The 1,105,891-nt window shown below is 44.0% G+C and overlaps 43 protein-coding genes and 5 long non-coding RNA genes across 129 annotated transcripts in view; 22 read left to right on the top strand and 26 right to left on the bottom strand.

The window, feature by feature from the left end:
- LOC128753616 (ras-related C3 botulinum toxin substrate 2) overlaps window positions 1-745 on the bottom strand; it is a 9,410-nt gene extending 8,665 nt beyond the window's left edge. The window contains exon 1 of the mRNA XM_053855407.1: window positions 607-745. Within this exon, the coding sequence (XP_053711382.1) occupies window positions 607-641 (35 nt within the window). The 5' untranslated portion in view covers window positions 642-745. The remainder of the gene's footprint in view (window positions 1-606) is intronic.
- A 1,029-nt stretch (window positions 746-1,774) lies between these two features.
- Window positions 1,775-9,899, top strand: LOC128753615 (cytohesin-4-like). 2 transcript variants are annotated; one of them, XM_053855405.1, is made up of 13 exons: window positions 1,775-1,939; window positions 3,961-4,043; window positions 4,117-4,181; window positions 4,403-4,472; window positions 5,231-5,349; window positions 6,379-6,459; window positions 6,539-6,651; window positions 6,781-6,929; window positions 7,246-7,357; window positions 7,427-7,503; window positions 8,149-8,220; window positions 8,295-8,449; window positions 9,178-9,899. In XM_053855405.1, exons 1-13 carry the CDS (start codon window positions 1,921-1,923, stop codon window positions 9,257-9,259), a joined length of 1,197 nt encoding a protein of 398 aa, XP_053711380.1. In that variant the 5' UTR covers window positions 1,775-1,920; the 3' UTR covers window positions 9,260-9,899. The 2 variants fall into 2 exon arrangements, with proteins under 2 accessions (XP_053711380.1, XP_053711381.1); XM_053855406.1 differs by having other exon boundaries at window positions 1,776-1,939; window positions 4,406-4,472.
- A 122-nt stretch (window positions 9,900-10,021) lies between these two features.
- On the bottom strand, window positions 10,022-19,641 carry LOC128754137 (protein FAM83F-like). The gene is made up of 5 exons (XM_053856537.1): window positions 18,990-19,641; window positions 13,822-13,989; window positions 13,409-13,530; window positions 10,584-11,269; window positions 10,022-10,511 (listed from the first exon to the last, which is right to left on the bottom strand). The coding sequence occupies exons 1-5, from the start codon at window positions 19,446-19,448 to the stop codon at window positions 10,468-10,470; spliced, it is 1,479 nt and encodes a 492-aa protein (XP_053712512.1). The 5' UTR covers window positions 19,449-19,641; the 3' UTR covers window positions 10,022-10,467.
- Window positions 19,642-23,744: 4,103 nt separating this feature from the next.
- Window positions 23,745-191,628, top strand: LOC128753508 (voltage-dependent T-type calcium channel subunit alpha-1I-like). 4 transcript variants are annotated; one of them, XM_053855287.1, is made up of 38 exons: window positions 23,745-24,000; window positions 82,966-83,365; window positions 98,392-98,503; window positions 104,559-104,692; window positions 114,209-114,306; window positions 121,506-121,665; window positions 125,897-126,239; window positions 126,519-126,611; window positions 129,966-130,305; window positions 130,411-130,799; window positions 134,860-135,011; window positions 137,284-137,469; window positions 137,698-137,815; window positions 138,139-138,294; window positions 140,602-140,689; window positions 142,393-142,556; window positions 144,939-145,009; window positions 145,079-145,568; window positions 145,651-145,751; window positions 149,747-149,870; window positions 150,796-150,864; window positions 155,200-155,378; window positions 156,731-156,857; window positions 158,235-158,360; window positions 158,425-158,514; window positions 160,582-160,774; window positions 160,931-161,082; window positions 161,985-162,094; window positions 163,893-164,026; window positions 165,718-165,788; window positions 171,124-171,202; window positions 171,944-172,065; window positions 173,321-173,767; window positions 176,789-176,932; window positions 177,019-177,153; window positions 178,252-178,411; window positions 182,417-182,586; window positions 186,213-191,628. In XM_053855287.1, exons 2-38 carry the CDS (start codon window positions 82,980-82,982, stop codon window positions 186,756-186,758), a joined length of 6,759 nt encoding a protein of 2,252 aa, XP_053711262.1. In that variant the 5' UTR covers window positions 23,745-24,000; window positions 82,966-82,979; the 3' UTR covers window positions 186,759-191,628. The 4 variants fall into 4 exon arrangements, with proteins under 4 accessions (XP_053711262.1, XP_053711264.1, XP_053711261.1 ...); XM_053855289.1 differs by lacking the exon at window positions 23,745-24,000 and adding an exon at window positions 35,354-36,066 and having other exon boundaries at window positions 186,216-191,628; XM_053855286.1 differs by lacking the exon at window positions 23,745-24,000 and adding an exon at window positions 35,354-36,066.
- A 17,380-nt stretch (window positions 191,629-209,008) lies between these two features.
- On the top strand, window positions 209,009-225,123 carry zgc:92360 (uncharacterized protein LOC436988 homolog). The gene is made up of 11 exons (XM_053857918.1): window positions 209,009-209,380; window positions 210,605-210,735; window positions 212,366-212,457; window positions 212,988-213,070; window positions 213,158-213,270; window positions 216,507-216,653; window positions 217,056-217,139; window positions 217,399-217,461; window positions 220,383-220,454; window positions 223,824-224,055; window positions 224,125-225,123. The coding sequence occupies exons 1-11, from the start codon at window positions 209,311-209,313 to the stop codon at window positions 224,151-224,153; spliced, it is 1,116 nt and encodes a 371-aa protein (XP_053713893.1). The 5' UTR covers window positions 209,009-209,310; the 3' UTR covers window positions 224,154-225,123.
- Window positions 225,124-225,985: 862 nt separating this feature from the next.
- On the top strand, window positions 225,986-227,050 carry uts2r4 (urotensin-2 receptor 4). Its single transcript, XM_053857165.1, has one exon. It carries the CDS (start codon window positions 225,986-225,988, stop codon window positions 227,048-227,050), a length of 1,065 nt encoding a protein of 354 aa, XP_053713140.1.
- Window positions 227,051-228,580: 1,530 nt separating this feature from the next.
- On the bottom strand, window positions 228,581-229,283 carry LOC128753529 (galectin-1-like). The gene is made up of 4 exons (XM_053855312.1): window positions 229,173-229,283; window positions 229,058-229,131; window positions 228,825-228,996; window positions 228,581-228,727 (listed from the first exon to the last, which is right to left on the bottom strand). The coding sequence occupies exons 1-4, from the start codon at window positions 229,281-229,283 to the stop codon at window positions 228,581-228,583; spliced, it is 504 nt and encodes a 167-aa protein (XP_053711287.1).
- A 35,432-nt stretch (window positions 229,284-264,715) lies between these two features.
- Window positions 264,716-486,048, top strand: LOC128755048 (protein phosphatase 1 regulatory subunit 29-like). 4 transcript variants are annotated; one of them, XM_053858246.1, is made up of 10 exons: window positions 264,716-264,854; window positions 264,964-265,084; window positions 302,186-302,279; window positions 376,742-376,936; window positions 403,553-403,598; window positions 443,127-443,175; window positions 469,406-469,871; window positions 470,726-470,875; window positions 471,163-472,157; window positions 472,800-486,048. In XM_053858246.1, the coding sequence occupies exons 7-10, from the start codon at window positions 469,680-469,682 to the stop codon at window positions 474,343-474,345; spliced, it is 2,883 nt and encodes a 960-aa protein (XP_053714221.1). In that variant the 5' UTR covers window positions 264,716-264,854; window positions 264,964-265,084; window positions 302,186-302,279; window positions 376,742-376,936; window positions 403,553-403,598; window positions 443,127-443,175; window positions 469,406-469,679; the 3' UTR covers window positions 474,346-486,048. The 4 variants fall into 4 exon arrangements, with proteins under 4 accessions (XP_053714221.1, XP_053714220.1, XP_053714223.1 ...); XM_053858245.1 differs by lacking the exons at window positions 264,716-264,854; window positions 264,964-265,084; window positions 302,186-302,279 and adding an exon at window positions 316,682-316,980; XM_053858247.1 differs by lacking the exons at window positions 264,716-264,854; window positions 264,964-265,084; window positions 302,186-302,279 and adding an exon at window positions 340,652-343,995.
- Window positions 486,049-493,021: 6,973 nt separating this feature from the next.
- On the bottom strand, window positions 493,022-503,562 carry mfng (MFNG O-fucosylpeptide 3-beta-N-acetylglucosaminyltransferase). Of its 3 annotated transcripts, none has more exons than XM_053856513.1 (8): window positions 503,117-503,562; window positions 501,058-501,103; window positions 500,848-500,950; window positions 500,610-500,763; window positions 497,461-497,546; window positions 494,037-494,202; window positions 493,853-493,938; window positions 493,022-493,116 (listed from the first exon to the last, which is right to left on the bottom strand). In XM_053856513.1, exons 1-8 carry the CDS (start codon window positions 503,492-503,494, stop codon window positions 493,065-493,067), a joined length of 1,071 nt encoding a protein of 356 aa, XP_053712488.1. In that variant the 5' UTR covers window positions 503,495-503,562; the 3' UTR covers window positions 493,022-493,064. The 3 variants fall into 3 exon arrangements, with proteins under 3 accessions (XP_053712488.1, XP_053712489.1, XP_053712487.1); XM_053856514.1 differs by lacking the exon at window positions 493,022-493,116 and adding an exon at window positions 493,141-493,735; XM_053856512.1 differs by lacking the exon at window positions 493,022-493,116 and having other exon boundaries at window positions 493,141-493,938.
- Window positions 503,563-505,605: 2,043 nt separating this feature from the next.
- LOC128754126 (E3 ubiquitin/ISG15 ligase TRIM25-like) lies at window positions 505,606-513,763 on the top strand. Of its 2 annotated transcripts, XM_053856510.1 has the most exons (9): window positions 505,606-506,268; window positions 506,694-506,789; window positions 507,598-507,678; window positions 507,928-508,080; window positions 509,407-509,566; window positions 509,648-509,686; window positions 510,669-510,713; window positions 510,934-511,002; window positions 512,256-513,763. In XM_053856510.1, exons 1-9 carry the CDS (start codon window positions 505,666-505,668, stop codon window positions 512,807-512,809), a joined length of 1,800 nt encoding a protein of 599 aa, XP_053712485.1. In that variant the 5' UTR covers window positions 505,606-505,665; the 3' UTR covers window positions 512,810-513,763. The 2 variants fall into 2 exon arrangements, with proteins under 2 accessions (XP_053712485.1, XP_053712486.1); XM_053856511.1 differs by lacking the exon at window positions 510,669-510,713 and having other exon boundaries at window positions 505,607-506,268.
- A 320-nt stretch (window positions 513,764-514,083) lies between these two features.
- On the top strand, window positions 514,084-522,991 carry man2b1 (mannosidase, alpha, class 2B, member 1). Its single transcript, XM_053856339.1, has 22 exons — window positions 514,084-514,208; window positions 514,488-514,590; window positions 514,680-514,853; window positions 514,913-515,106; window positions 515,962-516,094; window positions 516,166-516,311; window positions 516,463-516,662; window positions 516,719-516,839; window positions 518,033-518,111; window positions 518,198-518,307; window positions 519,755-519,862; window positions 519,975-520,277; window positions 520,335-520,432; window positions 520,494-520,614; window positions 521,346-521,464; window positions 521,543-521,644; window positions 521,731-521,818; window positions 521,886-521,966; window positions 522,103-522,327; window positions 522,389-522,538; window positions 522,598-522,700; window positions 522,765-522,991. The coding sequence occupies exons 1-22, from the start codon at window positions 514,095-514,097 to the stop codon at window positions 522,872-522,874; spliced, it is 2,982 nt and encodes a 993-aa protein (XP_053712314.1). The 5' UTR covers window positions 514,084-514,094; the 3' UTR covers window positions 522,875-522,991.
- A 959-nt stretch (window positions 522,992-523,950) lies between these two features.
- On the bottom strand, window positions 523,951-540,636 carry trmt1 (tRNA methyltransferase 1). Of its 4 annotated transcripts, XM_053854920.1 has the most exons (18): window positions 539,753-540,636; window positions 538,374-538,491; window positions 534,804-534,991; window positions 532,106-532,421; window positions 531,754-531,943; window positions 531,473-531,660; window positions 530,887-531,002; window positions 529,780-529,892; window positions 529,054-529,202; window positions 528,072-528,155; window positions 527,938-528,007; window positions 527,718-527,852; window positions 526,222-526,307; window positions 526,056-526,164; window positions 525,918-525,994; window positions 524,571-524,690; window positions 524,382-524,496; window positions 523,962-524,322 (listed from the first exon to the last, which is right to left on the bottom strand). In XM_053854920.1, exons 4-18 carry the CDS (start codon window positions 532,411-532,413, stop codon window positions 524,245-524,247), a joined length of 1,938 nt encoding a protein of 645 aa, XP_053710895.1. In that variant the 5' UTR covers window positions 532,414-532,421; window positions 534,804-534,991; window positions 538,374-538,491; window positions 539,753-540,636; the 3' UTR covers window positions 523,962-524,244. The 4 variants fall into 4 exon arrangements, with proteins under 4 accessions (XP_053710896.1, XP_053710895.1, XP_053710893.1 ...); XM_053854918.1 differs by lacking the exons at window positions 534,804-534,991; window positions 538,374-538,491; window positions 539,753-540,636 and adding an exon at window positions 533,485-533,596; XM_053854919.1 differs by lacking the exons at window positions 534,804-534,991; window positions 538,374-538,491; window positions 539,753-540,636 and adding an exon at window positions 533,482-533,593.
- On the top strand, window positions 535,582-555,751 carry nacc1b (nucleus accumbens associated 1, BEN and BTB (POZ) domain containing b). Of its 10 annotated transcripts, XM_053854923.1 has the most exons (9): window positions 538,215-539,853; window positions 542,136-542,289; window positions 542,365-542,607; window positions 544,001-544,198; window positions 544,444-544,897; window positions 545,395-545,692; window positions 545,765-545,862; window positions 546,761-547,089; window positions 547,240-555,751. In XM_053854923.1, exons 1-8 carry the CDS (start codon window positions 539,801-539,803, stop codon window positions 547,087-547,089), a joined length of 1,827 nt encoding a protein of 608 aa, XP_053710898.1. In that variant the 5' UTR covers window positions 538,215-539,800; the 3' UTR covers window positions 547,240-555,751. The 10 variants fall into 10 exon arrangements, with proteins under 10 accessions (XP_053710904.1, XP_053710905.1, XP_053710901.1 ...); XM_053854929.1 differs by lacking the exon at window positions 538,215-539,853 and adding an exon at window positions 535,582-535,746 and having other exon boundaries at window positions 542,139-542,289; window positions 546,761-555,751; XM_053854930.1 differs by lacking the exon at window positions 538,215-539,853 and adding an exon at window positions 535,586-535,746 and having other exon boundaries at window positions 546,761-555,751.
- On the bottom strand, window positions 555,397-564,971 carry LOC128753332 (syntaxin-10). 2 transcript variants are annotated; one of them, XR_008413841.1, is made up of 10 exons: window positions 564,911-564,971; window positions 563,631-563,706; window positions 563,214-563,307; window positions 562,840-562,934; window positions 561,490-561,552; window positions 559,832-559,933; window positions 559,219-559,325; window positions 557,472-557,566; window positions 556,909-557,143; window positions 555,397-555,460 (listed from the first exon to the last, which is right to left on the bottom strand). XR_008413841.1 is itself a non-coding variant. In XM_053854933.1 (9 exons), the coding sequence occupies exons 1-9, from the start codon at window positions 564,943-564,945 to the stop codon at window positions 557,067-557,069; spliced, it is 744 nt and encodes a 247-aa protein (XP_053710908.1). In that variant the 5' UTR covers window positions 564,946-564,971; the 3' UTR covers window positions 555,605-557,066. The 2 variants fall into 2 exon arrangements, 1 of the variants encoding a protein (XP_053710908.1); XM_053854933.1 differs by lacking the exon at window positions 555,397-555,460 and having other exon boundaries at window positions 555,605-557,143.
- Window positions 564,972-569,547: 4,576 nt separating this feature from the next.
- On the top strand, window positions 569,548-570,689 carry ier2b (immediate early response 2b). Its single transcript, XM_053854934.1, has one exon. It carries the CDS (start codon window positions 569,633-569,635, stop codon window positions 570,116-570,118), a length of 486 nt encoding a protein of 161 aa, XP_053710909.1. The 5' UTR covers window positions 569,548-569,632; the 3' UTR covers window positions 570,119-570,689.
- Window positions 570,690-576,463: 5,774 nt separating this feature from the next.
- Window positions 576,464-689,753, bottom strand: cacna1ab (calcium channel, voltage-dependent, P/Q type, alpha 1A subunit, b). 17 transcript variants are annotated; one of them, XM_053855883.1, is made up of 51 exons: window positions 689,487-689,753; window positions 681,469-681,846; window positions 665,818-666,110; window positions 645,980-646,086; window positions 645,754-645,893; window positions 633,774-633,865; window positions 633,553-633,705; window positions 632,462-632,649; window positions 631,410-631,513; window positions 631,193-631,308; window positions 630,936-630,980; window positions 630,404-630,496; window positions 630,026-630,223; window positions 629,219-629,331; window positions 628,954-629,066; window positions 628,462-628,593; window positions 627,733-627,805; window positions 627,380-627,500; window positions 627,194-627,261; window positions 626,994-627,100; window positions 625,822-625,975; window positions 623,241-623,842; window positions 622,828-623,117; window positions 621,277-621,406; window positions 621,069-621,198; window positions 620,305-620,364; window positions 620,087-620,193; window positions 613,949-614,048; window positions 613,675-613,835; window positions 612,646-612,783; window positions 612,374-612,575; window positions 612,144-612,308; window positions 611,971-612,081; window positions 611,585-611,668; window positions 608,034-608,150; window positions 607,800-607,865; window positions 607,366-607,463; window positions 607,130-607,280; window positions 606,631-606,758; window positions 603,223-603,319; window positions 599,114-599,219; window positions 598,513-598,620; window positions 596,520-596,623; window positions 596,141-596,182; window positions 594,224-594,342; window positions 593,961-594,096; window positions 591,442-591,555; window positions 588,018-588,053; window positions 584,978-585,179; window positions 584,626-584,864; window positions 576,464-584,413 (listed from the first exon to the last, which is right to left on the bottom strand). In XM_053855883.1, exons 2-51 carry the CDS (start codon window positions 681,840-681,842, stop codon window positions 583,679-583,681), a joined length of 7,662 nt encoding a protein of 2,553 aa, XP_053711858.1. In that variant the 5' UTR covers window positions 681,843-681,846; window positions 689,487-689,753; the 3' UTR covers window positions 576,464-583,678. The 17 variants fall into 17 exon arrangements, 15 of the variants coding, with proteins under 15 accessions (XP_053711858.1, XP_053711857.1, XP_053711861.1 ...); XM_053855882.1 differs by lacking the exon at window positions 603,223-603,319 and adding an exon at window positions 606,180-606,276 and having other exon boundaries at window positions 689,487-689,752; XM_053855886.1 differs by lacking the exon at window positions 603,223-603,319 and adding an exon at window positions 606,180-606,276 and having other exon boundaries at window positions 594,224-594,318; window positions 689,487-689,752.
- Window positions 689,754-692,148: 2,395 nt separating this feature from the next.
- wdr83os (WD repeat domain 83 opposite strand) lies at window positions 692,149-694,175 on the bottom strand. The gene is made up of 4 exons (XM_053856435.1): window positions 694,012-694,175; window positions 693,333-693,438; window positions 692,870-692,967; window positions 692,149-692,375 (listed from the first exon to the last, which is right to left on the bottom strand). Exons 1-4 carry the CDS (start codon window positions 694,059-694,061, stop codon window positions 692,309-692,311), a joined length of 321 nt encoding a protein of 106 aa, XP_053712410.1. The 5' UTR covers window positions 694,062-694,175; the 3' UTR covers window positions 692,149-692,308.
- Window positions 694,176-694,471: 296 nt separating this feature from the next.
- wdr83 (WD repeat domain containing 83) lies at window positions 694,472-697,219 on the top strand. Of its 2 annotated transcripts, XM_053856434.1 has the most exons (11): window positions 694,472-694,521; window positions 694,586-694,619; window positions 694,752-694,862; window positions 694,946-695,066; window positions 695,158-695,263; window positions 695,331-695,379; window positions 695,677-695,803; window positions 696,168-696,235; window positions 696,518-696,626; window positions 696,745-696,859; window positions 696,934-697,219. In XM_053856434.1, exons 3-11 carry the CDS (start codon window positions 694,760-694,762, stop codon window positions 697,090-697,092), a joined length of 957 nt encoding a protein of 318 aa, XP_053712409.1. In that variant the 5' UTR covers window positions 694,472-694,521; window positions 694,586-694,619; window positions 694,752-694,759; the 3' UTR covers window positions 697,093-697,219. The 2 variants fall into 2 exon arrangements, with proteins under 2 accessions (XP_053712409.1, XP_053712407.1); XM_053856432.1 differs by having other exon boundaries at window positions 694,499-694,619.
- Window positions 697,220-702,168: 4,949 nt separating this feature from the next.
- Window positions 702,169-703,396, bottom strand: gtf3aa (general transcription factor IIIAa). The gene has a single exon (XM_053855115.1). The coding sequence runs from the start codon at window positions 703,295-703,297 to the stop codon at window positions 702,239-702,241; it is 1,059 nt and encodes a 352-aa protein (XP_053711090.1). The 5' UTR covers window positions 703,298-703,396; the 3' UTR covers window positions 702,169-702,238.
- yju2b (YJU2 splicing factor homolog B) lies at window positions 702,963-707,672 on the top strand. Its single transcript, XM_053855114.1, has 10 exons — window positions 702,963-703,716; window positions 703,998-704,037; window positions 704,124-704,177; window positions 704,250-704,332; window positions 704,404-704,459; window positions 704,531-704,591; window positions 704,674-704,816; window positions 706,028-706,200; window positions 706,288-706,426; window positions 706,735-707,672. The coding sequence occupies exons 2-10, from the start codon at window positions 704,035-704,037 to the stop codon at window positions 707,157-707,159; spliced, it is 1,137 nt and encodes a 378-aa protein (XP_053711089.1). The 5' UTR covers window positions 702,963-703,716; window positions 703,998-704,034; the 3' UTR covers window positions 707,160-707,672.
- A 59-nt stretch (window positions 707,673-707,731) lies between these two features.
- Window positions 707,732-723,232, top strand: LOC128753418 (complement C3-like). 2 transcript variants are annotated; one of them, XM_053855110.1, is made up of 42 exons: window positions 707,732-707,857; window positions 708,393-708,431; window positions 708,650-708,836; window positions 709,126-709,291; window positions 709,630-709,700; window positions 709,771-709,862; window positions 710,426-710,508; window positions 710,594-710,681; window positions 710,757-710,859; window positions 710,941-711,055; window positions 712,043-712,158; window positions 712,217-712,360; window positions 712,430-712,645; window positions 712,706-712,906; window positions 713,555-713,710; window positions 713,780-713,909; window positions 714,158-714,226; window positions 714,927-715,223; window positions 715,301-715,535; window positions 716,558-716,643; window positions 716,709-716,848; window positions 716,912-717,121; window positions 717,222-717,282; window positions 717,440-717,523; window positions 717,595-717,798; window positions 717,954-718,029; window positions 718,101-718,263; window positions 718,933-719,040; window positions 719,108-719,264; window positions 719,333-719,493; window positions 719,586-719,738; window positions 719,814-719,873; window positions 719,949-720,033; window positions 720,531-720,582; window positions 720,869-720,956; window positions 721,018-721,107; window positions 721,233-721,338; window positions 722,282-722,371; window positions 722,433-722,516; window positions 722,597-722,677; window positions 722,738-722,885; window positions 722,954-723,232. In XM_053855110.1, the coding sequence occupies exons 1-42, from the start codon at window positions 707,766-707,768 to the stop codon at window positions 723,096-723,098; spliced, it is 5,232 nt and encodes a 1,743-aa protein (XP_053711085.1). In that variant the 5' UTR covers window positions 707,732-707,765; the 3' UTR covers window positions 723,099-723,232. The 2 variants fall into 2 exon arrangements, with proteins under 2 accessions (XP_053711085.1, XP_053711084.1); XM_053855109.1 differs by having other exon boundaries at window positions 719,330-719,493.
- Window positions 722,166-728,490, bottom strand: zgc:136472 (uncharacterized protein LOC678514 homolog). 2 transcript variants are annotated; one of them, XM_053855113.1, is made up of 10 exons: window positions 727,978-728,490; window positions 727,703-727,903; window positions 725,836-725,960; window positions 725,636-725,773; window positions 725,400-725,507; window positions 725,167-725,292; window positions 724,695-724,892; window positions 724,509-724,629; window positions 723,735-724,006; window positions 722,166-723,665 (listed from the first exon to the last, which is right to left on the bottom strand). In XM_053855113.1, the coding sequence occupies exons 1-10, from the start codon at window positions 728,117-728,119 to the stop codon at window positions 723,582-723,584; spliced, it is 1,515 nt and encodes a 504-aa protein (XP_053711088.1). In that variant the 5' UTR covers window positions 728,120-728,490; the 3' UTR covers window positions 722,166-723,581. The 2 variants fall into 2 exon arrangements, with proteins under 2 accessions (XP_053711088.1, XP_053711087.1); XM_053855112.1 differs by having other exon boundaries at window positions 722,166-724,006.
- Window positions 728,491-728,633: 143 nt separating this feature from the next.
- On the bottom strand, window positions 728,634-731,934 carry LOC128753424 (lipopolysaccharide-induced tumor necrosis factor-alpha factor-like). Its single transcript, XM_053855117.1, has 5 exons — window positions 731,776-731,934; window positions 730,668-730,846; window positions 730,498-730,608; window positions 730,213-730,423; window positions 728,634-729,423 (listed from the first exon to the last, which is right to left on the bottom strand). Exons 2-5 carry the CDS (start codon window positions 730,804-730,806, stop codon window positions 729,309-729,311), a joined length of 576 nt encoding a protein of 191 aa, XP_053711092.1. The 5' UTR covers window positions 730,807-730,846; window positions 731,776-731,934; the 3' UTR covers window positions 728,634-729,308.
- Window positions 731,935-732,618: 684 nt separating this feature from the next.
- si:dkeyp-75b4.8 (lipopolysaccharide-induced tumor necrosis factor-alpha factor) lies at window positions 732,619-734,707 on the bottom strand. The gene is made up of 5 exons (XM_053855118.1): window positions 734,566-734,707; window positions 734,052-734,223; window positions 733,889-733,993; window positions 733,663-733,813; window positions 732,619-733,134 (listed from the first exon to the last, which is right to left on the bottom strand). The coding sequence occupies exons 2-5, from the start codon at window positions 734,188-734,190 to the stop codon at window positions 733,026-733,028; spliced, it is 504 nt and encodes a 167-aa protein (XP_053711093.1). The 5' UTR covers window positions 734,191-734,223; window positions 734,566-734,707; the 3' UTR covers window positions 732,619-733,025.
- Window positions 734,708-735,709: 1,002 nt separating this feature from the next.
- On the bottom strand, window positions 735,710-739,926 carry pdia2 (protein disulfide isomerase family A, member 2). Its single transcript, XM_053855111.1, has 11 exons — window positions 739,672-739,926; window positions 738,320-738,526; window positions 737,420-737,553; window positions 737,219-737,359; window positions 737,031-737,147; window positions 736,846-736,971; window positions 736,585-736,776; window positions 736,387-736,507; window positions 736,110-736,288; window positions 735,892-736,032; window positions 735,710-735,810 (listed from the first exon to the last, which is right to left on the bottom strand). The coding sequence occupies exons 1-11, from the start codon at window positions 739,901-739,903 to the stop codon at window positions 735,766-735,768; spliced, it is 1,635 nt and encodes a 544-aa protein (XP_053711086.1). The 5' UTR covers window positions 739,904-739,926; the 3' UTR covers window positions 735,710-735,765.
- Window positions 739,927-740,430: 504 nt separating this feature from the next.
- LOC128755019 (protein PERCC1) lies at window positions 740,431-741,162 on the bottom strand. Its single transcript, XM_053858149.1, has one exon. It carries the CDS (start codon window positions 741,160-741,162, stop codon window positions 740,431-740,433), a length of 732 nt encoding a protein of 243 aa, XP_053714124.1.
- A 3,537-nt stretch (window positions 741,163-744,699) lies between these two features.
- Window positions 744,700-782,639, bottom strand: LOC128753376 (meiotic nuclear division protein 1 homolog). 8 transcript variants are annotated; one of them, XM_053855019.1, is made up of 39 exons: window positions 782,527-782,639; window positions 782,167-782,232; window positions 782,027-782,084; window positions 779,479-779,627; window positions 779,142-779,216; window positions 778,964-779,078; window positions 776,916-776,960; window positions 770,340-770,413; window positions 766,512-766,555; window positions 760,427-760,498; window positions 759,005-759,128; window positions 758,764-758,880; window positions 758,001-758,105; window positions 757,344-757,421; window positions 756,077-756,230; window positions 755,399-755,457; window positions 753,730-753,835; window positions 753,567-753,669; window positions 753,341-753,485; window positions 752,363-752,533; window positions 752,224-752,293; window positions 752,020-752,143; window positions 751,105-751,174; window positions 750,916-751,025; window positions 750,784-750,853; window positions 750,583-750,716; window positions 750,348-750,490; window positions 750,098-750,284; window positions 749,846-750,031; window positions 749,525-749,674; window positions 747,569-748,100; window positions 747,390-747,502; window positions 747,173-747,327; window positions 746,901-747,107; window positions 746,756-746,831; window positions 746,580-746,686; window positions 746,394-746,517; window positions 746,081-746,327; window positions 744,700-745,241 (listed from the first exon to the last, which is right to left on the bottom strand). In XM_053855019.1, the coding sequence occupies exons 1-39, from the start codon at window positions 782,527-782,529 to the stop codon at window positions 744,933-744,935; spliced, it is 4,977 nt and encodes a 1,658-aa protein (XP_053710994.1). In that variant the 5' UTR covers window positions 782,530-782,639; the 3' UTR covers window positions 744,700-744,932. The 8 variants fall into 8 exon arrangements, 7 of the variants coding, with proteins under 7 accessions (XP_053710994.1, XP_053710988.1, XP_053710990.1 ...); XM_053855016.1 differs by lacking the exons at window positions 776,916-776,960; window positions 778,964-779,078; window positions 779,142-779,216; ... (2 more) ...; window positions 782,167-782,232; window positions 782,527-782,639 and adding an exon at window positions 770,982-771,175 and having other exon boundaries at window positions 744,704-745,241; window positions 746,081-746,217; window positions 746,290-746,327; XM_053855013.1 differs by lacking the exons at window positions 776,916-776,960; window positions 778,964-779,078; window positions 779,142-779,216; ... (2 more) ...; window positions 782,167-782,232; window positions 782,527-782,639 and adding an exon at window positions 770,982-771,175 and having other exon boundaries at window positions 744,703-745,241.
- Window positions 782,640-783,075: 436 nt separating this feature from the next.
- trim2a (tripartite motif containing 2a) lies at window positions 783,076-798,682 on the bottom strand. Of its 4 annotated transcripts, XM_053855023.1 has the most exons (13): window positions 796,151-796,202; window positions 795,836-795,893; window positions 789,461-789,624; window positions 788,035-788,272; window positions 787,816-787,967; window positions 787,494-787,674; window positions 785,876-786,590; window positions 785,517-785,620; window positions 785,276-785,443; window positions 784,987-785,155; window positions 784,182-784,252; window positions 783,980-784,120; window positions 783,076-783,912 (listed from the first exon to the last, which is right to left on the bottom strand). In XM_053855023.1, exons 3-13 carry the CDS (start codon window positions 789,580-789,582, stop codon window positions 783,760-783,762), a joined length of 2,214 nt encoding a protein of 737 aa, XP_053710998.1. In that variant the 5' UTR covers window positions 789,583-789,624; window positions 795,836-795,893; window positions 796,151-796,202; the 3' UTR covers window positions 783,076-783,759. The 4 variants fall into 4 exon arrangements, with proteins under 4 accessions (XP_053710998.1, XP_053710995.1, XP_053710999.1 ...); XM_053855020.1 differs by lacking the exons at window positions 795,836-795,893; window positions 796,151-796,202 and adding an exon at window positions 798,367-798,682; XM_053855024.1 differs by lacking the exon at window positions 795,836-795,893 and having other exon boundaries at window positions 796,151-796,265.
- On the top strand, window positions 789,193-792,503 carry LOC128753379 (uncharacterized). Its single transcript, XR_008413854.1, has 3 exons — window positions 789,193-789,774; window positions 792,182-792,303; window positions 792,447-792,503. It is a non-coding gene; the product is annotated as an uncharacterized LOC128753379 (long non-coding RNA).
- On the top strand, window positions 792,668-798,772 carry LOC128753378 (uncharacterized). The gene is made up of 3 exons (XR_008413853.1): window positions 792,668-793,251; window positions 793,341-794,352; window positions 798,329-798,772. It is a non-coding gene; the product is annotated as an uncharacterized LOC128753378 (long non-coding RNA).
- A 6,028-nt stretch (window positions 798,773-804,800) lies between these two features.
- Window positions 804,801-824,331, bottom strand: fhdc1 (FH2 domain containing 1). Of its 4 annotated transcripts, none has more exons than XM_053857947.1 (13): window positions 824,210-824,331; window positions 814,177-814,297; window positions 813,637-814,107; window positions 812,809-812,870; window positions 811,095-811,197; window positions 810,927-811,012; window positions 810,597-810,697; window positions 809,808-809,878; window positions 809,598-809,705; window positions 809,189-809,259; window positions 808,953-809,070; window positions 808,706-808,870; window positions 804,801-808,604 (listed from the first exon to the last, which is right to left on the bottom strand). In XM_053857947.1, exons 2-13 carry the CDS (start codon window positions 814,183-814,185, stop codon window positions 806,541-806,543), a joined length of 3,429 nt encoding a protein of 1,142 aa, XP_053713922.1. In that variant the 5' UTR covers window positions 814,186-814,297; window positions 824,210-824,331; the 3' UTR covers window positions 804,801-806,540. The 4 variants fall into 4 exon arrangements, with proteins under 4 accessions (XP_053713922.1, XP_053713923.1, XP_053713924.1 ...); XM_053857948.1 differs by lacking the exon at window positions 824,210-824,331 and adding an exon at window positions 819,757-819,822; XM_053857949.1 differs by having other exon boundaries at window positions 813,637-814,297.
- A 1,824-nt stretch (window positions 824,332-826,155) lies between these two features.
- arfip1 (ADP-ribosylation factor interacting protein 1 (arfaptin 1)) lies at window positions 826,156-836,498 on the bottom strand. Of its 4 annotated transcripts, none has more exons than XM_053857241.1 (10): window positions 836,245-836,498; window positions 834,796-835,136; window positions 831,741-831,845; window positions 830,748-830,856; window positions 830,255-830,350; window positions 829,715-829,827; window positions 829,265-829,486; window positions 829,042-829,199; window positions 828,800-828,974; window positions 826,156-828,667 (listed from the first exon to the last, which is right to left on the bottom strand). In XM_053857241.1, the coding sequence occupies exons 2-10, from the start codon at window positions 835,132-835,134 to the stop codon at window positions 828,512-828,514; spliced, it is 1,473 nt and encodes a 490-aa protein (XP_053713216.1). In that variant the 5' UTR covers window positions 835,135-835,136; window positions 836,245-836,498; the 3' UTR covers window positions 826,156-828,511. The 4 variants fall into 4 exon arrangements, with proteins under 4 accessions (XP_053713216.1, XP_053713217.1, XP_053713218.1 ...); XM_053857242.1 differs by having other exon boundaries at window positions 830,264-830,350; XM_053857243.1 differs by lacking the exon at window positions 830,255-830,350.
- Window positions 836,499-837,078: 580 nt separating this feature from the next.
- dchs2 (dachsous cadherin-related 2) lies at window positions 837,079-857,909 on the top strand. Of its 2 annotated transcripts, XM_053855072.1 has the most exons (20): window positions 837,080-838,947; window positions 839,481-839,672; window positions 839,824-840,055; window positions 840,331-840,567; window positions 842,048-843,055; window positions 843,125-843,312; window positions 843,414-843,513; window positions 843,579-843,745; window positions 844,433-845,264; window positions 845,730-845,969; window positions 847,663-847,797; window positions 849,620-849,829; window positions 849,906-850,763; window positions 850,831-850,944; window positions 851,043-851,254; window positions 851,318-851,469; window positions 851,552-851,682; window positions 851,761-852,047; window positions 852,211-852,352; window positions 853,098-857,909. In XM_053855072.1, exons 1-20 carry the CDS (start codon window positions 837,244-837,246, stop codon window positions 855,674-855,676), a joined length of 9,720 nt encoding a protein of 3,239 aa, XP_053711047.1. In that variant the 5' UTR covers window positions 837,080-837,243; the 3' UTR covers window positions 855,677-857,909. The 2 variants fall into 2 exon arrangements, with proteins under 2 accessions (XP_053711045.1, XP_053711047.1); XM_053855070.1 differs by having other exon boundaries at window positions 837,079-838,947; window positions 851,043-851,469.
- Window positions 840,663-880,136, bottom strand: LOC128753399 (uncharacterized). 3 transcript variants are annotated; one of them, XR_008413857.1, is made up of 6 exons: window positions 876,044-880,136; window positions 873,902-874,004; window positions 871,730-871,842; window positions 847,635-847,760; window positions 844,424-845,248; window positions 840,663-843,565 (listed from the first exon to the last, which is right to left on the bottom strand). It is a non-coding gene; the product is annotated as an uncharacterized LOC128753399 (long non-coding RNA). The 3 variants fall into 3 exon arrangements; XR_008413856.1 differs by having other exon boundaries at window positions 840,663-845,012; window positions 845,107-845,248; XR_008413855.1 differs by having other exon boundaries at window positions 840,663-845,248.
- Window positions 870,307-873,395, top strand: sfrp2 (secreted frizzled-related protein 2). Its single transcript, XM_053855075.1, has 3 exons — window positions 870,307-870,878; window positions 871,041-871,121; window positions 871,542-873,395. The coding sequence occupies exons 1-3, from the start codon at window positions 870,341-870,343 to the stop codon at window positions 871,844-871,846; spliced, it is 924 nt and encodes a 307-aa protein (XP_053711050.1). The 5' UTR covers window positions 870,307-870,340; the 3' UTR covers window positions 871,847-873,395.
- Window positions 875,662-881,039, top strand: tnip2 (TNFAIP3 interacting protein 2). Of its 2 annotated transcripts, none has more exons than XM_053855074.1 (6): window positions 875,662-876,194; window positions 878,068-878,361; window positions 878,432-878,521; window positions 878,736-878,999; window positions 879,902-880,018; window positions 880,084-881,039. In XM_053855074.1, exons 1-6 carry the CDS (start codon window positions 875,895-875,897, stop codon window positions 880,354-880,356), a joined length of 1,338 nt encoding a protein of 445 aa, XP_053711049.1. In that variant the 5' UTR covers window positions 875,662-875,894; the 3' UTR covers window positions 880,357-881,039. The 2 variants fall into 2 exon arrangements, with proteins under 2 accessions (XP_053711049.1, XP_053711048.1); XM_053855073.1 differs by having other exon boundaries at window positions 875,663-876,194; window positions 880,081-881,039.
- Window positions 881,040-883,556: 2,517 nt separating this feature from the next.
- Window positions 883,557-886,772, bottom strand: LOC128754536 (uncharacterized). The gene is made up of 3 exons (XR_008413930.1): window positions 886,654-886,772; window positions 886,355-886,407; window positions 883,557-886,262 (listed from the first exon to the last, which is right to left on the bottom strand). It is a non-coding gene; the product is annotated as an uncharacterized LOC128754536 (long non-coding RNA).
- A 135-nt stretch (window positions 886,773-886,907) lies between these two features.
- Window positions 886,908-901,971, bottom strand: fam193a (family with sequence similarity 193 member A). 2 transcript variants are annotated; one of them, XM_053857639.1, is made up of 23 exons: window positions 901,588-901,971; window positions 900,302-900,367; window positions 899,125-899,367; window positions 896,752-896,927; window positions 896,510-896,677; window positions 895,636-895,882; window positions 895,419-895,543; window positions 894,538-894,685; window positions 894,404-894,478; window positions 894,263-894,337; window positions 893,929-894,044; window positions 893,532-893,774; window positions 893,300-893,465; window positions 893,094-893,234; window positions 892,660-892,935; window positions 892,323-892,542; window positions 891,956-892,252; window positions 890,117-890,399; window positions 889,852-890,038; window positions 889,530-889,772; window positions 888,246-889,092; window positions 887,885-887,966; window positions 886,908-887,784 (listed from the first exon to the last, which is right to left on the bottom strand). In XM_053857639.1, exons 1-23 carry the CDS (start codon window positions 901,786-901,788, stop codon window positions 887,691-887,693), a joined length of 4,719 nt encoding a protein of 1,572 aa, XP_053713614.1. In that variant the 5' UTR covers window positions 901,789-901,971; the 3' UTR covers window positions 886,908-887,690. The 2 variants fall into 2 exon arrangements, with proteins under 2 accessions (XP_053713614.1, XP_053713615.1); XM_053857640.1 differs by having other exon boundaries at window positions 893,300-893,447; window positions 901,588-901,970.
- A 1,754-nt stretch (window positions 901,972-903,725) lies between these two features.
- On the bottom strand, window positions 903,726-908,909 carry plrg1 (pleiotropic regulator 1). The gene is made up of 15 exons (XM_053856054.1): window positions 908,749-908,909; window positions 908,471-908,577; window positions 907,661-907,797; window positions 907,494-907,544; window positions 907,113-907,206; window positions 906,624-906,714; window positions 906,447-906,545; window positions 906,281-906,373; window positions 906,058-906,207; window positions 905,886-905,987; window positions 905,679-905,781; window positions 905,494-905,602; window positions 904,653-904,792; window positions 904,389-904,582; window positions 903,726-904,317 (listed from the first exon to the last, which is right to left on the bottom strand). Exons 1-15 carry the CDS (start codon window positions 908,755-908,757, stop codon window positions 904,258-904,260), a joined length of 1,539 nt encoding a protein of 512 aa, XP_053712029.1. The 5' UTR covers window positions 908,758-908,909; the 3' UTR covers window positions 903,726-904,257.
- A 1,537-nt stretch (window positions 908,910-910,446) lies between these two features.
- On the bottom strand, window positions 910,447-913,777 carry fgg (fibrinogen gamma chain). Its single transcript, XM_053857020.1, has 9 exons — window positions 913,585-913,777; window positions 913,475-913,522; window positions 913,225-913,411; window positions 913,057-913,141; window positions 912,049-912,179; window positions 911,630-911,763; window positions 911,362-911,546; window positions 911,004-911,281; window positions 910,447-910,876 (listed from the first exon to the last, which is right to left on the bottom strand). The coding sequence occupies exons 1-9, from the start codon at window positions 913,645-913,647 to the stop codon at window positions 910,698-910,700; spliced, it is 1,290 nt and encodes a 429-aa protein (XP_053712995.1). The 5' UTR covers window positions 913,648-913,777; the 3' UTR covers window positions 910,447-910,697.
- Window positions 913,778-917,849: 4,072 nt separating this feature from the next.
- Window positions 917,850-920,712, top strand: lrata (lecithin retinol acyltransferase a). The gene is made up of 2 exons (XM_053857021.1): window positions 917,850-918,536; window positions 920,358-920,712. The coding sequence occupies exons 1-2, from the start codon at window positions 918,003-918,005 to the stop codon at window positions 920,508-920,510; spliced, it is 687 nt and encodes a 228-aa protein (XP_053712996.1). The 5' UTR covers window positions 917,850-918,002; the 3' UTR covers window positions 920,511-920,712.
- On the bottom strand, window positions 918,759-923,259 carry LOC128754418 (uncharacterized). The gene is made up of 3 exons (XR_008413923.1): window positions 922,676-923,259; window positions 922,376-922,559; window positions 918,759-918,996 (listed from the first exon to the last, which is right to left on the bottom strand). It is a non-coding gene; the product is annotated as an uncharacterized LOC128754418 (long non-coding RNA).
- si:dkey-30k22.5 (lecithin retinol acyltransferase family protein) lies at window positions 922,830-925,803 on the top strand. Its single transcript, XM_053857022.1, has 2 exons — window positions 922,830-923,321; window positions 925,182-925,803. The coding sequence occupies exons 1-2, from the start codon at window positions 922,836-922,838 to the stop codon at window positions 925,335-925,337; spliced, it is 642 nt and encodes a 213-aa protein (XP_053712997.1). The 5' UTR covers window positions 922,830-922,835; the 3' UTR covers window positions 925,338-925,803.
- A 7,539-nt stretch (window positions 925,804-933,342) lies between these two features.
- Window positions 933,343-934,446, top strand: npy2r (neuropeptide Y receptor Y2). The gene has a single exon (XM_053855311.1). It carries the CDS (start codon window positions 933,343-933,345, stop codon window positions 934,444-934,446), a length of 1,104 nt encoding a protein of 367 aa, XP_053711286.1.
- Window positions 934,447-937,704: 3,258 nt separating this feature from the next.
- LOC128755033 (PDZ and LIM domain protein 3-like) lies at window positions 937,705-948,623 on the bottom strand. The gene is made up of 7 exons (XM_053858202.1): window positions 948,340-948,623; window positions 944,881-945,032; window positions 942,953-943,037; window positions 942,688-942,875; window positions 942,415-942,545; window positions 941,112-941,223; window positions 937,705-939,548 (listed from the first exon to the last, which is right to left on the bottom strand). The coding sequence occupies exons 1-7, from the start codon at window positions 948,430-948,432 to the stop codon at window positions 939,359-939,361; spliced, it is 951 nt and encodes a 316-aa protein (XP_053714177.1). The 5' UTR covers window positions 948,433-948,623; the 3' UTR covers window positions 937,705-939,358.
- A 1,405-nt stretch (window positions 948,624-950,028) lies between these two features.
- sorbs2a (sorbin and SH3 domain containing 2a) lies at window positions 950,029-992,633 on the bottom strand. 17 transcript variants are annotated; one of them, XM_053858183.1, is made up of 27 exons: window positions 992,177-992,632; window positions 991,867-992,073; window positions 985,495-985,638; window positions 976,679-976,731; window positions 975,349-975,438; window positions 975,047-975,073; window positions 974,858-974,982; window positions 973,060-973,458; window positions 972,082-972,208; window positions 971,620-971,795; window positions 970,142-970,208; window positions 969,446-969,496; window positions 969,158-969,371; window positions 968,605-968,719; window positions 966,491-966,562; window positions 964,703-964,759; window positions 963,502-963,551; window positions 961,823-962,001; window positions 959,783-961,522; window positions 958,705-958,784; window positions 957,754-957,851; window positions 957,169-957,283; window positions 956,973-957,101; window positions 956,168-956,362; window positions 952,563-952,600; window positions 951,949-952,055; window positions 950,030-951,638 (listed from the first exon to the last, which is right to left on the bottom strand). In XM_053858183.1, the coding sequence occupies exons 4-27, from the start codon at window positions 976,686-976,688 to the stop codon at window positions 951,574-951,576; spliced, it is 4,326 nt and encodes a 1,441-aa protein (XP_053714158.1). In that variant the 5' UTR covers window positions 976,689-976,731; window positions 985,495-985,638; window positions 991,867-992,073; window positions 992,177-992,632; the 3' UTR covers window positions 950,030-951,573. The 17 variants fall into 17 exon arrangements, with proteins under 17 accessions (XP_053714165.1, XP_053714166.1, XP_053714158.1 ...); XM_053858182.1 differs by lacking the exon at window positions 991,867-992,073; XM_053858187.1 differs by lacking the exon at window positions 991,867-992,073 and having other exon boundaries at window positions 950,032-951,638; window positions 957,754-957,800; window positions 992,177-992,631.
- A 9,469-nt stretch (window positions 992,634-1,002,102) lies between these two features.
- On the top strand, window positions 1,002,103-1,008,402 carry tlr3 (toll-like receptor 3). 3 transcript variants are annotated; one of them, XM_053855747.1, is made up of 6 exons: window positions 1,002,333-1,002,384; window positions 1,003,483-1,003,497; window positions 1,003,567-1,003,951; window positions 1,004,782-1,004,976; window positions 1,005,063-1,006,918; window positions 1,007,625-1,008,402. In XM_053855747.1, exons 3-6 carry the CDS (start codon window positions 1,003,685-1,003,687, stop codon window positions 1,007,854-1,007,856), a joined length of 2,550 nt encoding a protein of 849 aa, XP_053711722.1. In that variant the 5' UTR covers window positions 1,002,333-1,002,384; window positions 1,003,483-1,003,497; window positions 1,003,567-1,003,684; the 3' UTR covers window positions 1,007,857-1,008,402. The 3 variants fall into 3 exon arrangements, with proteins under 3 accessions (XP_053711721.1, XP_053711720.1, XP_053711722.1); XM_053855746.1 differs by having other exon boundaries at window positions 1,002,103-1,002,384; window positions 1,003,483-1,003,780; XM_053855745.1 differs by having other exon boundaries at window positions 1,002,103-1,002,384; window positions 1,003,483-1,003,951.
- A 2,327-nt stretch (window positions 1,008,403-1,010,729) lies between these two features.
- On the top strand, window positions 1,010,730-1,019,535 carry LOC128754152 (cytochrome P450 4V2). Its single transcript, XM_053856565.1, has 11 exons — window positions 1,010,730-1,010,990; window positions 1,011,049-1,011,161; window positions 1,013,393-1,013,478; window positions 1,013,753-1,013,943; window positions 1,014,016-1,014,085; window positions 1,014,162-1,014,288; window positions 1,014,355-1,014,525; window positions 1,016,049-1,016,151; window positions 1,017,060-1,017,194; window positions 1,018,138-1,018,317; window positions 1,019,205-1,019,535. Exons 1-11 carry the CDS (start codon window positions 1,010,798-1,010,800, stop codon window positions 1,019,372-1,019,374), a joined length of 1,539 nt encoding a protein of 512 aa, XP_053712540.1. The 5' UTR covers window positions 1,010,730-1,010,797; the 3' UTR covers window positions 1,019,375-1,019,535.
- Window positions 1,019,536-1,105,891: the final 86,356 nt, after the last annotated feature.

Below are 1,105,891 nucleotides of genomic sequence, written 5' to 3'. Positions count from 1 at the left end.
ACCTGTTCTGGTGACGGCAGGTGAGAGCTGAAACACACCACTCAACCATGAGCTTTGCCTTCTGGCTCAGCTCTGTCCTCATGACAACAGACCTCACTCTGTGACCAGGAGAGGGCCTCCTCTCTTTACCACCTGCGATCTTTGGTTTGCAGCTGCTAAGTGACTTGAAGTTCTGAACCGCCTCAGCGACTACAAACAGCTGCGATACGGACCCAACACACGGCTCTTCAACTTAGCAGCATTATGAAAAGTAACATGTTTAAACTTGGGTTTTCTCATCTAGTGCACCCACTTCCTCTTTCAAGCTTCCTCATGATGACAGCTCGCCACACCTTCACAGTCCCTCAGATTTTCTGTCCTGAAGGGCCATTTTTCAACCCCAGACAGGCAGCGTCTCTCTCCTGCCTTCAGTCTACATTCCCTGGCTGCGTGTCGTGGCCTGCGCCCGCGCTCCAAGTCGCTGCTGTCAAAGAGGCGCGCTCGGAGCAGAAGCGCCCACGGGAGCTCACACCAGTCGGAATAAACGCAAAGATCAGATGCACGATAAGAGCAGTCAAAACAGCAGCGAGTTTTGCCATCTGGTCAAAGGTAGATAAAATGTCGTACCCATCTCCCACGACCACACATTTGATCGCCTGCATCCTGTTTCGTCTCGGGCGGCTGTTGACTGACGGAAACACTCTCTGAGAGGAAGGTTAAGAGACGCACATCAGCATGCAACTACAGGAAACTGTCAAACACCTCCCTCCTTCTCGCCGCCTTTTTTTTTTCAGTCTGAACCCTTCATACCTTTCCCCTTAAAGCACCAGCACCGTACTGTCACTGAGTGGATGTTGACTCATGGAGTCGGGGCTGCACTCATGCTGTTTTGGGGGGGACCAAATCATTGCATAGATTAGTGCCCCCTAGAGTGTCTAAGGCTCTTTTGGTTAAATTAGTTTATTTCTTCATATACTTTAGTATTGCGACCTGCTCAACTTGACGACAACTTGAACAGTTCCCTTGAGCACTGGTGTCTTTTTTGCTTTTTCCTGATTTCTGATTTAAAAAGAGAAAACATTAAATAAATTAAAAGTTTTTTTTTTTTTTCCTTTGCCTGAATTAAAATCTAGTCAGATTCAAATCCTACTTATTCAGGTATTTTCAAATAACTTGTTTATTTATTTATTACAACGAAAACATACTGATATATTTTTTATGCAGCAAACATTTTTTTTTAATCATTCGGATTGAAGCCATTTTATTAAGGGGAGACCTAATTTCCTCTCTTTTTTTTAAATTTATTCTTATATCTATTTTTTTTTTTTGTTGTAAAACCCTGATAATTCTTGTTTTGGAGTGTAAACAAATCTATTTATCTCCTCTACACTGAACCAGGCCGACATAAATGTTTGTGTCAACTCATTTGACAGAAGTTAGTGTCGAGCGTTCGTCGTAAACGCAGTTTTGCAAAATGTGTCGAGCGTGTTTGAAGAGATAAGAGCGGAAGTTCCTCCTTTCATTTCTGCTTTAGTTCCTCAGTGAACAGTGTTCGACACCTGCCGAGGTCAAGCCTTGATGTTGCAGTATCTCTTCATCACCACTAGATGGCGGCACAGCATCGAGTGATGGATGCTTTAACCACCAAAGAAGCGGAAGAATGAATGAGTCCAGTTGACTTGCTCTTCAGAGAGTCTTGAAAAGCACCTGTATGACCTTGAGCTGCCAGTGTTTCGCTCGATGCCTTCTACAACGTCATTCATCCTCTGAATTCTCAAGGACAGAGCAACAGGTTGAAGACTCATTTGGTGGTGAAAAAGTGAGCTCAGCCAGAAGAAGGAAGAGGTGGGGTCTGGTTGCAGCATCGGCCTCTTTCACTTCCCCTTCGATGTTGCTGGCTTCCCATCACCTTCCTTCACCATTACATGCTTCTCTGCTCCAATGACGGACGGCAACATGGGTATGGCTCATATTCTTCTCATCTAATTCCAGCAGAATTTAAGCTTGTTATGACGCTCTATATGAATGGGTTATTTGAAATCATTTCAATTCTGAATGGGAAAAAGATTAATACAAAATAACGCAAGAAAAATCATTATATTAAATCGTTCGTTCTGACCATTTTTTCATTATTATCATTATTAAACACATAAAATTTCCAGTCCACAGCATGTTCAAATATCAGATTGAAGTTTCCTCCATGCACAAATGTCATTTCTTTATTTCGATGTGAAGAGGCTAGAACTGCTGCGTGGAGAATTTCTCACACAAACTAAGCCAAACAAGGAAGCTGATACTAAGCTGATACCGCGATACTGAGAATAAATAGACAGAAGTGTATGTCGAGTCGTGAGCCGCAGCTTTTCTCACAGTCAGATGAGGTTGGAGGTTGTGAGGCGGCTTTATCCCCCAGTGCTGAGGAAAACCCTCTGTGTGCTGAGAGTCACCATAGCTGCCTTTCAACCAGATGTGACGTTTGATATTCCAACTTTTTGCTTTTGCTGACCTGCACAGAAGCGACAGATGATCCACTGCTTACAGTGAATCATCGACTATTTGACAGTGGAAAATGAAGGCGCTATCATCTGGGTGGTGAAGGGGGAGGGGCTACAGAAAGATGCAGATGTGAGATACAGAAATGTGTCAAATGTAATTGCTAGTATGCTGAAACTAAAATATATATGAAACACATTTATTTATTTTGTATTTATTATTATTATAACTCACAACTAAAGATTTAAATGTCAAAAATATTTTGATAAATTTAGCAGATATAATTTGGTAATATATTATTATTATTTCGCGACACACACACATTCGCATGCTGTACTGTTGTTGTTTGTTTGTTTATTTTACTTTTTTCTTTATTTTTTTTTTCTTTATTTATACTACTGTTATACTACTGCCACACTGCTGAAAATTTCTCTTCGGAGATTAACAAAGTATCTATCTACCTATCTATCTATCTATCTATCTATCTGTCTGTCTGTCTATCTGTCTCTCTGTCTGTCTGTCTCTCTGTCTGTCTGTCTATCTGTCTGTCTGTCTGTCTGTCTGTCTGTCTATCTATCTATCTATCTATCTATCTATCTATCTATCTATCTATCTGTCTATCTATCTATCTGTCTGTCTGTCTGTCTGTCTGTCTGTCTGTCTGTCTGTCTATCTGTCTGTCTGTCTGTCTGTCTGTCTGTCTGTCTGTCTGTCTGTCTATCTATCTATCTATCTATCTATCTATCTATCTATCTGTCTATCTGTCTGTCTGTCTGTCTGTCTGTCTGTCTATCTATCTATCTATCTATCTATCTATCTATCTATCTGTCTATGTAGAAATAAATAAGGAAAAACATAAAAAAAATATAACAGTAATTACACATTGTGAGACGGAAGAGGGATAAATAACAGAAATGTCAAAAAAATGTGGAGGAAGTTGATAGCTAAATGAATTTTTCATTTATATTTCCATTTATTTTTGCAGTATTTATTTCTTGTGAAAATGATTCTGATCATATTAATGTAGTCATTAAGTCAAATTGAGATTTTATGAGAAATATGCACCATGAGACTGAAAAAGAAAGAAAAGTTTTATTTTTATATGAATTTTTCATGCCAATTTATTTTGCAATATTTATTTCAGAATTATGACACACTTGTCTCTACACTGTATGGTTGCAGTGTCATAGCTTATAAGTAGGGTTCGGGTTACAACTACAGCTGTAAATGAAATGAATATGAAGAAATTTGCAGAAATTAAAATGTATTTTCAGATAAAAACATGAATATGTATAATCCCGTTCATTTTCACATATTATTCCTCAACTATTTGCGTATTTATGTCATGATTTAGCTCCACATTAGCATTTATTTCCGCGTGTTTTTCCTTATATATCTCCAAATTATTTCAAATAGACTAGTTCATTGACTCTTTCTCCACTAGCGACATGGAATTTGGAAGTAAGTGGTCTTTTCATTTCTGTCTAGTTTCCTCAGACTTCAACGCCAACGAGAAAATGGAGCTTGAGTGCATCAAGATGTACAAGAAAGACCTCCTGGACGACATACAGGTACGACGCGTTCATTTTTAAACTGGACCTGAGGAAACGTATCTTGACATTTCCCCCCTCTTTTTCTGTTCAGAAACTAAAATTGGAGATAGAAAATATTATGAGTGAAATACTCAGCTTTGAGACTGCAGAGGACAGGTGAGGCTCCAAGCGCACGTGTGACGAAGCTTCACGAAGCAGTGCCCAACTCATAAGACCCCACTAGATGGCACTGTCAGCTCTTCTAACTATTTTAATTAATCCTGAATTTTGAGATTCAAATTTCCATTTTTGAACAAAGGAGTCCTGTCAGTGACACTGCTTCGTGAAGCTTCACCAGGAACACATTTGTCCCAAATATTCAACAGTTGTCTCTCCAGCAGCAAGACTTTGGAGAAAAGTAAACAGTTCTCAAATGGAAAGAAAAAGTTCAACATGGATCCCAAAAAGGTGAGTAAACAGCACTTCCTTTCATGCTATAGAGAGAATTGGTGAGGCTTCGTGAAACAGTGTCCTTGTTTGCAGAGCCCATTAGATGGCACTCTGTTCTTTTGGATTAGGATTTGAGCTGTTTCAGTAAAGTCTCAAATCAATTTTAAGTGAGGACACTGTTTCATGAAGCTTCACCAGCCCATCACTAAGAAGAGAAGAGTGTGAAGGTGATGGAGCTTCATGAAGCCTCATTTACAGGGTTCAGATGGCATGTTTTTTTTCCAATGGAACAATATTATACAAGAAAAACTGATGCAGCAGAGTGTGTCCAGTAGATGGCACTTCATGAAGCTTCATCTGACTGTCACTACTGAAACACATTTTGCTTTAGTGTATTGGCTTTAAACAATGAACAAAATGCTAAATTGAGCACATGTAAGACACACATCAGCTTTTTCTGTACCGCTAACCAGCTTCCTGCCATTTTTTTCTCACGACCTTGATGGTTTTACATGATGCTTTCCATCTGTTCCACTCTTACTGGTGACGACTTCATTGTTCATCTTAGATGTACATCCGCTCTCAGTTTTTGACCACTTGAATTGTTGGAATGAGGAACAGAAATTGAGAAAAAAAAAAAAATCAAGAAAACAGAAGCTGGAGTTTCATTCAAAAGTGATGGGATTATTTAGACACTGAGCAGCAACTGACTTTTTATCTCAATGGAACTGTCTGATGATGAAAACTATGATGGTGAAAATAACTTTTCTTAACAGGGGATTCAGTTTCTTGTGGAGAGGAAGATGCTGGACGGAAGCGCCAAGTCCATCGCTGAGTTCCTGTACAAAGAAGACGGACTCAACAAGACAGCCATCGGAGAGTTCCTTGGAGAAAGGTGTGGGAATGTCGTCAGCACAGCGCCACCTAGACAAGCCAGCCCTCTGAAGAATCTTAACTTTAGTGTAATCCTGTAGCAAAGCCGCCGATGAGGGATTCGTGCACTTCGGAGAATGTAGGTTACGTTAGGTAACCTTTGCATCCCCTTTCAGTCCTCTTAGGAAGCTTTGCTATTGGATAACACAAAAGCAAAACTTCCTAAGAGGACTGAGCGAAAAGAGATCAAAGAGGTGTTGAATTATTAACTATAAATTTATAAATATAAATATATATATATTTTAATGAAATTACATTGGTCATGTAGGAAGACAGTTCTCAAGAAAAACAAGCATTTACACATCAAAAATATTTATTTATAATCAAGATAATAATGTTTTAAGAGAGGGATGAAATTTGGGAAAAAAAAAATTGTATTAGTAATATCAAACTAGATAGGCAACTTAAAGAACAAAAATAAATACTCAAAAAATATATTAAAAAAATAATAATAATAATATAAAAGAGAGCGGTGACTTATGTGGAAAAGTACAACTTGATTATTCAAAATAATTAGTACCAAGAAATATCATATGAAGAACCATATGCGAATGAAATGTACGTCGTGGAATAGTAACAATGACATGAAAGAAGAAAAAAATAAAAAATAAATACATTTAGATTAGAGCAGATTCAACTTCCTTTTTACTTTCCAAAATGGTGACATTTTGTTGTTATGGCAGCGTGCAAACACAGGAGTCCGAATAGAATGAATAATAAAAATCTAATATACAATGAAAGAACCAGAACTAAATGCCAATAGTGTAGTAATATTCAAGAGAGGTTATTTGAGTAAGTGCTATATATACAAAGCAGACAAAATTCAAAAGTGACAACACATGAAACTTAAAAAGCGAAGTTAGAGTAGAAAAAGGAACTTAAAATATCTGAGACTTTTTCGATGCAAGTGCGTGGAAACACACTGTAAATCTATGTGAACGATCAGGAAGCGTCATAGAAACATGAGTAAGCGCCTCACTCTTTCTTACAGACACGAAATCCACCTCCAGACTCTGAAGGCGTTTGTGGAGCTTCACGAGTTTTCTGACCTGAACTTGGTCCAGGCACTGAGGTAACCTCTCCTGCCCGTGCTAAACCGACAGCGAGTTGGTCGAACGTGACTCAACGCACCTGCTGCTGTGTGTGTGAAGACAGTTCCTGTGGAGCTTCCGTCTCCCTGGTGAAGCTCAGAAGATCGACCGCATGATGGAGGCCTTCGCTGCACGCTACTGTAGCTGCAACAGCGAGGTCTTCCAGTCGACGGGTAGGCCTTTGCACAACACCCCTGCCACCCCACTTCCCCTAAAGCTCTTTAAATACAGTTCTCAAAACGACTCTCAATTCTCCTTACTGCTGTAGTCCACTGACATCCTCTTCTCTTTGGCAACACCAGACACGTGCTACATCCTGTCCTTTGCTATCATCATGCTGAACACCAGCCTGCACAATCCCAACGTGAAAGACAAGACCACACTGGAGCGTTTCATCTCCATGAACAGAGGAATCAACAACGGGGGCAACCTGCCTGACGACTTGCTCTCGGTAATTCACTCACTCACGCAGGCTGTGTGGAGTTTTGACGCGTCAACCTTGCTCCACGTCCACAAGAGCGGAGTGGGCACAGTCCGGCCTGGGGGCCACGTGGTCAGGTTTTAAGGTCCTTGTTTCACATGACTAAAGTCATGTCTCTCCTTCTTTCTTTTGGCTTGACAGCCCCTCACAACAGTAACAACATGCCCCTCTCCACCTCTGCTCAACTGTGACCAGTTGAATTCTCCCCCAAAATTGGCAAATTTGTTGGACTGTCGTCATCCTGTTTCCATTTCCTTATCCAAGTTATGTTCTGTTTTCATTTCAGAAACTGTACGACAGCATCCGGAGCGAGCCGTTCAAAATCCCAGAGGACGACGGGAACGATCTCACGCACACCTTCTTCAACCCCGACAGAGAGGGCTGGCTGCTCAAGCTCGGTACCACAAAAGAAGCGGACAATCGTGTGTTTTGGTTTGAACCCAAAAATATTTTTCTGTCTCTGTAAGGTGGTCGAGTGAAGACGTGGAAGAGGCGATGGTTCATACTGACCGACAACTGCCTCTATTACTTTGAGTACACGACGGTGAGAGAAATTGTAGCTGCTGGACTGCTTGGGTTTTATTTGTTTAAAAACATCTCATAAACCGTTTCTCGTGAAAACAGAAGAGGATGCATTGAAGATGTGCAAAAAAGTTCCCCTTTTTGATCCTAATCTGGTTCCCCACAAACTCAGGCCCAAATACACCCCCTGTACGCCAGTCTCCTGAGCTTAAGGTCCACCCAAAATGGTTCCGTCAGTTGGCCTAGTTTTAACCACCAGCCTGCACCAGGTCTGACCATATGCACTGAAGACATCATCTAAACAGTGACTTGTATAGATAGAAACGAAATGAGAGGCGGGATCCCTGCCTGGCGGCTGGGGATAATTCTTGGCAGTTTAGCCTTCGGACAGTGAGATGTGGTTAGCATTGGACCAGAAAAGGTGGTTGAACAGGGAGGACATCGTGGGTCATGGCAACAGTAGGCCACCACTCTTCAAACTCAAACTAAGGTCCCTAAACCTGCAAGGCCTGACTTGGAAAAATAGAATTCCTTATCCTGACAATACTCCTGACATACTAAAGTATGTCAGGAGTATTGGTAGTACTCATTATGGAAGCCAGGGTTTAGGGTTTACACCCTTCCCTTATTCAAGTTCATTGATTTATTGGTCTTATTCTGTCAACAGGACAAAGAGCCCAGAGGCATCATCCCACTCGAGAACCTTTGCGTGAGAGAGGTCTCTTATCCCCGGAAATCTGTGAGTATCCATCTTTAGGCTGTTCCTCCGACACACTCAATATTCTTGAAAAACTGAATTTCACCCTTGTGCAGTTTTGTCTGGAGCTCTACAACCCCAACAGTCGAGGGCAGAAGATTAAAGCCTGTAAAACGGAAACTGACGGACGAGTCGTGGAGGGGAAGCATCAGTCGTACACGATATGCGCCACCAACGCCGAGGAGAGAGACGCCTGGATCGAAGCCATCAGGTCAGTCACTTGTATCTTCATACACACTGAGAAACCACTACGGATGAGCGAGTGAGGCTTCATGATACAGTGTCCTTATCTTGGGCGCCCACTCTACTTTAAAATCTTTGACCTGACATCAGTTTTAACCATCATCAGACGTTTTGGGAAAAAGCCAATAGGAAGTAGGGAAAAGGGGAAGTTGCTCAAAATGGAAGGCCTCTGTTTGGGATACACAGTAGTAGAGGTACGCTGGTGGAACTGTTCAGTAAAAATGCAGGACCACCAATGAGATTCATGGGTGATTTGAGAACATGAAGCGGATAAGTACTGTTGACATTGGGGACTTGTTGCTTCCCATGATGGAAGAAGTGCAGGACAACCAGGAGGATGGCAAGAATGGGGGTTGAAAAGGAGGCTTCTGAAAAGACACTGTATTTACTTATTGAAGGTTCACTTGCTCATCCGAACACCATCATGGTCCTCCACCCATATGGTGAGTCAGTATTCCTTTCAAGGCTACTCCTACATGATGGCTAGCTGTTCCCCACACTACAGAGTTTCCTATCCACCTGGGTATGAAAAAGTTACTCATGTACCCAGGATATCATTTTTTACTGACCTCCTCAGACTAGTGGTGAGGTTCAAAGCTACCCCATCATGCATTTGCCACAGTTGTGGTTGTAAATAAGAAACAAAATTGAAGTGTGAAAGAAGATGTGACCCCTCGTCCCCCTCTCTTGAAACAGAGCCAGCATCACCAAGGACCCCTTCTACGACTTGGTGTCGACGCGAAAGAAGAAGCTCATAAACCAGGCCACACAGGATTGAAATGTGAGCCTCACATGGACTTCCTGTTTAACTTCTCATTTTGACAGACTGAAATAATCGTTCAAAGAGTGACTCACTGTCAAAACCTCAACGTGCTCAGATGGAATGGTGCAACCGGAATATGGGGGATGTATGACGTACATCCTTCTGAGTAGTTGCTTCATGCAAGTTGCATTGAAGGAGTCAGCCATGCTGCGCACCTCACCTGCCTGGGGTGAAGAAAGTCGGCACAAAACTGGCATTTCGGCACACACTTCTGCAGATTTGTTGCCATCCAGTGTTGGCAGTCTGTTCTTTAAATCCGTGGTGCAAACTTTTTTTTTTTTGCCAGGGGATGTCAGACTCTGTAACCATGTCATTTAAAGTGAAATATAGCAGTGCAATATCTATCTTAAATGTGTAAATAATGTATATTTGCAATGTGGCTTCCTAATAAAAATGTGTGTAAGAACCCTGTTTACACAAAACTAGAGCAGGAGGGTTGAGCAGTTCCTCATTCTGGTGCCATGTGAAAGCGTGTCAGCATCTGTATGTGTGTGTGTGAGTGTGTGACATCCTGTAGCGGGACGGTTTCTAGGTGAAAACTTGGGTGGTTCCTATGCTTGAACTACTACTTTGTGTTTGTGTACAACAAAACTTGATTTCTATGATCTGACTGTGTGTTTTGTTTCAGAAAGTCAACATTTCAGGCATGTTTTAGCAAATAAAAACAAGCAATCTTGAGAAAAAAAAGAGATTTTATTAAGAATTTTCAGGGCAGGTGCCCTTATCTGGCTTCAGCACCTGTCCGTCAAAATGCCTGGTGGTTGTTCAACCAGGAATTGTAGCCCTTGCGAGTGCCCCCTGGTGGCCAAATCATTCATACTGTCCTCTACACAGCTGCGCACTAAAGACGCTTTTAAAAATGACGTCACAAGATCCTGTTTATGAAACAATGCACACTGATTTTGGAGGCAATTTTGATTATGAAACCGTGTTTTTTTTTGCCGGACAGCTGATTCACTTCTTGATTCTGAAGAATGAAAGAATAATAAATTAGAAAAAGCCACCTATGAAACAGGAAGTCATCGGTGTCATCTTTCACGCACAAAGAAAACAGGAAATACTTCTTCAAATTCATCAAAGTCACGTCAGACGTCCACATTCATTTAGTCTTAAAAGGCGTCTATGGCTCTTTTTGGAGGTAAAAAAAAAAAGGAGGATGTGTTTCAGGAAACAGTGCAGGTCTTTTTGTGATGTCCGCTCCTCACACCTGTGAAGGCAAGCAGATCACGGTGAGAGTTGTGATCACAAACACAAAAGTCTTCACACTTGTGCGACTCACTTTGGCTGTCTTGAGCCGTGTTCACAGTTTCAGTTGAACTCGTCTTTTTCTCCCGTCTGGACTTTCGTTTGGACTCGTTTTTGGGCACCACCACAAAGTCATCCTCCATTTGGTCCGGGATGATTTCCGCCGTCGACTGCGTGGTGCTCTCCGCCATGCTGTTCACCGACAGCTTGCTGGACGACTTCTTTCTGGAGAGTCTCTGCTTCCAAGTCTTCTTCTCCTTTTTCGTTCCTGTGTTCCTAAAGATTTCGCTCGGCCCGTCGGTGGGAAGTGGAGTCAGTCTGTCCAGTTTCTCGCTTTCCGACTCTTCCGGAATAGCCAGGACGGACTGTTTCTTCGGTGTGGGAAAAGCGCTCGGCTGTGCTGCATCTCCAAACACCAGTGAGTACTTGGGGTTGTAGTATTTGTGCGCAGGGACCTGAATTTCGGCGTTGCGGGAGTCTCCTAAGCTGACCTGGAAGCGGGAAGTGGTGGCGGGTAAAGGCGGCCGCTTGGGTCCGACTTTAGACCGCAGTGTTGAGGTCGTGCTTGCGGTAGCTGCGTTGATGTGGAATTCCTTGAAGAGATCCAGTTTTTCCGAGACGGCATAAAGCTCCCGGAAGTCCTGGTCGAAGAAGTCGACCACCTGCCCTGTCATGACGGTGATCATGTTCCGATCCATGCGAGCGGACGACCAGGAGAAACTGAAAGAGACACAAAAAACAGTGAAAATGGTCTTTGAGGTTACGTAGCGGAAGTAAGATTCCAGATGGAGCGACCTGTTTGGTGCCAAGTCACTCATAAAAAATTTGAAACATACGTGCCATAAAACCACGTCTAAAATGTAGAAAACAACTTTGAAACCTGACTCAGTTAGCTACCAAGCTACGTCCAGGTTTTCATCGCCAATGTGGTCGGTTTCAAAAAAGTGCCTGACGTTTCAGGCCGCCACACAAATTAACTGAAACATGTGAAACATGTGGCTGAAAACTATGTAATACGCACACTAGGCCTGTTAAAGACGTCAATGCTTGCACACTGTAAGTGCAACAGGATCTGCCGGAGGAAATAGACGCGACATTCTCCATCTCCACCAGCAAGGGAGTAATCTGGATTCCAAATAGACTGAAGCTCTTATTTTGATTCTGGTATGAAATTATGATTTCAGAATTCCAAAACTTCTGTGTTGGTGCTACTGAGCTCTACTCTGTAGTGACGTCTCTGTAAAAAGGGGAGGCAAGGATTGTAGGGAGGAGAGCGCCATCTAGTGGGCTCTGAGAATGACAAACACTTCATCTTTCATCTGTTGATCTGACGTCCGTTGCTTCATTCCATCATTTTCATTTGGTGGTTGCAGAACAGCACTATCTATTCGATCGATTGGTTTTAGAAAACTCTGTTCTCTATCTTTTTTTAGGGGCTTTTCCTTAGCTTCATCCTTTTTTTGCTCATATATCGATTTTTGAAAATAAGTTGGCAACGGATGTATAGCAGAGTTCAACTGTTTGTCAAGCTACAAAAGACTCCAAATGTTGAGAAAAACTCAACATTGACGGACAGAAAAACGATCCCACACTCGGGCCACATCACTTTACTGTAACTTAAGGTCTCCTGGCCTGAGAAAAAAAAACACGTACACAGCAGCAGATGTCATAGTGGCAGTGGGAGAAAATGCTGCATCGCCAAAAACATCAACAATGATTTTTCTCTTTCTCTTTGTTCCATGTCAGTGCTTTTATTTTGTCGTTCCCTGGATGCTTCCTGTTTCCTGTCTTGTGTTTGTCAGCCCACCCACCACAGTGTTTCAGGCTCACAGCTGGGACCAATTCTCCTATTCAACCTTCCCTTCTTCAACACCCTTGTTCCAGTCTTCTGTGCCAGATGGTTGCTTCGCTTCTTCCGGTAAAGTTGTCCCCCTTGTGTAATTGTTGTTGTGTTGGTTGATAGTATTTGGATGGTGAGCGTGTGTTTGTTTTCTGCCACCTTCGTAGTTTCTTCTTCACTTCAAGTTTTGTTCGCTGTTTTGCTGTTTTCCTCGGGTGAGTGTTTGTTTACTCACATTTAGCTTTCTCAGTTTTTTTTTCTCCCGTGTGTGTGTGTGTGTGTGTGCGCGTGTCCGTGTGTGTGAGTGTGTGTGTGTGTGTATTCCACCACTGAGCGCTTACTGTTCTTTGGGCCTTTGAGTTTTACCAAGTGTGTTTTTGTTCACCCTGTGTTTAGGCTTGACTTTGATTTGTTTTCAGATTTTTTTTTCCCGTCCCTGCGTGTTAGTCTCCTCGTACCGGGTTTTGGCTGCAACATCCTTGTTTCCTCATTTGTTTTTGTTTTGTTTTTTAATATATTTAAGTATTGTACTCTTTGCTCTGGCTGGTTCAAGTCTTCTGTTTGAACCTGACCCACCACGGCACCTTTATCTTTCAAGCTACAACCTTTTGAGCGAAATCAAAGTAGAATATTTCAGCGAAAAAACAGATGTCTGTAAAAGTGCAGAGTCAAGGCGTGACATATTTAGCACTAAAACCCTTTCTTTCCCGAACGAAGGTTCACAAACATGCCAGAATGGATTGTCCACTTTATAGTTTTGCATACTGTAGTTGAAGTGAATTCAGCAGGTCTTGCTCAGCGTTCTCCGTATGATAGCTAGTTATGCTAGTTGCTAGCTAGTTATGCTTGATCCATTCATATAAATGAATGCGTAGGAGACATGGGAACTTCATACCTCCACTTTCCAATGTACGGTGTCAACTGAAAGTGTCGACACCTTACAGTGAATCCTGCAGAACCCACTACAGAGAACATACTTTCAACATACTGCAGCTGAAAACATGACATGGATGTCCAACCTGTAGGATCCAAACATGACCTTGTCCCCGTCCACCAGCATGTACTTGTTACAGAGCGAGCCAGGCAGTCGACCGAAAGACAGGTGCAGGCCGATTCCCCGCAGAGTTCTGGCTCGAATATTCTGCGGACACAGATGCTCACAGTCGGAACGTGGAGCTCATCACGTCGACGGCGTCTCGACACCAGACAGGAATATTCATGACCGTCACTGCTTGATTTTAAACGGGAATTCACTAAAATGAATTGATCCTGGGAGAGTCTTGTGGAATAAGGAAATGGGGAAAAACATTAATGTGCTGAAGACAAATTTATCACCAAATCAGCCGCCAGCTACAGCTAAAACTAAAGCTCCTGCGACGCGTTTAATGCTCAGCATTTAAAGAGTGAATGAGTGAGGACGCGTCGCTCTCACCCGGAGGTGCTGCGCGCCCATCTTCAGCCGGGAGCACATGTCCAGGAAGTGCGGCACGGCCTGGGCATCGATCAAGATGTAGACAGGGACGGAGCGACGGTGGGCGGCGTCCATCAGGTCCTGCAGGATATGGACGTCTGTCAGCAAGTCCATCACCACAGCGATCACCTGGCCAACAGAAGAGTTTCAGTTCAAAGGTTGTCATTGGTTCTACATGCAGATGACAGTGTTGTATTTACAGCATTGTAGGGGGCAAGAAAGACAGGAAAAAAATAAAAGTGAATCGGAATAAAGAAATTTCAGAGGAAAACAAATACTTTATATAATTAAAGAAATTGAATTGAAATAAAAATAATCCAATTAAACTGCAAAAAAGAAGCAAAATGAATTGAATGTGTCACTTTGTAAGACAAGAAATAAACAATGATACATTTTCGGCAACAAAATAATAATAAAAAAAAAACGTAAATAACATAAAAATATATGTAAATATGTATGTAGACGAATTATAAACAACAAATAAATAAATAAGGAATTGAAAATAGAATATAAGAATAAAAGCAACAAACACTGATTTATATTTTAAATAGTATAACATAAGCAAAACAGTGTACTCTCTATTAAATACAAAATAATGAGACAGTGACCTAAAAAGGACCGTCACAGACAAGGTCATTCAGCCTGTCACAACTATGACAAGCAACTCAAATTGCGGTTCAGAGCAAAAATCAATCAGCGTCTATTTAACAGTGATTTTTTTGTTTGTCGCAAAACAGTAACGTTGTTAGTGCACATCTCAGGTTTATACGAATATCTGCCACTAGAGGGAGCCAAGAGATTACGACATGAACAGCTCATCTTTTCCGAAGAGAAATCCGCTTTATACGCCGCTAAATCCAGCACAAGACATTTGAAAGCTGCTGAGAGACTTGTGAGCATTAGCAATCTACGGAGTCTACCATGTCAACAGAGAATAAACACGCGTCAGGCTGAAGGCGCGCAGCATGTTTGTAAAGTTCCTCAGTTAATATTGGTGAGTTCCACGGTAAACACCGGAGGCACGTGCTCCGACTGCCAGCACACATCAGCTGTGTGGGAAGTCCAGATTTTAAAGTCGGTTCTGGAAGTTCAAAAACCATGTCGTAACAAACATGATAATTTCACTGTCACATTTCAATTACTTATTTTCGCAGTAATATATATATATATTGTGTATATATATATATAATGTTGTAGAATATTTTTTGTTACATATATATAAATATATTTTGTGTGTATATATATATATATATATATACACAAAATATATATATATTATATATTACAAAAATGTATGTTGTAATGTAATGTATAATATATATATATATTTTGTGTATATATACACACAAAATATATTTATATTATATATATTATATATTACAAAAATATTCTACAAAATTATATATATATATATATATATATATATATATATATATAAGTATCAACAAAATAAAAGTATTTTGTTGATACTTTTATTTTTTGTTCATAAAAGTATCAACAAAAAAATGTTTGATACTTTTATTAAAAAACAGCTAAACCACTGAAGTTATGCACAGCAATGTTGGCTTTTAGTAAACCCAAAACATTTAACATCATAAACACAGCAGACCCCCATTCAAACACTGGAAATAAAACAATAATGGCAGGGCAAAATAAATTCAACTTAAAAGTGCAGCACACGATCGAGTCGAAACGGACGTCATGCTGTGTTAGCATGGTGGCTAATGTTACAAACAGACTACGGGACCCTCAGTGAAACTTGTCAAAAACACCAATAAACAACCAGTGTAAGAGATTAGTTGAATAGACGTACTTTTTTTGTACCCGACATTCTACCAGACACTCTTTTGCAGTCATCAGACAGATTCAGAACACAGCGACATCTGGAGGAGAGGTGTCACCAAGTAGCCAGTGAGGCTGTGTTTAAACAGGAAACGGGGTGACGGCCGATAAGCTACCGATACGATACTGATCACAACTTGTTGGTTGCCCATCACCTGCTCCTTCATTGACACATGATGCACACTTGTTTCAGGCCGCAAATCTGGGACCATGCGGAGCAAATTCCTTGGTGGCTCTAACAGGGTTCTGAACACCAAGAACCTGTGGTCCACAACAGAACAAGTCATTTTCTCTGGAAGCAAACGGGCATCTGCCGCGTCAGGTACTCAAGGAAGAGCCTCGGGCACAGCTGCTGGTCAGTCATCTAACTGCCTGTGTCACTTCTCTGGAAAACAAAATAGGTTCACTGGAAACCACGCGGCATCACTGTGTTTTTCTTTCATCCCAAGATCCTCCTCTCCATGCCAAACTGTTAGGTCACTATCCAACCGACCAAAAACACTGAGGGTGAAAATGTATTTGACCACAAAAATATCATTGGAAAGTGCCCATATCGGCATGTGTCAACTGGTTGAAAAGGTTTGCGGCATCTTGTCTGGGTCATCATGGTCCTTTGGTCCATGGTTAACAGCTTATTTCTACAAGGAAGTCAAATACAAAATAGAATAGAAAAAAAATCCTCCCTGTCACTGTCTTCTGTCAATGAAACAGACATATTTTCATGCTAACATGAGCAAAATAGCGCCCGGGACCAAGGCCATGCTGTCGTTCTGGTATTTCTTGTCCAAGAAGGAAGCGCCTCAGTCTCACAGCGTAGAGAAAACATGACGGGACACGTCAGACGCTGAGCAGAGCATTGCTAAAAAACCAAGTCAGAGAAACCACATTAGTAACACAAGTGACTCTGTTGCGCTGAAAAAAAGGCTCTTTGTTGTGAAACTGTGTGACTGAGCGTCACACAGTGACCCAGAGAATCCAGACAATGGACCACACTTTTGAAGAGAGAAGCGAAACGTGAGTCAGTTTGAGATGGCTACATTTCACACGAGCGTATGATGCGTCGATGAAATGACGACTCATCACTTTTTTGTGCTTAAAAGAAGACAAAGTAGTGTCTGAAAATATTTGATAATGACTGGAAGGAAGATGATCCCTGCTAGACCAGTTTCATTCTGGATTCTTTCTGTTACTTCCTCTTTTACTTTGGTCCTCCATTCTTCTTTAAGTAATGACCTTCTTAGTTTGTTGTCAATCTCCAGCTCCAATTCGTTTTGGACAGCATTATCATAGAACAACATATTTATATTCAGATGTCTTTGGTATCAGGATACTGTATATCAGCTTTTTCCCTCCCTAGTTCTGTTTTGTTTCATCCCAACAGTTGTGTATTTTAGAATAAAATAATCATAATGATAATAATGATCATTATTATTATTATTGTTGTTACTACTACTACTACTGCTACTAATAATAATAATAATAACGTCATTGTTAAGAATAATAATTATGATAATAATAGTGTATTTATTTTGGGGGAAAATCTCACTATAGATAGGAAATGTGACAAACAAAAACAAAACAAAAAAATTAATGGCAGTCAAAATAAAATAGAATTATGAAGTAAATAATTCATTTAAAATACTACTACTAATAATAATAATAATAACAATAATAATGGAAACAACTTTGAAAAAATTCACAAAATAGCATGTGAAAAAATAATTCAGTTCAATTAATTTAATATATAAACCATGATTATTAATGATAAATGACAAACATTGTCAGGAGCAGAGAATAAAGGCTACAAAACAGGATTCATTTAAAACATAAATAAATAAATAAAACTGGGGAGAAATGAAAATATGAGATGAAAATATGAAAGACTAAAATTGCAACACAATTAGAAAAGAAAATAATTAAACTGAGGAAAAAAGAAAACACCGTGATAAAACCAATGTAACTTCTGGGGAAAAGATTCGCTCCTACACTATCACAGTCATGCAAACCATAAACACCTGGAGCGCTGATCTCTTCCCAGCTTTCCTGCACTAAAGCCAGTGCAGTCACATGAGAAACAGCGAGGTCATTTTTCCACACTTTTGTAAAAGTGAGCGCATGGAGGAGATGAGTCAGCAGAACGGAGACACACTGTGAGCAAACAACATGAAGGGCAGCACACGGAGACGCTTCCCAACTCTGCCGGCCCAGTTAAAGTCAAACAGGTTTTTATTAGACACGGAGAATAGCCGCAATCAGAGCGCCAACTGGTTTGGAACGCAAAACTGGATCAAGCCGTGGAATGTTCTGAGCCTTCATAGAATAGTGAGACACCAAAAACAGATAAAGACACAAGCTGTTTGTCTTGCACGTACAGTATGTTGTTTCACTTTCACTTTACGACGTTCACCCTTAGACTCTGTGGCTCAACTTGAGATAAGAAGGTCCATTATCAGGGAGACACTCAGGGTTGAGGGTGACGGGCTGGCTCACCTGGGAGGATGCCCCGGGACCAACCCAGAACGCATTGCAGAACTGGGAATACCACAGCTGTTGGCCCAGACTCCGCAGGGTGCCCAAAATGTCCGATCTTTGGTGCCTATAGAGTGCCCTAATCCTAGTGCCATCACACACATTTGTTTTCGTGTGGTTGCCCACATCACTATGATTGGTCGACACGGCGTGGAAGAGCGCTGTTATTGGTGGGATGCCTTCGGTGTTGGCCACGCTGCCCTCGCCAAACAAAAGTTACTGTCGTTCGTATACTTGTGTGCAGAATTCAGGTCGGTATTCTCGAATGTTTTAAAATTATATTCACATTTTGGGCTCATTTCATTTGCCACATCTGAGGTGCTCCGAGCTAAGACGAATAAAATCACTGCCACAACAACTCACAATTCTTGTTTGTATTTTTGTTTTGTTTTTTTAAGGGAATAAATATTTCTTCCAGTTTCTATTTAGAAAAACTTATTAAAAAAATTGTAAAATCAAATATGTCACTAAAATTGAAACCCCAAATTTGTGAACTTTTTCGAGGGCAAGAAAGTATAGTTGACTTTCATTGTCTGCCATTGAGATGAGATCTCACGAGGCCACCTGAGTGGGAGCCCTGGGTCGGGCCCAAGACACTGAGAGCATGGAGTTTGTTCTTCAAGGCAAGGTGAGAAAGAGCTGCTCAGAGAAGAGCCTCAACTCTGCGAACACACCAAGGACTCAGCGAAGTTGCTTTGGCTCCAGCTGGGTGGAGGTTCTGGGTCAGACCCGGGCCTCACAGCGGTTGTTTTGCTCACCTTGTTGGCTTCTTGGATGAGGCGCCGGACCACCTCCTTGATGTGAGGCCCGTTTTCTTTCGGGGGATGTGTGTGCACCGTCACCCGGGTAACGCCTTTGAAGAACCCCCCGCTGGGCCAGCCGAGATCCAGAGGCGGCACCTCGGTGTCCGACATCTGGGGCCAGTATGTGGAGTGAAGCCCCGAGTCCGCGTCAGCCCTGCTGTCGGCCGCGCCGCTCTCATGCTCCAGACACTCGTACTTCTTGAAGGTGTTCTGCAGCAGCCGGACCTCCCGGGCTGACAGAAAGTCGGTGACTTCATCCTCCCTCAGCCGAGTTTTGAAGGCGCCGTCTCCACTTCGCAGCAGCTCCTCGATCGCAGCGCGCTGCTCTTCGCTGTAGTAGAACTCCGGTTTGGTGTCCGGGATCTTGACCCCGATGTGGCCGTCTTCCATGCACCTCAGCTGGGACTCGGCCATGGCTGCGACCCCCTCTGACCACCGCTTCACTTCTCCCTCACATCCAGCGGTTTCCGGATTTTCCAAAGTGACTGAACACGATGACGTCAGCGGGAAAGTTTCTCCTACCTGGCTGTGGGTGCGGGGAGGGACGGACCGCGAGCGACGTGGTGTGTTCGGAGGAGTTGGGTCGATCTAAAACAGTCGCTTACATTTCCACTCTGATCCCTACTTCCGGGATTGTCCTCTTTCAACCAAAGCACTCATGTGACTTCGAATCAAAACGTTTCCTTTATTGTTTGCTCGTGCTTATAAACTTCTCATTGTGTTGTATCCAACACTTTTACCATCGTAAATATTTCATTGTTATTGTATACTTATCGCTGTCAGTCTTTCGTTGAAGTCCAATAAAAATCAAATAAATATTCAGGGGAAGTCGAAGAAGCCTTGCCGATCATCTGGTCTTATCTTAATGTATATCTATATTACATATTGATATTATTTATAGTTTTGAAAGTGTCCGGTTGTTTTGTTTTGTAGGCGCTTGTTATTCGTTCTTACATTTGAGAATTTATTTCAGTGTAATGAAGTGTGTTACCATGTATAATAAATGTATGGCAATATTAAACACTGTAAAACACACACACACACATATATGAAAACCATGTTATCGCAACACACTATTGTTATTATTGTTATTGGTAGTATTGTAGTAGTAGTAGTAGTAATAGCATTGTTGTTGTTGTTACTATGATTATTGTTGTTATTGTTGATTATTATTTGTTGCATTAAGGAGCAGTTGAAATTCATCTTTATGGTGTGTGTTATGGGGGCAGCAGCCAACAAAGAGGCCTAGATTTTCCCCAGAAACCTCCTCCTAGTCTCTGGCTTGGGTCTGCACCAAGGCCTCCACCCAATGCCATCACCAGGGAGGTGTCCCAGGGTTCAGTGAAAGCTCTGTCTATCATGTTATCATTTTATTAGTCATTTAGTGGCGGCACGCCTATCGGAGCTGAAGGCAAAGTCCTGCAGGTTACATAAAAAAAGTGTGTGCCAGAGTCGACAAGCTAATCCTCATTCTTTAGCTGCGATTAAATCAACATGACACGTTTGCCTACACACAGGTGTCTTTGACGGGTGTGGTCTGCCTGCAGCTACGGCCGGCAGGTCCTGGTAAAATGCCAGCGTGGCGGAAGGACAAGTCCTCTCCCCTGTTGCTGTGAACTTATACGTGAACTCAAGTAGTGATTTAAAATGTCCCACATTTGAGACTGTGTTTCTGGCATTTATTTCCAAAATGCATGAATTGCAAGAATTGACAAGGGGACAATGTGAAAGAATTCTAGTAGTAATCTGCGTCTTAGTACATATTAATTTATACACATTATATACATATTTTGTGTTTATTAATTTTCTTCAGTGTCTTGCTATGTTGGGGAATTAAAAAACATCTTAAAAATATTATAAATAACTTTCATGGAATGTGGTTCCAAAACATGTTGTCGCAGTTCATTACTGTTAAAGAAGGTTCCCTCCTCAGGAAGTCGAATGTTCCGACACCCCTTGAACGCAGCAATAATCTTGTTTGAGACCAACAAGAATGGCCTTTAGCTGGACCACAGTGACCTGAGCTGCTTGGCTGCGGTCTGCTCTCTCTGAGTGCTTTGGTTCTTTTATTGGAACGAAACATTCGAATACACGTTAGAGCCAATATTTTCTCTGCGCATGGATGTAAAGTGAACTAAAATGAAACCCTTCCAACTATTAAAATTCGTATAAATCCAACTCAGACCGCTGAAAATTACATTTCTGAGAGTGACATTTGTTTTATGAAGACGCTCCTTCATGTCTAAACGCTGGGTTCGGATCATTGTGAATCACTTTGTGAATTTATAACAAGTAAAAACACACCTTGCCCTCGAGACTTCTTCATCTTTCCCCTTCCTGGGAGGTGTGATGGATGAAAATGTCTTGACAGATATTCATCGATTTCTGTTTTGGGCTGCGAATCATTTCTCCTCATCACAGCGGTTGCCAAGGTGACCTGCCGCCGCTGCTCCGTCCATTGTTATGCAGTTCATTAATGCAGCATTCGGGAAAGGAGAAAGGTTACAGGTGTCGGCACTCGATGAGCGCGATTGTTTGTGTGTTGACGGTGTTTAACAGCGGAAACCAGCCTTGATTCACCGCCGTCTCCAGACTGAGCTCATAAAAAGCTGCAGATTATGACGGCTTGTTTTATGCTGAACTTTGCAATGAGGGCAAGCGACTGTCGAGAGAGGAAGGAACAATTGTGTTGTGTGTGAAAAGCCGACACACTACAGGAGAAATCTCACTTGCAGAAGGGGCCTGTGTCTAGTGACAGGCTGGTGAGGCTTCATGAAACAGTGTCCTTATTTTCAGAGTCCAAATCTTGAAGTTTGAACAAGCGTTTCAATGAAACCTCAAAATTTTGGCCAAGAGCGCCATCGTGTGGGCTCTGAAAATAAAGCCACGGTTTCATGAAGCCTCACCTGCCCTTCTGTCGTCCAGCACTCATTGCACCTGGGTCTGACCTCAGCCATGACACTTTTATGTTTGATGAAGAAAACTGCATTTTTCATGTCTATACGTTTTTGCTCTCATATACCAGTGTTACACACAAGCAAACCTGTTAAAACAGAGAGAAAACAGTTTGTGTCTTTCAAATGGGCAACGTGTGTCCCAGTGAGTCCCAGAGACAAATGTCAGAACAAGGATTGGCATCACTCATGGGTCTCTCTCAGTACAGCTAGAGCAGCGCCGTGTGAAGCTTCAACTTTCTTTATCTCCCGGCTGAAACCGCTCCTCGCCATGGCAACCGCCGCCATCCTGGCCCCGCTATATGACAAACTGTGATGATGTGACCCTCAGTTCCCGCCGTGCATATTCATCAGATCTGGTGGGCACTTGCACAGGGTCAGGGTGGACGCCATGACAGAAGAGCCGGACTGGTCGGTGTGGCTCGCAGGAAGATGGTGATTGTGGCTGGCACAGTCACATGACCCCTCCCACCCTTTGCCAGGCAAGAGAGATGAATTATTCAGCAGGACAGAGGTGTAACTCTGGGCGGCGGTGAGTGGGGTGTCAGTCTGACACACGCAATATTTCACTCCAGCCTCTGATGTACAGTGTTGCGAAGCAAGCTGCCAAGACAGTACAGTAGACACTCCAGCTCAATGAACATTATCAGAGGGTTAACATTCACAACCCACAATGCATTTGGCTTCATGTGGCGGGATGCAGTCGCATGAATCTTGTGAGACATTTACTCATTTTAAGTAAAATCCACCAGGATGAACTACAGCTGCTGCATCACGATGTCAATATACATAATGTTACAATCATAAAAAGGCCAGTTTCATTTTACTACAAATAGAACTGTAAAAACATATTGCTCAATATTAACCTATAGTTCAACTATGTTAATATTATTATATATTATTTCTTTAAATATAGTTTTTTTTCATTTGATTTTGAAAGAGAGACAACTGACTGCAAAAATAAATAAATGAATAAATAGACTGTCACAAAATAAACATTCATTCATGTTCATTGTAAACTTGCGTATAATTCAATTATTTGTTTGCCAGATTTATGTCCAGAATATTATTTATTTTAATCATATTGACATGAATACTTTTTATTTCATTTCATTTTATTATCAATTCACCCCTTCAATATTTAATGAAATATAAGGTGAGCCATGCGCCCTGATAATTCAAATTTCATACATCACTAATCGACAAAAATAATTTAAATAATGAATTGAATGAAGGGATATAATCCTTGTTATTTAATACTACAATTCCGGATGAATGGAAATGTCATTGTCATGTCAACAATCAGTTCTTTAGGATTACTGACTATAAATCATCGAATTTAATCTGAATACGGTAGCGGTCTACTACTGGAGCTGGCCAGTAGGGGGGAGTGTAGTTCTGCTTCCTCAGCGTTGAGGTTCAATCTGAATTTTCTTGGTTTAAAAAAAAGGCAAACATCATAAAACGTGAAGCTTAAATGTAAATGCATTTTATATTTATTATATACCATTTTACTTATTATTTATTTATTATATTATAATCCACTTGTAACCATATTTCTCTCACCCACATTCTCAAGTTAAGTTTCAGTCTGAAATTTGTGTTCAGTTTGCCCAGGCACGTGATAGATTTAGAGAGTGACGGGTGAATTGACCAATCACAGTGAGGGTCAACTGGGCATAAAAAAGAAGCCAATAAGCACGTCGCAGTGTGGGGGCGTGGCTAATCTCAATTGAACGCGGAATCGAGGCAAAAAAGTAGCAGGTGTAGCTAAATTAGCTAATTTAAATGACCTCACTTCATGGCTTTACTGTTGCACTGCCTTTTTTTTTCTCCCGAAAAGTGGAAATTGAGGAAGAAAAAGACAAGTCTGACTAAACCAAAAAAGTTCTGAAAGTCATTTGAGTTGCATCAGCTCCGTTTCGACGCCTATATTTTGGACCAGTTCACTGTTTTCATGGTGGTCCACTGGAGACAGCGGCTGCTCTGAGGACGTCGGCCCGGCACCAACGGTGAGTGGACAGCTTTCTGGGCGGGGACTCTGCTTTATCACCGCCTTCCATGGCAATGACTCGAACCGTGTTCGCTGCATCAAGAGAAACAACATTACAGTGAAATATTGCATGGTTTTGCAGGCGTGTGTTTGAGAGTATTGCTTGTTGCTGAGAGCGTTATTGCTTTTATTGCCGTTTTGATATCGAATTGTTGTTGTACGGGGCTTTACATAGCGTTGTGCGGCTGTTTTTTTTTACTATGATAATGCCATTTCATCTCTGACACACACACACGTTTGTCTTCCTATCTTAGTGAGGACTGCCATTGACATACATTGATATAACCCTTTCCCCAGCCTCTCCTCCTAAACCTAACCCTCTAAAACAAACGGCTGAACTTAACCGTTACTCTTCAGCAAACACCAATTATATAATAACCAAGATATTTTGTAGTTTTAACCCTCAGAATGGGACTTGACAAAGTGAGGACCAGCCAAAATGACCTCACTCTGTGGATTAAAAAGGCACAAAGGTTCTCACAAAGATAGAAGGACAAGAACGCACATGAACACCCAAAAAGAAGTGTGTACCTGTTTAGTTTTTTTCCGATAGAAAACATGACATCACCACTGAAGCACCATTTTGATCCAAAACACCATCACGACTTCAAGACTCATGGAAGTCTCCTCACGACTGCGTTTATTCAGGAATGAGGGACATTATTGGAACCGTAGAAGGAAACTGACCTGTGACTCATCTCTCCAAATGAACCGCTTACATAATAGTGTGGAGAAAAGTGTGGTTCTGCTTCGCCTGTGATGAATAACTTGAATAACATTGGTTGGTGCTGCAGCTTCACAGCAAGTTGATCGTAGCTTTGAGTCCATTGTGAAGCTGCTCGAGAGTCAACCTGGTGGTGAGGACGTATGAAGATAGAACTCTATCTTTTTCAAAGATCGGGGTTGCAGGTCAGGCTGATGGAAGGAGCGTAGAGCGTGAGCGCCATCTTTATCACATTATATTTAATAAACGATTCAGTCTTTGCTCTTTGTTGCTTCTAATCAAAGCTTTTTTTTTTGGGATGAGATGCAACAATGAAATGCATCTGCGACTCATCGAGCAGATGCAGTTTGTCAGTGGGTGGAATGAGTTTCAGATCATCTCATCGCGCAGTTGTGAGTCAGAGAATTGGAACTTTCATTCAATGCCATTATACGTTGATGATGTCAGGTCCTCCCACACCTTTGTACCAAGATGGTTGGTTTGAAAATTGACCAAGTAATTGAAGGAAGACGACCGGTTTGAATGGTGAAGGGATAGTTGAATAGAAGTGATTGATAAGTTATGGAGGTGTGGCCACCCATGTTGGGACAAAATTTGAGTACATGTAGACCTCACATGAATCTGAGTGCAGGAACGTCATGGTAGTCAAATCAAGTTTTTGAGCGTTGAAAATGTGACTAAAAGGAGCAGTACCACTGGAAACCGTAGGGGGCAGTGTTGCTGTTACTACCTAATACGTAGCTCAATGGCGGAAATTCTCTGTATATTTAATATCCTCACCTACAACAGCCTCCTACCACGCTGCCTCAGATTTCCTGTTTTGTGGAAGTTGTACTTCTTCAGTGTGGTTGTGTAGATCGGGATGACAATAGTTCCTTTCTTAAAGTACTGTCAAGTATGTCCATTGCTTGTGTGTTTTAGTCTAAATTCTATTTTTATTCTCCTTAATGCTACTTTTATGTCCATTTGTCTTATGTGCTTTTATATACATCAGTACAGCGAAGTAACGGTGGTTTGATGTGATCGACAAAACAAAGCACAGACATAGTCTTGTACTAAGTTGAGGAGCTGGTGTACTGAAGAATTATAGATGCTCCTCTGTTTTATTTTTATTTTGACCCCATTGACCACCAGCACAGATTGCTGCGAAGTTCATTGAAACCATTGCCATCCATCCCCGAGCAGCTGTCCAACTGACAGTTTTGCAGATTGACAGTCAAAGACTCGAGAGCGCTCTCTCGCAACACGCTACACTCGCCACGTTTAGTATGTATCAAGACCAAACTGTCCGGGTCATTGTGCTGCCCTTGCTGGCCTCCCGACAGCAGATGGTCCAGCTGCATGAGTTGGCCTGCTCCAAACCCCCCTCCCCAAATTACACAGCACCAATTCCCATCCGAAGTCCCGCTGTACTCCAACATGGCACAGTCAGATGCAGGCAAAAATATTGAATTTACATGCAGATTTACCTGCATGGATCATTTCAAAAATTATTTTTAACTCCATGAAGCCACTGGAAGAAGGAGGACTTGCTTTCAAAGCAGCTGGAATGAGAAGTGGTGGATTATTTCAACCCTTTTTCTTATCTTCTCTGTTCCAATATTGACCATCTTCTCTATAATTCATTTTGTTGTGTTATTGCTCTGAGTGCTTCAAAAGTCTCTCAACAGCAATCTTCCCACCGTGGCTCTTATTTGAGCCCTCGGTTTGTTCTGGATTTCAATTTTCACTGTATTATTTCCTCCGCTGCACAGTTGGCTGGGAAACAATCTGGTTACTAAATTAGACAAGAAAGAGCGTCAACTGAATTGGCTAAAAATATATGAAAACAAAGGGATGATGTTAAAAGGGGACCATGGGATGAACCCTCTTATTTTAGAGGGTTCTTTGGTCTAGGACACTTAATGATATCCTTTTGATGTAGTTAGCAAACAACAAAAGTTTGTGCCATAATGAGCACTGCCCTAATAAATTTAGCAAAGTCATCACTTTAAAGGACTGTAGTGTTAAAACAAACAAGGTATGAGCTCCAGGGCTACTTCAGGCCGCAGTTTTCAGAGCAGAATTTACTCTTCACATCTTTGTTGTCATTTAAAATAACTTTTAAAAATAAATGTTAATGTACAAGGTTTTGCTTTCAGCAGCTAAAAATCTGCATTTCCCGCGCTAGCGAGAAGGTCAAGTTCGCATTTGTTATAATAACAAGTCTTTGTGTGAATATCAACCTTTGTATTTAGATGTTCCAGGTAGCATAATGAATTTCTGAAGGGATGTTTATATGCTTATACAGTACAAGGCGCCGATCTAAAGCACGTTTCACGGCTGACATTTTTGTCTGTGTAGTTTCAAACACGGGAAACCGTTAGCAAGCACATCAATGTGTAAGTCTTTGCAATCTGCATTGTGTTACCACCACACTGGAGAAAGAGGGTGGTTCTGTGACCAAAGAGCAGCAGCTGGCGGGAACGGGAAGACGGTAAACTGTAGTCATAACCTAATGAGGGATATTCAGCCATAAGGCTCAGGTGGGCTAAAGGTCCATTTATGCTCAATGTTACTTACAGATCTGGACACAGATGGATATTTTTGTCCGTGCGCAGCGTTCATTTAGTCCGTATTTCTGCTTTTGACGTTGATACTTACAGCAATGTAAGACCCAACTTGGGATGACACGTTCTCACCACTGATACTTCTAGGCACTGTTTTTATACGGCACATCAAATGATGCTTACTTGGTGAATATTGTCTGTAAGGCCAAGTAGCATCTAAGTTGAAATAGCGTTTAGAGCTCACGATCAACACAATCCCCGGATTCATCCCAACCCTTCCCCCTCCTTTTGGATAGTCATGCGGAAGGAGTCGGAGACCTTCGACGCCAATGAAACACACCTATGCATCAACATTGGACGCACATGTAGAGTTGAAAATACCATATTTGCCAGACTGTTGGGCGCACCGGAATATTTGGCCCACCCACGAAATTTAAGAAGGAAAATAGATCTTTTTCGTACATAATTCGCCCCGGTCCATAAGCCGCAAGTGCGCTGGTGCTGCAGAAAATGCATGAGGATGGCTTCTAGACTCATGAAACAATCTCGGCAGTGTTCTGAACTTGAATCATGAACTCCTCACATCTTATTTACATTTAAAATGTTTGAGCATCCCTTGAAAAAAAATCCCTATATTAGTTGCGTTGTCATATAAGCCGCAGGGTTCAGACCACGAAAAAAGTAGCGGCTTGTAGTTCAGAAAATACATTAGTCACTATTTGACATCTTGGGAGTGAGAATGTGTTGCTTTGGCCTAGTACTACTGAGATACAGTAAGGAATCATTTTTAAGGAGATGAAGGAAGAGGTTTGACTGTCACAAGATGATTCTTGGGTTCTGATCCTTCGCTGTGTTTGATGGGTCAGAAAGTGATCTGAGCACCAGTTCAGTGCACGAGACAGAGGACTGAGTAAAATTATGATGATTATCCCTGCTCTTCAGCAGGAACAACCAATGGAAAGAAAATTACTTTAAAAGTAGAGGGTCTCCAAATACGTCGTGTGAAATGTCAAAGGTAGAAAATTAATAGGGAGGTATCCAGAGAGAAGAGTTGAGACGGACGAGGACATAGGATAAAAAAAAAATGGAATTCGTGTGTCTGTTCAAGTGGTTGACATTTTAGATGGATCTAGTTTGGTGCCTGGAGTTCAGCCCTCACGCTTTAGGCTCTTTGTCAGCTCATTTACCGCACTGAGTGAGCAGAGGGAAGGACAGCAAAAGGTTGGGGATAAGAAGTGCGGACCGCTCGAGGCTGACATGCGAAAAGTTTAGTGTTTTAAAGTTCGCTAAATCTTCAGAAACAACTTGACCCTAAGTTAAAAGGAACGCCAATATTTGATCGTCTGTGTTTGTTTTCTTAATGGGGCGCTGCAAGAGTTGGCTCTAGTTCTTCATGAGGAACGCTAGAGGTGACATGTGGTCCATAACATTTTTCACTTTACTGGCGTCGTCCAGCATAATCGTCTCTGGTTTACATCACCATGTCAACACAACCATCTGTATCTGTATTCTGCTGCTGTATAAACATCCAAACTCAAATACTTGACTATTTTCCCTGACTTGAATCCATTTTGCTGTTAGTCTCTATTCATACTTCATCCCTGGAAGATCAGGTGTCCTCCTTATGGCGACTGGTGTCAGTGGTGTGATGGTAAAATGTTTTTGATGAGGATGAAGGCTCCGCAGGCAATGATGGTGTGTGGGAGATTTTGAGGCTTTGGGAGGACCTGATGCAGCGCTGGTGATGTTGAGTGATGGATGAGTGACTCAGTGGTGAGCAGTGATGCAGAGGTCAACGTAATGAGATGAAACAGTCTCATCGTAGCAGAGAAGTGAGGCACCTGGGAATCTTTTTCGTACTCACCGCTACTATTTTTATTTAGTTTATTTACTTTTCTGTGAGTCTATGTGATAATAAATGAATTTGTTTAATAATTAAATATCAGTTTCTTACTTTAGCTCATTAATTTGACAGTATATGAATTAACAAATATGTCAAAACAGAATCCAACTATTTGTATTATTGTACTTCACAAATTTCGTCAACTTGAACCACAACTATGCAGCATTTTTCTGGTTACTTTCTGAAGACGTATGAAGTTGGAGGCGCCCAATACCTCCTGGAGCTGCTGCAAATAAGAAAATCATATTTCACTTGTGATCACTTGAAAAGGTGTTGTGCTATTATATTTAAAGTTTTATTTCCATATGAGCCCGAGTGTATGATCCGCCGCTTGCTTAAATGATTAGTGACACGTTCTGTTTACGTTCTAAATAATGGTTTCATTGTGCAGAGGACTTTCAAATGTAAGATGAATAAAGGGATCCATGATATGTGCTTGATGGCAGCTGTCAACTTGTCAGAGCAAATCAGCCCAAGGCGCCGCACAGCCATAATAATTGGCCATTAAAGTATCATCAGCGCCAAAAGATAAGTCTCCTTGCTCACATAGATGGACAGACTTACAATGGGATTTTGGGTTTCTTATGAGCTCTCGGTGGCCTGTGGCGTCCCTCAAGCTTCCAGATGATGAGGCAGGGCTGTGTGCCTCTGCGGCCTTGTCAGGGGCCACTAATCTGGGCTTTGCAGAGTCTTGGAATACATCCAGCATCCATAACTGGCATGAGGAAAAGCATGATATCTGAATACTAATGTGACTTCCCTCGCGCGTGTATGTTTTTTTTTTTTTTTTTTTTAACCATGATGGAAGATGCACCAATGCACAGATGTTTGCAGTGACTGTCACCAGTGTTCAGGCCTGTTTGATGGGAGCCATTGCCAAGCGCTTCTGGTGCAGGTGGAATATGAGCAGGGATGATCGGAGCACTTTCAGCTGAAGCACCATTTAACCAGTGAGAGTTCCTCCACATGGATTTTACAGGTTTCAATGAAGCTGGTCCGTGGGAGAGAATCAATCTTGTCAATACAGGAACCCATCCATCGCTCTTCATTCTCTGTGTTTGAAAGGTAGCAGATCACTCTCTTTAGGATGAGATGACTTATTACTCTTGTTTTATTTCATTTCATTTTTTTTCAGGGAAGCCACCTATGTGTTAATTTTGGTGAATAATAATTTATTGATGGCAATAACAACTGAATTATTGACTGTCTTTCAGGGCACATTTTTCAGTGCTTTACTTCCAGTTGAACATGATGTGCACATGATGATGTTACATGATGTAATGTCATAACCCAAAAAACTTTGAAGCAGCACTGATAGATGGAATATTTGAGAAAAAAGCTACAGTACAGAAAGAACCCTGATATCAAGATTATTTGCAAACAGTCAAGCTGACCCTTCTGGTATCGATTAAATTAATAATTGAAGGGATGTAAATAGATTAAAATTTTAATCTCAATGAATCACTCGAAAGCTGGTTACAATGTTATGGTTTTGGCATGTTTTTGAAGCTTTTCAATCTCTAACCTAACCTGAGGTCAGGTCTAAGCTTCAACATAAAATGACAAAAATGGCACTCACAGACCCAGTAGAAGCAGAGTTTGTGACAGTGAACAAACATGCAAAAGGTAATGTCACATATGAATTGACATATGAATTAAACACACCTTTTCAAATCATCACAGACTGTTTTGTTCTGATGTTCATAAATGAAATTTAGTTTTAGTTTTAAACACGTGGATTCCACATCACACGTCCATCAGGTGAATTTGACTCAACTAGATAAGCTGTTTCCTTCTTCCATCCTCCTCACGTGTTGGGAATACTTGGAGCGTAAATCATTTCAAAGCGTCTTCTGCCGTGACACATCAGCGGCTGTTGTTCGGTGTGATGGCTTCATTCCTCCCCTGTGATTTACTTGCTGAGAACACGGTAGGGAAGGAGGTGAGACGGAGCGTAAGCCGGGGTGACATGTGCGTGCTAGGAGGGCCAGGTGGGCGACCTGGGTGGGATTACATCCTGGGGTCTACTTGACCTTCTGTGTTATGTTTGCAGAAGGAGGCAAGGAGCTGGAATTCAGTAACATATTTATAAACCATGGTGTCAACAATGTGAGAGATGTGCAGCTTGCTGGTCTCACTGTGAACTCAAGGTCAGGGTCTTTTTGCCATCTGATCAGTAAATGGATTCCAAGTAATTTGACTTGAATGAAGGTGAGACAACTTCTTGTCAAAGCTTTGAAGCTTTTCTTTGTTTACGGTCTTGTTTTTTTTGAAGAAAATGTGAGGATGTGATGAAACATTGCAAACTGATCCTGTAGGTCTTTTTTAGGTCAGGACATCACATTCTTGTAGCCAACTTCTGGTCTTCTACCGTACTCATCCCCAGCTAGTTTTATTTCCCATTCGTGTAAACGCAGGAAGTCCTCCACCTGAAACTATCTGGATCATATAGTCTAGTTACACCTCTCTCCTCATGTGCTCTGTTCTCAAATCCCTGTACCTCATTAGCTGTCTTCCTCACCTTCCATGTGCAAACCTGCTGGCCACTCGGTAGGTTTCTCTCCAAACTGTCCTTGTGATACACCAATTTCGTGACCTCCAATACACTTCAGGATAATGCCATTTTCATCATAGTAGACCTTGTTCCTATTTGACAAGGAAATGCAGTCAAACATCTTGGCAAACGCATCGGACCCTGGATTCGATTTAGATCGGACAGAGATGACTGGCTTATTTACATTCTGGCTGCGTGTCGGCTGAAGAGTGGGAATAAAAACAACTGCCTCTAATGCTCCATCTTAATGGGACAAAATGATGAATTCGACTCAGTAGTTTTTCACCATCACAGAACATGTTTCTCAACCAGTTTTCAAACTGGTCCTTCTGACAAGAATGGCATTCCACTCATAAACTAGTTGGGGCTCCACTCCACTCTTGACATGTCATCCTCTGATCCCTCCCTTCGCTTTGGAAACGTCCAATCGTACGCCAGATCGTCACAACTACGGACTCGGATGTAAACAATGTAGTTCCACAGACGAAAAGCTAAAGGTGACGAGTGTTTTCTGTCAGCCTGGACAAGAACATGATTGATGGCAGGAAAGGGATAGAGGAAAGAGATGGTTGTCTTTCAAAGTAGAATGTAACTGGATATTTAAGGAAAAAATGAAAATTTTAAAGGACTTTTAAAGTGAAATTTCAACTTTGAGTGAGGGTGTCTGTTATTCTGATTTATTCTCAAATGGCCTTTTCATTGCCTCACTGCCTTAGTTCATGTTTAAATAATAGTAATATTGCAAATTTGGGAGGGATTAATTCATCATCATCATCTTTCTTGTGTCTTCTAACATTCTAAGTTGTTTATTCTCATTTTATTTCCAATGTCTTGTAATACTGCCCACCACGATGAATGCCATTCACAACATGAAAGTCACACCAGTGTTTTCACCACATTACCTCACCATAGCCTGGTTTGACAAACTCCATAAATGATACAGTACATTGACCATTTTAAAGAACCACCTTAGCTCATTCTTGTTCTTCACTGTGCTCTTCCACCAACCTGTTTCCACCAATAAACACTTCATTTTCTTCCAATTGATTTGATCACTGAGGACAGGAAATCCATGATGCGACATATTTCTGCAACAATCTTTTGATTTTTTCTTTCCGTATTGAGTTCTAAGTCATAATTATTGAATGCTTGAAAGACAATCTGTCAGTGCAGAAGCTGCAGGAGGTGAGTTGGTGACAAGTTTGGCAACTCTGTTAATTGCGGCAGCAAAATCGAATTGTCTTGAAAACCTCTTCATTATACCCCTGGTTGAATTAAGGTCTCAAACGTGACGCCCTCAGTGACCGTTGTTGTTGTTATTTGTTGAGATGTTTGTCATTCAGGTCAGAGCACAACTCTGGCCGTGCCCTTGGTGCCGACACCCACACAACACCAACACACTCAGCCTTCCTTCCGGCCATGTCTTTTGGGACTGCACACAGATGAACCTCCCTAAATGTCATGCTTGCTGGGCCCAACACAAGGATTCACCCTTTACACACAAGGACAGAGAAACGGCACACACTCTTTGTGAAGGTTCTCATGTTGATGTACGCCAGGGGTTTTCATACTGGTCCTCAAAGGGCCGGAGTGGTGCTGGTTTTCCTTTCACCCTGTCGAGCACACACAGTTCAACCAATGAGGTGTCTGAAGACTATTGATATTCAGTCTGGTGATGCTTGTCTTAGCTGACACCTGATTGGGTAAACTATATGCACCTGGAACAAAAAACCTGCACCACCCAGGCCCTTTCAGGACCAGTTTGAAGACATCTGATTTATGGGCTTTTCACACTGCGCACTCTGCTTCGAGACACAGTGCGCTCGTTTCAAAAGTCTGACGTGAACACCAGCAAATCGGGTTTTGCAGCGCAGCAGTCCGGGACAAGTTTTTTAACTTGTGTGTTTTAGCCTTTATTGGACTGATAAACATCTGATTTTATTGATGGACAGATTTACTGAAATGAATTATGTTGGGATCCAACTGTTGCTCTGCTGTTGCAACTGCCTTGGTCCTGCAGCTGCAGAGCTGTCTGCATCAGAACAGTGAGGAGGAATGATGCTGAGGTTACTGAAGTTACTGAGGGTCACCAGACTATTCATTGGTCACGACTTCACTGATAAAAATCTTCTTGATCGTAGTTCAATTTGTTGTGCGTGCAGCCTAGATAAATCAAGACGCTCCATTTTACGCAGCTTGTGTCCATTATTTTATTTTTCTTTCATGTTTAGATTTGGCTGAGAAACGCCACATTCTGTTACAGCTGTTGTGTAGGGCTATCATCAGTTATATCTGACATATCTATAATACCTGAGGTGACGATGACTCGTAGTGTTACGAAGTGACAGAGAAATAAGGTGGTTAAGCCGATGGTCGTAAATAGGTTCGGGCTCGTGTCGCCGGCTGATGACGACTTCCTTGAGGCGTGCTTTGTTGTGGGTCACAAACCACAAACCTCAGAAGAAATAAATAAAAGGACAGAGCCTGAGGTGCGAGGCTGCTTAGCATGGAGCGAATGGGACTGAAGCTACGTTCACACCAGCAGCTACTTTTTAGTCGCGGTTGCGCCAGTTGTCAGTAGCTGGTTGCTTGCTCAGGTTGTGATTAGTTGTCACCTGCCTGGTTCACCTGCCCCCCGGCGATTGACCTAGTTTGGCGATGTGGTCTCAAGTCAAGACGGTGAATTGAAGATGGCGGTGCTGAAATTATCGCTGCTTATTAAATGAAAACACGGAAAAAGGAAAAAGAGATGTTTCTTGTTTCGTAGCATTTGCCAGAGGCGCTCACACTGGTGAATTTAACCACCTCCTCCAGCAGCGTCGCCTGCATGCGGCCACTTCGAGCAGTACTTCAGTGTTCTAAGATAGAAAAACAAACGTGCGAGACAGAGCGGGACTGTGTGTGCTTTCTTCTGTACACACACACATACCTGCTCCTATCGTTGGGGGACATGTCATTGCCATTTCCCTTTTCCCAGCCTCTCAATGGAAACCATCAAAAACAAAGGGCTAATCCTGACCACAACTCTTAACCAAATTATGATGACCGTTATTTTTTCATGTTTTCACCCTCAAATTGAGGCTTGGATTTGTGTCGGCAAAAATGTCCTCACAAGTAGATGTGTTTCCAAGTCCTCACAAGCATAGCTCTACAAGTACCACACACACACTGAACAGTAGAAACGTGTTGCTTTCTTGAAATTACCCTCAAACGCACGCATTTCACTAGCAAAGATCACACACTCTTTCAACAAACCTCAATCCTCAGCCGCTAAAACTTCACATAACGACGCAAATCTGATTCTCCTCATAGTTGCACACACGGTTTAACACACACACACACACACACAGACACGAGTAGTGTAAGTCTTTACACACACACTATCCCAATAAGTGACACACACTCTCTCCCTTTTGCTTCATTGTTGAGGTCTCTGTATCCGCTTTTCCTCTCTTTTCACTTTCGGCGCACACACACATCAAACCATTGATTCTCCTGACACACACACACACGCACACACACACAGGTCCGTGCGCACACACTTATGAAATATTCATTTGCGACACCTCAAAGGGCCTTTTACCTCCCACCTGTATCTTCCATGTGGAGAGGCGGAGTCTGTCAGTTGGAATAAGCGCAAACGCGCATCACTATGAACCTGATAAAAACCCGCTCGGAGATCGGTGTGACGTTTTAAATATTAGGGTTTTGACTTCAGTCGCAGCCGGCTGGAGGTAACTCGCCTCATTAGCGCTGCGCCCTCCTGGAGCGCTTCCCGGGTGCACGTTTGCGCATCAGACGAACAGGCAGAGTTTGGAAAATAAGAGAAGTGGAAGGCAGCAGATCAGGACTGGATCGTTACGCGCCCGATGATGACGATTGATTCCGTGGCTATTCATCGTTAGGGAGAGTGGACAGTGACCTTCAATCCGCGGAACCACCGACGCTCTGGCTCTTTGGCCGTGCGTCACGGTGCGTTCACGGAATCCATCCTCTCAGCTCCTTGTCAAACATCTGAAGAGTTAAGGACCGAGGAGCAACACGGACGCACGTGGGTTCCGGCAAACTGCGAAGGCGATTTCTGGGTGCTGGCATTCATTCCGCTGCGCACATTTTGGGGGGCAAAATCCGTGAAGGTGCAGAATACAAACTGGACAGGAATATCATATTTTGGGTGGCCGGGATATTGACCCTCACTGGAGTTAAAGAGACTGCCATTTGGACAAAGTGGACCCCTAATTTATGAAGGATTAATAGGGTTTTAGAGTGCGCATTCTTCGTGGATGTCTGAAAAGGTAAAGATTCCGTCTCTTTCTCTTGGATTCCACACGTTGCATTGTAAATCGTGAGTTTTCCATGCGGCGGTTAATCAAGAGAATTTTGACTTTAGTTTGTTTTCCAACCATTTTCTTCCTGGAAGGCGATCAGTCTGAAGGAAAACTTGATCGTAAATAGAAGATCGTTTTTATGGGAGCGACACCCAAATGTTGAGTTGAGTCATATTTTATGTGATGGCTTCAGGACAACAGGTCCATGAACGCCTTCCTCCAGTCCCCTCACCTCTCACCTCTCATCCTCCTTTATCTCCACTAACATCTCGGTCTGATTTGAAAATGTTTGCATTCAATCTAAAAGGATTTCCAGTTGAGCTGCTGTGATGACATTGAGCGAGAGGGGGCGCCGTCTTCTCTAATTCCAGCTGCCCTCTGACAGCCCGCTTCAGGTTACATATCATTTTATTAAGGTTTAGTCGGTGACGGTCGACGCATTTTAGGTAACGAAGCCGCCACGAGTGCGAGTCTGCTTTTAAATTTAAATCACACGTCGAGAGTAAAAATAGTTTCACCACCTGATGGAGTTTTTTTTATTTTTTTATATCACCATGGCAACTCTAATTCATGTAAATACCGATGCATATAACATAAAAACAGTCGACTCAGTGGATATGAACAACAACAACAATCTTTCATAGTGTTCGTGAACATATTTTAGACTCGGCCTGTATTGATTTATTCGTGAATTCTGCTCCATAAAGATTGAGGTCTCTCCTCCAGGAGGTTCTTAGGTCCTTCCTGCAGACTCCCCCATTTGGATATTTTGCTAGAACATGATGAATGAATGAATAAGCTCACAATCAACTCACAAAAACAGTGTTATTGTGGCATTGTTTTCAAAGTGAAGTGAGGCTTTTGAGAATGAATGACGTGATTTTACACGTTTTAAACGTGTTCCAAAACTCCCCATGTGGACTGTCTCTTGCTGTAGCCTGGATACCAACGATAATGTGCCATTATTGTGGTTGTGTGCTAAAATAAAATAAAATAAATAAATACCATAAAAATATACATTTATATAAATATGTGTCATCATGGTTGAAAAAAAAAAATATATATATGTACTTCTTTTTCTCTTTGTTTATTTTAATGCATTTTTCCATTTCAATTTCCTCATTTTGGCCATTGTATGCCTCTGGTATAGGCAGTAGAAGTATCTATCTGAAATAGACCATGCAGATGTGGGAGTCTGAGAGGAAGTGAAAATCCAGCTCAGTCTGGGATGTGGGGGCAGCAGCTGAAGCTGAGGGGTCCAGACCTCCCTCTTCCCAGGAACCTCCCCCAGCTCTTCAGCCGAAGCGCTAAGTTGTGCCTGGGTTGAACAAGGGACATGGGCTCCCCGGTGTGTTTCCCGGTCTCTCCTCCCAGTTGAACCAAATGCTGAGGTGACATGTTGTCTGAGCCATCTCATCCGGCTTCTCTCTGTGGAGGTACAGCAGCTCTACTTGACCGCTGAGCTCTGTTATCTTTAAGGCAGACACCGTGCGGAGGAAACTCATTTCAGCAGCGCGTATCAGCGATCCTGTTCTTCCGGTTGTTATCACAAGCTTGTGACCACAGTGAGAGTGGGGGAGTAGATTGACTGGGAAACTGTGGGCTTTGCGTTTCAACTTTCGATCTTTACCACATCGTGGCAGTGGAATGGAATTTCACTCAACAGTCTCATCATGTGGGCAGTGAGCTGATGACAGAACTAAACAATGCTGGCTCATAAATAAAAAGGATCCATCAATCCAGACTGAAGGGAGACACCGATCTTCAATTGAAGCTATTCGAATCCAATTCTGTTTTATCTGTGTTCCTCCTCATTCGGTGATGGCTTTTGATGACGGTTCCTGGGCTGCTCCTTTTTTCCATACCACACAGCCAGAGCAAGGCTCTTTGGCCCGGGCCGGCTTGTAAAGAGTGCAACTTCACTTGTTCACCTTTGTCACTCACACCTTTGTTTATCGGTTCACAAAGCTCCATTTGGTTGAATTCATTGCTCTTCATCTGATATTATTCAACCATCGAAGAACAAAACTCAAGGACAAGCCTTTATTAGCTACCATTGCCCTTCCATGTGTAGCCAATGAGTGTTTATGCTTTTAAACATTAATTATTTGTGTTGTATTTTTGTCTTTCCTCGTGAAAGATCACCCACACTATACCTTGCTCTGTTGCCCTTTTGTGACTGTACATTGGGGCTGTGCTGGTTCAGAGGTGGTGGTGCTTGTCTGTAGAGATCCAGAGCAGGACACCCTCACACTTTGCATGGGCCTTAACGCCTGGTCAGTCTTGCCTGAAGGCTGTGCCTTCTCCGTTCTGTCACTTTTCCTGCTCCCTATTGACAGCACTCCATTTTATTCGAGTGGTTTTATGCTTCACTCACTCAGCCCAAGTTTGGGTCTAGAGTTCTTCCAAAGTGGAACCATCATCCAGTTTTTCTGTGGCTGAATCCAGGATAAAGCGCCTGGGTTGTTCTCAGTCCATTCAATGCCTGTTTCCATCGTACACATGGGTCAGGACGCTCCTGCTGTGCTTCGCTGGTACAGCAACTGGGTTCACCCTCGACTCAGGTGATGAAATTAGATTCTCTTTACAGTATTCTTCCCTTTCATGGTAGAAACAAAAGACACTATAAATAAATAAATGCTGGATTAACAACAACAACAACAACAACAATAATAATAACATCAGATCCTTATCTCATTCCTTGGAACTCCTCCAAACGGCACATAACCAGAAAGTTTTCCTGATGCAACATCCATTCATTGGGCCACTCACAGCAACAAGTTGTTGTTACAGTGTAATTATTTTTGCATGTTTTCCAACATGAAGAAAATTGATCCCTTCAGAGGACTTTCAGTCTCCTGACTACCGCTCAGGTTGAATGGTCCTTTTCCTGGAATGACTCATTCCTGGTTAAACAGGGCCGACATCATTGACAGCAGCGTGGCGTCTCTATCCAAAGGTTTTACCCAAATGCTGCACACTAATGACCGTGTTGCGCTTCCATGTGGTGTTGTAGCCTGCGGCTAAGAGGCTTGAGACCTCCAGTCTGTCAGCAACCAACCCCTGAGATTCATGTGATTGGTGGGGAGGCTGAGGCTTTTATCTCTCACTGCTGGAGTAAATAAAGCACCTAAACAGATCCAGACGTCCCCAAAGGGTCTGGTCATCAGTCTGTCTCACACATACGCTGTGTATTTATTATGCAGAGAAGACTTGAATTTTATTTGTGCCATGATAAAGCTGGTAGTTCATTTACTCATGTCAAATTGAAATGCCAGGATTTAGGTATGTGGTCGTAATACTACTGTTTTTTGTTTTTTTTTTTTGGGCGGGGGGTCCGTCATTCTTTTTTAAAACCTGGCAACACTCTACATTAAAAGCCCGTACTCATTTGATGGATTTCATAATGTGGGTTCAGAATTTTTTTATATACCGTAGAACGTATATATTTTTTGTAAATAAAAAAGTTTTGATGGTTCTGCATCTTATTCTCAGGTGTGAGAATTTATTAAATTATGTTATTTCACGTCACCTGACCAACCAAGTAGTAAACATTACGACCCATATCATAGAGTTATGGTGGTTTTAATGTATTTCAATGAGGAAAAAAACAACAAAAACAGAGAGAAACACTATTGCTGATCACAGAACCAAACCTTGCGTGCACAGCCCGGGGACCTGAAGGGACAGACCGGGCTGGAGCAGGTGCAGATGAGTGCTATTTATTTACTTGAGTAAAAGTTAGTATTTTTACTCTCATTTGTGTAGTAAATCTCACAGGTCTTGGCTGCGCCCCCTCCTGCCACCCCAAACCAACAATTTGACTTGTATTGTCCAGTGTGACTCACGTTTTTTCGGATTCCTCATGATGCATATTTGACTGGTGCGACTTGTACTCTGGAAATGTGGCCATCAGCATACAGACTACTATACAGACATACTGACAGGGCTTGACCTCAGCCTCTGCTCCACAGTCACTGATAAACCCACCCTCAGACAGAATCCAGTGAATGTTTTGCATTAACTTCTGTTGCTACGTGACCACTTCCTGTCTGTGATTGGCTGAGCTGCTGAATGACGTGAGGATATTTTGTGCATCCCAGAAGAACAACGTGATGAAACGAACACTGTAGCAACATTGATATTTTACACATAGTCACACCTACTAGAGAGTTGATTCGTAACTTTGAACTGTATAAAATAAAAGATGGCTGGCTGTTGCTGGAATGTAGCGCACAGTGTTGCTATAAACAGTGATTTAAGCTATCAAAAATACGATTTACTAATTAGTGTAACTATGATCACGAGCGCTAATCTTTCATGTATCAGGAAATGGTTTTCAGGTCTTGTATAGCACTGTGCATGAAACAAAGGCTGCTGGATGAGCAGTATTTTAATGAATATACTGTCTATCGATAAAGTATCTGCCTCCGGTCAGTGTTGGAGAGGAACATGTCAAGTTAGAATTTTGCATTTTTACAAAACTTGTCAAACTGTAGTATTTGTGCAATTGGTGTTTTATTATTGTATTCATGTAATTCTAGAATTCCACTTCGACACCTCAAGCTACTGTGGGCAGGCAATTGATTTGGGCCCATATCCGGCACATGGCACCTGTTACCTGGCATGTCAAAGTCATTGCAGGTAAAAGGTTAGCCAAAAAGATAATGAGATTGGAAGTGAGACAAAAATGTAACTCAGGTCGGGAAGATGAGCATCGCAATGCAGGAGGAAAGTGCTGCAAAGAGGTTCATGGTAGTTGTCAAGCATCAAGATAATTGATGGTGTAAATACTTTATTTTTATTGATATTTTAAGCCTTATTGTAAGTTGTGTTAGCAACATGCTAACAAGGGGAACGTGTGGGAATATGGTACTGTGAATTCTGGAAGTACAGTGAGTAACGGGGCTGATGACGCGCTGCTTTGTGGGCGTGTAAATTGAATTCTCATTTCGAGATGCTAGTTTCCAAGGAAGAAGTAACATGACTCGTGCAAACCGAGTCCTTGACCGACCCGTCCAGCGTATCATTTTTTGATTCAGGGATCCCAGCCAATTGAGTGAGGTGATGAGGAACACGTGAATATGACAGCATTCAGTAATCCTGTTTTGTCAGTTACTACTCTCTGAATGGTTTATTGAGTCAGTTACTCCATTCACTGGTCAAAGTTCTGAAACATTCCTCTCCGAAATACGTGAACTTTCCTGATGCTGTGGTGCTGAATGTTAATGCACGATCATGCTTGAAGAGCTTCAGCAAGAGAGGTAAAGAAGAGAGTGCAGGCAGGGTGGCACCGGGAGATTTCTATAGAATGTAAATCATGACATGACTTGACTCACTTTAGGGTTTCAATAGAATGTAAATAATGACATGACTTGACTCACTTTAGGGTTTCTCCTTTTGGATACACGGACAAGCATGTTGAATGTTGACTGAGTTTTTGACATGTCGACGGAGCAACAAAGCCTGCATCATCTCTGACATCTTTGAGGTTTGAAAAACACCGAAGGAAATAAGCTGTTAATTGTAATACACACGATACAGACAAAAGAGCACCACAACAACAATGACCTTGCCTGACCTTTCTATCTAATCTCCTTATTCCTGAGAGTCAACCCACTCGGATGTGATCTCTCCAGCCAAAGTGGTGGTATCCAGGGATTTCTGCTCTCAGACCAGTGGCCACTGGCAAACGCACGGCCGCTGATGTGTGATCTACAGTGTTGTGCTTGATAATACCTTTGTGAAAGGGTTTGCGGAGACGAGGATTTGGACCAGCACCTTCAGCTATTTAGCTCTCTGCTGGCTAACTCAGCAGTCAAAGCAGAAATACAGGTCAAGAGACACCGCACCTCATGAGCAACCCAGATGAGGAAAAATGTCCTGGATCTTTTCATCTTCGTACGGTTTCACCTGTACCTTTTTAATGTATGGAAGATGGTGCTCGCCACTTCCCCACCATTGATTACTATTCAGTCAGCAAATTGAGGTCATTTGATAGGAAGTGGTATCGCGCACATTTGACGCAATTTGTTGGCAGGAAATGGGTTATACTCATTTCACATGTCAGTCTTCATTTCACGTCAGTCTTTAAAGGATTCTCTTCAGGGTTTCTGCTACATGGAAACGGTGGTGGACTGCTACGGCTTAAATGCACATTAAACGTGTTTAAATGAATTGGTAGCATCATAATATCAGTGTCAGCGGATATCCAATTTCAAGTATCGGGATTGAATCGGATGGGTGCATCCCAAATCCACGACTGGCAGGTGCTCTCCCTCACTTCAGTTATTTTCAAGTAAGGCACATTTTTCCTTCTTCAGAAATGGCAGGAAACGTATGTTTCTGTGTGTGCACAAGGCATAAAGCTCATATGAGGTGCGTATATGCTTGGCAGGTGTGCGTGTCAAGCGCTATTCCTGGCCCCACTGCGACCTGGCTATAATGGTGTTTGTCTCCGAGTGTTTGTGCTTCATCCTCCATCACGTCTATATTTAGGCACCAGTCTCCCTCATTTAAAGTGGCTGCGAGTCTCGGACACACAAATCTTCATGACAAGTGTAAACACCGGAAGGTTCCCTCGACTCCACAAACCCCCATTCGCCATCGTCGATTATTGGGCTCCAGGAGCCGTTGGTGAAAGGGATGGAGTAGGAGGAGTTTTGGGTGGCTGGGGGATTCTCTCCATGTCTCTGGACACAGTTGTTCTACTTAAGTTGTCACAATCTGCTTATGGTTCCCCTGATCATCTTTTCCCTGTCGATTTGAATCTCCTAATGATTGTTCCTGTAAGGTCCAGCACCTTCTACTTCCGAGCAAGTTTTTCCCAGCGACTATTGCATTTGTAGAATCCTTTCTAAGCCTCCACATGTGCTTTCATCTATTAGTGATTCCCAGAGGAGCTCCCTTCTGGTGCCTTCCTGCAAGTCTGAATGCAGACTTGCAGGAAGGCAAGTTTGTTTTTCTTCTCCCGCTTGCTTGGTTTTAGTGAGAATGTGTGCACCCAGGGATCCTGTTCTTCCCAGTGAGGGACAAAATGGTGATAAGACATAGTGTCACTTGAGTGCTACTATCCGTCTCTGATGAAAGTGTGTATTGGAACCAGTGGCGAGGTGCTAGTTTGAAGGTGAGGCGGGTTAAATGTCTTACTCAGGGACTCGATGACACTAACACTTCAGGCGCGAAGATTGAACCGGCAACCTCTCAGTTACAGGCCGATCACTCCTACTGTCTGAGCGGCGTCGCTTACTGTGGAAGAGGGTGGAAAAATGAGGATATCTTGTGGGCATTAGTAGCCCTTATCCACACTAATCTAAATCCAAAATGCTCTCCCACTGTCCTTGCTATGTGAACTTGATAAAATGTAAATGTGCAAATCTCACTCCCACCTCAGAAATGCTCCCTGTATCTACAGTGCGTTTCAAAAATGTGCTTGCCAGTGGTTTCACATTCATATTGTTGTTATTGTGCTGCTGTAGTTGTGCTTGTGAGGAAGTTAAACCTGGTCAGCAGTCTGAGAGACTGACCTTACTTGTGAACGAGTATTTGCATCCTCCACTCAATTTGTCCATGAGAATGAATGTGATAACCTGTTGAGCGTCTTCAGTTGCTGGGACTCACTCAGATGTATGTGATGCATCAGCTCCATGAGCCAGACTCACTTTCCATCAAGTTGACGCTGGAGAGTCATTACATATAGCTGACCCCAAGATGGCTCAACTCCTCCGCCTGGAGAGGAGTCTCCAGCATGCTATGTTGCTGATCTTTGGTTTCCTATAGCAACTGAAAAGATATACAGTTTCTGCTGTGTAATGCCAATGATGACATCATTATCATCACCTAAGAAACATTTCTTTGATAAAGAGATTATTTTTCAGTTCATCCTGCCGCATCTTAAATCTCTACTAATGAACTCAAAACGATGTTTTTGCTTGCACAAACTAATACTCTTGTGAGCCACAATTAGTCATGACAAATTCTTGAGGTCCTGCTGAAGTGTTTCCAACAGAGAATCTGATTTTCTCCTGCTTTGTCGACAGTTGAGCTGGGAGGTCCTCCAGCCGTGGAAGAGCCATAAATCCCCTTCTTAAAATGATTAATATCATCCCAAAATAGAGCGTCTGACGCGGCCTGTGTCAATGTCAGATATATGGCAGCGGATAATAAAGCTGTGCTACTCAGAGACTATGCATTTTCAAATATTTATGGGAACTGTATTATTTGGACGTGTAAAATCTCAGGGCTCGGAAGAGCCACAGTTTTCACGTAACAGTTTTGCCCTGGTAAATGTTTTTTATTTTTGGCAGTGATGTGTGTTCACAAACAAGGGATTGTGTTTTATTCTCCTTAAATGTGTGGTTTAATAATCCCTTGAAAGGCCCTGGAGAGCATCCAACCTCCGCCGCGCCCCTCCCTTCCACCCATATTGTCATAGTTCAGACTACTGTTTTCCTTCATTTATTGGGTCGGTCAGGAGAGATAGAAGGAGAGTTCCAAGTGTGATGTTTTCGCTGGGTGATGTGTTCCTTCAGTCAGGTGGATGCACTGGTGGGTGAAGTTCATCTCTTCACCATCTGTTTTTCTTACAGCAAAATTAAATAAACGGATGAACGGAAACAAAACAGAAACGGATGAACAGATTTCAACAAAAATTTCAGGTCATGTTCTCGTGGGTCATTGATCATGGAGTCATTTGAACAATCGTCGCTCCATGGTTCAGTGCTGCAGCGCCAGCTACCATTGATTCACGGTGTGTGTTGTGATGTTTGTGTTATGGAACACTAATGCCACTTTCTGTTCTATTGTGCTCAATGCAATTTATGATAATGTAAACGTTCTCTATGTTGGTATTGCTTCGTGTCTCATTAGAACTACATATCAGCAACAGCAACACTGTTACGGCCCTCACGAATCCCGATGGTACTGCTCCGTTTGGTCCGTATCTGTAAGCTTTGTGGAAACGTGCTGAAATACGGATGAAATGAACGCTGAGCACGGACAGAAGGCGCCGTCTGGATCTATATGAAACGTGCTGAAATACGGACGAAATGAACGCAGAGCACGGACAGAAGGCACCGTCCGGATCTGTATGAAACGTTGAGCATAAATAGGCTGAGTGAAATACCGACAAGTAGTATCGATATTGACAGAGAGAGGCCTATGAATATGAAGCAATATGTTCATTCGGGTATATTTTTGAGTTGAATCACCACCGTTTCCCTCCGTGCTTTTAATGAAGCCGCATTTGCTGCTTACTTGCAGGTCATGTCTGACTGCCTGCTTGGCCCCTCGGCTCGTCACGTAAACTGAAAACAAACATGAAAGACTTGACAGGGAAGTCGGTCAACATTTAACTGAACAACAGTTCAGTTTTCTTTTGGTATTTTGGATTCAAAACCACAAATGAGGCACAGCAAGACCCTTTCTTTAAAAGTTGCCAGTGAACGGTTGTGTCAGTCGATGGAGGCACGACACACCTTTTCCACTATTTGCAGCAGCAACACAAACTTCTGCCATAGGAGACGGTATAACTGAGTGAGCTTTCAGTTGTCTGTCGTCAAACAATGTGAAAAAAATGACAGGGAGCACACACACAGTTGACGTGACTTGTTCATGTCAGTCTAGAGCGCCCCATTTTTTCTCTCTCAATGTGGAGAGCAGGTCATAGTCTCAGCAACCCCACGGCAATGAGTCCCTATAAGGTCACAGGGAGTTTGTTAAATTGAACTAACAATGATCCGGAGAATGGATGCATGTCGCTATGTTGTTCTCAGCGAGTTTTCACTCACGCTCATTGTGAGGTTTTTTTCCTTCCTGCTGTATCAACATGTCAGTGTTGCTGCTGGGACTTGGAGCAGTCGCGGCGCAGCAGCTGTAATGTCTTGCTCTGCGGGGAGAAGCACACACACTGATGCACCCATGCAGCGCAGTGTGTGGGTGTGAATATTCTATTTCATGTGTGGAGTCAGATTAAAGAAAAGGAAGCTGACATTTATTGCCACACACACACACACACAATTGATTACTTGTGGCTGGCATGATTCATAATCAGCTGCACGGATTAACCATCTTCTCACGGGATGCAATGTTTCTACACTTTAAAATACAACCTTCAGGCGACCTCATGTTCTCTGCGAGTCATTTTTGTATTATTTTTATCACAAAATATTCCTTCCCTTGAGAGCATGAAGCATTTTTCTAGCATGTTAAACTGCCAATTTAACCACAACATATGGCCCATGTGACGAACGACAATATTTGGGATTTGGAAGAGAGGGGGCGCAGTCCAGGCGACCGAGACTGAGCTGGCACACTGTTGTAGGGTCGCTGACTAAACAAGAGATCAGATGTGGGTAGTGCAATGTCATTTGTCAGTCGACTGGAAATGACTACCAATGCTAACCTTCAGATAGTGTGGGCGCTGCAAATGACCATTTCACAACCCAAACTAGGACATGATCATAACCCCAGAGACGTATCATTTTCTGTCTCGTCACTAAGATTCAAGTCACCAGTCTGTGGTCCCTTGCTGCTAAAATCAACTCACAGGCTCTGATCACCATTATTCTCCCTCTTATTTTGGTTTGTCCTCTTGTGCTGTGAAAGTAGAGCAGAGAGGCGAAGCATCTGTTCTGTCGACATCAGTATGCACAGCATAGGTGTCTGTGCCAGCAAAGAAAAAGTACATGACACCCACGAGTAGCATCCGGATACAAGTGTGGTGTTTGGCCAAAAAGAAAGGAAGTGGTTTTAACAAAGTGAGGTTGTCAATCATCCATTTATGAGTCATTACCCCACCCAGCCAATGACTGTACCGATTTTGCTCTTGATGATAGTTGCGGTTTGTCTTGTTACTGTGGAAAAAACCTAACAAAAAAGCTGCAATAATGTACATTACATTGTACAGTTGCAGAGGAGAACATTTTGAGGATAGGTTTAGGTGCGTTATCAAAGAAAATTCATGCTATAAGCTCTGATTTCTTTCAGATTCTACTTCTCTGTGCTTGTTTTTCAGTGTACTTTTGAGCTGCTTTTTTCAGACTGTTTATCCTGCTTTATGGCTGATACCTGCAGCACCAGTCAATATTGCGTCGGAAGTTTGACGTTTAAAAAACGAGGTTTGCATCTGCCTATTATTGGGGTTGAGCGTGTTCTCCCTGGAAGTAGGCTGTTTTTAATTCTTATTGTTTATGTAATTTATTTAATCGTGAATTATGTGTTGGTGACAATGGCTTGGTTGAAATCTCACAAAGTGGAGTCCCTCTGTCAAGAGTCTACTAAAACACGGCAGCTACGTATTGAAATTCTGAAACATTTTGCTACTTCCTCATTTTGTATATGCAACCATGCGTTTTCGTAAAACAACCGGAGGTTGCGGGGGCAGCAGTCTCTCTGTAGCCAACCACTTTATCTGTATTTCAGAGATGCAGATTTATATGTCGTAGAAGAAGAAGAGATTCCTGAGCCACATGAACTGGACCATATCAACACTGAGGAGCAGTGTTTTGACTGTTCCTGACTGAGATTGTCACCTCATCTTTAGCCGGGGGGAAAACACGTTACAGTGATCTTGACCTTGATCATAAGTGAGAGTAGCGAAACAGCACACCATTTGAGAGCTTTTGCTTTTAGTTCCGCTCCATCTTCCCCACGACTGAAGACTCTTCACTTATCATTGCTAAGTGCCTCCCCTCACACGTGAACAAGACCCTGACATACTTGAACTCTTCCTCTTGAGGAAGGAACTCGTATCCACTCAGTCCCAGGCATGTGTTTTTACAAAGCACCTATACTTCTGTAATAAAAAATCTTTCCTCTCAAGTGTCCTTCATCTTTAAGTGTGCAGCTAATTAAATATCAATCTCTTCGTATCTCACCACAGCTGCTTCTATAACAAGACTACACAGTGTGTGTAGTTGACAAGGTTTGCTTTTCTTATTTGCAAGTGTTTGGCATTGTTTGTGTTTGCCCATGCAGGCAGTCGCCTCGGTGCTATTAAAACCTGAATCTGTGAGTACGCGGATTTGCGCATCACGTCCCTGTCACTCTCCACACCTGCTTGTCAGCCGCGTTTACCCGGTGCCTCCGACAGCCAGTTGATAATTAAAGCGGAGAGAAAGAGGACTGCGAGTGGGAAAGAAACATGGGAGCTGTGAAACACTAAGAGAGAGAGAGAGAGAGAGGGAGAAACTCATATCCTGCCCTTTAATTATTGTCATATTCTTGTGTAATTGTAATACACCTTATACTTTCGCAGTTAAACCGATGCCGCCCACTGCCACTGGCAACAGGCGTCTAGTTATTTTTGGACTCCATCTGTAATGCCATTGCATCACTTGAATGCCAGATAGGTCTAAAATAGGTTTGGGATTCAAGAAAATAGTGTCATTTTCATAGCATTAATCATAACTGATTCAGAAATGCGTCAACACTTTATTTATGAGCCGCTTCTCCTGAGCTGTCATCGTCATTTCTTGTGTCCCTGGAATACATCGTGTTTTTGACCTCTGACGTGCTTTGATGCCCGAGTCACGAGTCGACTGTTGATCTCTCCATGATGGCACCTGAGGGGACTAAATGGAAGGGAGGCAGATACAGTCGTGATTTAAAGACAAGATCACCCCAGTGTCCTGTCCTCTCCCTTCTTTCCATTAGAGTCGCATTGAAAAGTGAAGACGTTTCAATCTTTTGCATTATTATAACACGGGTTCTGATCTGCCCAAAAGAGACATCCTTCCTTTCATTTCGACATCCAACCAGCCGTCCTGCTTGATCAATCTTCCATCTGCCAATCCAACTGTCACATCATCCTTTCTTCATCCATCAATCTGATCCATGCAGTTTCCATTCACAACACATCGATGAGCCCATTCACCAGTCCATCACTTAATTCTATTGCTCCTTATTATTCTTTCGATTTCAGTTCATCCTTTCCTTAGATTACCAGTAATTGTTATTTAGTTCTGTCTGTCCATCTGTCCATTGAGTCTCCTCTATTGTGACCTGTCTTGATCACATCAAACTGATGAAATCACAGGTATTTTATTGACCTTATAGCACTTAATGCGCTGTTTTTGCCTCCGTGTCCGCACCTCGGCCCACAGAGACAATCTTCGGGAGGACTTGAGACGAGAAGCAGCAGCTGAGACCAACTGTGGTGTCTAGTTTAGAAGTGATCCTCATGTATTTTTAAGCTGCCTGCACCACTGACCTTTGTACGTTGCAGACTGCACCACTGCATGGCGGCTTATAGAATGGTGGGGCTTATAGAGTGCTGCGGTTATGTATGAACAAGATCTGTTTTCTTTCCTAAATTTTTCAATTAGTGCAAATTTACGGTACGTCAAGAAGGCAGTGACATTGCGAGTCACTTTTGTTGACAAAAGCATCTGGTGTTTTCCCAGCCTTGGAGCCCCAGTGCTGCCAAAGCACCTTCTCTACCAATCCACTTTCTATGTCTATTATTATTCAGTCCGCAACCACCCCTCCAATCACTAATAAACAAAGGCAAGACCTGTAGCACTCTGGTTTCCTCCCTTCCACTCTTAATGATGACTCTATATCGCCTATTGCCTGTGGCACCAGTAGCTGGGCTATAGGCTCCAGCCGCACATGTCCCCATTAACAAAATAAGAAGCAAGTAATGAATGAATAATGAATGAGTTGGAGGTACACACTTCTACTATATATAGTGTCAGGCAATTATTCATTCATTCAGTGAAACCCTTTATTCATGAGACACTTTTCAACCTGTTGTAGGGTAAACTTCAAGTGTTCATCATAGTTTCACTGTGTAAGAAATATGCAAAAAATAGACCAATTATGTGTGAAACTTGAGCGAGTTAACTTTTTCATGGTGATGAGATGCAGGTGAAGCTTCCTAATTCACACCTGGATCTCCCCAAAAGAATCACTGGCTGCTCACCTGGAGAGAGAAATTCAAGAGTTTACACTGGCAGATGTGAATACTTGAGAAGTCGAAACAGACTCTCTGAAAAGTTTCGAGCAGCAAGCTAAATGCGTCTCGTTGGCTGATGGATTACAGTGTTTGAAGTCAGGAGATGAAATTTGGAAACAGCAGACCAACATCCAAAAAAATGCCACACGCCACAATGGCCCCCCGTCGGTCACCCGGCTAGCCGGCTGGGACTCCTGCCACATACATGGCTCTCAGAGACTGTGCCAGAACAGAATGGTGTTGAACTCTTAAATCAAAGCATTTTCGTTCTCATCCTCTTAATGCTGCATTTCTGACTTGTCGGTTTATCTCCAGCCACACATGTATATCCTCAAAATTCTAGTTGGCACAGAGAGGCCTGCTTCCTGCTATGTTCAAGACGGCAGCCAACTTGGCAACTTTTAGTCCTCCATTTGGGCCCCACAATGAATCATGTCTCAAAATTTCTTCAGGACTTGAAACCCCCCATGTATTAATAGCAACAACATCAAGTGAATTGGTCTACAACTGGCTTTAAAACTGTCTGAGGCACATTGCATCACAGTCTTTTCGGCATGTTTATTTGGCTGTAGCCATTAGCATTGCTGTTGTCTCTGAAGATTTACTGGCACAATGCTGTCTAAGGAGAAACTTAGCAGCGTTTGGTGGCCTCCCATTCACCGTGATGAACACACACTCAGGGACATGTGAGTCCCCAACTGAAAATCACCTCACGGCTCATTGCACTGGACTTGTGCTGTCAGTGGTTCACACAGGCACAAGCTGGTCCGATAATCGTACGGGGAAAACATTGATATTGTCCGGCAGGAATTCACAAATACGCCGGTGAAGAAGATTTTTGTCCTTTGAAGGTAACACTAAGGGGTTTTATATGATGTCCCCATTGTTGATTCACTCTCATCCGCAAGCCGTTCGACTCTGGTGAGCGTGAAAAGAAGTAATTAGCTTGCCGTTTCTTCCCTCCATTTCTTAAGTTTATTTATTTGTTTTCTTGTTACTGTGTCTGGGATTGCTCTCCTGACTCATTAAAGTGTTCTTTCAAGACTTTCAGTGGAAGGTGCCTGAGGGCAGTCGCGGTGTTTGAAAGAAGCAGCTGAGAATTTAGTTTTTGGAATCCGACAGAATTTTGGTTGCGAAACTTAAATTGATAATGTGAATAACAGGAAACAAGTAAAGAGAGACTTGTTTAGCTGCAAAAAAAAGTATGCCCACTGACTGGAGAGCTGTTTAAAGAAACAAGCTATAGGTCCCCAGAGAGAGAATCGTGTTACGTGGGAGGCCAGTTGTAGCTTTTTCTTTATCTTCAACATTTCTTCACAGGGTGGTGACCAAAGGACTGTGCTGAAGCAGTGACAGCGATTAAACACTAAACTCATTTGTGTATCAAAGTATAATCTGTTGAAAGGCAACTCTCTCACTGCTCTCACTAGTCATAGACAAGTTGAGGACAATTTCTCGATGTATGGGATTGGCATAAACAATTTCCTCTTGAAGACAAGACTATAATCTTTACAGTAATTCTTTGTCCCCGAAAAAGGTAATGTTTGAGTAGATCTTTGGTTCCCCATTCATATCCTCAAATTTTGCTTTATTTATTTTATTTTTTTTATATTTATCAATGTAAATCCAGAATAAGTATAGTATGACGCTGAAGTCGGAAATTCATAAAAGTCAAGTTTTACTGCAAGGTTCGATGGAGTAAACTGGAATTTCACCCTGACCAGAATTGTAGGATGAATATAAGGATTATTTTCGCTGTATAGCTGCTGGTCTAGTTCAAGGGTTGGTAACCGTGGCTCCGAAGCTCCATGCAGTTTTTCAGCCTCATTGTTGGGGCTTTTTTCATTGTTGACTAGTGACGGGTTGGTCATGACTAAAATGGCTTTACTGTCAAAGCTGTCTGAAATGAACACGATGCAGCTATTGGGCTTCTCCTCCTCTGAGATGTAATTTGCTTGCATGGCACTGGTACATGGAGTCCAGGGAGATCAGCTCAGTTTCCTTCCCTTGGTTCAGTGTAAAATGAAATTCATGAAACATTGAAATTATAATTTCTTTTAGTTTATTTTCTTGCACAAATCTTTTGGCGTTTGTGGGGATTCATACAACTGTATATTTAAAATATTAAATGAGCCGTGTTTTATTTTAGTTTTGCACAAATACAGGAATGACTCAACACTTCCCGTGTACTTCAGTATTTTATCTGTTTGGTGGGAAAGGGAACAAAACGGCTGTCTTGACTGTAAAGGACGAGCCCTGGTATATTTGAGGAGATGTAAGGAAGTTGGTCTGGGTGTCGTAGACGGACCCGAACAAGGACCTATGCTCCATCAATTTTCAGCAGAATAACAGCAAAAGGCAGAGACCAAATATTGGAATCATATTTACAATTTTCTTTGTCATTCAGAATTTCTCAGAATGTTAGCGTCCTCACAGTTTCGCATTGTATGACGGATGGAAGGAACATTCTTGAGACTGCAAAATATGGCTTGGTTTCTACTGCCGGAACGCTTCTGCCACCTGCTGTCCTGTTGACCATTAGTAATATTTCAAACGCTTACAAAGGTATCTAGTTTTTAGTTGTCATAAATGGAAATCAACCCTGAAGATTCAGTCGTCGCCTGGTCAGCGATGCCATTGCTCAGTTTATACTGTACGCCTTGCATACCGTACGGCCTTAGTCTGCTTTAGCGTCCGATTGGTTCTGTAATTGTCAAGGTAGTTGGCTGTTGATAAAGTTGATATTTGCAGTCTGTAATTTCAATGCTGGCTGGCTTTTTTTCAGTGCTGCTCCCACATCCACTGCCCTCCTTTCATGTTTTTGGAGGGAGGTTTGCTGTTGTTTTAGACAGGGATTGAAAACGCAGCGTGTTAACACACAGTGATGGCAAATAACTTCTCAGTGCCTGTTAGAAATCAAGCAGGTCCAGGTTCCTGTGGGTAATTCTCCTGACTGAAGTGCCTCCCTGGTATAATCAGATGCTTCAATCATGTGCCTCTAAAACATCATGCAACACACTCTCCAGAAGTCAAGCACCATGTTGATTTCCACCTTCAATATTAGGCAGCTGAGGCAAAGCAACAGCGACTGGTGGATTTGTGTGCAGAAACGCTGAATTAGAACTCCCACCATGTAATCAATGGCTCAGGCTTCGCTCCTCTCCCACACAGGTTGTTGCCTCAAACTCCAGCAGAGGCGGTTTTTTAATGTCAGATAGGATCCTGTGTCACTCTGCTGGAGAACCTGGCCGCCAGTGGCGCACCGCTGACATCGGGTCAGATCTGATCAGGCTCTTTCAACAGTAATGGGTGGAAGAAAACATCTAACGTTTCAACCATCCCTACGTCAGTCAGGTGACACGGCCAAGTTGGCCTTCCCCACCTTATCGTGGTCATCGCTGCAGGCAATGTACTATGGTAGGAGTTCACACCAAGTGATTTCAAAATGATGACCTCAGTGGCAGCAGTTCATTTGAAATGCTTAAACTCTATAACTTCATGTTGTGATATGTGACCTTTTCTTTAATCCAAAAACATTTGTGTATTCAGATAAGAGACAGGTACATGTAAATTATCTTCCTGTATACAACAACTTCCAACTGCCATTGAGGAGTGACGTAACGCTCCACAGGTCATTGTTGTGATATGTGACTGACGTTGGTGTGGACAAATGTTGAAGGTGGGTCTTTGACAAGGATTTGACCTGGCGTGTTCCAATTTTACATTTGCTGATAAGATACGGCGGCTGTGGGAAGCCCATTGGAAATTGAAGTATGAACCTCTTGGAAACAAATTCAACAAACATCCCACCAAAAAATAGCCCTCTTCCATGCTGCATCAGCCAGTCATATCCACATAATATGTGGATAACCACAAGAACATGCCTGAAAACAAATGTGGTACTCGCGATCTAGGGTCCACGAGGGCAGGAGAATCTGTGAATTTCAACACTGTTTTCCTGGAAACTAGAATGATGGCACTACACAGGCACTCAAGATCGGGGATTTATGGTGTCCAGCTGACAAAACAGGGCACCCAATACGTCCTGCTGCCTCTCCAGCTAAAATCCTGGGTGAAGGACAAAGAGACAGGTTACATTTGGGACAAAATGATTATAAGACCGGTAACTCAATTGTATTGATCTGAAACTAACCTTGAACCCATTCCAACCTTGAGGAGGATGAGTGTCTGGTATCACAACATTCAGAAACAAGGAAGTGACTCTTGTTTACACGTCTCTTCTCTTGATATTCTCAACTGTAATTGCGACTGTTGTTTCTGGAAATAATGATGTCAAAGGTGTCTTGCGCCTTCCGTCTGGTTTCTGAAGCAGGATGAATCATAGTCTATTCAAGTCTTAAGATTCCTAATCAGTGTAGAAAGTCTGATCCCGGTCCTTTTGAGCAGGCTGTGACTCAGAACCCAATGAGTGACTTTATATGGCCCTTTGGATGATTCAGTCTGTCAAACCTGCCCTCCATCACACACACCAGAGAGTTCAACGAGGAAACAAGACAAAGACGTCATTTGAAGCATTCGATAAAGTCGATTTCTGTGTTGTTGTGAGGCTTCTTTTATTTGACTGTTCATTATTTTAAAGTGAGAAACAGTCAAGAAAATAATCCTTTATTTTAAAGACCTTGGGGTCAGTGGGAATCGTCTTGGCAACATCTGAAGAACAGACTCAAGAATAACTTTCTATATGAAAAACTCATGAATGAAAAACAAGAGTATAGTGTAGGAGTGTTGTGATAGTTGTTAGTAGTTGTCGTAAACCAGGAGGGGGGTTAACTCTCTGAACATCAGGCGAGCTGAATCTGGATGCTGTGTTCCATATCATAAGCCAAACTGCCGGAATTCATATTTCCCCAAAAGCTGAAGCATTATCTACTCCATTTTAGATTCTGCTTGTTTTATCCGTGCTATTTTGAAGCTCATGGGGAGAAAATATTTACTGTTGATGTGACCTTTTCTTTAACCCAAAAACGTCTGTGTATTCAGATAAGAGACAGGTACACATGAAGTATCTGCCTATATCCAGTAACTTCCAACTGCCATTGAGGAGTGACGTAACCCTCCACAGGTCACAACCAGGGAAGGAATCAACTTTCTGACACTGACAGGTTTTGGTCCCGAACCTTTCTCTTCTACCTTCAACCTCTTTGGTCGTTCAGGAAAACTGCAGACATGGTTTCAGTGACTAACTTTGGTTTTCTGAAATATATCGTTTTCCATTGATCAGAAGGAAATATTGAATAGATCCAAAGGTTTGTTGCTTGAACAGCTTAAGCGTTTGAAGGTCCTTTTTTTGAGTGATGGCGTTGTATTTCATGTTGAAATATCAGCTAACAGCTAATTTATGTGCATTGCCAAGCTTCACTTGGCTGGGCTCCATCGTCCCTCCATATGCTCATTTGGAAGCAGTAATGTCATTATTTGGGGTGTCTAGATAAAGTGTTTGTTTTGATTAGTTTAGCAAAGAAACACTGAGTTGGAAACTCACTGTTCTGTTAAATGAAAAAAAAAAAAAAACTTAATTTGGTTGGACTTATAATAAGTTTAGAGTCGGCCTGGAACCTTTTAAATCACTGCATACATGTTTGAATCAAACCTTTGTTGATCCATTCTGTGTTGCACTTGAACAAAGCAAATTCTTTGATAAGTAATGTTCCATGACAGCCGGGGTTGGAGCCCTGTGGTTCTAGGCACATCAATGTCCCAAAATGGTGCAGGAGTGATTGACCATGGTAGCAATTCTCAGAGAAAGAGAAGAATGGTAATGGTCTTGCTGTAAAGTTCTAAAGAACAACTGCTTCCTTTATTGACTGATTTCCAATTTAACGTCTCCACCCTCCAGTTCACCGGCTGGGCATGTCAGTACTCTCTTCATATTGATCCTGACTTAATGATTGAGGCTATTTCTTGCTGCAGGAAGGACTTTTTTTTTCATTTATTCCCCTTGACATTTAATTTCAGGTGAATATTGCAGTGAGCAGATGATAAGGGTTCCAAGTGTGAGAATAAATGCATCCATCCGGTGTCTTCAAAAACTGTCATTTTATCTGGGAATGTAGCATGAATGCAGAATGAAACTGCTTCTATTGTTCATTCAACACTGCCACTCATCTAAACTACATTTTTGTGGCACTTGTTGAAGCTACTGGCGGGTATCAAGCTTTTTAGCCCTATTCTTGCACTCCATGACGTCAATTTATGCGCAAGTAGACCTCAATTATCTGATTTTTAAATGGCTGTTTAGCTCCGTGATATGTTGAAAATCCCACCCACACTGCCAATTTAGCTGAGTTGGACTTGCCAGTGAGAGGAGGAAGAAGTCTGAGCAGATGGAGATTTCATATACTGAGCGACAAATAATTAAAATGGAAATGACAAAGAAGCTGCTCAGGAAAAAAAGAGAAGTGCAAGCCTGATTCCTCGGTCACGGCAAATTGGTTCCTGCCTTCCGTATTACCTCACTCATCCATCAATTACTTTTTTCTCCAAGTTCGATCCTCCCAAGTCCAGGCAAGGCTTTGTTTTCTCACGTGTGTTTGTCTACGTTTGGAGCCAATTTGGGCTTCATTCCAACACTGGGTGAACATTCAGTCCAGTGATTTTAATGGCAGGGTAATGCAAGACACTTCTACAGTGTTCTGGGACTTTGTCTCCAAACTTTTCAGGATGTCCAATGACAATGACAACCTCAGTGTCTTCTTCTCTGACTCGTCCACCAGTTTCCTGTCTTTTTCATGGTCATGTCATGTGGCAAGTCTCCCTACTGTTCAAGTACTCTTCTGCCATTGCTCACCCAAGTCAGTCGTCATCGACCTGACGGTGCTCTGTTCCTCACCTGCCTTATGTTAGACAACTGACTTCCAACCCATCCGCACTCCCATGGTAATATAGTAACGTTGGGAAAGTGAACTTTTGTGTCCTATTCTGGCGATGACAGCAGTCTTCAGCGTCGCATGTTGACACGTCGGCTTTTCAATGGCCTAAAAGAACGTTTTCCTTCCCATGTAGCGTTCCAGGTGGCTGCTTGCGCTTCGAACATGTGGCTAGCGTAGCGAAAATAAACAAACACATTTACTTTCACATAGCCTTGCAGGCGGAGGTGTGGATCGCGTAGCATGAGGAGCAGGACAAGCGGGGTGCGGGAATGGATTGAGCATGAGGGGAAAGGAAAAAATACAAACACATCTACTTCCACATAGCATTCCAGGCGGGGTGTGGATTGTGTGTGGTGTTGCGGGATGATCTTGGAGTGGGAAGCGCAAGGGATGGCGAGACTTTCTCATGCCGATGCGGAAAGTCAACATGCGACGCTAAAGGCCGCCTTTGCCGTCAGTATAGGATGCAGTGAACTCTTTATACTGATGGCACTAGTCCTTATCCAGAGCCAGACAAGATGTTCGGGTAAATGTGAGGTGTTAAACACTGACATGTTCCGACTATATGGCCATATATTCCCTCCTTATTCTTGTTTTTCTTTTTCAATCATAACTTGATCTTGTAGGTATTAAAAGTATCCCTGGATTTGCAGCTGACAGTCCGTTCTGAAAACAAAGCTGAAACTTGACCAGAAAACTTGTGGGAACTGGAGCTGTCTCAGTTAGTTTTGCTGTGTTCCAGACTGGTTTCACTGTTCTGTATTCATCAGGAACAAATCTGAAAACACGTGGCTGATAGCTGTCACTGGCATCACCACATTATTCCACTGACAGATATTTTGTGGGATTGTGCCTGCGATGGCAGAGAGAAGCTTGTCTGGTGCAGTCACTGAAGGATTCCCATTTTTTTTTTCCTTGCTGGACTACTTTTTTTACTCGTCTTTTGGGAATGCAAGCCCAGGAGGGGCATCGTGATGGGCTGCATGAGACAGATTCTTTCCACTTCTGCAGGTAGAATCTAAATGAAATGATAAGTTTCCCTCTGGTTGTATGCAAGTGCTTTACGTCTTCGCAATGGATGGAACTTTTTGACTGTTGTACTAGTGTTGCAGAAACCCTGCTATTTGTGGCCTAGTCCTAGTTGGTTCTTATGGGCCGAAGAAAGCGCCTTTTCTGTAGATGCAGCGGTCAGGCACTCTGAAAATGAGAACACTGCCTCATGAAGCTTCATTGGCCTGTTGGTATTTAACTGCTGTCTTCCAGGTGCATCCCTGTCTTATCATAACCGGAGTGCATGACTAGCAAACATGTCTTTTGTTGCGTTTGACGGGTCATTGTTTCGCAGCTGGGGCTGGAGCGTTACGCACTGAACAATAATGCCAGATGAGAGATGACTGAACCTCGGTGATTTCACGTGGGAGCAGATGGGAGGATATTCAATACCCGGCTTGGTGGCAAATGGCTGATGCAATTGCCTCCGATTTTCTGCTCTGTCAAATTGAAACTTGAATTATGACTGCTGGTGCTGGACTGATCGCTCATTCATGACATCTTCAGTGTTACAATGTATGGAAATGGACAGGTTTTGAACCATTGACAAGATTGTAAACACTTGGAAATGCATGTAGAAATGGGTTCAGGAACTGAAGGGTGTCAACTGATCGCTGTCTGGAGACAAACAAAAGCAACCTCCACTTCAACTGCAGCAGCCAATGGTAGACCTTCTCTGGTGATGGAATTAAATATCATCATTCAAGTTATTATTAAAAAATAATGTGCCATTGAAGATTTTCTTTAAATATCTTGTAGTTTTACTCAAGTCAGTGAAATTTTTTTATTTCGTATTATGACAAATTCTTGCCATATTTTCATATAATAGATCATGAAATGGTTCTTAATGAGGAAGTGACATTCATCTGAGAAGTGTGAGGACAGTGAGACATTGGTGAGTCTAGTTGAAAGGACAGGGATAAAAGGACAGTGATAGGGCTGGACAAGTCAATTGGCTGGGCGATTTATCGGCACCGATATGGGCATTTGTGCCGGCATCATGATTGGCCGATCAAATGATCAATATTAGCCGATTTTCATTCTATTTTACTTTTAATAGGATTACAAATTATTAAATATTACATCATGATGTAAAGATGACAACACAACAGGCATTACTCCAGAAAATCAGGCTACTTGTTGTGATGCTACAGAGACGCCTACAGTACCAGCTTCAGCAGCAAACATCAGAGCCAACCATGACGCAGTCATTTAGCAATACGTCTCCATCAAGGAAAATGGCAACCGAATTGCAACATCACAATATGTGCGCTCAGGGAGTCAGTGTCTGCCATAAACAAGTGTTACCAAGATGCTAACAGAGTGAAAGCTAACAGGAGCGAACCTTCGACAAAACCGATGATAATGGAGGTTATTGTTTTGTACAAGTGGCTGTCTCAGTATCGGCCTGTTGTGCCTATCAAAAATCCGGTATTGGCCAGAAAAAAGCTCAGGCATGAGTTTGAAGAATTTTAATGAGGACATGAAGATGATGCCGTAGGTGTGACATGGGAAGATCACGAGGGCGACTTGCTGTGGCAACCCCTGAAAGATTGGAAAAAAGAAAAACGACCAGGCAACTGACCTGGAGTGAAATTAAAAATGCAGCCAAAATGTAATGTATTTATCAGAGCAGAAAGGTCAACTTGCTGCTTTCTTTTTATGTCTTGGGAATCGATTTTACAATCCTTCATCTTCATATCTGAACAGTTTTAGAAATTTAGTAGCGACGAGGTTGATTTATGGACATGTAAATATCACGCAAGGTGACTACGAAAGTCCTTGATGGATGAGCAGGATGTTTGGATTGCTGTTGCAATTCAGAGGCTTCTTTGTAATACACTTGGGTGATGCTTTCTTTACATTCTGCATCGATTTAGATTCAGGTTTGTGTTAACCAACAGCATATTTGCATCACCATCGACTCTTGGTTAAATATTAATATTTGCTGTTCCTTGTTTTGACACAGTAATTGCAGTTCTCCCTTTTTGTAAGCTATGAATTATTCACAAGCTCTTGAGGATATAGACTTTAATGGTTGAACACATAACTATAACTGAGCCATCTGGTGCAGTTTGATGATGCGCCATTCATTTCAATGTGATAATGGAGTAAAGCTGTTCCTACGACTGAGTTGACATGTTTGCTCTCATACGACAGATGAGCCCACTATACACAGTTATTGCCCAATTTATAAAATGCTTTTGTTCATGCCATAATATTTAACCACAATATAAAAAGACGAAAGTGGTGTGGTATTTTGAAAGATGATGAAGTGCAGTTTATTTAAAGATCTGCTGTATAAATTGCTGGTAAACAAAAATGAAGAGGAAAAAAAACCCTAAATTAAATCAAAAATAAATTGGATAAAAAATTGTAACGTGAAAACGTAACTGACTCACGATTTATTTGATGCACAAAATATTTCAGTAGTGTTAATAACTTTAACAGAATCAGGGTTTCTGCCATGATGTTTAGAGGCTGAGCCTCCCAGGCTAAACAGAACGCAGCCGATGAAGAAGCCACCCATTGTTGACGTTGAATTGTTGACAATAAAAACGCTGGAGTCTTATCTTTCTTTCATGATTTTGGATTGAAAACATGTCAAAAACCACCATTATTATGTCCCCTCCATGATGCCTCCTGTTTATTTCTGATCGCGTGATATTTCATCTGGAAAATATAAATCATTGTTGACGGCATGGCAGCTTTCAGGTAAACCGTGGTGGTTCACCACTATCATGAATACAGTATGTAGCGGAAACACTGACAATTGAACACAGTCTATCTTAATAGCTGTGGGGTATATTTTGATGTAAAAAGACACTCTAAATGGGAAAGGTAATTAGATCAAGAGGGAGCAGTGTATTAATAAAATATTCTGTGAATAGAAATTAATATGATTGTCTTAAAATGTAGTTTTTGATAAATAAAAACGTTGAAACTGCCCCAAATTGATCGAAGAGCAAGGATTGTTCGAAGGCAACAGCTCACAGCTGGAAAGCAAGAGGAGTGACTGGAACTGCATGTTCCTCCTTTTAGTTGAGAGTGTATTATCCAGTGTTTACATCGTCTTCTAGGCACAGATCACTCCTCACTCACTCTTCAATTGGAGACTGTGTGGGTGTCCTTCATGCACTCTGGTTTCCTCCCACGGTCCATAAAGATACAGACTTTGTATCTTTGAATATATCAAATTCTTGATTCATCCTTTCAGCTTGTGTGACTGGTTGTTCGGAGATGTTGTGCTGGCAACCTTTCCAGGGTGTCCCCTACCTCTCGCCTTAACATGGACTCCGACCACCTACAAACCAACTTTTGTTTATGTGATTCTTCTTTAATGCCCCTGTTAAAATACTCTATGGACTGAGTTTCCATCCGTCTCGCCGCCACACAGCTCTGCTCCACTCTTAAAACTGTCATCTTGCGACGTGTGGGTGCTCTGGACCCTTACGTAACACCCATGTTTGCATTCATGGTTCTGAGTGCTTGTTGCCTCCATGTGGGTTGTGGGGTTAAAAGTCTTGACGGAGCCCAATAATGTGGGACAGAGCTGATTATAGCATGTGTGGGTTTTTACTATGCGACCTCACAAATCCTCTGCTTCAATTCAGTGGGATTTATCTGTGCTCTGCTCGTCACGCCTGATCACCGTGATGCTGCTTTTAACGCGTGACTGCTAATCCTTGTATCAAACTGGGCACCTTCAAATAAGGCATGAGAGGAGCCCTTGTTGTGAGTGTGCAACAGTCAGGATTTTGAAAGTCTGTTTTGGGGTTCTGTCAGACAGCAGCGTGGTGGTCCATCTTTAGGTTATATGAGTGGTGCCTGGGCGACTCCAAGCTGGCTAATTGACCCCCTAGTCACCTATCTTACTTCCATTTATTACCTCTTTATTCTATCTTTGCCCTTTTCTTGCTCTCTACTCACCCAGCTTTTACTCGGTCAATAATGGATGGAGCTCTTTTTAGAAAAGAGGTAAATGGTTTTTATGGTGCCACTGTCGGTGCCAAGATAGGCTTCTGAACAAGGGCTTTAAGAATGGGCTGTAGTACACCATGTGAGGTCTGCCTATCGTTATTTTCTTTGCTGGTGAACTGGCATGTTTGTGTCACTTTACATACATTATGTATGAGGTATGAATGGCTCCGTGTTTGCTTCCTTCCAATGATTGTGTTTCTGTTTGTTCACAAAATAACTACTGCTACTGAAGTTATTGAAACTCCAGTGGAGTTATCCTCCGACAACAAAAAAAACAAGAAAAAAAAAAAAAGAAATCGATAGAGAAACATTGAAGCAGGTTTTTCTGAGTTGATGACAATAAAGACGCGAGCTTTAGTTTTACGAGGTTCATCTCTTCATTTGTCTGGCCAGGATACAGGACTTTAGTTCCGCATGCTTCAGCCTTCGATCATTATGATCTGTCAGGATTTTTCCATTGAAAACACACCAGAAATCACTATGATCATGTGTACTTCCATGATGCTTTACATGGTACCCCTTGTTTCAATGTTTACACTTTATTTTAATACGTATGATCACGTGAGAGTTCATCTTTAAAAATAGAATTTTTCTGATGCCATGCCTCTAATTTAAACTATGGTGCTGCGCCACGCTCGTTTGCATGTAGTGGAAACCTCTTGACGTCACTAGAGGGCAACATTACAGGACCATTCCCAAAATCACAAATACAAATATAGAAAAACAAAAAAGCCAAAGTTAATACAGGGTTTACATTTTATCAAGTAACGTCAAATAGCACAAGTATTCCGTACGTTGGTTTTAGGCACGCATTTTAAATATAAATGCTAAATTTTGTTGCCAGCGTCAATGCACAAGAAATAAACTGAATTTCCATCCCCAAAATTCATGCGGACAATAATGCAGTCATGTGGCTCTACCACTCTGGACTCTCAGCTTGTTTATCTTGCGCACTCTGGCGTCTCAGTTCACCATTTTATGTTGGCATCACGAATACCTCTTATTGTTCCTGCTTTTTATTAAAGCCACAGTCTTGCTGCACATGGGTCGCAATCAGTTTGTCCTAGCTTCAGGAGGAATGAAGAAGTGCTGCTCTGTCTATTCATTTTTAAAAACTCAATTTTCCGAACCATCGAATATGCCATGCCGCTCTACCATTCCGACAGATCTCTTCCGGTGAACCAACCGTTTGATTTACCCTTCATGACTTGTCATGTCCTACCAGGGCTACGTTTATGAACACCGCTACGCACACCTCCGCCACAGCGACCTACGATACCATTTGAAGATGCTCTTTTCATTTAAATCATGTTTAGCAGAGTTAGCATGGCCCAAGTTAGCTCCCTAAAAACAAGCAAGCATAGCCACTGAAGTGAAGCACCATCAGACCAAAAATGTAATGGAAGGAGTATGATCTCAAAACATGCTTGGTTCTGTATCCTAGGCGTGGAATGTTGTTTCTCCAGAGAGGGACTACTTTCTTACATTAGACAATTGTAGCCGCCACACTTCCTCTGACAAATCTTCGCAGGGATTTAACAAATGTCGATGTCGTCGTTCACGAAGAAATGATTGCTTTTTCATGACGAGAAAACGAGAGTTCCCCACACCTTTCCGACACGTCTGTAAATCTCTGTCAAAAATGGTACAATTTCCTGTGTTATCTTCCATACTTGAGAGTTTCCCTCCAAGGACTGTAGATGTCATCGTTCTTTTCCTCACGGCTGCCTCTGGCTGCATGCTTCCCTGCCCTGACATACATACACACTGTGTTGCATTGATACAGTGCACACGGAGACTTAACATTCATATATACAGTAAAGGATCCGCTGCTCCACAGAGCACGTTGACTCGCTGAGCCAAAAACCTCCTGTGTAATTCTAGCGATGAGTTATTTTGCCCGCAGCCTGTCGTTTCTTGCAAGGTATCTGTCACATCACACCCACACACCCATCCCCAACGCTCGCATCCATCATCTGGCATCTCCGCCTCTCTTTCCCCTTCACTCTCATTCCTCCCTTCGTGCAAATTTCAATTTCATTACATTTGTTCTGCTTGATGGATCCTACGACTCAACTTCAACCCCCTAACTGTCAATATTGAGTTTCAGATGATGCAAGAGTGTGGGTTTGAAAGAGCCAATGGTGAAGCCTGAGAATGTTAATATCGATCCGACGGCGGTGATTTCAAACCTGTCTTGTGATCATCCACAGTCAGTTGTCTGTTACGTCACTGCAGGGATGTTTTTACCATGATATTTTCAAGGATGTTCTGCTGCCTGAGGAGGCTCTTTTTTAATGAGAATGTGAGAAAATGTCAAATCAACACTCACAAATGTCAGGAGGTGTCAGTGGTTGGACGTCTCTCCATCGAGTCCCCTGCCACCTCCCTTGTATATCTGCGGCTCCCAGAGTCCTGCTGTCCTGTAAAGGAACCGAACCGCTGAACTTGAGTCGACCAGGACTCAGTCACATATAGTTCCTTTCGTCTGAAATATAACAAGCCCTCAATTGCTACTGTAATGATGATTTTTAATATGATGCTGAGAATTGAGCAAAATCTAAATTGACCTAAATTGATATTCTTAGTCACTCACTCATAAATTTGGATTTAATACAATAAGAAATTTCCTCTGGCTTCACTTTTGAAATTCAGTTGGACCTTGGTTCACAAACTTAAAAGAGAAAACACGAGAATACGTTGCTGCCCACAAACTTAGGCTGAGAAGTACAAAAGCTGCAATTTCTTTTTCAGTGTTCATTGTCACTCCGATGTAAAGGAGTCTTTTTTTTACATTGACATCATGTAACCCCTAACTGAGATATTGTTTCTGTGGAGGTTTCCCCTCCCACCATCAGCTGTTTGTCCCAACTCCCCCAAGGTATCAAGTGGCGTTTCGCATCCCGCGGTCGTCACCTTCCAGCGTCCCTCGTCCTGACCCCAACCATTCTCCTTGAACATCACCAAATGTTGCCCATGATTCAGTTGAAACACCTGTAAGTTCACATTCCTGCAATACCACATACCACTCTTGGGATAGTGGCATGTGTTGGCGTGTTCCATGGACCACTCAAAGAGCCCTAAGACTTCAGTGTCGTATGCTGACATCAAAGGCAGACACCAACGTTGCATGTTGACACACTGGGTTTTCATTTGAAGCACATTTTCTGCCTTCTGCAGCAGCATGACACGTAAAAATGGAGATTGGGGTTAAGTAAGGGGTGTGATGCCTCTCCATTCATTCTACGTGTTACAATGTGTCCATTTAAGCCTTACAAGTGTCTGTGCATATTAGTCATGTGACTTTCGCCTCATGAAATCACCTGAAATTATTTTTATTTGACTTTTTTATTCATTTCGTCCACATGCAACATAGAAGGCCGCCATTGGCGTCAGTAGAGGGCGCAACCGTGTACTTCATTTTTTGTTATTACGCCCTGGGAGTGAGGATGGGTTGTCCAGAACCGTGTCATGTGCAAGGCCTCGCAGTGGACCTGCTTACTACGCTCTCAGATCCCAACTGGGTAGGTCGTCTGTCGTGGGTGATATACAACTCCCAAGGAAGACCTGGATGCTTCACCAGTTGAATAAGTGCTCAGGCTGCCTCTCATCGCTCCGGGGCATGAGCAGCGTTCTGCAGACCGTGATCACGTTCCTATTCACCGCTGCCTTCCTCAGGCTCATTTGTTTTGTTTTTGTTTGGCACAACACCCCATCAGTGCGCCAAGTGTATGTCCTTATGTCGTGTTCTTTCCCCAACAGAATCTGAACTCATTTAAACACGCTAAAAATACAGATCTCGTCCAAAGACCTTGATTTATGCGCACAATCTGAGGTTCAGAAGGTCCCGCTTGCATAAGAGTGTAGGAAATGCAAATCGACATGCAATTCTTCCCGGCCGTTGACGGTGACGTATCACTCCAAGAATGTCGATGGTGAGTCTACGGCCAGCATGTACCTACAAATTCTTTAACCCAGTGTGTATGACATAGTGATTTATTCGCATCCCATTCCACATGTCGCAGCATTCCAGGCCCAATGTGTGCTTTGGAAAAAAAAAAAAAAAAATCACACTTAGGACCAGCGAACACTTCCACAGCTGCTTTGGTCTATTTTTAGCGGTCATAGATCGCAGCGTTCTGGTAATGTCACACTATCACGTTGTGGATAATAAGTTGCGCTTATACAAGCTGCGCACGTGATGAAGAACTGGATCAATCTGCGTTACCATGGATTTTAGAGAACAGGTTACCTGATGACACAAAACGGTGTTAGATGTTTAGCAATGTTAATGGAAGTTTGACACAATATAATATTGAAACTTCATTTTATTTATTTTTGAAGGCAGTTTTGCCTCCAGAATGTCTTGTGTTAAATTGTCAAGGTTTTTGTTTTTATTTCACTTTGTTTTTCAGTAAATCTAGTTGCGATTGCTAATCAATAAAAGATCCTATTAATAATGGCAAACAAAACATCATATTTTCACTTTCGTATGGCTGGTGTGGTTCAGCCAGGATCAGCAACAGGAGCACGGAAGCTGTTTGGAATTTGGAGTCAAATAACTCAACAGGCTCACGACACGCCATCGTGTTTGACCCAGATTTCTGGTCCCTGCTGTTTGGACCTTTATATTTCAGGTGGGAAGTGTTTTTCAAAACGACATGCTGTCTTCCCCGTCTCTGACACAGTTACTGACTTCTGTTCCTGTTCTGTGGTGTCATCGATTTCAGCATTTTTTCTTCTTTGGACTTGTGTTTTAATTTCCCGGAAAACTGGTTGGAGTCCTGCTTTTTGTTAAAGAAAGCGAGAGTTATTTTTGTGGCCAGGTTCATGGTCTTGCGTGTTTGAATGTCTGGTGGGCAGGAGGAAGTGAAGATGAGGAAGAGGCTGGGTGGAGACGATGGTGAATAGTGAGAGGGAAGCTTAAAAGCTTGTTGCCACCAAATTGGTCTCACTTGGGCGATATCTGACCATTGGTTTGCGGTGACCAAAAAGTTCCCTTTACAATGTCTAGAAAGGACAAGATCAGAAATGAACATATCAGAGGGACATGTGGAGAGGTTTGGAGACAAAGTGACGGTGTTCAACCAAGAAAGTTAGAGATGGAAGATGAGGAGGATGATGAATGAGATTTGGCACGAAGAACAAAGCCGTGAGGAGATGATGATCAAGATTAGTTAAGGGCTAGTAAAGTCAAAAACGTAAGAAGGAAAATAGATCTGGTTCATGCACCAAACCGCACCGGTCTACTTGGGTGCAGCTGTGCAGTCTGCACCGTAGAAAGGTCAGTGATTTCCATGTACAGGCGTGAAAACGCACGAGAGTCACCACTAAAATCAATGTATCAGCCCTGTTGTATGAGCCACAAGGTCTAGACGATGAGGGAAAAAGCGTTTTATAATCTGGAATTTACGGTAATAGTCACTGCCTGTTATTAGTACTTTCAACGCAGCAAAGAATTTGTCAGTAGTCAATGTTTTCAGTTGGATAATTCTGCTGCTGCATTTATGAGAAAGCGTTCTTTGTTGCATTTTCCATGTTCGTAAGGAGACCTGAAGAAAACACCGATTTAATGTGGTGGGAGATTATATAAGGTCCCTTTCTCGCTTTGCTCTTCTCCCCTTACGCAACATTGTCGGTGGGTTCACAGACATTAGAACTGTTCCTATCACCCGCATCAACACATCGAAAGATGTGATATATTATGCTAACACCACCTGGAGGAGGTGAAACAGGGATATGTGTAGTGGGACATTAAAGGACGACTTCTTGGAGAATACAGCCTCTGAGACGGTTTCCCGCATCTGTCAATAATTCGGAATAACTCCAGTTTATGAGAATATATAAAATTACTTTTCGTGTTTATGAATGTAAATCTTCTTTTTACACGCACGTGTCACGGGGTTTACAGATGCAAATGTGCAGTTACGCGTATGTGCCTCTGACGCATGGATACGAGTCTTGTGTTACGGGTATGTGCCACTTTTGCACCCATTTTACCTTCATAGGCTAAAGCCGTCATTTACAGCTCAACGGCTAAAGCTCACCGTTGCGTTACGCCACCAACGTGAAAGTCACATGACCAGTCAACGTCACGTTTTATCATATTGCGGTATAATCGCAAATGCAATTAATCGTTCAGCCCTACAAGAGACAATGGGATGTTACAGTTTTCAGCTTTTTGAATCAAACAGCAGAGTTTAACCTTATTTTGGGGAAAACCGCCTCAGGGTTCATTTTGCTGCCTAGTGCTCCAGCTCTTGTAGACACCCTAAGATAGTGTGGTGGGCTTCTTCATACATACACACACATAGTGCTGTGTTGAAAAAAACAATTTTCTGATTCTGAATCGATTCGTACATTAATTCCATAAAATCGATTCGTAGGTCCAAAGATCGGATTAATTATGTTTTTAGACATATTCTCCGGGTGAAGTCCAACCCCTTTGACGCAGGCGCGCACCTGTGACACCAAAGTCAAAACAACATGCCTCCTCACAGTGGCAACACTAGCAATGTGCCGGGTTTGAAAACGCCTGAAACGCTCAAAGCAACGGTCTGTCAAAATAAGTGAAGCGATTGCGGGCTTCATTTGCAAAGCTATGCGCCCGTCTTCCGTCGAGGGCTTCAGGCGAAAACGAGGGCTAATGAAAGTAACAGAGCCACACTACGTTATGGTGTCTCGCAAACGTCTGTTATCCCAAACATGCACCGGTCAGTATAAGAAAACGTGAAAAGTGAGCTTAAGTCAGCAGTCAGGGGGGCATTACAAGTGATACGTGGACATCTTCGCAATCTTACACGAGTCTGACAACTCACTATATTGATGAGGAGTGGAACCTCTTGTCGTACGTAATACAGACCACAGAGAACTGTTTACATACTGACCAATGACCGTCAGGTTGCTGTGAAGTCAGTCACCAGCACTCTGTTTACATTTTCAATGGCTGAGAATATCTTTTTTTCATTTTGGTAATAAAATAAAAACGCATTAGTATTAAACAGCAGCATCTTTTGGGTGAATTTTTAATGTCATATTTCTAATAATGCACCAGTCCCATGAGCAGTCACATCTGGCGTTCTGTGTCTGGATCTTTATTATCATTTACTATGAATCCTTCATTCATTTCCTGTTGAATGTCAACATGATACTAGTATTAATACGTTGTGTAACTTGTCATGTGATTATGGCAACAGCTCAGAAAATGGTTTAAATACTAACCTGAATCGAGATCGAATCGGATCAAATCGAATCGTGATAATCAATTCTAAGTCATGAGAATCGGAATCGAATCGATTCTTGTAATTAGAATCGATACCCAGCCCTACACACACAGGGCAGTGTGTTTAGACTGTGGGAGCAAAGTGGAGCGTTAAAGTAAAATGTAGATTCTTCGTATGGTCTACCACACTGGCAAGGATTTCCTCCTAAGTTGCCTCAATCTGGAACCTACGACTTCCCTGTTCTGCAGCACATGCCACTCTATTTAATGTGAGCAACAAGAGTAGTTAACTACAGCACTACACCATTGCAATTACATTTCCAAAGGGGCCACATTATATGCTGGGAAGGTGGTGAGGGGCCGTCAAGCCAACAGACTGAAGGACTGAGGATGATGACTCTTAAATGTTACTTTCAATTTTTGTGACTTAAGCTTTATAAATTAGGTAAACATGTCATTTGGGGGCAATTTAGTTTCCATTGAACACTGGAGAAAATGTGACGTTTATGAACCCAAGACTGTGGGTGGGGAAATTAATCACACGGTTGGCGAACAACCTCAACTGAATTAAGCACTTTTTCCCTTTCAGTCAATCCAGGGTGGACCTTATGTTCCCCTGAACTAATTTGTTTTCATAATTTGAAAACCATTTTCATCTCTGGCTTCTGCCATTTGCCTTTATTTTAGAGTCTACATCTGTTGCCAGGGCAACTTGGATCCAGTTTTTATTGGCTTCACTCTGCTGCTCTGTGTCTGGAGTGTTACCCCATGTTGCATCCTGAGGCTACCTTTCATTCATTTGTTTCCACGGCGGTTTAGCAGAGCAGTCTGGTGACAAAACCACAGACTTTAAACAAGACACTCGCTCATAGACACAAGGAAGGTTTCCTTTTTGCAGCATCGGCAAATTTCGTTGGAAGTGTAGACGTGGTCATCAAATATGTTTCATACCTTCCATGGTCTTAAACCAATCCAACCTTTGAGTTCAGTGGCAAACTTGATGGATGGGACTTCTTTGGAAAAGCTCAAGAGAAATGGTTTGAATCTGAATTTATTTATTTTGGTAAACATTTGTTGCATCAATGACCAGTTCACTGCTGCTGTTCTGCAGTCTTTAAGTCAGCCTTAATGGGACAGTTGAGTTTCCAAATGTGCTCACAAAACACCTCCATCTGTCCATCCATCTCCATCTGTCTTTTACTGCTTATCCAAGGTCATGTTGTCGGTGCAACAGCCTGAGCAAAGGTTTCTGGGTTTGTCCTCCTCCCACTTAGACACGGCTGCTCTACGCCACTACTCCCTCTTAAGGAGATGCACTGATGCCATTCAACTAGCTTTTTTCATGTGAGGGAGCAGCAGCTCTACTGAGCCCCTCCCGAATGACAGAGGTCCAGGAGTCCACCCGGCCTGGGCTTTCAGCGAGTACCCAAAGTTCTTGGTCATAGATGAGAGTAGGAATGACGATCGTTTGGTTTAGAACTTTGCCTTTTAGCTCAGCTCTTTCTCCGCCCCGGCATCCTCAAGAATATCTATATTCCATGAAGTCAATGTGGGGCTCCCCAGTTAGCATATTTCAGTTGCTAAGCCTGGGCATTGAGAGTAGCCTAATTATGTACAACTTTAGGTACAGATCCGGCTACGGACGCAGCCTTCTCGCCGTGCTCTGCGTTCATTTTGTCTTTTTGTCTGTATTTCTGCACGTTTCCACAAAGCTTACGAATGCGCACCAAACGGAGCAGTTGAACACAGTTCAACTGATCAGTGACGGTAACGTTTGCAAAGGACGGGTACAGTTTTGTACATAAACAGGCCTTTAGACCTTATTCTCTTGTGTGGAAAAATTCACTTTTTGTTTTGTTTTTTAACACTTTTTACTTGGGCAAATATTTGAGAGCCAATAACACGGAGCAAGAAGCTATCATTTGCGAATTTTGCTTTGCTGCTCTCTTGTGTGGAAGCCAGCAATATTTATTCATCTTTATCATTAAAGATGAACTTGATCATTATGTTATATTATTATGTTCATTTTTCATTGATAGCTGCGGCTGATTAAAGGAGATCCGGATTGTGACGAATGACATTGCGAACATCGTCTCATACATCCTCATTAGTAGTCCGCTGCTAATATCTGTAGCGCCACTGAACAACAATGAATCACCTGACCTGGATTGTGTGTGAACATTTTTCAGTACATGTCTACTTCAGTTGTGTACCACTACATTCTACTGTGTTCTTCAAAAAACTGTCACACAATGGAGCTAAATATTTTAAAACATAAATCTTCTCGACCAGGAAGTAACACCCACAGCTCATCGCAGGGATGTATTAAAGTGCCGAGTAGCAACACTCACAAAACTTGTGAACTTGAAATGCATTTGCTGTGTGTTGGGTAAAAGCTGGTATGAAATGAAATGATTGTGGTGTTGTGATACCGTCATGAAAGGCGCCGTCCTCAAGTGTTTTACTTTACACTAGTTAGCCTGTGAACTCCTCAGTGTGCATGGTACATTGGAGTAAGTACTCTCTGTATGTTGCTGCGCGCTGGGTGCGTGTACGTCCTGTTTGTGATGTAGTGGCCTTATTGTTGTTGCCCCGCCTCATAAAATGAGTTCATGCGTCGGCCTGACATTATGGTTGTGGTTAGATTCCCAGGCCGATGCTTAGCTCGAGCAGTTCCTTCTTGACTTTGATGTCAAGACTACTTCTGGTGAACTCTTCACAGCTTAGCCCTGACTTGAAAAAAGCCTACATGATGCTACTGAAAACACATTTTCATTACTGTGTTGGTTCTTCATTAAACAATTGGACAAATGTGCAACAGTATTCAACTGCACATCAGATCAATTGACCTTAGTCAAAAAATATTTCTCTATACTCTCTGTTCTTTCCATTAGATTTTACTGTAAAAAAAAAACAAAAAAAACAAACAAAAAAGGAGAACATGGAACCTTTGGGTTTCCTGCTGCCTGCCTTTTTGTTAGGCCCAAAAACTTTGGATTGAGATCCTGCCCAAGGGGATTCACGTTCAGAAGAAAGAGGATAGAGCGGGCGTTCAACAAACAGACGGATCTTCACAGCTTCTTCAGTCATGTGTTGAGCTGTTGCAGTGAAGACGGAGCTGAAACCCCTTTCTCTCTTTGCTTACTGGACGTCTTCAGAGCGAGTGCGAGAAGTTCTGTCCTCGTAGAGACTTCTGCGTCCTGCATTATACTTTGTCTTTGCACTGAGGGTGGGTGGTGAGCCAAGCAGTATTTCAACATCTTACCCTGAAAAGGGTCTCCCCAAGATCAGTGTCGGGAGTTGCCTCCGTCACTCCCGACTCCAACATTGTGAACACTGTTGACCCTCACCCCAAGGAGAAGACCCACTCCAGAGGACTTTTCCTGGATGCGTCCCCACATGAATGTGTCCCCAGCATGTCACATCACAAGCTCTCGCTGCTCACCAGGGCATGCCTCTGCATTCCTTCAGAAAAGCTGTATATTTAGTGAAAGTTTGAATGTGTAAATGGAGTTAAAAAGCGAATTCCAATAAAGCTGACTTCTTATTAATGCGCTCTAATCGCTTGCCTTTTCCTTCCTGTCCCTCCACCTCGGTAAAGTCTCAGTTAATAGCTTCCTCTCCAGCCTCCTCCCTGCGCTCAGGCGTGCAGCTTTCGGTGATAAATCCTGCAGCCATTAAAGGCTAATTCTGTTTGCTGTCATGTATGAAGTGCTGGCGCATTTTCTCAGCTCATGAAAACAGCACTTAAGGTGTCTGTCATTTCAAATGCTACCTGCACCCATTCAAGTGGCTGAATAAGAGGAGTGATGTAAAAGCGGCACATTCCCAGCAAACATTGGCTCCGCGTGATTGATTTCTCAGTCATGATCCATTTTGTCTTTTGTTTTTCTGTCAGGTTGCATGTGGGAGTGGAATCAATTTCGTTTATGCAAAGGCCAAGTTTACAGGAGTGCTGAGCCGAACGAGAGCCGCCGTGGAAACACAAAGTGATCTTTCATACTTCTGTAAATGTGAATGCATATGCCCACACCGATTAGTCATAACATTAAGACCACTGACGCGGAAGCATCAGCCGCCTTTTATCATTTTATCAAGTGGCCTGGATTTATGGAGTAGAAATAAACACCGTGTTGTGAGACGGGTTATAGCGGCGAGGCATTTATCTAGGCTTATTTATCCATTTCAAATGTGAAATGTGGTGACCAACCATCCTCTTTGCCATGTAAAGCAAATGCAACCGAACAAGTCTTTTAAAAGAGTTTTTAAACGCTTCATTTGAAGCGGAGCGGCAGCTCAGATGGTACAGTGGTCGCCCTGTCAGAGGAAGGCCACACTGGTTTGATCGCAGTGTCAGACACATTTGTGTCGGTTCGTCCGTGAACAAGGCTCGGAACCCCTGATTTCACCTAATGGTTCAGCTTCTGTGCCGCATCACAGCGTCCTGCCAATGCTGTGTGTGGTTATATAAGAGACTTCAACGACTGTTGAAGTGTGGTTTCAACTCAACTCAGTTGCTCAACTTATGGACCCATTCATTTTGATGGTTCACCATCGTAGTTTTAAACTTATTATTTTAGCCTCTAGATCCCTGTTTATTTTGCTAGATGGAGTGGTCCGCAGGTGTCCCTGGTGCACTGGCGCCTCGGTGAAACACCGTGGTGAAAATAGTTGGATATTGGATGGAGCTCCGCTCCGGTATTGGCGGCGGCGTCCTCTTCCTTGTCCCCATTAGGGTTCACTGATCGTGGACACACTCTCACAGGCAGAGCTAATGCTACGACCCGGCATCAGTTAGGGACCATCAACAAATTCTAAAGCCTCAAAGTATGAGTAGAATTTTCAATAAGGCCATGAAACACAGGCATTTTAGGAGAGGGAATTGTGAAAAGGTGTTTCATCACACAAGACAAAGGACTGACAGTTTGTATCATGATTTGGAGAATAGAATATGACTCAGTGATTCACATGATTTCTAATATTTCTTCAATAGCATCTAGGAAATGTGTCCAGACTGCTCCATAGTTCAAGTCAACTGTTCAGAGACATGAGATACAGCAGACAGACGGCTCCATTTAACCCCTAAATAAAGCTGGCAGAGCAGCCTGTCAGACACCAGCGGCTTCTACCAGAGATGTGAAAACAGTGAATTATTCATCTCTTTTAGTTAACTATTATAAATAAATATAAACAAATGATGATGTTGGAGACAAACTCCACTACAAGTTTCACCATAAAACAGTTTCAAGAAAAACTGTAGCGTGTTCAACCCATGGAATATGAAAATGTATTTATCGTGATAATGATCGTTATCGGCCGAAATTTTATCGCGATAATTTGTTTCACCCATCCCTAATCTGTACCAGGGACAGGCCCTGAATGATTTGGACAAGGTGTGTACCACGGTACTTTTAAGTCCTACAGAGTGGATTGTGGTCAAGTCTAGACATTCATGTTTCTCTAGCATTAACAGTTCATCATATAGTGGCATTTCTTCTTTACAAGCAAAGAATGACATCCTTGTTCTTGACCACTTCCTCCCTCCAGCTACAGCTAACTTGCTTTACTTGAGAAGTACTTGCAGCTTTGTTGCATTTAAAGGCGGCTCGGCGCAAAATGCTCCCATTTAATTGACTGGAACGTAATCCTCAACTTTGCTCTCGACTTCACCCGTTTATGGAGCAGTAATGTATTTGCTGTCATTCAGGCTTCACGGCGCGGAGGCACCCATTGTGTAGATCAGGGGTCTCCAACCTTTCAAGTTCTGTGAGCGACTTTCCCCACAATGAAGGAGCTGGAGCGATACTAATGATATATTGACAGAAGTGACTGGCAGTAGAGTGGAAATATATGCCTTTTAATTCCAATTTCATTGCGCTACGTTCATGTATGCTTGTTTAATGACACTGTCATCAGTGAGGGGCTTTTTGTGAGGGTGTGTGACACTCCATAGCAGGCTTTTCGTTGGCGAAGCAGGAGAAATTTCATAAGGTTTTCCGAACATTAGTGCCTGTATAGTGCCGGGTTGTTGTGCCGTCCGACTGGTTTTTCTTGGAAAGGGTGTTTCTTCCTGGTCGTTTTGCTGAATTAGATCAGAATTCACCGATTTTTATGCCTTCATTTACCTGCGGCTTTGCGCCTGTGGCCGCCATATTTGTTTTTGATGCGGTATGGAAGATTGCATTAGCATTAGCATTTCACTCTGAAATAATGGAAAATTCAAATTCAAATTTCAGAATCCGCTTATAGGGCTTGTGCCTTTGGGACTCGCCACTTAGCGCTAGCTAGGCCATATATAATCACCCAAAACAAAACTGGGACAGCGGGTGTTGAAATGCTAGCTAAAATCTTGCCCTGTACTGTAGGAAGCCCTTTGAAAATCTCAGAAGAGGTTTCCGTGAAACTTGGTCAAATGCAGCTGCGCATTGCATCTCATATCGATTATCACGCTCAGACCTTCTGACCTCGATTACTTGCTGACTGGGGATCGCTTCATTTTGGGGAGATGCCGGGACCTATCATGGATGGGACACTTTTCATTGCAGTGTAATTTCAGCATTTTTTTTATCACCATGTGATCAATCACATTATTTTTATTTTATTTTCTCCTAGCAAGAGGTTAGGAGCAACACATTATAGATGCATCTCACTATCACTGACCATTATGCTTTCTAACAATGGATCCAGTCACAAAGAGACATCTATATATGTGTATCTAGCAACATCGATTTAACTAGAAAAGAATGTACAGTCTTGTGTGAGCACTTTTGCTCTTCTTGTTTGCTGAACTGAGAAAAACAGACTCTCGAGTTAAAAGCGACAGGAAAAAAAAGCTCATTTTATGTGGAAAATGATTGTTGCAAGTGCAACCGCTGCCTTGCTGGAGTGGGGAAACACTCATGTCTCTGTTGTTTACATCTGTAAGAAGACAAATCTGCGCTGACTAAGGTTTATGGACCGCAGCCAGCTGGCTCATGTGGAATAAAGGAGAACAGTCGTTGGCTGACGATGGATTCATGTCCCTCAACAGATGGAGCAGCAGTGTTGCGTTAGCTAAGCTACACAAACATGAAGAGGGAAGCAGATGAAATCTAGGCGACACGTGTTTTCTTTATGCTGAATCTAGTTAATCATAATTCTGTGAACATTTCTGTTAGGGATGTCAGAAAATATTGATACACTCAAATATCGCGATTTTTGATCCCGTAATTTTGTATTGATAGTTGCTGAAATATCTCAGTTGTTGTTGTCAATTGTCAAAGTTGTCAATATCTAATGTATTTAATACATACAGTAGATACTTCATATTCTGAAAGATTTGTGACAGTTTTAATACTAGCGATTTCCTTTTTGCACACTGGAGTTACTGTATCACAGGTGCAATTCATTCCTCTGTTGGACTGTGAAATTTAACAAAGTCTAACTGGACTGACATCCTCGTTTTCATGCTCATAATACTGTACTTGGTACTACATTATATTATTTTTTCCCCTTAAAATCATGGTTCCTATCACAATATATTGCTGAACTCACAATATCGGAGTTTTATCGCGTTGCGATCGCCACTCCTGTATCGGAATACAGATCATATCGCAAGATACCTGCCGATATGCCGATATTTTCCATGACCTTTTCTGCGCCAGCATTTTGTTCCAAATTTAATTATTTTTTAGCAAATCTAATGCCCCAGAAGGCACATTCTTAAACATGCCTAACTATTCACTGAATATCCTTGAAGTGAAGTGAAACATGAATCATGTTTAATAGTCTTCATCCTCTTCTAGTTTTTCGTCAGTGATGACAATCCACTTTTTATTTTACACTGCTTCAATTGATTAGAAATTTATTGTTATTACTCCAACCGCAGATGGATTTAAACCACCAACCGTGTCGGGGCTGATTACTTCCTCTTTGCCTGGAGCTGAACATCTTCAATATCAATCAGTGAGCGAGCGTGTGTGTGAAGGGTTTGTCTCTCCCCAGGAAAGACAATGACTCACCCAACCATTGTTCAGAGTGAGCCGGGGTCATGAGTGTGTCGTCTCTATCTTGCTCATACATTGAGGCATGGTTTGTTTGCATCCGTATTGTCAATAATGGACGGAAGAATCTGCCATATGGTGCACAAAGAGAATTGAATCTGCTGCTAACTCAGCAACGACTAGTTGCCATTGTCTCACTGGTGACTGGTGGCCACATTCTCAAAACACACCTTTTACATGGCTCGAGTTGTGCTACTTTTTTGGCATGCGTGAACAAAATGAATACTGGAGAACATTTCCCTCTCACTTTCTCCAAACCCCTTGCCATGGTACAAAAAAAAAACAAAAAAAACACTGGGATCCAGAGCATCTGTTCCCTGTACTGATGTCAGCGCTTCCTGAAAACTGAATTGAAATCCATTCTTAAACTTTTTGGTTATTATAATCTAAAGTTCATTTTCAGTTTTGCTTTGTTTTGGGAGTTAACATTCAGAAAAGAAACACTCCCAAACTAAGATGAAAACTCTCGTCTCTATTTCCATTTTTTTTTTCCTAGTCAGTTGTCTAAATCCAGTGCTAGCTCTCAGCGAAGAAAACTTCTTTTGGGAGTGAGAACTGTTTGAGAAGAGGCAAATTTGTTTCAGGCCCTTACAATTCTCAATGATCCTAGAATTGCCAGCAACATTTACTGCTGTGACTAGCGGAGATTCACGTGATGCTAATGAGTCAAAATAATTCCGACTCACTTATATAATGAGGCCAAATGAGGCGCCAGTGCAGCAGTAGTTGTAAAGTGTCAGACTTTTAACCTCTTCTCTGAATTACCTCGCCACTCGTCTGCAGCTCACGTGCGTCTCTCTTAATGTAATGATCCTGTTCATGTGATTTCCCAGTTATTAGTCTCTCGCCTGCCAGATCTCCGCTGCTTCCAACGTGTGTAGTGCTTTTTTTGAAGAGGTTGTAATTCAAGGCTGGGGAAACTTCTAAGTGATGTAGCTGTCACTGCATTCAGCAGAGAAGAGCCTCAGGTTGGACGGCCGTGTGGCGGATGTTTCCGTAAAGAACACCAGTGCATGTTCTGCAGCTCACTAATGAGGATGATAACTGCTGGGAGGAGTGTCTAAAGGAGGAAACACGCTGCTGAAGCTTATTTCTTCATTTAATTATCTCTCCGCAGCAAATCTCTGACAGGGAGAGGAAAGGGTTTGTATTAAGCTCAACTGGCAGCAGGTGAAGCCCTGCGTTTTCCTTTTGAATTGTCACCGTAAAGCACCTCTCCGCAGGGTTCAAGTACACAGGTTGGCGCTGTCTGAGAGTCTTTTAGGGCTTGAAGTTGTAGCCTGTGAAGGCGGTACTCAAGGAGTGCAGCGCTCCGACAAGCAGCTCATTGTGATTCTCACCCAATATTGTTGCCTCATATTTATTCTACTGGTGACCCAGAGACGTGCAGGTCAGATCAGAGCCGACCCTTCTCACCCTGGACATGGACTGTTTGTTCCTCTTCCCTCTGGCAGGAGGCTACGGTCCATCCAGACCAGAACCTCCCGTCACAGGAGCAGCTTCTTCCCCTCGGCCGTCAGACTGTTGAATTCGTGAACAGCTTGTTGTTATTTTATTTGTTTATTTTACTTTATTTATTTTTTTTTTTTGTCAGCACTTTATTCCAAAACACTTTCCTAGTTGGTGGGCTCCCCACTGACCATGGCAATAAATTAAATTCTGATTCTGATTCTGAATTTGGAATCTCACTTGCGAAATCAATAACAATGTCCAATGTCCCTTTATTGTCATGAAAAATGGACGGACGAGGGAAGAAGGTGGCAACAGCAATTGACAGGAAGACAGCATGGATCATGGAGCCTGTCGTGCTGATGGATCACAGTGATGCATTGCAAGGGTCAAACGTCCCACTTTTTAAGGGCTTGGCTGTTTTGTTTGCATGTGGTACTTTCATTTGTGAAACCAAGAGTTTTGACGTCTATTGCTACCCCCATATTTGTCTTTAACACACACGGCCTCCCTGTGCTTTGTACGTCATGATCGACCTGAGCTGCAGCTCTTGCTACCTGTATCTAGGTAACCAAGGAAGCACTCCATTTGAATTTGTTGTTTGGACATGAAAAGGAAAATCAACGACCAACAATGCTCTGAATACAACTACTGCTCGACTGTGGCCTGGTCATGTCAACGTTCCCAAGACAAATGAGTCTAACTTTGATAAAGATGTTCCTCTTGTCAACCAGATAAGCGGCTGAAGCTGTCATTAGTTCAGTCAACCAGTTGCAAATACTTTGTCATGAATTAGCCTCATTTGTCAGTGGTAGCCCCAATAAACACAGAAGTAAAACATGTTTATTTCAGTTCTCATACTTTCATTACAGGTCAATGACAGCAAAAGCTTACTTCAAACAGGCGGCTCTTTCATGCCTGGAATCCTTGTCATTTATTCTTCCCCCGAGTCCTTCACTATTCTTAGAATGCACATTTCAGGGTCCATTATCCTGTAATTGCTGTCTGGTGCCCCATAAGTGACGGTGAACGTAGAATTTCCATGGAAACTTGAAGTTGCAAATAAGTAATTGTACTAGCGTTGAATGATGATGCTACCGTTTCACCAACTGTGACGCTGGATTGTAATCGCCTCATTTGAATAAGCGAGCAGGTTAGCTGAAAGGATTTCGAAAAATTTAAATTTCTGCTTCAGAACACTGTCAGAATATGAGCGCTTGTCGTCACTTTCATTCACACTCACAGTGATGTCATCAGCGTAACAAGGAAAGGTAAAAGTAAAAGCAATTTCTGAGTAGTCACTGCATAGTTGGCAAAAATGTCTGTCGACTGGGTCATGGGCTGTGGAATGTTAGCAGTGAGTTGGAAGTTAAGTTAAGCAAAACCGCTTTTATGCATCAGTATAATTACCACTGCCATGGTGGTTACAGTGGTGAGAAGTGGTGAGAGTTTCACCTCTTCCTGATTTAGTTTTCTATCCATCATATTTGAATGTTTCCGATCGTCTCAAAAAATAGGCATAAAATGCTGTTTTTGTTTTTAAGGGAATGCAAACTCCGCGGAGCTCTTTAGCTGTTTTGCAGTACTGTAACACAGACCTGTCAGTTGGGACATAGATTGATGTCACATGGTTTAGATCTCAGGGCAAATGCCGTGACAGTTGTTACTTAGATGACATGTGGTTCAGCTATCTTTTTAAACAAGGTTTCCGGAAGTGGGTCGTGGGCAGGGCACGCGTGCCATTTCTGTAGTCCTCTTTCAAAGTCAAGCAGAGCTTTTTGTGAACTTCAACTAAACTAGCCTGTTGGCTCAAAAAAGTTGAGTGGATTTCAGCGTATTGTTAGGAAACATAGATGGTATTTCTACAATTGTATTATATGGAGACAATAACTACAGGTTCTCAAATGTATTATTCGATCATTCATTTTGCACTACGACTTCTTTAACGGTTTCACATGGCAAAGATTTCGGGATGCCTGTTACACCCTGTCGGGATGTTTATAGAAACACATTAAATGAAGTGGCCTTCACTGTCCTGTATGAATGCTTCACTTCGTGCAATGCATCGAGAAACATAAAAAGTGCAACAAACGTTCAAACTAATGAATAGAAACAGTTGCTGTCCGTGGAGATGAAGACTCGCCTCACAGTCGTCGGTCCCACTTGTCATCCTGATAGGACGTGTGCTCATGTGACCCTGCTGTCCCAGGGCTCTGGCTCCCCGTGTGGAATATCATTCATCTCTGTGGTCCCACATGGACAAGTCAAATCATCCAGAGGGAAGTTCTACACAGCTGTGTCTGACACTTGGTTAAGGTAGATGTATGAGGCACACTCGGTTTTCAACCTCAAAGCATATCAAACCTACAAATATCAGCTGGGTTGGAAATCCATTCCAATGACTGGTCAGACCGTTTGTTGGCCCAGGCTTCTCTAACCACTTTGCTAAAAGTCATGTGTGGATGTATTGGAGGCCTGTCCAGGGTGTCCCCCACTTCAGCCCCCAAGTAGATTCAAACTCAAAAAGAATCTGTAGATGAAAATAATTTTGATTAAAATGCCTACCTGTTGTTCGTGTGCAACCTAAAGGGGTAGATGGCTCGTCTTTCCTCCGTCCTTGACTTCCATCGATGGATGACGTAGATCCACAATCAAGACATGACTCCATAGATATCATTGATATGGACCTGCCTCTCTTGGCAGCACAAAGAAACAGCAGCTAAAGCCTTTTTGGGCTTATGTGAACCACCACCAGCTTCGATCCTCCGATGAATAACCTTGTCGAGCTCCTTTGTTTTGGGAAGTGTTCACTCATAGGAAATCCATGTTCAGCAGCAACGCTGTCATACCAGGACTCCTGCTTGTTCTCTTTTCAGCGACGCCACATTGATTTCTTTCAGCGCTAAGCCTCTGACTAAACCACTCCACTCTCAGCTTCCCTTCGTTCTGTTCCATCTTCTTTACTGGTCAACGTGAACTTATTTGTTTGACATTGTGCATTTGTTAAAATAAAGATCCATGGATACATCAAAAATGTATTTTTCCCACTTGGAGACTGTGAATGTTTGTGAGATGAGAGGCGGCGATACATCATACTTGAGGCTAACTATTAAAAAAAATTTAAAAAATGCAAGCTAGTCCCCAGTTGGATAAGGAGAAGACGGGAAAGGGTTTCAACATGACTGTTGAAAAATGGTATCATTCTTGATTCGGCATGTAAAGCATCCCGCTTTGAAGTCCCTCAATGCATTCACTCCTCAGGCATGAAATTCCGCCTAATGTCAAGTTGGGATACACCAAATATTCCACCAATCCACCACTCACAAACGCTCCGTGCTAGAAATCTGGCAACAAACCGGTAGCTCTGCCACACATTTTTGTATTTGAGAAATACTTTCAATTATATTGTGTTGTTGATTTGAAGCGAAATGATCATTCAGGCTTGTCCAGCATGTGTGATAGGGTCATTGTGTGACCCGCCACTAGTCATCTGTGCGTTTGACTCACTACGCTACCAATGGTAAATGTTCCGATCCGGTGCTTGGCGGAATTGTTCGTGCATCCCTATTGTGAAGTTTGCGTTGGGAGAGTGAGAGTGGCACAGCAAGTTAAAGCGTGTGGCCACATTGTGGTTGGTGGTCGACCTTGCGATTCCAGTGAAATGCTGTGCGCACTGTGTACAACCTACGAGAGTAGGAAGACGTTGACAGCGATTTGCAGTCGGTCAGCAATCTGTGAAACATGGGGTTTCATTGTTATATTTCCACAGGGATGCGGTTTTTTTTTCTTCAGAAGTTTCATTTCAAGACTTCAAGACAATAAATCACAGCTGTTTTTCATTCATTCATGGATCACCTCTGACAAAAGAGAAGCCTTTTAATAACAATCTTTGATCGGAAGGCAGCGTTGGCGATGCATGAAGCCATCACATGGTTCTTTATCAGAACTTGCTTTGGTTGTTGAGCTCCAATGACGACAGGGGGCTTGTGAAGGTCAGGGCTGTTGTCTAAAAGCAATTTAAAGGAGACAAATCGAATCACAGTCCTCTGGTAGGCTGTGTACTTTGAGGCAGCCGGACCTTTTCTGAAGATTTCAATTGATTTTTTCATGATTATTCTCCTTGACAAGTTTGTGATCCGCACCTTCCGTCTGAGATCTATGTTTATGTTACATCTAAGCTTTTCAGCCCGTATAATTTTCACAGCTCTCCAAGAACAAGGTTGTTTTTTCATCCAACTGGATTTCATGTGACAAACTTGCTTCTCTCCTTCACAGACACTTGCGTTGCCATGACGAGCGAAGAGGAGGAGGGCCCTGGTGTAGCAGCGTCGTCATCGATCACGCAGTCCACCGTCGACAGAGTGACCGTCGTGAGAAGGGACAGCGATGACATCATCACCTGCTCCTCCCCCTGTCGGCTCCCCACGCACACGGAGGAAAAGAAGGAGAAAAGAGGCGTGGAAAGGATAAGTGAGGAGCACAGGCTGGAGAGTGGGGAGGAGGACGACATTGTGGAGTGCGAGGAAGATGATGATGATGATGATGATGATCATGACGGCAGCAGCAACACCAGTGTCTTCATTGTCCCGTACCCAGAGCTCATTCCTGTGGTCTTCTTCTGCCTGAAGCAGACCACCTTCCCCCGGAGCTGGTGCATCCGCATGGTCTCCAGTCCATATCCTTTTAACACAGTCTAGTCTGGGTTCCTCATAATACTTCAACCTTGGCTCACTTTGTGTCCTAGTGCTGATGAGAATGTCACATATATATTGACTTTTCTCTTTTCTTTGGTCCTTGTTTTGGTCAGAGCGCTGGAGCCGTCAGATGTACTCCGAACTTTTATCTCCAGAGATGGGTGTAATGGTCACCAGGAAGTTTATCGTCTGTGACTTCCAGAACGTGCGATGAGTAGGAAAAATGAACATCCGTAAAATATCCGTCGCTGCTATTCACAACTGATCTTGCGTAACTAACATAATTACCTCGGCAATTCTCAACAGTTTTTATTGGTTAGTTTAATTTAGTGTTTTTATTATTGTCATTGACTTTGTAATATATGTATGATATTGTACATATTCAAATAATCATGTACAAGCAAGTATATATAGTTGTAGAAAAAAAAGAAAAAATTACATCTGCTTTTACCTTTTTTTAATTTAATTTACTTCCCCTTATACTGTGTTTTATTTCACGTTTCCACTTAATGGCAAACCATAATTAATTGGATCTGAGCGGCTCACAAGCGCTTGTTAATTGGGTAATTATATGAGTCTGGAGGGACCTGCATTTGTCGAATCACTGACCATAATTGTGGCTGTGTAAATCTCTCTGTCACTTGTTGTGAGTGATGTTCCATTACGGACGGATCAACTTAAAACCCTCTGTTTATTTATTTTTATTTCTTGAATGCTTTCTAGCTTAGCAAACGTGAAAAAAACATCCAGCGTCATAACTGTATGTCCATCAGTGTCTGAAACATTCAGTAGAAACAACTCGGCTTCTTTTACGCCGAGAGATGTGGAGAAGAGACGGCTGTTTTAGTTTAGTTTTAGTCTCATCTGCCGTCGCACATCTGTGGGCCAACGAAGCCTCTTTCCAAAAGACGTCGGCTGTGGTTTTTTATTAGACTGGAGCCACTGATAATGCCGGGATGCCCTCGAGCGGTGTTACTAGTGCTTTAAAAAAATGTTGGCAAGATGCAGAGGACATGACCCTCAGTTTTGTGGAGCTGTTATTTAATTAGTCCTCTGTGTTTTCACTACAAGATAGTTCTAATAAATTATTAGAACTTGAGCGAGTACGAGCAACAAGGAACCTCAGTTTAAGTTTTCCGTCCACTACGTTTTGAAACTCGGATGGTGTTCATCTCTTACTCCTGGAGAGTTGTCCCTTAAAACACGCCCAACAGCAAAGGAAGAAGGTGCACAGTTGCGGGTCTCTAACCCGGAGCGGGATCTAATCTTGAGCCATTAATAATCCTGGTTGCGTACGGTGTTTAACCACCGCCTGCTGAGATGGAATCTCCATGTATTTCCGGTGCCTCCATGGACGACAGAGTTCATATCGCGCTCCGGAAGCGAGATCTTGTCAGACTGATGCTAAGTGCGTGTGTGAATTGGGAAGTGGGGGAGCTGATACCTGGTGATACATCACAAGACAGTGCAAATGGAAACGGAGAATAAAGGGGAATATATTTTACCTGACGCCGAGAGAGGGTATAGATTTATAGCCTCCATGTTGTGGAGCAGCTCGTGCTTTCTGGGCCATTGTGTAGAGACGGTCTCCGCGTGACGCCTGTAAACATCTATTCAGCTGGATTTCAGTGGCAAGTAAAACAGCCAGATAATTTCATGTTGATTTGGTCAACAGGCACGGAGGAGTTGAAACCCGTGGCCGCACAACATGGCAAGATTTAGCTTCTGTTTTTGAACCCTCATTTGATTTCATCACCTGACAGGCGTCACATACCTTCTCCTGTTTTCCGCCTGAGTCTGTTTCTAGTGGGGATATAACTGACAGCTCTATTGCTTCTTTTGGACACTTTGGTGTTGGAGCTAAACCTCGTCCCTGGATGGAGTTTGACGCAAAGAGGCACAACAGAAAACAAAGAGACAATAAATGCTAAGCTCTTTTGACAACTGCTGTGTTGAGGGGTTCGTCTTGATATCCAGGTCCAGGTTGTCGTCCCCTCTGACTTTGACTTGTGTAGTCCCTCATTCGAAGCAGGACTCATGCTAATCTTGCTATTAATCATTCCGTAAACGCGCGTCAAAAGTGTTGACTGTGCTAATGTCATTGTAGCGACATGAGACGTTGCCTGACATGAATAATGGAAAATGCTGCGACGTCATTTCAGTGACTTCTAAATGAAATGTCTTCCACCATGCAGAGCATGTCTGATGCTGCCTGTCTGTGTGGTCCAGGTAAATAAGACCTGGACTGAACGCTCACCAACTTCAACTGAAGCTGAAACATCTTCATACTTGACTGTATATGGTGTCTTAAACCAAGCAAGTCCAATGCCTCTAAACAAATGCGTCCAGAAGAAATTCCAGGTGAAAAGACTGCCCCCCGACCCCAGTCCTTCTCAGTCATTATTTTGTTTCCTCTTTAAAGGTTCCTTCAGTATAAAAAAGAAAATTGAATTCAGAATATTTATTTAGAATGTTTATAGATAATATATAATCATTTTCTTACCTAAAAAGAAAACTTTAAATATTTAATTTTTTTATTTAATATATTTAATCTTTTTTCACCACCCTTTTTGTCCCCATTTTCCATTTTTTAAATGTTGTTTTATTTTATTTCTCTTTCACTTTAATATGCTGTCTTTCAATCTATAAATGCTCACATGTGACGGATTAGCATCACAGCTATTGAAATGAAACTCGGCAAGTGAATGCTCAGCTTAGTCAAGGTTATTTTCCGTCAATAAGTTCTTCGCTAGCTTCCTTTGTTTCCCTTCAGTTCACGCTTGCTTACCAAACACCCCTGCCTCATCGTCTCGATGCAGATCTGAGGTCGGCATCCAACTCCTGAGGTGCTGCGCGCACACGAGTCTGCTTGTTTCCCCACACGCGCCTGGTTCTTGCTGGTGCATCCGCATATGTTAATTGATGTCTGCGTTTACACAGAAGTGAACTTGTGAGAGCGTGTGTGGAACTAAAGAAAGCCAGTGTCTATTTTTACATCTTTGTGGGTGTAACTCAAGAGAATGTCGGGGAAGGAAGCCACCGGAATCAGCAGCAACACTTGTTGTATTTACGTCTTCAGTTCGGAAAATTGAATGTGTCCTCGATGATTTCAACCAGGAAATGTTTGTGTATTCATAAACTGCTGTTTCTGCAGTTTTATGAAGTGTTCCTGCATCTTTTCATAGCTCCCTATTGTTTCACATTCTGTTTTACTGAGCTGACAATTTGTCCCTGGCAAGAAACGGGGACTCATTTCCACGGCCCGCTGTTTCCCAGTTAACCGCTCTGTTGCGTTTACAGTCGGAGTCTTTCACTCAGCGGCGGCGAGCGAACGCAGAGCAGTGTCACATGAGTAGAAAATAAAAATGTCCAGAGGCCATCCGGCTTTGTTACCGCTGCTTTATTTCTTAATTTGCCGACTCACTGTGTGCTCAGTGGAAAGTACAAGTTTGAAAGAAAGAGAGCGGTCATTTGAATTTTAAATCAGTCTGGTGACTCATTCCGTTCAATTATTTGATGTTCTGCTGAAGTTATTTTTCAGTTCCAGAGGGCTTTTGTTCATTCTGTACTGAAGCATTTCTGAAAGGAACCGACATTTTTACTGCTTTATACAGTTCCGTCCTTGGTTTCCAAATTCTAATAGCTGATAAATAGTTGCCAATAAACAGTGAGTTGAATGGAATAACCAAGTTACATGTGCTGCTCAGAGTCAGTTAAAACCTGCCGTCAATGTGAGGGACTCGGGTGAAACCAGGTCGAACCCAGGGTTGTCTCCTGCTGATCTCCTCTTACCGTCAGTCTCTTTCTATAAGCATCATAAGCGATAACTTTGAGATTCACTTTGATATTTGAGTCAGTAAGTCAGCGGTTTATTATGAGCGATTGATTCGTGAATATTGTGAAATATCTGATCAACCCCAAATGCTGCCGGTTCAAACCAATGTATCTGGCAGCGAGGTCCATGTTTGAAGAGTTGTCCACAGAGTTGGAGACTCGTGACATAAACTGAGATGCTGAGGAAATGTTCATAAGTTTACGTGAAATTGACTTTTTAAAAACAACAAATATGGCGTCCAAACTGAACGTTCAATGATTCTGTTTGCCTCCTGAACCCATTATGTCATTGGGTCACAAAACCTTCTCGAAACTTCAGAGAGCAACATCTAAAACGTGATGAAAAAGTATATTTTTGGCTATGTTTTCTGGCACTGACGTAGAACCGCATGCTGTTTCCTCGCCAATTGATTCAGCTTCAAAGACTCCATTGATTTAGTATGTTTTTCAAGACAGTACAACAGGAGTGTGACTCATGGGCACAGCTAGTAGTTTAGCATCCTAATCTGTGCAACATGATAAACATGTACAAGAATAAAAAAATCTAGGAAGAATTGTGTTCACATATTGAGAAAATATGTTTTATAGATAATTTGAATGAGAAAAAGGCAGCGAAGGTGCATCAGTTTTGTCACAAATTTCTACATATTTATCACGATGAATTTAGTAGTAGGAATAGGATCTAAACTGGAGATGACTCACTCTTACTGTGTGTGATCAAACACATCTGAGCAGTATACTTGAGTTACTCAGGTCTCTAATGGAGGCACTTCCTCTTGGGCTAATGTCATCAAATGTGTGTGATTCAACTGTGCTATCAATCCAACCTGCTTCGTGTTGACAAGTCAAGGAGCGAGACCGAACACTAAACTAACACTGACTGACTGATACTGCAGAAGTGAAAGACCCTTCACTTTAGTTCTGGGGAAAGTGGATCTGTGATGTAAATAAACAAGTCTGTGATGGAACCATGTGGCGCCGTGCGTGTTGCAAAGTGAATAATTGACCTCCTTATATTTAAGTGATCTATCGACTCCCTGTCATGAGATTAAATTGGATCAAACTTTTGATGTGCCTGGCAACTCACCGGGTGAGGAGGGTTCAAAGCCTGCTGAGCTCAACCCCCCACTGCGGGTCTGCTGTTTCAGCCCGCCCCACGTTGCTGACGTTACGTGTCGCTCGGCGTCTTCCAGCTGGCGGCTGCTAATACACATCAGCGTCAGGATGTGATGAACCGAGAGGTGCTGGTGGGCCACGTCGCCTCTCCTGTGGAGACAATTTCAGGCGTTATTCATCTCTGTAGTCATGCTTCACCAGCTCAGGGGTTAAGCAGGGCATGTGGCAGCCTTCAGTGAACCATGTCCGATAATTAGATCAAGTTACAGGATGCAGAGATAAAGAAGGTGGAGGATTTGAAGTACTGAGGCTCAACTGTCCAGGGCCATGGAGAGTGTGAGAGAGAGGTGAAGAAGCGGGTGCAGGCAGGATGGAATCATTGGAGAAAAGTGTCAGGTGTCGGCAAGGATGAAAGGGAAAGTGTCCAAAAGGGTGGTGAGGCCAGCAATGTTGCATGGTTTGGAAACAGTGGCACTGAGGAGAAGACAGGAGGCAGAGCTGGAGGTAGCAGAGATGAAGATGCTGAGCTTCTCTCTTGGAGTGAGAGCAGGATGATGATAGGATCAGAGGGACAGCACATGTGCTCAGGTGTTTAGGAGACCAAGTCAGAGAGGCTGGATGGAGATGGTTTGGACATGTACAGAGGAGAGAGAGAGAGACAGTACATTGGTAGATGAAGATGTTGAGGTTGGAACTGCCAGGTAGAAGGTGGTGAGGAAGGCCACAGAGGAGAGTGATGGAGGAGTTGACATGAGGTTCGTAGGTTTGAGAGAAGAGGAAGCAGAGGACAGACTCAGATGCAGGAAGATGATCCGCTGTGGCCACCACTGAAGGGAGAAGTTCCTTCACCCACTGTTCCATCAAGTATAAGAACTTTTATTCAGTCTATTCAATTCAATGTGGCTCCAGAATATCTCAAACTAGTGTTGGTCATCACTGTGTTTTGCCTCTGGGATACTCCCAAATGTACCAAAAGACTGGTAGTAGCATCATATTGAGCAGAGCTCTGCCCAAAGAGCCGCCGTGATTCCCACTGTTTCCAGATACATCGCTGTTCAGGTTATTTTCTCAGGCCATATTTATAGTTTATGACATGGAACGTCTGCGAGAGAAAAGTGGCGACACAGATGAAGCCGTCCTTCAGATTTTGCTAAATGACAGTCATTAGTCTGTCGTTAACGCTCGCTGCCAAAGAGTCCTCTCCACGTGGAGGAGAGGGGAGCTGCGACTGGCGGCTCTTGATGCGTCAGGCAAGTTTTTTTGTCTGAACCAGATTTAGGAAGTGGTACAATCATGCTGATTGTATTACTGCTCCCTGCTGCTCTAAACTTCTGCTCCTGTTGTTGATGCGCCACCTTGTTCGTCTTCAAATAATTATGACAGTTTACCCACTGAATTATGTCGGATGATGGAGGGAAGCTAAAGCAAGTTCCAGTTTTTCTTTTTGGATCTCATTTTTACTCAATTTCAGTCAGAATCAGCTTTATTGAAATGGTCAGTCAGCACTGAATAACAAGCAAGCATCAACCAAAACATAACAATAATAATAACAATAATAACAATAATAATAATAACATTTGAAAGTGAGGTGGCGAATGATCCTGGAAAAGAGCAGGAGAGCTTCTGTGAGCTACTTTTACACAGTGACGGAGCTGCTACCTAGTAGCAGCTTGCTTATGGGACAATGGGAGATACTTTATAATGTCGGTGAATTGGGGCTTTTTGTTGCAGGCCGGGATTTAAGCTGCTTTAAAGGATGGATTGTTTGGTGTGCAGGGACTTAATCATCAGTTGAGTGGAGACTGATTGTTGTTTTGAAGTGCAGTTTTTATCTCCTTTTGGTATCTGAACTCTGAAGTGCCTTTTCCTATCAGATCTGACACTCTTTTGTTCCTGTTGGTGAAACAAAACCCACCTCTCCAGAATAGCTTTGTGACTGGTGACATGGCTGATGCTATCTGGCCGCCTCCTCCAGCTCTTCACCAGGGCTGTGACTCCATGCAGCCGCAGCACGTTTGACAACCGAGCTGACAAGCCACTGTTTCATTTTGGGAAGCAGTGGGGCCCTTTGGTCAGGAAAAGAAAAAAAAAATCAGAGCTATTTAAATATGTGCTCAGTGGTAATGATTATTTGGGCTAAAACATTTACATGCCAATGTTTGGGCTGGACTTAACTTTGTTTAATTCCCAAAAATATGAATTATTTTAAACCAATATCACAGCTTAACCAGGCATAAACTTGGCTTCATAGGGAAGTGTTTTCACTTCGCTCCACCATGGTACAGAATGTGAACATCCATGATGAAGGGGACACGATATGGTTCTGGATGGAAAACTTGAGGACAGAACAAGTAACCCTCCACTGTCGCCTGAGATGTTTCATGTCCCAGCGTTCTGATGCTCACTATGTGTGAGGATGATGAAGTTGGGTTCATCAGTGTTGGCGAGCTGTTGGTTAGAGGTTTGGGAGCTCATGGGAGCCAGCGAAAACCCTTCCCTGGATGAGATGCAGGCATGGCATGGATGAGGCGGAATGAAGCGAAGTTTAAAACTAATATAATAAACCAATGAAGAAGCAATGTCTATCACCAAAAACGAGTCAACCACTAGTTGGCTTGGAGCGGAAGTGCTTCTCATTTGAACCAAGACTTGGGAGTCAACATGTTTCCTTGTTACCTCCAACTGCGGAGTCAGCCATGTCTCACTGGAATGAAACACAGAGCCTCTTGCCTCTGACCGGACCGTGTCACTTCTAAAAACCTTTACTCATCGACAAACTAATAGCAGAGAGTCTTAAAACATTCATAACTTATTGTCCTAGAAGTCGATGTTCCCACCATGCATAGTTAAAGAATGGCTGGGCAACAAACAACCGGAGTCAGAAGCTTTTGTTTTCATGTCTGGCTCGGTAATTTAGCCTCATTCTCAGTTGGGTTGCATAAAGTGTGGTCAGTTTTGGCTCTTGACTGAGCGTTACACAAGCTTTACAATGCTGGAGGAAGCAAAAGGGGGACGTGGGCTGGAGAGGAAGTCTTGCACTTAATGTCGGCATCACATCACAGAGAGCTTGGAAATGAGGCGCTCGGACTCGCAGCAGCCCGCCTTTCTGCTCAGAAATGAATCGTAGGAGGTTGCAAATTTGAGTGTTGTCTGTGTATAATTTGGAATAGAATGTCCTGATCTTGCTCTCTGTCCTTCCAGTCACCTGATACTGAGACAATGGGTCCATTTAATTGAAGTTTTTCAGTCGCACAGTATTTTGAACCAGTCAGGTTTGGAATTAAGGCAGGTATTTGGATATATGAAGGTCTACCTCACCCACTGTCGACTCAATGGCTCACTGAATGGGCTGATCACAGCCTGCGGAACCAAATCGGAGGCGCTGTAGGACTCAACTGGCTCATTTGAATCGGTGTAAAAAAGGCCATTCAGTTGCCTGGTCTTTATTTGAAATTGAATCTTGATGAGATTTACTCACTCTAAAAACGACTGAGGCAGTAATTCAGCTCCATAGGTTCTTGGTTCTGGACCGTGAATTTGCACCGCACCACCAGTAAGATATATATATATATATATATATATATATATATATATATATATATATATATATATATATATATATATATATATATATATATATATATATATATATATATATATATTTTTTTTTTTTTTTTTTTTTTTTCTGAGTGACCATCATTCTGGATCATGTTTAGCATGATGAGTTGAGATAAGTGAGTTTAGTGAATTGAAAATATCTGATCAAATATGAATATATAGTTTCATATTTTGAGATCTCAGGTCTCAAATCCGTGCATGAGAATAGAAAATAATTTTACACACTGCAAAACACTGCAGTTCCACACTAAAAAACAAAATGTATCTTTAATGAAAAGTTAATGTGAATAACAAACAATAACAAAAAATAGCTAAGAAAAAGAGACACAAAATAATGTATAAATATATAGATTTATACATTTTCTTTATTTCCAAATGTTCTTTATTTTCGCTTAATTGATCTATGAGAAAAATAACCAGGTGACATTCAATAATAAGTTTGTAATAACTGAGTTCAGATCCTCACATAACACTGGAACTGGCGGCCTCATCTGCTGGAACAATTCTTCAGCCTCTCTAGCACAAGTTTACACTGCCGTAACATAAGTCAGGCTTTTTACTAAGTGTTTTTTTACGACACCTGACGGACATGTTTGTTTAAGGCTCCTTACTGCAGCAGGTGAGACTTGAAGGTCTCGGACAGTCTTTTTCCGCCGTCACAGTGGGGTTCCCCAAATATTTCACCTCCTCATATGATCCACCTGGGAGGTCTCCAACCTCCAGCTGGTGTGAGCGTAGAATGAAGCCGTCAGCAGCAAACCTTTTACGAAGATCACACCGGAGATTTGAGAAGGCAAGCTTAAATCAGCTCAACACTGCTGAGCAGGTCTGCGTCACAGAGAAGATGAAGTTGAGTTTCAGATGTTTGATCATCTTGCGTTTCGTCGCTGGGGTCAGGTGTGGGTTCAGTGTTACACATTTGTATGAGAGAGCTGCTCCATGCTTTGACCTCAGAGAAGGAGTGTGCTTCTCTCCCAACTTGCTCACAGCTTCCCAATTAGAACAGACAATCACCGAACACCCACTCGCACACTCCTGCCTTTATCTAGTCGGCTCTCCCAGATCGAAGAACTCCTGATGGAGTTTCAGCTGCTAAAATGACCTGTCGGACCCGGGGAAGGCAGAGGAAGGAGAGAAGGATGAAAGGGCTTGATGCAGGGACTGGGAGGAGTGAGATAAATCGGGAAAACAAATAAGACCAACTAAAGCAGTAAATCCTGTTAGAATAAATTGCAGAGCGCCGCGTCAAACTTGCTGACAGCAGCACGGCGAGCGGCATCCGCTCGATACTTTCAGGCAACAAGCTTCAGCGCTTGCAAAGTAAACAGCTTTCAATAAAAAAAAAGTTTGGTGCCCAGGATGTTGTTTTGGAGTCGACTTGGACTGATGCAACTGAATGAGTTGGATTACATGTGCGACTAATGACTTTTGGAGATGCCTTGTCTGAGTATTAATGGTTGTGCGTGTGGCGAGGTGTTTGTGGTGATGACACATCACAGGCTGGGTCACCTGAAGTGCACATGGTTTCAAGCAAGAACAGAATCAGCCTGGGAAAGTTCAGGAGAGTCGTGAAAGCTCTGGCAAATGCCGTTTTCGCTTCTCAAAAGATGAGGCTTGTCACAAAAATTCAGAGTTTACATCATGTGTTTGCCTCAAGATAAACATCATGCTGCGATGCGTCTGATCTTGAAGCCTTAAATCTAGAGTTTAGACACAAGATTTATTGAAGAAGAAACATCGCAGCAACCTAAAAATGAAAATAAGCAGCAGGGATGATGGTGGTCTTGGGTGTTCACTAAACAGAAAGGATGATATCTTCTCCAGATACAGCAAGGCAATCGAGCGCTTGCCATCCTTGGTTGGGAAGGAGCAAAGTCACGACAAAAACTGCCAGTCTACATGTGTGTGTTCCGCTGAAGTGACTCAACTTCATAGTTTAAATGGAGCAGTGCTTTGTTTGGAATCAGAATAACGAATTTGCTATTAAAACAATATATCTAACACAATGTTGCTTTAAAAAATAATCTTATTAATATCCATTTTTTGGTTGTCGTGTCATGTGTAGCACATAAATTGATCATAAATCAAACCATCGGTTTGATTTTTAGATGTGAAATCCAGAACCAAACATTGCTTGAGTTCAGTGCATTTAAAAAGCGGCTTAAAGATGACTATGACGTTTCATATTTTAATATATAAAAATATAGAAAAATAAATTAATTAAAAAACACAAAATATCTTGTGTGCATGAGAATAGAAAATCATTTAAACACTGAAAAAAATACTACGCTTCCACACTAAAATAATGTATTTTTAATGAAATGTGTGAGTAAAATTGTAATTTAGCAACAACAAAAAATGGCCAAGGAGAAAGAGACACAACATAATAATTTGTTTTTTATTTGTGCTAGATTGACAAATGAGAAAAATAAAGACAAATCATAAATAAAACTTTCAGGACAAGTTTTCATGGTTTTATGTAGGTGAGTGTGAGGTAAGTGTGTTTGTGTTTGCTAACAATTGTGGCCGTGGCAACATTGTCTGAAGTACGCTAACGTGACTGCAAGACCACCATTCCGAAACATTTTGACTTCCAAAAAAGTCATTTGCTACGTCAAGATTTTGGTTTGACTGATTCCTGCCTCTATGTGGCAGCCAGACGACCAGGTGAAGCCTCTACAGTGATACGAGTTCCCCATGTATCAACACTGGCAATAACCCCCTGGCACATTTTGATAAATGTATATTACGACTGAGCAGACATTTATTTATGAATCACCTTCCCTTTTTCATTCATTAGCTTCAGTGCATTTAAGAAGTTATAGACAGCCATCGTCCAATTGCACTCGCTCAGCACAACATCTGTCAACGTCTGTGATCCTCAGTTAAACTGTTGAATGACCCTGAGAGCAACTTAAGTGCGATTGGAAAATAACGAAACTAATCTTATAGCCAGCTGGTTGCTATGGAAACCCTTAGCCGCGGCTCTGCGCTTTGCTGCTGAGACAATAAAGAAGCAAGGGGAGGGAGATAAGTTGAGTGTTAGACTGAAGCCGTGCAGTTTGGTGTTGGGCTTACATTTACCCCGCTGCCTCTCACTGATGCACCCAGCTGCCTTCACTCTATCGAAACATTAAACAATTTCCAGGGAGCTTTTATCCGAGTTTTATCCACCTGGTGCAATGAGGTCTTGATCAAGAGTGGAATCCAGCTTTTCTCACCCATCCAAATATTTGAAACGCAGTGTTCCACATGTGTAAACTCAAGCACTGAAATAGAAATATTTGTGATAAAATGGGCCACTCTCATTGGACGAGTGAATTACAGCTTGGGGTACTGTGGTAGTACCAAATTCCACTATCAACTCGCTGTAAGTCCAGAATGGTGGCGACATGTTCTCTGGAATACTGAGTGGTGCCTTCTGACAGATTAGGCGTATAGTAGATTAGTATATTAGTGGATTAGAGTATCAGTTTGTCAGTTGCCGAAGTATTATAGGGCTGTTTCTATGTTGCTGGCCCTGGCTCCTCAGCCCCAGTGAGAGGACGTCTGAATGCTTCTGCAAACAAAAGAGTTTCAATGATCTCTTACGCCCAACTGTGTACAAACAGATGAGCCAACGCCTTGTTGTCCGCATCAATGTCTATCCTCACAAATGAGCTTGTTGATAAGTAGCTAGAAATAGGTTTGCTCCTTAGAAAGTTGCACTTCGTATCGGCAGGTATCACGTGATATATGCGATATATGAACGATGATACGATACAACTTGATATATTGTGATGCTGTAAGTACAGCTACACATTGTAATATTCATATCTGGGGTAAAAAGAAAATCTACATTAGGTACTATTGTTGTGAACAATGTTTTTACATCTTACAGTCTGACAGAGGAAGGAAGAGCTCAAAAACAGAACTCCAGGAAACAGACGGACAAGGTTAGTCTTATTAACCACACATCACACATTTGGTAACATTCTGATATTTATGCAATATCGATATGTTGCACTTATATTACTGATACAATATTGCACAGTGAAGTATCGGCATATTTGAGTTTATTGATATTTTTTTACACCCCAACTAGAAACCGAGATCAAAGAGATCAGTCCCTCAAGCAAAATCCTCATTCCACCCTTCTCCAAATGAGAACCATGGTCAGAAAATTTGAGAAGCATTTGATTTCAAATCTTTCCAGCATCTCAATATTGGATTGAAGAGCTGTGAATATCCACTTGACTTTGTCCTTCAACATGTGTCTTTCAAGCGACTCGGGTTAACCTGTTGCCACGTCTTGGCTGGTGGGCGGCTTCTTTTGCAGTCATTTCTTGTCTTGTTTGACGGTTCGACTGACACGAGCCTCTCTGGAGAACTTCCTGACCAGCAATAGGTTTGACATTGAATACATTGTCTGGTGTCCCACTTTCTCAAACACAAAGACAGACATTTAAATGCAGACAGACAGCATCTTTCCTCTAACTCGGGCAGACGTATAAGATTTCAGGTGAGCGACAAGTTTTCTCCTGGAAGGAGAAAAGTGTCAGAAACTTGGGCAAATCCCTCTCCTCCTCTAATGAAGCCTTCAAATATGTTTAATTGAAAGCTATATGTTTATGCATACATGGGCCAATGTTCACATGTGGGAAGCGATTGAGCAATTGTGTTATCTTGGCTGGTGTTCACTCGCATTTTTCTTTCTTGTGCATGTTTCCATGAGTGGGCGTTGCATGTACTCCTGGTTTCCCATCGAAGTGTCTGTGTGTTTGCATGTGTTTTGCCCACTCACTCGCTATCTTTAGCCACGCTGATATCTGCCCGTCTCTTTGTTGGGAGCCATCAAGAACTGCCCGCCAGAAATGGACTTTCGACCGACACATGTAGGTTTGTTGCTCCCACCCTCCAGACGGGGAGTTTTATACCGCCGGGGGAATCACTTCAAAATCCCATCGCCTGAGAGAGAGGGAGGGCTTGGACCTCATCCTCCTTCTCCTTCTCATGCTTGTTAGCTCAGCTTGTGTATTTGCTCCCTAAATGGTCACTGTGGAAGCTCTCTGTTGCGCGCTGCTGTCTTGGATTACAGCTCACTTTTGAGACTTCATCCTGTGCTCCAAAACTGATGTCCTAATTGTCTACGGGGTAAATTCCCACAGAAATGTGAGGAGGTTTACGGCACATAACCCAATTGGTCTCGTAAAAGAGAAAAAGCTGGACGCGGTCCTGATGGAGTTGCTGCTATAAGGGCACGGGACGAGCGCTTCATGGCATAAAAGTGTTCAGTAGCCACGCAGGAGGAAGGAAGTCGAGACTACTATGGTCTGCAGCCCTGACCTCACATCCTGACTCTGCTTATCCTACCTCAGTGGTTGCAGCGCAACAGAGGTCAAGTGTGTTATTTCAACTGGACGGACCAGCTATGGGCATGATGTCCTACGTTCTGCCTTATAGTTCGAGACTCCTTCTTGTCTTCTACCAAGGAAGTGGATACTGTTATCTTATATCGCTAACGTGCTGCAGTATATACCGTACCTTGAAGCCTTTTATTATCCCTGACCATGTTAACATGGTTGAAATAAATATAACTAGGCTTACTGTGAAAATCATGTGATCACACTTGCGTTGTTTCTAGATTTTATTTAATGCTTATTTAACTTAACAAAGCTGCAGCACAATGTCTAATTTTACGTTCCTTCATTCACATCCTCTCATAAAACGCCGGAATCCAGTTTTTACATCAGTTTTTGGAGAAAAAGGTTTAACAAAAACTGATGAAATTTAAGCTCTTGTGTGATGTCGACATAGCATCATGAGGGTTTTCAAGATACTGTGTCAGATGCAAAAACTCCTGAACTGCTCTCGGAAATAAAGAATAAAGGTCATTGACGACAACAAACAAAAAGACTGACTCTCTACCAAATGGGGCCACAGAAAACAACTATTTTGATTGTCCGCCATTCACCAACATGACGTGTATGGCAACGTGCCTGATTGTAACGTTGTAAATAACAATTAAAAACACTTGCGTTTTGAAACATCACATTTGAATTTTAATTGCTCAGAATGTCTTGAAGTGGGCCCATACTTCAGCTATTTTTCTTCTTACTGCGTTTGTGCACGGTGTCATGACTTGTCATGAACTCGACTAGTCAACGCAGACTTGTAACAGACTGACTGGAACACAAAAGTCACTCACAATAACACAACACAACCTCACACAGACGCAGGTGGGAATGAGGCTCAGAATAAAACTGTTCTCCTCTGTGCTCAGTGTCATAATGTACGAAGAAATATTGACTGAACTGTATGCAACGTTACAATGATGAAGCCATGTGATCTAATAGTTATACAAACGTCACATGACTTGACATGTACATTGTTTACAGTGTATCGGAGGAGAGTGAAATGTCCATTTATTCATTCCTTTTCCTTGACCTGCTGTCTCCACGTGGTTTGAGCGCGTGAGCATGATGGTGATCTTGTTGAACTGCGTGACCCTGGGAATGTACCAGCCGTGTCAGAACATCGACTGCAGCTCAGACCGATGCCAAATTCTGCAGGTAAGCTTGTTATTATTACCTTGCTCCCCCCTCCCTCCCCCACTGACTCATTGTTACAGCCCACTTCAAGTTTATGTGTGAAATTTTTGGAAGCCCACGGAAAAAAACGAAAACATCTGCCTGCGTGGATCTGTTGTGGATTCATTGTCGACACAATAGCTCCCACCCTCCGGCTGATATTTACGTTTGTACAGAGCTCGTCTCAGATAATGGAAAATAAGAGGGAATCTGTGTTGACTGTTAATTGAATTAGATGAAGACCATTTGGCAGCAGCACATCTGATAATGTTTCATTAGGATCAAGCATGTTTTCATTCTTTCCTGCTCTATGCCTCTGCTTCCTAATCTATTGAGGCAGAACTTGTCTACGTATTATATGGAAGGCTCTAGCAGGCTGAAAAATAAATCTCCTCTACCTAGTTTACCAGTCCATAGTAAGCAGCAGGGTGTCAGAGAAAACTTCAGTCCCAATGTTGTGCTTGGTTTTTGTCATGAATCACAGCGATAGATTCACTCATCCCAGGAGTTTCTGTTTCACTCTGTGGCAGAAGCATCGTATCATTCAGTGAGGCTACAGTTGGAGGGAGACGTATTTGATTTAGTGACCCAGGCACATCGAAGAAAACAACACAGGTTGCATACACAGTTCATTGCCATGGTTCACGACACAGATTTGGCAATAGATGCGGCACAGCGAACCACACGGCCGATCCCTGCCGGTCCTTTCACTTTAGATTAGCCTCACTTGGAGTAATTTCTCAGGACCCTTTTACTAAGGGCAACAATCCTGGTCGTCTTTGAGGACGTTGCGGGGCAAAGACACAAAGATACTGACCTGATGCTCTCAGGCTGGACGAAAATGTTGGGTGATTTTGAAAGTAATCCAATCGGAATCTGGCTTTTTCCAATGATTTTTGAAAACGTTTCTTGGCAGACTAGTGGTTCCTCTGACAGGTTTGTCATTAGAATATTTAGATTCCCAAAGTTTGGGTTTTTCAAATACAGTAACTTATTGTTATCCATGGCAACATGAAACATATCATTTGTGTCTGCAAGCAAATGTATTGCCATGGCCAGTGGGGGATCCCACCAATTAGGAAAGTGCTTCAGAATAAAGTGCTGTCAATAAAATAAAATAAATAGATGGTGGCTGCCGGTTACCATTCAGGTTTTTGGAGCTTCAGCATGAAAGCAAAGGATCTTTTTTTCTTCTCCACTGTTAGAACATAGCCAGTCAGCGTGGCTATTGTACAGCAGTCGGGCCACAAGCCTGCTCTTCTTTCGGCCTCTTGGCGGCAGGACACACCACTCGCACGTCACTCGATAACTTTATTAGCACTAATGATATCTAGTTGTCAGACAAACCCAATGTCAAACTGAATAAATGCACAATTAAGGCAGTCTGCCGGTCATGGGGTCAAGCGCTCACTCAACTGCCTGACACTCCAGGGGCTGAAGCCTCAGTCCATCCTGAGGACCACAGCCAGGTCTCTGATGAATTATATTCTCAGTCGTGAAGGTCATGCACTCTGGATGTCTTTATGCTGTTGGCTTCAGGGACCGTAAGTGAACCCCGAGTGCTCATAGTGTACGATAGAGTTATCAACTCATCGTTTTTGGATACTGCGAGAAAATAGATGGGCTTTAATTTATGGGCTCCCTGCTCCATAAACAGACACGTGTGTGTGCAGCCTCTGTAAGGACATGGTGGGCTACCAAAACAGAACCAGAACAGAACCTTTTTTCTTTTAAATGAGTTTCCTCTTCCATGAAGTTTGTTTTTCTTCTTTGAGGCTTTTCACTAGCAACTGATTTTAATATCATTTTTAGGGCTGTCAATAGATGGAAAAAACTAATCTCAATGAATCACACTAAAGCCAAGTTAACTCGCGAATAAATCACACATTTTGCTCTAAATGCAACTTGAAGGAAGATGTTATCTACACCAGAGCAGCCAGCAATGTTGAGCTTTTAGCATGTTGCTGAGCCTCTGAAGTGACTCTGAAGAATGTTCTCGACTGTATCTGTAAACAAATGTTTGTATGAGCAAGGCATTGTTGGACACTCGTGTTGATAAACTCTTCATTTAAGCTACATGTGAACAACATCAGAAAATGTGTGATTTATTTTCAAATAATCTCAAGTCACCTCAGCTACAGTACGATTAAATGAGATAAAAGACCTATTGACAGTTTTCCCATGCATCCCTCCACGTGTCAGCTTGGCCTGATCCGTTCAAGGAGATTTGAAAAGCTAAAGAAAACGCCGAGAACCTTTCAAGCAGCTCTCCGCACTGGTCAAAGGAAAATGCATTTTTAATAGATGCGTGTTGTCTTAGAAAGACAAAAAAACAGCATGTATTGTTGAAAATATCTCACATGGGTGTGATATGAGGCTTAGATGCGTTTTCGTCTGGAGCTGGCCCAGACTTCATACCGTGCTGGTAAGGCTCCATTGAAATTGTGGTATTGACCAGCGGATTTTCTGAGAGCCGCCTATTGATCGCGGCACTGTAGCCCTCTAAATCCGTGCTGATATTTAAAAAGGTCTATAGCTACTTTGAGGGGAAATTCTATTAGGTCCGAACCTAACAGCCCTTTCACCCACAGTTAGCCGAATCAATCTCCAGTGTGTGTCGGCTGTCTGTGAGAAACCGCACCCTCTTGAGATTTGCCCAGCCACTCGATACTGACACGTATGTATGTGCACGGATGGCTCGCATGGGATGGTTCTGTTTCTTTCCAGTTGACAGCTCTTGAGGTGAGGAGCTGGAGGGAGCTGTGCTCGCTCCACCATAATGACCCCATGCTAGCTATCCGTCGCCACAGGGGGCTTCTGTTCTCAGGAATTTGTTGATTTACAGTGCTTTGGTGTAGAAATCTAAGTGTGTTTCTCCTTTTTTCACGGAAACCAGGGTTATGAGCTTGTTGACAAATGATGGGACTCTCTTGATATATATACATCGCTGCCTTTTAAGACGTCGCCTTTGCAGTTTTTTCACAGCTGTAAAATTGTGTTGAGATTGTGTCTGGCAAAATCCTCACTCGCAATCCGGCAAATATTGACAATGGGATTTTGCATCTCAGAGTGATACAGAGATCAGCTGTCGAATGTTGATGTTGATGTTGAGGTGTGTATCTACTGTGGCATTTCCTGATGCCGTTTTCCACATGTCAGATGAAAGAAAAATGGTATGGAATGCTGCTGGTTGCGCTCCAAAATTAAAGTTGGCATCACTTGGTGTGTGCCACTAATGGTCATGAGGCACTTGAGGAACTGCACAAAACAAGTACCTCACAAGAGGAGTAACAGTGTTGCCGCTGACTTCTCATGTGAAATGTCTCACAATACAGCAGGAGCGGAAACATTTGACTCGCTACATGGACCAGCGCGTTCATCAAAAAGTCCACTTGATGATTTTGATGTCTCACGCCTTCCATGCCTTCTGTTCCAATCCATGGCGCTCGCACCATTTCATCCATACAGTGAATTATTATATGGAAGTTTTAACTTGCAACTTGATCTCAAACAGGTTTCTTCACTCATGCAGGCCACGCTGCCTCCGACAAAAGATTTCATGCCACAAAACATTGCTCATTTTATTACTTTAACACATTTTGTGAATTATTTACAGCTAACTAGCCGGACTGGTGTTAGCCTTTTCTGTCAAGTAAAGTTCAATTTCGTTTTCCACCGGTGTGCTCCTCCCCCCCACCACACACTGGTGATCCTTCATACTGAAAGATTATTTTTGGAATTATGGAAGGGTTTTTACAAAATCTAAAAATCTTCCCCTCGTAAAATACATTTTGTTTTCATTATTTTCACCCGGTTGCTGATTTTGTTCCATATAACACTAACATATAACACTCTGGCGGCGCCTGAAGGCGTCTCTGATAGGATGGTTTATGATGTTGAACTTTACAGGCAGAGCAGGAGATGAAGTGAGCACTAGACTTGGCGGATTATTGTAAACAACAAGAATGAGAAAGTTGTGCGTTTGGAAGGTAAAACTTTCATTCAATGCTTCAGAAAAAGGTTGACATTTTAGGATGAATCTGGTCTCTAAAAAAGACTTGTGTCGGTGAGGAGTGGAGGAATAAAATACAACTGAAAGTAAGTGGGAAATAAATGAACGCAGAAAGAGAGGAGTACAAATGTCACAGGGTTTTACACCAGGTTGACTCTCTTCCCCCCGCAGGCCAGTGAACTTTACACACCATCCATCTCAACGCTTCGACAAAGGTCAAGGTTGCAGACTTAGTGAGTTGACACACATCAGACGGCTGATCTATCACCAGTCTTCCGCGATGCTGAGTCAGCGCTACCGTTCTAGCAAGCGAGCTGACGAAGGAACAATGGTCCGCATCAGTCCACAGAAGAGATCGCGTTGCCTTCAAAATCTAATGACAGGCAACACAAGCCGATCATTCCAAATCCCTGTGTGTAAACACTCAAAAGAGAACGCCAGCTAATCTGAGCGTTTTGCTTACAGCAGCAGCCACATGCTTTAGAAGCCTGAAATCTTCGATTTATCTGGACTCTTTTTTTTTTCTCTCGCTCTTCTGTGAATTAGACACTTGACTAAAGCTGTGAGGCCGTTGATGTGCACTTTATGTTTGACTCCTCACAGAGTCAACTTTTATTTTTGCATCAGTTACGCCTAGCTGCTTTTCTGGTGAAAGGGAAAGGGGGAGGAAACGGTGGGCGTGGGAGGGAATCGGACATAAAAAAAGTGATGGAGAGGTTAGTCTCAGGAAGGTGACTCCTGTGCCGGGTCACTCCTGGAGGGGGAGGAAATAGAAATATCACCACCCTCATGTCATGTTTGCAAGAGCAAAGGTCATGGCTACTTCCTCGCTCTTCTTAGACGACTGAACAACGTGGTGCATTAACTGTCCGACTCTTGCCGCCTACATCTTCCTCTCACCCTTCCACTACTGTTCTTTTTGTCCTCACTACATTCCTCTGTACATTTTATTTAAATGTAAATAGCTTAATATTCTTAAATATTTTATGTTGTGTTGCGGACAGTTATTTATTGTATCAATATATTTTGGGTTTCTTGCACAGTCAAAACAAATGGTGGAGCTATTTGGTTGAGCGAGCATTTCAAGGCTGGATGAAAGTAACTGTACGCGATTGCAGATAACTTTCAACAGGAGGCCGTACTTTTCATGTAGTCTTTTCTCTGCAAATGTGATGTCAACGGGACGTACTTTGTTAGTCTTTAGGTTGTGCCACTACCTACTTCATTCCTCAATTGCTTGTTGGACATGACAATTCCAAAACAACATGAGGCAAACATAATAAACATTCATTCAGGTTTTTAGGTTCTGTCCAGAAAGGGATGTTTCACTTGGTCAGGCACCTGGTTTAGTGCCCTTAGGAGTGCGAATATCCCTAGTCTTCATCGACTGTATCGTGTTTGTGTAGCTGCCCCTCATGCCTCACTGTCGGCCCTGGAAAACTGTACGTGGACTTTTGGTCACAATGATCCTCGTGCTGTAAAAGTCTAAAAGAGGAGTTGAAGAGGGAGCGACCCACTCGCATGTTCAGTCAACTCACAATTTCAGTCAATTGTGGTTAAGATCACACGCTAATTTGAATGCTAACCAGACACTTCATCATCCAAGACTGTTGTTGGTAATCAGATCACTTGAAAATGTCTTGTAAAAGTCTGAGAAAAGAGAAATCTAATCCTTATTAGGTCGGCAGCTTTGGGTGCTAGCAGTCACGTTCAGAAATATGGCTAATTCGAAGTCAACTAATTTGGATGAAACGACTTTAGCTTATCCTTTTTCAGGTGAGAAAGAATGTGCTTCGGTCCATTGGTATCAACAAGAAGTCATGCTGTGGAGATGTGAGCACAAGTGAGGGCTCTTGGGATCAAAATAATCTGTGAAGCAGAAAGAAAAGTTTGGAAAAAGAAATCCCCAGTAGGCCCCTGACCACCAGGGCAGACCGTGACACGACTCTCTCTGTCTGACATGGTTGTGAAAACACATTTAATGACGATGCCATCTTCTCACACTCTGTTCTGTTTTCCTGTCAGGCTTTTGATGCTTTCATTTACATCTTCTTCGCCTTGGAAATGGTCATCAAGATGGTGGCGCTGGGAATCTTCGGCCGCCGCTGTTACCTCGGGGACACGTGGAATCGCCTTGACTTCTTCATCGTCATGGCAGGGTGAGCACCTTCTCTTTCATTTCAACATTGCTCAATAATATGAAGCTATTTTAGCGCATTCGTCCTCCGAGTGATCTCACCCCAAAAACTGTCAACCAGATCTTTACAAAATAATAACAATTCCCTTGCACTGCTGGCTTATTAAATGTTTCTGGGGTCGACTCTGGCAGGTGTAGTGTGTCCTGGGGGCAAAGTGGATGCTCTCGGCTTGGCGCTACAAAACACAAAATTAGATATGTCATGGATGATTGGATGTCACCGGAGTCGTGGCTGGCGGTAACACACCGCCAATCCACTTCAATGCAGCTTTGACAATACAATTATAAGAATCACAGTTTCTGGAAGTGTTGTGCAGTTATTTCTGGGCCAACAAGACCTGCTTCTATGTGATTTTAGTGAATGAAACACTGAAAAAAACGTCTCAAAAGAAAAAGCATGTCTGACTGAGTGCGTGATAGGCGTAATAGCAAACCCTTTTATTCGCAGGTCAGCACTGTGACACACTTCTAGATGTTTGTTTTTTCCTCGTGGTCAGACATTAAATCAAACATTGCTCATATCAAAAGTGTTTCTTTTTCCTAAATGGAAAAAGAAACCCCACATCCCCCCGCCCCACTTTTTCCTTGTAATTTCCTGAAAGCCACTTCACAGTTGGGGTGAAGTTCTCCTGCTTGATAGCTCAACCCCCCCTTTTCCTCCACATATAACAACTGTCATTATGACCCAACAGTCCAATTTGGCTTTCATTAGACTGCGAGGCATGTCTCCAAAAATTGTGGTCTTTGTCCCTTTATGCATCTGCAAACTATTACCTTTTTTCTCGTGTTGTTTTGGAGTAATAGCTTCTTCCTGGCAGAGGATAATGACACTCTCCTTCCAGATTCTGTCTACGCAAGGTGGTTGATTTTTCTGATGGGTTGCTCATTTGGCACCGAAGCGCTCTCATTTTTGGGACATATCTTATTCCAGCTGGACATTCCCACGGTGTTAGGAACTTGACAGTGCACCACCATGATATATATCGCTGCTGGATCAGTGCAGCTTCGTCCTTCATGAGGACTTTGAATCAGACCGTGGATACATGCAGCTGAAATGGATGAGGGAGGCTTGACTCACTCTTTGGGTGAGGAGCTCAGTCATTCACTCATAGAAGAGGTGGCTCAGTCATCTTTTCAGGAAGCCTCCTGGATGCCTTCATGGTGGAGGGACTATCTCTCTTGGTTGGGCTGGAAATGCCCAGGTATTCCTCTAGAAGAACTAGCAGAGGTTTTGAGTAACCAGAAAGCCTGGGCCTCTTCTCTTGTGACCTGTGGATATGGATGGTATCAATGAAAGCCATCTGGACCTTTCAATTGATTTTGAATGAAAGACCAGAGGGGGGTGCAGGGAGGATGGACTGGTGGAGACAACTGACATCTGTGACAAAAAACTGAAAGGGACGTTTCATAGGACAGTAGTGGGACGTGACGTGACGTGTGGGTTGCAGACTTACTCAGCCTGAGCTCGGAGTTGAAGGTCTTAATTGGGAGTGACGTGGGAGGACAAGATCTGAAATGAGTACATCCGAGGGACAGCACATGGAGAAAAGTTGGGGAGGCCAGATTCAGTTGGTTTGCATACTTAGAAAAGAGAGGCAGGGAACATGCGCAATGTAGGCATTGGATGTTGTGGGCTAAAGAATGAGAGGAACAGTTGAGGTTCATGGATGTGATGGGAGGAGTAGAAGGACATGAAGAGGATGGCTGTGACCAGGGAGGGTGACCAAGGGAGGTTATGGGGGAGAAGGCTGACTGGTGGGGAGATGCCAGAAGAAGAGGACGACGATGATGATGATGAAGAAGAAATGGCTTGTGTTGCTAACGGAGAGGTCATCTGATTTAGCGCTTTAGACGCTAGCTGCATTTACTACATGGACGACTCCGACCGGAATAAATGCCAAGGGTTTTGTCTTTGAAGAACAGAAGTCGGCACCAACATAAAGCGAAGGTCAGCGCCACGCATGGGGTCATGCTCATAACCAGGTCATTTACCGTCCCTGCATTCATCCATTCTCTCACCCGGATCGTCTGCACTACCCTCTCATGTCATACGTTCCCACATCTGGAGCGCCGCAGCAACACAGGGGAGCGTGATGAAACGCTTCACCCTTGGCATCGCGCCTGTCGCAAACATGCAGCGCTGGAAGCCACAGGAACGGCATTGAAGAATCAAACAAGCTTCTGCTGAACCTTCACACCAACTGCCACCATTAGTCATCTGTGTGTGCGGCCGTGGAGCCGGCAGGTGTTTCCCTGCTGGAGTAGAGGTCAGATCTTAAGCGTCTTCCATGTCAACAGTCGCATGCAGAACCAGCTGGAATCGCTGCTCTGCACTTTCTCTCCAGATTCTTTTTAATTGGCTCGGACAGGGAATAGTCACCGTTCCGAGCCGTCATTCATGTCTTATATTAGTTTGGCACATATTGAGACAGTACAATTAAAAACTCCTACACGAGAGAGTGAGAGTACAGTAGTGCGCTGCCAACAGTGTTATGTAGTCAGAGGCATGCAGACGTTCACAAGTCCCAGAGTATAACATCGTGAGTGCTACATTAACTTTATTGAATCCACATCTGAGTTGCCTGTTGCTCGATGCAGACATTTAGGAAATGTCATTTTTCAATTTTATTCTGACGTCAAAGTCAGCGTCTATGACAGACTTTTCTTGTTTCAGAAGTCAATATTGGACTTTGTTGCACAATATTTTTACCCTGACCTTTCGGTGGTAAACCTGTGTACCAGGAGTATTACAGATATAGACACTGATTTACTGAGTTGAGCTTGTTATTAAGAGATTCCTGTGAAGGGCTGGACCACAGACTGCAGTTGAGTCATAAAGCAAACTGTATAGTGAATTCCACGTTCTTTTAATCCTTTGGAAGACGAGAACCACTGCGCGCCGTCATGATCCTGCTGTCTTCAAATTGGAAGTGTTTCAGCTCATGTAAACCGCTGCTTAAATCTTCACCGTGTAACAACTCTTTGTTTACCAACTCTCTTTCAGACCTTTATACACATGATACAGAGACCGTTTTTGGTATTTCTCTAGTCTATTTCCTGGTTGCAATGTTCTCCATCGACAACCCAGATTTTAAAATCATTCAGCAATAATTGTGCTGCGTTGTTTCAAGCTTCTGAAAGCATCAAACTGATTGGTGTTATGAAACTAAATACAGATCTAAAGCTGATGGTTAAATACCTTCCGCAGTTGGAGATATTTTTTTCTTTTTTTCCCCCTCTTCATCTGAATACATAGCTTCACCTTCACCTGGCGGCTCGTGCCCTGAAGACAAGTGTTGGGAAGTGTGATGGTTTTACGTCCCTTTTGACGTCAGAGTTATGGAGCATGTCACAGTGACGGCCCACTGGCTTTCTGGGTAATGAAATGACAAGTGCAGTTCACTGTCTACATGAGTTAGATTGATTTGGTGTAATCATTTGATAAAATATTTTCATTATCGAAGGAATAAACTGAAGGAAGACGTCACTTCGCCCTTCATATTGAGTTGTAATTGACGGTGGAGAAGCTGGTGTTGGCTCCAGCAGCTGTGGCCACACATCTGCATGTGTGTTAGATTAGCATACCTTCATTAGTTAAAGTAGCTGATGATGGAGGAGGTAATTTAATTAGCCATCCTAAGTACATTTTGCGATCAAACATACATTAAACGAAGACTGCCAATGAGTCTGCTGTCATGCAGCTCCGAGCGTCTCGACAGTTGTGATTCAAATTCACTGACACTCTTCTATTCTCCATTGTTTTCACTCAGGTCGAAGGAGCTGTTTGAAAAAAAACGGACTCTTTCTATACGACAGGCAACACAATATTCTAATAAATCGCATTCCTGTGCCCTCACGGAGGAGTAGTTCTCAAAGGTATTCTCCAGCTGACACGGGCTCCCTGGCGCCGAGCGGAACCCTGCTGGATAAATGGCTGATTAACTTCTCGCTCACCTGGAAGGCAGTCGTCCAGTGAGTTGTCACTTGTTGGATTTGAAGTTGGCAGCAGGTCACGCTAAAAGGCTCGCCTCTCTTGTTTCGCCACCTCTTGAAATAATGCCATGAGATGCAGTTAAATTTTTCGACCGCTCGTATTATGTAAAACAGACACGTGAAGATTGAATATATGTACTAGCGCTGTGTTGTTGTGTCTTGTTTGACAACCCCACTTTCAGAAGTTAAAAGGATGATTCTTGACATTTAATGTCGACAGGAACTGAGGACGGGGTTTGAGTTTTAATGTGGGTTTTGACAGGTTTGAAAGGCTGATGACATCACATGCGCAGTATATAAGCCAGGAGGGAGGGATGAAGGGGATTCTCACGTGTCATTTTAAACAGCCGTGGCTTCAGATGCTCTGAAGCATGCAGAAGCATCTTCAGAACAATAATGCCAACCCATGGCCTGTGTCAACTGCACCCCCAAAAGGGCCCATAAGAGAGCATTGGTCACACCGAAGACCAAAAGCAGTGTGTCACTCTTCATCTCATGTGGGCCAAAGGTTTCATTTGAAATAGAGAATATCCTACGAATGTGTCCAGAGTAAACCTTGTAGTGAGAAATGGGGTGAATTTCTATCGAACTTTCAGTACTCCCTCTGTCCAGCAGGGGGCGCAGTGCTGAGAATTGTGAAGCTGATGAAAACCTCATTGTATTTGGTGATGGAAGTTTTTATTTATTCATATCATTCGAAAGCTCAACTTCTCATTGCATCAGAAACCCTTTTTTTACTCCTTCAGTCACACAGAACTGCAGAATCCCTCTTCTACTTTGAACGCCCAGAGTTCTCCTCAGTGTAAGGGCATTTTTGCTGTTTTTTTCAATGCAGTACAATGTGATTCGCCATGACTGTGCTATCCCATCTTAACCCTCTGGACCACCTGAGCCCCAGTCCAGGTTTAGCCTGGTTTGTTTTTGTGTCACATCTTTTTCTGAGCCAAATGGACCTCCATCCTGATTCTAGACCAGCAGGATGTAACTGAAGTTACTACCTCCTTTTGTCGGGGTGGAGATTTATGGCCCCGAAACAGCCCCAATTTAAGGTTTGCTTGTCAACTCCCTGTGGTCTGTAGCCAGTTACTCGCCCTAAACTATTCAGGTGCTGTAGCTCAGTTTAAAAGCAAACAAAAAGCAACGTCTTGACAAAGAAAACTCAGTCACATGGAGAATGTACAGTTATTTTCTGATCGGTGCACGTCACGAGGCGTCACTGATATTTGCAGGCGGAACCTTTCATGAAATAACGTGAATATTTCACTACATGTAGTTCTTTTTAAGTACATTGAACAAAACATGAAAACAGAAAATAATGATTTGGAACTTTGCGGTAGAGCCACAATGTGTTTTGGTTCAAATGAGTGGAAGAAGTGCGTATCACCTTCCTTTTCCTGCGACTTCCACTCCAGGGCCTGAAAATCTGCTGCGTCAACTGGAGTCTCATTTGAATAATTAACGCTGCCCTCCTCTCCACCAGTGGAAGGTGGATGTTTATCGCCTGACTGGGATTACAATTTTATTTGTTGATATTAGCGACGCCAGAAACGGAATGAAGCCCATTTTATTTTCACTTCCACTTTACGAGTCAAGACGCATGGCTGACCTCGAATGGAAGACATTTACACTGCAGCTTAGCAGCAGTAAACAACAGCAACAGCTCAACATTAGCGCCTTTAGTGGGCAGTCACTTCTCTTCTCTGGCAATAAAAACAAAACATTATGATTCTGACTATTACCATAATGCAGACTCTGTTGTAATAATTACACTGTTACTCAGGTTGTTTGTCATCATTTGGGAAGTTTATCCTGAGCACAAACACAACAGTAGCAACATCAGTCTTCATCCTTCGCTGTCGGGTTGGTGAAGGACTGGAGTCGCGCACGTCTGCTCAGTCACATGAGTGGAGTCCAAGACACGGTCCAATCCATGCAACAGATAATAGAATTCTGAACAGAAAGTGATATCAATCTGTCTTATTCACCTTGAAGCACGAAGGACCCGTCATAATCATCTTCTCTTTTTCTGGAAGTTGGCAGTTTCTGTTGGATGGTAAAACTTAAACACTGGTCTTCGTGGTATTGGGGGTTGTTTTTGGCGCCCCTTTGGAGCTTGGAGTTTAATTTTGGGTCCACTTCTTGTGGTTTGTACCAGATGAACTGGTGGAGAGGCGGCAACCGGGGATGGAAGTGTCAGACCCCCAACCTCAGCTCTTGTGTGGGAGCACCCAAAACTTGCCATGAAAAATATCCCCAGGGAGGCTCATGATGAGCATCAACCCCAAATCCACATGGAAACACTATTTTCTCTTCTCTACGACCAGATGTGGCGGGAATGCCCATCGTGAGCTGGTCGAAATGCCGCAGAAAAGGCCTCTTCGTGGCTGTGGATCTGTCGGGAGGATCCATGGTGCGCAAGGTGATAAGATGATTCAGTACAGAGAGGGTTATGACACACCTGCACCTTGACTTCGAGGCATCATTGGACTGTCTGTTAGAACGTAATGCCAAACAGCATCCAGTCCAGTCACAGGTTTATGGATCCGAGTGAAATATACTGTAGCTAAAGTTTATAACCTTGGCAATCGGTCCATCAAAAGCTCCTGCTGTTTTGGATGGTGTAGCTAACTGCTTTGTTGGTTAGTTTGGTTTCATGTCCAGTTCTACGTTGCTGGTTGAGTTACAATATAATATAATACAAAGGACAACTCCGGAGTTGGAAGCACCTGAGTTGTGCGAGTGTGAACAGGGAATGAAGAGTGTGCTGGTGGATGTAAACTGACAGCTTCAAATTAAAACAGTCTTTGTATATAAATACCTCATGCATAATTCACATGTTGAGTCAATAATTCAGCATCATGATTTGTAGCTTTACACGACTGACAGGGGGTGAAGTCGGAGCTGTGCTGTTCCCAGCTGCTGACTTCTATTTAATTAGCCAGTCTTTTTTTTGTAAATAAGAAATCTGATGGCTTGACTGCACTGGGTCCATTCTAAAAAGGCAAAGTAAAACTTGTGAAAATACACGGTTCAACTTGAGGTGTGATGTAGCCAGGATGTTTCGGGTTAGACACCCTGAGGGACCTGCACTTGGGAACCCAGTCAGTGGTGATCAGGCCCAGACTGGTCCCCAGGAAATCCACTGGCCCCAGTTCCTCATTTTCAGAGCTCAGTAGGTGGCGCTCTGGGTTTTAAAAATGATGTCAAGTCACTTTTAAAGTAGTGTTGACCTAAGGCCAAAGATTATAGAGCAGAGTGCCATCTAGTGGGCTGGAAAAATGGAAGAAGTGCCACCATGAAGGTCAACCACCTCGGGGACGCATCATTTCCAAATGACCAAGTCATTCATGACATGAGAAAACAAAGCTGATCTTGCACCGAGAGTCTCTCTGACCTGCAATTCACTCTGAAACAACCTGCAGTCAAGGGAGCTGGGGAAACAAAGCAGTGCTGCGGTGGCAGGTGTGAGATGAACTGATAGATTAGGAGCTAAAGGAAAATAGAAAGTCACTGCCAGCTTAACAGGGAGACGCCAGCGGGAGCCTGGAGAGTTGTGAGAACAGAAGAGGCGTGAGAGAAGACAGATGCTCACTCTGCATGAAGGGTATGCAGAGTCGGAGATGTGAGGAGGAGAAAAGTTGCCTAGTCTCAATTACAGTTTCAATAGTTTGGCTATTTACATAATGCACTCGTTTCTGTGTGATCCCTCTCTGTGTGGGATGTCTGTCTGTCCAGGGTGTCCGCCACAGATCTCTTTCCATATGACGCATCAAGAATTAGCATAGTGCACTCGCGAGACGCTTCCTCCAGTTCTGTAGATGAGCTGACAGAACTACATCGGGTTATGTTTTGTTGCTGTTGACCCATGAGCTGATAGAAGTTCAGGATCTGTGGTGGGTGGTGCCGCTGTATCACAGCATGAAGGTTGTAGGTTCAACTCCGTCTCCTGGTTCTCATTGCGTTTTCTCCAGTTAAGTCACTAACAAAGCTGGATTGGTGACTCACAGTTGAGGGCATGAAGTTAGTGCCGTTAAATTCAAAGAACATTGTGACTGCTACAAATCGTCACTGTAAAACATTTATTCAGATCTACATTTGAAACTCCACATGTGTAACAAACGCTCCACTTTCCACAAACATCAATAATGGTCTGTGTAGTGAAGTGAATATTGAGATGCAGGAAGCTCAGGTGTTCACGTTTTGAACAGTTTTTTTCACTTCCCTGCTAAATAGAAAGAGTCAGGATGATCCGCATCAGAGATGGCATCTCTTAGGTCACCCCAAATGTAACTTGGAAGGCGACCTGCCGCTGCAAGCTCTTCCCCTACAGCTGCCGCTCAAACCCGACCGAGAAAGCAGCCGCCGTGAAAGGCGAGGTTGAAGTTCACTGAGAATTCCTGAATATCCTTTGGTCCACTCTGGTTATTTCCTGGTGTGGTGGTGATCTGATCTGACAGGCGGCGGTTTCTATGAACAGCAGAGAACAAATCTTCTGCCTCCACAATAGCAGGGAAGAATAAGCCAGGGAGTTTAGGTGCCAGAGGGAGCGTGCTGCTCATTACCGGAAGATGATTTCCAGAGAGAAAGTACTGGATGTGTACTGCAACATGGCTTTTTAATTAGGTTTCTGTTGCTAGGGTTCACGTTTCTGCAGAGGTACAGAGGCAAGTTGCTCTGCGTTTGTAGATACCAGTGATGGTTTAATTAAGTTAATGGTGTGTGTGTGTTCACATTCATTTGTTTGTTTGTTTGCGTGGCCATTTCACTCCTCTGCTCTGGGCTCTGTCCCATTTATTTATTTGGCTTTTGCTCTGCCCAGCAGGGGGCAGTATAGAAGATTTCTGTGCTCCACAAAGAAGAAGAAGGCATTTCTTTCCCACAAACATCGACTGAATGAAAATGAAACCTCTGCAATACGCCTCATTTTTGTCGAGTTGTTTTCTTGTTTTGTGGTCCACCACCTAAATTCCGATCTGCTCTTCTTCTTCTCTCTGGTGTTGGACAACTGGACGATGATGTTTGCTGATGACATAGTGATTTGCGGTGAGAGTTACGGGACACAAACGGAACTGGCCTTCTCTCAAGAGTGGACCATCAGATATACTTTCAGTTTCATTTACATTTTGCAACAAATGAGTTTGAGTGGGTGAAAAACAAACTACTTAACGCTTATTAATGACTCAGTCCAACAACGGGGGGGTAAAAAAAAAGCCTTTTTTAATGAAGAAATGTAAAGTAATTAAGAGCTGTTTGTTTCCCTGAAGTGCGAGGCATGTTTTAGTGAGGTCTTTCATGTGTTTCCCTGAATATTTAACTTCACAAATTCCTTCTCAGTATTCCACAGAGAGCGCAGACACAGTGGGAACCTGCCTATTCATTTTTGCATGTGTGATTTCTAATGAGAGCGAACGTGAAGGGAGGATCAGTGGGAAGCCAAAGGAAACAAAGTGCCCTCGGTGCTTGTTAACGTTGTGTGTTTTTGCAGAATGGTGGAATACTCACTGGACCTTCAGAACCTCAACTTCACAGCCATCAGGACGGTGAGGGTCCTGCGACCTCTAAAAGCAATCAACCGGGTCCCAAGTAAGTCACTTGTTTTGGACTTCCTCGCCCCATCCTCACCTTTTATGATACTTGCTTCTCAAATGCTGAGTTGCACATATTTGACCGGAGTCCCAGTGGCGTGATATTCTGGTCGTAAAGTGAGTCGCAGATATTGGCTTGCTAAAGCCCACAGACGCGAGGGAGTCCCAGGCGCCTGACGTGAAAATGTCTTAACTTATGAAATGACTGAATCGCACACACCTGAGTGAGTCCTCATGACTGGATTCCTGAGTGTTTGCTAGACTCCCAACAAAGATAGGACACAGTAACTGTTTACAGTGAATTTTATTTCAAAACATTGAAGTGTTTTAGAGCTTAGTGTTTTCAGTTTGCTATGGTGATGGACAGGAACAAGCCTCCAGGGACGATGATGTTGGCGGATGATACAGTGATTTGCAGTGAGAGTATGTTGGAGAAAATGAATGCGAGTCAGACCACAGTACAGTAGTCAGTCCTGCCATTATGCTTGCTTTAACATGTGGGGCAAACTGGACCTCCTTTCAAGACAATTGTGTTTGTCATGTAGAAGTACTAAAAGGTCAAATTGAAATCCGACATTGTCGAGTTCTTCCACCTCATCAAACGCTCCGGAGGAAGCAGGCCTTCGCTGAAGTGGTTCTACAGACTCACAGAGACTCTCAAGTATGTCGAATAACTCGCTGCCTCTCCGATGGCAACAATGTGGCCTCGCCTCTGCCTGCTTTTGTGCCTCGCACGTCTAGATTGCGGCTGGCAGCCAATCGCTTTAAAGAGTACTCTCTGAAGTCGTGTGGTGTTAATGCTGTTTCCCCTCTCTCTGTAAGTTTAATTGCCAGACCTCCCACTCCTCATAAATCCAAAGCAAACTCGGAGACAGGCACGAAAACAGGTGCATCCAATTACAGTGGTGTCGTAGATCTAGGAAATCGAGTGTATCGTTTTCTAAAGCACATGAATGTGTGATCCGAAATAACAGAATGGCAAGTAGCTCTGGTTTCCACCCTGTAATTGTAGTGCAACACGTCTCTCATTTCATCTGTGGAGACAGCCGAGAAAAATAATCCGGAAACCAAATTCAATTGATAAAAGGGGCTTCATGACCTGCAGCGTGAGTGAAATGCATCTGAGAACATGAGGAGGGAAGTCAACCGTTTGGTGGGGCAACTCTTCCTCACTCACATGGAGCCATATATTGGAAGAGGACTTTCGTGTCCCATGCTGACCTCCTGTGTTGCTTGTTGACATATTAGATTTTAATTCAAGCTCACGTTCCGCCTTCCATGGCAAATCCTGGTGCCGGCCGCAGCGAATCACGTAAAAGAAAGACGGAGGTTGGGGTTGGTTGAACAATGTGTCAATGTTTTAAAGCTTCTTCAGTCATAGTCACTTTGTGCAAGGAGGACGGCCACTTAACTGGTTACACATTCCAAGGGAAGGAAAACTTTTTTTTTATAGAACATGCAAAGCGGAAGGCTGCCTTTGGCGTCAGCATAGGACACAAAAGTCCACTTTCCTGATGTCAATATATGACGCCGTGGGAGTGAGGATGGGTTGTTGGAGTTGAAGTTAAACTAGTTGGTCCAAAGCAAACTTTACCTTGGAATAAACTCTTCAACATTGGACTTGGTCAGACTTGGATGGTCAAAGTTGAGCTTCTAAAGTTTGTAAACCTAAATAGACATGAAGTCCATAATCCGATATAGAACTCATTTTGAGTGTGTCGCTTGTTTGTTTGATAAGTTTGGTTTTGTTCGCCCCCTGAGGATGTGAAGACGGTGTGAGGAGGTGCAGGGGTCACGACCAAGGCGGTTTGGTTCAGGCTGCTTCTGGGCCTCATTATCCAGTTTTTTTTTTCTCCGTCCGACTCATCGGCTTGTTTTCCTCTTGTTTTTCAGTGAAGCATCCATTCCAGTCGTTGGTTGAACTAATTAGAACAGAGACCTTGTCCTCACAAAATACATTTCTTCCTCTCTGATCGTTCACCCTGCTGGCAGGCATCCAGCTCCCAACATCCTGTTGAATCATGTTTTTACCAAGGAAAAAAAAAAACAAGGTTTTCAAGTGCATGAACGTCGAGATGTAAAATGTTGTCGGCTCTATCTCACGGCTGGGTGGAAGACCTGTGATGGAATACGGCTTTCCCTCGAATCCAGATGTAATTTGTTGACATCACTCAGAGCTGTTGTAAATAAACTTTGATTTATGTGTTCATGAAGATTCATCACACTCCTCTTTTTTTTCTTTAACTCTGTCAAGTGACATCACTTCAATTTGGACAGAGCAAGAGAGCAGTAAATGGATGCGGGAGGATGGATGGATGGAGAAAAATGAGGACGGGAAAGAGGGGATTATCTCACTCCTGGAGCGGTAGTGAAGACAGACGAGAGGAAGAGAGGGATGATGGGAGTGGAGGTGAGGGGGCATACTCTGATGAGCAAGCTGTTATGATGATGGATGGAGCGGCGGAGGCCAGTGCAAGTCTCGGGATGAGCCGGGATGAAATGAAGAAGGGATCTAGGCGATAAAAGAGCAGCCAGAGGGAGGAGAAGTGAGATGAATAGAAGGAGTAAGATGTGCAACCTACTGTGTCGCTTGTTTCCACTGTTCATCCACCGGGTTGAAAAGTTGTTTTATTCCCTTGTCAGGAAACTGGTGGAAGGCGCTCCTGCCCTGAACATGTGGTCCAGCTCGCGCACGTGTTGCTCAGCGACATATTGGCCTGACGAATAAAAGCCATGAGACGACTCCCTCATCTTCTCCCAAATTGTAGCAGCAGCTGCCAGTAATTTCTCTGCTCTTTATTTGGTGAATGAATTTAGAAGCAATTTCACTCTTTATTAAAGACAATCTACCACGCGGCTCATTCTGGGGGTAATTCAATCTCCAGAGAAACAAATAAAGTGGGAGAAATCAGTTTGCTGTGGAACAAAGACGCCTCGACCGCTCTGTGTGCTTCTGTGTTTTGATTCAGCTTCAGTTGCAGGGGGCTTTGGTGCAGGTGAAAGGATGTTGCTTTCACTTTCAAGATCCTTGACTCTTGGTTTAAATTGAAATTACCTGCAGTGCACACCGGAATATTAGCCACACCCACTATATTTACGAAGGAAAACGGATCAGAGGTCAGTGCACCCGGCTTAAAAATACATGAGGATCGGATCTAAACTGGCTTGGAAAACAGGATTCAGTACGGAGACTGACTCATGAAACCAACATGGCAATGTTCTGAACTTGATTCATCAACTCCTCACATCTTTTATTGACATTAAAGTGTTCAAAGTGAGCTGTTTTCGCCAGCGTGTCCCAAGTTCCGACACCACAGCTGGTCTCAGCTGCAGCTTCTCGTCCCTCATCCATCAGGACATCAACTCTGTGGTTGCAGCTGCAGACACATGGGCGAAAACAGCGCGTTTTGAACTTTGTAAGAGCCATAAAACGCTTGTGATTTCATCAGTTTTATATGACAAAGCTGAATACTTTGGCAGCATGGATCCTTTGGCCTGTAAAAATCCATATATCGGCCGCATCATTGTATAAGCGGCAGGGTTCAGATCGAGAGGAAAAATTAGCGGCTTATAGTCCAGAATCACAGTACATAAAAATGGTGTCACCTTGTACCGTAACCTCAACTTTAGCTCGGCAATGTATCCAAATGTCACTCTCTCCAGCGTTCCTTTCTTGCCATCCTTCCGCAGTTTCATCCTTCCTCACTTCTTCACTTCCCCTACGATCTTCTCCTTTCATATCATGTTTCCTTTCCTCTCTTCTCACCACCTTACCTTTACTTTTTCCTCCCTAAGACTTTTCCGAATTATGCTTTCCTCTCCTCAGGTCCTCCCTTTCATTGCCTTATCTTCCTTCCTCTCACTTCCTCTCTTCAAGTCTCCTTTCCTCTCTTTTTCTTTTCATCTCATCTCTTTTTGTTCTCATCACTCTTGCTTTTCTCCTTCTCTATCCTGCCCACTTTCATCTTCTTTCCTTTCCTTACCTCCCTTCCTCTCCTCTCATTCCCAACCTTTTCCCAACTGTCCTTTCATCTCCCCTTTCCTCATCTAACACCCCTGCCCCCTCCTTTCATCCTGCCTTCTGTTCTGTCTCTTCCTCTCATCTTCATATATCTCACCCCTATTTCCCTCTCACTCTTTCTCATGTCATCCCCCTTTTTTCTTCTCTATTCTCCCATTTCCATTTTCACCTCTCCAATCCTCCTTGCGTTTCTTCTTCTCTTCCCTTGGCTTTTTTCCTGAAGCACTCATGATTTATTAGTCAGAATGGAGGGATGGAGTTAAATGGAGGGTGATGACTTGGCTTGGTATTTCCTTGGTGTCTGATGAAATGTAGATAACAAATGTCAGGTGCATGTTGCGTCAGGGTGTCGTGTGAGGGCCAGTATGGACCAGCCCATTACCAAACTCCCTCCCCGCTCAGCTGCTCTGACTTTATCTCCCTCCAAAAAGTCACATGACAGCACGAAGGTCACCATTCAGCGCCGACTGGATTTTCGATGAGATGCCCATAAAATTAAAATATTTTTGTACGTATCTCATATTGGATTCTACGAGGCCCGGCAGTGTGTTATCAATCGTAAATTCTCCCACATTGAATTGTCAGGCATGATATTACAGTGCCGTTAGCAACAGCTGACTTCAAACAGACTCAATTATTGGGAGGAAAGACGACATCTGCTCCTCAAAGGAGGTTGGCCTCTGTCATGTGTCATCCGTGCACACACTCTTCCCAGAAGCCCACTTTCATGTGGCCTCGGAGAACTTCATCGCTATCCAAACGGCAGGCTGCTTGTTACCTCTTTGTCTTGCAGCCAGTAAATATTTTAGATCAACTTTTCACAGAGACACCTAACAAATCAAGACAAGCAATTCATTTGACACAGAGTTTCATGTTTCTAATCCATTTGTGATCAGTTGTTGCTCCTGTAGAGAGGCAGATACTTTTCAGTAGTGTTCTATTGATTTCACTACTGCTATCATTTTAGCGATGCCCCTCTCAAATGCAAAACTGCTGCCACCTCAAGTGCTATCTAAAACTGCCAGTACCACCATTGAAACCATGGCCACGCCAGGCTCTTCGATTGGTACTTTCAGTACTTTGAGTGTATTGTGTCAGTATCAAGGACTTTTGATTCTGATCCTGTACCGACTGCAACTACCTTTAGTTCTGTTAGTCATGTGGTAATAATATATTGACTTATGCTTTTCCCCATTACAAACATACCTGTGTCTGCAAGTACTACTATAGGTTTGCCTGGCCATTACTATCAGTCACACTGAAGGACCTTAATAAAATAAGTAAATATTTCAATACGTTTAGGTGAATTTTCTTCCATTTATTCCCATTTGAGTTTGTGCTCCGAGCGACTGGGGTCACATACCGATGATGAACCATTCATGCACATCCATACCAATTTAGAGTCGTCTCCGGGACCGTGGGAGTGTGGCGGTGCCTGGAGGGATCCGGACGCAGGTTTACTCCGACAGGTGCCTCAAGACGGGAGCAAATTACGGTGGCAGAAAAGTTTCCGGACACCCTTCAAATTAGACAAATATTATCTTGGAAAATCCCGGGAAATCTTTTGGGAGAGAATGGGTTGAAAACCAAAAAATATATATATCATAGTGTACGATATGATCATGAAATGAATATTTCCTGGAATGAAGCAGTTTCTTCTTTCAGTCCGGCTGCACGCGAACCTCCCGTCCGCTTATCTCTCATTAGCCCAGCAAATGCTCTCAACCCACTCTGTGCTTAACAAATCACCCCACTGTGTACTTTTCTCATGGAGATCTCTATGAAAGTAATGGACCGTGGGATCACAATTAGTTTGGAGATTTGAGATTGATCAGCTCATTATGATAATTCGACAGCTTATATGGAAACACCAGAGTCGCGCCGACGCTCATGACTGAGCCGCAGGGTTTGTTTTGTTGTAGCTGATCGTGATTAATGTTCCGCTTTTTTTTTTCCTTTTTCTTTAGTGGGAGCTTAAGACTGTTAAGTCTGAAATCTTCCATTTTTCTTTGATCTTCACCCACTTTGGTTTCCTGTTTTATAGACCACAAACATGCACTGCAGAGGTTCACTGGTGTTGTCAATAGTTGTTGCTAAGGTCGCCTCCAGCCATTTCTCATTCATGGAAAAGCGATCTAAATGAAGTGCACAACACCCAAATGATGTTCATTTTACATTTTATTTATGGTACTTTTTACTTGTTCATTTCTAATCTTTAGATCCCAAGAAATCACATCAGCATCAATTGCATCCCAAAGTATTTTGGTGTAGACAGCCGGGGTGACTACTCTTCCGGAATAAATTCTTCAAATATGCTGAAGTGTTTTGCCTGGGATTTGTCAGCACCGGACTTCTTCTGGTTGATAAACCTCCAACAATTTAAGTGTTTAAGGCAGGGCTCTCAAACTCTATTGAGGATGTGAGGGATGTTGTGGTTTTTGCTGCACATCAAAAGTCTTTCTGTTCCACCTCGACCGTGTAAAGCTCTTTTGCTCACTAACAGCGAGATAGATAAAGTGTCGCCGTAAATGCAAACCATTTGAAGACAATAGGAGGCACATTTGAAGAAGACCTCTAGCACCAGATCCATGTGGCTTAACAAGTCATCTCCATAAATGTCATAAATCATATGTGTATCTGTCCCTTTAATTCTGTGTCTAAGTCCATGATTTCCATGAGAACTTACTTATTCTGTGCATTGTTTTCTTGCCATCTCACATTGGACAAGGAGGCAGTGTCCTATTGGGACCACACCCATGCCATAATGGGACACCTAGTGTCGGGCCACCGAACTGCATCGAGCTATGAGCTTGAAACCCCTAACATACGGGGAAATGTCAAGGTGAAATTGATTGTGAAAGTGCCGAAAGAAGAGACACAATTTGTTCCCAAGAACAAGGTTGTCATTTGATGGCTGCTGTTGGAACTTTTTGGAATCCAGAGGTGGTGTGGGCGGGTCTTTGAAGACCAAGGGTGTGTGTGATAGCTTAGCCTGGAGCGAGTTTCTGTCTTGCTGGCTTAGAGGTGTACGTGAAGTATGAAAGCCAGATATTTGAAAGGGTGGAAATGGCGTTTTCAAGGGTGGTACTGGGGTCTTAAGGCTGCCCAGCAAGAAACAGTTGCCCAATCTGGCTCCCACTTCCCAACCCAACCCTTATTCTAATGTCCTTCCATAGGTATGAGGATACTTGTAAACCTGCTGCTGGACACGCTGCCGATGCTGGGAAATGTCCTTCTCCTGTGTTTCTTCGTCTTCTTCATCTTTGGCATCATCGGCGTGCAGTTGTGGGCGGGCCTTCTACGAAACCGCTGCTACCCAGAGGAGAACTTCACGCTGTGAGTAAACGCCTGTCGCTGACGTGAGAACACCTTGTGTCGTGTGCACACGTTCATGTCCTGACATCGGCGACCAATAAGAACACGTCGTACACAAACAATTCACCCTCCTTAATTTTTCACCCTCCCTTAATGCCACTGAAGATTGGTCAGATATGTTCTCAATGAACTGAAATTTGCATATAGAGTGATGATGGCTGTGTTCTCCCTCCCTCCCTCCCTCCCTGTCTTCCAAGAGAACAGGCATATAATGAGCCTGATTACAAACCAAAAGTTGCACCGGGCAAATATCATTATCTCAGACTCCTTTCCGACGCTTAATTAAAAATAGATACTATTTCTCGCTTCATGCCTCAACCACTTCCCCACCCGCCCTCGCACTATCAATCGCATGCGTTCACTTAAGCGTACATCTCTTAGGCAAAGGACTTCCCTGGAAACCAGAGAGTGGAAGAGAGAGAAATCCATGTCACTGTACGTCCCTCTCCTCACTGTCCAACTGGTTCTTCGGCCGGAAATAAACATGAGCTTGAGAGAAAATTGACCTTTTAAAATATTGTCTGATGCGTATGTTATGAAATGAACATCTTAAATAGCCGACAAAGACGTTGATGGATGATTTATTTGTGAAGCGCTTATTGCCGTGGAGCACTGCTTTCCCTCTTCCTAACCTGAATAAGCACATTTGATAGGACACACTGGGGGTAAAAAGTGACTTTCCCTCTCCTCCCTGCTCCTCCCATTTGCTCTGTGGAAGTTGTCCTAGGTGGGACGCTTAGATCTAAACTGGGGCTTCTCACTGGGCTGAAGCAGTGACCCTACCGAGCCTCTCCAGTGGTAACTGAGCTCCTCGACCTCATACAGACTCTCTTGAGGCTACCTGCAGCTTGTGACCAAGAGAGCAGTCGTCTGCCCGTAAATTGAAAGCAAAGGTTTCATCTTCATTTGGGCAGATCCGATTAATAGCAATGGATAGTGATGGGCTTGTGAGTCTTCATGAAACTGGGAACTTATTTTCAGAGCCCACAAGATGTCACTCTCAGGTGAAAACTGAAATGAGCTTCCATGGAGAAGGATTCAGAAGATGTAAAATCTGAAGTCGAGAGCGCCATATAGTGAGCTCAAAAACTTCCAGCACCGTTTCATGAAGCGTCACTTAGCCATTGTGGGATGGGCTTATGAATCTTCAGGAAGTCTCATTTTCAGATCCCACTGGATGGGACTCATCTTGAAAAACTAATCTTGAAATTGTTTCCCACGTCACTTGAGAGTGCCACCTACTGAGGAGAAAGTCCAAAGAAAATGAACTCTGAAAATATCGTTGGCTTTCTTGGTGCAGTCTAGTGAGGCAAAATAAGAACATTGGAACCAAGGTAACAAGGCCAAATGGTAGGCACGAACTGAGAGAAGACAGATGCTGGAAAAAGACATCCCGTTGTGGCAACCTGTGATGGAAAATGCCCAAAGAATTACAATGTGTGGCGGGGAAAGTTGTACAGTTTGAGAGCAGAGATTTTGGATTTATTCATGGCGCTGCTCCCGGGAGTCGACAGAGAGTTTGTGGAGAGGAAAGACATGCAGGTGTGAGGGACTGAAAGATAAAGAGGGCTAATTACAGGGGTGAGAAGATGCCAAACTTGGAGCTGATGGGAACCTCGGCTGTGTAACTATCACATGTCTGCACCGGTGTTTCTAACTTGCCTTTCATGTTTTCTATTCCATGCCATTTCCTATTCACCTGTGTCCTTTTGAGTTGCTGTCATTCGCATGAATTAAAGACGAAACACAGAGGTGGATGCTGAGGTTGTAAATGAGGGTGACTAGATCAGGAATGAGTTTGTCAGAAGAGTGGCATGTGAAGAAGTTAGGAGGGAAGTTTGGAGGCCAGATGGTTTGGACACATGCAGAGGAGAGACCCAGAAGAGAGGTGGAGGTGGGAGACTTGCTGTGGCAACCACTGATGATAGATGGCGGCTCAGGAAGAAGAAAATGAAATGCATGAATTATTAATTGTCTTCATTAAAGTTGCTTATTGCCCAACATGAACGTGCTGAAATGTATTATCCGGAGGTTGCTCCTTAGAGCAGCGCGGTCTTTCAGTGGCAGCAGAAAACAATGGGTGAACAAGATACAGCTCAGACCAAAACTGTGTGTTCAGTTCAGTCCACTTGTGGCAAAACTAATGATCAGATCGGCAGCTTCCCTGGTGGGGCATCGCTCAAACAAAGAAGGAGGGAAACCAATGGAAAATAATTCTGAGAAGCTCAGGCCGACTTTCATTTCAACAAATGAAGACCCGTGTTAATACTACATGCAAATGTTATGCGCGGCTCCATGTGTTTGGTCAGGAATCTGCCGACTGCAGGGAACGACAGAGGAATGGCACCGGCTCCGCTGCCGTGTCCAATCTTCCCTCAGGTGTGAAATTACTGGTGTCTGTCCGACACAGTTTGCTGCCGAGCGTAATCAGTCCAGCATAGAGGCACACAGTTGATGTCCAGTCAGATAAAACGCTCGGTTGCTGAGGTCTTATCATTCTCGGAGTGACGCACACGGTTTTAGAGTGAATGGTGAGCATGGATGGGGGATATTTAGTTGAACTATCTCGGCACGATTGAAGCAATGTTCTCAGACACTTACAGCAGGATGGTGCGGTATGTTATCCGCGAGTCAGATTTTATTTTATTTTTTTACTCCGTTTTACTGAGGAAGTTATTCAGCTTTCCTGTGCCGATTCTTGTATTGCCTGTTTGGTGAATGTTGGTGAGTGTGCCCCACCATCATGCATGTTGGCACTGGCATGGAGCCAATGAAAATTCTGGTCCGCCAATGTACCACCAAGTCGCCACCTCTAGAAGTATGTTCAATAAGTGGACAATTCCAGCATCCCCCTCTCCAGCCACCGACGTCCTGGGTGACTATATGATGCACATTTTTCAGCTTCATCAGCTACATTTTACTCTCTGCTCCCTGAAAAGCACGGTTGCACCCGAACTTCCAGCTATGCGTCGCGAATCCCGTGGCTCCACATTGGGAACGAGGGCAGACCCGCACGCACACACACACACAGGCGCATCAGGGAGCTGAAAATAAACCAAAGTGACTGTGATATACCCGTGTGGAAAGACCCATTCATTTGTGTGCCTTCCACACACCAACACATTTTCACCGCTCACTGGCTGCGCTCATCCGGCAAATCAACATCGCTCCCAAATCACTGCTGTGTTTTTGTGTAAAAGCAGTTGTAGCTCTGATGTTCAGCACTGTTCTGTCCTGGACACATTGGTACATTGGTTTGTGGAGGACTGTAATGCCTCCCTTGCGTACATGAATAATGTAGTTTTCTGGGTTGAAACGGGTCCCGAATACTACGGTACTTTCCCACGTATCATGAATGCCAAGTCTAGCAGTGAGGCATGTCCTGAACCTTAGTCTGCCCCTTGCTCTGGGGAGGCCTCACCAGCGTGTGCTTCTCACTACTGAGATGCTTCATGAAGCACAGTCCAGATTCTCTTTAGATTTAAATGTTTTGACAGTCGGAACTTTCACCTTTTCCGTCCCTAAGGTTAGGATGTCAAGGTTCTGTTCAGTGAGTTGTGGAGCTTTGACTGTCTTCTGGAGCTTCTCAGGCAGGTGTCAAACTCGAGGTCCAGGGGCCAAATTCATGTGGTCCATAGGGCTTTACATGAATGCCATTCGTTCAAAACAGTATTCACCAACCAAAAGTCGACCAAAAATGAATTTAACTCCATTAGACTAGATTGATTTCATGACCTACATACATTGACAGTAGTTGGTTTCGTGCTTGAATGCAACGGAAAATCAAACATAGGAAAGACAGTGTTTATGCTTCAAGAGTGTTTCTCGTGTTGTAGTTTGGAGTTGGTGGCGAGGGAGGACAATTATCTACAGCCTTAACCTTAACAATGACTTTCTTAAAAGGGAGACTGAATGCTCTGATCTCCTCCAGTGGACTGTTTAATAGGCATGAATTTCAGGCTCACTAATAGCCAGGTTCAGCAGCGACGTGTCCAACAAGAAGACGAACGCCAACAGTGTGGTAGATCTTGTCTGATGTTTCACTGACTCAAATTTCTACTTATTTTGCACCCACTTTGTCGGTACTTTGATCGTCTAGACACATCTAGGCCCTTATTTTTATCGTTTTTTTCAGCGTGGAGGCGTCACAAACACCACATTCTGCTCACGTTGTCCTACATCTCCTCGGCAGAACATCAGGGATCAGCTTGCCCCGGCCCTACTACATGGCCGACGAGGATGACGAGAGGCCGTTCATCTGCTCCCTGCCCGTCGACAACGGCATCATGTCGTGCGCCGACGTCCCGGCGCGACGTGAAGGAGGACGGACGTGCTGCCTGGACAAAGACGACGCCCTGTACCGCCAGTCACTGGGTCTGAGTCCGGAGCCCCTGGCCAACGGTAGCTTCAGCGTGGCAGGACTGTGCGTGAACTGGAATCAGTATTATACCAGGTGTCACACGGGATACCGAAACCCTCATAAGGGGGCCATCAACTTCGACAACATTGCCTACGCATGGATTGTCATATTCCAGGTGAATTCTCTGCTTGTATCACATAGAATTCAGCTGATGCTTTAATCCAAACAATGGACCAGCAAGTAGCTTTTCAAAGGTCCAAACACTGGGATTTGAACCCAAGTGTTCCTTGTCTATAGCCGTTGTTGCTCACTACTAACCACAATTTTTTGTTGTTTTTTGCTTTGGTTACTAAAAGTATTCTGAAATGTGAAAACAATGCATTTTACAGTCTCATGTTCTACAAGGGAATGACTTGTTGCATCATGGATCTGTGTATAAATGTCTCTGTTTCAGGTCATCACACTGGAGGGTTGGGTGGAGATCATGTACTACGTGATGGACGCTCATTCTTTCTACAACTTCATCTACTTCATCCTGCTAATTATCGTAAGTTCACAACCACAGCACGCTTTATCTGTCGCTGGATTGGTGCCACTAAGGCTTACACTCCAGTCCCCAAAAGAGTGCCCCAATATTATTGTGTTCCAGTCCTAGTGTTCTATTGACTGACTTACATCGAGTACTCACTATCTGAGTGCTATCCAGTTCTGCCCGCCAAAAACTGTGGCCCCCTTTTGGTTGTTCCCAGCCTGCAGTGGCTGCTGAGGTTGGCCGACACCCAGACAAGTCCTGCTATCAGGTCACAAGCTGACCCTTGTGGCACCTTGGACATGTGATGCAACTTTATATATAATAATATAATATGTAACATTATTCCCAGTCTTTGAGAAACGTTTTGTGGATGACAACTCATTGGTTTAACATCGAGGCTCAGTCTCCCCCCCTCCACCCTTTGGTCCCTCCTATAGTGGCTCCCCAGGCTGTGGACCAAACATCACTCATGTAGCATTGGCTCGCCTGATTATTCCCAGTCATGGAGGAGCACACGCATGCATACGAACCCCAAGATTGTCGACACACACAAGGACAAGCTGGGCACAAAAAAGGACTTCTACGACCTGCTACATTACAATGATTATTACAGTTTATTGTTGTAAAGCAAAACCACTCCTCATGACTAAGAAGCTAAAAATGGTCGACCGCCCAGATGACCTTTTCAGAAAAAAAACAAGCTTCTGAATCAATTTTATGAATCCTCACAACTCTCACATCACATTCTTAGTATGTTCACCACAAGCAATCTGTGCAACGATAGTGACCAGTTTGCTACATTGCAAAGTCAATTGTGAGGCATGAATGCAGTACAGCTAATGTTGTGCCACCATATTGGAGCGGGGCATGTGCCACGTGTGGGGCAACAAGCTTCAGCGAGTTTCATGCGACGTGTAGTAGGTGAAGGCTGAAGTTAAAACATCTGATGGTCCCACGTGTGAACCAATCCTATCCCAGATTGTTGTGACATATGCAGAGGGAGAAAATGTGTCAAGAAGAAGTGGAACAGAAGAAAGTGGAATTCCCGATCCACATTGCCGGTAGCTCCTACCTGCACTAAACAGCAACAACAGTCAATACAAGGCTACAATTCTGGATCTTCGATCTGCTCCAAGTATCAAATGCATCCAGGGCAGCCACCTAAAGACAATGTTGCATCCTGCGGCTACAATTTGATCTATAAAAACTGCTCATGAGTGAATGTATCAACAAAAGAAGATCTTTGTTGTTGTCAGATCATTTTCGAAGGTTTCTGTCCATCCTACTTATTGGTCTGATAAACGTATTGTCTTTTGTAAATAAAAACAAATAGTGCCCTAAAATGATACTCATTTGAAATTGAATTTACTCGAGAGAAAAAAAAATAGATGTTGATATCCTTAAGGCAGCAGCCCAGAACACATTTGGTACCCACCATTTTGACATCGATGTGCCCACATCAGATTGACCTACCTTTTTAACTTGAAAGTCAGAGGGATTTCCCTTTGATCACACAAACTGGTGACTACTGGTGTGCTTGTCCATGCAGTCACGTTTGGTGTGAACATTCTTTTCCCTAGTCAGTTCACGACAACAATGGTGGAGAAGTTTGCTATATCAGAAAAACTAAGTTTTCTAATTGCTTATGAAGCTCAGTGTAAAATTGGAGAACATGTCTTTCATGTTTACATTTCATATTTCTTCTAATGACATTCATCCTTTAGAATAAAAAAAATCCCTCCCTGTTTTACAGACATTTTTGACAGGCTGACGTGCTTGAGCTCATTTCAAGTCTCATGAAATGGTGTCAGCGCTGGAACGTGCGCGAACCTGTCCATATCTGCGCTCGTGCGTGCCTCCCTGACAGGCGGATCAGAAGCGTTTTAATTACGTGACTCTGTGCAGCACAACACTGAGCGGAGAAACACGAGTCAGTCTGAGAGCGCCAGGCTTGTGAAGTTGAAGAGAGTCATGATTTATGCGGATAAAGTGTGTGAAATTGAATAGGGAGCCGAGTCTGTGATGTGAGGGAGGGCTGGTTTTGTTGTGTTCCTCAGAACACATTGCTTTGTTTGATTTGAAAAGTGTTGCACTCCGTGGCGGAACGGAAACACTCTTCAACTGTCGTGTCTTTATTTTTATTTTGATTATTATTTAAATTTTATGTGGTTGACGTCGCCGAAGATTTGCCCAAGAAAAAGTATGGAGAGCTTCTGAGGAGAATCCGGAGACGTGCAGGTGGGATCAGAGTTGACCCTTCTCACCCTGGTCATGGACTGTTTGTCCCTCTGGCAGGATGGAAATTCACACCAGAACCTCCCGTCACAGGAACAGCTTCTTCCCCTCGGCCGTCAGAATGATGAATTTTTGATCAGCCCTAGTTTGTGGGTTATGTATTTATTTGTTACTTCTCGTTATTTGGTTTTTGTTCATGGCAGCACGTTATTTCAAAGCAATTTCCTAGTTGGTGGGATCCCCGCTGACCATGGCAATAAAGCTGATTCGGATTGTGATTGTGAATCAAGTGTGGGCTGCTTTGCTTTGCCGACTGGCAACTCCAAGGCTCACACGAAACCAGGGCAACATTATAAAGGTCCATTAAGTAGTCGGCGCACAAGAACTTCCAGAACATAAGGGAGGCTGTACATTACGTTGGAAGGTTCACCTTCTGGTGTCTCCTCCTTCTACCTTCTGAACCAGGGAACACAGACTCGGGTGAGAAGAGGAAGTCGTGACGAAATAAGGCGTTCATCCGTAATGTTCAGGTTTTGACTGAACAGTCTGTTTTTCCATGAAGAATTGTCCATGGCAAAAAGCCTGTTGTGCTGTTGTACACACACGCTCTAGTCCGATTGTATTCCAGTGGAGTGTGAGCATAAATATTTGATGGCATCAGTGAGCGTGCTGAACGGCGGTGAATGCCCACCGAGTCAAGAGAGCGAGTTTGAACGCTGAAACCCCGACCACAAATCTCCCCTCCGGATCGATGAATCGCTTCTCTGCACACTAAACACACAGTGACTTACTTTGACACATGTGCTGGGGTTCACGTAGGGAGCAGAGGGGGGGGTCATCTGGCTGAACAATTGCTATCGATCACTGTCTAGTCAAGAGATTTCGACATGCAGTTGTCTCCGCTCTTATTCAATACTGCTAATTATCTCATTTTGCGCCTGGAATTTTTCAGCCTGTCACTGTGAATCAATTAATTTACGCTATTATTTGCTCTGTAATTACATTTCTGTTTGCAGCAGGAGTCAATTTACCGCACCAAATTGCCATCTGAAAAGTACAGCTTGACTCAGTTCTCCTGAAACCAAGAAAAAGTCCCGCTCTTATTATCGTGTTATTTATTTTGTGCTCCTGTAGGTGGGTTCCTTCTTCATGATTAATCTCTGCCTGGTCGTCATCGCCACTCAGTTTTCCGAGACCAAGCAGCGGGAGCATCAGCTGATGCAAGAACAGCGAGCGCAGCGCTCATCCTCCTCCACTCTGGCTAGCGAACCGGGAGACTGCTACGAAGAGCTGTTCCAGCTGGTGTGCCACTTTATCCGGAAGGCCAAGAGACAGACTGCTAATTTCTTTAACGCCCTCCGGGGGAAGCCACGTGGTTTCCGCGGCGTCGGGAGAGGCCGAAGAGGCGACAACAGAGAGAGACGGACCAATGGAAGAGGGGGAGCACCTGAGCGGAGGGCCGTACTGAAACACGGTTTGTCATGCTGAGCGATTTGTCCTTGACTACCATGGTAATACTCTTCGTATGTTTGGGATTCTCTCAAACTCCCTCTCTTGTTTTGCCACTTCACTATCTCAGGCCCACCATGTCCTCACCATAACAGACCCGACCATGCCGAGCCAATAACACTCACCGCCACCTCTGCCACTGAGGGCTGCCCCCAGTGCGCGGCCGCTGTGTCCCTCGCAGACGGGGCGCTACATGTCCGTGTTGCCACCGACAAAGCAGAGGAAGGTGCTCTGGAAGAAGGCGACAAAGAGCATGTCAAAGACGCCGGTAAAGAGAAGGAGAGGAGGGGGCAGGAGGACGCCGAGACCCAGGAACGACCCAAGCGCAACTGCAGGATGATGTGTTACCAAATGAGGCTAAAGCTGTGGGGTATTGTGGAGAGCAAGTACTTCAACCGAGGAATCATGATTGCCATCCTGATAAATACCATCAGCATGGGTATTGAGCATCATGAGCAGGTATGAATTATTGCCTTGAAATCTACCACAGAATTCACTGTGCCTCTTTTCTTACTGTGGAACTCGTGGAGTCAAATATTTTTTCTTCCAAAGTGCCATGTGTCGGCTTTGTCTTTCCATCAATATTTTTCGCTCACTAAGCCATCACCCACTCACTCATGCCGCAGTGGTGTGTCGTCTCTCATCATGAAGCGGCTAAAAATAGAGAGACAGACAGGGTGTGAGGCAGAGACAGACTTTTCCCCTTTAATGGGGAGGAAATCGTCTGATGGAATGCGTATTGTTACACAGGCTGGTGAGCAAACCAGCGCCTTGTCTGTCCAGGTTCCAACACAACAATCATTCAGTTCCTGTTTGACAGCTGCCCTCTTGGTCTGTGAGCAACAGATGATAGGTAGGAGACAGATTTCCCGCTGACATGAAGAGGGATGTCTCGTCATTTGGAGTTGGTGAGGAACGTTACGTAGTTCAGGAACTCCATTTTTGTCCACCTTTTTTCTTAAGATCAGCTGGTCAGTACTGCTCACAGCTAATTGCTGCCGATACAGAACTTGGCTCCACCAACCACTGGCACAACTGTAGCAACACAAAATGTCTGCAACGTGTGGCCAAAAGTGTCAGGTTACTGGAAGTATTAGCCGTCCCCAACAGACATGCTATTGCTGCTTGGAAAACTTGCTTGCCGAGAGCAGACCCAGCACCAGTCAGGTGAAAGACGATGCTACTTGGCACCACACGTGAGGAAAATAACGTGTGACCAAATACAGTGGTACCTCGGTTTTCTAGAGTCCCGGACTTCGAACAAATCGGAGTTCGAACAAAAATTTCGAGATTTTTTTGCTTCAGATTTCGAATGAAAATCCAGAACTCGAACGCCCCCGAAAAACGCCGGAAAAAACATAACGTGCGCGGACCGATCAGCTGACCCACGAGGCGCTTTGTTATTGTGTACAACGCTGTGTATATCGATTGTTTTTTCTTCATACTGAGGTGTAAAGCCTTTCCTGTCTCCGCACTGGACCGTGGTAGAGTGTCACAGGGGAGGTGCTGGAGCGCTCACTCCAGGGTTTGATGTCCTGTTGTGGGCTGGAGCTGGGACAGGGAGGAGGCCAGTCTGGGACAGAGCGTGACTTGGTTTATGACTTTGTCACAGCCAAACTGCACAGAAGCGCACATTCAGAGCTGGACACGCACCGGGCACCTCTTCACTTCTGGAGAGACCTCACTCACTCGGCAACCCCTCCCACATGCAGCGGCCACACACATAGAGGAACAGCCACCTGCAGCAGACACTCTACATTCACTCCTACAAAAGACTGTTTTAAGGCTTGGAACGCATTCTTTCTTTTTCCATTCATTGCAGATTTCGAACAAATCGCTTCTCGAACGGCCGTCTGGAACGGATTGTGGTCGAGAACCGAGGTACCACTGTACCTTGGCTTATTGTTCCCTTTAAATGCCCATAGATCACCAACACTTGTCCTTGTGTGAATCCTGGTGAATCCAGATGCGCAGAAACTCTATGCTCTGTAATGCACCTCCTGGATCTCAGTGTCACCGCAATACTTTCTTCAGAACCGAGGGGAGTCCTACAACCTCTGCCTTATTTTTGGTGAAGTGATGACTACATTTTGGTGGTTTTCCAGATCTGGATCTCGGCACAGTTTTGTCAGATTTGTCACACGTCTTTGTCGAGAGATGGGACATGCCTCCGGGACAAGCTCTTGGTTGTGACTCTAAATAGCAGACATAATTACAGCCCATATGAATGCTGCTGTACGTGTATCTACTATTGTTCCATTGTGTTTTCCCCTCTGGCTGTTTTTGCTCGGAGAGGAGCTCATCTGATGGTGAAGGTCCTTTCACTTTCAATTAAAACAAGCATTTAAAATAAGACCCACACTCGACATCTCCATAGCTGCCGTGCACTACTGACAAAGTCGACCCATAGAGTCAAAAAGAGCCTCCGTGCTGGTCTGTAAGCTCTCAAATTAAGAAGAAGGCAAAATACAAAAGAGACTCGCGGAGCTCGTGGTTCTCCTGTCACCTCATTAGCCTCTGCTCTGGGATGGTGTTTTCTGGAGACTGCACAGTTAGGGACAGGGTTCGGCTGACGCCGGCATTTTTTAAACTTATCCCAACAACCTTAAACTCCTCCATAGTAGAAACAGCAATAGAAACAGACCACTTTGGTTTGTGTAATTGTGTTGTTATTACAAGACATAAAACTATGACGGCCCACATGATTCATGAACGGGTGCGTCAGCATGTTTACGCCCCACCATCTGTATTCATGTATTCATGGCAAACAAATGTTTCATTATCAGATTGGAATTATGCGGCAGCACACTTGCAGACCATCGCACAATTTCAAATCAGCGCCGCTAATAAACGGTGAATTAGTGTTGGGGCTTGAGTGTTGAGGGGTTTGAGGGCCAGTTTGAGTTCCTTCTTAGCCCTTCGAATGCACTAAATATTCCGCAGCAGCGTTGCCTCCTCCCAACTCCATTTCCGTTGTCTGCTTCCTGAACGCACCCTTCACAAGAGCTGTTCCCAGGTCTGTGTTAATGAGATGTGGGGAATGGATCTCCAGGGGCCGCTGAGCTGTTTGGCTGGTCTGCAAACAGTGGTCATCCCTCACATCATTACCAAGGCTGCTGGCCATGCATCATTAGCTGGTGTTTTCACACTGCTAAACACTCATTAGCACAGCCACACACAGAAGCACGCAGACATCCGCCACGCTCTCTCTCTCTCTCTCTGTATGTTTGCCGATATGTAAATGTGCAGGAAGAACAGGGAAGAGCTTGTTTGTTTTTGGATGCGGAAATGTCAGATGCCTTTGTAGTCTAGAGGAAAGTGAAAAGTGCTGATTTGAAGGTCGTGTCCAAGTCTTTTCACTCTCCTTCTTTTTTCTCGAAGATATCGAGTCAGCCTGATTATGCCATTTGGAGGTACTTTGCTGGTTCTCGTGTCCTAATCTGTCGTCTTGTGAGGGAAAGCTAGCCCCAGGTTCAAGTACTGCTACTACCGAGGCCGCTACTGTGATGTTGGACGCACACTTGCTCATCCCTGCTGACATCATGGCATGGCATGGCCTTTTCTTGCACTTCCAGATACCTGGATGTCTATGGTGGACCAGGTCTCTCCAGAGATCTTTGATGGGGCTTTGGCTTGGTCTCTTCAGAACATTCTGTCAATATTAATTTGGCACTCTTTTCGGGATCAGTCTTTTATTGAAGGAGTCGGATGTTCTCATGATGCCATCTTAGCCAGGTTCAGGGAGTCGGCGGTTTTGCCGAAGGTTACACGGGTTAAGAAGAGACATTTTGGTTGTCGGTTGTTCAGCCAGGTGTGATGAAGATGGAGGGAATGGGGATTTAAAAGGACAGAGTGGTAAACTCCAGAAGACGCCTCGCAAATAAAGGGTGTGATATAAACAGAGGTATGTAGTAATATTGTCGAGCGATCAGGACCAAGTCTTTGTGGACCCGAGACTGAGTCAAGTCCAAGACCAAGAGAAAGAATCTGTGACTAATCTCAGTACAGAACAAACCACTAGTTTCTTCAAAGCACTACAGTTCCTGATTTATTAAGTAAAAAATGACTAGTGTTTGTTTTGCTGCAAGAAATAAACGTGTGTGTTTGTGCTTCTCTATGCTGTATTCGGTTTGGCCTCGGCTTAGCTATTGGTCTTGCACCCCGCGCTTGTCTCCACCTTGACCGTAGCATAGATCCACCTGAGCATGTTTTCTACTTTATTATTCATTCAAAAATGCAAAATTCTTTGTAGCCTTTTTTGTAATTGTAATGGACGTAGGCCTCTGTATTTTGTCTTGCAGTTGACCACAGAACTCTATTGGTCAGGTGAAGTAGTTCAACAGTAGCAAGGGTTAAACATTGCCTTTAGTCGACCTGGTCCCCACCCCCTCGCCCTGGTTTGCTCCATGTGCGGCAAGCTTAAATGTTAATGAGCTGTTTTCACATCTTCCCCCCTCCTTTTCTTTCATGGAAGTAATTTCTTTTCTTTCCATTTGACTTGTTTCATGTGCTGCGTCAGCCAGAGGAACTCACTAATGTTCTGGAGATCTGCAACATCGTCTTCACCAGCATGTTTTCCCTGGAGATGATTCTGAAAATCACTGCATTCGGCTCCTTTAACTACCTGAGGAACCCCTACAACGTCTTTGATGGAGTCATCGTCATTATAAGGTAAAAGCAGAACCGTCTTCCTCAGCGGCTCCATGGAGAATAAAGAGGATGAGCTCAATACTGTCGATCATAAAAACACTACATGTCACGATGGAATTCCCCATCAGGGGTTGGCAAAATGAGTCCTCCACCGAAGACCATCTTGACCACACCATTCCTCTGTGTGTCCTACATCTCTGCCATTCTTTGTCCAAGATTCTCTTTCCTTCTCACGAGCCCAAACCATCTGGCCAAACTTTGTTCCCAAGCCTCATTTCTGAACTTGTTCTTTCTAGTCACTCTTTAGCATCTTTGTCTCTGACTCCTCTGACTCTCTAAACTCTTACACAATGACCACCACTGTCTGATGAAACTTTCTCATTTGCACTACTCATCTCCCTGTCCGCACTCTCTTCTTAACCTCTCGTGATAAAAGATGAGTGGATCACATTAAAAATAAAGTCATGTTTGTGATGGTTATAGATGCAGAGGACTCAAAAGCAGACACAGGCACACATGTGTAATGAAACTGAAAGAAAAAATAATACACAACAATGCTGTCTTCATGTATGAATGGTGCTCCGTCCGAATAGAATTTAAAGTTGGCGGCACGTCTGGATTAGCAGGAGTCCTGTCTCTTCATGGGAGTCAGAGATAAGCATGAGAAGGATTACTGCATAACTGCAGCCACAAGTGGCAGGGAACAATGACAGCGCTAACTCACCTCTACAGCTGGAATGTTTTTAGTAGTGCTGAAGTCAAGACAGCATCTAGAGCAAACCTAATCTGATCTGATCTAATCTGGCAGAACAGGAAGTGGGTTTGCAAAGTTAGAGGATAGAAAAGAGAATCAAAAAACAACAAAAATTATTAATGGAATCGATTAACAACAGCAACAAACACAACCTTTCGAGGGTAATGTCATGGTATTAATATGAAATTTCCGGGTGGGAGGTGTGAAAGTCAGATCATGATCTGAAAAATGAATATTGTTAGTATATCCTGGCGATGCTAAATAAACAATGGGGGATGATGGAGAGAAGAGTGCAACTAAAGAAAACCCGCTGCACGTTTCTGGGGTTAAGAACCTTTAAAGCTCCGCAGCCAACTGGAGAAGTTGGGCGCGCAGCATCAGCAGCGCAGCCCTGGCCATGTCCGACCTCTGTAATGCTCCAGAAAGCAGGGCAGAAACAGGAAGTGGTGGCTGAAAATAAAAGGGGTTTGCGACTCCATTTACTGGAGCACCGACACCAGAAGGTTAGACAAAGTCATTATTTCCTTTTGCTACAAGCAACAAAGATGAGAGGAACTAGCTGAGCAAGGCGAGGAATTGTAGCTTGAAAGATGAGGCCAAGAAGATGAGCTGTAGAAACAAGGGAAGAATGGCTAGAAGCAATAAGGCAAAAAGAGGAGTCGTGATTCTATTAACCGCATGGTTAAATGAGTAGAAAAAAGGAGCAAGAAAGTGGCCTCACGATGTGAACGTTTACAATAAACATCTGCGGAATTAAAGCGTGAATCATAAAGATGAGTGCGTGCGAGCATCATGCTGAGAAAACATCCCCCTCTGCAAACATGCACTTCTCCGACCGGTCTGCATTTGGATGCCAGCGTGTTCGACAGCAGGCAGCTTTTGTTGTGACGGTGGCGTCGGCTGAGTGCAGCCCGCTTTGATCTCCACATTCATTTGCCCGAACACATTTGTCTCTGATCGCATTATAACCTGCAGATCAAATACACATCAAAGCCGCCAAAACTGAACATGATCAAATGTGAAAGGCCGAGAAGATGCACATCGATTGAAAACCTCCTGCCTCCCCCTTTCCACGTCCAACTGAATGTCCCCTTCTATTTATACGCCATAAAAGTATGGACCGATGCTGTTCTGATGTGCTGAGCGAAGCCTTCAATCGACCTCTTTGTGGCTTCCTCCTCCTCCTGCTGCTGCGGCTGCACATCTCAATAATGGTCACTCATCAAACTAATGAAATAAAGGACACTTCATTGATCAGCTTTTGTCGGCGAAGGCTCTGTGTCAAAAAACAGGGTTTCTACAGTGAAGACAGCCACGACGTCTCAAACTCTGCTGAGATAAAGGACTAAAAAGACATTATAAAAGACTTCCTACATTTGACGTACGTACATGTGAATTGGAACTTTTCAATTCTAACGCAGATTTTGAACTGGTTCTGCGTAAAAAACGTCATGTTGACAGTTTTATATCTACATCTTGAATTCGTCCTTCTGGTTTGTGGGGACCTTCTGGTGGTTAACCACCGAATTTGTCTTCCAGTGTGTGTGAGATCGTGGGCCAGTCTGATGGAGGGCTGTCGGTTCTGAGAACCTTCCGGCTGCTGAGGGTCCTGAAGCTCGTGAGGTTTATGCCGGCGCTTCGGCGACAGTTGGTGGTCCTCATGAAGACCATGGACAACGTGGCAACTTTCTGCATGCTGCTCATGCTCTTCATCTTCATCTTCAGGTAGAACAGATTCGACTGAGTTCACTGCTGATATTTCACTGACCTCACTGTTTCTGGACAAACCTTGAGATTAGGCAGCTACTTAGGGATTTTCAAACCCTTTTAAAAACGTGAATTCAGTGGATCATTCTATCCAGTCAAGAGGAGTAGTAAAATATTTTCACTAAAAGTTGGACAGAGTTTGACCAAAGTCCCTCTGACTGAAATCACCTGCTTCCTTCCCTCAAGCATCCTGGGAATGCACATCTTCGGGTGCAAGTTCAGTCTGAAGACAGACACGGGAGATACAGTGCCAGACAGGAAGAACTTTGACTCTCTCCTTTGGGCAATCGTCACGGTTTTCCAGGTAATTGCTCTCCTGTTTACTTTCGAAACAAAAACAAAACGTCTTGTTTTGTTGAAGTCCACTTTCATCTCCGGTGTCTTTGTACTGTCTTCATCTCACAATAACAAATAATTCCATCCTTGTTTTGGGGTCATAAATTGATATTAGGGTACAAAAACAAGATGAAAGAGGCTCCTTAATGAGATTGGGACTCGTCTCTTTGTAATGGTAATAGTAGGAGTGTGGCCTTGAGACCTTCACATCCTCTTAAAGTGATTCCAAAACTCATTTGAATTGTGATGGTGGTTGTTTTTTCTGACTTTTTTTTTGCCTCAATGTCTCAGATTCTGACCCAGGAGGACTGGAACGTGGTTCTGTACAACGGCATGGCGGCCACCTCCCCACTCGCTGCGCTGTACTTCGTGGCCCTCATGACCTTTGGAAACTACGTGCTCTTCAACCTGCTGGTGGCCATTTTGGTCGAAGGGTTTCAGGCTGAGGTAAGTGAGCTTGGAGCGAAACATGTCAACCGTGTGAGAGTTGGAGCCATACCTCAGTGCTCAGTATATCGAGAGAATACTCCTCCCTCAAACAGAGGTGAAATATTTGGCTTTTCATGTGCAAAATATTCCAAAAAGTCAAGGCTTTTGTCGACACTTGTCTCTTCATATTTTGGAATTGCCACAAATGGGTCATTTGGCTGAGAAAGAACATGGATTTATGGAAACTGCAGCTGTATTAAGTCCAGTTTCTCGTGCTCCAAATGTAATCTGCAGTTGTGAAACAGATTCTAACCTGTTGCTCTTAAACAGCCTGAGAGCAGAGCAGCAATTTGAACTCGCAGCCGGAAATCATATAACGCTTCGTTACAGCTCCAATTGACGGCAGCATTTTAATTTAGTTTTTAATGGCCGCACTGCTTATAGTCTTGTTGATTTCATTTCTCTAGATAAAGAACCATCTGTTGTGGATGTTGACTTGTTCCAGGCTGTTTACAGGTGTTGTGTCTGACCACAGTTGACGGCAACTAAGAGCAGGGAGCGTGACCCCACTGAAGTGTTATGGGGTTTAGAACACAGCACTTGAGCTGGTGGAGAGCTGCCGTCCATCACGCCCCAATAAAAAGATCTCAAGAATACCTTCTACATCAATCTACATTATAGTTATGGAGCAGTTTTAAATGGTGGTTATTTAAATGGTGGTTATACTCGTCTTCACCACTGTGTTTTAGCTCAGCTCTGCAGACCCTTTGTCCCGAATTAACCCAACTCTTTTGAGAACCAATGCCAATATTGAGGCACAAATACGCATGTAAAACAGCAGGTGTGATCTTTACTACGACATGAGCTTTACCTGTAAAGTTCATGTCGATGGTGTCATGCTACTATATTGGACCGGGGAGCCGCGACACATTTGAGGGAGCAGCTTCAACACGTTTGGAGCGACACGTCTCAGGCAACATTTGTCCCGTCTGTCGCTGAAAACTCTGGTGACAAGTCACGGCACGTTGACCCGTCAGAGCCCAGATGTTATGGTGACATATGTTAATGGAAAAATTCATCAGCAAGGAGGAGTGAAATGGAAGAGAAGCCGATCATTGCGGAATACTAGCCCTGCACCGACCAGTTCTTTAACACGACTTGAGCGGTGGTGGGACGTGGCTCCGCGCCTTGTCACCAATTCAGGTTTGGTTTGAATGTTGAAGATGAGTTTGTCAGAGGGACATGTGGAGCAGTTTGGAGTGATTGTGTGTGAACTTTTGGAGGGAAGAGACAGGGTGAGAAAATGTGCTGCTGTTTTACAATATAACTTGTTATAATAATAGAGAAAACAAACGTATTTGAATCACTTTTATGTAAATGTTTTGCTGACATTTAAACAATCAAACTACATATAAAGAGAAATGATTCTTTGCTGCGACAATTGTGTTGACAAGTCAGGTTTCAAGTGTCAAAGCCCCAGTAATAACAAGCTCTTCCAGCTTCTCCTGGTGGAGCTGACAGTCTGTCATCAGGTGTCAGAAGCGATGGAGCCTGACCTGAGATGCAAGAATCAAAGCAGCAGCGGATTATAGTCAGCAGTGACACGTACTGGTGCGTTTTATCTTCACAGAAACAGTCAGCATTGTGCCGGTCGCACTGTTGCAGACCTTAATGTCAAAGTACGATTTGGTGTGACAAGATTAGTGGCACACTGGCGCTGCCTCACAGTAAGGAGGTCACCGGTTCAAATCCAGAGCTGAATACAAGCTTGAAGATGCACATGTGCTCTCGGTGTACTCTGGTTTCCTCCCACAGACCTGGAACACCCCAGAGATCTGTCTCTGTGTGTCTGTATTAGGGGCTGGCGTCCTTTCCAGGGTGTCCACTGCCTCCCACCCTAGGCTGTCTTTACATGTTTTTAATTCATTATTATTATTATTATTATTATTATTAATGATAATAAAAAATAATAATTATTATTTATTTATTTTCCCCAAGACAAACATTTAGTAATTCAGGAATTTATATTTCGTTTCAAGTTCCACATGTGTTTTGACAATTGACTTAAAAGAAAATATGCACTTAAACCAAAAAAAATAAGACAGAAATGAAGAGATTGAAATGTTATTTTTCATTTCCACTTTCTTTTTACCTTTTCCTGCTTTTACATGGGAATAAAAAAAAATCTTTCACAATTTCAGACTACTAAAAGTGTAAGAGTGTGAACACAAATAAAGCGAACAATTACTCTGGTTCTTTCATAGTATCAAACCTGTGCATTTGTCATTGAAGTGTTCATTTCTTCTCCCCTTTCCTTCTCTCCAGGGCGATGCCAACCGATCCTATTCAGATGACGATCAGTCCTCCTCCAACTTCGACGAGAGCGAGAAACACGATTCCATCAAACTGTCTGGTGAGAACTCTGCTCTCTCTGCTGAGTGTGCTGAAACACTTTCTAGAGGCTTATACACCATCACCAGAAGTAAATAGGGCTGTGCTTCTCATGCTGTTACCACTAAAGCTATGAAGCAGCGTCTTCTTTTAACACAGCTGAGTGTCAGTACAGAGGTAAATAATGAAACACCTGCATAACGTTGTTGAGAAACCTCGCATGAATAAATTATTATGAAGGATTTATAACACTAACATTGACTGTTGGAATCAATAATGAATCACGAGTTTGCTCCGGTGCAATGTTCATTTCAAGATTCCCGATGCAGAAGAGGCTCAGCCTTGGAATTGAACCGTGAAGTGTGTGTCGAAGGGAAGTGTGAACGTATCAACCGCGGTGGGGGCCAACGCACAACAAATTAGTTCCAACCTTCCACAACAGAGCGAGAGGATTTAAAGTGACTGTGCAGCGCTCGGGAATCACGACGGCGCTGCCGTGTCAGCAAAAGCAGGAAGCCGGAACTCTGAGACTGAAAGGGATCTATTCGAAAGGGTTTTTATCTCACAGCCAGTTCGTTCATATTCTTTTACTGCATTGTTGCGACGACGTTTCTCTTCCTCACAGCCGGTTGTATAAATTTTAATCTAGCTATTCCGGGAAAAGCCTCGACTGCAGTAAACTCGGCTGCAGATTGAGAAGTGTGGCAACCTTTATGTATGTAATTGTCTTTGGAAAAAACATTTGGGTGTTTATACAAATGAAATTGAGCCGTCAAAAATTCCTGTTCAGCAACGTTGGTATTCACAAGTCATTCCTGCAGCCCAGATGACGGGCACAGAACTTTGGCCCGTTCTATTGAACTCTAGTTCTGAGGAGGAGAAAATGAAGCTTCAGGATTTGTTTTCAAAGTTTAGACTCAAGTGGGCGGAGCCAAGTCATGTGGCGTTTGAAAGCCTCCATCCTTGCTGGCAGAAGTTTAGCTTCTGTGCTCTTATTGGCTGCAGGATGATGAAACAAATGACCGTTTTCTGGATTGAACACTAATCCTGACTCCTATGTTGTTGACAGAACTCATTGGTTTAAAAGACTTTGTGTCCATGTTGTCTCTGTTTCCAGTCAACAGAAATGTCCTCCCACCTGTATCATGGATTATTTTACAGATTTCTGATGTCTGAAAAAGATTTTCTGGCGAAAATGAAGCAGCAGAATGAAATCTGAATCTAAAATACATATACAGATAAACGTTTACAGTACACTTTCAATCTTTTTTGGGCCGTACGGAACGGATTGGCGGGTCATATTGGACCCCGTGCCTCGAGTTGAATGTATAATTTATAATCATTCTCACCTGTACATAGATTACGGATATGAACGAACATTTTTATGCGGTTTTCATCAGATCAATTAGGAGTGTCAGGAGCAGCTGGCTCTTCATGCATTACTCAAGCTTGCCGCAGCTAAAATCAATCCCAGCAACTCTGTTCCAAACAAGCTCCCTGCAGAGGGGGGGCGCTACGAGTCGTGAATAGTAATGCCGAGAGGCTTCAGTGGGACAGAACGACGAGCTTGAACTCAACAGTTTTAAAGCATGTTTAGAGTGAAGATCTTTTTTGTTCAACAGTGTAAAAAAGTGTCATATGTGTTGGTTTGGACACCACTGACAAGACGGATACATTTCTGAAGTGCCTTTTCTGTTTGCTCCGTATTTCCTGTTTGAAATACAGACCCCCGGATTTGTACCCTGACTCCGAATGGTCACCTCGAACTGGGCCTCTCTGGATCCAGGGCGTCCTACTCTTCAGACAAGCGCAGCTTCACAGTGGAGTCACAGAAAAGCAGCATGATGAGCTTGGGCAAGAGCAGCCTGGAGAGACGCTCCCTGTCACTGGTACTTACTTCCCTCTCCTGCCAGCCACGCCGGCATTTTAAGGTCAAATACTGGCCACTTCTGTGTCGCCTGACTTCCATACGGAGAAAGCAAATGTCAACTTTATGTGCCAAAAGCAGAAAAACAGAATCCAGGAATGTGGTGCGAACAGTTTAAATCCATCTGCTGTTAGAAACGGAAGATCTGAATGGAGAAGCTGAGCTGAATGATGAGTCCTTTGTCCCTTCATGTTACGACTCATTCGTCCCTGCACGCTCAATTCACTTTCAGCAACAACAGCTTAGAATATATTAATAGTGTTAATACCGCTGTTCCATAGGTGTAATTACTGATTCCCCCGTGAGTCACTCGACTTTGCTATTACAGTCATCAAAGTCATATCTTTGGACATTTATATCAGGGTTCTCCCCAGAGCTTTAGCCGCGTGGCGGCTCCTGGACTGGGGTTTTGAACCCCGATACTGAAATCTTTACAATCGAGGGGGAGGTTTCTGCTGTTGTTGTTGATTTGTAGTCAAGTTTGCTGCTCAATGACTACCTCATCATCCGTTGAGGAGGACTCCTCCCCTTAAGGAAGACTGACTGTGTTGAGCCTGATGTATTTCGAATCATTTACACGTCTCACGTGTAAAAGGTGTTTATTCTGGCCGACCATTCTTGAATAGCTCATTAAATGGCTCACAACATGCCTGAATAAAAACATATGCACGAAATCAGCCGTCGAAAGGAACATAAAAACATGGTAGTTACATAGTAATAAGACAACAGAATGGCGTAAAACAAGAATCTAAAATATGAAGCATGTCACAGGAGAGTGTGAAAATATCAAGCTTTTTCTTAGGTTTTTCAGTAAAGCTGAATACAGGATATAACAGCAGAAAACAGTCATATAAATGCTTGCATCTATCTTGAGGAAAACAATGCTATTGTATGACTAAGACTCCACAGGAAAACAGGAAAGTTCCAAGGCAGAAACTTTTTTATTCAATCTTTCCGGTTCGTCGTCTTATCTACTGACCCGTCGACACACGGTGCTCAGAGACATGAAGAAAGACTGGTGGTAGGAAATAAAGATAAGTGGGGGAGGCACGGATAATTGTGGGGTGTTAGAACAGAGGTGGTGGAGTAAAGGATGAGAGCAGGAGACGTGATGAGTTTGCTTCAGAGGTTTGTGAGGGTCACCATCTTCACTGAGTCTCGTCCGTCTGAGCTTCACATATTCAAACATCTCAGGCAATAAAGGGGCTGTGATTTATTCATGGAAGGTCTTACACAGATCAGTCAGCTGATGATGATGATGATGATGATGAAGGTGCTATAAAAAATCAAAAGGTGTTGATGTGAGCTAATGTTCTACAAAGACATTCCAAGTTCATTTGTCCAGCATGTCTCTAGAGGCATCATCAAGGATGCAGTAAAATACAGACCTTCGGAGGCTTATATCACATGCATCCGTTTATTCCACTGAGGTTTGGTGTAGAGGTCATGACAGCAATGAGGACCAGGATTCAATCTCTCAGAAAACTCCTTGAGCTCTTGTGGAGGAAGTACCTCTCAGTATCACCAGTCACTCCAGTGTCTCCTGGATGCAGGGGTTGGTGCTTCCCACCCTGTCTTCAATGGAAATGCGCTCTATTTGCATTGTCAGATTTGCTCCTCAGTGGGAAAAAGTTGCCAAATTGAAGGACATTCCTGATGCTCCCAGGAGGCTTCCCGTATCTGCCAAAGCTCCCAATTTTCAGTCCATCTACAATCCTACTCCCCTGTAGCCTTGAGCTTTAGTTGGAAATTGAAATGAGTTTTCTGTGGCTGGACTGTCCCATGGAGATAGGGTGAGGAGCTCAGCCATACAGGAGACTCTGCTCCTTCACGTTGAGCGGCGCCAGTAGAAGTGGCTCGGACATCTCTACAGGACGCCTTCATGGTGACGTTCATTGGGCTCTTCCACCTGGGATGAATCCTACAGTATTTCCCCAGAAAACGGAGAGGTTTTTGGGGAAAAGAATCAATGTAGAACCTCAGACTCAAGACCCTGCTCGATGGATTTGCTTATCTGATCCAAAAATGAGAGAAAACCTCAAGTTTTTCATGAGAAACTCAGTCAGTATTCCTTGTTGGAGCGCAGCTGAATATCGGAGAACAGTCAGCACACATTGCAAAGTCTGATTCATAAAGCTACTAGAGATTTTTTTCAAAGCTCGGATCATGCAAAAGGCGATAGAGAAATCAAAGGACACCAACGCAAGTTTGGATTGTCAAGATGAATCCTACAGTTCTTACTGTCAATTCTTATGCCGTGTATCTTTCATTTAACATTTGAAAAGCAGCCTAAAAGAGTCTTGCAGCAGACAATTCACTTTACCTTCATCAATGTCTTTCCCAGCGCCGTTACCGCACTTCCAACTATCACAACTGGGGGCGTCCTTTTCATCCGCAGTCTGTGTGGAGTCGCAGGTAATGTGTCATATATGAATGTAATGTATTTGAATACCTGAAGTCAGTGACGTGTGCTGTACACTCAAGGTCCAGTTCCTACAGTTTGGGCCGGAGGAGCTACGGTTTTGGCGGCGCTCCGCTGGTGGGAGGCAGCCTCCGTGTTCACAGCACTGCCTCCCCGTACGCCTGCACCTATACTGCCGAGCAAGAGACCCTCCTTTCCCACAAGCCTCACCCCCTCCACCCTCTCCCCCCTCATCACCCACCGCCGGCCGCACGCTTCCTCTCCAGGCAATATGGCGCGCGGAGGGATCGAAGGGCTCTTTCACTGGATCTCCCTGAACTTTTTCAAGCTGGTGGGCAGCTGCAGCAAAACAGCCAAAACACGGAGCGGTGGACCGGATCGGGGGCCGGCGGATCGATCAACGGCGGTTCTATTCATGGCAGTGGCTTCGGGGTGGACCACAGAGATTGCAACGGCAAGGCTCCTGGTCCTCACATCCAGCTGATGAAAGAGGTCTACCCACAAGTCAATGCCCGCAAGGACAGAGCAGATCTGGACGAGGAGACCGATTATGTGAGTGTGTTTACCACAGCAACAAATCGATGCGTCTCCCGATGAACACGTGATCAGTCTCTTCTGCTTTTCGTCTCCGTAGAGCCTGTGCTTCCGTGTCCAGAAGATGTTTGAGGTGTACAAACCTGACTGGTGTGAGTCCAGGGAAGAGTGGTCTGTCTACTTGTTCTCACCTCAAAACAGGTCAGTGGAATTACTCAAGGAAAATGGGGTCCTTAATGGCGTCGTAATAACCTTATTGTAATGTAAATCGGGAACCAGCTCAGCTGCCAGTGGTGTCCCGCAAGGTTCTCTTACTGGCCCATTTTTCTTTATCGACTATCCAGTACTGAGGGCCTCATGAGACTTCATGAAACTGTCTTTTTTTCAGAGCCCTCAAGATGGCACTCGCTGCTGAAAAATCTTTAGTTTTTTAGCCTAAGAGTGCCGTCTAGTGGGCTCTGAAAATAAGGACACCAGCAGCACAACCCCGCTACACAGAAATGATATCCAAAGTACTGTAGGAATCCACAAGAAAACCCAACTGGCCAGAAAGTACCAGGCGTCTAACTGGCTCTAACAGGAGACACCACAGTTAGCTTGAGTGCTATGGCGACCTGTTCGCTGAAGAACTGGGTTTATGATCATAATGTGACTTTAGAGGCCCATCTTATGCCCAGGTCCCCAAATACAAGACAAAAATGCTAACCTTTAAAGACCATCCTGCAGTAGGCTAGGCCCCGTGGCCAACCATCTGTTGGATCCTTGCTGGTCCTGGTTAGGGTTCCCCTAAAATAACATTTTTCCCCTGCTGCCTCACCAACTTGACAGACTCTGGCTGTTCCACTTTCCTACATGCGTTTTTCAACTCACCTCTCCAGACAGTTTTGTGTCTGTGAAAAGTGCTTTTCCTATTCGAGGCACCCAAGATTGTTTATGGCGTCTACCTTGCTCTCAGACTAATGCATTTTGTCCAAAACATTTTTGTCAGAACTTATTTTTGTTTTTCAGTGGCAGCAACATCAGCACAAAAAAACCCTCAAAAAAAGACTCCTTGCTGATGAATTATTGATTTTATTGAATCTGGTACAGTTTTCCTTCTTCGTAATACAATGTTTTTTTTATAGTGGACATTTAGACTTTTTTGCAACATGTCTCTTATTTATTTAATTGATTTTCTCTCATTTTGAAACTTTAATTTTCAGCCTTTATTTTTCTTACTCTTGCCTCTCACTAATTTATTTTTTAAAAACTTAATGTGTGTAATTCATTATTCTGGGGTTTTAATGTGAGTATGCGCAAATGTCCTGTCAAGAAAATATTATCAATATGTTGTTCATGTAGCAGCTTGATCACGATTGTGGGAAGTTTCTTATATTTTAGCAGATGCAATGCATCAGTAAAATGAGGGGAGATGAAATGGCTCTGTCCTTGGATCGGCTAGGTTTTGATATGGTGATGGACAGACTGACAGACGTGGTTCGTGAGGCGTCTCCATGGGTCATAATGTTTGCCCATGATGTAGTGACTGGAAGGCAGACTAGATGTTTTGGGGAGGAACTGAGAAGAGACACCATGGATGATGGTGACAGGGACACCAGGAAACAGGTGTCTCCATCAGGAGAAGAGCAAGACATCCATCGTGAAGGTCATGAACTCACTAAGGAGGACATGAAGTGGCAAGTCGGAGACAATTTACGGTTATGGAGAAGGAAGTGGGCGTTTCTGTGCTCAGTGCTGGTGTCCACATTCTGTTCTATCAGACAGCAGTTCTAAATGTCTGTGACTCTACGGCGTCCTGCTGGGAAATAAACGCCCTGTGTTCCATCAGAAAATTGATACTTTAGTCAAACATTGATTAAATGTTCCAAAATCAATATTTGAAGCCGCCTCGACAATGTGGTGTTGAATATCCACTGGGGAGAACGTCTGTCTTATTCAAACAGTGTTTGAGTGGGTTTTAAAATAGTCTGTCTTTCCCGCAGTCAGCAATATTTAATGGAGTGCCTGTGGTTGTATGTGCTTTCAATTGTTTTTTTGGCAGTGTTTTCTGCCATTCATTGCTGGGAGGAAAGCACCCATAACAGCATGAAAGAAGAATCAGTCATCCTCCCGACTCCCTGCTCACCCGCAGCCACTTAAGGGAAAGCAAGGCCCAAGGGCTGTTTCTTTAGCATCCTGGCAGGTGCCATCTGTCAAACAAGGGGAAAAAAAAGAAGGTCCTGAGAGAGAGCTGGCAGTCAGTGCGGTAACATTTGGCTCCCTACGCGGCTGCACATTCATGGGTGATACATGTGGGAATATGGTCGGAGCATATGCTCTTGCTGTGTCCCAGTCTTCCGTGTGGAGCATATGAATTGCACTTGGATCAAAAGGTGAGAGCGAGACTTGTGGCAATGCGTTGCTGCTGGTGTTGAAGACAAGACAGAGACACGGCTCGGGCCGAGACGTTTTCTGTCGACCGGAGCTTGAACGACGGAAACAAAGTCAGAGCCGTGACGTGGTATGAACGCAGATCAGGCCCAAACTTAAAGAAGTCTTCCACCCTGAAGTTGAATAGATCAAGATGTTGCTGATGGTTCTTGACCCGAGGTGGGAAATCGAATATTCTTTTGGGGCCACATTATGTACTAACTTGAGGGGCCATCAATTCAAAAGACAGCATTGAGAAATGATCGACAGATTATTAATCTCAATTAACCGCACTAAGATGAGTTAACTCACGATAAATTAGTCACACAGTTTGTATCTATTCTGTACCTTAAAGGATGATTTGATGTTTTTACTTAAAGTATGTCACTAAACTTTGCATTATTTCATTTTATTTATTGAAATGTTAATTTTAAAAAAGGTCAATATACAATTTTAAATATTCATTTTAAGTGGTGAATATTTTGCTGACCAAACTTAAAAGTATCTCAATAGGATGCAGAGGCACTTTATTATGAGGTTTCATTGATTTATTCTGATGGATGAGAAGTACTGTTAAAATTATCATTGAAAAGAAAAGTAAGAAGAAACTGCAGATCTACAAATGGTAATGAGTGGAGAAACAGACGTATAATCCAGCAAAACTTGGCGCTGTTGCTGTGATCTCATGGGGGGCCTGCAAGTGGCCCCCGGGCCACACTTTGCTCACGTCTGATCTTGACCCACTCTCACAGAGAATTACGACAAACCCAGTAAAGTTTCCATTCTGGGCTCATTATACTGCGGAGCTGGATTTGAATCAGCAGATGAGGCAACAGAGGTAGCAGCAGCTTTGAAAGATAAAGGGAGAACTTTGATGTGTTCCCCCAAGAGAGCTGCTACAACAATCAGTTAAATCTGCTCTGATAAGATGCACGGTGTCCTTGCGTCGTGAGCCCACGTTTGGAAACACAACTGATACCTCCGCAGATACCTGATGTGCTCGAGGGTCTCTCGCTTCTCTCCTTTCACTTTTGTTTGGCTGAACTTTCAAATGCGTCAAAATGATGCAGCGCACTGACTCGAGTAGCTTCAGGGTCCCAAACTTTACAAGGGACTTTGCTGCTCTGTCTGGTAATGTTGAGGTTGATGCACCGGGCCGACAAAAACAACGCCTCAAAGCTAAAACTTCATTTTTCAGTCCAGGAAAGACTTCAAGGATTCTTCACAAGACAGTTGAAACAAGATGAGACGGAGGAAGGACCGAGGCTGTTTAAAATGGAGTTGGTCAAAAAGTTGTTTACCAAGAATCGTGAAGGCTTTGACAACGGGAAGGTGGTTGGAAAGTGAGGTTGTGATAGGGAGGTTTGGAGTTCTACTCAGGGAGGCTAGGTGGTTTGTTGTGCTGGAGAGAAGAGACAGTGTTGGACCGAGAGTGTTGGAGATGGAGACACCAGATCAACTTTGATACAGAGGACAAGGAGGATGATCCAGACCGGTTGAGGAAGAGGACTGGACCAAGAATAAACCAAAGCTTTCGGAAGCTGGTAAACCAGTTATAGATTTGAAAAAATGTTTGGGCTCAAAAGGAGGAAGAGGAGACCTGGTCCCTCACTACCGTTCCCTGATCGCCATCATATGTCAGCAAAACATTGCGCTCCTTAACTCGTGGTATCAACTCTGCCACTTCACTCACCTCCTTCCCTGAAGCTGCCAAAACGAAGTTTATCAAAGACTTTAATGAGTCTCCCTGCTCCCTCCCTCCCTCCCTCTGCTCCCCTGTGTTTCAGGTTCCGACTCCTCTGTCAGTCCATTATCGCTCACAAGCTTTTCGACTACGTCGTCCTGGCTTTCATCTTCCTCAACTGCATCACAGTGGCACTAGAGAGACCCAAAATCCTTCAAGGCAGCCTGGTAAGAGGAGTGTTTTCTGAAAGGAGGGTTGAAACCACTGACGTTTGACTGGAACACAAATCCCTGCCCCGCGACATCTACCCCATCAGGAGTGGCAGCCGACATTCATGCCTTGACTCTCGCAGCAGTGCTTGAGTCTGGGATTACAGCGCTGAATAAGATTTTGTTTGGATTTACAACTATGGAGAAGGACGCTTTAGTTCATGGCGAGGAATCTGTTTCCTTCCTCATCAGCAGCTCAAGTGAGGCTCTGAATTTTTAAAACTAGTACTTTGGCCCTTTGATTCGGATCTGATCTTAACTTTAGGATTTTATTCATATCATGTCACTTTTACGGTCCGGATACAGACAGAGCCATCTGTCAGTTCCCTGTGTTCATTTAAGCCGTATTTCGGCACGTTTCCACAAAGCTTACAGATTGGGACCAAACGGCGCAGTACCACCAGGAACCTTGGGGGGCAGTGTTACTGTTACCACCTGGTGCAAAGCTCTATTGAGGCATAAAGAAGACCTAACAATGGCGGGAATTCTCCGTCCTCCACCAACCACTGCCTCCTGCAACCCTCTTTTCGCAAGAGATGCAGTAGTTCAGTACTTCTTTCTGTCGCCATATTTGTTTTGGAGTTTGTCGTTGTCTTCAACTTTTCTCTCTGGGCTGCTCCCCCTGCTGGATATATTGGTGAACACCAATAGAAAACACATGGAAGTACGTGATCGGTGGCTTAGTTTGAAACAGACCAATACAGTTGACTTGCGTAAAGGGAGCATAAATGGGCCTTTAGTCTGAGCTCATTTGTGAGCACGACTCCCATCAACACTGCATGAGCATAGCTCTGATCGATTGGTTCCGTTTTAAATGCTTTGATAATGATCTGTTTCTTTGATGCTACTATCTCTGAATGAGGATTTTTCATCTCTATTGCAGGAGAGGCTGTTTCTCACCATTTCTAACTACATCTTCACAGCCATCTTTGTCGCAGAGATGACTGTCAAGGTAAATAAAAACACTACATATATCTGTCTGTCTGTCTGTCTATCCGTCTATCTATCTATCTATCTATCATCCAGCCGTCTACCAACCTATATACCAACCCATCCATCCATCTATCTATCCATCCACCATCTACCAACCCATCCATCCATCCATCCATCCATCCATCCATCATCCACCCGTCTACCCACCTATCTACCAACCCATGCATCTACCAACCTATTTATCTACCAACCCATCATCCATCCATCCATCATGCATCCATCCATCTACCAACTTATTTATCTACCAACCCATCTATCCATCCATCTATCAATCTATCCATCCACCCACCTATCTACCAACGTATCTACCAACCCATCCATCCATACATACATCTACCAACCTATTTTCTACCAATCCATCCATCCATCATCCATCCATCCATCCATCTATCTATCCATCTATCTATCCATCTACCAACCTATCTACCAACCCATCCATCCATCCATCCATCCATCCATCTACCAACTTATTTATCGACCAACCCATCCATCCATCCATCCATCCATCCATCCATCTATCTATCTAGCTATCTATCCATCCACCCACCCATCTCCCAACGTATCTACCAACCCATCCATCCATCCATCCATACACCAACCTATTTATCTACCATTCCATCCATCATCCATCCACCCATCTACCAACCCATCCATCCATCCATACATCTACCAACCTATTTTCTACCAATCCGTCCATCCATCATCATCCATCTATCCATCCATCATCCATCTATCCATCCACCCATCTGCCTACCTATCTACCAACCCATCCATCCATATATCTACCAACCTATGTATCTACCAACTCATCCATCCATCCATCCATCCATCCACCAACCTATGTATCTACCAACCCATCCATCCATCCTTGTGCTTCAATCCTCATTGTTCTGATCTTGGCAGTCCACTGCTCTCGTGACTGTCCTTCACTCATCTGTCTCTCCCTGCTACGTTGCTCTAACTAACTTGAAGTGTAACCAGCAGCACAGGTCCCATTAGCAACAGGCTTCTAGATAAAGCAGTTAATTAGAAGCCTCTCGCTCTTCAGATGGCCTTTAGCTTCTCCTGAATTTCCCATCGATAAAAGCACACGTTGGCAAGACGCTTGCTAATCCACTAATCTGCTGTCCGAAACACTGGCTGTTATCTATTATTGAGGCCCCAGTGACTGCCGGCCTTCTCTCCATTGCTGCTGCTCATTTATTTATGAGCCAAGATAATGAAGATATGGAGCAGCGAGATGCGTGTGATCGACTCCTCGCCGCCGCTGCAGAGTTCTCCTTCTCACAGATGCTGAGTGGAGTTCTGACCCCCAACTGACCCTCCCTTGTTTCTTCTCGTCCTCTCTTTAGGTTTGAATTTTCGCTCTCTGCAGTACATGCAGCCTCTGTGTCACAGTTTATCTAACTATAAAGTGCGCGTCATATCTAGAAGCTAACAATTGGAAATCGGCATCAAACAAAGGGTCCAGTGTGGTGGAAAGTCCCCAGGCAGGACCGATCGATACATGATCCATGTGACACCAGGGTTTGAATGCCAGCCCAGCGTGCAGGTCTGGTCGTCCTGTGTGTGTGTGTGCGCAGTTGCAGGTCAGTCGGTGTGATCGCCACCCGGAGAACGATAATTAAACCACCTCACGAATTAAACAGAGCTCCCTCTCTGGAAGACCATTCATCAAAGATGCTTCCGCTTCTCATTTCCCACCCGTCAAACTCACGTTCAAACACACACAAAAGATGCAACATGTAGCTGAGCTTGTGCTCATTCATTGTGATCGCAACCTCTTGCTGGTGCATCACATCCATTTTTTTCTCTCCCCTTCTTTGGTGCAAAAGGGTATTGCTTTCACATGAAAATGGATTATTTTTACATTTGCGTAGTTTATTTACATAGTAGCTGTTGACAGTAATAATATTTAGAGTCAGTATCCTGATAGTACAGCAAATATATGTGTCAGAAAGATATCGTGTGGAAAGGAATTCCAAGAAAAAAAAGTTGTGTACATATATTTTAGGGATTTTTTTTTAATTCAATTGAATTGTTGAAATTCCCCACTAATAAAGGCCATCCAATCTAATATGATCTACAAAATACCATGAAATCACCAAAGAATTCTCCCATAAAAACATCAATAATCTTCAGCAAAAAACTAACCAAAGAATAAATTATGTATTTGCATGTGTCTTTTTTTACTCATTTTACATTTTTCTGCATAGGAATTTAAATGCAATTTGAATGTGAATGAAATACCCATTTCACATGAGTGTCGACCCGCAGCTTTTAGATGAATCATGTGTCACTGCAGCTGCACTTCAGCAAAAGTAATGGATGTGAAAGTCCTGAAGGTTTTGGCTGATAGAAATATGCGTCAGTTCTTTGAATGTGTGACAGTATAATGTCAGGGTTTCTGTCTGATCATAAGTGGAGGATTTTTTGTCATCACCCAGGCAACACTCCATATAATGCATATAGTGAGGTGGTTATTATAAGGTCTTCCACAGTTTGGCCACACGCAGCGTCTGCTCCTTTCACCTTATTTCTCTGCACTGGTACTGACACGGCTTCCGACCCCGAGTGCAGGCACGTGCACAGATGGTCTCATCGTTGTCCCCTTTGTGAGAAAGTGTCCCTTCTTTTCTTCCTTCTTAAATTAAGTTCCAGTGAGTATGGTTTCCCGACCTGGACCACGGTGCTTTCTAGCCCCTGCTGTGGCTCCTCCCACTCCTCCTTATGCTGTGCTAATCGGCAGGAAAAACAGTGTCTGTGTCTACAGCCAGATTTTGGCACTTTTTAATAAGATATTTTCAGATTGAAGAAGAGTTTGCTCACTATTTTTTTTTGTGCCAGATCACAGCTATCGCCTCCCTAAAGTTCAGGCTTGAAACCATGTTTGAGGACGTCAACACCTGGAGGTAGCACAAGGAGCAAACTGGGACTTAAGAGGTCCACCTTTTTCTAGTCAAAAAAGTGCCCCGGCATGTAGCTCTCACAGCAAGACCGACCCTGGTTGTGAGTGCTGTGTGGAGTTTGAATGTGGCGGCGTTTCCTCGAGTCACTCAGGTTTCTTTCTGATATTTAGTGACTTACAAAAGTCAAGCAACGACTTGAGCGCGTTTTTGGGTGTAGGTGGCTGTGTCCGGTAAAGGACCTGTCCAGGGTCCCCCACCTCTGACCTCAAGCAGCCGGGGTCGACTCAAGCCCCCTGTTGGCTTGTACGTCTTCTCGACTTACCCAACATTTAGAATGTTCACCAAAACAAGACACTGCAGCCCCAACCAAAGAGCAAACTACTCCTGTCCTCCGCCTGACTTTGAGTTCTCACACTTCACTGCTCTTTTGTTTCCATGCTCTCCTCTTCTGTCCTGTGCTTCTGAGCCATCACTATGAATTGATGGACTGGAGTGACATCGTCCGTCTGTAGCTCTGAGGAGCCTGACAGATTCCAGATTGATGGAAATATGCCGGTCATCACTGGACTGGACTGGAGCCAAAGTCATTCTTGAGATTTTTCTGTCACAGTCTACGAAAGTTTTTCCGACTTTGATGGTACAGACCAAAGAAAAGGTCGTTCCTGGTGTGGAGGCTCTGAAGGCCCTGACCTTTTATCATCGCACATTAATTCCCCTGATATTTCACGTTATCTGTGGAAAATTAAAATTGTGCTATCGTTGTGACAACTCCTGTTGGGGCTGCCGCAAAGATATGTGAACCAACTGTCGGCATAAATCTCCAACACTGTCCCTCCTCTCCACGTGTCCAAACCATCTGGCCTCCCGAACTTCGTCTCCACCCTCCGCATCTTCACCTCCGAGTCTTCTCACCATGACTCCCAGCTCTGTAAACCTTAGCTCTCCTGTAAAACGCCCCTTCCCTTTGCAGACGGTCCACAAAAAAAATAGTATAAAATTGCATCATTCAGTTGTACGGAAGTAAACAGCCAAAAAAATATATATTTGAAGCCTGTTTTTTTTTTTTTTTTTACTTTGAGGATTCACTTAGCAATAAATCCCCTTCCCACCTTGCGCCTCTAATCCTTTCCTCCCTATTTTCAACACTCACTCTGTTCAAGTCAGATTACCAGCCATCGCCTGTCATTCTACACTAAAACATGTTTTTTTCACCTTCTGCTTTCCTGTAATCCTCATCTTTTAACCCCTCGATTTTTCGTCGCCTCTCTGATCCCGTTCTCAAACGTCCACCATTCTTCTCCTCTCTGTCATCTCATCTAAACGGGATCTGCCTTCTGTTGCTCTGGTAACTTGGGATTTACTCTGCGCCTCCTTCATCTCCCCAGGTGGTGTCCATGGGTTTGTATTTGGGAGAAACAGCCTATCTAAGGAGCAGCTGGAACATCCTGGATGGTTTCCTGGTTTTTGTGTCTCTCATTGACATTGTGGTGTCCATGGCGGGCGGAGCCAAGATCCTGGGGGTGCTGAGAGTTCTGAGATTGCTCCGGACGCTTCGACCGCTGAGGTCAGTTGATAACATCGTGGATTGGTTTGAGTTAGCAGAATGAAAATTAGACGTTTGAGACGGTCCAACTGTTAAAATTGTGATAAATCTCATGGGTGTTGTATTACAGGCGTATTGTGTGTTCAGAATCAGAAAGACTTTATTTATCCCGAGGAAAATTAGGTTCGTAACTTGTGCTCTGTGAACGACAACAACTATATATAATATAAGAATGTAAAACATAAAATGTAAAATAGTAGGAGAGTGTAGCAACTGGCTATGTACAGTGTGCAAAAATAAAGCAGGTTAAAAACCGAGTGAGATGAAGGAAAAGAACAGTCTTTCACTGTACATTTAGAGGGATGAATCCCAGTTTTTTTTTTATGAGCAAATACAAATGCTGTATGCCGGTTGCCTTGGAAGTTGGAAGGACGTCACTGCACGTCATATGAGTTTCATTTACAGCAAGAAAAAACGCAGGGTCATGCATTTGCGGAAATTCTTTGTTGCCATCGTATTTCATTTATTCTGAACTTCCACGTCTGTTGACGTCCTGGGAAGCCATCTTGGATTGCCAACAGGTGCGAATGCTCCCACCTTCAGACGGGGAAATCCAACTTCAGGTGATGTCATCGGAGTTTCCCAGTTTTGGGACATTTGGATGATCAATTGCTTGACTAGTCGGCCAATGGCACGTGGGTTGATGAAAACGCCAACACGATTGACATTAGTCTTGTAAATAGTAATGTATGAAACGTCGAGTTTCAGTTGCTCCAAATGTGGTTTTCAAACCAAATTTTGCATCTCACTCTTGTCCTCCATATTTGCTGCCACGCCTTTGACATTTTGGGTTGTGACTGCTGTTCTGAGTCCAATACATTGACTTGTTGTTGCAGCCCTCGCTCAAGTTCGTAGTAGCTTTCTGATGCACAGGTGCTGAGGAACTGCCCTTAAGTACACAAACAATGTATCTCTACCTGATGATTCCCAACTTTGCCGGATGCTAAATGGCCTGAGACGGATATTGCGCCCTGTGACGTATGATAATTCAAATATTTGGAATAGTAGTAACAACTTTTTGTTATTTGCAGCTTCAAAATGCCGTCTTTGAATTTGAATTGAAATGTTATTTGATGAGATTTTTACAGTTCTGTTTGCCTCTTCAGTCTGGTACTGTCACATCACGACACACTTCTTATGCAAAGTACATGTTGAGTTTCAGGGTTGGAAGAGAGCTGAAGATTTAAGTCACTTTGAAAGTGACTTTTCAAGGAGCGATTCGTCCAGCGATCATTCATATCGCCCCCATCGGAAGCTCCCTCCCTCGCTCTTCAGCGCTTCCCCCGCTCATCACTCTCACTCCGGTCTTGCAGGGTAATCAGCAGAGCTCCGGGGTTGAAGTTGGTCGTGGAGACGCTCATCACGTCTCTCAAGCCCATCGGTAACATCGTCCTCATCTGCTGCGCCTTCTTCATCATCTTCGGGATCCTTGGCGTCCAGGTAAACACCATCCAGTCACGGCTGAATATGTTGATGTGAACGTGTTCAAACTGAAGTGATGTCAGCGACCAGAAGGTTTCTGAAGTAGATCACCGTCACCAAAGCAATGAACAGCACATTTCCACTGTATCGCTGTATGGAGTTTTCTGATGGGATTAGCTCATATATGGATGGCGTCTGTCTTCATGACTACGCTGGGATCCGAGCGCGACCCCCACTGCTCCAGTGATTTCACCAAACAGACGCTGCTGCTTTTTCAATCAGCCTCTGGTTGCGACTGGCTCCAATATTTAGCGAACTCTACGGGCGACCCATCAACCCCCAGACTAAATTGAAGTCGCACGTGTTTGCGCAGAGCTTCTGCAACGTCTTCTCTGCAAGCAGAATTATCCACACGTGCCAGAGGTGGTTATTAGACCGGAGCGCTGCTGGTCTGGAGCCCGGCGCGGAAACGGGAGCGAAAACCTGATGAAATTGAATTATTCTACCTGTTTGGAGCTTGTTTTTTTTTAACTTCCTTCTTCTAGTATTGATTTATTATTTTTATTTTAATAGAATTTTCATTTAAAAATAACATGAAATACGAAAAAAAGAAACAAAATTTTGATGTGTTTATTAATGTCTTTGTGTGTGTTTAGTCGTGTTGCCTAATCTGCTCGAGTTGAATAATATACCTAATGTTTTAAACATACCGTAAATCCAAAACGGTTTGACTGGTTGATCTTCAGCTAGAAAAACGTACTAAGATGAAGCAAGAAATAATCTTCTTAAGCTACAGATGAATGAATACTGAAAATTCTCAATGTGGTTTTGGTTTTTAATGAGTCAAAATGTGGTCACATTTCTTCAGCCATTCACTCATTACAACAGGAATATATTATTAGTAGTAGTAGTAGTAGTAATTTCATATTTGTATTGTTGATATCTTGATACATATATATTTTTTTTATATTAGTCTAAGGTGACAATGTCAGATTTTCACTTCACAATGATCATCGGAAAAAATAAATAAATAAAAAAAAATAGTTAACATCCAGTTAAAAAATGACCACAGGCTGCAACATCTGCAATGGGAATATTAACCGGTAAAAAATCTCATTTTTGGCCAACAGGAGTGACAACTTTAGCTCAACCCTGTTCGCACAAACATTGGCTCTGCACATCAACAAAGTTGGTTTGGACGCCGTCATTCACTCTGCTGTTTGATGTGCTCGCGATAAAGTAAAGAGTTCTTTCCGAGGAAAACCACCGTGGTGAAACACTGCCGGATCCACAATTGAGTAGTAATTATGGAGCGACTTCAAAAACCTTCAAAGAGAAACACTTCACTTGCTTTCGCGGCCTTCTTCTCTCATTCTCTGCTCCTGGTGTTTCCAGCTGTTCAAAGGCAAGTTCTACTACTGTGTGGGCTTCGACGTGAAGAACATCACCAACAAGTCCGACTGTCTGGCGGCCCACTACCGATGGGTTCATCACAAGTACAACTTTGACAACCTGGGTCAGGTATCTGAGCGACGCAGAGGTGGCTTTGGTTTTGTGGCGTCTGAACCAGAGCTTTCGCTGGCAGGCGCTCATGTCGCTGTTCGTGCTGGCCTCCAAGGACGGCTGGGTGAACATCATGTACCACGGCCTGGACGCGGTGGGAATCGACCAGCAGGTAACTGTCCATAATCCCTCCTCACTCCCCGCAGGCGAGCGCTCCACATTTGCATGAGAACTGGATTCACCTGGCTGCAGAGTTGGTCTAATTGGAGTCCACGCAATAGTTTTGACAACTTTGAGCTTCTTGTTCACCCTGACCCGGGAAGAGCCTCGCTACAACCCAGCTCCCCGGATCAGCCTCCTTCAACTCCTGGAGAGGAAAAACCCTTGTGACCAGAGTTGGAGTCTCATGGGAAACTGCAGAGACCTGAAATACAGACACATTTCACATTTACATATCTATTTAGGGTCACACCTTACAGTAGGGAACATACTTTACTATAGAAAAATTGACGTATTTGTATTTCTGTTTTCCAAAAAGATTCAGATGTGTTTATTCATGTCTTTGTATGAGTTTAGTTATGTCGCATGATCTGTTCTAGTTGCACAATATACCTAATGTTAGTGTAAATCCAAAACAGTTTGACTGGTTGATCTTGATCTTCAGCTAGAAAAACATGATAAGATGAAGCAAGAAATCATTTTCTTAAGCTACAGAATAATGAATACTGAAAATTCTCAATGTGGTTTTGGTTTTTAATGAGTCAAAATGAGGTCACATTTCTTCAGCCATTCACACATTACAACAGGAATATATTATATTATTATTATTATATGTAGTAGTACTAATGTCATATTTGTGTTGTTGATATCTTGATATATATATATATTTTTTTTTATAATAGTCTAAGGTGACAATGTCAGATTTTCACTTCACAATGATCATAGGAAAATAAAATAAAAATAGTTATTTGTCATTAGATATATATACACAAATAGTTTTAGTATTATTTATTACTTTTATGCTATACAATACCTTTTTGTTTAGCATTTGAAATATGAAGAATCGATGAATGAGCTCGAGGGGACAGCAGATGGCCATCCTAGACTTGTTCTCATGACACACAGCAGGGTGCTGATGTTAGCGCTACAGCCCTCGACGCAGAAAGTGACAGATGTTTAGGCGACTCTAGGATCGAGAACGTGATTCGGAATCCCACCAAAATGTGATCACCAACACTCCCTGAACATTTCAGTGAAATCCACTTCTGAACTGAGAGAAATAGAAATAGAGAGAAATAGAAGCCGGTGATAGCAGAGCCTCCCCAATGGAGCCGGTTAGTCTTACTATGAAACTATTTCACTTACTATAACTGTGTCTACTTCTCCTTCATTTACATACTGCAGGTGGCTCTGACCTCTTTTCTTTTTTTCTTTGCTATAAAGGATATTGAGGGCCTGGAGTAAATACGACACTTCCTCTTTGTGCAGAAGGTTGTTGAATTTTATAAAAATATTAAATCATCTTTTCTTTCTAGCCTTATTTTTACTGTAAAAAATGAGTCGAGTTTTCATGCCTGATGCCAGTTTCTCGATTCAAACACCAGTTTGCCAGTTGGTAGATTTGGATGTAATGTTTCCAGCTCCTGCGTTTCGTTGATGGAGATATCACAACAAGACGGTTCAGGTTGTGTCCCTCAATGTGGTTCGTAGGCCAACTTTGTAAAAACAAGGTTTCATGGTCGTGAAAGACAGAAAAAGACGGGGGGGTCACAGTAGGTTAAAATAATTGCTGAGACGGTTTCCAGTTTGTCAGAAATATCAGGGTTTTTAAAAAAACGATTTCAGATTTATTGGCTGAACACTGGATTGTGGTTTCATGACAGGGCAGGAATCATTTCCATGTATTTATGACCGTCTCACAGTGCTGTCTCTGGGGATGTGGCATAAATCAAAGCTTGTTTCTTTCCTCTTCAGCTCATTACGCTGGCTCATAATAGGCTGAGGACTATCTGGACAGTTGGAAATTGAAATTGTGATTACGCTTCCCTTTTTTCCAGCCAACTCCACACTGGCTCTCTATTTTGTATAATTGATTTGTTGACCTCAAACGGTGGATTTTAAACATTTCAGAGCTGGATTATCAGTCCGAGCTTCTGTGACGGCGGCATGATCTTCTCGGTGTGTTGTCGCGGAGGCGCCTCGATTTCAGCCCTGTCTTGCTCCTCCTTCAACCTTCCAGCCGGTGACCAACAACAACCCCTGGATGCTGCTCTACTTCATCTCCTTCCTGCTGATCGTCAGCTTCTTCGTTCTCAACATGTTCGTGGGCGTGGTGGTGGAGAACTTCCACAAGTGTCGGCAGCACCAGGAGGTGGAGGAGGCCAGGCGGCGGGAGGAGAAGCGCCAGCGCCGCATGGAGAAGAAGAGGCGGAGTAAGTCGGCGTGGCCATTAAAACCACGTCGGTTCTCAATCCTCTCTCCCCTCGACATGAAATGTCCCAGGCCCTTCTCTTCTCGGCTCATTCACGTCCTCCTCAACGTCCCACTCATCTTTTCATTTCACTCGCTGTTGTGTTTATCCCCTCCAGAGGCTCAGAAAATGCCTTACTACGCGTCCTACGGCCCGGCGCGCCTGGCCATCCACGCTCTGTGCACCAGCCACTACCTGGACCTGGTCATCACCTTCATCATCTGCATCAACGTCATCACCATGTCTCTGGAGCACTACAGTCAGCCGCAGGTGAGAGGCAGAGCGGGGCCGGAGGGGGGCGGGGCGTCTTTTGTGACGGCTTCTATCAACACAAAACGAAGCTGGGACCCTGGGTAACCAGCAACTGTGTGTGGAGAGATGTAAAAGAAATGACACAGGTGTGTTGTCAGACAAATGGTGAGCATCCGTCGCGGCTCCAAACACAGTTGTATGAATGGCTGGCACTGCAGCTGAAAGCTACTTAATAAATGGATTGAGAAGGTGCAGGGTGGTAGATGATACCTGAACAAACTGCTGGCTTTGAGGTCTGGTCAGCTGTCGCCACACTGGGACTCCCATCTTCCCTGCTTTGTCAGTGATGGTTCTGGACTTCATTGAGGATTGGTGTATATTTTGTTGCTAAAATTTGTGTTGTGTTAAACCTGACTTTAGTTTTGAGCGCTAACTTACATTCACCAACTGGGGGTTGTATTTATGAAGAGAATTACATAGATTTTATAAATAAAAAGAGGAGTTTATGCGCAGTTAAAGGCCCAAGAACACCTTCTGTCAGGAAAATTTTGGAGCTAAATTGAGTCCGAGAGCTCTGTTCAGATGTGTCAGAAGGAAACGCAGCAGATACTAACCATTGGTTAACCATGTTAGCATCTGTTATGAGAATATGAGTCCTGTTCGTGTCTGTCTGTGATCAGCAGCTCCGTTGAGCACAGCAAGTGCTGAGCTCACCTGCTGTCTTCCCAGGACCTCGCTGCCACCCGTCGAATCCTGAGAAAGTCATGAATACTATTGACATTGAGGAGAAATGTTGATGTCTAATATCGTCTCAAAAACCATCGCCGTATCTTCGTGACTCATTTTCTTCCCCACCCAGGTGCCCATACTTGACTTTTCTCACCATGAAGCCACTGACTGATCTTCTGACTCCTTCACAGTCTCTGGAGACGGCTCTCAAGTACTGCAACTACTTCTTCACCTCCACCTTCGTGATCGAAGCCTCTTTGAAGCTGGTGGCTTTCGGCTTCCGGCGGTTCTTCAAGGACAGGTACTGAAAAGCTCTCGTACCTTCCTGCTCTTGACATCGAGGCTCCAGTCCACAAAGGTTTTGTCATCAATCCGGTTGCAATTTTAATGCACCAAGTGGAAAAAAATGTGTTGGTTCATAGACGTCTATTTCAAAAATATTGCAGTTTTCCTCTCACCAAACAACTTTTTATGCCACCTTATCCAAAAGCGAGCTCTGGAATCTGAGAACAAGCTTATTTTGGAATGGGTTTCTGCTCTCTCTGAGCGCCGGTCGGTGCCAGTTGGCCCGATATTATCTGAGACCAGACACATTAACTGTGGAGGACTACTCCGCAGGCACCAATTTTGCAGCAAATGGAGTCGAAAGAAAGGGACTTTGCAGGATTACCGAAATCCGAGCTGCACATTTAAGAAGTTTGTGTTCTTTGAACATCTCTTTCTCCTCCAGTGAGGTCAGGTCCGGGTGGTGGTGGACGATTATTCTCTTCAGCGAGGCAGGCAGCAACTCTAATGCAGCAACGTTGTGATCGTGGCTCCTGCTTTAAAGTCACAGATAGTTCTGCGCTAAAACACAAAGAGGAAATATTAAACCAGCCACTTACTGTATCTGACTGGTTCTGAGAATGGCATGTTCACTTTGAAGACAGTCTATGTGCTTTAACACACACCAAGCCAAGAGGGCATCAGACGTGAAAGCCTCTGTCCGCTCCTCTAGTTTCACGACACATTGTCCTGATTTTCAGCAGCCACCAGGTGGCACTGTCTGCTGTAAGATGTTTGTATTTAAACACCTAATTCGATTAAACCTCACAACATTTCTACTTTCTGCACACCGTTTCATCAACCCTGTCATACTGTTTCATGATACCTCATCTATCCCCCTCACTACTCTCCCCTGCACTCCTCTTTGTGCTGGTGAGGCTTCATGAAACAGTGTCCTTATTTTCAGAGCCCACTGGGTGTCACACTCTGCTCAAAAATCTTTGGATTTGACTGTTTCAATGAAACCACAAATGAATTTTAACCCTAGAGTGCCATCTAGTGAGCTCTAAAAATAAGGCCACTGCTTCATGATGCCTCATCATCTGAGATCTTTTCACAACAAGCACGGTCTCTACAGCAAAAGCATGTGGAGTCAACGTAGAGGCACCATTCTGTGCATCAGAATATTGCGCTATTGCGCTCGGAGATGCAATGCGTTTTGGGTGGCTAGTTTGAAGTTGATGCATGTTTCAAGTCATAGGATTTGCACTGAACACTGAAGTAGAAAAATCAGAACCCAGACAACCAGTCCAGATTTGTTGAGGGACTTATGTCGAGAAGGAGGAGGACCAGATCCTAGCTGATGCTGGAATTCAAGACTTAATGCCTCTGAAGGATCTGATGGACCCGGAGATGGTGGCGTCCAAGTCTTTTCGAACATAAAGGAGTAGACTTCTGCCTCTCTGATGCTCCACTAACCTGAGACAGCGTCCCCCAGCAGAGCCGACCTTTTGACCCAGCTTGAAAGGCAGGGGAAGCGTCTGGAGTGTGAGTGTTAATTGTGAGGCAGCACCTGAATTTGAAGTTTAATACAGTGGAGATAACAGTGGACCTCTGCATCAGATCACTGCCAGCCCTGTTGAACAGGGTCGGCCGTCCTCCATCCATCCTGTTCACGAACCCCTCCATGTAAACTACAGAGCACCGAAACCCTTTCGAGACCTGTTGCTGTTCACCAAATGAAGACCCTCACTTCACCTCTTTAAGATGAACTTTGCCTTTCAACCTTCCTGTTTCTCAGCTTGTTATCTCACCGCATGTGTTTGTGTGTGTAGGTGGAACCAGTTGGACCTGGCGATCGTGCTGCTGTCAGTGATGGGCATCACGCTGGAGGAGATCGAGATCAATGCCTCCCTCCCCATCAACCCCACCATCATCAGGATCATGAGAGTGCTCAGGATCGCCCGAGGTACGCCACGTGTTCTCACCTGATCTTCAGAGGAATATTTCCTTGGAGGAGCTTTTGGTTTTCACTCCAAACCAGAGTGTAGTGTGGAAGTGTTGAAGACCACTCTGCTGCCTGACACATGTCAGGACATGAGAAGCCTTGTGAATTTTCTGGCTTTGATATGGAACACCTGGGTGACAGACCCCCCTCAGATGGAGCGCTCGAATTCCAAACAAACTAGACGACTCACTGCCAAACATCTCACAGAGGACCATGGTTGCTGAGCAGGTTGAGAACAGTCTCCCATAAAAAAAAAAAAAAGCACCACCTCATGTAGTTTCGCCTAAATGTCTAAAGAGGTGGTAGCATTCCCTCCAGTTTTCTCCAGTTCTCATCGATTATTCAGAAGATATTTAGGGCTCCTCAGCTCCCTTTGAACTTCACTCTGCTCTGGCTCAAGTGTAATTACATCAGTTTCGGTTAATCCCTGCCCTTTCACCAGTAGCTCCTGCCCTTCGCATCTCTGCCCCGGGACCTCTGAGAGGACCCCTGCTAATTAAACCACAGCTTGTGGTTATTAACACGCAGGAGGTGCATTTGACTGTCGGTGTGAACACTGTACTACTCCACCTGAATGTCAAATGAAGTGGCCATCGGAGAGTTTTTTTTTTTTCTTGTGGCCCTTACGACTCTTTCTCCAGCCGTTCCAATGAATTTATTTGCACTCTCATTTGTCATGTGGACTCCGCTTTCCACATGTTCACTGAGGACAAGTGTTCAGTGAAATAGATTCTGCCTCTGTGACCCGAGGAAGTGTTTAGACACACTTCGATTGATGCACATATGATGGAGGACGCTGCTGATTCCCTTTCACAGGTGGTGAGATGATGATGCTTCGCGAAGCCTCATTAGCGCAGAAGGTGGCGCTCTTGGTTTAAGAATTGGGTTCATTTGGTATTGTCCTCTGAAACTGAAGATAGAGCAGAGGGTCCCATCTGATGGGCTCTGGAAATGAGGCTTCACGAAGCTTCACCAGCCCATCACTGCTTTACACACTGGAACAGCTTTCTAAGTTGGGGCTCCTCTTTCTCAGCTGTATCTTGGGTTCAAGTGAGAGTCTTCAGTGATGAGAATGAAAAAGAGCTGAGCCATAAGGCTCTCCTTGTACCAGCCTTTGCTACCTTTCTCCGACCTAAAGCTTTGTGTACTGAGGTCAAGGACACGATGGCACTTTTCCTTAGAGATGTAGGGATTTTGTTTGGGATGCTTTGGAATCTCTCTAGCGCCCCTTGAAAATCGGTACATGGATTATTTTCATCAAACCCAGAAGTCTCTCCTAATGTTCCCACTGCTGGAAAATCTATCAACTCATTTTATTTTTTAAGAGCTGTAGCACTTTTCTTTCAACATACAATCATTTTGGAATTTGTATATATAAGTGTTTGTTCTCTCATCTTAAATTGTCAGTGTTTATTTATCGATTTATTTCTTAACCGTGTTTTGGAGCCCATATTTATATGAATATATTCCATGTATTTATTTGATACAGTTGGATTTTTTTTAAAGGTAAATGATTCATGATTCTTGGTGGAATAAAACCTGTTTTTCACAAACATTGCAGAAATTACTTTTCACTACTATTTTAGAGTGACAGGTAATCTTGAGAAGAAATGTTTGCCTTGCTCGAACCAAGACCTGTGACTCTTTTCCAGTGCTGAAGTTGCTGAAAATGGCGACGGGAATGCGCGCGCTGCTGGACACGGTGGTTCAAGCTTTGCCTCAGGTGAGTCTGGACTTCCCTCTGTCTCACACGAAAACCTTTCTGAGATGATCACAGAGACAAGCCCAAGTTAATTAACATTTAGAGTTTGATAAACTGGCTGCGGTCGAACGAACCTGCGGGAGGATTATGGCAGAAGTTCCAGAGGAAACGGTGACCTCTGTGTTCAAGCACCTTGTTCATTTTCTGCTGTTAACTTCCTTTATCCACAGACCTTTTGCTGCATCTTTAATATCTCCACTTCCCTCAGCAGTTAATGAGACAAGTGCGGCTGAAATAGTTCTGCTCCCCTGGTCCACGAAAGCCCCTCTGCACATTGTTTTCTTTTCACATTCCAGCCTTCCCTGGCGATTTTAGAAAGGAAGGGGAAGAGTCCTCATGAATATTCATGCTTTACTTTAAAGGGCAGGTACAACAGACCGTGAACGCTCTTTCTAAACTTTGTCGTAGTGAATTCTATAGGTTACAAGTGTTCGGATTGTCGGCCTACGACCCTTTAAGAGGCTGTCCTCGGCTGAACGCATCAGCACGAGTGTTTTGAGTTTTGCAGCACTAGCTTCTATTTTGTGAGTCTTGTTGATCCCAGGAGGTCGGTTTTGGGGTCAGAATATTATGATGAGCTACTGTGAGTTTTGAGGATGTAGCACAGGAGTGGCCAACCAGTCAGAGGCTGAGAGCCACATGGTTTCACTGTGTCACTGAACAGAGCCACATGCTACAAACATGTCAGGCTGTGAGGCTTCACCGACACAGCTGGTCACGTGACTTAGCGGCAGTGTAGCGGTCAAAGCTCATCCCTGTGTGTCACAAGGTTGATGGTTCACGTCCAGTGTTCGTCTCCTGTGCATGTATTTTTCAAATTCATACATTTTACCGTGATCCTCCTGGAAATATCAAGCAGCCTAGATAGACATGTGTGCGTCATTTATCTGACTTCTATGTATTTGTTTATGTGGCTCATGCCACCAATAACGTGGCCCCAATCTGTGTGTGTGAGCCACTCTCAACTTCACTCCCCTGAATTCAACAGACTTCACCACCATCAACAATGAATCATAGGTGAAACACATGCCATACCTTTAGTTCAGGGAAGGACAAGGTGAAATGTGGAACTGAGTCATGTCGGTGGTGTTGATGGTGGATGTGATGATGCTCCAAGTCTGAGGACCGCCACTCACACCGCCATTGAACACGCACCGAGATTTATTGTTTACGTTTCAAAGTTAAACGCAAAGTCTTGAAACAATATTTTGGCATTTCCCCAGAATAGCTCTTACTTTTTCATCTCATTTCCTGTATAAACAATCATCTCAGCAGCAACTTGACCAACATCGCAGCCAGTTCGGCGGTGCATTTGGTGAAGAGCTGCATGCGACTCGGGAGTTATCACACACTAAAATGAGTTCAATCACAGTGAATTATAAAACGTCTGATAAGTTAGAGTCCCACCTCTGAATATGTACATTCTCCTAACCGCAGTGTGCAGAGCCGAACTCTAGTACACAAACAAACAAAACCAAGGATCTGATGCGAAGAATAAAGTAGATTCAAAGAAGAATCAGAAGATTGAAAGAATAAGGACAAAAACAGTTTGCAGAAATTGCAGAATACAAATATGAACAGAAAGTAGAGTCTCTGTCAGCGCTGGCTCACGGAAACAATCGAAACAAAACTATATGTATCACGCCGAGGGAGCTAGAGGGCAGAAGAGAAGCTGAGTGGAGGCCGGCTGGAGACACATCTGGACGCTTAGAGCAGGTGGCTTGATTGGAAGATGAGTTCCCGGTGCGTGCGCTAGTGAATCCCTCTCACAGAGAAGCAGGAATTATGTATCCACTGTAAAGCTACCGCGCTTCAACCGTGGCTTCATTTCCATAAGAGTAGTGCAGCGTTGAGTGACAGGTAATCCAGCACATGCCAGGATCACACCATCCTGACACGAGGAAGCTTGAGGATACTCTTTTATATATATGATATTATACATCAAGTTATGTTTATATTGTATACAGGCTCTTGAGAAGGGGATTTTTACCAACCTGCTCCACGAGGGAAGACTGGTTTCACTTCCAAACATGACTCAGTATCTCCCGCTTTGAACCGCAGAAGAATGGCAGCGGAACTTTCCTTTTGTGCCAATTGTTGCTGGAGAAAAACTCTGCTTTGGTTTCTCTGGAAACGTTTTTGTGTCTGGGCCAGAACGTCCTGTGTCACGGAGACTTGCCATTTACACAACAGTGCCCTTTTGTGCTTGCGATGATGAAGTCAGAAACCGGGAGCGTGCACGGCTGACGCCTTTAACGCCTCTCCGGAGCCCCAATCTGATCTGCTTTGTGTACGGCTAGATTTATGGGGGGAAGTAAAATAGCATTTTACTGTGAATGCTTCCGACGCGAAGCGCAATCCGCTCGGAACAGGGCTGCCGCTGGATCCCTGTGGGTTGCTTTCTTTGTTTGCAGGGAGGATCTACAGCAATCAGACGGGCTTAAGTTAGAGCCTGAAAACTGCCTCGGGCCTTGTCATGCCTCTTTTGTATCTCGGCAAGCGAACGCTCAACAGGAGAGAGAGACCGAAATCTTTTCTCTCTCGCCGTCGCCTCCTACATATCACAGCCACTTCAATTAGCACCGCATAGCTCCTTCGCTCCTAATGATGTCTGATCTGATGAGGAGGAAATGTGTCGGATGTGGCCGAGATAATAGTGTCCGCAGCTTTCTTCCATTGGCTTCCAGAAATGGGGTACGAGACATTCTCCCGTCAACAAAGCTAACGCTGTGAAAACAAAGTGGGCAGATGCCCGACTCGGTCCAGTACAACACACTGTGACTACACAGAGGCAGATGTCACATGAACTGACGCCGATAAATACTCGTGTCCATCGCAGGGGTGTTCGACAGTATATCCAATATATCCGGTCGCTGTATCGGACCGTCGTGGTGAAGAGGGAGCTGAATCACAAGACGAAGCTCTGGATTTACCGATGGATCTACGTTCCCACCCTCAACTATGGTCACCAGCTTTGGGTAATGACCGAAAGGTTGAGGTCGCGGATACAAGCGGCTGAGATGAGTTTCCTCCGCAGGGTGGCTGGACGCACCCTCAGATATAGGGTGAGGAGTTCGGTCATCCGGGAGGAGCTCAGGGTGGAGCCGCTGCTCCTCCACATCCAGAGGACCCAGTTGAGGTGGCTCGGGCATCTGATCCGGATGCCCCCTGGACGCCTCCCTGGGGAGGTGTTCCGGGCATGTCCTACCGGGAGGAGACCCCGGGGAAGACCCAGGACTCGCTGGAGAGATGATGTCTCCGGTCTGGCCTGGGAACGCCTCAGGATCCCCCGGGAAGAGCTGGAGGAGGTTTGTGTGGACCAGGAAGTTTGGGCTTCCCTGCTCCAAATGCTGCCTCTGCGACCCGACCCTGATAAGCGGCAGAAGAAGGTGAAGGTGAAGGGACGATCCAGTCTTTGTACGCAAAGTTAGTGGGTTGACCTACTTATCTCGGCAATATCAGCTTCACTTAAGTCACCGTCCATTTTAAAAGTCGGGAAATGCAGCTGGAGGGCAAACAACATTAGCAAACACCTTTGTTTTAGGGGACAAGCCGACAAGCGAATCCTGTGGTCTGAGGAAGTGTGACACGTGATCCCTGTTTAGGATCAAAAGTCTTGTTGGTGGAGTCGACCACTCAAGCTGCGACTTGACTGAGAGATTGGGAAATAATGGGGGACATTTTGATGCTTATTCAGGACCGGTGACAAAGAAACACATTCAGTTCTTTGAAAAATGAGAACCTTGTCATAGATTTGATTATAGCTCACGATCATTTGCCGCCATCTTTGTCTGGTCCGTCAGAAATTTAACTGGCATGTGGACAGTTGAAGGGACTGTCAGAGAGATTTCTGGCTTGGCGGTGGATCTTCTGCATTGGTGGTGGGACAGAATGTTGATGGGAGTTGTGTGCTGTGTTGAGATGATCAGGTCGCACGCAGGTCCATCCATGCTGGATTTTTTTTTTTTTTTTAATCTCCACGTGTAGGGTCTCTGACAGATCCCTGTTGAAGGAAACAAACGTAAGGATTTTTAGACTCTTAAAATCTGTCACAGACCCTACACATGCAAGTTCTGTCGCTGATCAAGATCTCGTGAGATTACACCTGATAAAACATGGTGTTACAAGCAAAAAAAAAAAACAGCGTCAGGTGATTTTTTATTTATTTTTTAGCAGAAGAATCCCAAAAGAAACATCATCCTGAAATGACTGGACCATTTCAGGATGACTGGTAGACAATGACTGGTTTGCCTCGCACGGAACTCGCCTCCTGCACATGTTAGGGGACGGACCGAGTGAAGCAGCTGCTTCTGGAGCGAGACACTTCAAATGATGAAAATCTAGTGATCAATTCAGTCAATACTATCAATCTCGAAACAACACCTTTGCTGCCCTGCTTCTTCCACGTACCACGTCACAGCGATCGGCTCTCGCCACACACATAAAGACTTTTGGTCATGAATATTGAATCTACAATTGTTGGCCCCATCTGTTGTCACAGTCCATTATCGGGGCTAACTCACTCTTTAAACACCAGACATAAGGATCTCTCATCCTATAAGAGTCGGGGGTTGACCATCCTCAGTCGGGAAGAGGAAAAATGGGAACAAAATGCCCTTTCATGAGTCAACATGCATCACAGAAGACAGACGTCTGTGTCAGTATTGGGCACAAAAGACTTGAAAACCCTCCATATGTGACGGCATAGGGGTGAAGTGTCAACGTGAGTGCGACACGCATGGTTGGAAAGCTTGTTTTCTGCTTTTGGAAACTGAATTTCTGAGCAGCCAGCGTGAATCCTGACGCCTGTCCAGGTGAATCTAAAGTGCTGGCGACCGCGGTAGCGACCACTGTATGAGAGCGAAGCTCTGGCTGACAGCTTTGAGGTCAGCCTTGCTACTGACTCTCCCACTGAGTTGCTGTAATATGCGAGTCACCAAAACAGGAAATGCTCTCAGTCACTGCTCATATCTGACTTGACCAAAATCTTAAAGCACAGCGGATATTTTTAGTCCCTTTGTTCCTAGAATACTCGCGCGCCAATTAAAATCCTGCATGGGAACCCGGACACCAGATGGATTTATTTAATTCATTCAGTGGAGTTGGCAGTCGCTGCCATGTATTTATATGAAAGACAGGTTTTCAGGTCTGCTTTTGATAAATATTCAGGAGATCAGGGACTGAAGTTATTATTTATATTTGCCTGTTTGTGATTCGCTGCCAGGTGTCTGTGTTGTACATGATTGAAATTCCCACGAGTGCAACTCGAATAAAGGCCTCTCTTTGTGTTGGTCAGGTGGGAAACCTGGGGCTGCTCTTCATGCTGCTCTTCTTCATCTACGCCGCTCTCGGGGTCGAACTTTTCGGAGAGCTGGGTGAGATTCAAATGATTTTACCTCATTTTGATCTTGCAGTCATGATCACTGAGTTGGTATTTTCATGAATTGGCTGAATCATCCGTCAGTTTTTCCTTGAATACTCCTCACTATTCTGCTCTTCTTTCATTTTTAAAGCAACTGGTGAAATGGTTTAGTTCCTCTCTCAATTCTCTTTACGTTGACTGAGTTAATCAGACATTTATGGGGTTCACTGAACTTCCATTTGAGTCATTGGATCAGAACTGCGGGAAGTATATGTTACAGTTTACTTTTACGTATATTATTGATTTGAAATTTCTGTCTTCTGTTTTTCTTTAAATTTTAGACTAAACTGTTTTTACTATTTTACGTTTTGCAATCCATGTCTATTTATTTTAACATTTTGAAATTGAAAATTGAAATTGAAATATTTTTGCCTTCAGTGAAAAAAATAGATCTTAGATTATTTATTATTATTATTTTTTGTATTTATATTATTTTTATGTTCTTTTATATTTTTTGTCCCTGTATTTTTTCCTAACTTTGTCATACTTTTTATGCTTCATTCTTCTCCCTGCTATTATTTTATTTTATTTTATTTTATTTTATTGATGGCCCCAGACGACACTCACGGTACATCATGTGACTCCACAAGAAATGTAATTTCCTGAAAGAGCTCATGACAACAGCGTTGTCAGACCAAACCTGGCCACATGTTGCCAAAAGCCTTTGCCCTGATACCAGTTTGTCCGTGTGCAGTCTGCAACGCCGACTTTCCCTGCGAGGGAATGAGCCGTCACGCTACGTTTGAAAACTTTGGAATGGCCTTCCTCACCCTTTTCCAGGTTTCCACTGGAGACAACTGGAATGGAATCATGAAGGTAGGTCTCTCTTCTTCTTGGAAATAATGTCTTTCTCTCCTTCCTACAGAGTGTAATTTTAACTTTTGCCATTACTCACCTTCTACGCTGAAGAAGAAAAAAAAAAAAGTCTGTCAAAATCCGGTCTATTTAAGCAGCTCGGAACCCTGTCGGGTATATTCCATTTCACCTTTCAATTACGCTCCGTGATGGTCTTTGGTTCGGCCTCCGTGGCCAGGCTAATTGAGCACCCAAGAATATCAACCAGAACATTATCTTGCATTCAGTTTTTCTTTCTCATGAAATGACATTATGAGCCAGAAAGTGATGCCCTTCCCACCCAGTTTTTTTAAATTTCTAATAGGAGCTCTGTGATACTTCACCTTGGATCAAAGGCACCGCTTGTCTGACATTTTGGAGTCAACTACTCTGACTAAATATAACTTGGTAAATACAAACTTTCATTTGTTTAATAAAATGTTGTAATGTTAGGAATGTAATAATTCATTTATGGAACCTACAAGTCTATCTGAATATTGTTTTTGTGGAACTTTGGCTGCAAGCGCTGAAATAACGCAGCAATAAATCTCTTCATCGGTTATTATTTTTGATTTGAAGACTGAAATGTTCTTTGTCTTTTTCGGGCATTTCTTCTCTGGGGTTACCAGAACAAGCCCTCCACCTTGATCATCTCACCTTCACGTCCTTACTGGTTGTAGCCGTCTTCTTCATCGCCAATGTTCTTGGTCCAACACCTTCTCTCCTCTGCTCTCCCCAACTTTGTCTCCACATGTTTCTGATCTTGCCCCTCCTGCTAAATCCTCATGAAAACCTCTGTATCTTCATCTCAGACTGTCCTCCTCTCAAGCTTCTTGTTTACCACCCTGCCTGCACTCCCTCCTTCATCTCTCTTGACCTCGCTCTTGAAAGGAAACCGTTACAACGCTGAGACCTTTTCGGAATCAGAACGACTCCATTGCCAATGTCAGTGCTTTGGTACACCATGCAATAATGAACAAAAAATACATTAATAAATATATAAAATAAAATAAATACAATAAGAAATAATAAAATTAAAATAAATGAAATAAAAAAATGAACAATAATAACTAACTAATAAGTTGAGTATATTAACAGAAATAACATTGGCCCCGACTTTCTCAACCCATAAACTGGCTGAATAAAATGATCAGATCAGATGGAGATGCTAAAGTTAAAGGTAGAAAAGTGTCAGCCAGTTGGACCGCAGTCACCAACCCTGACCTCTCCTCACCAGGACACCCTTCGAGAGTGTCCGCCGGGCCGACACGGCAGCGACTACGGCTGCCACGCTGGACTCCAGTTCATCTCCCCCATGTACTTTGTCTCCTTCGTGCTGACCGCCCAGTTTGTGCTCATCAACGTGGTGGTGGCGGTTCTCATGAAGCATCTGGACGATTCCAACAAGGAGGCGCAGGAGGACGCCGAGATGGACGCGGAGATCGAAATGGAGCTGGCTCAGGGAGGCCTCTGCTGCATGATGGGCGGCATCGGGAGCATCGCCGGAGCTACCGCCGGTGCTGCCAGCGGCGCCAGCATCGGCATCGGAGCTGCTGCGGCGGGGGCCATCGGGGGTTCAAGTGGTGGGGTGATGGCGCTGCAAAAAGAGGCCGGCGGCGGCGGTGGTGTGGCGGCGGCGGAGGAGCAAGCTCATCACAGATGTCGACTCTATTCTCCCGCTCAGGTACAGCGAGCTCATGTTTGTTTACTCAGAACAAGGCCTTCTTTCACCAGCGTGTTACTCCTATATCACTTGACTTAAACAGCTCACTGTTGGTTAAGGAGATCAAGTCGCCTTTGACCTGGTTTCAGAGCTTCTCTTTTGAACCGTGCGCACGTCCAACCCTCCCATCCACACAACAAAACAACGATTTGCTGCATGTCAATTACGTTACAGTACAGAGAGAACTGGAGTCGCCGGCGGCGCCTTGTGTTATGTCCAGTTATAGCTCTGTGAAATCACGATTAATGAGCTGACAGTCAAGAAAAACCCTGCTGCTCTCTTGGCATCTGGCATCAGAGCAGTTGCCAGGAACATGAGTCATCCGTCATCCAACAGCTCATTCGACAATCATATCATCACCCATCTCACGGCTGTCGGCTGCCTCTGACAAGTAACACTGTCGTGGCACTTTGCTGCAGGCTAACAGCACTGCGTCTCGCTAGCTCAGCCGCCAAGGTGCTAACGCTCCAAATGGTCCTGAAAGTGAGCAAAAAACTGCATTTATTTACAAGATAAAAGAGCTGAATTACTTGAAAACAGGACATTATTTAATGGGGAATTTGAAAGGCTGTGATTTGATCGGACAGCTGTGGTTTCGAGTGTTGGTGCTTCTCTCAACGACATTTCAAGTATTGAGTCTTGAGCAGGCTGTTAGCTCGGAGGGCGTCTACGCATCTGCAAAACATGAAAAAACGGACGCCCGATTCTGGACCGCAGCTTGGCCGCCAGATTACGCCGGTATATGAAGGCAAGCTGCGGTTGAGAATCGGGTGTCCATTTTTTCCATGTTTTGCAGACGCCCAGATGCCCTCCGAGCTAAGAGCCTGATCTTGATCTTGATTTTGTAGCTAACCATGTGGATGTACTGCTTGGTGTGGGAGTACGGCGGTCTCTTTATATATTTCTTTGTTTTACTTTGTTTGAAGTTTAGTCATTTGTTTTGCTATCGAACTTACTGTGATTGGAAAGGCCTTGTGTTTGTTTGTCAGAATCATATGTTCAGTCAAGTTTTACCATCCAACATAGACCCTATTGAGCTCCAAAACCGAATGGCTGACCTAAGAATTCTGTGTGTTTGTTGCTGCTTATTTTGGATTTCAATTCTTTTCAGCCGTGAATTCGTTTTTGGATGGACCAGAAGAGCGTTCACCTGTTTCTGGGAACTTTCGTCACTTTCTCTTGATCCCGCCAGAACAATAGCACAGAGCTTTACCTGGTATCTCTCTGTGAGGTGCCTTAGCTTCTACTGTTCAGTTTCATGTGCGTGAACTAGCGTGAACTGGATTAGACTTCTGTCTTTAGCTTAGCTCTAAAACAATAATTGAAAGGCAAAGGCACTGAGAATGGAGGTTCACTGTAGCGGGGTTGGAAGATGCAGGGAGGTTGTGAGTGGGTGGCAGCCACTGCCTCAGTCTCATTGAGCTTATTGGTTATTGTCTGTCAGCCTCCAAGTATTTTTAACTGGAGAGCGTAGATAAAAGTGAAGAGGAAAATAGGAGGATCTCCTTTTCAGTGATTTTTTTTTTTCCCGCTGTTGAATTGTTGAAAAGTCTATAGTGTTAGCAGGGCGAGGCTAATCGCAACTAGCATGAGCTACATGCGTCCAGAAACGAGACCTTGGTAAATATTTGCCTCAAGTACTTCTTTTATTCAAGGGTCGAAACAAAGGGCCTCAAATATTAAATGTGTCTTTTTGATCGGCTGCTCTGCCAAGGATCTTCTGGAGACGTAGCAAAGGCAGAGCAGTTAGAAACCCCTGCGGGAAACAGCAGTTTGAAGCTCGAAATGTCAGTTTCATTTTCTTTTTTTTCCCCATGAGTCGCCCAACCCAACCACTCATATCAATTCAACTTCAGTGCCAGGAGCCTGTTGCTATCGCCTTTTCTCCTGCACGTCATTCCTTATGTAATCCTTATTTTAGTATTTTGTAATTTAAAAAAATTCTGATGTTTTTCAACCAACCAACGCTAACACTATGTCTAACTCTAAGACTCGTGATATACATTCAACATTGTTGGTGTTTTCATGAGCAGACCTTCCGTCTGCACTGGGAGTCTGCGTGCTCGCTTCCGAGGTACAGTTGAAGCCGACAGTCTGCTGTTGTGTACTAAACTTGGACAACACGTGGTGGGCCTTGGATTATCATCTGGTGGGACACACATGCTCCACAGGCCGCAGGTTTGACACCATACTTTAGAGCGTCCCATTAATACATTCTAAGAATCAATCTGTGGGTTAAATATTGTGAGGTTTAACAGGATCGGTACTTTAGGATTAATAAAAGGCTTATGTATGTGTGAATACGTGGTTTATTTAGAGTGATATATGTTCCCTATTCTATGGTACAAGTGTCTCTCCTGAGAAGTGAGAGTCTTCCAGCAGAATGAACAGTCTCATATCAGGTGGCTGGCCGGATTTTTCCGCAACCGAGACCCCCTGACTTCAATAGTCAATGGCATTGAGCTGACACTGACTGTGCCTGGATCAGCACTTGAACCAGCGGGTGTTTGCCCTGCACTGCTTTCTCAGAGCGATCCATACTCGAGTTCACCTCCACTTCTGCCCGCCTCAAAATTGGCTTTTCCCGAAGGTGCTGTGAAAGAATTTCCATCCACTGCCAGAAAAGTGCTGTGCGTTTTTCAGAGTTTGCCAAGGAGGGAGCTGTACCTGCTTATAAAAATGCAAACCCGTCCAGGGAAGAATGTAAAACTGACGGAAGAGTGAACGTCCCATTACAGTAGCTGCTGGATTTCATTCAGCTCAGGTAACGTTTGAATTGAGCTTGAGAAGGAACAACATTCTGCAGAAATGTGAGATGACTTGAAGCTATTTAGGGAGTCAAAATGAGCAAGCATCAAAACTAACAGACAGAGATCAAGCGTGGTGAAGAAGGGAGTGCAGGCAGGGTGGAGACGACCGCGATGTCAGAGTATAAGCAGGAGTGAAAAGAAAAAGCCAAGAAAGTGAACGTTTCTGTTGCAGGAGAGCCAGTGGCTGGACAGTGTGTCGCTTCTGATAAAAGACTCCCTGGAGGGCGACATGATTGACAACCTCTCCGGTTCAGTTTTCCATCACTACTCTTCTCCTCCTGTCTGCAAGGACTGTAAGGGGCATCCTCAAGAAAAGGTGTTTTATTTGTCTGAATTTGTATGGTTTATTCTTCTTAATCTCTCATCTGACTTTGATGTGCAACTTCTCTGGATGTGGCTCAGATCCGACTCGCCGAGGTGGAGCAGGCATCACTGATGTCCGAGCAGCTGTCCGACAAGTCGTTGTCTCCGGAGCTTCCGGATGACCTCAGTCTGGATGATCGCAGCAGCTACCAACTGTTGGTGAGAGGCAGTCAGGTACGCAAATACAGTCAGCTATTCTTATTGGTACAGAGGCTCCGCTTACTCTGATGACCGTTTAAGATGCTTTAAGTTGGTTTGCCGGTCTCATCTGGGCGAGTCCAACTAGCCTGAGACCACATCAGAAAGAGACCAAGTCCACGACAGAGTCGAGACTAAGCCCAAACTGAATGGACAACAAACTACTGGTTTGTTCCGATGAACGCTTTAAAAAAAATGACTACCGTTTCTTTTGCTTCTGTATTCTGGATCCAATGTGGTCTCGGTCTTGATCTTGGACTTGGTATCGATGCGCTCTTGTCTCAGTCTCGACTACAACATAACTGTCATCAAAGGAAGTGATTATTATATGATCAAGGGAGGCGAAGAGGAGAGTGCAGACAGGGTGGGGTGGACTCCATGAAGAGTGGTATGTAGACTTTAAGCTTTGTTGGACAGTAGTAAGACCTGTTAGAGACTCGCGAAGCAGACTTGGAAGAGTCACAGTGGTTGTCATTGGGAGTGACTAGGAAGGACACCATCAGAAACTGGTCTCTCAGGTGGACACGAGGAGCCGGTTGGAGACAAAGTTAGTGCTAAGGTTGTGCTGTGGTCTGAATGTCGGGAGAAATCTTGTGACCCATTGTGACTCTGGTCCTCCAATATTCTCTCTCTTTAACAAACAGCCGTAGACAGTTTTAGCAAACACTTGTGTAATCCGTTTCTTTGTGACACAATGGGGGCCCAAGTCAGGTCAGCGGTCTTTCATCTTCTGTTCATGAGGCTTGAATGTGAGTGTCCCCTACTGGGCTCTTAAATTGCCTGCCTTGCTGTGTGTCCTCGCACTGAAATGTTTTCATCGCACGGCCATTCAGGGTTCAGCTCATTTGATCCAGCACCAGCCGCAATTGTTGCTTTCAACAGTGCTTTCCTTTCAACACTTTTAGACAGACATGTAAAGACAGATGAAACGAAACGGCATGGAAGAAAGACTTTTTTTGGAATACGTGTCCCGCTTTCAACCCCTTTCTGTGGATGAAAAGGTGTAATTCAGGGCCCATTTAACCCTCGGTCGCGGGCCTAACAAGTCTCTCTGGTCTTCTCTGTCTTCTGCAGACGGGCAGCAGTGACTCCCAGAGTTTGGAGGAGCTGCCCACCCAGAGGGCCATTCATCTCTCCGCTGATGAAGGTGAGGAGGATGCTCAGGAGCTGATGGAGGTGCAGCCTCAGAAGGAGTCTCCTTCGATGGAGCGGCAAAACCCAGCGCAATGCAAAGGTACCACTTGGTCGACAACACAGTCATAGACTTGTGATATGCAGTGTTATTCATAGAGCGGTAACAACGATAACTAACTTGCGCAGCCTAAGAAGCTTTGCTGAAAACACTTGCATCGCCCCCGTTGACATTTCGTGGCCTTACTGTAAGTCCATCACAGTCCTGTTGAATACTAAACTCAGTGTTATGGGGTCTTCTTTGCCACGAGTTTTCAGCCCAAAAACTTGGCGATGTAGGCCAATGAGAGCTATAACTGATCTTCTAAGAGTTGGAGACATATTGTTTCCCCAAAATATTTTAGAACTTGGATTTCACAGCAGAATTGGATCAATTTGCAGAATTATTTCAAGAAGGAGCTCCGTTGTGTCTTTGTGGACCTGGAGAAAGCGTACGACAGAGTGCCAAGAGAAGAGTTGTGGTATTGTATGAGAAGTATGTTGGAGTGATGCAGGACATGTGTGACATTCAAGGTGGAGGTGGGACGGCACCAAGGCTCAGCTCTGAGCCCCTTCTTGTTTGCCAGGGTGATGGACAGGTTGACAGATGTGGTTAGACAAGAAGCCACTTGGACCATGATGTTTGCATTGTGATCTGTGGTGAGAGCAGGGAGCCAGCGAGAGAGGTGGAGGTTTGCCTTAGAAAGGAGAGGAATGAAGGTTAGCTGCAGTAAGACGGAATACATGTGTGTGAATGAGAGGGAGCCAAGTGGACAGGTGAAGTTACAGGATGCAGAGATAACGAAGGTGGAGGATTTGAAGTACTGAGGCTCAACTGTCCAGGGCCATGGAGAGTGTGAGAGATAGGTGAAGAAGTGGGTGCAGGCAGGATGGAATCATTGGAGAAAAGCGTCAGGTGTGATGTGTGACAAAAGGGTGTCGGCAAGGATGAAAGGGAAAGTGTCCAAAAGGGTGGTGAGGCCAGCAATGTTGTATGGTTTGGAAACAGTGGCACTGAGGAGAAGACAGGAGGCAGAGCTGGAGGTAGCAGAGATGAAGATGCTGAGCTTCTCTCTGGGAGTGAGCAGGATGATGATAGGATCAGAGGGACAGCACATGTGCTCAGGTGTTTAGGAGACCAAGTCAGAGAGGCTGGATGGAGATGGTTTGGACATGTACAGAGGAGAGAGAGAGAGAGCCAGTACATTGGTAGATGAAGATGTTGAGGTTGGAACTGCCAGGCAGAAGGTGGAGAGGAAGGCCACAGAGGAGAGTGATGGAGGTGGTGAAGGAGGACATGAGGTTTGGAGGTTTGAGAGAAGAGGAAGCAGAGGACAAGGGGAGATGGAGGAGGATGATCCACTGTGGTCACCCCTGAAGGGAGAAGCTGAAAGAGAAAGAAGTAGAAGAATTCTCAGCAGCTCCGCCCACCTCTGCAGCTGTGTCAGTTTGGAGAACAGCAGGACGTTGCGTCCTTGGCTGACAATGACTGTCAAACTGCTTGTCAAACTTGCCTCTATATTGGGGGGTCAAAATCCCAGCTCACCCCATGCTGGTAAAGCAACTTGATGAGAACCAACAACTAAAGTTGAGGGTCCAACTATCGCTCGCCTTTTCTTCCGACTCATCTGCGGAATCCTTCACTGTGAAGTTGGACCTGGTTTAGATTGGATGACAGTCTCTGTCACATCGTATCCGACGACTCTCCAGAAGAGATTTCCCCGGTGGCTCTTAAGAGGAGCTGCATTTGAATGTCTTTAAATTCAGGTTATAAAATGTAGGCGATACAGAGGTGATGTAAATGAGAGATGAGAGGAGCACCAAGTGAAAATGTATCACAATGCGGAATTGAATAAATGAAAATGAAGCTTCCAATTATTGATATTTACTATTCAGATTATTTCAATCTGATCAATGTTCGCTGTGAGCATGGATCTTTGTCAGAGGAGTTTTTCCTGAACAGACATCCAAAAGTTTCCTTGGTATCTATAGTGAGAATGAATTTCCTGGGTGAGAGTCACACTTTTTTTACAGTTTGCATTGTGAAATATGAACCTCACCTCAAATGAAAGAGGTCCATTGCTGTGTGTTTGGACTTTTTTATGAACTCTTTCTCTTTAAATCTAGAATATATAGAAGAAGGTCAGGCTGAGAACCGCACTTCTTTCTCTCGCCTGTCTTCCATCATCTGGAAAATGATGAGGGTATTTTATTACACTGCCACCTCATCAGCTAATGTCCTCTTTCTTTATCTGTCTCTTTCAACTCTTCCTGGCTTTTCACATTATCCTCCCTGACTTTCAAAGACGTCACGACCATTCAAATGAAAAGCTGCTCCAAAGAGATCAGGCTTTAGTTTCAAGCCATATGGGGAGTCAGGGTGGTGGGGAGCGGTGACTCATTTAGATATGGAGCGGGCGTAGTTATGAAGTGGATGGACAGGTGCGCCCCGTAACACACGGCGACCTGTTGGCATTGACGTCCCCCCAAAACATTTTTTAATGTGTGTTCAATACCAGAGTTCGTTCATGATGGCAACGTTTTTTTGTTTGTTTATTTATTTTATGTTGATTTCTCATTTAGTTTACGTAGATATTTTGGAGTAAAATACACTAAATGAAATCTTCTGCTGTTTATTCATTTATTTTCATTTAAGTTCAGTTCAGTTTTCATTTTGACCAATGAACCCAGTTCGTCCATTTAATGGGACAAATGCACGTTTCACACAACAGCGTTGCACCAAGTGCTCCACTGTACAGTGTGGTACAAATGTGCCGAGGTTTACAACATATATTTGGATAAAAATGCTCAGGACACACGCGGTGGTGACCACACAAAAGATGGAGTCGCAGGATGAGTTATTAAAGGAGATTTAAAGGCAGGAAATGAGGAGACCTGATGAAAGTACATCACACTACCTTAGCATAAAGGCCATTTATGCTCCCCTCACGCACAAAACTGTGCCCGTCCTTTTCAAGCAATGTTAACGTCACAGATCACTTGCTTCCACGTGTTCAGTGCATTGGTGTTGCTGTTCACCAATATATCCACCAGGGGGAGCAGCCCACAGTCGAAGGTTTCTGACAGCAACAAACTGCAAAACAAACATGGCAACTGTAGAGTATTGATCATGTCGCTCTTGCACAAAAGAGGAAAACGGAGGCAGCGTCGTAGGAGGCGGTGGTCGGTGAGGATGTTAACGAAATCACGAGAATTTCCGCCATTATCTTTTTAGACAGCAACACTGCCTCCCATGGTTTCCGGTGGTACTGCGGTGTTTGGCCTGTGTCCGTAAGCTTTGTGGGAACACGCAGAGCTACGGAGGAAATGAAGGCGGAGCATGGACAGAAGGCTCCATATGTAACGTTTAGCATAAATGGGCATTAAGCCTGGTATGGGTGCGATTCAAGTACCACGAGGGAGGATGGCGCTGACCCAGGAGGTGAGGTGGGGCGAGAGTCTAACACCCCACAGACTCCTCTAAGCCACAACACACAGTATAATACACTCCTACCGGCCGCGGAACGGCGGCCATTTTTCCCAGTCTCTCTCTCACGTTGCCTTCCGTCAGCGTCCCTCATTCATAATCCCCAGCAGCTATTTCACGAGCCTGCTGTGGTATTTAACCACCAGGATTTCATTAAGTCATGACATTGGCATGTCATTGATATTATCATTGAAATGACTGGTACGTGTACATTCGCACACACACAGACTCAAGGGCGTCATCCATACGCCCCTATTTAAAGTCATGCTAAATGAGGTCTTGTTTGTGACCTACACAATGTTGTGATCATTGGAGCTGGGGAATTAAATTTTCAGCTGGAAATGGTACTTTCTTTGATTGATTCGCTTGTTTTTGTTTTGCGTTATGAAAATTAATTTCAATGATTAGCCTTCTACTTGCTGTTGTTAGTGCCGCAGCCCTGGTCTGTTATGCCTTGGAAACTCTTCCCCAACATCCTTCCTCCTCTCAGAATAAAACACTCGATGTGTACATTCATTGAGGCGACTGTTGGTTCAACTCCCAATTCCTGCCAGGCATTTCTCCTTAACTCTCCCTTGACAGACGGCGAGGCCTCAAGTTGCAGCGGCGTTGGACGGCTTCACCTTCACCCCACAGTCACTGCCCTCCAACAGACTGGTGCTGGGGCTGGAGTAAGAGAGCCCTCCAGACAGACCAGTCCAACGTCCTGGACTTCTCTCTGCTTATCTGAAGCCAACAGCAGACTCTGTCAGGTAGGTTTTGTAAAATCCATTTGGGTCTGTTTTCTCTCCTTTCTCTGGCTACCATGTAGTTTTGAGTTGTACATATTAGTCAGTGAATTGTTTCTCATCGTCATTTGATAGAAGACATTTGTGTCCTTCATGACTCCACTAGACGACAAAGGTTGTCACCCTATCCCTCTGGTGAAGTCCAGACACTGGATCTGGTCGCTGGTATGCATAGTCTAGGTCTCTTCCCCCAGCTGTCCTGGTGCCGGATGAATGAACCCAAGTGCAGTTAGTGTTGGTCGACCGAGGACACGGAACACGTGATTAAATTACAAGATTTAATCGATGGAATGTACAAAATAAATCGACAACTTATAACTAAAGGTGCCGGGAACCAAAACGCAGACCAGGATCAACACACAGGGACTTGGGAAGAATCTGGAAAACAAGAGAGGCGAATTAGAATCACAGCCTACTAACTGGGGGAACAGAAAACAGTCAAGGAGGTCGCGAATCAATAGAAAGCGCAGTGGTGGTGGTGGATACACACACGCACACAACACAAAATAAAGTTGACAGAGATATAACTAAAAAGTGAGATTACAGCTCACACGCGGACCGAATGGAAACTGGGAGAGAAACGAAAGTGGAGCGAGGAAGAACGAGGAGCGAAAGTTATGGCTGAATAGGAATTCGAGCGCGGAGGGAAATTTGGAAAAGGTCAGGGACAAGAGCGAGATCACGGAAGTTTTAACTGAGTGGAACTCGAAGCTACCATCTGGCAAACGTAGCTGGCGTCGGAGGGAAGATATCCATGGAAGGATGATGAGACGATGAGCAGAGACAGGAAACAGAAACAACTGGGAGTAAACAAAACAAAGGTACAGGAAAGGATCCGGAAGGAATACAGCAATAAAAACAGAAAGGAAAAAAACTGAGGAAATGACATTACCGAACAGCGCGATACCACTCTTTGGAGATTCATCCTTTCTTCCCGTTTCTCACTTTAAAGGGACTTTTATTCTTCAGTGGAATTGAAAGGATGAATTCAGGCTTCGTTTTGGTCCGGTAAAGACACCGTACTCCCTTTCGGATGACCTGCTCTATCCAGTGGCGGGTCGTGCATTTTACAACAGGGCCTTCTGGCGGTATGAGTATCCAATCACAGGACGCGTGCAAGTCACGTTCAACGTGAGGCCAGCCAGATGACCTTGCTGTGATTTGATTGGCTATCACAAGTATCCGTCAGCTATATGGGTCTGTTCACTCTGAGGCCACCTGCGCCTGCACTGTTGCTGCTGAAGGCCTTGGATTGATCTCATTCAACATAACTACACAAGCTATAAATACTATATATTATATATATATATATATATATATATTGGGGAAAATGCATTAAAAATAAAATTCACTTTTCTCATAAATATGCTGATGATTTCTGGTTATGTTGGGCCAGCAGAGGAGGCCTGACCCCCCGCCACTGACTCTATCCCGGTTGTATCACTACTGTATATACCCTGCTAGCCAGTGCTTCAAACTTCAAAAACTACACAATGCGATCATTTGCTGCCTCCCACTTGCCTCCAACACGCTTGTGACAATGGTGACTGACTTTGCAGTGACCCTCTACATGGGAACTGTGGTGCGTGAAAGGTAAAGGTAAAGTGTATTCATCTATTGTGAAGTGGGTGCGAGGTAACTTTCACACTTTCTGATGTCAGTCTTCTTCTTGTTCTTCTAATGAAAGATGACTGTTTTTAATGCGCTGACGTGATGTCATCCGCCACCGCAGGCGTTCCTCCACAGGAGCCAGACATCCACACCTTGGCTGCAGTTTCATTTTAATATCGGAGAGTCGACTCCCAGAGATGCGTCGCAAGGCACCAATTAGAGCTGTAATTGTTTTCAAAGTGAATCAAACAAGTCGCTTCCCTTCCTGCAGCTCCCGCGTCACACGGCCCTGATCTGAGTTCACTTGTAACCATGGAGACAGGTTTCCCCATCTTTCTCTCTACCTGTGCGATGAGTTGAGTTTGCGTCGGAGTGCTTCTGTGATCCGGAGCTGCTCTTTGCTGCTCGGCTAATGAGGCTGCCGAGCCCCCGGCTAGATGCCGACGGTGCCTTCTATCACTCCGTATCCGGCTGTGGCTGCGCTCCAATGTTCTCAGTCTATTGTTTAATCCTGCTGTTTTCTGTTTATGGAAAAAAAAAAACAATAACACACTTTCTGCTCTCTGAATACCAAACCACTGACAAGTGCTTGTGGCAGAATGTTAAATACTTTCCTTTGGTACCACTAAATGAAAAAGACATGGAGGTTAGGGGTATATAAATAAATATATATATATATATATATATATATATATATATATATATATATATATATATATATATATATATATATATATATATATATATATATGAACAGTTTGCCCTCCAGACAACAGGGAACCTTTGTCAGTGCAGGAGCTCCTGCTCCACTGATCCCACTGATGCACCAGACACGTGGCAGCTAGGATGAGAACAACAGCAACAACAAACATGGAGAAATACTTGGACTGATGGGGGGCAAGTTTCATTTTAAGACAAATATTTTCAAGACATTAAAAGATCTTGAAATAAAGTTTCATAAAAACTTGAATATAGCCACCATTGTGATTTATTGCGTTATTGTCAAACTGATGCAAAATAAACATAATTTTGTCGTTTCAATTAATATACCAAATTCATTCAAAATAAAAAATGTGGCTTCTTGTGGCAAATATTCTTATACCATTAAACTGTGATATATTGAGATGAATTAATCACAATTTTTTTAAATAAAATCCCACCCCTAATATATATATATATATATATATATATATATATATATATATATATATATATATATATATATATATATATATATATACACACACACACACACACACACACACACACACACGTGTTGTTGGACAGTATTCCACCAAATTTATCTGAAGACGGGGCTTCCATTGGTTGCGTGCCTCTGGATTTTTTTTTTTCAATGAATGTAATGTAAAAAAGGTCGAAATGGACGAGGAAATATGATGGTTCCAAGCAGCCATCTTATTTGCCTAGCCGTCAGGGGAACGACGATCTCAAATGATGCTTGTACGCCGTGGACCAAGAGAAGAAAATGAATGAAGAAAGTGGACACGGTCAGACGGGTGAAGAGGTGTTTTTGCTGGGTTACTGTTCCCATTTAATGCTCATGGAGCACCAATGCTTGCATGGTGGAGCAGTGAATCCTGATGGAACAGGGTCCAAAGTGGGAAGCTTGGTGACGCATGAGGCTGGAGCTGAGGGTGGAGAGGCTTGTAGTGAGTAGTGTACCACGCCTCGGCAACTGTGGGATCAGTCATTGGTGATTCGTGGGACCTGACGAAATGTCCTTACTCTGTTAAGTCATGTGTCATTCACAAGCCCCAAACCAAGATGGCGTCCCCCTGTAGATCTTTAGCGGATCCAATGGACGATCCTGACAGTGATCAAAATCCCCCCAAAAAAAGACATATATATATATATATATATATATATATATATATGTATATGTGTGTGTGTGTGTGTGTTTATGCATCAGATAAGCGGTTTGAATTCACATTCCTTCCTCCCTGTTGTCTTGTCTTCAGCAGCCCTCTGCGAGCGACTCGTCTTTGGCCTCCTCCGATGGAAGCGTGCGGACCACCATGGAAGAGGGCTTGAGCATCTCCCCTACTTGTGACCTCAACTCCCCGTTGCCTCCTCTGGTTAAGCAACGCAGCGCTACATTCGACCTCCGAGCCAGGAGAGGGCACCAGAGAAGCCACAGCAGCTGCGGTGCCAGTCCTGGCTGCCCTCGGCGGCACCCCGCCGATGCTTCTGCGGACAACGCCGTCACAGGAACCGTGGCCGACGGCTGTTGTCACGCCTTACACAGTGAACATTTCAACAGCCTCTCTCTGACGTCGCTGCTGTCGCCTGCCTCCCCTCCGCCGATCAAGAAGTGCAACAGCACAGGCTCTTTAGGCCACACAAAAGCATCAGCCAGGAATAATGAGCTTCGAGGAGTAGATGCTAAAGTTTGCTTGTCTAATCCTCGGCGAGTGGGTGGCGGAGAGAGGGACAATGGCGTTACAGGATTAAGCACAAAAAACGGCAGCCAGTCCAAAGACCCAAGCTACAAGAGAAACAGATGAAACGCTTTGCTGCTTTGACTCGCCGAAACTCCTCATTCGGGGCTAAATAGAAGACACTGTTTAAAAGGTCTCTCAGCCATTCACTGGGGATTGGCTGCTTGAGACGCATCTCGTGGGACGGCCGCCGTCTCACTTGTCCCGACGTCCATGGTCGATCTGATGAGGAGATGTTTCGTGGATACGAATGAAAGGTTGAGCCTTTTAGCATCGTGGGAACTCGGCTTCAGATGATGTAGCTTCCTCGGGTGGTGAATTCGAGCCATTTTGAAACACAGAAGAGCCATGACAGGGACGGGACGAAGATCAGACTTGAACCACGCTGAAGGAAATTTTCAAGAAATAGCCCCCGCTCCCCCCCCGCCATTAACTTCATGCAACTCTGTTCTGGGGAATGATCGGATTGGACTCTGTACAGCGCTTTTTTTTTTCGCAACTGAAAGTAGCATTAATCCTCTTGCACTTTCGTTTGAGTGGATTCTGATGTGAAACTGAAAAGAGTCCTATTTTGTGATGCAGTCTGAATGTAGAAGCCTTTGTCTGCTGTGAAAGTGTGAGGGCCTCAGAGCTGGACAAGTCTGGAAAAAAGGGCCTCCTTAAATAGAGTAATGGACTTGTGGCTGCGGCTGCTGAGAGAATATGTGTCGTGGAAACACTCCCTACTTTCTTCAGTGGCCTCCATTTTTGTTCCTTAAGATTTTGGTAAATATAGAAATGACAGCAGACCTGGGTCAAACAAGCCATTTACCTGAGACTTTTGACTCCTGTGTAGCTCGTCACCTGTCAGTTTAGCCTCCAGATTGGAGACCAGGTTTTCCTGCTGCTTTTTTTTGAGGGGATTGTTCTCTGTGAAGTCACCGTTCATGGCTCCTTGATGCCCTTCACATGCCCCTCCTGCAGATCTTTCTCGATCTTTCCTGGAGCGAAGAGGAATTTCTTCTCACCCGCGATTTCATCTATGACCTCACTCTCATCTTCCTGACCTCGGGCACGGTCGGATAGACACACCTGAGGTGCCTTTTCTTTTCCTTTCCAAGTGCTTCAAATCCTTGAGAAAATGAGACGTGTTTCCTCAGCTCGGTCTGTCATGCTCTGATGTCTCTTCCATGGAGCAGATTGAATGGCGATGACCCTCTAAAGCATCATGACTCTTTTGCAGCAGCTAAAGGAGACGTGTTGTTCCTAGTTTTCTTCAACGTCTCTAAACTTATTTATTCTGGCTGATAAAAAGCTTTAATTTGCCTCCCAGTTAGCAGCTGGTGCACTTATTCTGTGACCTTCTTGCCCTTTGAATTCCTCTGACGAAAGAAGGAAAACATCTCTCTGAGAAACTTTCTTGCCCTCGCGGTTAGTATTCCACATGAATACAAGCGGATCTCAGGAGCATGGAAGTGGCCCACCAGATCCAATACTGCCTCGATCGCCCTCCCTGGTCAGACCCTTCATTGTATTCAGGAACCACTTGCTGGTATCTCCAGCCACCAGGTGCCTCTGTCTCCAACATTCTTTCTTGCAGTTGAACGTAAACCATCTTGCCTCCCTAACATGGTCTCCAGTCCTCACCACGTGAGATGTACTGAGGAATTATCGAGGAGATGTTTCTTCTCACTCCCAATGAGGACCTGCATCTCTGACACTTCTCACTCAACGTCTTGTCTTCGTGTCAGAGCTACTGTCTCGACACCAAACATCATGGCGGCGTCTCACTTCTCTCCGAGACAGGGGACGTCACTGCTGGGTACACGGTACCAGAGGACACCTTTTCACCAGTCAGGTGTCTCAGGAGTGTGTCAGTCTGGTGCTGCTTGTTTCAGCTGACGGCTCATTGGTGGAGTTGTGAGTGCTTGATGGGTCGAAACAAAAACAAAAAAACGGCCCCACCCCGGCCCTCTGAGGACCGGTTTGCCCACCCCCAAAGGATGTTGACGTATCAGCCTCAATTGCATCAAATCTTTCCCTTCCAGTTGGTTTGGATGGATGTGGGCGGGGCCATCGTAGGCTGTCATGACTACTTGTGCTGGTACTTTGACTATGTATGACCTTCTGGTGCGAATGGTGAAGCTCATGATCTTATGAGGTCCTCTACCTTACCTTACAGTGGGCCGCCGCATGGCACCCAAAAGTCCACTGGTTACTAGTCGATATATGACGCCTAGACGTGTGAGAATGACCAGGAAACGCCCCCTAAACCTGAACCCTTGTACAAAGTAAATCCTCCCCTTGTGACCCAACTACATCACGTTTTAGTTTTAAAGTTTTAAAGGATTATTCCAGCGGCGTTTGCCCGACCCAAGAACCCCAGCGTTAGCAAGCTATTTGGCTCAGGTCTGCTGATTTGTAGCAAGATGTTTAGAAGACGATACAAAAGGAGGAGTTCCAAATATGTGTCTTGGTTGTGAGAAACTCTGCACCAACCCTTCATGTCTAAATCCCAGTCACGAGAAGCTGGAGCTCAGGTGGACTCTCTCACACACACACACACACACACACACCCATGACAAGACACTTGCTGAGTGTCCAACACTGTTGAGTGTTTCTGTAGCTGATAGGGAGAGGAAACTCATCCTTATCGTCTCCTCCGTTTTCCTCCCTCCTGACTGCTGCCACTCCCGTTCGAAATATGCAATATGCCATAGAAAATCTAGCGTGTGAGACTCGGTGGATCGGCAATATGGTGTGAGAAGATTATATTTATACACTCATGTATTAGAGTAAGAATTCTCAGAGATGGGAAGGTCACGGAGAGGAGGGCGATGTTACAACACATGCCAGAGTGTGTTTCCCCGTCTTCATTTCGTGGTTCATTTCTTTGCCCTTCTCTCGTCGCCCTGAATGGCATGTGAAGTTTTGTTTCCTTAAATGTCACTCTGGTGTCATATAAATAGGAGATTGCCTTTGAAACGCTGCTCGCTCCTGATGTTCTTTCTTCTGCTTATGTCTAATGTCTCATTCTTTTAAAGGTGGCTGTGGGCTGGTCCCAGCCTGGAAAGTCACGGTCACGTTCCAGACAGATGGACGACCTCCAAAGGTTGCTCCAGGGTGACGGCACGATGGCGGCTTCTTTCTGAAGGTTCCTACCTGAAACCAATGCACTTTCAAAGCGGAGGGTTTTCGGACATATACGTGACCGAGACTGAGGTTTGATCTGGGATTTGTCTTGATGTTTAGAAGTGAGGTGGAGCCACCAAGGCAGAATATGTGTGCGTAAGTGCGAGCGAGGCAGGAGGACCGGTGGAGATGGTAGAAGCAGATGGGGTCAGGGTTCAGGCACACATGGTGATGGACAGAGGTCAGAACAGAAGGAGACGACGGTCAGCGGGACAGAAGAGCAGCAGCAGCTGAAGTGAAAGGGAAGTGCTGGAAGAGCGCAGTGAGAGCTGCTGTGTGGGCAGAATGTGGGAGAAATTACTTCTGATGGGAATGTAATAAGATCCCCGGGAAATGTTGACAATGGGTGGAGGAACCGTTCGAGATTCCCATCTAGATGTTATTTCCACCTGAGGTCCCCATTGAGCTCAGTCGAATATATGATACCTATGATATTTCAATTGAAAATTTGCATTTGGTCCTGGTGGATCAAATATCACATGTAGATCAGCTGACAGTCCATTAGACATCCTGTTAATATGTCGCGTAGCAGTGGTCCTGCGCTTAGCCTTTTACTCCCAGGTGACTGAGCTTCCCGCCACTTTCCTCAGGTGGAGTCCAGACACCTGGAGTCATAGCGACTCTATGGATTCTGTTCATTCAGTCAGTAGCCACAGATCACTGGTGAGAATAGGAACTTAAACTTGAACCGGGAGCTTCATCTTCTTCTCCCAAGAGCCTGAAGACGCCACCCGTCAAGCTCGTACTCCATCACCCCGTCGAGACACGGCGACACCTGCACCAGATTCCACCTTCGAATGGCTTACCAAATGTATTTTGGAATCGGTGGTGGTTGAAAGAGCTTGATATGGAGGTTCCTCCCCTGCAGCGGTGATATTTCTAGCAGCCAAGAAGGCAGTTTTAAGGTGTGCATTCTACACACTCTCCTACTCAAAATATTTGACTATTAATTCAGTAAATAAGTAAAAATGAGCCACAATGAATGGAACAAATGTCCTGTCTGACTTCATACAGGAACGATACATAATGACACACCCAACTGAGTTCTGCCTCTGTTGTAATACATGTATTATATTCTAGAATTCAAACTCTTTTGAGGGAACAAACATGTGAAACGTATGCCCCTAAAGCGATTTACTGAACTTAACTTTTTTTTTTTAATACCTCCATGAAAGGAACGTGAGCTAGCATCACTTCATGAGACAAACGTGAACGTGCACATACTTTCCCACCGGCGCTCGCTGTTCTTCATTAGTCGGCCGTGTCAACTCTCGCTCACCCGCCGCTCGGCCGATGCCCAACTGTCACTAGATCCTAATTGCAAACAAGGAACTGTTCAGTCAGATTTTAGCGGCAATGAAGGTCGCAGACTTGGGGAACTAACTGCTCCCAGTCAAATGATAAATGTCACTTGATGTTCTACTCTGCTATGGTAAATATTCCTGGCACGGAACGGTAATGGAGCTGTAATAACTGCTGAGGCACTTCTCATTCGGTGGACGCTTTGTCCTCGGATCGAATATGATCCGTTGTTTTTGAGACAAAAACACTTTTATTTCCATTGAATTCAACAATTTTTCTGTCATCAGTTGGAGATTTATCAACTTCCGATACTATTACACACTGTGGTAATACTGATATAACATCAAGATTCCATTTAAAAAAAATTTTTTTTTTCTTATGCTACTTTTAGATCCACCATTTGTACTTTTGGTATCGAGGACCGTCTCGCTCATGACCACTGGGAGGTGCTGGTCTTTGGACCTGACATGTGGCTGGTGAAAGGCCTCAGTGCCGATCCTTACTGTATGTGTCTCTCATCATTTTGATCAAAACAGATTTGCAAGTCCTCTCAGCAAACTATTCTGTAGGAAGTTCAAATGCAGTTTAAGACAGTTCTCACTGCCTGAAATGAAAGTTAACATGTGTAAATATATATATATATATATATATATGTGTGTGTGTTCATTCGCTTCTCAACTATTTTTCCCACAATGCCAGTTGGATATTTCAGAGCTCCATATTCCATTACATACTGTGGCAATATTCTTTATAACGTCGAGATTGTGACAGCTCAGACAATGAGGAGAAGCCAAGCTCAGGAAGTATAGACAGGCTGACACCAATGTGTCCACAAACAGGGTTTATTACAAGAATGGCAGAGCCAACACTAATGGGACGCAGCCCAAATCCAAAACAAATAACTGAATGGGGCTCAACAGAAATCCAGAGAGCAACCAAAAGAGTCCAGAAACACACTTGCAAGAGGTCGGGCACCAGTGACGAGGAACTGAGAAACAAGAGAACATACCTTAGAATAAACTGAAGAAAATTCTCAGACACAAAGGCAAAAAACAGGGCAAACCAAGAAGTAAAAATACAGGGAAGTAAAAGTCCAAAAGCAGACCTCTTTCTTCTTCTTTTTCTTTGGGCTTCTCCCTTCAGAGGTGGCCACAGTGGATCATCTCCCTCCATCTCCCCCTGTCCTCTGCTCCCTCTTCTCTCAAACCTCATGTCCTCCTTCACCACCTCCATCAATCTCCTCTGTGGCCTTCCTCTCCACCTTCTGCCTGGCAGTTCCAACCTCAACATCTTCATCTACCAATGTACTGGCTCTCTCTCTCTCCTCTGTACATGTCCAAACCATCTCCATCCAGCCTCTCTGACTTGGTCTCCTAAACACCTGAGCACATGTGCTGTCCCTCTGATCCTATCATCATCCTGCTCACTCCCAGAGAGAAGCTCAGCATCTTCATCTCTGCTACCTCCAGCTCTGCCTCCTGTCTTCTCCTCAGTGCCACTGTTTCCAAACCATACAACATTGCTGGCCTCACCACCCTTTTGGACACTTTCCCTTTCATCCTTGCCGACACCCTTTTGTCACACATCACACCAGACACTTTTCTCCAATGATTCCATCCTGCCTGCACCTGCTTCTTCACCTCTTTCTCACACTCTCCATGGCCCTCAACAGTTGAGCCTAAAAAGGAAACTGGCGCTGCATCAACCTCCAGCTTCTCCTCAAGAGGTGGAGGTTCCTCAGTGAACAATTGACTGCAGCTGCCGATCGCGCCTGACTCTGTCAAGAGAGACAAAGACACACACAGGAGCAGGAAGTAGCTGGCAAAATAAAAGCATGCTGCGAGGGGCTATGACACAGATTCAATTAAAAATATATATGTACTTTTCTATACTGCTTCTAGATCCACCATTAATACTTTAGAATGGAGAGAGTGAAGCGTGGAACGACGCAGGGCCAGGAAAAGAAGTGGCAGGTCACGACATGTAATTACCGTCCTCCCTTTTTCCTGACTTATCGGAGATCACTGGGTGGAAGGCTCCAGTCTCACACATGACTTGGCTCGCTCTGTGGCGCCGGGAAGACAAAGGAGGACGTGATGCGCACTCACCCCCACACACACAGGAGCCTTTCAGCGAGTGTAGGTGAATAGACTCGGTGAGTATTGTCACCAGGACAAAGCAGCCATTAGCGTAAATGTCGTTGCAGTAACCAGCCGTCGCTTCTTTCGCTCCGCACCCATGGACCTCGCTGGTTGTCGGCTCTCCCAGTCACCTCCTGGTCCGCTGACCAGCAGGCAACGTGACGCGACACTGGGGAGCAGGTTCCTCCGCGTTTGAGGGGCTAATTGGCCGCATGGATCGCTGCCTGACAGCAGATGTTTCCTGCCGCTCTGACTCTCTTGAGGTCCAGCATACCAAGCTCTTTTTCTTTTTTCATCCACTGCCCTTCTCAACCTCTACATCTGCCACATCAACTTATTAATTATAAAGCAGCGGAGTGAGGTGTGTGAACCGCAGCGAGACACACACACACACACACACTCTCTCACACACGCTGGCCTCTCCTCTGCCTCCGTCCACCACAGCTGCTACTGTATATAGTGAGTCTGTCCATTGGGTCTATCCATCGCTCTGTCTATCGGTTTACCCATCTATGCATGCATCCACCCATCCATCCATACATCTGCTCATCCATCCATCCATCCACCTATCTAAGCATGCATCCATCCATCCATCCACCTATCTAAGCATGCATCCATCCATCCATCCATCCATCCACCTACCTACCTATCTAAGCATGCATCCATCCATCTATGCATCCATCCATCCATCTACCTATCTATGTATCCCCCCAACCATCCATTCGTTCATCTACCATCTATGTATCCATCCATTCCTCTACCTGTCTGTGATCCGTCCATTCGTCTACCTATCCATCCATCCATCCATCTATCAGGGATGGACAATGTCATCCATCTATCAGGGATGGACTGGGCGCCCCACCCCCCCACATATGGCTTAGGTGAGGCTTAGTGCTAAACACAAGATTGGATTACATGAAGGCTGATCTCTGATCGAAGGTTTCCCACCGTAGATGTACCAGGAGGTGCAATGACAGCCAGTACAACCGTCTAGTCAGTTTGTGTTGGGTCAGATGGACACTACAGAAACTCCCCAGAGTGAGTGCTCTTGCATTGTGATGGAAACACACGGTTCTCACATGAACGGTTCTCCTTGATGGTGACATGTGAATTCCGGCTTTTATGGAGGACCAGAAATGACCCTTCTAGAAAAAATGTTCGGAAAGCCCTGTTTTTAAAAGACTGAATATTCTAATCTGAATTTCATATTGTTCAAAATGAAATTTTAAATTGTTATTTGAAGTCAGTGCTGGTCCTTACTGTATGTATTTGTCAAAACATATTTGCAAGTCCTGTCAGCAGACTGTTCTCCAGGAAGTACAAATGCAGTTGAAGGCAGCTGTCACTTCAGCCAGACCTCTGAATGAAAGTTAACATGTCGGATCAGGTGGGGATGACATGCTTCTTAGCCAGGCAGCACAGACAGCAGGCAGCCTGCAGTGGTCCAGATGGTGCTCCGCAACAGTCTGCTCCCTCCAAGAAAGCCTGCAGCTCTGTTAATGAGAGTCTCTTGAGAGACACGGCGTCCTGCGTAAGTGGAACCCCAGCTCCCGCTGGACGGCGCTCACTGTTGGGTTTCACACATCCCTCCGTGTCCCTATGGCGATGCAGAAACACCATATTTCAACAGAATTTTCATCCAAAATTTGCACAAATCAACACAAGGCCAATACAAACTGAGACATTACACGAATAATAAACGTGAAAATTGCATTGTTCCCTTCCTTGATGAAAATCTGAACCTGAAAGGAACTGATTCCCGAAGGCGTCTGCTGATCAGAAGGTATTATGTTGAAGTGGAAAGCTGTGATTTTTCTTCAAACAGCCCCATGAGTCGTGACCCGGACCGCACCCTCTCCTCTGTCATCAGGTTACTGCGACTCTGCGTTTTGTCTCCATGAACACGGCCTCTGATCATGTATTGTTTGTTCATTGTTCACTTTCTTCCTGCTCTGTAGTGTGTCTGCTGGCGCACCACTGGTCCTCAGCAGCGAGTCTACAAAGACAGTTGGCACTAATAGGTTGTGAAGCGAGGAGCTAGCTTAGCTAGAAAAGTTTGCATCTCGGGGCCCTGTGCTGTGGGGGGCCACATAAATCCACGAGGGAAAAAAAAAAAATCTGTTTGTGCGCACATTTGTTTGTGGGTTTCTATCTGTGACATCCGGTCAGTCGGAGTGCGTAGTGGCTCCCCGCGGCTCCTGAGGTCAGCAGCGTGGAAGAAGGCAAACGCATCAGGTAAAAGTACAGTGCCCAATAAAACTGTTGTTTAAAATAGGAAGGAAAATTAGAACTTGGAGAATTTGTTGTCACAATGGTTTTGTCTCTCTTGGTCGTAGTTCTGGGTGGGTGTGTATGTGTGGTCACAAGAAGGGCCCCTCCAAAACAAAGTGCCCTGTGTTGTGGACGAAACTGCTGTCGCTGCTGCCACTCCTTGTATGTGGGGCCATTGAAGCTTCATGAAACCTTGTTTTCGTTCGAAGAGCTTTGAAAATGAGGCTTCATCATTTTGAAAACAAAGAGTTGCAACTTGTTAACTTTGCGTTAACACAAGATCACTGCAAACAATGTCGACCTGCTGCACTGGAGAGCATGTGCACTACACACAAAGCAGGTCAATGGCCACGCACTGCACTGCACTGTCGGAGAACGTGCGCCATTAGGGGGCGCCATTTTTGTTGCAGCATGTCGACGCTTGGGCGATGACGTCACATTTTTTAAAAGTCACTGCTTTGTTGGGAAAAACTAGGATGTCTATCGAAAAACTGTGCCGAAAAGTCATGTGTTTCTTTCAGTAAAGAAAACAGTCACATGTTGCAGACGTAGCGCATGTGAGCTGTCTTTTTCTCATCTCACTGGATGAACACAGAAGAAACTCTGCCATTGATTTCTATTTTGGTGGAAAACAGAACATTTAGATGAATGTCTTTTTCATGTCCCTTCACTTTGTTACAACACTCACTCAAAAACAAGATGATAATCCTGCAGGTGGCGCTGTGGGGGTGTTCCTCTGCTGACAGCCATCAAATCCAGTCAAACACAATGAGGGGAAAAAAGAGTTTCAGTCAGAAAAAGAGGTTTGAAAATGTGTCCTAGCAGCGTGCATGACTTCTGCTTTGGCTCCTTCAGCAGCAACTGTAGTTTTTCATTCAAAATTCTTCCGTTAAAAAAACACTCAAAAGAGTTTCTATCAATCTGTCGGAGAATGAGAGCCGTTAGGGGCCGCCATTTTTGGGGCGAAACAGGGAGGCGGGGCTCATCGTACACTTGGGCTCTGACATCACATTTTTTTAAAGTCACTGCTTTGTTGGGAAAAACTAAGATGTTTATCGTGAAAAGTCGTGTGTTTCTTTTGATCAAGAAAAGACAGTCACGTGTCGCAGACGTGGCGCATGTGAACTGTCTCTCATCTCACTAGATGGACACACACAGAAGAAACTCTGCCATTGACTTCAGTTCCGGCTGCATCTGTGGTTGGTCCGCGTGGGCGCAGAAAACTCCGCTGCTGCAGAAACAACATTATTTATTCTTCTCTCCCGACCTGGCACTGGTGATCTCATATTAGCGGCGCTGCATTATGTTAATGTGACGCAAGGAAGCGCACTTTTGACACAAACCGTGATGGTTTTTCTCCTGCTGATTAGTTCCCGATGTTATACGGTGCTTTTCTTCCTCCCTAATGGTGCGGCAGGGGACTGGAGCCTACCCCAGATTTTTGGGGTGACAGCTCCGTATTCCTCATAATCCAAGATTAAAAGATAAAAATAACAATAAAATAGAGTCAGGCTAGTCTTTATCATATTTTCAGACGCCGTCTGAATCACTGCGCGGATATAAAAAGCAACGGCGCGGGAATTCCCACGACGCTCGGCTCCCTCAGCGACCGCTCGAGCAGAAAACAGCGTGTTCATGTAGGTTGTGTTTGTTTATGATGTCACCTCTGTGAGGCGAGAAAAGGACAGGATTATCGTCTGGGAGCCACATCAGGGTCAGTCCCATCAGTGCGTGTTTGACAGCTGGAGCCGCCAGACTCGGAGATATGAGCTGTCAGGACCGACTCCGCGCTCTGACACGTGGGTGCTGTGATCTTTTTGACAGCGTTCATGTCGGCGGTCGCTCTCCTCTCCTGTGTGTTTGGACATCAGAGTCGGTTACGTCCAGTACGTCCCCCTCCAGCGGGACTCGCCGAGCAGAGTCCTTGTGACGCAGACGACGGTCCACAACACGTCGTCTGAGGAGCATTCAGTACATAAATCCAAGGCTGGGACGCTGCCATCTGAGGCACAGGCTTCCATGGCCCGCCCTCTTTTATGTTCTCCTGTTTGCCATGACTTTAGTCTGGAATAACAATCTGTGTATCCTGGTCATTGGACAAAGCGAGTGGTCGAAAACAAAACTTGTTTTCATGTCCCTTCACTCAAAAACCACCTGATAATCCTGCCGGTGGCGCTGTGGGGGTGTTCCTTTGCCATCAAATCCAGTCCAACAAAATGAGGAAAAAAGAGAGTTTGAGTCAGAAAAAAAGAGAGTTGAAGATGTGTCCTGGCAGCATGAGTGACTTCTGCCTTTGCTCTGTGAGCAGCAACTGTAGTTTTTCATTCAAAATTCTTCCATAAAAAAAAAAAAAGTAGTGTTCTGTGTTGTGTCTTGCCGTTGCAATGTTTCTTCTGCTGTGGCTGGGGTTCTAGGACTGACTTTAAGATTAGCCTTTTGGCTGAGCTCTTTCCTCACCAAGGTGACTACAGTCCTTGTTCCCTAAAAGAACATGACGCTCCCTGAATCTGAGACGAGTCAATGCCTGTCATGGTGCAGACACGTGATCGATCTGGCGCACAGCGCTCTTCTGTTTGCATGTAGCTGAGATGGAGGACTCGAGTCAAGGGACTTGACTTGAGTCGCTAGATCAGGGACTTGTCACTGGCTTGAGAAACCGTGGTAAATGACTCGACTTTTACTTGCTATTCATGACTTGAGACTTGGACTTGCATGTAATGACTTGACAAGTTACTGCCTTCTTTGTTATTCAGAGAAAAACAAAAAGTAGTGTCCTTGAAGTTAATTTTATCAAGTATAAGTATGGCCAGTGTACTACCAACCATATGCTTCTAGTTTACTAAAAGTATGCCAATTTAATACTTTGTACTTAATTGGAACCTTTTAAGTTTACAAAATTACACTGTCAAGTATACTCCAAACCACAGAAAGTACACTAGTCTTATACTTCTTCAGACTAAATTGAAAGATTTTACTTGACTAAAATATACTTTCAAGTATTCAGTAAGTGTCCAAGACGTGTAAAACAAGTGTACTAAGCAAATACTTCTCATCCTCTGATAACTGAAGAGTACAATACATGCCACCGATGGTTGACGCGTCACACTCACAATAACCAACAATTCACTGAAAGCACCACTCAACAATCCATAACAGAGCAAAAGTATCTCACAAAAACAACAAGTGTCTGTTTCTGGCCCCAGTCATCCACTCCCATGATCCTTTGCTTCTGGATCACCTCGATAAAATACTCAAAAGTCGTATACTTGAAGTTAAGTATACTTGGGGATAAGTATTAGTAGTTAGTTCAGTGTGTGCTACTTGTAAGTATATAAAATGTAGTATGTCAAAAGCAAACTTGAAGTATACTTTTTCAGTTTTAGTGTACTCTTAGTACACTTAAGTGTAAATAATAAACTTCTTTCCTTTCAGACAATGCACTGACCCTCCAGTCTCACGCTCTCGCCGTCCTTCAACCACAAGATACTTGAGCTCAAACCTTGTCTCAAACTTGTGTTTGACCCTTGTCTGACTGAGAACCATGGCCTCTGACTCAAAGGACGAGGCAGGCCTTCCCAATTGAAACTTTTGAACATGCAAACATATCCAACAGCATCTGCTCGACTCAACTTTCCCACCTCATTCCGCGCTCCCACCAACCCCCGACGGATGGGCAGCAACGTCCACGTTACGTAACTCCCATAAACCTCTTAAAATAATTTCTCAGTGAGAAACGTGCTAATCCCTGCGGATGCCTTGATGGGTGATGACACCGCGGGGCGACTCCTGTTGGTCGACACCAGCGTGGCAAGAGTCGTCTCTTCAAAGGGGAGGTGTTCACTTTAATATAGACGCGGAGGCTCAGCTAAACGACTGATAGCCGCGTGGGCGAGCGAAGGCTTATCAGGACCAGCAAGATGTTTCTGCATTGTCCTGGCATCCGGAGCCACTGGGACGACTGTTACAGTAGGTTTCATATGCTGCATGCTTTTGTCAAACTGCGACCCGGAGCAACTTCTCCAGTTGAATAGATCTGTTTCTCGTTTCTGAATCATTTAGTGCGGCGTACGAGAGGCTTGCATCACTGCGCTTCCCCGTCCTCCTCACTCCACTGTGTGAAAAACTTGCTTTGAAATCGCTCAAAATATTGTGTGGCTCTAAAATCCTGCTGAACAGGATGGTGGCTTTGCTTTGGTTTGACTACTGCGCTGGAGGTGAAGTGGCTTTTAACCTTGGAAAATCAAGGGGGAAAATGCGGCTTATACGTTCGTTTCAAAACAAAACTGGATTTTTTTATATATATTTCAAGATATTTCTCACAAAAAAACATGGCTATTTTTTGGTCATGCCGTGCAACTTTTATGTATGAAATTGTACCGTCCGTTTCAAAAGATTTTACCCTCACTGATCACATGTTTTCATGTGTTGGTACTGTAGCTCACTAATATATCCACCAGGGGGCGCAGCTCACAGTCAACAGTTAGTGACAGTGACAAACTCTAAGTGTGGAAGACGTATTGATAATGTAGTTCCTGCACTTAAAACGGAAGCAGCAACTGCTCGGTGGCTCGCAGGCAGTGGTCAATTGCCGCCATTGTTACTCTTCTTCATTGTTGTCTTCTTCGTGTCTCATTGAGTTACATACTGGGTGGAAAGAGCAATACTGCCCCCCATGGTTTCAGGTGGAACTGCTCCATTTGCTCCGTATCCGTCAGGTTTGTGGAAATGTGCCAGAAATACGGCCTAAAAGAACATAGAGCACGGACAGGAGGCTCCGTCCGTATCGGGATACGTGCGTAACATCGAGCATAATTAGGCACATTCTCTACCGTGGATGGAAACCGTCCCAATGTTTTCAAGGCTGGTGTCGACTCCCTCTCTTCCACAGTCACTCCAGTGCTCCGCCCACCTTCGGCATGATGGTTCTGTCAATGTGTAGCGATGCGCATTAGCTTTGCCAAGTCACTTGTATTCAAGGCTGGAGCTGCTTAGGTGCGCCGGTCTCTCAAAGAAGACCTCCTAAGTATTTATTACGGCAGTATTTGTTATGTAGAGTATTATTTTAGAATGTATTACCAGGATAAATGTCGCTTCTCCAGTGTACCTGTGTGTCACTGGAAACACAAGTGTTGTTCTGCGGCCATTCCTGGGAGAGCGAGGACAATAGCCCTGGTTCAGCATGGTTCTAGAATGTGGCCTGAAAAACATATTTAAAATAGGCCAAGACTGTTCCGTGGACAAGCTGAGGTGTGTACCGGCGGATGACATTATCGCCAGGTGGACGCGGCGACCTGTAAGTGAAGTCGGTCTACAATGACATTTTTAACCTTCAAAACTAAATTCACTTATTGTCGACTCAAAAGTTTCGGTTGGCAAGAGATCAGTTTCTACGTGTGTATTCCCCAACAGGTGTGTCAGACCTTGTGGTACGTCCACACCAAACGCAACTTGGCAACGAATTGACGTTAAGCTTTCACAAAGTAAGACAGTCAAAGTTAGTGGAAAGCAAACATGGCGGATAGCAGAGGGTGAATTGTCTCTCTTTATCCACTGTTGGAAGTAGTTTAAAAGCCAGTAAAAGATTTTTTTCTGCGACTTCAGTGTTTGATGCGACAAATGAAACCTGTAGTTTAAGGCGTGCGGCCGGTGCCACCTTGTTGCCCCAAATGTGTGCTCCCATACTGTAGTGTGAGGCACGTAACTGTGGCTCTGCTCTGACTCCAGAAACGTTCTTCTTTCCACTGTTGCGTTTGTCGTGTCGATCCCATTTGCCGTGAACGTATCTTGCATCATGGGCTAAGATTGAAAAATGATCTGCTGAAGGAATGAAATGCAGCTAGCGAGTTCACGACTGTCCTGAAAAACAAACAAACAAACGAAAACAAACGTTCCGCTGAAACCTAAAGAGTCTTCTCGTGTTGAGCCTGACTGTTTTATTTCTTTCTCTGGATGTTTCTCTCCATCAATATCTCATTAGCGCACTGCTGCAGAAAATCTATGCGTCGCAGAAACACACGCACGACGGACCCCACAATATAATCACTTCCTGTCTTTTTTTTTTTTTTTTCCCTCACGCGCGCATTAATCCTAACACCCTAAATGGGCTCTCATTCCTTCCCTAAATGTGATAAGATACAATGGTGGCGGCGTAAGCGCGCGGCGTTACAGTTAAAAAAATGCTGGATTCATTTTCCCGCCTGTTGCACTCAATCCTTTCTTGTCACCGCTGAAAAGCAATTACTGCTGTGTTCAGCGAAAGCGTGTCAGCTGAGCGAAGGGTTGGTGAACTCGCGGGTCTGTTGTTATAAATGCCATTCAGGGACAAAGTTATTCGTCGGCTAATACGGACTAATGCATGCGGTGCCTCCCGCTGTAATCTTGTTATCAGAATGATAGGAAAGAGGGAGATGGATGTCGAGACGGAGGCAGTCGGAAGCCCGTTTTTTCTCTTTGGATTCAGCATCATTTGCCCTTTGTAGGAGAGCAGTTGAACTTGTTACGACCTGCCGTTTATCAGGAGCTCATTTCGATACAGTCTTTTTGAGTGAGTTGATCTCATGTCAGAATCAAATGTATTGCCATGGTCAGTGGGGATCCCACCAACTAGGAAAGTGCTTCAGAATAAAGTGCTGTTAATAAAATAAAATAAAATAAGAGGCTGATCACGAATTCAACAGTCTGAGGGCCGAGGGGAAGAAGCTGTTCCTGTGACGGGAGGTTCTGGTCTGGATGGACCGTAGCCTCCTGCCAGAGGGAAGAGGAACAAACAGTCCATGTCCAGGGTGAGAAGGGTCGGCTCTGATCTGACCTGTACGTCTCTGGGTCCTGGAGACATACAGGTCCCGAAGAGGTGGCAGGATGCAACCCATCACCTTCTCAGCAGAACGTACGATGCGCTGCGGTCTGCTCTTGTCCCTGGAGGTGGCGCTGTTGTACCAGACAGTGATAGAGGAGGTGAGGATGGACTGGATGATGGCTGTGTAGAACTCTATGTAGCAACTTTTTTTGTCTTTACTGACTGTTTTTTCTTCATACTGAGGTGTAAAACCTTTCCTGTCTCCGCACTGGACCGTGGTAGAGTGTCACAGGGGAGGTGCTGGAGCGCTCACTCCAGGGTTTGATGTCCTGTTGTGGGCTGGAGCTGGGACAGGGATGAGGCGAGTCTGGGACAGAGCGTGACTTGGTTTATGACTTTGTCACAGCCAAACTGCACAGAAGCGCACATTCAGAGCTGGACACGCACCGGGCATCTCTTCACTTCTGGAGAGACGTCACTCACTCGGCAACCCCTCCCACATGCAGCGGCCACACACATAGAGGAACAGCCACCTGCAGCAGACGCTCCACATTCACTCCTACAAAAGACTCTTTTAAGGCTCGGAACGCATTCTTTCTTTTCCCATTCATTGTAACAGGAAAAATCTATTCAGATTTGGAACAAATCGCTTCTGGAACGGCCGTATGGAACGGATTTTGGTCGAGAACCGAGGTTCCACTGTACTTCAAAATCTTTCCTTCCATGAAAAGTGTTCCTCAGCAGGAGGAATGAACTCAACTGTTTTAATATTCCACCCTTCAATCAATCAATACACTGGGCCTGAAGGAGTCGTTGACTTGACTTAACCTTGACTGAGCACCACGCTAGCTCTTAGCATCCGTGACGCACGTCTGTCCAGCGGCGTTGATCCGGTTCATTAAGAATGGACGCGTAACACCACTGGTGCACGGCGCTGATGGCCGACTGCTGAAGCCGGATCAAAGGTCTTGATCCATCTGACTACAGACGTGAGCATGTTTGCTTTACGCCTCCGCAAACACAATCCGTATCTCGGAGAGAATCACTGCAAGAACATGTAATCCAGGCATCAGGGATGTAAACATGCTCTCACCAAGGTCGGCAATTAACTTTGTTTGCTGATGTTATCGGAGGCTGCCTGCAGGGAGGCCGTCTTCTTTACGATATACTGTATATATATATATATATACACACACAAGCCGAGACGGGACGTGAGTGGGGCTCTGCCTGGAAATCATGTGAAACGATTGCGCAGCTCTTCGCTGCAATGGCGGTCACCAGATGTTCATGATGCCACGTGAAAAAGGAAGTGGTTGTGCGGCGCTCATCCTCCACCACCACTATCTGATAAAGACTGTGATCATCTTTAGTTGTGTGTTCAGAAGTGTGTAGAGGCGCACACACACACACACACCTGCACTGCGATGTTTTGTTTCACTGACATAACCCTTTCCCCAGCCTCTCACCCTTAACTTAACCATCCAAAACACATGGCTCGCCTGAGCCAGGACCAAACGTTACTTTTGAAGTTTTATTCCTCACGTTGAGGCGTAAACGTGTTGCTGGTATCCACCAATGCACAATGTCCTCACAAGTAGGCGTGTTTCTAAAAATTGGTCCCCACAAGCTCAGCTATAAACGGTGGGAACACACACATACTCCACCTGCCTCCACTGTGTTTTAAAGTTCTGAACTAACTCTTGTCCACTACAGGGGTTCTGAACCTTTCTGATCTGAGGACCCACCTTTCCCAGAACAAATGGTGATAATGATGATACTTACACGTAAACACAACCTTGTGAAATGACATGAAACCATGTGATCATCGCAAAGATATTTGTCATTGAAAAGTCCAGCAGAACCAGATACAAGTCATGTTCATCAAATTTACTGAAGAAAATAAAATACACTGGATGCAAACTGTTGAGGAAATTGGAAAAACTGAATGAAATTCTGATTAAAATAAATATAATGAAACTATTTCTAAATATTGTAAAATGAAAATATATTTTTTTAAACTTCAAGGAAAATATGAGTAAAGTGGAAGTGAAAGTATCGCCATAAAATGTTTTTACTGTTCATCACTTTCTTTGTCATTTTTTCTCTTCAAGAACTTCTCCATAGCTGTTAACTATCACAGATTTGCAGCTGTCAAGTCAATTCAGTGACTCACTACTGCCACCATACATACGTGGCAAGTGTATTAAAGCTGAGCGTTTCACGGCCCTAAAGTGTGAAACAAGAAAACTTTTAGTGGCCTTCTAGGAGGCGCTGGGCCTGTGGGTCCCGGCACTAAGGTTAACAATCAAAGGTCTAGGCTAAAGTAAGTGAGCTTCGAGGCTAACTAGCATCTTTGATGAGAGTAGAAGGTCTTTGTCAGCAAAGCTTCTCTTCGGATAAAAACAATAGCCACCTCTCCCTGTGGAATTAATCATTTCCCTCAGACCTAGACAGCAATACGGAGCCCTGCAAGTGACATGCATGTGTTTATATTTTTTGGATGTGGCGTGCATGACTTTATTTATCTTTTGCCCGAGATAACAGTTATCTCGCTGTTATCTCGCTTTTAACACTCTGATCAAGTGGCTTCTACTCAAAATAATACCACATGTGGCTAAGCTATACGTATTACGCCTCCCTGGAAGCGGCATGCATGACTTAAAAAAAAAAAAATTATCTCGAGATAACTGTTGTCTCCGGAGAGAAAAAATGAAGTCATGCATGCCAATACCAGTACTATAGCTTAGCCACATATGGTATTATTTTGAGTAGACTGCACTTGATCCGAGTGTCAAAAGCGCACAGACTTTGACGTCTGCAATATTCTGACTTGCAGACAGTGAATGACAACGTTGACAAACAGTTACGAAGCCATGGGAGACACAGTGGTTACAGGAAGTCATCGTTTCTTGAGATAAAAATGATCTCGAGATAACTCATCACGGGCTAAAAAAAAAAAATAAAGTCATGCATGTCACATCCAGGGCTCCGTACCGCTAAGCATCTCTGAATGGTTGTGACCCATCAACCAATCAGAGGACGGCAAAACAACATCATCAAAACCGAGCTGGCAACTCTAGTCAGTGTTCCACACACCATGGCGGAACACACTGTCAAGGCGCCACCCCCCTAGAGGCTGAATCGGATTCCTAAAACATGCAGTGGAGGCAGCATGAAGCGAGGAACTGCTGTTCTGTTTTAATGGGTCAAATATCACAATAGAGTTCTGACAATGCACCGAGCCGTAGTCGAGGTATAAAGGGACTTGACTGCTCACCACTTCAGCATAGGAGCGCCTCTCTTTTGAGGAGGTTGCTGGAAGGACACACTGATCTTTAATATTGAATATTTCAGCATCAAAACTCACATTATTAACTCGAGAGAGAATGAGATTCCCACCGTCGGTTTATTTAGTTCAAGACCATGTTCCAGGTCCATGTTTGGCTCGGGTTTTTGAAGCGAGCCAGAAGCCCAATTGCAGCGTAAACACAGAGGCGGTCGACATCTGCTTCCTGCAGTCAAAGGTATCGCCAGCAGGGCGAGCCAAAAAACAAGTCAATGCAAATGAAGGCAGGCGTCGAAGAATCCTGGCTCTCGCCGACTAGTCAAGCAGCAGTCGGAGATGAGATGAGGCCTCGGGGAGAAGCAGGGCTGAGAGATAATGATCCTTCTGTATGCAGAGTCCATGGTTCAAAAGGCGCTGGGATTATAGGAACTGGCAAAACCCCATTAACTCCATGACAGAGCCTGCCAGGAATAATATGTCGTCTCCCCCCTTATTCCCCTGCTGCACTGTGGCTGCGCCTCCCGGACCTGAGTTTGTTGGCTTTGTCTTTCGCCCATAAAAGTGGCCGCCCTTCACCGGTTCTCCCTCCAGTCCCCGTCCACCTATTTATCTCCTTGTCACCACCTGTTTGGTTTTCCTCCCCGGCTGCGCGGCCCGCCGTCTAATGTGCCTTGATGTTGTCTTCCCGCTTCTCAACAATGTTTTTAAATGAGCCGGGCCTCCTCGACTCGGCGGACTCTTCACTGGCGGCAGGATTCATTAAGGGAAGGTCTCTGTGTGCCGTTCGCGGGTCGAGTCATCCAATTAACTGGATCAAATAAATCAATTGAATGCAGGGTGGAGATTTTCGGCAGCGACCTGTCAACGGGACTGTGGAAATACTGTCCGTCAATGTCTCATCGCAGGTGCTTTTTATGAAGGCGCTCGACCAGGTTGGAGGGTTGCTGCGTTGGTCAGTCAAAGCAGAGACAGCTGGTGAAAAAATGAAATTCATTCTTGTGCTGATTTTATGTGCCTGGTGTGGGTTTGGAGCCGAAATATCTCTGGCTATAAATGAGCATTAGGGTGCTTTCACACTGCGGGTTCTGTCTCGAGACAGAGCTCTTTTGGCTCAGACATCCGAGATGTGAACACAAGCGAGTCGGCTTGATCCTGGCTGGAGACCTGCACTTTGTCTCGGGATGTGGTGAGCTTCTCGCCTCAGGCGACTCGACGCTAGACTCCAGAAACTACATGTACAGCGCGACTCCACACAAACCTGATAGATGCTGTGCAGTAAAGGGTCTGATCACTGTCTGGGCCCACAATATCATTCAAAAACAACTTCTCAAACTCCCAGAACACTGAGGTGAGCAGCTGGGAGCAGCAGGAAAATTCCCGAGCGCAGCACAGGGCAGCAGTCGGGGACTCGCGATGTGTGCGGGTGTTTGATAACTCAGGTGTTTTCACCTTTATTAGGCTGATAAACACCTGATTTTATTGACAGACAGCTTTGCTTAAATGAGTAATGCCGCGCTCTACAGTAACTGTTTTCACTGCTGTGATGTGGCTGCAGCGCAGCTGTCTGCATGAGGAGGACAGTGAGGAGGAAAGACCAGCTTTTTCCCCAAGTCACTGAAGATCACCAGACTTTTCATCGATCATTTCCGACGTCGGGAACTGAACTTCTATGATCAAAACCTTCTCAGTCGTCAGTCATCTCTCTCACTGTGTTCAGCGTGTTGTGAGATCAAGACGCTCCGTATTACGCAGCTTGTTTCCACTATTTCCTTGTGAAATAAACATGACAAGACTCTTTCATGTTTAGTTTTGGCTGTGAAATGCCACATTCTGCTCCGTCATCAGTTCATATCTGAGGTGACGTCGATGCGTAGTACGAAGAATTGCCAGAAATAAGGCGGTCGACTCGATGGTGGTAAACAGGTTGTTGCGCGGATCATGACGTCTTCCTTTAGACGTGCTTCGTTGTGGGTCACAAACCAGCTATTTTGCGCAGAGCGGCACCTGCTGAGGAGGAAAAAAATGGTGCATCGATGCGAGGCTGCACAGCAGGGGGCGTATCAAACTCAGGCAGAACCCGCAGTGTGAAAAGCCCCTTAAATATAACAACCACCAAACATAGCAGTCAGAACAGTGTCAGCAATGAAGCAGAAGTGGGTCACTGACAAAATTTGTGGTGCTCAGAAAAGTGCCCTTCAGATGAGTTTCTGGTGTCATGTGACCGTGTCTGTGATTGGATAAGCTGTGTGGCTGAAGGGTGGTGATGAGGCTTCACGAAACATGGTCCTTATTGTTAGAGCCCACTAGATGGCACTCTGAAATCTTTGGATTTCAACAGCCGTTTCGATGACTCTTCACTTCAAGCTTAACTCAAGGGTGCCATCTAGTGGGCTCTGAAAATAAGGACACCGTTTCACCGTCACGACTGGGGGGGCACTTTTTTTCTGGCGCCCCACATGCGGTATGTAGTGGACAGGAAGTGGTTTCCTCCTATCTATAGTCATTTATATTTAATATTAAAAATGCTCCTTTAGGCTTTGTGTGGATACTTTGGGGTATGTAGCAGACCAACCTGCTACAATGCTCTGTCTGGTGAGGGACAATGGAAAGTGAGGCGAAGACTTGGCTGTAACTCACCTGTTCACCATGCAGCTCTTGAGCCAAGTCAGAGCCGACAGTCTCTCTGTCACTTCTGACCGACTCATCTGGGGGGCGACATTTGACACACTGTGCTGACCAACTCCTCACTGCGACCCCTGGCCCTCTGTGGACACCTCTGACCTCCGTTCATGGGGCCTCCCGCACTGAGATGGCACATTCCTTCACTGCAGTCCTGGCGCGGCTCCTGCCTCCCCTGTCTTGCCACAGTATTGAAGGAGCAAGAAAGTCCTTCAAGGAATCATCACGTTCTCCCTGGACCCTCAGACCCTTCGCATATCAAGCCTCAACACTCTTTTTTGATGGACAGAACCTGAGCAGAGGCGTCAGCTGTCTTCCTTACATGCTGTTAGGCTGTGAGCGACCCATGTTTTTAGTTCAAGAATACTTATTTTGAGTCCTCAGTTACTTATCAAAAGATAAAAACGAAATTATAGACACGAGTATCTAATAAAATTAGAGCTACTTTTATTATTTTATTTTTCCAGCCAACAAGATGAAAGCAAATGACCTGGGTGAAAAGATATTTTATTTGAACTAGAAAGGAAACTGACATATACATATGACAAATAATAATAATAATAGTAATAAAGATGCGCAGTCTGCATGCGCAGTCAATCGGGCGGAAAAATGTACTTCCTCGTTTCGGGTTTCACCCACCCACACACACGCGCTCGCTCGCTCGCTCGCTCGCGCACACACAGCACTGGGACCATTTCGCGGACTTTATTTTACTCTAAATAGTGTCTCGCGCTCCTGTGACTTTCCGAAGCGCACACGAAGCGAGGCGTTGACGTCACACTTCAGCGCTAGATCCGAGTTCTCTGGCGAAGAATGTGGAGCGGCGCGCCTCTCGCGCTCACGTAGGTCCGCGACTACCTGTGCGCACTTGCCCGATCCCCACAGGACGCGCGCTTCTCCGTCGGCCTCGGAGCGAACAGCCGCCTCTCCCTCGCTCTCCGCCCTCAACACGACCCAGTGCAAGACAGTAAAATGTCCCGAGCTCTGCGGGAGATGGTGCAGAGACCTGGCAACGACACCTGTGCAGACTGCGGAGCTGCCGGTAAGACCCACTTTCATTGCGCGTCTCCACCCGGATTTCAGTCTCTATTCAAAGCAGCGCCTTTGATGTTTATTTTAGGAATAAAAGTTCTCTTTCAAAAGTCGGTTTTTGGGGCTCAGGAGTCCGTTTGTGTGTGAGTGTGTGTGCGTGTGCGTGTGCGTGTGTGTGTGGAGCAGCTCATGTGCGTAAAATGCAGTGGTCTTGAGCAAGTCCCGGCTTGACTCACACACGCCTTCTGTCCGGGCTTCTGGAGCAAATGTTCCAAATTCCTGTGAGTGTTCTCCACAGGAAGAGTTGAAGCTTTCAAGAGAACTTGACTCAGTCGTTTCCTGGTCTTCTTTGCTCCATGAGTCGCACATTAACTTGATGATGAATCATGAACCATAAAGAGCAGTAGCCAGGAGCCATGGATAAAGGTGGGCGTGCGAGGTGAACTGGGGTCCTCTTCTGGGACGTCACCTACCTGTGTCGTGGAGCTCTGCTTGTTCAGTGTCTGCTCATCTGTATGACTGTTGCTGTATCATAACTGTTGATTCCAACCACCGATGAAGTCATGCAGGCAGAATGTTAGAGATAAGAAGGGCAGCAGACCAAGGGCCGAGGTTCAGCAGCGTCTGCACGGCCCTCGAACTCTCACTCTCACAGTCACATCTCTGTGTGTGAAGAAGGTTTTGACGCCTCCATAGATGTCACTCTAGTCCATAGGTCAATGCTGAATTGATTTTTTATTAATTTAATGTTAGAAACGTCACTTTAGTTTATGTTCCACATTATTATTATGTATAATGTAGGGGTGGGATTCGCTTATACAATGAATGAATGTGGTATATGACTGACTCAAATGATGGAGCCAAACATACATTTAAACAACAAAATATTGTTTATTTTGCATCAGTTTCACAACAGCACAATAAATCACCATGGTGTCTACATTCAAGTTTTGATATCACCTTATTTAAACTGAAGCTCTTTTAATGTGTTGAAAATATTTGTATAAGAAATTCAATGTTATAAGAATGTCAAGTCCATTCAGATTGGTGGAAACCCTGGACACTGTGTAGAGAAAAACCTCCCTGAACAAAAGCAAACAGAAGCTTTTGTTTGCTTTGGTTCAGGGATTCCTCCATGTTTGTTGTTGTTGTTCTCATCCTAGCTGCCACGTGTCTTGTGCATCAGTGGGATCACTCCTGCACGTTGAACCACTAATATAATTCTATGCTTCAGATCCCGGCTGGGGCTCCAGCTCTTTGGGCGTCTTCATCTGTCTGGAATGCTCCGGAATCCACCGCAACATTCCCAACGTCAGCAAGGTCAAGTCCTTGAGCCTGTCCCACTGGGAGGACCACGAAGTGCAGGTGCGCTGACGTCGCCACGGACACTGGCGGCTTAATGTCAAGACGCTTTGCTTCTCTTTCATCTTTACATCTTGTTTTGACTCAGACATCTCGCACCTTGAAAAGGTCAGCTGCGTTACTCATGATTCTCAGCACAAGAAAGGAGAGGAAAACGTTGCGTGTCAATCTGGACCGGACCTTTTGGTTCACTTCAGCAGGGGCCTCAAACATCTTGCAGTTAGCTCGCGGTCATTTCAGCTCATTGACTTCTAATCTGTTGAGTGATTTGGTGTCAGAACCTGAAATGATAGGTGTGAAACATCGACATTTGCCTGAAAAACTTGGATAAATGCAGGTCAGTCGGAGCCCTCGCACCAAACCATGCGCCGCTGTCTTCACGCTGCCGTGGCACTGACATAGTCCCATTTCTTTGTGGCTCATTGCCACCAATCCAGTGGAGTTTGAGTCGAGAGATTGGTTTGTCAAGCAAATCAGCTGATAAAGTCTTGAAGCGTCACGATGGTGGCGGCACTGGCACCGAGCCAGCAGATGAGAGGCTTCACACCACAGACACTCAGGAAAGTGATCAAGGCTAGTATGTGTAATTACCTACTGGTTAGTAATTACATCGACATATAGAGGTGAATATTAAAAAGAATAATAATAAGGCTTTGTTTATATAGCACTTCTTAGAATGCTGTTCTTTAAAGTGTTTCACAGCAGTCCTGACAACGTTTAACCACTGGCTCATGTACAAGAAATTAAATAAATAATAGAAACAATTGGCTCCTCAACAAGATCATCGCAGACTTTCTGGCCAAGGAGCCTTTTCCCAGGACATTGTTCTCATGACATGCGCCAACTACACTGATGCCGTGTGCTGCCTCATTACGCTTTGGACAGAAACCTCCTCTGGAGTGAGTCACTGCTCTGCACTCGCTCACTGGTCACCAACTCCCTACTTGGTTTACACATCCGTTATTCTTTCAGTCCCGCGGCACTATGGTCTGCCTACTCTGGACATCACCGAGTTGCCGCCATGACTCTCCTCCGAGGTCGCGCCCTCTGTCTCATGCCAGGACAGTACAAGGGTGTCCTCCTCCGACACTGTCTCGGCCCTCTCTCTATCACTGTCCGCAACATTCGGAACAGACGGAACAGTGTCAGACGTGCCTCAGAACTTTGGATATCTTCGACAGTTAAATGATTCCTACGTGATAGATCCTGATGTTTCAGGAGTCAAACCTTTCTGGATAAGTGGCTGTTTGACTCGCTGGTGTGGCATCACACGTTTCGACATCTGGTTCCTCTGCAGGAAATGCATCAGCTTCAAGCGGGAAACTGCTGGCGATCGTCACAGATATGATGCCAAACAGACAAGGAAATGAAGATGTGAATAACAAGACTCAAACCTGTTTGTTTTGAATCAAGGCAGGAGTCAAATATTGTTGCACTGGTGTGTGAGCACTGTCGACCAGGAGCCTGTAAGAATAGGAAACCAATGTAAACCTAGAAGCTGCCGATGTTGGGTGTGAGAGAGTCCAGCTTGAATCCAATCCCTTCATTTGAGCATAGTTTCTGTCAGGATTTTGGCCAGGATCCAGTCGAGTTCTTCTTCCTCCTGAACTCTTATTGAAATGTGTCTCCACAGTTCATGGCTGAGAACGGCAACGAGCTGATGAAGAGCAAGTACGAGGCGGCTGTGCCGGTGTACTACTACAAGCCGACGCACAAGGACTGCCAGTGAGTAACCTCCGCCCGGCTCCTCGCTCAAATGGTGCCAGTGAAATGCAGCCGAACAGGTACTTTGAAAGGATAATTCCGTACAGAGAGGACACGCGTTTGACTGTCGCTCTGCAGCTGGGATGGAAGCTGTGAAGCTGCATTCTGTGAACGTGGCTGCACTTCCATGACGGAAAACCACTCCACCCTACTTTTCTGCTGGTTGATGTGAAGTCAGTATTTTGGGTCGTCATTGACAAAGTCATTTCCCTTGAATTATTTTGCACAAATATTATCTACTGAAGCTGTTGTATTAGTGTTAAGGCCACATGAAAACAGCATTTTCAGTCACTGAAAACAGCTTTTGGAAACCAAGACTTCACGCAAGTTTAGGAAAGAGGGTGAAGAAGTGTGAACGCATCGGATTATAGTCGATAAGTCGCTTGAAGCCTTAACCCAGATAGACTTGGTGTTAGAAATCTTTTTTTTTTTTTTTGGAGGGAAAAAATAACATATGTAAATCGTGCAGTATCACATGACTCGTGTTGCAGGGCTCTGAGGGAGCAGTGGATACGAGCCAAGTATGAACGGAAGGAGTTTTCCCAGCCTGGCACAGATTTCACGTACGAGGAAGGTGAGTGGCGAATTCCCAAAGTTTTTTTTTTTCTATCAATTGCTGCGATATTCTCAGAAACGCTGTCTTTCTTCCCATGTCCGTCAGCTGTCAGAGACGGATTGTTGATGAAGAGGGGGCGGGACAACGGGCAGTTCCTCAGCAGACGGTTCGTCCTCTTGGAGCGGGAGGGGACTTTAAAGTATTTCACAAAATATGACGTAAGTGGTTAATTCTGCTTTGTCAATGGTCAACTCTTGTGCTATGATGAGTTTTTGTTTTGGTTTCTCATTCCTTCATGTGGGGGCCAGTCTTGCTGTTTTCCACGCGATACGTAGCTCAAAAGAGACGCGAAGAAGACATAACAATGGCGTAAAATTCTCTGTCCTCCAGTCGCAGTGTATTTACCGTCCTCACCAACCACCGCCTCCTACAGCGCTGCCTCTGTTTCCTCTTTAGTGCAAGAGCTACATGATCAGTACTCTTCCACAGTCGCCATGTTGGTTTTGTAGTTTGTTGATGTCATAATCTTTTGACTGTGGGCTGCTCCCCCTGGTGGATATATGGGTGAACAGCAATACCAATGTAAAGAACGCATGGAAGCATGTGATCAGTGACGGAAATATCATTTGTTGATGGGTACAATTTCGTGCATAAAGGAACCTTTAATGGGCCTTTAGACTGCAAAAACAGCTCTGCCCACTTTTTGGCACTTTTTTTGTGTCCAATCTTCCGTAAATGTTAATTATTTTGGTTGTCATATTCCTGATTTCAAAAGATCAACTAAGTAAAAAAATAGATAGCGTCCTCCTGTGTTTCCCTCTACTGTCTGTCTGGAAGGGTTTTCTGTGTTCCATGCTCGCAGATGTGCCACTCTCTTCCCTTTCCCCAGCCTCTCACCCTGGACATCCAAAACAAATGGCAACTTAACCAGGACTCTTAACCTGACTCTAACCCAATTTATTCCAAGTCCTCATCCTCAAATTGAAAAAAAAAATGTCCGCACAAATGAAATGCTTTTGTTTCTCCAAGCGTTGGTCCTCACAAGTATAGCTAAAGCAGGGACACACACACCCAAATTGGATCTCTACCAGGTGTTAGAAAACACTTTTCTAGATTTTACTAGACCAACCGTCACCCGAACCAGGGATGACTGACCTCCACACCGTCTTTCGCGCCTCATAACTTCAGCCAAATCTGAACATCCTCTCATCGCCGCTCATCCAACCCGATCCCACTCGGCTCCCACTCCACTGGAATCAAACACGTGTTCCGGTCGTCCCCTTCTCCTCCGCACATGCTCAGACAAGCTTAACCAGCAATCTGTCTCTTTGTCAGTGTGACTGATTCACAAAGCTCTGCAGCACTCAAACCAATTAGAGCGCCGGGACTGGCTGTCACACTTAACCAGCTCTGGGGCTACACCTTTAAGAACCCTGCGCTCCCACCAAACATGGTTATTTCAGCAGATGCTGTGGTTTTTGTTGTTATTGTGGCCCTCTCCAGGATTGTTTCGCCTCTGAAGCAACAGCCTTACAGTGGTCCCGCTGAGTCGGCTGGAGCCGACAATAAAATGAAAACACCCTCCCGCAGCCGCAGCGGCGATAAATAAGAAGTGTCACTGGCTGAGGCTCCGGGGCTTTATGTTTCTAAGGCCAGCGGATTTCACAGGAGACCTGAGGTCTGTGAAATATTCAGCGACGACTCACCCACAGCTCCAGAGACTTTTTTTTTAAAAACTTTCCTGCCTTTATGTTCGGCCTGGAAGTTGGACGCACCTTTCTAGTCTTTGTGTTCCAAAGAGCCTGGGAGTTGTGTTGTGGACTGTGACAGATCAGCTGGTGAGTTGCTGAACATCCCTGAGCCGGAGTGGAGAAGCTTTCCATCTGACGCCGAAACCTCCACCGTTGTTTGTTCGCCTCACAATTAGTGAGGTAAACAAGCGACTCTTACTGTATGGCGGACAATGAAGCCTTTGAGAGTAAGAAAACATGTCGCCTCTCCTGGGCCGTATAGGGCTTTTTATCATCCACAGGTCAGAATCCAACTCATTCTTAGTCAGTTGAATGTGTACTGCGTAACAAGTCAGGGATTATTTTGGTGGTGGATTTTTTAAAACGGTATTTATGACCCGAACGCTGAGGCCGTCATGTTGTTTTGGCCACCCACAAACATCTGTATTCCACCATCAAAGGCACAGTTTTTATCCATCTGTTTGGACCCTCATATACACTGGGTTTGGTTAGGGGGGTCGGGGTTGTTCAGGGTTGGTGGTGGGTGCTGAATGGACAGCAGTTCTGAGAGGAGGATATGAATATATGGCGGTACTGAGGTCAAAGAGGAAGGAGGTCTGAGGGGAGAAAGGAGATTTCAAGATCAAGAATGTTGGAAGAAGATGATAGTGGTGGGGTTGTTGGAGCGGAGGGGATTGTAAAGGCTTGAGGGTCCTCAGAGGAAGTGTGGGCTCTAAAAATACTCAGAAAGGAGGAGGGTTCCAAGAGGTGTGGAGGGCCCCAAAGTAAAGGTGCTACAGGCCCATGTATGATCCCGTACAAAATTGTATCTGGTGTTTCAAAGAATGTTGCCGCCGCTGATCACATGCTCCCTTGCGTTCTTTACGTTGGTATTGCTGTTCACCAATATATCCACCAGGGGGAGCAGCCCACAGTCAAAAGATTAAGGCAAGAACTAGCTTCAAAACCAACATGGCCACGGTGGAAGAAGCATTGATCATGTCCCTATTGCACAGAAAAGGAAACAGAGGCAGCGTTGTAGGAGGAAATATAATAGGAATAGGAAATATATCGCGAATGGAGGACGGAGAATTTCCGTCTTCTTCGCGTCTCTTTTGAGCTGCATATGGGGTGGTAACCATAACACTGGCCCCCATGGTTTCTGGTGGTACTTCTCCGTATGGTCCGTATTCGTAAGTTTTGTGGAAACGTACAGAGATGTGGAGGGAATGAACGATGAGCACAGACAGAAGGTGCCGTCCGTATCTGGACCCTTATGTGACGTTGGGCATAAATGGGCCTTAAGAGGAAGTGAGAGTTGAGAAGGAAGAAGTGCAGAGGTAGTTCAGAGAGGAGTGGATTCTTTGAGAGGGGACGGTGCTAACAGGAAGTTGAGTTCCGTAGAGTGGAAGGTTGGCGCTGTAAAAGGGAAGATGGCTTCAAAGAGGAGAGGAATTCTGAGGTGAGTTAAGAGGAGTTGGGGAGGTTGTCAACGGTGAAGAAGCATGTATTCTAAAGGGAGAGGTCTCTGGAGGGAACCCCTGAGAGTCGCCTCCTCCGCCTTCTCAGTCAAAGTGTCTCAACATGCTGTTTCCTTCTTGTCAGTCAAGACCGTGGGAGCCGTGCTCACTGCGGTCTTCAGGAATCCTCCGCAGCTCGCGTGCTTGTTTTCCAGCAGCAGAAGAATCACGCTCACCTAGCTGACGTCCCCTTCTCTCCTGCAGGCCAAGGAGCCCAAGGCAGTGATAAAGGTGGACACCATCAACGCCACCTTCCAACCAGAGAAGATGGGAAATCCCAACGGCTTGCAGATCACCTACCTCAAAGACTACAGCACCCGCAACATCTTCGTCTATCACGAAAACGCAAAGGTTGTGAAACTGTTGCTGTAGTTCGCATCGTTGGACTGCTGAGATCTTGTTGCCTGAGATGTTGCATTTGAATTCATGGCTAGATAATGTTCTCATCCTGGAGCACAGAGCTTTGCAGGAGGCCATGGATTCTCTGTAGCTTCTCTGTTTGCTCTGTTTGTCACCAAAACCTAGCTACAATAGCACGACCGAATGTGTGGACCTCATGGAATTACGAACTCAGTTGATGTCCTTTGAAAGTGGATCTCAAAACACTTCAAACCATCTGTGATAGTTCCATGAAGAAACCACCTGGATGATGACATTGATGCTCCAAAGCCATGTTGATTCTGAATTCCGCTTGCTGGGACGTGATGGAGGGAGTGCGCTCAAAGGTGACGTCATCTCCTCTGTCTTCTTCAGGAGATCGTCGACTGGTTCAACTCCATCCGTGCTGTACAGCTCCACTACATGAAGGTGGCGTTTCCTGGCGCCACTGATGCCGAGGTGAGGAACATCAGCAAGGCACAGACCATCGATGCGCCATAGATCCCGACCCATTCTCACTTTCAGAGAGTCGGGGAAGCTTTGTGAAGCCTCACTTTCAGAGACGCACTTTTGTTTGAAAGATGATACAAGGCTTCATGAAAGGAGTTTGAAACTGATTTAGTGGGTTTTTGAAAATGAAGCGTCATGAAGCTTCATCACTTTATCGTGACGGCTCACAGATTTGAATGTAAAGAAACGTTTTTTCCTTTACTTCCAGCTCGTACCAAAACTCACCCGAAACTTTCTGAAGGAAGGATACATGGAAAAGACAGGCCCAAGGGTGAGTAGAACCAACAGCTCTTTAGTCAAGGACCTGCCAAAAACAAATGCCTTTCGTGGATGAACAGTCCCACAGAAGGAGGAGGCCAGTGTCACTCAGGAAATATTGCAGAAAGTACAGTATATCACAGGTGTTTCGATAAAACCTTTGATATGAAATGCCCAGTGGTTTTTCTTTTCCTGTGTTGCCCCTCCCTCCCTCCCTCCCTCTCGACACACCTTTGTTAAACCGGAGTTTGAATAGGAAACGCCTCTTATCTCCCCTCGGCGGCATTAACCTGCTCATCAGCGCACGTCCCTCATTTCGATTTCCCACCGCCGGTTCGGGCGGCTGACAGGCGCTTTGAGACGGATTCAGCGGCGTCTGCTTGGAGATCAATTTAAGCCGTGTGTGTCACACTCCTAATCCACTCAAAAAGACACGTTTATGTTTGGATTAGGAACAAAAACTGGGCTGTCGAACATCAACAAAAGCAGCTCTTCTACACTGCTCTGTGGAATGCGGTTTATGATCAAAAGCAGCATTTTAAACGTGAGCTGATAGCTTTATCATGTCCTACAAATATGACTGATTGATTGACAGGAAGCTCGGCGCAATCCGTCCCAGGTCCATGTCATGAATTCACCCGAGCGACTGGAAAAAGTTCTGTTTTCATTCTTTCGTTTATCTGTTGTTGAAGTTTGCTCTGCCTAGGAGCCTCTATAATGCCTTTTCTATAATACAGACATTATATATTTTTTAGCATTCAGGTGAGCTACTTTTGGACAGCAGGGGGCAGTAGCATCCCAGCATTCCTTTGCATCAGACAAGGAAGAAAGTTAAATCTTTCTTTCTTTACCTTTCAGCTTCTCCCTTCAGAGGTGCGGCTCATCTCCCTCCATCTCACTCTGTCCTCTGCTTCCTCTTCTCTCAAACCTACAAACCTCATGTCCTCCTTCACCACCTCCATCCATCTCCTCTGTGGCCTTCCTCTCCACCTTCTGCCTGGCAGTTCCAACCTCAACATCTTCATCTACCAATGTCCTGGCTCTCTCTCTCTCTCTCCTCTGTACATGTCCAAACCATCTCCATCCAGCCTCTCTGACTTGGTCTCCTAAACACCTGAGCACATGTGCTGTCCCTCTGATCCTATCATCATCCTGCTCACTCCCAGAGAGAAGCTCAGCATCTTCATCTCTGCTACCTCCAGCTCTGCCTCCTGTCTTCTCCTCAGTGCCACTGTTTCCAAACCATACAACATTGCTGGCCTCACCACCCTTTTGGACACTTTCCCTTTCATCCTTGCCGACAGCCTTTTGTCACACATCACACCTGACACTTTTCTCCAATGATTCCATCCTGCCTGCACCTGCTTCTTCACCTCTGCATCCTGTAACTTCACCTGTCCACTTGGCTCCCTCTCATTCACACACATGTATTCCTTCTTACTGTGGCTAACCTTCATTCCTCTCCTTTCTAAGGCAAACCTCCAGCTCTCTAGCTGATCTTCCACTTGACATTTTGGTCTGATAGTGGCCCTTCTTAACTGTTAAGAGTCTACATCTACATGAGTTATTTGTGTTTAGTGTAAAAGTTAAATTCACATCTTTCTGCCTTGATCATTCTGTGTTGTGAAATTTCCACTTGGTTGACAACAATGATCAAGTCAGCCTCAGTGACTCACAAGGCTGTGAACTAGGACTGAGTTGTGCTGAACCTGTCTGGCTCTCGCAGGCCACTCAAATCCCCTCACGGGCCAGATTTGGCCCCCGGGCCTTGAGTTGGATGCCATCTTGTGAAATCTTGACCAACAGTGTGCTGACAGCATTATGAGGGCCGTTATCTCAGCGGCCGAAGAAGCGATCTTGGTGTGTTGCTCTCTAATTGTGGCTCGCACAGACAGGCGGAGGTGTTGGCAGACAACAATGAGCAGCAACCTGATCCCCAGTCCGTCGCCAGCCTGCCTTTAATCTGCGTCTGTCAGGCGCAGAGATGAAAAGACGGCCTGATTCAGCGTAGCGGCGACGCTTTGATAAGTGCTTGTCATGATTCATTTCCCTCACGCCAGCGGGACGCGGCTGTGGCGGGAATCGCTGAGCGGAATGAGGAAGCAAAGGCTAGCTAGCGGGATGGTGACGCAACGCAAACATTAGCTCTTTCACGCTCTGGCTGGATGAGGCCGCGCACCTGAACCTGCTGTTGTTTTAAACGCAACCACTTGAGGTGGCAGACGCTCTGGCTCAGGTGACCAGAGGGAACGGGATCACACTCTGGTCTCATGTGTTGAAATGTGTTTATCCGTTTGATATTTTTATTGAAAGACATACATCTGTATAATTGTGAATTAAATCGACATTTTTTTTTTTTATTTAAAAACATATATGTGTGTGTGTCAATTTGAAAATGCTTTTTATTATGTAAATCAAAAATTCCAAAACTGTATAAATTATTAATTTATTTATTTTATATTTATTTATTTCAATTATCCTTTTTATTAATGTATTTTTTCTGGCAAACAATAGCAGTAAAATAAAAATGCAAACAAAAAACAGTTACACATTTTCTATTACAATTTTTTTAAGAAATAATTTTTCACTTATTGTTTGGAGTGTATATTTTTATTTTATTTATTTATTATGTTTTATTTAATGAGGCCACATAATACACTGGGGCTGGTATTTGTAGCTTTTTTTTGTGTGTTTTTTTTTACATTATCAATGATCAAAAACAGAAATATGAAATTGACATATTTTTGAAGGGGAAAAAAGCAAAAATACAAATATACTGTGTCTTCGTAGAAGGAAATATTCGGACACACACGCTGAAACACGCTTTTACCTTAAAGAAAACTGTTTCCCTGCAAAAGAAATAATTGAAAAAATAACCAACTTTCAGGGATGATGTCTCATGATTTCTCTCTTTGTCTTTGTCCTTGTTCACAGCAAACTGAAGGCTTCAAGAAACGCTGGTTTACTTTGGACCAGCGGCGACTGATGTACTTCAAAGACCCTTTGGTACGACACACACACTTTCAGTGTCACTGCTTCATCATTCACGTGTGCAACCGAGTCGGCGTCCTTCACAACGAATCCACATGAGACCAGACTTGAGGAAAGTGACGCGAGAAGACGAGGGATCATTGCAGATACACAAGCGTTAAAGTGCTGGCTTTTTTGTTTTTTGCAACATCATTGGACAATACTTTCACGAAGTGGTGTTAGATTCTCAGAATAAGTTGAATGGCTCGGCACCTAATGGACCTTCGAACCGACTGTGACCTCCAAAGCCGACACGCTCTTCCCTGCTCATGTTGAAAGCCTCAAGGTCATGTGTAGGTTCCTCGACTTTAGAGCTGAACTGAATAGTTTAGAGGATTTAAATGAGGTCTGCCGTGCCAGATAAAAAGTCTCTGCAGGCCAGATGTGACCCTCGAGTCACCTCCTCTGCAACCCTGGATTAGAATGTAGAAGGTCCATGGAAGTGAGTGATGTATTGCAGACTCCATGGTCTTTGTTGATGGGCTCATGATGGTGGCAAGTGAGGGATGGATGGATGGAGTGTGGGTGGTAAGGATGGATGATGGAAGGAGCGATGATGGATGGTAGTGAGAGGGATGGAGGGAGGGAGCAGTGGATGGATGGAGAGAGGGTGAGAGAGAAAGAAGGAAGGAGAGAATGAGGGGTTGATGGATAGAGCGAGACATGGATAGAGGGATGGATGGATGGAGGGAGCAGTGGATGGATGGTGACAGGGTGAGAGAGAAAGAAGGAAGGAGAGAAGGAGGGGTTGATGGATAGAGCGAGACAGGGATGGGGAGGGATGGATGGATGGATGGATGGAGGTCAGAGGGATGGAGGGAGGGAGCAGTGGATGGATGGAGAGAGGGTGAGAGAGAAAGAAGGAAGGAGACAATGAGGGGTTGATGGATTGAGCGAGACAGGGATGGGAGGGATGGATTGATGGATGAGGGATTGACGGATGGAGGGAGGGAGCAGTGGATGGATGGTGAGAGGGTGAGAGAGAAAGAAGGAAGGAGAGAAGGAGGGGTTGATGGATAGAGCAAGTCAGGGATGGGGAGGGATGGATGGATGGATGGATGGATGGATGGAGGTGAGAGGGATGGAGGGAGGGAGCAGTGGATGGATGGAGGTGAGAGGGATGGAGGGAGGGAGCAGTGGATGGATGAAGAGAGGGTGAGAGAGAAAGAAGGAAGGAGAGAAGGAGAGGTTGATGGATAGAGCGAGACAGGGATGGGAGGGATGGATGGATGGATGGAGGGAGCAGTGGATGGATGGAGGTGAGAGGGATGGAGGGAGGAAGGGTTGGAAATGGCTGGAAAGAGGGAGGGAAGGATGACGGACAGAGAGAGAGAGGGAGCAATGGATGATGGAGGAGGTTCCTACCGCAAGGTATGGATGGATGAAGGGAGGGGGGCATTGATGAATGGAAGGAGGGAGGGAGGAAGGGAGGTGGGATGGTTGGATGGACAGACGAATAGTTGGATGGATGGACAGATGACTGGACAAACAGACAGTTGATCGGACGGACGGACAGTGGGATGGAGAGATGGAGGGATGGACAGAGTGCCAGACAGAAAGGCTTCAGTGAAAGTGGGAAGCCACAGAAGCCGTGGACTTGTACTCAGTATTGCTACTAGTACTGCAGTACTTTGAGCAGCCAGATGAGGCCCAGTCTGGGGAAGAGTGCTGCAGCCCCAGGGGGCGTCCGACTGAACGGTTGCTCCCTTATCTGAGGAAGATCAGCTCAGCCTTGTTTCTGATGCAAGAGTTCAATGAAGACGTGCAACTGTGGTGAGCAGGGTCCAGAGGGACTCAGACAAAGGAGTGTCGCGGATGAAAGGAACAGGAAGTGCAGGCCCCAAAGATGTGGTGACGCGAGACGCTAACATGACTGTGCTAATGGCTGCGTTTGACTGGTCCCATGTGCTGCTTGTCTCCGCTCCGCCCGCTGCAGATCTGCTGAAGTAACCTGAGCACGACAGGTGGAGCCAGCTGTCACTGCCGTGTCACATGGTCAACGTGCTCTGGCCTCGCTGATCTGTTCACCTGCGCCTTCACTCACTTTTCCAGTCGGCGTGTCAGCGCCCCTAGTGGCTGGCGAGCGCAACTACTTCACAAAAACTAAAAAAAAAAAATAGCGTGTAAACTCATGAAATACTTCCTTTAGTCTGTAAATTATCAGCCATCAAAGATGCTGCTAACACACGTTACTAAGCAGTTTATTTAGTGGTGATACATGGGCCCTGATCTAAAGCATCAATTCATATTGAATAGTATATTCAGTGAATCAGCACTTTTTAATACTTCTTATGTGAATAAAAAAATACCAAACTGTATACAATATTTATTCATTTTATATTTTATTTATTTCAATTATTTCATTTATTCATTTTATTACATTATTGTCTCTGGTAAACAATGACAATGAAAATAAATAATGCAAACAAAAAACAGTTACACAATGCTTTTCAAAGAATTTTTTCACTTATTGTTTGTAGTGTGTGTTTTTATTTTATGTTTTATTTAATCAGGCCACATAATACACTGGGGCTCACAAAAAGTGTTTTTAATATATAGTTATATTTTTTTTACTTTTCAGATGTGTCAGTAAATTAAAGTGTGAAAAACTGAATTTGCTCAATATAGCATTTTTTCCTTTACTAAATACCAAAACATTAAATGAAAAATGTGTATAAAAAATGATTAAAAATTAAGGATCCTTTAAAAATGCACAAAATCAAGAAAGGAAAAAAATAGAAAGAAATTGAGAATTATTACATGTTGAAACCACTAGAAGCTAAATTGAAAGTACAAAAAAAAATAAATAAATAAAAAAAAGATGATTAAAAATGAAAGGAGGCGTCAGAGGATGAGAAACAATTGTCGTCTCATTTGCTTCCAGCCGACTGTAACGTCACAGTGCTGCAGATGAACTGCTCAATTGTCCTCAGGAGTGAGTGTGGAAATTGGAAAAGCAAATCCTTCATTGTGTGAAAAAAGAAAAATGGAAGAAAAGGTCAATAAAAATCACCGCGTAAAACACAAAAATGAAACGTACTGAAAAATAAAGTTACACTTGAAAGGTGAAGATTTAGAGGTTTTAGTGCTGTGGCTGATGTTCACGATAAATGGTGCGAATTGATGTACTCCGATTTCCTCCCACAGACCAAAAGCAAGCCTATTGTTTACTTCAAATCGTATGTCTCTTTACGCGCTGAAATGGAGTAGTGACGCTTCCTGCGGCCTCATTTTCAGGGACCAGTAGGTGGCGCTGTCAGGTCAAACGTAACGTGAGCTTCAAAGACCCCGCCTCTCACCCTTGGGAGCTGGGATGGGTTCCATGATTTCTTGCTGTGTTCGCAGGACGCCTTCGCCAAAGGCGAAGTGTTTTTGGGCAACAAGGACCACGGCTACAGCGTGGCCCCGGGTCTGCCGCCCGGCACCAGCTGCAACAGCGTCTGGCAGCACGGGGTCACCATCATGACGCCCGAGCGCTCCTTCCTCTTCACCTGCGAGACGGAGGCCGACCAACAGGACTGGATCCGCCACTTCAATGACGTCATGAACAGCCCCATGTCGCCGCAGGATTACACCAGTAAGAGTCTGTCGCCCCCCGGTGGCGCCCGCCTGTGTCGGGAAACTCACCTGGCTGTGTGTTTTCCAGTGGAGGCCTTGTTCAAGCACAAACACTGAGGACGGTGGAAGCGGCTCCTGCTTCAGGAAAGACGCGGCCAGATACAGGTTCTTATTCCTTCCCTCGCGCCGAACTGGAGCGTCGACCAAACACCGAGGTGACACGTCCCTCGGTGTGTGGGGTCAAACCAGGGGACATGGTGTCCTCTGCTGATGTTTCCAAACCTTGTGAGTCCAAAGTTGTTTTTGTTTGTTCGGTGTGTTCCTTCAGTCAGTTTCCAGCGAGGATGTGACTTCATGATTCCTCAGTTACAGACATGATGGTCAAACAGCGCCCCCTCGTGTCCGTTTTGTTTTTAAACACCAAGTTCTTCATTCAACCAATAATAATTCAAGTGTTATATTCGATTCTAAAATCGGTGCACAGAGTGCAAAGTGCCATTTTACGCCTCATGATCATGAATAAAAATCCTTTTCTTAAGTGTTGACAAAAGACCTTTGATGTTTGTGCTCTTTTCCTTTCAATCTGTGTCGTCTGACGCGGATTGCAAATGTGTCGCTTATACATGTGTCTCTCTTTATATGTATATATATAAAAGTGTAGTGCTTTATGTCCTTCCCAAATAATGCATTCTTTTGTGATTTTTTTATTATTTCAAATGTGTATTTTATTTATTTTCCATCCATTCTTCAGACGAAACAATGCTGACTCACATGTTCCGGTGAAAACCTCCTGCACTGTTCCACCAAAATAAATCCTCGACACTTCAAGAACATGATGGCGCTCAGTAGGTGGCGCTCTCAGTATAAAACAGTGTTGTATTGACAGTCTCTCGCCCCTTTCTGCATTGTACTCTTAAGTCACATTAACTGAGTACATTTGGCAAGTTACAGTTGGACACCCACATTTACATTTAACGTGAAACTTTTTACAAATGTAATTATCTTATTCGTAACTTGCTCAAAATTTGGTCAATTTAGATGTTTCTTTTTTATATAAAAAAAATACATAAGAAATAGAATAAAACAAGAAAAAAATGTACAGCTTGATTTTTTTTAGAAGTCTATATATGTTTATTTATTATTTTAATGTTCTTTATTATTAAATCACTCAGCAGGAAAAGTATCCCGTTTCCCACTCTAAATAATTTACATAAATAATAACTGTATTTAACTTCAGTAAAACGGATGCAAATTGTTGAATGGACTTATTAAAATAAATGTTTTAGTCTTTTTCTTTTATTTATTTATTTATTATTTATTTATTGTGACGGTGTAATTGTCTGGAAATAGGGATATTCATGTCACGACGGAAATGGTTGGTACGAGTGTAATATATTTATTACACTGGCACTAACTGGAGGACGATGGCCGACTGATACATGACTCTGCTTCCAGCAGACTTTTGGGACGGCTCGGTCCGCACCTGGGTGCCAAGAGAGCGCATGGGAAACCCTTCACAAATCTATAGACCCCTGCTATATTGTCACCCGGGTGAGAAGAGGGGAGGATTTAGAGGAGAGGGAGGTGAGAGAGAGCTGGACAGGCAGAGCAGCGGCGGCTCTCTGAGCTGCGTCAAATGGAATGATGATCTTGGATCAAACCTGTCAGGAATATCTTCTGTGGTGGATCAGTTTCGGACCTGGTGGGAAGAATGCAAGTTTGTGACGGGTTGCGCCTTGAGGAGGCTCCTCTCTGGACCTCACAACTCTGCAGCGAAGACCTTTTTTGAGGCGTGGAGCGACTGTATTTTAGCAACTATGACCGACCGAGCTGCCTCCCTCTGGATGACCTCCTCTCCAGTGAGGTCTGGATCTCCACCGACCACAGACTAGTCTGACACACTGATGCGTGGAACGGCCCCAGAAGCCTGACAGCTGACCACGCCGGCGATGAACGAGACTCAAAATGCCACGGTGGGTCCACAGCCGGAGCTGGTGCTCAGCCCCGGTGCTACCGACGGAGCGGCTCAGGAAGGCGGCGGTGGCAGCGGAGGGCTGTGGGTGACCTCCCTGCTCGGGACCACGCTGATGATCATGTGCACTCTGGGAGTGGCTGGAAACCTGTACACGCTCTTCATCACGCGCTCGGCCGCCCTGCGCAAAACAGGCTCCATGTACATCTACATCCTCAACCTGGCCCTGGCCGACCTCCTCTACCTGTCCACCATCCCCTTCGTGGTCTGCACCTACTTCGCCCACGACTGGCTGTTCGGGGAAGTGGGCTGCCGCGTCCTCTTGAGCCTGGATCTCCTCACCATGCACGCCAGCGTCTTCATCTTGGTGGCCATGAGCCTGGAGCGCTACCGTGCCGTGGCCCAGCCGTTCAGCGCTCACCGGTCCTCGTCTCGAACGCGCAAGCTCACAGCCGCCGTGGTGTGGGGTCTGGCCTTTGTTTTGACTCTGCCCATGATGGTGATGATTCGGCTCAGCGAAGGCAAAGCCACTGTGGCTGGATTGGTGAAGAGGATCTGCTTCCCCACCTGGACCCACGAGGCCTTCAAAGCCTACATCGCCATCCTGTTCCTGACCAGCGTTCTGGTCCCCGGCCTGGTCATTGTCGGCCTGTACGCGGGGCTAGCGAAGCGCTACTGGTCGGCCCAGGCCAGGTTGGGAGGAAGCGGCCGCTCCGCCCGCAGGAAGAGCCTCAGACAAAAGGTGGTCTCCATGATCTTCAGCATCGTGGTGGCTTACTGGGCTTGCTTCTTACCCTTCTGGGGATGGCAGCTGGCCAAGCTCTTCTCGCCGGAGTCCCTCAGGGCTCTGTCTCCCGCCGCTCACAACTACGTGAACTTCTTTGTCACCTGTCTGACCTACGGGAACAGCTGCATCAACCCGTTCCTCTACACGCTCCTCACCCGGAACTACAAGGATTATTTGGCTCAGAAGGGTCAGTCTGTCGGGACGAGCAGGACGGACCCGGGTTCGGCAGTGAGCACGCCCATGCAGGAGCTGTAGTGGGCCATTCTGAGTCAGGCCATAACCCCACTGTTACAACGGCTGTACTTTGTCATTCAAATACTGCTGTTATAAACCGATCTTCTCTGTATTTTGGTTGCTGTTATTTGGACACTACGAGTTTTACCAACAATCTGACTGCAGGGTCTTCACCAGCCACGTTTGCGAAATTGTTCCGTAGGTTCCCGAGATGTTCCCTGGCCAGATGTTTTGTCTCCACCTGGTGCAGAGTCTGCCCCCGGTCTCTCTCACCAGGAGGTGACATTTCAACCAAGGTTCTCCTCTGGAATTTTATCCCCTCTGAACGCCATGATGCTGTAGCACTTACGTCATTTAGCAGTTCTCGTTGATAGGTCACGTTGCCTTCTGGCTCAGCTCTGTGTTTGTCGCCAGAGTGCAACACTGTGGCCACATTAAATCATCGTTTTGGCTCACAGTATGAGACCCATATGATTTTTTTTGTTTAGTTTTTTATTGTTATTGTTTTGAATTTCCTTTAAATCTATTACTTCTGTTTATTTTAGTTTTAATTAAAAAAAAACACATAAAATAAATAACAACAATAAATAGCATATACATTTCTTCAATAATAACATCTAATATTCTTACCAATTAAAACAGATGAATTAGCCGTGTACTGTACTCAACACGTGCAGCAGTGTTCCTCTTCCAACATGCACACGCACACGCACACACACACACCACATACTGTATTTCATCTCACTGGGAATGTGGTTGCATTGTGTGACATTCCTCAGCGGGAGACGACTGCTTTTTTGAGTCCTCGTGTAAGTTTGTGTTTTCAAATCTGTTTGGAGGCATTTCAGCGACTTCTTCCTTTGTTAAGAGCCGTTGGTTTGAGCATCTCAACAATGAAATGATCATGAATGAAATCTAATGAAAAAAGTGCATTGCATTATTATATTATATTATATGATTATGTCCATTTAAAATATGTTCGCAATTACATTGTTGGAATTAAGGCGTTGCTTTTTGGCTTCTTTTTTTTTGCATCTAGCTTTTAAGAAAAATCTATATTGAAAAAAAAAAAAATAGAAATATGCAGGAAAATATTACTATTTCAGATTATTTAGTTTCAGATAAAATATGTCGAAGTGTTCAAGTGTCATTAAAAAGTCACCAAAATGTGTAGTTTTAAGAAAATTATGATGGGAAGTGTAATGCTGCTCCATAACTCAGGAAAATCCTGCTTTAACAGCAAACAATAAATTTAAAAAATAAATCAGCAGCTAAAAATAACAGAATACTGTGGAACTGACGAATGCATTTTTTGGCAGGGCGTTTAATGTAGTTTATTTCTGCGCGCTAGTTCAATGAACTGAATGCAATGCGCTGAAAACTAAATGTATTTGGTGCCATAACGAAGGAAAACGCTTCGATGTTTGTCGCCTTTATTGACGAAGCAGAAGCTCCAGACAAAATCTGCGCTCTGGCTCCCTCTGTCGCCGCTCACTTGTCATTACAGCTTGAATTCTAAGGCGGCTTGAGAGGACACCATGAAGCAGGTCTTCACTTGAGCTTGAGGCCCACAATCCTGGCCTCACCGCTGACCTCGATGTAGTTGTACTTGAGCTCGCCCAGTCGGTTCGGGAAGCTCATCATGCAGCCGTCGGGGAGTTTGATGAAGAAGTCGGTCATGTTGAAGTTGATGTAGAACTGAGGAGTGTGGAACGTGTTGGTTCTTATTCCCAGAGACATGACTGACTTATGCTCAGCTTCAGCAAATAAACAAACGGTCAACAACCCCACAAACCTTGGACTCCTCTCCGCGCACGAAGCTGAAGTTGCCGTTGCGCTCCTCGTCGCCCCAGCAGCCGCCGGACTTGGAGTTGCAGACGATGACGTTGACGTCGTCGCCGCACTCAAACCGAGGGTTGAAGTGCAGCGCGATGTTGTCGGGGTCGAGCCCGATGTTGATGGCGAACCTGCGATGGACCAGGATTAGCACGTGGATCTGACTCATTGGCAGAGAGTCTCTGCAGTTACCGGTCGCAGTTGTCCTTGGGCCTGACGCGGATCTTCAACTCCTGCCCCTCCTTGATCGACATGCTGGAGACTTTCTGAGGGAAGAAGACGGTTTCAAGCGTCGCACTGAAGTCACTTGAATCAGTTTCCCAAGCGATGCCACCATCTCACTCTCCTCCTTCTCATCGGTCTTTTGCAGGTCACTCGCCTCCTCCGACCTCGACCTTCTCTGACCTGACCCTCTCATGTTGACTCAGGTTCTCTACCTCGTCTTCAACGCTAGCATTCTGGGTTCAACACGATCCGACAAGTATCCGACCCATCTTTAACCATCTGACACAGTGGTACCTCGGTTCTCGACCACAATCTGTTCCAGACGGCCGTTCGACAACAGAATTAATGGAAAAAGCAATAATGCGTTCCGAGCCTTAACATAGTCTTTTGTAGGAGTGAATGTAGAGTGTGTGCTGCAGGTGCACTGTTCCTCTATGTGTGTGGCCGCTGCATGTGGGAGGGGTTGCCGAGTGAGTGACGTCTCTCCAGAAGTGAAGAGGTGCCCGGTGCGTGTCCAGCTCTGAATGTGCGCTTCTGTGCAGTTTGGCTGTGACAAAGTCATAAACCAAGTCACGCTCTGTCCCAGACTCGCCTCATCCCTGTCCCAGCTCCAGCCCACAACAGGACATCAAACCCTGGAGTGAGCGCTCCAGCACCTCCCCTGTGACACTCTACCACGGTCCAGTGTGGAGACAGGAAAGGTTTTACACCTCAATATGAAGAAACAACAGTCAGTAAATGGAGCTAACAGGACACTTTTTTCGGGGGCGTTCAAGTTCTGGATTTTCGTTCTAAATCCGAAGCAAAACAATCCCGAAATATTTGTTCGAACGCCAATTTGTTCGAAGTCCGGGACGTTTAACTTGGTAATTAAATAGTAGTTATAAAGGCACTATTTACAAGGGTTTTATTTTAGTATCTTAAATTGTTTTTCAATATTTATCCATTTATTTTGTGGTTTTGCTCTGAGCTCATGAAGGGCTGCATGTGGCCCCCTGGTTGCACTGCATGAGGTCGGCAGAGGAAAAAACATCTCAGCTGTGGTCTTAACAAAAAAATAAAAAAATAAAAATTTTAATCCAGAGTACATTGTGGGCAAGACGAGTCTAAATGGAGTCTGTTACAAGACTTTGTAAACGTGATCTTGAGACCTTCTTGTCATTTTATTGAAAGATATTTCTCAAATGTGTGTATGGAGAGCTTCTGGCGTCTCCTTGGTTTAACTTGACAATATATATATATATTATTTTTTGGTAACAGAAAAGTCTCACACTCGAAAACAGACTCGAAACAGACTCAAAACGGAACCCTGAAACAGTTGCAGGTGAATGACTCTAGTCTACTAACCAGTGTCAAGTCGGTGATTTACTGCAGCCACAAAATGAGGAAGTATTTTACCAACATTATATCTATCATGCAAAAAAAGAAAAAAAAACCCTGATATTTTTCCCTTCCAAAGACTCAGTCCCTTTGTTCTTCTGACAAACATGAATATTTCCTGTGTGAGACAGTGACCTCTGACTCTGACCTCTGTCTCGAGCTCCTCATCTCCAACCGTCAGAACCTTTGAACTCATCAAATTTCCTGCAGGCCGGCACTTGACTGAGCACTTTTTACACCTTTCCGTTGATGATTGTTGAAGTGAACGACCATCCAGAACATGAACGTTGCTTCGCCCTATTCTTGAATGTAACTGATGTATATGGGACGTCACTGTCGCCAGTGTCTTATCTCCGCTGTTGATGATCAACCAGGGGGCGACGGCGCGGGGAGCGGAGCTCTGTGTTCCTGGTCATCAAGCTGTAAAACCATCCGGACGCACGGACGCCGTTGAAAGATATACACACGTATGGTGAGCTCTTATCTGGGAAGCTGCTCTTTAGGTTGAACGTCCACCACTGATAACAGCCGTCACATGATGAGCTGGAGATGCTTCACCTCCGCCACACCTCTCCTGTGCTGTGGTTCAGGATCCACAGCAAAAGTCGGCAAGTCAAACCCAGTATTTGGGTTTTTAACTTCACGTAACTGATCAAAACGATGAAATTTCACTTCAATGCAGTTCAGATTTCATGCGCGACAACGTTTTTCTCTTGTTACAGATTTTGTTTTTTTTAATTCGAATTTAAAGATTCATATATTTCTGGAAAATAGCATGCACCTGGAAGTACTGCCCTGAAATAAGGCGGTTATTATAGTGATATAATATAGAGTTAATAATTCAGCTCTCAAATCTACGACAAGACAAATCTCATTGTGGACTCGAGTTCCGTGTGTGAAAGGTGCGTGAGAAGCAGCGTGTGCAGCAGGCGGGTCTCACCATCGTGGCTGTGGTCGTGAATCCTGCCTCAAGTGACCAGGCTCCTCTGCTCTGACGGTGGCTTTATAAGGACCAGGTGAGGGCGGAGAGGCGGGAGGAAGCACTTAGCTCGCCACTCTCAGCAGCTGCTGCAGCCTCATCACAAGCAGATTTTTTTACTATACTTTTATTATGAGTTTTGGCATGAGACGGAATGACTGGAAATAAGTCATTAAAATGTGAGCTTTGCCTTCAGAAATTCAACTAACTGTCGCTACTGGACTTTATTTGATTTTATTTTATCAAAAACATTTTGATCACTTATTTTTTGTGCATATTATTATATTATTATTGTGTCATGATCGCACACCTTTATTTTACCGAGTAAAAGTTTCATCCAATTTCTTATCTTATATTTATTTATTTTACTAATTTCTACTTCGTATTGAAGAAAATAAAAAGAAAAAAAAGTATTCCTTGGTTATGGTGTGAAGTGACTTCATGTCACTCCAGATAATCTTTTCAAATCGTCTTCCGGTTTCATGTCAAGACTGGTGTTGTTTTGAAGTCTTCTCTTCCTGTTGTGCGGTCTATTGTCCAGTAGATGGTAGTAAAGTCAAATGCAATAAAGTTTCTATTACAAAACTGGATGTCAACTGGAACAACATCTGCCAATAGAATCACAGTCCAACAATAAATACATATATAAATAGATTATAAAAAAAATAAGTCAATAAAAAAGAAGACTCTGCTGATATTTTTCACTGTTTTACTTTACACATGGAAGGCAGCTGTGACTCCGTGTGAATTTGCTCAGACTCCATCCTGAAACTGGACGACATCAATGAGGTGAAGGTGCGAGAAAGCCACTTGCAGCGTGTGTCAACAGCAGCACCGTGGTCTGTATTCTCAGCTATGATGCGAGCAGCGAAGCTCAAACACCAGGCTTGAATATTCTCCTGGAAGCTTCACCCTCCACTCATCCAGTGTCTCTGTGATAAGCACCCCGTCGCTCTCTTGTCACTCATCCTTCCTCTGGATCTATTCTTTATTCTTAATTCTCAGAGTGCAAACCAAAAAAAAAGTGAATCCCCCTAAATTTCATCTGCAGTGTCACAACTTTAGGAAGAACGTTTCACAGAATTGACCCTTCATGACCTCACTTTTGTGCAGGTAATCTTCTGTTCTATTGTGTTTATGAATATATATATTTTTTGGAACATTTGTCAAATCATTCAGTTGGACTGGCTGCAGGGGGAAGGGGAGGGTTCGGGTGCAGTTGTCAGTGTGTGTTTAATACTGTGTGACCTGGTGGACAACAGCGTTTGATAGAACCACCACAATCTCCATGTAAAATCAAACATAAATAAGTCAGTAAAAATCCAATGGTGTATTAGGGTCACTCAAAAAATAGTATAAATAAAAATTGAAGTCACAATATTATTGTGATATGTTGAGTACAGAGCATGTTACAAACATCATTTCCCTTGGGATTAATAAACTTTTTCTGATTCTGATGACGTGATTTAAAGCCATAATATTACATGATTTAAAGTTGTAATATTTTGTGTTCAAGATTCTAAATAATAACCACCAGATTCAGGAACAGTTTCGTTCCTGGTGCTGCCGGGTTGCTGAACGTTAGACAATAGCTGCAATACTGTTTATTTGTTTATATTGAGTATATTCTGTTTTTGTTGTACATCTTTCTGATAAGTTTATAAGTAGTTTTTATAAGTAGTTTTTAAGTAAGTTTATAAGTAGTTTATGTTTTTGGAAACCGGAGGCCTCAGACAGAAATTTTGTTGCCATGATATAGTGATATGTTTTTGTGCAATGACAATAAACAAAGTCTAAGTCTAATACAATTATGATATTTAAAGTGCTAATATTACGTTATTTTAAAGTCGTAATATGACGACGTCAGTGTGACGTCACCAACTCGACTCCACTTCTGCATTATGAGCATAACATGTACATACAGTGTCATTCCATAGTTTCACATTTGATAAAATCACGCACATATGAGTACGAGGGGTTTCTCCTCAGTAGAATGTGCTCTGTTTTGGAAACTGTCAGAATGACAGAATCCCGAGGGAATCCAAACAGCTGGAGAGAAGAGCCAAACTTCTGTTCCTCGCTCAGACGTGTTTCATGTCAAATATCGGGGATAAAGACTGGCAGAATGTTTCTTCCTTTTAACGCTAATCCCCAGCCGTTGGAGTCAATACAGCCGAGTGTGCTGATTTTCAGAAGGCCGGCTGATGAAAAGGATCAAGGCCGCGGAAATAAGCCGCCGAGGAGGAGGAACCGGGGGGGGTCACCTTGGCTTGGTGAAGGACGCCGCCCAAAGTTTCGCTCGCCAGAAGTGTTTGTTTGTGCACTTCAGAATTGGAGGCTCGATGTTCACTTGAACCCACTGGACCTTGACACCTGAAGCTTCGTGTCAGTCGTGTTCATCATTCACAGCTATATTGTCTCCCACTTATGTTCGCACTCAATTCTGGGCTTTAAAGGTGCCGCATTATGCTCAATTCAGCTCAACATTAGTCTCCAGTGGCTCATGGAATTCCACCTTGCTTTCAGGTTTCATGGGTAAATTCACCTGTTTTAGGTCACTTTAAGTCTCATTTTATTTCCAGTGGGAAAACTAGCTCATGGTCAAATAAGGGCGACACCTGACTCCTTCTATTTCCAAACTTTCCTGGTCCAGGTCTCTTGCCCAAAAACACAACTCCAGCAGCCTGAAATCTCTGCGTCCCATTTCATCTTCACATTAAAACTAAAAACAATCCAGCCCTGTTTCCTTCAGTCAGAAATGATCTCTAAAATAAAAGCCATATTCCAAATGAATATTCACCCACCCAAACTGCTACACCTCTCACTGGCATCAACCAGAAATCTGGTCCAGAAAGCAGCAGCAAGGCTGCTATAAGTGCTATTTACTCATGCTATATTGATAAAAGTCCTCCATTATGTATCAATTTGGAGCCATTTGACAGCATTATTTGCACTAAATATGTCTATATCTTAACTTGTGCTGCAATTTATCAACACGTGAACTTCTACATTTTTATTTTATTTTATTTTTTACCCTATATTCAAACATAAACATGGCATTCTTCTGAATTCTGCTTAAATGATTTGACTACTTTACTAATTTTACTAATTTTTTTAATATGTTTTTATTTGGCAGCTGTTTTACCTTTTTGTGGTGTAGAGTGTAATTCCTCTGCACCTCAAAAAAATAAAAAATAAATAAATTCAAATTCATTCCACTCTCAGATCCCTGACTGTTAAACGCGCTAATAATTCAAGTTTTCACTGTGTTCAAAGAAAAAAAAAGAGAAAATTCAACTTCTGTGCGACTCTGATCCACTGTCACATTAATCCCGGTTCATTATTAGATAAGAATGCTGTAGGATCCACACATTTTTCACCGCAACATTGAGCACTTTTAGACTGAGCTTCCCACGTGTATCCCGAACCAAACTGGCCCCAGCAGCAGCAGCAGCAGCAGCAGCAGCAGCAGCTTTGTTGCTCTTGCTCTTTCATGAGCCTAAATGACTTGACGCTTGTCAGGCTTTTGTTGAGTTATTCATAAACCCCGCAGCACTCCGCTCCAGAGACAGAGACATCACTGTCATTTTATTCATGAGGATTCCGCGTTTCTCATTTATTTATGATCGTATTGATCTGGCCAAACTTTGGAAGTCAAAGTGAAGTGATGCTGCCATGAGAAAAACAACACAATCACAACAGTAGCATTCGACCAAGGCCAATTCCACCCACTGATTCTGTAAGAAGGAGCATTTGTTGGGATTTCATTTGCTATTTTTATTTTTTTTCTCCAAAAGAGGCTCGAGTTTACTACAATTTCCGCCTCTGGTTGCTTTAAATCAAGCAATTATTAACAATTAATATAAAAAAATATAATATAAAAATTATATGTATATATATATATATATATATATATATATATATATATATATATATATATATATATATATATATATATATATATATATATATATTTTCATTCATCTTTAGAGCAGGACTCATTTTGACCTGCAGATGTCAGTGTGGTGCCAAGATTCTCCACAGGATGAAGTCATGTCTGATGATGTGGAGGAGCTCAGTGTTCTTCTGTCACTAGTTAGTGGGGACGGTGAGATGGAGAAGACAGGAACGGCAGGGAGAGAAGGAATTTATGGCTCTTCATTAGTCGGCTGGCTCCCATCTGGCCTTTTCCTGATTCAGCTTCTATCGACTCCAGGAGCGTTCGCTCCATCTTGGTGCTTCACTGCTCTGTGCACCATGTTGCTTCAGGCAACTCTTCAGTTGAAAAATATGCTTTTATCAATGGTTCTTGGCTTTAACATTTCACTATTACAAATGAGAGAAAGGTTTGATGGTCGTCCGCACGACGGTTACTCGCCATTTTACCAATATTGTGACACCCCTCTGGATCCCACAAGTGAACACTGTCAGGTTAAACATCAGAAAGCTTTAGTGCCGATGCCAGCGAGGAACTGGAAAGCGCTTCAGTGCATCGTGCCATAATGAACAAATAAAGTCATATATATATATATATATATATATATATATATATATATATATATATATATATATATATATATATATATATATATATATATATATATTCATAATAAAAATAAAATAATACATGAATAAAAATAAACAATAATAATAAAAGTAATAAATAAGAAAAAAAAAAGACTATTAGTTCTAGATTTTTTCCCCCCACATTTTTACTATGCACGTGTCCCATTCAACGTTTTACAGCACGTGAAGTAATGAATACATCGATAAGTGTCGGCTTGGAAAGAGGGAGTGAAGTACAGTGTTGAAGGACGAGGACTTGTCCATCCCTCATGACAAGTGGCCTTCAATCTCGATGGTGAAAGTCATCTGCAGAAACCCTGGTATTGTGTTTTGGTGGTTCATTCTCAGGTGGGTAGCTTATGGTCAACAGACTCCACTCGAGATGTTGTGTCTTGGTTTGTGTTTGCTGAGAGGGGATGGTTTCCAAACAAACCCTTGGTTTAGCGCTTCATGGCTCTTGGATTTTGAGGCACATGCTCATCTCCCTCCATTGTTTGTCCCCGCTGAACTCTGACCCCGCTCACGCTGCGGTGAAACCAGAAAACCGATCGCATTTGACTCCTGAAATAAAAGAGGAAGTGGAGCACGAATGGGAACCTGACAAGGTGTCAGGAGTCAAGCTCAAGCTCGAGGATGCTTCTCACCCCCGTGCCATGCGTTCACACTCATACACTGTTAGCTCCAACTTCGCCGCTGCCTCCTCGTGTCTGCCGAGCAGCTTCCTCTTGAAGTCCTCAGACATGAATGGGAGCCCTGCAACGGCCTGGCCACCTGTTCAGGAGGTGCCTCTTTGGGATGGTTAGGCTCCTGAATGAATGAAAGAGCAAAGCTTTTTAGTGATGAAAGAACAGCTCTTATCTGACCTCCAGTTCCATAGTGTCCGTGACCTGAGTCTCGACGGCGGGAAATCTCTTGCCACATGAGCAGCTGAATCCGACGTCACTGAAGCTGAATAAAGTCGTACCTCGGATGTCGACCACAATTCGTTCCAGACGGCCGTTCGAGAAGCGATTTGTTTGAAATCTGAATCGATTTTTCCCATTACAATGAATGGAAAAAGAAAGAATGCGTTCCAAGCCTTAAAATAGTCTTTTGTAGGAGTGAATGTAGCGTGTCTGCTGCAGGTGGCTGTTCCTCTATGTGTGTGGCCGCTGCATGTGGGAGGGGTTGCCGAGTGAGTGAGGTCTCTCCAGAAGTGAAGAGGTGCCCGGTGCGTGTCCAGCTCTGAATGTGCGCTTCTGTGCAGTTTGGCTGTGACAAAGTCATAAACCAAGTCACGCTCTGTCCCAGACTCGCCTCATCCCTGTCCCAGCTCCAGCCCACAACAGGACATCAAACCCTGGAGTGAGCGCTCCAGCACCTCCCCTGTGACACTCTACCACGGTCCAGTGAGGAGACAGGAAAGGTTTTACACCTCAATATGAAGAAAAAACAGCCAGTAAATGTAGCTAACGGGACACGTCTGCATACAGAGGCTGCGTTATACACAATAACAAACTGTACTTGGTAAAGTCCTGTTGCTCCGCAGATGTTGTTGTTCTCCATTTGTCACTAGCTTCTGCGGTTAAGTTTCCCCGACAGCCGTATGTCACCAATTTGGAGGAGAAATGATTGTGTAGCAAAGATGCCCTTCCCTGAAACGTATTCATCTGAAATGTGGCATGAAAGGGGCCAGTTGTTCAGGCACAGCAAATGGTGGAATTAACAACAAAGAGTCACAAGAAACGTCGTCCCGCCGCATCAACCTTTAAATCAAATGGTGTCTTCATGTGAACCAACTATTCAAGCGTCAGTTGTGAACAGGAGAACGCAGAGGAGGGGAGAAGGAGCACATGTTGCGTTCCCGCTTCAGGGAGCCGACATGTTTTCCGATGTGGCCCACAAACAAATGGCTTCACCCCGCAGACGGCGTGCGGCTGATGTGCTTGATAGCAGTGACGGCAAGCGCTGCTGTTGCGAATCAGTGTGGGAGTCACACACACGGAGACAGATAGAGAATCGATAGCATGGGTTTGTGTGAATGATAGCAAGCCTTATCTTGTGAGGAGTCTGGGGAAATGGTTCAATGCCTCTTCAGTTTAAACAGGGCTTATTTTTCTCCCTCTCACTGGGTGGTTTCTCAGGTCGCTTTTCTCCCTGCTTCTCACTCGGCTGCATGTTGAGATATGGAAAGAGACAAGCAACAGCTAATATTATTTCTTTGCCTGAAAGTACTCTGACAGTTTTGGAACTGTAACTCTCAGGGAAGTCGTAAAGTACCTTGCTTGTGTTCCGGAGCTGTCACATGTATCGTCACATGTACCTGAACCTGGTCTTGACTTTGCACTGTCCGGTGAGAACTCATAGCTTCAAAATGGACACAAACAAAATCTTTTATGAATAAACAAATTCATACATGAGGGAAAATGGACGAACTCTCTCTCGCTCGCATGAGGGTCAACGGTGGCACCACCAGCTCAAGCAAGACCAGTATAGCGCTTCATTGTGGAGTGTTGGGGCGCCTTTCGTCGGCGCCTTTTCAAGACTTTCAAGAGGTTTCTGGTCATTTTCATACCGAGTCGGCGGAGAGGTGAGATGACTGACACATTGGAAGAAGAATGTGACACAGGGAGGTGCGAGGTGCTCAACTTGGGCGAAGGTGAGGGACACTGGCTTGTTGTGACAAATGAGAAATTCTGATGTATCGATGGTTTGAGTCATGAAAATAATAAATATTAAACAGAAACATGTACAGAAATCAGAATCAGAATCAAATGTATTGCCATGGTCAGTGGGGATCCCACCAACCAGTCTGAGGGCCGAGGGGAAGAAGCTGTTCCTGTGACGGGAGGTTCTGGTCTGGATGGACCGTAGCCTGCTGCCAGAGGGAAGAGGAACAAACAGTCCGTGTCCAGGGTGAGAAGGGTCGGCTCTGATCCTTCTCACCCTGGTCATGAAAACCAGTGCCGCATGATGCCCTGAAAACACGCCTTGTGTTTTTTAGTACTTGAAAATCATCACATGCTAGACATACAAAACCAGAGCTGTAGACTGACCAACAAAAATATGCATTTGATAAATGGGCTCAGACACCAGAAAGAAACTCCTGAGCCTCACTTCTATTTTAAGTCACTCCATTTTCTCTAAATTGAGCACTTAAAATCGAACACCTGCACCTAAAATGCAACCCCAGGCTGAAGGGCAGACCAAGCCCTGAGGGCGGTTACAAGACCCTGAGTAAGCCTCCTCAACTGCAGCTGGGCCACGTGCCAGGACGAGAATGAGAAGGATGAGAAGAGAATCAGTAAACTTGCAGCCAAGTTCAGAGAGGACAACATTTTCACTACTCCAGACATCTGGAAAATGAATGTTCCCCCAACCTGGAGCGGAAGAGCCCACATGGGCAGTGTACAAATGCCTCCCTTCAACTCTCTCAACACTAGTTTTTCACTCCCAAATGCAAGTCTGGAGCGTGACCAGAGTGTACGGAGACCAAGTCCAAGAACAAGACAGAGCATACTATTACTGTTAGTCACATCAACTCATGAATTTCTTACAGCAAAGGAAATCAAGAAATGAGATGCTTCCAATGCAGCAAACGGCTGGTTAGTCTGGATTCAGTTTGGTCTCAGGTTTGGTTCAGCTTCAACACATGAGTTTCGGTCAAGGTTGTGTTATTTATATGTTGCTTGTCTTGTTGATTTGTGTCTTTAGTTCCCAGCCAGAGCAGGTGCTCTGCAATCTCTGTGACAAATGGTGACACAAGTGGGACAGGAAGGAAGGCGACACGATGTTCTGGTGAGGCATCCATCTTGCATCAGACCTTGCTGGACTGTGTTCACGGATGAATCAACGTGAGTCTGTACCCTGCAACAACTTGAGCTACCATTTTCTATGAAAGGTTCCCATCAAAGTTCACAGTCGAATGCAAAACTGTTGTGTTCTGTTTGACATTGTCTTAGTCCACTGTGCAGTTTCCACTAAAGACGCAACCAAGTCAGTGACTTTCCAACCTGTTTTTAATACAGCGGAAGCTGATAAAACCGAACCTTGGTCAAACTGCTGGAACATATCAAGTTTCATGATATAATTGACATTCTCACCCGCATCCTTATTTAGAGTAAAACCATTATCATTAAAGCCTATAAATTTGGAGTCAAACAGGGCTATTAATAATTTAGCGGAAACATTCCTGATTAAAATGTGGGTGAGGTGGCAGCGGGTGCTTCAGTGGAGCGTTTGAAGTCCACAGCTGAAAGTGGTGGTGGAAGAGTAGCTGCAAACCCAAGTGTAAACAGAGCAACATGTACCTGACATAGCGGAGGTGGTCTCTCTTGGTTATGCGACGTAAATGCAGGTGTACGCCGTGTACTCACTGTATACTGTCAAACATAAGAGCATTATTTTTATTTCTATTTTTCAGGTTTCGATCACAGAGTTATGAAAGAAAAAAGTTCTGATGGGTCCTGCCTCCGCACTTCTGCAGCACGAAGCTAACAACGTTGGGAAAGCCTGAGCACTGGCGGAATGCTCCGGGAATACACAAGAGCCATGGTGGAACTCACCAAGATTCTTCCGAAAATATGCACGAGCAGCGCTGTGAGTGTCGGCGACACACGAGGGGTGACGGACAGACATTTCCTGCTCTCTCTGACAGATGGTGTCAGGGGTGGGATGGCCCCATAAGGCTTTAAAAAGTATTTGCTTGATGCCTCTGAAACACATATTCAATTTGATAGTGTCACATACTGACTACGCAGAAGTCATCTTTTTCACGCGCATGTTCACACCAGTGTGTTTCTCCTGTGGCATTTCCTGAGGCTCTGTTTGTTACCACACGTCCGATGTTGCTTCACATAAAAAGTGCCCATGAGCTTGACTCACTGGACCGAAAAGTGCGGTGAGTGAGTCAAGGTCATGACCACTGAAGGTTCTATTAAAGTGCCACCGAAGCTCCGTTCAATAGTGGACCCCTAAGGAGTGACACCCCCGTACCCGGGCCACGTCCATGTTTTTGATGCAAGAGGGGAAACGGTTACATTTGAAGCTTACTGAAGCTTCAGTATTGGACGCAAAAGTCCACTTCATGACGCCTTCGGCCCTGAAGGAAACACTGCTGATGTAAGAGGAGCCTGTGATGCTGGGACACAGATGTATTACCATACCTTACCACCAGGGATGGGCGATAACTTATCGCGCACGAAATACCGCCAAACACAATCTCCACAATGACAATTCTGCATCTCACGATAAATTCAATAAACACGTTACACACTCGCTGTATTGGACCTGCACACGTGAACATGACGAGACCACGATGGCACGCCACACTCTCCAGCTCCGCGGGGGTTTGACTGCCGACACCGACAGCTGTGGAGAGTGTGGTGGACTTTGGTTCACCATTGTAGTTTTTAACTCATTTTTTTTTAGTGACACTGGTCAACGCTGAGTCTCTGGATCGCTTCAGGGAGCCGACATGTTTTCCGTTGTGGCCCACAAACAAATGGCTTCACCCCGCAGACGGCGTCCGGCTGATCTGCTTGATAGCAGAGAAGGCTAGCGCTGCTGTTGTGAGTCAGTGTGGGAGTCACACACACGGAGACAGATAGAGAATCGACTTTGGTTCACCATTGTGGTTTTTAACTCATTTTTTTTAGTGACACTGGTCGACTCTGAGTCTCTGGTTCTGTGTTTATTTTATGAGATGGAGTGGTCCTCATAGGGTCTCTGACGCGCTCCTCTGCCTTGGTTCACATCAACACATGCAGGTCTCCCACTGCACTGGTGGAAATAGTTGGATATTGGACGGACATCCGCTCGACCCGGCATCAGTTAGGGACCATCAACAAATTCTAAAACGTTCAAAGTATTTGTGAAATATTAAACAAGGCAATGAAAAACCACCAGTTTAGGAGAGAGAATTGTGAAAATGTTTTTCATCACACAAGAGAAAGGATTGACAGTTTGTACCATGATTTGGAGAATAGAATATGACTCAATGATCATTTATTGAGATACAGCAGACAGAATTTAACCCCTAAATAAAACGACCAGGTTCTACGAGAGACAGTGAATTTCTCATCTCTACACTTAACTATTATATTTAGACATACACAAACAATGATGCTGGAGACAAACTCCAGTCATAATTTTCACTATGAAACAGTTTCAGGAGAGACTGTAGTGTGCACAACACGTGGATAGAATGAAAACGGATTTATCGTGATAATTATCGTTATCGCCAAAATGACTACATTTATCGTGATAACTTTTTTTGTCCATGTCGCCCAACTCTACTTACCACCTTTATCTATGGAGCACTTAAAAGCAGCAGATGACTGTTCAGTCAATGATGACTAAATGATGGATCACAGCTGCTTGCTCCCCAGGTAGCCGACACAATCGATCAACTCTGCGGCTGTTTTATTTCCCCTCACCTGGGACAGAGGTGAATGTCGCTGGCTCGCGACATTCAACGCCACATGAAGACAGTGATTTTGAGGCATGAGAAGGACCCACCCAGGAGAGATGGTTTCAGGAGCGAGCACACGGCTTCTGAGCTTGTTTGAAGGATGTCTGTGTCCCTCATGCTTGAGTGAGGCCTCTGCTATCATTGTTGCGGACCGTGAGAAGAGATGTTTTTACAGTCTTGGAAAAAAAAGAGAGCAGAGTTGCTGATGGGTCACTGCATGGCTGCCACAAAAATATCGTCAAACCCGCCATCTCCGCATGACCAAATAAACGCTCCCAGGTTTGTCCTCGGGTTAGTTCTGGATTAATAAGTAAACACACTTGAAGGCATCATCTTGTCCTTCTGCCTCTATCAAATCCGGATGAATAAAACATGACTCCTTTGCTGTGTCAGAACCAGTTACGCAGACTCTTCACACCTTTAAGCACCCGACAAAAATTACCCTCCTTTGACAAATTAAGTAAAAGCCCGCAAGGCTGAGTGAGATGAAGGTTGCAATCACGGTTGACTGATCATAAATCTCGCCAGTAACATGCTGATTTAGAATTATCAGCACTCATAGATAGATCACCAACTACGTAGCTTTCAGGCCGCTTCCATTTACAAGACGTCTTGTTATTATGTACAAAATATATCACGCGAAAAACGCGCATTCATACTGGAATATATGGGAGAATTCTGAATCCGTGTTCAACATTCACTTCCCTGATCTCACCTCCTGGCGTGACCGCCTGGGGGCGCCGTCAAACTCACGGGTCCTTCGGCTAAACAGCATGAGTGACAAGCTTTATACAGCAAAACTAGGCCTCCAAGATGCAGCCCACAGGCGTTGTTGACTCCACCGCAGTGGTGAGGGGCAAGATGTTTATGAACGCAGCCATTTACTTTTGGCACAGCTGTATACTTTAATATCCACCTCTGAGGCTAATAAACTACGGTAAGTTTGATTTTTCCATCCCAATATCATTCTTGACTTATATAAAAAAAAACAAAACAGAGGATTCCTGCGCACCACTCTCAAGGAATGAGAGACATTTGTTTCCATCGTTCACTCTGAAGACGATTCCGTCGGAGTGAACGAGGCCCAGAGTATTTCCCAGGCGGGAAGTTTTATAGATGCGGTTCATCGCCTCTCGATCTGATACGATTAGGCTTTTATGAACACGAGTGAAAGCAGGGGAAGTAAGAGTCAAATGTTCCTCCATTTAGATACACGAAAGGCAAGGCTCCCGAAACTTCCTTCTTCCTCTTCCATTTTACTGACACAATTTCCTTCAGATGATCATTCAAGAGCTATAGAATATTGGCTTTGTTAATGAAGCCAATATTCACTTCAGATTTACTGAGTTTTGGATAAAAGCGTGTCAATTGACATGTAATGCTTCATGTGAAGCACAAGCATATTGATACGCAAAAATGACTCAAAAATGCAATGGTACATTTCACTCATCTCATAATTTGTATTTTAGTTTTAATTTTGTTCATCATAATAATTTTATTTTGTTAACAAGGCCTGTTTGTTTCTTACATTTAGATGCGAACCATTGGGGAATAAACAGCTTTCACCTGTACGTCTTCAATTACAATAATATGTTGAAAAGGACAGCACTAAACAAGTGAAACATTTTTGGAAATGGACAAAAAGAAAGTCTTTTCTCTGCCAGTGCTCTCTCACTTATAAGAATTTTCCGAGAAAACAATCAAATTCTGTTATAAATCTTCATACACAAGACTATCACTCAGTGCATACTGCCACATCATAATCTCCTTTTCGATGCATATGACTGAACCTGTAGGGTATAAAAGTCGACTCTGGGATGTCAACACATTTGGAGAGTTCACCTTTCACCAGACTCCACCTTTGCCCTGATGGTGATGTGCACTGACTTTTAAGTGAGTGGGAGAATATAAAGCACGCTAGCCTCGGGCCCCTGACCACCATCCGTTCCAATGTCAGTGCGTTTCACCATTCTCACTGGCCAATAAACAGCAGCAGTGACCGCCCCTATGATCTGCTTCCATTTCCTCCAAAGATGACACTAATACATCTGAACCTTCAAGTTGTATCAGGATTCCTTCAGAGGCATTCCTGTGAAAAGTCTTCTGCTAGAGCTGCGTTTTTTTTAAATTGCCTATTTTGGGATGAAAAAAAAGATGTTGTGATGTGAAGAAGATTTCAGATTGGCCCCAGTTTAAAGTCCTCGATGCAAGGAACCATACAAAGCGGAACCCACGTGTGGTGGAACACTGTGAGACTTGGATGCAGAACCATGGGCGTCACCGAACTGAGAGAAGAACACGCGAACCAAGACAAGGAACTGACTCTGAAATCGGAAGCAAACAGGACAAACAGGAACATGTCAGAAATAAAACAGACAAGACGGAAGCAAACTGTCGTTTGAGGTACTTTATATACCAAGTGACACGGAGATTACACAGAGCAAAATCCCACGACTTACCATAATGTCAACCTCCGTTTTCACACGCAACTCACAGCATCAGGATGTGCTGTGGAAGGACGGAACATGCGCGTCGACGGAGCGCCTCATGCATGATCAGCATACGCCGCTGAAGAATGACTTCGGTGTCACTATGGGACGCAAAAGTCCTCATGAAAATAGTCGCCAACTGACACATAGGGAGTGAGAATCCGCTCTTCAGAATACATCGATAGAGACAGAGGAAACAGTGCAGATGTTGAATCTTGAACATCCTCCTTCACAGCGAGGCGGATATGAGTCGCTCGGACTGTCGGCCAGGTCTAACGTCTTCAAAAGCATGAACGATACAGTTCAGGCCAGAGCTCATGATCAATATAACAACTCTCATAGAAAGTTTCTTTTGTCATATGACATTCATTGATGTATTTATTTTTTTATAAAAACATTTTATAGAACAAGGCATTTTGTAACTCTAATTCTATCCTTGGCATTTTCTTACTCTTTGAATGCAGACTTTCAACAACAGAGAGAATAAATAAAGAGAGAATAAATAAAGCCTTTTCCTTCCCCTTTCTTAAACTAATGCGATGAAACAATAGAAACAAACCGGTCTGTCGACGATTTTAGATTAAATAAACTTGCACCAAAAACAATAAGGGAAGCGTAGTTGCTCCTGAAGGCTCAATTTCCAGTCAAAGCAGTGAAAAGTATTGTGGTTTATGGTCCCATTTAGGTTCCACCTGACGAGCCTCTGCTGACCAGCGCAATGGAAATATATTACACCTCTGCAACGTTTGTGCATCTTCACATAATGGCTAATAATCTAGCGCGGCTCTCGGAGGATCTCGGATAAACTTGAATCTCTTCATATTCTCTCGCGAGTCCCTCAAGCAGGTGGAGCATTTAAAAACACACATTAAGCGGCGAAAACCTGCCGTAATCAAACACTGAATCAAGTGGCAGATGTCAGGCTCCAGGAGAGACAGTTTCTATCACACACAATATGCTCTTCCCCCAAGCGGCCTGTGCGTGGAGACTTCACCGCTCAGAAAACCGTGTGATAATGTTGACTGTGAGCTTAAAGTAGCTGCTGGTTTTTCTCTGATCACAGTGACTTTGGAGGTCATTTTGAACTTTTTTTCAAAGCTCTAATGGGTGTTCTTTTTCATCAACCCATCACACATGGGTTTAGCAAAGACAAAGTTCACGTTGGAGCGCAAGTTAGGACACATAAATAGTAACAAGAGGGAGGGACCTTCAAGCCAAAGGACAGAGGAAAACTATTTTTTCCGCGATGCACTCCTCGCCAGCTGGAACACTACACAGGAAGTAATATGTTTTTCACTCCATTGAAACCTCTACGCGTCAACATGCAACGCAGAAGGCTGCCTTTGGCGTCACGATCAGACGCAGATGTCCACTTTCCCAATGTTGCTATATTATGCCATAGGAGTGAGGATGGGTTCATCTGTCAGGGACTGTTGTGCACAGAACCCAAGTGCAAGTGGTAACCAGCATCAGTGAGACTCATCAACGAGAATAAACTTTATCAATGTATTAATACATGAGGGAACACAAAAGCAGACAGAAGGAAGAAGCATCACCGAAGTGGGAGTAAACACGAACAGAACCGATGATCTGGTAACAGAGAACAAGCAAGAATCCAAACACAAAGAAGGAAAAACCGAATCACATGGAAGTCAGTCACTCACTTGTGCGGTCCAATATATCAGTACAGAAATCCAGAATACACATGAGGGTCAGACACTCAAAAGATGAAGTGCAATAAAATACAACATGGTGGTCAAAAACTCAGGGAAAAGGAAGGAAATGGGAACAAAAGCTTGTGGTGAAAACACGTGGCGTTTCCCTCTCCCTTCGTGTGTTGTGTCCTCCGCGCTCCACTTTGGTGTCGTCGCCCTCAGTTTACATTATTGTCTGTGTATTGTTTACTTGTTCATTGTAATAAATATTTTGAGTCCTCTGTGAGTTTGGATTCATCTGCTCTTGGGTCATCTTAGATTAGCAGACCAAGAGATCAAGAACAGTCAAGAAGGAGGGGCGTTGAAAGTGAACAGTGGGGGCAGAGAAATTTATTGTTTTGAATATCAGACAGTGATATCACTGTGAAAAAAGTATCATACCGTTGTAGCGACCACATCAAAGTTGCAATACTACAGGCATTGGGCCGCATGTGGCCCCCGAACCATACTCTGCACACCACTGTTCTGAACACTGACTGGAAGGGAGATGCGACTGATGATGGTGAGCATCTCAGTCAACGACAATTCTGACATTCTATCACAGTTCTTTTTGTCTAAGCCACGTTTACGCTCCAGTTATCGTCACGTGGCCAGTGTTTTCACGGCGTCTTGTCTTCCTTGCATGACAAAGCAGCGGCGGTGAAAATCTGTCGTCAGTTTCACAGCACTAAGACAAAGATGTTTGTTATAGTCCTCGGGAAGCTTTCCAAACAAAGCACATGCTGTTTTAAAGTGATTGATCGTGGATGCACGCATCACCTCTCCATGCACATTCGCTGAACTCCTGACTTAGGTATTCATTTGATTAAACTGATGTGGAAATAAGAAGTATCCTCCCTGCTGGGCTTCCTGCTAACTGGCCACACCTCTTCAATCTCCGCGCTTTCTCTCCTTTCTTCTCATTTTAATCAGTCCACCAGGAGGCCGGCTCTGTAGGAGGCTGAATTATTGATGCCGGGGCCACGAGGAGAAGCAGGCAAAACAGACGGAGGAGAGATGGACAGAAAGATTAGTGTTGGAAGTCAGCAAGAACATTTACCTTATTGGGCCCTGCAGAGGGACTTGGAAGTGATAAGAGGCCAAGAGACTGGACGCTAATGGAGAAGTCCTCTGTAATGAGCCTGTCACATCCAAAGTTTTTTTCTTCTTCTAATGACTCTGGACGTCGGGGCGGAAGATGGGGAGCTTATAGAAGTGCAAGAGTGATGAAATCCTTGGAAAGAATTCACAAGGAAGCTGGTGAAAATGTTTAAGAACCTGGTCCGTCCAGTCAACTGGCTTTTATTTCAGTCAAGCTGCAACTGTGATGTTTATGTTGCGTGTCATGTGGAGCTGACCTTCAAAGGTCTTCATGCCCGACTTGAACACAAGGGGCGAGCTCACTCGTCTTTGGCCCTTTAGGCGGGTGATTCTTAACTGCTGGTGGGTCGGATCCCAACAGAAAACCAAAACCAGTTCCACTTTGTTTCGTGATTTGGGTCATTTTGGGGTGATGGTGGATCCCGGGGGCAGATGTCACAGATCCATGTTAATGTAGCTGTAGAGACGTGAAAAGAAAATCAGGGCCGTGCACAAGTTAAAGTAGAGAAAAATACACTCAGAGTTTAGATGCTGGGAGGATGTCATTTTATAATGCAACTTCCAGTTGTGGTCCTTGTTTTCCTGTTTGACAGATGTGGCCAGTGAGCAGTTTTTTCCATTGTGATGGCACGTCTCAGCCCGGAACAAGCCGCCAGACAAGGTACCGCTCCTGATCTGCTCTCTGCATGCTTGGATCGAATCATTGTGGACCCTTTCTGATGTTACCAGCAAGTTCTCATGCGAGTGCAGTCGGTCATTTGTTTGGACCGTAACAGTTCCGTCTGGTGCCCTGCCTGTAGTTCTTATTGCTTTACTTGGACTATATTCAGGATTTTGGACCTTTTTAGTTTGGGATTTACCCTCGTCTTTGTCGACTATTTGTTATTAAAATATTTATTGGGGGCCGATCCGTTCACTTCCAAGTCTCTCAGTCGACTTGCTTTATGATGAACTTCATTCTGTTCACACCCCGACTACAGTCGGAACCAACTTCTTTGCACACTCAGGTAGATGATAGATCATAAATATTGAACACATTTAACATTTACTATTGACAACATCTAGATCGGTGATGCTTAACCATAGGGCCGGGGCCCACGGTTTGGCCGCGAGTGCCCCCTAGAGGGCTGCTAAAAGTTTTTTGTCTTCCACATTTGGGCTGCAAGACGCTCAGTTTAATACATGAGCCACGTATGGTGGCAGTAGTGAGTCACTGAATTGACTTGACAGCTGCAAATCTGTGAGAGTTACCAACAATGGAGAGGTTCTTGAAAAGAAGAAAAATGATAAATAAAGTGATGGCGCCCTCAACAGTAAAAACTGTTAGCTTTAGAACATTTTTTGGCGATACTTTCAGTTACACTTACTTATATCTTCTATGGCGTTGAAATAAAATACATTATTTTTATGTTATGATATTTAGACATGTATTCATTATATTTATTTTATTTTTTCTTCAGTAAATTTGATGAGTATGACTTGCACCCGGTTCTGCATCCGGTTGGACTTTTCTATTTCGCATATGTTTGCAATGATCACATGGTTTCATGTCATTTCACAAGGTTTTGTTTGTTTATGTGTAAGTAGATTATATATGGTTATTGATCACAAATGAAATCAAGAGTAATGAATCAGTTCTGTTACCTGAATGGGCCCCAGACCCATTTGTTCTGGGAAAGATGGGCCCCGAGATCACAAAGGTTAAGAACCCTTGATCTCGAGTAGCTACTGTGGTGGGTATTACATGAATCTTTCTGCTTGAAAAACCTGTCTGAGAAGATAGGTGGCATGGATCCGAGGTGTGTCGAAGATAAGGCACTGGAAACTCCAGTGTTCACTGAATAAAAGAGTCAAGCTGTCTATGTGGCTTATAGATATAAGTCATCGACAGGTCACCGTCTCCACTGACCCGTGCGAGTGCGGTACAGTTCGGCTGCTCATCATGATTCTGGCGCCTTGTTACTCAGGATAATGCTCTGAAGCTCGCCAGATGTGCTCCCCAGGGGAACAATGAAACCAGTCGCTCGTAGAGATGCGCAGACCTTCAAGTCAACAAAAGGCTTCCTTGAATCAGCGTGATAATAACAACTATAACTCACAGTTAATTGTCCCTCGTTCTTCTATCTATTGTGATTTTCTTTGTCGTCTTGACTTGTGAATAAAAATTAAAATATGTCCTTAAGAGTTTAATGGTTTCAGGTCTGTCACCTTTAATTTAACAATTGTAATCCATTTAAAGCAGAAAATAAATCCTTGTTTCTTGGGCGGATAATAAAAAAAGCAAAGAAAAAGGAATCTGTATTTATTTGTTTCCATTTAGAATCTTTTTTTAATACGAGACATTTGAAATATTGAAATATCTCCCATCCAGACTACAACCATTATTAGGAAACAACGCGATGTTATCATGACATAACATGATAATTATCATGTAATAACTTGATAATGTCATGAAGTTTTGTGATCCAAAAATGGGAATCCCCTGCTGGCAGCCCTGAGCTTCTCTGTATTACAGCCATATACGACCTAACACAACATAGAAGACCTGTTTAACCAAGGTTTTGCATTTCGATTGCTATAAGATAAGAGAAAAGAGAAAAACATTTCCAAAAAGATAAGAGTATAGATACTTGAAAGTAAATGAAGCTATACCTTGAACTTGACGGAGGTGTTGAGATGAAACTGGTCACAAGAGTTCATCAGCATCATGTAGCCTGCGGCCTGACTCTCATGGATCACTTGGATGGGAAAAGTGCATGGCTGGTGACGGTCCGCCAACTGACAACCCTCCCAGAAAGAACAGTTTGCTTAATTATTCAGGATTATGGAAATGACTGCTGCCCCCCTGAGGAAGACCCACAGCATAAGCAGTGAATTAACGTCCTGCCTTTAAAACCTCTCTCAATCATCTGCTACGTGTATCCAGGAGACGTCATTTCCATTTCACTCATCTGGCCGGGAGACCTGGACGCGAGCCGCCGGTCCCCCACAGACGCCCAACCTCAGTAGTGCTCATTAGGAAGAGCAGTGACGGGACCCGGGCAGATTCATGACACAAGCTGCTTTGGAAAGACAATAAGCACCATTTGTTTATATGAACACAGACAGAGCAGGGATCCACTCTTTTGAGTTGTACCTTCAAATCTCAGCCGATCACAAGTGGAACACAACAAGGAGGTGGACGTCAGTATCGTGGTTTTCTGCCTGTTTGTAATGAAAAAATGGCGAAAGTGTAAACACCAGGAACATGTCTGAAGTCTTGCATCCTGCCTGGACATTTGAAAACAGGGGAAGATGTCAACAGAATGGACTGAGAGTCACTTCTCATGACTAGAAACAAGTGTTTTTATTGACGTCAATTCAGTGACTGTCAAAGCTCCACCTTCTCAGTCCCATCGCTTCTGGATTGACTCTGTTGTGCTCCAGTTTCCGGTCTTCCAGCTTCTTCTTCTATGTTCCATTTCCTACGTGTCTTAAATGGACTTGCAGTGTCACCAGTCGAATCGCATTAGATCGTATTGTACAAGAACAGGAACCGAGTGCTGCGAACCGCGATTCACTTGCACTGTAAGAGCAGCAGCTGAGTAGTGCTTGAAAAACTGTTTACCCACCTATTTGTCTTGAAAGCTTGTTGACCTTTGGGAACTACATTTCTTGAGGGACCACATGATACGCTGGGTCTGTCGTGCGGGCTGTCAAACTAAAAGAATGGATGATGAAAAATGTCTCAATATTATGGAGGAAAAATGAGTAACAAGGACAAAATATAAACAAAATGAGAAGAAAGATTTGTTGAAGAGACCCTTCAGACCTTTGAAATTATATATTAATACATCTATAATGTATGCATATAGTTAGATTTAAAATAGTTGTGGGTTATAAAAAGTATGTTTTTGTCAGCTGTCAGAAACATTTCGACATGTTCAGCCTCATACTTTTACTGTGATTTCTTGAGGGCCACATATTTACAGTCAAAGGGCTGCATGTGGCCCCCGGGCCACACTTTGCCCTGGTCTGATCTAGATCAACATATTGTCTCGTCTCACAGGAAGAGAAATATCTCATGAATAAGCAACTTACCAGAGAAAAAAAAACAACCTCGGTGATTATCGGCTGCTGCTGTTGGACGGGCTTCCCCGCACACTGAAGTCGGCCTGATGAGCTGAAACATGAAGACAGTATCACGCCGTTTCCTAATAAGAGCGCGGTGGCAAACGCTCTCCAGGTTCAGGTGAGGATAGGCTTGTTTTGAAATGAGGATACAATGGAGTGTGAAATTAGAAATGTGAGCTGTGAGGAGAGAGTTCACTTCTCTCAAAGGTTTTCTCTCCTCTTGGCGCCTCTTTCTGCGCCTCCCTGCCCAGGCCCGACTCTTCTCGCCCTCTTAAACCCGTGCTTGCCCTCGTCTGTTTGGCTGACCTCTGTCTTCAATACATTGATCCACCAGTGTTTTTGGTCTCTGCCTTTGGCCTTGTTCGATTTGCTTTCAAGACTGTTTCCCCGCTTCTCTTAGCCTTCCGCTCTTTGGGGGTTCGTCCATTTGGCATCTCAACTGTCTCTGAGGTTCTGTGCACGAGGTCACGATCAGAGGGAAAAATATTTTGTTCTCCTTATTGAATAAACAATTTTCCCCTGTTGCTTTTTGTTCTGTGCGCAGTTTGCTTTTGCAGAATAGCACCAAGGTTAGCATGAAAAATGAAAGCAGAATAGAGGTAAATGCCTAGAGGGGAAACACAGGCTGTTGAGCCGTCAATGAGGCAGAAGTTGACAGGGCCACCAAAGTCGGATTTAAAACAAAATATTTAAAGGATATAGGTGTAAATATGATGTAAATCAGTGTGGTGTTTTCTGTTTTGTTAAACCAGCGACCAATAAACCGGAATCACACTGAAAATTTCGGCAAAGAACTTTCATTCTTTGCATAATTTAAAGCTGAGTCTCAGCATAAGGCACATTTTGGTGACCAAACATGAGCATGAAAGTGTGTACATCTCAGAGCTAATTAAAGTGATAGAGCAAGAAGCATTATGCTCATTAGAGCGCGCTCCTCACTCGACAGCTCGTGTCCTGAGGGAACCAGGGGAGCCAAGTCTTCACGTCTAAACAAAACAAACACACAAAAAAAGAACACTGCATGGATATCAAATGACAAATTGCATTGTGTTTGCCTGGGCGCACGGGCCGAACCGTCAGCAGTTGCTGTTTACCGCCTGACTTCCGCACGCTCGGCGCCAGAGACGGTGTTTCACTGGTGACACTTCAACGCTGATCCTTTCAAGCTTGTGGAAGCGACGCAGATGCTCGTCTCTAAAAGGATGCAGCAAACGTATTCCTTCCGAGAGGGATTTCCACTGCCACCCTCCACATGTCTTTAACAGCTAATATCCTCATTCCATTATCGTATCTGGGCTGCGTAATGAATGTCAAATTCCTTCAGGAACTGCTTTTTCTGATGATATGAACTGTAATTACTTTACCACCATGTGAAAGAGATTACAGGGAGATTTGCTGCGATCCCCCGGTGTCCTTTTCTTCCGAAGTTCAGATGCGATTACATGCTGGTTTCATGTCTGTTGAAGAACAGACGCGCCGCTGGACCACGTTCCATGTCCATCCCAGAACTGGTCATTTGGCAGCACGGAAGACAAGCCCATTTCGTTTCTTCGCCTGTTGTGACGTGGAGAGCGGCGATGCTTGGCAGCACGTATGACGGTTCGATTGCTCCGTGTTGGAGAACTCATCAACATTCACAGGCTCCAATCTGACGAAGGAAGGCTTTTAAAAATGTAATGAGCTGCTATCGTGCTTCACAGTGATTAGCTAAGTTGATTTGCCGGCGTGTGACTGACAGTATTGATTAATCCCTCCGTAATGAAATGGGGATTCAGTCAAGCTGCACCTCCTGCTGATCTGCATGACTGAAGAAGAGCAGAAAGTTTCAGTGACACCATCCGAAACACTGAACTTCACCATGTGTGGCAGCGACTACAGGTCTGTATGGCGCCTTCAGCTTTGATGACAGCACGCATTCGCCGTGGCATTGTTTCGATAAGCTTCTGCAATGTCACCAGATTTATTTCCATCCAGTGTTGCATGAACGTTTCACCAAGATCTTGCATTGATGAGTCTGACCAAAAGCCTTCTCCAGCACATCCCAAAGACTCTCAACGGGGTGAAGGTCTGGACTCTGTGGTGGCCAATCCATGTGTGGAAATGACGTCTCATGCTCCCTGAACCAGTCTTTCACAATTTGAGCCCGATGAATCCTGGTATTGTCATCTTGGAATATGCTCCACTGATGGAATAACCTGGTCATTCAGTATATTCAGGCAGTCAGCTGACCTCATTCTTTGAGCACATCATGTTGCTGAACCTCGAGCTGACCAACTGCAGCGACCCCAGATCCAGGGTCCAGGTGGCGACTTTTTTTTTGGCCAGGCATTGTATTTGGGTCAAAAAACTGAGCGTGTAGTTTGAGATTTTGAGTAGTATGAAGTCCGTAAGTGAGCGTTTGAACGTAAAATTTCCACCAGCAAGCAGAAACCTCTTTTGTGCTCAGTAAACTTTACCTTTTGCATACATGAACAATGATCTGTGAACGCTCAATCTCATCCCTGTGTGCGCGCTCGGGTTTTCTTCTGGTACAGCGTTACAATTGTGCCAAAAAGTCAACGAATCACAGCGCTCGGAGAAAGCTTGTTCTTGATTGGCTGTTTGGTCTCCAACGGCAACCTGCGACATAACTATCTGAGAAAACTGTTGCATTCAAGTGCACCAAAACATTGAACAACAAGTAACCTTATCGTGAAAAATGTCAAATGAGCAGCAGCAGCAATTGCCGAACGTCCCAGAACCACACGTAAGTTATGACTTTCAGTGTGCTGTGGAAAGTCTTTATGGCTCCTCAACTGCGGCGTTCAGGTACTACATCTGTCTAATGTCACAAGGGTCAGCAACAACGTCAGCAGCATACTTAACAAGACAATAGTTAGCGGGTAGATGTACTTGAGCGTTCAATGTTTCGGTGCACTATAAAGCAACAGTTTTCCCAGCTGTTACGTTGCAGGTTGCCGTTGGAGACCAAACAGCCAATCCAGAAAAAGCTTTCTCCGAGCGCTGTGATTCGTTGCCTTTTTCACACAAATGTAACGCTGTGCCAGAAGTTGAACGAGTGTAAAAAAAAGCTTGCAGATCACTGTTCAAGTGCACAAATGTAGTTAATAAAAGGTTTATTGAGCACAAAAGAGATTTCTGCTTGCTGGCGGAAATTTTACATTCAAACTCTCACTTGTGTGCCAAACATCTTCATACTACTCAAGAACACAAAATACGCGCCATAGAGACCTTGTGTTATAAAAGGAATGAAATGAGGTGTACGGTGTCTGATACCTATGAAGGACCCATATGATTTCAATCTATTGAGTCGAGTATTTTATCAGCGCTTTGGGTGGAAAGATATTCCGCCGTGCAGTAAATGTAATGTAAGGTGATTCTTAGGAGAATCATGATTCCAAAAATGAGGAATTAATGTCGTCCTCCAAATCAACAAATGAAATTTCTCTATTTCTCAACCCTCCTTAAGTTAGCTGGCGGTTTTTGTCGTGGAGCAAGCACACAACCGAGGGACGATAGAGTCTCTATAACACATGATGTACATTTTCACACAGGACTATAATAAGATGAGGTCCCTGGAGAAATCGGCAACAGGGATGATGGATGGCCTGCGAGTGGTAACCACGGACGTACAAGCTTTTCCCTCTGAAACCCTTTTTATTTCTGCCACACTCTCTTTATTCCCTCTCATTAATGCGCCGGTTCTCCATTTTGCCTTTCTCTCCTGTCACGTTCACAGTTGCCATAATTGATCCCTACACACATGTGATCTTTCGCTCACCCATGAATCATTTCGTCCTTTTCGCTCGGCTTAATTTAGCTGTCACTGACTACAGAGCCCTCGTTTTGATTGTGTTATGAATCTAGTTATCGCCTTTTAAATCAGGATTTCACACTGTGACACCCACTCTCATCTTTGTCGTCATTCCTACTCATCACGTAACCAACAAAAGAGCTGTGCACATGGACTCTTCTGGAGACTGCCTACGTTGTGTGCACAGGGTGAGTTTGTGTGGCCATACATTCTGGCTCCTAAGGTGTCAAATACCGATATTACCGAATGGGCTTCAGAGTGAGGCTTAAGTCACCCATCCACGTTGCATGTCGATGCCATTCAATTTGACGCTATTCCTGAACAGCATAGTCAGTGGTTCATGTGGAAGTAGGCGTCAAAACTTACGTCCTGGGGTAGTGTTCTATCAGGTGTCACATTTGAAATTGGTTTATACAGCACCACATACCAACAGGTGCACCCCATGAGTGAAGCACAGTGAAGCATCTGAGCTCATGATTGTCAACCAGACCGCTTTATTTTGGACATCACACGGGAGAGAACACCATAGAAACACTTATGTGTCAATATGCAATGCAGAAGGTTGACCATCAGTCTATCACTATACCACATGTATCTTTGTTGTGGTCCTCAGCAGTCAAGTTTCATTCACTCACCAGTAGGAATGGGTGATAAACTATGGTACATGATTTACCGCTGAAAACAATCCCCACAATGTGAATTTAACATCTCACAGTGACCAAGGTAAACATAAGCACACAGCGTATAGGGAGTGTCTAAGCCTTGGACACCAGACAGCTTCAGCTTACAGCTGTCGGACGACTGTGATCAGGTGACTGAGCTGCTTGTTTCAGCTGACACCTGATTGGTTAAACTGCGTGTGCTCCATAAGTTGGAATAAAACTGGAACCGTTTGGACACCACTCCCAACACGATGGGACACTGTAATGGCGTGTCATGTACACAGCGGATGCTGAGGCTTCATGAAACAGTGTCCTTATTTTAACCCACTAGAGGGCAGTCTATGCTCTTTGGACTTGAACAGCCATTTCAATTATACCTCAACAGTTTTAACCTAAGAGAATCATCTTGTGGGCTCTGACAATACGGACGCTTAGTCAGTGTTGGTTTTCTACGATCAAGCGGTCTGTCATACCAGGGAGCAACCCATTCACGGTTTCCCACACAGCTGCTGCCCAGGATAAAACTGCCCTCCGCTTTGACTATGTTACCCTCCTGCACAAACAGAAGCTCCGTGTGGACCACCACAGTCGAAATGAATCATGTTGTCAGTCAGATTTGAGTGGTTGTGACGCCTTTGGTCTTGGTCTGACCACAACACTGACACATCCGGTTGAAACTGGGGGTTCTATGTGTTCGGTACCTACTTATAGAAATGGCCTTCAGTTGAAAAGCAGCAACTCAAATGAAACCAAAGTCAATACTTTTACCAGCAGGCGATTAGACAGGTTTGTCTTCTAGTGTCTTCAACGGCAATGTCTATCAGGGCATGATGGTTGTTGAAGTTATGGCCCGTGCCTTTGATCTTTGGTATTTGTGAGCCGCAAACTCTCTATGAAACTTTTTACGACTTGACTCGGGCAGGAGACGCTTCTGCTTGAGAGAGAGAGCGGCACCACCGCCTCTGGCGAACACTGAATGTCACTTTGGAGTTTGCAGCTTGTGCAGCCGAACCCACTTGCCGACGTCGCCCCCCGGCTGCATGCCAGTGTGGTTCTCTCCACCAATATCTGTCACTTTATTTCACTGACTAACCTAATTTTAGCAGAGAGCTGGGCAGGGGTGTAATGCAGTGATTGAAACAGTTTCTGAGCGCCAGGTCTTTTTGTGTCTTGTCATCATTCATAATGGCGCTGGAAAATGCAATTTCGGTGAGGTATTGCTCAGCGGAGTAAAAGACAGAAAAAAAAAAAAGGAGGGAGAAAGCGATCATAACAAAGCCTGATGCCACGGAGGGCCAAGGGTCTTGTGACGCCAGGCTTTATATTAGTTTCGTCAAATCAATACTGGCTTCAAGACCAACTTTTAAGGCGTGTTTAGAAAGTACATCGTCACTGTAAAACGCTAAGTTGTAACGCACATCTGTAGTTATAGGCAGGCAGCTACAGACCGGGTTCCTTTAAGTCTCTTTTAAGTCTGAAATCATGGTTGTCTGTTGAGAAGATCTGTTTTGGGCAGCTGACATGAAGCACAAACACAGCAGAGAGAAAACTAATGCGTCAACACAGAACTCTGAAGGCTGCCATCGGCGTCACTTTAGGACGCAGAAGTCCACTTTCCCGAGGTCAATATACAGTATTACGGATGTGTTGGAAGAACCCATATATGTTGATGGCACTCAGTGGTGTGGATCAATGCCTCCGCCAAATGACGTCGATGTCTGACGGTCCTTGAGGATGTAGTTCATCATGGAAACAACAGGAATAAAGACAATGGAAAACAATAGTGATGGTCGTGCCAATAAGTGCACAAAGAAGACAACAATAGATGTCCCAGACTAATGTCATAAAACAACCTTCATTCTTCTCAGACTGTATCTTGAACCCTCCGAATCAAAAACTGGCTGCTGTTTAAAGTTCCACACAATGTCAGCTTCCCATCTCTCTGGATCACCAGCCGGTACTCTGCTGCAGTAACTTAGTGGTCATTCAACAGGTTGAATCTGACACAAAATGGTCCTCTAACAACCATTTGTGCAAATCCGGCTGTACATTTCAAGTGCCACACAGTTTGCAACCAATTTTAAAAATGAATATTAACATCCTTAACTTCCTTTCACAGAAACAAGAACGTGCCTGCCATCGGAGCCAGCGAGGTCATCCACTAATTGCCAGGTTTTGGATCTAACTCCTCATGTTCCATGACCTTCTGCCTTTAGTTCTACCTCCACATCATGTCAGTGGATTTAATTGGAGCATAAACTTTCTAGAAAATGAGTTGCAAACATTTGCTGTCACAGAGTGATACTGACTCTGTCACAGTCTCCATTTGTTTTCTTCACACTCATTGATATGTTCTCTTCTGTCTTTTATTTAGAACCTGTTGTTCTCGTTTTTTTCTAATTGGTGTGCAGCATCCGCCCACCAGCTGTCAGGAGAGCTCCCCAACGTGTTGCAATGAGCTGGCCAATTACTGTGGAGGTAGGCTCGCACCACCCATACCCAGTCACACGTCCAGATCCTCCCAGAGGGCTGGGTCGTGGTTGCCCAGTGACGGCGAGGGCAAAATGGGTCAAACGGCGGGGCAACTTCCCCCACTACCCTTCCACGCCTCTCTCTTCTAATGAATCTGACAATGAACAACACACAACCTGGAGGGGAGAGAGGAAGGATACATGTGAGGGCTGTGCATCAGTGGAAATGAAGCGAGAACGAGGCTTCGGAAGAGTGTGGGAACTTGCTAATGCGGCTGATTAAACATCTGGCATGTTCACATCCAGTGGATTCGAGGAGTCGCTGGTTTCGATAACTGCAAGCGCAGGAGCTTAATGACGGGACATTGTGAAACAGGAGGTAGTCCAGACAAAGATAACACAAGAGACTTGCTTGAGTCAGCTGAACCTCTGCTGACGTATCATGATCGATATTCACCTTTCATGCCAACACAGCAAAATTAGTCTGAAGCTCTCACCAACAAGTACATTTTATGATTACCGTAATTTCCGGAATATAGAGCGCACTGGAATATTAGCTGCAAAATAGTCAATACATGTTCAGTGGTGCTGTCTGTGCTGCGGACAGGTCAGTGGTGCACCGGCTTAGAAAGACTTGATCCCGGCTGGAGACCTGCACTTTGTCTCTGGACACTCTCAGCGGGTGGTGAGCGTCCTGCCTCAGTTGACTCGCCGCTAGATGATGGAAACTACGTGTCCAGCGCGACTCCACACAAACCTGATAGATGCCGGGCAGTAAAGGGTCTGATCGCTGTCTGGGCCCACAATATCATTCAAAAACAACTTCTCAAACTCCCAGAACACTGAGGTGTGCAGCTGGGAGCTGCAGGAAAATTGTGCGAGCGCAGTGCTGCGGTCTGGGATTCGCAATGTGTGCAGATGTTTGATAACTCACATGTTTTCACATGACAACACTCTTTCATGTCTAGTTTTGGCTCGCCACTTCCTTTAGACCTGTTTTGTTGTGGTTCACAAACCAGCTGTTTTGCGCAGAGCTCCCCCAGCTGAGCAGGAAGAAAGGGATATCACCTGAGTCACAGAGGTGTGAGGCTGCAAAGCAGTAGGCGAATGGGACTCCCGAGACAGAACCCCGCAGTGTGAGAAGCCCCTAAGAAACTGGGTGTTGATGCTGCAGTCTTCCTCTGCACCCTTCCGTCCCGTGCTCCTGCATCACTGTCTGGTTTGGAGCTGCAACCAAACTGGAAAGGATCAGACTACAGAACACTGTGAGGACTGTGGACAGAGCCTCTCTCAGACCAGGGTTTTTGCTCCCCTAGAAAGAGGGTAGGAAGCTTCAAGATGGACTCCTCTCTGGTACAGTAGCTGCCTCAGATCCCTCCAGACCAGAACCAACAGGTACTGGAGTAGCTTCATCCCATTAGCAGTTATTTTTCTGCCTCTCTTAGATTTGGGATGCCCAGGTTGCCTATCTCAATGCATAGGAAATCTCTATTTTTATGTGGAAATTAGAAAGAAGTTCAACAGACTCAACCATGATTTGGGGGTTATTATCTCCAATACAATTTATATTTTGGTTTCTTTAAAGCATCAGGCAACTTATCTGCTCAGCACGTGGATGTACGGCACTTCATTTGTGAAGTTTCCATGTCAGTCAAAGCTAGTTTGCCAGGGTTCACACGTCTGCATGAGTCCATGTTGAACACAAACTGAGCTCAGCAGATTGCAGCTCATAATTGGCCTCCACATGACTCACCTGGTGTTTGAAAGACAATCAGAACGGTGCCCTGGTGGAGCTGAGATTACCTGCTGACTTTCACCAAAGAGGGGTACAAAACAACAAACTGTTGCAAGTCAAACACAAGAATCCAAACGAATCGTGACTGAGGAACTCTCGTGCTGTTGGAGGAGAGCCGGAGTGTAAAATAGCTGTCCCACCAAGTTACACTGCCATGACTCAATGTGGTCAGACTATAAAAGCAGCATGACCTGTGGTTTCACAGCGTGCTGCTGTGCTGAACAACTGGGGACCACAGGAGGTTCAGCAGGGCTGTTGATGGGGGGGCTTCTGGGAAATATAAATGGAAATGGTGTTACTGTGCTATCACACTGACCAAAGCAAATACCACAGCTCCTGTCCACTTCTGTCTATATATATATATATATATATATATATATATATATATGACATGCACTTTGGACTTCCGAGTGTTCTCTGTTGAATTAAATTTCGGACTTTCTGATGTTGCTTTCTTCCTTGTTTACCAAGTCTAGTTCTCGTCTCCCAGTGCAGTTCATCATACATCATTTTATGGTAAAAGACTCATATTTTTACTTCTTTTGACTAAAAACGTTTTTTTCAATTTACGGTAATTACGGTTTTACGTATATGCTAGTGTGTCGTGGGTGCCATGTTGTGCCAGTTTCAGTCTTGGACAGAATTTGTGTGTCCTTTTAACACATAGTAACAGGTAGTTCACTACAAAACCTGACGGAAAAATATCCAAAATACACACTTAAGTAACAAGGACAAAATGAAACTAAAAAGATGAAATGTAAGTAAGGATATTAAGAAGTGTAAACATGTCATGAAACCTATTGAAATATTAAATTTTATATGTATTTAATTTGAATATAATTCAACTATGGACTAGACGTTCACGATAAAAAGACAATATTATTTCACAATATATTCTCGGTATTCCTTCAATGTATTTTGAGGAACAAGAAAAACACAAAAATAGCCAATGAAAAGAAGAACATTTTAACAAGAACATGCTATATTTACTGCTGAAGTGGTGGTGGTGACTAAAAGAGAGAACAAAAAAAAGGCAGAAAAATTACAACATATCAGTTATAGTTTAGTCTGACGTCAAAATGTACAGGCATCGGGCAGCATATGGCACCCGGACCGCAGCAGACTGCATGTGTTTAAAGATCACTTAATCGAGCACCTGTGTGGTCAACCATAAGACTTCTTCAATATTTGCTCTGTACTTGAACAAAGTGACCAAACAACGACCTGCAAGCCAATCCATCACCTCCGCTGGTTCCTCTTCCTTCACAAATGTGAGTTGCACCTGCTGTTATTCACGCGGGAGTTTTCGGCTGCATCCTGCCATCACGGACTCACATACAGGAACAATTAGCCTCTTCAGCTCGAGCGAACCATCAAAAAAGAAGGCTGATGAGATCATTTCTAGACGATCACCTCAGCGAAAAGCTGAATGCTGCGCTGGAAAATGAAGAGACTTAAATGTACAGCGTAATGACTGCCTGAAGCCTCTTCATGCCGTCTCCCTGCCGGCGCACAAAGAGGCTGATGATATAGAAATCTGAACGCCAGCGTCAAGCACCTGCTCTCAGTCAAACATGTTATGCTCGAGGGCCATTACTCCCGCTGTTCTTCACTGGCTGTTGAAAGCCGTGCGCATTTGTTATTGCAATTAATGTCCTATTGTCTTGTTTCCACGCAACATCAAAAAGAGGAGCGTTTTTTCCATCTTTAAAACCAAATTAATTGATGACATTTTTAACGCTTTATTTCTTAAGCAGCGATGACTTAAAAAAAATGACAAGAACATATCCAAACTATATACGTAAGTAACAAAGACAAAATAAACGTAAAAAGATCATGTAAGTAAGGATATTATGAAGTGTATATATGCCATGAAACCTATTGAAATATTTAATTGTATATGCATTTAAATTGAATATAAATCAACACAGCTATGGACCAGGTGTTCAAGATAAAAAACGTATTTGAAAATATATTTTAAATATTTCTTCAATGTATTAAAAAACACACAAAAATGGCCAATGAAAAGAAGAAAATTGTAGCCTTCAAACAAGAACATGCTATGAGTGGTGGTGACAACTAAAAGAGAAAGAACAATAAAAAAAAGCAGAAAATTTTCTAAATATCAGTTATAGTTTTAGTCTGATGTCAGAAGGGCCACAAAAATACAGGCATCGGGCCACATATGGCCCCCCGGCCGTACTTTACCCAGGTCTGGTGTAAGAGGAAACCTGTCAGAAGAATATTGGCACTGTTCAAAAAGTAATATAATATCTAAGGCAACCCTTGAATCCACCAAAAGAATGAGTGATGAAACATCCTGGAATTGTGTGTCATTACATAAAGTTCGGTCTTTCTCAAACACATTTGTCCTTTCGGAATCTGGAAGAAATCAGACCATCTGAAAAAACATTTTGCTGTGTGAGTTTTGGGGTCGACTTCATCCCTTATTGTTAATGTATTTTACTTTCTGGAGGGTTTGACTACAAGCAAAAGACTGCATTTCTTCTTTTTTTGGCACAGACAAGACGATGAACAGTGGCGTCTCATAATAAGTTGTTTCTTACACCTGTGAAATGCGAACAGATCCAGAGAGGGTTGTAACACAACAGCGCTGCTGCTGAGCAGCATTATCGCATTCCGCGCATGAATAATAGAAAACTATGGCAAAGTTGAAAGAGCAGAAAACAGCAGGTTGTGTTGTGCCGAGTACAGACTCACTCATCGTGCAGATGAGAATATCTAGGGCAATTAAAGAAGGTGTTGGCACGCTTTCAGAAACACCAGGTTTCTGCTCACCTAATAAGTGAAACATGCGGCTTGGTAGAACCAATTAAAAACCGAGGAACGACTCTTATTTACATGTCTTTGAACTCGATCTTGGGTGGAGCAGCTGCACAATGTTTAGCACTGCTGCCTCTCAGCACAAAGGTTCAGGGTTGAAGTTTGGATTTTTGGGTGGAGTTTTCTTGTTCTCCATGTGCCTGAATGGATTTCCTCTGAGAACTCTGGTTTCCTCCCACAGCCTAAAGTTTTCACCTGGTTAATTGGACAGCCGTGTGTGTGAATGCCGACCTGTCCAAGGTGTATTCCTCCTCCCCTCTGACCGAGGACCGCTGGCACAGGCTCCAGCACTCGCCACAACACTGAACAGGACGAAGCGATGGTTAACTGAAGACATACGTATGAAGTCAGTCTAGGATGCATGGCAGATGGAGGTGGATTTTGCTTTATTGGAAGTGAGATCTTCCCTTAAGTGGAGGGATTCAAGGCAGGAGAAGAAGAGCTGAGCTTCGGTTTTTCTTAAAGCTGTGGTCATGCAGTTTGAGAAGTGATGGAAAAACAAAGGAGCTAAGAGAAGTCTGCCTCAAAAGCTGAGGTCTTTCACTGTGGGAAGTCCTTGACTCGACTAACTTGAGATGCATTTAAATGCAAGTCCATTTCACTTCTATTGATTGATTTTTCTTTCTTTCTTCATCTTTTTTTGAGCTCTGTTGGCCCGATCACGGACAGCCTCAGCCTTGAGAAAGGACCTGTTTCACGAGTGTGTGTTGGAAGGTTGTAGGAGTGTGTGCTCACCAACTCACGCACAAGCAGAGACTGGCATCCTGCAGGGCCTGCATGCATTCTGGAGACCTTCACCCACACAGCTCTGGAACAACACATAAAAATGCAGTATTAACTCTGATCATTTTTTAGGGCAACAGAGGACAAGTGCAGGTCTGTTTTGTGATTTACGCGGACTCTCGCGGCCAAAGTATGACGGAGCTACGAGCTGTTGAATTTGTGCCTTTTCAGTCACGCTCCCATTGTGTTTCATTGGGAGAAATTTTCCAAAAATCCTGGAATATCTCGGGAATGCTGGCACCTAGGTCTGAGAAAAGTAATAGCAGATGATTCCCGGTTGGGCCCCACGTTTTGGCTTTTGAACCGCGTCTCTACCACGAAAGCTCTGGGAGGAGTAGCGTGACGAAAAACGCGCCAGAAGCCGAACAGTAAAGATGGCCGAGACCAAGAACAATATGTACCCATCTGGGTGCATTCATTATGTAGTTTCGTTATGTAGTTCCAACTGAATCGAATTCAGAGCGGTGTAGCACAGAGTGAGAACCGGAAGCCATCCTCTGTGACGTCACGTCGGCGCACCATTAGAATGCCGGTAAAAAAAAAGCTCTTCAACTTCAGTTTTTTTAGAGAAATGGCGAAGCGTTGCATGACAGCTGGATGTTCTGAGGGCGCCACTGAGCACGTAAGTCCGCTCTTCCTCCCAGAAGACGACGAGTGTCATGGGAAACAGGTGAAGCAAGTTGAAAGGATGAGAGACGAGTGACAACCGTCCGCGTTTCGTTGCTTTGCAGGATTATTTTGCCATGAAAGTTTGCCTCAAACGGATTTTGAAGCCGCCCACGGTGTTCCAACGGAAGCAAACAGCGGAAAGAAACTATCAGAGCAGCGGTGAGGAGGCGTCAATACTCGCCGGTAAGTCCTACCGTTTACCCAAACGCGTTATATGTCAGCGTTTCCACTGCTGACCGTTCTTCAGAGAGTTTTCGTTGACATTACCGTTCAATGTTGCCGTCACGTCGACACATTTCCATCTCCTACCATAGACGACTCGTCGCTTTCACAACGTTTGGAATAAAAATAAGTCCTTCGTTTACACAAACCGTCTCTTCTTCCTCAAAAACCGTGGACAAATTCATGATAATTCAGTGCACAGTGTTTGTTCCCTCCCGTGACGTCACAAGATGCCGGTGGCGTTTGGGCCACTCATGAGAACCTCCTCAGAAACACAGTGTATTTAACTGTACTATATGGAAACGAAATTCTATAGATTTCTTTGTATATACGGAATGAAAAGTCAATGTTTCTTCTTTCTAATTATATATTGGTTGATGTTGATTCCAGTAGCCCTGGTGGCGGGGGTGATGGGGGGTAGTGTAGAAAGACCAGGTATGAAAAGTAGCACAAGTTTAATTTGAACCGTTGAGTCATCTACAACTTGTAACTCATTTTGAGGCTATTACAAGTCGTTGGATTATTTATTCCGAGTTGGCAGATGTCTGCGGTTGAGATGCCAGGCAGATTGATTTCTATTTGCCCATCAACACATTTTGCCGCCATTAGTGTCTGCCTGTGTTGCTATCACTCACTTTTATTTCTCTCATTTTCAACCATCAGCCTTGCGATCCCATCTCTGACTGCTTCTTCTTGTTCTCTGCCAGGCTAAAAACAATGAGGAGAAGAAACTTGGAATTGAGTAAACCTGGTAAAATACAGTTGAACTTTTGGCAAGTTTTGCAGATACAAACAAGCATTATGCTCAAATGTTTGTTGTCATGATCCAAAAGTGAATTCGAATAGAGACCAGTAGGAGAGGAAGTCAGTCCAAACCAAGCAGGTAAGGGCGAGAAAAAAGTTGGGGTCAAAGGGTCACAGACAAGACTGAGACAGGCAGACGGGCTGAGGATAACGAGATTGGAGGTAAAGGGAAGAGGTCAGGCGAAAAGGTGGAGGTGACAATGCAGGTCATTGGTGAGGAACGTGATGAAAAATGCTAAAGCCTGGAGAGGAAGTGACATTTGGTCATGTGAATGACCACTTGTCCCGTGGCTCCATATCTAGACCGCCATCAAATGATGGTAATTGAGTTTACTATGTAATGAATTTAAGATTCAATTACATGTAGTGCAGTAGTCGGTGCCGGTGAACCTGATTCCTTTCTGGATTGTTTGCTTATGTGGGTTTCTTCTAGGCACTCTGGTTTCTTCTCACACTACGCCCTACGTAGTTAGCGTCAGCTCCTGCCCACAGCAGCACATGAAAGGGAATGAACTGTGGTAAATCTGGGATGTCGGACTCTCAGAAATTACCGATCATTTCACAATTACAATAACAGTTTTTGAGCTATGTTTGTAATTTTTTGCTACATGGTGCTGTTTTACCTGCAGATGGCGTCACAGTCATACACCTTAGATAAATTGTTTGAGTTAATCTAAGTGGGAAACCTGGCACGTGCACAGACATTTTGGTGGAGGGTTCGTGCTCGAGCCAGAAAAATGGCCACCCACTGCAAAAAAAACAAAAAACAACTAAATAAATAAAACTGGTTTGACGTTATGAAACACAATGTATTGTCCACATCTGCTCAACATCTTTTCAACATCTACTTCACTTGTCGGTCATTAAAAGTTGGAGACTTTAGAGAGTATGTGCGTGCAATCGCACAGTGACGTTGTGGTTAGTGCACATCCTGAAGGAACCTCCTGTTGCAGGAGGTTCGCCTCCGGCCTTGGTCTTTGAAATTTAATCCATTTTAATAATTATTTAATTTGCACAAGACTCCGCAGTGTGCGTGCCAAATGATGTATATGGCAGGTGAAAAGATCCTAACAAACTGGGGGATCGCACAAACGGTGTGAACAAACACTGTGTTTACATGTCTGATGATGTGGGTCGGAGAAGGCGCTTTACCGCCGCTCTGCACGGCATGAGGCGGACTGGGCCGGGTTGTGGTGCTGGACTGGTGAGTGACTCGGTGCAGGACAGGGAAGGATTATGACAAGAACTCAAACAGGTGCCCCGTCAGATAGCAAAATAGATTTTGGCAGTGGGAGTGCAGGCTCCAGAAGGGTCACTTTTCCCACTCAGGGTAAAAGGGCAGGCCCTGGAGCACCACCAGGGGTCTCACTGTGCACGTCCCTATGGGTAATTAATAAGAAAGGACCCTTTTATTTTAAAGAGCTTGAGGAGAAATTATCATTGTGAACATAACAATGGACAGTTTGTCAAATTATTCAGTTCAGTACGAGAACTTGGACGGAGACTGGGACGGGTGATAGATCATACTCCCTGCTGGTGACTCCTTGAGCTTGCTGTAAGATATGGCATGGATTTTCTGTCACAATAAGACACATCTTTGTTCAGAAATCTACTTTTCTTTCAAAGATGTCTGCTATATACAATCAGTCCACTACACACTGGTATGTACCGTTCACAGTATAAATAATGCACTTTATTTTAGTATTTTTCTTGTCAGTGGAATGTCCTGTTTTTCCAGCGTCCTATTAATCTTTGCCTTTTCAAATACACCGTCAACAACAATGACAATAATAATGAAGCACAGTGCCCTCGGACCTGTTGAATTCAAACGGCTGTATTTAAAAGGTAACCAAAGCCCACTGTGTTGTGGTTCCCTGTCATAACTGAGCGACTGCTCTGTGCTGATGGCTGTGTTATTCCACCTGACAAACTGGACTGGGGGAAGTGATTAACTCAGCATGGGAGTGACAAAAGGTTGGAACGCAGACAAATTATGTCTGATTACCTGTGTCAGATCCAATCTCATCTCGATGTTGAAGCTTGATGAAGCTGACAGATACGGAAAGGGAGTGTAGTTACAATCTAAAGCTATATTAATTCAGATATCAGGGTCACATTTGACAGCTGGATCATAATGTTGTGACTAATTATTACGTATTTTTCTTTCACTGCGGCTCCTGCGAGTCATGGACAATCATCACAAAGCACAAATCCATAAACATGAATTACGACAGTTTTTGAATTATTCATTGTATTGTTTCCGTGGTAGCTAATGTTGTTCCCAAATGTTGACATAGTATTTATTAGGTCCACCACGTATATTTGTTGTTCATAAAATGCTATTTCATGTAGTATTATGTCTTTATATATTATTTACTGGGTTCTGCAAATGCATATTTACATCACCATCGCCCTAAAAGATCTCCATGAATGATGATGTTTACTGTCTGTATTATAATTCCAAGGATTCGGTAAAGGAAGTGGAGAGATGGTGGGATGAGCTTGAGAGTAGCAGAAGCAAAACAGAAGATGTGTGAAGATGTATAGAGGTGGGGAAAAAGTTCAAGTATTTGGGGTCAATCATCCTGAGAATGTGACAGAAATCCAAGGTGGTGAAGAGTAGAATGCAGCCCGGATGGAAGGCATGGAGACGACTGTTAGGGAGCAGAGTAGCAGCAATAGTGACAGGGAGGCTTCACAGGACAGTTGTGAGACCTGCCATGATGGTTCAGAGATTCAGGCTCAAACACAAGAATCATACTAGGAATGGTCAAGTGTTAGGCTTCAGTGGGAGCGACCAGAAAACAGAATATCTATAATGAACATTTCAGAGGGTCCAAACCCATTGTCACTCCAAAGGCCCAAGTATATATCACATAACAATGTTTATTTTACAGTTGTGAAACGAGCACCATTCCATGAGTCACCCTAACACCAACCACCGTGTTTGTTTACCATGGTGCCCAGCTGTTAACGTCAGGCTATTCTGTGGAAGGGAGAACCTGTGTTTCAATTGAAAGCCTGTGTCAGTGTACGACGCAAAAGTCACTTGAAGATAGACTCTGTATGACGCCATGGGAGTGAGAATGTGTTGGAGGAACAGTACACAGGGAGACTCATATAAGGAGGCCAGATGAGAGAGACCATGTTGGACCCAGAAAGTTGTAGACAGGTCAAAGGTGAAGACAACCATTGAGTGATGAGGATGGGCTAAAATAGGTCATGAAGTCTGGGGAGGATGTGCTACATTGGCACACACAATGTAACTCCAAGAACAAGTAAATGTGCTGCAGCCCCACTTCACCATAATACCAACAGACCTTCAGACCTGAGGGGAGGGCATTGTGGTCAATTGCATCACTGTCAGGATGCAGCTGGTTCCCCATATTCTAATGCAGTCGGACAGTGCAGACGCATGGAGCCCAAACTCAACATCACCTCCACTTCTGCTGCTCAGGGCTGTGTATCTGTGGTGAATGTTTGCCTGTTGAAATCCATGAATTTGTTTGTAATGTGCATGATTCATTCGGAATGCTTATTTATTATTATGGGACAATAGAATGTTTTATTTATAAAAACAAATAATCCAAGTGTGTGAGTTGGTGTACTCACAGTCCAAGGATTCCCATGGTGGTTCTGGTGGTTCTTCCTCGGGTCATTCACACACTAAGCCAATCTCTGCGTGAGACTACTCTTTCCTCATTTTCACTTGTTGTCAATGAGCGATGCATGGGAGTCATTTGACTATTTCACACAGCGAAAGACATCCATCTCCTCCACTTAGTCGTCTTCCTGACCTCCTTTGCCACACCCTTGTACCTCACTGTCCTCCATCTCTAAAGTTCATCATCCAACAGTGTGTCTCCTCACCTCACGTGTCCAGATCTCCCTATATTTGACTCTAAACTTGAGTTTCTCCGCTAAGATCTGATCTTGTCACTCCCTTTAAAGTCACTCCCAATGATGGCATCAGTGTCTTTGTCTCTGACTCACTCAACTCTGACTCCAGATTTACCTTTTAATGGAGACCCCACTCACTCAAGCATATCAAGCTGTGCTCTGTCATCAAGTTGTTTACAAGAATCCAATATGGTTGGACTTAAAATCCTGGTGGTAGGTTTCATTATTGATGAAGTGTGAGGTCTGATTGACCCACTTTTCTAACTCTATGATCGGGTTAAATTGAAAACAACTATTTTAAAACAATAATGTCTATGTAATGTTAAGTTATCAATAAAGGTTTGTCGACGTTCCATCATGCTTTGTCAAGAAGGAGTTAGCATTGAGGCAGGATATAAACAGCGAGGCTGCCTGCTGGAATAGAATAACGCGAGCAGGGGATTGAAGATGTTGTGGAGAGGAAACAAAATGCAAATGAGAGGAGAGAGGAAGTGAGTGCCTCAAGGTAACAGCCACAGTGTTGACAGAGTAGACAATGATGGATTACAACAACATGCATGCGCACACTTGGACTGTGAAGAGAGGGCTGGTGTGAATTTATTCAGGCAGAACGCTCAGCCTGGTTGCTGTGATAAGTATTCCTTTTCACTCTCAAATTCTGAGAAAACTTCATGTTGATGAGCTATCAACTGGCACAATTTTAAAATGTTGCCTATAATTTTGCCATCACGCTGAAGAAAAGGCAGTGAAGCTGGTTAGGATGACAGACACTGTCTCAGGAATTACTGTAGTATACACTACATTAGGGGTTGGATCAGGTGATAGGAACTAATAAGTCAGTACAATATCAATTTAAATTTATTCAAATGATGCATTTTGCAATTGAAAACCCAAAGTGGTCTTCCTTTGACAAGATGAGTTTCTGCCTCAAAGACAACAATGTTCCAGCTGTTGCTCTGCAGGCAGCTGGAGTGCACAAAGAAAGCTGACAGTAATTGAAACAATTCAATATCATTTGCTTTTCCTGACATGTTTTATTCATATGCTGCTGGGAATACCCCCATATGGATGGTAATTGCTTCGTGTCCGATAGACAAATGTACAAAAATGTAACAGCTTGCGTCAGTTTTGACCATTGTGCTGTTTATAATGACAGAAATGGAGAACATTTCTTGAACAAACAACACATTATAAATACTTACATGAGAAATTGCACAACGTCTGAACGTGTCGTGTCGTTGTGTTTAAACTATATAATAAGCGAGAAACACACTTGACATTGTGGAACCTCTTCAATCCACCACACCAGGACTCTTGTCTTGTCCTGCTACACACTCGCAAACAAGCCGGTCAAAAACGTGACTTGTCTTTGTCTGATGCACCTCTAACTCGGTCTCACACGATCATGGCTTTCTGGTCTGGTCTGACCCAAAGACTGTCTGCCCGCAGAGCTAACGGGGCTAACTGCTAACGTGATGTCTTTTTGAAACACTTGTTGACAAGAGTTGTTACTGTTCTGAAACAATCTGAGCAAATGAATGTCAAAGATTTCTCAGTAAACTCCCCAAAACTCTAATGGATGTATGCAAAAGAAGGTAAATTCCGAACAATAATGAGTCAAAGATGTATCAATCAGGTTTAATAACCAGACATTGCACCTTGATCTTTTCTTTTCAAAAATTACTCAGTTTAGATTTTCATTTGACCTTTTTCAATGAACTCAATGAAAAGTCTTTTGGTACATTCAAATGCTGTTAAAATGACTGTGGTGATGAAAGAAAACAGTCAGGCCTTCACTGATATTGGTTCCATGTTGATTGAAAGCCAGAAAGCTCTTTTTCCCAGTGTTGTTGGAGACTAATGGTATGTTTAAGTATTTTGCACACATTGGCAAGAATCTGTTCTTTGAACTAAATTGTCAGCTGCTGTCTCAAAAATACCCACAAAATCGTGATGAAATCGAAATCGTGATTTCATTATAAAAATATCTGATGTGATATTTTTGCCATATCACCCCTAATCTGCCTCCCGAATAGAAATAAACCAAGATTTCTGGTAAACAAAGTAGTGAAAACTGAAGCACCTATGCGTATGCGTCAACAGGCAACGGTGAAGGCTGCCGTTGTTGTCACTATAGGAAGCAAAAGTCCACTTTCCCAACGTCAACGTCCCTTCTTTTTTGGCCGTGTTCCATTCTGCTGTTTTGTTTTTCTCTGCCACAATTTCAAATAAACCTTCATAAAGCAAACAATTGTTGTTGACAATACGGCTTACTTGATTAACCAGCAAGCCGAGGCAAACCTGTCGAACAAAGACGTCTGAAAAAGACTAATAGGTCTAATTTAATCTTGAAACTGTGGGACTAATAAAGGCCCATATCTAATCTAATATCCCGGGCTGGGAATAGACCTCAATGGAAGTTCCTGAGAGACTTCTATGACTGATAAAACACCATTTAACTTTGGATCTGAGCTTTGATCTCCTTTCTCCTTTGGAAGACAAAAAAAGTGTCATCTGCCATTTTGAAAACGACTGTATTTCCCATGTCATCCCATACAGTCAACAACTAATCTTTCTGGCAACACTTGGCCTCGGTGCCCACATGCAAATAGGCTGTTAGCCCTGGGAGAGAGCATAATTACCAGCAGAGAAAGTGCCTAAATTGACATTCTTACCGCCTCTTTGCTCAAAAAGATCCTCCTAAGAGGCTTACAGCCTGACAAACCCCCGGTGTTAATAGGTTGATCCATAATCCTTCTTGCCACCTTCCCCTTCTCTACACCTTCACGTGTTTCTTTGAACGTCCACACTCATTTATCCCCACAATGTTCCGTAATTCTTTCATCCTGCCTTTCATACGGCGCTGCCCTGTGCGCCGCTTTCTTTGTCTTTGGTTAATTAACATTTAACTAACACATTGTTTTCTCTCTGAGCTTCTTCCCTCCTGGCCGTCTTTTATTTTGCTCTTCTCATTGCTTGCGCTTCTTCAGCGTCCTCTGGCCTGGTTTTGTAGTGCCTCTGATGTCAGGCCAGGGAAGCGCCAAGACATTGCTGCCCTTGAACCAGGTAATTAAAAATTGCCTCTTGTATGAACCAAGGGGAAAGAATGCACATGCATATTCCCACCATCAACATTCAACTATGTTTTCCGCAAGTGATAAAAGCCCATTTCTTCCAAAACATCTTTGACTTGTGAGAAAGAAACATGGGGAGGAAGTCCCCAATAGCTAATATGTCTGAAAGAGATGCAGTAGACTGGGAAGTGTGGAAGATACTGACTTGATGTGCAAGACTCTTGGAAATACGTAACTTGAAATTCAGCGTATAGGGATGGACCAAAGTGTTGTTGAAGCACGTGGTGCTGGAGAACATGAGGTTTCTGGTAACACTGTTGTAGAGTACTGTGAGGCTTCGGCTGCCGTGGGACATGCAGTGTTGGGAACATGCAGAATGTGAAACCAGTTACGAGTCAAACAAGAGAGGAAGGTCTGATTCTTTGTTCCACATTCTGCAGTATAACCTGATGCCATGGGCAGCGCATCACATAAAAGAAAGACAGAGGTTGGTTGGTTGCCTTTTGTTCTACATGGAACAATGTGTCTATTGCTATTTAGTCAGACTTCCAGGCCTGTATTTTTTTTACTCCAATGAAACACGTATGCGTCAACATGCAATGCGGAAGGCTGCCTTAGGCGTCAATATAGGACGCGACAGTCCACTTCAACGTCAATATGTCAGACAAACCCTGAGCTTGACGGTCACACAGAGACTGGCAGACCGAGTTGGATTCTTGAGCCCTCAATTTGCAGTATTTTCAGATTTGTCAAAAAAGTTTTCAAGTGAAACTTGGTGTACCAAAATTGGACATCTGAAACTGACTTGGGGAAGTCAGAAATGAAACAACTTTGACTTTGACTTTTTGCCTTGATAAAAAATCCTCTATTAAGTTACATTTAGATGTAATGAATTTGCGATTAAAAGAGGAAATGTTAATCTATCGGGAACCCTCCAGAATACACCAGGACACCAAGTATATTTACTAATAGCTAACCGGGAGGACCACGAGTAAGCTGTTAATTAGACCCTGCAAACAAGAGGTTCATAACCGACCCAGTCGTGGCAGTCCAACTTTCAATAGTAAAGGAATCTGAATCATGTTAATGAATGATGCTACCCACAAATGTTCATCTGAAAACTCCACTGGTGGATGGGTTTTTTATAACTTTATTTCAGCTGTCCTGGATCAACTCTTGAGGGTTGTGATGGAGTTAAACTTGTCCTTCTCCAGAGAAGAAATGATCAAAAAGCAGAGTTTTTTTTCCACTCCAAAACTTGTCAACAACTTTGTATTCCCAAAGGCGCACTTCTCCTCCACTTTTAACACAAAAACATGGACACACAATTTCTTGCTTTGTTCTATCGCTCCCGATCGTTTTCCCCTCAAAGAACCTTCTCCGCTGAGAAAAGGCTACAAAGAACACACATCTCGTCATTTTTCACCAATTGTTTCGTCTCGCTCATATTCCCAGAGATATTCCTCTTGCCTCTGAAGATGTGCTGCCTGAAAACACATTTTTGTGTGGAGCTGAACTTTTTCCGAAGCCCTCATCTCTTGTTTCAATTCTTTCTCCTTCCTCTGCCTTCCCGTATGAAGACTTACAACAAGGCCGCCGCCTGAGATTCTTGTCTCAATAATGTGATATTCATGTTTTCTTGCCCTGAAGCTTTGTGCCACACCCTTAAGTACACTTTTCAACTGCACAATGCACTTGTAAGGGGTTCCAGTCCTGCAGCAATACTTGCCTGGAAGGAAGTGTTGCTAGATTAGTCTTTAATGAGGCAGCATGTAGTTTCTGAAAACAGCGGCGCTTCCAGAAATGTGAACTTGGATTTAGTTCCACCCTGAGAACTGCTCCTTTCAACTCATAAACGCTGCATGTCCATTACAATACAGGCGTCTCATCACACTCAGAGATTGATGTGTCACTCCTGTGAAATTCCAAATGGTGTGAGGGCGAGCCAATGGGCCGCCGACCTCCCTCTGCCTGGAAGCCTCCTCAACCTTTACAGCTAATCCAGCCGCGCCCCAGCTGGGTTACAGAAGCGGTGCCGCTACACCAAGTTGCCTTCCTGTCCCAACAGAGCAGAGGGTCATGGCTGGACTCTAGATCACAGGAAAATTAAAACGTCATACTGTGGTTGGTGCTCTTTTACCTGATTCCTTGGTGCCTGTGCCGCCAGTCATGGCATCATTTTGATGGTCCAGGGAAGTCAGTCTGAAAAGGTTTTTCCGATATGGTTTGAGGGATCAAAAAAAAAGCTGAGAGATGAATAAGTCTTGCACTTTCCGTCCAGTCCCCCTAGGATTTCAAAGGATTTTGCAGCAGATTTTCATCAGTTATGCAGTGAAAATTTCCATCAGTTATGGGTCTAAAACGCCACGACAGGAAGTTCGGCAGGAAGTTCCCAAATTAGCTTTGATAAGACTTCGTCACTTTTTAGTTCAGATGTCCCTATACTGACTCAAGTATGGGTCCTCACACTGATACTAGGCTATTTCGCTGTACTCATCAAATACTTGCTCATGACAGCACCCAATTCTTACTACAGTGTTCCTTCAATTTATTCCTTGGATTCAGTGCATCGCACGTTTTGACAGTCAGTTCTCATGCAAATGAGAACGGTCCTATATTTGGCTGAGCTCCGCGCCACCCAGGATTGTTCAGGCTGGCGATCCATGTACAGTATGTTTATTTTTCTGCCATCTTCACTTCAAAGGTATTGATTTTATTGTTTGCTTTAATGCTTTAATCTAATCTAAGGAAGCAAGGTACAGTATGAAATATAGTGACTTGAAAATGAACGTTTTCCTGCCATTTTCAGACGCCTCAGAAGTGTTCAGCTCCAGAGCACAGTCAGATATATTGTATATAAATATTCCTGTAGTGCGCGGCCTTGGATGCCTGGACACTCTTAAGATTAAAGCAGTGAGGGTCAATAGAAATGTATTGATGCCATACAGTATCTATTTTTCAACCAGAGTTGGACCATGTTCTCTAACATCATCTTATCGCTTTATCCACTTATCCTACAGAGGTAAACGCTACAAGGAGCGGCAGTGAGGTCGCAGAGGTGCTCTCCCGTAATGTAATTTGTGTCGACATCTTACAAGCTCAGCTTAATTCCTTGTGGAAATCAGATCAGAAAAGTGAACACAGAGCCAATATACCTACTGAGCTAAGGAGTTCGCGGTTGAAGCACCTTTTTCTTCTTTGTTTCTCTGAAAGTCGTGTACAGTCGCAGTTATGGTAATCATTGTAGAACATAGCCAACCCTTGACCCCTCATCATAATAAGCAAGGTTTTATTCCAGGCATAAATTTCATACACTTTCAAATCACTTGAAGACCATTTGCTTTTTCTTTCCATAATATGTGGGAACGAGTATTTAATGTGCTGGTAATGATGTGAATCCATAACATGTTTACAGCTATTTGCAACACTTGGGTTCTATGTTATTACACTTGCCTTTGTTATGTCCGAGCACTGCCACCTCATTTCCTCAATCGATGGAAACACATGTAAATGCAAAGCAGTTGCTTGGTGAGTTTTTAATATGGAGTCTCATTACAGAATAGTTAGATGAATACATTTTAGCAGCAGGAAGACAATACATTGCTGAGAATATTACCTTGTATCTAGTCATAGGTATGATTTCAGTAAAGACAGATTTTTTTTTTTCTACATCAAGGAGAAGACTCTCCTCTTGACGGGGGGGTTAGAAATATTTTCCAGTTGTGCTTTGCTTCTCAAACATTAATCGAGTGTGTCAGCAGGAGCTCGGAATATCTCAAGAGAGCTTCATCAGAACATGCGCTGCCAGCATCCTTATGTGAACACCATGAGGAAGGAACACAGCCCAATAAACAAACCATCTCATGCAAATTATTCGTATCGTTCCTTACACCGTGTCCAGTGATGTCAATTAAATAAACATAAATACACCTGGGGACAGCTGCTTTGTAGTCTTAATACTGCATCCAGGAAGTTCATTGGTTCCTGCCGTCGTCTCCGTCTTTTGTCGTCCAACTCTCTCCTGACCATGCGTCCAAATCATCTGACCTCCTTTACTTTGTCATTATCAAATCCAGCGTGAGATTTGGGCTCTGATGAATCAGAATCCGCTTTCCGATCCTTGAGCTTCATGTAAAAAAAAATTCAACACTTTTTCACTACTAAAAAAAGCAGGAAACGTTCATCATCTAAGTGTCCTGAATCCAAGGGGACTTCGTCAGACAGCGCTTTACCGAAATACTGCACTTTTGGTTTTTACTGTCCATATATCTGACCACTGCCAGGCACAATAAAAACAAGCACATGAACTTTTACAAGCTAATTACGTGGCACCATTAATCTGTCGGCCGTTTGATTGTACCATATGTTTGCTCTCTCCCTTTGGCTCTCAGTCCGGGCATTGATCCGCGCCGCAAATGGGTAAATGTGCAAAATGAAAACGATTCATAAAGGTCTTGCAGATAATACTGCGACACAATCAATTACTTAGAGCAGTGGAGAGCTAACTTTCTCTTTATTTCCTTACCTGTTGATGAAAAAGTGGCTCACCTCACTCCGGTAGTTGGACTCGTCGTTGTTCCTGCTGAGGCCCACCACGGTTGTGTCATCTGCAAACTTAATGAAGAGGTTTGAGTTAGACACAGGTGCACAATCATATGTTAGATGATCTTCCCTATGGATGGATGGAGGAACCAACAAAGGAGTAATCACTTCTGCTCCACTCACAGACATGACACCGTGTCTACTGACGTAAGGCATATAAATGCAGGTTACTCCAGAAAGTCGTCTCGCTCTTTGCATCTAATTACAGATAGCCGTGTCTCCGTGAGCCAGGTATGCATTATGCGAGCTGTTATGTTCTAATGGCAAGCTGTAAAATCGATTCTCCTCGCAGCAGCAATCTTTTTTTTTTTTTCCCAGTATAGATTCTCGTGCTGCAGCCAGAGGGGAGCGTTTGACACATGCTGACACGCAGTGGACAGAAACACCACTGTCTCAGTTTAGGTCCCGTTAAATGTTTTCATTGCAGACGCGCGTGCGTGTCCGATCGATTTAAGAAAAAAAAAAAAAAAGGCAGAGCGAAAGCTGATGTTCTGTCATAACATCATTCTGGGGGGAAAATGTATATTGCCATTGCTCGTCATAGCCATGAGCATCGATCCAAGTTATAATTGTGCTGTATGCTAATAATGGACTTGCGGTCAGTGGCTGACTGAGTCCATTATTCACTGTATTTACTCTTTCCACAGTGAGAGTCAAAGCAGCTTGACCTGACCTGAATTGCTGACATCTATCCACAGCTGCTCTCGGTCTATTCTAACAGCTGGTACATTACAGGAAGAGTTTTAAAGAAAATGAAAGTCATTCAAATAAAGTAACGCCCACGGACCATGGCAATAAATTCTATTCTGATTCTAAATGTGGGATGTTCCGATCGATTGGTCACCATTCATGCACGATGATCGTGATCACGCTGAGATCGGCCGATTGCTACCTGTCATTACCTGACAATAACTGATCACATGTGACAGCCGGCGGTCTGATGAGGCCCCGCTGGTTGTGATGCGTCCGCTCCTCCCAACCCGCTGCTCACTAAGCAGCGGCATATCAGCTCTGGAGCTTCTTTCCATCTGTCAAGTTTGCTTCCTGCAGCTCATGCACGGGACAATGCTGCGCAGGGAAGCGCCTTCAAAATGAACACACCATTTAATGTGCCACCACTTGACGGAGCAGGGAGAGTTTTCCGGGCTTGTGAAAGTGAGACCACTGGTTCATTCGGACATTCGGAATGATAAGAAATAATTCATTTCACAGAGCTAGGAGAGCAGCCTTTCTCAGTTGTAGTTTACGTGGAAACGGAAACGACCGGATCCATTGTCGTTTTTAGAGTCAGTTGAATCTGAAACTTCTGAAAACATCCAGCGGAAACTTTCATAAAAGCAGGGCTCTCTGTCTCGCACAGTCTCTAGAGACTCACCTGCGACGTCTCACATCGAATTAAATGTTTTTCAGTCGTCCTTTTGACAAAATAATTGCTGCATTCAGCAAGGTTTTTCTATTTTTTTGCCACCCTGAAGAGGTTTATAAAAACGTGTCTGAATTAAAATGATTTTAAGTTCATTTTTTTCACATCATGGACACAGAAGGTCTCATCATTTTGTTTACACTTCATTGTCAATACATGTGATCGGCGGCAAAAATCCTGGTCGGAGCATCCCTCGGTAAAATGACTTCCTCTTGGGTGGGAAAGCGAACCCTTCCAGTCCACAACAACAGGTCAGGAAGTAAACTGAACTCAGTGAGTTTCAGAATTACTGTAGCGAAAGCGCCCCTCTCTGATCGTAACAATCCAACTGGCCAACTTGCTATCTGAATAATGCAGCGCTGGAGACTGATGTCGCGCAGTGACGCCAAGGCTAATTCAGAAGGGTCTAATCTCTGATACTTTATGGATCTCATTATCAGCCTGAGATACTCTCTGACTCCTTCAGTTGAAAAGGTGCTGATTTCCCAGTTGGAGATGAAGGTTCATTATTCATGAGACAATCATTCCCTCAGCTCCCCTTCATTCACGCAAACACAGAGTTCACAAACTCTGTGCTGATTGATAGCAAGTTTTAAATAATAGATGTGAGCTTATCTTTTTATTCATTTGACATCAGAGTCATCAGTACTGTGCGACTCATCGAGCCATTCCCACTTTTTTGGCTGCATTACTGAAGGAACCAAAGCAGAAATCAAATAAAAAGGTTGACTTGATTTGAAAGTTATATCGCCACCTGCTGACGTAGCTGTGTAGCGTCTGTCTCCTTCTGTGTAACATGAATTGCCGAGGCGCATACCTTGTTTTTCCTCCCCGCATCATGAGTTTATCTCGCAGTTATTTATTTTTTTCTACAGCCCCTATTTTAGGGTAAAAAAGTAAAATCTATCTTATCGATCAATTTAATCCGATTATAAAATATAATTTCAATCAAATGGAAGTTTAACCTGTTAATCTTTTTATGAAATGGTCAGCAGGTTTTCAATCAAAGGTTTATGTAATTTAATCCACTCATTTAAAACCAGAACCACAAACAAGGAGTTTAAATTCAAATTCAAATGATGCTCAACCCCAGGTGTCACACAGTTTTAAACCAGTATGTTTTACCTTTCTATAGAACATTTGGTGACACTTTAGATTAGGGAACGTAACGTTATTACCATAAAAAAAAACAACTTAGTCCAATACCATCATTATGCACCACAATAACCAAGTAGGTTAGTAGTAGATTCATATCATAATCACGATTATTCAAATGATTATTACACGATTTAAGATTTTAAGACATTGAACTTTCAAACTTTAATGAATTTTAGGAAAACAATGCCTAAAACATAAATAATAATTTAACCTTCATCATGTGGGTTAAAGTTTTCTATCTAGAAACATTTGTATGGTCTGAGAGAACAGTGCAGAGAGACAATATTTCGCGGGGTGCAGGCACTTGGCTGGGTCGCAAAGATTCTTCTGTGGTTCTCATGTTGTGATTTCATTTCATTTTTCATAAGATCATGAGAGAAGTCTTTCCTTCTGATAATAAAACTTTCATATTCGAGCGCTCTTCCTGCGTTTCTGCAGCATGATGAATGAATGACAAGTATCAACCCTGTCTCAGGTTGAGCACGAGCAATTGTTCTTATGCATTTATCCACTTCCAAATAATCTTTGGTTTTCAAAACATCTCCAATAAGCTGCAATCACTGCTATTGTGGCTCCTCTGAGGTTCTGACGCTGAAAACCATGCTGCCTTTGTACAGATGACAGAGTTGGTAGCTAACACTGGCTAATATTAGCGTCACCACGCCATGTATACAGAGGCTGGCGCTCTCTCACCGACAGGCAGAGCTTCGTGCTGAGGAACTACTCTGTGAAGTGGGCTCACTGTGCCCATGGGTCACTTTTCACGGGGACGAGGTGTGCCGCAGCGTTTGGTTCCCTTGGGACTGTATGAGAGAAGCAGTGAAGACAGGTGTAATTATCAGAGAAGATATAATCATAATCCTGATAAAAATTTGATCAATTGACTAGCCCTATTACTAAGTATTAACAATAAGTATTTTGTTCATTCATCTGAAGTCACCTTCTTCTGCTGCTTATCCGGAGTCATGTCACGGAGGCAGCATTCGGAGCAAGGAAGCCCAAAGCAGTGGCTCCACCCCGAGCTCCTTCCAGATGACCGAACTCCTCACCCTATCTCTCAGGGTGCGCATAGCCACCCTGCGGAGGAAACTCATCTCAGCCACTTGTATCCGTGATCTCATCCTTTCGGTCATGACCCAAAGCTCGTGACCATAGTTCGACCATAGACCATAGACCATAGATCGATCTGTAAATCGAGAGCTTCATCTTGTGACTCAGCTCCCTCTTCACCATGACGGTCCGATACAGCGACTGCATCATGGCATCAGAACCATGGCCTCAGACTTGGAGGTGCTGATCCTTATCCCGGCCGCTTTACACTGGGCTCCAAACCGCCCCAGTGCATGCTGAAGGTCCCAGTCCGATGAGGCCAGCAGAACAACATTGTCCGCAACTACCATTAATAGGAGTAATCTGTATTACTGGAAATTCGGAGGAAGTCTACTTACATTTTTTAAACAACTTTTTTTTTTTACATCCTTTTGTCTCGATTTACCGATCAATCTACGTTCCCACTCTCACCTATGGTCACGAGCTTTGGGTCATGACCGAAAGGATGAGATCGCGGATACAAGCGGCTGAGATGAGTTTCCTCCGCAGGGTGGCTGGGCGCACCCTTAGAGATAGGGTGAGGAGTTGGGTCAGCCGGGAGGAGCTTGGGGTGGAGCCGCTGCTCCTCCACATCCAGAGGAACCAGCTGAGGTGGCTCGGGCATCTGATCCGGATGCCCCCTGGACGCCTCCCTGGGGAGGTGTTCCGGGCATGTCCTACCGGGAGGAGACCCCGGGGAAGACCCAGGACTCGCTGGAGAGATGATGTCTCCGGTCTGGCCTGGGAACGCCTCGGGATCCCCGGGAGGAGCTGGAGGAGGTTTGTGCGGACCAGGAAGTTTGGGCTTCCCTGCTCTGAATGCTGCCTCCGCGACCCGACCCCGGATAAGCGGTAGAAAAAAGGAAAAGGAAGGTCCTTTTTTCTGTTAAATTGTGACTTTTGGCCACACGACTAAACACGGAACTGAAATCAACCACATGTGGGGGACAACAGGGAGAGTGGCAGCCATCACTGTCACTATCCAAATGGATGTATAAGGTTGAGACTGGACTGAGGTCAGCATCCATCTCATATTTATGCACATAACATTACGCCATGTAGACGACACTATTCAAATTTCAAGCTGATGAAATTGCCACTAGCTGGCAGCCGGCCCACTTCGTTGAGCTGACCAAACGTTGATGCCAAAGAGGTTTGTTCACGGAGAGGAGCTGTTTATTCTCTGGCTTCTCCGTCTGGCTCTGACAGGAATCGGCTAAGTGCCACCAGATGACCAATGCTAACATCATCCTTTTTTAAATTTAAACCACATTTAGCTTAAGTATCCATCGTGGGAGGGTTTGAGGGAGGGGGATGGAAAATCCATTTGCGTCACTACACTCGGCTGATTTTTAGCAGTCGCTGGAATCATAAGTCCTGCAGGAACAGCAGCATTTAACGATGAGCATTTACATCTGATAAACAATTAGGAAGAGAAGTGGAAATGAATAAACACAATGTAAAGACGGAGTCAAATCGATGTTCTGGATCAGCTGCTAAAATGAAGGGTTGCAATATTTACCAGACTGCGGTAATGACTCCACGCTGAAGACACATTGACTGCTGTCTGACTAGCATCAGCACTTGTCATTAAACAGTTAAACACACCGCAGCAGAGTGTGAAATGAAGGTTTTTCCAGGGCAATTTGTGTGCTTAACCATCACTTGGATCAGTGCCCTGGCGCTAAATGCCGGACTCTATAAAAGCCTGCATGCATCTATTCCCTCCGCTGTTATTATGAACATACTCGCGAGCGGTTGATATATATACGGTTATCGCATTCATCTGCCAACCGTTTAGGGCAGGCGTGGCCAACCCGCGGCTCCCGAGCCACATGTGGCTCCTTCCCCAGATTCATGCGGCTCTTCACCAAATGGAGCACATTCAATGCTGATGTGAGTCGTGACCCTAAGACTTGGAGCATCATCAGATCCATGATCAACACGATTGAAATTACTTAGTTCCACGTTTGAGTTTGTCCTAAACTAAAGGTCTGGCATGTGTTTCACCCTTGATTCATTGTTGATGGTGGTGAAGTCTGTTGAATTCAGTGGAGTGAAGATGAGACGCTCCAGTCTGCAGAGTCGCTCACACACACGCAGACCGGGGCCACGTTATTGGAACCAATATAGAAGTCAACCAATATATAATATATATAGAAGTCAAATAAACGACGCACACATTTCTATCTACGCTGTTCGTAATTTCCAGGAGGATCACGGTAAAGTGTATGAATTTTAAAAATACATGCGCAGGAGACGTACGTCGGACGTGAACCAGCAACCTTGTGACACACAGGGATGAGCTTTAACCGCTGTGCTGCCGCTAAGTCATGTGGCCAGCTGTTTCGGTGAAGCCTCACAGTCTGACATGTTTGTAGCATGTGGCTCTGTTCAGCGACACAGTGAAACCATGTGGCTCTCAGCCTCTGACTGGTTGGCCACTCCTGGTTTACTGTTTCATTGACACCGTCTCAGGGATTATGTCCAGATGAAGATGCAGTGTTTTCAAATGCTACTGCAGTCTTACAATTGTGACGTGTCTTTATGTGAAAGTTTCCTTGATTCTCACTGGGTTCTTTATAGTGATGGGCTGACGAAGCTTCACAAAGCAGTGCCCTGGCCTTGTTGCCCACTAGACGGCGCTATCATTGCCATTGAATCTCTTTTTTTAGATTCTAAAGAAAGCATCAACTCAATAGGTGTTCAGTAAAATCATATATTTTTTGTTTTTTTTTACTTCACCAACCTTTTCCACCAATCTCTTCAGTCTCCTTTTGCTCCCCCCTCTACGTGGCATGGGTGTCATCATATTCCCTCCCTCCTTGTTGAGATTAAGTCATGTGCAAGACCAAACACTCACATTTGCCCACAAATATTGCTGCTATGGGTCAAGATTTGAATGTGAATGATTCTGAATCCATTCATAAATGTCCAAATTCCCATGAATAAATGTGGAATAGATGGCATTAAAAAGTGGAACTGAACCTCTTGCTTCCTGAAACAGAGGGTTTTGCATGTATTCATAGAACTAAAATTACATTCATGTAACTAGAATTTCACTAGTGTGATTTGACAGACTCTAGCTGTCTGGGCCCCATTTTCAAAAGTTGTGCTTGGAATTACATTAAAGAGTGTCCTTGCATGTGTTTGATAGCGCATACGAGCCATGCCATGAAAAGCAGACAGTTGAACACAGCAACGCAGGAGGAAAACGGAGGCTGCACTGTCGAAGAAGAAATGACTCTCCCTTCTGTTTTTATTGATGCAAATGAAATCATTTCATTTCCTCACCCTGGCACCAGCCAACTAAAGTGATTACAGGGTGGAAGTATTTGCAAATCTCATTTCCAAACCTGAAAATTGTGCTGTGTAAATCTGATGTGCCAACAGCGGGCGATCCAGTTCCGCCAGACGGTGCTTTCATTACTCAGCATTTTTGGCATTCCGTTTGATTTAGCCAGTAATGAAATTTTACATTCAGTCCGGTGACATTGTTGCAGCATGGTAAAGAGACAATGAGGTTTGGAAAACGCTATTCTTCTTCAATGGAATGGATTACTGTTATTCAGACAGTTTTTATGCTCACAATTGAGTTGGTAAGCCGCCAGGTCACACAAGACGCGCATCTTAACGTTGCATTAACTATTGTCAGGTGCCTGTATCATTCTTTTGTAGTTTATTCAGAAGCTGAGTCATTTCTTTTACTGTATTCAAACAATAAATTGAATTGACGTGATTAATAATCAATAAACACTGTAGTATGTAACTTTAAAACTCAGTTCTTTATAGCATTGTTAGCGCGTAGTGGATTTTGTATGACACTATGGCTCTGCTCCACTTCAACTAGGCGGCTGTTTGGTCACGTGATCTGTGGCGTTACTGCTACAAGTGAGAATCATTCAGACAGGAAATCAAATCACTCTGAAAAGTAGCATGGACTCAGGAAATATTATAGTAAACTATGAATTGGCTTGAGTCGCATTTCACGCTGAGAGACATTTAAAGGTTGTGTACGGATCCGGAAACGGATGCAGCCTTCTGTCCGTGCTCTGCGCTCATTTCCTCTGTATTTCTGCACGTTTCCACAAAGCTTACAGATGAGGACCAAAGCAGTGCCACCAGAAACCTTGGGGGGGCAGTGTTGCTGTTCCTACCCGATATGTAGCTCTAACGAGACACGAAGAAGACATAACAATGGTGGAAATTCTTCGTCCTCCATGCATTTAAAGGCCTCACTGACCACTACGTTGCCTCCATCCATGTTGCCTTCCACAGTTGCCACTTTTGGAGTTTGTTGTTGTGATAAACTTTTGACGCTGTGCTGCTCCCCCTCCTAATATTGTTTGAAATGGACGGGTAAATTTTCGTACGTAAACCTTATTTGTTTTGCCATGGCGGAGAAACACGGTTGTCTTGAGATACTAATGTTTTGTTCCTGAGATTCCATGTGATGTTTCATAGAGGTTAGCATCATTAGCATCTAACAAGAAATAAAAGTGGATTATTATTAGGGCTGAACGATTTTGGAAAATAATCTAATTGCGATTTTTTTCTCTCAATATTGCGATTGCGATTAAATGTGCGATTATTTTTCAAGGTCCTCTTCTCATGTATTTTACAGCAACACAACTAATAAATCAAACCATATGTGATTCAGTATATATAATTGTTCTTTCTTTTAGGCTATTCTTATGTTAAGATAAAGGCAAATGAAGCATGAATTAAAATGAAAGATGGTTTATTTGTCTACTTTAGTTTCAACTGTAGACTTACTAAACTGATAAATCACACAAACTAAAGTGCATATTACAACAATAATGCAAACCAATATGTGGCTTTACCACTCTAACACGTCCAACTCTTCATGTAAACGTAGATTGCACTTTTTAAGCACTGTCTGAACATAAACAGCCCATAATTGGTAATAAAAAAAAGCTGATTGGACAATAGACGTCATGTGACTACCAGGAACGCGCATGGAGTAACAGGCACGTATTGCCGCCACTTCAACGAGTGCGCATCAGTTTTAGAGAGTAGAGGTGCAAAAGGGTGCACGCGCATACGGATCGTGTTCTACGAGTATGTGGAAATTATGCACCCGTTTTGGCGGTGGTTTAGGTGGAAAACTTAGCAATGTGTCACAATTGCAGTTTCAAGAGCTCGTGTTCAGCCACTTGTATCTGTGCACTTAGAAAATGAAGGCGAAATTACTTTTCGTGTTTGTGTGAATGTAAATCTTCTTTTTACACGCACGTGCCACAGGGTTTACGGATGCGAATGTACAGTTACGCGTATGTGCCTCTGACGCATGGATACAAGTCTTGTGTTACGGGTATGTGCCACTTTTGCACCCATTTTACCTTCATAGGCTAAAGCCGTCATTTACAGCTCAATGGCTAAAGCTCACCGTTGCGTTGCGCCACCAACGTGAAAGTCACATGACCAGTCAACGTCACGTTTTATCATATTGCGGTATAATCGCAAATGCAATTAATCGTTCAGCCCTAATTATTATCATTCAAAGTCCATTCAGAAGTAACGGGAGCTAAATATGCCCCAAAACTGACTCGCTGAGGTGGAGCCAGAGTGAGGAATGGTAGGTGAGAGTGGGCTGAGGATAATAAAACAAGAGATAAGAGCAGTCGCTTAAAGGAGCGGGCCATGAATGATGGCGCTCTGTGCTCTAACGATTGGCCCCTGATTGGTATTAGTGTGTATCGCCTGCTCGCTGTTTCCCCACAGAGTTTCTGAGAAAAGAACCGACTTGGCGATATAAAGTGATAACAAATCAGCTGGAAATACTGCTGGGGCAGCAATTAGTGTTTTGGTCAGCGACCTGATGCGTCTTCTGTGACTGAGTCGCTGTGCGAATGGTTGCGTGTGACGCATGTGTGCACTGAATTGATTGCACCGGCTGGTCAATAGCTTCGCCGGGTTGTAATGAATCCAATGGCTTGTGAGAGAAAGGGCCAGCACAAACTTGACGTTGCAGTTTAGCCCATGACTGGTGTCCCTTTTTCCTGTGTGAGGATTGACTGTCGTCGCTCAGTCTGCAGCTTCACCCATGGACAGACAGAAACATTTGCCCTCTACATATACATGATGCGACTTTCTATTAATTCAATCATTTATTTATTTTGCGGGGCCTGTTTGAAATGCTCGACTTACGTTTCCTCCCGTTTCTACTTTCTGTTGCCATTATTATCTATTTGTTTCTCTTACTCACCACACTCATGTCGACCATGACTCTGCAATTACACTTGAGACTTGTTAAACAGTTGCTCACTGCATTTTTCGTTTTTCATGTTGAATGATTCACTTTCTCAGTACCACAAATTGCTTATTAAAAAAACAAAAACAACAAACTTGAGTTAATGAACTGTTTTGCAAGTGTTTATTTCAAGAAAAGCTCAAGACTAGCCAGACCTCCTGAATCAGACCTGCTAAATTGATATAAAACAAAGATCAGAATCAACCATTTTCAATAACATCAAAGGTGTCAGGAGCTGCGTGTGCACGGAACCCAAGCGCAAGTGGTAACCAGCAACAAAGAGACTCGACAACGACGATACAAGTTAACAATTCATTCATTCACGAAATAGCACAGGACAGAAGGAAGAACTGAAGGCGTCACCAAACCGGGAGTAAAACACAAACAGAAGGACAAATCAGAACAGACAAGAATCAGAACACAATCACACGGTGCTTAGCAGCCAACACAAAATGTGCACGACAGTCAGACACGCGATTGCGACAATATATATAGTCATAAAGTAGGTAAAAAAACACAAAGTTAAGTGGAGGTCAAAAACGCACTCATAGGGAAGAGGGAGGAATAAGGAACAAAATGCTGTATGCTTGTGGTGGAAACACGCACACACGGCAGAAAACACGGGGGGAAATACAGTGCGTTCCAGAACAGAACTGAGTCATGTATAAGTTTGGTTATTAAAGCTCAAGAAGAAGAAGAAGCAAACACGAAGGAAAACAGGCCGGGAATAACCAAGAGAAGCAAGTTACCCGCATGTGAGCAAAGACGATCTGGTACACAGCACTGGAAGAGCAGAGACAGATCAGTCCTAGGTGTGTGCCATTAGTAGATCAAGCTAAAACAGCCAATGTACCAACAAAGTAAAAGCAGATCGTGACAGAAGGAGGCTGATCACAAGACATTTAAATTTTGCCCCAAGAGTATCGGTTTTCCTGTCTGATTCTGGTCGGTTCAATAAGAACGCCATAAGACGCCATCAAGGGTGTGGGTGAGTCAGCGAAAAGGATTTTTCTGAGTCAAAAGATGAGAAAAATTCAGAATCAGAAACAAAGGATGTTAAGAAAGAAATGGCAAAACAGAGGATGTGAAGGAGATGAAGCAAGCAAGGAAGGGTGGGAAAGGAATAATGGAAGGAAGTGCAGAGTCACCATTAGGAATTTGACAATATTCAAGACATCTTGCCTCTGAATGATAAAGTACAGGAACAGGAGATCAACTAAGTGAAAAATGACAATCACCTAGAAAACCACAAACACAGTGGAAGCAATCGACAACATGAAGAAATCCTCGGCAGAGACTGAGGAAAGATTCACACACGCGTATAAGCCAAGGAAAGAGCGAAACGCAGGATGATATATTCAGTGGCGTACGACATGGGAGTTGGTCAGGACTGGTTCCTTATCCAGAACCTCAGCGAGGGCGAGGACACAAATAATGTATTGCTGACTCAGCATCGCTGCATGGAGGCCTTGGCCCATTTTGGGAGGAGCTAGCAAAATGACGGGTTCGCAGGGCAGCTAGAAACATCATCGTGAAAAAAGAGGGCCTGAAGCAAGCGGTGATGAGGAAAATGGTCCTGGAAATAAAGGCAGCAGAGCTGAGAATTCAGTTCCAAGATGGTGAAGTGGAACTGTGCCAAAGCCCAGAGGTGGACACAGGTGCATCACCAGCGGAATATGATGAGAATTAGGAGTAGTAATCGTGTTATCACTGTGTGTAACAGCCTTCTTTGAAACCTCTATGAGAGAAGCCAAATCTGTCTGTGTAAAGACAGAACTTCCTCTTCTTCTTTATAGCGAGGAAGACGTTTGACTACGACTGCGATTCTTTTTGTTTCCCTAATTTATCCATTCATTCTCTTCTTAATTTGATTCAAAAGATGCTTCAGCGAGGGCCAGAAAACCACCCATTCAAATCTGCATTATCAGTGACTCATCATTTTAATGACCATAACAACAGAAGGTGTTGAGCGCTTCATGGACCGCGGCGTGGTCAGCTCCGGGAAACATGCAAATGAGGATGACTTAAATGCAACCTAAGCACGAACAAGACAATATTTACTCTGCACAACCAACCAAACAGAGAACGAGTTGATTCCATATGCTGCTTTCCTATTATATATATTCATTTTTGCTAACTGAGATCATAAAATATTTTGGTTCCGCATCGTCCACCAGCGTCTCATAACTGCTGATCGGATGAAACATGACTTCAGGCTGGTCAGGAAATACATTTCAAGATCCTCTATGCCCAGCTTTTCTCTGGCCACATTACTTTTTAAAATCAAATCTAGCTGACAGTGCATTTCACCCCTGAAAAGTTGAGCACTTCACACGCCGATAACTCTTGCGAGGCCGTTTAACGGCAGTATGATGTGCTGAAATGTCTTCATTCTGTGCCAATAAACCTCCGAAAATCCCACTCTTTTACAGTGCAAGTGTGTGTGGTCGGGGCGGCGGCACGGCCATCTTTAAGGACTGGGTGATTTTATGGCTGCTGACTTGGCACAACGAAGGAGCCAGCAAGCGCTGCCTTCTTTTAAAGGGAGAGGCCGTGGATGGAGGCGCCCTCGCGGTTATTTGAAAGAGCTCTGCTCCTCATGGAAGGATTATGAACAAACAGTACGGCATTCTGTATGAAATCATATTGGGAGCAATAAGAGCGATCACCATCACTTTGAGGAAGATTTAATGAGCAATAACAGGCGCCTCCAGCAGTTTTTCTAATTAAGAGTGCGATTAGATTCATTCTATTTAGTGGTGATATGCCCATTACAGCCGCCATCTTGGAAAAAAAAGAAGTAATAATTCTCTGACTTCATTCGTTCATTTTGAAAAAAACAAAACAAGCTTCACGTGGACGCTTTAAGAGGTTCTTTGACTCTGCAGAAGCACCTGCTGATGCGAGTGTGGTGAGGTAATAATAACAGCATTCAGGCCGTCACTTTCCTGCTGCGCCTAACGCTGCATGAGGTTCGGCAGAAGCTCAATTTTACGACCATTAAACTGCCGGCGTGTGACATGCAACTGGACTTCATGAATAGCCGCCATATTGGAAGTATATTAGTGCGCATAAAGTGTGTAATTGGATTCGAAAATGAAGCCACTATTGTGACGTTTAACAGCAAATTTGTAAGCTGCCAGGGCACTTTTGTAAATAGTTTATGTGTACTAAAACATCATAGTTAATTGTGACAAATTTGAATGAATTAAAGCATGCGTGTTTTATCGGCTCTTGTCTTTGGGCTGTGGGAGGAAACCGGAGTACCTGGAGAAAACCCCCGCAGGTACAGGGAGAACGAAGAGAGAGCCATTGCTCCACTGTGCAGTCCCTCTCCTGTAATATATTTTATTTATTTTATTATTATTCCACAGTCAGAAGAATGAGTCACTTTGTGCTACTACTACATGCGTGATTCACCGATGGTCAACTGAAAACGCTTACACTCCTGATCCTGTGACCACATTTACGCAAACAGAGTGTTGTATCGTTATTGATTATTGTCTCCTCCATTACGATAGGTGGCGCCACTGTTTTCTGGATTACACTAAACCTCTGCAATTCTGGACTGGATATATATATATATATATATATATATATATATATATCCACAGAGTCCGATCTTAATCCATCAAACTAAGGCAATGACTGAGTCAACTCTGAACTCTGTGAATTACATGCCATGCTAGTTTTGAACTGGACAGATGAAAACAGCAGAACATCTTCAGACTTGGTTCCTTCCTTTGTTTTTCACTTCCTCTTCCTTCTCCTCTGTCATTCCCTGGCGATCTGTTCCGTCTCACAAATCCTTTGTTTTTGTCAGTCTGCAGAGGACCATCGGTGTTGTCTGAACCTATGTGAGCGGTGGCAGATGTAACTGTGCTGTCAGCTGAGTTTTGTATCGTTGTTTTGTTGCTGTGCGTCTCTGTTGCTGTGATGGAGGGCAGACAGGACAAACTAGTGCTTACATGTTTACCAGCGGCGGATAATAATTGCAAGTCAGGCCTGTGCAGTCAAGTGAAAGCGCTGCTTGTTCCACGTCAGATAATATCAGAAAATGCATTGCTTGCTTATGTGTTTGCTAAACTATAATGCTCTCCATGTCGACATTACTCCGCTGAAAACATGCGCTTACAGACTGAATTGTTTGATATGTCGGGCCTTTATGGGAGGGAAAAGGCATGTAAAGGGGCTTGAGGCATCCAAAATGGGGGGCATCCCATCAGACAGCGATTCTGAATTTTATGCCTCAACTTTAGTGGATCCCTCATCTACGTGTCAGAAGGATTGTTGTTCTTATACCATGGTGTACCCTTTCCGTCCAGAGAAAATAGTGCCATCAGAGGTATGTATATTCAAGGATTTGGCCCCTGGCATCAACAGACCTCAGCCAGTCAGCTTTCATCATGTGGTCCTCGCATTAATCGTAATGTGCTGCAGACACAGTGAATATACGTACTGAACTATAATGGTTGCTCGCGAGCCTTGAGTGGAGAAAATGTTTAATATGCCGGTCTCATTGCAGCATGTGCCGGTCACAGCATTTGCAATTCACAAAGGGAATGACTGGTTACTCCAACATGATGCTGAGGCTGGTGGATCATAGAAAACACAATGAAAATCCTTTATTTATGGATGCTGTGCTTTGGTGAAAACAGAAGTGCGAGTCTCTCGTGCGCAGAATGTGCCTCAGTGGGCGACTTTTTTTTGCCTCCAAAAAGTGTATTGGATGAGTTGTAGGTATGTAAAAATCAAGTATGTCACATCACTCAATTCAGTAGAAATGAGCGGCACATCTCTACGATTCATTTACCATCTGAAAATACGTTCAGCTTTAGTCTGTGTCTGCTCCACAGACCCAGTGAGATTTATTCATTTGGTAGATTCTGTAGTGGCAGCAGGTCGACCATTAAAGCGGCATGTGATGGCCCAACTTGTGGCATGAGGTGGTCGCCACCTCCACAACCCATCCCTTGGGAAGTAGACTGTACTATACGTCATATACTGACGTAAAAGGCAGCCTTCCGAATTGCCTTCCTTCCCGGCTAGTGTTTGAGGTGGGGGTAAAGTGCGACGCGCTATGCGCGAAGTAAGATGACTTACGACCTACTCGACTTACGTCCACCGGTACTTACGATCACGGTCAGCAGATTCCTTTTTTTTTTTTTTGGGGGGTCAATTTCAGCCTGGCATCGCATACGACAATTATGGCAGCCAGCCGGCATCGTGTACGACAGTTACGGCAGCACAGCATCTCACTCTCACACAGAGATCTACCACTACAGTGGTACCTATAACCCTCGCATCGGCTATTTTGAATGGCATTCGACTTACGTGTAATCTGACTTACGGCCGGTTGGTCGGAACCGATTTCGCTCGTAAGTCGGATGTTACTTGTATAGGCAGTAATCGTGAAACGCACGGCTGTTTGAGGAGCTAAACAGCAATTGTTTTTCAATTTGTTAGAACAAAAGGAGAGCTGTCCCATGGCTAACCCAAACCTAAACTCTGTTCTTCTGCTCCCCACACCATCGGGATATACTGTGGAAGGCAGAACATGTACCTGCCACTTCCTCAACATCAACATATTATTCCATGGGAGTAAGGATGTGTGGACCCCCGCCATGATGGATGTTGTACTCACATTTTACAACCAGCGCAAGTGGTGGTGTCACATTGTGTGTCAAACGACCACGGCATGAAGCTAATCGAGTCATTCAGTTTCAAAAGCAAGAGGCTCATTTTAGGTTTTTCGTTCTCGCCATGGAAACTCTTGGTCGTAATCGGCATTGATGGAGACAACTTCGTGACATAGTATATTTGGATTCTTTCTTCATCATTGGGACTTGTTAACCCAGATAACCAGGTCGGTGCTGCTAATCTCTACTCATCAGTCATTCTTAAACATCTCCCAGGTTCGGCTTGTATGATCACCGGGAAGAAGGTGTCGGCTGTAAATGTTTAACCTCCGCTCGTAATGGAGGCGCGGCGAGCGGCGAGGCCTTCCAGAACACAACCATAATTGATGAGCGTGTTAAGAATCTCTCTGAGAGCTGGGAGAAAAGATCAGGAGGAAAGGTGCAAAGAAGGAAGTGAAGCGAAGGCCCAAAGGCAGATGGTGCGGTGCATGGGGAAAACTTCCCCCCACCATGACCAGAACACAACAAATCACAAGCATCCAGCTGAGAATAGATGAAGCCCCAGCAGCTGCAGGCACAGAGGCTTCTCCCAGCAACAACTGCACCATGTTAATCACCGCTCGGTTGCCGCAAATTCCTGCGCAATCTCTGTGATGGGATGGATTCTTGCACTGATCATCAGTGACGGCTGGGAAATTGAAGGAGTGGAATTCCCTTCTGATTCCCAGGAGCGAGTGCCGGTGAGACGAAGGCAAGGGCAAACAGAAAGGTGAAGGAGTGACATGCAATCGAAATACGATGATAAAGGAATCTCGGGTTACATGGGCGATGAGAAGGATTGAGATGGCGAAGTTATCAAGATGAAACGATAACGCTGAAGCTGAGGGCGAAATATTAAGGTGATTAATATATCAGCTCTGTGCTAAAGCTGCTGGACATGCTGTTTTAAACATGTCGGACTATTAAGTTTTACTCCCTCCTTTTCGAAGCCGTCTGAGTGACACTGGGTCACCCAACTTTAAAGCAACTCGGAGGCCTTTCAAGGTGTTCACACACCCCGCCACATGTTGATGGCATCTCGCCAACCGCCAGGTCTGAGACGTGTCGCCGCCACCTCCAAAACCACTAAGTATTTCAACCCTCTACTCTTTGACTTTTTCATTTCTGTGTCACCCTATTTGAGGGACTGTTGGCTTCCAAAGAATGTATCAATAATCTAATTATGTTCATATATTACTGGAAAACCCCGCCACAAATCATTCACAGAATATTCTGCTCACCATTTTATTAGACTGAGATGCCAGTAGTCACTGGCTCACAAGCCTTATTTTTAGTGCCCCAATTGGTCTGATTTTTGTTTCTGCAAATGTCCTGCCATCTCAGTCGAGTCTCAGGAGTTTTTTTAGCGAAATCCGAGGGATTTTCTTCAATTTTGACGCTCCAATGGAGGCGTCAGAATCAGAATCGGAATCAGCTTTGTTGACAAAGTCAGTGAGGATCCCACCAACTAACTACATCAGTGCTTCGGTGCATTGTGCAATAATGGAAAAAATTGAACAAAAATAATACATTCGTTGTCAAAAAGGTTCACAAACACTGGGTTAACTAATCCTAGTGATCAAATAAAGAGCAAGCACAAGACAAGACAGGACTGGACAAATGCCAATCTAGTGCAGTGGAGCATACGGCCATGGAAGTGGTGCTGTGCTTTGAGACGCTGAAGATGTGACTAGACGCCAGGTGGAAGCTCGGTGTAGTGCCTCACCAAGGCAACACAGACACCTTCGGTGAGACCAAGGGACAAGGGGGGCAGATTTTTTGTTGATGAAAATCGCATTCTTGCCTTTTTTATTTGTTGTGATGTGTGACAAAGGCTTTAGTCTTGAGCATGAGTGGCATGTTTTTACTTTTTAGTAACGCCTTTACTTGCTGAATAGGTGTCTGTATGAAGTAGCATCGGGGTCCACTAGAGGGCTGCGGTGATGAGGCAAAATACTTGAATATGATGCCCTGAAACTGACACCAGATGAGAGGCGAGAAGCCGCACGACTCTTCAGACTCTCCAAGAGCCATTTCATGATGAAGCAATGGCTAGAAGGACATAAAGCGCAGCATGTAAAGGGGCACTTACTTACAACTGCGTGTTTACATTGTGCTCTGATGACAAGTGAATTACTCATTTTTCAAGAGCTGAGAGCGTGAGATGATTTGACCTCCTAGCACGACAGGAAGGGCCTCTATTTCCCGTTATTAATAGTTGTTGTGATGAATCTAAATTTAACTTCAAAAGTGTCGAGGGAATTGCTTTCCTGAGACGCGTTGCTTCCTCCCCCCCAAGACAGGGTTTCATGACCAGCTGTGATAAAAACACGCTTGAACACACTCACAAATGCTTTCAAACAAGCCGGCAGGTGGGGGAGCCGCAAACCAGTGAAGCACCAAGCCACAAGCAGCAACATCTCAGACATGCACTCTGTCCCCCCTGATCGCCAGTCGACCGCACACACACACCAATCATTTGGACTATTTTTGTTGTTTCCACCGGCAGAGTCAAGGTCCCCTCAGATTTCTGTTGCCAAAGTTCTGAAGTTTAGTCACGTCATATTTGCTGGTTCACTGTTGCATTTGATCTGACAAAGGAGTGCAAGGGGAAAAGTAGTGGTCAGTTGTGCTGCTGACTGAAACTCTTGAAGATGTCTGACGTTCTTCTTAGTCGAGTGATGGCCCAAAGGCGCAAATCACGAGGGAGGAAACTCCCGCCCGCTCTCAAGGATATCAGGAAGTTTGCAGTCATATTCATGGTTTTCTAAAAAAGATTCAAACTGTTTTTCAACCAAACGCTCATTTGAACCAAAGCACTTTGAAGTGTCTCTTCAAAGCGCTGTCAGTCTGTCTCAAACAGTATTTATTGACTTTTCTTCTGGTTGCGATCTGAAGCTGAGCACTGGTCCAACTGGATCAGAGGTCGGCTTCCCAGGGATTCAGTTTTCCCTTCATGAAATTCAACAGATCTAAAAATATGAACCAGAGGAGAGGAGTTATTTCAAGGATCGATTGGAAACCAACAATCGTCTCTCTATGATTCAGAATGTCAAAATGTCTTTTTTTGTATCATGAAACATAACAATTGTTGCTTGTTGTACCTGGGATGATGTTGGGATCCACCATGGGGTGCACATCTGCTTACAGATGGAGCTTCATGAAGATTGGTTTCCAGAGCTCAGCAGGTGGCGCTCATGTTTTTTAAACAGTATATATGTGAGGTGTCCTTAATATAGATGTAAACAGCCAAATAGTATTAGTGCCATCCACTGGGCTTCGATATTGAAACTTCATTGTCACTGAATTTCCGAATTTCCTGAAATACTTTGACTCGATCAAAACTGAAGGAACAGGAAGTACACAGTGCAGTAGTACTCTGTGAGGTATCTCAAGAGAGAAATCCTAATAGTAGCATTATCCGTTTTGACAACAATTTAATATATATTTGTTTTGCTGACTCGAGGAATCTGAATCACTCGACTTGGATGAAGTAGGACTGGAGTTTCCTTCTGCACTCGATACCGTAAATTTGCTTGCAGTAAAAGAAAATGTATAAATGATTACAAACTTGGCCTGTTTATAACAGCCAGCCCCGAGTCACATATCACGCTGCAGACCACTTTGCCTCGGAGCTCTGCAGCTGAAGCACATTTAAAGCTACTTCGGGAATTTATGGCAATGTGCGGACGTTTAAATGATGTTCACATTCATCCACGGAGCAACCAGCTCCAGGACGAGAATCATTTGCAGAAGCACTTATCGCGGTGCTGAAAATATATATATATATTTTTAAAGAGCTTTGTTTTACTCTGACATGATCGTTAAACATTGCGAAGTGGACTGTTTCTCTGCCATCAGGGTTAATTGTAGCTCTAAAAGTTGATACCACTCTATATGTGTTTCAGATGTAGGCCTTACAGATGCTGATGGTTGCTGTCATTTGATTTCCGATGTTTGTAGCTATTTTCATAAGTGGAAGTGGACCTTTTTAATGAAACCTTAGACCATTTTTAAAGAAGAGCGCCACCTACTGAGCTCTTCGAAGACTAGAACGCTGCTTCATGAAGCTTTTACACTGATCGCAATTCGTCATGTTGACCATTTATAAACAGGAACGCTGAACAAGTGACTTCATACATGGATTTTATTAGTCCTGCAGAGGGAAAAGTCAACAAGGTTTACTTGTTGACTTCTGTCTCCTGTACTGACAGCACAGGCAGCCAACAGCGCTGCATACTGACGCATGCAGGGGTGTGGATGGGGGGGGGGCTCTGTGGGAGGGTGGGGAGCGTCGCTTAGGTCATGTGGCACTCCTCCTTAGTCACGGTACCGAGTCAAATGGCTGTGACTAAAACGTATGGCCATTTGACGGACTTAAACAGAAATAGTAATTGACACATTGTTACACATATAATACATGGAGCACCACTGTTTCCCACCATCATGAATGTCAAATGTAGAATGAGAGTACTGCCATCCCATGGCTTAACTAACTCCAACCTCCAACATGAGCCTCCAATGAAAACCCAATGCTTCAACATGCAACGCTGAAGGCTGCCTTTGTCATCAGTATAGGATGCAAAAGTCAGCTTCCCCAACATCCCATTACGCCTTGGGAGCACTCCATTCTTTCTGTTACGTTTTTTCCACACAATGCATATTCAATGTTACTCAAGATTGTACTATTATATCCTTCCACTGAAGGTTTTTTCTGGCAGGTGGTTAAAAAAAACCCCTGAGCTCTATCATACTAGGCCGGCCATAGGGAATCAATGCCAACCTGTCATCACGGAAAAAGTGTTTCCTTTGTGTTTTTGCAATGCAATTATGTATTGAAACATCTGGAAAACCTTCAAGAAAGCCATAAATGAATAGATAATACAATGATGAAATTTCCATTCATGTCTGCGGTTAAAGGAAACCCACCAGTACCAGCCAAAAGTCCACCATCATCTGCAAAGATTTACATGTAACTTCCCAAGCAGCAAAATCAGTTGGAACAAAAATAGTCCACACAGTTCACAAAACACCTCAAAAACTGGTGCGGATATTGGCTGCTCATTTTGACAGCTGAGACGCTGGAGTGATTACATTACATTATACATCTGAAATTGCCTTCTAGTAGGAGCTGAAAAGCGTGTCTACAATTGCCCCGGACCAATTTGCTCCCAAACTGCAACTTGAAATTGAGTGTATCAGTGATTCCATCTGGGTGCATGGTTGGGAACTGGTTAGCGCTACCGTTTCACTGGGAGGAGTTTGCTGGTTGGGGTAACTTCAGTCTTTTTTGTGTAGAGTTGCATGGGTTAACTGCGTGCACTCTGGTTTCCTCCTCCAGTCCACGAGCATAGAGGTTGATTGGTTACTCTAAATTGTCCGTAGGTGGCAGTGTGTGAACGGGTGTTTGGTTGGCTGGCTGGCTGGTGCCTCTCGCTCAAAGTAGCTGGAATGGGTTCCAGCGCCCCATAAGGGATTAAGCACTAGCAAATGCCGATTTACGTTGCATATCATGAAACTGCTTTCTCAGTCCCTTTTTTGAGAAATATAAAACCCCCTGTTTCTGTTAAATTGAAGTGCTGCTGCTGTGTAACGTCTAGAGCTTCAAATGGAAACGCTTAGCATTGTTGACCCACCCGCTGCTTCGTAATCTGGCAAACAAGTCCAAACACACAAATGGAACTTCAGCATTTATTTGTCTCCAAGCTGTCATTCTGTTTACCATCAGTTAGGAGGCAGAAACATCCAGAGATCAACTCGTCCACAAATGACTGGGCAGCAGAGGCTCAACGCTACTTGCTTCCCTCCTGTTACCATGGCAACTAGCTGAACTCTGGAGTAGAGTGCTTGAGATTTTTCTGACCCCCCCCCCTCTTTTCCTTTTCCTTCGGTCAGTCCCCACACACCTACCTATCCCATCCCCATCTGGTCTCCCTTTAAGCCCCTTCTTTTCCATGAACTTAATCCATCCTATATTTTATATTCCAACCACACTGACCCTCAAATTTCCATTTTCTTCTCTTTAATTTCCATAATACATTCCATTTAATTCTTATTTTGCCCCCACTGTGACATTTCTTTCGGCTTTGCAGAAGTGATGGTGGAGGCGGACCGGATTGACCAATCAGTCACATTCATCACAATGCTGTCAGTGTGCAGGATTGTCGGGACCGTGTCGGACAGACATAAATGTCATGTTACTGCTCACAGTGGGTGATCAAATAGAGGCGAAGTGAAGCATGGGGGTTCTGGGGGTTCTGTTTGCCGATGGTATCAGATTGAACCAGAGGAAAGGTTTGAATCTACTGCAAATAAGGATTTTGGTTTCTGTGGTTTAAGGCTCTGACAGACTACTCTATTGTGAACTGTCAGATTACAAAACGTAGGTTATGTAGGTTTGATGATATATATTTCATTAACCATAGACATTGGAAAATCTGAACTCAGAGAATTAGGTATAGAGCGTTAACCAATTGGAGATTTTACAGTGACGTATGACAGAGCTGCCAACTTCTGACAAATCTTTGGCGTGAGACTCCGAGGCGGTTGGCTGTGTGTCGTATGGGGGAGCTGATAGATTTCACTGTACCTGCCACTGTCACTTCACTCTACGCTGGTTTGTGGAACACAACGTGGAGTGAATTTAAAAATGAACTCCGCTGGAAATGCGACGGTGTTCATTCAGATGCGTGGGAGTTGGCAGCCTTGCATATGCCGAAAGCGGAAATTTCTCAAGGAAACAAAGAATGGTATTGCACTGACTTTCCGCATCACCCAGGTGACAGCTCCTCCAAAGAATGTGGTGGACCTAGAGACAGTGGTGTCCAAATCTTGTTGTTGCCAGAGGAGATGAACGGCCACAATTCCACGTCTCTGATCTGCTTTGTTGGTCCAATCCTCACGCAGATAAATCGTGTTTTTTTTTTTTATGCGACTAGAGACCCGGGAGGTGTCAATATAGGGCGCAAAGGTCCACTTTCCCAAAGTCAATATACTGTATTACCCCTTGGGATTTTTTTTTACCGTAATTATGTGAATGAAATCGAAAGATCACTCCAATAAACCACTCCACTGTTCACAAAATCACGTCACAACTTCTTAATCAAAAACACATTTTTCAAATCCCAGATTGAGTTACAGCACATTTGCATCGATACCGAGATCCACTTAATAAACTACAGGGCATTTGCAGCTCGGCCCTCCTCTAAATGCCATGTTTCTCTGTGAGTTTGTGTGGGTGAGTACATGTTAGATGTGATTGCAGCTGTGAGCCTGGAGGGTTTTTGCTGGTTTTTATTCAGACGCAAAATAAGGTAATTTGAAGGCGAGAACTTTTTTTGTTTTTGTTTTTCACTGTTGTGGTCGCTCTCCTCATATATCTCTTTGGAGTTTTGGTTCCCGTTTAACTTTTTCGCCTGAGGAGACACAGATCCCTCCAGGTTTCCTTTTCAGCGCTTAATATCTCCCTACCCGTCTCTTGTTTATTTCACCAAAATCTTAAGGTTTTTGTTTTTGTTTTTTTTTGCTGCGATGCATTCCGCAACCTTAACCTCATCTTGATCATTCCCAAGACACACTCATCCTCATCATGTCATTTTAGTGTCTCCATCTCCAACATTCTGGTCCCTGAACTTGGCCAAACATTGCTGTGATTGGCACTGCCTTCTTTCCTAAGCCTTCCTGATACATCAGCTCTGGATATCGTTTTAACTCCCCTTCCGCACACTAAAAGACTCATTTCGTATTATTATACTGAAATGAACTACGAGAAGACTCACTGAACTCTATTAAATCACTATGGGAGAAGGATTTGGGCATAGTATTCTCTGGGGAGATGTGGCAAGATGTTTTGAGACGTGTACATAAATCGCCTATATGTGCCAGACACTGTCTTATTCAATGTAAAATATTACATTGGGTCCACTACACGAAAGCAAGACTTGCAAAAATGTGTGATGGTATATCTTCGAACTGCGACAGATGTCACCAGTCACCAGTCAATCTCATACTCATGTTCTGGCTTTGCCCAGGCCTTGGCCTCTTTTGGGTGGAGATATTAAACACCGTATCTCATACTGCAGGTGAAGCTGTGCCACCCACACCATTAACCACACTGTTTGGAATCACAAATTCACCGTCCCTGTCTTCGTCTGTAAAAGACTCCATAGCCTTTGTGACCCGATTTGCCAGGAGAATAATCCTAGTAAAATGGAATAGTGCCACCCCCCCTACTTTTAGCCATTGGGTGAGAGATGTTTTGTTTGTCCTAAAATTGGAAAAGATTAGACTTTCTCTCAGAAATCCATCAATACATTCGAGAAGGTTTGGGGCTCATTTTTCAACCTACTGGAAAGACGCGCCTTTACTTTTATACCGGATTAGTTTAAAATTCTACTTGCTAATATCTTGAGTAATGCTTATTTATTTATTTATTATTACTCTGGACTGGTGTATTTTTGTTTGTTAGTGGTTTAATTTGTTATGTCTCCTTTTGTGTTTTTTTTTGTGGGGATCATTTTGTTATGTTTTGTTTTATTTTAGGGAAGAAAAATGTAACATTTGCTCTTGTAGTATTATATTTGTTGAAAAAATTCAATGAAAAAGGGAGGAAAAAAAAACCCGATGGTACATCATGACCACCACCGTTCAAGCTCCATTTCTGTGGTTCCACTGACTTTCATTTCTCTTCTCGTACTGCACTAAAGTTCAAGAAGGTCATCCAAAAAGTGGCTTTGCTTTTCCTAGTCCGATCCATATCCAGCACATATAAAATACCACTTGATACCCAGCAAGCATCGTAGACAGGTATTTATTTCCCAAAAAGACAGAGCCGAGTTGAGTCACAGTCCGTGTGAGGGAAGGTCGAAAAGCACAGCTGTCAACTCCGCAGCACTTCAAACATGTCTGACCACACGTTTGAACGATGTTAAAGACCTATCAATTCTCCCGCTGTAAGTGGCAGTTAGTTCGAAGGTGTGAGTGAAGGGCAAGGACAGCTTTTTAGCCGGCACAAAGCGTCGCCTTAAATGCATTTTTGCTGTGTCATTCAATCACGTTCAGAATCGGGAGGAGACTTGACTTCATGAAGGATCGGTGAGAGCCACTTGAGGGAATTTGAAGAGCAAGAAAAGGCAATTGACGTCACGCGACTGAGGTTAGTGAAACTGTCACAACATAAGTCACGTTGTGACTCATCAACATTTGATGTGTGCTTTCAACATTTTTAAGATGTGCCTCTCGTAAAGTCTTTTTAAATACATTGAGCGGTCATTTGGGAACAAATTCACCCAGAGAAAGTGGGACATTACTATGAAATCTGCAGTAGTGAAATATTTCTCTATTTATTGCTTGTTTCATTCTGATTCTTTATTCATTCATTTATTTCATGTTTGACACTGATTTAACTCATTGCAGAAAAGGAAAACAACGTGAAAAGAATTTTTTGAATATGACAATTATCAACGTTTCATAGTGTCAATTATTAACATTTCAAAGTGTCAATTTGTAAATCATATTCAGCGGCATAATTTTGTGAATTGATGAATCTATTTTTTAATCCTAAATCAACAGTAGCTTCTTCATCACTGCAACATGGAATATTGTAATTTGTGGAAATAGATCACATGTTCAATTTGCCTCAACAAATTGATGCAATGTTTTTTTTTTTTCATTTATTTTGATTTAAATTCTTTGTGCGTGTCCCAAGTGCTGTCCAAGGTCCAACTGCCAATATTTGCTGTGGCCGGCCATTACTGCAGTTTGATGCTTCACCAAGAGGTGGAAGCAGTTCAGCTGTCCTCCGGTTTGGTGACCTGAGAGAAACATAACTAGTTAAGTGCTGCTCTGTCTTAACTAAAACATTTAACTTATCATCCCAGTTGGAGTGAAGCAGCAGCAGCACAGTATTTTGGCAGCCATCAGGTCATCCCGATTGTTCCATTCATTGTCATCTCACAGTAGGGGGTCAGAATAATGTCAGTCATTGATGTAGGTAAGATGAATGTGACAGTGTTGTTTTTATAGTTCATGGAGGGCTGTTTTCCCCTCACCGCCTGCGTATCTACCGGATCCATCCCTCTGTTTATAAGCAACAGCAGATGTATCAAAGCGAACACTTTAGCTTTATTGAATTAAGAGTGAAAACAGAGATCTGGTGCCTCATCGTCGACTTGATGAAGCGGAAGGATGGGGCAGAGAAAATATGAGGGTGGGTGGACAGGAATTTGAATCAGGATGAAGGGAGGAGTCAAGGAAGGGGGATGGGAGGGTCGTGGAAATACGAAGGGGTAGAATAAAATAGATTAAATGATAAGATGAGGAAGAAGGGAAAGAATGGGAAGGATGGATAGAAAGAATGAGGTAGGAAAAGTTGAGAGGTGCAGGGGCAAAGGATGAGAAGAGGGCAAGAGAAAGGATGAGTGGAGCTCAGAGAATTGATAAGACAAGGGAAAAGAGATGGGGAAATGATGAGGGCAGGGAGAGTGAAGGAGCCGAGAGTGAAAGGATAAAGGATGGTGGGAGTGTGAGTGGGAGGTGAAGAGGACGATTGAGAGGAAGACAAAGAGGACACGGATGGGAGGAGAGAAAGCATGGAGAAGGAACGTAGGAGTGAAGAAGTTGACAGGGAAGTGAAAGCAGAGCAGAGAAGGATGGGAAAAAAGCTGTGGGAGAAGGTAAATAAAGGGGATGAGTGAAGGAGTAGAGTGGAGAAAGTGTGAGAAGAAGGAAAATGAGAGGAAATAGATGAGGAGAGGAGGGACCGTTGCGGTCCTGGATGAAGAAGAGAGTGATGAGAAGAAAGAGGTGTGAAGGAAGGCGGAGATGGTGGAGGCTGGTTCTGCAGTGAATATTTAGATGCACACTCTTCCTTCTGGTTTTGTTCTTCACGTTATGATGCTTGTTGACTCGACCGTCTCAGTGCTACCCAATCATTTTAGTTGAGTGATCATGTGACCAAAGGTTCTATGACAGTGGTGTGATTCGCAACACACACGCCTCCAACACCTGCTTGATATCTCCTTAAACACATTCCCATAATGGACTCCAAAGATGAATCGAGTGCCGGTGTCAGCGGCGTCGAGCCGAAATGATGGCACACCTGCGTGTTTTCAATTTTCCTCGGCGCTTTGCTCCGGCGACTCGGCGGCGCAGCGGAGACAAATAACATTGGGCAACTGCCACGCTGGTGACATGAGAGAAATGATGGCAGTGCTGACCAGAGCGGGATAATTGGGTGCTGCTCTCAGTGACCGGCAGGCTATCGGCTAGATTAGCAGATGGATTAGCAAAAGGACTGCACAGTAATGAGATTCTTCCCAGTGTTCCGGCGGTGGCTTGAATGTAGAAGAGCTCCCACGTGGACACAGTTGGACGGAAGAGGAGAGGGGAGAGTCAGTAGATGAGGAATAAGTATTGTATTTTCAATGAACATATTCGCGACATGGTGCTTCCCATCTTAATCATACTGGGATTTACTGTACTGTCAGTCAAGAATTACTTGTTGTATATGTCCAAAATAGGCTGTGAATTAGAATGCCATGCTCTCAACTAGATCCCGTGGAAACTAGGAGCGTTGTGAAAGTGCTCTCATCGAGTCGAGGTAAAACAGGAATATTATCATTTTCATTGAATTACTTTTTTTTATTATTATGCAATTTCACATGGAGTTTCCATGGATTGTTGAAGTTTTACTTCAGTAAATGGCCACATGAACAGATGTTTTGTGGAACTGGTGCTCAAACCAGAAAAAAGGGAGAAAGAAAACAAAAAAGGATGCTGTTATTGGTGTTGTTGCTGGGTCTCTGAAATAATCCACTTTCATGAGTGTACTGGGACAGAACTATGTGCTTATCTCCAAAACTATGGAGCTCCACTACAGTGGGAGAGTGGTGACAGCATATCCCCTCCAAACTTGTTGCGAGTTCGCATTTGGAATAAGAATAATAAACCACTCAAATATTGAAGAATGTCCAAACAAAATGTATAAAAACTCTGTGCAGCATGAGGAGTCGAAGGGGCCACGGCACAGGCCAGTGAGTGCTGTGGTTCTCTCGCTCATGAAGTTGAATAAATCAGGTGTCAAAACATATTTGGGTGGAACTGATGAAAGTTTTTTTTTTTTCCCCCTAAAAATTCATGAATGAAGAAAAAAATGACTTCAGAAGGAGCACTTTCCACAGAAAAAAGTGCTGCTGCTCTGTACAGTAAATGTGTCTCCTTCTCCTATTCATTTTTCAGGTCATAATTTGATATATTTTGCGTTGGTGGGAGGGCGAGTCACGAGTTCTTGGTCGAGTCCGAATGATACGTGCCGCTGCCTTTACTAGCCGTCTCCTAAAAACCTTCCCTCTACAAAAGCACTTATTTAACTCTGAGCTGGAGGGTCGGAAGGAGAGTACAATTCATGCACTCATTGATTCAACCTCTCTTGCCAGAGCTGACCCCTCTTTTGGATCAGCACTTGAAGATACTGGTGGCTATCTCTTTAAAACAGCACGGAAAGTGGATGCCACATGGGTGGAGTTCAACAGCTGCTGGAGGGAGAGATGGGCCTGGGTTAAGAACAGAGATGAACCCACTGCCGTCCATCAATTTGGATGTTTGCAGGCTTCAGTCAGCCACATGCTGACACGTGCTGTTTGCTAATGTGATCCTGTCCCTCAGCTGGATACCGCTTCGATTGAAATCAATAAATCAAAGTGTATATAACCTGCTATTTTATCTTAGCATTCATGATTTAAAACATATTTTAATAAGTGGCAGGCTTTAATGAAGCAGGGTTCATGTCTCTCTGAACTCAAGGAGCGTTGTGACTGGTTCGCAGAGTAAATGCAGCATGGGATTTTTTCCCCATAATTCCAGAAGCATCTGAAGGCATCATCCCTGATCACCTGATCCATTCGTTTGTTGACAGCTTGGTGAGTGACAGCCTTGCTGAGCAGAGGTGTTCGGAATGATGTCGAAAACGTGACACAAAAACTGATAGGTAGGACCGAAGTGATTTGTTTTCATCACAGACTTTTTTTGCATTGCATTTTACTCCACACTGACCCGCTCAAAAATACCCTAAATTTGCATCACAGGTCCTGAGAAAATGACACAAAAAGGAGTAAAAAAAGTGCAACTACAGGGTTTAATAAAAGTGGTTTGTTGTGGAGTATTTCTGAGCGCAAATATTGAACTGCATACACACTAAATGAAGTAGCACTTGTGTTTTACGTTGCAATATTATTGACTTTTCTGTTTGGATCAATCACCTCCTTCCATTCTCATCACATGATGACTCAGCAGTCTTATTGCATGTGTGCTGGAAGAGTCTGGTCTGTTTGCTGAGTCAAATCGGCCTCAGATGTACAGTAACAGGCTCTGAAAGAACTCGATATGGGATCCCAAACTGGTCATGAGGTGTTTTTCTCTAAGTAAACCAAGGACTGACCATTGAAACGAACAGATCAGCTTGTTCTGGATCAGTTTGGTCTCGGTCTGGTCTCAGTCTGGACTCTGACAAATGAGAACTAGTGAGTAGGTTCTTCATTTGCATGCTGAAAGTCTTGTCCTTAAAGAGTCATTGATAAGGCTGTGGAATGATGCTATGCAGTATGAATTGATGAGCTATCATCCACACAGTTGGTCAGTCGTCGAGTTGTAAAGAAAGAAAAATGGACGGGGCTACGTTCCTGACCGATGCCACTCGTACAGATGGACCCCTAGTGGTGGTCAAGACCCTGACGTTGATTGTCGCTACGTTTTGCAATGCTAGGTAAAAGGCATTGGACTGATTCCTTTTTTACGATTGTCACATTAGATTTCAAACATTTACTGAAGGAAGATAGCAGTTTTACTGCGAGGATGATGGCAATCTTGCATTTTATTTTTTATTGATCCTCATCCTCCCTCAATTGGAGTATTGGAGTTGATTCAGCTGAAAATATATATGAAACTGCTTTCTAATTCAGTGCTGTGTTGCATTAAGCGAGAACTGGGAATGCGCCTCATTTGAGTCATTGAGTCCTGTTGGCACAGACAAACCAGCTCTTCAGCTTCAGTGTCAGAGAAGACGTACTGCACAGCTGTGTGCCAGCTGGATGTTCTAGTTGTGAGCAAGGACGCCGGATCTTCCCAAAACAATAGAAATGGTGAAGCAACGAACAAGGGACATGTGGCAACCAATGGCATTGTCGCGACTGTGCAACGATCGGTTTCACCTCTTGGCGAGGGAGTCATCGTTCTTTTCACAGGGCTTTTATTTTCTCTGTTATAGAGCTGATGTTCGAGTCTCATCGCTTCCAGAACAACGTGGTTTAAATCATAATAAGTCCATTGTTCTTCCTCGAAAACTGTTGACATATTGTTCAAATCCTAGCCGATATTGTTTGTGATTACCTCCACTTCCATGCCATGTTACAACACAAGATGGCGCCGGTCTAATTCATGGTTTTATAGATTTTTTTTTTTTTTTTTTTTGCATAAGGAGAGAAGGATTTCTAATTCCGTCTCACTTAATGTCCATGACCCTTTCAACGTACCATTAAATCCTCAGTGATTTTGAGAGTGTATTTGCAGATCTCTCTAGCTATTAGCTGAATAACATGATTTTGCTGAAAAGATGAGAGCAGAGCCTATTAAAGGCACTTGGCTCATCTTCACAACGGAATAATCAGTACTTTAGCGTGCCTGACCTTGCATCTATGGAGCAAAGAAAGCAACAGCACAAGACTCTTGATATCTCTGACTCTTAGAGACAGCTTCACACCAGGCAATGAGAAGTGATAAAGGAAAGTCGAGGTAATAAAATAAACATTATTTGTCTTTCAAAGTGATTCCCAACACAAGCACTTGCAGCATTAGCCGACTGTAACTTTGAATATATGAGTCGAAGCTTCCCAACAGTGCACTCACTGTCTACTGATGGCTCTGGTCTCTCACTGCCAGCGGAAATGGATGTGTCGCACTTAGATTTCAATAAAAAAGTCGTGCCGTTTAATGAGTCTCGGTGAGTGCAAGAAGATTTATCCAGGTGAGATGTCTTCACCGGGAGTCGGAAGGTTTTAACAATGAACTTTTTGATTGATAACGTTCTGAGGTTCCTGAGGTTGTTAACAAAGGGGTTTGACTTTAGGCCAATGTTTTCACATTCTCCTGTCAATAATCGCTGCTCAGCGCTTTAAAAATGACAGTAATGTTGCTGTCATTTGTCCAAGTAAGAAGCTTCTTCTTCTCCTCTTGAGCCATTTGTCTTTGCATTTATTCGTACTGAGTGAAAACATGTTTTATTGCTTAGTTTTTCATATTTTCCACATTTTCTTTTTCGTTGTATTTATGTAATATTTGCATGGTTCTGTTTTTCATTTAAATGTTTTCTCCTAGTAGAATTACCTATGGTACAGTATATTGGATATCTTTGTGGGCATCGTCACAACCCAACACAGAAGGACTGTTCCTTACTTCAGAGTGGGAAATAAGACCTGTTTTCCGCAAAAAATAATGTCATCTCTTTCTGCTATTGTTGCTGTGTATGTTCCGCACAGGTGTTTCTTTTACAGCATGTCATTGCCGATGAGCTTAAACTGAGTGGAAGGACAAAACCTGTGTTCTTGAGACCACTCTGTTTCACCTCTGCCTCGAAAGTCATTTGATCAACTGCGTTTATCGACTGCCAGCAAAATAACTGCTGCAACAGTTCCTCTAGTTTTCAGTGCGAGTGAGTTCCAGAACACTACTGCCACCAGCCGTCACCATCAGCTCATTTGAATTCAGTTGTTTATGGTAATAAATATAGCGCCAGAATATGGAGTGAGAGTCACAGCAGGGAAATAGATATCATCGTGGAAGCATGTGGGTTCTGAGGGCTACAGTGTGTTAAAATGAAGGTGGCCATTGGAAGGAAAGGGCATCGGCATCTTGTGATTTCTTTTTTTTTTTCTTTAAAACCTGCTGCACTCTCTTCATCCCTCCACATATGTGCTTCCCACACACGCCTCACCTGTCCGCCTGACATCAGGCTCTTTTATGGAGTCTCCAAAGTCATTACTGCTTTCAACAACAAGGTCATTAATTACTCAAAATGATAAACGATCTTTCACACCGGCGACCTCATCGGTCATGATCTTAATTAGCGTGTTCCCGTTCATCACCGTAAACAGGTGAGCGGTCCAAATCCCAAGCCGCCGTTTATCAGCCGTGGGTCCCATAATTGATTTCATATCGGCGGCTTTTTGTTGCATCACGTAGCCAGTGAGTTGTTATCTGTGGAGTACAGGCCTCTGTGACAGCTAGCAAAGTCTGAGGCTGATGTGAAGATGTGAATGTGACGATGCTAAAGCTAACGTGAGGGAGGGAGTTTCAAGGGATTACATGAGAAATAATTGAGTAAGAACTTGGAATGCACAATATTTGTGGGTGAAAAAGACAAGTACTGTATTTTGAGAATTATAAGTCGCAGTTTTTCATAGTTTGGCGGGGGATGCAATTTATACTCTGCAGCGACTTGTGTATTAAATTATTAAAACAGTATTACATTATTTCTATTTTCACACTAAACTGCAAGAACAGCTAAACAAAAAACGCACAGAAAAGAAAGTCACTTTCTGCAGATTACAAGCTGCAAGTAGTGAAATATGGAGCCAAAAATGGTAATCAAGCAGCAGAAAGAAAGAAAAATTTTGGCGAGAAACTTGTAAGGGACTGGCGAAAAGCGGAGGTTACTCATACTGAAAAGAGGAAAACAGAATCACGGGCTAAAGGCCAGGTGGCCACGGCGAGTATTCAGATTCAGAAAGGCTGGAATAATTGCTACTGAGTCTGACGTAAGTGACGTAGAAGAGGAAGCGCCGCATGTTCTACCTCTGGAGTTGGCGGAGTTGTTTAAAAGTGACACAGAGGATGAAGAATTCATTGGATTTTGGGGTTTGGAATGACACTGATGGTTTGGTAAACTTGTTAGCATGTTCTTGCTATGCTATAGTTATCTGAATTACTCTTAATATGTTATGCTAACAAACCAGTTCCTTGTTTATGTGTCACGTAACTTTAGCATACCGTACACTAATTCAGCCCGTTGTTCTCTGGTCTATTTTTATTTTAAATTGCCTTTCTAGATGACATGTCTGTTCTTGGTGTTGGATTTTATCAAATAAATTTCCCAAAAAAATGCGACATATACTCCAGTGCGACATACATATGTCTTTTCCTTCTTCACTATGCATTTTATGGCTGGTGCGACTTATAAAATACTGTATATTGAGTCACTGATCTCATGCTTACATGCGTTCTTTACATTGGCATTCACAAATACATCCACTCAGGGGCGTCCCAGAGTCAAACGTTTATGACACATGAAACTGTAAAACAAACATGGCGACTGTAGAAGAAGTATGCTTAAGCATAGGCAGCGCTGTAGGAGGCACTATCAATATCGCGACTTCTTTGTTGTCTCGTTAGAGCTACGAATCTGGTTGTAACAGCAACACTGCCCCCACGTTTTTTCCGTGGTACTGCTCCGTTTGTTCCCTATCCATAAGCTTTGTGGAAACATGCAGAAACACGGAGGAAATGAAAGCAGAGCACGAACAGAAGGCTCTGTCCAGATCCGGATCTGTAACACGATGAGCAACGTTGTAACGTTATGATGCTTCTGACTCTTGGATAGCTCAGTTTGTCGTTTACGAAAGGTATTTCCCAGACAGCATTGCGGCTACAATGACAAACAATGACAGATCATTGAAATGCCTAACATTGGTTGCAACCGCAGTCTATTTCCCAACGTGTTGCAATAATAGCTACAGCAAAGACGGTACAATTTTGGTCCACCCTTATTAGCCAGTCAGAGCATGAAAAGTCATGGCAATGACTGAGTAGGACGCCAAGGTCTACAAGGGTCAATCTGCTTGGTCCATAAAAAGGAATGAGACTGAAAATACCCCCCCTAAATTCACCCTGGCGTCTGCAGCCGAGCACTGCACTTCATCCACTCGTGCAACACTTTCCTGTGTGGATCGTGTTTCAGAGACACTCTTCTACATATGATGATGATGCGGTTGTGTAAAACCATCATTTGACTTCCCTGTGATTATTCGCTTCAACCCCAAGTGTGCGCTGATCAAGCATCAAGACATTTCAAGGCAGAACCTTAATTGTCTTTTATCTTACAGCTAGTAGCCTGGACTTTTTTAGTCAGCTCAGTACTAATTAAAAAAATAAATAAATCCGTCGACTGCCTCTCACACAGAGAGCTATAATTAGCCCAGTAAAAACAAGAATGTAAAGCCCTGGTTCTTCATTTATTTATTATTTTTCCCTGCTGCCGACTGTCAAGTGACCCATATATTTACAGCTGGAATGATGAAGGCAGCAGTAAGGCTGTTTCCTTTCATGCTTTCAACAGAGATGGATGGTTTTGCTATGGCATCTCACCCACCTTTGTGACAACAAAGCCAAACTCACAATGTTCTTAGACAATTGAAGGGCCTCCGGGATCAATATTCCAATATTCCTTTCAAATAATAAAAAATATAAATTGTTTACAGCAGTGTTACAGAACTAAACCAAAAACAAACACATGACCTTAAGAGCCATGAAAGAAGCAACAACTGTCGTCACATGATCAACCCTTAAACATGGTGTACTGTGTCTATTTAAAACAACCAGCAACAAGTGGTGTATAAAAACAGATAAATCTCCCCTGATACATGATCTAAAAATGAAGTACAGATCTACTAGACACCTGTGATACGAATGTTCTGATCCAGGACGACGACAAACCTGAAACATAAGCTGTGAAAGGATCCCTGCACGGGAAAACCAGGCAATGAGGCTTCGTAGTGACATCTACAGAAAGATTTTTTCACTTTTCAATTGATCCCATGAGCCTTACTGTGACTTACTTTAAAAATGTTCATTTTGCATTTATTTTTCCCCCAATCGATCCCATGATTCTGTGTGTGACTTGTGTAGGCTTTTTTTATGTATTTATTTGTGTATTTTTTAAATTTAATTTTTATGTATTTATTTGTGTATTTTTTTTTTAAGTCAATTCTTCTTATTTGTTATTTCCTAAATGCTCAGATGTTGTTAAGGCCATGTTACTGACACTACAGATGTTTCTTTAAACACAAACAGGGACAGTAGCTGCACCTTTAAAACAGTAGGATTGTAGCTGCTGAGTACTTTTGCTGAGCACTGTTGGTTAGCTCAGTTAAGTTTAAGAGCTTTGCTTATGTTCTAGGTTTCAACTTTGTCGTCTGGCGCGACCAGTTGCACTCATTCCAAGATGCTTTTGGTCATTCGAAAAGTTTTGTACGACAAAAAGAAATGGCTGACTTGTAGCTCTAAGTGGAAATGGCCTTAGGCTGAAGGTATGAAAAAAATAAACCCAAACACTTTTATGTTTGCATCTCAGATGTCCTTCGTCAACCGTTGGCTTTTCCTTTCCGGAGAACATTATTACCAACCTCTGAATCACATTAAAGCTGCAGGGAAAACAAAAACAAGAAAGAGGAGACAAACCTTAGAAGGCCATTTGTGGAAAAAAGGAATGTATTTAAAGAAAACTTTATTTCATGAAAGAGCAGTCTCAGAGCTGGAAATGATGCAAAACCCTTTGAAGAAGCTGGAGGGCAGTGAGAAGTAGAGGATGCGACTAAGTGTTGTTTCTCCAGCCTCATCGCTGGAATGTTTCTCTCGCTCCCTGTTGGCTCAAATCTGGCATCCGTTTGAATCATCTGTCAAGATGAACCTTGTAATTGCAGTTTAATTGCTACCCATTTGTTTGTTGAAGAGGAGCAGTAAGAGCAGGAGATCCATTCTGTGGCTTCCACAGTCGTCTCATGATGTGTGCAATCTCGCCACACTTCTGGCCTCGACTGATAAATCGACACGTGACAATGGATGAGAGGTTCCTTCCCTGCTACAGCCACAGTTTATTTCAGCAGGTTGGCGGATAAATAAGCCGTTTTATGCTTCATAGGCTACACTTAACCAGCCGCGGCTGGGATGGGGAACTGTATGCTGCAGTGCCGCGGGTGTCTGCGTCTGTACTTCACATTTGCTCTTGAAAAACCGAAAATGAAGTGTGGAGTGGTGGTGGTGGTGAAGTCAGCGTTCAGACTATTGTTTTGGAGTTTTTTTTAAGTGAGATACATGTTATTTTCAACTGTGGTGAGTCTCGCTGACCTGTGCATAATCTTTCATATAATTGAACCCATTATTCTCCAACAAATGCCAATCCATGATTCGATTTCTAGACAGACAATAATAGATAAAGCCTATGATGGATTTATTCACACAATAACTTCCAAGCTATGATGTTGACGTGATGATGGGTGGTTGAAGGTTTGTTTTCCCTTTGTTTTGAGCCTTAAAAATCTTGATTTATTCTGTAAAACTCGGAGCTGCCAGCAGGGCAAAACTGTTTCTGTGTCAGGATCCTCTTACTTTGGGATTTTGGGTGCTTTCAAGTGCCGCAGCTCCGGTCCGTTTCGTGGTGACGACGATGACGATGGACAGGCTGGAAGCTTTCTTGTGTTGCTTCGTAGGTGCAGGATTTATTTGCACGCCAACTGTTGCCTTCCTCACCTCTCCGTAGGCAATGGTTTCCTGATGTTCACTTGACACTTGCTGAGATTTAAGAACATTCTGACACTGAACTTAATAAACTGCAGTGGCTGGCTGTGAGGGACAGCAAACAACATACTAGTTGTACTACTACTACTACTAACATAACCAGAAATCATGAGCATATTTATGACAAAAGTGAATTTCATTTTTAATGTATTTTCCATATATATATATATATATGATATTTGGTGACATTCCAGTGTGTATGGCTCTGTTCTCCGCCCTTGCATTTCCCCGGCATCTACAGCCAGACTGGTGAGATAACCGGGCGGAGAAAGTTTGCCACTTCCAATCAAGCTGTACAGCAGGCTTAGCGCCTGGTGAGTGCAAACGTCTGAGGTATTTACTTTCAGCGGACTGAAGGCCTCGGTGTAAAATGCACGGCCCCCCACTGAGAACCTGGACCTCAACTGCTGTCAGTTTTTTTTCCACAAATAAGTTATTCATTCTGCAAGCGCAGCTTCCTGAGAGAAACGTGTTGTTGATACAATTGATAGTAAGAAGGTGTTTAAAAATAAAAAAGTCAGTCCGGGTAGAGAAGCTGCCAACCACTGATTGTGATAAAGTTCATGGCGATGTATTGGAGTTCACTTGTTATCAAATCGCCACTTGGAAAAAAGACCCTTCATGAGTGGGATTTTATGACGGTATAATGAGATTTTACTGGTTGGAGTCTGTGATATACCCTTCCCTCTGAGATGGAAAACCATTATCTGATGAAAGATACTTCCACACTTGTGAGTGTGGAGGACTTCAGACTGTAACTTGATCGGTTGGACATGAGGTTTGATATCCGTAACTCTGCTCTTGAACAGTTGAAATTAGTCGACATGTTGGATGAAGAATGCTTTGCAAAGGCAACCCCAACGCTAAAGTGGCCTTTAGCATTGTCTTTAGCCCCGCTTCAGGAGATCAATATGAGCTTTAAGTTAGCAAAAATACTGAAAGCAATCACTCGGAATGGCTTTGTTGTGATGTAATTGTGATTGGAAAAACCCTGTACACACAAAGTAACTGCGTGGTTCAATAGACAGTAGAAAGCCAAGGGTTCATCTGCTGATAGCATCGCTTGAGTCGTGAATGTTTCCCTCCTTCATTTTGTCACCCGATGTCCGATAGAATCAACGAAATAAGTGTGGAATTGGGCAATGAGTTATAAAAGGTGTGTTCCATCTATGGCGTATCTATATTGCGGTCTCATTGTTGCCATCCTGAACGGTGCGGTGACAAATCATCACATCTCAGTCAGCTCAGACTGCTCTTGCATGACGGGAAACCCAGCCATGGTTCCATGAAACAGGCGTGTGGCACCAGCCTTCCTATATTTAAATCCAGCTGTAATGAACGAGTCGAGGTCATATTTTAATGAGGTCCATGTTGCGTAAGACAATGGAATGAGGGCAGGCGCCAACATCTGGAGCGGTGACTCAACCCCTGAGGAACACTTGATGAAATGTTAAATGCTCCAAAAAGGGAACTCGCCGAATGATGTGCATATGTTCCAATAATTAAGAGCCAAAGAGGTATTAACCTGCTTGGCCCGGCTTTTATATCCAGTCTGTTGACTTCACACGTGAAATCATTTGAAAAGTATAACCTGCGTTATTGGTTCAGGGAATTGAAGTGGGATTTCAATACCGTGCCCACATCAGGGCTCCACTAAATAAATCTGTAACTCAGATGAACATCTTGCCTTCAGGCTAAACTTAACACAGCACTGGATCAGATATATAGCAGAGCCTGCTTTGTGTGCTTCACATTGGACTTGTTAGAGACTCCTGGTGGTCCAACTCAACAGGAAGACCACCATGTGCTCTCCTCCTTGACAACCCTTTTGTGGGGCCTCTCAAACTGGTCAACTCCGGCATGGATGAGTGGCCCGTCCCTCTTGAGAAGGCTGGTTTCCGAGCTGTGGGTGGAGGTGAGTCCAGGTGTTTCTCAATGCCTCGACCCAACTTGGATTCCCTCTCCACCAGAGAGGTGACAGTCCTCATCTCATGGACCCATGTCACCCCCCTGACCCAGTCCCATTGAAGAAGGCCTTCTCCAGCGGTAACCACTTGCAAAAAATATTAAACATCTGGCATCATCTCCGCTCTTCTCTTGTCACATTGTTGATAGTAGTCAAACAAGTGGGGTGCTGAAGCGTCATGAAGCATTGTCCTCGGTTTCACTTAGTCAGTGGGCAGCAATCCAACCTCACTCCCAATATATTGACGTTGGCAATGAAGACTACTGAGTCTATTCCAGATTTTGTGCTGTCTAAATGAAGGGCTACCATTGGTTCAGTACACACTTCTGAAATCTAAATATACATAATGGATGATAAATGATATTTTCTCTCAAATACTTGCTGAGTTTTAACAACAATTACCGATGGTGTACCAAAAACGTAATCACAAAATCACACGTAATAAGATGGTTATTACATGTCAATTGAAATTATTATTACTTAAATTATTATCACTACCTTGTGCAGGTGGGCACCATGTTGGCGACCCCTGTGATAGAGTGTAATTGCCAGCCATCCCAGGCCCCTGCAGACTTCATTAAATGCCTCAGTGGGTGGGCCTTGGCCCTCAGGCCTCGGGTTTGACACAGGTGCTTCAGTTCAACATCACCACTGAAAAACTTAAATCTCAGCCTCTTTCTCAGCAGCCAAAACGCCAGTCAGCGAACTGTTCGCTTCACCATAACGACCACCGGCGTCCGCTCGCGCAGCTGGACCCCTCACTGTCTCCTTGCGCGCGTGCCAGCGCCTCCCGGCTCCTTGAAGTGGACGCGCGCATCGGAGGCGCGTCGCTACGTGCTCCGGTTAGAAATGAGGCGCAGCGAAGCCAATAAGTTGAGAGTGACGGGTGGCAGAAGCCAACTCTTCCCGGAATTCACACGGAACGCTCCGCGGTGCGTCCAACTACTGCGAAAGGAAGGACCGAGCTTTTGTTGAATCTGTCGGTACATTTTGTTATAAGCGTTTCTCTCGCGAGTGTAAGTCCACAAGCGCGTGTTGCTGTTGTCCCAATCCATCATCAAGCCTGTCTCCTCTCACCCCCTCCTTTCTCATCCGACCCCCCTCCTCTTACTCTCCCCACTGACTCTCTCTCTCTCCTCGCTTCTCCTTCTGCTGAGACGCGCGGCGCACCGTCCACGGATCGTACATTCTCGCGTCCCCCAGCTGTTACTGCTGCAGATCGGAGTGTTTTCCCCTAATATCCCCCGCTAGACTGCGACCCCCGACCAAGGTAGGACCCGTGAAACCCTCGCTCTGTCTCTGCTGATGAAGGGGGCGGTGATCCGCACTTGTCGGGGCTCCCAACGTGGCGGGTGATGGATTTTGGAAAGCTTTGCGCATCATGACGCTTTCCTCTGGCATGTTGAATACATGTGGGCTTGGTGGCTAAGTTTGACGGGTATTTAAGAAGAAGAAGTACAGTGGGGGCTGGGTGCCTGTGCCCAACACCGGAGGTGCATGTGTGCGCAACGATGAGCGATGGTTCCACGCTGGTTAAGTGGATGAAATCCTCCCTTGAGAAGAGCGTGTGAGAGATGTGACTTATCGAAGGGTCTAAAATGATACACCGAAGTGCTCTCATTTAAAAACCCGATCTCTGAAACGTGTAGTATCGTAACCACGTGAGGAAATGTTTATTTAATTACTTGAATAATCGCGAGTGCTGTATGGAAAACGGCGGTGCAAAAATAAAGGATTCTAATAGTAACTATTTCCTCCTTCAAATATTATTTTATAGGAAAATGTCAAGTTTCTTTTTTTCTTTCTCACTAAAGAAAAGCGCATCTGAATGCTGCAGGGCAACTTGATGTGACTTGTTCAAGAGCCCCTTGGAGCGCCTTGTTGCCATGTAAACCGACATACATTACCATATTTGATAAATACTGAAGTATTATTTAACATTACACTTTTAAAAATATTATTGTTTTGCTTTTCCCTGTTTCATTTTTCATAGAAAATAATCATCCTTATGGACGCAGCAGGTACAGCTTCAGAAATGCACCTTCCAGTTTGAGGTTACATGACACTGTGAGTCCAAGAAGTGCAAATATAACAAGACTATAATGCAGCCATTCATTTTCCACTGCAAACTCTAGTCAGGTCATGGGGGCAGCGGCTGAAGTGGAGAGACCCAGGCTTCACTTGTAATCGACACCTTCTCCATCATTTCTGGGGCAATACTGAAGTGTATCTAGACCAGCAAGGAACACTCTCTCCAGCGAGTCCTGGGTCTGCCCTGGGGCTTCCTCCCGGTTGGACACGCCAGGGGTTCAAGGAGTCATCCGGGGTTCTTGATGAGAAGAGCCTCCCTGTTCTCCTCTGAGTCTCTCTATAATGACAAGCTTCTCAACTGAAGAGTCCAGCTGTTCTGTATCAAGAGATTTGCCTTTTGGCTCAGCTCTTTCTTCCATACTTCAGACCGTCCTCATTACTGTGGTAGATGGGTTTGATCCTCCCAAATAGCCAACAAGCTTGTCGGGTACCGGAAGACCCCAGTTGGCTCCTCCATGACAAACCAGTTCAAACAGTTCAATAGCACTGAGTGAAAAAGCAAAGACTGTGTTGCCCTTAAACAGACGTGGGTTCCAGGGACCACCCTCTTGGTACTGGCCTGGATGTCAGGCTCTTAGACAGGGACCTTGTGCTTCCATCCATGGTTCCTGTTCTAGCTGGATAAAACAATGTGGGTCTACTTTATATCTTCAGCTCACCCCTGCGGCATTTAGATACCATGAGAGTTGGGTTCCAGCCGGAGTTGGTCATTGGATAACCTGCTGCAACTCCAGTTCAAATGCAAGTGAACACCGTGCTGGTTGTGGTGCTGCCATGTTAGCACAGATTTGAACACAGAAAGTACAAGTCAGTTGAACAAAAGTGGCTGAAGATGTGTTTGGGCCTCAAGCTATTATGCAAAATTTGTTGCTGTCCTCACTGGGAAGAGTAGTTATTTCTTTCCATTTTATTTTGATGTCTGAAATGTCTGTACCGTAATACATGTAATAACTGTCAGGATAGCATTTTAAACAATCACAGCTTCACTGAAACGTCTGTGACTCTATGAGAACCATGTAGTACTTAAAGAAAAGGCAGGATTCTATTGAGTCAATGAAAGTTTTGAAGTAGAACTCCACCTTTTTACTGTTGCAAAAATGTGATGACGTTCTTCTATGAAACAGACTGCCGTCAACAATTGAACTTCTCTCGCCCCTGAATATATTCCAACGGCGCCATCAGATTGCTGTTCCCACCCACACGTGGGGAGTCTTGTTGAGACTATAGACTAATAGCGCATGGCTTGTTGTACTCGGGGAGTATTTTCTAGAGAAAGGAAGATGGCCACGAAGGCAGTGTGGTGGAGGGGAAGATGAGATGCGGAGAGGGTTCGGCTCTGTACAGCAGTGCTCTCTGGCAACCCATATGATTTATAGTCTCGCCCATGCACTCTGATTCAAAAAGCCCCGGGTCTCCCCTTTGTGTTTTCTCTCTGACATCACCACCGGCTGATCAGGATTATCTCCTTATCCCAGCCATCTTCTACACCAGCCACCCACCGCAGAGAGACCACACTCTAGTCAAAGAATCTTGCTAGTGAGTGTTGTACCTTCAATGGAAAATGCGCTTCAAGGTTCATTTGGGCAAGTGGTGAGTTCATTGTTAACTGTATAAGTGTTGTGTACTGTAGTTCCTCCTTACAGAGCAAAGGTATGTCTCTGTCTAATACCAGGATAATGTAGATGATTTAGAATCTTTGGCTCTAAAATTATTCTTTTAATAATCCTAGGGAATTCATCTTAACAAGTAAGTTCCTTTTGCGTTGCAACATTCATTTTCCCTGCTCATTCCCTCATGGGGTTGCTGGAGGGAGTACAGTCCCAAGTAATCGCTGTATGTTTTTTGGACTGTGGGGGGAAACCAGTGTGCCTAGAGGAAACCCTCACCAGAACAGGAAACTCCACACAGAAAGGTCCAATCCAGTTTTGAGCTTCCTCGAATCCTTGTTGCTGTGAGGAACCATGTGATACACGACTTATATCGTGATGTCAATGGACTGATTCATTGCTCTGCTGGGGGGGTGTGAAAGCTTTTGAGAACAGGTGGGGGCCAACTTCTACTGATGAAATCAAGTTCATAGTTATTATCTCAAGAACATTATTTAGAAGTTTAAAATGTAAACAGCAAAAAAAATATTTCACGCAAAATGGGAATTTCTTAATGTACAGATTTTTTATTGTGTTGAATTATTTATTGTTTTCCCCAGTTGTCATAAATAGAGCTTAAAAAGTCTCTTTCAAACCCTCTGGTTTAATACTTCTGACTGGCTGTGGGCCCAAAATAATCTGCTCAAGGGCCACAAACGGTCCCCGGGACGGACTTTTGTCCGAGGTTCTCTGGAATCAACAAAAGTGTATCAAGGCTTAGTATTAATTTTACATGCGGCAGGCGAATGAAATGAAGGAACCACGCTGCCTCCCTCACTGCAGCACGTGGCAGGCACACCACCAAAATCAATATTCAGCTGACAACATGAGACCGTGTGTCAACAAAGCCGCAAACAGTGGCTCATGTTCATCATTGTAGCGACATGAATATTTAAAACAGTGCGATGATGTTGTGAAAACCGCGGATTTCATTCCTGGTGGGTTTTTATCCTGCGGACAGTGTTGCCAGATTGGGTGGGCTTCTTGCCAGCGGAGCTTCTTTTGTGCCTGTTGGACTGGCGAAATAGCTCTGGGTGGGTGATAAAAATTTCGCAGGCATTTCTCAGGGTTTTTGGGAAATTAGAAATGGTCAAATGTATTTCAGTAGCCTTCTCTTGCCCACATGAATAGTTCATTTTTCCAGAGACTCTGGTCATTATTGGTGAATCACTGAAGCGTCACTGTGGATGACTGATGATCACCGTCGACTGTAAGCACCAGTTTGATGGAGTGGGAAACTGATGCAGAACTCAAAATACGATTCAAGAGGGTTGGAAAGGGTTCGCCACATCTGTCAACCATGCTCCCAGCCTGTGTTCAGGAGAGTCTTGTTGCCTCACTGACTGAAATAAACAGGGTTTTGCAAGCCTTGTACATAGAAATCCAGAGTACAGTAAAGTAAAATGGGTGTCATAAACTCCTGAGCGCACAAGAAAATTTGGTTTGGCGTGCAATCCTTAAGTACTGAAACGTTTTTTTTAACTTCCTGGAAACTTTCTTCAGACTTGAGATCTTAAGAAGAAGTTGTAAAAGTGTTGTGTACTTGAGTTCCTCCTTACAGAGCAAAGGTAAGGAGGAACTTGACATCTTGGTTCTTGATGTCAAACTGAAAGAAAGGAAGATTGATTTAGACACCATTCATATCACAACAGTGTAAGTCTGAAGTTAAGTTACTAATAAAAGATGGTGAAGCACCGCTCCTTCAGAAAAATGGTCACTTTATAAAGATGAAATATCACATGATCCAAAGTATTGAAACAATGTGGAAATATAGAAACAAGCGAATAAGACACAATGTGTCACAGAGGTGGACATGATTATGTTTTCGGTATGTTTTTATCGGAAACATCTAGAAAGAAACCTCCTGAGGACGGACGTCCGTCGCCTGTAAAAATCCGTAGTTTACTCGAGTCATTGTTTTGGACTCGGTGTTATAGTAGCGGCTGATGTACTTTTGATGTTGATTTCACAAAAGTGTCATGAAAACTAAAAATGAAACCGGTTTATTGATTAAAAGCAAGCTTTTTGCCATGGTATCATTTCCCTTTCAACTAAATATTGTGCGAAATATCGTCCTGTGTCTTCTCTTCACTAGACGCACAAAGGAAACACTCATCCCAGTCTTTTGCTGAAAAGTGTTTTCTTTCAGTTTTCGAATTGAAGATTAAGCATTAAAAGTATCTTTGGTTGTGAGGAGCCAAGGACGAGCGAGAGCGTGATCTATCTAATGCATCTGAAGTAATACATCAAAATTGCTGAGAAAAATGACTGGTTTTCGAAGCAACATTTACAAAAGAGCTGTTTTCATTGTCCGGAGCTGTTGTGTGTGGCTGGATGAATTGGGCCTTTGGTGAGTGAAGAGTTTTTGTGTGGACTCTCCATCCATTTTTTCCACTTCACGCCTTCGTTTGTCAACAACAAAACAAACAAAGTATGGTGTTAGACGACGGATGGTGCCTTGCTGCATCAGAAGAAAAAGAATAAAAATATCTTCAACCCCCATTTTAAACTCGACAAACGGGAGCTTCTGAGTAAACTGTCACGTGTGAAGCTGCTGTCCATGTTGTGTTTAATGAGGAGCTTCGGAGAATGGTGGTGAGCATTGTACATCCTGACCCCAACAGTCTTCTTTTAAAGGAGGTGCTCTCTTGACTCTTGACTTCATAGCAACAAAAACTGGAAACTGGTGTTATCGTGCATTATGGAATTGGTGAAATGATTATTTAACAGTTAATTTAATATATGTTTTATTTACATATAATCAAACTCATTTAATTTTCATTATTAATATTAAATGTGTGAAGTTGTAAATGAGTTGCAAAGCTAATGTATACAATACAAAAAAATATATGTTTTTTTTTCAATTTCTTTATTCAAATTATTAAAATTTTAATTTTGAATATAAATGATTTTCAGTCGAGTTAAATCATGAAACAACTCATTGAAAAGTCAAAATATAAATAAAAAAAGAGAAAAAAGTTGCAGCAAAAATTGAGATCTGAGGTCCTAGTTTTCATAGTTTCCCTCAGACTCCATGAGGGCCACATGTGGTCCCTGGGCGGGTAAAACGCCGGGGGGACCATGATGGAGCAGGTTTCACATCTGTCCCATGTTAAATAAGCATATGGTCTTTGGATCTGCCGCTTATGGCTTCAACTCTAGTCAAAGAAATTGACGTTCTTTTCTCTGCTTCCTCTAAAATGACATTCTGTCTTTGACTCTTGGAAACCTCATCAATCCAACCAGAGCCGGTTGTTCTGTCACGACGTCGACTTTGCGTCTCATTTTGCTGATTTGTGTGGCTGGATGATTTGTGGTCGAAGGATGATGGATCACAGTTTTGAGAGATATTTTTGCCATTTCAGGGACAAAAAGGAGGAGAGAACTCTTCTGAGCTCCAGACTTTAGTGGCGGAATGACACTTCCTCTGAAATGGTGCCTCAAAATGACAAAAAGAATCCACAGCTGACGATGTATCATTATGAAATCAAATTTTGTTTGACGCTTTTAATGAACTTGAAATGTCTGCTGTATATTTTGGAGCAGATATGACATTCAGTGGAACTCTCATCCCAAACTTCAGTCTCCTGAAACTTTGAAAATTAAACAGCAAAAAAACAACTCCAAAACAAACTTCAAAGGATAAAAGCCAGTTGTGTGTGCTGACAGTTTTCTTCTCTTTTTTTGCTCTGCATCATTTCAGGTTTAAGTTTGTCTGAACTGAAGTTACTGCTTCTCTGCTTTGGACACAAGCATATATCCAGTGGCTCTTTTTCACAGAGGTCATACAATCCTGACAAATGGCTGTGAATCTCCAGGGTTCAAGCCACAGGTCGTCCTTCGTCTCCAATCCCAGATAGCAGACGTCAAGTCCTCGTAGCAGTTAGAATGACCAGATGGATGTCCAGGGCGGGGCTGACTGCTACCTGGAGTCTGACTGTCATATTCCGCACCGATCTGGGCCGGTGTGGCTCCTATCTGTTCTCTGTTATGAATAACTTGATCTGGTGACTCCCACATCTATGGCCCACGTCAGACGCCATGTGGACCGGGAAGTGCCTTTAAATTAACACGCCATTTAAAGCGCCAACAGTTGACGGAGCACAGAGAGTTTTCTGGGCTCATGAAAGTGAGACCACTGGTTCCTCAGCAGCTGCTGACACTGAGCAACGCGGGTCAGAGTGTAACGTTCAGAATAATTATTAATTTCAGTGAGCTGGATGAGCAGGAAGGAGAAGGAAACAAGAATGGAAACGGTCGGATCTATCGCCGTTTTAGAGTCAGGTTCATCTCTAGAGACTCACCTGCGACGTCTCCATTGAATTAAATGTTTTTCAGTTCATTTTTTTTCTTCCAGAAAAAAGTCTGTTGACAGAATAGTTGCATTCAGAAAGGTTTTTCTATTTTTGCCACCTTGAAGAGGTGTATTAAAACATGTCTGAATTAAAATGATTTAAAGTTCATGTTTTCACATCATGTCCACAGACGGTCTCATCATTTTGATGACAAATTCATTGTCAATCCTTGTGGTCGGTGTCAGTGATCGGCAGCAAAAATCATGGTTGGATCATCCCTGGTTCCCATAGTACATCTGGGCCAGATACATTTTGCTATCAGGGATCTTATTTATTTATTGATTTTCACATACAAATCTTAATGTCGAATGCACGTTTTGAGTAACTAAAAAAATGGACTTCTCTCTTATATCCAAGTGCGAGTTGCCCACATTAACCTTCAGGGAACACGGCCGGTTTTCACCTTCAGGGTTTAAAAATGCATGACGATTTTTCCAGTCAACCTGTGAGAAGAAAATCTCTTCTTGCACTCAGGAGAGCTTAAAAAATTCAAGCCAAGAAGGTGCATTAGTCAGCTTTACTGATTTTGGCGAGACTTTATCAGATGTCTGGGACTCTGAGTTCAGCGTGGGGCCTTTGCCGGTTACGATGCAGCGAGCATGATGCTTGCAGAGTGTTGTGGCAGTTCATGTCTCTCCTGAGAGCTGTGTTGTGTTGGTGTGTCTTCTTGTATCTCTGAACTCTCAGCGACAACTACAAGTCGTTTTCGAGCTGGTAATGTCAAGGAATTTCAATAAAAGTCAACAGTGCTAATAAAATCAAAACATCAAAGGACACAATCCGTCTTGGTGTTTTCATCAACCTATAGCAAATCTGCGTCCAATCGTTCTCAATCTAGGACTAGTTGACTATGAAAATCGTGGTTAGTTGCAGCCCTACTCATGTTGTTAACATGTAATGCATGTGATTGTTTCAAGCCAGCTATCTGCCTACAGTAGGGCTGTCGATAGATTACATTTCGAATCTCATTTAATCGCTCTAAAACAGAATTGGCACACGATTACCGTCATTTTCCGGAATAGCTACTACTTTTTTGTCGCGGTCTAAACCCGCATTTTGAGCGCTTAAATGTCAATTTTGCCCAGTTTGTTTCATGACTCCTGAACCCCGTTTTCAAAACTAGCTTAGCAGTTTTCCTCGTGCATTTTTACGGGGCAGACAGCACCACCGCACCCGCGGCTTATGTATGAACAAGATCTGTTTTCCTTCTTAAATTCAGTGGCTGCAGTCTATAGTCTGGAAGTTATGGTCATCGCAAACTGTTTTATTGATAAAAAAAACTTCCTTTAAACTACATTTAGAGCATATTAAAAAGTGTGATTAATTTGAGATGAATCGCCAGTTAACTCAAGATTAAAACTTTAAATCTACCGACGGCCTTAAGATTGCAGGACATATATATATATTGTTTATCAACAGAGGCTTGGCGGCTGCGTTGACACTGACGGATGAGTCGACGTCTCCCATTTTTGCACAGCGGCTGAAAACACTGACAACTGCAGATGATGAGGGAAGAGATCATTGGGTCTCAGGCACCGAGCCCCGCACACATTCACCCCATGTTGTCTTCGCGGAGCCCACAGCTGCTGGTTCATGGGTGGAATTTTGATGGAGCGGAGAGAACAAGCAGACGGATGGAGTGATGCCAATCAATGCAGGAGGGTCTGCAGTCCATTCTGGAGAGGCTCTTGGCTGTGAATAAATATTTATTGTCGGTGGAAGAGACATGACCCTAAGAGGACAGAGGCCCTGCCGAATGCACTTGAATCACACATTCGGACTCCACTCTTCCTTATCTGCTCCTTCTTCACCACGACTGGCTGATTCTTGTCGGAGAATGTCTCTCTGGGATAATTGAACTCGAGAAACTCTCAAACTAGGCTGCGCATTTCCAAGAGAAAGTGAGACCGAGTGATGCGTCCCTTCCTCGCCTGAACCAACGAGAGGCGCCGTCAAACCTCTCATTTTCGGGATGTGTTTTTTGTGTTCATCCATTCTCACCTGATCCCAAACGGAAGCCGGATCCCGTGGCACGCCGCGGCCAAGGGCCCTGCACATACATTACTGTGTCATGACAAATGATCTTGTGAGGCTGGGAGTCAGTACAAGAGTGAGCCGGACCCAGGGAAGTAGGCACCGTATTAAACATTCAGTTGACAGTCTGCTGACAGCAGGGTGGAGAGTGTGAATGATTGTGCACACTTGCTGATGGTTTCTAATTAAATGAGCAGGAATGAAAGTGCTGATTGGAATCCTTGGCCACAAAACGGGAGAGCTTCACTAACTTTACTTAGAACGCAGGCTTATCTGCTGCCGAACACATGGGCACTCAAAAGAAAAATGGTTTGTGTTATGTTTAGTGTGCGTCCTGAACCTCGGAGATTGTCCTCTGTAGTTGCACCTGTCCTTTTGTCCTCCTTTGCCTCCTCCTTGAACCTCATTGTAGCACGTCTTCTTCCCCTACCTGGTGTCTCCGCTCCCTAACTCTGTCTCCAAACTTATCTACAAGAGCTGTCCCTCTGAAACCTGCGTTTCTCATCTTGTCTCAGTAAACACTGAAAACCCTTTCACTCTAGCAGACGACACATCCTGAATCTTAATGGGGACTATTTTCAAGTGGAATTTTGTTGTTCAGTATGAGCCATGGGGTGGCGCTTCTCAAATGATCATGTGTTTGGTCTGTGTACCAAATAACATCTAAATTGAAGTATCCTCCTTTTGGAACATCAGTCAGGAGATGAAAGATTTCACTGGACTGAAATGTCTGGCTGTCAAACATGCAACACTGGACACAGCAGTCTCTTAAAAAGAGTCTCATTATGATGCCTTTAGGTAGAGAATGTGTGGTCGCTGATCAGCCCTCTCAGTCGTCTCCTTCTGTTCCACCATGCCTGCACATTTCCTCTTCACCCACTTCCTTGTCTTTACTCTTCCTGCCCCTTCCATTCTCACTTGTGTGTTGTCTGCTTATAATGTACCACTTTAGGCTTAAGTTGATTAGACTCACCATTGACCCGTGCGATGATGATGGTTTGTGCTATTATTATTATGATGATTATTATTATTGGTGGTGTTGTGATTATTGTTACTGTTATTATATTATTATTATCGGTGCTGTTATTTTTATTATTATTGTTGTTATTATTGTGATTATTTTTATTATTGTTATTATGATGTTTCATTCCTCTGTCTTTCCTCTCATTTCTCATTTTCATTTCTGCTCCTCCCAAAACTGAACACTCCTCCTGCTCAGGAGAATCTAATAGAAGCTCTTTTATTAGTGTGTTGAGGAGGAGAATGACCTGCAGCCAGTAGGTCAGGTTTCATCATTAGAGCTGCATGGTGCCCTCTCCAGCCAACGTGTCCGTTTGGTGAGGAGAGGATCTAGTTGGTCTCCCATGTGGAAGGCCTGAAACACAACCAAGGGTTAAGTAAGCCAGTACAAAAAAAAGATCAGATTTATTTTGTATATTTACATCAGACGTTAACCATGGGAAGCTTTCTTCTGAATCTGCTCACTCCAAAAATCTGCTCACTTATATGTGCTTTCTTTGGTCAGACAGATGAGGATTCGTTTGCAGTTGTGTCTTTACAAACTTGCACTGTTACTATCGGACACAAAACCTGTTGAACTGACTCGATCATTTGCATTTCCAAGGTGATGTGATCACTCCCTGTTTCACCAAACAACAGATGAGACCGTGTGTAGTGTTACCTCACAGCGACACGTACATGGAAGATATTTCTGCCAAAACTCCACCATTCCCAGAGATGATGTCATTCCCTCTTGTCTTTGTGCGTTTTTATCATTTTTTTTTCCCAGCTGCAGCACTGGCCCAATTTCCCAACCGGGATTATGAAACTTTAATTTCTACTAATCTAAGAACCGTGTATCCTGGAATTGAACATTTTCTGGCGTGCCACTGAACTGGGAGTGGTAGAATATGTCCAAATTATTTAGGGTGTTGCTGTCTTGCACGAGTGTTTAATCCAGGCGATGGGAAGTTTGCAGCTGGTTTCCTCACAACATGCTTCATCCAACTTTTCTGAAGGCTTTTTTTTTGGAGGTTGGGAGACAGAAAAGGAAAGTTGAGATTATGAAAGACATTTATTTCCCGTGCCGTTCGGCACCTCAGATTAAGTTTGTAATCTTGACCGTGCACCGTGCGGGGATGGAGTGAGTCGCGGTCCCTTCCGTCGAGACGTTATCCGCATCTGAATTGCTTTTGGAAGCGGCAGACATTTCCTGAATGTAACTCGGAGAATAATGAGATCATCCGAACAGAGATATCCGTGGATTCCTCAAGTCATATCATTATTCTGCTGACTTGAACGTTGCGTCACGGCTGTCTCTCCAGACCTGTTTCTATTCATCTCAGGAATTGACACATTATAATTCAGCAGATCAGCTTAAAGATGAGATTGCCTCTTGGAGGTTGAAGCCCCGAGGAGTTTATATTCTCCACGCCGCCACGTAATCACCCTGCCTCGCTGGCTGTGGCACCTCGCCGCTGCTGCTTGGCGTCACGCTCAATCTGAGAGTAATAAATAACCCGCAACATTTTCACAGAAACGGATTTTGGTCTCTGATACCTATCGATGGGACACAGAGGTTCTTTGCCGTGTTTCGGGGGCTTTTTCATTTTGGTCTGAATGGCTTTTTAATAGATGGGTGAAATTGATTTTCAGCAAACCCATCGTCAAATTGACTGTCATCTGTAGGAACAACGGCATCGGCCTGAGTGACATGCCTGCGGGAAATCTGCTATTGAAACGCCATTATTGTAGGTCAGCAGGTTAGGATCGCTAGTGGAGGTCAGGGGTCATGACGTCACTATCAAGCGGAGACTTTGGGCCCCGTTCTTAGTCTTGTCCGTTATTTATTTAAAGCTCACTACTGAAATTGATATTTTCTCAAATATATTTTGTCTTTTTTCACCGTATTTTCCCAGGTTTTGCAGCGTTGTTCCGCGTGGCAGTTTAAAAATGATGGTTCAGCTGGTGTCTGTGATGTAAATGTCATCATCGATATAACCTCTGATCATTAAAGTCAAATCTTTGTGCGAGGAGACATGGAATGTGTTGGGAAACAGAGCCAGTGTGAGGGTCTGTTTGGACTCTGGATTTTCTTTCTCTTATTCATGCATGCCTCCGAGTTGTAAACAGCAAGAGCAGAATGTCACCTCTTGCCGTGACGGATGAACAGTGACGGAAGAGGTGAATAATGGTTTGCTACAGCGCACTTCCTGGTTCCTGCGTAATACAAGACACACCAGTATTTATCAGTTTTCAAGTGGGATTTGCAGCGTTTCTGGCTCAGCGATGCCTTTTATGGTGACTCAAGAGGACTCGCTCTGTATCTGTGTTTTGACTCTGGAGGTTCATGAGCTGGACCAAATTAGATGGACGTGGGTTTTGCTGTCCGATCGATGAAGGGTGTCTGTGGTCTGAAAGCAGAACCAGTCGCCTCGGGAAGTGGGGAGTCAGTGCTGGGAACGACGTTCAGTTCCTGTTGTCTAAGTCAGAAAAGAAGATAGCCAATGTCCGTGGATGCTATTCTCACGCCTTGTCCGTATAGAATCAGCGTAATCTGTTTGCACCTTGAAATCAAGCTGGATGAAGAGGACACAGTCATTTGCGCCATATGTTTGTGTATTTCATTCATTCATAACTTATTGCATTTCCTCCTCTCCTGCTTTCCAACTTGGAAATTCCTCTGGTTTCATAATTCTTTAGAGAAGCTGAATCAGGATTGTTGTATGGAGAAGATTTTTGAGGCTTCTGTAGGTGGCGCTCTTGCTTTTTAATGGCAAAGTTAGTGGACTCTGGAAATGTGAAGCTTGGAGAACATTATTCAGATCAAATATATATTCTTGTCGATCCACTTCGTGTCGAGCATCTCACTGAGTCTCCGACTCGTGTGATACCTGAGGCAACAATTAAAAAGAAAACAAACAAAAAAACATCTCATTGTGTACTGTCATCAGTGGCAATGTCAAGCTACATGCAAGGGCTACATACAAAATACTGTATATTTTATCTGTAAAACCTGACGCTGACACATGAAAACAGGACCTCAGAGCAGTGGTACAGTAGAGCTTTAAAGAAGACAGGGTCTGACCACCGACCATGCAGCTGTGTGACCTCTGACGCACAATTCACAGACACAGGAAAAGTCCTGTTGCTAGTTCTGTGTGCAAATGTGTATTGTCCGAGTCACGAGGATGACTCAAGGCAAAATGGACTATAATTGTGAATCAAATTGTTCAAGTTCATTTGTTTAATTTGTTTGAGGTTTATCCGCTGTTGTGAGTCATTGGAGAACGGGTCAGACAGCTGGTTGTGTGCGTTTGTTCACTGCTGTGTAGTGACAATGATGTTGCTTTGTTTGTGGATTATTCATATGCACTTGTTCGTGTTCTACTGGACCGTTTTCCCCTCTGAAATGCTGCGTGACGCATCGTCTCTTTCAGATCCGCACGTTTAAAACTTCAATCTTGATCAGCTTTTCCATCTTCAAACTATGCGGTCCATCTTTCACTCCAAAAACCATGGATATTGTCTGTCACACGAAGAGTTGGGGCAGAAAAAACTCTGCTGTCAGCTATTAAAAAAGGCAAATAACTGAAGTCTGTCCTCCACGGCGAAGTGCGACGAAGTTTCATTGTGGATTCAAGCCGCGGTGCTGTCAAATGATGTGAGTGCTAAAAATTAGTCAAGAAGTTCTTTGACGGCGCATGAATAAGTGTGAAGCAAATTAAATGGCAGTGCACTTCACAAATGAAAGTTAAAAGTCTTGGTTATCGGCATTAATAAAGCCGTCGGCTGTGCGGCTGCGGCGGGGACTTCTGAGTGGACAGATGGGCAGGTGGGATGCAGAAGGAAGTGGGCGACGCTGAAGGTTGATTCGAAGGTGAGTGACGATTTGATGGAGTTGGAGGAGGATTCGTGTGGTTCAGGCTGAAGTCTGATTTGACAGTGAGGAATTTGTTTTCACAACTAATGCGCAGACGGCTTGGGAGCCAGCGAACCCCCTCAAAGACTGCGGTGAATGAAATGTGGTGCAGGAGGTGCTGGAGAAAGTATGTGGAGTTCTGAGTTTTGGATGGTCGGAACCGCCTCTGGCGCAGTTGTCTCACACAGGTGCAAGAAAACAAAAACTGGAGTCCGACTTGAAGTGCAGTCCGGGTCACTCACCGCCTCCATAGATTCCAAAAACTTGGCTCTCTGCACTTGCACTTGCACTTTCTTTTCTTTGGGTTGGGACGGACCACTTGGTAACAGGAAATAAAACCTTTTAAAAATGCATTTCTGAAGCCATCATTTCAGAAGGAAGTCGCACCTTAGCACTCCATAGAAACGTGAAATATGAAGCCAACATTGGAGAGGCTACATGGATCTATCTCTGATAGTGACGGCCCCTGGAGGAGGCTTCAGTGAGGGAGCAGGAGGGTGGGGTGGCGGGGCAGAGGGAGGCTCTCTCCGGATGGACCGGCAGTCAATCACTGCTGACACATGGAGAGAGCAACCTCTCACTCTTGGTATCTAATTTAGATTCTCCAGTTAGCCTCGTGTATGTGTGTGTGCGTGTGTGTGTGCTTTTCTTCGAGGAAGGAAAAGAACAAAACGGAACTGAAAAACACAGAAAACTGAGCGCTACATTCAAATGCAGATTCCATGCAATTTAAATGAGCGTGTCAAACTTAGGAAACTACTTTGCTACGTCACGTGTGGACACGGATGAAGGATTAGGGTCGAGATTGTCAAAAAGGATTTGTACTAACTGTGGAGTGCAACTTTTTATTTTTGTTAGCATGGGTATGGGATGGGATAGCAAGTCCTTCAAAAGGTGTAAAAACATTAAAAAAAAAAAAAAAAAAGAATTTTAGCTAAATAATCACGTTAATAAATCTAAACAAACTACCTTCACAATCACCTTTTCAGAAGTAAATACAGAAATACACTATCCAATATCAATACTTTTCTATATATTTTTTATTTATTTGCTGTAAAAACCAACATTTTATGAATAATGTTGTGTTCTAAAACCTGCAGAATAAATAAATAATGAACAAAACAATCAAATTTTAAATTTTAAATAAATAAAATAAAAATCTAAAATCTAAAAATGAAATCAGTCAATAAATGAATAATTTTGTCTTCCAAAACCAAACAAAATAAATCAATATTTAACAAAAAAAAAACGTATCAAACATATCATTTTAATTAATGAAATATTATAAATATGTATACTTTATTTTTTTTTAGAATGAATAAATATCAGGCATGTGACATGTGGACTAGACATCCATCCCAAAGTCGATACATCTGTTTAAAGAGCTCTTGTTTTGCCGCATGGGGACCCATTCAGCCGCATGTGTCATGATCCTTCTCCACCCCAGAGCTTCATCTTCGTCTCCAGACGCCAGCGTCAGTGACCACTCTGAGCATTGGAGTTCAGATTGATAATGGCTCAGGTGTGTCGTTCCCTGCAGCCCACACGGGTGATCTCGCCTGTCCGTGTTAGTCCCGTAATGGACGCCTGACGTGTCTGAAGTGTCTCTCTGAATCTCCTCAACTGGATACCTGATGCTCGAGAGCCTTAAAACAAGCGGTAAGCAGGGGTGCGTGCGGCTCTCCGGCCCCTCGTGCCAGCGTCTGTCCGAGGTGCTGAAGCTCTTCACGGCCAGATGACCTCACTTCTGCTGACATCTGTCCATGGTGCTGAAACTCTCCGCCGCAGACACGCACAACTGAAGCGTGAAGATGGAAGACATGGAAGGAGACGTGCGTTTAATTAGGAGGAAATCTCATCCAGTCTTTGCTTGTTAGCCGATTGACAAAGTGTCTGCTGAGTTTATGACCATAGCTGCACTTTAAATACTTGCAGGTCTGCAGGGATACATTAGGTTTAGTTCATATAGTAGGACTGAACAACCTGAGGCGCAGCAACCTTGTCACACAGTGAGACAAGAAATATGAGCAAAAGCACGTCAACTCCAGGCGTGTCGACCGATCAAAAGCAATCTGATCTATAAATAGAAACGAGGGTGTTGGGGATTCGGAGCACGGTTTGGCAGAAGCTTGCCGCGAATCTTCATGAAAAGATGTTGTCCCGCTGCTTCCGTGGCACAGGTGTGTGGCATTCAGGTTCACCGACTCAGCATAATGTACACGCGCGTACACAGATATTCCCCAGCCTCTGAGTTTTCTTGGTCACATGCAAATGTGTAACCTACATTAAGCGTGTGCTCAGCAGTGAATATTCACGGCGCTCTGCTTACTCATCTGAAGCTGCCTTTCTGTAGGAAGGCAACGCGTGAGGTGAAGCTGGAGACGCACGATTAGGCTGCGCCGGGCTTTTGAGCCTGACGGAGTTGAGTGACGTTTCAGGAAGAATTTGCCTGAATGAAATTTTCTGACAAGCTAAATGGATTTATTACAGCACAGGGTGAGTTGATCACATGACATCAGTCAATCGCAGACTGTAAAATGTGTGTCTGAGGAGAAATGAACTTTCCTGCTGCTCCATGGCTGTGTCAGACGCTCATGGAAGAATTCAGTTGTCATGCACAAGCTAGCAGTGTTTTTGTGAAGGCTGGCAGAACAGTCCTTTCTAAAGCATAAATATATACATGAATAAATGATAAAAACGCTGTCTAAAGGTCACCAAAAAACCTCATCGGATGTGTCCCCATCTGAACAACCTATTTTTGCGCGGCAGCTGGTTCGGCTCCTGATAATTATGTGTCATATTAAAGGTGGACTGCTTTTTACATTAATGCAAATGCTGTCGGTGATTGCATTTGGCAACACAACTGATGTACTGCATGGAGGAGCAGAGGCGATTTATGTTTCCCCCCACAACAATGCTGCACCCATGTCATTTTTTGTCTTAAATGTGGACTGAAAACTAAATCAGTCAATAAATGAATAACACTGTCTTCTAAACAAAAAAAAAAGAATATTTAACTAAAAAATGTGTCAATATAATATAAATATTATAAATAAATATAATAAATATACTTACTAAACTACTACATGCTAAATATCAAGCGTGTAACATGTGGACTAGACATCCATCTCTCTTCTCTTCACTTCATCCATACCAGAACACCATCCACAGTCAGTTATTTAGTCCTGATCCTTGCACCCTGAAAACATTCTGTCCATTTTCTCACAGAAAAATCAACTCCTGAACTCATGTGAACCGTTATATATTTACTAGGGATGCACCAAATTGAAAATTTGGGGCCGAAGCTTAATAAAATTTTAAATGCTTGGCAGAATACTGAATGATACAAAATAATACTGAATATCCAGTGTGGTTACATGTTTTACTATTATTTTTAAAATGTTGCATAAATAGTCGGGAACAGATTTACATTTGTTCAAGAAAGGTAATGTATATATGTAATGTTTTTGACATTCTTCATATTTTAGACTTTGCTTTTCAAATAATAGCAATTTCACACACCCATTATTTTAGTTTAAATAGTTTGGATGAACACTCATTACAAATCCTATTCTCAATCTCCAACACTTTAGAAGACTTTATAAGAACCCAAAACTTGATGCAGCTTTATGCAGGCTTTGGATCACACTTAGCGTCGCCATGGCAACCGGCTACGCCTTGTGTTGAACCGCTCCAGGTCGGTCACACCAGCCGACCGGGCCGAGCCGGGGTGTCATTGTTGTCACTGCTCAAAGTGGAGGATTGTGTTGCCAGATTCTTCTCAACACGCTGAGAAAGGTCGAGTTGGTTGCTGTAATTTCATCAGCGGTCCAGCAGAGTGCATTCCACGGAGCATTTTTGTATTAAAAAAAACACATTCTGTTACATTGTATTGTCGATTAGAGGCGAGAACTTTGGTTCAGGCTGCGCTGCCCAGTGTCACATGCCTTTTCTCCACTGTTCAGCTGAATCTATTCAACTGCTGAATGTTCGGGGCATCCCTAAGTTTCACTACAAAAACACCCCGCTGGCCTTGAAAATGGTTCGATCCGCGGCTCTTCTTGACTCCAGGTGCTCAGTCCTCGCTTGAGATATATATAAAAAAAAAAAAGAATGGTGAATCTGTGAGCACAGCAGGATCGGTGTCATATTCTATCCTCACCAGTCCTCATTTTCGATGCAGTGAAATGTAGAGTTGTCAAGTGAGCGGAGGCGTGTTTTTTTTTTTTTTTTTTTTTGGCAGAAGTGTGACCGTCTTTTCGTGACGTTTCTCAAGCTTTCAATTTTTAATCCTTCGCTTTTATTTTCTTCAACAGTCCATGAAAAGGTTTGTGGTGAAACTCAAGTTCTTGTGGCGTGTAACTAGAATTCCACCCACTCGAGTTGGTCTTGCTTTCTACATTTGTTTCTTCATTCTTATCACTCCAATCTCCCACACATTTTTTCTTTTCATTTACTTCATCAGGACGCACTGCAAATATAACGCTTAACACCAGATTCATTTATTTCCGCTGCGACTCTCGAGTGAGACAATGCGTGCGGACAGGAAGTTGTGTGTTTTTCTAATTAAATTATCTGCCCATCATTTCCTGTGATTGAGTCGGTGATAAATCTTCATTCAAAAGAAGCTTTATACCTATATGAAAGATTCACGCAATGGTATCTGCATTTCTAACAAAAACAGACCGTAATTCTGAAGGCATGACGGCTTTTATTTTGCGGTGGTTCTGTCCCGTTTCAAGCATCTTGGTTGGTCAGTGATCTGACCTCGACACAATTGCAGTGCATCCCAATTTTCCTCCCAGCTTTTTGGCTCCCCCTGTTGGCGACTGTTGGGCCCTGATATGAGAAACCATAATGAAGTTGTCTGGTGGAGTGTGTGCTGCAGGTGCGCTGTTCCTCTATGTGTGTGGCCGCTGCATGTGGGAGGGGTTGCCGAGTGAGTGAGGTCTCTCCAGAAGTGAAGAGGTGCCCGGTGCGTGTCCAGCTCTGAATGTGCGCGTCTGTGCAGTTTGGCTGTGACAAAGTCATGAACCAAGTCACGCTCTGTCCCAGACTCGCCTCGTCCCTGTCCCAGCTCCAGCCCACAACAGGACATCAAACCCTGGAGTGAGCGCTCCAGCACCTCCCCTGTGACACTCTACCACGGTCCAGTGTGGAGACAGGAAAGGTTTTACACCTCAATATGAAGAAACAACAGTCAGTAAATGGAGCTAACAGGACACGTCTGCATACAGAGGCTGCGTTATACACAATAACAAAGCGCCTTGTGGGTCAGCTGGTCGGTCCGCGCACGCTATGTTTTTTCCGCCTTTTTTCGAGGGCGTTCGAGTTCTGGATTTTTGTTCGAAATCAGAAGCAAAGAAATCTCAAAATTTTTGTTCGAACTCCGATTTGTTTGAAGTCCGGGACGTTAGAAAAGCGAGGTAGTACTGTAAAACAATTCCAATTCAATTTCAAATTCCAGCCAATCAAAATTGTTTTCTTAATTCAATTCCCAAAATGTGGATTTACTCTGACGTTGTATAAGCCTTTTGTCCATTGTCAAAATAATTCTTGTTTTTTTCATCAAACCCTTTACCAGGATATTTTGATGAGGTAGCATTAAAATAAAAACCGACACTGAAACATTAGCTTTTCTCTCTAGTTGGGGTCCCCTGCTGTCAGAGAAGGGAGCAGATGGTATTTTTTAAATATTTCTCAGGACTGCACAGCGAGAGTGTTGTGATTCGCTCACACGGGTCAGTAATGGAGCCGGTCTCCTCTCGGAGCCAAATGAGTGACTCTTCCTGTCCGCCCAGCCAACTGGCAGCTCGCAGACGTATGCATCATTTGCTGAATTGGCTGAACTTTACCGGCAAAACAACAAGCAAAGTAAACACTTGAGACACCGAGATGTGAGTCATTTGTTATGAGAGGCGAAGCCACGTCGAGTCAGGACTGCGTCTGCTTCAGGGAAAAATAAAGCTCCAGGGTGAAATCTTAAGCTGCTCTCCCTTTGTGGTGCCATGAGAAGGTGTCAGGGAAAAGTGAGGTACACGTACCAAGAGGTGGTCAACCAGAGGGCCAAGGTTCGCGGTCGGTTTTGAACAGGCTGCTACATCAAAGTAATGCCATTCTGCCCAGGTTAAATATGGCTACTGACTGAAAATAGCTCAAAGTTCTCACCATGTTCAAGTAGAATTTTCAGGGGATAGTGATGGATGATGTAGAAAACGGGACAAGGAGCACGTGTTTTGAAGGTCGTAGGTTCAATTCCCCATCAGGACGTTTTCTTGTTTGCTTGAGCCAACACTATTTTTTGAATCCTGGAAGTTGTTTTGACTATTTGGACTGGTTCTGGGTTTGATAGACTCATGTCTAAGTAACTCATAAATCGACAACCTTTACAACAGGACTTCTTTTTCCTTTTAAACAGCACAGGCATCCAACACTTGAGTGCTGCGGTTTGGCTTTGGAGGTGTGGCACAAGGGTTGGTTTCACAGTCTGCTTCAACTGAACGGTTCTGATCCGAGGTCGGGCCACAGGGCATCAACCTCTCTCCAGAGGCCTCACCTCCTGGGATCAGGAGATCTAAAAAAAGGAAGACCAGCTGGATCTGCTCGGGGCTTCCTCCCAGTTGCACATGGTTGGAAGGCAAGATGTCGAGCCACTTCAATAGACTTCTATGGATGTCACATCCTTTTTAAGGGAGATTTGTGAACAACTTTCTGGTCACTACCTGGAACTGCGTCAGCCTTTTGGCTCAGCTCTTTCCCTCAGGAAGCCTAAATAGATAAGATCACTTGAGGCCCCAACATGGACTCTGAACTGGCCCCATCAGGGAGGCGGCTGAGCTCCGTCCAGACCAGCACCAGCCGGTGCCAAGCACCTTCCCCCTGTCAGCAGTGACTTTCAGTTGCTTCAATGTACAGGAACATAGATCTGTTGTTCTAAATAAGTACTTGTCCCACAGTGGATCACAGATGTGTAGTACATATAATGGCTGAATAAACTGTATTAATTCTAGGGGTCAGTAAACGCCAACAAATTCAAACATATATTTCATCAGTTTTGTCTTGAAATTGCAACATGGGAATTATTAGGTGGCCTTGTATACGCCTCATCAACATGTCTTAGATACCTTTATAGTGAAACTAAACAACTGCCTCGACAGTGCTGTTATGGAAGAAAACAGAAGAATATTAAACATGTATTCCTGAGCACGTTTTCACTCTCAAAATGCTTGGCTCTCCAACCCTTTCCCCTCCTATTCCGTCTGCGAGAGAGCTTGCACTCGAGGATAAGGTGAGACACGCGTGGCTGTGACAGTGACAACAGCTTAGCCACATACCGAATTCCACGCTCTCCTGGCCTTATCTCAGGTATATAATTGATGGAGACAGTTTCTGAGACCGTGGTTGGCGATACATACAGATTGGATCTCACCTCCCGTGCCCGTGTGTTTGCCAGTTCTTCCTCAGTCTCTGCATAACGCATGAGGCAGGTCCTCGGCCGCAGAGAGACGTGTGACTCACACTGATTAGTTTGTATGCCGAGTGTGGCTCTGCTGTGATGGGCAGGTAGACTATTAGCCAGCGAGGCGGTAGGTCCTTGTTAGCAAGCATCCGGCAGGCTGGTAAATGCAGAGTGACAGGAAGGTTGACAACACAAGAGAATGTGAATTTCCTGCCTTTTGGAGGGGCCTTCATGGAGATTCAGGAGACTTAACCCTGAAACAAAACAGACGTTGAGCTCCACACACCACTGGGAACGGGTCGGGGAACGCGGCACCTGGAGCGGACTAGTTTTACATGAGGACATCAGTCAACGTTCAGTCATGCAGTAACTGTGAGAGGTGATTTACAAAGGAATTAGTAAAACGTCATGTCTCCTCAATGACACGCACATGTACACACATGGGCAGACTGTGTGCAAGTGTAATGTAGACCAGATGGGTCAGAACTGGTGGAGAAAGGTTGGAGCATCCACACTTCGAACCAGTTCAGTCATGTGAGGACCTCTTCTTCATGGGGAGAACCAGAACCTGTATTGGCAAGAACAATACTCATCACAATACATTACGATAATAACACAATATTGTTGTAAGATTCTACACAGTTGACAAAAGAAATCACATATTAATACTCAAAATTTAAAGAAAGTCAAACACAGTGTACATATTACTTAACTTAAATACGTGTAACGTATCAACTTTGTGACATTAAATGCACCACACATTCATGATGCAAAAATAAGTGGTAGTTGTTGTATTTGCATGTTATTACCAGGCTGAAATATTATTTTTTATTATTACAAAACTTTACTTACACTTTACTTAAAAGTTTTATTAACATTATCAGTGCATTCATTCGGCATCGAAATGCATTTATAAGGCTGTTATGAATGTTTATAAATGTATGGCAACGTATGAGTATAAAATTAGGCACCATATATTATTATGCACCATACAACACACCATACAACCTTGATATAACTTGTCATACATGATCCTGCTCAGACATTACCACTTCTATGGTTCCTTATAAATGCACTATAATGTCTTATTAATGTGGTAATAATGTATGATCGATTGGACCTTCAAGTAACATTAACAGTTGGACTGTCGGTCTTATATCGGAGGACACAGTGATGTACTGCTGTATCGTCTCCATTGCGCCACCTAGGTCATGAACCTATGTGGGCGATTCATTGAGAGGAAACACCAGAGGAGGATAAAAATGTTTAACATTTACGTTAGCCCTCAGACAAACTGCCCCACAGGGTGATGGATGGATGTGAATGTGAGGAGATTTAGCACGCAATTTTGACACATTTTTAGGTTGTGAATCATAACACTGAAGCATATTGTAAAGTCTCCCAAACTGAAATTTGGCTGTGTTTTTGTTTGAACTACCTCTCAGCAATATCAGGAAGTAGACGTGAAGGGATTGACCCCTCCCACCTGTGGTAGTGTCACTGACGCTTCTTTTCCACTGTGACTCCGCCCTTGATGCGACCAACCTCCCGTGGAAACATGCTCTCTATCGTCTATCGTCAATTCCTTCACTATGATAAAACTGGATTCAGTCATTTTCTTCCCACCTGGATCACGATCTCAAAACAAACCAGTTTTTGGGTTGGTATAAAGAACAATTTTGACACGTTCTCCTTCAACTATTGCAGCTCGAAATGTCGACTTTTTCGGATGCGAACGCTGCTAAAGGTCTGAAGATGGATGAGAATATAAAATATCAGCCAATGCTTGGATTTTTAAATGAGGAGTGAGTCAGGAGGAGGAGAAAGGTTAAAAATAACACCCAGTCTAGATCTTTTATGCAACTGCATTTCAAAGAGGTGTTTTGATGGTGTGTCCAAGAGCGTGGTTCTGGCTGCAGCGTGCGCATTAGCCCGTGTGTTATCATGCGGATGACTCACTGCGGTTTTGACTTTTTGCCTTTGAAGGAATCTTGCAGAGAAACCAGATATTCACACATAACTTGGCTCGTGACACCGCGCCATCTGTGCCCATTAGATGCCGCAATATTCCGCCGGAGGGTCCCTGAGGAGGACTGTCGGCGGCAGAGGTGGCGACCCAGCCAAGTTCTGTCTGCCCGAGTGTGAATCTGCCCCTCATGGACCAATCTGACTGACCGGCCCATGTCTGGCTCCGAGCTTCTGAGGATAAGGGCTTCACAGGCTTGTAAATCAGGAGAGTGAGAAAGTTTCCACAAACTTTTCTTACTTTTTGTGTGGTCGCCTGGTTCATCTGGGACACAGCGATTCATCGAAGATGTATGGATCTTTCATAAGAGGTGTGGGGCGACCTGCTGTAAAACCGCCCGCAGTGAAGAAAGATGGACACGTGGAAGGATCAGAAATTACATGCAGCTCTTTACAACCTGGCTGATGAAGACGCCTTCTCTCTTTCCTGAACATGTTGCTCGGTTCAAATCCAATCTCTCTGCGTCCTTTTGGATCAGTGGAGTTGATGACTCAGCTTCAACTGGGGAAGTCGAGTGGGACTCTTTAGCGACAGTGCTGTCATAGTTGCCTTCAAAAAGTCATCTGATTACTGAAAAGGTAAACAGCGACTTTACTGAATAGCTGACTTTGAAAGCGGCCTCTTGCCGCGACATAAAAATGCTAGCCAGTTTTGTATACGCATTTTAGAATTCAAATTTGAAGCAGTGTTTTAAATCTCACAAAAAAAAAACAACCAAAAAACTGTTTTTGGTGAAAAATAAATACACAAAAACGCTGGATGTGGAGCACAGTTGTTTTACATTTTACCACCAGAAACCATGGGGGGCAGTGTTGCTGTTACTACCCGATATGTTGACAGAGGAAGAAGACATAACATGATGGTAATTCTTGCCATATATTTAGTGGCCTCACCGACCACCGCCTCCTACAACGCTGCCTCCGTTTCGTCTAGAGCTAGGGTCCTTTTTGATCTCGGGGCCCACCTTTCGCAGAGCAAATGGACCCAGGGCCAATGGAACTGATTCATGACTCTCGAATTCATTTGTGATAATAACCACATTTAATGTACTTATACGTAAACAAACCAAAACCTTGTAAAGTGACATGAAACCATGTGATCATTGCAAAGATATGTATTTGTCATCGAAAAGTCCAACCAGCAGCAGAACCAGGTGCATGTCATATTCATTTACAAATTTTACTAAAGAAAAAAAAAGAGAAAAAATACACTTGATGCAAACTGGAAAAAATAAAAAACATGGGGAAAAAAATAAAATAAAAAAAAATAAAATTCTAAATACAATGAATATGATCAAACCATGTCTAAATATCGTAAAATAAAAGTAATATATTTTATTTAAACTCCAAAAAGTAAAGTATAAATGGAAGTATCGCCATAACAACAGTTTTTGCTGTTGGGGGCGCTATCAATTTAGTCAGTTCAATGACACACTACTGCCACCATATGTGGCAAGTGTATGAAAGCTGAGCGTCTCGCCGCTCTCACGGTCCGAAAGTGTCAAGCAAAGAAGACTTTTAGCAGCCCTCCAGGAGGCGCTCACGGCCCAACCATGGACCCCAGCCCTATGGCTAAGAATCAGTGGTCTAGAGGTACATTATCAATCCACAGTCGCCATGTTGGTCTTGTTGTCATAAATTATTGACGCTGCCCTGGTGGACATATTGGGCTGCAGCAATACCATATTAAAGAAAAGGGAGGGTACAATTTCATATATAAAGGGAGCATCTCTCCCCAACATTCTATTGTTGTGTACATGTATGTCACTGGCACGTGCACTGAGATGCGATGGAAGAGAACGACATGACATTTTTATAGGGGGTAAAAGACATAAACAGTAATATACAGTGACTACAATCTGGCTTTTGAAGAAGTACTGATACAAGAGCGACACATGAACATACCGTATCAGTGGTCAAGGACGTACAGTACGTTTGCTTTACTAATGTAACTCACCAGCTTAATGAAAAATCTCCCTGCCATTAGAATGACATGAGTAAATCTCCCTCAGGCGTCCATGTGCGTATCCATGCGTGCAGATGCTGATGGTGACATTTGAAGCTGGAAGCAAACGTGAGCTTGAGGGATTGATTCCAGGTCGTGACGGATTCACAGGAATCGAATGACCTTAGGTGCGTATCTGTGGGTCCGAGTCAACACCAGTGGAGAAGAATCTGCAGCGAGTCTCGCGGCTCGGACTCGCACCGAATATCTACTGAGGTTATTGAAGTGTGGCTCGGGATGTGAAGTCTAATGAGCCAAGTTGGTCACCACGCGTGGCGTGAACTTTTGTAACATCAACGTTCCTCATTAAAGATAATCCCCAGCAGAAAGTGTCGCTGGGCTGATTTTATTTCCTGCTAATATTTACCTGCAGGGACGAGCCCATCGCACTGCGGCTCATTAACCGTCGGGGAAAAATTAAAAAAAGTCCCGCTTGAGTCGCGGTCAGTGGCTTCTGCTTCAGCATCCAGCGAGTTGCAAAGGTCAAATACAATTTAAAAATATTATTTCTGTCTATTCAGCTGTAAATAAGATGAAAGCCAAGGACAAAAAGTAACTGCCATGTCGCCTCTTCAGTATAGTATGAATGAGAGAATAGTTAAGAGGCAGAAATGAAAGAGCTTTATTTTGTTTTTAAAGAACTGTGCAATTTTTAATTGACATTTGTGTAGATAAGAATTATTCATTGTTGTGTTTGAAAAAAAAAAAAAAAAAACAGGAGAAGAACCTGGAATGAAGCGGCAAAACCCAATTTTATGCCGAATAATGGCCGGAAAAATGAGCACTGTATTCAGCCATAATCACCGAGAGATGAGGACAATAAAATGCAGATGAGGACAATAAAACAATGAAGCGCATAATAAAAGTCAGAGAGAGAAAACAAAAACAAGGATTAAATTGTGCAGCCGCAGCAATTAAAGCACATTAGAACAACAACTGTGGCGTTGAGTTGGACTGGAGCGACTGTGAACCTGCGACTGTGCAGTGAACCTGCGACTGCAGGTTTGGGAGCGAGGTGAAATATGCCAGGGGTTTAAAGTGCTTTATGGTGTTAATGCAAGCTCTCCAAAACTTCTACCGATGTTTAAAGACCATGTTTCAATTTGAAAAACAGTGAAATATAGCGGTGAAATATGTGGTAACTGGAAAAGCACTACACCAAGCAACACAGTGCACCACTCATCCTCATGGAAATGAAAATGAAAAAACTAAATCCTGGGTACAAATGCCAGTCGAGCACAGATGGCTATAATGTTCCTCAATGTTTAAGAATCCTTCAAAAAAATTCCTGGATCCAGATGGAGATCCGGATCACTCCCAAAGTTTCATCATTTGTTCCTTGATCTCTTTCACTTGTTTGCTGAAAATTTCATCCACATGTTTCTGTAACTTGTCAGGTTATTGTGAACTCAGACAAACCAATGCTGTTGAAAACATAACCTCGGCGATGGAGGTGAAAATCTACACTGATTTAAAGTTCATGATTAAAAATGAAGCTCCTGTTGTCATGACTCTGCTCCTGTTTTGTCCCTTGAGTCATGTTTTGGTTTCTTCCGCCTCCCTTCCTGTTCTTCTGGCACACGGCTGGAGCCAATGAACCCCTAATCACCTAAGTACTTAAGCACCTGGACTCCAGCTACATGTGCCAGATCGTGTCTTCTAGTTTCCTGGACTCTCTTCTTTGTGCCCACGAGATCGTCTCCCATTGTTTCCCTATGGACTTCATGGAGTTTCAGTGACGCTCCTGTGGTAACTCCTCGTTCTCTTGGTTCGCCTTGTTTCGGTCTCTCGTTCTGTGAGCTAGCTAACTTTGGATTATTCTGTGTTAAACCCTGGTGCCTGAGTTAAGTGTTTAGTTTCTCCCAGTGTCCATGCGTTTCCTGTTCTCTTTTGTAGTTTATTCTCGGTTCATTGTACATTCAGCTTTTGCTTAGTTTTCTCCCGGTTCGGTCACGCTTTTCTGTTGTGTTTTTTTTGTTTGTTTAATTATTAAATATTACTTCTAACTCGTTCCTGCCTCACTGTAACCTTCAGCACTTGCACTTGGGTCCAGTGCCACGTCCTCAACACGTGGCTTTCGCTCCACGTTCCTCGAATCGTGACAACTGTCCATTTATTGGTTTACAGTCTCCGGAATACAAGGTCTGTCCTTTTGGTGGAGAGACCTTGTGGATGACTCACAGCACCTCACTGGTGATGAAGCTAATAAAAACACACCAGCACAATGTCACAGAACCAGGAGCAACACTGATGTTAAAGATGACGTTGTGTGGATGGAGGCCTCTTTCTCCCTCAAACTTATCAGGGGAACTGGACAGAAAGACATTCGATTTTAATGTTTATATGTCTACTGACTCAGTTGCGCTAACATGGTGAAGTAAACCGTAGCTCTAAGATAATAAAGTTTTTTTAACACATTTATTTGCCGTATGACATGCTAATGAAACAAGCTCCCGAAACCCACATGGCTGTTTGATCTCCCATCAGAGGAGGAAGATCACAGAAGGAGAAGCCACCTCCAACAACAATGTTAAACTCAAGTGCCACTCCTTTTGACAGCAGGTGGCAGTCGCATTGCCATGAACTTGGTGTGATAGTAATCCATGTTCCCCCAAAAATGTAATCCACAGTTCCATAGTGTGAAAGTTACTTTTGTAACATATAAATAAAACCCAGCAAAAACAGGTCCTTGGCAAAGGTAGCTGAAAATGATAGTCAGGTCTGCAAGCCTGACACACACCACCATGTGCATATTCATTTAAGTATGGATTTATTTTTCATTCATTCATTTGGTGTAGTTGTTCGGGGACGTGTGCACGGAACCCAAGTGCGATCGGTAACCAGCAGTCATGGCACTTGACAACGAAAATACTTTTTTTTTTTTCATAGACCCACACAAGAAATTTATATATATATATATGTATGTGTATATATATATATATATATATATATATATATACACGTTAACAAAGAAGTAAAATATGATATCATTCTGTCGAGTCATGGTTGTGTTGCTGCAGTCGGTAAATATTGGCTACGTTTGTTTGTCATTTATTTCAGGTTTTGGGAGAAGGACCAGGGAGCAAAAATCCCATTAGCAGTTTGTGTTTGCGGAGGGGAAGTGATTTTAAAGGTCTCTTTATCGAGCCGTCCCGCACAATTACCATTTTCCTCATGAAATTGGATCCAAACTTCCTTCCACCCCGCTGCTTCGCGCTCTGCAGCATCACTTACATGTGAAGTTTTTGTCGGCAGAACTGACACACATTTGTCCGCTCCTCATTTTCTCTCCTAAATTTCCGAGTTCATTTCTGCTGCTTTTGTTCCAGGCGTTTTTCTCCCCCAACTTTGCCCTTTATTTAATTTTCTGCACCATTAAGACTAAGCTAAGGCCTCATCGCTCTGATGTGCGCCGGCAGTTCAGAGAGGAAGGCGAGTCATATGCATTGGCCTTAAATCAAACCGGTGGCTGTGCAGGCTGTTTTTTGGGGGAGAGGCTGACGAATAGTTCCAGGTGGAGGAGATTTCTCAAACATAAGCTCAGCTCAGAGCGGGAGCATTAACGTGCACACGTAGAGCAGCACACGCTGGAAAACCATCCCGGCTGGAGAGAGCTCTGGTAACTGACAGTGAAAGCTGCAGGATTCACCCTTCTGTGAACTAAAAACTACAGCTCATCCTCCTGTATAAAACTCGATCAGATAGGAGTGAGACGGCAAAGTTAGGGCGACGGTTTGATCTGGAGAGGAGGGGCATGGAGGTGCCACGGAAAAGAACAAGAGCAACCTGACTAATCAGGTTGATGCCAGGCAGGCTTTTAGCTAGGAGGGCGTCTGGGCATCTGCAAAACATGACAAAATGGACGCCCGATTCTCGACCGTAGCTTGGCCCCCAGATGACGCCACATACCAGCGTTATCTGGCAGCCAAGCTACAGTCGAGAATCGGGCGTCCATTTTTTTCTATTTTTTCAGATGCCCTCCTAGCTAAAAGCCTGATGCTAGGACTGTTAAAGAATGTTCTATAGGGGATGTTGCGGTCTCTCACTCAGTAGTGGCTCCGCCCGGCCAGTGCTGCTGGTTCCTCGCTCGCAGCCACTCCACTTCCCTCAGTCACTTTGATTCCATAACAGCACGGCTGTGACTCATCTTAGTTCTTACCTGCTATTTGTTAGCCCGGGGTTTAGAGTTGCAGAATGTTTTTTCGTTACCTGTCAAGAAGGTTATTTATTTTTTTGCTCCCGCCCGCGGCTGTATTGCTTTGATTTTGTCAGAAATATTTTGTGGGTGTTCTGGATCACCGTCGGGAGCCAGGAACCTGTTGGAGGATATGACCTGACAGTTTTCTGCCGCTGCAGCTCGGTGTTCCTGCCTTGCTTTGACTCACAAGCTCTTTGATCTGTCAAGATTCGAATGTAGGACAGTAACATGAGCTGCTTGGCAGAGGTCTGCGCTCCAATGGCTCGGGCAGATCTGAGCCAGACACCATTGAAATCTGAAGTGCTTTCCCACCTGTCATTTGTCGTTGCGACCTTCATTGACAATCCAAGGAGTCATCTGGCTTGTCAGACATTTATCTGGAGTCGACGTCACCGTTGACGTCGTTTGGACTCACTCGCCGACTGTCGCCATGGCGATCACGTACCGGTCAGAGTAGCCCAGAGTAAAGGGATGGTGAGCCCGTGATGCTGAACCCAGATTCATGGACATGTGGCAGTATCCAAATTTGCATGATGTGTGATCGAAAGATTATCGCCACCTTGTGAAAAATTGCCGATGTTGGCAATAGATACGAGTCAGTGCAGCTCAGCCGTAGATCCGGTTCCTTAATGGCTACTGTGACTGAAAAGACCGAATCCATGTGAACGAAAGACCTACCCGACACAGAACTAGTGTGGATACAACCAACTTTCTCTCTGTGTGGACAGAGTCTTAGCCACATAGGGCTGGGATTTTGACTCCTTACGGTTCAACTGTGGTTTTCAACATGCTTGTCAACGTCAGCGCTCCCTCGCTGAGGACCTTTTTAGACACCCACAGCCTGTTGGAGACACCCTCTCCAGTGGGAATTCCTGGGGAGAGCCCTGTTTTACCTCTCATGTCCCTGGAAAACAACTGTACACTGAGAGACGTAGCACTTGTGATTGGCCTAACTCATGACAGGGAACCAGCCTGACATTTTCAGCACACATCGGCATTCCTGTTCAGCATGATGCTGAAATGAGAAGATCAATAACCCCGTCAGCGTGGAGCTGGAGCCAGGCGGTGATTAAACTTTTCTCAGCACAAGGGTTCAAAGTGAAAGAGCTTGCTGGGAAAACATTGCTCTTTAAAGTTTGAGACCAATTTGTGCTTAACATATTGCCACTGATGGTTCGATGGGACTCCTTCGTGCACCCTGAACTAGCGTGTCAGCGAAACCACGTTTGAAAATGAAGTTGCTGAAACAAAGATGGCCACTTTTCTGAACTGAATTCAGCTTCTGTCTCCCCGAGCTTGATAGTGATGCGAGGCTAGCGACTCGACGCCCCGTGAAACAAGGCGGCTCACTTTGGCTGTCATGGGTCGGTGAAGAAGCGGACCAGTCGGGAGCGGAGAAGCCAGGGAGATCCTGTTAAAGTGGTATTAATAGTCTGAGGCGCTTGCGTGTGCGTCACTTTAAAGAAAGGCTCATTAGAAGACAGGGTGGAAATGCTAAACGGATTAGAGCGACATCGATTATTCATGCGTGAAATACTGGAACTGAGGGGCCGGGGAGCCAGAGAAGCGGCAAGATGCTAAATATGTTGGAGAAGTTGGAGTATAAATATGTATGTCATGTTAAGTTTGAGAGCTGAAAATATGAAACAGTGGAAGGCAAGAGGAGCAAAGTTGAGGGCAGCGATCGAAGATGGACCTGCCAAGTGAAACGGAAGAAGGGATGCAGAGACGGGCGTGATAGAAATGGAGAGATGAGGATGATGGATGCAGGTTTAAAGTCGAACAAGTGGATGGAATTAGAGATGAGGGTTGCTGACTGAAGGAATGACTGCAGGAAGCGTATTAGCTGCAACCTTCCTGAACCCTGAACCGAGAACTGACTCACATGAATAGATGTACAGTAGCTGTACGCTCATACTGTACAGGTAAATCTTTATCAAGGTTGGATATTGGGGGCAGCAGCCTGGGCATAGAGGCCCGGACTTCCATCACCCCGCAACCTCTAACCAACCCTAGATCTGTCCTGGGGTCTCCTCCCAGTTAGTACCACATCAGGGAAGGTGCCGAGGACAGGCATCTGAATATGTCGCCCTCGCAAACTTGGTTACTCTCATTGTGAAGGATTAGCAGTTCTACTTTGAGTCTCTCCTGGATGACTGAGCTCCTTTGGCTTTATAAACACTTGTTGCCACTGTCTCCTTCCTCCTAAGGCTTCACATACTCTGTATCAAACGTTCCCGTGTGGATAAAATATTCTGGTGACATATTAGTTGTGTGCTTTATGGTCGTCCTACAGTAAAGAAATGTAAGTTCCTCACGATGACTGAGTAGGAAACAAAACAAAACAAAACAAAACAAATCTAAAAAAAAGAGAAATGAGTCATCGCAAGTCTCACGACATACCGAGGTTTCAGCTTTCGTAATTGTACTGTGGTGAGACACATGACGATATCCATGACTCGCAAACACAGCCTTGTAAATAGGTCCCCATCAAAATTCAAGCCGGAATGCGCTGTGGCTCGAACGGTGCTCAACATCACCGTTGCTGCACTCATAACTCAGCCGGATTCTCCGCGCTCCGTCACGGCTCGGAACGATGTCGTCTGACTTCCGTAGGTCTCAATCTCCGTCCATTCAATCGTCACGTCTGTGCCACAACTGACCACAAAGTATCTGTCCATTGAGAGCGGACAGCTGGGAAGTAGATTATCTTTGAATGAACTGCAACAACTCAAACTGAGTACTCTTGCTGAAGGCCTTACACTATTATGTATTGCAGGACACACACACACACACACGTTCCTATCTCAGTGAGTATCGTCACTGACATACATTGATATAACCCTTTCCCCAGCCTCTCACCCTAAACCTAACCCTCTAAAATAAATGTTAAGTTTAGCAACTTAACTTCTACACTGAACCAAACTAAAATCCGATCATAATAACCAAGCTATTTTGTGGTTTTAAACCTCAAACTGAGACTTGACAAATGAGGACCGGCCAAAATGTCCTCACTTTACAAAAATGTCCTCACTCTGTCGATTAAAAACTCATACAGGTTCTCTCAAAGATAGAAGTACAAGTACACACACAGACTCTGTTTGTATTGCTATCCCTGTGGGGACATTGTGAGGTAACCCTTTCCCCAGCCTCTCACCCTTACCCTCCAAAACTCATTCCTAACCTTAACCAGGAATCGAGGATTGTGTTTTGTCAAGAACTGGTCCCCGCGAGGCAGTAGGAACAAGCCCACTCACACACGTGTATTAATAATTCTTCAAAGCCCTATGATTCATTCAATATGAAATATTTAGCCACAAGCTAAATTCAAAATGTAGCTGTCGCTGTTGCAGCAGGTATTCCAGACCATGAGAAACTTATATTTGGTGTTGGTGCTGACGAAGCTTCATGAAGCCTCATCTTCGGAGCCTACCTTATGACCTTATACCTGATGTTTCGCTCACACTTGTGCACATGAAACCATGAGCCCCACCCACAAGCTCAGCCCACAACTAGTTATAACTTCATCCAACTGAAATGAGGCTGTCAGTGTCCCCATCTTCAGACGTCGCTGGCGGCAGAATTTGTCAGTGTCGGGCAGTGGTCATAATGCATTGGCTGAGCTCTTTCTTTGTTCAGCAAGAGGTAAATCTAAATGTAGATTTAGTGCTTCACTATATCAACTGGCTAACAGGCAGCGGTGGGACGCCGCCACCTGCAGCAGCAACTCAGCTCTTTCCGCACCTCCTGTTGTCAGCATTTTTGAAAGTCTGCATATTTATGTTTCTGTCTGGAGCTGTGAATTTGAGTTTGGTTCTGCTGGAGCCACTTCCTTGGCCTGTAGCTCCGGTGAATGTTCTGGGTTCTGGAGTTCGCCCAAATGAAAGGTGTTGCACAGCGACTGAAACATTTATCTCTGAATGAGGTTATTGTTCATTCTGCTATAAATGAAGCACCAAATAAATGTATTTTGAAGTTTGATTGTTTTCAACACATTGGCTCTGAATCGGCTGAAAGACCCGACCTGCTGTTACCACATGAAAAATATCCAGCCATTGCATCCCTTGGAGAAACGTTCTTAAAAACCATTGTGATATTCATCAACTGTGGGAAAACAATTCGAAACAAGTCTCAAAATAATTTGCACCACCGTCCTCAGACCGTTGAGAAACTGCAGCTCCTTTTTTCAAACTTGGGTGGGAGGGGCTTTACTTTGCAGCAGAGGGAAATCTTCCTGGAAAGAAATCTAACCCCACAACACATGAATATTTACAGATATTATTTATATATTTATACATGAAAATGATCTTTTTCATGAACAGTCTACCCAGTAATCTTAGTTATAAGCGCAGTATAATTAGAGAAATCCCTTGATGTACCTTGCAAATTGAGACAGGATTCACGGCGCTTCTCCACTGTACCCCTTCACTCCCGTTCTTCCCTGCTTTTTAGGCATCGCCGTTACAGTTTGAATCTGCTGTTCCTGCCATGTCACTGTTCATGCAGGTAAGCAGTGATAGGTATCTGAGGTTTCATGAAACAGTGTCCTGGTTTTCAAAGGCCACTTGGTGGCGCTGTCTGCTGTTTTGACTTCAACAGCCAATTCAATGGGACCTCACATCATTTCCAAATCAAGAGTGCCATCTAGAGGCCTCTGAATAATAGGACACTTTTTTTTTTTTTTTTTTTACATGATTTTTCATTCATGCGACAATTTTGGGAATCGGGCCAACTACTGGGGCAATTGTGCATCACACATCGTGTAGTATAGGTGGTGTAATGAAAGACCTTGAGACCACCTCCCGATCGATTGGTTTGAAATCTTGGTCGCCCCTCATGAGGCTATCGCCCTGTTGAAACAGTTAGCCGATTCACCTCAGCCTGTCACACGACACGTGCACAGACATACACAGATACAGAAGTGATGTCCAAGCTAGCAGGTGCTGCTTACGTCCAGCTCTCATTGGAGAATTGACAGATCATACCACAGGGTTCTTGCTACGTGTAGACGATTGTTGCGAACTGCTGTCTTACCTTCAGAACAATGATCCCTTTTTTAAAGAATGACATTTCACACGTGATAAAATGAAGTGGAAACATCGAAATAAGTGGCTAACACAACACGCACTGTGGATGTGAACATGATTATGATGGTTTTTGTCATGTTTCTAATGGAAAAAAATTCTTCAGAATAGAAGGAAACTTCAGAATAGCTAGATGATCCGCACACATCCTCACGGAACTTGAGTCGCGCATCAAGCTTGGACATATGAAGAGATGGACCAGGTGACGTCGGCAGCAGAATGGACTGAGATTCACTTCTCATGAGTAGAAACTAGTGTGTTTATTGTCGACATCCCCCTCTGCTTCACGTTTTTCTGTCGGATCGCTCCTTCATTGGCTGCATTTCATTCCAGTTTCCAGTAAATCCAGATTCTTCCTGGCATCCACGTGACATATATGGACGTACAGTATGACCAGTCCGTCATCCCAGCTTCGGATCGCGTGTGAACAGGAATCGGGAGCTGTAACTTACGATTCACTCATGCAGCATAAGCGGCAGCTGAATACCGTAATTGTAAAAAATCGCAGCTTTAGTCTGAGCAAATTATTTCAGTCGTAATTCAGTCCGTCACAAAAGATTACGGCCACAGATCACACAATATGAGACCTTTGTAAGTCTGCCACGGTAGGAGACCGTTGCTCTGAAAGCAAAGTGATGGACATGTGAAGTCTTGTGAAATGGTTTCCGTGATGTGTGGTCATGATTTGAGGAAAATATACCATTTTAAGTGTCTTTGCAGCCCTCTAATCTGCGACAGCTGTCTGGTCTTGCAATCTTGGTTGTGTGACAAAACTTCCTTCTGGGAGTCTAAAGCATCTTCTTGGGCTCGACTGTCACATCACAAGGCTTGTCAAAACAGCTGTGACTGCCAGCCAAGGAGTGACGGGGGACTGGATGGGGGAGGCTGCGAGACAGGAGATGAGAATGCAGCAGGTATTGATGAATGTGACAAATGGAGCGAAGGAAATGAGGGGGGCGTCAGAGAGACGATAATGGTCGCAAGGAGCGTCCGTGACATCAGAGGACAGAGAGGTGAAAGTGCCTTCTGAATTAAACATCAAACGTGTGTGTCTTGTTTCATCATTGGCTTGACCCAAAAATAAATATCTTTTTAAGGCTTCTTCATAACTAAAATGCCAAAAAAAAGGGAGTGGAGAGAGCAGCTTTGTTCTCTGCAGAAGTGAAATGTCCTTTTTCTGTTGCGCCATTTTATCCTCCGGTCTGACTGGCACCTCATTATCTCCCGCTCTTCTGCTCCCAGTTGAACTCTGACTGGGCTCCGTCCCGAGGCTGCCGGACGACTCCAGGACACAAATTCAAAGTTCTGTAGTTCTGGGTTCTTGAAAATGCTCTTTCGTCTTGAACTCAGAAGTCTGTCAGTCGACCCTGGTCAGTTTCTCCTGCTTCCTACTGAAGCTCCTTCAACACATCTGTAGTTGTGAGTGAAAGTTTTGTGGATATAGTTTTGTATTTCATACACCAGGGTCGCAGAGGAAGATATTGGGGTACATCTTTGAGTTACTCTGGTGGTACGTTTTCATAAAATAATTGTATTTTTCACTGCTAGTGCTGCAGCTTCAAGGCCTGGCTGGAACCCAGCTCGAGGCAACTGACATGTTCTCACCAGCCCTTCGTAGCTGCTCTAAGTTCCAGCCCCACAGTAACCTGTAAAAGAATAATGGGTTGAATGAAAATGTAGTTTATGTACAATATATTTGTACGATAAATGTACAATGGTGCTTCATCTCAGTCCTCCTCAGTCTTTGAGAGAATCACTGTGTTTTCACAATGTCAGTGAGGATCCCACCAACTAGGAAAGTGTTTCGGTACATCCTGCAATATTGAATAAAATAAAATAAACAAAGAACAAGGGCTTTTCATGTACTGATCAGTCTGACGGTCGAGGGGAAAACGCACTTCTAGTGACAGGGGTTTCTTGTCTGGATGGACCGTAGCCTCCTGCCAGAGGGAAGAGGGACAAACAAGTCCATGTCAAGGGTGAGAAGGGTCGGTTCAGACCCGACCTGCACGTCTCTGGGTCTTGCTATAGGTATTCTTTGATCACTGTCACGTGATCTCACTTAATCTCGAGGCTTCATTGGCCATTTTGCTGTTCTTTCATGATCATGTTTTTGGTGCGACCATGCCACAGTTTCCTCTGAGTTAATGTGAAATATAAAAACCATGACTTGGCTTTAAATGAGGAGTTTCAAAGATCAACTCTTTTCCAGTATTCATTTCTTCGAGGACTTGGTCAGTTCATTTCTCCTGCCGTCACGTCATCAGATTAAATTGCATGTACAAGAAAAGAAAAAGATTTGGTGCCAGAAAACCACAAAACACAAAGGTTGCAGCGCCGCTACAGTTCAAAATACATTTGAGTCGACAACAAAAGCGTCATAATCCTAAAAGCTTCCTAAAAACTTTGGCATTTGTTATGGTTCCAACCACGTCACATGGACCCATTTGGTTCCAAGTGCCTCCGAACACACGTCAGACATCTGTTTGCATGAATGCGAAGCTGCAATCCATCATCATGAATGCAGAGTGGGAGGATTTGGTTGTGAGGAATTGGTTTCTTTTGTTCCTCTGCCTGAAATAAACCATTTACTTTGACACTTGTGCAGCGAGAGCAGCGCTTTCTGTGGGAGATGGAACGCTCAGGTTTCAGCGAAGACGGGAAGACTGAAATGTGGCAGCGTTTTTGTCCGTCACGAGTTTGAGGTTTTGCCACCACTCCATTGTTCTAACTCTGCTCTTACTCGTGCCTTTGAAACGTATGTCAAAATGACCAGAGATTTAAGTCTGGTCTGAGTGTGCCGTGTCAGTTACTGTACCTGTACTGTGCCACATCAGTAAAGATGGGATATAGTTCCAAAAAGGGTGCGAAAAATGACCCCAAACCACGTGCAGTGTGTGTAGACCAGCCTTAAATGAGTATAGTTTAAACACGTCTCTTGCCAAATGTTGCGACCTCTGGGTTATTAACGTCCATCCACTCGGAAATATGCTCGTGCCATTGTGTGAATGTGCTGCAGTGTCCTTTCCCACATCGATCAGTTTTCCCATCCAAACTCACTCACAGAGTGAAAAACTAATCCTAGCCCCATAAAGCTCCTCCATCTCTGGAGACTGAGAGGCTTTTGCCGTTCGGGACTCTGAGGACCTTGGTGCTTTCTCTCGAAGCAGCCCACGTCAACAACAATGTAAGCGGAACTGAAGTGGGAGGGTGGTGCAGTAAGAAGTGTCACTCAAGCGGAAGTAAACAGCCCACCGGCAAAACACTTGATGCATCACTGGGATTATTTGTTTTTATCCAACTTTTATCCGACTTTTGATGATGAGGAGATTGAGATGATGATGAGGTGGGATGCATCTCCAGAGTAATGGGCGATGTATTGTCCAGACTTGCCTATATTTTTCAGTACTTCCTCGACTGAACACGCCATCCGGTTCAAAATGGTCTGTTCAGAACCGAAGCCATGACGGTTCCCTCACGGCTCATGACAGATTCCAGTGTGTCTTTGATGTGGGCGGCCTCTGAAAGGACCTCACAAGGGAGGAATGTCGGAGAGTCTAGCCAAACTAGACGCCTCACCTGGCTTGGTAGAAGAAAGATACATTTCCCCTGCTTCACTCAGCTCTTCTTATTACTACTGCCATCATTGCTACCTAGCGAAACATTGCAGTTGCAGAGTACGGGAGATGAAAGGCAATTCCTTCACCTTTGTTGCTTGACAGATGAAATCACTGCATGCTTTCGCCAGGCATTGCAAACAGACAATGTCAGAAATCTCCAAAAGCTGTGGCAGGACAACTGAAGTGAGTTGAATGAAGGCGATGAGAGGGAAAAGGTGGACCAGCTACAACATTCTACGTGACCTGTCGAGGTCTGATGCAGGCTAACCAGAAGGAAATTGAAGTGGTCCACATGTGACAAGAGCCTACGGGAGAAGATCCACTGCCTGCTGGGTTTGAAGGGGACGAGGGGGTCAGAGGGAGTTGTCAGTTCAGTCCTGTCTTAGTTGTGGTTCAGACAATGTGCCGGTGACCCTTCAGTCACATTTCTCTTGATATTGTGGGCTCAACTATTGCAGCCGAACACAAACGTCTGCGGTGCTGTTTACTCTACATGGAGTTTTTACCTCGATACACAACAACACAACAACTATTTTGTTGGACAAGTACCACTGAGATAAATGGGTTTTCCATCCAGCAGAGTAATGAGCAGGACGGTTTGACCTGATTGCTGCCAGATGAGAAAATGATGGGTCATTTAGCTCTGTCTCTTCCTGTCCTCATTCTTGTACCACTTTCCCTTCAGCCTACTTGAGACCAGTGGGTTAATCTGAATCGACCCAAACTTTTTAGGCTCAACAATCTCGCTTGATCTCACAGATACGGACGTCTGCTACTTAGTTATGGCCTTCTTATTCACAGATGTCCATCCATAACCCACCGCAGTGGTGTGTCCCACTACACCCAGTATATGCATGTAACCTCTTTATTCTTTTCTTGTTTCAACAGAATGTGTCCGCTCATGTTTCTGGTTTGCATATTTCTTTACTGGATGACTGGACAAAAGAAAAGACAAAGTCACACTGGGTTGGGGTCTCGACTCAACACACCAAAATATACAGTCTCAGTGAAGCGCACTCATCCGCATGGCCGATGAGATGCATTAAACCGAAGGTTCATGGTGCTTATACTAACAATAGAGTTCTTGTCTTCACTTAAAGTGACTGGTTTCAATGTTTCAACATTCATTTTAGGTAGTGTGCGGTGTTTCACCTACCGACTGATAATAGAGCCTAGTGCATACGCATAAAGCTCCCCAAAGTAAATATAGAAAACCAACAACCATGACAGGAATTTTGATGAACTTCACACATAACACTTGTCACACATTTATACTCGAAACTGAGTGTCACAGATACAGAGTTTCCATAGTCAGGTTGGCGATGGTCTCTGGTTTGGTCTCGCAGTCTTGTTTATCCTTCAGTTCTTGTTGTAAGTTGAGAATGAGGAATGCCAGGGATGTGGATCAGCCACTCCACATTCTTGGGCAATGTGCCTTCCCTTCATACATTTGTATAAGGCCTCCGCTGCGGGAAGAGGCTGAGAGTTAAAGTCAGCAGATACGAGCGAAGCGGTGAGTGTTCCACTCTGGCTGACTCGAGAGTGACAGGCTCAAACTGCTCCTCCTCTTTGAGGTGGCTCTGGCGTCTTGGCATGATGCCTCCTGGCCAGTGATCCAGACAGGTCCATTTCCATGAATTAACCCTGTGAGTTTGTACATATGCTGCCATGTACTTGAAGCCTTAAACTTGAAGGGTCTCTCAAGTGAACTCAGGCAGGCACTGATTTAATTCCCTCGGTATGTTTTTACTCACCTGAATAATGACGGTGATTCACCGCTAGTTAAAGCGTGTGGAAACTGGCCGCCTCCTTTTTCAGGGTGTTATGAACGGACACTGCTCCCCACGCGGACTGATGCCGTGTTGTCTTGAAAGAAAAACAACAGTTGTTGTAATGAGGATTTACAAGTGAGGTGTAGAAAACACTGTTTCATCTCGGGATGCCACTACACACACAAGCATGACGGGAATGATCCAGTCAAGTGCCCTCTCGTCTGGCGGCCCTCCTTAATGACTAAACTCCATCTTTAATCAGCCAATTACAGGCCATTATAATCAGCCGACTCTCGCCCGCAAAATAAGGATAAATAATGGAAGGCGCCGGAACGTTCTCCCTTCTAGAGCAGCTCATGACTTCAGCCTCTGAGTCAGTGTTGGAGCATGTGAAGCAGTGGCATCAGGTCAGGATGGACTTGTGTGCTCAGGTGTGTGAACACAAAGTGGGACTTGGTGTTCAAGATGGTGGTCCTCGGAGCCGTGGGGGTCGGCGGATCGTACCTGTCTGAGGGCACCTTTACATTGACTTCACTTTGGAGGCCTACACGTTCTACATAAGAACACCATATGCACTTACGACTAGGGCTTACGACAGTTATTTTGATCGTCGAGTGGTCACAGACAAACTTGTTTGTCGCTAGATTGATATACAACATGGCTGTTCAGAATAGAATATAAATAAATATCATAAAAATGGATGTGAAATGTTGTAAATTTGTTAGTATTGTTGTTGTTTAAAGGCCTTTTGAATCGTTGTGTTTGTATTAAAGTTGTGTGGAAGGCATGTGTCCTGTCTAAAGTGGCCCCACTTTCAACACTTTGGGTTGCGGTTGCAATGGTCTTGGAGCCTCTGTGACATCAGGACTAGTCGACTAATGGTCCCGTCGCCAACTCATTTTATAGTCGCTGCAGCACTACAAATTGTGTTTTCCGGGAAACTAACGTGGGATCAGCGTTCCTACTAAAACCCCAGGTCGACTCCAGGTCTCCTTTCAAATCCTGGGCCAGTCAGGATTTTCATGTTTTGTGAAAGAAAAAAAAAATCTCACCCACACCACACCCCATGTTTCCGCTCGAGGGAGCCAAATACAATGCCATTCTTCTTCCCATTTCCAAACGCTGTCAGGTGATGAAGCACTTGCCCTGGCTGTCACCGGTGACAGATGTACATGGGCCAATGGGACGGATGGAGGCATGAAGGCAGGGACCGGCATGAAGTAATTAAATCTAGCTTACTGCAAAAGCCTATCTGTTCCTGCACCACGCAGTTTGAGTGATAGGGCTGGGATTGTGTCTTGTTCCAAGCCCTTCCTCTCGGGGCAGCTCTCCATTCTTCTCTTAAGGAGCGCAGCGCTAAAGTTTCTGTGATTTCACTTAAGCCCAGGTAAATGCCAGGCAGTGAGGCCGGGGAGGAAACCTGTGGGCTCAGTCGTCATTTTATATATGCGGTAGAGAAGCCGCTACTTTGTGTTGCCATTGTGTGATTAAGCCCGTTGTCTTCACACTGAAGAATGAACCTGATCCCCGGGCAACTGGTAATCAAGACCCTGGCGGTGCTCTAGCTCTCGCACACAATGGTTGGACTTTGGTCAGACCCAACAATTGTATCCCGACGTACACACACGTCCCACTGCTAGCTTGCTTAAGCCCCACTTATGCTTGAATGAAATGAGGCTTTACAGAAATGAATCTGATGCATTTCTTCTGCTGACCTCCCTGTTTTTATAGGGCGATACACAAAGGTGTTTACAGCCTTGTGTAGCATGACTGTATATAACAGGGCCCATCCATCTGTGGAAAATAGGCCTCTAGTGGGCTTGTTTTTGGCTTATCCTTGGTGCTCAACAATAAACTTGGGGTTGTTGCCCGCGTGATGGTTTATTGCCTTTTGAGATGACTGGCTGAAGGAAGGTTGGGTTTTCCATCAATCACACCGCTTGGATTTTTAAATATTCTGGTGAACCTCATGCATTTTAAAGTAGGTCTCGTAGCATCTGGCTGCAGTCAGCGAGGTTATCACACCTGTAAATCCAGACGGGGCGGCGCCATGGGTCACTTAGGAGGGAACGAAAGCGTTGTGACTGACTGACTGTGAGCAAGTGTCACTACGGTACTGATGAATTTCATCATAGTAGAACACGGCTCAGGGTTGCATCCTCACTAGAAGAAGGCGCTGGCTTCACAACTAGCTTCTGGGAGCTTGGTTTACTGGGTGTTTCTAGTTACCACCCATCACCTAAATGTACACAAGTCATTTGCTGATCCCCAATGCAACACTAACATGAAGATGGAGTTGGGAGTATCTGCTCAAGGTTTGTTGACGGATATGTCAACGCTTTTCATCGACTGAAACCGTATCTGTGGAGTGGATGCATTTGAAATCACCAGATTTGTGTCCAAGTCTATGACCACATCTTTATGGAAACGACTCGTCTCATAGACCCGTCTCTCCATTATGCATTACTACTTTGACTCAATTCCCAATCAAGCCTTGTTGTTGAGCTTTATTCCTGAAAACTGTTGTTAAAAAGACCACTTAGGAAAAGGGTAACTGCCTTGTCTGGAAGTACCTTGGTCTGAGGTGACAATTGAAGGAATCAAGACTTGGTCTGGCGCAACAACTCAGTCTGGGGTTAGGACTCGAGGAGAGCTGGGACTTGGTCTAGGTGGACGGATCAGTCTGGAGGAATGACTCTGTAGAGCGATGACTCAGTGTTTGGTATGGAGCAAAGCAAATACTCCGGAGAAAGAGTGTGGTTTGGCAAAGCTCCTGCCCTTCTGTGAAGATGGGACAAAAGAAATGCATGGATAAATGATGTAGGATCAACGGTAAAAGAAGGAAAATAAAAGAAAAAGGGGGTGGTGTTTTTGTTTTTCTCCTGACCTTGACACCTGTTGTGTCACAATAAACACACCCCCTATTTTCCACTGTCTCTGGTCCACTTGAAATGTGACGCAGGCATGTTTTGATGGCTATAATATAAATATATCTCGCATGTAAACGTTTCTCTATATGCCCTCCATATTCAACACTAGCTATAAATGAGTCACAACTGTTACCATTGCGAGTGTAAAGAGCGAGGAGCGCTGTTGTTGTCTTACACATGGCTCCCACTTTTGGTCCAGTGACAGCAGCCTCCTTCTGCGTTGGCAGCGTCAGGCACGAGACAAGCAGTGTGTTGTTGGCCGACTGTTGGTGTCACTGGCAGGATTCTCCTGCTAAATCAGGAGGTTGGTAAACTGTCAGCGGGGTGACAAGCTAAATATATGGAGATAAATGACACTTGGCCAGTGGGCAACTGCGGAGTCATCGAGTCCTGAGTTTGTGAGGCCCATTTAACGGTGGAACTGACCCCTCGCCCTCTGGAGCTGTAGGAGCTGGAGAATGAATGAATCCTAAGTCAATTATTATTGTGTGGTGGTGTCACTCAGGACCTTATTGTCCAACAGTTGTTTGGAATCTCGACAGCGGCTGGGTGATTGTAGTGCTTCTTCAACGCCGCGTCAGCGTTTGCTTTGTCTCTGCGGACCCACCAAGACAGATGCTGACATTGTTCACCCCTCACCCCCCTTCGGCCCCCACATGTACATATAGACACAAAGACATATATCACATTTACATTTAGCTGATACTTACATTCACAGCGACTGGAGGGCACTGACAGGTCAGGGCCCACATTATTCTCCCTCACTTACGTCTCAGGTGGCTTTTATGAGGCAGCGTGTCGGCGAGTGGGTTGGCTGTTTGCCTGCCACCGTGTCGCACAATGAACTGTCGTAGTTTAAACAACACAGTGTCTTAAACAGTAGCATGTCACGAACCAGTCATTTTGGTAATGGCTGTAGCCAAACATAGAGATAGTTTGGGTCCATTTTGACCAAGTCATGAATTGACTAAAACTTGACTAAAATATCTATTCTATTTTTAGATTATATATTTTTAAGTGGGCTCTTGCATGACTCTGAAACCATCTGTCTGCATTGCATGATGACGTGTCGCTCAATAGAAGCGTGTTTCACTTGCAGTCATAGTCCTTTTCGTTCTTGAAATTTTCGTGCCACCCACTACTCACTACTTCACACAGTACCTCACATGATCATGTACTTCACTCGTGATGTGCAGTTGTTGAAGAAGGAGGGATGACATGACATAACACCTTCGTGATCCAGATTCCATTTTCGGTACTGTTACAAATTTGGTCCATTTGCCATTATCCTAGCACTTTTCAATGGGAAAAGGAACCATTCAATGAGCATCAACAGATTTGGGAATTGTTTACTTAGCAATTCCATTTCTGTTTCGACTTACCAAAACCGATTTGCGACGTTTGGTTCCTCCTTTTTCAGTGTCAAATCAGGTTCTATACCATTTTGACAGGCACTTACACTATTATTTACTGTTCAGCCAACTTGCAAAACTTGTCTCCAAGTGGATTTGAGGTCAGTCAAAGTCAGGAACGTGTGCCAGGTTCATGTGACTCACAAGTCAAACCTCCAGGTCTGAACCAGAACGTGTATTAATCCTTGCGAGAGTCCGACTTCTCCGTCAAAACCCGTGACAGTAGGAACTGTCCGATTCTGTGCCCGCCGCTAGTCGACATGCTACGTGGACGCAGAAGTGCACTTGCCTTGGCAGTGGGAATGTGTAGAGCCAGTTCCCTCGTGCACTCATGATTCTGTTACTGGATACAACGTGACCGCCCACTTAAGTGCTCCCAACACTTCGTTGTGTGGTGTTCTTTCATGTACCTTCATCTGACTCTCCAGCTACTTTCATTGGCTTGTTATGAGATGGAAAACACATACTGCGTGTGAAAGCTAATGGTAGAAGCCTGAGATAGAATAGAATAGAAGTAGCTGAAAGCTGCTCGCCTCTTCCGAAGACAGCTTCTACTTATATCATGAATCGACCAACATGACAGATGCCATTGGTGCCACAGTCCCATGGTTCTCTCCGTTGCTTTAGCTATGTAGTGCCACTGTGGCATTTCTCTGAAGTGTGACTGACCATGGCAGCGCTCCCTCACCGTCAGTGAAAAGACGATTCTGAGCCTCATCTATTCTTTATGTTTGACGTACTTAAAAACCTCAAAATCTTCCACCTCACCCCCTTCAAAATGGAAGAAGAAGAAACTTTTTGATGATGACAAGTAATGGACAAGAAGTGTAATGACATGGTCATGACACTAGTAAAGTGATCAGCAACTGCACTTCTATCTAAAATATATAATAATCTGTCTGGGGAAATAAAATACAAGCACTGTTCTCTCTGCTCCTGTTGAGGATGACAGAGTTGATATTGTCTGTTTGATGTGGGATTGAACTAAACTTCTGCCACTGGATGTAGATCGAATATGAGAATGTGTTGAAGGGAAGTGCTCCAGATTTTCCCTGGCGTGTCATCAACTCCACACCTGCAACAGAGTGGAGTGATGCAAACCGTGGCAACAGTTTCACTCTAAACAACCAGAGCAATTGTGCTGTGCAACAACTCAGCTGCACTGAGGACACGGTTACTCAAGTGTCGAAAAGTAACAGGTTATAAATGTAGTTTTTAGAATCAATGCTCAGTCATGGGTCAAACATGGTCATACAACCACCATACTTTCAAGTCTCCTGTTGACTACCAAACACATCTGATCCAGATATTTCACTTCAACCACAATACTTGATTTCAGGAGCTTCAAAATTCTGAATCCCATCACAGCTTTAGTTTCATTGAATGTAAGAGAATAGGTGGTTTGCTCTCTCCGGGTCGGTGGAGAGTTGTTGCCCCAAGTGGTGGAGTTTAAGTATCTCGGGGTCTTGTTCTCGAGTGAGGGAAAAGGGGAGCGTGAGATTGATAGGTGGGTTGGTGCTGCGGCAGCTGTATCGGACCGTCGTGGTGAAGAGGGAGCTGAGTCACAAGACGAAGCTCTGGATTTACAGATCGATCTACGTTCCCACTCTCACCTATGGTCACCAGCTTTGGGTCATGACTGAAAGGATGAGATCGCGGATACAAGCGTCTGAGATGAGTTTCCTCCGCAGGGTGGCTGGGCGCACCCTCAGATATAGGGTGAGGAGTTCGGTCATCTGGGAGGAGCTCGGGGTGGAGCTGCTGCTCCTCCACCTCCAGAGGACCCAGCTGAGGTGGCTCGGGCATCTGATCCCCCGCCCCCTGGACGCCTCCCTGGGGAGGTGTTCCGGGCATGTCCTACCGGGAGGAGACCCCGGGGAAGACCCAGGACTCGCTGGAGAGATGATGTCTCCGGTCTGGCCTGGGAACGCCTCGGGATCCCCTGGGAAGAGCTGGAGGAGGTTTGTGCGGATCAGGAAGTTTGGGCTTCCTTGCACTGAATGCTGCCTCCGCGACCCGACCCCGGATAAGCGGCAGAAGAAGGTGAAGGTGAAAGTAAGAGAAGAGAAAGCTATTTGTGCAGATGTTTGTCCAACTCTGGTACTTTTGTGTTCCTCCCAGAATAAGAAAGAAAAACCATCATGAGCTTTTTCGATTGTCCTCCGTATTCCATTGCGTTTCCTCTGCTACACAATTAGCAAAGTTCTAGTTATGTGAGTAAAAATTAATGTATTTAAGAGCGTGCGGAATAAAACATATGGACTCTATGAATCGAGTTTCTTGCAGAAATGACTGCATCCACGTCCTCACAATATTCACCATCATTATAACCTGGGAAACAGCTGGACAAGCCAGCGTCCTCTGTGCGTAGCCACCAGGGTGCCACTTCAAAGCAGCTCTCTTTTAAGCCAATACTTTCAAGGAAATGAAACTCCATCGATTTTCACTCTTCTTTTAATCAAACCAATGTGTTTAGAAACTGCAGTTCAACCGAACACCAGCCACAATAATAAATCCAGCCGATGGCGCGGTAATTTAGAGGCGTTATGACAGTGACATGAATCATTGTGTAACTTCCAGTCATGCTATTCTCTCTTTGAATAGAACATCTGCCTCGCTGGAGTCTGCGACAGCCACATAAAACTGACGGTTTGAAGGCATGTAAGAATCTGTGAGCGACAGACAGCCCATCTCTGCCGTGCCAGGCCAGATGCTGTCGCTCTCCCCAGCCAGATTTACCTCCCCTGCACCATCTACACCAGAGCTGGCCAAAGTCTGGCCCGGGGGCCGTATGCAGCCCTTTGATTGTGTTTTTGTGGCCCTCATGAGGTCAGACTAAAACTGAACAACTGATAAGTTGTCTTTGTTCTTTTTATTCTACATCCGTTTTAGCCAGTACTGGTTCAACAGCAAACACCACTCATTCATGACTACATTTTTGTTTCTTCTTTCCGTTTGTCATTTTCGTATTTTCCTCAAAAATTTGTTGAAAGAAAATTTAAAATATATATGGAAATAAATTGCCTTTTTATTTTCGATGTTTGCTCCATCGTTTTATTTGATTTCTATTCAAATAAGATGCAAGCAGAATGATTTTTTTGTAGGTTTCATGGCAGTATTAGACTTCTTTCGTGGTTCATTTCATTCTTGTTAATCCAGATTTTTTTCTGTCACACTTCGTTGTCATTCTCATCTTTCTTTTGGCCTTTCACAACATTCACAGTTTATAAAGTGGCCCTTTAGGAACTTTAACTGCCCACCACTGATCTACACCAATCAGCTGCTGCCCTTTTTTTCTGTTTTTCTTTTAAGCTACACTTTTGATTCAGTTGTCTGTTAACTCTGCAGTAGAGTTAGTTAGTTAGAGACCCCTCCCCAACCCATCCTCACTCCCATGGTAGCCTTGCACATTGCCTGTTGAGGCGGGACGCTGGCGTTTCAATGGATTACAAAACGTTTTCCATCGTGCTCCTGGTGGGCAGTTTGGTTGTGTCTTCGTTGCCTACGTTGTTATGTACGTTGTATCTCCACCTGAGATCAACACGCCACCAATGGCGACAGGATCTGCCATGGCAGGCGGAACAAGTGCTTCAATTGAAAGCCAAAGCGTCTGCATGCAGCGCTGAAGGCTGCCTTTGGCCTGAGCATGTCACGCTAACATCAACTTCCCCAACGTCAATGTATATTTATTCAGTCAATTCTGTTTAAGTTTTACTGTAACGATTCACAGGGCACAATAGTGCAGTGGCACTTTCACACCTGGCCTCCGTCCTAACTGAAGTCTATCGTCTGGAAAGATTCTGGATTCAAAACAAGACACTTTAAAACAACAGCTGCTTAATGTGGGCTCGCACTGCGCTAGCTTAAGCTCCTGACAGCAGGCCGTCTGGGATGGAAAAGAAAATCACTCATTGAAATGTTTGTATTTGTTTGTTTGTTCATTTTAATGTGCGCCAAACCAGAAGAGTCACAAGTTCCGACGCAACTCCAACTGTTCTGCAACACTCTCAAACTTTTACGGTTCTTTCACAACTTTGGATTATTCAAAGGTCAGCGCAAACAGTGATGGAAAAATAAAAGCGTTGTGTTTTCATCCTTCAAGTGGAGCGCGGCGATATGCTCTGTTTGTTTGATAAATGTCACCTAATGCACCGTGAACCTTCATGTGGAACCCTCTAGCTGTCCAGCGGGGACGGCGGGTGACACAGGGACTAGCTGTCTCGTCCTGGCGTTGGGCCTCTGAAGCTCATGAAAACTATTTCCTGATATTATTGTCATCTGTTAGACACGTTGATATCTGGAGCTGGATGGTGTTCGATTTTATGCCTTTTTTTTTTTTACCCAAACCAAGGCAAACAATTTAGAAAAACATTTCTGTTTACCTGTTTGAAATATTCCAGTATATATCTTTGTTACCACTGTACAGAATGTGTTTTTGTTATTTTAAAAAAAGTGTCACACGGTGGTTTAGTTGACAGTCATACAGGGGTTGGACAAAATAATGGAAACATCTTAAAGCTTTTTCAGCCTTCATTCTAACTCTGGTTATCATCCATTCAGCCTAATCTGCTAATCCGTCGCGGGGGCAGCATCTTCAGAAGGCCGCACTCCCACTGGGGCGTCCCGAGACACTCCCACGCCAGTGTGGAGATGTAATCCCTCCTCTTCCAGCTGGCCGTGCCTCCAACACCTCTAAAGGTAGACGTCCAGGCGGCGTCCTCATGAGATGCCTGAACCACCTCAACCGACTCCTCTCAACGCGGAGAAGCAGAGACTCCACTCCGAGTCTCTCCCGAGTCACAGAAGACACCTTCCACCTGTCGGAGAAAACTCTTTTCAGCTGCTTGTATCCAGCATCTCATTCTTCCGTGCCTGACCCACAGGTCATGACCATAGGTGAGGGTCGGGATGAAGACTGTTGGTAAATAGAGACCTTTGCCTTTTGGCTCAGTTCTCTCTTACACACAACCATGCGGTAGAGCTTCCGCAATACTGCCCCCCAATTTCTACCTCCTCAAACCCCCGTGATCAAGAACAAGACCCTAAGATACTTAAACTTCTCCACTTGAGGCAGGGACTCACTCCTTACCCGGAGAGAGCAATCCACCATTTTTCGGGTGAGAACCATGGCCTCAGACTTAGAGGTACTTATCTTTGTGCCAGCGCCCGTAAATACACAAGTCCTCGGCACTGCATGTCCTCACAAGACACTCCCCCGAGCTCCTTCGGCCGGCTGGTCATCAATCCAGCGCCGCAGACAATGACACCATCTAGGTCACCCCTTCCAGTGTGCTGGTCTTGGCGCTTCCCCCACAGTCTTCCTCTGATCCCGCGCACGCTCTCTGTTCCCTGAGGCTCCCACCACGGCACTGTCCGCTCCACTGTGCGTCACAGCCTCTGCAGGTGGTTTTCAATAGTCAGCAGGCAGCAAACTTCCTCGCTCCTGCCACTTTCATGTTGAAGCTCACGTCCACGCCTCACCGTTTGGAGCAACTTGATGACCGAGATATTTATTGTGGAGGTTGCTGTTGCAGCCTAATGAAGTGTGGCTCTGCTAATGAAACCATCATTAAGCAGAGATCATCCAGATGAGTGATTCAAAAGCAGCAGGGCTGTCTGGCCAGTCAGGTGCCAGTGCGCCTGGAGACGTATAGTTGTGCTAATGTAAACACCATCAACGCCCAGAGATGTCTGGGAAGTTAGCAAGCAGCGTTCAGACGGTGCTGTCCATGGAACAGGCTGCACGTCGGGAGAGGGTGATGCCACCGGTCATAATCCACTGACCTGTTAATGACCTTCCACTCATTTAACAGTGGATTTCATAGCTGCTCTCTTCAGCCAGGACAGGAGAGAGGTTCGAAGCTCAGAGGGAGAAACCACCCTCACCACCAAATCCCCTGCTGTGCACCAGAAAATACAAAAACAGAAAACAGCCCTTCTTCAGCTTAAAAAAAAACACATTTGTTTGCTTCTCACCAGAGTCATAACTGTGAGAATCCATTAGAACATATGTTCCTCCGAAGAATGATATGGCTTTTATAGATTTCAACTGCAAAACTGAGGATCACGACCAGACAGATAGACCTCAGTTTCTGTCACTTCACAGTGTGGTTTTAAGGCCTCACAAAGCTCATGGTGGTCCCAGACTGTTTGGCAACCTCCAGCGTTGTGGAGTCATACTTGAACTACTCTTAGTGTCACAACATGAAGTAGAAAGACTGAGCACTAAGGACCGACTGAGCAGTGGTTAACTAAAGATGTTTATTCTTAAAATTCTGAATGTTAACCAGATGTGTAAAACTCGAAACAGCAATACAAATATATCTATATTTTATCTCACCTTCACCTTCTTCTGCTGCTTATCCGGGGTCGGGTCGCGGAGGCAGCATTCAGAGCAGGGAAGCCCAAACTTCCTGATCCGCACAAACCTCCTCCTGCTCTTCCCGGGGGATCCCGAGGCGTTCCCAGGCCAGACCGGAGACATCATCTCTCCAGCGAGTCCTGGGTCTTCCCCGGGGTCTCCTCCTGGTAGGACATGCTTGGAACACCTCTCCAGGGAGGCGTCCAGGGGGCATCCGGATCAGATGCCCGAGCCACCTCAGCTGGTTCCTCTGGATGTGGAGGAGCAGTGGCTCCACCCCGAGCTCCTCCCGGATGACCGAACTCCTCACCCTATCTCTAAGGGTGCGCATAGTTGAGGGTGGGAATGTAGATCCATCGGTAAATCTCAAAATATATATATATATTTTTTTTCTTTTTTTTTTAAATCAAGTGTCGGTACTTTCAGCCATGAACTGGTGAGTGACTGACTCAACGCCCTTCATGTGTTCATGTCGAGTACCGTAGTGTTCGTATGTATTAAAACATCAGAAAGTTGTTTCGATCAAATACCTTTCGCTTCCTATGTTGAGTAATATTGAGTAGTATTTCTAGATAAGTGTGCAGAACATCGCGATACATCACAGTATTGATGATCGTGATACTATCGTATTGTGAGCCGCGTGTGGTGATGATATTTCTCAATCGTTTTTACATGGAGACTTCACTACTTTATGCTCCAACGGCGTCCTTCCCAGCAACTGAGTGGCGTTTCTGTGACCGAGTGTGATACATTCTCCACAGGATCTCTCATACGTAATCTACCGTGAAGCACAAGGAGCAGGTCTGATTCAAAACTTGTGTCTCAGGAAGACTCCACGCTCCTCGTGGGAGAGTCCTCTTTCCTCTCCTGCTCCTCATGTTGGGCAAAGTGACGGCTTTCTTGCATCGCCGCAGCTTCATTAACGTCTTCCACGGACTTCCATGCAAACGCCCAGCAGGCCTTTGATCTTCCTGCTGGTCGAGCAGCCGCGGCCCAGCAGGGGATTCAAACCCGGTACATGATAAAACCCCAAACGCATCAGATGCACCGTGAAACTGCGCAGATCCGACTGATTCGGGTTCAGCTGGAAAAATAAGTCTTGCTCTTGTTCATTTGCTGGGGTTTTTCAAGGGCTCATTTAGTTCTCTGTGGGGGCAAAGTGAACACATTTGTTTAAAGCCATGTGTTGTAAACATCAGCAACCCAACTGTAGTAGAATACGCTCAGCCCTTTCGTGGGGAATGATGTTGGAAATCGTCTATATGTTCATGAAATAAATCCTCGCAGGATTGTTAGTAAACCTTCCACCTCCATGTTTTACGATTCTGTTTTTACAACAACAGCAAATCCATTTCCTCTATGTCTGAGACCCTGAACAGAGGGACTCTTCCAGTTGTATACTTCTGAGTTACTCCTACATAGAGCTGGAGTGAGGCGAGGCTCAGGTAAGGTGTTAGTGCCAACTGCTAAAGGACACTTCTAGGCACGGAAAAATCTGTCGTCTAGGAAAGGATTTATTGCCAGCTGTGGCAGATGAATCATGGGCACGATAAGTTGGACAGAAAGAGCATTTCATTGTGCAGGTGAAAAGCCCTGTGTCTTTGAGATCGAGGGGGAAGATGAATGGATGGTTGTTTCCATCCTTATCGGACATCATCTTGATGTGAGGGATCGAAGAGGAGCAGACAGAAGAAAAGTTCTTGTCATAAAAAAAAAAAAAAAATGTCCCCCTCATCGGCTCTTGTTGCACGCCGTTTTCTGTCCTCTGTAGATTTTTCATTCACACCTTCTGCGGGTGATCAAATGTTATTCTGATGTTGATCGCTTACAGTGACGTTTCTGACCGACTGCCTTAAGAACCTTGAATTTCCTGACTTGGTGTTGGAAGTTCACAAGAATGGGGCGTGGTTCTTCGACAGCCATACAGATCACGAAGAGGATTTTGAGCTAATGACTAGCTTGCCAAGTGATGGGTGCCTTTAGGTCCTCACAACATTCAATAGAGCTTTGCTCTCAGTGGTATTTTCAAGCCTCTTCCAATGGCTTTTCGCAGTGCTTAAAGGGTGTTTTTTTTATGTGGCTTCCAGCAAGGTGGACCTCTGATGGCCCCGATACAGATCTGAAGAAGGGTTTCAGTTTAGGGTTTCCGCTACATATCAGCGATCGTGTCGAGCTGCCACGCCATCATAAAAACGGTCTCTTTTTAAAGATGAAATCCCTTTCTAAACATATTTAAACAGTAGGAACATAGAATCATCATGGAGGTGGATATGAACATGGCGGTGTTCAGCATGTTTTTCACGGTAAAATCACAAAAGAAACCTCATAATTGCTGAACTCCATTGCTCGCGGAACTCAAGTTGCGCATTCCGACCAGACATATGAAGAGATGGACAGCTGGGGACGGCTGCAGATTGGAGATCGATTTATTTCTAATGGTTAAAAACTAGCGTTTTTATTGTCAGTAAATGTCAAAATATTACCCTCTGATCCCACGTTAGCCCATCGCTTCTTCATTAGCCGCATACTGTTCTGGGGGGGGTGGACTCTGCCACAGCAATATGTATATTGGATTTGATGGGGATTATTGAGTGGATCCCTTCTTGGTCCACCATTTCCAGTCTATTTGTTTCAAACTGAGGCCCCAAATGAATCTGCTTTTTTTGTTTGAAAATCAATGTCAAAATGCGTTGCTCCATTTTATTTGCTAAATGTGCACCCCATATTTTGACGATACAAACTACGTGAGTCACAGGTGCTGCAGGCAGCATGCTGTCGCCTGCTGCAAATCGACTGCAATAGACCCCAAATTCTGTTTTTCCAGAATCTCCTTTCATCCCCTTCACAGTTGGATGAGCTCATACAGATTCCCCACGAGAGCTGCCATATGGTTTCCCACTGTTTTTAAGGTCAATATCTTTCTTGTTTTTTTGTGTTTTCCGTGCACTGCGGTATTTACATTCTGATCGCCCACCACATCCTGCCCCCCACCGCCGCTGCTGTCTGCTCGTCCGAGGTTTCTATGCCAACAACCGCCCTTGGCAGCAGCATTAATTGGCCGGCAATCGTGACATGATGATTCATGTGAGAAAACATTTATGTCTAACAAGGCTTAAGAAGGACGGTTCTTTTATGTGTGCCTATTTACTCAGTGGAGCCAGCGTGGCCCGCGCTGACATGCAGTGTCCGGGTGAAGTCCCTGCTCTTCTGAGTCTGTTCTGGCCTCCAGTCGTCACTTACACTGGAGGTATTTCGAGGTTACCGCCGCGCCATTTATTTTTGGGGCTGGCAGCTTTTTAATGTGACCACTTTCATTTGAGAGATGAGTTGAAGATGGGAAAGAAAATAGCAGAGCAACTTCAAGTGAACTGTCCATTCCTTCACTTCATGGAGTCATAACTGGAACAGGAGTTGTTTTTTCCTAAGATGAGTGCTGTACTGATGTGAGGATTTTTTACTGTGTAGCCATAAAGATTTGTCAACATTGGGTTTATCAACGGGTGAATCTCAGGGTGCTTCCACACTTGGGGTTCTGTCTCGAGACTCTTTCGTCTCAGAGGTCGGAGATGTGAACACAGGTGAGTCAGGTTTTGGCCACGGACCTGATCCCTGCTGGAGACCTGCACTTTGTCTCGGGATACTCTCCACATGTGGTGAGCTTCTCGCCTCAGGCGACTCAACGCTAGACTCCAGAAACTACATGTACAGCGCGACTCCACACAAACCTGATAAATGCCAGGCAGTAAGCGGTCTGATCGCTGTCTAGGCCCACAATATCATTCAAAAACAACTTCTCAAACTCCCTGAACACTGTTGAACAATGTTGTCCGCCCAGACAGCGATCAGACCCTCAACTGGCCGCTTCTGATCATGAAGTGTGCCGTGGCATCGCTGATGACGCATTCACATGAACAAAGCCTCTTCCGATGTTTGCTGCCCTTTGGTGTGAAGAATCTCAACAGGGGGCGACTCGGATTCAGGCTCCCGAGACAGAACACTGCGGTGAGAAGGCGCCCTTCGTGGAAACGCAAGTCGGTTTGTGCTGCCTTCCGATTCAGTCCTGTCCAATCAAATGCTCCGAATGAAGTGATTTTAGACGGAGGGCAATCGTTGACGTCATCTGTTCACTCTTCTCACTCAAAATCCTGTGTGGTGAATCCATTTTACGAATCCATGCTCTCAGAAGCCTGAGGCCTTCATCCTCGGCGGTGCTCAGTATCCAGCTGTGTAACCTTCCCTGCACTCGTTCGCTCTCCAATTTTCACTTCCGTAACAGTCTATCTTGGTCGTGCAGCTGGAATACTCTTTTGGCACTAACTTGTTTGAGTGACGCAAGTCAGAGACACACTTTTTACACGCCGATGTTCTGAAAACAGTTCATGAGCCAAGAAGTGTCTTGTACTTTGACAAACCTGTAGCAATGTGAATGATTGCTACTGTTACAGCCCATCCTCGCTCCTGTGACGTTTCTGTGCGTCCTATACCGACGACAAAGGCAGCTTTCTGCGTTGTATGTTGACGTACAACAGAGTACTTTTTTTTTTTCTATGTAGTGTTCATGGCTACGGAAGAGGATTATGGCCATTGAAGGAAAAAAAAATAATTGGCAGAATTCTGACTTTTATTCTGACATTAAAGTGACTTTTATCTCAGAAGTCAGAATTCTGACTTTAAAGTGAGAATTCTGAAGTTAAAGTCAGAATTCTGAGGTTAAAGTCAGAACTCTGAGAATAAAGTCAGAATTCTCACTTTAAAGTCAGAATTCTCATTAAAAAAAAGTCAGAATTCTCACTTTAAAGTCAGAATTCTGACTTCTGAGATAAGTCACTTTAATGTCAGAATTCTGAGAGAAAAGTCAGAATTCTCTCTTCACGTGGCTGAGGAGTTGTGGGGGGACGGGAGACGTTCGGAAGCTCTCTTCACTGAATTACACTGGATGTCTGAAACACACATTTCAGTTGCCTCAAATAGCAATGGACACATTCTTATATCCAGAAAGAAAGGAGCGCCATCCTGTGGCGTACCTAACCCCAACCTCCATCTTTTTTTTAAAGCGCTGCCCACGGCTGTGGACGGCAGAACATGTGCTTCAATTGAAAACCTACTGCGTCAACATGCAGTGCCGAAAGCTGCCTTCAATATTGGAACGCAAAAGCCCACTTTCCCAATCTAAATATCTTACGCCAGAGGGGTGAGGATGTTTTAACTGTTAATACTCCATACATCTATTTCCCCACGTTTTTTCTGAGGTCAGCAAGAGACCCTAGAAACCAGCCTTAGCTCGTCTTGGGGGGTTTGTACCCAAAGCTTGTGACCACGTAGATCAACCGGTGAGCCAAGGGCTTTCGACTCGTTTATTGTCTGTCTCAAGTGCCAGGCTCTAGTCCTTTGTAAACAGGCCCACAAGTCAATGGCTTGTCTCCAACGTGGACCTGACATTCCACACTTTTCTGACAGAACAGGCTCCGATTTAGAGGCGCTCACCGTCATCCTGGCTGCGATCACGGTAGAAGATTGTCTCGTCCTTGCTGTGACTTGGAGACGTGTGTGAGGTGGTCCTGATGTCATTGTCTCTAAGGAGCTTTTTGGAGTTTCTGTTGTGCTTCCTCCAATTCAGTGACTGCAATTCATCAGTTAACCTGGCGCTACATTAGCGTGTGGCACAGATGATGCCATTTGTTATGACTTTCACTGAGGCAATAATTGGGCACGAAGTTTCACTGACACTGCAGCAAAAGTACACACGCTCGTGCGCACACACACACACACCGCAATTGACAAATGACTAGTTTGGAACTGATCCCTCCGGATAATTGCGGCGTGTTAATTTTTTTCTCTCCACTTCAATTTATGGCACATTGGAAAAAGGCTGACGCTGCGGATTAGAGAAATAACAGATACATTAAAGTCAATGGACCTGATGGGTCACTTCAGTATTTGATTCTCCCCCGATCACCAAAGAGGAAGCTTGAAACCACTGAAGTGAGCAACCTGAAGCTTTGAAAAGCTCTCACCCACTTGTGCTTTGCCGCTGAGATCAGCTGTTTTGTCAGTAAAAAACTGGCGTGCGATGAATATTAATCACGACTTTGTCGCTATTCTTTCAGTGTGAGGGCTCTAAATACTTGGCGCTGTTTAACAAAATTCATCATAAGGTCCAACATGGCTCCTCAGAAGTTTCCACACCTACCTGCTGCGGAGAAACTTGGGTCAAAGTCAGACCTGCTGTCACTTTCCGAAGACTATATGACTGAGCAGGTCACAACTGGGAAGGAATTCCTGTTGATCTGTGCCACAAACCTGACAGATATACACGCAGTATAAGTGAGTATAGAGGTGTAATTACATGGGTCTGACTGTCTATTGAAGTAGCACACGGGAACAGAACTTTTGTGAACCTCCTCAAAGGGCCAATGTAAAGCAGCGGCGTCCAATCCGGTCCTCAAAGAGTGGTGCAGGTTTTTGTTCCAACCCAACTAGAACACAGCTTCAACAGAGATTTCTGTGTTCATTTTAACCGTTTCTCCACGTTTACACAGCTCTCATGACACATGAAGAAGAAATAACAATGGTGTAAATTCTCCGTCCTCAAGTCGCGATATATTTAACAGCCTCCTTCAACGCCGTTTCCTCTTTTTTTGCAGGTACATTATCAATACTTCTTCCACAGTGGCCATGTTTTATTTGGGAATGTGTCATTATATATAAAGATGTACATTTAAATGTAATAGTAGTCTGTTAAGTGTGTGTAAAGGCGTAATGCAGAGTCATGTGAGACGGGACCAGACCACACGTCTGGCTGTCTGGATAGTTTGTGCGCTATCCATGGTGGTGGCCTCGCAACATGAAAAGTTTCATGGATTTTTTATTTTTTTAATGAGTGTTTGAAGTGCATCCAGTCTGAGGACCAATGCCTTTTCTCTGTCCCTAGCAGCCTTTTGTGAGTCAATACGGAGGCTGTTAGAAACAAGCCTGGGCAGAAAGATCCTCTTGATAATACTTTGTATTTACCTTTCATACTGGAGTGTGTTTACTGTTCAGGTACCTGGAGCCCACTGTGCCGTTCATTATCTTGAAGACCAATAGACCTTCCTGCTACTTACTGGAATAAAGACTGAACCTTGAACAAGGTGCCAGGCTTCTTCAGTACGCTCGCATCGCTGACCTTTTATGGGCAACATGAAGTGTTGTTTGACACAGTAGATCTGCTGTGTGTCTTGTGTGGCGGCTGGACGTGACGGAGAAGATGGCAGCGAACAAGACAATGCAGTTGCCAGGGACAACACACTGAGGAGAGAACGTGCAGCCTCCCACTCAAGTCTTCAAGTTGCACCTTCAGTTTTTTAGCTTCCTTCACGAACATGTACAGTATAGGAGTTCATCCATCCACTGTGTTTAAACTGCTTGTATGTTCTATACTGTTATTGCCATGGATCTCAAATGCCGCTGATGCCGCTACACTGTGTAGGATGCAGCGTAGGAGTTCGGCAGCACGTGTCGAATTTAAAACTGTCCTGTCCCGTGCATCAACTGCAAGTGTTTCAAACCCAAACGGATGGATTTGAAAACACTGTTTTTGTGCCCCCTATATTACGACCAAACCAAACCTTTTGAGAAGGACGATGTCCATGCCACGCCTCTTTGACCTGGACTTTTCTTTTTTTTTGTCTTATCAACTGTTCTCATTTGGAGCAGGTTTTTCCTGAAATGACTGGTATTTATGGATCACCATTCTGAAAACAAAGGGGGAAAAAAGATTGAATGTCAAAAGCTGGATTTTCCTATGTTAAAATCACAATTGCAGCGATGTTATAAATAAAATATATAAAAAAAATAAAAAATATAGGAAAAAAACATGGTTGAAATATTATTATCATTATTATTATCATTATTATTACTACACGCTAAATATAACACAGAAAAGCTTAAAAAATGGAAACTTTCTTTCGCAGAGTACATGTCTCAGTGCATCAGTACCAGGTGCACCACATCACTACGATGTCGATGTCGTGACTGAAACACCCATGAGATTGACGCATGGCCATTTTAAGTTTGAAAGACTTCACATTAGAAGCACCTTCACCCTGAACTTTGAGCTTTTATGGTCAGAACCAAGTTGAATTTGACTGGTTTAAAATCCTCTTGTAAACACAGTCGTATACAGGAGTACGAGTCAGTTTGCCGTGGGTTTAAAACATCAGAAGACGTGGCGTCATATCGGAAAAGAATCAGGAATAATGCTTCTTTGCTGAGGACGACTGCCTTTCCCACTTTCCATGTATGTCACCTCCACTATTCCCCGCTGGAGTCTGGGCTGTCAGCCGTCCCAGTCGCTGCGGACTCGTCGCTCACTGTGAATCTGTCTCCTTAATTGGAAGTTACGCCTCAGTGCAAGTATTCAACCTAAAAAAAAAAGAAGAAAACTGGTCATTATCCACCATAATTTCACAGAGAAAGAAATGGTTTTGTTTCCGAGACGTGAAGACAGAGGTTGAGAGAGAGGAAGATCCCACTGGGCCAATTATCGGAACCTCAATGTTGAGTTAGTTTAGCTCAGTGGAGAAGCGTGAGTTTCGATCGCATGTGTGCTGACTGGGATTCCGCTGTTTGCTAGTTTTTTTCCTTTCAATCCTACAAGTCACGTTGGTTTTTACTCTCGCCCATTAACTTTCAATGATTTCAGCATGAAATGTGTTTCAGTGTAGATTTCCACGATGTATTAAAATGTTACCCGTATCAAGAAGCAGAGTGACACAGACGGCAAGGCAGAGTCTGCGGTCATGACTCCACCACCAGCCTGAGCAACTGTCTACGTCAATGAAACTATACATAAACGTGTGCTGTGTGAAGTGCATTGACAAAGAGAGCAGTGGATCGTTTGATAGGAAAAGTTCTCTATGTTGATGGAGGCCAGAGCCAGAGGAAAACAATGGACAAAGCTTCATGAAGCTTCATGAAGCCTCAGTGCTCTACTTTATAGAGCTCAATAGTCTCTCGGTTTAAAAGCTTTAAAGATGAAAAGATGTATCCATTTATTTTCACTGATTCGTTTCTATTGTCACTTGTGTTTTTTTTGTTTTTTTTAACTTTATTTTTCTTCTGTCTCTGCTTCCTTCAGGATCCTTGTTTGAACCACAGGACCTGAATTGACCAACTGAATCATCTGCCCGTGTCACGCGCCTCAAGTTCTGCTAAAGAATATAGGACTAAGACGGCGAAGAGGCCTCGGAGCCCTGGGGGCCTGGCTGACTCCTTCGACGGGGTGGATTTCTGTCTATTTTCCGTGGAGTTCTTTCGATGCGCTCCACTCCAGGTAGGTGGATGAATTCCTGCTTTTTTTTTCTCTATGTATAAAATCAGAGTGTGGCACCGACCTGCTGTCACCTTTGGAGCCAGAGTCAGCTGTCAACTATTGAGTCTCTGCTTGGCTCAGTCGCTGACAAAGTTCATTTACAACTCACCGTTCGCAGATGGATTAAGCCCTTCTGAGACACAGCTTCTGTTTCCAAATGAGGCCTTGCATCCATTTAAAAAATGTCCTCGGTAAACCTCACAAATCCTGCAAATGAAGTCTGACAAACTTGCTTGATGGACCAATTAAGTTGCCCACATACTGTCAGCCCTGCACCTTAATTCTCGTGTGTGTGGTAGTGGCTGGGCTCCATCACTCAAACAGATGCACCACAAAGGTGCAGATTCATTCTTTCTTCGGTGAAATCCTTTTTACTGCAAAGCAAAACCCGAGGCATAAGTTAGGGAAAATCCATCCATGGTTTTCCAGGGTTCTGGGGGGGTCATGTCCATGTGTTGTTTTCCATTTGTTTTTAAGTTTTTTTTCCATTTGTTTTTAAGTTTATGAACTTTGTTGAATTTCAAAGTCTTACTTTGAAATTTCACGCCATATTGAAAGAGTTTTTGGTAGTGTGAGATCGTCATCGCTCTATATCTACAATCAAATCCATAGAGGAATATGATGTCGGCAAACACATTGACATCTAAACAAATTGTCTAGCCATTCAGAGTCCAAGGCACCTTTTTTTTAATTTTATTTTTCACACTGAGAGGTCAGCAGGGCCCCTGTGTCGGAGCTGCGCCTCCTCGCAATGAATAATAATATTAATCATGAGTCATTATTTCTGTAGCGCTTTTTAGAAAGCTGTTCACAAAGTGCTTTACTGGCAAAATAGAGCGTTTTCACGTGTTCAACCACGAAGGTGACCAGCTAGGCCTTCAGTGAGTGAGATGTTAGGAGGATGTTATAGAAATTCAGGCCTATAAAAAGGAGGTTTTAGCAGATTTAAAGGTGTCAGTTCATGTGGTGTTTCGGATCTCCGTGGCAGACTCTTCCAGAGTGGAGGATCCCTGACAGAAAGATAGATTTAAGTCTCGACTCAGGATGAACTAGCTGAGGATCTGAGGGTCCTGGGTCAGCAGCTCTACAACGTGGTCGTGTGTCAGGCCTAGACAGGCCTTAAAAGTTCTCAGCGGAACCTTAAAATGGTGTGATGTGCTGCCATCTGTTCGAGCCAGTTAGAAGCCTTGCAGCTGAGTTCTAAACCAGCAGGGGGCGTGAGAGAGATTTCTTGTTTGTGCCAGTGGGGAGAGAGTTACAGTGGTCCAGGTGGGAGAATGTGAACACATGAGTTACGTCGCTCTATTTTGGAGCTGATTTTCAACTAGAGGAAACAAGAGTGGACTGTTTTTTTATGTGAGGGTCTCAAAAGAAAGTGAGATGTGAAATGGGGCGTATATATTTGGACAGGGCGCCGAGGCTGCTATCGAGAAGCAAGAAGAGTTTGGTGAGGAAAGCAGTGATATTCGTGGTTTTGACTGGTGCTGCTGAAGAAAATTCTGACTTGGACCTCCAGAACCTGGGCATCTGTTAGGGCCCTGAGACAAAAAAAAAGTCAAATAAACACTCAGCCAGGAGCTCTACGTTGGCGTGTAGAGTCCAGGATTCTTCTCACTGTGAAAACAGTAGAACACTGAATCCTGAGTTGCAGAGAAGCAGCACAAGATGCTGCTAAAACTGTATTTTATATATCACATATACATCGTTTTAACTTGAAAGTCCCTTGAAAGTCAAGGCATGGAACGTGTCTTCAGGTAAAAAGAGACGAGGAAGACTACAAATGAGGCCTTGGAATTCCTTGGACAAGGACATGCAGCGGATGGGTTGGAGCATCTGAGGACATCTGGAGGTGGAGGAGGCTAGTTTGCTCTGGCAACCCCTGATGGGAGACAGCCAAAGATAAAGAAGAGGGTGACTAAACTATGCTTCAGCGATCCATAACATCCTGTCGCTGGGGCTGCTGGCTCAAAGGCCCGACAGAATTCTGACTCTGGAGAGGGGGATCCTCTGAGTGGAGGTCTGCCAGGTCATTAAAGAAGGACTCGCAGGTTGCTCCTCTTCATGTTGGCCCCGCTCCTCCTTTAATCCCTGCAGCTTGTTAGTGCCAGGAGCCACCATGGCCACCACAGCACTTCACTCGGTCTGAAGCTCACGACTGCTACGAAACTGTCTGGACCTTGTTAAGGAGACTGGATCTGGCTCCAAGGTTTCTGCCTCCAGTGGTGTCCTTCCCTCACTTATAAATAAGCAGAGAATTATGGCCATCTTTTCCATGGATTTTCAGCTGCGAGAGACAACTGTTGCCGTTCTTCTACAGGTGATTTAACTACTTGAAACCTTGACACTCTGAGTTCATAGCAGAAAAGTGCCCATGCCAAGTGGGTTCCACCTAATTGCTGTAATGGGGGAGTAACATTTTAGAGGAGTGGGCAGTCACTGGGGCATGTGCCGCCGCCAGGCTGACGTGTTGAGTGCTTTAAAAAAAACAGAAAAACGCCGAGGTCCTCGGAGTGCACAAAGGTCTGGAGACGGCGAGTGATGACTGTTGTATGAGAGCGTGCATGCGTGGGCGAACCTCGCTGCGCACTTCATGTCTCACTTGTCACCATGGAGATTGCTCAGATTGATGCCGCCAGAGAGCGAGGGGAGAGATAAGTCAGTCCACCTTGAGGCGGTTCTGATTAATCCGCGCCGCCTCTCCCTGGCAATTTTCCTCATCACTAACTCTCACGGCATCTTCACTCTGCTCCGTTTGAAGTGACGCGTCTTTCATTTGAATCCTCGATTTGCTAACGTTTACGCGCCACTCTGGAGTTGAATGATAGCTGGTGGAAGTTCTGCAGCTCCGGGTCCGAGCGGACCTCGGCCACTTTGTCTTGATGATGAATTCATGACTCCGCCAGATTGAAAGATAATACATCAACGTCCTGGATGTTTAGGCTCTGATGGATCTTCGCTCCTGGTGCCTATTCGGCAGCGGTCAAGATGGATACTGCCATTACGAAAATGTTGGTTGTTGTTTGCAGGATGCTCAAGTGTGGACCAAGTCAGGTCAGGTGGTAATGACTCGTCGCTCGGTTGGAGTTTGGGTGGCTGCATTTTTCATGAGCAAACTCTGTACAACAGACCGGCCATTTTCCGCCTCACGCCCTTGATAATCTTTCTGCATCTGCAAAATAACTCTGGACAGATTGTCATATGGTTTGCAGGAAATGTTACAATGGTAGAGGAACAGAATTTGGATGGTGTTCCCAACTACCATGTGGATCCAGTGGTTTGACCACCGACTGTCCCATTGAGCTTGTTGGATTGTGAATGATATCAGATAGGATATTTAAAGGAAGGCGGAGCCCAGACTCATACCTCTGCTGGTTTGCATGGGCGGACTTACCGTACCACTACACAGAAACGTACATTTGTGCGTGACTCTCTAGAATCCTGGGAGGCCCCCAAATGTCTTGTAAAACTACGTGCAACACGTCTTAATCTAAGTGCTTACAGCATCTATATTGTCAATATTGTGATCGTTTTCGCACCCCCTCTCTTCTCATTAAAAGTCTCTCACCAAAATTTGTTGTCTGAACCAGAACCGAGAACCAGCGGAGGAGGACAGGCACCTTGGCAAGAGTACTGACTCTCTGCCATGTGAGTGCGCGTAAGGCATTTCCCGATAACTAACCTGTTTCACTGCACTTGTCAAGTCCTCGCTCATGACTGCGAACGATGCCTAGTACCATGTTCCCTCAGCTCATCGACGGTTTGTTCGGGCCTGTCTCACAAAAGAGGGAGGTCACTGGGACATATGTTAGGCAGATAGATACTCCACAACAATCTATGTACCTCTGAGGTTCGTTCAGGTAAGAAATCAGACCGTGAAAAAAGGTCGCGAATCCGGGAAAAATGTCATCACGAAACACTATGTGTAGACATTATTGGTATTTTACAATGAACTAGCAACTGGAGGCTGATTCTGTTTACTGGTATGCGCTACCCTGCACTCACCAGGGTTACACGATGGTGCTGCATCTTCTGTGGATTGTCAAGTGCTTAGATGTTTTGTGTTTGATATTCTAAAAGGAAGAAGATTCTTAGATACTTCAACAACATAAACAGCATATCCGCTTGTACTTTAACATGAAGATGCTGTTTGTGTTCAATATAGATCTTGTTGTTAACAGTTTTGCTAAATATTTCTGTTGCTGTATAATGACATCGCTGGAAAAGCAACATGCCATGAGCAAACTTCTAAATGTTTTATTTGCATTTGTGTTGATGTAGTAGCCCAAACATCTACGGAGAGTTGCAACAGATGGGTTCCACTGTTTTTGACTGTACATTTTAGGAACTCGAGAAAAGTATCCGAGACAATAATTCACAGCAGCAACATGTGAAGAAGTCGTTGATGAGTTGCGAGTTGTTTTTCACAATGTTAGTCGACCGAGTTTAAAACCTGGATTTAAAAGCAATGCCACAAAAAATGTGTCTCATTCTGGGCTAAAAAAAACATGGGTGGAAATGAGCAGCTTGGCAAGGTTTTTTCTACCTTTCTTTTTTGTAATTGAAAAGCACTCAATTAAAACCAGATCAAAAGGTGCTTTCTAAATGAAGATGAAGTGCAGGATGAACTGATAATGTGCTCTTCATTTTCGTTGGAAGGGAGTCCACATGTGAGTGGTGAGTGAGTTTCATTGAATGTTTGTCTTCAGTATCCTGAAATCTCGAAATGCGCTGTGTATTGAAAGGTAAATGCTGGCGGTGCTTTTGTGGCACCACTTGGTAGTTGCACCTCCCTGAGTCGCCCCTGCTGCATTTCCTTGAAGAAGACGGAGCTGTGCGCATTAGCTATGCTTATCTCATTAGTGCGACCGTGATTGAATCCCGCAGGAATCTGCCACCGGTAGCAGAGGAGACTGAGGAGCTCTTGTATTATTAAAGGACTTCTTGGTCTGTCACGGAGGATTAGGGGATAAGGAAAGTATGGATGGGAAATCAAAGAGAGGTGCTGACTCTTTAATAAGCATGGAGGAGTCATGAATCCTTCACAGCAACTTACTGTGCTGGTCATAATGTTTGTCCCGAGCTGAACCTTTGCATTTTTGGAGTTAGATTTACGGTTGATGGTCACAATCCTGGAAACATTGTTTCTTCAGTGCAGGGTGAAGGAGGGAAAGTGCCCTGAAGTGTCCACAACTCAAAACTACTAGCAAGTATTTATTGTATAAGTGTGGTGTAGCTAAAACACAAATGTGTGGTAAAGATTAGAAAGAGGTGAAGAAGCGGGTGCAGGCAGGATGGAATCATTGGAGAAAAGTGTCTGGTGTGATGTGTGACAAAAGGGTGTCGGCAAGGATGAAAGGGAAAGTGTCCAAAAGGGTGGTGAGGCCAGCAACGTTGTATGGTTTGGAAACAGTGGCACTGAGGAGAAGACAGGAGGCAGAGCTGGAGGTAGCAGAGATGAAGATGCTGAGCTTCTCTCTGGGAGTGAGCAGGATGATGATAGGATCAGAGGGACAGCACATGTGCTCAGGTGTTTAGGAGACCAAGTCAGAGAGGCTGGATGGAGATGGTTTGGACATGTACAGAGGAGAGAGAGAGAGGGAGCCAGGACATTGGTAGATGAAGATGTTGAGGTTGGAACTGCCAGGCAGAAGGTGGAGAGGAAGGCCACAGAGGAGAGTGATGGAGGTGGTGAAGGAGGACATGAGGTTTGTAGGTGTGAGAGAAGAGGGAGCAGAGGACAGGGGGAGATGGAGGAGGATGATCCTGAAGCTGAAAGAAAAAGAAGAAGTAGTTGTACTGTGATATTCCACTATATCCAGCCCAGATCATCATTGGAAAAAAAATATCTCATGGAATGTCCCACAGTATTTAACTGTTAGCTGATGTAAGTGAGACATTTGGAAGGGATAAGTAAAATGGCCAAGAAAAGATCATTCTGTTCAGAGCAGTTGAAGTTGAGGGAGTTGGAATCTGATCGGAGCGAAGGATGAATTTAGTGCGAGGAGCGATATTTTCGCTTGTTTCATTTCTCACTCTCCTGTCGGCCTGTCATGTCGCTCAATGGCACAGCGGCCCTTTTTACTGTCATGTGAAACAGCGTCGCGAGAAATTCAAAGTGTTTCCAGACAGCATTCTTGTGTCGTTGCAACTGTCCAAACAAGCACTTTCTCCCATTTAGGCATCACTTTAGCAACCCTCAAGTACCCAGTATGTTTCTCAATCTGGGCACTTCTTCCGTTCTCATCTTTGTCTGACTCTCCCCAGAGGCTCTATATCGTCTTGTTACCGGCATCTCAGCAAAGTCCAACAGTTAGGATGAAAGTGTTCGTCGACTGTTTCTCTGTACGGTTCAGTGGATTCCGGGACCACAGCCTCCTCTCTCACAGCTGCCAGCTGCAGATGTGTTTGTGTGTTGAGTTTAAAAGCCTTCTCCGATTGTTGTTATCCTGTAGACGCCGTCTCATTAGGAAGCCTACGTCGAAGTGTCTTGACACGAACGTCTAATGGCTCCCTGGTGGTTGAATTCTGCCTGACTTTTTGTACCTGCTTTTCTTCTTCCCATCACCACTTCTACTTCAGTCTGTTAAATAAGACAATTATGCAAGTTTTTTTGATCAGGTTGCTTTTGTCTCCGTCGTGTATCATCTACATCTGACATCGTCACCACGGAATTTTCGCAGAGGTCGTGTTCACCGTTTGTCATTTCAAGCTAAAAATCTTGAGAAGCTTTATGTTTGAACGCTTGACCATCCATTTTCTGCCACTGTTTTATGCGGTCGTGAGAACAGAAGGTGTTGCACCGTCTGACCAAAACCTGTGTCACGTTAGCTAGTGTTGTGTCCAATGTTGACGCATCACTGTTTCAATGGAGTCAAATGTCTGGGGGTCCAGACGTGTCGTGAGTTGACATAAACCGACATTGTGGATTAGGGTTAAAGGAGTGAAACCTCAGGGGGATCAAGAGCGTTTGCGACCTTTTATTTACTTTTTATTTATACGTTTTATTCTGAACAAATGCCATTTTCCCAGCAGCAATTGATGTCAAAAATTGAATGGGATGTTTGTCTTCATGCTCCTTGCTTTAGCCTAGCGTCTACCAAGTGCCAAATCAGACCTGTCACTCAAGTACAGCTAAGGTTTTGATGCCTGCGTTTGTCATATTTACACCGCTATGACTCAGAGGCGCACGCTGTTGCGGAGGTTCCCGCTTAAAATAACCGGTACGTAACCACCGATTTGCACTTTGCTTGGATTATACCTTAATGGGTAACTGGAGCCATAAAGATTTCAGTGCCTGCCGTGCCAACATCTGCTCGCTGGATTTCCTTGACAATCTGTTGAGAGGGAAAACATGTTGAAAACAGGTGGCAGAAGAATAAGCTGTAAATAATGGATTTGCGAATGTGTCTGACAAATAGCTCCCCAGTAATGGGACTGGTACCGCCAAAGGCCTGACTGAGTCATGGGGACGAGCAAATCATTTTTATTTATTTATGTCCCGTTCCATACTTGGTCTGCCCCAGGGCCTCCTCCCAATGTGACCGGCCATGTTTCGGCCGAACTCTTGGAAGATTTGTTCTTTGATCATGCCAATGGTCCCACACCTATATCTGTGTTCGCGTAATAACAAAAAACAGCAACTCTCTCGGTTTACACCCGATGGTGATCCGAGCTCTCCAGAAATCATTCTTGCAAAAAATGAATCCCAATTTTATGTTCACACTCCAATTCCAAGATTAGAGCAAGCTCAAACTGCCGCCTCATTATCTGGCTAAAAAGTAGTTCCAAGAGCTGAAACAGTTCAGAAAAAATGGTGGCTTTATTTAGCACAGTGGGCCACAGTTATTCCCCACGATTCAACATCCACAGATTCACACATTCAAAGAACGTGTTCACGAAATACCCACAGGAATCCCTTGGCGTTATCATGCAGGGCTTATCGAACATACTGTTACTTTTAACTGCATCTGCACTGAACCGTGGATATTGCTAGCATCCCCGGTGTTGGCTGTGGTCACATTAGGTTTTCAGTTGAAGTGCATGTTCCGCCTTTAGCGCCTTTAGCGGCAAGGTGTAAAAACAAGACGGAGGTTGCGGGTAAGCAAGCCATGGGACGGTGCTCCTTCCATCCTACATACGACACCGTGTCAATTGTCATTTAAAGCCGGTTATAGTTCATTCATTATGATGACACTGTCACGAAGGAAAAGAGCTAAGGGGTTATAAATAGCAACTGACGATATGATCCAATAGAGAGAGCTTCCGAACTTCTCCCTGTGACTCCACACCCTGGCGTGGAGTACCACACGGCAAGGGACACGCTTTTTACTCCACTGAAATGCCAACAGGTAACTCTTTCCCAACATCAATATATATTACGTCATGGGTGACAGGACGGGTTTTCCAGGGTAGCTTCCCTCGGTGCTATATTCCCTAAACATACGTCTCTCTTCCTCACAAAAACAGTTTAAAATGCCACAATATTCTGTGTTTAACAGTAGATTCTGTCTTAGTCAGCCAATTTCTTGATTTTGTGGTCGTGGAACTCATAGCGTCATCCATCAACCAGTGATGTGCAGATCAATCCTGAAATATCGATACCTCCGATACCGGATCTTGATTCTCTAAAATCGAGTCTCAAACCAAAATATTGATACTTTCGAAGTATTTTGAGGTCATGTATATTCCTCACAGGAACACAAATAAAAGTAACTAAACTATTGAGATCCTGTCGAGACAAGTGCTCGGTGGGAACTACTTTTCTTCCGCCTGTTATGTACAGGCAGGCAGGCAGGCTACACCCAGGTAAAGTACAGTCAGAAATAATAATAAAAGTAGTAGTATGTATATCGCTGAAATAATCGCACCCATCCTAACTTTAGCCTAGATTCATTCATGTAAGGATTCCATGGTCCTTCACCATTTAAAGTAGGTCTTTTAAATTATACAGTCCAATGACAATAAAACAGCTTTGGTGAAAAATGTACCAGAAAAGATTAATAAAGCACAAGTTTATCTACCAAATATTGTGTTATTTTCAATCAAACTTAAACTATTAAATTATATATATATATATATCTTGAAATTGATTTAACAGTGCAATTACAATGGCATTATTTGTTTAAATATTTTAATAGCAATTTCAGTTTTGAGTTGCCAGTATAATAATTGTTTGTAGATAGATGAATATTAAAAAAGAAATCAGTGGTATTGAACATCAACATTTCATGCGGAGAGTTTATTTAAGTAAGTTCTCTAAGTCTGGGTTGTTGGAGGCACTGTAGATATTCTCATGATTCCAGGCCATTCGCAGTCATCTTAGGACCTTAACCCCTGCGAACACTGGCGTCCCACTGTCGTATCATCTCCAGCAACAATGATTATTGGTGTGAACTGGACTCGGCCCACTTTTCGTGCTAGGAACCATACGTCCCCAATAGATACGTTACTGAACTGAAATGACAGACGTGGCTCTCAGACAAGATGAGATTCCACTCCAAACTCTTTTTACCGACAAAGAGACTCTGCTCTATTCAGAAGAGGTCGTCTATGACTCGCCTCAGTTCAATGACTGCTCTGCTTCTTCACCAACTCTGCTTCTTTTTGAGCTCATATTGTCCACAAAAGCACCTGGTAATGAGAACTGTCAGGAAGGGCAAATTAATTGTAAGAACTTGTGAGATGAGAATCCTGGAGAGAAGCATCGCGGGGACCAGCCCAGGTCGCCACCGGGGAAGAGAGCGTGTACTTCTCCTGTTAGCTTAAGTACCTCTGCGGAAATTGAATATCTATCTGTGGGCGGATTCAGAGTAGCACTCAGGAGCAAATGGTTCAAGTTTGTCCTTTTTGCTTGATGGACGGCTGGAAGTATCCTTTTTTCATTTATATTACTAGCAGAATTACTTGTGTTCGTGTTGCTTGCTTAGAATATCCTGCAAGAGAAACACAGAGTCAAAGCAAAAACCCCATCCGGGGCTGCCTCCACCTTCACCGACCATCATCACCCGCATCGTCTTGACCTGTGTTTTTCTTTTGCTGCTCCCTTCTCCTGTTTCCATCTCCAACTTTGTCCTTCCAATGTTCTCTCACTTCTCCTCAGATGTCCAAACCATCTGGCCTCCTCTACTTTGTCTCCAAAGCATGTGATGAACGGGGAGAGGGGGCTCCAGCAAGACTTCCAACAACCCGTGCGATCAGGCCCATAACTTGACCCTATTATGGTGGCTACATTTATCTTTATATTTGGATTCATTTTTAGTGAATGGACTGCAGGTGGCAGTTGCGTTCTGGGAGCTGGAGGTTTGGTCTGTTCCGTGAATGCGTCACCGTCATCAGTTGTGTTGCTCACAGACAGACGGATGGGCAGAAAAGCCATGGGCAACAACCCCCTAAATGTGGGTGTTTCTCCTTTAATTCACATTTTTATGTAGCAACAACTGAATCCCAGGCTTTCAACTGACATTTATATTGACTCGATGGAGTTCCCCATCATGCAGACACCAATATTGGCAGACACATCCATAGAGGTCAGTTGTCACCATTTGAATTTAGGATATGAAAATAGCCTGATCGATTGTGATGGGGTGGAGAACACGAAAGAGTTGCTGTTGCAGCGGGCATTAGATAAATGGACCATAAAGAAGATGGATGGCATGTGACTGAAATAGATAAGACCAAGACTGTCTGTTCGCAGCCGAATCTTTCCTGCAGACCAGCAACTGTGGATGGGAGAGACGCGAAATAAAAACGTTTCATCCAATGACATAGTTGCTCCAGTAAATCAGGGAATATGAACTTGAGACACGACTCGGTTAGATCAGTGTTTATTGTTTATGTATTTATTTATTTTGTATTTCTTTACAGCCATTACTGGGATTAAGGCGAACTTTTTTCCATTAAAGGTTGAACTCAGCCATTTTGATAATGAGTAAAGGATTGACCCTTGAGGTCGGAAAAAGAGTGTCTTGTCCAAGAGTCTTTGATCTTGTTCAGAAGTGCGAAGGATGACGGAGCAAAGACAAAAGGCAAAGCTCTTTTACCAGTAGTACATGCTTTCCCTCACTATTGGCACCAAACATTGGTCAGTAACCAAGACCTAGCGTGACGCATCAGATGCTTTGGGACCAAATCTGGATCCAGATGTGGCCCTCAATGGCCGGCATTTCTAGAGTGACCCAGGAACACTTTGGTTTTTCCTACAGTTGTGTGGGAAGAGAGAAGTAATGGGATGGAATTTGAAGGTAAAGACTTGCACTCTTGTTGCTCTAAAAGTGAGGAAGCTCTCTCACTGTTGACCTTTGTTGCCAAGTTTGTCTCATAATCTGAAGGCTCTATAACCTTCTTTTACATAAAATGAAGCTGATGCTTTCATCCAAACTGTAAACTGTTAGTGTAACTGTAATTCAAATCATCCCGTTTTCGCTCTCTTGGCGTCAAATAGCGACCATCTTCCAGTGGACTACTGCGTCCCATGTTGACACCTTGAAACCAAAGTCAACCTTCAGCCTTGAATCTTGAGGTACAGGTGTTTCAATGCAGTGAAATGCAGTACCCATGTCCCATAAGGAGCGGATCGGATGAGCTCACTACTACTTCCTTTGTGAGGCCCTGCCCACGCCGTGAGGAAGGCAGAACATGTGCCTCAAATGAAAGCCGAACATGCGATGCGGAAGGGTGACTTCGGTGTCACTCTGGAGCACCAGAGTTCACTTGCTCACTCACTTTTGGCGCCATATGTTGCTCCCATACTTGACTCTCTATTGCATACTCATATCTATTTGTTTTCCTGGTACTTGACTTTCCCTTTCCTTGACAATTTTCAGGTAAAGTGTGTTGCCAATAAAGACGCAATAGAGAAACATTGAATCAGGGTTGGGAGTTTTGATATTTACTGTCTGGGTGACAATAAAAAAAACGCTAGTTTTAATCATGAGAAGTGGACTTGTCTCCAGTCTGCAGTGGTCCTCACGCGGTGCGTCTGTGAACAGCAACGGACCTCAGTTATGAATGATGAAGCTTCTTTTGGCATCCGTGAGGAACATGCCAAAAACCGTCAGGTTCTTGTGCACCTCCATGATGTGTTATGTGTTGTCTGTTTGTTTCGAGGTTATGTTGCCCAGCTGGCTGCCAAATCACGTCCAGCCAAAAACACCATTCTGTATATGACGGTGCTTGTCGTGACTGATCGTTCTATCAATGCTATTCGGTGCCACGCGGCGTTTGGCTTTTACACCACCCGCTGTAATTGCTCACTAATGATTGGAGCTGAGGAATTCAACAATTGGAGTATCACATATCGACTTGGCAAGAGAAGCGATATTTTTATGTGATTTGGACGCAGAAGAGAACGCGCTCAGATGTCGGATAAAACAATGCTCCAGTCGTTGTCGCGCTTGCCGTCTGCAGCAATTTCAGTCTCCTTATTGAGTGTTGTTTTGCCAGGTGCCTCCATTTTCCCTGGCACCTGCTTCCTTTAATCATCCTTTATGGGCAGATTTGTGGGATTTGCAGATGCCGTCAAGCTCAGAGAAGAATATAAGGCGTTTCATAATTGCACATAAATTCCCGATGTCTTGTTGGCAGCAGGAAACCCAAAAAAAAAAGCAAGTTGAAGGGGAAAAAAACCCCTTTTTAATGATCCATCAACAACTTTTAATGGTCTCCCTTTACTTACCGCCGTCTTTCTGTAGGATTTCATCATCTGTTTCGTGGGGGCAGCGGGTCTCTTGCTTTCATATTACTCCCTAAAGAGCCGGCTCCCCCTCATAATCTTCCTCTGTTTATCCCTCCTTGCTTGTCTCTCTCACCCCCTTGTGGGGCCCGAAGTCTTTCCCTGCGTCCTGTCATCTCCAGCCTCTGTCTCCGTCTGTTTTTCTTCTTTTTATTCTCCACAGACCAGACTCAACCCACAACCTCCTGCTACGAAGTAGAACTGTTTTCATGCAGAAGCTGTGCTGTCACAGCTTGTTAAAGTGAAGTCCATCATGACAGTACCACCTAAGAGTAAAGCTTTATGTGGCAGTCATTATCATCATCTCAATAAGTGGCTTCCTCCCACGGTCTAAAGCCTCGTGAGTCCACTTCTTTGAGTTGTGTTTCCTGTGTGCGACCTGTCAAGTGTGTCCCCCACCTCTCACCCTGCGTAGTCGGAATATGCGTCGACCCTGTTACAGAAACAAGCGCGGAATAATTGACAATTTATACAAACTTTTGTCTCGGTAAACACGCTATAATGGAACATAACACGTTCCAACATCTCCTCATCTCCTCATCTTTTGAAGCTGAACAAATCTTTTTTTGTGTGAGTCTCTTGTGAGTAAAATGGCTTCCAATTTATAAACACATATTTGAGTGTGATATAGCAACTCTGTCCATTTGACAATTGCTTCCAAACTTTGTTGGACAAAACATGACTTCAGAAAGTTTCTATGTCTATGCTTCCTGTGCGCTGCGCTGCGCTGCACGTACAAAGCACTGGCAGTGCAATACGTAAAAGGAACACGAAGGTGTTGCTATTGAAAGCCTGTCAAACGGCCGTGCGTTTTAGTCACGGTGACTCTGTACCGTCACTTAGAAGTAGACATCCAATATGACTCCTTGAGCGAGCTTCTGCACGTCTCCCTGTTCCTTGTGTTCCAGCATGCCACGACGGATAGGCGTTTCAATGGACTAAAATACTTTTTTGTTTGTTTGTTTACGTGACGCGCTGGAACTTGTGCTTCAATAGAAAGTCTAATGCGACATCATGCAACACTGAAGGCTTCGGCCCCGGTGTAGGATGCAAAAGTCTGCTTTCCCATCAGCAACATATTCCTCCATGGGACTTGACAATTTACTAGTATTATTGCTGCCGTTTTTGTGCGTATCTTGCTGTTATCACTCAAATATTTGAGACTCGGGTCAGGTGGATTTAAGGACTTACACACCCTCCCATTCCACACTGCTTTTATTTCCCACTCTCCCTGCACTAAAAACCTTTATGCCTTGTTTCACTGTCTCTGCTAATTTCATTTGGAATGAGAAGTAGGGAGGGGGAAAAAAGTGCCCTGAGAAGGGAAAGGTTCCGCAGGAAGGATGTAGATTAATGGACTGAAGCCGGAGAGAGAGGGAGAGGGAGCGAAATGGTACAATGCCAAGAAAGAGATGGAGGGTTTCCATTTGGTGTCTCATTTAGTGCTGTGTGCTTCTTGCTGTCTGGGTCCTACAGGCATCGTAATGACCAGTATTAATGACGCCCCCACATCTTCATTACGCTCGCACGCTGGATTGGAATTAGTAAAGTGCGCCTCTGTGTACTCTGTGCAGTGATTCAATGAAGCGACCTGTGCAGACGTAGTATATACTCACTATGTTCTCACTCCTGGATAAACGTTGTTGTGAAGTCACTCAATGATTATTCGTACCCACAACTATTTCATTTTACCCTCGTGCTTGCTTCTCAGGGATGTTGGCCTCAAATAAAAAAGAACATTTTCTATATATCTTGAACACAGACTTGATGATCTGCTCTTCTAATTCCTCTATTCTGTCTGAGGAGAAAAGCGCTGTGAGAGCGCAGACTTCCGCCGAGCACCTTGTTTACACCAACTCCAACATGATGACTTTGCCGTTTTTTATGCATACATTTTAAATCAAAGTGGATCCATTTTACTGTCAGCCAGTTTGAGATATCAATATAAGTAAGTAAGTAATAAGGCAATATACTGTTTTTTTTTCAACAACCCAGAAATACTCGCTCTTCACATTAAGTCTCTCGCATTGAAATATAAAGGTGTCGGCTCTGTGTTCTGAAAACATTTGCTTTACTGGGACTGCAAGTAAGATCCGACTTACAACCGGGATCGGTTCCGACCTACCGGTCATAAGTCACACTGGATGTGAGTCGAGTGCCATTCAAAATAGCTGACGTGAGGGTTATAGGTACGACTGTAGTGGTAGATGGCTGTGAGAGAGTGAGATGCTGGGATACTGTGCTGCTGTAACTGTCGTCCGTGATGCCGGGCTGCGACGTGCTGCTGTGCCAGACGTTGAATAAAAGAAAAATAATAATAAGCATCTGCTGGCTGTGGACGTAAGTCGAGGAGGTCGTAAGTCAAATGTTACTTGTATTTGTTTTCATCCAACTGCGAACCATGTTTTCAGTCTCCGATCCTGTTATTCTCCCTGTCTGAAGGTGCGGTCCAGTTCAAAGTTGCATTCAGGATCCTGAGCCAGGTCAGTAAAAGGTCTCTATTGTAGTACACAGACAAACAGGATGTGCCACAGAAGGCTCAGCAAGTGTTTCAATTGAAAGCGTAATGCGTCTACATGGGACGCGAAAGTCACTTGAAGTCGCTATTTGATGCCTTTGGAGTGAGAACATATTAGTGTCATGTGTTTCTTGTCCCATTATCAAGATTTTCCTTAAGATTTAATGGAAAATGTTCTTACCTCTCTGGATTATTTTTGCCTAGAGACTGAGAGATTTGTGTCAAAAACAAACCCTCCTCGGCAGCGGTAGTCCGTCAGCCTGTTATTTGCACATTTGTCTCACAGGATTTTGGCACTGATGTGATGGCGAACACCGCTTTTTAATTCACAGTGTTGCGAGCACAATTTCACGACAGAGGCAGCAGGCCCTCTGATCAAAGCTAATATTATCCCGACTATCTCGGTCCATAATTTTCATCCCCACCACCGGGAGCTGACAACGATTGAGATTGTTGCTGTTGTGAACCAAACACCGAACAGAAACTACTGACAGAGGTGTCGCATTTAAACAAACTCAAGGCCGTGGCAGAACTACTGACATTCCACTCATGGACATTCGGAAACATGAACTAAGAGACTCAAATGCTTTGGTGCCCCGAGAGAGCGGGACATCCTCTTGATAGTGGGGCCATGAGGGGGGGAACAGTACACGCAAAACGGTGTGGGAATCCAGTAAATCGACACAGAAATGAACCTAAGAACGACTGACCATATGTGTCGCCAGGCCCGGGTGAGAGCCGACGAAGTCATACACCTTAGCAAATATTCATGAAAACATCTCATCATCATGTTTGTATGCTTGTCCCACACAAATTATTTAGTACCAATGTTAATTATACACGAGCGGTGGCCAAGGCTGGAGCAGCAAGAAGAATGACATCGGGGCAGGGGAAGGATCAGAGGGCTCATTCGGGGATTGAATTCATTTGAATATATGTGGCGAGGCCAAGCTCTCCCTTCCCTCGGCGGGGATTAGAAAAGTACATTTTGGTTGGTGTTTGTCGATAGAAACTCTGGCACCGCGGTGCACAGTGTACATTAACACTGTCCTTCAGAAGCAAATACTAGGAGAGAAGAAGTGGCAGTAGCTCATCGCAAGGCTTTAGGTTAGGTTCTGTCAGATGCTTTCCAAAAACAAGGGGGAAAAGTGTCAACAACGGTGACCAACAATGAAGTACGGGAACTTCAATTCAGCTGTAAAACAACTTCTTACCTACTGTCATGAAGGCCCTGATCTTGTAGGTAGGTAGGTCAGCTTTATTGTCAAATATGCTACAGTCAGTACAAGACATATAGCATGGATGAAATATCTGACTATATTGTCTCGAGCACAATCTGATAAGTGACGGAAGGAACCAAGGAACTCTAGCGTAGACTTCGGATGAGGATCTCTGACATCAGGGAGAGACTCAGAGTTGAGTCGTTGCTCTTCCAGTTGAGCGAGCGTGTCTTTATGGACCGCCTCTTGGACACCTCCCACTGAGGTAGTCTGGGCATGCCCAGCTAGGAGGGGACCCTAGGGCAGACCCGGGGAAAAACTATGAAGATGAAACATGAATTGGCAAACTGAAAACGCAAATTTGAACATTCCTCGTCTGAAACTGAAACGACATTGTAAATCATATAAAATAACTAGCCGACTGGGTCTCTGCCGCAACAATCTCTCGTCTTCTGCTCGTATATTTTCAATGGCACCGGTCGTTCTGGAGTTATTGTACAGAGAGGACGACGTAACTCTATGTAAATGTGGCCCTGCTGCAGACGCACAAGGGGCCGCTGTATGACCCCTTGGTTCACTGCTTCCAGACGGTGTTTGAGTTCTCTAGACACAATAAGAACCCTTCATCATAACTGTCATCATCTTTTACCCAGCTCCAAAGATCTTCCTGAAGGATCAGGCCCAAAGCTGAAGTCGGTGAATGTTCCGTCTTCTGGTCTTTAAACACAGTTTGTTTCTTCCATTCGGTCTGTGTTTGGAGCTGCTTCTAACAAACCAAACAGAAGAAGGAGCATTTTTATGTGTTGGAATCACATTATAGATTTCTCCCTTTGCAGCTGCAGGGCTGCGGGATAGTTGTGTAATGAGAAAATATTGTTAGATGTGGAAAAGGAAAGGTACAAAACAGCTAAAGTTTAGTCACGCTGAGACCTGGATAATTAGCCTGGGAGTTGCGAGGGTCTTGGTCTAAATCTCCATACCATGCCTTATTGGCTGGGATCTCTGCGGCACAGACAGGCAGCGAGGCTGAGAGTGCCTCTCAAACGTGCACCCTTGAAAGCTACCTGTCACTTTGTTTGGGCTGCATTGCCAGATGTGCGGTCACGTCCATTTGCTTCCTGTCGCTACGGCAACGGTCACAAGAGGTTCCGATTTCTGCCGTGTCAATTGATTTTTCATTTCCACAGCTGGTCCTGGATCTGCGACGCAGTGTTGGTCGTGGTCAATCCAGAACCTCAAGGACAAGGTGGTCAGAGAGAGCCTTTGAACAGCAAATGCCAAATTTGTCTGTTTTTTCTTCATCTTCTTCTTCTTCCGCCATGTTTCTAGCTCCCTCCACCTGAGCCTTACTTGCCCCGAATTCTCTACCTGTGTCCAACTCAAGGCCAAATCCGACCCACCAAGTCAGTTTACGTGGACCACACAAGCTCGAGTCAAGAAAAAACAAGTTAAAGTATAAAGAAAAAAAACAGTTCACCAACAAAACATGATACGAACATGACAAGAAGATGAGAGATTTGGGAAGCAGATGCTTTTGCTAGAAGAAGAAAACAAGTCCTCAATATGTTTTGAAACTGAATTAAAATTAGCTTCAAAAATATATAATTTTTAAACAGTTTCCCCGATTGTAATTTTCAGAGCCCACAAATCGGATTTTTGTGAGGCATTTTAACAGCAATTGACTTGTATAATTGCTATGTGTAGGACAAAAGGAGCGCCAGCCCATGGCTGACCTCAGCCCAACCTCCGTCTTTCTTTTACGTGACACGTTGCCCACCGGATATGTCACACATGCGCTTCAGTTATTGGCGTCAGTAGAAGACGTCCACGTTCCCTTTACACCTTGGAAGTGAGGAAATGGTGACCCATTATGACGCCACCAGGTGGTGGCCATCGTGAATTACATTGCTTTTACAGATGTTCATCTGATCCACTGTGAGACTCTTCCTCTGAACACCACTGCTCACACATTTCAGCAGTTTACTTTCCTAAAAAGTGGTGTTTCGCCCATAACTGCGACGCCCACCGCTTCCCAACCTGGCAACGCGTCGGCTCCAGTACCTGCTGCATGTTTGCCTCGCTGTCACTACGGACAGAAGCAGTGTGACGTTCTGTCTCAATCTACGACCTTCATCAGCGTGTGAATATTCATTTTCAGAATCTGAGTCAGCCTCCTTCGTATCCCAGACCGGGGCATGTGGGTCCAACATTCTTGGTCCAACTCTCTCCGCCCCTCTTGTCCGAACCATCTAACACAGGGATGGGCAACTGAATTTCATAGGGGACCATACTATATACTGGAAGTGTGGTGAGGGGCCATTCAAGCAGAAGACAGAAGAAATTCAACGGAATATATTGAAAAAAATGTATATATAAATACAGGAAACAAATATGTACACAAATAAGAACATTGAAAAGTGTGATCGCATGACTAGAATATTGAAGTATGACTTGTAAGTCTGATAGTATGATAGCAAGTAAGAAAGTATGGCCGCAAGCTAGTTGCTTCAGAAGAAATATTATTACAAAATAGTCGTATTTCACTTGTTTTTCTGATGTTTCATAAGTTCCACTCTGACTTCATGAGGGCCACATTAGTGCCGTCAAAAGGCAGCGCTTTGCCCAGGTCTGATCCAATGTGCCTCCAAGCATTTATTCATTCACCATTCACGATGCTCTTCCTTTACTTCTGAGCCATTTGCGACTCTTTCTTTCACTCCTTGGTCTATTTTGTTTCTATTTAATCCACTTCATTCACACACAAATTAACTGTGAAATGATCATCAAATATTCCCCAACTTGGCTTTGCGAACAATTGTTCAGAGTTTGGCTTTGATTAAAAAGTAGCGGACCAAAAAATGAGTTTGGACGTGACACGCCGTGATGTCACAGCGTGATACATTTTCTCCGCATCAAAAATGGAATTGCCATTGATTATGAACAGCGACGGCGTTTCAACTACCAACTGTTTCAGCGCTTTTAAACCGAGCACCGTCGTACTCGGAAGACGCGCTGATTCCATTGTGTCTGACAGTGGAGCTGAGAAAAGTCATCTGAACCCAAGTTACCGCCTGTTGAGTTTATTTCTCCAAATGAGCAGCAGTTCACTAAAGTTGTGCAAAGGTTTTTAATGCCTTTTTTCTCGCCTCTCAGCAAGCCTCAGTGTTTGCACCGTGCACAACATTCCCTCAAACCGGCCAGTGTTTCCCCGAGATTGCGTTTCGTGGGACGTGCCTTAACCAGGTTAACTTAAAGAATACGCGGTTGCCACCGACGAAATCGCCCTTTTGAATCCCAAACAAGATGGGAGCCAGTTATGAATGGGGTTAATGAGATCCATTCTTCTCTCTTGTGCCGCTAATTGTCACCGCTGAACTTCGTACGATCCCTCAGGTGAAAGAGCGACGCCCACATGAGACTTCACAACACACTGTGAATATTGAGGGGTTTCTTTTCTTGCCATCCTGATTTGAATTTGTCGCCTTCTCTGACGATCTTCAACCATCACCTGCATGTGAGAGACGGTTGCACTGGCAAATACACAAATACAATCGACAAAAAAGATCTGCTCAGACAAAATATGCCGTCCTCCATTTAAACGTGCAGCTTACAACCTAATTTCTGGATAGAAATATCATGTGTGTCGCCACTTTTCCATCAGCCGTTTGTCTCGAATCCAATTTTTTTTGCTTCCACCAAGTACCGTTCTTGACATCTAATCCTCTGGAAGAACCCCCACTGTATATGCTGTAATGATACGTTTAATACCCCGCAAAGAGGATTGCAGTGTTTTGTGTCTGGCTGTAATCTGTGTGCGTCTGGTGTGTGGACCAGTTGCTGCAACGGAATGTGGAGGTTTTATTTATTTACCTTAATTTCCGGAGTATAAAGTGCACCGGAATATTAGCCACACCCACTAAATTTAAGAAGGAAAATAGATCTTGTCCATACATAAGCCGCAGCAGTCTATAAGCCACGGGTGCAGTGGTGCTGTCTGCCCCGTAGAAAAGGTGCATCCAGCTTATAAAAACATGAGGATCGCTTCTAAGCTAGTTTTGGAAACAGGGCCCAGCATGGAGACTGACTCATGAAACAAACATGACATTGACATTGACATTAAAGCGCTCAAAATACGTAGTTTTTGCCGGTGTGTCCGAAGTTCCGACACCACAGCTGGTCTCAGCTGCTGCTTCTCGTTTCCAGTCCCAATCGGCTCTGTGGGCGGAGCTGTAGACACGCAGGCGAATAAGGTGAATAAAACGTCTGCCATTTCATCGGTTTAATGTGACGAGGCTCAATGGTCTATGATCTTTTTTTTCATCTGCTAGTGTGAGTTTTTTCCGATAAAATTGAAGATCTTTTCTCTGGTTGCTTGACAAACTGTACTTCCGCTGCTGAAATCCGCGTGCACCCGTTCATCACCGTTTCACAAGACATAAAAAACACGTAGAACAACATACATCTCTGGCGAAAGCAAAGCTTTTCACCCTTATAAAAGCCAGTGTGAGGGGCGGATATATGAATGTACCATTGGCATGTGTCAACAAAAGTATAATAAAGCGGATGGCCATGGCAGCTATTTCTGAAAGTATACTTTCTCGATGGTGGAGAGCAAAAATGTTTTTGCTATTATTTTCTCACTTCACTCATGTCAGCCATATTTACCCGCCGTCTATTGTTAAAATGTCTCAGATATCACCAACATGCCTGATGTGTTGGAATAAAAGCTACAATTTACACCTCCAAAATTGCTCTCAGGTGTGATAGATGCTCAGAATACATTTTATTTTCTCCTAGTACAAACTGAAATGTCTGTGAATGCCCCAGATTTTCATATACTCGTATGCTTTTGAAGTGAAGTTAGTGCTACGGGCTTTTGTCAGTTTGCCTCTTGCTCACATAAAAAGTAAAAATCCCTAATTCGTTCTTACACTTTCAGCTTAGTTTAAGATCAAAAAATACTTTATCATTGAACAAGATTCTGAGTACATGGCTTCAACATGTTCAGAAATACCAACGTTCTTTCGCACGGTTGTAGCTGTTGTCGATGAAGCCTGTTCTCCAGTTTGGTCTCCGGGGCTGTGATAACACATTTAGTGTCCAGCTGCTGCCTAAAATGAATTACTTCAATAAAGCGTGTATTCCATCCAAACCAATCAGTTTCGGAGGTTGAGACAATCTGCCCCCGTGGACGTTAATTAACCTGCTATTAAATGGAAGGGACCGTCTGCTAATTTTACATTTATTTGACAATTGACAAGTGAAAATGAGCGAAATAAATGGGGCGACAACCTCTCAGCTGACAGTCTAAGAAGTTATTACGCCACAACTTTCAATTCTCTTTTGACCCAATACTGTGATTCTCAGCAGCACAAGCGACTTTGCGGTTTGTTTCCCTGGTTTCTCTCTGGCTTTTACTGCGGTACTCCATTTTCGTCATGACGTTTCTGCATCTGTTTTTCAGACCCGTTGAACTATATGAGTTTAAACCCTCAAGCCGACCTTCGCCTGACTTCATGTGATGGTTTAGTTGCTGCTCACCTCAAGTTTTCCTCAGACAAACGAATGAAACAGCACCAAGACACCAAGTGCATTCACATTCAATTTCTGTGCCCAATCTGGAATTGTTATAAATCCTCTGACACAGTACATGATTTACCTCCCGAACGATAGACAAGATGAAAGACATTGATTCGACAAACCCACAACGGATGAGTGTTCTTTCGAGGGCGCTTATTCTCAACCGGGTTGTAAATCTATCCAGTCCAACGACTGCTGAAGGACAGCCAAGGACGACGTGGTCGGAGATGCTGAGAAGTTTATTCATTCCAGGTGGGGAGGTTTATTGACAGCCGTACAGGACCACCTTTTGTGTAAATTGTCAGCGACCTCTACAAGACAGGAATTTCAAGTACCGTCAATAAAAACTGTGTCACTCCTTCCAAGGACCAACCGCCATGATGGAGTCGATCATCACGCAGGCCTGAAGGCAGGTCCAGGTCTACCACAAATCCAAGGTTCCGACAAGTTTTGACAAAAAAAAAGTTGCTCCTTTGTTTTGACTTTTCATTTCATTTTTAAATAACTTCCCGCTGATCCTCCCGTCCAAGTGCATCTTTGATTCTTGTGATCATAAACAGCCTGCCGCGATACTGCCGACAACATGAGGCGCCTTGTTTGATCTATTTTAAAATGTTGTGTGTTCTTGGTTCTGGAACAAATGTTTTCATCTTTGTCGCCTGAAAGTGTCCGCTGAGAACACCCAAAACACTCTATGGATATCATCCAGAAGATTTATTGGTGACGCATCAACGACCATTAAATAATGCATCAATTAAATGACATGCAGTGCTAGAAAAAAGGAAATGACGTGTCCCTCAAAGTGCCGTATCTGCTCCCATTTTTGCAGACTTCAATGCCCCTGCACACCAGTTCCTGGTTTCAACATCCAGGGTCAGGTTAGGGCACCTTCAACTCTGACTGAATGACCACTTGGTTCTCCCCGGTAAACAGACAGGAAGAGGAGATGATGTTGTTCCCTTTTGAAAAATTGGCCGCGATTGGTCATTTAATTTAACCCCCCAGTGGGCGTTCTTGTCTCGGGACGGAAATGCATGAGTCTGTTTTCGGGTGCGAAGTATCTCCTTCAGCCCAGGTCCATGACAAGGGTAGTAGAAGTGCCCTCACTTGTGACCTAAGGTCTGTCTCAGGATTTCGTCTCAGGAAGTTGAGTCGAGGAGCAAGACTGAGGAAAGTATCTTCCTCTCAGTTGAGATTTGCTGGCACCTACCTTTGGACTGAGGAACACCCAGACTACCCAGAATCCTCTGCATATTTTTCAAGATATGGCATCCAAAGCGGCGGAGAAAGCGAGTATTTTCTATGTTAATGGGGATATAAATGTTACGAAAACCATTGTATCATTTTAGCCCATTTTATGGATTATTTACCTCACTGTTGCATTGTTTATTTTATTTTTTTTAATCTCCTTCTTCATCTACTCAATTGACCGACTCAATGACGCTTTTGTATAATGCTGCCCCCTACATTCTGAGGATGTATCTGCATTTCCAAGTCCAACATACCCCTTAACCCTTGGTTTGGAGGACTGAGGTTCAGGATAAGGATTGACCAGGGGATCACTACTCAAGATGGTCACGCACCAATCTGCAGACCCATAGTTGGGTCCTCCTAGAACCAACGGAGCAAGGTCCCACGTGGGCGGCCCTGTTCTGGGACCGTCCCCTTGTCACTGGACTCAATAACAGAATGTGTGACAATTCCTGCCACTGCAAGAATCCAAACAATTCCACATCCAGGTCTCTTGAGTTAGCAAGACAACGCTCAACTGTCAGTATAAACATTTGCGAAAACAAGTGCTCCACTTGCTCCCCATTAAGTGGCAAAGTTTTAATAAATCAAAACGTGCCTTTTGCAGTGTTTCGCAGAACAAGTGATTAAAATTGTTGATTCTGTTCTAACTGTTATTTTTCATGACACGACCAAGTCACGCTGCCGCCCCAGGCACGACACGATGTGCATGGTTATCACGAGCTCCCTCATTGTTCTCTTCCCTCCAGAGCTCTTTTGCACTTGTGCTTCCAATTACGAGCCGCGCTAATAATTCAAAGTCAGAGGCCATTCCAAACAGCCTGTGCGCCAGACCCGGAGCTTTCACTCAATCACAGGCCGCTGACCTTTGGAGGGACCCAGTTCAGAAGGTGATGGGCGAAGAAACTGCATATTCTCTTTGCATTCGCATCCAGCCAGTGCAGGATGGGGAGTCAATAAGGATCTGCGTTTCTCTTATTCTAACACAGCAGCACATTTAGTGTCGACCTTTTCTGTCAGTCTGAATGTAAATGATGTTAAAGGAAGGCTTCGCTTCATTACACTTGTTTTGGAAATTGTGTGCGGCGGACGTGACAGCAGGGCTGCACAATGCTGAGTCGTAACCCCGGAGACTTGCGTCTTAAGTTCGTTGAGTAAGTGAGCTGAAAGTTTGGATCTGTTCGCTGAAAAGGCTCATGACGCACACAAAGTTTCCACTGACATTCACTTGTGTCCCTCACAGCTTATTGAGTCATTGTCTCCCACCCATCCGTCCTCTTCCACCTCTTAGGTCGGCATAAAGGACTCCTTCTCTCGGAACCATGGTGACCCCAGGCCTGACTTCTGATCTCAGGTCAAGGGTCTGCCCTGGGGTCTCATTCCAGTTGGACTCTGCCAGGGGCCAAAACAATCTCACCTTGAACAGAGCCCCACTTTAGATGAATCAAGTGTAGTCATGCTATGATACTCATACCATGATACAGTAACTGGCTTTTCTCGATAGAGTGTCTGCTGCAGGTGCGCTGTTCCTCTATGTGTGTGGCCGCTGCATGTGGGAGGGGTTGCCGAGTGAGTGACGTCTCTCCAGAAGGGAAGAGGTGCCCGGTGCGTGTCCAGCTCTGAATGTGCGCTTCTGTGCAGTTTGGCTGTGACAAAGTCATAAACCAAGTCACGCTCTGTCCCAGACTCGCCTCATCCCTGTCCCAGCTCCAGCCCACAACAGGACACCAAAGAGTGGAGTGCGCGCTCCAGCCTCGGAGGTGTGGAGAGTGAGCACCTCCCCTGTGAATGCCCCTCCTTTTGCTCTTGATTTACAGTTCAAGTCATTTTGTAAATACGACACCTCATGTGATCATGTGTTTCACCCATGGCGTGGACTTGTGGCCTCAAGTGACATCTTAAGTGAAGTGAGGATCTCACGATCATCACCCTACCAACTCTTTTGAGGCGTCCAGGGACTCACTGAAACACCTATACTGTACGTGGAAGAACATGGAAGACAGACTTTGACAGTTTATATGCAAGAAAGTGGTAGATATTTCAATCTTATGTTGCCACCAGCCTTTGGTTGGGATGCTGAAATATTCACCCTGGAAAGTAATGAATACAAAGTTATGAGGGGAGAGAAGTTTTTCTGTTGTGGCACACAAAAGCAGTGACCAGCACCGGATAGATGAGTCTGCACTGTCTTATCATCCCAGTAAAGAGCGTGGTGTTTATGTTCATTTGTGTTTGTAACAGTAGCCACAAGGCCGTTGCACCACAGAGGCAAATGTTATTGTGAGGATGGTATCAGCCCATGCTCACTGGGGAGGTCGTGGTGCTTTTAAAACCCTTGAGGGGTTTCAGTTATGTGTCGCTGTCGGCGGTAAAGCTTGGATTTCTCACACCCAGAAGTCCTGCCAAACGTCCACGATGCTGTGTTGCGGAGGGAAGGTCCATTAAGTTGGCTTCATCTACCAAAGCGAGTAATTATACCGGGTCAGTTTCATTTGAACTCTCCATGCCGCACGCCGTGACACAGCAAGTGTCCTCTTTAAACAGCCGTGTCTCCAACGTGTTGCCCCCTCAGTCCGAAGCGAGAGTGTTTGTGTGTTGAGTGAGATTTTACTTCCATCGTCCTTTAGCGGACCCCCAGCAGCGTCGGCTAATCTGGTTTGGAACGTCTTATTGTTTATCTGAAACGGTCCATATTCACGCTTGATGCCGAATGGTTTTGATGTCGTCCTCCAATTCCTCCTCGGCGTTGAGATGCCACTTTCCCATCTTCCCACCATCCGTCAGTTCCTCTTCCAAGCTGGCCTGTCTCTTCCGTCCGTCGTTCGGACCATATGTTCCAAGGTCTCTCAGCTGGTTCCCTCTGGACGCAGGAGAAAGGAAAGGGCTGGGGGGGGGAATGCAGAGCTGGGAGGGGTCGGTCACGACTGAGAAGAGGAGGAGGTGTTGGGGAGTCACTGAAGAAAAATGAAAGCAGCGGTGTAGCCCAAGTAAATTTGGACCTAAACAAGAGAAAACGGATGTATATTCAATGGACTGACAATTAAAAAAGAGGCGAAAAGTAAAAATAATTATTGGAAAATATGGAACTGTGGCGCTGCTTTATAGACTTTTCCAAAACATATGTCTGAACATGAACATTTAACAAGCTCTATTGGCTTGAATAATGGCATTAGCACCGGCAATATGGCTGGGAACAGAGGGCCAAGTCCATAAATACGACGCCTGTTTCAAAGAGCCGCACTCATTAGAATGTTCACGCTTTTTTCTCCCTCCTACAGGCAAGCTGTGAAGCCACGCTTCCTTTTCTCCTCACGTCCCGTGAAGGTAGGAGTCCTTTTCTGTCCTTTAAATGCCGTCGGGTGTTTTCCCCTCCACTTTGTTGACCGTCTCGTGCAGCTCATTTGCTGGTCACCGCCAAAGCTCCGATAACAACAATGACACCAAGTTTAATCTGGGGCCGAGGTGTCGCTGGCTTCACGGATGCAGCCGGCGACAGATGGCGGCAGGTTAGGGAGTCGCTTTAACCTCCCGCAGCAGCCAAATGACTTGCCGGTTTTATGGACCTTCTGTCTGGAAATGGCTGTCAATGGAGTTGAAAGCCAATTTCTACTGAGCTCCAAGGAGACGTTTCTCCACTTTTCATCTGTGTCTCGATACGTCGGCTCCCACGGCGGATGTAGTGAAATGAACATGTTTTACTCCACTAATACGTCTAGCTGAGGAAAGGGGAATACATTTAACCTTTGACACAGTTTTTTTGGTTTCAGTTTCAAATATTGCAGTTGTTGTCCGAGTTGCTGCCTCTTTGCTTTTCACTGCGAAAATTCTGGATCAGATTATCTGTCACCTGAGAGGCTTGTAAATAATGACAGTTTTGTTGGGCCTGAACAGTCAGAGGACAGACGACTGCTTCTGTCCTGATTGGTTCAAGGAGCAACCGTTGTTTAGGGTACATAATCCGACTCTCCCCAGAGTTTAGAGATGGATTAGACTGGGATTACATCACAGATTGGCCCTACTTCAGTGATGGACAGATGTGAATAAGGAGGTGTCTCCATGGACCATGATGTTTGCTGATGATGTAGTGCAGAACGTTGGTTAAGGCGGGGATGGGTGGCGCTGTGAGTAGGAGTCCATTTGTATTTACAAGGAGCAAAGAGAACACCTTCTGTCAGCGCAAGTTGGGACTAAATTGTTTCACTTCTGCTCAGATTCAGCCAAAGAAAACACCCCTGGATCTTGATAAAATAGCAAACACCCAGCTAATATCGCCAGAGTTTTACAATTCAGTATGATCCTTGAACTCACTGGTCGTATTAATCCAGCGTCTGTGACCTCGGAGGAGTTCTTGGTAAACGTTCAAGACGAGTTCTTGCTTGGTTCAGGTTCGAAAGTACTACTAAATAATTAAACCTGTGTTTGTGCCTATTTCTGAACTGTCACACCTTCAAGAAACAGTACGGTTGACTGACGTTGTCAAGGCTGACCTTCTTGACTATCAACAGCTGTGCAAAACTCTGCAAGGACTTTAAGTGAGAGTGAGGGAGAAGCATTAAGGGAGCTGGACAGAAGAAGAGCGAGTTGGTGGACCGGTTCTGGACAACGTTCATGGGAGGTAAAGAAGAGAGTGCAGTCAAGGTGGAAGATGACTGACATCTGTGAGCAGCTGGAGTGTAAGGGAAGCTTTTTAGGATAGATTTGATGTGTGGTTCAGAGACTCTCTAGTCAGAGTTAGGAGAGTCAGAGTTGGGAATGACTGGAAAGAACAGCGAATGAACATATCAGAGGGACAAGTTTGGAGGAAAGTAAGGGAGGACAGATGGTGTGGACAAGCTGGGGAGGCCAGACAGTGCTGGGCCAATAATGGTGGAGGTGCCGAAGAGGAGGAAACGTGGGAGAATTGAGGATGACTTGCTGCTGCAGAAGCTGATGAGTAGAATTACAAAAATAGGAACCAGCCTGGTTTGCTCCGAAGTTGAAGTCTGGATCTGGCTCTTTATTGTCTTCCGACTGGTTCGACTTGCGCTGCAACAGACAGCAACTGTTCTCTATTGATCGGTTATTGTTGTTGTCGACTCGATAACATGGGTGTGAGGTGGTAATAGTTTTGCTTTAACATGAAATCAATGGATCCGTGGAAGAATATAAATATCATCCGCATACAACGTTATCGACTCGCGCCCTGTTGATGTGGCTCTTTGTTTTTCTATTGACCAGCCATGTGTTGTGGTCAACTGTCCATTTGTCATCCAGGAACAGCACGGCCCGCACCGCTGACCTTTGACACGCAGGCAAATGACAATCCATGTGTTCAGTTGTAGTGTGGAGTCAACACCGTCCACCACTAACATGGACATCATGGAATGATTCCTTATCATGATCTCCATCATGAGGGGTGGTCCTGGACAAACCAGTGTGAAATGGAGGCCATTGAGTTTTCCTCTTCTTCTTCTTCTTCTTCTTCTTCTTGTTCTTCTTGTTCTTGTTCTTCTTTTTCTTCTTCTTCTTCTTCTTCTTCTTCTTCTTCTTCTTCTCCTTATTATTATTATTATATTTATTGGATTTTTTTTTACTTATCATTAATTATATATATATATATATATATATATATATATATATATATATATATATATATATATATATATATATATATATATATATATATATATATATATATATATATATAAATTCCACGCCACAATATTTGTAGTTTTCCCATAAGAATTCATTGTATGACATGAAAGTAATTTGGGGGGAGAAATGCCTGTGATTATTTTATTCATTGAAAAAAAAGGTGCCCAACGTTCTAATTGGAATCTGTGATCCACATAAATGTGTGGGGAAAATAATAATAAATAATAAGAGAAAACTTCAAAAATATAATACAATTAGTATGACGAAAAGATAATGCATGATTGATTAAAACTGGTAAAAAATGGAACCAAAAAATATGCAAATTATTATTGAATCAGAATTAAGAAAAAAAATATGATATTACATGCAGGTGAAATCTTTGTATGACAATTACAGTATATTTGGCAAAAGAGATCAATATGAGCCGTAATCATCAACACAAATATAAATATAAATTCGAATTGCACTTTATTTTGAAAACATTTGGCCAAAAAAGACAGTGATCTGCTGAAGCACAAGCATCTGTCGCTGGTGCTGAGAGGCTCAGGACGGCTGCTGGGGGAACAATAGCAAGAGGAAGCCATCACATTGAGCAACGTCGGAACAAAACATGGAGCGTTTACATGGTTGAGGTCGAGCATCATTGGCAGGCAGATGAGGATTAGGCGGCCACACGCCTGAAACGTGGCGTCTTTGAAGCGCACGTCGGTAACTGTCGGAGGAAAAGCGGATCGGAGCAGAACAAGGCGATAAGAGCCCTGTGAGAGGGAGTGAGCGCGAGTGAGACAGGTGTGACGCTGAGAAGCAGGTGATGGAGGTAAAGGTAGACAGATGCTCTTCTGTCAAAGGCCTTCCAGCAGGAGGGTTTGACACTTTCCAGCATCCTCAACAGGACGTCACAGAGGGCATAGTTGAAGACCTGTGTGAAGCTGGTGAACACGCGACTCTTATTCTCACCGACTAGTCTGGGAACCACTTGAACTCAGGGCTGTTTGTGATCGCCTCTCTCTTTACATCACTCTCTAACTACTTTTATCGTTCAGTCTGCCTGTAGTTCTTCCATTAACGGAGCCTTTTTTTCCAGCAGCATCTATTGTATCAAAGGTTTCCAGCGGAGCACTGACACAGGGGAAGTACTTACATTAATTCCTTTATAGATCGACAAATGCAGGATTAAGCTGTTGTCGTCGTCGAGAAAGAACTCTTTACGCGGAGGTTACGCCGCCATTTTAATCCTCTTTGAATTCAGAACTTGGCGTCTAGTGGGCTTTAAATAGAGCTGATATATTCATGTTTGGATCTTGAAAGCTGTCGGCAAAAAAAAAAAAAAAAACTGTGTAAGGTTTTCTTTTTTTCAAGCCCAAAACTATGGTACAAATTTGCGACCTTCCTCTGTCATCCTTGGGAACAGCTATGAAAGTAGATGCGATGAAATGAAATTCTTCTGTGCCCCTTCCAAAACCTCTGAGGTTGACATGGAGATGTCGCAGTAGTTTTCTACTGAAATACTTGTCAGTTTGCCAGGTGTCGTATCCACTGAAGGGAGTCACCCTCTGTGAAGCTGCCTCGGTATATGGAGCTAATTCAAGGCCAAAAGTTAGGAATCTGAAACTGAACATAAAAATAATAATAAAAAATAAAAGCATAATATCAATAAATACAAAAGAACATTTTGAATCCAAAAAACTTGTTTTGGATTTTTCTATTTTATTCATTAATTTGATTTAAAAAATGCTTTGTTGTTGCTGTTATTTTTGTTTATTTTATTTTCTTAACTTTTTTGTCTGTTTTTATGTTCTTGTTTTATTTTATTTCATTTGTATTTAAAATATATTCTTTTCAAATTGAATACTAGCATCTCACAATCATCTCGCTGTCCGTACTGTAACTCAACCGTTCAACATTTAAGTACCTCACAACACCAACTGACCTCGCAACACTCCCGTTTTAACTTCACTACACCGTCCTTCTGTTCACTTACACATGACTGTGAAATCCATTCTGCTTCAATCCCCGGGATTTGTGAATGAAATGATGTCGGCTGTCTTCCTTTCACAAGTGAAAACACATTTTCGTAAACTATCTTTCACGCAACGTCGTGGTTGTTGACGGTCCCGTCTCGGTCCGTCTGTCATCGTGTGTGCAGCTGATGGTGTAGCCTTACACAGAACCAGGACTCGCCTCACCGGAACACGCACAGCACGGCGAACCTTGGCCTTCAGAGTCGTTCAAGCTTCCATACTTCCCTGACAGGAACGCTCCCGGGGGAGAGAGGCTGTCGAGGGGGTCCTGCTTCTGGAAGTCTTCGATTAAAGTGTCGAACAGAAGCTTCCGTCTTTTTCCAGAGTTGATTTCAAAAACTCACATTCAACCTTGTGTTCTTTAGTTTATATTTCCCTCTGAAACAAGTCAGTGAAAACCTTATTTCTGTGTGCTTTTCCTTTAAATCCCGATCAATATTTGGAGGATTACTGCACATCCAGAAAATGTTCCCGGAAATTCACCTCCATTTTGCTTCGGTCGTGGACATTCCATTGGCTGTGGTGAGATGACAAACCAGTCCCGTAATTGAGAATGGCGCTGACAAGGATCCTCACTCATCCTCTCTTTGCTGCGGTCCTCAAAAGCGGATTCTTCAAAACTAAATACCGCCACTTCAGTTCATTTTTCAAGTTCATTTCCAACATCTATCCCTCAAGCCGTCCCCGTTTATTCTTCAGTGAAGAGTCTTGTTCGACCCGAGTGTTTGGTCCTTGTAATAATCGGTCCCTTAGTTTGTGCCGTCCCTGCCGGCGCCGCTCGTATCACATTCTAATGGGGTCAGTTCAGGCCTCCAATTGGGATTCAACGTGCTTGTGCAAAACAAACTCATTGTTCCGCAGTGTCATTCTTGATTTTCTGCTTTGTCTCAGTTGGGACGAGTTTGAATAAAGAGGGTTTTTTGTGTGTGTGTGTGGGTGACGCTCCTGGAATTGTCCTTAATGTCTCTTGGCCTCCCGCCTCCATCTGTGAGCGCTCCAGCTAATGCCAAAGCTCTTATTGGAGTAAATCTTGCCAGAGATGACGGGGTCATAAAAGAGGCATTAGCCTGGGTTTTGACGTCTTTTGGCAAGTGTTATTACAATTTCAGTGGCTTCTGTGTCGGGCGTTTTACAAATGGCAAAAACAATACTGTCAGATTGGGACGTCTGCGGCAGGAAGACGTCCCTGGAGGATTAGACTGGATGCTTGACTTCATCTGGAATCTGTGCCAGGATGGTTTTTTGTTTTAATATCAACTTTCAGATGAGATAAATAAATTCCTGTGATGAGACAGCGGTGCGATTGAGCAGAGCCGCTGTTCAAAGTGCCCATTTGTTGATGCGACATAGACCAAAACACACAGAGCTCTTTTAAATATTGAAGCGGAAAAGCACTCAGTGAGTGCTCACCTCTGCCAAGTGGCTCATTTCCCAGCCATCATGTCAGTTTCAACTGCTGCATTTGAAGCCTGTACTTAATGGTCTCCGATGAGATTGTTGGTTGCAGCATGTCGGGAATGATGATGCATTCGAGTGGAACATCTGAGTTCTCGTGTTGCTTCTTTGGCAATCCTGAATGATTTCATTCCATTTGAAGTTTAGATTCGGGATTTTTTTCAACTGATTTTTCACAGTTGGTTTTACTCTAATTAAGTTGCGCGTGTCACCCAGCGGGGGCAGTGTGGCCTCCTCCTATGAACAGGACAAACACCCAATAATGTCCCGGTCAGCTGGGCAGAGCGGTCAGAGGGCGTCACAGACATCTGTAGAACCAGGGTTACATCCGGTAACCTTGTGGTCTCTGCCCCCAGGCTTCACGATGGTTCAAAACCAAGTGAAGCTTGTTGATACACCGCAGCCTTTGATAGGTGAAAGCTGTACTGCCCCCTGGTGGGTGGCGAGTGAGATGATCCTCCTCAGCGCCAAGGCAGGGCCTTAGTGACCATGAGTAAAACAGAAAGTTGCTCTCTCGGGTCTCGGAGTCGGACACATCAGCCATTAAACGAGACAATCTGACGTACAGAGAAAAAGTTATATTCCATGAATGTAAAATCAAATCTGAGCCCTTAAACTGAGCCTTGAGGTGCACCATGGGTTACTGTACTTTTAGTTGAAGAGCAGTGGCTGAAAAGCTTTGTTTATAAGATTTATAAGGTTTATAAGTAATTCAACATGATGATAGGATGATCTGTTCTATAACTATGACACGTGAACACAGATGCACTGAAGTTTGTTATATATATTGTTTTATTGTTTTTTTTAACAAAAAAAAAAAAAAAATTGAGATTTTTTTGCTTCGGATTTCGAGGGAAAATCCAGAACTCAAACTCCCCCGAAATAAGCCAGAAAAACCATAATGTGCGCAGACCGACCAGCTGACCCACGACGCGCTTTGTTATTGTGTATAACACATGACTGTTTTTTCTTCATATTGAGGTGTAAAACCTTTCCTGTCTCCGCACTGGACCGTGGTAGAGTGTCACAGGGGAGGTGCTGGAGCCACACTCCAGGGTTTGATGTCCTGTTGTGGGCTGGAGCTGGGACAGGGATGAGGCGAGTCTGGGACAGAGCGTGACTTGGTTTATGACTTTGTCACAGCCAAACTGCACAGAAGCGCACATTCAGAGCTGGACACGCACCGGGCACCTCTTCCCTTCTGGAGAGACGTCACTCACTCGGCAACCCCTCCCACATGCAGCGGCCACACACATAGAGGAACAGCCACCTGCAGCAGACACTCGACATTCACTCCTACAAAAGACTATTTTAAGGCTTGGAATGCATTCTTTCTTTATCCATTCATTGTAATGGGAAAAATCCATTCAGATTTCCGTTCGTCTGGAACGGATTGTGGTCGAGAACCAATCCGACCAATGTATATTGGTTCTCAACCACATATACATTGGTAATATATATATATATATATATATATATATATATATATATATATATATATATATATATATATATATATATATATATATATATATAATTTTTTTTTTTTTTTTTTTTTTTTCCAAGGACATAGTTCTCACTAGTACACTGGGCCAGTATGTGATGGATAACTATCCTCTCAGAGACACATCCCGCCCCCCTCCCACAATGCACTGCAACTTTCGAAGCACTATTTAACTGCCAGAGCTTTATCAAAATATGGGACGTTTTTACCCTGATGGAAAGTGTATATTTTGTCCAACTCAGCTACAGATAAAGCGTGCCCGTGTCTTACAAACCCTCCGTGACGTGTGACAAGTGGTTCCCCAGCAACACAGAGACGGAGCGATGGCTGACGTCGCTGCACTTCTCTGAGGAACTCAATGGTTTTTCGCGAGGGAAACGGCCCTACTTCCATTGAGGCGTGCGGACGTGGATGAGCATCCGTCCTCCTCATGGAAGCAGGATGCAAATGCGCCTCTCCTGGTGAATAGAGCGCGAGAGATTTTCCACCTCAAGTGTACTCTGCATAAAGATGACAAGGCCAGAATAACAAAGGCTCGCCGTGGCCCTCGTGTAGCATCATGAATAACGTATAGACATCATCTGACGCGCTGCCACATTCTTCACCAGAGCAATGAGATCCACCACGTCTGGACCAGTGTTGAGGAATAAACACCTCAATGGAACAGATTTCACAGCGTTTTTTTTTTTTTTCTTTTCATTGCTGGTAACACCCCACCAACACCAACCTGCCACAGCTAAGCTTTTATTTCTTTTTATGACGACTGCATTGGCCACTGAGGTTTTAATAAGCTCCATATTTCTATGGAGGAACATAAAGGGAACAAGGCCGTCGGGCCTGTTTTCCTTTTCCAGTCAATGCTCCAGAATAAATGTGTAATCTTCATAGGGATGTTGAAATGAGGGGAAGACGCTGGTTTGGCTTGAGATGAGAGGAGTAAGCGCTCAACAAACACTAGCATGTGCCTGGTAAAGATGACAGGAACAATACTGTTCATGCTCCTGGTGGGACAGTGGTGTGAATGAGAGGCAGATAATGGATGAGGCCCAGTCGGCTGAGTAAGAAGGAGCATGATGATTCTGGTGGAGATACAAGACCAATTTAAAAATATATATATGGAGACGCCATTTTGACAAATGGCACAACAGGTGGCGGTTAGCGTGAAAAGGAGCGCCTCGATTGTGCACTGCAACTCATCATAGATGGTGACAGAACCTTTAAATAATCCATGGGTCCAGGTCGTAATGCAGAACACCACCAACATTTCAGCATCTTCTCTCCTTTTATCAACTTTTTTCTGACAACCTTATTCATGCATTTTAACGTTCAGATAGCCTCCGACAGAAAGCAGAGGTAGAATGGTTTGGAATTACAGGGGAATAGAGTTGCTTTTATTCATGACGTTCCCGTTTTTTTCCGCTGTCTGGACACTTCAAGTGCTGCTCGTGGCCAACAGACATGTGTTTGGCCCAGGGATGTGAATGGATAGGCCCCTACTGGTGCTGCAGCACCGGCTACTTTTTCCTCCATGTGAAAAGTGCTCCTTTTGGAGGCCATGTTTTCCTCTTCCTCTCTGATGTTTTGCTTTCTCATGATAATCTTTTTTTATTTTATTATTTGCGACATGTGCCCCTTTCTCCGGCTTGAGAGCACTAACCAGAATATCGCTGCACATCTGCCTAAAAGTGTTGTGTTCCAGGAAGCATTTTTCTCTGTGACCATGTCGATGTAGTACTGTAGTTGGCGCTGTAAGGTTGTCGAACAACTGTTAGTCTGCCGCTGTACTTGAGAGATTTATCCCTCTTCCTGGACGTAGACTGAACAAATGGATGGATGGTTCCGTCATAAGGTCAGTCAAAATTTAGGACCCACAATCTACAGATGGAGCCGGATCGGATTTTAACAATGGTATTCCAAAACAAAAAACACAGAAGGAGGGCGACGGGCAAAAATAGACGAGACTGGAACTGAACTAGACGTCAAAAAGTCTTGACGTTGATGAGACAATGTGATGACTTGACACGGAAACTTGGAGACTATTACTTGACTAGATGAGACGGGACTCCACCAGACTGTGACTTGACTTGATGTGGGGACTTGACTAACTTGACAAGAACACAGATTTGACGTGAAGTGACTTGATGAAACTTGACTAGGAAATTTGACTTGACAGGGCAAGTTAAAACTGTGACTTGACTCGATGTGATGGTACTTGACCAAACAGTTTCTTAACATGGAGACTTGACTTAACTTGACAAGAAGTCTGTGATGAGGACAGGCAAAACCTGACACACAGATGCAATGGCAGACGAAAATGCAAGACAGCACACAGGAAGACCTGACTACAGTAGCCTCACCAAAATAAAAGTCAAAAACGTTTGAGTATGATTTTTCTGACTTTGAACACATGCACTTCTTCAAGAATGATGGTTCAACTCAGGAAAGGCAAAACATTGAGAAAGAAAAGTCAGTTTGACTCGGGATGTGAAGAATAGAAGGTCAATGAAACTGGCTTCCATCTATTCATCCATCTATTTCTCAAGTCGCCCAGCGAGTGAAATGCCCGTATTCTCAATCAAAAGTCCTCAATCACCTGAGAGACTCAGGACATTCACACAGGAGCAAAAAAATGGGATAAATGAATGGAGGATTCACAGTAAGTGCCCATTTTTTTCCCCCAAAAATGGATGGATCTAGCCTGATGATAAGGTAAATGATATGCAGGTTAAAATTGGTGGTCCGAGTAAAAGAGGTCCTTAAAAAGGTACTTTCTTGACTGTCCGTGCTGATGCTGATCCCTCTCCTCCGGAGAGTCGTAAAATTTGAATAAATGTATTTGCAGCGCTACAGAGCCCATTAATAATGACTTGAACGATGTATTGGATGTATGATGTCCTCAGAGTTTGAGGAGAAAAGGATCTCAAACACAGCATTAAGGAAAAACCCTCCTCCCTGGGGCTTCACTGTGGGCAGTCTGCTGACACTTCTGTCTGCAGAACAGTCAGACTCCCCTTGGTTTGATGCATAGCTGAGTAGATTCAGCTGTAGCTCGGTACATGGAAGAAGAAAAAGAACAGTATTCAGGCTTTCTCTGGACCACGAACTGAACAGCAGCTCCTCTTGAGGGTTAGGGTTGAGGGTTCTTGACACTTTGTTGAGCACTTTCACACTTCAAGCACTGCTGTTGAGGACGAGGCGAGAGGAGAGTTAAGAAAACCATGTCAGTCCCCACCGTTCATGTGTTCTTAAAATGAAGTTTGGGTTGGATCTTGTTCATTTGTGATGCTTTCTGTTGAAAAGATCAATCCATGCTGTAGACTTTTGCGTCCTCTACTGACTAGAAAGGTAGGCTTCTGCATTGCATGATGACGCATACGCATCGGCGTTTCACTGGACCAAAAGAACGTTTTCCTCTGTAGCGTGTGGATGTCACGGAGGCTCACCACATGCGGGGAGCATCGTGGGGAGCCGTGCTGAAGCTCTCTTCACTGAATGAGACTTGGTGTCAGGTGCTATATTTATAACTCCTTACATGGCTCAATTCCTTAGTACTGACCGTGACTGACACGCACAGCCATTTAAGGGCCTTTAAAGAGCAATTTGACACATTATTACAAGGAGAATGAATGGAGCGCCATCCCATGGCTTACTCTATGGTCTTTTTTTCACGTCACGGTGCCATTGTTTCAACATGCGAGGCTGAAGGCTGCCTTTTTTGTCAGTATTGGACGCAAAAGGCAAGTTTCCCAACGTCACCACATGACCCACCCATGGGAGTGAGGATGGGGTTGCAAATATCACCCCACTGTGCATGGAATATCTGTACGTGATGTGTCCCCTAGCAGCTGTTGAAAACAAATCTAGCATCTCAATATGTATAATTTTACATCTGTATTGTTGAACAGCTTATTATATTGGATGCAGAAGAGGAGCTCTTGGTGAATTCATGGGGAGTTTATCTTACCAGAGTTGTGCGCAGCAGAATAGCGCCCGCCAGGCAACAGTGCTAAAGGGACCCGTTTCTCCTGTGTTAAGTTATGCAAAACAGTATTGTTTTTTTGAAAGATTAAGAGTCGAATATATATATATATATATATATATATATATATATATATATATATATTTTTTTTTTTTTTTTTTTTTTTTTTTTTTTTTTTTAAATACTAATAAAAGCCACAAAACAGCCACTGCCTATTTTGGTCCTCCTCCCTGATCATCTTCTCATTCACTACATCCATGAACCTCATTGGTTGTCATTTTTTTCCAGGTACCTCCTTTTCTAACATTCTTCATCCCACGCTATCGCTCCTCTCCACATGTCCAAACCATCTGACCTCCTTTCTTGCTCCCACTTCCAGTCTTCCATCTCTGCTTCCCATGTCTGGAAGGCTGCCCTGCTCTCCACCTGTTCCGCCCTGCCCGCATTCTCCTCTTCATCTCTGTTACCATGGAAATGTTCAGTGACCTCAGCAGTCTTGTTGTCTGAACCATTGAAGACCGTATTTTTGGATTCTATTTCATGGTATGGGTCCATTTGTGACACCTCAGTTTCAGATTCAATATCATTTTTTAAATGATTTAGTGAGTCATTTGTGGAGAAAAAAATCCCAAGCTCAAGAAGTGGCATGACAGAATTCAGGTGCCTCTGAGCCGCTGTGGCACTGTGGACACAGATGTGGTCTGAACTGTTACAGATCTGGGCAGGGGTCAGTGTGTTGCCAGCACAGAGACATAGTCCTAGTTCCATATCTTAGTGGCAGTTCTCCATTCAGCGTATTGGAAAAATGGAGTGCTTTTTGTTCTTGTTTCTTACATGGAAAAGAGCACTTTAAAAAAAAAAAAAACCCTAAACAGGGCTCCAGTGACTGAGGAGATGGTTGTCTTTTCATACCTGTTTATCAAGTGTCTTTGTTAATGTCTGACTGTATAGCTCCTCTCTAGTTGGGCAGCTCCAGGGGAATGTGGTGGGTAATGAAGTCGTAGGTGCGTAGCGAAGGCTTTTGACCCACTCTGAGCAAAGGGTCCACCTCTCATCTTCACACGAGGCCTCAAACGCCTCAAACATTCACCTACTGAGGGCGATAATCCGCCACTAATGTGACAGATAAAAGGAAGCTGAAGCACAAAAGAGTGGCTGCAGATTGAAATGGTGCCGTCGGAGCAGTCAGCCCAAGAGTCCTTGTTCATCAAGAGCGTTGGGCAGCAGAAATCGAAGTTGGAAGATTTGCTCATAAATAACTTTGCTCTCAGCCCATAACTTTGACGGGCCGTTAAGATGGCAATAAAACATCCCGGGCCGCTTCGAGCGACGACCTCAGTGTGGAGCCCTGGTTATTTAGCGCCGCTCCTTCCAATGTTTGCTAGTGGGGACGACTCAGCGGCGCTCGTTCCAGGCCATAAAACCTGAAATCCTCAAATAAGAAGTCGAATCTGCTTCATTAACATGGAATCTTTTTTGGTTTGAGTCACCTTCATCTATCCACAGGAACAGAACTTGAACTGGATTCATGGGCTTGAACTTGAAACTCAAACACTTTAAAAAAAGAAGATGTATGATGCCGTCGCTCGTGGTTGAATTGTTTGGCCCAAATAGCTTGTAGCTGATATTCAGTTCTTTCTCCGCCTTTGTCCCGACTCACAATACAGGGTTTTCACCGAAGCCATGATCTGGATAGTAACCCACATTCACTGCCGTATTGGAAGCAAACACAGCGTTGGATGAACGTCCCAAACCACGGAGATGCTGATCAGGGACACAATATCTGAAAATGTGTTTTATTTGCGGTGGAAATCCTCACAAGTCGCCTTTGAAAAGCCATGAAAAAGAAGATTTTTTTTTCGTAGACAGCCAGGCCATTCTGCACATCAGGCTTTCGATCTTAATGCCGTATGATCTTGTTTACTTTTCATAAAAATGTGGACCTTCCTTGAAAATGTAACGCATTCTTTAAATATTCAACATTTGATTTTGAGTTGGTGATGTACAAGTAACATCTGACGTACAACCTGCCTGACTTACGTCCACCCGAACTTACGACCACGGCCAGCAGATGCTTATTTTTTTTATTCCATGTCTGGCACCGCAGCACGTAGCAGCCCGGCATCGACAGTTACAGCAGCACAGTATTCCAGCATCTCACTCTCACACAGCCATCTACCACTACAGTGGTACCTATAACCCTCGCGTCAGCTATTTTGAATTTGACTTGGGTCCAATCTCTCTTACGACCGGTTGGTCGGAACTGATCCCGCTCGATACATGTATTGAAATTTCAAGTACTTGTTGTTTATCAGCTGTAAGTGTATAGTTTTCCTTTAATAAATATCTGCACTGACTAAAGTCAGTAATGTGTCTTCCGCAACAGTACGACAAAAACGACTGTCCACTTACAGTCACTTAATAATACATTTGCATCCGTGTTTTATTAACAACAAATTTGGATGTTAGTTTCGCGATCCAGAAGTGCCTGCTTTCCTTTGACGTTTGGCTCGTGAAAACATTTGGCAGTCGATGACATTCCCAAAGTTTTTCATGGACATAAGAATTGATCTTCTTCAGTGCCGAATCTTTGCTGACCTCCAGCATGGCTCCTTCCAGTTGTGATGCCTCAGCATAACAACTAGTGATGGGCTGGTGAAGCTTCATAAAACAGTGTCCACAAGATGGCACTCTCAGGTTAAAATTGATGCTGAAACGGTTACTAGTATCAAAAGATTTTACAGCACAGAGTGCCCTCTAGTGGGCTCTGGAAATCAGGACACTGTTTCATGAAGCTTCGTGAGCCCATGACTGGTAAAAACTCTCAAGAATGCATTGTATTCTAGAGAGTTTTCTTGTAGGCAAAGTTTGTGACTGAATGTTCACCATGGTACTTTCGATCCTGAAACGCGAAACAGTGCCCCAGTCGTAAGAACCTTAATAAAGATGCGACAACAGCTTACAAGCAATATCTTGGGATTCAGTTATTCACTGTGAAGAGAATAAACCCCGGTGGCTTCGTATCACCGGGCAGGGCTACGTTCTCTAATCCCATCACTGGTTAAAAACCCTTAATCCTTGTCACGGCGAGGACTTCATATGGCCATTAAAGCTTGTTGTTCGCACAGTGGGAAACCTCAGCCGCGACACGCCTAAACAGATTAGACAGCGTGAAAATGGCATGACATCATTCCCCGTAATAGAGAAGTTGCATCCCACAGGTGCCAACAGAAGAGTGTCTCTCGGTGGGTTTTTAAATATGTGCTGCGGTGGAGGAAAGCAAAGTGTTTCAGATGTTGATCGCAGAGATTTGAGACTATTTGAGTTCAACCTGCAACAGGTGGTGCAATGAAATTAGCTGCATTATGTAGCAACACATATTCCATTTGACTGTTTTGATGAATTTCTGCCGAACATTAGTGTGTTTATGTACCGCGATTATGCTCGAGTATTTGACTTCACGGTTGTAATGTTGTGCGATCACTTAAAGAAATTCATGACTCCTGTGGAATGAATTTGGAAACCTAAATTGAATACAACATTTAAAAACCTATGGAATTGAATAGTGACATAATGTAATATAATGCATTATTTAGACGAATAAATACCTCCTTATTTATGACCAGGATGTGAGTCATACATCACAGATGCTGCAGGCGATTTACAAAGTTTGCACAGTCCAAATAGCACGAATTCTCGCAGTCACTGTGGGAGATTTACAATGACTGGACCATATCAAATTGCTGTTGGAAGCATGCCATGGTTGCAGCAGAGAAAGTTTAATTCAGGACCATGGACAGCACTTTGGAATGGAGGCTGAGAAATAGCAGAATAAGTGAAGTGAATTTGTCCTCAAAAGGGCTTCATATGACAAAACATCATCATCATCATCATCATCATCATCATCATCATCATGTCTTTGTTGCCATTGGCTGCTGTGACACGTTGAACTTTTCCACTGTGGGACATCTAATCTGATCATCATCATCATGTGACATCACTCCTCAGTGACCAGCTCTGTGGGCCATTTTATGTAAAAATGAAGGGCTCGAAAGAACTATATATATATATATATATATATATATATATATATATATATATATATATATATATATATATATATATATATATATATATATGTAATACGAATACACGGTTACGGTTTGCACCTTTTTTCAAGAAAGTGAATTTCCAAAATCTTATGTATTAAAAATGATTTTTTTCTCTGCCTGAGACAATAAATTTGCCCCATATGTAGCAACACATATGTTTGCGCCCTTGACAAAAGGGTTTTTCATTGGCTGGCAACTAGTGTTTTAGTACACACAAAGCTTTCGTTGGATTTGCAGTTCCTGGAAGGTATTCGGTGTGAGTGTATTTCAGAAGTACAGTGTAGAGAGAATGTAGAGTTGCAGATTGTATGTGAGGCTCAGTCAGATGTGTGTGACTCATTTGCTTGAAGTAAACATTCAGTCCCTCATGAATATGTTTTGAGTTTGATTCTACAGTATAAACAGAAGTATTCAAATACTAGCTCGATAAGGTCATGGTGGCAGACATGTTGTGATCAAAGCCCTGAGGACACAGAAGTGTTTACTCCTGCTGAGACTGTTCACTGTCTCCACCACGGTTTGCTTCATCGTCCCTCCCTTCTCATTCGTCATGTCACAACCCGTACCCGAGATAAGAATCGTTGTTTTCCTCTCCGGCGTGTTCCACATCATCCGACTCAAGGAGACAGTTTGGATTTTACCACACAGGCCTTGCTTTCAGCACCACTTTCTCTTTCCGCATCGGAGTCTCATTTCAACTTGCCAAGGTTCAGCAAAAAAGGGGAAGTAAAGGGCAGAAAAAGGAGGAGTACAGACAGGAAATGAGTCCCGATCCCACAAAAAAAAAGAGCCAATCTGGTGTATTGAGCTTCCACATGAAGCCGGGTGAGTCACCCACTTTTAATGACTCTGCTACAGCAAACAATGTAGCTGCCAAAAACCAGCGCAGTCATCTTCTCCACTCCCTGTCTCCCGCACTCGCCTCTCTGTTTTGTCAGCCTTCTCTTTCTGCTCCTTATCTCTTCTCCTACTTCTCAGATGAATGGAAGAATGAGCTTAACCGGGAGATGCTGTAAAGCAGGATGGATTTTTCTTCCTTTTCTCCAGGCCAGTTCCTTTTTAATACCAGAAACACTGTGCACTAGTGCACTTGACAAGCTTCCTGCCCATTATCATCCCAGGAAATTGCTCATTTCAAATGCAATGAAATGAAACATAAAGCCTTCCGTTGTCTATGCCTAAAACAGGAAAAGGAAATTACGACATAAAAAATACAGCATTTTTGTGAGCAAACAAGAAATGCAGTACAATAAATGCCTGTCTGTAAAATCAATTACATTGCTGTTTCTGCCTTCTTTACTACAAAGCAAAGAAGCCATGGAGTTCAGTGTACATGTCCTTCATAGACTCTCACACCTACAGATAATTCTGGTCCACCAGTGAGTCTTTGGAATGTGGGAGGCAGCCAGCGAATCATAGGGTAACACAGAATGTGCCCCCTCCAGAGCCTGAATTGCTTCAGGCTTTAGGTTTTTACCCAGCAACCTTCTTGCCATCACCCAAAAGTAGCATCACTGTAAGGGCTGTGCAGTGGCGACGCGATACGTATCACGATACAGGAATGGTTATATGATACCTTCCGACATATTGTGATACTGTAAGTTCACCAATACGTTCTAACAAGAGCCGACATTTTAAGAGAGAAATCAGATCATGCAGTTCAATATCGTATGCATGAAAACAAGTTTATTGTTGTGACGTCAGTCCAGTTAGACTTGTGCAGCGTCGTGAATTGCTAGCTAACCGCTAATAACTCCAGTGTGCAGAACAAAAATGTTGGTATTGAACACGTAACAAATGCAGCAACATATCTAAGTATCTTTGAAATAAATCGTAGTTTTTTTTTCCTCTGAGCATCTGGAAGATTTCAGAACAAATAATGGGTTTGCCACAAGGACACCTAACAATAACACATCTTTTAACATGTCGGTTTTGCTGACGAAAAAAACACCCATTCGCTTTGTTGTGGCTCGTGTCCATGATTAAATCCAATAATGGGTTTGTGGCAATGTGCCCCAAAAATATCGAGACTTTGATTAAGAGCAATTCACTTGGTGGGAAGTGAGATAAGATTAGCTGCCAAAAAAGTGCTGCTTATCTGCTGTGACTTGTCTTTTGTTCTGCCTTGTCCCTGTTCATCCAGCGGGAGGAATGTGCTGAGCGAGCGCTTTCGTCGGCTTCGTATTGGGCCGCTAGCTCTGCCACCTGAGACCGGCCCCTTAATGACAGTCGCTTGTTCTCACCGTTTTGATGCTGGTGGAATGGAAATTAATTTTAGCCCCTGTGGTCCTTATTTATGCAACCGAACAGGGCCGGCGTCCACCGGCGAGGAATAACAAGTAAGCCTGGTAATTACTCAAAAATGCTGAGCAGACTTCACTTGACTGGGTGAGGTATTTGGGTCAGTGTCACGGCGGCACCTTCCGAGCTTTGGGGAGCTGCTTGCACACTGGCATGTAGCCTCGGAAGAAGCTGCTTTCTCCGCCTCTTTTGAATTTTGATCAAGCCAATCCTGGTGGGAATGTGATCCTGGCTTGAGCTTTTGGAGCGACGTCTTTAGCCACCAACTGTCCCGCCTGTTTCACCAAGGTGAGACGTTGAATTTCCCCAACGTGGGACACATAAAGGACATCTCATCTAATCTAATCTAAGATGGGGCGTGGACTTTTTTGGGTGATAAATGACAAGGAACGGTGAGACTCACGCGAAGGAGGCTTGGCACATCCGTTCCTCACGCATTCTCTGCCGATTTAACCTATGAATTCACTCCAGCCGTCCTCCAAACAGCGCAGTGTGAATTGACAGAGTGCAACAAGTGGACCTGTATCAGGTTGAACTTTTAAACAAGCACTGATTTGAAAAGTTTAAACAAAAGCCATCTCAATTAAATTAAAACTTAAGTCTAAGTCGGGTCACTTTCTTCCACTCAAATATGATTCAAAACAACAGTATCCAGCAACAGGTGAAGGCCGTGACACAATTCAATAAACTCTGAAGCATCAGTCAGAAATGAAATTTTACCTTACTTTTACTTTACTTTCCGGCCGGCGCTTTAAACGCTGGGATCTGAACTGTACCTCTCAACAGGTAAATCCCAAACACCACCATGAACCACAACTCATTCCTGCAGTAGACAATGTCCGCTGCTCACCATACTGTGAACACAACCAGCTCCATCACTCCGTCATATATAACAAAACAAAACAAAACACTTCCCTACCTTGGTCACCGCTACAGTTGGAACTTTCCATGATGACACTCATGACATCATCGAGGTGATAAAACCAGGAAGTGACCCGCTACGTCCTCCTTTTTCCATGATGGCCTCGTGGTGAGTCACACAACCAACATGCTTCACAAATATGAAATAATCCCTGAATATCCGGCATTTAATTGAACCAATAAACATGCTTTAACATAACCATACGCCTTTGTTGATTTTTGATCCACCAGAAAAGGCAAACTCAAACAAAACCTGGGATAGTTTGAATTAAATCAACAAAACAAGCAAACAACAGTAACTTTAAATGAGACAAGTAGGTGACTCTCAGCCACTTTGTCACACTGCGTAACCCAAAGTGCTTCAGAAAATCACTGGTACAGTGGTACCTCGGTTTTCAAATGCTCCTGATTTAGAACGAAAATCCAGAACTCGAATGGCCCCGAAAAAAGCTGGAAAAAACAACGTGCGTGGACCGATCAGCTGACCCACGAGGCGCTTTGTTATTGTGTATAACACAGCCTCTGTATGCAGACGTGTCCTGTTAGCTACATTTACTGGCTGTTGTTTCTTCATACTGAGGTGTAAAACCTTTCCTGTCTCCACACTGGACCGTGGTAGAGTGTCACAGGGGAGGTGCTGGAGCGCTCACTCCAGGGTTTGATGTCCTGTTGTGGGCTGGAGCTGGGACAGGGATGAGGCGAGTCTGGGACAGAGCCTTACTTGGTTTATGACTTTGTCACAGCCAAACTGCACAGAAGCGCACATTCAGAGCTGGACACGCACCGGGCACCTCTTCACTTCTGGAGAGACGTCAGTCACTCGGCAACCCCTCCCACATGCAGCGGCCACACACATAGAGGAACAGCCACCTGCAGCAGACACTCTACATTCACTCCTACAAAAGACTATTTTAAGGCATGGAACGCATCATTTCTTTTTCCATTCATTGTAATGGGAAAAATTGATTCAGATTTGGAACAATTCGCTTCTCGAACGGCCGTCTGGAACGGACTGTGGTCGAGAACCCAGGTGCCACTGTAATTCAAAACAATCCCAGCAAGTTTTCTTCGACAAATGCACCTTCACCCAGCTTCTTGACGCCAAACATTCCGGGCTTCCAAAGCAAGAAGTTAAAAGACTAAAGACTGAGACTTTGCCCTGCTATATATAAGGTTTATGCCAAGCCATTTCCTATTGAAAAATAGCTGTGTGTGCAACATCCTTCTTTGATCCTTCTGTTGTAAATATTTTCCTCAGATATTAACAAACCTGAGCAAGAAAGTATAGGATATAGGATGCAGTTTGATTCCAACAAGACTCCATTCGAGCGTGTTCTGGATTTCAGGCTTCAACATCTCTTGAAAGTACGTCCTCAAACGGGGTCACTGTTTCACTTAGCACTCGGCCCAAATATGGAGCTGTAATTTCAGCCCCCACAGCAAACCAAACAAATCGATGGGAGCGTACCATTCAAATGCACTTCTGTCTTGGTTAGATCCTCATTTTCCAAAGTGTAAGCTTTGCATATTGAATCCAGGCTTCCAGATAATGCCGCGTGGTCCGTGCTCATTACCCAGCCTTTAAATGAGTTTAGACTCTGATGCTTGAAGTGTCAAGTCCAATTTTGTTCAACTTTAAAAGAAGCTATTAGCCTCACATCCTCCCACGCAGGGTTCTCCTGCGGCTCCCGCAGATAAAGAATAATAAAAATAGTTCTAACTTTTTAAACATTCATTTCCAGTTGAATTTCCTGAACAACGTTCTTCTCACACTCTACTGAGACGGTCCTTCAGGGATGCTTCCTTGCAAAATGTCACTCTGGCTTGGTGGCCATGTGATGTATCAGATACAGTCTAAAGAGACGCAGGTTAAACTCTTTCTCCAATGTAGGGATGGGTGATAACTTATCGTACACTGGACCTGCACACATGCTGCGCTCTCCAGCTCCGATGCGTGTGACTGCCGACACCGGCGTGTGACAGCTGTGGAGAGTGTGGTGGAACTTGGTTCACAATCGTAGTTTTAAACTGATTTTTAATACATGGAACCTTTGGTAATGACACAGGTCAACGCTGAGTCTCTGGATCCCTGTTTCTTTGATGAGATGGTGTGGTCCTCATAGGTTCTCTGACGCGCTTCTCTGCCTTGGTTCACATCAACACTTGCAGGTCTCCTGCTGCGCTGGTGAAAACAGTTGGATATTGGCGGCTGCGGCGGCGTCCTCTTCCACGTCCCCATTAGGGTTCACTGATCGTGGACACACTCTCACATGCAGCGCTAATGCTACGAGCTGCCATCAGTTAGGGACCATCAACAAATTCTAAAGCCTCAAAGTATGAGTGAAATCTTGGAAAAATCCATGGAAAACAAGCATTTTAGGAGAGAGAATTGTGTTTGTATCATGATTTGGAGAATAGAATATGACTCAATGATCATTTATTGAGATACAGCGGTAAGGCTCAATTTAACCCCTAAATAAAATGACTGGGTTCTACGAGACACAAACATTGAATTTCTCATCTCTACACTCAATTATATTTAAACATAAACAAAGACAAACTCCATGAGTAATTTTCATTATAAAACAGTTTCTAGAGAGAGTGTAGTGTCCAACACATGGAGTAGAATGAACATGTATTTATCGTGATAATTACAGTTATCGCCAAAATAACAACATTTATGGTGATAACTTTTGTTTTGTCCATATCGCCCAACTCTTCTCCGTTGTAACACAACAAGGCTTCCAAAACCATGCATTTCTTAGGTCCAATAGGCAATAGAGACAATGGAGAAGCCACATATTCTAACCTCAAATTGCTTCCGCTGAGCAACAGACCAAGGTGCGTTCCATAAACAACACAATGTGGAGTGTTTTTCTTTCTTTTTTTGAGTCAACTGCCGTTTCCTGAGTTCACACGTCACACAGATGGCTGAAAGATGACGGCAATTAAATTGTTCAAGGGGCTGATCCTTCGACTTCCATCTGTGTTGTTCACCTTTGGCTTCCATGTTCTCACTCTGTCACCACTGCTGCAAATGATAGACCTTCTCTTCTGTCATCGCTGCGTCTCTGCTTCTGCTCTTTACCTTGTGGATGATGTCACTCCTGTCTCTGCCTCCCATCCCTCATCTCACCAGCTGCAACTGTGGAGGGGATGAAAATGCTGTTAAAGACTTCAGAGTCCCGGCTCCTTTGCTTTCAGTCCTTTTATTTCGCCGTGATCTTCTGACACTCCCCGTCTGTTGAAAGCCAATTATATCCTTTTTTGGATGTTAGCGTCGCACTTTGATTTCACTTTTGTTTCCCTTCCATGTGGCTGTCACTTCAGGGGAGGCTCTGGTTTGTTGCCCAATTGCTAAGGTCGTCTTTGTAGCTTTTCTCAACTTCAGCTGGACCTACTTTTATGACCCCATCTTTCCTTGTCCTCTTGTCTTAGTCGGCTTATTGGAGTTTTTGAGTGCTATGGTTCAAAAATCCTGTTGTCTAGGGAGTGTTATCAAGTGGGCACCCTCTGCTTTGAGGCGTACCAAACCAAAAATATCTGTACTGTGGTGAGGTACAAGGCAACAAATCCTCAGTCCCACGGCATAATATATTGACGTTGGGCAAGTGGACTTTTGCCTCCTATACTGAGGTAAGGTAGCCTTCACCGCTGCTACTGGGGGGCAGGGGGCGGTGTAGAGGACGTGCAGGGGAGACGTTCGGAAGACGTCTGTGCCGGCAGAAGTATCCTCCAGTGTCCCACCGCTGTGGATTACTATAAACCTGGGAGCATTTTAGGCCTGCAGCAGGTCTGCCATTTTGAGTTTGTATGTTATTTAAATCTACTGATGCTCAACCTCTAAAGTCCTGCGGTGAGGTTTATATTATTTAACACTATTTTTAATTTTATTTTCTACTAAATATAAAATGAACAACTGAACAAGTGTATCATTTGCAGATGCATGTTGAGTAAACAATCGATTCATTCATTTTGCTTGTGGATTTTCAGTGAATATTTTAGCCGTGGAACAGAAGTCAACTGGAAAAATTAACAAAAAATATCTCTGGAATTAAAAGAATGACTAAAACAAGTTTAGTCGACTAAAACATGAATAATAACAAAAATAAGTCAATGACTAAATGTGACTAAGACTAAATATAAATCTGGGCGATAAAATGAACGGAAACAAAACAAGCTGTTGGGAATAAATAAATTTAAAAAACAACGATAGAAATAGTCCAAATCACAGTTCGCACTACAAGAAAAAAATCCCACGAATGGAAACATTTCCAGGTTTCCGAACTTAAAACTAGCGAACCGTTGAAAGCCGACAGTCGACGCAAGGAACGAAGGCTGTTGGCCAAAGTGGGCAGAAATTTGAACGAAAAAAGCCACATTACAAAACGCTGGTAACCAGGAAATGAAATGCTAAAAGCAAAACGGATCACAAGAACGTCGCCTCTTATCCTCGTAGCCTGCCTCTTTCCTACTTGAACTCTCTTCTGCCAATCATTTTCTCTGCTCCCCTGCTCCATATCCGGCCTCCATGAGGCCATTATTCTCTCCCCTTCACCTCTCCACTCCACTTCACCCTCTCCACCCTGCTCATCCTTTCTTCTTATGTTCTCATCAACCACTCTTCTAATCATTCCACATCGCTGCCTTTCACTCGCTCACTTCCAAGCTCTACTCTTCTTATTACCCGTCTCTGGAATCTTTCATCTGAAGGGTTGATCGTCCTCTGTTTATTCTCCCACTGCCTATTCATCTGCTCTTGCCTTGCTCGCTCTCCTTGCCCTTTGTCTGCTGTGCCCGAGCATCAGCCTTTTGTGGTGTTGTCTGCGACAAGACGTGTTTTTGTTGGAGAAATGTGTTCTATTTGCGTTTGTAGTGCTGGATGAATGGAAGACGATGGTGAAACTTCAGGGCCAACATTTCAGTGTCGACTCCGCAGCAACCCCTGTTCTTTCATCCTCAATAACCGGGGACGTTTCTCTCATGGAGATAATGTGTCTTTGAGCAAAATAGCAATGTAGTTCCGTTGTTTCCGTGGTTTATTGGTAGACATGTTTGCCTGACAACAAGGGACCAAGCTGAGCCAACTGAAGATCCTGGATTTTCACCTCCATTGCTCCTTCTTTGATTCATTCCACACACAATGATAGCACAATGATTGAATCATATTTGGTTGTTTTATTGTCTGCTGTGTTTCATAATGCTGCTCAGCGAGGTCTGTGCTCGCCGAGTGCTTTTCTCCTCACTTATTCTTTGCATTTTCTTGGCAACAGTTGAGTGAAAATAGAATTTAGTTGAGGTGGAAGCGGAGGGAAAAGATGCTATCGCTTCACCACAAGAGAAATTCGCATATATATATATATATAAATCTTGGAGATGCTTCCGGCGGCATCTGGACTGCGAGGTCAGCGGGTCAGCTAGGCCATGCAGGAGATGCCCCCCAGGCTGAGTTTAACTCGTCCAATATTCACTGAGACTAAAGAGTAGAAAGTGTTTGCAATACACTTAAAATGTGTTTCAACAGTGGATTAATCGATGAATGCATGAAGACATCATCCAGTAGAACATGTTTTTACTTTGTGTAGAGATGTTTCGGTGTGGAGGAGGAGCCACATGTGGAAGCAAAGGCGTGAAATTGACTGTGTTAAATAAATAACAGATGTATCGAAACACAGTCCACTTGACAAACAAAACCCTGAAGTCCAAATCCAACACGTCAAACCGACAGAAGCCAGAAAAGAAAGTTCCAAAGCATAAGACAGGGGGCGGAGCTCGGCTGGGGGCCAGACTCACACGACAAAACTAGCTCCACTGAAAATCGGGCAAGGTCAGAATATGTCCAGGCGAGTTCAGGAGCAAACGTTAGCCGGTACCACCATGCTTGTTCTGGATCGGGGTGTACCATAAGTAGGAAGAGACGCCGCCACTCAGGTCACTCAAGTAGCCGTCTGCTGTGCGCACCAGCCAACTTTGTCAAGAAACCAGTTCAGAAACAAGGAAAAACGGAAACGCTGAGGCAAAATAAAACTGAGATTAAAACAGAAATTACGAAAGGAAATTTGCAACTTGAGAAAATGTCAGGAGGCCAACGCCCAGAAACCCTTTTCGCTATGTCACAGGATATTATTTTCATATTCACAAGAAAGGAAGTGACCCAGAAGAGCTCATTGGAGACCAGGACATGACTAAACTGGGGCCGAGTCACCCTTAATGGGGGCCAATATTTTGGTGGACCTCCTGGCAAAAGGTGTGAGCTTCAACAACACCATGATTCCAATTCATGATGAGTTATCCAGCTTTTTACGAAACGTTTGTTCATGACCTCAACATTTTTACAGAGTCAACACCGAGTTAGATCAGAGGCCCAAACTGTGGGGCGTCACCAGACGTTCTCTTGATCCCAAACTTGTCTTCTTTTTAAGAGCTGAAAAAGTTGTCCAAGGGAATCTGGCTGCTGATCTTCTTAGTGTTGGTGCTTTGCAATGTCCAGTTTTCGGTTCTGGCTGCACCATGTGCCACCTTCATGGACCAATGGAGTTCTGTGAGTCTCAGTGTAAACTAGAGCTTTATCCCCAGAATGTTTTTGTTGTGACAAAACAGGCACAGAAAAAGCATCTTCAGTGAGGTGTAACTTTGTCTAGTGTGAGATTTGTTAGTGTAGAGTCGCAGTGAAGAATGAGCCGAGAGTTTTGATTCCTATAGTTCATGATGTGGTAGGTCTCAGCGTGGCACTGGCAGCCAGCTGAGCAGTGAAGTCAACAGACAGAGCGAACTGTCCCCCCGTGAGACCTCTCTGTCACAGAGTCGGGGAAGACTCAAAACTCACAACGTTCTTTGTGCTGAATCTACAGCAACAAAGCTCCCTCCCTCTGTCCTGGCAGACCACACCCACTGTTGCCAAGGAACAGCATTTCAGCTGAAATTGAATTGTGTGGTAATTACTTTGTAATACCCGTGCTGCTGAAGAACTATTAAGAGGACCAGGTGAGAACGCACCTGCTCAGTGCTGCCATTTCAGCCTTACATCAGAGAAAAATGAACTTCACTTCAATTTTCCAACTGAATACTGAGTTGTTTTTGTTGTTGGGGAAAATATTCAATACATTCATTTTGTCGCACAAGAGTTTTGACCTTAAAACCAAAAGCACTGACAGATTTCTAGCTGACTTCATTGTTTTCAGCAGAAAAACAAGTTTATTTTCATATATTCCTCAAGTATTTACACAAAAACAACAGATTAGAAAATTTGTATTTTCCATTTCCCGAGTGGGTGTACAGCTTTTGAGCCTTCATTCCGAGTCGGAAATCTTTTTTTTTTTTCAAAATGAACACATGTGGCTTGTTTGTGAGGGATTTGAGGGGATTTAAAAGCTTCTGAGGCCTGGACTCCTCTTGAGAATTGGGATTGTTTTAATGAAATGGAAACCAGCCAGGCTGAGTGAAGAAAGCCTGACACAGTTTTTTACTTTTTGTGACTTTGGGAGGAATTCTCCTTTTAGCTTTGTGTTTCTTTTGCGGAATACGTGTTGATGGCTAAGGTGGAGTCTAAGTACTTTTAACTGGCGGCAGATGGTTCGGAGGGTTGGCTCCACCTTTTCAGTTCCTGGAGCGAGACGGTCCTCTGAGGGAGGACGCCGACGGAGGATGAGCTGGGCTGTAAATCTCAAGCCGGAATCTTGAGACACATTCTGGCTGTGACCAGTGAAGGGAGCAGATGAGTGGCGTCCCGTGGATTTACGGCAGGGTGAAGACCTGACAAAGACGTGATCATTCAAAATTGTATTTTCAGACAACCAATTTCTCATATGCAAATGTTTTAATCAAAATATATGAGACGAGAACGACAAGACAATCAAGTGGAAAGTTACATCACGAGGTTTCTGAGATGAGATATTGGAGGAGAGAACATGTGGTGATCTCTCCACTTGAAAAAGAATAAAAAATCAAAACGCCGTGCGTTCATGATTCATTCAGCAGGTTGGAAAACTAGGGATTTGTGATTGTGCGAATGAATAGGAAGAGGTTCCTTATAATTTGGATTTCTGTCACTCTTCATCTGAGGCCAGTGATTCTCAACCATAGGGCCGAGGCCCTTGTTTGGGCCGCGAGCGCCTCCTTTAGGGCCGCTAGAAGTTTTTTTGTTTTACACCTCTGGGCCGTGAGACGCTCAGCTTTAATACATGAGCCACATATGGTGGCAGTAGTGAGTCACTGAATTGACTTTGCAGGTGCAATTTTGTGATTGTTACCAACTATGGAGGAGTTTTGAAAACAAAAAAAATGATAAAGAAAGTGATGCCACCTCCACAAGAGTGAAAACTGTTCATGAAAGCTCCTGTCGAAACAGTTTGTAAAATGAATTTAAAAGGTTTATGGCAATAATTCCCTTTACGCTTTACTCCTATCTTCTTTACTTCTATCTAAAATAAAATGTTTTATTAACTTTCCGCTATTTCGACGATTTTTTTTTTTTTTTTTTTTTTTTTTTTTTTTTTACCTGTCAGGTCAGATAATATACTTCTTTCGCCTTTCAAGCATTCAAGGACCACTGAAGGTTTGCATGTAGTGATGTGTAAAAACCGTCGCGAAACACCTGGAACAAAAGGTTGTTTTCAAAACACTTGTTCTTGGCAGAGGGGATTCATTTATGAAGTGATGGTTATCAAACTTGAAAGCAAATCTGAGGTCAATACCATCATCACACATCAAATATAGCCCCAAATGTTACGTAAAACTGTGCATGCATGAGTGTGGAGACGGTCGGTTCTGGCTTCTGTTTGTGGCGGCTCAGTGACTCAAGAGGTGATTTTCAATTGGATTTGTTGCTCAACAAGGAGCCATTGAAGTCCAAAAGGGGCGCAGTGATGTGTTCATGAACGCAGCAGAGCGCGGTTTTGCTGCGTGCACTTGTGACAGTGTGTGTGAGTGAATGACTGTTGGTAAGCGGATGATGACTCGGACTGATAAAGACGTTTGAGCTGTGAATGACTGGACCAACGTTACATCATCACATGGCGAACTTGGCGTCTGAAATATTCCCTCTGTTTCTTTATTGACGACTTTGTGGCAGCGTGATCTTGTTAGCCATCTCGGACTGGGCATCTGTCGGCGGATCGCTGCTTCTCTCTCTTCCTCTCGGCCTCGCTTCACTGGCTCAGCTTTGATCCGGGCGGAGGATCTATTGCACTCTGTGCTTAAAGCTCAGGTCTAATTGCTCTGAGCGGCGCTCGGCGCATGCACCGCACCCGTCAGAGGCCGGTTCACTTTCAAGGCTGCCACTCATTTCATCTGCCGGTGTAAAATGTGAGCAGTTGTTCTTGAAATTATCGATCTCCAATTACGCTTCTGGAAAACTTCAGTGAAAAGACAAGTTTGTGAATTTCCTTCAGACTGGAGGAGTTTGGACTCATGGTTCCTGATGGTTCCTGATGGTTCCTGATGGTTCCTGATGGTTCCTCATGTCTGGTTCTGATGTCAGTGCCGCCTCATTTTTCAATTCTATTGATTTATTTATTTTGCGTCGCTTATTTGTACAGGGTTGTTTCTTTTCATTTTTCTTTTTCATTTATTTCATCTGTTCATATTTTCCTGCTGTAATGAAGCTACTATAATCATTTATTATATTTATTGTAAATGCTAAAACATTAAATAAAAAAATAGCAATCATCCACCGTTTTTGTTACTGGAATGATCCACAGAGTGAGTGTCACTTTTTGTTTTGTTTTGATGTACATTTGTGTAATTCAATTTATTCCTCCATTTCTTTTGTTGCAATTTCATGTGATATTAGGCATTTTCATTTTTTATGAGGTATGTTTGTACATTATTATTATTATTATTATTGTTATTATATCCATTGTGTATAGATTTCTTTTATCATTCACATACAGTTTGTGATGATACATTTCATCAAATACTGGCTTTCTTTGAATGTTTCCTGAGACATTTTTTATCTCAAGTTAAGTTTTATTTAAAATAAATATTTTATTATGCTTATTAATTTAATAATGTTGAAAATCTTTACATTAACTGGATCGTTTTATCCAAAAACGTTTTATCGTTTTTATGTGTATGTATGTGTGTATATATATATATATAGATATATAGATAACTATCACATCTATATATTATATATATACAACTCCAAACATCATAATACATTTGATAAAAAATACAATCCAGCTGAGAAGGTTCAAGTGTTATTTTGCTAGTCCTACTGTATGTAAATATAGACTACAACCAGAGAGAGAGAGAGAGAGAGAGAGAGAGATTCAGCAGGATAAAAGAAAAAGAGAGGGAAAAATGAAAAGAGTATTTAATAGACTTGGTTTGACAGCCTCGCAGCAGTTCCAATGTTTCTGTCTCCCTCTCCTGAGAAACGTGTGGCCCTCTCTCCTCTGTTCCTTCCCTCTCGTCCTGGAGCCGTTGTGTCTTGCTAACAGCCCCTGGGATGGAACAGTGACTAGTGACACTCATATTGGCCGATCCCGGCGCAGGAACAATTATTTACCGAGTCTGCGAGCGGACATCGACCAGGTGACATCATCACCAGCAGACGGCTTGATCTCCTCCATCTGTGAGGGAGTAGCTGGACTCTAAAGTCAGAGCTCTGACCGAGCTTGAAGCCAGGGAGGGGAAAAAAAAGCCCATTTAAGTAGCTTTTATTCATGATCTTTTTCTTTGGGTAATGACCCGAACTTCATGGCCATTCATGAGAGTGGAAGAGGAAATTGACTGGTAGATTAAAAGCTTTTCTAGAGACAGAGCTTTTAATGAGTCACAACAGTGCTCTCCCTCTGCTCCGGTCCAGCTTTCCGTCCTTTGTACCCGCACTTAAGACCCGGAGAGCGCCGCATGAGGAAGAGCCGTCAACTGAAAATCTATTGCGTGACAGCAAGAAAAATGACCACTGTGGTACATTGGTGTCTATGTGGAGTCACAGTCTGAAAACATCATGGCCAAAAAACATTAAACCTGTTTATTGAAATTACTGATGGATTTGGTACGTTACAGAAAATGTAATAACAAACCTGTCGAGCATGAAGGGAGTCACATGACTCTAGAGTCGATCATTCATCCTCACTGAGACATTTGTCACTGTGGCAAAACAACCATGCCGTCGCATTCTTGTCACAAAGTCGCAAAAAAGAAGGTGACTGTCATGGCTGATAGAAGGTTCGGAGAGGGAGATGAACTTAGAGAGATTTATTAAACAATGACGTGTAAGCACAAAAGCGAACAGATACGGAGAACCAAGGGCGCCGGGACCAGAAGGCGGAGCGGGAAATACACTCAAGAACCGGGGAAACCCTTAAGCAGGAAATGGGAGAATTATACTCACAGGGAGAACACAAACACACTCGGAAATTAACTCACAAGGCCCAATAACTGAAAACGCTTGGTGGTGGAAAACACACACGCACATGAGGAAATAACGAAAGCTATTGGAAAACAAAAGTTGTGGTATACAAAACACTCCCACATGTTCAACAGCAGAAACATCGCGGAAACCAAGCAAGTAGAATGAGAATGAAGGAGGCAGCTGAAAATGGAATCAAGCAGAATTTAGAAGATTCAGGAAAACGAACGCAGAGAGTGGCGTTGTAGTCGAGTTTACCGTAGGAGCACGAAGTAACCATCTGGCGACACATGCTGGCACCGAGGTGTTGATATCCATGGGAGCATGATTAGCAGATGCATGGCAGCTGTGTCGCTTACAAAGCTGGGGAGAAACAAGGAAACGAAAAACAGACCACAACTGGAAATCACCAAAATAAAAGCATGAAACAAGCGGACATGACAGTGACATCCAGGGAAGTTATTCTCATGTGTGCAGCGGAAACTTCTTCCTGTTTAAGTTTGAATTCTCCGACTTTCTGACATGGAAATCCAGCAAGTGGGAATTTCCTTCCATTCCGAGCCTAACCGGAACCCCGTATTCCTTGAGGTTCCGTATGGATAGATATCTGAGAACAACAGGATGTCAATGATACATAAGTCTGGCGTTGCGCCTCAAGAGTGAGCGCAGAGGTAGCTTTAGGCTTCGACAAGAACAGGATGAAAGAGCAGTTTTGTGTATGTGTGTGTGTGCCGTCGTACATTATCGGCGCTGCTGAATTGAGTGGGTTTGTTCCCGATGAGGTCTCAGTTCGACCCTCTAATAGGCGCGTTCAGCCTGGTTGCGTTCCTGATATCGACCCCCTCTCGAGTCTAGGTGCGAGCGCCCAGAACAGCGAATGTCAGGATGAACGTGGTTGTTGCTGAGCTCGGGCAAATTAGTTAGACGCTGAGCTGAACTGTTGAATTTATGCAACACGCAAATCCAAGAGGGCATTTCCTTCCGCCCGGTGGATCGAGTCACGCTGCCCTCTGCAAGAAACATCCTCTGGGTTATGTATCGAAAATGCAAGCTTCTCCCAGTGCGTTCCTCCAGCCACTCTGATTTCCTCCCACACATAAGTTGATTGATGACCCGAAGTTGCTTCTAGTTGTGTGAGAGATTGTGAGTCTAAAAGTGCCCTGTGATGAGCTGGACCCTGGTCCTGGGGTGTCGTGCTCAATTGTGATGCATCACTCCAAGCATGAACAGTGAACGTAGGGAGCCATGAGCAGGTGGACCGCATGTCTAGCTGGTCCAGTCAAACCAGAGCGACGGAGACGAAGCTAAACAAACCTCCACGCTACAGCAACTGCTATTGTCACTTCATCAGCCGGCAAGGTGAAGGAGGGAGCTCCACTAAATTGTAGTAGATTGCTGAAAAATACTGTGGCTGAGAGTCTGGACTGCAGCCATTGTAATGACTTCTCCACAGCTCCCTGGGACAAAGAGCATCTGTCAAACAGGCGAGACGTGTGCGCTGTGAGACGTGTGAGCTTCCTGTCGACATTTCATATTTGTGCCAGGACAGAAATATGTTTTACTGAATGTAATGAATGTTGTGGCTTCCTGTTTGTGGTTGAGATTATTGCTGCTAAGATGCTATGTTGGGCTGAGACCACAGTGTATCAACAACCGTTGGTGGGACGTCAACTCCTTCACACTCCAAACAGGAGCATGATGCCCCCCGTCAAAGCCCAAACTGACAGGGTATAGATCACTTCTTTCATCTCAAATATTATATTTTGGGGGCAAGAAATTAATAACTTTATTCTCTATTTGGAAACTCTGATTTCCTGTGTCATGGATCTTGGGCTCCTTCATTGTGTACACTTCTTTACACAGTAGTCCCTCGCCACATTGTGGTTAGTCAAAGATACAATGCGGCTAAACTCAATGCAAAACATCAAAACTGTTTGGGATATTTTGAAGTGTGTTTAAATGCTGCGGAGATTGTGTTTAATCGTCCAAAATTTCAAAAGATTTGATCCTGAAGCTGCTGCCCCCGCGACCCGGCAACGGATAAGCGGGCGACGATGGATGGATGGATGGATGGCTAGCGTTTTCTATCAACCTAAAAGAGAAATAAATAAGAAACAAAATAATATAGATTTTTGAATGGTCAGGTGTCCATTTCAGAGCTCAGAAAATACTGTTCAAATCACCCCAAAAGTGTAACTACTTCCAATTTATTCATTCTGAGAGTGATCTGGGTGAAAATGTGGATGTATTCCTGGGAAGAACATGGATCTTACTCAGAAGGTGCCCGCAGACGCAGGAAAATTACGGCAAGAGAAAAGCCCTAGATGCAGTGACATGTCTTGTCTTCAAATCTTCCCAGACCAGTACAGTCTTCACACAAGCCCCTCCCTCTTCTCTGGGATCCAGCGGCTTCTGATGTCTGGTATTTGACACTAACGTGGACCGTCTCCAGGCAGCACATGCAGCGAGCGACAAGCTCAATACACCTTTAGATATACACACTGATATGGCGACTTGGCAACAAGCAGTCTGACCCTGTATTTTCTACTATAGTCATAACAGCTCTCTCAGAGCCAGACTGTAATTACCATCCAATGGCTGTAATTGAATGCATCAGCGAATTATTTCAACATAAATAAAGCTTCTATTATGCGCCTCATCATTTGCAGAGCGAATGGTTGCATTGTTAAGTCCGCTGAGTTCGCCCTTGACCGCCCCTGCTTTCATATCGACGTGTGTCAGGCGCAACCAAACGCACACCAGACACTGTGAATACGTCTTTTTTTTGTTTCTGCCACCGGATGATTTATGGCTCCTGCTGCGGTATGTACAAGGAATTTCACAGAAAGCGTCCAAACTATTGGTGGGTGCGGCGCACAGTGTAATGTGGAGTGAAAGCTGATTAAAAAAAGTGGAATACAGCAGCCATTTTGTTGGTAAATTGAGAAAGTTCTGCAGCAGCGAGGCTCGGTAAATGAAAAAGACGAACAGGAAAATGAGAAGCCAAGTATATCAGATGAAGAAATAAGTCATCTGACACGCTGCTCACCTTTTCCCCGCTGTCAACAAAATATGTTCCAGGGCCATGAAATATGAGTGTCATTGGACAATTACTTTCTCTGTGTAGAGACATCTCAAACCTAAGTTAAATATTTAAATTGTACTGGAAACATTGGTGCTAATGGTAGCAGTGTTGTTGTGGAGAAACCTAAGGCTGAGTGTTCCCGAGACCAGAACATTCAGAAACCAAGACTTTGAGGGCCTGAGACCGAGTCGAGGCCATGACCAATGAGACCATGTTCGAGACCAGACTGAATACACTACCAGTTTGTTCTGTTCGCCCCCCACAGGCTTTGGTTTTATCACAGTGTTGAGCGCTCAAAGTCCTGGTCCTGGACTGTGTAGACTCAGACTCTAACCACCACTGGTACATGGAAGACTTGTACACACAACACAAATAAAACACAAACAATAACTGGAATAATAGGCATCGTTTTCAGTTCAAAAGTGATGCCACCATCACGGCACAAAATGACAAACATGCGAAGAAGGGTAGAAACTCAGAACAGAAAACGGGTGACGATAAGCCCAAAAGGAGGAGAACAAAAATGCTCTCTGTAAAAACATGCACGAGGTCCAAACTACAGAAAACGCTACGTGGTAAATCGCACAGACACATGGAAAAAATTGATCCGGAAATAGAAAATGTGAGTCACAAAACACTCGCCAGAGGCACATAGTGGTGGGACGTCAGTGAAACACTAAATGTGGCGGTTAAGGAGCTAAAACGCGAGCAGAAACAAATAGCCAAAGCACCAGGAAGAACACATGGTGACCATGACAGAGAGGGAGGCTTCACCAGGGTTGAGACAGGAACCAACTGGCACGGCAGGCTGGAACCCGGAAGCTTAAATACTCAAGTGCAAAAAATAGGAACAAGAAAGAAAACAACCGGCCGACAAAATAAAAGCACAACCAAACAGAACAAGACACTCGGTCTGGACTTTCTGTCAATTTTATGCCAGTCATAACAACTGAAAATAGGCCATCAGGAGGTGGTATTTCTGAACATTGTGGGAGGCTGATCTTTTTTGCGTACTTTAGATGGCGCTCTCTTTTACTGTGGTCACTGTGAGGGAAATAAACTGCCCATCTGGAGGTCAGACACCCTGACATTTTAATGGGAAGCCTGCAATGTAGATGAAAAACAGCCAGGGTGAGAGTCTTCCGTTCTCTTCCTTCCTGTCGTGCTGCCATAGATTCCACAGTCTTCAGCTCACCCCCCTGTCTGTCTGTCAATTTCAGTGCCTTTCACCTCAGGCGAGTCGCTCACACAGATATCTCAAAAGTTAACTAGGAGCATTCCGGTAAAATCCTTGGATCCATTGGGGGGAGATGTAAAGGTCATTGATGTCACTGGATTGTTCATCTTGCATTTTCGAAATCCTCCAGGATCTTCTGAGTGAAATTCTTTTTTGTGTTGCAGCTCTTCTCCCGCTCTCTCATTGATCCGCACTTTAAACTTTAACCAGGTTCAATTTCTGCCTCTTCCTCTGCCGTCTGCACTCGTGCTTGTTTTTCTTCTCTTCACTTGGTCTTGGGGGACTTTGGATTGAGTGAAAGGAAGGTAAGGCGAGGAGTGAGGGTCAGATCTCCTTGTTGTTTCTGAAGCACTCAGGTGGCTGAGACATCAGAGGATACATCTGGTTCCTCGGACAAAGCTGTTTCTGCCAGCGGCATGAAGCAAGAAAAACAAGTTGGGATTATTTGTACTGGGTTTCTACCTTCGGCATTTCGAAGTAGCTCAGACAAGGACAGAGGTACATCCGCCGTGTTGACTATGTTGTATGAAAAAGTCGACATCAAGACGTCTTGTTGCAAGTCACTTGTGTGGCTTTTCAGACGTTTGTGTGTCCTCAGGAGGAAAATAAAGACACTTCCTTTCCGTTCAACCCATCCTCACTCCCATGGCTTAATACATTGACGTTGTGAAAGCGGACTTTTGCGCTCTGTACTGACACCAAAGGCGTGTAATGTGGCGTCTCGTGTAGCGGGGGTGTAGGATATCACTGAATTATAGTAACACACGGCCAACAGAAAGTGGTACATTATTGCATGCAGAAGGAAAGGAGCGCCATCCCATGTCTTACCTAACCCCAAACTCTGTCTTTCTTTTACGTGATGCACTGTTTCACGCCGCTTCAATTGAAAGCCTAAGCGTCAACATGCAATGCTGTAGCCTTCAGTCAGTATAGGACGCAACGGTCCACTTTCCCAACATCAGTATGTTCCGCCATGTTGCACCATTCGATGATGACGCTCTGCTCTTCCTTTGCGACCACGTCACTCCTCCTGCCATGTCATGGAGTTCAAGTCAAAATGACAAGCCATTCTCAGTCAGGGGGCTTTAATACTGCCAGATGTCTATTACGTCTTTTCCTCTATGAGGGTCCGAAGAGTCCGATCCACAGTCCACGTCATCAAAAAATTAGGTGTGTGACCTGAGGTGGATGTGTAACATTCATTCAAAGAAGTTTAGAGAGCTGTTTATATATATTTACGGGTGTTGTGCGATCGGTTGTCATATCCGGTACTGAAAACGACTTATGTTTGACAGAATGTCAACGCGATCCCGACAATGTCCTCTCACTGATGCTGTTCAGGTCCAGGATTGTTTGTCCATCCATCAAATGTGACTTTTTGACAATAAAATCCTTTTATCTTTTGTAGGTCACTGTCTCACTCCACCTTTCATCACGTTGCTGTTAACAAATGCTGAGCGAGTCTACTGTCCTGCAGTGCAGACTTTAACGTCAGCATGTCAATTGTCTGAGTATTTTTCAGTCCGGATCTCTGGCATATTTGTCTCCAGCTACTGTTGGATGTTTTGAATCAATACATAAATCAAATGGCATCTTCTCTGGGTGACCTGCATCCTTTTATTTCTCACCAAAAACAAAGATAATTCTTGTTATTTAGGTGAAATTTCCAGTTTATTTCATCATGAGGACGTAAGTAGATGAAAACAAGAAGGAAAGTCAGAATTTTTTAAGTGTTTCTGCGACTTGACCGACCTCAACACTGAAGTAATCGTCTGTAACATGTGGTGAGCCTTTTGAATAGCTGAACAGTGTGTGGTGCAGACCTCAGTAGAACTTTTATGAGAAGGTCTTGCTGATTTTAAAGTTGAAGAAAGAGCCCATGGATTAAATCTGGTGTTGCACTTCTGACATTTCAAGCACAGGCGCTTCACCAAATAGAGAGTTTGACTCCATCCGTTACTGAAAACTGCCTTTTTGTTGGACTTTTCTGGCTGCAAGGCCTCATCAGTATCGGCGGTTGAGCTTTCTGAAACGTAGCATGAGAGTAATGAATATATGAAGATGAAACAAACTGCTGCCTCTGCAGGGATCCGCCACTAGTTAGACAGTCTGAAACAGTCGGAGTCCGCTGCTGGAGCACTTCTGATGTTGGACTCAGTGGGAGGTTCTCCGCAGCTCAGACCGACTTTCAAACTCCAGGTTTCAGCAGCTTGTTTGGGGACATTGGTCCGACTTTTGGCAAAAGTAAAATGTGGTTTTGTAAGTCAATATGCGGACAATGTAGGTCTCTGTTTATGTTGTTGAGGGAGCTCAACCTTGTCAGAGACACTCCCGACTTGCATCTTGGGAGGATTAGGTCTGTGGTCCAGTCGGACTTTGCACCTCCATGAGTTTACACAGCCATAATCTGGGACTTGCAAAGATGAGCTGAGCCATTCTCTGCATCACAGCAGAGATTAGTTGGTGAGAATCGAACCGTGTTTGTCCAGTGAATTAAGCGAGGACAAAACAAATTCTCCAGAAGACACTAGCAAAAGTTCTCATGGAAGTTGCTTGTGTTTCCTGTGCCGTAAAAGGAATTCAAACAGAAATCTGTTTCGCTGCTGCCTCATGGCCTCAGAAAAAAGATGGTTTTCAGAGGAGTTTCGAACGTGGAACGCTTATTATGAGGCCAAGTCGATTTGTCCTGTGAGAGAGAGAGAGAGTTTGTGTCCAGCCTTTTGTTTGATCGCGTTCAGCCAGCTGCCATTTTGCATCCAGCAGGCCTGGGGATGCCTCTGTTTGATTTAAAGCAGCGCACCACCACAATCGAAGAGCCTCAGTTGCAGAAAATTATAGTGGTATTTCACTCCGGCCGCTTCAAAGGCAATAACGTTGTGACATTTCAGTTGTGTAAATCCAGCCAAGTGGCGGCGTGTGTATAATGTTCGCCGCCAAGAAATGCTGCATTGGATCGATATCATGTCCCTTTTCGTGAAGAGAGATTCAAGTAACACAAATGGAAGGCCAGGCGCTTCATGTTCATGAAGATCCGGAGCCGAGTCCTGCTCTTTACTCCTGTTGTTTGTCCCTCTGTGCTGGGCATAGGAGTCTACAACCATTTTTATCTCAAAACTTTAAGGTTCTGGATCTCAACATGAGTCTGTGGTATGAACAAATGCGCCAGTGGAAGTCTGAGTCCATCCCAGATGATACAGTACTTCATAAAAAAGTGTGCTGGAAGTTCAGAGAACAAGAGACAACTAGCGCTGGCTTCGGTACTCTCCCCGAATTTGGGGTGAAACAAACCGACTGCCACGCTTTTGAAACAAAAACAAACAGCTAGAGATGATATCAACAGAACAAAACAGTGGAGAGAAGAGAGTTTAAACTCGCCCTGAAAAGAACAAGCCCTGTGGTTTGTTTACAAATAAGGGTGTTAAGTTACATGCATGAAACAAGATTCAAATTATAGATGGTCCTTCCTCAATTTTTGTTCCTATTATTATATTTTAAATACTACATTCGTTGACTAATTTTATGCACAGGCCCATCCATTGATTTAATCCCTCAGTTATCGCTTGCCGAGCAGTTGGTTTCTTCACTGTCGTAGACCTGCTCTCCTTCCTCAGAAACAACTCATTGAGATCTTGCTAATGTTGCTGCAACGTCCTCTCCTTTCAGTCAGCTCGGCCTCGGTTGCTTACACAGGTGGTTCCTCTCATTACATCATCCTCCGGCGCCGACGTTTGACCCAGCGACACACCTGCATCACAGTGTGTTTGTATGGTTGAATATGGAACCAAAATGTTATGAAGATGGATAGTTTTGTCTTGGTCGGGTTCATGTCTCGGATCCTTTTGAGAGCAACACAATGGTGATGCCAGGTATATTGTTCAACATTTGCCATGTCAAATAGGCAGCAGTTGTGTTGCTTCATCCAGTGATGCTTGGTTGGGCCGCGAGCGCCCCCTATAGGGCCACTGCAATGTTTTTGTTTCACACCTCAGGGCCGTGAGACGCTCAGTTTTAATGCATAATAGTTCTAGAAAAGAAAAAAGAAAGTGACGGCGCCCCCAACAGTAAAAAATCCTCTTGAAAGCACCTTGAAGTAGTTTTTAAAATTGAAATTAATTTCATCGTGATACTTTCACTTTACACTTTACTTATCTTCTTTACAGTTAATTTATGAAAAAGAAAATATTTTATGATATTCAGACGTTGTTGTATTTATTTTATTCACGACCAACAGTTCTTCCGATTTCCTCAACAGTTTGCATTAAGTGTATTTGTTTTCTTCTTTTTTATCCCTAGTAAATTTGATGAACATGACTTGCACCTGCTTCTGCTGCTGGTTGGACTTTTCTAACATCTCTGTGCTGATCACATGGTTTCATGTCATTTCACATGATTTTGGTTTGTTATTGTGTTTGTGTGGTTATTGAACATGAATGAAATCAGTAATTCTTAAAAATAATGACTCAGTTCTCTTCCTTGAACGGGCCCCGGACCCATTTGTTCTGGGAGAGGTGGGCCTCGAGATCAGAACGGTTCAGAACCCCTGACTTAATCTATTGAGCAACAATTTATTTAAATAGTCGAAATACTATTATATAAAGTTCCATGTTTCTCTTACATATTTTTCTAATTCTTGGAACTCGTTTCATATATGCGTTTTGGTAGTGATGCGTTCATGAACAAAGAGGGAAAATCGTGGTGTTTCGCTCTTAACCCTGAAACTCAAAAGCTTCAACTGCAGCAGGTGGCTGTTACGGTGATGAATTTCCACCTGTTCTCAAGTTGGCTCACTTTCTTCCACCATCACCGCGAGGCGAGGCTCGTGGTATTTATCATGAGCAGAAGTTTCCACTTACTATCGTTCTTTTTTTATCGGGTCGCCGGCAGACGTAGGGACCATTGCCCTTCAGGGGCCACGCCACTTGAGGACCAGCTGAGGGTCATGAGAACTTACTTGTTTCATGCTTGTGTGATGGAATAAAACTGTTCAAAGTCGATGGGCAGAAGTGAAAACAAGCGTTGCTTGCTGGTGAGCAACAGTAACTGGCAGCAGCTGAGAGAGAAGTGGCGACCAGAGAAATAAGACGCTGCACCAAATAAAAGCCTCGGAGACGCAGCTTCATCTTATTAAAATGATCTGTGTGTAACGCTGATATCTCATTAGCTAAATCAATCTTCACGCAGTTTGCCTTCCAAACAAATTCCTTCTTCATCTTCTGGTTGTTCTTGTCTGCTTTTGTCACACAGGACCGATTTGCTGGCAGCCCAGAGATCGTCTGATGACTGTCGTCTCAAGGTAATTATATCCGTTTTCTCTCCAAATACTTCCTCAAACGCTTGTTCAAATACATCGAATCAAGGAAAGGAAATGTTTCTCTATCGCTCGGTGATAAGAGAATAAAAATAAAAAAGCACTCCTCGCTTGAGTCTGGTGAACTGCCACTTGCCTGTCGACGCTCTGAGTGTGAGCAGGTGTTTCACTGTGAAATGGCACTGACGTGTTGACCCTGCGAGTCACGGGAAGAAAGTCGAATCCTGCCTCTCCCGTTCTCAAACGTATTCATAGGTGATGTTTGCATTTGTCCGTGTCAGAGGTCTTCACTTCAGTTTGACTTTCTGTTCAGATTAATTCATCCTGCATGAAGGAGTCAAGACACTCCTCTTCATGTACATGTACACCACGCTGTGCTCCTTGTTGCCCACCATCTTGCTGCGCTCTCCCTGTGTTATTACTATATATTACCTATTTTGTAATTCCAATTTTATTTGATTTGCATAATGGTTCAGTCGCCGGTTTCTATTCCCAGCTCCTTGGTTTTATAGTCCTTGTTATCCATGGTGCCTTGTGTCGCTTCATGTAGTTTACTTTTGAAGCTTGTTGTGAAATGCATTCATATTCATTGTTTTTCTTGTTTTCCAAGCCCCGTTGAACAGTTTAGTTGTCCAGCAGAGCTGTCCATGGTGCTGAATGTGTGGTCATTACAGTGTGTCGTGCAGCAGCCTCACTACAAGACGGTCAGCGTTTCCACTGCACGCCAACGATCGCGGTGCAACACCACGGCTCAATTGAGAGCCGCCGTGCCTGCAGAGCAATGATCCTTTTTTAAAGATGAACTCTCATGCGATAAAGCGTATAAAAATTTAGTCCAAACGTTGAAACAAGCGCAAAACAAATCACACATAATTTTCCGAAGATTCCGAAAGAAACGACAGAACTGTATCACAGGAATAATTCTTCTGCTCGCGGGAACTAAAGTCACGCATCACGCCGGACCTATGAAGAGACGAACCGGGTGAGGATGGCTGTGGATTGGAGAGAGATTGACTTGTCATGACTGAAAACTAGCATTTTTATTGTCCCCTATTTAATACATGTTAAAACTATATCTTCTTGATTTGCTGCATTCCGTACTGGTTTGTTACAATAAAATACAGTTAACCGGGAAGGTTAAAAAAAAAACTGAAGGCCATAGGTTTGGATCTATCTTGAACCTTTAAAATGTAGTTTTCTATATGGTGTTTGCAAATGTTTCTTGGGAACTCTGGTTTACTCCCGCAGTTCCAAAACATACAGAGGTGAGCTGGTGACTTTAGGTTGTGTCTTGTGTGTGTGTGTGTGTGTGTGTGTGTGTGTGTGTGTGTGTGTGTGTGTGTGTGTGTGTGTGTGTGTGTGTGTGTGTGTGTGTGTGTGTGTGTGTGTGTGTGTGTGTGTGTGTGTGTGTGTGTGTGTGTGTGTGTGTTGAGGTGACCTGTTTGGGCAACACAATCTTCAAGTGCTCTTTTGTGACCGCTTGAGTGCCATCAAAATCAGCCTTCCATGTTACATGTTGACGTATTAGGTTTTCATCTTTCACCTTCGGCTGCATGTCACGTAAGAGAAAAACGGTAGTTTGGGTTAAGTAATGGGGTTGAGCTCCTTTTGACTCCATTGATGCATCAACATGTAAGTAAGAGTCAACATTGGATGCAAAAGTCCTCTTGAAAGCAATCACTGTTCAGCGCAGTGGGAGAGAAAATGTGTTGGTTCAGACTGTCCCACAGCTAACGCCAATAGATGAGCTCCACCCCCTCATGTCCCGATTACAGAATATGCAGAAGAATGTGGTTGACAGAAGTTGTGGTCCTCACACATGGGGAAATAGTTCATCACCTGTGGATCAGCCCCTCTTAGGAAATGAGCCCCAGTGCTTCAACAGACATCAACATCAGTAGAATTACTAGTCAAATAACGTGTTTTTTGGTCGCCTCAACATGAATCTTCCTGGAGTCAGGACACCTCCTCCTCATCAACAAAATCTGAAAATTTATTTGTAATCCGTTCAGAACTTCTGCAGTCATTTTGTTTACAGACAGATCGGAGGCAGCCAATCACATAACTTCAACAGTGGAGGTAAATATTTGCAAAGTTTATTCCAGAGAAAGCATCCGAATTCCTCAATGCGCTTTACTGAGGCATGAGACAACAGAGCTTTCATTTGAGGGTTTTCAAAGAAAATGTGATCACGTGTACCAAAGTTCTCGAGGCTCTAAAATGAGTCTTTCTTTAGGGTGAAAATGTTTTTTTTTAATGAAAGCAGAAACCAGACAGGAGCGTGACTCTCCTCGTGCCGCCGTCGTCTTCAGAATAGCTTTTAAATTTAGCAGCAAAAGCAAGAGGCCGGACACGATCCGCGGCGTGACGACCCACAGCGTGGTGTTAGTCAAAACAGCCTGATCAGCTGAATCTTTACACACACGGCCGCGCGCTGTCGCGGATACTGCTCTTTAGGTGGGGCTGCAGATTGGTTTCTATTTTTAGAAACCGCAGCAGCAGCAGCATGGATCTGTTAAGAAGTAGCACAGGCCTCCAGTGGACCACGATAACAAGATGGAACCAGAGTCAATCGCTCGTAGAGCTGCAGGGGTCCAGCGCAATTAGTTATTGCGGTGTCCGATAGACAAAGTCATTTGTATCAATACTGTTGCATGGCAGTGCTTCTGTGACAGCATAGTTTTGGGCTTCATATTGAGCAGAACCTCAGTGAGATCCCAGTCAGCATCACTGGCCGAAGGCTCGGATGTTATTCAGCTTCCCGGCTCCAAGTTCCATGGCACTGCAAGTGACCTCCTCCTGCATGTTAAGAAACTCCTTTTGGATTTGCCCACGTGTTCCAGAGACTCACTCACTAAAGAGAACTGAATTGTAGATTTTCTCAGGACCGTACGTTTTGAAACTTACTCCCTGGAAATGAGCTCACGACCTTGGTGTACTTTTGGGCTGGGAATTCAACATCAAGTGATTCACCTCGAGCCATTTCTCATTGACAGTTCGCTCTCATCCTTGTTTTGTCTTGCCACTGATGGAACTCTGAAATGGTGTGGCTAAACTTGGGAGGTCCAAAGGAGCGAACAGGCCCAGACTTCCTTCTCCTCGGGTCTGTTGTACCACTGCATCCAGGAGGCATCTAAACAGATTCTCATACCCCTTCTGTCATGGCTGTCTGAGGTGTCAGACCCAGTTGCTAGTTTTAACAAAGTTTATTCACAATTACGCGACAACACAAAAGAGGAACAGGAACGGAAAACCAAGGGCGCCGACACCAGAACTCAAGGGCAGGGGAAAAAATCTGAAACAGAAAAGAGGCGAATTATAATAAAGCCTAACTAGCAGGGACAACACAAACACACTTGGAAATTAACTCACAAGGCCCAGTAAACAGAAAGTGCTCGATGGTGGAATTGAACACACACACAAGGAATAACAATGATGAGAAGAAAAACAAAGGGTGAGTTAAACAAAGCACTCACACACAATCAAATGGAGAGAAGGGAGAAAACTGAAAATAGAGCGAAGAGAGCCAACTAAGGAGGCGGCAGAAAGAAGATCAAGCACACATGTAATTTGGAAATATACAACAGCAGCACGAGAGAACTGAGGGTCAAGAGAGAGTTTACCGTGAGGACGCGAAGCAACCATCTGGCAGCGCAGACTGGAACCCAGGTGTAGAAGTTAGTGGAAGTCTGATCGGTGGAATGGGATCCAGCTGCGCTGCTGTGAAGCTGAAGGAAGAGAAGGAAAAGGAAATGACACACAGGAAATGACAAAATAAAAGCACAAGAGAAACGAAACATAAGACCCTCATTTGGCTTCTGGGCAGTGGTTCTACTTGGAGTCTCTCACTGATGCCAAAGCTTCTCACCCTATTCCTAGTTCAGCCAGCCTGCAGAGATCGACTGATAAATGAAGAGTTCTGGCTTTTGGCTCAGCTCTTCTTCATCAAGACTGCAGAGGCCGCTCCCATCCTTTCATTTCATGCTGACTCTCACCCACACACCTGACCAAGTATCCAGAAGTCATTTGTAGTGACGCTTAAATGAGAGTCGCAGAGAATTCCCCGGTCACTATTCACTGGTATCAAACTGTCAAACTCCGGTTGACACCATCAACACAGCACACCATTAAAAAAAAAGGTCTTGTTTCACAGGCAGGAACTGGATTTCATTTCAGGTTGGATTCAAAATGCAATCAGCAAAACGTATTCGTTTGCTCAGCGGGGCGACAGTTTACAGTGTCATTACTCACAGCAGCAATCCCAGGTGGAAAATACCTCCCTCGAGTGAGTGAAATCACTCGTCGCGGTCGTACACTGAACTGTTCAAATGAAAACCGCTCCTCAGTTCTACATGTCTAACACAGAAGGCCAAAGCATTGACGCCACACGCAACAATGAGACTGTTGTGTCAACTTATCGACAGGGAGGATTTCCCTGCCTTCATCCTCTTGTCTCCTCCTGACCGACTTTCATCAGCCACCACAAAGTGAAATCAAATAGATATAATACAGAGCGAGACTGCAAGATAAGAGGGAGGCATTTACAGGGTATTAAGGAAGTTCCCCCTCCTATGGCACACCTGCTCCTCGCACCAGGACCTGTTAATCCCCTCTCCTTTTCCTGGACCGATAAGTGATGAGATGAAGGAGGATAACTGCGCACGAGGGACGTGTGGACTGAATTAAGTCCTGCTCCTTCCTTTAATCACAGCTACAGTTATTGGAGTGAAGTTTATCAGAGTAGCACTGGTGGGAAAAAGTCTCTCCCCATTCCCGGTGACTTTGTTTTGCATGTTTGCCACCTGGATAACAGAACTTGCTATATTCCGAAAGTGTTGGACCCAACCACGGAAATCAGAGTGTCAGTCTCAGTCGGTCGGATAAAATCTTACGGGAAATAGGTCCAAGGTATTCCAAACTGAAGGGAGACGACGTCAAACTAAAATCCAAAACCGGAAACACAGGCAGCACTGAATCTTAAAGAGGCGAATGACAAGGTCCACTACTGAACTAAAGTCAATAGTGAAATCACAAAGCAGTTGCAGCAGTAGCAACGGGACGACAGGAACTAGCAATGGTGAGAAGATGCTCTGGTGACCCCTTCGCCCCTGAACACTTTCAAAGCAGCCTTGAATCAGAAGTTGCCTCCAGCACCAACCTCAGTCAAGACAAAGAGAAAAAAAAAGCATTGACGGGAACCAGAGAGGAATTTCAAAGTAAACCAGACACATGCAGTTATTACAATTACACCTTCAGTAGGACCTTAGACATCATGCTGAGGTCCATAGAGGAGCAAAGAAGAAGGAAAAAACTGTTTCCCTGAACAGCGAAAATGTAGAACAGTGATGTATCTGCCATCCGAGTGCTGCGATGACACTTCTGAGAAAAGACCTCAGGGTCAACGTCCAATGAAGCGCAGGCCTCACTGGACTCAGCTAAGGTCGGGGCTCAAGAAAAAGACAAGCCCTCATCGCAGAGGTTCTAGATGGAAACCATTCAACAGCAAAAAGCACATTATGGCTCATTCAGTTTTGCCAAAAACTTCCAGGGAAAAAACTCCTTCTGTAACTCTGGTGTGAAAGTCACCGCATTTCTGAAAAAAAAAAAACATCATGGCAACAGCATAAGAAGGTGGAGGTGGAGTGATGGTGAGTGCTTCAGGACGATGCGGCCTGCTGTCTATTAAATAATCCTGAAGGAAAATGTGGCCTTGCTCATGACCTCCAGGGGAAGTGAACTTGAGTTCTGCAGCAGCACAGTAGTTCAAAACAAACCACCTCTGAATAACTAGTCCAAGTCCTGAGCTGAATCCTAATGAGAAGACCTTGATAAGTTCATGCCCCAAAGCTCCACCGCAGATGTTGCAGCTGAGGGTGGCCCAACCTGTGATCAGGTTTAGTAAAAACCTTGAAGGAAACCTGCGTCATGTGTGGAGCTGGAAGGTTCATGTCGCTGTGCGGTTTTGTTCCCACAGAACGATCACAGGTCAGTTGTTTTCAAAGTGTGCGAGTCACTCGGACTCTTTTGTTCACTGAGTGATATGATATGAAGCAAAACAGTTGGTTCGGAATGATCCTGTGTTCCATTAGTCCTTCTGTCTTTCCGTGCTCCTGCACCGCCTGTGGAAGTATCCTGGCCTACTTTCGTACCAGGAGAACGCCGAGAGGCAGCGGCGCGAGCTTCACTTGGCAGCGGTGTGTAACGCCAAAGTGTCAGGCAGAAGGTCTGTTTCGTGGCTGGTGTTGCTTGAAGAATTTGGGCCTGTTAACTGTGTAAACATGCTGCTGGCGATAGCGTAATCAGGCAAGTCGGAGAGAGAGGCTGTGAGTCACCGCGTCTGCACTTCGCTCAAACTTTGTGACTTCCACTGGCGTCGAGAGGAAGGCCCGAAGTCTGCGACCTCAACTCTGACACCACCAAAGTTAGATTTGCTGCTCTTGCATATGTAACGCATCACAAAGTGCTAGTCAAATATGTGCGTCAATAGAGTCAGAGTCGGGTGTCATGGAGAAAAAAGAAAAGGTCTGCAGTTTTGACTCCACCACTATTGAAACAGTGTCCTCTTTTTCAGACCACAGTAGGTGGCGCTGTTTGATGAAGCTTCACCTGCCCATCGCTATCCACCACCTGACACTATAACGTCTCCTGTTCATCCTCAGACTTTGTCTCAGCATTTAGACAGAGAATATATGAAAACTAGAAAAGCACTGAGAGCACAGTTCTGACTTCCTGAGTTGGCAATCCTCTCGCACTCTTCTTGAGCAACTTTTAAACAATATGAAGTGTTGGCACCAGCGTTTTTTTTTCTTTTTTCTGGAAGTTGCACAGCGCTCTGACAACATCATGAGTCAAAATCGCAGGATTCGACAAACACCACTAAAATCCATGTGCTCCTTGTGTCCCTAGAAACATGAACTGAGAATTCATTGAAATCTGTTGATAACTAACAACCGCTAAATAACAGACAGGACAAAGACACTTTTCTTCATTTTTTTCAGTTGATCGATTGCTCTTTTTTAGTTTTTGCTATTGAGACCATCTAAGTAAAAATGTTCTCACACCAATACTGACAAGGAGACGAAGACAATGAGGGCGCAAGACCGAGTTAAGACCAAGACCAAGAAGGGCGAGACCAAGTCCTAACTGAGACCAAACACATACAGAACTCTGCCAAACGTATTGTAATACAGTGGAACCTGGGTTCTCGATCACAAACCGTTCCAGACGGCCGTTCGAGAAGCGATTTGTTTGAAATCTGAATGGATTTTTCCCATGACAATGAATGGAAAAAGAAAGAATGCGTTCCGAGCCTTAAAATAGTCTTTTGTAGGAGTGAATGTAGCGTGTCTGCTGCAGGTGGCTGTTCCTCTATGTGTGTGGCCGCTGCATGTGGGAGGGGTTGCCGAGTGAGTGACGTCTCTCCAGAAGTGAAGAGGTGCCCGGTGCGTGTCCAGCTCTGAATGTGCGCTTCTGTGCAGTTTGGCTGTGACAAAGTCATAAACCAAGTCACGCTCTGTCCCAGACTCGCCTCATCCCTGTCCCAGCTCCAGCCCACAACAGGACATCAAACCCTGGAGTGAGCGCTCCAGCACCTCCCCTGTGACACTCTACCACGGTCCAGTGTGGAGACAGGAAAGGTTTCACACCTCAATATGAAGAAAAAACAGTCAGTAAATGGAGCTAACGGGACACGTCTGCATACAGAGGCTGGGTTATACACAATAACAAAGCGTGTCGTGGGTCAGCTGATCGGTCCGCGCACGCTATGTTTTTTCCGGCTTATTTCGGGGCTGTTCAAGTTCTGGATTTTCTTTCGAAATCCGAAGCCAAAAATATAGAAATTTTTGTTCGAATTCCGAGACGTTTGAAAACCGAGGCACCACTGTACTTTCATTCGTTTTAAGGGTTTTCCTGTTTTTTTCCTGTACAAATGCACTTGGGGGGAAACCTAATACATAAAAATACATAAATATTGATCACATTTCTATTGCGTTCAAAGCTGACTTGACACTCACAACCAGAGCTTTTTGTCCTGATGTGAATATGGTTGTAAAAAGAAGCATAAAAACTAGACTTAATTGGTTGGGAATTTAACTCATGCAGCTCTGGTTTTACAGGTCGAAGACCAAGGCCTTGAAAGTGCGCTCAAGCTCGAGTACTACACTTCGATCAGTGTCCCAACAAAGTCGCCCGACTATCCATGTCCACCATTTATCGGGGGTCATCCACTGAGACCTCCTCCAGCCACAGCTTTGCCCCTGGGCCTCCACCCAGCTGGACATACATCCTCTTAAGCATCTCTCACATCAACATGCTGGTCGGCAATTTAAGACAGCACAAGGATGAAAGGAAAACAAGTGTTGTGGAGAATGAAAAATAAGCAGGATGAGGAAAATCAGTCAGGCATCAGGAGGTTGAAAGTCCAAGGACACAAAGAATCAAAGGGTTTGAAACATGATTGTGATGGAAGGAAGAGTCTGAGGAGAAGCTTGTTGAGGGTGGCACAATGTACAGGAAGGAGGAATTCAGATGGGGAAAAAGGGAAGGAAATACAAGGCAAATAGAAGAATGAGGGCAGCGTCAGTCTGAAATGTCAGTTGCCATTGTGTGAAATACCAGCAGCGACTGAATGTGTGAAGATCAGAGCTCAAAGGCGCATAGGAGAAGTAAATTTGGACAATAACAGGGTAGCTTAAATAGAAGAAACGGACGGATTCTTGGTGGAGTCGGGGGAAAGAAACGGCATCCGAAGAAAGGACAAGGGGTGGGAAGTGATGTAAAAAAAAAAAAGGTCAAAGAACAAGAAGAAAAATGTCAGGGAGGAGAGGAAAAGAAGGCACGTCTAAAACTGTCAAGAACACCTTTACTGAGGGTTGGAGGGTGAGAGGCTTTTGAAAGCTGTGACTCAAGTCAAAAAGTGAAGAAGAGAAAGGACTCGTGTGTGTGGTTGCTGCTCACGGAGGCAATGTTTTAAGCCGGTATAAATCATCCTGGCACGGTTACAGCAGATTCTCATGGACGCCAACCCAATCAGTCCTGTACAGAGTCCCGGCAGGCTCAATGACTGACTCACACAGAGACTCACACACACATTCTCCAAATCCAATTACCTACCCTCACTGTTATTTGGAGGCTATTTGGACACTCTGGTTTTACAAGCAACCTGTTACTTTACATTTGGAGACCTGCAGCGGTGGAAAAAAGCAGCCGTGGGAAATCATGACCGGTCACAAAATGCTCCGGACCTATTACCAGGACTCGCTAAAACCTCTTTGGAAATACTTGAAACTTGGATTACATGCAGCTTTGAAAGAGAGTAATGAAATAGTCGGCGGTGGAGCCACGGAATCCAGTTTGAATTGGCTTTTCTTTTTTCACTGGTTATTGAAGACATAAAGGAAAAGTTGCATGTGCATTTTCTACTGTAAATCTTTTAAACTACATTTGTGTCCACGTGCAACTCTTCTGTTACCGTACCCATCTTGATCATCCTCTCGGGTCGCACCAGTCCTCTCCAAGTCCTCTTTACTTTCTCTAAAGATCACTATATCATCGCCAAACATCATCGTCCGTAAAGACACTGCAGGAGACAAGATTCTGTTGTAGCCCACTAGATGGCACTCACTGCAGTAAGCTGGATTCGCGCTACGGTCTCATTGAAACAATCACATCAATTTTAACTGAAGAGTGCCATGTTGTGGGCTCTGAAAATACAAACACTGTTTCATGATGCCTCATGAGAATATCGCTACTCTCCACAGTCTCACTGTCTTCATGCATACACAAACTCTCAAAACCTTCAGGTGCTCCTCACTTCCTCATCCTGGACCACACGTCCTCCGTCAAAGGCTTTCTCTAGATCAACAAAGGCACTGTGTAACTCCTTCTTTTGTTCTCTACAATGGCTCTGTGGTGGTCTTTCTCACTGTGAAACCATACTGCTGCTCACTGTTAGCTCAATAACCTATGACTGTTCAATGTGGTGCCAATCGCCACAGAAAATATGAAATAAAAATCAACAATTTCCACTGTCACCAATTGTTTGGAGTAACTTCATGCTTGCTGTTCTTCAAGCCCAAATCCCTGGCTTCAAATATAGTCGACTAGATCTGTCGTGAAATACTCCAGCAGCCTAAAAATGTACCAAAATATATCCGTGGAATTCAGTGTGACAAATGGTGGAGGTCAGAGAAGCCAAGATTGACTTCTCCTGGATTTTGTGATTCAGTATTTGGAGGAATATTGCAAACGTCCCTTTATTTTTGGTGCACACGCTTCGTCTCAAGTGAGAAATTGTTGGAGCTCCCAAACAGCATTTGCTGCCGAGTGAGGCGAGAAAACACCTGAGGATATTGTTCCTGCATTGATGAGAAGAGCACCTTGAGAGCAGGGTTGGCTCTTGTAAACACGTCTTTGACTCTGTGGATTTTCACTTCCCTGCTTCAACTTGTCTGCAACTGAATAAGAGGCTGAGTCGGATGTCAACATTCCGATTTTTCCCTGTCAGAGCCTTGCCACAACACAACATTACCTTTGACCTGGTTTATGTGTATTCACAAAAGTTTGTTACTGGAACGCTGATGAATTTTGATGAAATATTTCCCCGAATAAAGTGCAACAGATTTATTGCCCTCCGTGCTGGTAGTTGTGTGTCTCCCCCTACGTGGAGTTACGGTGGTGTCATTCACCTCTGTCAATTTAATAAGCAGATGGAGCAGGAGGAAGCAGAGAACCATTGGTTTGTTCTTTCTGTTGCAAGTCAAATCACCTCAGGGATCAGGGAGGTGAGCTTGCTCCATTTAGAGGAGGTTATTTTCCTCAGAGTAGTGTGATGCTATTCATGCTGACATCCAGTTCCAGAGGTCTTGTACGTCAAGATCTCACTTGAACGGCGGTGTCAAACAAGTCGAAACAGAATGTCCCCCCTGAGATTGTTGAACGCTAATGTCATTGTAAAGCATCGCTCTGGTTATCCGCTGACTCTGACTTATGAGGACACTCCGGTTGGACCTTGAGTTGGAAGTGAATATAATTTTAAACCCACAACACATATGTCAAGCTTGAGAGGCCACATGAAATGACTCAGCGGGCCGGATTCGGCACTCGGGCCCCGAGGTTGGCACGAGTGTCGTAGAAACAGAGAGAGACCGTTTACTGTGATGTTGTGGAAGATAAACCTGGTGAAGAATCTCGCCGACCTCTGGGGGATTCGCTCCCTTTGCTAGTGACATAGTGAGCCACTCAGCTTTGTGGTAATCTGTGATTCCATGAATGAGACTTGAGTTTTGAGTCTTAAGTCACTTCCTGTTTGGCAACAGCAGTCACCTGCACTCAGATGTGTTGCTGTTTCCATAAACACAGAGTCAAATGACTTGTTTAAATAGTGTCATCTATATTCTATCCTCTGTTCCACTTCGAGTTTAGAGGACTCAGATGTGTAGGATTCGGTATTAAAATATTCTGCTTTGCTTCCTGCCAACAGCTCAGATATGAGTCATTTGATGACTTGGTTTTATACCCATGTTAGTGACCCTACAACAAAGACAATGTTCCAGTCGTGTAATATGAATCCTCAGAATTACAAAACCTGTGAGTCATGGATTTGCAATATTGAAAGGGTCAGTAGCGTTATTTGTGTAGTTCCTGCAGCTGTTGGACTGAAAAGACTCACAAGTTATTGTGAAAGCAGAGGAGTGACTCAAAGGAAAGCGAATTTAAGAAACCATACTGCTGCTCACTCACTCCCTTTTAGCTCAACAACTCTTGTGCATGTATGACTGATCAACGTGGTACCAATCGCCACTAAAAATATGAAATAAAAATAAATCATTTCAAGAAGTTATGTTTCCAGGGTAATCATTTTTCATTGTGACAGCAAACACGATAATTGTTTGGAGTAACTTCGTGCTTGCTGTTCTTCAAGCCCAAATCCCAGGCTTCAAATATCTGTCGTGAAAAACGCCAGCAGCCTAAAAATGTACCAAAATATATCCATGACAAATGGTGGAGGTCAGAGAAGCGAAGATTGACTTCTCCTGGATTTTGAGATTCAGTATTTGGAGGAACATCCCTTTATTTTGGGTGCACTTATTTAAAGGGCCAGTAGCGTTGTTTGTGTAGTTCCTGCAGCTGTTGGACGGAAAAGACTCACGAGTTATTGTGAAAGCAGAGGAGTGACTCAGAGGAAAGCGAATTTAACCCCAGAATATTGGTTTTCTCTCAGCTTCTTCATGTCTGTCTGTGGTTCCTACCATCAAAGTCCGGCCTGACTTGGCCCCGGTGGAAGCCCAGAAGGTGGAGGAATGACCTCCGCTGAAAAAGGTTAATTGAGCAGCTCATGAGAACGTTGTCAGTGTGATGGTGAGGACATGAGAAGAGCAGACATTCATCATTCTTGATGTGAACGTGTATTTAGAAGGCCCCTCTTTCCCCCACCACACACACACACACACATATGAGGAACCGAAATAAGCTCCGGAGCACATGTTTGATCAGAGAAAAGCAGCTCCACCAGATGATCCCATGATCTTCTACCTCATTAGCTTGTGTTTGTTAGCTTGTGTTCTCACTCCCCATTGAAGTTTTCATCAGCAGTGTTTTGTTCCACAAGCCGTGTGCAGCTTTCATACTGTAAATCATTTGTTGTAGCCTCATTAAGCCCAGACCCGAGCTTCTCAGCGCGCACTGAATCACCTGGCAGCTTTCGCATTCCAAATGATTTCATCAGATGAAATTGGCAAACCAAACTTTAGCAAAGAAATGAACTACACCTTCTCTCTCGAGCACGGATTCATGCAGTTTATGTCCTGCCAGCCAGCGCAGTGTGTTGTCGGCGACCAATGAAGATGCCAGTGTTCAAGCTGAGGAAAGGAATTTGATAGAAAGCAAGTTGTTTAGTTCGAGTTGTTTGTGGTACAGATTGTTTGGTGAATGAAGACGCACCCAGAGATAACCAACCCATGCTCACTCCCACGCCGTCATATATTGATGTTAGAAAAGGTGGCGACAAAGGCAGCCTTCAGCGTTGCATGTTGACACATTGGCGACACGTGCAAAAAAAGACGTACGTTTGGGCCTAAGCTAAACCATGGGATGGTGCACCATTCATTCTACATCCAGTAACTTGTCAAATTGCTGTTTAAAGCCCATCAAACGGCTGTTTGTTCTAGTCATAGCGACTTTCTGTTCCATCGCTAAGGTTGAGAGCCACGTGAGAGGTTGTAAACTCCTCGTGCATTCCCCTGCGTATGCTGCTACTTGCAGTCTACGACGCACAATCCTTAGCCCTAGCTGGAGTTATATGGAAGTTTCTTTTTTTTTTTCCCCTCTCCCCTTTTGTGGAGAAGCAGCAATAGCCAGGTGTAGTTGTCCATTTATATCTGAGTCTGCCAAAAGGGCTTCGATCCCGAGCTAAGCAAGTCCCAGCCTTTGTCATGGAGGAGCAGGGAGTTTAACCGTGGAAGGTGACGGCGGCTGGATCTGGATAAGTACCAACCACATGGCTCCCATTCCCAGCTGCTTTTCTGGTCGCGTAAAAGCCTCCATTTGTCGGTTGTATAGACCCTGCTGATGAACTGTATTGAAATTTTTTGGGCGCATGTAAACCTTAATGTGATTTCACAGCAGGTCGGACCACTGAAAATCCTCTAAGTGCATCGTACCACGTGCGTCATCTGAGGCTCACTGTGAACAGAGTGGCTTCCACATTACTCCCGTCATCATTTGACATTTCACTTTTTTAAGATGATTTTCTTTTTGTAGCACGGCTGTCAGCAACTCAGGCGGACAAGCCGCGTCTTAGCCTCGTCTTCAATCTCTTCTTGGCGTCCAGTGGGGGCAGGATTAGCAGGTTTGGATGAATTCACCCTGTTATTACCTCATTTGAATCGCTTCACGATGAGCTCCCTGTCTGTCACCATGACTGACGGGTGCATGTCGATAATAAAATGAAACAAGAGAGGAGTTTGACAGTCGGATGGACGTCTTCATCTAAAAGTGACAGAGGCTTTCATCGCAGACTTTTCCGAGTTGCTCGTGAATCCAGCAAAAACAAACAGCCCTGGGTGCTGAAACCGCAGTGAGTCAACAGGAGCAAAAAACAGAAGAGTTGGAGAATGGCGCCGCAGCGCTGCTCTGGCATTGAGACTGAGTGTAAATCGCTGTAGCAAGCTGCCAAAAAACATTATTGCACCAACCTCCTTCTTCCACTTCCACCCCAAAAAAAGAGCAACCCTTGTCTGCTGTTATGTTACTGAGATCGGTCCTGCCGCAAGCGTTCCACTATGTTGAGGCTCTTTGATTAATGCCTCGTGCTTCTGAAGGTTCCTGTAATCTGGAGTTCCGATAACGGCCGCTTCGATTTTCCTGCAGCGCGCCGTCGTTGTCATAAACGCATTATTTGTGGCGCGCCAGTGGATGCAGAACATTTCTAAAAGTTGTAAACTCGACGTCAGCGCTTTTGGACAAGGTCTCGTCGGCGGAATGAAGAAGCTCACAAAAAAAAAAAAAAAACCTGCCTAATAACTCTCTGTGACACCTTCATGTGTTTATACCGCGGCGGCTTCACGAAAATGACAGGAGCGAGGAGCAAGTACGAACAGCTCACAAATGATGGCCCAAATAAATTCAATCATTTAAGGACTCCCGCTGTTGGGCATTTGCTTTGTATCCAGTGATGATACATCAGTTAGATGGATTCCCCAAAATCACAGCCTGGAAATGTTTTCATATTATTTTCATCTTGACACCAAAAAGTGCTGACATGTCTCCCCTGTTTGGAATATGGTATCAGATTTTTTGCCTTTCCTTACGACTTTTCGACTATTATTATTACTATTATTATGAAATAATACGACGACGAGGTGCGCACAGGAAGTATGGACTAACACCTCTAAAGTAAAACTAAAACTAACAGATGAACAAAACATAAATGGGGAAGCGTGACGAGGTTTCTCAACAGACATGATGATATACTGTAGTGTCAGAGTCTGTGCCGAGTCACGTGTTGAATAAGTTGGTGGATCTATTACGTCTCTTTTTTTGTGTGAAAATGTCTTTAATATCAAGTTTTATGTTTGTTGAAATTCAAAGTCGCTGATGTGTTGGGTAGCAGCCTACTGCCACCAGCAGGTGGGTGAAGCGGTAGTTCTGGATGAGCATTCAAAGTGGCCTATAACTGAGTTGTTTACCAAGGGTTTACTGCAGATGAAAGCCTCTTTTGACCTTCTATTGGCTTGAAGCTCGGGTCTGTCTCCAGAGCGATGATCTAGAGTGAATCTGTGCCAACGCTGAACGTGGCCCAGGTAAACCTGCTGGGAGCAGGACGACTCCATTATTCTTTAGAAGCCATGACCTACAGAATTTGTCATTCAGTGTCAAGGGAAACCATGAAGCTGCTCTCCTCACTTCTCCTCTGTTCCTTCCAGCCAGACTCTCTGACAGGACTCCAACACTTTCGTCCCTGCAACTCATTCATCTTTGTGAGATAATGAGCAGCCGCTATGCTCCGTGCTCGCCGTTAAAGACCTCGGTGAGATTTATTAGTCCAGCTGATCTTCCTGTTTCTGCCTTCCTTCTGGTTTCCCAGTGAATAGAACATTCCCAGTTGGGTTGTTTGAAGCTAAATATGTGCTGCAAGAGCTCAAAACAACAACAAGGGTCAGATGTGAGGTCGGGAACTGCCACTGGAGGCAGGAGCGCTGCAGTCCAAGTGTGTTTGTCGTTCATGAATTGTTTGGCTATATTTGAGCTCATGTCCTGTCACGGACGGACGACAAGCTAGGCCCTAAAATGCCGTATGAAGAGGGACTGTTGTGTTTTGAGGCAGGGGACCTGCGATCGGTCAGTGGTGAGCCCTGCGATGTTCAAAACAGTGCTGGGAATTCAGCAATCTGCATCATTTACGTTGACGAATGGAAATGTGTACAATGAAATAAAAGCCTTTTTATTTCTCTATGAACTTTATACATTGTTTTTTTTATATTTTAACTGTAATAATGCATTATATTCAAAATATATGTCTGAGAATATTCACATACAAGTACAATACACTGTTCCACCTTGATATTGAAGATGCTTGAAACAATGTTTACATTTGTATCATTATTCATTTCTTCTCGAACTGATAGATTGACCTCATCACTCTGTCTATTATGACACTTATATTTTGTCCACTTCAGGCCACCGTAGCGCTACCTGTCTGTGTTTTTGAGGCTACAATGAACCATGAGTATGTTTCTTTCAACAGACTACACTGTCAGTTCTTTCTCATTTTCTTCACTTGCCAGCTCGTTACCTCCGCCAGGGTCCGTCTCTCTCGCGCATCTGCACCACGTACAGTATGTGTGTCACGCCTCCTTCCCGAATTAGACACTGGACTATTTGAAGCATGGTTATTGGATGGTAGAGAGGTGGTGAGTAATGGCTGTCCATGTTTGTCCAGTAATGCACGGGCAACTTGAGCAGGGAGGCCCATTTTCTAGCCCAGTAGAACTGAGACTGACTCCAGACAATACAGCCTATAAAGCACAAGTCAAACTCCAGGCCCAGGGGCCAAGTCCAAGTTACCCTCCGAAGGTTAAACTGGCCTGTTCGGCCCTTGCATGACTGAGTTGGGAACCTAAACTCCAGTAATCACAACTTCAATATGCACTGAATCTTCTGAATGCAAGTATGTATTTTAGCTAGTTACTAAGCTAACACAAGGAGTTCTGTTTTCCATGTTTTGTCACCTCCAACCTCAAAAAATGATGTTCATCCAATTCCAAGTAATTTAGCTTTATAAATACCTCCACCATCTACCATGTTTGTAGTCCAGACCGCACCTTCAATGCGGAACTAAGCTGTATAGTCTGGCGGCCATTTTGCTAACTCTTAAGGTGTCAAAGTCGTAAAATTACAGCATTTGAACAAGTCAAGCTGCAAATATGAAGCCTGATGTAGTTAGTACTTCACAGATGGCTGACTGCTTCAGTCTGTCTTTATCAAAGTTTTGAAACATACGAGATGAGGGAGGTTGTAGTTACCTATATTAAAGGAATATTGATCCTCTTATTAAGTGAGTGGACAGAACATGTCACTCAGTCGAGTCACATTCCACATGTGGCTGGTTCTGTAGAGAGACTTGGTGGGAGCGTGGTCCAAATGCCATGATGGAGGTGGCAGGGAAACAGCATGGTAACCATACAGTGCGAATAGCAGCTGTCAACCGCTTCATTGACAGCTAACGCCACAGCCAATCGCTAACTTCTCGTCTTTATTTAACCTGCAGCTGGCAACGCTCACACACACTGTGTGAAAATGAGTACACCTTTTTACACCCTCTTCACAACAAATCCACCCACAACATGATTCATTTTCATCCGCTAAGTGGATGTTTAATTAGAATTAAGCGCTGTTAACAATGACACGGTGTTCAACTCTGACAGAGGTTCTCACTTACGTTGGGTTACGTTACCTGGCTTTGCTTTTAAGAAACCAACATATAGAACAGTCCAACCAGAACCCTCCATTAAATGAGAGTTCAAACCATCTTGTCTCTCTTCTTGGTGCTTTTAGACGAAAAAGGAAGGCGTTCCCCAGTAAAATACGCCGAAAATAATGAGCGCTTTGTCCTGCTTTTCTGTCTCCGAGAATGCGGGTGGCACATTTCGCGCGACGGCTCGACGCTGTTTACCTCTCTAATTCAGTTTTCCAGGCAGCCAGTATACACACTTTCATTTCACAGAGTCGGGAACAACGCGTCTATCTTGATCCCTGTTCAAATTATATACAGTACTGTGCCTTCCATTCTGTGGGTATGAGATTATTAGCTCCAGCAGTGATTCAAGAATCACTGATATGAACTCCGGGGTTGCCACAGGGGAAATTAAAAAACGGGGTGCAGGAAAGCCCTGTATGCTTATTGTGGGTGTGAGACCAACACACGGCTTTAAGTGGCACGCTGGAAGATGACATTGGTGCGCACATGAAGCGCCGCATGAAAATTAAAATGTCAAAGAAAAGGCTTGTCTTTTGTTATGAAAGGAAATCCAGATCTATTTTTTTTCTTTTCTTGCCATCTTAGTCACAAACTAGATCTGTTGCAGTGCATTATGGGACCTGTAGTTTAATCCCTAATAATAGGCGAGTGAAAAAAGATACTTTTTATTGTCCGTAACTCACCAAAGGTCAGGCAGCGCTGCCACAACACAACTACGAGCCATTACGATCAAGAAGTGCAATTCAAAGGAAACGTTGTGTCACCAGAATAATGATCGCGAGGATGGCAGTGGTTAATCTGCCCCAAGTTCAAGAAGCCGGAAACATGCTTCCAGCGTATCAGCAGACGCCGGCCTTTTGTATGTGCTCACTCATGTGGGTCAGTGGATATTTGGATGCTAATGAATGCCATTTGAACTGTTGTCTGTTCATCGTGGTGAGAATATTCATTACACACGCATTCATTCATATTCAAGACTCACTCCCACCAGCCGAGCCCGGGGCCAGATTGTCATCATTCTTTCATTGTTTTCCTTTGTTTGGCGGAAGAAAAACAGGCCTGTTTGGTGGAGAGTCTTTGCTTAACGTATAAAACAGAAATAGAAACTCAACATTCATTTTTTTTTGTTTTATTCTTATTTAAGGTGACCAAAGAAAGGTTACCCAAGAAGTGTGCGTGTAGTGACTCACTTATTTCGATATGATGCAGAGTCTGCTTACAAATACAACGTGTTTTATGTCGAGAAAGTCTGGAGAGCGACATATTTTGTGGAGTCTGTTGAGTCTGTGAACTCTACTGGAGACAGTTTGCATTTTACACGCTCCCAAAACTCAAGAGTAAACAAGGTAGATACTGAGTTAGAAAGTCCTTGTGACTTGAGTGAAGACAGTGGGTCGGATTAACGGAGGGGCGGCCGGTCGTGACTGTGCTTGTTGGTGAATTCCAGGTAGCTGTGGGAGGCGACAAGCAGTGGCCCCGAGTTCTGTTTGGGTTGGCTGCCCGTCTGAGGGCAGGCAAAAGTGACGGTGTTTACATGCAGACAATTAACTAAAGCGGAGTATACAGACCAAAAACAAATCTGGTGTTGACTCCAGTGTCTGTGGTGTGGCCCGATAAACACCACACACTTCAAGATTCTGTCCCCCCACAGATCTAGAAGCTCATCCTCTACCATCTGGAAAACACGAAATGAAAGGTAGAAGTGGACAGGATGACGTGGTCATAATGCGAAAAGAGAAAAATACACTTTCCTGCAGAAGATATTACGTATATGTTACACCATCTGAGTGAGGATGGGTTGCATCAAAATATCAAACCTTTCTCTTCGATTCCTTGTTTCTCTGTCGGCTCACTTCTGAATTGTCAACGTCACGATCCTCGCCCCACTTTAAGTTGGGACTCTCCCCACGAACTCAAGATATTTTGAATCTATTGAACGTGTTTAATCTCAGTCTTGTAAGAGGCAATGTGATCAGGCACTGGCCATCTTTGTTCTGGACGAAGTCTCTGATACCTAAAGATCATTCCAGCAAGGTATGGTGGCATGGATTGGTCATGGGTGGGTGGGAGGGACAGAACGCCAGACATTCTGGTTTGGAATGCTGAGCAAAGATTGGATTATGCGCAGTAGTATTTAAACGATGACATCAAAGCTGACTTCCGACTACAGTAGGAGCAGTTCAAATGTTCCCCTCCCAGCACAGTTCCAGCCAACTCCCAGCAGAGTTCCAGCATAGTTCCAGCCGCTGGAGTGTCTTTGAATAATGTAAACTCCACCTACTCGCTGCTAGGTGTGAACTGAAGGTGGCGTTTTCTCTTCATACACAAAGCCCAGAGTGACTAGTGAAAGCTGTTGTCACACCAACTTCGGATGTGTTTTGAGACAACTCCAGAGTGTGATTCGAGCTCCACAGATCATCCCTCCTCTCAGTAAAGAGTCCCATGTCTCAGGAATAGGTGACTTGAGGAGCCAGCGTGTGGCAAGCTTGGGTTCAGGAGACGACTTCTTCATGCTATTGCCATTCTTAAATTTTGTAAATGGTGGTGTGTCGTATCTGTAGCTTTTAATTTTACTTCAAAAGCTCAATGCGCCGTTATTTCATTTTATTTATTTTTTTTCATTTTATTTTCATAGATCCACTCATTCAAGTCCGGTGACTCGGGTGGAGTTTTGACCCAGTTGATCCCTGGCAATGTGTTTTGGATCATTGTCCTGGACAAAGCGATGGTCTGATCCAGAATGTCTTCTTATGTATGGTGCAACATGCTCTTTAAGGATATACAGTCAGAGGCTAAGAGCCACATGTACAGCAAGTGTCCAGGTGGATTTCTGTGCATACAAGCTGCCTTTAATGTCCTCCCCACATATGGTGTAATTGAACCCCAAGAGGCGAGGTCAGTTATGTAGGCGAGGAGTCCAGTGATCCAGCACCTGATGCCTCCGGTCACAGACTTACCAGAGATACATGCGTCTCAGCTCAGCCGCGTGTTGACTGAAGACTCGTGGATTACACAGAAAGCCAGGGACTTTGTAACCGAGGATTTGCATTCCGATCAAAAGTGCACATGTGTGCGAGCATGTTTGTGTGTGGACACCAGCATAAATAAATCTGTGTATGTTTTGGAGTCCAAAGGAGCACAAACATCATCTGTCATGCTTCGAACGTCACTGTCTGCTGCGCACACGGGCAGTGAATCATCCACCCGGTAAAGATGGCGCCTGGCAAGCTGCCTTGGCGCCGCTACCCCGCACACTCGTCATCGGAAGATTTGCACGGCTATACAGACCCGTGTGAAGCAGCTGTGAAGACCAGACCAGCCTTTCGCAAGTGTAAGACAAGAGATGGACGGACCACTTGAGGATAAACACATCCCTTCGCATTCAATACATCAATACTGAAGACATCATATGTGGGAAGCAAGATGAGTCAATGTCATTGAGTTTCATGATGTAGTCGCCGGGAATGGTTTTCACTAATGGGATAGGGACCGTCACATGTGTTGTGTCACACGGCTTGACGGCAATTCATTTGATGGCAAGCACCAAACAGCTCAGCGGAGCAACGACAGTGTATCATTACTTTAGGAAATGAAGGTCAGTCAGTCTGAAAAATCTGGCTGTGTCCGCGAGCGCAGTCGCAGAAAGCATCCACTCCGACGAAATTGGCTTGTGGGGACCTCCTCCAGGAGGAGACCGGTGGTCACCCCTGCTGCTTCAGACATGACACAGCAGCTCAGGTTGGTGCCCAGATAAATGGCCCTCTGAAGTTGGAGGCTCATTTCCTGAGTTTCCAGACCCCAAAACTGCTTGTTGCCTTTCTTCGGCAGTGGTTTCTGTTTGACCGTAAATACCTCATTCATATCTCGATCTAAGGTTTTCAACACAATTCCATACATCTTTTCGATTGGATGCAGGGACACAAAGAATTTCACCTTGCGTTGTACCACGTATAACTGTATGCGTGACATATAAACCTCTTGAATCTTGAACCTCGCTTGACATATTTAATGGCGTAGAGAATTTAACTACATGTGGAAGTGAATACAAGTTGTATTTTATTTAAAAGTAAATCCCTTTATGTCTTTACTTCGCTAGTCTAGTACAGAGTGTGCAGTGGAACAAGGTCATGTCCCAAGTTCATAAAGCCTCTCTCTTAAAATGTGTTATTGTTAGTGGAAAACCAAAGTCAAGCTGTGAACTGCTGGTCACTAAAAGTGGTTTGACAGTCACCTGAAATCAAGTGACTGACTTGTAAATGACTGTGTTTAAAACTACAGTACGTACACGTAGAAATGCACATTTTCCTTTATGGTCATTTTCTGTCCAGGCTTTAAAAGTGCTGTAAAACCAAAGACATTTCTGGCGTCCAGACGGATCGGCTGAAAATGGTGCAGTGCATATGCCAGGACTGTGGTGGCGCTGTCATGCTCTCACAGCAAATGAGGAAAACTGCATGGTGCTTGCACACGTGAAGCTTGTGCACTGATTTCTTTGTTGTGAGATGGTGACTTTCAGTGAGAGAGCCGAGGCAGACGGGTACGTGACCTTACTGTTTTCAAAAAAAATGCCCAGAGCAGCACTAAACATGGAGCAACCCATGCTCACTCCCATGGCGAAATACGTGGATGTTGGGAAAGTTTGCGTCCTATACTGACACTATAAAACTTCATGTTGACATGGTAGGATTTCAATGTTCCACCATTCAAATGTATTTATTCTGGAACTCAAAAAGTATCAGATATGGTGAATGAAAACTCTGGATCCGTGTGGACATAAAGAAAGTTCTTTCCGATTTCTGATTTTTCACACAGAATCTGTGCTGATACAATCGACGTAGCCTCCGTATGGACATTGTCTCAAATCTCTAGCTGAGTATTGGATCCACCACCATCATTGTGGACTTTTTCTTCACCATAAACCCAAATCAAAATACACATTAAAACAGCTCCCACCTTCAGAGCTAATATGATTTTTATAGGAGATTTTGTTTCATCATAAAACTCATAAATCCTGCCTTTCCGCAGTGGTATTTCCACTCTGAGCAATATTTTAAAGAACAAGCCGTGGCATTTGAAAAGCTGCTGCATAAAGCTTTTGTTTGAAAAGGAAAGTCCACTCTGGCAAACCATCTAAGAGGTCATGCTGCGCGTACGGTGACGTGAGCTCCACAAGTGATGATGAAACACCCTCAAAATGAAAGTCTCTGTCTTCATGATGGAACTTGAAAACGCAGCAGCACAGCACAATACTGGAGTTAAACACACTCATGAAGGCTGGAGAGGCTCCGGTTTTCCTCCCGCCTCGTCCATCTCACACACTTCCTGCACTGTGAAGAAGGATGTGTTTGCATTGGAGGCTGCAGCGCTGATAGCAGTGTGAGACAAAACAGTTTAGTGTTTTTAAATGGAATTACAAAGATGGATGCTGCTTGTCGGGCTCCTCATCACGTCTCAACCTTGCAACCGTCTCCGGTTCGGAGTGTCCCACATGGTTTTGTTTCCTCCCTAAGTGTGTTATGTGCCTGATTGTTGTTGACTTTATTCGATTCCAAAAGTTTTTCCAGGAGTAAAATCACAACAGAATTATGTTGCAGATGTGTCATGTACATCAGAGCTGTTGTCAGTCATGAGGACCAAAAGCAAAAGTTCAGCCAGCGGACACTTCTGACCCTTTGCCTGTATTTACGTGGCCCTCCTGTGGTCAGAACCAAAATACTAGAAACTCTTTTCATCATTCATTACTAAATTTATATTATGTTTTTAGGTCACTATTATCCCCATTTTGTGCATCTGACTTGTATTAGTAATGCTCATTTTCTCGGTATTTTTTGTAAAGTAAATAAATAAGATAGAGGTGTGTAGGTAAAAATACGTTGGAATAAAGTGAGTTCATATCACTGTGACCTGTGGTTGTTTCAGGAATATACAGCCCAATGAACAAAAGATCTTTGAATATTTATGCTTTGTTGGTATTTATTTATGCTTTGTTCATGTTGGTATTGCTGTTCACCAACATATCCATCGGGGGCAGCCCAGAGTCAAAGGTTTATGGCAACAACAAAGTACAAAACCAACATGGCAACGGTGGAAGAAGTATTGATCATGTACCTCTTGCTCAAAAGACGAAACAGAAGCAGCGTTGTAGCAGGCGGTGGTCAGTGGTCAGTGAGGCCATACAATATATCGCTGCTGGGTGACGGAGAATTTCCTCCACTGGTATGTCTTCTTCGTGTCTCATATGGCACACTGCCCCCCACGGTGTCAGGTGGTATTGCTCCGTTTGGTCTGTATTTGTAACCTTTGTGGAAACGTGCAGAAATGCGGAGGAAATGAAGAAGCATCTGATCGTATCCGGATCGTAATGTAACGTTGAGTGTAAATGGGCCTTTAGAGGATTTTTCAGGGCTGTGGGAAGTCTGGGCCCCTGAAAAACTACAAGTAAATAAGCAAACTGTGGGGAAATAAACAGCTGTCTTGGTACATATGATTTCAATTGCTGCAGAGTGGAAATGGCATGAGGTCATTGCGCTATTCTGCTTTGAATCGGTCTCTTTCTGTTTCTAGAAACAAGAGAATAGCCATAAAATATGTGCGTGGGTGTCACAAGCTGACCTGGAGCCTCCATATTTGTGTAGTAAACTGCTGAAATTGATGCAACATCTGTCTATAAGTTCACATTCCGTTAGTCTCCGGAAGGGTATCAGCACCTGGAACCATTAAATGAAACAGAACTTCATCGGGCGGTCCATCCCAGGAGGCGGTTGATATCAATATTGGAGCTGAAACCGCAGCACGAGTGGGATGTAGCGAATAGGAAGCCGTCATTTGCATGTACAGTAGCTTTATTGATGTTGGAGAAACGTTGCTGAGGTACTGAGTGTATTCCCCAGGGAGCAGTTGCGAGCCGAACAGTGTACGCAGCTCTGAACATTATGCACAGCACAACTAGTCGACCACATCTAACGGCGGAACTCTTCCTGCAGCTTCACAAGGGCGAACATTAAAGAGAAGTGCACGGTGAAGGGAGAAAGATGAGCATCACTGATAATGCTTTCACGAAAAATGATTTTACGATAAGCTTCGGAACTTATTGTAAAATCATTTTTCATGGAAACATTTGCTTCACAATGTACCTTGAAACGTTTGTACAGTGCCTTTTATTGGAGATTATTCTGAGCCACTTCAGCAGAGTTCGATCCGTGTTGCGGAGACTCACTTAGATTTGTTGGACTCGGTTACATATAACAGTAGGGGTGGGCGGTGAAAGTCGTCGCCAACAATGCTACCATGAATGAAAATAGTTTCTTTTGACACCAGAGAGAGGAAGTTCGGACTCCTCACCGCAATGCTGCCAGCCGTCTTTGCTTTTGTCTGTGCAAGTTGTCGGCAGCGAAGCAGTCTAATGAGCACAGACCTTCCCTGCCTCAAGCCGACTCCATTCCCCGGCCGCCTCTTGCAGGTCCAGTGCCCGAAGAGATGTCTCCTCCGTGCTGCAGCCCAGCGAAGCGCTCCCCTCTTCACACCCTCCTTTAGCGGTCTCCAAGTGAAAACTCATTCCCACCAGGTCATACGTCTTACTGTAATGACTTCACAAGTGCAGGAGGCTCATTTTACAGTCATGCTGAGCCAATCTTCTCACTGGAATAAAATCAACCAATCACAGAGAGAGAAATTAAACTTTCACGTCTCATGTGGTGGAAAAAAAACCCCAGTTAATATTGGACTTTATTCTTACTGGACTCCTAAGTGAGCACAATAATCCCAAATTAGCATCGCTGATAAAAGATGGATCGCCTCGACTAGTCGTGGTCACACTCAGATAAAACCGCCGCGTAAGTCCATTCATCTCACGCATGCATGGATGGCTGCGACACGGGGCCAAATGGAAGGCCCAGCGTGACGAAATGCACTCATCAATATGACTTTATGGAGTCAACGGAGGTCGTAAAAGGCCTTGGGTTCCGACGGTGATGAGAATTGACCAGAGGGTTTAACCAGTAGGACATGAGGAAGAAGGTGGCGACCAGCTGTCAGAGATGTGGTTACCTTCAACTAGACTGGAGAACCGGCCTTGCTGTCAGTACAAGGTGACTTCTGTGTACTTTAATGAGTTCTTACTGTCATTTTTATGACTCAGGGAATTAAAACTTTAGGAAAATAAATTAGCAAATTTAGAGCTGCATAATATTTTACGCCGGATCAGAGTCTAATCCTCCGTTAATCCCTTATGATAGGTAAATAACTGAATGTCAGTGAGTCTGCTGTTTAAGAATGCAAATTGCCACAGCCCTCATCTGTTTTCACTTAGCCCGTCGTGTAGCGGGTCCCCGGAAAAAAAAAAAAAAACTCCGGCTGTTAAAATGAAATTGTATCGCAACGGAATCCCTGCTCGAGGGCCGGTGAAGTTTTTAAGCGACGGCACGAAACGGAAGAATCATTTGTTTGACGATGCAGGTTTTATAAGTGCTTCTCGTGAAATTGTTTTGCTTTTTTTTTATTAGTCGCTTGGTCTGGTTTTCATTTGTCCCTGTGAGCTTTATTTAGACTCAATTAAATAAGCATGAGGTCTAATGGATTTATATGTGATGCATTACCTTGAAGGGATTGAGTGTATTACAGCGTCGTAATTTTGCTGAAAAAAAAAAAAAATAACAGCAATGAATTGGCCCTTATCTTGTGATGCATGGACGGCGTGGCATATTGAAGAGTCCTAAAAATACCCTCCTTCTTTTCCAGGTGTTGCGTCGAGAGCGTTCTCTGCCCTGCAGTCAGGACGGACTTCTGTCAGAGGCCATGAGAACTCGCTGGGCGAACAATTCCCAAAAGCGCTTGACGTGGATTTCTTAGGATGGGAGCGGACTTGTCTGCCGTGCTGCTAGCTCGCCTGTTGTGATTACGTTGTCTCGTTTTTTTCACGAGCTTGAACTCGGCGCTCTGGACTTTTGCTGTCCCTTTGGATTTTAAATCTTGGTTGCTGCACCTGCGAAGGTGTCGTCTTTACACCCACACCATGGCCCTCCCTTTCTCCACCTGCCCGCTGCTTGTCTCCCTCCTGCTCCCGACGTTGCTGCTGCTGCCGCCGCTGCCGTCGGTGAACGCTGACTGTTGGCTGATCGAGGGGGATAAAGGCTACGTTTGGCTGGCTATCTGCAGCCAAAACCAGCCTCCGTACGAGACCATCCCTCAGCACATCAACAGCACAGTGAGTTGAATATTCTACTGCTCGTAGAAGTTTTGCCATTTCTTCCTTTATCACCTCGACCATACAAATATTAACTTCAGAATTCATTGTTGCCCTCAGAAAAAAAAACTCTCTGTCGCCCAGGACTCTCTTCGGAAATGTGAAACTGTATGGCTCTACAATAATAAATGTACTAAAACTAAATTCAGAGTGAGAGTTTAACACTCAAAAGTACACGAAGGTGAAAGAGGCCATATACACAACATACATATATTCTCGTCCTGACTTGCCCAGACATTTGGGGATTGGGATTGAAGGAAATGTGTGTTTTATTTGTGCGTGTATAGACGTACATGTGTGCAGCTACTGTGCCGGAGACAATGGTTCCGAGCTCCTTGCCCCTATTGTAAGTCGCCGTTGAAGTACTTGTAACAGGTGAAAATACGTTTCTGAGATTAGATACACTCAAACAACTTGCGAACTTGAGCTTGTAACCTTAGCAAGACGTGCTTTTTTCTGGTCTCAGTCAACCAGAGGCTAAGAGGGGGTTGAGGGTTAACTATCAGGACAACATCCTCACTGAAAGATATTGTCATCAGTGTTGTCGGGTTCATTTTATCCTAGTCGTCGGACTGTTTCTGTCCAACTGTGTAGGCTCCAGCACACCTCTCTAAGGGAGGGAAAGATTATGAATGAATATGACTTTTTGCGCTAGGGTTAGCTATTGTTCGTTGTTTGTGCCAATAAGACATGACAGTCTCAGAATCATTTCATTGAAATTCTCTCCTCCACTGTGCAAACTGTAGCTTGGTCTGTTGTTCGTGCTCCCTCACTCTGTCGTGCAGGTCAGCACCTGAATATTTTGTGCTCCGTAGGTCCATGATCTGAGGCTGAATGAGAACAAAATCAAGGCTGTGCTGCTCAATTCCATGTATCGCTTCACAAACCTGACGGACCTTAACCTCACCAAGAATGAGATCAGCTACATTGAGGACGGAGCCTTTTCCGGACAAGCCAACCTCCAGGTCGGTGGATGTGTAGCTCAATTTATTTTACTGGCTAGGAGTTCAGCTGCTATGGTCAGAGCTGGACATTGTGAGACCTCAGACAAATTCTCAATTTAGATGAAATATATTTCATGAATTTCAACATTGTTCCTGCCTTATTTTTATTATGTATATATTTATATTGTGTTTGGTTTTTTGCTTTGTAGAGTGTTGGTGCAGAACATGTATTGTTGTGAAAGAGACACATTTTGGAGCATGTCCCATAGAACAGGAAAAAAGACACTTCAACCCAAGTTTTGTTGCAGGTTCTCCAGCTGGGTTACAACAAGCTGACCAACCTGACCGAAGGCATATTGCGAGGACTGGGTCAGCTGCAGTGCCTCTTTCTTCAACACAATCTGATAGAGATCATTTCCTACAATGCCTTCTGGGAGAACCCCAATCTCAGCAGCTTGGACTTGTCATCGAACAAGTTAGCCCGTCTCGACCCGGCAACATTCAAGTCTCTCAACAGACTGATGGTTTGTGAGTTAGCTGGGAACCCTTTCCATTGTGTCTGCGACCTCTTCAACTTCCTCACGTGGCTGGAGGAGTTTAACAACGTCACGCACACCTACGATCGCCTCCAGTGTGAAACTCCACGGGAGCTGAACAGCTACCCACTTTTGAGCCCGATGCCTGGACACGGGCGAAACGCCAGAGTCATTCTTTCATCGAGGTGTCAAGATGGTATGATAATTCCTGGCATATCGTCCCCAGGTTCTGATCTTGATGGTTCAGGGATGGGTTACGACAACCCAGACCAAAGTCTTTTCTACCACACCACCATGTCGTCGACTGCCAATCCAACGTATAATCATCAGATTTCCATGAAGATTCAAACCATCTCAGTGAACGCAGTTTCTCTGCTGGTGCATATCCCTCAACCGTACAGTAAAATGTACGTCCTGGCCCAGTATAACCACACGGTTCTCATGGCTGAAATGCCGCTGAAGAAAAACAAAGAGTTTGTCACTGTTGACAAACTTAAGCCGCACACAAATTACACTTTCTGCGTGGCTTCAAAAAGCAGGCCGCACCACTACAACCACACGTGTATGTCGTTCACCACTCGTGCGGCCGGACCTGAGGATCACCGGAGCAATCCGTCCACTATGACTCACTACATCATGACCATTCTTGGGTGCCTTTTCGGCATGGTCATTGTGCTGGGATTTGTGTACTACTGTCTCAGAAGACGGCGCATCCAGGAAGAGAAGGAGAAGGCCATCAGCGTGAAGAAAACAATTCTGGAAATGAGGTAACGTATAGATTTGTGGTGATATATTTTTTTCTTTTCTGCATTTTTCGTCATGGCTTTAAAGCAGGATCACTGTTTTTCCTTATGACAACCAGCCTATGGCCTCTGACATACTTGGTTTTAGTAATAGTTGCCCAAGAACTGGTTCATGATCCTTCATTTCCAGTTATCTAGCTGCGCATCCAATATCCCACTCTCCTTTTTTCGGGGCGGGGGTTTCCCATGATGGGTTGCCACAACAAGTTGGCATCCTTTGGGTCTCTATTTCTGGGTTGCAAGGCTTAAATCTCTCTTGGGATTCTTACAGTCTGCTGTTCGGGTGGCTGGAGTTTCCAAATGTGTGGTTCTCCAGTCCCTCAATTCAGACACTTTTGTCACAGGAGATGCCCACCATGGCAAAGTGTTGAAACAGGACGAAGCAAAAATAGCTGCCGTCCTTTTTTAAATTATAATCCTGCCTTGAATAGTTGAACACATGACTTCCTCTGAACAGTAGAAGCAAAACCAAATTTGGTAAAGGCTATAAACGTCATATTTTCAAAACACATTCTTAAAGAATATTGTCTTCTTTTCTTACACAACCAGTTGGTCATTTATCTTTATTTCTATTCTCACGGTGTGTTTTTGTCTTGCGCTGCACAGGTATGGACCAGAGGCAGCTGCAGCTGTGGCGAATGACCCGAGTGCCATGCAGCGTCTACAAGAGCAGTCCCATCACCCACATCACCACGGCGGATCTGGTGGCAAGCTTTCCCAGTCCGCCTCCTCCAGTACCGGCATGCTTCATGGTTCTACTAACACTACTTCCTCCCGCCTCTCGACCTTGCCACAAGTGGAAAAAATGGCGTCTGCATTTGGTGAAGCGGTGACGGGGAAAGGGAATTACCTGGATGTAAGGACTGCTGGTGTGGCGGGAGAAGTCAGGGAGGGTGGAATGCCGGCAGGAGGGGCCAGTATTGGAGGGGAAGTGGTCATGGATTTGAGAAACGGGCTTGAAAATGGAACGGAGGCAGGGGAGGACTCCGATGACGACGGCCGGGGTTCAGCATCCGAGATATCCACCATTGCAAAGGAAGTGGACAAGGTGAATCAGATCATTAACAACTGTATCGATGCCCTTAAACTGGATGCCTCTGCGAATGCCACCGCAGCTGAGGGGGCCAGCTCTGCTCAGCCACAGGCTTGCATGACATCCCTACCCCGAAATTTACTGCCTCTTTCTCCAGGAATCTCCGGAGATCAGGTTATGGCCTCTTCACCAAAGGTTCACCCCAAGTCTCATCCCCAGCCCCAAAGTCAGCCACACCCTCAGATTCATCCTCAACTACATCATCAGCCCCATCCTCCTTCGATGGCCCCAGTGCCCTTGGTGATGCCCTTGTCTGAGCGGCCAGGCATCAGTGGCGGGGGGTTCCTTTCCCCTCCGTACCGTGACCCACCGCCAGCTAATGCAGTGCGAGGCCCTCAAAGGCAATTGAGTGCGGACAGCGCTGTCTCGAAAAATCGCAGTGGAGCCAATTCTGCTGGATCTGTCAAAAACCCGAGGGTTTATAATATGGATGTGCATGAAAAACGAGGGGATCCTCCAAAGTACCCGACAGAAAAGAGCAGTCCCGTGGGATGTGACAGCGGTGGGGGAACTGGAGTAGGAAGTGGAGTTGCAGGCTGCAACGTCAATGGCATGAGCAATGTAAATGGCAGCGGCGTGAGTGTGAACGGCAGTGGCATCAGCTGTAACGCTGGGAGTGGAGGTGGGGTGGTTGGCCCCAATAACCAGCAGAACCACCACTTGGAGGTTCAGCCGGATTACCACAGCTCGGAACACCGCCACTCATTTCCCGCGCTGTACTACGAGGATGGCAGTGACTCGCCCTTACCAACCCAAAAGGCCTCATTCCTTAAGCCCCTGGGGCGCAGCAAGAGGGACACCACAGCTGCTTACTCCCAGCTCTCACCCTCCCGTCACCATAGTTACAATTCTGGATACTCCTCCAGTCCAGAATACTCTTCGGAAAGTACGCTGCGGATCTGGGAGCGATTTCGACCTTACAAGAAAAACCCAAGGGAGGAGGCGTCTTATATAGCGGCAGGCCACGCCCTACGCAAGAAAGTGCAATTCGCCAAGGATGAAGACCTTCATGATATTTTGGACTACTGGAAGGGAGTTTCTGCCCAGCAGAAGCTGTAAGCAAAGGACGTCTACCGCACTGGATGCCAACAGCAGACAAAGAGGGCATACCTGTTGATGTAGCACCGTTTTTTCATCGAGTACTGGTCACTCCCATGATGCATCAGACGGATTTACCTGTTTCTTTCCAGTTCAATTGACAGATAAACTGTAGATTTTTCAGGCAGCGTCCTACAATTTGAATGTTGGCGGCTCTCAAATCAGTTGGCCTCCTCATACCTGGCACTTCAGTGCTTTCAAGCCTCTGCACTTTTCTTTTCCTGAATCTCCACTGATCAGCATGACATCCACAAGTGACAAGCAAATGTCTTCTACCTCATTACTTGCCTGGAGTAGACAAACTATCGCACCGTTCGCAGGCCTGGTCATCATTTGGAAACCCACCTCCATTCTGCACAACACTATTAAGTTGCCATTCAGAAAAACAATCTTTCCGCCTGCACCTGCTTTAGAATGGGGGCATCATTTCTGGAGATAATGAGGGAGCAGGATGAGAATTGTTTCGGGATGGTCTGAGTCTCCCACTCTGAATGAACATTAACTGATACTTATCAGGGTAATTTATGTTTCCTGGCAATTAGCCTGAGGAAGGGGGAGTCGGGAGGCTTTGTGTTCAGCGTGCTTATCGATTGGAAGCACCTAACAACATATGTTCTGCGGTGTGTGGGCATGGACACGCGGTTGAAAGTGCGGCGTGAGCGAGCGCGTGGGTGGACGACGGGTTTGATGACTCCCAGCTCCCGGTGTGCTGGATAAGCGGAAGGCTTAGGTGGAATTCTTTGCATATTGATAACAGCTTTACAGTCTACCACGATGAAGCAAACGCAAAACCTCAGCACTTCGGTCAATTTATCATTTATTAGGGAAAGGAAAAGGGGGGTTCCTTTGATAAGAGAAGCCAAGAAGAAAAAAAAAACATTGTTACAGTCAGAAAGAAAATACTTCCCGAGAGGTGATTCAGGTCGGCGAGGCGGATGTTAGATTGCTTCTGATGTAAGATTAGACATGTGCTGCAACTGCAACTTGTTTTGAACGCGCTTGCACGCTTCGGATGAAAGGTAGCACAGTGCTGGAGGTGTATCACTTCCAGATAGGAGCAGCCTTTGGAAGTGTATCAGACGCTTGTTGTGCAAGACAAACTACATGGTTAGTGGAGGTAAGACCTGAAGAGGAAACTGCACAGGACTCATCTTATGCCTGTAGTAACTGCTTTTTATTTGAATACAGTGACAGTTGCTGTTAGTTAAGAGCCAGGATAATTCGGAAAAAAATACCAGTTCACACACCCTCTACTTCCAGAGCCACAAGGCAGAATTGATCATGATGCTTGATCCTGTTTTCATCCAGATGTGTTGCTTAGTCGTCAGGCCTAGATATATGAAATGTCCAATGTAGTGACTCAACTCCCGAGTCATGAAAGACAGCAAAAGAAAACAACTCAGCCACAGATGGGAACCTTTTTATGCTTGTAATTCATGTCCTTTCTTGAGATTAGCAAACCCAAAAAATGCCCAGTCTTCAAGGAGCATTGTTGTCACTCAAACTTTGTTAGAGTTGCCAGGACAACCGCGACAAGTGGCCTGGCTGTCCAGTTGGGTCCAGTCTGACACAGAACCCTGCTGCATGTTAATGCATTGGGCTTTCAATTGACGTATTTGTACGCGCTCCACTACATCCTAACCTCCTTCTGAGCGCCACGTGGGACAGGAAACTTTGCGCCGTTGAAACACCCATGCGTCGACATGCAGCACAGGCCAACTTCTGCGTACAAAAGTCCACCTTTGTTACATCTAGCAGGGATTAGTGACCGGCAGGTGAGGCTTCATGAAACAGTGTCTCTGCTGTAAAATCTTGGGATTTGAACCACCATTTCATTTAAAACTTCACATCCATCTTTACCCAAGATCTTGTGCGCTCTGGAAATAAGGATACTGTTTCATGAAGCTTCATGAGCCCATCACTAGTGGAGATAGCAGGGATGCACCCTGGACTGATACCTGAACCTCCACAACAGACTTGTGGCAATGTGAAACAGTTCTCCTGCATCATCTTCTCTCAAACTCCGGACCTTTTGGTCGTTCTTGTTCTCCTCAAACTTCCCAGCTAAAATGGAGAACGATGAAGGTACATTAAACCATGAACTTGGTTTCTTTGCTCTTTTAAGGAAGATGGTTTTCAATATGATTATCAGGCGTGCAGTAGTCCGTGTAGTATCACGTGTGAGCCAGATATGAATCTTTTTAAAATCTAAAACTGCTTTCAAACCACTTGTTTTAGATTAGATTGGAACCATTTACGGAGAAATTTTCTTTAACTTTGAGTTTAGCTCTGCCTTCAAAGCACCATAGGATGGGAAGCACAAACCCTTATTACACGAGTGAATGACATCAATTGCTTCAGTTCCTTCCTGTAAGCCAAGATCTTCAAGGTTCAGCGCCTGAGATGAGGTAAAATCACTTGCAAAACTTGCGTTGACTGAAGTCGTAGTGTCATGTCATAGTGTGTTCTCAACTTGTTATCCTCATTCCTTCAACGGAACACAGCCTGCGTTGCGCTCACTTTCAGTTGAGCTCCTGCTTCCTCCTTTGCCTCTTAGTTTCTCGAAGACAATCAGAATTTGAAGACCAACAATCATCACCATCTTCATCACAACCAGGCCAACTTGTGATTCACCAAATGTCTTCTCCTGGAGTGTAAATGGTTATTTTGATGATGACGTATTGGAACATAAGAACATTGCGACAGGGTGGAACGGCGTCAGCCGTGGAGCCGAACTGGACTGTGTCAACGCCGTCTGCTGTTGAGACTGAATTTTATACTCTCTTGTGGGACTCAAGGAGGACTGACTCGCGGTGGAACTCAAGAGGACTTCAGAGAAACAGGACGTCCTTTGAGAAAGAAAAAACACAACAAAACTGGAGTAGATTCTACCGGTGGTCAACTGTGACAAACACACGACAAGAACACACACAACTCAAATGTAGAGAATCAATGAATATAATGTATGTGTTTGAATAGAGTAGAGTTAAACTATATGAACTTGAAATGTGAGACTACACACAGCTTATACTCTTCTCACACAAGCATACACACACTTGCCAACAACACAGACTTGATATTTGTATTCACGTTTACAGACAAAACTGGTCTTAAAGTGCCAAAACAGTCGTTTTTACGTGGCGGTGGAGGAGAGGAACCAAACATGAGTGGAAATGAACTGGACAGAAAGTGGCTTTTTCTTGTTGTGTACGCGTTTCTGTGTGTTCTGTTTGGAATCAATGTTATACTTGTCACGAGCTCAAATGTTGCACCTGCTGGCCACACACTTGCAGTGCCATTCTTCTGTTTGAGGTTCACATGTCCCTCTGATCTGTCTTTCCTGAATTAACAGACTTAGAATATGCTTTAACTTTATCTCACCTTGCATGTCAAACAGTGGTTTTTATGGCGAAGATGGTGTCAGTCCTTCAAGTTCCGTGTCGGATAAGCGCTGCGTTTCAGTCCCTGAAACTTTCAAAACTTGGTCCCAGAGTGGTTCGATTTGAAAACAGGGTTTTTCATGTTAACACAGTGTTGTGTGTTCTAATCTCAACTGTCAGTTGTCATGACTTTTGTATGTGTTGGCAAACAGTTGAGGCAGTTGAACTCCTCTTTTCATAAATCACAATCTAACAAAATATTTATATAATTACACCTACATTCATTTAAAATCAAAATAAGTATAACAAGAAAGTCAAGAGCGTCACTTTGTTTTTTTGGAGTTGAGGGAGACAATGTTTATAATGACTGTTGAAGCATCTGCGACACAGACTTATTACATTTGAAGTGAAATCTTATCTAAATCCTTTAGTGACACTTTCTGACCGCTCGAGGCCACCGTCGATCCGAGTACTTGCGCTATCTGCTTGAACAGCTTCGGTTTATCCTGAACCGACTGTGTTTATGGGTCACTTTTTTTCAAGGTGGCATGTGAAAGGAGGAGCAAAGAACAATTTCTTCTTCTTCTTGTACGTTGCATTCAATAGTAATGAATGAATCACGACTCATCACAGTTGAATATTTGATCCCAGAATGATGAAACTGAAGAGGAAGTTGTACGCACAAACACCAGGGAGGAAGCGCTTCAGCGATGAGCGCAATCTTTGCGGTAATAACTCCGAGGGATGCGGTTGTTGCTTTGATGCCTCGGGTTCACAGGAAAAGCACCTTCGTCGTAATGTAGTCCCAGGCTTCTTCGTGCTTTGTGTGCGCACGTGTGTCGAAGCCTGTTCCTGTATGTCGTCTCCTTTAACTGAGCTGCCGCGCTTCAGTGTGCTTGAGTGAGTTCTCTGCTTGAGAATGGCAGTTTAATGATTCAGCTGTGTGGCGCGCGCGCAGGATTTTGTTTTCCCGCCAGTCGAGAGGGAAATGGCTGTCACCGGAGAGATGGCTGAGACTATCTGAAACATTTTTAATTAATCTGCCTTCTCAGTCTGCGCCGCCTTTCATTGAGGCCCAGCGCGTTCTCCCTCTCGCGCTCCCTCACTCTGAGACTCCGTTTCTTGAACGCCAGTCAAAAGCACGTCACGATGACATGATCAAAATGCACAGCATCATTAGACACACACACACGTGTGTTACTGCTATCAGCTCAGCGTCGCACAAGGCTTCCCTGAGAAGGCTGGGACGGAGGAGCGCTAAGTCACAAGCTGGTTTTTGTGAGGTTTACACAGCCACGACCATGTTAGCGGACCTTCCTCCTGCAAGGGCAACCAGTAAGTCCAACTACAAAGACGCACGTTTTTGGGTGATAAGACTTGTCATTTATCCATCCTAACTCAAAAATAAATAAAAATAAATTGTTTCCTACTGTTGAAATCGCACCCGACCCAACTGTGCCTGCTAGTTGGCAGAGTTGCCAGCGATCACACGGTTCTGTGAGGGAGGGATACGTTTCAGTTATGGTTCATCAGACACATCATTTTGGCGACCCTGACTGAAGCTAATGGCTAACTGAGGTAGCATATATGCTGTACAATGATACCAAATTCATTATGAAACTATGTTACCGTCCTCAGTCCACATCCGAACCCCAACCATAGACTCATGAAAGGGACGGTTACAGCGTTTTGAACAAGGGGGCGCTCAAAGAATAAGCTATAGAAAAGGTAAACCGACTGACTGCACAGTGTATACATCATTCATTTTCTACAGCAGCTTGTTTTTCAAGTCTGACCCGTATTTTTTGAAGCCTTTTATTTCAGTTTTTCTCGGCGAGAGACATTGTCGTGACTGCTCGTAACGCTAGTGACTATGTCTATATTAGCGTTTCATTTTTCGTTTGTGTCACCTGCTTTCTGCTTTGTTTTCCACTCTGTTCACCTCTTTTTTTTCTCCTCCTTCATGTTTGTTCCAGTGTATGTCTCCTGCCAGGACGTGGCATAACTGTAGGCGGCAGGGTAATGAGAAGCTGAAGCCCTCCTTAACCAACCACCATCCCAAAAATAACAACAACAGCAACCCGTCTCTGCTGCTCTGAAGCAATCCATGACGGTCGTAGTGTTGACATGAGAAGTTCTGTGGCATACGGTGGCGTCTGCTGCCTGCCGTTCCTCTGCCTTGCTCCGTTTATTTGCAAAGGTGGAGCTTTATCAAGACCTCAGTTCCGCCTGGTGTTTCCATAGGTGAATTCTCTGTTTGAGTATACGCAAAGGGATGTTTCTAGATTCTATATTTCTTTGTAAACAGAGTCTTATAAAGCAGGAGGTTAAAGAAACTAGATACAACAGGAAGCAGGAACAGAAAATAAAAGCATGCAGGAAACAGCTGTTGTAGAGGATATTACTGTGTAGATAATGGATTGTGTAGGTGAAATGGAAATCACTTAGGTTAAAATATTATTATCCTTATTATTACAGTTTATGCCTGTAGGTTAAAGGGACAGGTGTGACAGGAAATGCCAAGTGATGAAGAAAAGAAAAGCATTTTAGAGCATTTTAAATGAGACACAATATAGGAATTTTACACTTAATGGTTTGCATCCAAAAATAGGCTGAAATATTTGCAATAAACATGATGAGACAACTGCAAGAACTGCATTTAAAATGGCAAATTATGAATCTTATAAATAGGAGTTTGTCAAGGATCCTAAAGTCCCCTCTGAGGAGCCATTAGCTCCGCTTCCGCCCACGTGGCCGGATCTCCGGAAAGTGGCTTAGTTTCTATTAGCCCCAGCAGGTTCCGTTTTTTTTCCTTGAACATCGCTTAGCTGAAAACTGGCTTGGTAATTGCAAAATTTAGTTCATAATCATAAAAGATGGTGGCTCCCTGGAGTTGAGTCCAAGTGAGTGGGGCTGCTGGAGGGGGTGGTGACGGGACACTTCGGTTGTGCCTCAATATTGGTGAGAGGAGCTGATTTACCAAGGGACAGAATGTGTTTAGAGAGAAAAGAGGAGCTGATTTAGAACACAGGATGGTGGGCTGGAATGTCTTTTCATTCTCAGAGGAACGTGGCAGTAGAATGACAGAAGGTTTAAAGACTTGGTTTGAGCCGCTGGAGAATTGACCTCAGACCTTCCAGCAGACCTGTGGGACTCACGGTGTCATGAAACCCACCTGCCAGCACATAAAGTAACAGGACTCCGTCGTTGAAACCTGTAGGATTCAGCCGTTACCCCGGTCGTAGTGAGTTAAAGTTAAGGTACATGTTTTGGCTTGATTTACATTTTCTATTTCATCCAAAGGTTGCGACGACCCTGTCAGGCGCTGAACCTCTCCGACACTGTCCCTCACCACATATTGTCAGTCACCTTCTGTCGTACGGGTCAGTCTGGTGGACCGCTGCCTGTGGTGTCACCACTGTAGGAGGGGAAACATTTGACTCAAAGTTAAGGTACATGTTTTGGCTTGATTTACATTTTCTATTTCATCCAAAGGTTGCGACGACCCTGTCAGGCGCTGAACCTCTCCGACACTGTCCCTCACCACATATTGTCAGTCACCTTCTGTCACGCACTTATTTATATCTAAATTCTATGGAAACAAAAAGCTGGGAACAAGACACTTTGGTGACTTTAGCTGAAGGTTCATCTTCCCTCTCCCTCGTGTCCATCTTGTTTCCCTGTGTTGCTGCTGAAATGATAGTGTTCCAGCAGGTTTATCAGTGTGCGGCAGTTCAGCAGCGCTAACAACAAAATGGACTGGTAGAGTTTGGCTGTGACTGAAAACACAGTGCCTGTCATTACTTGTGATTAGGACTCATCTATTCAGCGCAGGCTCTGTGTGTTTGAGGCTTCCGTGCTGTGACTCTACATAATGTTGATGCCCTGTTTGTGCTGACATGCTCGGCATTGTTTGAACAGCCAACGTATTGGTGTCTCCTGTTCAATACACTGTGAGACTCGCACAGTGGGGTGGTCTCCGCTGACCGATCCATTCGTCTGGTCCAGAAATGCACAGGATAGATTCAACAGAAAATCTAACACTGTATGAACGATTGGAAGCACTCGCCAGCCGGTTGTAGCTTTTCTAATTGGAGGACATGAAATATAATATCAAAAAGTGTTTTTATAGGTGGCTGTATTTGTGTATTTATGGGTTCAGTGAGTTTAGCAAGGTTAGAACCACTGCAGATTCTCGACCAGTTTGGATTCCTGCTGTAGAAAGGATGCAGTGAAATTCAGGGCCGAACAGGGCCGCTCTCTGGGAACAGACAAGTGTTTTCATGTTGGTACTCAACAGTTACGCAGTGAGGGATGGGTGTGTCTCGGAGGGATGAGGATCTAAAGTGGAGGACCCTGCTGGGAAGTGCAGAAAGTAAGAAGAGGTATGGATCAGTCGCTTTGAAATCATTCCCAACTTATGCAATCCCTCTGGAACAGACCCTCGGTTCGGATTGTTGTCTTTGTGAGCCCGTTCTTCAGGTCCAGACCTGTCACTGTCACTGCAATGGTCGAGGGGTCATGAAGCCATCATGTTCTCACTCAACAAATTGATGGTTGATGGTGATGGTGATATCAGTAAGCTGGGTTTCAATGCTTGTAATGTTGCTTGGTATATGTAGCACCTTATGCAACCATGACTTTGACTCGCGTTGCTGCTCAGTGACATCAAGTTGTGTGGTAAGATTGTACGGGTCAGTCCGGTGGACCGCTGCCTGTGGTGTCACCACTGTAGGAGGGGAAACATTTGACTCATTTGAAAGTCACCTGAGATGAAAGTTCCCTTTAATATGTTTCGTCTTAGCAGTGCAAACAGGCTGGTGAAACAGCCAGGATGTTGGTCAGACCTTGCACTACTGAGACCGTGGTTCTCAGGTGGAGCATTTGCACTGGGTGATCTTCTCTAGTGAGGGATCTACCTGCAGTGTTTTTCGTCATGAGGACCACTGGGGTTCCTCCAGGACAGACCGAGTTGGGGTGGGTGGCTTGTTCTGTATCCTCTAGGAAGACTTCCCACTGGGATGTTTCCGACATTCTCACCGGAAGGATGACCCCAGGCAGCTGTCTTCTTGTTTGCCCTGAAGAGTCCTCAGTATTCTTTAGGTTTCCTCTAAAGAATCCAGCACAGCTTCTTGAGAGTGAAACAGGGCAAGGCTGCCGTCTCTGCATTAACCAGGTGTTTGGTATTCCCGACCACACGCACACGCGCCTCTCCTGTGCCGGAACATTTGCAGCTCTATTACAACAGCCCGTTCCTCCGCCTTTGCTTTTAAGCAAACACAAATCAAGGTCGCACGCTGAGCCAAAAATATGCTGCTGATATCTTTTTATCTCCCCTGACAATGATGAAAGTCACGGTTTCATATGAATATATGTGACAAAGCAGCTTTCTGTGTGGGGGGGGGAAACAATCCCACTAATACATTAGCAAATTAAGGATTGGAGCACGCGCTGACGTCAAGTCCTCAGAAGTCAGAATGGTTTCCTCAGTTTCTGGAAATGAGAAGCTTATCACTTATGCCGTTCATATTCTTGCAAAAAAAATCCACAATAAATGATTTAATGTGGATTAATGCTGGGAAAGATTGTTGACAGTCTTTTAAGTTTATAACAAAATATCGTGCTTAAGTTGTTCATGGAGTTAAAGAGTCAAACGGTAAACTATTGTTATCTGCCCTTCAGGAGAAGCCGAGGTAGCTCGAGTCCAAACACACATTACAGACTCCCTCCAGGAGATGGCGATGTTACAGTCGCAGCTACTGAAGCAAGGCCAACCAGTCCCACTTCTGCAAGGCGCTGCCACTTTGTCCAATCACGCGACTTTCCCGACAACTCCACCTGTCATGTTAGTCTCCTTTCGTCCACCCCTCTACGTAGCATGGGCATCATCATATTTCCTCCCTCCGTGGTGAGATGAAGTTCCCGCAAATGTGGCTGCCAAATGATTCAGACTTGAACGATTGTGAATCCATTCATAAATGTCCAGATTCCCATGATAGAAATGTAGAACTCACTGTTGCAGCGTCACCCAAACATTATATGGGACGGACGTAAACAAACATGGCTGACCACCAGACCCATCTCCCTCCTGGCTGTTTCTGACCCTCTGACATCCCGACCGTGAGGAACGTATCTGCAGCTACTGTTTCAACTGACTTTACTGAGCCGCTGAACACCTCCGCTCACAAACACACATGAATCACTGTTCTTCTAGTCACTATTGATCGGTGAAGATGAATCTGTATTGACCTCATAAAAGATGTTTATGAACCACAGACCTTTTTTTTCATTCATTTTATTCATCAGTGAATTTTATTTACTTCCTGTATGGATGCCCCAATATTCAGACGAAACATGACTGCGACAACGTGGTGGATATTGTGGATATTATGAAATGAACTGCAAAAAAAAGGAAGAAAAATTCTATGAGCTCACTGTCATGTTGTGAGGTCATCACCAAGCAGCAAAACACGTGTTTATAGTGAATCTCATCGGTATCACAATAGATATTTTCACCTCAAGTGAGCCTCAGCTTTGCTTGTTTTTGCCTCATATTTGACAAACCGAAGAGTCAAATCCACTCTAAATGGCATTGTTCCCTCCAGCGTGGACGGAATGGTTAGAATTCCCGGGAGTTTGCTGGCAGACCTCAAGTCTGCCGTTTCTCACGGTGCTGAATATCCTCTCATATCAATGTGGACGGCCAACAATAGTCCATTAGACATTTGCTGGACAAGACAATGAACTCATTTCCCTGCACTGAGCTCTGGCTTTTAATCACAAAATTGGAAAAATATCACCAAGCTACTTTTCTAAAGTCACAATTAACTGCCTTCCACCTTCTTTCCTGCTTGCTCGACTTCCTTTCCACCACAAAAACGTTGAATTATACCAGGAAATGACCTCGGTATGAGGCAAAGTTTTCCTGATGTAGATCAGCTTTCTCTGAATGAATGGTTGAGACGTGCAGCTCGAGTCTTCTTCTGAATCGACAGTGGATCATTTGGTTTAAAAAGATCGCCGCCTGAAGGAAGCAGGTGACGCAGCAGCTTGTAGCGTTCGATTCGTTCGATTCATATGAATATATGCGATAAAGCATCTGTCTGTGGGGGGAACAAGCCCACAAACACATGAGCAAATGGATGATGACGTCACGTCCTCAGAAGTCAGTTTCCTCAGTTTGACTTGAAAACGTTTGTGATGTGAGCTACTTCCATCTGACTCACGACAACAGTTAGGTATTTATTTTCAGAGAATGTGGATGTGGATTTTTCCACAGATTGAGCTACATATCGATTCACACATTATAGTCTTTTCTTTTTTCTTCCTTTCCTGCTTCAAAGATAAATTTAATGGTTTGATTCTGAACCTCTCATATCCAATATTTTTCCTTTCCGTCTACAAATAAAGTGTGTGATAAACTCTGATTTGAGAAATACCAGACCACACTGGATCACTGAAAACAGTGTAGTACACATGCCCGGCCTGTAGGTGGTGCTGCAACACTCGGCAGAAAGACCGTGAGTTAATATTTCCAACTGGTGTTACATCACTAGTCGGTAGTTGTTTGTGTGTTTTGAAGACTTTTAGTTATCCAGACAAAACCTGTGTTTTCAAATCTATCCACTCTGGTATCGCCGCGTTGGGTGGGTAAATGTTTTGCTAGGAGAGTTGTCTTCACCCAGCTGACCTGAATCCGATCTACACCTCTTGCGTTTGGGTATTTTGAGCTCAGACATCAAGTCTTCGGGCCCCTGTTGCTGATGTGTTTCATAAGATTCCAGAATTCATTTTTACTTTTCCAAAATGTATCATTGCGTCCCTCAACAACATGTGAAGTTCAAACACTGTTTACCGATGAAATGAAGACTACTGAACACCCACGTGAACTGCAAACTCACACTGGGTCCGTGACTGGACGTGAACTCCAGAACCCGATCTCATTCAGATCAGAGGCGCATGCGACTCTCGCGACCTGCATGAAGACGAGTCCATCTCAACATCGTCGGCGTCTTCTGTGTGGACTGCTGTCCTGACTCATCGTCGGCAGCCGTAGCTCTTTTCTATCCAGCCTACTTTTTATCGTTCATTTCAACGTCGTCCGGTTGGTTTGACCCGCGACGCGTGTGACTTCACAGCCGTTTGGTTGCCTATGACGACGGTGTTGTGTGTGCGGAGGAACGTCAACACCATGAAAATCTGTGAATTTTGTACAAACTATAGGAACAAATGACTGTTTTTCTACAAAGCTTGTTATCTATATATGTTTCTTTGCGTCAGGCGAGGGGGGGTCAATACTCTATATGTTAACAGAGGAGGGAGGGGGGAGGGCTGGGGTATTTTTCTGTACATGGTCGGGGACTGTGCAATGGCTACTTGTAACTACTAAGAGAATCAAGAGTATAGAGGTGGAAAACTGTCCCGTATGAAATAAAGTGTTATATTTGCATGACTCCATGTTCTTCCTTGAGATTTCCTTCAGGTTTAGACTCAAAAATATTCTTCTTGTAGACAGAACTGAATCAGAGAGTCGTGGTTCTCTTTATTTTCTCTCTTTCTATCTTTATTTCAGCAGATTAAAACAGACGTTTCTGAGCTCCAAGGGGAAACGTCTTCGAGTCCTCTTGTTGTGGTTGTAATTATTGCTGGTTTTTACTGGCTTGGAATGGTGTACGCTCCGAGCGCAAACTGCCGAGTAATGACTTCCACGTTATTTAATAAGCAGTTTAATTGTTCCTCGGTCAGAGCTTCGGAGCGTCGCTGTTGTGGATATGAATTGTAAAATGAGTCCATAGACTCCAACTCGCCGGGAGGCGAAAGTGCAAATGAATTTATTTCACAGGCGATTTATCTCGACCTGGTTTTGTGGTCACGTCGGTGTTTGACACATCTCAAATGTAGGTCGGATGATCGTGCACACAACAGACGCAGGTCGCAGCATGAAAGAAATCGGAGAGAGCGTGACTCATCTTCACCTGAAATGTGTTTGAATGAGGGAAGGACAGGCTGAAGAGCGACTGTGTGTGGCGCCGGACTTGAAAAAGAGTCCTTCAAAACACTCAAGGTTAAAACTGCTTCATATTTATATTTATGTACAGTGGTACCTCGGTTCTCGACCACAATCCGTTCCAGACGGCCGTTCGAGAAGCGATTTGTTCGAGATCTGAATCGATTTTACCCATTACAATGAATGTTTGTTTGAATTTTATTTTATTTTATTTTATTTTATTTTATTTTATTTTATTTTATTTTATTTTATTTTATTTTATTTTATTTTGTTTTGTTTTGTTTTGTTTTGTTTTGTTTTGTTTCGTTTCGTTTCGTTTCGTTTCGTTTCGTTTCGTTTCGTTTCGTTTCGTTTCGTTTCGTTTCGTTTCGTTTCGTTTCGTTTCGTTTCGTTTCGTTTCGTTTCGTTTCGTTTCGTTTCGTTTCGTTTCGTTTCGTTTCGTTTCGTTTCGTTTCGTTTCGTTTCGTTTCGTTTCGTTTCGTTTCGTTTCGTTTCGTTTCGTTTCGTTTCGTTTTTGTTCACCTGCACGTTATTCCAAAGCACTTCCCTCATTGGTGGGATCCTCACTGACCACTGAACATGGCAATAAAGCTGATTCTGATATCTGCTTGCCAAAGCCTAACTTTTCCATCCAGTGTGGACACCGAATTCATCCTCCCTCATTGCATGTTGACATATAGGCATCACAAATGTTGCATTTACTGACGTTAAAGACGTTAAAGAGCATGTGTGAGGATGCCGATCATAAGTCAAACCAACGGTAACATGAGGTGTTTGTGGACCACCCCATTCACACCTGTGGCGTCTGCAAATGCAGCAGGAGGATTCAAGTGAATCTGATTCAATTGAAAGTCTAATGCCTACAATGTGGAAGGCTGATGTCTGCATCAGCATAGGACACAAAACGCGATGATCATCAACATGTGATGCCTTAGAAGTCAGAATGTGAAAAAGGCACGTCCTCCTCCTGGCTAGCAGAATAGCAAATGTCTTGCAACGGCATGAATTGCACTCGGAGCCTTGCAGAGACCTGTTTTGCCGCGGCGTGAAAGACACCGCTGGCCCGCAGCATTACACAACGATGGGCTGGTAGATGTGAGCACTTGACTCTGTCTTCCCCCTTGATGGGAACTCATTGTGTCCTGACCTTTAAGTTCCCTCCATATCTCCCTCCGTGTCTCTTTCTCTCTGTTTCCTCTGGCTCCTGCTGTCTCGCTGTGTGGGCCGGGACTTGACAGCTGATGTGAGGCGCCGCAGCGGCCGCGACATTTTGTTAATGATTTCCCTCTTCCTTCCATGGTCCGCTCTGGGCTGAACTTGTCTGAATAGGTCCCTCTTTTCACCTCTCAGTCAAACTATTACTGTCTTTTCATCCTGTTTAACCAGGCGTCGTCCCTCTCGCTGCAGAGGGCCACGCTGTTGAGGATGAGGCAGGCTCGGCTGAAGGGACGCCTTCACGTACTTCAACACGTCGGTCGCAACAGATTTTTTTTCCAGGTCTTGGTCCAACACGCTCTCTCCTCCCCATGTGTCCAAACCATCTATCCTCCGCTACTTTGTCTCCTAACCTCTCATGTCTCTCTGTTTTACTCTCTCCAGATCTTATCGCTACCTAAGACAACCTCAGCGCATCATCTCTGACTCTTCTAACTCTGGACTCTCCATTTGAACACGATGGCAGGTCTCACCACTCTCCCATGAAGCTTCCCTAACACTCCTAGTGCCTCACCTGCTCTTGCTTCTGCACCCTTGCCTTCAGTGGCCCTCTTCCACTGGTGCATCTCACCCATTCATATAGGCCAGTTGGATCCTGCAGTAGAGTAAGCCCAAGCTACAACCCTGTCCTTCCACTCAATGGTCCCTAGAACCGAGACAGCCTGCAGTTCCAACTAAGAGGCACAGGAGGAGCCCACTGCCCCATATGGATGAGTGATGTTACTATGCAAACGGCCATTTAATGGATTTATGACATCGATATCAGGTGTCTCAGTTCCCTCTGCCTGAACCCCTTTTGTCTTCTCCCTCAGTGACACTGTTCCTCCTCCATCTCTCCATCTTATGCTCGTGACAAATCACTATATCATCAGCAAACATCACGGTCCATGGAGACTCCTCCCTGGCCTCTTCTGACCCGTGAGTCCTTCCTTCAGAACGTCAGCACCACACTTCTCTCCAAACATTGTCGAGGCCTTTTTTTCCAGATCACCCCCGACCTTCTTCGTTCTTTTCTTCCAACATCCTCAAAAGAACAATGGATCTGTGGTGCTCTTTCTGGGTGTGAAACCACTCTGCTGCTCACTGACCTCGACAACTCATTTCCACCTCTTCATGGTGACTCAACACCTTCCTACCATTGTCCCAACTAGTCATGTTCGATTCCACCGATTTCCTTTTCCTTTCCAATACTGAGCAATATTCAGGCTGGTATCGCTGATACCGATATATGTATGTGACTACACCTCACCATAGTTCCTTAAGAATACAAGGATGAGTAGCTTGTTCATTTATTTATTTACTCTGACAAAATAAATAAAAAATCATCTTGATTATTAACAACCACGATAAATAGCATCTTTACCGTCCCCTTTTAGTCTGTTCCGTTTTCTGCTCAGAACCTCTCCTGCCTTTGAAAAGACTCTCTCTGCCGGTACAGAAGTGGCAGTAATTCCCAGGTATCTCACTGAAAAACCAATTGTTCCACTACTCAGCTCTGAATACTGACTACAAAAAGGGGTACGGACAATTATTATACTGGTAACTCAAAATTGTATTTGAATATAATACAATATCATACAATATTTTGGTAGCTAAACCTTAAGTGTTTCACCATGTTTGTTGTGTTGCAACAACAACAGGCGTCACACACAGCTTGTCCGTTGTTTGTGTCTCTTTGGATCGAGTGGACATCGACTAACGTCTGAACTGACATCACAGTGCATGCAGATTTAAGTTATGAAAAGGCTGTTTAGACGCTTGTTTTTGCACTTCAGTCCTCCAGGCTCGCGGTGCTCAGCCTCACCATCCATCACGTCTCTTCCTCCCTGCCGCCCTCCCTCCCCCTCTCTTGTCCTTTACAAGGTTCCCTGATTTAATGTGATGCGCAGAGGAGATGAGTGTGTTCCCATGACAGCGGTAACACATCGGCTCCGTTTGACCCGCTGCACCACTGCCACATTTACCAGTCCTGTTTATAGACAGCGGAGGTCATAAATGTGCCGTTCCAGCGAGCAGAGGTGTGGAACTTTCTGTGGATACATCATGATTGTGTTTATCATCCGCTTTGATGGTTTTTCAATGCACACGGACTCTTGCCGGGGAGCAGATGTTTGCCGTCGGTGACTTGATGCGCCACACACGGCCATCATTAACGCTCAATAATTCCTGACATATCGTTTTCAAATGCTCAATAAGGATCTGTCGGTTGGATTCCTCGGGGCTGCGAAGATAATCCCTTCAAACACACAACCAAACTCGCTTCCTCAGGGACTTCAGTGATGTGAAATCCATATGTATTTGTTCGGCCCCTAAAGGTTATTCACGCTGCGATAGGCCAGTCACTTTGGTACGCTTTGGGGGACAGCAGGCTCTCTGCACTGCCACCTAGTGAGGAGATAACACACTTATGGGGTCCCTCATGCCTCTGCTTTCGGTCCACTTATTGTTGCATCTGTTTAAAAAGAAATGTGAAAGTATACATCATGGATATGCATTTATTTTTCTCATTGTTTGGTATCGAAATTTGACTCCCTTTTTCATTTGGCAGGGACAACTTCGCAGTGTTGGTGACGCGACACAAAGGCTCATCTTCAGAGTCCAGTAGGTGGCGCTCTTGCTTAGTTAAAGATGCAAGGCTTCATACAAAGGCAAAGACAATGAAGCAGAAAGCACCATCTGGAGGCCCCGGTACATGAGACTTCATGAAGCTTGCGTCAAAAAATAGCAAATGCGAAAATGACCAAATGGAATGTATCAGTACTCTGGCTCTGGTCAACACTGTGTTTACTTGTCTGATGCGGCGGGTGGGAAGAGGAGTGGGAGGGGCCTCTGCAGTGCCTGTCTGGGAATTGTTCTCACACAAACTCAAATAAATGCCCTGTTTGAAATAAAAATCCATCAGGGCAGAAGTGACTCGTAACTTTTTCCCTAGGATTAAAAAAAAAAAAAAAAAGGGGACGAAATCTGGGCTCCAAAGGGGGCACTTTTCTTTTGTGCAGGGAAAAAGGCCCCCTCTAGGGGTCTGTCTGTGCACTTGAGTCCAAAATCCAAAGGATCCAAACCACAAAAATACAACAGCATTCCAGAGACTTCATAGTGGTCGAACTAGTGTTAAGACAGCGAGTGCATTCGATGCAAGTGTAGAGATAAGAAGCATGGCAGCGCTAAAACAAGGCCACGCCCAGTTGCTGGTCCAGGGGCCAACCAGTCAGAGTGGGGCAGTGATGGGGCGTCCAGACACCCCTTTCTCTATAATCATTGAACATTTTGTTTAAAATTAAAAAAAAACATCACCTCCTATATTGCATTGACAGTGACGCTTCATGAAGCTTCATCAGCCCACTGCTGGAGTACAAGAGTGAACTTCCAAAACAGAACGCTGAAGCAGGGATAGTGAGGCAGGTGTTTGTAAAATGAAGTGGCCGACACACTCATCCTCCAGCTGCACAACAAACCAACAACTCGGAACTCTTTCACTGTCTGATGAAAATGGAATGAGCAGAACTATTCCACAGCTTCTGTCGCACCAAACCAAAGTGCTGAACCCTGCACCAGGACACAGAGTGAAGCTCGGCACAGTGTTCTCAGTTGCTTATTTCTTATTCTTCAGGTCTCTGCTGCAGGTCTCTTGTATTCATCAAATTCTCTTTCACAGCAAGGTCTCTACCTGCAGCCTCCGAGCTCCTCGGATTACTGGCCCTCCGCGTCTTCTCTGTGCGATGAGATGAGATTCCGTGGAGAATCACTCTGATTTTTTTATATCCAATGACACGCTCAAGGATGTCACCCAGGATCTCGCTCTGCCTTCCCTTTCTCTTCCTTTTTAATGTAACTGGTGATATAAGTGACACTTCACTTTACTCTCCGTCACCCGTCTCTGGAGGCGCGGGCAGAGAGAGCGACGGCAAACAAGCCGCGGTAAATAAAACAATACGTGGAAGAAGAAGAGACCAGACAGATGGATGAGTCAGGGGAATAAAGAGGGAAATGTGGATGGAGGCCAGGAGGTTTGGTGTGTGAAGGGCATCGCCTCCTCGCACACAAAGAAATCCCTCAGAATGTGATCAGTAACAACTTGCATGTTGAGCAGGGTCTAGAAGTGGCGCTAGCTCAAGGCTCCTCGAACTTGACCAGGCAGTTCGTCCCGGGTAGCTGGGATCGGACAGTCACAAAGCTGATAATACATTCTGTTTTCTACACATGGCTTTGTTGTTTGGTCGCAAAAAGAAAGAACATATACGTATCACAAGATGTTAGATTTACCCAGAAAGCTATGGGACAAAGAAGGAAAAAACGCAATGCATTATGGGCTAAATTATGCCAATATGTCTAGTACGCTGCCAAACTAACTTATTTTGTTTGTTGAGGTTCGTCTGTTAAACTTTGATCATGGTATTTAGTGCACAATAGGCATGTCACATTCGTGGAAACCAGGGTCTTGATTCCCTCTTGCTTCTCATATTCATTTGGATCAGTGTGTTTTTGGGATCTCAAATCTCACAACTTGAAGTTGGTTTGTGACCAAAACACTCAAGTCAGTCAGCCTGCAGGGGGCGCATTATAAGTTATGCATCCGTCAGATCGGAGAGTCATGACTCCAGCAGTTCAGTTTCTCTTCCATATAACTCCTTGCTGTTCAGGAAAAACCGACATTTTTTGCATCACCGTAAAAATCAGGCTCTGAGTGGCGACGCGACTTGTCGCCGGAGTTTGAAAAGCAGTGAAGCAGACGTGACGCATGTCCTGCTCCCATATCGCAGTTCCGACAGATTCAGCAGGTTTGGTGTGAACGTACCGTAACACCGCATGTTAAATCAGAGCTCAGCTGTAGGGTTTCCACCAGGGGGAGTTTTGAGAGACACACTAGCAGGTACCCACCCACACAAAGGTCCTAGTCGCTAAAAAGAAGTATAAGAATGGAAGTCTTGACTCCTCGCTACGAGGTCGCTCCTCTGCAAATTCCGATAAAGATCTAAATAAACGTGGTTTGAGCTGGTTTCAGTGATTCAAGTCTATTGCATGTACAGTAATCTGACTTTTTTTTGGAAACTTTATTTGTAATAAACACACTGTCACTGTCAAGGACACCAGGACGTGAGCGGGTACAGCAGGCAGTGGACCGTCCTGAACCTGCAAAAGATGAAGATACTTGCTCAGTACGGGGACAAAAATAAGCAGAACAAAAGCTTTCGAAACTTTGTCCTCCACAACAGCGCCACCTCCAATGTTGAGTTATTTAAATTCATTTATCTAAAACGCACAGTTATGTGTAATGTGTTTAATTCAATAGAAGTGCGAAGGAGAAAATAAAACACTAGATGGTTTTTTTTTTCAGACAAACATTGTATTTTCAGTTTCAAAACTCTCTTCAAACACAGAAATTCATCTCAGGCGTTCAGTTCTGACAACAAGTTTGTGTTCTGGACCCGATGACCTGGTCAGACTCGCCGCCATGTTGAGTATCACCAGCAGAGGGGAACAAATCGAAAGAGCTGAGTGCAAATGCTCTGCAGTGGCATGTTCTCACAGCTCCACACAGGAAGAAGCAGGGAAGAAAACACACATGTTGTTTCATTGTATTACATCAAATTGCTTTTATCGCTGACTGAAGAGAACACGATGAGCCGGAGCTGGAGAGTGTCACATCTTCAGACGCTCTGAAGTGAACTGAGAGCAGGTTCACTCGCTGTGAGAGAGAAGAATCTCACCGTGGCGCCTGAGACCCGCGCATCATACTATAGGAGCAGCACTGCAACGGCGTTCAAACGTGAGATAAAAGTGTGATGTGAATACGCGAAAACCTCAGTTTGGCAAAGTGTCATTTCTCTTATAAGCGTATTTGAACATGTAGAACAGTAGGAAGTACCTGGAGGGGTCTTCCTCTTTGGAGAACTTCCCTTTGACGTCGATGCTGTTCATCTTGTTCTCAAATATCCCGTAGCTCAGAGTCACCTGTCGGGAGAAAATGCAGATTAAATATAGTGATGTCGGCGCCACCTAGATGATCTGGCATTCTGCTTGCTCATCCAAAGGCCTGGTGGGTTGTGCACCTGTTGCGCAAGGTTCCACTGCCGGACAAGCAGCAGGTTCTCCAGGTGAGAGTGGAACAGCGGACTGTGAACCATTGAGATGCCCAGTCTTTTCTCGACGATAAACCCCACGGTGCAGTCGTCCGGGAGCCGAATTTTGGCCGAGGTCTGCTCAAACCTGGAGCCCCTGAAACACACGACCAGTCTGGCGTCACAACAATGATTGTCAGCCTTAACCAGCCAGTTAACAGCTGGTGCCCCTTTCAATTCCTTCCTACTTTAAGTGTTCTATTTAAACCTTCTTTTTCACAGTTAAAATATTTATATCGACACACATCCGCACTCAATGCAGGTGCACCACTTTATACTAGAGTTGCACTAAAGTGCCACGATGTTCACCAAATTCAGCACCTGCTTTTGCTTTTTGGTTTCTGCAACTGAACAGTTACTCTAATATTTATGTTCTTTCAAATAGAAACTTGTGATTCACAGCCGATTTGCGTCAATGTTTCCAGTAAGTCGGCAAACACAGGCCCCAGAGCCACTGCCACCTACTGACTTTGACGTTGATATTCTCAACACTAAAAAAACGATCATATTGTTATGTTTTTTCCAAGTCAGTGTTTCAATTGAAGCATGTTCCACGTCTGTTCCAGAAAGAATGATGGCGGTTGAGGTTAGATCAGCCAGGGGGTGGCGCTCCTTTGATCTACATGTCATAACCCCGACATGTGTTCCACACCGCGACATAAATCTTTTTACTCGACTGAAACGCCTGAATGTCGACATGCTACTGGATTCAGCAGCAGTATAGGACACAAAAATCCACTTCCCAACGTCAATATGCTACAGCATGGTAGTGAGGATGTGTTGGATTTAACATCACGGCAACAGGAAAACACAGCACATATCATCGAAACTGAAACATTTATGGTGGTTTTTGGTGATTTAATCATCATCAGAACTCACTACTGCTGCTCGTAGCACTAAAGTTTCCGTGTACACCCTGGACACCTGAAGAGATGGACCGGGTGAGAACGGCTGCAGATGTGCGATGAGCGATATTAATTTACTTCTTATTATTAAAATCAAATATTTTTACTGCAACCAGTCAATAAATGCCAAAAATAACCCCCTCAGCTTCTTTACTTCGCAGTCGCTTCTCAGCTACTTTCCGTTCCATGTCAGAGTTCAAGTCGGAAGCAATGAATACAAAGACGTTTGTCAAATAAATTCCCTTTGAAAAGGTCTTTTTTTCTTCTTCTTCTTCTGTGATTTGTGCGATTTATACTACAGAGTGACTTATTTCCAAAAAACTTCGGAATGAAGGACAGTAAACTTCGGCAAAATAATCACACTCTGGTTAGAAATGAGCTGCTCGACAGAGGTCTGCGCTCTCTCAGTGCTTCTCTAGTTGCAGCAGAATAATCCTAAAATAGTTTGGTTCACAGAATTCGCTTGTTCACTCTTACTGAACTCCTCAAACACAAAGAAGACACGGTTCGCTACTTGCCCTTTCTGACATGAACAGAGAAAAACAGGGATCCAGCTATGACTGTCCAGCTATCTGTGCAATCCACTATGAAATGTCCTCTTTTGTGTTGCCGACGCATGAAGGGGAATAATCCTGAAGCTGAGGAGGATTTCCAGCGGCACGTCAACACCTCACCGCAAATAAAAGCGTTGGTCTCCATGAGGCAACTGCCAACAAATATCAATAGCGGATTTGAGAATAATTGCTGCTGAATCACTTAATGCGGCGCTTTCCGACATGGCACGTCAGGGAGGGAAATAATGGTCCAAGGAATGCAGACGACAGAGAAATCTTTCCCTGCTGTGTATTTCACCTGGGATGAAGGACTGGAGGTGTGTGTGGTGGAGAGTGAACGGTGACCTTCCTCTCTGGTCTCTGTAAAAGTCCATCAAACTTCCTCTCAGAAACACCACGCAGAACATCAGGCAAAAGATCTTTATCGGAATTTACAGACGAACGACCTCGTAGCTCGCACCTTGGCAGCGTACTAGACATATTGGCATAATTTAGCCCATAATGCATTGCGTTTTTTCCCTCTTTGCCCCATAGCTTTCTGGGTAAATCTAACATCTTGTGATACGTATATGTACTTTCTTTTTGCGACCAAACACCAAAGCCATGTGTAGGAAACAGAATGTATTATCAGCTTTGTGACTGTCCGATCCCAGCTACCCGGGACGAACAGCCTGGTCAAGTTTGAGAAGCCTTGCGCTAGCGCCACTTCTAGACCCTGCTCAACATGCAAGTTGTTACTATAGAGACGCAGAAGGCAGCCTTGTCCGATAGGTGCTTAAATGGCATAAAAATGGCTTTCCTTCCGTTCATTCTTTACAGGTGTTTGGTGGATTTAAGGGGCTTTATGTACCAAGTGGCATGTGGTATTGTAGAAAGTAGCAGCATCCAATGGCCAACCCGAACCTCTGTCTTTCTTTTATGCAATGCACTATGCAGGGCTTCAGGATGTCCTTCAGAAGGAGGGACATGTGACCCAATTGCGCCGAAGGCTGTCAGTATCGGACGGAAAAGTCTGCTTTCCCAACGTCAATATGTTACGTCATAAGAGTGAGGATGGTTTGGACGGCTGCTTCACCCTGGGACTGAAAGCTCTAGTTCACGATCGCCAATATGTGACACCGTAGCAGTTAGTTAGGGTCGATAGTAAGAGATGAAATGCACTCAGAGAGCGCAGACCTCTGCTAAGCTGCTCATTTCCACTTGTCAAGAGATGTTCAATGTTGTCGCCCTTCATTTAAAGTGGAGTCGGTCCATCCCACTTCCCAGCAGTCTTCCACAGCAACACTGAATCTAAGGGTTTTGGCAGCAACATGGAAGTTGCTTCATGTTTGTGCTTCATAAACTCGCGTTTATTTCCAGAGAATTTCCCAAACAGTTATTCTTCTACCTGTCACAACAAAACACCAAACAAAATGGCCAACCACCTCCATCGTGGTGGATCCACCCAGAAACCATCGACTAAACTAACATTAAACAGAGGAGATGAGAGAGAACTGGAAATGTTTTACCAGATAGAATGAAGCCAATGACATCACAGCTACAGGTGTCTATTTAAGGGAGCGCATGAGATACACATTCCAGCACGAAAGCCTCCTGTGAGACCGGTGACTCAGTCCTTAGTCAGGCAGGGAGTCACAAGATAACTGTGGGTCACAAGGAGCCGATGAATCCAAGTCGTCGCCACAGAGTTAACATCACATCCCGGGTCAGCAGATACACAAAACTGAATATTCATGAGCGACTTGACTTCGTGCCTCGCATGTACTGAAGTGCAGATCAGAGTCAGCTGGAGGGCAGCGTGTTGAAGGACATCTAAGAACCACATCATTCACGGTGAATATGAAAGTAGAAAGACAGAAAAATGTTGAGGCCAATAAGCTGTGAATTCAGAGTTACCTGGCCCAGGGAGCCATCTTCTCAGCCAACCTTCGACTTATACAGAAACCAGCTCCTCCGGTGGCAAACCAGAACTGCACCTCCCTCTGAGTGGAAGAGACACACACACACGCAGAGAGACACGTGTGTGAAGCAGTGCAAAACCACAAGGTCAGATGGATGTTTGGATCCGGAGGAATCGGAGAGCGATGCTGGCACTCCTTTGATGTAGAGGCCCAGATTTATCTTCTGAAATTTCTATTTCTTCCAAAGACAAAACAGTTTTTCAATACTTGCATCGCAACCGTGATGAAGGTTATATTAAATTAAAACATTAAAAACACAATATATCACACACAGGTCACCATATTTTTATTGTTTTCTTTATAGGTTTTTAAATAAAATTATAGAAAGTACAGACAAACATTTATATTTTACAATAACATTAACAATTATTTTATGCATCATTTAATTTTATTTCAGCCCAAAGCACAATATAACTGATACCAATTATTTTTTTTATTTTTTTTTTTTATTTAGAATCTGATTTCGAGTCCATCTACTTCACAGTGAAGCTTCATGAAGCCTCCATTTCAGGGACCACTTTAATGGCACTGTTTTTTTGGCTCAGATAAACGTCACTTTATTTCTAAACCAACAGCGCCACCTACCGATCGCTGAAAACGTGGTATTGTGAAGCCACTATTTCAGTCATGAATGAACTGACTTGTGTTTTTTACTTGGCCATTTTGCCCCTTGAGACAGTGTGTTATCAGTGACTTAGGGAGGAAATCGGAGGTCCCAGGAGAGATTTGCTATCTCCAGTCCTGAACTTTTCCTGGTTCACTTTCTCCTCTCCAGTCTTCCTTCTCACTTCTTCTCCTCCATCTGACGTATAACCCAATCCTTTCCCTTCCTTTCACTCCTCCATTCAAAGGCCTTTCCTCCCTCCACTTCCTCTTTCCTCTATCTGTTCTCATACATTTCCTTTTTCATTTCTCGGGACTCTCGTTCCTCCCGCTTTCCTCCGCAGGCTTTCCAACAGTGACAGGAAATCGAAGGAGATCGGCAGCGAGATGCAGCAGAAGAGGAAGAGTGTCTAATGGATATTTAGTTTTACTCTGTCATCCCTGCCGGACCTGCCGGCCAAGAACCGGGCCGGAGTGAATGAGAGGCTCTGATGGAAAGGAAGGTAAAGCAAGAGGCGTTTCTGAGGGGAAGAGCGACATCGGGGAGAAGATTGAATCCTGATGGAAAAGAATTCAAAGTTTTCAAGTGGCTCTCTTTTATCCACTCGAGTGGAGTTCACTTTGAATTATCGCTATCTTCGCCCCCTCATCTGTTGCCGGGTGCCTGGAACTCTTGATAGTAGTTACCGCAGGCGGACGACTTCAAGTATTCTCGGTGTCACAAGTGCGTAAAAGAGTGACCCAGCGGCGTCAAACACCAGCGAGTCCACCCTGGTTTTCTCCTGCGCTGCCGCGCAAACTCGACGACTAGACGAGCAACTTCTAGAGCCATTGGATGGCAGTGATGTCACAGCCAAGTTCTCGAGAAGATAGTGACTTCCACAACGCTTTTCTCACGAGTGCCTGTCCTGATACGAGCAACTTCTAGAAAAATGCAGTCCGCTTGCAACAAGAAAACCCGCACAAAATCACATGCTACTTCACTGATTCATAGCTTCTACTTCCTGTTTACGTTCAGGGAAGCCATCTTGGATTGTGTACAGCACCGAGGGTGGGGAGAATTCTACTAATCCGACTTGGAAATCGGGTTATGTCATCAGGGGGACGTTTGACTGCTGTTGTTTTTAGCCGTTAGCCGTGGCTAGCAGCCTTTAGCTCGCTAATGTGCCCCAATTTTCTATTATAGAAACAGAGTGACGCAGAGAGAAGTCGACCTGCAACTGTTTAGGAAAAACAATGGTCTGAAAATACACAGATATTTGTGGGTTTATATACAATTTATTCACTTATTTTTCATATTAATGGATATATATTTTTAGGCCTTTTTTGTGTTTCCTTTTTTTTTTTTCTTACCACATCCCTGCGATATCAAGTATTAAATATCCTCCTGCGTTTCTAGTCATTTCAGCGTTGCGACACCGCGAGCTTCACCAGTGAGGACCTAAGAAACAGGATGGATATGTTCCGAACCTTCCTCTATAAATATTTCCAGCCTCTCCACTGCGTCGTTACACGCTCCGTGAAGTTCTCCCTGAATCCCAGCAGAACGTTTACGCCGAGCGCGTTCAGTTGTTGGTCGACCGAAAATGAATCAAAGTCCACAGAATGGCCTCTGAAGAGTTCAAGCGCGTGTGTGTTTTACTGCCAATCGATATCCCAACAAGGCAGTAATCACTCATTGATTCACTTGGACCAGGAAAATCTTTCCCATGCCAGTAAGAACCTCTGAGCAAACGTCCACCTGTACGTTCCACCATCTCGCCAGACGCTGTCAGAGGCCAGCGGGGGGAGGAGCGGGACTGAGGGTGGGTGGCCTGCTTTGGAGATGATGTGGCTCCCGTGCTGTGAAGCATCTCAGCCACATTCTGAAGCTTCATGATTCCATCCAACTCCCCACTATAATATTCATGTCTGACTACCTACACGATATTTTAGGTCATATATAACTAAACATTTTTATTTTTATTTTTATTTTTATTTTTAGGGAAAATGATACAATCCAAGTCCTATATGTTTCCTTGACATAACTTCAGACAATCTGGGCAGGTGAAGAGTGGTCGCCCAAGTTAAACCCAAGTGCTGCAGCTTCTCTTTAGCTACTTCAACATGGCGGACGTTTGTTGACACAGCCGCTAATGTGGTTCTGAAAGCCAAATATTACAGGGTCACTTGGGTCGCCAGTGCTGTCGTGAAAAGTGACTTATTTATTTATTTAGTAAACCAGATCATGTGAGCCGAAGTGCATCGCAACACCCTCCAGGTCCAGCACGTTCACACTCGTGAAGTGCTCATGAGGCTTCATGAAACAGTGTCCTTCAGAGTCCACAAGATGGCACTCTTCTCTTCTCTTCAAATTGAAGTGAAGCTTCATTGGTTGTTCAAAGGATTGTACAGCACCATCTAGTGGGCTCTGAAAATAAGGACACTGTTTCATGAAGCCTCACTAGTTCTCCCCAATTTGTCTGAACCTTACAAAAGTACCGTTCTGTTGCCCTCCAGCAGCTCATGGGCCGTGATGGGCTTGTCCAGGCTGGGTTTCCCCACGTAGACGTCTCCGTCCTGGGGGAACCCTGCCAGCAGGGACAGAAGAGCCTTCGGGTTCACGTAGTTGTCGTCGTCCACGTGGCAGAACCACCTGAGCCCAGTGGATCATGAATGAAGATGACACACAGACACAGAGGCGCCAGTGGTCCAGTCCAGTCATCCGGATGCGTCTCACCTCTTGTCTGAGGCCATGAAGCCGTCGTACTCTGCCGACATCTTGCAGGACAGAGCTTGCTGGCTGTGGTCCGACTGGCACCCGGTCACCACCAGGTTGTGACCTGGAGGTCAGAGAGAGTGAGCGGAAACGTGGTGGCACAGAAGTTCATGAAGAAGTGGATGGAGAAGTTCACTTTGTGACGGCACTTATTCGCTCTTGAAACACTACCTGCTGAGCTCAAGTCTTCATCCTCCGTGTCTGTGAAGATGAATGTCTGGAGAGGAAAACATAAACAATGAGATCGGACCTACGAGTTTCTGGATTTAAAAAAAATGGTCTCCCTAAGAGGCGCAACATCGATTTAGAATCGGATTTTTGGCTCGTGTTTTCTGCCAAGCTTGAATCCAGATTCTACATTGGAACAACACTGACCTCCAGTGGCCACAATCGGAAACGAATTTCGATCAGATAATTTTTTTGATTCCTTGGTCATGAAACTGAATCGAAATATTGAGAAAAAGAAAAAGCGTCAACTCCTTGTACCAGAAATTTCTTTTCACAATCTTTCAGTAATTATTTTTCTTTTTTTAAATGGGACAAAAATAACAAAGGGAGTTCTCAAAACAAAACAACTAAATTTAAATTGGTGTTTTTCAGCTAATTTTAAATAATATTAATAAATGTCCAAAAATAATGTGTAATTATTTTTATTTTTTTTTTTTATTTTTATTTTTATTTTAAATCCAAGTCGTATATATTTCCTTGACATAACTTCAGACAATCTGGGCTGCTAAATAAAATGCTAATCATTTTCATTTATAATAATGTTTATTTTAAAATTCATGATGCAGCATCTCATATCCCTAAACAAAATTTGTCATTTTTTTTAAGATTATTTTAGAATATTTTCCATATTGCTCTAGTGTTTTTATTATTATTTCCATCCCATTATTCCAAATAAACAAGTGCCCTGTGGAAAAGCTGTCAATGAAACCAAACCAACTCTGGTTTCGAAGTGAGCGTCTGGTAATCGGTGCCTCGACTTCCTGTGCTGTGACTCGTTTCCGTTCCAGTATTGTTGGCCTGGTTGCTGCTTCCGCTCGAACCTGTCTGCTCTCTTTCCTGCATGTCTCTCGTTTCTCACCCCTCCACACGCCACACGCCACACTCTTTCAGACCAACAGTTCAACAGCCCCAAAAAAAGAGGATTTCAAGTGAAAACCTCTAGTTTAAACACTTCCTCTTACAGTCATGTGATTCACTTGCTTCCCCAAAATGGTACAGGACTCAGTCACACAGAGAAAAGTTCCTCTTCACAACATGGTTGTGAACTTTTTTTTCACATTTTTTTGCATGAAAATATCCCCCACTTTTCACCACTAGTTGCAGGATTGAATCAAAATAGAACCACCTGCAAAAACAGTGCTGTCAAATATGACTTTAGACAGAGATTGAAACTGCTTTTTTCATGAAAGTTTTGGAGGTGATCTGTTCATCCGTGCTCCTGTGATGAACAATTCGATTCATCTGAACACCTTGGATAACGCTCCGACTCTGGGGTCGATGGTGGGGCCCATCCGTGTAAATCACCCGCCAGCGGGAGCGGGACTCTGTTCCCAGTAAAAACCTCTTTGTCAGGCTGGTTGTTGCCGCCTGCAGGTGAATAATGTCCTGCTGGATCCAGACAGATTTACTTCCCCTGGCTACTGGGAAGCATTGGCTGAGGTGCAGCCCAACACATGTTCTAGATGTCATTGCTGAAGTCTTTATATTGTGGAGGTTTGAGGGAGTTTACCTCCTGTGTTTATTCCCCGTGTCATCATCTCCGCTGTCAAGGACACACCCATGTTGGGGCACGAAAAGAAGTTGCCCCGCAAAGCAACTGAATCCAAGATTCTGATTGGATATCTGTTGCCATGTCATGTGTGTGATTGGCTGAGCTGCTGTGCAGAAGGGCACTTTCCCCTCAAGCCAGAAGTCATGAACAGGAAGCTGTTCGTTCCAAAAAACACATTTCATCTATATATTGATAAACACAATTTTAAAATTAAACAGATATTGTATGCATATCTATTTTTTTTTTTGCCCCATCGCCATTAACAGATGCCTACAACTTCTACAAAAAAATCACATGGCTTTTAAAATAGTCGGATATATATATATATATATATATATATATATATATATATATATATATATATATATATATATATATATATATATATATATATATATATATATATATATATATATATATAACTAGAAAGACTTAGAGTTAGAAACTTACGTGCGTTTTGGTGATGGAGACCCACGTGTCCAGAATTACACGCAGGCGCGTCTTGTGGAACTTTCCAGAGGTTTTCACCGCGATGTAAACGTCCTCGATCTTTAGTTTCGACGATGCAGATGTCGTGTGTCGAGTGTATTTTCTCGGCCTGATGCTGTCGCTTCTGGTTCTGGTCGATTCGTGCGGGCCGGTCCGTTGGACGGTGCGCTGGAGCGCAGCAGCCGCGGGGAGCCGCAGCGCAGGTTCGGACAAAGTTTGGGTTTGGAGCTGCAAATCCGCGAATAAAATAATCATGAATGCGACAACAGAAAAAGCCAACGTCCGAAAAACCCATCTCTTCCAAATGTGTATATTTTTCGAACGCATGCCGAAGTGCATGTTAGTGTCTTCATAGTTCCTCCTGCACTGGCTCCGTCGTGTTCGTCCGCTTCATGTCATCGACGGTGGGTTCCCCTTCATTTCTGACTTGACAGTTCGGCTCACAGTATGGAACCGCAAGTCATTTCACTTCCTGTCAATTATTTCAAAATAAACACGCCTCAAATGTAATTCGTCATATTTTAACGGTTCATCTTATATTGGTTGGATTTTTATTTTCAAATTTTATTTCCTGTTGCTATTAAGTGAAATATTTGTTTTGTTTTTCAACGTTAAACTGTGACTTTTTTTCTTTACTAATTATTATTACTATTATTATTATTATTATTATTATTATTATTATTATTATTATTATTATTATTATTATTATTCATAATATAATAGTAGCAGTTGTAGAAGTAGTACATTAACCCGTTTTATTTATTTATTTATTCACTAATATTTCAAGAGTACAATATTTCTTGATTCCAATTACACTTTGTGGCATTAACTCTAATATGTATGTATTTATTTATTATTAAAAAAAAACTGAAATCACTAAAATGTAATAAGCTAAAATGAACCATTTATCACTATCAAAACATCTATCCATCAATCTATTTTCCATTGCTTGTCATGGGTCACGTCGCGGGGGCAGCAGCTGCAGCAAAGAGCCCTACACTGCTCCTCCTGTGTGGCTGTGTGTTGGAACTCCGACTGCACCGGACTCACGACCTGCATCTGCTCCTCCTTCCCTAAGTGCCACCACGATTCACCTTCACCGTCGTCTTTTGTTGATCCCTTCTTTCTCAGCAGCTCTCCTTTCATTCCTCCATCCTCTTTACCCGCAGCTCTCGGTCCGTCCACTCACCAGCTGCGAGGCCCTCCTGAACCATGGTCCCCTTCTTCTTCCTGGTCCCTCAGGTAAACCAGAGACCCTCCAGAGCTCCCCCTGCACTGCAAACGGCCTGGATCATCTTACGGGCCGCTGCAAAGGATTTTTTGAGAACTGTTAGAATATCACAGCTTCACTGTGAACAAAGAAGAGACCAGACCCCCTTTTCAAGTCCATCCTCTTGCTCTGATCTGGACTTGGACTGAGCTCAAAAACTGGGACATGCTCTGTGTTTTGTTCAATTTAATGCATTATGTAGTGAAAATATTGTTTGCCATTAAATCCTCATGAAAACCGGAGTCACCACAGAAACCGTCACTTCTCCACAGGTGAGTAAAGTGACCCCTGTGTGTGATACGGGTCAGAGCAAAGCTTAAGTGGCCTCAAAGCCTCTTTTTAGACTTCTTCTGAAACACTGCTCAAACAGCCCAAACAAGAGTGGGTGAAAAAAAACACAAATGTTGCTTCGAAACTGGCTGCAGAAGTGGTAACTTTAAGTCAGTTTTCATCCACTGGAAATAGTCAAGATGAATATAAACTTCAATAAAATTTCTTTTGATGTTTCTATCTTAATAAAGCAGCAGGATTTATGCCTAGATATCTCTCATCTTCAGCATCATGGCTGAATTTCCAAATGAATAAAAATAAAAATAAAAATAAAATATTTTGTCTATTTTTTTTCTGGGTCAAACGTTTTATATATATATATATATATATATATATATATATATATATATATATATATATATATATATTTTTTTTTTTTTTTTTTTTTTTTTATAGTTCCAAATTCCATTTGACCGACTATTTGCAGTCGCACAGCGCCCTCTAGTCGTGAAAGCGCCTGAATAAATATTGCGTCACGGTCACTATTGCACACTCAGAAAATGTACTGTAAAAAGGGGTTAAAGGTGAATTATTCTTGATTTTCCTTTTACACGTATTTTTAGTTAAAGCCCATCAGTTGTTTCCCATGTTTTTGTCACATCTTTCTACGCATTCCACAGAGTGATGGCCCTCTCACATTTGGAAGTGATGTGGATTTGCATCTAGCTGGATTATAAAAATCTTCTGACCGAACTAGTTGATGCTAAAATATAAAAGCTGAACTCAATAGTTTATTGAACCGGGACAGTGGGAAACGTGTCGACAGGCGTCATGTTCTGCCTGTAAGTCAGCGCTGAGGGCGCCGACCACATTGTTATTGTCGGAACATATGACTTCGCGGAAGAGGCGCTGCCCTCCGACCCTCCCTCCTCACCGCGGCTCCGGGCGCCGCCACACATCCACGGCGGCGATGGCTCAGGCCAACATCTCGGTGACGGAGAGCCAGTTTCGGTGTCCCATCTGTCTGGACCTGCTGAAGGACCCGGTGTCCATCCCGTGCGGACACACCTACTGCATGGCGTGCGTCAGCGGCTACTGGGACCAGGCGGAGCCGGGGCGCTTCAGCTGCCCCCAGTGCCGAGAGACGTTCAGCCCGCGGCCGGTGCTCCGCCGGAACACGGTGCTGGCGGAGGTGGTGGAGAAGCTCAAGCTGAGCGACACCTTCGCCGCGCCTCCCGAGGTCTTCCGAGGCGCAGCCGGCGAGGTGCCGTGCGACTTCTGCCCGGCGGAGAACAAGCTGACGGCGGTGAAGTCGTGTCTGGCCTGTCTGGCCTCCTTCTGCGAGCTCCACGTCGCGCCTCACCGAGAGGTGGGGACCCTGCGGCGGCACAAGCTGGTGGCCGCCGTGGAGTCTCTGTCGGAGCGGCTGTGCGCGCAGCACCGCCTCGCTCTGGAGCCCGCGGGGAGCGGCGCCGAGGCGGAGGAGGCGGTGGGATGGACGGGAGACTGCCTGCTGTGTGAGGCGGACCAGGAGGAGCTCAGCCATGTGGACTCGCAGAGAGCCAGGAGACAGGTGGGACCCTTAAAAACAAGACAAGTTGCGCTGTAGATCCCACTTTTTAGCCCAGAAATTACCATTTATTTTGATCTCAACTTAATCGCAAGCGCTTCTGTTGTTAAAATCTTCCCTCAAGTCACATGTAGTGTGATTCAAAGGTGTGAGTCAGTTAACTCTAGTGTGGTCAAACAAGATTCAAAGTTGAGATCTGTTGACAAGTTTCACTGAAACAACTTGGCGTCTTGAGAATAGATTTACTCTGGTGAAGACTCCAGACCACCCAGACGTCCCGGCTATAGAAGTGCTTCTGCCCACCGTCGAGCAGGTCCACTTCTCTCTGACCTCCGAGCAGGTCCACTTCTGTCTGACCTCTGAGGTTGTGTGATGCGGTCCTTCTCTCGTCCGTCCGTTGAGCTGAGAGTGCGTGTCTTGCTCCACAGCTGCAGCTGCGCGAGTGTCAGAGGATGGTCCAGCTGAAGATGCGGGGAGCTGAGAGAGAACTGGAGGAGTTCCGACAAAACCTGGAGACTCTCAAGGTGACCTTCAGTAGCAACCTGAGCCTTTATCGTGTGCATGGTTTTGATGTGGAGATGTGGAGGAGACCACAGTTTCAAGTGCTGAGGTTCCCTTCTCGGACGATGTGCTTACTGGACTGGTTAAGTCAGAGTCCTGAAGACAAGTGGCGCCGTCTGGTTCACTGTGGGAGGATGAAGAAACAGCAAAGCACCACCGACAAAGTCCAGGTCGCTGAGATCCAGACCTTTCTCCAAACCCCTCCTGTTCTTAGGAGAGACATGGAGGGGTTCCAAAGGTCATCTGAGAGATGTCCTCTCTCTGGCGTCCAGGAGTCTCTGCTCCTGTTCATCTGCCAAGTTTGTGTTTGTGATGCAAGTTAATGGATGCTTTGTTCTCTGGTCTCTTAATTCCATTATCAGCCCGTGTTTCCATGTAAAAGGCTTTTATTGATCATTCTGTTGCTCCAAGTCTCTCCATGTTGGTATCAGTCTGTCATCCATCCAGACATCATCTGTCCATCACCCTCCCGTTCATCTATCCACCCACCCACCCATCCATCCATCTGTCCATTTGTCCAACCACCCACCCACCCACCTATATCCATCCATAGTTCACACATTCATCCCTCTGTCCACCCATCCACCCATCCATCCATCCATTCATCCGACTTCATGTACATCCTCCATCATTCTCCATCCATCCATCTGTCCATTTGTCCATCCTCCCACCCATCATCCATCCATCCATCCATCCATTATTTCATCCATCCATCCATCCTTCCATGCATCCATCCTTGACTTCTTCACACATTGAACGTCTGTGTTTCAGGTGTCTGTCTCGGCTGTTTTGGAGGACAGTGAGGCTCTGTTTGCTGACATGGTCGCCCGCCTGGAGAAAACCAAAGCTGAGGTGAGAGGCTGTAGATAAATGACCTTTAATGACCGTTTGCAACCAGTGTCTTAAACCTGCAGTGGAAGTGACATCAAAGAAGAAGAAAAATCTGCATTTATATGATGTTTTGAAACATTTTATTTGCGTTTATTATCAACCCGTCAATGGCCCGATCGCCATAGATGGTTTCCTTTACCTTTATCAACCTGGGGAGCGAACGTGTCGTGTTATTGAGGCGGGTTTCTCAGGATTGTCTTGCGCTTGCAGGTCCGATCGCGACTGGAGGCCAAGGAGCGAGCGGTGGTAGCTCGAGCAGAGCGGGACATGGAGATGTTCGAGAAGGACCTGCAGGATCTCCGGAGCAGAGACGAGGAGATCAGCCAGCTCCTGCTAGATGAAGACAACGAGCGCTTCCTGCAGGTGAATCCCACTGATCCATGTGCTTCTTGTTTCCTGTGAAATCACTAGGTTTTCGTGGTAAAAAAACAACCTGAAATTGAGAAGCAAAATAAGGATTTTTTTTTAAAGTATTATTTTAATGACAAGATGAGTTTTCACTCATTTAATTTAACTTTTTTTCACACTTTAATTCATTCATGAAGCAAAATTTTGTTTTTACAAAGGTTCCACATTTTTTTTATGTTGGTTTTTGAAAAATATTACATTGACAAATTATAGATTTAGATTTATAGATTTATTATCTGAAATATACAGTGGTACCTAGGTTGTCGACCACAATCCATTCCAGACGGCCGTTCGAGAAGCGATTTGTTCAAATTCTGAATCGATATTTCCCATTACAATGAATGGAAAAAGAACTAATGCGTTCCGAGCCTTAAAAGAGTCTTTTGTAGGAGTGAATGTAGAGTGTGTGCTGCAGGTGGCTGTTCCTCTATGTGTGTGGCCGCTGCATGTGGGAGGGGTTGCCGAGTGAGTGACGTCTCTCCAGAAGTGAAGAGGTGCCCGGTGCGTGTCCAGCTCTGAATGTGCGCTTCTGTGCAGTTTGGCTGTGACAAAGTCATAAACCAAGTCACGCTCTGTCCCAGACTGGCCTCATCCCTGTCCCAGCTCCAGCCCACAACAGGACATCAAACCCTGGAGTGTGGCTCCAGCACCTCCCCTGTGACACTCTACCACGGTCCAGTGTGGAGACAGGAAAGGTTTTACACCTCAATATGAAGAAAAAACAGTCAGTAAATGTAGCTAACGGGACACGTCTGCATACAGAGGCTGCGTTATACACAATAACAAAGCGCCTCGTGGGTCAGCTGAATGGTAAAGCTGATGTTTTTTTCTGGCTTATTTCGGGGCGTTCGAGTTCTGGATTTTTGTTCGAAATCAGAAGCAAAAAAATCTCAATTTTTTTCTTCCAATTCCGATTTGTCGGAAGTCCGGGACGTTCAAAAACCGAGGTGCCACTGCATCTGGTTTTCTGGCTTGTTAATGCTTTGCTGGATTCTAAAATAAAGCAGCTGGTTTATATTTAGAGCAGAGGGAGGCTCTCTCACGGGAGTGTCTCGATCAGCTGCAACTGTTGGTCAGCTGACCTGTTGTCTAAGATGCTGGCACTCTCAAAGGGACTCCTGGTTCCCATTGTGGAACAGGAAAGTGGTTTATAGTGTTGGATGGAAAATGAGAGGAAAACATGACTCACTCTCAGCAACTCTCTTCGGAGTGTTTTGATTTATATATTTATGTATTTGGGGTTTGGAGACACAGACGGTGACCGCCACCTTCTCCACCCAGGCTGCTCCGCTGCTGTGCCTTCCTCCAGCCACCGGGCGACAACCTCGGTCCCTCAACCTGCCATCGGAGAGCCTCAGCGGTGCCCAGGGGGCGCTGTGCCACTTCCGCAGTCGCATGGAGGAGGTCTGCAGGGAGGAGGTGGACAAGATTAGCCGAGCAGGTAACACATCACCTGGACAACGTCGTGATGTCACACGTCTCCAAACTGATACACTGAACGTCCTCTACTTTTCTCCTGCAGTGAACGAGAACCACGTGGCCGGCGCCGAGTGTGTTAAAGGTACGGAGCAGCAACAGTGACGGGACACACCTGGCCCATTTTCACAGCCTGCTGCTCTTGACATTTGACATTTAACACGGGGAGTGAATTATTCAGGCTGTTGTCGGAGCTGACACATCCTGGCTCACCTCCACTTCTAAATCTGACCGGGTTTCCCCTCCGGTCCAGTCAGAACACAAGTCAGCAGGTTGTTCGTGAGAGCACGGCCTATTTTTCAACCAGGAAAGAGCTGAAAACACAAGGTGGCTAGCCTCGCACTCATGAAGCTTCATGAAGCCTCTTTGTTAGACTTGAGTAGGTGGCGCTCTTGCTTTAAAACAAAGCACGTAGACCAGAGAGCGACATCACCTGGTCTGAAAATGAGGCTTAGTGAGGCTCCATCAGCGCTAACTTTGGAGAGTTAGTCTAAAACATTGGTTTTCGCGACCTGTAAAATGAGGTCCACTGTGAACTCAAGACAGAATCTGGGTGCGCTGAGCACTCCGTCCTTCCATGCGCTTCCACACGTCACTTATTGCTGCGGCATCTGAAGTTTGCACCAAATTTGGGTCTTATGTAATACAGATTTTTGGCCTCAAAAACTGTTGATAAAAGATGGATAAATGCTTGCAGGGGCCCAAAAAATTGAACTAGAAAAGCACGTAGGGAGCGCAGATCTGCACCATATTACCTGTCTTTATAAAAACACATGCAAAATAAAATGACCATAGCTATGGAATTGTGTTTTCTCACAGCCAAAAAATCGAATCAAACCTTATGGGTGAAGCCAGGTTTCTCCCTGTTGCTCTGGTGGTCATGTGACCCTGCTGTGCCTCATTCACGGGAATGAGGCACAGTTGGAATTCCTGACTGGGATTAGTCATGATGGGCTCATAATTCAAATGACTGCCCCGGGACAGCAGGTGGCAGCAGTGTTCCGGAACTGGCTCACGCATCCTTTCATTTGAACTTTGATCCCTGATTGTGAACTTTGGTCAAACAGTGAATTCCAAACCTCCGCAGTCGCCTGGGCCGGAGCCTGCAGCAGGTAGGTGAAGCAGCGTTTGTCCATCTGGTGTCTCCAGTGACTCGGAATCTAACCATAGCTCTGCATCTATCGGTGTGGTTTAACTGGGATCGGTTCTTAGCTGGTGCAGGGTTCGATGAGAACGGTGTTTGGAACACCAACTACTCTTTTTCAAGCTGGGATGGGTGTTTCCTGCCGAGTTTTTTGGAGTCATTTTTCTCTGGTGTGTGTGTCCCCGCAGCGGTGCCACTTCTGTCCAACCTGACGCTGCAGCCGGCGGATCAGAGGATGCGAGCAGCTTTCCTCCGCTGTAAGTACTTGCCGTCCTCCACGCCGGCCTCTCTCTCCGATGCACTCCAGCAGCCGGGCTAATCTCCATGTCATTTTTCCTGTATCGTGTATCGCGCTCCTCGCTACGCTGCCGTGTGCAGGCGGGGAAACATGAGACCCAAAACCCCTCCACCCCGAACCCAGCCCCATTAATGATGAATGGCAGTCATAGTGTGTTTATGACATTCAAGCTCCTGGGTAAAACCAGAGGCTTGTCCGAGCAGGAACAGTTGAGCTGGCGACAGATCACAACACCTTGTCAGTCGTCAATAATTCAGCAGGCGATCGGTGATGCTCGACTCCGCGGGTCCCGAATGTGAGAGGCAAAATAGTGGCTGAAATAAACAAGGTTTTGAGAAGTCAGTCGCAGCTCAGGACTGTTTAACCTGTCCGTCCTTTGATCTCCCCTATTTCGTAAACGCCTGTCTACCTCTATCGTCTTGCCGTCCATCTTTCTACCCCACTATCTCTCTGTCCTACTGCCTGTCCATTCTTTCTCTCCATCTTGGATTCTCCCTTTTCTGTCTTCCAGCTCAGTGTCTATCTGTCTTACTGAATGTGTCTTTGGTGTCACCTTATTCCACTACGTCCTCCATCTACAGCTCTGGTGCAATCCCTCCCTCAGTCCCTCATCCATCCATCCCTGTCCATAATCTGAGGGGTACCATTTTCTCCATCCGTCTCTTTGTCTGTCTGCATTCTTCTCTCCATCTATTGTTAGTCTGCCCTTTTTCATTGAATCCATTAACTTCGTATCCTCACCCATCCATCTGCCCTCCATTTAACCTGAATAAATCCATCACCTACCCGTCCTTGTGTCCTTGTCTATCATGTACCCCCCGTCTACCCATCATCCCTCTTTCTTTCTACCCTTGTCTGTGCCCATTTCTGCCTTTCTCTATCTGTTGTCTACCTTTCTTTCTACCCCTGTCTGCCATCTACTCTTGTTTCAACCCATGTGTTTCCATCATCTACCTGGCTTTGTACCCTCTTCCTATCCATCTTGTACCTCATTTCTACCCCTGTTTGCCTACCATCTATACTTCCTTCGACCCTTGTCGAGCCGCCATTCATCCTTTCTACTCTTGTCTGTCGACACTCTACTTTTTCATCATGTACTCCCAGTTCTACCCTTGCTATCCCTTGTTATCTAGCCTTCTTTCTAACCATTTACTGGCACAACTTACTTTCTGTTTATGTGTAAATTCAATCTCAACTTCCTGTTTTGTGCAGTCGCCTGCCGCCTGTCTTTCGACCCCAACACCGCCCATCCCACCTTGGTCCTCCTCGAAACCCCTCCAAGCGCCCGCTGCGGGGAAGAGCCGCAGTCTTACCCCCCTCACCCTCAGCGATTCGACTCTGTGGCGCAGGTCTTGTGCAAGGAGGGCCAGTTCGGTGGCGCCAGCTACTGGGAGGTGGAGTGGTCGGGCGGCGGCTGGATCGACATCGGGGTCACGTACCGCGGGATCGGACGCAAAGGCGGTGGGAAACCCTGCCTTCTGGGGCGCAACGAAAACTCCTGGAGGCTGAGGTGTACTCACGCCGGCTACGCTGCCTGGCATGAAAATCGCAAGACCACAGTAGCGGCGCCGCCTTGTCCCAGGATCGGGGTCTTTCTAGAGCGACAGAAAGGAGCTCTGTCGTTCTACAGCGTGTCCGACACCATGATGCTGCTGCACACCTTCCGCTGCCCCTTCACTCAGCCACTTTATCCTGCTTTCCGTCTGGATCTAGACTCCACCTTGCTCATCTGCCCCCTTGAGGCCGGCAACGGAAGTCAGAATTAACGCTCACTTTACACAGGATGCTTTAGTATAATAAATACTGGCGTAGAATAGAGATGCAGAGATTATTGGACTGACTATTGAGTTTTGTTTACATCTGCGAAAATATGTTTTGACCAAATAAATTCTGCCATTTAACACTAAAAACCATCTTCCTGCCTTCGAGTGGAAAAAGCAAAAGCCATATTGTTAGCATTGTCAGGTTAGAAGTAGAGATGAAGCTTCATGAATCACAATTGTTTAAACAACTGTTTTAGTGAAATGATTCTTAGAGTGACTCTGAAAACGAGGGTGGGGCTTCATGAAGCTTCAGCAGTCCATCATGAGTTAAAGGGTGAGACTGAATGTGATGTGAAGCTTGTGATGTTTTGCTGTTGTATCCTGGAGACAGTCTTCTAAGTGACCTTACTCATGACTCCAATGTACGCCATACTGAAGAGCCTTTGTCATGCATAAATGGGGCTTCCATACATGTCACTGCAGGATGCCTTGAAACTGTTACTTTATTCTACAACTGACGTTGTGTGCAAAACACACACAACTGTATTCTTTGTTGATGGTACATGAAGGAATGTGTATTGTGCTATTGCATTCAACTATAAAGTGCTTTATTTTTCAAGCTGTAGCAGAGATGCAGAATCGCAATGCTGTGTGTGTAAATAAATCTGTGTGTAGCATTTTCTCCACTTGTGTCTTAGTTTTCTGTTTTAATGAAGCCATTAGACTCAAACAGAGTAGGAATTATTCAGAAGCCTATTTGGCGGTCAATATGGAGACGTATAGTGATCGATGTTTTGAGAGTTTCAGTTTCATTTGACAGACAAAATGAAGACTACAAATAGTAATGATATTACTATATTGATAGTGTGTCCCATTATTTATGTTCTCTCATGAGTCGATATCTGCATGGAATTTATTCACAATGGAATTTCAGAAATGTGTGTTTTTCTTTTATTGCAAATCAAATAAAATGTATAACAAGTCACAACATGCATTAAAATAAAGTATAAAAACATACAAATAAGTAAATCAATAACTATGGGTGTTAATTTAAGATTTTAACATTAAATAAAAAAAACAAAGACTTTTTTTTACTATTATCAAAGACGTGAAAATTCGAATACTATAAAATTTTCCGTTGCTATAAACAAAAAAAAATGGACCATTTTTGTGAATAACAGTTCGTGCCGCCTGGCAGACAAAACGGAGGACGAAGGAACTACTATCACGTGACTTCCTGGGAACATAAACACAAGTCATATGACCACTTGGTGTAGTTCCCTCCAACATGGCGACCAGGAAGCCGCAGCTGGCGGCTCTGGTGCTTCTGCTGAGCCTCACACAAGTTCTAAATTTCCCTGTTGGACCGGAACCGAAGCGAACGACAAGCTGCGGATACGAGGTCTACTATTTTAACTTTTAATTTACGTGTTGAGTTCTTTATAGTTGCTGTCACATGATGTTGCTGACCAGCAACTAAACCGGAATTAGCTACTTATTTTGGGATAAAGCTAAACTCGTGTGTTCGAGTGAAACGGAGCAGGGTCGGTGTGAAGTGTTTTTTTAAGGTGAAATGGGCTGCTGGGGCTTTTAAACAAGTATAAAAAGATGGGGCGCACCTGCTGTGTTCAGAGGGAAATCCCCTTGTCTTGAATCTAAAAGTGTGTGTGCGTGTGCGCAGTCGTGCCATGTCACCAAGGCAAACATGCTGAACGTTCACCTGGTTCCTCACACACACGATGATGTTGGATGGCTCAAGACGGTGGACCAGTACTACTATGGAGGTGAGACACACGCACACGCACACACACACACACACACACGCACAGCCCGACTCGCCAGCCGTGACTCAAGCGCTGTGTCTCGTGTCCAGACCGCAACGACATCCAACACGCCGGCGTCCAGTACATCCTGGACTCTGTGGTGGAGGAGCTGCTGAAGAACCCAGAGCGCCGCTTCATTTACGTGGAGACGGCCTTTTTCTACCGCTGGTGGAAGCAGCAGAGCGCCGCCACGCAGCAGACCGTCACCCAGCTGGTCGACGAAGGTACCCCGCACCCGCACTCCCCGAGTCCTCCGCTCGTGACCCGCCTCGCTTCCCGCCAGGTCGCCTGGAGTTTGTCAACGGCGGCTGGTGCATGAGCGACGAGGCCACCACGCACTACAGCGCCGTCATCGACCAGATGACCATGGGCCTCCGGTTCCTCAATGACACGTTCGGGAAGTGCGGCCGTCCCCGGGTGGCCTGGCACATCGACCCGTTCGGGCACGCCCGAGAACACGCCTCCATGTTCGCGCAGGTCGCACACCTTTTTATTTTTATCAGATTTATTTCCTCCAAGTCGATCTTCTTCTTTTCCTTTCGGCTTCTCCCTCCTCCTCCTGTCCTCTGCTTCCTCTTCTCACAAACCTCCAAACCTCATGTCCTCCTTCACCACCTCCATCACTCTCCTCTGTGGCCTTCCTCTCCACCTTCTGCCTGGCAGTTCCAACCTCAACATCTTCATCTACCAATGTACTGGCTCTCTCTCTCTCTCCTCTGTACATGTCCAAACCATCTCCATCCAGCCTCTCTGACTTGGTCTCCTAAACACCTGAGCACATGTGCTGTCCCTCTGATCCTATCATCATCCTGCTCACTCCCAGAGAGAAGCTCAGCATCTTCATCTCTGCTACCTCCAGCTCTGCCTCCTGTCTTCTCCTCAGTGCCACTGTTTCTAAACCATACAACATTGCTGGCCTCACCACCCTTTTGGACACTTTCCCTTTCATCCTTGCCAACACCCTTTTGTCACACATCACACCAGACACTTTCCTCCAATGATTCCATCCTGCCTGCACCCGCTTCTTCATCTCTGCATCCTGTAACTTCACCTGTCCACTTGGCTCCCTCTCAGTCACACACATGTATTCCTTGTTACTGTGGCTAACCTAATTCCTCTCCTTTCTAAGGCAAACCTCCACCTCTCTAGCTGATCTTTCACTTGCTCCCTGCTCCCTCTCACCACAGATCACAATTCCCTCCCTGAAGTCAATATTGACAAACTTTATTGAAGTCACAGTAGCATATTTTTCTGTGTCGTTCCATTGTTATGAAATCCCCGCAAGTCCAGAGAAGTTTTTGAATTCTGTCCCAAACCCTCTCGCTTTCACAGATGGGGTTCGACGGCTTCTTCTTCGGCCGCCTGGACTACCAGGACCAGTCCCGCCGGCGCTTGGCCAAAGAGCAGGAGCTGCTGTGGAGGGCGTCGGACAGCCTGACGCCTCCGGTGGCCGACCTCTTCACCGGTGACTGGCCCCGCCCCTCTGTCAACCGCCGCCGCTCCTGTGCTCATGGTCGCCGTCTCTCCTCTCCACAGGGATCCTCCCCAACGGCTACAACCCCCCAACAGGCTTCTGCTGGGACCAGTCGTGCGACGACCCCCCGATCCGAGACGACCCGGACCTGGAGGACTACAACGTGGACCATGTGGTGAAGCAGTTCCTGGCTGTCGCCAGGCAACAGGTAGAGCACACACGCTTGTCGCATGACTCCGTCATGTGACACGGAGTGTCAATAAAAGATGTAAACACAGACGGGGCAGAGGTGAAACTCCCAGTCAGTGTTTTATTGGCTGCAGAAGAGCCTTTTTTTTTCTTCACTTTCCTCCCCTCAGGCCCAGGAGTACAAGACCAATCACATCATCATGACCATGGGCTCCGACTTCCAGTACGAGAACGCCAACCTGTGGTACAAGAACCTGGACAAGCTGATCCGCTACGTCAACGCTCGGCAGGCGGACGGCAGCGGCGTCAACCTGCTGTACTCCACGCCCTCCTGCTACCTGCAGGAGCTGCACCGAGCCAACCTCACATGGTAGCTAGCGCAGGTGAGGCTCGCGCCACCTGGTCTCAACGTCACCTTCCACTCAGGCCTCTGAAGACGGACGACTTCTTTCCGTATGCCGACGACGCGCACGACTTCTGGACCGGATACTTCAGCAGCAGACCGGCGCTGAAGCGCTACGAGAGGGTCAGCAACAGCAATCTGCAGGTACCGCACGCACGCACGCACGCACACACGGTCTGTCTTTTTATGTTGTGTGGGGACATTTCATTGACATAACCCTTTCCCCAGCCTCTCCCCCTAAACCTAACTCTGAACCAAGCTGACACTATTACGTTTTTCAAACTTATGGGGACCGGCAAAAGGTCCCCACAATATTGATATGTCATCATATGTTTATACAATGTTTTATAGATCATTTCTTTGTTATAATCCATGGTCATAATTCCTTCACATTCAGTTCACATTCCTTTGTTTTATTATTATCATTATTAGTTTCTTTTTTACATTCGCTTTTATTCTCTTTAATTTCTGAATTAAATATTATCTCAATTATTATTTTGTTTTATCGAGGTCAGTCAGAGTTTTTGCTTTTAACAATATTATTAATGTCAATGCCGTCTCTGTTCTGGAGTGGAATTCTCGATTTGTTTCATCATGGATTTTGTGTGACATTTTTTTTACATGTTGAATTTACATCACAGGTTCTTTGATTGCGATCATCATCCAAGTTTTTTTCTCAGCATTTATAATAAATCAACATATAAATTAATAAAAATAAATAAATACATGACACATTTAAAAAGCAAAAAAAAAACTAAAAGATTAAAATAAATAAATAAAATAATAAAAATTATATTGTATATTAAACAAAGAAATTGTATATTAAGCGAAGAAATAAATTAACCATATAAATAATGTATATTGTCATTTTTGGGGATTTTTTTATACTTTGGTTTTCTTTTTTTTTTTAAATTAATTATTTTATATATATACTTTTTCTCTCACAACCGTTGCAGCTGTTCTTGTTCTTGCATTATTTACATTTTTAAAGTCCTTTTATAAATATATATATGCATTTAGAGACTTTCATCTGTCATCAGTTTTTTCACACATTTTCTCTCACAACTCTTGTGAATGTGACTTTCTTCTATTTTATTTATTTATAATCATTTGTAGATGTAGAATTGCCTTTTTATTGATTGAAATTGAGCCTGAAGGATGAAGGATAAATTGACTGAATCTAGTGATCGGTTTTTTTCAATGTATTTCTTTCAAATATACTATTAAATTTATTTATTATTCGAACACGTCCTTGTGAAATTCTCTTTGTCGTGACAGACTTATTCATCATGTCTAGTCACTTTCTGACAAAATAAATAACTGTTTATTTGATAAAGACCTGCAACCAGCTGGAGGTTCTGGTTGGACCCAAATCCCGGAGCGGAGCGTTCGGAGCAGGCGACAGTCAGGCCCTCAGTAAGTCTCTCTCTTATTCGATATCACTCCTTTGGAAGAGCTGGTTTTATAAAGGTCACCGAGCGGAGTGGTGTTTCTCCGGCCAGAGCGAGCCATGGCCGTGGCTCAGCACCATGACGCCGTCTCGGGGACGGAGAAGCAGCACGTGGCCAACGACTACGCCAGGAGGCTCGCCGACGGCTGGAGACACTGTCAGGTATTTTAGGAAGGTTTAGAAATTGTTTTCAAAGTGAAATAAATGGTGGCAAATAGAGAAACTCAGCTCAACAAACCTCACATCAAGTTGGAGCCAAGACTGCCCTCTAGTGGGCCCTGACAACATGGCTACAGTTTCATGAAGTCCGCCTCCAGTGTGAACACGCCAGGTAACTGGGACACTGTAAAGAGTAGAGTTCCAGAAAACACTTTGGATCAGTGTTTAAATACGCTGGTGTTGCTTAAAAACTGGTGTCATCAATTATAATGCTACTGGAGTTAAAAACAGTCATGTAATATTTTAATTCTTTTGGGAAAACTTGTTCAAATTATTGACTTCAAATCACATACACAATAACACAATAACATACATGTGAAGAGGGATCACAGAAGACAGACCAACAAAAACAGATGAGAAGGTGGAGAAGGAAAGATTCAAAGAATAAACAGTATTTTTTTTATTATGAGTCCAAGACACATTTGAGGACGTGGACTTGTCAACACTTCAACTCTTGGCTGCACCTGCTCCGACAGGTTCTGGTCAGCAACAGCAATTTTTAAATTGTTTTTTATCCAGTATTTTTTTTTCTATTTTTCTGAAATAGATTGTAATTGACCTTTTTTAATTGTCAAAAAATATTTATACATTTGTCTATTTGTTTATTTTGACAATTTTTTAATCTTTTTTTTTTAATCAGAAAATACTGTCTGTTAATTTTTTTTTCTTCAAATTATGTTTTTTAATGCTTATTTCACACTTTTTGTTTGTTTTTATTTTTTTTTCCATTTTTTAAATATTTTTTTTAATTAATGAAGTATTTTTTTATTTGAACATTTTTCAAAAAAACATTTTTAATTCGCTTTTTTCATTGTCATAAAATATTTGAACTTTTGTCGATTTATTTATTTTGACATTTAAATTATTTTTTATATAAAAAATGAAATATTTTAACACTTTTCTAAAATAGATTTTTATTTTAATTGAGTTTTTTAAATTGTGAAAAATAATTGAACTTTTGTCTATTTGTTTATTTTGACAGTTTTTAAATCATTTTTACATCTTTTTTTAAATAATGAAATATTTTTATTTCAACACTTTTCTAAAAGTGCTTTATTTTAATATAATTTTTTTATGGTCATAAAATATTAGATTTTTTTTTTTTTTTTTTTTTTTTTTTTTGAGAAAATACGTTTTGTAAATGCTCCACGGGGAGAAAAAAAACTAGAGTATATAGATTTTTTTTTTTTTTTTATAAATGAATTTGTAAAAAAAAAAAAAAAAACACTGTCAGACTATTTCAACGTTTTTGTAGTTATTTAATTATAATATTTTTTCTAAAATAGTTTTTTTTTGTTTTTTTTATTGGCATTTTTTAATTGTCATAAAATAAATCCACAATGAAAAAAAAACTTTTTTTTTTTATTTTAAATTTTTTTTGCTCCGACAGGTTCTGGTCAGCAACAGCCTGGCGTCTCTGAGTGGGTCGACCGCCGAGAGGTTCTACTGTGACCTCCTCAACGTCAGTGTGTGTGACCTGACTGAGTCCAGCGGGAAGGTGTGACTCTCTCACACACACACACACACACACACACACACACACACACACACACACACACACACACACACAGATGGTCACCGTTCTCACAAAAGCTGCTTCCTGTTTCAAGTTCTCAGTCAACGTCTACAACCCTCTGGCTCGGCCCGTCACGTGGCCGGTGCGACTCCCTGTCAACGGCTCGGCGTACCTCGTCTCCGACGCCAGCGGCAGACCGGTGGATTGTCAGGTGCTGCCGGTGTCTGACGCCACCCGAGCGGTGCGGAGGAGCCGGGGCTCGGCCACCAAGGAGCTGGTGTTCCAGGTTGAGGCTCCTCCTCTGGGCTACACCACCTACTCCGTGTCCCTGCTGCAGGACGGAGCTCCGCCTCCCCCCGCCGCCCGCGGCTCCTCCCCCCCGATCCTCCAGAACAAGGTGTGTATGTGAAGAGAGTGGTGACCCGCAGTGGTGTGACACCTGTGCTCCTCTCAGTTCCTGCGAGTGACCTTTGACCCCGACACTGGGCTCCTGAGCGGCCTCACCAACATGGAGACGAAGCAGAGCATCAAACTGAGCCAGAACTTTTACTGGTGAGCGCCGGCTCCTCTGTCTGTCTCTTCCGGGTCTCTGATCTCTCCGTGGCGGCGACAGGTACAACGCCAGCGACGGCAACAACACGGAGAGCATCCAGCCGTCCGGCGCCTACATCTTCCGGCCCAACTGCTCCACACCCTTCACTGTCAGCAGCAGCGCCCAGACCCAGAGCTTCCAGGTACCAGAGCTCGCATGTTCATGATGAGAAGAGATCCATCTTTACGTCTCCGACATTATTCAGTGTTTTCTTTATTTATTTTAAAGAATCCCTTTTTTTAAAGTCATGACATTTTTTTTTTTTTTTTTTTTTAAACTTTTCTAAATCAGATTTTATTTTTATTTATTTATTTATTTATTTTTATTTTTTATTTTGAGAAATACCCCATGAAAAAAATAAATATTTAGTATGTTTTTTTTTTCAACTCATCGCAAATATGTATTTTTTGTTTTTATTTATATATTATAAAATCTCATTTTTAAAATTAATTAAATATTTAGTATAAAAGTATAAATGTATTTTTTTCAAAATGTATAAATATATATTTTTAAAGATTTTTTTTATTAATCAAATTTTTTTTAACACTTTTCTAATAATTGGTTGCTTTTTTTTTTTTTTTTTAATTTTAATAAATTTTCGAAATTGTTTTTTTCTTCTGGTCTATTTATTTTGAGAAAATACTGTTTTAAATACTCCATGGAAAAATGATATTATTAAAAATTGCATTTTTTTATGTTTAAAATATGTAATTTATATGGTTATGATAAGGGTTTTTGTTTTGTCATAAGACAGTGGTCATTACACTGGGATTTTTTTCCAAAATAAAGATGAGGAAAAATTAGTCTAGTTATGGAAATTAAATCCAATAATACCGTCGTACAGTCAGAGCCCACCCTCTCCCTCTCTGGCAGACGTCGGTGGTGCAGGAGGTGAGGCAGGTCTTCTCCCCCTGGGTGTCTCAGGTGGTGCGACTCTACAGTGACAGCAGAGCTCTGGAGCTGGAGTGGACCGTGGGGCCCATCCCCGTCCAGTCAGTCCCAGTCTGAGTCAGTGTGTGTGTGTGTGTGTGTGTGCGCACGCCTGCATCATGGTCTCCTGCTCCGCTCAGGGACGACCTCGGCAAGGAGGTGATCACCCGCTTCGACACCGACATGGAGACGTCCGAGCTGCTCTTCACCGACTCCAACGGCCGCGAGGTCCTGCAGAGGAAGTGAGTGACCGAAGGAGAAGACTGTGTGGCAGACTGACAGCGGTGTGTGTCTCGTGTGTGTCTCGTGTGTGTGCGTGTGCGTGCAGGAAGGACTTCAGGCCCACGTGGCAGCTCAAGCAGACGGAGCCCGTGGCTGGGAACTACTACCCCATCAACTCCCGGGTCTTCATCAGGGTCAGTCGTGTTCTGCTGTCCCTGTGTGCGCCAGTGTGGGGGTCACTCAAGGGTCATGTGTGTTCAGGACGCCTCCAGCCAGCTCACTGTGGTGACCGACCGCTCTCAGGGAGGAGGCAGCCTGAGGAACGGCTCGCTGGAGATCATGGTGAGCGCCGACCTCCTCGGGCCACGCCGACCTTCCTCTCACCCTCCTCCTTGTCCTCCTCCTCTTCATCCTTCTCTCACCCTCCTCCTCCTCCTCTTCATCCTTCTCTCACCCTCCTCCTTCTCCTTGCCTGCAGCTCCACCGCCGGCTGCTCTACGACGACAACCGCGGTGTCGCTGAGCCGCTCAACGAAACCTCGGACCTGTTCCCGGAGGGGCTGGTGGTCCGCGGGCGCCTCCTCCTCTCGCTGGAGCGGCCAGCCAGCGCGGCCGACGCGCACCGCCCCCTGGCTCAGCAGGTGGTACTGCAGCCACTGCTGACCTTCACAGACGGGGAGCTGCACCCCAACACTCGGCTGCAGGTGAGGCACCGTGTCGGCAGGAGAAGAGCGTGAACAAACCAGAGCGGTGCTTCTGCTGCAGTTCTCTGGACTCCAGGCTGCGCTGCCCCCTGCTGTTCACCTGCTCACACTGACCCAGTGGGACGACAACCTGGTGCTGCTGCGGCTGGAGCATCAGTTCCAGAGCTGGGAGAGCAGCACCTACTCTCAGCCCGTCACCCTCGACCTCCAGGTGAGGAGCAGAGGAAACATTATGACCACCTGACTCACACACTTGGATCACCGCCGCAGAAACTCTTCTCCACCATGGAGGTCCTGGGCGTGTCGGAGATGAACCTCTCGGCCAATCAGTGGAAGGAAGAGATGAGTCGCTTCTCCTGGACTCCACAGACAGGTGCGTGTGAGACGAGTCACGGGACGCGCCCACGTGTCTGACGGAGCCTCCTGCCCTGTTTCAGAGGAGGAGCGGCAGCCCAAGAAGGTCCAGGGCGGGTCCACGTGGGAGGTCAAGCTGCGGCCCATGGAGATCCGCACCTTCCTGCTCAGAGTGAACCTCAGCCGGATCTGAGCCTGCCTTTCAAATCAGAGTTCTTAAATCTCCAGCTCTCGCTGCCTTTTTTTACTTTGTTCAAGTGTTTGTACATATTTGATTTTTCACCAATCGATTTAATAAAATTTGAAGTTTTGATCTCATGGTTCCAACTCGCATATTTTCTAGTGATGGGCTGATGAGGCTTCACGAAACACTGTCCTCATTTTCAGTGGCCATGAGAGGGCACTCTCTTCCCAAAGATCTGAGGAACTGAACAACCATTTAATTTGAAGCCAAGGCTGCCCTCTCGTGGGCTCTGAAAACATTGTTTCACGAAGCCTCATCAGTCCATCACTAATATTTTCAGTGAAGTCCTGAGCTTGTTTCCTTCTACGGAGGGAGACACAAGCTTTAAGCTCGTGACCGGTAGGTGAGGCTTCATGAACCTGGGTCGTCATTTTCAGAGCCCAGAAGGTGGCTGATGTGAGGTTTCATTGATATATATATATATATATATACATATATATATATACATACATATATATATACATATATACATACATATATATATATATATACATATATACATACATACATATATATATATATATATAGAGAGAGAGAGAGAGATCTATAAATAAAAATTTTTTGTTTTGTTAAAAAAAATGTTAATGTAAAATAAAAAATGTATATACATACATATACATGATTTATATATTTATATTTTATAATGTTGTTTTTCTTTAAGATTACATATTTAATTTATGGGGTTATTATTTAGGTTTGTTTGTTTATATACATACATACATATATATACATACATATATATACATCCATATCTACACATCCATATCTACATATATACACATATATACATATATATATATACATACATATATACATACATATATAGGGAGAGAGAGAGAGGATATAAAAAAATGCATATTTTTTATTTTAACACTTCTAAAATTTTGACTTTTTTGTATTTATTTTTGAAATATCCCATGAAAAAAAAGGCAAAAATTGTATATATATATATATATATATATATATATATATATATATAGAGAGAGAGAGAGAGAGAGAGAGAGAGAGAGAGAGAGAGACCTATAAATAAAATTTTTATAAATAATATATAAATAAAAATAATAATAAATAATAATAAATATAAATAATTTTGTTTTGTTAAAAAAAATGTAAATGTAAAAAAAATCTGGCTCCTGACTCCTTTGCTCAATGTCGTGTTCAGAACTGAGTCCATAACAAATGAGTCTGGAGCACATGACCAACCTGAATTGTGAAGAGGCACCGACAACACATGACAAAGAGGAAAAACGTAAAACTTTTATGGGTCCGTCACAACAGCCCAACAAGGAACAAAGAAAATCCAACGTGTTGAGAGCGCGTCACTCCGGGGCTCCGTGGTCTTGTTTGGCTGGAGGGTCGTGAGAGTAGCAGCAGTCGTCTCCATGCGTGCACGTGCCCTGTGGAGCAGCAGGGTCCTGGTGTCAGAGCAGACACAGCACCGAGACCTTCCTCTCACCTGCTTGAAGCGCTTGCAGGGGAAGCTCTTGAGCTGCGTCGACTCAGCACTGGGGTTCTTCCTCTTATTCTGGCACTTCTTCCTCTTGTCCTGCAGGTCCGTCGAAATCCCGCCACTGCAGAAGATGGACATAAAAGCCCTGAGAGTTCCTCCATCACCGTGAGCTACCGTGGGCTCTTCCTCGGATACCTGGCTTTGGCGCGAGCCTTGGGGCCCCAGAAGGCCTGGGGGTTCTCCTGGAAGCGGGTCAGGTGGCGTCTTCTGGACTGTGGATTGGCGTCTTCCCTCACCGTGAAGCAGGCCTCCAGTCTGCACACGCACAGTCGTGGAGCGTTAGCATGCGACTAGAGAGACTCAAGTCAACACCTCTGGAGGCCAAGACACGAGACGCTGGGGTCGGGACTGGATTCACATGAATGTTTGACCGCAGACTCTGGAACCTCAGGGCTCCAGAGAACACAGGACATTTCTCTCTTTTTCAAACTGAAATTCCTCCTCATTTCGTCGACTTCCTCGATGAATTTTTAAATTAAAGAATTTGAACACCAGTCTAAAAAATGTTTCTTTTTTTCAACATTTTTCAAATTGTTTTTTTTGGATTGACAAAATATTTTGTATTTATTTAGAGAAAATACTGTCTCTGAAATACTCCATGAAAAAATAAATCTTTTTCATCATTTTTTATTTTAAAAAATTAAAAAAAAAATTCTAAAATATTTTTTTGTTTTAAGCATGTTTTTTTTTATTTTTTTTCTTACTGTCATAAAATTTCATTTTTTTCTATTTATTTATTTTGAGAAAATATTGTCTTATACACTCCATGAAAAAAAATATATATACGTTTGTTTTTTTAAAGAATGCTATTTTTTAAAATTCATGAAATATTTTTTTTATTTTAACACGTTTCTAAAATAAGATTTTTTTGTTTTTTTAAACATTTTTTAATTTATTTTTTTCTTACTGTTATAAAATCTAATTTTTGTATTTATTTTAGAAAATACTGTCTTAAATACTCCATGAATGAAATGAAAAATATAGGTATAATTTCCTTCATTTTTCTTTATGTTTTAAATATTTAATTTATAGGGTTATAATTAGGGCTAGGATTTTTTTTCCTTTTTTAACAGTAGAAAATTCAAAATCAAGATAAGAAAATCGAACAGTGACAGACATCTTGAAAATTCAACACGATCTAAACTTTTCTGTGTGTTTCAAAAGGTGCGGCTGCATGGGAAACTTTGGTTATGAGAGAACACTGTTATTGGTGCTCTGAAACATCTTCCCCATCAAAGAAAAGTGTTTTGATTTGGATCAATTTTTCTCTGTAATTCATGAATAAAAATGAAAACATTAAAGTCCTACTCCGTGTCACAATCCACACGTCACGTGCGACAACAAAATCTGATGTCTCCAGATGAGGAGAATAAAATGCCAATATGAAGTTCGTGTTTTAGGGCTAAAATCACAATAATATTCGTCATGAATAGCTCTGACAAACAAATGAGGAATAGAAAACAGATCCTGTCGGCGACTCACTTGGGCTCGGTGGAGAGGATCTTGAACGCCGGGCTGGTCTCCGACAGCTTCTCCCTCTTCACTGGGTTGGACTTTTCCTGCGGCGGTTCACAGGAGAATCAGCGAGAGCTGCGGGAAGAGGACGCCCGGGACGCTCACCCAGCAGCGCATGATGTCCCACAGGACGGCGGGAGGCGCGTCCGTCTTGATGGCGTTCTTGCAGGCGTGAGACAGCGACACCCTGTGGCCGGCGTGGAGCAGCGCAGACCTGCACAGAGGAGCCGGTGACACTCCAGCCGGAGCCACTGAAGGCGGACGGCGGTACCTGAGCTGGAGCAGAGGCGGCGTGTTGCAGCGTATGGTGCTGCTCAGACTGTCCACGGTGTAGTAGAGGGGCGCGTCCTCCAGCTCCTGACACACGAGCAGCGCATGTCACAGTCACCAACAAGCTGCATCTTATGAGGCCAGCTGACATCTGCAGTTACGCCTTTATTACACCTATTATATGCTTCAAATAAACTCAAATAAGGCTTAAATAAATACAATTTAATTAAATGAGCTGTGGCTTGTGTTTTTATTTTATTCGGTTGTAGGACACTGAAGTTGTGGCTCAGGAGGGAGGGAGGCCATGTTGCTGTCAGTGCACTGTCATTTCTGTTCAGGTCATTTACAAAGCTTAACTTAGTGTTATTTACGGTGCAGAATTAAAGTGTGCTCCTGTTAATATTAGAATTTGATGGAAACATTAGACACGTTGTTGACTATTTTAGCCTGTAGTGGATCTTCTTTTCCATTCAGCTTCTCCCTTCAGAGGTGGCCACAGCAGATCATCCTCCTCCATCTCCCCCTGTCCTCTGCTTCCTCTTCTCTCAAACCTCCAAACCTCATGTCCTCCTTCACCACCTCCATCACTCTCCTCTGTGGCCTTCCTCTCCACCTTCTGCCTGGCAGTTCCAACCTCAACATCTTCATCTACCAATGTCCTGGCTCTCTCTCTCTCCTCTGTACATGTCCAAACCATCTCCATCCAGCCTCTCTGACTTGGTCTCCTAAACACCTGAGCACATGTGCTGTCCCTCTGATCCTATCATCATCCTGCTCTCACTCCCAGAGAGAAGCTCAGCATCTTCATCTCTGCTACCTCCAGCTCTGCCTCCTGTCTCCTCCTCAGTGCCACTGTTTCCAAACCATACAACATTGCTGGCCTCACCACCCTTTTGGACACTTTCCCTTTCATCCTTGCCGACACCCTTTTGTCACACGTCACACTTGACACTTTTCTCCAATGATTCCATCCTGCCTGCACCCGCTTCTTCACCTCTTTCTCACACTCTCGGATCGTGACTATTCTGTAACTGAGAAAAACACTGGCTGTGAAGGTCAAACGCTGGAGCTCCTCACTTTTATCCACAACAAACATGTGGATTGCCTCAATAGTTGCCTGCCTTCTGCCTGAGGCTGTGGCCGCAGCAGAGAGGAGCTTCTCTAAGATGAAGCTCACATCCAGGGGACGGGATCACCTCGCTGCTCCTGCAGTAACCAGTGTTGGCCACCAGGTTCGCAGCAGATGTTCTGAAGACCACACAATGGACTCTAGATGATCTGTGTTATCAAGCATTATTTAAGTGTTGATGTGTTTGATTATCTTATCTAAAATAAAGACGTTTCATAAATAATCCCATCCTATCTAAGATAGAAAGGATTTTAATCCTAGTATTACAATGTCCTTCAGTCAGTTGATCTCGCCTGACTGGCTCAAGTAGTGTAATAGACAGTGGTATCTCAGTCGACCAAACAGCTGGAGACCATCAAAGCGGGTACCTCGGTCACCATGCTGAGAACCCCCTGGATGCGTTTGGAGGTCCCGAAGCGATCGGGATTCCCGGACACCGCGGACAGCACCCTCTGGACGAAGTCCAAGTTGTGGATGGGTTCCGCCCAGATCGGTCCTCCCAGCTGCAGGACGTTTCACAGACTTTCAGCACCGACTCATGTTACACTGAGGCCTGAGGCTCAGCCCTGGGACACGGCAGACGCCCACCTGGTGCCTCTGCTGGCAGTGCTCACAGCTGGGTCCCACTGGAGGGCCGGTGGCAGGGGAGTACTTGGTGCTGCAGACAGAGCAGAGCGCTGGTCACCTCCAGAGAGACGCGCTGGTGTCAACATGCCTCTTACTGCTTCCCGCTGACGGTCTTCCTCCCCAGCCTCTGCAGATGGAACGAGCCGCAGCCCACGCAGTTGTACACCAGAGCTTGTTTGCTGAGGCAGAAGCACAGAGATGTTCTACTGAACTACAGATGACAAGGCTGGTTCCCCATGGATCTGTACCGACTCTGACGCCAAAGCACACATTTAGACTCATGTAGAAGTAGCTTCATGGGCGACTCCTGTCGACCTCTACCGGCACATAACTGGCACACGCCACAAGAAAAAACACACTGTCAGTCTTGAATGAAGATTTTGGGGTTCATTATTGATCCAACAGATCTGAATAAAACAATGCTTTGAACTACAGATGAGAACATGAGGTATCATGAGACAGTGTCCTAATTTTCAGAGGCCACTAGATGGCGATCGTGGTTTAAAAATGATGTGTTGAATGAGCTGTTCAAGAGCAAACATTTTCCAGCAGACAGCGCCACCTGGTGGCCCCTGAACATCAGGACATGTGTCATGAAGCCGCACCGACCCATCACAACTTTTAGCCAAAATGCTTCAACCTATGAGGAGAAGAAGCTCTAGAGCAGATGTGGGCAGTTAAACTTCCTGAAGGGCCACATTATAAAGTGTGACAGTCGTGAGGGGCCATCATGCCAAAAGAACAGCGAAAAAAGTTACGTGTACAAAATGAACCAATAAATATTCTATGGATGCAAGGATATTAAGAAGTGGAAATATGGCATGAAACCTATAAAAATGTTCTGCACGCATCTTATTTGAATATAAATCATCATAAAATTATTATCCAAGATAAAAAGGCAAGTCATTTCAAAACATATTGGAATTTTCTTTCAACAAATGTTTAGGAAAATAGCAATTCATAAACAAAAAGAAGAAACAAAAATGTCGTCTTGAAGCGTTCGTTCGTTCGTTCGTTCGTTCGCTCGTTCGCTCGTTCGCTCGTTCGCTCGTTCGTTCGCTCGTTCGCTCGTTTTACCTGGCAGAGTCCTTCACTTTGGCCTGCCCCGTGAAGACCCGCACAAAGACCCGGATGTAGAAGTCCACGCTGACAGACAGCAGCGGCTGAATGTAGCGCTGGTAAACTCCAGCCCTCTGGTCCAAGCTGTGCAGGATGATGCGCAGAGCCTGTTGCCGCAAATCACACAATCACATCTGTCACTCTGAGCTCCGGGGCCGGGGTCCCAGGACTGGAAAAAACAGCATTATCAGGGAGCCTAGAGCGTCGAGAGAGTCCTGCAGCGGAGGGTTCACTTAAGGTGGTGAGGAAGAAACTTATGAGCAGCAGTTCAGTCTCACAGCACAAATATGGTCGTCTTTTAATGTCATGCAGCCTCTTCTGTCCAACGTTAATATGACTATTGTTTGGATTGTAAAAGCTCTGCTACTAGACCAGAAAGAAAACACAAACTGCGCCGCTTTAAAGCTGCACTGCCTCTGTGTTTACCAAGATTATATCCTAACTGAAAAATGAATTTGATTCGTGTAGTTAGATATGAGTTTCTACCCTTTCAGTGTCAAAGCAAGACGTAGCTTTTCATGACTTCATTTGCCAATAGTTGAGAGTGGATCTGCATTCCAACTGTGCGCTCTGCGATTAATGTGGAGCCGTTTTGGGTTTTGTTTCATTCGGAATCTCACCTTTCATTTCGGTTTTACGGGGAATAAAAACAAGCCTTCTAAGTGGCGTTTGCGTGCGACTCACCATCTCATGACAATATTTGCTCTTGATGGAGACGGAGCCGTACTTGCTGTAGCAGGTCTCGCCGCTGTTGCCCGCCATCACGGCCATGTCTGTGCAAGTCACACACAGGAGGCCTGAGAGAAGAGACGGTCGATGAACCTCAAGCTCCACCAGTGCTGATCATGGAGACGTGCCGTGAGAAGAAGGCTCAGGGCCTGGTGCGGCACATTCAGTCAGCCACGCCACCGTCTTTCATACCAGAGCTGCAACTAACAATCATTTTCATTGTCGACTAATCGCAATGACCTTTGTTTGGACCTATTTTGAATTTCTGTTTCACCTAAAGATGCTTAAATCATCTCACAAGTATATGAAAATAATGACACATAATCCAGGAACATGTATCAACCCTGTGAAGCATGAAGCATTTGACAGTTGCCCGAGAGCTCCAGGTCTTTAAAACTGAGGTCTTTATTGGGCCTTGAGAAGAATTGAAAATCACCACTATTTGTATCTCATATAAAATATCTGATCCACATCAAAAGGCCTTATTTGAATCATAATCTGAAACAATGTGTTCCGTGTAGCTCCATAGTTGAGTTCTGGTTATTATTAAGAGGAGAGACACTGAGGACACTTCACTACATCACTGTAAAAAAAAAACAGTCACTCCAGTAGCGCAGATGTGATGTGTGTGACATCATTAAAAACAAATCCATCTCCTCTTACAGACCAAACACGGAACACTCTTTCATCATTCTCCCATGGTGTCGGAGGGGTTTGCTCATCCTTAAGATGCTAAGACGTTATCTTCGCAAACAAAACGAAGCCTCACTATTGAACACTACGACCCGTCGCTGCTTTTTCCTCCGTGACTGTGACTTAGGCGGCCAGTCGGAGGTGGAGACACGGAGCCTGGGGCGTGCAGCGACAGCTGCCAGTTGGAGTCGGACCTCAGTCCAATGAAAGGAACAGAAATGAACATATCTTAATGACTCCAGAGAATGTGATGTTTCCTCACTGCTTCTGAATAACAACCAGTTCTCGATGCCCATCCTGCGGCCCGTGTGCGTTCACACCATCGGAAACATGACACATCAATGCACAGATTTTGACGTCAAAACCCACCTCCCTCGCTGACGGCCTGCACGGCGGCGTCCAGGAAACAGGACGGGCTGCCATAGGGATCCAGATCGATGACATCGTAGCGCTCCTTCTTCCCCCGCATCTCGTACATCAGCATGCTGCAGAGCCACAGAGACCGGAATGTTGCGAGGCGTGTTCCATAGGGGTGTGAGAAAATATGGTGATATTGTATCGATATTTTTGCTGAAATATCGCAGTACTTCATTGTGTGATATTGTCTTGATATTTTAAGTCGGCAAGATCAATATTTAATACATTGAGACTTGGAAATGCTGCTGCGTTTGTGATCATTTAATACTACAGTTTTCTTTTTGTTCTTAACAGAGCGATCAATTTAACTGAAAGACGTCATTAGAATAAACTAATTTTCATGCACATAATATTTATTTGTGCCACAGTGAGTAGTGCATTATTTGATTTTCCACCGCAAAATGCTGACAATATACTGCTGAACTTACAGTATCGCAACATATCGCAATGTATCGTATCACTGTATCTGGATACGTATCGTATCGCAAGCCGATACACAGCCCTAGTTCTGGAAGAGCAATTCAGGTGTAAGAGGTACCTGGCATCCTTGCAGCTGGCCTGAAGTAGATGGTCGACGTTGTTGTACTTTGCATTCCGAGCGATCAGCGCCGCAGCTTTGGCGGAGAAGTCGTTGGCCGTGACGCTCTGAAGGCCGGGAACCTCCAGAGCAAAGCGGACCGAGCGCAGCCCCGATGCTGCCAGACCCTCGAGCACACGGATGCCTCGCTGGAACAACACAAAGAAAATAAAAATGTTGATAACAAACGTTGATTCCTAAACACTGGTCAACAACAATTCCAAATATTCCGTTGCATCTACCTCACATTTCTCTCCCACTGACGCCGTGACTGTCGGCTCCTCGGCTCCGTTCTTCTCCTCCACCTGAGCGTCTGTTTCGCTCATCTCCTCCGACAGGGAGACCACCACTCGCTCCGTCTCCCCGGGCACGACCACCTTCACTCCCCGCTGAGCCAGCACTTCTCTGGCAAACTCTGTGATCACTGCACATCTGCAGCAGAGAGTAATTCACCTCATTCAAAACAAAGGCTTTTAAATGAGCTCAGGCTGCTCAAATGACACTTGGACGTACCGGATAACAAATAACCATCTCATATACACGACCGGTCAGAAGCAAATATGCTCAGCAGTACAATACTGCACGAGTACTCACGTCAAGTCTCGGTTAAACTCCTGCACAGGGTTGTAAAACACCTCATTAGCACTTGGAAACAAGATGGAGGCCTTTCCCTCTTTCACCACCGTCTCCCCTCGCAGGGCTTCAGGAGGTGTGTCTGCCGCCGATATGTCGGAGTTGCCAGCTGCAGCGGAGGATATCTGGACATTTGGAGCATCTTTCAGGGGCTCCATGGATCTGACGCCCCTCAAGAAGGCGGGAGAAACCACACACCAATGAAGAATTCGACTGGTGGATGCAATGCAGGGATGATGGGAGAAGTGAAGCAGCGTCCGTCCCAACATAAAGGTTCCTTGGAGAAAGAATGAACACAATCAACCACAGTCAAGACCCACATACTGACTTTGACTCTTCAGCATAGAAATGAAATACAGTGGTGCCTCGGTTTTCGAACGTCTCGAAAGTTTAAATTTCTAGATTTATTTGCTTCGGATTTCGAACGAAAATCCAGAACTCACGACGAGCGCGGCCATGACTCGCTTTGTTATTGTGTATAACGCAGCCTCTGTATGCAGACATGTCAAAACGCTTTATTGCTTTTTCCATTCATTGCAATGGGAAAAAAAAAATCGATTTAGAACAAATCGCTTCTCGAACGGCCGTCTGGAGCGGACTGTGGTCGAGAACCCAGGTACCACTGCATAAAACTAAAAGGAAAGGCCGTTAACTCACAAATAAATTCATTTATCAAGCTATGCAAGTTTAACTACTCCTCAGTAATTTAGGAACGCATTACATGAATGTAGTGAAACAATATGCATGTGCATTCACCAGCCTTAGTTTATTCATTCACTCATTTACTAAATGTAGATTGGTTTCCACAGTCTCCTGAAAATAGACGACTGTTGATCGAATGTACTTCTGTCACTCTATAAATATGGACAAAATAATATAGAAAACCACCTTTTTTCCATGCAAAACCTGTTTCTTATTCTCATTCTCAACCAGTTTTTCGCATTACGCCTCTCTTCAGGAGGAAACACGAGCTTCTCCCACACACAGCTCCTAAGAAGAGGCGGAGAACTGACGACATTAAAGTAGACGGACTCAAGTACTGTGCCATGTCGCCTACAACCGGCACAAGGTTAGACTGGAAACACGCGCGGATTCGTCTGTCAACCACGCTCCGTCGTCTGGTCAGAAAATTACTACTCAGAGAATGATACTTCCCAAGGCTTTATCGACAAACAGACAAGCATTTTCTCTTCACGCTTTAGCTAGCGTGATGAGCTGCCGGTTAAACTCTTCCAAGTGTAGCACAGTGATGCTAACGCGGCTAAAACGCAACGCTGAGCATAAACATTAAGGCGACAAAGAGGCAAGATGGAGCTCGTGAATTCGATTCTTCTCACCACCTTCAGCAGCAGGTGGACACTGTTGCAGTCGCTCGCGTTCAGTCGGTATGGAGTTTGTTTTCAGCCCTCACGTTACCGCAAGAAGGACGCCATGTTTCTACGGAAGCTGACGCGGTCAGAATGCACCACTGAGCCGCTAGCGGCCCCTGCGGCTGAGCGCTGTAACTGCAGCAGCGGAGTAACGTGAGGACAAGGAGGAGGGCGGGCCGCGCGCTGCACACACTGCTGCCCTACTTTCCTCCCGCGGAGAACACGCGAGGACACTGGAAAACACTTGAGAGCGCCGCTTACATAAATCATCTAGTACAATCTCTCTGCGCCCGAAACTGCTGATGAATTCTAATTATAGAGCTCCAGCCACATTGATTGTTTACGCTGGAAAAAAATCTAAAACTTAAGTGTAGGCACGTGAATTTAGACGAGAAATAAAGTTAGTTATGGGACTCAATTGCTGTTTGTTTTGAATAAATATTAATACAGTGATGCCTCGGTTCTCGACCACAATCCGTTCCAGACGGCCGTTCGAGAAGCGATTTGTTCCAAATCTGAATGGATTTTTCCCATTACAATGAATGGAAAAAGAAAGAATGGGTTCCAAGCCTTAAAAGAGTCTTTTGTAGGAGTGAATGTAGAGTGTCTGCTGCAGGTGCGCTGTTCCTCTATCTGTGTGGCCGCTGCATGTGGGAGGGGTTGCCGAGTGAGTGAGGTCTCTCCAGAAGTGAAGAGGTGCCCGGTGCGTGTCCAGCTCTGAATGTGCGCTTCTGTGCAGTTTGGCTGTGACAAAGTCATAAACCAAGTCACGCTCTGTCCCAGACTCGCCTCATCCCTGTCCCAGCTCCAGCCCACAACAGGACATCAAACCCTGGAGTGAGCGCTCCAGCACCTCCCCTGTGACACTCTACCACGGTCCAGTGCGGAGACAGGAAAGGTTTTACACCTCAATATGAAGAAGAAACAGTCAGTAAATGTAGCTAATGGGACACGTCTGCATACAGAGGCTGCGTTCTACACAATAACAAAGCGCGTCGTGGGTCAGCTGATCGGTCCGCGCTTGTTATGTTTTTTTCTGGCTTTTTTCAGGGGCGTTCAAGTTCTGGATTTTCGTTCGAAATCCAAAGCAAAAAAATCTAGAAATTTTTGTTAAAACTCTGATTTGTTCGAATCAAAAACCAAGGTACCACTGTATTTATGTAATGTTATGCGTTTCCTTTGAGACTTCATATAGTTTGTCTTTGAAAAACATCAGTTTCTACTGTTAAATATGGCAATATATGTTAAACATGGCAGGTAACCTTGCCATTATAGTCCACTGTGCTCACCTTAAATCTGGACCCATGTGAAAGTCAATCAAATGGATTTTGGTTTGGATAAACTTTATGTTAGACGTTCTCCAGAACCTTCGTCACCATCCACTGACCGGTGCTGAAGGTGAAGGCTTCTCCCAATATAAGGTGACGAGGGACTCCCCAGGGCACTGTTCTCTCTCTATTCCTTTTCACTGTTTACACTCCATTGAACAAACACAGAAAAAAATAATGTTTGTTCACTTCAGTCCAACAGAAACTCCAAACCAGTCACATCAGTTAAGAGCTACATTAATCTATTAACATTTTTATTATTTTTTCGAGTTAGTTTTTCTTTGCCAATGTGGAATGTGACTAATAGGTTTGAACAAATCTGATTAAGGTACTGCATCGATTGCCTTTTTTGGTGAAAACCCGGAATTTGCGGCGCCTAAAACACAGCAGAAATGTCACCATGTATTGAAGAAATCAACGTGAGCTGAGAACTAAAACACTTAAATGATGAGAAACTTGAAATGGTGATGAAATGTGAAGCAAAATAAAGAATTGAGGAAGTGTTTGGTTAATCATTCTTGGATGGAAAACGCTGAGTTTCCAGCTCTAATGGTGGAGAGGGATCAAGTGCTGCAGCCTAACAGTGGGAGCAGGAGTCACCATGATGGACTGTGATTCTCACATCTGGACGGGGGGCGCTGTGGCGATGGATGCCCACAGAGCGCGGTGCCTCACGTCTGACACCAGAGAGTTATCGAGCGAATAGTATCGGGCTTGACAGCGCGGAGAGGGAGGAGCGCAGAGGCTGGATGCAGTCTCCTCCTGTGTAGCCGTCCACGCGCGCGCCTCAGCCAGCGGCCCCGGAGGGCTCCACCTGCCCGGAGTCGAGACGCGCCGTCGCGCTCCTGAGGACGCTGGGATCGAAACGGCGGACCCACGAGCCGAGGGGAGAAGACACGTCCCAGTGAGTGTTGGACGGGCGGGTGGGGCGCAGACAGTGAGGTCGGCTGGGGACGCAGCCTACCTGCTCGTGGCTCAACATCGGGTGACGCGTTAGTGATGTAACCGCAGCACTTAAAGGGTCTTAAACAGTCGGTCAGAATCACACTGTTTTGCTTTAGTTGCGCAGTAAAGAGTGACTGTAAGTGCGCGCTACTCGTATAAAACTGCGCTTTATTTTCTAGATAATCACATGAAATATTTTGACATGCGAAAATATTAGTATTATATATATTAGTAGAAGGAGTTTGAGTGTATCTTTAAATAAAAGAAAACTTGCTGGCTTCTTAGTGAAAGACACCCTGAAGACACAGTTCAATCCAGCAACATAACAAACATAACGTCTGCTATGGTGACTGTTAGCATGGGAAAGTGATCTGTTCTCTTGTGAGGTGAGCTTGAGTCAGACGTGGGCTTTTATTGTGGCCACTGATCATAAATCATGGCGCATGGCTGCACTTCCCTCGACAGTCTTTTAGTGTCCAGGTGTGCTGTGTTGACCTGAGGCGACCCAAGAACCTCCTGTGAATGCCATTCTTTGACACGAAAAGTGGCTTAAACTGAGTCCAATCCGAGTTTGCCTGGTCATTGTTGAATCAAATTCCATTTTACGTACATAAAATTGTCGGAATTTTTCCAAATGAATTCTTGACATTTGTAATCTCCAGCTGTGGGCCAGACGATGGGCCTAGCTTCAACACTAGTCTCTGTGGGTCAAAATATATAAAATAAAAATAAATAATGAAGGGCCTTTTATGCCCTGAAAATCAGATTTCCACAACGCAGGGCCTCATAAAGTGATCTGACCGGCTGGATTTGGACCCCCAGACCTCGAGTTTGACACGTCGTCGCTGGTTGACTTTTCATAAAGTGCATTGTGCTGAATATAACCAGTGATCTGGCCGGTGTCACGCTTCATTTAGAGGCTGCATGATGATAAATATGCATGAACAATGTGCCTTTCAATCATGTGAATTGAACTCTCTATTGCAATACAATACGGCGCAACAACGCACACCAGTGACGTGAGAGTGAACTGTCACATCGCACACCTTTGTTCGTCTCGCTGCTGCGGCGACGCGCGTCTGTCTGGCTGATCGGTTGCTCTGCGATCTGTCCGTCGCCCCTGGGAGAGTCTTCGGCGTCCTCGTCGATCGCTCGCCTGCGCGTGCACGCGCGCGCCCGGGCTGCTGGCTCCCAGAGTCACAATGAATGGCTGCATGTAAATGGAGGCGGAGGGAGACGCTGCCAGCCACAGACCCCCTTCTCCTCCTTCTTCTTGTCCTGAAACACTGTGCGGCGGAACATCACCGAGGGGGCGAGTTGAACACGGCGGGTCAACGAGGACAGCGGATCGGACTCGGCCCCTGATTCGGCTCGGTGAGGTGTCGCTTCTTAACGCATGTGACGGCGAGCTGTCGCGGGGCTGGTGACTCGGCTGTTGGGTTTGAAATTGTTTTTAAGTTGTGCTGGCGAAGATGGGGGATGGGCTCATCGGCGCGGGGGGGGGACAAAACTTTAACCGGCGTGGACCGTGGCCCCGGGCTGCCCCGCTCCTGCGGCTCGGGCTTCTCTTTGAAGCCGCGTTTGGGAACTTTCCGGAAAGTTGCTGTGCGCCGTCCTCACGCGTGACACCAGCGCCACGCCGGATCCATCGCTCCTGTCTCGCCCACACTCGCATTGTGTCCCGGGATGACCTGTTGATGTCGGCCTCGGACGGAGAACCGGGGTCCGACTGAACGCGCCGCTTGTCCGTGTCGTGCGGTCCGGGCAGCCGCGGCTCGAATAGTTCACTGGATCTGATGATTCATGAGCGACATTTTGGAAGGGAACAACGTGTGTCGTGTCCCGGGTTTGTAGCTGCCATTCGTCCAGAGGTAGAGGAGGAGGAGGAGGAAGAGGAGGAGGGGGGGTGAACGGATATCACACCACGATGGCACGGAATAACTGAAGAAGGCTCAATATTCAGCTCCGTTTTTAGGGGGGGGGGATGTCGTGTTCCTGGCTCCTCGATCGATAGATGTGCGGTGTTTTCGGCGGGAAGGAAGAGACGAGTGAAAGTAAGTGAGCGCTATTTTTCTGTCCCATTCCTCCGCTGCCCCCCCCCCAACCACCGAGCACCGGCCCGCTCCAGCCCAGGATCCTGAGTCCTGCCGGGCATGGACGCTGGCACTCGGCGGGGCAGCTCCTCTGCAGCCCGGCGTCTTCGCCCTCTGGCTCCAGCTTCCGCTGCTCTCCTTTGTCAGACCATCACATTTGGATTGATGGATGTTCGTTTACGCTAAGGATCGAGTTGCAGTTCGGCTGGTGAACACGCCGTTTGAACCAGCAGTAACTTCCAAACTCGTGGCACCACGGGGATCTTAAAGGGGGGGGGGTCACTTTTGTACATCCATACTGGGGGTTTAGCGTTAGCTCGCTAGCACTCTCTAGTTGAACCAGGAAATTGAATCCCTTCAGGTAGTAGCTGATACATATGTTGTTTTCCCCCCACATCACTCTCTTCAAGTATCCGTTTGATTTACCTTGACAGTTGTGAGAAAGATGCAGGGGCCTCCTAATGGGGGCCAAGGGTCAAGTAGTCTGAATTACCCCGCCTTTCATGTTGTCTGGAAGTTGTTGTGACCTCTGACCCGTGAAGAGGGAAGGATGTCTTCATTTGACCCAGCAGCGTGTTCACGCCCAGCTGGCCACACGTCTCGCTGCCTTTCTGTGGGTACAGAACGTAGGGGTTTTTTTTCTTCTTCTAATCGAAAGCACGTGCTACATTGCATCACATTTCTCTAAATCCTTCTGTAAATATCAATGTCAATGTGTGTAAATATTTATAAAACGGAAAGCTTGTTTTCACGATCACATTTCCGTCGTGACACCAACAGTTCAGGCGCAGTGAGAGTCAAAACGGAGATGGAGAAGTATCCCTTCAGAACGCAGAACATACAACAGCACAAAGATTACACTTTCCAACAAGACCGGTCCATAAGAAACGCTTGACTTCTGCATGTCAGTGGGAGTGGATTTTTGCGACGGTTCAGGTCGGGGTGGTTTTCTTGGTGGGCTTCATACCAGTAATATTAGGTTTGACGTTGGTGACTGGTGACACGATTCCATGTTTTTATTGTCATTTAAGGCTGATCCTGGTTCAGTAGCTGAGTGTCAGACCTTTGAAAACTTGGATGCAAGTGAAAGCAAAGGGGACTGATTCAATCTCACGTGCCGACAGATAAGCTTCAAATGAAAATATTTTTTAAGTGTTTGTCAAACTTAGAGCAGTTTTCATGATCCTTTTATGGTTAGATGAATGCGCTTTATGATATATAGCGAACTGATCATGTAGGTGGCGCTGTGCAGGCCTCTTTTTAGTGGATGAACATGGTTCTTTCTGATAGTGAGTTGACGTCTCAGCTGACACAGAGGACCAAAGTGGGACCCCTGTAAGTTCTGGTTAACTGACTGTGTGTTACTATCTTCATTTAGAATCCATGTATCAGTGTGGATCTTATGCAGATTAGGGTCCTGAAAACTGATAGTAGGACAGCAAACACCACAGAATAATAAGCTTCATAACCCATAATATTAAAACTTTATCGCAGTGTGGCTTTCTTTTGTGGAGCGCAGACCCCTGACGGTGTTTGACCAAATTTGCGCCTTGAAAGTAGCGTTTCATGGGGGTTCAATTTAAAAAGTCCCCTGAACCTCAGGAGCTCATTGATCGGTTCATGGCTGTTGTCACCAAACACAACATTGGGACCCGCTGTCTTAAAATCCTAGCTATAAGCCTGTTGATCGATCGTCAAATTGACTTTCTTTATTTCAAAGTGTTTACAGGCTTTAAAGTTATGACTGAATAACACCATGAAATGCTCTCACTGACCCAGTCAATCTTTTATCTATGACACGTTTTGTAGCTCTGTGACTTTGTGTTGGAAATGTAAAACATTTAGTGCCGACACTCGTGCGGGATTACTCACCAAGTTAAGAACTAGATTCTGCCATTCGGACCGGACTCAAAAGCACTGATGCTACTGAGTCAGTTGGCTGAAGCAGAAGGAGGCCAGTTCAACTGTCCAAGGTAAGCAACAGCACGTAGCACTCCAAATAAAAGCTGACCAGTCAGGAAGTACACCGACCGAAAAACATTGTGTCATTGTGTTGAAGCCAACTTTAGCCATGTCTGAAGTCGGTGCCAACAATGTTGCTGTGCTAGAGAAGCAGAGCCGCCCATGATTGTGCTGTCAGTCACGGAATAAGAAATATCATTTAATGAAGTTCTTCACTTTTGTGTTGGCAAAAACTGTAATGTAATGAATTTGACTTTTATACTTTGACTTCAGCGACAGAAAACGCATGGTGTGATGGTCCTTTCCCTGAGTTTCACACTTATAACTTGTGTTTGAAATGATGCTGCGTTTTAGTCTTGAAGGTCTTGAGATATCAAAGGCAGAGGACTGTTTCAGCTCAGTCGTATTTCAAGACATAAAAAGTGACACCCTGGCAATGAAACTTTGCAAAAATACTATTGAACAGAAATGGTCCAAAGAAAGTCAAGACAGAAGGGTTGGCGTCTCAGCATTTTCACTGCATCTAATCTGACCTGCTTTAAGTGAAGTATGAAGTTTTAGCACGTGGGAAACAATCTAGAAGCTGTTCCTCGCTAGATGGTGTGCAAAATTCCAATTAGCTCTCCTGAAACACAGCATTGCCAATGGCTACAGTGGACAGCACGAGTCATCCACTGCATTGTTGGGTCACAAAGACGACGCCATGACTCCAGAGAAACTGGAACAGAGCTGCTCGAGTGGTTTCCAGCCCAAGTTCAGATGATACAGCACAAGCTCCTTTGTGTGTGAATATGTCTGTAGAAGTTTCTGATGAATCAGGTCGGATTAGAGATTTTCTCCCTTCGGTACAGTCAACCCTGGGTAATAATAGAGCCACGAGTTTGATATTCAAATCAGAGAAAAGGTATTTTTATAACGCGTATAACATTTGATCACTGGCTGTTGTCGCGCGACAGCCATGGCTGAAGCAGACCAGTTATGCAATAGCTCGCCCGGAACAGGTTTGCAAAAGCAGCTCATTAGAATTGAATGAACAGCACGAAAATAGATCTGGGTTTACTCAAGATTAAACAGTGGGCTCACAGTACAATGACATTTCACAGTTGTGAAGGGAGTTTGTCAGACGAGGCCTTTTTTTTTGGACTCCAAAACTCAAAATGTATCTCCACTGGTTACACATTTCTGTATGACCTTTCACATGTCCAGGATCACATACTGTCATCTCGGGGGGGGGGGGTTTCTCTTCACCAATTAAAGGCGGGAAATTCAGGATACGGGTTCTGGTACAGGACCAGCTGTAGCTTGGACACAAGAGCGCCCACTGCGGGGTTCCTGTAGCTGTCCCCCTCCGCAATGTTGACAGGGGGAAAACAAGTTATGGCACCCTGGACCCATTCGTTGGAACCCGGTCTAGGTACCAAATCTGTCTTCACTTCACGAATGTGATCTACCTGCCACACGATGATGGTATGATCTCACCAAACCAGAATCAACTCCTCTGCAGACAATGATGCACCTCGGAAGATATTTTGATTCATTTGCCTGGGGAAAATGTGAATCCATGAGGAAGTTTAACCTTTACCGAGTCTGTCCGGCCACTTCCGGGTTTGCTGAACCGCGCGTTGTGATTGGCTGACATGTACAAGGCATTGTTTTCCCTGGCAAATGAATAAACCTGTGTCGGACTGTCTACTAAGGTGTCCATTCTGGTTTTGGTGCGATATCATATGAAAGCAATGACCAATACATGTCAATCCAATCACAGCGTGTTGTTCTGCAGACCACGAAGAAGAAGGGACGTATACTTTGCAAATAAACATCGTATTTTGTGGATATAAAGGTCACGCATGTGGCAGAACATGCCATCAAACCCTTTATTTCAATTTTCTCTGACTCATTTAAACATTTGAAAATAATGTGACGTCAACATACCGCGGCAGGTAGGACACATTCAGTGTCACACATTTTTTCTGGGAGCTATCCGCATCCATTTGTGGCTTATATGCTGGATCTAACACCCAGTTACAAACACCAAACACGGGTCTGACTATATCAACGTTTCTCCAGAACTTCTGCCCAAAGCGAATCACCCTAAGTGACTGAGGACATTGCCCATGGGTCGTTCTCGATTATCTCGACGGGATTTGAACCGCGAGCTTCCTGCACTACAGTACTGCTTCCTAGTGACCTGATGGCTTGTCCTGGCACAGGGGAAAAGAAGCTGTCAAATGTCTGGACCTGCTCATGTGAACCCCCTTCCAGCCACACACCCTAACCAGACCTGTGTCTCCAGCAGAGCCTGCGGTGTTGGGCTCAGCGTAATGGCTCAGACGCTGCAGATGGCGATCCCTAACTTCGGCAACAACGTCCTGGAGTGTCTGAACGAGCAGCGGCTGCAGGGCCTCTACTGCGATGTCTCCGTGGTGGTCAAGGGACACGCCTTCAAGGTTCACAGACTTCCCTGCCTGTTTATGCTCCAGTATGACCTGAATGTTGTAGTAACCATTTTGCTGACTCGGTAGGCGCACCGCGCCGTGCTGGCCGCCAGCAGCTCGTACTTCCGTGACCTGTTCAACGCCGGAGGGAAGAGCTCGGTGGTGGAGCTGCCGCCGGCCGTTCAGCCTCAGAGCTTCCAGCAGATCCTGGCCTTCTGCTACACGGGGCGCCTCAGCATGAACGTGGGGGACCAGTTCCTGCTCATGTACACGGCAGGGTTCCTGCAGATACAACAGATCATGGAGAAGGGCACTGAGTTTTTCCTGAAGGTAGGGTCGAATGTTTCCTAACAATTCACTGCGCCAGCGGAGGATCACACATTCGTCATGCTTCATCCTTAACATGTGGCTGGTCACGTGATTTGACATCTTAAATTTCCACATAATTCATCACACTGGAAAAGCAGGAACAGGGGCTTCGCACTCACACAACTGGATTCACGGCCCTGCCACAGCAGAGATTCATACTGTGTCGCTCTCACAGTACAATAACAACTGAACGGTTGGTGCGATTCCCAAAATTCGAATGGTCCCTGAAACCAGAAAACAAGAGCTTTATGATGATGCATATTCATGGTTTAAATAAATAAATGTAAATGCAGCACTGAATTAACAGAAAAAGAGCGAGGCAAACAGTGTGGTGTGGCAATGCAACTCTTTTCATCTCTATCATGTGAGAAAATGAGTTGGAAAAACAATGATGTTTTTGTTAGAAAGCTTTTTTTTCCCACGAGTCTCACTCAAAACAATGCTCCCACTGTCACTGACAGTCAGAAGAAAAATTCAATTAAAGTCCAGGTGTGAAAGTGTGTTGATATGTAGGACAGTTCAAAGTGTAGATTCAATAGTTCTCAGTTTGCTTATTCATGTCATTACACATTTCTTACTGTGTTATGAAGTTCATTTTTCCGTCTTTTCTCCCCATTTAAGCTATTGTTAAACAGTCAACACATAACACACAAGTTCACAGCTCAAATAAAGTGGGCAATTTAAAGAAGAATGGTCAGGGAAATGATTGTTTATTCTCCCTCCAAGCTGCACCACAACTGTGTTTAAAAAGCTGTGACGGACCCATGCTCCTGTTTTCTATTTGTATTTGAATTCCCCTGCGCTTCGGGGCTTCCTTGAATTTTGTCCAGCTAGATCAGCTATGTGATTTTATTAACATGTTAAATCGCTCCACTGAATTTCTGTGATGCTCCACTGTTGCCGCCGGTGTTTCATGTGTTGTATTTTGCCTTTTAAGCGAGCGAACCTTGGACATGAGACTTGGCTTTCTTTTAAAAAAAACAGTGCGTTTGTATTGTTAAATGCCCAGAATTCTGAGAGATGTGTTTGCAGAGTGTGCAGTCTGTGAGTGCGGCGATTGTTTTGTTCAGCATTGTGTGTGAAAACACCAGGCAGAGCTGTTGTTGGAAGTTAGCTGATTAACACATGAAAGTAAGAGTGTGGCTGAGCATCAGATTAAAGGCTCAGCCTCAGATACCGTTGCTAAATATTTATTTATATCCTGCGACAAGGAAAAGAAATTCGTGCAATGATTTGCCTCCACTGCACTAGAAAAGTCTGGTCCGACATGACAACATGTGACGGCACCCGAGTCCTCTGTGAGCACGGCACAAGTTGCAGCGTTCTGATGTGGTCTCACCTGTGACTCTCTCAGGTCTCCTCTCCGAGCTGTGACTCCCAGGGCCTCCACGCCGAGGAGACGGAACCCCAGAGCCCCATCACGCAGACGTTAGGCTCGGGTGTCACGACGGCCGCTGTAAGGCCCGCCTCCTGCCTCACGCCGCTTCCCCTGGTGTCAAAAGTGAAGACAGAACAGACGTCAACGCCTCAGCCCACGTCGCAGCCTCAGCAGGTGGGAGCACTTCTTTTGTGTCGGACTTTCCTCAAAATGCAACCTCAGCTGGTGGGTTTATTCTTCGAGTGTCTCCTCACGCTTAGACACAGTTGGGAACACTCACATGAGGCCGCGCGATGTGGCACTAGACAGCACGCTGAAGGCGCTGGGAGAGTCACACTCGTGTTGGCTCAGCAGACGCGATCAGTGAGTCATTCTTTGGGGTGTTTGGTTTGACTAACCGCCCGGCCTCTCCTCACCAGGAGGGATATCCCTACTCTGTGGTCTGCACCCCAGTGGCCAAACGTCTATGGGATGGAGGAAACCGTGACGGGGGCGGGGGGACCGCAGGAGGAGGAGGCGGCGGCGGCGGGATGAGGAAGGCTGCACGCTACTCTTCCTCCTCCTCTTCCTCATCGTCCTCCGCTAACCAGGATGCCTCCGCGCGAGGCCCCGCAGCCAACTCCACAATGGCGTCGAGCGGTGCCATGTCAGCAGGGGGTGCTGGAGTACACAACAACCACAGTAATAACAACAATGGCGGGACCCCCGAGGGCACGAGTCCAGGGACACTCAGCATGTACACCAGCGACTCGCCAATCAGTTACCATGACGATGAGGAAGAGGACGACGTGGCAGACGAGAGCGCCGAAGAACAATACAGACAAATCTGCAACATGTACACCATGTACAGCATGCTGAACGCCAGCGCCGCAGGTTAGCGCTTTAGCCAATGTAAAGTGAATGTTGAAATAGAATCGTTTTCACTGCAAAAATCGAAATTATTTCTGGTTCAGGTTTTACCACTTTCTGGATAAACATGACTTCTAGACGCAAAAGAAAATTCCAATTCCTTGAATTTGAATAGAGGTTGCACAAACAGGAAGTAGAATTCCAATCGAAGGAAGTAGATTCGAAGATACACATATTTCCTACAGACATTACTATGAACTTCATGTACATATATTTTAATGGCAATGAATAATAAATACAGATCAATTGACTTCATTCCCCAGAATGCTTCACTTAAAATGTTCAAAACGGTGGAATGTTGGTGTGAAATTTCAGTGTTTGGAAAATATCTTTAGTATTTAAGACAAATCCTGTGTCCTGTTACTCAGCTACAATGAAACTCAAATGAGTTTAGAAATTCCAAACTCGTAACGTTGGTCTAAAAACACAGCCTGAGTGACTCACCTGTGCTGGTTCCTCAGTTGTTGGCGAGAGGGTGGAAGCTTTGCCGGACGTGGCCCCAGACTCCGCCGGAGGCAGAGGAAGTCGAGGAGCGCGCTCCAGGTCGGACCTGGCGTCGCTGCCTGCCGAGCTCATCAGCCAGATTGGGAACCGCTGTCACCCCAAGCTCTACGAGGAGGGGGACCCCGCCGAGAAGCTGGAGCTGGTGAGCGGGACGTCGGTGTTCATATCACGGGCTCAGCTCATGAACTGCCACGTGAGCGCCGGCACTCGACACAAAGTTCTGCTCAGGCGGCTGCTGGCGGCGTTCTTTGACAGGTCGGTGAGCGGCCGCGGTTAAAACGGCTTGTGTGGAGGCGGAATTCTGACGGCTGTCTTCTGCTTGCTCAGGAGCACTCTGGCTAACAGCTGTGGAACTGGCATCCGTTCTTCAACCAACGACCCGAGCCGCAAACCCCTGGACAACAGAGTGTTGCATGCAGTCAAATGTGAGTGTCATTTCCTTTTTTTTTTCTTCGTAGAATCGTAGCATTCAAATAAAAGGGTGACTGAGATGACTTTGTTCGACTACCACAACCGATAATGAAGCTGTAAAATGGACCATGCTTAAAATAAGCCATCACTACTGACAACACAGTGAAAAACATGGTGAGATACTGAGTCAAATGTCAAAAAGTCGAAATATGGGCATTAATAATTGAGAATTGCGTGAGAGAAAATGAGAGAATAGGTTGGATTCGGATAAAAAAAAAAATAAAAAACAGAAACAGTTGACCCATATTGTTAGAATTATCCTAAGTTTCCTGTTAAAATGATGAAACAATTAATTCCAGTCTACTGCCAGAACTTCGCACGGAGCTTCAAGGAGAGCAAGATGAACTTTAGCTTTAGCACTTTAGCGACTGTAAAGTGAACGTTGAAATAGAATCGTTTTCACTGCAAAAATAGAAATAGCAAAATAATATCTGTTTTTCTGGTTCAGATTTCCCCACTTTCATGACTCTCAAATTCTTTTAGCTGCAAAAGAAAATTCCAGTTCCACGAATGTGAATAGAGGTTGCAAACAGGAAGTAGAATTCCAATCGAAGGAAGTAGATTAGATGATATACATATTCCTACAGACATTACTATGAACTTCATGCACACATGTTTCAATGACAATGAATAATAAAAACAGTAGCCATCTTATTTTAAGCCATCGCTACTGGCAACAAAGTGAAAAACATGGTGAGATACTGAGTCAAATCTCAAATATTTCCAAATTGGGTAAGAGACAATGAGAGAATAGGTTGGATTCAGGTAAAAAAGAAATAAAAATCAGAGAAAAGGTCGAACCATAGTGTAAGTTTCCTGTTAAAATGATGGAACGATTCCCTTTCATTCCAGTCTACTGCCAGAACTTTGCGCCGAGCTTCAAGGAGAGCGAGATGAACGCCATCGCTGCCGACATGTGCACCAACGCCCGCCGCGTCGTCCGCAAGAGCTGGATCCCTAAACTGAAACTTCTGATGGCTGACAGCGACGCCTACTCGGCCTTCCTGGCCGACAACGTGAAGATGGAGGCCGACGCGCTCGGGCCCGACCAGGGCTTCGACCCCGCCGCCCTGGAAGCCGTGGCCGCCGCCGCCAACAACGGCGAAATCAGCGGAGGCGGGGCCACGCCAGCGGACGCCCTCCAGGAGGCCGGCGGAGGAGACGGCAGCACTTTGTTTTGAGTGAGTGAACGGACCAATTTTAGAAAAAAAACACGGACTAGTGATTGACAGAGGAGAGAAAGTTGGCCACTGTGGACATGTTTTCACACTTTCTGTTCCTTTCTTTCTACTGTTAATCTCATTTTGTTTTTGCCTTTTTTCACCCTCCAGAATTTTCTGGTTGTGTGTTGGAAAGAAGCAAGAAATGAGAAGGTTCACCCCCCCCACTGCCTTCTCATTCCTCGGCTCTCCTTCCGTTTCCAACGTGTTGGTCAGTGAAGCCCCTTCCAGCCACGCTCACTAACACTCCCCGGGGGCTTTTGGGCTGCACCTTTTTTATTGTAGCTTCTCTCCCTGAGCCCCGGCAACACTGTTTTGATAATGAATGTATGCGTGGAGGCGGGTGCGACTGTACAGAGCATGTTTTCTATATTTTTATTTTGACCTGGAAGAGGTCGGCTTACGATTATCAAAATGTATATTGGCTCGGTTTATGACCAAATCCAAAAATCCCATGACAAACTGACTCAAGGTGAGTCCAAAAAAAAAAAAAAAAAAAAAAAAGCTGACGTAAAAGCACCACTTTAACATCCTCCCCTGCTGTTTTGACCAGAAATTTGGATTCTTATTTTGAGCTACTGAGAGAGTTTCTAGCTTTGTGTGACATAAATGCACTGTGGTAGTATTTTCACGCGGTATGAGTACAATCATCACACACGAGGGGCGCGATATGTTCCGGGATATAAAAATAAAAGCGAGACATTACCCTACAAAACTGCGGATGACGGTTGAAGCGTGGCTCGCGAGCGCTCGGAGCCAGACGTGTAAGCAGCGAGGCTCATGAAAGAGCGCTGGGCGGCAAGCCTGAGAGGGTTTCCCCGCTCTCTGCTGCCACTGAAAAGGTGCCAACTTATGCAGCGTGGGAGACGTTTGAGTCGTCACACTGCAAAAGGGCTCACGCGCCGTGCCGTCCCTTCACTGGCGTCTGCAGAGAAGGACGCCAAACTAAACACGTGAAATCCCGAACAGAGACATCGGTTTTCAGATTTGTTTGCCTTGAGCCCACGGCCACGACGCCACCATCCCTGGTGTTTGGGCCGCCATCCAAGGAGTGAGAAAAGCACACGATCTCAACGCTGAATGGTACCAAAAAGCCGCCTGTAAGGCGCCGTCAGACCCCTCCTCACCTTAGAGGACCAGTGTTCAAATAATGGTTTGTGATGTAATATTTGAAATGTTTGTGGCTTTAAGTCAAAGAACCTGTGACAAGCACCTTACGATGCGTGGACCGAGACAAACAAGGGTTGTCTCCACTCTGGCCCCACTCTTTAGTACACAGTACGAATTTCGGCGTGTCTGATTGAAGCGTTGCACATTGTTACAAATGCACAAGGAGCGAATCCAGTGTCTGACAGGCTCTGAAAAACGAAGTAGGACGCGTGTGAGCCAGCTTTATATACGGCTGAAATCTTGCTTTTTCTCCACCGCATTGCTAGTGTTGCTAGCTAATAGCTAAGGACTTCCACCTGAGAAGCCAGTTTATAAACGGTATAAATCGGGTGGAGGGTTCTTGGGGTCTTGTTCGCAAGTGAGGATAGGATGACCCGTGAGACGAGTCATGAAGACGTCGTATCGGACTGTTAGAACGAGCTGAGCCAAATGGCTACTCTGGCCTGTGATCGTAACACGATCGTAAACATGCCCAAGTGGGCAGAATCTGCATCATCAGTGAGGAGGCCCTGGCGCAGACCCAGGACAAACAGATGAAATATCAGTTGAAGGCGCTGGGAATATGGGCTTCTTTACTTCAGCGTCTGCCCCCTCGACCTCGGAGAAGCTGATGAACCCCTCGACTACTTGCTAGCATGTGTTAGCATCACTCGCAATCCAAAGTCGAAAAAAACCTGACAATCGGAAAGAAAAACACTGTTTTCGTGACAAAGCTTTGTCCAAATCTTTTTTTTTTTTAGATCTTTTTAAAATCTAAAACGGTACATCGGCGGTTGTTGCTTAACCCTGTTGGTGTAGGGAATCGAACCTGCCACTCAAGAAGCGAGGATGAACTCGGTCTAATTTGGTGGCGCTTCAGTTGTGTGAACATGAATCTGTTCAGATTTCACCTTCAACTTCTGAAGTTGTTACCCGAGTCTTAGCGGTGAACGTGTGACAGACGCTCAGAAACGGGGAGTGTGACCATATAAGGCGACCTCACATTTTAAAATGCTTTTTTATACATTTATGATCTTTATATTATTGAAGCAAAAAAAAAAAAAAAACAAGTGAAAGTCTCCGTCAACAAACCTTAACAGGAGCAGTCAACGCGAGTCAGGCGCCAGGAAAATCATCCACAATGGCGGCATGAGTGTTAAAAAGTGTGTACACAAACACTGAGGCATAATGAGGACGGTGTCTAACACCCTGGGCAGACGAGTGAAGGTTATTTTGAGGAGCAGAGAAAGAGAGGATGGCACTTTTGCCGGAGTTTTAAAAATAATTCCGCTGCTTTGTTTCACGACAACATCCTGAAATTAAAACTGGTGCGAGATAGAGGGATGAGGAGGACTGTCTCCCTGGAGAGGAGGGACGGTGAACGGAGGAGGAGGAGGGAGGAGCGGTGCGCTTGGATGATTCCGTGTGAATGCCTCTGTATACTGTATGTGTATGCGCATATTAATGTATGCTTTTTTTCTTCTCCTCACTTTCCTTCATCTCCATTTATGGCATGTTGGACTTAAAAAGAGGGAGCGAGCTGTGTGTGTGTGAGAGAGTCCGTCTGGGTCTGAACGTTGCATACGTGTGTCTGGCTTCACGCGACGACTGCGCATGTCTGTCGCTGTGTGGGTGGTTTGGTTGCTTAGCCCTGCAAGGTCTGTAGATGTATGTACGGGTGTGTGTTTGAGTGCGAGTGGGTGGTATGTGCACAAAGGTTGTTTGTCCCTCACAGACACACATCTGCACGACATCATTATCGCCCGATCTGACATTTACATCTAATCCAGACGATCTGCCGCTGAACGTATTTCCCTTTTCACGGCGGACTGTGCGCAGGACAGTGTTCACAAACTTTCCTCCTCCTGCTCCTCCTCTCCATATCCTCTTCTGCCCTTTCAGCATTCTGTCTGCTCTCTCCGTGTCCCCATATGTCTCCCTCTCCCACTCTCTCTGCACAAACACACCAGTTCTTAAGAAGCAAAATCCTGTCGCTTCATTATGCCAGCCATTATATTCTACCCACTGCTGCCTCATATTTGCCTCCTTTAATTCAAATCCCCGGCACTGTGTGTGCGTCGCGTGTGTGTGTGTCTAGCAACAAATCGAGCCGCCAAGTAGGTTGCTGCATGTGTGTGCAGGCATACATTTCCATCCAAGTATGCAAATAAACAGGCGTGAATGTGCCCGAGTGTGTTTGTGCATGTGTCGGCCTCCCTCCTCTGCCATTAGGATTCAGTTTTCGTCTGTTTACCGCACCTCCAAATCACCGGCCCATTGATGAGGACGACCCGTCTGCCCCTCCCGACCGTCCCCGTCGGCGCTGGCAGACCAATTAAACCGTTCTTATTCTGCAATTATTGACCTGATGGCGGCAAACAAATGGTTAAAATGCCATTATCCTCCACGTGAATAGGAAGGAGGAGGAGGTTGGGTCCTGAGCAGGAGATGTTTGTTAAGAGTCTCCCAGGACAGATGAGGCATTGCGGCAGTCTGCCATCACATGAGCGAAGCCACAATCCAGACAAAGAGTGAGAGAGGGAACTAATGACAAAGAGGAGGAGGAGGAGGAGGAGGAGGAGGAGGAGGGTGGTGCGTCTCTCTGGCCCTGAGCCACCAAGATGAAATACCTGGGAGCTTTTCCTGTTCACAAAGTGTGGCATTTACCAGACAGGCTGAATCAACGACAGATAAATCAATTACCAATCCCTTCACGCCGTTGTTTGGAGGGAAAGACGGTTAGAATTGCACTATATTTAGCGGAATGTAAAATAGCTTGTCGAGAAGAAGTATTACTGTGTCTAGGGCGGATGAACCACCTGTAATGGAGCGCGCCGGAGTCTGATGTTACATTTGCAGAGGCATTCAAACATGCAAATGTGTCCCAGTTTCGGGAACCGTCACAGGCTTGTGCGTTTTCGGAGCTTGTTGTTTTGTTTGCATGGACGGGAGCGCGGCAGTCTGCCTTGTTAAAAACATGTCCCTATGATCTCAACCTAAATTGGATCGTAACGGGAAGGAAGAGACGAGAAGTTCGAGGAAACCACCCCCCACCCGCGCCCCGTGGCTCCGACCACGATCTGCATCTGCCGGGTCGACACTCCAGGAGACAATTACGGTGTCCACTTGGATCGGTGCTAAGCCAGATACCAACCCTCAGCCAATTCTTATCAGTCATCGTTGACTTTTGTCTGGTCTGAGTCTCGCAAGAAACAAAGGCGCTCACATGATTTAGCTTGAACTGTTGTGGTGCGGAACATCATTACACTGAAAGAGAACAGGTTGCATCTCTTTACCAAGTCCAGAAACTCACGTTCCACTTGTGTGTTACGACTACGTCCACCAACATTTTGGTTAACTTCCTGGCGACATTTCACATCAGATTAAATGAATCCTACGACAAAATCCTTTTACCAGACTAAGAGCCCATTTCAAAGCTCTGCCTCACTGTATAGTTGACCAAAAAGGAGATGGGGATAGAATACATGCTGTTTATGACCCTGATCTACTACCTTGCTGGGAACAATCGCATAATGCTCTTGTTTAAATACAGAAACCACATGCTGTTTGACATCCACGGATGTCACAGAATGGAGTGGTAGCTAAAGCTACTGCTAGTCCTGGCACGACAGAGTTCCGTATTTAAATCACCTCTAGAAATATGAATTGATCACACAGTGAAAACACGGATGAGTTGACTGTTGCCTTCCACCAAACTTTTCGTGCCGTTTGCACTCCAAAAGCTTGAAACGGCTACGTCTTAACGCCCTGTACTGTAGCCCAAGCTAGCAGTGACTCCAATGGCGAACAAGTGTCAATATTCTTGCTGAACTCAACAAAATACATTTGCAACACAGTTGTACATGTGAAGGTTTCACGGGGCCAGAACAGATGTTTATTATGTTATATTTCATAGCGGTTTCAGACCATGTAAACATTTCACGTCATATTTTTTATTACATCTCTAGTCGTTTGTTAGCGAACTTTAGACCTTTTTTTTTTTTCAAAATATCGTACTAATAACGGAACATTAACGAGTGTACGTAGTTTCCGAGGAATGTAACAAAGTGGCGGCGCGGTTAGCTGCACGTTAGTTTAGAGAAAGAGAACCACATATTTTTGCTTCACTGCATGCATGAATGGCTGTGAGTGGAGGGGAAGGGAGCACGGGGTTTTACCGACGCGAGTCGGGAAGCAGACGGAAGAAGCGGTGGGTGACTGTGAAAATTCCGCATGGCTCACTCCGTTACGACGAAAAAGTCTGAATGTCTGTCCAAATAAACACTGATGAATTCGGGCGGTTTGCACACCAGGGGGCGGTAGAGGGATTCACTACAAAATGACTGCCTTTCAGTGATGAAAAATGTACCACATTTGTGAGTTGCACCTTGGTCCTGCAGCCGTTCCCTGGTGTGCAAGAGTTGTTGTTTCTATTGTCCCGAGATGATATAAAGCTCCGATCGCAATCCACCTAAAGTTTGTTTACTTGACCTGGTCCTGCACCAGCTGAACAAAGAATAAGCTATCTGCTGCTTGAATGTCGATTTGTGACAATCGCCCGTGGTGGTCAGAAGCAGCCACTACAGCCAAGTGAAAGTGGAGGGGGGGGGCTGTAGTGGCTGCCAGCATCCACAAGGAGGCGCTATCCCTGAACACAGTGATCTTTCACACGCAATGATTGTAACCCAATCCAGTCTTGATCACTGTATGTATGTCAGCACCTTAAAATGCGAGTGGAGCGTTCAAAAAAAGGGCCCAGGATCCAGAGGGCTGCAGCCAAACCGAGTCGGAATATTGACCCGACTTCGATACTAGAGCCGTGCGGCGACTCCACCAGCTTTGATCGTCTGCTTCCCACGCCCGCCGACCCACAAACAGATTTGACCAGTAGAGTCGAAACAAGAAGCACCTTGGCAAGCAGGCGCCCTCTGCACCTTTCTGAGCACGCTCACTGAGTCACCTCCTGTTTGTGGCTCTGTTGCTGTTGTTCTCAATGTGAGGGTTCTTTTTGTACGTATTATTTGTTCGATCTATTTGTACGAATATTCCCTTTTTTTAATTTGTATGTTTTTCTCTTTGCTCTTTATTACCGTGACAAAAAAAACAGATTAACCTTTGACCTACAGGTGCTATTTAGGAGGGTTGCGAGAGATGTGGAAACTGGTTTGGGATGATTGGTATATACACCATGGTGAGCTGTTTCTATTCATTGCCAAATGTATCGTGCCACAATGAGTTGAGCCGGTCAACAAGGGACATTTACAAATATTGCATGTATTGTAACAAGAAAAATCCACCCCGGAACCGTCTCAAAGCTGCTGAGGGAAAACAGAAGCAGGAATATTCCGACTCGTCCATCAGTCGGATATGCACTGTGCAAATCTGACAACGGTCGTAGTTGATCAAATAGTGTTGTATTAATATTTAATAATTGATGAAGTTATTGGTGTGAGTTATTAAATGAATTAATGTGTTTCTATTAACACAAACACAAAGTAAGATACATACATTTGCTACCAATTACAGCAAAACCTACGTACCCATTACTTCAAAAATATTTTTGTAAAACTGCAAATAAAACTATTTTACAGTTGTTAGCGTTTAATCCACTCTCATTTGAGGCGTCAGCGTATTGAAGCTGCAACTTTCCAATGCTCACATTCAAACCAAAGACCCCAGATTTTACGAGTGAATTACTGTCTTGTGACGCTTGTGCAGTTGACCTGACAACTTGTTTTGTTAGGCGCTGAATTATAGCAAACATCCGTCTGAAAAAGCACATCGTTTCTGGTGCTACAGGCTAAAATTGATAGACCAAACTATGTTGCAGGCCACAAATAGAAGTTCTGCCTGAGTTAAGTTTGACCATGCTGGAGCTCTCGCAGTGCGTCTCCGGCTCCTTGTTTGAGGCCAGCAGTCCTTCAAATCATGGACCGCATCGCTGACCCTTGTGCCACATTAGTTTCCAACGCTCACTTGTTTTTGGAAAAGGGGTGGATTCTTCTTGAGTTGAATTCCTCAGACATGTTTGTGAAAGAACCTCGGAATCAATGGAGGAGTGCAGGAGGGGCCGTTCGATATCTTAGCACCCTGAGGTGAACCAGCCACCTTCCTCCTCCTCGCTACTGCAGTCTAACCTCGTCGCGATCCTCGACCATCCGCCCCCTGGCGCTTTACAAAGACACACAAACCTCCACACTGTCTCACTCCAGAAACAACTAGCCTCATCTCTGACTATATATATATATAAATACTGTGTATGTAAAGGACAGGCAAACCTCTGAGAGACGACTCATTGATGCAGTTTGAAACGACAGTACCAGTTTACCTCGGGAACCCTCAGCCATAGCGGACCATAACCCCACAGGGACCTCAGTGCTGGAAGCAGCTTCCTCACCTCGATTGTAAAGCAGGTACTCACTTCTTTTGTTGTTTTTTTCAGGAACAAATTTGAGGCTCTTGGACCCTTAAAATGCACACAGTTGCATTTTTGGGTTATTTACAGTCACCGAGAGTCAACACTTACCTCAGATTCATGCTACACAAAACATAACAGCAACCACGAATGACTCTTTTTTTGAATTAGCTTCCATCACTTCTGGTGTGTTTGGGTTCCAACTTTTTTTTTTAAAGTCAGTGTCCGCTATAAATATATGACCTGTATATTACCATATAGCACTATCGAAGTTGGATTGTTAGATGTGCACTCGCAGCATGAGGTATTCTTTATATTCTTCTTACATCATAAGAATAACAAGCAAAAATCACAGCATTTTATAAGCAAAAGAAAAAAAGGAATAAAAATAATGCAGTTGTGTCTGACGTCGTTGGACATACCTGACCTGGCAACACTCATCACACGCCCAGCCTTGCCCTCATCCACCCTGAAGCCCCGTACCCAGTGTCCAGCCAGTGTCCCACACCCCCTCGACACCCCCAATGTGTTCCAAGTGCCAATAACTTTGTGAATTCTTAACTGTGACCCAGAAAAAAAAACGATTGCACATTAAACTACTGTAAAGAGAAAAAGAAACCAGACTGATTAAAAATGAGGAAAAAAAAAACATCTCGATCTCAATAAAAATGTTTGTATGGAACTGGACTGTTTTCTTTACCTGACAAGTGGGGGAGTTTTGCCGCTCGTCTCTGCAGTCTTCAAGTTGTCTAGGTTTGGTTTAGGACCCTGAAAAACACAGGATGGGGTCAAGAAGACAGCTCAAGTTACATAGCTCACCTCCATGAAGAGAACTGTTTAAGTACATATGGAGAACAGGCAGTTGCTACCACAAACCAGCCAAAGATGAAGGTAGAGGAGGGGCACCAATCACACCCCAGGTCACGTACGGTTTGAAACTGAAGCTGCGCAAATAAGCACAGAGATAAACATTTGGGATCCATGGGTTCAGAGGGAGAAATGTCTGCCATGATAGCCATTTAAAATTCACACACCAGCACAAATTCATTCAAAAGACTTTATTATACAACACAACAGGTGACAGGAATCTGAACAGATATTGAATTACTCAAAAGTCAAATTCACACAAAGATGTTCAGGATATTCAGCGTTTAAAAAAACTAAACAAAACATGACAATAAATCTTAATTCCACCAGGCGTTTGGTCTTTGGCACTTTCAGCACTCGACAGAGATCAGCTAAAGTAATGACAACATTTCAGACTTATCCCTCTCAGGAGTTCTCTTCAGAGCACGTGTTGCTAAGGCTTGACATGGTGACATTGTTTATGGAAATAAAATGGCATTTTAAAAAGAAATTTCTTACCAAAACAGAATGAAATGTCAATTCTCCTCTTCGTATAAAGCTTTGGTACAGTCCTCATTTACATGCAGTCGCAACTTCCAGGATGGTGTAGAGCAAAAAACGAACCAGACCCATAGCAGCCTCTGGGGGGCGCTGCAGGCCTAACTCTTGAGTCTGCTTCTGCTCATTAGAGGCTCATTCACTGGGCCAAGGTCTCCTCATCATCCCAACAGTGGAGGAGCGAGGATGGAGGTCTGGAGAGTGGTACGGACTTGGCTTCACCTTACTGAAGCTATAGATGGAGACACGACAGACCTGAGCAGGTCAAATTGGCTCTGAGATCCGCTTCCTGCATCGGCTTGTTTGTGTTGAGAAGAAAGAGTCGGAAAAGCGACGAGCTGTTATGTGCGTTTGTTATGTAATCGTCTTCACTGGCACGCAGGCAACGCTTTTTCGTTGGGAGTATAAAAATACATTTAAGGCAACACAGTAACGTCTTCTTTAGAGTTACACAAATTTAGAAGCCACTTAAAGAGCGAAGATTTGAAGTCTACAGTAAAGGAAGCGGAAAGTATCTCTATGTTTTACATCCGATTTAAACCTCAGTGCAAATGTGGAGCCCTATTTATGTTTTTTTTATTTATGTGAGCAACAAAGGCTCTGCATTTTAGGCTAATAGATTTAGTGTTGAACAGTAGAAAAAAAATACTTTAGAACCATTTTGATATGTAACATTGCATGAAGGGAAAATTAAAACCTATCAGGCATTTAAAATAAACTTATCTTTAAAAAATCTGAATCAGTTTTCTCTTCACCAAGTGGACTTGATCAAAAACCGGCTTCTAAAACTTCACCTGACAAGAGAGATGTACCTTCACACACCAAAGTCAACCACACGTTCGTGAACCAGGTCAGTTGAGCAGGGCCCGCTGTGTTGGTACCGTCCAGCAGAGGTAGAAACAGCAGGAAGTAGAAGGCTCCACTTCCTGTGTGCAGGCAGGAGTGAGCGAGGGATGAAGGTCGGAGGTCATCAGAGGGCAAAGAAGAGAATGAGGACTACAATCAGGATGGCGACCAAAATGCCGATGGCGCACCACTGCCGCCGACCTGATGGACACGACGGGAAAAGTGTCAGACGAAAGACCAGTAATGATTTCACGAATGGTTCCAGACAAGCAACGGCTTGTTTGAAAGACTTTTATCTGAAACTACAATCGATGTCACCTGCAGCTGTGCTTACACAGTGCTTAAATGGCAGCTGTCAACGGTGTCATGAGAGGGTTTTGAAATCTTGCTTGCCACGGTACTTTATTCACAATGGCGTCGCCTCTCTGATCTCTTCATGTACAGAGGCACGTCATAACCGTCCACCGTGAGATCAGAAGAAACTATCACCAGACCATTTCGATGTCTGTCTGTGCGAGTGTGAACCTACTGCTGGTCATATGAGACACCTTCTCCAACTTCTTCAGCACAGAGTCCATGCGGGACGACGTCTGGTCCATCTCATCTCCAAAGTCTCCCAACATGCTGCAGGACATGTGAGCGTTTGGGTTAGTGCCTCGGCAGAATTCAAACACTGTCAATAACAGAAGCAGGTGTCGGGAACTTTCACAAAACAACACAGACACCAAGGGGTGAGTTTACACGTCAAGACGCACAAATTCTGACATGTACACACACTCCGGAGGCACAGTTGAACAAGCTAGAGGGCGTCTAAACTGCAAAACATAAAAAAATGGATGCCCTCCAACATCCTGTTTCCTCAGCAGGACGCCCTAAGTGTATTATCAGTGCCTGTAAAATGCCCAACTCGTAGTGTCATCTTAGTGGTTTACATTAAATTGTGTTTCCGCACAGTCATTTTGCCAAATATGATCCAAATTTGCAGATTCTCTAACCTTTCGCAACCGTAATTTGGCCATCGTGGTCGGCATATTTGTATACCGCCATAATCTCACCGCGATCTTGCGAGTCGCGACACTCGCGGCATGAAAGAGCGCTGCTGTTGATGGGATGTCTGACGCTGATGACAGGAGGAAACCGCAGATAAGTTCCAAACTTTAAACAATTGCTCACAAAACTAACCCACTTTCTAATCGGAGGACTATTTGGCGCTTCCCACCCGGCCCCCCGCATCCCAGCGGCAAGCGCACGGACACACAGCCCTTTCAGAATGAGCAAAATAGCTTCACTCAAGTAGTTTATTTAATCAAGCCTTTATATATGTGTTGTTTGAATGAATGAATGAATGTGGTGGTTGTGAAAGTTTAGAAAACAGCTGATACAACTGTTTATCTTGCACCAATATATGAAAGAAGATGGAAACACAAAGCTGTACACACAATGGCTTGTAGTGAGGGAAAGAATCATTATTTTATTATTTTTTTTATTATTATTATTTCTTTTTTTTATGAATCAGGGTCAGCCAAGTAAAACAATTGCCCAGGGGACCCCTGCATCTCAAAGTGTTACTGAGTTACTGAGTTCATGTCTGTTAACATTTGTTATTTGACTCAGATGTTTGTTTATCAAGTCATTTTGGTGCAAATAGATGTTTGCAGCTGTGTTTTTTACGAAGCAAGTTGTCAGGTGTTGACATGGTGTGTCGGGAGGGGGCGTGGTTATGGGTTGGTGGCGGGGTTTTGGAATAAACCATATATAAAAAGCAAGTATTCATACATGCGTATTTGCAGCATATTAGCCTGCAATTCATTATTATAAAGTACTTGTCAGCGCCTTATAAGCAGGTGTATTAATCGTTAATATGCCCTCCCGATCTACGGTGTTTAGTGTTAATATATCAACACAACAAAAAGAAAACATCTGCGTGTAGATTCAACCTCTAATTCTAAACATGACGGACATGTTAAATATAGATCTGAATTTACGAGCTGCTAAAACAAGAAACATTTCCTGGTAGCCACTCAGATAAGATCGAAGGCACCGACGTCATCTGAAAAAGTCCCACTGGCTAAAAGTGAGTCTGAGCTCTGACTATCACAAAGCAAACATTGATCGAAGTGTGACACAAACTGATACGGAAAGAAGAGATTGGTGTGTTTGAGTCACATGATGTGGCGCTCATTGACCCGAGACTGTAATGTGCCTTTGTGTTTACTCAGTGACGTCTGTCTCTGTGCATGTGTGCGTGTGACTCAGGCGCGCGTGGGTTCACTCACATAGCCTGTTCGTCCAGCTCGTCTCCGATTCGCCCGGACATGTCTTTGAGCACTCGGATGCTCCCGGACACCAGCTCCAGCTGATCGTCCTGCTCCCGCATGATCAGCTGCACACACAGTCCAACGTCAAAAGACGATCACATACAAAGCGCTGAACACAACGCTGGGTTTTCCAGGTTTTTCAATAGTCACCCTCAAGTGTTTCTAAAACATTATCAAGTAAGATGGCAATTCAGCAGGCTTCATGGGACACTGTCCTCATTTTCACAGCTTGGAGGTGGCACTCCCAGTTTGAGGTTTCATTGAAATGACTTCAGAGCAGAGAGCAGCATCTACGGGGCTCTGAAGATGAGGAACCCGTTTCATGAAGCCTCACCAGCCCATCACCCTGGAACGGAGCATTGTGTCGTCTCTGTTTTCACATCAAAACTACCACAGTTGTTGTTACCAATACATGCAACAAAAAAGTATTCAAACTCTTGCAAAAAGATACAAACAAGCTTTGACATCCTTCAGAATCGAGTATATATTTGAAAAGTGTTGGGGCAGTAACATAAAAAGGTGAACAGTTACATGAACATCAACATATTTCCCAACGTCCCTCTGAGTTCACCTGCTGTTGTTCTTGTTGCTCCTGGATGTATCTGTTGTTCGTCGACACCAAATGAGCCTCCAGTCCCGTGGAGCGATCCTGGCGTGACGATGTCAGAAGAGCCTGAGATCCAATGTACAGTTATTTTATACGAGGAACTTAATGAGTGAGCGAGCCATTGCAGGGCCACAGTCCTCCACTGTCTTGGACTCCGTCATGTCATGTGATCTCACACTTGGTCGGCATTTTAAGGATGATATAAATAAAGCTTTTAAAATGTTGATCAGTCGGTTCTGTCAGTGAAGATGACTGCATGCTCCCTACAGAGTCGGAAGAATTTGACAGGTGCTCGGAATCACAGAGGAAAACACGCAGCTGAACTACAACATTAAAACTAGGGCTGGGTATCGATTCTAATTTCAAGAATCGATTAGATTCCGATTCTCATGACTTAGAATCGATTATCACGATTCAATTCGATTCGATTCGATCCGATCCGATCTCGATTCAGGTTTGTATTTAAACCATTTTCTGAGCTGTTGGCATGATCACATGACAAGTTACACAACGTATTAATACTAGTATCATATTGACATTCAACAGGAATGAATGAAGGATTGATAGTAAATGATAATAAAGATCCAGACACAGTAGGCCAGATGTGACTGCTCATGGGACTGGTGCATTATTAGAAATAGGACATTAAAAATTCACCCAAAAGATGCTGCTGTTTAATACTAATGCGTTTTTATTTTATTACCAAAATGAAAAAAAGATATTCTCAGCCATTGAAAATGTAAACAGAGTGCTGGTGACTGACTTCCCAGCAACCTGACGGTCATTGGTCAGTATGTAAACAGTTCTCTGTGGTCTGTATTACGTACGACAAGAGGTCCCACTCCTCATCAATATAGTGAGTTGTCAGACTCGTGTAAGATTGCGAAGATGTCCGCGTATCACTTGTAATGTCCACCCTGACTGCTGACTGAAGCTTACTTTTCACGTGTTCTTTGACTGACTGGTGCATGTTTGGGTTAACAGACGTTTGCGAGACACCGTAACGTAGTGTGACTCTGTCACTTTCATTAGCCGCCTGAAGCCCTCGTTTCCAACGACGGAAGACGGGCGCATATCTTTGCAAATGAAGCCCGCAATCGCGTCAGTTATTTTGACAGAGCGTGCAGAATTACTCGGTAGTGGTAAAGTTCGCTCGAGTTTCATTTGTTGTGGCCCGGTGGGTGGCTTGGACAGGAGCGCTGGGTGATGTCGCGTCACGTGACCCGTGAGGTGGGTCATATTTCCGCAATACTGCAACACTTCCAGTACCTCCATTAGGCATACGTGCTAATTGCTATGCTTTTGTCGAGCGCGTTTTTGGTTTGGTCGCGTCTGAACGTTGCCAGTGTTGCCACTGTGAGGAGGCATGTTGTTTTGACTTTGGTGTCCCAGGTGCGCGCATGCGCACTTCACCCAGAGAATATGTGTTAAAACGTAAATTAATTAATCCGATCTTTGGGCCTACGAATCGATTTTATGGAATTGATGTACGAATCGATTCAGAATCGGAAAATCGATTTTTTAAACACAGCACTAATTACAACATTAAAAAAACCATCCAGGACAAGACAATAGTTTAATGTATGAAAGCAACAGTGTCAGGGTTAAGACATTCTACACACCTGCCTGTTCTTCCTCTCGGCCTGAGCCACAGTGGAGGGGCTGGACAGCTGCTCCTTCATATCCTGCACACAGACACACACAGATCTATAACACAGACACACATATAGCTAAAAAAAAATCAATTTCCAAGCAAACCCTAATGAGATTTTGGAGCTGCTCCGCTTCAAAGTCTCGTAAATCAATTGTCAGCGTCTATTTGTTCTCTTGCTTGGTTTCATTGAGCAATTTTCCTCAAGTCAATTTTAAGTCCTTCTGAGGCCCAGACTAACATTTGGAGGTGACACACGTCTTCCATTTTTCTTTGCAGGAGACACACAGCAAATTTAATTTTGCTGAGCAGCAGGTAAACAGCATGTTGATACGGAAACTTGTCAATAATGTGAAAAAATAGCAAACAAAATCCAGGACTCCAGAGTTTCTCTTCTAGAGGGTAAAATAAAAGTTTACAGATTGAATAGTGACCTTATTTTAAATAATTTTTACCCTAAACTTTACAATTCTATTAAGTTTTACTATTCCTAGAATTTGAAAGCTGATTGTCACAGTTGTTCTAATTCTACTGGTATTGTTTTTACTATTATATTCAATGTTGATTTATGGGAGATTAACTCATGAATATTACACCAGGTTAGATATCCACTCACTGTTGACAGTCAGATGAACAAAATAATTATGAAAAATAAATAAATAACTCCACTTGGAAAGCCATATGACTCAGGCTGTTATTCCCCTCACCTGTCATAAAACTGGTTTGATTTAATAGCCGTGTGACTAAGACCTGCTATCGTCCAAGGCGATGCGTCACACAAGAATTTAGATGTTATAAACAAGGCTTTGCTGACAAGCAGCCTCAAATATTCATCCTTCAGTTGCTATAACAGACAAACACAGTCACTCAGGCAGGTTAAACAACCGACGCTCCGAGGAGCAACCGAGGAGAAATCATTCCAGCGAGAGTGGGAGGATGAAACGTTTGTTTAGCAAGTTCATCCGCGGTGCCAGGGAACGGCAATAACCATCACTTCACAATGATTCAACAAATAACATGAGAACACTTACAGGAACCGAATAAATAGGTGATGATTAAACAAAGTTAAAAACTATATTATCCACAGCATCCAGTGGCCGCGCCCGCCCTTCCCATTACTTCCTGTTTTGAAATTATATTACAGTTCTTATACCGTTACGCATGATGTCAATACTCAGTAATAATGTTTTACGACTCAAAATGACAAGTACGACCATATGAACTTGCTAGATACTGTTTTGGAGGAATGGTTTGACTGTGTAAATTGAATCAAATTTAAGGCTTTTAAAGTAAAAGCACACGGAAATAAACAGTGTTTTACCAGCACACACTTTCTTGTTCGCTCCACAAACTCTCTCCTTTCCTGGAGTTCATCGTCACCGAGTCGGAACTTTCCAGGGTTTGACTCCACAATACCTTCATTTGTAAAGGAATCAACAACCAAGATTTCTGACACAAAATATTATGATTATAATAACACTGAAACAAACACCAGACAATACAGTGTCGATAAAGTCTCTATGGCATTTATTTTCTGTCAAAACATCAATCTGTCTTGAACTAATACTCTAATATATTGACAAGAATGTCAGTGACCAATAGAAAGAGAAAGACAAAGCAGCCGTATGTATTGAAAAATCCTCTGTATCATGCGACAGTTTCATGTTTGAGACCTGATTCTAAGTAAAAGGATACTGATGGTTTCGCTAAGGTCCTCCAGGTCCCAGTCGATGGCTCGCAGACAGTTTCTCAACTCATTGGTGCTCCATTCCAGCTCATCCCGACTCACCTGTGGCCACAAAATCATCACCACACATTTAATATGAACAGAGAGATATAACAGTTCAGCAGCCAGACAGCAAGTGTTTCAGTCTGAATGGGTTATTGAAGCGCAACTCAAAATACTGAACGCAAAACCGGAGACCATCAATAGGTTGTGTGGATTTGAGTTATTAGAAGGACCCCTGCCATGAAGATAAAACATCACCATAACATATACTGAAGTGTGAAAGAACAAAGTGAATCCTATTGGAATATACATCATACTTTTTTCACATTAAGGAAAAGAACAAATATACACGTAATAAAAACTACATATGTGACAGTACTCACCTGAGTCTCCTCCTGCAGAAGCTCCTCCCATCGGTCATGAAGAGTGTGTGCCCGGGCAAGAGCCTTTTGCACCTCACTAGTCACACAAGCCAAGCACATTATGAGTCAACAACGTCAAGTGAAACAAGTTCCTGCTTCTTGCTCCAGCGAGCTTTGTTAGCAAAGGGTTCAGCACATCAGAATGAGAACACGATGATTAGACGTGTAGTTGGCCGTGACAACTCACACCCCACAAATCTGTTTCTCTGCTTGGAAATAGAGCCATTATAGAATCATATGTAAATATGACCGTAAAAGTATAGTACGACCAAAACTTACCAGTAGCATGAACAACTTTTTTAAATTCAAATCGACAACAGAACACGATTGTCGAACTGCATGCTGTAAGTTTGCATAGGCGATTTGAAAAAACTAAACGCTGCAAGAGTAGAAAAACTGGTAACCCACTCCACCAGTTACAGAGGCACCATGCTGTGACAGCGCCGTCTGCAGGATAAGTTCAACAGCAGGCAACGATTCCTTGGACTGTCCGACCCCTGCCTCATGTTTGCTCTGTATTTGACGACTTATATTTGAAGCGTAGCCAAGTCGCAATATGATCATTCAGCAATTATTTTAGAAGCTATTCAGGAGTTGCAGTTCTGCTTGTTGTTTATTAAAATGTAGTTACACAGTCACTAGTAAGTAGGAAAACCACACAGTAGTTAAACTAAAACGTAGTGTGGCAGCAACTTAAACGTCAATTTCAACACTAATAAATTGATGCAAGAACTGTGCTGTCACTTAGTTAATTTGTTGTTAATCGCTTTTCTGACGTGTTTACAGTAGTGACGTGTTGTACAGTGATCCCTTCACTGACACTGACAGACCTGGAATGTAAATCTGTCCGTCACTGCAAACGCAACTGCGCAGAAGCAACGCCCACATAGCAAACGCGCAGCTCCACTTCACATCTATCTGTAACTTCGCAGCGCCTCGCAATGACACTGACAACCATAAGCGAATATTCCGGAGTTTCGCTGTCTTAACTAGAAGATATAAAACACACACTTTGCCGCGACAAGCAGCGGGAGGTGTGTTATGAAGTCGCCCAGCAACGTTGCATGACTGCTAGCACTCGGGCTAGTTAGCTTCAGCTAGCTTTGTGACAACTTCCCTCTCGTCACTTTCTGTTGTTACACGGAAGCAGTCCACCACGGTCACACGGCAAAAGACATGTAAATGGGCAGTAAATGGCGAGAAGACGCTTTGAGAATGTTTCAGTTCGAGCGCGTTCTTACCCCTTCACCACGAAAAACGGGTCTTCTATCGACATGATGCTCGCCAGTGCATCACACTCCGCGCACGCGCAGTTAGAAGTGGGCGTCATCGCCTCTTCCTCGTGTGTTTGTTATGTACAAGTTTTTAAATCATATTTTAAAGATCGCCGCAAACTATACGATATGGTTGATGTGATGTTAATTGAAAAAAAACATTTTATTATTATTTTAAAAGACTGTCTACAATTCACATGTTCTATACAGAGAGACTTTTTTGTTTTGATTTGTTTTGTTTTTGTTTGAGTTTTATATTGTATCATTGGGATGCCAAGTATGTCAAATATTATATCCAATATTACCTACACACCAATCCAAATAATCGTTAAGTCACACATTCCTTCTGAATATTGTCACTAATGATGATATATTAATAAAAAAAAACCTTATTAATAAGGTATATCGAGTCGTTATTGTGTATTATTCGTGGTCGCAGTTTATGACTCTTATAGTTTCATTATTTATTTGCTGTTTTTTATTGGCTGTTCGACAGCTTCCTAAGAAATCTGTGTGTTTGTTTTTCTTCATAACAATGAATCTATTACATGTTTTCTTCTGCTACTTTGTTAAATGTGAAATGTAATAATGGCACTATAAAGCACATGTCATAACATTTGTAACATATTTAGAATGACTTAGAGGAGATTGAATATGATCGAGAAAAGCGGAATATTTCACTGAGCGAATGGAACGTGTGATCTCACAGAGCTGAAAGTTGCCCACTCAGCAGATCCCTGGTGTTTCCACCTCTGTTCCGCCCCGTCCTGTCCGGCCCCCTCCCTTCCTGTCCCCGTCCTGTTTCCTCCCTGCTGCTCCTCCCACAGAGCACTTCCTCTCATCCTGTCCTGTGAAAACTCACGGCGGCCGTCAATAATGTCACATTTGCTGGCCGAGGCAGATTTGACAGGAAGCTCGTGTCAGTGAAGTTCTGTGTCTCTGACAGTAACCTGAGCTGTGCATATATGGACAAAATGCAAGTGTAAATAATTGATATCCAATAAGACGTTCAGTCTTGGATTCACTTCCTCCCTCAACTCCTGGAGTTGATCCTGTGGAGGTTTGACGTCTGACAGTGTCGCGGGGTTATTTTTAGACAAACACGCTTCCTGCAGGTTCCACGGAGGTTTCTCTTTGGTCTCCAACCACTGACCCCACAACCACCTGCAGCAGACTTGATGACGCCTGGGCACAAATGCACGCAGCTTGTGATTCTGAAGGAGAAGAATCGCTCCAAAGATAAGGTGGGGAAAGTCGATGTGGGAGCTGAAACTAGTTGCCAAGGTCAAGATCAAACCCAGACACCCGAGGAGAAAACACGACAAAGAGATTAGTGAGAGGAAAACAATTTCATGTTTGCCATCCACTATCTGCCCAAGGAAGCGACAGCAAGTATCAAAACAACCTGAGGTTTCTTCCCAGTTATGACCAGAGAACCACATCGCAGCGTGTGTCACAGATAAAGTGCTCCACTTAAGGACGTCGCTGTGACCTTTTGGAAACGTTCTGATAATGAACAGAGAGTGCTGGGCCGTGAAATAATAAGGTGTAGAAATACAAATCTTTCAAAAAATAATTATTTGTTAGATGAAAATACACCAGAGAAAAGTACTGCTAGACAAAATACAAGACTTATTTACAGTTTGTCTTAGTTTCTTTACAGACAATTTAAACAAGGAATACTTTTTAAATAACAACTTCATGAGGTGCTAGTAAAAGACATATTCAATATCATTCTGAGTAGGATAACACATATTCACCGTAACTGTATTATCAATAGAATAATTATTGAAGTCCAGCTGATGGACTTTAATAAATACAAATAAATACTATCAATAACTGTTAATAAAAAGCTTCACAAGCACTGAATAACAATAACTAGCAACAACAAATATTCAATAATTCTGTACGCAAGTAAATAAAAAAAAAAAAAAAACAATATTTGACATGCTTTAAATTATTATCATTTGTTTTAAAATTATTATTAATAATTTTAATAGAAAATCCAACAAAAAAATATGATAAAAATGATGGGAAGCTTGGTTTGATATTTGCAGACAAATAGTGGAATGTGGTCCAAAATGTACAGACTTGCAAGAATGTGGGTCATCTATTCCTAGAAAAGAGTTTAGCGAACGTGTTTTGCAAGTTTATTGAACTCAGAGAGGTCATGCTTCGGCCTGTAAAAAGGTTTTCCATAATCCAAACAGAAAAGAAAAGAATGTGGCTGAATGTGTTTAGCAGAATGTTCGATCGACTATAGCAACAGTTACTATGCTGCTGCTCCAGTCATGTCCCTCCAACTAGGCCCTTTCCTCGTCCGACCGACCGCACTGTTTATGTTGAGAAACACTCATGAGGCAAAAAGCTGGAGACTCCCTTTTGCTCTCTGGCTCACACGCCTTGTCCACCACTTCTCTGGCCCCGGGCTCCGCCAGCAGAACCACACAAAACACTGTCGCCATGTCAACCAATTACACACAGACCTGGAGTGAACTGTTTCGGGAAGCCGAGCCACACTTGTTATACAACTTCTTATCGTGCTGATAGAACCTTTGTTGACCTTTTAGACAACAGGCTGCCGAAGATGTTTTCATAATGCCAGCTCAGGCATAATAAATGTGAGGGCCATTGACGAGAACTCTTGAGCTGCTGGGGTTGGATTCAGAGAGCAGCAACAGAGAAATGACTCGTGTGTTCACGGGAAGCATGAGTGATGAAGAGGAAGTGCCCCAGGACACCTGAAGCAACAGAGGAGGGATGAGCAGAAGTTAAAATGATACATAGATGATATATCAGCAAGCTTGAATAGGCACAATTCATACAATTGTATTCTTTCAAAACCTTAGTTCTTTGTTTACAATAACAGAACAGCTAATGGTGACTCTTATTTTTGGAATGTCTCGGCCTCTTTACTTCACCTGCTGCCCCCTTGACCCGATATGCAGTCGAAGATGGATGCATGGAGTACAGAGCTGGAATAAATCAATAAAAAGTAATAATAGTAATTAGAGAATAAATGCATATAGTGAAATAAATACATGACTATTAGAACAATTCACATCAATCATCAGTGAGCTAGAAATGTTCTAGTTTTCTGCATCGAAATCCACAACAATATTTTTAACCCACATTTCCCTGTTTGCCGATGACTGGCGTTAATAATTACAGAACAGACATACGTTATTCCAGCGAACTTGTGATGGCATCTATGATCAATTTACAGCTCTGCTTTTGTGCTCCAGCATAAACACAATGGTTGTCATGGCAACGTGGGCTCTGGGCAATGATAACCTGAGATAAAACCCGTGATTCCTACAGTAGTAAAGTACAGCTGCAGCGCAGCACATATAAATCTAAATACATACTTAAAAAACACTTAGAATACAGACTGAATGTTTGTCCGAACAGTGAGATAATGACGTTGTGAAAAGTAAGGTTGCATTACTTGAGGAATACGCGTCGTAAAACAGCGGTATTTCAATTGCATTCAGCTAGTACAACTACGCACTTGAAAGTACACGATGAAGTGGTACTTTGGTTTGTGTGATGATTGTTTTCCAACGCCGTTATTGACAGTCGATAAGCGACGTCTGCCATTTCCGACTGTCTTTAAACGCAGCCCTGACTCCTGAACTGGCGCGTGCGGCTGCCCAGAGACCATGACGCCGGGGACAACGCCATATATGGCAGACGGCTGACGTCACGAAAGGAGACGGGAGGGAGGGCGGACTTGATGGAAGCGCGCTCGCGTCATGGCTTTTCCACTGTGCACGTCCCCGCGGGACTTTACAACCGGAACCCCATATATGGAGGTGAAGCGCGTCAGCGTGAGAGCGAGCGAGAAAAATACCGAGAAATTACAGGCGCATTCTTTCCGTCCCACGCGCTTCTTCGAAGGCTGGGATTTTTTTTAATGTCTTACCAGAATGTAAACACCAGCTGACGTCATCTTATTCAACCAGCGGACGTTCATATCGAAATATACGTCCAGAGAAGCCGGAAGAGAGAAGGATTTTAACTTGGTTATTTGGCCTGAATTTGTCTTGATCGAACTTTTAACTTAACAAAAAGTATTCATGTGTCTTTGGCGGTAAAAGGTTGCTTTACAATATAATAGTAGCAATAGAAGTTGACCACACGCAAGGAAATGTACTTTAGAGGTTTATAAAGAGCCTTTTCTCTCCCAAATTGCAAGATGAAGTGAATAAAAAGTTTGTCGACGCTACCCTCGGTGAGGAACTAAACTGCATTAAACACTAAACCGAGTTGAAAAATCGAGATATCAAATGTTTATTTCACTCGTATTGGACAGGAAGAAAAAAGTGAAACTAGTAGTAATTATTGACGCCTTTGCGTGGCACTTCTTTTGGAACGGCGTGGTTGTTTTGGTCGGGAATTGTTTACAAAACATGGAGTGGAAATGAGAGGCAGGAAAGTCAAGACTTTGAAGAGATTAGCTGTGAGAAATGGAGCAGATGGTGCGCTCGCTCTGTGTGTGTGTGTGTGTGTGTGTGTGTCAGGTGTGGGCGGGGCCTGTGCTTGTGTGTCACTCAAGTGCACGTTACGTCAAAGGCGAGATAAAACGCCACCCTGTCGGTGGCACGCGCTCACTTCTTGACCGCCCCGCAGCCGAGCCGGGTCAGAACCAGCGCCTCCTCCAGCGCGTCATTACGCATCCACACAGCCATGGAAGTGAACGCAGAAGCGCGGCGGATTCTGGCCGTGTCCGTGAGCAAGCTGTACGCGTCCCGAAGCCAAAGAGGCGGGATGAGACTCCACCGGAGCCTCCTGCTCTCCCTGGTCATGAGGTCCGCCCGGGACATCTACCACTCCTCCCGGGAGAGCGAGACCCCGCCGGCGGAGCCGATGGAAACCGGCCGCCGAGCCGAGACGGACAGTCCAGTTTGGAACTCGGGCGAACCCAACCCGGAGGTGACTGTTGACATGGACGAAGGGCGCGATTGTGAAACAAGTGAGGACAAAGAGAACGCGAGTCCGGCGAGAGCGTCCAGGAAGCGGCGAGGCAAAGCGTCCGCGGCGCCCGACTTCCTCCCCAGCAAGAGGGCGAGGCTGGAGTGCGGAGAGGAGCGCTACGCGGCCCCGCTGGGCAGCTGTCGAGCCGGGGACTGCCTCGCGGCTCTGACCCTCAACCGGGTCATACCCGCCTTCTGAGCAGATGGCGACGGAAAACGGCCTCCAATTGGACTTTGGAGCTGGCTGATCGTTTAAAGCCTCGAGGGTGATCGCACCGAGGAGGTGACCTACATCCGCGGCCCCGGGACCCAAGGATTACCGCGCCGCAGAGAGCGAAAGAGCGAGACACCTGAAGCGGAAGTTCGGAAAGTTTCAAGCCGAAGTGACTCAGAAACTGTTGACTCAAACGTGTGTCATTCGGGCGAAACACTGGCGGTGAACGTTGAACCGCAGTGACACACGCTGGAGGGATTTTCCTCGCCCGACAGGAGCAAGGCTGGACGAGGACATTCAACCGCTGCTGTGGACTTTGACCCCTCCGATATGGAGGTCAACGCAACCACCACCCATGAACACTAGCGCACAACGCGTCTCTACGTGTATGTGCTGAGAAAATCTACCTCAAATGCTGAAGCTGCTTGTGTGAGAATCGTTTGTAATAAATAAGTTGACTCACATGTTTTGGATTCTTGACCCATGTGTTTCCAGGGATTATGATGACCAATGAACACTCACTTAAACACATCAAAAACACCAAAAACAACATTGATGACTTTTGAAAAATCGCTCACTATATGTCGGGATTTCAAACTTTTAAAATAGAGAAAATAAAATAATTAATAAAAAGTAAAATGTAAACAAAATATGAACTAGTGGCCAGAAAACATACTGAATCAACATAGAGAAAAATGAGGATCAAGGTGATATAAATGTCATGAATAACAATAATAATAAAAACATGGTCAGTTGGAGGGTCACATATTTACAAAATCTAAAATGAAATCTGTATAAAATCAATAAATGTGTGAATGAAAAATGTTATTTCATCAGTGAAACCGAGACCAGACGATGGGCGGTGACCTTGCAACGTTAGGGTCATTTCTGTGGCGTCGAAGCAGCCGGTACCAGTCGACTCTAATCTTCTACTCCAGTAAAAACACACGGCAACAATGTGGCCTGTTGCATCACTTCCTGAGGCTTAATATGAATCACACCATTCCTCCCCAACATGACCTGCTCTGGGGTGACAGAGGAGTTGCACAACCTCCCCAGCGGGACACCAACACCTCCCCTGCTGGATGGTGTGAACAGCTCTTCATCATAATCCTCCTCCTCCTCCTCACCTTCCCAGTAGCGAAGTGGTGTTGCACAACCAGTTTTCCAGGTTGTTTGCGACCTCAAACATCGGCGGTGACATCACAACACGTCACCGTGGCCTGACAGGCGACGAGGACGAGGAATGCTCAGCGCTTCTTCAACACACTCGGCCCGTAATGATGATGTCACCACCGTAGATCCAAGATCTGTGTCTCACTTTGGCCTGGCCCATTGAAAAACTGGGGTTCGGTGACCAGCTTAGCTTGAGAAGCGTAGTCTCCTCACACTCGCTCATGAACCAACGGGCTTTGACCTTGAAAAGGTCATGGAGAATGATCCCTGCTGATGTTTCATTTCAAGCACGAATTTATTATGACAGACACCTATGAACCGAGACATACATGGGGAATACTACCTGGATGTCACCACAGTTCTATGAATACTTCGCTATAGGCTAAACCGGGTGAAGGTGCAGAACACATGTGACATAGATTCTGCACATAAGCAGGGAAAAAAAAACAACCAAAAATGTTCTACTCGGGATAAATAAAAGATGGAATCGAAAGAAAAAAGCTCAGTCATTTGTTCGACTCTTGGAGTAGAACCACAGTTCTGGACAAGCCCAGGCCTGTCTTCTGTACGAGCAGCCCGTGGTTTCACCTGTTTATAAATGATATCATGGTCGTGTGACGTGTTCACACATCCGACACAAACACACCCAGCCCGGGTTTAACGCACGGCCCGGATGTTTTGTCTGAACGTGAAGGAGAAAACAGTCCAATATCTGGGTCAAATTGGGGGCTTCACACCACTGTTCGTCTAATTCCAGCTCAAATCCTCTGTGAGCAGCAGCCGCAGCTCCGCTAAGAGGATTTCCGGCTGTAATGTGTTTTTGTGTAGCAGAATGCGCACAGATGTGACGGCTCACAACCAAGACGGAGCGAAGAGAAGACTGTGGGAGGAAACTGGAGTGCCTAGTGCCAAACACTCCTGCCTGACTCTGACTGGACTTTTAAGTGGTAGTAGACCGTAACTACCACGTAATGATGGGGGTTTTGAAAATACACGATTAAAATAGACAGACAGATAATCTACTGCGTCGCAACATAAAATATACCAAATGAAAATGTGACTGAAACTCACATGAGAGGACAGTTTAAAGTGAAAGACAACTGCGTCTTTCATCCGCTCCTTCTGAACTGAAATTGACTCCGGATGCGGTGAAACATGTGACCTTGATGATTGGACTCACATGAGCGAAGGTCAACAAGTCGACAACATTAAGACCGACATTGAACGGTACAATAAAATGTGATTTTTCTTTATTAATTTACTCTTTTTGTGTGTGACAATTCATATTTCTATTAATAGAAAAAAACAAAAAGACATGATACTTCCTTCCACTAATAATAATAAATAATTATTATAATTTATTTATTCATTCATTAATGTCAGTTCACAGGTTTACAGTACATGAATTAAATCCATATTTCATTGAATTTCCCTGCATTCTTATTATTATTCGCCTCCACTGCGCGCATCACAGTCCAATGTGTCGGAAACAAGAGGATCAATTTCCATGACTACAATTCAAGATGTGTGAAACGACTGAAAGAGGCGTCCGTTTTAAAAATAAGCCTCAGCACACGGCAGACGCTGCAGTTGGTGGAACTATTTTGGATTCATAGAATGATCAGTCTGGCAGGCTGCGACGATGAGTCACAAGTGTCCATGTCCACGCGTCGCGACAAAGATGGTCGACACTTTCGGTTGCACAATCGGATGCAGAAGATCATTTTACTTTCATTTTGACTGACTCACGATCGACGTCGTGAAAGGAGAGCAAAAGTACTTTTTGAATTTCCTAACTTTGTTGCTCATGTTGCAGTCGCTTCACAGAATGATCACACTGAGTTGTAGTTGCTAGCAACATCATAAAGACATCATTCCTCGAGCTAAGAAGCTCCAAACCATCTTTTTCATAGCTGACTGTCTTATCGAGCCACACGGTGCCAAAGGCCAGAACCACGGTGACGGCATCGCTCGCGGTCGGCAGACGCTTGTTGCTATGGCACCGCAGCAGAGACAGAGGCGTCGACCAATCCCGACTCAGGTCCGGCTGGATGCAACTGCGACGTAGACGGCAGTGGGAACACGAGCCGAGAGCTGGAAGTGTCTGTGACGTGGGAGCCCCTGAGACCCCGAGATGTTTGTGGGCGCAGCACGGAGACAGAGCGACGCCACATCAAGGCAGCACATCGTGGGGGCAGCAGTCTAAGCAAAGAGGCCCAGACCTCTTCACAATCTTTGCTGTTTAGGGGAATATTGAGGCATTTCGAGAGAAGAAATCTTTCCATCAAGTGGTGGGTCAGACCCGGGGCCTCCTCCCAGTGGAACACCTCACTTAGGTTTCACTAAGTTTATAAAAACATGTAAAATGAACTTAGTGATAATGGACAAACTGAATCAATATATTGACCTTGTCTTCATACTACAACTGTTGCAGTGCATTATGGGATTGACAGTCAATAAGTCAAGCAAAAAACGTCGCTCCATAATCCTGCCAAATGAATGGACTCATCTCGTGACCTCAGCAGAATTCAACACGAGGAAGAAAGCGACTCAAATTCCAGTAACAGTTCCTGCATAGCTCTTCGTCTCAGGTGTGTGGGGAAGTGGGCGGAGCTTCCCGGAAACCTGTTTTCATTCTCAAAACAATAATGATTTATATTCATTCATTAAAATGTATTAAATCATTTGATACAGAAGGACGTTTGAGGCGGATCCCACTTTCTACTTTATTCTCATGTTGTGAGCTAAAGGATGACAAAACCCAACAAGGTACCTACATGACACACATGGACAACCCCTCGAGCTCACACTGAGTGTGTCTTCACATGAAGAGTGGTTTCTATGAAAGGAGGAAGTGGTGAGTGTTAGTGATCATGTGACCAACGGGGAGTGCAATTCCACTGTCGTTAGTGTGTGGTTCAACTGTCTGTGTGTGTCTGAGACTGTGTGTGTGTGTGTGTGTGTGTGTGTGTGTGTGTGTACATCAGAGCGAGGAGAGGCAGGAAGTGATGCCTCACTAAAACTGGACGTGTGGGTGGATTCTATTTTAAGCCTCAGGGAGGAAACAGAGCTGTAGAGAACATCTGTACAAAGGTGAGTGTGTGTGTGTGTGTGTGTGTGTGCAACAGCAGGACCAGTCACCAGAATCCAACACGTGTTATGGTCTGAAGTGTGAAAGGCTTTTCAAGTCTTAATGGATGTGAATATTTCTGAGACAAAAAGATGAGGCACAGATGAGGTGTGTGTGTGCTCGTGTTCATCCTAATTTCTGGGGACCACTTCTTGACAAAACACTATCCTTGTGAGGACTGTATGACTTTAGGTTAAGGTTAAGCTTAAATTTGAGGATGCAGATTTCAAAATGACTGGGTCATTATAACTGGGTTTCAGTCCTGGTTCAGGTGAGCCATGTGTTTTGGATGGTTCGGTGAGAGGCTGTGGAAAGGGTGATGGCAATGTTCCCACAATGATAAAAATCTAAACATATGTGTGTGTGTGTCCTGCCGCCCACATCTGTGACGCAAGGTGCAGGTGTGAGGAGGGTGGGCAGACGGGGGAGAGTGTGAGGGGAACTGAAGGAAAGATTCAACAGATGGACCACGTCTGGTTCAATCGGTCTGACGGTGGGAAACAAAAATTGACTTGAAAAACGATGACATGGAGCAATAACCTCAGCACTTGAGGGAGTTTGGTGCAGTGGAACAGGGAGGAAGCCTTTAGGGTCACTGAAACATGAGCTTCTTAAAGCAGGTCCCACAGTGGACAAAAAAAGTCCTCCGTACCAGGGGGCGCCACTTGCGACACCAATCCCTTCTTCCCCACTTATACAAGGAGAGATGGTATGTCGGGCGATTTGGATATTTGTTCATACATGTATTTATTTGCACTGCTTTTCATTTCAGAATTTCATTTGAAGTGTACTTTACCAAACATCATGAGGCCATGCTTTTATTTTGAAATAACTTTACGGTGCCGGTGGGTTGACGTTTAGTGCACTTGTACCGAGTTGTAGTCACGTGTCGTTCCTGAAAACAAAAAGAAGTGTATGCTCTGCTCTGATCCCTGACAAGTGGTTCATCTGTTTCAAGCCATGACTGTTGAAGACGAGTGAAGCAGCGCAGCCGCACCGACTGTTTCATTTGGTGACCGTGCAAAGAGAAACAAGGTATGAAAGTTTGAAACTGTGAAAGTAGATGTGTAGTAGTAGGTGTATGTATGTCCCTGTATGTGTTTGTGATTCTGTTGTTTTCATCATGCAAAGTGTGAGAAGAAGTGAAGGAATAAAAGCACCTGTTTAAAAACTCAATAGCTGATTCCAAGAGGCAGCTACATGCTCACGCCAGAAAAATATGGAAACAGATTTCAGTCAATAATAATCAAACAAAAGTTTTTGCATTGCAAACAAAACATTTGATTTTGAACAAAAAATTGGAACTCAAACAAAAAAAATGTAACTTACTTTCAATGAAAATCTCATTTTTTTACTTTTGTGCTCCAATTTTTCTGTTCAAAATCAAATGTTTTGTTTGCAATGCAAAAACCTTTGTTTGATTATTATTGACCCAAATCTGATTCCACAGGAAAAAAAGGGCACCCGTCGCAAAACAATGAGAAAGTGTTTAAGGAATTCAAGAAGGAATGGAGAAAGGGCACTTTTCTCAAAACCTAATGGGGAAAGGTAAAAAAATCAAAAACATTTCAAAATGACATTGAAATACATGTACATAAAAATAATATGAAGGCAAAATTAATCACATATTTCAGTCCGTTAGCATTGCGGCTAAGCTAGCCAGTCAACTGACATGATTTTGGCGGCAATTTATATTTATAGTTTTATATGGTTTTCTTTAAAATATAAACAAATATCAAAAAGCCCTGCAGGGAAAAGAGTCATTTTCAAGATGACAAGCCTGATATCACCTGGATGACCACATCATTTCCCCCCAAAAAAAGCCTTTCTGTAGCCATTAAACTGGATGGACACGAGATTCCAAAACATGAACCCACCGAGACATCAACAGTTAATCTGATAAAGACGCAGAAGAAAGGAACGGTAGTGAAAGACAGCAACCTGCGAAGCCGCTGGTGAAGGTCACACTTTCTGTGGGAACATTGGCGGCGGCTAGCGGATGAAAGAGACGGACTCAGGAGGCGTAGAATGCATTCTCTCTGGTTTATTCAGGTTCTTTAGGAAGAATTCTGTTTGAAATTACAAAATGCACTGGTAGAAACAGCAGAGAAAGAGAGAGAGAAAGAAACAGAGGGAGAGAAGGATGGCCAGAGACAGGGAGAGATTTTCGTAGCTGGCATCAAGGGGAATAACATCACCAGAATCAGGTTCAGGCAGCTCTTTACTCTTGTTTGTCATCGAGGAGAAGGACTTCTTCTCCGCCCTCCTTTTTGCTTCTTCTTCTTCTTGTTTTTTTTTTTTTTTCAGTTGCTTCCCCGCTGAGTTCCCCATGAAATAACGGGCAAATATAACAAACATTCTTCGAGTTCATCAGTGAATTCATTTCATTTGAAGATTTTTTTAAAACAGTTTTTATCATATTTTTTTAGGGGTCAGGTATTTTCCTTTTTTTTTCCCTTTTTTTGTTTTTAAAAATAGAGAAAAAAGAAACACATTTCTCTTAAAACAAATATCTCTATATATTTTACATATATATACTTTTTTTTTTTAATTCCTGAAGGTGTTTCCCCATATAGTGGCATGCACAATGCACATGCAAATCTGTAATTAAATATTTCTCTTTTATCTTAAATCGCCATCTATGCTTGTGTGTGTTCATATATATATATATATATATATATATATATATATATATATATATATATATATATATATATATGAAATGTATTTTATCCCAACCTGCTATGTTTTTTTTTCCTACTGCAGCACTGGTTCGGCTTCTACTGGGTCAGATGGTTTCCATGACGACAGGAATGATTGATGTGTTGTTGCTGAACGGTTTCCTCCAAAATAACTATTTTGAAATTTCCAAAATGACACGTTTTTATAAATCTATGTAATAAAATAATAACACATGTCAGTCTGTTAGCATCGCGGCTAAGCTAGCTAGTCAACAGAAATTCTGTTCATTTATCGATAGGTGTTTATAAAGGCTTTGTTTTGGTTTGTTCTTAGTTTGTTTATGATTTTCTTTAATATATAAATAAATATAAATAAAGAGCATTTTATTTTGTGATTCAAGACCAGGCTGAAACAGTGGGTTGGTTCTTCATCTGATCTCATCTAATAATTTCATGAATTATTCTTGTGTTTATTTAGCAGCTAGAGAGCGTCTACCATTAGCCACATTCATAGCTTGTTAGAATCCTTTCTACTGTATTGAAAAATAAATATTGTAGGGGCCAACATATTATTAAATATATATTATTTAGTGACATTCCATTAGGTTAAATCGGAGAGGTTCACTCAAAAACATGGGTAAAATGATGAGACTAATACATGTCTCAGAATAGTTACATTCTTTCTGACATTCTTTTGGAGGAGGATCCAGCAGTGGCAACACAGATGTGGATGAGCATGAATCACATGGAGTGAAGCGATGGAGAGAAGACGGTGAGACAGAGAGCGCGACACTGAGAGGGAGCCTTGAAGGTTGCCATGGTGACACGATGAGACTCATGTTTGTGTGTGTGTGCGGGGGGGGGGGAGAGACGACAGTTCACGCACGTGCTCAATCACACAGTCACTCATCTTCAAACTGTCTTCTGTTTTCTGGGCCTAAAGACACGTTCCTAAGCCAGAGGAGTTACTTGGCGGGTGGGATTTGGCCCCCGGGCCTTGAGTTTGACGCCAACATTTTGAAGCCAAACAACTCGGAGAAACTCACAGTAGACTGTAGATCACAGTCCGATATATACATTTGTAGATTCTGTATTTATTGGGTCGAAGTTTATCTGGACTGACTATGATGTAATGGTTTATTACAACTGTAATTACACCTGTAATGTTTGAATCAGAACTGTCACGTTTTGGCGCCCCAATACGGCACTTGTTTTCAAAGCATCATATGTGAGGCCCGTAAAGTGAGTGTGATCACCCGGACCAGGAGCAAGTTCAAGGAATTATAAACGCATGGACGCCGCACTCACATGAACCCAGTTCACCCAGACGGCCATTCTCTCAGAACACAATGTTCCGGAGCTGCTCATGACGGCGCTGCAAGCCCACTATCTCACCACCATCTGCTGGTAGACAGTGGAACTGCAGCTCTGCAACAGAATGAAGAGTTGTCAGATGAGGTTTTCCCAGACAGTTTATAGGGTATATACACAACAGTTACACAGCATGAATGAACAACAGACAGCATGAGAGACACAGAATGACAGATGACCATCCCCGCGTAAACACAGCGGTTAAGGGTGACGGCGAGGGCGTGTGTGTGTGTGTGTGTGCTAAATTACTCTGTCCAGTTACAGTGTAAGGCACGGTGGGTCACCTACTGTAGCTGATGACGTCAGAAGACACACACACGTGTCACACACCTGCCCCACACTGCTCATTCACACAGCTGAGAATTAGAAGTCACATTCTTTCAGAGGTTCTCGTCTCACTGTCGCCCCCTCGGGTGAAGGTGACACATGGCATTTGAGAATGAAGATGATCCAGCGCCATTGTGAAATTGTGTTAACTCCGATCCCTGCTCCCTCCCACCAAAACTCTTGATCCACCCCCCGCCCCCCTCCCGACACACACGCATGCACACATCTAGTGCTGTACAAAGGGGGAGACCACTGTGTGGCATCAGCTACATAAGCACAACTGTTGGCAGCACTACTGTACATTAAAACCCAACTGTGTACATGTTTGTAAAGAGAGCCCTTATTCGTGTTTTGTCAACACATTGCCTCGCGACTGACCCACAGACACAATTTCACAGCCGACTGAGTAGAAAGGGAGGCGTTCCCTTCACAACGACTGGTCAAAAAGCGATGTGGGGGCGGAGCTAAGACCCAGAAATGCGTATACCACCCAGGTTGAATGCTTAGAAAATAAAAATAATAACGCACAACATGCTGGAACACACAGAGTTGTGTAAGCCATTTTGGAATTGCTGTTACAATTATGGACAAGTGAGCCAAAATGGAGGGTACCATGAGGGTGTCGGCAGGCTACCGAAGTTTTGAGCGTGAGGAGAGGGCGGGGTCGACGGTTGGATGGGGGTTACGTCATCTGACACCATGCCACGATAAACACTTTCCTCTGAGGCCTTAACATCGCGACACTTGATTGTTGCGTGTGTTGCGGCAACGTCTGTCGATCCCGATTCATCCACCGAAGATTTTTGTTGGCGAGTTGAACGGTAAGTAAAATTTATCCTCGCCTTTTATCATTCTGCGTAAGCTCTTTCTACATGGCAACTCACAAGTCTTTGATGGTTTGCAACACCAAGGACGGACTGGATGTAGATTTGCTTGGTGTTTACGTTGCCAAAGAGGTTTGTTGCAGCACGCGGGCTGTGAGAATACGCAGCGGGTGCTCTTCAGCAGCGAAACTCGGCATTGTTACGGTAATTCCACGAGGAGGGACTTTCGTACAAACAAGAGCTATCTGATCAAAGGGACGTTCTTTCTTTCCACCTCGGAACTCAGAGATGTTTGCATAAGTGTCCGCTATTCTGCTGACTGGATATCATCCTTCTACTTCCCTTAGCTGTTCTGGCAACTTCCGTGTGGACATTGCCTGCCAAGCGAGCTACTTAACTCCAAAGACCTGAGAAGTGACCCAACATTTTGCCCCTTTTCAAGTGTTACACCCGACTTATGGTTAGCAACATCGTGCAATTTTGGTAAGATGCCAGGCTGTCACAGAACCTTTCACGCGGATGTCCAAAGCTTAGCCTAGCTCCTGACCGTGGCCCAGTTTTAACGCCGCCGTTCACCTATCTTTGATGCTAGCAAGTAAGCATTTGGGATTTTTAAGGCGCAGTGCGGTAGGGTCTTCTCCACTACAGGCGGTCAGATGATTGACAGCTTGGAAAAGGAACATGTGGGGCTTACGACTATGACACAGAAGGCACTGTGGCGCTGTAGGGGGAATCGGGTCAGTGACCTACACGCTGTAAGCTCCCACAAGGGCCAGTAGAAGGGCTGAGGGGTTCAGGTTTGCTCTCACAGAGTTTAAAACAATCGAGTGCGGCAAAAGATCACCGGTGCTTTACGGCTACGCCCACATCACCATGTTTTCATTCAAATAGCGGACGTATCTGAGTTAGCGCTCACCACCTACGCTAGCACATCAGAAAAGGTTAGTTACCAGATCGGCAATATGCAACAGGCATGACTGCATCTTCAACTTTTGATATCTTGTGGAGAGTATTTCTTAAAGAAGCATTACCGCCTGAATCATTTTGGCTCCCTCACTAGACAATACTTGAATGGTGATTATGAAAGATGAACATGCACACGCGGCTCAATGTGGAAGCAGCGGAGGGACTGGACAGCAACTGAGGTCCTGGAGGAGCAGAACCCACACTCTAAAGAATCAGACACGTTTTCTTTCCGATCTGTGATTTCTGATCCTGCTCTTTTGCAACATGACGAGGAAGCCATTGAGGTCTGCATAGAGTCAAGACATGGACTTGAGGTTCTGCTCCCGAGTTCATTGACGCTGCCTTTAGCATGAACGGCAAGTCAAATAATTCATCTATATCTACATCTACATTATAACATTGAAAATCCTCTATATTTATACTTAAACATATTTTCCTAAAAAAAATAATTCACGTTTCTGTCCTTTATATTTCTACTGTAGCGTGTCGCTCTCTGGCGGGCGACACTGAGGAACATGACTCTGGAGAAGAAGAGAGATGAGGAGCAAGAGGTCACTGGATACTGGTTTTGGTTTGGCAGAGTAGGTTTGATCTGAGCAACCGATTGGGGGTATGGTAACTGATCTCTGGTTATCCAGACCTGAGAGAAGGGGTTGGAGGGATGGCGGGAGGGTAGAATTGGCACAGATAGGCAGATAGACGTGGAGCCAGACACATGAAGGAACAACATGTGAAAGGATCAACAAACAGACCAGGTTCCGCCTGCGGGTTTCTCAAGCAGATCAGGTGTGGGAGAAGTGCCCGGTACTCCCTCTTGCTCTTTCCAGCCACAGAATCCCATTCGTAGCAAATGAAGATTTAAAAACAGCTTACTAAAAAGGAGCAAGCAACTGTGAGCGGACTTGTCAGTCTCAGTGTTTCGAATGCCCTCATTTTGTTCCAGACAGTAAAGGGTTGTGATCAACTGTTATACCTTGTTTCTGAGCGATTCAGGGTTGACATAATAAAGTCCACTACAGGAACACCTTGATGGTTGCTTCTATTGGAGCAAGTCGTGAAACAAAAACGAGGCTGAGAAACCTTTAGAAGGGAGCGGCAAAGAGTGCCAGCAGCCCCACGGACATGAACACCGCACCCGTGATATACTGTTTCTGCAGTCCAGGAACCCAAAACACTGCGATCGAGGCGAGCAACTGAAGTGAAAAACCAGTCATTGGGAAGAAAAGTCCGGATCTTTGGGTTGGCTTGATAAGAATACAGACTCCTTGGACTAAAGTCAGGTATCAGAACCCCTAGATTTCCCCCTTGACTGTTGCTCAAAGTATATACTGACAGGGTTGCGTTACAACACGCAAGAAAATACCCATTCTTTGCCCTGAAATGTTGCTGAAGGCATCAGGAACTCGAGGACATTTGGGGATTGAGAGGGGAAATCAATAGATGTAAACCAGATGGACATCACATACTTGAATTCCAAACAACATGACAACAAATCTACAGCAATAGCTAGATCAATCAGTTCATCATCATCATCATCATCATCACTGGATTTTTTCATTGACATTGACACTTATCAGACTATCATCATTAACAACAAAATCAAGTGTGAGAGAGAAGTCCGCGTCTCCCTACTCTTCAACCTGCTTTGATGAAAATTAAAAGCCTACAATTGTTTTTTTTTTTTTTTCTCTTTTAACCTTTTGGAAACCTCAGTCGGCGGAGAGAAGAGACAAACAAGGCCGCCAACCGTTACCGCTACAGTAACGTGAAATCCAAATTCAAGTCGTGAAAGAAGAAAAAAATTCCAAGAGAAGCACACTTCTTTTGCGAACCTATGGAAATATTTCCTTTTCCTCACACCCCCCTTTTCCCGCCCACAGTCGTTAGATTTCTTCTCCAGTATGTGTTTGATCAACCATGCAGGCTCCCATTGGATTTTGGACACTGGAAAAGATCAACCGAAGCTGGGCGAATGCAACAGAAGAACCAAGCTTCAATGTCCGAAGAAGAACAAGGAGAAGTAGTCAGTAGTCGAGATACTGACGAAAATAGTCTTTTACCCATCACTATATTTCTCTTTTCTGCCTTCATAAACTGTGTGATGTCATTCCCTGTCAGGTTATCCCTTGGTATTAGTGAGGAAGGAGGGGCTTGAAAAGCGTGGGGCTCCTTCCTCTGGGTCATCTACGAATTGCCCTGGGGAGTCAACTACCATTCCCTTTGGACTTTCAGCACTGGACAGGAAGTGATGTCACATCAGTTTCGACAGTATTAAGTGTCTTTAACAGTAAACAGGGATGATAAAACTCATCAAATATCAGCCAATGCTGGGATTGGCTGGTTTTTGCAGTGTAGGCGGAGCCTCCTGGTTCTGTCCTTTGGAAAGTAAAAGATTAAAGATAAAGTGGTTGTTCTCCCTTTTTCTTGTTTGACAGGTAAAGTTTTGTCAGTTTGTTCTTCATAGTTCAAGTTAGATTTTTTTTCTGGAGGCATAGCTTGGCATGTAGGGGTTAGGGGGTTCTGGCTTTTTACTTATTAACCTTTCAAATGCATCTGTTGAGGAGTCAAAGCAGCAGACTGGGTCTCAAACAGCAGGATGACCAGTAACTGGCAGCACCCAACTGCTTGAACTTGGCAAATCATTTGTAAACTAAGGTCCCAGGCCACATTGCGACAAAGACATGCTCTTCCCTTTTTTTCTTATCCCGCAGTTCTCCTCAGGGAGCCTGGCTTCACTGGCTGGGTAGTCTTGGAACTCCAGTTCCACTCAGAGAGGGTATCCACACCCGGACCTTGCCCATCAATATGGGCGTTCTCTTTTCCGGTTCTTTTCCGTGTGCTTCTCCATCACCCATCTGAGTCTGACAGAAAATCATTATATAGGCAATCTGAAGCACCATCGACCCCATCCCTAATAACCTTTCCTTGGAAGTCCGAGGGACAAAGGTTTAGGGTTTAGGGGGCAGCTACTTCCCCCAACATCTACTTTGTTAGTCTACGTTTTAAAGGCCCGGGTACTGGCGGATGCCGTTGTCCTCTTCGGCTGACATCTGTCACTCACTAGCGATCGCTAGCACCAGTCGTCCTCATCTGTCTCACTGTAAGGTTCATGCAGCCCCTTGCGGGGCCCTCGGGCATGTGGTGGCCGATGCTGTGGATGGGGTGCTGCACCGGGTGGCACCCGTCGATGTGGAGAAGGCGACGATGAGCGATAGCCATTGGGTACTCTCCGCGGGTGTGGATGTAGGGGTGGTGGTGGTGGTGGACCATGCCGGGCAGTCCTTGGTGAGCGGGGGTGGGGATGAGGATTCCCTGCATGTGGGTGTGGATTCCCATGGGTAATGCTTTGCTCGTATGCAGGGGGCTCATGGTGTCGTTCATACTCATAGTCTCGCTCATAAAAGGGAATGTCACCCTCCAGACTATTCCCCGGCGGAGGTCCACTCCAGCGGCCTCTATGAGGGGATCGAGGTGATCCATGAAGTGGGGAGCGTGGGGACTGGTGTCTCGGCGAACGTGGCGAGCCATGTCTGGATGTGGAGCCTTGGTGGTGTGGAGAGGCTTGCCGCGATGGCGGTCTGTGATGGAAACCTCGGTCGTGGTCTGGTGGAGAGAAATGTCGTGGAGAAGGCGAGCGCAGGCGGCCCGGGCCTGGTGGGCCATAGTTGGGTTTACGGACAGCGGGAGAGTAAGTGACATGCGGACGGGGGACCGCCGGAGTCTGTGGCAACTGCCGTCGACCTCTCCGTGGAGTGCTGGTCCCAGAGGTAGAGGGAACCGGACTGCCGCTGACCGAGCTACTGCCCTATAGCAAGATGAAGAAGAAGACGAATCAAAACATACCAAAAGACAAGAAATGTCATTTGGTGCTTAAATGTAAAGCCTAAACGAAGATCATCATTTACAAAGAGGCGGAAGCAGGCTTCAATTTCAAATGAATGCAAAGGAAAAGAGACAATTGTCATGGCAAGACTCAAGACTTTGGAATAAATGTGAGCTATCATCAACGTAGCCCACCTGTCTGTGGCCTCGGCCATCAGGTCCTTCGCTGGGCGAGCGGGACCAGTGGCGCTCATGAGGATGCCTATGTGCGTAGTCGTGACGATCAAGGCCATAGCGCTCCTTGTCCATGGAGCTGTGATGGTGGTGGTGGTGATGGTGGTGGCGACGATCCTTCGTCCTACCGCGGTCCCTCTCTCTCTCCTTAGGGGGCAAGTCTCCGGACTGGGTGGTCGTGCTTAGGTCAGTGCCTAGGCCTGGTGGATGATATGAAATTGAAGTCAATAAAAAAACAACCTTGTGAGAATCTTTTCTGTCCGACAATGCATTCGTCAATCAGCACGCCAACCCCAGGTTCACTGAAGCTCACCAGTGTCCGCATCCGTATATCGTGTCAGGGATCTTTGAGAGGTCCGATGACTGCGGTCCCTGTGCCGACGGCCACCTCCATGTCTTCCTTCCTCCGACACCACCCGCTCGAGAGAGTAGTCGTCCAGCCGCACGCCTCGACCACTGCGCCCGTGGACTAGGCTGGAGGTGGACCGGCGCATCGGGCTGGTGTCCGTTATGGTCTGAGTGCATGGAGGACAGAGAACGAACTTAGCACCTTCAGACCGGTTTTGCTATCGTCGGAAAATGACATCAACAGCTCTGGCTGACTTTGCTTTCTCTCCTCCTAAGTTCCGAACTTATCATTCGCATGGCCCACAAGCCCGTTTCACAAACTCGCCACAAAACATGCTGAAGGATGAGCTGCAGAGATGGTTTGGACCAGACAGTGATTGATAAGACGGCAGAGAGCAAGCATGAAGGAGGGCTGGAGGAACCATGCCTCACATGCAGAAGCCCGAGAAGGTATCGACACTTTCCAACTAGGCAGCTCTTTTCTGGTCATCCTCATGCATAAGTGGGAAACCGTTCCCAGCCACAGTCATTCCAATAAAATGTCAGATCACACTCGCCAGTGCTGAAGATTATTGTAACGAAATACTACACAATATGAATATTCCAAGCTTATCACAAAACACAGGACCACCTTTGCTTGCATATTCCACTCAACAAAATTATTATTTTTCTTCTTTTAGAAAGTAAGAGATACACTGACCATCTGAGCGAACTGACAACTTTATGACACACAATACCGGTTAAACATGATGAACCAGCTGACTGTCAAAGGTGACCGCAGACCGGCTCACTTGGCTCTGACCAACACGTTCTCACTCCTAAGGAGTCACATTATCGACAATTGTCAAGTCAACGTTGACGCAGAAGTCAGCCTTTGGTGGTGCATGGTGAAGTGTTAGGCTTTCAAATGAATCACGTTTCTTCTTCCGCAGTATTTTCTGAAGCTGTCGACAACGCTTCACGCGTGAAAAAGGTGGCTGAGATAAGAGCTTAGATGCCGCTGCTGAAAGTTCCGCTCTTGAATTAGGATTTCTTGTCACATGGTATACATAGCACTTTGTAATCATGACTGTATCACTGTATCAGTTGGCTACATGAACACGATATATACCAAGTAACATCACAAGCAATGCACAACCTCCAATGGTCACCCCCATCCTAACCCCAACCATGAAACGTGCGATGCCTTCGGAGTGATGTATTTAGCTTCATAGTGTCCACATTCTAATATCAGTGTTTTGTCGTTCATAAATTTGAAATAAACATCAATCACCATCAAAAACTAAATTGGATTGATCAAATATGCTGGTCTTTAAGGCAGAAAGAGAAAGACAGAAGGTCCGGTAAACAGACATAAACGTTAGCCAGGGAATGAAAGACATTGCTGAGGAAGAGCAGGTGACAGGAAGTTCAACCAGGAAGCTGTGCCGGGTCGGCTGGGTTCTGGATGTGCATTCTGTACTGGGACTCTTCGATGGACGCCAAAGTGGCACCGTAAGTAGGCAAAAGATGACAGAAATAAAGTAGCAAAAGGTACCTGAACTGCATAAAAGAAATCAGTGAGGCTCGCAGAGTAGTAGAAAAAAATGAGACCATCCATGGCGGACATACTTAGCGCTGATGTACTTGTGTGCGTAAAGTGATAAGGCCCAAAACTGTACTAATCTGAACTAGTTAATGTTCAGTTTTCCAACACAAATAACCAACAGAAAACCATTTTACATCACATCAATATCTTAAGTGATGTATACTCTAAAATGTTGCTGTGTATTCTCAAGCATACATTTATGACCGGTTACATTGTTACATCGACAGCAAGACAGACCTCGGCCACGTCATGCATGACTGAAGACATGCGTTCCAAACTGCAGTGGCCAACAACCGCTTATCAGGCCAGTCCATGCGTTTGTCACCGGATCCAAAGCGATGCAACATACATGGCACACGCAGACAGGACAGATCCCCTGTCGCACCCACAAAAACAACAAAATGGAGCACAGAGGATCAGCAAGACTGCACGGTCGAGAGACAGAGAGGAGAGACAGAGGGACAGGAGAGATATGATCCTTGAGCCTAATGGAGATTCAGCTTGTTTGTGTCCCTCCTATCTAACTCTTACAGCTTTGTCTGTTCGCAGTCCTTTTAAAGTGATGTAGTAAACATGCTCAGCCAGTAGGTGGCGATTCTAAGAAAATAGAGGGGTGGGGTGGAGCCTGCATCGGCAGAAGAACATGGCAGGCAAATGCAAACTATGTTCGGAGTTTGTGTTGATATTTCCAAACAGCTCTTGGAGAATGAGCACAACTCAGTAGTTTCCAGTTGTGTTGTTGTGAAGTGAAAAACTGAGCTTTGATAGGTGGGATTTCAATGGGTTTTGTCGTACAGACAAAGACGGGAAACTGGTGTGTACAAATCGATCCATGCTGGGATCTAAAAGGTTTGAAAAAGGCCGACACAGAACTTCACTTCATGTGGATGGGCCCTCAAATTTGTGTCGTCCTCTCGAATTGACCCGAGGAAGATCACAATGGGATGAGGTGACGCTTTGCCTCAGGTTGTGGTCTGTGTCAGGATCATAAAAAAGTGGCTGTAGAGTCCGTCAGGTTGGGTGGATTACACAGAAGGACACTGTAGCCAGAGCATGAAGACAGTGAAGTCGGTGAAGTGCTATCCTCCCGGTCAAGGGGTCAACGCTTCAGCCTCATGGCAAGAAGGTTGCCTCAGGAGACTATTCATGAAACTTAAGACTTAACTTGGCTCTATTTGACTGATACCATGACTAATCTACTGGTAAAACACAAACAATGTGACGACAGGCTTCAAAAACGATCCCATTCATGGGCCTTGTTTATAGAATATTTGCATATATTATATGCTCTAGATTTTAGATATTATATGCTATAGAAACTTGGGTGGTTGGGGTCGAACCTCATCATGGTCTAAAGAAGAAGTGAGAGGGAAAGAGACAGAGGCGGAAAAAGCACGAGAAAACAGAAGGTACATACACTGAGGTTATTTCCTCTGGGTCTGTGTCTTCTCCGCTGCAGAGCAGGCAAACATAAAGATGATACACACAGAAGTTGTACACACAACCGCGCGCACGCGGAGAGTCGGATATTAAATAGCTGTCGGACCGTGAGAGAAGAACACGAAGCAAAGGAGCAGAGATGAGATGAGTAAAGGATATATAAATGAGATATAAATGAAGAAAAGTCGTCCGGTTTTCCAAGAAATCAAAAGGTGGATGTCAGAGTGTGAAGCCAAGCGCACAGACACACACACACTCTTACCAAAGCAGTGTGAGCTCTCTGAAAGGTAGAGCAGTGTTAGAGGACAGTTCTCAGCGCACACACAGAATATTCAACACATACGATACAAGAGGAGACTGTTTTGAAGCACGGTGGTTTCTGATCAATATCAGAAATTAGAAAGATATACTCTCAAATACTTCATAGTTATTACAAGCTACATTACGATGCACAGTTGGTCCTGGTTCTGCCCGCCCAAGGAAGGTGACTGTGTGGCAACAGATTCAACTCTGTGAGCTTTAGCCGTGGACTGAGCTCTGAAAACTATTTCTTGTTTCTTCTGCATCTTTCAGCATTTGCCGTCATGGGTTACCACAACACGTCAGTCCCTCCACTGTAACCTATCTTGGGCATCCTCCCTAGTCACACCTATCCTCTTCATCACACCCATTAACCTCAATGGTTGTCTTCCTCTCCTTCTCTTGGCTGCTGCTTCCATTTCCAACCGTCTCCGTCCAACATGTTCCCTGTCTCTCCTCCCCACAGGACCAAACCCTCTGAGCCTCCACATGAGCTGTCCCTCTGACACACCTGTTTCTAACCATGTCCTTCCCAGTCTCCCCCATTGAAGCATCCACTGCTTGGACTCAGCTAACTCTGCCTCCTGTCTTTGAGTCAGCTCTAAACCAAAGAGGCCTCAGTACTGTCCTACAGAGCTTCCCTTTCACTCTAGCTGCCACTCTTCATGTCACAGATCACATCTGACAGTCATCTCCACCTGCTCCACCCTGCCTACACTCTCCTCTTCAACACTCTGAATCTTGTCCCATCACTGTTTATGACTGATCCCAGAGACCAGGACTCATCTGTTTTCATACGTCATGTAGTGAACTTCAGCGTAAGACACTTGGTCCGGTGACTACATAACATCCTTCATCGAAGAATGGACGGTCTTAGTTAAGGTGAGGCGATGTCACCGTGAATGGACACAAAACTGAAAGTAGAAAATCAGGTTAAAAAAAAAAAACTACTACTGTTCCGCAAGTTGAATGGCCTCTGACTGAAGCTCTGAAAACAAATGCTTGAATTGACCCAACACACCAGAGTGAGAGCAGAATGACTTCATGGGTTGAGGGTGAAATTGTGCAACTGCAGCCAGAAGCTTCACACAACACAACATCGAACAATGACAGTGCTTTTCTAAAATAAGGTAAAATAAGATAAGAAATAAGAAGAATAAATTTACGATAGCATCAATACCAATTCTTCTTTTTTTACAGATAGTCGATTAGTGACCTACCACCACAACAGTCAACTTGACATGACTGTGCTGTTAAAATACAGGATCTAGATGAAAGCACCTAACTCTCGTACTGTCATGACTCTGCTCCCAGGCTCCGAGTCCTGGTTTTGCTTCTCTCCCTCTGTTCCTTTGGCACACGGCTGGAGCCGATTACCCCCTGATTACGGTCTTCAAGAACACCTGGGCTCCAGCAACGTGTGCCAGATCGTTGTGTCTTTGTTTCCTGCCACTTCTCCTAGTCCCTGTGTGTTTTCCACGTTCCCTGGGTGATTCCTGTGATTTTGGACTCCTCTCGATCCCCTGTGGTAACTCCCGGTTCTCGTGTCTCTCCCTGTGTTCGGCTTCTGCGGTTCTCGTGTCTCTCCCTGTGTTCGGCTTCTGCGGTTCTTGTGTCTCTCTCCCTGTGTTCGGCTTTTACTTCTGTGCGCCTGCTAGTTCTTTTGTTACATTGTTTAACCCTGCTGTCCTGAGTTAGTGTTTTTGGTTTCTTGCTGTTTGCCGCGTGTTTCTTGGTTTTCTTTTGTAGTTTATTCTCGGTTTTCATTTGTGATTTAAGTTCATTTAACTCCCGGTTCGGTGACGCTTTCTGTTTTGACTTTTTACTAATTTTTTGTGCACTTCTGTTAGTTTTCATTACTGTTTTTACACTTTGCGTTTGCTCTGTTTCTTCCCGGTTCGGTGACGCTTTCAGTTCTGATTCAGTTGTTTAATTATTAAATATCTAACCTTTACTCCGTCCTGCCTCCAGTGCCTTTCACCACTCGCACTTGGGTCTTGGTCACGTCCTCCTACGTGGCTTTAGCTCCCTCGTCCCTTCGCACTCGTGACACGTACAACGTTATTGTTGTTCAAAAACTAATATTTGTGCTTTCATAGCTCAACATGCAGCGTGAAAGTGATGTGTCCTTTATTTATTTATGTCCAAATTCCCACGAGTGAAATGCAGAATAGACGGAACTAAAAAGCAGAACTCGGTAGTGCAGCACGCCATCACCCAAGCACTGTACGGGAGGACATAAACAAACATGGCTGACCGCCAGATCCATCTCAAGTTATTTCTGACACTATACATCCAGATCCTGTGGAACATATCAGCAGTTTTAAATGGCGGCATTAAAGAGCTGCGGAACGACTCACACATACACATTCCACAACGTTACTGCTCAGACTCCGCCCATCCAAACCTCCGTCACTCTCCGTCCTTGTGTAACAAAACGACGAGTGCTCACTACGCGCTGACGTAAGATTTTTTTTAGGCTAAAAACCGCCGCTAGATTTTTAACAAGCTATTTTACAAATTATTTCCAGCCATGTTGTTTCAGAAGTATAAATGACAGCAACTTTCATCGCAATTGTTTAAAAAATCTGCCACAAAAAACAAAAAAAATCCACAAAATCCTGGAGGGACCGACTAGTTGCTCTAACTTTTAATCATTGTTGTTTTTTTTTTTTTTTTTTTTTTTCAAAAACTCTGGTAACACTGTCATAACTAAGAGTTTGCTTCGGCCACAGTTCACACAGACACACCAAGGATTGAATGATGATGAGACAATCACTGTGAATGAGAGTCTGAACCAAATGATGGATCCATGCAGCTAGTGAGGAACAGAGGAGCAGGATGGAGGCCAGGCAGATGAAGGTGAATTTAAAGATTGTTTCCAGTCTTTCCATCAAATCCGCAGTAGAACAACCAATGATTTAGTTGGGGTTGTGCTTAATCATGCAGATGTTCAAACAAAGGTTATATTGATGTTTTGTAACTGGAGGATGTCAGTGCATCTGTTTTCCACCCTGAACTTAGATGCATGACTTTTTAAATTCCCCTCATCTGTCCTGGTGGTGCAGGGGTGGAGATGGCAGTGGGATGAGAGTGCTCACTTGGTTGTCTGCAGTGAGGCGGGGCATGGAGACGGTCCGCCCGTGCCCATCCATTGGTTGGTAGGGCTCAGTGTCCGAGTACCCGTCCCGCCCCATCTCCCTCATCTCTACAGTCTGGAAGAAGATAGCGACAGGTGTGTGACGAAAGGCGGGTGAGGCGTGAGGGGGTGGGGCTTTATCAAAGGTGCAATTGTCACTGCTAAAGTCAAGAATATGAGCGTCTCTTGTTGTTATCCAACTTATGTTGGTTTGACCCTCCGCGTGCGACAGGAAGTAGGATCAAAAAAGGTCGTACAAAAATAACTTATCTAGTTGAATATAAGAATATAAGAGGTGAACCTGTGGCACCGGCCATTTTTATAGCCCTTGTCATGCTTCCTATTCAGTGAGTGAACTTCGACTACAGATCACGTGAGAACTACAAACACTTATGGGAATGTTTTGATGCTACTCCACAGGTATGGGAGGTTTGATATGGCAACTTTAAACTACATTTCAGGGGAATTCAAACAAATATTAGATCAGGCTAATATAGCAAGTTTCAGTTCACAAAACACTATAATATTGTTAACTCGGGTGCTGCTCTCCTCCCTCTGGCCACGCCCACTTCATTGATCAAAGGTGCAAAGTTCAACACGGAAAAGTTGAGCCATGTCAGTGTGCGACAGGAAGTGATTGAATAGATGAACTAGTGCAAGAGAACGATTTCAGTAAGGTGAGTTGAACAAAAATGCATATTCTTTAACAGCAGGGGGGGCTTGAGAGCAGCAGCAACATGATGAAAACGGTTCAACAGAAGCTTCTCTGCAGGATGCTCTCATGGCGACGTATCCAGTTGTTATCTTTCATTTGTCTCACAGTGGGGAAATTCATCAATAATTTGAAACACATTTAAGTCAAACATTTGAAGTCAAATTTCAATAAAAATTTTGATCAGGACCGTGAAAAAAGTTGTCATTGTGTTAAAATAGATCAGAAATATTTTTTTTTTCTCTTTCCTTGAAAAGAACACAATCAAAATGCCTCTTAAAGGGTTAAGATTCTCAAAATTCGTCTTGCAAAAATGCGAATCTGCAAATTAAACCGGTGTCAGAGGGATGATCATCCAACATCAGCAATAACAACATCACACTCAAGTGCATTTTGATAGTCTTGAAATTTGTGCATTAGCCATCGCCCTAAATTTCAACCAACAAATGCATGTCAAAGTGAAATTGCACCTTTCAGTAGTGTTTCACTAAAACGATAGTTATGAATCTCAAAATCCACATCAACAACATCAAGCCGCAGCTACCATGATCCTTTAGAACATAGTCCTGCCTCCGGTCAACTCCTCGGGAACCGCAGATGGAGCCATGGCAGAGCAGAACAGTCGATGTAGAGCAACTGTAGAGCAACTCCAGTCAACTGACAAGAGGCTGACATGAGGATGTGGACAACGATGGCAAGGACAGATGTTCTACAGGTCCACGCTCTCACGTTCTGAGACTGTGACACCAACATGCATTAGATTACATTAGATTAGATGGCCTTTATTAGTCCCACAGTGGGGAAATTCAAGTTAAACCACATCATCTGCCAATAGTATAAAAACTCCACCAACACAGACCAAAACAAATCTGTGTAAATTTGATCCAGAAAAACCTTTCATTACATCCAATTCAGTCGAGTCAAGCATCAGCTTTTCACTTTTCATTCATTGATATATTTGCTTGAGATCGCATGAGCTTCAGTCTCTGGGTTATTCTATATCAACATTTTTACTCGACTCAGCACTCTATTCAGTACTTTATTGCGACGTTTTAATCTATCGCACCCAGAGCTCACTATACAGCTACTTCCTTTTTTCCCCTTTGATCTATGACGCATTACCTCATCATATGAAATATACAGTTTTACATTATATACAGTGTGTATATATATATATATATATGAGAGAGAGAGAGAGAGAGAGACAGAAAGGCATAGTCTTTCCATTGTGCTCCAAAATATGCCACAAAACGTAAGTGGATAACAGTGAGCACAGGTGTAGCTCAGCAAAGTGACGTGCCCAATAACGCACTTGCACCTTGCCTTTATGCCAGCGTGCAGTCAGGCTGACAAGGCCACCCAAAAACTACGGAGAAAGTGAACTGTCTAATGACACTGGCATCTGTAGTAAATACGATGGTCATGATCGTACAGCAGCTGGTGACCACGGTGAGCCACTCCAGCAAAATCCAAGACTGGGCACACCAACTTGTAGACACCATCCATGACATTGTTCTCACTTAAACTGTGGATGAAGAGCTATGAAGAGTTATGATCATCCTAATTCTACAGTGAGTCGATCCGAACAGAAAGGATGGACAGACAACAGGACTGAGATGGTGAAATAAAAAACAGCCGGTAAAATACTCAAATGAAAACAACTGGAGCGGCCTGAGCCGGGTGTGCATGAGCATCAACGGGCTCACTGGTAAACCTCAGCCATGACTGAGGGCCTGACCCAACCGCCACCGTTTCTGTGCTCACCATACCTGCGGGTTGTGCCGGTTGTCGTGGAGGTCGTCGGGGTACGGTCGGTCGGGGCTCCAGTTACCCGTTTTTTGAAACATTTCCTGCGCCTTCGCTGTCACCCATGACTGGCTCTCAGTCATGCTGCCCTCTTGGGGTCTGAAAGTGGCCAAGCCAAACACACCCCAGGGTTGAATAAGAAGCACTGTATCAGAATATTCAGAACCTGACAGGTATTTAAAGACACGCCGACCAAAAATAGCTGGAATAACCCAAGCATACTCACATGCTGTTGATGTTGGCGGGTGTGTTGGGGAGGCCGTTCAGGCCCTGACCCCCCTGCCCATCCATGCCCCCTCCCTCAGGGGGTGGCTCCATGCGCTGAAACATTAATGGCGTTCGGTTCTGTGTGAGATACATGACATGGCCTACAGGCATCAGGCACACTCAGGGGAAACGCACAAACACAGGATGCACTCGCAGCATGCACCCACATAGGGGCGCCATCAGCAAGCACATGGCTGTGGGTTCACCAAGGTAAAGTTATCAGACGACTGATCTGAGATCTGCCCGCCAGTCTGAGGTGGGGGGCTGATCTCAGATCGGTGTCAGAACTTCTACCTTGGGCAGTAAAGTCCAGATTTCTCTGTTGACCACAAGTCTTGAATCACATTACAAACAATCACAAACCCAACACAAGCTCTTCAAATATTGAAATGGTTCATTTCCTACCTCACTATATCTTTTATTTACCCACAAGTGCAGCCTTCACAAACTATTATTAAATGAGTATTATTTTATTAATATTATATAATATTATCTGCATCATTTTGAAGGTGGACAGGGGAGTAAAATTGGTAGAAAAGAAGGTTTAATCGCCATTGAAATATAGGTTTTTGAGAGATGAAGCACTTATTTCAAGAGAACTATTGACTTGATTTAAAAAAGAAATCATGTCCCATTTGGTTGAGATAATTGAGCTACATCCACACGGTGCAGCGTAAGTCCCTCGCGTCCACAGAAACAACCAAAAATTGATGTAGTCCATATGCCAGGACTGTGTTTTTCTCATGTTTCAAGTGCACTTGGTGAGTGAAAATGCCAGATCCATGTGGACGAAAGGCCTATCCCAGACACAACTCATGTGGATATGGCTGACTGTCTCCATGTGGGTGGGGTCTTGAGCTTGATCTAGCACTTTAAAAAATACGCTCTGCAAGTGGTATTAATATTGTAATACCGGGGGGTCTAACTCAGTCACGCAAGGGGCAGAAACATTGCCCAAATTTGCCAAACAAATATATTGACACTACTTTAACAGGAAATAAATGAAGGCTGAAGGGACTCGGTACCTAAGTTGACGATACACCTTCACCGTCCAACTAACTCCATCCGCTCCCCTTCTATCTATATCTCAGTGTCAACACACTGGCAGGGATGTTGTTTGAGGCAAAGACACTTGTGGGCCAATTACAATAAGGCGGCAGACCGTGTTTGGCCCCCAGGCCTTGAGTTTTACACCTGTCCGTAAGAACAATAAGAAGCGCTGCACTGCTTTTTTCTAGAACGCCAACCTTCTTTTCTTAAAACATTCAGACAGATCACAAAACAGTTTACAAGTCGGTCAATCGGGATCGACCAGTTTGGGAGAGCTCCTGAGCAGTAGCACATCACATGACAACACGGACCACACAGACGAGAGGGTCTATAAAAAGAGGGAAACAGGGAAAAGACAGGTGACAAAGGACATCACAGAACAAGACTAAGAGATCGAGCAGACGAGGAGAACCATTCAGGCGATGGATGTTTATAACGGAGCAGCAAGTATCTTCCTCTCCAGGCCACTACTTTCAGACACATCTCACTCTCAGCAAGATGGCGGATGGATGATGAACACAAAACCAGCCTAGTCTATATAAAGCTCCATCTTCGGAGCTGGTTTAGGAGAGTACCACAACACACAGTATTTTCCAAAGTTGACAACACAGACCAGCATTCTGTCCAGTCAATCACCTCCATGTTTGAGGCACAGGTCGATCTGCAGTGTAAAATCGTGATCCCAAAGTTCTTCAGATACAGACTCCAGATTTTAACCATGAGAGAGAGAGGCTCTGATTGAGTGGAGAGAACGGGTGCTGTGAATACGGAAGGTGAGCGAGTGCATCTCCAAGGCATTCACCAACAAAAGGGGGAGAGAACTGACGGGGAGTAACAGGTGAGGCCATGTTGTATCATCAGCAGCATTCTTCAGAACATCATTAACAAACAAAACAGCCTGGATTTGGTAAGCTCATTAAAGACTGCAACATTTCAACAGTGCAAAAGCAAGTCGTATCTAACGTGATAAAACAGGAGTGAGAAAGAGAAACAGCCAAGAGGGGGGTGATAAAGTGCTGGAAAAAAAAGTCATCATTACAAAGACGCATGCTCGGGAGAAAGTTGGAGCATTAACATGAAAAATTCATTCTCATGCTTTAAATCCAGAGGGGATTGTAACCCACACACAGTGGTTTCTAAGTAGAGATCAAGGAGTGTCTGAACAGGAGAGGACATTTCACCAAGCCCTTTGGAACCATCTCTACCTGCTCTTCTCTTAATGCCTGCATCTTTTTGGTCTTGCTCTGCCGGTAGTATTCCATGATCATCATGGCGGCGTAGATTTTCCCCACCGTCAAGTCTGTGGCTGCTGAGAAAATGACAAGTTACCCTGCAAGATTAGACCCGAGTGTGATGGGACCCTGAGCCGCAAGGGGGAAATGGGAGTGGGAGACGAGACGGACACGACACCACATCCACAGAGGTTCACAACATCATGCAGTTTGCACCGCAAAATTGAGCACTTGTCTGGCCATTAGTGGTGACCTGAACCAGATTCACTGATAACAGGAAGTTTTTCAAATATGTACTGTATAACCATGTGTCAAGGTGTGTTGAGGTAAGTATTGTGTCACTACCCACATATCCAGGGAAGTATTGTACCACAGCCCGTGTATAAGGTAAGTGGAATGGAAGGTTTCTCTTCTCAATCTTGTGGTGCAACAACTGTACAAACCATTAAACAAAAAAGCCATTTGTCTTTTCACAGGCAGATCCTATACTCATGACTCTGATCATTCACCAGCACTTCATAACATAATCCGTCACATAATCCCTGTCTTTATTTGAGTTAAGACATAAAATAAAGTCAAAATTTAAACGCATTAAAAACATGGTTGTAAGGTCACCATGCTGTGGGATTATCTCAGTAAAACAAGAGCTCAACGTTTTTTCTACAAACCCCAGACAAGTATCCTTGGAGTTTGAATGAACACACCGAACATTTAGAGTCAGAAAAAAATATTGAGCTTTGTTTTCTCGTAAGTGATGCCTTGCTCAAAGTAGCACAGCCAATCGTAAAGTGAAAAGGAAACCTGAACGAAATTCTGAGCTTGTTTTGCATGAACTGAAAGTGCTCTTTGCCATGCATTAAACAGCCAACTGCTCATCACTCGGCATGCTACGGTGCTGCTACATGCTACGGTTTTCAACTTCTAAATTTGGATTTATCTACCTTTAACTTCCACTGACACTATCTTTGTGGAATGAATAGCAACTGTCCCTGTAGTGAAAAGACTTCTATAGAGGATCTTCTATAGTGGGCACCCCCTGACACCAGGACTGGATGATGATGACGATGAATTGACTGTGACATTTGCTAAACATGTCGAATAATAATGTATTATTTAGAGTTTTGAAGTCAGCATTATGGAAATGATCATAGTGGATCCGGCTGACATCATAAATTCATCGATTGGTCTGGGGCCCACATGTGGCCCTTTACCTGTATGTACCATGCAGCGGCCCTCAGGAGGTTAAAGAAATACTATTATTGAAATGCATTTCGTAATTTGATATTTATATAATGGTCATTGTTATTGTTATTAATAAGTAGTAGTGGTAGTAATGTATAAAAATCTCTGCAGACATAGTTCTGAGTTCTCACCTATGAAGCCATGAAAATGAAGAAGGTGAAAGGGTGAATGACCCCTCTGTGACTTATGCTTCTACTTTCACAAGATTATTTGTTTATTTAGTCACACATACCGTGCGCTTTTTTTTTAGACAAGAAAGGTTAAGGTAAACTCAGAAATATTTTCCATGTTCTTGTGAAATTACAAGTGAATCATTTAAATATGCGAGAAAAAAGGAAACGCAATGTGGTTAGGAATAACTGGACAGGCTTGAAATTTGCTGTTGTAACTACTTAAACCTTCTCTTTTTATGTTCACTTTGTTTATCAATGTGTATTTTCATGTACTATATAGACGTGAAGCATTTTATAACAAAATATTGGACACTTAAAAGTAATAATATATGGATATATATACATGTAAAATAGTGAGCAACAGTACCACTGTTCATGAATAAAATATGCTACATGTTTAGTGAGAGGAATAAACATTGGTGTCTCATGTTGGATGTGGAACCAGCCTGTTCAGGAGGTGCAGAGCAGTGAATGACACTGACTGGTAGAAGCTGTCCCCTTGGTGAGTTGGTGATCGGACACACACATGCCACTCCACCTGTGCGACTTACCCTTGTGAGGAGTGACCAGCAGATCCAGCGTCTTCTGAGACAGATTTGGCCAAATCGCCATCATCTCCTTTCTCAGCTCTGCGTCCATCTGGTGCTTGTCTGCACCACCTAGGTGGCGCCAGAATGTCCACACGCACATCCACACGTGAACAAATCCACACAAATCACCCATGACGGTAAAGACAAAAGGAACATACAGGCACGGAAGGCACAGGTCGACAAAAATAAACAGCCATTCACACATTCACACAACAGACAAGAAGAGTTGTTAATCTCACTTTCAGACCCATGTTCTTCAGAGAAACCAGGCTATGAAAGAGTAGAATTCTTATCCATGTATTCATTCAAAAACTAACTAGCACGTTTGTATATCTATCAATGAATCGCCAAATTTGTGGTTTAAGGTTTGCAACTAAGTCTCAGTACAAAAGTGAATGTAAAAGACTCATCTAAGAAGCCGACACTTTTGAGATTCTATTTTCAGTCACCTCACACCATAGCTCTGCATCTCCCTCGTGATCACACTATTTTGAGCAGCGAAGCAAACACACATTCTGATATTGGCTTGGGTGCCATCTTAAAGTACAGCGTCCGGCCATACCCTTGGCGATCTTTATGTCCAGTGCCGTCCTGATCAGGGCCATCAGGGTGGAGTTGAAATGCACGGTGTTGTTATCGGCCACAGGCAGATCCATGCGCAGCAGCCTCTGTGGAGAACCAGCCGGGATGAGAGGTTGAGGGCGGGGTAGTTGAGGTTTTGCAAACCTGAACCTCCGGGAGAGGGGAGCGGGTAAAGGGTGTGGGACAGGGTAGAAAAAGCTCCATAGATAACAGCCAGGTAAGATGTCAGCCGCTTAGAAATCGATCTGATCGGTTGAATTATGTCTTTTCCACAGTCCTCTGCTTCTACTTCAGTACAAACTCCCTGCTAAGTTTTCTTCCATACTTGCACAAGTTTTGTTTTTTAAAGTTTGTGGGGTGCAAAAATCTATGATTTACTGCACTAAGACTTCCGACTCTGGTTCCATCAGACCCTTCAGAAGAGCGGTGAGTTTTGAGTTGTCAACGCCACGATCAACCCTGTCGTTGCATCTCCCGCTCCCAAAAGCAGAATCCCACACTGGAGCTCAGTTTGTTGCAGTTGACCGTGGCACTACAAGTAAGTCAGTTGCTTTTGTCCCTTAAATTGCGCACATACAGTTACATAAATATTTATCTTTTTTCATTCATGGAGGTTACATACTGATCCAGATGGATCCTTCATTATTTCGTCTGTATTCCTGTACATTTCCTGAACACTGTACAAAGTTACCGGATGTGGGGAAAACAGCGTAGTACCACCGGAAACAATGGGGGCAGTGTTGCTGCTACTACCTGATACGTAGCTCTTTTGAGACATGAAGAAGGCATAATAATAATGGTGGAAGCAGCTTAACAGACCACCACCTCCTCCAAGAGTTACACGATCAATACTTCCTCCACAGCCGCCATGTTGGTTTTGGAGTCTGTTGCTGTCATAAATGCCTGACCCTGGGCTGCTTCCCCTGGTGGATATATTGGTGAACAGCAACGTACGGGACACATGAAAGCATGTGATCAGTGTACACACTTTTTTTTCACATTTTTGTAAATAAAGGGAGCATAAATGGGCCTTCGTTCACCTGTTATTTTGTTGACCAAATGGCCCTGTTGTGTTCGTACACGGCTTTACTTCAATATGCAAACACTGAGCCCTCATTCCGAGAGATGGAATTTGAAGTATGGAAGAAAACCAGGTTATGTTAATCAACACAGCAGCTGCTTTGTGAACTCGACGTGAATCTCTTGGTTTCCCAGTGATACTCTACGAAACAGCACAGCTTTCCAATGGGGGCCAACTGCTGCTAAAGCCACTATGAGAGCCGAGAACGACAAGGAAGAACAATCGGAGCCAGTGACGGCCTCCGACCCAACCTGTGCCCATGTTCCCTAAATGTGTGAATGCACTGCCACATTCACACATCTCTGCGGTAACACACATATAGAGAGGTACATATACACACAGCCCCCCCCACCCCCCAGCCCCCAGCCTACACACAATTATTTGCACAGACTGCAATTAAGTGTGCTTAATTGAAGTCCTTCGGAGACAGAATAGGGAGAGGGGAGAATAATAACAGTATCACTGGTGTAATTCTGCTATTTTCCGGAGAAAGCTGTTTCTTTACCCAACAAAAGGCGTCTTCTATAGAGCTTCCCCTACCAGTAGGGAGGGTCCCTGTCTTCACATGTCTACACCAGGTCCAAGTAAAGCCGATGGAGGAACCCCATGGATAGAACCAAACAGCGGCAGTTCCTATCCATACCAGCTGAGCTCCATCAGATTTACCGACGAACATGAGCGTTGGGCACTCACGATGGCAAGCATGGTCGAAGAACAATGTGGGTGGGTTTGTGTTCATGCGTGTGTGTGTGTAGGGCATGCGCCGGTGAAGAGCAGGCCGACGTCCAAAGCAGCTGGCAAACAGCCGTGCAAGGGTAGCATGCGACATAACACAAGAGCATCCTGGGCACACACAGCATGCTGCATTCCTCTTCACCCACTGAGTCAAAGCCCACCCCACCACCCCACAGAAACTTTTCTCAACACCCACTTTCACAATACAAGCAGCTGTGCATCCGCCCCAAGAGAGTATCCTTTATCCAGGAAGATTTTTTTAAATTCCTTTAAATTCAAGCCAAATCAACGTCAAATAAAGATCTCTCTCAGTGCTTAACAGCTGCAGTGTCTTGAGCGGGTGTCAGAGTTAGAGGATTAGAAGTTTGTTATTTCCTGAAAGAAGATTTAAAAAAAAAAAAAAAAAAAAAGCTTAGGAGGAGCGGAATGAAATGTCTTCTGTGCTGAGTGTTTCTGGACTTATTGATAGGAAAGGGGACACATGGCGGGGACAGCAGTAGTATCTATCTGTAGCTATCTGGTTATGAGAGACAGATAAAAAGAGAACAGTGAGCATGAGGAAGAGAATGGTGGGAAACACTGATGGTCAGAGAGGAGGAAAGAGGAGGTGGGAGAGCGCGAGGAAGATTGGCTTGTTTGAAAACACAAAAATGTCCCGGAGTCTCACGTGACTATTCTGATCACTTTTTAAAAAGGTCACTCAGATGGGCATCTTCTTTAGGAGAGACTTGAGATGGATGCTGGGCCATGATAAGCTTTGGTGCAGATGGCTGGGACAGTTTTTAACAGGACTGGGACACGAGAAGTACGCCCAAAAGACAAAGGATTAAGTACATCCGGATGTTTAGGCGCTATGAACGGTGGTTTTAATCACTTCACATGCTGCCAGATCTAACTGTGACTCCTTATTGTCAGAAAACATCTGCGGTGACCTCGATACATGCCGACTTAAAAGTGTGAGTCATGTTTTGCACTCATTCAAGCATCAGAATTAAAGAATTCCACTGACTGTCGAGAAGATGTCTTGTCTTTTGGGTCAAAATATATTATTCTGGTTTCGTTTTGATACATACATACATACATACATATATATATATATATATATATATATATATATATATATATATATATATATATATATATATATATATATATATATATATATATATATATATATATATCCTAGGAAAGGATTATAATTCTGTGTACTATATTATCATTAGTGATGGGCTGAGGAGGCTTCATTAAGCAGTGTCCTCATGTTCCTGCATGGAAGCATCATGAGTACTCAGAGGAAGTTGGGGTGCAGGTGGGTTGTAAACTGAAAGGTGGGACTGTGAATATCTTGAACTGTGAAAACAAACTCTGGTATTCACGACTGAAAGAGTGAGCTGCGAGATCAGCGATGGAGTCTGAAGAGAGAGCGTGAAGGAGACAGTTGACAACATGACAGAGACAACAACTGCTGGGATGCTCAACTCCAATCTGAACTGAGGTGGTCAGAAACCACAGACTCTCTGAGGTCCGACGTCAGGACCCTCATCGCCAGGATGGTTCTTTCATAATGTGTGTGTGTGTGTGAAGGGTGTGTCTGTGTGTGGCATTTGCAAAGCACTGAAGTCATCCACAGGAATAAGAGACGCAGAGGACTGAAGACAGACCCCCTTGCCGGTCCTTCTGTACCTGCATCGTAAGCAAATTGTAATGAAGCACTTGTGTGTCGTGAATGCTATTCTTTATACGTAATGAGGATGCTTTGCTACAAAACAGGAGGGAAGTGTCGCTTTTTAAATGTGACTCAAATCGTTTTGCTGGCCTCTTGACGTGTGCTGCGTGTCGATACATGAGCGTGTTTGTGTGTGCTGCGTCCGTGCAGGTTGCAGAGGGACAGGCAAAGCTCTGTTCTTTTACTCCTGTGGCTTGACGGAGGAAATAAAATAAAGGGATCCACTATCACTTCACTTCACTGTACGACAAAAGCCCATCCCTCCGTCCCTGCGGTCGAGAGAGAAGAGAGGACACCAGCGCTGACCACCATCACAACCACCACTAACAGACACTGAGGAGAACACCGCTGGGAGGAGGGAGTAGAGGAAAGGAGGAGGGAGATGAGAGAGAGGGGTGGGGGGGTGTCCTCCCCGGCGATGGGGAGGCGTCGGGTCGGAGTAGAGCGGGAGAGAGTGACAGAAAAGATGAGAGAGAGAGAGAGGGGGAGAGAGACAGAGAGGGTTGGTGGTTGAGAGGGTGGAGCGGTAAGGTGGGGGCGAGTCTACCTTATAGGCGACCCGGGCGGGACACCTCTTCCCAAGGCCTAGCGGCGGACACATGTGTCTTAGCATCTGATACATGTCTGTGTAACTGATCCGGCCGCTGGTGTGGCCACAAACACACCACATACACAGTCGCCCGACAGACAGAACAAACAAGAATAGACAACGTGATGAAGGGGGGAGGAAACGGGACACGGGAGGAGGAGGGAGAACAAAGACGAAAGGAGGAGGTGTGTTAGGAGGTGATGACATAAGGAGTTAAAGAAAACAACAAAAGGAAAGGGAGGGAAGGGAAACAAATACACAGAGGTTACTTTGTTGGATCGCTGTGAACATGTGGTTGCTGTGGTGAGAGAAGGATGAGAGGTTGAGAAGGTTCGGTGTAGCTGCCTATCTTACAAGGAGAGAAGGAGAAAAGTGGAGATGCGGAGGAGCTCTTTTAACTCCTATTTAGTTAGTTGGTTAGAAACCGTTCTATGCGAGGTGAGAAGCCGAGATTGGAGATACTTCTGCTTCGGGCCAGGTGGCCACTTTCTTCGCTCGAATAGAACTGCAGCGGAGCTTCCAGCAGGCAGACAAAAGCACCGCTGCTGAGACCCCAGTGAGTCACAACGACAAGTCAATGCAGTGTGTAAGTGAGGCTGTGTGTCCACCAGGAGTCTTCTCCTGGTCCTGTACTGTCAGATCTTCCTCAAAAAGTGTTGGACCAAGGGTCACTTCCCACAAATCACGTTGTAGTCCTCAAGCATGAGAGACGGACCTCAGCTATAGTAAAAGTTTACACTACATGCAGCTCAAGAATTAACAGGCTAAAAAGAAAGGGCTTATTATTGGCGATGGTATTTCTGTTAGTCCACCTTCGACACCTGAACGTATCTCGACAAGTTACAGCTTGATGACTTAGTGGAGAGATGAAACTTCAAACATCAAGCAAATCTACCATGTTATCTACTTACTTAAGTGTTGCATCCTCTATTGTAAAACAATCTGTGACAAATAAAACCCTTCAGTTGGTGAGCCTGTCATTTTTGCTTGATCGACACCATGATTTGTGAAACTGACTCTCCAACACAACCATCATGTTTCATCTTTAGCTGAGCAGAACATGGAGTTGAAGAGACACATGGTGGACACTGATATCCTGGTATCCCCGCCCCATAATCCAAACACACACCCTGCTACTTTTCCAAGTGTCCCTCAAGAACCGGAGCTCGGCACGTGCCGGGTTTGGCCAAGATTCAACCACTTCTAATGCTGCCCCTTTCTCAGAGAAGCCTTTTAAACAATTGGGCTTCACGCTTCTGTTGAACAATGTTGTATTGTTCCTGGTCCATGTTGTGTTGCGGCCTTTTGAATTTTATTTTGTCACAGAAATATAATTGATCATTTATTTTGAAGACTACCACACTAAACCAAATTAGATGGATACACTGGATTTTTCTCGTGAATTTATTGTCGGCAATTTTTGGCAATTGCAACGCGACTGTGAAATACTGTTTAAAGTCTGCTATACAAGTCGTTGCCATCGTCCTCAGCATTGAGCTAAACAACTCGTAGTTGACCAACATAGCTTCAGCACAACTTGACATTTGCTAAAGTACATTCATATTTTGTTCCGCGTCAAGTCATTTAACAATGGTTTGGGTCATTTTACTCACTACAATCTGGACAAAAATATGAGAATATTTTTTTTTTTCTAGTGGAAAAAAAAAGACATTATCACAAAGGTAGCGGTGAGAATGTCATAAACAATCATCTGTTTTTTTTAGGTTAGTTTCATTTAGGCTGTTGTTTTAGCTGCAGTTTGTTCAAACAGCTGCCACACTGAACTTAATAGTTCTATGAGCTACACTGCAAAGTAGCTTGCCGTAATCATTGGTTGGCAGTCTTAAAATGACAATAAGAAAAGTATTGATTCTGGCTTTTTATTTTGGCATCTGATAAAATCATTCAATGGACGTCCATTTCCGGCAGGTAAAAAACATATTCATTTCAATTTAACCGTAGCCATTGACAACACTCGAGGTGCGTTCATGGAACAAGGCATGGTCCTGGTGTTGTTTTCTGGCTGCAATTCTCTCAAGTTCAGGTGAAATTGACATACATTTGAATCATATATTTATTATTCACCAATCACATCAAGGGGCTACATATCCAGTTCCAAAACAAATTCAAATGGCCTTGACATGAATGACTGGAGCGTTGTCATCTAGTAAGACGACCAGGTTTCATTTAAATGTCTGTTCTTGGAACGCAACTTTGAGGCACACTGGAGGGAAAATGTTGACCGCACCAATAAATAACAGCTTCATTTCTCTTGGAATAGTGAGGTCTAATGCTAATAATCTGAGTGTGATCCAGGGGCGGGCTCTTAAGCCATCCATTACAGTTTCAGCTGTAGCAGTTAAAAGCTTCGTCCTGATAATGTTAATGCTGTAATCCGGCCAAACCCGTTTGGTGCGGTGCTCCGGGGTTCCCCTGCCTCCCAGACCCACAGTCCCATCTCAACAAAGTATGATGCACATTGCTCATTCAGTTTCTGCCCACACAAAATTAGACAGCAAGCAGAACTAAAATGACGACTGACAGAACAGTCAGGTTGTCCAGAGAAACAGACACATCAGTGTTACCTCCCCCCCAGTCAGAAGACGATAGCAAGTGCAGTGTACCATCTCATGCGTCGCACACAGCTACCATGGTGTGTATCGGTGAGTGTGTGTGTTCATTTCTGCATTGTCCCAAACATTCTCATCGTCATGTCAGAATGCAAATACAACAGAAACCCCTCCAAAAAAGAATGAATGGTGAAATGAAGTTTTGGGGGAAAAACAAATGCAACCAGAAATGAAGGAAGAAATAAGTTGTCTCTAAAAAACGTGATCAAAGAGCGACATTCATTCCAGTCTCTTAAAGGCGAGCAGGTTGCGTTTGAATTTGTGCTTTAGGGGTTCAGTCCAAACCTTGCAGGCCACCCTATGAGGGCATTTCTTGCCAAGACCCAGAGGAGGGGAGATAACTCGCAATAAACTGTACATATCCTTATAATGTATGCGCCCGCTGCAAGAAAAATACAAGGAAGTTTAGGTGAAAAAACGCACAGAGAGAGTCAGTGGTGGCAGAACAAGGGGTTAGGGAAAGATCAGGAAGAAGAAGAAGAAGAAGCATTCATTTACACGTTTAAAACAGGAGTGTAAGATGCCTTCCTCGCATGCTCACAAGTATGAGGTGGAGGAAGAGGAGCAGGAGTTACATTCATCTAAAATAAATCCTCTGTTCTTTCATTAACTCTCCCACATTAAAGGTACAAGACAGAGGAAAGAAAGAGGAGGGTTATTTTACATTCAGCGAGTCAGAAAGAGTGTAAGCTAAGCTGACAGTGTGGAGCTCCTCTCAGAGGTGTGCGGGACTCACCATGCCGCCGGGTCGTACTCAGCCCATATCCTTACATACTCGTCCAGGTGATGGGGTCCCAGGATGGAAGAGTCTCGGGTCAGGTACTCAAAGTTGTCCATGATGACAGCCACGAACAAATTCAACATCTGCACGGGAGAAGGATCGAACAAAGTCACTTTTTAATTGTAACGTCACTCCCAGTGGCTAAACTGTTCAATGCACATAAATACATGTTGAAAAAGAAATAAATGTGCACACAGCAGAAGTTAAAAAAGTGAAAGAAGTTGATTAAAATAGTCTTAAAAACTAACATGTAACAGTATGTATATAGAATTACTATACAAGGAACACAACACGAATAGACAAGGGCAATAATAATAATGATAATAATAAAAACAATAAAGAGGATAATGTCACAATATTGTAGTAAAAATGAAAATATTCTATGAGATGATATTAAATTAAATAAATGTTCCTGGATTTGTAACTTTGTGACCACAAGACAGTTCACACTCACCAGGAAGGAACAGAGGAAGATAAAGGACACGAAGTATGTGTAGGCGAAGGTGCTGCCACACTCAGGCTCGGTGTTCCCTGAGTCCGGGTCACATTCTTTACCACCAAGACAAGACAGCATGATATCATGCCACGCCTCGCCTGTAGCGCTCCTGAACAGAGGAAAACACGCAGAATTATGGAAGAATCCCAGCGGATCAGTCATGCAAGATCAAAATGAGGGGATGGCGGACTCACCTGAACAGCAGCATTAAGGCCATGATGAAGGTTCTGAAGTTATTGTGTTCGTCGATGGCGCTTTCTCCATCCTCATCCAGCGCCAGGTTACCAAACAGCTGCGGAGGAAAACAGACATAAAAGCACTGGATTTCAGATTCAAAGATTCACATAGTGAAAAGACCACAACTCAGTATAAAATGAAATAATGTCTCTAATAACTCAATTTAAAAACAAAAAATGCTTTTAAAGGGCAATAAATGTACTTTTCAATGTGTTGTATATGTGATATATTTATTTTTCTTTTCTTTTATTTATTTATTTTTTTCCTTTCTCGGGGACAAAATAGTGCGAGACAATTATCTTCTAACAGGCATAAATTCAAGATTTAAATAAGGTAAGGCATCACAAAACAAATAAACGTGATCCAGTATTGGGTGTCTGCCGTTGCTCACCTGCATGCCGATGATGGCGTAGATGAAGAAGAGCATTGCTATGAGCAGGCACACATATGGCAGAGCCTAAGTGGGGGAAAAAGCATAAAAAACATGAAACAAATCCACAAATGGTGGATGCCAATGCCCAGTTTTTGTGGACGGATTAGAGCGAGTTCATAATCAGTAATAAAAATGAACATGACATTGATATTTTGAGCCAGTCAGTAGTGACTGGTTCATTCATTTTCTTACCTTGAAGGACTGGACGAAGGTCCAGAGCAGGATCCGAATGGTTCCTCCTTGTCTCAGTAGTTTAATGAGGCGAGCAGCTCTGAACAGCCTCAAGACGCTTAAATTGATGAAATTATTCTACAGCGCAGGAAAAATGAAAAAACAAAAACATGGTTTACATTTCACAAATCATTGGCGGTCCACCAGACCAGAGAGAGAAAAGAAGGGGGCTTAATTTCAGCAAACACAATGGCACAGAGGAACACAAAGGTCAATGAGGAGAAGGAGAAACTGAACGAGAAAGAAAAGTAGAGGAGAAACCATAGTTCAGAGGTACATCATCCAATCTGGTACAGCAGAAGACTTTGTATTTTAGAGGACCAAATGCACTGATTTCTGAGGAGCAAGCAGGCCACACGAGATGGAGCACAGTGGATCTTGCCTGTCTACCACACACACACAAACAAGAGAACGTGACATTTCCTTCTATTTTAATTGCTAATTTATTTGAAATATTTTGGGTAAATCATGTTTTCTTTCACTGGAAATGAAGGTTCATTTTGGATAAATTATTTTAAGTTGTATAAGCCTTTAAAATGTATAACAATCAGACAATAATGGTCTTTTTTGTCAAACTAAATATATTCTGAAAGATTTTTACTCATAATTCCTATCTAATTGAATTTTGACTTAGAGTATATTTTTTACAACACAAATCAGATTTTCTTTTTTTTTTTTTATTATTTATTTATTTATTTTTTGTCTCACAATACTCCACACCACAGCATGCTTTCCTAAAAGTGTCCAGCAGGAATGCGCCTGTCGGGAGCATGTTTGATGACGGATAAACAGCAGATTCTGCTTCATTATATTTTTACAAATATAATGGGATTATGTGGTAAACAGGCAAAGTGGAGGCTTGAGAAAGAGGAAAGGGGATCAGACCAACGGGCAACCTGGAAACAGGCATGGCAGCAGACTCTGGCCAACATGCAAACCAAAAAAAAGCTTTGACTCATTCATACCTTCGATTATGAAACAGCATCATAAATAATAATCAATCAAATTTTATAAATGAACTTATTTTCATAATGTAATGAGGCTGCAATGAGCACTATCATTTAACAAAAAAAAAATAATAATCATTTTGATCATATATAAAGTATCTACTTATACTTTTATAATGCTTAATAAAATGTATTTAAAAAATCAACAAGCTTAAAAATGACAATAAACTGAAAAAAAAAATCATAGATGCTTTTAAAACAATTATGTCTCAGCATATTTCCCATTAAACTGAAATATTCTTTTATATTAAAGTAAAGTTACTTTTTAGTTATTTTCACATACTTTTTATTTCTTCACTCATAAGTGACGATTTGTACTGAATTTATTTCCCCCCAAAATAGGCTCTTGAGACTGTGAATGCAATTATTTCCTGCGCCTTTTTCTCTTCTGTTTATTCATCTTGACTCTTGATGAAATACTATCATCATAAAACACTTCCTCTCAATATGTTTCGACTGTAAATCCAGCTCCTGAGGTGAGAAGTAATTACAGCTTTAAAGACTGTAACCTCAGAAATGAACTGATTTAAGAGTTGAGAGGTGGTGGTCATGCGCTGGGGTCAAGGCTCACTGAGGGGTCACGGAGATGAGCGTGACTGATGGGGATGCAGCAGGAAGCTCGAGGAGATAAATAACAAACCAACCAGATTCTACATGGGCGAAGATGTAGAAGATGAGGAGGGAGGGAGGGGTTATTCATCGCATTTATCGTCGGATATTGTGAGTAGGTGAGGCGTTTGTCGAGGGTGTGTGATGGGGAGGGCCAGTCACACCATCACCATCACCATCATCATCATCATCATCATCATCATCATCATCACCACATGTCACGGCGCAGCACACATGGAGAACACAATGAAGGATTTCATAGTGCATTTTGATTGGATGGATTTGATTTGAAGGAGAGGGGGTGAGGTGCAAACAAAGTAGAGTTTGTTTGATTTTTTTTAAGAAAGCATGTAAAGAGATAGAAGAGGAAGACGAAATCATTATGAGGGCTTGGAAACACAACAGTCAGTGAGTCACTTCGTTCAGTCCCTCTTTGGAATTTGGGGTTTTTAAAAATCACTAAAAAAATGCTTTGTGTTGGGGAAAAACAGGGAAAAAGGGCATAGAAGGAGAGGAAAAACGAGGGTCAGAGGAAAATAAGACATCTTCAGTGGGAGAAGAAGCACTGAAGGACAGACCATAGAAGGGTTTCCACTTTCTGCGACAATGTTTTTCAAGTAAAAACTGTTATCATGCTAGAAAAATCAATGGAATTGCAGGATATATGAGCTTTACTTTTACTCTACATCCATCAAGCTATTACAATGGCTCCTTATGAAACACCTTGTGAGCTGCAGGCTGAGGTCAGAAGCATCAATAGGATGTCAATATTTGATCAGGGGCTGCCTGAGACAGCATCTGATGGCCGCAGAGAACTTCACCTCCCAAAAAAAAAAGAGTTGGTTCTCAGGAAAAACTACCCACTGTCATTGATATCCGTGGGCATGAAGAACAAGTGGTGAGCTTATGAATACACCAAAGAGGGACTGAACTTTACACGCATCAGTTTTACAGTTGTGACTATATAATAACACAGACATTACAATGAAACAATGACAGATTTTTACACACAAAAAGACAAAATGGTGCATGTGGTTTGGCAGACAGATGTTTTGGGTTTTGTATTCTCAGCCTATGAGACACCCAAGTAACAACTACAGACTCACAAAGACAAGCGGAGATGACGCTTCGTGATGAGTGCAGGATTATTCTTAGTCTTGTTTTTGGCGTATGAGACAAGCTGTATTAGTAAACACAATTTCCAATTGAACCGGATGAGGACGGACGTGCTGTCACTACGTACGGAATTGTGTCACTCTCTGTCATAGTGTGAGTGAAAATCTTGATCAGAGGATGAGTATTCTCATCAGTCAAACTCACTCTCTTGCTCGCCGTGATGGCGGAACTATCGTCTACGCCACAAAAATGTCGCCATGTTGATGCGATGATGGCGCCTAAAGAGTGAATCAGTGCCTCCAGGTTTTGGCAAAAAATAAACGTAAAAGCTAATAAAAAATGACGATGAAATAATGTCATCTTTTTTTTTTTTTGAATATTCCGTAAGTAGTTAAAAATGTGATCGTAACATCACAATTTCCTGGACAGACGGGTTAACCCAAGTTGTGTATTGAAGTCAGGAAGTCGTAAACTGAGAAATAATGGCAGTTTATAAAGAAAGGAAAATCAACCAATTCAAGCCACATTTGATTCCCTTGTGCTGCCGAAAACCTTCATTTTTCCTTCACTCACCCGCAGATAAAACATGGACACAACTCACTTCAGCAAATTCCGTTCATGAATTTTCTTACTTAATACACTAAATATGTGAAAGCTTATAGGTATATGTTAATATATGTTAATAATTGGTTTGTGTATGTATATTATATTAATAATTGGTTTGACTTTTGAAAAACTATAACAATGAAAAAAAGACCTGTGTTGCTGCAAAGTACTTACCCCAAGTTCTGTTACTAAAATATCAGTGATGCTTCCGAGGACGGAGACAAAATCAAAAATATTCCAGGCGTCTCTGAAGTAATTCTGATGAATAAAAAGGGAGAAGAAAAGAGGTGTTAAAGCTAATTAAAAATAGGCAACGCGTGCTTGTGGACAGGCTGCTGGCTAATGTCGGGCTTGTTGCCGTGGAAACAGAGAGGAAGGAGTTTTGCTAGCGTGGTGATAGGACGGGGAAGAAAAAAGAAACCTTGCTCTAGATCTGTCGACCAAAATAACCTACTTCATAAATGACTAATACAAATTCAAGCACACAGACGGGGTCGACCTGGGTCAGGTGTGAAGTCGCCCTAGTGCTCTCTGGATGGGCTCCTTCTGGGGAGTCTTACCAGAGGGCCGAACGCGATGATCTTCAGGATGGATTCCATGAAGAAAAAAGTGGTAAACACAATGTTGAGATTCTTCAGGACGTCGTCGTACATTTGCGACGCACCATCAAACTGTGAGGGGAAGAAGGGTGAGCCGAGTGCTTGATCGCTGGCACGTCAGTGTGCTTTCGTACCTTCATCATGAGCACGATGGTGTTGAGCGCGATCAGAGCCATGATGCTGTACTCAAACGGTGGCGACACTACAAACTGCCACATGCGATACTGAAAGCTTAGTTTGTTCTTTGGCATGTGGCGCGTCAGGGGCTTGGCATTAATGGCAAAATCTATACAGGCTCTCTGCACAGAGGATGAGACGAACAGTCACATGATCATCCATGCCAGAGCGAACAGCCGAGTCTTACCTCGTTCTTTTCTAAGCTATAGTCCTCCATCATTTTATCTCCCTGTTCTTGGAAGGTGATGATGATAAGAGCCACAAAAATATTGACAAAGAAGAAGGGGAAGACAACAAAGTACACCACATAGAAGATGGACATTTCCATCCTATATCCTGGGCTGGGACCCTGATTCTCATAGGTGGAGTCCACTGAGTGCTTAAGCACCCTGCGGAGAGAAGAGACCAAAGTGTTAACCCAGAGGTAGACATCGCTCAGCCTGCAGCAGGAGTACTCACTGTGGCCACCCCTCTCCAGTGGAGACAGTGAAGAGAGTGAGCAGGGCCCAAGCCACATTGTCGTAGTGAAAATCGTACTTCTTCCACTCCCGCTTTTGAGCTTTAACTTCATCCCTTTCATACACTAAGAACTCGCCCCTGAAACAAGAGGACACATGAGGAACATTAGACATTCGATCCAACACATTTGTAGAAGTGGCATCGATGTCATGAGGAAGAATGACCATCTTTGTGGTGACTGGGAATGTTTTACCTTGCGTTACCAACGATGCCACATGCGAACCGAAAGATAACAATCACCTAGCCGCACTGACTTTTTCTCTAAAGAGGCCACACAAACACTGATTGTGTTGTTTCCGTAACATATGTGAGACAGCTTTTGAGAAGCTGAAAGGCGTGACGTCTGGTCGGAAGTTTTGAAAGAGCATGCGGCAGCAGTGAAGATCGCTTACTTACATGTATTTCAGTACAACTTCAGTGTGAATGGGGCTTAACAATGCAGTGACTTTTAACACTCAGAGGCAAACTCGTAACATTGCGACAGGCAGTATTTCAGATTGACAGTGTGCCTTCATCTCTAGCCATTGCTAAGCTACAGCCATGTGATATCAAAGTGGAATATTTCACTGAAAAACTCTCAACACTGCCTTGTCTTTTGGACCCGTCTTGTGTCCCCACCAAAGTCAGAGTTTATAAGAAAAAGAACAGGACTATTCACCTCTCCACTCATTGACAAGGAAGGTCTGCGTCTCAATGTTTCGTCTCTAAAGCCATTAACTGGATTTTGTCTTCACTTGTCTCCCACTTTCTCTTAAGATCACAATGATCCCAATTAAAAACGCCAGCGCGGATGTTAAACAAAGGCGAGAGATGTAAGAGTCGGTTAATTAACAATCACTATTAGAGTCGCGTGTTGAATTTTTAATGATGCGCTGTTTTAAAGAATGAGAGTATTCGTTGCTCTCCATCGTCACCAAGTTTTGAGTAGTTACTTGTAAAGCATTAGTCAGAGAGGAGTCATCTCCAAACCTGCAGTCACGCTCAAACTCTTTGGATTCGTCTGTGCAGTAGAAGAATCTGCCCTTGAAGAGCTGCACAGCCACCACGGCGAAGATGAACATGAAGAGCATGTAAACAATCAGGATGTTCAGCACGTTCTTCAGAGAGTTGACCACACAGTCAAACACGGCCTGCGGGGGAGAGACAAGAATACCTGAGAGGGTTGACTGGACAGTCGAGCAGTTGAGCCGACTCAGTTTGAGTTCTCTGAACGGTCGGGAACAGAGAAGATCCTGAGTCCTACCTTGAGCTTTGGGAGACGCTTGATGGTCTTCAGAGGACGCAGCACCCTGAGCACGCGGAGAGACTTGATGGTACTGATGTCTTTGCCCTTGCTGCTCCCTCTGGTGGTCGGCCAGGAAACATCAGCATGGTGGGGAAACACATTGAGCAAATCAATTTTTGGAACTTGAGAACTTGACACATCTGAAGTGTCTGGGGATATTTATTGAAAACACGTGTAATAGAACCACGTCGACGGTGCTAAAAGAGTCTAACATGAAACCATTTTGAAAGAGTGCCCAGTTGGTTTCATGGACTTGGAGACATCATCTTCTTCATGTGTGCTTTATTTTTTGAAACATCATTCACACATTCATCAGGCATCTGCCGGTAGAGTGCCCAGCCAAACCTCTTTCTTTCTTTTTCTGACAACAAAAAGGTCGAACCATGGGTCTCTTTGAGGGTTGTGTGAACGCGCCCGGACTTGAGACTTGAGTTTCCGAAACGCACAGCCACTTCAGAGCAACAGGTGCAGGGAAGTAGACCAGACAGGTTGCCAAGGGGACTGGGACTCTTAGCACTGTCATATTGGTAACTTACTTGAATGGACCTGATCGTCCATTTTAACAACGTATGACAGAGCTATTTTCGACACTGGGAGGAAAAAGAGTTTCTAAAAATAGAAAAAGTAAAAACGAATTATCATTCAGGACTGCTATTAGACTTGCACTTCAGTTTGGTCTTGGTCTTGCTACTGTCTTGGCAGTTCATGGCTCTCTGCCTGGGATCCAGTCGGTCGATGGTCTTGGTCTCGCTCTCTCTCTCTCTCCCTCTCTCTCTCTCTCTCTCTCTCCCTCTCTCTCTCTCTGTCTTGCCTGATCTCAGTCACAGCTGCATCAGTATGCATTATTGTTATCTGCATGTTTAACGGGTCAATTACATCGATCTATGTCGCATTTGCTGCGTGGCACGTCTGAGTCGTTTCCGCTCAAGACTATTCTAATTTATAAAATGTGACGGGGTGGACTGTCCTGCCACTCACTGTCTGCTCACACTCGCCTCACACACAGATCAGTGGGACCCTTTTTGTGGGGACCTCTCACCCTAAACCTAACCATCCGAAACAAATGGCTAACCTTAACTGAAACCCGTTTATAATGACCCTGGTCTTTTGGAGCCTCGCGGGGTCCAGCAAAAGGGCCCCACATGCGAAACTTGAACCTCACAGGGATATATATATGCGTAAACACATAAATAATACATTATATTTATGGATATACAAAGGAATAAAAGCAGCTGGACTGCTCCATTACGGCTTGTCTAGGTCTCACTCCAGAAAACACTTGGCCTTGTCTTGGTCTTGGTTTAAATGGTCTTGACCACAAGTCTACCAGACATGGTATCTACTCTTTTGTCCTCACCAGTTGGTCAGAACTGACCGGACCGTTTCGAGAAACTCAAGGACCCGACATGGAACCCACAGAAGTGAGCTTGGATGAGAGATTACTCACAGACATGACTGCTCAGTCTCACATAGCTCCAATGGAATCCACTCTTAAACAATTGGGCTTGACTTGAGTCACAAAGTGAATCTTCAACGTCTAAGAGGCTATGTGAGACGCTAAAGTCATGTGACCCTGTTACGGAACGTTGCGGGTCGGAAAACCACAAACCAGTTGCACCAAGGAGTGACGGCAGTTTGGTAACTGTGATGACGCCGCGTCGTGCTCATACGCAAACATCAGTGGCTTTGTTTACATGGACACTTCTGGTTGGACGAATCAACAACCCTCTAATGTATGAGAATAGAGTCGCACACCAATCCTTCTCATTTATAAACCTCACTGGTAGTATAGATGGAATTCTGAGTCTCTCATTGATGGCTGACTAGTTCCTTGATCGCAACCACGCCCTTGACATGCCTGTCAAACTCAAAGCCCAGGGGCCAAATCCATCCGATCCATTTAATGTGGCCCGTAGCACTTTAACTCAAACCCAAGGCATCAACTAGCGACTATCTTCTAGTGTTGACGCCTTCAACGTTAGATGTTGGCGCTGTTGCCTCGTAACGTCCCAACATGCAAACACATCTCTAAGGGCCACACAACCACCTACCCAAGGTAAGTTGGGAACGGACAGAGGGATAAACGGTAGCAACAGCTCAAGTTAGCATGTACAGAAGTCAGGCTTTGCTGCCAATGTAAACTAGCCACTGAGCCAAAATTGAAGTCGCGGAGATGTCTACGGATTGGTTCAGACCTCCGGAAAGCAAGAGGATAATAAGGGCTCGGAAGAGATGATACAAAATGATGACCACTGCATTGGTCTTATGTGTGTGGATACTCTCTCATGTGTGTCAATCAATAGGATCTGCTCTCAGAGAGAGAGCGAGAGGGAAGTTTCTTGATCACAGCGGCTTGTCGGTATTAAAGAAAAGCCCGGTGAGGCCAAAGGTGCACCAAATTAGCATCCACTATGAAGTCACACACTACTGGATTCTGCCCAGTCTGATCACTAACGCAAGCATTTTTTACAGAACTGTATTTCTGGATGAATGGATCAACAATGTGAATGATCAGAGGAACAAAGAAAGAAAGAGCGAAAAGCCATTTTCATCCGGTGGAAGAGAGCAGTGGACAGAGGAAGAACTTTACCGGGTGCTGTTCCTGTGGAGATTCACCGAAGGGTAGACAGCGAAAGTCAGTGACAGCGACAAAGAGAGAAGACAGTGGAGGGGAAGAAGAGAAGAGAAGAAGGGGAGGAAAACGGAGATAGACGGACACACATTGATAGAAAGACATTCACAGACAAAACAGGACAAGAGAGGGGGTTGGTAGAAACAAGAAGAGTACATTTATATGAGTGACAGACAAAGAAGGAAGGACAGTAAGATGAGCATAACCTGCTGAGAGAGCCCCACCCCTTCCTACTGCTGAGGCCTTAAATAATGCTCTTCTAGCCGAGGAAGTTGAGAGAAACGTAGTTTATTGTTCTCTGCATTTCTCATTTCATTTCTCATTCAATTTTTTACTACCATTTTCTTTCCATTTTATGCCTTTAATTGATGATTACTAAGATAGATTTGAATAAAACTTAAACTTCATTTCAAAGATTCTTGGAAATCATGGAAATAAAGCAAATATAGACATATTTCCCATCATTATATTGTGTCGTCAATCTTTTTTTTTTGAAAGATTGTTTATCGACACATCCATTGATTAATATTGAAGGTATTTAACATTTTCTATCAATAATTCAACACAGAAAGTAGTGTTATTTTTAGGTCTTTTAACTGTCTATATTACTTTGATAAAATCAAAATTTATTACTTTTATTTTTTTCAAATGACATATATATTATTCTAGATACAAAATGTTACACTTTGGTCTCTATTTAACCTGCTTAACATTCAGGTTACGGTAGCTGGTAGTTTTGTGACAGAAGCACCATCACCTGGAAAAGCAATCTTAATCACATCCATTTACACTTATCTCTCAACACGACAACGATCACCTGGCCGCAGCACAAATTTCCCTGATAACATCTGCAATCATCAAGAAAGATCTTTATCCATCATCTTTTCGGGAGCATGCCCGTCTACAGCTACGATTGGCCGGCTCCAGGTTCTCTTGAAAATCGGCGATCACTACCATGACGGCGGACTCAAGAAACCAGGATTTGTGTGCAGTGTTCCATACACACACACCGTCAATGCATTCCCCTGCAAGTGCATGCACGTGGAAGTCATAACAGCGGCTGCTTTTTTTTTCTGTGCGGGAAGATGAGAGGTGCCAGAACTGTTTCTAACCCTGAAGCTTTGTGGACGCCATTGTTCAGATGACCATGCTGGGACTCTGTACAATGCTTCCAGGGATCTACCTGCTACTGTGCGCATGCTAGCACACGCAATAAAGTGTTGCATGTCAGCCCTTTTCACATCAGTAAAACATGAGGAGTCAGATGAAAGTGGAATGCTGGATGTAAATAGAAGGTGGGCATTTTGGAAAGGTGGCTGACAATCGAGTAATTTTAAGAAACAAGGATCGAGGCATACGCCTGAGAAGACTTTTAGAGATGTCCTTCATCACCGTGGTAGAAAGTGAACACAATAACATTTTTAAAAATGTAAGAGATTTAAAACAGTGAAGCTAAGAGAAAATCTAAACTGCAAAATGTAACTTGTGAGCTAGTGTCTGTTTTATTTCAAAATAATTAGTGATGCATACAAGCTCCGAACATGCATTTGGTCCACAAAGGTCTGCGTCAAACTCCCTCAATATGTACAAAAACTCATGATCTGCTCATGCAGACACAGCCGTAACTAACCTTTATCTTCTAAGATAGTCCTACCAGCATGCCACCTCCCCCGCCCACCCAGCACCCTCACCCCCAGCGCCAGCCCCCTACTACACTCAGGCTCGTGCAGAGAAGCAAGAGTGAAATACCTGTGCCTTCTTGTTGGTCAGCTGAGTGTGATTTGTGTGTGTATGAAATGAAAAACGGCGCCTGCAGGTGCTCTTGTGGTAAACCTCTGGCCAGGGCACTTAAAGGGTTAAAGGTGCCTGGGGAGCCCACACCCCCACGGACTGACAGAGGTGAGAGGATCAGTGGGACCAGTGAGGATGGTTGTCGGAGGGTCAAGACAGAGTTGTTAGGGCGACAGAGGGGTGCTCAAGGTGAGCTGAGGAAATCGCTCCTGACCAGCAGCAAACAAATATGACAAAACTTGAATCAGTCCCTCCAGGAGACGGCGATGTTGCGATCGCAACGAATAGCACAACTTCAATCAATCTGATTTCGTCCACTCACTGCGACTTTCCTGCAAATTCCACCAATCACTGGAGTGTCCTTTCGCCCACCCCTCTACACAACATGTGCGTCATCATATTCCCTCTCTCCTTGTTGAGATGAAGTGTGATGGCAAATGCTCAAGTTACAAGTTACGTCAGTGTCGGCCCATGTGATGAGCTCCATTACAAAACAACAAGCAAGAACTACTCATGGAACATCATGATAACAAAGATGCACTTATTTTATCAAGGTTTTTTTAGATTTAGCACATACACTTATATATTTATTGTGTGTGTGAGTTTGCCCTGAAAATGTTATTTTTTATTGTAAATAGAATAGAAACAAATCTTTGGAGTCTCTTTTTTTAGGCTAAGAAATGACAGGAGTTTTTAACCAGCGAATTTGCAATGGTCCTTATTTCCTGACAAGTTGTTCCAGATCGAAAATCAGACATTTTTGGTCGCAACAATGAAAAGCCAGATAAATCCTGGAGGGCTAGTTTAATTGTGGACGGCAACGGCCTCCACTCGTTCGCTTTGCTGCGCATTAGGAGGGGATCAGTTGAATGAGATCAAATGGTCCTATCGGAGAGCAAGAAGCTTTGGTGGGGCGAAGTCAGGAAGTAAAGGTTTATGAAACCAAGAACGTCTGATGCAAGTACAGAGGAAGGGATGACTCACGGCCTGGAAGGTGGGAATATCAGAGCGGCAAGGTTTTGCAAATGGGGTAGAGGTAGGAAAGATTAGGAGGAGCACATCGGAGAACAAACAGGTGATGATGAGAGGTGGGATGGTTGAGAAATTATCATTGGGTGGGGGTTACAGGTTAGCAGCAACTGTCCCCAAACATAGACTATACTTTCATGGATACAAAACACTAAGGCTGTGCGATTACAGCAAAAATAATTCAAGATCATTACTCATTAATTTTGTTTTTTGTTAAACTTTATATTGGCCTAAAAGAGTGACAACAAAAAAAAACCAATTATCAATAAAGATGCTTCTTTGCAGAGCCTAAATTGGAGACAGTTAAGATTAAATGTCCAAAAAGTTGAGCCAGAGTGGACCCTCTGAGTTACAAGGAACTGAGGACCAAGTTAATGAAGTAGTCTTTTGGTGACGGCACAGAAGGACCTGTGTACACAATGCCACATGTGATGGGAAGCACAACTGGAGGGGGTAGATATAGGAGGGAGGAGAGACAGACAGAAAGATGAGGTTATGATGATGACAATGAGCAGCAGGGGAGAGAAGGAACATAGGAGGTGGAGCGCAACTCAAAGTAAAACTGCCTGGCATAGTGGTCTTTCTGTGTGCTGGGTGCGAGGGGTATGGAACATAGGAAGGGTGGCACGGTGGGGGAGACTTACGTGAAGGCGAAGGCCACCAGAGCACCACTAACCACTATAAAGTCCAGAATGTTCCACAAGTCGCGGAAGTAGGAGCCCTGGTGGAGAAATAAGCCCAGCACGACCATCTGCAAGAAAGGAAGTGGGCTCAGAACACATGTTGATCACGATGAAATACAACCATGTCAACAGGTCGGTCACACATCAATCGCACACACGCAAGCAGTGACACTTGTTACCTTGATCAACATTTCAAAAGTGAAGACCCCTGTGAAAACGTAGTCGAAATAACGCAGCACCTGCAGGGAGACATGCAAAATAGTTAAAATATTTATTTGTAATTCACTGCACACTGTTTTGTGGAAAGCAGGAAAGGTCTGTTATTCGCACATAAACATAATTTTAATGAAAAAGAGTTGTTGGTGTTAGGCCACTTTCTGCAGAGAAAGTAATATATCATATAAAATACAAAAAAATTAAAAATCCTGTAAAAACAAATATGAAAAAATCTATTACACAAATATAAAATGATAATAATTATGATGAAAATGTAACCCTTTTAAATGGCAGGCCAAAGGTTCAGGCCTTCAAAAGTTGAACCAACCTCTTAGATCTTTCAGCCTCATTATTATTTATCTAATGTATATAAACAAGTTCCTGGAACAGTAATTCTGGGCTTGGGAAAAAAAAAGTCTTGAACAGACTTGATGAAGAAGAACAATGGGAAAAGCAAAAACAATTTTTTAAGTGGGGAATAAAATATTTGTAAATGTTAATTCGCAGGGAACTAGCCAAACAATTTAGATACGTGTTTATTGTAATCATCAAAACCATCTTTAAAATGAATAAAATAAAATTCAATTTAAAAAATAAAATCAATAAAACACAAAATCAATGCTGTATTTCTAAACTGAAGGATGCTGCTTGGTGTCACACACTTAACCACGCAGTATTTTCAAGTGCACAGTGAAACACCATTAAACACAATAAGCGGGTGTCTCACATGGTTCCGGGGAGAATCCGGCCAAACTGGGTCCTCAGCAGCAAGGGCAATGCTGCTCATGGCGATGATGGACAGGATGCTGAACTCAAAATACTTCAGCGTCAGGATGTAGTGACAGCACTTTCGGAACCTGGTGATAGTTCACAGACACTTAAAGTGGTTGTCAAGAATTCTTCAGGAGCGTTCAGACACGGGCAGCTATTCTCACGGGTTTGTGGTTGACATGATGAAGCAGGAACTGTATGGAGGCATGGGCTTGGGGCCGTCCTCGTCTCCCCCGTCGTCCTCCTCCTCCTTCTCCTCTCTCTTTTTCTGGTCGGTGTTGGCGTTCTTGTTCACTGGAATGAGTCAAGAAGAGAGGCAGGTAGACAGAAATAGGTCAGACTCATTCAAGCGTGGCCCAGTACACAAACATCCACCAGCGGTGTTTGACAAGATGGTGTGGTGAAACATCCTAAAATGCCCCAAAGTGAAAGCAGATCTTGAGAAGGAAGACATTAAACATTATGACCACATTTCCTTCAGAATGAAGCTAATCCCAATACACATACATTACATTTTTTTTGCACTTGAAATATTGTTGATCAGAATGAGCTCAATGGAACAGCAGGTGGCACTTGCATAGTCATTTTATCCAGCATCATAATAAATGGTAAAACTAAAAAGACTAACAGCAATTGGTTCCTTCTCAGCTTTTTTCTACCCTGTGTACTTTATCATGTCTCAGTGACCACCTCGATTTCCACCTACAGCCTCGTGATTTTTAATGTATACGGTAATCTTTTTTTGGGAGAAAAAGATGCCCCCTCACTTGATACTTTTGGACTCAAATTGTTGTTTTTGTCTGTCCTTAATTTTGTATTTTTGTATTGCATTCTGTCTGACACACTACAGATGAGTCCAGAGAAAAATTCTGATTTATTTTCTGCCTTCTAAAGTTTTCAAAATTAATAACAATGAGTATGTAAGATCATTCATTTTGCATCAGAAAATGTCATAAAATTCAGTTATTCATTGAGTGTATAGCATACATTATATGTATGTATATTTCAGTGTCGTACTTACAAGGAAAATTAATGTATTTGTGACATGAAAATTTCAAATTAGGGGACAAAGTTTGGCTAGATAAGATGTGACATCATGTACCATAGCACTGACCAGGGCAACATGCGGCTATAGGGCCACATGTGGCTCTTTGCCTGCATTTATGCAGCCCTCATAAAGTCCAGGCTTGTGTCAAGCAATAATTTCCACATTTACTTAGTTCTAAATATAACCTAATTTTCTTGTGTTTTTCCCCTCTATTTTCTCCACCATTTCATGCATGAATAGAACCAAATTATATACACAAGTAAAGACTTTTTTTCTTGTCCCTCAAAATGAGTTTATTGTGATAACCTGCCTTGCTATCATCGTTTCATGCTTTCTGCACATAACTCCTTTGTGTTGATGTTTACGACTTTAATAGACAATCTTCAGATAGTCACCGATTTAGAACGAAAAATGTTATGATAAAATGTGTATAAAATGAAGAATAATAATGTCATCTAATCTATTTTAAAACATGTAATCACATGTTATTTGGCTTTTCATAAAATATTTCGTGTCTTCTTTTTAGCATCAGCCATAGTCCCAGGATGAATTGTGGCACAGGGGAAATTTAATTGCCCACCCCCAGGCCTGTGGGATTGAAGGCAGACAGGCAAAGCTGAATCTGCAGTGTAAACACGAGTGCTGAGATTTCGCGCTCCGTTCTCACCTTGCAAGATGGCATTGGTGGAGGGGTAGGGGTAGATGGGCGGCATGTCTATGCTTGTGTAGTCTGGCTTGGCCATGCTGCTGAAGATGAGGCTGTCCATGCTGTGCAGCAGAGTGTGTGTGTCGGCGTCACAGTAGTTCAGCAGGTTGTTGACGTGGTCGGGTGGGAACGGGTACGGCCGCTCCTGAGCGCCCGCGAGCTTGCTGTTGTTGCGGATGTTGTCCAGATCCTCGTTGTACTGCAGAACCGGTCGTGCGGTGGACAGGCTAGGACCGGTGCTGTGGTGCTCCCTGTGGATGAATAGAAGAATGAGGAACTCATTTTGAACTATCAGCAGTGCGACTCATATAAAACCTTTAATGAGAATTCCATTTTTCAATTTATGATAATCTCTTGACCTTCATTTCACCTACCTTCGCGAGCGATGCCCTCTGTTTCTCTCTTTGTTGCCATGACAATGCCGCCTCGCCTTCCGTCCCTCACCCTCTTCTGTTTTCTCAACTTCACCGTCCACTCCCTTCGACCTGTGTCTCTTGCCCTGCTCCCCTTCCCTGGCTGCTCTGCGGTGCTGTCTGGACCTCCTGTGTTCATTATTTCCATCACCTGCTTCACTGTGATGAGGCGACACGCTGCGAGTGGCTCTCCCTTCCCTGTTCCGATGTCGGTGGCCCCTGTGGCTCCGGTGACCGTGTCTCTCCTCTCCATGCTGGACCTCCAGGTTTCCCAAAGAAGTGCAGCTGAAGCCATGCTCTATCCGCGTGGCCCCCTGCTGGCCTGATGGTGGCTGGCTGTTGGGGGCTACAGTTTTGTGATGGTGACGGTGGTGGCAGTGGTGGTGGGAGTGGGCGGCACGGCGGATGTGGTCCAAGTCCTGTCGCCTGTACTCTTGGTCCAGGGGAAGTTCCCCTGGCTGGGTCTTGTTGGTGTTGTTGTTACGGTTGTCTTGAGGGTTGACCACCAGAGGTCGATCCAGGTGAGTCTTAGTATCCCCACGAGGTTTCCTCGGGTATGACACCTGGGTCAGAAAGATGAAGAAGCAGTTGGACCCACATCGGGTTGTAGCTAGAGTGGTTGGGACTTTCCTTCAGCACGCCCACAAAAAAAAAAAAAAACTAAACCGAACTCACCTCAGCACTTAACCCCTTATTGGCGATTCTACCACCAACAAATGCTGTATGCTCATCTCAAATGACTGTAGCTCCCAGAAGGCTTATCATATTTTTAAAAATTCTCATAGCGTTTGATAGAGAACCTTGTTCGTGTCTTGTGCCAAACCATGCACAACACAATTGTGGTCTCAGTCCGTCATTCGACACTGTTAAGTAAAGTCAAAGTCACCCATGCTCTTGCTCGTGGACCTAAAAAACTTGAGTTCATATTCTCTGCCTGGACATCAGCAACTCTCTCCTCACAGGCAACAAGAAAACAATAAATCTATCAAATCACGGCTCTATCTGGTTCTGAACTCAGCAGCGAGGCTTCTAACTAGCTCCACTTCAAATCCACTTTCAAAAAAAAGTATTTACTATTGTAAAGCCCTTCATGGACAGCCCCCCCATTGTAAAAATGCTGACCCCCTACGAGCTAACCAGTCCCCTCAGACCCTCAGGTGGGTCCTTGATAGTTTCCCCACAGGCAAACCCTATAACTAGGGGACCTTGCTTCTGTCTCAGCTCATTTAAAAGGCACCATTTTTGTAAACGATTAACTGCTGATAAAGGATTGACTTCAAGAGAAAGTTGTTTTCAACTGTAAGGTAGGGCAAAACCGGAGAAATGGAGGTGCTGTTTCTCATCTGTGCTGCTTCACGGTCAAAGGTGGATTAACAAATCATATCAGAAAAAGGAAAGGATGTTGGCCTCTGCCTTGGAAAAACTATAAACCCTGGAGTCTGAGATTAGACTCCAGACCGGAGGAGTCAAGCACTTGCGACTTACTGGAAGAACTTTAACATGTATGGAAATTGAAATGGAACAACTAGATTATACAATGTTACACGGATTATTTCAAGTGCCAGTTTTCTGAAACCAGTTGTGAGATGAGCATAAATACTGTTTTTTTCTGAGTCACTATTTAGTGCTTGTTGAGAAATGATCTCAACAAGCACTGAAATACAATCAAAGGAAGTTAAAAGAGAACAGACAGAAGCGAAAGCAAACCCATGTCAGCAAAGCAGTTGCATGTTGCTTGAAGCGCTAGCATATCAGAAACAAGAGTGACCAAGTTCATTCCTGATTTTGCTTCCCTCCCTCCCCGGTTCCACCCCCGAGCCACAGATATACACAGTTCGGCAAAAAGACCACTTCTGTTAAAGCATGTTCTAAACGTGACTGTTGTAGAAACAGCTCACGCCGGGAACACACAGTTTGCCGAGCCATATCCAGTCGACTCCTGATCATCGGCGGGACAGCGGCCCCGCTCCAGTTTTGAATCCCTCTTTGGGTTCAGCTCTTGATTTCACTGCATGCCCCACTTTGAAAATGCACCGCAGCAAGGCATGCAGCAGGAAGCCGTCCCACTTAACAGCAGCTAGCATGATTAAAATAAACATTACTTTTTTCACAGGCTTAAAGGGACATTACACGGCGGAGTACGGAAATGTGGAGTGAAGTGTGACCCAGAACGAAGACAAGGGAGAGACAAGAAAAACAGAACCATTGAAAAGTAGTGGGGGACACCAGCGAATGGTAAGAGGATGAGGTGGTGAAAACATTAAATGCTTGCTCCATAGCTATCCTGAGGTCATACGTATCCTCATCTTCATCTCCAACGCTCCTGGTCCAACACAGTCTCTTCTCTTCATGTGGCCAAACCATCTGGCCTCCCTAACTTCGTACCCGAATTTCATGGAAAAGTTACAGTGTGATGGGTGATAATGTCCCTTTAAGCGGTAAAAAAAGGGAAGCTACTCAAAACAAATGTCACCATATATATCAGGAGTAGACTGCATATATATGTGTATATATGTGACTTGTTATTGGGGGGGATCCTCACCTCCTCTCCCTCTTCTCCCACCTTCCAGTCCTCCTGCTCCATTTCATTATAGAGAGCTTCTCGGCTGGTCATCAGGTTCTGTCGGCGGATCTCGCTGGTTCTTTGCTCCCAGACAGATTTGTTGCCTTTCACGTGGTTCTTTTGCTGCTCTTTGCTGTAGCGAACGAGAAGCGAGTCGTCAACACACAAATAGACAAGGGGCTTTTAAAGCTCAATGGAATAGAAGGCTTTAAGCACTAATAAAAGACTATATTGTTAAATTAAACACTTAACATCTCACCAAACGGCTGGAAAACATTTTACACACAACCTGGTGAAGGTCCAGCATAAGACAAGGTGGAGATGAGATTAAATTTTTTCATTTAAAAATTTAAATAATTAAAAAAGGAACAAAAAACACATATAATTTTATCTAAACTAAATAAAACAACAGTAAATGAATAATAATAATTAAAAAAACTCACAAATAACTAAAATATGTACACTACAATTTGCCTTTTTGCGTCCCTCATTGTACTTTGAATTCATACTCCAACTTCAGCAGTGGATTTAGGCTGATGAACTAAACTCAAACCACGATATCTGACTGAGCTACAGATTGGAAAAGTGACATAATATTTGTGCACAACATTTGGGTAAAGAACCGGAGAATCCATATATTACTAAAGATCTTATGAAAAAACATTTAAAATGAAAATTAAACATGACTAATTGACTTTCAGTGATTGACTGAAGCCATTTCTCCACAGCAACTGACAAAGTCCGATAAGTCCTGAATGACAGGAGGCGTTTTGGAACGTCGTCCTGTGTTTGTTCCATTGTTCATGTTTCTGTTGCCAGCAGCAGAATTTACAGTCGCTCACTCTTCAAACTCATCTTCACTTCCAAAAGCCCAGAATCTGTTCCTTTCAATCTGGGAACAATCGCTTCATCGTTTTTTAGAGGACGATGGGAACAGCGTGACAGAGTGTTTATTGTGCGTGTTTGAATGGTACACTTCAAATCAAAGGATGGCAGCCAGTCAAAAGCATTAAAAACACTATTTCAAAAATGATAACTGAGTTATTTAGTTCCATTGTTTAATGTTTGTATGTAAGCTTTTCTTTACCTGGTGGTGTTTCAAAGGTGTTCTATGCTTGTTCTATGTTTTCGGGCTGGTTCCGTGTACTCACGCAGCAATAGAAAGGTTGGCAGCAGAGAGCGGGCTGACTTCGGCAACTTCTTTTGCTTTCTGCAGAGCTGTCTTCTGATTGGCTGCCTCTTCTTGTTCTTCTTCATCCTGCAGAAGTAATGAAAATTGTAGGTTTTTTTTTTTTCAGTTAAAAAAATAACTCTTACTGAGCACCTGAGCATCTTAAAGCCAAATGCGTACCTTGGTGAGTTCCTGTGCGTTTGCGAGATTGTCGACAGCGATGGCCAAGAAGACGTTCAGCAGCGTGTCTGAGATCACAGCAGTTAACAAAAAAGCATTGACCCAAATAGAAACACTGGACAAATCAGAGGTGAAAGAAGAAACTGCTGTTACAACAGACGGCATGTCTGTGGAAAATTAGGATACAGTTGCCAAAGAGGGTGAGGACGATGAAGAAAATAGAGAAGACCATTCCTTTGTCGTTGACTCCTCCCTGAGATTCAATGCCGTCGTACATCACCATGTTCCAGTCCTCTCCTGTCAGGATCTAAACATGGAGAAGGACATTAGCGTGTGTGAGCCGCCACACGAGAGCATACACTCAAGGTAAAAACCCACACATAGCAACGAAGGTAGCTCAGTATGATCCACCTTTCAGCAAATCTAACACGAAGATGGCTCCTATTGCTAGTAGCCGATCCAAACAAGCTGTGAAATCATACACAGATCCAAGAACCTTGATCTGCAGAGTCAGAGATGAACAAGAGCAATATCCTCACCTGGAAAACAGTCATGATCGCAGCTGCAAATGTGTCGAAATTGGTTGGTGGAGTCCCTTCTTCAAAGTTAAATCTGGGATGCAGAAAAAATGCTAAATTACTGAAGCGCAGTCTTCCACCTTTAAAACAATTTGAAGGCTCAAATGATCAGACTGCATTGAAAACTATAGCACAACCAAACAAGATAATGCAAGGCTGCGAAACGTGGGGCAAAACAGGTAGGTAATCTTATGGAAAATCACTGGCACTGGAAAGTTGAGTCTAAAGGAAATGGAGTATCTTAAAACTTGCACAAATCCAGCAATTATACCTGAGTGTTTCATGGCAAAACACTCAAGATGTCCTTGGTCAGGTCATTTAGGCAAAAACTTATATCCAACTTGGCACAATTCCCTTCTTTGTGCATCATTTTCACTATTTTTCGAAGTTATGTCAGTCTACAAGCTTAGGTAAAACACTGCTTCACAGGTTATAAAGATAATATGCATATAAATCTATTTTCAAAAAGGTACATTTAAAAAGGTACATATCTTGTGGGTCACTTAAACACATGTTTTGTTGTTTGACACAGCCAATACAAACTGTAGCATCAGTGTCTCAGCTCATTTTTCATGAGGAGCCCCGTGGTGGTCAACAAGTGCACCATATGGACTAAACCTCATGAACACAGAGTTTGATATGCCCTGCAGATGGGGGACTCAAAAATGATAGTTGTGCATGGATACTCACTGTCCACCGAACAGCTGCATTCCCAGCAACGCAAAAACTACAATGAAGAGGAAGAGGAGGAAGAGCAAACTGACGATGGACTTCATGGAGTTGAGCAGAGACACCACCAGGTTACGAAGAGGAGCCCAGTACCTGGACACAAGAAGACAGCTCAGAGCTTCAGTCAATAAAACCCACAGTTAACGCCAGTTTCCTCTGCACTCTGAAGTCTTTACACTGGCAGCCGCTCAGAATGGTCACATGACTGCATCAGGTAAGACACCAGGGAAAATGCCTGTCCAAACTAGCTGCGTCGTGACCAGCAGGGATCTCATTCAAGTACAAAAGCAGACGATGAACAGAAGCCAAGTCCAATTAAAATCTCTCCTGAAGCGAGTGTCGGACAAGTGTCAAGAAGAGAAAGCGGCGTTTGATCTGCGAGCGGCGGAAAAAATATCTGGACGCCTCTTGTCGCGATTTTGGTAGAGCACGTGATTCCCGGGTGACACATACTTGGTGACTTTGAAGATGCGCAGCAGACGCAGCGCTCGCAGCACACTGATGCCGAAGGACGTGCCGGGTTTGATGGTGGCCCACACGACCTCAAAGATGCTGCCGACAATCACCTGCAGTAGAAAACAACGCGTGTGTTTCCACATGTACTACATGCAAGTATGTGAACGTGTGATCTTGGAACGTGTTACATCTTGGTGAGTAGTTTGAGTGCTTGAGTGTGTAACCACGCAGGTGTGTGTGTGCCACTGTGTGATGCACTCACCACACAGTCAAAGCAGTTAAATGAGGAGTGGAAGTAGGGCTGGATGCCCAGACCGTACATCTTGATCAGCATTTCCGACATGAACAAACCCAAGAAGATGAACTCGGCATAAACTGCAGGAGGGAAGCAGAAGACAAAGGAGGGAGGGAGAACAGGGAAAGAAGGTAGATGAGGTCATCGGAAAGGAGATATGGAAGCAAGGGATGTCAGATAAAGAAGGACAGAAAGAAAAGAAAGGGACTGAGATGAGTGAAAAGTCAATAGCAGAGCGAGAGTAGCGGACTATGACAGTCTAGTGATGAATGGACTCCATCAGCAGCGAGAGCTTCATATGCTAATGTAGCTGGACGCCAGCCAGAGAGCCTGAGCTGACTCGGACCAACCGTGTTTCATGAGAGGGCGATGAGCACACAGCATCTCCGTCTCCAGTAGCATTAGCTGAGATTAGCTTTAGCTTTAAAAAGGTAAAATAAACTATCAGAAAACAACAAAGAGGCAGTTTTTGCTGTAGCCATTAACGCTGCCGTTCGCAGTTCAGAGCACTATTCCAGTAAATCCATTCAAAACAATATTTGAAATCAAAATATTTGATCATTTCACTTGTTTCACCACTGCAGACTCTCAAAAGCGACAGTTTAAACTGCCATTTTGGATTAGGTAGCCATAATGTAGTGGCACACTTGATCAAATATCATCTCATACTTTGATAACTGAAACCTCAATAGTCTTATTGTTTATGCTTGGAATGGCTCAGACATTATCACACACAGACCACCTGAGAAAAAAAATGTGTGAACTGGAACTTACAAAGGAAGTCGGAGAGCAGCTCCGGTTGGTCGTAATGAACCACTGCCACACACATGGTGTTGAGCCCCACCAAGCAGAGGACCGTCCAGTAGAAAGCCTGAGTCTTGACAATCTTTCGGATGAAGAACCGCAGCCGCCTCTCTTTTTTACTGTAGTTGCCGCCATCTTTTCCGCTTTTTATACTGGAGCGTGCAAACCCTGGCGAATAACGCAGATTCAAGAAAAAAGATTGGATCAAACTGCTTTTGTGTCACGTTTTAGAGTTCAGTTATTGGCGGGGCCGTTTTCTGAAAATCCCAGAATCAGAATTTTACTTTTAAGGGCAAGGCAAGTCTTTTCATGACTCATTTCAAAAGAAGTCATCATTCTCTCACTTACCAACTGCATCCCCCATATTGTCTTCCCCGTCCTCTGTGTTCAGCAGTTCAGTTTTGTTATTCTTTGTCTTGATAGTTGGTCTTCTTCTTGAACCTAAATTGACACAATATTTCTGTAAATCTCTATGATTTTTTTTTTTCTTTTTTTGCATCACATGCGTGAAAAGTTGTGCATCATAACGGACGTATTTCTAGTTATTTTATTGGGATGTATGTTACTTTTATCATATTTGCCTGTTTTGTTTTGTTTAGACACATAATTTTCACACCAGTCTTGCTCACAATAATGACAATAAATAGCCTGTAAAATGTATAAATTAAATTAACTAAATTGAAAAAAATCAAAGCACCCATAGATCAAGAAGATGATTTTTTTTTTAATTAAAAGCAAAATTAAAAGATACTGAGATGTTTATGGTATATTGAAAATAATAATACAAGAAGAAAAAATGACTTCACAACTTTTTTCAATTTTTTCCAAACATTTTTAAAAATGAAAAGCAGTTGTGAGCCTCCAGAATGGCTAAAGTTACCGTCGAAGTTCCCAGTGCCATCCTCCTCCGCCAGAATCACCTCCTCTGTAGGAGAGAGAGCATCAATATTGTCAAGCTGACATAGGATGAGCTGGTGCATTTCACTGGGTAACCATGGAAACAGGCGAGCGAGGAGTCAGAGGACGTAAGTATGTTTGTTTTGTTGATGCTATCACCACTTGAGCTCCGTGATTCAGCCTCAGATAAAAGCTTTACATTTCTGCCCGGCCGATTCTGTTCAGTGTTCAAGTACTGACCCGCTTTGCAGATCCACTCCAAGTACCCGTTGAGTTCTCTCTCGATTTGCTGCTGTCGCCTGAGCTTGAGGAACTCGCTCCTGTTCTCCACTCGTTCCCTCTCTTTGGCAAATTCACTGCAGAGACAGGAGAAAAGAGGTTTTACATCGAGGAGGCTGGAAGTCAATGGAACGCAAGCCTGAGCTAAACATGAGAAACATGACCATAGGCCCCGCACCCTGAGAGGACACCCAGCACCAGGTTGAGCATGAAGAAGGAGCCGATGATGATGAGGGGGATGTAGTACATCCAGTTCCAGGCACTTCCCTCCACATCGTTGCTCTGGAAAACAAAGACAACTTGGTTTATTCAATTATTTTGATTGATTTCCATGAGTTGATATGTCTTCTATCTATCGATTAACTGAAGGAAATAAGTAGTTTTTGTATTAATATTCTTTCCCATCCTATTACGTCTTTTTCTTCCTTTTTTCTCTGGGTGGCTGATCTCGACGCTATTTATTACTAAGTAGTTGAAACAGACTCTTTTTGCTGGATCACTTTGTGTGAAGTTAAATGTTTTCTGTCACCCCTTGTTCACAAAGCTCATCTTTATGACTTGTATATATATTTGTTAGTAGACGACAGCAGGGGTGAAACTGGATCAGCTGAATCAGTCATAAAGTAGTTTGACTCCAAACACCAGCCGTTTGTCAAACTCTATCTTTAAAGCTGTTACTCATCTGATCAGCTGGACTTTTTTATGGAAGGCCTCTTCTCTCCTCCCCTCTATTCTGGTCAGCCCGCACTATATTTAACATATTTTCTGATGGATAGAGACTGACGACTACCACGCTCAGGCAGGCAGTCAGGAGGAAACCAATGAAAGTTTAATAGAGGAACGAGCTGCGGCATGAAAACACGCACGCAGCAGCTCCCACTGCAGATGATCATCAGCTGATAGTTCCATTAAAGAGTCACATAAATGCAATCACAGCCACTAACCTAATTTGTGATATTGTGAGGCAGGTCACTTTAGTTGAGGCAGAGTCTAGCGGTGCTTCCACACCAAGCGCGATTGGTTGCTAGTTTACAGGGACTTCCTGCCGTTTCTCAAGTCGCGTCTAAAAAGTAGTTGAGTCACTACGCAGGTCAAAAGTTAGTGCAACGCCGAAATGTCACCCCAGACATCTCACGAATAGCGTCCCTACAACTTGTAAATAAGTCGCCTTTGGTGAGAACTTAACTGAGATGTAGTGTGAGCGAATGTTCCTCAATATAATGGACTTACGTAGTACAGCATGTCTGTCCAGCCCTCCATGGTGATGCACTGAAAGACGGTGAGCACGGCGAAAAGGATGTTGTCGAACTGCGTGATGCCGTAATTGGGTCCGAGCCAACCTTTTTTACAAGTGGTGCCATTGGGACACAACCTTGAAGGCAGAAAGTCACCGCAGGGCACTTCATCCTTGATCTCCCCTGGTGCACAGAGAGACACAGGCCGCTTAGAAACTGAAATCAAGCTGGTGACACTTTCATTTGACTCTTCGCTCCAGAACCAGTGGGTAGGGTGGCACCGGCTCCAAGTCCGGCACCCACTTCCAACACCACCCCAGGATCACTCCCACCAAGCAGCACATATAACCCACATTGCTTAAGTTTAGAAAAACAGCTTTTGGCAGGATTGAACCCAGCACCCCAGAATTACTATATATGGCGCTCAACTCATTGAGCTAAGGTATAAGCCAGATTGATAGCTATGAAAAACTTTATGAGGTTAATGTTTAGTTCGGTTTCTAACGTAAATGAAGTTTGTGTATAAATGTAAATGAAGGCTCTGCAGAGTCTATTAATGCTCCTGAGTTGACTGACCACAGAGGGTTTTAACCTGAGCGTGGGGTTGGACCTGGACCCCCTGTCATTTTTGGAACCATATGAATGATAGTAATTGTGAAGTAAAGTGGTCGATGTGATACTAAATTCACACAGCCATGATGCACCCCACACGCACTCAGCAGTCTAGGTACTGTAAACCAAGTTAGCAATATAAGCATCCCAACGATGGTTGTGGTTTGCAGTATCATCTGGAATTCTAAGGTTTTCTCCTTCATCAGAATGGCCTTAGCTGAAGCGGAACCTCTACTTCAAGTCTCTTGTCGGTGTCAGAGATTGTCAGGTGCCACTGAATTTGTATGGAGATAGTGGAGTGCGATATGACAGCATTAGATTGTGATCGATTGGAACCTGTGGACGATTTGCCAAACTGAGGAGATCATACGTATCGTATACTATATATAGTGCTGTAAAAAGGCAGAAAATTACTTCTCTAGTAGCAACATAGCACAACGGCTTTGTGTTGGCCAGCTAAGCTTGTTTCCGTACCTGTGATGTCATTATAGCAGGTTTTGTGGAACTTTCCCATGTAGAACTCCAAGCCGATAATGGCGAACATGAGGATGGCCACGAACAATAACAGGCCGATTTGCAGCAAGGGGATCATCGCCTTCATAATGGACTTGAGCACAACCTGCAGGCCTGGAGGACACATTTCAGAACGTTAAAAAAAACAACCAAGCATTGATTGACAACATATCGACACCTACTAGGAATCCCAGACACCAGCTTCAGCGGCCGCAGCACTCGAACTGCTCGCAGGGTCCTCAAGTCAAATTGAGACCGGACTGATGACAGGATACTGCAGAGAAACGACAGTGGGACATTTTTTAAACATTTCTTTGGCAGCACAATTTAGCAGGAACTGGACGAACCAGCCTGAAGTATGCAGCTGGTAAGATCCTCCCACTGAGGAAGCCAATGTTGACAAGCTCCTCGCTGCTATAAACTGATGCAGTCCAACTCCCTTACAAGATACAGTACAAGTAACAACCGATTTATGACCTGCTCAACTTATGTCCACCCGTACTAACGGCCAGCAGATGCAGATTTAAAAAAAATTAAAAAATATTCAATGCTATGTGCCACTGCAGCACATAGCAGCCCGGCAACGTGTTCAACAATCATGGCAGCCAGCCGATATCGCGGACGGCAGTTACAGCAGCACAGTATCCCAGCAGCTCACTCTCTCACAGCCATCTACCACTACAGTAGTACTTATAACCCTTGCGTCGGCTATTTTGAATGCCATTCGACTTACGTCCAATCTGACTTACGACCGGTTGGTCAGAACCGATCCCGCTCATAAGTCAGATGTTACTTGTATTAAAGAGGGTTTGCTACATTTAATGTCTTTATGAAGGCTTATATTAAAGTCCTGTTCATCGTAGCTCATCGGCCGAATTTGTCCTGACAATGTGAGACATGCCGGCACGTCTCGCCTTCATCCTCCTCTTTCACCGGTTCTGTTTGTTCAGCCGTCTCTGCCTTCGCTCTCCCTCCAGGTCGGTTGCTAATTCCAGTAAGAGGTCATTTATTAACAGACACAGTATCAGCAGCCAAGCCCCTCATTCCCTCAATGGCTTTTTAACTGCCACGGCTAAAGGCTGTGCTGCTGCAAATTTGAAAACACCGGACATCAGCAAAATAAGCAGGCAGCCTGAGGTCCACTAAAGATCCAACACGCTGCTGTGTGACGTCCACCATGGTCTTTAAGTCAACTGCAGCCTGGAAATTCTCTTCTGCTAGAGAGTGAGGTACAAATACTATCTATGGTCAGATTCATTTGAAGTTCTTATAATAATGACGGACCATTACTCAGATAAGGCAACTCATTTTACCATAAGGCTGAACAGTCTGGATGGTTAAAAGGAGACCAACCCAAGAGACGGGGGTTATGGGGTGTAGGTGACAATCAAAACACATTTCAAAATTTAAGAAGTAAACTTCTGGTTGATGATATCATGATTAAATCTGTGCTTCTGCAGCACCGTCTTCAGTGAAGAGAGGCGTGGCAGATACTCATGACCTGACGTTGATAAAACTACAAAACCAATACATCTCATCTGAGGATGTAAACAACACGCCAAAGTCACAATGATATTGTGGAGGCAATTGTTGCTCTGGTGAATGTTTTATTTTCATCCAACTATAAGACACGTGTCGACTTGATGATCGGGAGATCACGAGGACTACATCAAAGACCGATGGTGTGAGGGGTTTGAGAACTTTATAGGGTTCCAAACATGCCAGCCAGTTAAAATGAGGTTCAGGAACCGGACACACAGCCATTGCTGTCTTGAATAAATACCCCGAAGCAACGTATCTGTCTGCTAGAAAATGTGGTGCTCAGAAAGATCACTCACATGGGAAAAACTAAAAGTATGTATAAAACTGAATTCAATAATCAACTAAAGGAGGCGAAGCACCGTACCACAGCTGGAGGTGTTAATGATGTAAGAAGAAGCGCTATACAAACAAATCTGCCTGGTCTTGCTTGATAGATAATGAACAAAGATAAGAAATCCCTGATGAAACACCAGCGGGAGATAGAAGAGAAAACACATCTCTTCAGAGACAGCGAGTGTGAGAAAAGTGCGAGCCAATTGAAAGAGATTGATAGTCGCATGTGTCAAAAGTGTGAGATTCACTTATTGACGGGGAGTCGCTGGGGAGCGACAGGCGGGGAGTTTTATCTGCAGAGGGACGGTGTTTGGACCGTGATGACAGTTTGTCACTGAGGAGGAAACACCTCACAATATAACTAGCGTGCTCACACACACACACACACACACACAAGAAGGCACACATTTGAACTGTGCTGAAAAATGTGTAGCACACTGCATCACCATAGAGAAGTAATCAAGTCACGATTGTGAAAGTGAAAGGCTGTTAAAAGAAGTGGACGCTTTAAATACCAGGCGGCTGATAATCTAAGTGAGATTCTATCGCATCGACACTGTAAATGGCATTCACTGCCCTTGCAGTACGCGGAGCAGGGTGTACTTGCATGTTCAAGGTGGTACGAGCCAGTGCCGTCCAAAAGACAATTGAAGGTTACATTTTCACCTCAAGGGTACGGACGGTGTGAAGCCAATCCCCCTCCTGACGTTCAAAAAGGATGATGGTTGGGTATAGGATGAAGAAGATGATGATCTTAAGCTCTCATTGCTTATGTTCCTTATTGTACATTGTGTGACCAAGAGCAAGAGCAAAATATTTCCATATTATACACAGGCTGAAGAGTTCACTAAAGCACTGACTTGAATGTGGAGGAGATATTTTCAATTTGCTTTTTCTTTTAAATGTCTTTTAAGAACAAATCTGAGGGGGAAAATGGTTCTGACCAGGGAGTGTGAAATACAACAGGTATCAACTCTTTTCTTTTACTAGGGCACCTATTTTGAACTACGTTTTGAATAGTAGTATTTACAAATAAACGTGATTTCCCATGAATAGTTCACTATTAACTATTTTAATCGATAATAATATGATGAATACATAAGGAGAAGCAGAAGCTACTCTTGTCATACACTCAGATGGTTGTTAAGCATGTTTGATAGTACACTCAAGAACCCAAATGTTTCAGTCGCCCAGGACAGTGAAGTGGATGACGTACGAGCCTGCGCTTCTAAAAGCATCCAAGTGAAGACAACAACCTCCATGATGAAGATCACTGAGGTCACCCTCAATCTTCATTTTGCTTGGTCTGTTCACGTAACATTGCCACGGCAACCAGGAGCTCCTCTCTTTGCAGAGTCTCCACGGTTACATGTCTGCTCTCATTCATAAGCGTTACCGGGGCAACACAGCTCCGGTTCATTGATGGAATCTCTGTATTGCAGCAGTAACGGGTAGTAGAAGCGGGTCTCCTGGCTATTGATTTTCAACCCCCTGCATTCCCACATCACTCACTCACCCCACCCAACGAAGCTATCCTTACCTACCCCCTCAGAGCCTGACCTTAAAGCGAGCTCCATCACACACATTCATCAGGTCATATAAAGTGACTTGTAAAATACAAATTTGTGCCTTGGACCAGTGGATGTCTGGATATACATGACAGTGGTGAACGCAGCGCAGGTAGTATGGATGACCCAGTTTGTCTGCTGCAGTGGTGTAGAGCTGAAGTATTTCTCACAACATGCACGCACACTTTGAAGCCGTCAGACATGAATGATGTACGCTGAGCTTTCATGCTTTAATTTATGGCAGTGACACCAGCACTTCACGATGGGTCAAAAGTGGTCTTGGTGATGGATCTCTAGGGCAATACCAAACATGTACTGGTGGTGGTGAGCGAGACGCACGCCTCAAAAGAGTGGCTGGAAAAACATGTTCAGACGGTGGACGGGTGGACTGATACTGCAGACAATATTGAGAAAATGGTGGGAATAAATACCTACTTTCAGGACCAGATGTGTTCTGGTAAGTCCAGAGGTCAGAGCCAGAAGCATGGACTCACCCTGGATCACTAACAAGGGGTGGGTTGATTGTAATCTCCCAGTCAATCACTGATTCTTTTAAAAGCCAGCTGCGCCTCGAATCCAATTTCAGCGAAAAACGCAGCAGTTGACTTGCTTTTGCAAATAAAGGAAGCAAGGTTTGGTGAAATAAATAAGATGCTAAGTGAAGTGACAATACAATGCAGGACAAACTAATGTGTGATCGGTTTTCACGCAATGCAAAAGGGGAAAAATGTCCAAATACTAATCTAAAATGGATCAATATTTTGCTTACATGTTAAAACAGTTTCACTAAATAATAAGGAAGCTTAAAGAGCATAAAGAGCGCATATGTGGTAGGTTTTACTTTTGCAAGTATTTCTAACCCTAGCCTTCATCACCAGACATGTGACTTGTTTCCTCATCAACCACCTTCCTCAAAAACTTCAAGCTTGATTTCTAGCTTCAAACACTTCCGCGGAGAGATGTTTTCGTATATGACCATTAGTTCTGTTAGTTGTGGCCCTTACACAACTTATTTTGGCCTCACATGAATTAGAAATTGGGACTGACATGCCTGTTTGATGACTGTTGTTATTGCTCTTGTTGGTGCAACTTGCTGGCTATGAGACATTGGTCTTCATCATTAGCAGGATTCAGTGCATTAAAACGTGTCTAGAGCCAAAAGTAACACATGGAGATCTACATTATAATGGGCAAAAATCGACCTTTGCATTCTCCTTTTTTTCAAGAATAAATCCAAGATGATGGATTAGGAGTCTTCTGACAAAGATTTTGCCATCAACTCAACCCGATTCTTAACTTGTCAATGAGATCCCGCTTTCAAGATTTACATTTATGACTGGTTAGTCATCACGTGTGGCATCTTAAGTGCTAAATGTAACAAAATACGAAGCATAACATGAAGTCACATCATCTGTGCTTATCATCACAACAAGAATAACTGTTTTTGTTGCTGCTTAAAAGCAAATGTATTTTCAGCACCACACTTTCCAACGTTCCCCGGCTATTATTCTCAACGAAGCCAGTGTTTGAAGACCATACGTAGGTGGCTGTATCTTCAACCCAGGGACACATTTTCTACCAAGAGCACAGCACACGGAAAAGGCTGGGAACACATCCAACCAGTGTGTCTCTGTGTGTATGCGAGGCGGTGCCCAGGGTTGATTTGTGTGTTGTCTGGAAATAATGTGGGAGGGCCATGTGTCATCGCAGCGTGAGCTACTGTCCCTGTAGTGTCTCCCACTGAGCCACACGTGATGGACAATGCTACAATGTGACACTATGCACACTCAAGGACTTGAACACATGCAATGAGATTAACCCGCAGCAGCATGTTGGAAATATCTCCGTAACTATATTGGATCTACCACATGGCCTTCACATATGCCTCAGTAATCCATACTGTGAGATTACGCAAAAATATCTCACCATCAAAGCAATCAATGTTGTTGTACAGCAGCTATCTTCAGTGAGAAGGACTTAATAATGTGGCTAATATTCCATACCAGTGTATTTGTTTCGCCAGGCCAAACCAATCCAGCCTCACAAACCGCCTGAAAAACGCACATTATCAACCGACCCCAAATCACAATGATGGGCATCGGCATGACATTGTTTCTGACTAGAAGGTAAACTCCGGCTTTGAGGGTCATGGAGTGACGGGTCAGAAATATTTGGGTGCATAGACTCCCAAATCAGGTCATCAGGAAAGCAGAATATATCTTGACTATGCAACAGTTCATCCAAAATGAAAGTCATGTTTTAGATTGGGGAACACAAATGAAACCAATAAACTAATGAAACGAACTTGTTCATCATGTTATATAGTCAACCATGTTGCATCTTTTATTTACATCAATCAGAATCAGGATCAGAATTAAATTTATCGCCAGGGTCAGTGGGGAGCCCACCAACTAGGAAAGTGTTTTGGATTAAAGTGCTGACAATAAATAAATAAATGCATAAATAAATAAAATAAAATAAACAAATAGAATAACAACAAGGCTGTTCACGAATTCAACCGTCTGACAGCTGAGGGGAAGAAGCTGCTCCTGTGACGGGAGGTTCTGGTCTGGATGGACCGTAGCCTCCTGCCAGAGGGAAGAGGAACAAACAGTCAATGACCAGGGTGAGAAGGGTCGGCTCTGATCCGACCTGCACGTCTCTGGGTCCTGGAGACATACAGGTCCTGAACAGGTGGCAGGCTGCAACTGATCACCGGACTTGTATGCATGTATGTATGTGTGTATGTATGTATGTATGTATGTATATCAAAGCAGCTGCTTCTAGTCAGGTTGATCCATATATTAGTTGTGTCGTATAAGCCGCAGGGTTCACACGGTGAGAAAAAAGTACTGCAGCTTATAGTCCACAATTCACAGTAGTTGATTTAAGGTAATATATGAGCCATTAACCCACAACTTTAGCGTCTTATTCCCCCATATTCTGGGTTTGGAACACAGTATTTTATTGAACCTAAATTCGGGACATGGGAACATTGAGTGTACTAAGATTCATTGCCATGAACAACAGAAAAATAAAGTGATGTGACACTTGCTAACATAGCAGGTGAAAAGTGTAAATACAGTGTACCTGAACGCAAAAACAAAAGCACCTCCACAGCTGCCCCCCTCTAGTCAGCATCCTGCCAGCAGATACGGGACATTAAGCAGCACTTTACGACCCCACTCTTCCTAACCCTGGCTGTAGAGGTGGTACGCCCTGCTCGCTATCCTTCATTGGGAAGTTCTACTTATTGGATAGAGCGGGGAGGTCAGGTCAACGCTACCAGGATGAAGTGGAGGGACTCGTCCCACCAAATTCTCTCTGGTGCATGCCTTGGTCAAATACAGTCTTCCCCTCCCTCACATCCCAACATCTGTTTCCATCATCCCTCCCCGGCTGCCGGAGCTTTCACAGGCTAGAACCAAGCACTCTCTTTCTAACCACACTCCCTCCACCCTCATCCCTCCTTCCTTTCTTCTACCACTCTCTTCATTTTCTCACTCCACATTATTGCTGATCTCAGCAGATTGCTAACACTCAGCTGATGGACTCCCTCTTTTACTCAACCCCCAACCACCACCCTCTCGTGTCCTTCATTTCTCTTTTCAGAGGGGCTTATTGACGACTTATTAAATCAGTCTGATGACCCGGAATATGTCAATACGACATATTAAAATTTCCTGATTCAGAACAGAATAGAAGCCGACATGAAGAGGAAATACTGTGGTAAAACACAAGTTTCATTACATAGCGTAGCAAAATCAATAGACCATTTCTGCAATAGAATATGAGATCAAACCCCTCTGATGAATGAATTTTTAAGAAAGAATGCACTGTAACTTTGGTCTGACTAAGAAAACAAACTCAGATCCATACAGCAGGACAGAGATAGTGTTGGAAGAAGAATGTTGAAGAGGAAGACAACCAGTGAGGGTCAGTGTGGTCAGCCATATTCAACTTCCTGCATGCTATTTCAGATTCTAAAAAAAAAGGGAAAAAAAGAAATGTGTTTGTTTCAAATAGATAGATGCAATGAGAATATTCTAAGGAGATCTAAAAATACATACACAAGTGTTCATGCGAGCATAAACAAAATGATGGACGCATCATAAAAAGTGGGGGAGGACTCAGTAACAGTAACACCTGCTCATGTCTGGTAGATTTTCTTCCTTTGTGTTCTTTCCATGTCATGCATAATGCTCGACGCTCTCTGCTCATGATGGATCTGTACCACAGGACAAGTGAAAATAACCAACAACCTTGCCTGTGAGTGTTCAGCAGCTCAGGGTTGAAGGGCAAAGAAAAGCATATAAGAGATTGATGATTCTGTAAATGACCGCTGAGCTATTATGATTATTGAAGTGTTGGCATGGTGACAGGTACTTCCTCCCTGTCTTTGCTCCACTCACACACTGAAAGATGTCACTGGACAACTGCTAGATTGGTGTCATCCTGTATATTTTAGGATTACCACTGCTCAAATTAACTGTAAATAAATACCTCAGTGAGGATATACAACTCATCCACTGCTTTCCTCACTCCTCTTTTGTCACCACTGTTCCTGGTTCAACGTCCTTCATCAACAAGTCCAAGTCCTTCCATGTCTCAGCAGGTCAGCCCTCAGAAGTGTCTGTGTCGATGGTTACTAAAAGACTACTGTCTGTATGTGACTACATGAGGGCACTCGTGTGAGTGTGTCTCCCACATTAGTGTTTCACTATAGCATCAGCTGCACTTACTCATGTTCACATAAACACAAGGAGACACAATCATTACACTCAGTCAAACAGAGAGCAGACAACAGTGCTAATGAGACGTACAGACGTCCTCAATAGGACGTCTTTAATATGGAAAACAAAATCGATTAAGCAGAAGTGTAATGTCACTTCATATATGCGCTCATACATGTGTTTAAAAAAGTAGTCGACTGAGCTTTCCTGATCATTGCATCACATCAGGTGTGAATTTTCAAATATTCAATCACAAATGTACCTTTAAATACGCTCTGGGAAGCTACTAAAGGCAGATAAATAATGAGATTTATAAATAGTAAATGGACGGTTAATTCCTTTTAAGTCATTTTCATTTACAGCTAAATCCTCTGAAAGCCATATTACAATTCCTTGCAGTACAATTATCGCATTATGCTGTTTTCTTTATTCGGTATTTCGGTTCATAACAGTAACCCTTGTCAATATACATTTTTTTCTATAATTCCCTATCAAACTGAAAAAAATGTCGATTTATTTATTTATTTATTCTCACAGTAGGGTTCAATTTATTCACGGAATGAATTTACTTTACGTTCTGATAGCTTGTTTTAGTACCTTAAAGTAAGACAGTAATATTCTCTCTTCTTTTTGTGAGACGAGTTTAAACTACTCGTGCACTGCTTGAAAATACTGTACGCTCCGAACATTTGTTTAAAGCACTAAGACGTCCCAAGGTTCTATATTGGCAAAACTTCAGAGAATAGCTACAGTCAGCTCGGTCAGGAGTTTGACTTTAATTTGAAAGTGGACGCATGAATATTAACAAGCACTTCAAATCGAACAGCTATAAATTGGTAATATGGGCACGCATAGTAATTGTGTTTATACCTTTGAAGCATGTAACAGCAGAAACGTAGTTTGTGTGTGTACGAGCAGATACCAGCAGAGAGTGACATGAACTCTGCTGAGTGATTAAACATGAGTCGCAGGGAAAAGCTACTGCAGTGCTAACACACACACACACGACGCACGACGTGTGCTCTTTCTCATTTCCCTCTTCTTTCTGCCTCAGCTCCCTCTTCCCCTCCTTCTACCATCCGTCCTCATGTCTTCTCTCGCTCTAATCCTCCATACATCACTCTCACCGCCCCTGTTCGCTCACCCATCACTCTTCGCCCCTTCCTGTGCTCGTGCTCTTCCACATCCTCCTCCTCCTCAAAGCTCCACCATATTTCTTCACATACAAATCCCATTTCTCTCCCTCACACACCCCCTCTCTGCAGTTATTTAGAACCTGGGGGAACAAAATCATCACATGTTATTTATGCACCTCAGCTCCCGATGTACTGTTAACAAGTTGCAGCATCCAAGACGGAGCTGGGGGGATTCCTCTTCCTGAATACTCTTGTGGGGTGCAATACTGCCAAAAGTAATGCATTGTAAAAATGACTGAATATTGCTTATGAAGATCACAAGGTGAACAATAAACCTACAAAAAGAATGGAGGACCATTTGATGTGTTATGAGGCATATGAGAATGCTACATTTAGCCTCCAAAAATGGAAAGACAGTTACGAACTTCTCAACATTTTTGATCCCATACAAGGCTGAAGTGTCAGCAAATTATGACATGAAGTCATCACTATCCTCCTGGTATAACAAGGAGTCCCAGTGGGCTTGAGCTGGTCCCAGTTATGAGGTACATACAGCAAGGTTCCCTGCAGCGCTTTGTTGTTCAGTTGCCGTGTCAACAAAGCGCCCCACCTTGACCAGGACCCTCATAAAAAAATTTAAAAAAGTATATATATTCCTACACATCTCTGATAAGATAGAGAGTTCAGAAATGGGAAGTATTTCAGAAAGAAAAAAAGTGCATAAATGATAAATTTACTGTAAAATATTACAGTAAATCCAAAATGTATAGTGTATATGCAATTGTGGGAAAAAATAGATATGAACAGAAAGAAAAAACACAAATACATTGTCATAATCTAAATATTTAAAAATCACAAATTATTTACCATTTTTGACAATAATGAATATATTAATAAGTTAAATTAAATTATATTTTCAGATATAGTGCATCTGTGGTCAGTTTGCTGGATTGGAATTAAGAGTAATTTCAACAATACATTGACCTTCATTTGATGTGTGGATTTTAAACAGATGGATTCGAGGATGCTAAATATTAAACGTTCATTCGTTTCATTGTGGTAAACAGGTACTTTTGTTTTCTTCTAAAACAGTTTCTATTCATGGATTGTATATTGTGCAACAAAACTCAAAGAGAAAAATGATATATTTTAATGAGATAAAAAATCCTCTTAGGTTCCCAGCAGTTTTTGCACATACTAAGTCTGAGTTTGTTGCTTTCAATCGAAACAAAAGAGCAATTGTGTGAGCAACAAAACAAGAGGAGAACCTGCTTCACTTCCAACAATCGCCATAACAACAACCCTGCCTCCCCCCGTCCCCCTCATCTTTCAGAGAAGTGACATTTTACTTTGCCCTGGTTGCTGCTCCCTACGGTGCTGCTCTGATCCACTCTCCGCATGTGTGTCTGTGCATGTGTGTGTGCGCGTCCTCATTAAAAGGAGAACAGTGAGTGAGGGGGAGCCCTCGTCACCTATGGACACAGTGTCAAACAAGACCTCCGCTGTGTCTGACGGTGGGAGATGGAGGGAGAGACGGCGGGAAGAGGGGGTGCACAGCAACTTACACGCGCGACAGACAACAGGTGAGCGAAACGAGATATTCATGTCTGGCTTCAGGAACATGGATAATCAGGTCAGTCCAGGGTCTCAGAGTGTGTGTGTGTGTGTTGTTCATCCTTTACAAGTCTTTTACCCACCCAACGCCTCCCAGCCACAAGCACCCATGTTTGCTTCATAAATCCCAACACAGCAACACTGGTGTGTAACAACTGTGTAGCAACTGTGTAGCAACTGTGTAGCGACTGTGTAGCGACTGAGTGGCCACTGCGATCGCTTGCACCAGTGAAGCAATGTAAACAGCTTTAAGGCTCTGCACAATCAAAACGTGAACTGAAAACTAAGGGAACAACCATGAAAGACAATGACCAAGAGACAAGATAAAAACACGGATCCTTGCAGGCTAACAGCGAATTAAGAGCATGAAATTCAATAAACAAAGAAATCCAAGAGGCACTCAAAAGAACTAATTGTCCTTTTGTGATTATTAGACAGGCTAATTGAAACTATAACAAGCAGTTTAGAATAGTGGTTATAGTTATGGGGTTAGCAAAACGACAATTTCGCTCAGCAAAACAACATTGCCGGTATTAAGGCAACAAAAAACAGTAGGTCTGAAAAAAAAAAAAAATTGTCTCAAAAACTGTAGCAGATAGTGAAAAAATGAGCAGACTGTGAGAATCCCGAGGTTTCCTTCTATAACTGATCCAAATGTAATATTTCTATAGCGAAAGATTTGCATAGAATGGCAGGTTGAAGATGAGTAACTTTTCTTCTTTTTACCTGAAGCTGCTCCTTCTTTACTACGGAAGTCAAAGAAAGCAAACCCGGTTTTGGCTGCACATTTGCGAGTCTAATGAAATTGTACACATCATACGAGAGAGGACAAGTTTCGTGTCCTCTACTTATTCATTTTCAATGGGAAAATGTTGGCATTAATCTTGGAATATCTTGGGAATCATTGGTCCTAGAAAAATAGTAGTATGTGATTCCCGATTGAGACGCACATTTTGGCTTTTGAACGGTGTCGCAACAATGAAATCTCTGGGTGTAGTAAGGCAAAAGGCAGAATGATAATATAGAAAAATGGAGGAGAATAATCGTTGAGCATTCACACAATACTTTCATTTTGTCTGAGAAGCCTCTTTTCAGAGGCATGAAACACATGCTACTCTTTGTAGCAGCTTTATCTGGAACTAAAAACAGGTGATTTTTAAGTAAATTTATGTGCATAGTGATTAAATAAAAGCTGCATCGCTTACGCTGAAGATGAGTAAAAAAAGCTTGACTCACCCAGTGAGGACAACCACAAAGTCCATGACGTTCCAGCCGTTCCTCAGGTAGGAACCTTTGTGTAACGCAAAACCCAGAGCCAGGATCTTTATTCCCGACTCAAAACAGAAGATGGCTATGAAGTAGGGCTCAGTTTCTTCCTGCGGGTGGCGGCGGAAAAGAGAAAAGGAGTCATGCATCACAATACAAAAACAACAGTTTACTCAGAAGCTGAAGGAAGCGTTACCAGCCGCTCTGACAGGGGCGTCTTGTCTCCATCAGGAAGATGCTGCTCCAGCGCCAAAACGATACAGTTAGCAATGATGGTGGTGAGGATCATCCATTCAAACGGAGTGCTGCTGGAGTTAAGGCCAAACACTTGGACCATGACAGTCAACAACATCGACAGACATTTTTATGGCTCAATTTTTCACATTCTTAAGACATATTCCAAGAGACATTTGACACTACAGGTATAGATCGTAGACATCAATCGGCTCATAGAGTGCAACAAGTGGTTGTCGCAGCATAAATGCACACCTGTGGCCTCAAATGCCAAATCAAATAACACGTGTTTCAACAAAGCATCAGACTGAAATTCCTGCACACACAAAGCGTGACTCACAAAAGGCCAACTGATAGGGCAGCCAGAATTTTCTAAACTCCCAGTCCTGCTTGTTGTATTGTGTTGTGTGTGTGTGTGTGTGTGTGGCCTGGGTGCTGCAGGGTCTAAGATGACTGGATAGCTCCAGACAGTTCAAGTCTGTGCCTAATTGGCCAGCCGTTATCCTGTTAACTCGTATATATGTGTGCAGGGGTGTGTGCGTGTGTGGCCTGTTGTGCTTGCCAGATGCCACGATGACATTGAGATGATGGCCGCGGGACGAAAGGCTCAGTCTGTGTGTCTGTACGCTTCAGCGTGTGTCGCGGGGGAAAGAGGTTAGTATTTGATGTGAGCGAATCAGACAGGTACACACTAACAAGACAGCACCCGACTACACTGCAGTTGCTGGCTGGCACAGAAATGCACACACAAACAATGGAGAAGGACATCGCCGGTTCACACAGCTAAGGAGCGTCCGAAAGTGAGAAACAAACATGAACACAATCATTTTGAATGCTAGTGAGCTTACTAAGGGAATGCTTTAATTAAACAGTACACAAAAATAGACAGATGAAGTTTTGCGAGAAATATTACACCGTAATACTTAAAAAAAAAAATAGAAAAGCACAGAGAGAGCGAAAACTGTCTTTATAGAACTAAAAAATAAATTCCCAGACTGGGAATCGAACCTCGGCCAGGCTTGTGTGAGCACTGCATCTGAACCTGTAGACCACAAGGGTGCATGCAGACCTAGAAAGTGTGTCTATAAGCCTGAATTGATGGCTGAAAAATGATCTGGATCACTCCTAAATTTAAGTTAAATTAAGTCCCGTTACATAAAAAAGTTAAAAAGCACTCAAATCTGTAACTTTTCAAGTTACTTTAAGCATACACAAACACCTTGGTAGAGGTAAATATGAGCTCAACAATAGGAATAGGAATCGGAATAAAAAGGCCACAAATAACAATAAAATATACTATAAAATATACTCATGTAGAAACTTCATAACCTCATGTCCTCCTTCACCACCTCCATCAATCTCCTCTGTGGCCTTCCTCTCCACCTTCTGCCTGGCAGTTCCAACCTCAACATCTTCATCTACCAATGTACTGTCTCTCTCTCTCTCTCCTCTGTACATGTCCAAACCACCTCAATCTAGCCTGTCTGACTTTGTCTCCTAAACACCTGACATGTGCTGTCCCTGCTTCCTGATCCTATCCATCCTGTTTTATATGTTTAGTCATGTCTGAAACAAGGACTTATATTTTCCATAGTTAATCTCCAAGATTTTCATGGGTTCTGTTGTACCCATTTCCCGAAATCTTCTCCAGGACCACTGATGCAGCCGGCGTGTAAGCGAGTGTGAGGACTACATGCTAGCCTGCAACTGCATCTATTATTTAGCGGACACACACTCTGCCGGCCAAAGAACCTGCTGAAAGCAGGAGGTAAGCCCTCCTTGATGTGAGGTCTCCTTCACTCTATCTTTCCCTCTTTTGGTCCTGTATGTCATCTGAATGCCAGATAAGTTAGCCGCGAAAAGTACAATTACTGTGATTGGAAAATAAATAAAAATAAAACACACAACGGTTCCTGAACAAAGACACAAGAGGGCACTGATTTTGTTGCAACCAAACATGAGGGTGTAGTTCCAGTCAACTCTCCATTAAACGTGTGCACCAGTCAGCTTGTCGGTGTGCGTTCACATAGGTGCGTATGCGAGGGGTGTGAGTGTGTGTGTGAGACTGTGTGTGTTGAGCTGATGAGGCATTTTGGCGCGGCACTGAGACGGTGCTTTAGGCAAGCCTGATGAGGGGAGATTTTAAATCACACTAAATGAAGCTTTATCAAATAAATGAAACTGTGTCACACCCGACTCAGCAAGAAGCACTTCCTTTATGGAGTGACGCAAGCAGTTGCTTTCCATCTTTCCATCTTGCTTGCCTTAATTGCGCTGCAAACTTTCTAAACTTGGGGTTATTTAAGAGGCTGGGCAAATTGAATAGGCTTCCATCATAGAAAGGATTTGGAGACACTGGAGATGTGCCAGTACACTCATTAAATTAACCTTGGTCGGTACATTAACAAATCGGTTTTGCCGCGACAAGAGAAAAGTATAATTCTGCTTGGCTTAAATTCTATTCTTGAGGTGGCGGTGCGGCCCAGCAAAGAGCTGGGAATAGATTTAATGCCAACGCATATCACCCTCACTCCGGCATTAGAGACGGCATATGTTCAGCGACAGTTAGATCTGTCACTGTTTTACCTTCATAACTTGAGATTTCAGAGCAGACAAGTTTACACGCTTCCTGTCAGCAGGTTTAAACAGAAGCTGTTCAGAAATGAAGCAGCTGGCAAAGAACAGTAGCTGCTTACTCTGCAAACGCCGATGCTCCTTTCAGCAAAAATGGCAAAATCAGGTCGTGTTCAGAGCTGCAGTTGGAGCAATAAAATCAAAAGCGTACCGTGCTCTTGGTCCAGACAAATAGTTCTTTCTCATAGGCATTACAGGCACTCTTGAATCAAGTAACCTGTGGACAACTACATGTTCTATCTCCTCATGTTCTACAGTACTGTCACACGAGTGCTTAAAAAACATTATCTGATCACCAAATAGTATCATGTGAGCAACAAATACTTTAACCTGACCACTAACACGGAGCACCTAATACTGTCATGTGACAACTAACACGCACAGACCTGGGAGTACAGAACACATTCATTTGATAAACTCACGTTTGAGTTGCAAATACTATCACGCAGGGACCGAATGCTACCACGGATGTTCCGAATGGTCTCATGTGAATAAGAAATGCAATCATGTGACCACCAAATACTATGATGCGAGCACTAACTACCAGCAGATAAGCACTATATAATACAATTTAAGTGCATAATACTTTAATTTGAACACCAAATACAGTCATATGCGTACCAACGACAATTTGGTAGTTTCCAAGCACTGTCATATAAGTACCAAACAGTCATGTGTGAGCGACAACTACTATAATTTTGTCATAAATAATGCCTTGTAGTGACCTGGCACTATCATGTAAGCGACAAAATAAGATCAATATCAGTAACAAATACTATCATGAATGAACCAATACTTTCATGGACACCAACACAGCAACCAAATGTGTTGGTGTCATACACTCGCTTGAGCACCTGGTACTATGATGTATTTCACAGGTACTTAAGGAACGCCAAACACTGATTTCATTTTTCATTAAAAAAAAAAAAAAAAAAGCAATCTTCAAATACATGTCAGCAATTGTCATCATGTCATCTGAGTAATTGTTGTAGTTCTCCATCTTGGATTCTCTCTCCTCCCTAGTGCTGCTGCTCCTCCACTGTAACCAACTATAAATAGATTTGTCAAAGATAAAAGGGTTTGCTTTTCAACCCCCTTCTCTGCCCTCTTTGTTTGATCAGTAAACTCTTGTTTTGCGGCACGTTCACAAGCGCACACGTTCACACTCAACCGCATGCATGATAAATCAACTCAGCGAGTCTCCGCCACTGTGGTCCATCTTTTCTTACGGAACTGAAGGCAAGCCCCGGATGTGACAGCACGCTTATTGATGGTCCAGTTTTGTTTACACACATGCAGAAGGTGAGGCTATCAGTGCTCATTAAAGAGTAGGATATATTCAATTCCTCTTTATACATGTTACTTCACTCCGACTTCCGTTCCTCATTTATCACACTTCTCCTCCTCCATATTTCTCCCAATGGCCTGCGCCATCTTTCATTTTCAATGTTGCCCCCATTTTTCTCCACATGCAGCTCTACTGTCAAACACACAGCTTGTTGGTTTTCATCTTAATCTGAAACACTTGCGCTGGAGGAGCCACACTTTCCTCTCTTTGTTTCCACCACATGACAAATATCATATCAGGCTATAACTTGCTGGAGCCTGTCCCAGCGACTCAGGTGGAGATGAAGGGGACGCCCTAAAAAGGCTGCCACTGTGCTCCACTGCTGTCCACGCAACTGAAACGGACCATGAGCAGCACAGTGTCATGCAGCCGACTGGGCGCTGACTGTAGCATGGAAACATTCTCACTCATGTTTTGGTCCTGATAGCCAAGTTCGACGTCTGCCGTGGCGGAGCACATGATGAGTCAAATACATGATTAGCTCCATCCATCTTCTTACTCATGGCAAGTGAATTTGTAAAGCATGAGTCACGTTTGAATCATACCTCGACTCAAGGCATGTGTATTCTGCACCCACGGATATTGTCTTCTTTGACCTGAAAGCCGTCTATTACCAACTAATTCCAAGACAAGTGCTCCGACCAGAAACAGAGAAACAACCCTTCCAGGGTTAAATTTGTGGAGTTGGTTTTGAGAGATCGAGAAGCCATCTATTTCCACTCCTGCTTGCTCTCTGAAGTCACTTCTTCAAACTAAGTGGAGAGTAGACATGTTGGTTCAAAATGAGTTTTGCTTTAAGAGGAAATCATGTATCACAGCAGAAGTTAAGGCTTGGAGTGTCAAGCGAGGATAGCCATCATCGTCACATTGTCCTCATCGTCACCATCACCATGGTACAAATGAGAAAAGGCAAGATGTCTCTATTTAGATGTTACGAATCATAAACGTAATCTAATTCTAAAAAAAAAAAAAAAATGACGGATGATCAAATAACGTTGACTAGACATCCACTCCAAACGCGAAAAAGGCTTCCCTCCACCTCACAAACAGTAGGTCAGTCTGCTAGGGGTGGGGCTGGAGTTAGTGGAACGTGAACATCTACACGGCTTCACAGTTCGATGTGTACTAGGATAAAGGACTTGAACACCACCGGCCTCTGGGTCCATCAGAACCTTCAGAGGAACCAAGAATTTGAGCTTGTCACGCATGATCTGTGGCCACAATCACTCATTTGCCAACAAGAAAGAAGCGAGGTCCATGTCGTAATCCACTGGATGGCGGTATTAAGCGGCAGTGTCCACAGAACTAGTGGAACGTGCCACGCGCACTGTGAACCTTCATATGACTTATTTTCACATCAAATGATATATCAGCACTGGAAGTGGAATTACACATGGGTCACAGTGATTTTCTATCCTGCCTCTATGCACACACGCACACATGCAGGGCTGGTGGTGAGTCCGCTAACCCCCAACTCATCTTGCTAGCTCAGCAGCTATAAAGCTGCCAAGAGAACAGATGAACAGCTAGTCAACACACACACACACACGGTTGTACTCCTGTTTTGTGGGGACTGCTCAATGCTTTACCAAGCCTCTGACTCTAAACCTAACCATCCAAAACAAGGACTCTGAACCAAAGTTAAACTCAATTATAATGATGTTTAAATTGAGGCTGAAACTTGTGGGGTCCACAGTGGAGACTAGAATCCAATGCTTGGTGATCAGGAATGTCTCAGGTGTGCAGGGAGAAACTCCAGTCTGAACTGCCATGATTCATGCAAATAACTGATGACCTTTGACCTCACTGATGATCAAAGTGTGCACTCTTGTTTGGCTTCAATGAATGTACCATGTTTTTCAAGCACACCCGGTCTTTGTGACCCACACACAAAAACAAATTCACCTTAGCCACAAATCTGCCATACTCTCTTGGCGCCGATACAGTCACACAACCAAACACAACTCTAGGAAATGGCACTGGTGGTGTGGATCTCACTCCAAATCTGTTCACCGCATGAACACCACAAACCATCACAGTTGCTGAGCTTCCTGTTGCCACAAACGCAACCTTATCATACTATTTATGTTGTCAAAACAAACTCTCAGCGTCGTTGAAAATAAGAGTCTTACAAATAAACTATCTTTCAAATCAGTGCCTTTATTCTAGCGTCTCATCTATCGTGTGTATGGGTTCTAGTTGTGCGTCAGCATTATTGTCTGCAGCGCAACTACTTTTAGAATTACCAATCTGCCTACGAATGAGTGTGCAAAAGCGCGAGGCTAAGTTTGGATAATGACATCAGCAGTTTCCTTATTACTCCTGATGATACAAAAAGCAAAAAAGAAACAGCAGACATTACATGTTCTGAGTTTGTAAAGCGAAACATCATGACAGGTCACTGAACGCATGTTATAGATCATGTGCCAAAGTCCTGGTGTATATGTGTGAGAGTGCCACCGAAGGCTGCTAGTGTTGCTGTGTGACTCATCAAGCTGGTGAATCACACAGGGATCTGATTTAGAAACAGAATGCATCCACCTGACTGACGCTTGCACCGGTGACACACATGCAAATACGCACACCCCCACACAAACACACACATATCGATACATGCTCACATCACAGCGTGTGAAAGAAACACCCACACTCGCTCCAGATCAAGGCTCATTTTCGCTGTTTAAACTGATGCTCGCCGCATCATGATGACCTAAATTTGAGACGACCTCGAGAAGTGATGGTGCTGTACGCAGGTCCTTTTTCGGTGGGCAGTGGTAGAATTCAGTGCTACACTAAGAGAACGATATTGTGTACATAGAAAGTCAGTTAGTCTGATGGCCATGTCGCCTGCGAACCCCTGTTTTAACTCCTAAAGAGCAGTGAGAGAAACCCCACCTCTCGAAGGAAATTATACATAATGTTTATTAAAAACAATATTACTTGTTATTACCAATATGAATATGATTACTATTCTGCAGTCCAAGGCACTCCACGGCAGTGACTGATTCAGGAGGACTCAAATCCATAAGAAGACTGGCGATAGGAATGAACTGCCGGCACACAAAGCGGCTGTGAGGATTTCAAAAATAATAAATCTTGAAAAACCTTTAAAGAGAAGCTGTCAGCTGGTTATTTCCGCCTCCTTATTCCGCTTCAAGACTAAATCCACATTAGCGTGGATAAGTCGCCGGCAGAAAAGAACTTCCTTCGCTCGGGCTGATTATTCTGACTGCGCTTCAAAAGCTGATCTCTCTTTCAATTAGCAGGTGAGTTGAAAGTGGAAAGACTGCGTCTCTGGAAACATCTCAGAACGGAAGAAGAGGCCTCCACATAATTAGCGTGGTACCAGCGTCCCTCGTCGCCGAAAAAGTTAATTAAAATCTCACGCCTTGTGTGTACAAATGTGTTTAGGGGATTAAAGACTGTAATTATGAATATGTCCTCGTCTATCCGGCTCTTTTGCCACCTTTTTTCAAGCGCATCATTTTGACTGAGTTTGTTCGGAGAACCATGGACTCCAGATCACCAACGTGGGGCGAATCACCCATGAAATTGCCCCATGACAACCATCGCCACCATCGAATTCAGAGGGCCGTGCTTAATGTAAACTCATATTTCTCAGGCTCAAAAGACTAAGAACGGCAAGACTCCATGACTGTGCTTCTCACAGGTGAACTCTGACACTGAGATCAGAGGCTGCTATTGATGTTGCGACCCCGGCTAATCGAGCAGGACAGCTGATAGACTCAAGTCGGCTGATAGACTCCAGTCATGCTACCAGTTCATTTTAATTCATAGTTTGCAGGGAACTACCGCATTGTCCGGACTACAAGTTGCAGTTCTTTTCAAAGTATCTCCGATCCGATCTGGCAACATGTATGTATATCTATTTTACGATTGGAAACAATTGCCGAGGTTTTTGGTGTTTTTAAATGAAAAATCCGAAGACAAACATCACATTCACTTCCTCGCGTGTTCTGTTCCACATCACATTCGTGCGGCTCAATGCGGCAGATTTTGGAAAATAAATTTCCCCCGAAAATGTGGCTTATGGTCTGGTGTGACTTGGATACGACGGTCATCAGAGATGGTCAATGTGAAGAGGCTGAGGAAAATGTGCTGCTAAAACTAAATCAAATCACAAAGCAACATACACATTGTATGGTCAATATGAAGATTCATTCATTCCTTTGTTTGAAATGAAAGAAATTAAGTGACCCAAACAGCACGGAAAAGAAAAGATGAAGTTGATCAGTGCCATAAATGCTGAAACATTATTCAACAAAAAAAAACACTGTAATTTTATTTTGTAACTTATACTCAACAATTCAAAGTCAAACTATAATAGCTAATAATGACTTGTATGTTATTATTAATAAATATAGTGTTATATTTATTTACCATTCACTGTTGTCGTTTGCAAAGTCATCCATTAAGGGAAAACTATAATATTTCATAATCCAAAACCATTTCAGTGGTGCTGACCCACAACAAATATAAAGAGCTTTTTTTTCATGTTATGGAAAAAATACTTCCTCCATCCACAAACTAAATGTTGTTTTCGTAACATTATGTAAGAGAGAAGGGAAGAGACAACTGTTTTAATAATTTCAGAAAATGTCAATGCCAATATATTTGCAAATGTAGACACTAACTTAGAGCACAAAACTAAGCGTGGAGTAGGACTTCCCCCAGTTACTGCCAGGACGGTGTCAGGTTAGAGGGTCAGCCAGCTTGTGTTGTACTCAACGAAAGCCCTCCTCTTTGTGCAGAAAATCCATTAAAGATTTTATGACTTTGTTAAATATTGAACGACAATTCCGTATTTAACTGAAAGCTTCAATTGCCCGGCAACATGGTTGAGCCATATAACGGTCTGACCGTAAAATCCAGCTTGAAAGCCCTCGCTCCCCTTCAACTAATTAAAGTGGCGTGTCACTCATCCTCCTGTGTCACAGCTCCACTCTCCTCCTCTCACTTATCCACTCATCCCTCTCTGCGTCTTCGCCCCGGGCCACTTTGATTGACAGCTGTACTGACCTGAACGACCACCCTGCCCGAGTGACAGAACCAATCCTGGACTTGGCCAACTGACACACTGGCGTGGCAGGTCATCAGGCGGATTGTCAGCCTGCTGACGAAGCAGCCAGCAGGACTTAGTTTTCCAACGCTAATGAAAAAGCTGCTCAGACAAAAACAGGCAAAGTTGAGGGGATTAAAGGTTAATGAGAAGATGAGAGGCCGGTTCCTGTGCTCGCGCTCGCCGTGCAGCAGTCCGGCTTTCTCAGGGATTTGGGGAGAGGGAAGTTTTCAGGAAAATATGAGGAGGCTGCTTTCACACCAGCAGGTGTTAGATTGCTGCGAGTATAAGTATTTTAAGTCGTTTGATGAGTACGAAAAACTTTGAGAGAATGATATCACAACTTCTTAAACTGAGTAGCAGCAGTTTTATAAGTCAGAGGAGTACTAATGGAAGTGAGTGCGGTTAAAGCTAGTGGGATTCATAAAGCTGCAAAAGTAGAGGATTTAGGCGCATCACTTGCAGTTGTAGTACTCTCTTGGAACCTATAAAAAAATTCTAGGAACAGTAGTGGTGCCAATAGGCGACATAGGTATCCGAGACGGTGCCATGAAAGGTCGCCCTGGTCCTGTCCTACACTTTGTTCTGTCTGTTATTGTGCATTAATTTGAACGTCCGCATGCTCTTCCACCCGAGAAGAACTACGAAAATAAGGTCTCTCGTCGTGCGTGGTACCCTTCACTGACAATTGGCAATTCAGACATTCTGGTTCTGATTGGTAGCTGAAGTCAGTAGAAGGATTCTGAGCCCAAGTATTGTTTCGAATGGTAGCATCACAAGAGGTAGTACTGAAATGGAGTGGCAACAAGTACTGGTGGAAGCATACCAACTAGTAACAGAAGCAGTCACAACACAAGAGCCCTGAAACTAGTAGAGGCTTGGATCACAGTAGCATTCCTAGTCTGGATAAAAATTACTAACTACAGCATGACTAGAAGCAGTTTAAATAGAAGTAGTAGCTACACTAGAAGAACTCATAACGGTAATAGAGGGTAACATTTTGGAGACAGCAGTGGTGATACAAACAGTGACAATAATTGAAGTAGCAGCTGTAGAAAAGGTCGTTGTAATAGTCGACATATGAACCTTAGTGTATTTGAGTAGCAGCACTAATAGTAGTAGTAGTAGTAGTGAGTCAACGCATTTTAGTTCTGTTAGTGATAAGACAAATATTGGAGAAGGAAGGATGTGGTAATGTGTGTAGGGATGGCTGCAGCTTTGAGAATTGGCCGATTTCCGCTCAAAACTTAAAACTCAGCCCTAAAAACACCACACCACTGAAGTTGAGTACAACTGGCTTCATTGTGCCATACAAACTGAAACTGAGGATATTAGGGCTCATGGGTCAGGCCGGATGGGTCTGAACCCCCTGACCCCGGGTTGGAACTGAGCAGCTGTACTGGAGAAAGTAGAGGCAGTAGTATCAAATGGTGGTAGCAGTGAAAATAGGACCCCAAAGAAGCCTGTTGTAGCAGTAGGAGTTGTCCAAGTCAAAGCCTTTATTGTCATTATATGACAAAGCATACAATGAAATTAGGAGTGCTACTCTACATGGTGCTTGTTATATATATTAAAAGCAATATGGCTATATATGTACGCATACACCCATGCATAAGCTCACACAACGCACAGACATAAAATAGGAATTAAACATTGTAAACAAGGCACCTCTATGTAAAAATGATGAGCAATTGTGGTAGATGTCTCGGTGAACCATATTTGGAGTAGAAGATATAGTTACAGTAGTATTTTTTGGACACTTTGGACTTCTTTGGACAGTTGTAGAAGTAGTAGCACAGTACCAAAACCTCATGACATGATAGTTGTTATGAGAAGAAGTGGCAAAATTGGTGGTATTTACAGTGGTTACATTGGCAGTAGAAGTAGCATGGTGGTTGGTGGCTGCTAGTCAAGTAACTGAAGCATAGTTACAGCACTGGCTGGAGTCAAAGGTCAATGCTCCTATTTATAATAGAGAGAAGAAATAAAGAATATTGTTGCTATATCAATGGTGACAATTGAAATGTTTATTTCAGGTTTCGCTTTGATTGCCGCAAACAGACCCTGTCATGAAAAAGATTAGCATCTTGAGCAGCGAATCCAACAATACACTTAGCTCCAATAACAATATTATAGCTTAAATTAATATGACATGTCTGGATTGCAGATACCAGAGAAGGTTTTTTTTCCCAGTGCTGTTGAAACACGACTAATATCACATAGAGAGTGCAGCACATGCTGTCAGCGCACGAGCAGAGCCGACACAGACGTCAAATATATTTATGTAGACAGAAGAAAAAGAAAAGGAGAGATGCATGCGGTGAGATGGGAGCTTTCTCAATACCACTTAGCCACAGCAAAGACTGATGGGTAATGGAGGGAGCAGCAGCATGGGGCAGCTCGCTGCAGAAATAACATTTCAAATTAGCTGTGCACAAACATCATATATGGAGCCAAGACCACACAAGAGCAATGATCGTCTTGTGCTTGCCCACACACACTGTAGCGTAAACGCTGGTAAAAACGGCTGCACTTGGCGCTCCAGGCTACAGAAGAGGTGGGAACCTTTTTTTTTTCTTCCTCCATACCCTCCCTTCGCTCTCTTTCTCTCAGTACCTCTCTTTCCCTTCCTCGCTCTGACTCCACACTGCAGTCGACAGCAGCCAGAGTAAAATGGAGGAGCAACGAGGGGGGTGAAGGATGCTACAGAAGCGCGTGAAGCAGGGGAGGCGGTGGAGAAGTTTTTTGCTTCAACCCCTCTCCTCAGATAACCCTTACAATATCACGTCTTCCCTCCTGCTATGTCACTTAATTCACGTTCCAAATTCTATTGTGCCTCAATTGCAATAATTATGATGATTACTGGAGTTCATCTCCTGATATAGAAAATTAGAAGCCAAGAGGAGGCAACTGTGAGGCGGCCAGGAGGCACCGCTCATCCTCATACTGGTCAGCTCAAATGGCAAGCCAGTGTTATGGGTTGTGGGTTTAACCCATAATCGAGATTTTTTTTTTTGGTGGTGCAAAAGGTGCCAAAGATGACGGTAGACTGACTCAAGCCATGAAACTGCCAGTGAACCACATAACTGAATGCAGAAGTTTTCATTTTAATACATTGCGTTTCACAAATAATTCGATTTACGACCATGATACAAGTAGCGATTTAGTTCAATATCAACTTGAGAGCAAATATTTCTGTCAAATCATCAACATTCTACTAAAAATATGACAGAGATTTTCAAAGAACTAGTGCTGTGAAGAGTAGAAGTAGCTCTTTAACACCAGAGGAAATTATTGATGATCACATCTACAGGACTCGCTGTGACTCGACAACCTGGACAGGCACTGGTTCAGCAGCCTCATGGGAACATGCAGGGCTACTCTGACAACACAGTATCTGTGACTTGAGCTCAGAGTGCAGATGAGTGGCCAGGTTTAAGTACCACAACAACATGACACAGGTTGCGTCAGAATATGAAAATTTTTAGTGCCGAATTCACCTCCACAAATGTTCATAATGTTGCACAATTCACTCATATTCTTCTTTCCCCTTCCACCACTGTGCTCAGCCTTATCTAAAAGGGCCCTTTTTATGATAGCGCAAGCCTGGAAAAGCATGGTTCATAATATGTATCCCCTTCATTCATCAGCTTTTATTTCAACATGCCTTTCATGTGTCTGACGAACCATAAATAACGATGACGTCAGGCACATTTTGCTTTCAAGAAACAATTGAGTTTTCACTGTTCAGATGTGGAATACAGTGAATGCTGGATTGTCCCCTCTTGGACGTCAATCGAATGGAACAAACGGTCGACAAAAACCCACCGCTGTGCTTTTCGCAGAAGCATCTGAGCAGCAACACGCGGGCTGGCTAAAGGCCAATCAATAATTCACATAGAGCCGATCGAATACCCAGGTCAGTGACTCAACACAGGGAGGAAACACTGTGGTTGTTCCCCTCAGTAGCTCTCCTTCTGTTGCGCTTTCATTCATCCTATCATTAACTCTATACTAGACCATGCCTGGTCCATGACCAACCAGCCAAGTGCGCATTGTTTACACGGCTAAAGATAAAATGCGAAAAACACAATCACTCTGAAAGCACAGCCCGACAACAGATCAACTCCACTGGATCACTGTAAGCACTTATAAATGCGCGTGCCTCTCAAGACACATCTAAATCTAAGAGAGACCCATTGGGAATGTGGTTGAGATCGGAATCAGATCGCATGTGTTTGATCTGTCATTGGAAAATCCCTTGCGAAGATGATGAGCATCCGCCCATCACAGCAAACAAATCTCTTATTCGCTTTTCTTGATCAAGAACTATTTTCAAGACACAACCATATAAATAATGTATCTACATTCAAATGTTGGTTTATTAACAAAACAATTTGCTTCATCAAACTTCAATATCCGATTACTATAATGCAAACTTTCCTGTCACATCTACACATGGAACATACAGTTGAACTTGATGGAAATTATGTCACGTTTGGCTTGGAGAGTTTGGCTCCCGAAAAAGTGCTACTACTCTCGAAAGTAGTCAGAGCACGCTTCATCTTGAAAGTGCAATTACAATTATTTGTTGGTTTAAAAAAATAAAGTTGAAGTTTTATCTAAAACTATTGCCTACTCTGACAAAGCAAAGACAACAAGCAGTAGATACTAACAGAGAGAGTTGAAGGGAGGACAGCACGGCATCTCATTGCACTACAGTGAGATCATGACGCAAGCACACACATCCTCAGTCACACACACACTCAGACAGGATCATGTATCTGTAGTGGACTGTCAAAACAACAGCTCATCTATGTATCAGCATGTAGGCTCAGGGTAATGTGAGCGCACGTACTACATGTTTACAACATCAGTGATGGCCTGTTTTTCTCAGGAAAACAGCAACATATTACATTTCTAAATTTCAGTTTTGGATCCAACTGGAGGTACACTACAGGTAGCACCTGCATCAGCAACATCAGCAGGCTCTTCCAAGTCTGATCCCATCATTCTCAGGAGGCTCAAGTGATAGCAGAAGTATTTTGGAAGCCATTGATGCATGGGATTGTTGTAGCAGCAAAAACAAGAAGGCAGCTCGCTTGCTTAACTTCATTGAGAAACAATACTGAGGTTACGAGAAGCCGAAATTGCAAACCCAAAAACTCAGTGTTTAATAAAAAAGTGCACAGTGAACTGAAGTGCTTCAGGAAAAAAGTGCATTCCATGTCACTGAAAATGATGTGTTACACATTCCCACTCTGTTAGTGATGTCTTAAGGAGCTTGCAGAAAACTGAGAAGAAGGCGTGGACGCCACATGGAAACTGCACTGGAGATGTTGAAGTGCACAGACAGCGAGGTTGAGCCGCTCATGGGCGCACAAAGATGTTTTGACCAAGATCAAAAACAATGTAGAAACAGGGTTCTGGTATCATGGTTTTCAAAAGGTCCTGGCTCGGTCCCCACTTTGGGACCTGATTTGAAAAAAGAAAAAAGCCTGTTTCTGGGAAATGACAAGGTTGGCTGACACACTGCCTGTGTAGATGGTTTGAGTTTTTTAGTGAGATCTAAGTTGTTGGGTGAAACAAAACCTGGAACCAGACCAAGAGATAGAACCAGAACTGAAAAAATGGTCCCTGGACTGGATTTTGTTTTTTTTGTCTATTTGTCCAAACACCAAAAAAACTTGCTGCTACCATCATCTTTGGTATGAAATAGGAGATGGTAGAGTGAGACAACTCAAGTTTACAGCCCATGAACTAGACGTGAGGGATCCATTTTCACGTTTTTCAAAGCTGGACTCAGGTTAAACATGCTTGCCCTAATGTATGCAAACTGAAAATCCAGAGTTTCTATTAGCAGTAATTTAGGGTTCAATAAAATCACCAACTTCAAATACGTTTTTTAAATTACATTAGAAGATTAATTTCGTCAAGGCGCGATTTGCGACTACTATGATCATGTGGTATCTTTAGCGTCATTATGATCAAATGTGTCATTATGTCACCAAATTGGATTATGGACGAGGGAGAGCGGGAAGGAGAGAGATTGAACGTTGGAACGTGAACGTCCCAAATGGTGTTTCTTTTTTTCTGCCAGCGACAGGGCTGTTAGTGTATCAGAAAGTGTGTGTGTATGTGTGTGTGTGTGTTGGTGGAAGCGGGAGCGCTACCTCAGGTCAGTGAGGCTGTTGAACAGGTGTTCGAGAATAACCTGCCCCTCCTACCCACCCTCCTCCACACACACACAGCTCACAGATCATCTGTAAGCCATGACTAGTACGAATGGATTTGGCTGCTTCATGAGACAGGACTGAAGCCAGGCCACCGACTGTTTTGTCACTGTGGGTGTGTGCAGAAATATCTCTCTGTGTACACACTGTATCTCAATAAAAGAGTAGCTCAACGGCCATATATCACCAACCGCATCCATCACATGACTATGCATTTATGCATTCTATGTTAAAGTTCAAGCACACCCCAAAACCTTTCTTGTAACGGGGTCACAGAGAACTAGACCGTATCTGAACAACTCAATAGACAAACAAACAGTATCGGTTCTGACACTAATACAGTTTTCAGTACTCGTACTTCATACTCGCTTATGACAGCACCCGATAACAACGGTTTACCCCAGAAATTTTGAAATCATGCCAGTGATACTACGTCCGAAACACAATCCGCTCCGCTTTAAATGTGCCACTCTCCGCAAAGCAAGTGGCATCGGGAGGAAACTGGAGCACCCAGAGAAAAGACCAATCTAAACACAGACTCGGTTATGTTGGTCAGTCAACATGCTTGTTCAAAACTTGCCTACTTAAGACGCTATTAGCTAGCTAAGTTGGCGACCGGCAAATACAGTTACAGAATGACATGCGAAATAAATTATTCCTACGCCACTGAAACTGTTTAAGCATGCGTTGCAGAGTGAGCCGAGTTCAACTGTCAAATCAAGCTGTTACTGAAAGAATGGAAGAATATTGATAGTGTTTTGGGTTGAGGAAAAAGTATCTTCAAAAGAGGAATTTAGAGGCCAAACACTTGTGAAGACTATAAACAAATATATTTTCAAAACGAATTAGGTTTCTATCCACATATAAATGAAAAATTCATAGCAGTAGCTCTGTAGCTATTTCTCAATATGTAAAAGAGTGAAACCGAAAACGACAGAGCGGAACAGAGCCAGAGCGGAGAAGATGAAAGGACTGCGAGGAGAGAGCTGGAGAGGGAGGTATAATGAAGTCCTCTGGGTTTCTGGTGGACGGAGCCACAGTTGGTGCCAACCGGCGCCGCCTGGCTCGGTCCAGATGGAGAGACGCTGCGATCTGCTCGCTTCCCTTTCAAAAGGCAAATAGAGGAAGTTCTTTCAAATCGAACGCTTAACAATGAGGCCGATCGACATAACCAGCCAGTGACTGTTAAAGGTACGAGAGGGGAAACCTGGAGTGAACCATTTCACTTTGGTTCATTGCACACATAAGAAAGACATTTGGACGCTGTTGTGTTTTAGCATTTATAGCCCCTGGACACTTTCTTGCTGCTAGAAATATTGCAGTTTAGGAGGCAGACTTCTGTTATCATAAAACGAGGCTAGGTGTGTCAAATTAATGGTTGAATATTTCACCACCTGTTGCTGAGTGTCTTCTGTCAATAGTGTATAGAACTGCTCTGATTGCTCCACAGTTGTAATGTTAAAATTAAAACGCTTTTTCTGGATTTGGTTTTCACTTAATCACAAGGTCCCAAAGCATCATGTCCTTTCTTGTTTATCATTACTATACCCTATTGCTGTTAATTCTTTGACTAACTGAGTTGTGTTTTCACCAATGTCACTCAACTTTCTAATAATCTGCTACTAAAATCATGCATTTGGGTAGAATGTGGTTTGTGATGAAAACACAACTGCTGGAAGAACTAAATTAAATAGGTAAATTATATTAATAAATAAAAATGTGAAAATAACAAATGTGAAATCACTGATGATTTCAAGAAAAAATATTGAAATTAAAAATAAGCAGTATATCCCAATATATAAATAAAGTATATCTCAATGATGATTTGAAAATTAAATTGAATTAAATTAAATTAAATTAACAGTATGTCACATATAACTTGTTCCTATGAGTGTTTCCATTGACATATCTTCATGAGGAAAAAAACGAGAATTTCATAAAAAAATATAATAATAATAATAATAATAATAATAATAATTAATAATAATAATAATGGCATCCATCAAAGCGCCCCAGCAGCCCTCTAGTGGTCACTTACATCCCAACATATACACAACTTCAAAACATAACCACTTTGTTTTACAGTGACTGAAAACCGAACACACAGATTAGAAGATAAGTGTGATTCCAGATTCAACGGAGATGGTTAAAGAATGTTTCTAGACTTATAGAAACATGTCTGATCTTATTCAAAACATCCAAACTTCTATCCATCTTCTCTTATTACTTATCCACCAGTGTCAGTAATCTAAAATGAAATCTATGCCAGGAAGTTAGTGTATAAGACACCGATAAATCAGAGTTACATGAGTCTTCAGAATGAAGCTTCACTTATTTCAGAAGATGCCCTCATTTTTCATTCTCAGGTTGAAGAAGAAGTATACATAGATACAGTGGGAGACACACTCCACATTTAGGGACAAAGCAAAAGTAACCAAAAGAGTGGCCCACACAAAAGAGTTCATGCTGACAGGACGCAGTCTCACACGAGTATTTAAACACGACACACTATACCAGGATTATCCTCCACCTGACTCAACAGTCAACACGCCGTTTTGGTTCCTCACCTCGGCTTCATAATGTGTCTAACTTCTACATCCAGTCTCCTTCCAGACTCGCTCTCATTTCTTAATAATGGGGTAACACATCAAGGAAAAACTGAAAATCACAGCTTTTTTTCCCCACTGCCGGACAATCCATACATGGTCAGTCGTAATGAGCGTGGGACACAGTCATTTCCTCTCCCCCTGGATGCTTAAGCCTTTCTAAAGCTCACATCAGCACTCAGCCTTGACTACAACTCAGGGCTCTGAAACTCACGCAAATAAGGACGAGGTCACTACCGGGTCCGAGCGAGACGACGTATTCATCATTCGCAGAGGAGCGGCATCATGAGTTGGCAGATGTCATGCTGCTGCCATGGCGATGGGATCTGCAGCGACATCATCTCTGCCAGCATCAGCAAGCTAACGACAGAGGTGCTGATGTGTAAATTAAAGCTTCCTCAATATTGGGGAACACTGCAGGTGGGCAGGTTTTTTTTCATGAATGACTTTTCTTTCTACACTTTCACGCTGCTGCACTAAAGCAGTTGATTAAAAATGGGTACAAATAAAGCAAGAAAAAATGTAATATTAATCTTTTTTTTTTTTTACTTTTTTTTATCCATTTATTTTTTAAATCGTAGTTGATACTGATAACACAAAGTTCAGTCTTTGGCAACATAAAGCTGGTCATAATGATCTGTGTGATCCCTAAAAGGTCTTATTCAAGCCTTCTATCACAACTTCGCCACGGCTTTTGCCGCATAAGCAAGCAAGAAACCTGAGGGTGGCGCTCATATGAAATCAACACAACTGACGAACAAAAAGAAATATGACGGATGCAAAGTGCAAAAGTGAAGTGCAAATGAGAGAACACTTAGAGGCTTTAAGAAAAAAACACTTGTTCTGCTGGATCACATGTATATACATGTATGTATATAAATTCCATTTCAAGATGATGAATCCATCTCACGAGTCAACAAAATGAGCCGTTTAGCTGGAAAAATACATTTAAGTCATTTAAGTTAAAATGCGATATCTGACCTACAGTGTTTCCCAAACTACTTCACAGCATTTGGTTCCATATCTGTTTCCATAATAGCTGACAGGAGTAACAAGACTACGTTGTGAAGCCCTGAAAAAGTTGAACCCATCGCTGTTTTTCACCAAACGCCAAATTGTCGCCGCCGGTGTTAGGCAAGTTTTGAAACTGGGTTCCACAATTGGAACTTTTGGTGCCACCGCTGGCTCCATGTAGAGACTACAGACTGGTGACTGACGCTCCCTCACACGTCACAACTTCTCATACAGCGTTCTGAGTCAGAACTGCTGTTCGGGAAGTAAACGATACAGGAACGACTAATCGCTCAAGCTTATTTCAGCTGCTGTGGTGGATAAACCAAGTGCACCTGTGTGTGTCCTTCACAACGCTGCACTCATCAGAGCAAAGTAAACTTATTCTCTTCACATCCCATGAAAAATGCCACAAACGTGGGGCTGACTCCAACATCACCTGGTGACGGTCCCCAAAACCTTCAGGTTTACAACTCCTCTTCTCTAACAACAGAGGGAGCCAGAAACGAATATGCCCAAGAGGCAAAGTGCTGCTTTAAATCAGCGCTCAATTTAGCAAATTGACTGAAAGTTGATTTGTAAGCGTGAGTGATGATTGCAATCATGGGAAATCAGAAATGCAGCAAAGCTGTAGTGTGAAAAATCCTTTACAAATTCAGAGAGAATAAAAAGCTACATGACTCATTTTAGTGGCTACATTGGTGAGATCTTTTCTAAAATGTCAGACAAATATTGTTTTTAGCAGACGCAAACCCCGTTTTTTTTGGAACTTCCACACAGCCAGATTTGTAGACTTGAGCAATGATTCACACATGAATGTCATGTGTACACACTGACCACACCTCAGCACACACACCAGTACCTTGACCGCCAGGTTGAAAGGATATGGCCACTCAGTGATCTTTTTGGCGTACTTCCTCACCACGTTGTCCTCACTGAAGAGGAAGAGGGAGCGGTTGACCGTTAGGCAGCTCTGCCGGACGGGTATGGGGTTGTACAGGGCCATGGTCCGGGCTCTCTGGGCCATCGACTGCTTGTACATCCGCTGAGCCCCGGGGGGCCCCCCTTGCCTGCTTCCGCCACGGCCAGGTCCCCCCTGTCCGCCGGCACCCCCGCCACCGCCGCCGCCACCTCCTCCTCCACCATACCTGTTGGGAAGCTCGTCTCCAAAACGCGCCATTCTGCAGACACCAAACGCCAGAGGTTAGGAAGGAGCTCAGAGTGAGACCTCCACATGCCACCACCCCATCAGCCTCGGCTCCACATGCAGACCGGCTCTGGTTCTGGATCTTCACAGTCTCTGTCTCCTTCTCAGATCTTCAGCAACTAGAGGATGCCTCCATTTGGAGGGGGTGAGAGGTGGGAGGGGAGATCACGGTGTATCTGATGTTTGGAATGCCAAATTATGTTTGTCTAGGCCTCCTCTTCCGTGGTCTCAACAGATCTGGAGCATCTGAGTCCAGTCAAAAGCGTCTCCTGGAGTGACCAGATCGATCGAATAGCGGTGATAACGATAAATAAACAAGGAGACTGCGTCTTTCCCCGCTCTCAACACTCCACACAGCATCTTGACGGCATCTGCAGTTGTCTTTTTCCCTCCCAGAGACCCATTTTTCCCAGTGAGTTAAAAATAGAAGGAGATAAGAGTGAATCTTTAATAATTCATCTATTTTTGTGCCATATATCCGCAGAGTTTGATGTGCCGTGTCTACAGCCACCAATCGCGGGTTAGAGCACGCCGAATGAGGGGGGCTTCCCCCAAAAAATCCGCGCCTGGTGTCATTTGTTGATATTGGATGATGGACGGTGCGGCATCCCCCTCCTTCCTCCTCCTCCTCCTCAGCTCTCCTCCTCTTCACCAAGGCGTCGCTCAGTGATTTTGGGCGTGATTGCGCGCACTAACACTAAAATGGACTAATTCGAATCTTCCCCTTGAAAGTTGATGGGATGAAAAACAAAAAAAAAAATAAAATGTGTCCACAACAATCATCTATAATCCAAGGTGTGGAGAAGAATCCCGGACGTGTAGGTTCCGGAGGAGCACAAGAAGACCAGCATCATCACCATCATCAATTCTGGGTCTGAAAAAACAACGGCAGCGGTTCGATGGAGCGGCGGCTCGCATCTTCTTCACTCGGATCGAACCGAACACTATCCCCACCCAGCAGCATCGCCCCCGAGGCTCCCCGAACCAGAGAGAAGCCCGCAGAACCTCAGAAAGTCCTCCGTCGCTTTCAATCCCTCCCTCAGTTTTTTTTTCTGGACCCCGAGGGGGGGGGACGTGCGCCAACGCGCGTTGGTTCCGTATTCCCGCAGAGATCCGCGAAGAACAGTCCTGTCTTGTTCTGTCAGTATTTGGGTTTCAGCCGCGTTCGAATGCTTCTAATTTGAGAGCCAATGCCGCGCACAAATCCGTGGCCAAGCCTTGCAGCGCACGACGCACGGCGCCTCCCCCACTCTTCACCCACTCCCCACACCGCACCAGCGATATTTATGAGCAACTTGAAAACTTCACACTAACCTAAAACAAAAAAGATATAAATAAATGAAAAGAAAAAAACACCTATTTTTAGGTGGCGTTTCTATCTTAAACATGTAGAAACAAACAATGTCCACTTGGACAATCCTCTCCCAATTTTCACATCTTATTTTTGTACTCGACGCACGTGTTTCTTAACATTATTTTCGTCTTTATTGCCCATCTCCTGTTATCTCCCCATCCCAAAAGGTTGAATGAAATGCCCTATCTCCACCTTTTCTACACATCTACATATCTATTCTCTTGCCATACAGCTATCTAAACGTTCTGTCTGTTCCACATCACGGTTCAACTCATGGCCTGGGGGCCAAATCTGGCCAGCCAATTCATTCAATGCGGTCTGCAAAGTACTATTAAAACTTCAAAAAGTGGAGAAGGGAATTTGGTGAAAGACGGGGAAGTGAAAGCATGTTTCAGTGAGTAATCCCCGGTCTTTTATCAATCACTGTACCCAGAATCTTTTTTCCTAAGCATCAACATCATGTTTGTCACTCTATATTTTTTGTAACATGGGTGATCTAATTTCTTTTCCAAGTTGTCCCCCTCTGCCTATATCATTATTGCTCATATATTCATCTCTATCTCCACATCTCTTCGTCTTTGTCCATATCACGATGACTTTTTCGTCCCGTGACTGTACCTCTAACGTTCATAATCTATATCAGAGTCTAATTAGCCATCTAAATCTAAATGTTAATACTTTTGTACCTCTGCGTCTATGCCTTCCACTGTCTTATCTTTCACCCTGTCTCTCTCAGTATCTACATATCTCATGATCAACATCGCTCTGTAACTGTTTCCATTGCTGACATCAGCCAATATTCTCAGCCATGTTGCTGGACATGAATTTTGATGTAACCGATATCGCGCTGTAAGATTGTCTAGTAAAAAAGTAAAATAAATAAATAAATAATCCACCCATGTAATCGATGGTTGTGGGGGCAGCAGCTCAGTCAAGGAGCTTCGTCTTCTTAGAGTGGAGAAACATTTTCCAGACCACACAGTCCAGACCTTAAACACATTGAGAATATGAAGGATGGACTGGAGAAAGCCTTGTAGAGTTGCCTGACTCTTCCCCCCACAATACAAAACCTTGAAAGCAAAGAGACAGTGCAGGAGATTATCAAAACAATTAATGCCACAGCAAATAAGTGAGATTGATAAAGCTAAATGAAATGTGTGCAGCCTTTTATTTGATGCGACTTTCATTCTGGATGACCAATGATAGTCCTGAAGACGTGTTGATGGTAGAGTCAAAAGCACATGCAGATTAATCCAATTTTCCATTTCCAGTGTTTACTGAAACCCTCTCGAGCAGAAGGTTTTTGCCACGAGCGATGAGTCCAGAGGGAGGATGGGAAGCATTTAGAGACGGAGGAATTGCCAATGAACATTTTCGGGAGAATATTACCCTTATTAAATGTTTCCCCCATCTTATTATGTAATTTGTCAAATCTATGTTTAATCTGCAATAATCTGCGTTCGCATTCAGGTCCGGAGAGTTCACTTAGTTTTGCCTCAGTGTTTCGAGGACATTTTGAAAGAGATTTGTTCTCCTTTCACTTCTCCTGTCTCCTCCATGCCGTCTGTCAGCCTGGCTGCAGCTTCTGAGTCGTCTTTGATGCGTTACAGCAAGCTGTTTGCTTTGGCTAAACTGACGAGCTGTCACATCTCCAGCTCAGGAAAATGAAGGTGCGGTTGAGGGGAATAAAAAGTGCGGGAGAAACACCACAAAAGAGCTGACCAGAGAACCCTTTCCCAACTTGTTCTTTTAGGTATTTTGGTAATGGTTATTTTTGCTCTGTCCTTGGTGCTGAAATGACCACAAACGGTTTTCTGAGGATCCTGTGCCTATCCAAGGACTCAGACAGCGAGAGGAATCAGATTAGCACATCTCTTTGGAGAAGAAAAGACTCATTGTTGTTTCTTCCAACCATCTGTCCTTTTTCAGGAGGTAACTGCTCTTTTTAAAACCCTGAGCTGAGCATATGGTGACCAGGACCGAAGAACCAAAACCTTTAACAAAATCACTAAAAAGTAAGATTGAGAACAGAATTTCATTCTCAACTGAAATGTATGTCTGGTAGTCCTTTTGACAATGAATAAATAAAAAAATAAGAATTATTTGTTGCACTCCTGGGTTTGGCTTGAGGAGACCGTTTCTTTGCTGCATTGAATGCACATAAAACACAGATAATGGTGCTTATACAGACAAAATATCGGAGAAAGAAAAAACTTTTTGTGGCGTAGACATGAAAAATATATTTTATGGCCAGACCCATAAGCATATATGCAGCTCTTGTTTATTCTCCTGATTTTAATCCAGAACTGAACCCTGACAGTTGCGGTATTCAAGGTCCCGCAAATAAAGACAACCCAGTCTACAAAGCTGAATTTGCTTGACAACTTTAGTAATAATTTGAAGCAACATCTAGAAGAAGAAAAGCACTTAGAGATGGAAGGCTCCACCAAGCAGCTCATTTGCCTCATATACAGCTGTAACAATATTAATTGTCCAATTCATATGAAGTAGCTTACACAGCTCAGTCTGCAATGAGAACAAGAGACGCTGCTACAACGTGACAGCGGGCGTGTGGAATCCACTGGATCCTGAGATGGAGAAGTGTCCGAGTATATGTCACCTGTGCTTCAGAAAAGTGTCTCTTCTTGACCCCCACTATCCTTCATTCTTTCATCACTACTCCATCGATTACATTTTATTACTCATCTCTCTCTTCATCTTATCTTAGTATGGATATCGAAGTAGCCTAAATGAATCACATCTGACTGAAGAATCTAATCTCATTCTCGGAGTCGATTGTTCAGTATGAGTCACTTATGTGGGATTAAGCAGCATCTTGACTGTAATCCTGAGGTCACCCCCCCTGCTCCAGCCTATTATTTACAAGATGTCTTTTCCACGTCATAAATTCTGTCTCACCAGGTCTCTTCGTCATCTGATTCCCGTAGTCTAGTGGCTGCTGGCGTGATAAAAGCTTGTTCCCACTGACAGCAGCGAGTGAGAGAGAAAGCGAAAGTGTCGGGAAGAAGAAGTGGTGGCGAGGCGGTGGGAGTGGGTGATGGAGGACCAGTGAGTGTGCGATCACGGCAAACCGCTCAATAGTGGGTTTCTGGAGACTGACAGGCTTCCCTATCGGTTATTGATGATGAGAGTGCGATATTTTTTTTTACGTTTATTTTAAACATTCTGCCTTTGCCGGCCTGCTGCAGCCTCTGGCAGCTTCCCCGGCTCTCCTCGCCAGAGTGTGTGGGTGTGTGAGGGAGTCGTGCTGAGGGCCTGATCCACAGCATTGTCATTCAGGGAGCATTCACACAGGCAACCCCCGCAGGAAGCCCTGGCACCTCCCCCTTGAAACGAAGCTCCTCCATCCACCTCCCTCCCCACTCCCCTCCTGCTCTCTGATCCACACAGCAGGCTGAAGCATCCGACCATCTGAAGACGACTAGAGGAGCCAGACCACACTGCAGCAACACCCGTCATGCAGGTTTAGCTGAAGAAATCTGGATAATCCTCTGTCATATCCAGATCAGATTTATTATAGATGATTTCAAACAGCAAAGCACTGAAAGAAATGTTTATTTTTGATCAAACATTGAGCTATTTCCAATTCCGAGGGTGAGGATGGCGGTGTGTATTAGTCCCATCCTCATTAGCTGTCTTTGATCTTTCTCTTTGCGCATGTGCACACAAACACACACATAAACAGGCTACTCGTACCACTATGTATTTGTTCAGAAAGGAGACATCCATCCATCCACACAGGCTTTTAAACATAAATCTCTGTAAATTCCAAATGCAAATGACTGTTGTTTAAAAACATGACGACAACAAACAGCGATTGTTACAGTAGTAACAACAGTAGACACAGATCAGTTGTATCAGATGTCCAAGTCGATGAGGTGGTAATAGTGATAGCCACTGGTGCTTTTCTATAAGCAACCATGATACTATCACTGGATAGCGATCCACTCGAATGTCTTAATATTCAATAGTGCAATACTGTAATAGTCAATAGTGTGACATTTTAAGTGCACAATATCAATAGCCAATAGTTTATAAGGCCACTAGTGGGAAGCAAACACTTGTTATGGTGTCTGACACATGCATATTAATTTACGGGGTGTAAGGCGAATCTGGATTTTGTGTTTGTATGTGTTTGTGGACTGACTTATTATAACGTTTCTCTGGGGATGTTTCCTTCAAAAACACGCTGTCTACCGTCACGTTCAAGTCCACCTCTATGATGTGTTATCCAGTTGTTTGCGCATCATTTAAAAACGTTTCATCACGTGAGAGTTCATCTTTTAAAAGAGATCCTTTTTCTTATGGCATGGCGGCTCTCATTTAAGCCGTGGTGGTGCTAAATTGAACACTGATGGACAGGTAAACCAATGCCTCCAAGGCGGATGTAAAAATTATGGTGCTTTTTGATTAACTACCAATCAACTCGATATTTATGAGGTAAAACATGGTCTCTCGTTGAAGTTACGACCAAAAATCATTCGAGCCAGCCAGGAGTCGAACCTAGAATATTCTGATCCGTAGTCAGACGCGGTATCTATTGCGCCACTGGCCCTAATGATGGTACAAAGTGATTGTTGCTATCATAGCAACATTAGTGTTTCACTTTTTTTTTTTTTTTTTTCAATCCGAGATCCAGATGGTGAACAGTTACACCCCTATGATATCAGGTGTACGTTCCGAGCCTTAACATAGTCTTTTGTAGGAGTGAATGTAGAGTGTCTGCTGCAGGTGCGCTGTTCCTCTATGTGTGTGGCCGCTGCATGTGGGAGGGGTTGCCGAGTGAGTGACGTCTCTCCAGAAGTGAAGAGGTGCCCGGTGCGTGTCCAGCTCTGAATGTGCGCTTCTGTGCAGTTTGGCTGTGACAAAGTCATAAACCAAGTCACGCTCTGTCCCAGACTCGCCTCATCCCTGTCCCAGCTCCAGCCCACAACAGGACATCAAACCCTGGAGTGAGCGCTCCAGCACCTCCCCTGTGACACTCTACCACGGTCCAGTGTGGAGACAGGAAAGGTTTTACACCTCAATATGAAGAAAAAACAGTCAGTAAATGTAGCTAACGGGACACGTCTGCATACAGAGGCTGCGTTATACACAATAACAAAGCGCGTCGTGGGTCAGCTGATCGGTCCACGCACGTTATGTTTTTCCGGCTTTTTTTCGGGGGAGTTCGAGTTCTGGATTTTCGTTCGAAATCCGAAGCAAAAAAATCTAGAAATTTTTGTTCGAATTCCGAGACGTTCCAATTCCGAGATGTTTGAAAACCAAGGCACCACTGTACAACAAAAGCAAAAGTAGTAGTTGCTAACAGAATGTATTTATAAGTAAGCTTCTATATGGGCATCACTATTGACACTATCTTGGTAAGAGCAATGCAGCAACATCTTGAATGCCAAAAAGCTACTAGCACAGCAATGAGCTGAATGAACTAGCTAGTTAGCACGACAATAAGCGAATCAATGTGAAGCATGCTAACAGTTTGGATACACTCTCAGTTACGAAGACACACTGACGCAAGCTTGATGGGGCCGGAATGTTCATCAACACATTATGGAGAGAGCCCTCATGACAAAGAATTAAAGAGCTGCAGTTATTCCCAGAGACAAGGAGATATAGCGCGCTGATGTAGCATCCAAGCTAATTAGCAGATTGCTCTTTTTCTGGCTCCTTCCAACACATACTGTATTAATTGATTGGCTGTTTAATGGGAGTGGAAGGGAATAACAGAGAAGGGGAGAAAAAAAGCAGTGAGTGTTGCTGGTTTCAGCTAATGGGCCCGGCCGTGATGTGTGGAGTAAGCATTCTGGTCAGAGAATCAGCACTAAAGGACGGACAGAATTAAAGAAAACGAGGCGGAAATGGTGAATAAGAAATTCAAATCAGCAGAGGAAGCATGTGTTATTGATGCGTGGTGTCAAATGGGTGAAGTTACTTTACAGTGAGCTAGAAAAATACATACTTGACGAATAATAAGACTATTGTTGAGTGTTTCACGACTTTATACTGAGTAGTGTGTGGTCCAGTTCTGACACAAAATATCAGCGATACTATCTACCAGCTTACTCTTTGTGTGGCAGAACTCCTGTGTTGGAAAGATGGTTGGAAGGAGGTGATGGAAAGTAGGACTGGGAATCATATTGTGAGCACCATGACGATCCTTTTACACCATCTCCACGACAAACTGAGACAGATGGAGAGCACCATCGGCAAGACACTCACCACCACTCAGGGCATAACACTTCCAACGCTCCTTAAATGCCCCTATTTGACTTGACTTACTGAAGATGGGTCTCCACAATATTTAAACATAAAATTACGGCACATGTGTAAACAGGAACAATCATTGGGTAGCAAAAGTGTAAAAATCCATGGTGACTCTCAGGCTCAAGTTTTTGCTGGACCGATTTGAGGAATAGCGATATTAAACTTGAGCCCATATAGTTTCTCACAATGGTCTTGTGATTTCTTCTTCTTCTCTCGCCAAGCATGAGGATCCATGATGCTAATATATCAGAGTACTGTGGTGGCGTTCTGCCACCATTGAGGGTTGGTTATCGGAAGAACAAGTCAAGCACAACAAGCCCATATGGCTCATAATAGCTAAGACCCACACAGGGGCTTGTGCAAGACACAGTTGAATAAACCTTGAATTCCCGCAGATCCCAGCTTGTTAGGAAAAGGGAAGTTTCATTTAATGCGACAACACTTATGTTGGAATGGAAGCTCTATTTTATTTGGGTTTTGGTCACCTCAAAGAGCCCAACTCTCTATGAAAGGTTTTGGGATGAAAGAACGGAAAATTAGTTGTCAGGTAGAAACAGAACCAGAAATTGAAAGTGAGGTCGCCCTCTAGTGTGTCTGGAAAAACAAGAAATAAAACAGATTATTGCTTGGTACATTTGGTACATATAACCTAAGATGAAACGTTCATTGTGTAACAAGTCTTATTTCGCATTTCTATTTAAGAAAGGTAACTTTTTAATGTAATGTCACATATAAACAGGTGCTTTAGAAATGTGTTTTGTGATATACACGTGTCGGCACATTATGAAATATCAAAAATATATTCATGCAGTTTTGAGTACAAAAAATAAGCCATGATTTCTCCACAAGACAGGAAGCAAATCTTGAAAAGTAAAGCTTGTCAATTGAAATTAGAGCATCAAACTCAAGAAAAGCTCAAGAGAACAGGTAAAAAAAAATGACAATACTGGCTCCAGCATGTTCATTCTTGAAATAATCTGTCACTTTTCCTGTCAGTGCACACAGCATCAGTGACTCAAGTGGAAGGACGAGAATGTGCAGCGCTGCACTCCAAAGTAAGTAATATACAACTGCATATTTGCTGACACATGATAAGCCAGATCCAAAATGATGCTGAGATATAGTTTATTTAGTCCCCACAAATTTGGGAAAGGGAGGTGTGGAGAGGGGCGTTCCAGATAGAAAAGTGCTGAGGACAGGACATCAGCCTTAAAACGGTAGATGGATGAGGTCAGATCGCCAAAGTGGCTCTGATCAAATGAAATCCTCCTGTCATATGCAACGGTTGCAGCGGGTGGTTTTAAGGAAGTGCTTTGCGGTTAAACTGCAATTTGACTCAGCAAGGTACCAAATTTTATTAATACGTGTTGACTTGTGTGAAAATAATTTACTCTTTGTACAAAATCACATGACTTGACCGTACATCTCAACCTAGAACAAGTGAGTCAAACTAACCTTAAAAATGCTTCTGAAATAAATACAGTCTGATTGGTTGAAAATGGTATTTAAGAACAATGGGGGAAATGAATTTGCCAACTCTGCTATGAACAGACAAGCTATATCACCAAACCTCCTTGAGCCGTGAGTGATATGTGCATTTATTTATTTATTTATGGATGTTCAGATAATGAACGACATGCACCCCACAGTTCCTGTACTTTATTGGTAAATTATTTTCAGCGACCTTCAGCTGCTCATGAGGGTAATTATCTTACATGACGTGGGACTTCACATTAGGACTTCACATTACGTGCATTTACACTGTTAGAAATAAATAAATTAAAATACAGTAAATTAAAAACAATATATATTAAACAAATGGGTTCAAAACTTTATTTTGAAATAACGTACGTACTTCCTTCAGAGAGGAAAAAAGATGATTTCTCAAACTCAACTGTGTTCACATTACAAATAGATTGGTTCTTAAACTGTTTTCATGTAGTGGATCAAGAAAGCAATCCGATATTGCCATTATTAAATCGTTGAAGTTGTGTTTAAACCCCATATGGTGATGACCGATTACATTGGATCTCAAAACCAAAGGTTTTGTCCAATGTTACTGACTGCATTCATCCACAGCAGGCCACAAGGTTTGTCTGGGTGGATGGCAGTAGAACTAAAGCAGGGCAACATTTAACCTATACTACTTGATCACAAACGGATTCTTGTTTTGCTGTCTTGACCCTTGACTCAGTTTCTTCTCAGGGTCAACATGTGTACCTTCCGTCTTACATCTGTTTTCCTTCTTATCATCTACCTCCGCATCACTACTTTTCAATCCCTTTTTCCCCCCACATCATAGCTCCTGCCGCATCTCCCGACCTCCCATATTTATGTGTCGGACTTACACGGTCCCGAACAGGTTTTCAAGGTCCTAAAGAGGAACATAAATGACTGAACTCTTCGTTCGTCCACAGATGTTTTATCAATTTTGATCTTGAATTTTAAAAAATTGTGTGTACATACGGTACATAATCTTGCCGAGTGCTCTTTTAAAAGTTTGTGTATCCATAAACGTTGGTGCGTAAAGCCTTCATTGAGAAAAAGCTGAGGCATGGAAACCAGGCAGCACTAAATGGGAGTGTCTGGCCGCCGGCCAATCACATCGGAGGGGGCGACCCTGGGCGACAGCCGAGGAAAGAGGGACACTGGGAATAAAGAGGAAGGAAGAGTAAGGAACGTCATCTACCAGAAGCCAGTGATGCAAGTCATCATGAATCACCTTCATAATAAAAGCTCTGTCATTCATTCATTGACGTTGGAAGACACCAAGCTATTTCTCACAGCACAGGACTCCTTTTGCGGCTCCCCTGCTGGGAAAACAACGACAGCAGACTTGCCTGTCAAACCTCGCCCTCCGACTATTTGTTTGACAGTGACCTCTTGTTGTTTTGGGAGTTTCTGGTGAGGCCGAAAAAGAGGGTGTGACAAGCCAGTGCAACATCTCAGAGGGACAGAGGCCAAAGGCCAAAGCTGATATATGTGTGTCAATTTGTCAGCTATAGACACGTGGGGGTCCACTGAGGAGGAATCCATCTAATTGAGAAAAAAAAATTCTGTAGGACCCTGAACGCACCACGCCATGGCGGAGAAACAGCTGTGTCATTACCAGGAGGTAGCTGTGACTGAGACCATTAGCTAATTGCTAGGCTGACGGGAAGGGCCGGCTTACGCAACAAAACACACACGCTCCACCTCTGCCATCAATGCTTTAGAGTCCAAGAGATCGGTCACACAAAAAGCCTGTTCATGACTCAAATGCGTTTTCAAAAGAGATCCTTTCATTTCATCATCTAATATATATATATATATATATATATATACATACACACACACACACATATATATGAGATAAGACGATATGATGATATGAAACTGTGTTCACATTACGTTTGTGAAACGTTTGTTTCACAGTGCTGACGCACCATCTGAATTTGCATGTTCCCTCTCCTCTCACTGCCAACGCTGGTCACTCATCAGCGTACCAACACGTTCCCACTGGGCTCTTCCTCATTAAAATGAGACAAATCAATGATTTTTCTGAACTTGCTGAGTAACGCTGCATAAGAATACTCACTTCAGCAACTATCTCACAACAGGGAGGATGTTTCCTTCGTATCTTTAAAGTAGTGCGTGTGAGGGTCACATGCTAATCCAGCCAATATTAACAAATGACATGAATTAAGTCTCTTTATGCAGCGCAGTTTTAATTGGTTAGTGGTTACAAAAACAGTGTGGAATATTTGACATGATTTCATGAATATCATGGTTCTGCATAAAATACTACTGATGCAGATTTAATTATTATAAGAAAATATTTAAATATTGGGAACTACAAGAGCAATTAAAGAGTGTATTATTGCCCTACACTTACTTCATCTTCATATCAAACTATTATAAAAATCCTTGACAGGCTAGTGAAAAGAGTTGATCTGAACAGCAGGTGGCAGTAGTGTTCCGGAACCCAGTAGAAACTGAGAATCGAAGTAAATAACTAAATCTCCTGAGTATTACAGGAAACAAGGAAATTTGGAAGAACATGTAATAATAATCAGTTTGAACAATGGAAAAAGATTACATTTAATTTAAAAAAAAAAAGGGCAAAATGAAGGGTAACGCAACAAACATGCATCCCATGAATGAAAACGATGCGCAATCGGTAGATGGCGATCTAATCCCCACTGTGAGGGCTGCGGTCAAGGACTGACTTGTAGGAGACTATGCTGCAACCCAGCGGTTAAATGAAGTACTGCATATATTTCAGTGAACCCCCTCCTGTTTGCCAACTAGAGGTTTTTCTATCATGCGTTTTGGGAATAATAAATTTGAGATGATGTGACAACGCAGAGGAAAATCTTTATGATCAATAACAATATGATCAATGACAATTTAATGTGTATATTGCGTAATTATATATATATTACGAGATAATGGCATAGTAATAATAATAGCAGTTTTGAAATAAGATGAAAAGAGGTTTATATAGGTTTTAAAGAATAAAGAATATATCAGATCATGCAAGGAAGCACACTCTCAAACGTGACACTTTATCACAGCACCAGGGGGCAGCACCATTCCACTCTTGCTGCTGTCCATCGGGTAAGCATCAGGGACGTGTCGCCCCCGGTTGTTCTTAGTCATGTGTGTGGTCGTCATTGAACATGAAATTAAAATGAATATTACATGATGATGATGATGAAGTGAAGATGTCGGTGTCACTCCTAAAGCTCACTCGATGCTAGATATTGTGCAGCGCGACGGAAACGGAGGTCTGACGGCGGCGACGGGAGTGATTGAGAGGGAGAAGATGAATGATGCGTTCACTGAACTCTTCCGTCAGGAGTGCAGCTGGCAGCACCGCCGCCGGCCGATCTCGCTGACGTTGGCGCTGATTCAACACCGGCTCTCATGATCGAGGCGTTCTCCGAGATAGTATTGCTCTTAAGGAGGAATTTCAAGAGCAATTGTCAAGTTTATAAGGGAAAAATACATTTTAAATACTAATACTATTGTTTAACCTCGTGTTGTTTGAAAATAACATTAATATAACTAATGTATCAATTTAAAATTTGATTTACTTGTGTAAAATCAACTCTGCTCTACATTAAACAATTCATCTTTTACACCATATTTCTCGTATTACTTATTTTTTAATGAGTTGTTCAAATGTAAATGAATTGACGGGTTTATATCACAATATAATATATGCTTCTTTATAATATATGTAATATATTTCCACTCCTGTCAGTAGTTTTTTAGTATTAATTATTATACATAACATACACTTTCTACATGCTGAAATATGAAACGTGACGTCAACAGGACAGCAACATGAGGCGCAGAATATAAAGCAACCTGTAAGGTCACACATGCATGTGCACACACACATACACACAAGTGTGGTCCAACAGCGATGCCGCCAGTGACTCTTAAATGGAGAACAAATCACATTTAAAGGTTGCGGTGATAGTGTGCATGAGTATGATGACAACTGGTTAGAGAGACACAATTGTCTGCTCCTCTGAATGTTCAAGGGTGAGTGTGAGGTGGTAAGTGAGGTGATGGATATTTGGCAGCTCCAGCAGCTTTGGTGTGAGGGCACTGCTAATGACTGTCTGCACTCAGAGGAGAACCACAGCGACGGTAAGAGAGCGAGGTGATGAACATGCGAAAAGGTAAACAGACCCTATTGGTACTTCTATTGTATTCATTTCCTAGCTTCAAACACTCACAGGGGAGAGGCAGCAGCTCTGCTCCAGGTCACAGGTAGTCGACTGAACTCATAGAATGTAGCACACAACACAACATGATTCGATTAAAGTCAGACCCACCGCTATCCTGACACAACAGGAGTCAGCACAAGAAATTTGAAAGAAGATTTTCACTTCAGACCGAAATGGGACACAAAACGTATGTTGTTCAATCATATGTCAAAAACACAGTTGCTAAAAAGATGATCAATCCATGAAGCCTTACAATATTATACATCATGCGTGACTGTTTTCTTCATTCGTTGATAGAATAGCAAAATAGGTGATGCACAGAAATGACACCTTCACTTCAAAATCAATAAAAAATCAACAACCTCTGACCGGGCAGGTCAACAGGGGTCAAGTCAGAGCTGCACTTTGACTTGTTTTGCATCACAGAGACCAAAACATCTCATCTTACAGCTCCTTGAACAATGTCAAAATGCCAAAAGGCAAACAGACACTTTACTGAGAAGATTGTGAAGAAGATAGGCACAATTAATTGTGAGAGATTTTGCGGCACCTATCAGGAAATTCTAGTGGCGATAAAACCTGATTGATGATTGATAAAACCTTTTTCAATCATCACAGGTCAACAAACTGAAGATGAAGTTCTGGTCAGAAAAATGAATATAAAAAGTCAGCCCTGGATGAGTCCAAGGATGCAGACCAGGCTCTGATTCTAGTCCCGAGAGATGCGCTTGTCTGCTGGACCCTTCATGCGTGAGGTGTTCATGGCAAATCCAACTGAACTGAAAAAGGTATTTGGGGAGAAGAACGTCTCAACCTTTCAACTTTGGCTGCTGCCCCCACAACCTGACGAAAATCAATGAGTCACACCGCGGCAGGAAATCACCGAAGGACACTGAGCAAAAATCTGATGCCAAAGACAACAAGAGCAACCCGTTGCAGTGACTGAGACTAAAACAAGAGACTGTTGTTTTCGACGTCACAAACTGCTCGACCGCAGTGCTACAGAGGAACGCAGTCGCCTCAGTGAACAGAGATGGCTGCGGCCACAGACGCAGAAACGCTCTCTCAATCATCATGAGGAGAAGTTACAGCCGAACACAAACAAGCATCTCTACTCACTAATATAGAAGAAACCTCCATGTCACCTTGATCTCAATAGTCAATGTGAGGGTGGTACAGTGGTGAGAACCTAAAAACTATCTGGAAAACATCAATTGGACCCATGAAAACTCAACATCTGGAGTCTGCAATTTAGGTTTCTCTTTAGTGTAAAGTAGCTACTGTGGAGAGGATGGAGCAAACCATGATGTGATGAAGTGGCTCGTGGTCCGACGAACCTCACCCTCAAACAGCCCATCATGTCCCTTACAGAAGGGTACTCTGAAGTAAGACAGCAGATGACACTGAAGGACTCTGGAGATCTGAAGATCATACACAAGGCCAAAGGGCAGTGAAATCTATAAGCCATGGACAATCATCCCACTCCATGAGCTTAACATGTCATGTCGCATGAAGATCAACTTTCTCCCCCAGGCCTCAGTGACGCACCTGTCCTTGTCTGCAACTGCGCCACCAGACCAGACCTGTCTGCTCCCTTATTTATTATGAAGGTTCACTCAAGAGGACCCAACATGTTGGCAGAATTCAGTCGTCCAGTTTTCACAGAAACTCAGAAACTTGGATGAGTTGAAATGGGACTTGAATTTACTGTATTCTATTGGAGAGAAACTTGAATCATTGAAGTAACATTTTTACACGTGCAACTTAAATCTAGTCCTATTTTTTTATAATCCGCTCAGATAGGTAACACTGCTGTGCATGTCCAAAGACCAGGATTGGGTGAGTGGATTCATAAATATCAGTAAATCCATTCAGAATTGAAAGAATCTTGAAAGAAGTCCCGTGTCAAGTCCAAGTCAAACAAAATTAGGAATATACCTTATTTTCAATAAAAATTAAAGACTACTCACTCCCATTGCTTCCTCTTGGCCTGTGGTGTGTTGTGCATTTTGTGGGCTTGGTGAGCCTTGATGACATCACGATGGTCCACAAGTCCTCCCCTCCTGCGGATGGGTGGGACAGTGGGGTCCTTGCTGCTTGTAGCCAAACTTCCACGGGCCGAGCGGCTCCCCATTCCCCCACTTCCGCTGACAAAAGGAACATCTCGGTACTGGTCCACCTGGACGTTGTACACGGTGTGGTAGTACGTGGGATTAGGGCCAACGCTGCTGCCGCTTATGGGTGGAGGGGGGCATCGCAGGGGCCGATGGAGAACCTGAGAGTGTGGCAACGTCTCAGGCCAGACCACAGAGCCACCGTGCTCCTGACAGAGAGGGGACAGCATGGAGCTAGAGGAGGGACAGACAGATGAGGAAATGCGTTAGAGGTTGAGGACGCCATCCTAAATCATAAGAAGATGGTTGGGCATCAAGACTCCTCACCTTTCTTCACAATCACATGATGCAAAGAAGCCAAGCTAAAAATGTACTAGCTGTGTCAAACCCAACGTCAAGGGACCTCATTCGCACATAATATCATTCAACATGGCCCAAAAGAGAAAAAAAAAAAAAACATCAATGAAATGAAATTCGAAACTAAATAAAAGTGCCGGTGTCGGTTTGTCATGGAATCATGACTCCCAAAGTTAGTGTTGAAGAAATCAATCCTACCTCACTCGGCCTAATATATTGACATTGGGAGAGTGGACTTTTGCCTCTGGAGGAAGCCTTCAGCGTTGCTTGTTGACGCAGTCAACTGAAGCACGTTCTGACATCCGTGGCATGCAGAACGATGTTGACGGCTTTTAGCAAGGAGGGCGTATCGGTGTCTGCAAAACATGAAATGGACGCCAGATTCTCGACCATGGGAGTGAGGATGTGTCGAGAAAATAGAGATTACAAATGTCAAGAATGTCAAGAAAGAAAAAAAGTTTGGGCTAATTCTTACTATTGTACGAATGACACAACAACAGCTCAGAAACGACCAACTTCAAGCAATGTTACCATTGAGATTTTACCTCAGGAAAAACCAACAGTACAGTTGAAATGGATTTGAATTTGGCAAATGTATCAGATAAATGACATGTAATGTGATGATATCAAAGCATGTTCAGCTGGGAAGAGCCTTATAAGGTAAGATATCAATATGTCTCCGACAGCTGGAGCCTGACTATAAAAGATTGGACATGCCAGATAAAATGTAGGGACTGGTTAATAGGTGAAATTGAATGAGAAAGCAGACATTAAAATAAACCCTCGTTTTGGAGGGAGATAAAGGAACCATAGCAGACAAAGACTCCTAATTTATGCAGGCGAAGAGTAATGACAGTAACCTGGCATTTAAATCTTTAATGCGTCATTGCAATAATGCCTCCGGTTTGTGTGCGTGTGTGTGTGTGTGTGTGTGTGTGTGTGCGCATCGAAACAAAATGGAAACAGACTTTTTGCCACTCATTATCTGCTGAGAGAGCATTACATTGACTTTCTCCCTGATACGGTAGAAAAGGAAGACTAATTTGCAGAGACAGAAAGACACACACCGAGATTTACAGCCACACGTTGCAGGTAGAGCAGCGAGACATACTGCTATGGTAAGGACTTTAGTCAGGGGGTTGTCAGGGGTGTGCCTTTGGGCAAAGTCAAGATCTATTAGTAGGAGTCGCACAGAGCGAACCTCAAACTAACGCAAGGGCAAACTGGCACAATTCAGGCCATGCTGGGGAGAAAGAGAGGCGGCGGATTAGAAGTGGAAGCGAGATGCCATGCAACACCAGTTCTCCCAACAGGCCAGATCATGTGATTCCAAGAAAAGGTCAAAAATCCAGGAGGATAAAAGAAAGTGGGGACACATGAATGACAGGTGGACGGGTGACTAACTGTTGAGCAAGACAGACAGCAAAGACGTGAAGACAAAGCAAAATCAGCACTGGCATTTACACGCAGAGTCACATGTCACACAGACAGAGTGAAGTGACGCACGTCAAACTGCAGTGAAATTGTTCGCTCGCGATAAGATGGTTGTTGTTGTGACCACATGGTTTAATGTCCAATGAAAACTTGCTTATGTTTTCACAGGACTCTCAGGCGTTTGACACACATATATTAACCATCTCACATGCAAGGAGGGGCAATTTTCACACATAAAGTGCAGAACTTCCAACTAGTGGCGCTGCAGTGTAGATACATAGCAGTGGAACGTACAAGTAGCGGCGACTCTTAGAACTATAGGGGGCTAACCCACATTCAGGAGTCCCTTTCTTTCATATTTCATATATCTTTATTCCTGTTAAACTTGCGGGTGACGGATCCAAATGTAGTTTGACTTGAGTTGGTGACATCATTCAAAATCCAGATGTAAACAGTGAGAAAAGTTTGCACTTAGATGTTGTTCCTTTGGGAGGACAGAGAACAACTGTATATTCAGGAGGGACCATATTGTGTAGTGGCAGTGTCATGAAGGCCATCAAATAATCAGTTATACAAATATACAATTTTAAACTAAATAAAAATCTTAATATATTAAGATTTAATATATCGTAAATACATTTGTAAATACAAGGTGATAAATATCAATCATATACATGACTAAGATGCTTATGATTTTAAAACTGCATTGAGCTCATACATTCACCTCCACCATAAGGTATTCAATATAAATCCAAAAATAAAAAAATGACTATTAAATAAAAGGATAATATTTTTAAAAATAACAAAAACAGAAAAATAAGCTTTGATTTAACCTATTTTTTCTTGCCTTTTTGGAGAGTTCTTTTTCTAAAAGAAACCTGCAACACAAAACCTAACAAACTTCTGTAAAGAACATGCAGTGTAATATGACTTCTAGCGCTGCCCTTGGCCAATAACTGCCTTAGACACTGAAAAATATTAGTGCATGTTTAAAAACAAATGAATTTAAAAAATAATAAACAACGACTGCCGTGGTAATGGAAAAAAGGGATGACGGATGTGAAATGACAAAAGAGAACAAGGAAGCCTGCGCGTGTGTCTTGAGTGACGTGTGTCAACATCATTTCACAGTTGAAAATGTCAGCTCTTTCTTTCACTTGCATGAAACCCAGATCTCTTCACTGTAAATGCTGAGCTGAAACTGGGCTGGATTACAAGTCCGTGGAAGTGAATCAGGAGCCAGAGGCGGTAAATCTGTGCAGGAGAACCGGCAAGTAAAAGGCTTTTTTTTTTCATCCTGCTGTTAAAGCTAGACCAATCAGCCAGTCGGCTTGTACAAGTGTACAGTCGACACACGCTTCAGCGCCACCACACTGAGGAATCAGCAGAGCTACTGCTGACAGGCGAGGTAATTTTGGTCGTGTCGGGTAAAGTGAAGACTGCAGACAACATAATGTCCACTCTTCCGTGTGACATCATTGTCAATAGTATCGGGGGGGGAAAAAAACCTCTCAGATCTGCAGATAAGTTCTTTATCTGAGCCTCAAACGGACATTAAAACTCACAGGATAGCGTGAAGGAAAAGTTCTGATGGGAATGGAAAACGTGAAGATGATATGTTTTTCTTTATCTGTCAATGTTGCAAACTCAAAATGTAATTTCTAGAGACAGTGGTTTTAAGAACTTTCAGTGAGTTTGCCATTCTGGTTTAATTCCTCTTAACAAGGTTTTCTTATCTAATTCGGTTGTGAGCAATCCTGTCCTGAAAAGGGCCGTGATGCTGCAGCTTTTCGTTCCAACCGATCAGACACCAAAGAGGTTTCAGCTGAATGAGCAACACCAAACTGATAATCGACTGATTAAACTCCATTGGTGAAAATGTGTCCTTGTGATTGGAGGGAACAAAAAAACCTTTGTGGAATTAAATGCCCACCCCGGGTCCGGTTGCTCTCACGCTCATTGTTGAATTGTCTAGGGATTCCTAAAGGTCTCTGCCAGCTCTTAAAAATTATTGAACAAATCGGAGTCAATAAGCAAGACTCTGCTGGGATGAAGCCAAGTCGGGCATGTAATTCTGAATATCTCCTCAACACCACCGACAATGTTCTACCACGTTATTCCTGTGACATTTCTTCACTACATCTCCAATTTCATCTGCCGTTTCATGCGTTTACTTTCTGACCCGTTGTGGGATTTTCATTTGGCATCGTCTGCTTCATCTTGTTTGACAGCAACAGAGTCTGACAGCGTCGCTGCTTTGCCTCAAGTCAATTCAGTCAAATGAAGCTGACAAACCAGAGGATGCTCCGCACTGAGAGGAGGATTAAGGGAAGGATGAATGAGACACAAAGATTAGAGGTGAGACGACCCGCGTGCTGCGGCGCAGGTGTGAGTTTAGGCAGATTACAAACAGAGCGGACCACTTTCACATCTCGAATCTGATTTGAGCTCGGGGCTAAAGGGACGGAGCATGTATTTTTGGCAAAGAGGAACTCTAGCACCTGAGAGAACTGTATCTTTTACATAACCCCCTTATCCAGCAGTGAATGTGAAACAGCCCTGAAAGAACACGAGCTGTTGGGACGACAACTTTGCGAAGTTACAGAAATGATATTTAACCACCAATGCTCCACATTAGACAGATAAATGAAACAGTTTGTGCAAGCTGCAGCTGTTCAATATTTATTTTGAAGCCAGGAATCTAAAGTCTGCCCATTAAGGAACTGAAAACGCTACATCACCACCAGTATACAAAAAGATCTGCAGTGAACTGGAAGTGTCTGATGTTAGCTTTCTGATCCAGGCGTGGAAGTCAATGTCCGTTGAAAATCATGGAGCAAAAACACAAACCCCTCCATATCAACACAAACAACTACAACTGAATGACAGTGAAAGACGTGCAGATCTTATTCTTCTCTCTTAAGTATATGAATTAATAATAACAAACATTCCACCACAGAATTAATGGGGCCCTATGCTGCTCATTTCAGAGACTTTTTGTCATTAAATTGGACCCCTCTGTCCCTCTGACTCAATTATGTACAGGAGGAATAAAAAGGATGCATCCACACAGCTCCCACAGTCTCTTGTGCCTGTTTCAAAAAAGTGAAAAAGCATAGAAACCATAAAGAAGAATCCCATTCTATCGTCCACATGGATCCGCTGAAATGTTTCGAAGTGATGTAGCACACAGGCCAGGACTGTAGAAGCACTGTAATGGTAAGTAGCAAATAAGAACACAACATGCCGGACGTGGAAATGAAGCTGATGCACTTACTATTCGCACAACAAATTAAGAAGCGTTTTGGTATCCATGTAGGATTATTCATTCTAGGACCCGGTTTCACAAAGTATCAGATCGGGTGGGGGGATGGGGCAGATTGGTGTGGATGGACAGGAAGGTCTACCCGACACAGAACTTGTCGTAATAGATGGTAGGTTGCTAGCTATTGCATAGTCAGGTAGGTCGGTAGGTACTCGATCAGTGTTTCTCCTTCACCTGTAAAACTTTCTTCATGACGCTGACCTCCACACAATACTAGCTCATTTACTCCTCTTGTTTGTCATGATAAATCAGAGTCGGACACAACACAGCACATTTTAGAAGCCTATATTTGAGTCAGTAGATGACTTTCTTCTTGAGAGTCCTTGTACCATCTAACGGCCGTTTTCATCCCTGACTCTTGCCTTTTACGTAATCAGTTGTTCAGAAAGATCCTGCGTCATCGCCCTCTGCATTACAACCACGTTTCAGTTGGACACAGTCAAGCCCTGCCAAAAAAATGTCCAAAAGGTAATTCAGGTAAAATGTATCATAAAAGGTTTGGAGTCTTCTAATCAAGTATGCGTCATAAAGACAGTCTCCTGCAGATAATGAACATACATCAACAAAGACAGAGATGTTATTACTGTCAGATGAAGATGCCCCCGGGCGCATGGTCGTCTGCTGTGTATCTTATCTGAGTCTGTCTGTCATGTCACGTGGAACCGAACCATTCGATGACTGAGATCTCAGACAACAGGTTGCTTTTTTTGGAGACACAACTCAAATATAGCTTGACTAAACAGTGGGATATTTTTTTCCACAAAGAGCCATTGGCCAGAGAAATTGGAAAACCGTGGTCTGGAATTCTAGGAAGTGGATCCTCATCCATGGTTGTGATCTAACACTGAGCTCCTCTCTTACCCGCAATAGAACACAACACAATCCACCTCCAGTTTAGGTGATATTTTTTTATCACAGAAAATCCACATTAGCTACCAGTTTGCTGGGAATGCTGAAAGGTCCTTGTTGACCTTAAAACCTCATTGGGGGATCCATTCCTGGTTTCTCCTGGGATTCTCCTGAACAGGTATAACCTAGAACACAGCGGGGGATGCTAGCGACAATTAATCATCAGAGCTGTGTTTCACACGCAGGACGGAAACGTGAGCCACTGGAGTCACGGAGGAGAAGAGGCACAGCGCCACGGTAAATAAGACCTCGTGTCAAAAGCACATTTGATTTACGAAACAGCACTAATATGTGTTACGCGCAAATTAACACAGAGCTGTTTTTCATTTTGGAATAAACAGAAATGCAGGCGAAGGAGAGTCACATCTGGTCAGTATCTTCAAGCTAGATCCGGTTCAGTCGCCAGATATGAGAGTGAGGAAACAGTGAAGTAATTCTTGCGATGTTTGTCTTTTACAGTCAGTTTTCTGGGGCCCTGAATGTGGTAGAGCATAATTCTAGATTAAAGCTGCAGCTCCATGAATAAAACAGGAGTTGTTTAGCGCGGTCTTTAAAACAATGGGTGGTTTTTTTTCTCCCATTTATTTCTTTATTTTCTGCCACCATTTTTTACGTTTCCCCCCACCAACTGATTTGTTGTCACATTCATATGTGGTTTCTGTCATAATAAAAAAAAAAACAATCATTTCACCGTACAAAAACCCAAACCCCAGACGACGTAGTCGACACCGACCAGTTCACAAGTCGACTAGTTGTGACGTCATCGCTCTGTTTCGCTCTGAGTTGTTGCGTTTGTCAACTCGTACACGACATACACAGTTGTTGACTTATCGCAAACATAGAAGGTGACTAATCGACTATCAAACCAGTTGATATTGCAGCTCTCAAATGTCGTCAGAAGCATGATGGAAAGCAATAATAATATAATCATTTTATTTGGGAAAAAAAGGGTGGTGTTCACTGGCATTATTTGATAAAGTTTGTAATTCTTCAAACAAAAAAAATATATATAAACACACACACAATATTTAATTGCAGGAAAATATTGTATTGTCTCAAAAAACAAAAACAGTGACATTAGCTTCTTGTGATAAGTGTCGGTCACACATACATATATATATATATATATATATATATATATATATATATATATATATATATATATATATATATATATATATATAAAAACAATAAAACTAATTTAAAAAAATAAATGTAAAAATGTGTAGGTGTAAATGTGAACACAAACATTTTTCTAACTTTCTTTTTGGAATACAGTTTAACATTATACGTTTTTTGGTAGAAAATTTTCAGGGAGAAGGTTTGTCAATGTAGTGTAAAACTATAGAATATGAAAGGTGTGTAAAAATGTAAACATCCTACAGCGGGAAGGCCTGCCATTAAATTTTTTTTAAATAAATCCACTGTGAGATTTTTAAAACGCTTAAAATAGTGAGGTAAAAATGACTATCAGGACAATTCAAAACATTCAAATTTTGTAATGTTTCAGGTTATTCCAATGTCATTTATTCATAAATAATACTGCTATCATACGAGATGTCACCTTATCAGAAAATAAAGGGAAATATACATGAGAAAATCCGAAATGTACATGAATGGGTGGACGACATTCCACATTCGCACACCAGAGGGAACAGAAAATGTAAAATACATTCGACAGAGGGATCTTTAAAACAACTGAACGTGACCAGTACTAGCTGAGTCATCACTTGCTAGCTAACTTAAGGAAGTTTGCTTTGATGCCATGAGCTAAGCCAACTTTTTTAAATAATCTAATCAATATTTCTTTTAAAAAAGCATCAAAATATGAGGGGGACCGCCGACCTACCTGTCTGTCAGGTGAACTTCCGTCCAAACACAGGAAGCTCGGGGGTCTCCAGGCGGGGCCGCGGGCTCTCCGGTGTCCCCGACCCGCTAATGTGGCGTTGGGAGGCGGCAGAGGAGCAGGTGGCACCGCTGGAGGGTCGAAGCTGAGCCGGCGCCGGGGCACAGGGAAACTCCATGTTCACACAGACAGCATGCCGACGGGAGCGAGCGTTCGGCGGCCACCGACTGTCGAGGGAGTTTGGGACAGCAGCGGAGGACCGAGAGAGACACTTTGATGATCCGACAAGACTCTGGACCACTGAAGACCTCACCACTCCCCTCTCTCGCGCTCTCCGTCCCCCCCGCGCGCGCGCGCGCGCAAGTGCCGTATCTCCCGCCCCTTTCATTCACTGACACTTTCGATCATTTTCACTTCAATTTTTTTTTCCCTTTAATTGGAAGTTATCCTTTACATATATATATATATATATATATATATATATATATATATATATATATATATATATATATATATATATATATATATATATATATATATATATATACATTACTCAATATTGTGTGAAGTTTTTGTTTTTAAAATAAATATGTTAAATATGTTTTATTTGTTTAACAAAGATATCCGTCAAAATACCTGACTTTCTTTTCTTCAAACAGGTGATAAGGATCTGGACAGAGTGCAATTCCAGGCTACATTCAATTTCCGAGGGACTAAAGCATCTGGGAGGTTTGGGCAAAAAAACTTCAATTGTCTGCTTTCAGTTCCTCCTCATACAGTAAGAGAAGAGACCCTTTTTCCTCACTGAAGCACAAGCATGCATGTATGTATACTGACATGCATTTCATGTGATATCATTCTTAAATAAAACTATTGACTTTTTTGGGGCAATTTTTACATATTAAAAGCTCTTTCAGGCCGCATGAAGCTTTTAACAGGCTGGTTTGGGCCCCCGGGCCTTGAGTTTGGCACACTTGAAAAGGGGAAAAAATGTATTGTATATTAAGAATACGATGAAGCAAACCTGCATTTCCACTGTAGCAACATTAAACTGTTCACCCTGACTGAAAACAAACCCGTGTAAGACCTCCACTCTGGCTTGGGAACACGCAGAGTAGCTGAAAGGTGAGCAGCTACCAGCACTGTACTATAAGCGTTTTGGTCAGTGATGTATGGAAAGTACTGAACTTGCGTCCCGTGTCAGGGCTCCCTCTCGTGTCATTAACTTACGCTCCTCTCTCCTTGTGTGTGTGGTGACAGAGAAATGCAACTCAGCATCTTTTCAAAGTGCTGTTGTCGGCGTCCCACGGTTAGATGTAACTCCAGGGAATTAAAGGTTGTAGTAACGCACACAACACAAGCGCACACGCAGAGAGGGTGGAAACAGAGAGGATTCAAATAACACAACAGCTCAATTCCATTTAACCTCATTTAAGGACAAACCCTACGCATCACTACTTTCACAACCTTGTGTGAAACAACAATTTTATTCAACTTCTTTGGACGTTTTATGAATATTACTGACATTTCTGGGCAACACCTGAGGGGGGGTTAGAGGCTATTTAGTACAGTGCTAACATCACTGATCATGATTTAAGCAGATAATGATAGGCGGAAAAGGTGCGTCACACTGTCGCTCATTTCAGGGCAAAACTAAAAAATACCACTTTATAATGCAAACTATTTCGGGTTGGCTGGTTTACCCATTTCCATTGTAGACTCCTTCGGCTTCCTGGGAACCACCATCACTGAGGACCTCAAATGGGAGCCAACCATCAGGTCCCTCATCAGGAAGGCCCAGCAGAGAATGTTCTTCTTGAGGCAGCTACGAAAACTACCACTGCCAATGAAGTTGCTGGTGGAGTTCTACACAGCCATCATCCAGTCCATATTCACCTCCTCTATCACCGTCTGGTAATGTCTCCAGGACCCAGAGACATGCAGGTCGGGTCAGGCCCTTCTTACCCTGGACATGGACTGTTTGTTCCTCTTCCCTCTGGCAGGAGGCTACGGTCCATCCAGACCAGAACCTCCCGGCACAGGAAGAGCTTCTTCCCCTCAGCCATCAGACTGTTGAATTTGTCATCAGCCTTTGTTATTTGTGGGTTATTTTATTTTTATTTTATTTTATCAACAGCACTTTATTTCGAAGCACTTTCCTAGTTGGTGGAACCCCCACTGACCATGGCAATAAATTCTATTTTGATTCTGATGAACGTACCGTTTGCCGCCCTCCAGCGTTAGAAAGTGCGCATGACGCATCAATCCAATTCATCTTTTTACAAAAGAACTTGGCAGCTAAATTTGATTAGAAACGCCTGACGTAAATCACCTACTAAACAAAAACCAGATTCATCTGCCCACAGATGAACAGCAGAGATAACTGCTGACTCAGTCAATTCAATATCCTCCCTGCAGATGGCCGTCAACAGAGAGACGTCTACCACGAATGGAATTGAAAATCCACAACAAACGAGTGTTCGGGACTCAATCCAGCGGTTCAGACAAAATAAATAAATGCATTCTCCAGAAGAAGAGTGGAATTTTGGCTGAAAAAGGAGCACTTAAACGTGGAAGACAGGTAGTCATAATATTATAGGTCATGAGTGTGGTTTCAAAAGCAAATGCATTTTGTTTTTCCAGAAAACAAAGTGACTTAGTCATTTATAATTTATTTAAAATGGCTTTAATGTTCTTAAAACCCTGCATCTTGATGAACTAAATATATTATAAAAGAAGAGAAAAGAAAAATAACAGAAGAGTAAGACAAATACTCCAGGACTACAGTCGTCTTCTCCACATCATCATTATCGATCGATCCTTCATCAGTACGGTGGTGACATCGGCTGTGGGTTCTGGAGGTATGACATCACGACAGCTGAAATGGACAACCTGCAACAGAGGGAAAAGGTGTGGAGTGGTGATGGTCTTCACGTGATCCAACCCCTCACAGCTGCACCCGCTGTCACCACAGATCCTTTCCCGGCGGGGGAGACGCAGACATCACGTACCAGCAAGCTGGCCCCGCACCAAGACACGGGTGCATCAAGTTCCCCGTCTGACACGATCTGCTGAGCCAAACGTTTTTGCCAAAGCAGGACTTCATTGCGCCTGTCCTCCGCAACTAATTTAGTGGATGGACCAGAGGGGCTTTTCCTGATTACAAATCTGTTGGCCAGACATTGCTGGCCGGGCGCCACATGGTAGTATATTTCAACACTGGCTGATGGAAATGTACAACTTTTGGAGGTCGCACTGTTAAATGCATTAAGGTGATAGACGGCGCATATTTGACGAGTCAGTGGTGGCAGCGACTGGATGAAGTTCGCTTCTTGAAAAGGTGGCATCGTGCTAAAATTCAATCTTGTCTGGTCGTGAATACTCACATGAAGCTACTCATCATCTGTTTAGTGTCTTCTGAGCTTCTGGAGTTGGCAAAGCTGATAAAGGAGCAGTAGACGGCGATCCAGGCGCACCACTTGAGCTGGAAACAAAAGACGGTCAGGATGACTTCGATAGCAATGACTAGGGGATTTATTTGCTGGGAGATGTGGTTTGTTTTGGCTCTAAACTAAAATTCAAGAGTGAAAATCAGCCTATAACTAATGAAAGTTCAATAAAATGAAGACAATAAAAGTGGTCTGCTTGAGTGTTTTGAAGATGAGATGCAGACTGAGATGCTGTCCAAGGTATCCCATTAAGATCAGCAAAAGTAGTATCATCTACAGTACAGGTGTCTAAATAAGTGGCCCAGATTACAACTATAGTTAGTTGACAGCCTCAGGTGGACAGAGCTGGGGAGCCACAGATACTAACGGAACAACTAATGCGTCGATGTGGGTTGGTTACCTTCAGCATCAAGCCACACATGCTAAAGATCATGCCGAGCAGGTTCATATAGTCGGGGGTGGGGTCTTCAAGAGTCGGGTTGGTCTCTGTATTGGGGGGTTTGTACCTACAACACCAAAGGACAGTTACCATTACAAACAACTCCACAGGCTTAAATAAGGAGGAGAGTTGAGACTGAAAATGCGTAGCAGTGAACATGAAAAAGATGAATGGGACAACCTGTAAAGGTCCCCCACACACACTTACAACCAAAGAGACCACACTATACAACCTCTAATCACTACACTTTGATATACAGTTATTTAGAGACATTGTAAATAATCACGAATTCAGTATAAATGATGCGTAATAAACTATTTGCTAACGTTGATCATATAAATGCCCACGCTCGTAATTTGGGAGTGAATTACAGCACTTGGTCGGCAAATTTCTCCTACAAAAATAGCTGAATTCATGAAGTATCACGAATCACTACATGCGTTCGAATCTCTTTCAAAGTCTTATAACCTTTATATCGCATTATTTACCTCCCAAATGTGTTAAAATCGCACAGATCAGTTAATCTCATTCAACGTTTTTCATGACGCGACTTAAGGCTAGTGATTAGCCTGGTTAGCATTAGTGCACCTTCAACGGCTTTGGCGCTTCTTTGCTCGAATTCTGAAAAATAAAAGCTCACCTCAAGACTTTATTTTGTCTCCTTGGATCTGCCATGTTGTTTGTCGACATAATAACGCGAAGAAATGAGAGATTGAAACGTCAAAACCTTGTTCGGCAGGAGGCAGCTGACCGACCCTTCGATAGAAGACCGGAAAAACTTTCTCTTTCCGGTAGATTTCAGTATAAAACATTAAGCGATAATGGAATATGCATATAGAGCGTCGTACTGAAAGATTATCAATAAAACATTATAGTAAGTGTTTAGTTAATTGCCACACACACCGATATTAATACCTGATTTTTTTTAATGTTCAACGATGTTCTATTTTAGCTTTTAGCTATCTTTGTTTTGTTTTTGGTTTTAGCTATTATTGTTTTCGTTATATTTCCTTTCATTCTTAATCACACCATCATCATAATCAAAGACTATACATAACACAGAATATGATTATGGCTCTTTTAATTTGAAACCTGACACTCGAACACAGAAGGTGGTGGAAGCGCACCAGAAGTACTTCCGAGTCCCATCGTGAGTAAACATCGTCTGCAAAATAAGCGATATAAACATATTTTTATGTGTATTTCTTCGATAGTGTCGCAACCCGATCCCTACCTTTTAATGTCAAGGTAAGTTACCAGTCAGATTTTAGCTTTATAAGCAGGTTTGCTACCAGTCAACTCAATCCATTCGTAAAGTAGTAAAGTAAAACAAGTAAACGTGTAGTGTGTCATGAATCCGCAGTGTGTTTGTTTCACCAGGTCATGTGATGGCATTCCCTCAACCTAAAGCTCAGGCTCCTCAGCTTCCTCAGCTGGATCTCAGGACAATCGAATGCAAACAAGGAGCTGTCCGAGCTGTTCGCTTCAACGGTGGTTACCTCTCCACTTGGCCTGCTTTCATTCACCAACTACAATTCAAGTAACGTCTCACTCGCTGTCTCCTCTTTGGTCAGCTGACGGTCAGTACCTGCTGTCCTGTGGAAGTGACAAGTCCCTGAAACTCTGGAGCGTCAAGAGGGGCACTCCGTTAAAGACGTACAGCGGCCATGGCTACGAAGTTCTGGATGCCGACAGGTGAAAAGCTAAAGTCAATTTCACATACAACACCACGTCATTTAAGAGTGAAACACCTCCTCTCAACTTGATCTTTCCCTCCCGTGCACAGCTCCTTTGACAACAGCCAGATCTGCTCCGGCAGCTCGGACAAGACGGTGATCCTGTGGGACGTGGCCTCGGGCCAGGTCAACAGGAAGTTCCGGGGACATGCCGGGGTGAGCGCCAGGGTTACTCTTCTCCCTATTTGGGTTTGAGCTGTGACTAATCCATGGCATCTTGTAGAAAGTGAACTGTGTCCAGTTCAATGAGGAGGCATCTGTGATCCTGTCAGGTACGTCTCATTCCAAAACCTTAGTTTATCTCACGTGTACCAGATTATCTGTTTTATTATATGTTTGTTTATATTTACTATATAAATGTACATCGTCTGATAAGTATTTATCTGATATTTATTCATTTTTGGACATATAGTTTTTGTTTTTGGAACCCGGAGGCCTCAGACCGAAATTTTGTTGCCATTATACTGTGATATGTTTTTGTGCTATGACAATAAAGAAAGTCTAAGTCTATTATAAGTTGTTAAATCACAAAACTTCACAAAGGTGTTCATATATTCGTGCCTTCTCAGGATCCATCGACGGGACAGTGCGCTGCTGGGACACCAGGTCGCGCAAGAATGAGCCCATCCAGGTTCTGGATGAGGCTCGTGACAGCGTCAGCAGCGTGAAAGTCATGCAACACGAGCTGCTCACAGGGTCAGAGAATCTCTCTTTATTATGTGCTAAAGTTGTAGTAGATATAAAGAGTTTTAGTCTCAATGGATGTGTGTGCTTTTAGTTGCCTGACTTTTAAGGGAACATGAGAGTGAAAGCTTGACAGGACAGCTACCATGACATATGGTGGAGAGCCAGGAATCAGACTAAGAACAGTCAGAGTTAAGGAGGTGGTTATTGGAAGTGGCTAGAAATGTCTATATGAGAGGGACGTGGTGAAGTTTGGAGCTTGAAAATGGGCCCAAAAGTGGTCGTGCTAGAAGGTGTATCTGCCAGGAATTAAATATGATTATATATTTAAATATACTTCACTTGCAAGTGACTTATTTAAATCTTCTTTTGTCAGATCGGTGGACGGCAGAGTGAGGCGGTATGACCTGAGAATGGGGCAACTGCACGTGGACTTCATCAACAGTCAGTGTGCTTTCACTCAACTCAATAGTTATTGATCAGTGAAGCACAAGGATGGGTTTGAAGCTTATTGTTTAAACCATATTTTAATGAATATTGTTGTGGTTCTTGCTATATCTTTTTCTTGATCTAATTTTGTCCTGTAAAATGTGTCTTTTTTCTGTCATCGCTGTGGTTTGTTCACTCCACTTCATTTGCGCATCACAAAGTGAATTGGAACAGCATCTCACGTAAAAGCTGTCACCTTTTTTCTGAGCTCCACTGACACTCTGCCTCCTCCTCAAGGTCCTATCACGTGTGTTTGCTTCAGCCGGGACGGTCAGTGCACGCTGAGCTCCAGTCTGGACTCAACCGTGCGACTTCTGGACAAAAGCACTGGCGAAATGTTGGGCGAGTACGTTGTATCACTTGTTTTAGTGTTACCGTTGTCCAGCAAGTCAAAGTTTCTTTCCCCTCACTTGTTTTCTATATTTGTAAGTGGTATACAAGTGGTCTTCTCTTATTTGTCTCAGGTACATGGGACACAAGATGAAGGGCTACAAGCTGGACTGCTGCCTCTCCAGCAAAGACACTCATGTCCTCAGCTGCTCCGAGGACGGACATGTCTACTGCTGGGATCTGGTGGAGGTCAGTCACCCAAACTTGCTGGACTGAAACAAACAAATGTTTTAAAGCTAACAACCTGATTTTCTGACTGGCAGGGATGCTTGTCGCTGAAGCTGCCCGTGGGCAAGGCTGTGGTCCAGTCGCTGGCCTTCCACCCTACAGAGACCTGCCTTCTCACAGCCACGGAGGGCCGGGTCCTGGTCTGGGTGGCAGAGATAGAGGAGGATGAGGAAGGTACCATGGAAACATCATGAGAGTAGGATTTTTGTACCTGGAAAACCTTCATGTTTTGTCATTTGGAGGAACAGAATGAAGAGGTGTCGAGTTTGTGATAAGGTAAACATGTCTCTGTCAGTCATTTTTTTTCTAGACATCCACTGAATAAACAACCTTTTTCTAAATTACCGGTGTTAAATATTTTTATTCACCGCAAGGGGGCGTCGCAACACAACTAGATTGTCCAGAATGTGATCTGCAATGGATTACAAAACCACACATCATGTTATTATCCCTTCATTTTATTTTGATTTGTTGCAACAGAATAACTTAATCAGCATGAATGGAAATAAATAAATAACTTATATTGCATAAATATCAATCCGAAAAGTGTCTCCATCATATACATTCTAATTATTTTCAGTAACTATTTTTTGCTTAAGTTGAATCCCATAGTTCACCTCCTTTAGAAACAGAAATGATAATGATAATGATAAATAATATCTGGTCAGATGATCCCTGTGTTGCTGGGGGGAGTACATGGGACATACCCAGAACGAAAGCTTGAGGTGATGATTTCCAAACAGCTCAGCTTGGTGTCAGGCCACGTTAGTTTCTCCTCTTGTTTTCCTCACGTATAAAAGATTAAGTTCCCTATTTCAGCATATTCGGAAGCTTCTTAGTTCACCATACATGAAATTGTTTTTTATATATAAATTCTGCAGTAACATTAAGGCGTTATAAAAAACATTTTTTAAATGTATTAACTAAACCTCTGGCACTTAATCCTCCACTATCACGCATCTATATAAAAACAAAGTTGTGCTTCCAGTTGCGATGAAAATATTTTCCTTATCTACAAATATTTACAGTCACTTCCAGTCCTTTTTGTTCTGGGGACTGGTCCGAACTAACCCACACAGCTGCAGCCTGCAGCAGACAGCTTCTCCACCTTGTGCCACCGATGTAAGTTGTCCAGAAAGGCCATGTCCTCGTGGTGAGTGGGCCGGCAGCAGGGTGCGCTGCGCTCCCCAGACGGAGGATGAGGGAGAATCCCGCTGAGCAGCAGGTTGTTGAGTGCCAGGTCGTGGTTTGACTGGAGCCGTGGACACGTCCCGCTGCAGTACTTAAACAGAACACTCTCGTCGGACTCGTAGCCCAGACCCAAGTCCCGGACCTGCAGCAGGACCGAGTGCAGTCTGCAGTGAGAGTCCACGGTGACTGAGCGACGGGTCCGGACCGAGGAAGACAGCAGGAGGTCAGCGACCTCTGTGCGTCTGATGTTTTCTGCTCCACTCCTCTGGAGGTGCAGGGAAGACGGGGCTCCGTGTTTCTGATCTGGAAAAGACACAGCACAGTTTTCTTTTATCAGTTTCTGCGAAGAATGTCAATGACCTCAGGGGAAGAAAGAGTGATGGACAGGATGGATGGATGGATATTTGAAATGAAACAAAGGACCACACTATTTTTTCATTATTAACAAAAAATATTAACAAAAACATAATCAAGACAAAATAAAAAAAACAATAAATGACATGTGAATATTTTTATATTAATACCATCAAAAAAGGCAATTAAAAAATCAAATAATATTTGTAGTATGTGATAAATACAATATAAAAGAAACTTGTTACTATTACTATTATTATTTTAATTCCATTTTATTACTATTATTCAAATATAAAGGGAGGAAAAACGTATTTGTTAAAAAAAAGATTTAAAAATGTGAAGATAAAGAAAAGAAAAATTAGATCAATAATTCATGATTAAAATGGTAGTTGAAGGAATGCTGCAGCTTTGAAATAAATAAGCTTTGGAATAAATAATAAATAATGAAAAATTGAATAATTTCATTATTTGTATTGATATTTATACTATTCGTGTTTATTTAAGTTTATTACTATTATATATAAAAGAAGTGAAAAATGTCTTGCTTTGATAAAAAACAAAAAAAAACATTTTTTAGAATTAAAAAATGTGAAAATAAAGAATAAAATGTAAACTCAATCAGTTAATGATTATTGAAATTGTAGTGGAAGAAAAGCTGCATTATCTCGTAACTAGTCAAACATCATTTCTTGAGGAATATTGAAAAGCAAGGAAAGGTACAGATGGTTCAAGTGACTTCAGACTCACCGATCAGAGACTGGAGCCATGTGCCTTCTGGTCCTGGAAGCCAGACCAGAATCACGGCCAGCTTCAGCAGCAGCTTCATCTCTTCTCTTCGTCTGAGGACTGTCAGTCGGAGATGCTGAAGATGCAGAGCTGGCATGACCTCTAATATATATCCACCTCAGCGATGAAGAGGAGGTGGAGGACACGCTAACCCAGCCAGAAGACTTGTGCTAGGCATGAAAGGGCGGAAAGGTTTTGACCCAGAATACTTTCTTTTGGAATTTTTAATTGGTGTAAATCACTGTTTCTTGAGAAGGGAGGTCCTCCGCTTCCAGATGTTTTCCAGAAAATGTTATTCTTCAGAAAATCGGGATGCTACAGGACATTTTTCAAAGTTCGCTCGCACAGTGATGTCACAGTGATAAGGCTGAGAAGTATGTAGGATCATTAAACCGGTGAACATACAGAGAAGTGGAAAGAATAGCAGCACCAGAGCTTATCTAGTTCCCAGGTTTATCTGTTTTGTCATTCATTCTGAGAGGACAACAGCCGGCTTATATTAAGACTTTTCGGCAGACATTCCACCGCTGGTGACGGAGCAGAGCAGCTCCATAAATTCAGAGATTCCTGCAGCAACGTGTGTCCGACGTGCAGAACGTGGATTACGCAAAGCTCTTCCAGCATAGAGAGACTAACACGGACTGGAGCTCCATGTTGAGATCATAAAATACCCACAGAATCTCATCTTTCATGTCCCACTTGCACCTTGATTGTTGTTGAACAAGACTGGACTTCAGATTGGGGATCACGTATTGACCACGAATAAGCAAATTACTTGCTTGCATTGTCAGATTGTCAGATGTCAAGATGCAAATCCATACTTCATAATGACTTACTATTGGCTTGTATGCTGCTAAGACTAAAAAAACATTATCAAACTATTTATTTTAGTTCCTTAATCTAAAGTGTAACCAAACCCAAACCAAACCAGATAAAAAGAATATATATATATATATATATATATATATATATATATATATATATATATATATATATATATATATATATATATATATATATATATAGAGAGAGAGAGAGAGAGAGAGAGAGAGAGAGAGAGAGAGAGAGAGAAAGAGAGAGAGAGCTATATACACACACATGCATACTGTATGTATATATATATATATATATATATAAACTCGAAACTTGAAACTTGACAAGTAAACATCCTTGTTATATAAGGAATGATGATGACGATGGTGATTTAAACAAGCTGCTCTGCATGTCTTCCCCACAATAGAATCACCTCGCGCCGCTGACAGAGACAGAATGATGTAGTCGCTGGGAGAATTGGCCTGACAGAGGGGAACGTGGAGAAATACAGTGCTGATAGAGTGAATCCCCTCTGGACCGCAGCCTGAAGAAGCAGTCTGGAATTCGGGGATGTCTGAAGCTAGGAATGGAAAGAACATGGCACATTCTATCAGAGAAGCAGAAAAAGCATCAAATCTAATCTGTAGAAATTTACGATTCACTCAGACTTGTCTGAGTTGAATCAATCGCCCGGTCAGAAAATAGATGTCTGGAGCTCTGAAACCTGGAAAAAGAGGGGACCTCTCTGACTTGTCCACATTGTTGTTCCAACCCCGGCTGGATGTGTTTGACTCAGTGATGTTGCAGTGGGCACAACACTTTTTTTTGTTTTTAATAGAAATGTGTTCATGAAAAAATATTACACTTTGCCTTTTATCCTTAATATTCACAAAGTAGCTTTTTTTATTTTAGTTCTTGAATAATGATTTGTATTGAAATTCTTGTTCAAACGTGACTTGGATCAGGCTTAATGAAATTCATACATTTTCCTTTTCAATTTCTCATCAAAATGTTGTGGTCCATGCTTATTTTTATGCTAGGTTAAATTGTATTGGAGTATTCTGGCAAGTTAACTTGGTAATGAAAAGCATCTTCATTTCAACAGTGAAATTTCTTCCAACAAAAAAATACTGTTAATTTTTGGAATTTTCTTCTCAAATATTGTGTTTTGTTGTGTTTATATATATATTTTCCTGTTTAATTGATATTACATTTAATCACATATAGTAAACATCCTTCATTCATGGGTTCAATCCAACTGAATGCACATAAACAAGCACAGCGACAGAAAATTTAGGATCATGAACTGGCATCATCACGTGGAATCAAACCTGCAACCTTCTCACTACTCCATCTTGGCTCCCCAACAATAAACAGTTTAATTGAAACCCAGTGTATTTAACTGTCGAAGCGAATAACCACGACTGTCAGAATAATTCTGCGACCTTGCCTGTCTTCTGGACGGGCCGGTCAGAAACCCCACTCCATATAGGGCTCGTCTGAGCCGAGCAAGTGAGGAATGTCGGGAGCAGTCTTCCTGTAGCTGGAAATATTCAAAGCTTTAACCCAGGAATCTGAAATCGTCTTCTATTGACTCTATAAATCTGGATGTCGGTGCTGCGATCTGTCATCCAGGCCCAAGAATCCCAGAAGCCCATCCCTGCAGCAGGTGATCGCTGACACGCACACGCCCAGCCGAGGTCTCATTCCTGATGTCAAGGGATGACAAGGCCATGTCAAGTCGGGAGAAATACTGCGGCATGTAGACACCTCAAGTCTGAACGTCTCATTCCATTCTCCCTTGACTTCCATCTTGAGGAACCAAAATCTTCTTTCACTTCTCAGACAATATTTGGTTTTATAATCAGGGAGCTCTAGCAGGGGGGTGTGTCTCAAAGTCATCCGCATTAATTCACCTTCTGTATCCACCAATTCATAAAACGTATTTGTTCTCATTATCACAGAGTGGGTTTTAGTTTGACAGGACACAGCTGGACACAACACGTGATTATTGATGGCAGAGTAATAAAGTCGGACCTGTTATTTCAAGAGCTAGTGCTTTGACATTTTAAACATACATAACACATACAAACCTACATAATCTATCATTTATAAAGAACAAAACCATCTATGGAATATAAATAGTTGTTTATTATCTTGGATTACAGTCGTATCAAGACGCTGGAGAACCATGTCTTATAAAGCCAGAGGTGCAGCGAGAGCAGTGGAGAGGTCACTGGTGACCACAGAAGCCTTGCACATCAAGGACGTGTCCTGCAGAAGAGACACCAGCTCCACCGGACCAGCTGGGCTCGGGTTCTTCTGCCCCTTTCTCAAGTGCTGCTTCTTTTTTTCGTTAAATCCGCTCAACTTGGACGCCAGACTTCTCTTCACGATCTTCCGCCGCGGCTTCGGGATCTTCTTCCTTTCCGGGTCGTGGATCACCGTGTGCCGCTGGAGACTCTTCTTCATGGAGAAGGACCTCCCACAGCCCGCGTGGGTGCAGGAGAAGGGCCGCAGCTCCTCGTGGAAGGAGTTGATGTGGCTCTGGAGGTTGAAGACGGTGGTATACGAGCGGCTGCAGTCGTCTCTGGGACACTTGAAGACCTGCCGGGTGTCCGAGTGGACCTTCTGGTGCTGGTGCAGGAACCAGGAGTCTCTGAAGGTCTTGTCACACTGGTCGCACTTCACTTCCCGCGGGTGAAGTTCCTTCCTGTGCCTCTGCAGCTCAGTCCAAGTCTTTCCCGTGAAGGTGCACGGCTTCTGGGTACATGGGTAACCCTGATGCACCTTCTCGTGGCGCTTCAGCCTGCTGGGGAAGGTGAACCTCTTCTCACATCCTTGGTGAGAGCACTTGTACGCAGGCGCCTGCGCGTGCCGCTCACACACGTGGGCCTTGAGAAGCTTGTTCTTCTTGAACTCCTCGCCGCAGCCTTCATACTTGCAGACGTACTTCTTCTGCTTCACGTGGACGCGCTCCATGTGTCGAGCCCGGTTGGCGTTGGTGGTGAAGGTGTCGTGGCAGTCGGGTACGGTGCAGGGGAACGGGTGATCGCCGCTGTGGACGAGCTTGTGTCGCTCCAGGTGGTAGACGGTGGAGAAGGCGCTGGCGCAGCCGCCATGGTCGCACGCGTGCGGCCTCACCCCGGTGTGCTTACACAGATGCGCGTCCAGCTTCCATTGCTTGTTGTAAGCGGCCGGACAGTTGGGAAACGAGCAGATAAATCGCTTGTGTAGTTTGGTTTCCGGATCCATGAGAGACACACGAGAGGCCGGCGATGTAGCTCCGTGTGCTACCAGCGTGTTCGCCGCTGTTTTTCTTCTACTATTAAATGGACGCCACCACAATCCCCTCAATGCGTGACACTGCCATCTACTGTTTGATGTCCACTTTCATTTGTGTCCCTGAATCCAACGAAGTCCGAACAATTCCAACCCATTCGGTGCATAAAGTGCGTCTTCCCACATTATATTTCGCTTCGAATTAGTTTTTCATTTACATTCACGTTAGGATTCGTCGATGAATTTTATTTGGCTGTTTATTTAAAGAGTTGACTGACACTTCATTACCCATGATACCACTCTTCAGACGTCACTTCCGTAAACTTCCTGTCCCAGGACTAGCAAAGCTAGGTCATGCCACCGAGGTTTACGCTGCAAAAATAAAGATATTTGTAAGTATTCTACCATCGTTTTCTCACTACAAACACAGAAGCATGTATATATGTTTTGTTAGTTAACTCGAAATAACTTAAATCAACGTCGTTTGTTGCGTCAAACGGACGCTGACGTTGTTTATTTAGCATCATACTGTAACGCATTCAGCTGTTTAAGAACATCTATCCGCTCGTGTAATGCTCACATGAATGTGTATTTCCCAGTTGAAATGACTGTAGTAAATCGCTGTCTTTGCATTCAATAACGCTAGAATGTTTCTATACTTTGCTATTTTCAGGTGGAGGGACAACTGGCGTTGAAATCTCAGCTTCATCATGGTACTGTATCACTGTCCTGTCGAGCTAAAATCCCTAACCAGATCTTTGCTGTTTACGTGACTCAAATCCCTTTATTTTCTCAACAGGGTGAAAGAAAGGGAACTAATAAATACTACCCGCCAGATTTTGATCCTGCAAAGGTACGTATGGATAGGTTATTTTGGCGTGTCGTCTCATATGTTTCATTTGAACCTACATTTTTGTGTCTGTAGCATGGATCACTTAATGGCTACCACAAAACTCATGCCCTCCGTGAGAGGGCCAGAAAGCTGTCGCAGGGCATCCTCATCATCAGGTTGGTCAAGTGATCTTGAAAGCCAAACTCTTTGAAGGTTTGTTCATTTTTTTTCTGTTTTTTATACCTAGGTTTGAGATGCCGTACAACATCTGGTGTGACGGCTGCAAAAATCACATTGGCATGGGTGAGTACGTCAAGCTTGACCATCCACATCACTATACTGAGACTGGTTGTCACTCATGCTTTTATTTGCAGGTGTCCGTTACAATGCTGAGAAGAAAAAAGTGGGGAACTATTTCACTACACCAATCTACAGGTTAGTATCACACAAGGTATTTTTTATCTAAAGCAAAGGGTTTACTTTGGTACCGTCTGTCTAATGACTTCTTTGTGAAAAGATTTAGGATGAAGTGCCACCTGTGTGTGAACTACATTGAGATGCAAACTGACCCCCAAAGCTGCGACTATGTGATTGTCAGCGGGGCCTCCAGAAAAGAGGAGCGCTGGAGCATGGAGGAAAATGAGCAGATACTTACCACAGGTGGGTTTTTGTTCTGAGTCGTGAACAATAATATGACTTGATACTGGTACACAGCAAGGGCAGAAGTTAGCAAATGTGAGCAATAGTTTGGCTTCATGCCAAAAAAGAGCACCACATATGCGGTGTTTGCTTTGAGGATGTTCATGGAGAAGAACAGAGAAGGTCAGAAGGAGCTCCACTGTCTTTGTGGACCTGGAGAAAGCGCCAAGAGTGGAGTGGCAGAGACATATGTTGGAGTGGTGTAGGACATGTATGCCAGGTGTAAGACAGTGGTGAGGTGTGCTGCAGGTGTAACAGAGGAGTGGAGGTGGGACTGCACCAAGGCTCAGCTCTGAGCCCCTTCTTGTTTGCCATGGTGATGGACAGGTTGACAGATGAGGTTAGACAAGAAGCCCCTTGGACAATGATGCTTGCAGATGACATTGTGATCTGTGGTGAGAGCAGGGAGCACGTGGAAGATCAGCGAGAGAGGTGGAGGTTTGTCTTAGAAAGGAGAGGAATGAAGGTTAGCAGCAGTAAGACGGAATACATGTGTGAATGAGAGGGAGCCAAGTGGACTGGTGAAGTAACAGGTTGCAGAGAAAGAGGTGAAGATGCGTGCGCAGACAGGATGGTGAAAGACAGGGTGTCGGCAAGGATGAAAGGGAAAGTGTCCAAAAGGGTGGTGAGGCCAGCAATGTTGGATGGTTTGGAAACAGTGGCACTGAGGAGAAGACAGGAGGCAGAGCTGGAGGTAGCAGAGATGAAGATGCTGAGCTTCTCTCTGGGAGTGAGCAGGATGATGATAGGATCAGAGGGACAGCACATGTGCTCAGGTGTTTAGGAGACCAAGTCAGAGAGGCTGGATGGAGATGGTTTGGACATGTACAGAGGAGAGAGAGAGAGAGAGCCAGGACATTGGTAGATGAAGATGTTGAGGTTGGAACTGCCAGGCAGAAGGTGGAGAGGAAGGCCACAGAGGAGAGTGATGGAGGTGGTGAAGGAGGACATGAGGTTTGTAGGTTTGAGAGAAGAGGGAGCAGAGGACAGGGGGAGATGGAGGAAGGTGATCCTGCAGGAACAAGCTGAAAGAAATAGAAGACCAGTACACAGCAAGTTATAGTTGGCAACATGCCTTCACGCTTGAAAACATTGTCATAAATTGTGATTTTAAAGTGTGATTATAAAGACGAAAGAAGAAATGTAACTGGCTGCATTTTCTGCCCTTTCAGAGCGAGAGACAAAGGAGAAGTTGGAGACAGATGCTATGTTCAAATTGGACCACGAAGGGACGGACAAGGAGAAGTTTAAAAAGTCTCTGCCCTCACTGATCGAGATTCAGGACTACCAGTCTCGCTGGAAGGACGACTTTCAGCTCAACAGCTCCCTTCGCAAGAAGTTCAGAGTAAGCAAGCGGCGAAACACACACTGCGCGTTGTTGATATTTTTGTGACTCTGTTGAATGATTGCACCATGTGTATGTGTGACGCAGGAAGAGAAAAAGGCGTTGGCTAAGCAGAAAGAGCAGGATGACGCTGTGAGAACAAGGACAAATCTGTCCATTCCACTGCTGAAAGAGAAGGAAGAGGACAAGAAACTGGCTTCTCTGCTCACCTACCAGACACCTGAGTGTAAGCAGTGGTTGCTGAAATAGAAATGAAGGGGATTTAAGAGGCACATTAGTTTGTAGTATCTATAAATATTTGAGCAACTGTGGGAAAAATTCAAAACACTGCACCTCAGTGTCACAGAGAGAGACAGAAAACAGTTTACTCATGTGATGTTTATTTTTATGGGTCATAATGGAGAGTATGATTTTAGCTGCTAATATCTCAAATTCAATTTGCCTAGGAAGTGTCTTGTTGAATGCTTTGTATGTGGGAGTCTGGAGAGAAGTGTGCTCTGCATTAACAAAGTTTCTCCATTGTTCCGATGAAAGCTTATGAAGACAGGAAACACAACAAACGAATGGAGATCTCCTCCCGTTCCTGGTTCAACTCTCCAGCATCAACACCAGGGGGCGCTGCTGGAACTCTGCTCAACAAGCTGGGGCTGCAGGGGAAGGAAGTCGCCCTGGCAAAGGCCCTGGGGAACTCTCAGAGCCCCTTAATCCGGCGACGAACTGCAGGGTCTGAAATCAAATCCAAACCCTGCGCCACAGTTGCTCGCAGAAAGTCGGACTCAGAAATTAACAATTGTGACGGACAGTTATCGGAAGAAACACTAGAGGAGCCGGAGAGCAAAGAGAGATGCACCACGACAAAAGAGGATGAAGAAGGGGGGCAGGTCGAGGAGAAGGACCGAAGCTTTGCATCGTCGTTGGTGCCGTGCTACAGCGACTCGGATTCTGATCACGGACAATAAAGATGATGGTGAACTCTTCTGAAACATCTACGGCACCTTTTTTTTGCGACACTTTTAATATCATAGATGGCTCTGGACCGACAGCTGAGTTGGTCAGTGTTTCTGTGGGTCCTCTGACTCATCCTGTCCAAGCATAAAGGCTTGAGACTGCAGTTCTTTTTAAGCTGTCGAAAGACTTTTTGAACGTCAGTGTACCGCCGTCGTGAGGAAAATCTTCAGATTACTAATTAAATCAGATTCATTCACCTTTTTTTCTGATTTGCAAACAGGTTTCCACTGTTGTTGTGACATTTCTGCCTCTTTAACTATCTTAAAATGGTGTGTCCAAAGTCCAGCATGGGCCCATTTTCACCCCTCGATCTGATCCCACACAGCGCGCTGACTGACGGTGTTAAAGTACACACTCTTCTCTGAACTTAAAGACACTTCCCGTCAGTCAGTTTCAAAATGTCTTGACTAATATTTGAACCTGCTGTTCCCTCAATAAAAGTGTTTCAACAATCAATCGTTCCTCCCTCGTCCCTGTGAGCTGCCTATCACAGCTGAGGGGGGGTTTAAAAGCAGCTGACCGACCACGCAGTGACCACAGTCCATCAGTCAGTCAACATGGGGCGCCATCCGTGGATGCTGCTGACCACTGCATTGCTCATGATTCTCACCATAGTCGACGGACGGGTTCTCCACAAAGGAAGAGTGCGGTGAGATCATCCAGCTGTTTCCTTGTAGCTCTGCACGATGTGTTTTATAGGCACTGGAGTCTGTCTCTCTGTCTGTCTGACCTGTGAAGAGAGCAACTCACATTAAGGCAGTACGACCCGAGCCGCTATGATGCTGACGTCCAAGGCGTACATGTCGTCAATGACAGCGACTAAGCTCTTGGATATAGGTTTTATTTCACAGCCCAAACTAAACAATTGTGTTTTCCACAGCTGCTTGTTTGTCAGTTGAGCAAGATCGACGTAAATCCCTGTGATTTTTGTGATTGATATCAGTGGTTTGACCCCGAAAATGACAAGGCGAGACTCAGAGTAGTTCAATGCTGCATGTGGAAAACAGATAACACCCCGTTTCAACAAGCTGCTACGACAGAAGAGAATTTCCATGTGTCCAAAGCTCGGGCCAGGGGCTGCAGGGGGCCCTGATAAAAATTCCTCAGGTCCACGAAAGCTTTAAACCAAGTGCCAAACTGATTCTCTGCCACAAAATAAAATCATTTGTCGTGTCTCCTCTCAGGTCCGCAAGCCGATGGTACACGCTAAGTTCCTCTCCCAGGTAAATATCTTTTTAAAAACCCACAATGACAGCTGCCACAACTATCATGAAAATGAATTCCGAACTACAACATCTCCAACAACTTAGCACTAGTATGCACTTGAAGACTGGGTTTAATTAGAATCAGTCTTGGAGTGCCACAAGGCACGATACGTGGGCCCTTGCTGTTTCCTCTTAAGCTCAGTCCCAGGCTCACCGCCTTGCGTTTCCATGTGAAGGTTCACCCTGCTGGGGCCGGACCTCCTGAGGGCAGACAGTCCAGAGAACATCTACCTGCAGGCGGACGAAGTGTCCGACCCCGTGTCTGTCTCCATTATCGTCCAGGACTACGCGAAGACAACACTCCATCAAACCTCTGTCACACTGGACGCTGCGAACGGCTTCTCTGCTCTCACCACGATACAGGTGAGATGCCAAAGATCACGGTGGTCATTCGGTAAAGGAGGTCAAAGCTCCGACAGGCAAACTCATTCTAGTTGAATCATTAACCATCAGTTTGAACACAACATTATGAAAATTCACAGGTTACTTCAGTGGTCAAAGAAAGTGATAGAGTTCAGTTAAAACATTGATAAATAATTGACTTATATATCATAAATACATAAAAAAAATATGAATTTAAAAATATTTTAAAAATTTACTTCTTGATGGATAACTTGATATGAATCTTTTTGTTATCATTTCTTTTCCCCAGATCTCATCGGACACTCTGAACCGGGACGAGAGAAAGAACAAGCTTGTGTACCTGAAGGCAAACTTTGAAGGGCACCACACCATTGAGTCGGAGATCATGGTGACCTTTCACAAGGGCTTTATCTTCATCCAGACGGACAAACCCATTTACAACCCTGGAGACAGTGGTGGGTGCGATGATGCTCGAAAAACCTGCTGGACAAAAATCCATTTGGGAATCATTTATACTACACTAGAGTATATAGATGCATGACACAACTTTATCATGGGATAACAGGGGAAGACGTTCCCATGATTCAGGAGGGTAAAGCTGGGGTGCGCTCAGTTCCCTCCCAAAAAAGGCGGACAAACCTTCTCAGTCTGTAACTCATTGACCACACAACAAGCAATTCTTGTCCTTACAAAGCAACTCCATTTGTCAGTTGAATTCCTCTCCTAACATGAACATCAGCTCCCCGATACCCTGCACTGTCATGGGGCTTCAACATGATTTGTTCCTTCACAGTTTGGTTCAGAGCCTTTGTGTCGTCTCCGTCCTTCAAAGCCCAGGACGACTCCATCACCATTGACATCGAGGTTCGTCTCTTAAGGGAGTATCATCCGCTTCAAATGAGAGAGTAAACCGTCCTTCACGTGTGCCAAACAGAACCCGGACGGCGTGGTGGTGAGGCAGATCAGTCGGAGCAGATCCTCCGGTGGAATCTTATCAGACACCTTTCCTTTATCCGAAATGGTCAAGTACGTTCATTTGCTCTTTGGTCATTTGAATAAGAGTTTAAAAAGGTCTGAACGTTCAAGGTCACAGCACAAATAAATCACAGCAACAAGATTTTTTGGAGGAAATTTTAGCCTCTCATTTTACACCTTTTACTCAGCAGTCAGCTCTGTTGGTCACTGGAGTGTGCCCCCTAGTGGGGAAACACAGGCATTGGAGGAGACAGGAAAAATATCGGAGTCATCGGTTGGAGCACGAGGCGTTATTTGGGCACTTCCTCTCAGGGGTCTCCTCCACCTGAAACTCCATCCATCCTCCATGTCACTCTTGTCTTCTTCACACCCTCCTTTAATTCAGTCACGAGCCTCCTCTTCTCCCATTTGATAAAAATTGTATACAAAATTCGACCTAAAATTAGTCAAGGCGCATAAGAAATGTCGCCCTACTTAAGTCGGTGATGTTGAAACAAAGAGTTGCTGGAGTTGTGAAGCTAGATTAAGCAAAGGTCAAGATGATTTTAAATAACAATAGTGTGAATAAACATGACTGTTAATGTTACTGTGTTACGTGTTGGACTGTGGCACAGCGAAGGCAAGTGGACGGTGACGGCGAAATTTGACCACTGGAAGCAGAACACATTCAAGGCCCATTTTGAAGTGAAGAAATATGGTGAGTCGGGTTTTCGGTCTTAACAAGAAGAAGCACAAAGTTGCCAAGAGACTTTTCTCAGTTCAGTCTCATCCATTTGTTTCAGTGCTTCCTGCATTCAACGTGACTCTGACGCCTCGGAAATCCTTCCTCAAGTTGGACGACGACAGCCTGGAAGTGGAAATTTCAGCCAGGTCAATACTCACACCCCATTTGTTTCGAGAAAAGTTGAAAAGGTCAAAGAGAAACGGATGGATGGTTCCTACTAGGTACCTGTACGGGGAGCCGGTCCAGGGAACGGCCTACGTCGTGTTCGGGGTGAAGATCAACAAGGAGATGCGGCGGTTACCTGATGTCAAGCAGGTTTCAGACGTGAGTCACTTCCTGAGTCCCGGCAACTTTGCCTGGGTGATGTCAGCTTGAACCAATCACAACGCATGGTTTTGACGTCAGCTGAGCGGCGGAGTTGTCAAACTGTCGGTGGAGGAGCTGAAGAGGGCGTACCCCGACTACAAGACTCTGGTGGGCAACTCCATATATGTCAAGGCCTCAGTTCTCACGAATACAGGTACAGGTGGACTCAAGGCAGCTACCTGAGTACAACACTAACAACCTCAGTTATCGCCTCCAGCTGACTCACTCCGCGCCTCCAAACCTTACACCATTACTCTCCTGTAGAGCCCTTTAACTTGTGTTTTTCACACATCACTAGTGCCTTCCACCCTGCCTGCACTCTTTTGTTCACCTCCTTTGTTAACTCCAAGCCTTCCTTACCCCCCTCCAATATCTCCTCCACCTAACCCTCAATCTCATGTGAAGCCACTATATCATCAGCAAACACCAATGTCCATGGGAATTATATCACTCTTCAAAATGTTTTGCCTTGCGTATTCACCAACATTTTCTGTTGATATATATTTTTTAAATTTCATCCCACTATCCTCCTATAGCCTGTACGCACAGGTTCTGTAAAGATCCTTGTTACAGCTTAATTTGTTCTTTAAGAACAAGTATTTCCCAAGCTTCAAAATAAAACACTAAATAATAAAAGTTCTCAAAAGTTTGAATTGAACTTTAAAAATAGAACTTGTTTTGGATCTAAATTGAACAAGGTGAGGGAGGATGTCTGCATGGACTATGATGTTTGCTGATGATATAGTGAGCTGGTCTATAAGTTGGAAGAGAAGAGAAAGGTGAAAGGGAAGCCCTATAGGACTGTAGAGACCTGACACGGTGTTCGGTTTAGAGACAGACAGGAAGCAGAGGTGGAAGTGGCAGAGTAGAGGATGCAAAGCTTTTCATCAGGAGAGACTAGGAAGGACACGCTTAGAAACCAGGGTATCAGAGGCACCGTTCATGTAGAAGGGTGTGAAGAGAGACAGGAACTAGCGGGCAAAAGACGGAGAGGAAGATAACCAGAGAAGTTTATAGATGTGATAGGTGACAGTTGTGACCGGGGAGGGGCAGGCTACGGTGGAGGAAATGGACTAGATGTGGCAACCTCAGATGTAAAAATGTCAAGAGCAGAACATGACTGTGCCCTTGTTTTTTAAAGGTAGCGATCTGGTGGAAGCCGAGAAATCTGGCATTAAAATCGTAGAGTCTCCCTACGTCGTCACCTTTAAAGACATGTCTCCGTCCTACAAGACAGGGCTGCCCTTTGACTTCAGCGTGAGTAGCCCACTCTATGTCTCATGGACCACCACACAAGTTAATTCTCTGAGTGCAGATCGTGGTCAGCCACCATGATGGCTCCCCGGCCAACAATGTTCCACTGAAGGTGAATCTGCTGCCGGAGCCTCTCGTGGCTTACTCTGGAGTAGCGCGAGCTTCCCTCAGCATGCCCACCTATCTGAGAGCAGAGACGATTTCGGTGAGACTCGAAGAGCAACGTCTAGGGGAAGATCTTGAAGGAATGGAAGGTCTTGTCTTGTTCACTCAGGCAGAGACCATGGACCCGGGGCTGAAACCAGAGCAGCAGGCGAAGAGCTCCATCACTGTCGAGCCGTACTTCAGTTACGATGTTGGTAAACAGAACTACCTGCACATCTCTACCGACACCACCTCTGTGTCCGTGGGGGAAATGATGTCGCTGAAGCTGGTCGTGTCCGTGGGGGACCCCACCCAACGTCACGCTGTCAAACATGTCACCTACTTGGTGAGTTGCTCGGCACCAGCAGCACGTCAGACGAGGTCCTCACTCCGGTCTCTGTTCCAGGTGATGAACAAGGGAACCATCATTTCCGCCAAGCGTGTCAGTGTTGTGGGTCAGCAGCATGCCAGCGTCGGTCTGATGGTCACTCCGGACATGATGCCGTCATTCCGGATGGTGGCGTTCTACAGCATTCCCTGGCAGAGGCGGGAAGAGGTGGTGTCCGACTCCATCTGGGTGGATGTTGCAGGTTCTTGTGTCGGCGATGTGAGTGTTCAACTGAATCCCGTCCTCCAGTCACTCAACTCCACATTGATTCCATCACCTCCCTGCCTTCCTTCCTCCTGTCCTCCTCACTCCCTGAGCTCTGTTCTTTCCCATCTTTCATACTTTCTTCTGTTCTTCCATTTTATCTACCGTCTTTTCACCTCTCATACGTTCTTCCATCTGTCTTTCCTTTCCACTGCCCATACGCCACTTTCTCCCTTTTCATTTTCTTCTCTACTTCTTTCTCCCCATATCCTTCTTCCTCTTCCCCCTTTTTCTTGCCCTCTGCTTTCCTCTCTTCCTGCTTTCTATCTTCTACACCTCCTTCCCTGATTTTGCTTGACTGTACTTTCTTCTCTCCTGTTGGTTTTCCCTTTCAAAACCTTGTTTCCTTCAGTTGCTCCTCCCTCGATACCTTCCCCCCTTCCTCGTTCCATATGCCCCTCTTATCTTCCATCATCTTCCAGCCTTCTTCTTGTCTTTTATCTTTCTTTTTTCTTTCTTTTGTTTTATCAATATTTCCTTCATCCCTAGCCTTTCTTATGCCATTCCTACTTTCTACCTAGTTTCCTTGCTGGGAGGGCGGCCAACAACATCAGCTGCCTCATTCAACTTACCTCACCATTCGTCATACATTTCTGTCTCCAGCTCAAGGTCGAACCAGTGGATGGAAGACATCGAGACTATATGCCTGGAAAAGCCTTCAGTTTCAAAGTCCGAGGGGATCCGGGTGCGAAGGTCACCTTTGCTGCCGTGGACAACGCCGTGTACCTGCTGAACCGTGACAGACTCACTCAGAGGAAGGTGCGTCCACAGCTTGAACCTCTGGAGGATCTCGTGACGTAAAGAGGCTCAACTCCTTTTTTCATTCAGATCTGGGGGATTGTTGGGGACGGAGACATTGGCTGCACCAAAGGCGGCGGCCGGGATGCCAGACAAGTGTTCACAAATGCAGGAGTGCACTTCTCCTCCAGTACTTCGTTTAAAACACAATCAAGAAGAGGTATCAGCAACGCAACAATCTACCAACAATATTCCGCTAAATCAATAAACTTTGCTATTTTTCTCGTCATTAAAAATTATTACATTTTATCCTGCACTATTCTAGGATACGTTCAAATGTCTGCAGTTGTACTAACCTGTGTTTTTAATAGTTCTTGAATGCACGTGTGATCGGTTTATGAGAAATGACCTTGGTGAGATGCAGAGTGAATAGCACTAACCACACAATGGATATTTCACTTCCATCAGTCCTGCAGTGTCCAGCAAATCCCAGGAGGAGGCGCTCTGCAGACTTGCTGAAGCGTAAAGTGGAGCTGGGTGAGTGTTGTGAAATGAACTATAGTAGAGGAAAACAGCCTCACTGTGACTTGGGCCACAAGTTTGCTCTGATATCGCATGTTGACTTTACACTAACTTGAGACCCGCCCCCCCTGCAGACTGACCTCTGTTTTTATCCCAATTTGGGAAGCGGAGGAAGTTGCGTTCGCGGCAGGAAACCTGTGACTAAGATTCAAGTAAAGAGACTAACACTCACCAGAAGTCCTGGACCTTTTCCCAAAAAAACCCATGTAAACCTGGCATCGGCACAACCTCACTCCTGTGACCTAATATATTGACATTGGGAAAGTGGACTTTTGTGTCCCATACCGATGACAAACGCAGCCTTCTGTGTTTCATACTGACGCATCGTTGTCCATTGGATTAAATAATTGTTTTCCGTAGCGTTCCAGGCGGTGGGTGTGGACCCAACCTCTGTCTTTCTTTAACGTAATGCCCATTGAGTCAGGATATGCCACAGAGGGCGGAACATGAGCTTCAATAGAAAACCTAATGTGTCAACCTACAGCGCTGAAAGCTTCCTTTGGCCTCAGCATAAAACGCTAAACTCCTCTTCCTAATGTCAATATATTACGGCGTGGGAGTGAGGATGTGTTGGTCAGCAAGTCAGTGATGTAGAGGCCACAACAGATCACGAATGAATCTGATGATGGTGTGTTGTCCACCTGCATCTGTGCAGAGAATCACTACAAGGAGAAGCTTCTGCACCGCTGCTGCACAGACGGGCTGAGGGAGATCCGCATGCCGTACTCCTGCACCCGCCGCTCCCTCTACATCACCGAGGGCTGGGAGTGTATCCGGGCCTTCCGCTACTGCTGCGCCTCTTATCGGGATCAAGTGTTTGACACAGAGATGCCCCCGACCGTGCCTCCCACAACTCCTGCGCCGACCACTACCAGACCCACGATTCCTATCCGCCGCTTCGGTTCTGTGGATGTTTCGGCTCGACGGATTATGTTGACCAGCTCAATGTTCTGTAATGATCCCCTTTCCTCGCCACTTTCAAAGCTGCATTCAGCTTCTCTCTTCTCACTCTTGTCTGTCCGTTCACAGCGTGGTCCGCCGTGAGTGAGCCCAAAGTAAACGTCCAGACTTATACCAACGTGTTCAAAGCTGCAGAGGAGCAGGAGGTGGTGGAGCGCAGTCAAGTGGCCGAGGTGGAGCAAGACAACGGTTGGGAGGACGAGGACGATTATGCCGATGAAACCGAAGTCTACCGACGCTTCAAGTTCTTCGAGTCCTGGCTGTGGACTGATACACTGCTGCCCACTGAGGCTGAACAGGATGGGTAAGGAATTTATGGGCCTCATTTTACTGGGATACAAGAGCAGGAATATATTACGAGGAGAACTGTAGAAACAACGACAAATAGACTCTCCAAGGGAAAGCAGCAACAGTTAACCAAAGAAAACAACTAAGAATTTGCTAACGCTGTTTTGTTGCCATGTACCCCATGAAACAAATAGTGCGACAGCAAACACAAAGTTGACACGGAAAAGAATCCAGCTAAATAATGAGGTCACAGAGTTGCATCCTGATGTTTGCTAACTGGCAACAAGCTGTGCAGAGTCAACAAACAGTCTTTCACAATCGTGGCGTGTGTCACTTTGCATGCCGTAACAAGTGTGTCATTTGTACCGGTGCACGTTGTTGACCCAGACCAACCAAGAACACCGTAAAGAAAATGCTATTTCCCATGATATCTAAACAGGACCTTTGAGATCACCATGGGTGACATATCCTCCTCTGAGTGTGGGACTGCAAGGCTCAGTTTTAGGCCCATTTTTGTTCTAGATTTCAATACTTTTCAGATTTTAATGGCACTTTAATGCATGAAATCTAAACAGGACCTTTGAGATCACCATTGGTGACATATCCTCCTCTGAGTGAGGGACTGCTAGGCTCAGTTTTAGGCCCATTTTTGTTCTGGAGTTCAATACTTCCTTTCTGATTTTAATGGCATGGACATGTGACCTCGGGGAACAAACTTTTTTTGCTGTACTTTTATTTCAGGAAAATTGATGCTCTTTAAAGTCATTTCTTTTTCAAACAAAAACAATGTTAATAAAGTTATTCTTTATTGTAATTTCATCTAGATTACTTTTCTTTAATGTTAACAAAGATACAATGTTATGCAGAAGTGTACGTTTATTAATTTTCCAGACAAATGATACTCTTTACAGAGGCAGAGGAGAGTTGGGGGGTGTGAAACGTTTACTTCTTCCTGAGGGGGGAATTGAGAAGCACTGGTTTAATGAGACAGATCCCTGCACTTGCCACTCAGAGACTCTTACAAAGATCCACTTTCAGGTTAGCGTCGAAGAAGATCGAGCATCCCTTGCCGGACAGCATCACAGAGTGGGGGATTCTGGCGATCAGTGCGTCACCTCAGACGGGTGAGACGTCTGCTTCCACAATCCCAGTTTCTGTCACGTTCTCAACAATCCTGTCTTCTTCTCAGGCTTCTGTGTAGCTCAGCCCTACAACGTCAAAGCATGGAAGAGCTTCTTCGTCGACCTGAAGCTGCCGTACTCTGTGGCGAGAAACGAACAAGTGGAAATCAAAGCTGTGATCCACAACTACAGGGAGACCGACCTTCATGTGAGCGAATCGCCCGCTTCACTTCCTGTCAGCCATTTTTAACCAGCGTTCTTCTTCACTCAGGTACGAGTGGTCCTGATGAAGACGGAGGGCATGTGCAGCGTCGCCTTTAAGGACAAACACACGCAGGAGCTCGCGCTACCCGCTGGATCTTCAAAAGTGGTGCTGTACACAATAGTGCCCCTAGTGGTGGGGAGCCTCCCCATTGAGGTGATGGTGCTCGCCAGGGATTTGATGGGAAGCGACAGGATCCAGAAGCCTCTGAAAGTAGTGGTAAGTTTGTACTGCATTTTTTTCTTTACAAACCTTATATTTTCTAACATATTTATGAAATACTGCTGAGAAGTTACAGTACTTTTTGATTTTCAACCAGATGGATGGAGTGCAGAAGACTGCAGTGTGGAGTGTTGTTTTGAACCCGGCTGCTGTAGGAGGTAACATCATTTGAAACCTCAACAAAAACCTCTTCATTTTCTCACTTCTTCCCATAAATCTTTGTTACCATGACACCTGCGTTGACACTACTCTCACTGTCTGTCACTTCCTTCATGGTGGAGAACACAAACAAACCTCTGCTGCTGTCTCCTTCAGGAACGCAGACAGTACGTATGGGCAAGATCGAACTGAAATCGCTGGTGCCACACTCAATTCCAGAGACCTTCATCAACGTCAGAGGTCAGAAATAACCTTCCACATCCTTCCTATTACAGGACACTGGACACTGACCGTGAGTTTTCCTTCCGCAGGAAATGTTCTGGCTGACAGTATTGACAACTCCATCAACGAGGACTCACTCGCGTCCCTGATCCGGATGCCTGGTGGCTGTGTGGAGCAGAACCTGGCCACCATGACGCTGCCGCTCATAGCTACTCTCTACCTGGAGAGAACTAGCGGTTGGCAGAGTGTTGGGGTGGAGCGCAAGGCCCAGGCACTGCAGTACATCAGAAGAGGTCAGTTGGAATGGATTTGTCGCGTCAAGTTTTCGCACCAAGAAACATCGGACCCGGCAGCACAATACACAATCTTTTTAGCAGTTCGCTACAAAGGAACTGCACAACAGTAAATTAACATGCAGCTATTTTTGACTCATTCTTTGTGTTTTCAGGCTACGAGAAACAGCTGTCGTACAAGAAAAAGGAGGGCTCTTACCCCCCCTATAGGAGAGAGGGGGCAAGTACATGGTAATTCACCAACTGAATTATTAAATGTAGAATTTCCCCCACTGACCTGCTGGCGTCTGTTCAAATGTTAGGATCACGGCGTATGTGGTGAAGGTTTTCTCCATGGCTCACTCCATCATTGGGGTCAACGAGCAGCAAGTGTGCGATCCACTGATGTATCTGGTGAAAAACAAACACCGACTGCCTCAGGGGAAGTTTGTAGAGAACAACCCTGTGTACAGCACCACCATGACAGTGAGGCTTCTTTATATCTTGTTCACTTGTCTATTCATTTCACGTATTTGATACATTACTCTTTTATTCCTCAAAATGGCCTCCTGACTTTCTTCTTGCTCTTCAACCTCCTGTTCTTACAAAGGTGTCTTCCTGCGCTACTTCTTCTTGCCCTCTGCCTTTTTGCTCTCTCTTCTGTTTCTTCTTGCTTTCCATCCTCACCTTCTTGCTCTTCTGTACCTTCTGTAAACAGTATTTTGATCTTCTTACTCTTCTTCTTACACTTCTTTTTTTCTTGCTCTTCTTGGTCTTTGCCAACTTACACTTCATCTTCTTGTTCTTGCTTTTCCTTTGTCCTCATCTTAGTCTTCTTCACCTTGCTCATCTTCCCTTTCGTCTTGCTCTTTTCTCGTTCTTCATCTTCCAGCTCTTCAAGAAGACCTTTTCTTCATCTTCTTGTTTCTACTCATCTTCTTGCTCTTTTGCTCTCCATCTTCACCTTCTTCCACATCTACTGGTTTTTTAACTGACGCAATATTAGCATCGCCATCCATTAGCATTTTATCAACGAAAATTCAGTTGTAGCTATCACATGCTATTAGCATTAGCATGTGATAGCATGTGTGGAACTTGATGGAACTGCCTGTATTGTGATGAACCCTGGTGAGCTTCCCCCACGTGTCTCTCCAGGGAGGCATGCGTGGTGATGACCCCGAGATCACTCTGACCGCCTTCGTCCTCATCGCCCTCGCTGAGGCGCAGCAGGCTGGGATCAGATGCTCTGACTCCGAGACACAGGTGACCACCACGCTACCTTTGCTGCTCTGAGTAGCTTTCCTTGACTGTTTCCTGACTCGTGCTGCAGGCAGTATTGCAGAAAACCACTGAATATCTCAAGAGAGCTGTGGCAGTGCCCTCCAGACGACCTTACACTGTGGCCATCGTGTCGTATGCCCTGGCTCTGGTGAAGGACACCGCTCAGTTTGACCCAACTGTGCATTTACTGAAAGCTTCAGAGGGAGGTTTGTGATGATTCTGATCCACTTTCATTGATCCATGGTGTAAAACAAGCCCCTCTCGCCTCTAGAAGGCAGCCACTGGCCGGACAGAACCAGCAGATGGATCAGTCAGGAAGGAACCGGCTACGCCCTCCTGGCGCTGGTGAAACTGGGGAAGCTAAAACAAGCTATGGCTCCTTTCAACTGGCTGAACAGCCAGCGCAGTTTGGGAGGAGGATTTGGACCCACTCAGGTACATGAAGGATAATGTGTCATCCAGATGAACGGATTCACCGAAGCTCTAGTCTTCTATGTGCCACAAGTTCGTCTCTGTCTGTTTCCCAGTCCACCATGGTGGTTCTGCACGCTCTGTCCGAGTACCTGATCCACCAACCCTCAGAGGACAGTACTCTGAATGTGGACCTCAGGATGCCGGGGCGAAAAGATGTTCGGTACCATTTCAACCCCAAGACGGCCTATGCTGCCCGCTCCTCCAGGGTGAGCTCTTGATCTGACACATGAGGAGCAGAGCGTTCCTCGTCCACCTTGCTAACAACACACGTTCACTTCTAGCTGCCTGCTAATCTGGCCCTGGACGTGGTAGCTCAAGGAAACGGCGAGGGCATACTGGAGGTACGTAACCTGCAACCCCCTGGATCAGAGTGCTCTCTCTGGCAACACCACTGCTATTGTACACCTCTCCCCCAGGTGGTGACCTATTACAACCAGATGCCCCAGGAAGCGGAGAATTGCCCGCACTTTGACCTCAGCGTCAACATCGAAGAGTCCAGCGGTAAATTATCTTTTACTGAACGCCCAAGAGCTTTGTGAATTTAGCTTTCGAGGATTTCACCTCAGCGATGCAAATTTTGTTGACCCTTTGTCCCCTTTAAAGTTTGCTCTAAAACTGACCCGATGTTACACGGTGCAGTCTCCTGGTGTTCTCCAAAACTCTTATTTCTTGGCCCCTCCCACAGTGCTATGTGCCGTGAAGCTATGAGGAACTCAGCCAATGATAGAACAGTTCCCTCGAAGACTAGGCAGGGCTCGCAGTCTGCCCTGGTTATGTCTAGGGAAAGGGGATTTGATCCAAGATTGTGGCTTCTTGGCATCAGAGGTTAAAGACTAGTGACCGTCAGTCCAAGTCAGATATGACCAGCAGTGTCACAGACTCGCTCTCCTTCTTGTACACTCAGAAGACCTGGTGTTTACAGCTGGAGGGAAAATCCCTGACACCAAGAATCACCGAAGTCAGGGATGTAACCTTGAATTCATTTTGTTCCCAAACAGAAAAACCTCCGGCAGATGTGGAGAAGTCTTTCATGCTCACCATCAAGGTCAGGTGAGGACACGCTCGACATGTAGTAACTTAGAGGACCGTTGGTACTGGACACCTGGAGTATCAAGGAGCGTCTCCATGAATTGGAGAGGCTCTAAACAAATGTTGAACCCCAGATCCTGGAGAACAGTGCAGCTTCGTAAACTGTATAGTGTATTGTGAGCAAACAAACCGTCATGTGACCGGACCAAATATTTCAGTGCTCGTCTCCAGACATCTGTGAGAGGCTCAGTGTAAATCAGTTGTTCATGACAGCGATTCGGACTGAACCAACTCACTGTGTTGGCAGGGCTTCACAGCTCCAGGATGTCAGGATGGTGGTTCTAGACATCAGTCTCCCCACTGGCTTCACCCCCGAAAACTCAGATCTGGAAATGGTAACCGGACATTACATCTCAAGCCAAAGCAAGTGCAGATTTGACTCTTTATTCTTGTCAGTTGTCCAACTCAGTGGACCGCTACATCAGCAACTTCCAGATCGTAGATAACCTGAGTGACAGAGGGTCTCTGATCATCCACCTGTTCAAGGTAACAAAATGAGGGGAAGGAACGGGAAGACTTTTCAGCTGTGATCAAAGAATGACGGCATCTTAGAAAGGCTCCTTCAAAATGACTCGACTTCAGCTTGAGTTTGATCACGTTCTTCTTCACAGGTTTCTCACAGTGAGCCGGATATCCTGATGTTCCGGCTCCAGCAGAGGTTCAGAGTGGGTCTTCTCCAGCCGTCCTCAGTGACTGTGTACGAATACTACAACCCAGGTAAACCAACAAAGGCTTTCTCAGAAGTTATTCTTCAAGATAGATCCACGATGTTCACCATGAAGTCCAGAATATCCATATCATTCAACAGTTCGACCGACTGCTCTTGAATGAAGGGCTTCATACCCCACAAGCATTTGTGGCGGGGCATGGTTGGACAAAAACAGGGGTCCTCAGGCAGGCTGGACAAGCTTAAGTAGCAGACCCACCAGCAGGGACGGACGATGAGGTCGGTTGCCAGGGACCAGAGCCAAAATAGTTCTAGTCACGATGTGTTCTGGTGCGAAGCAGATGGCACAGAGGACTTAACTGGGTCTATTGGTCCGAAACAGAGTCATTGAAAGGCCTGTATTGGAACCAAGACGATCTCGGCTGCAGGTGCGGATGTGATCGGTCGAGCCTTCACAGGGTTTAACAACTGAGGAGGGCAGATGCACTCGGAGCGGAGGAAGTGGTTTGGTAATTTAACAGGAAGACAAAATGACATAGCCTTGTACTCCACTTCCTGATCTCCTCCATTGCCCATAACTGTTCACGTTCAACAATGACGTACCTGAACACACCCTTTTCAATGCATCTTCCATAACAGCTGTGGCTTTGTAATTTGTCGAGCAGTTTGCTCCATTTATGTTTTCTTATCAGAACAAATGACAAAATTACTTCAGGTTTCAGGACAAGTAAAATGTGTTGAGCATACACAAATATGTTCCTTGATTTTTTCAGTCTGTTTCTTTATGCAAAATGCATTGTCATTTAAAGAGTAATGAGAATAATTTAATGAAATTAAAATGATAAAATTGAATGATGATTAATCATAATTCATCCACAGCAATCCTGATTCATCTGGTTTAATTTTTTTGTTCTTTTGAACAGTACTCATGGCTACAGTATAAACTCATGTGTTATGACATTAAAAACTGAGCAAAGTTTCATGTTCCTGTAGATCGCCGTTGCAGTCAGACGTACACCCCCCCGGAGAACCAGGAGGCGCTCTCTCGAATCTGCCAGGACAACGTCTGCCGCTGCACTCAGGGTACAGGGCTCCCGAACTGCTCCTCTCAGGACCAAAGTCATTACATTCGATTTGCTTTCAGGCGACTGCTGCATCTCCAAAAGCAACACTGCAGTCATCTCCAGTGCAGAGAGGGTGTTCTTCGCCTGCAAGAGTTTACACCACGGTGAGAGATCCTCACGTCGCACACGTGTAGGAGCAGCCCCTGACTCACAGAGAGCAGAAGTCAATGCTGGTGTTGGACAGTTTTGCAGGTGCAGGTGCTGAATGTCAGCCAGAGCTACTACGACAAGTACGAGGTGTCGGTGACTGAAGTCATCAAACTGGGTGAGTAACTGTGAACTGACATTCGCACACTGGCTACCAACACCGGTGTGTTTTCGTCAGGAGTGGAGGCGGGCGTTGAGATGGGTCAGAGGAGGGTCTTCATGTCCCACGGGGGCTGCAGAGAGGGGCTCAACCTGAAGGTGGGCTCCAAGTACCTCATCATGGGTCCCGCAGAAGACCAGTGGAGCGTGGACGGTGCCACCAACAGGTGGGAGACATCGCTGGTCGTCCTTGGGTCGGTTCAGTCAGAGACTCACCGATTCCCTGTCCGTGCAGATTCATCTACATGCTGGGCAAAGATACCTGGGTCGAGCACTGGCCGACAGACAGCGAATGCTCATCTGACGCCACTCTGCGGAACATATGTTTGAACCTACAAGAGACCGCATCAGAGCTGCTGCTTTTCGGCTGCAGGGTGTAGAGGAGAAGAGCCACGCAACCCACTGTGCAGTTCCCAGATTAGATCTGTATGTTCTGGAGCAGCAAACTAAATCACTTTGTAAAGATTTATTTCAGTTGTAATGAATTCAAGTTGTAAATAAAATTTGGACTCATGTTATGTCTTCATTTTTAATCCTTTCTTCCATTAACTTTCTCTAACAAGAAGTGAAAGACTCCAATGGATGTTTGTCTGAGGTGTATGTGGCACTGTTTACACAGTCATGGGGACTGAATATGTATCGGAACCAAAAATCCGGTCCCCATAAGGCAGTGTGTGTATGCATTTGAGTATTTCAGAGGGACAGCTCAGGTGAGGAAGACACCCAATGAGGTTGTGACAAAGACGTGACTAGAGGAGGCAGCCCCTGACTGGAAGTAGAAGACTCTCTATCTGAACCATCAGCTCTTCAAAAGGAACATTAAAAACTCTCCACTATTTATTGAAATGTGATGCTCTCCAGCGTTAAAGCTCATCTCTAGTTTTGCTCTCGTGTCTGGCTTCTTCAGCTCTCAGCTCCTCCATGTACCTCCGCCTCTCCTCGTCCTCCTGGAAGAGTTCAAGCAAAGTCTCTTCACCTGAAGGAGAAACAGAATCATACGGTCGTAAGAGTGTCACCTTCTGCCTGTAAACTTTGGCACCGTCCATCTCTCGATGGATAAACTGGACCAGATCCTTCAGCTCTTTCTTCCCTGAGTAAAGCACCACCCTCTCGGAATAGAGAGCAGGGAAGAGGCAGAGCCACGGGTACGACTGCTGCATCGTCAAGTCGACCTCATTGGCCGAGGCGTCGATGCGAGCGATGACCACGTCCTCTTGGTCCTTGAAGGTCGCCGCTAGCTCCTCCCACAGTGGAAACAGTGAACCTGACTCCTTTCCGTACGGAAGGTCTGAAGCGAAAGGTACAACGGAGAATCAGATGGATAACTTGATTATCAAAAACTGTCCCTGAAAGTCTAGAGAAATGGATCAAGGGAAACAGGAGGACTTGGAGAATCTGGTCTTCAGAGAAAGCTAGAGTCAAGTCAATGCCAACTTCTGTGTGATGTTTCTTGAAGATTTGAGGGTTCTCTTTCAAATGCAGGGCTGTATCTGATGATGGTGGGTGGGTGGAGTGTTCAGGAGGTCTACCTTAAAAGACCTCTGTAAATTGGGGGGTTCTGTTTCGACTGACGGTGAGGGACCGTTGACACTGGGAGTCACACTTCACTACATGTTGACAGAGACAGCTGAAAACCTAAGCTACTGAAGCGCTGGGGAAAAACGGACCTGGATTCAGAAGCTGTTCAAAACAAAACAGTTGTTGAGACATGAGTCTCTGGCGGGTAAGTCATGTCAGGGGTGGGTGAAAGGTGCGTGAAAGGTGGAGTGTTTTTCTGCTTTTGGACCTACAGAAGAGCACAAAAACAGTCTTGTTGGGTTGGAACGCCACTTTCTCCAGAGTGGAACCCACAAGCTCTTTCACCGGCTGCTGCTCCCATCCGTCAGGTATCGGCTGGCTCTGCAACTTCGGCTGTTCAAACAAACCAAGATCAATTTATTTTTGACTTAACGTCTCACAGCGGTAACAAACGCCACCTTGGCTTCACCGTCCAGGTACGACCGACAGAAGGTCTTGATGGTCGCCACGTCCAGGGTGTCGGTGGGAAGGTGGTACGTCATGTGATCAGTCAGGTTGACAAGTCGCACGTGAGGAGCGTCAAACGGCCGTACACGGAAGTACTCCATCAGTCGGCCGTTACGGGGCTCATCGATGTTGACCAGCACAAATACAATCTGAAAGAAGCCACAAGTGCTGTGAGAGGGGGTGACACTCTGGGTCAGCACGCAGGGAGAGGAATTTGAGCCAGACACCTTGTGGGATCTGAGAATTCTAACCACCTCATTTCATGGCCAGGACTTCGGAATATTGGTGACACTGTTTGACCATATGAAATTATGAGGGCACTTCACCACCGCAGGGAGGAAGTCATGAAGGTTGCACCACTTCATAGAGACACAACTGGGATAGGAATCAGGGTTAACTGTGTGGAAGTGTGTGCACGCTCACCTCCATCCTGAAGTCCTCAGCCGCACTGTTAAAGGCCGAGTAAAGCTCTTCGAAGCCTGCCACACTTTTGTTGGCAAACAGCAGGATGTGGTTCAGCACCGGGGAGGACAGGATCCGTGTGGCGGTCTGCGAAGCTAAGTCAAGTTATTTCGTCTGAGCAAGACGCAGCCATAGGTCAGATTTGCTGTCTCCAAGACATCAGGAGATGTGTTTGAGATGAGGATGGGATCTACCTGTCCAGAGTACTCTGTCACCGGATCCATCTCGTACACGTTGATGAAGACGATCAGATCTTCTTTAGAAGTGTCAGGATCCATCTGAAGCGCCTGAACCAGCTTTGACTGTGCAACACATGAGCACATTCCTCATCTCCTACAGACTATTGATGTTTTTACATCAAGATCAATAGTTTTTATTAAAAGATGGATCGATATAATTTGCAAAAAACGTAGATTGAAGTAAAACTTACCTGTCGAAGCAGCAGGACGACACCCGGAGTGACGCCATATTTGTTGATGATGTCATCATCTTGCGTCAGAGCAAAAACTATATCAGGGAGGTCGATGGCGGCGGAGTAGAAGAGCTGGACGTAGTCACTGCTCAGGTCCTGAAAACACACACGCTGACAAAAACATCTGTTCGAGAGCTGAACACTCGGACAGCGACTACCTTAAAGAAGCCGAGCACTTGCAGTTCATCCGAGGCTTCTGATTGGTCGCGCTCAGAGATGAGGTCAGCAGGTGAGCCCGCCCTCCTCTTCAGCCAGGTCAGGATGGACGCTGGAGTCTGAGGAACTTCAGCAATGAGCAAGAACGGCTTCATCAGTGATCGACTTCACTTGAATGGACAAAATATATGGATGGAAAAAGGCTATAATTTTATGTGAAAAAATACGTTCAACGTCACTGCAGAAGAATAAAAAAACATAATAATCCATTGAGGAATATCAACCGGGAATAAATCAACCTACTTCTTCTGAAAAGTTGACAGATATTTATAACTACATCTAGATGCGATGACAAATTTCCAGTACTGAGATGGTGACCAAAACTAGTACTATAAACTACTATTACCACAGAAATTTCACAGCCACCTTTGCTACTATCTCACAGACTCCCATGACAGTTGAGCTACTACAATACTCATTCAAATACTTCTTGTGTTTCTCACCCCACGTACTCTGACTGCTACAACCTACCACCTCGACTACTAGTGTTACAAGTTATACCACTGTTGCCTGATCTCCGCCTGTTGCCGCTGCCAACTCTCACGCAAATGAGGCTTGTCTCACTTCAACATCTATCAACACTGATTCTGCTTCCTGCTTATAATGGAACTGCTTAATAAGCTAGTGCTACCACCATAGTCCTGCTGTGGCTGTCAATATTTTTAATCTCAATTAATCGCACTTAGCGTTAACTCGCGATTAATAGAAATCAATGACACATTTAGTGTTTGTTTTAAATGTAACTTGAAAGATTTTATCAACACCAGACTGGTCATGCTCTGCTCATACAAACCTTTGTTTACTCCAGCTGCCCAACGTAACAGACACTCTCACGAACATTCTAGAATCTCCTCAAAGGCTCAACAACATGCTAAAAACATGGCATTGCAAACATTATTGGCCACTCCCGACTTGATGAAATCTTACTTTAAGTTGCATTAGACCAGATTCAAAAGGTTTGATTCACTTGCCACTAATCATGAGTTAACTCAGCTTTGGTAAAATTAGTTGAGATAAAAAATATGATTCAGTTGACAGCACTACCGACTGCCACTCCTTCTGTACATAAAGCTCATGCTGCCACTGTTATTTTGCTGTTATTACACAAATATACAGTGGAACCTCGGTTCTCGACCACAATCCGTTCCAGACGGCCGTTTGAGAAGCTAATTGTTCGTAATCTGAATCAATTTTTCCCGTTACAATGAATGGAAAAAGAGATAATGCGTTCCAAGCCTTAAAATAGTCTTTTGTAGGAGTGAATGTAGAGTGTCTGCTGCAGGTGGCTGTTCCTCTATGTGTGTGGCCGCTGCATGTGGGAGGGGTTGCCGAGTGAGTGAGGTCTCTCCAGAAGTGAAGAGGTGCCCGGTGCGTGTCCAGCTCTGAATGTGCGCTTCTGTGCAGTTTGGCTGTGACAAAGTCATAAACCAAGTCAGGCTCTGTCCCAGACTCGCCTCATCCCTGTCCCAGCTCCAGCCCACAACAGGACATCAAACCCTGGAGTGAGCGCTCCAGCACCTCCCCTGTGACACTCTACCACGGTCCAGTGTGGAGACAGGAAAGGTTTTACACCTCAGTATGAAGAAACAACAGTCAGTAAATGGAGCTAACGGGACATGTCTACATACAGAGGCTGATCGCACCACACATGTTACGTTTTTTACGGCTTTTTTCGGGGGCGTTCAAGTTCTGGATTTACGTTCAAAATCAGAAGCAAAAATATCTCTTGTTCGAATTCCGGTTGGAAAACCGAGGTACTATTGAATGAGACAATTCCATGCTAGCGACCACGCGCAGGGCGGGACCCACCTGGGCAGGGTATAGGCTTGTGTTTATCACCAGAGAGATAGAGTCTGATGCTGGGAGGCCTCGTGGCGTTGAGCTCCTTCGCAAGCTCCTTCTCCTCTGTCACGTCAACAGTGGCCAGTTTCACTTCTGACCCCTGAAGCTGTGCCACAGTGCTTTCAAACACCTGCATGACCCGGAAGTCTTCCGCAGACCGGGGCGCATCTGAGAAGACAGAAGCAGACCTGATAGCATGGCGGGAAGGTGAAGCCCTCCTGAGACGGTCAGGTGAAACTCACGGAAAAGCACCAGCAGCTGCCGGTGTTGCGTCAGGGCGCTGTGGAAGGTGCCCTTCCTCAGTCGCAGCACAGAGTCCTCCAGTGCGCTCGCAGTCCACAGGGAAAAGAGCCCGAGCAGCAGAAGCAGCAAAAGCCCCCTCATGTCTGCACGTCGACCGAAGCGGACTCCGAAAGAAAGGTGCAGAGGGAGTGGTGCTGTGAGCACAGGCTGAAAACTGCTTGCTATCTACCAACACTTGTTGTTGATTAACTCTTATCTGAAGCCTGAGCCATTGTTAATGTCTATGTCAAGTCTCCTGCTAATATCTGACTGCACTTTGACTGGTTCCAAATGGAACACCAGTCACACAACCCTGCATATGTTTCTCACCAACGTCTGTTATTTCATCTACAGAAACGGCCAATTGGAGAGAAACTTTGAGAAACGTGACAATAAACTCAAGGCCCTCGGGCCAAACTTGGCCTACCAGGTCATTTCAAGTGGTCCGCCCTGAATATAAGCCACACCCACTACATGATGTGCAAAAATAATGTTAGCCAATAAATGTAATTTTTGCTGCAATACAAGAAACAAAAAGGTTATCTGGTTGCGTCTTATTTCATTTTAAATATATTTTATCAAAATATAGAATCGTAAAAGAATGATGAGCAAAATATAAAGCATGCATTATTATATTTATTTCTATATATTTTGACGTACAAGTAGTACTGACCAAAAGGTAAAAAAGACAACTCTGTTCTAAAACAAAGTACTTCAATGCGTTGGGTTCACTTGTCGTAGTAATAAATAAAAAGAATGTATAGAACACAATTGTCCAGAAGTCGTGGGAAACGTTTCGGCGCTGAGCTTTGAGGTCCACACTAGGCTAAACCAAATGTCTGTGACAGTCCCCTTCCCCAGGCATCACCCCTTCATTGTCCATGAACTTCAATGAACTCTCCAGATCACTTGTGTTTCACCACCTTGTATGTGAAAATGAAAATAGACTTCGATGAAGCTGAAGTGGACAGTCGAGCAAATCCCTACTGCTGTGTATGAACTAAATGTTTTTTTTTTGTTTGGGACATAGCGCTCCACCAGGGGGCACTTATGAGTGTGTACCTCTTTGCCATCATTGAGGAAGTACTTCAGTGAGGGAAAGCCTGTCACCCGAATCGGACTCCACCTCATTGCCCATGGTATCCATCTTGGTTATGATGATGCCATGGTACTTTTGTATTCAGTGTAAAAGTCTTTAAGTTCATGTTGACCATCCCGTCCCTTGGATCCATCCCCTGTCAGACGGACTTGGAACATTGTGATGCACTGCAGTCTCTATTGGCCAGAGAGACTATTGGCTAGGTGGCTTGTAGGTGTAGATCAGCTTTCCACACTGTGGGCAGTGGTGATGGAAGTTCTGCAAACTCTTGGTGCAGAAAGGAAACAGGCACACACCACATATGAACCTGAAAAGAAGGAGAGTTTAAAGATAAAGCACAAAATGTTTCAACCCCTCACCCAACCTATCCTTCTTTTCCGAAGCTAGCAAAGAGGATCTTCGTACTTCTCGGACATCAACAGGAAAGGGCTATGGTGTACTTCAAGGGGCTGGTTTTTGTGGTCTCTGAAAAACCTCTTTAGTGAGGTGTGTACGGCAGGTCCAACGAGGACCTCAAACAGCGCTAAGGAAGTTGGGAGGGACAGTGAAGTCCCGGACTTCCAGCCACTGGATGCAGCCTCTGTGACCATTACGCCATGGGAGTGGGGATGTGTTGCACTGGTGAGGTGATGGGCAAGTCCAATATGGACCTCAAGGAGCACTAAGGGAGTTTGGAGGGTCAGTGAAGTCCTGGAACTCGATGCACCCTGCGCCCTGACATTGGATAATTTGAAGATGATGTACGGACGGGACTGATGGATGAACGGATGGATGGCTAGACAGATGGTTGGATGGATGAATGGACGGGCAGACCGACAGACAGATGGATGAGGGACAGAGAGGGACAGTGAAGGCCTGGAACTCCACCCACTGCAGCCCTTGCGACCATTATGCCATGGGAGTGGGGAGGAGTTGCCCTGGTGTGGAGTGATGCGCAAGTCGAACATGGATCTCAAAGAGCACTAAGGGAGGGATACATTGAGAGGGACTGTGAAGTTCCAGCACTCCATCCATGGATATTGAAGAGAACATAGTTCTGGCTAGGTGGTGTCCCAATTGGATAGAAGGATAGATGAGTGACATCAAAGGGTCTTACCCCATCACAATCAAAACAAAGCACAGGACCCAAGCGATCTTCTGTGGAGTGCAAGTGACGTCGGTGGTGACCCATTCTTGGCAGTGAGGACAATGTACAGTGCTGGGGGTGCGTCTCAAATCCGACTCTGTGCTACTGGGCCCAGACCGAGGCTGCGAAGTGACCACTCTCGGTTGTGTCCTGCTGGTCTCCGGAGGTTGTACAACACCAACTGGAGCAGAATAGGGATCAGTTCATGTTCATTTGCCAGTTAAAAACAGCAAAATGAAGAATCTGTCTTCGTACTGAATGTCGTCGGATGAACGGTGACTCTTGTGGTACGTGACTGTGCTGACGTTACGGTGGTTTGCACTTGAGGAGGGGTCAGGATGGGGAAGGGATTTTGTTCCTGTGTTACTGCAAAAGAGCGGCATGTGAGTATTTTCTAAAGAAACCAGTGAGAAAAATCAGATTACCAGCCTCCCCGTAGCTGGGAGGGGGCGTTGGAGGAGAGGCGAGGGAGGCGTCGTAAGAGGGAGGAGGAGAAACAATGTCCACCGGTTGGCCTGAAACTGGAGGGTGGAGTCTGGCCTCCTCGTACGTCGGGGGGTCCATCAGCGACTCATCTGGTCCAACCGGATTCTGCAGCTACCAACTAGAACAGTGAGCAGATGTTTTTGGAGAGAAAGGTTGAGCTGCCTTTGTTATGTCACTGGTGTTCTTCTGACAGAAACAGAGGCACGGCAGACGGAAGAGCAGAAGGCGCTACTCGTGGTCTGTAGTTACACAGTAGTGTCATGAGTAGCAGCAGTACAGGGTGAAGTGATAGCAGATGTAGTTCAGATGAGCAAGTTTCTTTTTTGACCAAAACAGACAGTGCAGTGCAGTTACAGGTGTGTCAGGTACAGCCTGGGTATGGTGCAGATAATAGTACTTAAGTAGCAGCTGTGGAATCAGACAGGGAAGTAGTAGACATATAAACACGTTCACAAAAATGCTGGAAGGGTTCAGTAGCGTGTATTCGCGTGTTACGCAGTCCAAATATCGATAAAATGTTGCCATCGGTCAAAGAAGTAGAGGTGGAAAATGGTCTACGGTGAAGGCTCCTGATGTCATGACGCTGAACCTCCCGGTACTAAAGAATCAGGAACTCATTTCTGGGACTCGGTAAAGTTCTGGCAATAATATTTCTTAAACAGACATTAAAAGTAGTCATTAAAGTTGTTGAGAAGTCCCCCCGCTGGGTACCTACATCATCATATATATAAATGTAAACACTTCCCACCCAACCTGCCACTCTCCCACCGCCAACACACGCACGCACACACTAAAACTGTTACACAGTGTTGGTCTAAGGTTAACACAACAAACTGGCAACCCTTTCATGACTAAGGTACTTCTGACTCAGTTACAATAAGTCTGTTTAAGTTGACTTTAACTGGGTCAATACTGATAAATCTCTGATAAACAACTGCTACACTACATATTTTTTTGGTTCAACATGAAGAGAGAAAATGGGTCAAATTGTCACCTGATACCAAGAGTATCAGTCATCCCACAAACCTGCCGCTGGCAGTATCTCACCTGGGTCTCTGGGGGGGGCAGTGGACATCCAGACATCCACTCCAACTCAGATCCTTCTGGGCCAAACTCCTGGTCCTCAGCAGGACGTCCTGACCGGCATTAATCCAGGCGACATGAACTGGTATAAGGGCTGCAGTCCTACTTGGCACAGAGCTGGAATCTCAGCTGCCTGGTGGAAGCATGTTCTTGTGACATCACATCCTGCTCAACCTGTTTTGCTCTGGAATTATAAACATTTTAGACCACAATCTCTCTCACCTGTTGCCCTGACACAAACATGCTCAAACTACTTCTGAAGCAGACTGTTCTGACAACAGCAACCAGAGCTGTTGTGTTACCGCAGCAAATGCGCGTTGTTGACATCCTCAGCAGGTGGCGCTAAGATAACTCCATGAATGTACTGAAAAGAGTCGTGAACCAAACAAATACAACAGTGACAGGTGTGGGTTGGACTGAGCCTAGTCATGGAAGTGAGTCACCGTGCAGAGTGAGAAAAGTGGCACAGATCGCACAATAGATCGCACTCTCCGAAGACTCCAAAGCTATGAGTACGTCTGGTGAAGACGAGTGAGATGAAGCTGTGGGGGTCGACTGGGAAGGTTGAAGGAATAAATGGGCAGGAAGAACCGAGGGTGGCGATCACGCGGAAGCAAGGACAAAGGGACGAAAGAAAAAGAGCTAAAATATGATGTGTGAACATGAAAAATTCAAGTAACTAAGTCCGCAGTGACAGTGCAAGGAAAGTAAGCATGTGATTTTGTCGTATCTCATTTCATTTTAAATATATTTTATCTAAATATAAGAATGACAAGCATTTATTGTTATGTATTTATTTTTGTTGTTTAATACATTTTGAGGGACAAGAAAAAGAGAATGAAATCCTTTAACAAAGGGCTCCAGCGAGCTTGAACTGGTCCTAAATAATGATCGTCCATGGAATACAACTGTCGGAAACATTTCTACGCTGACCTCGGTGCGGGACTCGACCCTCCGCCAGGGGGCGGTTGTGAGTGTGTACCTCTTTGCCATCAGCAGGGGAGTTCTTCAGCGTGGGAAAGCCATTCAGAGTCCACCTCATTGGCGATGACAAGGAGGATGTCATCGTGCTTTACCGTACTTTTCAATTCAGCATAAAAGTCTTTTGATTTTAGGCGTCACAGTCCTTCGTGATCTCTGAGTTCACGTTCATGATCCAGGCCTTTGATCGTGGCGATGCACTGTGGTCTCCAGCAGACCAGTGAAGGACGTCCTTACAAACTTTTGTGGCGGTAGATGAGCGTTCCACAGTTCGGGCAGAGATGATGGGCGTCCTGCGAGCATTTGGTGCAGAAGGGAATCAGGCAGAAGCCACATATCAACCTGGGAAGAAGAAGATTTTAAAGGCGCACCACAGACTGCCTCCTTCTCCTTTAAAACAGCCTTCAAGCATCTGAATTTGAGTCTTTCCTTCCGTTCCAGAGCTGGTAGTGTGGGTCCTCAGGATTATCAACAGCTACACTCAGGTGAACAGGGCAAGACGTCAAAGTGAGTTGAGGGAGGTGTACATCCTGATGAAAGGATGGATGGATGGATGGATGGATGGATGATGGATGATTGATGGATGATTGATGGATGGATGGATGGATGATTGATGGATGATTGATGGATGGATGGATGGATGGATGGATGGATGGATGGATGGATGGATGGATGGACAGATGGGATGCACAGTGGAGGTACAGACTGAAGTAGCAATGGATTGATAAATTTATGAAGGAATAGATGGACAGATGGATGGATGGATGGGATGCACAGTGGTGGAGGTACAGACTGAAGTAGCAATGGATTGATACATTTATGAAGGGATGGATGGACAATAAACAAATGCGTGAAATCAAAGGCTCTTACCCACTAGCAGCCAGAATACAGCACACGATCCAGGCCTCCATCCCGGGTCTAAAGACGACTTTCGAGGTGACCATTTCATTGCAGTGAGGACACCGTACGACGGCTGGGACGTTTCTCAAATGTCGCAGTTCGGTACCAGACCTGTTATCAACTGGTGAAGACGAGACGAGAAAACCCTGCTCAGATGCCGGTTAAAAACAGCAAAATGAATAATGTGTCTTCCTACTGAATGTGGTGGGATGAACGGTGACTCTTGTGGTACGTGACTGTGCTGAGGTCACGGTGGTATGCGCTTGAGGAGGGGTCAGGATGGGGAAGGGATTTTGTGTTACTGCAAAAGAAAGGCATGTGAGTGTTTCCTGAAGAACGTCGGGGGGAAGTCACATTACCTGCCTCCCCATAGCTGGGAGGAGGGGTAGGAGGAGGGCAGAGGGAGGCGTCGTAAGAGGGAGGAGGAGAAACAATGTCCGCCGGTCGGCCTGAAACTGGAGGGTGGAGTCTGGCCTCCTCGTACGTCGGGGGGTCCATCAGCTATTCATCTGGTCCAACCGGATTCTGCAGGTAAAAGAGAGATGGCGAACGAGAAGAGAAAAAAAGAGCAGAACTTGATATCAGTGCGTAATAACACTGTAATATCATGAGTAGCAGCAGCATAGGGAGTCGTGATGAGTTATATCTTTGTCAGGAGCCATCAAGAAACAAAGTAGAGTTCGTAGTTACACGTGTACACCAGTACAGACTTCAGAGAAGTAGTTACCGCAGTGGCTGTGAAAGCAGCCAAAACCTTAAACTGTCCCAAGCTGTGGGTACCTACTCCACATAAGTTACTTTTGTGACACGGCTACTGTCTGTTCTGAAGAGAGAAATGGGTCGAACTGATCCGACCGCTTCACACACCTGCAGCCTCTCACAGGTGAGCGAGAGACATCCGCTCCCACTCAGTTTGTCCCGGTGAAAACACCGGGTCTCAGCAGGACGTCCCGGCAGGCATTAATCCACGCGACATGCCAGATACGAGATCTGAACTCATACTTGCTGCGAAGCTCCGCTGCGAGTTGGAACTAAAGTTGCATGACATCACTTCTTGCTCAACCTGTTTTGCACTGAAAAATCACTTTTGACCACAATCTTCTGGCCTCATTATGACTGGCAGAAAGAGAGAAGGGAGGAAGGAAAAAGAGCCACGATAACACAGCCACGACAAAAGAAGGAAAAATAAGCTTGGCATTTGGTTGTGTCTTATTTCCTTTTAAGTATATTTTATCTATATTTAAATAAGATGATGGCCAAAAAAGAAAATTCAAAAATGAAGTCCAAATGCAAAAAACTTGAATTGAAATGTAGTCACTGGAAGAATGAATAAGAACACAAGAAGAGAATAATGTTATCTTTAAGTTGTTGAGACCTCTGAGGGCCTGAAGATACACAATTGAAAATATCCTGTGTGGTCTGCATGGGCATGGAGAAAAAAAATCTGTGACCTTAACACATTCATTTGGACCAATTTATTTCAGAACAAAAAAAAAAAATGAAAATAAAAAGTTACAAAATGATAGAAATACAGTTAAAAAAAAAAGATACTAATTTTGGTATCCAAAACTTTAAATTCTGATTTGTTTATTAAAATAAAAAAAGAAACGAAAAAATATTACAATTAATTAATTACAATATTATTATGATTAATTAATTACAACAAAAAATATTGAACACCTAAATAAGGTGATATAAAAACTTATATCACCATCGTGATTTATTGTGCTATTGTCAGACTGATGCAAAATAAACAATATTTTGTTGTTTAAAGTTCTTTCAATTTCAAATTCATTTAAAATGGAAAAATATGGCAAATATTCTTACACCATTAAACTGCGATTAATTATATATGTATATATATATATATATACATATATAGTTTTGTTTTTGGTTTTTTTTGAGTCCTTTGAAGGAGTTTTATTTCATCTCATGTCATTTTAAGGGCATTGAAAGTACTTGAGGGCCACATAAAATGACTGATCACAGAGTCCTGTGACGCAACACAGAAAGTCGTGTTTGGTTGACAAATGTATTTTATTAACAAAACAGAGGACGTGAGAGCATGGACCATCATAGCTCATCTTTGGATGTGCCGTTGACCTTTTCAGGTTGTTCCTAAAACGATAAGTGTCACGAGAGAGAGAGAGAGGTGAGAAATGTAAAAACTAGTCGGCTAAAACGCATCAAAACACTGACCTCCATTTTTCCTTCTTCAGCGTCCTCTTTATCTTCATCCTCATCTTCCTCCTCCTCTTCCTCTTCCTCTGGCATCACTCCTTCATTGTCCAGAAACTTTGACAAACTCTCCAGATCCCTCAGCCCTGTGTACTCCACCACCTAGTGGACAAAAAAAAAATCACGAAAATGTAGAGAGGGACAGGGCCCTCCACCAGGGGGCGCTTGTGAGCACGTACCTCTTTGCCATCCACAGGGAAGTACTTGAGCGTGGGAAAGCCGGTAACGGGAACGGACTCCACCTCATTGGCCGTGGCGTCCATCTTGGCGATGATGATGTCATCGTAGTTGGCATACTTCTCGCCCAGCTTCTCCCAGATGGGAGCCAGTTCTTTACAGTGGCCGCACCACGGGGCGTCTACATGCACAGGGTTTTGGAAAGACAGCGATGACCTCAGCGCGGCAGCACAACACGGCTGTGGGCGAACGATTCGGTGAGATGGCAGAAAGACTCACAAAACTCCACAAAGACATTTTTAGTCTTGTCCAGGGCGACCTCCTCGAAATTCTTCCCCACCAGGACTTTGACGGGACCTTTGTCCCAGTCTTCCGGGACCTTCTCGCTCTTGAAGTAAGGCTGCGTTACAGATTTAAAAAAACAGCTGAGTGTATTTTGCGTTAAGCGTCTTGAGTTGAGAGGAAAGCGGAGCTCACCTTGGCCGTGCCGTCCACGACCTCCCGGGTCAGCTGACGCAGCGAGTCCACCGTCAGGTCTGAGGAGGGCGAGAACTTCTTGGCGGAATTGTTGTCCACGATGCGGACAGTCGGGACGTCCTCCTCGGACACGCCAAAGTAGTTCAGCACGTGCGACACGCTGGCTGTCACGTCGATGGTGATGAGTAAGATCTGCGGCGAGAGCGAGCGTGAGATGGTCACATGACTCCCCGGCACACACCGCGCTGCTCCGACGGTCACCTTGCCCTTGAACTCTTTAGCAACCGTCTTCAACTCCTCCACCAGGGCTTTGTGACTCTCCACGGTGGAGTTGATGAAGATCAGAGTGTGTATTTTGATGTTGGAGGTGAAGATCTTGTCTGAGTTCTGGAGACACAACAGTTGAGCTTGTCATGAGGCTCTTCTGGGAACGCGGGGTACGCTACCTCCTGGGTGAAGGGGATGACCAGCTCCAGGCTGTTGTCTTTAATGAAGGTGACCACAGTGTCCTTGTCCATCTTCACGTCTTCTGAGGGAACAAAGTCGGCTCGTCCCTCGTCGAACTGGTGAGTCAAAGGAAACAGGGTGAGATCAGCAGCTCGCCGTTGTGTCTCGCCAGGATTAGATCACACACCTTCTTAAAGAGCACCACTGTGTTTTCTCCGTCCACGTCATACTTCTTGAAGACCTCAGGGCTGGACGTCACAGCGAACTCCACGTCCGTCATGTCCAAGGAGACCTCGGTAAACAGCTTCGCATCGTCGCTGTCCAGATCCTGAGCCAGAGAAACCTCTTAAACCATTGTACTTCCTGTTGGATGCCACTGAACTCGTACCTTGAAGAATCCCACGACTGCGATGTTGTGAGCGTCGATGAAGGTGGCGGCAGAGTCCGGGGAGTCCAGGACGGCAGCGCTGGGTCCAGCGCGCCGCTTCAACCAGCGGATGATTCCGTCCGCAGACCTCTTACCTGAACACACCACGACATCAAGCTCTGTTAAAGATGATTCGACCGGTTTCTGCAGCTGATTTAAGAAAAGGCGTCGTCATGAAAAGATGGTTGGTGGCGCTGGTGAAGAAGTAGAGAAGAGGAGGAGGGAGAAAACATGGAGAAAGAAGAAGAGGAATAAATAGAAGAACAAGTAGAAGAAAAACAAGAAGATGAAGCAAGGGAAGAAAACAAGAAGAAAAAGAAAGACAAGAACTAGTAGAATAAGAACAAGAAGCACTAGAAGAACGATGGGAACAAGTAGAAGAAAAGAAGAAGCACAAGAAAAAAGAATAAGGACGAGTAGAACAAGAACAAAAAGATGAGCCTGACAAAGAAAAAGAAGCACAAACAGAAGTAGACCCACAAGAAGAACAAAAAAAGGAAGCATAAGAAAGAGAATGACAAATGAGAAGAAAAAGAACATGGAGAACAAGTAGAAAGACAAAAAGCATAAGAACAACAAAAACAATAGGCACAACATCGAGACAGTGAAGCAGAAGAAGGAGAAGAAGCGTCTGCCAGCTAACTTCCTGTTGAGAAAGCTAAACCTGGACAACAGTATGAGTGAGTCACATCTGTGGCTGGACTCATTACACAAATCACACGGACTCACTGGAGTATGTGGGACTCACATGAGCGCTGACTTAAAACGGAAAACTGGTTCTACAGTTAGCAATTAGCATCGCCAAAAGGTAGCATTTCCATTTGGACTCCAGTGTTTAGTGAGTCAACAGCAGTGGTTTACCAGCGAAGTCCACGGGCTGTTTGCGATTTCCGTTGAAGAAGAGTTTCAGGGTCGGGAAGCTTTGGATCTCGAACTCCTCGGCCAGGTCCTTCTCCTCGGTGGCGTCCACTTTAGCCAGTCGGATCGTCGGCTCGTCCTTCCTCAGCTTCTCCGCCGCCTCGGCGTACGCCGGCTCCAGACGCTGACAGTGCCCGCACCACGGCGCATCTATTCACACACAACAAAATTTTTCATCAATAAAGTTGGATAAATGAACTTGAACAACAAGCCGAGTTTGAAGAGGTTAAACACAGTCAGAAGATGGAGCGACTCGCATCTGCATTTATCCTCAAGCACTTGTGTCTGTTACTTAACTTGGTCTGATCCTATTGCGGCATATAAAGCGCCAATGAGCCCTCTAGTGGCCAGAGTGAGAACACGGCTTTCAACATCACTGATAGGAAGAGGCACCTCATCCGGCCTCTGTGGGAGAGTTGGACCGGCAGAACATCTGGACCATGATAACGCTCGAGTGCTTACGTGGAGCAAAAACCAGCTCCAAACCTGAAGTACCTGGGAACACACTGGGAATATTCCATGCTCAGATCGGAATATTTCAACTCACTGTTGACTTTGGTAATGAGTGTGTTTGAAAGTCACACGGTCTCTAGAAGCTGGAAACTCTGATGTTGCCGCTGAGCAAGGCACGAAACACAGGTGTTTTAAATGACTTTAAAATGTGGCATGTTTTTGTTTATAAATAATTCTGACAATTCTTTTCACAGTCCTCATGAACATGTTGCCACACACATGAAATCTGACTTCATCAGACTTGAGTTTAAACTGACGGCTGTTCTTCTAAATATTACAAATCTATATTAAGAAGACACTGTGGCATTAAAATACATGAAGTATCAAGTTGAATTACACTCTCCCTGCGCACACAAGTCTCACACATTTAGTACAAATGATACAAAAAACATAAAACTATAATATAATAATAATAACAAATTAATTAAAAAGTAATAACCATTTTTTAATCTCATATTTTACTATTAACGTTTTATTTAATGTTATCTTTCTTTTTATACATTTTATTATTATGGAGTGGTAATTTTGAAAAGTATGACGGCAGATATTTATATTTTAATGTACAAAAACATGAATAAAAACGGCATTTTGCAATGAAAAAAGAAGGTTCTCAATGATCTTATTTCTGATCTGAGCAAACGAATGCAATGTGTTTGCAGAGCACATGGTCCTGCGCATGCCTTGCTCAAGGGCCAGAAGCCGAAAGCAGCACTGGGCGACTTGAAGGGACGTTGCTGAGATCAGAAAGGACCGGCCGCAGCATCCGCTGCAGCTTTACTCACAGAACTCCACCAGCACGTATTTGTTCTCGCTGAGCGCCCGTGCAAAGTTGACGCTGTGCAGAACCATCACGTCCTTCTCCTCCTCTATCTCCGTGGTCTTCTCCTTCTTGGGCTCCTCCACCTCCTCCTCCTCCTCCTCCTCGCCTTCCTCCTTCACCTCTGGGTCTTGCGCCTGGAGGCAGGAGGCCAACAGCAGCAGACCCAGCAGCACCGGGGCGGAGAACAGCCTCATGTCGTCACCGGCCGCGAACAGAGACTCGCTCCTCTTTGTCAGGACTTTTAAGCCGAAGTCGTGAGGCTCGTGTGTCGAAACGCAACTGGCCTCTCCCCTCCACCAATCGCAAGAGGACCGGCTCGGGAGGCGACCAATGATCTACTGCCCTGTAGCGTCATAACTGGCTGATCCAGAAAGTCACACGTACACTCCCTCACCATTGTTGCGCCCATTAGTCACCGGAGTGGCTGAATACAACACAAGCACTGACGTGAGACCTGTTTGATCCTACATCTTGTTTGTTCTGACTCGAGTCAACACTGGCAGACACCCAGCTCCTCAACCGCTTGGAGGATTCAGGGTTGAGAACAAATACAGAGGAACAAGCTCAGGCTCAGGCTTTGTATCACTACAGTTTTTTATTGAAGGCTGCTTGTTGGATGGTAAACAAGGAAAACACGTGGGGAAGGTTGGATGCTAGCAGCTAGCGCCACCTCACTAGAAATAGACAATGAATAGCTTGGTTCTGTTGTGTTGCGCAGTGTTTAATGCATTAAGTGCGTGTTGTCGGTCGGGGAGTGGCAGAGTTCGGGGTGTGGATCCCAGTTGGCCAGCAGGTCACTGAAGTCTGGCTGAGACGAGTCCAGCGTGTGTGTGTTGTGGTACGAGGGCGGACTGTACGGCAGGTGCGTGCCGCAGTCGCCTGCCTCTGGAGCCGCGTGACGGTCCAGGAGGCAGCCGGGCGAAGGTTCTGTCCAGAAGCTGAGTGGCAAGTGTCTCCTGCTCATGGGTGGCCTCGGGGTCGGCCCCTTTTTGTCAAACAGTTCGGCCAGTGGCCCCAAACTTGAGTCGGCAGACTTGAGTCCGGCGTCGCCGCCACCGTCCTCCAGGGGGCTTCCTGCCTTGGTGAGTTTGAGCAGGTCGTCGTAGTAACGCAAGCGGCCGCTTGTCGTTACGGACGCTTGCTCACTGTAGATCTGGCAAGAATCCGCTTCTCCGGAGGGCTGACCGAAATACCGCTGGACGTCTCGACTGATGAGGTCAGCGAATCGCAGCAGCTGTTTCGTCATGTCCACAGCGACTGGGGTTGGACTGAGGAAAACCTCTTCCATGACGTCGTCGTCGTCTTCAGCAGCCTCCGACGTCACGTCGTCCTCCTCCTGCTCATCTTCATCCGATTTCTTCTTCTCATCCTGGATGGGGAGCGAGTGATGGAAAGGCAGGGGACGGAAGCCGGCAGGCTGGACCAGGAAGTTCCTCAGGACCCCTGCAGCCATGCTGGGCTACAAGACTCAGACGTTACAGAGGGATGGAGGAAGAAGTGTGGAAGAAGAGGAGCTCCGGTTCCTCCACCGTGGTCGGCTCCTCCTGATCCCCGGCAGCTCATGTGTTCCAGGCACAATGGTGGCTTTATATACCCCAGCGAGCTCATCCGCGCGTGCGAGCAAATATTTGCACAGAGAATTGCTCAAACATCCTTTGTTTGCGTTATCACTGGGCAACTGGGGAGGGGGTCGCGGGCTAATGGATCCTCTGCTAGGGGACGATGGAGAGTCGTCACACACAGACGGGCGCACCGTTATCTGGCCAGTTGAACGATAAAAGAGCGTGAAATCGAATCACACGCCGTTTTGACTTTTAGAGGGTGGACACAACATCATCTTCAAACAAGCACAGGCGTTTTACTGCGCACACGGCGGCCGTCCTTCTTCAGAATTCATGAGTCAGTGACTGGAAAATACCTGTCTGAAGCAGGACTCGAGTCTTGGGACGTTGCTCGCACAAACAAGTCGCTTCAAGTACAATGATTCTCCTGGTTTCACACTCTCATCCCACTTCTGACACCCTCCATCTCAGAAAAAGGAACACCCGTCCAGATTTGAGAGTATACTTTCACACAAGACCATCAAAGACCAGACGGTTTGGTAGTCTTGGCTTGTCAACATGAACGGAACAAGGGAGCTCGCTGGGAAGTTTCCCAGTGAATCAGCTGGAATTGGGACATATTTAAACCATCTGGAGTGGGAAAAGTGAGCGTTTCTGGGATTCCTGCAACCTATTCTTAGCGGCACACCTTCACTCAATCACTTGTCACAGTAAGGAATTTCCTCAGAAGTGGAGAGTCAGAGCTGGGGATGATGTCGCTGTCGAGTTCAGTGCGTTCCTGTCATTGAAGTCGGGGTAAAAAGATCGGAAAGGACAGTCTACAGAAGCCATTCTCCTATGTTCCGTCTGCCACTGGGAAACCCGCCAGAAGAAGAGGGAACACACATTTGCAGTACGAGTTGGTTTCTCTTGGCGTCATTGATTCAAAACTTCGACTTCCTGTTCACTAGTGATGGATAGATGAGGTTTCACGATTTTTCATGAACCATTTTCAGAGGCTACCAGATGGCGCTGTCTGCTGTAAAATGTTTTTTATTTGAACTTGAACTAATTCAAGGAGACCTCACATTATTACTGAACCCAGAGCGCCATCTAGAGGCCTTTGAAAATCGGTTCACTGTTTCATCAACCCTGCAATACTGTTTCATGATACCTCATCGATGCATCACTACTGTTTACATTCATTTTGAATTGCATCCTTGGGGTGGTTCGAATTCTACCTTGAAACTGGGAAACACATGGCCCTGGAGAACAATCTGCGACTCATATCGAGTCTGTACACGACAAGCTTCAGATAAAGTGAAAGCGATAAAGAATGAAAATACACAAAGTGAATCCAGAAACCCAACAGTGGTCATAAGTCAGAACCGCGCAGGAGGATGTTGGTGAGGGCAACACACAGGTGAGGAACCAGATGGCTTTGTTTGTGGAAGATTTTTCCCGGGCTGTGAAGCCAGTTTGGTGCGGGACGTGTAACCGAGCTGAGGTGACCACGCGCATCAGGAGAAGGTCTCAACTGGTTTGGCTATGAACAACTTGAAAACTCAGACGGTCTCTTCATGGAGTCAGGTGAGTCAGATGCGAGACACTTCTGACAGGACTGAACACTGCCCTCCCGAACGTCACCTCCATCCACAGTGAAGTCGTACGCCGCATCTGTGCCTCACATGCCAACACCTGCCACAACAAATTGGAGGAAAGCTTGTGCACAGCGGCCAGGACATGTTTGACAATGGCAATTGGGCGTCTGTTACTTTCATGGAGAACAATGAGGATTCCAGTGTGGGGAGGGCCGTTTTCAGGTCGGATCACTTCAAACTGGTTTAATACTTTCATTGGGATTGTCTGAGGTTCGCTGACTCGTGGCCAGTTGAAACGATCGGAAGTGGAAACTCGCAAAACAAAAATGGAAACCACCAGAAACAACAGGGGGGAAAAGGAAAGATGGAGAGCAGGAGGAGGGATTAAACTACATGTTTTTGCCTGCAATGTTTTTAGTATTTATTTATTTAACCATCACACCGTTTTTATGGTTCATGAAACCAGAAGTTTCATCTATTCGTATCAGTATTAGTCTATTAGTATCAGCTCCATCTGTTACCAGGCTGACCTTGATACATTTCAAAACAAAATGAATATAAAAGAGAAAACAAACTTAAAGTGCCTGAATTGATGAAAAAAACTTTTTTAAAAAGGGTTCAGCATCACCAAAAACCAGTGTTTCTCCAGTGGTGTCTCTGTTTAGAAGCAGCGTGTTTAGGTCTGAATTACAGGCGTCCAGGGGTGAGTTCCTCTAGGGGGCGCTATAATGTCAGGCATGCTGGTGATGTGTGCAATTATTTGAATTTTTTAAAATTTTTATATCAATGTATGTCAATGACAGTCCTCACTAGGATATAAAGACAAGTGTGTGTGTGTGAGATCAGCAGAACTGACTCCATCTTCCTGCTGTAATCACTTTCTGGGCTTCTGTGTTGACGCTCGGCCACAAGATCAATATCAGCAATATGTCGGCTCTCAAGAGGTTGACAATGAATTACACACTCTTTTAGGCACACAAGCATATGCACGCTCACACACACACACACACCTCTGTCCTTATGGGGACATTGCATTTCCATAACCCTTTCCCCAGCCTCGCATCCTTAAACCTCACCATTCAAAACAATTGACTACCCTTAACTTATATTCATATTATTATGACACCTAAACCTACTTGTCGTGAGGAAGTTATTTTGAAGTTTCAACCCTCAAATTGAGGCTTCATCTCGTGTGGACCGGCAAGTCTCAAGTACAGCTAAACCAGGAACACACACGGTCCACGCAGACCTGGACTGGCTCAGATCCTTGTTGCAGCCTGTGAAGAAGGAAGAACAAAAGACATTGGTATTTATTTCCATAAACAATTTCAAGCACAAGAAACCCTGCATTATCTTACAAAACATTCATGAACCCACGACTTGATCAAACATTTAAGACAGAACTTATAATCCTCAGTATTTCAGAACATTAGCTTTCATTTTTAAGTTCTTAATTTTGCCATTTATTACTGTCCTCGCAGGAAAGGTTGCTCACTGGAAAGGTCGCGCCCTCGGAAGGACAGAGGCATCAGTCAACCTTTGTTTCTCAGCAGGAGGAAAAGCACAGGCACAGAAAGGACCCAGGTTCACTCCAAACGCCGAAAGGCACCAACCATGGCGAGTTGCTAACTAAACAATAAACACGTTAACAGATTGTTTTTATGTAAACAAGAATGAGTGCACTCAACCTGAAAACAATATCTTCACTTACCCCAAAACATCACTTCAAAAGTGACCACACGATGGGTTCTGGCGCCCACTTGTGGGATCCCCTGGTATCACAAGTCGGGTCACTGCGTGCATGGATGTGTTTGTTCGCAACCCACGTGTGTACGATGTAAATAAAGAAACATCAAGTACAAAACCTTTTTTTTTTATTTTTGTATGATCAAAACTGCAAAAACATCTAGAAAAATATACAACAAATGTTCAACCTTTCACAACATTCAACATTTGAAAATGGGAAGATAAAAGAAAATGAGTATTCACATTTTCCCCATTAATGATAAAAGAACATTCATTTCCATCGTCAATCCGTTATATGTTTGCGATTGTTGAGAAGGCGGTCGGGAAGGGGGCGCTCACACGTCGCCGCAGTAGCCCGAGTCGTTGGACAGCTGAGAGTTGGAGCTACGGTTGGACGACGAGTTCCAGATGTCCAGGTTCATGTGAGGCCCGAACGGGTTGAAGCTGGAGTAGTGGATGGGAGCGCAGGTTCCCTCCGTGTCGCGGCTGAACGGGGATCGAGGCGGCGTGATGGGGGACACGGGCGACATCGGGGCTGACCGTTCGTGCTGGAAATGGCTGTGATAGGGGGCGCTCTGGGGGGTCCAGATGGAGCCAAACAGACTGGACATGGGCGAGAGGCTGCGCGTGCCAGAGAAGTACGGCTGCCAAGGACCCAGAGAGAAGTTGTTAAGACGCCGGCAACACAATGTGCTCCACTCGCTGGAATGTAGCTAAAGGTCTAAATGTTTTACATCAACGGTTCATGAAAATCAAGTTGAAAGTGCAGCATAAGTAGCAAGTATATCTAGAAGCTAATAAAGCTACTGTAGGTGCTAGGCGCTAACAGCAAAGTCAGAGAGCGGAGGAGAATAAGTTCTTATGCTCAAATATAAATAAAGTAAATAACGTCCAAGCTAACATGCAGTTCAAGTGTCACTTTTAGGGAACATGATAAAAAGTCCAGTTTGCTTCGTGATATCGTAAATTTAGCTCATAGTTAAAGTTGTAAATTCTTTAGCTAAATAGTAGCTCAACGCTCAGGTTTGAAATGAGCTCACAGCGGACGTGAACGTGCATTTAGCCACAGCGAAACAAAGCTACGTGTAACTGGGCTAGCATGGTTAGCATGACCAGAAGTTGATCAAACCACATAAGAAGTTTGTGCAGTTTCAACTGCAAAATGTTCTCAAAGTAGCAAATGTGACGGGAAATGCCAACGTAGCACATTAGACAGATGTTAAAGTGGCCAGATTCACGGTGGAAACGCTGTTAAAAGCTGTAAACTGCTTATTTTCAAATCAAAGAAACACAGCTGCAGATAAACATTCAAGTCTAGAAAAGTCACTAACCTAATGGTAAAGTACCCATGATAAGAAGCCTAAAAATAAATCTCACTTTGTATGTATGTAAAGATAAAGATTATATACGGACTATTTCTGCTTGAGCCGACCAATGGTGTGCCTCCACCAGAAGGGGGCGCTGCACCGACTTCCACGCTCACCTTGCTGCCAATGCAGGATGCAGATTCCCAGGTGGAAGGCGACTGGTCCTGAGCCTGTTCCTCGCTCCAGCCGCTCTGATGTCCGTAGACGTTCTGACAATCCTGGCTGGGGAAACTCCCTGGGAATGTTCCGTTACCTGAAAGGCAGCCGCCAGTGAGACCTTGGCGGGAACAGAGATTGCCACCACACCGCGAGCTGCCCTCCTTACTGTAGGCCAGCTGGCTGTTGGCGTTTCTCCATGTGAACCTGAGGGACAGAGAGGAAGGTGAAACCCCTCGACCATCGCTGGTGTCGGATGCCCAAAATACCAACCCGTTGTAGGCTGCCGAGGTGGGCGGCTGATGTGCGTACGGCAGCGCCTCGGTGGTGTTGTATCTGAAGGGCGGGATGGACGGCGCCGACCACGTGGCTTCAGCCAAATACTGGCCAGTCAAGTCTGCGGGAGCAGGATAGGATCAGCTGCCGGCTCGGAGGACTTCCACACCACCATGGCTTTACCTGTGTTTCTGTCCACTCCTGCAGCCACGGAGGCAAAACTCGGCGCGAGGTTCGAGGCGTTGGCGTCTGGGCTTTGGCATGTGTCGCTTTTGTAGGGGATGTTGTTGCTGAGTAAGAGGACAGGAGTGATTTCAGAGCGGCTTCAGGAAGCACTCTGACCAGGGACCGGTCCTCACCTGAGGAGCTTGCAGTTGCTGTTGACAGGCTGGTAGGTGTCTCTCTCTGCTGGGTAGCTGTTGTACTGCATGTCCCCTGTGGGAGAAACAAATGTGAGACTCATTCTTGGGACAGAAATGTACTTTGCTTGTTTTCCCTTCTTACTTTTTCTAGATGAGGTAGAGCAGCTTTGATTTCGAGCGCAGGATTCCTTGTCTCCCTCCATGCTGCTGGCGCTGCTCCAGCTCCCCCAGCTCCCCCTGCTGGCCCTCACACTGCCTGTGGAGCTGCCGGAGTCAGAGCTGGAGTCGCACACTCCGCCGCCGCGGCGCTCTGTGGGGCATTTGCGGCGGTTACGAGTGGGACAGGCGCCTGGAGAGAAGAGGGCGGCGGTGACACCCGTCGCTCAGACGCGATCCGTTCCTCTCTGCACTCACCGTTCTGTCGGTGCGGGTTCTCCGCGGTCAGCACCGGCTTTGGCGGGTCGGACTTGGGGCTGGTGCAGCAGCGGCCCCGACCGGCGTTTTCAGCTGGGTTACGGTTGCTGGATTTCCAGTCTGGCTCCTTCTCCGGCACTTTGTGCTCCGGAGCGCTGGAACCAGAGGCGTCATGTTTACGCTCAGAAACGTTTTTTCCACAAAGTTCTCATCTTACCATGAGGCAGCTTCTGTCTTCCTGCGACTCCTCTTTCCCTTCGTATTCCCTGAAGCAGCACCAGTTTCGCTACTCTGCGATTTCTTTTTCTGGACTTTACTATCTTCTTTCAACTAAAAAAAAAAAAGTATTTTTTATTAGATTTCTTCTCTGCAGATGCTTTGACTGAGCGTTCTCACCTCGTGCTCAGAAATGTCCCTTTTCTCAGAATGGAGCTTCTCATCGTAGCGGTCGGTGAAGGTCACCTCAACAGGAGTGCACACCAGCAGACCGGGCCTGGGACCAGGGCTCAGCGTGACGTTGTCAGGGAAGGCAGCGGGTGTTTCCATGGGAAACATAACAGCCTCCGGGATGCCGTCGTCTGGAAAGTCTGCCGTGGAGGTTTTATCCATCTCACTGATGAAGGTGGGCTCGTTGTTGTTGCAGATGTCGGAGTCTGGGGTCAGCGGCAGGTCCGGAGACACGTCCTCGGGCTCCTCCTCCATCGCCATGTTGCCCGTCACCACCGCCGACGAGCTGGGCTTGTATTTGGAGTAATAGAGTGAGACTTTGTGCTTCTTCTGCGGCTGGGCAGGCGCGCCCGAGGAGCTCTTCTTGGAGGACTGGAGGCGAGGGGCGGGGCTGCTGGCCAAGGCGGGCGAGCCACGCCCCTTTCCTTTGTCCGAGGTGTGACCCGCGTCCACGTAGCTCTTACAGCTGCCTTTGGCTTTACTGCAGGAGAGAAGAAACGGAGTGATTCAATCATTCCCACGTCTGCAGTACACTTGAAGTACTCATGACAGGATTATGACATGTTCTGTGTATCGGCCACTCAGGGGAAATTTAAATACACTGTGAAGCCACTCAGGCAGGAGGCAGAAGTGCAGAAGAAGCAGTTTCCAAGTTTCTTTCAGTTTTATGTCAACAACTACAAAATCCATAAGTAACGTGTCAGTGTTACGGGTTGCCATGACTAGTTGACACGGTGTACTAGTACATTTAGTCGTGGCTCATTAGGCTCATCAGACAAATAGTCACGATGGCAACACTCTCTCAGCACAATCCGACGCAAGTGGAGAAATGACAATGCGATTCAAAATATTAAAAGTATGGGACCATTTCACACAAGAAAGATCAAAGGATACATCACAGGACACACAGCTAAAATTGAAATATAAAGTTAAAAACAGCATTTAACATTAAACAAGCCTTTACATGATATTGTTTTTAAATTATATTTATTCATATTCTACAGCAGACCTGACCCAGACAAAAAAATTATACAACTGATAAGTTGTTTTTTTTTTTTATCATGTTTCGTTTTAGCCAGTACTGGTTCAGCAGGCCACATTCATGACTACATTTTTGTTTCTTCTTTTAGTATTTTCCTCAAAATTTGATGAAAGAAAATTCAAAATATATTTTGAAATAAATTTCCTTTTTATCTTAGATGTTTGGTCCATAGTTGTATTATGATTTTTATTCAAAGTTGCATGTGAAATAGGTTTCATGCCATTTTGCTTCCATTGAATATTTAACAGTTCATTTCATCCATGTTACTTAAGCTATTTTTCTGTCACGTTTCGTTGTCGTCGCCGCCTTTTTTTGCATGATGTCCCCTCGCAACAGTCACGCTTTATGACGTGGCCCTTTAGGAAATTTAACTGCACACCTCTGTTCCATAGTATTTACAACACTACAATCAGGCATGTTGCTGTGTTCATCGACTCCTACATGTGGTACACCAACTAGTAAACTAATCGTAATGGTAGTTTGGTAATAATGAAATTGCCAACACAGGCCTAGAGCGCCCTCTTGCGGTTGTGAAATGATAAAATAATGAGTTAATAATTTCTCATTCAAGTCGCTCCAGAGTATAAGACGCACCCCCGGCCAAACTATGAACAAGAACTGCGACTTATAATGTGGAAAAATACGGTATATATGGAGTAAAAATCCCATTATAAGTGTTGAAACAATAATTAAACACAAAAATAACTGAACTTAAATGTTAATGTTAAATAAGTGGTTTCATTTTAGCGGTTTTCAGCTCCTCAACAGGAGATTGCTCAAAAAAATAGATCCTTGTCCCATGACCTTTGAGATAAGTTCAGAAACAGCACATGACGTTCAGCACTGACAGAGCTGTGACATACTTGACTCCGTTGGGAGTGATGTTGTTGATGGGTCCGCTGTCGCGGGAAAGGACAGAGTTGTGGTTGCTCCTGATGCTGGGACTGGAGAACTCGTTCAGGATGTACTGGGCCTGATGGAAGGCCATCAGACACACACCCACCAGCGAGAAGCTGCACAGATGAAGATAAAATAAATGATGCCGTTTAAAATAAAGTTTTGAGTTTAATAAAAAATACACATTGTGGTAGAAAGTAAAATGAATTAAGCTAAATGCACTTTATTTTTAGATCTTCCTGAATTCAACACAAATGCAGTGCGGTTCTGCGTCTTCTGGTGCTCACCATGTGAAGACCAGCGTCACCACCCAGAAGCTCTCCTCCCAGCTGGGTCCAGGAACCACCTGGGCACAGAGAGGCAGCATGTGGTGCGGCAGCGTCACGTTGAGGGTGAAGGGGAAGGAGGTGCCGCGTGAGGTCACAAGGATGAGGTCACGGATGACCCAGGAGGACGTGAAGTCCGGTGTGAAGCTGAGGAGGGAGACGGTGGTCAGAGAGAGAACCGGAAGCTGGGACCAGGAAGGTAAGTTCACTCACGAGATGGAGATCTCTGTGGAGGAGTTGTGTTCGAGGCTGAAGGAGCGACACTGCTGAATCTCAAAACCAAACCCATGACACTTGTATCCGTTGATGTTCATGGAGACGATGGTCAGCGGCAGATCACCGGCGTTCTCCACTTTGAAACTCTTTTTGACGGCAAAGAGCGGCTTGTTGCTGCGCAGGCCTGAGAGACGACGGGGATATTCAACACCTAGATTAAGTTAAGTTCACTCGACGCCACACCCACCGTCACGACACTCCATCAGCGTCGACTGAGGAACATTGAAGCGCAGCGATGCTCCTGGCCCCGGCAGCTTCCCTCCCACCCTCAACATTTCTTTGGCTCCATGGCCTTGAACCGTCAGCATGTCGAACACCGTCAGGTTGTTCCTGAAGAATCAAAATCAAATCAACTTGTTCACACAGGAAACAAAGCCATTTCAGAGATGAAGGAAAGGTAGACATTGACCACACTTCCACACCTGATGATGAGAACGGTGGTGGTGGGTTTTTGTTCAGAGGGTGTGAAAACCACAGCTACGTCCCGGGCCTCCCAAGGCTGCAGCACCAGACGGAGAACGCCCTGTCCTACTGAGTCCCCCAACACTTCACCAGCCTAGAATAAAACCCCAAACATTTGTTTAATAAATTCAAATGGTGGATCCTTCCCGCCGCCATTTTACCTGTGGTGCCGAGGCCAGCAGAGAGAACTCTGTGGTGCTGATGTTGATGGAGAGAGGGCTGATGTTAAACCTGAAAATGACAGAAACAAACATGAAAACACACCTCAAACAGTTTTATGTTAAACTTTGTACCATTTGGTGAGAAGATCCAGAGCATCCAGGGGGGCGGGGTACATGGAAATAATCTGAACCTCCACAGTCACCACAGAGGTGGAAGGGTTCTTCAGCATGAAGGTCTTCACCTGAAACCCCCCAAAAACTGTGTTCAGACAGGGTGTTTCCAATGGTTACCAAGTTTTGAAACAATCCTGTGGTGGTCACCTTGCTCTCGTTGATTGGCGTTGGACCAAAATCCAGAGGGGAAGACGTTTCCACAGGAAGTCTGGGCCACCTGGTAATGAAAGAAAGAATTTGAATCTCATGAGGCAAGCAATATCTCTGCATTAAACAAGATTTCCAAACAGAACTAATACAAAGAGACTTCTGAACATTGTTCTTGTTTGTTACATTGGAAATAATTCTCCAATAATCACTTCCCCAAAACAGCCTACATTTCTCTGCGCTCAATGTTCAAGTTCTGACTTACAATACAGTTGACAAAGTGTCGATGTAACTGATGCGGTTGCTGATAAAAGAGAGACAAACATCAGCCTCTGCTGCATAAGACACACAGATGGTCACGACGTTTCACAAACAGACAGCAGAGAATTTGTTGAAGGACAATGCGGCCTGTATTTTTAGTAGATGAACAGAAGTAGCAACTCCACTTTACTAATGAACATGAAATTTACAAATGAAAGAAGGGATTACGCACATCAAGAGATTTTTTTTCCCCGGTCAGACATAATTTGGTTTAGGAAACCACTTGGTTGGCTGCAGGTAACAAATATTTGCAGCATGAGTGGTGACAGCTCAATGCTGGTGGGAAGGAAGGAAGGAAGAAAAAAGAAAGATGGGAATAATCCATCCCCACGGTGATTCTTCCACCCAATATTATTGCCCTGCATGGACTTCTACTGTCTTCATAACTTGTCAATTATACTGACTGCAATGAGCTCAATCGGACAGCAGGTGGAAGTAGCGTTACAGCACTCCGATAACACAAGGAAGAGGCAAGAATAAGGAAAGAAGGATTTTAAAATTCTTGATGAGAGTCCCCGCTTCAGTTAGTAATAGTAATATATAATAATAATAATATAGTTTAGTTTTCATGAAGAAATGCAGTATTTCAAGGACCTGCACGGCAGTTTGTCTTTGTGGTCCTGCCACCGGGAGCACAGCTCAGCAGCCAGTTTGTTGTCGATGGTCCACGACGACGAAGAGTAGTCAGGGAGGAGAGAACTTTGCCATTCCAAGCGACCTATACACACACAGGGAGGAGAAACAGTGGTGAACTGTGCCCTTCTCAAACCCCAGTGAGTTGCATCCTCCAAGTCTCACCGGCTTCTGAAAGCCTGAGCGGGCACAGTCGAACACATTCTTGCTCTGATTCAAACACCAGGTCCCCCTGCTGAGACAGTGTTGGCCAGTTAGTTCCCGAGACAAGAGAGCGGACTCTGCAGCAGGGTGGGAGGTTTACCTTGAAGGGCGTAGAGTGAAAGTATAGGGGAATGTGCAAGGAGAAGCCCAGGTTTGTGTCAAGACTCAGGGTGAAGAGATGGCTGAGGGGAAGGTTCCTGGTGAGCAACTGCAGGGTGGCCACCTGCCAACAGCCTGCCGGAACCGTCTGCGGCGCGCTGACATTCACCACCTGTGCAAGCATAGTTTTGTGATATCAAGTGCCTGACATACAGATCACAGCACTATTGAACAGGTCATGATGTTGGAAGAAAGATTAACACAAAGTTCTTCCTTTTAATAAACCACGTAACTTGATAATTCAGCACTCACGTTCCCTACTACAGAGCAAAATACCATAATTTCCAGACTATAGAGTGCACTGGAATATTAGCTGCACACACTACATTTATCAGCCGCACTGGTCTATAAGCCGCGGGTGCAGTGGTGCTGTCTGTGCCATAGAAAGGTCAGTGGTGCACCCAGCTTAAAAATGCATGAGGATCACTTTTAAACTAGTGTTGAAAACAGGCACCAGCATCTCGACTGACTCACGAAACAAACTGGGCAATGTTCAGAACTTGAATCATGAACCCGTTGCATCTTTCATTGACATCAAAGTGCTCAAAATGCGCAGTTTTCTCCAGCATGTTGCTTGTCGTCTCCAGTCCTTCAGGAGATCGGCACTGTGAGAGGAGCTGCAGACACGCGGGCGAAATAGCTCTAAGGTGACTAAAACGCAAGTGCTTTCATTGGTTTGATGTGATGAGTTTCAGTGTTTTGTCAGCATGACACCGTTTAGCCTGTAAAAATCCATATAATAACCATGTCGTAAAGGCTGTCAAAAAGTAGCAGTAACATCTTTTTTGTTTACTTAACAATAATAAACAAGAAGAACAAAGAAAATGGCCAAACAGAAGGACAATAGATGAAGATGAGGAAAAAGAAGATAGAAAAAGGACGCACAGCTAGTGTTCCTGTTGTTGTGACCAGTGCATACCTTCATTACGTCCTGCATCTTTTGTGAAAGACTTGCATTCATCACAGTGAAGGGGGTCAGAAGTGGGTTGGTCACCCAGACAGCAACCTGGTCCGTGTTTTTTTGTTCCACCATAGAGAGTTTGAATAAATCTGCCGTGGACCATCTGAGAGAAACACACATGGTGTTAGAGGAAAAATAAGTTCCAATTCATGAGGCAGGAGTTGATGGTGACCTGCTTTGATACCTGTGAGTGATATGTACGCCAGGCAAGTTGTAGGTCGTCTGATTCCCCAGAACTTTTAAGCTGATATGGTGAATACACTTGCGTCCGCTCCCGGGGGAGGAGCCTGAAACACAAGGGCCAGTCAGGCTCAGCTGATCGCCGCTCTACGGGCTGAAGGGCTCACCTCTGCAGATGAGGGTGGCTATTTGAGTGAAGTTCTTCGCGTCGGATCTCAGGAGGAGCCGATTGTAATCCAGACTAGCGTCGACTTTTGACAGCACCTGCATGTCCTGAGGAGATAAAAACAGCAACATGGGCAGATAGTTCCAGAGACAGAAGCACAAGATCGAACAAAAGCAGTCTATTGGTGCAGTCGAGTTTGATCCTGATGAAAACACAGATGATCTACATCAGTGAGACAAAATCATCCTTCAGGAACTTCATTGCACAAATGTTTTTGCAGAGCCGTCTTACTGATCAGTGTCAGGTCTCACTTCACCTTCATACAAGACATATTTTGGACAGTGGACGTCTGATAAAGGAGACGTGAGGGAGTTGGAGCTGATGAACAGTGAACAAGATGGTGGATATTTGACACAAACATTTAAACTCATGCTTTCATGAACTTCAAATAAACCTTCTCATTTCCAAATTCTGCACAGCCAGATGCGAGTCAAATAAAACGACAGTATGGTTTTCTCTTTGTTGATTCAGTGCTGAAGGATGCATGCATTACCAGAGATAGAGCTCCGACCCTTCATTCAACCAACCACAACTTCCTGTACTCACGTTTGTTTTCGGGATATGACACGCAACAAGTGCACAGCCTTATTTTTTTCTGTGTAATATATAGTGTTCCTCTCACAGAACTTCAGGACTCATTGAGACAATGGCTTTATATGCAAGTCAATTCTGGGAAAAGCTCAACGAGTTGTGTGTCCCTCAACACATCTTTTCCTACATCAAACTTCACAAAGTTATTAAGTAGCTAATAAATTTAGCATCAAACTGCCAAGCTGACACTAACATACTTTCCCTTTGGAATTCAAGAAAGAAAAAGATATGTGACTTCAAACCCTCAAGTCACATGAAATAGAAAGATAAATGTGGACAGAAGTTGGGATATTTCATTCAACAGTTGCATGAAAACACATTCAGGTAAATACACAGCACTCACTACTCAGTTAAGCCAGAGTGAAACCACTCATCTGCTCCAATCTCCCAAAGAACTGTTGCTATTAGACATGTTTTTTTGGTCTCTAAATGTTCAAAAACCTGTTCAGGTCAGCATTTAAATCTGGCCTCATGCCTTCTCACAGATGAAGCCCTCCATCATGGTGTCACCTGTGAGCGGCTTCTCCATCCACCACACCCGCAGCAGGCTCTCCATCTTTACATGGACAGGGCCAATTACTAACACCCACGTTTGCCGACTCATTCGGCCGCAGTAAATTTCGTGCGCTGCGACTGCCGCACCAAACTGACAGTCGGCACACCTCGCTCATGATTTCATGCTTTAATTCTATCGACACCACCTGCTGCCTCATCACTTATGAGGAAATTTTGTCAAAAAAAAACTGCACATAAACGTGAGGACACGCACCAGAGACACGCTATGCTAGTTGAGCCTGTGGTTGACCCAAAATCACAAGTTTTGATCCAAAGCGAAAAATGGCAGGGACACTGGACATTGATGGCTCCAAAACCTTGATTCAAGCCACCAATTCTGAAGATTTTAACCACAAATTATACAAATACTAGCGCCATCTTTCTTTCCTGTAATAGCTCTGTTTAACATGAGAAACAACAAACAAAAAAGCTTCTTAATGTATAAATGGATCAAAGCAACTTACCTTTAAAGACAGTCTTTTCCCTCCAGAATTCAATACGTAAACTCCTATTTTGGGTTCCCCTAGAGAGAAACCAAACCTTGTAACACCCATCGCATTTTAAAAAATGCAGTACACCAGAGTTAACTCCAGCTGAGCTTCCGTGAAATAATCCATGGACATATCACATACAGTTCAAGAGAGCACATATGATCACGGATAAGCTACTGATTCCAAATTAGCAGCATATTAGTCAGTGAATTGTCATTATGTACTTATTATGGCAACTTATTTATGGAGGTACCTGGTTTATTCAAGTTTAAAGTTCTCTAACTTACAGTCTTTCCATTAGTTTCAAACTATAATATTTTAAGAAATGTAAAACAACTGCAGTGAAATGCAGTGTTCACTGATCAACTCTTAATTTTAATTCTAATTTAAGTCTAAAAACTGATGCAAATGAAATGCAGCTCTGGATTGCCAAAGGCGTCAAGGCACATTTCATCAATAAAAATAAAGCAGGGTTAAACATGGTTGTAATATGCATAATTAAACCTCAAGCATTAAGATGAATTTGTTTCATCATCTATTGGGGTTAGGGTTGAGAAATGTTCTGTTTATAGCAGGACAGTTGCTAAACGTAAAAGAGGGAAACAATAGTAAATAAACCATCAGGAAAAAGAAAGAATGGTTGAGATTTACCGACGACCGAAGGTCCAGTAACAGGGGCCATCAGCAGCAGCAGAATGTGCTCAATGACATAAGGCTTGAGCTTGTCAAGGTCAGCTGGTCGGTCTCCACGCGCCGACAGATTTATCTGAAGACTGAGGCGTTCTTCGCTCTGGAGACAGGAGCTCTGAGCAGGAGCGTGAGGAAGTAAATCAATCATCACATCAGAATAAAGCAACACAGAAAAGTGGGGATAAATCATGTGGGGGGGGGTGGGGTCCAACTGCTTTAAGTTGCTCTAAGAGCTGACAAGTAAGCAGTGGGAGTGCAAATCTGGCTGTAAATCAGGGGTCGCCTCGCTCTGTGAATCACCACTTGACATCTTGCAGACGCGTGCTGGCTTGGAGCCTCCAATGATCACAGCCTGCTATAGCAAAACTAATCCCTCAGAACGGGGACACTTCTCACTTGCTGCGTCCCCCCGCCTTCCTCGCAACTAAGCTAAAAACTTTACAGCCACATATGAGGTTAAAAGGGTGAAAATAAAAGCAGAAATTTGACAGCTCCGCTTGGTAGTCTTGGTGAAGGTCTTGCGTCATGCTGCTTGTCACACACCAGGGGAGTCTTGTGTCAATTACACACTCTAGAGAGGGCAGTTTAACAGCTGGCGGGAGGTCTCGTCCTCTGGAGGGACTCGGGGGAAGATGGGGCTCATGTTACCGCTCCACCTGTTCCCGGTTTAGCAGCCTCTTGAGAGTCATGTTCAGGCAATTTGTTTAGCATATATCAAGTTTAATCAGACGAGGAAGTGTGGTAGAGTAGATATGGACATCAGTTCAGCAAGAGTCTGAACTCAAGTCAGCTGGTTACTGCCGGGAAGGACTTTCAATACGCAAAAATTAGTCAATTGTGCAGCAAAATGTAAAAGTTATCTAATTATGACTCCAGCCAAATGACAGACCATTAACTAGTTATAGCATAAAACACATATTTATACACACTAGATTGCCTTACATGTTTTGTGGGATAAAAAAAGGTTACATTTTAAGGCATAAAAAGTACTAGCATCTCAGCAAGACATAAAATGTATATCTACAGACAAAAATGGGCATAAAGATATACATTCTTTGGACACAAAAGTAAATCCAGACGGGGAAATAGGATTATATACTAATATAAGCAGCAGGGCTAAGTAACATGGGTGATGCATGAAAGGAAAAAGACCAACTGAATTTTTCTACTCTGACGAATATGTATTATTTTGAGTGTGAAGTTTTAAAAAACGATAAAAGACAGGTACCTGATGGCTGCTGAACAGGATCTTGGGCAGGCTGCACTCAAGGATGAGACCCAATATGGTGATATTGGAGGTATCTTCCTGCAGAGAACATTCACACCTTCTATTAGTTAAGATGAGACAATATTTTGGTGGCTGATTTCACCACTGAAATACATTTAAGTGTGACAACTTAAATTCTCATATTCTCAAACATATTTCCCCCTAAGCAGGCACAACAATAAAAAATTATTTTTATAGCAACAGGCCAAATCCACTCGTTTTTGATCCAAAAAAGGTTCATTTTCACTTTCCAAAGATGCTTCCTGATAGTGCAGTGCAACTGCACTGAAAGGGTAGAAGGTAATAAACAGTGACTTGGTAATTACACAAACTGACGGTGGATATTTTACTCAGAAGCAACTGACAGATCGCAGTGCACCTCACTTCCTGCTGCACAGTAGTGACGTTCAGTCACAGACTGCAGCAACAAAACAAAATGAATGTGCGATCGTCTTGTTGTAGTGCAGCCACTACACCACAAGGACCCGGAAACATCAATTTCGCTGACCTTCTCACGAGTCATTTCCTGACAGGCACACCAACACGTTTATAAGAGTAATGTCGAAGTCAGTCAGAAAAGAAAACTAATACTCAACGATACTACTCAAGACCACGTACCTGAGTTTGGGTCAGCTTAATACTCTGGATATGAGGAAATATTAGGAGACTATCCTTTCTTTGGACAGACTTTAATGAACCGTGATGAACTCCTACACCAAACACCTGCAGGTAGAAAGGTGAAACACACAATTGTGATTGATGACAGAGGAAGCAATTACAATGAAGCCTTAGAATGAATTCATTACACATAATATTGCAGAAAGAGACCAACATAATTAGGACATAAAAATGCAATATGCAAACATAAAATATGACACGTTATTCTACATTGTGTTCCACATTTAAGAAGTGAAATTGTGTGTGCCCTGCTGCTGCAGCATGCAACAGCAACAGTGTTACACAATGTGTTCCATAAACTCAACCCCACATGATACGTTTAGATGTGTGATAAAACTACTAGATACTACGCCAGATAAGGAGGTAAATCCTAAATCATGACACAGCAAATTCTAGTGTCCTTTCACAGTGTAATATTGAATGGACGTATATGAGTCTTTAAAAAGATATTTCAGCTTCTGACTTGTCACCACACATTGTTTATTTCATGTTAATAAAAATAATAGTAAAACAATAGTAGATTATAATGATATAATCTCATTTGAATAAATACCACTATGTAAATGTGCTTTTACATAATGTGGTGTTAAAGGGTGAGAGACAAAGCAAAACAGAAGCATGTCTTCTTAAGCCGCAGGTCATGTTCCGCAACATACATGCAGACGTGTGGATGCATTTCTTTCGCTGCACTCGTGCCACTAACCTGATATGACAGCAGCCCGTGGGCAGATGTGTTTATAAATAATGTGTTTTCTACACTTCCCTCTTCATTTGGGAGGAAAATTAGTTTAAAAGATGCTTTCCCTCTCGGTGGGATCACCTGCAACAGACAGGACATAGTCAGGCCACGCCCACACAGCACTTTCAAACAAACCCCCCAAAAAAAGGCAGACGACTGATAAAAGACGGAGAACTTTTGATGCACCATATAAAGACACACTTACTCTTCTGTGAAAGGAAGGTATGTGAAAATGCCTGCTGGATGTAAACATTGACAGCAGCGTCACAGGGACTTCCTGGCTGGGGTTGTGTATATATATGGTTTCGGCTCTTGGCAGCCCCAGCGGCCTGCAAAGACACACGGAGCAGCGTCGTAAATAACAAAGAGCGCCGCTAAGCCACACAGTACCATGACCAGTTAAGGAACTTGGCTCTCAGTCTGAAACCTGAAAGTGTTTAGTAGATAAGTATCCGGCATTTACAGCTTAAAAGGTTTTAGGAAAATATGTTTTTACACCAGTAGAGAGAAGTGCAAGGGTGTGGCAGCCTGAAGGGTGTAGCTCACAGCCTACTGTCAGGTGGACATCAGAATATGATTTCAATTCCATTTACTTGCTTCGACATTGAAAAGTCTGACCACTAGTGGCATGAGCGCAGCTGAAGTGAGATACATTTCTACTAGAAAGTTTATGCCAGGAAAAACGGATTTAATGCGAATAACCCTAGTGGAGGAGACATTTACAGTTGATCATGAAGTGCAAGTGAACCTGCTCGTCTGATCAGTATCCAGCTGTTTTGCCAATATTCCACCGCCATGTGCATTTGTTTACGAACAAGGCTTTGATAAATCAGCCTGTGGAGAGGCAACAGTGAATTTCACCCTACAGTTCACCACACATTTGGAGGTCATTTGATGGGCAATGTGCATACATTTATGTACTTTTTCATATCAGTCCGGCATCGCTGTGGAGGTTCTGACAGACCAAAACTACAGTCTGTGAGACATCTTGGACAACCTCAAACATGCACGGAAATCTGCCTCTATGTCTCCATCATAGTAGTAGAAGGCCTCGTTGTTACGTTGTTTTTGTCTACGATAATTGCATGATATTTTGTCAACTAAAACTATACTCAGACTAAAACAATTTAGATGACAAAATTGGGACTAAAAATAAATTCACATTATAGGCAAAAGACCAAAACTAAATCAAATACTACGGTCAAAATTAAGATTGGTTACGAACACATAAAAAAAAACACAATTGTGTCCACTTCATTTCAACACTGTATTAATTGCATACTTGCATCCCACCATCCATCCTTCTCTGTTGTGCTCTTTTATAAGAAGACAGCTACGAACTACACCACTGTACCACCAGTGTTTGTCATTTTGTCTGCATGTTTGGACACACACGCAGGAACTTAACCCCTCTGACTGGAGGTCAGTGTCTGAGAGTCTGGGAAAGTCAGCCGAGTACCATACTTGGACATCCTGTCTCTTAATTCGGTGCCCCATGTATTATTCAATTTTCAGTGGCATGCAAGATAGCAGCGGGTCACGTGACGGAGACTGAGAGAAGGGGGAATGAAAACAGCATCCAAACCTGTGGATATTTAGAGAGGAGGACTGAGGGAATTGTACTTACTGAGTCCCAAACTCCAATGCTGGGGGCTCAAAGTGCAAGACCCTCCCGTTCTTCTGAATATATATATTGGAGCTGGAGTTGAGAGAAAAAGAAATAAAGGTTATGCAACAGCCACAAATAAATTTGATGTTCACCTGAGCACAAAATGTGATGTAAACATATAGACTTCATGGAGCAGGTCAATACTTGTGTGCAGCAAAACCAGAATGCGATTATAGGGCCAAAGGTTAAGAGTTGAAGTGGTGATGGTAAAAGGGAAGAATATAAACATGTCCAGGCACTCGAGCTTTACCAACAAAATAAGTGACAAAACAGTGTGGCCAAGTAGAATCACTTAGCCTTAAGCCACAGAGATTCGTTTGAGAAACCCAAGGCACATGGTGTTGAAACCTTTGGGTCGGCCTTTAGTCAACTGGATGGAAACTGGACGCCCTACTTTCAGGCGGGACTTTTTTCTAAGGTGACTTTGCTGTATGGGATTTTTCAAAAGGCTTAAACCTTCCTAGAAAAGCTGGGTGATGAATCGATTTATTCGAATGGCATTCAGACCGATTAAATTCAGTATTTAATTCTCTTCCTCAGCTCCCTTCGGGCAGGGGAGACGTCAAAAAGCCTGCCTCAGGACCAAATGACCAGGGGGAGCAGACAAGCTGGTCAACAAACTTCTCCTTCACCATGTTTTGGATCAAAACTCTGTTCTTAAGTCATGCATGGACAAATAAACTGTGACTGATGAACATTAATACAAGACATTCATGACTAGAGCAGATCTATGAGTGTATTAATCTCGTGACCCTGCACACCTTGTGTGTGTAGTGGTCAACGCTGAAATAAAAATAGCGACAAGCCTCTAAATCTGGCCTTTATAAGTTGACAGGTGGGAAAGTTTGAATTCCAAAAAAGAATATAAACCTCATGGGCATGCGCCGCAAAAAAAGAGCCTGACAGTAAGTTTAGTGTTTATTTGTACTGGAGGAAAGCATTATTTTGCTTCTAAGCTAATTAGATTTTTTATTAGCGCCAAGTCGTTGAGAATTATTTTGCTTACAACCAAAGATACAAAAGGGTTCTAAGTCTGACCAAATGTAACAGTTCCTGAATGCACCACTGGGAGTTTTTGCAGAAGTGAGGAGAGTATAACACAGAGAAAGTGATTTACTGGGAGTTTGTGGTTAGCGTTTGACTTGCAGGGTGCAGTTCTTAAAAGAGGAGAATTCTAATGTTTTCCCAACCTCCCTAAAGTGTCAAGTATCGAATGACTTTCATGTTCACCAATCGGCAGAAGGTGAATTGAAAAAGAGCCTATTCACTCGAGAAGAAGAGAAATGTTAATGTTGATAGACAACAGGAAGACAAACACACCGGTGTATGCGGGGGAAGGGATGCCTGACATTACTTTAATTCCATCTCCTTTCACTCTCACTTTATATTGAAGAAAAAGAATGTGTTGCATTTCGAGCTGCAGACAAGACATCAGGATTTATAACGGTTATGAATCTCCGCTTTCCCTGAAGCACATGAATCAACAGGCAAGACAAACGGTCAGGGGTTATCCAAATCTGCTTCTACTAGCAAAAAAAAGTCTGTTGATTTTTATCAGTCAAGCAGAGTAATATGATAATGAGCAAGGCAGCGCCACAGGGGTTGATTCTTATCTCATTTCTGTTTAGTTTACGTATATATTACAGAAGCCGTTACTGAAGAAGAGGATGTGTCTAGTGTGACTTAATCTCTTTTCATTATTTGTTAACAAACAAATTATATGCCTTCAATTCAACACACAGACATTTGAAAAAGCAGAAAACACTACTTTTCAACGTTTCTTTTAACAGTGGTTCCTCAAAACACACAAACGAAACCTGCTAACAAATGCAAGAGTTCTTTGCACAACTTGGGTTCGCACAACCGCCACATTACATCCATATTTAGTCATGTGAAACCACTTGTTTGTTGCCACCCACTTGGTGAGTAAGGCAGCAGAGGGACAAATACAACATGATTTTGGGCCCAATGAGCTGCCACACAGCCATTAGAGAGCACTTCAACAAAAGCGCAGACAAACAAAGTTTAGCTTGTGAATATGCGTGCTTCACCACTAGCGGGGCATGTCGTTCATTCTGACATGATCAAGAGCAGAAAAGGGAATAAGGGTCGGAGAGAGACAGATGAGATCTGCAGCCTACGTGTAAGGACAGGAATTACTTGTCTGGATCGTCACGAAAAATAACTGTGAGATAGAGAGTGGGGGACGAGATCTGTAGGTAATGCAGCAACTTGAGAGGCAAGTTGTTCTGCTTCAGCGAGAGACTAACTAGAGAAAGTCATTTCAGGATCGCATTTGAACATTCGAAGAATGCAGCAAGAAAATGCAGCAACTTCCACAACAGAATAAATTAAAACTATATGTCTCAGAGATACAATCTTTTTTTATATTCAGCACACACACTCACAACTAACTGGTAACCATGGTAACAATCAGCAGGTCCATCCGTCATATTTTAAGTAGAAAATGACTTGTTCAAAAAAAAAAAATATATATATATATATATTATATATAATATATGGAATTGTGCAGTCAAGTGTAGTAAACTCCAACACCGACGCAAGACAAAAGGTTTAAGTTCTGCCTTAGAGTTCAGGCTGTGATGCTGCTGGTGCACATACATGTTGTAATACAGCCACATCCTGTTTGTGGACTTGCAACAGAGCACAAAATCCTGAGAGCAAGTCAGAAGCAATGTACAGTGCAAATAACCATCAGTGGCAAACGCGACTTGCTTGGCACCCTCGCCTTTTTGGACAGACAGAACTGAATTCACACTTTTTACATTAATGCTATGACACATTTTCTGACAGCACAGAAGCATAATTATCAACTAGAAAGTAACTACAGAGGTATTTCTTTTACAATAACTAAAACCATTTTAACACAAATTTCCCATCTAATTAAAAGAAAAGTATGAAGTTGAAAATAAAAATATTCATGATAAAATGTGTGCTATTTAAACATGTGTTTATATAAAGATGGTGAAGCTACAGATAATTCAAATAGTATTTCAACCTCAGAGCGACAGAGCAGCACTAAAAGAATCCAACTTCTATTCCAAACTGCAGTTCGTCTACAACTGCCAAAACATGTTCCATGTTAGCGGTCGGTAACTAGAACTTTATCTTATCTGTCGCTTGAGCAACTCAAATGTTCCAAATTCAACAACAGCTGCTCTTCAAGAAAAAGACAGCAAGCATACCACTCTGCTCAACCTAAGATCTCTGTCCACTTCTCCAGCACAAAAATAACAAGTTATGTTTGTCGCTATGTGATCCCCTGGATCCAAGTCAAATAAAGTCAATGTTTGCAGTGACCTCACCGCTGCTGCGGGAGAAAGGTTATGATCAGGGGAGCGCTGGGGTCAGTGTGTGTTTCACCAACACTGGGAGTCTGAACAAAGATGAATCCCATACAGTGTTATGTAAAAGGAGCAGGTTATGTCAGGCAGATATTTATACCCGTACATAAATACTTGTGGTTGTGCGAAAAGAGCTTCTCATATACAGCATGAGGTTCGAAAACTCAATGAGTCGTGTCACTTGGCTTCTAATCTGCAGGCGCTTTTGCTGTTTGGGAGGTGTGATAGCAGTTGAGCCAAGTGTCTGATAACCCAGGCACGAGAGACTGATAGTCCGAAGCTCAGGAGTTCTCACTGTCACATCCCAGTCAAGGGTCTTGTTGAACTCATCAGCCGCCAATAAAATAAACCTGCGTGTGTGTAATATGAACCAAAATGGTTTTCAGGCAGAAATAAGTTTTTGAATCAGGACTTTTTTCCCCATTTATAATTTTACTTATAGCTCATTGAAAGAGGCCTTACGGAGTACCCGATTTCTAACCAATTGTGTGCTTATTTACCATCAATCAGTAATTATGATGTTGTTTGGATTGAACTTTAGGTGACCGATCCTGGGTAACGTTTTCAGGCTTAATAATGAATGAATAATAAGTACTTGGAAATGAATTTATGGTAATATATGTTCCCCAATCTCAAGTGTGACCCAATCTGAGACTACAGGAGTAACTTTGCCCCAAAACATTTAAATTTTTTTTATTTTCAATGCCACACTAAGCTTAAAGCTTAATTTTACAAAATGATCAGCTTCAACGACTGTTTATAAAAACAAAAAAAGATCACTCCAAGTGACCCCATGATCCTTTGTGGATTCTGTGTAGAGCTCAGTCAGTGGTGACACATGAAAATGGATTGTGTCATTTTTTTAACATAAATGGATGAACAGTGTTCTCTCACATTCAGTATATGACCATGTGTTGTTTCATATTAGGCTGTAGATGACTGTTAACTGAGAAACATTACAGGAACCCCATTAGGTTAAGCAACAGATGGTATGTTAAAGCCTCTAAAACAGTACTCATGCATGACTGCATTGATGAAATCCATTCCTTGCAAGTAATAGTCAAACAGGAACTAACATTAGTTTTTGCTGAGGTGGCAGTGGCTAAGTAGTATCGCTAATTATCGAATAAACTAAAGCAGCATCACAAAAAAGTACTGTACAAAGTGTGATGTTTTCATTAACAATATTAAATCTATGCACTCAAGTTAAAATGAATCTTGAGAGTAGAATTAGTTGTTTGTATGCACCATGTTCTTCCACCAGGAAGTGAAGAGAAACATGACATTTAAAGAGCTCATTTTCCGCAGCAAATCGAGAGTGGCAGCCTGTGAAACCACGTGATAATTTGTTTTTGAAAATGACCAACTCAACAAAAACGGATGGGAAAAAAGGCGTCCCTCCATTTCTCCCAAGGAGTTCTAAAATTAGTCAGGAATTTGGTCTGCCTCTCTAAAGCACAACCCCAAACTCTCTCTATCCCACGCGACCCCTTAACCCACCGGTATAAACAACATACCTTGTACACCTTAAGCCAGTCTGAGTACCAATTCATTCCATTAACAGCAGGTGATGTTAGAGGTCAAGACTATTTTCCCCATTACTAGGCACCACTGTTTAAAATGGACCATAACACTTCATGCAAACTACCTAACACAAAAAGTGCAGTGTAGTACCACCCATTTTAAATCATGTAACACGCATTTATATTGGCCTGGTGGTGTGTGCATGGGTAAGAAATCATAACATAATAGCACTCCCAGTTTCACTTACATGTGGCTGTCCATTTTCTGTCATCAAATCACTCATAATGCATTCCTAGTTTGCAACTGACAACCCAAGTCTTCTCTAACTCAAATTTCTTCAGCACAAACCTTTAGTGATTTTATATCAGAACCGAATAGTTCGACACTTAAGGCTGCAACAGTCAAAGTGACTCTTGCCTTCCAGAGTCTTAGCAGAAGCTCCAAAAACACCCAGTCATGCTTCCTGTTGGGCCTTAATATTCATCATTTACGTCTCGTAATGTCGGTATGCAGTGGTATAAATATCAAGGCGAGACAGAGAAAGAAGGAAGACCAATTGCTTTGCAATACTTGGCACTGAATGAAATGAAGAAAGTCAGTTAAACCTTTGGATGTATTGCATCCTTGAGGTAACATCATGGACTTCATCACTAACTTGATGCCCTCACAGAGTGGAGGCCTCCACCAAGCCCCTCCTGTCACCAGTGCTAATGTCCTGCATTTATTTTATCCATACAATTATATATATTCTTTTTTTCACTGTCAGTTTCAAATAGGCTCAGAGAGAAAGCAGGTGGCAGCAGCTTTCTGAAAATAGTTACCACAACCTGTCAGGACTTCAGTATGGGAAACATGGTGAGTCTGTCATAAACAGGAATTGATGTGATGGTGCTAGGAGTGTAAGAGATTGTGTATCCTATATTGTGATACGTTTACAGCGACGAACCAGTGCTCAATAACATGGACACGACGACATTCCCCTGACACATCACAGTTCATATGAGACCCAATCTCCAAAATATGTCACCTCTAAAATGAGTTTTATCTTATCATCATGACTAAAGAGATTATTTTCTCACAAGACAAAACACTCAACATTTGTGTCAACCACAAGCACCGTACAGGTTGATTGAAAATGAAAGTAAGGCTCCTACCTTTCTTCAAGAGGAAGGCCATCTTTTATCAGCCCCTTGTCCACCTGTATGAGGAAAACATGCACAGTTAAAACAAAAATAATGGCACATGTACTCTTCCCATCCATCTCTAAACTGGACAGGAAACGTCACAATCTGCATACGTTTGAGATTTTTGCACATCACCAAAGAAATGGTCAAGAAACATCTTGAGCTGGATTTCCTTCTCAGCTCAGACCAAGAGACAAGATGACAGACTATATCTTAATCCATGGATCAGCCAGGGTCTCCACTTAACTGGAAGGCTCGGAAAATCTATTTACAATTCAGTCTAGAAAGTTAAATCAACATCACAAGATAGAGAAACAGCAGATAGGCTGTAGGGGTCCTAGAGGTTTTCTTTATAGATGACTTAAGGTATGTTAACCAATGTGATTTGACAATACTTGTTGAGTTACTCGCACAGCCACAAGAATGACGTCCCTGTCTCTCCCAGTCTGGTGGGAGCTGGTCTAAAGTTAGAGGAGCGTCAACATGATGGCTCAGAGAGGTAGAATTGTAGCTTTGAAAGTACAACAGAAAAAAAACACTTGGAAGCTGCCGTCTCATTCAGATGATCCTTTTTCACTTCTTGTTGATGAAGTCTCCTTCACTGCAGACGTCACCCTGAAATCTGGGCTCTGACTGGCTAGTGAGCCGCGACTTGACATCAAAGTTCCAGTTTTTTCAACCTGAGCGACAACTGTCGCCTCAAACGTGTTGCTTGAAACACTTGGAAGTAGCAACCTTGTCAGCCCCAGCGTGTCAAATCCCCCACTCCTGCATTGTACCACAGCAGTTTGGCGCACTTAATCGCACCTCTACGTACTACTTTACATGTAGAATCTACACCTACACCACACCTAGTGTTACTGAGACTCTACCAACATCCGACTTGTCATTTGTAGCAGAGGAAAGATTCAGTCACTTCAATCACCTCAATGGTGTTTTTACTCCAAAAGCTCAAGACTATTAATCTGACAGATCCACACTCAGTCAACACAAAGACACTTGAAAACCTTCATCTAATTTGCAACATGGTTAGGACATAGTAACAAAAACCATGGTCTTTGACTGGTAGAGCTGATCCTCATCACCATTAATTCACACACCACTGCGAACAGCAGGGCATCTGGGCTGTGCTCTGAAAAGCAGCTACCCCTACTGCCAGACAGGAGCCCTATTTTTTCATGTCACTTTCTATTGTTAGCTAGATCGAAATGTGGACGCAAACCTCCCTCATCATGCTCTTTTGCCAAGGAAATCCTGCATAATCGCATCACTCACATCATGTGAACGTCAGGACTCAAACTTTATAGGTCTATTTGCAACGATACAGAGTGGATGTGTGTTGTGATTTGGTGGAATCAGAGACGCACAACTTGGCGTTTTGCATCTGTGGTGGCAATAACTGACAGTGAACCGTGGGACAAACAAAAGAATCAGCAGGGGAAATGCAGTGGGCAGGGGACACGAAGATCAGAATTTTCCTGTTACTTTTTATAATAGGAAGCCTTATGCCTATTAAAAGATAATAAACAGATGTTGGTGGAGAACAGTGTGCTTCATTCCCACAATTGACATTTACTGCAACAAGTGCCGTTTATGATATGAAGGATATAAAAATCCAAACTTAAAACATATTTATGTTTTTGTTTATTTGTTTGACTCAAAGTTGTTACTTGATTGTTTTCTCAAGAAGTGTCGAAAGTTACACTACGAACAAAACAGTTGCATCACGTCAGATGATTTTAAATTATAGATGCTTTTATCGATACACACAAATACATGTACATTGGTGTGGTTTTCCGATGGTGAGGTAGACTGCTCCATTTTGATGAACATGTAGATGAACAAGTTGAACCTTAAACCACTAGTATCAGCTGCACACACTGCTCCTCTGTATTAACTTGTGAAACATAAATAAATGGCATATTACCAGAAATGATGTGGTGTTCCTCACCCCCCAGCCACGCACACATGACACCCCAGCCTCAAGACAAATAATGTTTCAACAAAGACAAAAACTTGAGCGTGATGGGCAAAATTTGCACCTTCAACAGGAATTATTGCTCCATCGCATCATTATTTCAAGCCTATTGACAGCATGATCGTAGGGCCGCCGAGTAATATAAGATTAATTTAAGTTACGTTACTTAAAAGTTCTCCGCAAATTTGCTGTGAACAGACAAAATCATTATGACGCACATAATTAACCGCAAAAGGTTTAATTAGCATGTATTCATGTGAGTGAAAATCCTTCAGTTTTCAGCCAACATGTGACCACATCTGAACAATTCAGACATCAAAACTAAATGTGGCTTTTGGTGCATGAATAGCCAAGACGAATCTATCTGCCACAGTGAGGAACTATCACTCAAAACTCCATGAATGAGTGTGGATTTCAACAATTGTCATGATCATTTTCTCAAGAATAACTGTCCTTTCATTTTATAATAATTTGCTTTTTTTCTTTGCAACTTTCTGGTTGAAGTTGCAATCTTTCATTGAAAAAATATTTACTGAAGAAGGGAACTATTATATGATTAGCGGTTTATATGTGACTGAGACAGAGATTTGTGCTACGTTCACTCAGCGATACTGATGTCAACAATAATTTGGGAAAAACAAAAACATTCACCAAACTGTCTGCCATTGTTTTAAACTAATATAAAAAGTGTCGCATTATTTTAGTATAAATGATACAACAACAAAAAAAACAACTATAAATGGGTGTTTCAGGAACTCCTGTGTAACTATTGTCTCCTGTTAACATATCATGCAAACAACAAACTAAACTCAACCTGAAATTAGCAGACCATTTCAATATATACACACCGTGTTCTGTTTTGCCACACAACAACTCATCTAATTGTATTTGTACTAAGCTTGAACAAAAGCTGCTTTTATTAAACCCAAGGCGCACACCCAATTCTGGAGCTACAGACTTACAACTTTGACTACATTTATGTCTGTCACCCAATATTGTGTTAACTTGAGCAGAGTCAACAGGCGAAACATTTTCACGTCATTAGTTTACTGATTCAACGAACCGTTTTTTACTCCATTATACTCTAATCTAAAAAAATATTCTTCAATTTCATTCATTTTCACTGTAGGCTGGAGGTTGATTTTAACCGACTTATCGATTATTCACCAACTGCTGAGGCTGCAGGACCATCGAAACAAACTATATAGTCGCATGTTGGTCAACTTGTACACTGACTGGCAAGTTCACTTAAAGTTAAATTAGTCGGTGACTAGTCGACTATTAAAACAGTTGCAGCCCTAGATCATCCATGGATTTATTAAGCAACGTTTCTATCTTTTCCAGTAGTGTTCCATTGACAGTCTATTTACATGGCCACACCCCCCTCAGGTAGTAACATGACAGTCAGCTGGTGACCTCATTACAGATACATACACACCTGGAATTGCATAAGCTCCAGGAACAAGCCCTTCGAGAATTAGTTTACAAGGCACATTAAGGTGCCAGGTATTCACTTATGTAGTATTTTGTAGTTGTAGAGCACTCCTGTGTGTGTGCATGTTTGGTGGGGAGGGGTGTCAACAATGAACGTCATGTACAACAATGAATGAAATGAAGTCACAAGTCAGGTCATATCTCAGTACAGGTGTAGTTTCCAGAGCTTCACTGCAGTTGATTATTATGGTCTGGATCGCGTTTGTCAGCACAATGAAAGGCGAACACGTGCTCCTTCACCTGTTCCTCTGTGGGTCACGATCTGGTGGCGTTCGCCCCCAAACTCGCGAAACAAATGACGAGACCATAGTGTTATGAACGAATACCTGGAGTGGGATTAATGGCTCTGCGTCTTCGGGTTGCCAGACTTCGACCACGCTGGTTGACATCTGACTCAGAGCTTCGAGGGCGCGTGCCAAAAAAACAACAGAGTCGTTATTAGATTGCAGCATGGAAAAGGCAGCATATTGAATTCCAGAGTAGATATGTTTGGGGTGTCTTATCGCATGACAACCCGGTGTTGCAGCGGAAGAACATAAACAAGCGAGGAAATGACTTCGGCGGCTGCCTTTGTCATGTTATGCTAACTGCTTCATTAGCACTGTTAGCTGCGTCGCTATCGTATTTTTTTATTTTAAATTTCTCCCTTTACGGTGTTCACAACGGACTGATTTAGGTTTAACGTAAATGGTTTCAGGTTTTTAAACTGACGGAAATATAAACCGAATGAATAAAACTCGTTTGTCGGTAGAATAACAGGCAGCTAGCGCGAACTAGCTCGACAACATGTAGAAAATATACAGCAGTTTAAGTGAATTTAGACTTGTTGACTCGTTTTCTTTAGCTACTTTAACAACACATGGGTATTTTGAAGCAAGCTGACGCGTCAAAACGGCGAAGTAAGCGTGACATTCGCCGAAATGGTGGCTTTAACTTTGGGTCATTTAAGAGGGGAGTCGAGTACAAACCTTGCCGCTGCGCTCCTACTTGCTGCACACACGGTAATAATAAGTGCAGTATTCCTATGAGTATATTAATCCATGTTTTCCTGTGACAGTGGCTGTCTTGCTGGGAATCCCGTGGCCCCGCCATGCTGCACTGGAAGCCTGCAGCCTGCCGTGTGTTAGTCTTCCTCTCAGCCAGAAGCAGCGACAGAGGAGGCGGCTCCCTCCCACCGTCCCACCCCGCCTGCCTCGCACTCCTCACGGGCACAAACAGGGCTGGTGACTCCTGCAGCTGGAGGTCAGCTACTAAATCAATATACAACTGTACATGTGCGAACAAACATGTCATACTTCTGGCTATTTATTTTCCCCGGAGTGTGTCACAACATGAGTAGTTGACTGCGGCAGAAACCGCCGTTTTCACGTCAAGCACGTTCACCTTTATTTGGTATGGTATGTACTCGTGTGCTTATCCCCTTGAAGACCAAGCAAATTGGGGTGAGACGTGTTGGACCCCACTGGAGGTCCCCCGTCACATGACACATGCACACACCAGACGACTTCACCTCAGCACTTCTGGGCGTCCAATCCAGTCGCCACTACTCCACTGTGCTGCCCAAAACAAAATGTAAATCATTAATATTAATTTTCAATCGTTAAACCAAACCCGTCCAATATTCTTAAATCGTAGATGCTTCCTCTTTCCAGCCACAGATATCATTAATAAAAGTTTTATCATGTCATAAACGGTGTAGAAGTCAAAGATTAACTTCTGAAGCAATAAAAAGGTTCTCAGAGAATCACCAGTATACTCATAAAAAACTTAAAGTGTTTTTGCTCTTTCTTTACACTTCAATGTCCTTGTACAAATACATCCATTACGTTTGATATAACTCAGATTAAATATAAAACATGTCCATGCAACATTGCATCCTCATTTAAAATACTTTTTGCTACCTTTAGTTTAAACATGTTTTGTGTTGCTCTGTTGCTATTAAAAGATTCTTTTTTCCCTAATTTTTTTAAAGTAATATTGTATTGCAGTCATCAAATATACAAGGTCATGCAATTATTTATTCTTTTACTCATGTCAACCTTCAATTCAGTGGAAATTAAGAACTATAAGCTTCTGTGGTTAAATATTAAACAGGTAGTTCCCAGGCGTTTTTGGCCTTTGACCAGTTTTCGATAAGAAAACTGTCCACAAGATAAACTGAAAACTATAAAGTATTTTTTTTTTAATCAAGTATTTTTCACAAATTCTAATAGTAATGTTGAAACTGTGTGATTATCTGGCCAAATAGTGCTGTAGTCTCACAGTCACAAGGTTTCAGTTGTCGCCGCGGTGTTTAGTTTTATTCCTTGCTAACCCCTGAACAGCCACGCAACTGTGGCCAGATCATTTCCATTGATTTTCATGTGTCTGTGTGTACCTTCCTCACCGGCTTCATTGAAGGGAGTTTCCTCGGTCCCATTCCATTTGAGGCGTAACCAGGTTGTCCAGTTCTAAGTGTGTGAGCAATTCAAGACATTTACGTTTGAAATGTTGCCAAATAGCTGAAACCAGTTTCTTGAAAGGTTTGTGTGCACATGTTCTTGGCAGGTGGAAAGGGCCCGGCTGTCAATGGTTTTGACAGATATGAGAAGTTCACAGCATTACAGTGAATGTAAATCAATGACCTGCCCCTGGTTAGCTCGGCCAAGTTGAAGAGAACTGAGAACAAGACAGGGAAAACAGTAGATCTGGAATGTAAATGGCTGCTTCACCGAATGATGGAGCACAAATGTCAAAGATTAAACGATTTATTTTTAATGCTTTGCGTCTAATTTCGTGGCTCGAAGCAAATGTCCGTCTCAGACTTACAACAGCGATTCCTGCGGGAGCTTTTCGAGAATCATAGTGGAGACAAACAGGTTGGGCAGGTAGACACAGGAGCAGACATGCTCCTCATGGGTGTGTCAGCGCACAGCAGCTAGATATCTACTCCTCACGATATATGGTCTAGAAAAGTGATTGTTCGCCGTTATCAGTAGCATGAAGGTTAATGTCACCTTGAATCACCTGTGCATAATCGCATTTGTGGCAGGATCATACATCATTTATTAAAGATGGGCTTTTGTTCTTATGTCAGCTTAAAAAGTGAAATGCAATAAACATGAACGTCATCAAACACATTTATATCGGATGAAACAAAAGCCAAAATATGAAAATTATCCATGATATAGACAAGTTATGATATCAGGAAATTGTAATAATTTAAGACAAATGAATTCACAGAAGAAAATTGGAAAGGTTTAATGTAGAGAAGACGGATGAGCTAAATTAAAGAGAAGGAGGGAAGAGTGGATGGAAAAGATTTTAGTCAAGAAAAAAGATTCTGAAAGAATTTATTAAATAAATATGAATTATTTCTGGTTGTCTTTCGGCTTGTCCTATCAGGAAATGCAACAGCAAGTCAGCCTTCCTCACCTTGTGCATCCTCTCTAGTCACACCTGTCTTCTACATATCCTCCATTATCACAACCACCTCAATGCTTGTCTTCCTCTTTCTCCTGGAACATTCTTCATCCGACTAGTTCCTCGTCTCCTCTCTCTTATGGCTATAAACATGCCATATGTTTGAGTACATTTAATGATTAAAGCCAAAAGCAACTAAACCTCAGGTTAAAGAAAGCAGTCCAGTTTTAATAAATATCACCTCTAAACAGAAAAAAGCTCCATAAAAACATTGTCATGAAGACCATTTGAGTGTAGGAACTCAACCTTACTCACTGCTACAGCAACTTCAACCTGTTTTTTTAAGTGAACATAAAATGTAATCACAAATATTAAACGCCTATATCCGAATAACGTGGAAGCAGGTGTGAAGTTAATGAACTCTTTTAGTAAATAGAAACTGATACCAAACAATATGGTCACGTACTGTATGAAACTTGGTCAAGCTTCACTGACAAAGATGCTCGTAGTTCATTCTTCTCCATCATCAACGTGAGGCTCTCAGTTTTCAAACCAACAGGTGTCTAAAAGTCAGGCAGCATTCAAGACGCTTCACAGACCCTGATGGAGCGTCCAGACGCGTCTCATGTTGCACCAAATAAACATTTCAGCTGAGTAAGTCCACCTGGCATCATTTTGAACCTCGATGTGAGTCTGCATCCACAAGCTAAACGTCTACCTCTTATTATAATTCTTCATATCACATTTTTTCTTGTTATTGTAAATGGCAAATAATAATTAACAAAATTTTAAAGAAAAAAAGCTACAAACACTCCAAAAGCTGAATCATTACATTTTTTAATGTAACACAAACCAAAACATTTGGATGAAGTATAAAAATAAAATCTAGAAAAATATTCAGCGAACTCAAAAAAATACAATCAGTAGTCAAAGTAGTGTCTTATTTTCAAAAGTAATATGATAAAGATTGAATAACAAATGTTTCAACTAAAGTGAACATCATTCACGCACATTCACATTCAATTCATGTAGTCGAAATCCTCCGGGATCCCGAAAGCTTTGTTCAGGTTGTTGTCATCGAAATCAAACTTCTTCTTAGTCCAGGACTTCGTTGCAAAAATGTTGTCTGAAAAACACGTATACAAGTATATCAGGGTGAACATCAGTGATGGAGTGACTTGGTACAACAGAGAGGTCAGTCAGCTTAAACACAAGCCACAGGACAGTTCTCAGATGTTTCCATTTGCGGTGCTTCAGCTTTCTGCCTCTGAAACATGTTATCTTGTGAATAAAAGTTCCCTCACAAAAACACAACTTAGTGGTCTATAAACCTCTTTGTCTGCAAAAAAAATCCTTCCAAATATTATATTCATATTATACTCCATATTATCATACTCAACATTTTTAATATTTTGCCCCTTAAAATGTCACTTTACAATTTAATGTTGTTGTTTTTATCAACTCAATTCTTCATCAAAACCTTGAGAAGCAGCAGAAGTTCATTTGCCACGCAGCTAACAGACACACCAGGTGTTCGCAAAACCCTAACCTAAAAACCCTAACCCATGATTGTATGAAGCTAATAGTTGACAGAAAAAAACCCCGAAATCCTTACGTATGTAGATAAAAATTTCAAAGGCAAAACTTTTCAACAGAATGAGCTGTTCCAAAGATCATGAGTCTTCATAAAAATGAAATTCTAAATACTCTTTTTAAACAAAGAACACAGGAAGCATGACGTGTCTCTTGAATCGTTGCCACACAAATTAGACAACCACTGAAAACAAAACTGATGCAGAATAATGTATTGCCATGGAAATGTGGTCGCTCGCCACAGACGCCTCTTTGAGTCTGAGACACGCATTCATAACATAATCAGGTACTAAAGTACACAATAAATGTCACCCCCAATTGTGCAGGGAAACACCAACAAAGGAGCTTGTTTCCATGGCTTTTGCTCTCCGAATACTTAAATATAGATTGGTGGAATTAAGAATGCCAAGCTGTTTCCTGCCGTGTGTCAACAGATCGACATATGCACACGTCGACATACTGGCCATCATGTGAGCCGTCTCACCATGGTGATTGCAAAACTTTGGGCGTCGACATTTTCAGATTTGGACCTTAATGATTCACACCACACACGTAGAACACACCAGATTTCCAGTGCATTACAAATATTCTCCATTACTGACCGAGGTGTTTGTGACGTTGAAATAAAGTACGCACTGAGAGTTCCACTGTAACTACAGTACCTCACATACAACTATTTCAAATATCTAAAACTCTGACTTAAGTCTTAGCAAGAATCTTTACAGCCGAGCAGCAACAATGTCTGAGTGCAGCAACAGATAGTTAGTGGTGACACGTCACATCAGTTGAAAATGTAGCATATTTATTCGTACTTTAAACATCAATAATATTTTCCCGTCTTTTCTCTAAAGTTTGTGCATCATTTAACAATTTATATTTTATTCTACTGTTGTCTTTATTGCCCCCGTTTTTTTGGTTTTTTTTTTTTGGTTTTTTATAGTTCCTTTACCCGGTCCATCTTGGTCAATGTGACTTTGTATCTGATGGTTTACAACTAAATTAAATCAATAAATAACCAAGTCAGCAAGCGCCGCTCCTTCTGTATTAGTCTGGTGGTGAGGTCAGGCCTGCAGACTTTCAGCTTTCACCATAGTGTTTGTGTTTCATGCTGGTTTTAAAACGTCCACCTTCTGAGTCTGTCTCTATTTCTTCTGTAAAGCACAGTGTGACATTTTTTCAGTATAAAACGTCTCAATTGATATTTGATTGATGGTAATTCATGAGGCTAGTCAAATACGCAGCCGTGTAAGCTATTTAATTCCACCCGAACAACAAACATTGTTGCAGGCCGACTGCACATCAAGAGTTTGACGAGGTGGTGGTGGTGGCAGGCCGTGTCGGTGTTTCTCATTTCCATTAGTGGGTGTGGCTGTGTAAATGAAACCAGTTTTAATGTTTGCAGTGCATTTTGTGTAGGCTGACTGCAGAGTCTGGCAGATTTACAGTGTGGCTCAGATGTTTAAAATATCACCAGGAAATGCTGAGAGGACGGAAACACCGCACACACAGCTGTTTAAGGTTGCCTATATACTTCCGAATTTAAACTAAAGGCACATGGTGATGGACAGAAAGACTCAGCTACATTCTCAAATGGTGAGAATAGCAAAGTGAGATAGCAATTTTGTGTTATACAGGTGATATATAAAGTTGGGTCGAGCAGTTACGGATGGAAGACATCCTCCTGTCTTGACCGTCATAACCATGGAGAGCTGAACTATGAAGTCTGGACCGGCCGTTAAAAAACAAACTAAAAGTGAAGCTGTAAAACACCTTTTGCAAAATGATTGGCTGTCGTGAAGCGAAGTGTAAACGCTTTTACTAGGTACCCCGTGTTTAATGATCTATCATTAAACGGTTTTATTACCTAGAGCAAAAAAAAAAAATTAAAAAAAAAAAATCAGACTCACCTGTCCATCTAGTGACAGCTTCTTGACCAACAGCACAGGTTTTTCCTGGAAAAAAAAAACACAAAGTCAGTAAATGTTCAGTAAAAAAACATGAGCCCCATTTAGAAAGGTCCCACTAGAAACGCGGTGTTTATTGGACTCCAGTCCAGGTTTTAAAAGTCAGTTTTTGTGGGTCTGTTGTGCCAGTCTCACACATTTATGTAAGAGTTTGACATTGTTTGTCTTTGAGGCAAGTGTGACTTAATGCCATTCTGTAGTATGTTTGCGAGAGGTGCCAAACCTGTGCATGTGTGGGCACGTGGTGTGTTCTGCTCCAGCGTGTACCTGAGTGTTGCACGTGTAACAACGTGTGTGTGTGTGTGTGTGTGTGTGTCTCAGCATGTCTCCTTGTCCTCCCCTATCTCATGTGTGTGCGTGTACTCTGCCTTCGGTCTAATCTGCTCCATGTCTTAAGTCACAGCCTGGATACAATTATTTAGCTTTGCCCCCACCTCCTTTGCAAAACTCCCTCCTCAGTGTCTCACAATATATACACAGTATGCGTATGTTGAGCGAGTCCGTGTGTGTCAGCCATCTGTGTGGGATTTGTTGTTGACTGCTGCTGATACTGTGTAGAGTCAGACATCCCATAATGTTTCATCTTTTTCATTATTGAACTAAGAGCGTAGGAATCTAGAGTTATGGCGTCTTGATTTTCAAGTCCGACGACGGTGTGTATGCCACACTTTATTGCACCACAAGCCTTGACAAATATTGACTTCACGTTACTATCGAGAACAGGCCCGAGGGCAGCAGCCCACCAAACAAGTCCAACCTTTCCTGAGCTGCTGTCAAAGCTTGTCAAGATGACACTTCATGGACCTTGTAGAGAGAAGCCGGTGGTCAGACTCGTTCTCCTGCTTCTAAAAACATCAATTAACGTCTATTTGATTGATGCGTTTGCTGAACGAGGAGAAGCAGATTATGTGAAAGTTGTGGTACATTTTCAAGACAAGTGACGCTGAATTCTGTTCGAGTGATGACAGACAGACCAACAGAGGAGATTAAGGAGGAGTCTCCGTGGACCATGATGTTTGCTGATGAGAGAGCAGGAGAGAAAGTCAATAGAAGCAAACAGAAAACAAGTCTAAATAAGAGGGAGGCCGAAGATGCAGAAAGTAGATGATCTCCCGAAACTACTGACGAGTTGTAGACAAACATCAGGGGAGGTGAAGAGGAGCGCGCAGGCAGGGTGAAGCAGGTGCACATGACTGACAAGGATGGTCAGACTAATGAGGTTCATGGTGGCAGGGCATGAAGATAGTCAGGACTTGAGCTGGTTAAGATGGAGGAGGCTGACTTGCTGCGAGGGGAACTGCCAAAAGGAGAAGTGGGATTTGCAGTGTTAGCTTGATTATGTTAATATTGTGGGTTCTTGTTTTTTGTCATTTTGTGATTGTGTGAGACAATAAGCAGTGCAAAGGGGTCGACCTGCGCATGACAGGCCTATTATTGGTACTAGTTTCATGTGTGTGTGTGTGTGTGTGTATAGATAGAGGGATTTGTGTGTGTAGCATGTGTTTGTGCGAGCAAGCGACGTCACTCTTGTGCATATGTATTTATACATTTGTCAATATCATGGTCCACAGTGAGTGCTTGTGTGTCCATGTTAAGCCGTGAGAGTTGATCTCTGTTGCCAGTTTTTGGCAGCTATACCAAGGTGTGTGTGTGTGGCAGTGCCGACCGAAATATGTGTAATTTTGTTACTGCTTCAGGCATATTAAGTGACGCCCACACATGTAAATGCCAGTCCTCATCAGCAGGTGTGGCAAAGTATTTTTGACACATCACATGACGTCAGCCCTCACGCCACCCTGCAGACGAAGCACAAACACTAACCCCACTGAGGGAGTTCCTGGTGTGACCCAAGCGAGGAATGTTCCTCTGGAACAGTCATGCCAGCGAAATAATCATTCACAAGTATGAAGAGTCACGGTGGGAATATGAAACTCTCCAAACACATCCACGCTGAGGTCTGTAGTTGGCTGGCCTTCAGGTTTAATACTCACGCTTCTCCTCTAACACCTCCGGGTCACAGTCGCTGCGCCTCTTCAGCTCGGCCTTCTGCTGGGTCTGTTCTTCTCGAAGAGAGTTCAGCTCCTTTAGCAGGGAGCTCCTCTCTTTCTACACACAGAAACACCGGTCGACAATTGTCTTCCAGATTAAGTGGAGATTTCTTCATCTTACCGTGTCTTGTCGACCCTCTTTGGCCTTTTCAATTTCTCTTTCTAGTGAGCTCTTTTGCTGCTTTTCTTCAGAAATCTACATGCAACATTGGTAGAAGATAAAGGCAAACAATGACATGTTATTTTCATCTTTTCATGATTTCAAGTTTTTTTGTTGCAGTGAAATGTTGGGAGTGCGTTTGTTAACTTTACTATTTTTGTGCTTGTCTCTCTGTTGGTTACTTTATCTGTGCTAGCATGTGTCAGTCAGCAACCTTGTGTGATCCGTTGTTGTTTTCCAACCCGTGTCTCATTCAGCCGGCAACAGATAATGTGCTGCAGACAAACATCGCCCTCACCCGTTTCTGCAGCTCCTCCTGTTTGCGCTGGCGTACGTTAAAGTCCTTACTGGGAAAGGCCCAGTAGTACTTGGAAGTCCCCCGTTGGTCGGTGTCCACCATGTTGTCGTCCACCAGACTCTGCAGAACGTCCTTCACCGACATGGGAGCTTAAAGAAAAACAAGTTCAGAGATTTGCAGAGCAGAAAATTAATGAGTCAGTGTTAGGAGACAGACAAATTCAACCAGAAGCAAGAACAAGACAACCTTAGTGTATTTTGTTGTGAACTCCACAGCAGTGACAGTGAACTTTACATCACTTTCAATTACCACAAAGGACTGAAGTTGTGCTTGACACACAGGAAGGGCAGTGTAAAGAGGAAGAGATGAGCTGTGAGAGTCTTGTTGCTTGTGGTCGGCCATGTTTCCTGGTCTCATGAGCCTTTTTGATAAAATCTGAAACTATTAGGTCGCACTTTCCACCACTTTCACCTGCAGGTGTTTTATCGTGAGAAACAGTTGTCCTCACAATTTGTTTGTGTAAAAAAAAAAACACAAAAAAAAACACAAAAATCGCAGAGATACATTTTTGTACTCACAAAAAAATCAAAACACATTTGATAAAAAAATGAAGTCCGAAACAGAGGTAAAATAAACATTCTAAGAAGGTAATATCAAAATAATAATAATTGCAGTTGTTGCTTCAGTAGCTAGCAAATGCTGTAGAAGACTATGCTGACAGTAGTTGTATAGTTATCATAGAGGCAATAGTATTTCTTGAAGTCAAAATAGAGTTTGCATCCATGCTGTAATGTATGTGAAGTGTCTGTATGAGTGTAATGCTTGCTGTTTTCATAGTAGTAATTGCAGGTCAGTGCCAGGATACAGGACGAAGAACGGGCCAACTTTTTTCCCATCAAGTCATTTTGGTGGATCTACTTAGAGTTGATGTGGCCCCGGCTCCTCCCCCGCCACTCTGTAACGACATCCTCCGCAGCCGCAACAGAACCATGTGTTCCTAATTAGCTTCATGGGACGTGATCCAGTTTCTACAGACGACCGTTCTGTCCACTGTAAGTCCCACCTCAGTACGAGCGCACACACACAAATGGCTGCTGTTTCCCCGCAGGCCCAGGCCCATTAGGAGCCAGGCCATTTTTAAAACCGGACCCGCGACACCACAAGTATAGCGGAATGCTTGGTGATGTCACAGGTTTACTCTGGAAGCTCATCTGGAACATATAAAGTCAGTTATAATGACAGAAACTTCAGGCGGCTATGGAAAGCCTGCGCGGATATTTTCATAGTCGGAGGAAAGCATCTCGCATACCTTTCCAAAACAACTGTGTCGTAAATATGACATTTAATGTGTAGTATAAACACCACTAAAACTAAGAGTAAAGCCATTCTTCATTGGAGAAACACAAGAGTAGAGATGGCTTCCCTCGTGTCTAACCTTATAATGGACATCTTACTCCAGCTTCCATGACATTGTAAACACCACCGCTGTGCTCTTGACAATAACGTGATTTCACAATATAGGGTATTCATACTCGAAAAGGAAACAAACAAAATCCAAAGATTTGCCAGATTTGTACCCCAGAAGCCAGACAGCGGGAAGGACTTTCACATGACAAGTTACCTCCCACAACAAAACCATGTGCTAGAAATGTGGAGGCACCTTCGGGCTCCACATGTGACTCAGTTGATAATTCGGCAGAAAATCATGGGTCACCGTCACTAGAGGTGGTTTGGATGTGACCGCACTAACGTCTGCTGTAATATGCAAAATGGCCAGCAACTGTTGCCCTGGGCTACGACTTCACAGCAACAAGTCGTTTCCACCATTTGCACAAAGGCCATACACACACACACAGGAGTACAATGAATACCTGAAGCCACCTGACGCCACAACAACAAACAATTGCAGGCAGAGTACAACCAAGCAACACTCAACAAAGCCTCACTGAGTCATTGTGTTGACACGGACCGTCAAACAAAACTAGCAAACACTGGCAACTAATGCCACCACAAACTTGTCAGTTCAAATGATTTTTTAACACAAATGCACCTTTATGTAAAAGTAGACAAGAAGGGAAAAATGTGTATGTCACATTTAAAGAAAATATTTCCCCTAGTGTTGAGTTTCTCCTACATGGCTTTAAAAACCAATTCAGGGCTCCGATGGTGACCTTTTACCCTTGAGGCAACTTTTTAAAATTGTATCGATTGTATGAAAATTATTGAGATAATTTTACTATTATCGTTAATCGTTGAAGCCATATACAAAACAATAATATAATTATTCAAGTTCAGATTAATTAGATGATTAATAGAGGCGGTTTGTCGCAGAATTCACACAATTCTGAGGGATTATAATTCAAAAGTGAATGACAGAATTTGGGCTTCAGTCTCGGTTCAGCAGCACACTTGCACTTCTTCTCAATGCATCGTTTAAAAGGCACAACTACATGAAGTATTTTGAGATTTCAAAGGCAACGATTTGACCTGGTTCAGTGATTTTGTTTAACGTTCCACAGTTGAAAGACATTTCGTGTTGAGTACTTACTTATTCCCTTGGCCTTGGGCGCGATCTTCTCAATGTCTTTCAGCCGGAACACGTCTTTCTAAGCAGAAATAATTGAGTTGTAAGTATGAAAACAATGCGCAACTCGACTGTCTGAAACAGCTGGACCGAAGACAACTTACCGTCTCATGGAAAATCTCCATCATGCGAGAGCGCTTTTCCTCCAAACTCAGTCCTCTCTTCTTCGACTGTAACCAAACATCTTTATCAGACAGTGATGAGCTACCACTACTACATATTGCCATGTCATAGTGTCACACAGGACTTGATATGCACACCAACACCGACGAGTTTCTATTTTAATGGCAACAAATCAAGTTAATCGATGTATAACATACTGTCCCAAACGGGTCGCTTATGACGTCACACTTTCGTCGTGGTAAATTTATGTTTACGTGACATGAAAATAGCAAGTTTCAGCAGCTTCACAATCCGCGATAGAAAACGAGCGACCGCAGAATTATGCGAGGAATTATTCTCACCATGGTCCAAAGCAGAAGAGTTATGATAAATATGCGTCGCCGTCAGTTTTAGCCACCAAATCGGATCAAGACCGGAAGCTTTCAATGAATTTCCCGCGGCGGCCCGACCGGATGTTACGTTGTATTCGTAGACCGGAAGTTCTGTTTTGTGTTCTTCTAAATTGTCAAATAGTGGTATTTAATGAACAGAAATTGCAGGTACATCATTGAAGATTAAAGGTGAGGACAGTTCTAACTAGAAATTAGAAAGTAATGCATAAATATAGTCATAAAATATCGTAATTTGTGAAAATTTCAAAAACCTTTTAATCCACATATTTTGATAACTAATCGTGTAGTGATACTAGTTATTAAATAAATCGGTTCTCCTTAACAGGAAAACGTGCCATTATTCCCACTACAACAAACGCACCATCGGGGATAACGTCATCGAGCCATCGCTGTGATGTTAGCGCTACCTGCTGGTCATGTTGCGAAGAGCTCGTTCTGTGGAAATACTCAGGTCACAAGAATAAGTACAGTACGCGTGAAAGCGTGTTGTACCGGCTCAGACACGCTGTTACTATTATATGGGCACTTTATTTCCATTTGGCATCACAAGTATCAACATAATAGAAAACAAATAATTTAACATGACAGTGAAATACAAATACAGAAGCCAGATTTATTATCGGGGGGTTCACAAGTTTAAACAACATATGACAAAATATGTAAGAGCACAAACAAACCACTGATTTGTGAAATAGGAATGGGATCTCAATGAACTCCTGAGCAATTTTTTTCCTTCCTTTAAGAAGTTTGCATACCAAGATCAACAGGTTTGTGGGTCAACTGCACACTTGACAAGAAATCAAACTCAGTGGAAGACACTTGTGTTCTAAACTAGGGGAGTCATTTATAGTTAAAGGACAACACTAGATGGTGAGTTTGTCATGTAATATTGAATATGGACTTGGTGATGTTGTGGGTGCTTGTTAAGGTTGAGTGTAAAACATGCAAGGGATCCTGGTTTGTGCTCATAAATCCTTGTCAACATGCAGATACCACTGGAGGGAGCTGCTGTCATGTGACTTGTTTTCAAAAGCACAGTAACTGAAGTGTGACCGTTTTCCATAACTAATGAGCAGCAGCTGCTGAGGAACACGTCGACACATGGCACAGACATCATGAGTAAGAAGACGAGTGCAAATAGGCCATTGACTCCAGGTGTTTGCAGTAACATGAGTTCATCAACTATTGCAGGTAGCGATAAACTTTAAAACAATGATTTCCAGAGTCTGCAACGACAACATGTCCGTCAGAGGTGAGCGCCAGACCCTGCGGGCCGTACAGAGGATCTGCCGACGTGTTGATGTAGGAGAGGAAGGAGCCGCTGCTGTCGAACACCTGAGACGGACAAGACACTTCAAGTAACCGCCGAGGTCATGGCTGGGATCTGTGCGTCGGTTTCTACCTGAATCCTGCTGTTTCCCCAGTCTGCCACGATGATGTTGCCGTTGACGTCCACCGCCACTCCAGTGGGAGCGTTGAACTGGCCGTTTCCTTCGCCGTTTGAGCCAAACTTCAGCAGGTACTCGCCCTCAGTGTTGAAGACCTGGAACACATGACAGAGTTAAAGGTCTGTAGCTGAAAAAAAGCAAACATTTCAGGCTCACCTTGACTGAGTGGTTATGAAAATCTGTAATGATGATTTCATTGTTGTTGTTGACGGCAGCAAAGTGCGGACCTGCCAGAGGAGAACATCCACAAGCTTATTGAAGCATCCCGATTCATATCCTCTTCTTCAGTTCAGTTATCATGATACTTTTCTGGACAGATTCCACAACAATGCCGGCCTCTCTGCTACGGTTCTTCACTGGTTCAAATCTCATGTTCCTGACAGCTTTACATCTCAGTCCATCTGAGAGACCCAAACTTGATTGTGGGATTCCGCAAGAGTCGATTTTAGGACCATCTCTTTTTAATATATGCATGCTCCCACTAGGGGGAGCCTCAGAAGTGATGTTGTTCTATTGGTTTACCAAAGGGGACCCTGCTCTGGTTGAGTATTACGGTGCTGACCATCTCGATCGGGTATGCTCTTCCGGTTCCTTCACTCAACCAGAACATGACCTGTGTTTCGGTGAACTGTCGTGATCATGCTGCCCGATCCGCATCACGTCCTCATCCAGGACATCCATTTGTTGTGTTCCTCATCTACCATGACATGTACCTCCATTTCTAACACTCTTCTCTCTCCTCTGCACACATCCTTCTCTGGGTCACCCAACCTCTCCTCAGTATCCGTCCCACTGACTATTGAGTCTCTCATCCATAAGTCATGGCAGTAAAGACGACTGTCCTATCAACTTCACACACACTGCGGCTCTAAACGTTAAAACTGAAAAGTATTTTAGCTTGTATCTAATCTAGTAATTATTATACCTCTATTACACACTTGGGGGCAGTGTACGCATTTACCTGCAAACTGTTTATCGCCGTTGCCACGGTTACCAAACTTGGTCACCAGCTTGCCGCTGAGCTGGAAAATGAAGACACAGCAGGCCTTGTTGTCCACCACAATGACGTGGCCGTTTCTGTCCACAGCAACGCCTTTCGGGCCCATGAGCTTCCCCGAGCCGATTTTGTTCTGCAGGGAGAAATGTGTTTATTTATACCGACACATTCACGACCAGTTCCGAGAGTTGGTGGTCTTAAATCCACAAGGACAAAATCCATATTTGATTATAAATGCCTCCCGCAGTCTCACCTTGAACTTGCCCTCGCTGGAGAAGATGCTGACCCATTTGTTGTCGTAGTCTGCGATGATGATGTCACCGCTTGGGTGCACGGCCACACCGGTCGGCCTCTGCAGCTGCCCGGGTGTCCGACCCCGGACCCCGAACCGACTTTTAAACTGCCCATCGTTGGAGAAAACCTGCGACACAAACGGACACTCAAGAAAAGAGGGTCTGAAAACCACTTTTCATCTGCACAGGAAGTGACTTCACCTGAACACACTGGTTGTTGCTGTCTGCGATTAAGACCTTCCCGAGGGAGCAAGCGGCCACGCCCTGCAGGTTGGTGAACTCACCCTTGTTTCGCCCCTTTGTGCCTGAAACGTTAGAAAACATTCTCAAATTTAGTCAAATACTCTTGGTTTGAGCAAAAAATATATCATTATTATTAATGATTTTTAAAATTAGATTCTGACAACCATCAAATTCTGACAGGTTTTGTTGAAATAATTTGCAGACGCAACACAACCATTTTTTTTTTTTTTAACATTCAATGTCCCGCATACTACTACAGTCACGTATTTCATTCCACAGCTCAGGTCAATGTGTCAAAACACAGACTCTGTTCCTACCGATCCTGAATATGAGGTCGTCTTCGATGGGGTTCTCTTTTCTCCGGCCGCTGCTGTACATGCTCGCCGGCCTCTTGAAGGCCCGCTGCTTGACATGGCTACTACTCGGCGACTTGAGCCTCTTCTTGACGTTGAGGGTCGCCTCTGTCGACTTGGACGCTCTGATCTTAAAGGGGCTTCCTCTGATGTGCTGCTCGTACAAGCGCAGCGACAAACTGAAGGTCCCTTCCTTCGGGGCGGTGAACAGGTATTCGTAAGTGCCGTTCTTGTTGTCCAGTATCTCTCCGTCCACGGCGTTCCCCTCGCTGGAGGAGATCTCAGCGGTCAGGACGGCGTTGCCCATCTTGCACAGCTGTCCGTCTTTGTCCTTGGAGGTGATGGTGATGGAGGTGGGGACCCCCACCACGCAGTGCCGCAGCCCCTCACCGCTGGCCACCGTCTCCGAGGCCACAGCATTGGTCGTCATGATGGTGCCCAAGTTGTGGATGGACTTCTTCAGACCCTCCGTCTCCACCAGGAAGTCCAGCTGGTCATTCTCCCCGGGCTGCAGAGGAAGCTCCTGACCCGCCAGCTCCATCAGCCGATCGCTCATCTGCTTCTTCACCAGCAGAACCTCGGCCTCTGTGCCATGAGTCAGCGCCTGCTCTGTGAAGTTGCAGCAGCTGGTGATGCCCTCCTGACCCTGCAGCAGAGCGTCCAGCTGAGCCTGCAGCACCTACACAGCAGGGGGCAGCAGCACGTCAGTCGGGCTTCCATTGGAAAACAACAGCATTTTCTGTAGCTCAACACACAGCAGACAAGCACAAAGAAAGTCCTTTCTCTCACTGGACTTCATCACATGAACATGTTTCTCACAACGGAAGTCATTGTTTCATACCAAGACATTAAAAAAATCCCAAGAAATCACTTAAGACATGTAAAAAAACAACTTCTTACCACCTCTGCTGACGAAGCCACCAAACTCTCGTGAACAAAAACTCGACCTCTTCTAAGCTTTTCTCTGGTAGAGTGTCAGCAATGCAAGCTCCGTCTTGGCGTGTGTGTCACACCCAAATGCTTCATATAGACAGAAGCCTCTTGTGACCAGCAGCAGCGGCAGGATGGACGGAACTAACCAGCGTGTTGCGTTGTCTCAGTCGCTTGTAAATAATTCATCAGTCACATGATGAAGCTGCCTGAGAGGACCACTCGGTCATGTGTGTGTGTGTGTGTGTGTGAGTTCCTGTACTTCTATCTTTGTGAGAGTTTTTAACCAACTGAGCCAGGACATTGTGCCCGGACCTAAACACCTAAAGTGACAACTACAAATCTCATCTTTGAACCTCGACATGCTTAAACTAGAAAGGCACTGGGACAGCACAGACCTCTCACTATTATCCAACACATTGAATACATTTCAATACACGAAAAGGACTGAATAAGAAAACCATCAGGGATTCAATTCAATGTTGTGTTTTATGACCTCGTTTTTTGGCCTGTTTTAACTGAGGTCAGGTGACTCTGTCCAACGAAACACCACCAAAATCACTTGTAAGCGAACTCATTTTCAACAAAGCCTGAAAGTTGATTTGCATTGCACACGAACAACTAGTTTATCTCACTGGCCGTCATCCTCTACCTTCTGCTTGAGTCCGTAGTTCACCTCCAGCTCCATCAGCAGCACGCTCTTTCGCACGTTGAGGATCTTCTGCAGCTCGTCGAAGGTGCTGTGGATGCTGTCCTCGATGGAGCTCTTTTGATTGGTCAGTTGCTGAAGAATCTCCGACAGCACCTGCAGGGCCACGTCGATCTCCGGCAACCTAAACCAAGAGAGAATCCAGAGATTATTCGGGCTCAGATCGAGACGTGGAGAATGAAAACCTGTGAAAGACTTTAAGGTAGTGCTGTGTGTAAAGTGTAAATGGGGACGTGTCGGAGCACTTTTGTCGTCGCTCTCGTACCTCTTCTTCACAGCAGCCAGCTGGTCCTGCAGCGACGCCTTGTGTTGCTCCACCACATCTTTGAGAGGAACCGTCGGGTGTTTGCAGTGTTCTCCACTCGTGCACTCCTGACACATGGCGGTCTCACAGGGAGGACAGTAGAACTCCATCACCTGCAGACGGACAAGCTGAGTTTAAACGCGCTGCCGCGCCCTCACAGAGTCGACCCGTGTGCCTTACGTTGCCTCCATGGTTGGGGCAGGAGAGAAGCTGCCCGGCCGTCACCGTGGTGATGTTGCTGAGCGCAGCCGCCTCCTGGCTGCAGCTGCTCGGCGCCCGCTGCAGCACGTCCATCAGGTTGGTGATGAAGAAGTTGTTCTGCAGCGCCGCCACACCTTTCTCCGGCAGGATGGAGGTCTGGCGACACACGGGACACGACAAGGTGAGGCTGTGGGCCGGGATGTAGTTCTGCAGACACCTGGAGGAGGAGAGAGGAGGGTTGAGTATCTGATGGGAATATTAACACGACAGATCCACAGCATGAGTTTATGCTAAAGATGACGATCTAATAGTCACAAAATGGAGTCAGCAGAGAGTCTAAAATGAATGAATAAATTATGTTTTTATTGCGCCTTAGAATTCAGGCAAATCATGACATTGAACCATTTGTTATCAACAAAAAAGTTTAAGATTATTATTTAGATTGATTTATGAGGTCATTTATTAATGATGACGTATAACTATGACATATTTACACTATTATAATATAAAAAAAGTTTTCAAGGATTCATTAAAGAAATGAAAAGGACAAATGTAAGTTAAAGGGAACCAAAGCACTAAGAGGTAAGAAGTCAGCATTAGCATTAGCAAACTGCTAAGTGAACTATAATTTAAAATTAATGTATTTTATTTTGGATTAAAAAGTAAATTGAACAAAAAGAAGACTCAGATGAGTGAGGTTATGTAAAGCTGACATGCTAATGTGGCTAACACAGGCAGGCTAATATAAACAGAGAGCTAATTTAGCGAACAAAGCTCGGTGCTGTTGCAGCTAAAATGCAACACAAATGATACACAAACCAAGCGTAAATACATTGACACTGGTGCTATAACCCAGTTGTTTAACAGTTATTTAATGGTGTTTTGAGTCAAAATAAAGTGCTGCAAAATCATACAATCGTATCAGACACAGAAGCACATCTGTAGTTAACTACTGCTTAGCCATAAACTTCATCATATTTCATACTTTAAAGGTAGGATGGATTGATTTAAAGCATGTTCTACAGCACTGCTCTGTCTACTGCACTTGGTGCGAAGCTTTGCTCTGTTTTTGTTCTTAATCCTTTGCTCATCTCAATACACAAATCAGCTGCAGACTAGCAACATTTAACAGAGTTGTCGTGTAAAATGACAAGTCAATCAAGTCTGATCCTATTTTAATTTGAATCATGGAAAATGATCAATTGAATGTTTCTTGAAGATCGGGGGGGGGGAGTTAAAGGGGGGAAACATGCACAGTAAAAATACGACCTAAATGTCAGTAGGAAACAAACAGAACTCACAAGGGTGACCAGCTATGTTTTAACTCCATACTACGGAGCAGTGTTTTGGATCAGGCCAGATCTGCTGAGAGGACAAGTCCAGGAAGCAGGGCAAGCAAACTCACCTCTCACAGAAGGTGTGCAAGCAGGGCAGCACTTTGGGGTTCTGGTAGCGGTCCAGACATATACTGCAGATCAGGAACTGCTTGTCAATCTGCCGGACCACAGGACTGGGAATCGTGGCCATCCTCGAACTCTGACACACAAGTCCTCCTTCCTCCTGGGCACCCTGAGGACAGACGCACAGCGGCCGGGTTCATATGAGAGCCTGCACCAACCCCGACCCCAACAGATCCAGGAAGCCAGCGGGATAGAGTCAACACTCAATGACGTCTTCTTCCTCACAAGAAACGGCGCCGATCAGGGCAAGACAACAAAGGTGAGATTTGATAACGGACTCTTCATCATTATAGGAAGCGATGATGATGATTGACTCACAGCATAATCAATATATTGATCAGCAGCTCACATAAGGTGGGGGCAGGATGTTGATTTCACGGAAGAGATACGATATGAAAATACACATCATTTCATTATTTTGGTGTCTACATATATATATCTGAGTGACTTCAGGTCAAAAATAAATCTACACATTGTAAAAATTCAGTTAAAATACATGTGAAAATATCCAAAAGGCTGTAGCTTTTTGGGATTAAACATAGGCATTTAAAATACTGGAAAATAACCGTAGCGTCCAAAAAGCAGTCTAAATTTTGAAGAATTAAATATGTTACTTGAAATGAGAAAAAAATGACTAAAACAAAAAAGAAAAAACAATGAGCCATGAGTCAATGTTTGTGTCCCTCATTCCAAGTTAAGCCACATTCTCAGTATGTCATTTGTTCAATAATACTGTGAGTATTTGACTGTTTAAATGAAAAGGAAATATTTACATATTCATATTCATTCATATTTACACTTTCTCCCCAGGACAGTTGATCGGAGCAGTGTGCAGCTGTTTTAAACTGAAACCAACATGGGTTGGACTGAGACAACTCTTTTTTTTTTTTCAAACACTCTCCAGCTTGCACTGCAACACCACGCTCTCCTGGACAGGATCAACCTCAGAGGAAGTCCGAAGTTTGAGATGTCAAACATTATTGCCATGGTCACAGTGGAGAGTTGTGAAGGGCCTGGAGAGCACCATGTTTCCGGAGGTCCTCACACAGCTGCTCCAGAACACAGACTAAGCCACAGGAGGGAATAGACAGAGAGACTACCGTCTCCTGTCTTCAGTGTGTGTGTGTGTGTGTGCGCGAGTCACTGAGTGCAGGCTGATGCTCGCCGTTATGAAAGCCACTTTAGGTGATAAATATTTGATTTAAAAGTGGAAGCAGGACGTTGAGTTCACCGCACACTTGCACAACCGAGCATTTGAGCTACACAACAGGCCGGTGAAATTACTGTGGGATTTAACCAGGCAGCAATTAGAACCCGGCAAAGTGTGTCAACGTCTTTGTTGTCATTTTACATTCACGCTGTACCAGCGACAGAAAACAGGCCACTTCTGGTTCAGAGAGAGGGAGGAGAGAGTCCTCCAGGGTTCCTCTGACTCTGCCAACTCCTTCTGTTTTCACTTCATCTTCGCATTATTGCGTCTCTTCTTCTCATTTCCTGCTCTGACGGAGGATCCGGAGCCGCTCTGGTTTCAGATTACAGAAACACTGACGATTCCGTGGCATCACCGCCTCAGTGTTGGAGATGACCTGCGTGTGTGTGCGTGCATGTGATGTAACGTGTCGTCGCTGTCACAGCAGGAAGAACAGCCAGTTCTTCAGCAGCAGCTTCTCCACTTAAATAAGACTCAACGGTCGGCTGGGGCCATGCACCCTGCTCCTGCTCCAGGAGTTTGCATGAATCCCCAGACCTTCCTGAGTCAGAGTGGAGGAGGGTGAGGGAACAGAGCAGGCTTTTAGCTAGGAGGGAGTCTGCAAAAAAATGGACGCCCGATTCTCGTCTGTAGCATGGCCACGACATTACGCCGGTATATAGCGGCATCTGGTGGCCAAGCTACAGTCGAGAATCAGCCGTCCATTTTTTCATGTTTTGCAGGCGCCCAGATGCCCTCCTAGCTAAAAGCCTGCAACAGAGTCACACACTGACATCAACATATACTAAACTAAAAACTGAGCGACTGACATCACTTTTGGCACTACGAAGTCGGCAGGTTCGGTATGTTACTTTCCCTCTTCGAATACAAAAAGATAAGTACAGAAGAAGCCAATTGGTGCAACGGTGCACCACAGGGGACAATCCTTGGACCACTGCTGATCACCTTCATTGGAAATAACACTTGAATGTTCAATAATTCAGGATAACTGCATATTAGAGATCATCTATAGTTATAATACAGTTATTTGATGCCGAATTTGAGTTGTTAATACAAATGCACATTGTTCCAGGAGTGAATGGGTGAATGACAAAAACTTTTGAGCGTAATAAACGTGTAAAGGTGAGAGGGTTATGATGATGGTGGAATGAGAAAATAATCTGTTGAATTTCTGACACCAGTATAATCTGGATTACGGGAAACAAATGTAATAACAGAGCAGATTAATCAGTGACCCACACACACAACAATAAAACCCTCAGACAGACACCACAGAAGCAGCGTGCCGATGCCACACAAGGTCGCGGCACAGCAGCACAACACTATTACATAATCCCATCATCCATGAGAAATAACTCCGGCTGGGTCTCAAACAAAACGCTACGCGTGTCCAGTGGGTGCAGCAACTCGACATGAACACAGACTTACACAGCTGCTTATGTGTGTCGATCTGCAGGCGTGCACATCCCAAATAATCCCAAATATGACGCCTCAGTCCGCAAATCCCAGCAGCAGCGATGCGACGGGGGAGAAGTCGACTGAAGAGACGGGCTGTGTTTTTGTCTGTGGGAATCACACGTGAGTGGAGTTGAGGGGCGTTTATACTTTTACATCATCAGCTCTCCTCCCTCCACATGCAGCCGCCGCTCCGTCTCATCCATTCATCTCCTCCCTCCCTCCCTCCTTCCCTCCTCCCTGCCTCTCATGCTGGCTCACTGCAGTGCAGCGTCAGGAGTGACCCAGCGTGTTCTGGCTCCCACAGAATTAAAGGGGACCCCACTTTGGGTCAGAGGCAAGATGAATTTTTTATGTTGTTAAATAATCAAATAGACATCAATTTCACACTTTTTTTGCCTTTGATATTTACAGGTATCCATGAGTCAGCAGTACCAGTTATGTTTATCCACCGATGCCAAAAAAAGCCTCTCTAAAATGATTCATGGAGAAGCTCAACTCTTATGAATGCTTGTGTCCCAACCCACTTCCACAAGTGCTTATTCAACCCCTGTTCTCCTTTTCCTTCAATAGACGATTCAGCGATTCACCAGCAACTCACGACTGGCGGCTGAAGCTCGAGTCAGACTCCACAACGTAGTCCCTCAACCTCTCCTGCTCCTGTGTACCTCCTTGACTGTTCTGTGCCCCGTTTTCTTCAGTCTCTTTCTGCCGATACATCGGGGCCGATTCGGTGGAACGGCATGGCGTCAATCTGATCAGCCGATCAAAATTACTACACACCATAAGGAACGGATAAACCAGGAACAGACCTGGATGGAGAATACATTTAGCTGTAGTGGGGGCAAAACATTTCTGAAATTTGACGGAATTTAAGCGCAGGGTTATCCAACACGTTCTCCAGCCTTGACTATGTTCTCCTGGGAAAAAAAAACAAAAATCGTCGCCAGTTGTTGTTCACTTTGGAAATATCTTTGGCACGTCTTTCGTGAGCTGCCACAAGCTATGAACGTGTCAGAACACATCGGAAGGCTCTGAGTCTGAGGTGCTACGAACAGAACAAGATTCAAGGTACTGAACATTTATGTTGGAAATTCCATTTAGCAATAAACACATTCAATTTTCCCTCACGTTCGCACACTCTTTGCTTCCTCCCTCAGGTCTCCTTCTATTCCTCGACGTCACGTGCCCCATGCACTGACCAGAGCTTCAGAACCAACTCCACATCAGGCCAGACGGAGGAGTCAAACTCTGATTTGCCAGTGTCCAGGCAGTGCCGGGGAAAACCTGGGCTTGCAAGAATGGGGTCCATGTTGGGACGAGTCAGGTCTCACCAAAAGCCCTTCTGACAAGACTCCTTTGGCTCAAAGGCGCAGCACCACAGAGATTAACCCACTGCCCTCTCACCCACAAGCGTCTTCAGCAGTGACACTCCATCATGGCCAGTCTCCTGCATAACAGTTTAAAAACCGGACCCCGCATGGATCAAGTCCCTCACCAGTGCAACAAGCTGCTCAGTCCAGTTTTTTTTTGTTGTTGTTTTGACACAATAGCGCGGCAGTGGACCGACACAGTTCTGTGGCTTTGACTCCAGAGTCCACAGACCTTTCCAGAGAGATGACCTCAGCTGTTTGCAACGTCTCTGTGTTTTCCAAAACTCCATCAGAGCCTGTTCTGCATCACCACACGGACAAAAGCTGCAGAAACCAAACCCTTTTGTGACAGAATCAGAGAACAATGTACCTTCTGTTCGCTCTCATCTGCCTAAACATCACAGGGCCATCAGTACCTACACACAATGTGGAGTTAACTCCTGCCATGTGCACGTGTGGCATGACTGCGCTGGTTTTAGTCGAATAGCTAGATAGCATGAGCATGCTAATGGTTGGATTTTCCGACTGAGTAAAGTCAAATTCAATTCAAATTTCAATAGTTCCAGAGCTGAAAACAATGTGACAATGTGGCGGTTGTTCCCAAGTGGCGTCTTGGAGCACATCCTTTATACAAGCTTCCCGCCCAACCCCTCCACCATAACAGCGCTGGTTCTAATCTACAGCGTCCACAGGGGACGGATGATGAGAGATTACAGCCGCCGACCACGCCTCCAGTCACTTCAAACATAAACGCCACAGAAACGGCTTATGATGGTCCCGTTGGTGCTCGTGATTCAAAGTAAGTAAACGCGTCATGTCATGGTAGTTTCTCCTAGAAAACCGCCAGACTCTTCATGTCAGTGTGGCACAGAGAGAGTGGTATCAGTCCGACGTGCACTCTGGGAAGGCCAGATAAGACTGTGTGTGTGTGTGTGTGTGTGTGTGTGGCTTGATTTGCCAACCGTTGACCTTAAAAGAGGGGACGGAAAAGTGCAGCGGCACGTCTGTCACCCAAAAGTAAACCACGGTGCTTCAGTTGTATTTTAAAGAGGGGGCGAAAGCATGTCTGGGAGTAGAACCAACAACTTCCTCTTAGCTAATGATGCCCTAAAATGGAAGCCGCGTTTGTTTCAGGCACCTTCACATTTTCATTTACATGAAATCATGGCGATTCATCTAGAGGAAACTGTTACTGTTAGTGCTCAGATTCATTCATTCATATAGGATTTATTATTTGGAAACATTTGAATTTTTTTTATTTTCTTTATATTTTTACTTGATATTTTTTTTTTTTATATTCTCAGTAACCGAGATTACACACTACTTTCACTTATTTGTTACACTCCTTATAATGATAATTTTATATCACTTCACTTTGATTTTGCTGTTAGAATTTGGTGTTTAGTTGTTAAACTCAAGGCCGGGGGGCCATACTCGGCCATCACAGCCTCCCATGTGGCCGGTTAGTGTTTGAAATGAGTGTCGTCGCTTCAAGTCAACGCTTAAAGAGTGCAAAAACCGCAGCACACCCTGATGACATTACGGACTGAGACGCCTCAGGAGAACTGATGCAGAGGGAAGGGAAAACGCTGAATCAAATGTACGGTTGTTCTGGTGTCGTTCGTGTCGTCTGTCAGGAGTCGGACATGGAGAAGGGCACTTTTCGTACAAGTCCCAACACAGAAACGGATGCCAATTCTATTTGCATTTTACTATTTTGTTCAACATCAACATGGCGTCCAATTTTCACCATCCATCCATCCATCCATCTTGGAAGCACCTTAAGGCCCAGTTACGTTCCCTTTACGTACAAAAATGTACCCTGCCCATTTTCTACCGAGGTTACCGTCACTGATCACGTGCTTCCACAAGTTATTTTCCGATGTTGCTGTTCACTAATATATCCACCGGAGGGAGTAGCCCAGAGTCAATTTAGGACGACAACTAACATGGCGACTTTGGAAGAACGGTGAAAAAAAAAAAAAAACCAGTAAGAATATCGCGACTGGAAGACGGAGAATGTTCTCCTCTCTTCTTTGTGTCTCATTAGAGCTACGCATCGGGTCATAACAGCAACACTGCCCCCCCCATGCTTTCGGTGTTACTGCTTCATTTGGCCCGTATCCGTAAGCTTTATGGAGACAGGCAGAAATACGGAGGAAATTAACGCAGAGCACAGACCAATGTTTACGTCCGTATCCGTACGTAACACTGGGGCAAATGGGGCTTTAAAGTGACCAAAACTCAGCCTCCCCCACCAAATATTGAAACAAGCAGCTTACTACGTTGTACTGGCGCCAACTTGAGTTGTGTATTCAAAAGTATCTGTCAGACATGTTTCTGCATAACAAACAAGAAAGAACAAAGAGAAATAGCATATTCAGCTCAAATAACGTGCTTAAAAAACACCCCAATTTCATCAGCAGAGAACTAGAATTTCCAGAACTGGATCTCAGCAATGACAGACGTCATGCGATCTGGAGCTATAGAAGCGTGGAACTGTCTTCAGCAGAAAGTTTGAGTCATGGTTCTGCAGCCGCTCGTCTCTCTCTCTCACTCTCTCCAGTCCAGCGCTTCCTGGTGAAAACATCACTTACTTGAGCTCCATGGCAGCTCTGCTGTGAAACTCTGCCACCAAACGCTCGCTTTCTTGGACCAGGGGGGAAACACTCCAGAGCTGATGGGACAGTAATCCAAGCTGACTGACGGACAGCCGCTGGCAGAGGGGGCGGGACCGCTGGAGGAGCAAGAACCAATGAGAGGCTTTCATGAGGCTGGCAGGGGTATGGGGGGGAGGGCTTGTAGCTGGTGGCGCTCTCTGGCCTCGCAGAGGTCAGACGCACCAGATAAGACGGGCTGACAGACGGAAGCAAAGAGGCCTCACTGTTCTCTAGCTACTCCAGAAGCAGCAAACTTCAGAGGAGCTGAGTGAGGAGCAGCTTCCAAATACTGGCTCACCTTCAGCATGTCCAAGGTCTGGCTCGGGGGCACCGTGCGGCCCTCAGTGCAATGTTAAGTGGCCCCGAGCCTCAGTCAAAAATGGCCTTCAAGCTGCAGTACATGACCTTGACAGATCAGATCAGTTGAACCTAGGAGTCAGGTCCAACTCATGACAATCACACCTAAACATGCTGGTGCCAAGAGAGTAAACAACACGGCCATGCCAAACTGTGCTCGTGGAACACAGATAGAGAGGGCAGATTTGTATTGTGACACTCACCAATCAGACTCTGATTTGGTCCCAGTTCAACGGCTTAAAATGCTAGGATGGGAACTTGAAAAATGAAACATGGTCGACCACACGCCAAGAGCAGCAGGAACACAAAATTAGGAAGTCAATTATAGTAAAATAATGAAATAAATGGGGACATACATGAATTAATAATACCGTTTTGAAACATAAAATAGCTACTTTGATTACTTTTTTTCAAAAAAGGTACAATTAAATGACTGCCAATACCAATCAATAAATGTGTACAAATAAAAATAAAATAAACACAACCCAGAGTAATCAAGGGGAGTGATTTATTGAGAGCTGAAACTATTTTACTAAAATGTAATATTTGCTTTTTTACTTTTTTTTACATTTATCCTTTTTTTCCAAAATATTGGGGCAATTTAGTGCTTTACATATGAGTACTATATAACAGTAATAATATATAACATTTAATATAACATAAATATACGAAATTATTTTCATAAGTATATGAAAATAATACATCAAATAAATATACTAAGAATATAAATAAATTACTACTTTCTTGATAACACAAAAAAATAAAAAGGAAATGATGGGGGAAAAAAAGGCATGAATGAGGTAAATTAAGTTGTTACACAAATAAAAATTACAATTACAAAACAGAATGAATTCACTGCACTGAAGTACTGTGTTGCAATAGTCATGCAGCTTCTCAACACAGGTCGATAGGAGTGTGATCATGGAAGACCATGAAGAGACCAAATCAAAAGGCTCAGCACATGACAGGACCAAAACAAGTCTCACTGGCAGAAGCAACAAGAGGACTGGTCCAAATCCCCGCTCACTGGCGCCGCTCCATCGCTGCCAACTTTGAATCAATTACAGAGCGACCACGCCGTGTGTGGGAGTCCGAGCCGGGCTGACAGAACCGAGCCCATTGATCCTGCAAGGTCGTGGCTTCAGCAGGCAATTCAGGAAATGAAGCCTTCAGGCCTTGCAGTTCTGCTGGCTGATGGACAAGCAGGAAAATCATTTGCGGTCAACAGGGATCCATCACTTTCATGTTTGGGTTCAGGCCCGTGCGGCGAGTCCAGTTGCAGAGAGACTTCTTCTCATGCAGCAGAGGTGATGCTGCACTAGAGGAAGTCAAGAAGAACCACCCAGTCACACAGATCTCTACAGGGTGAACACATGAATCCCTGCAGTTCACCTCCACCCAGGACAAAATGGCAACATCAATCCAACTACACAACCAGCATGAGACACATTTTTATCACCACAGGAACAAGGTGGAACACGAAGTATTTACAGCTTGTTCTGCTGCATTTTATTGGACTTAAATATTAAAATGCCACTGATCTAAGCGTAAAGGATTTATTTTTTGTAAAATGAATCATAATGTTTTGACCCAAGTTTGTATTCACGTCTTAAATTCATTTACATTGCTTTAACTCTAGAAAACATCATCATAACAAATCATAACTGTTTTAAGAATTTGTTATTTCAATAAAGTTAAATCACACTTCTGTTGACCTAAATAACTCGATGTTTTCCGGGTTTTTTTTTTTTTTTTAAGCGTCGAGCTAAGTCCGAGCCAGAGACTCGTCAACTCACGGTGGCGGCAGGAGCAACCCCGAGCAGCAGCGACGGTCCTCGGATGGCTGGATCACAGCTCCCGCCCGCCTGCATCGTCCTGCCCGCAGCTCTCCCTGAACTCTCTGGACGAGCGGCGGCGGCTCGCGCCCGCTTCCCTCGTTGTTAAAGCGACGCACCGAGTGTCGCAGCTGAGCCGGACCCGACTAATCACAACAGCGTCGAGAAGGCTCGTCATGAATATTACATTCTCAACGCGAAAATAGCAGTCGAGCTGCGTTTCTCTGGAGACGCGACCGACTTCAGAGGCTTTACGTCAAGTGTTTCTTCGTCATAGTTTGAGATGCGCGACAACATAATAGAATCTCAGCTCGAAACGCTATTGAAATAATAAATAAATAATAACAAAACTATCCTCAAATCATAAAAATGGAGCTTCAGAATTTAAAGTATCATTTTACGATTATTATTATTATTACTATTTTAAATAATCTTAATGGAAACAAAGTTATATTTTCTTCCTCGGATGGTATAATTGAATCTCGGGAAACAACTCATCGCCTCTAGTGGTGCGGGTTGGAACTACAACAGATTAAAACGCGCCGTTTACGGAAAAAACAAACTGATTAAAAGCGTTAAAAGCGCACAGACTTGCAGACAGTGACTGACAACGTTGACGAACAGTTACGAATTCGTATTTCAGTTCCGTATTTCAGTTACATAGCATAGTTACTTAGCAATTTGGGTTGTTGTACAGTTCTTTTAGCTTTAGCTTTGTTAGCACCTACTCAGCAAATTGTGTTGTTTTTCCACAAACATTTTGAAAGTCAGACTTTGAATTGCATCAAATGTATTGTATGTTACTATGACAGTAAAATTAAACTGTGAAAATTGGTATGCTACGATGAAAACTGAATTTAAATAGTTTGTGCTGTTGCTTCAAGCTAATTTAGCGATGATCCAGATAGTAAATTCACTCCGTTTAAAGGGCACGTTTCTTGTCGCTGCGGCTGCTAACTGTGTAGCCTGCAGAGTTTAAAAAGCATTTATGTATTTGTCGTCATGTGAGCTCTGTAAATTCACTTTACTGTTGCCCTGCAGACATTGTCTGCAGATGGTTTGCTTGGATGTTCTTTTGAGCCATTCTGCGTCGCTATATTAGCATTTTTAACTGTTTATTAGCGACCCTGAAGCACTTTTGGTGTTTGTCATTGTATTTTTTCCAGGCACCTTTGCTTAGTCACAACACGAATTGAAGTTCGTTCATTTGTCTTCTTGTGACTGTAAGTGAGAAGCAAGTGTGTGGGTGAGGAACTGCGACAGATGCTAGCTCAATAGCATCTGTGGAGTCTTTCTAGAATTCTCGGAAGTCCACTTTGTTGTTACCCCCTACGTGGGGACAAACCGATGTTAACTGTGTAGCATGCGACGTTCTCAACGGCTCAGAAAATATTAAAAAATACAGAGAGTTTGTTTTGATTTTGAGTTTTTTTAAGACTTAATAGGGACCTTGAAATAAGCAAATAAATATGTTTGATTCAAATTGAAAATTGAAATAAAATTCTTAATACTGTTACACGATTTCATGTCAGGTTTTAAGCGCTACTTTTGAGGCGACCCAACATCACAGTGGACCCCCCCTTTTTTTTGTTTGTTACCATGGTAACACCAAATCGCTCAGCAACTACTGAAAGAGTCTTTTCAGATTAGAAAAGGAATGAAACAGAGGACTGATGCAAGTTATTTGCATTTCTTTTCCTTTAAAAGTTTTTTTTTTGAGGTATTGTAGTTGGGCATATCTGAATTGGAGAGAGGCCTCGTGTGTGTGTGTGTGTGTGTGTGTGTGTGTGTGTGTGTGTGTGTGTGTGTGTGTGTGTGTCACACAAAGGGCAGCTGCTTGGCATTCTGTACACTCCACTGATCCACTGTCACCATGTTAATGAAATTCCAGCCCCCTTTTTTTTCCATTTTGGTCAAAGAAAAAAAGCAAATCCAGCTGGAGCCAAAGAACGAATGGATCCAGTGGGATGTGAGAGATGAGCAGGCGACCGTGTCCTACTGTAATAATCCAGTGTCTTGATTGCAGAACTGAATTATTTACTACCATCTTCTCTCTTTTTAATGTGTGCCCTGAGCAGGAGGAGGTTCACAGTGACTCAGGGCTTCTCCTACACGGAGCCATGCCTCGCACGAAGGCAGCAAAGTGGTGTCACCGACACAGTCGACCTGTACAGACGCCACTTCCTGTGTTTCCAGGGTCATAATGTTCGAAAGATAACACAGTGTTGTAAACGTGTGCAGGGAGATCTGGGTCATGTGCTCGGTTGCTGACAATAAAAGCTCCGTCTTCATTGGCTGTCGGTCTCCAATGAGACTTGGAGCTGCAGGCGGCGTCCGGTTGCCAACTTGGGAAGTTTGTAGTGATTCTTTATAGCACTGCTAAAGGTTGGACTGTCCCTTTAAGACTGTTTTCTACTGTTGCACTTGTAAATTCCCACACTGGCATAGTCCTTAAATGCATCGCAAATTTGCTGATCTTTGGAGATGACGGAGTGATTCTGAAGTGTGACTTAACTTAGGTCTTACTGTGCAATAAATCCATGTTTCTCCAGTAAAATGTATGAAACTTTAGTTACTTATAGTACTTGACCTGCTGAACAAAAATATGAACACAGATACCTGTCAACTATGAAGGATCTTTTTTTTAATGAATTAAAATATGCACCATAACACATGTGACGACAGTGATCCACTGCACTTACTGTACAATAAATCCATGTTTCTACAGTATAAATGCATGAAACTTTGCTTACCTATAGTACCTGACCTGCTGAACAAGAATATGGACTCTGTTTCTTGTCAACTATGAAGGGTCTTTTTTTATTTATTAAAATATGCACCATAACACATGTGATGACAGTGATCCACTGCACTTACTTTACAGTAAATCCATTTTTCTGCAGTATAAATGCATGAAACTTATAGTACTTATAGTACTTGACCTGCTGAACAAGAATATGGACTCAGATACCTGTCAACTATGAAGGATCTTGTCAAAAAAATTAAAATATCTGTGCAAGCCCTGCTCCCTTAGTTTGCAGTCTACCGTAAACACTGGAGTCTTCGCGCAACAACTTGTGTTCCTGTGCCTGTATTGCAGAAACCACAACTCACTCACAGGAATATTCACTCGTAAATTCCATATGCAGAGTGAACGGACTCCTTTCTTCATTCTCCACCCACCTGCGCATGTGTCCTGACCCAGACACTGAAGTGTTTGCTGCCACCTAAGATCCACAGACAGCACAGTCTGCTACACTACGAAAACAGAGGCCACTGTGTACTGTGTTGAAGTGAGTTTTTTTTATAACAAATGGTCATGAATGCAGCACAGTATTGAGTCATATTATATCTTTAGATATAACACCACCAAAATGTCACCATCAATTCCTTGTCACATGATCAACAAAATTTAATTAGAATTTCTTCATTTACTGCGAACAGACCAACAGGTTTTTAACATAACACAATGGAGAAAAAAACCCAAGAACAAACGATCAGAAATCAGAGCTCCAAAGTGAAAGGAGCCCTGTTCTGGTGTTGGTGCACCACAACGCTCTTCCAACAGATGAATGAACAGAGGAAGGGAAAACGTCATCTCCTTCACTTGTGAACAGAACCCCAGGATACAGAGGTGACAGTGAACGCATCGCCTTACCCCATGTTGGAGTCGGGTGGGTCCAGAACCGTCATCTGCAGAGAGAGGGTCGGGCAGGATGACGTCCGCTGCTGCTGCTGCTGCTGCTGCTGGTGGTGGTGGTGGGGTTAATCTGAGTGGTCTTCACTAAAGCTCTGGGAGATAATCCCTCATGTGCGCTGGATTTTCAGTGACTTTCAGCGACCCTGAAACTCACTGAATCACAGGGGGCTGCCATCCCACGTCCCTCCTGCAGAACCGTCCTCCTCAGCATCTTCAGCGCAGAGAGTCGGCAGGCCAGATGGAGCGGGAAGTGAAAGTCAGGATGGTTGTCTTCTGGTGCACCTGAGCCGCGGGATAATGAGGGATTGAGATTGAGCGTAATCCCTCACACATGGCTGTGACCTGCAGGCGAGCCACTGCAGTCACGACGGCCCGGACATGTCGTGGCCATCAGACTTCACTTTCCATCCCGGGGAAGTGGATGCACACTTTCGTCAGCAATGTTCTGAAACTGGATTATAATCCAGCGCTCCGCCTGTTCTGGTGTCTGGATTTATTGTCACTGATATCTGAATTATGAGCAACTTTAACATATGAAATGAAGTTAGAAGGGGTGTATATATATATATATATATAGAGAGAGAGAGAGAGAGAGAGAAAGAGAGAGAGAGAGAGAGACTATATATATATGATCTCTGTCTCCCTCTATATATATATATACACACACACACACATATATACATATATAGTCTCCTTCTCTCTCTCTATACATATATATGTATGTATATATATATAAATATATACACACACATATATGTAAAAGAGAGAAAATCTTTCACTTTGGTGCTGATGGGATATGAAATAAATAAATTTTTTAAAAGAAAAAAAATAGAAAACTGTAAATAAAAAAATGAATAAAGTTCGGTCATGAGATTAACATTATTATTATTATTTTTTGCCCCTGTAGTATCGGAATAACGTTCGACTGGGACCCAAAGCGTGAACTCTGCTGCACTCTTGTGGCCATGTCTATAATGACATGACAAAACATGGTTTTACTTCAAATAGCATTGAACATTATTTACCCACGTGTTTGAAACACGCATTCAAATGCGTTAACAATGGTTAAATACGGCATAATATATTTGGTTGAGGGACTTCAGAAAATAAACGTCTCCTTGTATTTATCACTTCCGCAGTGACCTCTCCTCATTTACTTGAATTATCCAAACTTAAATACGGTAAAACAGAATAAAAGAGTGGTGAACTCTGTCACGCAGGACTCAATCTGACACGATGCAGTTGCACTGCTCTCACCGCGCTCCAGAAAATCACTTCCGTTTAACCCCTTCAGAACAAGACGTCAAGACCAGATATACTAACATTAACTCGTCGCGCTTCGGACCATGACATGAAAATAAAGTACTTCAACAGGAACTATTTGTTCAATCGTTTTCCTCTAGATAGCGACTGTCAGGGCAATTTATTTGGGAGGGAATTTGAGCGCCAAGAGACGTTCTGATGGGGAGTATTTATAAAAAGAAAAAGGCCAGGTGGGTGGTTGTCCTGTGTTGCCATGGTAACCGCCCTACTGCAAGAGGTGGGGCGGGCTGTGTGTAAACTGTGGCGCAGCTCAGCAGCTGACAGACTGATAAAAGGTCAACTATTGTCCAGCTCTGGGCCGTAAACCTCTCACCAGCAGGAGGACCTGGTGGGAAACAGAGGGCGGGAGATTGAAGAGCCACCCCTGAGACTGCGGTCTAGTCAAGTCGCCCACCACCCGCAGCTTCTTAGCTCAACCTTCTCAAACCAAATATGATGAAGTTACCGTGGTTCACTAGTGGGACCTGTCCGGGATGCAGGTGAAGCCTTCTGTGGAAGGTTCCCTTCCCACATCCAGCTGCGAGGCTTGCACCGGGCGGACCACACACACACACACACACACAAGCCAAGGCACTGCACCTTTTGTCCCGCCACCAGCACCAGCTCCATTTGCATGACACAGTAAACAAATAAAACCTTCCATTCGACCTCTGGCACATAGAGGAGTGATTCTCTCAGGAAGCAAGAGCTTGGACAGGTGGTTTGTGGGAAACATTTCATACACGTCGGGCTTCACACTGTTACATTTGTGATCAGCCTTTCTTATTTTATTTTATTAACAGCACTTTATGTTGAAGCACTTTCCTAGTTGGTGGAACCCCCGCTGACCATGGCACTAAATTCTATTCTGATCTGATGATCATTATTGTCTGAACACAAAGCTCGACAGACACATATGCGCTCAGGTCCTGTCAGACTTCGTCTTCTCTTGGTCACACACTTAGTCCCTCCGGGAAAAGCGGCGATGTGCCACCACAACTATCGACACAATTCCAACCGAATTCTGCGAGGCGCTCCTTCCGCCCATCCCTTTACTCAGACCATTCTAAACTCATTCATAAATGTCAAAATTCCCATGACTTAAATGCGTGATCGACGGAACAGAAAAGCGGAACTATAGACACTATACGGCGCAGATGTAAACAAACATGGCTGACCGCCAGATCCATCGCTCTCCAGACTATTTCTGACCCTCCACATCTCCATCCTGTGGTACAAGCGCACACCGTCATTCAGGAAACTACTCAGGGAACATTACAATAAAAAGATGGGATTTTATCATCACGTTTTTTGTTTAGCATGTACTTTTTATTTATTAATTTGTGCATGTGTGCACTTGACACGCATATTGGTATTTGCAAATAAAACACATTTTGTAGAAAACCTTTGCTGCCTGGTGCTTTTTTTAGGCCAAAAAACTCATTTGCGAAAGTCCTTATTTCCCATCACACTGTTCCAGAACCATAAATAATCATAACACTCACTGCAACTGAAACGCAATTGGTCGCAACAGTCAACAAAAAAGTGAAACAAGGCGTCATCCAGTGTCACGGTGCGTGACATCATCATGGTATTTAGCAAAGCTACGTTAGCAGCATGTGCTAATGCTAAATGAGCACGTGCTGTGTGTGACTCATTCGGAGCATCGTAAAAAAATGAAACCAGGCGTTGAGTGTGACTTTCTTTTGCAGGTTGGATGATTTATTTATTTGTCCTCAATCGTCTTGAAGTAACAAAACTCGTGATTTTTTTAAATTTATCGGTGCACAGGCACAAATCGGTGGAGCTGCGATGATGTCACAATAGAACCACGTGGCGTTGAGGCTAGCAAACAGACATGCAGGTCATCTCCATGATCACATGGACGAGTCCTAACACAACTACAACACACAAGGCTTGACATGGCGCTGCAGCTTCTGCCGCCCCGGACGGTTTGAACACACAGAGCTACTCTACGGCTGCTGGTGAAAGGCCACTGCAGTGTGTGAGGTACGACGCCAAGGTAGCAGCATGATATGTTTGGAAATGAGAGCTACACGTCCTGAAAACAGTACATTGTCAAAGCTAGTTAGCAGCATAACAGAGGAGGACATTGCTACGGACGTCACTTGAGATATTTACAATCAAGCAGGCAGATCTGCCCTTGTCAGGCTGACGTCTCTCGACTCAACACTTTACTCCGTGTTCCGGTGGCCTGGGAAGCGGGAGGTGGGAATGACGACACAGCAGAAACCAGTGCGTTCTGGTTACCAATATGGGAAGATCGTAAAAGAACTGGATGTGACCAACCGCTTGATATAAGCGTCACGAAAACCTGCCGATAAGGAGGAAACAGAATGTGTTTGTTTCTTATTTCATTGAATCTACTTCCTGTTTTTACGTTCAGGGTAGCCATCTTGGATTGCCCAGTCGGCGTGGTGAGGATTCTCCCACTTTCCAACTGGGAAATCCTAGATCGGGTGACGTCACCGGGGACAAGTGTGAAGCTCAAACTAATAACTGAAGACCAGACCCAACTGAAGGTCGAGTCAGTCGCCAGGTTAATCATTGGAAGCTAAACTTAGCTCGGTAGCTTTCCTTCCTTGAAGCAACATTTCAGACACATCATCAAACTGCCTTCCTATTAGAAAACAGCTCATGAAACAGATGGAACCCACTAGATGGCGCTCTCTGCTCCTTAATCTTTGGCTTCAAACAACTATTTCAGTGAACCTTCACATCATGTTTAAACTGAGAGTGCCACCTACAGAAAACAAGGACACTGTATCGCGAAGCTTCATCGGGCTGTCGCCAGCTTCAACGCTGCGGACATTCAGTGTACAGTATTGGTGACAATAAGTTACTATTTGAATGCGATGAGTTGGGGGCCGGATTTGGACCCCGAGCCTTGAGTCAGTCATCGACTGATGAGTCCACGACTCGAACTTGAATCTCTCGGTTTAGCTTGAACACCAAGATCGCAGGTCCATTGATGGTGTCACGTCATGGGAGTGTGTTAAAGGTAAGTAAAGTGAGACACGCGACATAAAAAGACAAAACAAACCGTTGTAAACTGATGCCACCGGAATATTCCAGAATATTCTCCTCAGAGGTCCAGTTTGAGTCGAATGTTTTATCTCCACGTGGGCTTTGAACTTCTGTTACAAGGAGTAGAGTCTCGTTTGTTCGCAGTCTTCTCTGAGCTGCTGCCAGTTTTATGGGTATCGTCTTGTGACGGCGGCGGAGGCGGAGTCTCGCTGCGATGGCCGCTGCGACTCGCTGCCTTCACGCTGTGCACTCGTCGCAGGCTTGACCCGTGGGAGCGCTCCTCGCTCATGTGATCGGTGGAGGATAACCGGCTCTGTTTCACGGACGACTGTCGACCCAAGAGCGAGGGGCTGCGGGAGGGAGTCGAGGGCACGGAGGTGGGACCCAGGTCCTTCTTGGTCCTTGACGACGATGCCACCGTGTTCCGGGCGAAGCTGGGGACGTCTGTGTTCTTTGCGCTGACTGAGCTGCTGTTCTCTGTGGCGGTCCCACACTGGGTTTGGGACTGAGCCTGAGCCAAGGCCCTCATGGTGGAGCGGCACATCTTCTCCTCAGGTGGAGGCTTTGGGAGGTTTCTCAGAGGCTTGGCACTTGGCTTGGGGCCTGAACTCTTCCTCGGGGTCAAATCCCGTGCAAACCTGGAGATGGTTCCCACCACCCCCCGATGGGCTTTCGACTCATCTGGAGGGAGGCTGGAGTGGCGCGGGGGCCTCTTCTCGCTCCGTCCCCTTGCTGGAATGCTCTGGTCCCGGAGAGGTCGGCGTAAGGAAGCGGCGTCGTACGCGGCAGGTTTCTCTGTTTTCTTTCGACCGGCAGACTGAGCGACTTTGGTGATGGGCACAACCCTCCGCATGGCCTGTCTCTCACTGCTTCTCAAGGTTCTCACGCTCGCCCCCTCTCTGCTGGCTGTGTGTTTGGAGCTGGACCTCTTGTTACCATGTGTGTCCCCCTCCCCGCTTTGTTTCCCCTCCGCAGTGTCACAGCTCTCTGTGTCCCACTCCTCTGAGGGGGTCATCGTGGCCACGTCCAAAGATCTGGGCACGGAGATCGACACAGAAGGCTCACTCGGAGACTCCAGATGAGACGACGGGGAGCTTGGATCCTGCTCCTGACCCTTGCCTCCGGAGCTGAGGGGCAAACCTTCATGTGTCAGAGAGGAACTCTCCACTTCAGAGTAGTCCAGCGTGACGGAGCAGTCCGTCTCTGTGCAGTCGATGATATAAAAGGTGGGCTTCTTGTTGGAGCTGTCGAAGGGCAGGGGCGTGTCACAGGAAGTGGATGAGAAGGTGCTGTCTTCCTCTCGCTCTGGGAGGTTCTCAGTCTGTGACAGTGTTTCTGTTTGGACCTTCCAAGCCACCTGAGGATCTGAGGGTTTCTCCAAAACCTGGCCCCCTGGACTGCCCTCCAAGACCCTGGGACTTGGCGGCACATCCGTCTCCAGGTCAGTGAGTATCAGATCCCCTTGTTTTAAAAAGTGCGGGTGATTGGCGTTGTTGTTGGGACCGACCAAGTCAAAGGCTCGCGGCACTGGAGCCAGAGTGTGTTTCTCCACGTTCACGTTCATGTGTCTGCTGATGGTTTGGTTGGACTTTTGAAAGACGCAGCAGTGAGGAAGGGCGCTGCCCTCCGACACGGACGAGTAGTTGTTGTTGTATCTGTCTTCGTCGGGGTTCAGCCCAGAAGAGGAAAAGCGCGCCAAAGGACTTATTGGCTCGGTCTCAGCGTGTGGCGAGGTCACGGTTCTTTCCCCCCCCAGCTCCCGGTTGTTGTCCTGCGCCATGATCCAGGGGGTGGATCTCCGCTGCTGCGCGCGTCCAGATCGAGGTAGACTGTTAAACTTCGAAGAATCGCCGGGATTTTCGCCAAAAAACTTCAGGTATCCTTGAAGCTCACGGTCTGCGATGGAGTTCATGGTGTGGCGATGTCGACGGGCGCTGGCGGAGCGGCTCAGAGGGCTGGCCGGACTCTGAGATCTCTGCTGGAAGAAGTCCAGCAGGCCCTCCTTGGTGAGCATGTCCACGTCGTTCTCGCTGCTGCTTCGGCCAAAGCCACTGTTCTGATCCGCACCCGCCCAGGCGAAGCGCTTCTCCTCCAGCTCCCTGAGCCGGCGCTGCCTCGCTGCCTCCTTCAGCTCTCGCTCCATGTTGTCCTGGGGAGACATATATATATTTTTTTTAATACAATGCTTGAGCAGTTGAAAAGAAAACTATCTGGTCAGAAGCAAAGCAGTAGGCTGTATTAGACACTGACCTGCACAGCTTTCCTGAACTTGATGCAGAAGTCCTGAAAGATGCGGAAGCACTCGTCCAACTTGAAAGTGTCCTTGTCCTCACAGAAGAAATCGATAAGCGTGTTTCCTTCTTTCCGCAGGTCCAGCCGCCGCCTCTTCAGGTCCTGCAGGGTCTCAGCTGAAATCTGAGTGAAGACAGGGACGTGAAGGTGCGGTACAGGCAAAAGGCAGTCTCACTGTGTCGGGATGAGTCAGCGTGTTACTTGCCTGCAGAAACGGTTGCAGCTGCTGCAGCAGTTCAGGATCACCTTGGACCTTCTCCTCCAGCGTTTTGATCCGAACGTACAGGGAGGAGAACTCCGCCTCAATGTTCTCCACTGAGATTCTACATCAGGGGAACCACCAAAGAGTCAGGGTTGGTGAGATCCAAAAGTGTAACCCCAATTGTCCTGCCCTCAATTCAAGGCAGACATGTAATAGCAATAAGTAAATATGAAGTATACCTGGCTGCACTTTGGACATCGAGCAGTTTCTCAGGAAACTTCAGCAACTTCTCGTCTTTTTTCTTGGCCTCCTGCATGATGAACACAAGTCAGTCAGTTCCACGGTGAGAACAGTCCTGTGTCCAGTTCAGTCTAATTCTTCTATTAATGCATGCTGTTTTTGAACAACCAAGGTCACTTTGGAATCACAAAAGTGCATCCTGGGGAAGACCGAGGCATTTCCAGTGGGTGATCTTCCTGGTGGGTCACGGCCATGACACCTCAGCAAGCTTCTCTTTTAACGTCTATTTTCAGCAATTTCACTTCAGCAACAGACTTTCTAAACTTAGGATTTCACTGTCATAACATTCACAAATCAGCCACTTCACCTGCCCAAAACATGCCTCACTAAAGCGTATAGAAAACCAACCATGGCGACGAAGTGCAGAAGGTTCATCCCTGGTTTGTTGGCCTTAGTGTCGGCCAGTGAGAGGAGGGATGACAGTTTGAAGCCCACAGCGTTTCCAGCGTACCCTCCCTGACAAGCAAGAGTGACAAACCTCACTTGACTGCTTTGACTTTCAACACAACCATGAATGAGAAACATCATTTTCAGAACCGCAGGCTGTTAAAAACTCACAGCGTTCATGATGTTGCCAGCTTGCAGCACCAGATGGAGGATCCCGTGAAGCTCCTCGCAGCTCATCAGCTCTGGGAACAAGGACGACAACACACTCTCACACTGAAGCCGTCACTCACTTTTCTGCTGAGCTGCAAAACGCTGCGTTTCATTTATAAGCCACACTGCTCTGTGTCATCCTCCAACCGACTGCAGTGCAGAGAAAACTTGATGAGGTTTTTAAGGAGAGCTTGGAAGCTGACTCAGCAAAAATAGAGGGCAAAGTTGTTGAAGTATTGAAAGTCCCCAAACAACGATTCCCCGTTTTGTGCGTCTGAATGGATGGATATTATAGAAATACAACCACACCTGGAAACCTGTCACACATATTCAACCATTACCGCTAATGTTTCTTACATTCTTACATTTTTAATTCAATGCATTCCAAAATGATTTGAAAAATACAGCGGAAAATGATAATAAAAAAGAACACATAAAAAATGCTATTATAAAAAAGTAAAAAAAAATAAAAATTCAAAACAATGTCCATATCAAAGTAGTATTAAAATAAGAATAAATAAGTTGTATTCCAAAAATGGAATAATCTATAAAATGGAAAAAAAGTCAATTTGTTTTATTATTGGCTTTGATGCTGTCATGCTGTACTGGAGCCAGTGCATGGAAAATGAAACCATAAAACGCTGACGTCTTTCCCCTCGACATCATGGGCTCTTGAGTGACACACATTCTGTGCTGCTCTTGGATCGGATTTCTAGGTCACATGTGACAGCGTCCATGTGTCATTTTTACCTTTGGTGGCGACGCGGATGACATCGATCTCACGGCTCATCACGACGCAGGACGGAGCGAATTCTTCCCGGAGAACCATGGCCTCGATCCGGACCTCGAACCTATGGACCAGCAAATTAGAAAATGATACATTAACTGGCCAGGATTAAAATATGAACCACTTATTTGCTCTGCTGTGTTATGAGTAGCCTGAAGACTACTTTAGAAAAAAAAAAAAAGGAGGCACATCCTGCTGACATGCAAATCCTGAAAAGGCGAACCTTCCGTTTTCTTCTCATGGTTGCAGAAACGTCAATTTCATTATGAGACGGCACATTGAAACTCACTCACCGTGGCACCTGGATCAGAAGGTACATAAAGGAGTCTACGAGCGCCAGCTTGTCTGGATCCCCTTTAAAAGCTCGCAGCTTTTTAATCTGCCAGAGAAAACACAGGAGGTGGAACAGACTCCTCCGAGGTGGATCAAACATCATGAGCGTTGTTCGACAGAATACAAACCTCCTCTGTATCGGGGAGCAGCTTGAGCAGATCTTTCAGAAGTTCCGCCCCGTAAAGCTTCCCATCTCCTCGCCGAATGTCTTCAACAATGGAGCTGTTGGGCCTAAAGGTCAGGAAGATTTTCGAATTGAATGGTGCACAAACGACGCAGGTGGTGGTTGTGAAAACACTCCCTAAATAAACAACCAAAGCAAAGCATCCTCTAAGAGGATACAGACACTTTTGGGAAGGCTATGGCAGCTCTAGTTTGAGTCTCCAGCAGATGACTGAGATGCTCATGCTCAATACGGAACCAGCTTCCTGCCTCAGACAAACAAACTGAGGCTTATGGTGTTCCAGACCTTGCCGTAAGTTGAACAAAGATTTTCCTGGCTATCGACGCATACGAGGGACCAGTGACCCCTCACACTTCTCATCTCTTCTGAGAGGCCCACCACTCACCAAAACACACACTCCTCTACCATCCTATCCAGCACGGGCCACACACTCTTTAAGGTTGCACAGGACCATCCTACTTCTGACACCATTCTGTACAAAACACAGATTAACTGTTGCAACTTGACGTCGAACCCTTGTGTGGTCCAAACCACACACAGAGCAAACGTCTCACAGAAATGTACATGGGTTTACGATGGTCCAAAAACAGAGCTAAATTAGCGATGCAAGTTACTAGCGACCTGTCCAAGGCGTCTCCCGAGTCTTTCCCTGGAGACGCAGGGTTTGTAACCCTGGAACTGATCTACAGATCATCATCCGCCCCTTCTTCAGCACCTTGGCTCCAGCAATGGGTGACAGATTGAATCAATCTTCCGCGTATCATTCTCCTTGTCCGCTTTTCCGCTCTGTGTTTTTCAGATCTCTTGGTTTTTCCCTGGTACCTGAGTTATTGTAGTTTCTATTCTTTGTTTGCGTCTGATCGCCATGTGTTCCCTCTGATTTTAGATTTGTCTCTCGTGAGTTCGTTTTGACGACCGTTAGTTATTTTGTTTTTCCCTGATCATCGTGTTTTTTTCGTTTTTGTGTCCTTCTCCTGGTTCGGTGACATCCTCAGTTTTTGGACTTTCTACTTTTTTTTGGATCTCCCGGTTCGGTGACGCTTTTACTTACGATTCCAAAATGCTTATTTTTTGAGGACGTGGACTGAAAATGGGTCAGTTTAGCTGGTTGGCAACTGTTTGATGGATTTGATTTAATGAAGAGACTTGTAAACGTAACCCTTCTTCGCGGTGGCTTTTCTTCAGTGATACTGGTGGGGCTCGCCTGCCTTACATGCAGTAATCCCAACTAGTATGATGAGAGTTGAGGTACGTTTCAGCACGACAGGCTCATGACAGTACAGTGCATAAACAGGCAGGCAGGATTCACTGTGGTTCTCTGGAGAGTCAAATGTCAGTGAAATAGTGTGGGCAGCCATGCAAATGCACCGTGATGCAAACACCTAAAACACTAGTGGACCAACGACTACATAATATACATGTCAAACTCGCTTGGGCTGGTGTGAGTGTTACGATGGAGTACTGAAGCAGAAAGAGAGTTCTGGATGAAACATCTGAAAGATGAAAGATCTCCTTCAGAAGATGTGGCGAAAGAGTGGCATCCAGGTGAATAAATGTTCCTCATTCTAAAATAAATCAAATAAAAAGTTGATGCGTGACGCGAGAGTGTGTGGCTTCTGTCCGTGTGGGAAATACATGAACACTGAGGGTTGACTTACTTTTTGAACTGCTTGAGGAAGATCCCCACATTCATGCCCCTCTTGGAGTCCAGGATGCTGATCTGAGCGAAAGGGACGGAGGCTCACATTTACACAGTGAGGACTATATCAAACAGCATGTCAACAAACCCCAGCACTCAGCCAGTGACACCTGGCCACCGGAGACCGCGTCGCCACGTCCTCGCGGTCGCTGCACGAGCACTGAAATTCCACCAGGCTGCACGTGGCACCTCACACTTTTAGCATTTGAATTTTTAACAAGCTATAATTAAGCTATAATTCAAACCTGTAAAGAGCCACCAGACACCAGTTTGGGTCATGAAGAAACGTATTTACTCTTGAATTACTGAGACTCTGAACACGGGCGAGAGTTAGAAACCTGACTCGAAAAAGGCCTCACCTGTCGATAGAACCAAATCAATTTTACGGTTTTGGATGAAATGTTGCCAAATGAACCTCAACTAAAAACTGCCCTGCCAAAATAACTTTTTGAACTTTAACTTTTGTCTAAAAATAACGTCTGATTGTATACGATGCATTTATATGTTAGTCGTCAAAATCTTCAAATATATCTCACAATTAAATACAAATTGTTAAATTAAAAACTATATAATTTTTGTTAACACACAAGTTATTTTTATACTTTTCTGAGCAAATGAATCGCTGGATTTTTCTTCTTGATCATATCAACAAGTGGCAACTTTGGGGACTTTTTCTGACGATAGATATTCACGGTCCTGTTCATACGAGCCCATGACCCCCCAAATATTGACCTCCACCTCACTGAACCAGTGACGGTGACGGGTCAGCCACATGACAACAACGCACCTCATCTTTGCTGCTCTCCTTAAAGGACCTGGACCTGGACACACGGGCCGACTCTCCGGCTAACACCACGCTTCTGCGCACTCCAGTCCCGGCGTCCTCCTGCTGCCCGAACAGTTCCTCCACAGACTGCACGTCTATCTGGAACTGCTGCTGTTGCACCGCTGTCCAGATGTTGGGCTTCTCCCGAACCTTCTCCTCCGGGATTGGCTTCCAGAAGAAGCTGCGGACGCGGCGCTTCTTCCTGTGGTTGCCGAAGTTGGCAGAGGCAGGTGGGGGTGGAGGAGCCCCCGGTGGTGGCGGTGGCAGCGGAGGCGGAGGAGGGGCACGATGCTGGTGTGCGTGTCCAGACATGGAGGACGTGTCTGAGGTAGTGATGGAGGACGTGGTGCAGCTACTCCCGTCGCTGCTGCTGCAGCTCTCTGGCTCATTGACGTGGGACGCACAACTCATCACCAGCATCACATGGACGACCTGTCAGCGCAAAAGCTGACTCAAATATCCACGCAGAACTCTTCCGGTGACATCAACATGGGAACATACATTTCCCATCTACTGTTCCAGCAGTACTGTGTCCGACTCCATGACTGTGGAGGAGCTGAATGCAGCCTGTGAAGGTGACCTTTCAGGGGAAGTGGGCTGTGGCCGCCACCGCGGAGGAGCCCTGCAGAAGCAACAACAACAAGAGGACGGGATTACACCGGGGCACTCAGGCATGCTGTCGCGGCCAATCAGAAAGCGGGGAAATTACGGGGCGCGACGGATCAAAGGGGACCTGCTACCTGCCTTTGAAGTGGGGCCACGGAGTGTGAAACACCCAGAGACATGATGGTCAAAGCCTAGTTTCTGTTACCTAATCTAACCATTTATACCGCAGGAGAAAGAGTTGTGTAATCCCATTAAAGCAACAAGGGGTTGACTTCACCTCCCAAATACGTTTAGTGGACTCTTTGCATTAAACACAACACGACACAGCACAGAAGGAAACCTTGGGTGGAGGAGTGCAGATCTTAATCCCATGGCTCCACAACAAAGGGAACTTTCATTTGCCTTTGAACTGTCAAACGTAATCCCTGGCTCAGCTGCGTCTCGTTCATATTGCATCAGATTAAAGGACAATAAATAAATCAGCCACAGCATTAAAGCAATTAACTTGAACTGAACCAATTAGCAATGAATGGTCCTGAAGAAAAACAACCTGTGGTCTCTCATGGCTTTGAATGAGAGTGTCTGTTGCCACAGGGATGAGACTGTTGTGAAGCAACGACAGCAACAACACAAGACGAAACAGCAGCCAGTCTTTGTGAATACACAGCTGTGCGACCAAAGTGAGGAAGGAGAGCGAAAATATTACTGACAGTTATGTTTGAGAAGACACGTATATGTGGTGGAAAAACAATTTCAAATTGCATTTTTGACATTGAAAATCAGAATATTTCAATTATTTGACATGAGTAGAAAAACAGGCGACAGGGGTAATGACACAGGGGAATGTGGGAGAAACAGACCTCAGAGGATTTTCAGACAGCACAGTGTATGATAAGTTTAGGGACAATGTATGGGAGCACAAAGGACACTGTCAACAACAAAAACTAGGACTGCTGAAGCAGAAAAAAACAAGGAGGAGTCATACGTTACGGAGAGAGGAGTTTAGTTTCACAAATGTGACCTGGATATTTATATTTTACTGTTTTACAAGTGATTAAAATGGGCTAACAAACAAGGCGCTATCTAAATGTCTCCAGCTCATGTGAGCACTTATTATCCTGATGTTCATGTGGCGCTGAAAGTGACTTCTTTCTTCAAGCAGGGAAGTAACACAAGGGTTAAACTGCTTTGATTTTTGACATGAAAGTCACAATATTTATTAGATGCATCATCCCTAACAAAACTCCTCTCACTCCGAGTCTCTATATGAGTTAAACCTCGGGGTCTAGTTTACAGTTATGAGGGCAGCAGTGTAGGAGCGACATGGTCCAGTTTCAAGCGAGTCTTTCGCTCACTTACCACAGTGATCTGATCCTCGGCTGAGACAAAGAGACCAACAAGAGTTTTGACAATGTGAAGACACATGAGTGTTGCCGCTTTGATCGAAAGAATTTGCTTCAGGGGGAAATAAGACTCAACCCAGAGGACGTCTTTAACACCAACCCTTATGTATGTAAATGCATTCAGTCTTGACCCAATGTCAGGTGATGCAACTCTTACTGTTCTATCTGCTCCTCTGAGGCGCTCTGAACCACCCGATCTGCAGGGATCTTTACTAATTGATCACCTGACGTCACAGATGTCCTTGTGTCGCCCTCGGCGGCCAGTGCCTTCTGGAGCAACACTCATGTCTAATTCACGAGGGAGTCGGTCCGTCTGACCTCACGCTGAGTCAACCTGAGAAACATGGAAGCGAGTAAATGAGGCAATACTAAAACTGACCAGGCAAACATTTAGAGGGAGACTCGAACTTGAAACAAGCTCAACATCACGATCTCCACTTCACACGTCGATCTATTTCTACCTGAGATGATCACAGACGAAATCTGCTGCGTTTGTGCAACACGGATACAAAGGGATTCATGGCACATGGTTACCACGGCAGCAGTCGACATGTCAGCAACATGTGTCAGACACCTGTCAGTCCCTCCCGCCTCCCTCCACTATTTACTGCCTAAACTGCTGACAAACAATCGCGGATTTCCTCAGAATTGGACCTATGAATTGTCAAAACGTCAACATTATATTCACACTGCGTGAATGATCTGACAGTTGTTTATTTGCTGCAAGAGAGGTAACAATGTACACAGGTGTTGGGATCATTTGCAACCTTTATGGACTTTGTTTAGCTGTGTTCCACCGAGGTCCATTAACACCAGGCTTTTAGCTAGGATTTCTTACTGTACTCTTTACTTCCCAAATCGGCTGCATTTGTCCTTGTTGGATGTCAGAACTTTTCCTGATGTCGCACACTTATTAAACCTAATAATAACTGACAGGTTTCTCGCAACAATATTTAGAGTAGTCTAAACAGAATCTGACAAAAAATATCTATTTGCGGTAGTCTGAATAGGCCTCAGTTCCCTGGTTGCTAACACAAACCCCCCTGTCAACAGAACCCCTCGGTTGTGGCCGACAACATGCTCCTGTCATGATTTACAGCAGAGCAGAACCAACCGTCAGTAACTCGACCCACAGCAGCCCTGAGGAGAGACCACAGCTTCCAGATTCCCCACATCCACCTGCTGTCACTGAAAGACCGCGAGTCTGGGTGTCACGCTCCACCTGTGACCCTGAGGTGTTCCCACCCCTATTCATCTTCATCCCTGACAAAGATCACCGCGCCCACTGTCAATTAGCCTTTCATAGCAGGTGTCCACGGAGCAACAGGATGGTTTTTCACCCAGGAAGTCGGGAACTCAACTGAGGTCCGGGCCAAACTATTTGACCCCACAGTATCCGTGTTGGCTCAGATGACAAGCCGTCCAATTTTCCAACCGTCTCCAAGGCCCCAAAACATATGTAAACCGGATGAGCAAAGAAAGATCTTGCTAGGCTTGAAGCGCAAAACCATGCAGCCCTTCTTGAACCGGAGGTATAAGGAGCCTCCGCTGCATCACCCTTGCGTGGACTTCAGGTTTTTAGCTAGGAGGGCATCTGCAAAACATGAAAAAATGGCCGCTAGATTCTCGACTGTAGTTTGGCCGCCAAGACACGCTCAAGAATTGGATGTCCATTTTTTCACGTTTTGCAGACGCCCAGACGCCCTCCTAGCTAAAAGCCTGATGGACCTCACCAGGGAGGCTGGGGCTAGTGATTCCACTATGTTTGGAAAACACCCACTTGTTTCCTGTTTCGAACTTGGAGATGGCTCTTTACATGTTCCCTTCTTGCGCCAAAAGCCAATGCTCTGAAGTCTACCGATCAGACGGTAACCTCACAACGGTCAGAAGATAGTTTGACTGAAGGTGCCCCAGGTATTAGGCAGGATGCCCCCTGAAATCCACTCTGTCTAGAGCTTTCCAGTTGACTGAAAAGGTGCCACGTGTCAGACCCAGAACAAACTAAAAAACCTGAAAAACCAAACAGGAACCTTCAAATATCTACTACACTGTGCCACAATGAGTAATGCAACCTCAAACATTGCAAGATCTACATTAATCTTTTATCTTTTACAGTATATATATTGTATATTTCAAAATATTCAGGTCTGTATATACTTCTGTTCCCCAAAGCAACAGGTGCAAAGCTTGTGATGCAACAAAAAGGTTACCTGTCAACAGGAACCCAGTGGGCCCCCAAACTCAAAACAAATAAAATCGTCTCTCCTTCCCAAGGTGAAGGTGATGGTCTGCAGCCCAATAATCCCCAGTTAATAACTTCGACTTCAGTTTCCTGAGGGTCAGCGAGCTCCCACAGAGTCACTGCCGGGGCTAAGAGGCACCTTGACAAGGGATTTGAGACTTCCTGCTCCGTACCGATCACCATAGGAACACTTGTTAGCAGAGTGCACCGCTGGCTCACACGCAGTGGGACGTCGCTGTCAGACCTGTTTGTTTTTCACCACTCTAAACACCTTGTCCTCTGCTCCTCCGACATTCCCCACATTCCACTGCCTTCCAAAATACCTTCAGAATCAATTTGCTTTATTCACATCCATGACTGATGGATATGTTGGTGTTCTCCGTCTGCGTTGTGTTTGCACTCGGATGCGGTAAATTCAGATGATACTTGTGTTGTTTGTTGTTCTACAGCAACACTACGCCAATGTTTGCACTTCACAAATATAGGAACTAGAAATTTGCAAGACACACATTCCTGTCCCACTTGGCATCTCCAGTGAGAAGCAGCTTTTCATAATGATATTTCACTCCAGACATCACAGTATTAGTACCCACCGAGGCAGTCAATACACCTCAGTGTCTCAGACCTCAGAGCAGCTCATACCTCTGCTTGTGCAACGCTCCAATTCGGACCACGGAGCCTTCTAATCAGGAAATCTTGGATTTGTCGCATAGTTGGGCAGATTGAGAGCTTCATGTTCTTTCTCAGTGACCCCCAGAAAAGCCAGACTAACTTGTTCATGAAGGAAGCCCATTACAAAGTGTTGTCCATTTAGCCAGATATTTAGAGTCAGTACGGTTCAGTACGGAAATATTCAATGAGAAATATAACAGTAATGCGACCTGTTTGATTAAAGAAATAATCTAGTTATTTGGAGAATTTGCGATGAATTAATCACAATGAATCACAGTTTAATGGTCGAAGAATATTTGCCACAAGAAGCCACATTTTTCAATTTGAATGAATTAGGAATATGACTGAATCAAATGATGGAACCATACATACATTTAAACAACAAAATATTGTTTATTTTGCATCAGTTTGACAACAGCACAATAAACCACGATGGTGGCTATATTCAAGTTTTTATATCACCTTATTTAAACTAAAGCTCTTTTAATGTCTTGAAAATATTTGTATAAGAATTTCAATGTGATAAGAATTTCAAGTCCATTCAGAGTAGTGCAAACCCTGGCCATTGTGTAGTGAAAAACCTCCCTGAACAAAAGCAAACAGATGCTTTTCTTTGCTTTTGTTCAGGGATTCCTCCATGTTTGTTGTTGTTGTTCTCATCCTAGCTGCCACGTGTCTTGTGCATCAGTGGGATCAGTGGACCAGGAACTCCGGCACTGAGCACACTGTTCAGTTAAATTACATTAAATAAAATTTGTTGCAATTGATTAATTGTAATAATGTTGTAATAAATTACTAATAACAATACTAATTATATAGATGTATATTTTTTATATATATTTTTTGGCTTAACGCATGGAGAATTTGGGAACATGCAGACGTAAAATGATGCTCATTGAGCACGCTCACTTGGGATTATGACACAAAAACCACACCATAACTTTCCCCCTCGGATGTTATTATGAATCCCACTCTTTGTTAAGAAATAATTCCTTTCGGCTTCTTGCCACAGCGGCTCAACCTCCTCCATCTCAGCCTGTCCTCATTGTTAAGAAATGATTTATTATGTTTATTATTCATTGGAACGTTATTATGGATTTAGATAAACCACCATGCACTTCAGATAATGATAATAAACATAATGAAAAACACACTTACTGCATCGAAGAGTAACATGAGCAGAAAATCAAACATCTGTGGTGCTTTTTTGCCCAAGTGAGTAATGTTATAGTCAAGACCGTGGCAGGACCAGAGCCTACTGAGACCGAAACAAAGACCAAGAACAAATGGAATACAGAATACAGAAGCCTATGAGTCAAAAAGACTCATATTTATTTCTAACTGCCAAAGAGACAGTGGTTATTTATTCAAAATAAATCAAGAACTGAAATTCTTTCATTGGAACAAACTAGTCGTCTGCTCTGTTCACTTTGGCCCTAGAAAACTACAAAAACTTTGACTTTTGAGTGAGGCCAAACTGTGTTTTCAGAGCCACAGCTCCACACACGGCCATACTGAAAACCCTCGAAGGCTGCTCTTGATAACGTCCTGCCTCGACCCAAGCACAGCCTTGAGCATGTCAGTTACATCCAGCCACAGAAAAAGTGGCCGCGCTCCAGCTCAATCTGTCCACGGGTTGTTTTACATCCCTCATCACCTCCTCTGACTCCAGAGGGAGGGATGAGCCGTCAGCAGGAAGTGACAGTCGGGGCCGTTTCATTGACAAAACTCGCCACATTAGTTGCAACCCAGCCGCAATGATCTCATGAGCCAGCGGATCTGCGTGTAGCGCTGTCATTCTCCTCCATTCGCTCATTAAAGGATTAAAATTTGCGGACAGACTGGGGGGGATTTTTATATTGTTGGCAGCTGTTGCATAACAGGCTTTGAGGCTCGAGGTTTCAGGGACTCAACAATGAAGGTACAGTGGTGCCTCGGTTTTCGAACGTCTCGGAATTCAAACAAAAATTTCTAGATTTTTTTGCTTTGGATTTCGAACGAACGAGCTGGACACGCACCGGGCACCTCTTCACTTCTGGAGAGACGTCACTCACTCGGCAACCCCTCCCACATGCAGCGGCCACACACATAGAGGAACAGCGCACCTGCAGCAGACACTCTACATTCACTCCTACAAAAGACTATTTTAAGGCTGGGAATCCTAGTTTTCCATCTCATGAGTACGTCGGCTCCATGAGACGAAGCTCAAGTTCAAACACGTCTGTCATCTCAAGTGGATCTGAGCAACACACTCTGTCACCATCAGGAGGAGTGACACAAAGCTGATCCAATAACATAGTCTATTATTCAGAAGTCATAATACACGTCATTCAATAGGTCTGTAAGTATTTTTAAAGCTTAAGTGAAAAAGACATTGCACAAAACACCTGCAACTGACGGCTATTTTGATAGTCACTGAGTATCTTCACCATTATGACTCAAAATGTGGTTCAAAAAGTTTGCTTGGCAGATTTCCAAGTCAGTCAACAGAGTAACTGATGGACATTTTGCTACCAGAAAAATATGAGCATCAACTTCAGTCTGTGCTTCAGAGCGACAGCACATTTTATAACAAAGGCCATGTAAACATGGACCGAGGGCCACAAATGGCCCCCGAGCCAGAATTGACCCTAGCATTAAAAAAGTCTTGCTCAAACTAAGGACATAAACACTCCATTCTAGCCATCAGATTTCCAAAACACACATCACACTGTTACGATCGATGGGATCATAAAACACACGCTGACTCTGCTTCAGAAAGGCTCCTCTGCAACTGGGCGTAACAGAACCTGGTCAGGTGGAGTCACGAATGAGACGGGGCGGGCTGCACCGTCTGCAGGGCAGCGGATCAAAATCTCCCTTTGACTCTCCTGCTGTTTGTTCCTTTGTTCGCAGGTGATCAGTGACCGTCCCGCGGCAAACCCGCCGTGTCCCCACCACCTCTGGCGTGGGACCCCCGATTGTTGCTTCAGCAATTTGAGCTTGCTGCCAAGACTCGCCCCCAGGCCACAAATCTCCCTGCGAGTCTTGGCTTCTGAAACTTGCGTGACTTTATTTACGCCGACATGTGTCTCGGCAGAGCCTTTCAGAGCCGAGCAAACGCTCTATAGCCGTAAGTTCTCCTTCAGACTATCGTCACGATAAAAACTAGCTTATTGGCTACTGCTGCCATGGAAACTGTCATATATAAACAAAGAAGATAAACATATTTACATGGCAGACTTGCCGAAGGGAAGCCACTCATAATCGCCAGAAAAAAATACATGACAAACAGTGAAGACACACAGATCACATGACTGATGCGTGACACATGAGCCGCGCTGCTCAGACTTACTGTACATTATGTAATCTATACGAAGACATTTGGGTCAAAAATAGGGCCAAACACAACCAACCTTTCCATGGCTCTCTGTTGCTCCAAACACAGAACTGACAGTTTAAGGTTCTTACATACTCTGTACTGGGATTCAATACCGCCTTTGTTGGTTGTTATTAGCTGTATCTAGTGCGCGACTGTAACTCATGCTAGCTGCGTTTACTGCGCTTGATGGAATGAAAGTTGGTTGTTTTGTTATTAGCTGTATCTAGTGTGCGACTGTAACCCATGCTAGCTGCGTTTACTGTGCTTGATGAAATGAAAGTTGGTTGTTTTGTTATTAGCTGTATCTAGTGCTCGACAGTAGAACGCGCTAGCTGCGTTTACTGCGCTTGATGAAATGAAAGTTGGTTGTTTTGTTATTAGCTGTATCTAGTGTGCGACTGTAACCCATGCTAGCTGCGTTTACTGCGCTTGATGAAATGAAAGTTGGTTGTTTTGTTATTAGCTGTATCTAGTGCTCGACAGTAAAACGCGCTAGCTGCGTTTACTGCGCTTGATAAAATGAAAGTTGCTTGTTTTGTTATTAGCTGTATCTAGTGCGCGACTGTAATCTGTGCTAGCTGCGTTTACTGCGCTTGATGAAATATTGTTTTGTAGTTAGCCATTAGCTGAAGCTAGCAACCTTTACAGACTGAAGCAGAGAGATGCCAATCACTTTGAAAATAAACAGAAATGTGGGTTATTTATTTAGCATTTATTTCTCTTTTTTTCATTTTTTAAAATAGACTTTTCATCTGCGGGTCTGTTTTGCAACTTATAATAAATATGATTTCATGTATTTCTGATACACATTCTAAGGTTCTGCAGTTTTAGTTTTGGGATGAATCTACAGTTTGTGGGTCTCGTTAAGTCAGAGTTGTAGCTTCTTTTATTCCCAGGTTCACTTTTTTTACAAAGAAAACTTGTCTTTGCTTTGTATCTTTTGAATCGATATAAAGTAGATGTAATATTTTGGCACCTTTCAAAGATTGAAACTGAGCAAAGAGGCTAAATCTAAGGTTAAAAATGAGCTGTTTCCAATAATATTCCTGGATTTTTACAGCCACTGGTCACTGAACTCCCATGATTCCTGGAGGATTTTAATCCTCGACATACATTGACCGGGATGAACGACATAATCTCAGAGGATCAAAATGAAAGGGAAATGCACTCCGTACATCGCAGTATCAAAACACAACTTCACCAGTGTTGTGTCACTTGAATGAGGCACTGATAGAAAGATGAAAATTGAGGTGGAGCTCTTTATCGTGGAAAACACATGAGCAAGTGCATCTCTCTGGTGGACCAACCGCACGTGTTCCTCCTCCCAGTGTTTCACCAACAGTCTGCTGGCTGATCCTACATCAGGTGTTATGCACGCCACTTAAACACGACCAAAACAAATAAAACTCCCAGATAAATCTCCATTGAGAGCCCTTGCATAAGAGCCGAGCTGATCTTTGGGGTCGTAAAAAGCCCTGACGTTGACCCAAACTGGCAGAGAGCATTCAGGACCTCACTGCTCCCACACAAATAAATCAAGACCCCCAATATCTTCCGTCTCCCCGTGACGTCAGAGGATTGAGTTCTCCATGTTTGTCTCCGCCGCCACAGCAACCGGGGCCACGCCACCCTCCCCCTTGACCCGACCCCGGGAACGGGTCCTTTTCTCCCCGCTTCCACGGGGCATTGTTCCCGACACTTGAATGAGTCGCCCTCCAATTCATCTTTGCACGCAGCGTTGTGTACAAAAGCCAAGGAAGATGAAAACCAGTTGAAAAGACACACAACTGAAAGTGAAAACAGCTATGTTTGTTGCATCACTTTGAAAACAAGAGTTTATTTAACTTGGACAACAAAGTCATTATTCATATATGTACTGTTCTTTTTTCAGTCAAGTTCACTTTTGGTCGAACTGCAAGTAATAGAGTGAGTCATCACCATTGTCCCCTGTGAGTAAATGAGATTTAAGGCAGAAAAATATAAAATAAAAAGCCAAAACATTTCATTTAAAATAAACGATTGATGATTTTTTTCCCCTCCAAACTTGACGTCACCACTGGCGTTTCTATGGTGTTCACAAATGTGCAGGTAGCAACTGACGCAGGGCCTCGAAACACGCAATAATGTCGGATTCAACAGTGTTTTGGGAAGATAAACTACAGCTCAGAGACCAGCGACTCCAGAGCGGAGTCTCAGCGGGGTCACCTACACGCCACATCCCTCCACAGCACCTCAAACACGGCCACTTACCAGCTCGGAGTCCGGCCGCGTTTTAGATCCGTGAGTCAGAGATACTTTTCAGAGGAGAAAATCTGAGGCGCCGTCGCGTGCGCAGGTGAGTGTGTGGCGAGTGTCGCAGCGCCGTCTCATCCCGGCAGCAGCGCAGCAGCGCGAGCTCGTTCGTGATTGGTCCAGGTGGAAGAGGCGCGCTCACGCGGGAGCCCGGCGCGCGCGCGCCAGGCGGCTCGCGAGCCCCCGGTGCGTTCAAGGGCAAGCGCAGGTGCGTTCACGTACCTTCGGTCGGCGTTGCTTTGACCGCGAGCAAACAACGATAAACAGAAAGGTTTTTAGTTTGTAGATGTAAAAATACGTTCCAACTGTCACAGTTTACTGAAATTATTCCGCATACATCGATGTATGCTTGAAAATACACGATATATAAAGGAGCAGCGAATTATAGGCAAATTGGCTGTTTTAAAAATGAATAGATTGAATGGATATTTAAACATTATTCGGTTTCTCTATTTAATATTATATAATATATTTATTAATATTATATTCAAGGATGTAAAAAAAAAAATCAGAAATGAAAAGTGGTGGGAAAAGACACGACACAAGAAAAGAGTACACAATATACATTTTAAAATAGTGATCAAGTTATGTTAGCAATTAAAATGCAATGAAAACAATAAACAAAAGTTTTGGAAATGATTCATAGCAGTGATGATAAAATATTTCAACATACAGAGTCAGAAATATTCCCATTATTTTAGGGTTCCACTCTGACCACATGGGGGCAAGATGAACACAAACCTGTCTGCTATAGTTATATACCATGGTTATGAGACGTACTGGAATGTTTACAAAAGTAAAATGTATAAATATATGGAATTTACCATTTTTGGGGTTTAATATTTTATACATTTCATTTGCCTAACTTGAGGGAGTAACTTTTTTTTTAAGGTATGCATACTATTTTTATCCTGAAAAGGAGTATAATTCACCTAAATGAGCAATAATTTACAATATTGTTTCATGTAATATCAAAACAACCAACATTTTCTATAAGCACGTGTGATAATCACAGGCTTGAGCACCTGCTATACCTTTAAGAATGGAGGGCGACTCGCCCGCAGATGAGACACAGGGCCAAGACTGTGGTTAAGATCCTCACGGAGGATTAAGGCAGATGCTGTTAAATGTGCACCTGTGGGACAAACTGAAGATGAATCTAAAAGCACCTGGGCTTCAGCAAACACGTGTCCCTGTCGTCAACTACTGCTTTTTAAATCCATATGTCGAAGCGACACATCACAACAGGCTGCAGAGTAAACCCCTGAGGCTGTAATGGGAGCTTTAAAGTGGAAGAACAAGGAGGACAACGGGTACATGGGACACATCTAACAAAACATTTGACAGACTTGTCAGCCATTTTTGTTGTGTATTATGTTATGTAACCTGTCAACCTATAGAGCTCCTCATTAGGTGGAGAACTTCCTGCGCTCCAGGGTGTTGACTGATCCTGTGAAAACTGGAGGCCGAGAAGAAAATCATTCTGACAATATAAGTTGGATTAAAATCCAAATATTGTTCAAAGAATGTAACTGTATAAACAGTCATACAAAAAAAGAAAACTAACAGAGGATTATAAAAATATAACTACGATGTCAGAGGGAAAGACGGACCTTTAGTTCTGGTCCTCACACGTTACTTTGTTACCATTCGGCATACAAGGCGTTCAGCAGTGCGGCGTGAGGAAACCTTTAAAACCCATGACTGGTCTCTAGAGTCGCAAGGAAGAAGAAGATTTGGGATTCAATTGTATGTTATGTTTCTAAAGTCAAAATGTTCCCACCTGTTTTAACTGGAGTTAGTCTTGACTTTCAATGCATGAAGAAATCTTCATGTCGCAGCATCAGAAATACAACTCTATAGGGAATACAGGGGGAAAAAAACAGACAAAAACATCACATTGTCAGAGAGCAGGAATATTTATTTCCCCCCAAAATGATACACAACATTCAGGTTCATTCCTTGAAGAACAGATGCTGCAGAACAAGTTAAGAGTTCCTGCAGGTGGATCAGATAAAGCTTTACAACAGCATTGTGTGTGTCTCTGTGTGTATATATATATATATATATATATATATATATATATGAAAGTAGGAAAATAGTAGGAGGAAATTAGGAAAGTAGGAGGTCGGGTGGGTGAGTTACACTTGTACTTCTATAGGGAGTAGTGAAAATAAATATATACTGTCTGAGATATATGTAGCACAAATGTCAACTAGCTTATTATAACATAACATTTATTAGGCCAATATTATTTTCAGTATTTGGGGGGAATTGATATTGTCAACTTTAAATGGAATATGGGCATTATACATTATAAATGGCATCAAATTATTTTTGTTAAAATAACTAATCTCTCCAAAATGTCCAAAAAAAGTAAAAATAAATACAATATTTTCAGAAAAGGGAATGCATGAGAAACTGATGAAAACATGAGACAGATAAAAGTATTCAGAAAATAAAGCCAAATGTGGAAAGATTTGGAAGATTATGGAAGTATTTAGTAAACAAATGCTATGCTTCACCACATTTAAACACGAAGCCACCCATCTTTTTTATTTTTCCATTTCCTCAATGATCCCATTGGGCTGCTATTCTACAGTTCAGAATGGTCCGTTACAAATATAAATCCTTCTATTCCAGAAAAGAACCATCAGATTGTTGTACAACAAACACACTCCGCCTTAAGAAAAATACAAGCCAACAAACAGAAGACATAAAAGTTCCTCTTGGAAAAATATACTTTGAGATATGGAATCTCAGCAACTCTTGGAGTGGAGACTGGTTTATATATCTATATATTTCAAGTTCCTCACATTTTGGTTCGGATCAGTTCCGCCATGATAAATACTCCAATTACACTCAGATGTGCATAAACATGTGCAATACAGATACATATGTTCTGGAGTGTTTGGTGATGTGGAGTCGAAATATGGAACATATGTTTGAAAAGAGACGACAAATTCAAGGCACATCATCACTCAAGGCTGGTGCTTGGTCAACCACATGCCGCCACACGAATGGGAGGAGCTTGGATGTGGAGACACGGGGAAGTACAGTTGCATATGAAAGTATCACAACAGATGGAAGTTACAGCTGAGAGTCAGATGTGTGATGATACGGACAAAAGGAAGTGTAGTGTGAGTTCAAGGTGAAGGAGATTGTCTTCACGGCTGCTGGAGGTCGGTGTCACCGGGCGAGACGTCCAAACATGACTAAATAGCATGTGAGGATTTGAACCACAACTTGACCACTGAATCCCCAATGCTCCATTAGATTGAAGCCATCGGACAAACGTTGGGAAACAATGGTAGTTGAGAATGAGCGACTGGTTTGTGGCTCCAAACAGTTACCTCCAGGACACACACTCTCAAAACTGACTTACAATTTCAAACCACTACATCTTTTGCTCACGTCGTCCACGGCGACCATTTGGAGTGGACAACAATATCTGAAAGGCGTTTTCTAAGACATCCGGCTCGCCAGTACACAAGAATAAAGGTGGTCATACCTACGTAGTGCAAATGTAGCTAGCAACATTTGTCCATGTTTCTGCGACATCACAAAGCAAAGACATTTCTGCACCCAAAATAAAGAGGGGTGTCACTGCTGGCTGTAAAGTGTTGCCATCCTCTTCATCTTTAAACATGATTCTTCTTGTTTTATTTTGAATGTGACCATCAGTAACTTCTGTCTTGATATGCATATGCTTATCAGCAGAAGTCGTCATGCAGTTGTCATGAGCATTTGACAAACCAGCCATCTAGGTTAGGAGGATGTTTTGTTTTCTGGGATATAGATATGTGAAGAAATCATCTGACACGAGGGCAGTTATTGAAGAAGAATGCATGACAGGCGTTTGTTAGTCGGCTGCTGTCGTTCAGGCATCACAAGCAGAATTGTGGCCAATAAAGTGGAATGCAAATCGTTGCCATTACAAGATTAAAGATCAAGAAAGGTGACAGGAGTTGCTTTGTAAACACGTGGTGAGGAAGTGGCAGTGGTCTGCCGTGCTGGGACACAACATTCATTCGCTGGAGTAGAAAAGGCATTTCCAAATTTGTGTTTTTGCAGCAAACTGTTTCCTCAAACAGCATAAAAAATGTGTTTCTGAAAAGATCAAGGAGACTGTTTCCTTCCTTTACGAATGTAACCGTCACTAGCCAGAAGGTCAGAGCAGAGTTCAGAGGGGTTGCCGGGGGGTTTCTGGATGCCACAACGAAGCATGAGACGGAGGCTGGTGGGTTGAGGCCTGGAGTGTTAGCGCTCCTCCAGCCAGGACGGAGTGTCTCCTCCTGGCATTTTCAACTTGATGTGGAACTGCTTGAGCGTTTGTTCCAGCTGCTGCTGGTTTCCAGCGTAGTACGCTGCGATGGCATTGTGGAAGAGGGTCAGCTGGTTGTGTAAGACCTTCACCTGCGATAGGACAGAGAAACTCACGGTAAGACTTCAGAGAAGAAACCAGCCAAGATCTCCCCACACATTTGCAAATAGAAATGGAGGTATCCACTAGAAATAAAAAAGTAGCCCTTCAAACACCTCACCAACCTTGTTCTCCTCCAGGAACTTGAGCTTGACCGAGACATTGTTCCTCATCCTCTCGTACTTCTCGCGGTGAATCTGGAACTGCTGCTGGGAATACTCGATCTTCGGCATGGTGCTGCCGTCCCGCGGGCCCAAGTTCAGCTCCTCCAGATCGGTTCTGTACGCGTCGTACTCCACCCTGCGGAGGAAAGTGGCCAGTAAATCAGAATGTTCTGACGGCGTCGGGACTGAAAGGCTGACCAAACCTTGCGCTTTCGTACTGCTTGATGTTCATCATGGTGTCCTCGATTGTCTTGTCCACCAGCGTGTCCACGCTGGAGATGAAAAAGTTGATGGCGCCCAGCAGTGCCTCTCCGTTTTTAGACAAAAGCTTTTGCGTGGAAGCGTTGTAGCCAAACTCCTCCTGCACCAAACTTCCATTTAGATTGACTCCATAAATGACCAGCAAATCAGATTCCATGTGCTCACGTGGAGTTCAGGGGTCTTCAGACTGAGGTCTGCGAAGGCTTCGCCGAGCTGCTGCTGCGTCTGCATGATTTGCGACAGCTGATTGGCCAGCGTCTGAGCCAGCTTGATGACATGTTGGTACTTCCTCCTGTTGTCGCGGAGGACTTCGATTTGGGTCTCCAGCTCCAGATCCACGGTCCTCGAGCCCCGACCCAGCTTCTCCGACAGGATCTGCCTGGTGCACTGCAGAGGGGAGACGCTGAGATTTAAGCCATTTCAAACAACCCGTCGTGACAGCGGAGAGTTACTGGTTCAGGATCGGGGTTTAGGACAGACGCTGTAAACTCAACGTTCAAGCTAACATCGGTGTCAGTTTGAGGTACAGTGGCAACCTCATGAACAGCGAGGGGATAAAGAGCGGCACTAACACACTGACAGCTGAAGGAACTGGAGATAAATCAGGACAATTACTTTGTACGTGTTGATGCTCCACTTTCTCACAAGCTCCAGTTTCTCCATGGCGGGACTCTTCAGGTCATCGGCAAGAACCATGGCTCCACTGTCCGGCGCTGGCTTCGCTGCTCCTGCGTAAAACGAAGTTTCACTGACTCACACTGATGTCACAAGAACAACTTGAGTTAGGTTCATGGATTATTCCAGTGAAAGCTAGATCAGCAGGAGAACAGGAAGTGATTTTTTTTTTGGTTTTAGTAGGGGAGAAGACACATTTTAAAATGGGTAAGAAAGTGATGTCTTTCAAACCACTGTAATAATATAAATACAGATTATTTCCACCTAAAAAATAAATATTTTAGGCTCATGTTCCCAACAATCAAGCAGCCAGTCAGCTCCGCAGAGAATCAGGCCCAAAAAGTACGACGACAACAACAGGAGAGACAGAGGTGCGCTGGTGCGAGTTAGCAGAGCAGAGAGAAAGGTTAATTTCCTCAGTGATGTGACGGATGAGGTCGTGCTAATTCCGGCTTCTGCTGGCAGCGCTGCCGGTGGTACCTGTCTCACCCTCGCTGTGAGAGCGCGCCAAGCGGCTGGCAACAGCCGAGCTGGGAGCTACGGGCGCCACAGGAGACGTGGGCAGGCTTGTTGAACCTGAGAGATATTCACAGTCATCACTCGGTCGTATATTTTGCCGGCTGCGCCGCCTCCCTAAATTACGGCGGGATTTCTCATTGATGTCAATTTCCTTTAAATCACACCGTCTCTTTCCATGAGCAAAGACGAGTGTGTGGCCAAACAAAAGTTTACCTCCGCCAGGGTAAATAGCATCTCCATGGCGACAATGACTCAAGCCTCCAAGGGGAGATTTTTTATTAGCATTCGAAAGGGGACATGATGATGAAACAGACATGAAGGAGCTCAGGAGCGGCACATTAAACTGACCCGGACTTCCGGCTTTTTACATTCAAATGACTTCAATCTAAATATCTGAGTGGAATTAGAGACACAACAAATGATGAGCTATTCAAAGGCCATGATGAGCGCTTACCTTTGAACGGTCCTGACTCAATGATGCCCTCTGTTGTTGAAGCAAAGTTACTGGAAGTTACACAAGCGTCAGAGAAGTTCAGGGCTGCTGGCGCACCGGAGTACGATTCCTGGGAGGGGAAAATCCAATGTGGAGGAGAGCAAGTCACTCAACTGTCGCCAGCCATATTTATAAGGTCCCCCCAGCTCCAGACACTTTATACTGACAGAACATTAACATGATGGGAAATTATGGGACTAAATTCAGAGAAAAAATACTAAGGATGTTGTAATCATGATGACACATTGCTATTAAATAAAGGGCATATTTTATCCTCTAATTATTTCATATAGCATCTATCTTAGTGTTAAATTCTCAACTACACAACAAATTTCTGGTGAAAATGATCATGTACAGGTATAAGAAAACAAAGTTACAATCGCATATGTAAAAATGACAATAAAAATATATTTATTGGGATCTAAAAGCACAATAAAATGTCGCAAAATATCTATTTTCTATATAAAAAGAAACATCTGAGCACAGGACTACAGTCTAAGGGAAAACATATTATTTAAAAAGTAGAGTTACATATGTAATGACACATACTCTACATACACCCAACAAATACTGAAAAGAGTATTATTAATTATTAAGAGTCGTAATTTAAAAACTACAAATTAACATAACACATGTATTCAAACTCAATGACAGTAGTTTAATCATTATATATCTAGACTTGAGACGGGCTTTTCTATATGCTCGGTTCAAAGTTCATTTGGATATGGTGGGAGGAGTCTCCGGGGAAGAACCAGCATGCACTTGAGCTCAAATCTCTCTTACGTCAAACTGTTCTACTGCAGTTCCTGGTCTCCAAACAGTAACAAGAACGGAATTTAATAACATTTAAAAAGATAAGGAAGAATATTAGTGGCGAGAAATCCTACATCTCAGTAATAGCATTCCATTTGAATGTAAAATATTCTTTTTACTCTGTAAATAAAAAAGGCTCACCCTGTTGAAAACAGACTCTGGGTTCTGCTCCAGGTCTCCATTGCTTGTGACTGGGATCTCGGCGGCCGAACTTCTGTGGAACTCTTCAGCCATTGTAATTTCTTCCTGGGAGTTAACAAAAAGCATAACTTTAGCTGCTGACTGCCTCTTAGTGGACCTCGCCTCCAGATCCACACTGGTAATTCACTGAAGAGAGCAGCGGAAAATAATGTTTGATTTCAGGAATCATTTCATTTGTTTGCAGTTGATTTCAGAGGGAGAGCGCAGACGTAAAATACAAAGCACAAAAAAACAAGATAAATGGAAGCTGATATTTAGGGTCTGAAAAAAAACATGGTTGAAAAATACTGTAAGTATCATTGCTTTAAAAGTTTGGCTCACAGGTTTGAAACATTTCACAAGCCATAATTGAAGGATGAAGGCTGGAAAAGGAAAAGCCAGTGGAGGAAAATGACCTCAGCTTTCTGTGTCACCCAGAATACACTCATGTTTCGTTTCGAAGAAAAAGTCCAAGAGAATATAATAGCCATTATGAAAGCTTTGTGGATGACAGGGAGGAGTTAAAACTCTCACTTGTCTTTATTGTCAAGTGAAACAATGACAAGAGATCTGCGGCAGATCGACCAGCATTCAATTTACGACAGCAGTCTTTGAACCGATCAAAGTTGCATTTTACACGCCATGCTTTGTGACACGATGAGACAGAAAGAGTTCGATTTGGGTCACTCCTGGGCGGCTACAGAATAAATGAAGTTGTCTAACAACATTCTCCTGAAACACTTGATCAAGTGCCGTCAAGTGTTATTTCAGTCTCTAGAAGAGACACGCACGGACCGGGCTGTCGTCTAAATAATGCAAATGCTTTCCAGACCAGAGTAACTAGATCTAGTCAGAGTGGTTTCACTGTGGCAGCCAAAAGTAGGTTAACGTTTCCAAAACTAGACGTTTAACCGTTGTAACAATGATTCGACTTTTCATCCAACATCTCAAGCAGAGATCCAATCCTAATCTAAATCCCTGATGATAACACCAAAGGCAGACATTACTGCAGACTCTTCCTCATGTTTCACTGCGATATCAGCCCTTCATCATCGACCAATAAAATACTCCCATTATATACTTTATATACCATCTAAATATACTATCCATGCTATCTAATCGCAGACTATTTTCTCATTGGCAAAGGAGTGTTCTCAAAGAGTTAAAAACACTGGCACCTAATGTAAAAAAGATGTAAAGTTGTTCTGGAGCTTTTCCTGTTGCAGATCAGCCCACAACAGACTCGCTGAACTTCAGTCAAGCTCCATGACAGCAGTGTGTGACTCTAAATGCCATGTCATGTGACAAACACGTCAATACTTTAAAGGGCATATGACACCTGCATGAGGGCCGAACAGGTGAACCAGATTGAGCTTTGATCCGGTGTGTCTACACATCTGCATTTACCACAGGACAAACACGCTAATGTGAGAACCACTTCTGAAGCAAGTCACCAGGGGACGGGGCTCTGCCCCAACGGAGCTGATTAAGCGAACAGCAGAAGTCATCGCTCATTATGCTCAGCACACAGGAGAAGGGGAAGTAATTCGATTACGTGAGCGGACAAGAGGTGACATGACACCGTTCGCCTGACGATCAAGGAATCCAGAAAAACATGCAGCAAATACAAACACATAAAAACACAGCGTTCTTGACAACTGTCACTCAAAGAAGTGGGGAAATTCAGTTGTGACAACACTAGAAGTCATTTGATCCTAAACACAATCTGAGTGACTGAACAGACACAATACATTCATGAACACCACGTCCTGCTGGAAGGAAGCGAATAATAGCTACAGCGCAGCACTTGTAAAGCAATAAAAAGTTCACGCTCAAGTTATCATTAAGAGAAGTTAAACTTTACAGGTGCATATGAAGTGGTGCCACCCATCATCCTGCATTTTAATGTTAAATGAAGCATCCCTTATTAAACGAACACGAGTCACGAGCGAGTGTTGCCAGGAGTGTCCCTTATTTTTCTGCATTCTGTTATAATCGAGCGTCCGTTTTTTTGTTAAATTCATAAATATATAATGGACGAAGCTAAATGAACTCTGATTTGGTGGTGTTCTGTGAGGGCATTCAAATGTCCCAACATGGTTAAGTTCGGTGCTGACAGTTCAAACAGCAAAAACAACACACCACCGAATCACTGCAATACATCTCATTTCGTGCGACTGTGGTGAAAAAAAATACTCTATAATTTATTTCCTGCTGCAGAGGCACAGTGGCTCTCTACCTTAAACTAATAACATGGTGTATTTCTAGGAAAACATGTCAATAGTTTTCTGGATTAAAAAAACTTAAAATGAAATCATTTTGGTTGCAATATTTTTTGCAATCATATTAGCCTCCATAAAACAAAATAAAAGTTTGTTGGGGGAAAATGACCATTGAATGAATATCAGGTCAAAGGACAGGGGCGTAAATCTGCTGGCTTGATAGTAAAGGTTGAAGATGATCAGAGGTTGCAGCAAAAGGCTGGCAGAACATTCATGTAGCGACTGTGACGTCACAGAATGAGGTTCAAGGAAGCGTGTCTCAGCATAAGACCACACATCACGATATGATTGAGCATGAAGCCACAAAAAAAAAAAAAGACCTCGAGCAAAGCAGACTCCAGACAACACAGGGAAAGAACCCAACAGGCTACAGCTTTGATTGGTTCTGCATCAGCTGCAGAGAGGAGCCCACCACCACCAAGACAACAAATCAAGCTCGGAGTGCGCCACAGAAACACACTCGGTCTGAATCCACACTGCCAGGTTTTGATTTCAAAATGTGTTTTGTTTGATTTTTGACTTCGTCTCGTGTCCATCCTGCTCCGTGCTGACCACAAGTGGCTTCACATGCGCTGCCAGCATGGCATCTGTGAGCTGTGTCCATGTCACACAAAAACTCTGGCAAGTAGCAGCATGGACACAGAGGGCCACTTATTCCCAAGGATTCATAAAGAAAACTATGGCAGTGTGGATGAAGAGGAGGCAGCAATTCCCAAAATGATACTAAATATCACCTTTGACGGAGAATCGGCCCTTTCATCTCTCGGTGCTTCAGCGTCAACATGGCGATTCTCCTCACGTCCTACATTCTCAACACCGTTTGTCACATGTGCGGCGTCACATTCCAACACCGCTCTCTCGCTCTGAATGCCCTTCTCTTCCTCCTGAACAACCTCTTCTTCTTCCTCACTGTTTATATCAACGTCATACAGCCCATCATCTTCTAGACTGCCGCGATCCTGCTCCACATCCTCACTCAAACTCTCCTCTGTTTCTTCCGCCTCCTTATAATCCACCTCAGAGTCCTCTGGTGAGGTCTTCTGCGACTCGGCCTCAAGACTAACATCAGACATACCTGGAAACAGATAGAAAGCAGATTACCAAAAGTTGTTTTGATGCCGATGCCATCTTTCACAAAGACTCAATTTGGATCAGCTGGATTTTTAAGTTAAATAAAGAGTCAATTATTAATTATTTAATTACTAAAACACTTCAACACACCTACAACTAACAACAAACTTATCTAGTCGACTAGTCACCGACGAGCTAAACAATAATTGAATTTACAGGTGCACATGTCGACAAACAGATTATTGTGATTAAAGTGTTGTAAACAGTCGGAAACATGTATGTAAACTGAAATAAACACAAGTCATATATTAGATTACAACCACGTTGACAGTGAATTAGCCATGACTACCTAAAGACGAGTCGACTAGCTGTCATACCCGATTCAAACTAAATATTTTAATTGCTCAAAATGTGGTTAGAACAGTGTGTTGTGCAGATGGCCCTGGAGCCTCGGCAGGTGGCGACAAATCGATTAGTCGTTGCAGCCCTGCTGAACCTGAGAGGCAACTTTTTCCCATCAGGACCAACAACACTTCACAAGTGCAGTTCAGCTGATAAGATTTACTGCATCAAGTTGTTTAGCCTGCAAGGTAGGTTTGCATAACGATAAACCCATTTCTGACAGTCCAGTTTCCTGCTCCGTGATCCACAAACAAACCACCATCCTCATCGATATCCTTATCTGCGTGCTATAAAAACACCTAGATGGGAAGAAACCAGTCGTTTTGGACATTCGTGTCTGCGACGTTAAATCCCATCTCACTTTACCCAGATGTCATGGGCAAACAGTCACGTGACTAAACATAGCAACACAATAAGAGTGAAAATGAATTCAAACGCTAACGTCATTGTGTTTTACCACAGTATAGAAAAGCATGTAGCGTTGTAACGCTTCATATTTTAGCGGGTTAAAACAGTTCCGAGGACAAACTTCCCAGCCAGCTCCACTACACGTCTACGTCAAATGTGTTGACGTGTTGCTAACAAAGCCCCAACAAACAGCGCAGTTCCTGCCTGAGCGAGTGTCTGCGCGCCGATTTATTGTTCGTAAAAGTAACTTTATCAGTTAAAGCACTTAACCGCGGGAGAAATCCCGACGCTTTGAACGTTACCTGGCGGTGGCCGAGGCTAACTCTTTAGCTGTTAGCTGTTGCAAAAGTGAGCTGTAATCCAGGAGGCAGGCTCGCGCGCCCTCTCGACGTGGCTCGACGAGGGAGAGAAGGAGAAGTGCAGAAAAGGGAAACTGGACGTTCTCTAACGGCGACCCATCAACTCAACAAGTCCAGCAGACATGCGGTGCGGACCCCGGAAAGAGTGAGAGTGCGGCCCGGAGCTGTCATTTGGAGGATACTGTCGCTCAGTTCGTGAGACGCGGCCTCCCCCTGCTGGTCACACCTGCTCACTACATCGAAGGCGAAATGGGAAATAAATAAATAAATAAATAAAATGCCACATCATATAACGGCATTGATGTGAGGGGCTGTGTAACAATAGTGAATATAATTATTTGGTATTATTCTGAGACAATGACCTTAATAATCGAGAAAAAGATTAATGACATCATTTAAAACGCATCAATAATTTGTAATACTTTACCAAAAGTCAATATAACTCCGCAAATATAAGAGCAAAAAATGATAATAAATGATAATAAACAAAATAAGATATAGATTTAGATGAGATTAGATGGAATTTATTAGTTGCACAGCGGGGAAATTCAACTAACATGTTAGATACACGTCAATAAAAATGAGGGAAAATAAATAATCAGATATAGAGAATAAAGACATTTTTAAAGGATGGAAAAGAATGGTGAAACACTGAGCTACTCCCTGGGCGAGGTGTGATCTATCAGCTGTGACATCTGTCCCCACGTCAGCTTATCTTCTGTCCTAATTACATCTCAGACGATCGCAGATGGACCCGTGTCAGCAGGAGTCCTCCAGCGTGTGCCTCCGGGAGGGAGTGCCCAGGCCGCACAGTGGGATCATTGTGTCCAGTCCGAAGAGGGCTTGTTTGTTGTCTTCAGAGCAAACATGTTCTCCAGAGGTGCAGTGCAGAGGATGGCGCCTTTAAAGATCAGGCCGCTCTTTTGACACATCTCGGGAGGCATGTCTCGCAAAAGCGTCTTGGTGTTTGTCCTCCTGGCTCTGCTGTGGCACCAGTCGCTCGCTCAGGTGTTCAACCTGACGCTGACGGTCAAAGAAGGCCTTCCCGCTGACACCATCGTTGGAGACCTGGGTGCTGGCTTCAGTACGCCCAGCACAGGGTTTTTCATCTCCGAGAGCAGAGACTCGTACGTCTTCAGAGACCTGGAAATCGACCCGGACACCGGGCTCATCTCCACTGCGGTGGTTCTGGACCGAGAGAGCCGAGACATTTATGAATTTGTGGCGGCAACACTTACAGGTGAGGTGATCCGAGTCAAAATCTTAGTTGAGGACGTCAACGATCATTCGCCGGTGTTTCCTTCAGAGGAGGTTGAGTTAGGGATATCTGAGTTGTCCCCCTTTGGGAGCCGGTTCCAGTTGGAGGGAGCTAGAGACCAAGATGTTGGGGAGTTTGGTACCCAAGGCTATAGAATCTCAGAGGGCAGGATGGCAGAGATGTTCCAACTGGAGTACCGTAACGGCAACCTGGATCTGATCCTGGTGAGCAAGCTTGACAGAGAGGCTCAGGACTTCTACTCGCTCACCATTGAGGCCTTCGATGGTGGCATCCCAGCCAGGACCGGGGCGCTTCAGGTCAACATCCACATCCTGGATGAGAACGACAACCCGCCGGTGTTCAACCAGACGGAGTATCATACTTCGATTATGGAAAGTGCTCCAGTGATGTCGACAGTGTGTCAGGTTCATGCCACAGACCAGGACCAGGGCGAGAACTCTCGGATCACCTACGAAATCAACCACCGCCAGAGCGACCCTCATGAGATCTTCTCCATCAATGAGACCACCGGGGAGATTTACCTCAACAAGCCTCTTGACTTCGAGGCCAACAGCTTCCATGAGTTGATCGTCACTGCCAGAGACAACGGGGCTCAGCCGGAGCAGAGCAGTGCCCACGTGGGCGTGAAGGTCCTCAACGTCAATGACAACAGTCCGACCATCAACGTGTTGTTTCTCAGTGAAGCAGGAGATGCAGTGGTCTCGGAAGCAGCATCTCTTGGCGATTACGTTGCCCGGGTTTCTGTGTCGGACCCAGACGTGGATACGGCAGAGATTGCGGTTGCCCTCGAGGGCGACGATGGGATGTTCGCCCTGAAGCAGACAGATGACTTCCTGTTCGCTTTATGTGTCAATGCAAAGCTGGACAGAGAAGAGAAGGACCTCTATGAGCTGAAGGTTCGGGTGACAGATTTTGGGTCGCCCCCTCTCAGCAGTGAGACAGTCCTGCTAATACGAGTGATGGACAGTAACGACTGTCCACCGGTTTTCGACAGGGACACGTATACAGTCAACGTCAGGGAGGACGCACCTATTGGTGCCTCCCTGATCCAGATCCAGGCCCGGGACGCAGATGAAGGTCCAAACTCAGACCTCAGATACTCCATCCTCAGATCTAACCAGGACCAACTGATCAGCATCGACCCGCTGACGGGTCTGGTCATGACGGCAGCAGGTTTGGATCGAGAGAGGCAGGCGGAGGTTTGGTATCTGGTCATGGCGGAAGACGGAGGAGAACCTGCGCTGTCATCTACAGCCACAGTTACCCTGAGGATAGAGGATGTCAACGACAATGAGCCGATGTTCCTGCAGCCGCTTTACAATGTGTCTATCCCTGAACACAGCGACGCCGGAACCTGCTTTTTACAGGTATGTTGAGTTCACTTTTTTCTCCTGAGAAACCCCACCAAATTGGTCCCGACCACAAATCCTCAAGAGACACCATGTGACTCCAGAAAAGATTTGTGAGGACGCGCAGTTCATTTTCCTTTAAGCTCCTTCTGTATGACTCTTGAATCAGACAGAAAGGACCCTTGGTTTTGCACTTCTGACTCGTGGCCATGTCTTAATGGTGTGTCACAGAACAGAAGCTTTATTGAGAATAAGCACCACGTCAGTGTTTCACTGCACACACACATCACTCTGACTCTGACACAAGTGACGCCTGGTACCAGCCTGGTCGTCAAAATGGACTCTATGAAGCTTGTGTCATGGGAAAAATCTAAATGGAAATGTTGTAGTTTGTGTTGGGAAAACGTGTCAGACAAATAACTTCAGTTTTTCAGGTGGGGACGGTCACATAAATAAGATGAGGGTGGATGTCCTACAATGGTCATGTCCACGATTCAATGGTGATGGAGTGATGAAGCAAAATGAGCCTCCTATCGCATGTCCTCCTGCAGGTGGTGGCCAGAGACCTGGACAGCGCTGAGTTTGGGTCGCTGCTCTATTCTCTCTCGGATGGCTTCGACGGACAGAACCAGCACTCCCTCTTCCAGGTCCAACCCCAGACGGGGGAGCTGTGTGTCGCCGGGGACATCGATCGAGACGCCGGGACAACTTTCCACGACCTAGTGGTCCGAGTTGAAGATCCAGTGAGTCCGCTCTTTATAACGTTAAACCGAAGCAAGGTATTAGTTAGACGTGAAAGGAGCTGTGTTATCCATTGACTCAGAGTGGAGCTTATCAGAGCTAAAATTCGGGTGCAAGATTGATCTCCACAGAGATTGTTTTCATGGTTGTCAGGGTGGTCTCAGCGCTCAGACCTACGTCCACATCGAGATCGAAGACCTGAACGACAACGCTCCGGTCTTCAACCCTGCTGAGTACACCACCAGCATCAGCAGCCACACACACCCGGGCGCAGAACTTCTCACAGTCCTGGCTGCAGATCCAGACTCCGGCAGGTTCGGGCAGGTCTTCTACCAACTCCTCCCGGGGGACTTGTCCAGCATGTTCACGCTTGATAAACACACAGGTGAGACTTTGCTGTGCCGTTAAATCACTTGCGCGAGCAGAAATCTCTCAGTACTCACAGATGAACGCGGACTTAATGCGAGTAAGTCTTGCAGATATAATTGCCAGCGTCAGGTCACAGCTTGACGCCCAAATCGGACCACATGGTGCACTCAAGCACCAATTTTGCAATCCTGGGAAATCCAAGCAAAGTTCTTATGTCTCCTGCTTTGGCACCATTTCTTCCTAATACAGTATTGTGCACTGGATAATAATGAGGCTGACTCTCTGACGCAGGAACACTCTTCTTGACCTCCGCTCTGACCCATCTTGGTGCGGCCGGCATCAAACTGTACGTGACAGCTCAGGACGGCGGTGGCCTGACCTCGGTGCGACCGGCAGAGATCACCATCGGTGTCGTCCGCAGCTCTCAGGCTCCACCCACATTCCAGCGCTCGAGATATTCCTTCAGCGTTCCTGAAGATGCTGCCGCGGGATCCAGCGTGGGGATAGTAGAGGCTGCCAGCTCTGCCGGTGAGTGACAGAAACTCGCAGGTGGATTACTCAGCAACAACAGGAGGTTACTCGGCACAATTTACGCCAAGTTTGTAATCTCGTAAATCCTCAGAGTCATCGTGACCTGGTTTCCTCCGACTTCAACAGTCGTGTCCCAAACTGCTGAACACTACATATCAGTGATGATAAAATCAAGCAGAGAACTTTGCATTTTATTTTTCTGGGGTTTGAGGATTTGGAGCTTCTCCCAGCTACCTTGGGCGAGAGGCAGGTGACACCCTGCACAGGGCACCAGGCTGCATATAGACAGACAATCCTCTATGAACCTTTGGATGTTGGGCTGTGGGAGGAAACCGGAGTGTCTGGAGGAAACCCACTCTATTGCCACGCTGGCATCAAACCTGCAACCTTCATGCAGTGAGCCTACTGTTCGAACCATGATCCGCCATGCAGGGCAAAAGCTTATTGCCTTCATTCTTCCTTGATCTTTCAACAACTGTTCCCCCCTCGACCACCTGAGACAGTCACGTTGGGTCATTTAATCACTTAACGGATTAACTCTTCAGATTAAAGCACAAACAACTATGTCGTGTCTGATGATGGCGTCTTAATCTTGCTGTTTCAACTCAAATTGAGGAGATTATTTGGACCTGTATTGTCTTATTAGTCAGTGGATTAGACAGCAGGATTAGATGTTTATTGTGTTGAACAAGGAACCAGTGAAGAACTTGAATATAACGGTTCTACTATTACACAGCGAAATAAAGAAATCACTATTTAGAAGTTTTCACGTAATAATAAAATTCAAAATAATAACATACTGTAGGTCATTCTAGGCCAAATGTTGAATAAAACTGTGGCTAGTAATAAATATAGCAAATGACAATTAAAAGATCCTTTGTCAGCATTAAAAGCAAAGGCCAAAAAGTACAGGAGAAATATGCAAAAACATTTAATAGGATGGAACTTGATTTCTCTTGATAAAGGGTCGACAGACTTGATAAGTATGGACCGTACAGACTTTGACAAATGCAAACAATGCATCAACTATGGACCCTGTGTCATATTTTTCAGATCGCATTCATTCATTTCATAGACTTAAATGTCTAATGTTGAGTGGAATCACTTTTAAAATGTTGATTTGAAGTGTAATATAATAGGGAAAACCGAAGAAAAACAAGAAACAAAATCCCAGCGCAAGTGTGACATCACCAGAAGCTGGCATCACACTCACAACAAAAATGTATTGTGTTTGCCCATAAACACTAGCAAAGCTCAGATTCTACACGACTCTATGAATAATAAATGACGTACTATTAAAATTGTTAAGATGCATACAAACATGTAAAAAAATCCAATGGAAATCAACTGAAAAATCAATTCATCATAACAGTACCACAAAGTACATCGCTATTTCCTTACACTAACTTGCGCATTGATCAATTTTGTAAGTGTGAAAAGTGAAAAGAATTTGAGATTTTTTTCCCTGTTCCTGTAGATTCTACAGAGTCTGTGTTCTACCGAATCTCCTCCGGCGACCCTCATGGTCTGTTCTCTGTTCATCCAACATCTGGACTGATCAGCACCCTCAAAGCTCTGGACCATGAGTCGCAGCCGTACGCTCTGCTGGTTCTCCAGGCCTACTCTGGGTCTTCGCCCGTCTACAGCACCACACAGGTCAATGCCACCATCCTAGACTTGAACGACAACACTCCGGTTTTCCCCAAATCCTCCGACTCTGTCGTCGTGTCTCAGAACACCCCACCTGGAACGGTGGTGTTTATTGCGCACGCACATGACGAAGACAGCGGTGCAAACGGCAGAGTGCTCTACTTCCTGAAGAGCAGCAGGGACGGCATGTTTGCTGTCGACCACAGCTTTGGAACAGTCATACTAAACCGGAGTTTGCAGGCAGAAACCCCGACACGTCATCAGCTGCTGATTGTAGCTCAAGACGAAGGAGTGCCGTCGCTGAGCTCCACGCTGACCCTCACTGTCAGTGTGGACCACAGCAGTGCTGAGCACAACCTGGCCTTCGAGACGTTGGTCTACCAGGTGGAGATCGGCGAGGGATACAGGAAAGATGCCCGGGTTATCCAAGTGAGGGCGCACCAGAGCCAAGACTCTCACACAAGCGTCGCCTATTCCCTGGCTGCCGAGGTGGGGTTTCCTCTCCCTCCGTTTCGCATTCACCCACAGACGGGCTGGTTGTATCTGACCCACAACTTGGACTACGAAACAGAGCCAGCCTTTCACTTTAAAGCGTTAGCTACTACAAAGGATGGCGCTAACGCCACAGCGACAGTGATCGTCCAGGTGCTGGACATTAACGACAACATTCCAGAGTTCAGCACTGACGCCTACTACTTCACTGTGTCTGAGGGTACGTCGCCTCAAGGCCTAGTGGGCAAAGTCGAGGCTGTAGACAAGGACTCGGGGAAGAACGGCCAACTGACCTACATCCTGCTCTCTGATGGGAAGTTCTTCCGCATCAACGCGAAAACAGGTTGGGCTGATGACATCACCTGCAGGTTAACTTGAAAGCACTGAGCCAAAATCTCCCACTCTAACACAGGTGAAATCTTTAACTGGGTGGCGTTGGATCGGGAGCAGCACTGCCAGCACAGGTTAAAGGTCATGGTGACGGACCAAGGACACCCCAGACTCAACTCCACTGCCACTGTCCACATCCTGGTCACCGACGTTAACGACAACGCTCCGCACTTCACTCACCTGCCTGCTAGCAAGGAGACAAACGTCCAGGTATGATACCAAAGTGTAGAGTACCTAAGTGTATCTTGAACATCAGGAAATATTACTATTGAGAAGCTTGCGATGTGCGTATCCCTCACACCTGCCTCCAGATGTGGGCCGGAGTGCCAGCTGGCTCTCGGGTGACGACCATGTTTGCCAAGGACGTGGACGCAGGAGAAAATGGAACCATTACTTTTTCAATAGCCACAGGTGCGTTGTCATCATCGCTGGATGTCCGAAGGTCTTATCAAACTGAAGACTCCTGCTTGTTTCAGACGACATGGAGGAAACTTTGGGGCATTTTGAGATTGACAGCAGAACAGGAGACATCAGAAACACAGAACTCTTCAGCCACGAGGTGCAACAGTTTTACACTCTCAAGGTCATAGCCTGCGATAAAGGAAGTCCCTCACTACAGGAAGTTGCTACCATTCACATACAGGTTTGGGTTTTTTTGCTTTAAATTTGCATTACGTAGCACGGTGTAGTGGCACTACGACTACTCTGACGATTGTGCAGTACTTTGCTCATCATACCAATGCGGATTACTCCAGTCTTCTCCATACTTTTACACACTGCACTTCATACACAAATACTTCAATGTTTTCAAACTTTACGCACCACTCTGACAAGTTGTACTTTGTCCTTGGCTTAGCAACTTCCCCAACAACTACCCCAATGTTTGCATGCTACACAGACCTTTGCATACGATGTAAATGTTTCTGCATTACGTGACTGCACAACTTTTAACTGCTGAGTGGTATATTGACCTTTGCATACCTATTTGACATTCATGCACTACTTTGATAACTGCACGGTTCTCTGGCGTTTTTCCACCACACCCATCTTTGCATGCTACTTTGATGTTAACACACGACTCAGATATTTGTGCAGTGCTTCAATATTTGGATGCTACTTTGATATGTCTACACACTCGTACGACGATTGTGTGGTGTTCTAGCATTTGTCTACTACCTGTTTGCCCACTGCTTTCATATTGACACACCACGATGACCATTGCGTGACACTCTGATGTTTGCATGCTCCTTTGATCTTCACTTTGAAACCCATTTGCTTTGATGTGGACTCAACACAAGACATCAAAGTTTAACAAACCTACCTCCACCAGGTCCATGGAGTGGAGGCCCACTATGGTCACGCTGAGCAGCCGATTGTGAGAATATTTTCGGTGAAAGAGGACAGAGCTCCAGGGACAGTTATTGGCTCTGCTGCGGTGTCCGATGATGGAAGGTTTCACTACTCCATCATGGAGGGAGATGGCAGCATCAACTTTGGGATTGACGGCTCCTCTGGCGACATTTACATCTACCAGCCTCTGGACTACGAGTCTGTGGTGCAGTACTTCCTCCTGATCTGCGCTGAGGATGCTCCACTCACTTCTGGGGTGAACGTGACTTTGCTGGTCAGTGTGACAGTGGAGGACGTAAATGACCACTCGCCCTGGTTCCCCGATCCACTGGTCACCCTCGGTGTGAGGGAGGACGCTGCAGTGGGTACCATGATCTTGGCTTTCCACGCTAAAGATGCTGATGGGACATTTACAAACAGCAATCTACGTTACTCCTTGGCGTCAGACTCCGGACCGTCACACTCGCCATTCCAGATAAACCCACTGACTGGCTGCTTGACCGTAGCAGCACCGTTGGACCGGGAGAGCTCCAGCAGCTTCGCCTTCACGGTGATGGCCACTGACCGGGCAGAGAGGAGGGAAGAGAGGCGGCAGGCGTGGGCAACTGCTCAGTTGTTTCTGCTGGACGTGAACGATAACCGACCCATCTTCACCTCTGCTGACTCGGTTCAGGTGATGGAGGATGCAGAGGTGGGAAGTCAGCTGCATCACTTCATCACCACGGATGGAGACAGAGGAGACAACGGAGTGGTCTCTTACTTCCTCATGGCTGGAGACGCAGACAAACTCTTTACTCTGGAGGAGAAAACAGGTCAGGAAGCCAAACTTGAGATCAGCTCTCACTTGTGCTGTAACAGTCAAAGACCGCATTACTCTCAACATGTATAAAACATTTCCTTTCATGGCCACTTGGTGGAAGCATTTCATCACTTTTAAGAACAGTGCCCCGACTGATGAAATGGACGCACTACACCGGCACAATGATTCCGTACCATGTTCACCTGCTTAAATTAAAAGTTTTTTATTGAAGCCTCAGTCGCATGAACTCACCTGTGGACCGTTTAAAGACCTGTTTTAAAAGGTTCCAAATTGACAAATTAGACAACGAAACATGACATCACAACACCAAAGTGAAGCTTCTAGAGAGGATGTGTATTTAGTGTCCTAGAACCGGTGTTCTATTCCAGGGGCATCAGATGTCTCCACCATGTATCGTGACATCAGATATAACAAAGAGACTTGTCCCAAACATGTCCTTTTATCCCTCTCTCTCCAGGTCTCTTGTTTCTGTTGGCTCCTCTGGACTTCGAGACTCAGAGCGTCTACCGTCTGACGGTGCGTGCCGTCGATCACGGCCGTCCCTCGCTAACTTCCACTCACACTTTAACGGTGGAGGTGGTGGATGTGAATGACCAGCCGCCAGTCTTCACCCAAGTGCTTTATAACGCCAGCGTGGCCGAGAACAGAGACGCAGGAGAGACGGTGATCCAGGTTTCTGCTACTGATAAAGACTCAGGTATTGACCATCATGTCAGAGATTGGTGCACCTTAAGGTATTTACATTAGGTATTTAAGTACATTAATAAACAAACATGGGTCATTCTGTGGAACCTTTTGGGTTTCTACCTTGGACAATGGCCTACCTTAACCCTTTAATTCTTCATGTCTAGAAAGTCAAACCCTAATATATGAATTCAAAATTATTTTTTAAAATATATTTTTATTGATCTGATTATTAAAATGATACCCTAGGTATAATATGATATGTTTTAAAAATGTAAGTATAACACACGCTGTATGTTTATGGCCACCCTGCAGTTCTCCATACCACCCCACAACGCTCATGTTCTAGTTCAATGTTTCTTTAAGATGACATCATTCAAATCACACACAGTTAGATTGGATTTGGGCCATGTTATGCTGAACATTACCACTGCTTAACACTGAAACTGTTCAATTAAAATACATAAAATTGAATATATAAATAAGGCAGTCAATGGATTGAAATTTTGACGTTTAAGTTAGTTTAAGTTTTAAACTAACATTTAAAGCAGATTTTAGAGCAGGGAAACAATAGGTTGGAGATACGACTAAAGTGGTTGATGTGTCCCACAGCTGTATTTGTCTACAGCATATACTGTGTAATTTTAACGCTCCACAGTGTGGGTTTAGGGAAAAGGTAAAGTCATTTTTATGATTTTGGAACTCAGCACGACATGAGGAAAAGCGGTGGGGCAGCTGCAGCTCAGTCTGATTTGTTGTGGTTGAACTTGAATGAAGGTGATTGTTTAGTTCCAGTCCATTAGCCCTTTAATTGAAACCAACCACGGAGCTCGTTCTGCACTGTACATCCCTCCGACTCTCCCTCAGCTGACCCCCGAAATCGCACTCTCAAATCAGCCTTGTTTATTTTCACACTTTGTGCACAGGGCCTCCAAAACCTCCTGGTGTTGACAGTACAAGTCCGTTCAAATCCTGCTGGCACTGGGAGGTGAAGCGGGAGGCGCATGTGGCAGCAGGATTTACACGGACCAGGTCGCTGATTTTGAACTAAACATTCTTGGGGATGAGGATTGTCCAAGAACAGCAAGCACTGGTCTCTGCTGGGAGGTTTGCAAGGTCCTCGCTCATGATGACTTCCATAATCCGAGCCATCTGTGCCAATATGGCCTGGTGTTTTTATCCAAAAAAACTGCCCGTCAAGCGTCTGCTTTCACCCCAAAAACGGTTCTCACAGATGAGAACCCATGTGGTGGTCTTTAGACCTTTAGTGGAGGGCAGTGTAGAGGTCAGATTGAGGTTGGCTCTAAAGCCGGGCTGTCAGTCTTCAGCGGTGAGATGTTACACATTTGTCTGTTTTTAATTTAGAGAGCACCCGATGAGGTGTCGAACTGAGCCACTGTCGAAGTGTAGATTAAAACCATGAGGACACGAACAGACTGCGCTTGATCAGAGATCCAATGGTCATAAGGTCCTCACCTTGGTAAGATGGTAAAGAATAACATTGGGCATGTTTTATAGTGATGGACTCGACTGAAGGGCATGAACTTAGCATTCTGAAACCCCCAAAATTAAACATATATTTTTTCATAATAACTAAAAATCTATGGATTTGTATATCTGGTCAGAATAGCTCTATATTTGCAGGTAAAGAAAGCATATGACTGAAACTCTGACTCACATTTGCAACATCCGCCATGTTTCATCAGGTCAGAGCGCGGTGGTGTGGTACAGTCTGCTGCCAGGACCCGGCTACGAGCTCTTCAACATCGACCCGTACAGCGGTCTGATCACCACCACGTCGTGCCTGGACAGAGAGCAGCAGCAAACCCTCACCCTCAGAGGTAAGCGCTCTTACCTCAGGACTGCAGTGGACTTTGTGACTGAGATCATCAAAAACAGAATTAAAACATCAGCGACTGGAAAGAGTGACAGTTCAGAAGATTCACACAACAGACAGGAATACAACATGTGTTGGACAGCTACACCAATACTCATCTAAACCGTAACAACGATCAATAATAACAACCATTTATCAAATATGACAAAAGCTCAATTAGAGTAACAACATAATTATGCTAACAAAATATTGGATATGGTCGTGATTGCAACAGTAAATGTCAACAAAGCTGCAGTGAATGATGAATTCAAAAGGGAGGAAGAAAGTAACTTGGAGTTGAACTTATTAGATAAACTATACATTAAGAATGCTAATAATGGTGAGAGCAGGATTAAAACACAGACAATAAAAAAAGAATGTGTTCAGTTTGTCTTAAAAGTGCAAAAGCTCTTGTGTCCGTGCAGCGCGAACGTCTGGAGGAAGCCTGTTCCAGAGTCGGGGATCAGCCAGAAGGCTCGCTTACCTTGGGTCTTCATAGGCCAATAAACTAAGAGAACCTCAGTCGACTCACTCGACTGGGTAAACTCCGATGTCAGAAACGGACTTATTAAACAAGGAAGTTGGAAAAGACCTGGTAAAGCAGGAAGTAAGAAATAGATCGGGGGGGGGGGGGGGGGGGGGGGGGGGATTGGAAATGGTCCGCGTAGACGACACAAGACAGACATGGACTTGGTGAATAAGAAAGGTGGAGAAAGACTTGAAAAGCTGGAAAGTCAGAAACTTGGTAACACAAAAAGTTGGAAATCGACTTTCTATAAAATAAATTACAGAACTTGATTATGAACTCAGTGAAGTAGTCAAAAAGTCTTGGTGAACTACAGAGGTTAATACTTGTTAAACTGCAAAATACACAAACTGGATGAGACGAGTAGAAAGGAATATTTAACTGCATGCTTAAATGTTTAAATAAGGTTTAGCACCTTTCAGTTTGCATAGCAGAGACAGTGAAATTCACCCACACGCACTTGAGGGCTCCATGTTAAAATCACTCGTAAAGGCACCAACTGACTTAAAGATAAAAGTGCTCAATAAAAGTGTCGTCCAAGTCTTTTCCTCCTCGTCATGCTTCACAGCCAGTTGTAAAGGGATTTTTTGTTTTTTCGACAGATTGATAGATGGTAGGGAAAGGGCGAGGCTTCTAAAAGCTAAGGCGTGGAACCTTTATCGAATCTATCATAAAACATCTGAAGGCAATTCATGACTCAGTCGGATCATGTTTGTCCAGTCAGCAGTGCAGTGACCAAAGTGTATTTGTGAATGTATGTGGCTGTGCTGTGAGGTAGATGGGTTGAGAAAATATTTTCAATAACAACAACTATAACACCAAAATTAAGTTAAAACCTACGTTTGCTGTCTTATATTTCATGAACTTAAATTAGAGTTTAAGTACTCTTGAGGGACGGCAGCAGATGACTGCAACCAGGGGGCCTGTAACTACTGAGTGTTAACAGATGTTAGCAGAAAACTGTGTCTGGAGCAGAGGATTCTGTCTTTTTAGGACTTTAAATGAAGACAAATCTCCTACGCAGAAGCATAAGCGGCTGTTTAAGAGGTCTGACTACAGTATCTCATGCTCGCAAGATTGTCCCTTCACAATGCTTTCAACCGCCAAGTTGCTCACACAGCAGTTTCAAAAATGGCAAACGAGCCGTCCGACACTATGTCACAATGTCTTTAATAAATGGCCAACAATACTTTTTCCTTAGAAAAGATTCATTGCCAAAAGAAATGTCAAAAGTTTCCGTTCTCCTTCCTCTTCCTCTCAGTCCAGGCTCGCGACAGCAGCGCCCGGCCGTTGTCTGCCACCGCCACAGTGCTGTGTACCGTGCTGGACACCAACGACAATCCTCCAGAATTCATGCAGTCGTCCTTCCAGATCAGCTTCCCAGAAAACCAACCAGCAGGAATCATTTACACAGCCCGGGCGAGTGACCCGGACCATGGCGAGAACGGAACCGTGCTGTACTCTATTCTTGGTGCGGGCATGTCGAATATATAACGTTCGAATCCATGAATGCGCTAACATGTCTGATGACTCTTTTCGTGACTCAGGTGAGGACCAAGGGAGTCGCTTCTCCATCAACAGCAACACTGGAGAAGTGAGCACCAATAAGATCCTGGACCGTGAGGACAAGAGGAACTACACACTGACCTTGCAAGCGCGAGACGATGGGCGTGTACCACTTCACTCCTCCATGCAGCTCCACTTGGTGCTGCTGGACATGAATGACAACGGCCCAACCTTTCTTTGGAAGCGATACCAGGCTTCAGTATCTGAGGAGATACGACCAGGAACTGAAGTCCTACGAGTGGCCGCACTTGATCCTGATGAAGGGCCCAACGGAGATATAAGCTACTCCCTAACGGAGAACAGCAGTCTTGGGACCTTCTCAATAGATGCGTCCACAGGTGTGATCCGGACCCTCAGGCGCTTGGACAGAGAGCGCTGCTCTCGCTACACTCTCCATGTGGAGGCTGCTGATGGCTGCCCTCAAGGTCCGCTGAGTTCTGTGGTGTCAGTGACCATAGACGTAGAGGATGTCAACGACCACATTCCAGTCTGTACAGAAAATCCAACAGAAGCTTGGGTTTCCACCAAGAGTCTTCCGGGTGAGATCCTGGCCACGGTCACGGCTACCGATGCCGATCGGGGCGAGAACGGAACGGTGCAGTTCTCTTTCCCTGACGAGGAAGACCTCTTCCACATAAACCAGTCTGGTGAAATCACACTCAGAAGCCCAGTGGGAGACGGCTTTTCTGGGAAGACACTGCAGGTCGTCGTTTCGGATGGAGGACGACCTGCAATGACCTCTACCTGCCTCGTGTTTGTCCACCTGAAGGGGGAAGTCCAGCGACTACAGTTCACCAACAAAGCATACAATTCCTCAGTCGACGAAAACAGTCGAGCTGGTAGGACGTCTTGCATCACCTTCATATTCTTCAAGTTACAATCCATGACCTCATTCTCCAAATACAGGGACTTGGATTGGGCAAGTTGAAGCCCTGGATGAAACAAACGGCCGACAAAGACTCACCTACAGTATGTTTAGAGGCAGCGAGGGAGACGTTTTCTCCATTAACCCCCATACAGGTAGTTCTTGTAGTAGTCATTTTTTGTTGACAAATTCTATCCACGGCAGGATTTGTGCAGTTACCTGACCTGTTTTATGCTAATAACCAATCCTGAAGGAGAGATCCGCGTCCAGAAAGACAACGCTCTGGACCACGAGACAAGCCCTCAGATGGAGCTGGTGGTTTTGGTGGGCAATGGTCAACAGACTGCTCACTGCAAAGTCACCATCACTTTACTGGACATCAATGACAACAGGCCGGTGTTTGAGCACGACACCTACAGAGCGGCCGTATGGGAGGGACAAATGCTCAACACCAGCGTCTTGCAGGTGAGAACTCTGCCCATATGCACCGAAGAAACCACCACTGACGCCCTCTCAATTGTCTCCCAGGTGTTTGCCTTCGATGACGACAGCGGAATCAATGGACAGATTGAGTATTCAATTATTTCTGGTAACCATAATGACGCATTCGTGCTGGACTCAACTGAAGGGATTCTCAGAACGAATGTCTTGTTGGACCATGAGATCACCTCCTCCTATAGGTATCTGTCTGTCCGTCATCCATCTAAACTAGTCGACCTATTCGCTGAGTTTAAATGTGTTATATTTGACATTCCTCGGCAGGCTGGTTCTGCAGGCTACAGACAGGGGGAGCCCTTCACTCAGCAGCACGACCACAGTCACTGTTCAAGTTGTGGACGTCAATGACAACAGCCCTGCAATTCCTCCATTGGAGCCTGTTTTAATAGCAGAAAGTAAGTCTCCTCCACTCAATAGAAAAGAAGCCTGGAATAGATATTTAAAGATATTTAACTGTCACATCTCCACTCTAGATCTCCCAGCAGGCTATGTGGTCACTCAGGTGACTGCGAACGACGTAGACCGAGGCTCAACCATCACCTACAGCTTTCCAGACGACACAAACACAGATGGTACGTTTGCCATTGACCGCTACACGGGGGTGATCACCTTGGCCCGAGCCCTGGACTACCAAGAGCAGACAGAGTACATTCTTCACATATCTGCATCCGACTCCATCCACCAGACCACAGGAGAGGTCAAAGTTCAAGTGCTGGATGTCAATGACCATCCGCCGGTGTTCACCAAGGCCTCCTACCAGGTACAGATGAGACGTTTTTATTCTGAACCTTTAACCCCTTAAAGCTGAGGCCAAATGCATAGTAAAGACAGCTTTGAAGTCTGGAGCTGAAAAAAAGGTTCAGACGTGGAGGGGTTAAATTTCCACAAACATCTATTTTACCTTGTCATGTTCTTTGTTGCAGGTGGAATTGCCCGAGCTTGTGCCACAGGACACATTTGTTTTGTCGGTTTCTGCCACCGACCGAGACTCCGGTGACAGTGGGAAGGTCTCCTACAAGCTCCTGACGTCTGCGTCACACGGATTTTACATTCACCCCAACAATGGTGAGACTTTTCCTTCATCAGAAAAACAATTAAAATATTCTATCATCAGACTGTTATGAGAAGTTCATTGTTGTAGCGCAATATGAGCTTGTAGCATGACTGGTTGGAGAGATTTTTACAGGAAAGACACCAGCAGTAAATACATAAAACTTGGATATAATGTGCAACTCTGCACAGGCCACTTTCTTTTTAACGCTTGAATAACCAAGGAAAAATTCTGAGAAGAACAAGGTGGATGAATTTATGCTTTAAGAGGGATACACTTGGGGCCTGAACTAAAAAGACACGTCTGCATGACTTAGCTCTAAGAAGCTGATGAAAAATACCAGCATGCTTTGAGAAATCTGTCACTGAAATGTGTTGCAATCTAAAAGCTCCAGTGATCACAGTTCATTTGTCTCAGTTCCCCTGGGTTCGTTTTGTAAATGACACTATGAATATGTGGTTTCATTTTTTAAAAATACCCAGAAATCAACTGCTCTTTTGTAAAATACAATGAGAGTAACAAAAGAATGAAAATAGTTTCATGTGCAAGTTCCTTAGCGGGAAGCAGCATAACGTAATTAAATGAACAAGAGATCTTTTTCTTCCAGTAGTGATGGAACAGATGGAAGTACAAACATCTGCTGAGTTCGTCTTTAGCATTATCTCAGTAATGCTAAAGTACTATAATGCTGCTAACACATGGAAGACAAGGAGTGATGAGTGGGGCCATTTTGTTAATCCTCATTATCATGTCTTTCAGGGTCGATTTACACCAGCAAACCCATGAGATCAAGTGAAACCGGGAGCTCTGCCACCCTTCTTGTTGAAGCCAGAGATGCGGGCGATCCGGTGCTCTCGAGCGTCACCGCCGTTGACGTGCTAATTCATGACACCAACGACCATGCGCCGGCATTCCTTCAGGACGTCTATACGCTGACAGTACCAGAGGACACCCCCAGGGGCACCACTCTCTTGACGCTGTCCGCAGATGACCAAGATTCCAGCCCTGAAAACACTCACCTAGAATTCAGTATTATCAAAGGGAATGAGGAGAAAATATTTTGCCTTGAAGTCCAAACAATTCAAGTCGAGAATCAAATGAAAAACGTGGGACGGCTTGTTCTCTGTAAGCCGTTGGACCGTGAGGTTACAGAGCACCATCAAATGACTGTGAGCGTGTCTGATCGAGGAACGCCTCCGCTGAACAACTCTGCTCTCGTGATGGTGACTGTGTCGGACTGCAATGACAATTCCCCGTCGTTTTCCAGGCGTGAGTATCATGCTCAGGTCAGTGAGAACAGCCTGGTTGGTACCAAGCTGGTTCAGATCAGAGCGCAGGATCCAGACCTAGGAACGAACGGTCTGCTGAAGTACGAGATCATCTCCGGTAACAACAAAGGTCATTACAAGCTCGACCCCCAGACTGGCATCTTAGTGGTCAGCAGTTTACTGGACTATGAAGAAGACCCGTTCTACACACTTACAATCCGTGCCATAGATGGAATGGAATCGTCTGAAGATAGGAATGTCGCCTTCACAGTTGTTTTCATCACCATTTTGGATGAGAATGATAACACCCCTTTCTTCACGTTCCCCACCTTTAACTGCTCGGTTCTGGAAAATCAACCCGTGTTCACCCACACTTGCTCGGTCCGTGCGATTGACAATGACTTGGGCCCATACGGACAGCTCACCTACTCCATCCTGTCGTCCTGCTTCATGGATTACGGCAGCAACAGCCCTGAGAGGAGAGAGGCCTTTGCCATCGACGCTCTTACAGGTGACATTCACACTGAACAGACCTTTGACTACGAACGTGACAGCGACTACTGTTTTGTCGTGGAAGCCAGAGACAAGGGTGACAAAGCGGCGAGCGTCACGGTGCATACGAAAATCAGGGGTGTGGATGAGTTTAGCCCCGTCTTCACCCAGAAGCAGTACCACTTTCTTCTGCCTGAAAACACCAAGTCTGGAGCGACAGTTGGCTACGTGATGGCCATGGATCATGATAGAGGAGTGGATGGAATGGTGGAGTATTCCCTTGTCAACTCGTCACCGTTTTTCGCAATCAACAGAACTATTGGAGCCATTTCCGTTTCGAATCACGTGTTTCATCGGCGAGGCCGCTACGGCACTGACGACATGGTTGAGCTGGTTGTGTCTGCAGGCAGTCCACGACTGGGCTCCAGAACCACCACCTGCCTTGTCTCTATAAACATCTCCAGTTCAGCAGAGGCTCTGACTGGGGTTCCACTAGATGTCCACATGTTCAGCCTCAGTGTCTCACTTGCTATATTCCTCCTTATCCTTGTCATTTTCGTGAGTTTGGTTTTGCGGTCCAAAATGAAAGAGGCTGCTTTAAAAAAGGCAGCTACTATAGCTGCACAGCAAAATAACTTTTCAGGCTCCCTCAGTCAAGAAAGTGGACAATTGAACGGTGCAGTTTCTCTGATGGAAATAAAGCGCCCCAGTATCCTGGTGACCAAACGGGACACGTTGAACCCTTACACTCCCACGGATTCCAGCGGCCGTGGATCTGCAGAGGGCGAAACAGCTGAGGACCAGGAAATAAAATGGATCAATGAATACTCTTGTCACGGAAGAGACAAGTTCAGACCCACTGAGGTCTCAGACTCGGCGTTTCCAGGGGACAGTATATCCTGTCACTCCATTGATGTCGGACCGGAGCACCTCTTCAATGAGGGGATGGTCAGCACAGACAGCATGTACACGTTCAGAGAAGAGGGAGGCGGAGAGGGACTGCTACCTGTGACGCTCCGAGTGAAGGATTTAGATGAGGCCGTGGAAGCGAAAGGGTCCGCCCCTCTCTCTGACACGCATGCTTTTGCAGATTCTTTATCATCAATCCTGTTTCCAGAGGAGCACATGTATGGAATCTACAACTGGGAACACCTTTTGCAGTGGGAGCCTCGCTTCCACACTCTAGCCTCGGTCTTTACAGACATAGCCATGCTCCCCGATGAGGCTCTGCAAGGACGACATGAGGCATTAGCAGCAGACTCTTGCAGCCTCATGTACCCACCCCCTCTAATAACAGGGGTAGCTCAACCAGGCATCCGAACTGTGCTGCCACGGAGGCCGACTAGAGATCCAAGCCTAAGAAGGAGGCCCTCTTACCCCAGGTATGCCTATTCTCCTTTAGGCAGGAACACAGGCCTAACCCCATCAGCCATGACCCCCACCTTCACCCCTTCTCTGACGTCCCTCACAATGAGGACGCCTAATGCTTCTCCAGTTTTGGACACCAGAGTCAGAGGCATCAGACTTGATGCTGGGCCCCAAACTGCAAGTCTACTGGAGGCCGAAATCCAAGTATAAAGACAAAAACATGGACAGAAAGACAAATTGATGTCTGAGGTGGAGGTGGATGAAGTGCTGTGAAATGTTACATGCGTCAAAGTAAATGCAAATCCACCCAGGTGGCAGCCAATATGCCCCTTAATGTAAGCTTTCATCACTCTTTATGACTTGGAACTCAGGGAAATGTAGCGTAACAATGGAAAGTTTTAAGTACTCACCAAGTCATTTACACAAGTACAGATACTGTACATCAGGATAGTAGAGAGGTATTTGCTCTTCGGTGCGCTCCACCTCTGCCTCATTTTTTTATTCAGATGTGAAGTGAGACTCAAAGTTTCCGATGCAGTAACATCTTCATTTACAGTATTTATTCCTGCCCAAGCTCAAAGGTTTGATTCACGAGTCATGAGCTGATTTTACCTTGTAACTGTAAGTAACTGGTGATATTCAGATGAGACTCCGTACATGCTTGACTCATTTGTCTTTCCATTGTGTAGATTAAAGTGCTATTGAGGTTTTAATGCTGCACATTCTTTGAAGCTTTTCAGTCTTGAAAATCATTTGTCTGTACTTGAAATAAGTCCTGACACATGGGAAACTTGTGAGCATTTCCAACAGTGAGGGGTGACCCTAACTCGGACCATAGTAACTATTTATCACCTCCGGCGCCATTGAGAGTGAAGTTACTGGGTTCCGTCACAACCAATAGTTTGTCATAAGCTGGTTAATGAAAACAGATATTCAGCTCGTGGGCCGTGACACTTCAGATAAAGTGTTTCAGATGTCTCTCTCAGCATTGCGTGTGCTGAACGTCTGTACGCACAAATGAAACACATTATTATCGTTCAGCAGTGAAATGTTGGCCCTGGTCGGTTGGACTTCAATAGCTTTAATAGCACAATGGTGGTGCTTAAATTCCCGCAGTAATAAAACAGTTCATCTCATGTAGGCATGTAGTCAAAATACAACAAGATCACTGAATTTGTTGGCCCTTCACTCAGCAGATGACAAACCTTTATCCGACCTTCGTTCTACAGTGGACTTTGTAAACAAACATGGCTGACCACGAGAGCCATCTCTTTCTGACACTCTACATTCAGACCCTGTGCAACATATCAGCTGTTACTGTTTTAATCTGCTGTATGAATGAGCCGCTGACCAACTCTGGTCACACACGCACACAAACATTCCCCAACTTTACCTCTCAGACTCCGCCCATTCAAACGTCCGCCATTCTCTGCCCTACAACAACCAGTGTACTTTGTCAGCCCGGAAACCACTCACAGAATATCATTATAAAACAGATGTCATTATTTTATCATCAAATGTTTTTCTTTGTTCTGATCTTTTGGGATAATAAGGCATATTTTATTAAAATCATTGCAGCATTTTTGGGATAAAAATGGACACAGATTAAGAATTTTCCTGGAATTCATTCATTGCTTTGGATGATCCTACAGTTCATTTTGGGAACTGTAGGATGATCGGTTGTAGTGCCTTGGTGGGGCATTAAAAGACAGACATTTTGAAATTGTATTCAGTGTCAAATATTGAGATCATAAGCTGTGATGCTAACGAATGAGCACAAACCTTTTCCTGGCTAACAGTCATCAGAAAAAATAAATAAAGACTCATCACTTCTTCTTCTTTCTCTTTCGGCTTCAGCAGATCATCTTCCTCCATCTCCCCCTGTCCTCTGCTTCCTCTTCTCTCAAACCTACAAACCTCATGTCCTCCTTCACCACCTCCATCAATCTCCTCTGTGGCCTTCCTCTCCACCTTCTGCCTGGCAGTTCCAACCTCAACATCTTCATCTACCAATGTACTGGCTCTCTCTCTCTCCTCTGTACATGTCCAAACCATCTCCATCCAGCCTCTCTGACTTGGTCTCCTAAACACCTGAGCACATGTGCTGTCCCTCTGATCCTATCATCATCCTGCTCACTCCCAGAGAGAAGCTCAGCATCTTCATCTCTGCTACCTCCAGCTCTGCCTCCTGTCTTTTCCTCAGTTTCCAAAACCTTTCCTCAAGACTAATCGCTATGAGCAAGTAATTCATCATTTAAAAGTATGATATTTTATAACAAGTATTTGAGAAGAAAGCAAGTCAACAACGCAGCATAAGAGTTAGCACACTTCACTTACACTTCCCAAACACAATTATCACGGAAAAATACTCAAAGGAAATGACCAATCACTAAAACTGCATCAGCACCAAACTGTGTCTGATTTTCCAGTTATGTTTACGCAAACACAATGAGTTGGAGTTCAAAGATGATTTGGGATATATTTTCTCAACAACTGTCTCAAAGTGGCCGGTCAATGTGGCTCCACTTAGTCTGCTAATGTTGTCGCCCCGTGGGAAGACGAGGAGTTAAAAGTCCTTATCAGATATCCTCGCGAAAGATAATAAACAGTCCGGACTAAACCGGCGTTTCGGTCCCTGCAGTCACAGAAAGGTGCGCAATTATTTATTGCCCCAGATCGTGCGCCACAATCTCCTCCATCTTTCATGTTTGTGATTTCAGCAGGTTTTTGGCCTCAGGATGACAGAGCTAAATCGCACGTTTAAATCAGTGGATTTGAAAAAACACCTTTCAGGGGAGACCTCCAACGTTCCTGTGACCGCGTGGGAGGTCATTGATCCTTTAAGCTTGCATTTTTGGGGAGGCATTTGAGGGGATGAAGCTATTTTAAAAAGCAAAACTTGGAACACTTTGATTCCTCAACTCATATCGCACTAGTTTCCTGTGATTCCAGAAGATCCCCTCACCCCTGTTGAAGATTTCTAAAAGTAGCCTCAAGTGAAAAGGTAACAATGGTTAAGATAAGATAAAAGATGAAGATAAAAACACATAAAATGATGTGTTGTGTTGATGGACAGAGTTTTGGAACACAAAAGGCCGGTGTTGCAACACAAGTCTTCTTGGATTCATTTCTCTCAGTCGATAAAGATCAGCTGAGTTGAAATCAAATTTCATTTCACTGATGTTTTCATCTGAAACGTCCAAATACAGATGTGAGCAATTCAGAGTTCTGGACTTGATCTGAATTTGGGGCATTATCGGCGTTTAAATTCGCCCCGGCTTCTCAAGGTTTTGGTAATTGATTTGAATAATTCCTGACAATTATTTGAGAGACGTTGGTGGAGGTCAAGGATCTGATGGAGCACGGATGTCGGGTTCTCTGAGGCAGAGGCAGAAAAAGCTAAAACATGAAAGTTTGGAGTGATACACACTTCCACAGAGGAAGTGCACACAGATGTTGGTGTCCATTTTTACCCTTATTCTGCTCACACAGTAGTTTGGGGTTTCTGATTCAAGGTAAGACCTCAATATCAAATCCAAGTCAAAACTGTGTTGCATTTATGTTACTTGAAATCTGGATCCTCTCAGTAAAAACCTGTAGCCTTCTAACAGAAAATACTGTGTATTCATAACACAGCATTGAGGGGTGGATGAGGTTTCATGAAACAGTGTCCTGATTCTCTGAGGCTACTGTTTGGACTTGAACAAGTAATTCACCTCTCATTATCTTTCAAACCAAGAGCGCCATCTAGTGGCCTCTGAAAGTCAGGACACTGTTTCATCAACCCTTCAATACTGTTTCATGATACAGCATCTACCCATCACTAGTAATAATGTATGCCGTCCTATAGCTGTCCACAGGAGCGCTAGACACGAGGGCTATGCAGAGGCAGGAATCTGGCTATATAATACGTACCCTGATACATGAATAACAATATAATTTATAGTGATACTGCGACTGAAACTTATCCGTGCATTGACATTTTCTTGCCTGCTGTACAATCTCTCCTCAATGGCATCGAAAGATCTCTATCACGATTCCAAATGTGTCAGAGGCTTCTAACCACTGGCCTATGACGCTTCTTGAAAAGCCTCACCTGCTGATACGGATTTTTGCTGATTCAGATTTTTATTTCTTTACTACAACTGACAGAATACACCTTCAAGATTAGAAACCTGTTTCTGTGAAAACTAACACGGATAGAGCCGTATCTAAAATATACAGTAGGTTTGGCACTAAATAAAACAACAAATAAAGAACAAACTAATATAACTCAAAATAAAGTGTCCCTGGTTTTATGGGTGGAACACATCGGCTTGTTCCAAAATTTCATACATAAAATTCGCCCTTGGAACAATGTGGGTGCCGGTGTCGGTAAAATTTCACATTTTCTCAGGGCAACATCTGATGACGTGTGACACGCTTATTTACTATACAATAAATCTGTTGCAACTCACTGTTCATTGAACTGTCCTTGCGGTAAGACACTGCTGAAGGGGGAAGCTTGCTGCCGCCTAGTGGCCAGACACCGTAATACCACTAAAAAACACTAACATATCCACTGTTATTAGATATGTTGCGGGCATGAAATGTTAATGGACAAACAAGCCCATGCTGATCTAATGTCATGCTAACCGCAACCGCAGAATGTAAAACAAACTGTAGCCTTAACTGATACACACGCAGATGAGACGGGAAGAATTGTATGCGTTTCTTTAATTTTACCGTGACAAGTGGAGTTTGAAATCCGGCAAACAACCCGATCCATAAGATGCCACACGCAGATATCAGCCCTCTCTTCAAACCTCTCAGTGTGTTTACTGTAGGAAAAGAGGAGACATAAATCGCCGGCAGGCCCTTTGACTCCAGACAATCAACATATGCATATGCTGTGAGTTTTCTCATCCTGTGCTGCTGAGAGATTATATAAACATCTCCACTCAAGGATCAGGCGTCGCGCTTCATTTACAAACTGGAAACGCTCCAAGGTTTCTTGTGTTGTCTGCGTGCGAGTGTGCGTCTTTCGCACGAGAACAAAAGGAGATCGGATGACAGCTATATTAACAAGCAGTCCATATTAATGACGGGGCATTTTCGGAATAGACGCCTATTATCCCCACGACGGGGATCGCAATTGGGTTTTTAAGGACTGCTGTGTGTGGTGACCAAGGTTTGCCTCAGCTCTTATCGAAACCATGTGGAAGAGACTTTTCTGAGCTCTTCACATGTTTGACAAGTGTGTGTGGGACGATGTATGCCAGAGTGGGCTGCTGTGTCTGCTCCTGATGGAAATTAATACAGACATGATGTGGGAAAGCCGAGCTGAGCTGGAAACAAGGTTTTGAAGTCAGATGGAAACACGCTGAAGCTCTAGCAGCTGGCTGACTCCCCTCCAAAACTCTTATCATGAGCGCGGTGTTTTAAGATCCTTTGTTGTCACTGCTGTTGTCGACAAATAGACCATTGTTTGTTGAAAATGTTGAAAAGAAGTTCACTCTTTTTTAAGCGATAGAGCCATCTGTTTTTGGATTCAAAGCAGTTTGATATTTTAGACTGGGATTCAAGGACATTTTTTACTGGATTCTTAAGCACCCGAGAGAGGAATCGAAGGCCGCACGTGACTTTTCCGATCCAAACTAGAATTTTGTGAGCAGACTGGTGACCATCCGATTTTCATTTGTGGAAATAAAGGTTCACTCCTGTTGCCAGTATTGTGCACAATAGCCAAAGCTCATTACAGTAAATGAGTCCCAAAGATTTGTGTAGGCTCAACTTGCATTTCAGAACAAGCGGTACTTAGCCATTAGGTACTTTTGTGGTGACTGTGGAGATGGGCCTGAGACATCATCGTTTTCAAAATTCTGTCAACTCCGGTTTCAGGTTCGACAAAGCTGCACTCACTGAAAAGGCCTGTTACATGTGACGGATCCAATCTGGCACCATCTGGTTATGGCATGTGTTCTGGGACATATTTGGGCAGATGCAGTACCTCTCGTATGGTGTGCGCCGGTATATAAGGGGCACCCATCTGTAAGCCATGGCTGCAGTAGCGTAGTGCATGCTGTAGAAAGGCAGTGATTCCAGGGTACCACTTCTGCACTAGTTTTGAAAATGATCTCCACAACCACAGCCAGTCACCGAGAGCACCGTATCAGCAGCAGCTGAGACCAGCTGTGGAGGCGGAGCTCGGGACGTGTGGGCAAAAACAGTGTATACAGTGCTTAAAATGTAACTAAAAGGCCAGTGACTTCATTGGTATGATGTGACAAGGCGGTATGAAGCTTGTTTGCTTGTATGAATCACTCTGCGTCATACAAGTTGCAGGGTTGCAACTGTTGTTTAATAACGGCATGCCTGCATACGCCAATCCGGGGCAGGAAGACATCTTATTTATAGTTATAGAAAATAGAAGTTTCACCCTTTTCCGGGGGCCTGTGTCCGTCTCTAACCCTGCACCTTTCCGAAGAAGCACTGACGAAAGGCATATCTGACCCGCAAATATCACCATCTCCGTTTTGAGGTTGACAAGAGCAAAGACTGAGGTATGCCAGCAGAAGTCAAAAGAGAAAGAATGCCCAATGGAGAATGTCTACTTTAGTGACAAAAATTCACTTCGGAATTATTTTGTTCTGAACCAACAACAGTGACGCAAGGTTACGATGAAAAGCAAGCTAAAGAAACAAATGGGTAAAAGGTGAAAGATCCTCTTCAACTGCTATATCATGACAAAAATACAGAATGTTTCTTCCTCAAAGGATGTTTGACGTTTGCACCCAGAACTTTTTAATTCTCATTTAATTCTTTTTAAAACTCATTCTAATTTAACAAAAGTCTATTCTAATCTTTGCCTCTATTGGACAAGGGTGAAGAAAGTTGAGTCTCATTTTGGCACACAAAAGAAATGAGTATTTTTGAGGTCATTATTGGGTCACTGTTATTTGAAATGGATGCAAGACTTTAAAACATAGAAAACAAAGGCATGCACACACAGGCCTGAAGTCTCTTGAACATTAACAGTTGAAGGACGGAGTCTGGTTGATGGAGGGCAGAAGAAAGGGGTCAAACAAGCTTTGGATGGATGAAGGAGCCTCAAGCATCACATTTGGGTCCAATCAAACAGTGATGTTTTTGGCCACAATATATAAACCAGATGGACTTAAAGCCAGAGGAGTACAATACTTGTGTGTATGAAAAAGTGATTTTGAGGAGTTCATTGGAGTTTCTTTGACTTTTTCCAATGTCTATTTGTATTATTTGCATTACCTATGACCTTGTGTGTAACATGAGGCTCGGTCGATGAATGTGATCCGTATAGTCCGCAACCCACGGATTTGACATTTGACCCCTATGGGGAGCAGCAGGGGGTGTCTTCAGCTCAGGGGAGCCACAGGGTGAAACCATTAGGGCAGGTGCTCACCACCGGGGCCTCTGGTCTTAGTTTAAGGGGGCCAGATTTTGGTGTGATGGATGGGTATGGCTGAGATGCCAACCCCCTCTGGGCCACTGTCCACAACAGGGGGGCACCATCTGGGAGCTGGGAGATTTACGTCCTAAACTCAGGTTCAAATGACTAACACAGCCGAGAGGAGGTGGCACCGACAGCTCCGTCCAAAAAGAGTCAATCCATTTCTGTCCATAGATTTCACAAGGCAAAAACATAAAAGGAGCTCATGCTTCCTCTTTATCGTTCAGTACAGACCTTCGGAAAAAAAAAACCTCTTGTCTAAGAAGAGAGGCGCTCTCTGTCCTAGCAGATCTCAGCTCTGGTTTCTGTTCGGGTTCAAAGCATCTCTGATACAACAGCTTGCTGAGAGTCAGGACAGACTATCATCAGAGGCTCCACGAAAACAATAGTACAAAGCAGGCTGCGCTGAAGGAAAATGCGGTGGGTCCAATTTAGCGCACATTAACGCAGAGTCGTGACAGCACAGTTTGTCAAGGCTTCTGCTGCTGGTTTTCTCCCAGAAAGCAATTTATTTAATCTTTATTCATTCGGGCTCACTGAGATGAAGGAATCCGTTTTTCAGAGCGCTGCCCAGAAAACAAACAACTCGAGAACTTTGAAGAACAACGAGACTGTTTTGTTCGGGGTGTCTGAGGGATGCATCGACATCCAGCTGTGTTCTCGTAAACACCAACAATGACACAGAATTATAAAGGGGCGAGGATAGTCGGGCTTCCTGCAAAAAATCCATTAGTTAAGTCTGGTTTTATGTTGAGGTTAAATTGTGTGAGAATGGAAGAAAGTGCTCCTTGATGTTTGTGACAGAAGAGCAGCTGAAAATCTGTTTGTATTCCAAATGTAGCCATCGTCGCAGGCCGAGCTATATTCGTGGGCTTCAGTGTAAAGTATCCAATTGTCCTTCTTCACCTCACAATGGACAGAGTCAAAGAGATGTTGCTGCTATTCAAATTCCTTTTAGCAAACTATACATAACAAAAAAACTTAGGCAGGTCACATGAATTTACTTGGCGGGCTAGATTTGGCCCCTAGGCCTCGGGTTTAATAACTTAAGACTTAGCCTCACCCACACACACCACTAGGGGCTTGTTGTTTCTGTGCTGTAGCTTGGCCACATGGGAGAAGAAGCAGGCCAATCTGGAGCCTCATCAGTGGGGGCTAGTGAATACGACGGCGGGAATACGCCTCATTTTTGTGGTTCAAGATCAGGAGGTTATGATGTTGTTCATGAAGTGTTGGACGACTTCATCGACATCATTCAGTCAACTGTAATAAATACTATCGTACTTCATTCTGTCCCGATGGAAATGTGCTGTTCATTCATGCGTCCACGTTTTCATCCAAACACTGAGTCTAAATACGTCATACACCAGGATCAAAGTCAGGCTGTGACATCTTGACTGCATCAATTCACCCGGGGTTTTGCCGTGGACGATGCCAAGGTTCTTTTTTCAAACTTGTAGGAAAGAGGCTATGAAGTAAACACGGGAGGTAAATTGACCAGTGAAACCTCCTTGGCCCGATAGGAACACGAGATGGGCCAGTGAACCAAATGGGGCTGTGGACACGTACGTGTTTGTTGCAATGAAAGTGTTTGAGACTATGACACCTGACATCTTGTGTGGAGCTCAGTGTAATCCACTATGGGGACAGATGGCACTGAGGAAGAGACAGGGGGCAGAGCTGGAGGTAGCAGAGATGAAGATGCTGAGGTTCTCTCTGGGAGTGAGCAGGATGAAGAGGAGAGAGGAGATTGGTGGAGGTGGTGAAGGAGGACATGAGGTTTGTAGGTTTGAGAGAAGTGGAAGCAGAGGACAGGGGGAGATGGAGGAGGATGATCTGCTGTGTCGACCCCTGAAGGGAGAAGCCAAAAGAAAAGAAGAAGAAAAGAAGAAGAAGATTGTCAACTAGTCGTTGTAGCCCTAGTCAAAAGCTGATCAGTGAAACAAGACTTTATAGTGGGTCAGTGGCAACACATCGGACTGTCATCCATTGATCCTTAGATTCAAATTCTGTTTTCACACACTACTGTTTAGACAAAGTTCAGACAAAGATATACAATGATACGTTACACATTGACAGCAGAAGATAGAGCTGTGAGCAGGTATTGGGAGCAGAACAATTTCATCTGGTGTCTGAGCCTTCAACAACTTAGGACTACTGTTTAATATAGAATTAAAAACAAGATGCAGCTTTAAGATAGGAAACGTGATGGGAAACTTTTGACAAACTTATGGTGCCGTATGACTGACGGGGTTGGAACACGTGCACATCAGTCTGAGATGATTTCACCTCTTACTCATGGAGTGCTAGTAAACAAACGTGACCGTACCAACTATAGGCTGGTTTCCAAGACGAGAAAAAAAAAAAAATTGGATACGCATATATATTTCGATAACACGCTCAAGTCAGTCAAGTTAAATCCAGATGCTCATTATAGGGTTTGGCAGTGGGATATTTTATTATTGTGTTCCTCTGGCACCAGAACAGAGGAACCAAGTAATTCTCATAACTTTGACGCCAAGTAACTTTGTCACTTCGCACTTCGAGTCTCGAGTGTGATCGCCAAACGAAAATGACCCGGGAGGATTGACGTAACATTGCTGGGAGAATATATCGGGTCTGATAACTCCTCGCACGACGACACGAAGGCAACCGTCAGGTTCGACGGCTGGGGCATCTAATTATGCCAAAGATAAGCCTGGTCATGTTTGCACTCTGGTCGTGTGGAAAAGTGGCTTGTGGTGAATTTCCTGGAGCGAATAGAACTGCTTCGGAGGAGGTCTGTTTGTTGGATGTTTGAGGTTGGAAAAGCCCTTGGCGTTCAAGGGGAGCCTCTATTTGGGACAGTTAATGTGAAACCATGGTTTTTAATGCGTGCACAAGGATGTGTCTCTTGAATGAGCTCTGGATAACTCAGGGTATTTTCCTCCTCCTCTTCCTCTCAGCAGGACACCTCAACTTTAACACAAGATGCCTTGGGCCTGCTCCATCTGCCAGACAAACGCGCACACACCCAGGTTAGCTACTGCAACTCTCATCTAACATGCTTATGGATAATGAGGAGATGTAAAACAGGATTACAACACGCAGGATTTTTTCAGGATTCTCAGTAGGGGAATTCAGATCATGGGGATTTAATGACAGTCCTCTGGTACGAAAGCAAGAGGGAAGTAATGGCGTAATATGGCGTGATGGTGGGTCTATTAGCTAAACGGATGTTGGTCGTTCGCACTCTTATAAAACAATTACTTTTTCTTCGGGTCGAGTTTGCGGTTGTTTAACATCAACAATTCAATGAGTCAGCCGGGAGAGAGGAGTTGGGCAGACTGTCCACACTTGGAAACTATAGCTGCAGCGATAATCTTTCAGATTTAAAACTGCATATAAATGACATTTACATGTGCTCGACGACAAGTAAAGATGAAGAGGTTCGATAAGCCCCAGAACACATCTACTTTTGGCAAGATCCTGTCAGCTGAATGCCACAACGTTTTGCAGTTAACGTTAATATGAAGAAGAAAAAAAAATCATTCTATGAAAGAAAGTTGTATCCTTTAAAACCTTAGAATGAGAAACTACTGCTCCTGTGTTTCTAAATTCCAACTGACCACGACTGTCACAGCAAGCACTGGACAGTATGAGAACACCAGATACAAAAATGTTTACAAGGCTATTTAAAGACTTCCAATCATCACAGTGAACAGAAAGTTAAAGCGCAACATTTCCCTTCCTAAGAGGAATGTGTGAAGCTGTTGAGGGGCTGAACCTCAGGGGGCCCTGCTCCATATGGGATGGAGATCAGGTATAGGTCATTCAGAAAACACACCGACGACAGCGGGCCAGCCTCTACTTTGTTCTACGTTGTTAAAAATGCCCTGCAGCCATTCACAGTGTGCGCTTCCCAGCCTCGGTGTCGGTCAGGAGTCAAAGGGCATGGTCCTACAAAAGGCAATGCTTGTCTGGCTGGAGCATGGAAATTCAGGATGTCCCACAGGGCCTTCTTATCACCCATTAACCGGCTAGTTTATCGTTAACCAACAAGCCTTTTCACGTCTCCGCGCCCTAAAATACTGACTGGCGACTTCTTCCGCTCAGACCGTTTCAGTTTCAATGTCTTTTTTAAAGGTCTCAAAACACTGGTGTGTTAAAAGTTGGAATAATAAAATTGTTTTGAGGTCAATAGCTTCTTAACTTGATGGAGCTAACAGCATTACAGCCACTCTGTTTTTGTTTTGTTAAATCTGTTACCAGTGACAAAATGATCCAATGAACCACTGGTTTCTGACAAACGAGGAATTAGCATTTAGATTTAAAACCGAACCATGTAAGTTCCCTCACTCTTCTCCAGGCTGTGGACCAGTGAACTGGTTCAACAGTCTAAAAACAAGATGGCAATGCTCCCAAAAATCAACCTTCTGATCAATGTTTCATCTGTAAGCATCAACAGATGGATAAACGGGGGAAGATCAAATAAAGCGGCTCTCCGGAAGACACGTCCTCCGTGGTTTCTGATTTGTGTAAATTAATAGTCCTAGACAACCACAGACGGTTCTTATTACGCGTCGGACTTTGTAGTCATGTAGTCATTGTTAATTTTTATCCTTGGTTCTGGTCCTTTCAAGTGATCTGCTCACAATAATAACAGCAAAATACAGCGGACGTCCGATTTTAAATATGATCTTCATAATGGCCGTCCTGAATGCCTTTAAAATCCTTGCACACAGAGAGGGGTCCTCATTAACATTCAATAAATCGATTCCTTCAGCATTTCCACTGGCATTCTTATGAGCCTGCACCACATAAACTCAATTCATTCTGACAGTCATCTATGTTGGGCCTTTTTATTTTAAGGTCTCAGTCGGGGTGGGGGCTGGCGGGGGCACTTACGAGGGATGGAAATGGTGCAGTGGGCCGAGCAAGCTGTGTCTCATTTCTGCACAGGGTGGTAATGAAAACCCGCTGGGATTCCGTCAAGCACACGAGTGGGATCAGTTTACATCTTTCCCCGACTCTTAAACCTTAACTCTGTCTATTGTTGACAGAAAGTGCATTGTGTTGCAAGGGGCTCTTTCCTCTCAGATCTTTGGGCTAATGAAGCCAGGATGCCTCACTTTGAGTCGTTCAACCACAACTTTTCTTTCTTTTTGTTTTGTGCGATTCCTCTGTGAGTACTCCGAAAGCCTGTCAACATATCATCCAGTTTAGTCCCCGGATAAAGGTCAGCTTTTGACCCACCGCACCACAGGTATAGCTCAACTGACCTACAGGTTTGCTTACTGACCGCTGAGTTAAAGGGACTCCAGTTGCAGGTTAATACGGTCTGCAGCACTTAAATGCTCATTCAAGGATGGTTGTCGAGGCGAAGTTTGACAAGGAACATGATCTGTTTGGTCTTCTTCTGCAGTCAATATGATACTCATGTTGACAATGGGATAGGAGTTAGCACATTTCTACTGATCGTCATCTGTGACTGGACCTTTTTTTATTTGTCCAAATGTTTCCCGATGAAAAAATTGAATGCAAACTGCTATTTTGTTTTGAAAAGAAAAATTCATTAACAGTGACATGAACCAATTAGACATGCATTTAAAGATCAAAAAAATGTTTCATTATTTCAATTTTTTACAACATTAAAGCTAAGAATTTTAAGAAAACTTTATAAGACCCTGAGGAAGTAAGAGAATTACAGAAAGTTCAGTTGGGCCTCTTAAAAAAGGGACAGACAATGTGCGAATGAAATGGTTTCCAAACCAGAAGAAAACTGTTCACCACTTTACATAAATGTCCACCACGACTCATGAAGATTCGCGGATGTTCTGCTGGTCTGAACCCTTATAAGGACATTTTTATTTTGGTCTATGGAGGAGACATTTCGAGCATACAGAATGTAATATCTGTCTGTGTTTTCCTTACGGATTCACACATGCCCAAAGAGGAGACAAAAATGGGCTATACTCAGTACTCAAGTTGGGGGCTGTTGTTCCCCCAAAACAGAAAAAAAAAAAAGATCCAAATCATGCTGTGTACAACTCCCATCCCGCTTCCATCGCTAGCCTTTATACAGTATATGTTGGACACGCTGGCGAAAACAGCGTATTTTGAGCCCTTTAAGGTGAATAAAACGCTTGTGATTCATTGGTTTGATGTGTCGAGACTCAATATTTTGGCAGCATGACGTTCTTTAGCCTGTAAAAATCCATTTATTAGCTGCGTCCTTGTATAAGCCACCGTATTTAGACTGAGAGAAAACAGTAGCGGCTAATAGTCAGGAAATAACAGTACTAGAAAAGCACTCAGAGAGGTCAGAGCTCTGCCGTCTCGGCATTAGTACTGTATTTCAGAATTAAACCACAAAACACTGTGTACTGTTGTCACAACATTGAGATATCATGATTCATTTGTATCGTGACTCCGGTATCGACAATTGTATTGTAGATTGGACAACAGGTGGCAGTAGCATTTCAGAACTCAAAAACAGAGACACATTTTTCAACGGTTTTGTGAATTAAGATTCCAAAACACAGCCAAAATTAAATTGTGTGCTCTGTGTCACGTGTTGATTTGTCTTTTCATCTGGAGGTAAACATACAGTATCACCTCCAAAAGCACATTATATTACATAGAACCAAAACCAGTTGTAGCAGCATTGATCGCTCCATGCTATTTAATCTATTTACTGGTCATAATTCCTGGAGCTCTTCTGACTGTTCCGTGAGAGAACACAAAATCATAACGGGATAGACTGAAGTGAATGAAGTCAGCCAGGTTAAGAGAAGAAACGTCACAACAGTAGCAGTTGTTTCTAAAATAAACATCGTAATCGAACAGGCCCGGGAGGACGCAGACTGCAGCTGACGGGGGTCCGACAGGAGCCAGAGCACAAGTCAGATTTGGGTTTCCCCCCTGGGGCTCGCTGTTCCTGACTCCAACAAAGAGGCAAACAATATTTCACCCTGTCGCACGCACCTACAGGCCTGGCCTGAGGATTTCCACACCATACTGCTAATGACGGAAAATGAACGCCTCGCTGAACACGGATAAAAACCACCACTGACACTTGGTGGCTATTTACAGCCCAGGTTCTAAAAAAAACAGCATCACTCAGGAGGAATTTCTGTTGATTAGTGTGTAATGAAGGAGAACCTGCCACTTTTTGTTATGATTTCCGCGGCAGAGATTCAGTCGAGGAGGGGTAATTGTTAAGAAAACGACTGGTGGCTGAAAAGTTTGGGGCTAAAATAAGAAATCAGAAGAGAAACAAGTGAGAATTCAGGGTCACCGGGGTGATGAATGGAGAATGGATCCTTACACACACGCACACACACAGAAAAGTGACTCCTCCCAGACAAGGCTGGAAGAAAACCTCCTGGTTAACGGGAGCACACACAGAACTCCATCCACCCTGACAGATGCTCCGCTCGCCTCACTCCCACTCATCTTCCAAAATGAGGAGCCTCGTCTCAACCCTGACGGTGATCTGGGTGTCTCTCTGGCCTTGCGTGAATGCCATCCATGGACTCTACAACTTCGGCCAGCACGATCTATTCTACAAAAAGAACAACTGCAAGCCCATTCCCGAAAACCTCCTCCTGTGCCACGATATCGAGTACACAGAGATGCGCCTTCCCAACCTGCTGGGTCACGAGACCATGAATGAGGTTCTGCAGCAAGCCTCATCCTGGATCCCCCTGATTCAGAAGCAGTGTCACCCCGACACGAGGAAGTTCCTCTGCTCCCTTTTCGCTCCTGTTTGCCTGGACGACTTGGACGAGCCCATCCAGCCGTGCAGGTCTCTGTGCGAGAGCGTGAAAGAGGGCTGCGAGCCAGTGATGACGGCGTTTGGCTTCCCGTGGCCTAAGATGCTGGACTGTGAGCGGTTCCCACTGGACAATGACTTGTGCATACCCCCTGCTGGGCTGGACAACTTTGTGCCAGTCACCAAAGAAGGTAGGTCTCTGACCATTAAACCAGATTCGGATGATAAATCACATACACTATTTTTGATTGTCACATTATTTGCTTGAGCTGCAGTTAAGTACGTGTTTTTATGTGTTTCACACATGTGACTGGAACTAAACCTCACTGCATTTCTCCTTGATTGGTCCTCAGTGCCCAGAGTGTGCGACGCTTGCAAGGAAACTGATGAAAACGACAACGAGATTGTTGACAACTTGTGCAAAAATGACTTTGGTGAGTTCACTTTACGACACTGCTCAGTGAATTGAGGCATAATTATGACTTGATAATTAAATGATATTCTTTCATTACCAAAAAGATTTCATTACATGTCCTATTCTGTGTATCAAAAAGAATAGTTTTCTATTGTTATTTTATTCACATTTTATTCAATATCAACCTTTCAGTGTCAAATTCTATATCTGTCTAACCTCATCCTTAATCTTCATAATTTTAATTTGGTTTTATTTGCATGAGTAACATTTACTTTTGAATCAGTATATATACATCAATAACAAAAATATTGTGTGTAATATTTTCAATATATTATTTAGGAATTAAATCATGACAGTGGTCAATTTCATACATTTACAAAACACTTTCTGAGGCTCTCATTATATCCATCTCATCCTAACTTTATGTCTTGGCCACAAGCTTTAAAAATCAAGGTCAAGGAGATCTCCTACATCAACGGAGACACCAAGATCATCCCTGAGACCAAGAGCAAAACCATCTACAAGCTGAACGGAGTGACCGATCGTGACCTCAAGAAGACAGTGCTGTGGTTGAAGGACAGCCTGCAGTGTATTTGTGAGGAGATGAACGACATCAATGCCGCCTACCTGGTCATGGGCCAGAAGATGGACGGTCACCTGGTCATCACGTCCCTGAAGCGTTGGCAGAAGGGACAGCGAGAGTTCAAGAGGATTTCCCGCAGCATCCGCAAGCTTCAGTGCTAGAATCAAATTAAAATGAGGTCCAGTGGAAGAATCTACATTACCCTTGTAGAAAACTGGTGAAGATGAAGACGTTTAATACCATTCAATCGTTTCAAAATGGAGAGGTTGAACTAGACAACTGAAACAAAAGCATTTTCCAGTGCACTTCTCTAACATTTCAACAATAGATACGTCTGACATGAATCTTTAACGCACTAGTTTTTATTGTTACTGAACTACAGCAAAATAGTATTTTTGTTAAAGACGTTGGACAACTTACTTTTAAATGTTCATAAGACACATAAAAATGAAAACATCACCAAAACATCGAAGTCCAAATGTGTATACTGCGACATTTGTCACCTGAATAAAGTTAGTCCGCGATGAATACGTCAAAGACAGACGTGAGGCGTGTCCAAGTGGAGAACCAGGGAACTGCAGGCACGCGACTTTCCTATGAACATTTCAACTTCACCTTTTCAAAAAAACTACTTTCCTTCTTCATGCTATACAGAAAGACCTCAGGACGGTACCGTCAGGGTCAGAACTGTCGCTGTATCACCACTTTGCAAATAGCCACCTGAAGTCGATCTACGCAGGCGCATGAACCCACACTTTCCCAGTGACGTCACTACGGCAACTACGCAGTGACGTCTCCAGTTACTTTTGAAAGTTTAAAGCCCCTCGTTAATTCAGAATTTGACCATTTTTAGTGTAATCTCATGTTTTTAAGTTATTTTTCTATTCTTTAATGAATAGTTTGAGCAATACAGTCACGTCATTTCGAAGGTTAACATGTCAATTAGACGGATCAAGGGCAAAAGTTGAATAAACTCCTGATCATCATGAAATGATTTCACTTAATTTCACTCACTCAATACACAGAAAATTGTCTTGTCGATATCCTGAAGTTGCAATCTCCCTTCTTAAAAAACACTTTGTGGTGGTGTGAAGTCCATTAGGAATTAACAAAACAAAACAAAAAACCCTCTTGAAATCATGTTGACAATAAGACTCTACTTCAGATGCGACTCACCAACATGAAATTAGAGCTTCAGTTAAACCCAAAAATGGAGAACAAAGAGGAAGTAGTGCATCATATGTGTATACTAGTAACACAAACTCAATTGGAATCATGCTACAAATGTATTCATCATATTTGACACCATGTACGTGGTTCAGAAAACTGAGTTTAGTTTCTCAAAAGTGAGATAGCTGGCTATACTCTTCCTGTTGTTATTTCTGCGTGTTTGTGTTTGTTTACTACTCCAAGCGTTTGCTTGATGTCCTTGTATCCTGTTGAACTCACCTTTTGGCATTACTATATGATGACTTTGAATGACAGATAAATGTTGTAGTACGAATGTGCAATATAAAGTATTGAGGACGTGTGTTACTTTGTAAATATGAAACGCTCTCGTATATTCATGTTCAATTAAAGACATTCTCACTTGCTCAGCTCAGCTCTGCCTGTACGTAACTCGCGAAGCTTTATGAACCAGAAGCGGCATTTCAGAGCTCAGCAGGTGGCGCTATCATATAGAAATGACATTGAGGTTACATTAAAATTGTTCAATTCCAAAAAGATCAAAGTCTCACTTCTTCATGAGGGAATGAGGCTTCGTGAAGCACCGTCAGACCATCACGTGGTGTAAGGTGAAAACATTGATACAATAGCGACCCCTGTTGGTCGTCAGGATGGAAGCCAAACAGAACTGCGTTGCAGATGCAGAGCAGATGCGTCACACTGGCAAATATATGACATGATCTAAAAAGAACACTCCTGTCACATGCTAAAACACATTTCTATGGTTTTGATTCGGACGAAAGGATAACTGATTTCACGCGTGTTTTTATTGGAATTTAAACACTGTATTTACTGTAACACTCGCAGGTTTTTGCCACGGCGGTGAAAGTGAAACGGCTTCTCACCTTGACTCATATGCGCCACCCGTAGCCCATGTGACCAGTCATTTCTGCACCGTCATGTGACATGTTGGAAGGTGCGACTACCTGGGACTTCCCACACACACACACACACACATACACACACTCAAAGAACTGGTTCAAACTCACTGCTGTGGCGTCCGGGTTTATTTTCACTTCAGACGACCACAGAGGAGCTGCTTCTGCTGCTGCCTCAATCGAGCATCACCTGAGGATTTTTATGGACTGACGACTGAAATTAAAAATAGATAGACATGAGAGGTATCATCATAAATCTTGTATTAGAAAATGAAGTTGACCGTCTTCATGTTTAGAACAAGTACAACAAGATTAGATCATGAGTGATGGTTACATTTCTCAATAGTCACATGAGAAAAAGTAGAAAATGATCTATAATATAACAATGGTTTATTCTTGTCTCGTTCACTTCTGTTTGTGTCCAAATTTCACATTTAATTATTGGTTAAAACGCTGAATCGATGAAGCAAAAAAAATAGTGTTCTCATCTTATGTCACTGAACCACAGGCAGACGCATGGCCGCTAACACCTCTCCAGAAGTGTTTTGTCTGTGTTTGACCTACATTGAAACACGTAGTATCTTTGTGCTGAAATCAAACAGCATTCATGAGAAAGCTAAATGATTCATTAAGATGAGCTATTTGGCTCAAAAGTACATGATTGCAAAATCTTGGACGCGCCGTACGTCTGTATTGACCCGGTTGAACTGTGTTGGTTCTGACTTGTTTTCTGGATCGCTGCCTTTAGAAGGAAACTTTATTTCAAGATAAAAAAAAAACATCTTGGTGTGTCTCAATGATTGAATGTAAAACGTCGCACTGTGGATCCAGGAAAACACCTGCATTTAACGTAAAACCGTGTCGATTCCGTACTCGGTTAATCAACACCCTTGAGTCGGAGTAGCGGTTCCAAAATTTCTACAGGCAGAAATACCCCAAGACACTTCCTTTGTCTTTGTCCAGTAATGAATGGTACATTACAGTCACATGATGTAATCATTACTGCACAGAGCAGGGTGAATAAGTGAAGAGTCATAGTTCCTGGATGACAAGTGCCGTCGGAGGAGGCTGCTCAAACTAACAAAAATGGTACCAGACTCATTTTCTAGAAGTGGTAGGAGTATGTGTCGGTCAAAAACATTCACCCGGTGGGGGAGAGGTCTCCATGGACATTGATGTTTGTTGATGACTGGGTGATTTAAGAAAAGCGGAGGTGGAGGAATGAAAGTCGGTTGAATACATGTAGGAGGCTGGAGGACGAGTGTCATCTTGACTTTTTATGAGACACAGTCATTCAGAATCGGAATCGGAATAGAATTTATTGCCATGGTCAGTGGGGGTTCCACCAACTAGGAAAGTGCTTCGAAATACAGTGCTGTTAATAAAATAATAATAATAATAATAATAATAATAATAATAATAATAATAATAAAATAACATTTCAAACCACGCCTGGCCATACACTTCGTTGTGTATTATGATGAATTGTATGTAGTACAGCGAGTGCAATAGCATGGATCAATACATATAAGCTGTTATCGGTTGACCATTGAATGCAGAAATATACACCAATTCACCCAAACATAAATACTTGTGATGGATATAGGAATAACCGTCAGACGTGTTTTCATTCACGGTATACATTTGCGCAACCACGTTGCCGTGAATGTACCTCTTTTATGGACGACCAACTTCTTTATGCGTTCAAAAACGTATGAAATATGCAACGCATTCTATCTGAAACCACGCCGGTTCAAAGGCGAAGCTCCAGTTTACTACTTCCGTGAACGCAGCGCCCGCCGTCTGTTCTGACGGCTCACATGAAACAACTCCGCCGTGAATCAAACCTGTGGCGTAAATAAACGCACCTCAGTAAATACAAAATGGGGCAATTGTGTAGGAATGCCGGGTTTGTTACTCATTTTGTTCGGTGAGTGTGTGAGAAAGACTGGGCTCAGTTTTAAAAAAAGTCCACGGGGAAGTTCCCGAGGAAATCCCCCAGCGCGGGGATATTATTCTCGCCAGTTTGATGCGCCACAAGTCTGCTGCACCTCCGAGGGCTCTCGATGCCGGACTACCTTCTGAGTAAAACAGGACTTGAACCATGGAAACAGTGAGCTCGAACGCGGATAAAAGCAGGAGCTACAGCACTTTGAACACCTTGTACCATGAGACCCGACAGGAGATGGAGCTGTTGAACAAACAGATGGTGCTGAAGGACAATATCATCTCCGAGCTGAAGACCAGACTCACCAGATTCGAGAGGACCCGGGTGATGGTGGGAGATAACGAGTCTGTGGTCGTCGGACCCTCCAAGTCCCTGCTGGAGAGTCTGTGTAAAGAAATCTGTAAGCTGAAACAGAAGAACAACGATGCTGAGTTGAAGGCGTCCAAACTGGCAGCGGTAAATTCACTACTATCAACCCAAACATTCCTGTGTGTCAGTGCGTGTGAAGGTGCAGGCGAGTCACTGTGCAGAGTATTTTATACCTTTCAAAAGGTTAGGTGGAAGGTTGAAGCTCAGAAATACAACACCTGATCTTGCTCGTGAATGACTGGAGTATCAGATAAATTGTTTCTTATGGACTGTAACAAAGACCTTGATCAATCCTCCCTCACCACCGACTGTGGATAAAAAGATGACAAGGTCAAGCAGCAGAAAAAGGGAGCTCATCCCCTCAGGGAGATCAGAATAGAGAGAGGTTGCAGGTGTCTTCCTCCTGGAGCTTTTGTTGGCATGTCAATTACGGGTACTTATTGGCATCATCTGTCAAACTATCTAACATGTTTCTATTCCTTAACAGAGCTTTGTTGGCAGAGAAAAATTAATTTGCAGTGAGGTAATGTTTAAGAAGAGGTGTGAAAATTGATAGTTCTATTTGTATATGTGATTGTACTTCTAAAAAGAAATTAAACTTAAATATTAAACATAAACATTCAGAAAATATGTGTACAAATAAAACACCATCAGAATATTTTTACGCACCTTAATTTTTGCTTTATTGTTTACTTATATTTGAAATGTCCTTCTCATATTTCATTAAAAACATTTATTATATTACTAAACTGTACTTTCTTATACTCTTATTATGTGAAATAATTCTGTTAAATGCTATTCTGTTTCTTCTGACGTCTAGCAACAAAAAGTATATGTCTCTCTAAAATATATTCAGATGTAAGTCTGATTTAAATATATTTTCATGCAACTGTTTATGCATGGAATTCAAAACATTCCGACGTACTCAAGAGGCACAATGTGACAAGAGTCACAGCGCCTTCAAGTGATCTCAGTTTTCACTGGCGTCCTGACAAGCTCTTGCTCTTTCAATAAATGTTGGCAACACCCTGGAATTGAGTTGTCAAACTCCCCTCCTCCCCCTCAGCTGAATGAAATCAACCCATGCCTCGCTCGAAGCCCAGAAGAAGAGACAGAAGACTGCGTTTCTATGGTGCGATGTTTAGCTCCGGCCGTCTATTGATTCAGGTATTTAGGCTAAAAAGATTTCTGCGAGCAACAAATTTCTCATTCAACTGGCCAACGTCCCGTTCTTGTTAGTCTCATTTGAAGCGCGAGCCACCTGCTAAATGATCCTCCTGGTGGACACATCCTCTGCTGACCATCACTAACTGAGCTTTCCTCGCGATGAATTCACAATTCCTTCTGTCGTGGTTAAAACTATCTTCAGTGAACAAGTAACTCAGCAACCTCATAATTTCCTCCAAGGCAGGTGTCAAAGTGAAGGGCAGGGGGCCAAATCCAGATCGTCAAATGAGGCCACGAGAGCTTTAAATAAACTGATACCGGTGGAAAGTGCACCAAAAACTAGAGTCAACCTGGGAATGTCTGATAAGATAAGGCTTGAAACAGATGGGAGGAAATTTGGTGCATGTTTGTGCTTCGAGGAGAAAATCGGCCGTCACTGTGTGATAAGGTGCTGTCTGATAATCTGGTATATAATCTGATATTTTATTCAGTTTGGCTTCATATTTCAGGCTCAAAGAATGCTATTCATAGACTCTTGGACAATTGTGTTTCTTCAAGTATCCTTCCTCGAAACCATATTTTTGTGTTTTGAACCGCTGAATAAGAAACCTCTGGGGATGCTCTTCTTCCTCAAGTGTTGGTCACTTGAGAAAATATGGTTTCTCGAAACCATATTTTTATGTTATGAACCGCTGACTAAGAAACCTCTGGATATGCTCTTCTTCATCAGGGGTTTTTAAAGTCACATCTCATTTAATGTCCCTAAGTGATGTGATTGGATCTTCTCCCACAGGAGATCCAGAGGTTGAATTCTCAGCTAAGAGCCAAAGATGCGGAGCTGGAGAGAATCCAGCATCAGCCGGACCACGAGAAAGACCGGGAGATCCAACAGCTTCGCTCGGCCCTGGAGGAGAGGGAGCGGCGGGACGCCACCCAAGCGGTCCTGTACTCGTCTCTGGCTGAGGAAGCCGACCAGCTCCGGGGTCAGCTGGCCGCCACGGTGAAGGTGTGCCAGGAGCTGCTGGCCAGGCTGGAGAAGGAGAAGACGGCAGCAGGAGGAGGAGGAGTGGAGCAGCAGGGAAAAGCGGTACGACACTCCCCCGAGGGGTATGAGCCGGCATGTGCTCATGTTGCAAGGTATCAAGTTTTGTTTGTAGTTCACAGAGTCATCGGAGAGGAGTGACGTCAACCTTCAGATCTCGCAGCTGGAGGAGGAGAACAGACAGTTGAAGCAGCGGGTCGCCTACGTGAGTTTACTCATACCTGTTACCGACTCTGGCGTGGAAAATGACGACCAGGAAATTAGAAAAATCAATTCTCTTGCTGCTGACGCACTTTCGTTTCAGTTTTTATCTGAACTAGAAAATAGAATTTTTAAATGTTTATCTCTTTTGTTGGGGTGAAGAACTTCTACTGTAAGTGTGACGGTAAATAATATTTTCCTATCTACCGCTGTTTCAGGTTCAAGGTCTGAACACTCAGTGGCAGAAGTACGACTCCAGCAGGGAGGACTACATCCAAGGTCTGTGTCAGAGGCTGAGGGAAACAGCCAGCCAGGGAATGGTGCCCGGGCTGGGGGGAGTCAGCGCCGGGCTGCTTCGCCATGAAATCTCCCGACTCAACGGCTTGCTGGAGGAGAAGGTGGTGGAGTGCGAGCGACTGGAGAGAGAAATGGAAGACGACAGGCGGCAGGACAGAGAGCGCATCCAGACGCTGGAGCAGCAGGTGGACCGGCTTTCCTACATTTGTACACTAACAGACATGTAACATTAGAATGGGGAACCAAAACACACACATTATTAACACATTAGTGGTGGGACTTTCACAATTTATTTACGATTAATTAATTTAATTTGACAGTTTGCCCTCCAGACAACAGGGAACCTTTGTAAGTGCAGGGGTTCCTGGGCCACTGATCCCACTGATGCACAAGACACGTGGCAGCTAGGATGAGAACAACAACAACAAACATGGAGGAATCCCTGAACAAAAGCAAACAAAAGCATCTGTTTTTGTTCAGAGATGTTTTTCACTACACAATGGCCAGGGTTTGCACTACTCTGAATGGACTTGACATTCTTATAACATTGAATTTCTTATACAAATATTTTCAAGACATTAAAAGAGCTTTAGTTTAAATAAGGTGATATAAAAACTTGAATATAGCCACCATCGTGGTTTATTGGGCTATTGTCAAACTGATGCAAAACAAACAATATTTTGCTGTTTAAATGTATGTATGGCTCCATCATTTGATTCAGTAATATGCCACATTCATTCAAATTGAAAAGTGTGGCTTCTTGTGACAAATATTCTGATACCATTAAACTGCGATTAATTGAGATTAATTAATCACAAATTCTCTAATTAATTATTTTTATTTTAAGCGAATCCCAGCCCTATATATTACACATTTATACACAACACGCCAAAATCACTACACTTGTCAAAATCACACTTCAAAACACATATTCTCACACAACCACCTCAGAAACAAACAAAGTTAGCAAACACACTACACAGTGGCAGACTACAGTAGCAAAACACACATACATTTAAAAAAAGGAAATATCCAGTTCGTTTTTTTGAATCACATTAATAGTCGTGTCCGTGTTTTGTGTCTACAGGTTCTGATCTACACCGAAGATTTTAAGTCAGAGCGTGCCGACAGGGAGCGAGCTCAGAGTCAGATCCAGGAGCTGAAAGAAAAAATACACCAGCTAAAGCAGCACGTCCACAAGCAGGTGAGGATCCATGACACCGCTTCCTGTTTTTTGACTCATTTACTAACAACGTGCGTGTGCAGCAGGCAGCTGCTTCTGAAAACCGCGAGGCGGCTCCTGTCTGTCGCGTGCACATTGGACACAGGATATCGTCCAGGCGACACCGGGAGTCGGCGGAGCGCATGCTCAAGACAAAATGTGAGATGCAGCAGCAGCTGCCTGCGGCTGCGTCGCAGAACTTGGCGCGAAGTGTCGATGTCGGTTTGTCCGAGCTTCAATGTCCACGCTGCCTGGCCATATTCAGTGATACGGACGCTGCAGAGTATCTCAACCACTGTGAGGAGTGCGCCAAACTATAACAGCCAACTGGACCGGCGGCCATCAGCACTACACTAAAGATTTTAAGGTTCCATTTCTGTATTTTCAAGGGTAACTAAGCAGCCTTCTTATGAATTTGTTCTGGAGTAAAAGCTACAACGAGGACATCAGAAAAACAACGCGTTCTGTTCAGGTGACGATAAATATATACCTCAACATGAAACTGAAAATCTTTTGCACTTTCTTAACATTCAGACACGAGTGAGATGTCTTTTATGCATAAGCTTTTTAAAAACTAGTTCTTGTGTGAAGCATGATGCATTGGCTTGCGAAAAATAAAAAAAGATACGTATTTATTTGTTTCCGGATTGGGGGGTGTGTCCCAACATATTTGAGAAGCAAAAATATTTTGAATTCGTATTGATTGTGATAAATTAAAAATATATTTTTCTAAGCAAAATAAAAATGACATCAACACAAACTTACCCAAGAGACAACACCTAACAAGTGAATGAAATATGCTTCATTAAGTTCTTATTGTGGTGCTTTATTTTAACGTGTATTATGGCTTATGTATAATATATAAATAATCACATATTTATTTTGAAAATGCTAAATATATTTTTCTTCTCCTAAATGACGAGGACTTTTTTTAAGTGGAAGACTCACTGACAGTTCTACTAAAGAAATGATACTGATTTGAAGTGTTTATTTTTGTAATAAAATATTGTTAACTGAACATGTGTTCTTATCTCATTGTTCTTATTCCCCAACTACACTGCCCAAATTCAGGAGATTTTTCGACTGCAGTTTCCTTGGGTCTAATTCAGCCTAAAACAATATAAAAGTATTGGTTGCGCTTGTAAGATGCTGCTCCAAGAAAGCTCCTCCAGCAGTAATGGGCTGATGAAGCTTCATGAAACTGTGTCATCAATCTCAGCACAGGCGGCGACGCTTGACATTTAAAAAGGCTGTGTGGTTTCATTGAAAAAGTTGAAACCTAAGACTTTAGAGCAGAGAGTGCCATCTAGTGAGCTCTGACCATGAGGACACTGTTTCATGAAGCTTCACCAACACAGCACTCACTACCATGTTTCTCTCAAACTCTCTTCCTTTGATCTCATATAGCTTATCCAACACACTAAAACCAACTGCCTGAACATTGCTGTACTCCAAGTACTCCCATCTGCTCTCCTCATCTCTCAACCAGTTTCTTTGCTTCCAACTTTTTCCTGATGCATGGGACATCATCGTACCATGAAGTTCCTTGCCATCCTTTTTCCTGACAATAAACCTCAACGTTTTCCATGCAGTTTCCTTCCTTCCTTCCTTCACCGTCTTCCTCTTCCAAGACACTAACCTCATTCGTCAAATCACTGACCTGTGCTTTGGCAACACTCTTCCCAGACACCACAGACCAACATGTGAGAAGAGACGTCAGAAAATAAAAGCATGGCGCAAAAGAAAAGGTCAATAGCCAGAAAAAGTCAGTAAATGTCAGTAAAAAATGCAGGTAGTAAGAAGAATACACTTGTCTGTTACACACAAACGGGCGCACACTTGTTTTAACTCAGCACCAGCGCAGCCTGGAGCGAAAACCACAGATAAAAGCCGAACTGTTGACGCGATTTCATTTGAGTGTATGCCTTAAGTGAGCATGTGTGTTGGTGGAAAGCCCCGTCCCTGCGTTGGCTGATTAACATGCCGTCCTGTGACAGATTCCCAGCTGTTCGGGGGCGAAAACAACACTGAGGAGCCTCGAGCTTGAGCTTCTATAACTCCATCAGCGGTTTGTGTTCGGAATGGAACTTGTGACCAAAAAAAAGTCGGCCTGAAATACCGCTCTGGCACAAACTGTACTTTTTACTGACTCAATGGTCATGAGTTAGCTAAACTACGACGGGGAAGTTGGACATCCCCGGCTGCTGAAGAGGAAGTAGGTCAGAGGAGAGGTGCCAGTGAATTACTCGTCAGTGTTGCGACAAGCTCGGTGTCTCTTCTTAATTTATGTCCCGTCCGAGCGAAAATGAAAACTTGATGTTTGGTTTTGCAACTTCATGACGTGGCACAGGCTTATCAAGACTGTGGACTTTGATCAGACATTCTTCGGCCCGTAGCCTCCTTTGTCGAGGACATGTTTGTCCTGCAAATATTCCACAAATCTCAAGATTTGGTCAGGTGTCTCCAGACAATGGGTGTGTGTTGACTATTGAGGATGAATTGGACACAACTAAAGTTCTGTGAGTATGTACAGGTTTCGCAATTGTTACGCCCTGCCACCAAGCAAGAGGCAGGCAGGCAGTAAATCTCTGTCATCGGCCAATGAGAAGTCGATACAAGGCTTGCACGCACTACCAAGCTTTCCAACCGTGGCAGTGGCCGGTGGGATGAATGTAATGTAGCCAACTTTGGGGGCCCTCAAGAACAGGCCAGCAACTCAGAAGCCATTACAATGAGATCAGCCGGCACAAAGGCTTTTATAGGGAACATAACTGGGCCTTGTCAAAGCTCGCCAGAGGGCGAGGCATGCACTCATGCAACAGAGAGGGGAACTTAAACAAGGAAGACGGTGCTCTGGCGGTCAAGCTTTCACTCCGAAGAACAGGGGTCACCAACCTTTTAGCAACCATGAGCTACTCCAGTCAGAGCCGAAGGGCTGCCATCGGTTACAGTACACACTTCTGAATTCATGATATATATATATATATCAAGGATGATATATGATATTTCTCTCAAACACTTGTCTCATTTCTGAGCATTCACAACAATCACCTATGGTGTAAGGAAAAAGGAATCACAAAATCAAACGTAATAAGATGGTTACCACATAAAAGTATGCATACTAATATTATTATATTGTTAATAATATTACATTCCTCGCCTATTTAACACCTACGAAGTTAATTTTTTATTATATTATAATATAGTATATTATATACTGTATTATAACTATATATACTATATAACTATATATACTATATATTATATTGTAATAAAACATTGTATATGTGTGTATATATATATATATATATATATATATATATATATATATATATATATATATATATATATATCTATATCGTGGGATACTCTCTTGGTTGGGCTACCTGGTGCATGTTGGTGACCCCTGCTGTCAAACATATTGGGATTCATAACGATAAAATGTTCAATAAGATCAACATCTGTTTGCCGTTAATTGACACCTTACATATTAAGCACAGTGAAAAAACGTTGCTATCACACTAACACTACTGACTTACATTGACGTTGCACCTTGCAAGTCTATAACTCGCTTGTTAACTGAAAGACATTCATGTGCACCAATGACTTGATGATGAAAGACACTCGACACAGCCAGTTTAGTGTGAGCCAAATAACTTGCACTGATTGAAGTAACCTCATCTCGAGACAATGTCATCTCTCGCTCCATTCAGTAGAAGTAGTAGTAAACTCTGTAAACTCTCGTTTTACCAGTCAACGGAACGCAAAGTTGCAATTTGTCAAGGTCATGCCAACTGTGCAGCAGATTCAATACAATAAAGCAAAGACTGAAACAGTGTCTCATTGAACATTAATGTCATTTCAGTTTCTAGTCTAAAAAATGGCATTTAAAAATCTGACATTGCATCTAAGAGTCATATTTTATCCGTACTGGGGAACATTTGTGGCTGACCACTGCGTAGTCGTCAAGTCAGTTGTAAATGCAGGACAGAAGCGCTTCAAGAAACAATGTAAACCCTTGAACCCACGAGGGGCTCCCCCTAGACATCACATACCCACGCAGCCACCTTCTTGAGGACTCGCAGGTGACTCTATTTCCTCACACATGCATAAATGAGCCCACCGACACAAGAGTGGAACAAAATGGTCACAAGTCCCTGTTTGAGCGTCTGGGAACTTCTTCATTTTAAATAACCCCCCAGAAAGGTTTCATTTAATGTCACGTCTGAGTGTCACTTTAACACCCGAGACATCAAATGTGGGATGAATTCTGCCTTTAATCCCGAGTGGATCCTAAAAGAATGGGAATTTCCCGCTCCCAAGGAGGGAATTCCCAAAAAGCCAGGGAAGTTAGACTGTAAACACCTCGCTGAGGAGTGCCGTGGAGACCCTTTACTTAATGTAGGCTTGTTGTTGGTGCTTGTTATTTTTGGAGGCTTCCTGTCGAGGATGTCCTGCCATTTTTTTCCTTCAGAACATCAAAAGGAACTTGGCATCAAGCTTGACTGAGAGGAGGGGATTCCCTACATGGAATGAAGCCATACATGAGAACATCTCATGCACTGAGGGAAACATTGCTCATATTTCGAGTGTTGGCGTTTGAGGGGAACGGATGGATGGACGGACGACGGAGCACCTTGTACATTTTTTCATGGTCTTCCTTCATGGTCTACCTTAAAAGGCGGAGTCCTACTTGACAGGCGGTGGTAGCGTTTCATGTGAAAACGGCTGAAAACGCGGGGATTTCACCCCGACGCAGGGAAAATCCCAATGTATGGACCCCCTATGCTGCTAAAGTGCTGGGGAGAACCCTGGGTATAAACCCCAAATAGCTGATGCACATATGAGTTTGGAGGGAGAGAGCACCTCTCACACCGATGCGAGAACCCTCACGCGCACACAGCTCTGGACCAAACTGATAAGTCAAAAACCTTTTGCCGCCACATTTAAATCCATCAACACACTTACTAAACCACTCACAAACAAGGTGTGAAAACCTCTGGCAAATATGAGACAGCCCCAACATACACACGTGAAAACCTCTCACACACACACACGGAAGAAACCATACTGTGACGCCACACATATTCAAGGACACAATATCTTGTATTCGGGCCTCAAATGCATGCAGAGGTTTTCACACTTAAAGACCACTCACTCACATATATAAGTCTCTGATACGCATGAGGAACTATCACACACAAGCCAGGGGCCATCACACACACGTGAAAACCTCTCATTCACGGAGAAGCCCCAACTCAAATGTCAGGACCTTTTAAATTCACCCTTGAGCTCTTGGATGCTTTTTCAAATCCACTTGTAGTGATTATCACTGACTGGAAAAACAACACATTGCTTGAACAATGAATTACAATGGGCTTCACCGGAGACCCCTGAATTCTTCAGCTGTTCATAAAGCACACTTGAAAAGTATTTAAACCATTGTAGCTAAAAGAGGAAGCGGCCATTGTGACATTTAGCTTTCGCCCACTTCCCTTTTACACAAGACCACAAGCCTATTTGAAGCTCAACAGCGAGGTGAGGATGTCGGAAACAAAGTCTTCTGGTGACAGACTGAGGGCAGGTCGCGTGGGAGCTTGACTTGACTACTTTCTACTCATTTCTGCGTGAAGAAATGTGTTTCAGGTGACTGGTAACTCATCTCACTCCTGACCTAATTTCGCTCTGATGTAATTCTAACCGATCGTCCAAGATTTCACAACTGAAGTCATATTCAGGAGATTGACCAACACTGGAGTCAACTGACGTCTGACTTCTCACAGCAGTCTCTAGTGGTGTGGTTCAGGATTGCGCTAAATGAATGCTCAATTACGCAAACATACGTATGTTTAAACTCCTGAATGACTACAGTCTTCAGTCTAAATCGAGCCATGGAACTTAAGTAAGTTGAACTGAGGTCGAACTGCTTCTAATCTGAAATTGTTGCCACATATTAAAACGGCGACAATGAAACATGTTAGACGCTGAAAGGGAATAAGCCAACACCCACACGCACGCACGCACACACACACACACACACACACAACCGGGGACCAGTGGACATAAGTGTTGAACAGTCGGTTCCGGTGCCTTGACAATAGTAGAGGTATAAATTACCTGCGAGTCATCGGCTCGTATGCTAGTAAAACTAGCCTTTAGCATGCTGACATCGCCCTGTACGTGACATCCCTGACGTCATCGCCACCTGAGTCCAATCGCCTCCACCCTGTAAACGTGAACCAAGGGAAGTTTTCAGATGATTTAAAACGTGTTTCTGAAAGATTCTGTCAAGTTTTAGAGCGCTGACGTAAAACTCACCTAACACGATGCTAGTCAACAGTTGACGGCGGTTCCTCCTGCGTGTTTTATTGCTGGAATAAAGCACAAAATCGAGAAATATTTGGGACAAATGCGGTCTAAACACGAGAAACCCTGTTGGCTTGCACTCAATAAATCAGTGATTTATCAAGACGGCCCGTGGTAGTTTGCGTTTTTTCAAGGGGCAAATTAGCGTGTTCTCCCCAGTTAGCACGTTTGCTAAAAACACTATTTGAGTTCCCCCCCCCCCAACAAGTTTATATTTTAGTATTTAGAAAGTGAAAACATTGAGCACAAACCTGTGTGCAACTTTCCACGTAGAAATTTCGTGTTTAGCCCGAAGTTGAAGGTACTTACTGACTTGACTTGGCAATACTGTATGAATGAAATACTCTGTTGTGTCTCCGAACACGCCATGTTGTCAACCAAGCTCTGTGGTTTCAGCACGCACTTACTAGCATGCGCAATGATCGTCGCTAATCTCCCTCCAAAACATGAAGACATCTTTCCCCATGCACGAAGGAAATAAGATGTGACACATGAAAACACCAGCTTGCCATACTACTGTATTCCATCTTTCAAAAAGAAAGACAATGTTTAATATTTACTTAACAATATGTTAAAAGTAGCCAGTTAGGCCTCAGTGTTAATACAATACACACTCTGTCAGACCGACTGTGTCAGGATCGATTGTTTGGATTGACCTCTAATACAAGCTGGCTACTGGTCAAAAAGGAAACAAAAAAAAAAAAAAAAAAAAATCAAACAAAACCTATGAAAAACAAAAAAAAACATCAAGTATTTTCCTGTGGACGTTGTGTGATTTTGAGTGCAGCAAGGTTTGAGCGGAGCACGGTTGGTCAAGCCAGCGGTTAAGATTGGTGGAAGAGGAGAGAAGACAACTGGATAGTAAGCCACAATATCATAAATACAGCTTTTAATCATAATTAATTATTCTTTTTTTTACCATTTCAATAATATTTTTGTTTTCTTGGACGAAAACCATTCATACACAAGTATCTTGACTTACACATAAGCCGATACAGGAAAATAATTTCAGACCATAACTTCTGCTTCAGTCAAGAGAAATGCCCAAATCAGACTCTAAAAATCACACAAGCACGCGTGGAAAAGTAATCAGAACTACAGTAGCGTTTCAGAATTCTGGTTCAAGTTCTGCAAGATGTCCTGTCTGGACTGCGTGGGACGGGGGCCACACAGTGATGGGAACGAAGCAAGGCAGCGGGTGTGATTCGGGCACAGCAGGAGAGAGAAGTTCAGCAAGGATGACGGGTGACGGTGCGGATCGGGTTTGTGTTGGCAACCGCCGACGACTTCAGTGTGCGGCGAACGTCGCTTTCTTCAGGCTAAAGTTTGACCAGTTGATGGTGAGTCGCTGTCGAGTCTGCCGGGCCGAGTCCTGGCAAAACCTGCGAAGCACATCCAAGTAAAAAACACAAGTTAGTTAGTTTAGTTAACCAAGTTAGGAACATTTTCCCTGACGTCCCAGAAATAACCTTCAAAATATACCTTTTGAAATACTCCACTTCCCGCTCGGTCTCGTCCATCTCAGTGCTGTCCAGGTCGATGTCTTTAGGCAGGAAAACATCATCTAAAAGAGCACAGACAAGAGTTTAAAGCGTTAGTGAGTTCAGAGAACTTAAACACCAATGGAAACATGAGTCTTTGTGAGGCACCGACATCCTGCAGGCTTTAAAAAGACAACACACTAAAGTGTTGCATCATGTAAACAAATGCTGTCATTTTCTGAGGAAGTGTGGGGGCGGCATTGTGTTTGGCCCATGATGATACTGCTTATTTACAGTCAATTGCGACAACGCAATCCAGGGTCGCTGTGTAACTTCAGTGTTAAAAAAAGAAAAAGACAAACCTATGGAGTTGTTCAACTTGTCCCCCTTCTTCTTCTTGTTCTTCTTGTTTTTGCCCTTCGGCTGGGGGGACTCAGCACTGGGAGGTTTGCCGTTCTGCTCCGGCTGGTCGGACATGGGAGGGGGAGACGGGGAGGGGTTGGACACAGGTGGGCTTCTCCTGTCCTCCTTGATTTGGGTCAAAGGTTGCTGCTGCCTTTTTCCACTGGCACTTCTGTTGTTGTTCCTGTCCTCTCTCCTGGGTTCAGGCAGAGGAGCCAAAGCCTCAGTGGGTCGGCTCCGCAAGGTTTTGGAGTCCATGCTGGCACCGGAGACCCCATTGGGCAGCTTTGTTGGGATTTCAGGAGCCTTGAGAGACTCCTGCTCCTTCCTCACAGCAGCCTCGCATGTTTTCGCCGAATGCTTGGCCTTCGTTTTACTGCCGACTTCCAGCTGAGGAGAAGAGCCGGGGACGTGGTCTTCGGTGGACAGTGTCTTCTCAACGGTGCATTTTGGGGTGTTCCGTGTAATGGGACGGGCTATTGTCTCAAACTTGGCAGCCCTCTGCTCCGGAGGGCAAATGAGGTTCTGTAGCAGCTGTGACTTCCCGTTATGAAGGTTATCTAGGACGTTCTGGGCCGTCTGCTTCAGAGGCTGCGGGTTGTTCTGAGGGGGAGCCGTGTTTTCCTTCGCCTTTTCCCGCTTTTTCTTCTTGGCGGCGCGGTGCTGCTGCAGCTCCTGCAACCGGAGAAGCTCTTTCTGCAGCGCGGCTTCTTCCTCCTCGTGTCTCAGCCGCCGCTGCTGCTCTTCCAACAGCTGCTGCTCCTCCCTCAAACGAGCCTCGGCTTCTAAACGGGCCCTTTCCTCCATCTGAAAAACAAAAGAGCAGAGGATGAAATCTCCACGTGGTTGTCAGTCAACAATAGTAGCCATCAAGGCAATAATGTGAGAGACATTTCAACAACCGTGGAGGTGGTTAGTCGAGACCATTATCAGCGGCTTCCTGCATTGAAGAGTGAACTAATACACGTCAGGTGTGGTGGGTCACCAAGTGGACCAAAATCATGCAGAACTGAACAACGACAGATCAAGTATTGATATTGTATTTCACTCTAGGGCCATGTGTACACAGCAATGAATCCACTGAAAACAACCTTTGTGAGACAATTGTGACCTCAAGAAAATGAATTACATGGCAGTGCTGACAAAAGCCATGTTTTCCTGCTGCGAAAATGAAAACTACTGAAACATGCAACATATTTTGGCTAGAAAAGTCAGTGAGGCTATCAAAAAGATTTGATGTCTACCTTCTTCTGTTTATGCCGCGCCCGTTTGGCTGCTTTGGAACTCTGTGCGGGTTTGCTATCTGCACTGTTGATGAACTGCAGCAGGTCCTCCACCCGCCGATGGTCCTCCACACCACCGCCGTCCCGCTCCACCACGGGCTGCTGCTCCTCGCGTTTTGGCTGCTCCTCCTTACGCTTGGTTAAACGCAGGCGCAACTTCTCGCGCATCTCTGCATAGTTTCGGCTTGTGGGAGCAGCGGGAGGCTGTTGGAGAACAGGCACTTGTTGTTCATCACTCTTCCGGCCTTGGTGCGAAACGTTCAATCCAAAGTGTTGGTCTTACCCCTCCGTGTCCAAAGAACTCACAGTAGCAGCAATCACAGTACTTTCCTTCCTTCTGATTGGTGGACGTGGAGGTGGAGGAGCTGTGCTCCGAGCAGCTGTCATCATCCGGACTCTCCTCTCCGTCGTACGGCTGGTGATCGTATACGCCGCTCCCTTCGCAGCGATGGCCTTCACAGTCCGGATCGCTGAAGCCAGAGTGAAATGGTTATTTCGCACAAACTCATCCAAAATCGATCCGTTTTCCAAGTCGCAACCGGACTTACCTGCAGACACTTGGTGGTGCACTAATGGGGACATCTGCTGACGGGACCTGGGGGTCTGCAGGCGTAAGACACAGACCCTGGTGGGCGTCTGCAAACTCTGGAGCTGGAGCAGCCATCTTAGGGAAGGGCTTCGACCCCATTGTGGAGAGGTGAGGACTGGGAGCAGTTGGGAGGGAAGGGACAGAGAACGGAGAGAGCCCGGCCAGAACGGTGGAGCCGCTCCTGGTTGTGTCAGGGCTGATGTGCCGGTGGTCTTCTTTGCTAAGATTGTGGAACACGTCACCTACGGGGGACAAGTAATACAGCTCAGAGTTGAGCCTCATAAAGGGAGCTGACACAGGGTGTGCAGGGATTTTTATGCAGACTACCAGGGAACCAGAAAATGGAAAACACGCAACAGTGATACTTTCATGACATTGTTGAATGATGAGAGCATAGAAATCCCAGTCACTCGACTGGATCATGCCCCATATGGCATTGGAAGGGACCAGTACCTGACACGGACGAGTGAGCAGAAGAAAGGATGGGGCATACTAATTGCGCTTGACTGGCTCCAAACTGCTGAATTTTGAAAGACAACATTTCCAACGCCTGCTGTACTTCCACGGTAAACGTAAAACGGCACGCCGCCTTATTCAGGACCCCACCCCGAAGTGGACTGACGTGTGCCGGCTTCATGGCTGATGAGGTTGAACTTGAACCCGTAGCTAGAATACAAAAGTCCTCAGGCCATGTCGGTGGCCAGGAATGGGATTTGTTGGTCGTGGACTAGAGCAGATTGAGAATCGAGCGCATTGCCGTACTGGAGCGTCTTGTCAGGCAGTCGCCACAGCTAACGGTCTGGCAGGGATCAGCTAATCAACCGAGCTGAAATGGGCTTCCGGAGCTTTATTTCATGGAGGCGGCTGTGATGTATCACAGTTCAGGGGAGACCCACATCCAAGTCAAGTTGAAGAACAAAAAGTGTCTTTGTGACAGTCAAGCCCATGAGTAGCATAAACAACTGGGTTGATTCTGTTGGGGATTCCTTAAAAAACAGTTTCCTGAGTTTACTTTGAATGGATGGCTGAAGAATTGACAAGTTTTGATATGCTCTTTTACCGGAACTACTCAGTGTACTTCTCTGACAGCAGAGGACGGGGGCTCTGCAAACAAAGTCAATACAGTAGTGTTGAATGGGAGGAGGATGTACTAGAGTAGCTTGTCTTGTGTAATAATAATGGGAGGACCACAGGATTTTCAACTTTTTAACATGGTAAGAGCTCAGAGATTATGTAAATACTCTAAATGAAATTTTGAATAAGAACTTTTTAAAATATATATAACAAGGAGTTTCATTACTGAGTTTTTCCTCCCAAAGTGTTTTTTGTTGGTGAGGTTGGACTGAGCATCCAGGTGGTCATCTCCATTCTGACTGCAGCAGACGGTTTTTACTGGGAATTTACATTGAAAAAATGTGAAACACCACTCCTCAACAAGCCTCCGGACAAAATTAGAACCTTTAGAGTCCTTTTCAAATTTAATAAACATGGATGCTTCAGGAGGCTTGTTAGTGAGAAGCCTGATGCAGGTGCCGAGCTTCACCTTTGTATCAGGTGATGAATTTTACATAGATCGGAAAAACCTATGAGGAGTTTTTTGTCAATAAAGGGTTAAACTCAGCTGCCATAGTAGAGTGGGGGCAGACATCCAAATCGTCATCAGAGAAAAGGCACCAACCTCCAAATTTGTCTATGCATGGCTCAAGAAACTTCAGTATTAGTCAAATAATATAAACACTCAACTCTCGAAAACTGGAATAAAAGACTATATACTATGGGTCAATGAGCAATTCCTTACTTGACTGTACAGTGGCGGCGCCGCAGGACGAAGACATAGGCGCAGAAGTTGCCATCAAAGCTTGATTTGGCTCCATAAAGGCATCCTGGAAATTGTATAGACATTTCTTCTTGGCGCCACTCTTCTTCTGCTCTTTGGCTTCCGAAGAGCAACATGACGATGACGATGAAGATGACGACAATGACGAAGACGTACAGGAAGGTGGGACAGGAGTGGGAAGAGAGGGATGTTCGCCTAAAGGGTTCATGGACGTCGGGGCTAATGGAACGTCGGCGAGGGAAGGTCCAAGCATGTTGCCTGTAATGAGAAGTCAGAGACATGAGGAAGCTGAACCTGAGTGAACATCATTTCCCTCCACGTTTCTCACCTGGTAACGACTCTGGCAGCAGCACCGAAGGGTTCCACGGCTTCATCGCGGCAGTGTCGCACAAGTTCTCAAACTTAAGCGAGAAGCACTGCAGCGAGCTGTTCCAGTCGCCGGCTGCACCCGTGTTGCCAAAGCAGTTCTGGTAGTGGTCCGGTAGTGATGGGCTGAACGCTGGCTGCTTGGCCACCGAGTGGTTGGATGTGGAGTTACGGGGTAGAGGCTTGAAACAAAACAAGGATGTTTAAGTCGCTGTGCCGTCAAGATGATCAACAGCTAAACGTTCATAACAGTTAACCAAGTCAAGAGAACCAAATCTAGATTCATGTGCAAGCGTCACCTTGTGTTTTAGAGGAGGACTGGGAGGGTAGAGTGTGGGATGTAATAGAGGACGAGAAAAGTTCTGAAGGGGCAAGTGGCCATGTATGTGAGGGTAGAGATGGTGGGCCGGTGGGCTCGTTGGAGTCTTGCTATCGGTGAAGAACTGGTGTCCCAATGGAGGGGAAGAGCCAGCATGGAGGTGATTGGGGAGCAGGCATGTGTTCGAGCCCAGGGAGGGGGTGCAGGTTTCCTGGCTGCACACGTGGCACTCGCAGGCGTGTTGGAGTTGCTCCACCTTCAGCAGGACAGAGAAAGTCTTAAAGTTCAGAAGCTTTCTAATAAATGATAAATATTGTGGCCATTATTGATTTACTTTTCTGCCAGATCATATGGTTTATGCCAAAACAACTTTGTTTGTGTTCGTCGCAACATTCAGTTCATTCATTCAAATACCTGCTGGTGGTGGTTGTAAGAAGGCGGAGGAGTGTTGCTCTTCTTTGACGAAGGCTCCTCCCGCTGGCCCTGATGGTTGCCAGCAACTTCAGTTTCATCCTCATCACCAGCTGATGAACTGCTGCTGCTCATGTGTGACGACTAGGGGCAGAGATTGGTCAGCACCAGAAACCAAGTGGAACCACAGCTGTGATCTGAAAACTTACCCCAGACTTCAGTGCCGCCTTATCGCTTTTCCCGTTCATGTCGCTGTGGAGACCATTCACGAGATTGTTGTCCTCATAACCCGGAGTTACAGGGTACATGTCTCCAAACTTATTGGACAACGGAGGCACTTCATCGTCGTCGCTGATGCTGCAAAGCATCCAGGGTCTTGTCAGAACGATAGATGTATGCTAAGTCACATGTGCGAACAGACTCATTATTGACCAGACTCACAATGTGTTTGTATCCCCCTCGGGCAGAATGAGCCTCGGGTTCTGTTGAATGGTGATGGGAGAGCTGGAGTTGGAGCCGGATGCTGAGCTTCCAGAGGAGAGGCTGGGAGGGTGGACTTGCGAAAGGTATTCCTGGGAGGGTTCCTCTGGAAGCGGCAATTTGATGTGGAGTTCCTCGGTAATGTGGGAGTCCATGATGCCGCAGGTCAGGATGTGTGAGAGACTGCAGTCGTCACATGTGCACCTGCTCACCGAACAAGACGTTCACAACCATTGACTTCTTTGAAAACATGGACCAGCTATAGTTTGAAATCCAAGTGAAACGCACTTGATTCATGAAGTTCTGAATGAAAATGTTCTCATTCAAAAAAGGAGGATGTAAAATTGATGAGACTTACCTTCGTCGATAGTTGCAGTTCGGACAGTCTGGAATATTAAGACGAGATGAAAGCATTCTCATTGTGTCGGAGAAATTGCCGTCACCGCAGGGCATCTTTTTTGCGTGTGGTTGAACCTAACAGGAACAACAAAATTTTATTCTCATGGACCTGACTCAAACGCTACAGTTTTACAAACCTTCAAGTCACATTGAAAAATACAATGATGGAATGGAAATGATGTTACCTTGAATACTAAGCTGACAAGATGTAAATTCACAGCATTAACAACAAACCCCCAAGCCACTTGTGAAAATGGTCACACACCACACCTAATTTCTGGTGCTTCTCATACCTGCTCTTCGATGTATCTTCGTTGTTTGAAGAACTCCCAGTCCTCCTTCAGCATCCTTTGCTTCGACTTCAATGTCTGCAAACATTAAAAAAAACCTTTAAAACTGCACTCACAGTATTCACAACTCTGTCTCTGACTTACAGTTTTGCTAATCAACGACGTGTGTGGCTCGATTCTTTGGTTTGACACACCCTGACTATCCACCTTGAAGAGCAGCTGCGGCGAAAGACTTCGATTATGACCAACATTCACAGTGATTTTGAAAGCGAGTTTACCTGTTCATCGACATAATCGTCAATGCGCTTTTCACACTCCTGCCATTGTGTGGCAACAGAATGCATCTCCTGCTGCAGCTGCTGGAAAGTGTCTAACAAGGTCCTGTAGAGATCCTCATTGTAGGAGTCAAGTGAGGAGGTGCCGTGCCTGAGGAACAGTTCAGATGTTTTGTTTTGTTTTTTTGCGAAGAAATCACAAAATCAGGCTACATACAATAAATTATTTTGTCTCAGAAGGTGATATGTATCAAAAGCTAATTAAATCATCGCGCAGAGGCTGTGCAATAAAACTTATTTTCTTTTAACTTTGGCCCCCGAAGGAAAATGAAATTCAAATTTATGGTGTCATGTGAAGTCACGTCAAAACTCAGGGTAACACAGCTGGGAATTTTTGCTCCTTCTTTTTAATAATGAGTTGGCTTGTCAAAGACGAACTTGACTGATGTCATGCCGCCGATACTGCTTTTGAGAAGCTAAATTTTCCACTGTGATGTCTAGCTCCTGCGTGCGCTGCATGAGACATGAAAATGAATAATTCATTGGTATTTTTGGCTTCTAACTGACAGAGACTCAATGCTTATTCACAGAATAGTATTTGCCGGGGAATCTGTCACACAGCTCTGAGGCAAAAGAACACATCTTACAACTGAAGGCACGGATATGTGACTCAAACTAATAAAACAAATGGTGAATGTGTGTGGAAAAAAATCTGAATATGGAGTAAACTCTCACATCATTTTGAGAATTGTTTTTTTGGGTCCTCGAGACTGAGTTAGAACTGTGATCTTAAAGCAGTTTGAAATCCACCTTTGGTTAGGTTAAACATCCAAATAATTCCCACTATAACTTAACATTGATAATGAATTAAAATAGCCACTTACTTTAGCTGTGCAACCAGTGCAGGTAAACTGCTGTGCAAGATCGGTTCAGAGAACACCAGATTCTCAAAAAGGTGCTTGTTGTGTAGCTCCCATGTCACCTGGAATTTCTGGAGATGCTCCTTCTCCTGAAAAACAAACAACCAATGACACCTTGTCCGGAACTTTGAGTCCAATCCATATGTGGTGGCGGCTTGAAGACAGGTGCGGCCAAACTCACCAGGGTGATCAGGAAGCTGCTGATGGTGCGTGCGGCCTGACAGAGGGCGTTGTACTCCTCCAGCAGAAGCGAGATGAACTGGTGGGCTTGAGGAGGGCCGTGGGCTGCAGCCACAGTCCCTGCCAGGCCCGTTGTCTTTGGACCCGTGGACAGATGCCTCAGCAGTCGCACCTTCATTTCCAATACGTATTCGCGGGCTTGTTGCTCCAACCGCTGGTACAGCTGATATGGGTCCTTCTCACAGAGTCTGAATCAAAAAGGGCACCAAACAATCGGGTTGTTAATACTTGCTTTTACAGCTGGAGTGATTACAATAAGTAGCACTTACAGTTACAGTTTTGGAGGCAATGGAATGTTCATTAAAATCTACAGTATTTATATACAAAATACATCCATAAACAGCCAGGTCAATTCCATGCATCTTCCATGCTTTTCCTACATGTGACTCATGCAAATAAATGTCTATTACAATCAATGGAGTGTTTGTTACTCTTTTTTTCTGCCCTCTCCAGGATCCACATGATGGTGACTGCAAGTCTGTTTGTTTGTTTGTTTAGTGCAGACACCACAAAGCTCAGAGTGGAACCAAACCGGCCCGCCTTGAATTGTCTGTCACAAGAGAGGCTTTCACTGAAACACTAACACATCTTACATTCATCATGAGTCCCCTGCCTTGTATCACAATATTTTTTTTAATAATATCCAATATCCATATCCAAATTAAACCCTCACACGCAAACTTGTTTTCAATGGGGCATGTGGCCATCATAATAAAAAAACAATTCAAGGGCAACTACCGCTTGATTTCCCTTTAAGCCAAAGCCCACTAGTGACCCCTGCTGTTGAAAAGAGGTATCGCAGTAGCAGATTTTACCGGTCAACAAGCTCCTTCACCCCATCCTTGTCCAACTCCTGCGGCTGGTCATGGATGTCCGCCAGTGACGTTCCTGACTGACGGTAGATGCAGCGTACAAGATAGCGGACCTCTGACCAGTGGTACTGCAGCTGCTGTGATTCCCGTTCGGTTTCGGCAGTGAGCTCTCTGTAATTCAACATATACAGTCAGCAGACGGCATTGCTAAATAGACATAACTTGAATGACGGCTTCAGACTGACCGCCTTTCATTGCAGGCGTCACAAGTGCACACTGTGTCAGTGGGCAATGATGTGGCGAGTTCTGGTGCAGGTGGGATTGGTAATGTTGGTGCTGCCGTGGTGAATCTGTCCCCGGCGGCCGTGTCCTCACCCTGGTTGCCGTTACTCATGGGCATGTGGAGAAAAAAGTCTTGGTTCTGTCAGAAATAGGGAAAAAAATATAAATAAACAGTAAACAGCTGAATCAATAGGTTACGGGTCTTCAATGACTAGTCTAACTTGTTATGGCTTCATGCCCAGATTATATAACCATGCTAATGAATTGGAAGGTTTGTGCTTTAAGGTAGTGCAGATCTGAAGATGAACATTTATAAGCTAATGTGGGCCAACATGGGCCTCGTAACTTAACATCAAATTGAGCTATGTTACAATTCAGCGATCCTTTAATGACAGTCTGTGCAAGACATCCTCTGACTTTCTGCATTTTCTCACACAGCAACAATTCACTGTAGCTTCGAAAAACTTTGTTAAAGACCCTTAGAGAGTGGGCGTGTACTTTCTATTGAAACAGACAGATTTGCATATGAAGGAGATGAGGTCAGATGGTCTTAGTTTTTAGTCTTCATGCAACAAAGGGTTTGTGCTCGGGATGAACAACGGAGCAACTCATGCTTCACACCCTCAGGTCAAAAAAAGCAAGAAAAATGACTGTTCAAACTTGAGGCAGATAAATTATCCATTCCACCTTTTCACTTGTTTCACACAGCAGAACAAAATATTTATTTACACATGACCAAAAGCTGCACTTCATGTGCACGACCATTTTTAGTATGACCCAGAGCAATTATGTATAGGGTGATTCACGAGATCGATCCACGCAATGTGTGTCGAGTCTCGACAGAGCTGCAAACATAAAGAGTGTCTTTATACATTCAGTCAAGGCTCAGGGACATTTGCACTCCACCAGCTGGAAGTTTAACAAGTGTAATGTGTGAGCACATTTGTGAGACTACATCGTCACCCACAAATAACATGCAACACAAAAGAGCTGGTTGTTTGAAAACTTCGAATAAAAGAAGCGTATGATATAGGGATAACCATGGAGTGTTTGGAACTCTCAGTCTTCTCTTCTGACAAGAAATAAAATCCAACAAACGAGTAGAAACACGGACCTGCAGTTTAGCTATTAAGTGTAAAGTGTCACCGAGATCAACCAACACATAATTAAGAAGTAGTAGTACTGGGTTGTCATGCTGTATATACTAAAAAAATTCAATAGAATTTCGTTTCCGTATAATACCATAAAATACACAGTTCTGAGGAGGTTCTCAGATCGACGCCATCTAGTGGCATCACTGGAGGTACCAGACACCGACGCTCTGCACACTGAATCGATGGAAGTTGCAGCAATATCAGCGAATGATGAGGTATTTGTCAAGGGTATTTTTTAGGGAGAAGAGATAGTTCATGAAAATGATGGACTTTTATTCGAACTACGTTGTAGTGGAAGCAACAACTCTGACTATGGTGAGAGGTGGAAGTGTGTTAACGTGATGGACCAGAGATGAACAGCAATACTGGATGGTAATGTAAATGTAAAACTCTTAAGAGGGGTCAGCAGTGCAAAACATGGAATCCATTTGGGTAAACAGCGGGACTTGCTTGGCCTTTTACCGGCGAGAAGCCATGCTTCCTCACCGCTGTTAGGATAGCTTCTCTCTGCTGCTTGGTAGTGTTATCACTTGACATTTCTTTACGTTGGAAAACCGTGGGCATTTGCAGTCAGTGTTAAAACATGTTTCATGCAACTGTTTGATATTTCACCTCCGACAGCTGAAGCTTGAAGAGGTTTTCCTACGTGCCTTCTAATGGTGCACCGCCAGGATCTACCTCCACTGACACAAGGCTCATTTCCAGCTCTCACTTTGTGCAGCACTGCTCTGAATTTGATTCACTGACATATACTTTTACACTTATTTTGCAATAGAACCAACTTAGTAGACGATGTATGATCATTTCATACGGCATATTTAAGCACTGTTCCAGAGGCGTGTTGGTGACACTTCAAGAAAGACGGACAGAGACTTTAGAGAGTGTTGTACGTGTCCCAATTTGCTACATTTTGACTGTGTCATGGTAACATCTGCATGGCTGCAGCGTGATGAACACTGATATTCAGAGGGATTCAGGAAGGACACCAACAGACATGCATCGCACTAACGATGATCGTAATTTTCATTCCTTCTTCCTCTATTAAATGGCGTGATTCATTTACTGAGAGCTTTTAAAGCGCCAACGCAGGACATTTTGATCGGTAGGGAAACAAGACAATGACTGGGAGCAGCGGTGACTCAAGATTTCACTTGCAATTCTATTAAATCATGCGGGACTCACTCCCAATGACTGCTCGAGAGCAGTGTTCCGGTCTTCCTTCTCCACTGTGCGCCTGCAGTCTGTGCACACCCACAGAGGCAGCTGGATGGAGCTGGGAGTCTTGCTTGGCTGTGCCATGCTGTTCTGTCCCAGGACGCTGTCTTCCGGAGGCAGAGCACCGTCCTTACGCTCACAGCGACAAAGAAGGCAGCGATCGCCAGCTGTGTATGGCGCCCGCTGGTTCAAGCCGAATGTAAACGGGGTCTGTGGGGAGGTTTACACGGCATTAGTGTTGTTCTGTGTCATTTCAAGAACAATATTTAAGGTCAGACCACATTATACACATTAATATAAAACATCTTCCTGATTCTGAACATTGATGGATACCATCCTTTAACATTTCCCTTTACTCTCTTTGCTTTAACATTTGGCTTATTTTTAATATCCAAGTTGATGTCGTACATGAAACAAGATCAGACCAAGCTGTTGAATCGAGCACAAACCTAAGTCGTAGTAATACGTGAAAGCAGTCTCATGAATGCTTGGTTTCTGATCTGACTTACAGCTCAAGGTCAAGGTCAAAAGTGGAAGAAAAATAACTGCTCGTCTTCCACCACAACTCAATCCACATCTTACAGAGTCTCAGTAAAATGTCTTCAATGTTGCTTTGCTAAATTCCATCTATCTACAATACATCTCATTGTTGCGGTCCTTGTATAAAAACCATGAATCCATCTTTATAGACTAGTAGTGTCCTCCAAAGCATGCAGTATAACAAGCATGTCCCTGGTTCAAGCTGAAGGGATAGTGCAAATTATATTTCTTAATTTATCGTACAGCGTTTATACAAGTGGAACAATAATATTAACAGTGATCTGATCTCCCTTTCTGTTGGCTTCTTGCTGTGACTACCACAATTACTGAGGGGTACATGCTGTCATTGCTTTACAATAGTATTGGCAGCACAGCCACCTTCATAATAATTCTGATGGCAACCCTTCCTCCACCCTTTCCTTGTCCAGCATTACTGCTCCAGTAATATTTTACAACGTTCCCAATGCAACATGCACAACAAAATGTGGCCTTAAAGAACAACTGTATGTGTATATGTAGCCGGTGTAGGTATGACTGATAACATCCATCAGCAGTTACAAATTAGCAAACCAGTAGAGAACCCAGCTGAGAATCTTAAACATACCTGAAGGACTCCAGAGAAGTCGGCATTCACTGGTCCTTCGGTGAACTGAGGGGTTACACTGTTGGCCTAAGGAAAGAAGGACATTAGAAATTGGTTGGAGAGTTGGACAGCTGCTATGACTAGTCCCCGACTACCTTGAAGATTAGTAAACTTGTCGCTGTATGATGTGTACAGGCGGATGAACACACAGACTTGTGTGATTGTAGAGTTGTAAATAGTGAATATTTGTACAGTTTTAAGCGCTGTTTTGAAACGTAACATTTTGATTGCTCAAAATGTGGTTTGAATAGTTTGTCATCCCGATGGTACTGGAGCATTGGCAGTGGGCGACTAACACTAGTCAATGCAGACCTATTTGAGAGGCACAAGTTCCCATCTCAATATATAACACAGTTTATGACGATTAAAACAACGCGAATACAATATAGTTGACATATTTTCATATTTATCCTATGAGTTAAAAACTGAGAGGTAGAAATGTCATAACAACGTTGCCAGTCTGCTGTGAACTCCATTTAATAAAAGGTTTCCTGCTGAATATCTCCGGAGTCCTAGTTAATACCGGACAAGATCTGCTGTTGACAGACTGCGATTGCGTCCAGAGATTCAAACAACAGAGCTATTATTGAGGGTCTTGTCTCTAATATTCATCTTCATACTGAGATATCCAACATGACAAGACTGCAGCAGGTGTATCGAAACCACAACACAGGAACTGAAGCAAAACAAATGTGGCCCCTCGTTCTAGTGTTTTTTATTATGTAAGGCGCAGAGTAAATCGTCAGGATGAAAGTGAAAAGTGAGCAGCAGCGAGGAGGTAAGTTTTGAAGCAATCCGAGGCCCGGAGAGGGATCTTGTGTACTGCTAGCATTAGCACTGAGTAGCTCTCTCTCCATCCGGTAAGTACCAGTACCGGGTCAAAACTATCGCAGTCAAAGAAGGTAATGGATACTTCTAAGTATTCTCGTCATGTTGGTGCTGCTTTTTACCCAAGCAATACTTTGTGGGTATTGTGTTGTTGTCTTTCCGATCACTAACCCTGAACCTCGGCTACAGACGGTTGCCTCGATCTAATCTAACTGCCGGTGGTTCAAAGGAACAATGTAAACATGCGGGTAGTATTTCGTATTAATTATACAACATAGTGCAAGGCATTTCCTCAGAAATGTCACTGGAAGTCTGCATTAGCTCGGGCAACTCACTCCCTTCTTCAGGCCCAGAGCAGATGTGTCGATGAGAACACTGCTAGCTTCTAGCTTCGGCTCGGGTTTACAGTTCACGCTCACCTCTCCGTTCACGCAGGACATTGAGCCCAAAGTCCCGTTGCCAGGGCTCCCCGGTGCTAAGAAGTTGACCACAGATGGTGTTGAAGCAGCCAAGGTAGCGCCGGCCTTGCCTCCGCTAGTGCAGACAGCGCCGCAGCCGCTGCCACCGCCCCGCTTGTTCTTCCTGCGTTTAGCCCCTCGTTTAGCATCGGTTGGACTCATTTTGACCACAACCGAACAGAGACGATTCCCCGTCAACGCTTGGCAGAGTCGCCGGTGTTATGGCACCCACGCACGAACCCCGAGAAGATGTTTTAACACTCCCAAAACGACAGACACTCCATGAAAGTGTAAGCCGACTACATGTATACCAATATGGCCTCCACTGCGCTACACCAGCCTGGCACTGGACGTTGCAACGTAGCGACATCACGCATCACAAAGGCATCATGGGACATGTAGGAATTCATCCAACTTACTCATGACCGGAAATGTCGCTATATTTTTATTAAATCTTGGTAGAAAATGAGAAGTCACTGGATTTAGATCATGAACTGTCGATGTTTTATAATAAAAGAAGACGTTGTCATCGCAATTGATACTATTATATTATTATAAGTTGTATTGCCGTTTACCTGAGAAAATACCACCGACAAATGTAAAAATAAACGAAGAAATACATTTCTTAAATGGTCGGATGTTGAACTGTAATAATATTGGAATACATAACATGGCAATATCATTGACCTGGAAGGAAAAAAGCGTATAACTGCTGGATCAAGAGAAACGAGCCCATAGACGTTACAATTATTGGTTGATTTGTATGAAATATACACGTAAACAATTTTTTTCTATACTTTATTGATTCTTTTTGGTCAGCTTTTCAACTTTTATTCTTCATATTGTTCACGCTTTTCATCGAATTAACGTATTTTCTCCTTATGTTTTTTGTCATCATTACTAGCAGCATCCGTGAAACAATGTGCTGAAGCAAAATTTCTTTTTTCTTTTCTTCTCTTTTTGGGAAGAATAAAGGTCCAACATTAGCTAAAACGTTCACGTTTGATTCCAAGCATACAGCACCACCTGCTGGAGAAAACGCAAGTGCTCGTCCCGGAGGCAGATGAACGCAGGTCACCACTCCATAACTATAGAGCACCTGAACCACAGAACCACCTCCAGTTCCTCTGTTTCAACTGAGGAAGATTTCCAGTCATGAGTCATAATCATTGCAGTGTCCTGAGCTCCTCTCGGGAGGTGTTCAAATGACCCGTGAGAAATGAATCACATTTTGTTTCTCATTTTAAAGTAGGTTTCAGTTAGAATCAGTTGTTGTGTTTGGCATATCAATTTGAGTCTTTTATTTTGAAATGAAGCATCACCGACTCCACCTTGAATGAACACAGGTCACTATCAGAATTGTTTAAACATGTGACCTCTGTAAAGTTTGCCAATGTTGTAACCAGGAGACAGAGGAAACAAGATACTTATGGAGCAACAAACTTATGGCTACCTTCTCCCTGTTTTCGTTGGAGCTCACACTCTGAAGGTTCCAGATTTGGAGATGCCGCAGCACGTCATGCTCTCCTAGCAGTGGGACCACCAAGACCTGGTGAAGAGGATCCACCACCGTCTCAGACACGACGGGCTGCCAGTGTGGATGGACATTGAAGGAGGCATGACCGGGGATATTAATGACTCGTAGGTCGCTTTAGAAGTGAAGATCTGGACTTCATGGTTGATTCATCATGTGTGTGCACGGAGGGTGGCAGCAGGAGTGGAGGAAGCCCTCGCTGTTTGTCCCTTCATGACTCCTGCCTACCAGGAATCCCGCAGCTCTAAGAAGGAGCTCACCCACGCAGACAGCAGAGGGGTGACCATCATAGCCATCATGCTGGCTGAGTACTGGGAAGCCAGCGAGTGGCTCCTCTGGCTGGACTTCAGGTTTGTTCATGAAAGTATTGAAGCCCACCAGTTACTGTAACTTGAAGTTTTCTTAAAGGAACGCGGAGAAGGACGAAGAGCAGTTTGAGTCATGCGTCTGCTCTCTAAGGATGAGATTATGTTGAACGTGGGGCATCGGCTGGAAGAGAGGGGTGGAGAGGAGCAGAGGGCTGGGTCTTCCGTCACGCCCGCTCAGATGCCTTCATCCAGGACTCAGGCAAAGTTGACGGCAAACAAGCTCAGCAAACTTTCATCTAGGTTTTATGTCCAGGTGATGGAGTGACTGGATCCAGAGTCCAGCTGACAGCGTTGCTGGGCGACCGCGGTCACTGGGAGGTGGTGAAGGGTCGGGGCTGTACACACCTCAGGAACATGGCCACTCGCAGGTTTCTTGGTATGACTCACACATGAGCACTCATTTAAGTCAAAAAAGGGGTTTTAATCATGAATGTAGCAAAAAGGAAAAAAAAGAATGGAAATGCTGTGTATTGTTCTGCAGGGTTAGACTGTGAGCAGAGCGAGGTCCGCACTGAAGAGAGTCCGTCACAGATGGAGGAGTGGCTGTTGCAGGAGGACCAGGCCGACTGGACCCACAGAAGAGCCGTCGCCCTCAAGCACAGGCTCTCTGGACAGTTACTGGCCGTCCAAGATGGCAGGTTTGTCGGGCTGAAGTCGGACTGCGCGGACTGCAAATGGGTCGTGGAGTAAACACAATCAAGTCGAATAAAAAAACATGGCTGGCCCACATTAGAAGCGCTTTCTTTTGAGAATATCCGGCTTCCAGTTGATGGGATGCGTTTCCTCTGTCTGAAAAGCAAAAGATGTGTGAGAGGATCTGACGACTGAGGGGAGAAGACAAACTCACGCTCGACACTTACAGCAGTGTCGTCCACTTTATACACTTTGATGGTTTTATCCGCCTCGGCGGTGATCAGTCTCCCTCCTGAATTGTCGAAGATGCTGGCGAAGATGCCCGACTCGCTGTCCAGTGATCCGGGCTGCACGGCAGCGTGGATGCGCTGGAAGTTGTAACCGGTTCTCCAGTCCCACATGTGGATGGTCCCGTTGTCAGCTGCGGAGAAGAGCCAGGAAGTGAAGCCCCGCTGACCCTTCTGAAATGCTCTGGAGGAAGAAGTACTTGCCTCCGGACACCAAGACGCCGTCGGCGTTGACGGCCAGGGTGTTGATGATGGCGTTGTGACCTGACAGGTTCTGGATGAACTTGCCATCCGGGCACATCCACTGCTTGATGTTGTCAGCTGAACCAGAGGCAAAGGTGTAGCTGGGACACAAGAGAGACAGTGTTACACAGAGATGCATACTTCAAACACACAGTCTTGTAAAGAAATTACTATATATATATATATATATATATATATATATATATATATATATATATATATATATATCTAACTTGACCACACACTTTCACCACAGAATAATGAAGGGAGGGATCCGCGACGCCTGACCTGACGTGTCTCACTTCAAAACTTTGATACTCATGGACTGTCAAAGTTTGCTTTGTCATTTAAAAGTTGGCAAACAACTAAATGCACAACCAAATAAATGTGCTCCAAAATGTGAACAGAGAAAGAATAATTGTTTATGAAGCAATGATTTGTCTGGAAACTCAAAACTACAATAAAATCATGCAAAAGAGAAGTAATGAAATCGAAATAGTTATCTTTGAGGTAAGTAAATAAATAAATAAATAAATCGCGATATATTTTGCCATATTGCCGCCCCTTTCTGGACACATTTGAAACAAATACATTGGCTGCAGTTTTTCACAAATGAATAGGGATTTTCTATTGGACTTTAAGCACAGGTGCGCTTTGGCTGAGGTTCCTTTGGTGATGAGCCTCGGGATTTAATTCAATGTACTAAGCGTGGCGTGACTAGAAAAAGGTTGAAAAACACTGTTCTAGGGTATCAGAGCTCTCATCATGTGACGGATGATCATGTGTCGGGGAGGTTTCTCACAGTCTGGGGTGCAGCACTAATGTTCGCACAGATTTCTTGTGGTTGGTCAGCGTCGCTCTGGTCTTCCCAGCGATGAGATCCCAGAGTCTGATGGTGGAATCGTGGCTGCCTGTGAGGAGAGGACCACTCGTATGATAGTTTCCTGAAAGTCAAAGCGGGATCATACAAAAGAAAGTAAAGTCTACCCGTGATGACTTGAGGCTCAGCTGCTTGACATCGGACCGTGGCCACAGTGTTGGTGTGACCCGTCAGGGTGTGCACGTTGGCTTTGGTTCTGATGTCCCAAACCTGAAGATTCATTATAACAATAAATCACACTCCAATTCCAAGGAAAACTATGTCGAACTTGACGACATGAAGAAGTGATATTATATAGTCGTGAAGCAGCGCACCCTGGCTGTGGCGTCTCGGCTGCAGGTCATCAGAACATCTAGAGTGGGATGCAGGTCCAAGTCGTACACAGCGCTCAGGTGACCGTGATAGTGCCTGATGACCTGAAGCCAACCAAGACAGATGGTAAGGCGAAACAGCAGATATAAAACTTGACGGGAGACAGACACAGACCTTGTTATACTCCAGATCCCAACACTTGACCTGTTTGTCCTCGCCACAGGAGAACAGGTACGGGCTGCGGGTGCTGACCGCCACCCCCCGCACCGTGCTGATGTGACCGGTCAGAGACAGCTTCAGCTTGCCGCTCGACAAATCCCAAATCTGCAGCGACAAAGAGCTCAAAGTCAAACTGAAACCAGAACAGCATGGAGGGAAGATGATAAAGAGACTGGACCTTAATGGTTCTGTCGGCGGACCCGGTCACAAACCACTCGTTTCCTGGCTCCACGGCGATGGAACGCACCCAGCCCAGGTGACCGCTGATGACCTGGCAGGTAGAAATACCACCTTTAGAGTTGGTCCAACAGCTCAGGCGTGACTCTCCAGAGGAGAATGGTTACCCGGAACAGCTTCCATGGCGGGTGCCACTGAGGTTTGGGCATGGTGGTCATCCTCCTCATGATGGCGGAATTTCTTGTTCCGCCTCCTTCCAGCAAAGACTAGAAGAAGAACTTGTTATTCATGAATCCTAAAGTGAAAACATGCGCCTGCTTAGGCCATCCAGAGTCAAAACCTACCAATGCTCTGGAAGGAGCCTGGGACCTCTCTGCAGACCCAGCATGCTGATGGATGTCTGCAACACTGGCTGCTGTGCGACTGGCATCTTGCCTGGGAGAGAGGAAGCAACTTGTTGTCACACATAAACCTTCACAGAAGGCAACAAATAAAACTGTTAACATTAATGTGGGCGTCACAGAAAGATGATCTAGTTTCAGGGTCAGAAACTGGTTTCAATTCTGTCGACTGTTCACTGTGGATCAGTACACGAGACACCAAGTTCTCAGGTTTACCTGCAATTATTAGACATGCCAGAGAGTTTGGTCACTTCCTCGACCACAGACTCAAAACCATATAATTGATGTGAAACACGATTGCAGTGTAAACTAAGAGATTCGCCCCCTGCTGTCCAGCCTCGCACCTCTGCGCCTCAGACTTTAACGCATTTATGAATTTCTTACAGCAGCTCTGACCACACCACATTTCTCTTAGACTGAAGCGATTGGTACCTGGCTTGTGAGGGAGGCAGCGCTAAAGCCATGGAGTGAACTCCAGCCTCGCTGGGATTCCTGTGCAGCTTTGTGTCCGCAGTTAGTGCCACTCCTGTTGATGAGAAAGTCCACGGGGTCAGTCATGTTGAACATAATCATATTGGCAACACAGAGTTGGCTTCAGCTTGGCATCACATTCAAATGATTTATATTGAACCTTGGAAACAAAGGATCAAGCTTGAAACTTCAAGTGGATGGGACATTCGCTCCCCCAGAAGAAATCCAGGTCACGAAAACAGTCAACGTTACAATGTAATTCAAGCAAAATCAGAAGTTTTATTGCATCAAATGTTTCTACAAATTGGATTTTAGAGAGATGATTTGGAGTTAGATGCTCACCAGGTCCAGATGGGTAGGCGTGTGTTCCGGTGATGAGGTACTCTGGGTCAGCTATATTACAGTAACAGAAAAAACAAACTATTAGAAACACACTAATATAAGATTGGAAACCCTTTAGTCAGCACAGGTTCACAGTGCAATAAGTTGTGATTATTAATAAGTCTCACCCGACTGTGTGATGCTCTGCTGGCCCTGCATGTTGCCTGGATACTGTGCAGCTCTATCTTTTCCTTCCTTCAAGATCGGCATGTGACGAACCGCACTGTAATCCGCCTTCAGTTTCACAGCCATCTTTAGCCGGTGACTTAAAAAAAAAAAAAAAAAGAAGTACTGAGAGTATTACTTGAATAAATCCATGAACAACAAATTATTTGCAGAGCCTTTCATACTACCACACCTCGTAAATTAAAAGTCTTTAATGTGTGCCCAATTGAAAACAAGGGAAATACTGTTAGAAGTAAAAGTTGAAAGAGCCTTTTTTTGCAGTAAGACTGAGACCAGAACATAAACTAACCAATTCATACACACGGACTTCAAACGTTCTCTTGCAACTGTAACTCTATCAGAGCGTTGATCAACAGCATGGAGTGCCAAGGTTGTGTCAACATTAAAACAAGCCCCGTTCAGTGTATTAAAAAAAGCAGTAGTTGGACTGCAAAAAAGGCCGCTGACACTAAGAACGATTTGTACACAGAAAACCATTGCTCCATCAGTGCCCCAATGTTTGCACCCCCATGCACATTTATTTCAACATGGTTTCTAAAATACGAGGTCAGTGTCAGTTGTTTGCTTCGAGTTTAAATGGAAAAAAGTCGATACAATATAATATAGCAATCTGTTTAATACACACATCTATTGATGTCGGTCCACCAAGCATAAAACACTTTTCAAATACTGCCGTAACGCAAGTTTCGAAATCGAAACAGAAAAGAGGCTTAAAGAAACCTAAAATTTTAATTTGAAAAGGAAGATTTTACCTATCTTCGTCCACTGCGATGGACTTGGCGTGGTCGGACACAAACATGTCATGTGTCCTTTTGAGGGACCTGAACACCAGCGTGTGCACCGAGTGCTTCTGCACGTCCTGCGGAGACAAACGGAACAAAAACAGAGGAGATACGTTCAACTGCGAATCGAAGCTAAAGCACGTTAGCACCAAAGTTTAGAACGGGGTTTAGCATTTAGCCGGGCCCGCGCTAACAGAGCGGGAGGAACTAAAGCGAGCCCCGCGCCTCCAATGGAAAACACGACTCACCTCGGTCATTTTCGCGATTCGTCTAAAACTATCAATCGAAGTGGAGAAACTTTTAGAAGAAAGCAACTGAGAGAAGTATCACGCGTTTACAAACACGTACACTTCAGCCATTACGGTACGACGCAACAAAACCCGGAAGTGAACAGCTTTTGGCCGTGGAACTTTTCAACATCGCCATCTGTTGACAAGGAGTGGAAACGACCAAAACAACAGTGACATCAGAGATTGTTTGAATGAAAGAAAATAAATACGTTTTGATCACAAAAACGTCCTTAGCAAGTACCAAAAACATACCAACGAACACAGCAATCTCATAGCGATGAATTTTAGTCTTTGATTCCTCAGATAAAGTCTAGAAATAGTGTCTGCATGCAGAACCTGATAATGTGCATCGATCGAACCGAATTCATTGTGAGTGGTCGACAGTTAGTCCTTGCCAGTTCAGAGCAAACAAACAGGCCATCTATGGTGCAACAACTCCTCGTGTTATCTTTGGTAAGAACATAACGCTCCATTTATAATTTGATCACCAAAACACCCACTACAGTTTAAACATTACAACAAATTGCCTTGACTCGCATCAGCAAATATTTATAGACTGGCACTGGTCACACTTTAAAGCAGAAAACGCAGGGATCAAACACAAATTTTCCTTCTCAACTGACTTCACCAGTTTTTTTTTTTTTTTTTTTTAATGAAGCAATGTGAATTTCATGACATGGTATACCAGCTGTGCATCTAGTTTCTTGTTTTCGTCTTTGTTTTCTGAGTGTTTGCATGTTCATTCAAACTCAAAAAAATAAAATAAACTTCAACTCAGTGGGTAAAAAGGTGTATGCACTTTGATTCGATTCAATATAATACATTTTTATTTCAAACCTCTGGAAATTAATTGACTCACTCCAACAATCACCTGGGAAGTTTGGTCGAATATGGGGTCCCTTTTTGAATGTTTCAAGCACATCATAGGCAAAAATATGATCTGGTGATGTCCCAGACTATTTACTAGGGCTGACTATATGTGTGCGTAAATGGCACTTACCGATATGAACATGCAATGAATGGAGGTTTTTTTTTTTTTGTATGTTTGGGGTTGTTGCATTTCATTATTTCTTTTTTTTCTCTTTCACACACCTGTATACTGTACAAGTTACTGATGTGGACCATTTAATCATTGTAAAAATCATGACAGCACTTTGTCAAACTGGAAATTTTCAATAAAAAAAGATGTGAAGTAAAAAAAATACTTCAATTGGTGGAGTAAAATAACTGGAATAAATGCAGATTAAAATGTATTAATAAGTAATTTTAAAGAACTTATAAATACCTCGCCACAACTGATAGAACTGAAGAAAAAGCAAATGTTTTGAGGCATGTATGGAGCTACAACATACAGACATACATCGACTCATGTTATTACATCACCTGTGATCACTGTCGACCGTGAGCCTTCAGAGACTGAGTCCATCTTTTTGGCTGCCCGTGAAATATTTTGTCTCATTTTGAGTCAAAGCTGTCTTTGATAATAACATTTCACAGCTCTAAAATTCTGGCTCGGGGCAGTCCGGTGGCAGTTTGGTTGGTTTCGGTTGGAGCTGAAGTGTATTTCATATGTACTCGATGTAGGATAAAACCGCACGATGAGATAAAGTGGCCAGTACCAGACTTCATTTAAGATAGAATGAAAACAAGCAAACGTATCACCAAAAAGTACTTTATTGTAGGAGGCATGGAGGGTTTTCCATTCATCCTGGTTACTTGGGAGACCCAGGCGAGCTGTTAGGTGATGTGAAATATTTTCTTATTTAATACTGAGAACAAAACAATATCTGGAGAGAGGATGACATTTAGTGTTGTAATCATTCTTTGCGATTACATAAGTGCAGCCAATAAACTTTGTCGTGAGTCATGAGAGAAGGGTGAAATTTGAATTCAGTTGCTCTTCACGCTCAAAGTCCAGCGAACTGCTTCACTCCTGTCTGCTGTCCGCCGTCGGCTGTGAGTCGCGTGAGAGGAATGATCTTCATGGTGGTCTCTTTCAGGGAGTACCAGCGGCTGTGCCACGTCACCCAAATGATGCCGTTGTCGTAGCCGTACTCTCCAGCATCCTTCTCTGTGTACTTTCCGCCTGGTGGAATGAAAGAAATATTGCTGCTTGTTTCACAACATCATCATTCACAAAGCCTCGTGAAACACAAATGTGAAGTGAGGCTTAATTTCAAACCTGCTGAACCAGACATCAGGACGAGACGTACCTTGGTAATATTTGCCGTTCAGGTGAGCCGCGTGGCATCTATTCATCCACCACCCGGAGCCGTCCTGGAGCGCACAGTTGCCGTCGTACCTGTCGTTGTCGCTGTCGAAGGTACTGAACTGCATGCCATTGTGTGACGTGTAGGACTTGTCGCTGGGGTCGTCTCCGAAGTCGAAGCCATCGAAAGCATCGCCGGCGTTGCCACCCATGAAGTAACCGTAAGTCAGGCGGTATTTATCGACCTCTGGCCCGACTCGGAACATGTTGTAGTCAGCAGTCCTGATGACAGGAAGAGGAGAAACCAGACGTTTGACACGAAAAACACGACCCCATCGCTGTGAAGCTTTCAGCGTGTTCACCTTTTGTTGCCCTCCCAGTCGACCAGCTCGATCCTCAGCACTGACGGGATGGTTGAGCCGACCGTCAGCTGGTGGATCTTCTCATTTCCAAGCCAAAACTCAGTGGTGTCATCTGGGGAAAGATGGCCGAAGCCTTCCTTGTACTGGATCCAATTTTTGTTGAAGTCTAAGCTGCCGTCGCGTCTCTGCCGACACGTTATCAAACATTGCATCAAGAATGACTGCGCTCAACAAACATGAATGGATGCTCAGTTATAGTTCAAAATACCCTTTGAATGACAGTAAAGCCGCGTCCAAATTGGTCAATCTCGCAGTAAACCAGGAACTGATTCGGTGCCCTCTCTGGTTTCACGAGGTAAAGGCCACTCACGGTGGCGCCCTTGTTGGCAACATCCTGGCAATCTGGAATATAAAGTTAAAAGAATGTTATTATTATGAATCCATAAATATTCTAGTTATTCTTTTTGTGTGAAAAAGACAGTGACCACTTTTATGAAAATGTCTATTATTTTTGGGAGGCAATGTGTGCTCAGAAAAGAGTCCAACTGAATACAGGTCATGGACCACCCCCTCAAGAATAAAGGTTTAGAGTGTATTGATTTTTTCCCAAGCAAACAGAGCAAGGACAAATGATTGGGAAACCGAGTGAAAAAGCCAACGTCCTGGAGGTCAGTGTTTTCTGGTTACCTGTTCCTGTCGTGGGCTGGATCTCCACACTGTCTTTGCAGGGCTCACTGCACTTGAGCTGGAGCTGAAGGGCCAGACTCTTCAGGTCCGCCATTCTCCTTTCGTTAGAAGAAATCAAGTTCTGCAGCTCGCTGGAAGAAGTGAATACGGTTTTAAACGTACAAAGAAAAAGTACATTTTAAAGACAGAAGTTGACGTTTGAATGGTAACCTAAGGAACAGAAGTGGAGGGAAACTGAGGTCAACATCTGACACATAGCTATGATATTAAAAATAATAACACATAATTGACATAATAATTTGAAAATAAAATGTTTAGACGATTCTTAGTTTTCTTTTTGTGCTCTTGTCAGGTAACAGCTTTTTAATCCGCCTCCTTCTTTTGGGGGGAAAAATAAATATTATTGAGAGTTTGGTACCTCCCTCCCTCAAATGAAAGTCACGGAGCTGTTCTTGGTATTATTGTTATAATAATAATAATAATAATAATAATAATAATAATAATAATAACCACTATTATTATGATTATAAGTAGTCATTTTTATTTTTTAGGAAAAAAGTTTTGGTTTTAAAGGATCAGTGTGAGGTGTTAAAGTAGGATTGTCGACAATTTATTGAAATAAATGGGTGAAAAAATAAACAAAGCATAATTTTAAAATTAAAAATGTACCACAAAAAGAGGAAATAAAACTGGAAAAGACTTTAAACTGATTCAAACCAGGATGAAAATGAATGAAGAAAAACAAAAAAAAAACATATTTTGTTGACAAATTTTCGTACGTTCCATCAACCCATTTGCTAATGCTTAATCGAGGCTGCATCGTGGGGGCAGCAGCTTTCTCAAAGAGGCCCAGACTTGAGAGCCAAATGCACAAACCATTTGAGCTAAGGGACAAATAGACGCCGTTGGTTACAGCATTTGTCAGCAACAACGCTTCTGACCCTCATTTTGGGTCGCGACTCTTCCATTTAAATGTTTATTTTGCTATGAAAACAAAAAACGACTTACAATATCTGCTGCTCTTGTGCGTTGATGGTCTTCTCGAACCGAACGACATCCTCCAGCATACTCGCTGACTTTTTATGATACGAATCTGGAAGCAGAGGTTTTTCACTTACAGCTTGTGTCTGAATTGGACGAGAACAGAGAGATTCCACAAGGTGGGTAAAGACGTACCAGGCTGGGAGCTCTTCTGAGCAGCCGTCGCCGAGTCTTTCATGTCCAGGATAGTTGTTTCAGTCCCTCGAGTCCAGTTAGCGATCGTTTCCAATTCTATTTGCATATATTCCAAGTCGCCATCCACAGCTTGATAATAGTTGTACATGTAATCGGCCACTCCACAGGTTGTTGGACAGTATTGGCCCTGTAAATACAGTCAGCATGAAACAAAGCAACCAGTCGTGCGACTCCCTGACAGCAGACTCACGAAGGCATCTTTGACGGTGCAGGCTGCAACGTTGTCGCCCCTGGTTTGCTGTTGGAACAGAAGACTTGTTAGTCATCTGTAAAGGAATCGACGTGGAGCCTGCGACTTACTGCGGATGAGGAGGCGGAAAGTAAGAGAAGACCTCCGACTGCTTTCAGAAGTGACAGGATCATGATGCCGCCAGTGCCCGACCCGTCTGTGGAATGAGGATCGCCTCTGCTTTGATGGATATTTATCCAACCCTGTCCTCAGGTCAGCGGTTGATAAGCTGGGCGTAGGCAAACATCCCACTCACTGTTTCCCAAACTTGTCCTGGCGATCAATTCCCAGATATGACAGAGTTCTCTTCGGCTGATAACTTGGTGTTCGACAGCAACAATGACTCAGTCTGAGGCGAGTGATGCAACAGTGTGGCACCGTGTGTATTTGTGTCATCGGCGTCATGTCTGATTCAGAGGGGCCCCACACAGGAGCCCTCTGAACCTTACAACCCTAAAGACACATCAGAAGAAAACAAGCTAAAATGAAAGACAAATATTGTGACTTAAATCTCACGCCATGACATTAAACGCTTAAGAAAAATTGGCTATACATTATGTAATTTGAGTTAAACATTCTCAATATAAATCATGAATAATGGAAGATCTTTTTAAGTGACAACCAACAGAAGTCATGTAAATATAAGAATCTTTTAACGTAGTGTTATTTCATAAGTCTTTCATAATTTAAGGCTTTCATTTGTAAAAGCATCATCATCAAGACAAACACAAAACAAGATCATTCATTCATTCAAATCGTGATTTTACTCTAGTGTCATGAGGTACACGTGAATAAAGGCAAAGGTCTGCATGTGGCCCCAGGCTGAACTTTTCCCACCTTTACTGTAAAGAGTAGCAGGAATGTATTTGAGGTGATCCAGCGAGGTGAAGAAGAGAGTGCAGGCAGGGTGGAGACGAAGTGAGGAGTGATGTCAGAGTATTGAGACCAGTTGTGAAGTACAAGGGTCATTTTTGGAGAGCAAAAGACATAAAGTAAAGAAGCAAAAACAATGACCGTTATGAGTGAAAGAAACACACTTGTCATTTATTTCAGCCTGATAGCGGGCAGTGCAAGTAGATTGATCTACGGTGGCCTGAGGTGGGCAAAAAGTAGGTCTTGCTAAAGTGGTATACATGAGAATGGATAGATATTCATAGAAGTAAGCTTATATTTCACTGAGATAGATTGATAAATGACCAGCCACGAGACAAAAATGAGCAGAATTCATTTAAATACATATTTTAAAAACACAGGAACATCACTAACAACACCGCTTTAGTAAAGTAAAAGCAGAAAGAGGCCCACTGAAAGCTGCTTCACTGCCCTGCAGTTGACAGCCACTGGTTTAGATGGAGGAAGACGCGGTCAAACACTGAAATCACATACTTTTTCCTGAGTGACTCACTTTGTTTATCAGAACCACACAAACATTCTTTCACCGACTACTGCAAAAATTCGACCATGTCGCAGCGGAATCCGAAGTCACACTCAAACCCTGCACTTTCCTGCCCGGACGCACAAAACGCAACAGTTTTGTTGCTCATTGTTTTTTTGTATTGGTGACCTAGTGGGGAAGTTGTGAGTAGATTAACATTCCTCTGCCTTCGTCCACCTCTGCTAATAATCAAATTAAGAGGATTGTATTAACCAGCGTGAAGCACAGGGTTATCAGTCTGTCGTCCGCAAACAGCAAAACGTCTTATTCACGATTGATAAAAGACCCCAAGATTTACCGGGGAATATTTTCCAGCATGTGAAAGCTGATTTGGACAGCAGGTGGCAGTAGCACTACTGAGCTAGTTTGAACAACAAACATAGTAAACAAAGAAGACAGCGGAGCTCAAGCTTCAGCTCTAGGCTCAACAGAGAGTGGTGGTTCCTTCAGTGAGTGAAAAAGATGTTTAAGACATTAAAGATACACCACAAACATCAAAGACGTCGAGTGAAGCGCTGGTGAAGCTTCATGATGAATTGTTTTGACAGCTCAGTTTTAAAAATGATGCTTTTAAATGGACAAAATGAAAGGTTACTGGGACGAAAGTGCCATCTAGTGGGCTCTGAAAATGAGACTTTGCGAAGCTTCATCAGCCCAGAAATAAGTCATTTCCAGATCAGCCACACATGGCAGGGATGGTCTCATGAGGCATCACCAGTGACCTCATTTTCAGAGTTGAGGAGGTGCTGATTTAAAAATGATGTTTCATTAAACGTTTTACAGCAGACGGCGCCATCTAGTGGGCTACAAACATGAGGTTTCATGAAGCCTCACCTGCCCATCACTGCTTGTTCACAAAGAAACTAAAAAGATCAGGTAGAATAGAACCAGGTTAAGATACCTGCACTTCTGAATATCATAACACAAAGAATCTCAATTGTTTCGTCTATTGCAGCTGCTCTGGCTTTTGGATCCACCAACACCCATAAATGCGATCCCAGTCGAGAACACCTTTAAGTTTGAATATTGATTGTTTAAAACATACATACAAAACAAGACAGCAGTTTAGCCCTTTCATTTACTTTTGGAATATTTTTTTACATTTCATTTTATTTTTAAAATGTATTGAATTTTTAAATTAGATACGTCAAATAGATCAAATGACCTTGTTACTATGAGCTCCAAGGTCAGAAAATGTTCTCTAGCATTTGGCTGGGCTGGCAACTAAACAGCTTCACGATCCACCTCAGAGTCGCGACCCACCAGTCCAGAACCAGCAGTCTGAAGAACATCAAGTACGACAGAACTTAAGGAGTCGTCACACTTTCAACCAACAACAAAGTGTCAACCACTGACTTGTTTATGAACCTCACAATGTTCAGCTGAGTCGACTTACCGTCTGTGACCGTGGGTTGAACTCCGATGTGGCATTTCAGGCAACCTTTGCCCTCTGTCCAGCGGATATTTACACCACGGTCAAACCCTCAGAAACCATTGCGGGTCTTTTAGAAAACTCTGATATTTATTACCGATCAGGTAGCCATCTTGAAATACCTGCGAGAGATCAATAGTTCAAGTCAGTGTCTCGGGAGGAGTCATGTCACAGACACACAGATAGAAGCACTTTCCATCTGGAGTTTTAGGAGTCCAGTTCAGTGAAAGTTCAGGGGTGTTTCGGGCCACACGCCCAGCAGTTCACTTTCAGGTCAGTAGGGTTTTACATCTGTCTTCCATCCACACGATGGAAGCGGGTCATGCAGAGGTGGTTCAGGCGAGGTTCTTCATGTCAACAAGAAGCTCCCAGATGAAGCTTTATTCCCCCACATTGTTTGTTTTCTTGTCATAAAAGGAGGTGGGCTCGGTAGAAACGTCTTTTCCTTATCAGCGTGTTGATGGAAAATCGCAGCTGAACAGACCAGCGAAGTGTGACGGCGCCCGACCATTTTAGCAGTCAGGTTGGGTTTATTTAATGTGTGCAGACGGAACACCTGCTTTATAGCAGCGCAGATAAGACCTAATAAATTCACCTTTTATTTATGAGTCTGCATTTCGGTTGGGAGTTCACACGGTCAGCCGTCGGTTCTGTGTCCTTTACTGGGTCAAACCCAGTGTCTCTGAAGGGATTTGGAGAGAATGTAGGTCAAGTGGAACAAGTGATTTAAAGACACAAAGTTTCTCAGAGGTTTTTCAGAGGCTGTTGGACGAGCACGATCTAATCCTGCTGGGATTATCGGCATCTCTCTCGACTCCTGGATTTGGGGACGACTGGGGAAGAAGACCAGAACAGAAGAATGAGTCCGGATGCTAATTTGTTCCGCAGCCCAATTAGAGGTCTGAGGTTGCCCATGGTGCCGTCCTGTACTGTCTGACAGGAAAAAGTCGGCAGGGAAATAAAATCTTACAAACATCCAAACCAGACCGGACATGGTCATGTGACCCTGAGTCGACCTAATGTGACGTGAGCTTTGTGTTTCACTACCAACTGGATCAGGAGTCTAAAAGGCTGATCTTGCTCAGTTGTCTTTACCATAAAATCTGTCTGATAACCAAGTGTTGTTCATTTTACAGAGACTCTTGGTCATGTCTTATGTGTCATGTCAAGTCTGTTGTTCTCAGACTGAAGGACTGTTCTACTCTTCCTCGCTATACATCACAGAAACCCTTCATTGTATTACTATTAATAGTTTTCAATGGTGTGATAATATAATTTGTTTCAATATATTGTCAGTTATAAACATTTTTCCCACAGATATTTTGCTTTAGTGGCCCCCCGTGAGGCCTAGTGAACCTCCACCAGTTTGTTTTCCCAGAGAGATGTGTTTCCACCGGCGTGTGACTGAAAGTTGACGCATGTGCGCATTACTTTGTTGCTGCTAAGACCTTCCTTAAGGTGCTGAACGGCACAATCGCGCGTGTGTGAGAGAGATGCTGACCTGGCACGTGCGCAGCGCTCCTCGTGTCCAATCGCTTCTCCGGAATTTCTCCTCCTCCAGCGCATAAAAGCGCGCGTCCCGCAGGTATTTCCCGTCATTTTTCAGCCAGAAAACGCTCACCATGTTGAATCTGTTCACCTTCCTGCTGGAGAAACTGGCTCTCCTCTCCCACTGGAAACTTTTCCATCCCGCTTTTCCCGACTCCGGGCAGGAGAAGAGGGAGCGCCCGGCGCCGCTTCAGCCCCAGCCCCTCCTCCGCAGGGGCGACCTGCTGGAGGTGCCCCGCACCCTCTTCACGCACTTCGGCATCTATCTAGGAGACAACCAAGTGGCGCACCTCATTCCAGACATCCTGCCGTTGTTCACCGATGAGCAAAAGTTGGTGCGCTCCGTCATCACCAACCGCAGGCTGATCCTGGGCTGCATCTGCAAGCGCGCGTCCGTGCGCGTCGACTCTGTGGAGGACTTCGCGTACGGATCCAGCATCCTCATCAACAGGCAGGACGGCGAGAGGACGGCGCTGAAGACCGAGGAGGTGGCCAGGAGGGCAGAGAAGCTGCTGGGCGAGGTCGAGTACAGCCTCCTGTGGAACAACTGCGAGCACTTCGTCACTTTCTGCAGGTACGGAGCTGCGGAGAGCCAGCAAACACAGCAGGTGAGCCAAGAAAAACACCCCCAAACCTGCAACGCGCGTCAAAAAGGTTCATCAAGAAGCTACAGCTTAACATATAAAGAGGATTCTGGGCGTGAAATAGAGCTATCAAAAATGAAAACAATGTTTTTAAACTTCCGCTCATCTGGCTAACTAACGTTCCACAACATAAACAGTCCGTGTGGAAACAAAGACCAATCATTCCAGGTGTCAGTTTATATTTAATACATTCAAAAGAAAACAAATACAGCCAAACAGATAAATATAACTTTGTGTTTTATACGTAAATAAGTCCTCGGGAACTCGAGCATAACTGGTCACCAGCTAAGCCTCTGGGTGCTGCATGAGCTCATGACCCTGGAGGTGATGATGGTTCTGGGCTGAAGGTCGGCCTGCATCCATTCTGCTTCTTCTTTTTGCTGGTCTTAAGAAGGTGGTGACCCCCTCCAGAAACTGGCAGCCACTATAGAAGGATAAATAAATAAAACATTAAAATGTATTAATATTTAAAAGAATAACTTGTTTTTAAATAATGATTTTAAAATAAAAAAGTGTATATATTATTACTATTTTCACATGTATTTTTCAAACGTTTCCATCCGCTTCTACAATCGCTGTGTGCACAATAATGCATGCAAAAAAACAACAACAAAACCAAACATTTTCCTTTTTAGATCTTAGTGTTTCTTTGACTAGTTCTTGTAAAACTTGTGATAAAACACTTGTGTCTGTGACTCAGTGACAACAGATGGATCTGTTTTTAGTATCATGTGATTAGACCAACCACTGACTAATGTAAAATATTGTCTTGTTATAAGTGTCGCTATTATTTTGTGATTATGATTGTAACTATTGCAACCACGCAGCTGCTGTGGTATTCTGCCGTGTTCCTGTAAAGATTACACAATCCATTTATGACCCATTTTATCCCATTTACCTGCACACATGAAAAGTGTGAGGCTACATATTCATAGTTTTGCAGTTTCGGTCGCACCAGCAGAATCATTGAATACACTCCCAAAGACAAGTTTAATAACGGAGGTATGAGGACGTCTTATGTTCCACATGAAACTCAAGAGTTTAAGTTGACAACCTTCGACCCCACCACCGTTATTTCAGGCTGCAATTAAAAGCAGTATTATTTAGCGACGACAGTCCTGATAGGAAGAGGAGTTCACAATAAAATACCACAGCAGCTGCGTGGTTACAATAATTCAAATCATAATCACAAAATAATAGCGACGCTTATCACAGGACAATATTTTACATCAGACAGTGGTTGGTCTAATCACATGATATTAAAAACAGATCCATCTGTTGTCACTGTGTCACAGACACAAGTGCTTTATCACATGTTTTACAAGAATAAGTCAAAGAAACACTCAAGATCTAAAAAGGAAAATGTTTGGTTTTTTTGCATGCATAATTGTGCACACAGCGATTGTAGAAGGGGAAGGAAACATTTAAAAAATACATGGGAAAATAGTACTAATATATACACTTATTTATTTTAAAATCATATTTAAAAACAAGTTATTGTTTTAAATATTAATATATTTTAATGTTTTCTTTCTTTATCCTTCCACTTCTGATGTGTTGTGCTGGTAAATGTGATAAAAATGGGTCATAAATGGATTGTTTAATCTTTACAGGAACACGGCAGAACACTTGGTGCAAGAATGCAATTAATCTCCTCAGGTCACTAGAGCTCCTGAACAAAAGGCTGTTGCCGTAGCGACCTTCAGTTTAATCGACTTGGCTGCAACACTTTGGTTCTCATTAATATGACAAACATTTATTTGGAGTGCTTTTTGCTCTTCACAGTTCTGCGAGTGTCTGAAGTCCATCATCCGGGACCAGCGCAGCGCCATCGCCTCAGCGCTGCTCGGGATCGTCTCCATCATCTGTTTCGGACTTGCACCTGCAACTTCTTTACCCACAATCCTCGTCCCCTTCACGCTTTGGATGGCCAGTTAAAGCACCTCCTTTACAAAACAAAGACTGATAGCAAAACAACAGCTCTTCAGTACTGCGCTGCCTTACGAAAATGCTGAAAAAATATTCTAGATTTGTTATTTTTGTGAGTCATATTTGTCAGATTATTGTGATTATTTGCATAAATCTGTGCGTCTCAAAGTGACTAACAATTTTAATAAGTAACTGTACTTCTGCCCTGTGTTTTACAGTGTACACTGAAACATATCAGTATGTAAATATGATGAAATTCTCAATAAAATATTTATATTTTTACGCTCTGTTCTTTTACTGATTCAATGGCTGTGAAGAGTCACATTTCATTTTTTTTCCACAAAAAGGGCTCATCAAAGTCTGGATGGGCACGAACAACACACTCCAACAACATGGACTTGACTTTTGACGACACTCATCAGACCAATCTGCAGCAGCCAGTTTCCCGTATGAACCCTGCAGTTTCTGGTCTTTAGCCAACTTTGCTCTTCTCTTTTGTCCGGAGCCATCTTCAGATGGAGCAAAAACCAGAAGATCATCAAGAAAGCACAAGATTTTTGTGAAATTCATGTCCCCAAAAATGCCAACAATCCCCCTCATGAAAGGTGCTGGGCTGTTGCAGAGGCCTCGAGGCATGCGGTGATACTCATGAAGCCCAAGGCAGGTTGTGAATGCTGGAAACTTTTTGTCAACTTCAAGCATCGGAATGTTCAAAAACCTTGAGGTAAGGTCCATAGTGCTCAAAAAACAATTCCCTCCAAGGGCAGCCCAACAGACTGGTGTGGCAAAGGATGTGCATCTTTCAACCTCCGTGCATTAAGCCACTGGAAATCAGTGCAGGTACACATGCCACCATCTTTTTTCCCACACCATCACCAAAGGCGATGCATATTCACTGGACGACTTCCCGATAATCCCTTTCCTCCTCCATATCAGCGAGCACCTGTCTCAACTTCTGATAATGGGCTGGAGGCACTCTTCTGTGAGGTAGACAGGGAAAGGGACGATCCTCGATGAGACGGATCCGATGTGTATGGCCTTTGACCTCGCCACAGTCCAATGTCCAAAGAGTCACTTAACTACTGTAAAGACCTACAGGACTCATGACTCTTAACAGTTTATGTTGACTATGTACCCGTCTGGACACATTTCCTAGATTCCTAAATATTAGAAATACTGTGAATAAATGAGCATTTAGTCATATTCTATTCTTGAAATCATTATACCAACCAAACCTTTTCACAATTCTCTCTCCTAAAATGGTTGTTTTCCATTGCATCATTGAAGATTTCACTCATACTTTGAGGCTTTAGAATTTGTTGATGGTCCCTAACTGATGCCGGGACGTAGCATTAGCTCTGCCTGTGAGAGTGTGTCCACGATCAGGGAACCCTAATGGGGACGCAGGAGAGGATGCCGCCGCTCCGTCCAATATCCAACTGTTTTCACCACAGTTCCTGGTTCCTATCAACACAGGCAGGTCTCCCACTGCACAAGTGCCACGGCGAACCAACAGCAGACATGTGCATCAGAGAACCGATGAGGTCCATCTAATAAAACAAACACCAATCCAGAGACTCAGAGTCGACCAATGTCATTATCAAAGGTTCCCTGTATTAAAAATAAGTTTAAAACTACGATTGTGAACCAAAGTCCACCGCACTCTCCACAACTGTCACATGCTGGTGTCGGCTGTCAAACGCTGCAGAGCTGGAGAGCGTGTGGCATCATATATATATATATATATATATATATATATATATATATATATATATATATATATATATATATATATAATGTATGGTATTTTTACTGTTTATTTTCCCCTAAATTATTGACAACACCTTTCATTGTTATTATTAATATGTCCTCACTCTATTTAGTCCTCCAGAAGAAGAGCTGACCAGTCGAAAATGGGTTGAGGTGCATCACGTCCGAGTCGAGAAGAACGAGTGCTGCACTGCATCGTAGAGTCCGATATCTCACTGTAGAGATGGACATATTGAGGAGAAACAGTGGATGAGGACGACAGGCAGTGAGGCGTGACTGGGGGAGAGGCTGGAGATGGAGAAAGAGAAGATGAAAAGTGCTGAATAACCATGAAACTCAGGGGATCAGACTGGAAACAAAAGCCGTTGGTGTCAGAGACTTGACATTTGGAGGCTTGAACTCACCAACGGTCGACCTCAATCCTCAGAAAAGCTCCTTTCTTTGTGTCAAAATCGGCTCGAGATGTTGACCAATAACTTCGATCCCACCTCGAGCCTTGGCCCCGCCCCCGCCGCGCGGCCGAATAAAACTCTTGACGCCCGGCGCGTTCCTCCAACTGCCACCATGTTCCTCCTGCAGCTGCTGAACTTCTTCTTCAGGGCTCCCCAGACAGAGGAGCGATCCAAGTTTGAGCCGCCGCTCATCCAGCGGGGCGACCTGCTGGAGGTGCCGCGCACCTTGTTCACGCACTTCGGCATCTACCTGGGCGACGACCGGGTGGCTCACCTGATCCCGGACTTCCTGCCGGTCATCACCAAGAACCAGTCCGCCATTTCCAAGATGGTCACCAACATCCGTCTGCTGCTGGGGGTGGTGGCCAAGGTGGCCAGCGTCAGGGTGGACTCCGTCAAGGACTTCGCCTACGGATCGGAGATCCTGGTCAACCACATGGACAGAGTGTGCAACCAGCCGCCGCTGGATGGAGACGAGGTGGCGCGCAGAGCGGAGAAGCTCCTGGGCTCCGTCACCTACAGTCTGCTGTGGTACAACTGTGAACACTACGTCATGTACTGCAGATATGGGATGGCGGTCAGCTACCAGACCTACCAGGTAAAAAACAAGGACGTGGACTCGCACGCTTTGGATGAATATCTAAATATATCATTCAGAATTATATATATATATATATATATATATATATATATATATATATATATATATATATATATATATATATATATATATATATATATATATATATATATATATACTTTGAATGAATATATTCCCGCCTATCTAAATATATCATTCAGAATAATATCAATAATATATTTAAAAAAGCAAAACAATAACGCTACATTAAAATTTGATCAAAAATGAAATCAGTCAGAATTGCAAAATTGAAAAAAGTTTCAAACCAAGCCTACAGTTTCATACAGCACAAGATTTCCATGTTTTACAGAAGTACAAATACAATATGATATTAAGATCAAGTGAGGCGAAAGAAAGGCGGTTGAATCTCACAAGGATTATGATACATATTGTCATTTAAAAAAATGAAATTCGTGAAAATGAATGTTTCACATGTTTTATTTATCTTCTAAGTAACTCTGTAATTGTTTAAAAAAGTGATTTAATTTCGTATTTCAATAATTTTAATGACCTGAAACTAATGTAAAGAAACCCACCATGCATTTGATAAATATTGTCATTTAAAAAAAATGAAATTTGTGAAAATGAATGTTTAACACATTTGTCTTCTAACTAATTCTATAATTATTTTAAAAGGTGATTTTATTTCATATTTCAATCATTTTAATGACCTGAAACTAAAACTTTTCTCTTGACTTTCTTGGAGGAAAATATATTTCACTCTCTCACTTCTTCTTCTCACTTCTTCTCATCTGCCACTGTTGATAATGTAATTCTCCATGATCCATTGGAGTGCAGCTTCGAAATATTTACCTGTATTTACAGTCACTTTCTTCCCTGAGTCTGGTTCTCTCGAGGATTCTGTCTCGCAGAGCCGCTTCTCGGTCACCTGAATTGAGCTGAGCACGGATGAGGCCCAGTCAAACCTTCAATAAGAGGCGCTAGTGCGCCTTCTACCAAGACTCAGAAGCCAGATCCTGCATCACACTTGGACCTAGAGTTCTTGTCATGACACGAACACACATGCACGAATCCGGCGGACTTGACCCTGGCTGCACATGCTGGAGGCGCTCGGCTGAATTCCCTCCAGACGCAACAACACCATTAGGTTGTGAGACTGTATGAATCCAGATCAGGCGATCTGATGCCATGATTCATTCTCCAACTTTGAGATGAGATAATGATAGGAAGACTAATCCAAAACAGAACAAAGTTTTGTCGATGTAAGTCTCGTCTCTGTCAGTGTCTTTAAATGTCCAATTACCTTTTATATCCTTCAATATTTACTTCATATACTTTTTCTGGGTATAAATAAATAATGTTAAAATTTATATATATATATATATATATATATATATATATATATATATATATATATATATATATATATATATATATATATATATATATATTGTCATTAAAGAAATCAACATATATATAAAATGTGAAGTTTATTAAATATATATAATGTAAAAAGTCCATTATATATAAAAAAAAAAAAAAATACTTTGAAAATTTTGTAAACAAATGATGTCATCATTTGGAGTGTCAAAATGAAGCTAAAAATTAATCCAAATGTATTTTCCCAATCAGTCAAGATAGGAAAACATTAGAACTGATGCAGTGCATAATAGGAATCCATAATCCACTCTGGTTCTTTGTGAGTCAAAGTCGACTTTTACCGGTGAATTATAATAAAATGATTTTCATGGCCCGTTGTAATTATATTTGCTTGAAATAGTAGTGTAAAATGCGCTTAAACATGTCATGTAATGATGTAGAATGTGTATTTATTGAGTGATTTTCTTCCTGACTTAGTTCTGCACGGCAGTGAGGAAGGTGGTGTGCAGCCGGACCAGCGCTTACCTGAGTGCCCTGGGTGGCTTCGCCGTGATGCTGTACCTGGGCTGTGTGACGCCGCTGGTTCTCCTCCCAACTCTGCTCGTCTCCTTCACCATCTGGATGGCGGCCTGACCTGACCTCAGAAGATACGGACACTAGATTGAGCTGGGAACTGTTTCAAGAGAAGAAGAAGAAGCCTCTCTTCGTGGCGGCTTTTTTTTTTAATGTAATTTTTATTGTACATATTGTGTTTTTATAAGAGTAAATATGTCCCTGAGTTCGATCCCTAACACCGACAAGCTACAACAAACAGCTCTTCCTCACATCTGCCTTGACACTTGACTGCTGGTTCTTCCAGCGGCCATCTTGCAAAAGTGCATTATGGGAAATGCAATATGTCATTTTTAAAGATACGTTTTTATATTTGGGGCCATTCAACTTTTATTTTGAAATCAGTCCCTTATGCTTTAGTAAGTTATTCTTTTAATATCAAAAGCACAAACAAACTTGAATGATTTATTTCGCACATCTTTTCATGCATTTTGACAATTTAATGTTATAATAATTTGGAAATAAAAATGTAAAAATGAATAAAAAAGGACCCATTTATTTCGTTTGTCACTCATTCCCTTTGATATTTCCACATTTATTTCTGCTTATTTTACTGTGTTTATTTCCATATTTATTCCCTCATTTTGGCACTCCTTATATTCCATATTTAAATTAATGAAACTTAAGTAAAAATAAAAAAATCAGCACCACCCAAAAGCACAGCAAATTATTTCACACATTTTTGTTTTTAGCATTGAACAATTCTGTCATAATTTGGAAATAAGAATTGAAAAAGCATAAAAAATTGACACATTTATTTCTGTTTATTTTACTGCGATTATTTCCACATTTATATTTTCATATACAGTGGTGCCTCAGTTCTCGACCACAATCCGTTACGGCCGTTTGAGAAGCAATTTGTTTGAAATCTGAATGGATTTTTCCCACTACAGTGAATGGAAAAAGAAATAGTGCGTTCCAAGCCTTAAAATAGTCTTTTGTAGGAGTGAATGTAGAGTGTCTGCTGCAGGTGGCTGTTCCTCTATGTGTGTGGCCGCTGCATGTGGGAGGGGTTGCTGAGTGAGTGACGTCTCTCCAGAAGTGAAGAGGTGCCCGGTGCGTGTCCAGCTCTGAATGTGCGCTTCTGTGCAGTTTGGCTGTGACAAAGTCATAAACCAAGTCACGCTCTGTCCCAGACTCGCCTCATCCCTGTCCCAGCTCCAGCCCACAACAGGACATCAAACCCTGGAGTGTGGCTCCAGCACCTCCCCTGTGACACTCTACCACGGTCCAGTGTGGAGACAGGAAAGGTTTTACACCTCAATATGAAGAAAAAACAGTCAGTAAATGTAGCTAACGGGACACGTCTGCATACAGAGGCTGCGTTATACACAATAACAAAGCGCCCGTGGGTCAGCTGATCGGGCACATGTTACATTTTTTCCGGCTTTTTTCAGGGGCGTTCGAGTTCTGGATTTTCGTTCGAAATCTGAAGCAAAAAAATTCAGAATTTTTTGTTTGAAGTCTGGGACGTTCGAAAACTGAGGCACCACTGTATATTCCACATGTAATTTGCATGAATTTTTTTGAAAGGTCAAAGTAAAAAAAATTCCAATGTTTTTGGTTAATGGTCATGTGACAATGAGGGAGTGTGCTACCATAACAGCCACCCAGATTCATCCAGCATCATAGCACAGCACTAACATCTGATGTAATCTCATTGGCTGAAACATCTGCAGATGTTGCACCAAATTTTGATGGAATTTTCAACCTCAATTTTTCTTTTTATTCTGATTTAGAAAAAAGAAAAAAGTGTGAAGTAATTCGCAGAAATATTCAGTGATCAAATCCCACAGATTTGTCCGTCACCCCTGCGGCGGTAGGTTTTTTCACCTTTCAGCTCTTATTGAATTTCATGGTTACACGTACATGAATCGATGAAGCTGAGCTCTGTTTCTTCTGTTCTTCTGTGATATCTGACCTTGGTCTTCATCATCCAGGGCTCTCACAGACGTCAGGCAGTGAGAGAAGGCACCAGGTCTCATGACTCGCGACTGGGCAGACAATCGTCCAAGGACGAGCAGAAGCTGTGGGGACGAGGGCGGGAGCTGGCGTATTTCCAGCTGCGTGAACGTAAGGCAGATCTTTTTGTCTCCTCATTGCTGAACTCTTTAAGTAGGAGCGCTCGTGCCGTCAGGAATGCCAATGAGCAGCGAGTCTGAGAGGACGATAAAAGCTAAAATGCTGGCGAGATTCAAAAGCAGCGCTTCATTAAAATCAGAAGGCATCTGCTCATGATCAAGCTATTATGCTCTTTTGCATCTGAAAATGTCGGGAGAAAAAAAACCCTGTCAGTAGCTGCTGCGCACGCTAATGGAGAAAGTCGAAGTTTATTGGCATTGTGCGAACTTCTGACTGCAATTCCTTTTGAAAAACTCTTTTTTATGTGTTTAAGTACGAAAGCGTTTTCACCAGACTCATGGCTCAACAAACTTCTCATTTGCCAGGGAACTTTTCCTTCTTTCTGTTTGGTCGACTTGAAGGTTTATCTTTGGTAATCGGTACAAAGCTTTGCGCGTTCAACAGCCCTCTGTCCAAGCAGCTCAGTCTCAATAATTGATCCAGAGACTTCCAGGAAGATTGATGCAGATGGAATGTGATGGCGGATGGGGAAGTGTCACCATGAGTCAGGCGCTAGGTTAAAAATAAAAATAGCAAATAGCACACACGAGATGAATGATGGAGTTTGACACCCCAGTTCTTCAGTGTTTCACTCTGTCTGAGTGACAGTTCACTGTCGGAGACCCTGCGCATGAGAAATCTGGCATTGATTATTATGCCTCCTGTTTCCTCCCAGCAACCTCAACCCAGCAACCACGCCGTCTTTCCACAGCTCTCGAAGCTCAACCCTCAAGAAATCTCATGTAGTCGCCCGTAGTATCGAGGACCCAGAAAACACAAGGAAGTGGGCGGGATGATAGTGGTCTAGGGTGTCGTTGTTCATATTACGTTTGCGAGACAAAAAGCGAAAAGATGAAATCATAGCTGTATTTTGTTCTGCATCACCGTCCGAGCGGTTGGTACTGAAACTATTTGATCGTAAACATGCAAACTTTTTGGGCGCCAGATTTCTTTCAATGAAATCCGATATTTCCAAAGGCTGTAGCTTGAAAACAGTTAGCGATGAAGGCGCGCTGTAAGTGAGAATAATCTTCAGTGTGATCCAATGCTTGGGATGACAGTAAACTCACTCCTCTAATTTCTATACTATGATGTCACTTGGTGGCGGCAGCAGTGTATTGTTTATCTGATCCATTGGAGATACTCTTCCTCATCTCAATGATGATGATGATGGCTGGGCATCTTCACTTCCGTTTACAGCACAGACTGAGTAGCTAACACTACTATTCACGGTGTATTTTCTGACGCGGCTTCTACTTTTCCCCCACATTCCCTTCGACAGTGCAAACTGCTGTAAGCTGCCTCAGGACTGTCTCCACACAATATCGGCATCACTTGCTGTAATACTGTATGAGTGAAAATCCGCACTCTCGCTAGCTGTTTAGTCCGTAATACGGCCTCCCACGACTGATCCATCAGAGGAGCAATTTTTAAACTGGATATACGCTAAATATATGACAGAAACACGCCAACAAATGTTGTTCAGATTGAAGTTACTGCACTCCGCCACCTGCTTGTGAAAAGAAACTACATCTGGCTCCATATTTGCAGCTGTATAAATCCGTCAGAACTGTACATCCTTGGTGTAGCAAGGGTTAACTTTGTGAGGCCTCCCGTTTCCGAGACAATCATCAGGACAAATTCCAAGGATGTTCAAACTGGATTTTCTTACAAGAGACATGAAAATGAAGCGTTCGTCATCCTTGGTGAGGAAGGGACCAAATCGGGTAAACCAGCCCCTCCAGGCAAATCTCGTGAGTAGTGATGGTTTGATAAAACCTCATAAAATAAAAATTATTTTTCACATGACCACTAGATGGCACTCTCTGCTCCATTGTCTTTTCACAACCTCAGAAAGTCTTTTTCCAAGGTACAGTGGCACCTCGGTTTTCGAACGTCCCGGACTTCAAACAAATCGGAGTTCAAACAAAAATTTTGAGATTTTTTTGCTTCTGATTGCGAAAATCCAGAACTCTAACGCCTCCGAAAAAAGCCGGAAAAAACATAACGTGCGCGGACCGATCAGCTGACCCACGACACGCTCTGTTATTGTGTATAACGCAGCCTCTGTATGCAGACGTGTCCCGTTAGCTACATTTACTGACTGTTTTTTCTTCATATTGAGGTGTAAAACCTTTCCTGTCTCCACACTGGACCGTGGTAGAGTGTCACAGGGGAGGTGCTGGAGCCACACTCCAGGGTTTGATGTCCTGTTGTGGGCTGGAGCTGGGACAGGGATGAGGCCAGTCTGGGACAGAGCGTGACTTGGTTTATGACTTTGTCACAGCCAAACTGCACAGAAGCGCACATTCAGAGCTGGACACGCACCGGGCACCTCTTCACTTCTGGAGAGACCTCACTCACTCGGCAACCCCTCCCACATGCAGCGGCCACACACATAGAGGAACAGCGCACCTGCAGCAGACACTCTACATTCACTCCTACAAAAGCCTATTTTAAGGCTTGGAACGCATTAGTTCTTTTTCCATTCATCGTAATAGGAAAAATCGATTCAGATTTCGAACAAATCACTTCTTGAACGGCCGTCTGGAGTGGATTGTGGTTGAGAACCGAGGTACCACTGTATTTTTTTCTGAAAAAGTAGGTTATTTTCCTCACAATTTTCAACTCTTCTTTTTCACTACCATTTTTCTACAATTTCTAAACACATTTTTCCGAAAAACCCCTCCATCCGAGCATGAGGACCCTTTTCTTCGCCACACTATCAATAGCTTGTTCTTAGCTAGCTTTAGCATCTCTCCGAAAGATAACTCGAGATACGCGGAAGGAAGGACAGTCGTTCCACCGACAGCAATTCGTTTTCAAAATAGACATAAAAAAGACGTTGCTCGTCTGCAGGAAAATGTTTACTCTAAAGGTTAGACTCAGCTAGCATGAAGGATGACGTCACACACTATATCAGGGACGGTGTGACATGAGCTCAGTAATATCGTGAAATGACTTATGAAGAAGTATCGCTGGCATGAGGAGCGCATGCAGCGTAGCTTATTAATGCCTGGGCTGGGCCCCAAGATGAATGTGCTCTGATGATGATTTGTCAAAGTCAGGTAAACCTGTGCGTGAATAAGGCGGACGTCCACAGCAAGACTCTATTTAGATTAAAACCTTGACTCATCACTCACTCCTCTGAATAACTACTTCAATAGTGGGAGTGTGTTCAAGTGTGTGTTTCAATCTCTCCTTTCTGACAAAGTCACACTTTAAACTTGAACTCTTAAATGCTACGTGCTACTCGCTGAGCGAACCTCATGTTCTCGAGCAGCATATGAAAACAATAGTCTGATATAGCGAGAAGTTTACACGGCGTAAACGCCTCTTAGCTTAGCTCTGTGTCTGTGCTTCCCCTACTGGCGGAGATCAGGTACTGCAGATATATGCAGGAGCACAAATTACACATTTAAACTCCAAAAATAAAGTCAAGGTGATGGAATATTAGAAGAAAATTAAGCTAGAAATGAGGGTCACATGTCACAGAAAGGTCTCTGAACTGCGCCGTCCTCTGATTAAAAGTTACATTTAGACTTTAAAAAAGTCTTGGTACACAACTCCTCATAAAGACAAAGCCTGTTGCTGTACTGCAGTCGATTTTCTGCCCATTTATATTTCCATCTTCAGCTTTTTCCGAATGATGCATAGTTCTCTTGAAATGGAAATGACTGTGGCTGCCTTGAAATTATTGGCTCATGATATTAATCTCCAAACAGAAACACTTCGCAGCTCTTCCCAACTCTGAATTTATCGCATTTTTCTATTATTAATGGTTCAATGAGCAGAGTTCAGTGTTCTGTTAAAAGGTGCGTGTGGCTCACTAGAATGCACCCTAAGCAAAAGGCATTCAGGAATCAGGACCAGAAATGTTTTGACTGTCAATCATTCAGATAATCATTTTTCCAGTGATCTGCGTTTAACTATTATTTTTTTAAATTATTAAAATTTCAGTCATTAATCATTTGTCTTCAATTCATACATTAAAGTATTTTTGTCATATTAATATTTTTCATGGATTTTTTTCTATTCAACTTTTAGCTTTTTCCCTCCAGAATCTTTATATTTTGATAATTTTTTAAATGTAAAAATTCTCGGGAAGCATAAGAAGAAAGCCAAAAGTGGAAGAAAAAAATTACAAGATCGACGTTAAAAAAATAAAAATAAAATAATTGTTTTAGCGCTTTTTTTCCCCTCCGATATCTTATTGTATTATTTAATGTTTTGCTTATATAATTTAAATGTTTAACCATAAACCAAGTCTGTTTTTGACCAGATTCGGCTTATAATTTCTCAGAATTGGTGTTAACTTATATCCTCCCCAGTGATCAATACATTTGCAGCTATTAAACTATTAAATAATTCAGTAAGACTGAAAAAAAAAGTTTGTTTTTTTCTTGCCATGGCGCATCACAACGTAAACTGTGAAATTAATACAGTGCAACACATCATGACGGAGGAAAAAAAAAAAAACGTGTTTGGGGTTCTGATCGTCTCGAGCTGTCAGGATGCGGCGGCGGCGCGCGTTTGGCACCAGGAGTGCGCGCGCAGAGTCAGCCCCGCATGATGCTGCCTCTGAGCTGAAACGGACCGGAGGGACCCACAAATCTGCCCGTCGACTGCTGAGGGAACAACTCCCGCAAACTCCGCACACATCCAGGTAGGTCTGCTTTCATTTGAAGGATGTACTGCGAGAAGAAGCGCCATCCAACCAAACAACGAAGAGACGGGGAATAAAACCTATTGTAGTAGAATAATGTCTGAACGAGGAGCGGATGGAAATGAATCAGTAAATGCACATAATAGACTTTTACTCACCAACCTCCACTATTTAGAGCTGCATTTTTTAAATATTATACATTAAAACATAAATTTAAAAACCTTGAAGAAGAATAAAAAATGAGAAAAATACATGTGTATATGTTTTATCTATGTAAGTTTTTTCCTCATCTTTTTACTCTGCTTCAAGGTTTTTAAATACATGTTTAAACGAACATAAATGATAATGTGAAGTGAAACACTGTCCGTCTTGCGTTGAAGTGGTGCTGAATTGAAGAACAGACAGGAGTCCATTAGGCTGAAGGCTCGGAGATGGCTTGACACCTGGCGTGTTGCTTGTGACAGCAGAGATGGACGGGAGGCTGGGAGGTTGAGGACCCGCCGGACCGGGTCAAAACCTGGTCTGGACTGGTGGTGGCTTGACAGGTGTTTGATCACAGCTTCACCTACTAATTCATCAGTCAATATTTGGACAGAATAGCAGCTACTTCAAACCTTCTAATGCAGGATTTACATGTGCCAAACTCAAGGCTCAGGGGCCAAATCTGGCCTGCTGAGTAATTTCACGTGGCCCGCAGGATTTTTGAATGCATATGATGAAATTCAACATCGAGCTTATTGTCGACAAAGTCGGTTATGATCGACCACGGGACCATCGCGACCCTAAACATGAGCGACGGCTTGATGAGCTTTCATGACACAATAGTAAAGGGTTGGTGAGGTTTCATGAAACAGTGTCCTGATATTCTGAGGCCACCAGATGGCGCTGTCTGCTGCAAAATGTTTGGATTCCAACAAGTAATTCAACGGAACCTCACATCATTTCGAAACCAGGAGCTCCATCTAGTGGCCACTAAAGATTTATCAACCCTGCAATACTGTTTCATGAAACCTCATTGACCTATCGCTGCTAAAGGTCCAAGGTATGTTACTGTATCATTACCCATGATGCTCTTCGTAGCGGAGAGGATAAATGTATTCCATTAAGCAAAAACTGAAGATGCTGAGGGAGGAAGTTTGTTGAAAACAGATGGATATTCAGAGAGAAAAAACAAGTTCGGTCCACAGCTTGTGACTGCACTGTTGTCCTTCCGCAGACTCACCTATGGGGCTACCGGCCATGGACCCTTCCGACCAGCTCAACGGGACCAAAGCCGAGGACTTTCAGATCGACGTGGGTTTGTCAAACAGCTGCTCGCATGGAATCCACCCCAGCAGTCAAAACCCGCTGGAGATGGAGGACAGCACGAAGCTCGTGGCGGTCCAAGTGGTCCTCATCCTGGCGTACAGCACCATCATCTTGTTCGGGGTCACCGGGAACTGCTTGGTGATTTACGTGGTGCACACGTTCAAGAAGCTTCAGACGGTGACCAACTTTTTCATCGTGAACTTGGCCGTGTCGGACCTGCTGGTGAACACGCTGTGCCTGCCGTTCACGCTGGTCTACACTCTCTACGACGAGTGGATGTTCGGGCAGGTGTTGTGCTACCTGCTGCCGTGCGCCCAGGGAATGGCCGTGCACGTGTCCACCCTGACCTTGATCATCATCGCCTTGGACCGCTACCGCAGCATTGTCCACCACACCCAGAAGAAGATGTCAACGATGGCGTGCAAGGTCATCATCCTCATCACGTGGGGTTTCAGCGCCCTGTTAGCGAGTCCGCTCGCCATCTTCCGCGAGTACGGGACGTTCGATTTGTCACCCAACAGGTCGGTCCAGGTGTGCACAGAGGAGTGGGCTGAAGGTAGCATGAGTGGCAGCGTCTACAGCATATCCATGCTCATATTTCAGTACTGCTTACCTCTGGCGATTAACTCGGTCGCTTACATCCGTGTCTGGGGGAAGCTGAAGAGTCAGGAGACCTGCGGCAGGCAGCAGGGCCAACGCCAGCGCCGCAAGAAGACCACCAAAATGCTGCTGATGGTGGTGGCGGTCTTTGCCGTCAGCTGGCTTCCCTTGCACGCCTTCCAGCTGGCCGCCGACATCGACAGCAGCGTCTTGTACATGACGGATTTTAAGCTGCTGTTCACCATGTTTCACATCGTGGCGATGTGCTCCACGTGCGTCAATCCCATCCTGTACGGCTGGATGAACAACAACTACAGGAGGGCCTTCCTGTCCGTGTGCAAGTGCCAACAGCCTGTGAGGATCAGGCGCACCAACAGGAGAACCTCGGCCAACGAAGTTAGAGTGCTGGCCGACTGGAAATCCTCCAATCTCTAGATGTGGGAAGTCGCTCATCGTTTCTTGTGCTTCGCAACAGATCGTTTCTTCACACTGTGGGAGTGATTTTAGCCACAACTGTGATGTCAAACTGAGCCATTCATGGCTTTAACTCAAGCATAAGCTTTAAATATTCTCATCGGAACACCTGGTAGAGGCATGTCTCAAGTCTGGCACGAGGGCCACCTACGGTCCGCCATGAAATGATCAAACAAATGGTCAACCGGAGTGGTGATTTGCAATATAAAGACTGTCTGTTTGTATTCAGCTATTTAGCTGAAGTGGGCTGACGAAGCTTCATGAAGCCTCATTTTTAGTGACCAATTGCTCTCTCCATTTTTCTCCTGCTCTGGGCCACTGTTTCTACAAAATCTCGCCAACTTAAAGGCCCGTTTATGCTCATTGTTCAATACAGATCCTGATACTGTCGGATCCTTCTTCCGTATTGTCCGTATTTCGTGTTTCCGTGTTTCATCAAAGCTTACGGATACGTTTCAAACAGAGCAACCGTGGGGGGCAGTGTTGCTGTTACGACCCGTTACGTAGCTCTAATGAGACACAACAAAAAGACATAACAATGGTGGAAATTCTCCGTTCTTCAGTCACAATATATTTAATGGCCTCACTGATCACCACCTCCAATGCATTCCATTTGTTATGGAGTTTGTTATCGTCTTAAACTTTGGACTCTGGGCTGCTCCCCCTGGTGGATATATTGCTGAACAATATATCCAACGTAACAAGGTAAAGAACGCATGGAAGTGTGTGATCAGTGACGGTAACATGGTTTTAAATTTTGTATGTAAATGGGCCACCATCAAAACCAGTTCTGAACAAGAGGCTTCATGAAGCTTCACCAGGACCAGTTAGAGATAGCTGCATTTCATGTTTCAAATGTTTAAAGAAGGTAACTGAAAACAACAAATGAACATGACACTACAAGTCTAAAATTGAGGTGTGGCAAATGGTGGAGTCAAGTGCTGGACAAACACTGTCCAAAATACAGTCAACAAAAAGACACACAGATGAAGCTTCATGAAACAGTGTCCTCATTTTCAGAGCTCAGAAGGTGCTGCTCTCGGTTCGATTTAAATGACTGGGCAAAGCCAAACATTTTAGAGCGAAGAGTGCCATCTGGTGGGCTCTGAAAACAAGCGCCCTGTTTCATGAAGCTTCACCAGCCCATCACTAGTGATGTGTATCACTGTCAGGGGCAGGAACCTGACTGGATCGGTATCATTCTTCGCTTCACACCAGCACCACAACACGCATCAGAATACGCCACATCAGTCGGAGACGCTTCAGAGTGTTTCTTTCCTGACTGCTGTCGATACACGGTCACATTTGCCACATGTTCCGCTCGGCAGCCTTCTCGTCCTGTCGGCCTCGCCGGATTATTGACGTAAATGTTCTGAACAATAAAGATTCTGCGCTCCATTTTTATTGACTTGTTTGTTTCCCTCAGATCTTTGAAAGTTTCCGTCACCTCAGCGAGAGTCTGAGGACACACAATCAGAGCCAGAACAAACAGAGAGAGACGAAAGTTTGGAGTGTTCTCATCACGACGAGGCGTCATTAAAGTAATCAAAGAAAATGATTCCACTTGAAAATCCTTTCTTTTGCGCTTATTGCAAAATACACCAAAGTAGTTCTTTCAACTGAGATTTAAAACCACATATATCATGACCATTGGGAAGCTCCTCTTCTCCTCCCACCTGGTTTCTCCAGCCCAGTCCACCTGACCTCCACCACTCTGTCTCCAAACTTGAGTCACTCCCTGTCATCTCCATCTCTGACTCCTCTCACTCCAGAGTCTCATACAAAGGGGGAGCAATTCTGCCACATTCTGACGTGAGAAGAAACAGAAGAAATCAAATCTTAAATGACACTTAAATCTTGAGACTTAAATATTATAAAGTTGGGTAAGATGTAAATATAATATGAAATATATATATTTATATTTCTTATATATATATATTTTTTTATGAAAAAAAAAGAAATAAATGAACTATATATATAATTTATTTCATATATATATATATAATAAAAAAATGGAAAATCTTTTTAAGTTGTGCCAACAGAACTCTCAAATCAATTTTAAAAACTGATAAAAAAAATTGATAAAAAAAAGATCTTCCATTTTTTATGAAAAAAAAAAGAAATAAATGAAATATATATATATAATTTATCTCATATATATATAATAAAAAAATGGAAGATCTTTTTAAGTGATATAAAAGATCTTATCAGTTCTTAAAAAGATCTTGCATTTCCACATGCAAATGTATATATATATATATATATATATATATATATATATATATATATATATATATATATATATATATATATATATATATATATATGTTGTTAAATGAGCTTTACTCTAAGGAAAAAAAAAAAGTTTTATTTGGAGTAAATGGTGATTTTGCTCATGGGATCTGTAGCATCACCGCTACCATTGTTGGGCCCAGGACAAGTTTTCTTTCTCCCCTCCTGGTCCCATGATGCACCTTCAGAGTCTCCAGGACGGAGATCACAGAAACCTGCTGCGATCGAGCCATTTGCCCCAAAGACCCTTTTTCCTGTTGACCGGGGACTGATGTGCTGTGTGTGTACGTGACATGTCCAGGCAGAGAGACACTTAGCCTCCCTATCTCCATTTTTAGACGGCTATTCACGGTGGATCCTGCACCGAATCAATAATTGTTTCTTAAACTGTCCGATGTCATTGAGCAGCTGGGGCTGTCAGATGGTGGGGCGCCGGCAGCTAACCATGTAACGTGCACAATGGCTCGCAGGATAATTCAATTCAATGTCAATGGGCTTTCTCAGGAAAAAAAAAAAAGGCACCAGGACAGTCCCAGTGTGCGACGCCTGGGTTTCCATTTGTTTGGATTAACGTTTGATCGATGCGGTTTTGTCCAAACAGGATTGATTTTCAGTAGAAAACAAGTCATTCTATGCTGTTTGGAGCGTTAGAGGGGGCAGCCGACGTTTAATCGCGAAGACTGATAATTCATTCACTGAAATATTTGTTGAAGAGACGAGCTTCCGCATTAGCTTGGTTGCTATGAAACACTGAATTTAACTTGAAGTATTTTAGGTCTTAAAGCGAACTGTTTCTGCCCTGACCAGCTCATGTAAATAATGCAAACAGTGTAATGTAAGAAATATTTAGAGAGGAAGTTCCAGTGAAAACAGAGAACAATTCAAAAATAAGATCAGAAAAAAAGGCGGTAAGAACACGTTCTAACTGGGCGGGTACTGCATCTATAAGTCCAATACTGCCTCTTGAAGAAAAACAAAAACCTAATAAGTCTGGATCACACTGGACCGCAAGTCACATTTTGGACGGGAATTTACTTGACAAAATCTGTTGCATGAAGTGGTAAGTCCATGAAGGTCCTCCGTCAAGGTCATTTGTATTCATCGCTTCCAGTGTGACGGGGAACGGGATGGAGCCTAGATGCGAGCAGAGACAGGAATATTTAACGGAAAAATTCAAGCCTCCAATATCACTCAGCGGCCGCTCTCACCTGATCAGTCCATGCAGGGACACGGGAACTTTGGTTCCGCGAGCAATGGCTGTGTTCCTGTCACTTTGTTATGATGTTTTGCACAGGATTTTTCCATTTAAAAACACAGAGAACGTCCATAATCGTGTTCACTTCTGTGACAAGTGTTTCCTGTGACACTTAGTAGCGTATCGTCATGTGATGACACGTCTTCTGGATTGAAGAACGGCCTCCGCGATTGTCGGTGAGACAGATTATGACGTTGGAATGTAAATTAGTTTTATTGTTAGTTTGAGTTTTTTTGTTTTTTTTTTCCCATCAATACGGGGTAATGCAACAAGATTCATGCTTGAAATGGGCCACAAACTTCATCACAAACTCAAGAAGAGACAGCATGTGAAAAAACAATGCATCAGTTTTGGAAAGATGACGCTTTTGCCCAAACACCACCATCGCGCTAGTCAGCGTTGCCAGGTCCGGTTGGCAACACAAGTGACAAGGTGAGCAGCTGGGTGCTGCAGGAATATTGCGCTCGGGAACGGGAGCGCAGCGCAGCAGTCTGGGACTCGCGATGTGTGCGGATGAGTGCAGGAGTTCCTGCTCCACTGATCCCACTGATGCACAAGACACGTGAGAACAACAACAACAAACATGCAGGAATCCCTGAACAAAAGCAAACAAAAGCATCTGTTTGCTTTTGTTCATGGATGGACTTGACATTCTTATACAAATATTTTCAAGACATTAAAAGAGCTTCAGTTTAAATAAAGTGATATAAAAACTTGAATATAGCCACCATCCTGGTTTATTGTGCTATTGTCAAACTGATGCAAAATAAACAATATTTTGTTGTTAAAATGGATGTGTGAGTCAGTAATATACCACATTCATTGAAGTCGATAAATGTGGCTTCTTGTGGCAAATATTCTTATTCATTTGATTTTTAAAAATCAAATCCCACTCCTAGTGTTAACATGAATAAAGGTTCAGAGTCCCAAACACCTCACGGCTTCCACCCGCCCACACACTCAAACTCAGCTTGTGAAGCCAGTGACGGCAGCGAGTCAGACGAGGCTGGGATCGACTTTATTGGTTCTGCCAGGACCATGAAGGTCAGTAGAAAATGTCACAGCGATACAGTGAGTGTCCTACACCGACCTGCCAGCACTAGCGCTCAGACTTGGCGACTAGATTTAGCTTCACAAGTCATGAGCAGGTTCACAAGGCAACAGCACGATGGCTAACGTGGCGCCCACATTAGCACTGTTGCTAAATTACCGTCGAATATCATTTTCAATTTAGTTTGTAAAGGACATTGATTCTTTAAAGTTCACATCTGACCACTAGCTTCAATGGCCGCACAAAGGTGTGCAGTTCAGACGCTTGTGTATCGTCTACGCGGAGCGAAAGGTGGTGATGAGGTCGTGGCCTTCCGGGGGCCTCGTCCTGGCGCGAGCGTGGGCCTCACAGTACAGCTGGCCCTCCACGAAGAAATAGCCCTTCTGTTTGAGGTTGACGTCACAGTCCGAGCACACGAAGCAGCCGGGGTGGAGGAACTTGTCCCGAGCTTTGACGACAGTTCCGCTGCAGACACACACACACAGAGCGCTCAGAGCGTGAAAGGGCTTCGCCGAGACCCGAAACACCCACAGATGAAGTCACAGTTATTGTCCAGGGCTGTGAGTTAATGCAGCAAGGACACTGGCTTCTTTATCGGTGTGTATTTATAGGCAGTTGTGAAACAGTGTTACACAAGATAACTCTCCTTTTCTGGACGCCCGATTGGATGAGTCAGCCAGCAGACGCTGTTTCGGTTTTCACGTTAGTTTCTCAAACAAAGGGATGCTCCGATCGATCGCTCACCGATCATGATCGGCCGATATCAGCGTGATCGACGATCACTACCTGTCTTTGCCGATCATGTGTGACAGCTGGCGCTGTTTGTCGCCCTCTCCTGGACCGTCGTCCGCCACCTGAATCTGAACTTTTGAAAACGTCTGGAGTGGAAACCTTCATAAAAGTGCTCTCTGTCTCGGAGTCGCGCTACTAGCGGCCAGTATGTCAATACTTCACAGAACATAGCAAAGTCTCAAGAGACTCACCAAACTGCGGCGGCTCACATCGAATTAAATGTTTTTCAGTCGTCCTTTTGACAGAATAGTTGCTGCATTCAGCAAGGTTTTTCTATTTTTTGCCTCCCTGAAGAGGTGTATGAAAGCGTGTCTGAATGAAAGCGGTTAAATGGTTGATGTTTTCACATCATGTACGCAGAAGGTTTCCTCATTTTCATTACAAATTCATGGTCAATCCATGTGATCGGCAGCAATAATCCTGATCGGCGCATCCCGACTAAAAATATTTGCACGACTTGACACCACATTTTTGTGTCACAACAACATACAAACAACAACAATGTTCTGACGGCACAGAGACAATTCCATCCTGATATGTTTTTCTGTTGTCGTTTTACATGGATCTAACTTGAGCACAAGATTTTCAGTCAACAATCATTTATGAAATCATTTATTTGATGAAAATTGCGTTTCATCTGGACGTCAAACTCCAGATTAAAAACCAAAACCAGGTTAGGGTTCATTTTCTTTCTTTTCTTTGGCTTCTTCTTTTTCTGTTCGCTCTGTCTTTGAATATGCTTTTTCTTGCACTTTGTATTCTCTTGTATTTTGCTTTTTGCACTTTATAATATTATTTCTACTTTTTTGTGATATGTTGAGTGCAGAGCATGTTACGAACATAATTTCCCTTGGGATTAATAAAGTTCTCTGATTCTGATTTGCAGTGACTCTTCAGAGGCAATGACCTCACCAGAAGTTAATATGAAAACATGAAGCAGAAACTTGCAAGGGCAACTATAGGTCAAGTTCACCCTGTTTTTCAGTTATCTTTCTTTCTTTTTTAATGAATTACTTAATTCAATTATATTATTTTATTTTATTTTACTCCAATAATGGAAAGGACACCAGCCGACCAACTGCAAAAACAAACCTCCGTTGTTCAGTTCAAATCCTTCAACTAATGTGAGTCTTGAGAGAGAATATCTACCAAACTTTTTACCAGCTTTTAGGAACCGAGCGCCGCTCTAATGTGTGTCGGTCATGTTGAAGTGCGTCGTGCTCCATTTTTACTCACACAATTCCATTTGCACACTTGTCACAGACGGGCAGTTTCTGCAGGTTTCCAGTGGGGGCGGTGGGCTTGGTGGTGGGGGCCTTGACTGACCTGGTTACAATGGGACGAGTGCCTGAGCACACGGGAGAGACGCCACTCAACATAAAAACAATATCTGTCGAGAGCGCAGGCTTTCACTGCGAAACGTGTTCATGCTCCACTTTCCTGAACAAATGCTCCCAATATTATTGTTCCATTCTTGACCTAGTAAACATGCACTTCTATTTTTAACCACAGATGTTTATTGAATAGAAGCACATGAGTTACTGCTTTTCCCAAACTAACATGTAATGATCGCCAGTGTCTAGGTGGAGCTCCTGGGTTGAAGAAGATGTGAATTGGGCTATTGAAGGACAAAGATTTTAGAGAAGAGAGTGCCATCTAGAGGGCTCTGAAAACACGCGCGTGTTGTCTTGCTAATAGTAATCTACCGTGGTACCTCGGTTCTCGACCTCAATCCGTTCCACACTGCCGTTCGAGAAGCGATTTGTTCGAAATCTGAATGGATTTTTCCCATTACAATGATTGGGAAAAGAAAGAATGCGTTCCGAGCCTTAAAATAGTCTTTTGTAGGAGTGAATGTAGAGTGTCTGCTGCAGGTGGCTGTTCCTCTATGTGTGTGGCCGCTGCATGTGGGAGGGGTTGCCGAGTGAGTGAGGTCTCTCCAGAAGTGAAGAGGTGCCCGGTGCGTGTCCAGCTCTGAATGTGCGCTTCTGTGCAGTTTGGCTGTGACAAAGTCATAAACCAAGTCACGCTCTGTCCCAGACTCGCCTCATCCCTGTCCCAGCTCCAGCCCACAACAGGACATCAAACCCTGGAGTGAGCGCTCCAGCACCTCCCCTGTGACACTCTACCACGGTCCAGTGCAGAGACAGGAAAGGTTTTACACCTCAATATGAAGAAAAAACAGTCAGTCAATGTAGCTAACGGGACACGACTGCATACAGAGGCTGCGTTATACACAATAACAAAACACGTCATGGGTCAGCTGATCGGTCCGCGCATGTTATGTTTTTTCTGGCTTTGTTCGAAGTCTGGGACGTTCGAAAACCGAGGTACCACTGTACTTCCTGTCTGGAAAGCTGCACACAAGATTGTATTTTTTGAGGGTTACTTTTGTGTTTTCCCTTTTTTTAAAGAGTGCTTTTTAACAAATATTTACGATGAAGTTCATTTTTGTTTATTTATCTGGATAAAATTGACTTCGAGTTTCTGACTGACCTAAAATGTCGGTCCCTAGTCTATGAAAGAAGTGAATATTTACCGTCACTGTCGACAAAGTCCTGCAGGGCTTTGAAGGAGCCCGACTGTCTGGGCTCCTGGTGGTCCTGCTCCTGGTCCTGCTGCAGCATCCGGTACACGTCCGACTCCTCGATGTTCGCCAGAGTCCTGGGACTGGGAAAATGTACAATAATCTGAGATTTCAACATAAAACAATACAGCCACTAGGGGGCAGTCGTCAACCACACGTCACTGTGATGTATCACAATAAGGATTGAACTTTGCTTCTATTATCCTATTATTATTCTATTATTACCTGTGAGGCTTCTGAGGGAGGAACCCTCGGATCTGTCCTTCCATGGCATCCTGGATGTTTCCTGAGGAGTAGAGGCCAATGGGAGTGTTGTAGGCCGTGCTGACCACCTGGTGCGTGTCGTCGATGTTCGCCGCCGCCACGAATGGCTGAGCTTTGCGATTGTGAGCGGCGCCGACCGGTTTGCACTCCTGGAACGGAAGACGACGCCGAGGGAATCGATTGAACGGGGTCGCTGGTGTCGTCAGATCTGGAGGACTCTACTGACCTGCTGCGGGGCTTCTAGGTTAATTTTATAAGGGAGAGCTCGGCCTTGCTCCATGACATGCGGGGACCACAGTCTGGATTCATTTCTGGAGACAGGAAAAGCCACAGGATCACACCCGATGTCCCTTTTAGTACTTGAAAACCTTGAATAATTCACAGGTTTCTGTGTCAATTCTGTGGCTATGAATCAACAAACCAGTGGTGCATATGTGTATGGTGAAGTATTGCACAAGAATGAAATACTTTTTTTCTCACTTTTACATATATACGTCTCTAGCTTGAAAGATTAAACCATATCCGTGGGACAGCAGGTGGCAGTAGAGTTCACTTAACATATTTCATTTTGCTCCTTTTCCCATGGAAATTACAATGAAACAAACAAACTGCCTTGATCTGACGTCCTCGCAGAGCCACGCACAACTGTTGTCATGGACAGAGTTCAGTCATTGTTCACGATACAGGGATCCATAAACGGACGCTGAGGACCTTGGTGGAGAGCAACACACGTGGGTGGGAAGGTAAGTCAAGGTCGCACTATTGACTGTGTCAGAATTCTAGTAGTGTGATCACTTGTTATGAGTGGTGTGGAGACTGCCCCCTAGTGCCGACACCATGTCTTCACCTCGTACTTGTGCATGTCAGCACATATCCAACCTATTGGCAGTGACTCACTTGTGAAGTCGGGGTTTGCTCAGTGTAGCCTGGTCACTATGCGACACTACACTAAAAGCTTCTTCGTATTTCTCCCCTGCAGAGGGAGCTATTATTGTGAAGCCCCTGTGCCAATGTGTAACTCCGCAGTCAGCGGTCGTCTCCGATGCTGGTCCACATGGAATTGCAGCCATTATCCTGCTGAAGTATTTCTATTTCGGAAGTTGTTATTCCCGTCGGTCTTCACTGTTTAGATCGCACAGGGGAGTTGGGAAATGATAATGTAGGAGGGCGACAGGAAGCCGGGACGTGATGGGATACCAGAGGAACACTGGAAGCCACACCTTGCCTGCTAGCATCAGTGTGAAGCAACGTGAAGCTAAAAGACCTGTGATTCTTAACCACAGGGCCGGGGCCCATTTTTGGGCCGCGAGCGCCCCCTAGAGGGCCTCTAGAAGTTTTTTGTTTTCCACCTCTGGGCCGTGAGACGCTCCGTTTTAATACACGAGACACGTATGGTGACAGTAGTGAGTCACTGAATTGACTTGACAGCTGCAAATCTGTGTTGTTACCAACTATTTTACCAACACTTTTTCTTGAAAAGAAAAAGTGGAAATGAAAGTGAAGGTGATACTTTCATTTACACTGTTCTTATTTTCTTTAGAGTTCATTTATGAAAAAATATATTATATGGTATTTAGGTGTTGTTTAGTATTTTAATTTTATTCAGAATTTTATTCATGATGCACAGTTTTTCTAATTTCCTCGACAGTTTGCATCAAGTGTATTTTTTTCTTCTTCGTTTTTTCTCCAGTAAATTTGATGAACATGACTGGTGCTGCTGGATGGACTTTTCCATGAGAAATATCTTGGTGCTGATCGCATGGTTTCATGTCATTTCACAAGGTTTTGGTTTGTTTACATGTATACGGTTATTGAACACAAATGAAATCAGTCATCAAAGTAACGAATCAGTCCTGTTCCTTGAATGGTCCCCGGGTCCATTTGTTCAGGATCAGGTGGGTCAGAAAGGTTAAGAGCCCCTGATCTAAATGGACGAAAACAGAGTCGAGGCATTTCCTCTCTGTCCTCAAAGTGATCTGACGTCGAGGAAAAATCACTTCCTGTTGTTGTACAAACAGACGTTCAGAGAGGAGCAGAGGCAACTATGTCAGTTTCAGCCAAGCTAAATGCTCTATATTGACATGCAGCTGGTGTCTGGAAAGCTATGATGCAGCCTCACGCTCAGAGCCTCTGTTTTAGCTTTTTTGGTATCACCTTTCAACGGTGAGACAGAGTTGCTGGGACGCCTCCTTGATTTTGTTCTGGGCCTCACAGTGCAGCATGTTCGTGGCTGGAACCCCCTCGATGGCCAGGATGACGTCTCCGGCGCACAGCTTGGCGACGGCGGCTTTGCTCCCGGGGGTGATCTGGAGCAGGAGAAAGTCAAACATCAGACATTAACTTTCATTCTTCAAGTCAAGTTGAGAAACTTTAGGTCCAGGTCGGGGGTCTGAGGAGTCCTACAGGTCTGTGGAGAGGGGAACTGTTGCAGTAACAACAATTTACTTGACCTGAACATGACCTGTACACTGTAGCCATTAGCACTTGATATGGCGGCTTCACAGAAGCAGAAATGCCTCAGAGCAGAGGTGGGCAATTGAATTTCCTAAAGGGCCACATTAGAAACTGTAACGGTTGTGAGGGGCCGACATGCCAAAAGACAGACAGTGATCACTACAATGATGATGGAAAAATATTTATCAAAAATATATACTTGAGTAACAAAGACAAAATGAACCTGAGAAGATGAAGTGTAACTAAGGATACTAAGAAGTGTAAATATGTCATGAAACCTCTTGAAATATTTCATTTTATATGTGCTTAATTTGAATATAAATCAACTAAGAACTAGGCGTTCAATTCAAAAAAGCAATTTATTTCAATATATATTTTCACTATTCCTTCAATGTATTTTGAGGAAAAAAATGGCCACTGAAAAGAAGAAAGTGTTAGTCTTAAAACAAGAACACTGCTGAAATGGTGGTGGTGACTAGAAGAGAAAGAACAAAAAAAAAAGCAGAAAAATTAGGACATATTAGTTATAGTTTTAGTCTGACGTCATACGGGCCACAAATATACAGGCATCGGGCCGCATATGGCCCCCGGGCCGCACTTTGCCCAGGTCTGCCTTAGGATGATGCAAAACCTGGAGGACCATGTCAAACACAAGGTGTGAACATGTTTGTGTGGCGTGTCTGTCTTCGACTCTGTAAACAGATGCTACAGTAGTGGATCCATGTGAGTGTGGTGGGAGATTGTCAACTCAGTAGGACCATGACAGTGTGGTTGGACCACGTTGCAAGTGCATTTTTGTGGCCTTGTGGTAGTGGTTATATTTGTTGCAGTGTTGCAAACCCATGCTAACTAAGGTGGTGTTTTGGTGGTGGGATCGTGTGAGAGTGGTGGAACCTTGTAACTGTGGTGTGAGCATGTTACAGTGGTGGGATAGTGTTTTGTTGTTGGGAACATGTTGAAGTTAGAGGAGCATATTGAGGTAGCCAACATGAGGTGCCGTGGTGGGATCATGTTCGTGTGGCGGGATACATTTGAGACCAACGATAAGGCAGAAGTTTGGTCCTTTCTGAGCCGCTGCTGCTGCTGTTGTCGTTGTCGTGATGTTTTAGCGTCATGGAGATAAACATCAGCGGCTCAGTGACAGCCTCCAGGTGGAGCAAGTCCACAGCAGCTTTCAGGGCTCAGACAAACACTGAAATACTTGAGGGGGCATCACACATGAACTCCGCTTGACCTTATTGTGTTACCAGACAGGAGAACTGGTCTGGGCCGTGCAGTGAGACCAGGATTTGGTGGTAGATATAAATAACCAGCCAGAAGTGGGGTGGACGCCTCCGCTGCAGCTGAAATGGATTCAGAACCTGCGTGGCATTTTCGTAGCATGGTCAGCGAGGAGCTCTGAGCCGAGTCGCCGTTAGATGCCGGAGCTCAAAGAGAAATCAAGGGACAAACCCGAGTCTTTTTTATACACTAAAATCATCTGTTTCAGCTTCCACTCTGCTGTAATGCCCCTGTAAGGCGGCGGCAGAGGAAGAGGACAAACACTGTTTACTTTCCTAAACCAGCTGGAAACGCTGGCGTGTCACCCGGGGGACCATGTTCCTGCCCAAAAATGGCAGTGAGCAGAGACGAGGCCTTCTCCGGAGAGTCCCAGACCAAAACACAGAGCGAACGTGCCGAGGGGAAAGAGGATTCATGTGAGCAGGGTTTGCCGAGGACCAGCTCCTGTGTCGGCCTGCCTCTGGCTCCGGCTTCTCTCATCGCTGCTCTCATGTCGACAGCTGGGAAGTTATTGGGCTGAGCTCACCCAGAAGCATCGCTGAGCTCTTCCTCTAAATTTAGAGGCACCAGTGCGGACAGATGCGGCGAGCGTTGAAGCGCTCCCTGGCTCAGAAGGGACGTTTCTGCAAAGTTCAACGGCGTGGAGACCTTTATAGCTGCTGCCCAGCTGAGGTTTAATAACTCATCCTGATGATTGATATGAATTTTTACTAGCCAACAAGGCAGGCAGATGACATACAGTGCTTCCATTTATCTTCATCTCACAAAAGTCACTTCTCTTTTTTTAGTTTATATTACAGCACTGTCTTTGGGAAAATATTTTTCTCTCACACTAAATATTATGTGAAATTTTATATAATTATATATGACATATTTCACTTCCAACATCAAATATAAATATTGAAACTTGAGAATCTGTGTTTAGAATGTACCACGTTTTGATGGAAAACCTTCATAAAAACCAATAATATTCCACAATATTTCACTGTTTCTTGACTGGATGGACACACAAGTGACGTCTGAGTTCACGAAACCTTAATTAGAAAGACTGAAATATATACTTTACTAAAAAAATGCGATAAAATAAAATAAAATTCAAGCTTTCTCTCTGTATGTAAGAGTCATCCATCCACAGATGAGCTCATGTACTCGCAAGTTGGCAGAAATATTCGGGAAAAGTCGCAATATTTTGCTGGTTATGTGCATCAAGTTTTCCTCCTCATTCCACTGTTATGTATTTCTATCACCAGACGGTGTAGCAGGAATACCATCACACCCTGAATGAGTCATCGTCCATCTTTAAATCGCTTGCTGTTTCACTGGTCTCTTCCTACAGTCTCCTTTGGCTGAAAGGTGCCTTTAAATGACATTCAGATTTGTCATGCGTTAACACTAAAGTTATTTAAGATGTACACATGGCAGAACGGCTCGCAGCTCAGCTCCAGATGGGAACCTGAATCCACACGATGATCTTTGACTTTTTATCGCTCCCATTTGTGGGTCGCTGAACTGCCGAGTCTTCACCTCGACCCCGCGATGCATTGCTCAAGTGCGTCTCTGTTCTTCAAGGGTCAAATGTTCACTTGAATTTGAGAGAAATTCAGTCAAGCAACTTGACTTCAGTGGCTGTTTTCCATTAGAGCCTTGTGTGTGTGTGAGCGCACGTGCGGCTCTATTGTGAGGTGCTATTTGTATCTAAGCATGCTGCATTAACCGCAGCACAGGTGCAGGACTCACACACACACAGACACACACACACACACAGACAGACAGAAAGTTCCAGCCTCAACAGACCCCTTCATCTTCAACCTTCAACAGCGGATGAAAGATCAGGTCATGTGATCGGAACCCTCGGGCACGCTCCACAAGAGGACTCACCCGTGAGATGGTCAGCGGCTGGTTGAAGTCCTTGCCCCCGGTCAGACGGAAGCCCCAGGGGGCCGGACCCTCCAGCACCACGTTGAGCGTCATGGCTCCTGCTGGACTCGCTGGGACGTCCGACGGATGGAGACTCTTAACAAAAGTGACGGGGAGGAGAGAGAGCAGACCCCACCCCGAGACTCCACCTATTGGCTCCTGGTGCGAGCTGCTCCTTCTCACAACAGGATACACTTCTGTATTTCGGACGGTTTCTCTTCTGAACAGCCAATATGCACTTTTATCTGGGAGCTGATAAAGATTACACAGCGTCCACCATCTCACTCCCCCTCACCCCTCTGCTCTCCTCTCTCTAGACTTTCAGCTCCATATTTGGCCAGGAGACTCAACGGGCACATTCCTAGCTCCCGGCATCTGGATCAGAACCAGAGGAGTCAGTGTTGTTAAAACAGTTGAGTTGACATTTACATTCAGGGTAAGAATAGAAATCCTCCCCTGAAAGAGGAGGTTTCTTCATCTCCCACCACCTGCCCATTTCTGGATGCTGGCTTCTCGCCTCACTCCTGGCTCTACTCCACGTCTCTGACGACTGAGCTCTGGGTTCTATCAGGGATCACAGCCACCTGTTTTACAGAGAAAGAAAATCATTTTCTCTTCCCCAGGAACCTGCTCCGACTCCAAGATGTGTCTCAGATGTACCTTCTCAAGTTTGTCTTCTCAAAGTACAAACATTTTCCATTGAGTTATTGTTTCTCTTTTATGGATTAAATTCGTCACCAAAAATCCTTAGTATTTTCTTTATTATTTTGAACCTAGGCCCAAATATAAAATAATTGTCATGAAATAAAAAAGACAAATAAAATAAAATAGAGATAGAAATACCCTGGTCCCAAATGAAAATATAAAAATGAGTAGTTTAAAAATAAACAGATTTTAAAAATAAATATATAAAATAAAAGCGTGATTGAAAAAGAGAGAAAAACAATGAACATGGCCCCAAAATAATATACCTCGTCTGGAAAATAAAAATGAAAATAACCATGAATTAAATAAACAGAAAAACAAAAACTTGGTCCTAAAAAATAAACAAGATAAAAATAATAATGTAAAATTAACACATTTAAAACATGAATGATAGAGAAAACCAAAATAAAAATTGAAATAAAAAGATGACCTTGGTTCCTGGTCTGAAAAATAAAAATGGGGGCAGAATAATAATAATAAACTGGCTCCAAATAAATATATAAAAATATTAATACAAAAAAAAAAAAAATTACATTTAAAGATAAACATGGGCCCAAAATGAAATACTGTCTGAAAAATAATAATAAAAAAGAAGAAAAAGAAATACCTAAGAGAGATATTGAAAAACAAAAACAAAAACAATGCATAATATTTATGTGTAATAATGTATACAAATATGTACATAGATAAGAATAATAAAACGATGGCCCGGGGCCTGAAATAAGATATAAATAAACAAATAAGAGGGTATCATTTCCTATTATACGTATTATAAATGTATTTAAAAACTAAACCATAATTCTTCAAGTGTCAAAAACATTTAAAAATAAAATTAGATGTTGAAAATATTTCAACATGTTTCAGATTGACCATGAAAAATAAGAGGCATGATTGACACACACGAGGCAGCGGGTCCAGCAGAAAGCGAGGAAGGAAGAAGGAAACCAAAGTGGTGGTGACGAAAAGCAAACTTTATAAAGCAGGTGGACGTTTTTTTACAGCTCTCATACGAAACGCTTACAAAAACATCACGCAGACACACGCGCACCAGCCGAGTTCCAGGGAGTGGACTGATGATTAAATAAATCTTAAGGTGCTTTGACAATTCACCAGTGTCGTCTGGCGCGACCGAAAGTGACCAAAAAAAAACCAAACAAAAAAACAAGAAATTTGCAGCTAAACATGTAAGTATATTGACGACGGCGTGACAAACTCTGCTGGTATTTAAAACGACAGAAAAGAGAGTGAAGCTCTGAACAGATGAGAAGGAGAATACTGCTTGAGTTCCGATCGTCCAACGTTGCCACTAGTTTCAACACAGTTATGTTTATCATGTTCGAGGATCCACTCGTCAGGCCTGATCTAGCTGATCGTGAGCTACGTCTCTGTGAAATAAACAAACGTGAAAGTAAAGTGCATCAAAATAAAGATTTAAACACTCTGAAGTACTGAGAAGTAAATTGTTTGTTTAAATAAAACCTAGAAGTCTTAGAGGGCCCATAGACTCCACATTGGGTCGATTAAAACCTCTGATTTGATCCCAGGGAGAAAGACAATTCAGTGCTGCCATCGACAAAATATTTTCCTCGCAGATGTCGAGTTAGGCCCATGAGACAAAGCATGTTTACTGAAAGTCACGTTGAGGCCTCCAGTGTGTCACTGCTCAGTGACTGGGTGAATATTCATGAAACAATGTCCTCGTCTTCAGAGCTCAGTAGATGGCGCTCTTGACACAGCGCCTCCTAATGGGCTCTAAAATAATGACCAAGCTCTAGTCCATGACAACTCAAATGCTAAGCCTGTTAGCATTTTAGCTATGTTCATATTTATAAAATAGTTTTTTAAAGTTATTTATTTTACAGGGAAGGACAAGTAAAGCTAAACATCATCTGTGTTTTACGGATCATTGGGCCAAACAGAAGTGAGATGATGATCACGTGATCATGGATCGGTAGAAGTTACGCTGGACAAAAAGGTGATCAGCTGGGGGGGCGGGGTCATGGCTCCCCACTGGACACGGATGAAGGCCGATGTCTACATTTCGATGTCATGTGACCAATTCACATGCCCCTCCGATCCACCAGTCAGGTCACTTAGTATAATGAAAAATGTACATCATCTTGGGACGTAACCCTCTATGGACCCTTTAAGAACCATGTGCTGACACGTTTTCAAAAGCCACTCCTGAAAGTATCAGTCCCATGTCTGTGCGTCAGTGCAGGTGGATCCAGATCACGTTGATCGTTCCCACTTGAACCAGACGGGTGAAATACCGTAGCGTCTCCTCGACCGCACCGTCGCCATCCTGGGACATCACACCTGCAGCTTTCCTTCAGGGGGACAGAGGTTCTCCATGGTAGAAAAATGAGGATAAAAAGGTCAAATTGATAAAAAATATCGTCTGATAAAGGTGGCTAGTAAGAGCTGTGTGAAGCCTGCGAGTGAGTGGGGCAGCGCGGGGGGGGCGAAGGGGGTCGTGGTGGGTCGGAATCATTGGAGCTGCTTCACGTAGTTTCCTGGGAAAGTTCCAAACAACTTGCTTCTTCGAGAGGTTCCTGCACACACACACACAAGACACGATCAGGGTCAGCTGGAGTACCCGGTGCTGTCCTCACAGATCCGGGTTGAACCTGAGAGGGAGGTCAAACCTCAACCCGAGTCTCATTTGGTTCGAACGTGCTGAGGCTCAGCTGAGCACCAGTGCCTCCATCTAGTGGCCGAGACACATCACTACAATCTCATTTGTTGATTTATTTTTCAGTTGAGCACACAAGGATAAACAAAAGAGAAAAAAGAAATAATGAAAATGTTTTCATCGAGAGGAAAATCTCGATAAAAAGTCAAATAAAAGACACGGCTACTGACCAACGAACCAGCCGTCGTCACATTTCTCCATCACGTCCACGACGTCGCCTTCTTTCAGCTCCAGCTCGTCCTCGTTTCGGGGCATGTAGTTGTACAGCGCCTGGTACCTGCAGGGGAAGAGGACGGGTGAGATTTCCCAACTGATTTCAGCCCTTTTTGAACAAATGAAATTCAAAATTGTTCAGACACTTTATGAAATATTTAGCCAGTCAACAAAACACATTTTCTCATATTCATTCAGATGTGTTTTGGTGGGTGAAGACACTCTAGCCCAACTTATTTATATTCACTTTACACGATGACACATTGATTTTCTCATCAGTTTTTCAACAAATACCTTTATATTTTAGATCCAGTTTAAAGGTTTTACAATATTTGAGGCTGGTGAATTTTAAAAAATGGATAAAATATTAAAAAAATTTTTTTACCATAACATTTAACATATTTCTACATTGCATTTTTTATCTTAATTGTATTAAAATTATTATTAAGTTGTGTGAAAAAAAACCCAAAAAACTAAGTAAAACTCATACATACAAACTCAAACACTTAGATTTTCCAGTGACTACAACAGGGGCCTGCGATCTAATGTAGACAACAAAGAAGAAACTCACGGGTCTCCTCCACCATGCAGTGCATCTTGGACTAATCTCTGGAGAGAAAAGGAACGACAATATATAAAACACTATCTGATTAAGTCACAAAATCCATCAGTCAATGACGGCTGTTTCAGAATCTCAGATCATAATCCACCCAAAACATGGCTGATCGGCGTCATGCCCGCCTACCCTTCGACCTCTAACTGGAGACAGATGGGACCTCCGGTAAAAGATGGGGCTACGTGGAGGCTTACCCCCCACCACGGGATCCTGCTCGGCAGTCAGAAGGAAAAGTCAGGGAGAGTAGTTGGCCACAGTCTGGAGCTCACACCGACATGCTGCCAAATCACCACCTCGCGACATGCTGATGGCCGCAAAACTCCACATCAATGCACCGCAACAGAACCAGGCCGATCCGAGAAGCAACTCTCTAAAGCCCCTCACTGACAGGATGGAGCAGTCGGGAAGGTTCGTCTTCCACAGTGACATCACTTCAAAGGCCTGACCTCGGCGCATTGGAGTCATTAAAACGAGTGAAAACAAGCTTTTATTACACGACCACTGGGGGAGAAATTAAAAGTCGTCCATGCGTGTTTTTCATACACACATTTAGTTTTTTAAATGTGTTTTAATTCACTTATGTGCTCTCTTCCTCAAGTGCCAAATCATCTTTCATTATTATTATATTAAAAAATATCTTTAATATTAAATAAATATATTTTCCACTTATTTATTTGTTAATCACTCACAATTTATTTCTTCATGTTGACCTTTTTATTTATTATGATTTTTATTGGACTGACAGGCCTGTCCCTTAGAGATAGGGTGAGAAGTTCTGTCACTCCACCTGGACACCTTCTTTTGGAGGTGTTTGGGATGCGACCTTTACTGGCCTAGCAATGGATAAGCGGTTGAGGATGGATGCAGTTCTTTATATTTTCATATGTCGATGTTGTTATTAATAAATGATATATATAAATATATGACTTAATATTGAACTGAACACCATGTTCTACTTTTAATTAATTTAATTACATTTTTTTTTCAACTACTGCTGCTAAAAATTGTGTTGAGAATTCTTATAAAAAATGAAAAAATAACAATATTCAATTCAATATTTCCATGCATATACATCAAATTATTTAAATTTACCATGGCAAATGTATCAATCTATGGCTGTACTGTTAATCAGCCACAGTAATGAACATTAAATATTGCTTTTATAAATATAAATAGCTCAACGAACTGCATGATTATTAAGAGTTGAAGCAAAGTGGATTCACAACAAATAAACAACATCACACCACTCTATCAGCGCTGAAATGCCACACGAGTTAGGGGCTCCAGTTAGAGACTCCATGCTCCCAGACTCACACCTGACACAGTCCAGGTTTACCTTCACCTTGGGAGATCTACAGCGAGGAGGGGGAAGAGCAGGGGGGGTGCGTGAACTGCTGAGGGGGGGAGAGGAGGGTGGAAGAGACGGCGTGCGAGCGGTGGGCTCTGAAGGATGAACTGAGCAAGGCAGAGGAGGAGAGCTGGAGTGGCGAGAGTGCACTGCTGACGCGTCTGAGGGCGTGAGGGGAAGAGGGGAGCAGGGGGGAGAGAGCGGGGGGGTTGGGGATGTAGCCAGGTAAGGGAGCGAAGGGGGTGTTGGAGAAACAGCCTGATCAGGCTGTTTTCGGTAATACAGAGCAGAGAAGGAAGAAAGAGGTGCGGAGACAGGAGTCGAGGATGTGAGACAGGGGGCTGTGGAGTGCTGTGAAGGTTTGGAGGTCTGTGAGGGAGGTGAGGGGGGTGGAGAGGAAAAGATGGAGGTACGAGAGGGAGTCGTCTGAGATGAAGGTGTGGAGGTCTGAGGGGGAGGTCTACACGGTGAGGGGGGGGCAGACAAAGCCGATGCACAACCGTCCTGTGGAGGTAACAAGACACCGTCATGAATCCTCCACACAAATGGAGCCACCTGGAGGAACCCTATTGAGGAGCATCACGGAAAATACCTCGAATCTCAACTGAGTGTTGCCACTTTATATTTCCGTCAATGATAAAACGGTGGAATATTATCTATTTAAAGCCGACTTGCCCTGTCAATTCCGGAGTACTGCTGCCACCTGCTGGCTCATCACTCTCATTACTATTTACAGTATTTGAAATACCATATAAGGTGTCAGATTATATTCATAGAATAAAGGTGGAGCATTTATAATGGGTAAAAAACATGAGCTGTTTGACAGAGGTCTGCACTCTCCGAGTGCCTTTTTCATTGCCACAGTGCTGAACCAGGTGCAATAGTTAAAGAGCGGAATGGAAATAGATCTTTCCAATTTATCAGACAAAAGCTTAGTGATTCAAAATATTTTCCGTCATGTCACTTGGGCTCCATTAAAGTCACACCATGCTCTACCTGTGGAGCGACTCGCCCATGAAAACCTCTACTCTCCTCTTCTACTGTCTCATCCTCCTCTTCAATGAACAGCTCAAACCGCTTCCCTTCAACAGGAGACGGACTTTCCGAACTGTCTTGATCCGTACTGTCAGTCGGGCCCATCCATGTCGGCCGTGGACTTGAGCTCTCTAACCATCTGAATTCTTTAAAGTCACTGGCCGGCAGGACGAGCGCGGCTTTAACCTCATCTGTTTGTTTGAACCTGCACCGAGAGGTGCGGCCCGGCGAAGGTGGAGGCGAGCTCAAAACTTCACTTTTGGACCCGTCCAGAATCATGGACATCAGCTCGTCGTAAGGATCTTTGATGTGGAGTTCAATGTCTGGGCTTTTCCTGCCAATGTCCGGAGTGTTCGTGGACTGGATGAGTTCTGGAAATGTGCTGCGGAACATGATGGGCTTCTCTACAGTTTGGCATGTTGGAGTCGCGTTTAACCTTTGTCTGGATTTCAACTCTAAGAGACAGTCTGGAGGAGGGGAGGTGGTGAAGGAATGAGGAAGCAGAGGGGTTTTAAGGTGCGCTAAATGGAGGGCGACGTCTTTAACAGGAGGAGATGTGTGGAGGTGCACGGGGGACTGTGTGAAGGTCCTTTCAGACGGCACAGGTGAGGGCGCCTTGAGGGACGGGGTGAAGTCAACAGGAAGAGGTGGAGGTGTAGGTGGGATGGGGGTGCCACAGAGGGAGCGCGGGGGAGTGACGGAAGCGGGGTCCATTGTGAGGGAGAGCCACTCGTTGGTGACCACCTGCAGATCAGGTCTTCGCAACCGGGGGTGAGGTGAGGTGGAGGGCGGAGGCGGAGGACAGAGTGTCTCCATGGAGGTCGAGTGAAGAAGAAGAGAGAGAATGTGACTTGCAGTACAGTAGAGAGGTGATGGTCGAGCGAAAAGGCCAGTCAGTCTTCACACATGGAAGCTACAGAACTGTCTTTTCCTGACCACAAATTGGAAAAGACACTTGAATAGATGCATAAAAACTTGTACTGAGGGACAGTTCCTTTACTAATCTGAATGACAGCGTCAAAAGACCATTTTTGTAAAAAGAAATGATCACAAAAAACGACTAAGATTAAGTCAACCATTATTCAACAACGTGTAACTGAGCTCCTAAAGTATCCCAAATGTGTTGAGACGTGCGTGAAGAATGAACACTGAAGTGCATCGGATGAATGTGTCCTACCTTGACAGGAGTGGAGCTCGGTGTCCTGCTGCCCTGGAAACCATGGGGCTCCAGGTGTTGAGCAGCATTCTTTCCCGGAGAGCGTTTGATGATGTCGACGTAGGAAACAGGGAAGATTCCCTGTTTGGTTGATCCTGGAATTTTACCCTCGTACCAGTTCTGGTCGACCTGCCTGAGCACGACGACCCTCTCGCCCTGGACACACACACACACACACACACACACACACACACACACACACACACACACACACACACACACACACACACACACACACACACACACACACACACACACACACACACACACACACACACACACACACACACACACACACACACACACACACACACACACACACACACACACAGGTTGGAAGACATTCGGTGAGTCAGTTTCGGATATTATTCCTTACTATTACTTTGTCATTCACTTTTATTATTATTATTATTATTATTATTATTATTATTATTATTATTATCGGTCTACTGTTTGTAATTCAAAATTCAGGATTGTTTTATTGTCGCCAAAGCATGTATGAATATAAACACATAAGGGACAATGACATAACATGTCTTCTCTCTGAGCACACTTCTAATAAATAAACAAATTAACTAACATTTTAACCTTTTAAAACCTGCTGAAACTGAAAAATAATTGTGCTATTGCGATACATTTTTTTGGGGTTCAGGAAGATGTTACTACGTTAGTATTTATTATTATTCATTTCCCATCATAAAAAACTTTTTATGACAGCTTTTCCTGGTTCTATTTTCTTCTACGACTCTGCAGCGTGAATATTCACCTTCCTGAGAGACAGCTCCACGTTAGTGTCAGCATTGAAGTTATAGCGAGCAACTGCCTCGCCGATCTCTCTGACGTGCGCCGGCGGAGGAGGCCGCGAAGGCTGATGCTTCTCCACCGACGGCATTTTCTGTGGAACACAAGGTGAATTCAGGTGCATTCCAGAGGCGTTGGATGAAAGGAATGTCCACACCGACCTCCACATAGGATATGGGGAAGATCCCCACGCGCCCCCGGTGCTCTCCTTCGTACCAGTTGTTGTCGATCTGCCGGATGATGTTTACAGCATCCCCCTTCTTAAAACTGATCTCCCTGTGAAGCAGTTGTATCACAGAGGCGTTCAAGGTGAAAAGCATCAGCTCGGAAATGTCAGGCCGAGCGTCAAACACACATGCTTCCAAGCATAGACTGAAATAAAGCCATCCAGATGTGCAGGTGAGTGTGAGGGCGGCGACAGTGTCAGCAGCAACATAAACTTTCACTGAATTCTGATGATGTTTCTATTAGACAGCCATCTAGTTGTGTTGATTCTAGTTGTCCGATGGTCATGCACTTCTGAAGATATTCATAAGTTTATTCCACTCAAGGATTGAGCAAAAAAAAAACCATTTCGCTTTGAGCAAAAGTTAATATCCTCCACCCATCCATTTCCTTTTGTGAGTTAAGTCAAAGACATTGAAGATTGATGTCCATGCAAACAAAGACCAAAAGCGTACTGTGTGTGGCGCTCATGCTCGGGGTCAAACTGGCTCGCTGCATGCTGAGCCTCTCCCTATACTCACTTGGCCGTCTGTGCCTTAAAATCATAAATGGCTCGGGCCGGCTGCTTCTGATGAAGGAGAGAGAAGAGAATGAGTTGTGTCATCTGCTTGTGGGAGACCTAGAGACGCAAGTGGAGAGAGACAGAGAGAGAGAGGCAGCAAGCATCACCAGAGAAACACAGTAGTACATTGACTCTCAAATCACTTAAAAAAAAATCACGTTTCTTGGCAAATGAAAGCTCATAATGTAATGAATTGGAGAGGAGCATGAGACTGAGATTTGGATATTTATTTAGCTATTTATTGATGAACAGTCTTTAATCACTACCTATCATTTTTTGTAACCCAACAGAAGTTGCTGACTCATTTAAAAATAACTAAAAAGCATTTATTTAAACAAAGTTAAATACCCAAAGCCATATCGCTTTACTTGTGAAAACAAAAGAATGCAAATGTTGCTTATAATAATCACTTCACAAAAAAGAACACGCGCATATTATTGAAAGGTCTAAACATTCCAATGACATACAATTAATAAATAATAATCAATGATAATGATAATAAATAATAATATAGAATTTAGGTAGAAACTATTTGAGGAACATGGAGTCGCACTCGTCTATTAGAGCACCACTTGACTAATCCCCCCTCTCATAAATCTAATCCAAAGGTCGGCAATTGCTTGATTCAATGAAAACACAAGGTGATAAATACACATTAACTGTATCTCACTGACTGTATGGCGCATTAAGAAGTACTTTGCCATAAAGGTGCATCTTATTTGAGTTTTTCTTACTTCATTTAAGGCAGCTTTTATCATTATTTATAGAAAGTAAAGCCACTTCTTCAGAGTCCTGATGTGTATTTCTACCCATCCACGCTCAACAGGATCAACTTTTAGGCAATGAAAAAGTAGGTGCTTCAGTTTTTTTATCAGTCGATGAAAGCAAGAAATACGAGCAGCTTCTCTACCTCTCTGTCAGGTGTGGGTCTCCTGCTCTGAGGCGTGTGGCGTCCGTCCATGGTGGAGTAACTCCTGGAGACATCCTGGTCTATGATGGAAAGAGAGGAAGCGCATCAGTAAGTTTAGGAGAGAACGGTGGGCTCACGATGACAGCGGACCAACAGATGAGTGATGCCATGAACAGGAGGGTCAACAACATCATTCTATCACACCGGTCCACAAAAACAGATGATCAGGATGGAGAAGAACGTCTCAGAGAATTACTTAACAAAAACACTTTTGCAACTATGCAACATATGACTGGTAAATTATGTTTCTGTTTAAGAGAGTTTTTCTTTGTATGAAGCTATACATCCTGGATTTTATCTTTAATAAAAAAACATATATTTAAAAAAATATAATATTATGTTGGGATGGTTGACTGTTATTAGTTCAAGTATCATATTTATATAAACATTAATAAAGTATTTTAGCAGAGGACAAGTCAGGACTGCCATGAACAGGAGGGTCATCATCATTCTATACATTCTTAAAATATTTTTTAATATAATATTATGTTGGGATGGTTGACAGTTATTAGTTCAAGTATAATACTTATATAAACATGAATAAAGTATTTTAGCAGAGGACAAGTCAAGATTGTTCCGCCATTGCTAACTGTAAGAGCTTTTTCTAAGGACAGAACGTTTTCAACGAATCAACTTGTAATTTTGCAAACATTTAATATCCCCACCAAAAATCAACGGCACTAAATGTCACCACCGATGAGTTAGTTATTTCATGTTCACACATCCTTTTTGTCTTCATTGCTTAGCATAAACTGAATTTTCTTGCGCAATTTTATCTAGTCTTCAGGCAGTGATCTCACCATCAGATGAGCTGCAATATAACTGTTTTAAAAAAACGCTTCAACCTTGTAACTTAAACTGAAAAGAGTAAAAAAGAAAGGCTGGGAAGTAGTAAATGTTGAGGACAGAGATGGTCCTGAAAGAGACACCCAGGCGGCATGACATTCTGAAACAGCAACATTGAGCACTGAAGATGGAGGAGTGTAAAGATGAGAGGGAAAACATGCATCATCTCCACCTGAATAAAAGAGACCATTTCCATTCCCCTGCTCTTCATAATCATTATTGTTGGCCGCGTCCGAATGGCGTCCGTAACAGGCACTGATTGGCGACTGTAGCCGTGGCGACTGTGACTGCGGCGTGGACGGCTCTCTGAATACCGGGCTGCCATCTGGGTTTAATGATGAGGAAGAGTGACCTGCGTGCCAACACCCCCGCCTCCCCCGTAATGAGGAGCTTCTTTCAGGCACATTTGGCAGCAGTTCAGCCAGTATTCTTCTCAGGATGCTTTCGTCGGGCGGCCGGGTGCCTCGGTGGCCTCTTTCGGCTTGAATGTGCTCGTAAATGTCCCTCAACGCCGCGTCCAGGGCTTCGTAAATGGCCTGCTTGGACTTGGGTCTGCTGCTACGACCGGCGCCATCGTTGTTTCTCCTGGAGGTAGGTGGGGAGCCCTTTTTTCTGCGGAAAGGCACTGGGCTGACCAGGTAGGCCAGCTTGGACATGGGTTGCTGGCACTGTGAGCTAGGATTTTGGGAACCTCTGCTTCTGCTTTGGTGGGGGGGTCTCTGGTGCTCCTGCCGCGCTCGCTCCCGCTCGTGGCGAAGCATGGTGGTGAAACGGGTGTAAGTGGCGGGGCAGCGGCCCTTGCAGGTGCTGATAAGGTGGCGGTGTTGGTAGCCCTGGCTGTGGCCCACACTTTGGTGGTGATGATGGTGGTGGTGACGGAGGTGGTGGTGGAGGGTGGTGGAGTTGTAAAGGCTCTCAGAGGACGTCAGTGAACAGTGGTCAAAGTCACTCTCGCTGCAAAATGAAGACCCCTCCACCTGGATGAAGTCACTGAGGTCAGACGCGAAAGCATCTTGCTCACTGTCTGAGTAGTCAGCGCTGGCTTGTGGCACTTGAGGAACAGGAGGAGGCGGAGCAAGACGTCCACGACCCGGGTCCGGACCGACTCTCGGCTGGCCTTCGGGGGGGCTCCGAGGCCGATGGAAATGATCCATGGACGGCGGTTCACTTCTGCCGGGGCTGGCATCTTCTTCCAGCAAGGACTCTATAGAGAAACGACGCTTTGGGTAATTTGGCGTGCCGGCACCTCCGCTGCTGGCTCGGGATGAGGACCCGCCAGGGGTGGTGGTACCAGAGGGCAACTCTCCGTTGCCAAGATTGGGCATGGATTTGGACTTCTGGATAAGGCGCTCATATTCAGAAATACGGTTTGGCACAGTGTCAGCTGGAACCTCCACACGCCAGGATGGCGTCCAAGGAGAGAGAGGATGGCGATGTATGTGAGGCTGTCGCTCCAAATCCAGGATGCGAGCCCGGACTGAGCGGATGAGTTCGGACGGGATCAGGTGAGCTCGGTCGATCTGGTGCATTTTACGATAAAGCTGGAGAAAGCCCGGAGAGTCATGCGCCCGTCGGCGGCGGACCCGAGGCAGCGACTGATTCGAGTTGGAGCCGATGGATGTGGAAAGATTTTCATCGCAGACCAGAGAGCCGGCGCTTTCTGAGCGAGTGGCATTACATCGACCTGACGCCGGATGACCGTCGTTGAGCAAGTCGTCGCAACTTCGGGACCTAAGCTTTCCAGGAGCTGAATTCCCATCGTGTTTCGTCTGCCTGTCACATAAGACTGACTGCCTGGAGGACGAACTGTGGCTGGTTCCCTCAGTGCAAAGTTCAGAGTCGGAGGGAACAGATGGCAGATCTGGACCTGGAGAGGTCGAACTGTTTGAAAACATGATGCATGCGTCCCCACCTTAAAAGTCGTCCGAAATAGAGCAGCGTGGTAAGAGAAGAGAAGGAGGAAAGCAGATTAAGCAGCAGAACCCAGCAAGAACGATGAAGAACGGGGATCGGGGAAAACGAACTCAAGCTTTGGCCGTCAAACTTGACCAAACGCAGCCCACGAAAAAAAAAAAAAGGACAAAACAGACTACAGATCATCTTATATATTAGGATGAAACACAAGAGAAGAAAACAAAGAAAGAAAAAGGAGAAGTGAAATCATATTAAGTAAGAAGAAAAAAGAAAACAAACTTCACATTTGTGTCTGTACCTTTGGCTTTAGAAGGGGACGACGGCGAGGAGCGAACGGCAGCTCTCCTCAGGCTGCTGCTGGGTCGGTAGGTGTCCACTGGTTTGGGGGATGTTACAGCTCGGTTTAGACTAGACGGAAGATTCCCTTGCGAGTTTGAAGGCTCAGACTTCCTTCTCTTCCTGTAGTCACTGGCAGCGCTGGAGGAAATGGAGGGCGAATTAAACTTGGATCAGGAAGGGTTAAGAGCAACGGGATCAAGACAGATCACAAGACAGATTGTCAAAAATATTGATAGTCTGAAAAGTAGCGCTACTTAAACGCTGGCTACACATATGCCACTAATCTGCCATGAGGTGCAAGAAAACATCGCTATGCCCAAATAGATAATTGACTGTTTGTCATTGCCCTGATATTGTAAGTGGGATATATCAATTTTGAACACATAGATACATGGGTATGTTGCTTAATACTAGTAACTTTTTGTGTATTCTGGACATATCTTGTTGAGTGGGGAGCTGTTCATTCCTCTGTTGGACTGAGTTCATAACAATAAATCTGTACTACATTATCAGATTTCCCCCCTTAGAAGTATGGTTCTGGTCAACAAATATTACCATAAATTGTTGAACTTACAGACCACAATACATCACAATGTATCTCATCACTACTTCAGTATCGGGATACGTATCGTATCGCAGTGCCAATACAAAGCCCGAGCTTTGAAAATAAACTAATATTTGGGTTATTTATTTTGCTTTATTCGCTTATTCTATCTTATTTTTTTATGATTGTTTAATAATTTTATACAATTAAATATTTAACTGAGGTTCAATTTTTACAATTAAAAGAAAGCCTTTTTAAGTTGGTCTTCCTGGGTATTGAGCAGGAGTTTGCCATTCTAGTATGGAGACAAACCTTGTAATTGGCTATGCATTCTGTGAACAACAGTTAGCAAGTGTGCTATACTATGATGAGAACAGCCACAGAAAAATATGTGTTAAGTTTTGAAGCATTTAAATCATACAATCTTATCTTTTAGGTTGTCTTATTAAAATAATTTGTAAGATTATTTTTGTAAGTGTAAGTGTAAATTATAGAAAGAATTGTAAACCTGGTTTATTTTGCTGCAACAGAACCTCATAATAGAAAACAATTATTGAAAAATATTGAGTCTCTTTTAATATACCAATAATTATTTGTTGTATTTTCTTTTAAGCTGAAGTGCAAATGGATTACAGGCTCATCATTTAACATTGTATTGCTCACAACACTTTGGCATTGTTTAAATCACTAGTCATCTTTTCACAACACAAAGCCGCTAAGATGATTTTCATGGTCTATTCATTCTTGCCTTCTATGCTCACTGAAGAACATGCGAATGAATAAGCAGGGCACTGGTGAAAGAAGGAGAAAAAGGGGGCGGGTGAAGGAAGGGTAAGAAGTAAAGAGGCGAAAGAAAAGGTCTGCAGGGTTAATTTATTCTGGCTCAGTTGGTAACGCCGACCAAAACAGAAGCAAGGACCGAAAGCTGGTCCTGGTAAACGGTTATTAAACGCATCTAAATGTGTGTTAAAAAGCAGGGACAAGCAAGGCAGAGCATGACTGGATGCTGCGCTGAATCACAGCGAGGACCGCTGCTGCTGCTGAAGCGATGGGGGAGGGGGACGAAGCACACAATAATAAAGGGAAACGTTTACCTCGCAGGTCTCTCTGGAGTCTTGTCAGCAGGAGCGATGTGTAAGGACGTCTGCAGAAAGGCAGATAAGAAAAGAGTGAGGTGAGATCCGCGCAGACAAAGAACAGAGGAAGAGCCGGCGATCGCAGTGCACTGCCTGCATGCATGCAGCTGTTGGTGTGTCACACGTACAACACTCCCCCCTGAAAGAGGTGAGACGGTGGCTGGTTCCACATGGCACACCTGACCTAGAGAAGGCCTCGAGGTGTCTGCCGCGAGGTCAGATATCTGCTCTGTCATGGGCTCTGATGAAGGATGCAGGCAAAGGTGAAATGGCCAAGGATGTGTGTGCTGGTGGGGGATAAATATTGCCATGCAAAACACGGCATGGATCAGCCGGAATGGGACTTCTGCTCTATGAACAACACAGTCTCTGAGGCAACTCGACCATCACCAAAGGTCACACACATTAAAATTAACTTTTTTTTAATCTTAATGAATTTTAATATTACCATTAAAATAATATAATTATAATAGCAATAATAATCTTTATAAATGAATGTATGTATTTTGTATGTAAATAATTTGATAATTTTTGATGATGTTACTTAATCACATTTTCTCTTTCTGACAATTTTTCTAAACTAAATAACACACCTGCGATTTCATCGGTTTAATGTGATGAAGCGCATCATGGCACTCTTAAGCCAATAAAAACCTATATGTTAGCCAAGTCATTGTATTAGCCATAGGGTTCAAAAAATTGTGTATTTTCTTTCAGATACTTATGATTTACCCGATTTGTTAATGAGCCATCCACAGTTTTATTTCATATCATTATTTTATATTAAATGCTATGCAATACGCTCAATAAGTGAGGCATTTATTATTTGATAATGTTATAGAACTTTTCAATTTATTATAGAACAATCAATATAGCAACACTGTAAATATTACAACACACATATATATATATGTACAGTAAATACATTACACTGATAGTGTATTGCTCAATATAATCTTCTGGCCCTTGCAATGGATTATTACAGCATAATTACATAATTACAGCATTAGTCAGTTGCATTATATTGATCTAATATTAAACCACTGGAGCACTGATTTTGATATTGATCAGCTTCCAATAAAACTCTCTACACATTGGCTTCTATTCCACTCAGCGTAATTTCAAATAGGTGACAATAATGTGACACTCGTGAATTTACCTCAATGAGCCGGCGAGCCGCGATGTCTGGATTGTAATCCAGTCTTTTTTTAGGAGGCTTGAGCCATAAGCAGCATGGCGGCAGTGAGCAGGAGGAGGAGGAGGAGTAGGTGGAGGAGGAGCAGGTATGGGAGGAAGGTGAAGATGAGGTGAAGGAGGAGTAGCAGTGGTGACGTCATGGGAAGAAGTCAAAGAGCGAGAGACATGTGGAGAGAGTGACACCCGTTAGAGATCAGAGATGGCCTACTTGTCAAACAAAAAACACAACGCACACTGGCACACACACAGCCACACATGCCAAAAGTGCCTTTTCGCCCGAGAGCTTGTTTTTTTACTCGACATTTCTTTAACAGAATCGATGATGAGGAATGAATGAGCTGGCATATTTGTCGTTTCTGAATGTAACTGAGACATCTGGAGCGAGTGGGAAACGTATGCTGTCCTATTTCTGCCACCATCCAGTGCAAACAAATCTAGTGGGAACAAAATTGAGCACTGCAACAACAGGCAGGAGCGCTAAACGATCAAACAGGGAGACATTCATCAAGTGCAATATTTTGGGGTGCCACATCTGCCAATAGAAGCCTGTTGGCTCTGCACCGAACAAACCACAGGGCGAACCAATAAAGCAGTGGCGACTCGGCCTCAAGTGGAATGACATTTAATATATCACATTAAAGATTCAGCAGGGGAAAGCTGTCTGGCACGCCCCAGGAACATAAAAAGCAGTCACATCCACTGAGCTTGTAAGGATGAAATAAACCTGTGATTGTGTTTGCCAAATAGTTGGAGTCGATAATAGAAACTGTTTGGTTACTAGCTTCAAACATCTAAAAAAATTACCAAAAACATCTTTGTACACAACTCCACGCAAGTGAGTCTTTAAAAGTGCCCCGAAACACATAAACAAACCATTAAGTCACACATCAAACACACACACATACACACACAACTATGGTGCCTGTGCAAAAACACATGCAGGGTGTGAGAGCAAGCTGTAAGCAGTGAGCCAGGTGAAGCACAAACTACAGCGTTTGCATTGTTACATATTGAAACCAATCAAAAATATGTCACGACAGCTGCTACAATTGGGAGAAAAATCAGCTGCATATAGAGATGTAGAGTCTGTGTATGAACATTTCACAACACGGTTTACCATTTAGTAAACAAATTGGGTAACAAACAAAACTTTAATACTACATAATACCATTAATAACCTTAATAGGAAATATTTTTTCTTTCTAATAATCTTTTTTTTAATCTTAGCAGTCACATCAGCCTCACCCTTGAAAACGACCAGTTTATGAAATAATATTTATTATTATTTTCTAGAGCTCCTGATGTTCTTATAAGTTTGATTTGAATTTGAATTGGTGCGGTACGGATGGAGCTGGACAAACATCCGTGCCCAATAACGTTGACACACAGACAAGTTCAAGCACTTACGTCGCCCATGACTATTGCTATTGACTCCTCAATCATAACTTCTGATGTTGACAAGCTCATGCTGTTACCACATACACACGATAGAGGGCAGCAACAAGACAACCCGCATTACATCCAACAAGAAGAAAATCTAATGATTTCAGTGAGTCACCAAAAACACCCAGCGATGCAAAGACACGACTGCCAAAGGGTACAGGAGATCCACAGCATCCAACAATTACCGCATGCCATCACATCTACCCCCCAAAAACATCTACAAGTGAACACAATAAAATCAAGGAGAAAGTGGGTGTTGAACTACAGCAGGGTTGGTAGAGGGGGGAGCAGCTAGGCCCTGACTTACCGGCCGCCCAAACTCCAACTCGGAAAAGAACTTATACCAAGGCTCGTTCTCTAAATCTACATCATCATTGCTCTGGGAAAGTATGACAGTGAGAGACAGAGAGAGAGAGAGGTGATTGGGGAGAGAAGACAGGGGTCGTGGAAAGAATTCAAAATGAGACTCATGGAAGCACGGATTTGGAATGGTTGGATCACGGCGCTGGGTGTAAACTGTGAGATTTTAGTCTGTAAAGGTGTGAAGCTGATCAACTCTCACCATACAAGCAAACTACTTTTGAACCACAACATGTAGGAACCTGATAGCTTATCCATCGAGCACACACATCATCACTGCACAGAATGCACACTGAAATGAAAATTAAAAACTCTTGTAGTAATCTTTTATTTACACTTCTTCCCCCTCTACTCTGAGTTTTCTTCAGTTTGGTCTGACCAGTTTCAGTGACTGGGTCTCTGCGGGCGAGACAAGCCCATCTCCCCTCACCTCACTTACAACACAGAGTGCTCTCTGAGTCACTAAAGCTCCACAATCACTAGAAATAAGTCAATTACAGCCAAATTCAAAGGCAGCCCTGGAGGCTCTTGTTTATTGCAAACTGAAAAACTCACAACAAAAGAATAGATAAGCGTAATTTGATTGTTCAAATGCAATTGAAACATCTTGGATTTTTTTTTCCTTCACTGCTTGTAATGACTGTTGATTAAATTTAAACAATAATATATATAAATCTAATAAAATAACAACTATAATTGAAAATAAATGAAATACTAATGTAGAATATACTGAAGGGTCTGTTGATGGTTGAAGCTATATTGTTTTTCTGAAGAATGATGGCAGTGTTGACTAATAAAAATTAATTTGTGAAAGCGTCCAGCGATCATCAGACAATCCGCCTGCAGACAAGACTTCACATTGCTACTCTCAAAACATACCAGCTTCAACTAGAGACCACTATGGCACATTGCACACCCAGTGTGACACCATTTTCCTGATGTAATGATGAAGAAATGAATGGCCGTTTTACATTCTCTAAAGTATCAGCATTTGCACGGCTTTATAATCACTGAAATATAATTGAAATATAAAAAGTCTAATTACAAAACACTGGAGAATTTCTTGGCAATAAATATTATAGTAATATGTAAATAATCTTTTGGTTTAGAGGGTGGTACGACGAACCACAAGATGGATCATATTAGATTCCACAGACATTTGTCGTGTCTGCTCACGTCTGTGTTATAAGTTTGTCGGCTGATGAGTGGCATTAAAACAAGCTCAGGTGGCATCTGCCGGTTTAATTTACTTCATTTTTCCATGCAGAGAAGGACTTTAATGAAGTGTAGCTGTTCGTCACATACACCATGACTGCACTCTTTCCAAGGAAATGAAATATTAATATATAGTACTGTTATATTCAATTTAATGCTGTAAAATGAACAGAAATTCCCCTGGTGTCCAGAGACAAGGACGCTGGTGTGAGAATTGCTTGGTGGTCTGCTGAGGCGTCGCGTATCAGTGAAGTTGCAATTGGTTGTTTGTCCGAAAGCGAACGTGGCAGATTGAGATTAGTGTTGCTTCAGTGGGTTCCAGGTCAGTGTGTTTACTCACAATGGAATTGACATACCAGGCAGTGTATAGCAGCATGGTATGTCATGAGGTGCTTCCGATAAATGAAACTCATGATCTATCGCCAGAACAGTCATAAGCCACGATGGCGCATATTTGTGCCTGTATTTTTATACGCCATTGTTAATTGAGTTGTCAGTACCATTTTAAATAACACGTTTTGATGGCTCCATCATTATGATTTGCTGTGGAGCAACATCATCAACAGCCTCAGGATGCCAAGGTGATCAAGTACTGCCAGACCTCCAGACGAGTGGAGAAGAAAACAGGATGGTCTAAAAAAGTTCAGTGGCTACGACAAACTTGTTTAAGACTTTCAGTGCAGACACTGGGCCGAACACTTTGCCCTACCAGTAATAAATGTAAAATCGACCCATGCTACCTCATTGAAAAAGCAGTTTATTAAAATTGGATTTAGGCTACTGACTTCCTGATGTGGTATTTTCTACATTTATAAACAAACCTGGCCAGAAGGCCATGATACTCACCGGCCTCTCACATTCCAAAATGGAGGACTTCCCTGGCTCATATTCAAAAATACTCTTCGGTTCGGCTCGGTACTTCCTTGTGTCCACTTTTTTGTCCGGGGGTCCCCACTCATTCCTGCCAGACATTTTTGGCAAATTATAAACACATACATGTCAATTAAAAATTGCTTGTGCTGCGAAAATAAAATAAATTAAAACCAACAAGTCCATTTTATAACACCCACAGTGGCAGATTTAGAGAAAGAGCCTTGGCATAAGTTGGAAAACTCAACACATGGAGGTATTTTTTGGGGAAAAAAACTCATCATCAGTTGAGCAATAATTTAAACAGGTTGCTGGATTATTAAAATAAGCAGAGGGAACAAAATCCTTTCATTTTCTGTGATAAGTGTTAAGAATAATCATCGAAAAAACAAAATTCTAGGAGATAAAAGGTTTTTATTGATCATCTACAGCTATCTACCTAAGCTACCTTTGTGATCAACCTGTTTTTAATCAACATCCTAAACTTTCATTTCCACACATTTGAGAAAGGTGAGTGGGCGTCTCTCACATATCAGGTGTGTCTTTGTCTCGATCACTGTCACGGGCTCTCAGCTGGAGGAGCGAGGGCATGGGCGGAGGTGGAGGAGGACCAAGTGACGGTGATGGCTCTCGAGGAGCTAGATGTCCACTGTGGTCTGAGGGGCTTTTGGAAAGCGGTCTGTACGTGTGAGTCCTTGGAGGTGGGTGGGCCATGGTGGGGTTAGATGATTGGCTGTAGTCGTCTGAGTAGAACCAAAGCAAATGTGAGTTCAAGTCACAGCAGAATATCCTTGTTATTGTCCAGCTGGTGCCTCACCATTGTTGATGAAAGCATACGTGGCGCTGTATGTGTCCGAATAGTCGTCATCTGTGGAGAAACGATAACCATTGGGAGTTTAGTTTTATGATCCGGTGAGCATTTTTTGCCTGTTTTAATCTGAACGATGCTATTATGTTATACATGCATACATACATGTTCAGGGTTCAGGGATATATCAATTAAACTCAGTTTTTGTTTATAATGTTCTTCAATGTAATTGTTAGCGAACACTTTAGATTTGTCAGACGCTTATGTTTTCATTTAACATGAGAACTTAAGTGGAAAATTGTGCTATTTTTTCACCCATAGGGCCGAAAATAATTTCATTAAAATAATGGGTGATGGAACAATTAGATCAAGTAAAAAAAGCAGCTGATGGATTTGCATGAATCCAATCGTGAGGAATTTAATTTGAAAACGCCTCCAACAAAGGATCTTTGCGCACACTCACACAGCACTTTCGTCCTCTGCCAGAGAAAAAAAGCTTGAGCAGTTTGGAACAAACTGGCCTTGTATTGACGTTGATTATGTCAAGCTCATAAAATCAGCAAATTTCCCAGAGTTGTCTGTTTCCCTTCCTTTCCAGACACTAATGAGTTCCTCTGTGTTTCTGTCAAACCGGTGTGCACTTGCTCAAAGAGCCGCAAATGATGGGAACATTTCATTCTGCGTCATTGTTCACTGAGGACTCACCCGCTTTGTGGACCTTGTGGATTTGTTTGAACATGGTTTTGTACCAGTCCTTGGGCCTGTCAACCGTCTGCGGGTGAAAAGACGGGCGTTAATAGACAGCTGAATAAAAACGTGGACAGACAAATCGTTGGCACAGACTAGAGTGGAAATGGGGCAGTTCTTATGAGGCTAACAGCAGATACCATGCAGTTGTTTTGAAGTGGGAGACTTGGCCCCTGTACGCCGATGTTCTCTCGCAGTTTGGATAATGAAGCCACACGAGGTCACCAACTATTCTTGTGTCTCAGACAGTAAACCTGGTACGTTGAAATGAAGACCAGAGAAGGTCTTCAAGGGAGGCAAGACAGGAGCTGGTGCTGATGTCCATTGCCACAGTGAGTGCACACTTGGCGGGGATAAGTGTCCAGGATAAGTCTATGAACGTGACCCTGAATGGGACGAATCTGTGAGAGCTTGTCCATAACTTTTGTAAATTCTGGAAATACTAGCCACACCCACTTAATTTAAGAAGGGCCCCAGCATGGAGACTGACTCATGAAACAAACTTAGCAATGTCCTGATCTTGAATCATCAACTCCTCACATCTTTTATTGACATTAAAGCGCTCAAAATGTGCTGTTTTTGTCTGTGTGCCCGAAGTTCAGACACCACAGCTGGTCTCAGCTGCTGCTTCTCGTCTCCGGTCCTCCAGGAGATTGGCTCTGTAGGTGCAGCTGCTGACATGGAGGCGAAAACTGCGCATTCTGACTGTTTCAAGGTCAATAAAACACCTGTGATTTCATTAGTTTGATGTGTCAAAACTCAATATTTTGGCATGACACTCTTTAGCCTGTAAAAATCAGAAATTGCGGTATATGAATGATTGAGAATACCACAGTAAAAATGCTTTTCCATGTCACTTACCCAGTTAGGATTACTCAGCCAAGTAATTCTGATTGGCTACTTGAACCAACTTATTGTTTGAAAAGGTGAGTAAATCACTCTTTTCTTCATAGAGGGAAGCGCAATCTCAAGCCCACCCTTAACCAGCGAGAAAAACATTGACAATCGACACAGGATGATCGGGTTTTACCCGCCACAACAAACGTCGCATGCTGTTTTGACGAGAATGCCTGCCCTTAATAGAACTCTCAAATGGCAGCCAGGCTTAATCCTCCCTTTATTCAGTCGTACTCAACACTGTGTCTGGTCACAGAAAAGGCTCCCTGGCTCCACGGTGGAGGGAGTGTTTGTGACTCGGTATGCAGCCTTGCCGCGGCCAAACACACAGCTCAATTACCACTTCACGCTCCATAGCAACAAAGCAGTGTTCCCACAAAAATGTTTGTCTGTGCACAGAAAGAAACATCTTTTCTCCCACTTATCCTCACATTCACCTTTTCAATGGACTCTTTGAGTCACAAGATTCCATTGGCATTTTACCCCACTAGATCACTATAAGAACTGTAAAAAAATGGCAAAGTTCAGTTGATATTTACCGTACGGATGGCAATAGGAATGCCGGTATCATCCACGGGTCCGATGCCTTCGTAGTGTGGAGCTTTAATGACTGACACTTTCTTCTCTTCCTCTGAGTAGCGTGCGATGGGGACAGTGCTGCTGATTACTGTGCTGCCTGACACCACTGACTCTCTGGTAAATGACTCACTGCCCTCTAAAATTGGACAAAAGTGGTTGGGAAGGAGTGAATTGCAAGTGAATAAGACAGTGCTTTGCAGTCACAGACCACATGGAACAGTCAAACCTTTAAACTGCCAACATAAATCAGGAAGTACAACCTCAAAATGTCCAACTTTAACAACATTTAGACGAATGTGAATATTGGATTCATGTTTGTGAAGGCATTTGGAACAGTTTTTTTAGTCTGAAAAAGACGATAAGGATTTCCTTCTCCAGGTATGTAAAAGTAGATAACATGATGGTTGTTTTTTGTGTCTCACCTGAGCTCCTACTTTGTCTCGGGAGCTTGGTGTGGAGAGAGCTGGGTGGAGGAGGGTAGGACGGAGGGGAGAGGGGTCTCAGTGGAGCGCCGCTGCTTCCATTCATAGCATGAGAGATGACCTGACCCTGTGGTGTTCCACATGAGAAAAGCAAGACGGTCAGTCACTAAAAACAGGCTGAGGACATGACGGCGGCGGACAGGATGTACACAGGCTAAAAAGAACGAGAAAATAAATGTGTTAGTCGGATGATTCCTATATTAGTGGCCAGAACACATTATGTTCAAGGGTGAAGGGGGACCAGTTCAGATGAAATCACTTAGAGTGATTCATTGGAAGTGTTGGAGAAGGACACTCGCTGAATCATGACAGACAGAGCAGAGTGTGGTAAAAGCATTCTATTCTAGTGCGAGACACAGACAGACTGTTATAAGTTAGTGTGAGTGGCGACTTGATCCAGACGGCGGATGAGACAGATGCTTATCTTCAAAAGTGTTTTCATCACCGCAGGAAGCTGTGCTAGGTTAGGAGGAACTAAAGATCAGCACAGCAATAGGTGTTAGAAAGACAACAGAGTAAACGTGGTAAAAGTGCATGCATTTACTGTGCATTCAAGCCAAAATGTATGTGACCTCCAGAGAAAAATATGTGTAAAATGTCGTGTTGTGATGAGGATGATGAGTTCAAGTTTCAAGCCTTCAACCACTTGGCACAACTACTACTCGGTTTTTCAAAATCCACGATCAGTGCTTCATTTGAACATGAATTATGGATTAGACCTGGATTAACAGGTAAAGACAACCATAAAAGCAGCCTCCAGACGTCACCATGAAGGGTCGACCTTTCATTTCAAGCTGCGGTAGATTAGTGAAAGGGTTAAAAAGAGTTAGAATAAACATGTAGGACAAGTGGAAGTGGGGCGGCTGTCCAAATGAGCCGACATCGAGTGTTGCAGCGGAGGCTTGTTTGGATAATTACGTTAGTGACAGCCGCAGCCGCAGCAGTGGAGGCTGTTAGCACATCTTCACGGCCAGCGGTGGATGTGTAGGCAGAGACATGGCTGAGGGTGGGAGATGGCGTGGGCGAGCAGCCGGGTGAGTCCAGGCTGCAGATCTGCAGCTCGTCCAGGAGGCCTGCTGTAGATGTGGAGTAGTGGCTGAGAGCGGAAACGGTCACAGGGGAGGCTGAGGGCGACAGGCAGCTGCCGATGCTGTTGACCCCGGGGAGGAGCTGCCCGCTGACCGACCCCGGCGTGAAGGACACGTACGGGGTGGGTGACAGCGCCTTGGGCATTAAACCTGACAGGTAGTCGAGTGACTCGGAGCTGTGGCAGCGATATGAGTAGTACTGTGGGGTGGGGTCAGGGGAGAGCAGCCCCTGATGGTGGGAGGAGAGGGAGTTGAGTGGAGGGGAAGAAAAGAAGGAGAATGCTTAGTGGTGCCGCTCAAAAGCCACACTGGTGAATCCACACCAAAATCAAAATCAAATCATCCAAATCTCCTGAAAAAAACAAGTGACGCTGCAGATCAGAGAGCATCTGTTAGTGAGAACGCCATAAAAAAACTGAAAAAAAACACAATTTTGTTGAGAGATAATGTTGGTTTTTAGTTATGCTTGGTTAATAATGGATGTTCTGGAATGTAACAATGTTCTGTACCAACAGTTCGGCAGGAGATGGTCGGGGTGGCACTTTAGGAGGAGGCCTCTCCTGTTCAGGTGGAGCTAAACTCTGGATCTGAAGCTCCACTGTTTTCCTCTGTGGTGGAGCTTCTTTTCGTTCAGAGTTTTCCTGTTGTTTCATGCCCAGACTGACAGAAGCTGCCTGAGAAGAGGACTGCTGGAGGGCGGGGTTGGTTTGTGAGGTCAGAAAAGTAGTTAGGGGTGACCTGACAGTCTTAGTTTGGGGGACTGTGTATGAGTTGAGGTGCTCTGGGGGATCAGGGATGGTGACTGGAGTTAAATGCAGAGAGGACACTTTACGTTCCTGCTGCTCAGTGACGTTTGATGGGCAGCTATTACTGGGGATGGTGGACATCTGCTCAGTGTTGGTCTCTGAGAAGGAGTAGGTGCCCTTTATAGTGAAGGACTCGTTTAAAACAGCCTTCTCAGTGGCAGTGAACCTCTGAGGATGAGGAGGCACGGCTACAGGAGAGTCATTGGGAGGTGGGTTAGTGCCACACGGTGAGAAATGGAGACTCGATCTCCTGGTTGGTGGGAAAGGAGCATCATTGAAATCCTTTTGGGCAGATTGAATGGGATCAGACAAAAGATGCAACAACAAGTCAGTGTATGTTTTATGACAATTATCTGCAAAATATTCCCCATTTCTCAGGTTCCATTTGTTTAAAAGAAAACATCACCCACACGAGTGCCACAATAGATCAGGGAAAAGGCAAAACAAATCTCTTAAGGTTGAATGTTTCCATAGATTAGAAAGAAAGAAAATAATCAAAATATATATATTCATTGATATTCAACATACAGGAATACACCCATTAAGTGACAAAGGGGAAAATATTTATATCTATATTTAAGTCATAATCTGAGATATTTGTAGCGTCAAACAAGCCATTAAATGAGGACACAATATTTTCATTTAATACACTATGATGCATGTCACGGTAATATTCACAATTTCAATGACATATTTCAGAACACCAAGTTCATTTAAAAAAAAAAAAAAAGGTTACAATTTTAATCAGAGAAAATATCTTTTTCATGTCACTGCCAAAGTCTACCAAATATGCATTGACAAAACGTGATCTACTCATCTCACCTGCGTTGGCGACTTCTTGTCCTGCAGGTTGGGTCTAACGCTGCGGAAACCTTTGGCAGCGAGAGACGAGCTGGTGGCATCACCGTTCTTAAGGCCATCTGTCACACTGTGTGACCTCCACGCATCTAATGATGAAGGTCATTGTCACTTAGAATCCGTTAGCAATGTAGCATGCGTGTGATATCTTACCAAAGTCTGTCGAGTGAGTCTCACTCCCTGAAGAGTGTCAACAAAAAGCGACAGAAAAGGTTTATTATTATACACTTGCATCCATTTTTTCTCTTAAAAATACAAATCAACATAAAAACCTGAGTAAACAGTGCAAATACAGTAAACTTTAAAGTAAAAGAAGGCAGCCACATCAGCATTTATTTAACTAACAAGCCAGAACAAGGGGTTTCTGTTTATTGGTGTCTCAACTAGTTCCACAAAACAATTTGTATATCCACTTAAACATGTTCACTTCCATGAGTGTCCATTAGTGTTAGTACCTGTGGCTAGATTTGGTGTGCTCTGGACCCTCTTCATGGGAGAGAGTATGAGTGACAAGGCCACACTTTTGCGTTCATATCCTCCGCTATCTGAGGAAGCAGAGCCAAGCAGGCGACCGTGAAGGCACACATGCACATGCGCCAAAACCAAGACACACAAGAACAAGCAAAAGAAAGACAAATTAATTTCCCGCTTGGAAAAGAAGCAGAATGAAAGCCAAACAGGATACATGCATTGAAATGTTCTGATCACACTACACTGATGTCTCTTCAGTAAAGCATGGTACGGAGGCCACATTTGGACTTTAGACTAAAACCATCCGGCCGTAAAAATGAATAAATAACTGTTATACAATTTGGCATTAACAAATTGATTGAAAAAAAGTCTGTTATGTTGTTGACAAGTAAGCACTGGTTATTACTGTATATCTGAAGAACCTTGTGTTGTTTCTCATGGTTGACTACATATAATAGATTTTTCTCATAAAATTTTCTCTCATAAATGTATAATCTAATCAATAAATCGCGATGCAGCGGTTCTGTCTACGCCGTAGAAAGGTCAGTGATTTCCACCTACCAGGCTAAAAAAAGCATGAGGATCACGACTAAACTTGTTTTGAAAAAGGGGTCGAGCATAGAGACTGACTCATGAAACAAACTCGGCAATGTTCTGAACTTGAATCATGCCGCCAACATAAAAATACTTCTTGCATATTTTATTTACATTTAAGCATATCCCAAATTCCGCCACCGTAGCTACTGTCTTCGGTCCACCAGGATCTCAGCTCTGTTGGCAGAGCTGTGGATACGTGTGCAAAAACAGTGCATTTGGAGCACTTTAATGTAAATAAAAGGTCTGTGATTTCATCGGTTTGGCGGCCTGAAGCTCACTGGCCAGTAAAAATCCACATATTAGCCGCATCCTCGTATAAGTGTTTTTTTTTTTGTTATGTAGACGGAGAAATAAAAACGACAAATCACTTATAATTTCATATGATCTTAAAATCAAAACTTTACGACGAGACGAGACGCTCTCACATTCCTCATGGCTAAAATCAACGCCTGAAATGAACCCTTGGCTTTAATGCCCGATTAAGGAAGAGCTGAGAATAAAAACGAACGCTTGCTGCGCTAAAACACAGAGAGAAGAATCAAAATATCAGCTTTCGGTTACAATGACTGTAGCTGCAAATGGACCGGAGCCAAAGTGGTGAAACAGGGTCGGGATTAGAGTTTCAGAGTCATGCCTGTGTCAGTAGAAGTGGCAGCTTACGGGGCAGCTTTTTAAAATAGCCCACTCTGACACATATTTAGAGGTTCGGGAGTTTACCTGTATTCATTTTGAAGAGCACTTCTTAGTCCACAGCAGGGAGACACACTTTCCTGGAAAAGAAAAGATGTAGAAAATGTGAATCTCTGTATTAAGAATAAGTGAAAAGAAAATCATAAGAACTTAAAAATAACATTTAAAATTTCAGTTTGGTGTGCCTCGCTACACATCTCCTTAAATTGTACAGTAAACATCTTTTGTGTTGAATGTGAAAGGTGTAATGGACATGCACATTAAACATGCTTAAAACTAAATATAGCTTGAATGCTAAAGCAAGTGAGGGTGGTACGTCTTGATTATTTTGCTGACATCCACATGTGACAGCTACAGTATATGAAGGGCCATTTCAAGGAACAGCTGTGGTCATGTGTATGATTGATGTCGACAGGACATACATGAAGCTGAAGGCACAACACAAACTGTGCCATGTGAGTGCGTGCACGTGTGTCACTGGAGGACCAGGAATCTCAGACAGATACCACTAGTGACGTCAGTCGAGCTGGTGGTGGCTGGTGTGTCACTGGAGATGCCTAAAACATGTGTTTGAGTTTTGTGCATCAGACTAGGTTAACAAATAAACACAGAAATCAATAAGCTAGAATTCTGGCTCCTCACTTTCATTTAATTTAATTTATTTATTTCAAGTAGCTTAAGGAACAGGGGTTTGCAAACACCTATGGTTAGTAGTGTCGCTCTCGCACTCTCACATTTTAACAAGGAGAATTAATTGAAATATTAATTTCTGGGCAGGTCTAAAAACACAGTGAACAGCCATTAATGTTGTTATTTTTAAGTAATGCTGCATTACAATGCGGTATGCCATAACAAACATTACAAAGCATCTCATTTACAGCTAGGATTTCAATCAGAAGCTTCTCAAGTGTGGCTGCAAATCTTCCACTCAGACGACCCACAAGTACAGGCCCCTGAAGGGCACTTGTCTAGATTGTTAGGAGGGAGACAGGGGGTTCTTCTTGAGTGGGAACTTATACAACTGAGGTTAATAAAAGTAACTTCATCAAGGAAATTACAAATGCATGTCGCACAACAGTTGTTCTGAGTCAACGTTTGGTCACCACCACCTCGTAAAATGTGCTCAGACTCAATAACGCAGTAACAAGGGCTTTATAATGATTAATTACAGGTTAATATGCTGCGAGTGTAAAAGTTACTTATTCATGGAAGCATACGTTCCCTAAACTGAAGTGTGACCACACAGAATTAAAAAGGCTGCTACACACAAATCCTCCTACTAATGAAATTCTTCTTTTGCCAGTGAAAAGAGCCTTCATTTTCATAAGCAATTTTCTGGATTTCCTCTGGTAAGTAAGGTCCACCAGCAGGGTGCCACATATCAAGACGGTCCATCTAGCTATCCAGCAATAAAGACACTTGTTGCCATCAGATACTAAACCCCATCCCTGTCATCGCAATCCTGCCAACGAGCTTTCCAATCACGTTTCTCTTCTTAAAGCCTTCGTAATGATGTAGAAACAAATATCCACAAACATGCAAGTCAAACAAACAGATTTAAAGAATAAATAGATAAAAAACACAAGCAAAAAAAAAAAATTGTGTTTAATGAGGCAGCTTCAATCCTAATGTGTGAGCGAGTAATGAAAGATTATAACAGAGGTGAACTGTGACAGTTGTGAGGGGCCCTCATGCAAAAAGAAAGACAGTAATGATGATGAAAACAGGAGGAAAATGTCTGAGGAAAATGAGAGGAAAATATCCAAAATATATACTTCAGTAACAAGGACAAAATGGACTGAAAAGAAGAAATAAAATGAGGATATTAACAAGTGTAACTATGCTATAAAATCTTGAAAAACATTCCATTAATGTGAGGAAAGCATTATTGTATTAACATGCTCCTTTAAGTTACATTTAGAACAGATACAAAATATGTGATTAATTTGCCATTAAGAGTTAACTCAACTTTAATGCGATTAATTGAGATAGAATAAATAACAGCTTGAGTTACCAAGACAAAAAGAAGAATCTTATTGAATCTAACATGCGTACATGAGGTGAAAATCAATTCTAAAAAGGTACAGGGTCAATATCGTCTAAAATAGAGGTATGAAAAACACTTGAGTCATGAACGTGTCTCGCTTAAATAGGCGGTACACTTTTATCTTACGGTAACCAAATATTCAGTAATGGTGCCTGACATACTCCGACTTGGCTGCCACCAAGTGAGGGCGATGAGGAGGAAGCAATATTAGTCACTGGGCCTCATCCAGCGCCTGACGACCTAATCCAGATCGAGAACTGGCTCGTAAATCTATCTCTGAGAAGCCCCTGGCGCACACCGGCGCTCACACACATTCGGGGGGTAAATCATAGCGCTGGCGTCACGAGCTGTCAGCGTCCAAATGACGGTCAGTTTATAAACAGGCTCATGTTTCGCGTGGACAGATCGGCGGCGACACAGCAGCTGTGGGGATGGTGTAATGTTGTGGCGGGACGATTTGTGGGAGAAAACTCACTGAGCCCTCACACCTCAGAGGAAATCTGAGAGTGAGAAAGCACCAACATTAAGGCCACTATATCCACCACTTCCTTATTATTACCTCCCCTTTTATTAACTTGTTCTTATTAAATCGCTTTAACGGTTTGTCCCCAAGAGGATAATTCAGGTTGGGTTTATAGGGTCAGCATCAATAAAAGACGACCTCATGTTCTGTTAGTGAGGTGTAACCGCATACTGCAGTTTTGCTCCCTTCTTCAGTGATTACAACATTTAAAACTTTAAACTCTATACCCTCGATGCTGGGCTTGATCCTGCCTCTCGCATTTGTTCATGATAATTTTCTTTTGAACTCTCCTCCTTGCATCATTGTGGTTTATCCTCCAAGCCTGCACATAAACACAGGGTGTCATGACCACAGGGCTGTGATTCAACAGTCAAGAGCAGAGAGCGCTGAAGTTCTCCAACCTTATTGGTCTCAGATGATCCAGCAGCACCTGAAACCGTCTTTTTCAAATTGCTCTACTTTGAAAAACAAGTGATTTAAATGCATCATTTCATGATAACTACTTTTTTGTTTGGTTTTACGGTGTGCAAAATGAGAGCTGTTACTGAGGACTGAAGCCAGAGTTGAATTACACTGTAAATACTGCCATGAAATAATTAAGGCTGGGACTTTAGCAAGTTTGTTTTGACTGAGTCCAAAATGACGGAAAAGAAGAAATCGATCCTAATAACTCAGATTACTCGCATGTAAACTGTAATTCCAATGCACTGCATTACACAATGTGGTATCATGACCCAAACATCGATGGTGAAGGAGAATGAATGATAATGCACTGACTGATGGAGAAGTAAAGTTTAAGAAAACTGCAGACTGAAAGGACAAAAATGTGCCGAGATTCAATTTAAATGTGATTACTGGTGTCAAATATTAGATTGTGATTCATCATAAAACTAACATCACTGAATCATTTTTAATCACAGCCTGTCTCTAGAACTAAATGTAAATTTGTCTCTTGAACAACATCAAAAAATACAGTAAACAATTGACTTTTAATTTCTTGATACAACATATTATCTTGTTTATTTTTTATTATTTGTTTTTGAAATTCTTGCTGTAGCGTTTGTCTTTTTTGTGACTTTTTTTTACCCCGACTCCCAAATGATAACTAATTATTATTAACAATACTTTATGACTTTATTTACTTGTTTTGTGTAAGTGACTGATGTGCATGAAAAAGTACAGGAAATTATGTCAATTAAAAAAAAAAAAAAATCATAAACAGGCCGCTGATATTTCAAACAAGAAGTTATTTGTTTTAGTATATAGTTTTTTTACTTAGATAATTAGGATTATTTTGAATTTTATTTTATTTTATTATTTTTTGTTTAACAAATACTGATTATCAAGTGCTCAAATAGCCATGTCATGCATGAATTGTTGTTTTTGTTAAATTACAGCATATTAAGACAGTTATTTATAAACGTAAAATCGTTCTGTTTACTTTGGCTTCGGGGCTGTCATTGTCATCTATAATTTAAATCCTGTGTCAGTCAGGATGTCAGTGAGTCGAGTGTGTGTTTGCACCCGACAGTGGGAGAGAGTGAGCCGTCATTTGAGATAAGCTGACTTTGGCCTCAAAGGTCGTGACCCAGAAGTGGTCACTCAGACTGAGACATACTCGCAGGATGTCGACAGATTAAGCTCCTTAGCAAATCTATATTTAAAACCCAAGAGGTCGCCTTGAAACAACCTTCAATTAAGGTGTCTCTGGATCATGTCCACAAAAAACCCAAACATGGATAATGGTATTTTCAAAACGTCATCAGGGAGTTTAAATCACTTCTTGCAACAACCTGTCTCTGGAGAGTGAATGGCACTTGAGAGTCTAAATCATCCCGCACATGCTTCATTCCCAAAAAAGGCAAAATTCCAAATATTCCTGAAAGATTGACGAGGATCCCAGTGCTGTAGTTCCTGACATGTGAAGAGAAATCGGTCAACTTTAAAACAGTAAGATGACTAACGTTTGTCTCCATTATAGACATTCATAACTGCTATATACACACAGCGCTTGAGCTGTTCTGACAGCGTGACATCCAGCCTCCAAGTGTGACTACCACCAAGTCAGTGCACATTACATCAGCTATTGCAATTTCTGTTCACGCTTCTACGTCTCGACATTTCCATTCAGTCCATGGTCTTTTAAGTCGCAGAACTTTACTTGGGAAAGGGGTGCACTCAAACTCAAACAACACACAGAGACGCCTCCAATTCAACCACGTTCAGTGACTCAGTGAAACAGCAGCAGAAACAACAAGCATAGTGACCCTTGGTGACCTCCAACACTGCCCTTGTGTGTCAAACTCATGGCCCAAACTGGGCATTCCGAGTAAGTTAAAGCATGCAACCGCTTTAAATATGTATCGTTGGCATTTCGTCATTTAACAGCTTGTTTTCTTGGAATGGGAGGTTCTTACCTTCACCAATCCTGCCGTGGAAGGGGCTACACTTTCAGGTGTCCTAAACCGGCAAACGTGTTTCAATAAAACTTTCATGATTGGGTAATAATGGCCGAACTCGGCGGCCTTCAGTTGTTTTATATGAATTTAGGACAGTTTGACATTACCATCTTCTTAACACTATCTGCGTTATAACTCCAAAATGATATGCACAACATTTCATATTTTGATATTCATGCTAGACATCTCAATATCGATACAACCCGATGATGGGTTTAGTGAAAGCAAGTATTTTTTCTGAAAAATAAAAACAATAAAGGCAGTTGCCAAATGATGTTCATGGTTCGCTGTTCTTATGGGTAGAATGAAGATCTACTACTTGCTACTACCTCAGCTTTACATGTAGCACATGCTGAATACCTACAGCTTTGCCTTCAACTATGTCATCACAAAAATCTTTTTTTTCAAGGCGAAAGTATTATATAAAGTATTATATAAGAAAAATCAGTCATTTGCAGTTGACACTCAAAAAATGCATTGCAAAACACTTAAAAGTGTTTGGGGTAGTTAAATATTTTTTAAATATTAGTCCATATTTGGATCTCACGCGTTATTATATATTATAAGAACTTCTTTGTGAAAACATTTTTGCTCTGTTTAACTGAGCACAAGGCGCAGTACCACAGCATGGTATACAATGTAGCCCTCAGCGTTTTGAACTGAAACACCACAAACAGGTGGAGAGTCTGAATAAAAGGACACAGTCATCTGCACCGTGCATCTACCCTCCCACCACATTCCCGCCACCAGCTAAACAACATCCACTCCCGCCAATGTCTCTGTTATCAGGCTTGTTTGTTCAACCCTGTCACTCATTAGCAGGCCCCCCTCTGGCTGCATGAATGGCTAGTGAAGGTCAAAACACTGACCCTGCGTGCCCACTCACTAGCCGTATTTCATACAACAGAGGACGATGTGTTCTGCAAACTGTATGACAACGCCTCTAACAAGCGAAGGGACTGCTCTGCGAGCACAAATGCAATTATGCAACATAAACCCAGGAGTCCAAGTGGAGTCTACGGAGGAGGAATTAATAGGATCTGACATTTCATGGAGTTGCTATCTTACTGTGTTTAAAGCTATGGCCGTACACGGATGCATGAGCAAGAGGAAACTTTCAAATCTTAGGATCTATGAAACATCAGGATACTAGTGATGGGGAGTCAGCAACATTATACACTCTCATTACATAAGCTGTCTGGCTGGAGTCCTGTGAGGACAACACAAAGCAAGTAAACAGTACTATTCCTCCACAGATCAAGGCAGAGGAATGCAGCATCACAGAGCCCCAGGCTACAGAGTGGAAGAAGAGCAAAGCTCTAATGATGCGACGACAAGTGGATGGATAACAATGTAATGCAAGAGGAGGCAAAGCCAATAATGAAGGCATTTCATGATTGGACGCTTTTGATCCAGCAATGACAAACCAGTTGTACCTTCCGGTTTAAAGAAGCCAAGTTAATACAAAAGCCTCTTAGAAGAACAAATATTATATATTTAATAGTCAAGTTGTGGCCTTTATTAGCAATATAGATTGATATGTTTTCATTTGCCATTGTGTTTTGTTATTGAGACATCATATTTACCATTATTGTGTTCAGCCTGATAAAAAATAATAATAATAAAAAAAAAGTGACATTCCAACTCATTTTATATCTCCGCCTCTCACATCAAGGGGACAATTTTCAGTAGAGTGGGTTTATCTGAACATTGCAAACATGAATATCAGGCCATTTAAGCACAACTCATTTTCTTGTAACAATTCAAAGTGAGCTCACATTATTGCTGCCATTATGTGCTGCAGAAATCCCAGCAGAACACCGAGGATGAGCCACAATAAAGACTGAAATACCAACCATTATATAGTCAACTGTATATCCCTCATGGGTCTGTATCACTCGCAGAAATAAGGCTGAATGCAACAGATATTCAGATCTCACAAAGACGAAGTAGAAAGGCCTTTTAAAGATTTAAAGTATTATTGCATAATGTCGATTGTCTGCAACAAACTGCCTGGCTATTTTCATCAACACTGAAGCTACAACGCTCCTTGCTAGCCAGCTGAACATCCCTCAGCATCCAGCTTACACTGCTCAAAATCTTTGTTTGGAAACAAGAAACGAAGACTCAACAGCAAATCAAACGAGACACAATATCAGTAAGCGTCGTGCTTGAAGCCCATTTAAGCAGAAAGAATGAGGAGTGAGGTCGATTACATTCCCTAAACATAGCATCGATTCCCCAGGTAGCGGTGTTAAGTGTGGAGCTTGAAGATAAGACGGACCTGATTAGCTGGGGAGCTATATTTACAGCCATTAGATAGGGCCCTTGACCCTCCACACTGTTCGCACTCTTCTTCCATTTTGTCTAAAAACAGGCAAATAGAATGCATTCTCTGCCTTCTCTGGTTTAGTTTAAATGAACTATAATATAATATAACTCTATACGACTAACCTTCATTCATTTTTTTTGTTTGGAAACTAATGGAAGTGTCATTATCGAAGGCACTGTAAACTAAATTACTTTTCCAGTCAGGTGACATCGACTTAAACAAGCTTAACATTATGCTACTCAACATTTACCATGAAAAATGTATCTTAATTCTATAGTTTCTACACTTATTATTTCAATTTTATTAGTGTCACAGAATCAAGCAGAGGTCCAAACCACAAAGCCTCCTCAGCCTATCACCACTCGGAATGTCGAACTAAAACCACTGGACCAGAACTCGATAGAAAATTTAAAAAAATAACAAAAGAAAAAGTAGCAATATGATGTTGATTTGTTTTTTATGTAATGTGCTGAAAGCAACCATGCCAGTCAGCAAATATTCATCAGGCAGGAGACAGAAAAAGCGAGCTGCACCCATGGTATTTGAATTTATACAGGATGAAAATCAGCACAAGTATGATGGAGCCATGTTTAAAGCTGCACGTTGTGTTAACTGAGTTTTGTCCACTGAGTTTTATTTGGGTTTATTTAGAAACCCCCTCTTCAGTACAGCCATGTAACTAAGGCACTATTTGGCATTATTGCCCAGGAATATTAATTCATTCGGAGAAATCTGGAAACCCAACTCTCTCGTGTACGGAGAAAGAAACATAATTTAACTGTGACTTCAAATGTATCACCAACAAATTCAATGAGTGTGAACTAAATAATCATCCATGAACCACAACACCGAATTCTAGCAAGTCATGACGAATGTCAAAACTTGTTTGAGAGGAAACAGAATTAAAAGGACCAAGCAGTGACCAGGGGGCTGGGAACCGGCTCTGCTGCGTACCCAAAGGGGTCAAGGTAACATTCCACAAGACCTCAGAGACCGGACTAATGGAGGGATTGGTGCACGGCTTTTGTTGAGCAGGACAGAGGATACGGAGGAAAAAAAAAGGTTGTAACAGGAGATGAAAGTATGTCAAAAGAACTAAAGGCCAGTTGAGGTAAAATGATGAAATGTTGAGGGGGTGGGTAGGTGCTACTATCTATGTTTTTAGACTGCAAAAATAAAGCATTTTCCCTCTAGTTTCTATTTGATATCAAACATAGACTGCTTCACTTCACACCAGTCCATTCGGCAATTCACATCAGCTAAACATTATATATGAAAGTCATTCTTTTTTTGCTTAATAATGTGACCATATAAAACATACCCTAATTCAATAGTATGAAATATTCAAACAACTTCACATTATTCTACTCCATTTTTCTCCAGAGGTTGGTTATAACATGTCAAATCCAATACAAAATTACTTCTTAATTTAAGCTTATGAATATACACTACAAATGAATAATAAAAGGGATGAGCACTTACCGTCATAAAACCAGAAACTACTACTTGGTATGCCAAGTCAGGTGCAGGTGAGTTGCGAGTCTTTTCCCTCCAATCAAACCAGCTGTAGTGACTGTCTTTTCAGCCCTCTTTCGTCTAAGTCCAGCTTAATTCCATGAAGTGTTCCTGGGAAGATAGGAGACAAGAGATCCGGGAGAAAGTGAGAGCGCCCAATAGAGCGAGCCAGAGAGAAAGAGAGTTCCCTGTTTGGGTGAAGCTGTGATCAGATTCGGCTATTTTCAGACACAGGCATGCTCGTCCATGAAACAGGAAAGTTCCCCCCCACCCCCCTCCGCGTAAAGGGGCGGGAGCTCAGCGTGACAATATCGATTTTACAACTCTGCATTACGCATCTGACTTACATGAGCTGTAAACTCACAACATGAATCGGCTCTGTTGTAGTTAAATAGCAGAAGGTATGAGCACAAACACATGCCAGTGAAAGCTGTCTAAGCTCGCACATCAGACACTATCCGGAGCTGCCAGCCAAGTAAAGCCGGCGACTTCACACTTGCCACATATGATTTTCTTTGGCGATCACCTGCCTGCAATTTGACTGCCTCAGAATTTGGTGGCATTTCAGAGGTATTTTTATTCATCACACACCGACTTCATGTATGCCGGTTCATGAAGATGCTGCAGTGTAATTCATATGGGAATGTATATTTGGAAATGACCACACACATGCGTTCGCATGTCCAATTGGGGGGGGGGAGGTCAGCCAAAAGCACCAAGACCCTCAGACTCCCCGCTATTCCCAGAAAGATGATGTCAGGGGGGCTATTAACATCGCTCAAATTTAGACCTTGGACACCTAAAACCAAAGTGTGCAGCTACCGTGCACTGAGGTATTTGGACCACTTTCACTTCCTCTTTTCCCAAACACACTGACGCTGCACACAGTAAAGGGACCTGAAGAAGCAGTGCCAGTGAAAGCGGCAGATCCTAAGCATTTTACTACAGCTGCTGCTTTGTAGTTAGTCCTTGGTAATGAAACATTAACACCATGTCTTTTTGAAGGTCTAAATGGCTCGACAACAACAGCGTCTTCTCCTTAACACACAGCTCAAGGGTCGGATGTCAGCGCATAGTTAATTTGAAACCAAAGTCAAGCTAGGCACCAGCTAAAAAATGGCCCCCCACGGACCAATTCCATCTGACAGCCTGTCAGCTCATCATCTCTTGCCTCTGCAGCACACTGCAAGGCATTGTTGCACAACAAGGCTCAAAATTGACAAAATATTTTGTCAAAAAACACGTGACAGAACACATGTCCAATGAACATATGAACATGTCAGATGCAGGATGGTTCTCCACAGCATCTGCACAGTCAGATCGAAAAGGTAATTGTATCAACAATTTTGGCTCCAAAATTGAATCATCTGTGCCTTGTCCGATTGCCAACATTTCTAGAAAATATTGTTGATGTTCGTTCATATTTTGCTTACAAACAATACCTAAAATGGATAGAGCAATGGCTTGACACTTGTAAGACATGACAGACATTGTCTTGCTTTGAATGAAGCCAAACATCAGCTTGTTCAGAACGAAGTAAACATAGCCAGTGACCCACAAACTATTTATGCATGGTGAAATCCTGGCTGGTATTGTAACGCTAATGTATGAAGCTTTCCGTGGTGCTTATGCGCTACCAAACCTAAAATCACAGAAGGATACATTGTCGTCGAGACATGCAGGATCAACACCATCTGTGTTTGCTGTCATCACACCCATGATGAAGTGACAATGTTAAAATCCCATCGACATGACGATCGGCCCTCTGAACTGCCGGGGCAGGGACACCGGTGCTCCTCGAGGCTCGCTGCAGTGATTGGCGTGTCAGCAGACGTGATCATAGACCAGCTGTTTGCTGAATCCTCCGCTCATGTGCCTTGGATCACAGCCTTATGGCGAAAGGCCGGCAACTGACAGGTGCTAATGATGCATACTTGGCACACGTATGAAGGCCATCAGGGGACCAATAGAAACAAAAACGGCTCAGGAGTTTAGTCCCCTACGACAGACTTTCGCCAAGGACTGGAGACTAGTGGTATACGGCTGTTTAAACAGTCACATTTCCAAACTTTAGGGTTATCTCAAGCACTCGTAGACTCTGGTAGTTTCAAACCATGTTCACACCAAACCTGACTTGGTCTTTATTTACATGCACCAGTGTGGTTAATGGTTTCCAGTGACCCCTCCCGCCTCTCAAGTCTGGTTAGAAAAGGAGGTAATTCGGCTGGGGCCGCATCAAAAGTGAGGGGAAAGTCAACACAACTCGTCTGCATTTGTTTGAGGGTTGACAAACACTTCAATATGTCAGTACTGCTGTAAATAGTGATTTTTAAAAATGAACAAAACGTTGCTGTAAACACTTAGTGTTGAATTTTATAGAGTTAAATGTTTTTAAATTTTAGATTTGAATTATAAATGCGGACTGAAAGGTACACGTCCTTTGATGTGTCCCATACTTTGGACATTTGGGTGACAATTGCGGAAGTTCAGCTATTTCTCCTTTTAAGACAGCGATGATGTCATGACTAGTCAACTCAAGAACTAATTGAATAGTCGATTATTGTCGACTAGGTCGACTAGTCATTGCAGCCCTGCTCAACGTAGATCAGTGATGCAGAACTGGAGCCCTTCATCTACAGTGGACTCCGGGTCCATCAGGTCCTTCAGAACAGCTATCATGTCTGTCAGTCATAAATCCCAGCAATCGCTATCATCAGAAACGTTCTTCTAGTTGAGGAATTTTCCTTGTTTGCATATGCCATCGTAATAACTGGGCTGTGATTGGAAAAGGCGAAACAACTTTTCGCCGTTTGATGTCTCCAGAATTTGCTAAAAACATACTGAAGCATCAACCTTGACGCCCCCCACGTGGTGAATCCAACTTACAGGTAATGGGCAACTCATGGAACAAAGCATTTCCCCAACACACTGCCACAGAGAAATATGCAACCTACTTTACACCCCATGAAAAGCACTGCCGCTCATGCTACAAAGTACTTCGGCTGAAGAAAAGAATGTCACCAAAAAACTATTAACCTATCAAGGAACTTGTGAACGATCAGATTAAAGTATCAGGGTAAGCTATTTTAATAGCGACTGGCACACTCTGGCCCAAACGCACCAACGATTTGACCTTTGAGCCACTCTGGAGCGCCGCGGTGGTGTCGACATGGTTGCACGGACATTTTCAACACCTAATTCATTATCAGCCTCTGCCATGCCTGGCTAAGTAAGTGGCGTGATATAAAAAGCAGAGGAGGGTGTGTTCACATCAGGATACGGCAACGACTTAAAGGAAAACTTGAGAAATATTTTCTTGAAAATAATCTGCAGTGGACCAGCAGGGCTTCTCAGGTCAGTTCCACGTAACATGAGCTCCACCTCATGCATCCGTTATATTTAGAGTCGATCCCCGTAATAGATTTTGAACCAGATGTCTCACAAAGTGTTGTTATATTAAACATAGACAATGAATCCACACAGAACCACATGACTGCACTGAAGAACAAAACGAATCTTCACCTGGGGCCTCACGTGTCCCAAATGGTCACATGGTTGACAGCGAATGTTCAGGTTGCGTGTTACATATATAGAAGACACATTTTAGAATAAGGCTCGGACTCCAGCATTAACCCACCTTAACCAGATCAACAAGTCCTTGAACATTCTAACAACATCAAGAGACAATAAGACTCATTTGGTAATTTAATATCCAGACTAAAAAAGAAACTCTGCAGTTTCACAGACAACCATTAAGGTTGCCGATACCTCGCTGCACTCTAATCTCATTAGAATCTCAGGCGTCATTGTCGAGAGAGCACAAAGAGTAAATGTCCTTGAGGCGGCCTCTTTCATTAGTGACAATGTAAGAACTAGGTAAGCATTTTTAACATCACTTGAGCCATGACATCAGCCTCGGGAGGCACAAGAGGAAGAAACATAATGAGATAATAAGCCAGTGGCCTAAAACCAGGCACCTAATTTTACATGGAATATTTAGAGAAATGCCACTGAGATCAGAAGAAGACGGCGAGCGGGGAGGGTGACACTCGGCATTCATCCCAGCTCATATTTCCTCATGACTCATGTTGGATTTCAACCTTGCTTTGTTGATTCTCAAATGCTTGGCTGCTGTACACAAGCTGAACACATCAAAACAAACCCAGGAAAGATATAAGCAGTTAAAGTAAAAGGGCATATTCAGAAGCAGAGTCAGAGCATGATGTGCTCCTAACAGTCACAGGTCTTACCTTTGAATCAGACAATAAGGTTTCAGTTGATAGAAAATGATACAATCGAGTATGACAAGAACGTCTTCTCAGTTAGCTTAAAATACCAACCAAAGAGTAGAGTCTGACATGAACGAACAGGAAAACTAAAAATGCACTATTGTGCCACCTCTTCCAATGCAGTCAAAGGTACTAGTGTATAAACATTTCAACCCAACTTAAACAGTCGTAGCATTGTAGTATACATACAAGCAGCTCCTATTTAATGTGAGTGCAGGAAGTTGTGTAGACCACTGGAACACAAAGTCATACAGTACTAAAAACTTATATATATATATATATATATATATATATATATATATATATATATATATATATATATATATATGTATATATGTATGAAAAAAATAAATAAAAAAACGTATAAATAGCTGTATAAATCACTATAAAAGGTGATAAAGATGCAAGCTATGGTTCCTCATTGGTGCTTGTGTCTTTAACTATCAAGATGGCGACGCAGAAAACCATTAAAGATATGAGCTCTCCTGTGAGTGTGTGATCATAAAAATCACTTTGCAATGTCCTGAATACCCACAAAATCACCACACAGAGTCCAGGTAGGATGTCACAGGATTGGCTTACTGTTCCCGGAGTGATAGCATTACATACGCCACACCACTACTGCCCCACTCCTCAAGTGGATACAAAAACACTTCATTTTATTTGATCAGAAATGATGCAATTTGAACAATGCATTGCTAAGTACGATGAATGATGAACTGGTTTTTGATAAGGCAATGTAAAAAGTTTTGTTAGTGTTCCGCTAAGACTGATGTATTAAATGTATAAACAAACTCACAGTTCTGATCCAAATGTCAACAGTCAACAGCAATTTTATTTTTCTCCATTCAACAATTCTACTTTGATTTAGTGATGAGGATGCAAAACATATGATAGAAAAAAACAAGCAAGCAACATAGCAAATGATGAAAACAGTGGATATAAACCAATAGACCTTGATGGCAAGCTTAAAAATACACGGTTTTATATATATATTTATATATAGGAATTATTATAGGAATGGATTTCTAAAGCATCTCTTCCTGTTTGAACTCCTGAAAAGACTCTTTTTAGCAAGCCAGCAATAGGCTTGTCTTTCAACACGTGCATGCTCTCGCTGCGGCCCGGCCGAGGAAACAATGGCAGGGTTCAAAACAAATAAGGCGGAGTTCTATCTGGTTGATCCTGCCAGGAGCATATGCTCCTGTATTAGACTAAGCCATGGAAGTCAGGTGCTGAGGTGAAGCATCTTCCACCAACTGCAAATTCCTGTCTACTGTATTCTATTTTTATTTACATTGATGTTATAGTACTTTGGGGCTTTTCAGTAGTTTTAGATTATTATTCATTTATTTATTATTATTATTTATTTATTGAAAGATTAAAAAAGCTCATCCAAATAATAAATAAATATAATAAACACTGCATTTTTCACCGTTGCCATCGCGCTAGTCAGTCAACATGTGATGTCACGAACCTTGACGTGCCATTCCGAAATAAGTTGATTTTAAATCATTGCCAAAAAATTTAAGGATAATTTCGGGATAATTTGTAAGTTTTAATTAGTTTTGTAGTTGTAGATTCAGTTATTGCTTAAAAAAACTTTTTTTCATTTACGTTAACAAAAAATACTTCCTATAATTGTACTTTTCTTGATTGAATTTGTTTTTGTTTTCTTTAATACACATATTTTCTAGCAAGAAAGCACTTAAAAAACGAACTAAATAAATTCTGGCACTTCGTGAAATGATTGCATTACAAGACACGAAACAACTGGTGTCGTTGTGGGCCCATTAGGGCCCCCAGACCCTGCTTTGCATAACACTTTCAAGGTGGTTGCTTAGCATTTAAGAGAAGACCGATGCTGATAGTGTTGCGCCTGGATATGACTGGACATGAGGGGGACAGAGCTGCAGGAGCACTGCCCCAACACCACCACTCTAACACTCCATGACACATGACATGAATGCAGCACTGCAGTAGCAGGAACCAGAGCCATGTTGGGTTCATCTGCAGTACTTCGACAAGAGCCCGTGAGGACCATTTTTACCTTGAATGGCAGGGGAAAAAACTGCAAATGTCGAAGCTCCAGGAACTGCTGCTATCGCACCGGCTGATCCAACAATAGAGATTATGTTGGGGGGGGATTTAAGCTGAACTTCCCTGCTTTAGTTAGTAGCGTCGGCACTTCTGTGTGGAGCTTAAAAGCTTGTGGCTCCAGTGCTGAACATCAACGTCAGCGCCGTCCTCCTTTGTACTGGAAATACAGGACTGTAACTCTAACTATTCACGCAGAGCAAACGAGATATCCACTGACTATGGCAGCGGCAACAAAAGGCACCAATATTGTCCACACCTACCTCAGTTCAAGGGATAATTCCGAGTCATCGCCCCCGCTCCCGCTGCTGTTGTTGTTGTTTTCCAGTGGCGTCTCGCGCTGCTAGCGCGGAGCTAACAGGGCACCGGTGTGATGAAAGCGTACACCTGTTTCGGATGTTGTCGAAGTCGGTCAGCGCAACTGAAATAACGGCAACTCCCTCTCCCCGGGGGGTCACATAGCAATGCAGCAGCCCCTCCACCCCCCGCCTTTCTCACCACTGACACCTCACTGGACGTGCCGGCACGTTCCGTCCGACCGCCGCCGACAACACGACTCCCACGCGGAGCCAAAGTGCTTCCAACCTGGCTCGGACTTCCGTGTGAGCGTTGGCTAGTGATGTGCAAGATGGCCCCGGGTAGTTTCATTCACCGTCCGCCTGCCGTGAGCTTGCCGTTGGGTCGCGGTGTCGCCATGGCAACGGTCAATCTGCGCGAGCAGAGGGCATGACGCAGCTAACGCTAGCAGGCTGCTAACGCGCCTTACACAACAAATGCTAGTTCGGCAACAAAACCAGATAAAAACAACTCAGTTGTGTTAATGTAATTTTTTTTCTGGTGTCAAACTCGCGGCTTGGGGTCCAGTTCCAGCCCGCCAAATCACTAAATAGGTTCCACGAGATGTGGTTAAAAACATGTTTTTTTTTATTATAATATATTATTTTTATTATAATATATATTATAAATATCAGAAATAAAGGATGTTTGTGAGAGTGCTTTATTAGAAATAAAGGCATAAAATCACTTCTTCAACTTCAAATCACTTCTTCAACTCAAATCAACTTTTTAAGTGGAATGCATCTTGGTAAAACAACTAAAAAAAAATTAAAATCTATCTACTATCATCTATCTATCTATCTATCTATCTATCTATCTATCTATCTATCTATCTATCTATCTATCTATGTATCTATCTATCTATCTATCTATCCATCCAGCCATCCATCCATCCATTGTCAGTTTCCTTTCATTCATTCACAACAAATAGGCACTTTTATATTCAGGGTTTTTATTCACATTAAAATATTTGAAATTAACTAATGAATATTATCTATCTATCTATCTGTCTGTCTGTCTGTCTGTCCGTCCGTCCGTCCGTCCGTCCGTCCGTCCGTCCGTCCGTCCGTCCGTCCGTCCGTCCGTCCTATCTATCTATCTATCTATCTATCTATCTATCTATCTATCTATCCAGCCATCCATCCATCCATTGTCAGTTTCCTTTCATTCATTCACAACAAACAGGCACTTTTATTTTCAGGGTTTTTATTCACATTAAAATATTTGAAATTAACTAATGAATATTATCTATCTATCTATCTGTCTGTCTGTCCGTCCGTCATCCGTCTATCATCCTTCCTCTCTCTCTCTCTCTCTCTCTCTCTATCTATCTATTTTTTTTTTTTTTTTTACTTCCGCTTAGAGTATGAAAAGGACGCAGAGTCAGCAACCAAAATGCAAGTCAACGCTTGGCAGCAGAGCCACAAACCAGCACAGTGAAAAAGAGAAAACCCCCATTTCTCATGAATATTTCATCATTTTTCATAGTCTGGTGAGCAGCTACTGGTTACAGCCACAAATGCGAAGCGTCTAGCAACACAATGAATCATGATGAAGGTTAAACATTAAAGCTAATTCATAAAATAAATGCAGGTTAGGTAAAAAACAACAACTGTTATGCTCCGTTATTAATAATTCTATATATGTGATTGATCAGGATTTATATAAGGCATATTATAAACACTGCCGGATTAACTTTTATGTCTTGCAGTCCGCCCTCATATGAGCGAGCCTTCGTCTGTCAGCGAGGACGGCGCACAAATTTAGCTGGTTATTGATAGCTGACCTTTCGGAGGTGTCAACGAGACCACTTTTGTGTGTGCATGCCCATGTGACTTCATGGCTTTGGCCTTTTATCACCAGCTCCTCTATGCAGAACAGACTCCCCCTGACTCAATCTTACTTTTGTCAAGTACGTGGCTTTTTATAGTCGCTGTGCTTCCCACAGACGCGCTCATGCTTATCTCCTCCCACAGAGACGTTTACTACATGGCATTACGTCTGGCATGCAGGAATGTGAGGTGATGCAGGTATAATAAGATTATATCCCACAATACCATCATGAAAGAAATGGATGAGAGTGAACCCATCTCTTGTTGGAGTATAATCTGATTTATTACGAGGATGCTGGTCATCAAAAGGAAGCAGCTTCTCAACATTTAGAAGACACTGCATTTTGTTCTCGTGCTCGGCCATTAGCTTTTCCAGCCTGAAATCCCATACACAGGTGTCAAACTGAAGGCCCGGGGGCCAAATCTCACCCCAAGTCATTTTATCTGGTCCACAAAAGTGCACAAAAGAAACGGATCACCATTAAATATTAGTATCAAATATTATATACCGTACTCTCTCCTGTGTTTATCAGTATTGAAGAGGTACCATTTTTGTATTTTGAAGCTAACTACAGAGAAGCTAGAAATAGCCAAGAATGTCATTTGCTGTTTAAGAAATATCAATTTTGTTTGCTTCCTCGGAGGATGGTTCTTAAAATAGCCTTTCCCTTTCAGGTATTATCTGAGCAGGGGGTGACGTCATGCTTCAAATCGGAGGACCACATCAAGCGCTGAGTTATCTTCTGTCTGCATTCTTGGCACAAGCTACAGGAGGAACACAGGATGGCACATCATGGCTGTGTGAAGTTTATCTGGCTAGAAGCACACCTCCTATCGCTCCATGACTGGCTTCCACGAATTCCATTTTCACGTTTGTTTGCCTGGTGAATGTTGTTGCGCTGCTGAGTAGGTGGAGAGCATCACCGCGCACAAGGATGGTGACATCATGGTGCTTTCACTGGGCATTCCGAGCCAGCTCTGGTGTCAAAAGGCCGACCAAGTGGAATGGCAAGAAGGCTTGTAAATCAGCGTAAATACTTTCTCTTCTCACTTTGAATGATTGCATTTGCCACTTAAAGTCATTTTATAGAATATGCTAATCACACTTCGCCTTATTTGTGCCAGCCATAGCTGAAATCTGCAATATATAGAACATTTATGGAGGCCATAATTCCTAAATACAGGAACTTAAACTCATAAACTGTAAAAATGTAAATATGTTTAAATGAAAAGAAAATCATTTTTTATTACCTCCGCCAAGGAGGCATGTCTGTCTGTCCGTGTTCAAAAGAATTTAGAATTAGAATTCAATTTTTAGAAAATATGTGAAAGGGGACTAGGAACAAATTTTGATCTGGAGTTGAATATTTTGGGGGGCAAAAGATCATTTTTTATATTTTTTTGTTTTGAATGGTTCTTTATTGAGCTGGTGCTAGAGATGTAATGTATCTTCTTGCCACATGTTTGCGCTCTCAGATGGCGAATTTACAAATTACGACACAGAATAGTCCATAAGGAGGAAGCAGAGCAGAAAGTGTGGAAAATATTTTGAGCTTAGGTGCAGTGACATAAAGATAAAGCAAGAGGAACAGTGTTGCGCCTCCCCAGGGATTCTGTCATATTTTCTGGATCCTGGGTCTGTCTCGGGACCTCTCTTTGGTTGGACATCCTGGATATGCCAACGATCTGGAGATACTGATACGATCTCCAAGCTCCTTTTTCTGGCTCCTGTTTGAGTGGATGGGTGGCTCTCTCCAGGATGGCCGAGCATCAGACGCCATTTCTCCGCCGGTGATTGGACGAGAGTCTGCAATGAAATCTGACTTGAGTTGTGACGGCAGCCGAACTAAATGAGGTGCAAGCACTCTCCCCTTCGTCACCGTCCATGTTGCTACGCCCGAAAAACTGGGCTACGCTCGGCAGGAACCCAAGGCAGACCTGGGTAAAAAAGGGCACCTGAGACTAACCTACCACTTGAGCATTGGAGAGGCTGATTTCGAGTCAAAGATGGCAGCCTCAGCCTTATCTCACCATCCTCATGTTGGCTTTTTCAAAAACCTTCCAGTCATAACACAACTGGTCTCAGAATGTTCTTGACCATATCAAGGCATGCGGCGGTAGCACCGCAACTTCCTGATAGAACACCTTGCGAATATGACTCCGGGCCTCATCCACCTCGGTATGCAGCAGACTGATAAGCCGTGTTGACCAAATGATTCATCACTGGATGATAGCGTCGCCTCTTAAAAGGCTTCTGAGAGGAGGAGGAGGCGACTGCAGATAACAGGACAAGAAAGGAAGAGAGTAGAAAGTCATTTAGAAGAGGAGAATGCAGAAATGCCTGACTTGACTTTCACGTCTATTGACAAACCACAAACACGTGAATGAAATTTGACTGAGAATCTTGGGCTCAAGCTGCAGCTTCAGGGTGTTTGGTTTGCCTTGCCACTAATGTAACATGTCCCAGATATTGAACACCCCCCATTATTCATCGGCTGTGTTCAAATGATCAAAGCATAATGAGCTGCCAGGCAAAGTGGGCAGAATCAATCCCTGACCTAATCTGGCCTTCATCTCTGCTGCTAATGAGCTTGTTAGAGGAAAGTATGAGATGCAAAAATTCAAAACGCTGACCCTGATTTATAAAGCAGTAAATCCTCTTTATAGATTTCCAGCCTCTTGTTTAACCCGGCAATTAAGTAATGACACGGTTATTCCTGCCGCAGCAGAACAGAACGGCCAGAGCTGCTGAAGATGACTGTGGGGTCCATTTACATTGACAGGACTTCATGGAATTGATAAATGATATTTTTAAGTTGTTGGCTGTTTACAGGCTTAAAAGAATTCAGGCTGAATTGTGAGTTTTTTCCCCCAAAACACAGAGATTCCAGTTCCGTGTCTTTCTATCTCTTAAAAGCCTGCTAGATATTTATATAAAGAAATGCTGTTTTGCATTTAAACTAACTGTACAGTGTTCAACTCCCCTCTTCTTTTAAGTACATTAACATGAAAATAACTGGAATCTTTGTGTTATCAATTTAGAACTGCAGAGGAAATGGCAGTGCTAGCAGCAGTGTTAGCATTCAGTGCTATTCTGTTTATTTATCTCAAAAATTCCCTGTAAAATGCTGACATTTAGAACAAAAACGTCTCAGAACTTTTATTCTAGTTGGTCATATTCAACATGGATACATAGAAAACCAGGCAGCAATGTGACAGATGCAGCTTCACGTTCACTTTTCCCTCCATTTTTCCATCAGATAATGGCAGAATATAACCATCCATCACTCCATCACTACCACTGACACCAGAGGTGGGCTTTTATTGGATGGGCCACATGATATGCTGTGACTGCAGCGAGTCAAAGGACCTTAAAACAGGGAGAAAATAAAAAATAAAAAATCTTTTTCGATTAAAAACAAAAAAAAGTAAATTAATAACATGCTTAAAATATGTTATTGGCCTTATGTCATAATTTTTTTAATACTTTATTTTAGATGTAACTTAATGATTCTCGATGTGAAACATAAATATGAGTTCTTTAGAAGTGGTCTATATCTTGGGAACAGAACTGTGCTTTAAACATGCTTTATGCTGCATATATATTGTGCTATGTATATAAATATCTTTAGTAATGAATGTAATTCAGTATAGCATTGCAATATAGTTTAATATCATAGCCATGAAATACATACATAAATTGCTGGGAGAAAAAAAAAAGTTAACAAAAACCCAAAGTAAATACCTTAATTATGACTTATATTTAGAATTAAAATAGTGATGAAAATGTACTATATATTTTGGATGTTTTTCTGTGACCTTAAGTCGGCCTCAGAAATACTGGCTGCATGGGGCCCCTGTTCCGCACTTCACCCAAGCAAGTTACATGCTGTTAAAAAATAAGCAAACAGATAAAAAGCTGAATGAAAACCCATCAAATAAAAACACATTACACATGAGCAATGTGAGACTGCATCCTGTGGCTCCGAATGTGTCTGGTTATGAATAGCTGTACCTGTCCTTCCTTATAAAATGTCCTTCTTCATCAGAAAAGCAGCGAAATGTCACAAAAACTTGTCTCCATTCTAACACAATGGATCCACAATGGTTCTAAATTGTTGACTTTGAGGGTCATGAGCCATGTACTTTACCAGAGAAGCATGTTCTGCATCACGCGGGAGTGAGCCATCAGAAAAACACAACTTGACATATCGTCGTTGTTTTGACTGTTTGAAGCAGTTCTTCTACTTTCTGAGCACATTATCAGTCCAAACTCGACAAGCACTTGAAATCCTCATCATACTTGGGAGTCAGAAATTGTTCTGCGGTCTGCGGAGGATAACAATCTGCCAAGGCTCCGACTTTCAGGATGTGGTATGTGACCCCTGCTTTCCCCACTTCCTTCTTTGGTAGCAACACTGGCCATGCGAGATCAAAAGAGACTTGTAACATTAAATAACTGCCGACCTCCTGACCTCAGCACATTCATGTCTTCAGGTCTAACTTGAACAAGCGTGAACTCAAACGTCCCTTGCATGTCTCCTGGGTGTGTGTATTTGTGGACAGTCCTCTCGACTGGGATGGAAACATGGATGCTACCAACAAATCTTGTGGGATGAAGCTGAAAACACTCAGCACAAATATTGGTCTGACCCTGAACGGTCCAGCAATGGACACAAATCAGACAATGCCATTTCCTAAATGACAAACAAAACTGAGGCTAATAGTACAAATTAAGACACAGTAACTTATCAGCTTCTACATTTCCCAAAGTGAACTATTTAAGTTTTATTTCTGCTGCATGTTTCTCAGTTCTCGCATCCCTCCAGCTCATGTCTACTTTATTGATGTTGATTTTTTTCCCCACTTTCCATTGGACTTAAGTGCATAAACATTAATTTTGAATTTTGACGGTCATTTATTTGTGGACACCTTGAATAATAGATAAGTAATATATAATAGATATTTACGACATAAATAATAATATCACTTTTTTTTCTCGTGTTTTCATTTCCCTTAATATTATTGTTGTTATTAGTCAAATCTAAAAGAATAACTATGGTATAATTTTTCCTTTGGTCGAATTAACATTTTAAATTAATGTTAAAAATAAGTACAGTAACATTTACTATACACCTATATACTCAATATCCTAAAATACCTATTAAAACTCTTTATTATTTATCAATACATTTAAAATTAGGGCCATAAAATATGTAATTTTTAGGACTTAAATTTGACAAGTCTAGCACTATGTAGCAAAAATACAGCCTAAAAAAGCTTTAGCTTTAATTTAAATTATATATATATATATGATACATTTATTACAAACGACAATCATCTTAATATCCAAAGACGACTGTTTTCGACATGCGTTGCATAACATCCTTGAGTGCAGCGCGACTGTAAAGAGAAACCAGTAGTAGAGGCGCGGTGCTGAGTCCAGTCCAGTATCGACGTTCTGTCACCCGAGGGAGCACTTATAGTGAGAAGAGGCTCCAGTCAGCGTTTATAAGGAGAAGCCCACGATGAGAGACACGAGCTCTCAGCTATTTACGAAGGAAAGCGCCACGAGTGAGCCGACAATCATAGGATGCTCATTATGCTGCTGTTAAAACAACTCAAGACTCGGCGTTGAATCAGCTAAGCTCGATGTCTGAACACTATAAACCAGCGTGAGGCATTTCAATCAACAAATGGCTGAGAGAAAATGTCACCTCTCTTCTGAGCTGTGACCTGAGATCATCATCGGTCAGCAAAGTGGGGAGGGGAAGATTTACTGCAGCGTCTCTCCATCTCTGCAGAGGGCGAAGAGAACATGGTGGCAATCTACTGTGGAAGTGCCGATGAGTCATGTGTCTCGTTTAATGAAAATGGCAGAACAGCTTCTTTGTCTCCACTGTGCTGGAGGAAGACGCACAGAACAGTCTGACGTGATGTGTATCATCTGTCCAATACGCTGAGTGTTACCTTCGTCCTGAATCACCAGTGTCACTTTTCATTTGGGAGCTAACAAAGGCATGGAGAAGCAGCTGACTGGTTTCTCTGCTGGAAATATCACTTGTGTTTTAGGAGGCGAACATTGTTAAGATTGGAAGCTCCGCCCACGTCCTGCTCACCTGATCCAAGCTTTAGGGGCCATTTTGGACACGCTAAGATAAGTTTGGATTTGTGGATCCATTTACCTGCACCCAGCCTCAGTCAGGCCGAGTCAGAATCACTATTGTTGTAAAGCAATAGTATCAATCTTCCACCAAGAAACATTGGACCAAGAGCTAGAAACATAGCTTGTTAGCAGTTGCACTAAAAGTCTATTTCATCCCAACATCTGCACCCTCTGTAATCCTTTGTCCCAGCTGTAAATATCCCGTTCAGGTTTTGCATTCTCCCATTAATGACTGCCTACAGACTGACCTTTGCAAGGGTGTGATGTAAGACTCACAACAAACAGGTGAAGTGATGGGTGGATGGAAGGGAAGACAGACCGTCTGACAGATGGATGGCTTTACATATAGTTGGATGCCTGGACGGACAGAAAAGCAGGCAGTCAGGGTGACACACAATGAGACAAATAAATCTGATGGACGGAAAAATCTGGAATAATCTGGCAGAGAGAGAGACAAGTATATAGATATAGACAAAGCTGAAAGACTCACTGGATGCATTAAAACTGTATAAAGAGACGGACGATGAAAGAGCTGAACAGACAGTGTGTTTCATCACCCTCACGTTGGTTGAATAGAAAACTCGGCGGACGACTGTGATACCAGCTGCTTGATGAACACACTGCCCTTGATGGATAAGTGCAACCCCTCCTGCTTTTATCCCCTCTGCATGAACGCCTCCGATCACTGGTGCACATGTCACGCTCCCAACAGGCCGGGACTTACAGCTATGTTAGCCATATGATCCCACAAGAAAAGACGGATGTACTTGTCTTGTTTTCCATTGATGAACTTGATTAAATTAAGATATAAAAATAGATATAGTAAATAATACAATGAACCGTGTCGAACTGTCACATGATGACACTGGTCATATCACTTTTTAAAATTTACCACCAATTCATCAAGAGGTTGCTTTCATGTGACAATACTTCTACTTTAGAGGATAACGCTTTTTAAACCCGCTGGACATTTGGATCCACTTTCAGTGCTTCATTTTAGCTCTAGAAGTCAGTTAGGGGGAAGCCTGTACTCTGCTCTCCTCTAGTGGCATCTTGAGGGAAGGCAGAAGTATGTATTTCTTAAATCTACATTTATTGATGTGTATAGAATTTAATTTATTTTTTAATTTACAGTTGAACAATTATGATTATCATTTTCTACAAGCTGATAAAAAAAATGATCCAAAACCAAATTCCATAATTCGGAATTATTTTCTTCAATTTTTTTTTATTTTTTTTATTTTTTTTACAGCTAACATATTTTTACAGCTGAAATACGAAAACGCCAAACAAAACAATATAAAACATGTCTAACAAGTGTCACAATAAACATTGAGTAAAAAGAAGATCCAACAAATTTAGTAGAAATGCAATTTAAAAGTCTGACCGAAGAGCTTATTAACAAAAACAAACAAATAATAATAACACCATAATTCCATACACATGTATAAACATGATACATTATAAGATACATTTATAACATTTATAACCAGAACTGCACAGAACAAGATTTATGTTCAGCAGAGACTGTTGCAGTTCCGTATCCACCTCCTCATAAACTCATCTTCATAAATCGGTGTTTCAACTCTCAGAGCCCACTAGATGGCGCTGTCTGATCCATGCCCAGATGACATTGGAGCTTCACGTGACCACCTCCATTAATATGCCTGAACTGATAAGGTCCTTGAGGTGCGTAACATGGTGCGTGGGCGAGTCATAAAAGGTGGTGATAAATCTCTGCTTCCGCGTCAACATGATCCGGGGGTGGAACTTTGAACCTGTTTGGCCAATCGGAGCCCTGTTGTGTGTTTTCATCCAGCCTTCCTGTGTCGACTTGCTCAACAGGCTGGAGCTGCTGTGGTTAGTGGTGGATACATTTGTGTAGAGAAATAAACAGCTCTCAGCAGAAACAGACCCAAACAGGTCTGTGTCAGAGCACTTCTACTGCCTCGGCCTCCTGCAGACATGTGTGTGAAATAGAAGTGAAACCAAAAGAGTGAGTCTCACTTCTCCTTCTGTGGGGAACTTCAGCCTCTATCCGCCTCCGAGCCTCGTCTGGAGTGACTCGAGGGTCTGACAGGAAGAGGAAGCATCTGCCGGCCAGGAGAACCCGGCGAGACCCAACACTCAGCTCAGAGTAAGAATAGATAAACTGTTTTCATTCAGCAATGTTTGACGGAACATTCCTTCTTTGCTTTCATTGTGTCTCTGTTGGTGCGACATCACTGAACTTGCATGAGCTATTTACGTTGCAACAGTAGCGGCCGGTGTGTGCACTTTTGTGTTGTTGTGAGCTCGTGCCTTATCGGTGACCACATATTTATATACAGCAAAACCTTCTCAAATGAGAGCGCCACCTACTGAGGTCTGAAAATGAGGCTTCATGATGTACTTCAGGATGCACTCTGCATCTGCATGTATTCATGTACTGTACCTGTGTGTTTTACACCCATCCATCCTCAATAGCTAAACCGTTGCCGGGTCGCAGGGGCGGCAGCTTCAACAAGGAGCACCAAACGTTGTATCCCAGCGGGATTCCGAGACACGCCCAGGCCAATGTAGCGATCTCATCCCTCCACCTGGTCCTGGGTCGACCCCCTGGTCTCCTTCAAAGTGAGCTGTCAAGGGGGGTCCTCACCATCTCAACTGACCCCTCTTAACGCAGAGAAGCAGAGGCTCTACTACGATTCTCTCCCGAATGACAGAACTCCTATCTCTAAGGGAGATGGCCGCCACCTGTCGATGGAAACTCAGCCGAGTTCTCCTTCTTTGCGTCATGACCCAAAGCTCATGACCATAGCTGAGGGTCGGGACGAAGATCGATCGGTAGATGGAGAGCCTTGCCTTTTGGCTCAGCTCTCTTTTACACACGACGAGGGAGCAAACCATCTTTTTTCTGGTGAAGAACCATGGTTTCGGATTTAGAGTTGCTGATCCTCGTCCCGGATGCAAACCGATCCAGCTCGAGCTGTATGGCTAGTGTGCATGACAGGCAAGTCACATGCGTTTGAGGAAGAAGAAGTTAAGTTTAGAAAAACAAAGCAGTTGTGAGTTGACTGGTGTCTCATTCAGTAACTCTAATTTTACGTTCATTTGGATATATATTCCTCCATCTTCCTTTGACCGGGACTTTAGGAAACTGCTTCTTCAAAACATATAAAAGAAGCACACGTTTTTCACTTCAGTTTTCAGTTTTTTACTTATCTTTTTTTTATTCCTGTCTTTTCTACTGAAGGTTTTCTGCTACGATGTGTGTTACGCGCCGCCCTCCGCAGCCCCAGGTGATCATTATAGCTTTGCTAATGATGGCGTCTCTCAGCTGCGTGGCGTCTGAGAAGAAGACCTCCTGCTTCGTGAGGGACGACTACGCCGACTGCAGCCGTCTGAGTCTCAAGGCCGTCCCCGCCGACCTTCCCAGGAGCATCAGGGGCTTGGACATGTCCCACAACAGGCTGCTGGAGGTCCCCATCTTCTCGCTGAGGCCGTACTCTCGCCTGAGTCGCCTGGACATCAGCTACAACTCCATCACCAAGGTGAACCGGAGTTTGTGTGAGTTGCTGCCGCTGCTGCAAACGCTGAATGTGAATCACAACGAGCTTCACGTTCTGGTGAAAGAGGATATGGGCTCCTGCAGCCGGCTGATCTCCTTTCACGTCGCTGGAAACAGACTGAAACTAAAAGTAGAACCCTTTGCTGCTTTACAGGTAAATGCTGCCCACCTTAACCGCAAACCTGAACTATTATTTTAATAAACCCTCACATCATTTTTGAACCAAAAGCGCCCCCTGCTGAGCTCTAAAAATGAGGCTTCATGAAGCATCATCACCACTAACCTGAAGATCTATCAGGCCTTGCAAATAGTCGGATGAAAGTAACATGTTGTGGGGGCGTTTTTGGCGGTTGGTGGTCCAACGAATATTTTATATTTGCTTAAAGCTAGCATAATTTAGCTTGGTGATGTAAGTCGAGACCACCCAACCAAGAACAGTCAAGGCTCAGATTTGAGGGGGTGAGACCAAGTTCATGGCGGAGACCAAACTGTATGCCGTACATTCCGGGCTACCGAGTGCTCCGGAATATAAGCTCCACCCCCAAAATTTATGAAGGAAAATAGATCTTGTTCGTACATAAGCCGCACCGGTCTATAAGAAAGGTCTTAAAAATGCATGAGGATCACTTGTAAACTAGTTTTGAAAATGGGGTCCAGCATGCAGACTGACTCATGAAACAAACTGGGCCATGTTCTGAACTGGAATCATCAACTCCTTACATCTTTTTTTGACATTAAAACTCCCGCGTGTCCGAAGTTCCAACACCACAGTCAGTCTGTATAAAATCCATATATCCAACCTGTGGTTGTTTCGGCCGCAGGGACCATAGGAGAGTAGATCTCCTGGTAAATCTCGGCTATTTCTTCGCCACTCTCGACAGCTCGCAACTCTACTGACTGACTGTTGACCTCATGCGTTGTCCATAATGGGAGCGAATCAGAATGTTTCATGGTTTGAGTCATGAGATCCACTGTTTTTTCCAGAACCTTCAGTTCCTCGATGTTTCGAACAACAACCTGCAGACGGCCAAATTGGGTTCGCACCCACAACTACCGAATCTGGTCAAGTTGAATTTGGGATTCAACAGCTTTGTCCAGCTAAATCGAGACGACTTCAACTTCCTGAACCATTCGTCTTCCCTGCAAGTCCTCAACATGTCGTCGGTGCCGTTAAAAAGGGTGAGCGTAACACGAGAAATGAAATAGCTGCTTACATGAGTTGGTTTCTGGCTGCATGTTAGTTACTCCTCTGAATCCTCTTGCAGATGGAGCCCGGCTGCTTCCTGCCCATCCGAGGCTTTGGGACCTTGATAATGGACGGGAGCAATTTGGGCCCCCAGGCTGTGCCCAAATTGTGCTCCGAGTTGTCAGGAACCAAGGTCACAGCTCTGTCGCTACGACGACTGAAGCTGGTCACGCTCAGCACTGATACCTTAATGGGCCTTGAGAAGACTGACGTGACATTTCTAGATCTATCTGGAAACGGCATGGGCAAAATTGAAAATGGTTCCTTTCGATGGCTTTCCAAGTTGCAACAGCTTATTCTGGAGGAGAACAACCTGAAGCACCTGACCAGGGACACATTCCGAGGGCTGAGAAGTTTGAAAGCGCTAAACTTGAAGAGAGCGCTGACAAAAAGCCGCTCATCTGCCACTCCGATTATTGACGATTTTTCTTTCCAAGTTTTGACAGAACTTGAGAGTCTGGATATGCGGTCAACCTCGATCCGGGAGATCACTGCGAACACGTTTACCGGCCTCAGGAGTCTGACAGAGCTCGACTTGAGTTGGAGCAGCTGCCAATCCTTGAAACATCTCAACAACAGGACCTGGGCGTCACTAGCAGGATCACCTCTCGGGACTCTAAATCTGACGGGAACGGCTCTGGTGCGGATTGATCCCGGAGCTTTCTCACATCTGAAGAACCTCACTTCCCTCTTTCTAGATTTCAATTACGTGAGGCAAACCCTGACTGGATGGGAGTTGGAGGGCTTAGAAAGTATACGAGACATCCACTGGTCAAACAACAACCAGGGAATCACGCTAACGTCAAAGTCTTTCATCTTCGTACCGAGTCTCCGGGCACTGATTCTAGGTAAAAGCCTCACTGTCTCAGCCTTGAACCTGGAGCCATCCCCGTTTAAACCCCTGTCCAACCTAATGGTCTTGGATCTGAGCAACAACAACATTGCTAACTTGAGAATGAGCATTTTCGAAGGACTTGCTGATCTGAGGGTGCTGAAGCTAGCGCATAATAACTTAGCCAGGTTGTGGAAGGACGCCAACATTGGTGGACCGGTGTTGTTCTTGAAGGGGTTGAACAAGCTGTTGAGTTTAGAGTTGGACAGCAACGGCATGGATGAGATCCCCACGCGCGCCCTGGAGGGCCTGACTAACCTCCGTGAGCTTACCATGGGCAACAACGTTCTCAACAACCTGCGAGACTCTGTCTTCGACAGCTTGAGCTCACTGAGGGTTTTGCACATGCAGAAAAACTCCCTCACCGCTGTCCGCCGCCAAGTCTTCCAAAAAGTAATGAGCAACCTGAGCTTGCTCGTCATGGGGCGCAATCCGTTCGACTGCACGTGTGAGAGCATTTCGTGGTTCGGGAACTGGTTAAACACCACGAACACCACCACTGTTCCGGGGCTGCGGGACCAATACATCTGCAACACCCCGCTGTCGTACTTTAACCGCTCAATCTTGGATTTTGACCCGCTTTCTTGCAAAGACATGACTCCGTTTGAAGCGCTTTTCGTCCTGAGCAGCGCGTCGGTCATCATGCTCATGTTCACTACTTTACTAGTCCGTTTCCAAGGCTGGAGAATTCAGTTTTACTGGAACGTTTTGATCAATCGTACCTTAGGATTTAGCGACGCTACGGGACAGGAGGGCAGGGAGTTTGAATATGACGCTTACGTCATTCACGCGGAGGAAGACACCGACTGGGTGGAGAGGCTGATGGTCCCGATGGAGAAGGGAAACTGTAGGTTTTGTTTTGAGGATCGGGATTCAGTTCCTGGCATGTCTCAGCTGGAATCCATTGTGGACAATATAAGACGCTGCAGGAAAATCCTCTTCATCATCACAGAGAGTCTTCTGCGGGACCCCTGGTGCCGTCGGTACGTTTTTCTGTGTTAATGGTGCGAGTGTTGTAGTCAAGACCTTGCTGAGACCAGAGCATACAGAGACCTCGACCAATGTGGGGGGCGAGAACACGGCCGAGAACAATTGCAAGACTGAGACCAAGACCAAAACCAAGAACATGACCATGACCATGACCATGACCATGACCATGACCATGACCATGACCATGACCAAGACCAAGACCAAGACCAAGACTAAGACCAATGGGGGGCGGGACCGAGACCAAGGCCAAGAACAATAAGGTGGGCGAGACCAAGACCAAGGCTTAATCCAATGAGGGGGGTGAGACTGAGTCCAAGACCAATCAAGGGGCAGAGACAGAGACCAATACCAAACTGAAAGAGGAGGCAAGACCACGACCAAGGCCTAGACCTATGAAGAGTGTGAGACCAAGACCAATGAGAATGAGAGGTGTGAGATCTAGACCAAGGCCGAGACCAATGAGAGAGGCGACCAATGATGAGGCATGACCGAGACCAAGACTGAGAGTATCCTGGAGGTCTACTTGACCTCCCCGGACAACGGTGCCTCCATCTTGGAGGGTGTGATAGACATGACAGGTTGACTGTGACAAAAATGAAACTGTTAAAATGTGATATTTTACCTTCACTACTAGAATCCACAGCAAAAATCACACCTCTAACTTTTCCTCATTTCTTGTGTCCCTCCAACTGCACCCAGATTCACCGCCCATCACGCACTTCACCAGGTCATCGAAGCCAACAGGGACTCCGTGGTTCTGGTCTTCCTGCAGGACGTCCACGACTACAAACTCTCTCGTTCGATTTTTCTTCGGAGGGGAATGCTGCGTTCAAGCTGCGTCCTGGACTGGCCCGTCCACAGGGAGAGAATCCCGGCCTTCCACCAGAAGCTCCGGATCGCGCTCAGCCTGACCAACAAAATACACAACTAGCCATTTCATGTGAAAAACACACTCTAATACTTCACACCTGGGCCCCGAGAGAACGTCAACATTTGCTTTGACTGAAAACCGCTTGCTTAATCTTTTGTTTTTTTCACTTAATCTGGTTAAATGAAAGTATTTTCAACTATGGTTTATACATTTTATTGCAAATAAATATCGTTGATGGTGCAACAAATGTTTCACGATACAAACAAGGAAACAGTTAACACCATCAGATAGGTTACTTTACCTTCTCATGGTTTCACTGCAACACGTTTTTTTTCCTTTACAATAGCGGCATCTTGCGGTCACAAAAAGAACTACATAGAGGCTGACATTCCAGTCATGACAGCAGTGATGATTCTCAACCATAGGGCCGAGTCCCATGGATGGGCCGCGAGCGCCTCCTAGAGGGCCACTATTTACTTGACAGCAGCAAGCAGTTACCAACTATGGAGAAGTTTTGAAAAGAAAAAATGATAAAGAAAGTGGTGCCACATCCACATGAGTAAAAACTCTTCATGGAAGCACCTGTCGAAGCAGTTTTTAAAATAAATTGGTAAAGTTTATGGCGATATTTTCATTTATACTTTACTGAAATGTTCTTTAGTTTATTTAGAAAATAATATATTGTTTTATTGTGTCATATTTTGACAGTATTATTATATTAATTTTATTAAAACTTTTATGCATGACGTAAAATTTTATCAATTCTCTCAACACTTTGCTTCAAGTGTATTTTTTTTCCTTTTTTTCTCCAGTAAATTTCATGAGCATGACTTGACTTGGAAAAGTTTGGCCCCGAGATCAAAAGCTTATGGAAGTTAATGTCCTCTAGGGGGAGCTGCGAATTTCTCAGCTTTTATTGCTGGGGAATTAAGATAAAGATTAAGATAACAATTTCTAATGTAAAAAAAAAAAAATAAATAAAAAAATAAAATATATATATATATATATATATATATATATATATATATATATATATATATATATATATATATATATCATTTTCAATTACTTCTGATAAAAATAAAATATTTATATTTTGCAATTAATAATAAGAGCAAAATATTCTGTTACATTACTTTAGCCATTTGTGCATAATGAATTGTGTCTTTCATTATTATTATTATTATTATATAGTTCAGTCAAAGGACACAGATGTATTGGTGAATGTAGAATGGATGAAATGGATAAAAAATATGTTGAAATATGTGAAAAAAATAAGAAGAATCTGTAGCATCTGTTCACAAAAGAACTCAACTCAATTTGGTTGTTAGTTGTTGACATTAATACTCTTTTAAGATAGTTTGAAAATGGCAGCACGCAAGCAGAAGTGCAAGTGACCATCAGAGATCAAACAGCGTTGCTGTAGTAGTTGTTCATTATTAAACAATCAAATGGTGTTATGTGACAAGCAATAAGTGGGGCAAAGGCCACAGACAGAAGTGCTAATATATATAGCGTGGGCTCTGCAACAGGCCAGCAGCACGTGGCTCTCCCCCTGAGTAGCTGGGATAGCAGCAGCAGAATGAATTACGATGTACGTGACTAACCATCTGCTCATTCTCAACCTGAATCTTCAGGGTCAGATCACGGGGGCAGCAGCTGAAGTAGAGGCCTGGACTTCACACACTGGGGAAGAACCAGGCTTTGCTGGGACACCAGAGACCAAGGATCTCTGCAGCATGTCCTTCCAGTTGGGTGTGTGGACATCTGGACACCTCACTTGGACTGGGTGTCCGGGTGTTCCACTTCCTCTCTCGGGTGACCAGGTTGTTATTTATAGATCTTTGCAGAGGGCTGGACCACAGCTTGAGCTACAAAGATCGCGTTGACCATCTAAAACAGTGTCGGATATGTTGCTATTTCACTCTGAGAGTGGGCGTTTCATGGCCGGCAGAAAGGTGAGATTTGGAGAGACTGGAGTCGAAGAAGGTGAACGGTACAAAATGACTACAATTGCAATGAAAATATGAACGAAAACAAGGGCAAAACATGTCTGAAGAGGTGAAGACTCTTGCACACTCCTGACTGTCATGAGCACCACGCAAAGACACCATCATACACACACACACACACACAATACTTGCATGTTGCAGAGTTCATCACTCAGATAGTATGTGATAACTACAGTAGTTTCGTGCTTAAATGTACACAAAAAAATTACAAATTAATTTAGGTAAAAATTTGGGCATAAATTCATTAAGCTAAGTAAAGAATCTGTACAACTATGTAATAATTTTAATGCATTTTTTAAAATTGAACAAAAATAAAATGCTCATGAACTGTTTAAAATATTACATTGGAAATTAACCAGCATTCTGTCTGCATATTTGATCTGTAACATTTATTAATTTTCAAATATGTATTTGTATATTATCATTTTTTATTATAAATTATTTTATTCACGGATGTTTAATTGTATTTGTAATATTATATTTATAAAAATACATTTATACAAATATTAATATTTACCAACAGTATTTTTCAGCAGTTTTCTCCTTTTAAAAAATAGTCAATCTTATTTTTAAATGATTGCAAATGGAAAAGTGATATAGATAGACGCTGCAATAAAACTATTTGAATTATCGATAGTTTACATAAGATGAGATCAATTGCTTCCTTCTGCTGTTCATCTTCTAGTTTTTCCATTAAATAATTCAGTTTAAATAGATAAGGAGAAAGTGGGTCAAAGGTCGCGTCCTGCTCCGGTCAACATGGTTAAATATTAACTAATATCTTGCTCTTATTCCAATAGTTAGGTGCAAGTGGGCTGTCGCTGCGTCCCAACATTATCATTTTATTGTGAGGACTTTATCTGGATGTTGCCCAACACGTCCAGTTAGCCTCCCTCTTTGAGCGAAACCAGATGTTGTAGGAGGAGGGGCCTGCGTGTCCTCATAAAGCCACAGTTCAGTCTCAGAGTGGAGCGCAGAAGGCTACAAACATGGCACTCGTCGTGGGTTCCCTCACTGTTCCCCTGCTGGCTGGGACGCTTTTCGTGGCTCTGTTGACGTACCTCACCTGCAGGCAGCTCAGCAGCTACTGGCACAAGTGGTATGAAATGAAGCCCATTCCTGAGATCGCAGGAACTTTGCCCTTCATAGGAAACGCTCTGGAGTTCAAGACCAACGCGGGAGGTGAGACCAACACTGCGCTGCCACACAGGAGCCGCTCTTCCACGCTCTCCTCTTTCAGATTTCTTTCGTCAAATTGAAGACTACACCCGTCAGTTCAGTGACCTGCCGCTCTTCAAACTCTGGCTCGGTCCTCTGCCTTTTGTGATCCTATATCATGCTGAGACTGTCGAGGTACGTTCATGGCAAATGCCCAGGTGCTGCAATGGAAACAACTTCTGCTTGGCGAATGTTACTGGCAAGTATTTTTGTTACTGCCAAGTTGGAATCAGACATATTTCATCCATTTCTTGTCTCATCTTGAATATAAAACTCAGTGGAATTGACCAAGTGAGTCCAACTCTCGGGCAGACCTGGTCCACAAAGTCACACAAAACTGCAGCGCGTTAAAAAACTTGATCACCTTCTGCTTCACTCAAGAAAAAAACAAGAAAAAAAACCTTGATGCAAACTGTTGGGAAAAACTGGATGTCATGAATAAAACTCTGAATAAAATAAATATCATATAACAACATCTAAATATCATAAAACATTTAGTTTTTCATAAATAAAGTCAAAAGAAGATCAGTAATGTGTAAATAAAAGTATATCCATAAAGTGCTCTCATTAAAAACTGCTCCAACAGGTGAAGAGTTTTTACTGTTGGGGGCGCCATCACTTCTTTTATCACTTCAACTTATCTTTTTTTTGTCAAGAAGTTGGTTACGATCACACATTTGCAGCTGTCAATTTAATAACAGACTACAGCCATCATATGTAGCAAGTGTATTAAAACTGAGCGTCTCGTGGCCCAGAAGTGTAAAACAAAAAACTTCTATTGGCCCTCTAGGGGGCGCTCGCGGCCCAACCATGTGCCTCGGCCCTATGGTGAAGAATCACCGCCTTAAATGACACTTCAAATTCACGCTCTAAAGGCAATTTGTACTAGACATGAAACATCAATATCCACAGAGCACAAACCTTGGGAATGAATGAATCTATAGTGTCTGAGCTGTCGCTTGTTGATGACATCACACAGCCTGAACAGAGTCGGAAAAGAAGATAGCGACGTCCACGAAAGCTATTCTCACGCGTACCTTGTCCAGATATATGGAACCTTCGGATAAATACACGCACGACACGCTCATGTGAAGCTAGAATGAAGAGGAGACATAAATTCACGCAATGTTTTGTTTGCTTCAGCAACTCATACTTCCTGTTTGCGTTTGGGGAAGCCATCTTGAAATGTAAAGTTGGGATGTTGAGGATTCTCTCACTTTCGTCTTCGGAAATCCTACGTCAGGTGACGTTACTGGGGGCGTCACTGGGAATTGCCCAGCGCTGAGCACAACTTGACACAGTAGTACAGTACAGTAGTAGTAGCAATTCTTAGAGTAGATTTACTGGACGCTCGTACAGTCATAGTATAGTTGACTCCATGAACCACGAGTTTCAAAACAGCTGGGTTCAGTACAAGGCAGTTTCACCGACCAAGTGTGAACTCACAAGATGTAAACCGACCCGCAGAATGTAAGTCACTTCCATTACTGTAATGTGACTATGAGGTCTGGGACGTCCCTACTTATAGAGACCCAGTCATCTACAGCAGGGGTTCTTAACCTTGAGCCCATTCCCGCCGCCCATTCAAGGACTAGAACTGATTCTTTACTCTTGATGTCATTTGTGTGTGAAATTTACTAGAGAAAAAAGAAAAAAATACACTTGAAAAATGATAAAATTGTACGCCATGAATACAATTCTGCATAAAATGTACATAATAAAACAATGTCAAAATATCATTAGATAAAATAATCAAAATAAAAAAAGGAAGATATAAGTAAAGTGAAAATGAAAGTTTTCGAATTAATTTTATTAATATAAAAAATATATATAATATAATATAAATTTATTAGCTTTGACTCTTTTGGAGGTGCCAGTCACTTTCTTTATCATTTTTTTCTCTTCAAAACTTCTCTATACTTAATAACTATCACAAATTTGCAGCTGTCAAGTAAATCCTCATTGTTACTTTTTGCTAATGTCAAATGTATATAGTGATATTTCCTCATTCTTATTCTTCTGTTCTCATCTTTTAAAGTGGGACCTGAGTACTATGTACTATGTACTATGTATTAAAGCTGAGTGTCTTGCTGTCCTCACCACCCAGAGGTGTAAAACAAAAAACAAAAATACATAGGCCTTGGCCTCATGGTTGAGATTCACTGATCTACAGAATATGGTTCAGTATATTTTTAAAGACAAGGATTCTCTTCTCAAGATGATGTCGTCTCATTCATCCAAGGAACTCAATGAAATATATGTGTTTCAGTATAATCTAATCTGATATTTCCCCAGCATGTTAGACAAAGTATGAGTTTCTGAGCTTCAGACAGCGCTTTATTAATGTGTGTTATTGTAATTTTTAGCCTATTCTGAGCACCTCCACTCATTTGGACAAAGCCTACGTCTACAACTTTCTCCATCCCTGGCTGGGAGCTGGTCTGCTAACCAGGTTGGTGCTTTGTTGTTGCTGAAAATGAGGACGAGGCGTTCATTTTTAGTACTGGACCATGTCTCATAAACATGATATGATGTTTAGACTCTTTGATTTGAATCGACAGAGTATCCGACAGCAGTTTGGCATGGTTAGCTACAAGCTAAAGCTAATAAAGTCATGGAGTTTGTTTCCTGAACATCACACACCCTGGAAGCGTAACTATGATTTCTGAAGTGAAACCCATGTAGCAGCTGCTATATGTGTAAATATTTACGTCACGCTCCTTTAGCACGGGCCCGAAATGGCGGCAGAGGAGGAAGATGCTCACTCCCACCTTCCACTTCTCCATCCTGGCCGACTTCCTGGAGGTGATGAACGAGCAAGCGGAGATTCTGGTGGAGAAGCTGGAGAAGAAGGCGGGGAAGGGAATGTTCAACTGCTTCAGTCACATCACACTGTGCGCTCTGGACATCATCTGTGGTCAGTGTGGGCCGAACACCCCGCGCTATATAAACCAAGAGACACGACCAAACCTTGTGCGCTTCTTTTCAGAAACTGCCATGGGGAAGAAAATCTACGCTCAGAGCAACTCGGAGTCAGAATATGTCAAGTGTGTTTACAAGTAGGTCACCCATGTGGACGCTCAGTTGCTAAATGTATTTGCAGAAATGGCTTGAAATATTACGATTCCTCCCCAGGATGAGCGACATTATCAGCCGTCGACAGAGGACGCCCTGGTTTTGGCCCAACTTCATGTACAATTACTTCGGCGAAGGCAAGGAGCACGACAAAACACTGAGGATCCTTCACGCCTTCACGTACAAAGTGAGCCACCGCAGCGCTGTTTAGCGACGACAGGTTGCTCAAGCCTTCGTCCCTACTTCCCTTCAGGTGATTCACGAAAGAGCGGAGAACATTAACAACGTCGAATCAGACAGCGAGACGGAAAACGGCAAAAAGCGGAGGGCGTTTCTGGACATGCTCTTGAAGGCCACAGATGAGGAGGGCAACAGCATGAGCCATCAGGAGATCCAGGAGGAAGTCGACACGTTCATGTTCGAGGTCGGTGCACAGGAGTTCAACCCTGAATTGATTTGAAGCAGCGTTTGCTTTTCAGGGCCCAGATAGAGATAGCGCTTTGTGTTCTTTGACAGTAGGCTATTTTAATGGATCCTTATTTTTAAACAAAACAGCACTACCTGAAAATAAAGACACTGCTTCGTGAAGCTTCACCAGCCCATCATTAATTTTAGAGTGGAGTAGGTGGCGCTGTCCGGTTATAAACTGCTTGATCGAGACTGTTTCATCGTACTTCCGCATCGCTAAGAAACTTAAACATTTGTGGTGAGTAGATGAGGTTTTATGAGACGGTATTGAAGCATGGATGAGGTTTCACGAAACAGTGTCCTGATTTTCAGTCTGCTGTAAAATGTTTGGACGTGTACAACTAATTCAATAGAACATCACACCATTTCTAAACTAAAAGTGCCATCTAGTGGCTCCTGAAAATTAGGACACTGTTTCATCAACCCTGCAATACTGTTTCATGATGCCTCATCTACCCATCAATAGCAAACATGCTCTGAATTATATCTATGGCAGCTATATTGACTGTAATTTCCAGACTATAAGCCACTACTTTTTTCTCGCGGTCTGAACTCTGCGGCTTATACAACAGCGCGGCTAATATATGGATTTTTACAGGCTGAAATCCGATGAAATCGGAGGTGATGAAACTGATGAAATCCGATGAAATTTTATTTACCCATAAAGCGCTCAAAATGCGCTGTTTTCGCCCGCAGACAGAGCTCAACAGAACCAATCTCCTGGAAGTCAGGAATCGAGAAGCAGCTGTTGAGACCGGCTGTGGTATCGAAACTTCGGACACACGGGCGAAAACAGGGCATTATGAGCGCTTTAATGGGAATAAAAGATGTGATGAGTTCATGATTCAAGTTCAGAACATCGCCCAGTTTGTTTCAGGAGCCAGTCTCGATACCGAAGTCCATTTTCAAAACTAGTTTTGAAAAGCATTTTTAAGCCGTGTGCTCCACTGACCTTTCTACAGCACAGACAGCACCACTGCACCCGCGGCTTATGTGTGAGCAAGATCTATTTTCCTTCTTAAATCTAGTGTGTGCGGCTAATATTCCTGTGCGCTCTATAGTCTGAAAATTACGGTATTACAAATACAAAAGCAGTGTTGGACAAGATATTGTGCAAGTTAAACCCAACAGAAGTTTGTAAAACTACAGAACAGACACATACTGTTTGTCTTGTCATAGTCCAAATGGTGCACAATCGCGTCTAGTCGCCGGCGCGGTACTTTCCCTATGACATCAGTGTGGCGAGATGTGCGAAGCGCAATTCAGTTTATATTAGTGTGTCACTTGTGTGTACTAATTTGGAACTACACTACAGTGATTTAAGGAAGACATTTCTTGAGTAGTAATTGCTCTATTTATTTTGTGTCGCAGGCCTGAAATTGTATCTTAAATCAGAGCCAAAAAGTGGAACCTGGCTTAGCACCAAGACTGAATGCAGTTAAACTACCACTGAAGTTAACTTTAATAAGACTCTTGTAGGGCCACGACACCACAGCTGCCGCCATGAACTTCGCCCTTCATCTGCTGGGCTCCCATCCTGAGGCTCAGAAGAAGGTCCATCAAGAGCTCCACGAAGTGTTCGGTGAGCGCAAACACGTCTTCTTCTCAAGATCTCCATCTCGCCGCCGCAACGTCGGAACTATATATTTGCCATTTGCTTGACCTCAGAAGCTGCCTGTTGTAAATCAGAGTCACTTCAAGAAACAGAGAGAGTATGTAACATGGAATGTTACTCAAACAAAGTAATGTGAGATAAAAATAAAAATAAAGACATAAAAATAAATACCACTAAGCGCAAATGAAAAAGAAACATCAAAGCAGTATTTACAGTTTATTCACATATATAAATAAAGACATAATAATATATATTACTAAGAGCGAATAAAGAAGAACCATCTAAACAGTAGTTACGGTGTATTCACATATAAAAATAAAGACATCAATATATACTACTAAGCGTGAACAAATAAGAACCATCTAAACAGTATTTACAGTGTATTCACATATAAAAATAATGACATAATAATATATACTACTAAGAGCGAATAAAAAAGCACCTTCTAAACAGTATTTACAGTGTATTCACATATAAAAATAAACACATAATATATAGCACTAAGTACGAATAAAAAAAGCACCATCTAAACAGTATTTACAGTGTATTCATATAGAAAAATAAACACATAATAATATATACTTCTAAGAGCGAATGAAAAAGAACCATCCAAACAGTATTTACGGTGTATTCACATATAAAAATAAACACATAATAATGCTGAGCGTGAATGATGTCCACAGGTAGGAAAGATTTCCTGTGACGTGAAATGATTCCAGATCTTCATCTCCTCCCTCTCAGATCAAAGATCAGCATTTGCCCTTTATCTAGGACGATTAGCCGAGGCGTGCGGCCCAGACCCCGTCAGTTCTGATGTGGCTCGCTGGGCGGCGAAGCCGAGGTCGGGTTTAAGCGAAAGCCTTTCCTCTCTTCAGGAACGTCGGATCGGCCCATTAACACCGAGGACCTGAAGAAGCTCAAATACCTGGAGTGTGTCATCAAGGAGTCGCTGCGGCTGTTCCCCTCCGTACCCTTCTTCGCCCGCACCATCTGTGAAGACTGCCACATCAGTGAGTAACCGTATAATAAGCCTGTAATTACTCCTGAGAGTCAGCTCAGTCAAGCTAGGACAGAAAGCTGGGTTGTTCCCAGGACAGGGAGGTGTCCAGGAGGCATCGAAACCGGCCTCTTCTTTGGGCATTTCCATGTAGGAAGGGACGGCAGGAGTGGGTGGAACCCTTTCTCCACCAAGCCCTGAACTTGGCAGGGATCTAATATCCCACCTGACTAGGAGGAGTGCCTTTGAGTTCCCACAGGACAGGGAGTTTACAGCCCACTGTACCTCCATAGCGGCTCAGTAGAAGCCCACCGGAAGAGTGATGATCCCATTTGATCCCCATCACAACCGTCTCATCAATAGAGCAAAGATTCAATAAAACGTCAGAAGCAATTTTGTAGCATCCTGCTAATATTAGAATGTGACTCAGACACTGGTTGTGGGTGCTGGAGCACGCCCCACAGGACACGCAGCTGCTTCAATGCAGGATGTAAACACTTTGGACTGAAAAGGTGAAGTGAGCGCAGGGTTCCAAACTGGCCCCTCTGATGAAAACAAGGCTCTTGACCACTCTCACTTCCCCTTCTGCTCCCGAGACTTAAAATAAAGGTGGGTGAATGTGACTTTTGAGAACACAGCAGTCGACAAGGTCATTGGATTCCACCTGGCGGACGACGCCTGTCGTGTGATTGATTGTTGTGTTCTCACACAGATGAACACGTTCTTGGCCACTGTCTTATTTCGTTTCATGCAGCGCCTTGTTCCGGCTGAAACTCCGGCAAAGGAGGCGCTGAAAACCCAATGAGATGACTTAAATCTGTCCATCACATTACTCTGAAATACTTCACTAGTTTCATTGCTGGTCTGGTCACCCCAAGTCCCTTCCTGTTCCGCCCTGTCAGCACTCTCCTCTTCACACCCCACCTTCCTCTTCTGACCAATCGTGTCCCATTCAGGAGGTTTCAAAGTTTCCAAAGGAGCCAACGCCATCATCATCACCTACGCGCTGCACAGAGACCCCCGCTACTTCCCTGAACCCGAGAAGTTCAAGCCTGAGCGCTTCCTGCCCGAGAACTCCGTGGGGAGACCTCCGTATGCCTACGTCCCCTTCTCTGCTGGGCTCCGCAACTGCATTGGTGAGACTTTGGATGTCCTGTATCCACGTGTCATGTCGCCAGCAGACATGTAACATATCAGCGGGGTGGATGACTTCATGCTCTATTCATGGCACCTTTCAAAACCTGAATTTGTGTAGCTGTGTCATAGCATACAGAGGTTGAGTTGCATTAATGGTCACATAAAATCAGACCTGGTTGAAGCCCGGTCCGAGGGCCGCATGTGGCCTTTATGATGTCAATGGATCACATGGAAATGTCCCATAGTTTTGTTGTAACAGAGTTAGTTTCCGATGATTTTTATATTTAGCTACGATTCATCATTACTGACTTATATACCTATATATGTATATTTACAAAAAAAAAAAAAATTATTTGCCAAAATTCAGTTACTATTGTATTAAATTATTCATTTTTAAATAGGTGTCAGCTATTGATGTTTCTTATGATTTATTGGGCCTCATATTTATCCATTCATATTTATTCATTATTCATTTAACACACGTGTCCAGATATGTTTTTTGTTTTGTAAACGTATCAAATACGACGAATGTTCATTTGTTTATTTATTATTTTGATTTATTTGTTTATTCATGTTTTTGTTGTTGCTTGTTCTCCCACAATTTGATGTTATTGACCAGATATAAAACACACAAATATTGTATTACAATCTTTTCCCCATTTGTGTCCAATTTTAATATTGTGACAATATTTAAATAATAATACATTTTTAGATAATTACTATTACTATTAATCATGCTCTTTTTGTTCATATAATACTAATACCACGACTACTACTACTGCTAATAATAATAACAATAATAACACTCTCCACTGTGGCCCCACTGTCCACAGCTGCTGCAAATGCTTGCTGCAGTTGATCTCACCTCGCCCTCTCACTCAACCAGGCCAGCGATTTGCCATCATGGAGGAGAAAGTTGTGCTAGCGTCCATCCTGCGGAACTTCACGGTCGAGGCGTGTCAGGAGCGCGAGGAGCTGCGGCCGGTGGGAGAGCTGATCCTGAGACCGGAGAAAGGGATCCTGATCAAACTGGAGAAGAGGAGGCAGCAGTCGTAGTCACCTGCGTCAGGTTCATGTCTCCTGAATTCATCCTTGGATCTAAATGAATTTCCACACTGTGGCTTCAGATTTGGGGCACATCAAGTTGCAGATACATTTTTGTTGTATCAACATCACAAACACGCAATTGCGTTTTTTTGCTTGGAAAATAAAGTGAACATAAAAACAACATGATGGTTTTGTAACCACGGATTTTATTAGGTTTTATGTGGAAGCATGAGAAAGTCTAGCTAGAAAAACAATGTATTGGTTTGGAGCGTGCGTGTGAGTGGTTGTCTGTCTGCATGTCCTGCGGGGCCCCAAGCATCTTCTGTCACGCAAGTGGAACCTCAAACAGGACAAATATAGATGGCAGTTCAAAGTGTGGCATCATTTGAAATTTACCATGAAAAAAATAGATCGTATCAGAGCGGCTTTTGAAAGCAACACATTGTCTTGACAGACAAACACCATTTGAAAATGATCTTTGCAGCGTTTCACTGAACCCACATCGACTAATCCATAAAAATTGACTTGGCCGTGGAAAACACATCAGCGGAGACAATTAAAGCGGAAAGACAAGCACGTGTTTGTGCTGCGACTCTCCCCGAGAGTGAATGTTCAATGTTCATGTCCTCATACTTGAACGGCTCAGAGCAGCCGGGCAGCCTGGGCTGGACTCAGGGCTGTAATACTGTTTCACGATACCCCAACCACCCATCTCTAGTAGCAGTACACTTCACAGTGATACTGGGTTGTGGTCGCTCTTGGGTGATTTCATGAAGTCTAGATGGCATTTTGGTTTTGAACAATGAAACCTCACATCCTTTTCAAACAAAGGGCGCCTCCTTAGGGCTTTAAATTTGAAGTCCCTGTTTCATGATGCTTCATTCGCACATCGGTAGCGGTTGGTGACATGGCTTGAATCCAGTGTGAGGCAACTCATGGAATGATCTTCTGTCCTTTTTGTTCGGTGGTGATGGTCTTTTGAAGCTTCATGAAACAATGGTCTCATTTTCAGAGCTCTGTTGGTGGCGCTCTTGGGTCAAAATGATGGGGAGGTGTTTTTAAAGCTTTGAGTATCATTCCACTGAATGCACTCTGAAAACGAGGCTTCATGAAGCTTCACCAGTCCATCTCTATGGCCAATAAACATAGGCAAAGGTAGAAGCGAAACAGAATTTATGCAAATTGTGTGCACAGTTCATCATTACAATTTGTGAAGGATGATGAAGCTTCATGAAACAATGATCTCATTTTCAGAGCTCTGTTGGTGGCACTCTTGGGACAAAATGATGGGGAGTTGTTTTTAAAGCTTTGAGTATCGTTCCACTGAATGCACACTGAAAATGAGGCTTCATGAAGCTTCACCAGTCCATCTCTATGGCCAATAAACATAGGCAAAGGTATAATCGAAACATGATTTATATGAATTGTGTGAACAGTTCATCATTACAATTTGTGAAGGATGATGAAACTTCATGAAGCATTTCCCTAAATTCAGGGTCTAGAAAACGCTTGAAAATATTTATATATAAATATTTATTACAAACGCTGTAGTACCATCTAGTGGGATCTAAAAATGCTTCATGAAGCTTCATCAGTCCATCAATGACTGGAATAGGTTCATGTTACTCACACATGCCTCTTCGTTTTGCTTAACTATGAGAAAGAACATCACCATAATGTGTCAGTGATGCACCTGCATCTCCTCAGTGCCAGTCAGAGCAGGAGCATCCATGGTCACCAAGTCCCAGTCATGACCTGACACACTTACAAATGATCTCATCTCAAATGTCAGAAGATGATTTAGCTGGCTTCTCCGCGTGGGTCATCGCACCAGAACGACAAGGCGGATGATGAATTGCAGGCTCTCTTCCGACACGATTATTTGAATTATTGAATATTCGCTCAATCAATAGCTCACTGGGCTCTAAAAATAAAGTCTGCGATGCCTTGATACTAAGAGCTTTTCAATAAGGACAGATTTGCCTCGTGTAATGACTCGTGAGGCTCGAGCTGACGCGACCCTTCACCGTGATCTGGAGCGAGTCTGAGATGACTCCAGATCTTTGCATGTTTCTGACCAGCGTGACGTTGTAAAGCCACTCCTCAGATTCAGGGATTCATGACCCGAAAAAACATGAAGAATGAGCGTCTGAAATAGTCCGGTCTCCCCTGAAAAAGATCCTTTTCATCTTCATTCTCCAGGAACAGGAGGAGAATTTAGATGATCGAACAGTCACTCTTGTGGCTGGACGATTCATTCATGTAGTTGCAGGCGCTGACCAACAGGAGGCAGCAGTGTATGGTCATACGGTTCCCAGAATGTCAGCGTGAGACTTTAATTTCTCCTGCTGTGCTGCTGGAAAGAAAAATATTTCTAGCTTGAAATCAGGAAGTTTTTGTCCTGTGCTTAATCGTTTTGAAAGTACTCCGATAAGGCCATGACGTAAAAATAAAATAAATGTAAAAATAATGCAGCATAAAAATAAATTAATAAATAAAATATATATAAGAAAAAATAAAATGTAAAATACATAAATAAAAAGCGATGTTTTTTGTTTTACTTCCAAATCAATATCAGATGTCTGTCATGTAAATACAATTCGATATAGCCATATACTTTATGCCTTGCTATTTTCATATCTTCCAGTTTTGACAGTATACAGGAGCAAAACAAAATCCGCTGGATCCAGTCGGGACCTGATTTTGCAGCCCCTGCTAGCAAATAATGATCACACTGTCAAAAGTGATTTACAGATTATAAGAGTACAGCATACATAACTCACTGAGTTTAAAAACAAAACATAAATTAAGATTCGCCCCTCAAAGTTTATTGACAATAGTTTTTTTTTTTGAAGTTTTTTTGTCAGTGGTTTTAACATATCTTGCTCTGATCAATTCATCACATTTTCCGAATAATATTTTTTTATTTGGGTAAAAAAAAAAAGATTCTGTCCACCTCACACGAACGTGCCCTGAAACGAACTCACAATGTTTTTCTTGTAATATTTTGTCTTTTCAACTCATTCATTTTCTGCTCTAATACCCAGCATGCCAGGGGACGAAAGGGAGGGGGCGCTGTCTGGGCAGGATGCCAGGTCATCTCCAGTCGTCAATTAACCTCTGTTGGTTTTGTACTGCGTTTGGAAACCTCAGGGCATCTGACTCTGAGCACTGTCCGTACAGAACCGGCCCAAGTTGAACGTCGACCTGGGCTCATGCTGACAACCTTCTTGCCTTGAGTTTCCCCCCCAACTGTGTCACCCCTGTTACGCCTCTTTTGTCATGATAACTCAGGAAAACATGTGCGAGGACCATGCTCTTGTGGGATATGTTGGTTGCACCCATTGTGAGTCACGATGCCACATGCCACGGTTTGATAGGACAACTTCAAGACGTCCAAGTTCCTGCTCAGAATTCCATCTTCTCAGTGAAGACTATGGAACTATGGAAGATGCCAGATTCCGGCAGTAAAGTGGACGAGAATAAAAGTAGAAGGAACCACAAGAAGACCAGCCGCCTGTGAGGGGTACTGCAGGAAGTCTTCTCCAGGCTTCCAACCAGTGTTTGTACAGCGATACACATGATGGCTCTCCACTCTGAGAAGCACAAACTTAACACCGAACAAACCAAAGCAGAGGAAGCTGTTTGGTATTGGCTGAGAATAGGCAGTAAATTTATCTTTTTTTTTTTTTTTTTTTTTATTCATTGTCTGGCACCACTGCACGTAGCAGCCCGGCATCGACAGTTTCGGCAGCACAGTATCCCAGCATCTCACTCTCACACAGCCATCTACCACTACTGTCGTACCTATAACCCTCGCGTCAGCTATTTTGAATGGCATTCGACTTACATCCAATCCGACTTATGATCGGTTGGCCGGAACCGATCCTGGTCAGATGTTACTTGTATATGTATAATATGTATTGAACCTTCAATATACAACTAGATGCACTGAGGAAGGGGCCTCACCGAGCCCCTAGATTTGTTCAGTCTTTAGGCACTTCCGTCAAAATGTCGAAACAATTTGGCCAACATGATGAAGCTTGTTTTTAACTGTTCAAACGCATTATGTTGCTTCGTGATACAGAGACAGGTAAGTGCTGGGCTCTTATCTTCTCTCTGTAACTCAGTGAGCCTGTGGGGTAGGTGGAGTCAACACCCCCACATTGTCCTGCAGGGGACACATTGACGTACAGATTACGACAATTTCACTGACTGAAAATCATTGGCACAAAGTCAATAGAAGTGTCAACCTCGGTTTCTTTGGACGTCCTAGTTCACAATACCAAGATAATTGATGTTGGTGTTCCCCTAGTGCGGTTCTTCTCAAACAGTGGGGCGGGCCTCCCTTGGGGGGGTGTGGAGCAAAGCCAGTGGACCTCGGAAGGTACTTTTTTTTAGCGTGCTAGAATAGTGCAATTGCACATCCACTCATGATTTTTTTTTATTGCAGGCAAATGGATGGACTTTAAGTCTTTTCTGTTACAGACAAAAAATGTTAATAAAGTTATTTTTATAGGAAGTTGATCTTTCGTTTTCTTTTCTTTAATGTTAACAAGGATACAGCATGATGCAGAGGTGTACTTAAGATCATTTTATAGACAAAGGATACGTTTTACAGAGGCAGCGGAGAGTTGGGGAGCGTGAAATGTTTACTTCTTCCTCAAGGGGGCGCAGCGGAAAACAATTGAGAAGCACTGCACTAGTGAGTCATCTGCACCTGACAGAGGCAAGATGTCACGTTCCATTTGTTCTATCAGTCAAAAATTGTGTAAATTGTCCTCTTCCTCCACTATTTGTGAAGCCGGCCGCGGACACACAACTCGTCTCCATTCCGAAGTCGGAAGTGAATATGGCAGCTCTGCGCGGCGACTGTCTCCTGTGTTGGACCTGACTGGAGGTTTTTCCTTTCAGCTGTCACCCCTCAGAATCACCCTTGACATGAACAACTCGATTGGCTGCACAGCATCAGGGGGATCCCCGCCTTCTAATCCTGGTTCTTATCGGAATTTCCACGGTGACTCATCCACGTGATTCATCTTTGAAGCACTCGACTGAGGCACGTATGGAATGAACTCCCCCAGTCACATCTCTACAGTAAAAGCCCACTTCAAAGTGAAGACACAACTTAGCTTACTAAAAAAAATGACTGCATTTATTCCATTTGTTCTGTATGTTTTAGGACTGTGCAAGGCAAACAGAAAGGAAACCGATGGACCCCACACAGTGCCTTCGTCAGACCACCCAGATATTGAAAACCACATTCCAAGTTAGGCACCTCTTAAACACCTCAAACTAAGGTTCCCACGATGCTTTATTCCAACGGATAAGCGGATGAGGATACATACTGTAACATTAGAATGAAATGTAAAAAATTCTAGTGGAAATCCTTCTTTTATATCAATATTCTTATGGGAATTTCCACGGTGACTCATCCACGTGATTCATCTTTGAAGCACTCGACTGAGACACGTATGGACTGAACTCCCCCAGTCACATCTCTACAGTAAAAGCCCATTCCACTTCACCTTGAAGACACAACTTAGCTTATTAAAAAATAAAAAATAGACAGCATTTATTCCGTTGGATAAAAGCATTCAACACACTTTCCCTTGCTGCCACCAACAATCGTGTTGTTTAGCAAATCGCCCGACACACAAACACAAAACCTTCCGCTCAGTCTTCCTCGGCCCTCTGGGATCCCAGGAGAGGGGGAATAATGGGATGCAGGTCATCTCCCACCTTGGGCCCCGGAATGTATGAGCAAGAGATCTAACCCTCGTAGCTTGATTCCCTTTTCTTCATCCGCTAATAATCGCCAGCAGCCGGAACTGTCTGACTTCCACTTGCCAATCAAACCCAGCACTCGCGGTCAGAGCAGGATATGCTCTCCTTGTTAAAAGCAGCCGTCGGACTGAGAAGTCACATTTGACATTCCTTTCATGTGTACTTGATGTCCTGTATCTGCCCTGCAAACTGCGGAGGAATGTGCTGAAAAGGGCCTCATGAATTTTATGCAGACTCGCCGCGCGCAGCTAATGAGGCCTTCGATCCGGCGTCTATCTGGGTTTTTCGCCGAACGCCTTTATGACTTGGGTTTAGCCCCGCACCCCCCGGGCTCTCATCTCCACTCATTATCCACACAGTATTTACAGCAGCGAGCGGCTCACCTTCTGAGGAATTTCCATCATTCCTAACTGTGTGAACATTTCTGTCTGGCAGGGGGCCACATTAGCTTCTCTGTGGTTCACCTCGGCCGTCACATGACGCGTCCTTGCAGACTTTCCTCAGTGAAGAATGCCAAAGAGAATTGTCGCCTCCTGTTTTTGACAGCTTACTAAATCGCTACAACCTTTTTCCTGTAAGAGGTTGACACACACAAAATCGCCAGGAGCAGCAAGCATGCAGAACACTGAAATGAAGCAGGCCGATCTATCCATAATGTACTGCAATAACTTAATAATAATGAATGATTTCCCGATAGTGGATGGATGAGGAAGAAGCTCAAATTCATTAAAGTATTTCAAAAACAAAGGCGAGTTCCTGTTCATGCTAGTTTTACAGTACATTCACATGTTGTCTACATGTTTTTCTTTACACTTTTGTCCCGATTCCACTGGGTTTATTTTATGGTTCTGCTCCAACGACAGTGGTACCTCGGTTCTCGACCACAATCCGTTACAGACGGCCATTCGAGAAGCAAATTGTTCGAAATCTGAATGGAACACGCTGAGCTCCAGCGAGATGTGACTTCCCAGCTCCGACTTCTGTATGGATTGCACCATTCTGTATACGCACAGCGGAGCACTGATGTCGTGGCAGCGAAAAACTAGCTGCCTCACGTCCTCCTGGATTGAAACACTAAAAATGTCAGCGCTGGTGAAAAGGTTAGGACTTTGGCGGATGGAAGTGAGCTGGCTAGCTATTTCCCTGAACTAGCTTAGCACGCCATGTTGTATATGTTGTGCGTTCAAAGGATCTTGCGGCAACGCAAATGTCAGATTTCTGCGCTACTCAAATTGGGCGATGGTCGGAATGTCAGGTCTTTGCTGCTGAATTTGTTTCGACAGATTTCAAGAACATCCTCAATGTAAGCTCAGAAATATCACGGTCAACATCGCATCACTTTTCCCAAGATAGAAGCTCGATTTCATGGCATGTTTCGCGTCATGTTACTTGCCATAAAAGCCAAGTCAGACCTACCTAGCATCAAGCTCAACACAAGGGTCACCAGTATGCTGTCGACCTTGTTCGCTGTCCTAATCTGTTGCCACGAATTAGCCAACACAACCATTGAGGTCAGTTTTAACCCCGGCCTTTCCTCCTTGCTGGAGTGAGATCAACCTCTTGCTTGCAATGCATCGCAAGCATGAAAAGGTGTATCCAGGACAGTGAATGGTCGGCGTATAAATCTCTGTCATTCCTCGCATCTTTCCCTACGGAGGAAACAGAGCGGCAATGAGGAGGACTTGATATGACACTATGCTGGGATCTGACTGAGCACCGTGCAGGAGCATCTTGACATTCCGCCGTTCCTATTGGCTGCTTTCAGTCTCCCACACAGGAGAGTGAACTGCGAGCGAGTTACACCGCCCCCTCGTCTCCCATCCCGTTCCCCTTTTCTCTCTTTTTCACCGCTCACTGTTTTCCCACGACGCAGCCGATTCGCAGGTTTATTAATGCTTGTTGTCGATGGATTTGGAAAGCGTGAAAGGGAAAGGACTGAACAGTGTTGACTGAAAACTGGCTGAAGGAATGCGGTTTGTTTACAACCAGGTGACCAGTAATGATAAATAATACAAGCTAGGTACATCACAGACAAGTCGTTGCGCGGATGCAGCCGGTGTCTGTTCCCATAGAAACACAATAGCCAGTTAGGCAGCCACGTTGTTCCAGGCTGGACGTTGCTGGCGCCCTTAGAAGTTCCCCAACACTTATCCTCAAAGCCAAATGATCTGAAATGTAGGTCGCGACTCCAATTTTACTGCAGAGGATGAATGACTTAAAACCCGTGCGGCTGAGGAGAGGCAGACGGGGAACTCATGTGACTGGATGGCAGAAATAATCCTGCTACATTTTTCTCAGGATGGTGATGAACGTGAGCGACAAGCAGAAGCGGGATTACGGCCGGATGGATCCTGTGTAAACTGCCGACCTTTGCTGACCTGGTGTCTTCGGAGAAGCTTAAGAATGGACTTTTTTTTTTCATTTTTTTACCCAATAAACTGTTTTGTTGAACGTTTAAAACTAAGTTTAGCTGTAACATTCCGGCCAATGTGGGGCTCAAATCTTGCCGAGGAATTCTTCCCATAATGAGGGTGAGGAGGGCTGGGCTGGACGCTGGACACTTCAGTTAACCTGCAAGTTTTTGGACTGTGCAAGGCAAACAGAAAGGAAACCGATGGACCCCACACAGTGCCATCATCAGACCACCCAGATATTGAAAACCACATTCCATGTCAGGCACCGCTTAAACACCTCAAACTAAAAATGTACTGTAGTATTAAACAATTTTTACTTTTTGTACCAATGCAATTATAATGTAGTTACAATAATAATAATAGAAAACACAAGATGTTAAAAATAAAGTCAAATTCCATACAATTAAGCACCATCGTTGTAAAACACTTATTCCAGGAGGACGACGTGGCGTAGCAGACAATGAAGCCCTCTGCAGGCAGCGATCATGTCATGTCACGCCGGCAGTCATTTCTCCTCTGAATCATCATGACCTGTCAAGAGGCAGCTGGATTACAGACAGGGCGGCCATTGACCTATATATGATGAAACACTGGTGAGCAGTGCTAAACATTCAGCTGCCTCTCGTCCTCTTGTCTTGTGTGTGTGGGGGGAGAGACCCCACGTCTTCCAGCCCACCCTCCCTGTCCGCCAGTCGCGATATATTTAACAGCCTCACTGACCGCCGCCTCTTACAAAGCTGCCTTGTGCAAGAAGAACATGATCAATACTTCTTCCACAGTCGCTACCAGGCTTTTAGCTAGGAGGGCGTCTGGGCGGCCTGGTGGCCAAGCTGCGGTCGGTGTCCAAAATGACGTTTTACTGACGCCCACACGCCCCCCTGTCACTGCCTGATGCGTCCGCCGGACGTTCCGGGGCTGTAACCGGAAATTGTTTTACCAACTGACGTTTACTGGTAAGCGCATGCGTCCATGGTTATATCGTGCACAGGCGATGACGTTTTTTTTAAACTTATTAAAATATCTTTTTTTTTACTTCTAGAGTCTAGATTCAGAAATTGTATGTTTTATATGATATTCTAGTTGTTTTTTTTGAATCCAACAACATAAACGGACTCAAGCGCCGCACCACTCTAGATATGAACCTCTGTTATTATTATTATGTTATTGTATCGGAAGCAACGCACAGCGCAGGTCTAATGCACTGGAGGAGTTTGAAAGTATGATTCAATTATACTGGATTAAAAAATTATAACAGCAGATAGAAACGTACAATCTCCAGATTACAATGACAAATATTGATTATTACAATAATGTGGTTAGTATGTAACTTCCTGCTCTAGCACCATCATTTCCGGCGGACCACATCAAGCAGACGGACCAGATCGTACTCACGCATGCGCGTAAAACGAACACAGATTTTACTGTTAAATATTGTCTATTTTAACCACTATAAAAACAAAAAAAATGTGCCCGATATAACCAGTGAACACAATTCGTAGACTTTACGCATGCGTGTTTCTCACATCTGGTTAAAGTCCCGGAACTTCTGGCGGTCCGCCTCAGGCAGTGACACCCCCTAGCTAAAAGCCTGGTCGCCATGTTGGTTTTGAAGTTTGTTGTTGTCACAAAGTTTTGACTGTGAGCTGCTCCCCCGGTGGACGTATTGGTGAACAGCAATACCAAGACAGACAGCATTGCAGTCTGTGATCAGTGAGGGTAACAGCGTTTGAAACGGAGGGGGTCAGTTAAATGTATCTTTTTTTTTTGTTTTTATTTCATCTTATCTGTACTTTGCTTATGAGATGCATCATATCAAAGTCTTGCTCTTGGATCTCAGACGACTTTTCAAGTTCTGCCGCAGACGTTTGTCGCTCGATGGAGCCGAGAGGTTTCTGTGCACTTGAGTGATTTGCCTCCCGCCTGGCCGCTGAGTGTGGGGCGAGTGTTTGTGGCAGATTCTGTCTGGATTCCAACACTTCAATTCCCAAACTCACCTCAGAAGGCCTCAGCACCCGTGCTGCGTCGGGGCCATGCCAGAGACAAATGGGATTGGGTTGAAGGAAGCGGTGACCGAAGAAGGTTGCTGGCGCATTAAGGAAATGACAAAAAGGTGTAGCCTTCCCTCATTAGACCCGCTCTGAACCCCTCGGCTTCTGTGCACCCACATTCATTATTTCTCACATTTTGATCTCTCGCTCCTTCACTTTGGTCGACGTGTATCGTGGGCTCATTATGCGGAACTTTCTCGGTCAAAATAGAGCATCAACTGTTCGACTTGTTTGAGTGCTGCCATGCCACTGAAATAATGAGAGGCAGAACTTCATTCGCAACTGAGTGAAAGGTGAATTGAAAGTGAGGCTGCAGAACGGCGTGACAGTGTTGGCGAAGCTTCGTGAAGCCTCATGTTCAGAGCCCACTGGATGGCACTCGCTACTCCAGAATCATTGGCTTTGAAGTTTCATTAGAGAGCACCACCTTTTGAGTTCTAAAAATGGCATCACTCTTCCTCGAAGCCCCATCACTACAAAGCAGGGGGCGCTCTTGGCTAAAAACAACGTGAGGTTCCATTTGAATTGTTGTTCAAAGTAAAACATTCAGGAGCTAAAGGTGCCGTGGCTTCTGAAAATGAAGATCATGCTTCATGAAGCTTACCGTTTCACAGCATGATGGTTGCAGGTTCTATTCCCGCAAAAGTTTGTTCTGTCGTACTATCATACGTTTCCCGGTGCTCCAGTTTCCTCCCACAGTTCCAACGCAGACGCTAATTCTTGTGCAAGTGGTAGTTATCAGGAGCCAGTAGATGGCGCTCTCTCCTCCGAAATCTTTGGCTTCAACCAGTTATTCAGATGACATGTTGCATGATCACTTGAGCGCCACCTACTCAGTTGAAAATGCTGACACTGTTTCATGAAGCCTCATCAGTCCTTCACTAGTGAGTGGTTGTGCGTCTAGATCAGATGGGCTGGAAACCTGTCCAGGGTGTCCCCTGCATCTCACATCCTCAGGGAAAATAGTAATGGATGAATAGATATGAAGAACTGTCTTTACGAGGACACAAATGCAGGACACGTAGCGAGAGTTCAACAAAGGTTTATTCCAGCCAAAAAAAAAAAAAAAAACCAATAACAAAAGCAGGGCGATACACAAACATAGTCCAACAGAAATCCACAATATCTCCAACCAAACGCTTCTCTTGGAACAATGATAAACACCATACTCAGTCCAACTTGAATCCACAATAATCCAACAAAAGGCGCTTCACTCGGAAGGAACTGACTTGACGTGACTTGACTTGGACTTGATGTGACGCAGGCCTGACAACACGACGGTAAACACGGACCATGTGCACAGAAACAGAAGGGCAGTTAAGGGGAACACAGCAAGACACCAGGTGCAGTCAATGACAGGAATTCGGGTCGACGGAGACAAGATGCTCACAGGAAGACGAGACAAAACCCCACCAAAATAAAACAGGAAGTGAACAAGTAACAATAGATATTGAACGTTTCATAACAACACTCACTATTTCAAGATAAAAAAAAGTTAGACATTTGCAGAGTCAGTCAAAAATAGTAAAAAAATCATGCAAAAACAGTGTAAAAAGACTGTTATTACTACAATTTCTTTTTTGTTCAGTGCTGAATACTGGTGGCTGATGGGTGAGTCTGTGCGTGAGTGTTTGTTGGCGACCTGTTCTGGAGTATTGAGCGGAAGTAGAAGGGTATAACATGACTTCCTGTCAAACTGCTGTCTGTCACCCAGCTGTGTGTGTGTGTGTATCTTTCTGTCAGCTGACCTCGGAGTGACCTTGCTCTTCTGCTGAAGGAGTTTTGAAGCCAGACCTTGTGACTTTATCTCAACACGCTTCAGGTGCAGCCATTCAGGGAAAAGGAAAAAAAAACAAAAACAATACTGAAAGATGAATGAGTGTGGAAACGCTTGAATGGAACAAAATGTGAGGCGCAGAGGAGCGTCACTGGAGGTCGAAGGTCTCAAGCGTCAAGCGGTGAAGGCCCGGCATCATAATGCTCCATTTTTAAAGCACACTAGGTGGCACTCTTGTCTCTATAATTCGGCTGTGAGCGACTATTCCAAAGAAGCTTCACTTTATTTTTAAAAAAGGAGCGTCACCGACAGAGTTCTCCAGATGAAGATACTGCTTCATGATGCTTCAAAAGCCCATCACTTACCGTACTAAAACTGTTTCCTCATTTTCAGAGCTCAGCAGGTGGCGCTCACGATTTAAATTTAAAACATTTGTTGTTGGCCAAAGATGCTAAAGCAGCAGGTACACAGAAACCACCGGCGATGATTTGACGAGGTTTCATGAAACAGTGTCTGGATTTCAGCGGCCACCAGGTGACACTGTCTGCTGTAAAAAGTTTGAACAACAAATGCAACGAAACCTCACATTATTTCTAAGAGTGGCCTCTGTATAGTATACTATAGGACACTGTTTCATCAACCCTGCAATAGAATCAGAATTTAATTTATTGCCAGGGTCAGTGGGGAGCCCACCAACTAGGAAACTGTTTTGGAATAAAGTGCTGACAAATAAAAAAAAAAAAAACCCCAACATAAATAAATAAAAAAATAATAATATATATATAAAAAATAATAAATAAATAAAATAAAATAACAACAAGGCTGTTCACAAATTCAACATTCAATACTGTTTCTTGATACAGTAGAAACCCCTGGCATTTTTGTGGCGTAAACTGCAGCTTATGTTTGTACAAAACCAGTTTTCTTCTTAACTTTGGCTGGTGCCACACTACAGTAAATGGCTGAATTTGATCTCCTTTTCTCACCAAGCTTGACGGAGGTTCAGGTTCAGTCTCTTGAGATTTGTGAACAAAACCAAAGCCCCTGTGGACCGATTATTGCCTGAAACTGGGTCCTCATTCTTCATTCAAGCTTCTGCTTTCGGCACAAAAAACCAAATGATGTTGAGCTCAATATCTAGCCGCTAAATGTCGAGTAAGTCGATGCTTTTTTCCCCTCAAATTAGGATGTTGCCAAGGAGAGCCAAACCAAACCTTATTAGCGTTAACATTTATACTCCTGAAACCTGGTTAACATGAGGAGTCAAATCAATAGGTCAAGAGTCAGGAGTTAGCCTCATCCGTGCCGTACATCGGAGGAAACAACGCAACGCCAGAGAATCTGGCTGTGAAAAGTTTGACATGTCACAAGTTTCCGTGTCACTGCTGGAGGCCGGGGAGTTTCAGGTAAAGTGAAATGTTTTCTTCTCCTTCAGCGAGTTAATTACGTCCAGATGTTCCCACTCGGAAAGAAAAGTGTTTATTGGTGTAATTAACGCGCGACTGCCGCGGCGTCGTTGACAGCTACTTTTACATTTGCTATGATCTCAAAAGGGAATTAAGGCACGTGTGCTACTTGATGAGATGGATTTGTTTTGCATATTGTCGAACGACTAACTGAGCGCTGTGTTTTTATGCCCAACGAAAAAAAAAAATAATGTTTCTACAAATGAAGTTGCAACGGCTACCTGACATCTGAACGAGTGAATAAATAAAACCCACTTCCGCCTCTCCATGAAAAGCCTCTCCAGCACAAGCTTTGGATGCTTCTTTGTCTCTTTCCTCTGTGGCCAGCAGCATCTTTTAACACCGTGATATGACACTGTGTCCAATATCTGGGACGCTAAAGGGGACTGTCATTTCATCAGTCGCCTGGCTCCGACTGTTATTTCCACTCCCCGACAGAACGCAAGCACCTGTCCCTTCCCTGAAGCGTCTCGCTTTCACAGCCTTCAGAGACCAGAGTAAATCTTTTATGGACGCCCTGCCGCTCAGTGGGACTCTTCAATTGTTGTATTGCTGTAGATTTTTGGTAAACAAATCAATAAAAGTGTCTATGTACATGGCAGATTTTGAGATGATGATGCAGATGTTACCAGTCCATTCATCGGCTGCTTTCATGCTACACAGCATTTGCCCGATCATATGGAGAACGATAAGAATATGCCAGATGTTCATGCTGTTTGAAGAGAGAGGAAAAACATTGGGCTGTCAGCTATGACTGTGGGTGGTACAGTACACAGCCTGCTGTTCCAACTAGGGGGCGCACTGGAGCTCACGTCCATGTTACTCTTTTGTTTTGTCATAGCATAGCTGTTTATAAGCTGAATTAAAGTTCAACTTTTTGCGTTCTTTTTCTTCTCATTTATTCTTTTATTATTTCATCATTTTTTTTTTTCATTTTATTATTTCAGAATTATTTTTAGAAAGCATTGATTCAAATAATTTCCGCCCAATTTTTAAATTTGAAGTGGTTAGCTGTTCTCTGTGAAAATAAAGCAAAACAAAATAAAACAAAAACTCAGACCAACTCTCACAATATGTCTATGAATTTATATTTTTTATTATATTATATTTATATATATTATTTTATATTTTAGTTTTCTATAAATGTATCATTATCCAGCGTTTATTTTTAAGGTAATTTTTAAAGTTAAAAAGCAGTGGTTCACAGAAATAAGGTGCACAGGCCGCACTGTTTACCTCGCCACATGATATAACACAGTGGACAGAATACGACGTGCAGCAGGAAGTTTCCTTCATCTGAGTCACTCTTGTGTTTGGACTGTAATCCAGCAGAAGTGGACGGGTCACCAGTCCATTAGCACACACCAACTCTCACACTCACCCATCGATCATCAATGAACTTTTGCAAGTTTTCCGATTTTGGGAGGAAGCCGGAGTGTCTAGAGGAAAGCAAAATCCACACAGAAGAGAGCAGTGTCTCCGTCGGGCATGAATGTTTCAGGCTAAAAATAGTTGGCGAGATTACTCTGCCCACCTGCTAAGTCATTTCTGTCAGGATACGAGCGACGCAGGAGCTTCTGGGATTTAATCCAGTCACATGAACTGTAGGCTCGCCTTGAAAGAGCGCTGTAAGTGGTAAGCCTGTCTGTCTTATCATGGAGCCGAGAGGATGAGCTTGAAAAATCGCTCCGATTTAGGTTGTGACACGAGTTATTAGGAGGACTCGGTGGAGCACAGCTTTCCATTCTCACTGAGCGGCCGCGGCGGTCGGAGGGTTGTGTCGCCGCGCGGTTAATTGTGAACTGGATTCGGTTGAATTCCCAATCAAGGAAGTAAGAAAATAGTCGTGGGAATTTCTTTTCAAATTCTATATTATAATATTTGGGACAGCAGTTCTCCGCCCCAGGAGGCTGATCATGATGCATTAGGTGACAAAAGGGTTTGGATTCAGCAGGAATTCAAGTGTGGGAAGGCCGGGTGGGAAAAGGCTGAGGACTTCTTAACAGTCATGACACGTGAGCCCAAAGTTCTGAGAGCAAAGAGTATGAAATAGGGTTGGAGGTGATCAGGCGAATAAAATGTCCATCAGCTGGCTCTGGAGGGGACGGCGAGAAAATTTCAAGTAGCTGTTCTAAACTCTCTCGAAGATTCGGAGACACTGTGATAATGTGATGTCAGGTCGGTTCAGGTCGGGCAGGGGACGCCCCGGACAGGGCACCAGCCCTCACAGGAGAGCGACCAGCCACCTGCAGCGCCACGTGGAGACATGGCTTGTCACTTTTTTGCAGGGTCTCAGGTGTTCACTTAAATGTTCCTCTCAAAAAATGAAGCAAAATCCTGGAAAAAGGAATGAAACAAATGCGATGAAAGTGACCGACTGGTTCCTCCAGCAACACAAGATGGCTGCTCTACCCCAATACAGACACTCGATTTCCCATTTTATGCATCCTCAGTTTAGAGTTATGTGGAAAAGAAAACAGGGTAGAAAAGAGCGAAGACAATTGACCGGAACACAGCGGGTTCTACAGCTGCTAGTCAGAGAACCAAGGGACATGTAACGCTCAGACGCCGCTGATCTCGAGGGTCGATGGTTTGTCAACATGGCTGTGCTTTGACTAAGACCGAGGTCCGAGGCACATGCAAGCGTTGCATCCGGCGTAAGCTGGGTTTAGCTACGGTGGCCCTGAAGGACATAAAGAAATCACAAAATAGAAGCGCAATGTTAAGAACCTCAACAACGGCCACAAAAATTACAAAAACAAAAGTACCGCTGCACAAAAACAGAAGCCCTGTTACAGAAACAAAAACCTAATGATCCGTTATAAAATGGAATCCTAACCAAATCGCGGATCTACCGAAAGAGAAATTCTGCAGGGCGTTACAGGCTTTTCTGTGGAGTATGGAGCCCCACGAGGGACAAGCATTGCCTTCAGTTCAGCGCCTTGAAATCTTTACTCCCTGATGTCTGCCCCCAGCTGGACACCTTTTTATTTCCCCACTTCAAACTCGACTTCACTGACATCACCTCTGTAAGTCATGTCTCATGTCTGATCAAGGTCCGAGGCACTCACAAGCGTTGTATCAGGCGTAAGTTGGGCTTCGCTACGGTGGCCCTACAACGTAGACAAAATTACAAAAACAAAAGCACCGGCACAAAAACATAAGCTCAGTTACAGAAGCAAAAACCGAACGCACCATGGTAAAATGGAATCACGGCACAAAACTGCAAACTTGACTTCACTAACATCAGTCGTGTCTCGCGCCGATCTAGTTTTTCCTCCAACTTTTGCAGCTGAGCGAGGCAGAATATAAATAATCCGGACGACCCCACAGTCAGCAGCGCAGCCACCCGTGCCGTCAGCAGGAAATGATGGCGTTCATTTCAGCGAGGGCCTCACTCCTGCGAGCGCATGGAAGGCTCTTTAGAGATAAAGTGGATTTATTGATTCAGTCAATAAGTTGTTGAGTCAGTTGCCGAAGATGATGGTGACAAACATCTCGATTTGTCCTCATTTGGACCCGTGATTGATTCGGGCCTCCTGCGCTCCATCATCTGGCTGTCAGAGTCCAACATATGCGCGGCATCAAGCGGATCGGTATTCGGGGTCGGACGCCGGATCACCGCAACCTCTGCTGTCAAAATGATAAAAGCAGCCATCGCCAACACGCGTGTACGGAGAGCACATGCCATTAGCGCTCATGAGGCCAACAGCAGATGTGCCGAGCTACATGGGAACATACAGTATCTCCTCGCCATCGTCCGAGGACGTCATGTGACTGCCGATCACAAGCCTCGCCCACCTGGACTTGAGGAAACCTTTGAGCTGCTGACACCAGTTGTGATCCCAGTCTCCCGTCTCTCCTGCTATGACTCATCTGACGTGACTCAGGCATTTATCATACACCAGTCAATACAGTTTGAATTCACAGGGTGTCCCCTGCCTTTTGCCCCAAGTAGCTGGGATCACCTCCAGATGATCTACTGTTTTAGATTATATAAGAATAAGATGACTGAGACTTTTTTATTATTATTATTTTTTTAATGATCTAACACGTCGATACCATTAAAAAATATATATGTTAACAGCATTTTTTTTTCAAATATTAAATATTTTTATTTTATTATCATTTGATCAGATTCTTTTTTTTATGATACTGGTGAAAGAAAAAGAAGTTTTTAATGCATCAATTTTTATTCATTCATTTAAATAATGAAATGAGACAAATAACGCCGATTACGTCTTCAATTTCATCATTCTGGTGCCAAATATTAAAGTTTGATGGCTTAAATTGAGTCCCACCTCCACAAAATATTTCTACAAATAATTTTCTCATTTTTTCATTATTTTTATTTTTATTTTTGAAATCTATTGTAATTGTATTTTTAACTTCATTTGAATATTTAGAAGAATTTGGGCAATTTGCTAAAACTATTTTCTGCATTGTCTCCCCAATACAAGTCCTTCAACCATTACTTTTCATACAATTCATTTTTATTTATATTTTCAGAAATGAATGTCAACATCAAAATCAGCCTACGAGCCACGGGCTCGAGCACAGCCCGTACACCCACTTGGGACCTGTTTCTTCCTTGCTCTTTCCAGGCGCGTGCTGGTAAAACATGTTTGCAGAATATTTTGTCGGTTTCATTATTGACGAAAGGCCGACTTGATCAAACAAGACATGTTTATTTAATCTGTGTATTCATCGCTCGTGAACACAGGCGAACATGGCTGGCGACACCAGAATCTTGTCAACAGAGACCAAAACACTTGCACAGTTGAGCGTGAGGGAGAATCCACTCATACTTTCAACTGCACATGTGTGGCCTTGTCACATGGGAAGAACTGAATAAAGCAAGTTTGTTGATGGAGCATGTCTTGCAAAGGCTCAAAGTAGTGTGTATGCCTCACTTGTTATGTGTCCGCTGCAGTGAAAAAACAAAAACAGTGACCAGGACTTGTGGAATAGACCCACAAGGCCACAACGTGAATACACAATTGTTCAGTAGAATATGTGGCTGACTGGTGAAAATATGATCCAGGTCAGTCTGAGGACGAATGCTTGAATGGAGTCACAGGAAGTTGAGCTCACAAGGTCACTTGTTACGCCTGGCTGTAGCGCACCGTTGGTCTCATCGCCATCAAGTTGACTTGCTGTCATGCCACTTGAGCGACAAACACCACCTTTCATTGTTGTCACCTGCTGACACTGTGTGGGAAGATCAATCACAACTCGTGCTTTTCATTTGGAAAAGAAATATTTGGCACCAAAGAGCAGCAGCATGGCACATGTGCATCTGAGCCACATTGATATGAACATGTCTCCAGCATCACTGCCACGCACACGAGTCGTGCTTTACTTATGAAGGGACGTCCTTCATGTTCAGGTCCTCACCAGATGTTTCCACACAACGCTAGTAATATCGGACCTTGTACGTGGTTTTCACAGAACACAGGCTGCGGTGGGACGTCATTGTAATCTGGTTGGCTAAAGGCCCATCTACGCTACATACCTGGGTACGGACGGAGTCCACTGTCTGTCCCCTGATGTACCGAGTCATGTACAGTTCGAACTCATTCATAGCTCCTGCTGGAGATGAGAGTTGCTCCTAGGTTTATGTGTGTTTACTCCCTCAACTACCCAATGCACAGCCGATATATATGCTCTCTAAAATGACAGGAAAATACTTAAAATATTGGTTGCTCTCCATTTATGGCCCTCAACATTTGGACTGTCATGTTCACTCTGTAGCTACGAATATCGTGTTCTAGTTCCAGAGGCGGAGTATCCACTGCATGTTAGCGACAGCTTAAATGAGAGCTGCCACGCCTTCAGAAAAATGTTCTCCTTGTAAAGATGAAATCTCACCTGAGCAAACAAAACAAGCGGCTAACATAACGCATCATGTTAGTAGACACGATTATGGTGGTTTTCTGCGTGTTTAAAAAAAAAACCTGGTCGAAATCTGGGTGGAATAATTGCCTGTAAATGGCTGTTAATAAGTGTTAAGGCCAATTTTTGCTCTGTGTTCATTTCCCCCATATTTCTGCACGTTTCCTCAAAGCTTACAGATACAGGCCAAGAGCAGTACCACAGGAAACCATGGGGGGCAGTGTTGCAGTTACTACTACTACTACTACTATGACTACTGCTAATGAGACACGAAGAAGACATAACAATGGCGGAAATTCTCCGTCTTCCAGTTCCGATATATTTAACGGCTCCTACAACGCTGCCTCTGTTTCGTCTTTTGTGCTTTTGTGTAAGAGGTACATGATCAATACTTTTTCCACCGTCGCCATGTTGGTTTTGGGGTATGTTGATGTCATAAACTGTGACTGTGCCGCCCAGTAGATACTGGTGAACTGCAATACCAACATAAAGAACAGGCTGAAAACCACCACACCCTGCCTCTGGAACTAGAATACGATATTCGTAGCTACAGCGTAAACGTGACAGTCAAGATGTCGAGGACCAAAAGTGGAGTGCAATGTGTAACCAATATTTTGAGTATTTTAAGAAGGAAAAAAATATCCTTGATGCAAACAACTGAGAATTCTGAATAAAATAAATATACTTAAACAATGTTTAAATATCATACGTTTTTTTCAGAAATAAACTAAAAAGAAGATAAGTAAAGTGTAAATGAAAGTAATGCCATAAAATGTTCTAATCAATTTGCTCCAAAAGGTGAACGGTTTTTATTGTTGGACCGCCATCATTTTCTCGCTTTTCAAGAACTTCTCCGTAGTTGGTAACTAACACAGATTTGCAGCTGTCAAGTCAATTCAGTGACTCACTACCGCCACCATACGTGGCTCGTGTATTAATACTGAGCGCCTCACGGCCCAGAGGTGCAAAACAAAACACTTCTAGTGGCCCTCTAGGGGGCGCTCACAGTCCAACCATGGGCCTCGGAAGAATCCCTAGTGTAGATTGAGCAGGAGGAATCGAGTGACTATTGAAGACAGTAAGTGTCTGTGATAAACACAGTGACCTGTAGCAATGACAACGCATGGTTTGCAACTTGACTGGTCGAACTCCAATGTGTTCCTCAGACCTAAACAACAACAAAAAAAGCATCACCTTGATACCTGCTGTGTTTTCTAAGAGAAGGATTTTTCTAAACTTGTGAGTGACTTGCGAAAAGTGACTTTGGACCTATAGGATGGAGTGTCATTTTGATTGGTTGGTGCGAGAAGGGTTGACATTGAAAAGCTTGGCAGTGTTCCTGCACGATGTGTTTAAGTGTCAAGGACGTCCCACTCTGGCAGGCGCCGTGTCTTCTGAAAAGTTTGACACGACAAAGCCATCACAATCGGAGACAAGGCATTTATTTATGTTTGAATAATCCGATTTGTTGGAAGGGAAGAAGCGCTGAGGCGAGTGGCAGAAAGACAACAGCGCCACAGCCGCGCACCTTACAACAGATTTGCCGCCATCTGAATGCAGATCACAAAATCCTCAGGAGGCAAGAAAAGCGACGAGCAGGTGGCGGAAGGAGAGAATGAATTTGAAAGCAGATGAATGGATTTAAGATGAGCAGCTTGACGCAGGAGCTCAATTAAAAAAAAAAAAAATGAGGCAGCGCGTTCACCTTGGGTGTGGAAGTGCTCGGACGCACCTGGTCCAACTTCCTCCGTCAGGACGTCTCCAGTTCACTCGTTCACTGCTGACTTCAAATCTTAATCCAAATCTTATCCTGCGAGATCAGCTTTCCGCAGCGCTTCGGTAATAAGGCGCGATCATTTTGTTGTGTACTCACACAGCCTGGCGCGCAGGAAGTCGCAGCTCATTAGGAAACGTCTCTATTGTGCAGCCAATTTGCATGAAAACAAACAACATTAACTCGGCAAACGTCGGAATAAGCACAAAAAAAAATAGATCCATCAAAACTGTTGAAAGTAAGTGCTGGCGTCAGGGAATAGCCGGAGTGTGTGAGCTCCCGTGAACCTGAGCAGCACCTCCTCACACTTGAACTGTGAGATGGATTTAAGTGGAACTGAATCAAAAACACAAGTACATAAGTTGCTTCTGTGTATACAACCAGATCAGTAGCACAGGAGTGGCCAGAGAGTCGGAGGCTAAGAGCCACAGGGTTTCAGTGTGTTGCTGAAAAGAGCCACATGCTACAAACATGTCAGGCTGTGAGGCTCGCCTGAGCAGCTGGTCATGTGACTTAGCGGCAACATAGCGGTTAAAGCTCATCCCTGTGTGTCAGAAGGTTGCTGGTTCTAGTCCTGCGTATTTCTCTTATGCATGTATTTGTAAAATTCATACACTTTACCGTGATCCTCCTGGAAGTATCAAGCGCTAGATATAAATGTGTGAGCCATTTATTTGACTCCTATATTTTTTGACGCGGCTCATGCCACCAATAACGTGGCCCCGGTCTGTGTGTGTGAGCGTCCCTGCAGACTGGAGGGTCTCATCTTCACTCCACTGAACTCAACAGACTTCACCACCATCAACAGTGAATCAAGGGTGAAACACATGCCATACCTTTAGTTTAGTGGAACTGAGTCATGTTAAATCGTGGATCTGATGACGGTCCAAGTCTTAGGACCGCGACTCATATCGGCATCGAACATGCTGCAGGGCTTGGTGCAGCGAGGTTTATTGTTTATGTTTCAAAGTTAAACACGACTCTCAAAGTCTTTGAACAATATTTTGACATTTTGCCGGAATAGCTCTTACTTTTTCGTCTTATTTCCTGTATAAACTATCATCTCTGCAGCAACTGAAACTGGGGAAAGAGCTGCATGCAGCTCAGGAGCTGTGGGTTGGCCAGGCCAGCAATAGCATTTTGTTTCCATACACTACCATAAAATACGTTTCCGATTCCGACAAGGTTCTCATACAGTAAGTGGGCCGAACGCCGTCGCCATCTTCTGACGTCACTGGATGTACCGGTGCGTGGTGCAGTGAAACGGTGGAAGTAGCAGCGACGTCAGCGGATTATGAATTTGTCGACGTTTTTTTAGGAAGAAGAGAAGGTTCATGTAGACGAAGGACTTCTCCGACTATTTTCAAAGGATTTCAAGCGCCTGAACGGATCAGAGATGGACGGACAAGAATGGCAACACAAAACCGTAATGTAAAACTCTTCCAAGACGGGTCATCAAGACATACAGTGGGACTTATCGGGTCTTTCACCGGCGAGTATTGACGCCTCCTCACTGCTGTTTTGCTAGCTTCCTTCCGCTGTTTTGGGATAGTGTTGCGATCATTGCTTGCCGTTTGTTTACATTGGAAAACCGTGGGCATCTGCAGTGTGTTTCAAAACCGGTTTGAGGCAAACTTTCAGGTTAAAAAAAAGGAATCCGGCAAAGTAGCGAAACGCGGATGGCTGCCACTCGTCCCTCATCCTTTTAACTTGCTTCACCTGCTTCTTATGACAGGCTTCCATGCTCAGTGGCGCCCTCAGAACATCCAGCTGTCTTGCAATGCTTCGGCATTTCTCTGAAGAAGCTGGAGTTGAAGAGCTTTTTAGACTGGATCTACCTCCAGTGACGTCACAGATGCTAGTTCCTGGTTCTCACTCTGTGCTACACTGATTTACTTAGAACTAGATTTACACTTATTTAGCCTTGTAATTCACCAGAACCACCTTTGTAATACATAAATATGCAGTATGATTGATAGATATATAGATCTTTGACTTTGTGTCTACACTCAGTAAATCAGCTGTAAATGGTGGGAGAACAACTCGTGTGAAGATTTTGTTCAGAGAAGAACTGCTAAATTGATTCAGGTTTATTTATCCCTCCAGCGCTTCAGCGTGACCCTAAATATTGAAGACATCACAAAAAGCTCAGCGGCTGCTAAGTACTTGATATGGTTCCAGCTGATTGTTATAATGAGTTCAAAGAACCTTTCCACGCTCAAGTGGGAAGAAAACTGCTTAATGGCTGTCGTGTTTGGAAACGCTTTGCAAAGGTGAGGCACATCATACCAAGGTAAATAGAAATGAGATTTTTGTTGTTGAAAAGACGTGTCATTGCTCTTGGTAGATCTTAGTGTGTGATTAACTGAAGGTCTTCTGATGTTTTCCAGCTAACGTTTCCCTGACAAACATTTCTGGAACAAGCTAGTGAGTTTCAAATGATGTATATTTCTGACCAGTGGGCTGAGAAAAGATAACATTTCAGGTAAAAGTGACTCCTTCGGCAGAGGTCTTCGGAATTCCAAATCCCTTCTTTATGAAGTAATAAATCAGAGGCAAGCGCACAAGTCCAGCTGCCATGTCGAAGATCATCGCCAATCTCAGAGAGCCATTTTGGACCTGGATCAGCTGCCAGTCACATTTGAGCCATGGAGCCTCAGGTTTAGTTCTATAGAATTAAGCTTCACTCTGAAATGCTATTGTCACAGGAGAGAGATTTTTGTGCCCTTTCGTCAGAAATGTCGCAGTTTCTCATGAACAGTGTATGGCGTAACCCTGGATACAAAGAAAAAAAATAAAACCAATTTATTAGGGACGGTGTCAAAGGTAAAGAAAAAAAAAAGGTAAAACCAAATTTGGACCAAATGAAGATGGTTGTTGCGATTACAACATTATGGTATAAAGTCTTTCAGCTGTATGATTGTAGATTCATGAATAGAAACTGTCCACTTCAGATTTGGGGCTTGGTTTAAACAAGAATCCAGCGTCATCAGCAAACAGGAGAACATGAAGTCAATTTGACGGTATAATGGAGCTTTCATATCTCAGTGGGGCGCCATGTTTTGAACCCACTGGTGTGTCACGATGACAGCGTGTAGACATGTAAAAAGGAAGGCCAAAAACACTCGAGACACACTTACATTTCATACTGGCTGCTTATCGCGTGTCTCCGATAGAAAGAGAGCGAGAGCACTCCACCACTGCGTCCATGACAGTTCCCACTCCGGACGCTGTCAAAAGTTTCTGGCGAACAAATGCAGCAACCCACTACGACTTTGATCGGACATGTAAACATCACCTGAGAAAGGCTGCTCACCTCAGTTATAATCATTTTTTGGCCATTTGCTTAACTTTCCCTACGTCTCACTTTCACAAGCCTCGAAAATTCTTGTCAAGTACCGTTGCTTTAAAGGGTGTATTTCATTTGTGACGCCTTTTAACGCGCTTCCCTGCACAGCATTTTCCCGTGCATGTGCTGCAGGATGCAAACTTTCCATGACAGATTGAAAAAAACAGCGAGAGAGCAGTGAGTAGGGAGGGAGGGAGGGTTGGACGCATCACCAGCCACAGGGCATTTACCCATCACACTGATATCGGCCGATCATGATCGGTAGGCGCATCCCTAGTTTTCAAAGAGGATCATATTTCGATGGATCTTTTTGTGATGTGTTGATGATTATTATGATTATTATTATTATTATTATTTCTAGAGGCTTTGAAGGCCTCCAACTACGAACTTTCAACACTGACTTGGGCAAAGTCATTTCGACTGAGATTCCCAAAGACTTTTGGCTTGTCCGCTCTGTGATCCAGCCCCACATCCCACACAGGTTTAGCTCATCTTCAATGAAGCAATCCCCTCCCACATGCTGAAGAACCTTGGACCTGCCTGTTTAAGTCCGCCGCTCAGCCTAACGAGCCACTTTCTGCAAATCCCCCAGCTGTTCAACCTTTGTTTCAATGCCGAACTTTCTTTGAACCGCTCTGATGTCATTTCCCTTCTGAGACCAGATTTCGACATGAAGAAAAAAGGGAGAAGGAAGCGGTTCCCACGCCTCATCCCTTCAATCTTTAATCCTCTCCAGACAGCTCTGGATCGCGGGGAGTGTGTGGGGTCTGTTGTGTTTTACCGAGATTACGCATTTGAGCGTGTGCGAGGAGGACCACGCAATCGCCGGCGCTAACCTTTAAGGCGCAGTCTTCAGTTGAAACTGATATTCCATTTCACTTGGCTTTTCTTGAAACAAACAAGCTTTGAAGGGAAAATCTACAGCGGAACGCGATGAAAGGAAAAATATGTGTGCTGCGAAAGAGCGGCTAAGATATTAGACACACAAGTTTTCAATGTTACTGGGAAATGGGGAGGAAATTGGAGCTAAAGATGAATCACTTCCACTGAAAGGCCATACCAGGACATAGAACCTGTCACACGCCCTTCCACTGACAACCAGAAGGTAAAATTCTATCTCTAAACAATGCCCCGCCGGAGAGAACGAGGGCAGGACACAACATCTCCGTAGCCTCCATGTGAGCTGGCTTGAACCTGTCCACCTGCTGAGTACGTCCAAGTGTGTCCCAAACCAAGGTCACCTATCTGAAAGTGAATGAGCAATGTTGCATGGTAAGTGGTGGTAAGTTATCACCTTTGCCGAGTCAGCAAGGGGCTCGGATGCTGGCTGACCTTGAGAAACTTTCCAGGTTCTAGTGCCAGCCACGATGACGTTTGAAGAGGTAAAAATGAATATAACCCCTGGATTCAACCAAAAGGCGCTGTGCCCTGCCACTGGCTCACGGCTCTTTAGCCACATACAGGGCCCCCTATACTGGACTTTTGATCCTCTCCACAGAGTTTTCAAACTTTGTTGATTTGTAGTCGGGTTTGACTGGAAATACAAGACCTTCCTCACGGAAGTGTGCGAGGACCGGCATGGCTGTACAACGCACTGCCATTTTGCTCAACTCAAAAGCAGCACAGGACACTATTTTAATCCAGAGTATATCGGATTAGTCAGGTAGGAAGTCAGTCGATGAAGATCCTGTACATTTTCCAATTGAAACATAGTACAGGTATAAGCAAAGTGAAGTATTAGTCCAAAGCACCAATGTGTGGCACAGCTGTTTTTGATGAGCAAGTCAAGGATCGGGCCCCTTTGCTGAGTGTCCCATGACGCGTTTGAGCAAATCCATCTGGTTCGACATCCATCGCACGCAGAGGATTGCAGCTCCAGGCATGTTGTTACGTACATGCGGATTAACATTTCAGGCGACATACACATAGGTCTTTCCTTGAGAAGTGGCGACACAAACTGACTGTTTAGCGTGAGATGATGAAGACTCAGGCCACATGGGTCTAATGGGGGTCACTGGTGGAACAAACGCTAGATGTCAAAAACAATGATGGCACAAAGGCACGGCGGGGGGCAGAGAGGGATTAGGAAGAGACAGCTGAGCGGGATTCATTTAATACAGTGTAACTGGATAAGAAGTGAAGGAGACGCGGCGCCAAAGGGCAGCAGATGACCTTGTGTTACTGTTCATTTAAGAATGAAATCTTTCCCTGGCGTCCGTCGCTTTCGCCTCCGTCTTATTGATATTCCATTTATGCCAAAGTCAAGTCGCCGGAGTCTCATTTTCATACACTCCCAATGTCAGTCAGGATGGAGAGGTGAAGAGGAGCGGCGGGACGGTGAGTGGGAAGCAACGCGGATGAGGCATTCCATGCTTAACGCTCTGATTAATAATGAATGGCCTGTCTAATTAAGAAATAGGCAGAAACTAATGAGAGATCTGCCACCAGTTTTCTAATGAGCGTATTAGCGATTCGGCTCAAGACGTCTTCCTGTGAGAGGCAGCATCCGCACGCGTCTTGTTAGGAAGTTATGAGGAGAACCTACGGCCAGGTGTTGAGTCGGCGATAACTGAGGGCTGCGCTCCACAACACTTTCACCACGGCTCCCTCCTTCTCACCCACACCTCCTTCTTCCCTCCTTCTTCACCACGGTTCCCTCCTTCTCACCCACACCTCCTTCTTCCCTCCTTCTTCACCACGGTTCCCTCCTTCTCACCCACACCTCCTTCTTCCCTCCTTCTTCACCACGGTTCCCTCCTTCTCACCCACACCTCCTTCCCTCCTTCTTCACCACGGTTCCCTCCTTCTCACCCACACCTCCTTCTTCACCACGGTTCCCTCCTTCTCACCCACACCTCCTTCTTCCCTCCTTCTTCACCACGGTTCCCTCCTTCTCACCCACACCTCCTTCTTCCCTCCTTCTTCACCACGGTTCCCTCCTTCTCACCCACACCTCCTTCTTCCCTCCTTCTTCACCACGGTTCCCTCCTCCTCATCCACACCTCCTTCTTCACCACGGTTCCCTCCTTCTCACCCACACCTCCTTCTTCCCTCCTTCTTCACCACGGTTCCCTCCTTCTCACCCACACCTCCTTCTTCCCTCCTTCTTCACCACGGTTCCCTCCTTCTCACCCACACCTCCTTCTTCCCTCCTTCTTCACCACGGTTCCTTCCTTCTCACCCACACCTCCTTCTTCCCTTTTTCTTCACCACGGTTCCCTCCTTCTTCACCACGGTTCCCTCCTTCTCACCCACACCTCCTTCTTCTCTCCTTCTTCACCACGGCTCCCTCCTTCTCACCCACACCTCCTTCTTCCCTCCTTCTTTACCACGGTTCCCTCCTTCTTCACCACGGTTCCCTCCTTCTCACCCACACCTCCTTCTTCTCTCCTTCTTCACCACGGCTCCCTCCTTCTCACCCACACCTCCTTCTTCACCACGGTTCTCTCCTTCTCACCCACACCTCCTTCTTCCCTCCTTCTTCACCACGGTTCCCTCCTTCTCACCCACACCTCCTTCTTCCCTTCTTCTTCACCACGGTTCCCTTCTTCTCACCCACACCTCCTTCTTCACCATGGTTCCCTCCTTCTCACCCACACCTCCTTCTTCACCACGGTTCCCTCCTTCTCACCCACGGATGGACAACATGTGTTGTTAAAGCTGTTTAACACAGAATGAAAGTCAAGCTGTCTGTTTATCGCCAACGCTTCACCATGGCAGCACGCAACATGCTTCGTCTACATCCTCTATAACTGAGAACCGCTGCTGTTCTGCGGCTCAAATCTCCGTGTGAAAGCCAGACACCCCACCAGCATGGACGTTGTTGGGCAGTTATCTCTCCACTCTTTCAGTGCTTTCACTGCCTGACCTGATAGCCATTTCGATCTACCTGTCACCTCAACGCCATTTTGATCACTCACCACACCCCCCCGACACCTCATGGTCATTCTGGGCATCCCACTCCATTCCATTTGTTTTTTTTTTGATCCACTGTGCCAGTGTGTATTCAGATAGCTTTCCCTCTGTTTCCGCCGCCGTGACACCGATACCATATAGATCTTCTCCGCCTGTGGGGTCGCACAATAAGAAACATCCGTTGCTGAGTCGGCCCTCCATTAGGTGAACTAAGCGGTTAATTCAGGTGCTCCTTGTGACCTGAGTTGTTAGGTGCCATCATCATGCATTTAATAGACAATAAAGAGAAGAATTTGTGGCTGTGCTTCATCAGAACTTCCACATCTCATTGTGATATTTTCAGCAAATATATAAAGTGGTACCTCGGTTTTCGAACACAATCCATTCCAGACAGCCGTTCGAGAAGAAATCTGAATGGATTTTTCCCATTACAATGAATGGAAAAAGAAATGATGCGTTCCGAGCCTTAAAATAGTCTTTTGTAGGAGTGAATGTAGAGTGTCTGCTGCAGGTGTGCTGTTCCTCTATGTGTGTGGCCGCTGCATGTGGGAGGGGTTGCCGAGTGAGTGACGTCTCTCCAGAAGTGAAGAGGTGCCCGGTGCGTGTCCAGCTCTGAATGTGCGCTTCTGTGCAGTTTGGCTGTGACAAAGTCATAAACCAAGTCACGCTCTGTCCCAGACTCGCCTCATCCCTGTCCCAGCTCCAGCCCACAACAGGACACCTGGAGTGAGCGCTCCAGCACCTCCTCTGTGACACTCTACCACGGTCCAGTGTGGAGACAGGAAAGGTTTTACACCTCAGTATGAAGAAAAAACAGGCAGTAAATGTAGCTAACGTGACACGTCTGCATACAGAGGCTGTGTTATACACAATAACAAAGCGCCTCGTGGGTCAGCTGATCGGTCCGCGCACGTTATGTTTTTTTCTGACTTTTTTTCGGGGCTGTTCGAGTTCTGGATTTTGGTTCGAAATCAGAAGCAAAAAAATCTCGAAATTTTGCGCAATGCGAAAAAATGTGTCAAAAATGTAATAAAATAACTAATACGAAGGGTGAAAAAAAATATTTCTTTGTACATAATTTTACATAACTATATTGTATGTGATATATAGACATATGGACGTGACAAGTTAGCGTTATAGAATTTTAAATATCAGCTACACCAGGCTGAAAAAACTCTTCAGACATGTTTTGGAAGTTCAAGTACTGCATTATTTGGCCATAAAAAAAAACTAAAAACACTTGTATCGTTTCATGGAATAATTATTCACACAAACCATCCTTCATTGTTGAAGTTGTTGAAGAAAGTTACTCAGTCATCACTGTGCTAAAAATGCACCTACAGTAATAGCATGATAATGATCCAGTGCCACTCTGCATTTGCACCTTCCTCCACCAGCTTCGTATTCTTCCACAGCAGCACTGCTGTAGCTGGTTTTGTGTGCTGAGCTCCCTAACCTGAACGTTCACACGCCAATGTTGGATTTCTTCATGTTCTAAAAACCTTTAGCATTGACTAAAGATGGTAACCTATCTGCCAAAGGAGTCAAGCTAAGGTTCCCCCGACACTTTTTTTTTTTACAGAAACTCAACAACCTTATCCGTTCTAAGTCTGCCCCGTGTTAAGTGTGAATTTATCCCAGTAAGTGTCTTGGTCAGGTCAACAATTGTAAAGCTGTCAATATGTCAATAATCTTCGTGTGAGTGGAGAGCTGACCGTGTCCGATCGACTTGAGCCGTCACGTGTCGCGTAAATCAGCCATCTTTACCTGGTCGGTCCCTTCAGGTGTCCGGGCTGCATGCACAACTTTTATGTTCTTGTTCAAACAAATAATACTGACGGCCATCTTGGAACAGCGTGGCCTGCACATGCTCCCACCTGCTTCTGTGACCTGTCATGCCTCCTCACACAGTGACGGAGAGGAATCGAAACACCTTCAATCGTCCATGTACAACAAACAGAGCCACTCTTTTTTTTTGTTGTAGGTCGGGAACACTACTCCAAAGTCAAACTAGCGATAGCTTCTACTGAAAATGCAGTCGGCTAGCGGCTAACTGAGGAACATCTGACTTACGACCTGCTCGACTTACGTCCACCGGTACTCACGACTTTTGAGTACTATTTTATTCAATGTCTGGCAGCGCAGCACGTAGCAGCCCGGCATCGCGTACGACAGTTACGGCAGCACAGTATCCCAGCAGCTCACTCTCACGCAGCCATCTACCACTACAGTAGCACCTATAACCCTCACGTCGGCTATTTTGAATGGAAAGCATTCGACTTACGTCCAATCTGACTTATGACCGGTTGGTCGGAACCGATCCCGGTCATAAGTCGGATGTTACTTGTAAAACGTTGCAAAATAATACCTGTAATATTAGCGCACATTATCTTAGTGTGGCTGAGGTTTCCGTCAACAATGAAGAATATCGCATGACGCTATGACATTCCTCCACAAGCAGGAACTAGTTAGCTGTTCTGAAAATGAAGTGTCTTTAACGTGACATCATGTTTAGACTGCTGGGATTCGACTCATGTTCCTTGAGCGTTTCATCATGGACACGTCATCGCACTCTGACATGGAAACCTTGGGTTATAGAAACCGTTTCACATTGTTGGGTAAAGCTGTTTCCTATCTGCTTGAGCGTTTATAACATTATACTGACAACCTCAGTCAGATTAAAGGAGGCAAAACACACACATGATGACACCCCTCCAGTCTGAGTGCAAAACGTCCTTAGCTGTTAAAGAAATCAAATCAAAGTGAACAGTTTGGGCAGTGTCTGTGGACAAATATGCAAATAAATACGGCGCTCTGCATGATCTGACCTCTATCTTGAGTTTTGTCAACACTTTGTGTCATCGACCGGAACCTTTCTGATTCAATGAATTTTGGCAGCCCATGACCCACTTTTTCTTCCGTGGATCCGAACAGAAAGTGACTCCCGCGGACTGAGGAGCGCGGCGAGTGCAGTTCAGGGAAGGACACGGACAGTATTCAGGGAGTAGAAAGATGGACAAATCATGTGCCTGGTTTAAACTGAAGCCAGTTTTAGGCCTTTGTTTGACGTATGAATCCCATTCTTCATACGTCAAGCGTCTGACGTAGATGAGTGCTCCGCAGACCAGGGCTAAAATAAGGAATTGATGGCTCAGCACCTGGTGTATTTTGGGAGTAGACAGTGACCACAAGGACCGGTGAGATTTAACTCTGCTACGAGAACGATGAAGGTTCTAAAGGGACAGAAACCTTGATTCAAGTTCAATAACTTGCATTCAACCTGGAAATATTACATGAATTATAAGTGTGTTTTTTTTATTTGTCGACGATTCAGAGATTAATAATAACAAATAAAGAACAGAACAAATTGTACTACTTATATTCATTTTACAATTTCACAGTTGCAGGTTAAAAGAGGACAGGAACTATTGGCTGTTGTTTATTTTAACAAGCAGGAATATAATAAAATAAACCAAATGATATAGAAGATCACAGTATTAAGTATTTAAATATAAATATTTTGTTGTTGACTTAAGCAAAAGCATTTTTTTATTTAAATTATTGTTCTTTAGAATGAATGGCTGATAAATTTGATTTTTTTTTTAATGCTTATTGAACTAAATGTCTGTGAAACTTTCTTCTTTCAGTTAAATTCAAAGTCATTATTTTTATGGAATTAAAAAAAAATGTTAATAATAGATTTAATGTCTTGATAAAGCAGCACTTTCATTATTGTTATTATTGTGGCTCCCATTTAATGATGCTTAAAAATTAAAGTCATTTGATAGTTTGATATAAACACAGTACACAAAAACTAGTTTCACAACAAACGATGAGAAAGAGCCCTTTTTAAAGTCAGGAAATATGAGATGAATGGATAAAATGAGATTAAACTTCCAGTCATCCTTATACGTATTATACAATACCTATTGTTAAGAAAGTACCTTGTAAATTTCAAATGGATTTCAGTTGAATTTTCTCTGGCTGCTGACAGGTTCTGTGAGCGACTCCAGGCACATGACTGCCATCTGCTGTTGCGGAAGTTTTCCTATCCCAAATGCTTGAATGTATGTGCAAAAGTGGAGCAATAAATGTGCTGCTTGGCTCAGGTCTGTGGTCGCTGAGTGCTTTTCTAGATTCCTCCTGAGTCACCGGTGATGCAACAATGCGCTCCACTTGTTTAACCCAAGTGTTTATGACGGTCAACAGCAAATCACCTTAAGCAGCTGAAATGTCTTCGCGGTGCGGCCGCCTGCAGCCAAACTGTGGCTAATATTCCTAAGTGGAGGATTAAAGTACACGTCGGATCTCAGGTGCAATAATTTAACACGACTTGATTTTCTCCGGGTTCACCGCTTATCGAATTAACGTCCCGTCCGCCCACTTCGAGACTTGGAAAATCTCATTACGATACGCCCGAGTGATTTGCTGCTGCTCATTGAAGCCAAAGTGGCGCAGACGTCGACTTGGGCTCCAGTAGGTCAGTCCGTGTTTTCAGCAGTGGAAACATCATGGCTGCGCTGTCTTCTGCTCGCAGCTCAACAAGCCTCATTGAGGTTGTGGTGACCCAAAATCAAAATAAAGCCCTTGTTATCTAATGCGTTACGTAACGTTTGCTGTTGGGTGCGTGTGCGAGGTGGGGGCGGGGGGTGGGGGGAGGGTTGGAACCAGATGATTGTAGTGGAAGTGTAGCAGATGTTTCACTGCTGCGAATGCTGATCACATCCATTATTTCATTACAGGCTTTTTTTCCTGCTGTAATTACGGCCGTATGAAGTGTTGCTCTTCAGCCTAGTGCTGCATTATTTACCAACCAGCAGCCCCACACCGTCGTTCACATGGCTCAAGGATACAATTACTCCCACAAACAAAACCAGCCCTTATTTGTTTGTGTTGCAGTGATCATATTGAAAAGGACTTCAGAGGCGGCAAACTTTCAAAAGTTTCACATAGATTCATGATCTGATAAGTGAATTTTCAAGGTACATCTATGCAATTGTGATGAATTACAAAGAAATGTACTGTACAACGGCACAAAATGACTGCTGAAAACACTTGTTCTCTCAATGTATTGTGATGCAGACATGAAACATTCTGTATCGATGCAGTGATGTAATAAGTTTACGTTCAACGCAGCAGGCTTCAACTGTCATGTCCGCACTTTAACCTGTTTTTCTACTATTTATATTTTCTCCACGTCACTTCCTTGTGCTTTCATTCTGTTACTCCCTCTTGTTTCCGTTTCCGCTCCTTCTCTCCAACTTCACAGGAAAACGCAGCTGACTCTCATCGTCTCATCAATCCCTCCTGTATTCCTCCCGATGCCAGCTACGTTTGCCAGATGGTAGATTTTCACTCTCCACTCGGGTATCTCTTCCCAAGACTTCCGTGTTCTCGCTTCATCCTTCGACCTTTTCTAAATTCCTCCCACGCATGAATTCCTATTCTGTCGCAACCCTTTGTTTTCACGTCCTTCCTCACTCTTCCTCCGTTACCTTCGAATCCTTCCATTCATTCCGCGTGTGAGCAGCAGTTATTGGTCTCATTTTTCTGTTAAGATAAATCCGCTGAGTTTACCCCTCGAGTGTGAATAGCCACCGCCACCGAGCGCTGTAAGTTTATTGCCACCTCGTCGAGCTTAACTCCGAGTGTGTTTTCTGTTCTCCCAGTTACAAGGCTTGTGATTCTAATCCGCCCCTCTTGTGTTCCATATTCTTCCCCATTCCCTTTTTGTATTGTAGTCATTGTGAACCCTACAACACAGAACAGGAAGACACCTCTGATGTTTTGGTGTGAACGCAAAAATTGAGAGAGGTTTGGTTCCTATTACACAAAGTCCTATTGAAGATAAGAATTAAAAAAAAAATATGAGTGCCTTATAAGTGACTGAAAAATGACAGATTTGGGGAAATAAAAACAGAAGCCCAAAAAGTCTCCCGACCCTTTGAGGTGTCTCGAATACTTGAGCTGCAGTCGGCTGTGATATTGAGAAGCAATTCACCAGCTTCCGCGCTGTCATATGTCTGTCATTACACTCACCAACGTAAGGATTTTGCTGGGGTGAGGAACAACACGATTATGGACACGTACATCACATCCCATCTTGAATGGTCGAGGTAAATAAAAGATGGCGACTGAGATGGAATTTTAGATCATAGGATGAATGCTCCTGGATACGTTGTGGTGGTGGTTGGTGACTCATTCCAGTCACAGTCGCCGCAGCCCCTCTGGTAATCTGATGAAAATTATTCAATCGTCTTGTGACATTGTCATGCTCAGTGAGTCAGTGGTCGACTTGCCAAATTACATCAAACAAGCGTGCAAATAGATGAAATGACAGCGGTGAAATCATGCTGGAGTCCCCACTCGGACTTGTGGAGTGGAACCTTTGACAGAGATTCCACTTCAGGAGGTCACCACTACCCCTGAGACAGAGAGCCACCTGGTGAGGAGCACCGGGCCTGAAGATATCTCCTGATGTCAGCGCTCCGCTCCACGCCTCTTGGGACACTGGCACTTGAGACGGGCCTTTTGTGGACCGAAGTGGCTCTGGACGTCTTCGATGGTTCTTGGCTGAGTCCAGGAAGACAAGACCAAGCTCAGAGCCCAGCTGCTCCAAGTAGTTATGTCGTTGTGCAGGGCTGTTTCAGGATAGTCCACCCATCCATGCATCCATCCATCTATCCAACCATCCATCCCTGCATCCATCCATCCATCCATGCATGCATCCATCCATCATCCAGCCATCATCCATCCATCCATCCATCCATCTATCCATCCATCATGCATCCATCCATCATCCAGCCATCATCCATCCATCCATCCATCCATCTATCCATCCATCATGCATCCATCCATCCATCCATCCATCCATCCATCCATGCATCCATCCATCCATCCATCCATCCATCCATGCATCCATCCATCCATCCATCCATCCATCCATCCATGCATCCATCCATCCATGCATCCATCCATCCATCCATCCATCCATGCATCCATCCATCCATCCATCCATCCATCCATCCATCCATGCATCCATCCATCCATGCATCCATCCATCCATGCATCCATCCATCCATCCATCCATCCATCCATGCATCCATCCATCCATCCACAGTTTCTTTAACATAGCGATCTAGAGATGCTTCCTTCCAGTCAGTCGCACCTCACCAGGGTGGTGTCCTGTAGGCATCCTAAAAAAGTGCCGAGCCACCTCAACTGGCTTCACTCAGTGCTTTACAATACAGCCTCCTGCATATCTGAGATTCTGTTGAAGAGGATGCCAGCTCCTCCTGGAATACAGAGATGGTACGACTCCAGTCAGAGCTAAGGCCTCATCAAAGTTGGGAGTTCTCTGTAGGTCTACTAGGTTTCCTACCCTTTGAGGGGGATTCAAGGCAACCTGGGGAGAAAATGTATTTTATTTTTGGTGGCTATTAAGTGTAAATGTGTCTATAAAATTACACATCTGCATATCATTGTATCCTTGTTAACATTTAAGAAAGAAAAAAAAACAAAGTCATATTGATCAACTGACTAGAAAAAATAACTTTGTTAACATTGTTTTTGTTTGTAACAGAAAAGACGGAAAGTGCACCAATTTGCATGAAACAAAAAATAAAAAAAATCATGAGTTGTTGTGTAATTACACTTTATTCTAGTACGACCGCCCCACTATTTGAGAAGGACTGATACACAGGATTGAAATGCTAATACTCGGCGGCTCGTCCGGTGACATATACGACGTTGAACCATGTATTCAATACAGTAACATAAGTAACAAAAACAACATGAATAACAAAAAACAAACCTAAACAACGACAAAAACACAAGTGTCCGGTTCGCAATGAGAGCGCAGAGTGTGGGGGTGTGTGTATGACTGTGCATGAGTGAATGAATAAACACTCAAGTCTTTGATGAACACAGAGGTAAGGACCATTTTGTCTTGTGTAGGGACGTTAGAACAGTTTAAAATGGCAAAAAAAGTATTGAAATAAGACACTTTCAACTGACTGGGCTTCGCACAAACATCCCAGCAGCAGCCGCAGGGAGCAAAATGAGGAAAATTAGTATGAAAAAAGAAGAGCTGGCTATTCCTAGACTAACCATCCCTTACTGTTAATGCGTGCTTTACAGTGCTTACACACGACGTCCTGACAGTCAGAGACGTGTGCTTTTAGAGAGGAATGTGTCTCAATATGCCGGACTTCTGCGAGCGCACAGATGGCTGAACAGGACTGGAACTCTCGGTGGCACGCTCAGCAGATCGGGGGATGTTCATGTCTGAAGTGCAGCCACGAGTCTGTCCACGGCAGTTTTCAGCCTCCGCCACAGAGCGCACACTCACTCGCACGCAAACAAAGACAAGTCTTTCTAATGGAAAGGTCTGTCTCTTCCTGGTATTGTGGAAGAAAAATCCTTTCAATCAATCCGTCATTCGTCTATTATGGTCAGTGACACGGGTCAGTATGAAGCAGACCAAGCCAACGCCAACCCACTCGCCAGACGGTCGCCAGCTTCCCAGCAAACTGTCATCTTATTTCTCATTTATTGCAAATATTAAATCAGCTTCTTTTAGTAGTTGGAATAATGAAGTCATAAACATACAGTTCCTACTTCTGAGCTGAAGCTTGTAAACTATCCACAGGAGAAATGCACCAGTTGAGGACTGGGTGATTCCATGATCTCCATCCTACTTTCCTCAAGACAAAAAGAGCTCAGCTCCATCACGCCCAGTATATCATCCATAACCAAACGGTTGCCAAGGTGGACCTCCGAATGCCACTGGACAGCACACGGACCTTCGATCAGCAGACACACTTCAAGAAAAGAAGCCTCCAGCCACCAGGAAGTTGTTGCACCTCACTTTATGTGTGTCAAGCAAGTTCAGGATTCCCATAGTAGCACAGAAGCAAGGGCAAAGAAGGTTTGGAGAGACTGTGGTCTTGTGATGTGCTGCGGTTTGTCTGTTTTATTTTGTGGAGCCACTTCATGTTCCCTTGACAGTGTCTTTAAACCAACACATCCTCACTCCCATGGTGATGTCACGTCCGCTTCCTCCATGTTTGTGTTGTTACAGTCATGTCCTCGTTTCTCCATGCTTTTATTTTTGTGATTCCTGGTTGTTCCTTCGTTTCCATTTCCTGTTCTCTCTCCAGCTTTCTGAGTGACCCAGTTGCCGTGCATTTGGTAATCGGACTTTCCACGGTTATCAACTCCTCAACACCGGCGTGTGTCGCCAGATGGTTTCTTCGCGTTCCTAATGGTAAACTCTCCCAAGACTTCTCTCTCGTTTAAGATCCTTTGAATATTCCAAAGTTCTTGCGCGCTTGATTTCCTTTTCAGCCGCTTCCTTAGTTCTTTTTTCTTCTCGCTTTGATTCTGCTTTCTTTTTCCATCTGTGTGAGTAGGGCCGCTAACTTTCCCCTCCTTTTTGTTTGTGTTTTTGTGACTTCCGAGCTTAGGTCTTCCTTGGTTTCTAACGTTGCAGTACTAAACAAAAACACTTGTAGTGATGGATCCTAATTGCTAGTTTACAGCAGATGTGTCTATGTGGCATGTGTGCGATGGTAGCAGAGCTGATACGTAGCCACACTAATCGACATGTGTGTGCGTGTCCACTGACTGCGTGATACTGATCCCTCTCATATCAGTGGGTTACTCCTTCCTTCAGTTGCTCCTCTTTGTGGCAAACGTACTGAAGACCAGCGACCAAGGATCAACGGAGGAGAAGAATCCAGCTGAAAATAACCTAAAGTGAATAAAAAGAGAATTGATCACTCAGATTATCATCATACACCTTCAGAAGAGAGTTGGAATTGCAGTAAACACCGAGATGGAGAGTGGAAAGCAAAAAGAGTCTTCAATTAGCACCGATCGACGCGACGCCAGGCTCACAGTAAAATGTGTTACTGCACCGAAACACCACTGAAATGAGATGAAGCTTTGTGGGAGCTGGGGAAATGAAAAAAGCCATTCCAATAACTTTAAACCCTGCGCGCTATTATCTGCACCGGTCCCATTTGGCTCATTGTATACACATATGGACACACACACACACCAAGCACACGCACACAGACTGGTTCCCAAGGGCGTCCTGTCAGAAGTCGATCCACGCCGTGTCCTGTGCCAGAGTCCCGGAGCCATGAGATACATCTTGCGCCTTGCTTGAACAGGTTTGCCAGTTTATTTGGCTCCAGTGAGAAACACACTCAACTTTGAAACGAGTGGAAATTATTCATTGATGCTGTAAATTGTGCCGTTTTATCATGAGCGGGATACAAACTGAAACCGCCCCAGTTTCGCCGCTACTTCCCACTGATCCACTTGACCTCGGCCGTGGTCATTAAAGCCAAAGGACGCGGCCATTGTCAGGGCGGCTTAACGCCGCTCCCCATCATGTGACCATTATTGACATGCTCAGCGTACAGTTTGCGTGCCCTTGCATGGGCGCGGTGCTTTAGAGGCGCGTGCCTGGGCTGTCACCGTGTCCTCCATTGACATTCATCTGCTGACTCATGACATCGATGACTTTGAGGAAGGTAAGCGAAGCAACTGTCACAGCTCAACACGTCAGGGAAGCGGGAGAGAATTGAGGGGGATATTTGACACATACAGCACTGGCGCTGCTCACCGGAATGGAAATGATGAATGAACCTTGCGAAACCATGAGCGAACCTGAAGACGAACGACAAGTCAAAGGTGGCGTTTCCCTTTTCGCTGAAGGTTAACGACGGCTTTTAATCCTGTTTTGTTCCTTTCAAAGGCATCAAAACCACTGAAGGATTAAATGCTATTGAATTTATGTCCGCTCTGCATGGAGTTATTTTACATTCAGCACTCGAGTGAGAATAAAATCATTCTACCGGCCGTGGATTTATATAATTACTGATGCTCGGCGCCGTATTGTTTGGCACAGCTGAGGCCATGAGGGCGATTGCAGAAGGGCACTTTGGGTAGAAGTGACTGCAAATTGAAATTTAAGGCAATTATTGAGTTGTAATAAGCTGAGAGAATACCAATGAAACATCAGCAGCCAGAGCACTCTGAGCGGAGATATTAAACACTGTTTAAAAAGCGGACGGAACTCGAGAATCGGATTGTTTACGGCCTCAGTAGAACAACAGTTGTTGATATATGATATAGTGTGTGAAGAGCACCACAATGTACTCATTGAAATGCTTTAGCTGAGGATATGATATGGAACATGAAGGGAGGAATGTGCCTGCATGACCGCGAAATTGACCCTGTTGTAGAAAAAAAACAAGCAATAAATGACTGTTCCAAGTGTCAACCGTTGCAGTACATTGTGGGACTTGAGGTTCTTAAGATACACTGCCATGGAAAAGACCTTGTACCTTGAAATTGCCTGGTACAAGTGCCGTTGCACTTTCTCTCTGTCTGATTCATGAGGTTTCCACTGGCCTGTTTTCGATTTTCCAGCAGTCTGTTTACCTATGCCAATGAGGGTATGTCAGAGGTCACTCAAAAAGATAGATTCATGGGTGTCATTGTTGGTATGTGACGCCTCAAGATTAAGAACGTGAAACCTTGGTAGGGGTTTGAAGGCTTAGAGCCCCACAAGCTGATGGTCGAGTAGAAACGGCTTCCCGCTTTCACCCCCTTGGCTTGAGTTCACTTGCCGTCACAGGTACTTGTTTGATGCCATGAGCCAGCACAATTCTTAAATCATGCAAGTTGCTTCAATGTGTTTTCTAGCGTCAGCTGAAATAAGCTCATTGATGGTCCGATAACCCTGTTCCCCTGCTGACACACCATGATGTCGACTGACGCAACAACTTGCTTTGTGAAAAAAGCTAGCTGTAAACATCAATTTGTAGAAGAAATATCTATTAATAAAAACAAACATCTGAGTCAAATAAACATTCACAGAGATTTGCTGAGTAGCTGTGGCCACAATAACACTTTCGGTCTCACTGTCATACGCAGGAGTCTGACCCTACAAGCTAAGTGTCCACAGTTGTATTCATCTTCTTTTACACATTTATGGAAGATGAGCATACAGTTATATCAGCTGTGCATCTGTGATGGTTTTCCAGACTTTCACACATTTAAACATTCATTCATTGAACAGGGGGCTTCGTGCCCACTGCCGAAATACTCCTCCGATTAAAAATCTACGAGTAGGTTTTGTCGACAACTGATCAAAGTTTGGAACTTATTTGCGTTATATAATAACACCGCTTGCCGCGACTCGCGTGATGTGGATAAACAAATATGGTGGCCGAGCTACAGCTGCGAGTCGGCAAATTTCGTTCATATTCAGCGAAATTTCCAGGCGGAAACTGGACTCAAATGCTCGACTCACACAGACGGTCAAGGTCAAACAGGTTTTTTATTCCAGGCACGGTTCGGTGTGCGTTGGCAGGCTCAAACAACTTCAACAACAGGCAAGACTCACAGGTCACTTACAGGATATCTGATGCAGGAACGCTCTCACTGGGGCAAGAGTAACTGCCACTAGACAAGAGAATCACTGAAACCAAATACACAAATGTGAAAGGAGTTCAGCAGCGGATCAGTGACAAGATGCTGATAGCACAGGTGGATGGGACTTGACAGGAAGCAGGAACAAAGCACCAGTGCAACCCGACAAAATAAAACTGGAAGTAGCCGAAAGAACACACAGTATAAGATATAAACAAATAAACATGACAGAAACACTCTTTTAATGGACACCAGTGTCAGTGTAAGGAGTTCTAGCTATTCTCATCTGGTGCCATTGTTAAGGAGGACTATTCGGAGGGGACTGTTTCAGTGGACCAAACACATTTTAATATGTTCCCGTCATGTACACTACAACAGTATCCTTTGGTTCTGGCCAGTGGGGTTTGAGATTAACATGGCTGGCAGAAGGGTCTTGCCCCAGCTGCAACCATCACACCCTTTTAGGTGCACACTAGTGCCTTCACTTTAGAGAGCGCAGGGAATGGAGCTTTCATTATTACTGTTACGCACGAGTGCTTTAACCGGACAGCTTTTGTCGGGAGGCAGAGGGGCAGAGATCAGGGATCAACCCCAGTCAATGAAGAAAAAAATAAATAAAAAAAAACCTTCCAGTCATTCATCTTCCTTTGCTTGTCAGAGCTCAACATTGCAGAAGCACAAAACATACCTTCATCTATTCATATTCCTTTTCCAAATGAGATGTAAAATCCCATTCAGTGTGTTTTGGCGCCATGCGATGGCGGATATGCCAAGAACGAGAGGACACAAAAGCAGCCGGGCCTGTCAATCAGATGCTGGGATCCACAGCAAATGAGTCCTCCCTGTGCCAAGTATCGCTTGGAAAAAACAAAGGACCATTTCTGCCCGTCCAGGGATTCCGTATTGTCCTGGAAGTTTTTGGTCCGGTTCGTCCAGGGTCGAATGACATTGACTTTGACTTTATCAGCAGCCATAATTCTGGTGTGGAGCCAATGCATGACCTGCCTCTAATGGTAGTTTGGAGGGATGTTATTCAGCTGCAAATACAGTTTTGACAGGAACCAACACTGCGACCCAAAGGTGGTAGGGGGGAGGCTTAAAATACAGGAAAATATAAGGCAGTTTAAATGGTCTATTTCCCCTGAAATTTGACGTTTTGTCTCCATCCATTTTTCATCTTTGTCTTTCAATTCCTATATGATATCGTTGACTTTCGATCATAATTTATTTTGCATTATATTTCAAAATCCCCCCTGTATTTTGTTTTACCAGATTATTAAACATAAACATTCAAATCCTTTTCTGTTATATTATATTTGGTAATAGGGCAACATTATCCTGTACTTTCTTTTTTACCTGCTAAATTCCTCTTTTCATTCTGACGTTCATACTCCTATTTCATGTTTTTTTTTTTTTTAGAACAAATAGCGCTATGTCCCTCAAAATACTGTAAACATTTATTAACATTTACCCCTCAGAATTTTCAGTCAAGTCATGTCAAGTTGTATTTCTAATTTCTAAATCTTATAATTTCCAGTAGTCATTCATGCAAGCACCCCAAATATTAAACCCAAGAAATCAACAGAGTCATATCAGAATGCAGTATTAGTTGTGTTTTTAATCAATGGACACCAATTTTATCAAAAAGCATCTTTGTGTTCTATTTTTAAAATCTCAGTAGGAGGCGCTCTAGGCTTTAAAAATATCAAAAGTTCCATGGAAATGGTAGTTCTAAGACAGAGAATATAAAGCAGACAATGGCATCTCGTGGTTTCTGAAAATGTGGACACTGTTTCATGAAGCTTCAACAACCCATCACTGTTAGGATACTGCACCTAGTTCTCAGTATGACTTGAATTTTGAGCCAACTTAAGTCTTCAAAGCTCTTGCTGGCCGTATGGAATGACGTGGTGTGCAGCATTCGGCACCCCAGCCTTCAGTTGAACACACATGGGAGAGTTCAATTAGCAGCCATAAATATCTGCTTAAAAGACCACCGTCAGTCAACAAGACCCCGAACTGTGGCGACGGCCAAACAAAGTCACTACTGTGCATGTTCCCAGAAGTAAACAATTCCTTTGTTCCACGTTTCAATGCACATCTAATTCAAATGCTCTGTCACTTGGTGATAAGTTTGATTTCCACCGTGCCAGTCCACAAAGAGCCTCTGACGGAGCCAATCTGCAGCCGCCCAAATAAAAACCTTTGAGCGGCAAACGCACTGTCAATGATGTCTGATGTGACACACCATTTGCAGCTGCTGTCAATTGAGATTGTAACAGTGAAATTAATGAAGTGTCAGAATCAAGGATTTATCCAACAAAATCCTTCTAAATGCGTGGTGAAATAGTGTTGGGTGACTTTTCGAGCTTGTGGTCGTGGCAGTATCAACTTCCTTGTACAGAACGTTTGGCTGGAATTTACTTGAAAAGCTATTGTTTATAAAGAGTTGCACTGGTTCAGAATAGTGGGGAAGCATAGTGTTTTTTTCCAGGACAGTTTCTGCTCATTTTTGCCCCATATCTGTGCCCCTTTTTTCACCTTGGACGTGTGGATTATTGCATTTTATTATTGAGCTTCTCCCAGCTTTGGGTCTCGACTGTCCTGTCCCTGGCACGGCAGTATCTCCATCTGTTCTAAAACTGGTGTCTAAAAGCGATAGAACCAGCCCGACCTTCTCACTTCAGACTGAGTCAAATTCGGCATCTGTTGCTCAGCGCGTGGCCTGAACGTCCTCCATCATTTTCTTCTGCCACCTTTGCTCTGCCAGTCACTCCCTATCACCCCAATGAAAGCTATCTATGGGCGCCATACATCCAGGGCGCCACGCGCTGCTATACGGGGAGAAAATTGACTTCTCATTTCATTAATTCTCCAATTAAAATGTAATAACTTACAGTATATCAGCTGCGAGCACAGGAGCAGCCATTTACTCTTGTCAATCTGCCTTATAATTAAGTGAAAAAAAACGCCAGCACCAATCGGCAGATCGGGATGTTGATAATAAGTGAGCTAATTTGCCCATGTGATGGAGTTCTGCGGCTCATGCACCACTGTCTGTATCCGACTGGCCCTTTTAACAGTACAGCTCTGGCTCCGGGGTCGAAGCCAAAAGTCATTTAATATGTATCACCTTGTTTGTAGAAATGCTAAAAAAATGGATGGAAAGAAAGGATGGTTATCGGCCTGGATTGGTGTCAGGTCCGATTCATTCCGAAATGACAGGCTCGGATTGATTTTCAGAATCAGAATCAAATTCATTGCAATGGTCATAAAGTAAAATAAAATAAAATAAAATAAAATAAAATAAAATAACAAAGGTTGATCACGAATTCAACAGTCTGACGGCCGAGGGGAAGAAGCTGTTCCTGTGACGGGAGGTTCTGGTCTGGATGGACCGTAGCCTCCTGCCAGAGGGAAGAGGAACAAACAGTCCATGTCCAGGGTGAGAAGGGTCGGCTCTGATCCGACCTGCACGTCTCTGGGTCCTGGAGACATACAGGTCCTGAAGAGGTGGCAGGATGCAACCGATCACCTTCTCAGCAGAACGTACGATGCGGTGCAGTCGGCTCTTGTCCCTGGAGGTGGCGCTGTTGTACCAGACGGTGATAGAGGAGCTGGGGATGGACTGGACGATGGCCGTGTAGAACTGCACCAGCAACTTCGTCAGCAGTCGTAGTTTTCGTAGCTGCCTCAAGAAGAACACTTTGGGGAGGGTGGGGCCACGGGGCAACGATCATTCCACTCTGAACCTTTTTTTCTGTCACAGTGATATTTAAATGGAAGTAGTGATGGGAACTCAGCATTGTCTCCTGTCTCCCAGCTCCTCCATTCGGAACGTCACCTGTGAGAGGACACATTTGTATCCATTGAAGTACTTACAGTATGCAACAAATTCCACCTGAAAATACTCACCTTAGGAGTGTTTCAATGTGACCCAAAAGTCACTCTTCGAAGAAGTTCAGGGTCTGAGCTAAGAAATGGGGCTGAGCTTGTCTCAAGCACATGGCCACCGAAGGCACTGACCAAGTAACTGTGAGGGTTTCTGAGCAGGGTGGAACAGTTCAGCAATTTAATACAAAACAAGACACAGTTGACAGGAGTCCAACAATAGACCAAAAACACAGTCACTAATAAACCGGTGTTCAAATGTCTCAATTGTCCAAAATCCAGAAAAAATGGGGAGAAAAAAACAACAAACCAAGGCAGTAGAAATCTGGAAATCAAAAAGCACACGTGGTAGTCAGCACAACACAAGGTGAGGCAAAAAAATCCAACTAAAAATACAAACGCAAAAACGTCCCAGAATTCGAAAGAGAAGTAAGAGAGTACGAGTGCGGTCTTTACCAGTCTGGGAAGTCCAACCACACAAGGCTGGAACTGGGTGGAATATAAAGCTTGAGAAAACAAGAGAGGAAAGCGGAAGTCCGAGTACCAAAATGAAAGCACCATAAAACGCAGCTCACCACAGTAACATCACAAGTAGAGTAACTACAAGCGCAAGTCCTCATCTTAACCCAACCACATGAGTTGGCTGGCCGCAAATAGCCCCCGGGCCATGAGTTTGACTCGCGTGAGTGTTTGTCAGACCATATATCTCCTGTGGAGAACAGTCCCCCACCTCTCAGCCTATTGGATCAGTTTTCTGACAGCGACTTTATGTGTTCACAAGAGCAGAACACGAGTCAGATCTCCCAGGATTTTACTCATTAACACTGTAGTTGGTTTTCATCCAGCAGTCCAGCGTGGTCGTAATCTTAACATACCACATACCTCTTCAGACGGTATGTTCCACACGCAACTACACCCTCCACATACACATCTTCATCCAAGTGAAACGACACCTGGATCAATTCAGTTTGTTTATCCACAACAAAAAAGAGACCCAAAAAAGTAAATATCATCCGAAGGCCTGTTTGGGTTGCTTCTGCTGACACACGTCCTCATTACCAGCAGAGTCTTATTCAAAACCGTCCATCTCTCTTCCAAGGTTGGCTCTCCTCCTCCCTCTGTCCTTCTGGGTGCCAGTGAGCTCACATCAAAGGAAGCAATTTGCGTCGACCAAGACGGGCGCATTGAGAGCCATCCTTGTTTAGCATTTCGCCGTCCTGACGGAACTTAAATGGCGTGTGCGAGATGAAAGGAAATCTCTTTGGCTATCCAAAACTCTCAAGTGCTGCCTCTCTGTTTGGAACTGCCGTCACAAGGGGTCATTCATGCAGCTACAATCTTCCAGTACGCGCACAATGAAGAGTTCATTCTGTAAATAAAGACGGCATCCATCCGTGCACAAGGCTCCAGCACAACCGTCCTCTTCATTATTGAGTCGATGCTTTTACCTGCGATCAGCTTACCGGCTCACTCGCGGAGCGGTGGCGACGTGGCGCGCTAGTTTGTGTTTACAAGGTTGTATTGAATGCGTGCTACGCATCACTGCCCCCAGAAGGATTAATGCTTCTGTTTTTATGACGGCATTCAGAGCCGCGCGATAATGAGCTGCTTCACGTGACCCTGAGATGCAAAGTTGGCGGCGTCTCCTGTTGTTCAAGTATTGAAGATTCAAAGTCAAGTCAAATAAAAATGATTTACCTTCACAGCTTGATGCAGATGTGGAAAACTGAATCTGGACGTGTTCGCTTTGACCAGTTTTTTAAGTTTTTGGAGCAGTCGTGTCCTGCCAAGTTTTTCAATTTCCATTTGTTCTGTTTTACATTTAAACCACTGCTACATTAATGACAGGGTCTGCACTCTGACCCCACCACATAGAAAAAACAGTGATAGTCCACACATCCTCCCTTCCATCGTGCCGTTTTTTGGACGATTTTTTTTTTTCCTTTTTTGTTCTTCTCGTCTAAATCACACACAAATGCCACTTTCTATTTGTACTACATTTAAACCGCTGCTGCATTAATGACAGGGTCTGCACTCTGACCCCACCACAAAGAAAAAGAGCAGTGATAGTCCACACATCCTCCCTTCGTGGTGAGACACAACGTGTCTACTGCTTTTTACGGCCCCTCACATCTGTGTGCATTTCAGGCCGTCAGTAAGGAGGAGAGCCACCTGAAAAACAGACTCCTGAACTCTAAATCTGCGATAAACAACTCTCTGTGATAGATAATATATGAAATTGTATCTGTAATCTCCCTCATGACTGTGCAATACCTCACTTAGTGTGCAATACTTACCTCTCTACTGTGCAATATCTACCTTACATTACCTGTGCAATACTATCGAAGGATTCTTTTTGTCTACTGTATTTTATTCTTTTTTTTTTTACTACTTTGATCTCTTTACCTTTAGCGCCTTTGTCTCGCCTGCATTACCATTGCATGCTACTGGTACCTCTCCGCGAGTCTGCAGTTTCTCTCATCCCAAGCATGTCATTGCATCGCAGACCCTGTGTTGAATGCATATGACAAATAAACGCATCTTGAATCTAGGATCTTGAAAACAGCAAGGCGTTAAAAACAGAAGGGAGTGCCTGAAGGTCTCCCCCGTGCAACGTCCGCATGATTCACACCTCCTGCCTGGAACACGACGTGGAAAAAAAGTGTTTTTCTGTCCTTTGAAGCACCTGTGCATCAGCGTGTTAGGCAGGAAGTTGTCTTTTGTGTCTATATAGGACGCAAAAGACAGCTTTTCAATGTCAATATATTAGGCCAAGGGAGTGAGGATGGGTTGCATTGTCTCAACGATCAAGTGGCCGCTGCTTCCGAAGCGTTTTCCTTGTAACTGAGCTTGAAGTAGTCTCCACCACCCTGCGATTTTCCCTCCTCTCCTTCCCTGCGAGCGCCAACCTGGCTCACCATCCAGGCGGCTTGACCTCTATCAGCTCTATCATCCAATTCACCTTATTGGTGAATCATATCAGCCCCACGGTGTCAGGGCACGCGCCGCTATTTTACCAAGTCCATGCAATTTAGCAGGACGCTGTCATTATGGCTGAGGAGTGTTAACTGGAAGTCTATCATTCATGTCTTGGGGTATTACGGCTCAGAAGCCCTTGACCTTTCAGCATGAGCTGCCCTTAAGCCGTGCAGCCGACCTGAGACAGTAAGTGAAAGACATTAGACAAGTGTGTGCGTGCGACCAATTGACGTCCGTCTCGCCGAGCCTCGGTGTTCCTGCGGCGGCTCGGGCTGATTTACATCCCATAAATTCTCCCACCTGATGGATACGTGTCATAAAACCTCAGACTGGAGGAAGGCAGTGAATGCATGAAGTTGGCCCACACTGCTTTCTCATCCCAGATAACAAGCCCGTATTGATTCAACCCCTCTGTGTCTCTAACCTACTTTTCGGTGAACTTTTTCTTTTTTTTTTTTTTTTTCCGTTATTGACTTTACATTAAAAGGAGAAGCACTGTTGCCTAGCAATCACGCCCCAGAATCCTGATGAGTGAAGACAGGTGTGTAATGTATTGGAGTCTTTTTTATTTTTTGCATTATGACTCAGTGTGCATGGGACTGTGAAGTATATTGATAGAGAGTGGTGCTTTTCATGCTGCTCAAAGAGAGATAACCATTGTCTGCCAGGGGCAACGTCGCAAATCACTGGCAAATAGCTGTTCTTTTTCCCCTCCTGCCTTTTATAGCCATGAAGCAACATGGGAAATGATTGGTACGATGGCTACTCCATAAAATGCTTTTATTATGAGCTTGAAGTTATTCAAGGGAAATGTTTGATGTCTGCAGACAAGTCATGGAGTTGGGTGGGAAGATGTTCTTTTGGCATTTCCCAGCGGGGGTTGCCATGGCAAGTCCACCACATGAATGTTTCCCATTTGTGGTTGTCCTCTCCTCCTCTTTGCTGGGATCTCCATCTCCAAGATTCATGGTGCAAGAACTTCCCAAATCGGAGTTCATCAGCTGAAGGGCAAATTGTGTCTCGTCCCCAGATGACCACTAAGAGCCATCAGGCATGCTTTGATCCACTAGTTTTTCCACCCAAACCGTGGAATGACCATGAACCATCTCAGAACTGAAAAAAAATTGTTTGTGTTCTGACACGCTCCTCAAACCGATGAATGAATGGATTCCAAAGAAATTTTCTGGAGATGTTATTTCCATCACCAAGGATCAAGGAGCCGTCTTTCTTGAGGGACTGACAAGTGACTGGACATGATCCTTCACAACCCCACACCACCACAAAGACTGGTTACTTTCTGTGACCAACTCTATATAACTGCTAACAATGTCTTCACAATACTGCAGATTCATTATGTATGTCATAACTGCTTAGGGGTCAGACCCAGTCGCTGAATTGTTGGTCGCTCACAGAAGATTCAGGAGATCGCATCGAGTAGATTCACCGAGATTTATTATAGTGACACGTAAACACAAAAGACAAACAGGAACGATGAAAGCAAAGGCGGCACCTAAACGCCGAGCGAGGAGAACAAACAGGGACGGGGTAAAATCTGAAACACAAAACAGCCGAATGAAAAACTCACGAGGCCCAAACAACAAACAGCGCTCAGTAGTGGAATTAAACACACACGAGGAAATAGGTTTATGAGAGAAAAACTAAAGGTGTGTTATACAAAACAGAAAACGAGGTGAGGAGTACAACTAAAGAAGTCAGTGAGAAGAAAGTGAAGCACACACACAAGTTGGAGCAGAGGAACGAGAGAGTGGAGTGACGAGGGAGTTTACCATAGGAATGTGAAGGAACCATCTGGCGACACGAACTGGCACTGAGGTGTAGATATCCAGGGAAGCTTGAGCAGCTGATCGATGCCAGCCGTGTCGCTCAGGAAGCCGGGACAAAAACAGGAACGAAATAAAAAATCAAACCGGAAAATGACAAAATAAAAGCACGAAAACAACCAAACAGAACAATGTACAAAATAAGATGCATTTGCCTGCCACCTATCATCACCTCTTCATGTTTGCCATTGATTTCATTCTTGGCTCCTTTGATATCGCCAAGATTCTTGGTCCAAGACTTTCTCTCCCGTCACAGGTCAAATCATCTGGTTTCCCAAACTTCCCTAACCTGAGTCCATCAGCAAGGGCACAAATCACATCCTGTCCCAGATTAAATGGTAACATCTCATCTTTCTTTTGATGCGCCCCTCAGAGAAAACCTATTTAGAGTGTGTGTCAAACCGATCCCAGCATCCAGCAAGGAGATTATGTGATTGTCCTGGAAAGTTCTAAATGCATAGCAAAGAAATTTTCCGGTGATATTTCCATTATCAAGGAACAAAGTGTCATAAGAGCGGAGGCATTCTGGGGCGTGAGAGTGGACCGAACATCTCTCCGTGAATGTCACCCTTCTCTCAAGCCTATGGTAGACCATCCCTTCACCACAAAGACCCTGGCTGGTTTTGCGTTCTTGGTTTGACACTCTTGACACATGACACTCTTTGGATTGAAGCATCAGCAAACAAAACAAAAGAATACTACGTAACATATTTTGCACCTCTTTATTGCTACTTCCGGTGCAACCACACTGCACCCCTTCAGAGGTCGTGCTTCTACATGGATATACAGTGGTACCACGGTTTTCGAACGTCCTGCACTTCGAACAAATCGGAATTTGAACAAAAATTTAGAGATTTTTTGGCTTCTGATTTCTAACAAAAATCCAGAACTCGATCGCCCCCGAAAAAAGCCGGACAAAACATAACGTGCACGGACCGATCAGCTGACCCACGACGCGCTTTGTTATTGTGTATAACGCAGCCTCTGTATGCAGTCGTGTCCCGTTAGCTCCATTTACTGACTGTTTTTTCTTCATACTGAGGTGTAAAACCTTTCCTGTCTCCACACTGGACCGTGGTAGAGTGTCACAGGGGAGGTGCTGGAGCGCTCACTCCAGGGTTTGATGTCCTGTTGTGGGCTGGAGCTGGGACAGGGACGAGGCGAGTCTGGGACAGAGCGTGACTTGGTTTATGACTTTGTCACAGCCAAACTGCACAGAAGCGCACATTCAGAGCTGGACACGCACCGGGCACCTCTTCACTTCTGGAGAGACCTCACTCACTCGGCAACCCCTCCCACATGCAGCGGCCACACACATAGAGGAACAGCCACCTGCAGCACACACTCTACATTCACTCCTACAAAAGCCTGTTTTAAGGCTTGGAACGCATTCTTTCTTTTTCCATTCATTGTAAGGGGAAACAATGGAATCTGAATCGATTTCGAACGAATCGCTTCTCGAACGGCCGTCTGGAACAGATTGTGGTCGAGAACCGAGGTTCCACTATACTGCTTCACTTCTTAGCTTAACGTCAATAGGCATTCAACACCTGTAAAAAAACTGAATGAATGAATACTCTACAAAAGTAAACATTTCAATCGCCGTTGCCCAGATACTGTCTTCATTTCTAGTACGTCGGGTGTCGCTAAGAAACTTTTATGACACTGACTGATGAGGTTTGGTGACTCAGCAGGAAAAGCTCTCTGACAGAGAATTCCATCTCTGCTGGGGTTTTATCAGTTGTTATTAACACAAATGTATTTGCCAGCAAGTGATTCAATGGTAATGACACTTTAGCCGTCAGCGACATTCGCGAAACGATCAAGGGCATCACTCAATGCCACCTCAATGAGTTTTTGAAGCCGTGGCCATTATCTCTGTGAAAAGAAAAAGAAAAACATATCACAACTTTGAATCCGCTGAAAACCCCTCACGCTGATGTAGGATTTTGTCATTCGGAAAGTGGGAGAATCCCCTCCGACACGAGAAGACGACATGATAGATGGCTTCCCTGAATGTAAACCAGATGAATAAAACACGTCGAAAGAAACAAACACATTCCACGAATTAGTGTTTCCGCTTCATGCTGCAGATTTCTAGCGACAAACAGATCATAGCTATCAAGAAGTTACTTATATCTGGACTAAGACATGTTTTCTAATCGAATCCTTGGCACATATGAGAATAGCTTTCATGGATGTCACTACCTTTATTTCGTTTCTGTAAATGAGGCCACAACTTTGAGGAAAGAAAAGGTAGAAAACATGGCACAATCCGAATTGCCCTCACTATGAAACAGCAATTTGAGATGCTTTTTTTCCAGTCAACATCCAGACATTGACAGAAACCCTTGAAGGAGTAAACTACCTCGCCACCATCCCAACAAGCAAATACCTGCTGCCAGGAGCCATGAGCCACCTGAGCTATCATGGGGATTTTAGCAGTGATCCGACCTGGCACCTGTGCACGACCACGAGAGGGATGACTGAGACCTTACTACACAAAAATAAAGCTTCACTTGAGAGAGAAGTATTTGATGGCTGCGCGTCCTGGCACACTGTGTGTTCTCAAACACTTTGCTGTGGGCAGCGCCGAAGAGATGTATACTGTGGGAGGATGACTGTGCAAAGCTGTGCAGTCAGGGACAGACTGGCCAAAGAAAAATATGTTTTAATGTGGGTTTGTAGGCTGAGAACCTTGCTAAAGCGAAGAAATATCAGCGTGTTCAGAGGACCGAACAACTATACAATGATACAGTGGACGGCACTCTCGCTCTCACAGCGTCTGAACCCCACTGAAAACAAGTTTAAATCACCTTGTTTTTTCGTGATGAACTCTCGTGAATAACCCGAGTGAAAGGAGCAGCTCAAGTGCAGTGGTGATGTACTGATATTTATTTAGTGATACATCACTCTCTTTGCATTAAAGAGTCCAGACGAACCCCCTAATGGACTCCATTAAATCACCAGACACTCAAACTGCTCTCCATTGAAAATTATTTAAAGCTTCTCACCGGGAATCGAACCAGGGTGGAAAGAAATCTCGATCGATTACTGGCTTGTGTCGTCTCCTCCCAGATTCCTTTGATGTCTTATTGTTTGGCGTACACAACCTTAAAGGAGAGAAGAAAAGAAAAGCCTTGTTTTACTGGGAACTCTGCAACAAAACCCCCTGGAAACTGAAATGTCCACGATTCTGTGGTCATTCTCACGTTATCAACTCGGTGAATTGGCCCGGCTGCTGGGAGCTGCTTTGGACGGCCCCCTGCTGCCAGCGGGCCAATGATGGAGAGTGAAGTCATGAAACTCGACTGATTTAGTTTCTGGATCAAAATGAGTTTCCATGTCCTTTGGATCTGCTCCAGGCCTCGCAGGACTGTTTCCAGAATATGCTGTTGAAAATGGATTGGTGAACGTTGGCCATGATAGGATCCATCTTCCTCCTGGTCAGACGCATGCTGGGCTGGTGCCACCGCTCCTGCCCACCTCCCTCCACTCTACGTTCCCCACCTCTGGCGTCCTCCTCCCCCCCTCAATACAGTCTCTTGCCATTAACAATGTGACAGAAGAACAGAGGAGTCAGATGACAAGGAGATCTGCAGGAGCAGGTGGCTTCCATCCAAGGCACCTCGGGTCTGGTGTCGACCAGCTGTGTGAGACTCGCCAGCGCATGTTTAACTCGAGCCTACAGAGCTCCACATCTGTGAACAACAGCGTCAAGCTCTTTTGCCAACAGTTACAAACACAGAGGAAATGCCGACACACTGCAGGTAGAAGTAGCCATTGACGCTCGGGATTGAACCCTCGCTGCTTAGAATACAATGAATATTTTATATATATTATTTATATAAATATTTTATTTATTGGCAGCACTTTATTGGTGGGACCCCCACTGACCATGGCAATACATTTGACTCTGACTCTGACATATTAATGCTACATTTCGCCCTCGTACTCTTGTGCCAATGTGATCTTCAAAGTCCACACCTCATCACTTAAAGGAACACTGTACATACATTCTGTACTGCGACTAAAAATAGACTGTTGAATAAATAAAATTAATTATCCCCGCAAGTTAATAAATAATAAAGTAGTGGTCCAACGAAAGCACTTAAGGGGTAATTAGGCCGTTGCTGCGTCAGCTTGAAGTTGATTCACGGTATTAGAGCCAAGCAAACTGATGTTTAAAACACCTGAAAGAGTCGAACTGATATGCAAAACAGACAGTTTTCTGAATTGGTCCGTCCCAATACCCACTCTAACCCTCCATTGACAGCCTAACACTTTTAGGGGTGGTGTGTCCCATGATGCTCGTATCCAGGTGGAGTACGCCCTTAGCATCAACCCTCAAATAGTAGTGAGGTGGGATGCGGACTAAAAAGGAAGTGGAAGGGTCGCGTTTGCTAGTTGTAGTTTCGCTAATGCTAACGTTAAAGCACCGACTACTGAGGTGAACATAACGTCAGATTTATTTCTACATACTGTAGGTGACACGAGGCTGTGAGTGAATACGCCTTCTGTCCTCTGCCTTTCTTCTCTGCTCACTTCTATGCTGAAGGTAAACAAACGCAGCAGCATGAACCAACATCAGAGTCATTGGCTGAGTAGACTTATGTCAGTGTGGGATGTGTATGCGAACACGATGCTTATTTGTGTTTAGCGGTGTCCCATTTTCTCAGGGAAAGTGGAAGATTTAAGGGGGAGAAAGGGGACTGCTCAGTTTGGAGACAAAGTTAGGGAGTAGATTTGTGAGGTGAATGGTGAAGACAAGAAGAGGTCAGGGATGACCAGACATACTGTGTGTTAAGGAGGATGATGTTGACTTGTGAGAGTCATGTTTCAGGGAGATGGAAGAGCCACAGTGAAACACAGAAGCGAATGTATTTGATCAGAAAATGGCATGGCTGGAGACTTGCAGCTGATGAATGGCTTTCACATCGGCTGGTTACAAGATTACTGCTGAAACTAATGCTCATCTTGGCTGTACACTTGGAATCTGGACTGTAATGATATTTTTGCAAAACCAAATGAATTGTTTTGTGAATAAAATCCGATCATTGCGGTGTTTTGTTTCACTTTTTTACCACGAAAAGGTCACCAGTAACAGTATTCAATGGCATGCTGGCAATGTCAAGGGAGTGTGGTAAGGAAATGTGGTCTCACCAAATGTGCCCGGGAAGTTGTTGAGTTCCAACCACCGAAGCAACTCCCTCCACCTCCTTAGTCATGTTGAAAAAGCAGGTCTGTTCGCTGGGGGTGCGTTTAAAGTTAGCGGCTCAAGAGGCAGAAATGTGGCTCTCCATCGAGTGTGGAAGTATTTTGACTTGGACGCCGCCATCTCTGGCTCCATCGGATCCTTCTCAGGCGCGATCTGCTTGGTGAGTTTGTCAATGCCAGCGACCCAATCAGCTCCTCTTCCATTTCACCTCTTCGCCTTGTTGATCAGATCAATATTTTTCTCTCTGGCCTGTGATTGGTTATGGCATGTTGCCACAGTTCAGACTTGAAATTGCACGTTTGATCTGACAGTTGTTGCCTGAAATGTGTTGCTAGAAACGCAGTGAAGCCTCAACAAACGTGTCGCATCCCCTGCTCCCACAAGGCTGCGCCACAGCATGGTGTCCCACCTCCAAATTGAGTTTACAGATAAATGAGTCGCATAGATCTCCTTTGTGTGAACGTACCTCGACTGAGATAAAGCTCTTTTCATAAAGTCTTATTGAGATGCAAGCTGTGCATGTTGTTCGCTTCAGAAAAAACTTGTGGTGTGTCACAGTAACTTAGTCTAACCAGGCCAACAGTCTCTGCCAGACAGATGGCTCAATAATGTCACGACTCGAAGGCTCGGTGACTCGCGCTTCCCCACTCAAACTGAATGTCTCCTTCTCCAACAACTGATGCTGGTACTTCCACTCTCTGCCCTGCCGTCATCTCATCCATCACTCTGAGGAATCTGCAGCACCGGTCACCAACCAGAGCGACGGAGGCAATGGGAGGCTGCCCTCTCCCATGCTGGCACGACCCGTGGAACTCTGGGACACTGGGTCGACAGGTAAGATTGCAGCTGACATCACCTAATGGAACTGCTTCTCTCAGACAGGGGGCGATCACTCAGGTCCAAAACCAGCTTTTGCCTTTTGTCACTGGCCCAAACCCCCTGGCACTTTTACCTTTAAAGAATATCTTGTGCTCCCTCGTAAGATGTTAAACTTGAATATATATATATATATATATATATATATATATATATATATATACACACACACAACAACATGTATATTGACAAGTAACATCCTACTTACGACCTGCTCGACTTACGTCTGTACATTACATTTTTCTTTTTTTTTTTTTTTATTTAATTTCTGGCACCGCAGCATGTAGCAGCCCGGCATCGCGTCCGACAGTTACAACAAGACACGTGGCAGCAAGGATGAGAACAACAACAACAAACATGGAGGAATCCCTGAACAAAAGCAAACAAATGCATCTATTTGCTTTTGTTCAGGGAGGTTTTTCACTACACAGTGACCAGGGTTTCCACTACTCTGAATGGACTTGAAATTCTTATAAAATTGAAATTCTTATACAAATATTTTCAAGCCATTAAAAGAGCTGCTATTGTCAAACTGATGCAAAAAAAAACAAACAATATTTTGTTGTTTAAATGTATGTATGTATGTATGTAAAATACCAAACAACTACATATAGTTATATATAACAACCAGCTCTACCAACATACACATCCACCTAAAAAAAAGAAAAAGAAAAAAAAAATCCAGTGATAAAGCCCTGAAGCTGTCTTGGCGAAGCCTCACTCTTGACCATGTCCTGTTATCTGTCTTCTGACTAAGTGCTGTGTATCTCTCCGAACCACATGGATTTCTGGTGAACACATTGCTTCTGTTCCCATAACCCCCTAACATCCTTCCCGTGCTGAGGCCAGGAAGCATTTGTGCACTGGATGGTGTACAGGCTGCTGGCTAATGGCATAAAACACTACTCAAGGTGTTCCCATAGGACCATGGAAAGATATGATGGAGTCCATAAGCAGTTTTGGGACGGTGGTTGGAGGGCTTAAGTGTCGTCCAGTATAGAGCCGTGCTCCGTGTGAGTGATGGGATAATCTAGATCCACGCATTGGCCATTGTCACATAGACAAGTGTCATTGGATGTCGCTCCGGATTCTTTGATCACTGAGTATGGAGAAGTTCAACGAGGACCAAAAGCATAAAATATAATAGTACTTAATGTTGATCACATGTAAAAAGCCTGCAAGACCCTCCAGCTTTATTGCTGCATCGTAGCTAAAGAGACCCACATAACATCAAGCAAATATAATTTGGACTACAATCTGAACCAAGGCTTGTTCCTCCAGCGATGATGTCATTCCTTTTCCATGACGTCCCTTCCTCCTCTTCTCCAGGGTGGGACCTTCAGGCTACACTCTACATTTCATTAGATTTCACAGTCCTTTATTTTTACTCAACAGGGAAATTGTCTCAGCAGAAAACACAACGTTTGAGATGTACAGTCTTCCCTAGTTTATCGCGGGGATTACGTTCTGCGATCAACCCGTGATAGTGGAAATCCGTGATGTAGCAGCATCCTCATGTAAACCTGGATTTCCACGGACAGTGGATTGAGCAGTGAAAGGGGAGTCACACAGAATTTTTGGATACACAAATTTGGATGTTGATTTTTTTCTTTAAATATACAAATCGATTTTTTTTAACTGAAATGTTGGCATTGTTTTTTTTTTAGATTTACTTCAACACTGAAAAAAATGTGAGTCAAAATAATGTCATTCCTTGAAATTCACTTGCAAACCGGATCTCTCACTTTTCAACCTCTGATTTCAACACTAAAAAAAAATTAAGTTAAAAAAGTTCAAAATTAATATTCAATATCTGATGGCACATATATGCTTCCACATGTGGCATTCTGATAAGCCTCGTGTACGTGAGAGTTAAAAGCCCGATAAAAACCAACGATACACTCAAGCTGCAGAAGGTGAATCTGTGAATTTTAGTGTACAAAGAAAAAATAAGGTAAACCGCGATATATCGAGGGAACTACTACTACTACTAATACTTTACATTAAATGTTTTCAGTTTCTTCAGTTGCATCACATTCTGCATATATATATATATATATATATATATATATATATATATATATATATATATATATGCTCTGATCGATCTGCAGATTTCATTGTGCTCGGTGCCTGCCGATCACAACAACTGATCACTCAGATGCAGCCCTGCTGGTCATGATGCGTCCACTCCTCCCTACTCGCTGCTCACTCAGCAGCAGCCATGAAGATTCTTTCAATCTGTCATTTAAAGTTTGCATCCTGCGGCGCATGCATGGGACAATGTTGTGCAGCGAAGCGCCTTCAAATCAAACACGCCATTTACAGCTCCAGCGCTTGACGGAGCACAGAGAGTTTTCCAGGCTCATGAAAGTGAGACCGCTGGTTCTTCAGCAGCAGGCTGTTAGCGCTTAGCAACACCCGCCGGTCCGAGCGTACGTTTCGGAATTGCCCAAGAAATAATTATGAATAGCTAGCTAGACGAACAGCCTTTCTTAGGTGTCGGTCACGTGGAGATGAAAATGACCGGATCCGTCGCCGTTTTGGAGTCGGGTGCAGCGTTTGTCCGCCACCTGAATGTGAAACTTTTAAAAAACATCCAGAGTGGAAACTTTCATAAATGCAGTGCTCTCTGTCTCGGAGTCCCGCTACAAGCAGCCAGCATGTAAATATTTCACAGACATATCAAAGTCTCAGGAGACTCACCAACGCCTGCAACGTCTCACATTGAATGAAATGTTTTCCAGTTGTCCTTTTGACAGAATAGTTGCTGCATTCTGCAAGGTTTTTCTATTTTTTGCGTCTGAATGAAAATGATTTAATGGTTCATTATATATATATATATACAGGATATACATTACGATCTGCATCTGTAGCACAAGCTGATGAGAAAAACTAATGAGTGCGGTTTTTGTGCTGATGTGTTACAAACACAGCCATCAACCAATTGAAAACGTAATTGGTTTACATACGTGTAAGGAACAATGCTCCTCTGCGCGTGCAGTGTGCCATGTTAAATAGGCTACACTGATGTGCCGGGGATGTTTATCTGGAGAGGGAAGGGAGCTGGGAGCCGAGCGAGAGAGAGACTTACTGACTGGAAAAAAAAAAAAAAAAGAAGTCAGAAACGTGCACGGGAAACACCTCTATTTATAGCCCATCTCCTAAGAGAGCAGAGCAGACGCATGAGCTGAATGATATCTGGTGGGAAGGGTGGGAGTAAGAGGTTGAAGAAAATAAATAAATAAATAAAGGGCCTTTTTTTTAATTTTAGCTCTTCTGCATTCATACATTTATGAATCTAAATATGAATCACCCTGGCTTCCGCAAATCCCCGTCCTTGCTTTTGTTGATGCGCGGATTATTTGCACACGGCGAACAATACATCTGGGTTTACTAAAGATAATAAAAAAATAAAATAAAACCCCAGTGCGGGGACATGTGACATGACGGAGGAAGTGTGTGTTTTTGTGTACGCACGGGGGAGAGTGACAGGGTTGGTGTGTTGCCGCGCTGTGAAATATCCTGAAAATGGCTCGCCTGCAGGGAGGCAAAACGTGACTGTGTCGTCTCACGACTGAATGGAGAGGAGGGGAGCGGGATCCGGAGACGGCTCGCTGGAAACGTGAGGCTGGAAAGATAAAGGAGGCATTAATGAGTACAGCATTATTAAAGCCATGGAGGAAAACAGAGATATGGGCCGGAGAAAGAAATGTGAAGCACACATGTGTACACGGGGAGAGGAGGCTGCGGAGGCTTAGTCCGTCACGTGCAGCCTTGAAATTTGTGAGTTTCTCTGGCACCACTGCCAGGGCTAAAAATAACTGGGATATAAATAGATATCAGTTGGATGTTCAGCGCCTCGGCTGAAAGTGGTGTTTTTAATCGAACGGTGTGTCTGTTTTTCGCTCTCGGATCTAATCCACCACAATGAAAAAAAAAATGGTCTGTGTTACATTTCTCTCCCAGCATCAGCACAGACTCCATTTCTCCGACGACTGACAGCCTAAAGGGTAATGTGATTTTGTTGACAGGGTATTTGTGAATTGCTTTTGACTCTCCTCGTCTCCTGGCTTGATTGTTTACATGAGGGATGGCAAAAAGTGAACCGCTCCATCAAACCGCGGCGTAATAGAATTGTACAGTGTTTGGCAGAGAAGTTTTGGAAAATGTCAACCCCATTGGAAGATAGTCGAACCGGATTAGCAACGATAAGATGAATGAAGAACCAACAGGCTGGAGCAGCTTTCATTCATCTGCATTTCAGTTGGGGAAATTGACTATTTTGCCGCACAACTAAGGGAGAAACACTTTCAATTCCGAACCCCATTGATCTGAATCAGAACCAGCTTTATTGCCATGGTCAGTGGGGATACCAGCAACTAGGAAAGTGCTTGGAATAAAATAAAATAAAATATTCAATAACAAATTCAACAGTCTGACGGCCGAGGGGAAGAAGCTGCTCCTGTGACGGGAGGTTCTGGTCTGGATGGACCGTAGCCTCCTGCCAGAGGGAAGAGGAACAAACAGTCCATGTCCAGGGTGAGAAGGGTCGGCTCTGATCCGACCTGCATGTCACTGGGTCCTGGAGACATACAGGTCCTAAAGAGGTGGCAGGCTGCAACTGATCACTTTCAGGAGTCCACAATAGGAATGGGCGTACCAGCCAACATGAGAGGGGATGGAGAAACTGTGACTCTCCTGAAGTCCATGACCATCTCCACTGTCTTCTGGGCGTTGAGCTCCAGGTTGTTGTGGTTGCACCAGGACACCAGCCGCTCCACCTCTCTCCTGGAAGCCGACTCATCTCTATCTGAGCCTGATGATGACATCACACTGTACTGTTTCGCTTCAGGTTTTTCGTGAATGGTTCATACATGGAACTTCAACTGAAGCTGAATCCCTCCTAAACCGAAAGTAGTCCAGCTCCATCTGAGGAGCGGAGAAAAACTGATCTGCCGTTTTGGAAAATTAGAGCAGATTATTCTTTTTCCTTGCTGGAGCTCGAACTAGTGTGTCACAAGGCAGTTTGCATGAATTTAGGTTCTGTTTGAAAATTGCGGCATGAAACATAGCAGTATTTCAACAAGGCAAGCTCCAAATATGAAGCCTGATGTAGTTACTACTTTACACAAGCAGATAACGGACACCTGTACCTAATCTGAGCGACATTTGTGGGCGTGTTTTTATCAAACAGAGATTGAAAACTGCCGTCAGCAGTGGAAACATGGGCGGTGTTGTTACGCAGTAGGAACAAAAAAGTGCGAATTTGACTGACTCTTATGCGAATCCACTGGCCGTGAGATTTCAGAAGCGGTGCATGCTGGGCCTGATTCATGGTCCGAAAACTTTGACATGAGTAGCGGAATGTACAAATAATGCAGAAATAGCAGCAGAAGCCGCGGGACAAAAAAGATTCTTCGCTTTTACAGAATGACTTCACGCTAGAGACTTTTGAAACGGTGAAAATATTTCATAGAAAAACAGTGGTTAAAGCAGTTTAAAACAGCTACTTTAGCCGGTGTGTGAGTGTTTGTCACATGAGGACTCCGGAGAGACACCAGCACAATATAAAATGCGACAGGAAGCGAACGTCATAAACCTTCCCTGCGGCACCTCACAGAATGTCCCATGTCCAAAATGCAAGTTTGACAAATATGCAGGTGCGACTCAAAGTGAGCTGGCGAGGCGTTCCAGGCACTTACCTGCGGCACACACAGACAGTTTAAGTGCTAAACTGAACAGACGCTGGACACACACTCACTGTCACTGTGAGCGACTGCTCACTCTCCACGTCCAGCACAACGCCCCCTCACACCGGCGCTGTCACTTGATTGACGCACTGGACGCTCTCAGACAAAATACATCACAAACAGGGCAGCCAACTTCACGTGGTAGAAGCTGCAGCTTCCGCTCAGGACGGTGGAAAATAACATGAACGCACCATGGGTTTGAGCCAACGAAGGAATTTATTTTCAAATGAAAAAAACAAACATCTGTTTTCATTCATGTCGCCTTCTCACCGACTACCCTACTGTCACGTGCAGAATTAAAGAATTCAGTCTTTTGAAACATTTAGGAAGCTAAACCAGTAAAGTTGCTCTCTTGCTTTATTGTATGGCGAAAATTCATTTATTTTGTGTTTCCACCACCATCAATTCAAACTTTCTTGAAGTCTTTCAGTTATGAAAGCATGAACTGGGGTTGATGTTCCATAGTCGGGTGCCATCTTGAAATACGTTGGGAAAAACTCCACATTTTGTGTTTCCTGCTGCCACATAGCTGTCTAAACTCAGGAGCTGTGATCATCACTACACCGGACCCGGTAAGTTTGGGAATGAAACATGGAGGACCACACTTAGCTCAAATCCACATTTCAGAAACAGGAGTTGTTTTTTGTCAAAAACAAAACACAAAACAAAAAAAATGGATAACAAAAAGAGCAAGTTAATTGGAAAAACGTCAAGAATACGGACTGAGAGTAGTAGCACTATTAATATTTATTAGCGTGAATAAGAAGACGAAATGAACTACTTATGTGACACTTTTGAAGCAGCATAACACATCATTTATGGGTCCAAATCAATCACAGATGACTGGAGAAGAGCCGTGAGCTTAGCTTAGCGTGAGTGACAGTAGTTTTGAAACAGCCACACACATGCTTTGATTCAGATCTTGTTTATTCAAACTTTCTAGTCTACAGCGCCGTGAACACGCCAACGTGTCGAGGTGATGTTTGAGGCGCCGTATGGCTGCGATCCATGATATTAACGTTCAAGTCCTTGGCTCTTCCTCCACGTTTGAAACCAGATCAATCGCAAACCAACGCTTTTTCCGAAGAATGTGGCAGTTATAAACAGGTTTTCACCATGATCAGGGTTTAACAGACACAGTGACACAATGTCGTAAACACACATCGCATTTTACCTTAGCCCACAATACATAGCTGCTCCTTGGGTATATTTACATGGACGACATCTTTACTTTTAGGAACTTTGTTATACATACTTTGAACTGTGTGGTGCCAAGGAGGATTGTACCGTATTGTATACGGTCTCAACACTAGACGGGAGAAATGCTTACACAATGAATCCGCTCCAAGTTCAGTAAATCTGTGGTCGAGGAACGGCGACTCTTTTGTCGTGAAAACATGGGAACCGCTAACTTGGCGTAGCCCTGCTCCATTTCACCTAAACAATTCTCATTTCGTTGATATCAGAGCGAGTGGTATTTGTCTTGCAAATATCACCAGGCAAAAATAAAATCCAATAAACGGAAAAAAGGAGGAACACGCAGAAAGACCCGTGACAGTGACTTTAGTGAATATTTGATTAAGTTATTGCCGCTACAGATCAGAGACAGAAACGGCAACTGCTTCCATAACCAAGACCTGTTTGATGATTTTATTCCGCCGAGACTCGGGGATCATTTCAAGGGTAATAACTCAATTAAGATAGGGCTGCGGTCTCTGAGGAGAGTAACGCGTTGTTTGAAGTTCACACATGAATAATGTGAGAAACACGAGCGCCAGGACGCCTCGTTTTTCACCAGCAATTTCCATACAAAACAGAGGTGGCAAGTACTAACCACTTAGGTTTCAAGTCCCAAAAGTGACAGGAGCATTTTTTTGGCTTCGGGCTGCTTATCGTTTTGTAGTGTTGCGTCATAGTGATCAGGAAGGGCAAACACTTTCATAGCCTGAGCGACACGTTACGTCGACCAAGTGACTTGTGCTCCCTGTGTTCCAAACTTTTGGTGACAAGTTAGTGTCATAATAACTAAGCTAGCTCTGTTAGCTCGTCCATCTTATTCCCCAGCGACCTCACGTTTCCAATGATGATAGAGGGGAGACACGGTCAATATCGCCTCCTTTCAAGGAGCTTCTGTTGGAAACGCTTTCTCCGTCGGTTCGTGCCTCCTCCGCAGCCTCGGTGTGTTCTTCGCCGGACTTCAGCTGGAATATCCAGCACCTCGAGCTCCATGCTAGCCGGCATTAGCGAGATTAGCTGATCACTGGAATATAGAAGCCGTCCATGTAGTTGCTGGGCAACAGAGACGCCGAACGAACGCGTTAAAAACATAATGAAAAGCACAACCAGGAAAAAGTAAGAAAAACACAGGAGTTGTCATGAGTGCTAATCTAGGGTTGACCCAAGAGCAGATGATTCTGAACTCCGAGAACAAAAGACAATCATCTGGCAGCACATGCTGGTTCTCCAGGGTACAAGTATCTGCAGTGGCAATCACTGGAATGAGTACCAGCTGTGCTGCCATGAAGCTGGAGGGAGTGAGAGCAAACAGGAAAACAACGAACCGGAACACAGGAAGTGACAAAGTAAAAACACGAATCATGACAGGAGTGTGAGGGAAAAAAAAAGCTAGTTAAACTGAAGTTGAGACGGGGCACTGTTACAGGCTGCTATGCACCTCGGCGCATGTGCACTTGCGAGTGAAAAAAACAGAAACAGAGGGTGATTGAGGACTCTAACTTGACCATAGGTGTGAGTGTCTGTGACTGAGGGGGACCTGCTCTCGGCCCAAAGTCGCTCCGGCCTCCCGCAACCTCCACAAGGGAATATGAGGTAGGAGATGAATGCTTCTCACTGACATGATTCCAGCTCATCCTGCCAAAGAAAATTCTTCCTACCGCTCTTCAAGACTCATCCAGTACAACAGGATTGACAACCATCTGCTGGACTGCAAGGGGGGCCACACTTTCATAGCCTGTGCTACACGTTACGTCAACCAAGTGACTTGTGCTCCCTTTGTTCCAAACAAGATTTTTTTTTTAAAACAGATTCATGCTTTTGGTGACAAGTTAGTGTCATAATAACTAATAAACAACAACCAACCAACTTTAATCTTAAAGGAAAAAAATTATTCAATTTACATGAATAGAATTATTATTCCTATCATATGGAGGAATCCAGAACGGTGGCGGAAAATACTTCTTTTTTGGATCCATTTTAATTTTTCCATTCTCTGAAGGAAATGCGAGTCGAGCGCAGACAATATTGCGGCTCCACAACCTGCGACGAGTTATTCATTTTTGCAGGTGCAAGACAAGAAATTGGGTCGTATTGGACAACAAAGTGTTCGGCGGCGAGACTCCACAGAGCAACAATGAACTTCGCAAGTCACCCCGAGATTGAAAATAGATTTGATTACTCTTCTTGGTCTTTTGATGAGCTGTGGAACTGAAACGCCGCGTATGACATTCTCAGTCAATAGTCCTGAGATTACGCTCGGCGATGCGGCTGTCTAACTCATTTTGGTGAGATTGGGTTTATGATGATTCAATTAAAGGTTAAAAATCCCAATAGAGCTCCAGCATCTTGGCTGCACCACCCACTTTCAACCAAAAGGATCAGAATAATATTTCAGAAAATGGATATATATGACCATCATTCCTGATTCGGTTCTTGCGCTAATGCGATATTGACCTTTAAAATTCAAAGCATAAACTACATATCAGTTTTTTTTTCTTCTTCTGAACGACAAATTCGCAGCAGGTTGTAAGAGTCTTATCTGTAATGATACTTCCGCTTCCATGCTGCTAATTTTCACTCCGAACGAATGATGAAATATTGGCATGAGAGTTTGAAATCAACGCGTAAAGCTCATAATTACTCAGAGCTGATATTCCATATTGAGCGCGGCGGGTCTCTCCGCTAACGAAACGACCCACGCTGATGTGGAACAGATGCAGTCATCTCCAGCAACGGCGCGGGCTTGAATGAAGGCGGCGTCGTGGAAATGGAAAATAGACACGCACAGCAGGTTCCTCTGACACCGTACGAATGAAGAAATTAGTGCGACAGAAAAAGCTCTTTGTGATCACTTGTTACTAATGACATCATCACAGTCCTTATCGTCTTCTGATGGAGGGGGGTATTGTTCGGGAAAGAGCTTGAGGTTTAGCCTCCGTCGACTGGGACTGAAGACCCAGAGATGATAGGGATAAGAGAGATGGAATCTGAGGCTCAAGATTTGGCTCTTGCAAAACTGTTCTTTATTTACCTTTTGTCAAACTAAATGGATTCATATGCAAGATGTGATTCATCTGTCAACAACTGAAGACACACCACGATGGTCAGAAGAGTTTGGGCTCAATTTGCACCGAGCGAAGACGACATCTTCGGAGCGCTAGTTGTCCACCATCAAATCTTGGAATGTTGGTTGGGAACCATCAACATCAGTAGAAGTCTTGACGATGAACTACAAAGTAAAAAAGGGAAATAAGGTGCGCTATACTCTGCTGCAGTTGGTCAGCCAGATTGCAACATGTCCCCCATGGATCAGATCACCTGAAGCGCTGAAGTCAGTTTATCAATGAGACAAAACCGTTTCATGGTAGAGTGTCTTTGGTGCCTTGGAGCAAGGCAGTTGCAGATTTGTTTCCATCCTCTGTTGTGCGTTTGTAAGTTCTCCGAGCACTCTGGTTTCAGAATCGTGATGTTCTTTTTTTTTCATTCTGACTTTACTTTGTTTCTCGCGGTTCGGTGACGCTTTCTGTTCAGGTTTTATTGTTGTTAATAAACTATTGTATTTGACTCGCTCCAGCCTGCTGTGACTTTCATCGCTGCACTTGGGTCCCAATTTGCGTCTTGACTCGCAACAGAGACGTTGTTGTCTGGAACATCTCGATGAAGCCGTGTTTCCGTAAAGCACATGACACTGCACTCGCGATACTCCTGTTGGCTCCTGGCTAGCTCCGTTAGCTCGTCCATCTTATTCCCAAGCGAACTCACGTTTCCTGTGATGATAGAGGGGAGACACGGTCAATATCGCCTCCTCTCAAGGAGCTTCTGTTGGAAACGCTTTCTCTGTCGGTTCGTGCCTCCTCTGCAGCCTCGGTGTGTTCTTCGCCGGACTTCAGCTGGAATATCCAGCACCTCGAGCTCATGCTAGCTGGCATCAGCGAGATTAGCTGATCGCTGGAGTATAGAAGCCGTCCATGTAGTTGCTGGGCAACGGAGACGCTGCCGAACGAACATGTTAAACGTGTTAAACATAACATGCGTGTGAAACAAACAGAAACAGAGGGTGATTGTGGACTCTAACTTGATCATAAGTGTGAGTGTCTGTGACCTGCTCTGGGCCCAAAGTCGCTCCGGCCTCCCGCAACCTCCCGGAGGGAATATGAGGTAGGAGATGAATGCTTCTCACTGACATGATTCCAGCTCATCCTGCCAAAGAAAATTCTTCCTACCGCTCTTCAAGACTCATCCAGTACAACAGGATTGACAACCATCTGCAGAACTGCTTAATATTGAATAGCTGAAAGTGAAAGTGGAGTAACAGAAGCTCAAAGACAAACCAACGTTATGAGCTGGATTTCACTCCTTTGACAATGAGATTAAATATCAAGTCAATTTTTGCTTTCCTTTGATGCTGCGAGACGTTTGTCAGCATCTACTACAGCTGGACATCAGAGCCTGAGTTTGTCCTTTGAAACTTGAAACACTGTTATTCCATGGCAAATGTCCCATATTGATTCCTCATCCACGACAAGATGCCGCAATAATACAGGCTAATTCCCTTCCGCAGCCAATATCTGAAGGTGACCGAAGTTTGTGTACAGTGTCCAAGGACTTCACGTGTTCAGTCAGCGGCAGCTAATGGTGAGTCAGTACAAACATGAACATGTGCCGCCTCAGCGGGGAGCGACAAGGATGCAGTTGGGCCAGGTGGATGTGCAGCAGCGGAAGATAAAGACGGCATTTACCCAACTACAGCCTCTCACGCATGGAGACTGGCACACACACCAGTGGGCACTCTTCCATGGGGTATGGCGTCATGCGGTGGCTGTGGATTTACAAAACATTTGTTGTAACTCTCCATACATGCCAATAAAGATATATTCAAAACTGAGCTTTCCATAATTACATGTCCAATAGTTTATTTTATTTTGTTTATTTTGTGCTTGCCTTCATTTGAATTCATCACATTTCACTATAGATCAGCAGGTATCTAGGCAGGTGGGCGTGTCTGTGGGCAGGCAGGTACTGTGATCGGTCCGTCAGGTATGTGGGCCAGATCCTTTATGGAGGATTCAGAGGACAGAGCGAAGCTATCACCAAGTCAAAGAAACCTCTCTGTTATGTTTGTTTCCTCTTCCTGTGTGTCCTCCAGCTTACAGAGAGACACGGCTGGCAGCGATCTTCTAATAAAGACAAAATAAAATCACCTTGATACCTGCTCGTGCCGCCAGATGGTTGCTTCGCGTCCTCACGGTAAACTCCTTCAAAACGTCTTTTCTCTTGTGCTTCCTGGTTATTACAATTCTGTGTGATTGACTTTCCTTCAGCCGCCTCCTTATTTTACTCCCATTACTACGTTTTCTGTTCATCGCTTCCTGCTGTTAGTTTTTTTCTTAAAACTCACATTTTCTGTTTCTCCGCATTATAGTTATGTGTGTGTGTGTGTGTGTAGAACCACCACAGAGCGCTTTCTGTTATTTGGGCTTCGTGAGTAAACTCCAAGTGCGTTTCCGTTGTCCCCCTTAGTCAGGCTTAATTTTATTCGCCTTTTTTCTGTTTCAGGTTTTTCCCTGCCCCTCTTCGTGTTCCTCAATCTGCGTTTTGGTGTTGACACCCTTGGTTTCGTCGTTCCTGTTTGTCTTTTGTGTTCATATTGTATTATAATAAATTCTATCAACTGCTCTCGGGTTTTCGGACGACCTCCACCAAGTCAGTGACTGGGTCCCTTGACAGCCATGACACTCTCTTTAAGTAGCATGACATATGAACTAAAGGACCATAGTCCCATCTCCCTCCTCACTATCCTGTCCAAAATATTGGAGCTGGAGTGCAGTATCTTAACCCAAATAATGCAGGCCAGTCAATTGAAACAGCCCTTCTGGGGAACTTCCTTCTGTTAGAGTTGACTGACTCTCCCAAATGCCCAATATTGTTGCGACCTGAAGAACTGCAGATGCTACCTGCCGCCTATACAGTACCATCAGACCTCACATGACTCGAACAAATTCTCCCATACAAAACCATCTCTTTTGCTCCTCTACCTGGCCTCCACCTGCTGCCAGCATCTTTGGAAAGACTTCAGGGTCACTACTGAATCAGGCCCCTTGTGTATTTGAGAAGTGGACAAACCTTATCATATGGTATGAGCTCCAACAAACGTATGAACGAAAGTTTCACTCTGACACGTCTCCTCGTGTGAAAGACTAGATCTCCCCACTCCGCTCCCTACTTGTCTGTTCCATTATCCCAGAGTGCAGACCTTGTGGATTGATGGGGCGATGTTGAATGAACGCAGCGCCCTTATGATGCAAACAGCCACTAGACAGCACGTAGCACAGCATACTTCATAAAACACAAACGCAACTTCCACTCCAGGTGTTACAGAGAGCTCTCCGATGCCACCCACCACATATTCTCCTGGGGAATCCAGCTGGACGACTCACAACACGCTATTTTCAGTGGATAAACCAAATGGAATCCAAATTCTTTTTCCAAATTGTTGGGCCGCTCCTCATCGTCTTCTCATTACAATAGTATGCCATGTTGTTAACGCTTTGTGAAGCATGGTTTGAAACATTAAACATAAACATTTTCAAAACACAAATGTAGCTTCATTTCTCTTCTTTTAAACCAGAAAGTGCAAAACTGTTCCCATGGCAAATGTAGCATCCAACAATATTGTGGATGTGGCATTTAAATCGGCTTCTTCTTCTCTAGATTATCGTGTGTAGGTCTCGATCGGAGGACCGTACCAGAGACCAAGAATGTGAGACAGATATTTGGAAGGGTTAAAAAGGGTAAAATTGTAAAATGAAAAACGAAATCCGAAGTGCCCATAAAGAGAACCATAAAAACCAAGAGATTTTATTAAACCTACGCAGACCTGTCGCTGTGAATCGCTCTACTCCGAGAACAAGCGGTCGATGAAGACTCAATTAACTAGGCCTGAGCGTCTCGTGTTGACAGAGGCAATGCCTAATGAGAAATATGGTCTTCATGCCATGACTCCATGGAGAGACTGCTGGGAGACTCAAGAAGCCACAATGGAAGACCAAGCTATTCACGATCATTCATGGTGCAATGTCGATGTTATTGTCGTGTTTTTCCTGAGCTGAGCCAAGAGGTGGGGTTTGATCACATCTGTCCTCCACCAACAGGTTGTGAGTTTAAAGTTATAAGTCAATAAAAATTAAAGCAATATTTAATGCATTAAAATGTTATTGTTCATAGCACACTTTGAAAGTTGAATGAAAAACAAGCACATCTGTTATAAGACACTTTAATTAGCCACTCAGACAAATAATTGTATTTATAATTACTTTTTAATTAAAACTTTGATGAAAAAAAAAAAACGTTAAGCTCAGAGAATAACTCTTTGCCTGGTGTCTAATTACCAACATCAAATATTCATCTAAACACACTTCAAAATAGGAGCGGCTTGCAGAGGAATGGGGTGTAAGCAGTGGGTTTACAGAGCACAATAGCGATTATTCTCAAGCGGTTTTTGCGTTCAAAGTGTCTATCTTGACATCACGTGAATGAGGTCACGTTTTGGAGGCCACCCTTTTTAAAACGCATCAAACCGCCTGTTTCAGGTAGTGAGGGGAGGAGCCACATGAGATGCTATATATACCACGTGTCATCTGAACTAAACTAGTTCCTGTGAGCTGTACATGTATTTTTGTGATGGTGGCCTCGGTGAGCCCCGCCCTCAGTGAGAAAAAAGTCACTCAGAAAGGAATAACTTAGAAATAATAATGTAGTGAAACGAAAGTAGAAGAAACAGCAAATAATAATAATAATAACAGATTATTAACAATAATGTGTTAATAAACTATATTTCTATACCTCAAACAAAGAACACATACAAAATGCAAAATTTCAGTCTGTTGTTATAATAAAATGGATAAAACGTGTGTCAGTCAAGGCCGTGCTTCATTCTGAAGAGTAGTGCTGTTTTGTGCTGCAGGAAGGATCCGCTGTTTGCCCATAGGCTCCCCACAGTCTTGCCACCAGGGCCTTATTTTCCAGTTCTACTGGAGGTGACGCATTCTCACTACCCAGATGATAAGAAGAAAAGCACTCCACAATACAGATTTATTGTATTTTTTCCGTTTTACGCAGCTCATGTCGCCTCCTAAGACGTTGCACTAGCTGCTGGTAGCCAGTGAAGTAGCTTGGGCCATGTAGCTGCGCCACGGCCTGTACATTGGAGTCCTTCAGAACACTCACTGACCAATGCTTTGGCCCTGTTGGTCACCCACATCCAGTAACGGAGCCCCCAAGTCAACAAACATCATGAACCACCACATTTTTAGGACCTCGTCCAAGGCCAACCGCGACTTCAGCATGTATAAATAAAGGCATCACTTATTCATTTTCTTGTACTTCGACTCAGAAGGAGGTTCATAAACGGGTTTCTTTCTTCACCGTTCTCATTGGGACTTCATGAATGACAAATGCAGAGGCTGTAAAGAACCTGCGCTGCTAACGTACTGTACATGCAGATCGCCTTGTAAACACACACACACTCCTAGTAGGAGGTGTTGGAAAGTCAAGCCACTGATCCGTGAACGCTTGAATCAGTGAACCATAAAATCTTGGCCTATTTCCGCGTGTGATCTATATTTATAAAACATGATCCGTGGCCCTTGTAGCAGATAAATATTAGATATATTTTGATGTGGAATATGCCCTGTGCTGGTATGCAAAACAGCTGCTCCATCAGCAGGTTCCTCATCTCCCATGAGTTTCCTCCCCATCCCTCTCTCCCTCATATGGCACATACATATTCGCTTTTGGACCAGTGACGTCAATGACACACTCGTGAACCATAAAAATACAACAAAGGTCACAAGATGTGGCGCAAAACGTGCCAATTACCTTACACCAGCGGAAAAATGGGGGGTTTAAAAAACATTTAATGGATCTGGGGCTAAATTCTGCTGCATATTTTGCCGTGCCGCTTTGGTGGCGCAACTCAGAAAGAATCAGCTGCGGCAAGCTCACGGTGCAACCGAGAGAATATGCAGATTCTAGGGAACGAAAACTCGTAGCTGCAAACAGGACGTCCATTTTTTTTCTGTTAGTGTGCCTACTTTTCTTGACTGAAAAAATATTAAAAACTTTAAATATTTAATATTAAATATTTAATAAAAATATTGGGTTTGTTATTGTTATTCTGAATATGTAAGAAATATATTTTTCAATATATAAACAAGCTACTGAATGTTACTACACAAATGAATTCCTTGAACATTTTTTTATTTTTTTATTATTCATTTGCACTGTTAGGAAAAATAAAAAAATACAGTTACAATAGATAGTTTACAATAAATAATCCTCTATAATTAAGAATGCAAAAAAAAAAAAAATAATAATAATAATAATAATAAATCCTACACCATCTTAAAGATAAGTTAGTAGGGAGGAAATAAATGGGGTTCAATTTGAGGGTGGCCAAAGATTAAAAAAGGTAAGAGCAGGTGACATTAATGCCCAAAATATCCATGTTGAAAATTAAATATAAATTTGAAAAGCCCCTATAACAAAGCCCCAAACCTCAAGCTGACACACTTTCCCTCAGAATTCCAGCTGAGATTCGTTGAAATGTGTGAGATTTTGCAGTCATGCTCTGACTGACCACACGTCCGAGTGACAGACAGGTTTACTCCACTGGTTCAGGCGCCTTACAAAGAGCAAAATGTTTGCATCACTTAACCCACATTTGAGACTTGAGGTAAGTTTGATGTGTCACCGCAGATTTCTTATTTTAAATATGATTTTATGAGGGTAAACTAGTTGCATTTAACTGACCTAACTTTTTTAAGATTGAAATGGGATTGAAATTGTTGCGGGTTGTGAGGGGCTGGCGAGGCTTCATGAAACAGTGTCCTCATTTTCAGAGCTCAGAAGGTGGCGCTCTTGCTTACATATGACGTAACATTTCATTTAAATAGCAGTTTCTTTCATTTACTGTTTCACGAAGCCTCACCAGCTCATCGCTGGTTTGTGATCCAAGTTTCTGTCAACGTTCAGTGTTTGCATTGTTTCATGGCAACACCTGAAGTAAAAACATTCATGTATCTAAAAAAAACGGAGCTACATTTACAAGTGAATACGTTTGAGACGTGACACACAGGTTCATGAACCACCCGGGAATTGAAAAAGTAGGTGGGAGGCCGAGTGACGTGGCAAGAGCTTGTAGCATCTCAATGCTTAAGAAGTTAATAGCTCATTGGTTTGGACAGTGGTGCTTGGCGAGGCGCGCTCAGTGATAATGTCAAGGGGAAAGTTGTTTGTCCACTTTAATAAAGACCTCACAGCGGACAAATTCAATTGTAGCGGCTCCAGAATAGCATGAGAAGTGGAGGGCTTACCGTAAAGCCCCACCATTTCAGGCCATGCGTATTTGTGAGACATGAGTCATCATTGCAGAGGCACATAATGCAGTTTGCCTGCCATCTCAGTGACTTCTCTGATCCAGGAGGAAGTACAGTGTCACATACAGTGATTCCAACTGATGCCCGTGTCACTTTGCATCCATTACGCGGAGTTAATGCCGAGCTGGATGTTTGTCTCCCACTGGGGCTGCGCATGTAGGAAGCAGCAGGCGGTGCACACAGCCCGCGTCGGGGGGCGGGGGTGAGGAAGCGCACGTACACATGTGACACGGTAGAAAAGCAGGTCTTTCGCGTATGAGCTACAGATTGTTGTGGAGTTTGTAGCTCCGGCTTTGAAGACAAGCAGAAATGAAAAATGCGACTCAGGGGATCGGTGACCATTAGTTCTGTTGTCTGAGAAAAAAAAAAAAGATGTCGAATTTAAGCGGTAGCTCCTCAGTTTTTGCTCATTAGTGAAGTGTGTGTTGCCCTTTGTCCTCTGTGTTATCAATTAGTTGGACAATTATTCGGTCAGTAAGCACTCGGCTTCTTTCGCTATGAGCTGTGCTAACAAGCAGGAACCTCTTGGCTAGAAGTCAGAGCTGCTGCCCTCGTGTGACTCGCTCACAACATTAGCTCATTCATTTAAGGCCCATTTATGCTATTTCCTCTGCATTTCTGCACGTTTCCACAAAGCTCGCGGACACAGGCCAAACGGAGCAGTACCACCGGAAACTGTGGGGGGCAGTGTTGCTGTTAGGACCCGTTACGTAGCTCTAATGTGACACATGAAGAAGACATAACAGTGGCGGAAGTTCTCCATCATCCAGTTGCGATATATTCGACAGTCTCACCGCCTCCAACAACGCTGCCTCCGTTTCCTCTTTTCTGCAATCTGTACATGGTCAATACTTCATCCACAGCTGCCATGTCGGTTTTAGAGTTTGTTGCCTTCATAAACTTTTGACTCTGTGTTACTCCCCCTGGTGAACATCAATACCAACATGAAGAATGTCAATATCCTTCCGGCTTCTCCCTTCAGGGGTGGCCACAGCAGATCATCCTCCTCCATCTGTCCTCTGCTTCCTCTTCTCTCAAAGCTACAAACCTCATGTCCTCCTTCACCACCTCCATCACTCTCCTCTGTGGCCTTCCTCTCCACCTTCTGCCTGGCAGTTCCAACCTCAACATCTTCATCTACCAATGTACTGGCTCTCTCTCCTCTGTACATGTCCAAACCATCTCCATCCAGCCTCTCTGACTTGGTCTCCTAAACACCTGAGCACATGTGCTGTCCCTCTGATCCTATCATCATCCTGCTCACTCCCAGAGAGAAGCTCAGCATCTTCATCTCTGCTACCTCCAGCTCTGCCTCCTGTCTTTTCCTCAGTGCCACTGTTTCCAAACCATACAACATTGCTGGCCTCACCACCCTTTTGGACACTTTCCCTTTCATCCTTGCCGACAGCCTTTTGTCACACATCACACCTGACACTTTTCTCCAATGATTCCATCCTGCCTGCACCCACTTCTTCACCTCTTTCTCACACTCTCCATGGCCCTGGACAGTTGAGCCTCAGTGCTTCAAACCCTCCACCTTCTTTATCTCTGCATCCTGTAACTTCACCTGTCCACTTGGCTCCCTCTCATTCACACACATGGATTCCGTCTTACTGCAGCTAACCTTCATTCCTCTCCTTTCTAAGGCAAACCTCCACCTCTCTAGCTGATCTTCCACTTGCTCCCTGCTCTCACGTCATCTGCAAACATCATCGTCCAAGGGGCTTTTTCTTTGTCCCATTACCTGCCATTGTAAAATAATACGTAGACTAGCGACTTTTTTTCCAAACCTTTCTCCTACCAAATTCCTTTCATATAATCTTCTTCTTCCATCAAAATGTAGAAGTCACCTTCTGAACCTAAATCAGAGTCCGTAAAACACACAAACTATTCCCAACATTCCGTTCTCCTTCCCATGTCAATCATGGCGCCCGCATTCCGACGTTCCTTGGCATGAAAACCACAAAACATTTTTGTGGCATGACATTGCTTCTTTTTTTTTCACTTTTCTCTACGACGTCTTGACTGCATCTGTTTCCATCACCTTCTGTTTCTCACAAAGCCGTATTCCCCTCACGCCCCCCGCCGGTCTTATCTCTTTGCCCAGGGCTTTTATTTCTCCGGGGCATTGATGGACGCTTTGATGCTGAATTGACTGACTGATTTTCACAGAGTAATCATGACATCACCGCTCTGTCCTTTCCCTTCAAAACTCCCTTCGCATCAAAGCTGTTTGATAAGAATAAAAAGAAAGTACATTTCTATTTTTCTTATCGCTGGACGGACAAGTTGCAGCAGGCTCGAGATGCATACACACTTATATTTCCCCTGATGGTTAATGGATCTATTTTGACATCACGATTGTTGGAGCTCATGACATGGAACAGTTGACTCAGGTTATGAATGAAATGATGTGTATGAATGAAATGACACGGAGAAATAGATCATTTTTTGGCACCGTCTCCTGTATTAGTGAATCACACTCTGGAGCTCCTCTGGTGACACGGACTCTTCACTTCAAACACATCGCAGGGGTTAAAACAAGGCTGAAAATTCTCATTATAAATCTAATATCATTTTCTCTGATAACAAAAAATGCATTGACCTTATAGTCCAAAGCAATTATTTCAATTCTGTCTGACGCTTTTCTCATTAATTTAAGAAAGTCTGAGGAGGAAATGAACTTGTCTGTTAACGCGATACTGATCTGTGATTTGCGGTAACAAGGTGTGACTCTCTTGATAACTGGTGGGTCCTCCGAATGAAGCGCAGTGTTACACACGTGCTGCTCCTGCTCCGTGACTTCCTGCGCGTCACCATGGCAGGAATAGCAGCAATCGCCGGCGCCAATAAGTGTGTTGTGTTTGAGCCGCTATCATGTGGCTGCAGGAGGGAAGAGAGAGAGGACTGTCTTCGGAACCAGCTGCCTTTCATTTCGGTTATGACAACGTCGCTACTTCAGCTGCCGTCTTTCACAGGTCAGATTCAATACATGTAGTCCAGAATCCCTTTCCTTTGTGAGAACTCCTCCACCAACCAATAAATATATCAAAGAGCAATGTCCAAGGAGAAGCACAACCACAACATATGCTTTTGAATCCGTCGTCCTTCCAGTCTCACAAATATATTTCTTTAGTGACAGTCAACATAAAGTTAGTGAGAGAGTTACACCATGTGCAAGTCAATGCTACTTATACAGTAGTACCTCATGATCAGAAGCTGAACACACATTTTCAGCCAGCTCATGGTCACATAAGGTCCGACACATACCCAGTAACATCACACGTATGGCCACCCGTACCAGCATCCTAACCTCGACCAATGCTTTTGAACATCGGGAACTACTCATCCAATCCTCACGCTCAGGGTGTGATATATTGACTTTAGGAAAGTGGACTGAAGGCAGCCGTCCGCGTTACATGTCGACACATTAGGTTTTCATTTGAAGCTCGTGTTCCGCCTTCTGTGGGCAGTGCGTCCCGTGAAAAAAGATGGAGCTCGGGGGTTAGGAAAGCCTTGGGATGGCGCTGTGTTTCAGTCACAATGACTTTCTTTCACTGAGGATGAGAGCGACATATGGGGTTACACTGTAAATATCAACTAACATCCAGTGTAATTCAGTGAAAGTCACTCATTCGTCAACATGCAGTGCAGAAAGCTGACCACTTGACCACTGTCAATATAGCTCACCTTGTAGACGTATTTACTGTTGAGGTCATCAAAAGATGAGCCACAAATGTGTCCCTTGTGTTAGACGTGTCAGTGAAGGTTTTGAGCAGCAAAAAAGTCTGGTTGTTATTCTGAACCGTGGACTCAAGCCCAACAAGATTGATTCACTGTATTAAATGGATATGGGATCTTATTCCATCCATCACTCTTTCTTCTTTTGTACAGTACGATACGCCATAAGACTGTGTCAAAATGCATGCATCCATTCATGCATTCGCTGTTTGCAAAGGGGTCTATCGGCGTGACTGTGCTGTGTCGGTCCAGTTCTGCTTCCAGTAGACCTCTCAGTGACACACAGACCTTTGGAAAGTAGAACTTAAAAACACTCTATCAGTACGTCCAAACTTTTTGAAAACGATGACGTCCTTTTCCCCGCCTCACTCTTTCACTCACGTCGAACGCACTAAAAACGGTTTCCTACTTCAAGAGAGTCGACACTGTGAGAGAAAGAGTCCGGCAGGAGTTGAGGTTGAGAAACTTGAGGCAGGTATGTCTTATGACTCTGTGTCCAGCCATAGCAGAAAAGGAACCTGAAAAAAATACTAAACAGACGAACACAAACTCTGACAGCCACTGCTCCCGCTACATCCCCTGTTCCCGGCCATTGCCTCAGTAAACTCATTGCCGACTCGATCGCAAGGACGCAGACTTTTTTTTACGTCAAAGTCAAAGCCTTCCATCTTGATGTATCGGGCTCTCAATTGCGGCACCTGCTCTACCTTCCGGCAGCTTGTCACATATATAAAAGACGAAACTCACTATTGGATCCCTTGTGAGTGAGATCTTCCAGTGAGTCCTGTGATGATGCGAACAGTACACCTGAGCGACGCCGTCCCAAAATATGTCTCAACCCCAACAAGTCACCTCCAAGCATGACGCTTATCGTGGATGACGATATTAAAAAAGATCCATAAACTCTGGGAACCGGCTGCGCCTCTGTCATCTCTGACATTTCCTATTTTCCATCTTGTTATCTGCAGCTCGGTGTTGACATTCCCCAAGCCTCACGTGCAGAGCCAGAAACAGTGGAAGGAGAGTCTAAAAATAGCAGCAGCACATCGGCAAGCACACGCCCGATATGAGAGAGCACATTTTTAATATCCCCTTGTTAAATATGTATGAGATTAAGTACTCTCGACTCCACTGTTTATTGAGTGACAAGCATTGTTTTCGAATGCATCATGTGGCTACGAGCAGCTCCAGAAAAGCAGCTCAATATTGTCTGTAAATAATGTCCGAGTGGACGTCATTCATAAGTGCACAACAATGGGTCAGTGCTTTCCTGGTTTGTTTTATGAATCACTGTCTTGCTTTGTGTTTTATTGCTGAGTGCCATGTTAGACAACTTTAGGTTGGATTTCTTTATATTCTAGTCATCTGACTGTGGGAGAGTTTACATTACTAACATTATAGTGTCTTTCTGGGCAATGGGAGATGGAGGATGTGGTCCAGTGCAGGGCGCCACACACACCAACACACACCAACGCACACAACTGTGGACAATTTCATGAAAACGCTCTGTCTTTGGACTCATGTTTGGGGAGGAAATTGGAGTGTAGAAGGATAGGTCGCACAATATATAAAGAGGTTGGATACAAAAGTAGCTAGAGTAGTTAGATTTGAACCGAAACTGTCATTCTTACGTTTTTCTAGTGCAATTTTTAAGCGTTTATCAGTCTGTTAGCAAAGTAACTTTAAAAGTTATCGTTTTTAAATAAAATTTCCTAAAAATGTTGATCATGAGTCACAGATCAGACGGTTCTGCTCGAGTCAAAGAAGATTTTGAGTATACTATGACGACCACTCACGCAGGCTGCTCCTTTCCAAGTCGGCAGAAAAACTTTGACTTGACTGAAGCAACTTAAAATGGTGATACGATTTGTTGCTCATGCAACATGGTTTTGGGGTTTCTGGATCAGATCATCGTACTGCTACGTATGCACGCAGGTTTCCTCCCACAACCCATAAACTCACTTGGTTAAATGGACACCCATTAACTGCTGGGATAGGCTCCGGTGGTCCTCACAACCCTGAACCCAACTAAGTACTGGTTAACCGACAAGGTATCTATGACCCTTTTCACCATGAGTCAACACAATTTTTGAACCATCAAGGTCCATTTCCGTCCATATTTTGTTGTTGTTGGGAGAAACCATGCCGACTGAACAAACGTTCCATGATCGCAAGTCAGTCCGCGCATTTCTTTTCAGACAAAAAGGTGCAAATTTTAGCAAGCAGCAGAAAGCCCCTCACTGAATTTGCTCCCGTGGCAGCTTCACTAATCCGAACGGACAGGTGTTGCCATGGCGACGGCTTGCTCTGAGCTGAGCCGGCCAAGCTTACAAACAAATGGTTTCAAAAGTGAAGAAAAACCTATAGCGGTGCCAAATTTGTAAGTAAAGAGCAGAAAGCCATCGTGCCTTCTGTGAGCTGGCGAGAAGATGGATTGTAACTGTGAGAGAGAAAGATGCCACTGAGTGTGGAGGAGAGGCCGCCCAATAATATACAGTTATCCACATCGATAAATCAATAGAAGCACGTTGAACCGGCTCAAACGCTGAAGCTGAACTGGCAGTAATCTAGCAGTCACTTCAGCGCGCACCCATTTATAGCTGTAACATTTACTCTTCCTACTTAAACTAAAGTTTAAAATGAACTGATGCGACAGGTCTGAATGTCACTTACTTGTATCGCCGTCTATAAGTTGCCAGCTGACATTCTAAGGTCACATTTCATCTTCCACCTCCACCATTTTAATCTTTCCAAGTGCAAGTTCAAGCACACAATGTTGTGAAAGTGCTCTGGTGGCCATGAAAGACTAGAGCAGAGGCAGCGGCCCTCCAAGTGGTCAGCGGAGCCTCTCCACTGGAGCTGACTCAGCGCCCGTCAGAAGGACGGAGCGGTGCATTTAGCGCGCCGTGCCGTGTCCCTCTTAGTAATATGAGGAGTTTCCTTCTGCCAAGTGCTAATTGAGAAGGGGAAAGGTAATCCTGTTTGTCCACTGCTCTCTGATGTGAAGTGATGCGCCGCCATGAATGAGGCTGTGAAATGGCTTCAGGAGAAGAAGAGGAGTGAAATAGTCGAGCATGGAAATGCAGTTGTGTGGATGAGGGTGCTGAAACAACTGAGGTCCAAATTTGTGCGTGACTTATTTTGATGTGTTCACTTGAAATTATGGCCCGACATTTATTGAATCAATGGAATTCATCCTGAACTCTTCGGTGGCCGTAGCTTTAGTTTTACTGGAGCAGGTGAGGCCAAGCAGTCAGAGGCTGAGAGTCACATTGTTTTACTGTGTAAAGAGCCACATCCTACAGATATGAGCAGCTGGTCACGTGACTTAGCAACAACATAGCGGTTAAAGCACCTCCCTGTGTGTCAGAAGGTTGCTGGTTCTAGTCCAGCGTATGTCTCTTATACATGTATTTGTAAAATTCATACATTCTACCGTGATCCTCCTGGAAATGTCAAGCGGCCTAGATAGAAATAAGTGAGCCACTTATTTGACTTCTCTATTTTTTGACGCAGCTCATGCCACCAATAACGTGGCCCCGGTCTGTGTGTGAGCGACGCCGCAGACTGGAGCGTCTCATCTTCACTCCACTGAACTCAACAGACTTCACCACCATCAACAATGAATCAAGGGTGAAACACATGCCAGACCTTTAGTTTAAGGAAGGACAAAGTGAAACGTGGAACTGAGTCATGTAAATCGTGGCTCTGATGACGGTCCAAGTCTTAGGACCGCGACTCACGTCGGCATTGAACGTGCTCCATGCCGGGGTAGAGGGCTTGGAGCACAAGGTTTATTGTTTATGTTTCAAAGTTAAAAACAAGTTCAAGTCTACGTACAGTGTTTTGACATTCTGCCGGAATATCTCTTACTTTTTCGTCTCCTTTATAAACCATCATCTCAACAGCAACTTGACCAAAATCGCCGCCTGTGCGGCGGCACGTTTGGTGAAGAAACTGGGGAAAGAGCTGCATGTGGCACGCGAGCCGCGCCTTGACCAGACCTGTACTAGAGGGTGAGAAATCAGAATCTGAATTTATGGCCATGGTCAGTGGGGATCCCCCCAAACTAGCAAACTGCTTCGGAATAAAGTGCTGTCAATAAAATAAAATAAAATAACCCACAAAAAACAATGGCTGATCACCAATTCAACAGTCTGACGGCTGAGGGGAAGAAGCTGTTCCTGTGACGGGAGGTTCTGGTCTGGATGGACCGTAGCCTCCTGCCAGAGGGAAGAGGAACAACTTAGCTACTGTCTCCCCAAAGCTGTGTTTAAAAAACAACCAGACATTCGCGCCACCTGGGCTCCAAATGATGCATACCACTTTTGTATACTGTGATTTTTTGCTGTCTTAAACTTCTTTTATTGGGTTCCTTGTTGATTTACAATCCCGAGTATCGACGGAGCATGGTCCAACCTGATATTATGGATCTGTACCGGGTCCGATATGATCTCTATTTTATCTCAGATGTTTGTATGGTGCTGCTCAGTTGAACGATGCCAAATGCTTGTGAAGCTGGCGTCTTGAATTTTTTATAAAGCCACAGGACTATTGCGTAACTTCAGTTATGTTGTCTCCCATTTTATTTCTTCCCCTGATGGGGACTGATTTTGTGACTGATATTAGTAGCAAGGTGATGCAAATATGCATGTATAATAAAATTGTCATCCTTTATGCAGATATCAATATCAACAAAAGGTAAGGGTAAAGAAGGTATTGCATTTGAAACAGTGATGTCAAGCCCTGCTTGGATCCCTGTACACATTCTTACTCCAAAGGCATCTTCAACTGTCCAGCGTTGACGCAGAAGTCAGCCATCCGTGTTGCTTGTTGGCATTTAAATGGCTGTGCAGTCTTTTATTTATGTCGATATGACTTGATGTTTATCACAGAGAAGCTAACTTTTGTACCCAGCAAAACCAGAAGAAATTGCATATAACAATCCAAGCATCATAGATTTCATTGAACCTGTGCGCTAGCAATAAAAACGTCAGTGAACTAATAAACTGTACTGGCCCAGTGCGCATTGTCCGGTACATCCATATATGGTGCTGTGGGAAAATTTCACTCAATTTTAGGTTTTTTAAGATGAGGTTTTCTTCCCGTATCAGAATCAGAATCACAAAACTTTATTAATCCCGAGGGAAATTGTGTTCGTAACATGCTCTGTACATAACATATAACTATAAAATTAAATATAAAATAAATATCTATAAATAACATATGTATATAATAAATTAATTTATTTTTATAATATTTAATTTTTAATTTTATATAATACCTTTAAAATAAAATAACTATAAAATTATATATATATATTATATATACATATGTAAGTGCAAAAAGCTATACAAAAGATCTTATAAACAATGTGCAAGAAAATGCAGACTCAAGAACAGAATGAGCAGAATATCGACATTAATATCATAATATCAGACATTAATAAACTATTGATCGAATACAAACTGGCGATATATCTCTCAACTGGAGTTAAGACCCATCACCAGAGATGTAACGTGGTATGTATGGCACCTTTTGTGGCACTTCCCTCACGATGCTGACAAGTGGGTACTACGAGTGAAGCGCGTGACTGCATCTATATCACGTGGCAACTGAATTTCAAGAGCAAACTTTAAAGAGCGCCACCCCATGGCTTAACCCTTGCCACACCCACTCTCTTTTTTCTGACTGCGACGAGAAGAGATGCGTAAAAACACTGCCTCGACAGAAAGACAAAGAAGGCCACTTGACAATTGTCAAGTTTTTTTTCACTATTGGAGAAAAAAACAACAACATGCAATTTGCACCGCACATGTGACACACTATGAAACTAATAAATACTCACCTAATCCTTGGAATGAGGTCCTCCTAATATCGACCGGGTTTCACTTCCTCAGCAACACCAACAGCGGGGACCTGTTCCCTGCCTCACAGTGGGGGGTGTGGCAGAAAGAAATCGCCGGAAGGTAAGAGACGAATAAAGTCAACAGTTTCATTTCAAACAACACTCATGAATAACTGAAAATGTTCATTTGCCTGTTACCAACGCATCGCACAGACTTCCAAATTAAAATCGCCCTCCACTTGGCAGTGCCAGCGTAATTGAAAAAGCAGTCCTGATGGTTGTTTTTGCGATAGAGGAGCATTCAAGCAGGGGAGCGTTATGAGCAGTGAACTCAGGCTTGAATTCTCACAGAGCTGTCTCATCCAGGAACTCTTCAAATTTGCCTCGCTGCCTACGGGGCGGAAAACGGTGGACTCTGCAACGTGGAAGCGGGTTGAAGCCCAGCAGCCCGGAGCGGTCCGCATTGCTTTTGGTTTTGGAGCTTTCAAGGGGAAAACGCTTTCATTGCTGCCGAAAAAAGGGACCCGGCGAACCAAAACATTTCTGGAGGGTTGGAACAATTAAAACAGAGCACGTTGTTAACACAAGCTTCGGGGTGGAGGACAGGTACCATCGTGAACCTGCTCAACACAGCTCACCCTATAGCGAATCTCTGAGTGTTAAAGAGTATAAATGTTTTAACGATAGATGAAGCTACAAGCCATGTTTCTGATGCTTTCCTACTTTGGAAAGGTGCAAAATTACTGGGCATTTTTTTTACTGTTCCTTGTCAACACTTCAAGCTGCTTCCATACATGTCATCACATCTTAGTCATGTCATGTAAATAAAGATCCGATGTCATTTGGTTCTTTTTCATCAGCACGTAAGGCAGAAGCCTCCAAAGTATTACCAAGGTGTTAAGCAAGAATATCTGGGTTCAACGCGTGGTGTGAAATGATAAAAGTTTAAGGAGGTCACAGTCATCGCTAGCACTTCTAGGTGGTGTTCTTTGGAAGGACACGTGAGGAGGACAGGGGTTCCTCAAGGGCTTCTGAGGGCGCTTTCACACTGCGGGTTCTGAAAAAAACAGCTTCTCAAACTCCCAGAACACTGAGGTGTGCAGCCGGGAGCTACAGGAAAATTGTGCTCGGGAACGGAGCACAGTGACTCCCAGATTTGCTTGAATGAGTAATGCTGCACACTACAGTAACTGTTTTCACTGCTGCGATGTGGCTGCAGCGCAGCTGTCTGCATGGGGAGGACAGCGAGGAGGAAAGATGCAGCTTGATTTTCCTCTGAATATGATCAGACTATTCATTTGATCATTTCCGATGTCTGGATCTGCACCTCAATGATTAAAACCTTCTCAATTGTCAGTAACCTCTCTCACTTTGTTCAAGGTGTTGTGAGAGCAGCGTGGATCCATCAAGACGCTCCGTGTTACGCAGCTTGTTTCTGCTATTTCCTTGTAAAATAAAGATGTTGAGACTCTTTCATGTTTAGTTTTGGCTGTGAAATGCCATATTGTTACAGCCGTGCGAAGCTCCGTCATCAGTTCATATCTGAGGTGAGGACGACTTGTAGTGCTAAGAACTGACAGAGAAATAAGGAGGTCAAGCTAGTGATGGTAAATAGGTTGTCGCGCAACTTGAGACGTGCTTCATCGCGGGTCACAAACCAGCTATTTTGCGCCGAGCGCCGCCAGCGGAGGAGGAATAAAAGGACATCACCTGAGGCACAGAGCTGCGAGGCTGCACAGAAAAGGGCGGATCGAACTCAGGCCACCCGAGACAGAACCCGCAGTGTGAAAAGCCCCAGATACTCCTCTTCATTATCATGTAAAAGTATCTTTCAGTTAAAAGATCAGAGGATTAATGAGTTCACCCATGATTTAGTTGAGATTTTGAGTCACTTTTCCTGCCACTTCCACAATGAAAACATGAAGCGAAACACTCTGAATTCAGTCAACTCTGTTTACGAGCCACAAACAATAGATTTCAAGAAAGGGGCTGATGACTGGATGAAATGTGGGCGGATCAAACAAGAATTCTGATCGCTCTGCTGGTCATATTTCGCCGCCTTGCTGTTGCGCACTTTCAGCACAGCCATTACCCCTTTGTTAAAACGATTCAAATGTTACTATAGAACTGAGTGATTCGAATGCCAATGTTTCAGTCTCTATATTGGCGAGAAACCTCGGTCTCAGGAGCTTCCAGGCGGAGCTGATGGTCTGTCAACGCCAGGAAGAGGTGTGAATGGAAAGGAGGATGTGTGGCTCCATTGCAGAGCAATTGTACTCAGTAATAGTGTGCAGCGTTACGCTCCCTGTGTCTGAGTACAGCAGCGCCAGGAGACTGAGCAAGTGGACCGCTGAGGCTGGAGGGACGAGGGTTCATGCACAGAGCGGCAGCCCCAGTAGGGTTCTCTAACACTTGAGGTGCTCCCTCCAACACCTGCCATGATAAATGGCCGTGTTGTTGTTGGAAGCTCCAGGAGAATCTGTGAGCACAAAGAAGCACAGTCAGAAGCCGCCGGCAAATATTGGGGCTGAGCCAAGGAACACAATGGAGAGGACAGCTTTGATGGGGCGAAGACTCCAGTTACACTCCTGTTATAAATAAGCCATCACAGTGATTCCGTCACTCTCAGGGTTGGAGTTCCAGCTCTGGGACAATTGAAGACCATGTGATGTTAGCTAGGACGTCTATAGAAACAGCAGGTGACGAGTGCCCTTCTTGTGACTTGTTTAGACATAAGGTTATGGAGGGGAAAGTCAAAATTTGAAAACATCCCGAGGTCTGCTGACCAATCAGAAGGCTGTATGGAGGCCGTTTGTACCTCAAGAAATGATTTTAATGACATATTTGTCATGGTGGCTCAGGGGAACAGACGCAAGTGCTAAAGTTGTTGCTGGTGAACAGAAGACTCGGAACAATGAGAGTGAGTTTAACAGAGATTTAATTCAAATACAGGAAACTCAAGGCACGAACAGGAAACGAGGAAACAAGGGCGTCGCCACCGAAACTTGGAGCGAGAAAACACACAAGGACGGGAATAACCTGAAACAGAAAATAGGCGAATCAAAGTCAAGCCTTAAAAACTCATGAGGCCCAAAGAACAAAAAGAGTTATTATAACACACGCACACGAGGGAGAAAACTAACTAGAGAAAACAAAAGGTGAGTAGCAAAACAGTCACATGTGGCACACAGCAAACAGTGAAATGCAGCAAACAAATCGAAGAATGAACTAAGAAGGCAGTAGATAACAAGCACGCACAATCCATATCTATCAATCACACGGGAAACAATGGTACGTGAGGAAGAACTTTACCGGTGGACGCAGAGTAACCATCTGGCGACACCGACTGGAAGACTGGTTGATGAGAGGATTAGTTCCAGCTGTGCACCTGCAACACTGGGAGGAGGAAGTGGCGAAACACAAGACAGGAAACAGAACACACAACCACAGGGAAATGGCAAAATAAAAGCACAGAGACAGAAACATGACACTATTGAGCTCATGTCGATAATGGGACAAGATGGTCACATTTTGTTGGCATCACTGTCTCAATGCACAGTTTTGTTAAGTTTCAAAAAAGTATTGTTCTTTACTGCCTCCTGATGTCAGTGGAGTTTATTTGAATTTGACTTGGAACAATATATAGAGTGCGTTTTTACTGAGTGGTCAGGGTCATTTTGAGTTAGTGGTCCAAATAAGGGCGTCTGCCTCACTGTAGGGGTCAAAAGAATCACCACGATCTGAAGAGTTTTCTTGGTTTGCCTTGCCAAAAAGATAAATGGTGAGGTGGCAACACTTCCTTCGGTCAGTAGAGAGAATAACCAAGAGATTA

The sequence above is a fragment of the Synchiropus splendidus genome, chromosome 2, assembly GCF_027744825.2.
Source record: "Synchiropus splendidus isolate RoL2022-P1 chromosome 2, RoL_Sspl_1.0, whole genome shotgun sequence".
Lineage (NCBI taxonomy): Eukaryota > Metazoa > Chordata > Actinopteri > Syngnathiformes > Callionymidae > Synchiropus > Synchiropus splendidus.
This window is presented reverse-complemented; position numbering and strand designations above follow the sequence as displayed.

Coding starts and splice junctions, on each gene's coding strand:
- LOC128754152 (XM_053856565.1), top strand. CDS start 1,010,798: ATGGCACTCGTCGTGGGTTCCCTCACTGTTCCCCTGCTGGCTGGGACG. Junction 1,010,991..1,011,048: donor GTTCAAGACCAACGCGGGAG/GTGAGACCAACA, acceptor CTCCTCTTTCAG/ATTTCTTTCGTCAAATTGAA. Junction 1,017,195..1,018,137: donor CTGTGAAGACTGCCACATCA/GTGAGTAACCGT, acceptor TGTCCCATTCAG/GAGGTTTCAAAGTTTCCAAA.
- pdia2 (XM_053855111.1), bottom strand. CDS start 739,903: ATGAGGCTGTTCTCCGCCCCGGTGCTGCTGGGTCTGCTGCTGTTGGCC. Junction 736,777..736,845: donor CTAAAGAGTTCAAGGGCAAG/GTGACCGTCGGA, acceptor CTCTCGCCGCAG/ATCTTACTCATCACCATCGA. Junction 736,508..736,584: donor TCGTGGACGGCACGGCCAAG/GTGAGCTCCGCT, acceptor TCTGTAACGCAG/CCTTACTTCAAGAGCGAGAA.
- LOC128753508 (XM_053855287.1), top strand. CDS start 82,980: ATGACGAGCGAAGAGGAGGAGGGCCCTGGTGTAGCAGCGTCGTCATCG. Junction 83,366..98,391: donor ATCCGCATGGTCTCCAGTCC/ATATCCTTTTAA, acceptor TGCTGTCTCCAC/GTGGTTTGAGCGCGTGAGCA. Junction 126,612..129,965: donor ACTTCATCCTGCTAATTATC/GTAAGTTCACAA, acceptor GTGCTCCTGTAG/GTGGGTTCCTTCTTCATGAT.
- LOC128753376 (XM_053855019.1), bottom strand. Junction 759,129..760,426: donor GCATTGGAGTTTGGGACTCA/GTAAGTACAATT, acceptor GTGTCTTTGCAG/GCCGCTGGGGCTGCCAAGAG. Junction 751,026..751,104: donor CGCCAATCAACGAGAGCAAG/GTGACCACCACA, acceptor GGGGGGTTTCAG/GTGAAGACCTTCATGCTGAA.
- sfrp2 (XM_053855075.1), top strand. CDS start 870,341: ATGCTCCGCTCGCCTCACTCCCACTCATCTTCCAAAATGAGGAGCCTC. Junction 870,879..871,040: donor TGTGCCAGTCACCAAAGAAG/GTAGGTCTCTGA, acceptor ATTGGTCCTCAG/TGCCCAGAGTGTGCGACGCT. Junction 871,122..871,541: donor CTTGTGCAAAAATGACTTTG/GTGAGTTCACTT, acceptor CTTGGCCACAAG/CTTTAAAAATCAAGGTCAAG.
- yju2b (XM_053855114.1), top strand. Junction 704,178..704,249: donor CAGATTTTGATCCTGCAAAG/GTACGTATGGAT, acceptor TTGTGTCTGTAG/CATGGATCACTTAATGGCTA. Junction 704,817..706,027: donor TGAGCAGATACTTACCACAG/GTGGGTTTTTGT, acceptor CTGCCCTTTCAG/AGCGAGAGACAAAGGAGAAG.
- LOC128753529 (XM_053855312.1), bottom strand. CDS start 229,283: ATGAGAGGGTCAGGTCAGAGAAGGTCGAGGTCGGAGGAGGCGAGTGAC. Junction 229,132..229,172: donor CGCTTGGGAAACTGATTCAA/GTGACTTCAGTG, acceptor TTCTTCCCTCAG/AAAGTCTCCAGCATGTCGAT. Junction 228,997..229,057: donor CCCAAGGACAACTGCGACCG/GTAACTGCAGAG, acceptor GGTCCATCGCAG/GTTCGCCATCAACATCGGGC.
- trim2a (XM_053855020.1), bottom strand. CDS start 798,441: ATGCAGGCGGGCGGGAGCTGTGATCCAGCCATCCGAGGACCGTCGCTG. Junction 789,625..798,366: donor GGGTTGCTCCTGCCGCCACC/GTGAGTTGACGA, acceptor GTCTGTCCTCAG/GGTGCCCAGGAGGAAGGAGG. Junction 786,591..787,493: donor ACTACGGACTCAAGCAGAAG/GTAGAGGATGAC, acceptor CCTGCTGTGTAG/GTGCTGCAGGCTCAGCTGGA.
- plrg1 (XM_053856054.1), bottom strand. Junction 905,603..905,678: donor TGAGCCTCAAGTCATCACGG/GTAGACTTTACT, acceptor CTCTCCTCACAG/GCAGCCACGATTCCACCATC. Junction 904,583..904,652: donor CGGCGTCTTGGTGTCCGGAG/GCAAGTACTTCT, acceptor TCTTCTCCGCAG/CTGACAACGGGACCATCCAC.
- LOC128753615 (XM_053855405.1), top strand. Junction 6,460..6,538: donor AACTTGGTCCAGGCACTGAG/GTAACCTCTCCT, acceptor GTGTGTGTGAAG/ACAGTTCCTGTGGAGCTTCC. Junction 7,504..8,148: donor ATTACTTTGAGTACACGACG/GTGAGAGAAATT, acceptor TTCTGTCAACAG/GACAAAGAGCCCAGAGGCAT.
- uts2r4 (XM_053857165.1), top strand. CDS start 225,986: ATGAACGAGACTCAAAATGCCACGGTGGGTCCACAGCCGGAGCTGGTG.
- LOC128754137 (XM_053856537.1), bottom strand. CDS start 19,448: ATGGCCGAGTCCCAGCTGAGGTGCATGGAAGACGGCCACATCGGGGTC. Junction 13,990..18,989: donor TCATCCAAGAAGCCAACAAG/GTGAGCAAAACA, acceptor TCTGTTGGCCAG/GTGATCGCTGTGGTGATGGA. Junction 13,531..13,821: donor TGGGCGCGCAGCACCTCCGG/GTGAGAGCGACG, acceptor CTGTGTCCGCAG/AATATTCGAGCCAGAACTCT.
- si:dkeyp-75b4.8 (XM_053855118.1), bottom strand. CDS start 734,190: ATGGACCCCCCGACGTACGAGGAGGCCAGACTCCACCCTCCAGTTTCA. Junction 733,994..734,051: donor TCCCAGCTATGGGGAGGCAG/GTAATGTGACTT, acceptor TTTCTTTTGCAG/TAACACAAAATCCCTTCCCC. Junction 733,135..733,662: donor TGTATTCTGGCTGCTAGTGG/GTAAGAGCCTTT, acceptor TCTTCTTCCCAG/GTTGATATGTGGCTTCTGCC.
- LOC128753418 (XM_053855109.1), top strand. CDS start 707,766: ATGGGGCGCCATCCGTGGATGCTGCTGACCACTGCATTGCTCATGATT. Junction 710,509..710,593: donor TTTTGAAGTGAAGAAATATG/GTGAGTCGGGTT, acceptor CATTTGTTTCAG/TGCTTCCTGCATTCAACGTG. Junction 712,361..712,429: donor TGAGAGCAGAGACGATTTCG/GTGAGACTCGAA, acceptor TTGTTCACTCAG/GCAGAGACCATGGACCCGGG.
- zgc:92360 (XM_053857918.1), top strand. CDS start 209,311: ATGTCCCGAGCTCTGCGGGAGATGGTGCAGAGACCTGGCAACGACACC. Junction 212,458..212,987: donor CCGACGCACAAGGACTGCCA/GTGAGTAACCTC, acceptor CTCGTGTTGCAG/GGCTCTGAGGGAGCAGTGGA. Junction 224,056..224,124: donor GTCGCCGCAGGATTACACCA/GTAAGAGTCTGT, acceptor TGTGTTTTCCAG/TGGAGGCCTTGTTCAAGCAC.
- ier2b (XM_053854934.1), top strand. CDS start 569,633: ATGGAAGTGAACGCAGAAGCGCGGCGGATTCTGGCCGTGTCCGTGAGC.
- zgc:136472 (XM_053855112.1), bottom strand. CDS start 728,119: ATGAGGGGGCTTTTGCTGCTTCTGCTGCTCGGGCTCTTTTCCCTGTGG. Junction 725,774..725,835: donor AAGTGCTCGGCTTCTTTAAG/GTAGTCGCTGTC, acceptor GTGTGTTTTCAG/GACCTGAGCAGTGACTACGT. Junction 725,508..725,635: donor TCGTCCTGCTGCTTCGACAG/GTAAGTTTTACT, acceptor TGTGTTGCACAG/TCAAAGCTGGTTCAGGCGCT.
- nacc1b (XM_053854923.1), top strand. CDS start 539,801: ATGCTACTGAGTCAGTTGGCTGAAGCAGAAGGAGGCCAGTTCAACTGT. Junction 542,290..542,364: donor TCAAGGGACACGCCTTCAAG/GTTCACAGACTT, acceptor CTGACTCGGTAG/GCGCACCGCGCCGTGCTGGC. Junction 542,608..544,000: donor GCACTGAGTTTTTCCTGAAG/GTAGGGTCGAAT, acceptor TGACTCTCTCAG/GTCTCCTCTCCGAGCTGTGA.
- npy2r (XM_053855311.1), top strand. CDS start 933,343: ATGGACCCTTCCGACCAGCTCAACGGGACCAAAGCCGAGGACTTTCAG.
- gtf3aa (XM_053855115.1), bottom strand. CDS start 703,297: ATGGATCCGGAAACCAAACTACACAAGCGATTTATCTGCTCGTTTCCC.
- wdr83os (XM_053856435.1), bottom strand. CDS start 694,061: ATGTCGACAAACAACATGGCAGATCCAAGGAGACAAAATAAAGTCTTG. Junction 693,439..694,011: donor AGACAAAATAAAGTCTTGAG/GTGAGCTTTTAT, acceptor TTGGTGTTGTAG/GTACAAACCCCCCAATACAG. Junction 692,968..693,332: donor TGTGTGGCTTGATGCTGAAG/GTAACCAACCCA, acceptor TTTTGTTTCCAG/CTCAAGTGGTGCGCCTGGAT.
- mfng (XM_053856512.1), bottom strand. CDS start 503,494: ATGCACTTCGGCATGCGTTCGAAAAATATACACATTTGGAAGAGATGG. Junction 501,104..503,116: donor TCTCCATCACCAAAACGCAC/GTAAGTTTCTAA, acceptor TTTCCTCTCCAG/ACATTCATCTTCACAGACAC. Junction 500,764..500,847: donor TTCATGGCCTCAGACAAGAG/GTGAGACGCATC, acceptor CACTGGGCTCAG/GTGGTTCTGCCACGTGGACG.
- fgg (XM_053857020.1), bottom strand. CDS start 913,647: ATGATCCTGTCACTTCTGAAAGCAGTCGGAGGTCTTCTCTTACTTTCC. Junction 912,180..913,056: donor GCACAAGAGCAGCAGATATT/GTAAGTCGTTTT, acceptor CACTTCTTCCAG/CGAGCTGCAGAACTTGATTT. Junction 911,547..911,629: donor GCTTTACTGTCATTCAAAGG/GTATTTTGAACT, acceptor ACGTGTCGGCAG/AGACGCGACGGCAGCTTAGA.
- LOC128753332 (XM_053854933.1), bottom strand. CDS start 564,945: ATGTCGATAGAAGACCCGTTTTTCGTGGTGAAGGG. Junction 562,935..563,213: donor GGACCTTAGCGAAACCATCA/GTATCCTTTTAC, acceptor TTACAAATGAAG/GTATTGTGGAGTCAAACCCT. Junction 559,326..559,831: donor AGCAACAAGAACAACAGCAG/GTGAACTCAGAG, acceptor CTGTGTGTGCAG/CTGATCATGCGGGAGCAGGA.
- man2b1 (XM_053856339.1), top strand. CDS start 514,095: ATGGCGACCAGGAAGCCGCAGCTGGCGGCTCTGGTGCTTCTGCTGAGC. Junction 514,854..514,912: donor CACCCAGCTGGTCGACGAAG/GTACCCCGCACC, acceptor GCTTCCCGCCAG/GTCGCCTGGAGTTTGTCAAC. Junction 521,465..521,542: donor GTGGGGCCCATCCCCGTCCA/GTCAGTCCCAGT, acceptor TGCTCCGCTCAG/GGACGACCTCGGCAAGGAGG.
- sorbs2a (XM_053858183.1), bottom strand. Junction 952,601..956,167: donor CGAGCTCCACTCCTGTCAAG/GTAGGACACATT, acceptor TTTTCTCTCCAG/AGATTAGTCCAAGATGCACT. Junction 952,056..952,562: donor CTGCATGGTGGAGGAGACCC/GTGAGTTTCTTC, acceptor CTTCCCCTGCAG/GTACCAGGCGCTGTACAACT.
- fhdc1 (XM_053857947.1), bottom strand. Junction 809,879..810,596: donor CATCCGCGTCGCCACCAAAG/GTAAAAATGACA, acceptor CCTTGTTCCCAG/AGCTGATGAGCTGCGAGGAG. Junction 808,605..808,705: donor AGTTCAGGAAAGCTGTGCAG/GTCAGTGTCTAA, acceptor ATGTCTCCCCAG/GACAACATGGAGCGAGAGCT.
- tnip2 (XM_053855073.1), top strand. CDS start 875,895: ATGGAAACAGTGAGCTCGAACGCGGATAAAAGCAGGAGCTACAGCACT. Junction 878,362..878,431: donor TGGAGCAGCAGGGAAAAGCG/GTACGACACTCC, acceptor TTTTGTTTGTAG/TTCACAGAGTCATCGGAGAG. Junction 880,019..880,080: donor AGCAGCACGTCCACAAGCAG/GTGAGGATCCAT, acceptor GTGCGTGTGCAG/CAGGCAGCTGCTTCTGAAAA.
- cacna1ab (XM_053855883.1), bottom strand. CDS start 681,842: ATGCTGTCCCCTCTCTGTCAGGAGCACGGTGGCTCTGTGGTCTGGCCT. Junction 608,151..611,584: donor TTTTAGTAACAGAACTTGGG/GTAAGTACTTTG, acceptor CCTGCGCTGTAG/AATAATTTCATCAATTTAAG. Junction 607,464..607,799: donor ACGCCATCATCGGCATGCAG/GTGAGCAACGGC, acceptor TTTCCTCCGCAG/CTGTTTGGTAACCTGGCGCT.
- LOC128754126 (XM_053856510.1), top strand. CDS start 505,666: ATGGCTCAGGCCAACATCTCGGTGACGGAGAGCCAGTTTCGGTGTCCC. Junction 506,790..507,597: donor AAAACCTGGAGACTCTCAAG/GTGACCTTCAGT, acceptor TCTGTGTTTCAG/GTGTCTGTCTCGGCTGTTTT. Junction 509,687..510,668: donor CGGCGCCGAGTGTGTTAAAG/GTACGGAGCAGC, acceptor TTGGTCAAACAG/TGAATTCCAAACCTCCGCAG.
- LOC128755019 (XM_053858149.1), bottom strand. CDS start 741,162: ATGGCTGCAGGGGTCCTGAGGAACTTCCTGGTCCAGCCTGCCGGCTTC.
- fam193a (XM_053857639.1), bottom strand. CDS start 901,788: ATGAGTCCAACCGATGCTAAACGAGGGGCTAAACGCAGGAAGAACAAG. Junction 894,338..894,403: donor CGTCGTTGATTAGCAAAACT/GTAAGTCAGAGA, acceptor TAATGTTTGCAG/ACATTGAAGTCGAAGCAAAG. Junction 893,775..893,928: donor AACTGCAACTATCGACGAAG/GTAAGTCTCATC, acceptor TTCGGTGAGCAG/GTGCACATGTGACGACTGCA.
- lrata (XM_053857021.1), top strand. CDS start 918,003: ATGTTGAATCTGTTCACCTTCCTGCTGGAGAAACTGGCTCTCCTCTCC. Junction 918,537..920,357: donor AGAGCCAGCAAACACAGCAG/GTGAGCCAAGAA, acceptor TGCTCTTCACAG/TTCTGCGAGTGTCTGAAGTC.
- tlr3 (XM_053855745.1), top strand. CDS start 1,003,496: ATGTGTGTTACGCGCCGCCCTCCGCAGCCCCAGGTGATCATTATAGCT. Junction 1,004,977..1,005,062: donor CGTCGGTGCCGTTAAAAAGG/GTGAGCGTAACA, acceptor ATCCTCTTGCAG/ATGGAGCCCGGCTGCTTCCT. Junction 1,006,919..1,007,624: donor CGGGACCCCTGGTGCCGTCG/GTACGTTTTTCT, acceptor AACTGCACCCAG/ATTCACCGCCCATCACGCAC.
- LOC128755033 (XM_053858202.1), bottom strand. CDS start 948,432: ATGACGCTCAACGTGGTGCTGGAGGGTCCGGCCCCCTGGGGCTTCCGT. Junction 945,033..948,339: donor AGCCGCTGACCATCTCACGG/GTGAGTCCTCTT, acceptor CTCCTGCTCCAG/ATCACCCCCGGGAGCAAAGC. Junction 941,224..942,414: donor GGACTTTGTCGACAGTGACG/GTAAATATTCAC, acceptor CCGTGTGCTCAG/GCACTCGTCCCATTGTAACC.
- arfip1 (XM_053857241.1), bottom strand. CDS start 835,134: ATGTCTGATGTTAGTCTTGAGGCCGAGTCGCAGAAGACCTCACCAGAG. Junction 829,828..830,254: donor TCACAGCGAGGGTGAGACAG/GTACCACCGGCA, acceptor CGTTTTACGCAG/GAGCAGCGAAGCCAGCGCCG. Junction 828,668..828,799: donor AGTTCCTGGAGGAGAACAAG/GTTGGTGAGGTG, acceptor GTCCTATCGCAG/GTGAAGGTCTTACACAACCA.
- wdr83 (XM_053856434.1), top strand. CDS start 694,760: ATGGCATTCCCTCAACCTAAAGCTCAGGCTCCTCAGCTTCCTCAGCTG. Junction 694,863..694,945: donor CCGAGCTGTTCGCTTCAACG/GTGGTTACCTCT, acceptor CTCTTTGGTCAG/CTGACGGTCAGTACCTGCTG. Junction 695,380..695,676: donor GGCATCTGTGATCCTGTCAG/GTACGTCTCATT, acceptor GTGCCTTCTCAG/GATCCATCGACGGGACAGTG.
- LOC128755048 (XM_053858246.1), top strand. CDS start 469,680: ATGGCCCTCCCTTTCTCCACCTGCCCGCTGCTTGTCTCCCTCCTGCTC. Junction 469,872..470,725: donor CTCAGCACATCAACAGCACA/GTGAGTTGAATA, acceptor TGTGCTCCGTAG/GTCCATGATCTGAGGCTGAA. Junction 470,876..471,162: donor CCGGACAAGCCAACCTCCAG/GTCGGTGGATGT, acceptor GTTTTGTTGCAG/GTTCTCCAGCTGGGTTACAA.
- si:dkey-30k22.5 (XM_053857022.1), top strand. CDS start 922,836: ATGTTCCTCCTGCAGCTGCTGAACTTCTTCTTCAGGGCTCCCCAGACA. Junction 923,322..925,181: donor TCAGCTACCAGACCTACCAG/GTAAAAAACAAG, acceptor TTCCTGACTTAG/TTCTGCACGGCAGTGAGGAA.
- dchs2 (XM_053855070.1), top strand. CDS start 837,244: ATGTCTCGCAAAAGCGTCTTGGTGTTTGTCCTCCTGGCTCTGCTGTGG. Junction 843,056..843,124: donor CCGCATCAACGCGAAAACAG/GTTGGGCTGATG, acceptor ACTCTAACACAG/GTGAAATCTTTAACTGGGTG. Junction 845,970..847,662: donor TGCTACTGATAAAGACTCAG/GTATTGACCATC, acceptor ATGTTTCATCAG/GTCAGAGCGCGGTGGTGTGG.
- LOC128753424 (XM_053855117.1), bottom strand. CDS start 730,806: ATGGACCCCCCGACGTACGAGGAGGCCAGACTCCACCCTCCAGTTTCA. Junction 730,609..730,667: donor TCCCAGCTACGGGGAGGCTG/GTAATCTGATTT, acceptor GCTCTTTTGCAG/TAACACAGGAACAAAATCCC. Junction 730,424..730,497: donor CGTTCATCCGACGACATTCA/GTACGAAGACAG, acceptor ATTCTGCTCCAG/TTGGTGTTGTACAACCTCCG.
- trmt1 (XM_053854920.1), bottom strand. CDS start 532,413: ATGTTGGGACGGACGCTGCTTCACTTCTCCCATCATCCCTGCATTGCA. Junction 529,893..530,886: donor GCAGGCCGTCAGCGAGGGAG/GTGGGTTTTGAC, acceptor CTCTTCTCTCAG/GCCTCCTGTGTGTGACTTGC. Junction 529,203..529,779: donor GCAAATATTGTCATGAGATG/GTGAGTCGCACG, acceptor TTGCGGCAACAG/GCTCTGCGCATCATCCTGCA.